Source organism: Leucopleurus acutus, assembly GCF_964270905.1.
Source record: "Leucopleurus acutus genome assembly, chromosome: 16".
In the NCBI taxonomy this organism is placed as follows: domain Eukaryota; kingdom Metazoa; phylum Chordata; class Mammalia; order Artiodactyla; family Delphinidae; genus Leucopleurus; species Leucopleurus acutus.
In genome coordinates, this window is record NC_139158.1 from 28,210,734 (window position 1) to 29,364,166 (window position 1,153,433).

General features: G+C 46.0%; 9 protein-coding genes and 1 long non-coding RNA gene across 19 annotated transcripts; 7 read left to right on the top strand and 3 right to left on the bottom strand.

Moving 5' to 3' along the window:
- Positions 1 to 1,000: 1,000 nt before the first annotated feature.
- On the top strand, positions 1,001 to 116,337 carry CPPED1 (calcineurin like phosphoesterase domain containing 1). Of its 2 annotated transcripts, XM_082858194.1 has the most exons (4): positions 1,001 to 1,155; positions 24,953 to 25,171; positions 75,904 to 76,326; positions 115,311 to 116,337. In XM_082858194.1, exons 1-4 carry the CDS (start codon positions 1,086 to 1,088, stop codon positions 115,538 to 115,540), a joined length of 942 nt encoding a protein of 313 aa, XP_082714320.1. In that variant the 5' UTR covers positions 1,001 to 1,085; the 3' UTR covers positions 115,541 to 116,337. The 2 variants fall into 2 exon arrangements, with proteins under 2 accessions (XP_082714320.1, XP_082714321.1); XM_082858195.1 differs by lacking the exon at positions 24,953 to 25,171.
- Positions 116,338 to 194,452: 78,115 nt separating this feature from the next.
- Positions 194,453 to 738,386, bottom strand: SNX29 (sorting nexin 29). 2 transcript variants are annotated; one of them, XM_082858190.1, is made up of 21 exons: positions 738,319 to 738,386; positions 720,694 to 720,758; positions 718,569 to 718,621; positions 695,399 to 695,523; positions 676,229 to 676,409; positions 673,089 to 673,159; positions 671,661 to 671,909; positions 669,129 to 669,504; positions 662,229 to 662,347; positions 656,155 to 656,230; positions 654,358 to 654,440; positions 609,066 to 609,129; positions 606,790 to 606,918; positions 536,183 to 536,265; positions 464,849 to 464,955; positions 397,330 to 397,446; positions 369,483 to 369,538; positions 366,392 to 366,473; positions 280,662 to 280,802; positions 247,305 to 247,444; positions 194,453 to 194,802 (listed from the first exon to the last, which is right to left on the bottom strand). In XM_082858190.1, exons 1-21 carry the CDS (start codon positions 738,323 to 738,325, stop codon positions 194,673 to 194,675), a joined length of 2,454 nt encoding a protein of 817 aa, XP_082714316.1. In that variant the 5' UTR covers positions 738,326 to 738,386; the 3' UTR covers positions 194,453 to 194,672. The 2 variants fall into 2 exon arrangements, with proteins under 2 accessions (XP_082714316.1, XP_082714317.1); XM_082858191.1 differs by lacking the exons at positions 718,569 to 718,621; positions 720,694 to 720,758; positions 738,319 to 738,386 and adding an exon at positions 718,328 to 718,354.
- Positions 738,387 to 741,871: 3,485 nt separating this feature from the next.
- On the bottom strand, positions 741,872 to 744,379 carry TNFRSF17 (TNF receptor superfamily member 17; the record flags this gene model as incomplete). 2 transcript variants are annotated; one of them, XM_082857530.1, is made up of 3 exons in its annotated part: positions 741,872 to 742,272; positions 743,776 to 743,907; positions 744,262 to 744,379. In XM_082857530.1, the coding sequence occupies 3 exons, from the start codon at positions 744,377 to 744,379 to the stop codon at positions 741,983 to 741,985; spliced, it is 540 nt and encodes a 179-aa protein (XP_082713656.1). In that variant the 3' UTR covers positions 741,872 to 741,982. The 2 variants fall into 2 exon arrangements, with proteins under 2 accessions (XP_082713656.1, XP_082713657.1); XM_082857531.1 differs by having other exon boundaries at positions 743,776 to 743,922.
- Positions 744,380 to 811,904: 67,525 nt separating this feature from the next.
- Positions 811,905 to 845,052, top strand: GSPT1 (G1 to S phase transition 1). Of its 2 annotated transcripts, none has more exons than XM_082857254.1 (15): positions 811,905 to 812,523; positions 825,740 to 825,784; positions 825,903 to 825,944; positions 826,910 to 827,134; positions 828,562 to 828,595; positions 830,233 to 830,310; positions 831,405 to 831,585; positions 832,509 to 832,663; positions 832,844 to 832,984; positions 834,030 to 834,123; positions 834,970 to 835,050; positions 840,036 to 840,209; positions 841,039 to 841,128; positions 841,281 to 841,449; positions 843,359 to 845,052. In XM_082857254.1, the coding sequence occupies exons 1-15, from the start codon at positions 812,169 to 812,171 to the stop codon at positions 843,409 to 843,411; spliced, it is 1,917 nt and encodes a 638-aa protein (XP_082713380.1). In that variant the 5' UTR covers positions 811,905 to 812,168; the 3' UTR covers positions 843,412 to 845,052. The 2 variants fall into 2 exon arrangements, with proteins under 2 accessions (XP_082713380.1, XP_082713379.1); XM_082857253.1 differs by having other exon boundaries at positions 811,906 to 812,523; positions 826,907 to 827,134.
- Positions 845,053 to 858,039: 12,987 nt separating this feature from the next.
- Positions 858,040 to 871,099, top strand: RSL1D1 (ribosomal L1 domain containing 1). Its single transcript, XM_082857528.1, has 9 exons — positions 858,040 to 858,171; positions 859,003 to 859,142; positions 860,918 to 861,056; positions 862,134 to 862,282; positions 862,370 to 862,471; positions 863,754 to 863,847; positions 863,933 to 864,058; positions 866,457 to 866,729; positions 868,864 to 871,099. The coding sequence occupies exons 1-9, from the start codon at positions 858,073 to 858,075 to the stop codon at positions 869,188 to 869,190; spliced, it is 1,449 nt and encodes a 482-aa protein (XP_082713654.1). The 5' UTR covers positions 858,040 to 858,072; the 3' UTR covers positions 869,191 to 871,099.
- A 50,340-nt stretch (positions 871,100 to 921,439) lies between these two features.
- On the top strand, positions 921,440 to 956,116 carry ZC3H7A (zinc finger CCCH-type containing 7A). The gene is made up of 23 exons (XM_082857758.1): positions 921,440 to 921,531; positions 932,887 to 932,988; positions 934,003 to 934,042; positions 935,669 to 935,866; positions 937,048 to 937,206; positions 937,444 to 937,524; positions 937,620 to 937,658; positions 938,310 to 938,343; positions 938,830 to 939,110; positions 940,469 to 940,673; positions 941,773 to 941,837; positions 942,401 to 942,587; positions 943,244 to 943,405; positions 944,724 to 944,920; positions 945,203 to 945,303; positions 945,733 to 945,914; positions 946,326 to 946,402; positions 947,525 to 947,658; positions 948,070 to 948,175; positions 950,743 to 950,851; positions 952,536 to 952,669; positions 954,260 to 954,423; positions 955,227 to 956,116. Exons 2-23 carry the CDS (start codon positions 932,921 to 932,923, stop codon positions 955,414 to 955,416), a joined length of 2,913 nt encoding a protein of 970 aa, XP_082713884.1. The 5' UTR covers positions 921,440 to 921,531; positions 932,887 to 932,920; the 3' UTR covers positions 955,417 to 956,116.
- A 6,071-nt stretch (positions 956,117 to 962,187) lies between these two features.
- TXNDC11 (thioredoxin domain containing 11) lies at positions 962,188 to 1,028,186 on the top strand. Of its 4 annotated transcripts, XM_082858079.1 has the most exons (13): positions 962,190 to 962,534; positions 962,907 to 963,010; positions 969,683 to 969,899; positions 973,078 to 973,175; positions 976,589 to 976,718; positions 987,682 to 987,775; positions 1,007,220 to 1,007,332; positions 1,009,407 to 1,009,607; positions 1,015,490 to 1,016,282; positions 1,018,583 to 1,018,725; positions 1,019,671 to 1,019,780; positions 1,023,419 to 1,023,499; positions 1,027,495 to 1,028,186. In XM_082858079.1, exons 1-13 carry the CDS (start codon positions 962,301 to 962,303, stop codon positions 1,028,135 to 1,028,137), a joined length of 2,961 nt encoding a protein of 986 aa, XP_082714205.1. In that variant the 5' UTR covers positions 962,190 to 962,300; the 3' UTR covers positions 1,028,138 to 1,028,186. The 4 variants fall into 4 exon arrangements, with proteins under 4 accessions (XP_082714202.1, XP_082714205.1, XP_082714203.1 ...); XM_082858076.1 differs by lacking the exon at positions 962,907 to 963,010 and having other exon boundaries at positions 962,188 to 962,534; XM_082858077.1 differs by lacking the exons at positions 962,190 to 962,534; positions 962,907 to 963,010; positions 976,589 to 976,718 and having other exon boundaries at positions 969,788 to 969,899.
- A 2,862-nt stretch (positions 1,028,187 to 1,031,048) lies between these two features.
- SNN (stannin) lies at positions 1,031,049 to 1,038,674 on the bottom strand (the record flags this gene model as incomplete). Of its 2 annotated transcripts, XM_082858080.1 has the most annotated exons (3): positions 1,038,578 to 1,038,674; positions 1,031,648 to 1,031,744; positions 1,031,049 to 1,031,402 (listed from the first exon to the last, which is right to left on the bottom strand). In XM_082858080.1, exon 3 carries the CDS (start codon positions 1,031,310 to 1,031,312, stop codon positions 1,031,049 to 1,031,051), a length of 264 nt encoding a protein of 87 aa, XP_082714206.1. In that variant the 5' UTR covers positions 1,031,313 to 1,031,402; positions 1,031,648 to 1,031,744; positions 1,038,578 to 1,038,674. The 2 variants fall into 2 exon arrangements, with proteins under 2 accessions (XP_082714206.1, XP_082714207.1); XM_082858081.1 differs by lacking the exon at positions 1,031,648 to 1,031,744 and having other exon boundaries at positions 1,038,578 to 1,038,668.
- Positions 1,038,675 to 1,039,387: 713 nt separating this feature from the next.
- Positions 1,039,388 to 1,072,119, top strand: LOC309973592. Its single transcript, XR_014326827.1, has 3 exons — positions 1,039,388 to 1,039,549; positions 1,050,624 to 1,050,737; positions 1,071,670 to 1,072,119. It is a non-coding gene; the product is annotated as an uncharacterized lncRNA (long non-coding RNA).
- A 47,784-nt stretch (positions 1,072,120 to 1,119,903) lies between these two features.
- Positions 1,119,904 to 1,150,502, top strand: LITAF (lipopolysaccharide induced TNF factor). 2 transcript variants are annotated; one of them, XM_082857889.1, is made up of 4 exons: positions 1,119,904 to 1,119,961; positions 1,142,949 to 1,143,173; positions 1,145,713 to 1,145,869; positions 1,148,893 to 1,150,502. In XM_082857889.1, exons 2-4 carry the CDS (start codon positions 1,142,954 to 1,142,956, stop codon positions 1,148,999 to 1,149,001), a joined length of 486 nt encoding a protein of 161 aa, XP_082714015.1. In that variant the 5' UTR covers positions 1,119,904 to 1,119,961; positions 1,142,949 to 1,142,953; the 3' UTR covers positions 1,149,002 to 1,150,502. The 2 variants fall into 2 exon arrangements, with proteins under 2 accessions (XP_082714015.1, XP_082714014.1); XM_082857888.1 differs by lacking the exon at positions 1,119,904 to 1,119,961 and adding an exon at positions 1,136,051 to 1,136,527.
- The last annotated feature ends 2,931 nt before the right edge of the window (positions 1,150,503 to 1,153,433 follow it).

Below are 1,153,433 nucleotides of genomic sequence, written 5' to 3' on the forward strand. Positions count from 1 at the left end.
CCCTGGTGGCACAGTGATTAAGAATCCGCCTGCCAATGCAGGGGACACAGGTTCAAGGCCTGGTCCAGGAAGATCCCACATGCCGCGGAGCAACTAAGCTCGTGTGCCACAACTACTGAGTAAGCCTGAGCTCTAGAGCTCACGAGCCACAACTACTGAAGCCCGCACGCCTAGAGCCCGTGCTCCGCAACAAGAGAAGCCACTGCAATGAGAAGCCCAACGCAGCCAAATAAATAAAGAAATAATAAAATTTAAAAAAATGTTAAAAAAAAAAGCAACAGGGGACACAGTGGGGCTTTTGTACCCGGTAAGGCCCTACAGTGTCTTGCTTGGTTTCAATCTCCCCTTTTCTTTGACAGTCCTCAATCCTGAGGGGAACAGGGGCCAGACAAGAAAGAGAATAAAATTTGGCATAGTGAGATTAATCATAATTCAGTAACGGAGCTCAGTTTTAGGGGGACTTGGTTTGAAATGGAATGATGGTGATGATGACTAGGAAACTGAATATGCCTCAGAACTGTGACAGAGATCACACCTGGTGGCTCGGAGGACTGTCCTGTCGAGTCCTCCAAGGACAGGGCCGGGTCCGTTGGACCGTGAGGTACGATTCCCAGATAAAATACAGGTCCCCACTTAAATTACTCCAGATAAACCACGAAAAATTTAGCACAAGCATCTACCAAATTGCATAGCACATACTTATCATTTATTGCTTATCTGAAATTCCAATTTAACTAGGCGTCCTGTATTCTTATTTGTTAAACCTGCAGACCCCACTTTTAGGGAATGGCTGCCCCCCCCCACCTTGAGTCCAAAGGCGCTCACTCTGCTCACGCAGGCGCCAGGCAAGTTGGCTCCCTCGCCAGGAGCCCCAGTCGATCCCAGAGGGGCCCCTCACGCTTCCGCCCCGTTCAGGCAGCACTAGTGGCGCCCCGAGCGACCGAGCCCCGCGCGCCCGCCGGCCCCGCCCCGCCCCGAGCAGAGGGCGCAGCCCCCAGCCGGGCAGGCCCCAAACGGCAGTTGGGCGGTTAGGTGTCGCGCCGCTCCTCCTACGCAGTGGACTCCTTCGAGGCGGAAAACTTGCCATGTCGGCTGCGGAGGCGGGAGGTGTTTTCCTCAGAGCTCGGGGCAGGACCCTGGACGCGTTTTCCTCAGGTACTGCCTGCCCTTCGCCTGGGAAGGTGATGGTTTCAGGGCTGCGGAACCTTCGGCGGGAACGTTCGGTTGGGATGTGCGCCTCCAGCCGGACCCCAGCGGGGGCTGCACCCGGGGACTGGGGACCGCAATAGAGGCCGCACCGCCCGCACTTGGGGCTTCCAGGGGCGCTTTTGAAAGAAGAGTGTCTGGGCAAGGGGTACGGTCGTGGAGCCTCGCTGGCCTTGACCAAGGTTCCCTGAGAAAAGATAGAGTGAGGCAGCAAAGCATAGTTAATAGCGTGGGCTCTGCAGTTGGACTTGGTTTCCAAGCCCTGCCTTGGACACGTTGCTCAGCGAGTATTGGTCTCAGTTTCCTCATCTGTAAAAGGGGAATAATCGCAGCCAGGTTGTGTGTGGCACGGGATAAGCGCTGGGTGCACGTGAGATGCGGTTATTTTTATTATGGTCATTCACCACGATATAGTTTATACTCCATAATCATGGTTACCTTCTATAATATGAGTCATCCGCCAAAATGTTAGCAGTGCCCATCAGAACTGGAGAGGGGAGGCAGAAGAGCCGTGTGGGGTTAAGTGCTTGGATTTTGGATTTAGATAATCTGCCTCGCTGTGAAAATGGGTTTGTTAATACTTACCGCATAGGGGAGGGTTAGCAGATTAAAAGGATTTCTGTATCCAAGTGCCTGATAGGCTAGGTGCTAAGTGAATGTTAGCCCTAGAGCTATAAAAGGGACCATTGCTGCCCGTTTTATTGGTCCTCGCTGCGTCTTTTGCTGCGTGGTCAAACTCCAGTTTTTGTCGCCCGGGGCAGTCACCCTAGACACGCTGCGCGATCCGACCTGTACTCCCCTTTCTTGCTTCAGGCTCACCCTTCTTCCCCTTGCCCAGTTCTCCTGCTTCACTGGTTTTCTTAACTCCAGTTCTAAAGGTCCAAGTCCTTTATGTCCGTAGGGCTTTTGTGCTTCTCTTTGCTCGCCTAGCTAATAGCACTTTCTCAACCCTCACACTTTATTTAAAGTTCAGTCACTTTCTCAGATTTTCCCTGGCTACCCTTACTAAAGTGGGTTTCTCCTGTAACTCCTGTCCGAAAGCCTTATTCTTTTCTTTCTTTGCAGCTGTTGGTGGGGGGTGGCAAGGTTCTGGAAGACCATGTAAGGCCAGAAATCTAGCTGAGGTGGATTTTAGAAAATACAGTCTGTTGTGGTGACCATTCTCTAAATATTTTAATACGCCTTTTCCAACCTGTTTTCAAACCCAAGCCTGTGCGCCCCATGCACAGTGAGGCCAAACAAACAAAATATCAGAGTTTGGAGCAGAGAAAGGTTTATTGCAGGGCCAAGCTAGGAGAACAGGTAACTCGTACTCAAAAGACCCGAGCTCTCCCTGTAGTTTTCAGGGAAGAGGTTTTTGTTTTTGCCACGCTACGTGGCCCGTGGGATCTTAGTTCCCGAACCGGGGATTGAACCCAGGCCCTGACAGTGAAAGCACAGGGTCCTAACCACTGGACCGCCAGGGAAATCCCCAATGGAAAAACAGGGAAGAGTTTTAAAAGGCAACATTTGGGGTGACAGCTGCAGGATGAATGACTTTCTTCTGATTGGTTGCTGGTGAGGTAACAGGATGGTGGTCCAGGAATCTCAAGCATCAGCCTTCTGGTTCTGACCAGTCTGGGGTCTCAGCAGGTACTTACCATCCCTCACCTGGGTGGGGACCTGCAGAACTTGAAGACTGTATCAGATTGTTAGGCACATCTCTTGAGGGAACTGTAAGACTAAGGAATTAAGACTCTTTTTTTAAAAAAAAAATCTTTATTGGAGTATAATTGCTTTACAGTGGTGTGTTAGTTTCTGCTTTGTAACAAAGTGAGTCAGCTATACATATACATATATCCCCATATCTCCTCCCTCTTGCGTCTCCCTCCCACCCTCCCTATCCCACCCCTCTAGGTGGTCACAAAGCACTGAGCTGATCTCCCTGTGCTATGCGGCTGCTTCCCACTAGCTATATATTTTACATTTGGTAGTGTATATATGTTAATGCCACTCTCTCACTTCTTCCCAGCTTAGGCTTCCCTCTCCCCACGTCCTCACGTCCATTCTCTACTTCTGCGTCTTTATTCCTGTCCTGCCCCTAGGTTCTTCAGAACCAATTTTTTTTTTTAAGATTCCATGTATATATGTGTTAGCATACGGTATTTGTTTTTCTCTTTCTGACTTACTTCACTCTGTATGACAATCTCTTGGTCCATCCACCTCACTACAAATAACTCAATTTCGTTTCTTCTTATGGCTGAGTAATATTCCATTGTATATATGTGCCACATCTTCTTTATCCATTTATCTGTCGATGGACACTTAGGTGGCTTCCATGTCCTGGCTATTGTAAATAGAGCTGCAGTGAACATTGTGGTACATGACTCTTTTTGAATTATGGTTTTCTCAGGGTATATGCCCAGTAGTGGGATTGCTGGGTCGTATGGTAGTTATATTTTTAGTTTTTTAAGGAAACTCCATTCTGTTCTCCATAGTGGCTGTATCAATTTACATCCCCACCAACAGTGCATGTGGGTTCCCTTTTCTCCACACCCTCTCCAGCATTTATCGTTTGTAGATTTTTTGGCGATGGCTGTTCTGACTGGTGTGAGGTGATACCTCACTGTAGTTTTGATTTGCATTTCTCTAATGATTAGTGATGTTGAGCATCCTTTCATGTGTTTGTTGGCAATCTGTATATCTTCTTTGGAGAAATGTCTATTTATGTCTTCTGCCCATTTTTGGATTGGGTTGTTTGTTTTTTTGATATTGAGCTGCATGAGCCGCTTGTAAATTTTGGAGATTAATCCTTCGTCAGTTGCTTCATTTGCAAATATTTTCTCCCATTCTGAGGGCTGTATTTTTGTCTTGTTTATGGTTTCCTTTGCCGTGCAAAGCTTTTAAGTTTCATTAGGTCCCATTTATTTATTTTTGTTTTAATTTCCATTTCTCTAGGAGGTAGATCAAAAAGGATCTTGCTGTGATTTATGTCATAAGAGTGTTCTGCCTATATTTTCCTCTAAGAGTTTGATAGTGTCTGGCCTTACATTTAGGTCTTTAATCCGTTTTGAGTTTATTTTGTGTGGTGTTAGGGAGTGTTCTAACTTCATTCTTTTACATGTATCTGTCCAGTTAGGAACTGAGACTCTTTTATAGCTGAACTATTGTTTCTTGACTGCTTTTCCTTTGTTTCTGCATTTCCTCACTTCCCCTTGAATCTGCCCTTTGGAACTCAGGGAAGGTTTAGGATACTAAAGCCTTTTTCTGCAAACAAGAAATGGGAGACGTGGAAGGGCTTTTGTGCCCTGGCGGGCGCCACAGTGTCCCACTCAGTTTCAAACCAATGTGAGGTTTTGGGGGTTTATCCATATTGGTCTAAGTAGCTCTAGTCTGCTCATTTTCCTGCTGGGCAGTAGCCGTTGTATCAGCATATATTGATACATTCTGTTGCTGGATATGCCGAGGATCTTCTTGCCTCTCCATAGCCACTCTCTCCCTGCTCCGCCATGCCCCAGGAGGTTGACATCTTTGGGCTTCATCCGGGGGCTCCTTGCCCTCTGCCCTGCTGTTGGGTTCAGCCGGTGGGGAGTCCTGACTGGAGATTAGAGGGTGGGGAAAACAATTGTCAGTGTGTTTATTCCCCTGGTTTAGTCCCTGTGGGGTTGCCTCAACCTGACTGTATTCCTTACCTGAAATTCACTGCTTCTTTCAAGGTAGGCTTTCTGCTGGAACTCTCTTTTCAGATTTGGGTAACCACTTTCTCCCTCCTTTCAGATGTAGTTCTGCTTTTCTGTGTTGGACTACTGAACTGTCCTTTGGTGTTTTTCGATACTCAACTCATCCCAAGTAATTAAACGCTCCTTTAGTTATCCCGATGTGAGTATGCCAGCTATTTCCTGCTAGGATCCTGATATGATGGACATTCAGTTATTTCTGTTTTCCACTCTTGGTAACGGTGCTCTTATGAACATTCTGGTACAAGCCTTCTTGTGGACACAGGGTAACATTTCTCCAGGGCATGTACCCAGAGGAGCGAAATTCTGAGTTGTAGGGTATGATCTTTTCCAGCTTTGCTAGATCTTGTCAAATCGCCTTCCAGAATGTTTGCACTAACTTATGCTCCCACTAGCAGGCTATGAGAGATCCTTGTGACTCTGCACTGTCTCTTTTCAGTTCGGGAAGTATTTACTGTGTTCCTGTTGCACTCTCTAGTATCTTGTGATGAGTAAAAAAAAGTCAAGGGGAAGGCAAGGGCTCATAATCTAAGCACAGAGCTGTGGCACAAAAAATAATTCTTGGCAACTGGTGGGCTCTGTAGGCCACTGCAGTGGGAATCGGGATTTTTTTTAAGCTTTTTTTTTCTTAATTAATTTATTTTATTTTATTTATTTTTGGCTGTGTTGGGTCTTCGTTGCTGTGCGTGGGCTTTCTCCAGTTGCGGCGAGCAGGGGCTACCCTTCATTGTGGTGCGCGGGCTTCTCATTGCGGTGGCTTCTCTTGTTGCAGAGCACGGGCTCTAGGCGCGCGGGCTTCAGTAGTTGTGGCTCACGGGCTCTAGAGTACAGGTTCAGTAGCTGTGGCGCACGGGCTTAGTTGCTTCGCGGCATGTGGGATCTTCCTGGACCAGGGCTCGAACCCGTGTGCCCTGCATCGGCAGGTGGATTCTTAACCACTGCACCACCAGGGAAGCCTGGGAATCGGGATTTTAAGCATTGGTCTTGGGTGATGGTGAGACTGTTAATTGAAATCAGGGAGTAAGGAATAGGGCCAGGTTTGATGGGATTAATTTGGCAAGTGGTGGCTTTGAGGTGCGGTCAGGAAATCTGAGGCAACTTGCAGGGTGCGGCGCACAGCTGGGGATGGAGGTGTGGGTGCCACCCACAGAGAGGCAAGTAGATGATATCGCTGTAGGAGTCGGCGGCGTTCCTGAGGGGCAAGGTGTGGAGTAGTGGACGGGGTGTGTGTGTGTAACCTTAGGATGTGCCATCGTTTAGGGGGTCAGAAGAAGGAAAAGACACACTGAAGGCCTCAGAGCAGGAAACAACCAGAAATATTGGACGATAAATCCAGGAGCCAGCCTTGGTACCAAAGTTGGGGAGGAGGGCTTAAGGCAGGGTGGTCCACAGGCTCAGATGCTGCAGACATCTAGGTGAGTGTTAGCTGAGCAGAGGATGGCAGGTTTGTTATTTCGCCTTCAGGACAGTTTCAGTGCAGTTTGTAGGAGGAAGCCTGGTGCATGGCTTTTGAGGAATGGTGGAGATTGAGGATGTGCAGTCAGCGAAGGCAGGATTCTGTTTGGAGCCGTTTGGTGATCCAGGGTAGACAGGGTCGTAGCAGTTTGAAGGAGGAGCAATGCTGAAGGAGGGCTGAAGGGTTTGCAGTAGTACTAATGGTGATAAGAACAGCAGGAGCATCTAACGTTTATCAGGTGTTTACGGCGTGCCAGGCACTATGTGCTGTGTGTGGATTATCTCATGTAATCTTCAAAGTAGTGCTGTTGAGCTAGCTATTAGGGTTACCCTCTTTTTACAGTGGGAGAAAATCAATCTCAGGAAGGCTAGGCAACTTGCCCAAGGTCACATGATTGGTCTGAGATGGCTCTGGGGTTGAAAAATGCAAAAGGCAGGATAATTGTTGGAGAGCAGTATCTGAGGAGACGGGAAAAGCTGGCGTTGAGGGCTCAGAAGAGGGGCTGGCCCTGGGAACACATTTCTTCTTCGACCATCTCTCCCTCCTTCTATCTAACTGTTTTTCTGTCTATCCATCTGTCTACCAGACGGTCCATCCATCCTATGTCCATCTTTTCATCTGTCTGTCCATCCATTGCCTGCTCATCAAACGTACTAAGCACCTCCCTTGTCCCAGGCATTGTGCTAGATCCCAGAGTGCAGTGATGAGTGAAAACCAGATGTGATTCCTCACCTCTGGCACGTAGCTACTTGGAGAGCCTACCATTAACCTGCCAATCACACAAACCATCATAAATCCCAGCTGTGGCAAGTGTCAGGGAAGTGAGGAATGTCACTTGTCAGGAAGTGAGGGGCATCTTAATAAGGCCCTGCAGGGAGGGCTCCCCTGGGGAAGGGGTGTGTCATCTGATTGCTGAAGGATGAGTAGGAGGTACCTGGGCTCTGAAGGGAGGGGGAGGACCGTTGTAGACCACAGGTGGAGCAAGTGTGAAAGTCTGACATGGTGGGACAGGAAAGGGAAGGGTGAGAGGAGAAAGAAGCCCCTGAGTCTGGAGCTGGGCGGTGCAGGATGAGACGAGCATGGGGAAGGAGTCATTGGGGAGGTTTGTCTTTAAGCTGCATGTGTGAGGACACAAGGACACATGGTCTGATTTCCATTTTGGAAAGAATGGTCTGGCTGCAGCAGTAACAACAGAAGACTCTCTGCTTGCGAGGAACTTGGGGTGCAATCTGATTGGAAGCTGGAGCTCAGCGACTCGTCTTGAAGCAGCATTTCCAAGGCACACATTGTTCACTTTGAATTTGTTGACTTCCAGCAGCTGGAGGGGCGTGTGGTGGTGGTGGGGGGCTTCTGGTGGAGGTGATGGGGGCGCTGAGGTGTGAAGCTTCCTAGCCCACTGGAGCTGCCCCAGGGCTGCCGTGGGACCAGAGAGCAGGAGAGGTGCTCACTTGGAAAAGAGTGGGGTGCGGAGCGGGTGGAGAGAGACTGAGAAGATAAATTGAGATAGGAGGAGGGAAAATGACCCTGGACTTCTAGAAGTGGGGCCTGCGCTTGGTCTCCTCTGTGGGTTGAGCAGCCCCAGTGGGCATGCCCAGTATGCGTCATACAGCTCAGGGCTTCTAGAGGCCCGGCCTTGGAGGGTCAGGCTCAGAACCCTTCACTAGAAGTTGAGCACCTAGTCTACCCCTGAGCTGCCTCTACTGCTGTCACTGACTTACCTGGGTCCTAGTTCCCTATTAGTGTTGCTGGTGACTTTGAGCGGTCCTCTTGGAGGGTCCATTGCCAGTTCAGGCTCTGTGGGCAGGTGGTAAGCTGGTAGAGCTGCCCCAAGGGCAGGCTTGGAAGAGAAAGGAAAGGAACTGGCTTTTTCTGTCTCTTGCCAGAATACACATTGCCTCTCAAAGAGGTTTTGGTGAACTCAAGCAACTGTGCCTCAAATCACAACCCTGATCACCCTCACACTCCCTCCTGGAAGCCCCCTCCAGAATTAAACAGTTTGTTTCTCAAGTGAAGCTTGTCAAGTAAATGAAAGAGTGCTGTCTTACCCGGCTCAGGCTGCTATAACAGAACACCATAGGCTGGATGGCTTAAAGACAACAGAAATATATTGTTCACACTCTGAAGGCTGGAAGTCCAAGGTCAAGGAACCTGCAGATTCAGTGTCTGGTGCGAACCCTCTTCCTGGTGCATAGATGGCTGTCTTTTTTTTTTCTTTTTCTTTTTTTTAAGACTTTATTTTTTAGAGCAGTTTTAGGTTCATAGCAAAATTGAGTGGAAGGTACAGAGAGTTCTCATACAGCCCCTGTCCACACATGTGCACAGCCTGCCCATCATCAGCATCCCCCGCCAGAGTGGTATGTTTGTTACAACTGAACATACAGTGACACAACATAATCACCCAAAGTCCACACTTTACCTTACAGTGCACTCTTAGAGTTGTACATTTTATGTACAATGTACATGTACTGTATAATAACATGTAACCATCATTGTAGTAGATGGCTGTCTTCTTGCTGTGTCCCCCCATGGAGGAAAGCGGGAGTGAGTGATCTAGGGTCTCTTTCATAAGGGCAGTAATTCCAGTACTAAGCCCGCAGGATTTAATCACCTCCAAAGTCCCCATCTGCAAATATCATCACATTTGGGGTTAGATTTCAATGTAAGAATTTTGGGGGGACACAAACAGTCCATGGCAAGCACTTTAAGACCATTTCCCCCGATAGTTTTTGAGTAACAGTATTCCCACGCACTTCTTCCGGGAGTGTTGTATGTGAAGCCTGGCTTCAGTCATCCATTTCCTGTTAACACAACCTGCTAGGCTCTGTCAACAGATGTTTATAGAAAGTGAGTTGTACGTGTCTCACCTGAGAAGGCTCACAATCCTCAGGCATGTTCAAATATTCATTTTAATTAGGCAAATTAATAATTGTCTTTCCTTGACGTATCCTAATTAAGACTACTTTCTCCTAACAAATAACTGTCTTTCTGAAAAGTTTACAACATCAGTTTTGAAGAAATTCTCAAAGGGAGAAATATCAAAATAAAATATGTTTTCAAAATTACCTATCTTTAATTGCTTTCAGGTCCTAATCAGTTTTTCCAGTTCATTTTACCACTGGAATATTTTCCCCCTTAGAGAACAGGGATCTTCAATGGTTTACCTAAAATGATGATTTCCTTGGACATTTTAAACCTCCACAGCTGTTTCAGAGGAGCCAACTCAATTCACTGATTCTGAATGTTTCTTGGTCCCTTCTGGAAACCCTGTCGCAGAGAATAAGTGAAATCTCTAAAGAATAATGTACTTCATCCCTTCCAGGTCTCACCTAAGAACCTCTCTAGAAACAGTAGGCCTGGAAATGTTTGTTCAAGTCTGAAGAGGGTTGAAAATATTGTGGCGTAAAAAATTCAAACTTATCAATGAAGGAAATGAAATGAATGCTTTTAATTAATTTTTAAAATTAATTAATTTATTTTTGGCTGCGTTGGGTCTTCGTTGCTGCGCACGGGCTTTCTCTAGTTGCAACGAGTGGGGGCTACTCTTCGTTGCGGTGCGCGGGCTTCTCATTGTGGTGGCTTCTCTTGTTGCGGAGCATGGGCCCTAGGCGCATGGGCTTCAGTAGTTGTGGCTTGCAGGCTCTAGAGCGCAGGCTCAGTAGTTGTGGCGCACGGGCTTAGTTGCTCCGCGGTATGTGGATTCACTAATTTCAAGTTTCACTGGTTTTTAATAAATTTACAGAGTGGTACAACATCAGAATTTTAGAAGCTCTCAGTCTCCCCCAAAAAGGATACTTTGTGTCCGTTTTCAGTCTCTTTATGTTTCCAATCCCAGCACAGTCAACTACTAATTTACCTCCCTGCTTTGCCTTTTCTGGATGTTTCATATAAATGGAATCATATAATCTGTGGTTTTTTGTGACTGGCTTCTTTCCCTTAACATAATCTTTTTAAGATTCAGCCATGTTGCAGTGTTTATCAGCACTTTGTTCCTTGTTACTGAACAGTATTCCAGTGTGTGGATTACCACATTTTGTTATCCGTTTACCTGTTGGTGAACATTTCGATATTTTTTGGACATTGATGGACATTCCCCCATTTGGACACTGGCTATCATGAATAAAGCTGTTATGAACATCCACATTATAGGTCTTTTTTTTTTTTTTTTTTTGCAGTACACGGGCCTCTCACTGTTGTGGTCTCTCCCGTTGCGGAGCACAGGCTTCCGGATGCACAGGCTCAGCGGCCATGGCTCACGGGCCCAGCCGCTCCGCGGCATGTGGAATCTCCCCGAACCGGGGCACTAACCCGTGTCCCCTGCATTGGCAGGCAGACTCACAACCACTGCGCCACCAGGGAAGCCCTAGAGGTCTTTTTGTATGGACATATGTTTCATTTCTCTTGGGTAGACACCTAGGATTGGAGTTGCTGGGTCGTATAAGTAACTGTGTTTAACATTTTAAGGAACCACCAAGCTTTTCCAAAGCAGCTGCACCATTTACATTCCCAGCAGCAGTGCATACAGGTTCAAATTTCTCCGTATGCTCATTCACACTTGATATTGTCTGTCTTTTTGATTATAACCAAGCAAATGCGTGTGAAGTGGAATCTCACTGTGGGTTTTTCTTTTAATAAATTAATTTAATTTATTTTATTTTTGGCTGCGTTGGGTCTTTATTGCTGCGCGCAGGCTTTCTCTAGTTGTGGCAAGCGGGGGCTACTCTTTGTTGTGGTGCATGGGCTTCTCACTGCAGTGTCTTCTCTTGTTGCGGAGCACGGGCTCTAGGTGCACGGGCTCAGTAGTTGTGGCTCGCGGGCTCAGTAGTTGTGGCTCGCGGGCTCTAGAGCACAGGCTCAGTAGTTGCGGTGCACGGGCTTAGTTGCTCCGCGGCATGTGGGGTCTTCCCAGACCAAGGGATCAAACCCCTGTCCCCTGCATTGGCAGGCAGATTCTTAACCACTGCACCACCAGGGAAGTCCTCATTGTGGTTTTGATTTGCATTTTCCTAATGCCTAATGATGTTGGACACCTTTTCATGTGCTTATTGGCTATTTGTAATCTTTGAAGAAATGTCTGTTCAGATCCTTTGCCTGAGTTATTTATGTTTTTATTATTGAGTTGTAAGAGTTCTTTATGTGTTCTGGGTACAAGTCCCTTGTCAAATATATGATTTGAAAATATTTTCTCCCATTCTGTGGCTTGTCTTTTCACTTTCTTGATGATGTCATTTGCAGGACCCAAGTTTTTAATTCTGATGAAGTCCCAGTTATCAACTTTTTCTTTTATTACTTGTACTTGCGATGCCATATCTAAGAAATCTTTACCTAAACCCAAATTGTGAATATTTACTCCTGTGTTTTCTTTTAAGAGTATTATAGTTGGAGTTGTTACATTTAGGTCTGGGTCCATATTGAATAAATTTTTACGTATGATGTGGAGTAAGCGTCTTATTGGAAGTTTTCCTTTTTTTTTTTTTTAACTACAGTAGAAGCCTGGTAGTTTGTCAATGAATAGAAAAAATTAGCTAAAGAGGGGAATCATTAAAAAAATTACACATTTTGACATTTCATTTTAATGTAAACTATAAATGTAAATTCAGTTACTGATCTTTTGAGGTCAGGCCAAGGTCATGTCTTGGAGCATGGGTTTACAGATGGGCCTGCCCGGGAGCCTTTCTTGCATAAACAGCACCCACAGCGAATCTTTTCCAGTTTGGGTTTTTTCCAGTGGAGCAGTCAGTTAAAAATCACCTAGAGAGCAGCCTGAGCGAAGGATTCTTCTAGCTTTATACTTTTTCATCAGATCTTTCACACTTGCCTCCCCGACACCTAATTCAATAGTACTTTATTTTTACCAGCTTGCTTTTATTGAGTCTTCCCAAAGCATCCATCGTTGCTTTATTAGAAACAACCCTTTTTACATGTGTATTTCTCTGGCTTACATGTTTGATTAAATTAGGTGATTTAAAACTAAGTGCTGGCATGAACAGACTCGGGGGCACCTCCTGACAGACACTCCATGAGGGGCGGGGCAGAGGTGCGTAGAGCACGGGAAGGCCATCAGCTTGCCCTGGGCCGTGGTCAGAGCCTTCGTGGAGGCATGGAGAGTGTTGATGACTCCTTCACATTGGTCTAGTGGACGTCTGTTAAGAGAGTATCTTCTTCACAGAGAGGACTAACTGACAACTTTTTATATTTGTGCGGCGTGTGATTTTTAACTTTGTCAAACCCTCCAACGAGCAAGGGGCAGTAACACGGGGCCAGGGCACCTGGAGACTCCAGAAGCCCCAGAACTGCTGCCAGCCACTCTCAGGACCAAGAGAATGTGGAGTCAGACACCCAGGAAATACTTGTTGAGCGAAAGAACGTCCAGACTTCCCCACGTAGCCTTGTTTAAAGGAAAAGAAGAAAATTCTTTGTCAAGCTAATGGCGCAGGTCCTCATTTGTAAGAAGGAGGCCGAGTGTTGGCTAGATCTGTCTTAAGGAGCAGCCAGGATGACAAGTGCATTGATTTCATCTATGTGGGGGTGCTTTGGTGATTTCAGGCCCCAAACTAGTAAGTGGGAGGATCCAGAGGAGGACGCAGCTCTTCAGGCTTCCTGCCCTCTGGCCCCGCCCCCAGAATACAGTGGAGCAGGACGGAGCACCTCATCTTCCCCCAAGTCTGCCCCTTCCCAGTCTCCCCTAGCTCTGTCCGACCAGCAGCCTGGGAGTCGCTCCTGACCTCTGCTTCGCCCTGCTCTCCGTGTCCCGGCCGCCCACAGTCCCATCCACGCACCCCCAGGGCACACCTGGGCTTCATCTACTTCTCTGCTTCCCGGCTCCCACCACCGTGAGCCTGGCCACCCCACCTACCCTGCCTCTCGGCCGGACAGTCCCAGCAGCCTCTGAGTCTCTCTTGTCCCTCCAGTCTCTTCCCTGGACAGCATCCAGAGTCATGTCTTTGAAACAAAAACTGGGTCTGTCAGCCCTTGCCGTGGCTTTTCTCTGTCCCCCTCCTCTTCCCTCTCTTCCTCATTCTTCAGACCTGTGCTGCTTCTATTCTAAGTTAGGTCCACTGCCATTTGCCTTCACCCGTTCTTTTCCTTTATGATACTTGTTACAACTTAGAGTTGTGTCTTTACTCCTCTGACTTTGTTGTCCTTTCCTGCCCGTAGGTGATAAATTCCTTGGGGGTGGAGCAGGAAGCCCAGGCCTAGGACGGTGTCTGGCAGTAGTGGACCTTCAGTGGCCTTTCATTATGTGAATAAATGAATGAAAATGAGTACAATGCCCACAGGATCATGTGTGTGTATCCACCTAACCCACAGCTTACACACATCATGTTTTCTCTGGACAAAACCAACAGAAACCAAGGTATTGAGCCAATCAACAGGACCCTTGCAAACCATGCACCACTGGGCAGTTGGTGCCGTACTCAGAGGCACCCGCTGGGGCCGGTGCTTGTTCGCAGGCGGGTCCTTCCTCTCCTTGCCCCCTCTCGGAGCTGCATCTGCCCCAAGTAAGGGTGGCCTTCTCCTCCCATCCAGGGCCTCCGTTTGCTCAGCCTGTGCCTGCAGGGCTGCCTCTGTCCAGAGCGAGCACCTTCTTCCAGTTCTCCCCGAAGCACCACCCCCTGGGCCAGCAGCCACAGGCTCTCTTGGCAGTGAAACACAGGGAATGGCGCAAAAGTCATAGCAAACCTCCACCCAAAACATGCAGACCCTCAATGGAGTTCTGCTTTTGAAAAGTGAGAGACGTATGGAAAATGTCTTTTTCCCCGCTTAGACATTGTCCAGAACAGTGTTGGCCAAAGCCAGGAATGCTGAAAGCCGCCTGGCCAAGTAGTCCTGGCGCATCTGCCTTCTTACTTCTCTGAAGGGTTGCAGATAAAGATGCTGGCAAGTCCCTCATCCCCAAACGGCAAGTGTGGCAGCCAAGCTATGACTCAGCAGCTTTTGCGTATCTCAAAATGCTACCTTTTGGATGCATGTGGGCTGAGAAAAGAGGTTGGGGAAATTCACTTTGGTACTTAGGAAACGTAATTTGGAGACTCTGAGTATTTTGCTGTCGCACTGAATTATTTTGGGGGCGGAGGGTCCCTGAAGGACACTACTTTTTTAAACAGCTTCACATACCGCGCAATTCACCCTTTCAAAGTGAACGATTCGGTGGCTTTTAGTCTATTCACAGAGCTGTACCACCGTTGCCACAAATTTTGGAACATGTTCACCACCCCAAAAAGAAACCCCACACCCCTCAGTTGTCACCCCTGACCCACCCCCATCCCCCCAGCCCTAGGCAACCACTAGTGAAAGACACTGTTAACTGCTGCATTAAGTTCTGGCAGTCTTACCTTTGGGACATCTGGATTATTAAACCAGAAAGAGTCCCAAAGCGGTGAAGATTGTTTTGCTACTTTTGTGTGTTTTTGTTTTTTAACCACTGAAATAAGATTAGTCCCCAGAGAAGATGAGGGGCATTGCTGAAGACATTTAGATTGTGATTCACTGTGCAGATCGCTGCTGTGAGAAACTGCAAAAATTGCATTTCGTTGGCGTTTGCTCTTTAGCTAGAAAGCTTCTGGGCAGCTGTAAAGCAACCCATCTTTGCCATTTTATAACCAAAGCAATATCCACAGTATATAAAGGAAAAGATGTTAAGACCAAAGCATACACACACACACACACACACACACACACACACACACACATACATACATACACACATATACACATATATACCATCAGATATTTTCCGAGCGCCACTATGTGCTATGGGAAACAAAGAAATGGGTAAGATTTTGAGAACGCTGTCTGCTAAGACAGGGTAGGAGTTACCGTGGATCACAGTCATGGTAATAGAAGCGCACACTTGACTGCTTAGTATGTGCCAAGTCCAAATGCTTCACGTGTATTAACTCAGTTAATTCTTCACAACAACCCTTTTGAGGTAGGTGAGTTATTCTTACTTTACAGATAAGGAAACTGAGGCCCTGAGAAGTTAAGGAACTTGCATCACGTCACAGAGTTGGTAAGGGGTGGAAATGGGATTTGATCCTGGCACTCAAGCCTCAGAGTCTGGGCTGTCCTGGGACAAGGTTAGGGCTTTGGGAGATGGAGGCCCAAAGTGGTACAGGGGCTTGAAGCCCTTCCCCAAGCCCACATGTCTGGGTATGATCTGTTTTATCCCCAATATTCATATTTACCCCTGGTCTCAGGGTCTGGTCCTTGCTGTGCCCTCTGTCTGGGGTGCATCTCCCCAGCCCCCCGCCTGGCTTTGTCTCGTCCTCAGATCTCCTGTGTTGCCTCACTCCTCCATCTACCACAGAGCTCTCCCACCCAACAGTTGCTCCGTCCGTGATCACCCTGATTACTTCTGCGGTACCAAGGAGCACAGTGTGTAATGAGCTTAGTTGTTGACCTGTTCGTTGTCTGTCTCACCACCATTCTGAAGGTCTTTTCTTTTAAATTAATTAATTTATTTTAATTTATTTTTGGCTGCATTGGGTCTTCATTGCTGCGCGCGGGCTTTCTCTAGTTGCGGCGAGTGGGGGCTGCTCTTCGTTGCAGTGTGCGGGCTTCTCATTGCGGTGGCTTCTCTTGTTGCGGAGCACGGGCTCTAGGTGCGTGGGCTTCAGTAGCTGTGGCGCGTGGGCTCAGTAGTTGTGGCTCGTGGGCTCTAGAGCGCAGGCTCAGTAGTTGTGGCGCACGGGCTTAGTTGCTCCGCAGCACCAGGGAACGAACCCTTGTCCGCTGCATTGGCAGGCGGATTCTTAACCACTGCGCCACCAGGGAAGTCCTTGTAAGGTCTTAAGGAATGGGACCTGTGGCCTTGCCCACTAGTTGAATGTCTGGTGACTAACATGACACCCGTCCTCAGAACAAACTTTCTGAATGAGGGGAAGAGTCAGAGCTGCATCCGCTTGCCGGGGAGGAGGAAGTGGCATGTGAGCTGGGCCCGGAAGGATAGACAGCACCTCAGCAGGAGGAGCTGGTACAATGGAGAGCACCCCCTGGAGGAAGGGGCGGGAAAGCACGGGGCGTGTTTGAGGAGCAGAGAAGGGTCCATGTGGTGGGATCCTGTGGTATGTCTTGTGCAGGGTTCTTCAGTCTCGCTGTTGACATGGGCTGGATTCTTTTGTGGGGCTGCCCTGTGTAATGTGGGATGTTTAGCACCATCCCGGCTTTTGTCCACTGGACGCCAGAAGCACCATCCCCCTCCCAGTGTGATATCCAGAAATGTCTCCAGACATCAGATGTGCCCTGGGGATCAAAATCATCCCCGGTTTAGAGCCACTGGTCTAGTAGGAACAGTAATCGGTACAGTTGGGAAAATTTCGGGCTGTGTTTTAGCACCAGGTGCCAGAATGAGCGAGGATCCACTGACATCTTCATTTATCCCTTCACCAGCTGTTTACTGAATGCCTCCCACCTGCCAGGGACCAAATGATAACATGCTGACAGAATACTGGAAAGGGAAAGCAAATGTGGGCCTTTCCTTATGGAGATTAGAAGGTAGTGGCCCTTCAGCGAGGGAGTTTGATGACCAGGGTAAGCATTTTATAAAGAGTCACGATGGCAGTGATGGACTAAGATGGATCCGAGCAGGGAGTCCTGCATGGAGCTGTCTTGGTAGCTCCAGGTGGGGATGGTGGACGCCTGACCCAAGACAGTGACGCTCTCAGTTAATGCTGAGTTGATTCTCTAACTTTATAGCCCAGTGGAGAAATGTGGCCTCTATAGTCCCAATTTATGTATTATTTTGAGTCAGATTCATTAACAGGAGTCAGAACATTGAATTCTTAAACATTCTTACAATGCAGTGATGTGTTGTAGCTCTCACACTTCTTAACCACTATCTTGTGATTTTAATTCTGTCTTCCGAAAGTCAAACTAGATTTAGAAAATGAGACTCTTATTTATAAACAGTAAATTAAGAAAGCTGTTTGTCATTGTATTCCACCTTGAATTATTTGGGGCTGCCTATAAGGTGGCAGGTTTAGCACATCATGAAAGTATAAATTATTAGAGTATTAGGTGTTCATTAGTGACGTGGCTGACTCCCGTAGGCCTTTTCCTAGTTGGGTGATGGAAGTAGTGATTCCTTTGCTTTTGTGGGGGGGGGGGGTGCGTGCATTATAGTTAGTTATTGATTAACTGGTAAGAATGAAAGGATCAATGCGATTTCTAATTCTTGGTGTATATTAAAAAGTCAGCTTTCATTAACAATTGAAAAATGTGCCCAAAAGGTATAATAAAAATGAGTGAGAGGAAATATATTGTCAGAGACAAATTCAAGAAAACATTTAGTTCGTGATATTAAAGGTGCAAACTGTAAAGAACAATTTGCAATTTGAATGTCTGTTTTTCAGGCAAGATATTGGCACATAAACAGAATCTCATAGGAAGGCTTAATGGTAAAGAATCATGTGAATTTTAAAAGGTTTTTAAGATTCTTTTCTGTGTACAGTTGCTCTGTACTCAGTAATGCTTAAAGGAGACTCACAGGCCTTTCCTGACCATGATTTAATACCAAATCCAGTGTCCTTTTTATCCCTCGATTTTGAAAGATTGTTTCTATGACAGTCTCTATCCATTAGCTGAAAATGGGAAGTGGCCAAATCTTGTTACTCTGTATATGACGGATGAGTCAGATTTCCTTCTAAGGCCCATTTTTTCTTTAGAAAGTATTTTTCAATTAATCTTAAATTTTGATTCAGGCTATGGTAACTTACTAAATTATGGCAATTTATTTTGGTAGCTTGGGGTTTGTTTTCTTCCAGCTTGTCATTTGAGCAGACCTTGGCACTCCTAGCTGATGAGTCTTCTCTTTAATCTCACTTGTGTGATCACCTGCCCTGAAGTCAGGGCTCTGTGGTGTAATTGGCCTGGTTCTGCCCCTCATGCCTTGTTAGTCTTGATCAAGTTATTTACCCTTGACCTTGTGAGTCTCCTCTTCTGTACCTCTAAGCAAAATGGAAGGGTTACTGTGGATAAGGGCTTCTCATCCCAGATGTCTTCAGGGGCCAGGTGGTGAATGGGGCCAGGTGTGGACCGCAGTGAATTCCAGAGCATTCATGCCAGTAAAGGGGCAGTTACTGCTCCGTCGCAGCCAATCGTTGGCACACTCCATTTGGGCCTGATGTGGCCAGATTTTCCATGAGAATCCAGAAAGCCAGTTGTATATATGAAACTCATGCATTTAAATTGTTGGCAACAAATTCAAAATTTTATGAACACGGCGTGTGCCAAACAGAATACACCTGTTAATCAGATCGCATCGAGAGACCTGAAGTTTGTAATGTCTTGAGGAGATCACCAGTTAGCATCCCACAGAAAATGGATGTCCTGGGCCCTTTGCTGTTGGCAGGGTCTGTGAGCACCTTGTCAGCATTATCTTTGTGTGCTGTCTTCGCACTCCTCAAGGTGTGCCATTTAAAGGAAATTTTTTGGAGACAAAAAATGTCTTTATGGAGGTGGGCAACTTGCAGGCAGCCTAGGGAACATTCCGTCTTCTTCATGGCTCTCTCCTCTCCAGGCCAGCCCGGCAGCACTGAGATGCTGAACAATAGAGGCTGCTGCTCATAAACTGTAACCTTGAACTTGAGCCATGACTAAGATCCCTAGCCAGGCCTCAGTGTTCCCTCCTTGGTTAAATGAGAGTGTTGGTTAAAGTAACCCTGAGAATCCCTCCGGCACAATTTCCAGTTCTTTAGGGGGGAAAGGTGGGCTTGTATAAGGTGAGCCTTCAGCCGTCATAGGATGGGCTGCAACAAATGAGCTCACTCAGCTCAGTACAGGAGGGTCACGTTAAACTTGTGGTTACCTGAGATTAGTTAATTATGTTAGTTAATATTATCATCTGTGGCAGACAGGACCTGCCTCCCTGCATGAGCCCCTGCTTTTGAGCGTGGGCTGGCCTAGCCACTTGGTTGTAATGAATTGAACCTGGTAAAAGTGATGGGCAGTCACTTCTATTATCATGTTACATAAGATCGTAACTTCCGTTTCCTAGCAAACCCTCTTTCTTGCCGCCTCTGATGAACAAGTTTCCACGTTATGAGCTGCCACGTTGGAGAGGCCCACGTGTCAAGGAACAGGTGGCCTCTGGTTGACAGCCAGGAAGGAACAGGTGCCCTCAGTCCCTCAGTCCACAGCCACCTAAGTGAGCGGGGAAGCACATCCTGCCTGACCTGAGTCTTCAGATGAGACTCCAGCCCCAGCCAACACTTTGATTGCAGCTTTTGAGAGATGTTGAGCAGAAGGTCCTGCTTAGCTGTGCCCAGATTCCTGACCAACAGAAACTGTGAGATAAATCATGTGTCTTGTTTCAAGGTGCTGCATTCGTGGTGATTTGTCACATAGCAGTAGATGGCTATTACACCGTCTCTTTGAATTTGTTTAAAAAATTAACATTGAAAAAATTACATTCACTGTAGACATTCTTATTCATAGCAGATTGAAGTGTTTTAGTTAAATGAATGTATGCATTATTGTGTCTTAACACTAAGAACCATATAGGCATTATCCAGAGCTTTGTGTCAAATGTTTCAAAAGATTACAGTCTGGTTTTAGCACCATCAGGGTCAGAAATGAGATCATAATTTAATCAACTCACTTTATTCTTTAATCCATTCATTCAAAATACTTAGTTTATCTCAAAAATTTGACCTTGGTCTTATCATAGTTGTCAATTAGAGTCCCTGACTGCATTCTTGTATCAAATTTGGACAAAAGAAAATTACCTCTCTGTTGTGCTTTTGAAAACACACATTTGTGTATGCTGCACACACACAGTTGCTAGCAGGTGCTTTCACTGTATGTCATGATGTCATGTGAAAATCTAAAGTGTTAGAACTCACTAATTAGTAATGAATTCCCTGAGTAAGTTCTTACCTGGAATCTTGGAATTCTTACCAAGAAAACTGAATTGATTTTGAAAGGTGATTTAAAGGGAGTTGATTAGACAGTAATGGATAAGACCAAGAAATGTTTAGGACCAAATACCTGAGCTGGACATAGGCAGGATGTCAGAATGAATAGGAAAATATGCAAAACAAAAACAAAATGAAACAAAAAACACAGCCACTAACAACAGCAAAACCCCTCCCAGACGTTGTTTCAATTTAGGGAAACAATCACTTTACATCTGTTTGATATAAAACACATTTAAACAGGTCCTTAATTAGTTGCATGCCAGTACTTCTCACACTTGGATTTGCATAAAATCACCTGGGAATTTGTTAAAGTGCAGATTCTGACTCAGTAGGTCTGGGGTGGGCTTCCTAAGCTCGCAGGTGATGGTGATGTTGCTGGTCCGTTGCCACACCTTGAGGATGGAGGTGGAGGCCCAGCCCAGCCCCCTGTGCCCAAGTACGGCCTGCATAATGCTGCTCTCTCGTCATCCTCACCTTCTCCCTCAGCCTCCATTTCCAGGTACTTCTGCTCCAAATGGGTTGTCAGTCATTTACCAGGCTGTCTCACCTTTAGGCTCTTTGACTAGGAAAATTAAAAACAAAACAAAACAACAAGCAATAAGCCACCAGACCCTTAAGTGGTTTTTAAATGCCCTGATTGTGTATCAGGTTGCTTTAGGGATGGTCCTTACCACATCTAGACTTCCACAGTTAGAGCTGCCAGCACAGTGCTTTCCGGAGTCTAAAGAGAGAAGCTGGGGCCAGACATTTGCTCTGCCCCGGAAGGGAGGCATCATCGTAAGCATTCTCAGGCCCTTGTAGGTGTCAGTCGGCTAATACCTATGCCCTGTCCTTGGGGTAATTCTGGACTTCGGTGAAATAATTTAATGCAAATGTTTTTAAGAATTCGCTTTCCTAATATAAAAGTCTGCCCTTCTGAGGGGTGGGGGAGATATAAGTTTACAAAAGATCCCTCCATCTAGTACTAAGTCTTACCAGCCTCAAATATCTTAAATTCAGCCTTAATTAAAATTAAGATGAGGCCAAACACCACAGACTTCTGTAGCAGGAACTTTAAGAGGCTCCAGGTGCTTTTGAGAACGCAGAACCCTGAGTCAGCAGGTTGCCTTTATTAGATAGATAAGGTAGATGGAACAGTGACATGGAGCTGTCATTCATTTTAGGTCAAATCTGTTTATTTTGTACCTTGTCATCATAAAATTGAGATTCTTTCTAAGATTTTACTTAGTAAACCAGTAAAAATGAAAGATTTAATACCTCCAAAGACAACTTTTCGAGACTATGACTATTTGTGATAGGCAACTATAACTGTTAAAAGGTTCACTGTAGAAAACCTTCTAAATTCTGGTTGTTGTAGCAGATTGATTTATGCCCCAACTTTGGGGTGACAGTCATCTCCCTGATTAATTTATCCAGTTTAAACAGCTTTGCACACTGCCTCAGAAACATAGCTAAAAGCATTCATCAGTGCAAAATGGTTATTATCAAAGTAAAATAAATGAACAGTGCCAACAATTAACTTTAAAACTCAAATCAGAATCTCAGTTTTTTTCATGACACCACCTTGAGCTCTTGAGGAAGTTTTGCTGACTCCTTCCTGGCCCTTTATCTTTAAGTCGAATCTGTGTAACAAATGACCCAGAAACTTGGCAGCTTGAGAAAACTCATGTGCATTATCTATCTCCCAGTTCCATCAGGCATCTGGGTGCAGCCTAGCTGGGTCCTTCTGCTGCAGGGTCTCATGAGGGTTCCGTCAAGGTGTCACCTGTGTGGTCTCATCCGAAAGCTCACCTAGGGCGAATCCTCTTCCAAGTTTACTCCCATGCTTGTTGACAGAATTTGGTTTCTTTCAGGTTGTTGCATGGGGGGGCGGGGGGCTCTGTTCTTCGCAGGCTGTTGGCCAGAGCCCTCCCTCAGTTCCTTGCCATGTTGGCCTTTCCAGGAGGCTACTCATCATGACAGCCTGTTCCCTCCAGGAGAAGGGCTCTGAGAGAGAGTGAGGGAGAGTGAGCAAGGTGAAAGTCAGGGTCTTTTTTTTAGCCTTCTCTCTCTCTTTTTTCAAAACCACTGTATTGAGATATGATGACATGAAATGCTGTACATATATAATGTGTACAACTCAGTGAGTTTGGGGATAAGTACAGACCTGTGAAACCATCACTACCATCAACATCTATCATAAACATCCATCTCCTCCTAAAGTTTCTTCCCGCCCCCTTTATTGTTGTTGTTGTTGTTTGTGTGTATGTGTGTGTGATAAGAACACTTAAGATCTACCTTCTTAGCAAATTCTAAGTGTCCAATACAGTATTGTTAGCTATAGGCACCATCCTGTATAGTAGATCTCCAGCACTTACCTTGCATAATTGAAACTTTGATCCTCCCCTCCCCATTTCCCCTACCTACCCCCCAGCCCCTGGAAACCATCGTTCTACTGTCTGCTTCTATGAGTTTGACTGTTTGGATTCTGCATACAAGCTGAGGATCAGGCAGTATTTGTCTGTCTGCGACTGGCTTATTGCAGGTAGCGTAGTGTCTCCAGGTTCATCCATTTTGTCCCAAATGGCAGGATTTCCTTTTTTTAAATCTGTTGTACGTATATACCACCTTTTCTTTATCCATTCATCCACTGAGGAACATTTAGGTTGTTTCCATATCTTGGTCTAGCCAGTCTCTGAAGGCACATCCCATAACTGTATTCTGCTTATTAGAAGCAGTCCGGCCCACACTCGAGGGGAGGGGATCACACAGGATGTGAGTATCAGGACTCAGGGGTCTTCGGGGGCGTTTTGGAGTCTTTCTGCCACACGTAGTAAGGGCTCAATGAGTGTGAGTCAGATCCGTTGCAGTGCTGGATCGCTGTCCTTGGCACTGAGATGCACACAACAGGGTTTCATTGCAGTCCTTGTTCAGGGTGAGTTTAGGTAGGTTGTGATTTGACTGAACAGCTAGCATTTTAAGCTGTAGTTCAAGAACTGGCAGGTTAACACACATACATAATTTGTTCTGGAAAGTACGGATAGGTAATTTTGTTTGTTTACATGCTTGTCTTCTTAAGTTCTGGAAGAGGAATTAAGGAAAGGAGGCCTAAAGCCTGAGATCCATTCTGAGATGATAGTAAGCTAGGCATGGTGGGTGGGAGGGTGGTCGTGGAATTTTAAAAGCTTATGTGCTACATCTAGATCTCAGCTTAAATGACCCCACCTCAGAGAGGCCTTCCCTGTGCATCCAATTTAAATTAACCATTGCTTTCGCCGTAATCCTCGCAGAGCCCTTAGCACCCTCGGCTCTATTCTCTGCGAATTTCCTTGTTTGCTCTCTCTCCCTCTGTGAGAACTAAGCCCCCGAGAGCCAAGACCTCACCTGTCTTGGTCCACTTGTGTGTCATCAGCACCTCGCACGGGGCCCGGCAAACAGTAGGCTTTCGGTAAATACTGAATAAATGAGTGAAGTGAACACAAAGATGTGAAATGACTTCAAGGAGCTTTTGGGAAATTCTAGTATCTTCATGACTTCCAAAGGAAATGCCATTTATTCAGCTCACCTGCAAAATACGTTCATTTGTTAAAGAGAAGAAAACAGTCTCAAGGTTGTGGGGTAGTTAGTTTTGTCCCTGCAGCTGATGGCTGGTGTCCATGAGGCAAGTCACGTCACCTCTCTGGGCTGAGGATAAAATCTGGGCTGATGAGTGGGTGTGTTCAGACTGCTCTGTCCCCAGAACCCACTCAGGCAGAGGAGGCTACGTGTTTTCAACACTGGTCAGCCACTTGTGGTTTTGTTTGAAGAAAGGATTCTGTGGCCAAAGAAAAGTTTGAAACCCACGCACCCACTGATGGGCATTCCAGCTCTGTAAATGCAGACGCTGGTGGCAGTGTTTTGGGCAGATCAGGGTGGAGACCCGTGGCCCTTGAAGCTTTGGCAGAACCAACAGGAAGAGCAGCCTGAGAGTTTACCTTCAGGTGACTTCCAAGGACATAAAGAATTAAAGAGTCTCGTCCCCCCAGCCCTCCCCTGCAGCCTCACACCTCACCTGTGCCCACATCATGCTGCCTTGGAAATGTTAGCATCATTTTTTTTTCCATATTAAGATTTCATTTCTGGCCCCGCCTTTCCCACCGGATAGCCGGAGCTTCTGAGCTCCAAGTTTTTCTGTCACATCCCCTGAAACAGTGCAGATTGTGCCATTAAGCCCGGCGTAAACGATTTGAAAGCACTTCACCTCGTCGTTTAAACATAATACTTCTGACAGCTTTCAATTTGGGGTATTTTTAATTCTAATTAAAAAAACTATTGAACATTAATAGCCTCTATACAGCGTGCCGTGGTGCCTCTGTGCTCCATTTTGGCCATCTGGCTTTTAGACAGACAGCTTGGTTGCATAGCTGTTAACGGCCCATGTGGTTTTTCCCTGGCCTTTGGGAATCACCAGGTCCAGGCATAATTAGTATAAATCAAAATCCTCTGGCTGATGACAGGAAAATGGTGTGTTTGAACAGCAGCTTATTAAAATGACCTACTTAATTTAAGAAAAATATTGTATCCACTCGCAGGGTAACCTGGGTGCTTTCCCTGACAGATTTTATAATATTTCTTCCTTCCTCCCTCCCTTCCTTCCTTTCATTCATTCTTTTTTTTTTTTTTTTTTTTTTTAATTAAAGAAAAGGAAAGGGAATGGAAAGGCCCGTTCTACTTCATCCAAGGTGCAGACCCACAGTTCGGACTGATGAAGGCCTGGTCCACTGGGGACTGTGACAGCGGTGGCGACGAGTGGAAGCAGGAGATCCGTCTGACTGAGCAGGCCGTCCAGGCCATCAACAAGCTGAGCCCCAAGCCCAAGTTCTTTGTTCTGTGCGGGGACCTCATTCATGCCATGCCCGGTAAGACTGGGGTCGTCATTGTGACCTTGTCTTCTCCCCACAGCCAGAAAAAAATCATTTGTCTTAAAAGACGACTCTATTCAGTAACGGCTCATTCTTTCTCTTCACGACGGTTGCAGTATCATCAAACATCAGAAAATACACGCTCATTTTATTTTTAGAATTTGGCAAGATTAATCACAGTAATCAGGCAGAGCTGCAGTTCTTATGGTCTGAGCTTACTATGAAAAATGGAACAGTTTCCTATGTGTCACCTTTCTTCATTTCCAGGGGGCAAACTTGAACTACTTTCAGATCTCATATCCATAAACGTAATCTTCTCCTTTCGTGTCCCTTCTTCTTGTGCTTTTATTTCTCCTGTATTTGCTAGTGCTTTTTCAGTTTCAAATGACAATCTAACTTGAACTAGATTAATTTTTTTTTAAAGTTTGTGTTACCCTATGGGACTGTAAAGTCCAAGGGCAGATTTGGGCTTCGGGTACAGCCGGATCCAGGGGCTCAGAGGTTGCTGTCAGGGCTTGGTCTCTTCCTCGCTCAGCCTTGTTTTCCTCTGGGTTGAATTTATTCTCATGCAGGCTCTTTCCAGGTGGTGGCTCCAGGGAGCTTGAGGTTTATGTCCTTCTTACTGAAACCACAACAGAAAGAAAGTGCCTTATTCTTTTTTTTAAAAAAAATAATTAATTTATTTTTGGCTGCATTGGGTCTTTGTTGCTGTGCACGGGCTTTCTCTAGTTGTGGCGAGTGGGGGCTACTCTTCATTGCAGTGTGCAGGCTTTTCATTGTGGTGGCTTCTCTTGTTGCGGAGCATGGGCTCTAGGCACGCGGGCTTCAGTAGTTGTGGCACACGGGCTCAGTAGTAGTGGCTCGCGGGCTCTAGAGTGTAGGCTCAGTAGCTGTGGCCCACGGGCTTAGTTGCTCTGCGGCATGTGGGATCTTCCTGGACCAGGGCTCGAACCCGCGTCTCCTGCATTGGCAGGCGGATTCTTAACCACTGCGCCACCAGGGAAGCCCCTGAAAGTGCCTTATTCTTAGTGGTCCAATCAGAGTTACAGACCAGCACCCATACAGCTCACGTAGCCCCATGAAGCCGGGGTGTGGGGTCAGCTCCCCTGCAGCCAAGTGGTCAGAAGAACAGGATGGATCCCCTGAAGAAAAGTGAGATAGTAGGAACGGGAACATAACAGGTCCTTTTGAGAACTCGCTTCCTTTATTTATTCCCCTTTCCTTTGATATCCTTCTCTCCCAGGCAAAGATAAAGCCCAGCAAGCAAGTATAAGAAAGTGGAAACCGCCCCTGCCCATCTGGGAGGCAGAGCAGGCACCCAAGACCACTCTTGTCTGTGTCTTGGTCTCTGTTTAGTGGACAGAGATGACCCAAAGACCACTGCGGAAAACACTCTAGCTGCTATGGGTGTTTGTTTTTGGCTAACGTTACCTTGTAAACCAAGACTCTTGAGTCCTGCTATGATTTCTAATGTCTTTAGAAGCCAAGGCACTCTGCAGGAAGCCTGGGTACATTAATTCCTCCCCTCCAGGACTCACTTGTCTGGTAACCTACCTATCTAGAACAATCCCAGAGTGAACGTGTGAGGATGGAGAAGGGGCTGCTCAGAATGGCTCTCCTTGAAGTCTAGGGAGTATGGCCAGCAGGGAGAACCCTCAGATTCCAAATTTACTGCTTTTCTGTCCAGTGTTGTTTTTTTTTTTCCTTTGAAAATAGAATATTATGAGACTCACTAGAATTATATAACATGTTCTTGTAGATGTTTACTGACTTGTTCTGAATTATGTTAATGTATTCAGTCATATTTCAAAATAAGGTTTAAAATAAAAGCATTCCATGTGATTACACTGCTTCTTAAATAAAGTGTACTGAACATAAGTAAATTAAAAGATAGAGTTTTTATGATCAACCCTACCAGTTGGTCAGAAGACCTCGAAAATGTGAACTAGCAAACTTTTGAGAACTTGTTTTATATTCATTGTGACCCGAACAGAATTCTGAAGATTTGGACTGTTTTGTGGGATTGTAACTGACCCAGTGAAAGGATTGTAACTGTTTTGAATATTGTGATCTGCGGTTTAAACAAAACATTTTGAATCTAGTTACCATTTTTTTTTGCATTTAATTGCATTTTTTAATATGCAATTAGTGGCTTCCCCCTCATTTAGCTCATATGCAGGGGCAGACATTAGAAAAGTAATTATTTGCTTTGACTGCTTAGCACATTGTTAATTATCAAATGCATATATTAATAGGCAGATAAAATCGGAGAGCATACTTTTAATTCCACCATAAATAATATCTTGGGCCAAGTAGTTTTAAGTTCAAATTGGAGAAAAAGAACTTTACAAGTAATGCTTTTGTTAATGAAAGTCCAAATATGCTTTTCTATTATAAATATCCATCATAATATTCGTTCATCTACAAACATTTATTGTGTGCAAGCTAAGTGTCAGTTACAGATGCTGTGGATACGATAGTTAGAAATGAGAGACCAGCCCTTCCACGGAGCTTAGAGTCTGGTAAGGGAAGTGTAAAACCCAGGATGGTTAAGGGGTGCCGTTGGTGCCAAGGCCTGCAGGAAAAAGCCTGAGAAATGCAGGACAAGGCCCATTTAGTTTTGAAACATATGCAGTTTTCATTCTGCAGGCGTCTTTTGGGTTATCTTGGTATTTTCTTATTTTATAAAGCGTCTCTGTGGGATAAACCACATTATAAGCAGCAAATGAAGACTTGTACAAATATTGAGACCATTGATTTTCAATCCTTCACTCTTGAGCCCAGGATGACTTTCTGCAGTCCTCCTGATGTTGAGGCATCGACCCACTGATGCTGTCCCCAGGAGCCTTATTAGGTTTCGACAATTACATGAGAGGCTGGAATGTGATGATACAGTTAGAGAGCAGGAGAGTCCCTTTAGCCTTTGGAATGGGTTGGTGTGTCTGTCCCTGTTTGGTAGCAAGGGCTATAACCAAAGAAAACAGATAAAGCGGGAGGAATTCTTCCCTTGCTACAAAGTCTCCTTGAAGAGTTCTTTGTTTACTGACCTCCACTGGGGCAGCTGTTACATGATGTTTCAGTTGATTCAGCCCCAGGAAGTCCTCTGTTACGTAAAGTGAGGCAAGCCTGCATTAGCATTATTTCAATAGGTGGTGTATTAGTTTCCTATGGCTGCTGTAAACAATTACTATAGACTTAGTGGTCTAAAACAACACATTTATTCTCTTATAGTTCTGGAGAACAGCGTATAAAATGGGTGTGCAGGGCTGCATCCTTTCTGGGAGGTTCCAGCTTCTAGAGGCTGTGCACATGTCCTGGGTCAAGGCCCCTTCCTCTGTCTTCAAAGCCAGCAATACAGCATCTTCTCGCCTCACTGACCTTTGATTCACCCTCTCATATTCTCTTACTCCTATCCTCCTGCTTCCCTCTTATCAACACCCTTGTGATCATGTTGGCCTGTTCAGATAGCCCAGGATAATCTCTTCATCTCAAAATCCTTAACTTTATCACATCTGCAAATTCCCTTTTGCCTTGTAAGGTAACATATTCATAGATTTGGGGGACTGGTATGTGGACATCTTTGGGGGACCATTATTCAGCCAACCACAGATTGGCAAAGGATGAATTCGGGGTCTGTTACGTGCCAGGAACTGTGCTGCTAGCTCACTCATTATGGGCTTGAAAAAGTGTCATTGTTATTTCCATTTTCCCAGGGTCACTTAGCTTGTAAGTGGTGGAGTCAGGATCTTACTCAGGTTCGTCTGTTTCCAAACTTAATGCACTTCTGCTGCAGCCTTGCTACTCAAAGGCTGGTCCTCAGAGCTGTATCCAGGAGCTTGTTTGAAATGTAGGATTTCTGCCCCACCCAGACCTAATGAGACATAATCAGCATCTCAACAAGATCCGCAGATGAATCTTATGGACAATTAAGTCTGAGAAGCATTTAATAGACTGATATGCACAGTGCCTGGGTGTTTGGCTTCTCTGTGTACTACGTACCATTTTGTGTGTGTGCAAGTGGTTTGTGAAAATTCACTTTAGCTCTTAAAGATAATGGTGCTCAGCTTCAAAGGGAAATGCTTTAAGTTTGTAGGTTTTTATTTTGCTTTCTAAACAACAGTTTGAATAACTAAAGCCGAATGACCTCTGCTATGCAGGGCTTCCCAAACAGAACCTGACAGAAATATTCAGGAAAGCAGCCACACCTATATGCTTTAAAAGTATCTTGTGCAGAAAGGTCAGGAGGGCTAGCGCTGGTTCTTTGGGTCCTGTCTGTGTGTATGATCCCTTATCTGCCATTCCAAAGTTCACAAAGCTCTGAACACCTAAACGTTTTTTGCTTAAGTTTGGAACTAACTCAGTTGGCAACAAAACTGACCTGAACTGACATGAAGCTATTTATAGTCTCTATTTATCCTACTTAGAACATTCATGTATTTTGCTAGTGAAATATTACCGTGTTCCATGATGGGGTGGTGCCTGAGACCCAGCTGGAGGCATTATTTAATATGTGCCCTCTGCCTGGTATTGCTATTTTTAAGTTTGAAAAACTCCAGATTTCAAACCAGATCTGGCCCAAAGCATTTTGGATAAGAACACATGAATCTGCAGTGTTGATCATTTGGAATTTATAGATGAAGAAACCTTTCATCACCAGAAGCAGAAGGCTCTTCCTTCCTTCCCATTTAATGTCACACCCCCAAGTTCACTTGTGTACACCCATTGCACCGTGGCCACATTTTAGTTTCAAAGTTAAAAATGTTCCCAGGCATCTTATATTTGAATTTTGGGGACCATTCCTGTTGGGACCAAAGTGACTGAATATGAAAATGGAGTTGCGTTCAGAAATCATTCGGACAAATTGAAAGAGAGGGTATGTACACAAAGGTGATGTTTGCTACAGATAAGTGCAGACTAATCAATCCACTTAGGTGGAAATATCTTCACTTCAGGGTAGAGAAGGACTGGGCTTCTGCAGATATGGCCGCAAAAGGCTGGAGATTAAGGGGATTAGTGGCATGGTGTTTAGGATGGGAGACGCTCTGGGAATGTAAGGCAGAACTGCTGAATTGTGGTTTTCCTGCAAGACCCAAGCGAGAGCTGAAAGGTTCTATTTCATTTAGTTTGGTAGCCCCTCACCTTAAATTAGATGTGAAGGCCTAGGCCAAGGTCCAGATAAGAGTAGCCCTGGCTAAATGGCCATCAGGCTCTTCCCCACTTAGATTTCTAATTCTATGATGAATGGGTAGAATTGGGAAATAAAGCAAGATGGAATGCTTTGGTACGCTGGGCTTCAGGCAGAGAATAAGCCATTTGTCCTTCTGTGTTCACACAATCCAGGAAGGTTGGTGTTTATTTTTCCCCAGCTGGGCAGGCACAAACATGTGAACGTAATTCTGGTACAAGACAGACTATGATAAGCAGAGCCTCAGAGGCACACTTTTGAAAACCGAAGCCAGGATTAAGTCTGTGGCCAGGAAAAGGCCTTATGTCTGCCCTCCAGCCTCTATGATTCACCTTCCCCCAAGCTGAATTCTAAGTTCCTAAAGGGCAGCGAGTGTGTGTATCTGTGTTGGTGTGTATTTACATCAAGCGTCCAACACTGTGGGCATGTGAACGGTGTGAATGAACGCAGGTCAAGTGAATCACTGTTATGTTTCCTGGGGTCCTTAGCAAGTAGCTGGCACATGGTAGGCCCCCAGTACAAATTTCTGGATTAGATGAGTAATCAATTCATTTATTTAACAAATCTCTGTTGAGTGCTTACTCTGAGCCAGGCACTGTTCCAGATGCCTGTGCTACATAAGTGAATAGAACAGATCAAAACCTGTGCTTGACCTAGAAATAAGGAATAGGGACGCATGGAAACATGAAAGTATTATTTTTTGTCGTTCTTATCTTTTGTAGGATTCAAACTCGTGTAGCTATGGATCTGTTTTGTTATTTTATTAGCTTTTTAAATTATACGAGTAATATGTGAATACGTTCTCTTTGTAAAGATTTAAAATCTGTATCTAGAATAAACGGTAACCCCCAACCAGGTCCATCCCTTGGGGTCACCATAGTTAAAAGTATGTCTGTTGGTGAGCAACCTGGTCTTACATAAATGTCATCATTCTGTGCACACTGTTCTGTGCCTCGCTTTCCCCCCTTGCATCCATCTGGAAAACGCTTTTACGCTGATACACAGAGGTTTATGTCAGGCTTTAATAACTGCGGTGAGTTCCGTGGGTTGGAATCTCCTAATTGATTAGTCCTTTCTCCTCACCATCACTAGGAGTGATAATCTAAACAGTACCGCTAGCAGAGGTTCTTCTTGTGTACTCAGGTCAGCTTTTCTTTAGGCTTGAAGTCAAAATGGGTTGGCTGGTTCGGGACCTGCTCTAGCACTTGGAGGGAGTGAATACCAGGCAGTTTGCTCTGCAGTTCCCAGGAGGACCCCCTCAGGGACTGGCTGCACTTTCCTTCTGTACCATCTCTTCTGTGCAGCAGTATCTCTGCCTGCACTGCCCACCACACCCTAGGTACTCAGAAAGTTTCCACTGAATGGAAACCCTTTTGTCCCTATTAACAGGATTTGTTCCTGTTGTTGTTGTTTTTAAAAGCAGCTCAGTTAACTCATGTTCAATTCCTTGGCTGTATAATTAGCCTTGCGTTGTTATTTTTAAGTGCATATTCCAGGCTCCAAGAAATGCCATGATTTAAAGACAATTTACCACACAGCTTAACATACAGAAACATTAAAGGGGGGTTCTGTGGGTGCAAGCAAGTGACCCGCCTTGGTCGAAATATCACCAGGCCCTGGACTGGGCCGGGCTGCTGTCTTCAGCTCTTCCAGCAGGTTGTGTGCGGGCCGAATGTTGAGCCGTGGTGACCCGGAGCAATCAGCCAGCCCCGGGCTCCCGGGCTTCTTCACATGCATTATAAGCGCTGTTGAAGCATCCAGGCGATCAGGAACAATCAATGCCTCCCTTCTGCTGAGGCTGATTGAAAGTGGTTTGAACTAATTTACCTGATATTACTAATTAGGGAACTCTGAGCGTTACTTGCAGAATTGTTTCTTTTTTGTTCTTGTTGTTCATGGAGAGAGGATTTTTTATTGAGATACAGTTGACATACAACATTATATTAGTTTCAGGTGTATAACATAGTGATTCAATATTTGTATATACTGTGAAAGGATCACAGTAAGTCTAGTTACCATCTGTCACAATACATAGTTACAAATTTTTCTTGTGACTTTTTTTTTAACATCTTTATTGGAGTATAATTGCTTTACAATGGTGTGTTAGTTTCTGCTTTATAACAAAGTGAATCAGCTATACGTATACATATATCCCCATATCTCCTCCCTCTTGCATCTCCCTCCCACCCTCCCTATCCCACCCCTCTAGGTGGTCACAAAGCACGCTATGCGGCTGCTTCTCACTAGCTATCTGTTTTACATTTGGTAGTGTATATATGTCCATGCCACTGTTTCTGATGTGTGTGGTCTGAAGCAGCACTGCTGGGAGCGGTGATTGCCCTCCTGCCCCCGCCAGCATCTGCCACGTGGCCTTATGGCAGAGGCCCTGTGCCCGCTGCTGGGCATCTCAGCTTGTTCTGTGCCCAGACCCCTGTGGCAGCTTGCTGAAGCCTCTGGACCGCCTCTCATAATAATGTTTCTAAATGCATAAAATAAAATGCATGGGGTTTCTCAGAAACCAATTATATTGAAATATAGTCATCAAAATATTTTAAAATTTATTTGATAGAGTAAAATGCATGCCTCTTTGTTGATCTATTGTTATATAATACAGTCTAACAGTAAGGCTAATAACTACTGTATTTTCAAAGTGGTGCTTGAGCTTAAGCAACGTTGTGAGGTATTGCAACAACTGTAATGGAATATGAAAAATCCTCGTGATTTCTGTTGGTGGACAGAATCACAGGAGCGTGAATACCTCTGTGGCTTTCTGCCTAACTTCATAGTAGAGGGAAATGCTAAATGTCAGTTACAGGTCAGTGAAAATGTAGGCTTTTTCCCCATCTAGGTTCACAGATCCCTGTGGACTCCAGGTTAAGAGCCCGTATCCATGTGCACATGTGGATATACTCTTGTTTGACTAGTCAGAGCTTTCTCTTCATAGTCAATGTATGGATATTATAATTGCCCACAGTATAAACTCAATGGCAGAAACTCTACCTTGAATTAAAGGCTAAAACGCTTCTTAATTGTAGCTAGGAAAATGTGGACCTCTGATTATTCCCTGAAAAGAAATGAGCTGAGTAACAGGAGCTAGTTAACAATTGTCTTTTGTAAATTTATTTACTTTATTTATTTATTTTTGGCTGCGTTGGGTCTTCGTTGCTGTGCGTGGGCTTTCTCTAGTGGTGAGCCGGGGATACTCTTCGTTGCGGTGCGCGGGCTTCTCATTGCGGTAGCTTCTATTGTTGGGGAGCACAGGCTCTAGGCACATGGGCTCAGTAGTTGTGGCTCACGGGCTCTAGAGCGCAGGCTCAGTAGTTGTGGCGCACAGGCTTAGTTGCTCCGCGGCATGTGGGATCTTCCCAGACCAGGGCTCGAACACCTGTCCCCTGCATTGGTAGGCGGATTGTTAACCACTGCGCCACCAGAGAAGTCCCTCCTGTCAGTACATTTAAAACTATTAGGCATTCTATCAGTTTCAGCGTCTTGAAGAAATTTCTCCTAGAGCCCTCTGTTTCCTGGCTCATTATTGTCTAAGCCTAACAGCTGTCATATTGGCATTTCCATCCCTGTTCTAGGGACTGACAACCTCTCTCAGGTTGGATCCCCGTTTCTTCGCTTTGTAGCAGACCATGATTGTAGAGGCCATTAGGCAAAGAACCTGTGGCAGTCTGCTCCGCGACCCCGGCCAGCCCTCTGAGTGGCGCAGGCCACTGAGCAGAACAGCTAGGGAGCTCACTTCCACCCTCCCCCACATCCTGGGGGGTTTCCTGGAGGCGGCAGAGGGATGCTACAGAAGCTTGCAGAGTCCCTGGCAAACCAATACAGTGTAGACAAAACCAACGTCTTTCTAGCTTGTGCTTAGCTGATTGGAATAGTTACATCTTTCCTTTCCTTGTTTTTGCTCTGAATACTCATTTTCTGGAATTGGGACATTTCACTTCCTTAATGGGCCTATTATCTGCAACTAAATGAAATAGGAAAAAGAAGCAGGATCCCAAAGGAGTTCAATTACCAGTTAATTGGTCAAGTGATCAGAATGTGAAATGAAAAAAATAATGAGAGGTTAGAAAAGGGAGCATATTTCAGGCCAAAACTGCTGAGGATGCCTATTTTGTAACTTCCATAATTTAGACACTCACCTGCATGTCTGGAATTATGTATCACTCCCTTCAGTTCCTAAATAGTTTATTGGAAAACCATGGTAGATTCTTTTCAATGTATGTTATTCGGGTTGTATAAAAAATGTATTATTCCTTTCTTTATGTATTATTTGGGTGAAATACTGCTGTCATAATCCATAAATATTCTGTGAAGAGATTTTGTATTGATCTGTAAGGTGGCAGCTTTAGAAATTTCACTTGGATAATATACTTTCCTTAATCTTTTTTTTCCCCAAAAATATTAAATTTTATATCATACCAAAAGCTCCTATAATGTCAAACAGTTTATTTTATTAATTGTATCCTAAGTTGGTTCACTGTACAGATTCAACAGTGATTTGCTATAAATGTCTGGGAGCAGCCAGTGTAATAAGTTGTAGCTGTTAGATGCAAAGTTAAATGAATCTTGTTTAATATCATGTATAATTTAAAAACCAGTAGAACCAGATTAAACTTGATCTGCTAGCTATGTGCTGCCGAATCACCACGTGAGTAACGTTTATGCTTGCAAAGATTTAGATCAAATGAAGTTACATGCCTCAATTAATTAGGAAAAGATAATGCAAAGGATTTGAGATGGAAAGGATTATGGCTCCATAAATTCTCTGGGACTAGATGAAAGTAAATGTTTTTAATTGAAGGAGTAAATCATTTTCTTAAGTTCCGCTCAAGGCTGCTTGTGCCATGTGTCCCTAGCACTAGTGTTTTCCAGCCAGATGTCCACCTGTTCCATCATCGCTGCTCGTGCCCTTGACTATTGGCAGTTGGAGTTAGGTAATTCGACCCTAATTCATTTACTCATTTGTTTGTCTGGTCAATAATAGCAAATAAATGTGGAGGGTCTGCTTATGTGCCTGGCACTGCTTAGCAAGAAACAAGCCCAGTGCCTGTCCTCAGGAAGCTTCCAGTTAGGGAGAGAGGAGGGAAGCAAAAATCTCTATAAATGAAATAAAGCAGTAGCCTTAGTGAGTGATTCCAGGCGTGGTGCGTGGTGCTGTGAGCAGATGCAGGATGCAGCCCTGATCGGTGGGTTAGCGAAGGCTGCCTTGAAACCGGAGTAATATTACGTAGCCTCTGCCCTGCTCATCGTTCAAAAAATCAAATCGAATCAAACAGTACTAAAAGGTATTCAGGAAGATAAAAGTCAGCGTTCCAGCCACCACTGACCTACTTCTTAGAGGAAACGCATGGTTATTAATTTTTCATGAAAAATGGCAGAAAATTGTCAAGCTTATGTACACTTGCATGTAGAGTGTTTTGTAAAAAGTACAAATGGAAGAAAAAAAGACACAGCATCTGTTTATGTCATTTCTGTTGTCTTTCTATAGCAGGAGGTATAGACATGCGTCACTCTTTTCAGTGGACAAGATACCAGCCTGTGTTTGAACTGCCCCCGACTGGGGGGCATTTATGTTGTGCCCTGTGTTCTGCGTGACCAGTGCACCTCTGTGTGCACAAGCAGCTGTTAAGGATGTGGCTCTGAAGTCCGCTTGCTCAGATTCACATCCTGGGTCCCTTGTTTACTGACTGGGTAACCTTGGGCAATTTACCTTCTCTCTCAGGAGCTGAGTTTCCTTATCTGTAAAATGCAGATAATGATGATACTGCTTGGTAGGCTTCTCATAAAGCTTAAAGTGCTCAGAACACTGTCTGGCGTTTAGTACCGTCCAGTAACTACAATTACTTCCACTAGTTAGGTTTTGTTTTTGTTTTTAATAAAAGCATTGTTGAGATCTAATTCCCATATCATGTAATTCACCCATTTAAGATGTGTAATTCAGTGGCTTTTTGTTTATTCACAGCATTGTTCAGACAACACCACCATCAATTTTAGAACATTTTCATCAACCCAAAAAGAAGCCTTGTTTCATACTATTAACCACTCCTCTCCATACCCCTCCACCCCATCCTCATCCCCAGCCCTAGGCAACCACTAATCTACGTTTTGTGTTTATGGATTTGCCTGTTCTAGACATTTTGTGTAAGTGGAATCACATAATATGTGATCCTTTGTGACTGGCTTCTTTCATTGAGCGTGATGTTTTCAGGGTTCATCTGTATTGTAGCAGGTGTCAGTACTTCATTCCTCTTTTGTGTCTGAATAATTGTAGGGATAAACTGCATTTCATTTACCTACTTTTACTTTTTGTTGTTATTCTGTGAGATGAATTCTTAGAAATAGACTGTTTAACCAAACGTTAATATTAAGGAAAGTGGAAATTAGACCTTTGTCCTAATATATGGTCAACTAATATATTTTATTTATTTATTTATTTTTGGCTGCATCGGGTTTTCGTTGCTGCGCGCGGGCTTTCCCTAGCTGCGGCGAGCGGGGGCTACTCTTCGTTGTGGTGCACCGACTTCTCATTGCGGTGGCTTCTCTTGTTGTGGAGCATGGGCTCTAGGTGTACGGGCTTTAGTAGTTGTGGCACGTGGGCTCAGTAGTTGTGGCTCGCGGGCTCTAGAGCGCAGGCTCAGTAGTTGTGGCACACGGGCTTAGTTGCTCCGTGGCATGTGGAATCTTCCTAGACCAGGGCTCCAGCCCGTGTCCCCTGCATTGGCAGGCGATTCTTAACCACTGCACCTCCAGGGAAGTCCTCAACTAATATATTTTAATTTTTATTTTTTGGCTGTGACCCGTGGCTTGTGGGATCTTACTGGACCGCCAGGGAAGTCCCTATATTTTAATATTTTTATTCCATTACTAAATAACATCCCTACCCTGGGTCACTAGGTAGAAGGGAGACGATGGGGAGTGGGCCGTCTCCCTACCTTCAGGCAAACCCCAGTTTGCCATCTCAAATAGCTGAGAGCCTATTTGTTTTTTATAAGATTCTTAACTCTTCATTTTTTCACAGTTTTTTTTGTTGTTGTTGCGGTACGCAGGCCTCTCACTGTTGTAGCCTCTCCCCTTGCGGAGCACAGGCTCCGGATGCGCAGGCTCAGCAGCGATGGCTCACGGGCCAAGCCGCTCCGCGGCATGTGGGATCTTCCCGGCCCAGGACACGAACCCGTGTCCCCTGCATTGGCAGGTGGACTCTCAACCACTGCGCCACCAGGGAAGCCCCACAGTTTTTATTAAGAATATTTTTGTCTGAAAATAAAACCCAAACTTTTGGGAAATAAAGAGCAAGTTTACCAAGTTTAGTTGAGTATCTGTAGCCGCCTATTATTTCTTATGTAATCACTTCAAAAAACAGTCTTCCTTGATTCCTTCCTTATCGTTAGGTCAACTCAGTGGCCACCAGCAATTGGGAAGAGCGTGTACTCTAAAGAGTAGGGCTCGTGGTAGTGCAGAGCCACTAAGGTAGCTGTATTATGATGAAAGAATAGTGCTTTTATCCCTTTTTCCAGATGAGCAAACTGTCAGGTCAGACAGCTTGCCCAGCTCCGCCTGCTGGGGAGGTGATGCTGGCGCTGAGGTCCATTCAGTAACTCTGAGCCTAGACTCCCTTTACTGGACCCTCAAGGAGTTACAGCCGTCCTAGAGTGAATTCCTTATCTGCTGCCCACCAACAGGCCAAGGCCGCATGAAACTAGGGAGAGAGGTGCTGGAGGGGGAGGACAAGTGTTCCCTCCTTGGGGGAATCTGACGACGGCCCTAGCTGTGCTTTTGGAGCCAAAACTACAAAATCTAAGATGGTCCGCCTCCATATTCCAGATGCAGCTCTGTGGTAAGGGTGGAGCCATGTTTCTGTGAGTGGAAACAAGTGCTGCTTAGTCGCAGTCGAGGCCATCCTGCCGGCCCTGGGCCACCGCAGCATCATCAGCTTTAGGTTACTGGGACGATGCTGCCATGAGAATTGCTCCTCTTTGTTTAATAGACCAGGGCAGCGGTACTCAAAGATGTCACATTTTAAAATTCTCCTTGTCGGTAAATTAAAAGTAGTCCCCAGAGTCCCTAATCCAGGGATCTCCAAACACTGGCACATGCTGTGGGAGCTTCGCAACACTTCTGAGCAGAACACAGTTTTGTTATTCTCAGTGACCAGGTCTGCTGCCCCGGGGCCACTGGGCCCCCAACAGCAGAAAAACAGACCATATCATTACAGCAGCCCCCAGACTCCTCTGAAGATGAACGTTGCCATCAGGTCCCAAATCTTAGCATTGCCATCTTAAACTCTTTGTTCATTCCGAAACATAGAAAATGTTTCTACCTGTGAAAGGCAAATTTAACCATCAGTTATTCAGAAAAGACAGAACAAGGCACTTGCAATGGACATTTGTCCTTTGTCTTGACCTTCCACTACTTTGAACTGCACTTTCCCTCCAGTGTGTGTCTTGGAGGGAGGCAGAAACCACCTGCTGTGACTGAAGCCAGGTGCCCTGTTGCTCTTTCCAGCCTCCCGTGCAGCTAGGACTCAGGCTTGTGACCCCGTCCCAACCACCCAGACCCCCCTGAAGCAGATTTTGAATCTTCAGCTGTTGACACAGAGGGGGCAGGATCTGTCCCGGTGAAGGGGTTGGCAGCTGCGTCTACCTTCAGGGGGCAGCAGTGGGCGGGGTCCAAGCGTTATTCGCATCCAGCATCACCATCAGCTGTGTCAGCAGGCAGCCTGGGAGCGTCTGTGCCCAGGCCAGCGCTTCTCCCTGGAAGCTTTTTTTTTTTTTTTTTTTCTGGAAGCATTTTTGAATGTGATTGGAGGTGCTGCCTTCTTAGCCTCGAGACCTGGTTTTCCAGCTCTCTGTAAGACTCCCAGCTACCTGATATCCTTTATAAATTGCTTCTCTATTCAGACTAGCCAGAGTCAGTTGTGTGCAACAAAGAACCTGACTGATGGAAGCTTCCATGGCACCTTCTTCTAGTGCTGCCCAGTTACCACCCTGGGGCAGATTCTGCTCTGTGCTTCTCCCCCTCAGTGTCATCATGTGAAAACCGAACCTACTCTCTTCTTAGAGCTTCCTTCTCATTGTTCCCTCAGTCATAAGGATGTGACCTTTTTGAATTCATTCTTCTTTTAAAAAAATAATAATAATTTACTTACTTGGCTGTTCCTGGTCTTCGTTGTGGCATGTGGGATCTTTAGTTGTGGCGTGTGGGCTCTTTTCATTAAGGAGTGTGGGATCTAGTTCTCTGACCAGGGATCGAACCTGGGCCCCCTGCATTGGGAGTGCGGAGTTTTAACCACTGGACCACCAGGGTAGTCCCTTGAGCCATCTTTCCCTCCGCACCCAACTCCTGCCCAGTCCTGCCCAGTCCCCCTATAGCCCTGCTCCCCCTCTGTCCTGTCAGCCCCAGACACTCACGCCAGGACTCGTGCAGCTGCCTCCTTGTGCGCTCTCTACAGTGTGGCCCCTCATCAAACGGTCCCATTCATTGCCCACCTGTTCCACCTCTTCTGTGTCATATACTCAGCCTCATCACCCTTGTAGTGTTCTTATCACAAAATGGCATCAGTCCTGCACCCCACCCTGTAGCATGCCTTCGCAGCTCTCCCATCCGGAGGTGGAGTGTGTTTCCCTTGTTCCTTTCACCTTGTGTCCGCAGAGGTGCTGGTCAAGAGCACAGGCCATGTGACCTTGGCCTCCTCCTCTGTTAAATGAGACTGACAGTGGCACCCACTTGAGAGGCTAGTTGTGGAGATGAGGCGAGATGATGGACGTATTGATACAAGGGCTGGCACAACACAGGCATTGAATAAACAGTGGCTGAACCCCCCCCCCCATTACCCTCGGTCTTCATTATGCTGCCGTCATTGCCATCCTCATCATCACACCTTCTTTTGAGATTCAGCTCCACTTCCTGTCTTAGAAGTACCAGTTTTTTAGTGATTCTCTCTGCCTTAAACTCGGTGGTCTGCTTCACTGATGTGGTTTTAAGCTCAGACCATCCTCTGCATCTGTCTGATGTGCCGTCCCATGAAGAGTCTGGGTTTTGGAGTCAGAAGATGTGACTAATTCACGCTGTGACTTTGGGTTAGTTACTCAACTGTCTAAGCCTCAGACTCTGTAAAACATGCAAAGTGATAGCTGTATCCATGCACAGGTGGGAGGATTAACTGAAATACTGACTGGGAAACATTTCGCACAGTATCTGGCACCTTATAAGCACTCCGTCATTGTAATGACTGTTATGGTGCTTCTTCTTGTATTTTCTTCCAGCTTGTGAACCTCTTGAAGACAGGTTCTCTGCCATTTATCCATTTGTATCCCAGAACCTATCACAGTATCTGACACATGGCAGGTGCTCAAAGCATATAAGCTTTTTGGAAGGAGGGAGACCTGGGTTTAAAACTAAGTGTCATTGGGCTTCCCTGGTGGCGCAGTGGTTGAGAGTCCGCCTGCCGATGCAGGGGACACGGGTTCGTGCCCTGGTCCGGGAAGATCCCACATGCCGCGGAGCGGCTGGGCCCGTGAGCCATGGCCGCTGAGCCTGCGCGTCCGGAGCCTGTGCTCCGCAACGGGAGAGGCCGCAACAGTGAGAGGCCCGCGTACCGCAAAAAAAAAAAAAACCCAAAAAACTAAGTGTCATTTATGTAGAGAATGGACATGTGGACATGATGGGGGGGTGGGGGAAGGGGAGGCTGGGATGAATTGGGAGATTAGGATTGACATATGTACACTACCATGCGTAAAATAGATAGCTAGTGGGAACCTGCTGTAAAGCACAGGAACCTCAGCTTGGTGCTTTGTGACGACCTAGATGGATGGGATGTGGGGGTTGGGAGGGAGGTCCAAGAGGGAGGGGATATAGGTGTACATAGAGCTGATTCACTTCATTGTACAGCAGAAACTAACACAACATTGTAAAGCAATTATACTCCAATTAAAAAAAAAAAAGACTAGGTGTCATTTAAGAGCTATTTGGCTGTGGGCAAGGTCGTAGACTTCACTGAGTGTCTGCTTCCTTATCTGGAAGCCAGAGGAGATGGTATCTATGTTTCTGGGTTGTTTGGAGGATCAAACAAGGTTGTTAATTACAGGTTCTGTGACGGACCTTGGTGGCAGCAGTAAGAGAGTGATGTCCTCGCTTGTTTTCCTTTATCCTCACTTGATGCCATGCTGGACCATGCAGTAGTACCCCGTCCTTTTTCCTGCAGGAAGTGGAAATGTGAGAAATAGAAAGGGGCTTTGTTTTTTCTTTCTTTGACCTTGCAGCTCTTATTCAGAATATTCTGAAAGCTTACATGGAAAAACAACAGCCAAGAGAGCCCTGTGACGAAAACTGGGTATTTGATCACATGATTCGCCCAAATGACTAGTTCCTCTTCTGCCTTTCCTTGCCATAGATTTTGCTGTGCTTTGAAGCAGCCCTAGCAAGCTACCAAATTTATCTGGAAACATGGTCTTTTCAGCCAAATGCCCTGACACACCACCATCTCCTGTAAATGATGACACAGTGTTTTCATCTGGCGTCATCTGACAGCATGCTAGGAGGACTTTTTAAAAGGTTGCCATTAGGACTGGTTTGGTTGATCACTAGGACTGGTTTGATCTGGATGGAATGCAGCTCGTCACCCGTGTAAACTGTTGTTCCTTCACGACATCTCTGCTGCTAAGACCCCCGTGTGGAATATCAGTGCCTGGGGTCTGAGGCTCCATCTATAAAATAACCCAAGGCATTAAGTCATGTGGGCCTTTATTTTCTTTTTTGTTTTCATTTTTGAATTTGAATATTTTTTTTAAATTGAGGTATAGTTGCATGTAATGTTATATTCGTTTTAGGCATACAACATAATGATTTGATACTTGCATGTATCGTGAAGTGATCCCCACATTACGTCTAGTTAACATCTGTCCCCACACATAGTCACACAGTTTTTTTTCTTGTGGTGAGAACTTTTAAGATCGACTCTTTTAACAACTTTCTAATATGCAGTGCAGCATTATTAACTATAATCACCATGCTGTACATTACATTCCCGAGAATTCTTTACGAGTTTTTGTTTTCAAGCGTGTTAAGGTCCTTCTGTACCATTCAGGTAGGCAAACCCTATAGGCAGACTGCAAAATATGATGCTCTTTTAGCATCCGTGGTGATGTTTGTAGTTGTACTTTAGAGTTCTGTATTCCTCCAATTTAGGGCAGCCAGCCAGGCAGCCAGCCTGGTTTGATGGGGACTATCCCAGTAATAGTACCGAAAAGTCTCCCATCCTGAGAAACCCCTCAGTTCTGGGCAAGCTGAGATGGGTGGTCATCCTCGATGTGTGACAGTAGGGTTCTCCCAGACCTAGATGGTAGTTTGTGAAGAAAAACATTTTTCAGGGCATTGTAACTAAAAACTTCAGAAGTGAGACCTGGAAAATGGTTGATCCATGCATTTAATATAAACGTTCACCACTCTATACGGAAAAGAACCCATCAGGGATATATTTTGGGAGAGCAGCATAGTTGAGGTCTATAACTTCCATCTCAAGGGTTAAAGTTGTACCCTAAGCTTCCCATAATACCCTTTAATTGCTTACTTTTGTCTGATTTATTTTGTCGATGGCTGGCTTTCCTGGCATTTCTCGGGAGGATCACTAGCTGTTGTTAAATAAATACGTCTCTGCTGCTGCTTCACCCGGAGCAGTTTGTACAGACGCAGCTCTGCTGCAGATCGATCCTCTCATTTGCCGCCTTTGCCCTTGTGACTTTCCGTTTGGGGCTCTTATTTAAAACCACAGCTGCCTGCGTCCACAGCTTCTCAGTATGGACAGCATGCCTTCCCAATCGCCTGTTCTACAGACGTATCATTGTACCTACTTCAGAGGGTCTGCATCTGAACCCACTTCTGCTGCTTCGAGGCACCTGGCAGAGCCCCTAGTGCAAATTTCAAATATGCCACTTAACCTGGGTATTACGTCATACTGTCTGAAACATATCTTCCAAATTTGCTGAATGTGTCTAGCCATTTTCATATGATAAAGCAACAGAGAGGGAATTAATTTTACTGTATGGATATGAACCTTCTCAAAAGTATTTATACCCATTCCCAAAGTGATCTAACTGCATAGCTGGTAGATATATAAAGATGTGTATTGAAATACTCGTAAGAGGGTCACCCTGAGAGAATTTCAGAGGTTAATCCATGAGGGTCACTGTGATAGTAGTCATAAAGATGATGCAACTTCAATGCCAAAAGACACCCACTGGAGACCGTTTGACCCCATTTTTGCTGCCTCATGCCTGAGACAGAGAGAGAGAGAGAGAGAGAGAGAGAGAAAGAGAGAGAGAGAGAGAGAGAAAGAGAGAGAAAATGTTCATCTTAGTCTGGAATATGGCTCCTGCCCCACCACTTCCAGCGTGCAGAAGTTTTACAGCGAGTCTGACCCCACCTTTTCCTGCTGTACTTTAATACTTTCTTTAATTTGATCTACTGTGAGGTCAAAGAAGAGCTGGTATTCTCCCTCTTGGCCTCTTCCTCACAGGCAGTAGAGAAGTACCTGTGAAAATTCTATTTATAGTATAAATAGAATGCAGCAGAGGATCTCAGAGGGCCTCTGCACTTTATCCTTTTCTAAGGCCAAGAATGCACTTGTACTGTGCACCCATCCCCTCAGTTTGTTTAATCAGATTTAGAAATTGTGCTCCCCCCAACAGTGTATTGAATATGACTGCTGTTAGTCGGTGTGGGGGGAGGCTTCTCATAGGAGGAGGAACCCATCCCCCTCCCCCCGAAACCAACAAGCAGTTGCTCGTGAAAGCTACCTTGAACTAAGAGGGCTTCAATCTGGTTTTGGTTTGGCTTGAAAGCATCCTGTCAAAATGATCTAGAGACAAAGCAGGTTTTCAGACCTATATTTACTATTTCATTTGTCGTCAACACTGAGACTATGAAACCTCAAATGACTGAATTCAAAGGGCACAGTGTACCTGGGAGTGGCTCTCCGTTATTGAGATGCAATTTGAGGACCAAATATCTCTCTGTTTTCTTCTACCTGACAAAGAGTGCCACACAAAGAAAGAAAGAATCAGAGCCTTAAAGAACCTACAGCCAGAGAGGAAAGGGGTCAAGAACCCCAGGGAGGTTGCATGCACTATAAAAGAAATGACCACAATTAAACTTTCCAGTGACGCAGAGCCTCGTTCTTGGCTGTTTTGGTTCATTCTTGTCCAGGTTCTCCATGAGAACCTGTTCCACACTGGAGGAACATCCGCATTTCCTCTTTTCCTTAGATCAGTCACTAAATAGGGTTCGATTTCCCAAAGGCTAGACTCCAACCATACGGGGGTGAGGGGCTCCCACAGGGCGTGTGATCCAGGCAAAGCAAGCACAGGCTCCATGTAGAAAATAGGGCCTATGTTCAAATCAGCCTGTGCAGTGGGGACAGGATGGTGGGGTGGGCGTCGGGGATTTTGGAGAAAGAGGGAGTTTATGAGGATGTGGAAGAAAGGTGATTCTATTATAAGAAAGAGAAGCCCACTCAGACTAGCTTGAGAAAAAAATAAGCACTGAGGGTAGGGGTGGCAGGGGGTTGGGTCTCAGGAGGATTTCATGGACTCCAAGGGCAGGAGTGCTTTGAGACCGTGGAAGGCAAGGAAGTGTGGGGACAGAGACAGGAAGGGCATCCGTCAGTGACTTGTGCATCCCTGGGTCTGCCTGGCCTCTGCTTTGTGGAAGACAGCTTTCTCGGCTTGGGTGCACGTACAGGATGATCCCCGTCTGCCTTCACGTTATTTCACATCTCAGCTCTTCATTGAGGTGCATCGATATCAAAAGGTCCAATTTCAGACTCCCAGAAGAGAACGTGTGATTGGCTCAGCTGGGGTCAGATGTCTCCCGACACCGCCCAGCCACTGCCAGGTGCTTAAGTTCATGCTGTATAGACATGGGCGACAGGCACTTGTCCCCATAAATGTGTGCAGGTGGAGGCGGGAAGGCGGTAATGGGCTGGTGTCATCTACCAGAAGGTATCCCAGGAATCTGCTTAGAGGAGGGAGGAGGGCATTTCAGTTTGTTGCTCAAGGTTCTTTGGCTGCAAAGCACCAGAAACCCGGTGGCCAATTTAAGAAGAAAAAAATAAAAGCAATTAATGGAAAGAATAAGAGGTGGTTCACAGGATTGAAGGAAAAGCTGAAAAATAGGCATCTGGAAAGCAGAAGGAACTGACCAGCTCTGGGGAGCTGGGAAGCAGAGCTTAATGGAAGCTCTCTCCACAGCACTGCTGTCCAGGTGCCTCTGCTTATGCATTGTTCTGATCTGGGGTCTGGTGAGGGCCCTTCTCCTGGTTTGCAGACAGCCGCCTTCTCGTTAAATCCCCACATGTGGAGAGCAGAGAGGAAACACGCTCTCTCTTGGGTCAGTTCTTATCCGGGCACTAATCCCATTCATGAGACCTCTACCCTTACGATCTAATTATCTCCCAAAGCCCCCCCACCCCCAGTCTCCTAATTCCATCACATTGGGGGTTAGAATTTCAACATAGGAATTTGGCGGGGGACATAAACATTCAGTCCATAACAGCATGCTAAGAAATCCAGTAATTTTTCAGAGAAATATTTTTGGTGTTTGATAAAGTAATAGGAAAATAAGAAAAAAAGGTTAAAGATAAACTCACACTGTACTGAATTATGATAGTTCAGACAGTTCAGATTTGCTTGGAAAGCTTCATTTTGCTGTCTTCAGCTTGTAAATCTGAAAGGCAAGAGAGTTTGAAGTTGGTATTGCCACCCAGGCAGAATAAAATATATAGATAATTTTTCATACCATTCCAAACAGTCTCTCTCTGTTTATTCATTTGTTTACCTGCCAGGGTAGCCCTCAAGTAACTGGTTTTCAGAGTTTAGTAAATTTGATCTACTCAAGCTGATGCAAATTGATTTATTCCCACCAATCAGAAGACCAGGGTGGTTGAACAGAAGGCAGTTAGGGAGAATTAAGTGGGAGCTGTCAAGATTAAACAAAGCTTCCCTATTTGTGTGGTCGAGTAATACACAACATGAGAGTTTCTTATCCTGCATGCCAGCTCATTAAAACCCGAACAGCAATTCAGGTGACACGTTTATGTTATAAACTAACATCAAGTAGGCTTTTTAAGATCCAAAGAATGTTTTTTGCCAAAATCCAGTTATAGCCCATGATGTTCTTTGAATAGATTTTCTTAAAGAAAGAATGAGCCTTTTCATTTTAAAATAGCACTTTAACCTCTGCTGTATTCCTGTTGATTTTTATAAACCAGAACTAGTTTATTATGAGACACTTTTATCTTCAAGGCAAAGTTGTGTTTACTCATTAATTTAGGGTGTATTGGGAATTGCTTGGAACTGGAGGTCAGGTAAAACTGGGTTTGAGTTCTGGCACCACCGTCTACTAGCTTCGTGACTCTAGGAAGCTTTCTTTTTATTTCCGATTCAGTTTATTCATTGAGTTGCCTACTGTAGGCCTTTCTCATATATTTTATCATCGAGTCTTCAAAATCTTACTGAGGATTAAGTATTGGGCTAAGAGTTTTAAATGAGCATTTAAAAATTTGAGCATTTTAGAAAGACTGAAAAATGAAAAAGCATAAAGAACACCAAAAATAGCCTAGAGATTAATATAATGCATACGCATGTATCTACCAGCCAGCTTACAAAATAAAACATTAACAACACTGTTGAAGCCCCCTGTGTGCCAGTTTCAGTTAGAGATAAAGGACATGTGACAGAAAATCCAAATAAAAGTGGCAAGTATATATTTTCGTCTCGGGTAAGAAGTTTTGGGGCAGGCATTCCTGGGACCCAGGCTGTTCTAGCTTTGTGCTCCTTCATCTTTAGGCTGTGGCCCTCGTTTCCATGCTTTATAGAATGGCTGCTGGAGCTGCAGCCATCACATTTGAGTTCCGTGAAGGAGGAAACACTGCTGGCAAAAGGGCTTTTCAGGAAGGCCCATCCAATGACTTTCATCCCAGAGACCAGAATTGTACTGGAAATAGTAATTATCAGCAGAGATCATTTTCACTGCCATCAACGTGTAGGTTCTGCTGGTAAGAAAAGAAGGGTTATTAGGTCGGCAGCTGGCAGCTTCTCCTTGAGAGGTAAACACTATCCTAAATTAAGAGGTTTTCAAAAAATTGTCTCTTTATATTTTTGCTGTATGTGTATGTATCCCTCAGAAGTATATAGGCTTATTTTACATGTTTTTAAACTTCATGTAAATGATATTGCATCCTGTGTATGTTCTTCCACAACTTGCTTTTTCCCCTCATTCAGCTGTATGTTAAAGTCATCCACATTCACATGATCATTCTGGTTCATTTACTTTCTACTGCTGTAGAGTATTCCAGTATATGACTGTACGATAATTTACCATTATCCATTATGTTGTTGTTGGACATGTAAGATGTTTTCAGCTTTTTGCTACTATATTTATTCTCTTCTAGTCTATTAATCAATTAGTTGATTGATTTGTCTTCGTGCTATGGGTGTTGTTTTCATACTTCTTTGCAATTCTGGTAATTTTTAGTTGGATTCCAGACATAGTGAATTTTACCTGGTTGGATGCTAGATATTTTTATCTTCCTATAAATTTTTAAAAATAAATAAATAAATAAATTTATTTATTTATTTATTTTGGCTGCGTCAGGTCTTCGTTGCTGCGTTCAGGCTTTCTCTAGTTGCGGTGAGCGGGGGCTACTCTTCGTTAAGGTGCGCAGGCTTCTCATTGCGGTGGCTTCTCGTTGCAGAGCATGGGCTCTTAGGCGTACTGGCTTCAGTAGTTGTGGCACATGGGCTCAGTAGTTGTGGCTCATGGGCTCTAGAGCGCAGGCTCAGTAGTTGTGGTGTAGAGGCGTAGTGGCTCCGCGGCATGTGGGATCTTTCTGGACCAGAGCTCGAACCCGTGTCCCCTGCATTGGCAGGCAGATTCTTAACCACTGCGCCACCAGGGAAGTCCCTATAAATATTTTTGAGGAGTTCTAGGACACAGTTAAGTTATTTGGAAACAGCTAATCCTTTCAGTCTTGCTTTTAAGTTTGTTATGCAGGACCAGCGCAGAGTTTGGTTTGGGACTAATTTTGCCCCCACTACTAAAGCAAACCTCTTCAGGTCTTCTGCCCGATTGCCCATGAATTATGAGGTTTTCCCTTCTGACGGGTGGGAATGGGAATTGTTTCTGGCCCTGTGTGAGCACTGGGGATTGTTCCCACTAGTCCTTTCAAGTGTTTCTTTCCTTGGCCTGGGATAGTTTCCTCACCTGCCTTGATCAGTTCTCACTGAAGGCTCAAGTGGGGACACTCAGCAGATATCTGGGGTTCTTTGTCAATGAGACTCTCCTTGCTTGTTCTCTGCCCTGCAACTCTTGACGCCTGGACTCCCAGCTCTATTTTCTTAACTTAGGGAGACAGGGTCTACTTGGGTCTCCCTTCCCTGCAGCATGGCCTGGAAACTGTCCATGCAGTATCTGGGGAGTTTTAGGGCTTACCTCACTTGCTTTCTGTCTCTTATGGTCCCTGAGGGCCATGGCCCAGTTCACTGTCTTGAGTGCCATCAGGTCGTATAGTTTGTCCGTTGTTTTAATAGTTCCAGGCAGAAAGGTAAACCTGGTGTCTGTTCCTCCTCCTTGGATGGAAGCAGAAGTGAGTCCTCATTGTGGTTTTAATTTCCTTTTTGTAATTACTGGAGAGATTAAGCATCTTTTCACATGTTTTCTGACCACATGTTCACCTCAGCCTGTTTTTTTCCATTGAAGTATATATGTCTTTTTCTAGTAACTTGGAATAGTTCTTTATATATTTTACAGATTAATCTTTTGTCAGCTTAAATTGGTTGTTGATAACTTTTCTTAGATTTAATTATCTTTTCATTTTAAAAATTACGTTGTTTTTTGATGAACAGAAGTTTAAAGTTTTAATATAGTCCAGTTTGTCAGTTTCCTTTAATAAGGTCAGTGCATTTTGTTTTATTTTAGTTAGGAAATGCTTAACCCTGAAGTTATTCAGATATTCTACTAATATTTTCTTCTGAAAGCTTGAAAGTTTTTGTGTATTTACGTCTTTAATTCATTTGGAACTGATTTTTGTGTGTGATAGGGATAGAGACCCAATTTATTCTATTTTTTTCCAGTTGGGATTACCAGTTGCTCCATCACTGTTTAATGAATAGTCTATCTGTGCAGAAAAGACTTAGCCCGGCAGGCCTGAGACTTCCCATATGAAAGGCCTGTTCACAAGTTAGGCCCTTGGCTGGCGTCTGGGAACCTGGATTTTGGGAGGGTTCCCACCATTCCCAGACCTGATAAGAGGGCCTCACTGTGCCTGGATTGCACGAACAATGTGGTTTATGCTGAACACCCCCTTTCCTTCTGCGAGTCTGGAATGTTGGTCTGTGCCAGGCAGAGGCTCCTACGTGACCGGCCCCCAGTGAGAAGCCTGGGCGCAGGGTCTCTAATGAGCTTCCTTGATACAAACATGTCACATGTGCTGTCACAGCTCATTGCTGGAGGAGGTGAGCACATCCTCTGTGAGTCCATTGGGAGAGGAGTCTCGGGACCTGGCACCTAATTTCCTGCACACGTCACCCCACGCACCTGATCCCTTTGCTGCTCTTGCTCTGTATGCTTTTGCTGGGATGAATCACACCGTGAGTACTAGGTGCTGAGTCCTGTAAGTCCTCCTCCCGAGTCATCAAACCTGGGGGTGGTCCTGAGGACCCCCAACACACTGTCCTTTCCCTGCTGATGTTAAAATAATCCTGAGAAGCAGATATTGGGCAGTGTTCTTAACTACTGTTAAACATTCGTTTCTTTATCTAAGCATCTAAGCCCCCCTTCGCTTTCAGGTGTTTATCACTCAATAAATGATCATTAATAACCGTAAGAAAGGAATAGGTAAAGTGCTATGGTAGTTTGAGAAAGGTTAAATATTCAGCTGTAAATCTTTCAGATGGGCATATTTTATGTTTTTGCAATTAGTGAAATAAATTTTCCCATATCTATTTAAGGTTAGCAATCATAATTATTTTTTATCATCTTGGAACATTTATAGTTCCTGTAATATCCCAAGTTAGGAATTTTCTATCTTCTTAACCTTGTCTGAGAATTTAAAATCCTATTATTCAACATGCTTCACATTTCTGCCTTTGTGTACAGCTATGGACTGAATGTGTGTGTGTCCCCCAAATTCACAGGATGAATTCCTAACCCCCAATGTGATAATATTAGGAGGTGGGTCATGAGCGTGGAGCTCTCATAATTGGGCTTAGCGTTCTTATAAAAGAGACCCCAGAGAGCTCTCTTACTCCTCTTTCCGCCATGTGAGGACATTGCCAGAAGTTAGCAACCTGCAAGAGGTTTCTCACCAGAACCCGGCCAGGCTGGCATCCTGATCTTAGACTTCCAGCTTCTAGAACTGTGAGAAATAAATTTCTGTTGTTTATGAGCCACCCAGTCTGTGGCACTTTGTTACAGCAGCTGAACTACGACTTGTCTCTATATTTCTAACATAGCAAGCCAGCTGTTCATCCAACCAGCTGCTTTTATTCAGGTAATGTTTCTGTAGGTAGTAGTTCGTTATTAGTTGAGCGATTTCATTAACGTGTTTTGAAAGACATGTCTACAGTTATTTAAAATATGTTTTCTACAAGTATTATGGTCATCTCTACATGTTTCTCTTCATGTGTTTATAAGAACACCTCTATTCTGGCATGTTTTAAATACTGTTGACTTTGTTTGACCACAGATGTGAGGTAAACACACGTACAGTGATTGGCATTACATACTAGAAATTGTAAGTTGCAGCACGGTTAACTGTGAACCCTCTTATAAAATTCCAGGAGATGCCTTATTTGTCCATTCGGTGTATTTTGTCTCATAGGAATTCACACGCCCAACCTGCTTTTTGATAGTGATTCCCCCTGGTGGCTTGTATGAAGAGATCACTAGTGCCCAACTAATTTCTTCCCCTAATGAGGGGAAGCAAATAATCATGCCCGTTTCAGAAACTGCTCTGAACTGAGCTTAATGCCTTAAATCACACCGACAGCGAACGGAGTCTCTTTATCACTCTGAACGACTGCCATGTCTCTCTGATCACATGTGATTCTCTGCAGGTTTCTAGAAACAGGTCTGTCTCAATTCACTTGTCCTACAGAAAAACATCCAAAGGAGGATTTATTTTTTCTGCCCATTTTTAAAAAGTCTGATATAAAACCATTCTGAGCATCTCTGGTGCCATTTATGAGGCAGGATAGTTCTTTCTGATGACTTACTCTTCTGTTCTGCCCACTATATTATAATTATCATCCAGCTAGTTGACCTGAAGTTATTGTTGTATTTTGTCACAATTGGGTCTTGTTATATTGCTGTGTCAGGCAGTTTTCCTGGTTTCAAAATGGGAATGTTACCTAGTGCAGTGCTGGCTCCTTAGAGCTATTAAGCAAATTACTTCCAAGCATGTTGAATAAGTGTGGACCCTTAGCCTTTCCTCCTTCAGTTAGGTGAGCAAAGCTGGTATATCACTTAGGAAAGTGTTTGGCTGCAATTAATAGACCACCCAAGTATTGGCAGCCTAAACAAATAGGGGTCTGCAGTTCAGCAGCCCAAGCAGTGCCCTCAGGGACCCAGAGTATTTCTAACTTTAAGCGCCATCATCCTTAGCATGCTGGCTTTCAAATTCCTGCTTCTTACCTTGTCTCAAGTTGGCTGTATTGGCCACATATGGGTCCCCTTTTATAGCTTCCCTAGAACTATGCCCTTTGCGCACACCTCTACCCTCACCCCACCCCCGGTGCTTGGCAGACTTCTGCTGAGGTTTCACCAGGCAGATCGGGGTCACATGGCCATTCATGGACCCCCCAGGGAGTCTTGGAAAGCTGGAAAGAGGAATGTGCCTATTGGTGTGGACCCATCATTGCTCTTTAGCTGGGCCCAGCACATGGTTGCCCTCAACAAAATTGCGTTTCTGTTGGCAAGGGAGGACGGAGGATGGCTACTGGGTACACAGGTGTTAGTGTTGGCCACAAATATGTATTCTCAATCTCTCTCTTTCTCTCATACACCACACCACACCCGCAGATAGATATCATACAACCACTAGAATCAAATCTGAACACGTCACCCCTCTGCGAGACTCACATAGCTTCCCTTGCTTTTAGGGAATAACAAAATACAGAAAAACAAAAAACCCAAAACAATAAATACTTAAAATAAATACAAGGTTCAAAGAGGTCTGACCCTGCCCGTCTCCACGGTCTGATCTTGTACTGTACTTCTCCATGCTCTCTGTGCACCAGCCCACAGTCCTTTTTTAAGATCCTCATACTTTGTATTCTCCTTCCTGCCGCAGGGCCTTGCACCTGCTCTTCACTCTGCTGAAAATCCTGTCCTTTACCCCCTCCTTCCTCAACATCATCATGACCCAGTCAAGGAAGTTGCCCCTGACCACCTCAGCAGGTTCAAATGCCCTCATATATCAAGGAGAGAGTTTCAAGCACCCCCCCTTCTTCAAACATTAATAATATAGTCAGCCCTCGTTATCCACGGGGGATTTGGTCCAGGACCCCTCCCCACTTCAGATGCTCAAATCTGTGGATTCTCAATTTCCTTCTGTAAAATGGTGTAGTAGTTGCATATAACCTGCTAACATCCTCCAGTATACTTTCAGTCATCTCTAGATTACTTATAATACCTAATATGATGTAAATGCTATCAAAATAGTTGTAAATACAATGTAAATGCTATGTAAATAGTTGCCAGCACAGCAAATTCAAGTTTTCCTTTTTGGAACATTCTAGAATTTTTTTCCCAAATATTTTCCATCTGCAGTTGATTGAATCCATACATTTAGAACTTGTAGATTTGGAGGGCTGACTGTACATTCTAATTTTATATTTATTTGTGAGCCCTTTTTATTTTCCTTATCCTCAGTAGACAATAAGCTCCATGAGAGCCAGCACCATTATACTCATGATTTCTATATTTAAGAGTGCTTTGGTTGCAGGGTTTTTTTTTTCTTTCTTTTTTTAAGTAGCTTAAATAAGGTAGGGCTCATTTTTCTTACATAATAACAAGCCTAAAGATAGGCAGCTCCTGGCATTGATTAAGTTGCTTAACGCTGTCATGATGGGGTCTCTGCCATGTTCTTGTTACTTTCTTCCTGGTTGCAAGATGGCTGCTGTAGCCCAGCCATCTCCTCCATATTTAAGAGAAGAGAGACGGTAGGGAGACAGCTACTCTCTGTTTATGTCACCTTGTTACTTGGCCATTTCTAGCTAGAAAGGAGTCTGGAAACCACGTGTGTAGCTTTTCCAGCCTCTCTACTGGCAGTGAACAGGGAGAAAAAGGGAAGAAATGGGAGTTAGGCTAGCCCACAAGGAGTGGTCTGGCCCACCCCGGTTGCCCCAGTATTTACCAGAACAAGTACTTTGGTGTTAGTGGATGAGTAGGAAAAACCCACCTGCTTTGGTTATTTGTTCTTTTGTTCACTCATCCACTGTTGTGTGAGCCAGCCGTTAGCCACTCTCAGATACATTTTTCTTATTCTCATGGCAGTTCTGGCAAGGTAGACATTATTATACTTATTTTGCAATTAGAAATGGAATCTCAGGAAGAATAAATGACTGGCCTAAGGTTATGAAGCTCTGTAAGTGGCAGAACCAAGGCTCAAACCCGAACCTCCCTCACTCCCTCCCTCCATCCCTCCGGATCTCACCTTCCACGATGCTACACTGCCTCTGGGATGATTACAGCTGATCCCATGAAGACTCCTGCATTTGATTTTTTTTCTACCAGGGCGCAATGATTGTTAGCCTGACAGAGTTAAGCTTCTACATTAAACATGTTTTGGCAAAAACAGGTCACTAATAATATTGCAGCTGTAATTTGATATTTGGGGTCTAATGAGGTGACATTCATTCTAAGAGCAGGGTTATAATTTTTAGTACAGGGCCTTGTATGGTAGGCTAGTTAATAAGCATTTACCCCATGGTTAGTCCATACTCTTTTAAGACTAAGTAATTTGCATAATCTTTTCCTGTTGCCAGGAGCTTCTGCCCTTTATTATTCTGGAAAACCCCAGCATTCTTTTTTTTTTTTTTTTTTTTTTTCCCGGTATGCGGGCCTCTCACTGTTGTGGCGTCTCCCGTTGCGGAGCAGAGGCTCCGGACGCGCAGGCTCAGCGGCCATGGCTCACGGGCCCAGGTGCTCCGCGGCATGTGGGATCTTCCCGGACCGGGGCACGAACCCGTGTCCCCTGCATCGGCAAGCGGACTCTCAACCACTGCGCCACCAGGGAAGCCCAACCCCAGCATTCTTATTTCAGGATAAATGAAACAAGGATCATCTATATTCATGTTCACAGCTTATAGTTATGCATTTGTGAACTAAAATATGTAGAGACATTTCATCCCTGCAACATGTTTTTTAATGTGTGTGGTTTTTGTGATTATAAAAGTAATAGATGCTCAGTTGAAAGAAATTTGGGAAGAAGAATAATGAGAAAAATCACTCATAATTCTATACTACCCAGAGACAGTAACTATTAACATTTTTGGCATATGTCCTTCCTAATATTTTCTTAAATCTTTTTGGCACAGCTGAGTTCATACATTATTTGCAGTTTTACGTGCTGCGAGTTTTCATGGAACATAAACAAACCTCCTTGTTATTATAAGCATCATTGTGAATGGCTGCATAGTGTTTCTTCATTAAGAACACACCATCATTCATAATTTTTATTTAAATGCTCATTAACAATGGTAGATCCCCTTAAGTAAAACTATTTTCAATACTATTTTTTATACTTCAAAATAGAAACATTTTCTTGATTAGAGATGCTTCAGGATCTGCCTTTTCATTTTAAGAAGGTTTGGTAAAAATGTGTTCTGTGGTGGTTCATACTAAGGTAGGTATCGTCCTCTCTTTGCCAGTGTCCCCTTTACTCCAGCAATGTTTGTTCTCTTTCTGAATGTTCAGTGTCTTCCTCATTTTATGGTTCACTGTGATTGCTTCCTGTCTTCTTGGCCCGTTTTATATGTCTTGATTTTCCTCCTGCCCAGCGGGCACTAGGGTGCTGACCTCAAGTCCAAATTTACCAAGACAGCAGTGGGAAAATGCACCCTCTGCTTGGCCATCCTCATTCCTCCTTTCCTCTTCCCAACGTTTCTGTTCACATTACCTCCAAATAGAGTGACTCACAAACACCTGAACCAGGGCCCTCAGAGCTGCAGAGTACCAAACTGACAGCTACTAGGATTCTGAGTGAGTGCAGCGCGTGTCTGGGGAGGGATACTGTAATTTCCGCGGCCGGGGCTGATGCTAAAGTTAGGATGGAGAAAATATTTTTGGTTATGTTTGTTTTGGTTTTGCAGTTCAAGCCCTGGCAAATAATGTATTCTACTCTGTGATATGATGGGTGCTACAACTATGAGAACCCATCAGATGAGCGATTTTTTTAATTTTTAGAAAAAAATGTCATCTATTTCCTTCAAAAGACATCATTTCCTCCTACGTGGAATGTGTAATTTGAGGAGTGATTTTTTTTTAAGCAACAAATCTGCAGGGTGTATCCCAGCCCTGTGTTATGAAGAAGAATTAAGAACTGGTACCTTGTGTTTTTCTTCCAGTTCTGAGCTCTTGCCTGTGACCTTTCATTTTCTTTCTCTCTGCCTATATGAACCTGCATATGATTGTGTCACTATTGTCAAATAGCCTAAAGTGCTTCTGGAGTTTGCAAGTGGTTGTTTCCAACACAGAAATAATTGCTGCCTTATAGAGGCTTGAGTCTGATGATTTCTCTGCAGATAACTCACATGTTCATTAGCAGAAAGCCTGCCAGTCTTCCAGCGGCTTTGTACATGTGAGTCCAGTTCCCGGGCCTGTTACTAACCAAGCATTGAAAAGAACTTCAAGATCCTTCCCTGTTTTGCTCTGTCGTGTGGGCATGCCTGGGCTTTTCCAGGCAACTGGTCTCTTAGAGAATAGTGTGACTACAAACCAGCCATGCTTTCCTCTCTCATCGTGGGGATGAGGTTGTAGATTTGCAGGCTCGGGTGCTACAGAGGGTGGCTCGATGGTGAGCATAGAGTGGTCTGAGGCTGTCTTTACCGAAAGTGAGCACAGCCTTTGAATTGTGCATTCCTTTATTCCTGCCTTTGGCACTGCATCTGGCTCTTTATAGAAAATTATTTATAACGGAAGGGTGCCTGCCATTCCATATCCATAGCTTAAGGAACTCCTCTTCACCCTCCACTCCCCACACATACCCTCCTTTATTGATACATGTTTGGATTATCTCATGGATGTTGTGATGTGAGCCTTGAATTGCTAACGTTTTCCAAAGGAAGAATAACCTACATCCTGACACATCTGCTAACAGGCCCTCTACTGCATCAAATACCATGTTAACAGTTTATCACAGATGAGCATCAGTCATTCTTATTGTCATGATGACTTTTCCTTGGTAATTTTTATATTTAAAAAACCAGCCAGATCCTTCAGTCTTGCAGGCAGGTGTCCCCTGACACCAAGAGGATGAATACCAAGGAGTCAGAAAATTCCTCACGTGTTTCCTCCAGCTGTTCCCTTCCGCTGTTTCCTCTCTGGTCTCCATCTGGTGGCTTCGAGCTCCATTGCCACCCATCTCCAGTGTCCCTTTTCTTCTTGTGGCTCAGCCGGCCCCTCTGGTCCCTGCAGCCGCACATGGTTAATAGAATCCTTTGGTAAGGCAACGGTAAACTTAGACCCTCTGTTAACTTTTCATTCTTCAGAAAAGGTGTGGGCAGTAAGAGCATTGCAGCTGGAGAGTTTTGTTTTTAATTTTATTGGAGTAGAGTTGATTTAAAATGTTGTGTTAGTTTCAGGTGTACAGCAAAGTGATTCAGTTATACATAAACATATGTTCATTGTTTTTCAGATTTTTACCCATATAGGTTATTACAGAATATTGAGTAGAGTTCCCTGTGCTCTACAGTAGGTCCTTGTTGATTATCTATTTTATATGTAGTAGTGTGTGTATGTTAATCCCAAGCTCCTAATTTATCCCTCCCCCACCCTTTCTCCTTTGGTAACCATAAGTTTGTTTTTAAAATCTGTGAGTCTGGGGCTTCCCTGGTGGCGCAGTGGTTGAGAGTCCGCCTGCCGATGCAGGGGACGCGGGTTCCTCCCCTGGTCCGGGAGGATCCCACATGCCTCGGAGCGGCTGCCCCCATGAGCATGGCCGCTGGGCCTGCGCGTCTGGAGCCTGTGCTCCGCGACGGGAGAGGCCACAGCAGTTTCATCTGTATCATTTTTAAAATTAGATTCCACATATGTATGATACCACGTATTTGTCTTTCTCTGTCTGATTTAGTTCACTTAGTATGATAATGTCTAGGTCCATCCCTGTTGCTACAGATGGCATTATTTAGTTCTTTTTTATTTGAAACCTCAGTCCTGAACATGCCCATCCCTGCTTAAAACCCTTCGGGGGCTGCCCATTGCTCTTGGAATCCAGCCAGGTCCCTAAGGTGGGCCACAAGGCTCTGCCTGATCTGGCCCTGCCTGCTGCACCTCCTGTCCCTCTCCCCTGAGCACTCTGGCCTCCAGCCATACCAACTGCTTTTCGCTTCCTCACTGGGCCGCATTCCTTTGACATCCTGTTCTCACACATACTGTTCCCTCTTCCTGAAAACTGTTCCATCTTCCTCCTTTGCCTTCTTCCGGTACCTGAACTCCTGCCGATCCTCCGGTTATTTGTTGTCTTACCCTCAAGTCTTTATTCTCATGTCATCTTTTCGTTGAGATTGTCTCTGATTTTAAAATTATAATTGTTCCCATCCCGACCGGCTCTCCTTAACACCTACCCTGCCTGATTTTTTTCCATAACAGTTAGTACCATCTAACATCCTACATTTTTTTTACTTATTAAGCATACTTTTTTAAAGATTAATTAATTAATTTTGGGGGGAGCTGCATTGGGTCTTTATTGCTGCACGTGGGCTTTCTGGTTGCAGCGAGCGGGGCCGGGGGCTACTCTTCATTGCGGTGCGCGGGCTTCTCATTGCAGTTGCTTCTTTTGTTGCGAAGCATGGGCTTCAGTAGTTGTGGCATACGGGCTCTAGAGTGCAGGTGCATGGGCTTAGTTGCTCCACGGCATGTGGGATCTTCCCAGACCCCTGCATTGGTAGGCGGATTCTTAACCACTGTGCCACCAGGGAAGTCCCTATTAACTGCACTGATAGTCTCTCTCTCTCTCCACTACTGTGTAAGTTCCAAGAGGGCAAGAATTTTTCTTTGTTCTGTTTTCATCTCTGTTTTTGGGCCTAGCATAGTGCTGGGTCCAGAGTAGTCGTTTAGTAAATTTTTATTAAGCTGATGGGGGAGTATTAAATCTAAGTCACTCCTCCATTTTCTTTGTATGTAGTCTTCTCTCTGGGTATTTACTTTGATTCTTTTAAACACTGGAAGTTTCTAGACCACAAGAGCCAGAATCCAAAGGTATTTAAGGCTTCCCCTCACCTGTGGACAGTGCTAAGCAATATTGGGATATGTAGCCCACTGATTGGGAAGATGGTTCTCTGAAGGTCAAAGCCACCCTGGACGTAGGGGCCCCCTCCCAGCCCCCACTCTCCCATGCCTACCTCAGTGCAACAAAGTCAGAACACAGAAGTCTTCAGTCAGGCACCAAGGGCCCAGGGGCTCTTGTTTCGAAGCTGGGAAGTGGTCTGCTGTACTTATACCTCCCCCTAGGGCTGAAACGGTGGCCCATAAGGTTATCCAGGCCTACCTCTCTTCCACCATTTGGTTTAATCCAAGTATAACTTTCTCTCCTCACTGGGGCCCTGAGGGGGCAGGCCCTGTTTAAACTCTTATAGAAACACTTCATCAGCCTGTGGATGGAGACTTCTCATAACACCTTTGCAAACACGCCATATTCTCTTCCCTCATTTTATTTTATTTATATAACTAACATTTATACAGCTCGCTAGGTGCCAGGCATTGTTCTAAGTGCTTTGCAAGGATGAACTCACTTCGTCTTCATAACAGTCCTATAAAGCAGGCAGTATAATTAGACATACTGCTACACTGCGTGTAATTTATCTTTGGGGAAGGGGCACCTGGATCTCGGTGCAAATTGCTTTATGGTCATAGGCTGCTCATCCCCTCTCTTTTCCCAAGAGATGAAAAGGGAAAAATAATCATCGTTCCATGGAGTGCATCAGAGAAGCAGATTTTCAGGCCCATGAAAAGGAGTTGTACCCAGGGTCTCCCGGACATCTGTATACCTGTGATGGCAGTGACTCTAGTCTTCAGACATTCAGAAGACCCCACTTCTCTGCCTGTTGGCAGGGCTCACCCCACATCCTGCATTTCCCTGCCTTGACTGCTCTCTGAAGTCTGGTGCTGGGTGCGGGAGAGTGGTTGAGCACAGGTAAGACAGGAGCCCTTTCATCTCAGGCCCTGGCTGATCTCTGTTTGCCCAGGGGCTCACGTGCTTTGTGGTCTTCATGGGGTGCCCACTGTGATTTGTGACCCTCTGTGTTCAGCTTCCGCCGCTTTCCTCATCTGCTCTGATGAGGGGTCATGAGGACCCTACAGACACCTCGGGGAGTTGAACTACCTTGTGGAGCCAGACATTTACATGCCTTCAGGGACAGGAAAGTGATTTTTTTAATTATAAAAATTATTGTGTAGTGATTTATATAGGTTATAGACTCGCTATTTTATAGAAAACAAAAATAGAGTTATAATAGAAAGTTTTGCTTTTATTGATTTAGTTTTTCATCTTTGTCAGTGTTATATATGCACACAGGTTAATGAGTCAGATCGTACACAGGATGTGGTGAGAAGCATAGCTCACGACTTCTCACCTGCCCATTGGTCACTTCCCAGAGGCCACCACTGTCAATGATTTTAGCTAATTTTGTTTACAATCACATACATAATTCTAAATAACATGTTTATGCTGCTATTTCTGGATCTCCTTATTGTTGTTTATTGAATTTGCATCTTCGCTAAATCCTAATTTTGGTTATATTGGTATTTAGTGTTTCTAATAGTTCATCTATATATACAGTATTTTAAACACTACTCACAGCTGAGCCATTTAATAAGCCATGATTATTTCTTCTGCAGATTTTATTTGCATTTTTAAAATAAAATTTCTTAGTTTTTTAAATGTACTGGATCAACCTCAATCTCTCCTTCAAAAGGTTTAGGTGCACATACCTTTGGAAGATATGTCAATACATTAAAAAAATATTAGGCATTCTATCAGTTTCAGCTTCTTGAAGAAATTTCTCCTAAAGCCCTCTGTTTCCTCACCGGTTATTCTCTAACAGCTGCCATCTTAGGATTTCCATTCCTATTCGAGGGACTGACTACCTCTCTCTCATGTTGCATCCTCTTTTCTTTCCTTTGTAGATGGATTATATCCTCTTGCAGCTTCTGGAGAAGAAATTATATCTGAAAATATCTTCAATCTACCCTCACATTAAGTTGGTAGTTTGGTAGTTAGGCTGGGTATAGAATGTTAGGTAAGGAGTCATCGTTCTCTCAGAATTTCCAAAGCCTTGCTTCCTTGCCTTTGCTCGCTCAATATGCATATTAAGATGTTTGATTCTGTTCTGATTCTTGATCCTTTATGTGGCATTGGCAACATGTAGGATCTTCTCTTTGTATCCAGGATTCTAAAATAACGCTGTGATGTACCTTGTGTGAATCTGCTTAATCTGTTTAAAGTCATGCCTTTGGTTCTGAAATCTTTTTGAATTATTTCATTGATGATTTTCCCTCTGTGATTTTTTTCTATAGTCTCTGGTACTTGAATTCTTCGGATGCTGCACTTCCTATACTTGTCCTCAAATATTATTTCCTGTTTTTCCATTTCCTTGCATATTGTACTTTCTGAGATATTTCCTCAACTTTATCTTTTAAGCTTTCTACTGAGATTTTCATTTCTGCTACCATAGTTTTTATTTCCAAGAGCTTTTTTGGTCATTAAATGCCTTTTAAAAATAGCATCCTATGGGGCTTCCCTGGTGGCGCAGTGGTTGAGAGTCTGCCTGCCGATGCAGGGGACAGGGGTTCGTGCCTCGGTCCGGGAAGATCCCACATGCCGCGGAGCGGCTTGGCCCGTGAGCCATGGCTGCTGAGCCTGCGCGTCCGGAGCCTGTGCTCCGCAAGGGGAGAGGCCACAACAGTGAGAGGCCCGAGTACAGCAAAAAAAAAAAAGCATCCTACCATTGTTTAGTGGAGGCAATATCTTCTTTTCCCTCTCAGAGAATATTAATGATAGTTTTATTTTTTCTCCACAAATAGTCTGTTTCCTCCCATTTTGGTTGTTTGTTGTACACTTTCCTTAGGTGTCTTGTTGACCTGGCTGCCTGCTAGTTTAAGGGTGTAGCACACACACAAAACCAGTGCAGCACTAGAAAGCTGATTGGACCCTTTTTGTAGGAGGGCTTGTATTCCATGATCTTCACCATAGTGAAGGCTCCCCCTGTCCCCAGTATCGGTGTCTGTAGGTCTTTCTTTTTTGGCTCTTTTACTCCCATTTCCAAGGATACCTGTCACCACAAATTCCTGGGCCTGTGAGGTTTCTGTAATGTAAAGCAGAGTTCTTTTGTTTGTTTTTCTTTGTTTTGTTTTTATAATTACCTTGTGTCCTCCTCATCAGTGCACCAAGGTATTAGGGGCTGATTAACTTTATTGCCTTTTTTTCTTTTAATTTATTATTTTTTTGGCTGCATTGGGTCTTCATTGCTGCATGCGGGCTTTTTCTGGTTGCAGCGAGCGGGGGGTTACTCTTCGTTGCGGTGCGCGGGCTTCTCATTGCAGTGGCTTCTCTTGTTTTGGAGCATGGGCTCTAGGCGTGTGGGCTTCAGTAGTTGCAGCACGCAGACTCAATAGTTGTGGCTCGCGGGCCCTAGAGCGTGTGAGCTTCAGTAGTTGTGGTGTGTAGGCTCAGTAGTTGAGGCATGTGGACTCTAGGGTGCATGGGCTTCAGTAGTTGTGGCTTGCAGGCTCTAGAATGGCAGGCTCAGTAGTTGTGGCACACGGGCTTAGTTGCTTGGCGGCATGTGGGATCTTCCCGGACCAGGGTTCGAACCCATGTCCCCTGCATTGGCAGGCGGATTCTTAACCACTGCGCCACCAGGGACATCCCAAAGCAAAGTTTTTTTCTTTTCATTCACTTTCTTTACTTTTTTTTGAAAAATTGAGATTTAGTATAAATAAAGTGAAATGCAATCAATGCGAAGTGAAGAGCTTGAAAATGTGAGTCCACCCTTAGCCACCACTCAGAGATGGAGAACATTTGCCACACGCCAGAATCCTCCCTCGTGTCTCTTCTCTATCAATAACCTTTCTGTCACTATCAGTTGGTTTTGCCTGTTCTTGAACTTAATAAAAACAGAACCATACAGTATGTACTCTTCTGGCTTCTACTGTACATAATGTCGAAGATTCATCCATGTTATTGCATGTAGCAGCAATTAGTTCTTTGTTATTGCTATATAGTATCCATCTAGTTATTATATAGCTTATTTACTCATTCCACTGTTGATACGGTTATCTGGGTCATTTCTCTTTTGGGACTCCTATGAATAAAGCTGCCATAAACATTCTTGTTCATGTCTTTTAATAGACCTGTGCACTCATTTTCTTGAGTGTATTCATGGGAGTGGAATTGCTGGGCCATCAGGAAGATGTAGGTTTAGCTTTGGTAAATACCACCAAAGTGTTTTCCAAAGTGGTTGTACCAAGCCATTTGCTTCTTGACTTTTCCCACTGCCAGATGAATATTTACCTTTATAAATCGGCTAAGCCCATTACCACTTGTCCATCTGCTTTCTGGTTTCCAAATATCTGTGGCTGTTTTCTCTTCCCCTGTTATCTCTGTCCTGGGAAATTTACTGTCTTTGCAGTAGGATTTGTGGAAGGAACAGAGCTAAGTGTGTGTTTTCAATCCACCATCTTTAACTGGAAGCCTCTGTGGTGATTTTTTTTGTTTACTTTTTAAAAATTTATTTTATTTATTTTTGGCTGCGTTGGGTCTTCGTTACTGCGCATGGGCTTTGTCTAGTTGCGGCGAGCAGGCGTTACTCTTCCTTGCGGTGCGCGGGCTTCTCATTGCGGTGGCTTCTCTTGTTGCGGAGCACGGGCTCTAGGCACGTGGGCTTCAGTAGTTGTGGCTTGTGGGCTCTAGAGCTTAGGCTCAGTAGTTTTGGTGCACGGGCTTATCTGCTCCTCGGCGTGTGGGATCTTCCCGGACCAGGGATCGAACCCATGTCCCCTGCATTGGCAGGCAGATGCTTAACCACTGTGCCACGAGGGAAGCCCCTCTGTTGTGATTTTAAGATGGCTTTTAGCTCTCTCAGTCTCACCAAACATAATTATCCCTGTGTTTTTTCTGAGTCATTTCTGCTTAATGGTTTTATTAAAAACGTGGTTTTGTGACTGTCAGCCTTTCACAGCTACTGTAGACATTATTTTCTGCGTTCTGCATTGTGAACACAATAATAAGATCATTATGATTCCATGTCTTTATCATATATAGTGATTAATAACGAACACAAACTGAAGGTATAGTCTGTTAGGATTCTTTCCCTTAAGTTTTTTTCTTCAGTTTGTAAAACTCTGAGTATACTATTGTATTTAGGATTTTTAAGCTGATCAGATAATGTCCAAGTCCAGGCAAATCCGAATACTATAACATTCAACCTTGTAATATCCCAGTATTTAATCTCGTAATATCCCAACATTTAACCTGTAGCATCCCAGAATTTGACCTTGTAGCATCCTAACATTTAACCTTGCAGTATCCCAGTATTTAACCTTGCAATGACCCAACATTTAACCTTGTAACATCCCAACATTTAACTTTGTGGTATCCGAACATTAACCTTGTAGTATCACAGCATTTAACCTTGCAGCATCCCAGCATTTAACCTTGCAGCATCCCAGCATTTAACCTTGTAGCATCCCAACATTTAACCTTGTAGTATCACAGCATTTAACCTTGCAGCATCCCAACATTTAACCTTGTAGCATCCCAATATTTAACCTTGTAGCATCCCAACATTTAATCTTGTAATATCCCAAGCGTGTGTCCCAGGTGTTCCCATTGCCCTTGAAACTTCTTCACCATTTTGGTTTGTACACCAGGACCAGGAGGCACAGTGGAACTCCTAGAGCTGTGAATTGGGAGTCAGATCATGTTTTCCCAAAGAACCAGTGGTGTATGTTGACCCCCACTGACCCTCTGGGCCCCCTGTGGGGCCTCCTTCCTATGCAGAGATGGCAACTGGCAGGGCAGGATGGCAGCAAGGAGTCCCAGACATCTTTGCTGACAGTGGTGGTGACCATGAGGCAGACAAGGTGACAGGCACCCTCAGTGCCTGAGGTGCTCCCAGGCTCCCAGACTCTGGATGTCCCCGTCCATTTACCACTCAGGCTCTTCCTCAGGAGAGCTAACCCTTTGTCCTGTGCTTAAATTCCTCTTTATCCATCCCTCCTGCATCACAGAACTGGCACGACCATGTTTCTTATCCCCTGGTTACAGTTCACTTCATCTGATATGGTTTTACTCATTAGAATAGTATTAGCATGAGGAGGGGCCCCAGTCAGCTGGTCAACCAGATGTGTCCTGTGTTGTAGTAAAGTAACAGGCTCGTCAGGGTGCAGTCATGCAGGTGCTAATTAGCACATGGTTAGAATTCCATGAATGAGAGCTGATATTATGTTTGTTATTGCTTCTTATAGAGTGAGCTTTTGAGTAACCAGGAGAGTTATATGCTTCACTTGGTCAAACTCAAATAGTGACCTTGGCTTACCTGACTCTTTCTTCAGAGTCTCAAGAATATAATCAGCCTGCAGACCCTTTATCTTTATCTTCCCTGCTTCATCATATATCAGAGATATGTTATCCCAAAACCACTGATTTCATACAGCTTACTTCTAATGTAACAAATAATATTTCGAAGTATAAATAACCACGATTATACCTTTATCGACCCTCTAATCAGATGCATTTAATATACTTACTACCTTACATAATACATTTCTCTCGTCTAGTGTATTAAATTCCCTTATGATCATTGTTACCTATGGGTATAAATAGTGGTTAGTTTCCTATGCTAGCTGGTAAGAGAATTTTGAAGGGAAGAAAAGACACAGAATCTGGCAACAAAAACAGAAATCTCAAATGTTTTACTAGAAAGTAAACAGAGTGGCTAGGGAGAAAAGCTTGATTATAACTCTTATGTAGTTGAATTAATACATTCATCCGTGTTGTGATGAAAAAAACTAGGTTTTTGTGATTTGGCCTGAGATCTAATCACCAATTACAGTGTTATTTCTGTGACAAAGCCTAGTTACATTCCAAACAGCCAGTTCATGAAGGAACTTCTGCATACAATACATTTTTCTTTAATATTTATTTTGTTTATTTTATTTATTTATTTGGTTGCTCCCAGTCTTAGTTGTGGCTGGCGGGCTCCTTAGTTGTGGCATGCGAACTCTTAGTTGTGGCATGCCTGTGGGATCTAGTTCCCGGACCAGGGATCGAACCTGGGCCCCTGCATTGGGACTGCAGAGTCTTAACCACCGCACCACCAGGGAAGTCCCCAAAGTACATTTAAAAAATATATATTTATTTATTTAATTTATTTATTTGGTTGTGCTGGGTCTTAGTTGTGGCAGGCAGCCTCCTTAGTTGCAGCATGTGGGCTCTTTAGTTGTGGCATGCAAACTCTTCGTTGCGGTGTGCATGTAGGATCTAGTTCCCTGGGAACAAACCTGGGACCCCTGCATCTAGTTCCCAGGGAACAAACCTGGGACCCCTGCATTGGGAGTGCAGAGTCTTAACCACTGTGCCACCAGGGAAGTCCCCCCACAGTACATTTTTAAAATGAAGACCACTCTAAGAGGTTAAAAGAAGTTTTATAGGGCTTCCCTGGTGGCACAGTGGTTGAGAGTCCGCCTGCTGATGCAGGGGACATGGGTTCGTGCCCCGGTCCGGGAGGATCCCACATGCCGCGGAGCGTCTGGGCCCGTGAGCCATGGCCGCTCAGCCTGCGCGTCTGGAGCCTGTGCTCCGCAACGGGAGAGGCCACAACAGTGAGAGGCCTGCGTACCGCAAAAAAAAAAAAAAAAAGTTTTATAATTCTAGTGTCTTCCCCTTTTCTTTTAATACTGCTGGATGCTACAAAGGGGATAATTTGTAAACTTTGCAAGTTAGTAAATCCATACTGTAATGTTCATAAGTGCAGAATTATGATGAATTCAGAAACTGTAGAGCCTCATCTTTATTTGGAGAAATGACATTACTCCATCAGAATGGAATGCTTAAAAAGATTGGTTTTGATACCCAGAATCTCCCCTACAATTCCAGCGACCTCCCTTTGGCAGATTTGATGCTTTGGTCAAAGGATTTGCTACTCTATATTCCCTATTACCATGACCTGCAGTGCCTGTCTGAATGATTAAACAGATTAAATGGATATATTTCAAGAATGTCTAGAATCCCCCTATATTTGGCACACATTTGGATGTACTAACCATACCTCATAAACCCAGGGGTCAAGTTGTTTATGGCTGAAAGCCTGAAGGCTGTTTGTTCTTTGCTGTTACTGAATCGATGGTTCCTTGATCGGTGCTACGAGGATGGTCCTCAGCACCAAGTGGAAGCAGTGTCCTCCTCCTGATGGCTCCAGCATAGCCTCGTGTACACACGCTGAGCTTCCTGAGGAAAGGGACTGTGTCCGTCTCATTCCTCACACTATCCAGGCCACCTAGCTGTGTACACATTATGTCATCGGTTTCTTTGTGTGCGTTTTTTGGCCACACTGCTCGTCATACAGGATCTTGTTCCCCAACCAGGGATCACACCCGTGCCCCTTGCAGTGGAAGTGCGAAGTCTTAACCACTGGATTGCCAGGGAAGTCCCATGTCTTTGTTTTTTGTTTTTTTCCATTCATTGAAAGTAGATACAGCAAGTTTCCTATTGCTACTTTACACGTGGAGAAATGAGGGCAGCACACAGTTAAGTAAGAAGTGGTGTCATGGTGACAGGACTGTTGTCATGATGAAATATTATGTGTGAAGTGCTTTCCTTGGTGCCCTGGCAGATAGAAACCCTCACTGATGATAGCACGGGCCATGTTTATGATTGATTGTTGCCAAAAGAGCACAGCCAGTTGGTCACAGAGTGAGATTTAGAACCGAGTCTTCCCACTCCCTGAGTCCCCAGCAGTGAGCCCCACTGATGGTCCCATTCCCAGGCCAGTCCTCCATGGCTGAGCCCTGGGCTCCACGTAGCTCAGCTCTGAGTCCTCACGCCCCGTCCCCTCCCCCTGTGACTGCAGTAAGCCTTGGTTTGCTTGCCTGTAAACAGTGGTAACAGAACAATGGGATGGATGCTATGTGAGCCCCAAATAGTGTGATACCAAAAAAAAAAAAAAGCCTCTCTTTATGCTTTAGCTTTGAAGTAATACAAATCCCTTCAAATCAAACCTTTGTCAAGAACCGTGCCATTTTAGAGCTGGTGAAGCTATTGATGAGTACAGTAAGTCCCCTGCATACGAACGAGTTCCATTCCAAGAGCGTGTCCGTTAAGTCCAGTTTGTTCGTGAGTCGAACAAAGTGAGCCTAACACAATCGGCTATATAGTGCTGTACTGTAATAAGTTTATAAAACTTTCCACACAAATACATGAAAAACAAACAAAAAATAAAGGCATTTTTAATTTTATAGTATAGCACCTTGAAAAGTACAGTAGTACAGCTGGCACACAGGGGCTGGCATCGAGTGGACAGGCAAGAAGAGCTACTGACTGGAGGAGGGAGAGGAGGTGGGAGGTGGTAGAGCTGAAGGATGGTCAGCAGTAGGAGACGAGGGCGAGCTGCAGTTCCACTCACGCCTGACGTGGATGGCACAGGTCTGGTCCCTTGGTGGATTCAGTTCTATTGACTCTCTTGAAGAAATGATCCAGTGATGTCTGGGTCGTAGCTCTTTTTTTCTCGTCACAGATGACACGGTAGCACTGGATTGCATTCTGAACGGCTGCTGCCACCTTCATGTACCGTTCTGTGTTGGGGTCCTGTGCCTCAAAAACTAACAGTGCCTCCTCAAATAAAGAAAGTCCCCTTGCCGTTTCCTGCGTCGTGAATCTCTTCAGTGTTGCAGTTACTTCCTTTTCCTCTTGTCACTCACTCCCTCAATTAATTTCACTTTTGTTTCCATCGTTATTGCTTGGCACTTCTTAGCAGTACCCGCTACATCACCACTGCTTTTACGCTTGCTTCTGGACATCTTGGACTTGAAATAAAGATACTGTACTACTATATACACTGCTAGACAGTAAAGTACACAAAAGCACAACCACTCGTAGAGGATACACGCTCGTGACAATGTGCGCCAGACGCGTGAGCTAACTTATGTGATTGGACATGCGAACACATGTTAGCATGTTTGAAAGTTCACAACTTGAAGGTTCATATGTGGGGGACTTACTGTAAGTACAAAACTCTTGGTTGCTTTTGCAAAGTGGCAGGGCCACTTCAGCTGGTAAGAAGTACCATTCTGTTTCAGGCATAGTCTGGAAATATGCAAGTTGTGAATTGGGCAAGGTTTTCAGAAGGTGTCTCTTGCGTAAGGTGCCACAAGGCCATCCATTGGGCCACCAAAGGGACAATGGGAGGATCAGATGGGATAAAGTATAAGAAGATGAGATTAAGTTTATGAAACTTTGAATAGTTTGTGATCGGGAGAGGTGAATGATTCAACACGCTGGTGGCCTGGCTGAAAAAAAAACTCATGCCGATGGCTGTGTGAGAACAGCTTGTCCAGGGGTGCTCATGGCAGATGGGCCAGTCAGGAGGGTATTGCGGTCCTCTGGGCAGTGAGCTATAACCAGGGGAGAGGAAACATGGTCTTGCCGGTTCTAGGATGCGGAAAGGATGGGTAGAGAGGAATTTAAATAGAGGAGAAAGGGTTAGCTTTCCTGGACAGGGGTTAGGATTTCAGTGTATGAATTTTGGGGGTGTGGGAGCAATTCAGTCCATAGGAGGCAGATGCTGCTACCTGTTTACAGCTTCGCAGATTGCAAGAAGCCATACGTCGTGCCTTCAATTGCCTAAAAATTGGCCACAACTCTGTTAGGAAAAGAGACTTTAGAAGACCAGAGAAACAGTGTGTGTGTGTAGAAGTTGGTTTGCAACTGGGTGGAGAAGCTGCTGGACTTCTGTTCTTGTCAGAAGGCCTGGACTGAGGAGCAAGGGTTCTAAGGCTGCCCCGCCGATAACCTGCTGCTGAAATTAGGAAGAGGAGGGATGAGAAATGGTGTTCCATGCATATCCCAGTATCTTCCTATTAATTTCTCTTTTTTTTAAGATTTTTTGGTGTACACCATTTCTTTTTCAAGTCTTCACTGAATTTGTTACAGTATTCCTTCTGTTTTATGTTTTGATTCTTCGGCCCTGAGGCATGTGGGATCTTAGCTCCCCCACCAGGGATCGAAGCCGCACCCCCTGCGTTGGAAGGCTAAGTCTTAACCACTGGACCTCTAGGGAAGTCCCTCCTATTAATTTCTATATTCAGTCAAATTAGACCAAATCCATCCACATATCTACCAAGCATCTTCACTGTGCAAAGAACATGCTGCTGGAGACCACCCATCGCTTAACAGCCCAGCCTGAGGGTGCCGTGGGGAAGCCAGGGTCTGTGTGAGGTCCCAGGTGGGAGAGTACACCTAGGAGCTGGGGCAGGCAGGAGGCTCTGTGGGTGTGAAAGGATTTGACAGAGTGCAGCAGCAGCGGTCTGTCTGCCAGGAAATCCTTCCCCATCACAGGCTGAGCCACCTGCCTCCCCTGCGCCGGCCTCAGCTGGAGAAGTCGTTTGGTTTGCAAGTAGCTGCTCAGCATGGGCTTACTCGAGGGCCGCCTTGATTTTGTTGTTCTTTTCGCTGCTGCTGGTATTGAACTGGGAAGTCCACTCTAGATCCCCCGAATGAGTAGCCCATTACCTCACCTGACTGTTTCTCTACTCTTCCACTATTTCATTTAACTCTTCCTGCCAGTGGTTGAGTGTGTTATCATCAGTTCTCGTTTGAGTTCTTGTGCCTTCAGGGACTGGGGAATATAGAGGTCTTATTTTCATTTACTAAGCAGCATCCTTTCCTGTCGCTTTGCTGCAGAGAACGTTGGTTTCCTTGTTTGTATTTTAAAAAGGAAGAAAATCTTCTTACTAAAACAGTGAATAGATTAATAACCCTGTTGAAATCATTTCGCAGTATCTCTTCTTCAGACGACCTCCACAGAGGAGAGAAAATGCTGTGAAGGTCTCAGAGGTGGATGGTTCTTATAAGTAATCTGCTGGTGGGATTTTGCATCACTGTGTGTTGCTGGCTGGGGTGGGTGGTTCAAGGGAAGTGGAAGCACGTGAGTTCAATGCTTGTTTCTTGTTCTATCTTTTCTGTAACCAGGCTATATTGTCCGGTGCTTTGCAGCAGCTTCTGTTTTCCTTTACCCCCAAAGGGGGAAACAAATGTGTATTATCATGATGTTTTGTGCTTGGCAGGTACGCACAAAAATTTCTGCAGTAGCTGCCTGCACTTCTGGTTGAGATATACTTTAAGTGACGCGTGGTGGTTATTTTCCCTTCAGGAGTTGGAGCCCTAGTCTGGGGGTGGAAAATGGCAATAACATGGACACCTCTGTTCTTGGAAATGAAGTAACCACTTGGGTTCTCAATAAACAATAAATTGCAGTGCGTTACAATCCTGAGAAAAGCTACATGGCCAAGAGTTCATCTCATCCTTCCAAGGGTTTTACCATTGCTTCTGAAATATTATGGCGATATTCCACGAATAGCCATCCCAGGTACATTCTGATATTTACTTTTAATGTGCCATGCCCGCAAGAGTTTAATTGTGGAATAAATGAACCGGGCGTGGGAGTTTTATCCTAGTAACAACATATAATTTTGCTTAATCATGTTGAGCTGTAAACTAAGCTTTGATAGACCTGTATAAAATTGAAAACCCAAGTTAATGCCGGAAGTTCCGAGAAGAAGAAGGTTCTTTAGCTGCAACACAAATCCCTGGGAGAGAACGCTGAGAACACAGACCCTGAACACCTCTTTGAGAAAGGCTTGCTAGCAGCTGCAGCCAAGCCGCACACAGGCGTCTGATATCAGGGACAGTTAAGAAGAATACGGAAGAGAATCCAAAATTTGTTTTTTAAGGGCACAGGCTTCCTTCTCCACAGTGGAAAAGCCACAGATGAGAAAAGCCTGGCCCCACACTGCTCTGAGCAGTCTCTCTGGGGTGCCATCCCCTGGGGAGAAAAATGATGCCAGGTACTCACCAAACCTACTGCACATCCCCTGAAGATGATGAGCCTTGCAGAGACATCTGGGCTTGTCCAGCATCTATGTAAAGTCATCCAGTTTTGTTCAGTTCTAATGACTTTCTGATTAGAAACATAAACGTGTGTGTGTGCGTACACGCAGTGTGATGTATGTGTAATTAATATACATGCAGTTAGTTATATGTGTTTATTTTTTAGTTATTTATTTATTTTTTTGCGGTACGCGGGCCTCTCACTGTTGTGGCCTCTCCCGTTGCGGAGCACAGGCTCCGGACGCGCAGGCTCAGCGGCCATGGCTCACAGGCCCAGCCGCTGAGCGGCATGTGGGATCTTCCCGGACCGGGACACGAACCCGTGTCCCCTGCATCATCAGCAGGCGGACTCTCAACCACTGCGCCACCAGGGAAGCCCCCCCCCCACAACAAAAAATTCCACACACAAAAAAATTCTGATATACACAAATGAGTTGAATGTAACGCAGATGTTTTCATTAAACTTGGCTTTTTACCATCTAGAATTTACTCCTTCACTTTGAAATTCTTACCTAAAAATTATTTATATCCCTGGAGAATGTTTTTATTCCTTTAGAAATGATTTTTTTTTTTTTTTTTTTGGCTGCACCTCACGGCTTGCAGGATCTTAGCTCCCTGACCAGGGATCGAACTCATGCCCCTGCAGTGGAAATGCGGAGTCCTAACCACTGGACCGCCAGGGAAGTCCCCAGAAATGGTACACTGATTGCTCTGTGTACATGGTTGGGTTACTGATAAAGAGGGAAGAATTACTACATTCAGGTGTGGGGTGGAGGGAAGACAGATCACCTTTTCTATACCTGTTTGTACCCAATTCTGGAAATTATCTTGGTATGAATCCTTACCGCTGCCCTCTGAATTGTGGGGTTATCATTCCCATTTCACACATACTGAGGCCAAGGCTCAGAGGACCCAGGTGACTCATTCAAGGCCACACAGCTTGTGAAGGGCAAGAGCCAAGGTCCAAACCCATGTGTCACAGACTCTCCCCACCCACACCTTGCCAGATGGGGGGTGGGTATAGAAAGTCCTGGAAAAGCTGCGCAAGAGAGGCTTATCTTTGACTGAAGGGATCCAGGGAAGATGGGCTTCATGGTTTCTAACAGGTTATTGGGGATTATTTGTGATTTCTCCAAGAGCAGCATCCCTCTGAGGTTTGGAAACAAACAAACATCCTGTTGTGTATGATTCACAGCTCTTCACTGTAGATTGCTTTGTAGACTGGGTCTCCTTTCCAAGGTTTGAATAAGTCTGTCTTTTTTTTGGCAGTACGCGGGCCTCTCACTGTTGTGGCCTCTCCCGTTGCGGAGCACAGGCTCCGGACGCGCAGGCTTAGCGGCCATGGCTCACGGGCCCAGCCGCTCCGCGGCATGTGGGATCTTCCCGGACCGGGGCACGAACCCGTGTCCCCTGCATCGGCAGGCGGACTCTCAACCCCTGCGCCACCAGGGAAGCCCCTAAGTCTGTCTTTTGAGGTGCTCATTTTTAACTTTTCTGTGTATGGTCATTAGCTACTTGAACATTCTTTGTGTCTTTCTCAGCCAGTGTATGAAGCATTGTGATGAAATGTCTTTTGAAAATCAAGAATGGGAGACACTCTGCACCCCAGTGTATTATAACGTCCTTGTCCTGTGGATCAGGACTTCATAATACCCTGTGACCAGGACACTGTAATGAGAGGCAGCACTCTGAGCCGGAGCACCAAGTTCAGGTTCTCCAATGGGAAAAGAACAGACCAGTGGGGTCTTAGAGGGGTTTAGAGTCAACACAGATACCCACAGTCCAAGTTCAGCTAAGGAAGCAACATCAGTCAATGGCCTCTTCAAACCAGGAGCCCCAGGGCCAGCCCAGACCAGTGAGGAAGCAGATGCTGTCTGTAGGCAAATCCCCAGCATCACTGAGGGAGAGGCTCCTGGTCCCCAGTGCTAGGCAGGCCCTGCTTCTCCCCTCGCCTGAGCTCTTTCTGTGGCGATCAGCCAGCCTTTCCCCAGTAGATTCCACTCACCCCCGAGATTGGGGTCTCCTGGAAATGCAGCCGCCTGACTGGCCTCCCCTCAATCTTCTTTAATCCTTAGGATCCTGAGGCTAAGGATTTTTTTTAATTCTTTTTTTAAAAATGAAAATAATACATAAGCTTTCTAAAATTTAATTCTTTTTAAAAATGAAACTGATACATAAGCTTGGAAAAAGTGAGGAAGAAAGGAAGGAACTTTAAAAATATAGTATAAAAGGTTTTCAACGAAATGTGAAAGTCTCCTTCACTCCCCGCTTCTGTTTCCCAGATTTAACCAGAGTTGATAGTTTCCTTTGTATCTTTGGAGAAGTTCTATCCATAATATATGAATATGTGTAAGCCTTTTTAAAATTTATGTGTGATTTTTACTCCTCCATGTCTTACCTTTTTAATTTAATATATATTACAGATCTTTCCAGAACATCCGTGCAGATCTACCTCTTTATTTTCTCTTCATTTATTTATTTTATTAATAATAATAAAAATAATAATAAAAATATATCAGTGAAATATGGGTGTTCTGAACTCTTAAGTGTCTAACAACATAGCTAAAAGTAAGTGAACACCAAATTTGGCAGAATTACCGAGATAAATCGATCGATCCATAATTAGAGTGATGACCTAACCAGGTCTTTCAGAAACTGCTACAGATCAATAGGCCAAAAGCAAAGAATAATGACATAGGAGGTTTGAATCACCCCATTAACAAGTTTGATTGAGTGGAAATATGAGGGATTCTGTATTCAACAGAGTGCACATTCTGTACACACTCTCATGGGATGTTTAGAAAAGCAGGCATATACTTGCTGTAAAGGAAATCTCACTGCTAATCTTGTGGTTGTAATCTGAAGTGGCTTTGTCATTTCCCTCTCTTTCTTTCCTGAGTTAGTTCTACCAGTTCCTATTTCACATCTGCCCATTTTCTGACCATCTAAACTGAATTCCTTTATTTCTGCTTTATGTTCTTCTTTCTTAGCTATAATTGCTTTGTAAAGACTTTGCTGCTTTCTTTTTAATTCATGATGGAAATGAAATGTGGGGTCTAATTTTCATCGGCTCATGGCAGCATTTTTCAGGTAAATTTTATCATCCCTCATGAAGGTGGGCTTCTCTCTTTCATCATTTTTCATATGCTGTCTTTGCAGGATGCTGAGCTTATATTCCGCAGGACTATCAGGAATCATGTCCTTTCCCCGCTTTGCTTTTCTCAATCATGCTTAATAACATCTGATACAGATGGGTGTGCTTCTATAATTTACTTGACAGATTGTCTGACTCACTAGTTTGAAAGGAACGGTTTGTGTCTCTTTGACTCACAGCTGACCCTGGTAGCTAAATCAGTACCTTATACATAGTCAGTACTCGATAAATATTTGTTGAATAAATTAGCACCAAAAAAAAAACCAGATCTGGAATTAAATTGGTCATCTCAAAGCCCATTTATTAAGGTTTTAATACATTATTACAGGAAGCGTGGAAGCCAGGAATCTGAGGGAGGAGGGAACCCACCGTTTGTCCAAATAATCATCTCCACACTGACTCCTGAGTGCCAGGGGGAATGTGCTTCATATTAAGGCACTGAGCCCCTGCTCTCTAACACACTGCTAGTAGAATATAAAATGCCTCTTCCGCTGTATGGGGAAGGTTTGGCAAGATACACATGCCAGTTGATGTAGCCGTTTGGACTCTAAGAATTTTTCCCATAAAAGTGGTCACACAGTCTGCACGGTCGTGTGTATGGTAAGAAAATCTTAAATAGCTGTCGTTTGAGGTTAGCGTTCAGAGCTGGGTCCATACACCTCAGGGGTGCATTTGATTACCCCTTGAAACAGGGCAGAAAAGTCACAACTATTTATATTTATTTTCTAAATAAAAGATAGAAATTCAGCTTCACTAATATTTACAATTAGAATGACTCTACACCATCGCTCAATCAGCAGTTTGGGGTCAGATGGCCAGTTAGACACTGAATTTCCAGGGGAAGGAGGACAGAAGTTCCCATCTCACTTGTTGATTTGTTTTTAACATACGACTGCTTTTTGCAGTTTCCATGTGTCCAGTTGAGTGGATTTCTAGATTATTCTCTAATTCGATATTATAAAGGCACAAACAGCCTCAGCTGTTTCAGGACATGACCCTCACTCTTCCAGGGATGCCCTGGCGGAAGGAGCAGACGGAGGACCTGCAGCGGGTGCTCAGGACCGTGGACAGCGAGATCCCACTGGTCCTTGTCAGCGGCAACCATGACGTGGGCAATGTCCCCACCCCCGAGACCATCGCGGAGTTCCAGCAGACTTGGGGAGATGACTATTTCAGCTTCTGGGTTGGGGGCGTCCTGTTCCTCGTCCTCAACTCCCAGTTCTTATACGATGCCTCCATGTGCCCTGCCTTGAAGCAGGCCCAGGACCAGTGGCTGGACCAGCAGCTGAGCATCGCAGGGCAGCGGAAGTGCCAGCACGCCATCGTCTTCCAGCACATCCCGCTGTTCCTGCAGAGCGTCGATGAGGACGACAGCTACTTCAACCTCACCAAGCTGGTGCGGAAGGAGATGGCAGACAAGTTCTCCCGAGCAGGTAGGCCCGGGGCCCCAGGTGTCTGGGTGATCTGGAGAGGAGGTGTCCAGATCCTTCTGCTGCCCCTCTGCGGCCTGGCAAAGGGGAGAGAGGAGGGGGCTTTGGGCAGGACTGGATTCTCATCCCAGCTCTGGCACTCATGGCTGTGTGGCCTTAGATGAGCTGCCTTACCCTCCGAGCCTCAGCTTCCTCGTCTGTAAAGTAGGAGTAGCAGAAGCAGCTCTCTCGTGGGGTGGCTGTGAGGATTCAGTGAGAGGGGGCCTGGACAGGATTAGAGCAGCCCCAAGCTGAGTACTGAAGTCATAATAGCTGCTCACAGCTGAGGATGGGGACCCTGCAGGTTGGGGGTTATTGGGGGGGGGGGCCGGGTGGGTCTGGTCTGAGTGTGGCTGTATGTGCCCCAGGCAAAGGAAGATGCCAGGAGTATCTTTTCTCATTTCTCTGGGAAGCAGGAACTTGCCCAAGGGCAGATGATATTTAAGAGCCAAACCCGACCAGTATTAGATGTAACCCGGGAAATCCTGGAACGTGGCTATAGGGCAGGTCCTGGAGCCTCATCAGTGTTCCTTTAGTGAGGTGGACTGAGTTCTCCTCCAGAAGTAAGAGGAGAAATCTGTTTAGTCTGATCTTAACCCTGCTGTGAATTTTAAGCTAATCATACACATGACACATACGTGAGCACACACACACACAGTGAGGACACTCCGTTTCTAGAGATCTCAGTTCCGCTGGCGCTGTGTGCACCGCCAGCCCACACACCTCATTCCTCCTCCTGGGAGCACCTGCAGCTTTCCTCTCACGAGAAATGGTGCGTTCTCGGCCGGTTCCCTGCGTTACCACTGCCTTGGCAGGATTCCGGTTTTGACGGCTGCTGTGTCTCTTGTTTGGGTCCTAATGCCTCCTTTCAGATCTTTCCAGAGAGTACTTCATCGGGCGCCTCTAAAATATCAATGCGTTCTTTTATTTGTTAGGGGGTAGGGAGAGGGAGAGGGCCTGACCCAATAAGTAGCAAGCATTCATTAAAAAAAAATCCTGGCACTCTTTTCACCTTTGAGCATTCGATGTGTTCACATTTACTTGTGAAAAGTACAATAGGCCCTTCTGTATTTTCGAGACATTTTACAAAAAGCTTGCATAATTGGAGACGTTTTCCAACTGTTCCATGGAGATGAAGTTGGAAAACTTTTATCAAAGCCTTTGAAATTTTATGCCCTGCTTGAGTTGGTGCAGAAAACCAACTTTTTTTGTTTTTGTTGACAAGGAAATGAAGTGTCAAGATGGCATCAGCACCACCACGGAGACTATTTTGTAACAGAGAATAATGCCGGAGAGAACACTTAGTGCCACTGAAATGATTCCTTTTATATCAAATGTTAAATGATGCAAGTGCCATCCCCATGGCTGCCCTTTGCTGTCAGCCACATCCTTGAGTGGCATGGGGTTCTGGGTGTCCCACTGTAGGACGGAGCACATGCGGTCCAGGAGCAGCCCCAGATGCTGAGACCTGGAGACGTTTATAAAGAGGGCGATCCCAGCTCTAACAGCGCATCCTCGGGGGAATCCTGCTGCCCACCCACCAGGAACCCCAGAGGGTGACATCGCATCTGGGATGCACCAGCCACCTCCCCCGTCAGGCCTGCAGCCCTGTAAGCGCAGGGAGGATTTGTCGGCACCCCCAGAGCTGGTCTGTGTCTCGGAGGTGGGCTCCAATTGCCCCAGCTCACAGAGACTGATATCTACCACCAGAATGGCATTTTATTAATTTAAAAAAAAATTTTTTTAAATATCTTTATTGGAGTATAATTGCTTTACATTGGTGTGTTAGTTTCTGCTTTATAACAAAGTGAATCAGCTATGCATATACGTATATCCCCATATCTCCTCCCTCTCGCATCTCCCTCCCACCCTCCCTATCCCACCCCTCTAGGTAGTCACCAGGCACCAGGCTGATCTCGCTCTGCTGTGCGGCTGCTTCCCGTTGGCTAGCTATTTTACATTTTATTAATTTAGAGCAAGGCTGAAATCCTCCCCTTAACCCTAGCAGTGCAGTCTCTTCCCGTAGGCAAAACAGCATGGGAGGCCCAGTTATAATCAGGAGGTTGCTTGCCGAGCGTGAGACAGAGCAGAGGGACTAGTTTTCTTATCTGCTCTTTATTTTTCAACAGAAGTATAATTGATTTACAATACTGTGTTAGTTTCAAGTATACAACATAGTGATTCAGTATTTTTGCAGATTATGCTCCATTATAAATTATTACAAGATATTGGGTATAATTCCCTGTGTTGTACAGTACATCCTTGTTACTTATGTATTTTATATATAGTGGTTGGTATCTGTTAATTCCATACCCCTAATTTGTCCCTTCTCCCTTCCCTCTCCCCTTTGATAACCACAAGTTTGTTTTCTATGTCTGTAAGTCTGTTTCTGTTTTGCATATACGTTCATTGGTATTATTTTTTAGATTCCACATATAAGTGATATCATATAGTATTTGTCTTTCTCTGTCTGACTTATGTCACTGGGCATAATAGTCTTTAGGTCCATCTGTGTTGCTGCAGATGGCAGTATTCCTTTTTTATGGCTGAGTAATATTCCTGTGTGTGTGTGTGTGTGTGTGTGTGTGTGTGTGTGTGTGTGTGTGTATCACATCTTCTTAATCCAGTTTTCTATTGATGGGCACTTGAGTTGCTTCCATGTCTTGGCTACTGTAAATAATCTTATCAGCTCTTAATGGCCTCTGGTTCTGGAACTCTGATGGATTCTTCTCCAGTAGGGCCTCCTTGCCCAGGAAGATTGATACTTCATGTGCCTTTAATTCTGCCTCTTTAATAGCTCTCCAGCCTGTCCACTTCTTTAGGCCACCATTGCCTCTCAGCTGGGTGGTGGCAACAGCTTTGACTTGGTCCCCCTGCCCCACTCTTGCCCCATTCTGGTCCATTCGCCACTACATCCAGAGGAGTATGTAGCCCAACAGCATCTGCCCTTCTGAGGCCCCTTCATACATAGGATAAGGCTGTCCTCACCCTTTGTCACTGTCTCTGCCTCTTCCATTTCATCTGGCCAACGCCGCCTCAACTTCCTGTATGAGGTGCCCCCAGCCCTGCCCCGCCAGGTTCTTCCTCAGCTTCCCTTGCTCCCAGTGCATTTGTAAGTGTCAGCCTGTCTGAAGCCCCCCTAGACTCTCAGCTCCTTGAGTGCAGGGGGGGCCTGGCTCGGGTCTTAGCCTATAATAAATGCTTCATCAGTGTTTGTGGAATGAGTGAAGGATGAACCTCTGATGCAGGCTCCTTCCCTCGGTGGCCAACCAGCCCAGCTCATTTCTCGGTTTAGCACCCACTGTGCACCTGGCACAGAGCAGACCAGGTCCCACTCGGTGGAACTCCTGGGCACAGCCTCTGTGTGGTGTGTTCCCAGTGTCGGGCACACATCATGCAGCCTCCTGGTCCTTCGGTTTTGGGTCAGGCCATGCGTGTGACTCTGCTCTGACCCACATGCTGACTTTCCAGGCTCACCCAGCAGTCAGTTGCTCTCTTCCCAAGTGGTCCCCTGCTGTTCCCATCAGGTACCACCTTCACTTATAGGCAGGTGTGCTCTTCTTGGTCACTGGCCTTAGGACCTTCCCTTAGACCTGATTGACCAGGCAAAAGCAGAGAGAAGAGTGCCCTTCCTGCAGTCACCTGTCAGTTTGAGTGGCTTCCCAAACCAGGCCCTTTGCTTAATGGCCTTTCAAACTCAGAACAAAGCATCGGCAGCATTGGGAAGATATCGGGATGAGATGCAGTCACAGCTCCGTGGCAGCCTGAGGGGCCAGCTTGGTTTGGGAGCACAGGTAGGTGGGCTGTCATGGGGAATGCAGGCCCCCACGACTCAGTAATGCCAGAGATCGCTCAGGTCACAGCCATATCGTTCTTGAACTCATTTTGGAAAGCCGGAAGTTCAGGTGACATTCTGTGAAATTCATTAACTTAAAGACCATGATCAAATTGGGGGTGATGATGACAGATGGTATTTAATACTGCCTCCAGCTTTTTCTCCCCACAGCAATATTATTCCCTAATACTATTTCAGTCTCATTTATCTCCTTGTGCTAAAATGCCAGTACTCAAAAATATGTCAAAAACTTATCAGAATATCAGGGTAGCTTTTAATTATGATAATTGTGTTGTTATAAAATATCCTTTTAAAGAGCACATCCCTCCTCAAACTCCCATGGAGGTAACACCCAGCTTCCTTCCAGCAAGCTTAATGAATAATTCTGAATCATTGTGTGGGATGAATAAATGATTTAATAATGAGCATCAACAATCATCTCACATTGTGGCATTAATTTTCTAAACGGGATGAGGTAAATGAGGAGGAGGGCTGTTACTATACAATGGGCCACCGTGTGTGTAGGGATGCGTTCTTTGAATCAAAGCCTCCAGCCTCCGAGCTCAGGTTTCCCTAGAAACAGATGCATTCTGTTTCTCCTTTTGAAGCTCAATAAAAAAACCTTCTCTGTATGATGCGAAAATGTTGTCAATAGCCAGTACAAATAAACAGTTATCGGGGCAGGACAGATGCACAGATGTGAAGCGGCACAGTTATTTTCCGTCTTCTTTGCTCTGCCTGAGGATAATCAATTTCATCACATCCACGGGATGTAGAAATTGGTTTTCCCCTTAATTCACCTGATACCTAGTTGGAGTTACAAAGACAGTAGATAATGAAATCTTGGTCGAACCTCCTGGCCATTGTCTGTATCCCTCATGCCTTTTTCAGCAGAAGGTTAATATGTGACCCAGTTAATACAGATTTCAATTTAAAAACTCAATCTTAAAAAACAAAAGTCTAGCTCTTTAACTGCCCCTGTTTCCCTTGATGTCTCGATACCTTTTCTTTTTTCCATTCTGAACATAGAGATTAGAACTGTGTAGTAGAAAGCCCAGAGTGAATTTGGCAATTATGAAAAATTCCAGTAAGTTGATCTTTCCTGTAAAAGCTAATGAGTAATTTCACAGAATTATAGTTTCACCTCTATTTATGCTTTTTAAAAAAAAAACTAGAAAGAGATCTTAGCCCATGTACCGTTATGGTTTTAGAATTTCAAAGTTTTAAAGAACAAAAAGGTCAGGTTTCCAGGGTCTACTTCACAGGAAGAATGAAACATCAAATCCTACTCTGACATCTAATATTGAGTTGTATTGAAATTATTTGTTTGCATCCTGATTCCTCCAGGAAATGGAGTCCCAGCTTTGTTCACCTCTACAAACCCAGCCCCTAGCCTAGACTATCACATAGTAGCCTCTCAATAAATAAATATGGAATTGAGTTAAACTTGGTTCATATCTACTAATCAGCAGAATCACAGGTAATGTCCATGTTACCTCTGGATTGGTATTTACCAGCTGACTTTTGGATGGGAAATGCATCACCTAGAGCAGGGGTCAGCAAACGTTCCCTGCAAAGGGTCAGACAGTGAACGTTTTGGGCTGTGGTCTCTGTAGCGACTGCTTAGCTTGGCCTCTGTAGCATGGAAATAGCCACAAACGGTACGTAAGCAAGTGGGTGTGACTGGGTTCTGGTAAAACTTTACACTAACAGGTGGTGGGCCTGCAGGCCATAGTCTTCCCATCCTTGGCTTAAAGAGAGGTTCCTGATACAGCGGGAGGCTCTTTCTCTCCCGTGAGACAACATGCACGCGTCTAATTCCAGGCTGCTTCTGATGACCCCCCTGTCACAACTGCCGACTCACCGAAGGTCTGCCCAGAAGGGGCCCCGGGCTCCTCAGTGGAGAGCATGCCTGGGTGCAGCTCATCCCGCTGGAGGCCCATGATGTGGTGAAGGTGGGAGGGCTCCCGGGGCACTGAAAATCAAACGCTTGGGTGTTTAACATGTGTTAGAAAAAAAACTATAACTAGCTCATCAAGTGAAAGAAAAATAATAAATGACAGGTAGCGTGGGTAGTGTGCGGGTAAGGCCGAACGTGTGATGGCGGTACAAGGGGTGCCGTGCTCATGAGGGTGGGCTGTAAGACCGCTTAAGGCCACAGGTCAGCGGGTGGGCTTGGCTTCAGACAGACCTGGATTCAAATCCTTTGGTGCTACTCCCCGGTGAAGCGGCTTCCTGTAATCTGCTGAACATCTTTCTGCCTTAGTTTACTCACTTGTTAAAGGAGGGTACTCGTCCCAACCTCATAGTGTTGGTGTGAGAATCAAGTAAAGGGAGGCGTGTATAAGAGCACTTAGCCCCATGCCTGGGACGTGGCACGTGCTTGATGAAGGGTGGTTTGTCGTCACCTGGCCTTGGACCGTGGTGCGAGCCCACAGCTGGCAAGTTAGCTTTACCCGGGGTCTGGCTTCTTCCTTTCATGAGAGCAGCGCTTCTCACTCCTGGTGCTGCCCGGAGCAGGCAGCGTCTTCTTGGGAGGGTGTACGTGAGGGGGCACAAAGCACGGAGAGGCACGTCGAGTCTGGGGACGTGCCTGCAGTTTGCTAATATAACTTTATATATTGAAAAAGGGAGAGGAATTAGCAATTATTTTTAGAATACAAACTAAGGAAGTGAAGCTAGACAAGAAACCTCTTGGCTTCTGGGCTACGCAGGAAGATAGGCTGTGCCTCAGAGTCTGAGGTTTTTTGGGGTGAATGAGGAATGTACACTATTTTCAGTTTTGTCGAAAGGGGTAGTAGTTTAAAAGGTTGGGAAACATTGAACTAGATGGAAAATTCCTATGGAACTTAGTGAGAGGATTTGACTCTGCATTTATTTTTTTAAAGCACACACCTCACCAATTAATGTGCTAATAAACACACTTTGGAATGCGTAATCTCATAGTCAGATTTTTCTGAATCCAGCAAGTGGGTCCACAAGGCAGTGGCTGTCATCAGACAACACCCTTTGTTTGTTTGTTTTTGGCCACACGGCAATGTGGGAATCTTAGTTCCCTGACCAGGGATGGAACCTGCGCCCCCTGCAGTGGAAGCGCATAGGGACTGCCAGGGAAGTCCCAATGCTCTCTGTTTAAAATGCACTAAAAAATCTATCTCATTGGTTCTTTTTTTAACTGACTTCCAAGTGAGAACTCAACAAACAGTCCTTTTTTTGAGCATCTGCAGAATTCAGAGTTTCTGGGGGCATGTCAGCTTGAGGAATTTTAGCCTCTTTAATTTACATTTGGTCTTGAATTCATCTTCCAGGTTTGGTCTGCTGTATGTTTCAATCAGTTCACCATAAAACATCATGCTTTAGTCATTTTATGTCTGTGTTTCATTCACTGTAAACCAAGATAAAAGACCAACTACGGAAGCTACATCTGGTGCGAAGTGGTGGATTACATTTCTCACTTTGGACGTATCCTTAACAGTTGGGCTAATTAAAGTTAAAATCAAGTCCTGATAGTAACTATTTATAAATTGAGAATCTGGCATGTGTATCTGTGTGCTGCCTGTTCCCAAAGTTAAGTCAGCATTTATCCATTCAACAAATAGCCTGGGCCCTGTGCTGGGCGCCCAGGGCAGCAATGCACAAAACAGAGTGTTGTAGGTCACCCTCAAACTAAAAGCTCAAAATCTTGTTGAAAAATCCCATTGCAGCATTTCAAAAAGGAGCCCCAAGTACATGGGAAACAGCAATGTCTGTTTAAGCGTGTGAAGTCAAAATATTATATCTTTTCTTTCTAGGTCACGTTTTAAAAATAGCAATTAGTGTCATTTTCAAATGAGCAGTGGGATTCCTTTGTAAAATTGAAATATCCCTCGCTTAGCTAAACACTCTTTTTCTGTGTGTGTTTGTTTTTTCTTTTTTGTCTTTTTTATACTGCAGGTTCTTATTAGTCATCAGTTTTATACACATCAGTGTATACATGTCAATCCCAATCGCCCAATTCATCACACCACCATCCCCACCCCACCGCAGTTTTCCCCCCTTGGTGTCCATACATTTGTTCTCTACATCTGTGTCTCAGCTTCTGCCCTGCAAACCGGTTCATCTGTACCATTTTTCTAGGCTCCACATACATGCATTAATATACGATATTTGTTTTTCTCTTTCTGACTTACTTCACTCTGTATGACAGTCTCTAGATCCATCCACGTCTCAACAAATGACTCAATTTCATTCCTTTTTATGGCTGAGTAATATTCCATTGTATATATGTACCACAACCTCTTTATCCATTTGTCTGTCGATGGGCATTTAGGTTGCTTCCATGACCTGGCTATTGTAAATAGTGCTGCAATGAACATTGGGGTGCATGTGTCTTTTTGAATTATGGTTTTCTCTGGGTATATGCCCAGTAGTGGGATTGCTGGGTCGTATGGTAGTTCTATTTTTAGTTTTTTAAGGAACCTCCATACTGTTCTCCATAGTGGCTGTATCAATTTACATTCCCACTAACAATGCAAGAGGGTTCCCTTTTCTCCACAACCTCTCCAGCATTTGTTGTTTGTAGATTTTCTAATGATGCCCATTCTAACTGGTGTGAGGTGATACCTCATTGTAGTTTTGATTTGCATTTCTCTAATGATTAGTGATGTTGAGCATCCTTTCATGTGTTTGTTGGCAATCTGTATATCTTCTTCGGAGAAATGTCTATTTAGGTCTTCTGCCCATTTTTGGATTGGGTTGTTTGCTTCTTTAATATTGAGCTGCATGAGCTGTTTATATATTTTGGAGATTAATCCTTTGTCCGTTGATTCATTTGCAAGTATTTTCTCCCATCTGGAGGTTGTCTTTTCGTCTTGTATATGGTTTCCTTTGCTGTGCAAAAGCTTTGAAGTTTCATTAGGTCCCATTTGTTTATTTTTGTTTTTATTTCCATTACTCTATGAGGTGGATCAAAAAAGATCTTGCTATGATGCTATGTCAAAGAGTGTTCTTCCTATGTTTTCCTCTAAGAGTTTTATAGTGTCCGGTCTTACATTTAGGTCTCGAATCCATTTTGAGTTTACTTTTGTGTATGGTGTTAGGGAATGTTCTGATTTCATTCTTTTACATGTAGCTGTCCAGTTTTCCCAGCACGACTTATTGAAGAGACTGTCTTTTCTCCATTGTATATCTTTGCCTCCTTTGTCATAGATTAGTTGACCATAGGTGCGTGGGTTTATCTCTGGGCTTTCTATTTTGTTCCATTGATCTACATTTCTGTTTTTGTGCCAGTACCATATTGTCTTGATTACTGTAGCTTTGTAGTATAGTCTGAGGTCAGGGAGTGTGATTCCTTCAGCTCCATTTTTTTCCCTCAAGATTGCTTTGGCTATTCGGGGTCTTTTGCGTCTCCATACAGATTTTAAGATGATTTGTTCTAGTTCCGTAAAAATGCCATTGGTAATTTGTTAGGGATTGCATTGAATCTGTAGATTGCTCTGGGTAGTATAGTCATTTTCACAGTATTGTTTCTTCCAATCCAAGAACAAGGTATATCTCTCCAGCTGTTGGTATCATCTTCAATTTCTTTCATCAGTGGCTTATAGTTTTCTGCATACAGATCTTTTATGCAGGTTTATTCCTAGGTATTTTATTCTTTTTGTTGCAGTGGTAAATGGGAGTGTTTCCATAATTTCTCTTTCAAATTTTTCATCATTAGTGTATAGGAGTGCAAGAGATTTCCATGCATTAATTTTGTATCCTGCTACTTTACGAAATTCATTGATTAGCTCTAGGAGTTTTCTGGTGACATTTTTAGGATTCTCTATGTATAGTATCATGTCATCTGCAAACAGTGACAGTTTTACTTCTTCTTTTCCAACTTGTATTCCTTTTATTTCTTTTTCTTCTCTGATTGCCGTGGCTAGGACTTCCAAAACTATGTTGAATAATAGTGGTGAGAGTGGACATCCTTGTCTCGTTCCTGATCTTTGAGGAAATGCTTTCAGCTTTTCAGCATTGAGAATGATGTTTGCTGTGGGTTTGTCATATATGGCCTTTATTATGTTGAGGTAGGTTCCCTCTATGCCCACTTTCTGGAGAGTTTTTATCATAAATGGGTGTTGAATTTTGTCAAAAGCTTTTTCTGCATCTGTTGAGATGATCATATGGTTTTTATCCTTCAGTTTGTTAATATGGTGTACCACATTGATTGATATGCATATATTGAAGAATCCTTACATCCCTGGGATAAATCCCACTTGATCATGGTGTATGATCCTTTTAATGTGCTGTTGGATTCTGTTTGCTAGTATTTTGTTGAGGATTATTGCATCTATATTCATCAGTGATACTGGTCTGTACTTTTCTTTTTTTATAGTATCTTTGTCTGGTTTTGGTGTCAGGGTGATGGTGGCCTCGTAGAATGAGTTTGGGAGTGTTCCTTCCTCTGCAATTTTTTGGAAGAGTTTGAGAAGGATGGATGTTAGCTCTTCCCTAAATGTTTGATAGAATTCACCTGTGAAGCCATCTGGTCCTGGATTTTTGTTTGTTGGAAGATTTTTAATCACAATTTCAATTTCATTACTTTTGATTGGTCTGTTCATATATTCTGTTTCTTCCTGGTTCAGCCTTGGAAGGTTATACCTTTCTAAGGATTTGTCCATTTCTTCCAGGTTGTCCATTTTATTGGCATAGAGTTGCTTGTAGTAGTCTCTTAGGATGCGTTGTATTTCTACGGTGTCTGTTGTAACTTCTTTTTCGTTTCTAATTTTATTGGTTTGAGTCCTCTCCCTCTTCTTCTTGATGAGTCTGGCTAATGGTGTATCAGTTTTGTTTATCTTCTCAAAGAACCAGCTTTTAGTTTTATTGACCTTTGCTATTGTTTTCTTTTTTTCTATTTCATTTATTTCTGCTCTGATCTTTATGATTTCTTTCCTTCTACTAACTTTGGGTTTTGTTTGTTCTTCTTTCTCTAGTTCCTTTAGTTGTAAGGTTAGATTGTTTACTTGAGATTTTTCTTGTTTCTTGAGGTGGGCTTGTATAGCTATAAACTTCCCTCTTAGAACTGCTTTTGCGGCTTCCCATAGGTTTTGGATCGTTGTGTTTTCATTATCATTTGTCTCTAGGTATTTTTTGATTTCTTCAGTGATCTCTTGGTTATTTAGTCACGTATTCTTTAGCCTCCATGTGTTTGTGTTTTTTACATTTTTTTCCCTGTAATTCATTTCTAATCTCATAGTGTTGTGGTCAGAAGAGATGCTTGATATGATTTCAGTTTTCTTAAATTTTCTGAGGCTTTATTTGTGACCCAAGATATGATCTACCCTGGAGAATGGTCCCTGCGCACTTGAGAAGAAAGTGTAATCTGCTGTTTTTGGATGGAATGTCCTATAAATATCAATTAAATGTATCTGGTCTATTGTGTCATTTAAAGCTTCTGTTTATTTATTTATTTTCATTTTGGATGATTTGTCCATTGGTGTAAATGAGGTGTTAATGTCCCCCACTATTATTGTGTTACTGTCGATATCCTCTTTTATAGCTGTTAGCAGTTGCCTTATGTATTGAGGTGCTCCTATGTTGGGTGCACATGTATTTATAATTGTTATATCTTCTTCTTGGATTGATCCCTTGATCATTATGTAGTGCCCTTCCTTGTCTTTTGTAACATTCTTTATTTTAAAGTCTATTTTATCTGATATGAGTATAGCTACTCCAGCTTTCTTTCGATTTCCATTTGCATGCAATATCTTTTTCCGTCCCCTCACTTTCAGTCTGTATGTGTCCCTAGGTCTGAAGTGGGTCTCTTGTAGACAGCATATATATGGGTCTTGTTTTTGTATCCATTCAGCGAGCCTGTGTCTTTTGGTTGGAGCATTTAATCCATTTATGTTTAAGGTAATTGTTTAAGAGAAGTTCCTTTAGCATTTGTTGTAGAGCTGGTTTGGTGGGGCTGAATTCTCTTAGCTTTTGCTTGTCTGTAAAGCTTTTGATTTCTCCATTGAATCTGAATGAGATCCTTGCTGGGTAGAGTAATGTTGGTTGTAGGTTCTTCCCTTTCTTCACTTTAAGTATATCATGCCACTCCCTTCTGGATTGTAGAGTTTCTGCTGAGAAATCAGCTGTTAACCTTATGGGAGTTCCCTTTTATGTTGTCATTTTTCCCTTGCTGCTTTCAATAATTTTCCTTTGTCTTTAATTTTTGCCAATTTGATTACTATGTGTCTCCTTGGATTTATCCTGTATGGGACTCTTTGCGCTTCCTGGACTTGGGTGGCTATTTCCTTTCCCATGTTAGGGAAGTTTTCGACTATAATCTCTTCAGATATTTTCTCTGGTCCTTTCTCTCTTCTCCTTCTGGGACCCCTATAATGCGAATGTTTTTGCGTTTAATGTTGTCCCAGAGGTCTCTTAGGCTGTCTTCATTTCTTTTCATTCTTTTTCTTTAGTCTGTTCCGCAGCAGTGAGTTCCACCATTCTATCTTCCAGGTCACTTATCCGTTCTTCTGCCTCAGTTATTCTGCTATTGATTCCTTCTAGTGTAGTTTTCATTTCAGTTATTGTATTGTTCATCTCTGTTTGTTTGTTCTTTAATTCTCCTAGGTCTTTGTTAAACATTTCTTGCATCTTCTCGACCTTTGCCTCCATTCTTTTTCCGAGGTCCTGGATCATCTTCACTATCATTATTCTGAATTCTTTTTCTGGAAGGTCACCTGTCTCCACTTCATTTAGTTGTTTTTCTGGGATTTTATCTTGTTCCTTCATCTGGTATATAGCCCTCTGCCTTTTCATCTTGTCTCTCTTTCTGTGAATGTGTGTTTTGTTCCACAGGCTGCAGGATCGTAGTTCTTCTTTCTTCTGCTGTCTGCCCTCTGGTGCTAAACACTCTTACTTCCTATACTAGTTCAAGTATTTTTTTTATTTACTGGACTTGCCGTCACTTAAAAGACACTTGCCCCGACTATGGTTAACACTGTACATGAAAATTTAGAATATTGCTACGTAAAATAAGCTGGAAATTGCTTTAGTTTTGTTTTATAATTTTACTTAACAGAAATGTTTGCATATTGATGACTCATTTGGAAGTAAAAGAACGGCACCCATTTGGATAAAGCCTCCCATGTGCCCTGTCGTCACAACCCAGGGTCCTGTGAGTACAGGTGTCTGCAGTCCAGGTGAGGAACCTGAGCACACAGCAGTGAGAAACCTGAGTCCATTTCAGATTTAAATTACAGACACACGAGAGGAAGGAAAAGAACTTCTCTTATATGTCTCCTATACGCAAGGCCCTCCCCTACGCACTGGTGGAAGTGCAGGTGCGAGTCCCTGCAGCACCGCTGCCTAGGTGGAAGGGGCTGAGTCCTGACCGGTGTGATGCTGCCTCAGCCACCAGCCTCCTGCCGGGCCACCTGCTGGGTGGGGCCTTGTGGTCCCTCTCCCTTGGGGGACTGTAACCTCACTTCCTAACCTCACTTCCTCTGGGATGCCACTGAAGGCACCTAATAGAGCAGTTTTTTCTTCTGAAAAAGGCAGAAGATGAACAAGCTTATTGAGAGCCATGGCTAATATTCAGTTTTTTGTTTTGTTTTGTTTTATTAATTAATTTATTTATTTTTGGCTGTGTTGGGTCTTCACTGCTGTGCGCGGGCCTTCTCTAGTTGCGGTGAGTGGGGGCTACTCTTCATTGCAGTGCACGGGCTTCTCATTGCAGTGGTTTATCTTGATTCAGAGCACGGGCTCTAGGCGCACGGACTTCAGTAGTTGTGGCTCGCGGGCTCCAGAGCGCAGGCTCAGTAGTTGTGGCGCACGGGCTTAGTTGCTCCGCAGCATGTGGGATCTTCCCGGACCAGGGCTCGAATCCGCGTCCCCCGCATTGGCAGGCGGCTTCTTATCCACTGCGCCACCAGGGAAGCCCAGTATTCAGTTTCTTTATTCCTCACATTATTGTCAGCGGCTGCTCACATTGTCACCGTAGCCTACACAGCGCCCCTCAAGGTGTTGGCGTTCTTGCCATTTTACTGACAAGCAAAGTCCTGGAGGCTGAATCACTTCTTCAGGTCACAAAGCTAGGAAGCAGGGATAGAATATCTCTGTTTTTTGTGCGCATCAGGTAAGATAGTCCAGTACCTTGACACAGTATCTGGTTCCTGTTAAGTGTTCAATGATGATGGTGCTCTTAGTATTATCCATCTTACTATCATTGTTTTCATTATTATCATAAAAATATTTTAGGTGACTTAACATCAGAGAAATTGATGTGTAAGGAACCTATTTTCTCCCTTGCACAAGTTCACACCTCTCACCCACTGCTGGTGGCTAGAGTGTTGCCGAAGTTGGAACCCAAGTCTTTCTGACACTGTTCCTTCTACTTCTCTGCTCACCACACCAGGGTCCCACGTCCCTGAGTCAGCCCCACCATGTGCCACCTGTGGGTGCTAAAGACCCCAGGGTAACCAACTTCCTTGACTATCAGTTTTACTTTATAAGCCATTTAAAACACAATTAACTTTAGATTCACATACTAATAACATTTCCCACTTACTAAATACTATGCTACAGGTACTATTGCTCTGATTTTATAGATAGGGAAACTGAGGCACAGAGAGACACCTCAGCTTACCCAGCTTCACACAGCTCGGCTCCAGTCCCAGGGCTCTGGCTCTGACCCCTGGCCTGTTAATCATGCTTTCGGGGTAATGAGTAGAATGCACTTTGGGCAAGGTGAGAAGAGCCAGGCCAGCTTGTGTTGGGACGATTCCCACCTGCTTGCAAACCACTTCCTCTCTCTACCTGCGCTCCTTCATGGGCTGCCCCAGGGAAGGAGCTGGTCCAGCCAGCCATGGAGGCTTAGAATCACAACATCTGAAGGGGTCCTGCTGGGTGAGGGTCCAGGGAGTCCACTCAGGGTGTGGAATTCCTCTCTGGCCTCAGCAAGCAGCAGTTTTTTTTCAGAGTAAGCCCCTCACCTCATCCTCTCATCTAGAGTGGGTGGACTGTGCCTTCTGCAGACAGAGATGCTGCTTGAAACAGGAAGGGATCTGTACACCCCGCCCTACCCCCCCCAACCCCTCGCAGACTCTGACTGGCTCCCCTGGGATACAAGTGCAAGTGGGCTCCTATCAGAGGATTATGGGCACCAGAAAAAGCTTATTTTAAAAATGGCAGCTGTAGCTCATAGAAAATAGTGATAAAATAAAAATAAAGGTTGGTTTGAGATACTATCTTGAGAAAAGAGACAAATTATGGCTATCAGTTTATTTCAACTTGTATTTGATAAAATATTGGTTGTTATTGCAAATATGCACCAACTCTTAGGATGAACAAAGAATGAATCAACTGGCAATTTGGTTTCCTTGGTCTAAATTGTCTGAAATAATTGTTTGACAGCATCCTGCATTTGACATTGGCAATAGCATAATTGAGGGTCATTTTTATAAGAGGAAAAATATTTTCAGGTTTCGTCAGTTTTCTCAAGGGTCTTTTTCTGAATCTATCAGTAGTCCAATCATTGCCCTTCTCTGGGACGTGTTTGCGCATGAGTGTGTGTGTGTGTGTGTGTGTGTATTCTGCCGGAGCCTTGTTTGTTAATGACTTCCCCCGTGATTCAGGCAGTTCCCTGGTGTCACTTTTCATTGGCTTTATATAAAATCCTGTGTCTTTGTGGTTTAACAGAAAGCTTCCTCTGCCTGGTTGTACAGGTTGGGGGGTGCGGTTTAGTAGGGGCTTGGTTTATAAGTAATCCATTCATTAATGTTTTCTTGTTACTAAGAAGTTCTCTTTTCATACAGCTAAGATCATAGCGTTTTAGAAGCATAAGATTATGTCATACAGAGCATTATCTCGTGTCATTAAAAATATTCTCCAGACCACAGATGTTTTATACCATGTAGACATACCATGTTCATTGAACTCTTTTGCCACTGTTGGACACTTATGTTTGATTTTTCTCTGTGATAAATACTACTGTTATGAAGTTCTTTGTGCACAAACAGGCCCAAATCTTAAAATAAGTACGCTTACATGTTTTTTATTTATGAAATGAATGCCTGAAATTGGTCATGGTAAGGCCAGGCGTGACCTGGAGTCATGTTTTGCTGAAGAGGTTCGACACTCTGACTGGAAGAGTTATGGAGCTCTTGACCCTGGCATCGCGTGCTGCTTATGGTCACATTCATCTTTGCCTTTTGAACACATTGCACGTGTTCTCTGCATTTGGAAACTAGGGGAACAAAGATGAGTAAGCTTTGGTCTTACCCTCAAGAAGATCAATCCTAGCTTAAGCTTAAGCTCAATCCTAGGGGCAAAGTCGGGAGGGAACCAGAGAATTACAACCAATGTGGAAGCCTTAGAGTGGGTACTTCCTGACACATGAGAGATTTGTTTTTAATATTTAAATTCCTCTCTCCATAAGTCACATTTAAAGATATGTATGTACTTTGCTTGCTACCTATTTGATAGGGGCGTGGTTTCCCTTAAGATTGTGTGAGTTGCATTGCATTTCCTTTCTCCTTCTTCCTTCATTGCCTGCCCCCGCCCCACTTCCTTCCTTTGCTTTAATTCATAACAACCTTTACTTCAGGGCTGTGTCTTCATGAAGTTGCTCCATGAAATATTTGCTTTGGGGGCACTCATTCAGTTAATCCAGTAGATTGGAGTCTGCCTACCCTGTGCTGAGCCCGCGTATCATGGCAAAGAGTGCTTTCAAGGAAAAGAAACCTTTCTGTGTGATCGATACGTCAACGCCCAGAAGCATTGTGATTAGTGTCCCTGTTTCCTATCTTCTGATCAAGGTTACAGGACAGCTGCTCTCAACCTTGTTGAAGCTACTGACCCTCTGGCCAAAGGTGCCCATTCCTTAGAGGTGAAGCCAGGTGCCTCTGGACAGCAGGGGCTGGTCAAAGGGGACATGGGTTATAATTTTATACAAGTTATATAATTATAATTTTTTTCTTAAAAACTGTAAAAGGAGATCTTACAAGATGTTAATATTTATTATTTGTGGGTGGCGAGAATATAAATGTTACATTATTTTTTTTCCTCATCTGAATCTTCTAAGTTTCTCAAAAAATGAAAAAAGAATAATAAAAGAATCCCTGTAATGAAGTCAGGGTCAGGGGTTGGCAGACTGTTTCTGTAAAGGGCCAGATAGTAAATATCTTAGGCCTTGTGGGCCAAGAGGCAACACTGAAGAGAATACAGAGGGGCTTATATAAACCTAAATGGAGCCATTTAAAAATATGGGAAGCGTTCTTAGTTCGCACCCCTTAGAAGCTAATAGACAATGAGCTGTGGTTTCCCAGCCCCTGGTCTGGAAACTTAAGATCAGTCTCCACTGACACTTGTATTTAGGGATAATAGTTACAGAGCCATCAATTATTTTCAAAAGATTATGCCACTTAGCATTTTCCACACTTCATATCTTCTACCCACATGTGAAAGACTAAAATCTAAGGGAGGAGGAGATTTTCTTTATAGCTGACTATGTTTTGGGTCTTTTAATAACAGCACACTCTGACTCTGTGGTGTGTTGTCTGTTTCTCACTTCCAAATTGCCTCCAAGTTGTCATATAGACATGGCCGAAGGTTACCCAGAGCCCTGCCCCCTCCTCTGTGCCAGGCACTGCCTTGGGTCTGTGCCTTGGGTCCTGTTGAGTGCTTGATGCTTGAGAAAGCAATTTCACAAGGCTTAGAAAGCATGTCAAGCAGATCCCTGACAGGGGCTTCCCTGGTGGCGCAGTGGTTAAGAATCCGCCTGCTAATGCAGGGGACAAGTGTTCGAGCCCTGGTCCGGGAAGATCCCACGTGCCGCAGAGCAACTAAGCCTGTGTGCCGCAACTACTGAGCCTGCGCTCTAGAGCCTGCGAGCCACAACTTCTGAGCCCACGTGCCACAACTACTGAAGCCCGCGTGCCTAGAGCCCGTGCTCCACAACAAGAGAAGCCACCGCAATGAGAAGACCGTGTACCACAATGAAGAATAGCCCCCGCTCGCCGCAACCAGAGAAAGCCCACAAGTAGCAACGAAGACCCAATGCAGCCATAAATAAATAAATAAATAAATAAATTTAAAAAAAAAAAAAGAAGATCCCTGACAAGACAACACTCTGCTGGAGTCCTGTTGAACCCCACCCTATGAAGGAAACATCCTGGGACGTTTTGTATTATCTTGTAAGAGCTTCCAAAGGCCAACTTAATGTCGTGTCTAAAAGCAGATCACTGGTCACTCCAAAAGACGAGTTAACTGCTCTAAAAAGGATAGGATAGTATTCGCTCCTTTTGGCTGTACGTAATCGGAAACTCCAACCTGCCCAGCTCAGAGAATAAGGAAGTTTATTATCTCGTGTGGTTCAGGCTCTCAGACAAGCCTAACTTAGGGACCAGGATCTTACTGTGATTCTGCTGTCCTGTCCCCGCCACCGCCCCCCTTGCACACACACACCCAGTGTGGCCCTCTCTTTAGTTTGGACCTTCTCAGATGGCTGCTGTAGTTCTGGGCATAACGTTCAGACTTGACAACCCCCAAGAGGCAGAAAAGTGGGCTTTAAAAAAAAAAGAAGCAACACCTTTCCCAGGATGGACCCTCAGCAGGTATCCTCCCACAGCGGCATACCGAGACCTGGCCACAGACCCTTTCCTAGCCCCGTGGGTGGTCGTAGGAAGAGAACTGCCTCCATCCTGGTTCTGCAGACGCAGCCCATGACCTGCCAGAGCAGAATCAGGATCCTCTTAGCAAAGAGGAAAAGGAAGGGCATGGGTATCGGGAGGCAACCAGCACTGCTTCGCACAGCAAGGAAGGAAGGACCCACGTTTACACTTTATTTCAGAAACAGGACCGAAAAGTGTTGTGTCCGCAGGGCGCGTTAGTGAGCCCTCACTGGGGCTCAAACACATCATCTCTGAAACTCACAGCAACTCTGTGAGGGATCTGTTAACACTCCCTTTTTAAAATTGGGGAAGCGGACGTTTATAAGGAACATGGCAATTCTTTTTTAATATCAGTAAATACTGGTACTCCGCTTTTCCTTAGATAATATTGGCAGAGGGGAGATTTGAGTTTCTCCTCCAGGACACCTACTAAAATGCAGCTTATGAGTTGCCACAAATCTGATATATTCGTCCTCTATCCATCCATCCATCCTTCAACAGTCATTTATAGAGCAGCAGCCCTGTTATCTTCATTCTAGGGATGGATATTTAGTTAGATAGCCTTGGTCTCTGTCCTCACAGGCCAGCAGGGGACACCAGGATGGGAGCAAGAAACCTCAGGACAAAAGTAGAGGAATGTGCAAAGCACGGGAGGAAGGAGAATCAGCCCAGTCCACCTTGGCCAGGGATGTTTTCCCCGCGGAGAGGAGCAGGCAGGGTCGTAAAGGACGAGTGAGAGTTCAGCAGGCAGATGTGGGCAGGAAGTGAGCACTCAAGACACAGGGCAGAGCATGAGCTGAGGCCGGAGCCACAGAACAGCCGGGCATGTACTGGGCCTGGCACTGGAGCTGCTTGGTGACCAGAGTGTGGCTCAGGTGTTGGATGACACGGAACAGGAGCCGGATCCGGCCCCAAGGTGATGGAGAAGCATGGAAAGGTTTTAGGTGGGGAAGGGGCACAATCGGGTTTTGCATTCGAGAAAGACTACCTTGCCCGGTCTGTCCAGGATGCATTTTTCTTCCTTCTTTCCCTAGTTTTATTCAGGGCACCGTATGACAGGCTGGAAACACCTATAGCCCCCCTTACACCTAGTGTGGCTACATGTCCCAGTCCTGGAATTTAGCAGGTGGGGCTTCCTGGAAAGCGTTCATTGGCCCTTCCCTCTTCTTCCTGCTTGGAACTTGGACATAATGCCTGGAAGCCCTGCAGCCATCTTGCAGTCTTGAGGACAAAGCCACAAGCTGGGGATGGCAGAGCAGGACAGAAGGAGCCTGGATTCTTAGTGAAATTGTTGAGCAGCTGCACCCACCCTGACTGCCCACCTCCTGTCTGATGGACAGATCAGAGGTAAATACAAGCACACCCTTTGCTTGTTTAAGCCGCTGACAGCTGAATGTCATCCTGACACACCTGGGGGCAGAAAGGAGGGAAGAGCAGGTGGCCACAAAGACCGCCCTGAGGATGGAGAACAGAAAGGGCTGTGAGCATGTTCAGGCACAAAAACCAATGGGATGCACAGCCCACATCCCTGGAGCAGGTGGCTGTGTGCTGGCCCAGGGAAGCCCACAAGGAGGAGCAGGCATGGGGCGGAAAGAGTGAGTTGGCAGTACTTGCAGGGACATCAGGAAGAGAGGTCCTCCGAGCAGTGGGAGAACTAAGTCTGGGCCGGGAAATGATTCGGGGTCGTCAGCAGGTGGGGTGACTGAGGTCACGACAGGCTGTGGTCATCCAGTGAGCAGAGAAGGGCATGGGCAGAGCCCAGGGAAGGCTGCTATCTAAAGGGCTCATGGAAAAGCACGCTAATTAGGCAAATGCTGTGTTCTTTAAGGCATCTCTGCCTGATTGGAATCTTTCTTTCCCTTGTTATTAAAACAGAAGCTGACTCTCCCAAGGTCCTGATATTTCGATGGCGCAGAGCTCCCCTCGTGGACCTACCTGGTCCGAGCTAGAGCCCCTTTTCCCCAGTAAGTTTCATCTTCAGCCACGCTGCTCAACATCTCCCTTCCGTGGCTTGCTGCCACCTCTGTCTACCTCCCTCCAGTATTTTTGGACGGATTTCCAATTTGATACATGAGCATGCCGTCAGTCAAAACAATCTTTTTTAATGAGCCTCTTGTCCTGACAGCTGTGTTTAAGATAGGGCATGGAAACTGGGTAATGGAAATCTAGAAAATTGTCCATTCTGGATTGAAACCTTACTGTGTGCCCCACGCTCCAGCTCACACACAAGCCTGCCATCTTCTTTTAAAAATAAAGAGGAAATTGTGAATAGCGAAAAAGATGTAATTTGTGCAAATGAAAAAAAAGATCTTCTGATCAGAATCTTAGAGAAGGATGAGAGGAAGGTATAATTATTGAGCGTCGCCTGAGTATGTCACATGCAGCTTCCTGCCGTGTGACCTTGGGCACAGCTCTGAACCTGGGGGTGGTTGGCATTAGTCCTACCTTCCAAGTGGGGGAAACGGAGGCTCAGAGAGGTGGACGCACATGCCACGCTCACAGCTTGGCAGTGGCAGGCTGGGGTTCAAGCCTTCATCTCCTGAGCCCCTGCCCCAAGCTGCCACTGCTTTTCTAGCCACCAAATATTAATATTAAGAAAATACAGCTCTCCTCTTGCATACTACACACAGGTTTTGAATTTCCAGGTCATCAGGAAAGGGGAAAATTAAAAAGTTGTTCATACTTCCCATGTAGAAGAAGAATAAAGGGGAGTGAGTCTGAAGGTGGTAGGAGCATAATTAATCCTCAACTCCAGGTGGAGAAGCGATGCTTCACTGCGGACTCTGGAGGCTTTGCACGCATGAGGGCAGCCAGGCATCTCCAGCCCCCGAGCGGAATTATGTCCCAGCAGCACCGCTCTGTGCCCGGGACTGGGAGCTCACGTTCTCCCAAGGCGGGAGTGCAGGCCTTGACATTCGTGAGGGGGTGTGGTGGTGAAGGTGGAGATGCGTGTGACAAACGGGAGCGGGGCCCTCCCCACCGCCTCCCGTGTGGGCGTGATGACAGATCAGTGGATCTCTCTCCACCCGCTCTTCTTGGGAACTTTTTCAGCAAAACCACTCCCTTCCTGATTGAGCTGGAAATGCACAGCCCCTCGGTGTTCTCTGAGCTACTTCTCTGCCACTGAGAATTGTGGTTTCATCCCCCCACCCTCCCACCTTCTTGTAGGAGCCTTGGGAAGGGAAGAGTATCATTTTGTTGATGATTATCTAGGGGAGGTAAAAGTGGAATTTACATGGCTATTTTTTTAGGAGACGAAACTGGGGAGAAAATTTAAAACAAAAAAAATCTCTTCGCCTAACACCAGCTCCTACTCTATAGAGAAAAGAAATCTCTTGGCCTCGGGTGAAGGGTCATTTCAGTAGCTGGGCCATTACTTTCAACCCAAGCAAAACAAAAAAAGAGAGAGAGGAGAAATCCCAAGAGGAGGCTATGAAGCCTCAGGACAAGCCAGATGCTTCACGCAGCATGTGGACCAGACACCTGAGCAAATGCCTGAGGTGGCCGGATGTTTGTGTGTTGCATAGCACCCACAAAAGAAAGGGTGGCATGAACCCCACCCAGGCTTCCGGCGGAGGCCCAGCCCGGGAGCACCTGACCCCCTGGCAGTGAAGTCATCTCCAGCCTTCTATGGCTGCTCATGCCCTTCAGAAGATTGGGGTTCAACTCCTGTAGCAGCTAACCCCCCAAACCCCTACCCCAGGTCGAGTGGTACAGAGGCAGGGCTGCCTGGCTTGGGTGCTTTTTAACCTGAGAGAGTCTTTTCTTGCGCTGTTGATCCTGCAGCAAACAGGAATGGATGGGCCCCTCCCTGGAGAGCTGGCCATTGGGGCTGGGCAAATGGACACCTTCCTCCCTGCGGAGTCACTGCCCCAGGGCCCCCGAGGCTCTCTGAGAAGCTGCACTGAGTGTCCCCAAGTACCTGAACAGTCCCTGGAGGGCCGGAAGACTCTGAATGTCCCGACCTCCCAGTTTAAAGTATAGAATGATCATCTGACAGCCTAGATTGTACACACTACAGATACAGTTTTCAGGGTTTTATACGGCAGCTCTGAGATAGAGCCGTATGTCCTGAGGGGAACAATTAAAAGACAGATTGTTGAGTGAATAAAAGCAAGGATCAAATTCAAAGATAGCATCTCCCATTTTTGTGAAATTATATGTATTTGTGTATGTGTGTATTTCTATAGACCTATATCTTACATCTGTTTTTTATTAGTACAGCCATTCAAATTATCTGGACAAGACACACGGAACTCCTAAAATGGAAAGAGAGATTTCAAGAGATTTCCCTCCTCCTTTTTTAAAGTGCCTTGTATTTTTATAATATTTGATTTTATTTTTAGCAAGCATGCCTTGTTTTTTGAAAAAAACCTTTTTGTCCGGAAATATTTTCAAACTTACAGAAAAGTTGCAAGTAAAAAGAACACATATATACCCTTTACCCGGATTTATCTGGCATTTTACCCCAATGGCTTGATTTTTTTATTGTTTGCAATAGATATTGCAAGTATATTTTTCTGATCTGTTTTTCTGATCTATTTGCATAGGGTATGTTGCATGCATCAATGTGTGTTTTATTTTCCCTTCCTTACACAAAAGGTAGGCTCCTATATATGCTTTCCTGCACACTATTCACATTTTTCTTTGCAATCATTCAGTATCAGTTTATGGAGATCTTCCTCGGTTTGTTTGTTTACAACTGTGAGTGTACCACAGTTTATTCAACTGCTCTCCTAAGGCATGCATTACTTTTAATTAATTTATTTATTTTTGCTGTGTTGGGTCTTCGTTTCTGTGCGAGGGCTTTCTCTAGCTGTGGCAAGCCGGGGCCACTCTTCATCGCGGTGTGCGGGCCTCTCACTATCGCGGCCTCTCTTGTTGCGGAGCACAGGCTCCAGACGCGCAGGCTCAGTAGGTGTGGCTCACGGGCCTAGTTGCTCCGCGGCATGTGGGATCCTCCCAGACCAGGGCTCGAACCCGTGTCCCCTGCATTAGCAGGCAGATTCTCAACCACTGCGCCACCAGGGAAGCCCAGGCATGCATTACTTTTGAAAGCAGAAAAACAAAGATAACTAGTGAAATGGAAAATTTAAAACCACTGAAGAGAGCAAGCTGAGGCTCTAATAGAAAGTCTGTCGTTTTTAAAGTGGGTGGAACCATGGGAGAAGCCAGGTGGCTGGTGAGCCCTTGAGCTTCACAAATAGAGCAATAGTGATGGCAAGGGGTCCACACGAAGTAAATCTCTTAGGTCGCGGTCTCTGGAGGCAGAGCCTGAGACTGGGATTGGAGGACATGTGAGGGAACAAGGAAGTAACAACGGGACAGGGCAGGCGACAGAGCTAAGAAGGATATGTGCTCAGCTGGAGTCAGACTTCAGCCTGATCCAGCAGGAGCTCCAGAGCAGGGATCTCACCAGAGGTGGTCCCACCTTGAGTGGTGGTAGTGGGGGACTCCCCCATCCCCCGTATACGGTAATGTACTTTTAGAATGTTGAAGAGTTCAAATTAATGCATATAATGGGTCTTGTTCCTGGTGCTTGGCCTGTAGGAGATCTTCAGCAAATGATAGCTAATACTATTATAGTCATTCTTCCCTTTTTTCCTTTTATTTTTTTCATGACAGCTTTATTGACATACCATACCATTAACATACAATTCACTTATTTAAGATGTCCAGTTCAGTGGTTTTTAGTATATTCACAGAGTTGTGCATCCACCACCAGAGTCAATCTTAAAACATTTTCATGACCCTATAAAGCAAGCCTATCCCATTAGCGGTCACTGCCCCATTTCCTCCCCAACTCCTTCCTCCCTCCCTGCCCTAGAAATCTACTTTCTGCCTCTGTAGATGTGCCGGTTCTGGACATGTCGTGTAAATGGAGTCATACTATATATGGTTTGGGGGCTGGCCTTTTGCACGCTCCTGTTGTTCCGTCGTGGGCTGTGCCCCTCCCCCACCCCCAGCCCTCAAGGGGAGGTCACCACTTGCGTGCGGTGGCTTCGGTTCAGTCATTCAGGTCTCCAGAGAAGGGCAGCTGTGAGCCATTAGCAGCCAACCTGCCCAGCAGCTGGCGGACGGACACACCAGCCTGTGAAGGAGCCTAGTGGGGACGCCATTAGAGTCCCACAGAGTAAATCGTGTGAATGGGCTTCGTTAAGAGTGAAATGAAAGGGATTACCCAGCATAATAGAATAACAGCAGCAGTTACTCAGAAGTTCTGGGTAAACAGAAACGTATGTTGTCCTGGGCAGGGTCCCTTTTTAACCTCTTCAAGGCTCTTCCTCGAAAGATCAAGCAGGGAATGGAATCTCGGTGACCAAACTCTCACACCCTTGGTGGGAATTTTAATTGGTTCATTTTCTGAAGGATCATTTGACAGTTATTTCAAAAGCCTAAACTATGGGAATATGAAAGACTAAATGATTCCCCTAAGATCAGGACTCCTGTTTTACATCTTATTGGAGGTTCCAGCCATTACAAAAAGCAAGAAAAAGCATAAGGCTCAAAAGAAGAAGTAAAGCTGTCCCTATTTGCAGATGATATGATTGTTTACTTAGAAAATCGTAGGAATCTACAAAACAATCTCTAGAACTAAAAAATGAATTTAACAAGGTCCCCAGATATAAACTTAATAGACAAAAATCAGTTGTATTCTTAATACAGTTATGTACAATATATACTAGCAGCAAACAATTGTCAAGTGAAATTGTAAAAATAATTCAATTTACAGTAGCACCAAAAACCATAAAATGCCTAGGAATAACAAAAGATATCTTAAGTTCTCTACCCTAAAAATTATAAAACATTACAGAGAGTAATTAAAGACCTAAGTAAATGAAAAGATAGACCACGTTCATGGATCAGAAGACTTGTTAATATGGCATTTTCCCCAAATTGATCTGTAGAGTCAACATAACACCAATCAGAATTCCTGCACTTTTATTTTGGGTAGAAATCCACAAGCTGATTCTAAAATTTCTATGGAAATGCAAAGTACCTATAATAGAAGAACAGTTTTGAAAAAGAAGAACAAAGTTGAAAGACCTATCCTATCTGATTTCAAGATTAACTATGAACCTACAGTGATCAAGACTGTTAGGCATTTGGTATTAAAAGATAAATGGATCAGTGGAACAGAAAAGAGAGTTCAGAAATAGACCCAAATTTATATGGTTAATCAATTTTCATCAAAAGTGCTGAGGCAGTTCTGGAAACAACTTCCAGTGTCCGTCAACAGTTGAATGGGTAAACAAATTATGGGATATCTGTACAATGGAATAGTTCTCAGCAATGAAAAAATGAACTATTGATACATGGATGAATCTTTCAAAATTAATGCTTCCATGATTCTTGCATGAAATCTTTAAAAAGTATGCTGGATGAAAGACACCAGAACCACCCCCCGCCCCGAAAGGTGCATACTGTGCGATTACATTTATATAAAATCCAAATTAATCTATAGAAACAAAAATCAAGTTGGTGGTTGCCTGGGACAGGGATGGAGGGAGGGAGTGACTCCAGAGGAGCACCAGGAAACTGGCAGTGATGGGTGCATTCATGACCTTGATCTTGGTGATGGTTTCCAGGAGTGTACATATGTTAAAACTGATCCAATATGCACAGTTTATGGTTCTTCAGTTATACCTTAAGCTGTACCCAAAAGGGGGAGGTGTGTTTTGACCCAGCAGTTCAACCTCCTTGTAAACCTTGGAAACTGATGACCCTGGAGCCAGCCTTTTTTGTCTACTTGTATATGTGGTGTAGTTATCATTTTTGCTCTGCAAAAGTGCCTTGTTGTATTTGTGCCTTGTTTTATGATATTCATAATTAAGAACTTCTATTAAAGAAATATTCAGTGCTTTAATTAATTAATATAAAAATGGCTTTCATTCATTTGGTGCCTACTGTGTGCCAGGCACAGCAGAGCTGTTTCTCACAATAGCAGCTTTGCAGAGTAGCTGTTATTATCCCCATTTTATAGATGATGAAACTAAGGCCATTCAGTTAAAAAGTACCAATGCTGGAATTGGATTTCCACATCTGCCCCACACTGTTCAGTATAGGCTGTAAGTGTAAAATACACACTGAATTTTCAAGAACTTCGTGTGGAAGTAAGGATGTAAAATTAGTAATATTTTATATACTGAATAGATGTTGAAATGATAATATTTTAGATACATTGGGCTAAATAAAATACATAACTAAAATTAATTTCACCTGTTATTTCTTTACTTTTTTTAATGGAGTTGCTAGAAAATTCAAAAATTACACGTGAGGCTCACATTACATTTCTTTTTGACCAGTGCCACCTCAGAGCTCTTTCCACATCATGTTGTCTATGTGAGAGACAACTAGGAGGTTAATTCAACAGCGTATATTTATATTTATTGAGTGTAAAATGTATGCTGGTTAAATTTTATAGTTTCCCTTATTGGTACATTTGTTTACTCTGTAAGTCCATTAGCTACTTAATTTCAAGCAAAAATTGTCAGCAAACAATTTTTTCCATATTTCAGGTCTGGATTACTTTTTTAGATGGAAGGATGTGAACACTCTTAGTTTAAGGTAGATACAGAAGTCTCTGACCATCAGGACAGGTGCTCCTGTTTATAGAATAATTGACCAGTTTTGTGTTCTTTAAAGCAGTGTTCTCTTGGGCAAATATGCTGGTGTCTTCTGGTTGGAATGGCATCCATAGTTTTATAAACTAAACTACAAATTACTTTGTCCTTTGTTGTTTACTTTATCTGGGAGAAGCACAGAAGCTTCCAATTTTTGAAGAATCAAGAAATCGTGACTGACCTTTGATCACCCAAATGTATTTTTTAAGTTGGTATACTTTTCCCCCATTACTGGGGGTGGCCCTCCTTCTAGTTTTGTAAGTAAAGTTTTATTGGATCACACACATGTGTTCACACACTTTCTACGGCTGCTTCCATGTCACAAAGGAAGGCAGAGTTGAGTAGTTGCGACAGAGACTGAATAGCCTAAAATATTTACTATCTGGCCCTTTACGGAAAAGGTTGGCAGACCCCGGGTCAATTAAGTTACAGGTGATCCTCAAAAGGAGGTCCATGGGGCTTCCCTGGTGGCGCAGTGGTTGAGAGTCCGCCTGCCGATTCAGGGGACACAGGTTCGTGTCCCGGTCCGGGAAGATCCCACATGCCACGGAGCGGCTGGGCCCGTGAGCCGTGACCGCTGAACCTGCGCGTCCGGAGCCTGTGGCCTCCGGGAGAGGCCACAACAGTGAGAGGCCCGCGTACCGCAAAAAAAAAACAAAAAACAAAAAACATGTAAAGTAGCTCAGAACAACGTCTGGCAGATGGTGCACACTCCATAAGTAATGCTGCTGCTGCTGCTGCTTCTTGTTATTATTATTACTACCCTAATCATGACCTCCCTTCAAGTCCCAGGTCAGGCACAAGCAAAGAACTGGAAGAAGCTGAGGGTGTGTTTAGGTCGAAGCCACCCTCTCCAGGAAGCTTTCTTACTGGGCCCCAGCATCATCCGTGATCCGTGGCACTTTGGACCTCCAGGGTGGTAGACAGAGCATCTACTTCTGAGTCAGTCTGATCTAGGTAACAAATCCTAGCTGTGTGACCCTGGACAAGTTACTTAACCTCTCTGTGCCTGATCCCATCATCTGTAAAAGGGGACAGTATCTTCCTCGTGGGGGGGTCCTTATGAGGCTTACCTGAGATGATGCACGTGCAAAGTGCTCAGCTCAGAGCAGATATTCTGTAAATAAAACACCGCTAAACCGTGTTATTTTTACTTTCTGCATTTTATTATGAAAGCACTTTCCAGTACTACCCAGCTGTAGACTTTAAGCTCTTGATTGCTAGGAATGGTTGATCTGGGTGCCCTGCTAGGCTCCACCAACACCTGGCATCGAGAGGGAGCTCTGCAAATGTTTATTGCCTCGAATTGGCTGAAGAAACAGCATCCTGCCTCAGCCGAAGAATGGGGAGCAGGCCGTTGCCTTTCTCCACAGTCCCTGGCAGCCATGGGCCATGGACACTTAGGCATCTGGAAAGATACCTGCCAGGAAAATTCTGAGTGTGATTATACTGGAATCTATAACTCCCAAATTGGCAACTCAAAATCGTAATTTAATATGAAGAATGTCATACTGAATGAGTCAGGTGGGCCTTAACCCCGATATTGGATCAGCTGCTGACGTTCCAGCCCTGCCTAAGAAACATCTGCTTCTCCCCCTTTGCCTCACAGCCATCCCAGGCCACTGGCCGCCAGCAGGGATCACCGTCTCCAGGCCTGCCTCTTGGCTGCCTGCTGAGGAAATTCCTTACCTGCAGGAGGGATTATTTATGCCTGCTTTCTGTGTGTTCACACCAACCTTTTCCTTTTTAAAATTTTCCTTTTCTTTTTTTCTTTTATGAGTCCCATATTTTTCCTTACCACTGAGACAGAATAAATTGAGTGTGACTAATGATTTGTGACACAAGTTTCACTGCTGCAGCTGGCAGTGTAAAGATGCCAAGCATTTTCATAAGTGTATACTCAGGATAAAAGAAAAAACTGCCCAGTTAGAATCTGTTCACACTTTCCAAGCCTAAGTAACACTAAAGACATTAAAGGACATCAGTTTTTAAGCCCCAAATTGTACCGGGGTGCATCCCGATTTCCTGGTTGATTTGAGGCACATTTCTGATATTAGAATATTAAATTATATGGAGATTGTATCCCAGTCCTCTGATTGATTTGAAATGAATTTGAATCAGGACAGCTTAAAAATTGCTTTTATAGCATCTTTATGACTTGATACCATGGAGAAATAAATATGAAGCTAATGCCACGGAGGGCGTACTCTTGATGCAGGGGCTGTCTCTGCTGCGGATTTTCCTGGTGGTAATTTAAGGAGATGCTTGTCACCTCCTTACAGCAGTTCATAATTTAAAAACAATCTATACGTGATACTCAATTAAGGCACCATAGAGGCATGTCGGCCACAGATGACTGATGAACAGTCCGAATGGAAATTCTGCACAACTCTTGAAAACACCACTAAACACCACTAAAATCAATCCCCCATCAGGAAAACCATGATTTATTAATATATTCTCTACCGCTATCGAGTTGTGAATCAATGCGTCCCCAAGTAGAGGACTTCCCTTGTGGCGCAGTGGTTAAGAATCCGCCTGCCAATGCAGGGGACACAGGTTCGAGCCCTGGTCCGGGAAGATCCCACGTGCCGCGGAGCAACTAAGCCTGTGCGCCACAACTACTGAGCCTGTGCTCTAGAGGCTGTGAGCCACAACTACCGAGTCCGCAAGCCACAACTACTGAGTCCGCGTGTCACAACTACTGAAGCCCGTGTGCCTAGAGCCCGTGCTCCACAACAAGAGAAGCCACTGCAATGAGAAGCCCGCGCACCGCAACGAAGAGTAGCCCCCGCTCATTGCAACTAGAGAAAACCCACGCGCAGCAACGAAGACCCAACAGAGCCAAAAATGAAATTAATTAATTATTTTTTAAAAAGCTAGTAGAAAACCAACATAAGTAAAACTTCTTGCAAGTCCTGGTGGCAGGGCCTGGACGTTGCAAGGCCAGCTGGTCCTGTCTGCGTCCCACCCCAGCAGGGGAGCCTCGGGGCATGATGAGCACCTGCTGTTTACTGGGCACACGTTGCCAGCGTCCGAGCTGTCATCCAAACCTCTCTGCCACCCGTGAGACAGGTATTATTATTGTCTTACAAATGAGGAAGTCGAGGTTCACAAAGGTCAGTAACCTGCCCAAGGTCCCAAAGGGCCGAACCTGAGTCTGCAAGAACCTGAGCTCTTACATCCGAGTACCATGGTTCTGATCCTGGCTGCCCTGATTTCTAACTGAGTAGCTTTGCCTTGGTTCTTTAACTTCTCCGTGCCTAGTCTTCTCATCTGTAAAATGGAGATGACTCCTGTGTCCCTAGGACAAAGGTCTATTGGGAGGATTCAGGAGATGGTGGATTAAAAAGTCCTTAGGGGGCTTCCCTGGTGGCGCAGTGGTTGAGAGTCCGCCTGCCGATGCAGGGGACACGGGTTCGTGCCCCGGTCCGGGAGGATCCCACATGCCGCGGAGTGGCTGGGCCCGTGAGCCATGGCCGCTGAGCCTGCACGTCCGGAGCCCATGCTCCGCAACGGGAGAGGCCACAGCAGTGAGAGGCCCGCGTACTGCAAAAATAAATAAATAAAAAATTCTTAGGGTCCTGCTGCTGCTGCCCTCGACCCACTCTGCCTCAGTGTTTGCCCTTCTTTGGGACAGAATCAGGAGACATTTTTGGGGTTCAGAACTCCTGGACTTCCCAGGAGGTGGGAAGTAGAAACTCCCACTACCAAATACCAGGCTCCTGGGTCCGGTTCCAACCCAAGAGGAGGCTCCCTCACTTCCCACCTGAGTCTCATCCCTGTGTTTTGCTTTTCCCTGGGCCAGCTGGGAATATCTCAGAGCCTTGAACTCTGCACCAGAACCCAGGAGAGTGGAGAGTCTTTCATACGTCCCTACTTTGAGACAGACTTTAGCCTCCTGCCTGACCATCCCGTTGTAAGTTTATCACATGGTCATTGCCTGATTTCCTGTTCAGGACTCCGAAATGTCAAGTTCCTCATTGTACTGGGCAGGGGGGAGGGGGGGATCTCTTTTACCAGAAGCAAGAAGATTCTGAACACAACAGCTCTGCTTGCCGACAGCTCTTTCATCTTTATTTCTAGTCCGCTTTAGGCTTCTTTGCTCACCTGAAAATCCTCATCTGGTCACATTTCTGTGACTTGGGACATTATCAGTAAATGATGAGCCCCCGGGGGCCTGGGACGGGAAATGGATGGGACACGCTGATGGCAGAGAAGCCCAGCTCTCCACAGTCCACCGAGGCCCCTTCTGAAAGGTCTGCCGGTCACTTGCACAGTCCCCGTTAACAAAACTCCTGTCTCTGCGAATGCCAACAAATAACGGCGTGAAATCTAAACATAAATGAGTTTTCACAGCTAATTACGGCTAATGCGAGCAACTTTCAAAATTGCCAAACATTCCTTCCAGAATAGTACATTTTGCAACTATGAATTAGGCCTAAAGAGCCAAATTTCATAAACATAATTTAGCATACAACCAAATAATAATACTAAGTGCTTTCCGACCGGCCGTTAGCAGCTCCCCGAGGTGGGTCTAATCGCACACTCTCCCATTTGGGCGTCTGACGGCACAGGCCGTAAGGCTCGGAAACCCCAGGAAGGCAGTGGAGGAAGCAAGTCATTTTCACGGCCCTCCAGCCTGAGTGATCAGGAGCTGTTCACTTCCCCAACTTAACGGCGATACACCCAACCCAGCGGTTCCAGCTGCAGCTTTTAGCCACGCAGCTCCGGCCCTGGTGTGGCAGCACCTCCGTCCCTCCTGTCATCATTCTTTCCCAGTGCACGTCACCTTGATGTTTGTTTGTGATCGCCAAATCAATGCATGATCACTGCAAACAGTATAGTAATAAAAACATAGAAAGTGATGCCCGCCCTTGCTAATCCCACCCCACCACCCTGGTGGTGAAATCACCTGTGTGAGTTTAGTGTCTGTTTCTCCCCCATTCAGCTGGGGGTACAAACTCAAGCACACACCCTCTTATACGGGTGTTACCTTTATTTTACAAAAACAGGATCACACAACACTTCTTTTTACATCTTGCTGTTCATACTTAATAATATATTTGGTGCCTTTCAGTGCCGGTACATGTAAATCAACCTCTTTTTTTTTTTTTTTAAATACACACACTATAATTTATCCAGTCTCCCATAAACGAATATTACAAACAGTGCCTCTGTGAGCACTGTTTATTTGTCCCCACAAACACACCTACATCTGTGGGTTCTTCTCTGGGTATCTCTGAAGGATAAATTTATATGAAAATGGTGGTGTTGGGTCAAGGGGAATGCACAGCAAAATGTCAGAACCTAATAGCACCTAATTACCCTCTGAAATGAGTTGTATCTGTTTGCATCCTGATAACAGTCAATGGAAATAGCTGTTTCTCTCCACCCTTGGCTGTTTTAAGTAGGGAAACCTGGGTCATCTTCCTTTCCATCCCTAGCCATGGTCCAGGGCTGGCAGACCCACACCTGCCCGCAGGTGGGTCTCAGTTCTTGCTGCTGGAGAGGGGCTATAGTCTCCAGAGCTCTGTTCAAAGTCTCCCAGAACCCTACTAACAAGAAGGGTTAAACAATTTGATCGTATTTCCTTCATACCTTTTTTGAATCATTGTCAAATGCAGAACAGTTCTCTCACCACGAGGGTCCCTCCTGTAGCCACACCCACTCCCAGCCCCCTTCATCCCTGTCCCTAACTCCTAGCAACTATATCTATAATTTTTGTCACTTTAAGAATGTTATGTAAGTGGAATCATACTGTATGGAACCTTCTGAGTTGGCTTTTTAAAATGAGCATAATCTCCTTGATATCCACTCAAGACGTGGCATGTGTCAATAGTTGATTCCTTTTTATTGCTGAGTAGTATTCCATTGGTGTGGGTGCCTCTTGACTGTGACCATTTCTTAGACTTTGCTTATTTTTGATGACCTTTACAGTTTTGAGAAGTACTGGTCAGGTATTCTATAGAATGTCTATTGGGATCTGTCTGATGTCTTTTTCATGCCAGAATTATGGGTTTAAGGGAGGAAGACTACACAGGTCAATTACTGTTTTAATCCCAGTCATATCAAGGTACATACCATCAACCTGACGTATCATCACTGTTGATGTTCGTCAGTTTCTCCACTGTAAAGTTACTTTTTAAAAAAAAAAAAAAACCCTCTTTATACTTTACTCTTTGAAGGAAGTCGCTATGCACAGCCCATACCTAAGGGGTAGGGAGTTATACTCCACCTCCTTAAAGGAGGAATTTCCACATAAATTATCTGTTAGTCTTCTGTATGGGATGTTTGTCTCTTTTCCCCACATTTATTCAGTCAGTTATTTGTATTAGTATAGACTCGTGGCTTTTTATATAAATTTCCTGCCCCAGTCTTACAGACACCCATTTCTCCACGGATCCATAGTTCCTTTTGTTGGAGAATAGAAGTAGAAACCAAGATGTGGCTGCTACGTGTGCTCCCTGCTAGCATGTGTCCTTGCTCCTAGGCACCTGCACCTGACAGAGCAAGAAATGTGTGTCTCTCTACTAACCTGTGTACATACACATCTATATATATTTCCAGATGTCAGCAGGGTTTACACGTTAAGGTAAACACAAGTTCATACTGATGTCTCCAACTCTAATCCATTACCGCATGGATCATTCTAGCCTCCTCCCCTTCCCATACGGGTTTAAAAAAAACAAACAATCTTTTTTTATTGAGCTGTATAATTCACATACCGTACAATTTACTCCAAAATTCAGTGGCTTTAATATATTTACAAGACTGTGCAACCATTGCCACTGTCTAATTCCAGACCATTTTTACCATTCTGCAAAGAAACCCTGTGCTCATTAGCAGTCGTTCCCACTCCCTCTTTCCCCTCTTCACCCAGCAACCACTAATATACTTTCTTTCGCTGTGGATTTGCCCATTCGGGACATTTCTTATAAATGGAGTCATACAATATGTGGCCTTCTGCATCTGACTTCTTTAACTCGGCATAATGTTTTGAGAAGTGGTAAACTCTTAGTCTTTATATGTCCAAACATGTATCTGTTTTGCCCTTAAACTTGAATGATGGTTTAGCTAGGTACAAAATTTGAGGTTCACAAGTACTTGCCATCAGCATTTTGAAAGTATTACTCCCTGATTCTTTTATGGCTGAGATGCCTGCTACCTGTCTAATTGTCATCCCTTTATAGTACTTTTGCCATGATATCTTTTTTTTTTTTTTTTTTTTGGCTGTGTTGGGTCTTCGTTGCAGTGCGCGGGCTTCTCATTGCCGTGGCTTCTCCTGCTGCGGAGCACGGGTTCTAGGCGCACGGGCCTCAGCAGTTGTGGCACACGTGCTCAGCAGCTGTGGCTCGTGGGCTCTGGAACGCAGGCTCAGCAGCTGTGGCTCACGGGCCCAGCTGCTCTGCGGCATGTGGGATCCTCCCGGACCAGGGCTTGAACCTGTGTCCCCTGCATTGGCAGGCAGATTCTTAACCACTGCACCACCAGGGATGTCCCACCATGATATCTTTTTAAGACTTTTCTTTCTGATGCTCCATAATTTTACCATGGCATACGTCAGTATAAATTGATTTTTATTTATCCTACTAGTACTTTTCATTTGAAGACCCATATGTTCCTCCTTTCTGGAAAATTCCAAATAACCCATCCTTTGGGTTCTTTGAACTTCTCATTCTTACTGCTTATGTCTGGGTGTCTGTGTTGTTTTCTGATTCAGCTCCACATTTCTACCTTTTCATTCACTAATTCCCTGTCTGATTCGTGTCTAGTCTAGAATTTATCCCATTTATTGAGGGTTTTGTTTTAAAATTTTAATTCATATGTTTTATGTCCACCATTTCTAAATTTCCATTACCAACCCTTCTCATTCAATTCATGCCCGTTTCGTTTCACAACATCTTGTTCTTTTTAATGGATATTTGTCCTTTATTGAGTACGTTTGATATCCTAAACATTTATTTTAAGTATTTCTCAGACAGTTTATATCACTGATTTCCCCTGAAGTGAATTCATATTCCCGATTGAAGAGTTTGAAGACTGTCTTACTTAGCATGAAATTTTCACGGATGGTGGAATTTTTTATTTCAGGTTCAGTTTGGTTAAGTGGTACTTGCAGCAGGGGAGGCGGTGGGTTTTCCCTCACTTTTCCTCTTGACCGACTTCTCCCTGTGCAGGGGTTTCGGCCCCCATCGGGCACCAGGCCTCACGAGAGTGCTTTAGAGTCCTGGCCCTCCAGTCGTCCTGCGAAACCGTGTTTCGGTTTCTTGACTTGAACCTGTGTCTGTCCTTCCTCCCTAGACCCGTGGGTGGCTATAAGCCTTCACCCAGTGCTGTGCTGGAGACAGCTCCTACCAACACATGAAAACCAATGATTAAGTGTTAGAGAATTGTGTGAGTTGGTTGTAAAACAGCCATTGTTAGAATTTAATTATACAAACTCATCATTAAGTAAATTATATTAAGACGCAAGGGTAATAAATGCTCATACTCGACACTTAACCATTTTCTAACTATCTTCCTCCGTATTATTCTCACCCCTGCTCTTTGGCTGCGGACAGCTCTCGTATGTGTGTTGGGAACACTCCGTGGTGGTGGGTGTGCTCCTGGGCATCTCTTGACCACTCTGGTTCAGTGACATCATGTTGGTCATTTGAAATTGGCCATCGTGAGAATGTTAACTCCATGGAAATGAGTAAACATTACAAATCAGGTCCTTTTTTTTTTTTCTGGAGTGCTTGTACCAGGGTGTACCAGCCCACCACCACCCTGGAACAGGGCAGCGGTGGTTTTCTTCAGTCTCCTTCCATAAACGGAGGTATTAACACCACCCCTGTTTCCAGCCGGGAGCCAGCCTTTATTGCCTCATTTCAGAGAAAGTGCTTTCAATCTTGATTATCTTGTAAGAGCTCAACTCCCACTCATTACTCTGCCTTCCTGCTTTTTTTCTGGTCCATAGAGCTACTTATTTTGGTATTGAAGCTATCTCTGTCCTTTGGTTTTTTTAAAAAATATTTTATCCATCATAGATCTAAGTTTGGAGAGGAGGAGGTACATTAAATGTTGACCATGCTGTGCTATCTTGATTAGAACTCCATAAACATTATTTTTTTTCAAAAAGGTTTTAATATAGCTGTCAGTAATCTTGATGCTAGACAACAAATGATTACATATACCATAGTATATGATTTACACTTTTAAAAATTCTTAGAGGTGTACTCTCCACGTCCTAAGATGAATAAGATACACCAGAAGTCCTTTAGATGCCTGTTGGCTAACCAGCAAGTCCAGTCCTGGGTGGCTGATCTCTGCGACACTAAGCAACCGGTGATAAGTTAAAACAGCTTTTCCTAGAGTCAGGACTCCTGGCTGGGGGTAAGAACAGCTTTACACATACAAAATACCAGAAGGACATTTAAAACAGAGAAGATGTTACCTACTAAATCCCATCTCCGTTTTCACAATGAGAACACTGCAGCTTCCAAAATAAAGCTGTATCCTATGAACAATGAATAACAGTGGGCATTTGAATTGGGTGTCAGTTATAGAGATTTGAAGGAGTGCTTGTAAATAGCTTGTTCTCTCGTGGTGTGGAACGTGTACCTTCTCCTTGCTGCATACATGTCTTCACGTTTTGTTATTTCACTGGCCCTATCTTTGGCTCCTGGACTCAGAGATTCCTGAGAAATATGAAGGAATTAATGAGTAAAAAGTATCTGTTTAAAAGAGAGGGACAAGTCCACCCCCTTATCCCTTCTCCTATTTCAAACCTTTTTCTCCTTCCATCCAGCTATTCCTTTATTTATTTTTTTAACGTCTTTACTGGAGTATAATTGCTTCACAATGGTGTGTTAGTGTCTGCTGTATCACAATGTGAATCAGCTATACGTATACATACGTTCCCATATCTCCTCCCTCTTGCGTCTCCCTCCCACCCTCTCTATCCCACCCCTCTAGGTGGACACAAAGCACCGAGCTGATCTCCCTGTGCTATGCGGCTGCTTCCCACTAGCTATCGGTTTTACATTTGATAGTGTATATATGTCCATGCCACTCTCTCACTTCTTCCCAGCTTACCCTTCCCTCTCCCCGTGTCCTCAGGTCCATTCTCTATGTCTGCGTCTTTATTGCTGTCCTGCCCCTAGGTTCTTCAGAACCTTTTTTTTTTAGATTCTATATATATGTGTTAGCATACGGTATTTGTTTTTATCTTTCTGACTGACTTCCCTCTGTATGACAGACTCTAGGTCCATCCGCCTCACTACAAATAACTCAATTTCATTTCTTTTCATGGCTGAGTAATATTCCATTGTATATATGTGCCACATCTTCTTTTATCCATTCATCTGTCGATGGACACTTAGGTTGCTTCCATGCCCTGACTATTGTAAATAGAGCTGCAATGAACATTATGGTACATGACTCTTTTTTTTTTTGCGGTACGCGGGCCTCTCACTGCTGTGGCCTCTCCCGTTGCGGAGCACAGGCTCCGGACGCGCAGGCTCAGCGGCCATGGCTCACGGGCCTAGCCGCTCCGCGGCATGTGGGATCTTCCCAGACCGGGACATGAACCCCTGTCCCCTGCATCGGCGGGCGGATTCTCAACCACTGCGCCACCAGGGAAGCCCACATGACTCTTTTTGAATTATGGTTTTCTCCAGGTATGTGCCCAGCAGTGAGATTGCTGGATCATATGGTAGTTCTATTTTTAGTCTTTTAAGGAACCTCCATACTGTTCTCCATAGTGGTTGTATCAGTTTACATCCCCACCAACAGTGCAAGAGGGTTCCCTTTTCTCCACACCCTCTCCAGCATTTATTATTTGTAGACTTTTTGATGATGACTGTTCTGACTGGTGTGAGGTGATACCTCACTGTAGTTTTGATTTGCATTTCGCTGATGATTAGTGATGTTGAGCATCCTTTCATGTGTTTGTTGGCAATCTGTATATCTTCTCTGGAGAAATGTCTATTTAGGTCTTCTGCCCATTTTTGGATTGGGTTTGTTGTTTTGATATTGAGCTGCTTGTAGATTTTTGAGATTAATCCTTTGTCAGTTGCTTCGTTTGCAAATATTTTCTCCCATTCTCAGGATTGTCTTTTTGTCTTGTTTATGGTTTCCTTTGCTGTGCAAAAAGCTTTTAAGTTTCATTAGGTCCCATTTGTTTATTTTTGTTTTTATTTCCATTACTCTAGGAGGTGGGTCAAAAAGGATCTTGCTGTGATTTATGTCATAGAGTGTTCTGCCTATGTTTTCCTCTAAGAGTTTTATAGTGTCTAGCCTTACATTTAGGTCTTTAATCCATTTTGAGTTTAATTTTGTGTGTGGTATTAGTGAGTGTTCTAATTTCATTCTTTTACACGTAGCTGTCCAGTTTTCCCAGCACCACTTATTGAAGAGGCTGTCTTTTCTCCATTGTGTATTCTTGCCTCCTTTATCAAAGATAAGGTGACCTTATGTGTGTGGGTTTATCTCTGGGCTTTCTATCCTGTTCCATTGATCTATATTTCTGATAAACATTATTTTTCATAGACATGTACCTTCTACTCTATGGCTGTTATATAGGCCTCAAAATATTTCCTTCATCTCTCCCAAGGTCATTCACCTTTTCTCCCTTCTCTCCTTGTCCCCTAGTACTTTCCTGTATGAGTTACAAGAAACAGGTTAATAATGTGTTATATATATATGAGTTATCCTTGAAAAGATTGTGGCTGTCACATATGCTGCCTTATTATTTATCATATGCTGAATAATATTATGCATTTACTATAATAATATGTGTTGTTCACAGAAGAAACCACTGGAGCCCCCAAGTTATCTAAATGGAAATCCTTGGCCCCCTAATGTTCTTTCCCTTCCCTGCAGGTATCAAAGCTGTGTTCTCAGGCCACTACCACAGAAATGCCGGGGGCACCTACCAGGACCTCGACATGGTGGTATCATCTGCCATTGGATGCCAGCTGGGCAAAGACACCCACGGGCTCCGAGTCGTGGTGGTCACCGCTGAGAAGATCGTCCATCGATACTACAGTTTAGATGAGCTGAGTGAGAAGGGAATAGAAGACGATCTGATGGATTTGTTGAAGAAAAAATGATTGCCGATTATGATTTATTCACTTTTCACTTCTACTAGTTTTTCATTTTGGAAGAAACAGCAGCTGCACACAACCCCATATTGAAATAAAAAAGTGTACCAGGCAGATTTGTGAATTTATGTCCTTTCGCTTCAATCAGAGAGCTAGGTCCTGTCGTAAATGATATTTAAAATAGAACTGCCCTCCCTATGCAAAAGAGAGGGGAGGAGCCTGGGAATGAAAGAATAAATGATATTATTAGAATCTCTCTGCATGGGTGATTGAATAAGTTCTCCTAATGATGTGTCTCTCAACTCTGCTCTGAATTAGATGGTTTTCTGGCATCATATGGTAAATGTCAACCTATCGATTTCAGTCACACCCTGATATCCAAGTGTGATCTCTGATGATTCTTTGAACAAAAGTCATCTGATTGTAGTAAACCATGGTCACAACTCCCAAAATGCTAGGCAAAACGAAGATCATCTCCTTTCCTTCCTAACAAAACAAATAATTGTGTTCCGTTACCAGAGCCAGAAACTCATCTGGCTGAGGAGCTGGGTAGCCGACATTTACTGTTAAAGTCTGGGACATCTGTTACGGCCGATGATGAAGCGGATACAAGTCAAAGCTCGAGTTTACCTTCATGACAGCTAGAAAAGTCACCTTTGCACATAAATCGTCCACATTCAAAAACCTCATCCCGGAGACTAGAACCGAAGCCCTAAAAGGCCGCCTCTGCAGTCATGGGCAGCACGTCTGATTCACTCACGTTGGCATTCGCTGCTGCAGTAACTCACTCCGCAGGTGGATGTTCTCGTGTGATCGGAATCATCCTCCGTTTATGAGACTCTTAGCTCTGTCTACTTTGACAGAAAACATGGGAATTGATGCAGAGTTCTTCAGAAACCAAGCAGAAATTCCTGTGGGGCAAAAACAGTGCTTTCAGCCACGTTACCTCAATTGGCACCAATTTTGATTAGATGCGCTGGTGCAGGATCCCTTGACCAAGGAGCGTGGATGGGTTAAAATCAGCATTGTCTTTGTTTAATCTACCTCGCTGCTGCTTCTCTGCGGCTCCTGACCACTGCGTAATTTTATCCATGCCGCCTTTTCCAGCAGTCGTCCTGGTGGACAGGGAGCCTGGGTACTCGCCATCCTGCCAGGAAAACTTCACAGCGTTATGCAGTAGCACTCAGTCATTCTAACAAAACAAAACAAAAAAACAAAAAACTGGTTGCAAATGAACTGCAAAGTCCATTAAATTAAAAGACTTTCATGTTAAAAAGCTTCAGTCAGTGTAGCAAAACCATGTGAAATTAAATAGAAAGATAACTGGATATATAAATTCATAAGGAACAAAAGACAAGAAGTTAATTTTACTACAGATTGGTGACACACCATAGCTCATTGTTATGTGGCAAGAAATTAAAAATTTTCAAAATTAGAATGCTCCTGTTTTAGAGTTCTGCTGCATTCTTGCTTCGCATTTGTCTTTCTTTAGAACAGATGGGGATAGAAGAGATCAAGAAGGGGAATTCAGTAAGAGGCGTAACGAATAAGCCATGCGTTTGAGGCCTGGGATGTGGTAACTTCAGAATCGGACATGAGCAACGTGAACCAGGACCATCAGTGTGGATGTGGGTCTCCTGGGGGAAACGGGGAGAGTTTAATCACCACGGACTGGAGCTCTCTTTGTCACGTCACCTGTGCAAAATGCTCTAGACTGTGGCACTTGGGTTTGGGGAAGGATATGGGAATAATGAAAAGTAATTGAAATGAAACTTCTAAATCTCCTCCAAAAACCTAATAAGGAAGATAATTGATTCAAAACACAGCAAGAATATGCTACGAATAGGGAATCCTATGAAATTCTCACCATTTTTAAAGTAACCAAACAGCAGTATTCCCCAATGGTGATAGGTTCAGAAAGCAGTTAGGAAATGATAGTGTATCATTCTGATAATAATTACCAATGCGTTCACTTACGAGTCCTTTTTCTTAAAAAAAAAAAAAAAAAAAAAAGACATATATTTTTTAAGTGCCTTATACTGGGATAAACAATAAAACACACCATGATCATAAGTGCTATGGTTTCGAATGTTTATTAGGTGCTAAGTACTGTTTTAAGTCCTTTGGCTCAGAGAGGTGGGGCCCCTTGGCCAAGGTCACTCACCTCACCAGTGGGGAGCGAAGGACTGAGATGCAAGCAGTCTAGCTGCTGAGCCTACGCTCCCTGACATTACCCTCTTTCCCGGAAAACGTTTTTCACAGGTGAGGGGTTCGTACCCGCTCTTGGCAACACGGCACCCAGTTAGCTGGCGGCCCTGGGACTTCATCCCAGCGTTTGTAAAGCCTAGGCAAGGCCCAGAAGCCCCTTCTCTGACACCAGGTTCAGGGTGGCAAAAGCCTGTCCAAGGAGCAGGTCGCTCCAGGCAGAGGATTTTCACTGGAGGAGATTGAAAAGCTGAATTGAACCGTAATGGGCCGCGGGACACAGCTCTGGCCACAACAGTAAACACTGCATCAGATGAAGCTTCCTTCCTTGTTTATAGTTTTCACCCCAGCGGGTAGGAAGCCAGCACCTCTCTCAGGGCAGAGAGGGCCACCTAATGCTCCCCCCCTCCAATTAATCATTTTAATTGGGGAAAAAATAAGGGGCTGCTAATGGAGGAAGCTTATTTAAAGTGATCTAGAACTGGACTGTCAGGACTCAAGGGTGGGTTTGTGAGTAGCAGGTGGGGAGATGATCATCTAACTGCATTTGGTTTTTACAATAAGTAAGTTTATCTCAAGTCTTCAGTCATGTTTACCCCCAAGTTGGAGAACAGGGGGAAAAAATGTAGTAAACTTCATGGCACTAACAAACAGAACATTTCATAGTATCTTGATTTTTCAGCATTGCTAGTTAGTCAGTCCCTAATAGAGGGTTATGAGGCAAACACTAGTTTTAAGCCTGACTAATGACACTAGGACTGGGAAAAGAATCTAAAAAAGAGTGGACATATATGTGTATATATAACTGATTCACTTTGCTGTACAGCAGAAACTAACACAACATTGTAAATCAACTATACTCCGATAAAAATTACAGTATGGAGGTTCCTTAAAAAACTAAAAATAGAACTACTATATGACCCAGCAATCCCACTACTGGGCATATACCCTGAGAAAACCATAATTCAAAAAGAGACATGTACCACAATGTTCATTGAAGCACTATTTACAATAGCCAGGACATGGAAGCAACCTAAATGTCCATCATTGGATGAATGGATAAAGAAGATGTGGCACATATATACAATGGAATATTACTCAGCCATAAAAAGAAACGAAATTGAGTTACTTGTAGTGAGGTGGATGGACCTAGAGTCTGTCATACCGAGTGAAGTAAGTCAGAAAGAGAAAAACAAATACCGTATGCTAACAGTTCTATTAAAAGCATATATATATATGGAATCTAAAAAAAAAAAGGTACTGATGAACGTAGTTGCAGGGCAGGAATAAGGAGGTAGACATAGAAAATGGACTCGAGGACATGGGGTGGGAGGGCGAGGCTGGGGTGAAGTGAGAGTAGCATTGACATATATGCACTACCCAATGTAAAATAGTTGGCTGGTGGGAAGCAGCAGCATAGCACAGGGAGATCAGCTCGGTGCTTTGTGATCACCTAGAGGGGTGGGATAGGGAGGGTGGGAGGGAGGCTCAAGAGGGAGGGGATATGGGAACATGTGTATGCATATGGCTGATAAGCCTTGTGCAACAGAAACTAACACAGTATAGTGAAGCAGTTATACTCCAGTAAAGATCTATTAAAAACAGAAAAGGTACATGCACCCCTATGTTCATAGCAGCACTATAAAAAATAAACAAAAAAAACACTAGGACTATTTACCTTATGTACCTGCAAAAGATACTGAGTTACATATAACTGTAGAATCTGTATACACATAATACAGTTTAATATTATAGTCTGTCTTCTAATGTGAAATCTTTTGAGAAAAGGTAGCAAAAACATCATTTGCATTTACTTGAACTCTTAATACTTATTCCCCAAGTAGTGTCTAAAACAGTTTTGTGCAGTCATGAAATTAAGTAGCAATATAGTATTGAGCTAAGGGGAAAAAAGATCTAGGAATAAATTGTCAAGGCAAGTTCTATTAAAAGCTCTCTGTAATAGACACCAGGGATTTCTTGTTCAGATAACCTTAGCAGTTTTGGTTGCACATGCAAGAGATAGTACTTGACAGGTAATACTGCTTTTTTTAATAATTTCATAAAATACTGTCTTACACCATTGGAGAGCTCTTAGGTATATTTACATATAGGCACAATGGAGGATTTTTTTCTTGGAATAATAAATGATTTCTAGCATCTTTCTAGAAAACATTTTACTGACTAAATTATCTTTTGCCTTCAATGGATTTTATTTCCTTTTTCTAATTTTAACATTAGTGACTATACCTATACACACACAAATATATACAGATTGGTATTTTCTTTAGATAACACCTAAAACAACAATGTAAGTAAAAAACCTATGTAAATAAATTGTATTGAATGTGAATATTCACAAGTTACCTTTTATTATTCTGTTCTGATATTTGTCTTTAAAAAGTAATTTTCTTCATTAATGGGGCTTTGCATCTCACTTACAACAAAGTCCAGACTCCTTCCTACGACTTCCCAGGCCCCTCCCACTCTGCCCCAGCCCCGCCCGTATCTCTCAGCGTCGGCTCTGCCACCCTGCCCTTGCTGACCGTCCCACTGCCCTGTGCACTTCCTGTTTCCTCTGATGGGAATTGGCTTCCTATCATTTTGACCTCAGCTCAGAAGTCCTCAGAGTATCCTTCCTTCCCCACCTGTCTGTGGTTATGTTCCTCAGCCCCAGGCATCACCTCCCCACTCCCTTGTTTACTTTCTTCCTAGCATGTCACTAAGAAATTTGCTTGTTTTTCTTGATCTTTATATCCCCCCCCCACGCCCACCCCCGAATGCAAGCTTCGGAACAGCAGGGACCTTGTCTGTCTCATCGGCCATTCTTCCCAATGCCTAGAACCCTGCCTGGGACAGAGGAGCTGCTCAATGAATACTTATACCATGAATGTGGAATAAATAAGTAAAGATAGATAGCAATACTAATTATCAACATTAACACAATACAGGGAAGGGAAAGAGGCCACATTCCTAAGCCTTGTGGTAGTTCTTTGGGAATCGTCCTCAAAGTTAGGTATTGTCAACAGGTCAGTAAATAACAGCATCAGTGTTATCTTTGGTTCTCCACTCACAGTGAAGAAATTGGGGATAAAGAGAGAAGTGTTCTTGACTCTTAGTAATTCTAAGCCCTGCTCACTGAATGAATGCTGTGCCAGTAACCAAAGCAGGTGAGCCCAGAGAAGGGACTGATTTTAGACTAAAGGTTATATGGGAATATATAAAGGAGATGGCTGGAAATACAAGTGTGGGACTCAGAAGTGAAAAATACCCCTTGGAAGTGATACCCAGAGAGACTATGTGAATAAATGAGATTCCTGAGAAAATTTAGCAGCACTGGAAGAGACCTGAGGACAGAACCTTAAAGTAGACCTTTAGGGAACATCTTCGTTTCAGCACGAGAAGAGAAAGATGGAAGCCACGGAAGGAGTGAAGGGGAATCTTTCTGAAAAGTTGAGACTGGTGCACACTGAGTAAACAGAAAAAGGAATGGGCTCCACTCGGAGCTGAGTGCTTTTCCCCTGCAGACCAGCACTGCTGCAGATAACTATAGACTCAAAAAGCCTACTTGGTGATTTGGAGAGTGAACAAAAACCAGGAGCTCAAAACTTCCCCTCTCCCTGTTCCACTTTGTCCTGAGAGCAAACCACAGTTGTAGAGCAACACAACTGGGATGGATAAAGTGTTTCCCCAAAACCCACCATCTCTTTGCCCAGAGAAGCCAGGGAAGAAGCCCAGGTCACTGGAGAGTGAGGAATCCCAGAGAGGTGGGAATGGAAATCCCCTGATTTTCTATGTGAACTTCACACAAATCTCTGGCTTACCTCTAAGTGTACATGAGCAGGATAGAGCAGCAAAAGCTTAAAGAATTGAACGAGATTTGAACTACTGCTTAAGGCAAGCAACAGAGAACTTACAACTTAAGTAATCAAGTTAACTTCCTGCTAAAGCAAAAACCTCAACATTCAGGGGAATATAACAGAATTCCAATTCTCCACAATGTGACGTGCACGATTCCCAGGACACAATCCAAGTCACCTGATGTACAAAAAAAACAAACAAGAAAATTTGATTCACTCACAAAGGAAAAGGCAGTCAACCTCAAGATAGCCCAGATGTTGGAATTATCACACTAGGGTAGTAAAGCAGCTATGATAACAATGCTCAATGAAATAAAGTTAAAAAACATGCTTTAAATGAATGAATATAAAGGATATCTCACATGAGAAATAGAATGTATAAAAATAATCAAATGGACGGGCTTCCCTGGTGGCGCAGTGGTTGAGAGTCCGCCTGCCGATGCAGGGGACACGGGTTCGTGCCCCGGTCCTGGGAAGATCCCACATGCTGCGGAGCGGCTGGGCCCGTGAGCCATGGCCGCTGAGCCTGCGTGTCCAGAGCCTGTGCTCCACAGCGGGAGAGGCCACAACAGTGAGAGGCCCGCGTACCGCAAAAAACAAAACAAAACAAAAAAAACACAAAATAATAACAATCAAATGGAAATTTCAGAACTGAAAAAATACAATATCTGAAATTGAAAAATTCCCTGGATGGGTTTAATATCACAGTGGGGATGGGTGAACATGAAGATAGATGAACAGACACCAACCAGTTTAAAGAGAAAGAGAAAAAGGGTTGGAAAAAAATTAAGCCTCAGGGGCCTGTGGGACAATGTCAAAATGTCTAATATACAGCTAGTACGAGTCCCCCAAAAGAAAGGAATCATGGAGCAGAAAATTATGTGGAGAAACTAAAGCCAACAACTTCCCATATTTGGTAAAAGACAAAAGTTTACAAATTCCAGCTGCTCAGCAAACACAGAAAACATGAGCCATAAAATGTTGCCAACTTGGACTTTATAGAAGCTTCTGCTCTTCAAAAGACATCACTAAGAAAATGGTAGGCAAGCCACAGGCGGGAAGGATATATTGACAACACATTTATCACATAAAAGGCTTGTGTCCAGAGTATGTAAAGAACTCTTACAACTCAATTTTTAAAACGCTAATGAAAAAGCTGGGGAAAATATTTGAACAGACACTTAGCAAAAGAAAATATATGAATGGCCAACAAACACATGAAAAATCATCACAGCCAACATGCAAGCGCAAATTAAAACTACAATGAGATGCCATCTGTCACTCACCCAAATGGAAAAGATTAATACCAAATGTTAGTGAGAATCTGGTACAACTCTGTGATATTGCGATTCATAATAAGAAATATGTATTTGGTCTCATCCCTGTCCCTGGCAGAGTTCTTAAAACCCTTGGAATTTCCTAAACGCTAAGAGAGATGAGGATGCCTTTTGTTATTCCTAAGAAACCCCTTTCTACCACACCTGAATTTATGTTAATGGGAGCAGATTAGAGGGTTGGAACTTTCAGGCCCATTGCCCATCCTCAGGGGAGGGCCAAGAGGCTGGAAATTGAATTAATCACCAGCAAATGATGATTTAAGCAATCATGCCACGTAACAAAGTTTCCATAAAAACCCGAAGGATGGGATTCCTGGAGCTTCCAGGGTGATGGTGCTGGAAGTGGCACATCTGGAGAGAGCATGGACGCTCTGCCCCTTCCCACACACCATGCCCTGTGCATCTCTCATCCAAGTACTAACCAGCCTGACCTTTTGTAAATTCCAAGATCAGATGAGATTAGGCGGGTTCAGGGTAGTATAGCTGTAGATTGCCCTATGCATCTCTTCATCTGGCTGTTCCTGAGTTATATCCTTTTGTAATAAACCGATGATCTAGTAAGTAAAATGTTTCCCTGAGTTCTGTGAGCTCTCTAGCAAATTCATTTAACCCTACAAGGGCATTGTGGGAACCTCCACTTTAGAGCTGAGGAGTCAGAAGCACACATGACAACCTGGACTTGCATCTAAAGTGGGGCATGGGGCAGTCTTGTGGGACTGAACCCTTAACCTTTGGGATCTGATGTGATCTCTAGGTAGATAATCTCAGAGTTGAGGTACATTGTAGTACACCCAGCCCGTGTTGCAGAATTGCTTGGTGTGGGGAAAAGAAACCCACACGTATGGTGAGCCTAAATACCAGAAGTGAAGTATTCTGTGAATGGTGAGTAAAGAAAAACCAGCCTTTTTCCTGTCCACTAACTCATATACATTCTTGGCAAGAATTAAATGGTACAACCACGTTAGAAAAGAGTTTGACAGTTTCTTGAAAATGAAAGTCCACCATATGACCCAGCAGTTCCACTCCCAGGTATTGACCCAGGAAGAATGTAGGCTATTTCCACCAAAAATTTGTCCATAGCAGCTTATTTGTAATAATAACCCCAAACTAGAAACAACCCAAATGTCCATCAATAACTGAATGAATGAGTAAAATGTGGTACATTCCTACGATGGGATACTATTCAGCATTAAAAGGGAACTGAAGTCGGTGGTTTTGAGATGTTCCATCAGCTCAACCTGTCAGGTCTGTATGTCGAGGATGCCGTTGTGACTCCTATTGACAAGGTGGCTGCCCAGCTCCAAGCATCACATCCTTATAGAACTGTGTTCAAAGACAGGAAGGCAGGACTGGTGGGGTGGGTCTTTACCTACAGAGTTGCTTTTTTCTATCTGAGAGGAAAGTATCTCCTGGAGACCCCAACAAAGTCTTCATAGGTCCCCTTGGCCAGAACCAGAAATGCCAACAATACAACCCAACAGCCGTCGCTGATCACAAAAAATACGGGGAGGATAAGGACCGTTGGTGACTATGAACGCTCGCCTCACTGAGTACATGGATGCCACACCACAAGTTGCTGAAAAAATGAATAGTGAGAAAGAAAAGGGAATCCACAAAGACCAGTTATTCCAGGGACCTCAGGAGGGGAGTAGACTGAGAGCAAAGTGGAGAAAGTGTGAGTTGAGCGTGTTAACAGAGGAAGCAGCAGTCAAGAGAAGGAGGGTGAAGACGGACATGGGAAAGGAAATTACTGATGGAACAGGGATATTCATTGGAAGAGGAGCACAGCCTTGGCCGTGAGACAGGAGGGAGGAGGATGGAGAGGGTGGTGACCCTAAGAGTGGAGGAGCCTTGGGGTTGGTTGGTTGATGGACTGGTTGGTTGTTTGATTGACAGGCATATTCTGTGCCCCGAGAATGCGTTTCTCGGAGGTGCTCTGTGCTTGTGCTTCTCTGTGAAGAGGTGAGACTTTCTGGATTTATGCTCAGTTCACCTCTCTGTCTTGTCAGGCAAAGACCTCCGTCTGCCTAGACTGGTGACCATCTGGCTTTCACAGAACCTCTGCCCTGGGTAGATCCTATGCGATGTGTTTTAGACATTGAAGGAGAGCACATTCAGGGTGTGGCTTACTCCCGGGCCTATCAAAGTCTCCCCTTGGGCTCTGAAGATGTTCTTTCAAGATTTCATGGAGAAATTCATCCATTTCATCTCTTACAGAATGTCTTCGAAAGACTGGATTTGCTTTTTGTGGAAACTACCAAACTGGAACATTGTATCCCTAAACCACCTAAACCATTTCGCTGTCACAGATTACCTGAAAAGCCATGTAAATGACATTGTACGGTACTTACCATGTAGACCTGCACCTTGCTGGTCTCCCTTGTTTGTCAGAAAAGATCATGAGCCCCTGGGGACAGGACGGCCTCTTGTTGTCCGCTGAATGGAGAGCAGTGAGACAATTTAAATATTGATGTTTCCTGCATCCCGGGCAGCCCTCTCTGCTCCCTTCTGTCCTTGGGAAGCATAAGCACCAATAGCATCAGTTGCCACTTTTGTGATGACAATTCCCACATAAGCCATTTCTAAGATGAGACGACTTCTAAGCCCATGAGTCACATCCTCCAAATGCCAAGCGGACAGCATAGCAGAGACCCAGAGAGGGCTCAGGCACGCCATCTCCAGAACTGAATCCATCTCCTTTCTGAAACCACTTTCTCTTCTGTTGCTCCCTGTTTTGACAGGCGCCAACACCCCCACCCCCCACCCCCACCCTCTGCCGTGAATCAGGAACCCAGCTTCTCCCTCTCCATCTGCCCTGTGTCCAATCTCTCACGACTCCTAACACCCCAGTGCCCCCCCAGATCCTCGGCGCAGTGGTTGACAGCCCCGAAGGCAGACTTTGAACCCAAATCCCATCTGGGCCACTAGTGGTTGCCCAACTTTGGGTGTTTTAAGCCCCTGCAAACCTTCACATCCTTATCTGTAGGATAATAATGGTATGTGGGTGAGGATTAAGTGAAACAATGCATGTCAAGCTCGTGGCAGGCACACAGTGGGCATTCAGTGAATGGCATCCCCATAGCCACGGCTTCCATCCAGGTCACTGAACCATTGCCGCAGCCTCCCAGCCCATCTCCCTGCCTCCAGTATGTCTTTCCAGGCCAGGGAGGAAAACGTGTTAATGGGACAGAGTCAGCGCATCTGGGCTTGAGTCCTGGCTCTGCTACTCACTCTCTGTGGCCTTGGGCAGGTAAGGTCCTGTTTGGGGAACTTAGTTCCTTTATCTTTAAAATGGGTACAATATAATACCTTCCCCATAAAGATGAAATGAGCTTATTCTTTAATGTGTTAGCCTGTTAGATGCAGAATGTGCGCCTGTAGAGAGTAACCATGCTAACCATCATCAAACTTCACAGTTTGACTCCCTACCCCGACCCCAGCATACAGCACAGTAGTGTCTCACGTAGGGCCCACACCACCCCAACCCCTCCTGTGCTGAGCCTCCTAGAGTGACTGCTTAAAAATAGATTTATAGGGGCTTCCCTGGTGGCGCAGTGGTTAAGAATCCACCTGCCAATGCAGGGGACATGGGTCCAATCCCTGGTCCGGGAAGATCCCACATGCTGTGGAGCAACTAAGCCCACGTGCCACAACTACTGAGCTGTGCTGCAGAGCACTTGAGCCACAACTAGTGAAGCCCACACGCCTAGAGCCCGTGCTCTGCAACAAGAGAAGCCACCGCAATGAGAAGCCTGCGCACAGCAACGAACAGTAGCCCCCTCTCACTGCAACTAGAGACGGCCCGCGTGCAGCAACAAAGACCCAAGGCAGCCAAAAATAAACCAATAAAATAAATAAATTTTAAAAGTAATAATAAATAAAATAAAAATAGATTTATATTCCTGAATTCCCAGGATAACATCGTTGGTGATCATTACAACAGGCAGTGAGTATGGGCATGGCACTGGGGAAGGGCAGAGGGAAGGCAAGAGCAATGACTAGCAGAGCAGCAGTCGGTGTTTTTACAATTCAGCCTCGAAAGGAAAAAAGAAAGCGCCCTCTGGTCGGTGGGGGAGGGGGGAGCCGAGGCAGGGGGACGCCAGCTAAGTGGCCCGTCACTCTTCTAACACTCTTCTAATCGCTTCATGTGCCTGAGCTCACTGAATGCTGGAAACAACCCTACTAAAGTAAGTACTTTTATTATCCCCATTTTACAGAAAAGGAAGTGAAAGCACAGAAACGTTAAGGAACTTGCCCAGGATCACACAGCTCATAAGTGGCGGAGCTGGGAACCAAAACCCAGCCGTGTGTTTCCGGAACCCATGACCCCTACACTGTCCCAGGTCTCAAAGTGGTCCTCCGGGGGCTGGCGTGGTGGGCAAGCCTCTAGCCCCCTGCAGTGGAAGGAGGACCGTGTTACCAAACAGGACCCCAGCCTGTCCTCGGACGTGCAAGTCCTTCTGCTTATCTTGGAGTCAGCCTGGAAAGCAAATTCTTTCCATGCTAAAATTATGTCTCCTCTGACACATGGAACCAAGTTTATCCATTTAACTGTTTGATTTAGTTAGGTATTTTTTTCCTCTCTCCAACAAATTCTAGCAATAAGGTCACACATTCCCCCAAAGATCTCCAGCAGAGGGGGTTTCTGGGCCAACCCCACTCACCTATGGAGACACTGCAGCTCCTGGCGCAGATGAAAGTTTCATTAGCTTTATTCACTTCTCCCGACGTAATTGGCCAGCAAAGTCTAAATGCTGATGTCACGACTAATTAGTGGCGGCCTCTGCCCTCCTGGTCGCAGTTTCCCATCTGGCTTGTTTGTGTGCAGGGAGCAATGTCATAGGGAGCGTCTTTATGAACTAGCTCTCCTATGGAGATGCTCTAATTATCATTGAAGAAAACAAGCTTTTTGATGTTGTGTAGACAGCTCAGCATCATCTCCCCAACAGGGCTGGTAATTGTAACACCCTTTCAGTGCATGATGTGTTTTTCTGAAGGTGATAACACCAGATCCTGGAGAACTAGACATTAGGAGCTCATCTCTGCTTCTCTGTCCTGGACACCTCACCGATCTTGGCTCAGGTTGGGTCCTTCACGGGCTCTAACACCAATTGTCTGCTTTGGGGTGAATTTTGCCAAGCATCAGAAATTCGGATCAAACCACCAATGCAATCATCGTGCCCCTGGGTACCATTTATCGTCATGAAATTGAACCCAGCAGAAAGGAAACCCGTCCAACACCTAAAGGATTAGAGCATATACAAATAGTAATTGATACTGATAAATTTCACAATGTGCTTTTCTTTGAAAAGGAAAAAGAGCAGGGGACTCATTTGAATTCCCCTGTGGCAGGGTTCCATTGAGTTTTGAAGGAGTAAGGATTTTTATCAAAGTTAACTACAGTCTGAGACCATCAGTCTGGCAATAGCACTGTCTGCTAGACAGCAGTGGATAGATATGGAATAAAGCAAATACAGCAAAACTTTAATGGTAGAACCTAGGTGGTGGGTATATTCATGTTCACTGCAAAACCTTTACAACATTTCATTATATTTGAAAATTTTTTTTATTGGAGTATAGTTTCTTTACAATGTTGTGTTAGTTTCTGCCGCACAGTGAAGTGAATCAGCCATACACATACCCACACGCCCTCCTTCTTGGACCTCACCCTCCATCCCCCACATCTAGGTCATCACAGAGCACTGAGCTGAGTTCCCTGTGCTATACAGCAGGTTCCCACTAGCTATCTATTTTACACATGGTAGTGTATTTATGTCAATCCTAATCTCCCAGTTCATCCCACCCTCCTCTACCCCCCGGGTCCACACGTCCATTCTCTATGTCTGCCTTTGTATTCCTACCCTGCAGATAGGTTCATCTGTACCATTTTTCTAGATTCCACATATATGCATTAATATACGGTATTTGTTTTTCTCTTTCTGACTTACTTCACCCTGTATGACAGACTCTAGGTCCATCCACGTCTCTACAAATGACCCAATTTCATTTCTTTTTATGGCTGATTAATATTCATTGCAGCAGTATTTTTAATAGCCAGGACATGGAAACAACCTAAATGTCCATCGACAGATGAATGGATAAAGAAGATATATTTGAAAATTTTTCATTTAAAAATATTGAGAAAAAAGGTATCAGAACCCAAATCTCTTTCACCTCATTAAGGAACTTAACAGCTGTCAGAAAGCATTTGCTAGGCAGCAGGCTCTGGGCTCTGACTTTACATACACATCCTATTTCATTTTCATAAGAACCTTATGAAGCCATTGCTCTTATACTCAGCTTACAGGTGCAGAAACCGAGGCTTTAGATGATAACTTGTCCAGAGTCTGCAGATGGTGGATGTCAGAGCAAATATTTAAAGTCCAGTTTTCTCCCCATTCTGTTCTTCTGCCCACAACAAGAATAGGAACTGGCTGCACTGGAAGGTCACCACCTGCCTCGCTGTCTTAGTTTTGGCTGCTGTAACCAGTTACCACTGACTGGGTGGCTTAAACAACAGACATTTAGTTCTCATAGTTCTGGAGGCTGGAAAGTCTAAGATCAAGGTGCTGGCAGATCTGGTGTCTGATGAGGGACCGCTTGCTAGTTTGTGGATGGCTACCTTTTCGTTGTGTCCTCACATGGCAGAGAGCAGAGAGAGAAAGCAGGCTCTCTCCTATCTCTTTATAAGGGCACTAATCTCAATCATGAGGGCTCCACCCTAGTGATCTAATCACCTCCCAATGGCCCCATCATCAAATACCATCACCCTGGGGGTTAGGACTTCAACATAGGGATTTGCAAGGGTGGCGGAGACACAAACATTCAGTCCACAGCACTCACCTGTAACATTCATCTAGGCCAGTTGTTCTTAGCCTTCCTTTCGAGAATTTGATGCCATGTAGAATCCCTCCATCTTCCAAGGCACATCTGCACATCATTTTACACACAAGACTAATGGGTTCATGGCCTCCCTGAGGCCCATCCATGGGCCTGAGAAGCCCCAAACCCCTTTACTCATGACTGAATTCCCTCTACCCCACCACACATCTCTGTGTTCCAAACTTCCCCACCCTTGCTCCGTTTCCCCTTCCTATTCATCAAATCCCCCTGGAATGTAAGTTCCCTGAGGACAGGACACCGTCCCCTTCTCCACTGTATCTCCTTTGTCTAGACCAGCACCTGCCCAGAGTAGGTGCTCAAGAAGTGTTTGTTGATTGAAAAATTCCAAAAAATATTTGTTGAGCCTTCCTACAGACTCTGGAGATAGAATGGTGAGTAGTAACAGCCGTGGTCTCCATGCTCACAGAACTATCAGAATGTGTTAGTAATTTACTGCTGTGTAACAAATCACCCCAAAACTTACCAGCTCAAAGCAATAAACATTTATTATCTCACATTTTCTGAAGGTTGGGGATATAGGAGCAGCTCTGCTGAGTGGTTCTTTTTCTTCTTTTAATATTTATTTATTTTATTTTTGGCTGCATCGGGCCTTAGTTGCAGCACATGGGATCTTTTTGTTGCTGCACAAGGGCTCTTAGTTGCGGTGTGCAGGCTTCTCTCTACTTGTGGCATGCGGGCTCCTCTCCAGTTTTGGCGCGCAGGCTCCGGAGCACATGGGCTCAGTAGTTGTGGCGTGTGGGCTTAGTTGCCCCGTGGCATGTGGGATCTTAGTTCCTTGTCCAGGGATTGAAACCTTGTCCCCTGCATTGGAAGGTGGATTCTTAACCACTGGACCACCAGGGAAGTCCCCTGCTGAGTGGTTCTGGCTCAGTCTGTCATGAGGTTGTTGTCAAGCTGTTGTCTGGGACAGCAATTATCTGAAAGCTGTGGAATCTACTTCCAAGCTCACTCGTGTGGCTCTTGGCAGGCCTCAACGTTTTTTTACAAATTTATTTATTTATTTTTAAATTTTTGGCTGCGCTGGATCTTCGTTGCTACACACGGGCTTTCTCTAGTTGCGGCGAGCAGGGGCTACTTTTGGTTGTGGTGCATGGGCTTCTCATTGCAGTGGCTTCTATTGTTGCGGAGCCCGGGCTCTAGGCACGTGGGCTTCAGTAGCTGTGGCACGCGGGCTTCAGTAGCTGTGGCTCGCGGGCTCTAGAGCGCAGGCTCAGTAGCTGTGGTGCATGGGCTTAGCTACTCCGTAGCATGTGGGATCTTCCCGGACGAGGGCTCGAACCTATGTCCCCTGCGTTGGCAGGCGGATTCTTAACCACTGCACCACCAGGGAAGCACCAGGCCTCAACTTTTTGCTGGCTGTTGATCAGAGGCCCTAGTCCTCAACACATGGGTCTCTCCATAGGCTGTCTGGAGGGTCCTTTTGACAGGATGGCTGGCACCCCCCAAAGTAAGTGACCCAAGAGAAAGAGAATCCCCAAGAGGGAAGCCTTAGTCTTTGAAAACCTAATCTTGAAGGTGGCCTACCATCACTTCTGCCATATGCTATTGGTCACAGAATCCAATCCTGGTACCTTGTGGGAATAGATCCCACAAGGTGTGAATACCAGGAAGTTGAGAGTATTGGAGGCTGTCTTGGAGGCTGGCCACCACAGTCGTGGTGACAGTAATCAAATATCACACTAATGAATATACAATTGAAAACTGAGGTGTGCGCTCTGAAAGTACAGACCCTGGTTTTGTGAAAGGAATAACATGAGGTCTAACTCAGACATAGGTGGGGGTCAGGGGTGGCACTTGGACAACGGCCTCTGGGATGGCAGGAGATGATTAGTAAGAGAAATGGAGAAAGGAAACAAGGTGCCTCAGACTGTTCGTTCTCCGTCTTGGCTGCTCACTGGAGTCATCTTAGGAGATGTTAAAAATACTGATGCCAAGAATGTACCTCCAAAGACTCTAAAAGGTCTTTGGAAGGGAAGCCTGGGCATCGGGATTTTTTTTTTAACTTTCCATATCGATTGTAATGTTCAGCCATGTTTGAGAACCCCTGTTCTAGGAGAGGGGACCTGAAAGGCTGGGATGGCTGGAGGACAGAGAGGAAGTGACATGGAATAGGTAGGAGAGATGGGCAGATGCTGGACCACGTGGGGCCTCCGAGAACACGTTAGGGAGGTTGGTCTTGGAAAGTATGAGGATGGTGTGGGAGAGTGAAATGATCCAATTTGCAGTTTGAAAAGATCACTCTGGCTCAGGTGGAGACTGGATTCGGGGGGGCGGGGCGGAGCTCAAATGCCCATGGGGATGCCATCTGGGGATGTTCGGACAATGGTCCCGCCTATGACAGAGGATGAGGACTTGGGCAGAGACATGGCAGGCCGAGTCAGATGTTCTATGTCACCAATTCTTATGATCCAATCAAAATATTTTATTTCATTAATGGGAAACTGACTTCAGAGAGGTGATGAGGCTTATTCAAGGTAATTCAACAATAGGAAAAAGCAGAAGGAAAGAGAAGCCAAGTGGGCCCTGAGAATCCAGTGTTGTGGTCCATATGATAAAGAAGATAAGAGAGGGAAAAAAAAGAAAAAGAAAACAATGATTAGACTATCAGACTAAGATAAAAGACACATCAAAAACACACAGGCTCCCCAGTAAGAGGATCAAAAGGTTACCAGTAATTTAACGAACAGATGGTGTAATTATAAAGCTGTCAGAAATGGCAGCCGGGGTCAGCCCCATGACCCGTCCCTCCATTCCCGGCAGGGACACTGGGGGAGAGCTGGGGGAGAGCTGTCAGCCTTCCTGGTGATCTGGGGAGGATGCTACTCCACACCCTGCTTCCCTTCCCCACAGTGGCACCTTTGGCTTCCTCTCCAAGACAGCTGAAGCCTGTGACAGCCTGTCCCACCTCTGCAGTCACATATTAAAAAGCTATTTCCAGCATCCCACTTTTATCCACACATTAAACGGAAGGGGTCCTTCCCTTTCCCGTTGGTAATGACCCCCTGCCTCTCAAAAGGTGGCTTTTCGGTGTCTTTCCGGAGAAGAAGAGAAGGTGACTCACATCTCACAAGCCTGAAATCATTAGTTTCGGGACAAATGCACGTAGATGTGGGTAAATGCTTTAAAGTTAATCCCTGTAGTCAATAGTCTCTACATTTATCAGGAAAGAAGTAGACGGTACAAGGTTTTAAAAGGAACACAGAGACCAGAGACAAATATTTCCATTGCGTCGTGAGTTAGATCATTAAGTGGGCACTAAGTTCTGCTGAAGGTTTAGGGAAGAATGTATAATTCTGGAATGTTAGAGCGAGGAAGACCCTGTAAGAAAATCGAGTCTAGCAATGGCCAGTAAGGGGCACTCTTTCCATCATCTCCCCTCTCACACCTGTGCCAGACATTTACTCCTACCAGGGGTGGTCCTGTGACTCATTTTAACCACGTGAAATATGGCAGAAGTAACAGCATGCCAGTTCTGGATCCAAGAAGCCCAAGTCATATGAAAAAGACCACATGAGGAGAGAGAGAAGAGTGCCAGCCCTCCAGCTGTCCCCTCCAAGGCACCACACGCGCGAGTGAGGTCATCTTGTCAGAACCACCATAGCTGCCATTGCACTGCAACTGCATGAGACCAGGTGAGAGCAGCTGAAGAACCACCCAGCTGAGCACAGCCTCCCCACAGATAAGCAAATAATGGGAATGCATTTTACTGAGGAGGAAAGTGAGGCATAGAGAGGTTCAGTAAATTCCTTGAAAAACTTAATTGTGATATGAAGGGTGCATTGGTATTAACAGGGGAGACCACTCCAAACACAGGGACTGTGGAGGTCCTATAGCAGGAGGGAACCATGTCATGCAAGGAACACCATGGGGATAGTGGCGTTTGATGAGGCGGGCAGCATCCAGTGATTGGTCCAGGCACGGGCATGTGGGTTCTAGGTACTTTGGCCATAAGCATCTTTGCCATAGACACCTTTGCTGCAGCAATTTTTCCATAAACATTTTTGCCGAGTAACCAATTGGCTGTAAGGCAATTTTGCTGTAAGAGATAAAATAATGAAAAATAAAAGAGGGACATTAAAGAGGACATGATGAAACATGAGAAATGATTAACAAAATTAAAAAGACTTTATCATGAACTACAAAATATTTGAATACATTTAAAATGTGCGTAGATTCATGGCAGTAGTGTGCAAAAAAACTGATTTTATTTTGTGGGTTGTACCAAAGCAGCTGTCTTCCAAGTCTTTTGTTCATAATATTATGCTTTTTTTTTTTGTTTTTTGCTTGTTGATTTGTTTCCTTATGCAGCATCATGCATTTTTGCTAAAATTTCTTCCTTCATTGAGAAGTATCAGTTTCCCAATACTAGGATGCATATTTGTAATGCAACACAAAAACCTTCTACACTGTTTGTGTTCTTGGCGTATGGTCATATATTCATCGATAGACATTCCATAGTTCTGTGGGACATGCGGGTTCAACTCTGGTCCTTCAAAGGCCCTCGGTCTCTTTCTCCTTTGATGTGTGTATTTCAAAATAAGAAACCAACTCTTGGGCAAATCCTCCTCATCAGTCAGCTCAGTAACGCCACCAATAACGTCACTGATGGAAGAAGTGCTAAAACATTTCAACCAGTTGAAAACCAAACTGTCAAAACACACTGTCAACCAGTTATTTTATCTTTGGTGGCAAAATTGCCTGATGGCCATTTAGTTATGTGGTGAAATGTTTGCAGCAAAAATGGTTGAGGCCAAGATGTCTACGGCAAAGAAGCTTAGGGTGAAATTTTGAGGCCTGGGGCATGTGACCCAGTTCTGGCCAATGAGATGTAAGGTGAATTCTGCAGGGGCTCTGGGGAAAGAGTTTCCTCCTTGGTTAAAAGGAAGGATGTGTTCCAAGGGAACCCCTCCCTCCCTGCCCGCTTTTGGGCATCATGAGGTTGTGGCGTTTGTGCAATCCTCGGAGGGAGGTAAAACAAAACAAAACAAAAATTGCAGGGAAACTACCCCAGAGTCCATGTGGATATCGTCAAAGGGCTGAATGAAGCACTTTGGAACCACCTACCCCCAGGCTGCTCATTCAAGGACAGAATAAATGCCTTTGTTGTTTGGGACACTTTTAGCCAGGCATTCTGTTACTTGCAGCCCAAAAGTATTGCACTGTTTTTTCAGAAGAGAATTGGAGGACTGGCCAAGGGGAAACAAACAGCTGGGTGCCTGACTACCAAGCCAATGCCCTCAGCAGCCCTCCCACTCAGAAAAGCCCATGACTCAGAACTTGGTCCAGGCAGAGAGGAAGCTTTGCGAGATCATAGGGTCACGTGTACCTGGCCCCTACACACTGCAGCATCTCTTAGCCTGCAAACGAGCTGTGTTCCTGTGATGCCACCTGTGATCTGTTGTTTGAGTTTTGTGAACTATTCTAGCAAATGATGGAAACCAAGGAAGGGGTCATGGGAACCTCCTATTTGAAGCCAAGTCGGACAGACTTTGTGGGTAACCTGGGGATGTACTACATTTGATCGTTGTCTGAAGTTGTTGGGGACAGTCGTGTGGGATGGATCCTTTAATCTGTAGGGTCTGCACTAACTCTGAGTAGTGTCAGAAGTGGATTGTAGCATACCTAGCTGGTGTTGCAGAGAATTGCCTGATACGTGAAAAACCCACACATCTGGTGTTAGAAGCAAAATGTGGTAGCAGTGAGGGAGCAGGGGAGAAACGCAGCGGTGCTTTTCCCAGAAGCCTCCTCTTCATCCCAGCCCACTGCTCGGGTCCTCTCTGAACCGTCATTTCCTCATCCATAAAATATAAATAATCAGAGCTATCTCATAGGATTGTAATCAAAATTAAAGAAGATAAATCTGGAAGCATTTTGAAGAAAAAAAAAGCTATTAAAAATTATGTATGACCCTGTTCCTGTTAAACTGTGAGCAAAGAGCACTTCCCCTTAAAAATTGTTTTAATCCCCAGTTCTTAGCAAAGGATTTGGCACAGGCTAGGGTGCTTGATAAATGTTTGTTAATGAAATAAATAGTTGATATTTGGTGAGCTCTTATTGGAGATTATCTCATTTAATACTTACAGCCCCTTAAGACAGATAGATATTATAATTTTTTTTCTTTTTTTGGCCACGCCTAGTGGCTAGCAGGATCTCAGTTCCCCGATCAGGGATTGAACCTGGGCCACGGCAGTGAAAGCGCCAAATCCTAACCACTAGGCCACCAGGGAACTCAGATAGATATTAGTATTAATGCCATCTTACAGATGAGGAAAGGAAGGCTCAGAGAAGCTGGGTCACCTTCCCAAAGTCATACAGTAAGTGGTGGAAGCAGGCCTTAAACCCTGCTGTCTCTGCCCTCTGTGCTTATACCTATAACCACCACATTAGACTGGACACGGGGTCGGCTTCAAGGCACGGGAGCGACTTCCTAAACCAGGAGGAGGAGTCAAGAGTTTGAAAGGACAGGTGGGCTACATGGAGGTGGTGGGAAGAAGCCAAGTGATCTGGGAGCTGATCTGGAAACTTCCGGATTGGACCTGTGCTTCCGAGTTGGCAGGGCAGGGGCTCTGCCTTCTACACGCTCATCACGCAAACCGCCCCCTGCAATGGGGGCTGGTGACAGATGCAGCGCGACCCAGCAGACACCCCTTGCTCACCCACTTTAATTAGGAGGAGGTGTCAAGACCCATTAGGATCACCTGGGAATTCCATGCTGGGACCAGCACCTGCGCACACTCCAAAACTCTGCCTTCCCACCCCAGCTAGTGTTTCATCAACATTTATTCATTCATGCATTCATTCCTTTATTGCTAGTATTTTTTTTAAGTATTAATCATTTTTATTTTTTTTTATTGAAGTGTAGTTGATTTACAATGTTGTGTTAGCTTCAGGTGTACAGCAAAGTGACTCAGTTATATATGTATTCTTTTTCAGATTCATTTCCATTATAAGTTATTACAAGATATTGAATATAGTTCCCTGTAATTTTTTTGAATCAAGCAGATAATACAGCCACATGGTAAACTTGTCGAACAGCACAAGAAGATATACGACAAAAAGTAGATCCCCCTTTCACGCCAGACCTCTGAGGCCACCTCCTCCCAACCATGGCTATTTTAAGTTTCTTGTGTGTCCTTCCAGAAATGTCTTATGCATACACAAATGTGCAAATGTTATTGTCTCCAATTTTTAAAAACATATACACAGGAGCCCACCTGCCGCAACTAAGGAGCCCAAGTGCTGCAACTAAGACCTGGTGTAACGAAAAAAAAAAAAAAACCACATACACACAATTTTTCCCAGTTCATAAGGCATTTTGGACATCTCCGAATAACACCACATGACGAACTGTTACATTCTTTTCATGGCTGCCCAGCACCCCATGACTTCTTGATTTCCAGGTCATCTGGTGATATTTATGTTATGCCCGATCATTTGTTATTACAAGTGATGCTTCAGTGAGCTCTTTAGATCATCCATCTTTGATTGATGTCAGAATATCCACAGGAAACCAATTCCTAGTCATGGAAATGCTGGGTCAATGGCTAAGTGTATTTTTAATTTCAGTAGATATCACCACCCAATGCAATGTCACCAACTCACTCTTTCCCCAAAATGTGTGAGAGTCTCTGGGGCAGGATCCACTTCACTCCATTTCCTACTATGTGGGTCCAGCTTGTCTCTTTGAGATTCCACAAACGTTCCCTCAGCCCCTGCTAGGTGTCCACCTCTACCTAGATCCTCTAACACAAGTTATTAACCAGGATTATGAGGCAGGCTGGCCTTTAAAAGATTTTTTTTAAATATCACTTGGATAATATAAATAATGCATGCTCATATAAGTGATTGAATAGACCTCCTAACAGTGAAGGGACATGTTTACAACATGATAGTAAATAGCAAATATAGAATGCCAACAGTGATTCTTAAACTCGGGTCTGTATCAACATCCCTGGGATCTAGTTAAAAATACAGACATCAGGACCCCAGCCCTACAGGTCCTGACTCAGTAGACTTGGGATAGGGCCAGGGCAAAAATCTGTATTTTTAACAAGCTCACCAAGAGATGCTGTACATTCTTAAAATGTTATATATCCACTATAATCTCAAATATGATCAAAGAACAAAAAATGGGGTTCATCAAAGAGTGAACAATGCTTATCTCTGGGTGGAGTGAGTCTGAGCTAGTTTCTTCTCGGTGCTTTGCTGTGTTTTCCAAATTTTCCAACTCAGAAACTCTGATGTTCAGAAAATAAAAGGATGCTCTAAAAATCTGTCCCCACCTTTTCTCCCTCCCTCCACTATTTCCTTCCTTCCTGATTCATCCTAGATTGAAGAAGACTAGAAGGGTGTGAGACTTGGTTATAATACCTGATCCTGGATTGGATGGGTTTGCCGTAAAGAACATCATCGGGGCGATTATCAAAACGTGCATAAAGGGTGAGAGGCGTATGGGAGTTCTTTGTTATAATTGTGCAACTTTTATGTAAGTTGAAAGCTCCAAGACTTTATGGAAGCATCTCACCATCACCTTGGTGAGATAATAAAGCTTTTCTGTAGCTTGAATTCTAAAGCATCATAATATGCCTCCATACTTAAAAAAAAGAAGTCTCATATTGGGTCTTTCTGGAATACCTTATTGATGGAAGTCCATGAATCTTCCGCCATAAAAAATATTTATCAAAGTCAGGAAATTAACATTGATGTGGTACCATTATCCAATCCATGGATCAATTTTCCCAATAATGTCTTTTACATACAAAATTTTTTTGTTGTTTTTTTGCGGTACGCGGGCCTCTCACTGCTGTGGCCTCTCCCGTTGCGGAGCACAGGCTCCGGACGCACAGGCTCAGCGGCCATGGCTCACGGGCCCAGCCGCTCCGCGGCATGTGGGATCTTCCCGGACCGGGGCACGAACCCGCGTCTCCTACATCGGCAGGCGGACTCTCAACTACTGCACCACCAGGGAAGCCCTACATACAAATTTTTAAAGTGTATTTTCTCATTCAGGATCCAACCCAGGATTATATATTGTATTTGGTGGTCATGTCTCTTTAATCGTCTTTCATCTAGAATGTTCCTCAGCCTTTCTTTGCTTTTCAGGACCCTGACATTTTGCAGAGTACAAGCCAATTATCGTGTAGAATGTTCCTCGATTTGGGTTTGCTTGACGTTTTCTCATTGTTAGATTCAGGTAATGCAGCTTTGGCAGGAATGCCCCAACCTGATCTTGTGTTTTTCTTTGCAGGTCAGAGGAGGAGACTCACGGTGTGGTTCGTCTCATCCTGATGTCCTTAACTTTGATCGCCCAATTTAGGTGGTGCCTGCTGGTTTTCTCCACCGTCGAGTGGGCTACTCCTGCCTTTGTAACCAACCAGGAATCTGTGGGGAGTTATTTTGAGACCATATGACTATCCTTTTCCTTATCAAACTTTTACTCGTTCATTTTAGCTTCCACTGACAGTTCTCCACTGAAACAAGTATTATTGATGGTTGCCAAATCTTACCTCATTGTTGAAAGGATTAAAAGCAAGTATATATCAAAGGACTTGACCTACTAGTTCTTTTCTTTAACAAATTTATTTATTTATTTTGACTGCATTGGGTCTTTGTAGCTGCGCGTGGGCTTTCTCTAGTTGCAGTGAGCAGGGCCTACTATTCGTTGCAGTGCGTGGGCCTCTCATTGCGGTGGCTTCTCTTGCTGCGGAGCATGGGCTCTAGGTGGCGCAGGCTTCAGTAGTTGCAGCACACAGGTGCAGTAGTTGCGGCACACGGGCCTTAGGGCGCAGGGGCTTCAGCTGTTTTGGCGTGCGGGCTCAGTAGTTGTGGCTTGCGGGCTCTAGAGTGCAGGCTTCAGTAGTTGTGGCACACGGGCTTAGTTGCTCCGCGGCATGTGGGATCTTCCCGGACCAGGGCTCAAACCAGTATTCCCTGTACTGCGCCACCTGCGCCACCAGGGAAGTCCTTGACCTACTAGTTATATTTCAAGGAAAATCCTGTTGTATGTCAATTATATCTCAATAAAGCTGGGGGAGAAAAAGGGAAAATATCTCAAGGAAGCAATATAAGATGTGAACAAAGATTTGGGTACAAAGATTTTCATGGCAACATTGTTAATAAGAGCAAAATTGGAAAGTCAAGCACTATAGTAAATTCATATCAAGAAATATGAGGCATTCATTTAAAGCAAGTTTTTCAAGAGATTTTCACCACCGAATGCTAAGTAATGAAAGCTAAGGTATCAAACTACATTTGGCTAAATGCAATTTGGTATCCTGACTTGGATCCTAGAACAGAAAAAGGATGTCAGTGGAAGAGCTGGTGAAATTCAGATAGTCTGTAGTTGAGTTAATAACTGTGTACCAATATTAAATTCTTGGTTTTAATAAATGTATCATGGTATGTAGGATATTAATATTAGGGGGAACTGGGTCTGGGCTATACCGGAACTCTCTATACTATCTTAGCAACTTTTCTGTAAATCTAAAAGAATTCCAAAATAAAAACTCCATTTAAAAAATTGGGAGTGTTGGATCTGTTCATTATCTTCTTTGTGGTGGTGGTTTCATGAGTGTATACACATGTGAAAACATTTTAAATTATACACATTAAATATGTGCAGTTTATTATATGTTAATTATACCTCGATCGAGCTTTTTTTTTTTTTTTTGAAGAAAAATGGTATTTGGTAAACTCTCCATTATGGTAAAATACAGGCATTAGGAAAAATACTGGCTGGAAATAAATCAAAATGATGTTGGTATCTGTAGCTAGTGGGATTATAGGTGACTATCATTTTATTTTTATAATTTGATGTAATTTGCAAGACTTGCAAGACTTGAATAAACAGAGGGAACCACTATTTTTAAAAGGGGTGGTTTGTAATAATAAAGCTTTGCTTCTTTGTCTGTGAAGCCTCTGGCTCCTGGTAAGAGCTGATGCCATTCCCCACCTATGCTCATTAAGACAATGCAAATAAATAAAACCTGAAGAAAGAAGAAACCCCCCACCCCCCACCCCTCACAGCCGGGGCCCCTCAGATGGCCTGGTAGTAAAGAGCCTGAAAACATGCACCTAACGCTGGAGATCTCAGAGCAGTGGTCCTGAGTTCCCTGAGTGTGTCGGGTTGCTTGTGACAATGTGGGCCCCCAGTCCCCACCAGCAGCGGTCGTGACTCGGTGGGTTTGGGGTGGGGGTGGGGGCGGGGGCGTGGCCGGGAATCGTTCGCCCAGCACCTCGGGTGAATCTGACCCAGGTGATGGAGATCGGGCCCTGGGGCTTGAGAAGCCAGCCGCGAGTTGGCCCGAGGGTTGGCCCGGGGCTCCACCAGGTGTGGGCCATATTACCCCGCTTGGCTTAAAGCCCACGTGACCCCAGCCCGTTGTGGCTGGGCCTTCCGGATCTCCCGCAGGCCCTGGAGGATGTCTCTGGAAGCCAGAGAGGTGAGTACCGCCCCCCCCCCATCCACAGGGGGACACGGGTGGGGCTGGGGCAGCTCCGTGGACCTCAGACGTGTGTCTGTGACCCCGGGGACCCGGCCTTGGGAGCTTTCACTCAACTTCCGGATGCAACTCACTGCTGGAGGGTAGGGAGGAGAGGGGAAGGCAGGAGTGGTGGGGTGGCCGAGGGGACAAAGGCTAGTCTGTGCCGGTGACGGGCAAGCAGAGGAGAACCCCTGGCACCTGTGACACTGCAGGGACAGGCAGGGACAGAATTGCTGGGAGAGGGAGGAGGGACCGGAGGCCCCATGCTGGATATGAAGGCTTTTTAAACAGTAAGCTCCGCACTCTGGGCCCTGTTGTTAGAGAGAGAGGAGGGGTGAGCGGAAAAGAGAGCAGCAGCCCTGTCCCTTTGTCCCCTGCACTGGCTGCGACCTAATTAGGAAGCAGCTGAGATTGCTGTGCTGGGAGCAGCTGCCCCCTCCCAGGTAATAACTCAGCCTGGGGGACACAGTTTCTACGTCCCTAGCTCCTGCAGCACCTGTGTCTCCACCTGGCTCCCCTCTCTCTCCTTGACTGGGAGGTCCTCCCAGGAGGAGCCTGAGGCTTCGTGCAGCAGCCTAGCTGGGGATGGAGCAGGGCCCTGGGCAGGGAGTGGGTATCATAAGTCCAAGAGGCCTTCCTGTTCATCTGCAGGCGTGGAGGTGGGCACAGAGAATCCAGTTAAAGGATGGATTTTCATGGTCTGGTGGTGGCAACTGACCATCCCAAGATAGCTTGAGAGAAAAGGGCTAGAGCTGCCTAAAGAAGGCACCCCAAGCCCAGCCTGGGAGGTCAGGGAGGGTTTCCTGGAGGGGGGTAGACAAGCAGGGGTTGGCCCCTCGGAGGCAGAAATCAAGGTGGAGGTGGGAAGAATCCTCAAAGATGCTGATTCTCAAAGTGTGGTCCCCGGATCAGCAGTCGCAGCATCGCCCCAGAGATTGTTAGAAATGCACATTCTCGGGCCCCACCCAGGCCTCCTGACAAACTGAGGGTGGGGCCCAGCCCTCTGGATTTTAACAAACCCTCCAGGTGATGCTGATGCCCAGGACGTCTGAGAAGCAGTGTCGCCTAGTTACTTAGCAACTGAAATGTCACAGCTCAGATGATCCCACCTGCCTGTCTAGACCACAGCAGGTCTGGGTGCTCCAGGGCCTGAAGCTCGTATGATTTGGTGGGCCTCTTTAAGAAAAGATTGCGGAATCATAGATGCCAAATCAGTTACTGGGTTTCGGAAGGGGCCCTTGCCAGTGAGGGAAGCTGAAACATCATTAGCCTCGTGTTAAGCTTGCCTCTGGATGGACAGCTCTCAGTGTCGGCAGAGGGAAGGTAGATGCTGGAAGCAGAAAGCACAGGACCCTTTAACCCACCAGTTGGCCCGTGGTTTTGCCCCGGTGGAGAAATTCTGCGTGGCTTGCGTAGGCGGTCAGGAGGACGCCTTGTTGCTTGCTTACCACAGATGGGGAGGCACATCACGCTTATTAAACACAGCTGGCGGGGCCCAGCCCAGGGTTTGATTCAGTAGGTCTGGAGTGGGAACCGAGAGTTTGCCTCTCTAGCTTCCAGGCAGGCCCAGCTACTCAGTTTACAGGGTGCCTTGTTTCAATTAAGAGTCTCAAGATGGTGACAGCAGGACATGAAACCAAGCAGGGGGCCCTTCGGAGCGTAGGGCCTGGATGACTGCATAAGCACGTCTGTGAAGCCGGCGCTGCCTCCCAGGTGATGCTGATGCTGTCAGTTTGGGGCTTGCCCTTAGAGTACTGTCTTAGTGTCCAGAATAAGAGAAATAAGAACAGTATTTCTGGAAATAGCATATTCCAGTATATTCCAACGTGTGGATTAGGACTCTACAGTTTACAGAGTATCATTGCCTTTCATCCTCATAATTTTTTTATTAATGGCCAGGTGCGGCGCTAAGCATCTTTTGTGCATCCCCTCATGAAGGGCTCTCATCAACCCTGGAAGTACAGGCAGACCTCAGATATTGCAGGTTTGGTTCCAGACCACTGCAATAAAGCAAGTGTCACAATAAAGCGAGTCACACGAATTTTGTGGTTTCCCAGCACATGTAAAAGTTATGTTTACACTATACTGTAGTCTAGTAAGTGTGCAGCAGTGTGTCCGAAAAGACTGTGCATACCTTAATTTAAAAGGACTTTATTTGTTAAAGAATGCTAACCATCACCTGAGCCTTCAGTAAGCTGTAATCTTTTTGCAATAGTAACATCAAAGATCACTGACCATGTGTCACCATGGCAAGCAATAATAATGAAATAACAATGATAATAATAATAACAATGAAAGTTTGAAATATTGCGAGAATTACCAAAATGTGACACAGACACGAAGTGATCAAATGATGTTGCTAAGCATGGCACCGATAGTAGCACCGATAGACTTGCTAGATGCAGGGCTGCCACTGTTCTTCAATTTGTCTCAGCAAACGTAATATCTGTGAAGTGCAGTAAGATGAGGTATGACTGTAGTTGCCGTGTTATTCCCACTTTGCAGATGAGAAAACTGAGGTTCATCAATTTCAAATGAGCTGCGTAAGAGCCCTCAGTCAGGTCCCAACCCAGGCATCCTGGCTCTAGGGACACAGACCCATCCATCGTCTATCCTTCCCGTCTGCCCCCTTCTTCTGCCGGCCTCGTGTTTCTTAACTGAAAGAGGGTGGGCAGCACACATACATCATAGGCCGAATCTCAGCACCACACAGATGATCATCGCTGTAATTTCCTGGGCACTTGCTCTGGGCTGAGTACTTTGCAGACGCTGGGCTCCCTGAGGCAGGTCCTATTTCCATTATTACAGGGGAGGGAGCTGGAGCGTGTGGCTGGCGGGATCAGGACCCTAATCTGAGTCTGCCTGATCACAGCTCTGGGGATACCCCACCACTGCGCCATGGCTGTTGCAACTCACAGGACTGACCGGGGTCTGGTGGACAGGGCAGGGCCGACCCCCAGGCCATGGGCTTCTGAGCCACTGCTCCCAGTGAGCCCGCCTGGAGCGAGATACCTTGTAGCGGGGCCTGGTCACTCCCTGAACACACCCACGGGAACCCAGCAAGGGCGCGGAGGAGGCCCCAGCCCGGCTGGCGGCATTTTCTTCTTTATATCATGCAAGCCCATCTGACTCCCAGGTCCTGAGAGGGAATCCCCTCTCCTGATACCTGCACAGCCTCCCTGGGGGTTTCCCCACTTTCCCTGATGCCCCCATGGTCCCTTCCCCCGTGGCAGCCAAGAGACATCCTTGGAAGATGTCCAAAGGTCAGCTGATACTGTTCTTTGCCTAAAACCATGAATGGCAGCCAACTGCCCTGGACGTGAAATCTGAACTCTTGTGTGGCCAGAGGACCTTCCGAGTTTGCACCCCAACCTGCCTGTCCAGCGCCCTGTCGCTCCAGCCGCACTGGTCTGCCTGCAGTTCTGTAAACATGCCGTGCACATTCCGCCTCCAGGCCTCTGCGCCTCCAGTGCCCTCTGCCTGGTGTGCCTTCACCCCAGACCTTTAGTCGTTCAGATGTCAGCTTTTCAGAGAAACTCCCGACTACCCTGTACCAAGTAACCCCCTCTCTATCGAATCACCCCTTTTTTATTTTCTTCAGAGGGCTTCTTGTGATCCGAAATGACTTACTAATCTGTTGGCTTATCTGTCAGTTTCCTTCCCCCTTCAAGTCTAAGTGCCAAGGAGGGCAGTGATTTTGTTTTCTTCTTCCTGTGTCCTTGGCACCTAACGGTGTCTGGTTCACAGGAGGTCCTCAGCTACACTGTTGGCATGTAAGTGCCTCTCTTCTCTCCTTGCTCTGATTGCAGACATTGACATTGCCCTGGAATCCCCCTTTCTCCCATATTTTAGTGCCATGGCTTCAGTAAACTCTGAGTAGCGTCCAGAACCGTTCCTTCAAAGTGCATTCCCAGTCTGATAACTTCCGGCCACCCTGGTCCAAACCACCACTGTTTCTTTTTTTATTATCATTATTGAGGTATAGTTAATTTACAATGTTGTGTTAGTTTCAACTGTACAGAAAAGTGACTAAGTCATGTATATTTTTCAGATTCTTTTCCGTTATAGGTTATTATGAGATACTGAGTAGAGTTCCCTGTGCTCTACAGCAGGTCCTTGTTGGTTACCTGTTTTACATACAGTAGCGTGCATGTGTTAATCCCAATCTAATCTCCCTCCCCCACACCCCACTCCACTATCCCCTTTGGTAACCATAAGTTTGTTTTCTATGTCTGTGAGTCTATTTCTGTTCCGTAAATAAGTTTACTTTTATCGTTTTTCTTAGATTCCACATATAAATGATATCATATGGTGTCTGTCTTTCTCTGTCTGACTTCATTTAGTATGATAGTCTCTAGGTCCGTCCATCACCACTGCTTCTTGTCTGGACTATTCAGTAGCCTAAATGGGTTGCTGGCATCCACTTCCCCCGCTACGGTCTCTTTGCTATCAAGCCCTGACAGTAGGATTTCTCAACCTTGGCTCTATTGGCATGTGAGGCTGGATCATCCTTTGCTGGGGGGCGGGGCGTCCTGTGCACTGGGGACATTTAGCATCCCTGCCTTGACCCACTAGAGTCTGGTAGCAACCCCTTGTTTGTGACAAGTCTCCAGAAATGGCCAAATGTCCCCTGGTTGAGAACCACTGCGCCTCCTCCTGAAGCATGAAGTACACAATGGTCCTCGTCTGCTCAGAACCCTCCAGAGCTTTCTGTATCACTTGCAGTTGCATCCAGAGCCCTGTGTCTGACGTCATCTTCCCCCGCTTCACTCTTCCAGCCGCCATCGCCCCCTTGCTGGTTCTCAAACCCACCAGGCACCCCGTTTGCACCTACAGTTCCCTTGAGAATGTCCTTCTCCAGATGCCCATGCCCAGGGCTCACGGTTCCCCTCCAACCCTCAGCTCCATTGTCACCTCTGCAGAGAGGCTTTCCTGTATGTTCCATCTCAACTAGCCTGGGCCACCATGGGCCCCCTACCTTGTTCTCTGCCCTCGTAGCACTTATTGCCTCCTGACATGTCCTCCTTGTTTTCCCCGTCACACCTTCCAGGGTGTGAGATGTGAAAGCAGAGGCTTGGCTCGGCCTGGCACATAATAGCTGCTCAGTGCCTGACAGATAAAGGGGAGGGAGACCACACTTGGAGGGCTGACTTGCAAGTCCCCCAGGCTTTAGGCTCTTCCCGGGAATGGCTTTTGCTTGGATGTTTGTGAAGGACTCAGCACAGTGCCTGGCACATATGTTCAGTGACTGTCACCTGCCATCATTATTACCTGCAAGTCTCAGCTCCATCCTCCCCTTCCCAACCCTTGTCTTCCCTGCAAGACCAAATCAGTCTCCTTGTTAAAAATCTCTCCTTGTGCCCTTCTTATGTAAGTTGTAATTATTTGTGAACTATTTGAATGTCTGTTTCACTGTGCTTCTCCAGATGTGTTAAGCTCTGCTGCTGTAGCAAGCAAGCCCTTCATCTTACTGGCTTCACACACCGAGGCCTTGCTCTCATGTGAAGACACTCAGCTGTGCTCCACGTGGTGACTCAGGCTCCAGGCTGGCTCCACCTGCGCAGTACTCGGCCTGTGAGGAGAGCTGAGGGTCCTGCCTCAACTCCTAAGTGGGTCAACCCGGAGCTGACAGCCTCACCTCACTGCCACTTAGAGCTTGTAGGCTGGACCCAATCACAGGGTCCCACACACCCAGCTGCAGTGGGGCCAGGGCCTGGCAAGTGAGGGAGGCAGCACACGGAGACCTGGTGTCGGTACATGTTGTCAGCACAGCCACCTGCTAGGAACCGACCTCCTGTGACTGGGGATCACGTCTGTCCTATTCCTGTATCCTGCCTGCCTAGTCAGAGCCAGACCCATGGTAGGTGCCAAAAAGTGCTGTTTGCCTGAAGGAATGAGCCTGAAAGGTGAACTCATGCTTCCGGATGGGGCTTTGTACCCTGACTCTGCAATTTGCACACTTGCTTTGTGACCTTAGATGCACCCCAGTGTTTGTAGCCTTAGTTTTCTAATCTGTGAAATGCAGTGGACGCCACCCAGCCTACAGGGCTGTTAACGAGACTTAGGCGTGAAGATGCGTGTACATGCTTAGTGCATGGGGTAGGGCACAGTAGGTGCTCAGTGATCCACCCCGACACATCTTTGAAATGGTTCCTCGTATGTAGACACACAGCAATCATTAAGAATACCTTTGCCTGACACATTATGGGTTATGATACTCAGTTATGACCACAGATCCCCCGAGGGGGTTATATAAACTCAGAGGTGGAGACTGAGGCAGGGGGGAAACACCCTGCGTCACCAGTCACATGGAACACTGATTCAACAATGAAATCTCAGCCCACCCCCACCCCACTTCCTAGCTGTTTGCTCTTAGGCAAGTCGGTTGTTCTCTATAAAGTGGGAGAAGTGATGGTTCCTATTGCAAAGGGCCTGCCACCCAGTAAGGATCTCACATGGTGGCTCCTTCCACTTGGCCTAATGACACTCGGAGAAGAAGCAATGCCGTGGATGGGATCCCAACGCCCCGGATCCCCCAAGGAGGGTTGGGGGCCCCTGTGGGTGACTTCATGGGGGTGGGGGAGGGAGCCTTAACACGCAAACAAAACAACGTGGGGAAGGGGAGGGCAGGGGCTAGGGACAGTCAGCTCTGGTTCCAGCAGTGAGAGGCTCTGCCACTTACTGATAGCCTGACCCTAACATGTTCCTTTTCTAAGCCTCTGTTTCCTGTCTGTAAATGGGAGGGGTATGGGTTATTGATAAAGAATGGAAAGCGTTTGACACCATGGTCTGCTCAACAGATAGAACCCATTGTGCTTTATTCTTATTCTTATTCTTAATTCGCATTGTTCTTTACCATTTAGAACCTGAGAACTCAAGGTGTGCCGGTGATGGCCTGGGCTGTGGGCCTCATGGGAGGAGTCACAGCAGGAATGGAAGACAATGTCCGGATGGACCCACCCATCGAGGAGGAAGGTAGGTCTCAAAATATTCATGAATGTTGGTCAGAAAGCAGCACATGTGACTTTCAGGCTAGTGGGACTGAGAAACTGAGGTTTAATTTTAATTTAGAATAAATTTTAAAACCTGATACTCCAGTTACTGGAAAAAATTTTAAAGTATGTTTGGAGCAACTTGGGTACGTGAATCTCCGTTTTCAACCGAAAATGTTACAAAATTTAAAATATATTTCCAATAATAATTAGCATCTGGATTAAGATGCTGAAAGTATAAAATTCATACTATCAAAGAATTAGTACCCCTCCAAACAAGAATGTAGATATCTCGTTAATATTATAGCAAGTTAAAATAACATTTTCAATATATTGGGTTAAATATATTATTAAACTTAAATTCACCTATTTTTATTTTTAACCTGGATCCTGGAAAGTATTAAATTATGTATATGGTTTACATATATTTCCTTGGACAGCACTTCTGTAGAAGGTCCATCCCACTTTATTTTTGGCAACATTAAGTATTAATGGTATTTTAAATTTTGAACAATTTCGTAGCCAAAAAATAGTATCTCATTTGTTTTCGATTTTTCTTTCCTGAGGTGAGATGTTCTCTTGTGTTTATAAGCTTATAATTCTGGAAATTGTTTATGTCCACTTTGCTATTAGAGAATTTGTGTTTTTCATTGGATCGTGGGCGATTGTAAATGTGGTATCTATTGCTTTCGAAGTTTGTTGTCTGCCGTTTATTTTTTTGCTTCTATAATTTGATGTAAAGGAGTTTAAAGTTTTTACGTGGTCAAATATTTCCTGTGTGTTCAAAAACCGTATTGTTGGGGTTTTTTTATGGTTTCATTTTTACTATTTGATTATTTCATCTGGGCCTTTTTAAAAGAATATGGTGTGAGATATTGAACTGATGAGAAATTCTGAAGGAAAAACAGCTGTTTTAAAATATTTTTAATTACTCAGTATGTGCATGCTTTATCTTGTTGTATTTGGGGGGTTTTTTGGGGGGTGTCATATTTTATGTCTTTATAGTTTTATCACCTTCCGCAACACTTTTGCTTGTATTTTCTCATGTAAGACTCAAAATAACCCAGGAAGGTAGATGGGGCATGCCGCGTTATCCCATTCTATGCATATAGAAATCATAGACTTGCCCAAAGATTGCCAGTTTAGAAGTGATGGAGTTGGCACTTGAATACGGGAATTCTGATTTTTGTAACTGGATTTGTGCTGAGTCACTGGGGACCAGAAGAAATACTACTTTCTTAGGTCATTGGGTTGATTCTCCAGGAACTTAAGCAGAACATCTTACTCCTAAAATTTGTTTCCTCGAGTTAGGTAGACCCGCCCTCACACACCTGAGCCTGGTCCCCCACTCACATGCCTATTTTCTTAGGATTCAAGCAGCTATTTCTCAAGGTCCTTTGCAAGACTTTAAACATATTGACCACTTGTGAGGTTTTCTCAGTCCTTTCAGAGAATTACATTCATCACAACCTGGATGTTTTAAAGGGTGGTGTAAAAGACTAAAGTCGTCTTGGACCACTAGCCATGATCCAAGGTCTTCCCTCCTTTCCCTCCTCTGGTGTGATCTCTGTCATTGGTTTAGAGTGTGCCTTTCCAGACCTTTTCCTACGTGTTAATATCCATACCCTTAGGATCTATTCTTGTCTGGTGTCAACAGTATGCATATATGATGTATGTATTGTTCTTCAACATGCTTTGTTCACCATTTATATCTCAAAATGATATCAATATACTTAACCTTCTTTCTTTCTAACTGCTGTACGGTGTATTATGGTACAGATACATCAGTCTGTCTAGTCATTCACCCAGTGCTGGGCATTTGGATGGTCTTCTGATTTTGCTGTTACACACGATGTGATGGACACACTTGTTAAGGCTTTCTTGTTAACATGGGCAAATGCTTTTCCAGGAGGAGGTAGTTAAACCTACCTAGGGTATGTACTTATTTTACTGCCAAAATATTCTCAAAGGGTTATAGCAATTTACCACCAGCAATGTATGAAAGTAATCATCATATTTAAGTTTTGGGCAATTTAATAGGGTATTTCATTGTTTAAATTTTTATTTCTCTGATTGCTAATGAGGTTGGATGTCTTTTCATATGATCATTTCATATGATCATCTTCTGCAAATTGGTCATTCATAACCACTGCTCAAATTTTCCCTTTTGATTTATTTGAACCAGTGTAAAAGGGCTCTCTCCCCTCCAAATTTTATTTATATATGTATGTATGTATATTCTCTAGGTAATAATTATTGTTACAGATGCTACAGATATCTTCAGTGTTGCTTGCCTTTTCACTTTGTTTATATTTTGTTACGCATAACCTTAACATTTTAGTATGGTCAAATTTATCGGGTTTTTATGGCTTTCAAAACATCTTATCTCTACAGGCCTTAAAAACCCCAAAGTCAAACATTTGCTCATATTTTATGGTAATATTTTAATAGCTTTGGTTTTTCCTAAAATTTATTTTCATGTGTCGTATGAGATAGGGATCCAGCTTATATTTTTTCTAAATGCCCAGCCAGTTGTCGCAACACAGATTATTGAAGCGTCTGTCTTTCTCTGCTCATGAGAAATACCTCCTTTTAACATATTAAACCTTCATTTCTACTTGGATTTGTATTCTCTTCATTGGTTTGTGTATCACAGTAGCTTGTATCACATAGCTTTATAATACATATATTTTTGGTATCTGGCAGGAGAAGGTTCTCTTTGGTCTTTTCTCCCCCACATTCTCTTGGCTGTTCTTTTGAATTTCAGAATAAGCTTGTCAAATTCTATGAAAAGTCTTATTGGGACTTTGGGACTGCATTAAAACTGTAAAATAATTTGGGAAGAATTGACTAACATTTTTATGTGTCTTCTTATTCATGAACACGGTATATCACCCCACTTAGAATTCTCTTTTTCAGTAAAGATCTAGCATTGTCTCGATAAAGATCTTATTTCTTAAAGTTTTGTTATTATTCAAATTTTTAAAAATTTCCTATTGCATCTTCTACTTTTTTAGATTTTAGCTTTCCATTTTTTTAATCTTCTATTTGTCTTTATGTTTGTCTAATATCTGACCAGTTTGCTCTCTTACTTGTAAAGGGTTTGTCAATTTGTTCCCTTAGAATTTTCTAGGGAATATTTTCTATTATATCTTTTGTAAATAATTAGCTTTGTATCTCCCTTTCTATGTTAAAAGTTCTTATTCCTCTTACATAGACTACAACTTCCAGTACAGTTTTGAAAAGTAGCAGAAAGATAGCATGAATCTTTGCATTGTCTCTAACTTTTACAAAATTATACTGGGATCCATTTTAAGGTTATTGATTCAGTTCCATTGATGGGAGGATTAATTCTTAAACTAGTATGACACTGCTCTATGTATTGCAGCTTTATATTGTTTTAATATATGGATGGCTTAGTCACCACCAATTATTATTCATTTTTTCTTTAATATTGCCTTTTTATTCTTCTGATAATGTCTTTTTCTCAGCTTTAAGAAACAACAACAGCTTGGTTGGGCATTAAATTGCTACATCATGGCTTTTCCTCTCAAAATCCTTTAGATTTCTTTCTATTGTATTCTGTTTTTTGTTTTTTTTTCAGAAAAATTTCTGGCCTGTTGTGGGTTAACCTTTTATCTTCCTGGATATTTTCAGAATTTATTTCCTCATAATAAAAACCTTAAGAATGTTCTTCAGGGCCAAATAATTTCCTCAACTATGTCTTTGTTTATTCTTTCTGTTTTAATTTCTTGGGAAAACCAACAGTTTTAAAGGTCACTCTTCTTTTATCTCCTCCCTAATCATTATCTTCTCCTTTGCTTTCTGGCCTTTCTTCTGCTTTGTGGGGCAAATGAATCGTCTGATGGGTCAGTTCTGCTCGTTACCTCCAATGCTGTTGAGTCATTGGTTCAACGTCTTCATCTCTTCTATAAAAAGGGACTCTTTGGGCACGGCTCTATGTAGACACAAATGATTTCTTAAGGTCTTTTTCATCACTAAGAACTCTTACACTAAGACTGAGAATAACAATGGAACCTTTTGCATATCTCTTCTGACTGAGTGCTCTGATACACGCCATCTGATTTGATTGCCACAGTCATGCACTGGAGGGGTCAGTACCCCATATGTGCAGATGACGTGACCTAAGGCTGTTCTGTAGCTACTCACGTCACAACCCACTGGTGAAGGCAGAGCCTGCGTTTCTTAACTCCTGGTCCTCAAATTAACTGATCATTGAATTGCCCAGGTACCTTCCTAAAAGTATTCTTGACAGATAGGAGGTGCACGCTAGGGCCTGTGAAAGGCAGGACCGCCCGGTGGTCAAGAGTATAGGCTCTAGACTCATAGTGCGTAGTTTAAACCTCAGATTGCCCGCTGTGTACATAAAGCCTCAGTTACTATAGCTGTGAAACGTCAAATGGACAGTAATAGTACCTACCTGTGGGACAGTGGTGAGCATTAAGATAATCCATGTGTTACGGGCTGAGTTGTGTCTCTCCCCACCTCCACCCCCCATTCATATATGGAAGCCCTAACTGCCAATGTGACTGTGTTTGGAGGGACTTCCCTGGTGGTCCAGTGGTTAGGACTCTGTGCTTCCACTGCAGGGGGCCCGGGTTCCATCCCTGGTCGGGCAGCTAAGATCCCACAGGCTGCATGGCATGGCCAAAAAAAGAGAAAAAAAAGAATATATGGAGATGGGACATTTAAGGCGGCAATTAAGGTTAAATGAGGTCATGAGGGTGGAGCTCTCATCCAATAGAAGAGGGAGGGACACCAAAACTGTGTGCCACAAAGGAAGGGCCACACGAGGACATGGGGAGAAGGAGGCTGTCTACAAGGCAAGAAGAGAGGCCTCAGAAGAAACCAACCCTGCAGACACCTTGACCTTGGACTTCCAGCCTCCAGAACTGTGAGAGAACAAATTTCTGTTGTTTAAGCCACCCTGCCTGAGGTACTTTGTTATGGTGTCCCCAGCAGACACCTCATAAATCACAATCCCTAGCACACTGAAAGCGCTCAATACATTTTGGCTTTTTCTAGTTGGTATTATTATCATAGCTATCATCCTTAGTGTTCCATAATCTCTTAGGATGGAAATAGACAAATCACCTGTAGACCCTTCACCTCTTTTTTTTTTTTAACATCTTTATTGGAGCATAATTGCTTTACAATGGTGTGTTAGTTTCTGCTGTATAACAAAGTGAATCAGCTATACATATACATATATCCCCATACCGCCTCCCTCTTGCGTCTCCCTCCCACCCTCCCTAACCCACCCCTCTAGGTGGACGCAAAGCACCGAGCTGATCTCCCTGTGCTATGCGGCTGCTTCCCACTAGCTATCTATTTTACATTTGGTAGTGTATATATGTCCATGCCACTCTCACTTCGTCCCAGCTTACCCTTCCCCCTCCCTGTGTCCTCAAGTCCATTCTCTACATCTGTATCTTTATTTCTGTCCTGTCCCTAGGTTCTTCAGAACCTTTTTTTTTTTTTTTAGATCCCATATATCTGTGTTAGCATATGGTATTTGTTTTTCTCTTTCTGACTTACTTCACTCTGTATGACAGACTCTAGGTCCATCCACCTCACTACAAATAACTCAGTTTTGTTTCTCTTTATGGCTGAGTAATATTCCATTGTATGTATGTGCCACATCTTCTTCATCCATTCGTCTGTCGATGGGCACTTAGGTTGCTTCCATTAGACCCTTTACCTCTTTTGCCAGCTCTTTCCTTCCTCTTCATTGAGTATTTCCTGTTGAGTCATATCCACATAGATGTGTAAAGTTACTCTTGTTTTCTTAGATAACACAGACGTTGCTAAACTAACACCATGGTCATCTATAGTTTTTTTGCCCTGAGGTAAACAAAGTTGGCTAGCTATGAAATATGAGCTGTGTCCATGAGAAATCTGGGGCTCACATATCAAGAGATTAGTACATGCAGTTAAGCACTCATTACATTTCAGAATCGGGGTTCTTGCTGATTTCAGGTGACAGACTGATGTTGCACAACGTTATCAAAAACTAGCACGTGCACCCAAAAAGAAAAGCAAGTATGCATGACTGCGGCTTTCATCCTGAGGCACCATTTAAAAAAAAATTTTGTTGAAGTATAGTTGATTTATAATACTGTGTTAAGTTCTGTTGTACAGCAAAGTGACTCAGATATATATATATGTAGATAGATAGAGATATATAGATATTCTTTTCCATTATGGTTTGTGACAGGATACTGAATATAGTTCTCTGTGCTAAACGGTAGGACCTTGTTGTTTATCCTTCCTATATATAAGAGTTAGCATCTGCTAATCCCAAATTCCCAATCCTTCCTTCCCCTAACCCCCTCCCTCTTGGCAACCACAGATCTGTTTTCTATGTCTGTGAGTCTGTTTCTGTTTCGTAGATATGTTCATTTATGTCACTTTTTTTTTTTTGGCCATGCCTTGTGGTTTGTGGGACCTTAGGATTGAACCCAGGCCCCGACAGTGAAAGCACTAAGTCCTAGCCATTGGACAGCCAGGGAATTCCCAATGTCATATTTTAGAATCCACATATAAGTGATATCATATGGTATTTGTCTTTCTGACTTACTTCACTCAGTATGACAATCTCTAGGTCCATCCATGTTGCTGTAAATGGATTTATTTCATTATTTTTAATGGCTGAGTAATATTCCTGTGTGTGTGTGTGTATATGTGTATGTGCATACACACCACATCTTCTCTATCCATTCATCTGCTGATGGACATTTAAGTTGTTTCCATGTCTTAGCTATTGTGAATAGTGCTGCTGTGAACATAGGGGTGCATGTATCTTTTTGAATTATAGATTTGTCTGGGTATATGCCCAGGAGTGGGATTGCTGGATCATACGGCCACTATTTTTAGTTTCTTGAGGCACCTCCGTACTGTTCTCCGTCGTGGCTGCACCAATTTACATTCCCACCGGCAGTGCAGGAGGGCTCCCTTTTCTCCACGCCCGCTCCAGCGTTTCTTATTTGTAGGCTCTTTGATGCCGGCCATTCTGACTGGTGTGAGGTGGTACCTCATTGTGCTTTTGATTTGCATTTCTCTAGTGATTAGTGATGCTGAGCGTCTTTTCATGAAGGCACTATTTTTTTTTTAAGTCTCTTCTTGGGTAGCTTACCCCAGACCCTGTGGCCGTTGGAAGGTTGCTTGTGAACCAATGGGGTGGTGCAGGGTGTGGGAAGGAAATGAGCAAGAATCCATCTCACAGTCCTCGAGTTCAACGGCGGAAGAACCCAAGTGTTTTCTGGCTAACAAGTGATGGTCATCTCCTGGTCTGTGCAGGGGGGGAGGGGAAATGCAGCAGACAGCTTCCCGAGTCTGTCACCTCCTATTTCAACCAGAGCAGCCCCCTTCATTAATTTTACACATATTTTGGTATGAAGCCCCAAAGTCAGCTGGGGAGTCTCCTAGCCCCTTAAGATCTAGGTAAGACTGATTTAAATCCACTATTCCATGGATTTGGGGAAATTCAAAGTACCCTCCAAGGGACTTCCCTGGTGGTCCAGCAGTTAAGACTCTGCACTCCCAATGCAGGGGGCCTGGGTTCGAGCCCTGGTCAGGGAACTAGATCCTGCATGCTGCAACTAAGAGCCTGCACACTGCAACTAAAGCACCTATGCGCCACAACTGAAGACCCGGCACAGCCAAATACATAAATAAATACTAAAAAAAACAACAAAACAAGTACCCTCCGAAATTTCCCCAAATCTCTAGAAGTTTCTTATGACCTCATTACGACCTCTTTGATTTTATGCTTCCATCAAGTTCTTATCTGGGTTGAAGTGGTCAGCACACAGCCTGCTGGGCGTTCAAGGCACAGCAGACACAAAAGCACTGTGGTTCTTATTTTTTCACCTCCTGTAGCTTTTGTGTCTGCTGTGCCCTGAATGCCCAGAATGACCTTTCAGGGTCATCAGTGGCTATCATGAAGCCACTCCACATGTAGGGGGACTGAGGCCAGGACCGGATGAGAGCCAGCAGGGTATAGTGGGAAGAGAGGAGGCTTTTGTGTTGGAATCCTGACTCTACCCCTTCCTAGCTGTATGATCTTCGGCAACTTCCTTAACTTTTCTGAGCATCTTCATTTATCTGGAAAATGGAGCTAAACCCTTCTTCCTCAGAATGATTTTGAGGATTACAACAAATGCCTATAAGGCACCAGACAGGCAGTAGACACCAAATTATGGGTAAATGTCATTATTCTCCTGTCTTCAGTGCAGATTTTGCTCGTTTTCTTACAGAAGGGACGAAGAAAGAACACGAGCCTCATTATTTGAGATCTAATATCTGCCCCCATCCCCACAGCTGGCTTTTTAGTAAATTGCTTATAGTGTGTGGGCCTGTGGGCCAAATCCAGCCAGTCCTCCCATTTTATAGACTTTTATTTGAACATGGCCATGCCCAGGCATCCAAGTTGAGTAGTTGAAATGAAGGTTTAACATCCTGCAATGCCTAAAATACTAACTCGTCCTTTAAGGAAAATGTTTGCCAACCCCTGGCTTAGAGCAACAAATTCTTCCTGAGCTGGGATTTACACTGTTATCAGCTTGTGTAATCAGAGCTAGCAAAGGTTCATTCGATGGGCCGCGTCAGCCAGTAAGGATAATTGCTATGGGCCCAGTGTTTGGAGAGGGGGTCACAGGATCAACACGCATGGCCCTGCTCTCAGGAAGCTGACGGTCCACTTTGCAGATAAAGTACGTGCGAGCCGCAGACCAGAACTTCAGTCCTGTGCACTGACTAGCTTTGACATTTTAATCTGTCTGGGCCTCAGTTTGCCCATCTATCAAATGGTCATAATAATAGAACTCACCCCTTCCCTCCGTATGATTGTTGTAAAGACTAAATGAGTTATTTTTTTTTTAAAATTCTTAACTCACACTGTATTTAGGATAAAATAATCTCTTACCCTTTTCCCAACTTTGCCTGGAAAATGGTGTCCATCCTTCTTAGAATGACCCTGAATCTGTTTGTCCTGGAGCCAGCTTCCCACCCTTCCTTCCTCCTCTTCTCTGTACATAGCATCTTCTGTCGCCAACAGACTCATCATCCCACTACCATACATTTACCTGGTTGTGGTTCCTGCCCAGGTGCCCTTCCATGGACCACCCCCCCGCCCCCCGACCTCACTGTGTGGACAGACCCTACCCGGTTACCCTGCTCTGTTTGAGAAGGCCCAGGGCCACTTTCTAGGTGGGAAAGTCTGTCTGTCTGCTAAGGGCACTGCCAAGGACATCTGGGTCCCTCTAGCTCAGACCTCGAGACCGCTGTACTTTTAACTAAATTGGGGTCACCAATTCCGTCTCCCCATCCTAGTCCCGCCCCTTCCCCCAAAGCACCAGAGCAGATGGCGGTCATTTTCTTTCACTCTCCTCTGCCACCCTTCTAATTAACATGCCTCGTCCTCCGCTGGGGCCTCTCTCAGCAGATGGTAAATGACAACCCGTGTTCCGCGTCAAACGTTTCTCTGGGGACAGGGAAGGAGCTTGCGGTGGCTTCAACGAGCACAGGGCGGCTTTTGGAGACTCAAGGTAGGCTGTGGTGGAAAGGATGTGGAAGGGGCGTTCCAAGAACCTAAAACAAGACCTCCACGTAGCTCCTCCACCCCTCCCAGGTCCAGGCGAGCCGCCGCCATGAACGCATGAATCTGAACCAGCACCTGGTCCGGGCCTTCGTCGCCGTCTGCTTGGATGCTGTAGTGGCCTTTCGTGTGGTCGGCCTGCCTCCAGTCCCAGTTTCCCATCTACACTACACAGCCAGGGTGGGCTATGTAAAAGGCAAATTTGATGAGGCCAAGCACGACCCAACTAAAATCCCCTGCAGGCTCCCCGCTGCATTGGGAAGAAAGTCCATGACCCTGAATGTGGCCACCATCCACATCCACGTTCAGTGTCCGCTCCATCCTCCCGTGCAGAGAACCAACGGCTTGTAGTTCCCCGGGCACCTCCTCCTAGCTCGCCCTTCCACAGAGATCTCTGTGAAAACCACAGCCCCTTCCTTCTGTGGCTTGAACCTCAAGCTTTAGCTCAGACATTGCCTCCCCTAGAAATTCCCCTTGATTCTACCCCTTTCTTGTCCCCCAAGCCTGGGTTTGGTGATCTTAGGTTCCCATAGCACCCAGCACCTATGTGCCGGGAAAGATGCTGGGTGTTTGGCGTCCCATTGCTGCGGTAACGAATTATTACTAAGTCAGTGGCTTAACAACACAAAGTTATCGTCTTACTCCTGTAGTTCAGGAGTCTGAAATGGGTCTTACTGGGCTAAAAATCAAGGTGTCAGCAAGGCCACATTCCTTCTGGCTCTCTGGGAGAATGCTTTTCCCTGCCCTTTCCTGCTTCTAGAGGCCACCTGCACTCCTTGGCCTGTTGCCCCTCCCGCCTCCTTCAATGCCAGTGACAGCAGGTAGAATCCTCTCACATCACATCTCTCTGCCCTTTTCTGTCTCTCTCTTCCATTCTGAAGGACCCCGTGACGATGCTGGGCCCACCCGGATAATCTCCCCATCTCAGATCAACTGACAAGCATCCTTCTTTCCATCTGCCCCTTTAACTCGCCCTTGCCACGTAACAGAACATACTCGTATGTTCCAGGGATTGGGACATGGACGTCTCTGGGGCCATTTTGCCGCCTGCCACAACTTATTAGACTTTAATTTTTGCCAGCCTGGCCTGTGTAAAATGATGGATCATTATGGTTTTAATTTGGATTCACTTGATGCATATGTTGGGCTTAGAGGCATCAACACCGTTTTCTTAAGTGTCATTAATATTGATATTTGGGGGTGCCTTCCTGGTCTGGACCCCAAGTGAGATGGACACATGGGAAGACCACTGAATTTGGAGTTTAGCCCTGAGCCTAAATTTGGCTGTGACTCTATCAGCTGTGTGACTGCGGACACACCTTTACTCTCTGGGTCTCATTTCTCAGCTTACAGAGTGGGTTTTAAATTAATTAAAAAACAAAACAAAAACCAATGACTTTTACTTAAACCAGGTGAGATGAACAGGATCAAGCTGGGATCTGTTGGGTGAGAATGAGAAGAAGACAGAGGTTCCCCGAGCAAAGGAATCCAGGATCTGGGAACCCAATAAAACACCAGCTAGCCTGTCTCTGTAGGCCTGGTTTTGCCTTGATTCTTCTCATTGTGAAGGGATAAAGTTTTGTGGTATCAGGAGACTGACCAGTAACACTCATAATTATCCACACAGCAGCCAGCCCTTTGCCATCAGCCAAAGGTGGATTCTTCACCGTCTAAGCAGGGCTCTTGTTTGAGGTGTGGTTACTAAGAGGTTCACTTACCGTAGGTAAGCTGTGTGGGTAAGAGACAGCAACCGTTTGGGGTTCTGATCCCTTTTTCTACCTACCCTTGGATGGAAATATCCTAGACCTCCGTTAAGGGCTGCTGGGTGTAACTGGGCAGGTCCGTACATAACCCCAGGATGTCCCATGGTGGGGTAAATGGGAGGTGAAACGCAACCCGTTACCCACTTGCCAAGTGTGTGCATTTGAGCGTGGGGCTGCATCTGCCCAGGGGGAGGCACATGTCTTTTTCATTTGCACAAGTGCATGTTCCAGGCAACCAGAGCTCTCTTAATGTATTTGGGGTAGCGAGGGGCAAGTTTTCCCCCAATGTCCAACAGATACCTGGAAAGCAAGCAGGGACCCTAAAGCACTTTTCTTACTTTTTGGCCACATGTAGCAATGGACACACAGTTATTGGTGTGCTTAAAAACAAAGGACTCCATTTATAACTCAGCTGTTTCCCAAGGTAAATGGTAAATGTACAAATTGACATCATGGGACTTTGGGGTTCTCCTGAAGTCCCTCCATGACAGCCTGCCCTGTTGGGTTTGTCCCTCATGGTCTGGGTGGGGTTGCATGTAGGATGTAAAAGATTGGATGGGAGGACCTAGCATGACCCGTACATGGCCCCCGGGGCCCCCAGGCAGTAAGTACCCTTCCTCACCAGCCTCCGCCTCCCCAATAGTCCTTTTCCTCAGGGGACCAGTGCATCATGTGCTCCAGAAAACCTGTATTTCAGTCTTGTCTTGATTAGCTTTGTTTCTTAGGACTACAACCTTCACCCATGAACTTGATTTAATTAAACACAGAGTGTGACATCACCTTGCCAATGGCAAAGCCAGGTCACCCCAGGATGTGGTGCTGCCACCATCGTTAACTGAAATCTGTAAAGGTCTCCCAGGTGAGGCTGCCAGTGGGAATGTGTAGGTCTTCTTTCCCATCTATAAACTGAAAATAATTAATATCACGAAGACCGTTTGTGAATATTGGGAAGTTGATCTGCATAACGCACTTAGAAGAGTGCCCGGTGCATAGTAAGTGCTCGATAAACGGGGTCTGCTATGATGGTGATGGAAATGAGAAATCTACAATATGGCTTTCTCTGCACTGGAACTTTGGCTCAAGGGAACTAGAAACTTCAGGACTGGCAGAAGTGTTTTTTGTTTTTGTTTTTAATTTTTAAAGCTTTTTAAGATTGAGATACAGGAAACTGCACAGATCTTAAGCATACAGTTCAGTGACAGATTCACACATCTGTGTAACCCACACACTTAACAAGATATAGAATGTTTTCATCCCCGAGAAGATGGTTCATGTCCTTTCCCAGTCAACTCCCACCCCCAGCTGAGTGGCTACCATTATTCCGATTTCTTTTGCTGTGGACTAGTTTTGCCTCTTCTAGGACTTCATGTAACAGAATCATACAGTGTGTCCTCTTTTTGAGTCCAGCCTTTTTCATGCAGCCTGTTTTCGGGTCCTTCCATGGTGTGAGTTTTATCAGCAGTCCATTCTTTTCTTGCTAAACAGTGTTCCACTGTATGAATGTAGCATCATTTATCTATTCACCTGTTGTTGAGCATTTGGGTAATTCTTGGGTTTGGGCTACAATGAACAAAGTTGCTGTGACCATTCTTGTACAAGGCTTCTTTTGGATTTGTATTTTCATTTATTTTATGAGTGAAATTTCTGGATCATGGAGAAGGTTTATGTTTGATGTTATGAGAAACGGTCATTCTGGTTGTACCATTGGACACACCTCCACTGTGTGTGGGAGTTGAGTGTCTCTACGTTCTTGCCAACATGAGGTTGATGATCTTCAATTTTAGCCATTCTGATGTGTGTGCAGTGGTATCTTATTGATTTAAAATTGCATTTCCGGGCTTCCCTGGTGGCACAGTGGTTAAGAATCCACCTGCCAATGCAGGGGACATGGGTTCAAGCCCTGGTCCGGGAAGATCCCACATGCTGCCGAGCAACTAAGCCTGTGAGCCACAACTACTGAGCCCACGTGCCACAACTACTGAAGCCCGTGCGTCTAGAGAGATAGAGGTCTCTATAGCATTCATATGGTTTGACAAAATTCCTTCAATGTTTGATAACATTCACCACTGAAGCCCTCTGGGCCTGAAGTTTTCTTTGTGGGATGCATTTTAATTACGAATTTGAATAGTTTAATAGAGCTATTTAGATTTTCTATTCCTGGTCAGTTCCGGTAATTTGTTTCATTCAGGGAATTGATTGGTTTTTTAATTTAAGTTGTCAAATTTATTGAAATAATTGTTCATAAAATTCTCTTGCTGTCCTTTTAACATCTCTAAGATTGTAGCAATGTCCTTCTTTTTTTCCTAATGTTGATTAATTAATTTTATTCTTTTTATATCTTAATCAGTCTAGCCTAGTGGCATATCAGTTTTATCACTGTTTTCCAAGAATCAACTTTTTTTCCAGCTTTTTTTTAAAAAAAAAGTATAGTTGACCTACAATATTAGTTTCAGGGGTGCAAATAGTAATTCAATATTTTTATAGATTATACTCCATCCAAATTTATAAAAGGTTGACTCTATTCCCTCTACTGTACATTACATCCTTGTAACTTATGAAAAGGTACTCAACGTCACTGATCATCAGGGAAATGTAAATCAAAACCGCAATCAGATACCTCAACTCTTTTTTTTTCCTAACATCTTTACTGGAGTATAATTGCTTTACAATGTTATGTTAGTTTTTGCTTTATAACAAAGTGAATCAGCTATACATATACATATATCCCCATATCCCCTCCCTCTTGCATCTCCCTCCCACCCTCCCTATCCCACCCCTCTAGGTGGTCACAAAGCACCGAGCTGATCTCCCTGTGCTATGCAGCTGCTTCCCACTAGCTATCTATTCTACATTTGGTAGTGTATATATGTACATGCCACTCTCTCACTTCGTCCCAGATTACAGTTCCCCCTCCCCATGTCTCTTTTTTTTAATTGAAGTTTCTATTTTATGTTTTCTCTTTCATTGATTCTCATTCTCTATCGCTTCCTTCCTTCTGCTAGCTCTGGGTTTAATTTATGCTTCTTTTTCGAACGTCTTAAGATAGAGACCTGAATCACTGGTTTCACAGACTTCTCCTTTTAGAGCTATACATTCCATCTAAGCACTCCTGTAACAATCGAAACCCTGCCCCAATCTTTCTTCTCCTCCGACACAAGTTAGACTCCTTGATTTTTCTCCCACAGGTCCCCAAGGCTCTGTTTCTTTTATTCCCTTCTCTGCTTCAGTTTGGATAATTTCTATTGCTCTATTTTCAAGTTCATTAATCTTTCTTTTCACTCAATGTCTGATCATTTTTTAATTCTATCTCGGGAAAAATCTCCACTTTAGATATCGTAGTTTTCTTTTTCTTTTTTTTTTTTTTTGCGGTACGCGGGCCTCTCACTGCTGCGGCCTCTCCCGTTGCGGAGCACAGGCTCCGGACGCGCAGGCCCAGCGGCCACGGCTCACGGGCCCAGCCGCTCCGCGGCATGTGGGATCTTCCCAGACCGGGGCACGAACCCGCGTCCCCTGCATCGGCAGGCGAACTCTCAACCACTGCGCCACCAGGGAAGCCCAGATATCGTGGTTTTCATTTCTAAAATTTCTAATTTAAAAACATTTTTTTCATTTCTTTTTTCTAACCATTTTTAAAATTGAAATATAGTTAATTTACAATGTTGTGTTAGCTTCAGGTGTACAGCAAAGTGATTCAGATATACATATATATATGTATATGTATATTTGTGTATATGTTAATCCCAAACTCCTAAGTTATCTCCCTCCCTCCCCCCCACTATCTCCTCTGGTAACCATAGTTTGTTTTCTATGTCTGTGAGTCTATTTCTGTTTTGTAAATAAGTTCACTCATATCATTTGTTTAGATTACATGTATAAGTGATATGGTATTTGTCTTTCTCTGTCTGACTTATTTCACTTAGTATGATAATCTCTAGGTCCATCCATGGGGCTGCAGATGGCTTTATTTTGTTCTTTTTTATGGCTGAGTAATATTCCGTTGTATATGTATTACCACATCTTCTTTATCCATTCATCTGTCGATGGACGCTTAGGTTGTTTCCATGTCTTGGCTATTGTGAATAGTGCTGCTGTGAACGCTGGGGTGCACACATGCTTTTGAATTAGAGTTTTCTCCTGATATATGCCCAGGAATGGGATTGCAGGATCATATGGCAACACTATTTTTAGTTTGTTAAGGACCCTCCATACTGTTTTCCACAGGGGCTGCACCAATTTTCATTCCCACCAACAGTGTAAGAGGGTTCCTTTTTCTCCACACCCTCTCCAGCATTTATTATTTGTAATATTTTCATTTCTGTATCAAGATTCCCTATTTGTTCCCTCTTCGTGCTCTTATTTCCCTTTAAATCCCGGAATATATTGATCACAGGTGTTTTAAAGTCCCCGTCTGCTAATTCCATCCCGTCTTACTTCTGGATGTGTTTCTATTGACTGATGATCCTCTGGGTTATGGCTACCTTTTCCTGCTTTTTCGTATGTAGTGCGTGTTTCATTGTATGTTGGACACGATGGATTCTGTGTTGCTGAGTGTCTGGATTCTCTGGCCTTTCAGCAGGCAGTTACTTACTCGCGAATGAGCTCGATCCTTTAGAAATTTGTTAGTGTGCATCTCGACTAGCCTTTGCTCTAAGCCTAGGTTAGCCCTACTCCTACGTGCAGCCTCCCTGGGGTCTCTCCTGAAAGCTCCGTGTCTTCAGTGGGGCCTCTTCACTCTGGATGGCTGGAACACGAATGCTTCCTAGACCTCTGAGCTCTGCTATTTGTTCAGCTCACAGCTCCCTAGTACATTTATTTCCTGGGTAGTTCTTTCCCCAGCAGGTGCTCACTGCCATCGTCATGGAGGACTGGCCTTTGCGTTCACAGCCTCGTGCTCAGTCAAATACTCAAGGGACCCGTTGCTGATCTCTGCAGCCCCTTCTCTCCAGGACCCTTCCCCACAGATTCCAGCCAGTTCAGCTCCTCCAATCTCCAGTCTCTCTCCTTGCTCTGTTTGGACTCTGCCTTCCTTTGCTGTGAACAGAAGGGATCTCAGGCAGAGAGCTGGGCAGGCACTCCCTTGTTCCCGGTGTCTCAGGGATCACAGTCCAGCACAGTCAGCTGCATGAAGTCTGGGCACAGTTATTTCATATATTTTGCCAGTATTATAGTTGTTTACGGAGGAGGGTTATTTGGGTCCCAGTTATCCCATCATGGCTGGAGGTGGAAGAGAGGGCAGTAGTTCCACTTCTGGACAGCCTGATGAGGTGAAGTACTTGTTGATAAGAGAAGTGAAGATGGAGCCAAAACCTTAGCTCACCTCTACCTCGAAGAAACACAGTGAGGACACTAGGCTCCTGGGTCTGCTTTTTCTGTTTCCCCTTCTTGTCCTCAGGACCAGGGCGATGCTTGAAAACTGGTTTGGCCACAATTCAGAGCCTTCCTATTGTCCTTTTTCCCCCTGAATTCTCCACCTTTCAGTTATATAGCTAATCCTTAAAATGGCCCTGAAAGCTAGGCATGGTGTCCCCATTTCACAGATGGAACAACTGAGTCTGGGGGAGATGGCTAAGCTAACAGCACTCAGCACAGCTCCTTGCCTGCAGAGGCTGTGCTCTTTCTGCTGCTTTCCGCTCTTTCCTCGAAGAAAGCAGACGTGGGTGGTTTCATGTATATTCATTCTTCTTAGTCTTGGAAGAGTCTTTGGGCTTGTCCAAGATCACAGGCGCTCCTGTACCAGGAGTCCATTGCATATTTCTGACAGATGATGTCTCACCTCTACATGAAAAGAGTTTCTTCCTGGAAAACTCAACCCTGATTGAGAGAAACCACAGCCTTTATCTTTCTTCAAGACCTGTTTTTAAATCGAAGCGTAGTTAACTTACAGTGTTGTGTTAGTTTCAGGTGTACAGCAAAGTAACTCAGTTATACACACACACACACACACACATTCTTTTTCAGATTCATTTCCACTGTATGTTGTTACAAGATATTGAGTAGAGTTTGGTAACCATAAATTTGAAACCACAGCCTTTAGAGTAACACAAATCCATAGGAGACCCCTGGGAGGACTGACAGCAACAACTAGAGTATGTTTAGTGCTAAGCGTGTCCCCTAAAGGATTCTCGGTACAGGGGGGATCCAGGGATGAATGAGACACTGTCACAACACCCAAGGAGTTTAAATATATTTGGGGCTGGACGCTAGCCTTTCTCATCAAGGTCAGTGTCTCCAAAAGGGTTGGTATATCCTTCAGGTAGACATCACGGCGGCCACATTAAATGATCAAATCACATAAAGAGGAAATTATTCCTTTTTCCTGTCCCTTTCTAGCCTGATCACACCAAGGAGAAACTCTCATGTAGGTGCTAATTTGTCTTCAACACCTAATACTAATCCCCCTCCCCCCCGCCCGCCCCCGCCCCGCACCTTTTTCTTTCCTTTAACAAATTGAGAGCAGGCTTCAGACAACGCACCTTAGAAGTTAGTCATGGGTTTTATTTACTTAAATTCAAAATATTTAGTAACAGGGGTGGCATGGACGCTGACCAGTCGAAACAGATTGAGCTTGTCAATAGTTCCCTTATTTCTCTCAAGTGATATTAGCCTTTCATTTAAGAGAGTAATAAACACTTTTCTTTTTAAAAGAAATATTCAGTAAAAAAAAATGAGTGGCTTTAAAGGAAAATATTAAATAAATAATGGTGCATGTGGATATAGCATAAGGCAACAGAGAGCTGCCAAAGGAGTTTTTAGAAACAGCGTCATTGAGAGAGAGCTCGCATAACACACAGTTTAGTCCTTTAAAGCAGGCCGTTCTTAGCATATTCACAGGGATGCTGCAACCGTCATCACTATTTAATTTTACAATATTTTCATCACCCCAAAAAGAAAGCTGATACACCCATTGATCATCACTCCCCTTCCCTTCCTCCCCGCAGCCCCTGGCAACCAGCAGTCTGTTTTCTGTGTCTCTGAATTTGCCTGTTATGGACATTTCATGTCAATGGGCTCAGACAATATTTGTCCTGTTGTGTCTGGTTTTTGTCACATAATGTTTTCAAGGCATATCCATGTTGTAATGGATATTGGTACTTTATTCCCTATTATATAGCCAACTGTTATCCCATTGTATGGATAGACCACATTCTTTTTTTTTTAATTTTTATTTTATTACTTATTTATTTGTGGCTGTGTTGGGTCTTCGTTGCTGCAGGCGGGCTTTCTTTAGTTGCGGTGAGCAGGGGCCACTCTTCGTTGCAGTGCGCAGGCTTCTCATTGTCGTGGCTTCTCTTGTTGTGGAGCATGGGCTCTAGGTGCACGGGCTTCAGTAGTTGTGGCATGTGGGCTCAGCAGTTGTGGCTCGCGGGCTCTAGAGTGCAGGCTCAGTAGTTGTGGTGCACAGACTTAGTTGCTCCGTGGCACGTGGGATCTTCCCGGACCAGGGCTTGAACCCATGTACCCTGCATTTGCAGGCGGATTCTTAACCACTTCGCCACCAGGGAAGCCCAGACCACATTCTTTTATACATTCATCAGCTGATGGACAGTTAGGTTGTTTCTAACTTTCTAACTTTTGTTTAATGTTAATTGTTTCTACCTTTTTGGCTGTTATGATTATGCTACTATGTTTGTATACAGACTTTTGTGTGAACACATGTTTCAGTTCTCTTGGATACATACCTAGGAGAACAAGTACCGGGTTGTATAGTAAGCATGTTTAAGCTTTTGAGGAACTGCCAGGCTGTTTTCCAGGCAGCTGCACCTTTAACATTCCCACCAGCAATGCTTGAGCATTCCTACCTCCCCAAATCCTTGCCAGCACTTGCTATTGTCTGTCTTTTAAATTATGACCATCCTAGTAAGTGTAGAGTGGTATCTCATTGTGGTTTCAGTTTGCATTTCCCTAGAGATTAATGATGTTGAGTATTTTTCATGTGCTTATTGGCCATTTGTCTACTTTGGAGAAACTGAGAAGGACTTTGGGTTAAAGTGTACACCATAAATGAATTTGTGCTTTGGAAATTCACACCGGAGGGCAGGTCAGAATGCAGTGACATTGTGTGAAGGATGCTGAGCACTTAACACCTTGCCTGGAATACAGCAGGTCCTCAAACGTGACTTTTCTTCCCTTTCTTCTCTATTAATCGTAATTGTTTAAAAGGGGTTTTTCTTTTGGAACCAACATATGCCCCACTGAAACAGCCACACATCAAAGCTCAATAATTCATTAACCAATTCAACAAATATTTTGGAGTTACACAGAGGAGGCCACCCTTTTCTGTTGCTGGGGACAGCCTTTCAGGTGTTTGAGGACAGTTGCCATGTTTCGATTCAACCTTCTCTTTCTGGGCTAAAACAGCTTTTAGGCCTTCAAACGTTGATTTTTAAGACTTGAGACCCAGACCCCTCATTATATGGTGAACTTTTCCTGGATTTTATCTAGTTTGTCATTATCTGTGTTACATAGTCTCAGCTGCAAACAAGAGACTCAGAATACCTGCAGCCTGAACAAGACAGAGACGGTTCTGCTCTGCAAAGTTGTCGAGGGCCCAGGCTCCTTCCATCTTGTTGCTCTGCCACCCCTAAGACGTTGCTGTTGTCCACATGGCCCAAGATGATGGCCCCCCTTCATGGCCACACTTTAGCCAGCAGGAAGGAAGAGAGGGAGGACAAACATCTTTCTTTTTAAAGAAATTACACATTTCACTTCTGCTTACATTCTCTTGGCCAGAACTTGGCCACATGGCCCCACTTAACTTCAAAGAGTCTAAGAAATACAGTTTATATCCTGGGTGGGTGGGCAGGTGTCCCATAAAAATTGGGTGTTTTGTCATTATAGAAGGAGGGAAGAATGGATATTGAGGCATTTCAAGTCTCTGCCACAGTAGCCTCCAGAAACACACTGGCTGGCCATTGGGGAGGGGCCCTTGACCTCTATGTGCAGGTGGCCCATCATGTTTCCTCAGCCCATCCAATTTGGATGAATTTGAATTTGGCCCAGCCACATTCAGTAGTCTTACATAGGAAGCTCTAGAAGGGGGTGGAAGAAAAGGTGAAGGATGTATAGAAGAAAAGAAAGGCTGGAAATGGTCTCAGATGTCTTTAGCCCTGTTCTCTTGTTCTTAGTTCCAAAGCCTCTTATCATGATGAATGTGGCTGCTGACAGCTGTGAGGTTAATGGCCCTCTTGGGACAAAACTTTCTGCTGCTGGGCCTCCAATTCACTTGCTGTGATTGCTGTAATGGAGCCAGTTGAGAAGAGTCTTAGAAACTGCACTTAACATAGTTGTTGCCAAGACAGAGTACACATGCCCCAGAGGACAAGACGGAGTACACATACCCCAGAGGACAGTTAAGACAGTTCACTGGGGAGTAGTATAAACCTAAAAGTTTCACTTTGGAAAATCTCATTCTTTGAAAACTTTTCTTTGGAGGTTGTATGTATTATAAACAGCGTATTTGAACACATTTCTTAATTTCTAAATTAAAAAAACTGTTGTGAGTTCATGCTCAGAAATTTGCAGACAAGGTCACATGATCAAGGGTTTTGGAAGCACACACCAAAGAGAAGCGGATGTCATTGTAGGGCCCCTCACAGGCCCCTCCTTCTGCTCCTCCTGTCCGTCAGAACCAGCCCAGGTTCTGAGTCCCTTTACCTAAAACTCTCACATCAGAACCGTGGGCGGCGGGGGTCAGGGGGTGTGTTTATCTTCCACAGTAAAGTTAAAGTGGTGCTAATTCAACTCCTTCTGCTCAGGGAGTGGGATGAATGGCATTAGAAAGGAAAGCATTTGTCTAGTGGAATCACACCATCCAGCACAGAGTATCCTCTGGCCGTCAGAGGTTTTATATCCAGATGGTGTCATGATCTGATCTCTGAACACGAGTGATCCTTGCCTCTGCTTTTCCCTTTTCCACCCCCGAGTTTGTTTTATTGACAATGATGGCCAGCTGCCTTGAACAAAGTCCAATTTCAATAGCAAAACACTAGGCCTTGAAAGCGAACTGTAACAAGTAACACATAGGCAGATGAGAAGCCTTCCTTTTCAACTGTTGCTTATTGGTGCTTTTTCAACCATAGTCTCCTACCTTTCAGTGCAATCTTTGTTGTCAGTGTAGGAGAGTAAATAAAATTGCTGGGCACAGTAGTAAAGTTTGGTTACTTTTCCTCTCGTTTAGTGTGGTATCCATTCAACAAATGTTTATGGAGCACCTCTTCTGGGGGCTAGGAATGCAGAGAGCAAAGCAGAATCACTGCCTTGTAAAAGCGTACCTTCCATGAGTGGAGAGAGACGCTAATAAATTCATAGGTAAAATATATGGTGTGATGACTGTTATGGAGAAGCAAAGACAGGGCTGTGTGGAAGGAGTGTCCTGTTCAAGGGTCATTTACAATTTTCAGCAGGGCGGTTTGGGAAGGCCTCACTGGGGGAGTGACATTCATTCCAGCAAAGACTTGAAGGGAGTTGGGGACTTTCTCAACCTCAGCACCTTGGGCATTCTAAACCGGGGAATTCTCCGTTGTGGAGGCCGTCCTGTGCTCTGTAGGATGTTTAGCAGCGTCCCTAGCCTCTACCCACCAGATACCAGTAGCAACCCCCCAGGTGTGCTCATCAAAGCCATGTCCAGACATCCCAAATGTCCCCTGGGGGGCCACATCACACCTAATTGCAGACTACTACTCCGAGGCAAGAGATTCCCATGCAGACAGAACAGCAAGTGCAAAGGGCTCAGGGAGGAGAGTTCCTGCTGTGTTCTAGAAATAGCGAGGAAGCCAACGAGGATGGAGCAGAGGGAGCAAGGGGGAGAGTAGAGGGGGAGGTGAGGTCAGAGAGGCCTTGGAGCGCCTGGCCATTGTAAGTCACTATGAATAATGCATGTATGAATATTCTTATGCCTGACTTGTATTGGACATGTGTACTAATTTCTGTTGGGTATATACCCAGGAGCAGAATTACTGGGTTTTGGGGATACATATGTTCAACCTCGATAGATATGTCAGTCTTCCAAAATGTTTCTAGTGATTCGTCCTCCCACCAGCAGGATGAAAATTCTGTACCACATCCTGGCCAACACTTGGTATTTCCTGTATTTTTCCATTTTAGGATTTTGGTAGTTGTGGAATGCTGTCTCATTTCAGTTTTTTTTTTTTAATTTATTATTTTGTATTGGAGTATAGTTGATTTGCAATGTTGTGTTTCAGGTGTACAGCAAAATGATTCACTTATACATATTTGTATATCTATTCTTTTTCAGATTCTTTTCCCATATAAGATATTACAGAGTATTGAGTATAGTTCCCTGTGCTATACAGTAGGTCCTTCTTGTTTATCTGTTTTATATATAGTAGTGTGTATATGTTAATCCCAAACTCCTAACTTATCCCTCCCCTGAACCTTTTCCCTTTGGTAACTATAAGTTTGTTTTCTATGTCTGTGAGTCTGTTTTGTAAATAAGTTCATCTGTATCATTTTTTTAGATTCTACATATAAGTGATATCACATGATATTTGTCTTTGACTTACTTCACTTAGTATGATAATTTCTAGATCCATCCATGTTGCTGCAAATGGCATTATTTCATTCTTTTTTATGGCTGAGTAATATTCCATTGTATATATGTACCACATCTTCTTTATCCATTCACCTGTCAATGGACATTTAGGTTGCTTCCATGTCTTGGCTATTGTAAATAGTGCTGCTGTGAACACTGGGGTGCATGTATCTATTTGAAGCATGGTTTTCTCCAGACATATGCAGTTTTTTTTGTTTTTTTTGGCGGTACGCAGGCCTCTCACCGCTGTGGCCTCTCCCATTGCGGAGCACAGGCTTGGGACACACAGGCTCAGCGGCCATGGCTCATGGGCCCAGCCGCTCCGCGGCATGTGGGATCCTCCCGGACCGGGGCACGAACCCGCGTCCCCTGCATCGGCAGGCGGACTCTCAACCACTGCACCACCAGGGAAGCGCGACATATGCAGTTTTAATTTATGTTTCCTTGATGACTGATGACATTTAATACTTTTTCATATGTTTTATCAGCCACTTGAGTACCCTCTTTCATGAAACATCTGAGCAGGTGTTTTGCTCATTTTTCTATTGGGTTGCCTGTCTTTTTCTTATTGTTCGGTAGGAGTTCTTTATCTCCTGGATCTGAGCTGTTTGTGGGTTATGTTGATTGCGAATATATTCTCCCACTCTAGGGGTTTGAAGGTTGTTATTTGTTTTAGTTTTCTATTGCTGCATAGAAAATTACCTCAAACATAGCTGCTGATACACAGCACACGTGTATCAGTTCACATCCGTAGATTGGAAGTCTAGCAGAGTTTGGCTAGGTTTTCTGCTCAGGGCATCACAAGCTAAATCAGGGTATCAGCAGGGTTGAGTTTTCTTCTAGAAGATATGGGGAAAATCCACTTCCCAGCTTATCCTTGTTATTGGCCAATTCAGTCCCTTCTGTCTGTAGGACTGAGGTCCCCGTTTCCTTGCTGGCTATCAGCTGGGAGCTGCTCCCATGTGGTCCTCTCCATCTGCAAAGGCAGCAACAGATGTCAGATTTTTCTCATGCTTTGGACTTCTGGCCTCCTCTCTCTCATCTCTAGAGCCAGATTTAAAGGGCCCTTGTGATTAGGTCAGGCCCACAAGATGCTCTCCCTTTCAGTTAACTCAAAGTCAACTGATTAGTAACCTTAATTATATCTTCAAAACCGCTTTTGTCCCTGTGTAGATAATGTAATCACTGGACTGACATCCCATCATTTCCTAGGTTTCAGCCCCTCTAGGTGGTCACTGGGGACTTAGAATCCTGCCCACCAAGTATTTAAATAGACTGATCAGAGAGGGCCTTACTGAGAAGGTGACATTTGAGCAAAGATCTAGGGACAACGTGTCCTGAGCAGAAGGTATAGCAACTGCAAAGCCCTAAAGGGGGAGCGTGATACCCCAGGAGGGCAGGGTGGCTGGAGAAACTGAGGGAGGGTCTTGGGAGGGAAGGCTGGGGCCGGCGAGGAGGGTGTTCGGGGCTGTATGGTTAGTGCCTTATAGGCCATTGTTAAACATGGTAGGGATTTTTTAAAATTAATTTTTATTGGAGTATAGTTGATTTACAATGTTGCATTAGTTTCAGGTGTGAATCAGTTATATGTATACATATATCCACTCTTTTTTTAGATTCTTTTCCCATATAGGTCGTTACAGAGTATTGAGTAGAGTTCCCTGGGCTATACAGTGGGTCCCTATTAGTTATCTATTTTAGATACAGTAGTGTGTATATGTCCATCCCAAGCTCCCAATTTATCCCTCTACTCCCCCTTTCTCCCTGGTAACCATAAGTTTGTTTTCTACATCTGTGATTCTAGAACAGGGTAGGTTTTATTGTGAGAGAAATGGGGAGAAACTGGAGGGATTTAAGAAAAAGTGACATTTTCTGATGGATTTTTTTAGGCTGTTGGGTTGAGAATCATCAGTATGGGGGCAAGGGTGAGAGCCAGGGCAGTTATGAGGCTAACGCAATAATCCAGGTGAGAGGGGCAGGTGGCTTGAAGCAAGGTGGGAAGAGGTAGGACCCTGGATATATTTTGACAGGAATTGCTAATAAACAGGATGTGTGAGGCGTGGCGGGGGGGGAAAGGGACTGAAAGATGAGTCCAGAGTTTCTGGCCTGCTCATTGTAGTTATTCAGGGACCCTGAGGAAGGAACAGTTAGGGATGCAGCAGGCTCGCGGGGATGGTCAGGAGCTCTGTTTGGACGTGTTAAGTTTGAGATGTTGATGAGATGCCACATGGAGCTGTCAAGTGAGCAGGTGAAAATACAGGCTGGGGATCAGGGAGCAGCATGGATGACAGACATACATCTGGGGGTCATCAGCGTGGGGCAGCCAGGAGACTGATGCAGTCACTCCTAAGTGGCAGGGAGAGGTCTGGGACCAAGCCCTGGGGTGCTCCGTAGGAAGAGGTGGTGGTGGGGGGGGATGAGGAGGAACCAGCAAGAGAGAACGGATGAGAGTATCCAGAGAAGTAGGGTGGAAGCCAGGAAGGTGTGGCATCCTGTCTCCCAAGTGAAGAAAAGTTTACAAGGAGAGAATGATCAGATGCTGTAATGGTCAAGTCACATGAGAACCAAGATTTGACCATCGGGTTTCACCATGGGGAGGTCATTGGCAATCTTAACAGAGTCGTTTGAGGTCAGAGAAATGCTAGATCAGAGGGGCTCAAGAGTGAGTGGGGGGCTTCCCTGGTGGTGCAGTGGTTAAGAATCCTCCTGCCAATGCAGGGGACACGGGTTCAATCCCTCGTCCGGGAAGATCCCACATGCTGCAGAGCAACTAAGCCCGTGCACCACAACTACTGAGCCTGTGCTCTAGAGCCCGTGAGCCACAACTACTGAGCCCGCATGCCACAACTACTGAAGCCGGTGTGCCTAGAGCCCGTGCTCCGCAATGAGAAGCCCACGTACCACAATGAAGAGTAGCCCCTGCTTGCTGCAACTAGAGAAAGACTGCACACAGCAATGAAGACCCAATGCAGCTGAAAATAAATAAATAAATAAATAACTTGTTTAAAAAAAAAAAAGAATTTCTTTTCTAAAAAGAAAAAAAGAGTGAGTGGGAGGAGAGGAATGTGGAGAACGCATTGGAGAAGAGAGCAAGTCAGGATACGACAGGTTAGGTTATGCTGCAGTAACAAACATCCCCCAATGTCATTGTCTTCATACAAGTTTATTTCTTGTTCATAATATGTGGTCAGTAGAGGTCAGCAAGAGGGTGCTGGTCATTGGATCTACCCTGTTGCCCAGGCCAGTAGGGGGTCTCTCTCAACACAAATTTGCACCATCACAGAGGGAAGGGAGGGGAATCATGCACCAACCATGCAAGCTTCTACCTGGAATAGACACGTATCACTTCCTTTCAAATTTCACAGGCCAAAGCAAGTCACATGGCTATGCCTAACATCAAAGAGTGTCCAGAAGGAGGGAACCGGGGATATCAATGAATAGCTCTAATGAATAACAGAAAACATAACCTGTATATGAACTTTCTTGCAAATCACTTCATTTATTCAACAAATATTGAATAATATCCCACTATACTGGGGAGTTCCTCTAGGGGCTGAGATTGTAATGGTGAGCAAGGCTGAGCTTGTGGAGTAGGGGTGGACCAGTCACGTACAAGCAAATGGTAAGATAATTCAGAATGAAATAGAACATGGTGGGGGGTATGTGTGATGCTGTTTTACAACAGGATGGCCAGGGATGGCTGCTCTGAGAAGAAGACACATGACTTGAGAACAGAGAATGAGAAAGATTCAGAGATGTGAGCATCAGACTAAGAGTCCAGGGTGAGGTGGGCATATCTGAGGTAGAGGAAGGAGGCCACAGGGCAGGTCATACCAAGTCATAGGATCAGCGTGGTCAGCGGGACTCAGGGCCACAGTCAGGGATTGCATTTCAACCTAAGCCCACGGAGAGCTGTGAGTGAGTTTTAAACACAGGGGTGACATGATCTGATTGTATTCTTAAAACATTATTTGATCCAGTGGAATAACTCAGCAATAAGAGACTAAGTTATTGATATCCACAGAACCATGGATGCATCTCCCAAAGATTATGCCAAGTAAAAGAAGCCGGATACAATGAGTACATACTATATGATTTGATTTATATGATGCCAAGTAACAGGCAAACTAATCTACGGTGATAGAAATCAGAAAGTGGGTGCTTGGCGGGGTAGGGCGGGAATTAACTGGAAAGGGGCAGGAGAGAACTTCCTTTTTTTTTTAGACTTAAAAAAAAAATTAATGTATAGTTGATTTACAATGTTGTGTTAATTTCTGCTGTACAGCAAAGTGACTCAGTTATGCACACATGTACATTCTTTTTTATATTCTTTTCCATTATGGTTTATCCCAGGAGATTGGATATAGTTCCTTGTGTTGTACAGTAGGACCTTGTTGTTTATCCGTTGTATATATAATAGTTTGCAGCTACCAACCCCAAACTCCCAGTCCATCCCTTCCCCTCCCCCCTCCCCCTTGACAACCACAAGTCTGTTCTCCGTCAGTGAGTCTGTTTCCGTTTCCTAGATAGGTTCATTTGTGCCATGTTTTAGATTCCACATGTAAGTGATATCATATGGTATTTGTCTTTCTCTTTCTGACTTATTTCACTTAGTATGATAATCTCTAGTTGCATCCATAGGAGAGAACTTTCTGGGAAGAAGGAAATACTCTATCTTATTAGGTGTAATATGCATGTGATACACTAGTGTATATTACACACATGGCATATACATTTACATACCTACTTATATATAATTTGTATGTATTGTGTGTATATATATGTACGTGTATATATATATGTACATATGCATGTGGGAATAGAACAGAGACCAGCTGGCAGGCTGCTGGGTCTCCAGGTGAGGGTGATGGTAACCTGGAGGGAGTGATGGCAGAAGCAGATAGATTTGGATAGTGTGTTACTTTCCTGTGACTGCTGTAACAAACTACTACAAACTTTATGGCTTAAAATAACAGAAACTTATTTTCCAATAATCCTAGAGGCTGCAAGTCCCAAATCAAGGTTCTGGCAGGGCCACGCTCCAGCTGAAGCCTCTAGAGAAGGGTCCTTTCCTGCGTCTTCCAGCTTCTGGTGGTGGCCAACCATCCTTGGTGTTCCCTGGCCTGTAGCTGCACCACTCCAATCTCTTCATCCATCTTCACACAGGCTTTGTCTCTGTGTGTCTTCTCTTCTTTTTATAAGGACACTAGTCATTGGAGTTAGGATACCCGACTTCAGTAACCTCATCTTAATAACTAATTACATCTGTGAAGAGCCCATTTCCAAGTAAGGCCACATTCTGAGATTCAGGTAGACATGAATTTTGGGTGGACATGAAACAACCAGTATGAATAGAATTTGAAGGCAGAGTAGAAGGGACTTGCTGATGGATCGAATGTAGTGGGAAGAGGGTGACGGAAGAGAAGTTGCGTGATTCAAGTTGCAGGTTGAACAGCCCGGGGAGAGGCGCCCTTCACCTACACAGGGGAAAGGAGGAGGGCAAGTTTGGGGGAGGCCTCAGGAGTTCCATTTGGGGCATATTTAGTTGGAGGTGCCCATTAGACGTTCCCGTGGGACCTGAGTGTAAACTGGGGTATCATGAGTGTATAGACAGTAAGCAATGGGTAACATCCTCAGAAAAGAAGAAGCCAGTACCCATTCTTGAGTCTTAATGCTGAGAGGTTTCAAAATGTAGAGACGGAAGTCCCAGCAGCATTTGTGAATCTCAAACACACAGACACAGAAATGCAAGTTACTGTAATAACAATAAAAAGGTGGGCTTTAAGACATTGTAGTTGTACTGCAGAGATAAGTCAGAATTATTGTCCACGTGTTCATGTAACTTGACAAAACAACCCACTCAAATTCACCTAATTCGTTTCAAGTGGGACAGGGAAACACTTCTGTTTTGTAAAGAATGAAAAAGCTCTTACAATATTCAGCATCAGAAAATTGTCGGCCTCTGGGTGATCCAGGTTTTGCATTCCTCTTCCTAGTCAGGGTTAGGGAACCACAAAAAATTTTTCAAGAGACCTGCTCTCTGGCAGACACAGGATCCCCCAGCACAGAATGCAGGGAGCCCCATCCTTGGAGAAAGTCTATGGAGTGCCCCTCGGGGATGAGAGTAGACTGATGTCTCATGGTCCCAGTGATGTGTTTGGGGCCCACATGCACCCCGTCCCTAGTTCAGGGTTCATTAGCCACCTGGGTGGGGTGTTTAAAGATGGGTGAACCTGAGAAGACCAACACATCACCCCCATTCGCAGAGCATCTGTTTGGGGGCCTGGCATGAGCTGGGATGCAGTGATCAATAAGGCTTAAGTCCGAGCCTTTACTCTCTGGGCTATTACAGTTAGGGCCAAGGTCCAATCAGCATCTTGGCCGGCTTTTCAGAGAAGTCTCATAGATGAAGGTAGATAATTGTTCCTTGTAACCAGGAGATACGGAGAAGAGTCCTAAAAGTGAGTGATCCTTCACTTCACTCTTCATTGACTGAACAAGTATCTACTGAGTGTCTACTACGTTCCAGCAACGGGGGTGCAATGTGCATAAAACCAACATGGTCCATTCCTTCTAGAGCAGGGGCAGCTGCTATCATAAGTAAGCAAACTCACAAATAAATGTTTAAGTATTGATATATACTACACAGTTTATGAGAGACTGGAAATAATGGTAGACCAGGAGGTCAGGAAGGGCTTCTCTGGGGAAGTGATGTTCAAGTTGGACCCAAAGAATGAGTGAGCCAGGCAGAAAAGGCAGGAAGAGCAATCCAGGCGGGGGGGACCAGCATGTGCAAAGGGACTGGGGTAGGTAAGGGCTTAGCACGCTTGAGCCATGGGACAATGAAGAAGGTGGATGGAGAGGAGTAGAAGGGATGAGGGGAGGTGGGGAGAGGATGAGGCACAGAGAGGATTCGTGGGACTATCCTTACGTCTCCAGATGCAAACACAACCTTCGGAGACTCCAGGCCTGGGTTTCAGTCCTGCCCTAGGCTCTCACCAGTGGGGTGACCTGCGGCCCATTGTCTTGGAACATTTGCCCTTGTGGGAGGAGCCATGAGTGCCCTTCTACCCAGATGCCTGCCTCCCCACTGGTTTGGGAAGGCTGTGAAGTCCCCAGTACAGATATTCCTAGACTCGGCAGCAAGGCCATTTAATCTCCCTGGGCCTCGGTTTGCTCATCTGTGAGATGGGGGTAGTAACAGCGCCTGCCTTATAAGGTTGGGGTGAGGAGTGATGAGATATTTATGTGAAGGACTCCATTCAGGGCCCAGAATCTCGCAGTCATTCAGTAGCTGTTTGCGCCTAATACTTCTTTTCCTGTCACCGCTGCTGTGACCTCTGCTGCCCAGGTCCTCCAGGGTGGTCCCCAGACTGGGGGAAGGGGCGTTGCCTGGGAGCCCATTAGAAATGCACGTTCTCGAGCCTTAGCCAGCCGTCCAGCAGCAGCAGTTCTGGGGGTGGCCCAGCGACTGGGCATTGATGGCAATGTACCATCAAATGTGAGACCCACTAGGATACTGAGGGCGGGGGGTGTCGGAGCATCACTCACGGGGAACCAGGAGCTGAGGGCCAGACGCTGGCAGCACTGAAGAGCCCACAAAGCCACAAAAAGTAACAGTAGGTAAATAAAATGTGGTTTATCCACACAATGAAATACTATTCAGACATAAAAGGGAATGAAGTACTGACACGCGCCACAATACAGATGAACCTTGAAAGCATCATGCTTAGTGCAAGAAGCCCGTCGTGGGCTGGAGGGGCCAGGATCCGGCCCCCCGCGGCTGTCGGCCTCGGGTGGCCCTGTTCTCATCACGAAAGGTGCCCCGTCCCCCAGAGTGATGGGGACGATGTGGACGTCCCTGAGGCGGAAGGTGGCCTCTCTGAACCTCAGCCCCAGCCAGTGTCCCAGGTGACAGGTTGTCAGGCCACCTCAGGGGGTGTGCAAATTAAAAAACCTGCGCACACAGGACCTCTACTGGATCCGTCACTCAGCTGTTTCCCGGAAAACTCTGATTACATAAAGACAAGGAACACGACATGATAAATACTGTGCCTAGGAAACAGCAAGAGAAAGGAAACAGAGCAGGGGACACGGCAGGGGGACAGATGATGCAGAAGCCAGAACGGTCACAGAATAGCGGTGTGAAATGAGAGGAAATTATTATTATTATTTTTTTTTCTGGAAAAGACACATCGAGGTGGATCTGCTCATTTCCACACGCCCACAATCCTCGGGGAGGGAGTCCAGGCAAAGGTGAGGCTTGGACACAGCAGCCCCTCCCGCACAAGCATGTTGTGCTTCTGTTTAAGTTGGCCTTCAGTGCTGTGTGGCCTTGGGCACGTTGCCATACCTCTCTGGGCCTGTTTCCTCCATGCGACGCTGTAATGGGGCTGCCCAGTCTCCACAGCAAGGGGGGGTGAGGACCATTTATTGAGCACCTGCTGTACGCTCATGCTCTGTAACTGTCCTCTCTCTGGGTTCTCCCGTCCACCCTGTGAGGTGAACAAGATTGTTCTCACCTGACAGGTAGACTGAGGCTGCAGAGGGGTCAGCATCTGCCTGAGTCTCAGTCCCTGTCCTTCCAGGATCTTTGTTGAGCTTCTTCAGAGTGTTTGGGTCTGCAAGGCGCTTCCCTTCCCCACGGGGTAGAATGGGGATGATCTGTTATCTCCACCTCGTGGGATTGTGAGGATTTTAAATACCTTAAGGTGGCGGACGTGGAGATGTGCTAGTGCACTTGCTTTACAAAAGGTTCTTGCTCCTGAAACGTGCCAGGGGCGTCTTGGCAGAGCAGTGGGGTCAGAGCAGAGAAAATGAGAAACAAGTGTACACCCGGCAGGACTTGCCTGGTGGCACAGTGGTTAAGAACCCGCCTGCCAATGCAGGGGACACGGGTTCGAGCCCTGGTCCAGGAATATCCCACATGCTGCGGAGCAACTAAGCCCGTGCGCCACAACTACTGAGCCTGTGCTCTAGAGCCTCCACAACTACTGAGCCCATGTGCCACAACTACTGAAGCCCACGTGCCTAGAGCCCACGCTCCGCAACAAGAGAAGCCACCACAATGAGAAGCCCGCACACAGCAATGAAGACCCAACGCAGCCAAAAAAAAAAAAAAAAAAAAAAAATGTGTACACCCAGCATGTGCAGCCCGGGGGAAGATACACGATCAACAGGTAACGATAAATGAACGTGAGACGCTGAACAGCATCTGTGTTGGCGGATGCTGGGGATGTCCGAGCGGGGCTGGTGCTCTAAGGGCTTTGTGTGTTTTACACACTTAATACGATGACCCATAAGGAAGGTGTGCTGTTATCCTCATTTCACAGATGGGGACACTTAGGCCCAGAGAGGGCACGAGAGGCACCCACGGTCACCCAGGAGGTGGCAGAGCTGGCATGCAGGTCACTGCCTTGCAGGGGTCAGTGCTTTTTCATCAGAGGTGCTCAAGGGCTTTCTTCACTCATCTAGCGTTTCTGGGTCTGAGCATCATGTTTATGTAAGTTTGAGGAACCAGTTAGTGCCGGCCGTGTCATCAAAGAGGGAAATCCCAGGGGCCCTTTATGGCAGGCGGGCTTCTCAGAGGAGCCGGCCCTGCCTCTCTCTCCTTTCCTCAATGCTTTCGGCCCTGGTTCGTGCCCATCTCCCTTCCCTGCGGACTGTTAGGATAGAGGCAGCCACTGCAAACAAGCCAACATAGCGATAACTCAAGTCTCACGTAGTTTTTGGTTTCCCAGTGCATATAAAAGTCCTGTGTACACTATACTGTAGTTTATTGTGTGCAGTACCATTATGTCTAAAAAACAATGTACATGCCTTAATTAAAAAATACTTTATTGCTAAAAAATGCTGTCATCTGACAATGCAGGGATATCACAAACCTTCAATTTTTTTTAAAAAAAGTAATATCTGTGAGGTGCACTAAAACAAAGTATGCCTGGATTTTAGAAGTCATCTGTTGCAACCCCCAGCTTGAGTAGTAATTCTCTAGCAGCCGCTTGAGAGTGATCCACTCACTTCTATTTGATCACAAAGTTTACCTCTTTCAAGGAGTCTTTATACAGCCCATGAAAAATGTTCCTGTTATAAGTTTTTCCATTATATTGACTTAAAGTCTTCAAACTTCGAAGTCCAAATTAGTGACGGAGACCCACGGTAGCATAGGATAGAAAACACCACACATTAGTGAACTTTCATTCAACTTTTCTTTCATTATTCTTTTAATGCCCTTTAGTGAAAAGAGCTAACGCTTGGGTGTGGACAGATTTGGGTTTGAATCCCCAGCCGTATACACTTGGGCAAGCTAATCACTCCTCTGGGCTTTAATCATCTCTTCTGTGAAATCAGGATAATTATTTATTTTAATTGTGAAAAAGTACAAACAACATAACATTTACTGTCTTAACCATTTTTAAGTATACAGTTTGGTGGCATTAAGTACATTCATATGGTTGTACAACCGTCACCCCTATCTGTCTCCATTCTGCAAAACTAAAACCCTGTACCCATTAAACAATAGTCCTCAACCCCTCTTCCCATCCCCTGGCAACCACCATTGTATTCTGTCCCTATACTTACTATAGTAAGTACCACGTGTAAGTGGAATTAGACAGTATTTGTCCTCTTGTGTCTGGCTTATTTCACTTAGCGTAATGTCTTCATGGTTCATCCACGTTGTAGGTTGTCAGAATTTCCTTCCTTTTTAAGGCTGAGTACTATCCATCGTATGTATGTACTACATTTTCTTAACCATTCTGTCAATGGACGCTTGGGTTGCTTCTGTGTTTCAGCTACTCTGAGTAATGCTGCTGTGTACGTGGGTGTACAAATATCTCTTCAAGACCCTGCTTTTAATTCTTTTGGATATATATCCAGAAGTGGAATTGTTGAAGCACATGGTAATTCTATGTTTAATTTTTTAAGGAACCACCACACTGTTTTTATAGCAGCTGCACCATTTTACATTCCCACCAACAATGTGCAAAGTTTCCAGTTTCTCTACATCCTCACTAACACTTGTTATTTTCTGTTCGCTTTTGTAAAAATGGTAGCCATCCAGGGGTTTCCCTGGTGGCACAGTGGTTAAGAATCCGCCTGCCAATGCAGGAGACACGGGTTTGAGCCCTGGTCCAGGAAGATCCCACAAGCCGTGGAGCAACTAAGCCCGTGCGCCACAACTACTGAGCCTGCACCCTATAGCCTGCGAACCACAACTACTGAACCCATGTGCCACAACTACTGAAGCTCACACACCTAGAGCCCGTGCTCTGCAACAAGAGAAGCCACCGCATTGAGAAGCCTACGCACCTCAACAAAGAGTAGCCCCCGCTTGCTGCAACTAGAGAAAGCCTGCGTGCAGCAACAAAGACCCAACACAGCCAAAAATAAATAAATTAAATAAATTAAGAATCTGCTTGCCAGTGCAGGGGACACGGGTTTGAGCCCTGGTCCAGGAAGATCCCACATGCCGTGGAGCAACTAAGCCCATGCGCCACAACTACTGAGCCTGTGCTCTAGAGCCTGCAAGCCACAACTACTGAGCCCACGTGCTACAAGTACTGAAGCCCACGCTCCTAGAGCCTGTGCTTCGCAACAAGAGAAGCCACTGCAATGAGAAGCCCGTGCACCACAACGAAGAGTAGCCCCTGCTCGCTGCAACTAGAGAAAGCCTGCATGCAGCAATGAAGACCCAATGCAACCAAAAATAAATAAAATTTAAAAATTAAAAAAATTTAAAAAATAAAATAAAATGGTAGCCATCCAAATGCGTATGAGGTGTTATCTCATTACAGTTTTGATTTGCATTTCTGTAATGATTACCGGTGTTGAGCATCTTTTCATGTGCTTTTGGTCACATGCTCTTTGTATATCTTAGGATAACTGTCTATTCAAGTCCTTTGACCATTTTCGAATTGGGTTTTTTTTGTTGTTGTTGTTGAGTTTTGAGTTCTCTACATATTCTGGGTATTAATCCCTTATCACAAATTTTATTTGCCAGTATTTTCTTCCATCCTCTGAGCTGCTTTTTTACTCTGTTGATACTGTCTTATGATGTCCAAAATTTAAAAATTTCTGATAAGTTGAATCTATCTTTTCTTTTGTTGCTTGTGCCTTTGGTGTCATATTCAAGAAATCACTGTCAAATCCAGTGTTGTGAAGCCTTCCCCCTGTGTTTTCTTCTAAGAGTTCTATACATTTATTTAGGTTTTTGATCCCTTTTGAGATAATTTTAGTATACGGTGTTATGTAAGGCCCCAACTTCCTTTTCTACATGGACAACCAGTTTTCCCATTTGTTAAAAGACTGTCCTTTCCCCATCAAATGCTCTTGATACCCTTATCAATGAATCATTTGGCCATATATGCAAGGGTTTATTTCTGGGTTCTCTATTCTATTCTCTGTGTCTGTGTGTCTTTCTTCATGCCACTACCACACTGTTTTTTTTTTTTTTTTAAGACTTTTTTTTGATGTGGACCATTTTTAAAGTCTTTATTGAATTTGTTACAATATTGCTTCTGTTTTATGTTTTGGCCCTTTGGCTGTGAACATGTGGGATCCTAGCTCCCCAACCAAGGGTTGAACCTGCACCTCCCACGTTGGAAGGCAAAGTCTTAACCACTGGATTGCCAGGAAATTCCCACTGCCACACTGTTTTGATGACCGTACCTTTGTTAAAAGTTTTGAAATCAAGAAATGAGTCTTCCAGACTTGTTCTTCCTTTTCAAGATTGTTTTAGCTATTTTGGGTCCCCTGAGCTTCCATATGAATTTTAAAATGGATTTTTTCTATTTCTGAAAAAAAAAAAAAGATGATTGGGATTTTGATAGGGATTGCATTCATTAGTCAATCACTTTGGGTAGTGACATCTTAACAATATTAAATCTTCTAATCCATGAAGATTACACATGGTATGTGTTTCCATTTATTTATGTCTTATCTAATTTCTTTCAGCAATGTTTTATAGTTTATTGTACAAGTCTTTTACCTCTTTGGTTAATACCTAAGTATTCTTTTTGATGCTATTGTGAGTTGAACTGTTTTCATAATTTTCCTTTCAGTTTATTCATTGTTAATGTACAGAAATGCAACTGATTTTTGTGTGCTGACTTTGTACCCTGCTACTTTGCTGAAATTGTTTATTATCTCTAACAGTTGTGGGGTCTTTGTTTGTTTTGTTTTGCAGAATCTTTAAGGTTTTCTATATATAAGATCCTATCATCTATGAATAGAGAGGATTTTACTTCTTCCTTTTCAATTTGCATGCTTTTTATTTCTTGCCTAATTGCTCTGGTTAGAACTTCCAGTACTATGTTTGAATAGAAGTGGCAAAAGTGGACACCCTCATCTTGTTCCTGTTCTCAGAGGAAATGTTTTCAGTCTTTCACTGCTGAATATATGTGGTGTTTGCTGTGGTTTTTTTTTAATATATGATTTTTATTATGTTGAGGTATGTTCCTTCTATTCCTAGTTTGTTGAGTGTTTTTGTTATGAAAGGGTGTTGAATTTTGTCAAATGCCTTTTCTGCATCTATTGAGATGATCAAGTGGGTTTTTTCCCCTTTCATTCTGTTTGTGTGGCATATTAATCAATTTTCACCTGCTGAACCATCTTTGCATTCCAGGAATAAATCCCACTTGGTCATGGTGTATAATATTTTTAATATGCTTCTGAATTCTTTGTTAGTGTTTTGTTGAGGATTTTTGCATCAGTGTTCACCAGGGATATTGTTTGTAGTTTTATTTTGTAGTTGTTTTGTCTGCCTTTGTATCAGGGTAATACTGCCCTCATAGAATGAGTGAGAAGTCCCTCTTCTTCAATTTTTTGGAAAAGTTTGAGGATTGGCATTAGTTCTTTAAATGTTTGGCAGAATTCACCAGTGAAGTCATCAGGTCCAGAACTTTCCTTTCTGCGGAGACTGATTACTAATTCAACCTTCTTACTAGTTATACATAAGTTTATTCAGATTTTCTATTTCTTTGATCCAGTCTTGGTAGGTTTTGTGTTTCTAGAAATTTGTCCATTTCACCTAGGTTATCCAACTTGTTGGCATAAAATTGTTCATGGTACTCATAATCCTTTTATTTATATAGAATCAGTAGTAGTGTCCCCATTTTCATTTCTGATTTTAGTAAATCGAAACTTCTTCTTTTTTCGTTGGTCCATCTAGCTAAAGTTTTTCAATTTTGTTGATACATTTCAACAACTTTCATTAATTTTCTCTGTTGCTTTTCCACTCTGTTTTATTTCTGCTCTAATTTTATTATTTCCTTCCTTCCGTTAACTTTGAGTTTAGTTTGTTCTTTTTCTAGTTCCTGAAGTTGTAAGATTACAGTGCTGATTTAGGTCTTTCCAGTTTTTTAATATAGGCATTTATAGCTATAAATTTCTCCTTTGGCATTGCTTTTGCTGCATCCCATAGGTTTTGGTATGTCGTGTTTTCATTTTCATTTGTCTTGAAGTATTTTCTAATTTCCCTTGTGATTTCTTTGATCCATTGGTTGTTTGTACTGTTTTTCACAAATCTGTGATTTTTCCATTTTCCTTCTGTTATTGATTTCTAATTTTATCCCATCAGGTTGGAGAGGACACTTTGTATGAAATCTATCTTTTAGAATCTGTTGAGACTTGTGGCCTAACATATGGTCTGTCCTGGAAAATGTCCCATGTGCACTTCAGAAGCATGTAAATGCTGCTACTATTGGGTAGAGTGCTCTGTGTATGTCTGTCTGTTAGATTTAGTTGGCTTATTGTGTTAAATCCTCTGTTTCCTTGCTTATCTTCTGTCTGGTCGTTCTGTCCATTATTGAGAGTGGGTTATCGAGGTCACCAGCTATAATTGTAGAACTGTCTGTTTCTCTGTTCAATTCTGTAAGTTTTTGCTTTCTATTTTTTGATAATTATTATTAGGTGCATAAATGTTTATAACTGTTATATCTTCTTCCTGTATTGAAACTTTCATTAAAATCTATTTTGTCTGATATCGTATAGCCACTCCTCTTTTGGTTACTACTTGCATGGAATATCTTTTTCCATACTTTCACTTTAAATCTATTTGTGGTTTTAGATCTAAAGTGATCTAAAGATCTCTTTTAGACAAAATATAGTTGAATCATGTGTTTTTATTCATTCTGCCAATCTTTGTCTTGGTTGGAAAGTTTAATCCATTTAAATTTAATTACTGATAAGGAGGGACTTATTCTGTCATTGCTATTCATTTTCTATATGCCTTCTAGCTTTTTTGTCCCTTATTCCATGCATTGCTGTCTTTGGTGTTTAGTTTTTCGCATGAACTGTTCCTTTCCATCTCCTTCTGTGTATATTCTATAGCTGTTTTCTTTGTGATTACCATGAGGATTACATTTAACAACCTAAAGTTACTTTGAATAATGATTTGAGTTTACATCAGCTTAACTTTAGTAACAAAAAAATCCCTGCTCCTTTACAGCTCCATCCCCACCCCTTTATACATCTTTGTACATTGTGTGCTCCCAAACATAAATAATTTTTTTAAATGCATTAGTTTCTTAAATTATGAAGAAAACAAAATGTGGAGTTACAAACCAAAGTTACAAGTAATACCGGCTTTTAGACTAGCTTGTCAGTTGGGCTTGACTAGGGCTGGGTTTTTGCCAAGCAAGTGTGAAAGAGGGGCAGGGGACTCACGGATGTCCCCGAAGGGAGCGATGATCGTCATGGCCCACAGAACCAGCGCTGGGATGGGGTGCTTGGCAAGAGTATGTGAGGAGGACAGGTTTTTAAAAATGACAGATTGCAGGCCTGAAAAATTTGAACAGTTGTTGCTGTGAGGGCACTAGAGCAAAGTGCTGGGGGGACAGAGTGGATCAGAGCAGAGAATCTGACGTCAAGATTACAGAGGTGGTGCAGTGATGGATGCCGCATTGGCCTAGAAGAGCTGCAAGTGGCACAGAGGAATAGCCTCTGGAGAGGAAGCAGCTCAGAGAAGCGAGATGTGGGGTGTGGCTGGAGGGGAGGGAGGGGCCCCTGATGAGTGAGGCGTTAATCATCAGTGAGTGAGCAGCTCGGAGGTCAATATACAAGTCCAAGCGTAGGCATAGAGAGTGTTACAGGTGACTGGCATGAGCGTCAAAGGAACTGATGTTTTTAAGGAGGCAAAGTGGTTTGAAGCAGGGAAATTGAGAATTGGGAATATGGATTGAGGGAGAATAAAACAGCTTCCTTGGGGGAGCTCGAGTGAATAGGGCCCTTGGGAGATAGCCATGCTTGGAGATGGCTGGGAAGCTGGGAGGAGAGGTTGAGGATTATCGGGGAGTTTGTTCCGTACTGGGAGCGAGGGAGGGGAGACCAGAACAGATTAGAGTGTGGCCAAGACGGTCCAGGCTGTGGGCACGGTGGAAACAGTCCTCTGTTTCTTTTCTTTTTTTTTTAACATCTTTATTGGGGTCCTCTGTTTCTTTTCTACCTTGAGGCTGGGGGACCTCGGGCCAGCCCTCAACCTGTGTGTAGTTTTCTCGTATGTTCAAATACAGGATACACTGGGTTGGCACAGGGTTAAGTAACCTGGAGGCTGTAGAGCACAGGACGCAGTGCGATCCATGAATGTGCCCTCAAAGTCCAGAGTTGGCCCCACCCCTTCTCCTGTGTTATCAGCCCTGGAGTGTCCTTTCCACAGCACTGGGCTCAGCAGTCTGCAGTGCACCCTTCGTGGGGCCCTGAGCAGAATCTCCCCGGGATTTGCGGGTATGACTTTTATGTACTGACCTTATGCCTAGGCTCTCATCATCCTGCTTAAAAAGGTTAAGTACCTTGCTATAGGGTATGGATTTTTAAGCCAATGTAAATTTGGGGTAGGGAGCAGGGGACAGTGTAGTATTTCTTTCTCATCCTTTAGGTCACAGCTTACATGTCACACCTGCCAAGAGAACCCCTTGGTCTAGCCTCATGGTTCTCAAGGGGGGACCATTCCTCACTCCGGGACGTGTGGTCGAACCTGGAGGCATTTCTGGTTGTCAGTACGGAAAGGGTTCTAGGGGCATTTGGTGTTAGAGGCCAGGGCTGCTGACCATCTTACAGTGACAGGACAGTTCCCTTGACACAGAATTGTCCAGCCCCAGATGTCAGCAGTGCCGAGGGTGAGAAAGCCTGGCCTGGACTGTTCACAGGAGATCCTTTCTCCAAGCCCTGCTTATTCCTTCATGGCACTTACTGTGGTCTGTAATTATCCGGACGGCTGACTTTAAGAAGTGTGTGTGTGTACAGACAGACAGGTGGATGGAGAGATAGATAGGAAGAAATATACATATAATTGTCCATCTGCCTTACTTGGAATGTGAGTCCAAAATGGCAGGGGTCTTTTCTGTCTTGGTCACTGCTGCATGCCCAGTGCCTCGCATGATGGTATATAGTAGGTGCCCAATAACTATCTGTTTCTGAGTGAATGAATAGGAGGGGCTTTTTTTCTTCTGTAGAGAATTTTGATTCTGCATCTCCAATGAATACAGACCTGCCTAATAACTCAAAATAGGACTTTGCTCCACTTCAAATACAAGTGATGTTCGTCCAATCAGATCCTGTTGTTCAGGATAACATGTGCAATGGTGAAGGACCTTTCTGGAAGTTTTTATAACATGTATATTGGAAGTTCACCTAATCCCCAACTGCTGAAAAAAGAATGGACACAAAGAATCAGAGAGACCATAAACCGAGTATCTAATTTAGAAAATGTCACTGTTTTAATGTTGTCAGTTGTAAAGAGGTGTGTCTTAACCAGCTTGTAACAAAATTACCACAGCTTATTCCAAAAGAAAATTTTAATACAAGAGATTTTAGAAAATTAAACACATTTGTTTAGAAATTCTATTGTGTAAACCTTAACAGAACAGGGTAGTTAAGATAATACTATGTGTTTCAGAGCGAATCCGCGGGCTTCTAGGCCTCACATCCAGACACTAGACTCTAGATTTGTCGCCTTGTTCCCTGCGACAGACGGCTCACTGGGACCCGATCGTGGGGTGACTCCGGCTGGGTCACCATGGCACGTGTAGTCAAAAGACTCCCTCCTCCAAGAAGTCAGCATCTGATGAGTTAAGCAAAGTGTTCTACCAAATGGCGATGCCAGGGATGGTGCCACTAAGGCTGCAGAGGCAGAGACATTCTTTCTAGGATGAATCCTAGATAATAAAAAATCCACCCCCCCCCTCACTCCTGGCTGTGCCTGTTCTCCAGCTCATCTCTGGAGGGGCTAGCAACTCTGGGTGCAAACGTGTGATCCCCCATTTTGTAACCTTCCATGTCCTCAGTCCCAGTTTTTGCAAGGGCGTCCCCTTGTATGGTCTCAGGTGATGGTGGAAAGAATCGTCGGAGGTGCATGGCTTCTTCCCTTGCGGTTCATGAAAGCAGGAGGCAGACCTGATGGGATTCGAGGGCAGGCGGGGAGCCTGGGCGGGTCAGCTAGTGGTTTTCAGTGATGATGGCAAAACATTTATGTGCCGGTAAGAACTGAATCCCTGGACCTCGAAACACTCATGGGTCCAGCTTGTCCTTAGAGTGGGGCCGCTCATCCTTGCTATGGCCTCAACCATCTTTTAGAGAAACCAGATTTTTCTTTCCACTTCTCTTCCTAAACTGATGATTGAGTAGATAAGGAAACCCATTTAATGCGGTTATTAGGATTCAGAGATGAAAGTAAGGGCTCCTTAACAGACTTGAGAACTACCCATCCAGGCAACGGGCATGGCGGAAGGGAAGGCCAGAAATCCCGCCACGAACTGGGCAGGGGCGTCTCGGTCACTGTGGGATGAGCCGACAGCTGCTCTGCTCAGAGCACGGAGATCGGCAAGGCTCCACCCTCACTTCTATCGATCCAGTAGCCGAAGTTTTATTTTGGAAACGTAATCAAGACCACGTGTTAGGGAAACATGAAAAATGAATTTTTTGGCATGGGAATGTTAGATAAAATATACAGTGCTACAGTTGTGCAAAATTAGCACAGAAGCCAATCTGAACAGCAAACATTCAATGTTAGCTTTAATGAAACAATACACAATATTGTGAAAAATGATCGTTGCAAAAGGCCTTGCTCGTGAGCAGATGCCTGCGTGCCAGGAGCGCCCAGCCTGGGGGAAGGTCCAGTGTGGGTGGCAGTGTCCCGAGGGAAACACCGAGACAGGGTCAAGATAGTTATTGCCTTTGGGGTTGAAGCTCGAGCAGGGCGTGCTCCTTCTAGGGTGCCTCTTAGCCGATCTGAGGCTCCCAGGCAGGGTCCTCTCTGCAGGTCCTGGGGGATGCCCACGCAGCTTGAGGCTGAGAATCCAGCCTGTTCTTTACTGTCAGTGACACGCCAGGCGAGGTGCCCCCTTTGGGGGAGAGCACCTCCCATGAATGGGCGCTGGTACCAACTTCAGGCTGAGGGATGAAGGAAGGATGCCAGGCGTGACCGGTTAGGGGAGGTCTGCCGGGGCCCGAGGTCAGGGCCTGGCCTCCAGGTGAGGGGGCCAGCTGGTGGCACCCCCTGTGAGGGTGAGCAGGTGGTGTGGGGGGCCAAGGCCTGAAACCCTGTGACCTGGTCCTCCAGTGGGCAAGCTGTGTCCTGAGGAAGTAGGAGAAAAAGAGGAGGGAAGGCCACCGGCTCGCCCGGGCCGCAGAGCCCTAGTTCAGGTGTTAGGAGTGCTTCGGATCAACTGGGCTGGCGGGTGGGTCTTCGTTCCTGTTTCCTGATTCTGAGCCCAGAACCTGGGGATTAATTCTTGGGCCTCCGGTGCCTGCTGCCTCTGGGCAGTAGCTGCATCTGTGTTATCAGTCCCACGGACAGACTTAAACGGCTCTGATTGCCTCTGCTGTTTTAAAGGCACAGCACAGCCCGTAAAATCCAGCGGTTATCGAAGAACACATCTCAGTAGGCCCCATGCTGTGTGACCAGACCTTGTCCACAAACACTGGTCCGCGTCCCTCCGCCTCACCCTTCACGCCCTTGCCAGGTCTCCCAAGATGGTACTGTCTCTACAGCTCAATCAGGTGATGATGCCTTTTGTAGCCAGGAAGCCCTTGGTTGGGCCTGGTGACGGTGTTGAAGGCGACCACCGTGGGGTTTAACAGCCTCTTCCAGGAAAGCCGCCTCGCCCAGGGCCTGACTGTGGAGAGAGGCTGGGCTGTTTCAAGCCAGGATTCCAGACCAGCTGCAGCAGGAGCTGGGAAAGCTCGCTTCTGGGCGAGGTTTCCACCAGCCTCGGACCGCCCTTCTGGGAGCTTTGGTTTTCTCTATTAAGGAGAGATGTCTCTACCCAGCCCTGCTTTTCCTGGGTCTCCTTTATCTGGGGGAAAAGGAGGGAGCAAAGAAGATGGCAGAGATGGCCCCGGCTGATGCTGCGGCCCATTCTGGCTGAAGCCGCCCCTGAGCAGACAGCCTGGCTTTGCAGAGGGGACCTGGAGGGGCCTCTCCCTCCCTGTACAGGTGGGGTACCAGGGGGTCAAGGCCGTCTTGAGAGAGGGGCCCTTCAGTTCCTTTCAGAATGGGGGGTGGCTTCCTCTCTCAGACGCCGACTTTGGAGGCTCCAAACAATCTTCTAATTTGATCAAGGAGAGAGAAGCAACGCCAACTGCTCCTTTCTGAAGGGCTGTCTTTCCCCCCGATGGGTCCCAGGGCATTTCCCACCCTCTGAACTGGAGGTGGATTGATGGGCAGATGATGACACATCCTCAGGGGCTGGCATTTGTCCCGGATCTCGGCCTGGACCTCGGTGTTTTATTCCTTCTCTAGGAGCTGGGGAGTCTGCCCCTTCTAAGTCCATCCCGCCACCCTGGAGAGCAGGGCAGGAGTATTTTGAGCAGCTGGATGGACTAATCACTGCAGGACATTCCATGTGATTCCAAAGTTAAGGCTTTGAGGAGGTGCTGTAATGTGCATGTCACATGCATGTCTGAGCTGAAATCAAAGCAACTGAAGATCAGGGTTTCTGCAGGATCACGAAAACGGAGGTACAGAGAGCGAGCAGCCTGGAGGGTCCCCGTGGGGCCCCCAGGAACATGCTTTTTTACAATCCACATTTTGGGAGAACAGGGCAAGTTTTCCATGAATAATTAAGCTTTAAAAAATGGGGAGGCAGGGCTTCCCTGGTGGCGCAGTGGTTGAGAGTCCGCCTGCCGATGCAGGGGACACGGGTTCGTGCCCCGGTCCGGGAGGATCCCACATGCCGCGGAGCGGCTGGGCCCGTGAGCCATGGCCGCTGAGCCTGTGTGTCCAGAGCCTGTGCTCCGCAGCGGGAGAGGCTACAACAGTGAGAGGCCCGCGTACAGAAAAAAAAAACAAAAAACTGGGGAGGCAGAGTTTCTCCTTTTTAAATACGGGCTGCGAGTGCATTTGTATCTCCCAGCTCAGCATCTGTCCGCCGTAGCTATGGATGCCTTTTTTTTTTTTTTTTTTTGGCTCTTTTTTTTAAACTCCGTGCACAGAATGTCAAAGCTGGCTCCTGGTGGGGTGGCTGGAGAAGGCGAGACCAGACTCGCACTCAGATGTGTTTCGGGTCAGGCGCCAGAAGAGGCTGGCTGATCGGAACCCTTGGCCCTGGGGGGTGTCGGGGCAGCGGTTCCATTCTGGGTCTAGTACAACCGGAGAGGAGACACCTTGGGAACAGATCCGGCTGTGCAGCCTGTCAGCTGGCGTCAAACTGACCGCTGTGGAGGGATCCAAATGCGGGGGGCTGGGGTCTGGGGCAGCTGGAGCTTCCAGACAGTCCTGGAGGATCTGGTCGAGGAGGGCTCTGTGTTGAAGGCAGCGCTGTGGGACTCGGGATTCCAACAAAGTGCACGTGCAGTGGCTCCGTCGGCACACACGCGGAAGAGAGAAACCACGTTGCCTTTCTAGGACACAGGGTCCCTCGGGTCCTCTGACCCCCACGAGCTGACAGCAGGGCCCCCAGACACTCCCCACTCCATCTGCGGGGAACGGCCGGCTTGTTTCGCTCACCTGGCCCTGGCTCACCTGGCAGAATGTTCCCTCAGAAGTCACTCGGGCCTCCTCCGAGCCTCTGGAGGGCGGTGCGCAGATGATCTCAGCTCTGCTTAACGGCTCTGATGAGTTTCCTTTTGGCTGATGGGAGGAACACGCAACACAAACCTTCCAGGCCATTCCTTCCTGAGTTTTCCGCTATTTAGGAAAGGCTCAGTGATTACCCACACCGCTCACCCAGCTGTAAGCTGACGAGTGGTCAGCCTTCTACCGACCATCTTTCACACACATTTATACCGGCTATTGTCCCCAGAAAACGCCTCTCTTTGTATCAGCAGCTGAGGATGGCTCTTGCCCAGGGTGGGGGAGAGTTCCGTGATTCTGGATGTTAAAGCTGGCTTTAAATGGCTCTGGTCCCATGGGGCGAGCTGCCAGGGGGGCCCCCGCTCTGAATGGGAGGGGCAGAGGGATTGGTCTCGGGCACACAGGGCCCTGCTCCCGCTGAGGACATGCTGGCTGACAGAGGCTGTGTTGCACACCCTCGTCTTTAGGGGATGATCATGATCTGTGCAGAGTGGACACTTGTGTCCAAGTTCACAGAGAGCCACGCTGAGCGCCTGGGAGCCCCGGGGCCAGGTCTGAAAGCCCGAGGTCCACAGAACCTTCTGGAATGCCTCCCGGAGCTGAGTCTCTAACAGCCTGAGGGCTCTCCTCTAGGCTTTCGAGGCCTAAGGCCACCGACTCCTGGATAGCCCAGAGCTCTCCAATACAGGTCACTGGGTTGCTGCTGCTGGCTGGCCTGACCAGGTGCACATGGGCCTAGGGGGCCTCAGGTTTCCTAAAGGGGCTGGTCCTTCCAGAACCAACCATAAGGAGGTAGGGAAGTTCTCCAAGAACCACAGTTCCACATCCCTCCAATGGCTCCTTCACACGAAGGTCACGGGACTGTCTCCCTGGAGCGCGGTGGCAAGAACTAGGGTGTCTACTGACCACTGGTGGGGAGTGCATAGTAAGGAACTAGCCTCCACCCAAACCCTTCACGTCCATAGGTTGTAGCAGGCAAACATTAAACAGGGGAAAAAACCCCAAACCAGTCATTCGAATTCCCACATGGGCAAGAGTTAAGAGGGGGTTTCTCGATGAACCTTCTGACCAACTGAGACATCAGACTCGTGCATCTCAACCAGGGGGCTCCGAGCCCGATCCAGCGCCCACCCTCCTGCTGGCCCCTGAGCTGGAGGGAGGGGAACGGCTGGCCCTCACGGCCCAGGGCAGGGCCCGGGGAGAGCAGGGCCCACATGTCTGCGTCTGTCCAGCGAGGAGCTGCCCTGCTCTCACACGGCCCAGTTTAATCAGGGTGTCACGGGACCGGCGGGGAAGGTGTGCTCTCTGGGGTTCACCGGGGGGACAGGGTTGTCCCTCCGAGGTGGAAGGGGCCAGCTGCCGTGGCCTGGGTGGAGGCAGCTGGCGCAGCACGTAGGGCCTGAGTCTGGGTGGCCATCGAGGTCAGAGGTCGCCGCTCTGGGGCTCCACGTTGCGCGTCTCCCTGGGGTGACCTCGGGACAGCTTGGGGAAGCGGGAAGCCACTTTGGGCCGGCTGTTCTTGGTCAGCGGTTCTCCGGGAGGGGTGACGTCACTGTAAGACAGAGCGGGGAGAATCGGGTTAAGTCAGGGTTCCAAGTGCAAATAGCTACAAGCAGGGCAGCAGGGGCTGGGGTGGGGTGGACGGTGGGAGTGGCCTCCGGGGCATGGCGGCTGCCTGGCTGGGTGGCAAGAGCAGCGTGGAGAAATGGGGAGGGGCGTCCACGTTGTCGTGTGAACTTCCTGTCCGTCAACAGTGCCCAGCACAGCTCTGGGGCCACAGCTCTGGACCCGCTTTTAAGTCAACGAAAGACGGTTCTGGCCCCGGCTGTCTTCTGTCTTCATTGATCTTCCAGCAAAGGCACATTTCAAAGTCCAAGAAAGAAAATGCTTGGGAGAACACTGCATTTAAAGTCATAAAAGATGCACAAACACAGGAGAGGGAATTATGTCCGCCAAGGTCCAATTGTAAGGGCGTTTACGACAGCAGTAGGTAAAAGAGTCAAAAATACGGAACAACTTGTGCGTCCAATGCAAGCATCACTGATACTGGATATACTGGTGAAAAAACACCTATAACCGCGAGACAGCAGCAGCCAGTAGCACAGGGGCACGGGAGTGCGTTTATGAGCCCGTGAGGACGTGTGATTCCAACACAGGTTAAAGCACAGTAGGGAGGCTGTAACCCCGCCGTGTACAGAACACACCTGCAGGGGACGTTTGTTTACTCCAGGAATCCTGGCGCACCCATGTGGGCCGAGCACTGCGCAATGGTGAACAAAACGGGTTCTCCCAGGACCCGTGGAGCTCATAGTCCGAAGGAGGGTTAAAAACATCACACGTTCAAAGACTTAGGTTACAAATGCCACCAGAGCCTCCCTGAGCAGGGAGCCTGGGGCATGGCAGGAAGTGCCCGAGAGTGGGCGTAGGGGGCCAGCCTGGGTGAAGCTTGGGGCCAGGAGGCTCTGGGCACCTGGAGCACGGGGGGAGGCAGGGAGGGAGCAGCTGGAGGGTGAAGGGCATCTGCTGGAGGGCTCTCGGTGGCGGGGGCTCCACGATCTGGCTGTACTTGTAAGTCCCGATGCCAAGGCCGCTGCTCCAGGCACGTGCAGAAGCCTGGGTTGGGGCTGTGAGTGCAGAGGTGGTGGACTCTGTCTTACTTCCCACGGCTGCTGTAACACATTACCACACACTCGGTGGCTTAAAACAACATGCTGTGCTGTCTTACACTTCTGGAGGCCAGAAGTCCCAAATGGTCTTATGAGGCTACATTCAAGGTGTACCTCCTGGAAGCTCTAAGGGAGAATCCTTCCTGGCCCTTCCCAGCCCCTGCAGGCCACCTGCTTGCCTCGGCTCGTGGCCCCTGCCTCCATCTTCAAAGCCAACAGGGCAGTATCTTCAACTCTCTTTCCCTCTGACCCTCCTGCCTCCTTCTTATAAAGACCTTTGTGATCACACTGGACCCACCTGGATATCTCCCCTCTGCCCCAATCCTTAAATCTACTGAGTCCCCTTTGCCATGTAAGGGGACACATTTATAGGTTCCAGGGGTTAGGGTGCAGAATTTGGGGGGGGGTGTCATTTTGTCTACCACAGACTGAAATTTGAATAGAAAGTAGAATCAACACGACTTGGTAATGGAATAATAACTGCCTCCAAATGGTGAGATCACAGCTGACAGAAAATATAAAAGAGAAATAAGAGAAAACGCTGATTATATCTCACTGATACAAAATGCTTTTGAAAAACAAAGATTAAAGGTTGTTCGCACATCCCGACTGTCTCTGTGGCATCAGGCTCTGTGCCAAGGGCTTTCCGGGCGCAAGTCCTAGAGGACTCTGCAAGGGAAGACACAGCCCAGCCAGAGCTGAGCCCCGAGGCTCAGGGAGGACACAGCCACCAGCTAGTAAGCGGCAGATCCAGGATCACCACCAGCTGTCTCCAGGCCCAGTCCAGATAAGCAAAGGAATGGATCATATCCAAAGAGGAATGGTCCCCGCAGGGGTCCCTGAAATGGCCACTTCACGCCTTTTCAGGGACCCAGACACTGTGCTCAGTGAGATGTCCCTCATTTCCCATCTCAGTAAGGTAATAAAGTGAAAAATCCTTCTAATTACCACCTTCTCCCATGGGAGCCAGGGTGTGGCTTATCTTCTGTACATGGAGGAAAGAGAAGCATCTGACCTTGTCCTCTGGGTACATCCTTCAGAACGACACTGGCCATGGGCCCAAAGCCGCCACGGCCCTCTCTTCTTCCCAAACACATTACCAAAAGCCTCTCTATCCCCGAACACCGCTTAGAGGATGGGCAGACGATGCTGGAAGGAATCTTTGCCCCCCTGTGAGGGGCTGTTGATTACAAGTGTGCAGGTGGGCTCAGGTGTAAAGGTCACTGTAAACCGCTGGCCTCCCCTCACACTGTCCGGGGTCAGGGGTCCAGCCAGTTGCCCCTGTGCCCGTGGCTGCTGTCATCACTGGGCATGATGTGTGAGGCCAGGAGGACCTCTGCCCACAGTGACCAGAGCCCGTGGTCCCCAGAGCTGGCTCCTGGGAGGGCCCGGGAGAGGCGGGAGGCTGGCTGGCACGAGGGGACAGTTACGAGACAGCGGGGCCAGGATCCTGGCATTTTATTTCGTTTCACCAAAGGCACCTGTGTGGGTAGCAGCGCAGCGGGTGAGGGCGGGGCCTCTGAGCCAGGACACCCTCGGGTCCCCCGCCAACGGGCTCTGCTCGCTGCCCTTGAGCCTCGTGCCCTGGGCTGCCTGCCACACGGGGATGATGATCGCTCGGCCCTCACAGCGCTGTGGCAACGGCGGGAGAGTTCACCCCACGTGGAGCCACTAACCAGCTGCGTTTCCTTAGGCAAGTGTCTTGCTGGCTTTGAGCCAAGGCTTCTAGGGTAGAATAAGTATCCAAAAGAACAGAAACCAGGATCTGGAAGAAATCTCTCTGCACCCCCATGTTCACCGCAGCACTCTTCACAACAGGGGAGATGTGCAAATAACCTAATCTCTGTGAATGGATAAAAAATGTGGTCCATCCATACAATGGAATATTCAAGCCTTTAAAAAAAAAGGAAATTCTGACATATGTGAAAACATGGATGAATGCTGAGGACGCTACGCTAGGTGAAATAAGCCAGTTACAAGGACAGCTACTGTATGATTCCACTTATATGAGGCATCTGAAAGAGTCAAACTTGGAGAACCAAAGCCTGGAATGGTGGTTAGTAGAGGCAGGGGGAGGGGCAAGCAGGGAGTTACTAACTGACAGGCATGATGTTGCAGTTGAGTAAGATGAATAAGTTCTAAACTCAAAATGGATTAAGGACCTAAATGTAAGACTGGATACTATAAAACTCCTGGAGGAAAACAAAGGCAGAACAGTCTTTGACATAAATCACAGCAATATCTTTTGGGATCCATCTCCTAGAATAATCAAAATAAAAACAAACAACTGGGACCTAATTAAACTTCAAAGCTTTCGCACAGCAAAGGAAACCATAAACAAAATGAAAAGACAACCCACAGAATGGGAGAAAATATCTACAAATGAAGCAACCAACAAAGGATTAATCTCCAAAATTTACAAACAGCTAGCTCATGCAGCTCTGTCAAAAAACAAAAACCCAATCAAAAAATGGGCAGAAGACCTAAACAGACATTTCTCCAAAGAAGATATACAGATGGCCAAAAAGCACATGAAAAGAGGCTCAACAATGCTAATGATTAGAGAAATGCAATTCAAAACTACAATGAGGTATCACCTCGCACTGGTCAGAACGGCCATCACCAAAAAGCCTACAAACGATAAATGCTGGAGACCCTCCTACACTGTTGGTGGGAATGTAAACTGGTACAACCACAATGGAGGACAGTATGGATGTTCCTTAAAAAACTAAAAACGGAACTACCATATGATCCAGCAATCCCACTCCTGGGCATATATCCAGAGAAACCCATAATTCAAAAAGACACATGCACCCCAATGTTCACTGCAGCACTATTTACAATAGCCAGGACATGGAAGCAAACTAAATGTCCATCGACAGAGGAATGTTTAAAGAAGATGTGGTATATATACACAATAGAATATTAGCCATAGAAAAGAACGAAATAATGCCATTTGCAGCAACATGGATGGACCTAGAGATTATCATACTAAGTGAAGTAAGACAGAGAAAGACAAATATCATATGATATCACTTACATGTGGAATCTAAAAGAAATGACACAAATGAACTTATTTACAACAGAAACAGACTCACAGACTTGGAAAACAAACTGGTTACCAAAGGGGAAATGTTGGGGGGGAGGGATAAATTAGGAGGTTGGGATTAGCAGATACACACTACTACTGGATTGGCCAAAAGGTTCCTTCGGTTTTTTTTCCGTAAGATGGCTCTAGTAGCACTTAGTTGTCTTTAACTTCATTCAAAACAATTTTGTTAGATTGTGTGTGACAGCTGTCATATCAGCGTGCACTTAAAAATGAACACTTATCAAAATGGGTGAATTTTTGTGTAGCCATTTTAATATTGAAGGTGGAAGAAAACAACATTTTCAGCATATTATGCTTTATCATCTCAAGAAAGGTTAAAACGCAACTGAAATGCAAAAATAGATTTGTGCAGTGTATGGAGAAGGTGCTGTGACTGATGAAACATGTCAAAAGTGGGTTGCGAAGTTTTGTGCTGGAGATTTCTCACTGGACGATGCTCCACGGTTGGGGAGACCAGTTGAAGCTGATAGTGATCAAATCAAGACATTAATTGAGCACAATCAACGTTATACCACGCAAGAGCTGGCCAACATACTCAAAATACCCAAAGCAAGCGTTGAAAATCATCTGCCATCAGCTTGGTTATGTTAATCGCTTTGATGTTTGGTTTCCACGTAAGTTCAGTGAAAAAAAACCTTCTTGACATATTTCCACAAGCAATTCTCTACTGAAACGTAAAGACGTTCCATTTTTAAAACAAACTGTGACAGGCGATGAAAAGTGGATACTGTACAATAACGTGGAACGGAAGAGATCGTGGGGCAAGTGAAATGAACCACCACCAACCACACCAAAGGCCGATCTTCATCCAAAGAAGGTGATGCTATGTATATGGTAGGATTAGAAGGGAGTCCTCTATTGTGACCTCCCTCCAGAAAACCAAACGATTAATTCCAACAAGTACTGCTCCCAATTAAACCAACTGAAAGCAGCACTCGACGAAAGGCATCTGGAATTAGTCAACACAAAACGCATAATCTTCCATCAGGATAACGCAAGACCGCATGTTTCTTTGATGACCAGGCAAAAAACTGTTACAGCTTGGCTGGGAAGTTCTGATTCATCTGCCGTATTCACCAGACATTGCACCGTCGAATTTCCATTTATTTCCACCTTTCCAAAATTCTCTTAATGGAAAAAAATTCAATTTCCTGGAAGACTGTAAAAGGCACCTGGCACAGTTCTTTGCTCAAAAAGATAAAAAGTTTTGGGAAGATGGAATTATGAAGTTGCCTGAAAAACGGCAGATAGTAGTAGAACAAAAGGGTGAATACGTTGCTCAATAAAGTTCTTGGTGAAAATGAAAAATGTCTTATTTTTACTAAAAAACCCAAGGTACTTTTTGGCCAACCCAATATATATAAAATAATCAACGAGGACCTACTGTATAGCACAGGGAACTATCCTCGATATTTTGTAATAAGGGAAAAGAATCTGAAAAAGAATGGCTATATGTATAACTGAATCACTTTGCTGTACACCTGAAACTAACACAACATTGTAAATCAACTGTACTCCAATATAAAATTTAAATTTAAAAAAGAGGAATAAGCTCTAGAGACCTGCTGTACAACACTGTACCTACAGTCAACAGTCCTGTATTGTACACTTAAAATTTGTGAAGGCGGAAGGTGTCAGGTTAAATCCTCTTGCCACAAAAACAACAACAAAAAATAAGTCTAGTATCGGCAATTTCACATGGTTTGACAGTAGCATCTGAAGGCATGGGATTGTTGGTAAGTATAAACTGGGAGGTGACAGGGGTCCGGGGTGGATGGAGAAAAGGATGGCGGCCTGCTCTGAATGGGAAAGAGAGCTGGGATTCTCCCCGGTCCCTTCCCTCTAGGAGAGAGCCAGGGCCAAGGCCACATGCACCCCAGGACTGAGGTCCATCAGCAGAGCCCAGGGCTGTGCACATGCAGCTCCAGGGAAGCAGGAAGGTCTCACAGTTGCAAGGAGAGCCTTAAATAAGGACCACTGATTTTTTTTTTACACCAAAGCTCACTGCGGCTGCCACCGTGCATGCCATCACATTTCTGTGTCCTCAGGCTGAAATTCTCATTGCTCACAGCCTTTGTTGGCCTCGTGCACTAGTGAGATTTAAAGGAGAATAGTGCCGTTTCTTACCCAGCCCCATCGATAGGAATCAGGCCACGGAGAAGCCTTCTTTCCCCTGGCCTGTGTTTTTATAATAAAGCAGGCTGGTGGCTCTGGATCTGGGCAGGAGCAGAACCCCTGAGCAAGGTGAAATTACGTTCCTGATCCACCCGATTCTGTTTTAATGCAGGAGGTATGTCTACCCCAGTTTTGCAGACAAGAAAAGGGAAGTGTGGAGAGCAAGAAAGGCCCCACTTCCACCATAAAAATAGACTTCCAGAGGCCGTGTGGAGTAATAGAAGCTCCATATTCAAAGTCAGAAAACCTGTGTGCCTTCAGTTAGACACCTTAGGACCTTTGAGGAAGATCTATAACCTCCCCAAGACTCAGTTTTCTGATCTGTGAAATGGGCATAATATTGGTCCTTTCTACTGCTCATGTATCATTCAACACATATTTACTGGGTCTGTTACAAATAGGAATAGAGCTGGCTCTTTCAAGGCCCCTAGATCACTGAAATAACAGAGGCACAGGCAGAGTCTGGCCACCAAAATCTTAAGAACGTTGATGGCCGAGGCATCAATATATCAAGGGAAGTGGATAGAGGCTTTTACAAAGATTTTAAAAACTACAGAAATATACCTCAAGACCTCCCGTTCCTTTCCGCAGCATAACTCAAGTCTTCCATCTGTCTGACCTGGGGGCAGGAGGCTGGAAGGCAGAGGAAGGAACCTTCTCTGAAGAGACCATACTAGGCTTTCTGGAACAGGTGCCCTAAAAGTCCATAGAGATGGAAGAGAGATGGGTATTTGGCAGGGATGTTCGGAGCCCCCTCCGTCACTCAGACACATTCAGCAACACTCTCTCCCCACTGCTGGCTACCATCAAGGTACCAGGGGAGTCCGTGTCTGTGGAGGTGGCCCCTGCCAGGAGCCTCAGGGGGGACAGTTCCTTTTAATAAGCCTCTGGGGCACACTGCCATGGCGTGTCCGTCCCCAGCACACCGGTGAAATTGATCCGCCGGTCTCCACCACTCCTCAGTGAAAATGACCATGAGGAGAGATGTGCTGTTCATTTCACTTGTAAAGTGGCTTTCAAGGGCCGGTCAATATTCCATTTGCTGGGAGCTGCCTTCTGCAGCTGGGAGGGTGGCTTTGCAGGGGCCACGCCTGCTGCTGGGCTGGACCCTGGAACACAGCTGGGACTGAGCGGCCTTCTACAGAAGATGTGGCTGCCATCCTCCTGTACCCGGCTCCCTGACAAAGCCTGTGTTTGCAGGAGTTGGGAGAACTGCCTCCGGGATGTACACACCCTGCATCTTGTGCCCTCCGGTCTGTGGGATGGGAGGGGAGGCCCTGCCCTCCCCCCCCACATCAGTCAAGGTGCGCCAGGCTAGTCAGCCTTTGACTTGGCTCGTAGGCACATCTTCAGGCTCAGGACCACACGATGGGGACCCACCTCTACCCACGCACTCCGTCACTCTGCTAACGTCCACGAAGATTTCTCTCTGTGAGCTGTACCCTGTGGATTTGAGGAAGGAGGCCTCTGTGGCATTTCCTCTCTGTTTCCTGTCCCTCAGTTTGACCTGGGTCTAAAGAGTGTCACCATCTGGATGTGACCCAGAAATGGCCGTGGCAGTACCAAGGGTTCCCTGAAGGCAGGACTTGGTCTGGTTCTTCTTTGGGTCCTCACAGTTCCTGACCCCAATAAAGCACTTGGTGATTTAACCCTTTTGGATAGATTAAAGGGGACCACTGCTTGTCAGGTCCTGGGCTAAAAATCACACCAATTCTCATGTAATCTGCACGCCAGCCTTGTGAAGGAGGAGTGGTTTCACAGCTGGGGACATCAAAGCGCAGAAGCCACTTGTCCGGGGTCCCGTGGGCAAGTGAGGAGCAGAGGCTGGTCTCGAACATGCAGTCTGTCCCCAGAGCCCACAACTAGATGACACAAGAGGCCACGCAGTCAGGCTGGGGCCGCTGGTACTCGTCTGTGCCTTCAGCACAGACCGTCTGACCTTTGGAAACAACTGGAACTACGGAGGGCGCATCTGTCCCCAGGTGACCACAAACCCCATTTCAGTAAATCCCGTATTATATGCTCAAGATCTTTCGCACGTGCTTTCAATAGTGCTCTGATGTAACTGCTGCTCTCTGCTGACGGATTTTTAATATTTTAGCTTTAAATTTTTCTACTCCAAGCTCTGGCCTGGTAGTTGAATACGCACAAGTTAAATGATGGTAAACAGGGAAGCAGAGGATGTAGAGAACCCTCTCATCATTAACAGACGTTAAAGAGTAAGTGACACAGGCTCATGGTAGGGGAGGAAATGGAACCAATACATGCAGGTGTGAAGAAGGGAACAGAAATAGCCTGTAATCCTGCCCTCCGCGGACGACCACTGTTAGTGCAGGAGTGTAGCTTTTTCAGGTCATTTTCTATGTGCATTTCTTATGGTGGATCTTTCAATATGAAAATGGTTACTTCCTAAATAAACCTGCTTTGAAATCTGATGTTCTTTTAAATCAAGGCATTCTGTTCATGGAATGCCACAGAGGTTGGTGATGTGGCCTGGAAAACAGTGGTGACAGGTCCGTTCACGAAAACAGTGGTGACAGGTCCGTTCACTGCGGGCTGCATCTGAAGGTACCGCTTCTAAAGATCTCCTGACGGGGCCGGGAGCCATAGGACAGAGATGAGCCCCAGAGACAGGGAGCCTTGTGGGGCTGGTGTAGCCCCTCTGGGAGAAAGATCCTGAGGACAGACCCGAGACGGGGCAGTGGCAGCGCAGCAGGGGTGGGGATGATGATCCAAAGGTGTTGCAGAGAGAGCGTCCCGAGGGCTCCATGACCGATCAGAGGGGGGAAGTGAGAGCAGGTTTCATTTGTGCTTGGAAACTGGATTACAGGGAGTGGCCGAGCTTGTGGGGGAAGGTACAGAAAGTGACAGGTGGATGGGGGCATGTGTATCTCTGGGATAAATTATGCTATTTAAAAAAGTAAAGATACGTTTTACCTTTTTGCCAGGAAGATCGCACAAGTCCATACAAACACTGCACTGCCTGCCTGTGAGCCCAGACACATCAGCTTTCATTACTTCATGGCTACAAACCATGAAAGATGAGATTCTGATCGTTACAAATGGCCGTGATGCTAACGGGGCTGCACCGGGTGCCTGGCCGGGAGCCTCTTCAGTTACAGCTCCTTGTTCCCCGGAGTGGGGCTTCCGGGGCTCCTGAGCTGACTCGGCTGACGTTTCAGGAGGTCTGTACATCATGTCCGGGGTTGGGGACCAGCACCTGAAAGGCTCTTCCGCAAAGGGGCTGGGTCATTCTCCTGCTCGCTCCCCCTAGTACCTCCTCTGCCAGGCCCTCCTCAACGCCCCCTCTCTGAATCCTGCCACTGACCCCTTCTCCGTCCCCTTCGCACAGGTCAGCCCTCATCACATCTCCATGCTAGTCACTGCCCGCCCCCTCGCGGTGCTCTCCCCGGTCATAAAGCCTGGCCAAGCCCTGCCCTGGTTAAGCCGAGCAGCAGACCAGAGAGGAAAGCCCAAGACGGGGCTGGCTGGCCGGCTGCATTTTCGGTTCACGGCTAACCCTGCAGGCCCCAACGATCCTGCCCCAGTTCCCCACCTGGCCCCTCCCTCTCTTGCTGAAGTGACTATTTTATTCCTTCCCTCTTCTCAGACCATCTCCATCCTGGACACTCTGCCTGGCAGGTCACCCAGAAAGCAGCCGGGGGGCTCCTCTCCTCCCTGTGACACAGGATCACCTATCCCTGCTCCTACTTGGGGCCAAGCCCTCCATGGGGCCCTCAAGGACTTGGCCCTGCCCTGTCCTGCCCCTCCTGCACCATCCCTTCAAATGTCACCATGTCCTGGTATCTCTCAGCTTAAAGCCCTCCTCAGCCTCGAGCCCCTCTGGCTACCTCCACGTTGTCAAAGCCAGCGGTCACCCTGACCCCCCAGCAGCATCTCCATCCTCTTCTGATGCTCCTCCGGACTCTGCTGCTTGGCCACTAAACTGTGGAGGGTCCCAAGGCCTCGCTTCTCTCCTCGTCTCTGTCTACAGTGCCTAGGTGGGATCTCGTCCAGACCCACAGCATCACATACGTCTGAATGCCAAGGATTCCCGTATTTACGCTTCAGCCCCGACTGCCCGCAAGCTCCAGAGTCAATGGACCCCTTGGACTTTCTGGCATTTCCACTTGGATGTTTGACAGGCATTCCTACCTTGAATGTGGCCAAAATGGGAATTCTGATTTCCCCGTCCAACTTCTGTTCCTTCTCTGGTCTTCACTTTTGTAAATGGTGCAATTCCCTACCCCACTGCTCAAACCAGGACCGAACACATCACCCTGGTTTCTCCCTTTCCCTTACATTCCACACCTAATCCATCCATGTACCCTTTGGGTTCCACCTGTAGACACGTGCTCGATACTCCACTTCTCTCCACTCCACTGTGACCGTCCTAGGTCTGGCCACCATCACCTCTTGCCTGGACTCTCGTGACACATTCCCATGTGTTCTCCCTGCTTCCACTTGATTCCTCTGCAACTCGTCAAAGTTATCCCATTATTTCCCCACCACCATGGCTTCCCTCTGCATTCAGTCAAATCCTTACCAGGGCTACACCTCACTCTCACCTCCTCCAGCTGTACTGAGACCGCCTGGATTGCTCGGAAGTCCTCCTTCAAGTCTCACTCAAGTCACCGCCAGTCATGCGTCACTGTTTTAGTTTCTTTACAGTACCTGTCACTCTCTGAAGTGTCATCTTTACCAACCTAACCCCAGTGCCTAGAATTGTGCCTGGTCCACTTAACCTTTTGGGTGAGGTCAAAGTGGCCTGCCAACGCCAAGCTCATCCCCACCAGACCTTGTCCTCACCCAGCTCAGAGGAGGAGGCCTCAGAATCAGAAAGCCCCAGGTTGATACCTGACTCTATACAGTACCAGCATGTGACTGTGAGAAAGCCGTTGAATGCCTCTGTGATTCAATTCGAAAAAACAGGAGTAACAGTCCATATTCACTTCCCTCATAGAAAGTGGAGGTAATATTACTTCTATGACATTGGTAATAAGAACAATAACTGCGTCCAAAGCATCACCCAGGCTCGTCCCATCAGGCAAAAGCTACAGTGGTTATGACAGTAGGGGTGCAAAGAGAACATTAAAGTGGCATAAAATTCCATCCTAATACCATCTGCAGAAATACGTTAAGGAAAAGACTGCGAAATGTGACTCCCTTACATGACAGACAGACTGGGAGGGGCGGGGAATGAAATGTCCAGCGTGTGTGCAGGGCTCCTACAAACGCACGAGAAAGCGGCTACGGCCCAACAGCACACAGGGAAGGGATACAGTGAGCACGTGACAGAAGAAACAGAATCAGGTTTTAGGTTTTTCAGTAATTCTGCTATTTGTTCAAGCCACACTGTGTGCCACGTAGCAGACAGAGCCCCTGCTCTTCGGGAAGTGGCCTCGTGACCCCCAGGCACCGTCTTCTCTCGCCTGAATCCCCCTGCCTGCCCTCCCGTGTCCAGCCTGCTGCTACTGTCCTCCAGCGCTGAGCAACCCAGCTAACAAAACAAGCCCGACTGTGGCACTCTTTTGCTCCAAAATCTCCAGGCTTTCACCTACCGCCGAGTAAAATGGTTACAGTGCTCTCCCGGGCCATGCCCGACTGGGCGTCCCCTTCCTCACTCCATTCCCTGCCTTGGGTTCCGCAGTGAGGGCTGGGCGAACGCCTGTCCCGGGGCCTTTGCAGTTACTGTCTCTTCACCCCAAAGCCTGCAGGGATCTCCTGCCGGGTTCTCGCCCTCCTCCTCCAGGTCTTCCCTCTTCTGGGACGCGCTCGGTGCTGCCTTCCTTACCACCGCCCACCTCCCACCTCTCCCCCGCTACTCTGCACTGTCACTGGCGTGTTACGTTGATGTGGGTCTGGTTCGTGGCTGTAACCCAGCATGTAGAGACAATGACACAGTAGTGCTCAAGGACGATTTGTGGAATGAATGAGTCCTAGAGAAGGACCCAACATACCCAGAGAGAGTCCCGCTCATTAGTCATCAGGAGAATGCGAACCGGCCAAAGGGCAGAGAGCCGTGACCAAGCCTTGCTGGGGACGCTGGGAAGCGGGTGGTCATGCAGTTGCAAACGTACAAACAGGTGAAAGCTTTTAGGAAAGCTGAGGGAGCTGTGTGTGCATGCGTGTGCGTGTTTACACACACAAATATACATGCGCAAACCCTCTGACTAAGGAACACTACTTCTAGGCGTCTCTCCTACGGACACACTCGTGTGTGCAAGGGTGTTCAAGACAGCGTGGTTTCTAACGAGGAAGCGTGGAAATAACCTGCCTGCCCGGAGGCAGGAGACGCAGTAAATGCACGACGGCACATGGGTAGACAGCAACGCTGCCATCACAGAGGACGCAACACACCAACGCGCACGGACAAGAAAACATCTTCAAGGTACAATTACGTGAAAACAGGTTTCAGAACAAGACAGTGTAGGATAGGATCCTATTTCTATTTTTAAAAAACCTCAAAATGCATGTGCACGTAAACATGCGTCTAAATGCAGAGATCAGAAGGATGGGGGTGAAAGGCCATACTTGTGTTTTTCCTGTATATTCACTTTGTTTAAACTTTTTCAACTAGAATACATTACTCATTTAATAAAAACACAATAGGGGACTTCCCTGGCGGTGCAGTGGTTAAGAATCCCCCTGCCAGTGAGGGGGCACGGGTTCAAACCCTGATCTGGGAAGATCCCACATGCCATGAAGCACCTAAGCCCGTGTGCCACGACTAGTGAGCCTGCGCTCTGGAGCCCACGAGCCACAACTACTGAAGCCTGCACGCCGCAACAAAGAATAGCCCCTGCTCCCTGCAGCTAGAGAAAGCCTGCACGCAGCAATGAAGACCCAACGTGGCCAAAAAAACACAATAAGTTAGGGGCTTCCCTGGTGGCGCAGTGGTTGAGAGTCTGCCTGCCGATGCGGGGGACACAGGTTCGTGCCCCGGGCTGGGAAGATCCCACATGCTGCGCAGCGGCTGGGCCCGTGAGCCATGGCCGCTGAGCCTGCGCGTCCGGAGCCTGTGCTCCGCAACGGGAGAGGCCATTAACAGTGAGAGGCCCACGTAGCGAAATAAATACAAAAAAACAATAAGTTAGTAAATAAATAACACAATAAAACCCAACACATTGCATGGAAGAGCATCTGAGCCGCTGCCTGGAGATCCCCAGCTTCACTGGGTTCCATTTTTCTATACGGGGATGGCGAGCATGGGCAGTTGCGCCAGGCTGAAGCCATTCAGAGCCTGAGTGGGCCTGGGGTGGCCTCAACCAGCAGGAGTGTCTCTGTGCCTAAGCTGTTTTTCAGTTCAATATACCACCGTCCCCAGCAAGCTCTGGGAAGACTGAGTCTTCTCTGCTTCCCTTGTTGCTGAGTTTCCAGCCGTGTTGTGTTTCCATCCGTGTCTGCCCCACTCTCTCGATTTTGCCTTTCTGCACAGCCTGGGTACCTCCAGGCAACGGTGATCTCGAAGAGTCTCCCTCCATTTTCCTGAGTCCCCATCCTCTAGCATTGCCCCTAGAAAGAAGTGCAGCTGGGCACTGACTAAGGATTCAAAGAACCCCAGAGCCAGATGCCCGCGACTGCCCCAGCTTGCACCCCAAGGCACAACCCACACAATGGGGCAGTTCTGATGAGAGTCGGCTAATGGCATCAGAATGATCACCTCTAACTAGGCTTTTTTTTTTTTGGCTGCGCTGGGTCTTCGTTGCTGCGCGCGGGCTTTCTCTAGCTGCGGTGAGCGGGGGCTACTCTTCATTGTGGTGCACGGGCTTCTCATTGCGGTGGCTTCTCTTGCTGTGGAGCACAGGCTCTAGGCGTATGGGCTTAGTTGCCCCTCGGCATGCAGGATCTTCCCGGACCAGGGCTCGAACCCGTGTCCCCTGCGTTGGCAGATGGATTCTTTACCACTGCGCCACCAGGGAAGTCCCTTAGATAACTTAAGACGGAAGGCTGATCACAGCACACTCCCCTGACGATAGCCCTTCAGAGGCTGCCTGCTGTGCTCTGAATAGACCCCACACTCCTTACAGCCTGCTGCCAAGGCCACACTCCCCCCACCAGGGCTGCACAGCACCGGACAGGGCCTCTGTATTATCCGGAAGTGCGCCAGGCCATCTGCTGTGCAGGCCAGGGCTGAGAGCCGCAAATGGAAAGACCAGCTAAAAAGAGAATGATCCCCTTTATCTCTGAAGTCAAAGGTGGGTTTCTGGTGGGTTGGCAAACTGGTAGAACATTTGATAGTGTCAGAACTCTCTGGAGAAACAATTTGAACCATCCTTGGAAGAGGGCAGGTCTGAGCACGGTGCATGGACCTTTGCCGGTGGGAGCGGCTCATGGACAGTACCGAGGGCTTTCCAATATTTTCCCAGCAGCTGTGGGCCCTGGTTTCATCACTTCACACCAATTCAGGCCTCGTCACTAGAAGATGAAGATGCTCTGCTCCTTGTAGCAGGATGCACCCGCTTAGGGGCACAGATCAGTTTGCATGAGACGGAGAAACGCCTTCTACTTCTATGGGTCAACTGGAGATTTATTTCTATTTCAATATAACTGACAATTCTGAGTTTCTCTTGCCGGCTTCTTCCCAAAAGGAGTCTGTTATGAAAATACCATTCAAATAAAAAAAAGTCCCGTTAAAAAAAGACCAAAAAACCAAAAAACGTAGTAGCTCCATCTTCCCAAAAAAGTTAAAGAAAATAAGGCAAAAGATATTCCTTCCTGCACCTTCCTTATCTCAACGCTTTGGCCTCAATGTACTTTGGAACAAAAGTATTTCTTTTTTTTTGAATAAGGAACATATAAAGCGGTGTAAAATGAAAAAGCATGCAGAGGAAATGTATAAAAACTGAGTCTCCCCACCCCCATCCTCCAGGCAACCATGGTGATTTTTTTTTTGCGGTACGCGGGCCTCTCACTGTTGTGGCCTCTCCCGTTGCGGAGCACAGGCTCCGGACGCGCAGGCTCAGCGGCCATGGCTCACGGGCCCAGCCACTCCACGGCATGAGGGATCTTCGCAGACCGGGGCACGAACCCGTGTCCCCTGCATCAGCAGGCGGACTCTCAACCACTGCGCCACCAGGGAAGCCCCATGGTGACTTTTTAATGCATCTTTCTAGAGCTACCCATCACATACAGAGCATGTACGCAGGTGTGCATGTGTATACACACACACACACACACACACACACACACACACACACACACACTACGTATACATACATTTCTTGTTTGCTATTTCTAAAAATGGAAATGCGTGCACTGTGCTCCATTTTGCTGTTTCCTCTTAAAGATGTATCCTGGAGATCTTCCATATCACTACATATACATCAGCCCCAACGTTCTAGCTCAGGGGTGGGCCAACTTCTTCTCTAAAGGGTCTGATAGTAAACATCTCAGGCTTCGCGGGCCCTCTGGTCTCTGTTGTACCTACCCAGCTCTGCCCTTGTAGCACAAAAGCACCACAGACAGTCTGTGAATAAATGGGAGGGAATGTGTTCCAGCAAATCCTTATTTGCAAAAACAGGCAGTGGGTGGGAGTTGGCTCATGGGCCACAGTTTACTGACCCCTGTTCTAAACTCTCTGTGGCTGTCTGATCACAGCTGGATCCATCCATCAATGGCTGCACAGCACCGAGGGGGCAGGACCAGGAATGGGTCTTTCTCTGTTCTACGAGCACTTGACTGCAAACAGAAATCGGCCATCTGTTTATCACCCAACACGCTTCAAGCTAAATGTGGAAAAGATTTTGCTTGGCGACTCCGCTGGCCCCCTGAACAGTATCCAGGATGCCAAAATGCCAGGCACAGGGACTGTCTCGAGTTGGTTTAAGCAGCTGTGTTTTCTTTTCAGAGAAGCGTGCAGAGGTCGAAAGCACCGAGACTGCGGAAGGCCTGGGGTAGGAGAGGCCTGGGCTTCAGGACTGGGTCCTGGGGCAAGGTCTGAGCCCCATTCCAACCCTTCCCAGCCGTGTGGGAGAATCAAAAATGAGACTAATGCAGAGCATCTTGAGGGGCCCTGGCCTGTAGAGGCTCAATAGACAGCAATATGAGGATGAGGAAGAAAGCTGTTGAATAAAAGGTCAAAAAAAAAAAAAAAAAAAAGGCCGAAATTCGACCCCAGGATTTTCCATCTACCATTTCCCCAAGAACCGACATCATTTAACACAAACCCAGATGCTACAATGAACAGCCAGCTACAAGTGTGGCCATTAAGTTTCAGGACGTTCCAGGACCTGTTCACTTTTGCCCCCCGCTCTTTGCTTCATGTTGGAATGCCTGCCCAGATGTCCTGATGTGACCAGCTGTCCCTTCTTTGGACATCTCTGCTCTGACCCCTTGGCCTGTAGTTACAATCACCTGTTCAATTTTTTTTTTGCTGCCCTCAGCAGACCAAAAACACCAGGAGGGCGGGCACTCAGCTATCATATTTTCTGTGGTTTCCCGGTCACCTGGCCCATCGCAGGTCCCTGGAAAACATCAGCTGCTAGAATGAATGCAGGCATCTGCGGGACACACACCCAGGACCCTGGCCGGAGACTCAAGGAACTGAGAGCTGGCCAGGGCCATCCTCTGACTCCGAGCTCCCAAAGGTCTGGCTGGAGAGCAGGACTCACACCGACACCCTGCTGTGCCGGGACCAGATGGGGGCCTGGGCAGAGCACACTGGCCTGGCGAGTTCATGGGGCTTAAAGGGAAGAGACTGATTCAGGCCAACTTTATCGAGAGCCGACAGAAGGCACCAGACAGAGGTAATTCCCAGAGGGCCTCACCCTCAAGGCACACGGGTCAGAGGAGACACAAACTGTCACCAACTGTCCCTACATTCCAGTATGAGCCAGACGATGACAGTGCTGTCGGAGAAAAGTGCCTCACCTGCCACAGAAATTCAGCAGGAAGGGCAGGTGGGGCCGGTCACATAGAAGGTGACATCTGAACTGGGCCTCGGAAGGTAGGGGATTGCAAAAGGGGATCAGGCAGGGGAGACAGCAGGATCTAGGACAGGGGGGAAACAGTGGTGTATTAGGTAGCTCGTTACAGCAGCCGTACGACCCTAACACATACTCCCTTCCAACAACACAGATGTATTTATTCTCTTAGAATTCTGGGGATCCAAAGTTCCAGATGGGTCTCACTGGGCTAAAACCCAGGTGGTGATACTGAGTTCCTCTGCTGAGTTTATGATTAACTTCTCTATCCAAAATTTTATTCCCTTTCTTGACCCAAACCCATTCCTGTGAAGGTTGAGGAGTATCAAAGAAAAGGGGGGGATTAAAACCATATATAAACCCCAGTGTCCCTGTCCATTGAAGTAAAAGGCTTTTGCTTTAGTCTCCTGGACCTCCCCTGCGTCTCAAAGGGCTGCTGGCTCAGGAGGTAATGATTAAGGAATGTGAAGGTGTAGAAACAAAGAATAGCTGTAGGGCCAGGAAACTGGTAGCAATTTAGACTGTAAACTATCTGTATAGAATCACTGAAGTCCCAGTTCCCTGAAGGATATAAAGGCCTGACACACAGTCCTCAGTTGTTTTTCCAAGAAGCAGACCGTCAGCAGATGGAAAATGCTGACTGCAAGCAGGTAGATCCCAGGCAGGTTGAAGCCAGAAGATTGATGATGCTCGAAACTTCACCTTGATGCCAACCAGTCAGAGAGTTGTGCATGAGCTGATTATGCAACTGCAGGTCCCTCCCTCACACTGCCGTTAAAACCCCTTCCTGGAAAGCCCCTGGGGAGTTCGGGTCTTTTGAGCACGAGCTGCCCATTCTCCTTCCTTGGTGCCCTGCAATAAACGCTGTGCTTTCCCTCACCACATCACTTTCTCCTTCACCACAATCCATAAAGCCAGTAGACTGGCTTTATTGCATGCAGGTGTATGGACCCCAGGTTCTGTAACAGTGTTGGCAGGGCTGTGTTCCTCCTGGAACTTCTGGGGGAGAATCTGTTATCTTGCCTTTTCCAGCTTCTAGGGGCCGCTTCCATCTCCAAAGCCAGAAAGGGCAGGACAGGTCCCTGCCACATCGCATCACTCTGACACTGGCTGCGCTTCTGCCTCTCTCTTCCACTTTCCAGGGCCTTTGTGATTACGCTGGGCCCACCCAGGAACCTCAGGATCATCTCTTCATGTTAAGGTCAGCTGACTAGCAACCTCGATTGTCCTTTACCGCATAACATATTCACAGGTTCTGGGGATTAAGACAGGGACATCTGTAGAGGGATGCTCTTCCACTCACCACAGGTGGGTAATTCAGTTTAACAGCAGCCACCATTCATTCACCACCTACTATGTGCTCGACACTTTACCCACAGTCCCATATTTAACCCCCACAACAGTACCATGGAGGCTGATAACATTATCTCCATTTTATAGATGAGTCAGTGAAGGCTTGGGGGGAGACCTTGTTCTGGTCCCAGAGTTAGCAGCCGGTGATGCTGTCAGTGGACTAAAGGCAGTTTGACCACTGACTCTGCACCCTCCACCTCTGGCCTAAGCCATCTCTGGGTCTGCCCAGCATGTGAATGCCCAGCCCCCAGTAAACGCCCTGGCTGCAGAGTCTCTGAAGAGCTTTCCTCGTTGGCTAGAGTTCATGTGTGCTGTCACAACCTGATGCTGGGGGAATCAGGTGCATCCAGTGTGAGCCCCCGGGGGAGGACCTTGCAAGCTTGCACCTGGTCCTCCTTGGACTCCAGCCCCTGCGCCTTTCCTGTTTGCTCATCTTCCGTTCAGCAGAATAGGTCAGAGCCATGAGTGCAAGTCTATGCTGGGTCTTTGAGTTCTCCTAGTGAATCACTGGGCCTGGGGGTGGTCTCTGGGCTCCAGACACCCCACCCTTTCACTGCACTTATCCTGAGTTCTGGGAGAGCGGGGACCAAGGGTGCCTGGATTATTGCTCCGTTTCTGGCACAAGGAAGGGGCTCACTGGCCGCTGCACGAGGAAGCTCCTGGTCAGGACAGCCCGCCTCTAAGTCCAGCCTTTGGCCTTGTGCACGAGGAGAGTGAAGCGTGCAGAGTCAAGGTTAGGACACGGGTGCCCCAGTTCCCAGGTGGGTCCTTGATTTCATGTTCCCCTGAACCCAGCCTGTGTCAAATGGGGGCACTCTGCACACCCCTTCCCCACCCTCTCTCCTCCTTCAGGGGGAGCCCGGCCTCCCAGAGGTGCCAGGAGTAGGAAAAACAAAAGCGAGAACCTTCTCCTCTGAGGGAGAAGGGGCCTCAGTGAGCAGCGGCTGAGAGCGCCCAGCGCAGGGACTTGCTTCAGGCTGATGACATCCCGCCTGGGATCCAGCCTGACTCGGTCCGGCTCCTCTGCAGGGAGTAAGAGCTCAGCCCTCCGGGAAACTGATGTACCCACTTCTCAGACACCTGCAGGCGTGAGCCCAGCACGGTGTAAGGGAGACCTCCACCAGCGGGGCGGCATGTCAGTCCCCTTGACCAGAAGATGGGAGCTGCAGGAGAGACCCCATACCTCATGGCTGCAGGCCCTGCCTGTGGGGAGCCCGTCAGTACTCTGACCCGCTTGGCCTGGGGAGGCTGTCCGCTGAGCCCCACGGGGTGCAGGATGCTGGGCTGAGGCCGTGGTTGTGGGGAGGAAGCCAGGAAAATAAGGTTCTGTGGAGAATGCAGGCCTGATGCGTTAGCTGGGTGGCTGCCCGCGGCCTGGCCCCCACTCACTGTGCCACTCAAGCGGCTTTCAGCCTGGCTGGTCCGGCCCAAGGCCGTGGAGAAGCTCTGGACAGACTCAGAGGGACAGAAGTGCCAGGGGAACAGATTCTCCTCAAGATCAACCTGGGCAGCGGACAGGCTGCCCAGCCCTCCCGTGGCAGCCTTTAGGAATTGCTTTAGAGCGCTCACTAAAGAGAAGAAAACTAACGTACATTGAGCACCTACTGTTTGCCTAGTAACATGCCAGGCTCCTGGAGCATCATGTCTAACTGAGTGAGAGGATCTGAAGCAAATGGCCTGGCTTCACATCCCTGCTCTCACAGAGAGGCTGAGGGCCTGGGGTGGGCTCCTCACCTCGCTGCTGTGCTGTCCTCTGTGAGGTGAGGCGGGGACCACGATGGCCCTGAAGTCGAAAGGGTCAAATGAGTGAGTACACGTAAGGTGCTCAGCGCAGGCTCTGGTGCAGGGAAGCTCACCAGATGAGTTGTTACCTCCCTTTGAGGGAGGGTAATAAGAAGCCCATCCTTTAGATGAGGACACTCAGTGTCAGAGAAGACCCACGGCGAGAAGTAGCGAGCGTCTCGTGAAGCAGAACTGAGAAAGTAATTAGAGCAACTGGCCCATGACCAGCCCACAGTGAGGGCACAGCAGCAGCTGACGGCCGCTCGCAGCTGGAAAAAGGCAAACCAAGGTGCAGCTCCCACGCTTTCTGCACTGGAGCCCTAATAGCAGTGAACTTTCTAGGTCAGGCATGCAAGGAGCGACTTCTCTCTGTTAGGATTTCTCTGCCACCCTCTTCCTATATATACAGCAGGCATAACAGCCCCGATGCTACTTTTAGCTGCGATGCAACACACAGCCCTCGTGTACTTCTGGGGGCGACCCTCTGAAGAGGGGCTGCGGCAGGGAATGGGAAGGCCTGGACTCTGGAGTCAGCAGGGTCTGCTTTGGAGTCGAGGCAAGTCACTCAGCTTGCTCACCTGTAAAATGGCAACAATGGTAGCTACGTTACAGGGTTGAGGATGAGAACAGAAAAGGCCTATCGAGTGTCTCTCACAGTCTCAGAGACAAGGGGCTCTCCGTGAATGACAGCTACCGTTACTATTATTACTACTGCTATCGTTTTATAAAAACCACTAATCAGTTTCATCTCTGGACCCAGCCCTGCTCCACTAGTACCGGCTTCCCTGAGTATGGTCTTGACAAGCATGCTGATGCCACCTGGGCTCAGCCAGAGACAGGCTGTGAGTCGCCGCGGCGTCAGCCTGGGATGGTGCATACCTGCGTGCTTGGGACAGTGGTCCACAGCTGGACCCAAATGGACGAGCATCCTGGGTGCCGACTTAACACGGCCGAGGTAAAGCCGCTTTGGGATTGAAGCCACCTCCTCCAAGGAGCCTGCTGGGCTCTGATAAATCAGCCTGTACGTGGCTGTATTTCCTCTGAGTCAAGGAAGACCCTGCTAATTCTCATCCTCTGCAAAACCTGCTCAAGGTGGGCATAGGAGAGGGAGGGTCTTAATGCCCTTAGTGCAATATATCCATTTTAGAAGCCAGGAGCTGAGGCTCAGGGAGGGAGGGACGTGAGGCATCAAAGGGTTCCCTCCAGCTATTTAAGGACACGTCCAGCACCTCCTCTGCCCAGTGGACCTTCTTCCTGCCCCTGCCTGGGCTCCTTGCCTGACATCAGACGCCCTTGGCCATTTCCTGGCTTCAGAAGGGATCTTTACTAATTTGGAAGCTGAAGAGGTAGAACGTGGCCCCAGGAGAGCATACTCTTGTTGATGTCACTGCTGCTTTCACAAGTCAAGGGTACTGTTTGGAAGAGAATGACGGTGATGGAGCAGGGCATATATCTAGACAAAACTCTAATTCAAAAAGGTACCTGGCACCCCTATGTTCACAGCAGCACTATTCACAATAGCCAACACATGGAAACAACCTACCATCGACAGATGAATGGATAAAGAAGATGTGTACATATATACAATGGAATATTAGCCATAAAAAGGAACGAAATTGAGTTATTTGTAGTGAGGTGGATGGACCTAGAGAATGTCATACAGTGAAGTAAGTCAGAAAGAGAAAGACAAATACCATATATCACTTATATGTGGAATCTAAAATATGACACAAATGAACCTATCTATGAAACAGAAACAGAATCACAGACAGAGAGAACAGACTGAGGGTTGCCAAGGGTGGGGGTGGGGTGGGAGAGGGATGGAGTGGGAGGTCGGGGTTAGCAGGTGCTTTTATATAAAGGATGGAGAGACCACAAGGTCCTACTGTACAGCACAGAGAACTATATGCAGTATCCTATGATAAACCACAATAGAAAAGAATATTAAAAAAAGAATGTATATATATGTACAACGGAATCACTGCTGTACAGCAGTAATTAACACAACATTGTAAATCAACTACACCTCAATAAAAAAAAAAAGATGATGGGGTAGACCCCAGGCTGAAGGAGAGAAAGCGCCTCACATAGGTGACAGAGAGAAGATGCTCGCAGCTTTGTGGGAAGAGCCCTGCCCGGCTTGGCCGAGGGCTTCGCCAACCTCGTCCATCCCACCACGCTTCTCTCCAAATGCTCCAAGCAGCGTCTGGAGGCTGCTGGTGACTCTCGAGGGTCAAAGACTGGTTACCTGAACGGTGTAACGGGGAACAGCAGCTCTGGGGTGTGGACCAAGAGGGTCAAGAAACTAATTTAGAAATGGACGTTAGCGTCCTGTTACAGACGAGGCTCCAGAGGGTCGCTGCCGCAGCACCCCCATGGCTGGCAAGCGTGCGACTGCATCTCAGGCTCAGGGCTGCCTGACTCCCAAAGGCGGCTCTTCCTACTACATGGCAGCCTCCTGGACAAAGGTCACAGGGTGTTCCCGGTGGAAAGAGCCCGGCCCTCATTGTGTCTGCCCCCCTGCCTGTGCTCATTCTCCTTTGGTCTCCAGTTGGATCCCGCTCAGAACTCCCAGGCTTCTCCATCTTCTCGGCTGGTCCCTCTCAGGTACCAACCTCTACAAGGTGGGCCGGCAGGGCTCCATCCTCCCTCCCTAGGCAACCTCCCCCAGGCTGGTGGCCTTAGGTGCCACCTGTGTGAGATGACTCCTAAGATTCCATCCCCAGTCCAGCCCTTCAGCCTGAACTCCAGGCTCTTAGACTCAGTCGCCACCCAGATGTCTGACAAGTACGGCAAACCTAACAAGTCCAAGGCCACCTCTTGATTCCCCCACTACCTTTGGCCAACTCCACTTTGTAAATGGCAACTCTCTTCTTCCAGTTCCTCACACCAGCAGCCTTGGGGCCAGCCTGACTGCTCTCTTTCCCTGAAGCCCACATTGACCCACAGGCAAATCCTGTCTGCTCTACTTTCAGGACACATCCAGAATCTAACTGCTGCTCGCACCACGGCCCCTCCCGGCTGGACCCAGCCACCACCTCCTCTCCTCGGTGACCACATCGTCCCCTGCTTGGCCTGCCTGCTTCTCTTCTGATCCCCTCTGATGGCTCCCATTTCACCCCAGATGGCAGCCAGAGTGCTCCCTCGACTGTCCTCATCGCCTCTGACACTCTCCCCCTCATTCACTCTGCTCCTGCTATACTGGCTTCCCTGCTGTTTTTCAAGCAGGCTGAACAGGCTCTGCCTCAGGGCCTTTGCACTTGCTGTTTCTGCCGCCTGAATCAGTCCCTCAGGTCTCCACGTTGTCAAACTATCCTTGTGGCCTTCCTCCAACCATACGGGACATACCCCCAGCAGGCCTCTTCCCTTACACACCCCCTAGGGTGCCCTTTCCTGTTTTATTCTTCTCCATAGTAATTACCATCTGACATACATATGTTTACATGTTCATTTAAGGTCCATGAGGGCAGACTTCGTTTTAGTCACTGTTGAACTATCAGTATCTGAAATGGTGCACGCAGTAGGTGCACAATAAATATTTGCTGGGTGGGGCAGATGGACAGATGGACAGACTGAGGGATTTTCCTCCCCATCATCCCTGCTCCAATCCCACCATGACTTCAGTCCCCCTCCTGTCCCAGCCGAGGCTGAAGCAGCTGTGATTCTTCCTCCCTGGAACTCTGACAGATCCTGGGGAGAACCAAGATAGCCTGAGCGGACCTTTTAGTGTTTAGACTAATTTTAATCTCTTTATTTTTACGTATTTTGAAAGCAGTCCTAATTGTTTATATTTAAAATCTCCTGTAATAAATGTACCTGCATAGAAGGTAGCTGCTCAAATGTCTCTGTAATTTTCTCATCATGTTTTCTTAGTTTTCCAGTGAAAACAACAGCTTTAATCACAGTGGTTCTATATGTATTAGGAAATAAAGTTTTTCCCCCTTTGTTCTATATCATTTAATTATCGATCGATCAAGTTAGTGTTTATACTCAACTCGTATCATCCTTCTTGGGTTGAACAAAGGGTGGAGAAGGGAAATTACGTTTTATCGATACTTTATGGCAGACAGCACCTGCTACATGCCTGGATGCTTCATATTCACTGCATCAGCACCCACCGCCATGCTATGAGGTCTCAGTTATTGGCTCCATTTTACGGATGAAGAAATATGAGGTGCATAGAAGAGAATAAATTGCCTAAGGTCACATAACTAAGTGACAGGCTGGGGATCTGAACCCAGGACTGCCCCACTCTTTCCAGTTGTATTTTACTGATATTCAGATATTCAAACTACAGTCCCCACCGAAGTAAAGAATAAATAAATAAATACCCCCAGATATCTGGGTTGCTCAGGCTCCCCTCCGAGATTCATCCCTTCCTGACAGAGGCAAGCCTTGGAGATACCGTGGGTGCAGTGGTCCAAACCACCGCAATAAAGTGAATATTGCAGTAAAGCAAATCACACAAATTTTTTGGTTTCCCGGTGCTTATAAAAGTTAGGTTTACACTATACTGTAGTCTATGAAGTGTGCAATAGCATTACGTCTTTAAAAAATGTACATACCTTAATTAAAAAATACTTCATTGCTAAAAAATGCTAACCATCATCTGAGCCTTCAGTGAGCTGTAATCTTTTTGCAACAGTAACATGAAAGATCACAGATCACCATAACAGTTATAGTCATGAACAAGTTTGAAATATTGTGAGAACTACCAAAATGTGACAGAGACGTGAAGTGAGCAAATGCTGTTGGAAAATGGGGCCAACAGACTTGCTTGATGTAGGGTTGCCACAAACCTTCAGTTGGTTAAAAAAAAAAAAAAAGCAATACTTGTGAAGCTCAATAAAATGAGGTGTGCCTGAATTTCTTCTCTCAGAAGGGTTTCCCACACCTAAAGGTGTCACGCCCCCTCCCTCCGCCCCCAGGCAGCCCTGCGGCGGAGGGGTGGGGACATCTCGAGAGCCAGACCACAGGGCCCCTGTGATGAGGGGGGCCAGCCTCGCTCAGCAGCACGCTGATGCTGCCCTGTGTCCCGCTGAGGCTGGAAGGCCGCGAAGTACAGATCTGGAAAACTGTTGGAGGCAGCTGGCCACAGCGGGAGGAGCCCAGGCCTGGTGCCTGCAGGACCTCACCGGCTCGGCCGAAGGTGGTCCCTCCCCGCCCCCGGCAGCCTGTAGAGCGGGCGCTCAGGGCCTGATGAGGAAGCCACCCAGAGCGCCCACGTGCCCAGCGAAGGAGAGAGAGCTGGTTTTCAAAGGCTGCCCCTGGGTCTCAGGCTGTAATCGAAAGGCTGCACCGTGACCCATGAAGCCCTGGCCTGGACACGACCCTCGTCTCCTCCACCTGCCGGCCCTGGCTCACAGCCCTCACCCTCCAGCCTCACTCCTCACTCCTCTCTCCCTCCGCCCTCTTTGGCTGCCTGACTCCCGTCATCCTCCCCATTCAGCAAACACCTCCCTGACCCCAGACCAGCCGAGGCTCCCATGTCATGTCTTAGGGCACCGCATGCGGGTCCTGTGCGGCACGTACAGGTGTAACTGACCCCTTTAACCCTTATCTGGGTAAGGGGGTCATGGCTTGCTCTAAGGGTGCCAGTGCCAAGGGGCCACCCTCATAACACCCATCCCCAGTGGTGTAAAGCACAAGTCAGACAGACCCCGCCACCGACTGTGCCTCCTGGCCCCCAGCTGAGCTTCCAGGCTGACCCAAAGCTCCCTGACCACAGACGGTTGTGTCTTCCCTAAGCCCAGCATGGTGCCTGGGGCCTGGGAGGGGCAGAGGGGGCTCAACATGTAGCTTTAAATAAAGGAATTAATCTCAAAGCGGGGGGACTGCAAGTCTCCTTTTCACCCCTGCACCCTTGACATGGCCACACTGATATCTGACAAAATAGACTTTAAATCAAAGGTTACAAAGAGAAGGACATTATAGATTAACAAAAGGCTCAATACAGCAAGAAGAAATAATTATAAAAAAAACAAATTATAAACATTTTCCCCCCTAACAGACCATCAAAAATATGAAGCAAAAATGGACAGGATCAAAGGGAGAAATAGACAGCTCTACAGTTACAGGTGGAGACTTCAATACCCCGCCTCCCTACAGTGGACAAGAACCACCAGAGGGAAGATAAGTAAGGAAACAGAAGACATAATATGAGAAGCCAACTGGAGATAACAGACGCACACAGAACACTCACCCAACCACCACACGCACATGCTTCTCAAGGCCACAAGGGACATTACCCAGGATAAACCATATGTTAAGCCCCAAACCAAGTCTAAACAGATTTTTAAAAGATGGATTTCATACAAAGTATCTTCTTCGACCACAAGAGGATGAAGTTAGAAATCAGTAACAGAAGGAAAACTGGAAAATTCACAAATTGTTGTGGAAATTAAACACACTCTTAAACAACAATTGGATCAAAGAAGAAATCACAAGGGAAATTAGAAAATACTTCAAGAGGAGTGAAAACAAAATCCCAATATACCAAAACCTATGGGATGCAGTGAAAGCAGTGCTAAGGGGGAAATTTATAGCTATAAATGCTTATATTAAAAAGACGTAAAATCAGAACTCTAATTTTATGACTTCAGGAACTGGAAACAGAGCAAACTAAACTCAAAGTTAGCAGGAGGGAGAAAATAAGGATGAGAGCAGAGAAAAACAAAATAGAGAACAGAAAAGCAGTAGAGAAAATTAATGAAACCAAAAGTTGGTTCTTTGTAAAGATCAACAAAATTGACAAACGTTTAGCTAGACGGACTACGAAAAAAAAGATAAAAGACTCAAATTACTGAAATCAGAGATGAAAATATGGACATTATTACTGATTCTACAGAAATAAAAAGGATTATAAGAGTGCTGTGACATACTGTATGCCAACAAATTGGACAACCTAGGTGACATTCTTAGGACAACCTACGACAAATTCTTAGAAACAAAAAACCTACCAAGACTGAATGCATGAAAGAAATAAGAAATCCAAATAGATGTATGACTAGTAACGAGAATAAATCAGTAATTAAACATTTCCTGACAAAGGAAAGGCCTGGACCTGATAGCCTCACTGGTGAATTCTGCCAAACATTTAAAGAACGAATGCCAATACTTTTCAAGCTTTTCCAAAAAATGGAAGAGGAGGGAACACTTCCTAACTCATCTATGAGGCCAGCATTGCCCTGGCACAAAGCCAGACAAAGACACTACAGACTCAAATCCCTGAAGAATATTGATGCAAAAACCTTCAACAAAAGACTAGCAAACCGAATTCAGCAGCATAGTAAAAGGATTACATACCATGACCAAGCACGATTTATTCCTGGAATGCAAGGATAGCTCAACATACAAAAACTGATCAATGTAACACACCACACTAACAGTATGAAGGAGAAAAAAAGATCATCTCAATTGACGCAGAGAAAGTATTTGACAAAATTCGACACTCTTTCACAATAAAAACACCCTTGACTTCTGGAGCACAACCCTGGGCCTGACTGTGCAGCAAGGACTTTAAATGCATGAGTCTCACTCAGTCCTCTTAGCAACCCCAAGAGGGAGGAACTACAATTGTGCCCATTCTGTAAAGGTGATAACTGAGGCCCAGTGAGGTTAAGTGACTCACCCAGATTCACACAGCTATTAAACAACAGAAGACTTGGTCCATGCTTTGACATCATGTCCATGCTCCTGATAATAACAATCATAGCAGCAGCAGCAGCAGCAGTGGAGATGGCAAAGCATATATCGCGCTTACCATGGGCCAGGCACTGTTCCAGGTGCCATCCTCACTACAAGCCAGCAAGCCCGGTGCTACTGTTAACTCCATTTTACAGACAAGGAATCTGAGACCCGGAGACGTGAAGTAACTTGATCAAGGTCTGATGGCTAGGTGGGGGCAGGGTCCAGGCTGGAACCCAGACCTGGCTCCCAGGCCCATGCTCTTGGTCACTGTCCTATACTGTCTGCTGAGGTGGGAACCAACCTCCCTCTTTAACTTGCACTCTGAATTATAAGGTCAGCCTTCCCAGGATTAACCACACCTGAGATCACTGCTGGGAACTGTGTAGCGCAGAGGTCGTCAAGCTTTTGTGAAGGGCCAGATAGTAAATATTTTAGGCTGTGAGAGTCACACAGTCTCTGAACCACTCACCTCTGCCATTGCAGTGTGAAAGCAGCCACAGACTGTACATAACAGATGGGCGTGGCTGCGTTCCAATAAAACTTTATCTATGAAAACAAGCAGCAAGGTGGACCTGGCCCTGGGGTTTTGTCTGTGGACCCCTAGTTTAAGCAATAATGGGGCCAATTTTGAACCATCCACTCTCCTTTATTTGGAAGCCACAGGCCAGAGAAGGGCCACAGTCTGGGCTCAGAGAACAGAAGAAAACAGCCAGACCTTTGTTTTCTGAATGTACAGATTCTGGAGGAAACAGGCTCCTCGGTCTGTTTCCAAGTAGCTCTTTCCAAAAAGCCCCTGCTGGCAGAGGCCCCCATCACTAGCTCCCACTGGGAGCCGAACGCTGCTCCCTCAAGACACACCGTCTACAGGAGGGCAAAGTCCTGCTCGAGCCAGCGAAGTGGTATTATATCAGCCCATGAGCCAGACAGAAATAGTCCCGGGGGTGGAGCCAGGCGGGGGCGGGCTGGGAAGGTGACTGTGTATCTGGTATCGGGCAGCGAGGTGCCGCAGTCCGTGTGCACTGGGAGGCAATGTCGCCCCCTCCTTGGGGCTGCAGGGCCTCCATGTTTAAACAGGTCCATATGGCAAGCCAGCTACTCATCAAAACTCTGTGGAGCTATTTGGGACCAGGGGCTTTCTCCTTGACCCCCCCCCACCCTTTTTCCTAATCATTCCTATTTCTCTGGGGGCTAGCAGAGTGTGTGCACTTGGTATCTGTGCTAGTGGAGTGGGAAGAGCGTGCCTGGGCTGTGGAGCCTCACAGAATGGCTATGAAAGCCCAGTTCTGCCGCTTCCTGGCTGTGGGAGCTTGGGCAAGTTGCTTAACTTCTGTGAGCCTCAGCTTCCTCATCTGGAAATAATGTGCACAGAGAATGGTGAGGATCATATCTAACAGCTGCTGATTATTGGGCCCCCCCCCACGGGCAAGGGGCGGTCCACACACAGGTGGTGTGTTATCGCCTTGATGGTCAGGGTTCTTCTCTGAGGAACTAGCTGTTAGTGACCTTCCCCACTTCCTGGATTTCTGAGCCTGATCTACATCCCTTGCTACACCTACCCTCTGGGATTCGTGCAGCTCCGAAATTCTTCAACTTGAATATAAATGAGTTAGTTTATCATCCTTCCCTCGGAAGCTCTGGGCATCCCACCGAGGACATCTTGCTGAATTCCCTGGCACGAGGCCCTGGAAGGGTTTAGAGCTTGAGCTTCGGAATCTCGGCTCTGCTGTTCACCAGCTGTTTGACCCACAGCAAGTGACCACATCTCTGGGCTTAATTTTCCTGCCCCTATGGAAAGGATGGTAAGTGAAGATAATTCGAGTAGTAGCTCTCTCAAGGGCTGTAGGGAGAAATGAATGGGATCTCCCACGAACCCACCAATCCCAGGGTCTGACAGGGAATAAGGGATGGCACTGATTAATAAACACCTGCAGGACAAATGAGCCACTTAATGGAGTATCCTGGGAGAACGGCCCTGGTCCACGCAGTGTGCACATGAACATTCCATCCAGGCCCCAATAAGGGACCCGCCTCTTCAGAGACAAAGGCTAGAAGGAAGTTTAGAGTCTCCACAGATGACAGAGACTTTGAGTTTCAGCAGACAAGCCCCAGGACCCCTTCCAACATCAGCTCCCCTTTCCAACACTCTTGACGTTTGCTGCCCCGAGACTACAGGGTCTGCCTCCCCGACCTTGCCTGAGTGTCAGGGGACACCTGTCCCTGGGAGCCCTGAGGCAGTTCTCAGGGACAGTCTAACACCCTGAGCTGTGCCCTGGGGTTAAGGAACCAGGTGTCTAGTTCCCGGTTGGTGCTCACGCCTCCCCCTCCCTCCTGCCGTGTGTTCTCAACGACGAAACCTTATTTTAAAATCTAGGACTGTGGACTTACTTTTCACAACAGCCTTCAGCACCCAAACCTGCTGAAAGACCTTTGCCCCTGCTGACGTGAGCAACAGGAATTCCTGTGGCTTCGGGATGTGACAAGGCAGAGCTGGAGGCCTGGAGTCCAGGGCCTCTGCAGCTGAGCTGTGGTGTGACCTTGCCTGAGCCCCTTCCCTCCCGTCCCCCACCTCTCTCACCGTCTCTGTTCCTCATCTGCAACAAGACGGCACCGGATCCTACCTTTGTGACCCAGGGCAAAGGGACACGAGTGTTCCTGTAGCGTGGTAAGAGACCTTTCAGCCTAGACTGCCCTCCTCCAAACACAGAGAGATTCCCTCACACCTCCACCCCAGGGGCTGGGAGGAAACGACCTGGGAAATCTACTCTACAATCCCAATCAAACCCATGCAACCCCCAAATCCACTAATCCATCCTGGTGAACATGTTACACTCAGAATGCCCTACCAACACAGCTGGAAGCGTGTCTAAAGAGAGACGACGCCTGCTGGTAGCGGTAAGGCACACTTCCCACTCCACGAGGAGCGATAAGCTGGGGCCATGCAGAAGATTCCTGTGCATGTCTGATCTCGTGGCTCAGTGGGCGTGGAAGGCTGGCCCAGAGCTGTCACAAGCTTCTGACACAAAAATTTACCACAGTAGTTGGCTGTGGCTTTACAACAGACCTACCGAACGAACATATGTTTGTCCACATATGTTTCTCTTCCTTCAGGAAACCACCCTCCCTCCTTCTGTAACCATCATGCTCAGTCCATGAGTCAAGGTGGCTGAATGCCCCTCCCCTCTGGCCCGAATTCAGCTAATCAAGGCACTCCATTCCCTGGGCCACAGTGACTGGCTTGGAGACGAGCCAATGACCCAAAGCTCGGCCAGTCAGAATCCTCCCTGGGACTTCAGCAGAAGCCAGTGAATAGGATACTTATTCTTCAGGGCCTGCATCTGTAGGGTCCATAAGAGCCTGTAGCTGCCAGGGGCCATCTTCCATCTGATAGAGAAAACCTGCTTGAAAATGGAGCCAACACAGTGTCCTGCTGACATTATATGAAACTTTGGATCCAGCCTGTGAAGCCACCACTATCCCTGGGCTTTATAGTTACGTGAACTAAAAAGTACTTCTTTTCAGCTGAGGATAATTCAAAGTAGGTTTCTTAAATTTTACAAACCAGAGTCCCTCATGACATATGTCATGATTCTGGGGCCTTCAGGGACTCAGATATTTAGCATTTTGAAGGCCTAGCATGGGTCCAGATAACCTGACGAGAGGCCTTTACCTCATTTTTCCACTTAGCTAATAATTTATTTTTGTAAAAAGCAGTGAGAGGGCTTCCCTGGTGGCGCAGTGGTTGAGAGTCCGCCTGCCGATGCAGGGGATGCGGGTTTGTGCCCCGGTCCGGGAAGATCCCACATGCCGCAGAGCGGCTGGGCCCGTGAGCCATGGCCGCTGAGCCTGCGCGTCCGGAGCCTGTGCTCCGCAGCGGGAGAGGCCACAGCAGTGAGAGGCCCGCGTACAGCAAAAAAAAAAAAAAAAAAAAAAGCAGTGAGAATATAGTGTTTCCATGCATGAATGACCTTCGAGTCAGAGGCCAGGGATCAAAACCTGCCTCGGACCAAAGTCCATGCTCCTAATACTTTGCCTTCGAACAGCACAAGCTGAGGAGTTAGACCCAAGTTCAATGCCAGCTCTGAAACCTGCCAGCTGCGTCATCTTGGGCAAGTCCTTCAATCACTCTAGGCCTCAACTTCCTCATCTACAGACTGGGAATAAGGATGGGTCCCACCTCTCTTAGAACTGCAGATGAAATGAGGTCCTGCCTGTAAAATGCGTAACACAAGCCCTGACACACGGAAGGAGCACCGGGTGACATGGCTGAATCTGAAATGGTGGCCCCTTTCAGGGATCAATCGGCCTGGGAAGAGACAATATTGCAGAATTTGAGCTAACTGGTGATTAGGTCTATCTCTGCTATACTAATTTGAAAAAAAAAAAAAGAAAGAAAAAGAAAACAGAGAGAGGCAGTGTCCCAAACAGGAACCCTTCTGGATTTATCAGATAAGTCTCCTTAAATGGACCTCTCATCTGGGGAGGTCCCCACTGTGGGGAATCAATGGAAAGTAGCTTTTGGTTCATTACAATAAACATTCACTGAGCACTGGCCATTACCCAGCCCTGTGCTCCACAGCAGAGATAAAAGGCGAGGGGGGTTCCTGCCCTCTGGATGGTTACACTGGAGCGGGTGAGAGACACACGTCCACGTGGCAGGTCAGCACGAGGCGCTAGTGGCCTCGACGGAGGGAAGCACACGAGGTGATGGGAATCAGGAGAGGGCCCCGCCACCCCTGCCTGATGGTGGTGGTAACAGGGTATCAGGACAGCTAAAGGAAGACTTGACAGGGCCAGATGGAGACGTGGCCAAGGTATGAACTCGGGAGAGAGACCGGGCCGTGGAGAGAGGTTTGGCAGTCCCTGCTAGGGCAGGGTGGTTAAAAACCACATGACAGAGCGGTTACGACCTGGGACCCTGGAGTCACACACATCTGAGTCCGAGATGCTGTCCCCATTACTATGGATGGATCCTTTGGCAAGTTCATTAGCCTCTCCGAGCCTCAGTTTATTCTTCTGTAAAATGGGCCTAAACATGGTAACTGCCCTCAGAGGGAGTATTACAAAAATTAAGCAAGATAATTCAAGCAGACAGAGAGAATTCTGGCAGACAGAAAGTGCTTGATAAATGCTGACCATCATAATTCCTAGTAACATTCCCCGGCACTGAGCATTCACTCCCTGACATAATACATGTTTACATAGCATACTCTTCTTTGCACGCACAACTATTCCATGATACTTTGGTGCAGAAAATGTAAAAGAAGACGTCCAGATCTGGGGAAGATAGAGTAATCTCACCCCACCCTGGGCCTCCCACCAAACGTGGCTATAAAACCTGGAGAGAATGCACGAGGCAGCTATTCCAGGAGCCTGAAAAGTCATAGTAGCAGGTGGACTGAGGAAGGTGACCAGAATTTGATGAACCATTAAACCTCAAGTGAGTTCACCATTGTTAACGTCTGGAATCCTTCAGCCTGGACTCAAGGGAGCCGGACACCTGAGAGTGGGGAGGGTGTGGACAGAGAGCGCTCTGGGCGAGCCCTCTGGTTCTACTCAAGAGGCAGCAAAGGGGGTTCCTAATGGTCAGAAAGAGTAGGGGACACCCGTGTTTCTTTTCTTATTTTTTTTAGTTTTGGCCATGTTGGGTCTTGGTTGCTGCGTGCAGGCTTTCTGTAGTTGCGGCGAGTGGGGGCTACTCTTCATTGCGGTGCACGGGCTTCTCACTGCGGTGGCTTCTCTTGTTGTGGAGCACGGGCTCTAGGCGCGCAGGCTTCAGTAGTTGCGGTGCTCGGGCTCAGTAGTTGTGGCTTGCAGGCTCTAGAGCGCAGGCTCAATAGTTGTGGCACACAGGCTTAGTTGCTCCACAGCATGCGGATCTTCCCGGACCAGGGATTGAACCCGTGTCCCCTGCACTGGCAGGCGGATTCTTAACCACTGTGCCACTAGGGAAGTCCCCTGTGTTTCTTTTCTCTCCTTCCTCTATGCTCTCATGCCTCAGTCTGGGCCTGAAGCACCTAGAACTCTGAGGAAGGGTGAGGTAAGATGAATAACAGTTCCCTAAAGATGTCCTGTATTAATCCCTGTTACTTTATATGATGAAAGGGTCTTTGCAGTTTAAGGCTTTGAGATGAGGAGATGATCCTGGATTATCTGGGTGGGCCCGGTGTGATTACAAGGTTCTCATAAGGAGACTGGAGGTCAGAGTCACAGAGCAGCTGATGGCAGCAGAGGCTGAGTGATGCAAGGAAGGTGCCACAGCACGGGCAGCTTCTAGAAGCTGGAAAGTGTAAGCAAACAGATTCTGCCCTAGAACCTCCAGAAGAAACCAGCCCTGCTGACGTCTTGACTTCAGTCCTGTGTGACCTCTAGAACTCGAAGGCAATACACTTGAGCTGTCTTAAGTCACTAAGTTAGCGGTAGGTTTGTTACAGTGGACATAGGAAACTAATATGGGGGAAATATTCTTCAAATGAAAGAGCTGTGGTCCCACAAGGGCAGGACAAACCCTCAGTGCTTTTTATCTCTCTGTCCTCCTGCACTTGGCCCTGGACACGGATACAGTCATGGGAGGTATGTGAACCTTAACCCAATCCTCACACCTTATCCAAAAGTTAACTTGAAATGAATCGCAGACCTAAATATAAAATTATAAAACTTTTAGCAGAAAGCCTAGGAGAAAACCTTTGTGACCTTGGTTTAGGCAAAGAGTTCTTAGACGTGACACCAAAAGCATAACTTGCAATAGAAAAAGTTAAGAAACAATTTCAGCAAAATTTAGAAGCTTTGTAAAGCAAAAAACACTTTTGAAAATGAGAAGACAAGCTACGGACAGGGAGAAAATGTTTGCAAATTACCTACTGACAAAGAACTTGTATACAGAATATATAAAGAACCATCAAAACGCAACATATCCAAAATATATAAAGAGCTCATACAACTCAATATCAAAAAAAACCTTATTAAAACATGGGCAGAAGACCTGAATAGACATTTTTCCAAGGAAGACATACAGATGGCCAAGAGGCTCATGGAAAGATGCTCAACATCACTACTCATTAGGGAAATGCAAATCAGAACCACAATGAGACATCACCCCACAACTGTCAGAATGGCTATTGTCAAAAAACCCCACAAATAACAAATGTTGGTGAGGATGTGGAAAAAGGGAACCCTCGTTCACTGTTGGTGGGAATGTAAATCAGTACAGCCACTGTGGAAAACAGTATGGAGGTTCCTCAAAAAATTAAAAATAGAACTACCACATGACCCAGCAATTCTACTTCTTGGTGTATATCAAGAGGACAAAAACACTAATTCGAAAAGATATATGCACCTCAGTGTTCACAGCAGCTCTATTTACAATAGCCAAGACATGGAAGCAACCCAAGTGCCCATCGACAGATGAATGGATAAGGAAGTTGTGGCATATACATACAATGGAATATTACTCAGCCATAAAAAAGAATGAAAATTTGCCATTTGTAACAACATGTATGAACCTGGAGGATATTACACTAAGTGAAATAAGTCAGACAAAGACAAATACTATATGTTTTCACTTACATGTGGAATGTAAAAAATAAAGCAAACAAATGAACATAACAAAACAGAAACCGATTCACAGATATGGAGAGGGGTGGGGGGAGGGGCCAGATACAGGAAGGGGATTGAGAGGTACAAACGACTAGGTCTAAAATAAATAAGATAGGGATTTCCCTGGTGGTGCAGTGGTTAAGACTCTGCGCTCCCAATGCAGGGGGCCCAGGTTCGATTCCTGGTCAGGGAACCAGATCCCACATGCATGCCACAATTAAGGAGCCCACGTGCCGCAACTAAGGAGACCGCCTGCTGCAACTAAGACCTGGCGCAACCAAATAAATAAATAAATATAAAATAAGATATAAGGATGCAACGTACAATGCAGGGAATATAACCAATATTTTATAACAACTTTAACTGGAGCATAATCTATAAAAATAGCAAATCACTATGTTGTACGCCTGAAACTAATAAAACATTACAGCATGTAAATTATATAAATCAAATATACTTAAGAAAAACTCAACAGTAAAACAACAAACAACCCAATTTTTAAAAATGGGCACAAGACTTGAATAGATACGTCCCCAAAGAGGACACAGCAAAGAAACATATGCACACGAAGAGATACTCCATATCGTTAGTCACTAGGGAAATGCCAATGAAGACCATGACAAGATACCACAATGGATCCTTTCAAGTGGCTAAAATAAAAGCTGTGACAACACCAAACACTGACGAGGGTGCAGAGCATCTGACACTCTCACACACTGATTGTGCGAATGCACAATGGCACAGCTACTCAGAGACACAGTTGAGCAGTTTTTACATTTACCATATAACACAGACACCCCACTCTTAGGTGTTACCCTAGAGAAATGAAAACTTAAGTTCACATAAAAAGCTACACACGAATGTTTATATTTGCTCCATTCAAAGTTGTTGACAACTGGAAACAACACAAGTGTCTCTTGTGAACAGATAAACTATGGAATATCCACATGATGGAACACCACTCAGCAATAAAAAGGATCAGACAACTGATATACCTGCCAACCTGGGTGAATCTCAAAGGAGCTGTGCCAAGTGAGAGAATCCAGTCTCAAGAGCTTAGATACTATGTGATTCCATTTAGATGACATTCTCGGAAAGACAAAACTAGTGATAAGAACAGAGCAGCGGTGGCCAGGGCTTAGGGATGGGGGAGTGTGTGACCATAAAGGGACAGCTTTTGGGGGGTGATGGGACTGTTCTTTATCCTGATTGTGATGGTGGCTACTCAAATCTATATATGTGTTAAAATTCATAGAACTCAATACAAAAAAAAATTCCATTTTACTATATGCAGATTTTTTTTTTTTTTTGCCTGTGCCACGCAGCTTGCAGAATTTTAGTTCCCCAACCAGGGACTGAACCTGGGTCCCGGCAGTGAAAGCGCCAAGTCCTAACCACTGGACCACCAGGGAATTCCCTGTATGCTGATTTTAAAAAGAAGTTTTTTAAAAAAGTCAAGGCCAGCAGGACTCCGGTCAATATATGAAAGATACTAACTTGGCCCTTGCCCAGAATGCAGTGGAATGACCCCTCTCTGAGCCCCATTGCTGATTTATGGGCTCTTGGGGCTCTAATCACTGGTCTCCCTTCCATCTTCTTACTAGTTGAAATATTACTTGTCATAAAACTTTACAGCTGTGTTTCCCCCACACCCTTTCACCTTCTACCTAGAACAAGTTATTCATCTGTGGTAGTTGAACAAATGGCCCCCATTATTTACCCTCCTGTGTCTTGTCCTTTGCCCATGACTCTGCAGAGCTCTCCTGCTCTGACTCTGGTCTCTGCTGTGGACGTGTCTTGCCCGACATGGGATGTTAGCCAACGTGACACAGTCAGAGCTTGGAAGGTGCTGCAGTGTTTGGGTTTTCCCTGTTCTCACTGTCTGCCGTACATTCTCAGGCTGGGTCGCTGGTCCCAGCTGCCCCATTATTCCCAGTCAAGGCCATCCTGGACCAGCTGACAGCCAGCTGATCCCCCCAGACATGGAAGCAAATGTAGCCAAGATCAGCTGAGCCTCCTGGCCCATCACCTAATACGTGAGCAATACGTTATTATTATGGTACGCCACCAAGGTGTCAAGGTTGTTTATTCCACAGTATTAACGTGGCAGTAGGTAACTGATACATCACCCAATTAAGTAACCATTCTCAGTTACCACTCAGAGATATCATTTGAAAAGTGCAAGGGGAAACGCAGAAAGCTGTGAAATTGTTTGACCCACTGAGAAGAAAGCTGTTACCGAGGTTGATTATAATGCAGTGGAATAGAATAATTCTGTCTACAACGAGCAATCAACTTCTCGTGTGTTGTGGTCTCACCCCCTGATGTTAGAAAACTTTTATTATTATTATTTTTTACTAACACCAAATCGGATGGAGGTTATGGTGCCAAAGATAACTTAATCGGCTTCCCTTGCTCCAAACTGAATTTTCAGATGCTCCAATGTCCAAGAATAAAAGACCTGAAGTAGGGCAAGCGATTGTAATAATCTCGAAGCTGCCAACTCAAATCATTTTGAGACTGAAGTGAGAGCCTGAACAAGGAAGTAAGTGAAACGTGACTGCAGCTAAAACAGCTCCCCTTGGAGAAGCTCCTAGTAGGTGATACTTCATGTAATCCTCGTAGCAAGGCAGCAAGTTCTGTGCTACTGGTCCTGTTTTACAGATGGGGACACTGAGGCACAGAGAGGCCAAGGGCACAGGCCACTAGGTAGTGCAGTTGACATTGAGCCCAGATCTGTCTGACTCCAAGTCTTGCTCTTTTTAAATATAAAAAACGTATATCTGTGTATAACTGAATCACTTTGCTGTACAGCAGAAATTGACACACATTGTAAATCAACTATACTTCAATTTAAATAAAAAAATACTGCTCTTTCAGTTAGATACCAAGCTGCTGCTTAAATTCTGTAAGAAATTAATAACAGAGCTCTGGCTCATCTGTTACCATGCTATCTATCCATCATACTGAACATTACGGGGGTGAACAGAAGGTCTGCTACTTCAGAGGAACCTGGCACTTTGCTGCCTGGTCACTGGGCTCGGCAATCTAGGGCTTGGCCATGGGGCTGCCATCTTTACACTAACATGGTCACAGAGCCTCAGCCTCCCAGATCAACTTGACTGATATTTGGGGAGAAAGGGACCGCGGCTGGGAGAGTCACAGAGAAATCTATACTATCCTCAACGAGTGTGCTTGCTGTGTGTTCCTCTGGCCATCATGCCGTAGCTCCAAGGTCTGCCCTGATCCTAAGGAGCCAGAAATGAGCTGTGTATCCTGCTAACAACGAAAGCAATCATTTTACTCCCGCAGCCGCAGCTAACCCATTAAGTGCTTGCTACGTGCCTGGTGTAAGTGCTTCAGCACTGTCTTGTCAAAGCTCTGAATCAGCCTTCTGAGGGAGGGCCTATTCTCAGTCCCATTTTACAGATGGGGAAGTCAAGGCACAAAGCCCTTAAAGGGTCTGATCCGAGATTACCGAGCTAGTAAATAGCATGGCCTCCAGTGGAACCCAGGCCTGCGTGACTGCATCTCTTTCTCTTAACGATGATGCCGTTAGCTTGCACCTTTAATGTGGAAGTCATAAAACACGCCGCATCCCAAACCCTGAGAGAATGGCTTGCTTCCTGTCACATTAGTAATTTCTCAACCTGCCTTCCCAGAACAAGCTAGTGAGGAGAACATCCACAACTCTGTCACATTAAGTTCTCACGTGTGAAAAAGAAAAATAAAAACAAGGGATCACAGTCAGCCCGTGACCCGCTTTATCTTCTGAGTGATGCCTGCTAAGCCAGCAGATGACGCGTTCAAAGGAGAGTGTTCCCAGGGCCCAAGCAGGACTTCGGTTCTCCTTTCTGGTCCAGTAAAAACAGCCACTATTAGATTCATGAAGAACAAGAAGGGACCGAGGCTCATGAGCAAACCGGTTCAGAATGGGGAGGCGGGTGGAAAGTGTATGAGAAACAGGTACCTAAGGCGGCTTTTCTCAACTGGGTCAGAGCCCTCCTGAGTTCCTGAACCCGCCTCAGCCCCATTTCCCTTCCTTTCTGCAACATTTACTTTGGGAGTTAATCCCAAAGAGGCGGAGAAGGGTAGGACCTTAGACAAGCAGCGGCCCTACAACAGCTGTGCACAGTAAGAGGCCACGGTGGGGATAGATTTAAACCAGTGGCCGTAGCCCACGACGGAGACCCTCCAGAGGAGAGGCAGGTGGCCAAAGACAAGTGTGACAAAGCCAGGCTTCCTTTCCTAGGGGCGTGGAGGACCCACAATTAGAATCCTGAACTTGGAAACAGCCCATCAGAAGATACTTAGGAATGCTGTATCATGTGCTTCATTTTGACGTAATGGTGACACAGAGTGGAGGCCGCCAAACCATACAAACGCAGCTTACACTCCCCAGTGCACCGCCTCCAGCTGTGAGACTATGGCAGGTCACGTCACTGTCAGAGGCTCAAGTCTCCTCCTGTGAATAAAAGGGACCGACCTCAACCAATAATAACACCAACCTCAGAGGGTAGATGTGGGCACTTAATGAAAGAACAGCTCCTTGCCCATTTCCTGGTGTATCCTTCTTATCTCTTTCTTGGCAATGGAACCACAAGGGTTTGCAGCTGGTTCTACAAGATCCAATGATATACCAGCTTCTTGGGCTGGATCAGGGTTTCTCAACCTTGGCACGACTGACATTTGGGTCAGGTGGCTTTCTGTGGTGGGACGCTGTCCTGTGCACTGTAGGATGTTGAGTGGCATCCCTGGCCTCCACCCACAGCTGTGATAACCAAAAATGTCTCCATTCATTGCCAACTGTCCCTGGGGTTGGGGAAGAAGGTAATAATGCCCCGATAAAGTCAGAGGCACAAGGAGACCCAACAGGGGTTAGCAGGGCAGGAGCAGTGAGTGAGAAAAATGAGCAACACGAACAAACTCATAAGAAAATGTCCCACAGCAGCTGCTCTGCACAAAACCCCTTCAGGTAAATTGCCCTCAAGAACAGAATTTGTTCCTTGAACTTAACAGGTGAGATTACCAGACTTCCTTTTCAACCCTGACAACCTGTGACCAATTTCCTGGAATAGACACAACTGTCCTCCAAGGACCCACGTTCCTCTTACTAAGACGAAAACCACATAATTACTGGCTGCGTTCTTTTTACAGGTAAACAAGCACGGCCTATGGTTACACAAAGATGACAAGAAACAAAAGAACCACCCTAGAGAAGACATGGGAGACTCAGGCAGGCGCTTTGCCTGGAGGAGCTGAACATCTGGCTGGCCAAGGGCCTCTCTCTGGGAACACGGTACCTTCCATACAGAGGGAGAGGGCAGGACTGATGGGCTGCATGCACTTGGATGCTGAGCTGACGTCTACCACCCGTGGCCTGTGCTGGTGGACCCGTCACTCCTCAGGCCTTGGTCAGAACCTCAGTCCTGAGTGCCTGGGGTCAGAGCTACCCTGGCAGATATCTTGTCATCACTGTCCTCTGGAACTGAGTGGATCACTGCCTGCTTCTGCCCTGCATTTCTTCAGGTGTGAGACAGATTCATCTAACGCAGGCCCTTTGGGCTCTAGAAGGCGTGTGATATCCAGTGGGCCACGTGCAGCCCACAGCTGTTGTGTTTGGCCCACAGACAAACTAGTTGCCAGCTAATCTAAAAGTCAGATTTTATATCAAGATGTGGGCTTCTGCCATCTCTTGGAAAATCCACAGATCGGCAAGCTGCAGTCTCACGTGATGATAACCAACTAGGCTGAGTAGTGGTCAACTCTTAGACGCGGTCTCTGAGCTCCACTCCACACCCCTCTCTATCGTCCCAGCTCACTGGCTTTATTCACTTACATGACCTGCCTGGACCCTACAGCCATCTGAGTTTGCCATGGTCCTCCAGTCAAGAGGGATACATTTGGGGTACCTGTCTGCTCTGTTGACCCTGGATGCTGGGAAGGTGCCAAACCCAGATAAGCAAGATGCTGAAAGATCACAGAAATAAGTCAGAAGGCAGCCTCCCACCGGGGCATATCTGTCCCATTTAGGGTGCCAGTCCTGGTGGTGAGGTGCCTCCTTTCCCAATAATCACCTGACTAATCATGCAGGTAAGAGGTGGAAGCTAAGAGACAATGACAAAGGCTGAAATGGAAAAAAAAGACTGGTACAATTTACCCAAGTCTGTTCATGGTCCCCCTCTGAGCTGGGGGTGAGACATCAGTGCTTTGCCCGCAAACAAAGCACCAACACATCAGAAAAGGAGTCAAAGAGTCTGTAATCCCAGCTGACCTCTACCTGATGTGAGTCATTCCAGGACCCCTAAAGTGTCACGGTTCCTGAAAGGGGGGCCAGGCACCAGCCCCGAAGTCACCAGAGCTGACTCCCCGGGAGGAAGCTTTGACCTGTGCAAAGTGCTCCACACCAGACTAAACTGCCCCATCCTGCGAGACAAGGCCAGCGGTCCTTCAGGACCTCGGACAGCTGCCAGGTCCCCAATGGGTCCGGGCAGAGCGAGGCCTGCCTGTGGAAGGCACGCATTTCTAAGCAGGGCCGTGGAGCTGGCCCGCCCCCCACCAGGAGGCCTGACAGGCAGCTGGGGCTCTAGCAGGCGCCTCCCCCTGCCGCCCTCGATGACTTGTTCTCGGTGGCAGGGATGCCACCACAGTTGCGCTGCGCCACCTGCTCCGTGGTCCTCAGCCAGCTTGGCGGCGAGGAAGGAGGACAGCTTGCTATTCTTACTGCTCTGGGACTAGGTGTTAATTTGGCAGCTCCTTCACACAGAGGAAGCCTTCTTTGGGAAACGCTCTCTCCCCTCGCAACCCTGACCCAGCTTTCTCCAAGTTTCCGCCTCCCCTCCCCTCTGCTGTGCTGGCTCCTGGCCTACTCTGTCCCAGCTTCCACCCTGCCACCTCCTCCTGTTTCTCTGGGCGCCCTTCCCCACCTGTGACACCCATTCCCCAGTTCATATTAGGGAACTGTCTCCCAAGGAGTGTTTCCAAAATCCTGAAGGACGTGACTCTTTGGGATTGGAGAGCAAAAGTCAGAATTCCTGGGTGTCTTCTCGGAAATTCCCCAACTCATACGTTATTCCTAAAAATAGTCCCAACATTCTTCATACTATTTATTCATTATTGTAGAACTCTAACATGATCTGCTTAATAAATAAGAAATATTAAGTTCCGTGGTATTTCACTAAGAATCGTAGCCTAGAGCAAATATTCAAACGCTGGGAAATGCTAGCGAACACTATTGGGTCATGTTCGGATAATAATGCAACATGCGAATCTCCTGTGTCGAAATTGCCAGTTTAAGGACTTTTTGTGCTTCCAAAACGTATTTCTTGGAATGCCACTCACAGCAGTATACTATGTACATAAACTTATTGGTATTTATTTTATTTGCAAGAATGATTCATTGTTTGCAGCAGACAGAGCCATGAACACACTACTTATGGCACGGCATCAGCTAAAGGCAAGACTAAGTCGGTAGATCGTGGCCGCTCCTCTCCTGCGAGCTCCTGCCCCGGTTCCTGGAGCCGCCGGCCTTTGCCTTCAACTCCATGCGTGGCACTTGCTGCTCTCGTTTTTGCCTCATCGGCGTGGATTCCTTCAAACCAGGGACTGTTACACTTTAATTTCACAGGAGAATGACAATACTTTTTCCTGATTTCCTGACTGATCTTTCCTGAGACCTGGAAAAACTTACGTTTCCTGAGAAACGGAGTCAGGAATTCACGCCCGATGCCAAGCCACAGGCTGCAATGCTAGGAGACGCTCAGCTCTCTCTCCTGCCTTGAGGACCCCCCAGAGAGTGGTTTCTAAATCCCACGCCTCATGCTCACCTCGCTGCTCCCAAACCAGTTTCCCCTCCGTCCCCTTTGCCCAGATATTTAGCCTCAAAATCTTGGCATCGTCTGGCTCAGGCCCTCCCACCCTTTCTCTCGACTCTTACGAAAGCACCCTGCCCCATCTCCCCACCACTCTCACTCCCCCCGCCCCCAGCTGCCAGTGGGATGCTCCTAAGGCATGGACCTGAGCTCAGAGACCTGTGAGGGCTCCCTTCCCAGAGACCAAGATGGTATTGGTTTCCAAGACCTTCCACCCCCAGCTCCCAGCCCTGCCTTCCAGGGCGTCCTGGCCACAAGGGCAGCACTTGCTCTCCGCCAGTGGAGAAGAGGGCCCCCCGAGCTTTGCAGCTGTTCTGTATATCTGGACAGAACATCTCCCCCTTCATGCCTAACAAAATGGTGAGTATCAAATTGGCATGAGAGGGTAGGGGTTAGTGATATCTGTCAAAATTTAAACATGTACCTGCCGCCTGAGCCAGAACCGCTTCTAAAAATAAACCCTACAGACCTACCTGCCAAACTGTACATCTAGTACATCTATTTGAAACATCCCTGGCAATACGGTTTGAGGGAGAAAAATCTGGAAACCTCCTAAGTGTTCAGATGGAGCGATGGTGAAATAAATTATGAAACAGCCACTGCAGTGAGTACTCTGTAGCTTTCAAAGGGAATGAGCCAGCTTTATTAAATTAAAAAGGCAAACTACAGAGGGCTGGGTAGAGCCTGGCTTTGGCTTACATAAGTATTGACGATTTCTGCAAAGTTACATAAGAAACTTGACAGCGATCACAGGGGTGGGGGGCACGATGCATAGCAGAGTGGGGTGTGATGTTTACTTCTCCTTCTTATATCTTTCTGTTGCGTTTCAGGTTTTTTTTTTTTAATACCATGATTTTATCACTTCCTCCAAAACGTCTGCTCCCCAGACTCTCCTTTTCCCGTGCTCCCTTTCTGCTGGTAGAAAATAGTTACGCACATACAGAGCTTACTGTATGCGAGGCGCTGTTCTACGAGCTTGACATGCATGCGCTCGTGGAACCCTCTCGGCAGCCCCAGGAAGGGATGCTGGCAACATCTCCACTGTACAGAGGAAGACTCTGAGGCACGGGAGGGCTTAAGTTAGTTGCTCGAGGCCACACAGCTAGTCCATAGCAGAGCTGGGCTACAAACAGGGCAGTATGACACCTGTCTAGGCACTCTGCAAATTCCTAGTGAATGAAAACAGGAATGAGGGAAAGAAATGCTGCCATGGAATGATAACATGACCCACACACCTGCTGACCCTGAGGGCTGGGGCGCTGTCTTAGTCATATGTGTAATAATACCCCCACCAACCTCCCCACTACCCCAGGGGCCTCCATGGAGCAGCTGCTCAGGAGACATTGGTTGACTTGAATACAGGGCCGTCTGTACGGAATAACTTGGTGCACCTCTATATCTGCCTGGTCTGTCAGGACCCTGGGTGTGTCATAACTCTCTTCTCTCACTCCTGACAACCAGTCCTCAAATATGTCCAGGGTCCAATCACCCTGGCCAAGCCACCACCCTCCTCCTGCTGGGCCCTACAAAAGCCTCCCCACCTGGCCCCGCCGATTCCATTCTCTACCCCACATCCAGAGTGAGGTTTTAAAAACACAAACCAGGTTATGCCACATTTCTGCTCCAAACCCTTCAGTTTGGAGTAAATCCCAAAGTCATTGTTACAGCCTCCGAGGCCCTATGTGATACGGCCCTGGTGATGTTTCCAGCCTCATTCCCCTGTTCTCTCCGTTCTGGCCAAACTGGCCTTACCTGACACACCAAGCTTGCTCCTGCTTCAGGGCCTTTGCACTTACTGTTCCCTCTATCTGAACACCCTTCCCCCAGAAATTCACAAGGTCTTCTCTCAGAGACGTCTTTCCTGACCATTTGGTGGAAACACTGCCCATGCGACTGTGACTCTCTAGCCTCTAACTATGCATTACTTTTCTTCAAAGACCTTGTTTAGCAGTGTATTATATGTTTATTTTCCATTTCCCCGACTCCATAAAGGTGGTTTATCCTCTTTTTTCTGTTTTGTTCTCTGTTACATCCCCAGTGCTTGCTGAGTCCTTAGTAGGTGCTCAATAAACACTGACTGGATGAAAGAGGTGTTTGCTGAACACAAGCCCCTTTGACAGAGGCTTTCCGTGCATCCGCTCAGCAGCGTTTCTGCCCTGGAGATGCTCCAGGTTCTCCTACTTTTTCTGGGACTTGCAAAAGCTGCACGATCATCCTCTTCTCCCTCCTCTTTGTAGAGCTGACCTCTCCCCACTTCACCACCAAACAGAAAAGAAACGGCAGGAGTAGAACATAATTACTGTGACCAGTGGGATGCACAGGGGCTAGGGAGGCCATCTCCATATCAGAGAAGAGTAGCTGTCGCCCTGGTCATTTTCAGAAAGGGTGATTCATTCTGATCTCTGTGGGTGGGAGCACTGAGGGTGTGGAAGACCAGAACCCTGGGGACCGCACTTTCTCTGCATCCCTTAACACGGCCCCTGAAATAGCCAGGCCGGCAGATGGAGGTGATTAAGTGCCATTTTACATATCATCTCTCCAGGCGACAAGGTGGCAGGTCTCCCTGGGGAGGGGCCTCCAGGTAACGAGCTTCTGAGGAGTGGGCATCCTCCTGCAGGGGAGGCCTGGCCCCTAGTGGGGAGCACTGCCATCTAGGCCCGGCTGAGCTCTTGGGCTCCCAGAAAGGCCAGAGCCTAGCTGTCGCACCCAGTTTCCCTGGGGCAGGCCCTGAGTCACTCCATCTAGATGAGAGATCCCCACAGGGGAAGGAGGAAGGGAAAGACTGACTTTCAGAATAATTCATGTTATAAATCAGCATTTCATGAGCACCTACTATGTGCCCTGTATCTCAGGGAAGCATAGTGGACTCTTGCCCTGGCCTGCCATTTACTCTCACAAGGACCTTAGGCAACCCACTTAAATTTCCTGGCACTCCAGTTTTTCACCTGTAGACACGGATAGATGGATGGATAGATGGATAGATGGATGGATGGATGGATGGATGGATGGATGGATGGATGGACAGATGGATGAAGAGACAGATGGAGAAACGTCTGTAGGGTTTTTTGTGGGGCTTCTCTCCTGGTCTTTCTCACGAGTCTCATTATCAATGGCTAATGACACGGAGAAGCTGCTGTGTCCTGCTCTCACACAGAATCCTCACCTAACATCCCAGCAGAACAGTGATGTCAAATACTTATCTTCCCATTTTACACATAAGGAAACTAAGACCCAGAAAGGCTGGATCCTTGCCCGAGATCACCCTCCTCCTTCGTGGCAGAGGTGGTGTGGAACAGCGCTGACTCCCAAATTCCCACGCATTCCATTTGGACACCAGGGGTCTCAGCCTCATTTGCCTTCGAGGGCCAGGAAGCTGAGGTACGTCAGCGAAGCAGGTCCAGGGGCGACATGAGAGGGAGCGGCGGGTGAGGCGCCAGCTGGGGCGCACTCCTCCCATCCACAGTCACTCACATTGGTGTTTTATTTTAAAGCACAGCCCACACCTATCCAGTCTGCCAGTCTGGCCACACAACTGAGATTTTCTGCACAGGATCTGCACCCCTTTCTGGCCGCCGTAGACCATTCTGGAACCTGAAGGTGTGGATCAGCCCCAAAAGCAACGTGGGTCTAGGGCCCTAGGAAGGAACCACGTGACTCCTGTGAGCGCCCCTGGCAAAGCAGCGTGTCCGCCGGGGTCCACGTGATCCTGGTGTTACCCAGGCTGAAGCGTCTCAACCCCACGCCAAAGCCCCGCTCGCTGGGAGAACATGGCAGCTCCTATTTCAGCAAAAATATATTTAACAGCTTTGAGAGTAAATATGGCAGCAGATGGGGGTGGGGAGTGGGGAAAACATCGACTGTGTTTTCTGCTGAGAATCCGGTGGAGAATTTGTGCTGTGACCTACATTACTCTGGCTTCCACCCCCGGAACTTTTCCTCTCCCCTCACGGAATGGCAGAACATGATGCATTTCTCAAGGATGAATGACTCTGCAGAAATACGTTTTAATAACGTGCTAAATGACAGCACCACAAATCACTTAAGTCTTCACCGATCTGCAGTCCAGTTCCGCAGAATGAATTCTTGGAATCCTGTTCTCCCTTCGATAATGCACCTTCAAAGGAGCCCCTGACATTTCCCTAAGTAACTGCTTACATCTGCCATGTGTCACATCTTGGGGTTCTCGCCTTTCCCTCCAACATGCCAGGAGGATGAAAACAACACGGGGCCCCCAGAGGAAGAGGGCATTAGGGGGTGTTGTCTGCTCACTAGTTTGGAGGCAGGCTCTGGTCCCCACGTGGGCCAGACATACACAGGGTTCAAAATGGGAAAGAAATGGCCCACTTCCTACTGTCCTACTTTCTAATTCAGACTGCTGCTGGCATTAGCAAGGAAGGCAATGGGCGGCAGAGAGATCTGGAGAAAAAAATTGAACCTGCTGATTCTTCAACTCTCAGATTTGTGCAGATGGCAGAATCCTTGGAAGTCATGCTGCCCCTTGCAGAACACAGTGAAATACTGACACAGTGAAAAGGAAAGACGAAATGGAGACGTGTGTGTCAAAGCAGGTGCCATGGAACACCGGATTCCAGGCTGCATGAGCCTGAAGGTTTTAAGGGTTTCAGTGAAGAAAAACGAGCAAATTCTACCCACTAGGCTTAATCCCCTGTACACCTTCCGTCTCCCGCCCCATATGGGAAAGGCACCACCTTGAGTGACGCTCAGCAGCGGATGAGCTTGTTGAACACACTTTGCAGCACAGAGTGTGAGCAGTGCATCATGGGTGCCTCACAGTCAAAGCCTATATTGCTGAGCAGCAGGTAAGAGCCAGCACCACAAACTCAAGTGTCTCCAGGGGCCAGGCAGGTAATGCGAGTGACCATGGGAGAGAAACAGCCAAACGCTAACAGCGAATGGCAGGGAAGGCTCGGCTCAGTGCGCAGGAGGCAGCAGAGTGGCGGGCTCAGTGCGGAGAGGGCAGCACAGTCTGACTGTAGCCAAGTGTGGTCCAGTGGGAATGCAGGTGGGTATGTGCCTGCTCTGGCCGCCATAACAAGATACCACGGACCGGGTGGCTTCAGCAGCAGACAGTTATTTCTCACAGTTCTGGAGGCTGGGAAGTCCATGATCAAGGCGCCAGCAGATTCAGTTCTGGGTGAAGGCTCTCCTCCTGGCCTGCAGATGGCTGCTTTTTCACTGTGACCTCATGTGGCAGAGGAGAGAACTCTGGTGTCTCTTCCTCTTCTTCTAAGGACACTAATCCCATCATGGGGACCCACCCTTATAACCTCATCTAACCCTAATCACCTCCCAAAGGCCCCATCTCCAAATGCCACCACACTGGGGATTAGGACTTCAACATATGAATTTGGGGGGGGCGGGCACAAACATTCAGTCCATAATAGGGTGTGACCAATTCTGAGTTTTCCAGAGAAGGCTGATATATGATTTTTTAAAAAATGATACCTTCTAATTTTTTGATGTTGGCAACACTTTAATTAAGAAAAAGTAATAACATGGACCTAGAGATTACCCTACAAAGTGAAGTCAGTCAGACAGCAAAAGACAAATATCATATGATATCACTTGCATGCAGAATCTAAGAAAATGATACAAATGAACTTATTTACAAAACAGAAACAGACTCACAGACATAGAAAACAAACTTATGGTTACCAAAGGGGAAAGGTGAAGTGGGGGATAAGTTAGGAGTCCATGATTAACAGATACATACTACTATATATAAAATAGATATTAAAAAAAGAAAAAAAAAACAACAAATAACAAAACCCCACCGGAATAGGCAAATAAAAGAGGTTGGAGGGTCGGGCTCCATCCACAGGCTGCGGGTTTGTCACCCATGTCCTCAAGCCATGGGCTCTGGCACCAAACAGCCCAGGCCCCCAATGTGCTGGTAGGTAACCATGGGGTCACAAGGTAACCTCTCTGGCCTCATTTTCCTTGTCAGTATTAGGTGGAACCTTATGAAAGTGCCCTTTCATTGGCAACTTTGTAAGGCTCCATGTAATAAAATGAAGATATGGTGTCCACCTAATTAACAGGCTCTCAGGAAGACTGGATGAGGTGAAACCTACAGCCAGAGCTTATAGTAAATGCTCAATAAGCGAGGGGAGGAAGCCGGGCAAGGCCATCCTTAGTCAACAAGTCCACTCCTGTTCAGTAGCTGAAAGGGATCCTTAGGGCCCTGAATTAGCATTTGAAAGACCTGAGGAAATCTGTCAAGATTATAATAATCACACTTTGGGGAGTTTATTTCCTTAGTTGAGAGAGATGTTTTTTTAAGTAGGAATCTCTCAGGGTGAGATTCTGAGCTGTGACACCAGACCTGCTGTTTTCTGGGGCTGCACAGACAGGAAGTTATCACGTGGAAGCTCACCAGCATGGACAAACTGGGCTGCAGCTCACCTTCCATCACCCCCAAATGAAACAATCTGCAAGCTCCAACCTGTAATCCCATCTCACTCAAAAAAGACAAAGGAGGAGAGGGCAGCTAACTGTGGAACTGCAAGGAAAGCCGAAGGGCAAGCTGTTTAACTTCAACCGGGGTCGAGACCAGTGTTGAGTCCAGAGTCTCGTGTCAATATTGTGTCTCTTGCCACAATCTCCTACCAAAATGCTTTGTACTTTTTAAAGCCCATGAAATTGAACCTCACATTCTCTCTGCTAATTAGGCACAACGCTTTCTCTCTCAGCTCTCATCAATGGCAACCAGAGTGGCTGGGACTTCACAGCACGCCGAGACACTTGAGTTAAAGTGCAATTGTCACAATTCGGCGGGCTGATGTTTGGTACACTCTCCACCAGAGCTGCCTGGACCACCTGCCCTGGCAGTAGGGGCACCAGCTCTCCCGTACGAGGCAGCCTCTTCTTCTCACACGTGAGGTGGGCAAACTTTCTTAGCACTGGGGTCTCAGGACTACCTCTCGGATTCAATTTTCATCAGGAAATTTGGCCAAAACACACCTGACTCAGTGACAGGTTGATTTCCAACACTCATCACAGGCCAGGGGGCTGCCTTTAAAAGCTGAAGGGGACCTCCTCTCATGAACTATAGTGGCATTTTCAAAACAGCAAGATCAAGGCCCTAGCATCACAAATAACTGAGAAAAAGAAAAATTCAGCTTTCCCTATGGTATATTCTGTTTGGGGGGGGAAAAAGGCATCTTTTTTTATCACAGATAGCACAGTACAATTATACCTTCTCATAAAGGTCCTGAAACAACAATTAGAAAGACATAAGCGAGTGGCTTGACTGCCATTTCAAAGCCCTAAGCAGGTAAGAGGGGCAGCCCTGCCGATGTCTGTCTGGTTGGAAGTTCAACTTGGAAATTCTGGAAAGTGTGATGTCAAAGGCACACCGTTCCCCCCACAGACAGACGCAGAAATAAGCCCCGGCTTGAGTCATAGCATCACCGTTAGGACAAAACAGATCCCCAAACCCTCAGCACACCATTTAAAAGAGCTCTGGGGAAAGGAAACTCTTGCTTCATCCCAGCAAATCAGTGTTTTTCAAGTGACAAGTCCCAACCCACTTTCAGAGGCCCACAGGTTAGCTATATGGATTCTTACATCGATCATTCCCACTACGATGGTAACGTTTTAGAAATAATATACAGTTGACCCTTGGACAACATGGGTATGAGTTACACAGGTCCACTTACACACAGATATTTTTCAATAAATATATTGGAAAAAATTTTGGAGATTTGCAACAATTTGAAAAAAACTCGCAGATAAACTGCATAGCCTAGAAATATTGAAAAAATTAAGCAAAAGCTAGGTATGTCATGAATGCATCAAATACAATGTAGAGATACAAGTAACATACAAACTATATGTTAACTGACTGCTATGTCATTGGTAAGGTCAGCAGTAGGCTATAAGTATTTAAGTTTTGAGGGAGTCAAAAGTTATACACAGATTTTCAACTACATGGGGGGTTGGCACCTCTAACCCCTGTATTGTTCAAGGGTCGAGTGTAATTATATTCTCTGGCATCTGAAGACTTTATAAAAACTAAGGATGCTTCATCATTTGGGTTCCCTGAATCCAAGGGTATAAATGTCGCGGTGTGATGAGAGACTTATGAGAACAGAGGGAACTGATCAGTGATAACGTAGTGACACCAGTGAGGCCCACCTGCCCCCAAGGTGAGGCCCAAACACATGTTTCCCAGCGACGTGACCCAAGGAAAGTCATGGCGGGGGAGGTGTGGTCAGCATGCGGACCACCGGCGCGGTACACGGCATGTGGCGAGGTCAGGAGAAGCTGCTGCACACCGACGTGAGCAAAGATTTGGTTTCAGAAAAAGTAGCATTCGCTCTGTTAACTGCTGATTCTGAATTGCAATGATTTTGTAAGTGCTTAACATGTAAACTTCTTTAATTTTCTTTTTTTTTTTTTACTTTTATAAGACATATAAGAACAAGGAATTTATACCTAGTTTTAAGTTGGTTCATACTTAGGTAACATTAACATGAAAGTAATCTAAGCCGGCACCAGTGGGAGTCTGCGAGAAGTTTCCTTGGGCTCACTGCCCACATGCTGAAGAAAGCCTGACAGAGACCACTTTAGCTCTGGAACACCTGTGAGCTGCAAGCTTTCCTTTGCTCAAAATGTACCAAAGTATAAAACCACAGAGCCCTGCGTTTTTCGCGAGCCTCAAATCGACAATGCTCACTTGTGGGCTCATTCTCTCGTGAGCCCTTTAAACCCCCAGATGCCTTGACCCAAGTCTCCACATCAGCACCTCGCAGGCTCTGGGGCACAGCCGGGTCCTGGGGTGTCCAGGACGCAGACACATGCAACCGCCGGAGAGAGAAGGAAGGAGGTGTGGGGCGGAGCACGTGAACGCAGCCGGTACTCACATAAAGAAGGGCATCAGCTGGACCAGGGTCTCTTTCTGGGGGCTGGCGGCAAACTCGGGGACCACCTGGATGACTTTGTTCATGACGCTGCGCAGGTAGTTCTGGAGCTGCTTCCTGCGTTCCTCCACAAACTTGGCGTCCTGGGAAGACGGACAGACAGGTGTGCTCAGCTATGCTTTCCTCACCCACTTGGAGACGGACGAGCCGGAGAACACGCAACCATCAATCATCGCCACCCAGAGCGAGTGCAAGCGGTGCCTCAGGCTTTACACGTATGATCACGTTTAATAATGGGAGATGCTCGTGATAGTATTATTGTTAAGTGGGGGAAGGCAGGTCCACGAAACTTCCTACAGTGTGCTCCCAGGAATGAATGAAATCTCAGCACCTGCAACGTGCCGAGTATGGTGCTGGGACCCGGGACAGACCATAAACACACAGGGTCACTGCTGTGGCCCTGGTGGAGGTCACGGGGCCAGTGGGGGAGACACCGATAAATCCAGTGACCACATAGGTCAGCATATAACTATTCATCACACTCAATGCCACCCTCCAGAGAGGATGCTTAACTTTGCCTTCGTGGGAATTTTCTGAAATATGAATCAGTTGCCACTATTTAAGAAAGATTTCATTAATAAACAAATTCCATTTTCTCTGAAAAACTAGGAGAGGTAGCAGCGCAGTCCCACCCCCAGGGCTACTCCGGGCCGGGGCTGCTCAGTGCGCCCCGAGGCAGGCACAGGGCCCCAGATCCGCGCTCAGGACCCTCCTGACTTACACCGCCACCCACCCCTGTGTCTGCCTGGCCCTCGTCGGCAGGGCCAGCTCCTAGGCGTGTGCTCTGGTCAGTCCCTCAGGGTCAGAACTCAACCTGGGTGGTGATCTGCTGTCCTCATGTTGAAACTCAATCATTTTGGCACGAGGGACCTCACATCTGCCTGCTGCCCTGGGACCCACAGAGCCTGGAGCCTGTCCTGCTCATGTGCAGCTGCACTGGGGGCCTGGCTTAGACAGGAAACCAGGGCTGGTGTGGGGCAGGAAAGGCTTTCTCTGAGGAAGTGATGCTCCTTCTAGACTGAAGGCTGAGTGGGGTGAACAGGGGAGAGCAGAGCGAGGGCAGCAGAAGGAACAGGGTCACTCAGCTTCACAGGGACATGAGAAGCCTCACATGACACACGAGGAAACTGTAGCCCAGAGCGGGGCCGGGCCGCTCGCCCACGAGGCCCCAGAGACGGAGCAGTACAGTCATCCCCGCTCTCCACCTCCCGCCAGCCTGGGGCTCGGGAACGGTGTGCAGAATGAGCCCACGTGCTCAGAGACATCCGAGGACATGCCCTCCCCACGAGGCCCTGCCGAGGGCCGGAGCACAGCAGGGAGAGTCCCTCTTAAGTGTTGTCAGATTTAGCAAATAAAAAGCCAGGATGCCCCGTGAAATCTGAATTTCAGATAAACAATGAATTTTTCACTATTCATGACTCCATATTCAATAATTCATGACTCGATAATTTTCAGGGTTCAAGTATGGCCTGTACAATAAACCCTTTCCGTGTAATATTTGGGATACACTTACACTAAGAAATTATCCATTGTTTATCTGAAATTCAGATTTCACGGGGTATCCTGTCTTTCATCTGGCAATCCTCCTCCGAGTACCGGGGGGAGGAAGGAACACAGAGCAGCCGCTGATCCCTGGGGGCCACTTCAAGGTCACATCAAGGTCCTCTCACCCGAAACCACCCCCTGATGCACTGCCTCAGCCAGACGTTTCTCCAGAGGGGGACAGCGCTCAAACACTGCTGCTGGCCGCTCCAACTTGACCGCCAGCGCAGTCCCCGTCTGGGGCTGCAATCTCCTGCAGCTTGGTTGGAGGGGCGCTGAGTGCGGGGAGTGAAGGCACCAGGCTAGGAGAGCCGTGGTCTTCAGCTGGAGCTCAGCCACTCCGGCTCCGCTCACCCATCTGATACCAGAGTCCGCTCCACGGTCTCCAAGTTTCAACCCATCGTTAAGCAATTAGACGCTCCTCCTTGGGAAGGTGGTCAATATGCCAGGTTAGTGCCCAAAGGAGCTAATCGGGCCTGGTTTTCAATCTGCACAAGATACCCTCAAGGATGGCTCGAGAGGCTTTGCTGTAGGAAGGCAAGAAAGGGGCTAGTCATCCCTGGAAGAATTCGGGGAGATTTCTCCTTTTTTGGGGGGAGGACGCTCAAAACTCTCTAAGCACCAAGGGAAGGCTGGGGATGGCTCCCTGTGCTGCTTGTGGGGCTGGGCTGGGCTATGGGGTCCTAGGAAGGTGAGGATCCCCAAAGTGAAGGTCAGAGGATCCTACCCAGGAGTCGAATCTGCCCATTTTCACCTGGGCCTCTTCTCGCCCAGGTCCCAGGGCCAACAGGGACTTGGCAGAAAGGTTATCACCCTGGAGGAATCACAAATCCTACTGATTCCTCAAGCTAGGCAGTCCCTGGAATCCCCAGCCAGCTCCTGAGAAAACCCAACATGGCAGTAATCTGAGTTTGACAGCTGAGCAATTTCTACCTGAGCTGTTCAGAACAAGCGATGGTATTTGTGGAGTCTTTATTCACGTTCTGCGCTCAGCACTTTCCTAGCACTGCATCTTTACAGCACAGCGGAGGCTCAGGGAGGGTAAGAAACTTGCCCCAGGGCTCAAGACCTGCAGGCGGCTGAGCAGGGTCCCAGGTCATCAATGGGTGAGCAGTGAGAGCTGCCCTCAATCCAGAAGACACTCTCCAATTTACATAAGAAAAATCTACAGGTCCTCTAAACTGCAGGTGTCTCCCAGCCAAGATGCAGTTCACAGAACTTGCACCTGCCCGTCAGCTGTAGCAGAAGGAAGCGAGTCACTGAGGGGATGGGTGTGCTGATGGCCAGCCTCTGCCTAGATGTCCTGCCTTTGGGGCTCAATATGATCCTGGAGGTATGGACACCTCGAGTGGCCGCACACAACTTGGCAGGACGCAGTGGGGCCGGGAAGATCTCAGAACAACTCAAGGAAGCCTATATTCTTTCCCATTACTGTCATTTCATTTTTTACTGTGAAAATTTCAAATTAGGGCAAAAAGCAGAGCGAATGGTATAATGAACCCCCATGACCCTTTATCTAATAAAGTCTTAACGCTTTTCCACGTTACATCATTTTTACCTTTTTGCGAAGGTGTTTTAAAGTGAATTATAGTCATCGTGACATTTTACCCCTCAGCACTTCAAGGTGTATTTCTAAAATACTAAGAACACTTTCCGATTGAACCAGAATACCATGATCACCTCTAACAAAATGAACGATAATTTGTTGGTGTTACCTCATACCTGGTCGGTGTTTGAACGTTTGAATTTTCAAATGTGCCTACTGCTTCTGAGATTTCTTAAAAAGGGGCAGACTCCATCCCAGAATGAAGCTGGCAATTCTCCAGCAGGTTGAACGCAGCCTCGTTCAGATCAGATTCCCCCTCAGGGATCAGGTGGGTTCTGACCAAAAGGTGAAGAGGGTGGTGCCTTTTTCACCACAAGCTGCTAACAGCTTGAATGGCCTAAAAACATTAAAAACCAATGTGTATCTGCCTCAGATCCAGGTTTCTGGCCTCCCTTGAGAAATGGCCCTCATTACTGGAAGCACAGGGCTACCGTCCCACCCAGCCTCCTCTCCTCAGTCCCGTCCCCAGCCTGGCCTCTGTGGGACCCCAAATTTGTACCACCTGGATTGCCTGAGGCCCTACAGAGCCATCCAAGAGCCACCCCGTGAGACGATCATGTTCCAGGTGACCACGTTCCAGGTGACGTTCCCTCAGGCAGAAGAACGGCCTGCACTGCCATTGGCCAGCTCTGCCGTCTGGCAGCTAAACCACGCAGAGCTGGGGTTTCTCACCTGTAAACTGGGGATTAGGATGGTGCCTACGTCATTCATGGCAGCCGAGGCTAAGCGCCCGGTAGCCAGCATCGCCCGCCAGGCTCTGCGACAGAAGCTGATGATTCTGGACGTTCAGCCAGGAAGCTTTCCTCAGAGAGTTTCTATGTGTACAACGGCGTGGAGACAGGCAGGCAGACATACAGTGGGGAGCCAGGCAGGGGCAAGTGCTGGGACGTTGCCATCCATGTGTGATCAGGGAAGCGTGCCGGAGGTTTGCACGAGGAACGGAGAGAGCGTTTCACTCAGGGGAGGCCTCCTGAAGGTGCTGCTCCAGCAGCTCTTGGAGGACAGACACCTGTCAGGGGTCTAGGTGGGTGCCCTCAGTGGGGGAAGGGCATGCCAGGCGGAGGGAACAGCAAACGCAAAGGCCAAAGGCAGAAGGAGTGTAGCTTACGGGAGCAGCGGAAGGCAGGCCCCGTGGCTAGGCTTAGCGGTTCCCCAGGGCTGGAGCTGGAGCCTTGTGGACCAAGAAAGAAGCTGAAGCGGGTGGGACCCAGGAGGTGCATTTAGAAAGATTGTTGGTGGGGAATGAGCCAGAGCAGTCTGAGGCAGAGAGCTCTTTCACGCCACTCCCCTGCTTGGAATTCTTCAGTGGCGTCCCATGAACTCTGCCCCCTCCCAACACGCACATCTAAAACCTTAGCGTGGCTCGCAGGAACCTTCTCCACGTGGCCCCAGCGTGCCCTGCCGACCACTTCCCTTCACGGCCGCACCCCCCCAGCAACACGCCCCGCGTCCTGGAGATCACAGCAGCCCCATCAGCATTTGTTGCAGGAACTTAGAAATGTGGGAGGTGGACTGAGGAGCAGCAAGGCAGGCCGCCGGGGAGAGCAAGGCCAGAACAGAGACGACAAAGCCCCCTGACCCGGGAGAAGGATGGACAGAAGCAGCTGCAAGCGCGCTCCCGGCTCCCAGCTCCCCGTGGGCAGGGAGTAAAGGGCAGACAATGGGTAACGAGTGAGCAAAGACAGGGAGCTGGTCCTGCAGGGACCCCGTCTGTCACCCAGGACCCCTGGGAGGACATGAGCATCCCCATAGGGCCTGCCCCGCTGGGCAGGGGCCAGCATTTAAAGGGCCAAGGAACGTTTGTGAGCTTTTTGGTTGCGCTCCTAAGGCGGCAGCCAAAACGCAGCATTAGAAGTGATGGGCTGGACCGAAGCCCAGCTCGTGGAATCTGCCAGACGCCTCTGGTGGCCGCTTAATGAGTCCTCGCTGCCCGTGGCCCTGCTGTCGTCTTGTGCGGCACTCCTATCATAATAGTATTGTCAATTATGGTTGAGGACTAATAATAGAACTGGGAGTTTGTCCTCGCTTTAAAAAAGAACATTCAGGGGCTTCCCTGGTGGCGCAGTGGTTGAGAGTCCGCCTGCCGATGCAGGGGACACGGGTTTGTGCCCCGGTCTGGGAAGATCCCACATGCCGCGGAGTGGCTTGGCCCGTGAGCTGCGGCCGCTGAGCCTGCGCGTCTGGAGCCTGTGCTCCGCAACGGGAGAGGCCACAACAGTGAGAGGCCCGCATACCGCAAAAAAAATAAAATAAAATAAAAAATAAAAAGAACATTCGGGACTATTTTCGTGGGAGTGGTTTTTTTTTCCCTCCAGAAAAGGTTAGTTTTATTTTGAGCTTCAACAAGATAAAGACGCCATCAAATGAATAAGAGCTATTTTTAAAATGATGTAATGTTGTGAACAAGATGACGAGCTACAGTTCCTGGAACTGATGCTCAGACCCCCTGCCCCCTGTGCTTTGTGACATTTTCTTTCCTGGGCCGTTCCTGACAACAGTGCTTTCTAGACCACATTCTGCCTCTTGAAGGGGACCTTCCCCATGATTCTGCACTTCCAGAGTTCCTTTTTATTTTCATCTAAGGATATCATGGTGTTTTTTGTTTTGTTTTGTTTTTGCGGTACGTGGGCCTCTCACTGCTGTGGCCTCTTCCGTTGCGGAGCACAGGCTCCGGACGCGCAGGCTCAGCAGCCACAGCTCACGGGCCCAGCCTCTCCGTGGCATGTGGGATTCTCCCGGACCGGGGCACGAACCTGTGTCCCTGCATTGGCAGGTGGACTCTCAACCACTGCGCCACCAGGGAAGCCCTATCATGGTGTTTTATAAAATAAACGGAAGGTCCTGTCCATCAGGAACAGCAGGCAGCTCAGGGCCCTGTCGAGAAAGGCTGCTGCAGAATCAGCTGATCTCAGGGCACCTCAATGGCTCGAGAATTCCAGAACAATGACTAGCTTCCCAAGGAGGCCAGCATTAGCGAATGACTTCGAGTTCTAGTTTAGAGTCAACGACCCAGGTGGGACGTGCTGATGGGTTGGAATCCTGCATTCGTTTATTCAATGCACTCATTCATGTGACAGATACTCCTCGGGGGCCACCTGTGAGCCAGGTGCTGTGAGTGAAGGAATAAATGCAACTCGGATCCTGCCTTCATAGAGCTTACAGTCGATGGAAAAGACAGACAGATCATTACAAAACAGCGCTATAAAGCCAGGAACACAGGATAAAGGTGCGCACAAGGTCTGCTGCGGGGGTGTGTAGGGAGCACACGGGCACGTGGGCCCTCCCCAGGGATCATGTGATGTAATCGTTATCATAATAGCAGCAGCAGCAGCAGGAGGGGAGAAAGTGTTACTGTTAACTTTTACCAAGCATTTTCTCTGCCGGGCACTGGGCTGATCACACTTATATGTTATTTTACTGAATTCTCAGAGGCCCACTGAGATAGGTACTTTTTAGTATTCCCATGTCAGAGAGAGAAGATGAGACTCAGAGCGGGTAAGGGCCAGTGCCCGGATGCTAACGACCGAGGGGTGCAGACAGGACTCGGCCCCAGTAAGCCTGTGCTCTGCTCTAAGACAGAGGGAGAGAACCGCCCGGAGATTCCAAAGACCACAGCCAGAAGGAACCATGGGACTGAGGATCAGAGGGGGCACCGAGAGAGAGGGAGCTGCGGGAGGGCAGGGGCAGACCTGGGAAGTCACTTTAGAGAATCTGGACTCTACCCTCAGGGCCACAGGTATTTTAAGCAAGAGACTGACAATCAGCTCTTCCTTCCATGAGAATGGAAAGAAGATGCTTCAGTTTTAAAAGGCCCTCTTTTGTCCCGGTCACTCTATTCTGTCCCTGGAATGCTGAAATCTGCTCTTCCTCTTTCTAGTGTGGGTCGGCTGTGAGGTGTGGGTGCAGCGCATCTGAACCGCAGGCCCAATCCTGTCATCCTGGGGCAAATGCTGCAACCCGTGAACTCGGCTTTGTTACAAGGGTGATGCCTGGGTTCCCAACACTGACACCTGAGGGTTGTTTCTAGGGTGACCGTCATGCACTTGTTAATGGGAACCTGAAAAGAGACAATGACTGCTGTTGCCACTAAACACTCTGGACGGAGACCTCTGAGAGCAATGAATGGCCGGGCATGAAGGACCCTCGTAGCAGCTTCCCAAACATCACTGAGCCCCTCTGATAAGCGTCTCATTGGGTGATTTTAGCAAAACTACACCAAATATCTTCACTTGCTTTACTCAGAAATAATAAAATCGTGAACTTAAAAAAGGGAAGTCTCCTCCTAACCTTTACGCTGAGAGTGGGCTCCAGGGGGTCAGGATGGAGGTCCTGATGTTCTCGTCTGGGTCAAACAGATGGGGAGCAGCCTGGCTGCTTTAAACAAGTTTTGTTTAACAAGTTCTTTTCCAAGTAATCAGCAGCTGGATGGTACCAGGTGTGAATGAGAGGGGAAGGAGGAGGGCTTTCTCTGGAGCGGTTTCGGGGAGGGGATGGCAGAGGAGGGGAAAGGAAGGCCCATGTGTCTCTAAGGCACCCTTGGTGAGAAATTCAGGCCCTAAACCTCAACAGATACCCACTAATTTAGAGGCCAGAGTCACTGCCCCTCCTGCAGGAACAGGGAAGCAAAGTCCTGTTAACTGAATTACTTTACCCCCGGCGACTCAGCTGGTCCACTATTTACCAAGTAGCTTGGTAACGGGCTGGGATGGACAGAGAAAGACAGGAAACAGGCCTAGCCCTGGGGAGCTCAGCGTCTCCTGCTTGGAACATTTACTGAGTCCCGAAGATATTACACAGTTATCCATCCAAGCAAACATTTATTTGACACCTCTCCTGCCAGGCCCAGTTAGTTGGGATGAAAAAACACCCAGTTCTTGCCCTAAAGGCATGAATGGCATCGCACTCATTCGTATGTTCCAGCATCTACCAGACACCAGAGTAGAGGAGGTTCCACTTGCCCATCCACGCCTGCCCCGGGCGCCCACCTCACGCCAGGGCCCGTGATGAGCAGGTGCGAGAGGAGGTGAGCAGGACAGATGCCCTCACGCAGGTCGCAACCGAGAGCCCCTTCCTTCTTCCAACAGTGACAGCCCAGGCCCTGTGCTGGGGGCCCCGAGATGAGATGACACGTCCTGGTGTCAGCTCATGGGCCAGTGGTGGACAACAGGCCGGCAGGCCAGTGACAAAACTGTGGCAGACAGGAGGAGAGCTCCTGGGGCCGGGGGGGTGCTCCCTCTGAGCTGGGCTGCTGGGAATCAGCAGGCACTTCCGGCCTGGGTCTGGAGGGGTGGGTGGGATTTCAGCAGACGGTGACGGGAGGAAAGGCATCCAGACGGAGTGACTGAAGGGAGTGAGGAGAGCCCGGGCTCAGGGTGTGGGGCGAAATCTTCTCAGTGGGTGGGGGGCGGCGTACGGACTGAAGCAGCCAGGCTTTGGAAAGCGGCAGGTGGTAAGTCATGAAGTCAGTGCAGAGGGTCTGGGAGAGAGACCAGGTGCACACGCTGGGGGTTCAGGAGGCCCGGAGATGAAGACTCAGGGCAGGAATAGAAAGGAGTTGACGATTTGATGCCTGCCATGTAACATGGATCCCTCTATGTGCTTTCCATGAGTTTAGCTATTTACTCCTGTGGCCTCCAGTGAGGCTGGAATTATTATCCCCATTTCGCAGCTGGGAAAACTGAGGCTCAGAGATGTTACATGCCATCAAAGCCCAAAGCCAACAAGGAGAACGTGATGGGGCTGGGATTTGAGCAGAGGTGGTTCAACATCAGAGCCCTTGCTCCTATTCACCTGGTAACATTTTCAATAATATTTACTTAAAAGAGAAGATCAACATTTCTTAAAGGCAGTGACCTTTTTACAGCCAGGAGGCACATTTACAGCTGGGAGTGCATATAACCCCCTAAACCACTGAGCACCCCAGGCAGGCTCATCCCTGCTGCACAGGGACGGGGTGGGGGAGGGAGGCGGTGACAGACAGTCGAAGAGGCTACTCACCCTCTGCAAGGCCATACCGAAAGGGGAAGGGCCAGAATTCAAACTGTGGACTTTCTGATCCAAACCCTACTCCTGTTTTTGCACTGACTTGTTAAATCGCCACCACCTATTTTGTGCGGAACACTGTGTGTGGGGAAGGCAAAGAGAACCATGAACACCGCCCCCCCACCGCTTTCTAACGGGTAACAGGAACTCCCAAGAAGCTAAACACATCCTCACAATAGATGCATAAAGAACGACAGCAAGAACAACAATAACAGCGGCAGCAGCAGCGGCTGACTTTTGAGTGCCTACTAAGTCCTTTGCACCTATCCATCTGGTTTCATCCACAAAACGACTTTCCGAGGTAGGTTCTACTATCACCCCCGTGTCATAGATGAGGAATCAGAGGTGCAGAGAAAGGAAGAGCCTTGCTCAAGCCCATGGATCTGGAAAATCAGGGAGCCAGGTCCTCTGGCTCCATCAATGGCATATGCTAATGCTCCCATGGGAAGGGCAAGGGGCTACTGAAGACCTAACTGCCTCTACCTCCCCCATCATATCTGAAACAGGACTTCCCATACGACACACAGGAAGCTGTACGACCCTGTCGGCAGGCCCAAGGCTCTGATGGCCTCTGGGTGAGACGCTGCCTGTGACAGGAAGAGAAAGGGCAGACTCAAGGGGACACCACGGACCCCAAAGTCCTCTCCACACTTGCTTCACGGGAAAGGCCAGGGGCTTAATGCCACACCAAATCCAAGCTTGTGCTTCCCGCTGACCCAAGAGACCCTCCTCCTCTGCTCAAAAAGCCCCGAGTGAGGCTACGGACAAGCCCCACTGCTCACGATACCTTACTCTAAAATGGGGGAAACAGATCAGACCCTCAGGGCTGGGCAGCTCAAGGAGGGAACACAATGTGTGACAGAGCTTCGAGACTGTAAAACAGCACTTGCGTGATGTCAGTGAATTACGCTAAATGTCAGAACAGAAGATAGGTCCTGACCCCCACCTGCAATGAAGGCATGCCCATTCCACACCTTGACTGCAAACACAGGAAAGAAAGCAAGTCTCTATTTCAGAAAAGGAACACGGCCCCACGCCCCCATCCCCACCTCCAGGGCTCAAGGTACATTGACATTCTCCGCCCATGTGCTTCTCAAAGTGACGATAATAATAATAGTAATACCCTTTATTACAAGTTTACTATGTGCTGAGCACGATGTGGAGTGTCTACCTGAATTATTTCCATGTACCCCTGTTACAGCTCTGTGTAGTAGATACTAATAGTCCCATTTTGCAGATGAAGAAACTGAGGCTCCAAGAAGTAAGGTGACCCAGCTAGGGAGGAATAGAGCTGGGATTTAGAGCCATGCCTGTCTTGAGTTCAGCCCATAAGCAGGATGCTGTCCTGGCTCTTAGGGTCAATGTGTTCACGACAGCAGGAGCCCTACAGCTTTGTTAAAAACAGGAATTAAAAAAACAAAGTAGTCCTTCAGTTCACATGGGGTGAACCAAATACCATGGCTCTAAAAACTCTCCTCTTAGCACAGAGCTACGTATTTGTGTCTGGATGAAGTCTCGTCTTCCTACCATCAGAACCCCACCTTCGGTGGGGGGGGGGGTACGGACAGAAGCTTCATAGCAGCCTCTGTTGCTCAAGATGGGCTGGATACGGTGGCCTGTCCGCCACAGGTGGGAGCCCATCTGCAATGTCTCTTCCACCCTCTGTGGTGCCTGGCACAGGCTGGGTCCCAGATAGGACACAACAAATGATCTCCTGGCAGGACAGCAGCAGGCTCTGTCACAGCTAAAGCCTATTTTTCTGTTATTGACTTTGCAGTCAAGGGAAACTGCAGGCTGGACAGCTGAGTCGGGGACGGGCGAAAGGCTGGTTCATGCACTTACTGGGAAGAACTCAAGAGCGGAAAATAAAGTCCTTGCCCTCGTGCAAAAATGCCTCTTCCCAGAGCTGCGAGCTCCAGGGCCAGGAGGGGCCGGTGGGGACAGGGTCAGCTGGAAAGATGCAGCCACAACTTTAATCCCAGCAACTGCTGCCTCATGGGAAAGTGGGCCCACTGTTGCCAGGTCACCTCGATTTTTCTGTGAAATCCCAGATTTTTAAATACTGAAAATTAAAAAAGATTTAAAGACCAGGTGGATCAAACAAAACAAGAGTGCAGGCCACACAAAGCCACCAATTTCAGACGTCTGATCTAATTAGATGCTCCTTAACTTAGAACGCTTTCTACAAATAATTACGGAAGCCAGGCCTAGGGCCTGGGGTTCTTTAGGAAAGCAGCATGGTATGTCCACAAGAATCACTCGGAGCCAGGCTCAGCCCCAGCGACTGTCTAGCTGGGGGACCCTGAGCAAGTCACTCCACCTCTCTGGACCTCAATTTCTCCACCTGTGCAACACACATGTTAAGAGTGCCTGTCCCAGAGGATTACTGTGTGATCAAATGAGTTAATGTGTTCCCAGGACACAGAAGACACTCAACACACGTGATTTCCTTTTTAGAAGCAGGCACAATTCCGGTTCCTCTGACTTTAAAACTACCATATTCTTTAGTCTGGCAGTATTTGGTCAAATTAAATATAGTACACTACGTGACCCACTGTAAATCAACAATACTTCAATAAAATTTTTTAAAAAAATGGTACACTACGTGGCCCAGCAATTCCAGCCTGAGTATCTGTCCCAGAGAAATTCTCACATGGACCATAAGGATCACATACAAGGAGACTGGCTGCCACGCTGGGTCTGAGTGCGGAGGAATCAGGAGCCACTTGGCGGCATCTCTGGAGAAAAGGACAAGTGGACTGTGGTGGATACACTCCCCCAAACATACTGATCAGTTACGGAAGCAAAGCACAGGCATACACGGCCACACGAGCAGAGCGTAAACAGGATGCTGGGTGAAAACAGTGAAAGAATGAAGACTCTAGCACAATGCCACGTAAATCAATTAAGAACATGAATAATGCAACATATTCTAGAAGGAAACACACAAATTTATAGCTTGAGCCAAACACACCGGAGCAGCCACTTGTGGCAGCGAGAAGACCAGGAGGCTGACGGGATAAGAGATGATGAACTTGAGGCTTAAGGTTTCAGAGTGGACAGTGAGATCCACGTTCAGGAGCTGGGCGACAGCATGAACTTGCTGTTTTGCACGTGAGGTCCAAAGAGGAAAATCAAAAAGGAGAGATGTGGCATTTTCCTGTCTGCACCTGTTTACTGCCAGGACCTCCCTCCACTGGACCCAAAGACCCCAGCGGGATCCTGGGTTCAGATGTGCCCTGCTCTGAAAATCTCCAAGTCCAACAATTCCAGAGGCTGAGACTGAGCTGTAAAAGTCCAACCAGAAATGCAGAGCGCTCGCATGTATTTTATGTCGTCTTTCCTGCGGGCTCCACGGGGCCCCTCTCTCTCCTCATGCAATTGTTTTGCCTGTGCTGGCTCCCGACCACGCGGTGATCGCTGGGCAGACAGATGGCACCCACAGAGCCACTTCCTCGTTATCGCCAAGAGTCCCCCCACAACGCCCGGGACCCTTTCACAGCCTGTTGAAAGTGCGATGGTCACACAGGGTCTGGTTTAGAGAAGGTTTTGGCGGTGGCAGCAGCAGCGGCATTACGTGGGGCCATCTCTGTCTCAGGTGTAGCCTCTACGATCAGTATAAATCCTTAACTGCTGATGCCACAGGCTGATACGGCTATTTGGGCAAAGAGAGGCATAAATGGAGCCAAAACGTTAATACCAGCCGGTGCGTGTCGAATGCCAGGACTTGAGTGGAGACGCTTATGAATATCATTGCTGACTCCAACTGCGTTTCATAGATGAGGCTCACAGAAGTTAAGTACTGTGGCCAGGACCACACAGCTGAGGAGCAGCGGTGCCAGGACAGGAACCGACTCGAGAGCCCATCTTCCTCAGCCCTGCTCAGCCATCACGCCCTCCGGGGAGGCCCTTCAGGTGGGACACGCTGGGAGGGACAAGCAGGCTTCAGAGCCAAGGAAGAGAAGGCGGTGAGGCAGCTGCGTCCCTCCCGAGAGCAGGCGGACAGAGGCCAACACCCGCCAGCCACACCCACACTTCAGCGGCCAGGGGCACAAGCAGGGCCAGGGCCAAGGCCTGATGCGTGAGACGCAAGAGCGACAGCAATGCTGGCGCAGAAGGCTCCCCAGACCACTGCGACGGGGGGACGGGGGCTTGCAGAGCCACTCCCCGCTTTTTAAGGGAAGCGGCAAATCTGGACTGTGAGGTGAAATCTCCCGATTCTCAGATCAGTTGGCAGCTACCTCACATGCTTGAATATGATGGTGCAGACGAAATAACATACGTCCACAGGCCATCAGAAGCAAGAGAATAAAATCATTAGGTCTTCAAAAACAGATCTCTGCAAACTCAGTCCCCCCAAGCTGTGCTACTGAGGCGGGGTGGGGATGGTTCCATGCTTCCAAGGGCCCAGCATCTTTCTACAGAAACAACCCAGACACCTGGGGAGGGGCGAGGCCCAGCCCACCCTCCAGAGCAGGGCTGGGACTATACACGACGGCCCGCCCCTCGGGACTTCTACCCTTGCTTGTACTCCTAGAGACTGAACGCCCACCTGGGGCTAGACATTCAGAATACGGAATCTTTCTTAACTCTCCAAACACATTCTCAGGGAGGCGGTGGTCTCCCCACTTTACAGGTAAGGGCACTGAGACTCACAGAGATGAGTTAACTTGTCCATGGTCACGCTAGAATGGTCAGAGCTAGAATTTTAACCCAGGTCCAGACAACTTCCAGGCCCAGCGACTCTGCTGTTCCACGCTGTTCCTTTGTTTACACAGGGGAAGTTTACAAAAAATCCATCCAGGGACTTCCCTGGCGGTGCAGTGGTTGAGACTTCACCTTCCAACGCAGGGGGCGCGGGTTCGATCCCTGGTCGGGGAGCTAAGATCCTACATGCCTCACGGCCAAAAAAACCAAAACATAAAACAGAAGCAGTATTGTCACAAATTCAATAAAGACTTTAAAAATGGTCCACATCAAAAAAAATCTAAAAAAAAAAATCCATCCATTTCCAAAACTTTTACTGAGCCTCTACCGTGTGCCTGGTGCCACGGTGGACGCTGGAGGTATGAGGAGGTAGAGGGCAGGGCCCTACTGCTCAGGCCATCTGAGTTGAACACAAACCTCAACTGTTTTATCTACTTATCTACTGGTGTCAGTGCTTCTGACACCCCACGTGTGGAGGTTTTTTTTTCACACCAACAACCAATTCTCAAACTTTCTGGATACCAACTGGGTATCCACCGATTCGACTTAATTCTGACACTAACTACCTGAAATTAGCATCAGCTCTCACAAGCTAAGGGCTCAGCCCCATGAGACTGCCCTCGCTTTGGAGGCCAAGTGCAAGCCTGAGCCACTGGGACGTCTAACCAACTGGTTATAAATCAGTGGTTTCCACGACCCCCTTGTCAGGTTCGATAATTTGCTAGAATGGATCAGAGAACTCAGGAAAACGGCTTACATACGATTACTGGTTTATTATGAAGGATGCAACTCAAGATCAGCCGAATGGAACAGATGCATAGGGCAAGGTATTGGGCAGGGGGTGGGGTGGGGGGGGAACGGGGCTTCCATGCCCCCTCGGGGTGTACCTCCACCCAGCACCTCCATGTGTTCACCAACTCAGAAGCTCTCCAAACGTCAGAGTTTAGGATTTTTATGGAGATTCCATTACACAGCAGTGACTGATTAAATGATTGGCCACCGGTGATAACTCAATCTCCAGCTCTTCTCCCTACCCAGAGGCTAAAGGTTCCAACCTTCTAATCATGCCGACGTCCTTCTGGGGACCAGACCCCATCCTGAAGCTATCTGGGGCTCCAGCCACTAGTCATTTCATTAGCATACAAAAAACCCACTCATCACTCCAGGATTTCTAAGGGTCTTAGAAGCTCTTGTGTCAGACCAAATATTGTACCAAAAGATGCTCCTTTCACCCCTATCACTCGGGAGATTGCAAGGGTTTTATGAGCTCTCTGCCAGGAACCAGGGACAAACAGCAAATGTGTGTTTCTTATTATATCACAATATCATAAAACCAAGCGGATAAGATGAAGTTGGGAGGATAAAGGGATTATTTTAAAGTTTTACTTGGGAACTTGATTTACCCTGGACAAGGCCTCTGGAGTTTTCCTCTCCGAAGCAAAGTAAAAATAAAGTCAGAGTCCAATAAGGAGCCACATGTCAAGACAAGTCCCAACTCGAGGTCTTAGCATCTTTAGCTGTAAAATGAGAGTGGGTGCTGTCACCATGCATTTATTCAACCAACACGACGTGCCAGGCACTGTGCCAGGGGCTGAGGTCTAGTGGTGACTAAGACTACAGCATAGGAAGTTGGTGCTCACAAAAAATCTATATGCTCTGTTCCATTTCTCAGTAACCTCTGCAGTGAGGCGGGGTCCCAGGACCAGTTCTGGCCAACGGGCGGTGAACAGAAGTGGTCCCTACCGGTACTGGGAGGTGGCGGCTCAGGGCTGGTATCTCTCCCACCTCTGTCTGCAGGGGGTGCTGCAGTGACCTGGGGGCCATTACTTTGCCCTCCTCCTCTTTCTCTGCAACGCTCCTTCAAAACGTGCTCCGCCCTTCTCCCCTCCAGCCTCAGCTGACGTGCTGATGGCAGAAGAGCTGTTGCCAACCCCACTGCACAGATGGGGCCACTGAAGCACAGACCTGCCTGGCAGCGAAGATTTAACCCAGACTCCTAGACTCAGAGTCCCCGAGAATCAAAGGGCCTTCTGATCTCATGGAGTTCAGGGGTCTTCAAAGGAGGTTCCTGAAGGGTTCCTGGGAGTGTCTTGGGTGTCAGCTCCCCTGGTGTCTGCTTAGAGAATTGCAGATGGTGATGGCGGTGACAACGGCTGCCATGGACTGACAGCTCTGTGCCAGGCTCAAGGGTAAACAGTTTTCATATATTACCTTGTTTAATCCTCACATCCTGGGTGGTAGGCACTATTATTAGACCCATTTGACAGATGGGGAAATGGAGGCACTGAGGTGAAGAACTTGTCCAAGGTCAAACATCCATTGGACAATAGGAACCAGAAGTCCAACCCTGGCCTGTCTACTTAATAAACAGGCAAATGTATCTCAAACTGGGGGCCCATGACATTCCCAGTTTACTCACTGCAGCATGGGGAGGTGCCTCAGGGGTATGGGGTAGAGGCTCCAGCTGGCTGACCCCCAAATGCATGCTCCTCCTCCAAGAGGGGGACTTGTTTCTGGAAAGCAGTGACCCAGACAGAGGCTCCGCTCCCCAGCCCCTTCTGCATCTACGTGAGACCGAGGGACTAGCTCCTGCCAATCCAATGTAAGGAGAAGCAATGCTCCACTCTTGGGCCGAGGCACAAGTGGATGTGTCTTTTTCACACTCTCTCCTCCCTTCTCTACCCCTGGTGAAGTGTTCCAAGGCCCTAAGGGTCGGCAAAGGAGAGCTCATGGGCCAAATCCGGCCCGCTGCCTGTTTCTGTGGATGAAGGTTATTGGAACACAGTCCACCGGTTTGTTTCTGCACTGTCTGTAGCTGCTTTCATGCTACAACAACAGGACTGAGTAGTTGCTGCTCAGACCATCGGGTCTACAAAGGCGAAAATATTTACTGCTAAAGCTCTTTACTGAAGAAGTTTGCTGAGCCCTGCCCCAGGGCATAATGAAGGCTCAGGATGGAAAGACCTTGGGCCACTTCTGACCACAAACGTGGGACAATAACGTCAACAAGGAACAAACTGAGAGTCTGGGGTTTAAATTCGCCACAGCAGCTGGCTCTGCCCCAACTAATACATGTGGCGAAAGGGATGAGGTAGAGGGTTCCTTGCTACCCTGGTCACTGAGGGTCCAGCCCTGGGACAATGGGGCCAGCGCACAAACATCAGCGACTCTGCGCAGTAGTAAAGATTCTCCTTCTCTGACTACACACAGCAGCCGACCCGTATTGAGGGCTAGCTCTGTGCCAGGCCCTGTGTTAGTGCTTCGAATTGGTGGTGAAGAACCTGAGATGGGGGGTCTGACCACCTGGGTTTGAAGCCCAGCTCTACTGCTCCCTAGATCTGTGGCCTTGGAAAAGTTACTTCCGTTTTATAATCTCTGAAAGAGGGATAAGAGTAGTAGTTGCAGTGCCTGGCACGAAGCAAGCACTCAGTGGGGCTACCTGTTACCATCATTACTGTCTTCTTTGTTGGACCATTTAATTTTCACAATAACATATGGGTTCAGTATGATAATTATCCCCAGTGACTGATAAGCACAAAAGACGTGGTCTTCACGCTCTAGTCAGAGAAATGAATGCAAAACTGAGTGATAATTAGAAGGAAGATAGTGTGTTGTGCTGACAAGCCCCAGGAAAGGGATCAAAGAATGAGCAGGTTTCAGCTAGATTTGGTGGGTTGGTTGGGAGGGAGGTGTGGTTAGTATAAGTTTTCCAGGCAGGAGATCCCACCTCCCCAGCTAACTCTTTGTTACTATCCTCTTAAACTGGCCTTGTCTTAAGCCCTTGATGAAGCCTTGATGTCTTAAGTCTTTGCTGAACGTCAGATTCCAAAACCAATCCCTTCTGTACCCTAAGATGCTGGAGATGTCAGTGACTTCCTTTCATCTCTTCTTTTCTGGGGTAATCTAGTGGACAATGGCCTTTGAAATCCTGGCTCCATTGCCTCTGTATCCCTTTAGATGCCTTCACTGAGGCTGTGATTGTAAGAATTTATAACAGCCAATTTTTCTTCTTTCTTATTTTTGCCTGCCCAGCAATCATCCCCTCCACGCCTCTGTTTAGAGGACTATAATAACCCTTTCAAAGATCTCCTGTTCCTCACTTTCAGTTCACGTAGTTGGGGAAGGGCTGCCCTCCCCACTCCAGCTGCAGAAGCAGGCACATGAGACAGGTCCAGCTACTGCAATATTCCCTCTGGCCATAGAGATTGGCTCAAGGATGAGCACAGAAACGAAAGAAGTACAAAACTTGTATTCCAACAACTACAAAACACTGTTGAATGAAATCAAAGAAGACCTAAATAAATGAAAAACATCTCATGTTCATAAAAAGGAAGACGTAATATTATAAAGATGACAATAGCCCTCACATTGATCTACAGGTTCAACATAATCCCTTATCAAAATCCCAGAACTGACAAGCTAATTGACAAGCTAACTGACAAGCTAACTGACAATTTCACAGAACTGACAAGCTGATCCTAAAATTCATATGGAAATTTAAGGGACCCAGAAGAGTCAAACTGTCTTGAAAAAAAGAACAAAGCTGGAGGACTCATTTCCCAATTCCAGAACTTACTACAAAAACTTCAGTAATCAAGACAGTGTGGTACTCCCATGAGGACAGATATTTAGATCAATGGAAAAGAACTGAAAGTCCAGAAATAAGCTCTCACATTTAGAGTCAGTTGATTTTCCACAGGGATGACAAGACAACTTAATGGGGGAAAGAACTATCTTTTCAACAAATGGTGCTGGGACAACTGGATATCCACATGCAAAAGAAAGAAGTTAGACCTCTTCTTTATACCATACACAGGAATTACCTCCAAACAAATCACAGAACTAAATGAAAGCACTAAAACTGTAAAACTGTTAGAAGAAATCAGGAATAAATTTTTGTGGGGTTAGGCAAAGCTTCCTTATATATGACAACAAAAAGCATAAGGAACAAAAGAAAGAATAAGTACATTGGATTTCATCAATATTAAGAACTTCTGTGTTGCAAAGGATATCATCAAGAAAGTGAAAAGACAACTCAGAATGAAAGAAAATATTTGTAAATCATCTATCTGATAAGGGACTTGTATCTAAAACACATAAAGAACTATTGCAACTCAACAATAAAAAGACAAGTAACCCAATTTTAAAATGCAAAGGATGTGAATAGATATTTCTCCAAAGAAGATATACAAAGATATATATAAGGATATGAAAAGACGATCAATATCATTAGTCATTAGGGAAACACAAATTGAAACCACAAGGTGACACTACTTCACACCCACTAGGGTGGTGCTAAAAAAAAAAAAAAAGCAGATAATAATAAGTGCTGGTAAGTATGTGGAGGAATTAGAACCCTCATACGTTGCTGATGGGGATATAAAATGGAGCAGCCATTCTGGAAAACAGACAGTTCTTCAAAATGTGTAACAAAGACTTACCATATGACCCAGCAATTCCACTCCTAGGTGGAATGAAATGAAACAAAAGAATGAAACGAAAGAGAAAGGAAAACATGTGCCCACACAAACACTTAGACGCAACGGTCCATAGCACAATTATTCATCATAGCCCCAAAGTGGAAACCCAAATGCCTATCAACTGATGCATGGATAAACACAATGTGCTGTGTCCATACAATGGAACAGTACTTGGCAATAAGGAATGAAGTGCTGGTACATATCACAACACAGAAGAACCCTGAAAACATGCTTCTATGAAATCACAAAAGACCACGTCACATGTGACTCCATTTATATAACATTTCCAGAATAGGCAAATCTGTAGATAAAAAAGCAGATTAAAGCTGTTAAAAAAAAAAAAAAAGAAAGAGCACAACATCCAGGCAGATAAATGAAGCCTAATTCCAGGATTTCTGCTGGAACTACTGGAAAAGAAACTCTTCCTTTTGGGGTTGCTGTCGGGGTGATATAAGCCTAGAACTGCCAGAGGGTCCATCTTGGAGAAAGCTTGTCTGAGAACGAAGCCAACACAGAGAAAGCACAGGAGGGAGGGGAGGAGGGAAAGGGGGAGGGAGAGACAAGGTTCTGATGGGATCCTATGAGCCCTGGACCAGCTATGTCTGAAGCTGCAATCCGTTCCTGCTCTTTTCAATCACGTAAGTCAAATTCCTCTCACGCCTTTGCCAGTCTGGGAGGGTTTTTGCTCAGGTCCTCATTGAAACTGTGGCTCTCCCCTGACATCCTCCACTCACTGTTCAGGTCACAGAACTCTCCTTCCCTGGGCTTCCCACCCAAGCCCTCAAGCCTCCCAGCGCCCAGGCTCATCCAAAAATCCTCTGTCTCCTGCTCACGGCAGCCATCATCAACCTCACAGCACCTCTTTTTAGCCAAAGACGTTTTCCCCACCTAGACTGCACCTAGACCAGAGCTCTATATCTCAGCTGCTTAAAAATAAACATGAGCTGTACTATTTCCAACAAGTTTTCCCACCCTATTAATTATTTATCCAGCACCTGCTTGTACAAAAAAGGAACTTGGAGGTGAAGGAACAGGGAGAAGAGCCTGGAAAGAGCAAGGCAGCTGGAAACAGCCGAGGTGGGCGGTAGCCCTCCGCCAGGGCCCTGGGGACGCGGGGGAGGGGCGCTGGCAGGGCTCTCTGTATGGCCTTGGTGAAGCCCACCGTCCCTTTGTCAGAAACGTGTTTTTAAATTCCCGAAACAAGATACGTAGGATTAGACAGGAAAGCTCGGCTTTTATATTTTAAGCACAGCTATCACAACCGTGATAAACCAGTGCAAGTGTTTCTCTGCTGGGGCACTGACAACAAGATCTAATGGCAGGTCTAATCACTGCCTTCAAAGTGCTAACGAGCTTTAGGATGGTGAGCCCTCTGCAGCAACTGTCACGAGATAGGGAAATCCACGTAACTGATTTCTACTGGGGACAGAGTCGCAGATGCCACAACCACTGGTACAGCTTGTGGCCTAAGTTCACATGTCAGTGAGACAGTGGTGAAAATGGAGTGTGATCCTTGTTCACTGATCACCTGGATTGTATCCTCAGACACTAGAATAGGAACTCCTGGGCTAAATCAGGCTGAGCCCTCGAGCAGGCCACTCTGAGCTGGTTTCCCCTCTGTAAAATGGGGCTGGGAACGGTGCCCTGCCCACTGTGGGGGGGGGGGGCGTATAGGGGAATGGCATTAAGAGGGCAGTGTGGCCAGGGGACCCAGGAGACGGTCTAGTACCAACCACCACCAGCAGTTTCTGAGCTCACTGTGGGCCAGGCGTGTTCTAAGCCTGTCCTGTTACCTCCCTTAACCCTGGCAGCAACCTCAGGAGGGAGATGCCAGTACTTGAGGACACCAAGGCACAGCGAGGTGATGTGCTGGTTTACACCAGTATATCAGGGTTCAGACTCAAGTCCAAACTCAGGCGACCCCAGACCCATACTCTCCTCCACCACCCCAGAGACCCAAGCTCCTCTCACTCCCACCACCCCAGAGACCCAAGGGAGATAAAGGCTCAAAGGCTGAGTTGGACTTGATTTCGAGCTTGAGGCCTTGGTTGCAAACCTTGCATGTCTATATGGAACACATTTTCAGCCCGGGTCAGGCAGTCCTGAGCCTGGAGACAACAGAGACCCTAAGTTTTCACTAAGAACTAAAATCTGTCCAGCCCAAAGAGAGGAAAAAGCCAAATAAGCTTAGAAGAGAAGAGACTCTGACCCAGTCCCCAGGATAGAGCTGCCTGCAGGCCTGCGTCTGCCGCTGCCTCTGCCTGGAGTGGGCTTTCTGGGTTGTTTCCTAGCTAACTGCTACACGGCCCCCTTTATTTCACTTTAAATGTTCCTACCCGGACCCCTTGACTAAATCAGATCTTCTCTGTTATAGCTCTCTGCACTGTTCCTACATAAAAGCTCATTAAAAGCACTTGAAAGTATCTCTCTTTATAGGTTTGTTTGTTAATGTCTGCCTCTGCTAAACTAAAAGTTCCGCAAGGGCAGGGACCACGTCTTTCCCTACTGACTTAAACACAATTACTTAACGCATACGAATGAATATCACATACGAAGAAGGAAAAGCAGCAAGGGGCTGAGCCGGCCTGCTTCTAGGGAGCTTCCTGTTTCAACCTGGGAGGTTGGGGCTGGACACAGGTACAACCTGATGCACCAGCTTAACACACGGTGACTCTGCCCGCTGACAGGTGTGGCTCAGAGCCTGCCCACCTGACAGCTTGAGCAGAGATCTTCCCCCTGGAGGGGAAAAGGAAGGAGTGGTGAAGAGCCCTGCTGGAAGCATCCAGGTCAGACAGTGAACAGCAAAAGCCCTGGAACATTGCTTCTCGAACTTTGGTGTGTATCAGCTCACCTGGCAAGCCTGTTAAACATGCAGATTCTGAGTCAATTGGACCTGAGGGGGGGGGGCTGGGTTTCCACATTTTTAACAGGCTCCCAGGTGAGGTGATGTCGATGGTGCAAAAAGCACACTTTAAGTGGCAAGATCTTTAGAAAAAATAGATACGAGACAGAATTTGAAACCATCCTTTGAGGTCCTATTTGATATCGTTAATCTCAAGCCAGATATTGGCTGGAAACCCTGGCACACAGACACAAGGTTGAGAATAAGTGAGCCTGCTGAAGCCACAGAGGGGAAATGGACTCAGCAGAAGTTCCAGTCCTGGCTCTCTGAATACGCCATCATGTTACCTCGAGCGACTTATTTCCTATTCCTGGGCCTCTGGCCAGTGGCACCCCCATCACTGATCTGCAGACCAGCTGTGTCAGCACTTTCCAAGGATTTTTCAAAAATACAGATTCTAGGGCTTCACCCTTAGAGATTCTAATTCAGTAGGTCTGAGCATCTGAATCTGTTTAAACCCAATGATTCACATACCCATCCAGAGTGGGAAACCATCAGACAAATGACAACCACGGTGGAACTCTCCATGGTGCTGACCAGTGCCACGCAAAGTGGACTAAACACAGACTTGGGGGATCGCTGGGAGGCAATAATTTCCCACTTTGTTTGAGAATCTGAAAAGATGCAGCCATCTTTTGCCCTGCTTGGTTACCGGCTTTACTGGCACACCATCGGTCATCTGGTGCACAGCAGTGACGCCTAATCCAAGGGAAAAGGGAAAAACAGTTATGCCCAATTATTTTCAAAATCAATGCATTTGAGGCATCTGCAACAGTCCCCGAAGCAACGGTGAAAGACATGATTTACAGCTCTCCAGACCTGCCTGAACACTAATGGTATTACTGAGGGAAAGGCCCCAGACAGCAAAAGCATTCCTTATTTGATGCTCTAGTTTGAAGAATGCCTGTGTGAAACTCCAGTCTGCACTTTCCGTGGGGATTCCCCACTGTAAGAGGGCGGAATCAACAGAGGACGAGGGGAGAGGATAAAAGGCGGAAATGAGGATGAAGCAGAATGCCAGGGCTGCCTGGCTGGCTCATTTTTCTAGCTTCCCCCAAAGATTTATGCACCTGTCTAAAACGAACTACGGATCCATTACCCAGTGCACTGAGCTGCTTTGAACATCAAGCAGCAGAAGGTCAAGCCCAAATGATAGTCCTTTGCTAGCTGAAAACCTACTACCTCTCTATTTTTACCCTTGTCTTTTAAAGGGAGCTGAGTAATTTTACTGTGGTTGGCAGCAGTGGGCAAAAAATTTTATTTCTTTGTTTGTTTGTTTATTAGTTGCAGGCCAAAGAAATTCCATACTGTTCAGTTCATAACTTAATATCTCCTATGACCTGGGTAACCGTTCCAGGACAGTTCTAGTGTTAAATCTCTTCTACTGAGTACGTTATTCAGAGATCATCAGAAATTATCTGTATGTTTGTTTAAGTGTACGTCATCTGTCTTCCCTCTTCATCCCCTTCTCCCCACCCCCCGAATTGTTAAGCCCTATGCAAGCAGGGCTCTTAACTGTTTGGCCTCAGTGGCTGGCACATAGTAGGTGCTCAAGAAAGAGCTGTTGAATGAATGAGTGAATGCATGATGCTCCTCTCAATAAGTCTGTAGACCTCTGTGCAGTTCTCTGGGCCAGTGTCTCCTGCTATTCATCCTCCACACTGCTTCCCAAGAAGCCTGAGAAGTCAAGCTGCTCCGCAAACTCCACCTTCCAAAGTGCCGTTTCCTTTGCCTGGAATTCCCCATCTCAGTCAACAGCTGGATCCTGCTCATCCTTCAAGGCTCTTCCTTCAAGGCTCTGTTCTGCAACTTCTCTGATCTCCCTCTTTCCCTTCTCCCCCAGGCTGGTCCCCCCTTGCTGTTTTGCCTACACACACTACCCATGCCCTTTTCTCCTGGTGGCAGTGCTATAATCTTCCCCTGGGAGATCAACCTTTTCCCACTCTCAGATCATGGGGTTGGGATGGGATTGATTCCACCCCTTGACTCAAGGCTGAGCACATGACCTGCCAATCACAGTCATTATTATTGACCCTGGAATAGGCACAGGACTCAGTGAGTCCCCAGTGGCACTCACTGGGCCAATGAGCATCAGTGCTGAGACCAGAACACTGAAAAGAGATTTACTCTTTCTGCCTGAGCTGCTAAGGTGATAGAGAGAAAGCCTAGAGGTGTGTGACTATCTTTGCCATGAGAGGGGAGCCTGCCTGAAAATGCAGCCAACTCAGAAAAAAAGCAGATAGAGAGAGAAACAGATAGGCAGACAGATAAGAAGCAAGAGAAGCAGATAGGCAGACAGATAAGAAGCAAGAGAAGCAGATAGGCAGACAGATAAGAAGCAAGACAGCAAAAGAGAAAATGACCAAAATACTGACCTCTGATGATGTCCCTGAGCTCCCGAATCCAGCCATTCCTGAAGTCAGACCTCAACGTCTCAGTCACGGAAGCCAATGAGACCTCTTTTTAAACTAAAAATAGTTTGATTTTGGTTTTTATCACTTGCAGGGAAAAGCATCCTAGATGATATACTCTCCCCTTGGCGCCCACAAAACCCTGGATTTAACCTTCCCCATAGCACTTACTGGGGACGGGGTGTTCTACCAATTGCCCTACGAAACTGTGAGCTCCCTGAGGTCAAGAAACACATCTGATTCATCTCAGGAGCCATAAGACTTGGTGTACCATAGATACGCAATAAAGATTTGTGAAATGAAAGAGTGAAAGAATGTTTATCTGGAAATTAACGAAGCTTCCATTTATTTGTTTTATTTTAAGGGCCTTTCTGACAAGAACCCTTAGACTTCTCAGGTAGAGGTGTTGAGAAGACAAAGACTCATCAGGCCTGGTTTCTGCTAATTCCATGGCTAATGGGGGTGCGGGGTGGGGGAGAGGGCTGTGCATCAGGCAGCCCAGAGGCAGCATGGGAAAGGAACCCAGAGGAAGGACAGCTAACACTCTGAGTTCAGGTAAGGCTTCCTGGAGGAGGTGGGACCTGCAAGGTCTGTGACCTGAGACTGCCAAGATGATTCTCTTGGAATCAAACTCTGTATATGCTACATGCAGAAAACACAGGGGATGGGACCAGAGCAGCAAATACACCTCTAGCTTCTGGCTCTGGATTATTCGTTTATAAAATGACCTTGATTTTGTTTAAAATAAATTTATTTTATTTATTTATTTTTGGCTGCATTGGGTCTTTGTTGCTGCGCGCGGGCTTTCTCTAGTTGTGGCGAGTGGGGGCTACTCTTTGTTGCAGTTGTGCGGGCGTCTCATTGCGGTGTCTTGTCTTTGTTGCAGAGCACGGGCTCTAGGCGTGTGGGCTTCAGTAGCTGTGTCATGCGGGCTCAGTAGTTGTGGCTCGCGGGCTCTAGAGTACAGGCTCAGTAGTTGTGGTGCAGGGGATTAGTTGCTCCGCGGCATGTGGGATCTTTCCGGACCAGGGTTCGAACCCGTGTCCCCTGCATTGGCAGGCAGATTCTTAACCACTGCGCCGCTAAGGAAGCCCTGACCTTGATTTTTAAAATTGGATTTTAATTTGATGTTATAGAAAAGTCCTCCCAAGAACTCCCCGCTCATTAAATATATATCCATATCTGCACATGTACACTTATACATAGTCCAGGTCTAGGGCTCAGCCCTGTCTCTCTCCTGAGACAATTTTTCTGGCAAGATGACTTCGGCAACTGCTCTCCTGGAACATATCTTAAGAGGCCTTTACTGTATTAAAGAGAAACACAAATGTGTGATGTATAATGAGCCCAATTTCTTTTTTCTTCTTGTTTAATACATTAAGTACTGGGACTATTTGCACGGTGGTTGGCAGAGTGTCAAATAAGAAACAACCTTGCGTTTATGGCTTCATTCGGCTGGAGTTTCTTTTCTCTCCTAAACTTCTCTTGGAAAAACTTCAGCTTCAGGGGATGGTGCCTGAGCTCCTTGTGTCCCCGTTCCAGTTGGGTGCCGGTATCTGCACTGTCTTCTGGATCTTCTTCCACATGAGGCTGCTTCTGGCAGAATCCCGTGAGATGTGGTATCTCCACAGAGAAACCTCTGGGAACAGTGACTTCCTGCAGTACCAGCTCCTGGATTTGGGTGTGGGTTAGAGGCTTCTGGACCAGGAGGCACAGTGCCATTAGAATGAGTCTGACTCAATCCCTAACAGGAGCCACAGGACCTTGGGCGGTGTGTTTACAGCATCCGAGCCCGGTTTCCTCACCTAGAAGACATTTTTCTACAGGGCTTAGCAACAACTGCACGATGAGCAAATGAATACGGAGCCTCCAGTACATATGACAAGCCGGGCACAGGATGGCTGGCGTTACTGTACACAGAAACACACGGTGTGGAGGTTCTGGACGGACCACCTAAGTCAGGCTCGTCCACTGCTCAGGCTCAGAGTCCCAGCATCCTCTACAGTATGGACGCGCTCATGTGTCTGCCTGCTCCATCTCACAACCAGACCATGTGCCCCTTTAACAAACCCATATGTAGTACTTATCACACGCAAGCACAGTTGTGAGCACTTTAGAAACGTTACCACCTTAAATCCTCATAACATCACTAGGAGGGAAGTGCCATGACCGTCCCTGTTACACAGAAGGGAAAGTGCGGCGCAGAGAGGTCAGATAACTTGCCCAAGGCCACACAGCTAGTGAACCAGCAAGAATCTTTTTTTTTTTTTTTTAACTCTCAGGGTTGGCAAAGTCCTGCAGAATGAATACATACACAAAGGAATGAATGACTGACTCTCCATACACTTAGGGTCAACTATGAAGGCAGCAGCTCCTGGCTCTAAAAAGTGGTCCCTAAGTGAGGCCTGGATGGTTCAGCAGAAGGGAGAGGCAACCGGGGGCCCCGGTGTCACCTGCTCCCTGATTTCTACACCAACGAGGTTAAGAAACTGAATTATGGAATCAACGTAAATACCTACCAACCGGGCAATGGCTAAATAATCTACTCACCCACCCTCCAGGGTCCTCTGCAGCAGATCTGTGGTGAGAGGGTGAAGGCTTAGGGCTCTGCAGACTGTCTGCCTGGGCACACACATCAGCCCTGACACTGCCGAGCGAGATGACCTTGGACAAGTCACTTTACCTCTCTGTGTCTCCATTTCCCCAGTTGTAAAGTGAGGTACTAGTAATGTTCTTTTACTCCAGGCAAGGAAAGAGGCACGAGGTAGGCAAAATAATGCCTCCCCCAGAGATGTTCTCACCCTAATCTCCAGGACCTGTGACTACATCATCTTACATGGCAAAAGAGACTTTGCAAGGTGTGACTAGGGACCTTGAGATGGGGAGATGATTCCGGGTTATCTGGCTGGACCACATCTAATCTCAAAAGTGGAGAACCTTTCCCTGCTGTGGTCAGGAAAGGCTGAAGATGTGGAAGATGTGACTATGGAAGAATGGTCAGAGAGATGCAGCGTGGAAGACGGCAGAAGGGGCCACAAGCCAAGGAATGCAGGAAGCCTCCAGAAGCTGCAAAAAGGCCAGGAAACAGATTCTTCCCTGGAGCCCCCAGAAGGAACCGACCTGGCCAACACCTTGACTTTAGCCCAGTGAGACCTGTGTCAGACTTCGGACCTCCTGAACTACAAGACAATACATGTGTGTTGCTCTAAGCCACCAGGTCTGTGGTATTTGTTAAGGCAGCCATAGGAGCCTAATGCAGATGCACAGAGGAAATGGGCACAAGGACGGGAAGGACGTCCCCTGAACTGCCTGCGTCTCCACCTGCTCCCTCATGTGAGATTCAGCACCGGGACTCCTGCTGGCCCTTCGAGCATTTTCCCTCCTGCAGCAAGCAGCTCTGCTTCCCCCTCCTTGCTCTTCTCCAAGTGCACTGGAACCCTCCGCCAGCCCACAGGATTCACTAGTTTTTCTCCCTACAAGAACCTGAAGTTTGTGAAGGCAGAGACCATACTTTAAATCATCTTCGACTCCCCACACCTAGCAGAACACCCCTGCACTTGTAACATGTTTGCCAAGTGGAAGAATTCATCAGCCTCCGCATTCCTCCAGATGCCTGCTCATTCCCACTGCTGGCTGGGGTCCTGCCATCATCCCTGGGGCTGCATTGCAATCTATGCCTCTCGGGAGCTGCAAAGGCGCTTTCCACGGCTCAGCGAGTGCCCCTCGGTTCCTCCACCGCACACTGGCGTATGTGTTTTTAATGAGAATTTTAACGCATAATTTCTCCAACAAGTTGAATTATCTGCAGCCCGGGGGAAAGCGATTTGCCTTGCCTTAGTGCCAAATGAACTTTCAGAGACCGACTCCATTATCCTAGGAAGGAACGATAGTCCCTCAATTCTCATTTGCTCACTGAGCAATAATGTAGACTTTTAGTAGCAACATCAAAAACACATCCTCCACCTAAGCCCTCACGCCAGCGAAATCCTTTTGGACAGCGAGCTCCAGTCCACATCCTCAGGTTGCTAGGCAGCCCACTCTCCTGTCTGCAAAGGCTTGCCAGGCTCCTGCTCATTCTGCAAGAAATATTCAGCCAAATGTGGAGTGGGAACAACCTCCAAAGATACCCTGAAAGTTATTCTACTCACTTTTGGAATTCAGATTTTTTTTGAATTTGTGCCAAGACCCAGTGAAGTAAAGAAGAAAATAAAAGGGAAACTTCCATTTAATTTCTGTTCATTTATTCATTCATTCAGGCCACGAGTGTCTCTGGTGTGTCAGATTCTATACTAGGAGCTGGAGAGAGCAGTGAACAGAAACAGACCCAGGCCCTGTTTCCTGAGGTTCCATTCCAGGGCAGAGAGATGGACGCTACTCAAGTACACAAAGAAATCATTTCCACTCACGGTATGTGCCAGGAGAGGCTGGGAGAAAATGAAAACAGAGTAACGGGCTAGAGAGTGGCATTGACAAAGGTGCTGGGAAAGGCTTCTCTCTGAGGAGTGGAATTGAGCTGAGAACTCACAAGTTGGAGGAGCTGTCCATGCAGAGATGGGGAAAAGCCGTTCCAGGCAGAGGGAACAGCAGGTGCAAAGGCCAGAGAATCCCATGGAAGTCTTAGGAGGTCAGAGTGGCTGGGTCTGTAGTGGGAGGTAGGGGAGGAAGTGGGGGACCTACTGGGGGACACCTCACAGGCCACAGCAAAGAGTCCTGAATTTAACTGGTGCTGCCGGTGGGTTTTAATCAACAGTGATACAATCTGACTGACGTTATACAAACCTCACTCTGGCTACAGTGAGGGAAAGGGACTGTAGGCAGGGCAAGAATGGAAATATCTTTAGCAAGTGCTCTGGGCACCCTGCCCATTTATAACTAAACACATACGTGGCATATGGAGGTAAAAGAAATGATTTGGCGAAGACAAATTTCGCAGCCAGAAACTATAAAATGTGTAAATTTAATCCATTTTTTAAAAGTTCAAACTGGGGTTAAGATCACATTTTACTTCTAAGGCTGGGGAAATATCTAGAAATTCAGGCTAGAAAGATACTCATCTGATGAATTTTAAAAGGCTACACTATGTTTAATATGTCCTTGAATACAGTCCAGGACTGTGGATTCCAGAGTCAGTCATTTAACGGGTCCAAGGCTTAGAGCAACAAGGTGCATGGAACTCAATCCACCCAAGGATGTTGTGTCAACGTGCCTTAATGGTCCAAGTGGGCAAGCGTTTCACTGGTGAAGTGATCCAATCAAAGAAAAGATTTTGATGTAGTACGTTTTTCTGGGTCAATTTAGAATCAAAGCTCTCTAGAAAATTTGCCCTCAGGGTACCAAAGCAGGTACACTGAGCAATCAGACCCAGTTGTGGCCGCGCAAGCTTGGTCTCTAAAGAAGAGTTCGTCGTTGGCCTCTCTCGGGCACTCAAGTCCTGAATCCTGACTCATTCTGCCCTTGGAAATCAGACAGATCCTGAGATCTGTCCTGGCATCAGCCAAAGTGTACTCCGGTGGGGGATGGGGTGTGGGCGAGTAGAGGGAATCAAACTACAGTCGGACCCTGACCAGCCAATTAAAAGCTAAAGGGTCGCACAGACGAGAAAAGAGGCTGAGACCCCAGGACAGCTCTGAGCTGTCAGATTCCTGAGTAAGAGAGGAAACTGTCAGATCCACCCCTGACCATGCGGGGCAGAACCAAAGACCTAGTTAAGAACCAGCCAGTGACTGTGTACGAGCCGGTCATCACTGCGCCAGACCCACCAAGATGGTACCTTAATGCCAAGCTCATTTATTTGCAAATAGGGTTGTCCTGGATGCCCTATTGATACAGATTTCACAGGTGAAAAGGCCACTGCTGCTGTAGGTCAGTTCCGGATTGACAGGGACGGGAGGACGGGGGGCAGGGCTGCAGGTGACCCACCTCAGAGGGGAAACTCCCTCGCGGTCCCTGCTCCTGGCACAGCAGAGACAGGACTCCTTCACACTCTTTCTAAGTCACGGAACTCCGGAAAGCCCCTCCTACCCCTCAGGCCTACGCTTCCTCTCACTAGACCTGAGCCTCAAACACCAACATACTTAGGACTGGTGTTGTTCTTGGCAACTCTGCCTAAATGTTGCCTAACTATAAGGCTTGAGGAGAGATGGAGTGGGGAGGGCGTCCCTTTGGGCTGCAGAGAAATCATTCAGCAAGTGTTGGTCCCAAAGGCGTCCACCTCCTAATCCCAGAGCCTGAGAGCATCTTACCTTACATGGCAAAAGGGACTTTGCAGAACCTGAGGTAGGAGATGATCATAGATTATCGGGGGCGGGGGGCTGGGAGGGCACTGTGGTCACAAAGGTCCTTATTAGAGGAAGAGGAGTCAGAGAAGGAGATGTGACTACTATCTAGACAGAAGCAGAGACCAGAGTGATGTGATTGCGGCTTTGAAGACAAAGGGGGCCACAAGCCAAGGGCCTCTAGAAGTTGCAAAAGGCAAGGCTCCCCTGGAGCCTCCAGAAGGAGCGCAGCCCTGCCCGTGCCTTAGTTGGAGCCCAGAGAGAGTAGTTTTAGGTAATAAACCTGCACTGCTTTAGACCACTAGATGTGTGGGAATTTGTTACAGCCGCCATAGGAAGTGAAAACACAGTGAAAGACAGACATGTCCCCAGTTCAGCCTCGTATACTTCCCTCAGCAATACCGCATTCCCTGCAGGTACCGTGGAAGGGCTGCTTCCGTGTAATGCTCTCTGCAAATGACAACATCTTATAGGGATAATATGCTGGTTATGTAGAATTCTGTTCTGTGACATTTTAAGACATTCTGGATGGGTCCCAAGATTTGTATGAGCCTGCAAGTCATTAGATTAAATCAGTATATAGTCCCCCCACCTCTTTTCATTAAGAATTATTGCACTCCTTGCTATGAACAAGTATAGAATTTCTAAGTCTTCCGTTTTTATGGGCTCAACTCTACTTTTCTTCAACAGAAAAAAAAAAAAAAGAACAACAGGTTTATTCTGGGCCTGAGATAAACCTGCTTCATAACTGTTTAAATTATGTTCCAGCACACCCTGATGTGATCAGGTTTCTAATCTGGTTTAAACACAGAAATCTCTGAAGATGTAAACGTAATGGTCAATAACAGTTTTCTCTCTGGAATTCCCAAGTGTGGGGAGTGGGTTATGGAAGCTCTTGCTCTGGGTTTTCTAGGATAAAGACTGCAGGAAATCCTAGGCAAGGCGCCTCCTCCAGAGACAAACCAGGAAATTCACGGCTAATGGAATCTGCACAAGCTTTGTCGATGTGATGGTGCTTGGTCCCCACACTTCCTGTGCTTCAGCACCACCCGGAGAGCTTGTTAGTCCGCCCTGCGGGGCCCCAGCCCCAGAGCCTGTATTCCAGCAGGTGCAGGATGGAGCCTGAGAATCTGTATTGCTAACAAGCTCCAGGTGAGGCCCACGCTGCTGACCAGGAGCCACACTCTGAGAACCACAGGCGGAGAGGAATGCCTCCTATCCAAGGCCCGTTTCCTCCCAGGCCCTGAGAAGGGTCCACGTTACCTCATCTGATTCGATTGCCCCTGCCGAGCTAGTTAATACACTGCAGTTGATGAAGTGTCTCTGTCTCCTACTTGACAGGAAGCCAGGGGTTCTCCGGCTTGGCCGCATCTAGGAGCCACCTGGAGAGCTTTTAAATCCCTCAGCGCCCAGGCCTCACTCCAGACCAATGAACTCAGGATGGGGCTGGGGGGTGGGCAGGTCTCAGAGTTTTTAAAGCTTCCCAAGTGATCCAAAGCACAGCCAGGATGGAGAACGGCTGCAAACGTGATGGAGGACAGAACGATGCTGACCGGCCGAGGTAGACAACACAACGGGGCCCGACGCCTGGCTCGGCTGTCATCTTCGGTGCCCCTTGCACTGTGACACTTAACTGGTGCTCAGTAAATGCCGGCTGGATGAATGAATGAACGCTAATCGACCAGCAAGCATGCGTGGGGCAAGCACCTCCTTTCTCCAGGGTACTTGGAGAATATATGGAAACAAATTAGGTCATTATCAATGACTAAACTTCATGAGGCAGTAATAATAAAAGGAGCTCCTCTGAGAAAGCCCTGCCTGGGAAATAACTCCATATTCTTAAGTCCAAATAAATATCATGACAACCACGGATAAAAACTAGAAAACTTTTTTTTTTGGGGGTCCAGAATAGGAGCTGGCAAACTATGCCCCACAGGCCAGGTCCAGCTGCCACCTCTTCTTAAAAGTAAAGTTCTACCGGCACACAGACGCACCCGTGTGCACCCATGCTGTCTGCGGCTGCTGCCGCGAGGGCGGAGCTGGGTAGTTTTGGCTGATGGTACGGTGCGCAAAGCCAGAATATTTACTCTCTGGCCTTTTAACAGAACAGCCCCTGCCTTAGAGAAATGAGAGGACGGACACAGACGAAACATAATGCGATTGTCTTTAGGCGGGCGGAGTGATGGGTGACTGTTTTTTTCATTCCTATTTTTTCTCATGTTAGCCAACTTTTTGAGTTAAATAAAGGAGCACATACGTTTAAATCACCAGTGGAAGGAGAAGACAGAGGCACCAGTTGGAGAGTTGCCTGGCCCCGGGAAGTGACGGTACCTACCTTGTTTCCAATGGCCTTTTTGGGTGGGAAGTTATAGGCCCTCACTTGAGGGTACTTGTCCTGTAACTTGTGGTGCAAACTCCTGAACTCCGTGTACCGCCGATAGACGTTCCACTCATTGTCTTTTATCCGAATGTAGACCTTTCGAGAAAAGGAAAGAGCAAGAAAATGTAAATGTCTCTTAAAGCTCTCATTACAAAGGGGTGGGATTCTGGCAACGCTCCCCTCAGGAAAACCAGCTCTGCAAGAGCAGGGCCACACCCCACCTCCCGTGTCACTGAGGCCCAGCGCCGGCACAGAGGAGGGACTCAGTGTACTGAGTGTACCAATGGGTACACGAGAGAATGACTCCATCAGGCAGGCTGCATATTCATGAACATCAGTTTCCCAGTATCAGCAGAAATCGGCAGCCCAATGAATCTTAGAGACACATTTTTCATACTTTTGTCACATGCATATTGTAATGGTGAGGGATTGCGGGGGAGAGACCATTCATCCTCGCTGGCCATGTGTTTCCTCTTCTGTAAAATGGAGCTAACAGCACCTCCTCCCAAGGTGGTGCAGAGAACAGTCAGACATAGAAGCCATGCAGCTGTGCCTGGGATCACACAGACTAGCACGCAGAGGGGGCGGGATCAATCTCGGGAGGGAAGGAAGGAGGGAGGGAAGGAGGGAGGGAGGGAAGGAAGGAGGGAGGAGGGAGGGAGCCAGAACTGAGATCAGCCCAACTGGATGGAAGGTCACATCAAGATGGATGAACACACTTGGGGCATGAAACTTCTTTATTATCATCAAGATGTGACTCTCAAGAGAACATTCTAGGGATATAAAATGTAAGGGCTATTTCACCTGCTTTTTTTTTTTACAGGCCCTCACACCTTCCAGGAACACACAGCAGCTACATCTCAAGGCAAAACAGAGAACTGAGAGAGAGATCAATGCATTTTTTAAAAATTACGTGAGTTAAGAATAACCCAGAGAGGGCTTCCCTGGTGGCGCAGTGGCTGAGAGTCCGCCTGCCGATGCAGGGGACACGGGTTCATGCCCCGGTCCGGGAAGATCCCACATGCCGCGGAGCGGCTGGGCCTGTGAGCCATGGCCGCTGGGCCTGCGCGTCTGGAGCCTGTGCTCCGCAACAGGAGAGGCCACAACAGTGAGAGGCCCATGTACCTCAAAAAAAAAAAAAAAAAAAAAAAAAAGAATAACCCAGAGAGTGAAGTCTCTGATGATAAATAGCTATTGCAATCTGCAATCAGCGAATGTCAATACACATCTTAAAATCTCTTTAACCATAGAAGTAGGCACCTCTAATATGAATGATAAATTCTGCCTCTACATAAAAACCACCCTGTATCCCCAAAGGCAGACATCTTGTATTTGAACTTTGGTAAGGCAACCATCAACGTCTCTCACAATATTCTTGTGAACATGATGAAGGAAGGATAATTTAAACCAAAGAATTCCAATCAATGGATGGAAGTTGCCGGTGGAATTAGATGGAGAAACAGAGGCCTGTCAAGTTTGTTAGAAGCCCCCAAGCTTCTAACAAAGAGACAGTAAATACACTGAATGACAGACATCAAGTGATCTCAACTGGCCTAAGGAACGAGTTTAATGCAACATGATGAAATTTTAAAAGATCAGTGTCAGATTTTACAATATAATCCAAAAAGCCAACACTGTAAGTATAAGGTGGGGGAGATACGGCACAGCAATGGCCTGTGGGACAAAGACTTATGGATTTTAGTAGATTCAAGCTAAGTGAATAACGTGAAAGGGCCACCAAAAAAGCCTATGTACTATTTAGACCTCATTAAAAGGTACAGTTTAACTTCTAGAATAAAGAGGTTGACAAGTCTTGCTCTATTCTAAATCGACCACACCAACTTAGTTAGGTTTTGGTTGCCACCTGTTAAAAGATGAACTGAAGTAGGTTCAGAAAGGCCCAGATCACTTGCTACTCAGCGTGGTGCACAGACCAGAAGCATCGGCATCACGTGGTCAGATGGTAGAAATGCAACACCTCAGGCTCCACCCAGGTGCACTGATTCAGAATCTGCATTTTAAGCAGAACCCCCAGTGGTTCATACACACTTTAAAGTTTAGAAGCACAGGTCCTAGGAGATGATTTGCAAACAAATTATCAGAAGGAAGACGGAAGACATTGGAGAATGATACCCTGAGTGTCAAGGTGGAGGAAGTAGAGATCTCTGAATTCCTGGGAAGGCTATAATGAGGAAGAGGAAAGACCAAGACGATGTGTCCTGGATGATTCCAGGAGACGAACTGCCAGCAGACAAAAACTAGAGAAAGACAGATTTCATTAGGAAAGAACTTTGCAGCAGCCAAAGCTGCCCAGAGAGGAAAAGGTATGTCTCCAAAGGTTTCTCGGCACTAGGTGTTCAAGCAGTAGCATGACGACTAATAGGACTGCTAACACAATTATGCAAGGATTTGCTTGACAACAGTGAAGGATACATTAGACCCCAGAAGCATCTGGAAAGGCCTGGCTAGTTGTGGAGAAGAGGGACTTCAGGCATTCAACCTCCAGAGACTGAGACGTGATGGATCAGTTAGCAAATAAACGCAGCAGAGCTCACAGGACTTTAATGCAGCTCATTTGGGGCATTCTTTGGGTCCTCCCACGTCACAGCAAGTGCCAGTTGCCCACTCAGTATCCATTTCCCCCCAATATTTCTGGGGATAGCAACGTGTTCAGAAAGCAAAAAAAAATTTAACTGCGTTTTCCTGTGTCCCTTGCAGATAAGAGTGGCTAATGAGATGTAAGAAAGCTCTTAGGAGAGAGCTGACTCAGCTGACATGTGTCTGTTTACTCTTCTCTCTTTTTCTTTCTTTCTCAAACGCAGATGTGAAGATGGGAGCTCCAGCAGTCATTTTTTGATCATGAGGCGATCTTGAGAATGGAGGTAGAACGCTAGAAGGACCATGGGTCTCTGATGGCATTATGGAGTCACCACACCAAATACTAGACTATTGATTCAAAACGTGTTGTTTTTTAAACAAAAGAGAAATATTCACCTCTAATTTGTTCAAGCTAATGTCTTAGAGGTCTTTGTACAAGTGGCTGGATACAATTCTGCTCTGATAAATCTTGAATGGACTGTATCTGCCTGTAGTATATTCTTACACAAGTTCAAATATGCCCTGGAGAGTGGCAAATTCAATTGCTTATCTGATCATCATGCACAAAACTAATTATCTAGATCAGAGGAGGTAAACTATGGCCCTGTGGTTCAAATCCAGCCATATCTACTTGTTTAGCTATTGTTCACAGCTGCTTTCGCAATACAATGGCAGAGTTGAGCAGCTGCAACAAAGACCATGTGGCCTGCAAAGCTGAAAATATTTACTTTCTGGCCCTTTACAAAGTAACTTTTCTGATCCCTGATTTAGATACTCAGAAAGTCCTCATTACTGTTATTTTTCTACCAACATATCCAAATCTAGTGTGGAGAGGGACAGTGCTTTCCAAATATTACCAGCCCTTGGGTGGGCCACATTAACCATCTGGGAACCAAGAATAGTGTTCCAAAGCTTTCCCGGTGATTCTGATGAGTGGGTGTTACAGTCTGAATGTTTGTGCCCCACCTGTACATGTTGAAATCCTAACCCCCAGTGTGGTGGGGCGTCGGGAGGTGGTTAGGTCATGAGCGTGGAGTCCTCATGAATAGGATTAGCGCCCTGATAAAACAGGTCCCAGAGCGATCCCTTGCCTCTTCTGCCATGTGAGGACAGTGAGAAGACAGCTGTCTATGAACTAGGAGGCAGGTTTTCAGCAGACACTACATCTGCTGGTGCCTTGATCTTGGACTTCCCAGCCTCCAGAACTGTGGTCTATAGTTGTTACAGCAGCGCAACTGGACTAGACAATGGGCAATTTGGGGAACCCCTGAGGTAAAGCACAGACCACTCCTCCTCTCTATGTGTTTCCATGTCTATAAAATGGAGCTGATTAACAGTGCCTGCTTGCAAGGCAGTATGGAGAATCTTCAGGTATATAGGACATACAGCTATGCAAGGCATCACAAAGACCAGCAAATTGATTTGGGGAAAGAGGGAGAGGCCAGAGTTGAGCTCAGCCCAACTGGATGGAAAGTCACATCCAGATGGGATAAGCATAACTGGGGCATAAAATGTCTTTACTTTAATCAAGAGAACACTCTGGGGGTACAACATACGAGGGCTGTTTCATCAGCTTTTTCCAGGCCCTCGTACCTTCTAGGGACACCCAGCAACTACATCGCAAGGGAAAACAGTAGGAGAGAGATCAATGCATTTAAAAAATTACATGAGTTAAGCACAGCCCAGAGAGTAAAATAGTGATAAATAGCTCTTATAATCTGCCATCAGTGAATGTCGATACACATCTTAAAAACCTCTCACATAACGATAGAAATTGGCAGCTCTCCTGTGGGTTATAAATCGTGATTCTACATTTTATAACACATTCAAGAGCCAAATGCTTCACTCTGTGAAAGCGTTGAGTCCTTCCTGCTTCTCTGACGGCCCGTTCCTGGCTTTCCATGTGGGCACCTCTTCTGCCCATGCCTTAAACGTGGAGATTTTCCCAAGGCCCTCCTCTCCCCTCCACAAGTGGTCCACTCCCACGCCTGTACATTTCACTCTTAGCTCAATGACGCTCAAATTTTTGTCTCTAGTCTGGACCTCTGATGTAAACTCCAGACTCAGACTTGATAAAGCTCTTCGTGTCTACGTCTGCACTCGGGACCTGCACCTTGCTCTCTCGGCGAACGGACCACCGAGTTGCCTGACTCAGAAATCTGGGCATCAGCATTGACCAGCGCTGCTCTTCACTTCCACGGCCAAGTACTGAACGGCAGGGCCTGCCAAGCCCACCTCCAGAGTTAGCCCCGCCCCTGCCTGGACCACTACAGCAGGCTTCCAGTTGCTCTTCTGGCCTCCCTTGTTTTCCCATTCAATTCATTTTCACCTCCCTGTTCAAACTCCTTCAGTGACTGTCCGTGAAGAACACTCGTGCCAGAGACTGGGTTCGGGGGTAGGTACAGTGGGCAGGCTCTTGCGTCATCATAGTCATCTTACTTCAGGTCCCACCCTTCGCTCTGGCAAACCAGGATCATGCCAACTTGCCTGCATTTTCTTAAAATTAAAAAAAAAATCCTTTAATTTCTTAAATCCTTAAAAGTTTCTTTACAACCAGGATGGTGCCAATTTGCTTGCATTCTTTAAAACATCCTTAAAAATGTTCAGATCAGAGCAAATATCCTGTCCTAGAAATAGCATCATCTCTTGCCTTCCAACTCTCTCCGAATTGTACCCCCTGCTCTGGGGGACTGCAGGCATTCAAGAACTCAGAATTTCAGAACGCCAGGATTAGAAAGGACCTCAGAAACCATTAGTTCAACCCTTCCTTTCACCAAGTCATAGGACTGCTGTGACAAATACTCTCTCCTCATCCCATATCCTCCTTGATGTCTGGCTCCAAAGGGCCAATGGCTTGGGGAAAGCCACCTGGACTGAGGATTTGAATAAACACTCCGGAGACAGGGAAGGTCACAGGCATGATGACCAGGGCAGGGAGGGGAGCAAGATCCTGGTGGTGGACAGGAGGGGATCTGACGTCATACGAGTGTGATCAGTAAGGAGACACAATGCATGGAGGTGGCTAAGAGCACAGACTCTGCAGCCAAACTCCCGAATTCAAACCCTGGCTCTGCTGGTGCACTAACTGTGTGCCCTGAGGAAGTCACCTCACTTCCCTGTGCCTCCACTTCCTCCTCTGAGAAATGAGGATATTACCTCCCTCGTTGGGTCTTGGGAGGATTAAATGAATTCACACATACAGTGGGCTTAGAACAGGGCCTGGTACATAGAAGATGCCATGTAAGTGTTTGATAAATAATTTAAAATGTAACCTATTGGTTAGATTGACACTGGGAATTGACAAAGATTTGGATTTCGTAAGTCTCTGATCTTGGTGATCAGTTTTAACATTCATCCCCTCCAGTGGTTTGACTGATGGGAACTGGCTGGCTCCTGAACTGTAGGGGGATCCCAGAAACTCACCATCTCCACCACCTACCAGTTATGTGATGTCAGGCAAATTGCTTCTGAGTCTCAGTTTACTCATCTGAGAAATGGATATAATCCAAGAAAAAACCATGCCTGAAAGCATTCATAAAAATGCCATAAGGGTTAACTGCTGTTGCTACTATTATTATTACTGTTATTGTTACCACCACCATCATCAAAAGCATGAAGTTCTGCAAAGCGGAGGAAGCACTGCCACTGAAGTCACAGCTGTCTAAGCGTTACGATCTCCACCACAGGAGCTCTGCTCAATAAAGACAAGTATGCAGATTACTGCTGAGCCTTAGACCAAGAGCTTCGAACAAATCATGCTGTGGGTCATTAAAAACTTTAAATAAAAATACAAATTATCATGCCCCACCCCTAAAAAGCTCCACAAACGTAAATCCCCAAACACATTTCTCAGGAGTACGTGAAGCAGCTCTGGCCCTGAGACTGGATGGCATGGCCCCTCTAGCCACCGTGTGTGCTCCTGGGAGGACACCTGCTTCTCCCGGGCCTCGCTTCCTCCTGCATAAAATGCAGGAGTCGAACTAGACGGCCTTAGGTCCCTTCACATGCCCCCAGTTCTGGTCCTCTGAGTCCTCAGGTGATTCATAAACCCCATGGACTTCACTGGGCCTCTTCCACCACATTCCACTCCCGTTTCATTGCGGAGACCAAGGTGTTCATGGTATCAGGCAGGAGGTCTGACCTCAGGCTTGAGTTAGGAGGATTCATACTCAACGGGAAAGGCAACAGCAGTACCATCCCCGGAGCCTCTTTCTTGAAAGCTCAGCTGTCTGGGTCTCCCTGCCAAGCAGAAGAGCAGCCTCCTGGGAACACTGGGTGGGGAGAACTGATGCCCAAGGGGGAACCAGGGGCAGAGAGGGTTCCAGGTGCTTCCGTCAAGTTTAGACTGTCCTGCCTCTGCTAGCATCATTAGACTGAGTCCCTCTCAGAGGTGAAAAGTGGCCAGTGGGCATTTCTGGCATCTGCCTCTGTTCCAGCTGGAGGCCATTTGATAGCGAGGGGAGGGGAGCTAGTCACGGAGCCCGTGGAGACCAGCAACACCCTTCCAGTCAAGCACCCCCTGTTCTCAGCTTCTGCTGTTGTCTGGATGTCAATCAAATCCTGATCTCTCCGGTTAGCAGTCAAAGTTATGAAGCTCAGTGAGAAACCCAGCAAGAGTCAAGTACACTGACAGACCCAAGAGAGTAAAACAGTGTTTTTCAGAATTCCAATAAGATAAATACCTTCACCGCTAACACTTGCCATTTATGAAGCAGCTACTATGTGCTGGGCACGCTGCACGCCTCACCTCTTATCCTCACATGAGTCTGCAAGGCACGGTGTGAACTTGTCCCTTCTCCAGATGAAGACGTGGGCTCAGAGGGGGTGTATCACTTGTACAGGGGAGGTGGGGAAATGGAGGACTGAACCCAGGTCTGCCCGATGTCTAAGGCCCGGCCCTTTCTATTACAGCACATTGCTGCAGAACCCAGGCTCCTGAGGACCCCAGGGACCCCAAGCCATCAACGCTGGCAACTGGCAAGGAAGGTCCCTGCTCAACAGGTCTGAGGCCCAAATGCCCCTCGCCTGGGCAGAGCATGTGTCCTCACAAGAGTCTCCTTGGTACCAGATGCTTCAGTTGTGCTTCCTCACTCATGCCTCGCCCTCCAGGAATCTAATGCCATTAAAATCGCCCAGAATTACCTGAACTATCCACCCTCAGCAGCCATGCTTTTAAGCATCTGAAAAGGGGAAACTTTCTCTGCAAGTTAAGTTGTCCTTGAATTATACTTAACCAAACTGTGCACTTATTTCACTGAAGAATTCACAGGGCTTATGTCCAAAACTACCAGGTTTTTGTTCTTGCTTTGTTTTGTTTTTAAAGGGCTCACCCCCTCTAAATTAGGTTCGATGGGCCCCAATTCCAGCTGCTTGAGCCGTAAGGATACCAAATCCTTGGAGGAATAAAAAGAGTTGACCTCTTCTAGCAAAACCAAGTTCCCTTTTAAAATAAGCAATAAAGAGACACTTCAAGTCCAATCTCCTCGACTCAGCAAAAGAAAAATAAAACAGGAGGGTGACATCTGTAATCAGGAATCGGGGCCAATTCTCTTTTCTCTCTTTTAAGAGGAACTTGGAATCTTGAGGTTTCTTTTCCATTGGGAAGAAGGACCCCAAGATGCCTGTAATAATCCTGTGGGGGGAAGAGAGGTTAAGTGGGGGAGGAGGCAAAAACCTCGGCCCGGATGAGCTGAATCCAGAACAAACTCTTGGGTAGACAGTCCCTCTGGGAAACACTCACTGAGAAGATGAAGACCGTCGGCCGGGCTGGGGCATTCCCATCAGCCCCCTGTGCCCCTCACCCGTCAGCACCACCCATCCGCTCTGCGGGGCGCTCTCCCCAGCTTCTTTCACCTGCTTTTGTACTTCATCTAAATGGACTCCCACAGAGTGTGCTCCTTGGTGTCTGGTTCCTTTCACTCCATACTGTGCTTATGGGATGTTTCTATGTGGCGTGGAGAGCACTCACGTGTTCCTGCTCACCGCCCGTCCACGGTATGGATACCCCACAGCTCATACACCCGCTGTGCTGGGATGGGCATTTGGGTTGTTTCCAGTTGGGGCTGATATGGGTAAGGCAGGTCTGGGCATTGATGCACTTGGCTTTTGCACTCATTTCTTTTGGGATCATAGATCTAAATGTGAAAGGTAAAATCAGAAAGCTACCAGGATAACAACCTCGAAGGATATCTTCATGACCTTGGGGATGGGTAAGGATTCCTGCTCACAGCTCAGAAGCGCACAATTCTGGGTGCTGGAAATGTCCTATATCTCTGGGCAGTGGTTACATGGATATACACAGAAGTAAAAGTTAACTGAACTATAAATTTAAGATTTATGCATCTATGGATAAACGACAAGGTCCTAATGTACAGCACAGGGAACTATATTCAATACCCTGTGATAAACCACAATGGAAAAGAATATAAAAAAACAATGTCTCTATGTGTATAACTGAGTCACTTTGCTGTACAGCAGAGATGGGCACAACGTTGTAAATCAACTAGACGTCAGTAAAAAAAATTTATGCATCTGATGGTATTTATATTAAACCTGGATGTAAAAGTGAAAGTCAAAAAAAGCCATGCCTACACTATCCTCAGGAGAGTGAGTCTTACCCTAACTTATGATGGTAGGACATCTAAGCTAGTCTGTGAGCAGCCATGTAGACCTGACATACAGTCAGATGCCAGTGCTGAGGGGGGCCCAGGGATGGGACTCTGGCCTCAGGGAGACCTGAGTCTGAATCCCAGTTCCACCTCTTGTTAGCCAAGCCATCCCAGGTAGGTTAATTCACCTCTTCAAGCCTCAATTCTCATTCTCTCTCTCTCTCTCTCTCTCTCTCGCTCTCTCTCTCTCTATATATATATGTATATATATGAAGAAGGGAGGGAGCAGGCAGAGAAGGAAGAAGGGGAGAGGGAGAATGAAGATTCAAGAGCTTGTTCTCAGTGGGCTGAAATCCCAGATCTGCTTCAAGGGTCTGCCGAGCACAGGCTCTTTAGCCAGCAGCATGCTGGATGTTAGGCACGTCTGAGGCCTGTCCTGCAAGGCAGAAGAGCACAGAGAAAGGGCATGGGCTATACAAGGAGGGAGGCCTGGATTCAAATATTCCACCTCAAGCCTCAGCTTCTCAATCTGTAAAATGGGGCCAAGACCAATCATGTCGGGAGGTTGTGAGATGCTGTGCCTGGTAGGCAGGCAGCAATGGCGGCTGTTAATATGGTAACCCCATCACCTTCATCATCATCTGCCTTTGTGTACATGAACTTCGCTATTACAGAATTAGGGGTAATTACAGGGTGTGCAATCATGAAATTAAAGCAGGTAATTACCATGCCTAATGAATTGTCAAATGCTGGGCAGGTGAGGAAACAAACATAACGCACGGTCTGTGGGCTGGGCAGTTAAGCATCCCCTCTGCTTCCAAAAAACTGTCAACAGAAACAGAGGAGTTCAGTAAACGACTTTCTGGGGCGGGTTTTCAAGTATGCAAACAAAACCTAGGAAGTGCTGCTGGGGCTTCTGACTCAAGACGAGCTCGGTGCACAGGCACCTATACAGCCCCTGTCACACAAGCACCAAGGCTCCCAGACAAGTTGCTATTTTAGGACAGGGACCTCATGATGGATGCTACTAACCTCTGCAGAAAAACCTGCTGATGTGAACGCAGCAAGAACCCTGAAATAAATGTTCATTTACACACTGCTTGTTTGGAAACTTCCTTCGTCATAGATCCAATGCCTGCCTCTCTGTTTGCAGCTTCAGGTGACTTCTCGTTATCCACACTTCTCCACCTTAGAACCAAATGCTTTTTTTACGTGTATTGTGATAGTCAAGAGTGAAAGCTAAATTACGTGAGCGTCCTCAGACTTAGAGAAGATGATGTACCATTTAGTAGTGCCAATCGTGGGCCAGACATTTTACTTACAATTTTCACCAAAGTCCTGAAATTTTATATGCCTAAAAAAATGGAGTCTTGGAGTAACTAAGCATCGTGCCCAAAACGAGCCAGGAAGCAAGGAGAAGAACCAGAACTGGGCCTTACATTGCCGCTACACCCAAGCCTATGTCGCATGGTCTCCGCCCCAGAGAAAAGCAAGCACTATAAACTCTAAACTCAGACGCCCTTTAGGAGGATTGTTAAATGCCAAGAGTCAGACGACATGAGGATAAGAAAGACTCTTTTAAAAATGGCTTTAGGTTCCTGATTCATTTTGCTTCCTTAATATCCAAGGAAGGAAATGATTTGCGTTTTGGTTGGCGGCCTGTGTTAATGGATCCGAACAAAACTTTCCCCTTAGTGAAATGGCTTCATGTGTTATTAACTATAAGTGTCCTTGTTGCTAGAACAAAATGCCTGAATTACCGTATGACCACGCTGATGGAGTGATATTATTGCAGCCAAATGCCGAGAATAAGATGAATAACTTAGCCAGAAAAATACCGACTTTTTGGTTCACTGGGTTATGTAGATGAGGCAGACTTGTAAAGGCGAAAATGCATTATTTACCAAGAATCACCAACATCACCCCACATTCCTTTTAAAGAAGGATAGAAGAATCACCAACATCACCCCACATTCCTTTTAAAGAAGCAGCTTAGAAGTGGAATAGACCCCGCCCAGTCTCTACTCCACCTGGAACAGCGACGCTACGGTGATGACTGACGCTGGCTGAGGGGCAGACACTTCCGTTTCAGGGACTGCGTCACGGTGTACACGCCATGTTCCAGCCTGAGCTCTACTGTCTCTGGACATGTCCCCAGTCTCACGCATGGCCAGGAGGACCCAAAGGCCACCCTTTGCAGCAGATGGCACTTGGCTTGGTTTCGGAAGTGATGAGAGCTAGACGCTGGGATCAGGGCATCGGCTTTTTCTTCCAGACCCTGCTCAGGGCAGTTGTCTTCTTCCCCCACCCCCCCTGGCCCCTAATCAGAACTGGGCATTCCCTCCTCAGAGTAACCACTGGTGCCTCTTACGTACCAAGCTCAGGGCTGGGCTCCAGGGGTATCACGGAGAATAAAACCAGGCATAATCCTGCCCTCCTGGAGCCAGGGAAGTTGGCCAGGGAAGACAGCTGCCCTTATGCAAATAATCACACATACGGACATATCTCGCACGGACAAAGCATGCCATGGCTCTTGCGGCTATGCCAGGCCTGGGAATGGCGTTAGGTTAGCCAAGCAGGGAGGTTTTGACCTGGGACAAAAAGCAACGAGTCAGAATGGACCAGTCATGGAAGGGAAACGGCTCTGGGGCAAAGGGCGGGGCACGTTCAGATGCCAACATCTGGCAGAAGGAGAAGTAAAAGGAGGCCAAGGCAGCCGGGCAGGAGAACAAGATGGATGTGAAAAGATGCTGGCTGGGCTCCCCTGGTGGCGCAGTGGTTGAGAGTCCGCCTGCCGATGCAGGGGACGCGGGTTCGTGCCCCGGTCCGGGAAGATCCCACATGCCGCGGAGCGGCTGGGCCCGTGAGCCATGGCCGCTGGACCTGCGCGTCCGGAGCCTGTGCTCCGCAATGGGAGAGGCCACAGCGGTGAGAGGCCCGCGTACCAGAAAAAAAAAAAAAGACGCTGGAGGTGGGTAGAGCTGGGTTTCAGGCGTCATAGATTAGCAAAGCGGCTGGAGCCTCAGGGCCTTTGCTTTTGCTGCTCCCTCTGCCTGGAGTGCCTGCTCCCTCACTCCCGGAGGCTTCTGCATCAGCTGTCCCTGCTGCCCCCCAGCACCAACCAGCACCGGCACACTAGGCACCCACCTCTTCGTCTGTTTGTCGTTTGGCTCTCTAAGCCAGAGGGGCCGCTCCATGAGGGCAGGGATTGATTTTATCCACTGTTGTACCCATCGCCCCAGGCCAAGGAGGCCCTCAGTATACATCCACTGACAGAGATAAATTTTTAAAAAGAATGGAATGGGTGGATGGATGGAAGGACAGGTCCGACTGGACGCAGGTGCTGTGCTCAGGTGTCGGTGAGAGCACTGCCAAGCTCAGGCCCACAAAAGCAGGATGTCTGTCCCCTCCTGTGTCCATGTGTGTCCTTGATGGCTCTGCGTCCAGTGCACGAAGCAGGGGCTGCTCAGAGCACAGGACTGTCATCTTGATCTAACAGATCTGGAGGGGGGATAATGAGAGCACAGACCTCCACTGTAGTGAACAACGGCAATTTACATAAAAGGGAGGGCTCTTATACTACTTTTAGATTATTGGAGGGAGAACACAGACGTAAGTATCTAAGAGGAGAGGAACTTTTTAAACACTACAGCCCATGAACCATGGCTGGCCCGTTCAACTGTACTTTCATTTGCCATCTTATCTTAGGGAGGCTGAGCCACTGGTCCAACACGAGCTAGTCAGAAGGGGAGTAAACAATGGCACCAGGTCCGCCTGACTCCGGGGCCTGTGTCTTCCCGTTCCCACCCGCTAAGCTGGCGACAAAAGTGGGGACTCTGGTCCCTTTGACTCGCTGAGTTCCTGACCCTGGAGCCTACCCTCTGCCTCTAAAATAAAGTCTCTGACTAGATAAGTCATGGGCAGGACTACTTCCAGTGAAGGTCAGATACAGACGGATTCTCACAGAGGATCCATGAGGACAGTCTCCACGTTATGTCACATCTGCTATGTTAATGGACCTTCCAACTGCCTAGGGCCCACCGAGGCCCTCCTAGGACCCTCTGCTCCGCTGGACGCCCACCGTGGCCCCCTCGGTCCCGATCACTGCTAACACCAGCCTCGGCCAGAGGAGAAGACAAGCGTGAAACTGCCTGTGCTCTGGGCTTCATGGTTCTGACCCCGTGCTGGGGCAGAACCCTCCCCGCCTGGGGCCGTCACCTGCCCTTTCAAGGGAGTTGGAGAGCAGAAGGAAGGCAGAGTCACCCTTCCGAAACCCCTGGACTTGAGGGCAGCTGCATCCAACAGCCACAACCGTGAGTTCTCCCCTGTGCTGTATTTCTCTGCCATGATCCCTACACTGTTGGCCCAATTTTACTTAAAGTTCTAGCCTGGTCTCAGTTGTGCGGAGGGGACACAGGGAGCAGGGCCAGCTGTCTTTTGGGGTTTCAATAGCAAAATTAGAGAAAGCACCGTACCGCCCTCCCGCACCCCAAGCTAGAGCAAAGGTGACCACAGGTGGGCCAGGTGCCCAGGAGCCCAGCCATCTATGAGGGTCATCTTCAGCACGGGTAGTAACACCAGGGGCCACAGAGAAAACCACAAGGGACAGTTCCCCGCGTGCACGTGAGACAGTTCCCAGGAAACTCAGAAATAGCTGGAGCCATTGTGATGGGAGCTCATTTTCAGCAATCAAGCTGCCGGGGGCTCCAATGATCACGTTTGGGAAATTTTAAAAGGAAATATGACTTCATCTTGCAGTCACACACCGCGGTCTGGATATCTGAGTCATGCACCTCATACCCCTGGGCCACGTGCTCGGTAACAGACATTTATTTCTAAAAGCTGGCTACTCTGTAGCACTGAAATTACAAACTAGGTTTTAGACTCACTGAAAAAGCAGTGAAGTCTTCTGCTTCTCTCTTCACGGATGTAAATACAGCCAAGTCTTCTGGGGTGCAGGGGAAAGGGGGAAGCAGAAGCTGGACATCTGTTTACTCTGAAATAATTTAATTTAGAGACCACTTATGATATGACAAGTATGATTCCAATCACATGTGTGTATGTGTGCAATTACATCACTGAAAATAACCAGCAGGATTCGAATCAAAACATTAACAGTGGTTATTTTGGAATGTTGGTCAATTTTTATTATCATTATGGTTTCCCCAGTTTCTCAAACTTCTTGTTTCTATTGAATACTGACTTTGATGATAGAAAAATTAAATGATATATTTCAAGTAAGTGGGATTTCTGGTGGGCTCTGAGAAGACAGTGAAGAGCTCACCCTCCCTCTTCTCTCCAAATGCCACTGGATAAATGTTAGTTGTTTTGAAACGCATGGCCACAGATGCAAAAACAAAACAATCATCTCTGTCATTTAGGAAGAAACCTGCACCAGTGAACGGGGTGGGGAAGCAGGGTCCAGGCCTGGGCTCCAGGGCCAGGGTGTGAGAGGTCGCCTGGGCCCGAGGATCAGGCAGCCCTGCCCATGGCAAGAGACCAAGCTGGGCATGGGTGTGAAGGCAGAACCGGGGCCCAGGATATCTGCGATACTGATCTCCATATACTCCTGCATTCTGTCAATATAACGAAATTGAAAGGAAAACGCTCTTGGAAGATCTGATGTTCCCAATTGCTTCCCAGCCCCAAACAGCTGTGATATTGCTGTGACAGATGGGAAGTTATTTGTCACTCTGTATTCCCAGAGCTAAAGCCTTGGAGAAGGCTGCTGGTGAGGGAAATAGGTTTTAAAAATAGAGTAAGTCCCTTTGCCTCAGAGATAAGGGTCCTGGTGAGAACTTGCTCTCCGGCTGCAAAACTCTTCTTCAGTAGGAAACCAATCCTGCCTCTAACTCTCGTCTCACCGATAAAAGAAGCAAAACCACCTGACAATGACCTTCTAAGCTGAGCTGCACATACGCAGGTATTCAATCTACTTCAGCTCACCCAACGTATACCGAGCACCTACTAAGTGCCAGGACCTGTGCTGGCTGCAAGGAGACAGAGGTGGACCAATAGTTTGGAACTAGTGCTGCCTGGGTTCCCATCTTGATTTCACCGTCTTTATTAGCTGTGAACTTTAGTAATTTGCTAAACCTCTCCACGTGCCTTAACTTCTTAATGTAAAAATGAGGGCAATTTTAGCACCCACCTTCTAGGACTGTGTTTAAGATCGACTACTTTGCTTGGCATGTAAGTATTTAATAAAGGTTGGCTCTTACTCCCCAAAGCTCTGGCCTGCTCTAAAGGTCACACATTAGTGAGGCGGACAGACAAATAAACAGACAAAAACTATAGTCTGGTGGAATCAGTGCTACAACAGAGGGAAGCACAGAAGGCCACGAGATAAGGAGAAGCAGCATGCAATGCAGTGTGGAGTCCATCAAGGAAAGCTTCCTGGAGGAGGTGATGTCTAAGCAAAGCCTTGAAGGGTGAGGGGAAGGAGGGAAGAGGACAATCCAGGTCAAAGCTGCCAGAGTTTTCTACTTTGCTTGATTACACAGAGACCTTTCCAAATCAAATGTTCCTGAGAATAGAGAAACAGTGAAAATGAAATCGTTATAAAAGAATTTGGTATCTGAACAAGCACTACACTCAACTCTGAAGATACCAAAGAAATGGCTACCCCCAAAAGATGGTTTTAGGGTTTCCCCTTCTGAATGAAGAGTTTCAGACACATCAGGACTATTCAGCCACATCTGGCCTCCACAGACTCGGGCTGTGTGATCAAGCATCTTTCAAGCCAGCCGTTCTCGCGTAAACGAATGGGCTAGGGAGGCAGTAATTCAGCAAGGATAGCCGTGAGTGTCACTTTCTAATGTGATTAAATGATCCTCCTCCTGCTAATTGTCCTTTAAGGGACTGGAATCTGCTCTCGATGTGCACAATTCCATCCATACCAGGCGCGGCTCCATCGCGTGCTGCTTCTGCTCCGGGCACATCGATCCCCCGCAGGAGATGGGCGCGTCTCTCCTGGAGGGAAACCCTGTGAGCTAGTCTAGCGCTGTCCCTGATTTTTCTCTTCCCAGTCATGGACCATTTGACTGCCAGAAAGAAAAAGCCAATGTACGACGGCTTCAGGGAAATGGGGACTTACTGGAAAGATATAAGGGTATCTCAGACAACCAAGAGCTAGATGTGCTACTGGGCCCTCCGAGGGGCTGGACCAGGAGCCAGAAAGCCGTCCAGAACCAGGGCAGGGTGCTGTGCGTCCCACACTCTGCTCATTCTCTCTGCATGCTTGCTTTCTCTACTTTTTGAACGCATGGTCCAAACACGACACCCCTCAAACCCAGGCCCATATACGTTCAGACTGACCCATTCATGGCTTGCCCAATCCCAAATGTTCCAGGAGAGAGCCTCCACAGTTCCGCCAGAGAACACTGGGCGTTTCTCTCTGCGGAGCACCCATGTCCCCTCCTTCTGGCAGCAGCACCTCAATTCTCCTCTAGGGACCCATTCTCTACCCAACCTCAGTCCCTGGGCTTCCTGTGGACCCCGCTCCGGCTCTGACCCTAGAGGCAGGCATGAGATCAAGGTGTGGCCAATCAGAGCCCTGGGGGCACCACAGGAAGGGCCTGTCACCTAAGCCAAGCCAATTGGGAGCCTGCATGACCGGGAAAGAGGTGAGGGGTGTTTTAGTTATATTTGGCCTACGAGGATGTAAGCTCAGAGCTGCTGGAGACACCACAAGAAAGGGAATCTACTAGAAAATAAAGCCATAAGAGAAAGGGAGGGAGGGAGGGTAAGGAGGAGGAGGATGGAGAAAAGTTAAGGGAGGGAGAGTGACTGAGCCCCTGGATCAAGCCACACCTGAACTCGTCACTTAAGCCAATAAATTCTGTTTTAAGACAACATTTTTTGCTATTTGCAATCAAAAGAACTCAAACCAAAAGAGAATGTGATTACCAGTATCTGTATAGTTTTACCCTGGGTGGGTGTCCACTCTGGGCCAAGTAGCCTTGGCAAGTGTCTGCCTCTGTGTATCTGTGCAGCGTGTATGTGGGGGGAGGGGGCAATTCCCAGAGAAGTAGAAGGAGATTGGGGTATCTGTGCGGTGTGTATGTGGGGGGGGGGCAATTCCCAGAGAAGTAGAAGATTGGGGTATCTGTGCAGTGTGTATTGGGAGGAGGGGGCAATTCCCAGAGAAGTAGAAGGAGATTGGGGTATCTGTGCAGCGTGTATGTGGGAGGAGGGGGCAATTCCCAGAGAAGTAGAAGATTGGGAAAGCGCCTCCAAGGATCCCTCCTCCTTGGAGGCCTTTAGTTTATTCACACAACACAAAGCTTCTTCTGGTGCCCTTTGCAGTGACTCAGGCAAGTATTGGCTGGGATAACCTTGGAGCCAAGGCAAGAGTACAAATACTTACTCCCTCAGTCTAGAAACAGGAAAGTGGTGACTGCCTAACAAAAAAAATGTGGGTAATAAATATAGGACTCTCCAATTAGAAATGATCCTTAATCACATGGCTACGAACTCCCAGGCAGTCACTGCAAGGTATTTTGGTGAGCATGTCAAGACCAGATTTCTCTTCCTCCCGTGCACTCATTCAAGGTCTCTGTCTGGGTTTCTTCAGAATGCCTCAGCATCCTTGTCTTGGTGTTATGGAAACCGATCCCTCACTGAAATGCACTTAGGAGGCTTTAGTTAAATAATGAGAAAGATGGCGTCGAGCTCGGGCAGAAACGCTACCAGCTGCCAACTCAGCTCCACACAGACTCACGGAGGGAGCGTGGCAGATGCACCCCCGACAGGCCTGAAAGTTCCTTCACGTGCTATCCAGAGCCCAAGGTGAAGCCGCTGCAGCCCTCCCCAAAGCAACCCAGATGCATGTTCTTTTTTACACAGCTGTGAGCCTGTGCTTACGGTCTTTAATCTTCCTCTTTGAAAAGCATCCAATTTAAGAATTTTTGCACTAATCATTTCAGAGTAATGAAAAAACAAACAGAACAATAGAACATTTCAGATGAGAACGCTGTGCACCTCTCTCTAATGTTCGCTTAAAGAGGCATATTAGTCATTAGGAAGAACCCTCTTTTATCTCCCTACACAAGCAAATTTTGCCTGCTTGCAGGCCACAAATATGGTAATACAGTTAATTTGGTCCATGTACTCATTTCTTCCTCATAATGATGTCAACAAGATAGCATTTTTAAAAAAGTTTCTGATGTTCAAGATGGGGCTGGGATGAACATTTGGGAATACCAGGATGTGCTGCTACTTGGTAAGGGAAAGAAAAGAGGGGAAAGGCCTTGCCTGACAGCTCAGCGTACTGCCCACTAAAGAGGGTGGCACGATGGCAGAGGAGCTGTCACAATCAACTCTGGCAATCTGATTCAAACATCCCTTTGGCACCAAGATGCACAAAGCATTTTCTCTAGAGGTCTTTGGTGGAAAGACGATGAAGGTCCCCTGCCTTCTAGGAGTGTATACGCAGGGAAGCCTCGAGCAGTTCTTATCTGCTCAGCCACGTCTCCCTGCAGCTAGGATTCGGACTCCTTCCCCCTTTCCTGGGTCACAAACTCCCTGAAATAATTCATAAAGCCTGGGGATTCTTTCCTGAAAAAAGACAATTATACACACATTCCACTAGGTGCACATGTGCATACACACACACACACACACACACACACACACACACACAAGCACACACACAGCCCTACCAGGTACATACATACACACACACATACACACACACACACACACACAGCCCCATCAGGTACATACACACACACACACACACACACACACACACACAGCCCCATCAGGTACATACACTTTTACAAATCATCTCAGACCATTCAACAAAGTTGGGGCCCATCCAGACACCACAGTGAGGAAGTCACCGCTGGTCAGATCTAAGAACTGGAATTCCCGAGCATCCCCCATCCTGCTCCTGTGGGCCAGCTCAGGGGCATTCACTCATTCACTCATTCACTCCTTGCAGCAACCCTGCAGGCCATGGCATCTCTGCTTTAGAAAGGGGGACACACAACCTCCGAGAGATGAGTGAGCACTTCTGGCTCCAAAAGGGTCCAAATAAGGCCCTACAGCTGCCCGAGGACACCTACAGCCCTGCTTCTAGGGAATCCTCATGCTCCAGGTCCTAGCTGCCCACCCAAGCCCTCCCTCTATGCACGGAGGGGGAGGGGGAGCGGGGAGGGAAGGCCTGTGCCCTAACCCCAGAGGATGGCCTGACAGCCGGGTGCGATCTAGTGGCTGAGCACCGAAGACTTCCTCTCCGGGTCCTCCTGAGATGTGTCTGAGCCCACAGCAGCTGGCAGCTCAGCTTTCTCTACAGAAAGGAACTGTGAAAACCACACATCTGGTACCTGCTGACCCAAGTCAATGGACTTGGGCAAAAACATGCCCTCAAGCAGCCCTGGAGCAGTGGGCTGTTCCTAGAGCCCAGGACCAACGGGCCTGTGTGTCACTGGGGGGCATGTCAACAACAGCAACGCTAACAGGGGCCCAACCCCTCAGCCACAACCCCCATCCTCAACTCCCAAAGCCGGAAAGCTCTGAAAACCACAAGGCTCTTACTAAGTTTAGTGCAAACTCATTTGGCAGTGAAACTTGACTGAACTGAAAGGAGGGTGTTTATAAACTCGACCCATCCCACTTAGTATGAATGTAACTGTTTCACTGTAGAAACCCTGAAATGTCTTATTATAGGTGCTGCCCCAGATCCGCTTATTATGCCCTCCTTATTCCTTTCTAAAATTCAAAAAGAAAAGAAAAATGAAAACCTGTATTCTTGAATTGTGTTGATCTCAAAAGAATTTTGAATAATGGGTTATGGACCTTTAATAGAAGAGTCCATTTAAAGGAAGTTGAACTTTATGTTTTAAAGTCAGCCCAGAGGCAAAAAGTGAGCTTGTTTAAAATTACCACCTGGAGATGTCTTAAATTGCCCATAAAGTACAGTGAACTCGGTTTGGTGTACAACCCTGAGTGGTAATTTGGCTATATAACCGTATAATTGCACAGAGTATTATATACTAAGTAAAGGCTATGCGCAAAATGTAATTTTATAAGATTTTTGATTATATAAAAGAGGCAGCTCTTTAAACACTACACTCTGGAAGCAACTTTACATTGAAGACCAAGAAAAGGGCCAGCAGATTGTCTCCTCTATTATGCTTCTTTGAGGATACTTAATGAGAGAAAAGTAGGCTGGTTACATGATTGAAATTTTTTCTCCCTTTTTTTTTTGCCTACTGTGGGGCCACTGAATTACTGGCCAAGTCCTTCATCCCCTCCCCGCCCCACACACATATTCCAAGTCATTTGCATGTGACTTTGCAGGTCGTTCTACTAGAGGCAGGTTGTACTTCCTTTGACTTTGGGCTTGGCTGTGTTACTTGCTTTGGCCAACAGAAAATCAGCACATGTAACTCAGGCAGAGGCTTCTGCACATGCATGGTTTGGCTGGTTTTTGCACCTCTGCCTCCACCAGGAGGGCACACCCTAGTCAGTCTGCCAGTTTGAGAACGATGAGAGACATGAGAGTGGACCAACTGCAGCTTGGAGCCAAGCCCAGCCTAGATTAGCCAACCCCCAAATAATCCACAGACATGTGAGCAAGAATTATTTTAAGCCACTGAGTTTGGGGGCTGTTTGTTATACCATATTACTGTGGCAGTAGCTGACTGATACACTTGGTTGGAATAGGTGAAACTGGATAAGACGAATGCATATGAAGCTACTCTGCTGAGCACTTACGATGTGGTCACTGCTTTCCATTGTCCTAACTGCTTTCTACACATCTTATTTAATTATCCTAAGCATTTTACAGATTGGGAAACTAAGGCTCAGAAGAGTTACATGACTTGCTCAAACTCACACAGTAGAAAGTTGCAGAGCAAAGATTCTACCTCAGCCTGTCTGACCCTTCAGAGCCTGAGCTTTTTAGCTACTGTGTTACACTGTCTTTCCTCCAGCTTCCATTTTGTTGGTTGTGAAAGAGGAACCAGGGGACGAGCTCTATTGCCATGGGATCTGGGCTGGAAGGAGAAGAAATGACAACTAATATTAATTTTGTGAGTGCTGACTGTGTATCAGAACTATGCTAAGCAATGGAGAAGAAGTAGGAAAAACAGAAGACACGAGAACTAATACTAATTATAACCACCACCACCATTTACTAAGCAGCAACTGTGTAACGAGCACTGGTGCTACGCATCTTACTCTATACCATGTTTAATCCTCATAAAAACCCCAAGAGGCAGGTGCTATTGTTTATCCCTACCTTACAGATGAATAAACTGAGCCCCCAAGAGCCAGATCTGACAACAAAAGCCCACCGGGCTAATAAATAGCTCAACAAAAAATCTCCCCCCACTCTCCCCATTCTCACTCCTAGTTTTCAAGCATCCCTTTTAGCAGCCAAACCCCTTTTTCAAACCAAATCCTAGGTGTTAGACCTAGAGCAGCTCTGGTGAAAGCAAGGAGGAGGTTAGGGCCCCACCTGTCCCTTGCTAGCTACGGCGGATCTGAGGCACCTCAGTGGAGTGTTAGGGCATCACAATCCCAAGTCTGGAAGACCCCAGATTGGAAGATCAAGTCCACACTCCTTGACAAAGCACTTGAGGCCCCTCCCGATCTCCTCCCTGCCTGCCTCGGCAGCCCCACCCCATCTCATTCCATCTGGTGGCCTGGACCACACACATGCTGAGCTGTCTAGAGACCCCCCGAATCTTCCCTCCTCCATGCAGATGCTCCGGCCCATGTGGCCTCTGTTCACACCAGGCCCTCTGCCTGCAAGGCCTTTCTACCTTCAGTCTGACAAGCAGAAACCCACACATTTCCCAAGACTCAACTCATTCAATGCCTGTTACCCCTCTGCAATTCTACCTCCAGGTAAAAAGTGACTGACTGGTGACTACCTAACAGTGAGCAATGGACTGATGTCTTTGACAGTGTGTGTATGTCAGGTATGACTAAGGTGTACACATGTAGACTTCTATGCATGATACCCCGTCTAGCCTTCTGTGCAAATAAAGATTTTGTAAAGATGACCCATGATACCCACAGCAGTGAAAACTTGGAAGTCAAAGAGAAAGAGGTGGGTACCTGGGTCCAAACTGCAGGGAGGAAAGACACAAGGAACACCGGCTCCTGTGCAGGAAAGACTTCCAATTGCCACGGCGCCAAGAGCCAGAGCGGCAGTGGGCAGCCACCGCCACCTAGAGGTCAGTTACAGACACAGCGGATGCTGGCCAAACTCTTCCATTGTTTGCTTGGCATGTGGCTGACCAGGAATAGAAGTTCTCAATTAAACGGCTTTTGATAGGAGCAGACCAAGGGTCTAGAAGGCCCAGCCCAGAATGTCAACAGCTGTGGGTGCTTTAGAAAACGCCAGACATGTACCAAGGTCTGACTGGCTGCCCAAGTTAGACTTGGGGCTCTACTGTGGAAAAGGCAGTCTTAGAGCTGGCTGACAGGCTCAGATATTGTAGGAGGAAGAAGAACCCTGGGCAGGATAGATGAAGGCAGTTCTCTCCCTTCCCACCCCTTCTGCGTGCCACAGACAGAGAGACGGTTCCGAAGCACGAATCAAAGCCCTTTAATGGCGCTCCATGGAGCTCAAGTCTAATCTTAATCTGGACATGGCTTAAAGGGCACAGCAGGATCTTCCCTTGCCCATCTCTCTCCTCGGATTCTTGTCTGGCTATTTGCTCTGGGCTATTTAAGAACCCAGCAATGAGCTGTACTGCCTAGCAGCACCTGACCTGTGTGGGAACTCATAAATAGCTGGCGAAAAAATGAACCGAACTCCAAGATCCTTAAATGCTATGTGCTGTATCACCTCTAGGGTTCTGGGAAAGCAATTCTCTTAACTCTTTTTCAAAGAACTTGTTGTATTGTAGCAGTTAAGAACTGCATGTGGCTCCAAAACAGCAGGGACCTAATCATTTGGGGTTTCTTTTCTCCTGTATTAGACTCTGGAAGGAGGCAATCCAGGATTAGTACAGCTACTCCACAAAATCATCAGGGACCAAGAACTGTCCATCTTTCTGCTCTGTCATCCTTAGTCTTTGGCTGCCACCCTCAAGGGCCAAGACGGCTGCTGGAGCTCCAGCTATCATGTCTAAATTGTAGACAACAGGAAGGAGAAAAACGAGAAGGGCAAAGCATGTACCACCCAGATGAAGTATCCTCCTTTAGCAGCCCCCCTGGGAGGCCATGCCCACATGTCCACCTATATCTCATTGGCCAGATTTTAGTCACACAGCCATATGTAGGTACGAGGGAAGCTGAGAAATTTAGTGTTTTCCCCTTGGGCACATTGCTCTGTCACTAAAAGATAAGTGAAAAATAGATATTTTGGGCAAGCAACTAGCAGATTCTGCCACATTCCTATATACCCAAGAACTACATTTTGATGGAAGGCCAGCAGACAGAAAGAATCCAAAGACACTATCCCTGTTCTCTAAGTGCCCACAATCTGATTGAAGACTAAGACAAATGCAACTGAAGAGATAAATGACAATACCAGGCAGGAATAAAATGGACCACAGGTCATGGTGCAGGGCACACTCTTGGCAGGGTAAGTTCTACGCAAATAAGAAGGCAATTAATTATTGAGCACTTACTGTATACTGTGTTTTTACCTCTTAGTGTTCATAACAACCGTTCAAAGGAGGTGTTATTATCCCCGTTTTGCAGAAGAAAGAAACTGGGAAGGGTTATGTTTGATGTGCCCAGGGCCACACAACCAGTGAGGATTTAGAACAAGGATGGCAGATCTGCCAAGGCTAGAGTTGCCTGCCTGCTCTAGTCCATTAGTGGTGGCTGCCTAGGGAAGGTGGTGGCTGTGTGGAGGAGGATTCTGAGAATGGGTCTGAGGTCACTGAGAAAGGTGGTGATTGATTCGCTATGTCTGCCAGGGACATGGTAATGGGGAGCTGTGGCCGAGTGCCATGTATTTCATAGTCCTGCATTCAAGACTTCCGGTGGTCAGTTTGTCTACGGAAATGCTGCATTTGCACTCTGATGTCTCCGTCTGCACAGAGGGTGGGAGGGGAGGCACACACTGCCACTAGGTGAGACAGCCCCAGGTGTGCTACTAAGAACCCTTTCGGGCTCCCATGCTTTCACAAAGTGGGAGCTTAGCAACTTTCTAAGATGAAGGCCACCTCTAAGCCTCAAGTTATTCCTTTTACTAACAAATGGCCTCAAAAGTAACAAAAGAAGTGACAGCTATAGTCAGAACAAGGTACAATTTTATTTTAAAACCCAACTTTAAAAGGACAGAGCCACAGTCTTGGACTGGAGCAGAGGTGACAGGCCCTGTCCTGAAGCACTGTCCCTGCCAGCACCCTGGCCTCCTGGCTCCTCCTCTCCCTCCCACAGGCCCATGCGACTGACACTCAGAGGGGTTCAGGAGTCACACGGGCAGGCCCCCTTTCTCCACACCACAGGTCCCCAGGGCTGGTGCCCCTCCTCTCACATCAACCCGGCCAAACTCAGCTCAGGAGCCCCGTCCTCCAAGAAGGGACCCATCCCACCTCCCAGGCTTGGTTAGGTGACTTTCCTCTGAGCTCCAGTACTTTTACCACCAGCACCCCGTGCACGTCTGTCTCGATCTCTGGCTCTAAGCTGAGCCCAGTCCCTGGCACACGGCACCTACCGTTGGTGGCTACCCTCTATAGAGCACACTCAGAGCCACACATTGTACTATGTATTTTCTGTAAAGCAGAGCTTCTCAACCTCAGCCCCACTGACATCCTGGGCCAGACAACTCTCTGCTGTGGGGCTGCCCTGTGCACTGTAGGATGTTTAGCAGCAACCATGGCCTCTACTTACTAGACGCCAGCAGCAGCCCCCGCCCCCCAGTTGTGACAACCAAAAGTGCCCCCAGGCATTGCCAAAGGTCCCCTTTTAGGGGCAAAGTCACTCCTGATTGAGAACCGCTGAAGGACAACATCTCTGAGAAGCCCAGCACCTTGCCCAGGGCCACACAGCTGATTCCTGTGCTAATTAAGCACCTTCCAGCTGTTCTCATATCTCATCTCGGCCCCACTGTAGTCCAATGGAGTGGGTACAGCTACCCCTGTCCTACAGATAACAAAACAGAGGTTCAGAGAGACTCAAGAACTTTCCGAAAGTCAAACAGCTGGGAACTGCCCTTTCCTAGAACTGAATCCAGAGGCCCACATGGCTAAACTGCTGGTGTACGGTCCCCCGCTTATTCTAGGACAGGAAGAGTGGGAGGGGCCCAGCAAGGCCAGTTGGTTTTAAAGCATCTGTTTCTTGAAGCAATGCCATCACAGCGTGGTGGCCTTTCATATTTATTTTAGTGCCAAAAGGCTGCTACATGGGGTATGTTTTGCTGGTAAAGAAAACAGAGGGGGTCACAGGTCATCCTACACACTAGGCCACCACCAGATGGTTACAGGACAGGTGACAGGAGGCAGCTACCACTCGGCGGCTAGTCACTAGGACTCCCAGCCCGAGGGCTCCTCTCCCCCCACACCAAGAATACCACCATCAAAGGAAAGGAAACCTGAACCCGGTGCGGCTGGCAGGGAAGCTCATTTTCTATTACAGCGCATCTCCAGTTCCTCACAGCCCTGAAATTGTGTTTATGTAGCTAATGTGTACTTAGGGGAATGTGGTGAGGAGGAATGAGGACATACATCTCAAGAGTCCGGGGGCCACTGGGTAGTGAGTGGGTTGTTGAATAAATAAAAATAGCAGTAAGTACTCCTGGACCCTATTCAAGGGTAAAAGTGGCTACTGTTTTGGTAATAAATGGACTTTCCCCCTTGCTTGTGGAAGGTAAGCATTCAGTTTAAAATCATGGGTTAAAAAAAAAAAAAAATCATGGGTGAAAGCCCAGTTACTCCCCAGGACTAGGTCCCTGACTTGAATGCTCTGCACAGTGCAAATCACGTCCCTCACTGGGCAAAGGAACCATCAAGTCTGGCCACATCTGCCTCCTCGTGTGTCCTGGGTTTGTTCCCTCTTCTTCACTTCCGAGCTCAGTCCTTCATCAGCTCTTGCCAGGACCCCCAAGGGCCACCCAACCAACCTCACCTTCCTCACTACCACAATGACTGGCCCAGATCACCCCTCGCGTTCCGGGCAATGCCCGAGCTCCCAGCACAGCAAAGTCCTCTTCACCAGTCTGCACTGAACGTGGGCTGCCTTGGGCCACCTGGTAAAATGATGCCCTCTGTTTCCTCTGGCTGCTCGGGATGCCATCTGTGACCCAGGCCTGAGCCAATCGCTCATTCCCTCACTCCCTTGGCCACAGACAATGGTTCAAGAATAGGCACATGACCTCCTGTGATGTGGTGGGGCTTTTGCTAGGATTACTGGGAAAGCGATTCTTACTCTTTTCCCACTGACTTACAGTTGATCATATTCAGAGTTGCCACAGTTAGTTGACGTGACCCATAAGAAAGCCTGTCTGAGAATGTGTCCACAGAGAACAGAGGATGGAGATGTTGAGAGCAGGTGGACCTCGTGTGAGCCCCTGATCAACCTGTGCCCGAAGCCAGCGCTACCCCCAGGACTAGTCAGTTATAAGGAATAACAAATCCCCGTTTCATTTAGGCTGGTTTGGGTTGACTTTTCTGCCACTGCCCAGTGAAAGTGCCAGAAACAAATCTCATTACCCGCTTTAAACACCACAATCTAATTGCACCTGTGCCAGTGATGGCAGGAGCCATTTTTCTTGTTGGCTTTGGTATTTTTCCTTTTCTTCCCAGTATGTCCACACCCTGTTCTATGGGCCCAGCATCCTGATTTTCCCCTAAGGGTCCTGCGTTAAGCCGACCTGCTCCACCTCCAGCAGGAGAAACCAGAGCTCCGTGAGAAGTCCTCAAGAGCTTCATGGCTGTGATGCCTCGTGAGGCGACCCCTCCACAGGGCCAGCTCTTCTAAACGGAGACATTTACTGCTGGCTCCTATTCTGAGACGTTCTTGACAAGCTCTTTCGACTCTCTTCTCTGCTCATCGAGTGCGCAATGGGTGCCTCTTGGAGCGCAAGATCAATCCTAAATTACCCATTCAGTTAAAGGAGGTTAACGCATTAAATATGCCACCAGATGATAAAGCACAATTACTGACTGTGCTGTGCTTTTAGGATTTGAAGCAGGGAAGCTAAAAGGAGTTTCCTTGTCTTAAAGCAAATGGAACAGGAAGCTGCTGCTGTAATTGCACCGAACGACCGGGGCTGCGGCGAAGCAGGGTGTGCCCTGGGAGGGGCATTACTCTGGAGCTCAGCTGCACAGGTGTGAACGCAGCCCCACCCCACCGTCCATACACATGCACGCTTACCAGCTGGGTGTCCCGGGAAAGCCACCGAGCCCCCGCCAATATTCGATTTTCTCATCTGGAGAATGGAAGTAGTAATGGTACCTCCCTCCTAGGGTGGTCCTGAGGCTGGAATTGGCTAATATCCCTAAAGCACTTAGTGCAAGAGGCTGGCACACAGCAGGTGCCATGTTGAATATCAGCCACATTCACAGTGACACCTCCTCACTGTGAGGATTGGGGAGGGACCTGAGGGGTTGCAGACAGAATTTCTGGACCAGCTCGACACTGAGGCCACATTTCTGCAGGTGAAGAAGCTTAGCTTAGGTTCACCCAGGAAGGACTATCTTAGCCAACTATTTAGTGTGCTTGCTTCATTCGTTCAGCCAGCCAGCCAATCAGCTGTCTATCCATCTCATAGGTACTAAGCATCTACTATGTGTCTGTGCTGTGACAGGGACGAGGGTCCAGGATAAGAGCCACTGCCCGCAAGGAGCTCCCATCTGATGGAGAGACAATGGCAGGAACAGCCCATCACCGCACAGTACAAACGGTGCAAAACGGAGGACGCCCCCATGGATGAGAGAGAGCCCTGAAGGGGGACATCTAGAGCAGGGGTGGCAAAGACTTTCTGTAAAGGGCCAGCCAGTAAACATTTTAGGCTTTGTGGACTATATGGGCTCTGTTGCAAAGACTCAACTCAGCCATTGTAGCATAAAAGTAGCCATAGATCATACGTAAGTGAATGGGTATGACCGTGTTCCAATAAAGCTTTATTTGCAAAAACTGTCATGGGGCCAATATAGTCACAGGCCATAGTCTGCCGACCCTTGATCTACAGTAACCTAGATATGATGCACAAGACCTGCAGCATGGGGCCAGGGCTGCGGGGAAGAGAAAGAGACAAGAGAAGGCCTGTGACCTGGGGAGTCAGGTTTGGAGGCAGGGGAGAAAAATGTTCCCTCTCACTCAACAGGTCCAGGAGAACTGTTCCAATCCCCGTGCCAGGGCAGGCCTTAAATAGTAACTCGGGTGTGGATGAGAACTCCCCCAGACCACCCGATCCAGCTCAGACCAAAGAGGAGAAGCCAACACCTGCTCCATCCCAGGATCCACGGCTAGTGCTTGATATCTGGGTCTACTCACATGTCACAGATGAGGAAACGGGCTCAGGGATCTGCCACGTGCTGGACTCAGCCACCTTTACCCGCTTTGCCACCCACCACAATGGGGGATGCAGCGGTAACAAACAACAGCAAAGGGGCAACTAGCTTTATTAAGTGCCTGCTGTATACTACGTGCTGTGTTAAGAACTGAAAGCTCACAACTACCCAGTGAGGAGGTACTATCATCACCCCCTTTATACAAGTGAGGAAACTGGGGCTCCCGCAGGCTCACTGATCCAACCAAAGTCACACAGGATGGCATCCAGCCGGGTCTGCACTGGCTCGGAAATTCATGCCCTCCTGAGCGAGATGTAGAGCTCATCAATTGGGATGCAAAGGGTAGCAGGGTTTTTCCAGATGAAAAGGGACAAGCTGTTCCCGTATTCATTCCTGCTTGGTTTGTCCAAGTCTCTGCAGGGAGGCTCTCTGTTCCCTGGGTCAGGGCTTCATGAAGTAGTCAGGGAGGAAGGAAGCTGCAGGAAGCAAGTGTGCCAGCCCCTAACGTGTCTTTCTGGCATGAGGATTATTTCAGGCTGATCATTTTTAAGAAACAGAAGACTCAGGAAGTCTTTCTTTTCACTTCTTCCTTGGCTGCCTAAAGAATGTGGATAAAGGGTCTGGTTCAGGGAGAGAACTGTCAGTAGAGACGCCTGCAAAGATATGGGCTAGGTGAGGGGGTCCTCAGTAGGGCCTGGAGATCAGAGTCCACCTGCATCCCACTGCCTCTGCCTGGCCCAGCAAACATTTGTTTACCAAACATTTGCTTTTCCATCTCCATGCGAACAGCCTTCCTCCTGTTTAAAGTCCCAAACCCCTACCCCAATGTCCTCTTTCATCTTTAGCTGAAGATGGTATTTAAGGTGAGGGTTTTGGCCATTTGGGCAAGTTACTCAGTTTTCCTGGGTCCCTCCAAGGTATACATGTTATTAAACTTTTGTTTGTTTTTCTCCTGTTAACCTGTCTCATGTCAATTTAATTCTTAGACAGCCAGAAGAACCTGGAAGGGCAGAGGAAAGTTTTTTTCTCTTTCCCCACAGTTGGCATACTTGACAGGCTAATGTCCCTGGCTGGACTCTGCTCCCTCCGAGGCTGCTGAAGCTGAGAGATCCCAGGACATCTGACAAGCACTGGCAGAAGGAAAGAATTCTTACCATGGGACTTCCCTGGTGGCGCAGTGGTTAAGAACTTGCCTGCCAATGCAGGGGACATGGGTTCGAGCCCTGGTCTGGGAAGATCCCACATGCCGCGCAGCAACTAAGCCTGTGTGCCACAACTACTGAGCCTGCACTCTAGAGCCTGTGAGCCACAACTACCGAGCCTGTGCTCTACAGCCTGCGAGCCACAGCTATTGAAGCCCACGTGCCACAACTACTGAAGCCTGTGCACCCTAGAGCCCGCACGCCATAGCTACTGAAGCCCGCGCACCCTAGAGCTCATGCTCTGCAACAAGAGAAGCCACCGCAATGAGAAGCCTGCGCACCACAATGAAGAGTAGCTCCCACTGGCCACAACTAGAGAAAGCCCACATGCAGCAACAAAGACCCAATGCAGTCAAAAAAAATTAAATAAATTAAAAAATAAAAATTAAAGAATTCTTACCGTGTCAGTCTCCCAGATCTCTGCCTACAAGGTCTACTGGAAGCGAGAGTGGCAAGAGCCCTTTTTCTCTTTTCTAAATTTAGATTAGCAGGAGAAAATATTTGTGGAACAAGTTCTGTGGGCTTAACGATTCTGATAAACTTTTTAGAGTATTCTAGGCTTTATTTCCTCCTTCCTTTATTTCACTGTTTTTCTTTGACTTGTCTAATGTGTTGTCATAAGAAGGAAATTCCATAGTATAGGATACAAGCTTAGGCCCTATAAGCCTGCTGCCCAGACCAGCCCGACAGGCTGGTGAGTTTGCAGGTTTCACCAGAATGGTGTCTGTTTTGACAAATTTTGCTGGAGGTTAACACACACATGAGGTAAAAGCTACTGCTAAGGGAAATCTCAGAAGTCAAAGTTGCAAAACTTGGTGGGCATAAGCTGACCATATGCGCTCATAATGCGCCACTGGGGCACTCACCACCTCAAGGAGGCACCCGTGATAGGATAAGTTGGTCACGGAATGGGTTAGATAGACCCTGGGTCACCTGTCAACCTCAAGAAAATCTCCACGCATCAAGGTACACTGCAAAGCAACATACAATCCTCAATCCCAAGGCACATCCCTCCAAGGTATTAGCTTGGTTCCGAGAGATGCAAGGCTTAGCTGTTGGTGTGCACATAAGAAAAACCAGAGGAGGTTCTTCCTTTGGTCCTGTTCTATGTCCTGAGAGCTTAGTGTTATGACCAGTGAGCACATTCTCTCTGGTCTCCACCACCTGGAAGGTGCTGTACTGGTGTGCATCTGGCAGTCAGTCAAATAGACTGGGATTCTCAGCAGCTATAGCCAGTTGGTCAGAAGCACTGGTAACACCTCTTTGTCCAGCGGAGCCAGCTCTCAGGGGAATTCGTCATCAGGGGTCCCGGTCCCTAAGGGGCCTATGTCATTTCAACCTTCATTGTTTTGTTAGTGCTGGCACTATACCATCCTTAACACCTGTGCAACCAAGGTCTCTGCTTTCTTAGACTATTTTGAGGAGTGAACTTTATGGATCTTACGAGAGCTGCATCTTTTTTTTTTTTTTTTTTTTTTTTTTGCGGTACGTGGGCCTCTCACTGCTGTGGCCTCTCCCGTTGCGGAGCACAGGCTCCGGACGCGCAGGCTCAGCGGCCATGGCTCACGGGCCCAGCCGCTCCGCGGCATGTGGGATCTTCCCGGACCGGGGCACGAACCCGCGTCCCCTGCATCGGCAGGCGGACTCTCAACCACTGCGCCACCAGGGAAGCCCTGCATCTTTTTGAACTCTCCTTTGGGGATACGTCTTGCACCCCCGGTTAAGCTATAAAGAGGCTTATTGGTTCGAGTCGCTATGACGATCCTCCTTATCAATGGCCAGATGATGGACCTTCTGAATTGGAAAAACCTCTAAATTGGTAAATTTTTAGAAAGCTCTCGTTGTAAACACCTGTTTTATTGGTGCCTATGGAAAGATCAAATTAAAAGGTGGATACAAAGAAATATAATGGCTAGCCTTAAGAACTGCCTTAATTAAAACAGAACAAAAAACAGTTTGAGTAGCCGCATAGCACAGGGAGATCAGCTTGGTGCTTTGTGACCACCTAGAGGGGTGGGATAGGGAGGGTGGGAGGGAGACGCAAGAGGGAGGAGATATGGGGATATACGTATACATATAGCTGATACACTTTGTTATAAAGCAGAAACTAACACACCATTGTGAAGCAATTATACTCAAATAACGATGTTTAAAAAAAAAAACAAAAAGAGTTTGAGTTCAAGAGGATGTATCGAACTTGAAAATTTATGGTGTCAGCTTCCCCTCATGGGTCTTACAGATGCTAACAAAAACATTAGGTTACTACAACTCAATATTAAACAAACAACCTTTTTTAAAAACGGGCAGAAGACCTGAATAGACATTTTTCCAAAGAGGACATGCAGTTGGCCCACAAGCACATGAAAAGATGCTCAACATCACTAACCGTCGGAGAAATGCAAAATGCACAATGAGATATCACCTCACACCTGTCAGATGGGCTATCATCAAAAACACCACAAATAACTAATGTTGGCAAGGATGTGGCAAAAAGGGAACCCTGTGCACTGCTGGTGGGAATATAAATTGGTGCAGCCACTGTGGAAAACAGTATGAAAATTCCTCAAAAAACTAAGAATAAAGCTACCATAGGATACATCAATTCCACTCCTGGGAATATATCTGAAAAAAAACCCAAAAACACTAATTCAAAAAGATAAATGCACCCCAATGTTAATAGTAGCTCTATTTACAAAAGGCAAGATATGGAAGCAACCTATATGTCCATCAACAGATGAATGGATAAAGAAGATGTGGCATACATACACAGTGGAATACTACTCAGCCATAAAAAGAATGAAAATTTGACATTTGCAACAACGTGGATGGACTTGGAGGGTAGTATGCTCAGTGAAATAAGTCAGACAGAGATAGACAAGTACTCTACGTTGTCCCTTACACGCAGAATCTTAAAACAAACTAGTGAATATAACACAAAAGAAACAAACTCACAGATACAGAGAACAAATGAGTGGTTACCAGTGGGGAGAGGGAAGAGTAAGGGGCAAGACAGGGGTAGGGGATTAAGAGGTACATACTATATAATAAGCTATGAGGATAAATTGAACAGCACAGGGAATATGGGCAATATTTTATAATACTATAAATGAAGTATAGGGGCTTCCCTGGTGGCACAGTGGTTGAGAGTCCACCTGCCGATGCAGGGCACACGGGTTTGTGCCCCGGTCTGGGAAGATCCCACATGCCGCAGAGCGACTGGGTGGGCCCGTGAGCCATGGCTGTTGAGCCTGCGCATCCGGAGCCTGTGCTCCACAACAGGAGAGGCCACAACAGTGAGAGGCCTGCATACCGCAAAAAAAAAAAAAAAAAAGTATAACCTTTAAAAATTGTGTATTACTATTTTGTAGACCTGAAACTTATATAATATTGTAAATCAACTATACCACAATAAACTTTTTTAAATTAAATTTTAAACAGAAAAAAACCCCCAAAAAACATTAGGTTAATTAACCAGAGAATGGGAAGAGGTCAAGGGGAGAGTCAAGTGACTCTTCCCAACAAGGTGGAAATTTTTAATTGGTTGTTAAGAAATAAGGTAAACAAAGCAAATATTGAAAGAGGTGGAACAAAAAAGAATCAGAAAGGGAGGAGTCAGAGGACTGGTCTCAGCAGGTTGGAAGTCTTTAGATGGTTATTAAGAAATGGGGCAGGAATTGGCCTGGTAAAGGCCGTGAGCTCAGGCTGCATGGGCACTGCAAAGAAGGTAGACTGAAGGAAGACACTGGAACTCACCAAAAAAGATACCCCACATCCAAAGACAAAGCAGGAGCCACAATTAGACGGTAGGAGGGGCAATCACAATAAAATCGAATCCCATAACCGCTGGGTGGCTGACTCACAAACTGGAGAACACTTATACCACAGAAGTCCACCCACTGGAGTGAAAGTTCTGAGCCCCACGCCACGCCTCCCAACCTGGGGGTCTGGCAACAGGAGGAGGAATTCCCAGAGAATCAGACTTTGAAGGCTAGCGGGATGTGACTGCAGGACTTCGACAGGACCGGGGGAAACAGAGACTCCAGGCTTGGAGAGCATGCACAAAGTAGTGTGCTCATCAGGACCCACGGGGAAGGAGCACTGACCCCACAGGAGACTGAAACAGACCTACCTGCTAGTGTTCCAGGGTCTCCTATAGAGGTGGGGGGCGGCTGTGGGTTACTGCAGGGACAAGGACACTGGCAGCAGAAGTTCTGGGAAGTACTCCTTGGCATGATCCCTCCAGGAGTCCACCATTAGCCCCACCAAAGAGCCTCTAGGCTCCAGTGCTGGGTCACCTCAGGCCAAACAACCAACAGGGAGGGAACTCAGCCCCACCCACATCAGCAGACAAGCATATTAAAGTTTTACTGAGCTCTGCCCACCAGAGCAACTCTACCAACCACCAGTCCCTCCCATCAGGAAGCTTGCATAAGCCTCTTAGATAGCCTCATCCACCAGAGGGCAGACAGCAGAAGCAAGAAGAACTACAATCCTGTAGCCTGTGGAACGAAAACCACATTCACAGAAAGACAGACAAAATGAAAAGGCAGAGGACTTTGCACCAGATGAAGGAACAAGATAAAACCCCAGAAAAACAACTAAATGAAGTGGAGATAGGCAACCTTCCAGAAAAAGAATTCAGAGTAATGATAGTGAAAATGATACAGGACCCTGGAAAAAGAATGGAGGCAAAGATCGAAAAGATGCAAGAAATGTTTAACAAAGACCTAGAAGAATTAAAGAACAAACAAACAGAGATGAACAATACAATAACTGAAATGAAAACTACACTAGAAGGAATCAATAGCAGAATAACTGAGGCAGAAAAACGGATAAGTGACCTGGAAGACAGAATGGTGGAATTCACTGCCGCAGAACGGAATAAAGAAAAAAGAATGAAAAGAATGAAAAGAAATGAAGACAGCCTAAGAGACCTCTGAGACAACATTAAGCACACCAACATTCGCATTATAGGGGTCCCAGAAGAAGAAGACGGAGAGAAAGGACCTGAAAAAATATCTGAAGAGATTAGAGTTGAAAACTTCCCTAACATGGGAAAGGAAATAGCCACCCAAGTCCAGGAAGCGCAGAGAATCTCAGGCAGGATAAACCCAAGGAGAAACACGCTGAGACACATAGTAATCAAATGGACAAAAATTAAAGACAAAGAAAAAATATTAAAAGCAACAAGTGAAAAATGACAAATAACATACAAGCGAACTCCCATAAGGTTAAGAGCTGATTTCTCAGCAGAAACTCTACAAGCCAGAAGGGAGTGGCACAATATATTTAAAGTGATGAAAGGGAATAACCTACAAACAAGATTACTCTACCTGGCAAGGATCTCATTCAGATTCAATGGAGAAATCAAAAGCTTTACAGACAAGCAAAAGCTAAGAGAATTCAACACCACCAAACCAGCTCTACAACAAATGCTAAAGGAACTTCCCTAAGTGGGAAACACAAGAGAAGTAAAGCACCTACAAAAACAAACCCAAAACGATCAAGAAAATGGTCATAGGAACATCCATATCAATAATTACCTTAAACATAAATGGATTAAATGCTCCAACCAAAAGACACAGGCTTGCTAAATGGATACATAAACAAGACCCATATATATGCCGTCTACAAGAGACACACTTCAGACCTAGGGCACATACAGACTGAGAGTGAGGGGATGGAAAAAGATATTCCATGCAAATGGAAATGAAAAGAAAGCTGGAGTAGCAATTCTCATATCAGATAAAATAGACTTTAAAGAATGTTACAAGAGACAAGGAAGGACACTACATAATGATCAAGGGATCAATCCAAGAAGAAAATATAACAATTATAAATATATATGCACCCAACATAGAGGCACCTCAATATATAAAGCAAATGCTAACAGCTATAAAAGAGGAAATCGGGGCTTCCCTGGTGGTGCAGTGGTTGAGAGTCCGCCTGCCGATGCAGGGGACACGGGTTCGTGCCCCGGTCCGGGAGGATCCCACATGCCGTGGAGCGGCTGGGCCCGTGAGCCATGGCTGCTGAGCCTGCGCGTCCGGAGCCTGTGCTCCGCATTGGGAGAGGCCGCAGCAGTGAGAGGCCCACGTACCACAAAAAAAAAAAAAAAAAAGAGGAAATCAACAGTAACACAATAATAGTGGGGGACTTTAACACCTCACTTACACCAATGGACAGATCATCCAGACAGAAAATGAATAAGGAAACACAAGCTTTAAATGACACAACAGACCAGATAGATTTAATTGACATTTACAGGACATTCCATTCGAAAACAGCAGATTACACTTTCTTCTCAGTGCACATGGAACATTCTCTAGGACAGATCACATCTTGGGTCACAAAATCAAGCCTTGGTAAATTTAAGAACACTGAAATTATATCAAGCATCTTTTCCAAACACAGTGCTATGAGATTAGAAACAAACTACAGGGAAAAAAATGTAAAAAACACAAACACATGGAGGCTAAACAATATGGTACTAAATAACCAAGAGATCACTGAAGAAATCAAAGAGGAAATCAAAAAATACCTAGAGACAAATGACAATGAAAACACAACGATCTAAAACCTATGGGATGCAGCAAAAGCAGTTCTAAGAGGGAAGTATATAGCAATACAATCCTACCTCAAGAAACAAGAAAAATCTCAAATAAACAATCTAACCTTACACTTAAAGGAACTAGGGAAAGAAGAAAACACAAAGCCCAAAGTTAGCAGAAGGAAAGAAATCATAAAGATCAGAGCAGAAATAAATGAAATAGAAACAATGAAAACAATAGCAAAGATCAATAAAACTACAAGCTGGTTCTTTGAGAAGATAAACAAAATTGATAAATATTTAGCCAGACTCACCAAGAAAAAGAGGGAGAGGACACAAATCAATAAAATTAGAAATGAAAAAGGAGAAGTTACAATGGACATGGCAGAAGTATCAAGCATCATAAGAGACTGCTACAAACAACTCTATGCCAGTAAAATGGACAACCTAGAAGAAAGGGACAAATTCTTAGAAAGGTATAACCTTCCAAGACTCACCCAGGAAGAAAGAGAAAATATGAACAGACCAATCACAAGTAATGAAATGGTAACTGTGATTAAAAATCTTCCAACAAACAAAAGTCCAGGAACAGATGGACTTAACAGGTGAATTCTACCAAACATTTAGAGAACAGCTAACACCCATCCTTCTCAAACTGTTCCCAAAAATTGCAGAGGAAGGAACACTCCCAAACTCATTCTCCGAGGCCACCATCACCCTGAAACCAAAACCAGACAAAGATACTACAAAAAAAGAAAATTACAGACCAGTATCACTGATGAATATAGATGTAAAAATCCTCAACAAAATACTAGCAAACAGAATCCAACAACACATTAAAAGGATCATACACCATGATCAAGTGGGATTTACCCCAGGGATGCAAGGATTCTTCAATATATGCAAATCAATCAATGTGATACACCATATTAACAAACTGAAGAATAAAAATCATATAATCATCTCAATAGATGCAGAAAAAGCTTTTGACAAAATTCAACACCCATTTATGGTAAAAAAAAAAAAAAAAAACTCTCCAGAAAGTGGGCATAGAGGGAACCTACCTCAACATAATAAAGGCCATATACAACAAACCCACAGCAAATATCATTCTCAATGGTGAAAAACTAAAACCATTTCCACTAAGATCAGGAACAAGACAAGGGTACCCACTCTCATCACTATTATTCAACATAGTTTAGGAAGTTTTAGCCACGGCAATCAGAGAAGAAAAAGAAATAAAAAGAATCCAACTTGGAAAAGAAGTAAGACTGTCACTGTTTGCAGATAACATGATACTATACATAGAGAATCCTACAGATGCCTACAGAAACCTACTAGAGCTGATCAATGAATTTGGTAAAGTTGCAGGATACAAAATTAATGCACAGAAATCTCTTGCATTCCTATACACTAACAATGAAAGGTCAGAAAGAGAAATTAAGGAAACAATCCCATTTACCACTGCAACAAAAAGAAAAAAATACCTAGGAATAAACCTACCTAAGGAGTTAAAAGACCTGTACTCAGAAAACTATAAGACACTGATGAAAGAAATCAAAGATGGCACAAACAGATGGAGAGATATACCATGTTCTTGGATTGGAAGAATCAACATTGTGAAAATGACTCTACTACCCAAAGCAATCTACAGATTCATTGCAATCCATATCAAATTACCAATGACATTTTTTACAAGAACAAAAAAAAAAATCTTAAAATTTGTGTGACGACACAAAAGACCCCGAATAGCCAAAGCAATCTTGAGGGAAAAAAACGGAGCTGGAGGAATCAGACTCCCTGACTTCAGACTATACTACAAAGCTACAGTAATCAAGACAATATGGTACTGGCACAAAAACAGAAATATAGATCAATGCAACAGGATAGAAAGCCCAGAGATAAACCTACGCACCTAAGGATATACAATAGAGAAAATACAGTCTCTTCAATCAACGGTGCTGGGAAAACTGGAAAGCTACATGTAAAAGAATGAAATTAGAACACTCCCTAACACCATACACAAAAATAAACTCAAAATGGATTAAAGACCTAAATGTAAGACTGGACACTATAAAACTCTTAGAGGAAAACATAGGAAGAATTCTCTTTGACATAAATCACAGCACGATCTTTTTTTGACCCACCTTCTAGAGTAATGGAAATAAAAACAAATATGAACAAATGTGACCTAATGAAACAAAAGCTTTTGCACAGTAAACGAAATTATAAACAAGATGAAAAGACAACTCTCAGAATGGGAGAAAATATTTGCAAATGAATCAATGGACAAAGGATTGATCTCCAAAATATATAAACAGCTCATGTAGCTCAATATTAGAAAAACAAACAACCTAATTAAAAAATGGGCAGAAAACCTAAATAGACATTTCTCCAAAGAAGACATACAGATGGCCAAGAGGCACATGAAAAGCTGCTCAACATCACTAATTATTAGAGAAATGCAAATCAAAACTACAATGAGGTATCACCTCACACCAGTCAGAATGGCCATCATCAAATAATCTACAAACAATAAATGCTGGAGAGGGTGTGGAGAAAAGTGAACCCTCTTGCACTGTTGGTGGGAATGTGAATTGATACAGCCACTATGAAGAACAGTATGGAGCTTCCTTAAAAAACTAAAAATAGAATTACCGTATGACATAGCAATCCCACTACTGGGCATATACCCAGAGAAAACCATAATTCAAGAAGACACATGCGCCCCAATACTGCAGCATTATTTACAATAGCCAGGTCATGGAAGCAATCTAAATGCCCATTGACAGACGAATGGATAAAGAAGATGTGGTACATATATACGATGGAATATTACTCAGCCATAAAAAGGAATGAAATTGGGTCATTTGTAGAGATGTGGATGGACCTAGAGACTGTCATACAGAGTGAAGTAAGTCAGAAAGAGAAAAACAAATATCGTATATTAATGCATGTATGTGGAACCTAGAAAAATTTACAGATGAACTGGTTTGCAAGGCAGAAACAGAAACACAGATGTAAAGAACAAATGTACGGACACCAAGTGGGGAAAGCGGGGGTGGGGTGGGGGTGGGATGAATTGGGCGATTGGGATTGACATGTATACACTAATATGCATAAAATAGATAAGTAATAAGAACATGCTGTATAAAATAAATACATAAAATTCAAAAAAGAGAAAGAAATGGGGTAAATAAGACATTGATGAGGTTAAAACAAAGGTTTTAATACAGCACTACCTAAGGTAGCGTGGGTCAAAGGGACCTCCTATCCATTCCCCCAACATTAAAAGGCCCCAAAGAAGTCTGCTCTATTTATATCAGTTTGGAGAAATTTAAAAGGCTGGAAGGCAAAAATTACACTGAGAAACCTGACCAGCAATCTTTCTGGACAACAGATTGGGCTGATTAATCAAGATTAAGACTGGCAGAAGGGCCCAGGACCCTTGGCTGGACCCCTCACTTGGGAGCCAAGGCCTTTTGCACAGAAATGGGTAAAGTGGCCATCGGGTAGAGAGAAGTTTCCAGGACTCCTTGATGTGGGAGCCCCTAAGGTGTGACACCAAAACCCACTGTAGGGGCCCCAACTTGGGCTACAGTTAGAGTGAGAAAACGTAAAAATGCAAGGATTGATCATAAAGGTTGGATTGTCTGAGTGGGTGTTATGTGCAGAGGGCGTGTCAGCACTGCCTGAGTGTTTTATAGGAATGGATGTTGGGTCAGGCCAGGAATGCTTCCTTTACCCAAAATTGTAAGACAGAGACTGGTCGATAGGGTCCTAGTGAAATGCACCTGTTTAGAGGTATAAGAGTTCATGGAAACCGTAAGTTTGTTCGCTGTGTCTGTGAGTCTGTTTCAAGGTAAGTTCATTTGTGTCATATTTTAGATTCCACATATAAGCAATATCATATGCTATTTGTCTTTCTCTGTCTGACTTACTTCATTTAGTATGATCATCTCTAGGTCCATCCACGTTGCTGCAAATGGCATTATTTCATGCTTTTTTATGGCTGAGTAATATTCCAGTGTACATATATATACCACTTCTTATCCATTCATCAAAGAATTACTTTGCTGTACAGCAGAAACTAACATAACATTGTAAATCAATTATACTTTAATTAAAAAAAAAGAGTTAACAGAACTGAGGTGAAAGTTTGTAGGCACACTGGTGGGCTTTATGTAGAAGGGTTGCGTCTCTTTTGCCTGATTGTAGAGTGGGGATGGGCACTGCGTCTCACTGGGGAAGGTCTCCCCTGCCTGGTATTGTAAAACAGGGCATATAAATCCACCCTCGGGGCAACTTTAAACAAAAGTGCTAAAGGGAGCCAGTAGGGCTGCCTGAGCCCACACAGGGTGAGGTATGGTATAAGCAGGAAGCCAATGTCCAAGGGCTAACAGAAACAACTGTCTTTCTCTTGCAAATCTCTACATAACCCACAATTTTCTGAGACTGAGCTGGGTTAATTCAAACAGTAGAACATGAAACCAAAGTGGGGGAGGAAAAGGAAAAAAAGGGAAAGAATCCTTTTTTAAAAATACAACCTACAAGAAAAGCTCTTTTGCCCAAACTCTAGACCACAGCCTCCTTGAGATTACCTGTCAAATACAAGTCCTAAAAGCTCTCTCCACAAATAGTAAGAAGGCTTTAGCCATCTGAACAGATTAACGTTCTCAAGCTGCCAGAACAAAATGTGGATCCAACTATTCTTTTACAAACGAGTAAGTTCTGTACCATTGTACCCGTCTCATGATTAAAAAAATTTTTAATGAAAGCTTTAAGATCTTTGTCTGCATGCTCACGTGTGTGTCTATATGTGCATAGATGTGTCATTCTCCCTCCCCCTGATGGTACTGCCAAAATTAGTTTGTAAAAGAGGTCCATTTAAACGGCTTAAACAAGCAAGTACTTACATAAAAAGTCTCAAAAATATAATAGAAACTAACCCAAAAATTGTTTTTCAAGTTAACATGATATAAAAGAATCCCTGGTAAACGAAAGCTTATTTAAGTTTGTGGCTTAATTAAAACAAGCATGTCTTCAGAGTTACCAGCACTGGCTATAATACAGACATGCAGCTTTTATTCTACCTGCGTTATCAATCAAATAAGTTCATGTTATCTCTGTTCTAAATTTTTTCAGAAAAAAAAAATATAGCTTGAGATGATAACTGACTTTGTTTAATATCTCATGAAAGTTTTCGCAGGTAATCTGAACATATGTGTTAGTAACAAGTAAAATTAAATAGATGTAAGCAGGATAAAAAGTTTTTAGGTAAATCTTTTAACAGTAATTATGTGTTATGGTATATGTATACTTAAAAACAGCTTTCAAAATCTTTTTGGCTACTAGAATCCTCAAAGTTTTGCTAAGCTGAGTTAAATGATGAGTTAAGTTAAATTCACTGAATATCTAGACCATTTCCAAAGAAGACAAAAAATAAAACATTAGTTACTGAACATAAGTCTGTCTACTTCTGGCTTCCTATTATAGAGAAACTAAAGAAAAGTTAGGGTCTGTTAGTAACCATGTCTCATGCCACATTGAAAGATTACACTATTTAAATGGGTACATGTTTACAGAAATTATAAAAGGTATTTATAAATATGCCAGGCCAAAAAATGCTAATAATAGTTCACAATTACTTGCTTCTTTATTTTCACAAGAAATTAAGGTTTCTAGTTAATATACGTGATTAATGTTACTAGAAATAATAAGGAAAACAATTCTGTATGCAAGTAAAGTAAAAGGTATTTTGGGCTAAGAAAAGGTATGAGATATGGAGATGCATTTTTATTGAGGGGATGAAAGTGATTTTTGCCCTACAGCTGATTATTTCTAAATGGGAAAGAGAACAAGGGACAAAAAAAATGGACACAGAAAGTTGTAGAAGGTTTGGGAAAAAGTAATCTTGGAAAATGAATTTTACATGTGATCACACTGGCTAAGATAGGAATAAATTTAATCAAGTGAATGAATTTCATTATCAAAGGTACACTGATGCAAAATTAGAATCTGTTTTTTCTCCTTTAGAGAGACAAAGTTTTATTATTGGTCTGCTCTTAATGAGAAACTGTAAACAAAGGTTCTTCTTTACCTTTAATGTAATCTGTCTAGAAAAAACAAAGATTCTATGTTTTGTCTTTATCAGGTCTCTAATTACTTAGAAGAAAAAAAACTGAGTCTTTTCAATATTAAAAGAGCTAAGGCTTTTTACAACTATTTAAGTTTCTAGATTTGCCTGCAAAGTCTTTGTCACCAGGGTTAAATGAGCAACTAAATATTGTTTCACAATGACCTACGATCCTATTTAATCAAGTGTTTAAAGTCTTCTAATATTTTTCACAAACTACCTCCAAATCAAATCCTATATGAAATCTTTTTTTTTTTTCCCAACATGAAACCAATTTTGAGGTTTTCAGAGGGCCCCTGGAACATTTCAAAGGATTTGTTCTCTCTCCTTATAAAAGGGAGATATTAAACTAATTAGGCTTATTTGACATGTTAAATTACATGGGAAGCAATGTTAAATAAGTAATACTAAGCTTTCTTTATTCTGTCTCTGTATAGGTATATATTATAAATGTTCCAGAAATCTTATGAAATCCCTAAAATTCTGATATACCCCGATATAATGTTGTCATCATAATTTCAACTGTTATCTTAAAACATTGTACATCACAAAAAAGCTACACTTACTTATCCAATGAACTCCAACAATGGAATGGCCATTTTTTAAGTCTTTTTTTTTCTCATTTACAGACAGGTAATTGTTCTACTCAGATGCTTTTACAAAAGCTTCCTGCAAATGTATTTTATCTTCAGAAAAATTCATGTAAAGGAATCTAACAAGTACTCTAAAATACAAGTTTCTTTTTTGTTTTTTTAACATCTTTATTGGAGTATAATTGCTTTACAATGGTGTGATAGTTTCTGCTTTCTAAACAAGTTTCTGATACCTTTCAAGTCATACCACTGAACTGGGTAAGAAATTACAGAACTCTGATGGAAAAATGGACGACTTTATAAAACCACTAACAAAAGGTCAAGATCAACAAGAATTAGTTACACAGGACTGAATAAACTGAGGAATATGATTATAATTTTATGACTTTTTGTCTGAAATATTACTGGCTTTTTTAATCTTTGTTTTCCAGATATAAGGAAATCTTTCCTCTTACGCTATGACTAAAGCAATTTGGTAAATTATACCTTTGTAAGCAGAATTGAAACACTTACCTTTTTCTCTCTACATGATCCCTCCAGAATTTGGAAACTCCTAGTGAATACCCTTTTTCTCTTGGCAATATAGTTATATTTACATAAGTTCAATAAGAATCTGTTCTCATCATACCAGGACACAATTTGGAAACCGGACTTTGACTGGAATGCCATATCTGAGAGAGACATGCATAGATTCAGATATGACCAGACAGCTTTAAAGAACTAAGGTTGACTTTATGGAGCCAATAAAGTCCTTTGGGGAAAAAAAAAGCCTGGTACTTTGACTACAGGGTTCCCAGCAGCTTCATCAGGTAAGTGAGGAAGGTCACTTCCTGGCAGGTGCAGGAACCTCAGGATATTCTGGGGACCTCGAGAAGAGAAGAATTCACCCAAATCTACAGGTATTACAGGTCAGTCTAATAGCAAGTCTTTGGCTTGGCTTTCAGGCCTTGAGAGACATTTAAAAGTTCAGTCTGGAGACTCCTTCTGAAAAGTTCTAGCAAAGCATATTTAAAAGAGCCTATACGATCAATCACTATTCTTGCTGTACTTATGTAAACATCAATAACTGGAGCAAGTTTAATGAAACTAAACTTATTTTGCAAACAAATTAGTCTTCAGTTAGCTACTTTGGTAGAAATGAGGGTCATTTTAGAGAGGAAAATTGTTTCAGTAATATACCTTTGTGGTTATTAGATTCTAATACTATCCTTTGTCTTTGAGGTTTGTTATCTACCAATAAACTGGACTAGATCCTGAATTCTTATAGTTTCTTTATATCTGGCTACAGCTCTCCAAGCTAACATTTCTAACTTCTCCCATCCTTTTGACTTGGAATCATTAAGAGCTAAAACTGCCCTTTTTCCTGAAGCCCTACAAACTGAAGCTAGACAACTTGATATAAACTTCAGAGAAATCACCACAACAGCTCATATACAGACAACCTTTGGCCTGTTGCTGTACTGGGCCACTCAGGCAAGATCACCAGAGACATCTGTACAGCAAACTAGGAAGATCTGTCCGTCTGTCACTAGCTGACCTCACTCCATCTGAAGATGCTTCCAGGAGGACAGCTAAAAATCTTCTCGACTGGCTGCCTTCAAAACTGAGAAACTGGGATTATGGTTTGCTCCCATCCATCACTGTTTTTCTTTTGCTTCCATAGAAGTGCCTCTTATCAGCCAACCTGGTTGCTTGCACCAAAGGCGTAACTTAGGGAGCCCACCTGCATCACCGCCTCCTGAAATGAGTTTAACTGGACTGATGTATTGTCAGGCCTAAGAGACTGGTTCAGAGAGATGGAACAACCTACAAACTCAACTTCTGGACTGTGAAACTTCTTTGGAGACATTTCAAAGGTGAGACTGCAGGAAAGCAAAATCTGCCACCCCCAAACGTGTCTCTTAGGCATGAGGATTATTTTAGGCTGATTATTGTTAAGAAACAGAAGACTCAGGAAGTCTTTCTTTTTACCTCTTCCTTAGCAGCCTAAAGGAATTTGGATAAAGAGCCTGGTCCAGGATGAGAACTAATCACTAGAGATGTCTGCAAAGAATATGGACAAGGTGAGTGGAGGGAACTCGGCAGGGCCTAGAGATCAGAGTCCACTCTGTGTCCCACTGTCTCTGCCCGGCTCAGCAAACATTTGCTTACCAAACATTTATTTTTCCATCTCCATGTGAATTGCCTTCCTCCCTTCTGAAGTCCCAAACCCCCAGCCCCTCGACATCCTCTTTTGTCTTTAGCTGAAGGTGGTATTTAAGGTGAGGGCTTAGGCCATTTTGGTGGGTTACTCACTTTTCCTGGGTCTCTCCCATGTATACATGTCATTAAACTTCTGTTTTTCTCCTGCTAACCCTGTCTCATGTCAATTTAATTCTTAGACCGGCCAGAAGAACCTGAAAGGGCAGAGGAAAGTTCTTTTCCTTCCTCACAGGGCCATCCAGCAGGGCAGCTCCCCCTGGCTGCACAGAACACAGTGCCCTGACATCTCAGGGCAGCACAGACGTTCCCTGACTTACGATGGTTCAACTTAGGACTCTGACATTATGATGGCGTGAAAGGGATACAGGTTTAGCAGAAACCGTACTTCAAATTTTGAACTTTGATCATTCCCCAGGCTAGCGACATGCAGTGTGATCCTCTCTTGCGATGCTGGGTAGCAGCAGCAACCGCAGCTCCCGGTCAGGCCTGCCATCACGAGGGGAGACAACCAGTACACTTCCAGCCACTCTGGACCCAGACAACCATCCTGTTTGTCACTTTCAGCACAGTCTTCAGTAAATTATGTGAGATATTCAACACTTCATAACAGAAATAGGCGTTGTGTGAGATGTTTTTGCTCAACTGTAGACTAATGTTAAGTGTTCCAGGTAGGCTAGGCTCAGCTATGATGGTCAGTAGGTCAGGTGTATTAAAAGCACTTTTGACTTACATTATTTTCGACTTACAAGGGGTTTACTGGGATGCATCCCCACCATAAGCTGAGGAAGATCTGTATTGCCATGTCCCCACAAGATCCCCTGAGCTCTTCTACAAGAAAGAGCGGGTTCTGTGAGGAGGAGGGCTAGCAGAGAAAACCCAGCCTGGCCTGGGGCCACACATGATTAAGGGGAATCGTCAGCCTTCCTCTGAAACCTCCCTCCAGGTTCATTCTTCTCAAATGGGGATTGGCAACCCTGGGCCTGCAGGCTCAGTCTGGCCTGCTGCTTGTTTTTGTGTGACCCACAAACTACAAATGGTTTTTGAATTTTTAAATGGCTGGGGAAAAAAAAAATCAAAAGAAGAATGATATTCCTTGTCATGTACAAAGTATGTGCAATTCAAATTTCAGTGAAAACAAAACATAAACTTTTATTAGAACACAGCCACGCCCACTCATTATATATACAGACTATGAGCGCTTTGAGTCCTTGATGACAGGAACAGAGTTGAGTTCTTGAGACAAGAGACCACATCGCCTGCAGAGCCTGAAATATTTACTGTCTGGCCTTTTACTGAAAACATTTGTGAGCACTTGCTCTAAAGAATACACAAAAACATAAAGGAGAGGAAGGAAGAACAGAGACAAGGACAAGAAATGGGAGGGATGGGGTATACTTCCTGGTTTCAAAACTTATGAAAAGCCACAGGCATCAAGACAGTGTGATGCTGTCCTAAGCACAGGCATATAGATCTACGGAACAGAACTGAGAGTCTGAAAATAAACCTATTCATCTATGTTACGTTGGTTTTTGACAGGAGTGCCAAGACCTTTCAATGGAGAAAGAACAGTCTTTTCAACAAACGGTGTCAGGACAAGTGGATCCACTGGCAAAAGAAAGATCCCTTCTTTACACCATGTACAAAAACTAAGTCAAAATGGATCAAGACCTAAACGTAAGAGCTAAAACTATAAAACTCCTAGAAGCAAAACAAGACTAAACTTTCATGCCCTTGGGTTAGGTAAAGGAGTCTCAGATATCATACCCAAAGCATGAGGAACAAAAGAAACAGATACATTGGAAGTCATCAAAACTAAAAACTTTCATGCATCAAAGGACACCATCAACAAAATGAAAAGACAACCACAGGACGGGAGAAAATACTTGCAAATCTGATAAGGGGCTTGTGTCCAGAATATACAACTCTTAGAACTCAAAAATAAAATAAAATAATAACCCAATTTAAAAATGGGCAAAGGATTTGAACAGACATTCCTCAAAGAAGATATACAAAAAGCTAATAAGCACATGAGAGGATGCCCAACATCATTAGCCATTGGGGAAATGAAAATTAAAACCACAATGAGATACTACTTCATACCAACAGGAAGGCTATAATCAATAAAACTGATGTAGGACCCAGCAGTTCCACTCTTAGGTGTATAGCAAAGGGAACTGAAAGCAAATGCCCACACAAAACTGGTACATGATACTCACAGCAGCATTATTCATAACAGGCAAAAAGTAGAAACAACCCAAATGTCCATCATTGGATGAAGGGGGACACAAAATGTGATCCATCTATACAGTGGAATATTATTCACCCATAAGAAGGAATGAAGCTTTGACACCTACTACAAGATAGGTGAACCTTGAAAGCACTATGCGAAGTGAAAGAAGTCAGACACAAGAAGCCACACACTGTAAGGTCTGTATGATTTCATTTACGTGAAATGTCATAAAAAGGCAAGCTATACAGAAACCCCCAGAGAAAGAAAGCAGATGACTGGTTCCCAGGGGTTAAGTATGAGAAGAGATGGTGTCCTAACTGCTAGCCCCACCCTTCCCCTCATTTTCTGTGTCAAACTCTTTAGACATGTGACCCAAGACTCCGCTCAGGTGACACCTGACCTCCGAGAAGCCCTCTGCACACCCACCACCCCAGGGACCCTTCTCTCTCCACACCTGATCTCTGGCATCATGGTGGCCTGAAACACGTGATTCTTTTCCCAGTGAGACCAGGAATATAGTGCAGCAGGGCCTTGGTCCTCTCCGTTCCATCCCTAGAACTGTGCACAGTATCGGTCCCACCAGTACGTGGAGGTTAAAGAGAATGAATGAATGAGTGAGTGAATAAATGGGAAAGGAAGAAGAGAAAAAGAGAAAGAAAGAATAGGAAGAGAAGGAGGGAGAAAGAAATACATCAGATTCCCTTTGGCTACGGTGAAACAATATAGGAGTCCAGTAACATTTTACCAAAAAATAACAGGCCTTTGCGGCCATGCTGTCTGCCTGTGTCTCACTCTCAGCTGGAACACAAAAGGTCTTCCAGAACCTCAGGTCTGATACCCTCCTTTCATACACTAGGAGATGTCAGCCTGCTCTAACCCTAACCCTCAAGTTCACAGATGAGGGAAGCACGGCTCCCAGAAGTGAAAGGGCACAGCCAAGGTCACCCACCACCCAGGCAGACAGTGCCCTGGGAGGGATGGCCAGGGACCCAGCATCGCCCTTCCAGGCACAACTGGGGCTCAGAGAGTCTGTTCAGCCGCCCCACACCCTGAGCACGGCTGGCGCCTGAGCAGTCGGGGCCGCGAATGCCTGTCTGAGCAATGCAGGCGTCTTCCTGGAAAGGCATCTGGCAGGAGGCAAGCAGTCAGGTGCCGGCTCCCCACCCCACCAGGCAGCACACACCTTACACACGGAGGTGTCACGCCTCGCGCTAACGCCAAGCTGTCGCGTCTCCTCGTGCTAAAAACGGTGCCGCGTTCCTGCCTTCATTCCTTCCCTTCTCTCCAAACAGCAACGGCTGTCTGTGAGCTCCTGAACTCGCAGCCTTCTGTCGCGGGCCTGCGGGGGAGCACTCAGGGCTGTAGGGCATCCCTAGAAAATGGCTTTAGCCTCTGGGAAATCAACCTTGACAGATGCTGCGTCTCAATACAAAGCTCTGGGGTCGAGCGTGGCCCTGACCGAGCCATGGGTCCCTCTCTTGTCCGATCCTAGCAGCGGCCCCACGAGCGAGGCCGACCTGAAGCCCGGAGACCAGCCCGGCCCCAGCACTCGAAGGGGCTGGCTTTGTGGGGTCATCACAAGGCCTTGGGGGCCGGGGGGCACTTCTGGGCACCCAGCTGTAGCTCTGAGACGGGGCACAGAGGAAAGGATGAACAAAGGGCAGCACCCCTCCCCTCTCGCCTCCAGACACACTGCCCCGCCATTCTCGGGGTGCAGGGCTGTCCCCGGGGCCCAGGTCTCCATTCTTGGGGCTCACTGACCAGCCACTCCCTATTCGGGGCAAACAGAGAAGGAAGAGCAGTCACTGAGCGCTTCCTACATTGCAGACACTCTGCCCAACCCTTTACCTCACCTTCCAAGCTGTCCCTGTCATCATCCCCAGTATACAGAGGCCTGGAGCGGCCGCAAAGGAGTCGGTGGGATGGGGCTTGACTCGAGCCCACACTCCTGCTGCCCCAGCGCCTCAGAGGCCCGGAAATCAATGGCATCTGGTAAACCCCTAACCCCCTTGATCGAGGGAAGGAGTCTGGGAGGAATTAAAAGGGACACCCCGCTTGAGGGCCTCAGCACTGGGGGCAGAGGACACACCCTCTGGCAGGCGGAGTCAAGCAGAGGGGCCGAACTTCAGACACCAAGGCAGCTCGGCTGGAATGAGAGAGGGCGGTGGGCAGAGTTGCTGATTTCCGGCTTCTGTAACAGTTCTGGGATCTGGAAGCATTTTCATGCAAACACCCGAAAGCTGAACTGGAGCCTTTGATCCTACAGTTCTCATTATTTTCCTGTTAGGAGACTTACTGAAGAGAGTATTCCAATTAGTGGACATTAGAGCAGAGGAAGGAGGCTTATTATGTTGACTATCATTTTCTCTCAAGACATTCCCCTATCCCGCATTTTTTTTTTTTAACTGACAAAAGCTGCCGGGAACTGTGGCGCACCACACAGTGACAGCGGTAATTACCCACGGCGGGGGGCCGGGGGAGCAGGCCCCTGCAAAGGCCCTAAGGCAGTGGGCGAGCACGCTTTTCAGAAGAGCGTGGCCGGCCGGAGCGGCTGCGCAGTGCGCCCTCCTCTGGGAGCCAACCAGACCCGTTCCAGGCTGGCGGCCCCGGAACCCGCCCCCATGACGCCTGGCCGACGCCAGCACCCCATGCCCCGTGCCCACAGCTGGCCAAAGTCCGCCCGAGGGGAGCCCCGCCAAAGCTCTTCCCTAAGACTAATACACCGTCACGACACTGGAGAGAGTTCTCCGCCCACCGGCCTTGCTCCCCTGGAAGAACGCAGATCACGCAGGAAGCACGGGGAGGCTCACAGTGACACGTGGAGATGGAGGTGATGAGTCCAGCTTCCTGGCCTCAGGGATCAGACGCCTGCTGCTGCTCTGTGTTCTGTGAGTTTCCACAGTATTCTTCTGTGTAAAGTGATAGCTCTCTCGCCCACCTGTTTTTTTAAACGTTTAAGCTAACCAAGCTCTTGTCATTGATGTGTGAATGATCCAGACTAAGATGGCCCTGTACTTGGACTTTATGGGTTAAACAGAGGGCCTGACTCAGGGCCTATATCGTGTGAGTTGCAGCCGCGAGCGCGGTGATGATGTTTCGTGCCTCGTGTCTTGTTTCGGGGCTCCTATTTGGGGCCTTCCCTCCACTCGGGGATGCCCTGCCCAAAGATCAGGGTGATCTTTGCCTGATCACCCTTCCATCAGCCCAAGCATCTCTTCTCCAGAAGGAGTCTTGATTGAACACCCCCCTACCCGGGCCTGAGCTGAGTGCCCAAACCCTGTCCTTCTACACTGACCACGGGGTATTACAATGACAGCATTTACCCCCAAAAGCATCCGTTACCTCCACCAGACCATAACGTTCCCTGAGGACAAGGGTCAAGTCTCAGAATACAAAGAAGTACAAAGAGCTGTTAAGCAACAATACCAGCCTGTTGAACGTGTGAATGGGGAAGACGATTCACCCAGTCCGGGTTGCCAGTAAGCCCCAGGACTTACTCCCAGGCTGACCAGTGAAGAAAGGTCTTCCCCGATGACCCCGTTGGAAGCAGCTCTACATGAACACACCCCAGTGCCCTCCACCACATCACTCATTTTATTTTCTTCCCAGCACTAACTTGAATAAAACCACAGTGCTTGTTTACGTGTTTATGGAGCCTCCGCACTAGAATGTATGCTCCGTGGGAAGAGGGATTGTATCCATTTGTGGTCATGAGTACATCCCCAGGGCACAGAAGAAAGTCTGGCACAGAAGGTACTCAATAAACATTTGTTGGTGGGGTCCTTGTTTGGTTGGTTCAAAGAATGAATGAATGAACGAATGAAAAAGTAAACTACCAGAAAGAAGCTTGTGAGCCACCCATCCCTGCACTGTGAGCGCTACCCGACCGAACAGTGCCAGCTAAGGGCATGGGTAACAGCTCAGAAGACACTGGCCACGAAAGCAGCACCACTGAATTCTTAACACTCTGAAGCAGAAAACGTCCACTTCGTTATTTCTTGACTCTGTTTGACTCAGGGAGAAAATGAAAGCATTTTACATAACACAGAAGGGCTCATTTTCTGAAACTCTGCAAAAGGTCAGATTTTTTTTTTTTTTTAAGGAGGAATGAATGTTTCACTGTCTGACGTGTTCTGTCAGAGTTGGGTTTTTCATTCCAGTGCAGAGCCAGAGAGCATCACTCTCGCACCGCGGATCGATCACAGCAGTGTAAGAAAAGGAAGGCGCCAGCCCCTGAGAATGAGACAGCAAGGAGGACCTTCATATTCTCCTCCTCCCAGACCCCCATGGCTCAGTTAACAGGGTGACACCATCCGGGTCTGCACCCATGTGACACCTGCAGGGGGTGTGGCCATTCCTCCCTCAGTTTGCTCTCATCTCTGGGGCCTTGGGAGCCCACAGGACCCTCTGCCTCTCTTGCCTGCCTGGCTCATCCCGGCTCAGCATTAAAGGCTGGTTCAGGCACCACTGCCTCCTGGAAGCTTCCATGACCTCTCACCACCACTGGCAAAGAGAGTGAGGGTCTCTCCTTATTCTCCCACAGCAGCTTCTGCAGAGCTCACTTACGGCACTGACACTAATGAGGAGGATAGGAGTGATACAGTAACGACCATCATGTACCAAATATGAACTATACGTAGCCCAGGCACTATAACGAAGTGCTGTACATGTAATCTCATTTCATTAATTTCATTTAATCCTCATACCCCTTTGTGAGCTTTGTACCACCATTCCCATGTTATAAATGAATGAACTGAGCCTTGGGGGTGTTATAAAACTCGCCCAAGGTTACAGCCCTCTCAGGGCAGAGGTGTGATGACCTGATTCCAAAGTGGTGTGTCTGATGTCAAGGTCATTGCTGATCTGGTCCTCTGTTCCCTGCAGCCAACAGCATGCCAAGTTATCTATGTGTCCCCTGGAGGCTGGGGACTTCACAGTCATTATTCTAAACTTCACCACCACCTGAAAGTTGGGTGATACTGCCCCCAAAGTGTAGATGAAGAAAGCAAGGCACGGGCAATTTAATAAGGTGCCTGTGGTCACAGAGCAAGAAAACAGGAGGGTCTGACTTGAACTTGTATTCATCTACTCCAGAAATCCAGGCCTTTCCTACTATATCACACTGCCGCCCCCTTCTCCAACCACAGACGTATTTAGAAAAAGAATCTAAAATACAGCATAGGCCTGAAGGATATCGTGGTTCTCTGTAATTATTCAGGACGGTGAGAAACTGGAAAAAACCTAAACGTTGAACAATAGAAATTGTTAAATTAATCAAACAGGGAAACCGGAGACTGTGGTGGCCTTAGTGCTTTGGCAGCCTACGTAAGCCAAGCGACACCTAAGCCACCGTCAGTCCCTGTAATGGCCTCAAGGCTGAGAACAACCCGTCACAAATAGCCAGGAAGCCTGTCCCAAATAATGCCACCACTCAAGCTACAGCCAATCAAACAGTTTCCTTGCTTCACTGCCACATCCTCTCCCTGAAAACCCCGCCCAGCTCCTGTTGGTGGGATGCTGAGAACCACTTCCGGTTTGGTGCTGCTTGATTGGCATCGATGTTTGTTCACATAAACTCTTGAAAAATTTAACATGAGTCAGTTTATTTTTTATCAGAATGACCAAAGAAATTAAACTGCTATGTTAGAACATTAGACAGCTGTGAAAGATGATTCTGACATAAAGTACAGAGTGACATGGCAACAATTATGTGAAATTAAAAGGAGGACACAAAAGGTCATCCATGGGGTGATTCCATCTAGAGAAAAAACACACAGCGAAAAAACACATAGAGAAAAGTCTGGAAGGAGATATTAATGGTAACTGTACCTATGTAGTGGGACTGAGTCATTTGTTTTCCTTTGTTCTAACTTTCTTTTATTTTCCAAATTTTCTATAATGAGCATATGCTACTTTTAGCATTTTTTAAAGTTGTTTTTTTTTTAAGCAAATGGCTATTATGTACTAGGGCTGAGCCTTAGCTTATTTTAATCCTTGAAATGGACGCCATTCTGAGTTCTGATTAAGGGTAATTCAAGCCTTTGAAATATCCAAATTGTCTCTGTTGATTTGGGGAGGCGAATAATTGCATTTTCTACTAAACTTATTTGCAGCTCAAATACAGCTCAAAACCTTGTTTTGATTACTTGTTTAGGGAAAGAGTAACATCAGAAAATGTGTAAGAATCACATTTGCATGATGGGTGATGAGGCAGGGAATTACAGTTGGGGATAAAAAGAAATGGAAAAAGAAACCCTGAATATTCAACAGCATGTCTTTAATGTAAAGCCTACTCCTGCATCCACATTCAAACCCAACACAGTTTCTTTCCCCTCCACACAATCTCCCACGTCCTCAAAAGCGAAAGGTGCATTTGGTAAATGCAGCTGGGGTCCACGTGTTTCATCTGATTTTCTTTAAGCAAACTGCCCTGGGAGCTTGCCCTCAGAATGGTTCTCCTTTCTCCTGCCTAAGAGAGCTGGCTTCCTCTTGTCTCGGCATCATTTTCAGCACAAGAGAATCCCGCTGCTTGAAGCCACCAAGACACTGAAAAGGACCCCTGGGCTCTCTTCCCCGCAATCTCCCCCAGGGGTCTGGCCTTTCCTGATCACAGACCGGCAGTTTTAGTAACATCGAGCAGCTCCAAATATGGCTCATTCTTTAGGTTGCTAGGTTTTTGATTAACTACCAATTGGCAGCTGAATAGAAGTTACAAAGTCAAGAGTGATTCCTGCAGCTAAAACACATTTTTCCTTTTTTGAGTGATATTCTTGTTTGCTTTCCCCATTATTTGTCACAAAGAAATGGCCATTTTTGAGATAAAGTTAGAAAAAAGATAAGGAAAAAGGAAGAAAACATACAAAATCTCACTGCCCAGAGAAAATCATCTTTGGTTCATATCAAAGACCGCAAATCTGGCAGCCCGTGCAGGTTAAAACTTTTAATTACTTGCCAACAGTTAAAAATAAGAGATTTTAGTGTTTAAATCCAGATTTCCATTTAAAATAAAAGGCCTGAAAGATCAGAGGACACAGAGCCCCAATTCCTGCATGGTGACAATCGGCTGGCACTGAGAAGTAGCTGACCTGAGTCATTTCTTGCCTGGGCTCTGTGGACATCGAGGTTTACCACAGCTGGTCTAAAACTTTCCATTTCATTTTCCTTATGCTAATGTACACATTTTAAAATGTTTAGGTTATTTTTTTAAATGGGATTAAATGATATATTCTATTTAGGTTACCTATTTTCCCCTGTTTTGTCATATATAAGAAATAACCTTCCAGGGCTTCCCTGGAGGCACAGTGGTTAAGAATACACCTGCCAATGCAGGGGACATGGGTTCGAGCCCTGGTCCGGGAAGATCCCACATGCCACGGAGCAACCAAGCCCGTGCCACAACTACTGAGCCTGCGCTCTAGAGCCTGCGAGCCACAACGACTGAAGCCTGCGTGCCTAGAGCCCGTGCTCCGCAACATGAGAAGCCACCACGATGAGAAGCCCGCGCACCGCAACAAACAGTAGCCCCACTCACCACAAGTAGAGGAAGCCGGCGTGCAGCAACAAAGACTCAACGCAGCCAAAAATAAAACAAACAAATTAATTAATTTTTTAAAAAAAAGGAAGGAAGGGAGGGAGTGAGGGAGGGAGGGAGGAAGGAAGAACCTTCCAAGCTTGTTAGGGAACTGTGGACCGAAACTGCTCACCTTGGGCACTTGTATAAGTTGTCTCGAAACAGGAGGTCCCAACAAGGAACACAGAACTGACAAGCTGCCACCAAAACCAACCAGAATTCGGGAGGGGCCAAAAAGAGGGAGGAGACGCCAGCTCACAGTATGTCCTGCCAACCTGCCAGAAACCCCTGTGCTGGAATCTGTCTTGACTGAGGGAGGTGCACGCCACCAAGAAGGGCCCTGAGTCGGGCCAAATATGGGTCAAGCAAGATGACTGGCCAGAGACAAGCTGGAAACTGACCCCACCTCCATAAACCCTGAGACCGCGAGCCACGAAGCAGAGCTGTCCTGTTCTCTTACCCTACTGCTCTCCGCTCGAGTGCCCTTTTCAACAAAGTCTTTTATATACTTTGTCAGTAGGTGTGTCTCCTTGGACACTTTATTTCCGAGTGTTAGACATGAGCCCGCTCTCGGGCCCTGGAAGGAGTCCCCCTCCCGGCAACAAGCTGATATAAGAACTACATCATCATGTTTAATGGCTATAGAATACTTCTCTATCTTGGCTGATTTTTCCAAGAATAAGCATTACTTTTTGAGGTATATCATATTATTACTCTACCAGATAGTCCAGTTTCCCTCTCTGCAGGGCCCCCTCTCGCAATTCTCCCTGTAAGAGGATTCTTCTTCCTGGTCCGTAACCATCAGGCTGGACCGTGTGTCTTGTGGAAGTGATGCGTGTTACTTCTGAGCACAAGCTTTCAGAAGCAAGCGTGGTCTGCCGTCTTCTCTTCTGCCACGAGAGCAGGATGCCCAGGCTTAGGGGCTGCTTCTTTGCTTTAGATCCTGGCATGCAGACGACATGGCGCATAAACACAGCTGACCCGGGATGGACGTGTGGCACGAGTTGGAAACAGACACATAATAAGCTTAACGTTGCCCACTGCCAAGGTTTGGGGAGTGTTCGTTTCAACAGCATAATTTAGCCTCAGCTGATCAATATACTAAAGCATTAAAACTTTTTAGAAATGAAGTAACTAAAAAACTGAATAAAACCATCTTAAAAGGCCTCTGGCCAGTGCCCAAGCCTGGCCATGAAGGTCTTGGCAGGATGTGGCTGGGGACAGTGGCTCCGTGCACCTGCTGGATCCAGGACAGGAGGGTCCATATTGAAACACACCAACTCTCATGGCTGAGACAGAGGTGGTTATTTGTGTCAGTGGCATCCAAAAGGAGAAGAAAGCAGTACAAAAACCAGGTAGCTTTAAGCAGCGAGATGCTCACAGTACGAAAGGAACTTAGAAGTGAAGAGTGACCACGGGAGGAGCAGGGCCCCGACACCCGTGTGGTTCGCGTACACACGGGGACACGTGCTCTTTGAGTAAGAACGCTCTGAGATCAGCCATGCCTGGGTTCTGATCCTGGTTTCTCAACATGTGCTTGGTGACCTAGTTTTCTCCTCTCTTCTGGCCCCTCCACTGTCACCCTAAGCCCCGCTAGCCTAAGCAACCCACATCAGCCACACCTCATCCCCAGGCTCCCAGAGGGCTTGGTTGAGGGGGGAATTTTTTTATGGTGAAAAAATGTATATTTAGAATAAGCTGGCTGGGACTCAAGTTTAGATGATCCCAATTTTGTTGGCAACATCCAAAGCACCACAGACAGAAACCAGTTGAACATATGCTTCTTGTCTCCATCAGGCCTGATCAGGACATTGACCTTGGCCATGTCAATGTCATGGAGCTTCTTCACAGCCTGTCTGACCTGGTGCTTGTTGGCCTTGACCTCCATAGTGAACACAAGTGTGCTGGTACCTTCCACTTTCTTCACAGCTGGCTGGGCGGTCAGAGGGAACTGGATGATGGTGTAGTGGTCAAACTTGTTTCTCCTGTTAACCACAATGGGCACCTCAAACAAGGTGGATTAGTCTTGCCTGCTTTTGTATTCAGACAGATGCAATCATCTGGTGTGTATTTTTCTACCTTTCCATTCAACATTGTTTGTAAGACTCATTCATATTGCTGGATGCCGTTACAGATCTTCAATCTCCTGGCTGTCTGGTGCTCTAATGTGTGAATGTGTCACATTATTTATCCGTTTTCTGTGGCTGGGCATGTCACAGTTGTTATTTTGCTTTTATTTATGTGGTTGATTAATAGTTGTTTGCCCCTCGCTAGACTGTAACTCCATGATGAGAAGAACCTGCTTTATACTTTCTCATTACTGTAATCCAATCCTACATACAGCCCCTGATCCATAAAAGGAGGGAAGGCAGGAAAGGAGAGGGGGAAGGAGGCAAGTAGACAGGGAGGGAACACATGTTACCAGGATGTCCAAAGACAGGACCTCACCCCCTAATACAAGGTCTGTTTCAACAATCCAGTTAAACAATTTCCTAATTCCTGCTTGCTCTAAGCTCCTTCCCTCCTTGCATATTTCACATTAAACTAAGTCCCTAGGCTCTTATGGGATTCCTGACTCTTACTGCCAATAAAGATATTTCAGTGTTATCAGTAAACATTTGTAGCTACCAGAAGTCTCTGGCTCCCCAAAAAAAGCTCCTTACCAAGATTCCAGTTGCCTGGGGAGGGGCCCTAAGACAGGATATTATCATCTTCATGTTGTCAGCACATTCAAGAGAGAAAACCACTCACAATTCAATTATCTTTGTAAAATATGCACTGGTAGGAAAAAAAAAAAAAAAGCAAACACAAAAGTCCTGCACAAGGTGGAGAACAGAAAGTGATAAGGGGGCCTCCTGGGCAGGGCTCACAGGTCAGCAGCCACACCCTAAAGGGACCCCACCCTCCACTCTGGACGGGCTCTTGCTTTTACCTGCAATGAGGTTGACAAGGGGAAGTCACAGCATGTCACGTGGGAACAGAAATTGGCTTCTGGGATTTGTACAGTACACATCATCCTTTTAAAACGGAGTCTTTTCAATCCTACCTGTGAGGCTCTAACTCAGACACAGGCACAGGTGAGGTCACCTGTGGTCCTGATCCCCTCTGACCAACCAGTTTAGAAGACGAACTTACAACTTCACTCCATGGAGCTCATGCTCTGTGGTGAAAAGGTTGAATAGCCTGGACACGAGGCCCTTGCCCACCTCACTACCTTCATCTTTTAGCCCACATGCCTTGACTCTTCATGCAAATTCTTGTTAAGAATTCGTTGAATAAATATCTGTCGATAGCCATTGGGTTAGGCAGCAGGATACAGCAGAAAAATAAGACGGCACTCGTGGAGAAGTGTGAGAGACAGACGATATGTAAGCAAACCCATAAATAAATGAAAGCTAAGTGCTGCAGCGTGACGGCAAGATGGGCGCACGGAGGAGACACGGGTCTCTTAAGTGTCTACTCTGTGCCCGGCACCATGCTTGGCACTTTTCTTATATATCTCACTTAATTCTTGCATCAATCCTACATGTGAGGTGGCCGGTAGCTACATTTTACAGATGAGGGACACATCTGGTAAATACACACAGCTGGTAAAAAACAGAGGTTGGCTTTGTTTCCTGATCCCAAGCCCAAGGTGTTAAAAGAAAAAAAAAAAAACCCAACTAGCAGAAGCCAAGCTGGCCACAACTTCTTTATTTTTCATGAAAAGAGCCAGAGGTACAAAGTGATGGGCACCACTCCTAAAAGCCAGGGCCGGGGTGGCGGAAATGAAAAGCAGCTAGTTTGTGCTTTTAGCAAGTCTAGGCAAAGATCTAGTCAGGTAGAGAGTACTCGCTAGGGTCCCAAGGGAGGTATGAGGACTAAACAGGGCTTTCCGTTCCCCAGGCTCTGCTGGGTCCTTAACTGTGAATGCCTGAAAACCAGCTGTGACATGCAGAAAACCTTCTCTTAACAGTGAACAGATTCCCAAATCTTTCCTGATATGATGGGGTATTCAAAGGGAACATGGGCCTCTTCTTATTCCTGCAGCTGTAATTAGAACTTTCCCATTGGACTGCTGTGTGAGTTTAAGGAGATTAAACGTGGTGAGAACTTGGCACAATGTCTGGTACATGAGAAGTGCTCAGGAAACACAGGTGCTCCCACCAGCAACCATCACCATCCTCAGTTATCGTCACCAACCACCACCACCATCCTCACCTTCATCCTCCTCCTCCTCATCAACCATCCTCATCCCCCCCCACTACCACCACCACCACCACCATCTACATCCTCATCAATCATCACCATCAACTATCCTCCTCCTCCTCCTCATCTACCATCCTACCCCTCCTCACCTGTAGTCCACATCTCTCTCCTTCCTTTCTTAGGGAAACTCAGTTAAAAAAGAGGCAGCATTTATCTCTTAAAGAACATAGAGCTGGAAGGTCATTTAGACCTAGGTTTACAGGTCATCCCTGCTAGTCACCAGCTGTGTTACCTTGGGCAGGTTACTATACTTCTCTGACCTCCGTTTATCCACCTGTAAACAGAGAGGAAAATACTTCCCCTCATGGGGTGGTGTCAGGGAATCAGAATTATGGAATCAAAGGCTCAATAAGTGTAAGTGCTTACAATGAACAGTGGCCTGTGTCTCTCTTTCCCACGTCCCTTTTTCACATAAAAATGGGCAGGGTCAGGGCAGACTTGGTAACATGACTCAGTTATTTACTTCCACAGTCCAGCAAGAAGCTTCCTTTAAATCATGTGCTGCAAAATGCACTTTGTTTTCCTTTCTGCGTCTTCTAATAATTGAAGTGTTCAAAGCTCGTTTCCCTCTCAGTCTTCCCCGGCTCCAGGCTGTCTCCTGTTGTCCGGGCCATAGCAGGCTAGCAGCATCACAACCGCAGAGGTGAGATTCCTCTTCCCCACATGCACCGCCCTGTGTGACAGCCATCACACTGTCCTTCAGGACCTCCCGAGGCCCCCAGTCAAGCACCCGGCACCTTTCTCACATTCCGCTCTCTGTTGGCCCCGGAAAAAAGCGGCCCCCACGTGGCCGCCGCCTTGAGCTGCCTCCTCCAGCTCCAGGCAGCCGGAGCAGTCTGGCAGAACGTCACTCGGCGGGGAAGTCTGGCACGGCGCTGGAATTCACAGTCTCTCAGGATGAGTTTGCCGGCGGCACAAGGAGATAACCTTTAAAGGTTGGACTCAAAATGCTTTTCTCTATCTGGAAGGGGTAGAAAAAAAGATCCCAAACAAAGCAACAGCCCCTCTTCCCCTGCGCAACTGACTTCCTTAGGAGACCGAGGCTTCTCCAAGCCCAGACCAGGGAGGCAAAAACAAAAACAAAACAAAAACACAACAGCCTTCGTGGCTGAAGTTCATCGGTTCAGATGAATGCTTACCAAGGTGATGCAAAAGCCCTCCTAATGCCAGTACAGTTCAAGTTCTAAAGATCGTAAGAGGACTCACCCAAGCTAGGACAGGCATCTGCTCACCAATGCACAGGGTTGTTTTTTTAAACACAGGAATGAAATAATTATTCCTGTGCCGCAGGCCTTGGGAAAACATCCATCACATAAACATAAATCATGACAGCCGACACTTGAACAGCTGCCTAATGGCTGACAAACTGTTTCTACATCTGTCTCCCTTCACCTCGAGTGAGCATCGGGCCGGAGCGGGATCTTCAGATGAGCAAGCTGCAGCTCGGCATCGTGCAGTTCAGAGGCTCCAGACCGCGGTCTGGGTCTTCTGGCCACAACTAAACCTTAAAGCCCAGGAGGGGCAGGCAGACACTTGTGCACAAGTACTCCATCAACTGGAATGAAGGATGGCATAACCTGGGCTCTGGACTCCCTGCTAGAGAGGAAGCTATTTCTAGGATTGGGGGCCGCCGTGTGCCTACGAGTGCAAATGTGTGGGTGTCAAGACCCCCGCCACACACATCTTCCAACCCACGACAGCCCCATGAAGGAAGCAGCAGCCCTATTTTTAAAGGTGAGAAATTTGTGACTTGGACAGGATAATAGAGATTCTGTTCTAAAAGGTCACCCAACTATGAACCAAGTGGCAGATCTGGGTTCACACCTGGGCTGACTGCAGAGTCTACATCTGGACCACCATCTCAGCTGCCCAGGAATCCTGATGGATGTGTACCTCTGGCACATCACCTGCTCTCCTCTCCATGGCCGCTCTGTGTGGGTGGGTGGCCAGATGGACAGGCAGACCCAGCTGGCTGCAGTGCCCTGAGCCCCACTTCCCTCTGCCCCAGCCATACCAGCCTTCCAGTTCCTCTTGTGAACCAAGCCCCTTCCTGTCTCAAGGGCTATGTATGTATTGTTCCTTCTGCCTAGAATATTCCTCTTCTGCTTACTTAGTTAACTCTAAATCACCTTTCAGGAATGAGCAGATGTCCTCTGAGGATCGCTTCCTTGCCCCCAGTTACATGGGCCCCTTTCTGTAATCTCTGGAACCCTGTGTATGATTCCTTCACAGCACGTACAGTTTGTAATTATTTATCCCTTCATATATAATTTTCACATTAATATGTTTAAAGTCTCTTCTCTGATAAGACTGCAAGCTCCATTGGGACAGGGGGATCATGTCTACAACACTAACTGATGTATCCTCAGGACCCAGCACAGTGCCTGACTCACATGAGTGGCTCAATGAATCCTCACCGTCTGACCTTCATAAAAAGCCCCTCCTGAACTCTTACTCCCAGTACCTAAGGTGTTGGGGCAGGTGCTGGGACTGGTCCTTGAGTGTGTAAAGGGGATCACAGGAAAGTTTGGGGATTACAGATGAAGGCATGGGCTACCCTTGACGACTGAATTCTAGAGAAACTAAACTACTACTAAACCCAAGACAGCATAATACCTGGGCAGGTAAAACTTTCTGAACCAAGGCTGGGCCAGTTATAAGCAGTGAGGAAAACTGTTTGAATCAGTGAGAAAATGGAGGCAGAGGCTGAACCTCAATGACAAGAGGAATGACCCAGGAGGAACTGGTCATTCAGGAAGCAGTTTGATAAGAAATGCAACATGAGAACTCTGATGAGAGGGGCCTATCAGGATGCACTGCAGCTGGAGAACTGGAGTCAAGATGGCAGACCACAGCCCTCCCACTAGAAACGTTCATCTGTAGATTCATGTATTGGTTTGTTCATCCATCCATCCATCCACCCACCCACCCACCCATCCATCCATCCATTTGTCTAATATACAATGAGCTTGCCTCCCCTGTTCTAGAGACTGGGGATACTGCAGTGAACAGAACTGATACTCAGCTGTGCCTCTGTGGACCTGACCTACTGGGTGAGCAGCAGGTCACAGCCTGTATATTGTGGCACACCATGGGCCAGGTCTAGACCTCAGGAGCCAGGCCCAGGCTAGAGCTATAAATGTGGTAGCCATGGCCATACTGACTACATGAGAACCATGGCATCAACCTAAGTGGCTTTTGCTGAACCACTGTGACATGGAACAAGAGGCTGGGGCACACTCCTTGCTCTGGGTCACCCTGGGTTAGGGGCAAGTCCTTCATATTAGAAAATACTAAGCAGAAGCTTAAAAAGAGTAAGGAGAAGAGAGGTCTATTTAAAGAGGAGGAGGGCATGTATCATATCCCATTTATGTCCAAGAAGAGGAAGGCCAATAAATGTCTGATGAAACCACAACAGCATTCAACGGCTCCACGTAGAGCAGAAGTTCCATGTCCCGGGGACACGGGCCATGTCTGCAGACATCTCGTGTCATCACAACTGGGGAGAAGGGAGAGGTGGGACCAGGTAAAGCCAGGGATGCTGCTCAACGTCCTACAATGCACAGGCGAGGCCCCATAACAAAGAATTATCTGGCCCCAAACGTCAACTGTGCTACAGTTGAGAAACCCTGGTGTAGAGATACTTAAATGTCACCAAACTGGCTCCCGAGACAACCCCAGGCTACGAGCAGCCTGCAGGCCTTGGGGGCCATATGCTCTTTCGGCCAGTCTGACCCCCCTCCCCCTTCTGCTGGTAAGAGCACCCTCATTTTCCTTTGGGGGAGCACCCTGCTCCCACTGGTCTGTAGCTTTAGGAGGAGGTATGCAAGTACAGCACCCTGGTGAACACAGAGATTAGCAGACAAGGGGCATGGCCCCCACCACTAAGAGGAAGCAAGGCTCAGATCCAGGGTCCTTGTCAGCACTGGGAGAAACAGAGGCCTTTCCAGTGGGGGCAGCTGAGCTGAGGGGATACAAGCCTGGAGGTGCCCACAGACATGCCGCCACCACAGCCTGGCCGTGAATGGAGCCAGCCCAGAGAGCAAAACAACCCTCTCCAAAGACTGGAGACGGAGTCCTCATAACCTTGAGCTCCTGAAATTCAAGCTACGCATGCCCTTGGTCTTTTCCATTAGGCAGTCAATGAATGTCCTCCATTTCTTACACTGGATTGAGCTGGGTTTCCTTCTCCTACAAGGAAGACAGTGCAGGTATAGATAGGGAATTAGCGCCCTGAACAGAAGAATCAGCTGATCAGCTAGTAGTCCACACCGTCCCAGCTGGAGGATCCCTGGCCTGGATGTGAAGGGGGATCACATCGCAGGATCAGGCTGGGCCCTGCCGAGGAGGTGGCTGCATCAGATGCCCTGTCGTCCAGGTGACCAGGGACTCTACTCAGATCCCCCTCCACCTGCAGCCCGCGCGCCAAGACATGACTCCCCACGAAAACCTGCCACGGAAACTCCCCAGGAAACCTGCCCACGAGGGACCGAGCACAGGGAGACCAGGGGTTTCCAGCTGTGACACTGTTGATGCTCAGGCTCAGATCACTGTCAGGGGGGCGTCCCCGCCTCGACAATGGGCTGTGGTGTAGCAGGTTGGGCAGCACCCCGAACACCCCGCCCCCGTGTGGTCTGGCAAGAGAAACATAAAACAAGTGCTCCTGGGGGTGGGAAGAAAGAAGAGACATCTGAGCTGATTCTGAGTAGGACAGTCCCCAGGCCTTGGGACCAGAGTTGTTACCCGGCATGTGGCATGTGGAAAAAACCCCAGAAACACAGCAGGACAGAAACTGGTGCAGAGGACCAAACCATGTCCAGAAATCCGAGACCACAACCAGACAAAACAGGTGCCCTTTCCCTTTCTTACTCACTCCACTTGGAAAACAACTTTCTGGCAAAAAAAAAAAAAAAAAATCCTCACTGTCAACACGAACACTCTATATGTGATCTGTATGGTGAACGGGGCTGTTTTCTTTCCTGATCGGGTTCATTTAGGGGGCACCGGCATATGGTTTTACAGACACTGATGAAGAGCAGTAAAGTTTTTAAGAATAAACATATCACCAACCAATCAACTCTGTACCATTTTAACCCTGTAACAGAACAATCACTGGTCATTAAAAAGCTGCAGGTGGATAGTATTGGGAGTGACGAGGTAATCGTGCCAGAAAACACTTTCCCAGCAGGCAGGGATCCTCTGATTTCCAACAACTGCCACAGGCAGGCAGCCTGGGGCTGTCACGTCTGCGTGCGATCCGGGCTTCCAGGAGAAAAAGTGCCCCCTGCACTTTATCCTGATTCCTTCCCTTCCCTCTTCCCAAAAGCTTAGAGAAGAAAGGCTGCAGCCAAATGGAGAGAATGGGGCGCACAACAAGAAGCCATCCAAAGACTGAAGGTAGAAAACACTCACGGATCCGTGGTTTGCAGAACTTTTCTTCCCAGGGCAGAAGAAAGATGGGTGGATACAGGGAGTTAGGAGTTTGCTCTCTGGGTTGAGGATTAAGAACGGGCAAAAAAAAAAAAAAAGAACGGGCAAGAAGAGAGAAGGCTGGGAAGCCAAGAAGTGGGGGGAAGAGAGAGAAAGAGAGAAAGAGAGAGAGAGAGAGAGAGAGAGAGAGAGAGAGAGAGAGAGGAGCCCCAAAGAGAAAGGGAGAGAGGAGAGGAGGAGGAAGGAGGGAGATGGGTGGGGAGGGGGAGAAGAGGGAAGCAGAATAAGAAAGAGTAAAGTAGAAAAGGAGGGACAAGAGGGAGAGGAGGGGGAGAAAGGGAGAGAAATCATGGGGCTGAGTGGAGAGAAAGGACAGAAGCTCGAAGACCCCCACGCTGACACTTTAGCACTTTTTCTGTTCCACGTCCCACAGGGAGGTCACCATTGCCCGGCCCTCATGACACATGCCTGGAGACAGAAGAGCCAGACAGCCCCAAAGCAGCAAGTACACCTGGCAAGAGGTGACTCCCGTGGAAGCTCCTTCTGGAACGAGGGCCCTCTAGATGCTGAGTATAAGGGGTATGCCACGGGGGCAACGAAGTCTGGTTAAACACACGAAACCTGGAGCATTTTCACCGTGGATGAACTGGGGGAAACACAAAACTGTCTAAAGGACAAAACCTGGATGCATGCGGCACAGCACGAGCAGTGCCCACGACTGCCTCACGTGGACCGGGAGGCTGCAGTTCCCGCTGGATGGAGGCTGGGAGGGAAGACCGTTCTGTCCCTCCTGCCAGCCCAGGAGGGGCTCAGCAAATGTTCGTTGAATGAATACATACTGCGCTGTGACCCTAAACTCCTGGGCTTTCTCTGCCTCTGCACTGAGTGGACTGGAGGGGAAAGTTTAAGAAGAGCTGAAGGAGACGGGGGACCATCAGTGGGCTTACTGGTTCAGAATCTGAGCAGAACACGGCCAGTTCTGGATTTCTCATCTCCCCCAGGCTAACGTGAAGGGGCTGCTTGAGTCTCACAGAGCTGAGGACGAAGCCACATCTCTCCGTGGCCCCTGAGCCCACCTGCCAAGACAGGGGACAGGAGAGAGAGGGGGGTGGGCTCTGGCCACAGTCTGGGAAGATGCTGCTCACCCCACCACCCAGGCTCGCAGAGCAGCTTTACTGGGACGGTTTTCTCTCTCGTCCTCTAGCCCAAGAGCTCCTCGGCAGGGGAGATGTGAATTTAATGGCCATCGCTTTTCACCACCTCATTTAAAAAAAAAAAAATCAAAATCAAAACCTTCCAGGTGTATAAAATGGAAGAGTAGGCGTTCCTGGCCTGGGTTAGGGAGCACGGGGCACGCGGCCTGGGTGAGAAGGATCTTTCTACCCATCACCCTGGACCAGGTCACTCTGCCGGCCTTACTTCATGCCCTGACTGCGCGCGATCACATCCTGGGAGGGGGGCACCTCATTCCCCCTGCTGTACGTGATGACCCACCAGCCCTGTGTCAGGCGGATGGAAAGGTTGATGGACGCCGACTCCGGGCCCTGGACTGCACGGCATCCTGGGACACAAGTATCAACCCTCCTGCAAGGAGACCTACGTGGCTGAAATAACTCACGGTGGAATTTTTATATTTTTAGTTTTTGTTCAGGCAACGGCGGGGTAGGGAGAAGAAACAACCTGTTCTTCCTGTGTAATTACAAGACTTCATGGTGCTTGGAGTGGGTATGAAAAATCAAGGTTTCCAGAAGTAACTGTTGATTGCACTTCAATCAAGACTCTGAGACAGTCCTGCTGAGTCGGCAGGGAAGGCCATCTCAGCCGTTCCGGGGGTCCTGCTCCCGTCCCCCGCCTACCAGACACCGTGGCACTTGTGTGGTACCCAGACCACGCAGACGGGACCTGCAGGGACTGGCATGCTTGCTGCCAGCCTGCGGGGTCCTGGTTTCTGCTCCCGCACCACTCTAGGCAGGGGAGAGTTTTTGCCCACGCTGGGGCCCCACCCTCTCTTGGAGGCCTCACCTGTCCGGGGGCCCGGCCACTGGGAGCCTCAGCGCATTCCCCATGAACCCTCACCTGCCTCCTCAGGAGGCCAACAAAAATGCAAAGGAGTCTCTCTGTAAAAAGAAACAAACTTCAGGCTTTTGAAAGCAACCGCCTGGAAGGAAAGCAGCTTTGTTGGGACTTCGATTTTCACCAGAAATCTCCCTTCAGACAAGGGAGCAGAAAAGGACCAGCTGGGTGTGACTGAGGAACCTGGAAAAGGGAATTACTGGAGGGAAACAGATTCACATCTTAGCCAAGTTATTTTTTCTTAGGTTCTGTTTCTCTAGTGGTGGGGGTGAAGGTGGGATACAGGGACCAAGCTGACACAGGTCCATTCAGCTGTGCCAATGCACTACAGGAAAAGGAAAGGACTTCCGAACACCTCTCTTCCTTTTTTATGTAATTACTTACATCCTGCCTCATCTGGAAAGAAGCTTTAAGGTGGGCTTAGAAAAGGTGACACCACCATCTAAAAACAGTACGTGAAGGAGGTGACTCTGGGCCAGGCAGCTCTGAGGGCCCTGGGCCGATGCAGGAAGCGAGGGCCGGGGGCCCTCAATTAGGAGGCACGAGGCTGTTTCTGCTGCCTTGAGGAGCAAAACTGCACATCCTTCTCTGCCTCAGAGGTGCCACGGTCCCTTCCTCCCCTGGTTCTTCATCGAAGGAGGAGCTAGAAGACTGGGGGAGCGGGGAGGCCAGGCGGGCTTCCTGGGGGCCTGGGGAGTCTCGGCTCCAGCTGGGGCAAGGGATCCACGGCTTTGAGCTCAGGGGCCTCAGAGGCCATCTCATCAGACTGGAGGCCAGTGGGGGGCGGGGGGAGGAGTTGGCCAAGACACACAGCGGCGGGGCAGGCCTGGAAGCCAGGGCGCCAGATTCCCTACACAGTGTGCCTTCCTGAGATCAGGAGGCTAAACATTCAGGGGACACCTGAAACCCTGACCCTGCTGCCAGGCCTCGGCTGGGTTCTCCTTCACTCCTCCCTCCCTTCTCTCTTCCACAGGGCCTCTCTGCTGGCTCCGCTGGCTCCTTGCATCCCACTGCACTCTCCTGAGATGCTCTTCCTGCCGCCTCCCCAGCCTCAGGTGTCCCCACAGAGATCGCTGAGCTCTGGTCGCCAAGATTAAGTCAGGCTCTCTGCTCCCCACTCCCAGGGCCCTCCCTGGACACCATCCCTGCCCTGCCCCCACCCCTTCGTTTCCAGGGATGACAGTTAATATCACTTGGGTCGTCTGCCTGCCCTTAGGAGGCACCATCACCACGTCAGCAAGAGTGGCGTGGCCACATGCTTTGCTTTTGTACCTCCCCGTCTGAAACATTCTCCACGTTTATAATGATTAACATCCACCTTCCCCATTAGAACTTGGCTGTTTCAATCACAAGTGTACCTCGCCCAGCCCATCCTCCCTTCCCAACTAAAACCAGACACCGGCATCCCTAGCTTTTTGAAAGTTCGCTTTATGCCACTTCGCTTTCACTAAAGACCTACATTAGCACGTGTTTTCGATAACTGAAAGAAATCCGAAAAGGATTCTCGCTTTTACAAAAAAAGCTAAGTGCTTCTTCACTTGACGCCATCTCAACTTACAAAAGATCTCACAGGAATGCTCTGCTTTCTGATAGAGGGGGAAACCTGTTTTCAGTAGGTGACGACAGTGACCGCAGAACAGAGAAGAAACAAAAGCTGCAGATCTCCACGATGATCAAAGTTATCAGCCCCATAACTAACCTTCCAAGTCACCACCTGATAAATGCCCCGAGCAGCTCTAGATAAAACTGGAGCTGTTTGGGGGCACAGTAGCCAGGAAGGGGTCTTGCGACACAACAGGAAGACAAAGGGCTCCAGGCCACACATCTGTGCTGCTGGCAGCATGTTCTTCTACAAGTCACTGCTTTTGGTTTCCTCATATAAGAAAGAAATATAGGGCTTCCCTGGTGGCGCAGTGGTTGGAAGTCCACCTGCCGATGCAGGGGACACGGGTTCGTGCCCCGGACCGGGAAGATCCCACATGCCGCGGAGCGGCTGGGCCCGTGAGCCGTGGCCGCTGAGCCTGCGCGTCCAGAGCCTGTGCTCCGCAATGGGAGAGGCCACAGCAGTGAGAGGCCCGCATACCGAAAAAAAAAAAAAAAAAAAAAAAAAAAGAAAGAAATATAAAAGAGGGCGGGTCAAAACCGGACATCCCACCCGCCAAGATGGTATATCCACCTCACCTGATTCACAAAGCCCATGTCTGTCTTTTTTTCCCCCAGCTTTTCAAATATTAAATTATAGTACTGAATACATATTTCAAAATGCACGTACACACACACGTGCACACACAAAGGTGAGCTCTCCATTTTATTCAAACCCTAATATTCTATGACTTTACACATTTAGGCTGAAAATCTCTGCCTTAATGAATCTCTCAAATTCCGAGGGACCCATAAATTCCACACACTGGTCTTCACTGTTCTCTCCACCCTGTGAGGATATTACCTTGTCACCAATACCAGCTGCCCGTGGCAGTTGTGACAACGAGCGATGGGTCAATGAAACTGTGGGGAGAATTCCTTGGAGGAAACGGGTGATGGAAATGGGTTCGTTTCACTGAAACATACGCTTAGGGCACGTGCCTATGGGGCAGATAGTGGGCCACATGGGGGGGATAACAAGAGGAACAGGCAGGATCTTGTGTGACCCAGAGGAAGTTACTTAACCCATGGAGTCACAGCTTCCTCATCTATAAAAACAGGGGAGATGATACTACTGCCTATAACAGAAGGTGGCCAAAAGGATTAAATGACAATTGTAAAATGGAATTCATGTTTTACAGCAAGACGAGAAAACTTTAAACATAAAAAAATTTCTCTGCCCTTAGGCCTCCTCTCTTCCCTCTACTATGCGTTGTGTATCTGCATTAGGCATCGACCAAACCGCCCCCATCAGCAGAAATGCCTGCTCAACCATAAAGAGTGACATTCTCCAGCATCAACAAGACAACTTCCTAGAAGATAACCTTCCTTCTTGATCTCTCTTTTTTTTTTTAACATCTTTATTGGAGTATAATTACTTTACAAAGGTGTATTAGTTTCTGCTTTATAACAAAGTGAATCAGCTATATATATAAATATATCCCCATATCTCTTCCCTCTTGCGTCTCCCTCTCTCCCACCCTGCCTATCCCACCCCTCTAGGTGGTCACAAAGCACTGAGCTGACCTCCCTGTGCTATGCAGCTGCTTCCCACTAGCTACCTATTTTACATTTGGCAGTGTATATACGTCCATGCCACTCTCTCACTTTGTTCCAGCTTACCCTTCCCCCTCCCCGTATCCTCAAGTCCATTCTCTATCTAGTAGGTCTGCATCTTTTTTTCCCGTCTTGCCCCTAGGTTCTTCATGACCATTATTATTTTTTTTTTTGGACTCCATATATATGTGTTAGCATACGGTATTTGTTTTTCTCTTTCTGACTTACTTCACTCTGTGCGACAGACTCTAGGTCCATCCACCTCACTACAAATAACTCAATTTCGTTTCTTTTTATGGCTGAGTAATATTCCATTGCATATATATGCCACATCTTCTTTATCCATTCATCTGTCGATGGACACTTAGGTTGCTTCCATGTCCTGGCTATTGTAAGTAGAGCTGCAATGAACATTGTGACACATGACTCTTTTTGAATTATGTTTTTCTCAGGGTGTATGCCCAGTAGTGGGATTCCTGGGTTGTATGGTAGTTCTATTTGTACTTTTTTAAGGAAACTCCATACTGTTCTCTATAATGGCTGTATCAATTTACATTCCCACCAAGGGTGCAAGAGGGTTCCCTTCTCACCACACCCTCTGCAGCATTTATTGTTTGTAGATTTTTTTGATGATGGCCATTCTGACTGGTGTGAGGTGATATCTCATTGTAGTTTTGATTTGCATTTCTCTAATGATTAATGATGTTGAGCATTCTTTCATGTGTTTGTTGGCAATCTGTATATCTTCTTTGGAGAAATGTCTATTTAGGTCTTCTGCCCATTTTTGGATTGGGTTGTTCATCTTTTTGATAAAGAGCTGCGTGAGCTGCTTGTAAATTTTGGAGATTAATCCTTTGTCAGTTGCTTCATTTGCAAATATTTTCTCCCATTGTGAGGGTTGGCTTTTCATCTTGTTTATGGTTTCCTTTGCTGTGCAAAAGATTTTAAGTTTCATTAGGTCCCATTTGCTTATTTTTGTTTTAATTTCCATATCTCTAGGAGGTGGGTCAAGAAGGATCTTGCTGTGATTTATGTCAGAGCGTTCTGCCTATGTTTTCCTCTAAGAGTTTTATAGTGTCTGGCCTTACATTTAGGTCTTTAATCCATTTTTAGTTTATTTTTGTGAATGGTGTTAGGGAGTGTTCTAATTTCATTCTTTTCCATGTAGCTGTCCAGTTTTCCCAGCATCACTTATTGAAGAGGCTGTCTTTTCTCCATTGTATATTCCTGCCTCCTTTATCAAAGATAAGGTGACCATATGTGCATGGGTTTATCTCTGGGCTTTCTATCCTGTTTCTTGATCTGTATTTCTGTTTTTGTGCCAGTACCATACTGTCTTGATTACTGCAGCTTTGTAGTATGGTCTGAAGTCCGGGGCCTGATCCCTCCAGCTCCGTTTTTCTTTCTCAAGATTGCTTTGGCTATTCGGGGTCTTTTGTGTTTCCATACAAATTGTGAAATTTTTTGTTCTAGTTCTGTGAAAAATGCCAGTGGTAGTTTGATAGGGATTGCACTGAATCTGTAGACTGCTTTGGGTAGTAGAGTCATTTTCACAATGTTGATTCTTCCAATCCAAGAACATGGTATATCTCTCCATCTATTTGTATCATCTTTAATTTCTTTCATCAGTGTCTTATAATTTTCTGCATACAGGTCTTTTGTCTCCTTAGGTAGGTTTATTCCTAGATATTTTATTCTTTTTGTTATAATGGTAAATGGGAGTGTTTTCTTAATTTCACTTTCAGATTTTTCATCATTAGTGTATAGGAATGTAAGAGAATTCTGTGCATTAATTGTGTATCCTGCTACTTTACCAAATTCACTGATTAGCTCTAGTAGTTTTCTGGTAGCATTTTTAGGATTTTCTATGTATAGTATCATGTCATCTGCAAACAGTGAGAGCTTTACTTCTTTTCCGATTTGGATTCCTTTTATTTCTTTTTCTTCTCTGATTGCTGTGGCTCAAACTTCCAAAACTATGTTGAATAAGAGTGGTGAGAGTGGGCAACCTTGTCTTGTTCCTGATCTTAGTGGAAATGCTTTCACTTTTCACCATTGAGGATGATGTTGGCTGTGGGTTTGTCATATATGGCCTTTATTATGTTGAGGTAAGTTCCCTCTATGCCTAATTTCCCGAGGGTTTTTATCATAAATGGGTGTTCAATTTTGTCAAAAGATTTCTCTGCATCTATTGAGATGATCATATGGTTTTTCTCCTTCAATTTGTTAATATGGTGTATCACATTGATTGATTTGCATATACTGAAGAATCCTTGCATTCCTGGGATAAACCCCACTTGATCATGGTGTATGATCCTTTTAATGTGTTGTTGGATTCTGTTTGCTAGTATTTTGTTGAGGATTTTTGCATCTATGTTCATCAGTGATTTTGGCCTGTAGTTTTCTTTCTTTGTGACATCTTTGTCTGGTTTTGGTATCAGGGTGATGGTGGCCTCGTAGAATGAGTTTCGGAGTGTTCCTCCCCTTGCTAGATTTGGAAGAGTTTGAGAAGGATAGCTCTTCTCTAAATGTTTGATAGAATTCATCCGTGAAGCCATCTGGTCCTGGGCTTTTGTTTGTTGGAAGATTTTTAATCAGAGTCTCAATTTCAGTGCTTGGGATTGATCTGTTCATATTTTCTATTTCTTCCTGGTTCAGTCTAGGAAGGTTGTGCATTTCTAAGAATTTGTCCATTTCTTTCAGATTGTCTCTTTTATTGGCATATAGTTGCTTGTAGTAATCTCTCATGATCCTTTTTATTTCTGCAACATCAGTTGTTACTTCTCCTTTTTCATTTGTAATTCTATTGATTTGAGTTTCTCCCTTTTTTTCTTGATGACTCTGGCTAATGGTTTATCAATTTTGTTTATCTTCTCCAAGAATCAGCTTTTAGTTTTATTTATCTTTGCTATTGTTTCCTTCATTTCTTTTTCATTTATTTGTGATCTGATCTTTATGATTTCTTTCCTTCTGCTAACTTTGGGGTTTTTTTCTTCTTTCTCTAACTGCTTTAGGTGTAAGGTTAGGTTTTTTATTTGAGATGTTTCTTGTTTCTTGAGGTAGGACTGTATTGCTATAAACTTCCCTCTTAGAACTGCTTTTGCTGCATCCCATACGTTTTTGGGTCATTGTGTTTTCACTGTCGTTTGTTTCTAGATAATTTTTGATTTCCTCTTTGAATTTTTCAGTGATCTCTTGGTTCTAAGTAATGTATTGTTTAGCCTCCATGTGTTCGTACTTTTTTTACAGATTTTTTCCTGTAATTGATATCTAGTCTCATAGCATTATGGTCAGAAAAGATACTTGATATGATTTCAATTTTCTTCAATTTACCAAGGTGTTATTTGTGACCCAAGATGTGATCTATCCTGGAGAATGTTCCATGAGCACTTGAGAAGAAAGTGTATTCTGTTGTTTTTGGATGGAATGTCCTATAAATATCAATTAAGTCCATCTTGTTTAATGTATCATTTAAAGCTTGTGTTTCCTTATTTATTTTCATTTTGTTTGATCTGCCCATTGGTGAAAGTGGGGTGTTAAAGTCCCCTACTACGATTGTGTTACTGTCGATTTCCCCTTTTATGGCTGTTAGTATATGCCTTATGTATTGAGGTGCTCCTATGTTGGGTGCATAAATATTTACAATTGTTATATCTTCTTCTTAGATTGATCCCTTGATCATTATGTAGTGTCCTTATTTGTCTCTCATAATTGTCTTTTAAGTCTATTTTTTCTGATATGAGAATTGCTACTCCAGCTTTCTTTTGATTTCCATTTGCATGGAATATCTTTTTCCATCCCCTCACTTTCAGTCTGTATTTGTCCCTAGGTCTGAAGTGGGTCTCTTGTAGACAGCATATATATGGGTCTTGTTTTTGTAACCATTCAGCCAGTCTATGTCTTTTGGCTGGAGCAATTAATCCATTTACATTTAAGGTGATTATCGATATGTACGTTCCTATTACCATTTTCTTAATTGTTTTGGGTTTGTTATTGTAGGTCTTTTCCTTCTTTTGTGTTTCCTGCCTAGAGAAGTTCCTTTAGCATTTGTTGTAAAGCTGGTTTGGTGGTGCTGAACTTTCTCAGCTTTTGCTTGTCTGTAAAGGTTTTAATTTCTCCGTCAAATCTGAATGAGATCCTTGCTGGGTAGAGTAATCTTGGTTGTAGGTTTTTTCCTTTCATTACTTTAAATATGTCCTGCCAGTCCCTTCTGGCTTGCAGAGCTTCTGCTGAAAGATCAACTGTTAACCTTATAGGGATTCCCTTGTGTGTTATTTGTTGTTTTTCCCTTGCTGCTTTTAATATTTTATCTTTGTATTTAATTTTTGATAGTTTGATTAATATGTGTCTTGGCGTGTTTCTCCTTGGATTTATCCTGTATGGGACTCTCTGTGTTTCCTGGACTTGATTAACTATTTCCTTTCCCATATTAGGGAAGTTTTCAACTACAATCTCTTCAAATATTTTCTCAGTCCCTTTCTTTTTCTCTTCTTCTTCTGGGACCCTCTATAATTCGAATGTTGGTGCATTTAATGTTGTCCCAGACGTCTCTGAGACTGTCCTCAGTTCTTTTCATTCTTTTTTCTTTATTCTGCTCTGCAGTAGTTATTTCCACTATTTTATCTTCCAGGTCACTTATCCGTTCTTCTGCCTCAGTTATTCTGCTATTGATCCCTTCTAGAGAATTTTTAATTTCATTTATTATGTTGTTCATCACTGTTTGTTTGCTCTTTAGTTCTTTCAGGTCCTTGTTAAACGTTTCTTGTATTTTCTCCATTCTATTTCCAAAATTTTGGATCATCTTTACTATCATTACTCTGAATGCTTTTTCAGGTAGACTGCCTATTTCCTCTTCATTTGTTAGGTCTGGTGGGTTTTTACCTTGCTCCTTCATCTGCTGTGTGTTTGTCTGTCTTCTCATTTTGCTTAACTTACTGTGTTTGGGGTCTCCTTTTCGCAGGCTGCAAGTCCTCAGTTCCCTTTGTTTTTGGTGTCTGCCCCCAGTGGCTAAGGTTGGTTCAGTGGGTTGTGTAGGCTTCCTGGTGTAGGGGACTAGTGCCAGTGTTCTGGTGAATGAGGCTGGATCTTGTCTTTCTGGTGGGCAGGTCCACCAGAGTCTGGTGGTGTGTTTTGGGGTGTCTGTGGCCTTATTATGTTTTTAGGCAGCCTCTCTGCTAATGGGTGGGGTTGTGTTCCTGTCTTGCTAGTTGTTTGGCATAGGGTGTCCTGCACTGTAGTTTGCTGGTTGTAGAGTGGAGCTGGGTCTTGGCACTGAGCTGGAGATCTCTAGGAGATTTTCACCGTTTGATATTACGTGGAGCTGGGAGGTCTCTTGTGGACCAATATCCTGAACTTGGCTCTCCCACTTCAGAGGCACAGCCCTGATGCCTGGCTGGAGCACCAAGAGCCTGTCATCCACATGGCTCAGAATAAAAGGGAGAAAAGAATGAAAGAAAGAAAGAAGAAGATAAAATAAAATAAAAAGTTACTAAAATAAAAAATAATTATTAAAAAAATTTTTTAAATAAAAATAAAAAAAGAAAGAGAGAGCAACCAAAACAAAAAACAAATCCACCAATGATAAAAAGCGCTAAAAACTATACTAAAAAAAAAGAAAAGAAACAACGGACAGACAGAACCCTAGGACAAATGGTAAAAGCAAAGCTATACAGGCAAAGTCACACACAGAAGCATACACATACACACTCACAAAAAGAAAAAAAGGGGGAAAAAAATATATATCATTGCTCCCAAAGTCCACCTCCTCAATTTGGGATGATTCGTTGTCTATTCAGGTATTCCACAGATGCAGCGTACATCAAGTTGACTGTGGAGATTTAATTCGCTGCTCCTGAGGCTGATGGGAGAGATTTCCCTTTCTCCTCTTTGTTCGCACACCTCCTGGGGTTCAGCTTTGGATTTGGCCCCGCCTCTGCATGTAGGTTTCCTGAAGGCATCTGTTCCCTGCCCTGACAGGACGGGGTTAAAGGAGCAGCTGATTCGGGGGCTCTGGCTCACTCAGGCCGGGGGGAGGAAGGGTACAGATGCGGGGTGAGCCTGCGGTGGCAGAGGCCAGCGTGACATTGCACCGCCTGAGGCGTCCCGTGTGTTCTCCTGGGGAAGTTGTCCCTGGATCACGGGACCCTGGCAGTGGCGGGCCACACAGGCTCCCAGGAGGGGAGGTGTGGAGAGTGACCTGTGCTTGCACACATGCTTCTTGGTGGCGGCAGCAGCAGCCTTAGTGTCTCATGCCCGTCTCTGGGGTCCACGCTGATAGCCACGGCTCACGCCCGTCTCTGGAGCTCCTTTAAGCGGCGCTCTTAATCCCCTCTACTCGCACACCAGGAAACAAAGAGGGAAGAAAACGTCTCTTGCGTCTTCTGCAGCTCTAGACCTTTTCCCAGACTCCCTCCCGGCTAGCCATGGTGCACTAGCCCCCTTCAGGCTGTGTTCACGCCGCCAACACCAGTCCTCTCCCTGTGATCTGACTGAAGCCCGAGCCTCAGCTCCCAGCCCCCACCCACCCCACTGGGTGAGCAGACAAACCTCTTGGGCTGGTGAGTGCTGGTCGGCACGGCTCCTCTGTGCGGGAACCTCTCCGCTTTGCCCTCCTCACCGTTGCTGCGCTCTCCTCTGTGGCTCCGAAGCTTCCCCCCTCCGCCACCCGCAGTCTCCACCAGCGAAGGGGCTTCCTAGTGTGTGGAAACCTTTCCTCCTTCACGGATCCCTCCCACTGGTGCAGGTCCTGTCCCTATTCTTTTGTCTCTGTTTTTTCTTTTCTCTTTTGCCCTACCCAGGTACGTGGGGAGTTTCTTGCCTTTTGGGAGGTCTGAGGTCTTCTGTCAGCATTCAGTAGGTGTTCTGTAGGAGTTGTTCCACATGTAGATGTATTTCTGATGTATTTGTGGGGAGGAAGGTAATCTCCACGTCTTACTCTTCCTCCATGTTGAAGCTCCTCTCCCCTTCTTCATCCCTTAAGGGGTCATGATGACCCACCACTTTGTACTTGCACATCTGGATTGTGTCAACTGTCAGTAATGCATCATTTCAGGTACAGCCCTCTGTCTCGAAAAAACTTATATAACCGTGCTTTGACTTCTAATGGGTGGAATGGTTCTCAGAGCTTTCTGAGATGCTGTTTCCAGGTTATAATCCTCAATTTGACTCGAATAAAATTTTCCATTTCTTTCTTAGATTGACTGATTTCTTTTTAATTAATTAATTAATTTATTTATTTATTTATTTTTGGCTGCATTGGGTCTTCGCTGCTGTGAGCAGGCTTTCTCTAGTTGCGGCGAGTGGGGGCTACTCTTTGTTGCAGTGCATGGGCTTCTCATTGCAGTGGCTTCTCTTGCTGAGGAGCACAGGCTCTAGGCACACGGGCTTCAGTAGTTGCAGCACAGGGCTCAGTAGTTGTGGCACGCAGGCTCAGTAGTTGTGGCTCACGGGCTCTAGAGCGCAGGCTCAGTAGTTGTGGCGCATGGTCTTAGTTGCTCCACGGCATGTGGTATCTTCCCAGACCAGGGCTCGAACCTGTGTTCCCCTGCATTGGCAGGCAGATTCTTAACCACTGAGCCACCAGGGAAGTCCCTCAACTGATTAATTTCTGTCAACACAATGTACATTACAGTGCCTGTGGCAGACGCCCGGCTGCCTACCCAATGGCCAGCTCCCTGCCTGTCTCACCTACTGGCAGAGCTCTCCACCTGCTCAGGGACTGAGACAGGGAGATGCTCATTTTCCCAGCTTTGCTTTCCGCGAAACCATGGCTATGTGACCTCATCTGGGGTCAATGGGACCTAAGGGAAGTCCACAGGAGGGCTTTAGGCAAAGATTTTTCTTTTTGATTAAAAAAATAATGTGTGAGTAAAAACCTCCCTTCTTCCCACTTGGACACTGTCTTGTAAAGAGGAAGTGCTAACAGCTCTGGAAGCCACTGATGTGATTAAGCTATTGAATACCTGAGTCCCCAGCTTTTTGTTACGTACATCAACTCCTATTGGTTAAGTCACTTTGAGTGAGATAATATGTTACTTACAGCAAAAAGCGTTCCTAATATAATGTTTAATACTCAATAATTTTACTAGAGTCCATTTCTACACCAAATCAGAAATGGAGATGTCCTGAAAATCCAATATAAGAATTATGGCCAATTCAGATTGCCTTAATTAGCAAAGATTAGGGATTTTACAAAGCAGATCTCAAAGGAGAAGACGTCCTTGACAATGATCAACAATAACCAAAGCCAGCTGCAGTGCCCTGTGAAGAAGACGGCCAGTAGTACATCAGAACTGGGGGTGGTACCTCCTTGAGGCCACCCTAACTGTATTCCAGCAACAGAAACCGAGAACATATATGTGTTTAGCTCATCCAGATTTACACGCCAGCTGTGCCTATGGCTCCACACAAAGAGGCAGCATTAAACTGGAGTACCATCTTGGGAAACCTCCTTGGAGGAGGCCAAGAGGGTGATGACGCTGTGGGATCACGTACAGGCACCTTGGAGACGCTGGTGAATAATGTCACTGGTGCAACCCAGTACTCAATAAGTAAGGACTGTACTTGAATTCAGAACAAGACTAAACCTAGCACCAACTGGGCAGCTCTGGGCTGATGAAACTATAATGTACTGGGGCCTGGGCATTAATGCTTTCAGGCTTCCAGGGAGTCCCATTGGGAAAGTGAACTATGACCCTAGGTTTCACCTCTGAGCCCAGGTCTCTCCCTCCAGCAGAGCTCACCCCTCCGCTAAGCCTCCATGGAGCCGCTCGACACGACCCTTGCATTTCAGCTGCCTTGATGGGGCTCCGTCCCCTCACCAGACCCAGACACCTTGAGGACAAAGGTATCTTGCTCGTTGCCGTCCCTAAGGAGGCTGATGTGGAACCCTTGATCAAGTAGACGCTAAAGGCTTTTTTGAACACGCAAACGTTCCCAGAGACATTCAGTTCAACAGGGGGTAACTCTTTTATGTTTACTTTCAGGTCTAATTGCTTATCACAAGTCAAGTGGTCCTTAGGTCACTAAAGGTAGTGTCTGCACGGTAGCTGTCTGCCAGGCGCTGTGCCAACCACGTTATCCATCTATCGTCTGTTGTCACTTTGCAAGGTGAGTGGTGTTCTGTCCCTCCCACCCGTACCTCTCTCTGCAGCCCTTATCTCGCGAGACTGTCCTGTTTACTCGAGAGCAACTGTCCCCCTCTAGACTGTGAGGTTGGGAGGGTAAGTGCAATGTCACGTCTTGCTCACCCCAGGCTCTGCAGCGTTTAGCACATGTCTGGCATCTAGTCAGCCCTCAATCCACAGCTTTGGGATAAATAAAGGAATTATACTATGAAAGGGGAAAAAAAAGTTCCTCCTGTTTGAAAAGATAAAGGCAGTAACAGAATAATAATGACACGTACGTCCAGGGGGAGGCAAACAGGCTTTTTCCGTTTGGCTTTTTGTTTTCACCTGTATCAGGCTTTCCCAGAAGCCCTGAGCATCCCAAGAACACCTGGAGGTTAATGTGCTGTAATCCTCAGAGGTGCGGAGGTGCTTGACTTTGTGGGATGGAAAGTCCTCAAGGAAGGAGAGAGCGAGAACAAAGGCAAACCCCCAGTTTCGCTTATCGTGCAGCACAGAAGCCAACCTGGCTGGAACGAAACTCAGAAATCAAACGATCTGCAGCTGCCTTTCCCGCCTGCCTGGTTCACAGCAGGTGTGGTGGGAAGGACCTGACGTGAACGAGAGACAATCCCTTCGGCCTCAGAACTGGTCCCTATGTCCCCACACCTGGAATGGTAACCGCTAGGGCGGAGGCTCCTGATCAGCCCATGTCACTGCAGCTGCCATTCCCATTTCTGTGCGTGGCTCAAACATCTCATCCGTCTCTACTTGATGAATCCCTCCCTCTCGCACAGCTATACACTAAGTACGCATAGATGGAACCGTAGGTAATAGCAAACTTGAGGGCCTGAAGAGTAAACCATCTTAGGACAGAGATGAAAAGGGCTGAAGCACCCGAAGCCTGAGGTGCAAAAACGTGACCATCCTCCAAACCACCTGCGGCCCCATGCAGCCCGCCAGACCCTGTGATCTATTATTAATACGAAAAATCATGGGCTTTCCCTGCACTGCATATATAAATATGCTCCCCTAGAATAAACCTTGAAAACACCTGCCCAGGCTACACAATAACCTTTTGAGGGTGGGGGAACCTCCAACACTGAAGGAGTCTTCCTGGGGTACCGCCTTTACTCTAAGTCAAGACAGCCTCCTGTGGTCCCAAGGAAAGGGGACTTATTCTAGAAGGAAAAAACTTTGCTGAAACAAAGCAACTTTCTTTACAAAGGAGACCTAATTAGTTGTGCTGGGCAAATGGAATATTGCACTGTAGCCAGTGTTTCTGGTGGCGAAACTCAAAGGCTGAAATAAACTCCCACGTAGAGGACTGATTCCAGCTGTACTTACACTAACAGTGCTTTTCAAAGGGAAAGACCTAAGGGTTCAGAGAGTAAGTGTATTGATGTATTATTTCATGCCGATTTAGCGGCTGTAATATTTGCATAAGGAAAAAAAATAAGTAGATTGTTTTAAGGCCTAACATGCCTTTATAAACACTACAGTAGGATATTAAGACAGTGGACGTCAAACTGGTTTGGAAGTTGGGGTATTTGGGAAATAAGAGAAAACATTTGCAAAGGTATAAACTAGGAATTAATCACTACGTCATGTGGAAGGGACAGAAAGTCAGACCGACCACGACAACTGTGTATTAACACACACACACACACAGAGAGAGAGAGAGAGAGAGAGAGAGAGAGAGAGAAACTGAGCAAGACCAGTTAGTAAACAGGGTTTTGCTTTGGTTTTTTTCCATTCTGTTTGTTGCTATTTAGTCATTTCGTCTCTGGCTAGTGTCTGCTGGCAGCCAAGCATTAGCTGGCAGAGGCCAGAAGTGAGAAACATTTGTGGAAGAAAAATTGAAATTGGGAAAGTTCTGGACATCAATTTTACTTTTGCTCTGAAAACTGGTCAAAGGCTGCCTTTTCTTACTTTGATGCCAGAACACACCTCAGCACCCACCTTGGGACCTGGGAGTAGAGTGTGGAAACCACGGTGTTTGGAGATACAAACTATTTTTAATAACTTGCATTCAATCCAGTCAAGGGACAGCACTTCTGGCCAGGATCCTTTGTGCAAAACATACACCCAGACCTCTCCCACAAGACAAGTGGTGAGAGCCCAGCAACACCGGGCAGCAGGTGACCTAGCTGAGTTCCTCTGCAGTCAGAAGTGCCACAGTTCCCAAGCGTCCCAGGGCAGGCTCTGGGGACCCTGCCACTGCTCAAACAAGGGCTTCTGAGGAAGCGTCCCTGAAACTCTTCTGTGGCCAGAGCAGTCATGGCCAACAGGCCCTGCTTTAACAACTTTCCAAAGCAAACTTGCGCACAGCTTGGCTCTGGGTTTTGCAGGGCTCTGATGTGTGTACTGCAGGGGGCCTGGAACAGATGGACAGAAAAACCCTGGCTTGGCGGCAGGGGGGCCCTTGGCCCATGGCCTCAGGGATGCAGGGGGCCATCCACACAGGCAAGTTCTTGGTCAGGCTGGGCCCTTCCAAGGCAACTGCCCCATCTGCTTCTCGGATTTTTAAATCTGGACTCTGCCCACATTCACAGAATCTGTGCAAACCGGCACCTTGTCAGAAAATGCTTTGGGGGCTGAGAGTCATGTTACTGAATGAGCTGCTTCTCTGTGTCTTTGTTTTCTCATCTATAAAATGGGGATAATAAGCATTTGTTACCTCACTGGGTTGTTGTGAGGATTGAATGAGCTATTTTATGTAACATACACAGACCATTGAGAGGTGGCGTTTCCCAAATATTATTCATTCCCATAGCACTGTCCTAAACTTCTTGCTGTTTTCATTATCATACATTTAGTATTTTTCTTTAAGCTGACTCACTTTCTTTCTGCTTAAATTTATTTTAAAAGGAAACTGTACATCACTGTGGTAAATGGAAAAATAGTAGAAGGCAGATGTAAAAACAAATACAATGGAAGAAAACAATGTAGTTAATAGAGCTGGAGTCTGTTGCCTGCCAAAGGCGTGGATCCTGGGCCTTCCTCTGTCTTTGCTAAGATGCATGATTAGAGGGCGTTAAAGGCCTAATGGCCACGTGGAGACTTTCTCTTTCAGGTCATTGTCAGTGATGGAAGAGCTGAAAAGCGAGTGGCCTTCTCCCCGCAGAACTATTTATTGGACGTCCAATCTCTGTCTCTCTAAAACCTCACTAAGCACACAGATCATCTTGCTTTCCGCCACTCTGGGAGAGACTGTTCTAGATCATCACCATCCAACAGAGCTTCCTGAGATGATGGAAATGTGCTGTATCCACGTTGTCCAATACGGCAGCCACCAGCCACGTGTGGCTAAGAAGTACTTGAAATGTGGCTGGTGTGCCTGAGGAACTAGAGTTTAATTTCTTCCCATTTTGATTAAGTTAAATTTAAATGATGCCACCAATCGTGGCACAGTGGTTAAGAATCCTCCTGCCAATGCAGGGGACACAGGTTTGAGCCCTGGTCCAGGAAGATCCCACATGCCGCAGAGCAACTAAGCCCGTGCGCCACAACTACTGAAGCCCGTGCACCTAGAGTCCATATTCCACAACAAAGAGTATCTCCTGCTTGCAGCAACTAGAGAAAGCGCACGTGCAGCAGCAAAGACCCAACACCCCCCCCCCAAAAAAAAAAACATTTAAATGACCACACGTGGCTAGTGGCTGTCAGACTGGACAGTGCAGATCTACTGAGAAAGCTACATGTGCTGATCCTTTTGTCTGGGCTCTTCAAATGAACTATGGTTCATTTTGAGGTTATCCCCTTGGCTTCCTTGGAGGGAGATCTTAAGGAAACCTGACACTGATTTGTCCTAGGGATGTAACAGGGCATCATCTACCACATTCTTTATTATTGCTTCATCTAAAGCTCTGTGAGGACATTTCTTTTAGAACTCCCTTTGAGGAACTGACATATTTTCTTCTCATTAGCAATGGAATTATCCAAAATAGCCACATTTCCATTTTCACACTGGTTGCCAGGAAGCTCAAAGGAAACTTACAAACCAATGAGAGCAACCACATAGGATCTCATATATATGTATGTATGTATATATGTGATTTCCACTGTTCCCTTAATGGAAACACTCTTAGTTTACATCTTCTCTGACTCTTGATATTTTATTTCTTACTTCTATTTTATCACTCTTTTCTGAGTTTCTCTAGAAATTATCTCAAATCTTTTGTGGAATTATATAAAATGCATTTTTTAACGAATAAAAATAATGTCCAACAGTAGCAGTATTTTACAGGAGTCACTCTCTCTCCAATACCATTTATCATTTAAAAAACAACAAAACCCAAAAAAATCACACTGTAATGAAGACTTTCTAAAATGCTTCCAAACACATGCTCAGAGTTTGCTCTTAGGTACCAACCAGAAGCGTTGTTAGCTAAAAGGAGAAAAACAGTTGCATTCAACACACTCCAAGATCAGGAGAGATTTCAGACAGCCCACAGTGTGGGACGCAGCTGCTCTACGTGATGTGGGAGCTGTCAGCCTCATGGCTCCATGAAATCCAGGCCTTATCCTCCACGCACTGGCTGGACCACACCCAGGAAGGCTCTGGAAATGGTCAAGGATGGGGAGAGTGTGGCTCGAATCCCACGGTGGCCACTGTGGAAACAATCTCCCAGGCAACTGCATATTTGCTGTGTCCATCTCATTCCTTAACTGGCTTTCAGGAGCTAAAAACGGCCCTTGCTTCCTGGGGTGAGGGGAGGGAGAGGAGTGAAAAATGAAAGGTCAAGGAAACCTCTCAAGCGATCTCGCATTTTAATTTTGCTCTAAAATAAAGCTGTCTGCTTCACTTTTTTCATTCTCCAGGCAACACCTCCCAGCTTTCTGATGACCGCAAAGCAGAACTTGAAGGATGCTCAAATAAGAGATTTGGGGGGGTGGGGGCGGGGGTTTGGTTTGGGATAAAAGGAGAAAAGGATATTCGGAAATCTGTCATATCTAATTCTCTTTTCAAGCCAGAGCTGAGAGCATCAGGAACACTCAGATTCTCTTCTTAAAGTGCTACTGTCGCCCAGCTGAACAAGTAAACTAGGATAACTTTCCAGTGCAAACTTCCTTGCCAAACTCTAGCTCATTTGTCCGTAAGATTTCAGGTAAGAGGCGTGTATCATGCTTAAGCCCATTATATAACCCATGCCCACTGCCAGTCCTGCCATCAAAGACTAAACACGGCGATCATTTTGGAAGATGAGAAACGAATACCAAGTGCCTACTGGACATCATGTATTTCTAATCCCAATAACAACAGCTTTGCAAAGTAAGCATTATTATTATTTCTGTTTTACAGATAAGGAAACTGAGATTTACCTAAGGCCACAAAACTGAAACCAGGGCTTCTATCCTCAGGTTCAAGGGTCCTTTTTGTACCACCCCAGTCTCTGGGGAAACTATCCTAATAGCTGAGAAGACTTCTTCAATGGTCAATTCCCCACTAAGAGAAACGGCAACAGAACTCAAGGCTCTTCACGGAGCTCATGGGGAATCAGAACAAAGCGTAGTGAAAGTTGTTGTGATAATTCAACAGCAGAACCAGAAGTGGCTAAGAGTCAAAGCTGAAAACAAAACAGTCCCAGGACAAGTGAACGCCAACAGCTGCAGATCAGGTAAGAAAAAGAAAGAGAAACAAGAAAGCCAAGAAGAGGGTAGGTAGGCAGGGCTGGAAGAGGCATCAGAAAATCAGAGAAAGATGGACAACTGGGGCCCCAACTGTTGGGGCAAAATCACCTCCAAAACAAAGGCCCCCTGGTTTCAGACACTCAGTCCTCAGCCGGGGAGGGGGTGATCAGCTCTACCTCAAGCAAGCAGAGGGCCCATCTGCAGTGTCCACTTGCCAAGTGGCTGTTGCCCCTTCTTTGGCAAAGAGTGGCCTGGTTTTCATCTGGGGAGCCCCCTCACCCCTCTCTCAGTCACATGTCAGATGAGGGCAACTCCAACCCCAGTGCCAGTGGGGGTCACATGATTCGAAGCTGGCCCATCACAGGAGTCCATCTCCCAACACTGGGGTTTAGGGATGGGCTTGGGATCCAAGACAGACTCCTGAGAGATGCCCGGACAGGCTGAGAGTCTGGTGCTGCTGGGAGCTGCCTGGTCCACCCACAGAGGGCGCCAGCCTGAAAAGGACGCCCAAGCAGAGGAAACCAGGGGAAATGGGAGCAGATGTCTGACCACAGGTCCAGGCAGGTCTGAGGCCAGACCCACGCCTGGACGTTTCAGTTGCAACACGAGCCACGAATCCCATTTCTGCTCAAGCCGTCCGAGCTGAGCGGTCATGGCCACGCTAGGAGGCCCGACAGCACGAGAAAGCTCCACCCTGCCTCCTTCTGTGTGACGGAAGGATCATTTCCTCGGGGAGGCTGGGCAGGTGGATGCTGGCATCTGGAGGCTGTGGCTTCTCCGTATGGCCCTCCATCGCCAAGACGCAAAAGCACCAGAGAGCAACAAACAAGTGTGGTCCCCACCCCAGCGGTGACATCTAACTGAACACCAGGTGATTACCTGATACACGTGGAACGCACTGGCGGCCTTGCCCCGGAGAAACACGGACGGGATCCAGACGTTGATCAGCGCTCGGTTTGATCTGAACAAAAGAAAGATGCAGAGTGGTCATTTCAATTTGCCAAAAAAAGGGAGGAAGCTGTTTTCTCCCCTAAGAGGCACACGATGTACGGCAACACCTATTACACTTAACTGTAAGCTAAAGCATCAGCTTCCATCTCATTACTTGGTCCCCCAAGATTATCTTTCAGGGACTTAGTTTAAAATATATATATATATATTAAATTTATATAATGCAGTTTGTATTCTGGAATGAGAAAGAGCTGCCCTTCAGTCCTTACTAACTGAGTGACCGTGGCCCATAGTTTATCTGAACCTCAGTTTGCTCATCTGAAGAGGGGGACGATCACCGGAAGCCCCCACGAGGCGGGGGAGGGTCAAGAGCACGCCCACAGGGCTTCTGGAGCGTTTGGAGGAGTCACGTTGCCTCCTCACCGTGCCCACTTTAGACCCTGAGCCCCACTTTAAGGGCAGGCTCCACGAAGAGCTCAGGAGACCAACACTCACGCTGTGCAAGAGACAGCTCTTTGGGGTGGGGAGAGGGGACTCCAGGAAGCCAGGCACCAATAACCGCTCTTGCAACTTTTCCAAAAACACTGTGTGTGGCTCGAATAGAGCAACATCACTTACTGAGCACATACACTGCACGGCTCCGTGCTGTCACCTAGATCATCTCGGCTGATTCTCGCGGCTATTTGAGAGAACTTCAAGCGTTCTTTCAGTTATGTGACAGTCCCGCCTTGCCTTGCGAGATGACTTGAACCTAACTCTGAGTCACTGGGCGCACACACCCACCACCACCACTCTTCCACCAGCTGGATCTACACCATGTGAAGCTGATAAGTTAACTGTCACTGAAACTTCCAGATCAATCATTAACAGCTCTCACAGCAGTGCTGTGCAATTCTGGAAGGGCTGGGAGGTCCTAGCCCCTGTTTCTGCTAGGAGTTGCTCCAGGGCTAAGCGCTTTTCCTGGAGCTCTCCTTATCTCTGAAGAGCAGCTCTTAAAAATTCGCCAGCCTCCTGTGCTTAGAACACAGTTTGAGACACTGATGATGGAAGAGTCCATGACTCAACAGCCTCACAATCTCCACAGTAAAGAGCATTTCATTTTCACAAAGAAATGCTTCTCTCCTGAAGCAGCATTTCTTCTAAGCTTTGAGCCCAGGTGCTGAACGCCTTCATGGGGCAAAATACACCCTATTGATCACCTCCCCAGGGCTCCATCCTGAGGCATCCAAACTGATTTGGATATCTAAAGACACCCCTCCTGGAAAGGTCCCCAAAACTGTGCTAGTGACTAGAGTGCTCCCCTTTCATTTCTGTCGGGAGTGGGAGGGGTGTAGAAGTGTAACTGACACTCTGGTTTTCATTAACCTCCCAGGATTGGTGAGGGCTGGACCACCTCCCAGGGCTCCAGGAGGTCCCCCAGGTCCCCCCAAACATGCTCTCCCTTTCAGAGCACATAGCTCGCTGTATTAGAATTGGTTGTCCTCTCTCTCCTAGACTCAGAAGTGTGAGTTAAGGGAATAAAATAATGATCCCGAGTATGGAAGACCAAATAAGCTGGAGGAGTCAAATCTACCAGGGCAGTTGGTATGAAGGGAGGGCCGGGGGAGGCTGGGGATGGAGCTGAGGTCAGCCAGGGCCTTCTCTGCAAGAGAAGAGGGAGAGGGAAATGGCGCTTCCCTCTGGCTCTAGTGGAGATGATCAACCTGCGGGGGAGGAGGAGAAGAGATGAGGTGGCTGGACCCGGCAGAGGTTGCCTGAGAGCAGGGACCGTGGCTGATTCATCCCCTCCATCGATGACCTGGCACGACCCCTCCCCGCAGCAGGCACGTGATAAATTCTTGCTTTATGAATGAGTTCCTTGCGCCTCACGAGTGGCTCATCTCTGGGGTCCCCTCTGCGGCTTTCACCTCTCTCCCCAGCTGGTCCCCCCTTTCCCTCCGCCAGGCCACCATCCCATGATCCTCTTCACTATGTACTCCCCTCCACCCCGCCCCCCAAAGGCCCATGCGAAGCAAACTCGTCTTTGATTTTCATCCTTCACCTCTTAACTTCCACGACCCCCCTCACCAATCTAACAGGCACCTCCACCTCTACCGCCACTACCAAGCACTGCGGGGCCTCTTGATCCCCTCCGTGCTTTTCAAAACCCCACTCTTGTGATCTGCGCCTTATGAATGAGGAAACTCAGGCTCAGAGAGGTTAAGTGGCTCGCCCAAGGTCACACCAGCATGAGTCCTGCAGTTAAGATTTCAACTTGGCTCAGCCTGGCTCTAACAAAATGCTCTTCCGATGCCCCGCCCTCTCTCCTGGGGAAGCTGAACCTTCCTCTACTCAGCACAACTAGGGAGGTTCTGCTTGTCCTTAACTCAGGACTCACTCCTCTCTTCCCCAGCCCCAGGGGATTACAGGTCCAAAAAGTGAGACAACTTGATCAGAAAGAGTCCGTCTGAAGACCAACTAAATTCCTTAGGGGTTAACAGCAGAGGCGCCAGACAGAATTCAATCCAATCAAAAATCAGACCAAGGTACTGAACCACTGTCGTTTCCAACAGCCCAGGAGTTGCAAACTCAAAATTTGAACGGGAGACACCCAGACAGTGGAATGAGTGGAGTGGGCCACAGTCAGACAAAAGGGAGAAGTGGGGACTGCGGCAAGCTGGCAAGCACGCGCCCTGGATGGAAGAAGCAGCTGCTGCTCAGCTCTAGCGGATGGTGGCCTTGCTGGGATTTCTTCTTTTAAAGAAAATGGAGAAATTTAAATTTTCATGAGATACCTTCCAACTCTTAAATGTCAGCCAAAAAAAAAATTGTTTTTCAATACCCAAAGAGGGAGCTAAAAACACATCTGAAGGCCAGACGCAGGCTGCAGGCAAACAACTCCCCACCTCTACAATAACCAAATCCGTCGTGCAGATTTCAGCAGCGCTTGCTGGGTTCCTCTATGGTCTCCTGGGACGCAAGCCAAGTAACAGAGTCTCGCTTCTAAAGGGCCCCTCATGAGCACATGCTGTGGACTTACGTTTCAAAATCCGACAAACTCTGGTCTTCGGATGTTTGACTCAAATCTCCAGGCACCTGCCATAGGGAGAGGGGGAAGGGGAGAGAGAAAAATGCATCATGGTCACCATGGTTTGCATAATCACAGGAAATTCTGCTTCTCAATGACCCCTGAGCATTTCCTGTTCAGAATGAGGTGAAGAAGCAGTTACTGGAAAACAATAAGAGATTTTATGGAAGGATGGTTAAAGACGGAGTTACAGTAATAAAAATATGCCACCATGAAAGACCTCAATTACCTTCACAGAAAAAAAGGACTGTTAATCCTACCGAGATCATCATGGGTGTGTAAAAGCATGTAATTTTGGAGCTACAGAGGCCTAATTAGGAGCTGAGAGGCAAGGTATCAAATGTGCAAAGGCAAAAATACGCATCATCACGCAGACACACGTGGTGTGTAAACACAAAGGGAAATGTCTGTCCCCCAAATGGCTCTATCCTTTCCCCTCACATGGGTGAGAAATTTAAGGCAGTCGAACATGACTTTCTCTTCTGACTCAGAAGGGCCCCATGAGAACAGGATTGGGTGCAGGAAACTATAACGCCTGGTGGGATGGCAATTCTCATCCAGAGCAGACAGCGAATGGCCAGCACTTGTAGATGCTCAATAAATCGTGATGTTATCGGACCCTGGGAATGAGCTTCCTTTTGTAATAGGATCAAATCTGAACTGGAGAGAACTTAAGACTGCGGATCAAAACTAAGAAGAACCAAGAGGGATAGAGAAGGGTGCGGGGTGACGAGGGAAAGTTTCACGCTGTGCACCTGTCAGGGCCTTCTCCTTATCCTCAACCTTCATCAATCGTGATAAGGATCTGGGGGGTGGGTAATGCCCCCTGACCTCCAGATGAGGGAACTGAGGATCACAGGGGCTGAACTCGTCCAAGGCCACACATGTAGGAAAGGGATACGAATCCAGGTCTGTCCAGGCTTTTCTGCAACAAACCCTTAGCAAACAGAGGAAAAGCCAGCTCAAGGGTGATAGGAGAAGGTAAGACTTGGCAAAGTCTTGCCTGTACAGAGGATAAGAAGACACTAGAAGGTAGTCCTTAGAGAAAGAGCAGGCTCCTTTTGGAGGCAGGAGGACGCAGTGGTTATGCAGCCTGGGCTCTGGGACCACACGGCTCAGGATCCAATCCTGAGCTCCTGTGTGGCCGCGAGCAAGTCACTTGACTTCTCTGCATCACACTGTCCTTGTCTGTAAAATGGGTATGTATAATACTAATACGCACAGGGTTGTTCTGAGAACAAGAGGAGTTGATACGTGTAGAGCATGTGGAACAGTGCCAGGCAGGTAGAAGGGTCTCCTTGACTGACCTGTGCGCTATAATAATATGACAACTACTGAGAAGCTGTCTGTTATTCTTGACACCATACACGAATCTGCCCACCACCTGGGGGTGTCTCACCCCATACATGGCAGCCCTGAGGGAGAATGGCCCAAGCTGAGCCCTTTCCAGGTCGCTGGAACTAAGCAATTCAATTGGGCTCCAGGCTGCAGCCTTTGTTAAGGAGCTGCTGTTGAGAGATTCTTTCAAGCCCAACAAGGAGAAACCCGCCTAACCGCTTGAGAGAACATCAGTTTCAAAAGATCAGGAACTCCCTGGGCTGGGGGTCGGGGTGGCCCTGCTGTTAGAGGGACTGTTATTTTCCTCTGGGCGGCTGTGGTGAGAGCTGGTACAACCTATCAGGGGAAGCCACGAGGCTGTGTGTACTGAGATCCCTAAAGACACCTACATCCTTTGACCCAGAAATCACAGTCCTCTGTTATCCAGAGGAAACAAAGACGCCAACCAAAAGGATCTAAAGGATCTAAAGGTCCAACTAGAGAGGAATGATTCAAGAAATTATGACATGTCCGTATGAGATGCCTGGTTTAAAAAGAAACGAGTTACACACACACACACACACACTCATGAAGGTACGAGCACAAAAATAATTCTGGAAAAGGATCTAAGAAAATAACAGTGGCCATTGTTGATAATAGATTATGAGTGGGACTGGGGAGAGAAATGATACTTATTTTTCATTTGCTATCTTTCTGGAAGATTAAAAAAATTTATCTTTTGAGTGAATTGCTTTAAAAGAATTTAAATGTGCTTTTGAAGAATGAGATAGCATTCCACGTGCAGTTGTGAAAACACCTCCAAGATGGATCATCACGTGAAAGCAAAAGTAGGGTACAGACGGTGGGTCTATACACCACCTCGGGTGAGAAGACAGAGAATGAAGAATATCAGGTTGTATCTGTTTGTTTTTGCATCAAGAAGGTAGAGAAGTGAAGTTCAAGGCACCAATCAAAGGGGCACCAGCCTGTGGGCGCCAGGGGTGGGGGTGGGGGGGTGGGAGGAGGCTATTTAGTCAACACTCTTTTGTATAGTTCTGAGTTTCGAAATAATCTAATGCTAACAATTAAAAATGTAAATTAGAATGCATTATCCCACCAAAAGAGTGCTTTTGATAAATTTCTAATGGCATAGAAAAAAAAGCTCCTGGTCTCTGTTTAATAAAAAGCCGCTATGGGGAATTCCCCGGTGGTCCAGTGGTTAGGGCTCGGCGCTTTCACTGCCGAGGGCCTGGGTTCAATCCCTGGTTGGGAAACTAGGATCCTGCAAGCCACAGGACACGACCAAAAAAAAATTTTAAAAGAAAAAAAAAAAGCTGCTACGGACTGCAAATACCTAGTGCGAGTCTTGAATATAACTCATAATGATTGTGGATCAATATTAGCATGAAAGAGATCCGAAAGACAGCGGGGTATCAGAGAGAGGGGAGCCAGATGGATTTGTAGCATGGATCTGAACTTCCCTGTACTTTCTACAATGAAGATGCATTAATCGTGTAAATACTAACAGATACATATTATATTGTATAAATACACATATATAATATATACCTACATTAATTATATACATAATATATTAAGTGTGTATCGCATTACTGCGGAAAGTGAATAAGATAGTCTTTCCAGTCCTCCCCCGCAGGATGGGAGAGGCTGTGCCCTCAGGTCCTCTATTCATGGGGGATGGACGAGGGCTAAGGCTCGCTCTGAAGCGGCCCCTTCCAGACACCAGCCTCCCCTCAGCGCTTCCACGTGGAACCCCGTGCCTTCTCTGGCGGGGCTGCAGGGTGACTCTGCACCTCTTTTCCTCTGAGCTTTCCCTCAGCACCTGAGCCTGGGGAGGGTTCTTCGGCACGACGTGAGGATCAGGTAAGCAGATCGGAGGAAGGACCCACAGACTGTGAAGGCACGAGCGGCATCATTACACTGCCTTTAAATGCAGGCTCTTCTCAGACGGGATGTGAACAGAGCTTGGACCCGGGGAACCTCATTCACAAGAAGCAAGGTTCTGACTGTCTGCCCCACCAGGCTGAGAGGAAGGGTGACCAGAAGCAAAAGATAAGGTGAGGTTTTTAAGGACAGATGTCACTCTACAATGATATTAACAAAGAACTTCTGAAAATAATCAATTTTTAAAAGAAAGTTTCTTCCTGACAGATAAATTTCCCTTCAGGGATGTTTATTTGTAGGGGGACCCTCTTGGACAATGGATGTTAAGTATCTGGGAGTTGTTAAATCCTCCCAACTCAGAGTTTTTCTTAAAAAAATTTTTCCTTTTTAAAAAAATTTTTTTCTTTTTAAAATTTTATTTTTATTTATTTATTTATTTTTATTTTTGGCTGCATTGGGTCTTTGGTGCTGTGTGCGGGCTTTTCTCTAGTTGCAGCAAGCAGGGGCTACTCTTTGTTGCGGTGCGCAGGCTTCTCATTGCAGTGGCTTCTCTTGTTGCAGAGCACGGGCTCTAGGCACACGGGCTTCAGTCAGTAGTTGTGGCACGCGGGCTCAGTAGTTGTGGCTTGCAGGCTCTAGAGCGCAGGCTCAGTAGTTGTGGCTCAGGGCTTAACTGCTCCACGGCATGTGGTATCTTTCTGGACAAGGGCTCAAACCCGTTTCCCTTGCACTGGTAGGCAGATTCTTAACCACTGTGCCACCCGGGAAGCCCCCAGGAGTTTTTCTTCTGATTATTGGCATTATTGGCATCAGCAAGCCAGGAGACATTTATGTGTCTGCCTGAGTTCAGGGAGGCTGGCTGGAAAAAGAGTCCATGAACTTTCTGACCTTGGTGGAATAGATCTTAAAAATCAGGCCAGGCTCTACAGCAACTGCAGTATGATAATTGATGGCCAAGCTTATTAAACATCTTAACATGCTCTCTTTTCATTCTGTCTACCCAGACTGGAGCTAGATAGCATCTGGGGTTTACAGTAAGCATCCAGAAAGCTGATTTGACTTCATATCCTGGCAGTGAAAGGCTTGTGGGGTAGAGATTTTGTAAGAAAAATCAACTTTCTATTGATGCTGGCCACAAACATCCCTCGTGCCTTCCTGAAGCCCTGGGAAGTCCTGGAGGACACATCTCTGCCATGGAGGCTTCTTTTTGATTCCCTCCAACATGGAGCACAAGTAAGTGTGGTTGTCCTCATTTGCTTCTCCCTGTCCCTGCAGAGAAGGCGGCTCATCATCTGGCCTGTGGTCTGGGGGTTTGGGGGTCAGTATGTGAGTGCAGAGGAAGGCAGAGCCCATGGCTGGAGAAACAGAGCAGCCAGGATTTCTGGGTCTTTCTGTAGCAAACACCCCAGGCGCTGCATACACAAGGATGTGGAGGGACAGGCGAGACCCACCATCAGAATCCTTTTCCATCTCTGGGTATACAAGTCAGCCTCCACTGATCATGAAAGAAGTCACATGGCTCTCTGAAGGTCCTGCTAGAAAGCAACAAAGATGGAGGGCAGAGGGGGCCAACGTGCGCTGAACATCTTCTATGCGCGCCAATGTATTTGCACATTATTAATCCTCAAATAAATACAGTGAAGGATGTATTATCGCAAGTCATGCTTCCCTCCTTTCTTCCCCCAGCCTCTTTGCATGGCTGGCTCTTTTCACATCTTTTCAGATTCAGCTAAAAGATGACGTCCTATGAGATACCTTCCCTGATCACCAGAAATACGCAGATTCCACACTGCCACCCTCTACCATTCCCGGTGCTCAGGCTGCAATTACTCCACACCCTGTATTGGTCCCTCCCTGCGAGCCTGGGGACAGCAGCTTGCACGAAAGGTCATTCACACACGCCCTGGCATGTTGTGGGCACTGACTGAGCACTTGTGACTGAGCAAACAAGTGAATGATGAGGGAAGCTCCATTTCCACGCAAGGGTCAATCAAGTTTTAAACTGCTCTGGAGCAAATTCGAAATCATCATGCATGAGAAGGATGAGTTAGTTTGGAGATAAGAGGAACCAAAGGAAGAGAACCATATTCCTTGTCTTCTAATTACAGGGCTCTCGGATTCACTGCTCAAAAGACAAGGCAAAAAGGCGGACAATACAGGACAACAAATCTTTGCCCCAGTCATGAAAAAACACCCATAATTTATGTTTTCCAGTCACTTTCTCGCACATCCCTCTTTTCACATAGCCTTCCCTTCAGCAATTAGCTCTCACTTTGCACTGCCAGAAACGACAACTATTTCCCATCCGACCAACACCTTGCTTTCTCTTCTCACTTTTTAAGAAGGAACAACATGTGAAATGCACGGCTCTATCTCCAGCTTGGTCGCCGGGCCAGAGGACAAACAGGCTCAGGGCTGCTGCTGTGAACACAAAGCAGGCCTGGGCTTTCCTCCCCTCAGGGGGGCTGCTGCCAGGTCTGCACCACTTTCAGGGCTGTGTGTTATCTGTTAATTTGTTCTTTGTTTTACAAATACACAATTAGAGGCATCAGCTGAGGCCCGAGACCCTCTACTGGGAGTAAAGAACTGGCAAATAAGAGCTTTAAAGAGTCTTTAATTCAATCCTCTGAGTAGCCCTGGAAGCTTGCATGAAGGCAGGCTAGCACACTTCTGTGAATGAGTTTTTGATGTGTCTGTTTTTACCAAAAAGACTCTGAGGGTCTCGGGAACAATATTCTCAGAGCCCCAGATGGTATCAGGCACATACTGATTGCTCAGAGCATGTTGCCCATGGATGGATAGATGTACAGATGAACAAACAGACAGATGGGGGACGGGATGGTTGGAGGAGGGCAGGGATGAGAAGGGAGGGGGCGTGAGAAAATTATCTGATTGACGAAGAATGGACATCAAGTTTCTTTCCAAGCAATTAAGATGCATGGACAACATACGTACAAAGGGCTTGCTGACTGGCAGTTACTCTCATTTTTCAGGGCAAGAGTTCAAGGATGTTGGACAGAACAGAACAGGCGTTTGGGGCCCAGCAGTCCCCACGCACGAGTGAAGGGCCAGCTGCTCCACCACAGATGCACACACCGTTACTCAGACACTTAGTCTGCAAATCCGTACTAGGTTCCTCTTATGGGCCAGACACTCTGGGTACCAGAGAGGCAGCAGGGAGCAGGGGAGATGAAGGCTGGGGGCCCACGGAGCATACAATCCATCCAGGGAGACAGTCTAGAAATAACTGATAGCACAATGACAGTGTGAAAAGTCCATGGAGAAGAATCAAGATAACTAAGGTGTCTGGGAAGGCAATTCGGGAAAGAGGTTTGGAGGGACCGGCGCTGGAGCTGAGGCCTGAGGGAGGACGGCGTGGCTCTGCTCTTTGCTCAGGTAGAGGGAAGCCTCCAAAAGGATTTCAGCAAGGGAGAGACTGGGCAAGTCCCCGTTTGAAAAGTCACTCTGGGCAGCAGGCAAGAGGGAACAGCCAGGAGGCTGCTGAGCGAACGTGCACACCCATACACACACACACACGCACACGCACACATCCACATGCACGTGCACACAAACCCATATGCACACACAACCCCCATACACACACACCCATATGCACACACACCCCCCATACGCACACACACCCACACGCACACACCCATACACACACACACATCCATATGCACACACACACCAATATGCACACACCCACATGCACACATACACCCATATGCACACACACACCGCCATATGCACACACACCCATACACACACATCCATATGCACACACACACACACACATGCACACACATACCCATATGCACACACACACCCATATGCACACACACACACATGCAGATGCCATCTCAACTTGGCACACCAGATCATTTGCCAACATCTGCCCATTGCCTTTTCACCATCAGATTTTTTTAAGCCTCACCTGTAAAGAAAGTACAAATCCACAAATGTCTCCAGTTTCTCTAGGCTTAATTACTAATAGAAAGCTATTCTTCAGTTATGAATTCTCAGCCAATCTCTAGCGAAAGACTCAGGCCTCTTAAGAAGGAGCTGAGAGCATTCGACTCATCTAAACCCTCTCCTGCTACACATGAGGACACCCAGGGCTGAGAAGTGGCTGGGTGCCCCCCCCCCCCCGCAGGTTTTTCTGGCCCCGCACCACAACGGGGGTCATGCCTGCTCCTGACAGATCTCCAAAGTTTCTAGTAGGTGCTGCAAGGGCTTAGTGGCCAGAGCCTCCCCTCCCCCAATGCCCTTCTTCAGCAAGAGCAGCTTCTAGGGACTTCCCGGGCTGCTCAGTGGTGAAGACTCTGCACTTCCACTGCTGGGGGCGCAGGTTCGATCCCTGGCTGGGGAACTAAGATCCTGCATGCCACGCAGCCAGAAAAAAAAAGAGCAGCTTTTATTATACTTTGACCCATTTCCCACAACGAGTTTCCAAGGCAGAGCTCCTTTTAAAGAAAAGGGTACACAAGGATGATTTACTTAAGAAGAAAGAAGTTTAGAAAACACTCAACAAACTGCATCATTTCACCTTTAACTCCCATTGAACAGCCAGAGAAATGGAGGCACAGAGCAACCAGAAGATGCCAAGGAGAAGCAGAACTGTGCAAACTCTAGAATCCAAAACTGCTCTCACCAGGATTGCAGTGTAAGTGGAGAGTGAATGTAGGATTTCCTTAAATACACAGCAAACACAACTGAAACTGTCACTTAGAAATTAGCCAGGGACCACCAAGCAGCACTTAACAGCATTAAGATGTATCAAGGAGGTTTAAGCGGCAGGTCTGCGGAGTTCATTACTGCAGACAGGAGCAGATCTGAGTCGATCTGGTCATGCGCTGGAGACACTAGGCTGGAAGGACAATAGAAGGCCCTCTCCAGGCCTGTTACCCCAAATGCTGTCTTCCTGCAAACAGAACAGCCCTCATGAGCTCGCACAGGCAGTTGTGCTGCTGGGGGAAACCCTCCAGGGCAGAGGGGGGGCTTGTTCATTTTTACATTCCTGGTCCCCAAACCCAGTACCTCCCCAGAACCAAAATCAACAGTTGGCAAACTATGGCCCACAGGCCAAATCCAGCCTGCGTTTGTAAATAAATTTTCATTGGAACACAGTGACGCTGGTATGACATGTGTGTATCACCTATGGCTGCTGTCACACTCTATCCCCAAAGTTCAGTCCGTGTGACAGAGATAGTACAACCCACAGCACCTAAAATATTTACTCTCTGGGCATTTACGGAAAAAGTTGGCCAATTTCTGCTGTCATTGATGGCTGAACAGATGTAGAAAAATCAGCAGTAATTTCAAGGAAACACTTCCTTCTTCTCGGTGGGGAGGAACAAATGTTTGAGCTCCACAGCTTCGTGAAACGACTTTCAGTACTTGAGAGTAAAGAGAGGCCCCAGATCTGGATGGAGGGAGAGGGATAAGAAATGACATTTAAGGATCCAGGCCCTTATTTACATTCATTTACATCATCCTCACAGCAACCTTTTAACATGAGGATTTCGTGTCCCATGTTCTACAAGAGGCTCAGAGAGGCTCTGCGATGTGCCCAGGCACACAGCAAGAAGTGTGACTGAAAGTGTGACTGAAATCGGAGCTGTGCTCTTTTTACTACACCTGCCGCCTCCCCGCAAAGAAACAAGGGTGCAAAATGACAATCCAGGCTAATCCCTGAAGGAAGGAATCTGTTCCTTGTAACGGGAAATGAAGACACTCGGGCAGTCAGAGCATGGGTACACCTGGGCTCCCTGCGGCTACTGACACGTCTGGACTGTATTTCTGCCATTACAAGTGTGATGATTACATAAGCAGATGAGCAGGCACTGCCGACTTGCAGATAAAAGCAAAATGACAATGGAATGTTTCCTCCTAGGGTTCTTTCTGGTGATTTAATTTCTACCCCTTCCAAATAAGAGAGGCACACCTTAGAGGCTGCTTCAGGTGCGTGAGGTGGGTTGGAGGGGTGAGTTTCTCAGGAAGTTCTTTAGTGAATCCCTTTGGCTGCCCAGGTCCTCGGGAAACATGCAGGGAGGGTCTGGTGTCTAAAGGTCAGGGAGACCTGGGCTTTGCCAGTTACTAACTGTGAAACCTATGCCCCAGTTTCCTCTTCTGTAAAGCGGGGCCAGCACTCACCCACCCCAACCTCTGCAGCGTCCTGTTTATAAGCTGCCCAGCAGGCTGCCTGTGCGGTTACAGTACATTGTCCTCAGCTGCCATTTCTTACCTTCCCTGTCACCTCCCTGCGGGAAGAGGACAAAGCAAGAAGGGGAACTCGGGCCAGCTCCAGACTTTTAGCAATCTTGCCTTCAGCTCGGGTGTTTTTTTTTTTAAATCAGAGCCCATTTCCCACTACTGAGAATTCACCATGTCTCCTGATCTGTCTCCGGGGCAGCACAGGGCCTCCCACCACCTGCGCCGAGCAGAGCAGCGCCGGCCCCAGCAGCAAGAACGTGCGCTCGAGCAGGCTGTCCGCGTTCTCCTCAGCCCCGCATTTCTAGCCCCATCCAGCTGTGCCACAAGGAGCAAAGAGAACTGATGTAGTCCAGTGTCCCTCCCAGTCGGGGCTAAGGCGCTGAAAACTGAACGGCCAACTTGGTTTCCACACATCAGCAACAGAAACCTAGATGCTACTCTCTTTTATTGGATCTGTCCACTCTGCTGGAACAGAAAGCTTCCTGTTTTATTTCTGACCCTTCAACTCCCCTCTTATTAAGACTGAGCTTGTATTTCCACATGCCTGTGAATATGGCCCAGGCTGAAAACATACCTGTGAGTTTTCCCTTCCCTGTACTTTCAAGATTTCGATTCTTTTGGTAAGCAAACCACTTTTTTTGATTGACGTTTTGCCAAGAGGCCCAGCGTTAGCGGCAGTGCCCTGGCTGCTCTGCAGGGCATCATCCTGGAGGCCGCGGGTTGGGGGACGCAGTGTAGAGCAGAGCAGCGAGAGCGCAGGGCACGGACGCCAGAGCCCAGCGCCTGGGGGCCCTCTTTCCAGTGCTGTGAGCCTGGCAAGTGGCTCGACCTCTCTGCCTCTATTTCCTTCTCTGTAGAATAAATACAGCAATTCCACCATCCTCGCAGGGTTGTCCTGACAAAGAAGTGAGACAGTTGATGTCAAGTGCAGGCAAGAGTGCCCGGGAGCCGGGGTCCAAGTGCAGCCATGGCTGCGTCACCCAGAGCAGCCCAGCACACGAAGGCCCAGCGGGAGTCCTCGCAAGGCCAAGTACACTGGGCTGGGCGTGGAGCGGATCTTACGCTTCTAGAAGATCTGAGCGCCTCTCACTCAGCACACCCACAGCGGCTCAAGGGCTGGCGAGGCTTGGGTCTGGGCTGCTGGGTCTCCCGTCAGTCCTGGAGAACACGGTCCATCTGGCTGCCTCACTTCCCAGCACGATGGATACCATCTGTGTCCTCTACATGAGAAAGCCCAGAAAGGTGACTTTGAAAAGTCACCCAGAGGCATCTCATCTTGTCTTTTTTGTCCATCTAGACCTATCATCACCATTTGTCAACACGGCAGTCAGCCAAAGCACATGGCTTTTCCTTCGTTTGCATGTTTGCTCCTGAGGTTTGGGGCAGCTGGAGACCATGCTGGGAGGGGACCACAGGCCACTGGGCACAGCTCCCATGCACGTCACTCAGCAGGGAGAGGGGCTTCCGGGGCCAAGCTGGGTGAGAGCCCAGGGCTCTGCCCTCCTCCCACCCACCCCAGCCCCTGTGTCCTCTTCTCACAGGCCTGGAGCCCCGTGGGACACAGCTTGAAACCCATCACCCTGGAGAAAACCTCCAGTTCCCTGAGGAGGACAATCCCCAAGCACAACCTCCAGGAGCTCTGGATTCACTCCTGCCACCGGCCATGTCCACTCTAGGTTCCTTCCTCATCCAATTCCCCAGACTTGTGCCTTTCAAGGTTGGCATCTTTCAAACCCTACAAGGCTGAGGTGCCTCCACTCAGCAAAGCCTTCAGAACCTGACGTTCCTCTTTTACAAAGAGAGCTGAAGGCTGCCCCGTGGTGTCCCCACGGCACTTTGTACGTGTGGCTGTTACAGCCCCTCCCACGTGCATGGAGATCACTGGTTTACTCCCTACTTCCCTAGACACGTGCAAGCTGACCGGGCACCAGGCTGTGCTTTCACCCACCTCAGACACCCAGGACCTATCATGGGGCCTGGCAACAGCGTAATAATCCGTGATGACATCTATCTTTCTATCCTAACAGAAAGTTCTGGAAGGATAAGCACCAAACTCATCAGGATGGTGGTCTCTGGGGACGGGAATGGAACTGAGGGTGATTGACAAAGAGATTTTAACATAATGTCTGAATATTTACATTCAGAATGTATTCATGTAATACATGTGCCTTCCAAAACATTTTTTAAAAATAATAGCAGCTGTAGGGGCTTCCCTGGTGGCGCAGTGGTTGAGAGTCTGCCTGCTGATGCAGGGGACACGGGTTCGTGTCCCGGTCCGGGAAGATCCCACATGCCGCGGAGCGGCTGGGCCCGTGAGCCATGGCCGCTGAGCCTGCGTGTCCGGAGCCTGTGCTCCGCAAGGGGAGAAGCTGCAACAGTAAGAGGCCCGCGTACCGCAAAAAAATAAAAATAAAAATAAAAAATAATAGCAGCTGTAATGACTTGAATGGTGGCCCCCCGCAAGTGGTACGTCCATGTCTTAAGGCCCAGGACCGGTAAACGTGACTTTATTTGGAAAAACAATTTTGCAGATGTAACTAGGTTAAAGATCTCGAGATGAGATCATCCTGGATTATCTGGGTGGGCCCTAAAACCCAATGACAAGTGTCCTTAGAAGAGACACACAGAGAGAAGCAGGAGAAGGCCGTGTGAAGACAGAGGCAGAGATTGGAATGAGGTGGCCACAAGCCAAGGAATGCTCAGGCCCGCGAGAAGCTAGAAGAGGCAGGAAGGCTCTTGCCCTGGAATCTCCAGGTAACACCTGGCCCTGCCGGTGTTCACACTCTGATTTCAGACTTCTGGCCTCCACAACCGTGGGGGAATAAATGCGTGTTGTTTTAAGCCCCCAAGCTGGTGGTGACTTGTTACATTTATTGATCTCGTGCTGGGTGCCAGGCCCTGGGTTATACATTTTAAATGCGTCCTTACCCTGAGGGGTTGATACTATTATCATCCTCATTTTCTAGATGAGGAAACAGACACTCAGAGAGTTGACTTAACCTGCTCAAGGGCACAGGGCTGTAAGTGCCAGAGCCAGGAGTGGACTCAGGTGTGGCGTCGAGAGTCCACTCTGGGCTGTAACAGGCAGTGGAAGAAGACGGCTTCGGGATTCGACAGGTCTAGGCTTGCACGCTTACTGTGCCATCCCAGCCGCGGCCCCCGACCTCTCCCAGCCTCACTCTCCTAAGGTATAAAGCAGGCAAGTAATACTTCCCTGCTAGGCCTATTATGCATTAAGTGAAATAATGCCAACAGAGTCTGCTGTACTGTATCCCAGGGCCGGGCACGGAGAAGGCACTCAGCTAGCATCTCCTGAAGCCATGAATAAGGTTGGGTCAGGGTGCTACTCACAGGCAGGGACGGTCATGTCAGAGGCCAGGGGTAGGAAAACAGCTGGAAGACATGATCTTCCATGAGGAACGTGCTGACTACAGGTGCAAACTATTTCCTACATTCACTCACCCAACCCAATCCACCATGCTATCGGCTCTCGGAAACACCAGATGGGTGGGAGGATGGATGGATGAGTCCTCATCCATCTATTCCACAGAACAGCTCGGGCAGCTGGTCAGCCTTAGGGGTTCCACTGTGCAAGAGTAAAAGATGGCATTGATGGCAGAGCGGGAGAAAGAATTCTTCAAGCTGAGCTCCTGTCCTCAAACACTAAAAAGGCCCATTCCTGAACCAGCACCCAGACAAGGTGCTGTGGGATGTTCAGCGATGAACACCAGCAGTAACTCCAAAACAGCACCTTCCAGAAATACTCACATGTCAAAGTTAGCAGCCCTGCCACACACACACCCCAGCGCCTCCCAAACCAGCTGAACAACGGCCTCATCATGGCCGGGCGGCCGCCACTTGCTGCCACTGCTGACTTAGGAAGCGGGTCACCAACACCCTCAGTTAGAGCCCCAGACCCCTCCCCGCAGAGATCAGACACGACAAGCAGTCCTGCCACGGAGAAATCTGGCTAATTTTCGATCTGTCTTTTATCAACAAGCAATAAATAATGAAGTTCTGCTCATCAAAGATGCCAGGGACGGTGCAATTTAACATCTGTTTTATAATTACATCTCCCAAAGTGCGACGTGTCCCCAATCCCCTTTGAAATTGATGACTTCCCAAGAAGATGTTTTTGGAACCGAGTCAAAGCAGCAAGAATACAGTCCTAGACCCACAGCCTGGTCCCTGCTCTGTTTCTAACATGCTGAGTGGCAGCAGGCAAGCCATTTCCCTGCTCTGAGCTTCCATGTCCTCCCCAAGGAAAGGAAAAGGCAGGATAAAGGGGTGGACTGTGGCTCTTTGCTGCCCGGCATCCACTCCCCTCCTGGGAAATCACCCCACCATGAGATTTGTGCGGAACAAACCCTACCCAGCCTTGATCCAAGGGTGAGCACCAAATAACACAGATCAGTCAGCATATCCCGTCCTTGTGGCCACAGTGACTGGTTCAAGCTGGTTCAATCAGAGTGAAGCCTGGGGATTTTGCTGGCTACGGTGGACAGTCTCGTTCTTTCTCTTGATGATTACTGAGAAGATGGGGCCACGGCTCATCCGGCTCTGAACTTTTCAGTTGCCTAATGTAACAAATTCCTTGTTCTGCTGATGCCACTTTGGCTTGGGTCCTCTGTTTCTGCCACTGAAAGCATCCTAACTGATACAGAAACGATGATGCCTTCCAGGTCTGGCATTTATTTTATTTTATTCCATGTTTTCCTAGGAAGGTCAAGCCCTCAAAAGAAAAACCCCAAGGAAAGCCTTCAATCCCTGCTGCCAAGGAGAGACTGGAGCTCCTTCAGGACACGGGCCATGTCAATCTTGTCTCTGATCTCCAGTTCAAAGCATAGTACGTGGAACTCGGGAAACTGAGAAACTCAACACACGTGGAGTGAATGGATACATCAATCAGATGGAGGTCTGCAAACTGTGGGCCCCTAGATGAGCTTTACTTCTCTAATGAGCATCGCCATCAGAGCCACCATAACTATCACCAGTATCACGGTTCAGTGAGTGCTACCCAGGTGCCAGGCACCAAAAGCTCTGCAGAGATTATCTGACTGAGGTCCCATCACCACCCTAGGAGGCAAGTAAGCTGCCACCTCTGAAAGTCACCAGGGCCAGCCACAAATAACTCTGCTCCTTCTAGGTGCCTGATAGGACTGCACGTCCTCACTTACCTGCAGTGACCTGTGTCCAGGGGACTTGCTTTGCCAATGAAATAAGAGAAAAGTGATGTGTCTCATATCCAGGTGGAAGATAGAGTGTGTGCTCGGCCAGGCTGTTTTGTCCCCCTACCACAGCCTGGGTCTGGGTGTGAGAATGATGACAAGATGCAGCAGAGGACCAGCAAACCGGTGAAGGACATGCAACATGGATGAGACAGAAACCATTGTTTTCTATAATGGCATTTTGGAGTTCTTTGTTACTGCAGCATAACCCAGCCCACCCTAATATACCACACCCCATTTTACAGACGGGAAAACTGAGGCTCAAAGAGGTGAAGGGCCTTGTGCCAAACCATGCTGTTACTGAAGCAGAGAGGCACGTGTAGGCCTGGAGAACACAGACTTGGCCACTGTTGGTCAAGTTCTGAGGAGCCGTGATCCACCCCCACTCCGCAACCAGGTGACTTAGGGCTTTCACTGCCAGCCTTGCCCACACACTCTTGGTTGGAAACCCCGGGCACTAGGAAAACAGAGGTGTTGGTCCCTCTGTACCTCAGAAACCAAGAGTCCACCCTGAAACAGCAAAACTGACAAATACCAAGTTCCCCAAAGTAGAGACATGTAAGAATATATACAATTCAGTATAATAATACAAAAAGCATGGAGGAGAGTGATGAAAGAAATAAAATAGAACCACTATGGAAGACCATACCAGAGAACGTCAGTATGCACAAAGTCCTGCCATAGAATTTCCAGATCATAAATTTCTATACAATCATTTCTCTATAATCAAAAAGCAGCACTAATTTTGACTCAAATACCTCTTGACCAAAGAGTGAAACAAAACTAGCTACAAGATTCACTGTGTCCACAAAACAAACAAACAAACAACAAACAGTGAATGCTGAGAGGAAGCACAGCTTCTCCTGGCGTTAGGACCTGCGAGAACGCCCTCCCATGGGTGCCCCTCAAGGTGACAGGGATGTGAATTAGTGGGTGTCTTCAGCGTAGTCCCATGCTAGGCAGCCTCCTAACATACGGGCCGGTGGCCCCCGTCCTGGCGTCCGTGCCCTGTGTCATCCCTTTCCCTGAGGGTGGGTGGGCCCTACTGACTCACTTCTAACCAACAGATGAAGGCAGAAGCGATGGGAAACCAGTTCCGAGGTTATAAAAGACCGCGACTTCCATCTTGCTGGTCTCTCTCATGTTTTCCTGGCTCGCTCACTGCAGTGAAGCAAGTGGCTACGATGAACCAGGGTGGTGAGAGACGGCCTCCAGCCAACAGCCCAGGAGGAACTAAGGCCCTCAGTCTAAGAGCCCCTGAGAAACTGAGTCCTGCCAACAAGCACACGGGTGAGTATGGAAACAGACCCTTCCCCCATCAGGCCTGAGATGTCTGTGGCCTGGACCCAGAGAAAGAACCAACTAAACCACATGGATTCCTGAAACCGTAAGATCGTAAGTGTTGCTATTTCAAAATGTTGTTTCTGCCTCTACGTTTTGGGACAATTCGTTATGCAGAAACAGACAACTAGCACAGTCCCTAAACAAGTATAATGATGAGTTTTGTTCACTGTTTCTGTGTTACCCCTTCATGAATCGGTGGCATACTGCCCAATCCGTCCCAGTGATGCTACGGGAACCAAAATAAGGGGACCTAAAACTTTGATCCTGTGATAAAACAAAGAGAAGTACTTCCCACACATCAGCCCATCGCGAGGCACCGTCGTGACGTTTGCCACATTTGTGTACTACCTGCACTACTGTTTATTAATGTTATTTTTTAAATCAACTCACCTTTTTTAGTTATAAAATTTACTCAAAAGGAAATCACTCTAGCAAATAGAAAACCAACTACACTTGCTATACAGAGAAGGCAAACTGAATCCAATGAAACCAAAACTCTATTAAATTCTAGGTGCCACTGGTTCTCAATACCATCTGCGTTAGCATCACCCAAGGCAATGAGGGGGGTGCGCCGACCCCACTGCAGAGATTCTCCTTCTGCTGAGCTGGGGTCTAGATACCCGAGAATAGATACTCGTAGCGTATGGGCTCTGGCGAGGGCCTGGATGCCATCATCTCAGCTCAGCTCACGTGAGTGTCTCCTCCACCACACTGCTGGCCAGGAGGGCCCAGGGAACAGTCCATTCTCTGCATCACTGGTGCTCGGGTCAACCCCCGACACATGGAGGATGCTACTGTGTATGCAGTGAATAAATAAACGAGGTATCATCCTGGATCCTGGGGATGGGCAAGATCGGACCGCTGTCCAGGGGTAGAAGTGATATTCCTGATGGGGGCCTGGGGCAGAGGGGGCAAGCCTCCTCCAGCCAGCCCTTGCTCTTCCATCAACAGTTTCCCCAGTTAGGACAACACAAATTCTCTCTGTGACTGATGGATAATTTCATACTCAAATTGGAAACGCTTAAACTGAGACATCACGAAAATCGGGGTGGGAGACGTATGATAGTTCCCTGAACGTGACAGCAAATAAAAAATGAAAACAGCAATGTTGATCATCTCATGACATATAAATCCATGGTCCCTTGTAGGTGTAGGGAACTGGCATAGAATGTTTTGCTTTAAATTCATCAAGTATTTTTTTTAATAAATTTATTTATTTTATTTATTTATTTTTGGTTGTGTTGGGTCTTCATTGCTGCACGCAGGCTTTCTCTAGTTGCGGCGAGCGGGGGCTACTCTTTGTTGCGGTACACGGGCATCTCATTGTGGTGGCTTCTCTTGTTGTGGAGCACGGGCTCTAGACGTGTGGGCTTCAGTAGCTTTGGCACGCAGGCTCAGTAGTTGTGGCTTGCGGGCTCTAGAGCACAGGCTCAGTAGTTGTGGCGCACGGGCTTAGTTGCTCCGTGGCATGTGGGACCTTCCCAGACCAGGGCTCGAACCCGTGTCCCCTGCACTAGCAGGCGGATTCTTAACCACTGCACCACCAGGGAAGCCCCAACAAGTGTTTTCTGAGCATCCATAGTCAGGATGCTATGGTGGGAAGTGAGAATTAATATTCATTCATTCATGCCACAAATATTTAGTACTCTTTTTCAGGTACTGGGGACACAGTCAAGTATACAACAGACAAAGGGAGACAGCAAATCAACAGCTCTATGCCAAGCAGTGATAAATGCCATGAAGAAAAATAAAGCAGGGGGTGGAGGTGCTATTTTATTCAAGGTTATGATAAGCTGATATTTGGCCCCGACTTTGGGTGATTTAGAGGTATTACCTCATTTAATTCAAACCTCACACAACTCTCTCTTGCGGCCATCACCCCATTTAGGGATGGGGACATGGAGACTCAAAAAGTTAAGACCTACCAGCTCCACGCTTACTAGTCCTAAGGACTTGGGGACATTAGCTATCTTACTTGTGCCTTAGTTTCCTTATCTCTAAAATGGAATCAGTAATATCTACCTCATGGGCTTGCTACTACATGTAAAACACTTGGGGAAAGATTTGGTATATAAAAAGTCTGGGAGCAGCTTCCTGTTGGAGGTAGGAGTGTAAATGTCACTCCCACTTTTAAGGACTTCATTATCTGATGGAGAAGCCAAAGGATACACCCATGAAGCTAGTGGACGACAATATCCATGAACGCACCATATTGATTTACACCACCCGTCCCCCCGCCCGATAGGCCCATCTTCCCGACCAAGTTCTACTCATCCTTCAAAACCCAAGTCAAGCCTTTCCTCTCTGAAGCCTTCCAGGACAATCCCAGCAGTTAATTAACCCAACACTGTGCCACCATTACACCTGATTGTACATAATTCTCTTATTTGTTTGTTACTTCAGTCATTCAACAAATACATATCAAGAGCCTGCCCTCTGCCAGACCCTCCTCATACTCCACTGCAACTACGTGGTAACATGTCTCTGTGTGTCCTCCACTGGATAACAAACTTCTGTCCAGCGGCAGAAAAAAATCAACTGGGTCTAAGTCCACAGAACAAATTCATTAATAAGTAAACAAAGGACAACATAAGAAAAGTAGACAAAATGGGTGGTTCAGAGGGGGAAAAGGATTACAGGAATTCAGAAGAAGTTAAAAATAAAAACAACTCAGTACTGACCAGGCCACTGAGGGCTTTAGAATGAGCTAGATTTTGAAGGGTGGGGAAGATCTGTAAGGGTGGGAAGAAAGGAGAAGGCAACACATACCCAAACTCTTAGAGTAAGGATCTCTGGGAGAGGGACACTTGTATTTCATACTCTCTTCAGTTGTATAGTACTTAATTTCTTTCGAAAATAGATTCTTATATTATTTGTGTAATTTAATAAAAAAAAAAATTTAAAGCATGTCTTCTGAAAGACAAAAGGCAGAGAAGCAAGGCAATGCAAGTAGAAGGGCACGAGCAAAGGTGAGGAGCAGGGCTCCGTGGCCCAAGAGCGAGAGGCAAGGACAAGGCCAGAGTCAGGTCCTGCTGCAGCACCTGCCAGATTCTTTCTAAAACAAGGCTAATACTATATATAAAATAGATAAACAACAAGGACCTACTACACAGCACAGGGAACTCTACTCAATACCCTGTAATAACCTACAATGGAAAAGAATCTGAAAAAGAATATATACAACTGAATCACATTGCTGTACACCTGAAACTAACACAACACTGTAAATCAACTCTACTTCAATAGAAAAAACAAAAGGCCCAAAAAAGATCTGCATGTACGGAGGCACTGGGAGCCACAGCTGGCTGTGAGTCTCACTGTAACAGGGGAAGGAGGTGATTCTCATTGGAGACACATGCTCTCATGCTGGCAAAGGCCATGACACCCTGGGACAGAAAAAAAAAAAAAAAAAATCTGAGTGGACACAAGGTTTTTCTGACTTTATCAAAAGCCTTGTCAAAGTCAGATCTCAAACGCCTGGCTGGCAACATCCATCACATCTCAAAACACGGCCACCCACTTTGGTGTGGATGAGGCCCAGAGGTTCTGTGTATCTGGGAGAACACAGCTTGAACCCTGGTCAGCAAAATCCTTTTCCTCAGAAACAGGAGCAGAAGCTCTGCAGACCCCACAGGCAATTCCAAGATGGTACCCGTCCCTCAGGAAGGGGTCATTTTCAAAAGAACAGGCAGCCAGTGGTTTGGCTCGGTTTCCCAGAAAAGACGACAACAACAGATCTAGGCACAATCGGCTCTGGATCCCACAAACCAGCTGACCAGGGAATCAACCTGCATGACACATACAGGAAAAACAGCATTTATTTCCACTGGAAGATTACACAGATCCACTTCAAGGAGATTGGGAACGCTCCCAGAACAAACTGTAAGATCCCTCTGATGCCCAGATGCCACTCTCCACTTCGGCAGCCCCAAGTTAATGATGGACCAGGAGAGAAAGAAGAAGAGATGGGCCTTTTTTAAAAAAAATATTATAAAAAATAGGAAGAAATCTTTAAAAAAAATATGTGAGTCACATGCAATTGGTGGGGGAGGAGGACTAATCAGATGGGAACTCTGTTATCCTGGAGAAAGATATTTATTAAGAAATAAGCACATATAATATATTTAGAGGGTTTATACAAGTATAATCACGTGGCTATTACGTATCCTTGGAAATACAGTGTGTGTTAATTTAGCAGAAATCGAATCAATTAAATTAGGATTTAGATGGACATGCCTTAGTCAGTAGGATTGACAAGGCACAGTGGAGACAGGATGGAAGAGGCTGGGGGGGTCTACATTTTGAGGATGACAAAAATGACATGAGTCAAGGACAGCACCACAGTCTGACAGCACGGGACAGAGGTCCAAGCCCAGGCCACATGGCTGCTTGACCCTCAAGAACAGCTTTTCCGGGCCAACAACATAAGACTGAGACACCTACATGCCAATAAAATACACAGACGTTAGGAGCCAAGCAACCCGAAGTCTTGAGGTTGAACCCGCAGGAGCGGGGAGGGTAGAGTCTGGGAGCAGCTTCCATAGGAGGCAAAGAGTGAGATCAGGGCTACCATGTTAAATAAAGAAGAGTAGGCCTTGTTTGCACCTATAATAGGTGGGTGTGGGTCATGAGCTCAGGATTTCAATTCATCCGAGTTCCTGGGTCAGGTGAAAACAAAAGAAGAAAGAGCGAGCTGCTGTCAGGAAGGACGCGGTGGTTAAAGAAGGGGAGCACAGGGCCTGGGAGCCCCGAGAGCTCCCTGACTGTCGCTGCCTGTCATTTTTCCTGCTGGTGGGGCCGTGAGCAGCGAACTTAAGCCGAGTGATCACATGGCCACGTGAGCAAAGCAGGCAAAACGGGAGCAAGAGCTGCTTTGTAAACCTGGCTTCTGTCTCTTCAGCGTCGGTGGCAGGAAAGGTCTCCGAGTTACCTGTCTCCGCGCCAAGTCACAATGCAGTCAAACCAGAGAGACGCAAGTCAGGCGAAACATATTCCGCTCTTGACCTTCTCAGGGGCGGAGCCCATGTCCTCCACAACCCTGCAGCATGCCCCACACTCTGTGTAAAAACAGCCTCACAAAACACGAGTGACGGACAGGCAGCAAATGCCTCCCTGAACCCACAGCTGAAGTCATTAGGGAGCCCGATGTGCACATGTCTTGATGACTCTGTACCTTGCCAGTGTTTCCTACTTGCATCAGTAAGGGATCAGCCTTGTGGCAAAGCTTGCACGCGCTGCATTTGTCAATTGACACAAAACTCTGATCTTACTGGAAATGTAATTTCAAAGTTCCACACCCGTAAGCCTTGGGTAGCCAGGCTCTGTCTACCCAAAGGCTAAACTGTAGCCCCTCAGGGCTCCCCAAAGGAACCCAACTACCCACAGCCATGAGTGAACCAGGCATAAACCAGGGGCAAGACCTGGGCACATGGGGGCAGACAGACCTGTGAGTCCAGCATGAATGCCGAGGGGCGTGGGATCAGGTGGGCAATTTACCCGTTGACAGAAAAGGGTGACTGGACTCAAAGAGGGGCTTTTATTCTCTGGCACTGAGCTGTTTAAAGTGGGTTCTGCAAGCATCTTTCCGGATGATTTTGTAACAAAAACTAATATTTCTGACTTAAGCCTCTATGTGAGACATATTTTTAGCAGCCTCTCTTAAATGGCACTTTTAAAAATAATCTCCTTCAAGACGGTAGACGATTAGAACACGGATGTCCAAGTGCCGAATTAAAAAGCCTCTTATAATTTGGAACGCGCTGTTGAGAGCTGCTGTGGGGCCGCAGACAATTTGGTACTTGATCATTAGACATTCGGAAGTGCCACCGGCTGGAAAATATATTTCTTTTAAGCTCTGGACTTAAATAGCATCAGCCCTCAAATGAGATCCCTCCCTCGGAAGGTTTTAAACACACCAAGAAAGTCCCAGGAAGCATTTGATTTCAAAGTAGGACCTTATCACAAAACTTGAGACGAGCTTTGTCCATGTCTCACCCCTGAGATTTAAATTCCTCGTCTTTCTCTCCCACCAGCTCAGTCATTTCAATAACGGAGGGGAGGTGGCCCATGGAAACACCATGCAGCTTGCAGCGAGGATTAATGGGAAGTCTCTGGCATCCAGCAGCCTCCAGGACAGCACCTTTCTGGATGATCAGATACTGTGGTTAACAGTGTTTCCATAGATGCTGCAGGTGCGTGGCCCGACTCAGACAGCATCTGCTCCCTGAGTGACTGCGTGCCAGCCTCCGAGAAGAGGAAAATAAACACGGCCCCTGTCACAGGGTGGCTATCTAGCCACAGGTTAAAAAAAGAAAATTCAACACAAAGTGGTAATACAGAGTGACAGATGCTGGGGCACGAAGGGCCACTGAAACAGATTAAGGGCCAGGCAGGAGCTCAGGAAGGATGCAAGCAAGAAGGGAGAGTCTGCAAAGACTTCCGTGGAAGCTGATTCTACTGTAAGCCACTTCAGGGAGCCCGAAACGGAAAGGATTTGCAGTTTTTCAAGGCAATTGCAACGAACAGCATCGTCATCATCATGCCACAGAGCAATGCGAATGTCTATGAAACTAGAGACAATGGGAAGGGAAGGGGGAGGGGAGAGACAGAGCCTGAGACAGTGGCAGAGAGAGACTCAGAACCGGGGAGAGACAGACAGACAGAGGCAGAGAAACCAACACGCACACAGGGGGTGAAAGAGAGAGACAGGGAAAGAGAGGCAGAGGCAGACCAAGAAAGAAAGGAGCAGAGAGTGAGAAACCAAGAGGAGCAGGGAGAGAGAGACACAAAGAGACAGAAGAAGAAACAGAGATTAAAAAACAGAGACAGCAAAAGGGAGCATAGAGAATCCAAGAGAACCGCACAGTCCGCTGTCTGGGAGCCAGTGTGGAGGAGGCCCAAAGTGCCTGGGGTTCAGATGACTGAGACCCTGGCCAGCTGGGGAGTCAGTAGAAGGCCAGTGGGACCCAAGACTGAACGCCTGGCCGGCCACTCACCCCGGGTAGAGCGGGTGCAGGCCCAGTGCGCCCCACGGCCAGGCAATGCCACCTCCTCCCCTCCGGGCCCTGTGAAGCCCAGGCCAGGGCAGGTTCACGGGACGACCCGCGCTGCCGGGACCTCCCTGCAGCTGGCGTGTGGGGTAAAGAACATGATACGTAACTCGGCCCTAACTTTCCTAAATGCATCCCTTGAAAAATATCTTAGAAAAGATGGTCCCTGGGGAAATAATGCCTACAAAGCATGCCGGAGCTCCCCTTCATGGACGGCCATGAGGCAACCTGGCAGAAACTGCTACAGCAAAGAAGCCTACTGACCATCCTTTTTCAAGATGATTTATCACAGCACCCCCTCCTTTTTTATATGCACCACCTGCCTGCACCCTTTGAATTATTATTCTACTCTTCCGAAACTCTGCCTTCTCCAGATTCCAAATTTCCAAAGAGCCTGTCTGATATCAAGATTAAGTGATAAGAAAAAAAAAAAAAAACCCAACCAACTTTGATGTACAAAGCGAGAGGGGGAGACAAGGAAGGGGGAGATGCAGTCAGGGAGTGGAATGTGCGAGAGCTTCACCAAAGAGGGATCTGAATCTTTAAAATCCCCAGGAGGGTTGTGCTTGGAGCACAACAGACACTAAATTTTGCTTGAAATGAAAAAAGGAAAGAACACAGAAGAGTAAACAGCATGGTGTTGAAGAATGAGATGGTCCTGGATCTGGTGCAACTGCGGAGCTGTGTGCCTCACGGTGAGTCCTGAGACCTCTCTGTGCCTCGGTTTGCTAAGCTGAAAAATGGACCTTATTAGGTCCATTATATACTATACAGGGTTGTTCTGAGGGGAAAGGATAAAAATGCACGCCAACACCAAGCACATAGTACATGGCCCTCACCAAACAGACAAGGGAGGGGACAGGTGAGAGACTGGTGACAGGAGGACAAACCAACAGGGCTGGTGCTTTGAATCAGGGAAGCGATTCTACAGACCTCAAGCCACACCAGGCAGGGTGTCTTTTCTGCTTAAGTGGAGGTGACCCACTTAAACAGTACTTAGGACAAAGAAACAGAGACCCACAGAAGGGGCAGGAGAGAGAGGAATCCAACTTCAATTACATAAAGTGAGACCAAGTTTGCTTCCCCTGTGGGAACAAACTTGCACTTAATGAGTTGTTTTGCCTTCAGCTTTCCCTGTGCTGTGACTGTAATTGACCTCTACATCCCGTCATCTTACAAGGTTCTATTTCTCTGTCTCCATTTATTATTCAAAATAGGAGCTGTTCTCCCAGAGAACTTTCAGGGCTGTAATCAAATCCTGCTAAAAGGTAAAAACAAAAACAAAAACAAAAAACTACAGCATTCATTCACATGTTATACTGGGGGCAGGGGGTGTATAATGAGGAGAGAGTCCTAAAAATACTTACATTCAAAAAAAAGAAAAGGAAAAAATTCAACCCTTAATCCTTAAAATAAGAATTTAACCCTTCTCCTTAAAATAAGTGACTTCTTACAAGTCTATAATATCATGAAAAGGTAACACTGAGAAGAAACCGTGTCCCTGCACCTATCTTTTAAAAAATTTATTATTTGGTGCATGGAGTCATCCTCTGCTCTATGAAAATGAAGTTCTCACTTAGCAAACATTTATGGACCACCTACGACGTGCCAGGCAGGGTGCTGGGCACTGGGGACTCAGAGATGAAAACGGGGCCCCTACCACGTGCCCGACACCAAGCACCTTTACCGGCAGCATCTCGTGGAGCCGCCCAAGCGGCTAGTGCCACGTTACTCTCCACTTGATGGAAGAGGAAACCGGGGTTTCCGAACAAGGCAGACCCGGTCCTGACCGTGAGGCCCTCAAATACTCTGGCGGTCTGGGAGGAAGTCTAGTCCGGGATCAGCAGAGAGTGGAAACGAAGGGGTAGGGCAGCCTCCCACAAGAGAGGCCTCTCACGGGCTCCAGAACTGAAGCTGAGTTTGCGGCTGCCTCCCTCCTCTGCCCCGTCTGTCTGGCTCTGGGCAGATGACTGGAGCGGGCCTGAGGCAGTAACAACAAGGTCAAGATGTCCCCCTGGGGCCAATGCCCAAATGGCCAGCTCTTCCCAACAGCCTTCAGGACCGCTTTACTCCCTCCTCACTTCTGGCCATCACAACCTGCCCGCAGGAAAGGATCTGATGATGGTTCGAGCTGCCTCTGGGTAAAGGGATGTCACTGCCTTGAAGGGCAATCAGACTGGAAGCAAGAGGGAGCCTGGCAGGAGGAGAGAAGATGGGCTTTCATGTCAGAGGCGTCCAGGGAAAATCTGGACTCCACCACTTACTACCTGTGACATTCCCTCTTTCACTCATTCATTCACTCAATAAGTCAACTTATATTTATTGAGCACCTACTATGTGAATCAATGGGATTCAAAGGGAGCAGAAAGAGACATGGAACTTGCCCTCAAGGAGGGGCCCCTCATGGAGAGACTGATTAGTGAGAGATGAATGTGAAATCACAGCCAGAGAAGAAGGGAGAGACACACATAAACATCACATTCAACATGGAAGATCTGACCTGGTCAGGTTTCCTGAGGAGGCGATGAGTAGATACTGCGGGGTGAGTTACCTGAGGCCAGAGCCTTATTCCAGGCAGAGGGGACAGCAGGAGGAAGCAAGGGACCCGGAGCAGAAGAAAGCTGATGGGCTGGGGGCCCAGCACCGCGGTGGAATATAATGAGAAGCCCAGCGGGGCCCTGAACCCTTCTGCATCTCAACTGCCATGTTTATTAAAGAGGATGCTAATCCCACTCGACTCACAGGCTCGTCTTCAAAATCCAATGAGAGAATGAAGGTGAAGACCCATGTGTGCCTGACACACCGTCGGAACTCTGACAACCGGGAGTTCCTGATGGACGCTGGCGCTCAGGAAGGGTTTTCCTGCAACAGATGGAGGAGGATGGAAGAAGATGCTAGTCCTCCCAGCGCCCTGAAAGCTTGCAAGACGAGATCTCTGGGTCTACACCCAGCCAAGTGTAGCCCCATGAGCTGCCAGACAACCTTCTATTCTAAATGTGGATTTCACAAGGATGTTATTGACGGCTCTGGTGTAAAAATAAAAATGGGAAACAACTCAATATCCATCAATGGGGGCCTGGTTAGATAAACCTTGGTATTATCAGTTCAAAGGAATACAATGCAGCTCTTTAAAAGAAGGATGCAGGCCTACACGTGAAGTACAATAAAATGATGTCTAAAGTACATAGATAGGTGAGAGGAAAGTAATATAGAGAACAGGGGATAGAGCCGCTACTGGTTGTTAAACGTGTAGGTGTGTGCGCGCAGCTTACTCAGGCAGTGCTCAACTCTGTAAAGAGAAACCCAGGACGGATCACTGTTATTGCCTCTGGGCAGGACAATAAAGGGCCCGGATAGGAAGGAGATTTATTTTTCACTGAACACACCCTTTTATAATTCTTCGCTGTTCAGCATGGATGGGTGTAACAAGGTTTGTCAAGAGCCCAAATTTTGACAATTTTCAATCGTTTAAAAAAAAAATTCAGTCTTTCACAGCAGACAGATCTAGATCTGTCACTCCTCACCATGACTCAAAAAAACTATTAAAAACATTATGAGACAAGAAGAAATTTGAACACCGATATTCATTGGTATAGACAAATTATTGATAATGGAGGCCTGACCATGATATTCTATTTGTTTTCTTCAGTTTTACAGCTACACACTGAGAAGTCTACAGATGAAACTGCCTGGTATTTGATTCAAACCAATATGGAGGGGAAAAGCAGGTACTGGTAACTTGAAATAAGATTGACCATGACTGACAATAGCTCGTTTGAACAATGGTTACGTGAGAGTGCATCACACATCCGCCGACCTTCAGGTGTTTAACATTTGACATCATAAGAAAGTTTTAAAGCAAAGAAGAAGCTATTATAAATGTGCAAAAAGGACAAGATGCTCTCAGCAATATGATTTGCAGTAACAAAATACTGGAAACAACCTAAATGTTTATGAACACAACCAGATTTAAAATATTGTAGTATTTCATTCAACAGAGAATTAAAGAATCAAGAAAGTGAACAAACTAGGTCAGCAGCTCTCAACCAGGGGTGATTCTGTCCCCCAGGGGATATTTTGACAATGTCTGGAGACATCTTTGGTTGCCATGATTGGGTGGGGTGCTACTGGCCTCTAGTGAGTAGGAGTCAGGGATGCTGTTAAACGTCCTACAATGCGCAGGACAGCCACCACCAGAGAATTAAATGGCTCAAAGTATCAAGAGTGCTGCAGTTTAAAATCCTCTATTAGCTCTATGTGGGATGGTCCTCAAACCATAATACTAAATAAACATAAACACACATACACACGAGGCAAACAGATATGTACAAGTATACCATGTAGGTAAAAGTCACACAAAACTGGAACTATTTATTTCTATGGAAATTTATCCATGTAGTAACTATAAAAACAGGGAGGAGAAGGCTATATGCCAATTTCAGAATATCGATTATGGGTACAGGGCATGAAATGGTGCCAAGGGGACTGTGACAGAGTTTGTAGCGTTTTATTTACTTTACCCCCTCCCACCCAAAGGAAAGCAAATGTGGTAAAGGCTAATGCACGTAAAATCTAGATGGTGGGTACCTGGATGCTCCCTCTTTTAGTCTCTGTACTTTTCCATACCCTTGACATTGAACAAACGTAACAGCATGGTTGAGAGCAGCACAGGCCGGGTGGACCAACAGACAGTGTGGGCAGAATGGCAAGGCCAGGGCCTTGCTGGCTGGGAACACTCACCGGCCCCCGAAGGTCGATGAGCTCCTGCCTCATCTGGGACACGAGGGCTTCCTTGGCCACCAGGGCCCGGTGCAGGCGCTCATTGAACTCGATCAGCTCCCCGTGCATCTCTGCCACCTGCAACACACAAGCACCATGTAGTGAGGCTCGGAGGGCAGACCCTCCCCACGATTCGCCCCGCTCTCTCCGAGCCCATCACTTGTCAGCAAGGCATCAGGAGGTTGTCAGGCTGGAAACAGTAACACTGCTTATACTTACGGATTAGCTACGCAATCCACTCAGAAGTTGAATATGTTTTTGACTTGGTTGATTTTCACATTATGGACTCAACGGTCCCCAGTTTATGGTCACAATATGACTGTATCACGTCATTTTTGGACCTTAGGCTTTTGTTCTTAACAAATGAATAATTTTCTGGCAAAGGCTTTCTTTCTCATCCGAGTTGTGCCTGTTAAGAATTTCCCCGCTAATGGTACAAGTAGAATGACCGCCATTTCTGTTCATCAGGGCCTTGGTTCTGAAAACCAAGAAAACAGAACCGGAGCCTTGTTGAGGATGGTGACAGACACACCTGCAGCAGCACAGCTGCCCTATGGTCACTGCTCATTCTATGCCAGGAAAATACTTGAGGAAGATATCACTGCTCCTACCTCACAGAAAGAGGAACAATGTCAGAGGTGTTTAAGGAGCCGGGCCACAGTCACATAGCTAATAAAGGGCTGACTCCGCAGCCCTGCCTCTTGACCACTGGGCCACACTCCACAATCCTGCCGCTCCACTCTTTAGCCCGTTCAGGCCTGCCAAGAGCCTGCGAATGTATCCACGTTTCAATACACTTGGCTGATCCCAAATAAATAAAAATGGAGGTTGCGATAAGATAGCCCATGACTGATGTCCAGAATCAGTAACAGATCTTTCGAGCTGTAACTTACAAACAGAACAAAGATATCCCATATGGTCAAAACATACAGTAATTTCTCTGATTACAAGAGTGATCTTACTGGGGCTTAAAATCAAATTCAACTGTAATTTATTGAAATGTTTTAGAGAAATGTGAGAATGTAATCTTGCCATGCTCATCAGGAACCCTGAAGGAAGAATCTGGCAAGCATCTTACAGAGAAGCCCCCCAGAATGCAGAGGTCAGGCAGACCCCCACTAGCCCCTGTCCCTCTGCCCTTCTCAGAAGATCACCCCTCCTACACCCCAGACTTCAGCCAGGTACTTACTACATTCTATATAACACACAAATAGTATCAGACCATTTATAATAAGTATTTTATGTGAAATATAAAACATACTGTCAGAATAAAGAAAGGATGTAAGGAGCAGCTCTGTGGGGAAAAAAAGAGTAACCTGAATCTCGATGCTGCAGGAGGAACAAAGGGAAGCCCTCCTTTTTGTTTTTATTTTTTGGATATGTTATATAAAGGGTAAAAGGCATAGAGGAAATAAATGAAGATATGAACATGAGTCAAGGCGTATTTTTCTTTCCATTCTTTCTACTTTTCTTTACTTTTTAGTTTCCTAATAATTTATCAGAGAGAACAACCACTTAGCCTCTTTAAAAGAATTAAAATTTTTCACCTGAAAGTAAGGGGAGCCAGGTGTAATCAACATGAAATGTATCAGGTTCCCAACCATAATTCTGATGCATCCATTAATTTGCTCTGGGAATCTCCACTCAGATGTCATCCCCTCTCTGTCCCTCAGATGCTCACCTTTTTCAAACCAGTGTGAAATGCAAAGTGAAAATGGCATAAAAGACACTGCAGTAGCCATGTGATTAACAAACGGAGAATAAGTCACTGAGTCTTTTAACGACTTGTTTTGGTCATACAGACCTGAAGTTAATATTCCCCGGTTGCCTTATTCCTTTTGTATAAAAAAAGCTTAAGATGATCTTTTGGCCTTTCACAAACAAATACAACATCACTAATAATGACTGTTCGACTCCTACGCACAGAAATCACATAAACCCTCCACGAGTCTCCTCAGGGCTGAGAATCCATTTACCACACAGCAAGCAGGAAACATACACAACTGCCAATATCACTGCTAAATACCTGCTAATATACCCCCACAACATGCAAGCTTTAAATAAGGGCCACTGTCATTTCTAAAGCAAGGCAGGGTTTTGCTTTGTTTTGTTTTGTTTGGCAGTGGAAACCAGAGTGTTAAAACAATTTTCCATAAGTGCATAAAACACTGACACATCCCAGCTTCAAGCGGTGTTTATCATGAGCTGTCAAAACGCTGGTTCTCTTTTGCAGCCAGAGAGTAACTTGACCACATCAGACAAAGCTTTCATTTCACTAGGGAATGGGGGTGGGGGGGAAATCCTATGGAACTGAGGAGACAAAATTTGATGAAATAATTTCCTGCAGTCATTAAAATGGCAATGCTCATTGTTACTAGGCGAGCTCTGAAACCCTGAATTTCTCCATTACATATCCCTACAAACACTTACTGATATAAACAGCTTTCATCTTACATAAACCATACTGAGCTTACTGTTCCTCAAACAACTCTTTCCAAACTCTAGTATAACTAGAAATGAATTCAAGACTCAGAGAGAGCCTCAGAAGAGAAATGTGAGATCACAAATGGTTCCCATTATCATCAAAATAAAAGGCACAACCACTGCCTACCAGAATTTCTATGAGGCTCTGAGGGCATTTACAGGTTTCACCCGACCTTCCTTCGTTATTCTCAATAGCTGCAGGGAATAAGATAGAGAGAGAGACAGGGGCCCTCCAATCCTTTCTCCACCAAGCAGCAAGAGTGGTCTTCCCAAAGCAACAGCTGATGTTGTCACCTGCTGTTTAAAACCTTCAATGCTTCTAACTGCCCTAAGGATAAAAATCCACCCTCCTTCCAGGTCCGGGCCCCGGCCTCTCTCCCTAACACCATCTCCTGCCCCTCTCCTCCCAACAACTCTCCCTAATGTCACTCAGCCCCACGGGTCTTCTACGTTCCATAAACATGCTGAGCTCTAGGAGGTCATCCTGTGGACAAAAAGACACAACCAGCAGAGAAAACAGCAGGTGCAAAGGCCCAGGGGTTGGCAGGGAGGTAGCTGAGAGAGGCAGTTAAGGGCTCAGACTCCAGTGCAAGACTGGTCTTGGCTGGATTACTTAACAGTGTGCTCCTGTACGAGTCACTTAACCTCTGTGAGCCTGAGGCCTGTCACCTACAAAATGGGGATTAAAAACCACACTCACCAGGACATGGCAGCAACCTAAGTGTCCATCGACAGATGAATGGATAAAGAAGATGCGGCACGTATACACAATGGAATATTACTCAGCCATAAAAAGGAACAAAATTGGTTATTTGCAGTGAGGTGGACGGACCTAGAGTCTGTCATACAGAGTGAAGTAAGTCAGAAAGAGAAAAACAAATACCATATGTTAACACATATATATGGAATCTAAAAAACTAAAAATGGTACCTGATGAACCTAGTTGCAGGGCAGGAATAAAGACACAGACATAGAGAATGGACTTGAGGACATGGGGTGGGAGGGGGAAGCTGGGATGAAGTGAGAGAGTGGCATGGACTTATATACACTACCAAATGTAAAACAGAGAGCTAGTGGGAAGCAGCCGCATAGCACAAGGAGATCAGCTGGGTGCTTTGTGACCACCTAGAGGGGTGGGATAGGGAGGGTGGGAGGGAGACGCAAGAGGGAGGGGATATGGGGATATATGTATACGTATAGCTGATTCACTTTGTTATATAGCAGAAACTAACACAACATTGTAAACAATTATACTCCAATAAAGATGTTAAAAACAAAACAAAACAAAAAAACAAACAAAAGTGCTCACTTCACGGGGCCGCCGTGTGGATGAAATGAGCTGCTGCCCTTAGCAGGCTTGGCACCATGTCTGCGCGTGGCAAATGCTCAGTGAATGAAAGCTCATTTTACATGGTGGGTGATCACGTGAAAGGGACATGAAAGAGGAGGAGGAGGAGAGGCAGGTCTCCGGAAGCCGCATGGAAAAGGGCCACATGTTCCATAACAAGTGGCTCAGACGGCTCACCGTCTCCAAAGCAGGAATGTCACCAAGAGAATTGCTAACCGTCCGCCAGGCACTGTTCTCGGTGCTGGGGTGCAGGAAAGTCATGGGGTTCACATCCTAGAGGTCAGACAAACTGGACTAGAGCTCAGAGAGAGAGGAGGACTTGGAAGATGGGGGATCGGGAAAGGCCTCGCCCGGAGACAAGACTCCGGAGTCACTTCTCGAATTGGCCTTGACACGTGCCAGGCAGCCTCCTGCGGCAGATCCAGGCCCTAAGTCAGAGCCGGGCACTCACTGTGGTCAGGGCCACTTGAGAAGTCTGTCGTGTTTCTTACTACTCTCAGCAGGTGTATTTCCTCGAAAACTAATCGGAAGGCGGTTAAGGGGGCGGTGCCACTGGACAACACTAATGACGGTGACAGAGTCAGAGGCAAATGCCAGGTGGAGATACACTGACCACAGCTGATGCAGCTTCCAACAGAGCCCAACATGGGCCACAGCACTGGGAACTGAGCCCCGATTCTCTGAAAGGCCCAAGGGAACACGCGGATGGCAGCAGGTACGGTTCCCAAGTTATATCTGGCAGGTGCACAGCTCATGAGCTAATAAGGTGTGAATGCTTGTCAGTCAACATTTGGGTTTTGTCGTTTAGGCTGGAGAGAAGACGGTAGAAAGATTAAAGAAGTTTAAGTCACTAGGCTGTTTGGCAACGTCTGTCAGACTTTTGAAATCACTCACCTGTGGCTTAGCAAACCCCTGCTGTGGAGTAGCCTGTGCCTCTACTTGCACATGTGCTCAAGCAGAAGTTTAGCTCCAAATGGCTGGAACCCACCTAAATGCCCAACCACAGGGAACTGGTGCGATCTATCAGGTTCCACTGCTCTCTCCCACTGCCTGCCACTTGGCAGACATCACTAGTCAATCACTGCTACCTTCCTCAAGAAGATACCCAGTCAGCCCTAACCAACCGATCAGTGTGTTGGCCTACGCGATGACACCTTTTTAGTATCCCTGGCATAAAGGGTCATCACTGATGGGGAAAGGCATCATCAAGGTGACATATGAGTTGGGGATTGTAAGATGATGCCTTTGGAGCTTCAAGAGACTGAGCAATCCCTTCCAGCTGAAGCATCAGGGAAGATGATCTCCAAAAATAATGTGTCTGTGAAAAAGCTTTTAAGTCTGTGAAAATCCCAGGAATTATCATAATTACCTGCCAAATCATGAAAAGATTATAAATTAAAAAAAAAAAAGCCTCTGGCACTTCCTTTTATATCAGAATGTTCTATCTAATCACATTCCAGTAAATCTTGCTTCACCCCTCCTTTAGCTACCATACCAAATTAGACACTTCCTGATTTATTAGACCAAGACACCCCCAAATTTTAACAGCAACTGAGACTCTTTTGGTCACATACTCAAACTCTCTGAGAATGTTCACTTGATGCCTCAGAATCTACCTCAGTTTTATAAAACACACGAACTGTTTGTGGGTCCCAGTGACACTGGCTGCGGGCAGGGATCTAGAACCTCCCTTTGCGGTGAAGACACTGCACCCGCCTAGGTAAAGACAAAGCCCTAGCCCCAGTGCCCACTTGCCTTAACATACGTTTGAACACCAACTATTATATCCATCAGCTCACGTGACCCTCGCCACCCTCCTGTAAGGTGGGCAGGGCCTCCTATGGATGGGGCCTCGAGGCTCAGAGAGGTCAGGCTGTGAGCCGAAGGCATCAGAGTCTGAGCCACTGTCTGTGTTCCCTGCCCTCCACCCTGGGGCACAGGAGCCCTTCAGGGGTTAAGGAGATGAGTCAGTCCTGCAGAGCAGAGGGAAGCAGCACAGTGTGGACCAGTGGCTCTCAAAGCAAGCTCATCATTAGTTGCTCGGAGGGCTTCTGAGAAATGTAGATGTCTGGGCTTCACTCCCAGAAATGCTGATTCAATGTGCGGGTGTCCAGAGCAATACTTTTTTTTTTTTTAGCTGTACATGGGCTTCTCGCTGTTGTGGCCTCTCCCGTTGCGGAGCACAGGCTCCGGACACGCAGGCTCAGCGGCCATGGCTCACGGGCCCAGCCGCTCCGTGGCATGTGGGATCTTCCTGGACCGGGGCATGAACCCGTGTCCCCTGCATCGGCAGGTGGACTCTCAACCACTGCGCCACCAGCGAAGTCCCAGAGCAATACTTTTTAAAGACCCCAGTGACTGTGATGATCAATCAGACTTGGGAACCACTGTCAAAGACAAAGGGGAAGGATGTCACACACTCAGGTGTGAATTGCAGTGGGGCCACTCCCTAGTTTTAGAAACCTAGGTTTTTCAGTTCATCATTTGTAAAATTGGGATGTCACGGAAGCTCCTCCACTTGTCAGCTCTCAACTTCCAGATTCTCAAGGAGGTGAACAAAGGCACAGCGAGAGGAAAACCGCATCAAGCCTGCCGGCCAACACCAGATGGCAGCAACCACCACGCGCAGCGCTGTTACTCCTGCGATGGCAGAGTTAAGTCTGCAACCGAGGGGGCCGTGGACTGGGGCAGGGATGTGAGCTGTCTGCTACCCACCTGAGGCAAGCACAGAAATTCACAATAAGCATTTCGAAACATCTGAAGCAATTTCATATTGGTATGAAATCCAGGAATTCCGGAATTTTTCTAGTTGGTTTTTTTTTGTTTTTGTATTTTACACAAGTACCAGTTTGCAATGAATTGGAAATACTTAAAAACAAACAAAACCAGGGCTTCCCTGGTGGCGTAGTGGTTGGGAGTCCGCCTGCCGATGCAGGGGACACGGGTTCGTGCCCCGGTCCGGGAGGATCCCACATGCCGCGGAGCAGCTGCGCCCGTGAGCCATGGCCGCTGAGCCTGCACGTCCAGAGCCTGTGCTCCGCAACGGGAGAGGCCACGGCAGTGAGAGGCCCGCGTACCGCAAACAAACAAATAAACAAACAAAACCAAAACAAAAAAAACTGGCTCTTCAGCACAGAAAGTTTGAGAAGCACCTACCGACAACACAGATGCTATACTTAAAACAACGTTTTGCATTAATAATTATTAGAAACAATGACTAATAATAACAATGAAAAAAGCCAAAATACGACCATTTTTGGATAAAATTTGTGAAGAGAACTGAAAAGAAAAGTAAGAACCAATGTTATCAACATCTGCTGGTCTTTTAGATGTATATACCCTGTTTCCTTGTACAGAGCCAATTTAGGCTTGAAGACTAAGAAAATCAGGTACGTTAGCTGAAACAACACACGTCCAGACCTAGCCGAGGTCACAGATGTCTTCAAAAAAAAATTACAGCTGCCATCGCTCTCTTTGAGACTGATGGTGGGCCTTGCCCGCAGGTGCCTGATCAAGCCCATCTCCCAGAGGAGGAAGGAGAGGCTCAGGAACCGAGCTGCAAACCAAAACAGAGGCACAAAGAAGGCAGACACCTCGCCCGAGGCCACACAGGAGGCAAGCAGCAGAACTGGTGTTCAAATTTCTGAGTCCATGTTTTGGACTTTCCACCCTGCTTCTCTGCATATACCATGACCAGGATGCTGAGCTAGCATCTCAAGATACCAGAGGGCCTGGAGGAGGTGATAAACCTGGGATCAAGTACAGAGAGCATTACCCAGATAAGGGGCACCATCACGCACAAGCACGCGCACACACGCGCACACTCCGGGAAAAGGCACCGTCTCTGGCTGCTCCCGAGGCCCAGTCTGGCTTATCACAGACCGGTCTGCAACCAGCCCCCCTCGGGGGGACCCTGACAGTAAGGGAAGGAGTGCCCAGAGTAAACAAGAACCTTAGCAAAGGCAGGAGCTACTGTGAAACTCAGGGTCCAAGGAGAGACCCAGAAACTTGGCCGGCAGCCAAGACGGGCCTTCTTCAAAGTGGTCATTGCTTCATATGAAGGCACTGTGCAAACCAGTGTGTAAATGAAAATTCCAACATGAAGACATTCCAGGGGGCTGTCAGGAATACTTGGAGATGTTTGGCATCAACGAGCCCTCTAGGCAGGGCCTCGAATCAGGTGTAGAAAAACGAGGGGCGTGAGGGTCAAATCCAGGTCCTGTCTATTCACTGCCGTGTGACCTGGAGTAAATTACTTCACACCTCTGACTCTTGGTACCTTCTTTATAAAACGGGGGTATTGTTCCCTATTGTCCAGATTTGTCATGAGGAACAAAGGGATGACAGAGTTTGGGGAGCGCCCAGTGCCTGCCACAGTGAGCGATCCTTAATTCATCGTAACGGAGCGCCTCCTCAGGTCCGGCACTGTCCCAGGTGCTTTACAGGAGCAGGCACCACGGCCTGGGAGGTCGAGCTTTATGCCCATTTTACAGATGAGGAAAGCAAGCCTCAGCAAGGTAAAGCATTGCCCAAAACCAGTCTGCAAGAGGGGGCTGGTGTGACTGCGGGGCTCGGGGCCCTGCATCTCCCGAGTCTCTTGTTTCCTTGTGCCTTCCAGCCCACCTTGCACTCTGATTGTGCTGTGTGGGGCTGACCCCGGGAAGGCGTGCAGGCTCGCCCTGACGAGGCAGAGCTCTGGGATCTCGGGACTGATCCTCCTGGATCACTGTCAAGCTGCCAAGTGACAGGTTCACCAGGAGCCCAGGGAGCAGCTCCATCCTCAAGTCCACTGAGACAGCCCCACTTGGGCTCCATCCACAGCACCACTGAGATAAGCAGAAGCCTGCAAGGAGGCCGAGGGATAAGTTCCTGTGGAAGAGAGACTTCCTTCATCTCCTCTGTAACGAGCCGTTCTGTGCTCAGAACGCCGGGCTTGAGAGAAGGGATGCTTAAAAACATTTGGCTGGTATTATGGTCTAATGCGGGGGGGAGGAAACACCCAGAACTACTTAATTACGGGACGCCTCTGAGAAACAGATGTTATGTAACTGTTAAAGCCCAGCCACAGAGCTGCCGGGTCCCTGTCCCCGACGTTTGCCCTCATTTCTCCCGACACCCGACCATTCAGAGAATACACCGGGCAAGCTGTTGAGAAAGGTCACACACGGCAGCAGCTGCTACCCACCCAGATAACACCTTTTCTTTCCTGCTTTCCACTAATGGCCCTTAAAGAGCAAAGGCGGAATATACAGAAATGGCAATAATAACAGAGCAGCCAACACCTTCCTGGTGGTCGTTTGAGACAAATGAGCAAGGACAGGGGAAGAAAAGCAGAAACAAAACCCTGAGCCCCAGCTCTGCTGAAAGACACGCTCCTATCAGAAGAATAACACAAGAGGCATCATGCATCCGTGGAGGCTTTTAAACAGGTTCCATCAGCCGTCACCCATCCTGGGACTTCCCTGGCGGTCCAGTGGTTAAGAATCCGTGCTTCCACTGCGGGGGGCACGGGTTTGATCCCTGGTCAAAGATCCAGCGTGCCGCGCAGCACGGCTGAAAAACAAAACCTGGTCACCCATCCTGGCGGCATTACCAGAGGGGTCGCACAGCCTGGTGTTCAAGGCACCGACTCCAGAGCCCAGCGACCTGGGATTCCCCCCTTCTAGCTGTGACTTCCGGGAAGAAGCTTTCACCAACCTGGGTCTCAGTTTCTCATTCATAAAATGAGGTTAACAGTGCAGATTTCACAGGGTTTTTGTGAGATCTGAGCAAGGTGATATACACGCAAGAGGTGCTCAGCTAGGAGCCCCCAGGCACTGAGCGCTCCGTAACTGTGGCCATTATTATGCCATTAAACCGGCCCCAAGAAAAACACCCCGTGTCACTGGTCCCACAGAATCTACAGCCTTCACCACCTTCAGGTCTGTCCCCACTCTTCCATCTCTGTCACCCAAGCCTTGGTTGAGAAGCCCCCCATCTCCCACCTGGACAAACACAACAGTCTCCAGCTGCCACCCCGCTGCCCCCTTGTCCTCTGCCCCACCCCCAAGGTGGCGCTCACATGGCCTCCCTGTGACCCAAACCCGATCACATCCCTTCTCTGCTTAAAACATTTCACTGATGTTGATGAAGAAATGACAAGAGGTCTGCAATTTGCTTCAGAAGAATATGGAGGCGAAGGCAATGGAGGGTTAGGCGTGGAGTAGGACTGGCCTTGGCAGCTGGAGCCGGACGAGACTGTGTGATGGGTACAGGGGGGAAGATACACTATTCTGCCTACATTAAATTTCTCCATAATCCAAAGTTTAAAAATATCTTTCAACGGCTTTCCACGAATTTCCCTGGCATGGCGTACAAGCGATGGGAGGAGGGGCAAGGTGGGGAAGGGAGGGGAGAGAAAGAAATATTTCAAGGGAAAAACCGACACTGATCACATGAGAATTCATCCTGCCCCTACACTTCCCTCTGTGCACACCTCCTAGAATGCTATCCATCCTTCAAAGATGAATTCATACCTCAGTTTACCTTACTCCCCAGATCCTTTGACACGTTTATCCATGTTCTCCATAAATGATTCCTCAAGAGTGTAAGAGCAGTTACTGTTTTCTGAGCACTTACTACATGTCAAGCACTTTCAGGGCCACAGAAAAAGGCTCTTTTGTAAGAAAAGGCGTGTCTCTGAGCAGCCACAGCCCCGCAGGGGCTCAGTGAGTGGCGCACGGGCGGACACAGCTCCCACTGGCCCTGACAGCCTCATGCCCTCGCACAGTGTACAACCTGCACAACGACACACAGAGGCCTTAGACGCTTCGCTAGGTGCCCTGCTTCTCCCATCTTACAGGGGAGGAAACTGAGGCCCAAAGCAGCTAGAACATTCGCCCACGGTCACACAGAGGTGAGGGCACTAGGTGACGCCAGACCCACGCTCCTTTTCTTACACAAGGTACCCACAGGAGGAGGTGTGGCCGTGCGTGGCCAGCCTCCATGCACCCCAGCGTACAGTGCCGCCTCCCAGGCCTGTCACGGAACGCAAGACCTCACCCGACTCCACATGTCTTCCTAGGGGTGGCGGCCAAAGCCACGGACACCACCAGACACTTCCAGAGCTTATTTCTGCTGGATCAGTGAAGGGTGGGGGGCAACAGAGGAGAAGACGGTGAAGGTCCTTTCTGTTAACACAGCAGATAGTGTCGTTTACCTGCCATCAAACAACGGTTGTAATTATAACCCATTACAAGTACAAAACACTGTGCTCAGCCGGGCTTGTGAAAATGGGTCAAGAATTACTTTCTTCTTTCTTTTTTTTTTTTTTTTTTTTTTTTTTGCGGTACGCGGGCCTCTCACTGTTGTGGCCTCTCCCGTTGCGGAGCACAGGCTCCGGATGTGCAGGCTCAGCGGCCATGGCTCACGGGCCTGGCCCCTCCGCGGCATGTGGGATCTTCCTGGACCGGGGCACGAACCCGTGTCCCCTGCATCGGCAGGCGGACTCTCAACCACTGCGCCACCAGGGAAGCCCAAGGATTACTTTAAAAGGCTTTGCTAGGTGTCCCTGGTGGCACAGTGGTTAAGAATCAGCCTGCCAATGCAGGGAACATGGGTTCAAGCCCTGGTCCAAGAAGATCCCACATGCCGCGGAGCAACTAAGCCCGTGCGCGCAACTACTGAGCCTGCGCTCTAGAGCCCGCAAGCCACAACTACTGAGCCCGCGAGCCACAACTACTGAAGCCCGTGTGCCTAGAGCCCGTGTTCCGCAACAAGAGAAGCCACTGCAATGAGAAGCCTGCGCACCGCAACGAGAAGCCTGTGCACCGCAACGAAGAGTAGCCCTGGCTCTCCGTAACTAGAGAAAGCCCGCATGCAGCAACGAAGACCCAACGCAGCAATCAATCAATCAATCAATTTATTTTTTTTTAAAGTCTTTAAAAATGGCTTTGCTGCCCTCTCCTTTCAACTGTCAACTGCTGTTACAGGCTTGTTCACAGAGGACAGCTATCGATTCCCAGGGATCCTGGGCTTGGAAGGCAGCTCGGTGCTGGCCTTGTCTGTCTCCCCAGCACAGAAAGCTTTCTCCAGCCTGCTGGTGGCGGGGTGGGGAGGTGGAAGGAGGAAGGGGAGAGGCCATCATCATCAAGAGCAAACATCTGCTGAGCGCACACCCTGGGCCGGCCCCAGCTCCCAGCATCGTCCCTCTGTGAGCTCATCCACAGGCAACCTTTTGGGGCCCAGCCACGGCACTGTCTCTTCTTTGGAAATTCATCTTCAGTGTCTGAAAATTCTCAGAGATTCATTCATTCAACAGATTTCTATTTGCATCTACCAAGCCCTGTACATCTATCAAGTACTACAGACACAGTAGCAAATGAAAGAGAAAAATCCCTGCCTTGGTGGTTTCTCCATTCTAGCGGCGACACCGCCCCACCCCGACGAGGAGACGGAGGTGCGCGGAGGTTCAGTCCTCGTCGAGACTAGCGAGCTGAGGCCCTGGGCTCTGAACTTGGAGCCCACGCTCACCACCACCACGACGGACCAGCTCTTGGCCCTGGGGTGGTTCATTTATAAAGTTCCTCCTGTCTGCAGCCACTTCTGGAGTGACTTCGTTCGCCTATGCAGTCATTCGCTGGTGTGCCAGGCGCTGTCCTGGGTTCTCACTGGGAGCTCACCCTCACCAATAGTGGAGCTGGTGGATATGCCACCTTCTCTCCAGGTTCTGGCATCAGTGGTGACCTCAGGGAGCTCCCTGCCCCCGAGGGATTCAGACACTGACAGTCCCCACACAGCACAGCCAGTGTCCCAGCCAGGACACAGTGGGGTCCCGGGGGCCAGGGGAGGGGTCCAGGAGACTGTACACAAGGCGAGGCTGGTGGGGCGGGAGGAGGTTAGCCAGCAGGAGGCAGGAGAACCAGGTCACACCCAGGCCCAGCCGCGCCTGAGCCGCAGCATTCCTGTGCCCCCCAGCCTCCTGTGCTATAAAGTGGGGACCCATCGTGCTGAGCGGGCAGGACTGGTGGGAGACCCAGATGGGACAAGAGCTGACCTCAGAGCCCCAGGCTGGCACACAGGAGGGGCTCACCCTGGGACAGCTTCTTCTCATTCTTGAGAACTGGACGCCACACCTAGGAAGTTACATAATATCACAGATCTACCACTCGCTCCCCAATTCAGAGGTTTCTCCAGAAGATATATCACCCTGAAGTGCTGTTTTTAAGTTTATTGTGCAGGTGCTGGAAAGCACAGGATTTCATATAAAGATGTAAATCCTGAAATTATGTGGCTCTTTGTCACATTCTAATGTCTTCCAGGAATCAGGGGAGGCCGGTGCATTTTTAATCATATTCCTTCGGAAGGAATACATAGAGCCCTCCTGAATATTTTAAACACGGCTCGATAAATTATGCCCACGTTTCGAAAGAAAGACAGCAAATGAAAAACATTAAATTTTATGAGCATCGAAAAATGTTTCTCTCCCTGGATGGTCTCTTTCTCATACCAAACAGCACTGGCTTAAAGCTGAGAGAAGCCCCCTTCAGGTAACGACCACCTTGCTTCTCCAGGGTGGACACAGTCATGCTGAGCAGTGAACTGTGGACACAGACAGCTGGACAGAAGGACAGTGCTGCTGAAGTACAAGTGTGTAGTGTGGGCGGGTACTGCAGGATGAACTTGGAGCACCTCCATACGGTGAAGGACGTGGACTGCTCTCCGACACGTTCCTTGCCAAAGAAACAAAGGTCTTGCCTTCAGCGCGCTAAACAGGCCATGCCTGGCCTAAAAAATTGATTGGCCTCCCACTTTCATAATGACTCAGCCCCCAAAACACCGATGAGACATTCAGGTAGAAATCTATTTATGCCAAGAAAGAAAATGCATCATACACCCAATTGCACCACACACTGAATACGCTCCACCTGCAGAGGCCTCAGGGGCTCCTCTGGAAGCTGCTGCAGAGAGAACACGAGTCTGGCTCAAGGATGCAGCACATCAGGTTGAAGCAGCCGAGGAAGGGCCCTGGAGGTGTCAAGCCACGGTGACTCAGCCCCGGAAACTTTCACTTTGCACCAGTTTCGTGGCAAGATGTCTGCTTCCTTGGTGCTTGTATTCCTAGAACCTGAGCTGGATTGTCCCAGACCTGGGATGAGTGGCAGCTGCTGGGTCAGGACTGCCAGTTCACAGGTTCTTCCAGGAGGCTGTCGCCCTTGCACTGCGGGGCAGACCACCCTCACTGCACAGTAGGACAATCCTTCTCATCTCCAACTAAGCATCTGGATGTGACCATCTGGGAGATGGTCACAAGCTTTCTTCTTCAAAGCGAGATTTTTAAAAACCTCTTTAGATGACCTCAGCCAGTTCCACGGTTTTAGATAGCACCTGCACCCTGATGACTGCTAAATACACATCTCCCACTGGGACCCCCAGACTCATACATTCAACTGCTCATTCAGCAGCCCCACTTGGAATATTTGTTTAATTTACCATTTTAACCATTTTATCTTTTATTTTTCTGGCCGTGCAGCTTGTGCAATCTTAGTTCCTCAACCAGGGATCAAACCTGTGCCCCCTGCAGTTGAAGCACAGAGTCCTAAGCACTGGACTGCCAGGGAATTCCCTTCACTTGCATATGCAATCGGCATCCCATACTTCAAAGGAAATGACCTGAAAAGCCAACTCTTGATTTCCCCCCTCAAGCCTCCTCCCACTTGACAATTCCCAGCTTCCTTCCGTCTGCTCAGGCCAGAAACTTTGGAGCCACCCCGGACTCTTCTTTCTCGCATAGCCCACATGCAGTCCACAGCAAGTTCTGATGGCTTTCCTTTCAAAGCAGATCTAGAATCCAGCCACCTCTCACTACTTCCTCTGTCAGCACACCGGGCCCAGCCACCAGGCCGTCTCACCTGGACCCCGGCAAGAGGCCCCTGGCTACCATCCATCTGCTTTCAACAGACTGGCCACTGTCGCTCTGCTCAAAAACTCACCAGTGGGGACTTCCCTGGTGGTCCAGTGGTAAAGAATCTGCCTTCCCATGCAGGGGACGTGGGTTCGATCCCTGGTCTGGGAACTAAGATCCCACATGCCGCAGGGCAACTAAGCCCGCGTGTCACAACTACTGAGCTTGTGCGCCTCAACTAGAGAGCCTACGTGCCGCAAACTACAGAGCCCAAGTGCTCTGGAGCCCACGTGCCACAACTAGAGAGGGGAAAAACCCGCATGCCACAACTAGAGAGAAGCTGTCATGCTACAACGAAAGATCCTGAATGCCTCAACGAGGATCCCGCCTGCCACAACAAAGACCCAATGCAGCCAAAAAAAAAAAAAAAAAAAGAAACTCAAACTCACCAGTGGCTCCCCATGTCACTCAGGTCAAAGCCGGTCCATCCAGCCCGTACATCTCTGACCTCGGCTCCTAAGGCCCCTCCCTTCTTCACCAGCCTCATGTCTGTTTCTGAAACACCAGGGCCTTTGCAGAGGAGTTCCCTCTCCCAGGTAACTAACCACCAGGCACTTTCACTCCTCCACCTTTGGGCCTTTACTCCAAGACTACCTGGCCAGCATGGCTTTCCAAGTCCACCCTGTATAAACTAGTCCTCCCAGCCCCATCACTCCCTGCGCTTGTTCTGATTTTTATGCGGCCCTCACTCCCATCTGACTACTATTTCTTCAAACTCACTTGATCCTCACAAGGGAGAAGCAAAGGAAGGCAGCGATCTCTGGGCATGTGTGTACTGCTGTCCCCCAGGGCCTGGAACAGAGCCTGACACACAGTAAGCGTGCAGTAAGTGTGCGTAGCATATGGGCAGAGAGGAACAGAAATTACCCACGAGTGTTTTTAAATGTTAAAAAACATTCAACCACGTTAGAACTCCAGGGCTTATATCCACAGTGAATGACCTGTGCCTGCAATGAAGTTAGTGCTATAGAATGAATATTTGTGTCCCCCGACCACAATTCATGTGTCAAAGTCTAACCCCCAATGTGACGGTGTGAGGAGACGAGACCTCTGGGAGGTGATTAGGTCATGAGGGTGGAGCCCTCGTGAATGGGGTTAGTGCCAGTCGTAGCCCATTCGGGCTGCTATAACAAAATGCCACAGACTGGGCAGATGATGAACAGACACTTATTTCTTATAGTTCTGGAGGCTGAAGTCCAAGATTGGGGTGCCAGCTTTGTGGGGTGAAGGCCCTCTCCTAGGGTGCAGACGGCCGACTCCTCACTGTGTCCTCACGTGGTAGAAGGAGCAAGGCGGCTCTCTCCAGGCCTCTTCTATAAGCTCACTCCTGAGGGCTCTGTCCTCATGACCTCAGCACCTCCCAGGAGCCCCACCTCCTAGTACCATCACCTTGGGCGTTAGGTTTTCATCGTATGGATTGGGGCAGGGGGACCACAAACATTCGCACCACAGCAGTGCCCTTTAAGAAGAGGCAAGAAAGCTTGATCTCCACCACGGGAGGACACGAGAAGATGCTCATCTGCAAACCAGGAAGCTGACCCTTTCCCAAGAACCGGACGTGCTGGTGCCCTGATCTCGGACTTCCAGCCCCCGAACCGTGAGGAATCAATGCCTGTTGTTTGTAAGGCGCCCCGTCTGTGGCATTTTGTTCCTGCACCCTGAACGGACTAAGACGCCTCACTCAGCGGCTCTCCTCTGCTTGCGGAAAGAAGAGAAAGGTGACGCGGGAGGATCCGGCAAGGTGGGGACCGCAAGCCTCAGGCCAGGGCCAAGGCCTGGTGGTGCTTCCCTGCAGGCGAGCAGGGCCTGTCTTGCTGACCAGGCTGCCACAGGCCCAGCCCATGTGCTGGGACTCCCAGGTCCTGCTTGCACAACCCTGTCAGCCCAGCTCAGGTCATCGAATCACCAGCAGGAAAGCAGAAGGTGGCCGCCTCTCCCTTCCCGAGCACAGGACTTAAAAAACGACTTTAACTTGCTTTTTGCACATCGGCATCTCCCGCCCCTGGACTGGAGGTGTTGCCGTCCAGGCAAGGGCTGCACTTGGGCTCACTGCTCTGTCTCTGGGTCAAAACACAGCGATCTGTCCTCAAAGCCCACCGATGAATGGCCTGTCGGTCCCTGCAGGCAGCCCAGGGGCTCTGACACCGAGAAGAAGGGACGGCAACGCCTACCCCCACTCCCATCTGCTTGAAGGATGTTCTTCCACATAAATACAAGACCCTCTCCACTCCTGCCCTAGGGGTTTCTGGAAATTTCTTTGAGGGATTTTTAAACAAACACCAATGATGTTCTGACCCAAGAGGTTTGAAATGGAAGAGACAAGGAGGCGTGTGGGCGCTGGATAGGGACAGGCTTCAGAGGCAAGGGGGCCTCAGGGAGGACAGCCTCCATCATCCCCCCATGAGAGGGGGGCCTCAGCTCCCACACTAAAACAGGGTGACGGTGCCTACCTCACTGGGGGAGTGGGTGCGAAGAATCAACCCAATACACCGTGTACATAAAGCCCCAGGGACAGTGCCGAGAACACAGCAAGCGTGCAATGCAGGGGAGTGAGGAAGAGAGGGGAGGAAAACACACAGATGACGCACATCCCTGGACACCCGGGCTCCCAGCCTCCGGAACGTCCACCGCAGGGAGGAAGGCTAGTTCTGAAGTTAGAGAATGCCCTGGGGCCTTTGCAGCAGAGGCAACGGTGAATTTCCACATATGACATCATCTCTGAGCCACTCCCCACCGCTGAGAAATCTCCCCCAGTCATCCCAGGACCCCCACCTGGACCACCTCCATCGCCCTCTTCACAGCGGCCAGTGCCCGGCTCCTCTGAGGTCACACGTTCTGTTCCTCTCACCAGGCAGCCCCGTGTGCCACATCCTTCCACGTTCTCTCCTCCAGAAACGTCCATGTACCTCGCCCAGCTGGATGGCATCAGTCTGCCGTGTGTCACGGACCCTCCGTTCTGTGCTGTGCCCTTCTCTTCAGCCCTGTGAGCTCCCTGCGGTCAGGAATGCCGCTACGTCCCCACAGCACAAACCCTGTGATGCTCAGCCCAGCGCGTGGCACACTGGAGGCCCATGTGTCCAGTAAGTTTCACGACTCCCAGTACAGAAAACCAGGCCCGGGGGCCCTGTAGCCAGTGCGAGAGGACAGTTCCAGCTCAACAGAAAATTCCCAACAACGACTGTTAACCCTCAGCGGGACACGAGGTGAGCTCCCTGCCACCAGGGGATCCTGAGCAAAGGCTGGTCCCTGCCAACCTTCCCAGCACAATTCCACACTTTTTTTTTTTTTTGTTAACTCGCTATGCCCAACACAGTGGTCTCCCAGCTCTCCAAGGAGCCCTTCCCCATTCCAGAGACTCCATCTGCTGTTTCTTCTGCTTTCTACTCTTCCTTTCTCTCTTTCTCATCACTCGGGACTCAGTTCAAAGGTCGCCTCTGCAGAGAGGCCACGCTGTGTGCAGTGGCTCTTCTCAGCATGGGTTCTGTTCACCTCACGCCTGCACGGAATCCCCTTCCCGTGAGGGTGGCTGGACCCAGTGACTTGCTTCTCAAAGAACAGAAGACGGAACGGCATTGAGATGCTACTGCTAAGATGAGGTTACAAAGGCTGACTTCCCTCCTGCCGTCACCCTCGCAGCTGCTCGTCACCGCTCCCTACGATGGGATGCTCAGCTACGTCAGCTGTCCCGAGCATCAGGACCTGAGGCCCAAAAGGGAAGGGGCACGTGATCTGGTACTGACGGACTGGTACATACATGTGCTGGACAGCAAATTTAGCCACAAGTCAACAATAAGTAACACGTTCTTTTAAACTACTAAGTTTGAGAGTAAATGGTACATAGAAATAGATTAACTTACTTGTTGATGACTTGTTTGCACTCTATTTGATTTGCTAGAATATAAACTCCATAAAGGCAAGACCAAGTCTGTTTTGTGCGCGCGCGCACACACACACACAGACACACACAGACACCCCAGTGCTTGGCGAAGGCTCTCGATAAATATTTGTGACATGCAAAAGTGGCATCGACACAATTTCCATGGGAGTCAGCAGGTGAGGTCAGAAGGCCTTTGGTATTAGGATTCTGTGACCTCAGCCACACTTGGAAATACCTTCCTGGGAGAGCCTCCTGGGAAGCTCTTCTGTGGGGCTGCACACATGGGAGAGGACACTCAGAAATGATGGGCAAGGGGGGACAGCTGCCATCTGCCCACATGTGCCAAGCCCTTTACATGAGCTGCCTCACCTCAACCTTTCACATCAACCTCCCTCTTTAAGATGAGGAAAATGAGACCCGCAGAGCCGAAGGAACTGGCCCAAGCCACCCTGCTAGAGTCAGGTTCGAAGCCTGGTCTGCCTGATTCCCAAAGTGGGGAGCTACTCACTTCACGACACCGAACCTCAAATCACTGCACCGGCAAAAGGAGGCTGGGAGAGTCGCAGCGACTCTGCAGACGCGCCCTCTGTGACCAGTTTACTCCGGGGAAGGAACTGACATGTGATTTAGGTACCGACAGAGTACTATCGACACGAGTTGCTTTGTAAATTTAGCCAGAAATGAACAGGCCTTTCAAACACAACTTGCTGTTTTGAAAAAAGGCTTCATCCAAAGAAGAGACCTGGGCGGGGCGGGTGGGGGGATGTCACTTCAGAGGCTCCCACCTCCGCCCCACACTCTGGGGGCTGCACGGGCTGGGTGGGTGAGGGAGGGGGGATGGAACGCTGTTCTCCACTTTCCAACGCGGCCCCTCCCTGCAGGGAAGGTGTTTTGCTCGTCAGGGAACATGTGGCGCCACGCTAGCGTCCATTTCCTCAGTTGCCAAGGAAGGTATGAGCAGCTCCCAATGGACAGGATGGCGGCTGGAAGGAGCCGCCTGTAGTCAAAGAAAACCCTGCCTGTACCAAGGACAGAGCCCTCGAGGGGATGCTGTTCAACTGACAGGCACGTCTGAGCTCATATGGTGGCAACAGGTTTACTACATCGAAAAATAACTTGAAGGTCACCCCCATATCCCTATGTCTCATCCAGTCCTTGACAACACCCACCAACCAACACACACACACACACACACACACACATGCGGCCTCCAGCCTTCCATCAGCAGCTCCTTGCAATGGGCGTCTGCTGTTTACTGCCCAGCTCTTACTCCTCTTTCTTGCAATAGAACCTGGACTTGCCTTTGCAAAACCTGAGCTAAAATAACACAGAGAGGGCTTCCCTGGTGGCGCAGTGGTTGCGAGTCCGCCTGCCAATGCAGGGGACGCGGGTTTGTGCCCTGGTCCGGGAGGATCCCACATGCCGCAGAGCGGCTGGGCCCGTGGGCCATGGCCGCTGAGCCTGCGCGTCCGGAGCCTGTGCTCCGCAACGGGAGAGGCCACAACAGTGAGAGGCCCGCGTACCACAGAAAAAAACAAAACAAAACACAGAGAGATGTTTCACTAGATGTAAAGTTAACACTTTGGCATGGCATAAAGGCCATAGGCTAGGACCAGCCTCTCCTGTGGGCCTGTGGCCAGCACACTCACACGGGGTCTGAGCTTCAAAGAGGGGGAGGAGCCTGCACTTGGGGCTTAATGCTCTGTGTTCACCATCTTGAAATTCTTAGTCATTTGATCTCTGAATTGCCGATTTGTACGTGAAGTCTGATGGGACCATGGAGCGTGTGTATGAGCAGAGGACACGGGTTCTTGGCCGTCTGCTTCCCCACCCTCACAGAGCAAGCGCTGCCACGCTCCATCCCCACCCTAACACGGGCCTGCTGTGGACACGTGCCCCCATGTGTCAGGTCCCAGGCAGGGCCCCAGGTGCCTGGGAGGGTCTGCACTTGCCCTGCAAGTACCCCCACGTCCAAGGAAGGGTGACATTAAATAGCAAGTAAAAATTTTTAAAAACACCCCGACAGGCCAAGAGAGAGACTACAGAAGGAAGGAAGACGTTTTTACCCTAATTTTTGAACAAAGATCAGTATTTTCATTTTGCACTGGGCCCTGCAAATTATGCAGCCAGCCCCGCACTAGACAAATGACAGATCTAAGGAAAATATTTCTAGAATACGGATGACAAAGAGCTCTCACAAATGACCGAGTCGGAGGGCCCCCACCCTTTCTCCACCACAGGCTTTCGGGAGGATCGAGCTCACCCCCATCCCGAGGGACTGGCTCAGGGATGGCACCATCAGGAGTCTAGGAGAAGGGAGACGTTTGTGGAAGCTTCTGGAAAGAGAAGTTGGCTGCCTCCTCTGGGTGCTGTGACCAGGGGCTGGGGGCTCTGGAGACAGTCAGGAGGTGTGTGGGGAGACAGAGGTGCACGCCTCGGAAGCAGGGGTGGGGGTGGGGGGAGGACTTTAGTCCTTCGTGACTGCTTCCATCTTGCTGGACCATGCCGCACCTGCCGCTGCCTTCTTCAGGACATTTTGGAAAGGCAGCTCGGGGATCAAGGCCAATAGTCAAACTGGGGCCCTGCCGGAAAGTGAAGCCTTGGCGGGTGCTTTAAAAGATCCACATCTCGGGCTTCCCTGGTGGCGCAGTGGTTGAGAATCTGCCTGCCAATGCAGGGGACACGGGTTCGAGCCCTGGTCTGGGAAGATCCCACATGCCGCGGAGCAACTAGGTCCGTGAGCCACGACTACTGAGCCTGCGCGTCTGGAGTCTGTGCTCCGCAACAAGAGAGGCCCACGCACCGCGATGAAGAGTGGCCCCCGCTTGCCGCAACTAGAGAAAGCCCGCGCACAGAAACGAAGACCCAACACAGCCAAAAATAAATAAATAAATAAATAAATGATCCCCATCTCACAGCTTTGGGAGCGATGCGGCACTGTGACATGAACGGGAGAGAAGACAAATCTAGATTTGCATCCCATAGACTGGGAGTTTGAGATTGACATGTACACACTGCTATATTTAAAATAGATAACCAATAAGGAGCTGCCTAGGCTGGTTAAGAAGATAAAATCGAAAAAAAGATTCTCCAGGGCCTGGCCAAGGCTGGTACTAAATGAATACCCAGCCCCTTTGCCTTCTGCGGTCTCCTCCAGTACCAGCCTCAGGGGACGGCTGCAGGGACTCAGCTTCCCCGTACCTTGATGGTCCACGTCGACCATGGGGCAACAGGTGATGTGTCCCTTTGGAATACACAAAGCAGCACAAATGTCACCAGTTAAGATGCAGACCCTGGATAAAGAAAAACACAGTCTCCCCATATCTTTTCTCTAAGAGGACAGAACGTTAAGGTATTAGAGTCACCACAACACAAAGAGCAGCCGGTGAAAAGTGCCAGCACGCCTGGGCCAAGCCAGGCAGCGTCGTGACACACACAGGGCAGTGCACACAGTTTCTTCACGTCATGTCACAGTGCCACCTGCTTAAAGGTTTTTTTTTTAAATCCCTGCCAAGAACTTCTCTGCAGTCAGATTTATTTCTGGCTCCCATGCCATCTTGAGATGCTAAGCAGAGACTCTATTCTGAACACCATCTCTACCTGTGCTGCGCTGAGTTCCAAACCAAACCTTTCTCCGTAAAAGCTGAAAGACCATACTATTAAGTCATTTCAACCTTCTGTTAGCTATTCTGCGAACAGTCAGTGCCTCTGGGTCTCTGGCGATGGTTTAATTTAATTTGATTTAAAATGTAAATATCACGTTTTTCTACCTCCCTCGAGGCCAACCCGTTTCTTCTTCAAATATGATGACGGCTTAATGAAGACAGAAAGTGCCCTGGCCACTGTTACAACTCAGACCCAGACAGACTGTCTTCGTGGCTGTGTCTCAACCTACAGGAGGCCGGAGAGGGTGGAGGTGGTGGGTTCGACTGCCTGGGTTCAATCCTGATCCTGCCAGCTGAGAGCTATATGAGCTCGAACTAACCCTTGCTGGGCCTTAACTTCTTCATCAGTAAAACAGGCATGATCGTGGTGCCCATCTTATGGGGCTGCTGTAAGAAATAACTGAAATAATCTGGGTGAGGCGCCCGGCACACCGTCTAGCACACGATGAGAATGCAAACAGCATGAGCTGCTATTATGATTACTATTGGACAGCACTGCTTGGAGCCTTTTCTGATGGATGAACTGAATTCTCATACTCCACGCCGCAGCCACAGTTTCAGGTACAATTAAAGACTGTTTTCCACGTTGGGAAGAACACCCCCGCCCCTGCCACACACACACACCTGGATTCCCAAGTCGTCGCGTATCTATAACCTGGCCATCTAAGACATGACTGACCACGCGGATCTCCAAAGAAGCCAGGCCTTCACGGGCACCCCTGTGGCAAGTGCTGCTGACAGACCCAGCTGCCTCTCCCCTGTTGCAACTGAAGTCACTTCCCACAGAAAAAGTCGAGAAGCGATAGTCAACCAACCTCTTAGGCATCTTGGCAGATTTCATCTTCTGGCACAGATATGCTGAATGAATGACACGTCTGAAAGTCTGTATATGAAATCAAATTGGAGAAACTATTGCTTTAAAGCTTTAAAAGAAAGACTAGGAAGGCTGACAACGTAAAGCAGAGGGGGCCAATGCGAATGCCTCGAGGGACCAGGCAGGCAAAATCAGGCTGGGTGGGCTAGGGATGTAGCCAGGACTGCCTCCTGGATACAGGGCAGCACCTGCTCGGCCCCAAGCGAGCACAGACCCACTGCTGTTGGATCGTTGCATGTTTCCAAGAAAACTGGAAATCGAAGATTTTATGGGAAATTCAACAATGGGTTGGTTCAACATTGTCAATAAGTTCAATTTTTAAAATGGCATTAGCCAAATGAAACAGATCTTTGGGCCTGACGTGGATTGAAGGATCTCTGGTTTAAAGGAGTCCTGCAAATGAGTTCACCTTTGAGGGGAAGAATCCTTTGTCATCAGAACCACGTCCACTTCAGCCACCTGCTTTACAAATCAAGGTTAAATGAGATAATCACGTCAAGTGCTTTACGCAGTGCCTCGCATATGGTAATGTTCAAATGTGGCTCAGTATTATTTTTCCCTAAAGCGGGACCACCTACAGGGGAAGGGGGAGCCTCACAAAAGCCAAGCCCCAGACCTCTGTCTCTAGAGTTTCTCCATCAAAAGGCGCAGCAACAAGCAGTTGTGGTGGAAGCGGCTCCGATCTAAAAGGGTTCATCTGTGTTGTGCTTCTTCTTTTTTTTTTTTTCCCCCTGGTACGCAGGCCTCTCATTGCTGTGGCCTCTCCCGTTGCGGAGCACAGGCTCCGGACGCATAGGCTCAGTGGCCATGGCTCACGGGCCCAGCCACCCCACAACATGTGGGATCTTCCCAGACCGGGGCACAAACCCGTGTCCCCTGCATCGGCAGGCGGACTCTCAACCACTGCGCCACCAGGGAAGCCCTTGTGCTTCCTTTTAAAACATCCCATCCAAAGGCTCTCCAGACTGCCTACGGGTTTGAATCAACATTCACCATTTCACTGCACTTGTCCTCAGTCAAAACTTGAAAATCTGGAGGGGACGCTTCAGAAGGGACCCTGTCTTTGAAGTGTGGTTTCCTGCTTGTTTCCTTTTAGCTGAAAGGGATGATCCAGCATTTTTTTTCCCCTAAAAGGCTATCCCAAAATTTAAAAACCCAGATATTTTACAAAGAGACCCATCAGCTTCAGAAGGAAACAGTAAGCATTCAGTGAGGTTGCACCCAGTGTAGTGAAATGACAGGGATAAACACGGCACGCAGAAAGGCTGCGTGCATTGGGGTCGGCAGCTGCCCCTGCCACTCTTGATCGGGCCTCTGAGGACAGCAGACTGGACTTGGCCAAACGCACTCTTTTCTAAATGAGTCACTCAACACTATGGGAGCTCTCCCTTCCCAGCCAGGCCCCCAAATGCAGGCTCTGTGGGAGATGGAGATGGTGGTCCAAGGAGGACCTGATCACCTGCTTGGGAAGAAACCGTTACGGATGATGAGGTGCCAGAGAAAGAACAGAGCCCCTGGAGTCAGACAGAAGGGGATCTGAGCCTGGAATGTGAGCCCCAAAAGGTGAGAACCTCTTGCTCACGGCTACCGGCCCAGCATCTGCAAAGGCGCCGGGTTCCTCACAGGTGCTTGATGAAAAACTGCTGACTGAATGAATAAATCAACAAAGTCTGAATTCAACACTTCATCATCACAAGTCATTGGTCAAATTATTGAATGTCTCTGACCTTCAGGTTTCTTATCTCTCAAACAGGAAAACCATCATCACCGTCCAGTGACCATAAAACATGGCGCCCAGCACAGCACAGGTGTTAATATTTACTCTCCACCCTCCCTTCCTCTGTCCTTCCAACTCCTCCTGACTCGTATGAGCACATGCCAACAACATGAGCAGGGCCAACACGGGGGCCTGGAAGTTGGTCCAGGGGAGGAGCTGGCTTGGAGTTGAGGTTTGAAGGATGGGGCAGATGTCGTGAGGAGGAAGGAGGGCAGACAAAGCCAAGAGGAAAAGAGCAGAAAAGCAGAAAGGTCTGTGAGGACAGAGGAGGAGAGCAGAGTCTGCAGAATCAACGGTTGGAGCAGGGAAGCGACACAGATCAGGCTGGGAGGAAAATGCAGAGACAGGTGTCCATCCAGGAGCTGGAGATGCAGGCAAACCCGGCAGGTGGGCCTAAAGGTGGAGTTATCACGAGCCAGAAGCATCTGCCAAAGGACCCCAGGGGAGCCCACGGCCACCCCACCAAGCACCAGGTCCTTCTCGAGCTTTTTGATCATGGCCTTAAATAAGATCAGGATGGGGGAGGATTGGAAGGCATCATCCAACAGGCAAAACGGATACACAGAGAGTAACCCATTTTTAAAACATCACCAATAAAACTGCTTTAACAAGACATTCCTAACAGGCATGACACTAATGAGCCATCTCGGCGAGAAGCAAATGTTAATTTGCTCAGAATCCATGGAAAACGATGGCATTGCATGCAGGGGAAAACCAGATGCAATCCTTTGGCAATGAGGTCAGGACACACATTACACACAAGCGCACAAACACCCCTGGTTCTGAGCCGGACTAAAAGCCCATCTCCCCTGATCCCCAATTCCTTTCTAAGGTGAGTATAATAGTAACAGCAGCAGTTAACAACAACAAAAGTAACTAATGCTTATGCTGTAAATTATTTAATTCTCCAAACAACACGGTGCAATAGGTCTTCTGTTGTCCCCATTTCACAGATGGGGGAAACCGAGGCTCAGCGAGATTAAGGAACACATCCATGATCATACAGTGTATCTGATGCCACATCCCACGGTCCCAGCACCTATATGGAAGATATGCTGTTTCAAATGCCTTTTGGAACAAGACAGGGTACAAATAAATTTAAAAAATCAAGTTTGAGGCAGCTTCTGCAACCATTTTTTGGTACAGCTAGGCCCCGGAAATTCGTGCTAAGGGGACCCACCTGGAGCACACAGAGAAGGTGTTGGTCTCTCCTCTGTCCTATAATCTCAGACTCTCCAGGCAGGAGGTTCTGGGAGTGAAGTGTGGCCAAGTCCGGCAGCCTGGAAGTTGGGCCAGAGCAGCCGAGGCCAAGATGCTCTTTCTGGAGAAAGACCAGGCAGGCCTGGGCATCTGGGCCTGGCCCCTGCCCAACTCACACCAGCCCAGGATCCAGAGTGGGAGCCTGTGGGGTGAAGCCACAGCCGCCTGCCAGACCCAGGTACAGGCTGTGGAGCAAGGAGGAAACGAACATGAGACACTGAACTGTTCCCAGTACGTGGAGGGGGGTTGAGGAATCCTCTAGTCACATGTAGGTGAGGAAAGGAATCAGGAATGGAGTGGACAATGTGTCCTGTATCCAGGGCTCTGCCCCAGGAGCTCAAGAAGCAAATGCAGGGAAGACACGAAACATGGAACTGCTCCGGCAGTGGATCACAATGGGCTGAGGGAGAAATTAGACTCCACGGCTAAAAATATTTGCTGTGACTTCCTGACCCAGGATGCCAATATCAGCTCTGGAACTTGCACAGGTGGAGGCACTGAGGCCCGGGTCCTGCACTGGGTAAGAACCAGCCTCTGGGACTCGGCTGCCCACTCAACCACCTGCCAGGATGTCACCTCGGGCTACTATTTAAACTCTCCGGAACTCAGTTTCCACATTCTGTAAAACAGTGACAGCAGTGCCTGCTTCCCTCATAGAGCTGCTGGAAGGACTGAATGGCTCGCTTCCCCCAGAAAGCCTGGCTCAAAGATGGACCACACAAGTGTTAGCTATTACATAAGCATCAAGCCCATCTCAGAGGTGAGGCAACCGAGGCTCCGAGAGGTTACGTCACTTGCTCCATGCCACGAGGGGGCCACTGTTCCCTGAGCAACATCTCTGTGCCACACGCTTCCCAAGTCTCCCACCAGCACCGTGAGGTCAGCGCCGCTGTCCGCCTTTTACAGGCGCAGACCAGGGCCTGAGAGGTTTCGTGGCACGGTCACAAGACAGTAAGTGACAGAACAAAATTCACATCTGGATCTTCGAAGAAACAGAACCTACATTCTTTTGACTCTATCACATGCTGACTAACGAACAGCCCCAAAATGAGAAACGCCATGTAAACCACATAGAACCAGCCTGCCGACCAAAGCCAGCCCACGGCCTGTTTTCTAAACAAAGTTTTACTGGAACACAGCCATGACCCTGTGTTTACACACCGTTTGTGGCTGCTTTTAAGGTACGATGACAGACTGTAAGCCCACAAAGCCTAAAATACTTATTCTTTGGCTCATTATAGAGAAAGTTTGTCAACCTCTGGCTTAGAATAACGGTTGGAAGACAAGGCTCCACAGGTGGTGGCCGTTATCATCACCTCCACCATCGTTACCATTACACACCGGACAGCACAGCGAGGAAGAGCAGAAACTCGGCCACCAGGCCAGCCTTGGTTCCAGTTGGGGTTCTGCCACCCTCACTGCGTGACCTGCGGAGACCTAGTAACCGTTCTGCACTCAGCTTCTTCGCATATGCCACAGGGGTAAGACTAGCCCAGGGTCCCCAGCCTCGGCACTGCTGACATTTGGGGCCAGATAATTCGTTGCCGTGGGGCCTGTCTCCTGTTTACCGAACAGGGCTGTGCAGGGGACCAGTCACTCTCAGATCATTTACGCCACTGAAAGACACAATCGCCAAAGCCAATAGGAGAGTCCAAGTGAGGATCCAAATTATCTTCATGGGACAACTTGGTTCAACGCCTGGAATTTATTCGCCACGCGTTCTGCAAGGGCCTGAGAAAACAAGCCCCAGGAAGCCAGAGTTCCCCGCCCTAAGGGGCTTGAGGGCACGTCTGCTGTGTGTGGCAGTCCGGCATCTCCTCCCGTCTACTGGTGACAGCACCACATTTTGTTTTGGGAAACCCTGACTTGCCCATCTCCAGGGCGCATGGCACCAGGGGTTGGCGCAAGAGTCCGGGTCTGGCCAGTCAACTGAGTCCCCCTCCAAGTGGCCACCGAGACTCCATCCCAGGTCTTCAGCTGGGGTTGCTGGGCTGCTAGGATGGAAGCCTGGAGCTGCGGTGCTTATTCTGCCCCTACGTGTGACGAGCGCCCTGAGGATGCAGCCAAGCGAGGAAAGGCAGCTGAGACAGCAGGGAGAGCTCGGCCTGACGGCAACACGTCAGCGCCCCAACCCAGCCAGACCTGGAGCCACCACCGCTCTCAGAACAGTCTGTTACATGAGCCAGTAAACTCTGCTTGGCGATGCTTGAATCGTTTTAAGATGGGTTTCTGGCAATCATAACGAAAGGAAGCTTAACAAGTGAGACACACGTAAAGTATAAGACACCAGACCAGTCGGCAGGGCTGCGATAGAAATGTACTCCGATTACAGGATGCGCGGGGGAAGGGATGGATGATTCGTCTTCAGGAAAAGGCTTGACCGTGGTGAGATAAAGGAAGGTGACTGATCAGTCAGAGAGGTGGGTCCTCTGGGGACAGAGACCCACAGACCCCGGGCACCCAGGAATCGGGCATGCTCCAGGAAGCCTTGCCATCTGCAGCCTCACCCCGGCCAAGAGTCGCTGCTTCGAGGCCAGGGCCACAGCCTGTTCTTCTGTTTCCTAAGAGTTGTTGCCAGCACGAAAAATACCATCACTGGGGGGTGTGAGGCAGCCCAGGCCTTGCTATTGAGCTTGTGGAAGAATTTTCTTTACATTTAGCTCTAAGATTCTTGAAACCTCCACTGAGTCTGTTTGAGAATTAGCTGCTTGAAGAAACAATCTTTATCGAAAGACCAAGGGATACTAACAAGCTTGAAACATCTTTGGCTGAGGGTACTAACAACTGTAGCAGTAAAACAGCAAAAGCAATACAGGCAGACCTCACATATTGCAGGTTTGGTTCCAAAACACCACAATAAAGCGAATATTACAATAAAGTGAGGCACACAAGGCTTTTGGTTTCCCAGTGCCAAAAAAGTTACGCTCACGCTGTACTGTAATCTATCAAGAACGCAATAGCATTGTGTCTAAAAAAAAAAAAAAAAAAGACAGCGTGCATATCTTAATTTAAAAATACTTGATTGCTAAAAAATGCTAACCATCATCTGAGCCTTAAGTGAGTCATATGTTTTTTGCAATAGTAACATCAAAGATAAGTGATCACAGGTCACCATAACAAATATAATAATGATGCGAGTTTGAAATATTGTGAGAATTACCAAAATGTGACCCAGAGATGGGAAGTGAGCAAAGGCTGCTGGAAAATGGCGCCAAGAGTTGTTTGCAGAGTTGTTCCATGCAGGGTTGCCCCCAACATTCAGCTTGTAAAAACACAGTATCGGCGAAGCGCAGTAAAGCCAGGTATGACTGTAACTGTAATAAAAGGACAGCTAAAGTTCACGGACGCATATTGTACGGAAGGCTTGAGCTAAACACTTGACATGCAGGTTCTCACAGTATCTTCCCGATACTCTAAGACAGGTATGTGTACCTCTGTCTCCAGGTGAGCAGACTGAGGCTCAGGAAAGTAGGGATCTGCCCAGGGGCGCACAGCAGCCGCGACGATTTTGGATAGCCAGGCCGGTCTGCTCTTGCCCCCGTGACGCTGTCTGAGCATGGCCCCTGAGTGGGTTTGAGCTCCAAGGGAAAGGTCTTGCGGAAATCGAGAGGATCATGACCCAGGCCGGTGGCACAAAGGGCCCTGCCCGCCTGGCACTCCGTAACATAGTGCTGGGACCTCATCCAAGACGGCCACCTCACTGGAGCAAGCCCAGCACGTGGCCCAATGTAGCGCCCACCTCCGCTTCCTCCCCGCACACACCAGTGCCCCACATTCTCTCATTTCTGCACACCTTCCCTCACTTACACGCTCCATTTTTATGTGCCTAGAGACTCCATTTGTTAGGGGCTGAATTGTGTTCCCACCGAATTCACATGCTGAAATCCTAACCCCCAGGATATCAGAATGTGACTGTATTTGGAGACAGCGTCTTTAAAGCAGTAATTAAGGTAAAATGAGGTCACTAGGATGGGCCCTAGGCCAATACAACTGATGTTCTTAGAAGAGGCGATCAGGACACAGACGTGCACAGAGGGAAGCCCATGTGGGGAAGGTGGCTGTCTGCAAGCCAAGGAGAGAGGCCTCAGAGGAAACCAACTCTGCTGAGACCCTGCTCTCAGCCTTCCCAGCCTCTAGGATTGGTGGAAAATAAACACCTATCATTTAAGCCACCCAGTCTGTGGTACTTTGTCACAGTGGCCTGAGCCAACTAACAGTCCATCCAATATCCTCAAATTAGAGGAGTTCCCCACCTGCTGCAAAGGCTGAAGGCTCAGAAGCTTAATAAGACCCCAATCATCTACAAATAAAGCTGTCCAGGGGCTGTTACAGCACCAACACTGACCGCCCACGTGACCCACACAGAAGCCATGCAATCCTGAGCCTTACAGGACCACCCGTCCAGTTTCCTAACAGAACAGCCCAGAACTCCATCTGCTTAACAGGAAGCCTCAAGTATTTCTCTCCCTTCTTAGCAGCTGCCTCCACCCCAGTCCATTGTTTCCCACATGGACAATGGCCCACAGTAGTAAACGGCACCTGCTCCAGCCAAATGCGGCCACCGCCACTGACCCCGGCCACCAGGTACAATCGCTGCACCCCCCATACACACACTGCTTCCGGCCCCTGGGCCCCTTCACTGTCACCTCTGAGACTGGGTACTATTACTACCCCCATTTTACTCCAAGAAACCTAACGCATGTGTCCAGGGTTGCAGACTTGGGAGTGACCCAGATTCAAACCCAGGCCCTCTGACGCCAGACTCCAGCTGGGGTTGGCAAACCACAGCCCGTGGGCCAAGCCCAGCCCTGCTGTACATCAAGTCTTATTGGAACACAGCCCTGCCCATTCCTTTCTGTGCTGTCCACACGGTAGAGGAGACGCAACAGTGACCACATGGCCATAAAGCTGAACTTATTATCTGGTCCTTTACAGAAGGTTTGCCAACCTTGCTGTAAACTCTTGGCCTCACACCACACCCACCCCACTCGACCCTTCCAGGACTCTCCGAAACTCTGACTGCCCCTCATACCCTGATAGAAGAAAGAGAAAAAAGGAGAGAGAAAAAAAATTGTATTTAAATATAATCCTCCTGATAAAATAAAGAGCAAACCAAATTCTCTGCAGATTCTTTTGTTCTCAGAAATTGCCAAGATGTCAGCCTCGCACAAGATAATAAATAAGAAGAACCAGCAAAGCGCTTCCCAATATTTAATTAATGCATTTTATCTGCTTCGCCACCTAGGAACAATGGGCCACAGGTTGGAAGATCAAGTCTAAACCTTAATGCTGAATTCTTGGTTTTATAAAGTGCTTGTCACAACCTTAATATTACTTAAATGTAGCTTTTTTTTCCCTGTTATTATTAATTAGGTTTTTCCTAACAGTCAGTATCACTATTAACCTTAAAAGAAGAGCTGCCGGGATGCATTTAACTAATTTTTACAAAGCAAACCTTTTCCAAGTCACCTCGTGCTGGCTTTCCATTCCTTCCTCTTTCAGCAGATTCCTCCTTGGCAAATTAAAATCTGCTCCGATACCATGCAAATAAATGCCTGTGACATTCTAACAATGCTGCCGTTCTTACAAATGCCTTTCATAGGGGCCGACTGGAAGGGCAACAGTCAAAATGTAGGCATTTTTAGATTCTGATTCGCTTTTCCCATTAGGAAAGGGCCTCAGAACTGCAGAAACAGGATAAAGTGCTGGTGAGGGCAAAATTTTGCAAAGGAAAATCAGTTAAAAGTTGGGCATCGTCATGTGTTTTCTGTGCCTTTCACAAGGCAGTCGCTTTGCAATACTGCTGTAACATACCTACCATTACAGAGGATTATGTAAAGGGCCAGAGGGAGAGGAACAGCCTTCTGGGTGAAGTCCCTCAGAGCTTGTGTCCTGGGTTGAAAGTTTGCTGTTATTTTCTCTGGGGCTCTAATTTCCCTCGATATCTCTCATTACCTGATGGAGTTACTGGGGCTTTAAAAACGGATGTCTAAGCAGAAACTAACACACCATTGTAAAGCAGTTATACTCCAATAAAGATGTTAAAAAACAAAACAAAAAGGATGTCTAGGCAGCTTGGGAGGTTTCAGGAATTTCCCAGAGAAATGGATTGCTGGGTCAGGAGGACCGTTTGTCAGCTCTGAGTTTTGTTCACGGCACTGGTTACCATCAAAGGGGCTATGAGATAACCAAAGAACCTAGACTTATTAAACTTCCAGGTCAACTATGTGGGGGCAAAAGCAGTGGATGGAATTAGTTAAACAGATGCACTCGGGCCAGGGATTACAAATAGGTTTTGCTCACCCTGTATAACCTACAGAAGGAAAACATTAGCCAGGTGCCGACATTTAAATGCCAAAAGCATTCCCCTGGGGCAAGAATCAGCTGGCACTGACCGAAGGCCATCGTCTTTGGACACTCCTGTCTTCTTCACAGTCCTCCCGTGGCCTCCATCCCTCACCAATGCCCCCAGCCTGGACCTCGCTGGCGTCTCTGTTGGTGAGGCCTGCCTTTACAGCATCCAGGGACCAGTTGGTGATGAGCTGCTCTGATTTCTGAGGCTCCAAGGATATGATCCTCAAAACTAAAGGGTCCCCTAAGAGCCCAGGGAATGCTGAGAAAGGGGACTGAGTCATGAAAAACACGGGACAGCTCAAATAACCAACCACTAATAATAAAAGCTTGCATCTAGCAACTGCATGTTATGTGAAGAGACTTGAAAATAGGATTCCATCTAATCCCAGAAACCGTGTGAGGTAGGCTCACATTACAGATGGGGAAACTGAGGCACGGGAGTGCAGTGATAAAGTCAGTACTCAAACTCACGTCCATCCCTCGTGAGAGGCCAAACTCTTAACCACCCCACTGGTGTTTCCCCAGGCAGGGAACTCGGAACCCAGGATCGTTTTCTGCAGTGCCTGGACACCAGAGAGAGCAACGCTGACGCCCCAAAGACAAAGTTCTTCCCTTAATACATTCTCAGTCTGTCTGAAGATTCAGTTTGGTGCTCATCTCCCTTTTTACCTCTGGGCAGGCCACAGTTTCTGGCCAGAAACTAACAGTTGTTTCGTATTCATCATGGTACTTTCGCAGTTATTTTCTCCTGACGGCAAAGTATCCTGGTTTTCTTTATAAATAAATTTACTTTAGCAAAAAATGAGAGCCAATTTAAAGAAAAGATTAAATCAGTACTGGTGGGCAGATATGGCAAAAATCATGACAGTAGAATAGGAAGGACTCAACTCAAGGTAATGGCATTAGGACAAGGCGACGGGGATGACTCAGCCTCAGGTAACTGCATCACAGTGGGGGCCGTCAGAGCAGGCGCTCGAGACCATCCACTGGGACACCAAAAGAACTGCTCCGACTTAGATCCATTTTTACCTGTCATCTTTAAAGGTCTCAGGTTTTTGCTTTGTATGTTACAAATAATCTAACTATGTATATTGCAAACAAAGATGTACACTGCAGATTCTTTTTATCGACTGGCATATTCGATCAAAGAAGCTTGTCTACCCAGGACTAGACTCCTTGCACTTTCCCATGGGGCAGAATCCCACAAGAGCCGCAGTGATCACTAGGCGCACCCCCAGGCCCCCAGCATCCATTCCCTGCCCTTCCTGTGCTGGCCTCTGATTTCCACTGGGGACCCCACGTAATTCTAGACAAGAGGCGCTCCTCTCCTGGCTCCAGGGTGGAACATATGATGATGTTAGCCAGTTGGGGAACCCTCCCCACTGCCACCACCAGCGTAGTCAGGGCCTACGGGCTCCTCCTCAGGTCCTCTGCTGGGAACACTGGGACAAACACTTGTCCTCTGTGTCTGCCCCATCTGCTTACTCACTAATCAATCTCTCAATATTTCATTGAATAAAAGAATGGTTTTACCACCAATAGGTCAGCCTGGAGCCACTGGTTTTCCTAACTGTTGGACGTGGCCATGTCTAGTGCATTGGGCTCAGCTACGGAAAGGCAGCCACTCCTGGAGAGCAGGAGAAGATGGTGAAGAGGGAAGCCTGGAGCTGGCAGGAGGGGCATCTCAACACTATACCCTGATTTCCTCCTGGTGGGAGGTTAAAGAAACCTGCCACCGACAAACTCATTAGGGCTGAGCCCAAGCAGTCCTTGTCGTCCAGGAAATTTCTAAGAGAAAGAATGTTTGTTCTTTCCTTCTTCCCGATTAAATGCCTCCACAGTCACAAAGCAAGCAGGGACCCTCCCTCCCAGGGCGGTTAAGGTGAGCCAACACATGTCGAGCGCAGAGCAGATACTTCCTGTGGTTGCTGCCAATACTATTTCCTCTCCTCCTGGGGTATCAGTCTTCTCATCTGTAAAATGGGTACTAATGATCACTACCTTGCTCAGTTCCTGGGATGAGTGAATGCAGCATCACAGATAATCTGTCGCTCATGCTCTCAAGACAGCAGCCCTCATCAAATGGCAGCTGGAAATGTCTTGACTTCTATGAGGATCCCTCTGCAGCGGTGGGATGGGAGCTTGAGATTTTTAAACTTCCATGACTGCTTCCCTAGAAGAGACTACACATCCTTAGAAATGAGGTTCTAACTGCTGGGTTCCACACTCTTCTCTCCCTAAGAATTAACATGAACAAAGCTGAAAGCTGCATGGTTCTGCCCTCCCAACTCAATCCTATCTCTGCACCTCTCCTCCCTCCAGGCAGAGTCTGTATCCAAGACACACGTGCATCTCCCACCTGAGGCAGAAAGCCTCACTCTCTACCTGCTGTTCCCATCCATCCCGAGCAGATGACGCAAAATACAGTGCTCACGGGGCCTCCTGTCATCCAGAGAAAACCAAGGGTAACAACGTCCAAGGAACCTCAGGGCAGAAAACCCAGCCAGGTCCAAGGCTGCTGCTCATGGTCCAGTAAGCACCTCCTGACTGCTGATTCTGGGCAGAACGCGAAGGTTCCCAAGTATGTGCGTGCTCTGAGAGAGACGTGAATTTCAATCCCAGCTCTGCCACATGGGACCGGCTTCCGGCCACACTTAGTGCACACCCTCTCCGAGCCCCACGGACTCATCCGTAAAATGGGCCAGCAATGCCCCAATCACAGAATCACTGCAAGCCAGGAGTGCAAACGGCCAGCACAGAGCCCAGTGCAGGTCGGAACTCCTCCATACACATACAGATGATGGCACTGTGATTTCCACTGCTGACCCGGCCACGGCTATCACCTGACCCAAGCCAGGTCCCCGCCCCCCATCCCCAAGCAGCTCTAAATACTAGGAAATGATAGATGCTGGCAGGTCCTGACTGACACTGCACGCTTCACGTGCTTCACGTGCATTAGCTCATTTCGACTTCCCAGCACACAGAGCGTATATAATCATCACCATTTTGCAGATGAAGCGGCTGAGGCTTAGAGAGTTTAAGAAACACGTTCAGGGTCATCCATAATAATGCTTGTTTGATTCATTTCACATTCATTCCTCATTTATTAAGTGTCCACTGTATGCAAGCCACCATGTATACAATGGTGCATAATACACAGTCCCTGCCTTCACAGACGGTGTCAGATATTAAACAGATGTACACTGACTTGCTCACAAAGAAAGGAAGTGAGACTGTCAAAGCGCAGGACATGGAAAGCTAGACCCTGTGAGCTGTTCTCTGTGGCTTTACAAGCAGTGCCTCCCATCTCTGGGGGGTGGAAGGGTGCCTGTTACTGTGGGTCTCCAGACAGAACCTAGGAAAGGCCAGCAGGTTCTTGAGTGGTTCAACGGTCTGGGCCCCAGCTGCCCAAACTCCCCAGCACCTCTAGATGAGTCACTAAGCCCCATCATAAAAGAAAGGGACAGGAAAAGAAAGGACGGGTTGTTTGTGAGGACTGTGGGAAACAGCCACGACAGAAAGCAGGGGAAGGGATGAGGAGGTGATGGAGAAAGGGAACCACCCGCTCAGGGGGCAGGACCCAAGATGAGGAAGCGGGGAGCATCACGTGTCTGGGCCTGTGGCCAAGTGTGGCCCCTGCCTGCCTACGGCCTGTGAGTGGAGCCCTGGGAGCGGCCGTGTCTGTGCCCTGCGGACCAGAAGAGCGCCCACCAGTTGTTTCCCTGGAGAAACCCTGGGCTACTACAGAACACCAAGGTGGAAGGAGAAACGACTGGGGAAAAAGGAAAACAAAATACGGCTGTGATTAGACTTCCTCCAAGCGGAGCAGGCAGGAAGCAAGCTGGGCAAGAAGAGTACAAGTCAAATCTCATTTAATAAAACAATCAAGCGTGATGCGTCTAAGCCCTGGGGACACGGGGCTTCTGCCCTAGCCACCACTCCATGGTCTATTTTCAACCCAACAGCCAGAAGGAGCCTTTTAAACCCTGCTTCTGCTCAGAACCCTCCAATGGCTTTCCAAGTGGCCTTGGAAGCTCTTACTTCCTGCCATCTTCCGAGCTCACCAGGCAGCGGCCCCGTCCTTATCATTCTATCCACACGGAGGCTGCAGGAAATGCCAAGGAGGAGAAGCATTGCAGAGAAACGGGGAGAAGGAAGGAGCAGAAGTTAGAGAAGGGGATGCGCCCGCTCTGAGCCCGTGGGGGCGAGGTGGGGACAGCAGTGGGAATGGAGGGAGTACCTCAGCACTGGTCCCTGAGTCAACAGAGAATAAGACCCTGATTCCACTAAAGGGGACTTTCACAAGTGACACTAGTCGAGATACAAGTCAGCCGCATCCCTGGGGCATGTGCCCCAAATCCTTCCACCCCTGAGGCTACCGCCAGGCCCTCCACCCTACCAAGCTTTCCCCTGCCTCTGGCCTTTGACTCTGTCTGCCCGGGACCCTGCACTCCTACACCTTGTACCTCAAGCATCACCTCCTCAGAGGACCCCTGACCGTTCTCCCCAGCCGCCACCCAGCAGTCCCCCAATCGCATCACTCCATTCTCTGTGGGATAGGCGGCTCTACCTGAAATCGGCGTGGCTCTGTATTCGTGCCTTTGTTGACTGTCTCCCCCACAAGAACGTCACCTCCATGCCAGCAGAGAACTTGTGCCTCATGTGCCCCTTAGATCCCCGGCGCCTGGTCCAGAGTACGTGATCAAAAACTTCTACTGATTTCTTTCGCATGGACGGCCCTTCACTGTCTGCTTTTATCAATGAAGTTTTATTGGCACTGTATCCATCTCGTAGGGCTGCCATAACAGCATACTACAGACTGGGTGGCTTAAGAAACAGAAATTTACGGCTCACAGCTCTGGAGGCTGGAAGTCCAAGATCAAGGTGTCAGTGGGTTTGTTTCATCTGAGGCCTCTCTTGTTGGCCTGCAGATGAGCACCTTCTCGCTGTGACCTCATATGGCCTTTCCCCTGTGAGTGCACAGCCCTGCTGTCTCTTTATGTCTCCGAATTTCCTCTTCTTATGAGGACATCAGTCCTATTGGCAGCTTGGGGCCCCACTCTTATGACCTCATTTAACCTTAATTACCTCCTTACAGGCCCCATGTCCACTACAGTTGTACCGGGGGGTTAGGGCTTCAACACAGGAATTTGGGGTGGGCACGGGGACACAATTCAGTACATAACAGAACACAGTCACACCCGTGGTTGACATGTGGCCTCTGGCTGCTTCCATGCTCCAGCGGCAGAGTTGAGTAGTTGTGACACAGACCAGCAGCTCTGTACAGCAGGAAACATTTCCTATCTAGCCCTTCACAGAAGTTTGCTGACTCCTGGTCTAGAGCAAGGCTCCCGCTGCGTTTACCATTAGAAGACCCCAGAGAAGCCCAGCGCAAAGCACCGGGACATTTTCTTTTGCTTCACAATTACCAGTAGTTTTGTCACTCCCCTGGGTCAGCTCCTGAGGCACCCATGATTGCAGAGTATTAAACCAGAGATTAAAAGCCCAAGCCCAAAAGCCATAATTAAGATACATCCAGGAAATGAGGGAAGAGAATTACCTGTCAAATGCCAGCCCCACAGCAATCTGTAGGATACACAGTTTGCTAACAGCACCTCCATCGTAATTCAGAAACCACTCAAGGACTGTTCAGAGGACAGAGGAATTTGGTGTTCAGGCCTTCTGCGATGAGACGGAGTGATGCCAGAGGTGTCACTTTTTATCCACCAAGAGCTATCAAGGGCCCCAGACATGCCTGGCTTCTTCTGGGGTTCCTCCTGGGGTTTTTTTCTTTCTGTTCAACCACAATTTCAATTACAGTCAAAGAACCTCAGTTTCAAAAGCTCACAGGGAAGAAGATGCCGAGGACCCAATTTTAGTTGTTTTGAAACAAATCTTAACTACTGCTTCCCATGTCCCAGACACTGCTCTAACTTTTTCATCTCATTTAACTCATTTAGTCCTTATGACAAACTGATGGGGTGTGTGTTGGGGGAACATTATGATCCTCATTGTACAGATGAGGAAACAGAGACTCAGAAAAGCTAAGTAGCTCAACCAAGGTCACATAGCTAGGAAGCCACAGGGCCAAAATTGCAACCCACGCTGTCCCGCTCCAGAGTCTGCCCCCAAACATCACTCTGTATTTCTTCCCTTTCAGGTGTGAGCAATGTGGATAGGTCACGTTTGTGGTCCAGTCATCCACAAATGCTATAATATTCCATATAGTTCTAGGAATATATATAGCAGTGAAGTCTGAAAGAACGAATGATTAGCTTAGATACCAAAGAGCTAAGATCATAAACACTCTCTACATTATAGGAAACCATTGTTGCAGGATTCAATTTACTGAAAATCTATTACTTATGGAATCATTCTCTGAACCAGTATCAATGAGGCAGTTAGTCCATACCCAGCACTGGGTGAGTCGCAAGGGATACAACGGTGATCAAAACTGACACCACCCTGCCTTCAAGGGGCTTGCAGTCAAGTGGTGAAACAGACATAAAACAAATGCTCACACAAATAACCACGGATTAAGACCAGAGATAATGCGGCAAGGGAAAAAAACAGGATACCACAAGGAGTATGATGGGAACTGTCCTAGTTTATTCTGGTGGGTCATGGAAGGGCCCTTCTCATCTGGTGGGAATTTACCAGGTCATGGTGGCAGGGGCTTTCCCAGAAGAGAGAAGGGCATGTGCAAAGGTCCTGAGCTCAGCCTGTGGTTGGGCACCACCATTTACCCTGGCAGAGACCATGAGGGAGCTGTAATTATCCTTATTTCACAGAGGCATCAACCGAGCTTCTGAAAGATTAAGACTCAGGGTCCCAAAGCTCCTACATTACAACGCCGGAATCCCAAAAGCCAGATCTTCCTGATTTCAAAGGCCATCCTGTCCCTAATGGGCAATATATCCTTCTGTCTGTGAAAGGCTTTCAAAGCCAATACACATATCAGGCATAACTGGTTTTCTTTTTCTTTGGATACCCATAAGAATGTCTCAGAGGAAACTATAAAAGCTCTTCTGTGTCCATCTTCTAAGAGTGGATAACATCTAGAAAAACGTTTTCACCCTTAACGTGGAAGTTATTTGGTCTATAAATTTTTTAAACAATAGAACCATATGAAAGCATCCCCCACCCCCCGGTGCTCAAGCCAAGCAGCAAAGGGGGTTCCTGAGGAAGGGGAGCAGATGAGGCACCAGATCCTAGGCTCCGAAGAAACATGAGACCCTGGGCTCCCCTGCCCTGCACACCTCACCCCTGCCTCTGGCTCCTGGGGCCTTTTTTTCTGGCAAAACCTGCCTCAGTGGGACACTTCATTTTCAGCTGCATTTACAAGGAAAGCTCTTCGGGCTCATAGACAGAGCTTTCTCACACACAGACCCTAACTCCCACCAAATGGTGCAGAGCTAAGGAAAAACCTTTACAGCCCAGGTGCTGGCTTTCCATTCAACCTGCACTAGGCATCTATTCTGCACCAGACCCTGGCCAAACTCTGGGAATTGAGATGGATAAGCCATAAATAAATTACAGTGCGGTAAGTGCTGGGCTAGAAGGAAGTTCAAGGGGCTGGGATGGGGGGAGCATTCACTCATTCATTCATCCATTCATTCATTCAACAAACACTGATCAAGCACTGTAAGAGAGACTGCTAACTATCCCTCAATATCCTTTTTGCTTTATGGTAATAAAAGCCAGGAAATTGTGCTGGACACATGGCTGCCAGAGAAAGACTACATTTCCCGGCATTCCTTGCAGCTCAGCGTGGCCACAGGACTAAGTTCTGCCCAGTGGAATGTGAAGAAGTGATGTGGGCAACTTCTGGGTCCCACAGCCAAGGTGCTGGCTCTCCCTTCCCTGCTCTCCTTCCTGAGGGCCAGGAAAGCAATCAGATAGAAGGAACCTACGTCCTGCATCCCTAAATCATTTCCTGGAGAAGAGCTGCCTACCTGCACAACCACTTACCAGCTAGACTTTCATGTAAGAGAGAAGTAATTCTTCATTTTGTTTAATGCAATGATAATCTGTGTTAAGCTCATTATAACAAGCCCCACCTATGCTGCCCCCCTGTTCTAGGTGCCAGAGACGCAGCAGTGACAGCCAAAGTCTCTGCTCCACAGGGCTCACATCCTAACTGCAGGCAGACAAGAAACAATTCACTGTGTTGCTCCAAAGGATGGAAGATGAAGGGTTTGAGATTAATCTGTACGAGCATGCACGTTCAGAAACACCCTCTCTAGGAAGTGAGAGCTCAGACCTGAATGCTGAAGAGCCGCTGGCCTTGGAGAGACTATTCCAGGCAGGGGGAACTGCAAGTACAGCAGCCCGTAGGCTTTGGGGAGATGTGCAAGGAGGCCAGTGCAGGGCTGTCCAGTGAGGAGAGAGGAGAATGAAACCAGAAATGAGGACGGAGGAAGGCACCGAACCCAGCGAGAGAAGCCCAGGAGCTCTGCCTGGAGGAAACACGACCTGGGCAGGATCTCAAATGATATCCCTGTAGGGAGGGTGTGCTTCCATCAGAGGGGAACCGTACAACAGACGGAGCTCAGGAGGCTGCCCCTCGAGCCTTCAGTTCCCGTCTGTCCCCTTTGTGATGGAACCTGCTGGAAGACCCCTGGACACATGTCCAGCAACCTCTGGAAGGGGAAGCGCTGAAGGGTTGGAAAGAGAAGTTCCTAGCTCAGGGGGATTTCAGAGAACCAGAAAGCGACTCCTCTGAGCCCCCGGCAGAGCTTCAAACGAAGAGCTTGATCTGTTAGTGATGCACCCTTGCTCTGTGGAGCTGGTTACAGGTGGCCAGCCCTAACTTATAACTTTCCTCTTAAAGGAAGCCTTATTTTCTTTATTTTCACCACAGTGTATAACTAGGTGATGGTCCTCTCAGGGAAGCCTCCTCCCCTCCTTCCATGGCGGTTACTGAAGAAACAACAAACTTCCCGTCCGGGGGATGCGCTGCTTGCTCACAATTATCCCTCTCCGAACTGGTAGACTTTGAGTGAGTCCCTCCCGTGGTGGGGCGCTGCTCCTGAGCGCGCCAGATGTCCTAGGCAGTTCTGGTCATGCTCTTTAGTTTTATCTTTTTTAAGCAACTTTATTGAGGTTTAATTGACATACAATAAACTGCACATACTTAAGGCATGTAATTTGGTAAGTTCTGATGTACGTTTACCTGTGTGAAACCATCACCACAATCAACACTGAACATCTCCATCACCTCCAAAGTCTCCTCAGGCCCTCTGGTAATTCCCCTCCTTCTTGACCTCCCCACCCCCCATCCCCAAGAGACCACTGATCTGCTTTCTGTCTCTGTAGGGGAGTTTGTACTTTCTAGAAGTTTCTGTAAATGGAATTATACGGCATAATATTCATTTTTGGTCTGACTTCATTGAGTCAGCATAATCACTGTGAGATTCATCCATGCTGTTGCGTGTACCATGGTTCATTCCTGTTTAATGGATGGACATTCTACAATTTGTATATCTCTTCACTGTCGGTAGCCATTTGGGTTTTTCCAGTTTAGGGCTATTACAAATAGAGATGCTCCGAACGTTCACGCAGAGATCTCTGTGTGGACGGGCATCTCCTTCTCCTGCTAAAAACCCGGGAGTGGAATGACAACCTTGCCTCTGAAGGTGGAGCATTCTCCGTTTGGTGTTTCTCTCTTTTCAGGTTCAAATGTGGGGATCAGTGTTGAGATGAGTCTCTCCAAATGCATGGATGATCTCTGATATGAGAGAACTAGAAGTGGTGCCGAGGTAAACATTGTTATTGTATTATTACTATTAACATTTTGAGCACTTAATATACATCCCAGGCTGTGATAAACACTTTCCAGTTAGTAACTAAATGAATCCTCCCAAAGCCTTATGAAGCGAGGGTTATTTTCATCACCACTTTGCAGACAAGACAACCAAGGGCGAGGCTGCAGAGGTAACCTGCCCCGGGGGACCAACCCAGCAGGTCCACGTGGAGGCGGGATCCTAACCCAGGCAGTGCGGCTCCTGAGTCCACATTCTTAACCAGCATGCTAACCTGCCTCAGAGTGCTTCAGTGTATTTTAATAGCAGGCATTTTGCGGTGCTTTGTCACTTGTCGACTTGGCTAGCCTGAACTACATTTCCCAGAATTCCCTTTCCTGCAAGCTTCCGGTTAGGGTGGTCCATGAAGAGATTCCCGTGAGATCTGGGGGGCAGAGAGAAGCAAGCAGCCCTTCCGTAGCTCACGCACCTTCTTGCTCACCCGCTGACTCGCGTCTCTCGGTGAAGCAACAGCTGGGCCTGAAACTCCTCCATCCTCCCCGGTCCTCCTCAGGGTCACCCTCTCCTGGGCGGGGCTGTGGGCTTACCTCTGTGATGAAGGGCCCAGCTGCTTCGGGGCACCCACAGCACCCCAGTGAAGGAGCAAGAACGCACGTGGCTCTGGCTGAGTGTGGGGCCAGCCTGCTCTTCACACCTGTCCCCCCGTTCCTGGTGGCCGCCCTGAGGACTTCAGGCTCCAGCATCAGACGTGAAAACAACAGCCCTACAGAGGCTCAACCTGCTCCTGCACTTGTGTAAGGCCAAGTTCCCAGACCAAATTCTTTAACACACGTGTGTACAGATCTCGTGGTGGTTCTGCTTCCTTTACGGAACTCGAACTGCTGCATACTTGACTTTAGAGATATGAAGACAAAATATGACCCAGCATTGAGCTGGGACGTAAGCTGTGCAGTTGAAAGGGATGCACATGGATTTCAGGCCAAGGGCGGGGGATGATCAAAGGCAACGTGACACCCACGTTGGAGCCTTCAACTCCACTGCCTTTTCTAAAGGAAACTCTTCCAGTTTCTCCAAACCACACCACACCTCCAGCCTGGGAGTCACTGACACGGGTGATTTAAAGCTGTGAGTGTGCCTGGCCTCATCGTTGTTCCCAGGGCGGGAGCTGCAGAGTGAGGACGATGGTGCCCTCCTCCCGAGTCCTCGTGAGTGGTCCTTCATTCAACGCACGTCCTACAAAGGACCTGCTACATGCCAGGAACCATGGAGGCTCTGGGATACCACAGTGCACAGAGCAGTCTCCGCTCTCATGGAGCGGATGAGCAAGCTTACCAAGTCAGATGGGACAGACATCAGCCTACGTGCAGGTGCTGGGAAGAAAATAAAGGCGGGGGCAGCACAGAGCACCGTGGGAGGAGGCAGGGTACTTTGGAGCCGAGCATCAGGCAGGAAGGACTTCCTGAGGGGCAGATCTCTGAGCAGAGACCATGTAACCTTCAGGGCAGTGAACGCTAGCAGGCTGTTGGCTATTGTTATATTATCAGCTACAGGCACAGGCAGGGGTGTGGGGACGGCTAGTTGGAGGTGTACCTGTACATCTCTCTACTCGACCACCTCGGGGACAGGACGAGGATCTCTGCTCAGTGGCTAACAAGCGCTGTCTATACCAAAGGTCTTATGAGCTGAGCACAACTCCAGCGGACCCAGAACTCTCAGGGAAACCCACCACTTCCCTCCCCTTTCTCGGGGTACACAGAAATCAGAGCGGGGCCTTGAAAACCAAAATCACTCCCAAGCACACCTGGCAGGAAACCTTACCTTGGAGCAGTTTTTGTTGACACTAATGCCCCAAAGAGAGACAACCCTTCCATCCTAGCGAGGCTGCCTTTCACACGGTCTCTGCCGTAACCACTCGTGTTTGTCCCCTTATCCCCAGCCAGCCGTGACCTGCATTTCCCTGACTCACTCTTCTCTTTTCTACACACAGCAGGTTAATGGTCTTCTAATGGGTGTGGACATAACTGACAGCTTACATAATCACACTTATAATCGCCGTACCATGTCGCTTTGGCTCGCTAGATAAATAAACCCTAACGTGTTGTCAAGACTCTCCAGCTGAGAAACTAACTGATGAACTGTCTTTAATTTGCACCCGTCTAGGATCATTTATGTGTAAATAGCAATAGTGAATATCACACATGCATTGCAGCCATCGGCTCTGTACCTACGAAGTCAAGGATTTTTTTGTTTCGTTCACTGTTTACCCCTGGCACCCAGAACAGTGACTGGCATGTAGTAGGTACTCAGTACGTATCTGGAGAATAAGTCAACACACATAAGGGGAGATGATGACAGTACACCGAGCAGGCGTGCTGAGGCCCGAGAACAGTACCTGTCGGGCCCATGTGGTGCTGCGGCCCAGCACTCGCCGAGTGAACCTGAGGCCCAAATCAAGTCCGGGACCACCCCAGGCCCTGCGGGTAAATGGTCACAGTACCGAACAGTCAGTACAGACGGAGCAGAGGCTGCAGGTCCCAGAAGCCACCAGGAGAGGGGACCAGGTGGAGCGCCAGCTGGTGGGGGAAAACGAACCGCAGGTATTTGCCTGCCAGGGTCCAGCGAGGTATCACCTCTGCTGCTGGTTGTAAAACATACTCAGAGCAGTGGTGGCTGGTGGTCTGAGAGTCTGCAGGGTCAGGGTCACTGGGGAGGTGAAGGACGACACGGGGAGTCAGTGGCAGCACTTTGGCGAGAGGTGGGGGCGTATCTGACCATTTTAATGACCAGCCCGGCCGCCTCGGTGCTAAATCCAAGCCCTGACAGAGGCGGCCAGGCACTGACCTCTGGGCGGACAGGCCTCCCGCATTCCCAGAGCCACTTGGGCTGTGACACATGCCAGACCGCTCAGGAGCCCGAGCGGCCCCCACGGATGCTACGTTGACGGCTTCCTGCCTCTTCCTGGCCTAGACGTGCATCCAGCAAATGCCTACAGACGCTAGGCTGCCCGATGCTGTACCAGACACATGGGATAAAATGGTGAGGAAAGGGGACCCCAACCAGCCCTCGTGAGTCAGGGACCTCCTGCATCTGGCTCCCCTGCTCATGAGGCACGTGTGTGGTGACATTGCCACGTGCACTGACACCGCTCCTTGTGTTCATGACATCACAGCATTCTCACTGCAGCGAGAGCAGACAGTTCTCTCCGTCCCCTTACTGCCACTGCACCCCACTAATCCCACACCCTCGGTCTGCCATGCACCTGACATGTATAATCATTCATCCTCACGACAACATGCAGTTGGCATCATGACCTCATTTGAAGGAGGAGAAAATTTAGACTTGCGACAGCTCTGAGTACCCCGAATCTGAACCTGTATCTTTCTGTTATCAAAGCCATCACAGTTTCTCGAGCTCTCTTCTGATATCCACGCTTCATCGAGTATTTAAAGACAAGGAAACTGAGGTGCAGAGGGGCGCAGGCACTCAGGGGGCCACGCTCCCACGACCCCAATGCTCTGCGTCTTAAGACAAAGCCTTGAAGAGCAGCAATTCTCCCCACCCCCACCAAGACCAACACTCTGCCTCCTCTGGACGCGGGTGCTCCCAGTGAGCTCAACGGGACAGCTCAGCGGACATGTCTGGCCTTTGCTGTCAGACCCCTAATAACTCTTGAAGAGTTATTCCAAAGTGCTGGGGAAGCGGGATCAAACATCTTGCCATTATCCCCGAAGGCCAGGCCACTGCAGCGGCAGCTCTGCCATCAGCGGTGCGCTCCTTTGAGCCGTCACCACTAAACACAAGTTCCCTTCAATTTCGACTAAGGGGAGTGTGGTTGTAAAGAGGGCGAAACATGCGTTCAAAGACATTTACACGCTAGCCTTGGCCAGAACAGGACGAAGACTTCAAAAGCTCTGTAATATTTGAATTCTCCAGCCAAAGATTCTGCTATTTCAAGAAATCGCAAGATGTATTTAAAGGCCTGTTGTAAATCTGGACAGGTTATAGCTTGCTGGTACTCCACCTTGCCATGTAAAGCAGGCAAATAATTCGACCAAATTCTAAATGGGAACACTGTCTTTTCCTATTCAAAGCCCAGAGAAGCATAATTAGGAAACTGTAATTGCCATGTCTGAGGTTTTCAGAGCCCAGATGGGCCCCAATGTCAACAGCAATCTGCTTTTCGGGGTGGGACTGGGGTGACTAGGGGCCATGTGCAAAATTTAAGAGGGTGCCAAAAAAATCAGGCATCACGTTTTTGTGCAATATTTTGAAAAATCAAAATAATGTAAAAAACCTATAATGAACAAAACAGCAAAACTTCCCATAAAGACGGGATGAGTAGTACTGATTTCTCCTTTAGCCTCTGTGATGAGACTGGGCTCCGCACTGCTGCTCTTTCTGAAGATGATTAAACATGCCCACAAAAGCAAAACGACTTGCCATTGTCACAATGTCACTGGGAACTAAAACGTCCAGGTCTCGAGGCCCCCTCTGCTCTGTGCTCTCGGGATCCCTGCCATCTTGGGTGGGGTCACCGCACCGTCCTCCCCGCCCGCCCCCACTCCAGTCTGGATGTCACTGCTGCCAGGTGATCTTCACCAAGTGTCCATCTAACCTGGCGGGCACAGCTCTCTGGTTGTGGTCAGGTGCTCCTCCCACATCCAGAGAGGGGAGGCTGGTGGCAACCAGCAAGTTGAATTCAGCGTGCAACGTATTTCATTGGACTCCCCGGGTGTTTATGGTTAAAATCAGTTGCGAGCATTTTGAAATTAAGACTTTAGAAAAAAAGGAGATGTGTGACTTCTCCTAACAGAGAGATGTTTTGGCAACGCTGGGCCCACTTTCCCATGAGGTGGTGGAGAAAGCACAAGCTCTCGGCCAGCACCAGCCCCACCGCGTGCTGGGCGATGTGCAAGGCACTGGGGACACAGCAGTGGACAGAAGTGACCAAAATACCTGCCCTCGTGGAGTTTACATTCCGATGGGACACACGATGGACAGAATAGGTGAAATAAAGTAAATCAAAAGATAATTAAGATAAAAAAAAGCAAAAGCTGGTAGAGGAGAGCCGAATAGTTACCTGTAGGGGAGAGGGGAGCCGTTTTAAACAGGGTGGTCAGAAAAAGAAGGAAATCTGCCATTTGTGACAACACGGATGGACCTCGGGGGGCATTGTGTTAAGTGAAAGGAGTCAGAGAAAAACAAATACCACGTGGTCTCACTTATACGTGGAATCGAAAAGAGCCGAACTCATCAGAGCAGAGAGTAGAGCGATGGTTGCCAAGGGCTGGGGGAAATGGGGAGATGCTGTTCAAAGGGCACAAGTTACAAGATGAGTAAGTTCTGAGGGTCTAATGTACCGCATGGGGACTGCAGTTAATAACACTGTATTGGGGACTTCCCTGGTGGTCTAGTGGTAAAGAATCCGCCTTCCAATGCAGGGGACGCGGGTTTGATCCCTGGTCAGGGAACTAAGATCCCACATGCCACAGGGCAACTAAGCCCACGCACCACAACTACTGAGCTCGCGCGCCTCAACTAGAGAGCCTGCGTGGCGCAAACTACAGAGCCCATGCGCCCTGAGGCCTGCACGCCACAACTAGAGAAGAGAAAAACCCGCACGCCACAACTAGAGAGAGGCCCACAGGCCACAACAAAGATATCGCATGCCACAACTAAGACCCGACACAGCCAAAAATAAATAAATAATAAATCTTAAAAAAACAACAACACTGTATTGTATGCTTGAAAGCTGTTGAGAGTAGATCCTAGATGTTCTGAACCACACACACACAAACAAGGAAATTTTGTGAGGGGATGGAGATGTTAACTAACCTTATTGTGGTGATCGTTTCACAATATAGATGTGTATTGAATCACCACATTGTACGCCTCTTAAACTTACATAGATTTTGTGTCAGTAATCTCTCAGTTAAGCTGGGGGAAAACAGGGTGGTCAGGGAGGGGCCTCTAAGAAGTGGGTATCTGAGTAAAGACCTGATGGAGGTGAAGGGGTGAGCCCATATCCAGGCCTGCAGCACCCCTTCTCACTCCCATCTCTTGAGGAATGTACTTAACTTCCTCGTGCCTCAGCTTCCTCATCTAGAAAATGGAAAATACAAAAAATACCTACCCTCAGAGGGTTGCTATGAGGATGAATGAAATAGTGTGTGTAAAGGGTGTATAGCATAGTGCCTGGCACGGAAGTGCTCAATAAGTGCTGAAACCAGCATCCCCATCTCCGACACCATCACATGCACCACCCTCTCTACCTCCATCAATAACGCCTCCATCACCACCACCTCCTGTCAGTAACGCCTCCACCACCACCTCCTCCATCAATAATGCCTCCACCACCACCTCTACCTCCATCACCATCAACATCTTCCATCAATAACATCACCTTTTCCACCACCTCCTCCATCAGTAACGCCTCCACCACCACCACCTCCTCCGTCAATAATGCCTCTACCAACACCTCTACCTCCATCACCATCAACATCTTCCATCAATAAGATCACCCTTTCCACCACCTCCTCCGTCAGTAATGCCTCAATTACCACCACCTCCTCCATCAGTAACGCCTCCACTACCACCTCTACCTCCATCACCATCTTCCATCAATAACATCACCCTTCCCACCACCTCCTCCATCAATAACACCTCCAGCACCACCTCCTCCTCCATCAATAACATGTCCATCACCACCACCTCTACCTCCATCGATAACACCCCCACCACCATCACATCCTCCATCAATGACACCACCTTCTCCACCAACACCACCTCTATCAATAACACCTTCTCCTTCTCCTCCACCACCACCACCTCCTCCTCCAACAATAATACCACCTTCTCCATCACCTCCCCTATCACCATGAGGGTAAGGATGAAAAAAGAGATAAGCTCCTTAAACAAACCAGGCTGTTCTGTGCCTTCTTGGATCTTTCCACGCCCCAATCCACTTACACTCTGCTTCCCAATGGATGTGCTACTTCCTGGCACAGTGACTCCTTCACTACCCACTTCATGTCCAGGTAAGAGACCAATCTGTGTTGCCACAGCATTCAACACTTAAATATATATATATCTACTTACATTCCTGAATTTTGCATCGAACCAAAAAGCAAAGACTTTTCCAGCACTCAGCACATGGCAGGAACTATCTGGCAAACGTTTGGAGAACTGAACTCTTCCTACTACATGCCTGTCCTTTTCTGACACTCATCAGCTATGAAATCATGTATGAACTATTCATATGGGGAGGGGGGGTGGGTTGAAAGACCATTATATACACTGCACGCACTGACTGTAAATTCTAGTTCCTACAGATTTCAAATAATCAGAAGGCTGAAATAACCAGATTTTTTATAGTGTCACACTATGATAACTGATGTTCGTAATTATGGCCTTGAGGAAAGGCAAGCTCCTTAACTGCCTTCTAAATTATCGAAGATCAAATTATCTTCAGTTGCATTTTGGCGTTAAGTGTATTTTAATTATATTCTCATTCTTGGGAAATTAGTAACCCACATGGCTGAAATACATGACCAAGGCAGCTTTGTGAATAAAACATTCTGGATAAAGCTCAGATTTCCAGAATGTTCTCACAAACCCGTATTCTGCCATCATTCTAGGTAAATGAGAATTGATAATTTACATCCTCTTTTTCCAAAAATAATATGGCCACTTATAAACAGGCGTATCATGGACAAGGTTAGAATATAACACACAGGCTACAATGTCTCCACTTTAGCTAATGACGAGCCCACACTTGCCTCTGAGCTTCTGAGCAGGCAAGGCGAAGAAGAAAACACGATCAGTGACAACATTCACAGCATCCAAAAGACTTGCCTGCTTACTCAAGAGAATCATTCCTGGGACTTATAACTATGAGAAATTTCTCTAACATAGAAATTACTCATGTTACACACAACATGAGTAATCGCCAACATCCTTACCTACATGCTTGCAGAAAATACAACAATGATTTTCTGCAGGCCGTATCTCTGAACACCCCAAGGATGGAGGACAAAAACTCAAATGCCACTGAAAAGCAAGATAGGCTGGGCTGGGGGAACACTAGGGAACAATAGGGAGCTGAGGACTGTAATAAGCTGGAAAGTTTGCAAAGCATCTGAAGGAGGCAGCTGGAACGCAGCTCCACCCAACTGCTGCTGTGCAGGAATAGGGGCCCAATGCTTCCAGACAATCCAATTTTGTAAATTGTGAAATATTTCAACCAAACGAAAGAAGAAATATCATACATACACGGAGGAAATAAATAACAACAGTAATAAATAGCTGTGTACCCACTCACTGCCTGTATCATTTATGATACAGAACCTTCCAGAACTTTTGAGAACCTCTCCCCGGTTAGCACTACCCTGATTTTTATATTTGTAATCCCTTTGGTTTTCTGGATGGTTTACCACACAGGTGACTTCCTAACCTACCTCCAGTTCCATTCTACATTTTTCTCATCTTTATGTAAATGTGTTCTGTAATTTGCCACATAATATTCCTGAGACCCACCCATGTAGATGTGCACAGCTGAGGTTCGTCCAGTGTCACTGCTATACTGATCACTATGCCACGCCACTATTTTTCAAAATCTCTCTCGTTGATGGATGTTAGAGTTGCACTGAATGTTCTGTCATTATGAGCAACGCTATGGACATGGCTGGCTCTGTCTCTCCTGGTGCCTGTGGGCAAGTATTTCTCTAGGGTGGGGCTCAAATCTAGACTTTAATATTGGCCAAATTAACTTCAACTAAAAAGAACATTTGGATCAACTGTACACGTGCAAGGAAAACGCACCCGTGGGCTAGATGCTGTCTATCAGCTGCTGGTAGCCTTCAACACAGGCTGTCTATCAGCTGCTGGTAGCCTTCAACACAGGCTGACAGCTTCATGGTAAATTGCGAAAGAATAATTCTCTAAGGAGGAAGACGACTCATGCTACATGTGCTCCTGCCACTAACTAGCTTCATTCAAGGTCAAAAGGGCCTTACATGGACAGACCATCTGACCTTCAGGCAAGTGTTTGTGAATATCATTTCTTAAAAATAAGCTTTTGGAGGCTTTTGGAAGGAACAAAGTGTGACCTTATACTCACACAAACCCAGAGGGAAGACATACATGCTACTGACCAAGGGCCGATCCCTACCCTTTCAAGGGCTGTGGGGTTGGAAATCTGACCACCTGTTAGTAGGTCACACTGTGCACCAGAAATAGCACTACTAAACCACCCACTACTGACAATGCATCCAGAGTGGGAATTTGACTTCAATGATAAAAGTTACAAAACTCTGCAGAGAGTATGATGTCAAGTTTGAAAAATTCAATACATTCCAGTCAAAAATAAGTATACAGTATGTTCAGATAACACCTATATTTATATGGTAATTATGGGGAAAAAAATGTCATAACAGACCCCAAAGTGTCGAGCGTGATCATCTCTGAGATGACTTGCAAGTGAATTTTTTTTTAAGTTTTACTTATCTGTAATTTTTTCAATGATCCTATGTTACTTTTATTCCTAGTGACGCGGGCATGTGACTAATCAAATTACCTTGATTTGCAATGGCCGTGCTCCTGAAGAGCCCAGAATGGACCCTCATGAATCAGAAAAGCTTTGAGAAAATAGTGAGATTTCTTTCAAAAGGTATTCACCCTAAAAGGTGGCCCCAAGATAGTCCACTGTGCTTTGTAAAAGGTACTACTTAGCAGAAAGCTTCCAAAATGACAGAAGAGCAGATAATACAATCAACAACGATAAACAGAAAATTATAGTATCAGTGCAAAAATATATATATAGAGAGAGAGAGAGGAAAGTAGGTCTCCTTTTAACTGTGTAAGTTGCTTTCAGTTTTTGGAAATTAAGTTTTCATAAATAAAGTTTTAGGAGCACACAACTGAGCCTCGATTCCTCTGTGAAGTGGCAATCATCATACTTACCCTTCACTCAAGTGTTATGAGCACCAAATATGTATGCTGCCTGGCCCGTGACAGGCACTGACGCTGAGCGCGTGATGACCTCCCATCACTACCACCATCGTCATCATCAAGTACGAGAATCCTCTAGATCAGGAGCTGGCACACTACCACCTGCTGGCCAAACCCCGCCCGCTGCCTGATTTGATAAGTAAAGTTTTACTGGAACACAACCACGTCCATTTGTTTACACATCATCTGAGGCTGCTTTCTCGCTACAGTGGCAGGGGTGAGTAGCTGCAACAGATACTAGGTGGCCTGCAATGCCTAAAATACTTACCACTTGATAGAAAAAAAGTTTGCTGACGCATGATCTAAAAACCGCAAAGTGCTATACCAAAAGAAAGTTATAATTTTGATGTGTCAAAAAAGAATTGTAGGAAACTTACTTTCCTTTTCCCACATACGTAAAAGCTGTTGGCACAAAGTTTTGGATGCAAAATGGTATTTTAACTGCTGACGGCCAATTTAATCCACTCAATTTTATCACTTTACATCCAAACTGGCCACCACTTTGCTTTAAAATACACGCCATCAAGCAGCTCAAACCTCAGGAAGGCAGTTGTTATGTTATTTACAGAGAAACCGACCACCTTGCTCTCCTCCTGAGCTACAGCGAAGGGACGGAGGAATTTTTCCATTAATTTTAAAAGCTTTTAACTACAAAGCAGAAAAGATTTTTCAGGAAGACAAAAAGGCAATATTTTTGCATTTAAATCCAGTTTTCTTCACAAGAGGAAAATAATTTCTGCATAGTAGGAATTGGGAACACATTTCACTTAGAGGGGAGGAACGGAATTTAAAAGACTCATTTTCAGAAGCATTAATCTCAGGTACCTGGAAATGAAAGAGCTGGGGCACAGAAGCTGGTCTTTGTAGGAGAAAAATTTCCAAGTTTTTGTAAGACTGGTCTCCCTTCTCTATCTCTACACTGTTAAAAATGGATCTTGTTTTAAAACCACCTGGAGGGCGTGGAAGAAAAAAAAAAAAATGAAGAGAACCCAATTTCAATCTCCTTTGCTAAAAAAGAAGTTATCATTCTTTGCCCAAAGCAGGCCACAGAGTTGCCTGCATGACCCAGAGAAGTAAATGAACTGGGGCATTTTAAAGGTTCTGTGAAGGGGAAAGAAATTTTTAAGAAGTACTTGTCACCGTATAAAAGAGGCTAACAGCTTGCCCTGGCGAAGCTGAGTTTTCGGTACTGAAATGGAGCCTGTGAGTCACATCGAGGAGGCCTGAGGAAACAGTGTATTCAGGTCTGTGCTTCACCAGGTACAGAGGTAAAATTCACCTGCGTTAACAGAAGCGGCGGAAAAAGCAGGATGCTGATGGGGAAAAATCAGCCACAAAGGATGTTGTGAGACAGCGTTGTTTTCTGAAAAACAAAACTAAGAGAGCTGTGGGCAGCTTGGCAAGTGAAAGCTCTGAGGCTGGCAGGAGCGGGAGGAAGGGCCCGGGATCCCAGCAGCCTTTCCGAACAAAACTGGTGATGACACTCAGAAAGTGTAACAGTGGATTCCGAGGAAGGCGGGAGGCAGGCCTCACTGCCCTGTAGTGGGGTGTGGGGTTCCCTAAAGAGAACCGATGAAGCCACTGTTCCTCATCCTGGTCAAGTCAATCCCCGGACAGGCAGAGTGGAGAACCAAGGACGGGGGCTAGAGAGACATCCTCTCCCTGGGGCTCCAACTACACTGGGAGCAGTAGTCCAGACCCAGAGTGGTTCAGCCCCATAGTGGTCCAGAGCAGCTCCAGTGGTGAAACAAGCCATCCTCAGCCATGTGACAGCAAGCCAGGGAGAGGTGGGGAGCCAGCCTGGGGAGCCAGGCTGTGGAAGGGCCTGAACTTACCCCAGAGAGGAAGCGTGTGCTCAGGTCTAAGAAGAGGGTCATGCAGGCAGACAGGCCCAGCTATCATGCAGCACAGACAATGCTTTCTGCTGTAGCAGTGGCAGCAGCAGCCCGAAGCTGCCCAAGTTCCTGCATAGACGGCAGAGGGGTGATGACCATGGACTTCCCTGACCTTGGGTCGAAGGGGCGTGTCCTCGGAAACTGGGACTGACTCACTCTCCCTGAGGCGGCATCTCCCTGAGTGCCCTCGCCAGGCCATTCTCGGCCCACCAGGGGAGGGAGGCCCAAGCTACGACGAGACATGGGGCTGCTCTGTGACTGGTGGAGCTCAGGGGTCATTCAACTCAGGAGTGCCACTGTCTGTCCCGCAGCAGGTAAATAAGACAAGAGAGTCCTTCCCCACAGCACACAAGCCACCCAAGGAGAAGAGGGGTGCCAGGAAGCAATGCGGGCGATTCCCTGACTGATCTGTCAGCAGTGCACATCAGAAATCAATACTTCCAGGCTAAAGATGAGGACAACTGAGGCTCACAGAGGCTGGGTGACAGGGCCAGGGAACACACCCAAGGCCATCACTGGGACTCTCACACTCTGGCCAACGTGGGGACAAACCACCTCTACAAGCTCCTGTAGTTCAGATTTAAGGTTCTTTTCAACAGGGAGTAGTTATGAGCTTCGGGCCTGGAATTTCACTCCCAGCTCTGCCATCTGTGTGACCTGAAACATCAGTCATCTCACCACGCCTCATCACATCGAGTGATTCTAAGGATAAAGTGAGATAAAGTGCTCAGAAAAATGCCTGGCACGCAATAAGCACGGAACAGATGTAAGGCAGGCAGCCTGACAAGGATCTGGACCGTTTCTGAGAAAGACACCTGCCCCCAAAAGAACAGAATGGCTCACAATTAATTCGTAAAAAGGATTCTTTGTGCTTTTTATTTTTTTAATCCACTCAAACATGCCCCCAAAGTGGATTAAATAAAAAACGTTCAACTCATTCTTTTCTACAGAGCTACGGCTTCAAGGCAAGTTATTACCTGAGCTACATAATTCACTTGATTCATCTGCACGCAGCGAGCCAGCAGAAGCGGCAAAGCCCCAAAGTCACTGCAAGTCCAACTCTGAGTCCATTTCGAGACCTGGAAGAGCATTCCGCTAGAAGACAGCCATAAAGTGTGCCAGGAAATAGAAATGGTGCGCTCAACCTCCAAGGAGGGCCGTCACATCTCACAGTGACGCCTCTGTAAACAAAGGCACAGTCTGAACAGCCAGGGGGCAGGATCTCAGCCCCTGCAGCCACCAGAACTGGCTCAAAAAAAAAAAATCCGTTCTGCAGCGGGTGGCAGGGAGAGATAAACTAGGAGCTTGGGGTCAATATATACACACTACTATATATAAAAATAGGTAAACAACAACAAAGTGTACAGCACTTTTTTAAATACATATATAAAAAACTGAATCACTTTGCTGTACACCAGAAATGAACACAACACTGTAAATTAACTATACTTCCATCTAAAAAAACAAAAAACAAAACAAAACACAGTTCTACCACTTCTTTGCTGTGTGACTCAGGATATTATACTCACCCCTTCTGAACCTGTTTCCTGACCTCTTGGTGTAAGAATTAAATGAGAGGATGCAGGTGATGCCCCTGTTTAGTGTTTGACAATAGTAGGCACTTATTAAATGGTATCAATTGTATTAACTTGTACTTAACAATTATTCATTCATTTCCAGGTGAGTGGGCCACTTTGGGGAAAATTTCGACTTATTCCACATAATAGATGGTAGCAGCAATGTTTACATACGAGCTTGGACAGAGTTAGTGGAACCCTGGCTTTTGCAAACCTATTACCAGAGCCACCGTGCTGTGTGTCAGCCTCGTGGTGCAAGAGAACAGGCAGGTGACGGAAAGTTTTAGATCCTTTAAATAAAACAAACAAGAGCATCAAGCTATTGGAGGCAAAGTCCCAAGTCTAATGAAGGGCCACTTCTAAAATGACAGGCACCCTCAGGCAACACTTTTCACAAGATGTGCCCCAACCATACCCAAGCAAAACTGCTACAAATCTTCAAGCTGGAAGCCTTCAGGTTCCCTCCCTGAGGACCAAACTGCAGAGCCTTTTAAGAAACAGAAGTCTCTCAACACCACCGGCTTGACCCACAAAACTACACCTTCTTGAAAAGGTCAGAAATGGCTGCCTGGGCTTTAGAAGGGTATTTCTTTCCAAAGGCCAAGAGCGGAGAGGGGGTGGCAGGTGTGGCAGTTCGCGTGTGCCTGTGTCAGGGTGAATCAGACAGACAGGAAAAGGCAAAGGAAAGAGAAAGCTTTCCAATTCTACTGTGTGCCAAAAAATAACCATTAACTGTAGGACCTGAAACAGAAAACTCTAATAGGAATGATAAACGGATAGTGCTAATAAAAAGAAAATCTGAAGGCGTCTGCCTCCGTCTCACCCTATTATGTATCAGTCAGTCGCCTCCTGGGAACTTGATCGAGCCTTTGCTCGTGCTGATTCTGCAACCTGGATTACCCTGCCCTTCCCGGTCTCTCTGGCAAATTCCTATTCTACCCTCAAAACCCAACTTAGAAATGAACAGTTCTGCAATATCTTCTCTGAGACACCCCAAACCATGCCCCTCCACTACCAGATCTGGCCAATTCCCCTCTTCCCTGCATTACTTCTTCTGGTTTACTGATCACTTGCTGTACTGGCTACTGCTTTACGGCGCTAACTCCCCTACCAGGCTGCGAGCCCCCTGGGGCAAGAGAGAGGTTGATTCACCAGTGTACCCACTAATCTGGCGCTCATTCATTCATCCGTCCGTTCACGCACACATGCACTCAAACCTTCACTGAGCACTGAAGTGGGCCTTGGTCACCTGTCCCTATGGCACCCGTTTCCTGTCCAGCAACAGTCTCCGTGTTCATTGGGGGATCCACCCCTCTCCCCAGCCCTCATTCTCCACGTCTGAATGGGGGGGTTCTTCCCTCGGCCTCGGCACATGAGAGGGATCCTGCGATTGGGTGAAGAGGGAGAAGGGACCTAAGCTGGCTCTATCCGAGGGAACTCAAGGCTCTTCCCAGGAATCAAGAAAGAGACTCTTGCTTCCTCCCCTGAATGTGAACCTGGAAGAAAAACTATCTGCCCAGGGGTTATCACAGCCAGCTGTGATCAGGAGGGATTAAACCCACCAAAATGATGTCAACCCAGACATGGCAGAAGTAAGGGCCAGAGAGAGAGAGAGACAGGAGCCTGGTAACAGAGCTCACACCCCAAGATTCAGCCACACCTAAAGCCCAATTCTCCCTTCAATCAAGAAATTCTCTTTCTAGGCATAATCAGGGTAAGCTATGCTCTGGCTGTAATAACAAGCAAACCCTGATATCTCAGTGGCTGAACAGATAGGGTCTATTCCTGCTCTCACAAAGTCTGCAGTGGGCCCAGCAGCACAACAGGGCCAATCCCTTCCAGGCGGTGACTCAGGGATCCAGGCTAGCATCACCCTGTAGCTATGCCACACGGAACACATGGCTCCCAGGGTCATCACGGCAAGCACAACGAGATCAAAGAAAATTCACACCAGCTCTTCCACGCTTCAGCCTTGGAGGACGCTCACCACTTCTACTTATAGCCCACTGGCCAGAATGAGTCACATGGTCCCAGTCTAACCTAAGGGAGACTGGGAAATGCACCAGTCCTGCTTGTCCAGGGAGAGACAAGTGAGACAGCCCTGATGAACACACAGCACAGTCTCTGCCACAACAGAATCAGCCACACTTTCTATCACCTGCAACCAAAAGACTCCAAAATGATATATGCCGGGACCACAACAGTGAACAGGACGTGAGAACTGTCATCATGGAACCCACAGCACAGTGAGAGGTGGGGCAAAGAATGAGGGAAACAAGAACCCACAAGACAGGCAAACACACATATGGCACCGTCAGGACGAGGAGTGGGGATGCGGGAGAGGTGGGTAGCAACAAGACACCTGGGGTAACGGAACTTAGCTTTCGGGAGCGCAGAGGGCTGGTAGGGGAAGGGCTCTAGGGCGAGATCTGAAAGCTCAGAGAGTCAGCCCAGGAAAATGGGGAGGCAAGGGGACACTGAGAAGGGATAGGGTTCCAGGTAAGAAACCAATGGGTACAAAGGTGACACAAGCTCACGGTGAGGTGAGCAACATGGCTGCAGGGGAAGATGAGAGCCACGGCATACAGGGTCTTACGGTAACACATAAAAAAGGGGTTACATTTTAATGACTCCACGGGCAAAGAGGAGCCACTGGAGCCTTAAGCAGGAAAACGGCCCAAGCCAACTGGGCCTGGGGTAGTTTTTCATTATTCCGTCCACGTGCATTAAACTCACCACCTCCTTCCTCCCTGTCTCTGCATCTGCCCCCCACACCTCCAACTGCTATTGTTCCACATTGCTGGGGACAATCCCTAGATGTTCCTGGTGGGCTGGGCTCACCGCACATGACAGCCATGTCCCTTCACCTGGCGCATCCTCAACACTGACCTCGATGGGACAGTGCCACCTATCCCCCCCCCCCCAACTGAGACCACACAACTCCTCTGGGAGCCCAAGAAGCAGCTTCAAGGAGCCACTTCCCGCCTCAAGAAGGAAAGCAAATATAAAACAGGCCCAAAATAGTGTGGGTCTGAAAAGCTGAAAAGCAGCCACCACAATGACAAGTATTTTTATCCATCACCCAAAAAGGAGGAGCGGATCATCTTCCAAGTGTCTCTAAGGAAGTTCATCTGTTCAATCTCACGTGCTCCAGACTCCAGAAACGCAAACAGAAATGAGGCTGTAACAGGAACGGCAGCCGAACAGAACACCCAGGGTGGAGACACCGAGCAAACGGCAGGGCCTGTGGTATCCTCGTCAATGGAGGGTGCTGACCCCACCATGAGACGGGAGAAGAGACGCCCAAAGATCTATGAGAGAAACCAGGAGATGGGCAGGGACGAGCGAACACTAACGAGCCTGGAGTGTGGGTGTGTCTGCCACAGGAGCCGGGTGTCACCTGCCACTCCACACACCTGCCAAGTGCAAAGAGTGATGAAAGGCCTGGGGATGTGCAGGAGAGACAGAAGGCCCGTCCAGCGAGAAGGGCACACCGCCCAAAGTGGAACCTTTCCCTCTGCTACACTGGGCAGGCCACCTGAGCACACAGGAACAGGCTGGGGACACGTGACGGGCACAATAGCCATCGGCAGCAGAAACTAACACAACGCTGTAAATCAACTATACTCCACTAAAAATTAATTGAAATAAAAGAGGCATCAGAAGAGCCCTGCCATCTGAGCCAGTGCCTGGGCTTGTGTGTGTCAATACAGCTTACGGCAGCGATTGTGTCTGTCAGCCAGAATTTCTTCCCATTATCCCTCCTCATCCTTCAATAACTCCCTTGGGTGTGACAAGCTCAGAGCCAGCACGCTCGTCGCTGCTTTCATCACCGTGGCTCCCCTTGGAGTTAAAAGTTAGAGCCAGCCAGCCAGCAAGGCCTGGTTCTGTCGCAGCAGAAATAGAAATGTTTTCCCTCTCCTGAGAACAAGGAAAATAAAGGCAACGGTGCCAGGCTAGAGAAGAAACATAACCTGGCCTGAAAGAGTTAATCAATCCTAGTTTTATTTTAACTGTTACTAATCTGTAGTGTCTGTTGTTAGATGTGTCCTTCACAAAGCTAACCTGTCACCCTTAATCCTGTGTAATTTACATTCTGCACCTGGTATTTGCTCCCCCCGTGATCTCTTGTAGCAAATCACCCCTTGTAGCTGTTTGCCTTCCAGAAGGGAGCTCCCACACTGATAACCCAGAGACTAATGGACCCCATGACTGGGTTTCCTGACTGCCAGCAGTGACTATTTTGAAACAATGCAAGAAGAAGAAGAATGCAAGACATTCACTGTTTTGATCTTTATCACTCACTTTGGACTGTGAACTCCCCTGTAAGAATCCCTGTAATTCAGCAGAGTGGGCGCACAGTTCTTGAGGCCCTAGCCTACTGTGTCTTCCCTTTGCCTGGCAAAGAAAATAAAAAGCCTCTGTATTTCTTATCTTCCAAATCTCTGTCTCGGTATTTTTATTCGGCATGGGTGCACAGGGAGCCAAGATTTGGCAACAGTTGGTGTTTCTAGCTAAGCGTGAGGGGAAGAGCATTAACTCTGGAGTCAGCCAGCCAGGGTTCCATCCTAGGTCTACACGTGAAGCCCTGTGACCTTGGGCCGGTGACTTGTCATCTCCAAGCCTTAGATTCCTCATCTGTAAGGATGTAGCAAACATTAAATTAGACAATCCAATGTGATGCTATTAGCACAGGGACTAAAAGTAGAATAAGCCCTCAACTTATGCTAACTGCTACTACCATCGTTGTCATCGATGTTTGGGGGTTGCTTTTCTCTAAGTAAATGTCACCAAAAGCCTAAGAGATCACAGAGTAGCAAGCACATGACAGACTCTCAAAGAACACTGGTGGGAGACACACACACACACACACACACACACACACACACACACACACAGGAATTGGGTGAGGAACCATTTTTCAGGCCCCCTAAAAGGTGCTCTGTTAAAAGAAGTCAGTCAGTCAGTCTCTCTCTTTCTCTCTGATATTCCAATCTGAGATTTGCTAGGACTGGCATGGGCCTCCTTTAGAAGACTTTTTAATGGTATTGTGGTTTTGTTTTGTTTTGTTAAGAGCTCTTATATTTTACAGATACAGCCTTGAAATAGGAGTGGAATGATATGAAAACTCAGGTTTGCTTCAAAATACCACAAGAGACTGGGAGTAGGATGGGACAGAGATGATGCAAAATTGACTAGGAGTTATTAACGGTTGAAGCATGATGATGCGTATTTAGAGGCTGATTAAACCTCTAAATTTTCCATTTTTGTATCTTTTTCATAATAAAAAGATTTTAAGAACTCCTTGGAGATTTGGCCTTGTTAGTCATTCACACTTTAGTGGGAATTACCCCTATCCCTCCAGAAGGGAGAACTCCTTACCAATTTTCATTCATACGTAACAATTTTGCTTCAACACCCAGTTTTGCATGGTGAGCAAACTTTTTTCCCCTGATGAGGTGAGAGCCCGGTCTCAATCTGCTCAGTATCATGAGATATTAAAAAACAAAAACAAATTCACATCAAACTCTTCATTTTGAGCAGCAGTTTAATGGAGATGTCAGCTCAGAGTTCTGTATCCTGAGTCCTTACACAGAATCCAGTCTTTTATTTAAAAGCCTGTTTTCTTTTGCATAAAAATGACTCCCAGATATATCAAGAGTGTTGGAACCCACTGGTGCCAATTTATGAAGCCAGTGCTGGTGGTATAACTGCCCCCAAGGTCCTGGCTGCTTCAGGAACTTTTCCATTTTATTAAAATGATGGTCACATTCAGAGTTTTCCACAGCGTGTGATTATGAATGTATTTTTCACCAGCTTGATGCTTAAGCTAACTTTTCCATTAATAGTAACTCTGCCATTATAATGAGAACAAATGCCGCTAATACACATTTATTTCACCCATGAACAAAAATTCAGGGGCTAACTACAGTCACACAGTAAATGACAAGTATCCTATAATTTGCAAAATCAGTCAACAGCTAGCTGAGTCCCTCCACACAGGAGGAAGTAAAGATCCGTTTGCTGAGGATGGACTGGCAGTATTGTACACAGCACAGAGGCGAGCAAACAATGGGGAAGCAGGGCTGTGATCAAGACTTAGTACAGTATGAAAAAGGCAGAACAAAGGAGCCCAAAGGAGAGGAAGAGGAAACAGCATCTATGGATTGTAGACATTTACAAAACTTCACATGAACTAAGGTATTCTGGAGGTAAGTAACAGAGACAGATTCTAACCTGAGCTACAAAGGAATTACTGTAAACAGTCAGGAAATTAGGAAAACCTGGCCCAGAGAAGGACCTGAAACCAGAACAGCTCTGGCCAGTTCACACAGAACAAATGGAGAGTTATCAGGACCCAGTTACTGAATAAGCGGCCTCTCAAGCATTCTCGCAGTTCTTGCTTAATTTAGGAGCTAAAGCCCCAACTGCCCTGGCTCAGGTCACATGCCTGCCCTGGGGCCAAAGTAGGGCAAAGTACCTAAGATCTACTCTCCTACCAAGACGCAAGACATGGTGGGGCCATCATTCCTCCAAAGGAAATCAGGACAGAAGGAAGAAAAGAAAGCACTCCTGTCCACTACGGGTACTGAACCTGATTCTTTATATTTAATCCTCAAAGTAACCCTACCAGTAGGTATTACCAGCTCAACTTTACTGACAGAGAAACTGAGGCTTAGAGAGGTCAGGTGGCCTGCCCAGGAACGAATGCATGGCGGTGAGGGACCAATCTGAACTGAGTCTGACATGGGACACCTGTGCTCTCCAAGCCACCAGGCTGCAGGAGGCGACGCAGGACCAAAGTCCAAATGCCGCCAACAATTCTACACTTTTATTGATGGCAACTGCTAGAAAGGAATGGAAAAATCTCTGGAGACGAATCCAAACCAAAAGGATTGCACTTGCGGGAGGTAAAGAGGAATCTTAGAGCAGATCTATCTGGGACGTGTCCAGTATCTTTTAACCTCAAAATCCCTGGTGAGAACAAATCCATTTCCTCTAATGTGTAGCTCTTCAGGAGGGATGGGAAGTGGACAAAAGAAATTTCCGAGTGTCATAACTAACAACCCCAAAGAAAAGGGGAGGACTGTTCTAGAAGCTCCAGTTAGGTGCCCAAGCTCTGCAAGACTGCTGTTAAAGACACAGCTCTAGGAGCCCATGAGGCAGGCGTCACTCTATGTCTGCACTTCTGGCATGTCAACCCTGTTTCCTAATTACCATAACGGACATGTCTGCCTCACCCCCCAGGCCAGGAGCTTCCCCAGAGGCAGGTAATGTGTCTGGTTCGTCTTTGTAACCTACGACAAGCCTTGGTTACACAGATGCTACCCACGGGTGAAGCATCAGTAACTTTACAATCAAAAAAAGAGGACAAACTCAGTCTAGGGAAGAAAACGCCACTTGAGGAACGTCTCAGCTTCAGACTCACATCTCTCGTGGCTCATCTCCTAGAATCATCAACTCTACTGCTCCCAGGGGAGGGGAGGCCACTGAGGGTAGAGAAAGGAAGTTGAAGGCTGGACCCGTAGGAGGTAGTCAGTAAATATGTGCTACATGAGCTGGTAGCGCCCATCTTTCTCTCAAGATCCCCTCCAGACTCTCCAAGCTCAAATTCCCCCTAAAACTGACGGCCAGGAAAACGTGTGCCTCCCCCAAAGAGCCGTGCTTCCTCTTATTAGATATGGAGTCCCTTCTGCCAGGAGGCTGAGTTACAGGGGTGCCTTGCACAACCCACTCTCCACCTGAGAGTGGAGAGAAGTCCATCCATCACTCTTTAAACATGACCCAGAACAGCCGAATCCACTTGACGGACTGTCACCCCCTTCGATACTTACAGAGCTCCTACTGTATGCTGGAACCGAATGAGGCAATGAACATACAGTAAAAAAAAGATAACGTCCTAGCCTGGCATTCTACTGCAAGTGGCTTCAGAATCGAGTAGGTCCGAGCACGGATGGGAGGCGTTCCCTCCTCCTGCAGTAACTGAGGGTGTGGGACGAGGCCCCGCCAGCACCATGCCAAACGGCCGACGTGCCATGTTTCTGTCAGCTACTGCTGGCAACCCTCACCTCCCTCCGCGTATTCTCTCAAATGGGACGAGTGACTGGCCCTTCTCTTAGGTGTCTCTTTTTCTCACTGAGCCTGGCCTTCCAGAACACAGCAGGACGATGGGTTTGGGCTCTGGTGCTAGATGGCCTGAGGGATTCGGACCCAGTTCTGCTTCTTACCAGCTGAGAAATCTTAGACAAGCTACTTCACTTCTCAAAACCCCATCTGTCAACAGTACCTTCCCTCAAGGAACCCTGCTGAGGATTGCAAGAGTTCATCGACGTAAAGACTTAGCACAGTAACCAGAACTGAAAGTATGCGCTGACGGCTAGCTGCTAGTATTACAGCGGCTCTTACATAATGAGTGCTTTGATAGCAGTGTTCTTTCCCTGCCAGATTAACCTACACCTGCCAGAATTCTCTTTTCCCTCTTGTTTTCAAAAGTTGACCACCACAGGGTGTCAGGAACAATCTTTGCACAATCTTTCCTGTCCTGGGCCCCTGATTCTCACCAGCTGCTACATACGGTGTTGCTTTGGGTTCTGAGCTGTCCGTGCAGCGTGCTGTGTATGTGTGCAGGGAGGTGGAATGGTTTTAATGCTTTGAAAGACACCTAGAGAAAGAAGGTTCAGGAACTCCCTTTTCATTGGGATGAATCACAGAAGAGTTATTCAATTGTTGGGGTATTTTAAATAGTCATATTATTTAAAGTGGTATATTTTTTCTTCCTTTGCCCTTTCGAAATGGGAAGAGCAATGCCTCAACTCTTCCCCCTCATCCTTTTACTACTCCACTCCAACACACGTTTACAACTCTTCCTTGGTAAAAACCAACCCATTAATAAAATGACAGCCGAGCATCACGAAGAATGGGTTTGATTAATGCCAACAAAGAGGGTTCGGCAAAAGTCGTGGTGAAATGAAACACTAATGTTATTCAGAGATGAGAGATCACTGACAGGATCTCACTTTGCAAACAAAAACAGAATGAAAAATCAGTGCGGCGTAGTAAATGCCACTGGAGGACCATCTCTGCTTCAACCTCACCTCTCTCCCAGCTTGCTGACTACAGCCATCGACTCCACTGCTCCCAGCGTAAGAGGATCACAGAAGGACGTGAAAGAAGGCTTAAGGCTGGCAAGAGAGTCTTTTACCCTGATGTGGGAGTTCAACACCTACCTCTCTTGCAGGCAACAAGAGCAACGATGCAAGGGGATCCGACAGTAACTTCACATCACACCTGGATCTTCCCCGCACATCGCAGCTGGAGTGCAGTGAGGTGGTGAGGCTTTCTCATGGTCAAAATGGGTGGTGGGGGCTTCCCTGGTGGCGCAGTGGTTGAGAGTCTGCCTGCCGATGCAGGGGACACGGGTTCGTGCCCCGGTCCGGGAAGATCCCACATGCCACAGAGCGGCTGGGCCCGTGAGCCATGGCCGCTGAGCCTGCGCGTCTGGAGCCTGTGCTCCACAACGGGAGAGGCCACAACAGTGAGAGGCCCGCGTACAGCAAAAAAACAAAAAAAAGTTGGTGCTGACAGGGCACCCAACCAACACTGAATGAACCAACCAACCAACCAAGCAGCCGGCCCAAGAATGAACTACAGTGTTTCCTCAGTGGGTCAAGCAGCCAGTCCCTTCCTCCCAAGCCCCTCCGAGTTTCTGACGAGCATGTCAATCCCCCAGATCGCTGCCCCAGGCCCGGCACCCAGAGGAATCCAGGGACACGAGCACTGGTCTCTAAGCTGTGCGGGTCTGACCACATCCTTACAAGTGGACACCTTGCCCTGGTTCTCCTGAAGGGACAGAAGCTCCCAACCCCCTTTCACTCTGGTAAGAACCCTTCACCCTTCCTAGCTCAGCAGCCCTTCCTTCATTCAGCAAACCAGAGCCACCCCGTCCCAGGAGAATTTCAAATACTTTCACTCAAGGGCTATTTAGCTAAATTCACCGCCTGTCAACAGTCACTGAGAATACAGTGATGAAACAGTCTCTGCCATCCAGAGACCCGGAGTCCACTAGGATTGTCACAGTTCTGAGGGTAAGGGGCCCGCTCCCCTCTCCACCCAGGCTTTCTGCCACAGCCAATTCTGGTCTCACGATCCCTCTGAATGAAGGTCCACGGATGGGCAGAGACGCTGCAGGGACCACCTCCCCGTGCCCAGGCCCTCCCATCCCGGGTTTTAACTCCTCACCCAGTCGCCTGTTTGGCTGAGACCTTGGCTTGCCTTCCCTTGAGCTCACCCGAGTTAGAACTCAAGTTGCTTCTAAAGTCAGCTCCCTTCTTTCGAGGTCATTTAGAGACAGAGGAAACAGACCACAAGGATGGCAGCCTGAACCAGAATGAGCTCAGGGGCTGCTCCTCAAAGGCCCTACCCCTGAAGCCCACCCCAGGTCAGGCACGTCTCCACGGCAACTGTGGGTGTTTTTCTGATTCCAAAAATAAAACTTACTCACCGTAGAAGATTTAGAAAGTACTAAGTATAGGTGTATACTTTTATGTGTGTATGTACACAAACATACATGACTTGTAACAAATACTACCACCACTGGATCACCACGACACATACACACACCTGTATATATATTAGTTACCTGATCAAAAACTTACTCTCCCAGCTTTACCATTGAGTATGGTGATAATTAATGGTTTCTGACAAAAGCATTTGATCATACCAAAAAAGGACCTTTATTCTTCATTTACCGAGAATATTTTATCAGATATCAACGATGAGTGTTACCGAATAGACATTTTGGTACCTATCAAGATAAATATCCGGTTTTTCTCCTTTGATTTATTAATGGGTGGACTTAATGGATGAATTTCCTAATGTTAAACCATCCTAGAAATCCTAAATACATTTTAACTTTTTATATATGTTGTTCCTTTAATATATGACTGAATTTGACAGAGCGATACCTTTCTGGAATTGTTATGTATCCATGCACAAACGCTACCAGTCTATACTTTTCTTGTTTCTGCTATCTCTGTCAGATTTTTTATACTGGAGTGATACACACTTGAACCAAGGTACAGATATAGATAAAAAATGCTCTAAGAAAATATAAATAGTGAAGGGCTTTTTGTATACACCTTGAAGGGTGCCCTGAAAATCACCATAGAACCATCCAGGCTTGCTGCCTTCTTGGGACACAGTTCTTTCTTAACTTTTATAACTTTCTTCCACAGATTTTTTTGGTCCCTTCAGGTAGCCTGCCTCATCTTCAATGAATTTTGATACTGAATGCGATCCTAGAAAACAGTCCATCTCATCCCTATTTCCCCATTTCTCAGCACAAAGTTGTATGTGATATTCTCTTCTGTTTTGAATATTCTCCAAACCAAGGGTACAACTGTTTTCTTATTTTTCACGTTTTCTCTCTCATCTCCTTGCCACCGGTTTCTAATTAAATGATATTTTTCAAAGAACCACGTCTTTCTTACTTTTCTCTATCAACTGCAATGGTTTTATCATTTTCTGTTTTGTTTGTGGGGGGCGGAGTGTGTGACTGCTTGTTTTGCTGACATCTGTTTAACAGGCTGGGCCTCTGTCTGAAAAATCTCCAAAGCAGCCGATGTCGGGAGTAAACGCGGACTCTGCCGCCCTTACCTCAATGAGCTTCCTTTCATAGGAGCTGGCTAGTTCCTCGGCAACTTCTCCCGGCTTCTGGTCAGTAACTGTAACTTCTCCATCAACATTCCAAAGATTTGGTACAACTTTAGGAAAAGAAAGACATTCCATAAGTATTTTAGCAGTAATCAAAAATAATTCTCCCATTTGAAAAAAAAAAAAATTCTTCTTTTCCAAATGGCTTCTCCAGAGAGAAAGCTCTTGTTAAAGGAGAAAAAAAAGATCACAATTACTAATTACTTCAGCATTGCATCATTTTCACAGAAGTACAATAAATCAAATGGTAAGCTGTATTTAAGAACAGCAATAACTGTCCTAGAGACAGATGCACAGGAGTCTGGGGAACAATCCTATAGCTACTTTCCATTTCAGGGGAAAACAGACAATGTTTTGGCAAATATAAGAGCCTACACTTACATCTTTTATACTGGTCAAATTTCTTTTTCTCCAACAAAAAAGTTTTCCAGGAGATAGCGCCTGCCTAGAGCCTGAAGTGAAATGGTAATGGGGCTCAGATTATATTTAGAACCAAGGAATCTTCTGGAAAAACTCTAAAACCAATGCACAATGACAATGCAAAGACATCTTCATGAGATACTGACTTTCAGGTCAGCACAAGAATTAGCACAGTATTTTAAGGAAGCTCCATACCCTTTTCCATAGTGGCTGCACCAATTTACATTCCCACCAACGGTGGAGGAGGGTTCCCTTTTCTCCACACCCTCTCCAGCATTTATTGCTTGTAGACTTTTTAATGATGGCCATTTTGACTGGTGTGAAGTGATACCTCATTGTAGTTTTGATTTGCATTTCTCTAATAATTAGTGATACTGAGCATCTTTTCACATGCCTGTTGACCATCTATATGTCTTCTTCAGAGAAATGTCTATTTAGGTCTTCTGCCCATTTTTTGATTGGGTTGTTTGTTTTTTTATATTAAGCTGTATGAGCCAAAAACACGAGTTACATATATCTGGAGAAAACTTTAATTTGAAAAGATACATGCACCCCCATGTTCATAGCAGCATGATTTACAATAGCGAAAACATGGAAGCAACCTAAGTGTCCACTGACAGATGAATGGATAAAGAAGATGTGGTACATATACATAATGGAATACTACTCAGCCATAAAAAAGAATGAAATAATGCCATTTGCAGCAACATGGATGGACCTAGACATTATCATACTAAGTAAAGTAAATCAGACAGAGAAAGACAAATACCATATGATATCACTTACGTATGGAATCTTAAAAAGTGATACAAATGAACTTATTTACAAAACAGAAATAGACTCACAGACAAAGAAAACCAATTTATGGTTACCAAAGGGGAAAGGAGGGGAAGGATAAATTGGGAATTTGGGTTTAACAGATACACATTACTTTATATAAAATAGGTAAACAACAAGGACCTACTGTATAGCACAAGGAACTGTGATAACCTATTATGGAAAAGAATCTGAAAAATATATATATATATGTATAACTGAATCACTTTGCTGTACACTTGAAGCTAACACAACATTGTAAATCAACTATACTTCAAAAAAAAAAAAAAAGAGCACAGTAGATGCCCATGGGCATTGTTTCTACTATCGGGTATATACCCACATACGCTCACTTTGTAGAGAAGAGTAAAAAGATAAAAACTGGGAAAGAGCCAGATAATTCCAAGATAAGTAGAAGGAGAGCAGTGGAGAACTCCTGCACGAGCAGTTAAGACCCAGTAGTGTGACTATGGATTCACCCCACGTCTGAAAACGAGCATCAGGGATGCAGATGTAGATGCCTGTGTGTCCTGAGATGAGATTCCTGGCTGCCCCGTCAAGTGTGATGAGACGGCAGTGAGGCAGAACAGGAAGCTAAGGTGAGCCCCCCAGCGACTGGGATTCGAGAGACACGGGCTCTGATCAGGCACTGAGGGAGAAGTCAACACGGGGAAAAGCTGAGCAACAACGGGACTCGCTGCTGGGCCTGAACTGACCACTGGCTCCACCTTCAGCCCTTCACGGAGCCTCCATCAGGCCACGGCTGGTCAGGGCCCCGGAGGTAGCAAGGCCCCTGAGTGACGACACAGAACACACTGGAATAAAACCCTAAGTGGTTTCCATCCCAGCAGTGACTATAGCTCCAGCCACTACTGCAAGGAGTGACCCAGTAACAACCTGTTGAAGTTGACAGATTGAACATGTTAATTTACATTCACAACCTCTCAAAATCTCATTAAAATACCAATTAAAAATAATTCCTTCTAAAGGCACCACCCTTAAAGAAAAAGAGAATGAGAGAGAAAACAACACAACAAAATGTTAGAAGCTGAGAAGAAGGTAGGTAACTGGTGAGGAACCTGACAGACCTGAGAAAATTTCATTCTCAGCTACAAGTGGGCAACTGCAAAACACAATCTGATTCAAGTGAACAACTTGCATAAACTGCTAACATGAGACACTTCTAGAAGCGGAAGTGAACACCAGCTAAAAGTCCAAAGAAGGGATAACAGTCTGCCTTAAGAAGCAACTAGCAGAAGACTAGGGGTTTATTCTCCAGAAAAGGTTAAAAAAAAAACCCAAAAAAACCCAGTAGCTGCACCTGAGTTGAAGGTAGGGGTATCTTACTAAAAACAGAGGTAAAAATAATACACACTGAACTTCTGAAGTTTTGCCATTCTTCTTCCCTCCCCACTCCCAGAGCAGCAGGCATCAGGCATATACCTCTAAGCAAGGGAACAGAAAGTAATTTCCTAGGAGTCTACCAGCCAAAGAGGAAAGGGCTCAATGTGGGGGGTTTTCCGGGAAAATGGCAGAGCCCCTCAATCAGTGTTTTAGTACCCCACTCCTACACCTGAGAAGACAGCCAGAAATCACCTTACATTTGAGGCAAGCACCTAAGATGAAAGACAGGGACCAGAATACACAAACAGAGAAATCAACATGTAGGAAAGAAAAATTATTAAGTGAGAAGAACGTTTCCAAAGCAAACTACCGGTAATACTCCCAGAGAGAGAAGGCGCAGTTGAGAAACGGGAAGAGGGAGACACTTGAAAAGAACACACAGAATGCAGAAAAGCCCTTTGGAAAGCAAAACTATGACAGCAAAAATGGGATGCCACGTATAAGGGACAGACGGTAAAGAAATGTCTAGAGAACAGAGCCAGAGGATGACAAAATGGAGAACGAAAAAGGAAACCAAGAATTACCAAATGAGAAGAGCTCAAGAAAGAAAAAATAACTCAGAGAGGAGGAAGTCAAAGATACAAGTCAAGAAATGTCCCAGAACCACCAGACATGAGTGCTGAAGCTGAAGAGCTCTACTGAGGATAAGCTTGATGACAAGCGATGCTCACGTGCTCACAGTGAAACTCCACAACACAGGAGACAAAGAGGAGAGGGTACAAACTCCTGGAGTGGAAGCAGAAGTTTTACAAAGGATAAAAAAAATCAGAAATGGCATAGGATTTCTGAACAGCATCACTGTAAGCTAGAAAACAATGAATCTTCAATGCCCTGAGTGGAATTATTTCCAACCTGGAATGATCTACAAAGCCAAACCATGTGAGAAGCGGGCAAAGGCATTTACAGACATGCAACCTCTCAAAAATTTTACCTCCCACCCAAAGAAGAGAAGAAATCCAGGAAGAGGAAGACAGAGATGCCAAGATATAGGAGATCCAACACAAAAGTGAGTTTGAGAAAATTCTTAATGATAACCAAAGTAGGAAGAACCTGCAGGCCATCATGGATAAACGGATAAACAAAGTGTGGTATGCCCATACAACGGGTTACTATTCAGCTTTAAAAAGGAGTGAAGTACTGACACATGCCACAACATGGATGAACCTTGAAAACATGATGTTAAGTGAAAAAAGCCACACGTGATGTAAAGTGAAAGGCCTCATACTGCATGATTCCATGAAATGTCCAGAGTGGTATTGATTTCCAAGGGCTGGGAGGAAGGAGTGATGGGGAGTGATTGCTAATGAGTGTCAGGTTTCTTTCTGGGGTGACAAAAAATGTTCTGGAAACAGAAAATGATGGTTGCACAACCTTGTGAATATACCAAAACCACTGAACTGTGCACTTTAGAGGGGTGAACTGTATAATATATGAATTATATCTCAATAAAGGAGGAGTGAATTGGAGAGTACAGGCCCACAGAGTAGTCAGGCTTCTTCCAGCTACAGGTCAGAGGACCCCAGGAGAGACTGCCTCAGGATGACACTGATGACTCAAGTGTTTGAAAACACTGAGATTTATATAACTGAGGGAAATTCTGAAGTTGAATTAGTGATAAGTATGCAGAATACCAATAAAATTTAAAAAACAAAAAACAGATAGGTATTAACTTCAAAGAAATTTACAAGTTGTCCAAAAATACTAATCATGTATCTCATGGCTCAACTGTAGAGAGCATTTTCAGAGTCATAATAATGTAATCGTGGATCATGGATCTAACCAAAATGAGCACATGACTGTGCTAGACTATATGACAGCTGGAGGGTGTGTGCGTGTATACGTCTGTCTGTGTGTGTACACAGTTCAAGGGCGTGGAGGATCAGAGAATGCTACCCTTCATCTTCCACAGTGAGAAATCAATAAACAACACCTACAACTAAAAAATCAACAAATGGCAACAGACACACATTATTCAGAGATATGAAGGTAACTACTAAAACAATCAGTTAAAAAGTCTGAGGCAGTTGCTTGTGAGGAGTGGGAAATGGGGAAAGATGGTTGCTAGAGTATCAGGTCTTTTACCACAAGGCTATGTACAAAAGCTCAATTTTTTAAAAAACTAAACTCAATTTCATTTGGTGAAATAAATTTTTTTTAATTTTTAAATAAAAAGCTGAAAGGCTGAAAGCATTTCCTCTAAGATCAGGAATAAGATAAAGATGCCCACTCTCGCCACTTTTATTCGGCACAGTGTTGGAAGTCCTAGCCACGGCAATCAGACAAGAAATAAAAGGAGTCTAAATTGGAAAGGAAGAAGTAAAACCGGCACTGTTTGCTGATGACAGGATACTATACATAGAAAATCCTGAAGATACCACCAAAAAAACGACTAGAGCGCATTAATGAACTCAGTAAAGTTACAGGATATAAAACTAATATTCAGAAATCTGTTGCATTTCTCTACATTAATAATGAACTATAAAGAAAGACAAATTTAAAAAACAATCCCATTTACCATCACATCAAAAAGAATAAAATACCTAGGAATAAATCTAACCAAGGAGGTAAAAGACCTGTACTCAGAAAACTTTAAGACACTGATGAAAGAAACTGAAGACAACACAAACAGACAGAAAGATACACTGTGTTCATGGATTGAAAAAATTAGTATTGTTAAAATGACCATAATGCCCAAGGCAATCTACAGATTCAATGCAATCCCTATCAAAATACCAATGGCATTCTTCACAGAACTTGAATACTTCTAAAATTTGTATGGAAATACAAAAGACCCCATTTAACCAAAACAATCTGGAGAAAGAACAGAGCTGGAGGCATCACACTCCTTGATTTCAGACAAGACTACAAAGCTACAGCAATCAAAACAGTATAGTACTGGCATAAAAACAGGCATATAGATCAATGGAGGAGGAGAAGAGAGAGCCCAGAAATAAACCCACGCACTTTTGGTCAATTAATCTACAACAAAGGAGGCAAGAATATATAATGGGGAAAAGACAGTCTTTTCAATTACTGGTACTGGGAAAACTGGACAGATACATGTAAAAGAATGAAATCAGAACATTTCTCACACCATATACAAAAATAAATTCAAAATGAGTTAAAGAACTAAATGTAAGACCAGAAACTATAAAACTCCTAAAAGAAAACATAGGCAGAACACTGTTTGACATAGATTGTAGTGGTATTTTTTTTTGGATCCGTCTCCTAAGGCAAAGGAAACAAAAGCAAAAATAAGCAAATGGGACCTAATTAAACTTAAAAGCTTTTGCACAGCAAAGGAAACCATAAACAACAGCAAAAAAGACAACCTACTGAATAGGAGAAAATATTTGCAAATAATATAACCAAAAGGGGGCTAATATCCAAAATACATAAACAGCTCATACAGCTCAATACCAAACAACAACAACAACCCAACTTTAAAATGGTCAGAAGACCTGAATAGACATTTCTCAAAAAGAGATATACAGATGGCAAACAGGCACACAAAAAGATGTTCAACGTTCCTAATCATCACTGAAATGCAAATCAAAACCACAATGCAGCATCACCTCACACCTATCAAAATGGCTATCATCAGGAGACCACAAATAACAAATGTCGGCAAGAATATATACTGCTGCAGCCTCTGTGAAAAACAGTATGGAGGTTCCTCAAAACAACTAAAAATAGAACTACCATATGATCCAGCAATTCCATTACTGGGTATATACCTGAAGAAAATGAAAACACTAATTTGAAAAGATACAAACACCCCAGTGTTCACAGGAGCATTATTTACAATTGTCAAGATATGGAAGCAACCTAAGCGTCCATCAACATATGAATGGATAAAGATGTATCTCTATAGCTTATAGATTAATATCAGGAAAGTGAGGGGAGCCATCTCATCGGTTAGACACTCCCCGCCTCCCTACTGGCAAGGTGAGCTGTGGCGAGGCACCAGAAGTTAGTTGTCCCTTTAGCTGAAGTTTGTACAAGCACCACCATCTGATTTGTGTATTTTCAAGTCAAGAAGATTTCATCTGCTTCGGGAGCAAGAGAACATTCAGGCGTTCAAGGAAGACAGCATAATAAAAGTGTGAGTAACACCAAGTCATGAGAGCCAAAAATGGCAGCTTACAGCCCATTTCACACACTCTGCACATCCTCCAGTAAACCAATCAACTTGGAGAGGATCAACTGTGATTGAATTCTGCAAGTCAAATCTGAACAACCGATACAAACATTTGTGACTGATCACACTTCAAGTCTGTTGTTGTTCTTTTAAGATACCTATTTCCTGAGAGTGATCCATTAGTCTTGGAACAGAGAGACAGACAATTTAACAGCCCAGTAGGAAACTCTATTCGTTTCCAAAATAGCTCACTCTGAATTCCAGAGTACAAGACTATGCCATTGTAAACCTAAAATTTTTTCATTAACAATCTCGGTCCATATTTTGAGTTACTTTGACAGTGTTCAGAACTTGACCTTCTGCCCTGCTCAAGCACTGCACGAAGAGGGCAGCTGCTGGTCCCCAACAGGACAGAAAGAAACTTTCACCCACATGGTTAGATATTTCAACTGTGGATAAGAAACTTAAGCTGTATAGTAGTCACCCCCCACCTTATCTACAATTTTACTTCCCCCCGGTTTCAGTTACCTGTGGTCAACCGTGGTCCAAAAAATATTAAATGGAAAATTCCAGAAATAAATAATTTGTAAGTTTCAAATCATGCACCATTCTCAGTAGCATGGTGAGACCTTGCACTACCCTGCTCTGTCCTGTCCAGGACGTGACTCACCTCTTTGGGCAGAGTATCCAATGCTGTATGTACGACCTGCCCATTAGTACAGGAAAAAAACAGCATATATGGGATGTGGTACTATGGGCAGTTTCAGGCATCCCCTGGGCTCTTGGAACCTATCCCGGGAGGATGGGCGGGGAGGGGACTGTGTTGAAAAGACCAAAACATAAACACAGGTCCAAAAGCAAAACAGGGTAAGGGCTGTATTTAATTTGCTAAACGAAATTTGAAAGCTACATCCATACACAATGGGTTCTCATATAAATAAAACAATGATATTGCTTCATCTTACACAGCACTTTGGAGCCTCCATGTAGAACTCAGTCTGGCCAGCTGAGGCCTGTGCCAAAGGTGAAGCTATCTACATCATCTGTCTAGCACAGGATGCCCCATAACCCAAGCAACCTAGCGAATATCCACATTATTCACACGAACATCTACACTTTATCCACTTGCACATACTCTGAGTAGTCAGCAGTTTTCTCTGCTATTTCCTTGATAGTATAATTATCGAAGTTAGACTCCAAATGGAAAAAATTTGGCAAAAATAATAAGCCTTCTCTCTTTAAATCCAAATAGACACTGAAACTGTGTTCGATAGAAGCACAAAGACACTGACTGTAAATCAGAACTATCTGTCATGTTCCAGAAAAGCTGCGGGTTTGTTAGCACCACTAGCAGGTCATTTAAACTTAGGGAACATGACACAGTTTGTCACCTCCTTGCTGCCTGCCGAGGTGTCTGTGATAAGTCACCTGAAATAAGCAGACGCTATGCTGGTCTCACTGGCAGTCAAAGCACCAGAGAACACACAGGGGGTCTTGCCTCAATTATTTTAAGCAAAACTTCAGATACCATGGAAAGCAGCATGGCAAACAGTATGATAAGGTTACTGTTCTGCTTTCAATTTGAACAAGCTTAGCCTGACCTGGATGCAAACAGTATGCGATGCTGGTGGTGAAGGAGGATAAAGAACAATTTAAAACTCAGAGATGGTTCCCTTGAACATTCTAATGCACAAAAGGAGGTGTGCCGGGTCCTATAACAGGGGGCTGGGTGTGGTGTGATGGGAATCTGGGACACGTGCAGGTTCCAAAGGAGAACAGTTCCTCCTGGGTAAGGTGACAGTGATCCTTACAAAACAGCAGGTACCCACACTTGTTCTAGCAAAGGAAACAGGCTTCAATAATAACAGCATCTACCGTCCTCCAAGCACTCACTGAGGCAGGGGGAGAGCACAGCGAATGAGGCAGCGTGAACTCTGCAATCAGATACCACGTGCAAAGTCTGGCCCCACCACTCACCAGTGAGTGACCTTGGGCAAGTGTTTCATCCTTTCACTCAACAACTGGCTACTTAAGATTCATTACATGCCAGGCACTAGACACTAGATACTTAATACAGGGATGTATGGGGGCGGGGAGGGGGGCGGTGGGGAATGCCAGTATGAAGCTTACACTCTAGTGGGAGGAGTCAGAAAATAACTCTTTAATATGTCAGGCTGTAAGACGTGCTTTGGGAGGGTTAAAGCATGGTGGTGGAGAAATACTAATTATATAAAGTATAAGGAAAGGCCTCACCATGGAGGTACCATCTGAGCATAGACCAGAATAAAGCGGGGGAGTGAGCCATGCAAAGCCCTGGGGGGGGGGGAGCATTCCTGAGAAGGGCAAGTGCAAAGGCCCTGAGGTAGGCACAGGCCTAATGTGTTCCAGGAACAGTAGGAAGGCCAGTGTGCCTTAAGGATAATGCATGAGGAAGAGATCGACAGGAAATGAGACCACAGAGGAGATGGCAGGGGTTTGCAGGCTATAGTATTTTATTCTGAGCAAAACAGGAAGCCCCTGGAAGACTGAACATAAGGTGGTATGATCAGACCTATTTTTTTTAAAGATCATTCTACTGGCTCTATGAAGGGGCAACTGTGGAAGCTGGGAGAGGAGGTGTAGTGGCTGGGGATGTACCCAGCTCAGGTCTCCCTTCACGGGAGAACTCACTGCTCTACCAGCAGCAAGGAGTGAAGTTAGCTGACAACCACCAGCTGCAGCCCCTTCCGGATGCGCTACTCCTTCAGGGCAGCCCTAGCCAGTGGCTGAGCACAGAGAGGTACCTCGGGGCAATGTGGGACCCCTCTAATGAGCAGTCTTTGCACAGAGCTCCCCAACAAGGTGGGTGGGCAAAACTCTGTTAAATCCGCATCCAAACCTGAGGCTCTCCCGGCCCGGTGCTGCCTGGCCCCTTTCTATTTCATAGGCATTATCCCCCAGGGCGCCTCCCGTGCTCCTAACTTTGTAGCAGCATCTTCTTCCGAGAGAATCCAGGGCACAGAGCTGGTTAGGGCGCTACGGCAGTGGTCCAGGCAGGGGGTGGTGATGCTGGCCTGGACCATGGTGACAGCAACGGGTGTGACAAGGAGCAGAAGAGGTCGAGAAAGAAAAGTCAGATTTAATGTGGGGTTGGGTGAAGACAGGAGTCAATGTAACACCAAGATTTCTGGCCTCTGGAACGTGCAGAATGGAACCATCATCTGACTGAGCCGGGGAGACTGGGGAAAGAGCAGGGCGAGTGACCGCCAGGAGTCTGGTTCTCAGACAAGCTAGGTTTGATACAAGCATGTCTAAGAGGTAGTATCAAAAATGCAGTAGCACATGAGTCTAGAGTTTAGGGGAGAGGTCAGGGTTGGAGACACAAAATTAGGAGACAAGAGCATCCGGATAAGAACCATAGAATTAGGTGAGACCACCCCACCTTTGAAAGCTGAGTTTCCTCCTGCTGCAAAATAGTCACAGTAACAGCCCCAACCGCAAAGAACCACAGGATGAAACACCACCATGCAGGCGAAGCACCCAGCACCGTGTGCAGCCAGGAGCACAGATGATGCTACTGCTGGGATCATCCTTCTACCGGGCTTCTGCCTCGCCAGGCACGCTGCTGAGCACATTATTATGTATTGTTCTCACAATAAACCTGCACGGTAGATGTTATTAACCCAGGAAAATGAGTTTCCAAGGCGTTAAGGGGCTAGCCCAAGGTCAGACAGGTACCAAAGGGGAGGTTCAGGACGAAACCCAAGCCCGTGTTCCTTCCCCCACAGCACGCTCCCGCCCCAGCCCCGTCAGCAGCTGAGTAACTAAGGGAGACTCGTTCACTCTCTGGTTCAGACCTTTGTCCAGCAGGCATTCATGAGGCCCAAACGCTAAGGAGAGGTTGAGGGGTTTCTCTCCCTGCCCCAAGGTTACACAGCAGACAGAGGGAACCCAACACTGCCACCAGCCCCGCACGGCTCCAGCGTCACAGAACCAGGTGTCACCAGGGCAGCAAGCTTCCGGCAGGGCTTTCTGAGTTATCGCTGAACATGTCCAGGCTTTGTAGGGACGGGGCAACCAATGAACTTTGGCTGCTAGCCAGCTCATTTCGACCTTGGGGAAGGGAGTCCCCCCAGACTGAGAAATCTTGATTCACCCTAGAGTTTCCCATGAGAAGCCAGGCGATAGTACTTGGGGAAGAAGGTGGTGAACAGACAAGAGATCGTGGCATGGAAAAGGAATGGCCGCTCCCAACTGGAGCTGGAAAAGTTTCCACCTCCCTGCTATGGTCTCAGGCTGCAGCACACACAGAACACCCACAGGCAGCAATAAAGAGGAAAAGCTACTGTTTACGGAGCCCGACGAGCCGATGGTTTATATCATTTCATATCCGGCTCGAAATACCACTGTGTGGCATCTCCACTGCAACGATGAGGGAACGAACGTGTGGGTTCTTCTACAACACTGTACTACCTGTCTGCCTGACTTCAAAGCCCCACGCTCTCCCCAACTCACCACACTGCCCCCCTACCTCTTGAGCCTACTGGCCACTGTGTCACCAATTTCCACCTGTGACAGACTTCCCAGGCCACATGCTGAAACCTCAGAGGAAACCTACTTCCCTACATGCATCAAACACACACACACACACACACACACACACACACACACACACACACATACACATGCTCACATTTGTGGTTGCCTGCTCACAGGTAACTATAAATTTCAAACTCTCCAGAAAGCTGAAACCTGATTCTCCAAAAACTTGATATACACCCAGTCACCTCACAGATAGACGATTCTCTGGTTAAAATCAGGGGACACGTGATAGCCAGGCTAAGAAAATGTTACCCAACAATGTCTTAACACGTGACATCCACACCAACAACATCTATCCAAGGGGTGCACGCTCGTCTGTATCCCTCAAGAACAGGACCGGGAACCATGGGATCGAGAGGGATACTGTTTTTCTAACAGACAAAGAATTATATACATGATCAGAAGTACAGAAGTGTGGACAGAGACACAAGTGCATCCCTGGATTCAAATCTTAGCTCTGTCACTAAGCAGAGTGAGATCGTAGGCACATGACTTCAAGTCTCTGAGCCTCAGTTTCCTCATCTGTAAAAGGGGATAATAATACCTCTTGTGAGGATTAAACAAAAGAATACAAGCTACTTTATATTCTCGCTCCAAGCACTAAAGATATGACAATTTTTTTAAGGCAAATATAAAGTGAGAGCCTGCCTTCTTTTTCAAATCAGAAAGTCTTTTCATTAGAAGTTTCCATCTCCTCTAGGCCTTTCCAGAGAAATCTGCTCGCCTGTGTAGATGCCACATCTCTCTTCCAAGGGATCATCTAAATATATAACACATGCACAGGGACAGCTGGGAATGGCTGGTGCATAAAACCAGAACTGTCATCACACCCTTCGCCAACCACATTTTCACCTGCTCATGTGATGCAGCCTAGCAGAGGCTCTGATGGAAACTTGAGAGATGTCTTTCTCCCCCTAAGTGAAAAGCAGTTTGAGAGTGAAAACCACTCTGTTGCTGGAATAAAACAAGCAGCTGGGCATGCCAGACGGAGCGATTTCTTGCCGTGATCTAAGTGGTGCAAAAGTGTTTGCTGAACAGAACTCTGGACCTGACCACACTCTACAGACCCACGAGGGTCAGCTTGTCAGCAACGGGACAAGATGACACGGACGGCTTCAAATGTTGTTTACAAAACTGTTCATTCCAAAACAGATATATCTAGGTTCAAGAATTCCACTAGTAGCAGAAATGTGTGTAACGTGGTTCCATTTGGGTGGGAGGGAGAGGGGAGGGAGGGAGGAGGAGAGGCACGAGCTGGACGTCTACCTGGTCGTCTGAGCAAGGACACAGGGCCAACCCGAACTATTAACCCCGGTCACCTGGGTGTGGAGAGCAGTAGCTAACAATCAGTGTTTTCATTCTAAAGCTCTGAATCATTTTATTCGGAACAACAAGCACGTGTGACTTCTGCAATTCATTCTACAGCAGCAATGCCACATTTATCAGAGGCAGGAATTGTTCATCTGTAAGCCCTGGGTTTACGGGCATCAAACCTTCCTTAGGAAATCACTGTACAACCTGCCCTTAAGAAGAGCAGCTTGGAATTTCAAAAGCCCACGTGGAAGATTTCTCTGAACTGTCTCGGTCCCTAGGACTCTGCACCATCCCACAGGCAAATGTGGTGCAGTTTAAAAAAAAAAGGAAATGTGTCAACAGAATGAGAAGGACACAACAGTGCAAAAGGCACAGAGCTTGACCTGGGTTCGAATGCCAGCGGGGCCCCTTTCTGCAAGGTCCTCAGCTGCCCTGAGCCCAGTCTCCTGCTTGGTAAAGAGGGGATAGTCACACCCATCCTGCAGGGCAACAATGGAGGATTCCCAGAGAAAAGAGATGAAGCGGCTAGCAGAGGCCTGGTGCAGAAAACATGCTGCATACATGGCGATGGTGGTGGGAGCTGTCAGGTAATTAACAGAACGTGAGATGGTGACCTTGACCGTCTACCCAGACTAGAAGCTCCTAAAAGGCAAAGGCTCCATCCTGTTTCTCTGAACCCACAAAACATCCAGAATCCAATGAGGCATAAATCAGATTCTCGATAATTCCGGGCTGACAGACACCTCTTTGAGTCTGAATGTATCAACGTACCAAGAAAATCAGTCAGCAGAGATCTGCCACTCTTACTGCAGATGCCGTCCAGCTGACGAGGCTCATTTAGCATGGTTCTCGGAACTTGTGGTTATGTTTTCTCTTTGTTCCTTTCACAAGTTTATTTTCTCAAATTATAAAAGTAACACATGTTCACTGCAGGAAAAATAATCCATTTTAATACTTTCATGCCCCTGTTGTACATACACCATACCATTAACAGGGTATAAATCCAACCCAGCCGACAAGTCATAGATAATCCATTACATTTCTAGACAGTTTGCACTCTCGCCAAGGTGTGTACCCACTCACTCTCTCACTTGGCCTGTGTAACTCTTCAGGAATTGGGCGACTGGCCAAGAGGAGAAGACAATAATAACGACAGTTAATACTTATTGGATGCTTCCCAGGCACTGGCACTACAGTAAGCACCTCATGTGCACTGGCACGTAGCATCCGCCTTCGCACTCTGAGGCTGCTATCTGAACCACGATGCTACAACCTCTGCCCAGGAGCTCCAGCGTGGGAGCTCTGGCCTGGCACAGACACACAGGAGTCAGGATTCCAGAGGCAGAGCCTGAGCCAGCCTCAGACAACTTGGGTTTGTTCTTCTCCAGGATGTTGGGGTATTTTCCCCCCATGTGGCGCCACGTCCCAGAAAAAAAAAAAACGCAGGAAACCTTGAAATCGTGGATGTGACTTATTTTCTCTTCCCCATTTCATTACAAATTCAAAAGCAATACATCAGCACAAGTTCGTAGTTTAAAAAAATTCAACCCAAGAGAACTGAAAATATACAAAAAAACTTGTCTCCAAATGTTCAAAAGGTGGAAGGAAGCAGCCCTAGTGTCCAGGGCTGAATGAATAAACACCATGTGGTCTGTACATACAGTGAATAGTCACTTGGCCTTCGAAGGGCAGGAAATTCTGACCCATGCTACAACATGGAGGAACCTTGAGGACATTATGCTATGTGAAGTAAGCCCGTCACAAAAGGGCAAACACCGTATGAATCCGCTTATATGAAGTACCTAGATTAGTCAAATTCATAGAGACAGAAAGGAGAATGGTGGTTGCCAGGGGTTGAGGGGAGGGAGGAATGGGGAGTTACCGTTTAACGGAAGAGTTTCTGTTTTGTAAGATGGAAAGAGCTCTGGAGATGGACGGTGGTGATGGTTACACAGCAGTATGAATGTGCTTAATACCACCAAACTGTACATTTCAAAACAGATGGTCAATTATGTTATATGTATTTTACCACAATTAAAAAAATGTTTCAATCTTTTTTAAAGAACGAAGTGCTGACAGATGCCACACGTGGATGAATCTTGAAAACGTTATACTAAGTAAAAGAACCCAGATGCAAAAGGCCACATATAGTGTTATTCCATTTATATGAAATGCCGGAAGAGGGAAATCAATAGAAACAGAAAGTAATTTCTTAGTTGCCGTAGGCTGGGGAAAAGGGGCTGGGGACTGACTGCTGACAGGTACAGGGTTTCTTTTCAGTGCGATGAAAGCAGAGCGATAAAGCAGTGATGGCTGCACAACTTCGTGAATACACTTTAAAAAACACTGAATTGTGCACTTAAAACAGGCGAATCGTATGATATACAAATAATATCTCAACAAAAAATTGAAATACCTAAGTACAGAGCATAGAAGGTCCAGGGCATCCTTTACCAAGGCTCACCCTCCTTCCCCCAAAATCCCACTGCTCCCATTATTGTCACAGGATTATTCTTCCAGGCTGTAGAGTTTCCTGTGTATTTATATATACAGATACACATACTGGTGTACTCGTGCAGGTTTTGATCTTTGTAAACCGTAAGTGGCACACGTGGCATAGTTACCTTTCCCCCCACAACCAGCGCTGACAACTGCACCCCATGGCACAGACAGACCAGCCTCATTCTTTACCGCCGCTGCATGTCTGGAAGGAGCCATGATCTTTCATGGCTGTTTCACCCATCTTTTATTGATCCCGATTCAAATAATGCCACATCCGCAGTCTCATACCCATCTTCTTGCTCACGCGTGTAAAGCTTTCTTCGCAATGAATTCCTCAAAATGGAGCTGCTGGGTCGAGGGGTGTGCACTTTAAATTTTGAGAGCTGACGAATTCTCCCCAACCCCCAGATTCCCAGAGTGTCCTGTGACCCTGCACAATGACCTCACTTCCATGGGCCTCAACACGCTCACTGATGGAATCAAGCAGAAGACTTTCTGGTCAATTTTGGTTCGAATATTCATTGTTTAAACCTTAAGACCCAGGGGCAGCATGACAAAGTCACGTGGGGCGGGAGAAAGTGTGCAGACAGACAGCATGAGGCTGAAATGCACCAGGGTAGGATCTCAGGTCCCCCGGGGCCTGGCAGGCTGCAGGGCATGGACAGCCCGCACCGCGGGGGCCACGGGCCTGGGCTCCGTGGGGCGGTTTACTCTGCCCACAGGGAACACCAGCAAGTACCTTGAGGACGCTCACCCATCGGAAGCCCGACTGACAAAGCCAGCCAAGGAAAGCCTCACCGCAAAAGGCAAGGAAGAGGATTTCATCAGGAGGAGGGGTTAAGAAAAAAAAAAGCTCACACAATTAATGCTGAAAATTCTAAAACTGTTCCTGCTCCAGGGACCCGCAAGAGAACAGTGTCAAGGGACGCCCAGAACACAGGCAGGAAAAGAAAAATCATCATCCCTGACACTCAAGGTCACAGGGAAGTCTAATGTTTCAAGGGGTGAGAAAAGATGGGTTTAGAAAGAAATCATGCTGAAAGCTCACACCTCATGAATTCAGGTCACAATGCAAAGGAAAAAGGGGTCACAGAGAAGCACAGGAGAAGTCCCGACGTGGCAGCTGCCTCCTAAGGGGACAGAAGAGAAGACGACGAGAAGCGGAGACTCGTGGAGAGGAGCAAAGGTCGGAGGGCCTCATGCGCGGGGCCGGGGCAGGAGGCTGCTGACGTGGGAACTCAGGGCACGGGGCTCGCGGGCGTGCTGGGGACCCCGATAGAGGGGTCCACTAGGCTGGCGTGGCTCTAAGGTTGAACTGTAGGCCACCCTCATCAGAATCGCTTGGAGAGGGATGGGATGCGAGTAGGAAGTTGTTCAAAGGCAGGTTCCTGGGCCCCCACTCCCAGAAATTAATTCAATGGGTCTGAGGGAAGGGCCAGGAATCTGCATTTTTAATAAATTCCAGGGTGATTTCAATGCACACGCTAAGTGTGAGAACCAGAGCATTAGGGCAATGAGAAAACGTCTTACAGACAGAGACTAGGAGATGGGAGAACAATCACATCCAAGGTTTCTTCTCTTCCAGGGCTGGCCCCAATCCCACTCCTCAATGCTCCCCTGCGGGGGGAGGGAAGGCAGACACACCCTCAGCACTCCCCATTCCCAGCATAATTAGGGCTTGACCGAGCTGCAGGGGTGGGCAGAAAGAGGGAGGGTCCCACCCCAGCCAGCGAGACCACGCTGCCTCCTGCGTGGAGGATGGGGCTGAAGGACACAGCGGCCTGGTCCACTGAGCACTCTGCGATCTGACACCTGGAAGCTGAGTGTGTGTCTTTCCCACGTGAGAAAGAGACCTTGACGTATTTGGAACAACACGATAATCAACAACAAACCAGAGGCCATTTTGAAAAGCTCACAGAGATGTTCTGCAGCTCTGACAACTTCCCAGAAAACCTTAATTATGTCTAAGAACCCAAAGCAAGAAAGAGTCTGGAGGAAGCAGAGGACAGAAGAGAGAGGAGAGAAGGAACCTGGGGAAGGAACTGGAACATTCCAAGCCGGAGGGCTGAATCCACCTCTCTGCCTCTGCGCTGATGGAATGTCTCTTGTCTGCTGGTAGAATGTCTCTTTGCACTTGACTATTACAGTCAGCTAATGACACAAGACAGAGGTCCTCCTCCTACTGAGATTCCAGGAAATTTCCCAAGGGAGGCTGGAAGTGCTTGAGGGTGTCTGATTGTATATTAGATAAAAAATAACCACTCTTTCCACACTTGGCACCTCTGACTGAGGAGACATCAAATTCGGGAACCAACTCCCACACCTTTACTAGTCCCGCGAGATATGTGCAGATGGAAAGTATTTCTTCCTCTAAGCTAATAAGGTAGAGACAGAAATTGTTAAATAATAAGAAATATATATAGGTCTTTGACCTGCTTCCTGACACAAAGCTCCTAAATCCCCTGGAATTTCCCGGGTGAGAGAAGTGTCTTCTGTTCTAAGGAGGCGATGCTTGTGGGGAGGGCTCCTGGATGGGGGCCTGTCACCAAAAAGATGCACATCTGGAGCTAAGTGGGGAGGTCAGCGGTCACACCTGCCTCTCCCACCATTATCCCTGGCAGACTTTAAGTCCCACATACTCAGGACCTAGGTAAGTCAGACAGGAGCACAGTACCCGGCACACAGCAGGTGCTTCATAAACAACTGTTGAATGAATGTTGATGGTCCTCTCTTTAAAAAAAGAGTCTCACTGTACATCCCTGCCATTCACTGCCACGTTTCCTCGTTCTCATTTGCAGCCAGCCTCCTGGAAAGAGCTGTCTACACCTGCTGTTCCCAACTCCTCTTCTCCTATCCTGTCTTCAGCGCTCTCCAATCACCCCACCAGTCTACCAATCTGCTCTTGTAGATGTCACCCTAAATGCTCACCACTAGATGGTCCCAAAGGTCACCCGTCCCCGTTTTGTTTGGCCACCAGCAGCACCTGGCGCAGCTGCTCACCTCTCCTTCAAGCAGGCTCTCCGTCTGGCTTCCGGGCCCCCACGCTCCCTTGGCTGCCCTGCTTCCTCCCCAGGCACTCCCTCTCCATCTCCTTTGCTGGTGCCTCCTCCTCTCCTGCAACCTCCTCCTGTGGGAGGTCCTGGGGCTCAGTCCTGGTCCATCTACACGTGCCCTCTCGGGGAGCTCTTCCTGTCTCAGGGCTTTAAATACCTTGATATGTCCACACCTTCCAAGTCTGTAGTAGCCCCAGCACCTCCTCTAAACTCTGCCTGTCTCCCTCCAGTTGTCCACATATTTCAGACCCAGCGCATCCACACCGGAAATCCTGATCGCCCTCCCCCCACCCCCGCCCCGACAAAGCCTGCTCTGCCCAAAGCCAAACTCAACCTAGCCCACAGCTTCCACCCCTGCCCCCTACACTATAGTTTCCAGACAGCAGCCAAAGCAGTGCTTGAAAACGTTAAGTCAATCTCTCTCAAAATCCTGCAGGGGCTTCTCATTTCACACAGAGAAAACATAACCTCCTCACAGCAGTTCACAGGGCCCTGCAGGATCTGACCTGCTGGAAGCTTCTGTGACTTCACCTGCTCCTACTCTCCCCCTCACCGCCTGCTTGATGGTCCTGAGACACGCCGCGCACACTCCCTCCCCAGGCTGTCACGGGGCCATCCCCTCTGCCTGGAACATTCTCCTGCCTGATGGCCACTCCTCCCCCCCTTCAAGTCTGTGCTCACACATCACCTTCTCAGTGAAGCCCACCCTCGCGCGTGGGAAGCCATCACCTCCCACGCTCCTGAGCCCCTCAGCCTGCTCTGTTCTTACCCTTCTTCCACAGCTACCGTCACCTTCCAACCAGCCACACATTACATATCACACTTGGTGACTGTCATCCACCTCCCCCTAGCTGGAACATAACTCCACAAGGGCAGGAATCTTCACCTGCTCTGTTTGCCCAGATGCCCAGAAGGGTGTCCAGCCCACGACAGGCACTTAGTATTTATTAAAATAGCGAATGAATGAATGGACGACGAATGAATGACTACATGCAGGCGAGTGCCCAGTTACCAGGGGGTTATGGCCCAGATGACTGTGTCTCTCCATCTTTTTATCTCTCACCTCGAGACCTGCCTGGCACGTGGTAGGGGGTTAGAGGACTTCCGCTGAGTGAGCAAAAGTAACCAGTCCTTTGGGATCGCCGGGCCCACAGAGATGACCCAGAGACCCAAACACCACCAGCCTCTCCATCTGGGCCTGAACACTCCCCCCACCCAACGGCACACTCCTCCCCGACTCCGATCCTGAGCTGGCAGGCAGATCACGGAAAAGATGTCTTGGGGTGAGGAGTAAGATTTGTTAAACTGGTGCTCAAGTGGATCTGCTGAGCAATTAGACAGCTGGAAGAGACAGCTGCTCCCTCACCGTGGGCGCCGCGCCACTTGGAGAGGCAGCTGGCGGCCCACTGAGGCTCCGCGTGGCTGGGCGCCCAGAGCCCCTCGAGGGGCTGCTGCCTCTTAGGGGTACGACCCGAGGAGGAGAGCTTCCCTGTGATGCCTCGGGGCTGAGGCGAGCTGCCAGCAACAGCAGGAGGCAGGTGTGGGGAGGGCACCCTTCACGGAAGGAGTGAGACACAAAGGCACCCATGGGACCAAGAAATGAGCACCTGTCCACAGAGAGTTAATGGTCAGAAACAACAGGCTGACGGTCAGATTACTGTTGTTTCAGCCGGCACTGACTGAGCACGTACTATGACCTGAGCCCTGCGCACAACCTCACTGAATTATCTCATCAGTGCTATGAAGCACATGGATTCCCCCATTTTGGAGCTACAAGAACTGAATTCCCACGAGGTCAAGAAGCCAGTTGGTAGAGAGGGGCTCTGGGCGGGGGAGTCGCCAGGCGGGGAGCCGCCAGGCGGGGAGCCTGGCAGCTTCGGGTTTTCCAGCTATAAGCTGGGGAGGGAGTTCACATGCTTTTGTACCGGGGAGAGGAGTAAGGTTTCCTTTAAATCTGTCACTCTGAGGTTTGAAGATGTGGGTTTGTGAACAGTCCTGTCATTTACTTTGCTTCCCAAAATCTGTGTGGACTGGGGGAAGCCTGGTAAGGGCAGGAGAAGAGATTATTTGTCACAATGAGTAGGGTCTGGGCTGCAATTTTCTTTGAGATTAATGGCTTCTGCATCAGAAAGTTTAGGTCATTAAAAACCCTAGATAGCATCCATTGAGGATCGATAATAGTAAGAGCCAAAATAACTATGTTTATTGAGTTCTTACCTCAGTTCTAAGTGTCTGCCACACATTATCTCATTTATTTATTTTTTTTACTGAAGTATAGTTGATTTACAGTGTCTCGGGTTACAGCAAACTGATTCAGTTATATATACACACATACAATATATGATGTATATATATATTCTTTTTCAGATTCTTTTCCATTATAGGTTATTACAAGACATTAAATATAGTTCCCTGTACTATACAGGAGGACCTTGTTGTTTATCTATTTTGTATATAGTAGTGTGTATCTGTTAATCCCAAATTCCCAATTCATCGCTCCCCCCTTTCCCCTTTGGTTACCGTAATTTGTTTTCTATGTCTGTGAGTCTGTTTCTGTTTTGTAAATAAGTTCGTTAGTATTTTTTTTAGATTCCACATATAAGTGATATCATATGATATTTGTCTTTCTCTGTCTGACTTACTTCACTTAGTATGATAATCTCTAGGTCCATCCATGTTGCTGCAAATGGCATTATTTTTCTTTTTTATGGCTGAGTAATATTCCTTTGTACATACGTACTACATCTTTATCCATCTTTATCCATTCACCTGTGGTGGACACTTAGGTTGCTTCCATGTCTTGGCTATTGTAAACAGCGTTGCTATGAACATTGGGGTTCATGTATCTTTTCGAATTACAGTTTTCGTCTTTTCTGGATATATGCTCAGGAGTGGGACTGCTGGGTCATACGGTAGTTCTATTTTTAGTTTTTTAAGGAACCTCCATACTGTTCTCCAGAGTGGCTGCACCAATTTACATTCTCACCAACAATGTAGAAGGGTTCCCTTTCACCACACCCTCTCCAGCATTGATTATTTGTAGACTCTTTGGTGATGGCCATTCTGACTGGAGTGAGGTAGTACCTCATTGTAGTTTTGATTTGCATTTCTCTATTAATTAGCGATGTTGAGGACACATCATCTCGTTTAAACCTGAGAAAAGCTCTATGAAACAGGAACTAATATTGCCCCCACTTCACAGATGGGCAAACTGAGGCAAAGGTAGTTTACTTGAGGTCAGGAAGCTAGTAGTGGCAAAGCCAAGACTCCACCCCAGGCAGTCTGACTTCTGACTGTGCTCCTGGCCACGCATAACCATAACAATAGCCTGTGGCCCAAAATGCAGGGCCCTGGAGGCCAGAAAGGGACTCTCAGGGAGCTCTGAGAAGGAGCAGCGGGCAGCCCTTCGCTGTGCCATTTTCCCAGCACCCCACAGTCTCCGTAAGTAACGGCAGGCTCCTGGGTCAGTGGTCTGCACTCCAGCCCCACGCTGGCTGGGAGCGACCCTGACTCCTCTTGGAAGAGAACCAAACCACTGGCAGTATCCCTGGATGCCCACAGGGCTCTTTCAGAAAATCCCTGTTTGTCTTTCTGCACTGAGCTCAGACGTCACCTCCTCCCAGAAGCCTGCCCTGGGCCACCCTTACAGCCCAGCTCTGTATGCCCGCCCCATCTCACATGTGCTGCAACTGGGTCAATTACCTCCCAGTGCTTCACCCACCTGTGCACAGAGCCATCTGCTTTCCATCTCCGGCACAAAAGTGAGTGCGTAAAGAATGGACAGAAATAATAATCTTCCCAAAACACTACCCAAGGACGTGTGTCAGGCCCTGCGTTGTTCCTTCAAGAGCCTGCACCCGGGGAAGCAGGTGAGCAGAGAGCGCACACACAGCACTCCCGGGGGACCCAGCCTGCAGGACAGGCACCCCACCCACCCAACCCGACCCATGTGCACTTCAGGCCGGCTCTCGGCCAACTGACGTCTACTTTCATTCCTTCTGGAAACCCTCTTCTCTCTGCCAGGCTCTTCCGCTTGAGGACCAACTGGCCACCTGCCCAGCTCCCACCTGTGGCCCTCCGTCCTGGGGCTCTTCCTCAGGCACCTCGCCTCCCCAGACTGAGAAGTAAGCAGACCACTAGTCCGTCTCTCCGCGGGAGCAGGGCATGGGCCGTCCCCCCATTAACTCTTTCGGGTCCTCCATCAACCAGGCTTTCTCTCGTTTCTGGGCCTTTGCACACGCTCTTCCACTTACCTGGAACCTTCTGCCCCCTTGAGTCCATCGTGTCCTTCCAGGGCTGTTTTTCCCTGCAGGAAGCCTTTCCGGCCCACTCCTGCCACAGCCCCAAGAGAGGACTCCCACTGGGGCTCCCCAAGCCCGTTCACCTCACACTCCACTGAGACTGCATCCTGACTGCTTGGTCTGCCTTCCCCAACCCCTGCCAGCTCCACGGGGGGACCCTCCTGTATCCCAGAGCCCAGCACAGGGCACGTGCCCAGCAGGTGGTTAATAAGTATTTGAGAGACTTCCCTGGTGGCTCAGCGGTTAAGAATCCACCTGCCAGTGCAGGGGACACAGGTTTGAGCCCTGGTCCAGGAAGATCCCACATGCCGCGGAGCAACTAAGCCCGTGCACCACAACTACTGAGCCTGAGCTTTAGAGCCCGCGAGCCACAACTACTGAAGCCCACGTGCCCAGAGCCCGTGCTCCGCAACAAGAGAGCCACCGCAGTGAGAAGCCCGCGCACCAAAAGGAAGAGTAGCCCCCGCTCGCCGCAACTAGAGGAAGCCCATGTGCAGCAACAAAGATCCAACACAGCCAAAAATAAATAAATAAATTTATAATAAATAAATATTTGAGAAATGAAATGAATGAACAGTGAGCAAAGAAACGAATGGGGAAATGGGTGACAGGACAGCCCAGTACACACACGGTTAATGGTCACCCTACAGCTTATACAGTGTTCACTGTGCGCCAGCAAGAACTAAGAACTTTTACATATATTTCTCACCAAACTCAGTAAGAACCCTAGGATGGAGCCTCTGCCCCATGCTTCAGATGAGAAAAAATAGAGGCATAGGAAAATCAGAAAACTCACCTGAAGTCGTACCACCGGAGGGTGGTTGAGTAAAGATTCAAACCCAGCAGGCTGGTTCTAAAATCCATCCCTTCAACTACATATTATCCTGCCAGTGGCAGCCAGTTATACCAGTGGCCCCAAACGAACCACCCCTCCTGGCATCCCCGCCTCTGTGCAGTCACTTCCCACACCGGCCCTAACGTGGCCTGGAGACGTGCTCCAGCCAATGGGACATTAGCAAGTGTGGGACAAGCAGAGGCTTGACAAGCCTTAAACGTGGCCTTGTCCTTTGGAAACGCGCCCCCAGAACTCTGAGACCACTGGGGTGTGGACCAGGCTCGTGGAGAACACGGGAAGGAGAACTGGGCCTCCGCCAACAGCCAGAACGGAGGCCCTGACACAGAGGCCTCAGCTGAGCCGGGGCGCAGCCTGCAGTCCTTCGAGCCAGCGAGCTGAGGCCTCAGACAACATGCAGAAGCACTGAGCCATCCAGCTACGCCCTGGATGGGTTCCTGCCTCACAGAAAAGTGAGCAAATGCTACGGTCGTGGTTTTAAGTAACTGAGTTTTGAGCTGATCTGTGAAGCAATATTTTTTGTGAAGCAAAAAATAGCAGTGCTTTCTGTGATAACTTTCACAGGCAGGATCAGGCCAACCCAGTGGGGAGCTTCTCAAGCACATACTCATTCATTCAACAACAGTCACAGAGCGCACTGTGCACTCGTCACCGCCTGGGCCCAGTTTTCGGCAGAGAACGGAAGAGACAAAGCCCCTGCCCTCGAAGAGCCTCCATTCTCGTAGGGAGTCAGACGAGCCCACAGATAAATTCATTTTTATGCCAAGCAGTGTGCCAAGAGCTCCAGAGAAAAACAGAGCCATGTCGGGGTGCTATTCTAGATAGGACGGCCTCTCGATCATGTGATATTTAAGCGGAGACCTGAAGGAAGAGGGCAGGCCATACAGAGATCTGGCAGGAAAACATTCCAGGCCACAGGGACAGCAAGAGCAAGGGCCCTGAGACTGAGCCACGCCGGAGAGGAAGGAGGGGGAGGCGTCTAGGGCAGGATGGTGGTAGGAGGCAAAGAGGAAAAGGAGGGCAGGGCCAGGCTGCGTGGGACTCGGAGGGCCGTGCTCAGGGCCTGACTGCGTCCTCAGGATGAAGGGAAGCCTGAGAGACAGAGGCTAGGGAGTGACAGACTTGATGTCTCTTCTCAAATCATCACCCTGGCAGCAGAGAAGGGGCAGGCCTGGCCGCACAGGAAGCAGAGAGACCAGCAAGGAGGCATATGATGGTGACTTGGGCTAGGAGGTGGGAGGGCTGAGAGATGCTCCCCTTACCCTTGTTCCCATGGTAACCCCACACTGGTCCGCAACACCCAGGGGCTGACCTGCCCTTCTCTGGGATAAAAATGCGCTTGATTGCCATTCTTATACAACTTCAGGGTTGGAACAGGAAACACATGTGGCCGCCACACAGCTGGTTTTCTTTTTTTAAGACTCGCTCCAATAGCACCTCCTGAGCATGCTATGTAAGGAAATCAACCAAAAGAAAAAGCAACCCTAGTCTGAAGACTGCTTGGAAATGGGACTTTTCAACCTTAATCGAAGCTGAAAATAAACTACACAATATTATAATGCCCTGCTGGATAACACCACTACCAAATGCAGGCCCTGCTGTGCGTTTTGTAAATGGAACGTGGACCCAACGGCTCTCTGGGAGGAAACACTGCACCTGTGTCAATCACAGACCCCTGGCTCCTTCCTCATTACAAATCACTGTTCATTTCAGGCACTCATTTATTTGCTTCATGTGGAAGAGGAGCTGCTCTAAGTTGGAAGATATTTATTTTTACCCATAGAATCATTTTCAGGGAAAAGCAAAAGGAAACAGACTGTGCAGGCCATAGGAAAATTAAGTACAGGAAGAAAGACTAACGAAAGAATAGAGTCCGATAAGAAAGAGTTCTATCAAAAAACACAAGACACGGATTCCTGGCCCTATACATTTTATTTCCCACATCTCTCCTGGATCCTTTGATCTTCTTTTAATTCCCATCATCTCCACCCTAAGTGTCAACCACCACACCTGGCTGGATGACTGCTGAGCGGCCCACCGGTCAACCCCACCCACTGGCCTCTGCTTCTTCAATTCTCTCTCCACGGTGTGGGGAATGTGATAAATTTAACATGCAGACCTGACCCTGTCAGTCTTCTATTCATGACTCTTCAAAGGCTTTTCATTTTTCTTAGAATAAACATCAAACCCTTTCCTGGGACCTATGGGGTCTGTGGTGCTCTGGGCCCCACACCATTCCCCTTGAGCTCCGAGCTCCAACATACCAGCCTCTCCTCAGCTCCTCTGACACCTTGCTCCCCTCCTTCTTCAGGCCTTAAACCTGGTGAGGAAAGGCGAACACCCTCCTCCTTTCAGATCTGAGCTCCCCCATCTCTTCCTCTAAGAAGCTGTCTCTGACCCATACAAACCCCCAAGCCCCAGACCTGAGCAGATCCCCTGAAGCTGCTGCTCTGGACAGTGACTGCTGGGCCTGGGGTCACTGTTCTCAGCACACCACAAATTGCCCCTTCCGTGCTGGTCATACATAAAGGCTCTAGGACTCAATTATTCAGGCTCACGCTTAGCGCTGTTTTTGACCCAAAGACTTACCCCAGCTGTGACCCACCCAAAAAGGAGGAGGGATTATTAGCTGTAACTAATTACTATTACTTCTGCCTCCCCCCCAGCATCCTCTCCCTTCCTCAGACCATCCAAAGTTCTATGTCAAAACTTCTGCAAGCTACATGTTCTTAGAGCCATCAAGAGATATGCCCATCTCTGAACTAAGGGTATCAGCTTATCTCACCAATAACTGAACTTATTTCAGTATTAATACATATCAGTCCAAATTACAGACTCCAAGGAGAGGGTCCACGTATGTAGACACCCTCTGGGTCATCATTAGTGCTTTACAAGGAAAGTAATAACAAAATAAAAACCCAACAGCTAACATTTATGGCGTGCTTACTACATGCCAGGCACTGTGTTAGTTACCTTTCATGGACTCTTTTAATCTATACAAAAACTCTAGAAAGTAACCATTGTTAATACTATTCCACAGATGAGAAAAATAAGGCTTAAGGAAATTACAGTAAGTCCCCTACATATGAACGACTTCCATTTCGAGAGCACGTTCATTAAGTACAGTTTGTTCATAAGTCCAACAAAGTTAGCCTAGGTACCCAACTAACACAATCAGCTATATGGTACCGCACTGTAATAGGTTTATAATACTTTTCACACAAATAATACATAAAAAACAAACACAAAAAAATAAAGAAAACATTTTTAATCTTACAGTACAGTACCTTGAAAAGTACAGCAGTACCAGCTACACCACCGCTGCTTTTACGCTTGCTTCCGGACATCCTGGGCTTGAAATAAAGGCACTGTACTACTGTACTCTATACAGTGCTGTACAGTAAAGTACACAAAAGCACAACCGCTTGTAGAGGATGCACACACGTGACAATGTACGCCAGACATGTGAACTAACATGTGATTGGACATGCGAACACTCGTTCTCATCTTTGAAAGTTCACAACCGGAAGTTTCGTATATAGGGGATCTACTGTATTAACCCAAGGTCAAAGGGCTGGTAAGTCCAAACATGTAACCCTTCCACTTCAAGACTTCCCCCACCCAACTCACCTCTCCGCAACACACTATCAACCACAAAACCAGCCTAACCCCGGAGCAGCCAACACAAGTGTGTTTCCAGCCAAAGAAACAGATGATGCTTCAGCAGCAAACAACTTCTGTTTCAGAATTCATTGACCGAGGCCTGTGAGTACTGCCATAACTTGGGGGTCAGGGGTGGGCAGTGATATAATAAATGGCAACCACAGGGTTTTAGTCCGGTCACAAAAGGGAGAAAAAGAACAAAATTAAATGTCTTCAAGCACTATACGTTTAAACATGTTTAAGAGAACTTGCCCCTCAAACGTAAATAGGAAGAGTCAGCATCTCCCATGCTAGAGGAAACTTAAGAAGCTGTCACTATAAATCAAAACCCAAGCCGATGATAATAATTAAAAGTAATCATAACAGCAGTCACGTGTATTGGGCTGTTTCTAGAGAGGGAGTCATCCCACTAAGTGCTTGACACGCACTGTCACAGCACATCATAGACCTGTATGTATCCCATCAACCTCATGAGGTCATGACCCCATTTGTCAAAGGTGAAACTGAGGCTGGGCCACATCACACAACTCGGCCATAGTCATGCAGCTACTAAGGAGCCATGCCAGGATTCTGCCAGGAGACTGACCAACTCCAGGGCCCGAGCTCTCAACCACCACATACGGAATCCAGCAAAAAAGGGAGACATCACTTCTCAATTTAAGTTTACTGCTTAGTGATTTTTGTAGGGGGAAGAAAAATAAAATCAATGTTCTCTATCATTATAAGGAAAACATGCCCTTTCGGACTTGTTTTTAAAGCAGTGCTATAACCACTTAGATGGGGCCTACCTGAGGCCTCAGGGAACAAACATTATAATCAGATCCACTAATAAGTTGCCACAACAAATCTGGAAGGAGAAACGTGACTGTTCTTTTGAGAACACAAAACTGTCATTTCAAATTAAGTAACAGTAACAAATGGTGAGAAACGTGACTCCGGGGGCGATGCACACCTGCATTTGAACATTAACCAGTGAGCCTCCTGTTAACCCACCTGCACCATCCCTCCAGCCCCGGCTTCTCAGAGATGTGCAACAGTTCCTCAGAGATGGAAACCACCTTCCGTTTATTTAGATCATACTGGGCCCAAATCAGTATTGAGAAGATGTCTTTGCTTCTAGGAAGCACAAGAAACCCTCCATTGAACACATGTCACTTACTGGATTATATGAATGAAAAAACAGAATCGCATCTTCCATTCTCAGGATTCTAGACGCCACTTTATGACCCTGAGGGGGCAGGAATGCTAACCAGGATCCAGTTAAAGTTACCCAACAACCTCACATCCCACAACAGCCTCGGCCCAAATGTTCTTATTTAACCATCAGCAAACTCATTACAAGGCATCAGATGGTATTACCAACTGTGAAAGGAGACGCCAGGAGTCTGAGACAAACAGCCGGGTGGCAGAAAGAGAGAAGCTCAGAGGTCAGCGAGGGCCGCTGGGAAACCTGCCCCAGTATTCACACAACAAGCCGTGGGACAGCCCAGACTAGGGACCAGGGCTTGGTCACACGCAATGCATGACGCCTGGCTGTGTCCAGCACATGCCCTAGAGTGACATCAAATGCACACTTAGTTTATTCATGATCAACTATGTTCACGGATCCATGTGTACGTGAGAGAGATGCCGGACCTGCACTAAAATATACATATCGAGAGGAAAAGCAGAGAAATAAAGTCAATGCTGCCCGACAGCCTGTGTGTCAGGACACCCTCAGGGCAGGTGTGGGAATGGCCACTCCCCAGGAGGCAGCAGCCAAGTGTTTCTCCCAGTATGAGGCTCCTGCTGAAGTGAGAGGTTGTAGGGTTTAACAAAGAGTGTGTGAGTGTGTGTGTGTGTTTATAAAATAACCTACTTCTTAAATGCCCTTAAATACCCACCATCCACTTCATCTGATGTTTGACTTCAGAAACAACAACCTGTTCCATTGCTGGAAGAAGGAGCATCTCCAAAATGGTACCTCCCTAAGGGATTTTCCAGAGTAATTCTAATTACTGGTGAATGTCACCATCCATGCTGGTGGGAAGCAAACCTCTACAAGAGCCACAAAGGACTCTGTGACGTGACAATGGACACGGGTGTGCTGAATGAATGGACATTCATAATGACACAGAGTCTACGTAGGTAGTATCCTCCTTAATCCACATGACCTACTAATGCAGGAGCGACCAGCAGTTCTTCTGTTTGAGCAGAGGGACAACGTGGTACTCAGGGATGCTGACAGTCACCAAGATCCCATGAGGTCAGAACCAAGCCTGCAGTCAAAGCCTTCAGAGTCTTCTAAGTGGATGGATCTGAAACCCAACCAAACAACTGTTCAACCCAATTAAATGCCCCACAAGTTTCTGGGCCAGGATGAAGGCCTAAATAAGCTATCAGCCTTCCTGGATAGACTAGAGGTGTCTCTGGAGGCCACTAATGACTCAATCAAAAGTCCACTTACTTTGAAGCTTGGCACACCTCTCACAGGAACACTGAAATGCCACCCAAGGCCACACAACAATGTGTTGGAGAAACACAAATGACGAGAAAAAACTTGGAGATTAATTGTGCTTTTTGATAGTGGAACATACTTTCCTTAAACCTGTTGCTTTAACCTGTACGTACTGCCTTCTTCAAAGCACCCATCTTCCTCCCCTTGCATCCATCCCTAAGCCACAGAGCCCCAGCATGACTTCCTGGTGGACCACTACCACCAACTTGCTTCGCAGCAACGTTCACACCATTACCGTCTGCTTTGCTTCATCCTACAAGAAGTCAGCTGTAAGAGGTAAAAAACTGGGAAGAGTGTCTTCATTTTCTGGTGGATGATGTATGATTTAGATTCTCTGGTAATAATGAAAGCCAGCCACAGCAGACAAAACTGAACTCCTGGGATTGGCACCCTTCCCCCTGAAATTTAGTAGCCTAGCACTCCTTGAAAGTTGGCTGCTTTCAAGATAAAAAAGAAGGGACCTCCTTGGTGGCGCAGTAGTTAAGAATCCGCCTGCCAATGCAGGGGACACGGGTTCAATCCCTGGTCTGGGAAGATCCCACATGCCACGGAGCAACTAAGCCTGTGTGCCACAACTACTGAGCCTGCAATCTAGAGCCCGTGAGCCACAACTACGGAGCCTGCGTGCTGCAGCTACTGAAGCCTGTACGCCTAGAGCCCGTGCTCCGCAACAAGAGAAGCCACCGTAATGAGAAACCCGCGCACCGGAACAAAGAGTAGCCCCTGATTGCTGCAACTAGAGAAAGCCCGCGCACAGCAACGAAGACCCAACACAGCCAAAAATCAATCGATAAATAAATTTTTTAAAAAATTAAAAAAAGTAAAGACAAAAAGGAAGAGGGCTAGAAACATCAACACTCGCAGGATTCGAGATCAGGACTGAATGTAACTCCCCCTCCTGAAAAAGTCAGGGCACTGGGTAGCTTCCTCCAACAGTCCCCTTCCTGCCCCTCGCTCTCCCAAGGTGCATTTCTTGTGAATTATCTGCCACTCACAAGAAATTATTACCGACCAAAGGATCCAAGTCCTGGAGCTGCTTTAATCATCTTACAGTCACACGGGGAGACTGACCTGTCTGATGACGGAGCCAACCTGGGCTAGAGCAAAATTGAAAGAGAGAGAGAGAGCAAGAGAAAGACAGACAAGGAAGGAAATAGAGACAAAGAGAGATACTAACAGACAAATGCACACAAGCAGAGACAGACAGACCTAGAGACAGACTAGGTCCTGGTAACACCAAGTCCTCGAACAAGCATTGTCTGAAGCGAGAAAACTTTTGTTCTGTAAATCAATAAACTCCCTTTTAATATAAAACAGTATTAGTCATTTTCAGGGTTTCCTTGCCTCAATACTAAGTCAACTATCTTCCTGTGTTTACAACAATGACTTCTAATGGACCACCAGGCCAAGCTAGACAGTAATCATTAATCCTCTTAAAAGCCACCTAGGCATCTTTAAGAGATTAATATTGGAATCCTAATTAATTTTTTTTAATCTACTAAATTTTAAAGCTCATCTAGAAAATAATCAAACAGTTACTTTTTCCAGAACAGTAAATTGAGATTTGCCCAACACTTACACATCCTACAAGGTTATAATAATTAACATAATAAAGTACAGGTATCCACCAATAGATTCACAGCAACAGAAAAGATAACCAGACACAGGCCCTAGAATGTTCTTTTTTTTTTTAGTGTTATAACAAAGACAGAAAGGCAGTATCACAAATTACTGAAGGAGAAGAATCATTACTAAATGATGCAGAACAAAATAATTGCTTAATTAGGGGGTGAGGGCAGGAACAAAGCAGACCCTCTCCCTACACCTTTCACTAAAAGAAATTCCACATGTAGTAAAGAGATTTAACAGTTTAAAGTCAGTCAAATAAGGAAAACACTAGTGCTTAGTACCTGTAAGAAGTTTCTAAATCAATTAAAGAAATCACAAAGAAAAGTCAACAGATTTGATTTGGTAAATATTAAAAACCGTTATATGTCAAAAAACATTACACAGAAAAATGAACAGAAAATAAGCATTTGCCACAAAAGGCCAATGTTTATTCATATAAACAAGAAGGACGCCCAAATCAAAAACAGAGAACCTAAAAATCAGATGCGGAAAAAAGAAAGATTGACAGTAAATTGACTCTTCATAGCAAAAAAACAAACAACTAATGGTCAGCACACTTGAAAAAACCCAACCACTGTAGAAATATAAGATAAAACAAAATTCACCATCAAATTAGCAAAGAGTTAAAATACTAAGAATACCAGTGAGAAGCAACCAGGCGTGTGCACACGCACACATACACACACACACACATACACACACAGCTGGCATCAAATCCTCTTTCTGGAAAGCATGTTGGCAATCTTTGTCAAGAGCCTTAAATGACCTAGTGATTCTCTTCATAGGAGCTGACCCTAGAGGAACCATAAACTAAAATGTGTGCTTAAACATAGTCACAACAGCAGTAAGAACAATGAAAACACCATCCAGCCAAAGGGAGTATGAGACACTATGCGACCATTAAGACTGTTAAAAAAACATTTAATCACCTGTAAAAATGCTCATGATATAATCCCAAGTGAAATGTGAGGACACAAAATGATATATGTAGAATGATCCAAATTTGTGTTACACAGACACATATAAAAACAAAGAAAAAAGATCAAAAATAGGTACTTGAAAGATCTTAACCATGGCTACTTCTGGGCGATGGGATTAAAAGTGATTCCTTTTTCCTTTTTGTCCTCGTCCCTGTTTTAAAATTTTTCTCTAATAAATGTACAGCTCTTTGTAATCAGAAAACACACAAGTATACACACACTTCAGTAGAGATAGCCTTGGTTTAGTAAGTCAAGATGCGGTGGACATTTCCTAGGTACACAGCACTGAGCTAGGTACTTTGAGGGACAAAAGCAAGTCTCCCTGTTCTCAAGGGGTCTGCAGTCCAGTGAGCTAGATACAACCAAAGAAATGGTGTTGACAATTGAAAAATCTCCTGGACAACCAAATGCTAGATGCTAGGGCAGGTGTAGGCACCATCTGGTTACCCTCACGCCACCTCTAATACATGTACCGTGTTTAGTGTACTTCTTGGCACACAGTAATCGCTCAATGAACACTGGCTGCTGATGGCACTACCTCTACAAGCAGGGCAGGGTAGCCTGCCTGGCATCCCTCCCCTCCTTCTTCCTTCCTGGCAGAAGCCCAGTGTTATTCAAGAAGGCCATGCACTAAGCCGAGAGACCACACTTCACACCTCCCTTATATCCAGGTGGTGCCACTAGGTCTGGCCAGTGAGACAGAAACTAAGTTGTCAGACAGGACTCCCGAGAAAGCTCCTTCACCGATGGACGGACGGCAGCCGTGAGCCCTTTCTGTCTTCTGCTTTCTCCCGCAGACATGCGTTCAAGTGAAGACTTTTAAAAACAAATACTCAAAACCTGAAAGCGACCGCCTTCCTTTTTCCAATCCCGTCTTTTGGGTCAACCAACACGATGTATTAACTGTTGCAACAGAGCTGATGAACACTTATTTAATGAGATTTGTGTCAGATTGATATGAAGAAACCAGAGATACAAAGTCCAAACCTATAGTATTGGGAAATAAATATGTAAATCAGTTCTGGGTTATCTGTGCAAGCAGAGGCAGCATATATTAAAAAGAGAGAGATCAAATTTTAAGTCACACATACTCCCCCCCACCCCCAGGCAGAAACAAGTCCTACAGGAACAGAATATTGTACTTTCCCAATAACCCCTAAATTGTTATTTATTCCTGAATCCTTACCTGTTACTATTCAGTTCCCTCAGGTTTCTGTATACTGCCAAAAAGAACCGTGATTATAAATCAGAATCTGTGCTCCAAACACACACGGACACACAGATCAAATTTACAACCTATGTTTTCATCCACCTTTTATTGCATTTATGTTTTCTGTTCAAAACAGATTAATTTTCCTTTCAATAAAAGAAGTATGGCGTGCAAATCTTTTTTACCCAAAGGTTTTTCCATTTCTTTCCTCTGTGTTATTTTGAATCTTGCCACTGAATCAGAAAGCAAGAACCCTGAAATACAGCCCAACATTGCACAGGTGAAAATATATCAGTATAGGAGAGTAATCTGGGAAAATGGAAAGGCAGAAACGTTGATTTCCATAATAGAGCTCCTGACAAACACCAGCAGTAACACACAGGGAAAAATATGCCTGCACTGCTCCCATCCAACAGACCAAAAATGTGCCTCAGAATGTGAAAACGTATCATTGCGGCTTTCAAACCAAATTTCAAATTAAGTACTGCAGGCCTGGGGGGACAGACTCGCAGACAGCAAGCTGGAAACCTGAACGCTGCAGCCCAGGGACCGCTGGTTCCCGAGCGACTTCTGCCAACCTGGGTCGATGAGCGAAGAGGGATCAACAGTTTGTGTACAACATCCCTAAACTCATTAAACACCAAAGATAATCAAAGAGACAGGAAAGGAAGGAAATGGGGGGAGGAAGAGCAGGTCTGCTTCCAATCACTTGCAAAGATCATCTGATGGGGTAAACTGCCTAGAAGAAAAAGTGAAAGAAGAATGAAAAAAGAGAGCAGGAGACAGAGAGATTCTGAGGAAACAAAGACCAAGCCAGAGGGACCTAAAGAGAGACGGAGAGAGCGAGAGACAGAAAGAGTGAGAGAAAGAGAAGAGAGAGAACCAAAACAAAAAAGGAGGGGGTGAGAGGAGGAGGACAGGGAGTGCTGACAGAGACACACACACACACACACACACGCATACACACACATACATGCATACACACGCACGCACACACGCATACACACATACATGCATACACACACACACACGCATACACACATACATGCATACACACGCGCGCACACACACACACACACTCAGAGACACAGAGAGATAATGGAGAAGAAAAACAGCATCAGAGAAACAAAGAAAGCATGGGTGATACCTGCCTGAATGGGAAGTCCGTTGTTCCACCATCCACTCAGCAGATATTTTCTGAGCACCTACTACAATGCTCAGCAGGAAAACAGCTCTACCCTCAATAACTGCAGTCCTGGGTGCTTGGTGACGGTAACAGAGGTGTGTAAATGCAGCATGATGGTGAGTCCAAAGAGGGAACGGACAGCTCTCCATTCAAGATACCCCAAAACCACTGGGCCAGAGCTAAAGGGTACTCAACTCTCTAAATACCAAATCATCTTGAGACATAAAATTAACTGACAGAAACAATGATTTAAAAACAAACTAAATTTGGTATGACACCAAAAATACCAATAACAAGAAAAAAACAGATGAACTTCATCAAAATTAAAAACACGTATGCTTCAAGGACACCATCAAGAAAATGAAAAGACAACCCACAAAATGGGAGAAAACATTTGCACATCGTATATCTGATAAGGGTCTTGTGTCCAGAATGTACAAATAACTTTCACAACTCAACAGTAAAAAAGACCGCTGAATCGAACAATGGGCAAAGGATCTGAAGAGATATCTCCCTAAAGAAGATACGCAGATGGCCAGTAAGCACAGGAGAAGATGCTCAGCATCGCTCACCATCAGGGAAATGCAAATCAAAACCACAATGAGACACCGCTTCCCACCTACTAGGATGCCAGTAATAAAAAGACAGATGGTAACCAATGTTGGCAAGGATGTGGAATCACTGGCACCCTCATTCACTGCTGGTGAGAGGTACAGTCACTTTGGAAAACAGTGTGGCAGTTCCTCCAAAAGTTAAACACAGTCACCATCTGACCAGCAAGGCCACTCCTAAGTATGTACCCAAGACAAATGAAAGAACACGTCCCTACAACAGCCTGTACGTGAACATTCATAGCAATATTATTCACAAGAGCCATAAAGTGGGAAGAGCCCAAATGTCCATGATCTGTGAATGGATAAACTAAGATGTGGAGTTTATAATGGAACATAATTCAGTCATAAAAAGGCATGAAGTACTGATACTTGCTACCATGTTGACGAATCTTGAAAACACTGTGCTGAATGAAAGAAGCTAGACACACAAGGTCACATATTACATCATTCCGTCTATCTAAAATGTCCAGAATAGGGAAATCTCTAGAGACAGAGAGTAGATGAGTGGTTGCCAGGGGCTGGAGGGAGGAGGGTTGGGAGCGGCTGCTGCCAGTGGGGCAGCCAAAACTGAAGTGCGGAAGTACACACATGATGACATAAGTGCCGCTGGACTAAGGGGAACCAGCAGGCAACTCCAGTGCTGGAGCCGCCGGTCCCCGCACCTCCTGACTGCCCAGCCCCTGAACTCCGTAGGCCTCATACCTTTGGCCAAGGCCTAAAGGATGCAGGCGTTGGCCTGTCAGAAAGGGGAAGGAGTGGCTATTTTTTTTTCCTGGAGGGGGTTCAAGCAAAGAAGAAAATGGTCAATGCAAAGGTCTTAAGAGGAAAAAGAACACACCTCCTGGAAACTAGAGGAATATAGAGACCTGTGTCGCTAGCACAGAGAGCTAAGGGGGAAGAGGTACATGCATGGGGGGCGGGGGGCTGGGGACGAGGGGATGACGTGGGGAGACCTCAGGCCAGGAAATGCTGACGAGAGCTGACCTCCAAGAGCAATGAGGGACCAAGGAAGGCTCTTTAGCAGTGACACGATGGTCTAATTCAATTCGCACGTTTCAAAGACCAGAACCCATGAAGTTATCTTCAAGATAAAAACAGAGGTAACAGATATGAAAGCACTTTATTAACTCTAGGCACACCAATGTGAGATGGAAGAAAACTGTTCATCAGAGTCCTTCCTGCACCGGAGGCTTGGACCGGGCTTGGACTGGCTCCATCTCAGGACACTAGCCAGGAAACTGTTACCACATCCATTTTGCAGATAAGGCATATAAAGCTCAGAGAAGCAGCTTGTCAAGGCATGCAGCTCAAAAGAGGTCTGGCCAGGACCCACCCTGCAGCCAGCCTCTCTCTGCCATGCCTCCAGGGCTCAGCACAGAACAAGGGCTCAAACACGGCCAGCCATCAGCACTCCTTCTACACCAGCTGTCTCCAAAGCCCTGCCTGGATCTGACAGCAACGGGCTGCACGCAGTACTCGGTATCTAAGTCCCTGAAGCTTTGGGGAAAATTACACTCTTGTGAGTAGCCAGATTTCCTCAAGTTTCAGCTACCCCACCGTGAGGCTCCGAGGGAGATTATAAACCAGAGCTGTTCTTTTGTTTCCAAAGGAAAAGTAAGCCCAGGATTCAAGCTTTTAGACACATCCACTACCGACGTAATTATACCACGGGAAAGATGGCGGGGGATTTCAATGCGTCTGCCTGATGCTTTCTCCCCCTTGATGACCATAAGCCCCTATAAATACCTTCAAACAAAGGCTTGAAGGTTTCATTCTCGAAATACAGCCTGTTGAGGTGCCTTAACCAAGCCATCTGCTGAAAACCTAGACTGGGGGACACTAAAAGGAGAGGACGATTTCTGACTATTTCTAGACCTTAGAACTGTGAACCCATTAGAGCAAAGAGCCAGCATCTTTATGGAGGCCAAGCCCTCATATAACCCACAGAAAAAATCCTTAAGACATAAACACCAAGGAAATGAGCTGATAATTCACCAAAAGGAAATTCAATTTATAAATACAGAAAAAAAAGTATTCCATCTCCATAGCAACTCAGGAAGTACAAATACAACCAGCTATATTTTTGCCTACTAGAATTCAAATGGTAACCATCCATTAATGCTGGAGAGAGTGGCCACAAGGCCCTGTGGTCAGGTGACACATTTAAATGGACACAGTCCTTCTGGGGAGCAACACGGAAATCCATAACAAAATTCAGAAAAAAACACAGCATTTCATCATCCATTTGGTTTATGGTACCACATCCCCCAAATTAACTGGAAACGTGGGAAATTTTTGGATACAAAAGACATTCCCTGCAGCAACGTTCAGTAAAATAACAGTTTAAAAGAAAAGAACCCCAAGTATAGGAAATGGACTAAATAAACTCTGGCCATCCTCTAAATGGACCATTAAACAGTTGTTACAGACTGAAGTTATGCAGTCTATACAACGATAGAAAAACCCTCGAGACAGACAATTCAGGGGAAGAAGCAAGATACAAAATTGGATGTACGGCGTGAGTTCAGTAATATTTTTCAAAGGTGTCTGAAGAGAAGAAAAATCTTTTGAAGGAAGTCCTGTTTTCCTAATTTTCTCTAGTGAAGGGGCTCAGTGTGGTGGAAAGAGACCAAGCTTCAGAGCTCAGGAGAGTGAACTGTTCACCCTACTTAACCAACCAGAGACTCAATTTCTTCATTAGCCTACCTTTAAGTGACTCGTTACAAAGGAAAACAAACTCTTATTCTTGAAAGCCACAACTGTTACTTGCAGCCCAAATCATTTCTAGGTGGTAGAGTAGCATTAATTCTCACTTCGGATTTGGTTTTGCATTTTTTTCCAACCTAACTCAAAGATAAACGTTTGGGACATTCAAGGCCTATCAACTGTTGGTTGGTCAAAAAACAAATGCTGAAACTTGTCCACGTGCAGTTTTGTTTGATCGATCTGGAAGTATATTGGCATTTCCACTAATGCTGAATGGGCCCTCCCAGCATCTGGGCAAGGATGACGCACCCACGGGCAGAAGAGCCCAGTTTCCACAAAAGATCTATCACTAAAGAAACAGGGTTAGTTTGGACAATGAGATCCTGCTGTTTACGAAGGAATCTTTCCTCAGTACCGCAGAGGGCCCAGCAGAAGGGTGACTAATGAAGAGAATATGATTGTTTATTTGAAAAGTGAAAAGTATTTTTTGCAACTGAGAAATCACTGCTTGACTCTCTGCCCAAATGGGAAGCCAAAAACAATGATGCTTCTCAAGTTTAAGAACCAGTTCCTGAGTCCAAAGAACAGCTTCAAATCTGTCTTCCAAGGCACTCTGCAAACAAATTTGACAAGAAATGAAAGCTATCTAACATTTAAAGTGTTTTGGTTTTGGTTTTTAATTTGGACATCTTAGAACAAAGGCCTCAAGCTATGGCCCTCAGGCCAAATCCGGGCTAACATCAGTTTTTGTAAGTAAAGTTTTATTGGTACTCAACAGTGCCTACACATTTACATAATGTCTAGGGCTGCTTCTGTACTACAACAGCAGAGTTGAGTAGCTGTGGCAAAGACTCCTCTGGCTAACAAAGCCAGAAATATTTACTATCTGGCCCTTTGGAGAAAAAGTTTGCTGACCTCTGTCCTAGAAAAAATGAAGGCAATTCAAGTCACCTCATGGGTCCAAGCAGACATGCATGAGACAGTGGGAACTGAGCTACTTGTAGAGATCTTGGCACAAGACATAGGACCATAGATGGGACTCCAAGCCAGCACAGTTCATCCCTTCTGATTCAGCTCACGGACCCTATCCCGTGGAGACTATCCACCCAAGAAAAGCAACTCCCCAATTCAAATTCTAGGTAAATCCTGTTGATGGAAGATCTCTGCAGAACGCAGAAAGGATCTTACCTGACTGAGGAAAAGGTCACTTGATAGTCTTAAAAAGCACCATTCTTCAAAGGGAATAAGAAAAGATAAAAATGGTATAAAGAATATTTGGGGCTATGTGATGCAGTAACTTTTAGAAGCATCCGTGCAGTTAAACACAATCCCTATGGATCTGATTGGCTGCTTGGCCTCGGGCAGGTCAAACCTCTCTGTTTCTCCGTGTCACCCTATGTACAAAGCACAGGCTGGTTAGATGTGCTCTTGGGTCCAAATCCGGCCGAAAATTTGAGGACTGTCCTGCACTTTCATCACTCATTCGTGCATATGTTCAGACTGTATTTACCAAACACCTATTTCTATGTGCCAGGCACGCTGTTGGTGCTTTGGGTGTGGGGCCAGTAACTCAGAAAGGAATCCTGTCACCATGGAGGTTACTGTCTTCTCCAGAGACAGAGCGGGGGGGGGGGGGGGGGGGGGCGGGGGGCGGGGGTAGCTACACCAGCATCTCGGGCTCTGAAATGAACTTGCTCCAGTTCTGACTGTTCATAAGGCTTCAGACAGACCAAACCTCCGTGCTCCTCCGCTTCTGCACAGGGACAACGGGGAGATGGTGACTTAGGTGTGTCCCACTCTTGAAGCGGGAAGGGCATGGTATGCTCCAGGACCTGGTACGCTCCAGGACCTGGTACAAGGCCAGAGGGGCAGAGAACAGCAGGTAAAGGGCGAGGGACGCACATGACAGGGCGGGAGGGTGAGCAGGGCCCAGTCAGGCAGGGACTCCCAAGTCATGGTAAGGAATTCGGATTTATTTAAATTGCGATGGAAAGTCACTAAAGGGTTTGAAGCAGGGAAGTTTTTCACTTTTAAAAAATGACTGTGTTATAGAGAACAGGAAAACAGTGGGGTAAGAAAGGAAGGTGAGGCAGAATGCCACTGTTTTCCAGGTAAGAGATAATCATGGACTTGACGGAGGTGGGGTACAGCGACTGAACTTGATCTTGAGCACCTGCTCTGAACAACTGAAAGTGGCTACCGGGACCACTGCGTTGAGAAGGATTACGAAGCTTAGACAGGGTTCATGGGAAAAAAGTATCTGGCTAGTGATGACCGCCACAGGCGCAGGAGAGGGAATAACAGCAACAGATGTCAATATATATCCTCTGTCTACAGAAACTTCAAGCAGTGCTACTCACACTATAATGTGTGACAACTCACCTGCAGATCTTTAAACTACAGATTCTGAAACGGTGGGGCCAGGGTGGGGCCTGAGATTCTGCATTTCAATCATATTTCAGGGTGATAATGTCAATACTGCTGGTCCAGAGAGGTCACTTTGAACAGCACAGGTCTGGAGCTTATACTCTTTTCTTCCCCCCACAGATTTGCACAGGATGAACACCAGCTCCCAGGGCTCGTCACAAAAGGACTCTCAACAAATGCTGACTGGGCCAAGTTGGGGGTCTTTTTGTTTTGGTTTGGTTTGGTTTTGGGGGTTTTGTTTTGTTTTGTTTTGCACGTGTGTGTCTTCCAGCCCTCAACTGAGATAAAAAGAACTGAAAAATTCCAGGTAGTTAGCCATAAAAAGCATCACCCTAGAATATCACCAATAACATCACGCATATGTATTACACATCGTCTGTGGACCTGTACCTCATCCTTACTGAGCTGAAGATCATTTGGGTGAGGGTAAGGGTAAGAAGAGATGAAAATGCAATGAAACTGCAAAAGCTAGAAATCTGCTTAACAGGGCTGATTCTAACCACAGGGTTATTATTTGAACTCTAAGCTCTGTGGAATGATTGGGAAATACGGTAAGGAAAGAAAGAGCTGCAGCTGGGTCCGCAGAAGAGCAGCACCATGCCCCCTGCTGGACCCCCAGCGGCGCTGCATGACAGCAAGGCTGGCTCTTAACAAAAAGCCCCAAAAGGGAGTTTGCATCCTGTCTCTGGACTCCACCACACTCCCGGTCCATAATCCCAACTACAACTATTGATAATATGAGAATTGGCCGAGTCCAAATTTCCCTCCAAAGTCAGATGCAAATCAGCTCTAAATCAAGGATTGTAGCCAGACCCTGCTGTCTGCAGATGGGATCAGCTGGCCAGTGGACTGGGTATTAAATAAATGTTCCCCAAACCTGAAGGCTCACTTCAAGGCATTCAGCTGCCCTGGAAACGAAAGTCTCGTTTTTACAATGAACACAGGCCCTACAGCTCCAGGCAGCCCAGTCAGTCCCAGGAGCTGCCTCCTCTGAATTACACGGTCTATATATTCTTGTCTCTCTCTCTCTCTTTTAAACTCACAGAATTACAAAAGCCTTAATTTTTAAAGAGTTTACCTTAATAGCACACATTCATTTTCAGAGGGCCATTAAAAAATCATGAGAACATTCTCCTGTTGCAAGGAGGTGATTCATGCTTTTTTTCTTTTTTTTACATCTTTATTGGAGTATAATTGCTTTACAATGGTGTGTTAGTTTCTGCTTTATAACAAAGTGAATCAGTTATACATATACATATGTTCCCATATCTCTTCCCTCTTGCACCTCCCTCCCTCCCTCCCTCCCACCCTCCCTATCCCACCCCTCTAGGTGGTCACAAAGCACCGAGCTGATCTCCCTGTGCTATGCGGCTGCTTCGCACTAGCTATCTATTTTACTTTTGGTAGTGTATATATGTCCATGCCACTCTCTCACTTTGTCACAGCTTACCCTTCCCGCTCCCCGTATCCTCAAGTCCATTCTCTAGTAGGTCTGTGTCTTTATTCCCTTCTTACCCCTAGGTTCTTCACGACATTTTTTTTCTTAAATTCCATATATATGTGTTAGCATACGGTATTTGTCTTTCTCTTTCTGACTTACTTCACTCTGTATGACAGACTCTAGGTCCATCCACCTCATGACAAATAGCTCAATTTCATTTCTTTTTATGGCTGAGTAATATTCCATTGTATATATGTGCCACATATTCTTTATCCATTCATCCGATGATGGACACTTAGGTTGTTTCCATCTCGTGGCTATCGTAAATAGAGCTGCAATGAACATTTTGGTACATGACTCTTTTTGAATTATGGTTTTCTCAGGGTATATGCCCAGTAGTGGGATTGCTGGGTCATATGGTAGTTCTATTTGTACTTTTTCAAGGAACCTCCATACTGTTCTCCATAGTGGCTGTACCAATTCACATTCCCACCAGCAGTGCAAGATTGTTCCCTTTTCTCCACACCCTCTCCAGCATTTATTGTTTCTAGATTTTTTGATGATGGCCATTCTGACTGGTGTGAGATGATATCTCATTGTAGTTCTGAGTTGCATTTCTCTAATGACTAATGATGTTGAGCATTCTTTCATGTGTTTGTTGGCAATCTGTGTATCTTCTTTGGAGAAATGTCTATTTAGGTCTTCTGCCCATTTTTTGATTGGGTTGTTTGTTTTTTTGTTACTGAGCTGCATGAGCTGCTTGTAAATTTTGGAGATTAATCCTTTGTCAGTTGCTTCATTTGCAAATATTTTTTCCCATTCTGAGGGTTGTCTTTTGGTCTTGTTTATGGTTCCCTTTGCTGTGCAAAAGCTTTGCAGTTTCATTAGGTCCCATTTGTTTATTTTTGTTTTTATTTCCATTACTCTAGGAGGTGGGTCAAAAAGGATCTTGCTGTGATTTATATCACAGAGTGTTCTGCCTATGTTTTCCTCTAAGAGTTTGATAGTGTCTGGCCTTACATTTAGGTCTTTAATCCATTTTGAGCTTATTTTTGTGTATGGTGTTAGGGAGTGATCTAATCTCATACTTTTACATGTACCTGTCCAGTTTTCCCAGCACCACTTATTGAATAGGCTGTCCTTTCTCCACTGTACATTCCTGCCTCCTTTATCAAAGATAAGGTGACCATATGTGCGTGGGTTTATCTCTGGGCTTTCTATCCTGTTCCATTGATCTATATTTCTGTTTTTGTGCCAATACCATACCGTCTTGATTACTGTAGCTTTGTAGTGTAGTCTGAAGTCAGGGAGCCTGATTCCTCCAGCTCCGTTTTTCGTTCTCAAGATTGCTTTGGCTATTTGGGGTCTTTTGTGTTTCCATACAAATTGTGAAATTGTTTGCTCTAGTTCTGTGAAAAATGCCAGTGGTAGTTTGATAGGGATTGCATTTAATCTGTAGATTGCTTTGGGTAGTAGAGTCATTTTCACAGTGTTGATTCTTCCAATCCAAGAACATGGTATATCTCTCCATCTATTTGTATCATCTTTAATTTCTTTAATCAGTGGCTTATAATTTTCTGCATGCAGGTCTTTTGTCTCCTTAGGTAGGTTTATTCCTAGATATTTTATTCTTTTTGTTGCAATGGTAAATGGGAGAGTTTTCTTGATTTCACTTTCAGATTTTTCATCATTAGTGTATAGGAATGCAAGAGATTTCTGTGCATTAATTTTGTATCCTGCTACTTTACCAAATTTATTGATTAGCTCTAGTAGTTTTCTGGTAGCATCTTTAGGATTCTCTATGTATAGTACCATGTCATCTGCAAACAGTGACAGCTTTACTTCTTCTTTTCCAATTTGGATTCCTTTTATTTCCTTTTCTTCTCTGATTGCTGTGGCTAAAACTTCCAAAACTATGTTGAATAAGAGTGGTGAGAGTGGGCAACCTTGTCTTGTTCCTGATCTTAGTGGAAATGCTTTCACTTTTTCACCATTGAGGACGATGTTGGTTGTGGGTTTGTCATATATGGCCTTTATTATGTTGAGGAAAGTTCCCTCTATGCCTACTTTCTCAAGGGTTTTTATCATAAGTGGGTGTTGAATTCTGTCAAAAGCTTTCTCTGCATCTACTGAGATGACCATATGGTTTTTCTCCTTCAGTTTGTTAATATGGTGTATCACAATGATTGATTTGCGTATATTGAAGAATCCTTGCATTCCTGGAATAAACCCCACTTGATCATGGTGTATGATCCTTTTAATGTGCTGTTGGATTCTGTTTGCTAGTATTCTGTTGAGGATTTTTGCGTCTATGTTCATCAGTGATATTGGCCTGTAGTTTTCTTTCTTTGTGACATCCTTGTCTGGTTTTGGTATCAGGGTGATGGTGGCCTCGTAGAATGAGTTTGGGAGTGTTCCTCCCTCTGCTATATTTTGAAAGAGTTTGAGAAGGATAGGTGTTAGCTCTTCTCTAAATGTTTGATAGAATTCACCTGTGAAGCCATCTAGTCCTGGGCTTTTGTTTGTTGGCATATTTTTAATCACAGTTTCAATTTCAGTGATTGTGATTGGTCTGTTCATATTTTCCATTTCTTCCTGATCAGTCTTGGCAGGTTGTGCATTTTTAAGAATTTGTCCATTTCTTCCAGGTTGTCCATATTATTGGCATAGAGTTGCTTGCAGTAAACTCTCATGATCTTTTGTATTTCTGCAGTGTCAGTTGTTACTTCTCCTTTTTCATTTCTAATTCTATTGATTTGAGTCTTCTCCCTTTTTTTCTTGATGAGTCTGGCTAATGGTTTATCAATTTTGTTTACCTTCTCAAAGAAACAGCTTTTAGTTTTATTGATCTTTGCTATCATTTCCTTCATTTCTTTTTCATCTATTTCTGATCTAATCTTTATGATTTCTTTCCTTCTGCTAACTTTGGGGTTTTTTATTCTTCTTTCTCTAATTGTTTTAGGTGCAAGGTTAGGTTGTTTGTTCGAGATGTTTCCTGTTTCTTAAGGTAGGATTGTACTGCTATAAACTTCCCTCTTGGAACTGCTTTTGCTGCATCCCATAGGTTTTGGGTCGTCGTGTCTCCATTGTCATTTGTTTCTAGGTACTTTTGATTTCCTCTTTGATTTCTTCAGTGATCACTTCGTTATTAAGTAGTGTATTGTTTAGCCTCCATGGGTTTGTATTTTTTGCAGATCTTTTCCTGTAATTGATATCTAGTCTCATAGCATTGTGGTCGGAAAAGATACTTGATACAATTTCAATTTTCTTAAATTTACCAAGGCTTGGGCTTCCCTGGTGGCACAGTGGTTGAGAGTCCGCCTGCCGATGCAGGGGACATGGGTTCGTGCCCTGGTCCGGGAAGATCCCACATGCCGCAGAGCGGCTGGGCCCATGAGCCATGGCCGCTGAGCCTGCGCATCCAGAGCCTGTGCTCTGCAACGAGAGAGGCCACAACAGTGAGAGGCCCACCTACTGCAAAAAAAAAAAATTTACCAAGGCTTGATTTGTGACCCAAGATATGATCTATCCTGGAGAATGTTCCATGAGCACTTGAGAAAAATGTGTATTCTGTTGTTTTTGGATGGAATGTCCTATAAATATCAATTAAGTCCACCTTCTTTAATGTATCATTTAAAGCTTGTGTTTCCTTATTTATTTTCATTTTGGATGATCTGTCCATTGGTGGAAGTGGGGTGTTAAAGTCTCCTACTATGAATGTGTTACTGTTGATTTCCCCTTTTATGGCTGTTAGTATTTGCCTTATGTATTGAGGTGCTCCTATGTTATGTGCATAAATATTTACACTTGTTATATCTTCTTCTTGGATCGATCCCTTGATCATTATGTAGTGTCCTTCTTTGTCTCTTCTAATAGTCTTTATTTTAAAGTCTATTTTGTCTGATATGAGAATTGCTACTCCAGCTTTCTTTTGGTTTCCATTTGCATGGAATATCTTTTTCCATCCCCTCACTTTCTGTCTGTATGTGTCTCTAGGTCTGAAGTGGGTCTCTTGTAGACAGCATATATATGGGTCTTGTTTTTGTATACATTCAGCCAGTCTGTGTCCTTTGGTGGGAGCATTTAATCCATTTTCATTTAAGGTAATTATCGATATGTATGTTCCCATTCCCATTTTCTTAACTGTTTTGGGTTTGTTATTATAAGTCTTTTCCTTCTCTCATGTTTCTTGCCTAGAGAAGTTCCTTTAACATTTGTTGTAAAGCTGGTTTGGTGGTGCTGAACTTTCTCAGCTTTTGCTTGTCTGTAAAGGTTTTAATTTCTCCATCAAATCTGAATGAGATCCTTGCTGGTTAGAGTAATCTTGGTTGCAGGTTTTTCTCCTTCATCACTTTCAGTATGTCCTGCCACTCCCTTCTGGCTTGCAGAGTTTCTGCTGAAAGATCAGCTGTTAACCTTATGCAGATTCTCTTGTGTGTTATTTGCTGTTTTTCCCTTGCTGCTTTTAATATGCTTTCTTTGTATTTAATTGTTGACAGTTTGATTAATATGTGTCTTGGTGTGTTTCTCCTTGGATTTTTCCTGTATGGGACTCCCTGTGCTTCCTGGACTTGATTAACTATTTCCTTTCCCATGTTAGGGAAGTTTTCAACTATAATCTCTTCAAATATTTTCTCAGTCCCTTTCTTTTTCTCTTCTTCTGGAACCCCTATAATTCGAATGTTGGTGCGTTTAATGTTGTCCCAGAGGTCTCTGAGACTGTCCTCAGTTCATTCTTTATTCTGCTCTGCAGTAGTTATTTCCACTATTTTATCTTCCAGGTCACTTATCCGTACTTCTGCCTCAGTTATTCTGCTATTGATCCCTTCTAGAGTATTTTTTTTTTTTTTTTTGTGGTGTGTGGGCCTCTCACTGTTGTGGCCTCTCCCGTTGCGGAGCACAGGCTCCAGACGCACAGGCTCAGCAGCCACAGCTCACAAGCCAGCCACTCCGCGGCATGTGGGATCTTCCCGGACCGGGGCACGACCCCGTATCCCCTGCATTGGCAGGCGGACTCTCAACCACTGCGCCACCAGGGGAGCCCTAGAGTATTTTTAATTTCATTTATTGTGTTGTTCATCGTTGCTTGTTTCATCTTTAGTTCTTCTAGGTCCTTGTTAAATGTTTCTTGCATTTTGTGTATTTCCAAGATTTTGTATCATCTTTATGATCATTATTCTGAATTCTTTTTCTGGTAGACTGCCTATTTCCTCTTCATTCGTTAGGTCTGGTGGGTTTTTATCTTGCTCCTTCATCTGCTGTGTGTTTTTCTGTCTTCTCATTTTGCTTATCTTACTGTGTTTGGGGTCTCCTTTTTGCAGGCTGCAGGTTCGTAGTTCCCGTTGTTTTTGGTGTCTGTCCCCAGTGGCTAAAGTTGGTTCAGTGGGTTGTGTAGGCTTCCTGGTGGAGGGGACTAGCGCCTGTGTTCTGGTGGATGAGGCTGGATCTTGTCTTTCTGGTGGGCAGGTCCACGTCTGGTGGTGTGTTTTGGGGTGTCTGTGGCCTTATTATGATTTTAGGCAGCCTCTCTGCTAATGGGTGGGGTTGTGTTCCTGGCATGCTAGTTGTTTGGCACAGGGTGTCCAGCACTGTAGCTTGCTGGTCGTTGACTGAAGCTGGGTGTTGGTGTTGACATGAAGATCTCTGGGAGATTTTCGCCATTTGATATTATGTGGAGCTGGGAGGTCTCTTGTGGACCAGTGTCCTGAAGTTGGCTCTCCCACCTCAGAGGCACAGCACTGACTCCTGGCTGCAGCACCAAGAGCCCTTCATCCACACAGCTCAGAATAAAAGGGAAAGAAAGAAAGAAAGAAAGGAAAGAAAGGAAAGAAAGGAAAGAAAGAAAGAAAGAAAGAAAGAAAGGAAGGAAGGAAGGAAGGGAGGAAGGAAGGGAGGAAGGAAAGAAAGAAAAAAAGAGGATAAAATAAAGGTAAAATAAAATAAAGTTATTAAAATAAAAAAATAATTATTACGAAAAAAAATTTTTTTAAAGTAAAACAAAAACGGACGAATAAAACCCTAGGACAAATGGTGAAAGCAAAGCTATACAGACAAAAACCTCACACAGAAGCATACACATACACACTCACAAAAAGAGAAAAAGGGGAAAAAATCATAAATCTTGCTCTCAAAGTCCACCTCCTCAATTTGGGATGATTCGTCGTCTATTCAGGTATTCCACAGATGCAGGGTACATCAAGTTGATTGTGGAGCTTTAATCCGCTGCTTCTGAGGCTGCTGGGAGAGATTTCCCTTTCTCTTCTTTGTTTGCACAGCTCCCAGGGCTCAGCTTTGGATTTGGCCCTGCCTCTGTGTGTAGGTCACCGGAGGGCATCTGTTCTTCGCTCAAACAGGACTGGGTTAAAGGAGCCGTTGATTTGGGGGCTCTGGCTCACTCAGGCCGGGGGGAGGGAGGGGCACAGAGTGCGGGGGGAACCTGCGGTGGCAGAGGCCAGCGTGACGTTGCACCAGCCTGAGGCGCGCCGTGCGTTCTCCTGGGGAAGTTGTCCCTGGATGCCGGGACTCTGGCAGTGGCAGGCTGCACAGGCTCCCCGGAAGGGAGGTGTGGAGAGTGACCTGTGCTCGCACACAGGCTTCTTGGTGGCGGCAGCAGCTGCCTTAGCGTCTCATGCCCGTCTCTGGGGTCCGCGCTGTTAGCCGCGGCTCGCTGGAGCTCCTTTAAGCGGCGCTCTTAATCCCCTCTCCTCGCACACCAGGAAACAAAGAGGGAAGAAAAAGTCTCTTGCCTCTTCGGCAGGTCCAGACTTTTCCCCGGACTCCCTCCCGGCTAGCCGTGGCGCACTAACCCCTTCAGGCTGTGTTCACACTGCCAGTCCTCTCCCTGCGCTCCGACCGAAGCCTGAGCCTCAGCTCCCAGACCTGCCCGCCCCAGCGGGTGAGCGAACAAGCCTCTCGGGCTGGTGAGTGCCGGTCGGCACCGATCCTTTGTGCGGGAATCTCTCCGCTTTGACCTCCACACCCCTGTGGCTGCGCTCTCCTACACGGCACCGAAGCTTCCCCCCTCCACCACCCGCAGTCTCCGCCCGCGAAGGGGCTTCCTAGTGTGTGGAAACCTTTCCTCCTTCACAGCTCCCTCCCACTGGTGCAGGTGCCCTCCCTATCCTTTTGTCTCTGTTTATTCTTTTCTCTTTTGCCCTACCCAGGTACGTGGGGAGTTTCCTGCCTTTTGGGAGGTCTGAGGTCTTCTGCCAGCGTTCAGAAGGTGTTCTGTAGGAGTTGTTCCACGTGTAGATGTATTTCTGATATATCTGTGGGGAGGAAGGTGATCTCCACCTCTTACTCTTCCGCCATCTTCCCCCCCTCTCGATTCATGCTTTCTACTAGCATACACCTCAATTTCAGGCCTCTGCTGGTTACAGCATCCCAAACTCCCAGACTATATTAATTCAATTTATTCTGCACCTTTCTGAGTGGTTGCATATTAATATTGAACACACACAGCGCTTTTCAGGTCTCCAGAATGTTGAACAAGACTGTTCTTTAGATAAAGTAAGAGCAAAAAGATTAATCATCACCAGGATTAATTGTGAGGAAGGAATGGGACAGCAAAGAAGTCATTTGTACGTGAGGGATTTCATACCTCGGATGAATTCGCTTCTTGCTGGAATGCCGGCAGATGAGGGCTGAACGCTGCCTGGTAAAACAGAGTTCAATTGCTTCATCTGTCTAACTGGGGTTAGTGTAAAGGCAAGCGGGCCTCTTCATTAACTCCAGTGTATTACGGTAGAGTTAACTACAGTGAGGATGGCAAAGTAAACATGGGGCTGCAGGCTGGAAAGTCAATGAATTTTTTAACAAAGAGAGGAAGGCTTGCTGAGTTCACAACTATGGCTGTTTAGGCTTTGCTGAGATCTGGTCAGACCCCCTCCCCCTCAGCTCCTCGACTCTTCAAACAATTCAGGAAAGGACCTTAAACTTTCCGTGCTGCTTCTAACCCTGCACCCTGGACCTCGGCTGACCCAGATGCCTACTGCAAACTTTACAACATACCCAGGCCCAAGTATGTAAGATGCCTTTTAAAGATACAATAGGTTATATTAAGACTTCAGCCATCTTTGTCTCTGATCACCACCAAAGGCTTTGTTCAGTAGAATAATGGGTGTTAGAAATGATTTTTCAGTGAAGTAAAGGGAGGTCGAGATTTACAGATTACCTAGAAATGTCTATCCAAGCTCTGTCCTTGCTTGGATAAAGTATAACATCCAGGAAGCCCAACAGCCTTCCCCCCTTGGGAGGTGCCCAGGCTGGATTCTAACCTGGTCTTGCGTGCAGCCACCAATCGGAATCCCAGTTAACCTTAACCAATCCTGCCCTGGGATACTGTCACATCTGCCTTGGGCTCTTCCATGAGATGCTATGGAAGCATCCAAAAGGACACAGAGCTGGGACCCCAGCAAGCTTGTCTCAGTGGGTCATTGGGTTTTGTGCTTGCTTGCTATTAAAAACAATTTTTTTGACTAGAGAAAGCTCAAATTCAATGGCCTAGCCTGCTTCGGCACAGACGGTTTCCTCAGAACCCTCCAGAAAGCTTTGACCGCCTCCCCTCCCTGTTTTGACCCGGAGAATTCCCACTCAACTTTCAACCCTCAAATCAGATGGTACTTTCTCTAAGAGCCCGATGCTCTCCCCAGACCCAGGGCAGGCCAGGCTCTCTGCCATACTCTTGTCGCACCCAGACTCCCCTCAGCGCCATGTTAGGGAGCCTATCACGCTGACTTGTAACTTCTTCCTACTCATCTCTCTGTCCTTCTCATCCACGAGCTCTGAGGGCAGTGACTTTGTCTCGTGTCTGCATTCCGGGCATCAGGTACTGGGCCTGGTCCATGGCAGGCCCTCTATAAAGATGTGTCAGAGGAAGCAGTGAAGCCAGGAGAGGGAGGGAGGAAGGAAGGAATGATGAAGGAATGAGGAAGGAAGGAAGGAAGGAAAGAAGGAAAGAAGGAAGGAAGGGAGGGAGGGAGGGAGGGAAGAAAAGAAAGGGAAGGAAAGGAAAAGAAAGGAGAAAGGGGCAGTAGGGGAGGAGATGTATAATTTGCCACATCTATTCCATTCTTGAAGCCAGAAGCAGGTGCTCAGATAACCTACTACTCAAAAGGATTAGTATTTCACATGCTGAGGAAAACATTGAGGAAAAAAAAGGTCACCACAGCCGTCCAATAGCAAGAAACTGGGTAGGGGGGCAAGGCTAGCAGATGCAGAGCCAGCCCCTGGATGAGGGTAAGAGCCTGGCTCTGCCCTCTCTGAGCCACGTGGGCGGACATAAGCTGCTGAGCCTCTCTGAGACTCAGTTTCTTCTTACGTAAAATAGGGGAACCACGAGAACATGCTGGAAAGAACTGTGGCAGGCATTCCGAGAGATGCTGACCGTGAAGTGCTCAGTCAAGAGCCCATGAGGAGAAAGCAGGCAACAAACGGTAGGTGTCATGGCTGGGGAGGGAGACAGACCCCAAGTCTAAATGCCTCACCGTGGCCCAGGAGCCGGGCCACCCACAGGGCAAAGCACAACAGCTGTCTGCAGACTGCAGGTGCTGTTTTCAACTCAGTCAAGTGCCTGCTGCTCTCGCCTGATTGTTTAAAAAGCAAAGCAAGGAGCTGGGGACCGAGCTTTAGATCTCCAGACGACAAGAGTTCCAGGGATCAGCTGCGTAACCATGTGAATGCACTTCACAGGATCGAAGCGCACACTTACAAACGGTTAAGGCGATACATTTTGCTATGTGTATTTTACTACGATTAAAAATAAAGTTGATTAAAAAAGAAAAAGCAATGATAGTTAATGCTTCCCGAGCATGATGTCATTGGTTTCATTCTACAGTCATTACAACCCATGAGGGCGATACCCCTATCTCAGTTTTACACGTAAGAAAGCTGGGGTCCAGAGAGGGTAGGTAACTTGCCCAAGGTCACACAGCTGCTGAAGGGTAGAACTGGGCTCACCCCCACATGGTCTGGCTCCAGAAACCCCGCTCTGAACCACGAGCACACGGAGGAGAAGCATTCCAGAATTACTCATGTCCAAAGGAGGTACCAGCGAGTCCCAAATTTGGACTTTACAGACCTAAACAGACTCTCCAGCTCTGCCACATGCTGCGGGCAGAACCCCACACTGAGCCTCAGTTTTCTCACTCAAAAAGTGAGAAGAAGGATCTACACTAGTGACCTCAGAAGGCTGGCAAAGGATGGCTACGCGGACGGCGTCTGCAAACCACAAAGCTTCCTCCCCATGCCCCCTCCTGCAACATCAGACGCTCAGGGAGAAGCCGCTCCAAAGGAACACTCAGGTGCAAACACATAGGCTGGTGGTTACCTTTTATCAAGTGAGCGTTTTTCCGTGGAAACTGTGGAAAGAAAAGTCTGAAGAAGCAAATAACCATTACCCTTACCTCCACTAGCTCTGCATCTCTGACAAAGTTCCAGGGCACCAGGGTGGCTGGAGCAAAACCAGAACAGGCAAGAGTGGCAAGAGATTAACAGGGAATGGAAGAAAGCATACAAGTGGGTCCAGGGCACTTCAGAAACAAGCAGACACAACAAGTGCAAGAAGAACCACCTGAACCAAAAATCAGACCCACAAGAACAAGGACAGTTCAATTTTTTAAGAGAGGCAGTTTAATACCAACAAATGACTGCAAGACGGGTTGGCAAACTATACCCCCTGGGTGAAATCCAGCCTGTGGTCTATTTTACTGTAAAAACTGTACATTTTAGGGGAGGGGGGAGGGGAGGGGATGAAAAAAGGGAGAGGAAGAGGAGGAGAAGAAGAGGATGAGGAGAGAGAGCAACTACAATGCATAAAATACTTACTTCTGGGCCTTTACAAAAAAATAAATATTTGCCAACCCCTGGTCTCTAAGATATAATGGAAAGTTAAGTATCTACTTCTTGTCATCTGAAGGCATAATGAGGTTTGTGCACATTTTGGAAGAAAACCAAACACCAAGGCGGAGGGCTGCCCAGATGCAAGCGAGGAAGACACCGAACCATCCCCACCGTGCAGTGACATATAACACTACACGAGGGGTGGCAGTACGTGCCAAATTGGGCAAAGAAGCAGGCAGCTCGGTGGGCACCCAGAACCTGACGGGAGATGGGTAGAGGTCCCAAGAGGTAAAAGTGAAAGGAGAGTTCTGGAAGACGTGCCTGCTTGAACAAACCCAAGCTTGTCTGAAAACCTCTTGGGTGGGCAGATTGGACCCCCACCCCGTGCTGTCACCAATCACTGGAAATTTACCAGCATTGCTTCACCTTCCTAATCTGCTGTGTGATCTTGAGCGAGTGACTTAAGCTCTCTGTTTATGCTTTCTCACTTGCAGACTGAAGATCGTAAAGCATCTAGCAAATCGGATTGATGTGAGGATTAAATGAGTACATGGACAGTTCTTCAAATGCAAAACACTACTTAAATGTTAGCCTTTTTCTTCCTTTTAAAATCACCCTCCACCTTACATTTCGCTAACTGGTCCAGTTCAAAGACAGGGAGATGGGAGAATTCACTCCGTCTGCTTTACTTGTGAGTTGATCTTAGATTGTAGAGCCAGTGATGGTGCTCTGTTCACCAACTGCTCTCTTGGGGGTTCTGTAGAGCCCCCAAGAAGGGATGGGACCACGTGAGGAAGAGGCAGAAAGGGGCATTATTAACAGACCCTGGAGAGGCAGGCAGGGGCAGGTCACGTGGGGCCCTGCCCATTGTGGTTTGTAAGGCTCCTCAATTCTTCTCGTCCCAGTGCTTCCCCACAAAGTTGCCAAGAAGTAATCCCAAGAAGTAGGTTGGCCCCTGTTAGCCATGAACATCCCACTTGGCCATCCTTGGGACATGAACAAGATGCGGTCCTGATTTCTCAGGCTAATTACCCAGAGACCCACCCCGGCTCACTGGACCCAGCTCACTGCCCCCACCCTCGAGCCTCCCCACTCCCTGCTCAGCTTTCTCTGTATTAGCAATAAGCCTGACATTCTGCAGAGCTATCAGAGATTACTACAGCCTGCTTTGCAGAAAATGCTGAGTGGAACGAAGGAGGAAAGAAAAAAAAAGAAAATTTCTCCTTTATGCGATTCATACATGGGCAAGAGCTACAAACAATTCAGGGCGCTAAAATTAATGTGCTCCCCTGCCAATGAGGAAAGGGTGAACATCAAGGCAGACTGTAATAAAAACGTATTTAATGTGTACAGCACATATTTATTCATTTTGAGAAAATGTGCAATGCTGCCACCCCCCCCCTTCTCCCATAAAATCTGACCATCCTACTCAGTTTCTATTCTTATCCCTTGCTCATCTGCGTAATTTTAACACTGCAGAATATAACTAGCCTAAGAATATTTTTTTTATAATTACACCCATCACAGGAACTGTCAGTATCTAATGAAGGATAATTTCAGCTATTATAAGAAGCTTAAAAGATCATTTTCATGAATAATTCGTAATATGAATCATTAAATTCAAACAATGTCAGAAATTTCAAAAAAAGGAGAAAAAAAGGAAAAAAATAATTTAGGCATCTGAAAGTAACCATCCCTCTAAAGGCAGAATCCAGCTTCTGACGTACAGAGAACAATACGACACATGGGGCAGATCTTCGTGTGAGGGGAGGAAACATGCAAATTGACTCATGTCACTTCCCACTTGAAATTTTTCACCAGCTTCCCAAGCCTGCGGGTAAAACCCAAGCCTCCCTGCAGGTCACATGGAATGATCCTTGCTCTGACCCTTCCCTGTCTCTCCAGCTTCTATCTTACCTCTTCCTCTCTCCAGGAAAGATAAGCTGTCTGAAAATGAAACAAACCTACCAGAACCTGAAGCAGGACAAAGGGGAGGAGAGATAAATCTTCCTGGTAAACTGCCTGTGCACTTGGATCCAGCCAGACCTGCACCCGAAGAAGTCCTGTGAGATAATACCCTTTCTTGTTGGCTTCAGTTGGCTTCCTCGTTTGCCAAAGAGGGAAAAAGTTCTATTACTAAAATAAGGCTGCAGGCCTCAACAGACCCAGAGGGAATAGCAGAATCACAGTTTTCATGGCTGGTCAAGGCCAAAGTCTGCAGAGCACTCAGCAGAGGACAGAGTAGGAGTTAAGGCTGAGCGGGGGGTGGTGACGTGTGTGAACACTGGGGTCGGGGGTGGTCAGGATCAACGTATGAGCAACTGGGCTAGACCCGAGAGAGGACAAATCACCTGTGCGGTGGCTTGGCTAACAGGTATGTCCACACTGCATGGTGGCAAAGCCCCAGTATTCAGTCTCTCCCGGGAAACACACGAAAACCAAAGCACAACTCCCATTTCCAAAGGAAACTGGTCTGTATCCCACCTTGCACTATAAAGACATTATGCATTAAAATATATATGAATTTTCATTAAGAAGAATAATGTTCTTACCTTAAATAAAGAAGGGAAGGAGGAGGAATGGCCTTGGCCAACAGATAAAATATCAAACTTAACTAGATTACAAGATTCCAGAATATTACCCCTTTCTAGAAAATGGTGTTTCTCAAACCACAGGTTGTGTCCCTTTCGTAGGGTGGTGAAAATAATTCAGTGAGTCACAGTTGATGTCTGTCAACATGGAATAGAACAGGATACAAAACATGAGAATGTTTCGCCCGTAGTGAAGGTTAAGTATTATTCCAGGAAGGTTGTGTCTCAATTATATACATACTTGAAAGTGTGTACTTCAAAAGCCTATTTCTTACTGTGAGCCAGAGTCAAAAGAGATTGAAAATCACTTTTTTAAAAAATGTCAGATCCCCAAAAAAGATGTCAGATCCAAAAAAAATGGTGTCAGATCAGGGAGAACATTTGATGACATGACATGTTGGTTTCAAACCAAAAGGCAACTGATGGGCACAGAACCCATGCTTTCCCTCAGCGACCGTACTTCTGTAAATCTTTCCCACATAAAAGAAGCAGCCCAGGATATAAGAATACATGTAGGGCTTCCCTGGTGGCACAGTGGTTGAGAATCTGCCTGCCAATGCAGGGGACACGGGTTCGAGCCCTGGTCTGGGAAGGTCCAACATGCCGCAGAGCAACTAGGCCCGTGAACCACAACTACTGAGCCTGAGCATCTGGAGCTTGTGCTCCGCAACAAGAGAGGCCGCGACAGTGAGAGGCCCGCGCACCGCAATGAAGAGTGGCCCCCGCTCGCTGCAACTAGAGAAAGCCCTCGGACAGAAACGAAGACCCAACACAGCCAAAAATAAATAAATAATAAAATAAAATAAAATAAAAAATACATGTATACAGGGGTTTATGAAGCACTGTGATGGCAAAAACCTGGAATCAAACTAAATACCATCTATGGGGGAATGATTTTAACAATCACAGGACAGTCACATGATCAACTCTGATATGCAGATATTAAAAAGAATGACTTAGATCTGTATCTATTGATCTGGAGGAAGATTCATGACTGTTCAGTGATATGCTGTTACCTGAGAAAGCCAAAGTAGGTCAGATCGGGGGTCAGCAAACTTTCTGTACAGGGCTAGGTGGTTTTCAGTTTTTCAGGCCATGTGTCTCTGTTGGAACCACTCAACTCCTCCATTGTATAGACAAAGCACACAGACAATACATAACAAATGGATGTGGCTGTGTTCCAATAAAACTTTATTTACAAAAACAGATGGCATGCCCATGGGCCATAGTTTGCCAACCCCTGATAGAGACTGTAATCCCATTTTTGAGGGGAAAAAACTGGAATAGGTAGAACAGGTATACTTACGTTAGCAGAGTATACATTTGCCTAAGTTCACATGCATCAATTTACCCTGGTTTTCTAACGTGGGGAGCATTAAGGGAGATTAACTCCTTTATACGTCTCTGTATTATTGGGATTGTTATTAAAAAAATACATATAACTCATTTTTTAAATTTCAATAAAATACTCAATTATGAAAAACAAGCTATGAAGTGACTGCTTTCACTGACATCAACTCTAATATATTAAACCAATATTTTTTATCACTGCAAATAACAGAAGAGACCTTCTGTAATTCATATTTAACTGAATGCCAACTGTCGTACTCTCCAGATAGAAATTACCCAAGGAAGGGAGAAAGTACGATAACAAGTCATGGGAAACCAAGAAAATACTGTAAAGTTTATTTTCCTCTCCCTATGGGAGACTAAACGATATAGAAAGAGCAGTTTAAAACTTGATCTCGTAAACCTGGGATCCACTGTTAACTGAGCCAGGTAGTTACTATCCGTGCCTTACAGATGGCGCAAGTGAGTTTATGCCATCTGAAAATAACGTGAGCATCAAGAGCATTAAGCCAAGATTTGGACCTGGGTCTCAATTCTAGTTTAATCAAATTCTCTTGGCACTGACCCAGCTGATCAGTAGGATCATGGTAAATCGAATCCTTCATGCCACAAGGGCACCCGACATTCACAGGGGAAACAGGCATGGGACACAAGGCAACTGGCTACCTTACTTCTTAAACATGAAGAGGAGGATGACTCCTGTTTCACCCAAACAGGGGGAGAGTTTCCAAGTGCTGAACGGAGACCATCTTTCACATTTTACCTCTCCCCATTTCTCCACTGAAACTGACCCCATTACTGCCATTGCCCAGAAAGCTAGCACTTTGCGCCCACTTGCTCATCAAAAGCAGAGTAGCAATTAATTCACATGTGTGGCAAAAATGACAAGTATCCCCTAATAGCCAGTGTTTCTTATGTAGTAAGAAAAACACCAATTTTTGCTGGGCACTTGGACATCTGGGCACAAAACTAAGAGACTATGTTTCCCAGCATCCCTTGCAGCCAGGTACGGCCACCGTAAAGTGTCATGAGCTAAATGCAGAAGAAAGATTAGTGTACTTCAAGGCTTAGCAACAGAAACTATCCAAAAAATACACATACAGGGGCTTCCCTGGTGGTGCAAGTGGTTGAGAGTCCGCCTGCTGATGCAGGGGACACGGGTTTGTGCCCCGGTCCGGGAAGATCCCACATGCCGCGGAGCAGCTGGGCCCGTGAGCCATGGCCGCTGAGGCTGTGCGACGGGAGCCTGTGCTCCGCAACAGGAGAGGCCACAACAGTGAGAGGCCCGCGTACCACAAAAAAAAACAAAAACAAAAACAAAAAAACATACAGAAAGGAAAAAGATAATACACACAAAAAAAGGCCAGGTTATCTGCCCAAGGTAACACCGCTGGCAAAGGGCAGAGCTAGAACCTTCCAGGCCAAACCCATGGACTACACCTTCATGCTCTAACACAGGATGGGCAGCCTTCATGAATGCTGTCCTGCTTTCCTCTGGAAAAGGGGTAAGGAAGGAGGCAAGACAGCAGTAACCAGCTTGCATGCCCATCAAACCCCACTTCCTGTCATCTTGGCACACATGTGACTGGTTACTGACAGGACCTTGGCATAATTTACAGTCATTTTATATCACTGCCTGATTTTACTGTTAAAATCCCTATCAATTATTTGTTATTGGTGTTTTTTTTTAATGTCATCAGTTTTCTTCTTAGCCCATGAAGTCCATGTGTCAATTAGGGCGGTGAGGGATGCCCAAACTTTTCAGGCAAGATGTGTTTATCCCAAGAGTGTTCACAGCATAGTGCTATACTCGTCTGGAAGGATATACTCCAAAATATTAACAACGCTTGAGGGTTTGTGATTTTTATTTTCTCCTTCTTTGCTTGTCTCTCTTTTTAAATTCTCTACAATGAATATGGCTTCATTTTTTAACAAGGAAAGAAAACACAAATTGTTATTCCACAATCAAGTTGCTAAAGACAATTTTCAGGCAAGCCAGGTGAGTTCAGCAGGCTGCTTCTGGCCCAGGGGTATATGTGTGCTTGTGTCTATTCCAAATCCTTCATTCTACTCAGAAGGAAGCCAAGACCACAGAAGCAAGGCCTCAAAACTGTGTGAGCACCATTGCTGGTCGCCACCCTGCTAATGGCATTATAATGAGACGAACCAGATGCAAATGAGGGCAAAAGTAATTAAAGGTAGAGCCGAGCTTGGCCTAATTGGCTCCACCTGGTAGAGGAGGGCGTTTTGTTTTGGTTTTGTTTTGTTTTGGAGGGACTGGGCCTCAGAAACAGACTCTAAGTCAGAAATGGAAAGGTAACGGGGAGCGCAGCACGGACCCAGAATGCCTCCCAGGAACTCGGGTCAAGGGCATCCAAGCAGCACCTCACAGGGCTCGGCATCCACATCCTCGCCTGCTCTGCCCACCGGCTTGGCTGCCTGGGAGAAAACTGGGCCTGGAAAGACCAGGCACCCCCCTCTCCTGGAGCCCAGGTTACTGGACCCACCCACTCACCCCCATCTGTGACCTCCAGAGAGGCAGACACTGTGTGTCATTCACTTCTGTTTCGGGGCCTCAATGATCCGGCCCCCCACCCACCAGCTGTGTGCCTTGGGCAGAGCACTTGACCATGACGGTGGTAATAACAACAATCTAACACAGTACGTGGAAAGGACTTTAATGTAGACGGTTTGACTCCCCTGTACTCTCTCTGACCTTTCTTGACCTCAGTTTCCCCACCTGTAAAGTGCGGATGATAAAGAGAACCCGCCTCACAGGAAGGTGGCCTCTTAAGCAGTTAGCACAGGGCCTGGCATGTGGCGCTTAACCCACGTTAGTTATTATTAGTATTTAAACTCAGTAAGTCAGTCAGTCCATCACTCATCAAACAGCTACTGATCACCTACCAGGTGTACGGAATCTGTTTCAGAAGCTGAGTGTACAACAGTATCAAAACCAAGTCAGTCCCCACTGTCACAGAGCTTATATCCTGGTAAATGTTTATGGAATATGTCACTAAAGAAAGGAAGAAATTAAAATTTTAAAGCACAAATTACGCAGCAATACTATAGATCTGGGAGTGACCAACTAGGGGAAATGATGGTGGGGACATCATTTAGGCTTCCTGGAGCAATGATATCCGACTGTGACTAGGAGGTATACTGGGCAGAAGGAAGATTCTATACTGAATGAACAGAAGGTACGAGGGTGAGAAGGCATTCCGCAGAGAGGGGTGAGGAAGGAGTGTATTTCTCCTGAAACACAAAGAATGAAATTGAGGCCATAAACCAGTGAAATAACCCCAGACCAAGAGGTGGGCTTTATCTCTTTCTAGGATGTCTATTTTTCTATTCAGTCCAAGAAAAAAGAAAACATTTAGACAAGTCACTCTCCGCCGAGGTAGAAGCATCATTACCCACTCAAGCAAAGCAAAATGACCAAGTTGCCTGATGAAAACTGTAATTAGAAACTTAAAACAGAGCAGTTTTCAGAACCAAAGTGGCATTTAACAAAACAAGCCACCTGTCAGCTTCCAGGAAGGGGAGGAGCTGAACACCAACGGAGACACGGATTGAAAAACTGCAGGACGAGAATCACAACGCCGAGACAGCCCTAAAAAGTGACAATGACAACGATAAGTGTTATGTCTGGCCTAGTCCTCTAAGGAGGGAGCTGAAGCACTCCAAGTACTCCTGTTCTGTTTCTGGGCCTTTGTTTCCTACCGAACAATAAAAAGGAAATGAACAAAAATCATGAATCGATACTTGGCGTTTTCAGGCAATTGTCTTTGCAATGACTTATGAGAGGAAAGCATCCTGCAGGGGATAAAATCAGGTGGAGCAAATAAAACATTATCTCGTATGGAGGTCTCCAGAGAGACATGGGCCACTTTTTAGAACCAGGGAATGGATCCTCTTGCAGCTATGACCCTGTATCGTTGATGAAGCTTTTCCCAGTAGTGATGGCACTAAGGGGTGGCTTGGGGGGACTTTAGAAACATCCTCCTCCACCCACCCCGGCAAAATTGTCATCAGCCTCACCTTCCTCAAAGCCACCTGGGGCAAGGACTGCGGGCTGCCTACCCGATATCCACTGTCCCTCCTTCCCTATGTGCCAGTTAAGCAACCATGTTTCCCAGCTTTCCCCACAATTAGGGGAGGCCCAACAGCATTAAGCAGAAGTCATTTGGGGCGAAAGCTGCTGAAAGAAAGCTTATGATCCTTAAAGTTTTAAATCCTTATAGAATTCAGCTGTGAAATGCACTCTCTTCCCTTCCCCCTTCTGCATCTATCTGCCTGAAATACAGATGTGATGGCTGGAGCACTAGCCGCAATACATTGATAGATACCATGAGGCAATCATGAAGACAAAAAGCCATGTACTGAGGATGGCAGAGCAAAAAGAAAACAGCAGCCTGAGTTCCCAACTGCTATGGAATCATCACACTAGCCTTGGACTAGACTACTTACTCCTAGACTTGTGTGGGATGAGAGAAAAACTTTATGGAAGTCAGTCTTGTCTAGGTTTCTTTTCTTTATGCAGCCAAGTCTAGTTCTACCTGAGACACTATCCCAAGGAAACCTACAAATTCCATAAAAACAGAGCAAGACGATGCCTCCAAACCCCCTTTCCAACAAAACCACCAATCCCCCCCTACATAAAAATGCTGGTGTTACCTCCACTTCCCACATCACTCCAGATGCAAGATCATCTGCTTTTGCTCCCCAAATCCTCTCTTGTCAGAATTCATCTCTTATTTCTGGGGACCTGCCCCTCTGCATTCTCAATTCAGAATGTTTGGATGGGGCTGCTCCCACCTTACGCCCTCCCTTCCAGGAAAGGGCATGTGACCATGGCTAGGCCTATCAGAGTTCTAACTCCCCCCCGCCCCCGCCCATGCCACCCAAGTCCCCAGAATTCGTTTAAGTGAGGCCTGCCACCCAAGCTGGGCCATCAGAATTAATCTGGGAACATCTGTGCGTGCAGTCAGTAAGGACACCCTCAACTGCATTTGCAACTTTTAAGTCTTTTCATTAATATGCAATCAATATGGAAATTTATCTGTTATACCTGGGTGGTGAGTACATTGGGTGATGGGTACATTACTTCCTGGACTTCTCCAGCAAGTCCTGATTTTAAAATATCAAAGCTTTGGTCACTGTCCCTGGAGCATCTTCCTGGTGCTGGCAGTACCGAGTGCTTAGCAAGGGCCAGGTACTGGGGCTACCTGTTCGGATTTTTATTTAAAGGTGAGGAAACTGGCTAAACACACAAATATTGTTCTACCAGCATAATGGACTACAAAGCTTTCAAAGAGGTTTACTCTACAATTATCACCATAATCATTCACCCACTTTCAGAAATTAATGTACAGGTGTTCTGCTAACGGTCCCTGACCTTCCACAGCCTGGATGCCCAACTGCATCTCCAACCCAAAATAATGTCAACAATTGCCTGGTACTTCATATATGTCATCTCTTTTATACTTCAAAATATGCTAGGAAGTCAACATTATTATCTCTCTGTTCAAATAAAAACACTGAAGCTCTGAGATTACAACTCATTCCAAGACTTCGGAGCTGGTAGATGATAGGGCTGAGGTTCAACCCAGATTCCCCCCAACTGGAAAATGTGTGCCTGCCTTTTGCCTCCAAGCCCTGCTATCGCCTTCTCCACGCTCCTTCTCAAGGCAAAGGCTTCTCTTTACCGTGGAAGGAGGAGCCTTCATTGAGGAAGAAGAAAATGTCTACAGCACGCCTGGTCCACACACACCACTGCTACTGAGAAGCGGTGAGCCAGCGCTTCTGTTTGTCCCCAGCTGATGTCCAGTTCCAAGCACCTCATGCTCTGACCCGGCTCCCCATGTGGTCCATGACTGGGTTTCGGTCACCCACCAAAGACAGGGGCACAGAGTGGGTTTTTCTCAGGATGAAGTTAAGGGGTAGAGACTAACCATCAAGCCAGGCATCCCAGGCAGAGGCTGCCCCTACCAAGCACCTCTCGGTCACCTGTCATACACCACCTCTGAGGCCCAGAGGGATGCAGCGTATCTCATCACCTAGAACATTTCCGGGAGAATCGACTTAGGGCACTGGGGGAAGTGTGCACTTGGCTTACATCTGGGTAGGAATTTTGGCTCAGCCACTTTAGAGGTGGATGACTGTAACGATTAATTTCTTGTGTCAATGAGATTCAAGGTATCTACCACAGGCCAAGAATCAAGGAGTACTGACACATTTGAAACACATTAGCACACATCACTTCATCAATCTGAAGGCAGTGGTTCCAAGTGGCCAAGCCCTGGGATTTTTTAGAACTCCCCAGGTGACTGAATATGGAGCCGAGATTGAGAAGCACTGCTCCTCGTGGGGGAAGATGGGAGAGTGGTTTATAAGGAAACTAGTGGGGAAGAGCTCTCTCTTCAGTTGGGTTGCTGGGAAGATTAAACCAAGAGCTGCTGGCAGCTTTCTGCCAGCATAAGAACACCTGCCTGAAAATGGAGCCAGCACATGGGGGGCGGGTGTAAAGCTGGGGCACACCAGCTCACAGGAGCCCAGTGCATGTACCTCTTCCCAACTCTGCATTCAGTGACATCGTGTTGACAGCTTGAAATCAGCCACAGTGTAGCACCGCCACCATGGACATCAGCAAGCACTTTAAATCAGAGCCTTCTTCCCTTAGAGAGCTAGCTGTTAAACATTCACCAGCACCACACTGCCAATATTGGTGGGCGAGGGGGAAGGGAGACAGAGTCGAGAAATGAAAAAAGTCAAAAACAAAAAATCCTCCTAATGATATTGTTTGAGGCCCTGGATCAAGCCATTCCTGAAGACAGGCACTCCTGGACTTCCATTGTTTTCATTTAAAACACACTGAATTGGACTTTATGACTCTTGTAGTCAAAAGATCTCTGAATGATGAAACCCTGGAAGAGTCAAAGTCATGTGCTAACTGTAGTCACAAGGAGCCAAAACTATGTGATCAGAAGAATCTGGTTGGAGGCACAACTGAAGGAAGCGGTTACACAGGGTACAGCACATTATCTGTAGCCCTAGAATGAAGACCCGTGACCTCGCCCACTGCTGAGCTCTCCCTGGCTGCCGTGGGTTTTCAATCACCTAAATGCCAGGAGGCCAGGTCCTACAATAGCTCCTCTTGGATTTCTGTTCATTCATGTTATAAATTTTTTTTTTTTTTTTTGCGGTCCGCGGGCCTCTCACTGTTGTGGCCTCTCCCGTTGCAGAGCACAGGCTCCGGACGTGCAGGCTCAGCGGCCACGGCTCACGGGCCCAGCCGCTCCGCGGCATGTGGGATCTTCCCGGACCGGTGCACGAACCCGCGTCCCCTGCATCGGCAGGCGGACTCTCAATCACTGCACCACCAGGGAAGCCCCATGTTATAAACTTTTATGGAGCACATCCCTTGGGTCAAGCACTGTGCAAGGCACTGTGAACACAGCCAGGAAGAACAACAGGTAAGGTCCCTGCTCCTGTGGACTGTACACTGCAGGGTGGAACACAGACAGTGAACAAGGAAGGGAATACACAACCAGATACTGTGAGGTACTGATAAAGCTGCTGTGATGAAGATAAAGGAAGTAATGGAACAAAGAAAGAAGGAGAGGCAGGGAGGTCAGAGGAGTTGACATCTGAACGGAAACTGCCTCACAAGGCAGAATCAGCCATTCAGAGATTGAGGGAGAAGCTTTCCAGCAGAAGGACAGCAAGTGCAAAGCCCCTGATGAATTACTTAGTCAAGCCCGGTGTGGCCGGGGCCGAGAGAGGGAACAAGAGGGTGAGGGGAGGTGGGGCTGGAAAGTAGGGAAGAGCCAGATCACACACCAAGTACCGCAAGCCATGGTCAGAAAGTCTGGACTGAGTTTTAAACAGCAGAGTGATGAGACCTTATCAGTGTTTCCACGAGGTCCCACGCTTATCCCACTAGAACCAGACACAGACACATACACACAAGACTCATGACCTTGCTTTCCTTGCAACCAAAGCAGCCTGCCTCAAACAAAGACATCTCTACCTCTGTGCACACAGCAGGCAAGAACATGCGGCCACCCAAGGGGAGGCGCCAACACCTGCGGTGACTGAGACTGAAGGACAAAAGGGTACACAGCACCGCACGCACCCTTGAAACATGCCAGCTCCAGGAATCCTCTCGCCCATGACCGTCCATCTTCACAGAATTAGGCTTCTCAACTGTCCCTCCCCACTTTCTGGGAGCCCAGGGAAACTGAGACCCCGGGGAGGGCATGAGGCACAGGCAGCAGTGGAGTGGGCATCAGTGGGCATGACACACGCAGGCAGAGACATGACACGGGAGACAGGTTGATGACTTCCTTTTTTTGTTTCTTTTTTTTCCTTAGAGTAAATTTTTAAAACTGTTCCCAAGCCTCCCTCATCTGTCAAGTTCCTCCCACTGGATCTCCTACCCTCACTGCCAATTACTCTGATTGCCACCAGCAACAGGCCATTTCTTCTCCCTCTGCCCCTGAGCCTACGGCAGGTGAATTAAATGGCGATGCCGACAAGCACTTGCAGTGTTAAAGTCCATCACCACGGAACAGGACTGCGGTGGCCGGGACAGGTGATGCCAGTGGAGTGGACCTAATGAGACGGAGGGCGGCCGGGAGGAAGGGCCTCACACCACAGGGACAGACACTGTGGATTGGGAAAGACTCCAGAGAAATAACAGTGCTTCATGAAGACAAAATGGACTCTGCACCCAGTAAAGAGCTAATTTTTTGCCGTGGAGCATACGAGCTTTGTTACCCCAACTCAAGCTCAAAAACAGGGGCAGGGGAGGTTGGTGAATTACTGCTCCTCTTAATAGTACGTTCAGGGCTGAACAGTCACGCCAGGCACTGCTGGATTCAGGGGCTCGAAGGACACGATCAGCCCCTGATTCCGCTCTGCCTCTCAGCCCAGCTTCTCTCTCCGTGTGACGGCTTCATGCCCAGGCTCCGCCTGGAGACAAGGTAACCACAGTGGCCCCAACCTTCCAGGCCCAACAGGAAAGAAAGAACTCTTGACAGCCTAGTAGAGTCCCGAGACCCGGCTGGAGCCAGTCAGCTGAGGTCAAGTGCAGAACGGAGGGTGGAGCCTCACCTACCTCACTGGGCTGACCCTGAGCGAGGACGCTGGTCTGATGAAAACTGGAGCGCGTGGGACCTGACACCGCGAGGCCGCAGATGTCCACCGTGCACAGGCAGACGGGAGAGGCAACCGGAGCCGTGTGACAAGGGCAGACTCATGCGCTTCCGGAATCCCACGTCCGGCTGCCCCTGGTAGGAGAACCTCTTCCTTAATACAGAGAGCAAGCTCCAACTCACAGGCAAATGCTCCTTGGGAGAGCCTGGGAGAAGCCCAACATGCAGCAAAGCATTCATGAGAAGAGCCCCACCCCCGCCGCGGGACACGCAGAGAACCCAGCCTCCCCAGCTGCACACGCAACAATGACCACACCCAAACAGTAACACCAAGGGTCCTCCGGACAGTAAGGCCACAGCCATACAGCCCTGGAGGCTTCGTCTCCGACGTCCAGAGCTGGCTGGTGACGGGAATCATCCACCAGGGCTGACACAAGTGACCCCCGGGGTGGGGTGAGTGTGACCTGGGACAAGGACTTCCCCGTCTTGGCCAAACACACCTTGCACAAAGGGGTGTGGCAGAGGGGTGGTGTGCTTTCCCGTCCCAGATGTGGCTGCAAATCAAAGACCACAGCTCTCCCTTGAGGTCCCAAGTTTGTCTACCAGGTGACCTTTGACCAAGAAAACCAACCTTTAAGACATCAACCTCCCACCACAAGCTCCATAAGATGATTAGATGATCTCCATGTCCATCCAGGCAATACCTCAACTTAAAAGAATATTTATAGGAGCTCCCTATGGCTGCTGTAACAAGTTACCATAAACTTAGTGGCTTAAAGTAACACAGATTTACTATCTTGAAGTTCAGGGAGTCAGAAGGCTCAAATGGGTCCTATAAGCTAGACTCAAGGTGTCAGCAGGACTGCATTCCTTCTAGAGGCTCTAGGGGAGAACCTGTTTCCTTGTCTTTTCCAGTTCCTGGAGGATGCCCGCATTCCCTGGCTTGTGGCCCCTCCTTTATCTTCAAAGTGCATCACTTCTACCTCTGCTCCTGTTGTCACTCCTTCTCCCTCTCCAACCCTCCTGCCTTTCTCTTAGAAGGGCCCTTGTGATTACACTGGGGCCATGTGGATAAACCAGGATAATCTCTCCATGTCAAGATTCTTAATCACATCCGAAAAGTCCCTTTTGCCATGTAAGGGGGTATATTCACAGATTCTGAGGATCATGACATGGACATCTTTGGAGGACCAACATTCTGTCCACCACAGCATTTTCTAGATCCCAGCATGTTATCTGAATTACACCTCTTAACAGCTAATCCCCACAACAAGCTATAAAGTATATACTATTTTAATAAATCCTAATTTTACAATTGTTCAAAGGGGCCAGGAGAGGTAAAGTGAGATAGTAAAAATAGTAATAATAATAATTATAACATTTATTGAGTGGCTACTACATATCAGACATTATTCTAAAGGCTTTCCATGTACTCATCTATCTCATCTTCCCCCAAAACCCTATAAGGAAGGTACTATTACAATTCCCCTTTTACAGAGAAAGAAACTGGGGCACAGAAAGTTACATGGCCTCTAAGTCAGTAGCCCTGGGCAGTGCTCAGTGTCTTTGGCACAGAGGTCATTCATTCACTAACATCCATCATGACGTGCAAGAAGAGTGTAGAATGCACAGTGTTTCCCAGACGTTTTGGCCGTGACTACCTTTTTCATGGGGACATGTACAGGGAATAGGATGAAGTGACCCCCTTGGAGAACAGTCGCAGCTACAGGTGAAATAAGCCTTCCTTCCATTGACACAGCCTTTCTCCAGATGGACAGGTGTAATGGAGGAGGTGTCCACTCACTGACCCACACTCCTGCCCCAGCCCCACTGCCCTGGCCTCTCCCTCAGGAGGCACCAGCAGCTGCGGTCATCACAGCTCTTAGCGAAGGGCAGCCACCTTGGGCCATGTTTCCATGGGGAGACATCCATCATAATATGCTCTGGGCCTCACTCCCCACCTCCCACCTGACTGGTGAGATCCTGAATCAAATGGAGATGATGTATTAAAAAGGGAAACAGCTCCACGGACTGTCTTCCCTCTTGGTCCCCGCTGGGTGAGTGTAATTCTGCAGATCCAACAATGCCTCACAGTGGGGGTCGCTGGGTCTACACCTGGGAGGCAATGTATTGGGGAGTGTGATTCTGGCTTCAGGTCAAGCTGGAGTTTCCAATCAACTGACAGTAATAAAAATGTTATTTCGGGGGCTTCCCTGGTGGCGCAGTGGTTGAGAGTCTGCCTGCCGATGCGGGGGACGCGGGTTCAAGCCCTGGTCTGGGAAGATCCCACATGCTGCGGAGCAACTAGGCCCGTGAGCCACAACTACTGAGCCTGCGCGTCTGGAGCTTGTGCTCCGCAACAAGAGAGGCTGCGACAGTGAGAGGCCCGCACACCGCGATGAAGAGTGGCCCCCGCTCGCTGCAACTAGAGAAAGCCCTCGGACAGAAACGAAGACCCAACACAGCCAAAAATAAATAAACACAATTTTTTTAAAAAAATGTTATTTTGATCACTTTTTGTCTGATTCCTACATCGGTGTTTCATAGAGAATTTGGGGGGAAAGAATAGCCATGATTAATTATAACCTCAGAACTGAAACAAAGTTACCTACTAACCTCTTAAAGTTTGTCAACAGTCTATTCTAAAGGTCCATTTTAAGCTGATTTTTTTTTCTTAATCCTGAAGGCACTTCCCACAACAACTATGAATATAATGATCCCAATATAGCCCTCAGCCATCTATTCAGCCCTGAAGGCATTTGGGGCTTAAATGACCCTTCACTCTTTCCCCTACTGATGAGCTCAGTTTCATAAACCATCTGTCATCCAAAAGACAGAAAAATCTTTATCCTCAAACTAAAAGGTTTCTTTCGTGGAAAATGCATTCTGAATTCCCACCTGAATTTGGTAAGCTAGTACACATCTCTATGTCCACCTAACGTCAGGAGCCAAGGAAATCCTGCATCAGAAAGAAAGGACTCTCCCTCTCCAACCTCTCCCTGCCCCTGCTCCTCCAACTCCCCAGAAACCCCAAGCCCCTCCTTGCCTGGCCAGGACACCCCAAGCTACCAAAGCCTGACGAGGGCACCCCAAGGCACCCCAACCTGGCCAGGGCACATACTCAATAGTTTGCAACAAACTGAGTCGGCATCTGGCTGGGGTTGAGGAATGAGTCCCAATTCCTTTGAGTAGTAGATGACACACTTAAAAATTAGGTGAAAGCTCTGGAAAGGCCAGAGTGCAATTTTTGAAAGCATGCCTTTTAATGAGGCTGCTTCCTAGTGTCTGGCATACAGCTGGTGCTCACGAATATTACTTAAGTGGAAGAAGGAATAAACTGCAGGACTTAAACAAGCAAACGCAGGGCATCGGTCAGTATGTGCCTGCATCTGAGGGCTTTCATAAAGACCTCCCACTAAGGATGACTCACAGATAAGGTAAATGTTCCTAAACGACCCAGGAAGAAACCGAGGGGTAAGGGACAGCAAAGAAATAGCAAAATGTGCTTCATTATCTCTGCTCTGTTCCATTTAAGGGCTATCTCATACCTAGCTTTGGCTCAGAGCATTCAGGCTGGGTCTTAGGAAAAGGGACTCTGGCTGCCGTGAGAAACCATTCTGTACGCTGTAGGTTCTGCGTACCCGTTTTGGGGGGACTCACTCCAAAAATGCTCCTACTCAGAAATGTACTTTATAGTATTGTGGTTTTTAAACCAAACGCAAGCCCAGTGGTGCTTCCCACACCCTCTGGTTTAATTTTCTTACTGCATCAAATCAAAGCTCTGTGTGGGTAGAGTGTAGATTTCTCAGAAGGTGATGGCGTGGCCCACGGATCAGCTGCAGGAGAGTCACGTATCTCGACGTGCGAATCTAGAGCCTCCACCCAGATCTCCTGAGAAGCGTATTTAATAGGCGCCCCAGGAAAAGCCTCTGCACACTAGTTTAAGAACTTCATAAGGCAAAGAAGAGGGATTTGGAAGAAGATAACCCAAGTTCATTTCCACCCCAGATCCATGGACAAGCCCCCTTAAGCTCTCCTGAGCCTCCAATAATGAATTTTTTTAAATAGAGGGAGAATACCTACTCATCACAGCGCTACTGAATCAAATGTGAATATACCTGAACTTGCTTGGAAAGGGTAAAGGGCTAAACATATACTATTCATTTGAAACATACAGTGAATGGAATGAATGACTGTAAAAGCCAGGTGCTGGGGGAACAAAGCTGAGAAGAAGTGAAAAGGCAGAAGAGCAGGGCAGACATAACTCCACGTAATGAGATGGGTTCCGGGAGACACGAGCAGTATCTGTATGAAGAGGGTGATGAGCCCTCACATCAAGACACGATTAACTCTGCAATGGAAACCCCCAGACCGGCAACTGTTACAGACCCAGCAGGAACGAGGCGAGGTATGTTATCCAAAAAATCAACATGTTGAACCCGATGGAGCACAAAAGCTCCAAAGAAAATTCAAGTCTTTGTGATATTGCTACGCAAGCCAAATCCAGGCTCCGATCCTCTCTCTCTCCGACACAGAGAAATAACGACCATTGACTGAGCACCAACTATACACCGGGCGCCATACTAGAAGCTTTGCAGTCATTGTTTCGGAAAATCCCACAACAGCCCTCGTGACAGTGGTGTCATTTCCTCTTACACTGGTGTGGCGTTTCCTCTTCCAGATGGCAAAGTAACTCCAAGAGGCCAAGTCATGGAGGGTGCACCTGAAGTCAAATCCAGGTCTGGTTGACTCCCAAGACCTGTGAGCGTGGCGCATCCACCTCTCTCTGTTAAAATGTCCACACTCTGAGAGCTCATTTCTAAGAAAATCTTGTAATGGTCAGTTGGCTGAAGTTGGCAAGACCCTTGAGCCAAAGTTAATTAACTATCCCTTCTTCAGGCTGACCTGAGAAACATTTTAGTAGAGGCATGACAGTTAAAGTGCAGGCAAACCGCACAGGGAGGAAGCATATAGCACTACTTTATTTAGTGAGATCTTGGTCAAACGATCATTTTTCTATCTACCTGTATTTCTGATTAAGAGTATTAATAATAATAGCTAAAATCTACTCAGTACTCACTGTACGTAGGCATTATGCTAAGATGTCTACATGGACTGCCTCATGAGGTAGGCACTGTCAACTAACCTCACTCTACAGATGAGAAAACTGAGGTACACAGAGATTAAGAAATTTAACCAGAGCTGGGGTTGGCACCTGATCAGCCTAACTCCATAGCTCTGATTCTCTGCCACTCTGGAGTTTTGTTGCTTTCACCCCTGGCCTGATGTGACTCAATCGTGCTGAAGGTTCACTACCTTGCAAATGTTTCAAGACTCTAGACATAAAACTCCCTAAGTACACAAACTCATACAGTATTGCTAATAATCTGGCAAGTAAGTCTTATAATATTATGCATTTAGCAAGAATACAGAGCAGGGTTTTCCATTTAATTGATTTTCTGGAACCCTAGCCAGCCCCGTTCTTCTAATTCATCTGCACATGCACTCATCCCATGCTGAGTGTCTGCTATGCCAGGCACAGGAGCAATGAAGATGAAAAGGTGTAGCCCCCTCCCCACCCAGGCTCCGTCTGCCCCTCACCTTCAGCTGTTTGACCTTCTCTTTTCAGCATCTGGACAGCTCCCACGTATTTCTTCAGTTGGACTTTGAGTACCTCGTTTTCTCTGCAGGTACAAGAACGTTAGAAAAATATATTTAAAAATTGGCAACTTAGACCCGAGGAAGGAGGAGAATCTGTGTAAAGAAAAATACATAATGTGCATCTTATAAATATTAATATATTCTCTGTTTTAGAGATCATCGCTGGAAAAGACTATGTTAGCAAAGGCACGTTTGCAGAATGCCTTCGAGAACTGTTCATTCGTGATGGAAATAAGCATTAATTGGTTGCGGTGCCCACAGATTCAGGATGCTGACATGTGTTGCCCTCAGGCTATCTGAATCAATCTGTTAGAGGCCTATTCTGTGCCAGGCACTCTGTAGTATCCTCTCCATTTACAGAAGCACATAATAGGTACTGTTTACTTGGGGAACACTCAGTATTTTTATTAACTACTACATGTACTGAAAACTTCCTATTCGCCAGGCATCACGTGAAGTCTTTATGTATCTCATTTAATCCTTCCAAGATATATATTATCACAACACCCACTTTACAGATGAGGAAAGTGATGTATAATGAAAAGCAGCTGACCAACTCCAGCGGCACCCCATGTAAGACTGCAGAATGAAACATGGAACTCAGGTGATGACAAGACCCCACTCTACTAAATTCACTCCCAGGTACCCCAGCTGCAGAACAGGACATGAGGGTCAGAGAGAAAACTACCATTTGTTGAGTATTTACCCACATAGCTCAGACTTTACACATGTGACCTCACTGAATCAAGCACACGTGTACTCATTCACCCATTCTTCATTCGATGGTAACACTGAATAATGTTAAGTACCTAATGATATGTCAGGCACAAAGACCCTGTAGAATTCTCCTCATTTCGCAGGAGAGGAACTGGGGCATGGAAAAGGTCACATGGCCAATGTCAAGGTCATACGTAAGGCTCACGGCCCGGACACAAGCCCAGGTCTCTCTGCCTTCCCTGTCTCTTTTGGGATTCAGAACTGGTTTCTCACCAGAGACAGGTGCCTCTTCCACATCTTCTCTTCCTGCTCCTCCCCCAACAAGGTCTTGAGCCTGTGTGCTCTTACACATGCTGGAATATTTCCTCACAAAGAAAAGAGCTTTAAGATTGGGTGTCTTTTATGATTATAAAAAATAAAACGCTCATTGCAAAATACTCAAACCATCAGAAAACATTTAAGAAGAAATGTAAAAAATCCACTAAAAATTCAACACCTTGAAATAAACCCCACTATCATTTTTCTATCTGTCCTATCAGCTCCCTCTCCAGGCATGCACACACATACACACACACACTGTATATAATTATTCACAGATGAAACACCTTTCACACTCTTCTAAATTTCTTTGTTTGAAGTCTTCTTTCCTTTGTTTACTGTCACACTCATCCTTCCCCATGGTAACCAACGTTAAAAACCTGGTACACACACTTCACGCCTCCTCCATGCTCACATAGTCACTACAAACCTGGTACACTTAAACAGAGTTTACTTTATGAAACCAGACCCTATTATAAATTTTTCTGCTACTGGCTTGTCTCATTTAACAATTCACCAGGGTAAGCTTCTGACTCCGTCTATTTATGGATGGAGATGCCATTCCTTGGTACGAATATGCCACACATTTGCTCAGTGGAAAAACTGCAGACTGCCCATCACAGGTTCTGTCTGTCTTCGATGCACCTGACTATACCTCAGCCCACAGAGACAGCACTTTGTTTGTATTTTGCTTTTCTGCCCTGTATTTGTCAGAAAGAATGTAAGTACCAACTGCAGACACTACCATATACTTAGGTGTCGCCTGAGATCTGTGCATTCATCTCAGAAGCTTGAGAGAAAGTAAAACATGGAGTCCCTTAATTATCGCCCTCCTCCTAGATAGCCTGTCACAGGTGTTTCTGTCCGTGGCCGCACTTTCTCTGTGATACGAAGAGTGAACGTCTGAAGCTAAACAACTAACAAGTCTTGAGAAGGTTTGTGGGAGGGAAAACACTCCCTGATGGACGTGCTGGTACAGCTGGTTTTCTTGGATCCCGTAAGCCGGATCTTGTCATTCATCCCAACCTACTGCTAATCCCCACATGTGAATTCCAGGCACATAGTACCTTAAAAGAAGGGAGAGAAAGCAACTGATGTGCATTTCTGTATGGCCTAATTTAACAACGGTTCATGCAGAATGTTGTCCGAGAGGCAGAAGAGGCAGGATCATTCAGGCAGACTGACGGGTGGGTCGTGTCCGTGTCTGGCTGCCAGGTCTCAGCTCGTTTGCTCACACCATCCAGGCCCACCCTCAGCTGCCTAGTTCACCTTCAACTCTGTAGCCAGCACTAAGGTAGTCAAGTGGCTGCTTTTCTTCTGGTGTGGAGCCATCCTTTAATAGCATCTTACGACTTTCTAAACATCAGACCTAACAGATAAAGACCAAAAACTTTAATACAAATCCAACTTCCAACAAAATGACGGGACGTCATGGAGAATATACCATGGACGGACATCTTTAGGAACATAAATTCATCCCAGCCAACTTTGTGCCAATGAACTTGTTTGCCTTTTATGGGAAATGAACTTTCAGGTCAGTAGAACTGCTCCTGACTCAAACACCTGGAGGGTACACTGACCGCCCCAAAGAGGCAACTAGCTCCTGACCCCAGGCAAGATGAGGCCTTTTATGTTTTAATTTTTATTTTGAAGTAATTACAGATTCAGAAGGTTGGAAAGGTATTACTGAGAGATCCTGCATACCCTTGGCCCAGCCTCCCCCAATGGTTACATCTTCCATAACTACAGTCCGATGGCAAATCCAGGACTCCGACACGGTCACATCGTGTGTGTAGTTCTATCCAGCCTGGTATTTTAACTGATGGTCAAAACAATCTGCGATGGGATACAGACTCAGATGACCAAAGCAGGCAGACAGATGAGGACCATGAGTAACACAAACCAGCCATAAGACAAGAGGGTCTAAGGGGTGGGAGCTGTGGCCAACCAGAGAGTTGTGGTCCCACCAAAAGGTATTTTTTAAAAACGTAACATGTTAATGGCCCGAGAAAATAATTCCCAGGCTCTGAACGACTAATTTGCAACCAGCAACAGGACTTTAATTTGTAGACAGAGGACCGTATAGCATGCACCATTCCTGGCGATCAAGTAAGAATGCCATTTTATTTGCCACCTCATGATACAACAGGATGCGTCAAGAGTTAAGAGCATCCTGACCGTGAAAGGCCTCAGAAACCCTCCGAGTGTGTGAACGAGATCGGGATTGTGGCTCAGGCTCATCCCAACAGGGGTCTTCAACCCAGCACAAGTCACATCACGGGTGCCCGTCGGTCTGAACAGGCCAGAGGCAAGGTGAGCACAGCGGACCAAACTCTGCCCAGGGCCCCGAGGCATCAGCACCCACCACAGGCCCAGGGAGTCCGGCGTCAGAGCCTGGGTGCCTATCGTGTGTGTGTGTGTGTGTGTGTGTGTGTACGTGAGCACACACATGTGTGGTAAAGTGAGGGCCACAGAGCCCGGGAGGCTACGCACACAGGTGGGATTGACCAGACTCATCTCTGAGTGCAGTCACAGGGCTCTGACTTTGAACTTTTTTGGTTGCTGTTGTCCAGCTATGTTCTCTAATTGTCCATAACAAAATAATGTTTGAAAACAAAAGAACACTTCCATTGCCTAGAACTTTTCATTGCTAAGAGTGACGATGAGGCTGCTATGGGGCAGGGCCCCCCTCCGCCTGCTCCCCTCTGGGGGGAGGCACCGTCCACCTCCACGAGCCTCTGCGGGAGGCAGCACAGGTGGCTGCAGCCCCGTGGGCCAGATCTTAGGGCAACTCTCTCTTCTCCACTGCACGCGGTGTCCCCTCCCCGGCTCTCGGGAGTACACAGCCCAGGTGATCACCCATGACACCTGGCTCTTTCTGCAACCAACAGAGTCTTTTAATCAAATCCTAACACTCCATCTGGAAAACCGTCTAGAAAAGCTGGGGGAAGGAGTGCTTTGTTGAAAAGGAACTGTCAGTGCTCAGAACAGCTGGGCTCTCCCCAAGGGTTTAGCCTTTCAGCTGCAATTTCCACATCTGCCTCAAAGGAGGATGTGGATGGGGGATGCCCTCAGCGACTGCTTTACAAGGCTGAAGATGAGAAAGCCATGGGGCGAGGGGGGATGGGGATGGGGTCCAGTCTTTATTTCGTGGCCCAGGCAACTGCGTGGGAATCCAACCCCACTAGGGAAGATAACCCTGCAGAAACGCCCCTCCCCGCCGCCGCTTTAGTAATCATCCAGTTCTGTCAACTCTGAAGGGCAGTGGGATCCAACTTCCTCGCAGTTCAATGAAAGGAGAAAAAACGCCAAGAGAATGAACTAAAACAGAATCTCCCAAACGTGGTACATGCCCGAGATCATTTAAGGGGTTCACAAAACTTTTTCTATTTTAACACTTAAGCATTTCTTCCGGTATGTTTTTTAAAAACCATTTTCCATTAATGGCAGTGATATAAAGAATCCTTTGGAGGGGCTTCCCTGGTGGCGCAGTGGTTGAGAGTCCACCTGCCAATGCAGGGGACACGGGTTCGTGCCCCGGTCCGGGAAGATCCCACATACCGCAGAGCGGCTGGTCCCATGAGCCATGGCCGCTGAGCCTGCGCGTCCGGAGCCTGTGCTCCGCAACGGGAGAGGCCACAACAGTGAAAGGCCCGCGTACCGCAAAAAAAAAAGAAAAAGAAAGAAAAAAGAATCCTTTGGGAAGAAATGTGAAGGCTTTCAAAAGTGAGTGGACTGAAAGACAAATATTAAGGAATGAGTAACGTGGGCGGTACACACTAAGACGGTACACGTGAAGGCACTGCACAGCGACTGATCTGAGGAAGAGAATCTTTGCTTTACATAAAATAAGGTTATAAGGAGAAGATATTTTCTTACAGTGTACTTCCCACACTGTATTCCCGGGGATGACAAACGGCTCTCAGGCAGGGACGGGAGAGTAGAGTTAAGTATGTTTAGGAAACAATGGCGCTAATCAACATTAGGAAAGTTCCCTCTCCCTCCCCCTCCTCCCCAGGGCTCCTCAAGCCTTTAATATATTTATGTACACTGACCACCTACTAACTCCTCAAACCTCACAGTTTGTGAAATGCTGCATTTTCACCTTGGGCACAGCCCTCTATGAGCGGGAGAGAAATCTCGGTGGAAAAGAACCACGTCTATGTTAGAAAAACACTGCCCACGTGGACTGTGGCAGAGGTGGGCATTTGAGATGTTTATACCTCCTTGAAATCCCTCTGTGTGAGTTAAGAAGTGAGAAGCAGTTCAGTGCCAAGACCTCCTACGGGTAAAACTGGGGCCTCATTCAAAACCTCCCTACATGTGTAATCGGAAATACGCTTTTCTACCCACAACACGAGAGTATCTGCCTCCGAGTGGGGCTCTGAATGTTCGAGATGCTGCAGACACAACGTGCTCTCGTTCAACCTGCACGGCAACTCTGCGAGACTTATTACTCTCATTATACAGATGAAGGAACTGATGCTCAGAGAGGCTCAGCAGTCGATCAAAGAATTCACGCAGCTATACAAGGCACGGCCACAATGTGCACTTCAGCATCTCCAAGCCCGTGCCTCCTTCCTCCTCCCTGCCACAGACTTGGTCTCAGTGGATCATCAACAGCGCCTCACAAGGTTGGTTTTAACTGGGCTCATTTTGCAGAGAGGAAAGCTGAGGCCCGCAGAGTGAAACAACATACACACACACCTGGGATTCCAACCCATGTCCTATAACTCCAAAGTCTCTCGCTGCGCTCATATAAATTTAGGGAATTAAATGAACTGGATAAAGTTGAAAACTTAAAGCCTTGAAAGAGTCCATTGGGAAATGAGGGTGGATAAGCATGGGTCTGCAGAATCTCGGCTGGTCAAACTGCTGTGCAAATGTGAACGGGATTCTCCTGATCAGCAAGCTTTGTTCAGAGGTTAAGGAACTGTCCTAGGGCTACACAGCCTCTGCTGCCCATCAGCAGACATCTCACAAATGTAAGCAGTTGGTCCGAGGTGAGCTTTTTCCAAATATGAATCAACAGCCTCAAGAACTGTATACCTTTTGACCCAACTCCACTTCGAGAAAACTATGCCCAGGAAATAAGAAGGAGCAAAAGGCTCAAAACATAAACATGAGGGCTTCCCTGGTGGCACAGTGGTTGAGAGTCCGCCTGCTGATGCAGGGGACACGGGTTCGTGCCCCGGTCCGGGAAGATCCCACATGCCGCGGAGCGGCTGGGCCCGTGAGCCATGGCCGCTGAGCCTGTGCGTCCGGAGCCTGTGCTCCGCAACGGGAGAGGCCACAGCAGTGAGAGGCCCGCGTACCGCAAAAAAAAGGAAAAAAAAAAAAATACACATGAGGATGTTGTGAATGTTATCAGAAAGAAACTGGTTACAAATTAAATGTCTGACATGGGGGGAGTGAAGAGATAAATTATGGTGTATCCACCAGTAATAGGACACTATGAAGCTGCTGAAGTTGTGATGAATATGCATGTTAATTAACATAGATGAACATTTACAATACACCATTACATGAATGTGGCAGAGTACAAAGAAAGTATATTTACTGTAACCCCTCACGTATATTTATTGGTATATGTTTGCGTTAGAAATATATATATATACCACAATGTTAACAGGGCTTATTTCTGAACGATGAAATTAGAAGAAAAAAATTTAATATGCCGTCAACACACTTTACTAGCACACTAGAAAAAACAAGGTATGAAGAGTAAGGTCAGACTTACAGAAAACAAAAGCAACCCTACAGCTTAACATATACTTAGTGGTGAAAGACCGAATGTTTCCGCATGGGACTGAGAGCAAGCTAGGAAGTCTCTCTTGCCTCTCTCTCCCACTCAGCACACTACTGGAGATTCTAACCAGTGAAATGAGGTTTCTTTTCAAAGGGCATGCAGAATGAAGGGAAAACTAAAACTGTCCCCACTGGCAGATGACCTGATTTCTTCAGAGAAAATTCCAAGAATCTACAAAAAAAAAATCCTAGAATAAGTGACTTTTTCCAGGTCAAATATGGCAATTAATTGTATTTCTATATATTAACAATGGACAATTAGAAAGCAATATTATAAAAAGAATCATTCATCATAGCTCCAAAAGATGAAATACACAGGTGTAAATCCAACAAAACACGTGCAGGATCTGTACGCTGAAAACTGTAAAACACTGATGCAAGAAATCAAAACAGAAGTACGTCGATGTAAATGCCAGGTTCACAGACTGTAAGACTCAAAATAGTTAAGATGTCAGCACACTGATCTATAGGTTGAATGCAAGTCCAGTAAAAATCCCAGCAGGGTATTTTATACATATACACTACCTGATTCTAAAATTCATATGGAAAGGCCAAAAAAAAAGTACAGTAGCCAAAATCATCGTGAAATAGAAGCAAAATGTGAAGGATGCACACTACCCAATTTTAAGATTTTCTATGAAGCGACAGCAATCCAGGAATGTAGTAGAGGCAAATGATAGCTCTAGAACCAATAGAAAGAAGAGTCCAGAAACAGACTCATACAAATATGGCCAAATAATTTTTAACCAAGGTACAAAGGCGATTCAGGAAAAAGGATGGTCTTTTCAACAGACAGTTTGGGAACAGCTGGACATGCATACGCCAAAAAGTAAACTTCAACTAATACTTCACATCTTATACAAATATTAACTCAAACTGGAAGACATATAAAACTATAAAACCTGAGGAAGTCTTCATGCCTAACCTGGGGTTAGGCAAAGCGTTCTTAGATTTAACACCAAAAGCATGAGCCAGAATAGGAAAAAAAAAAAAAAGTTAAACTGGATTTGCTCTGTGAAAGACACTGTTAAGAGCAGAAGACAAGCTACAGATGGGGAGGAGATGCTAACAAATCGGACAAACAATAAAGGACTTGTATCTGAAATAAAGAACTCTCAAAACAAACAAACAAAACATAACTACCCAATAAAAGGGGGGGAAGGGCAAAAGATTTGAACAGACAATTCACCAAAGAAGATAGACAGTAAATAAGCACATGAAAAGATGCTAATCATCATTAGTCATTAGGTAAATACAAATCAAAATCGGTGAAACAGCACTACAAACCTAGTAAAAGGGCTTTAAAAACTTTTAATGACAGTATCAAGTGCCGGGGGAATCTGGAGCAACTGAAACCCTCTTAACACTGCTGGCAGGAATGCACAACAGCTCGGTGACCCTGGAAAACAGCAGAGCAGCTTTTTATAAAGTTAAACAGACACCTGTCATATGACCCAGAAACTCACTTCTATCTTTCCTGGAGAAATGAATTTTATTGTTCACACAAAAATCTCTACATGAATGTTCACAGCAGCATTACTCATAATCACCAAAAACTGGAAACAACTCAAATGCCCACCCCTTGACTTGAGTTCGGATTGGTCTCACTATTTGTTTCTAACAGCAGGGATGAGCTGTCACTTCTGAGATCAGTTATAAAAAGACTATGACATCTACTTGGGATGCTCTCAGGCTCGTCCCTCTCCCTCCTTTCTCTGGTCACCAGCTGCCCTGTCTTGAGGACACCTGGGCAGGCTGAAAGAGGCCCACACAGTGAGGGATGAGGTCTGCCAGCAGCCACTTGAGTGAACTTAGAAGCAAATTTTCCAAGCCCAGCAGAGCCCTGAAATGACCGCAGCTCCACCCAATGTCCGGACTACAACCTCACGAGAGACCCTGAGCCAGAGGCACCAGCTAAGCCGTGTCCAGATTCTTGACACACAGAAACTCTGAGATAATAAATATGTTCTTTTAATCTGCTGAATTTGGGGATAATTTGTTACACAGTTGATAACTAATATAGTTCTACATACCTTAATTCATTTAATCCTTACAACTATTCTGTGAGGTACTTTGATCCTCAATTTTGGGCCAAGGAACAGAGAGGTAAGAATGACAAAGAGGACAAATAACATGCCGAAGGCAACTCATTCCTGACCCTCGACTCCCTCATCTGTCAAAGTCCTGCAGTCTGAGTGATTTCACATCTAGCCAACCGTGCACAAGGTGGATGTCCTTCTCTGCGGCTCCGACTACTCCCCCAAACAATGGAGGCCTCACAGGATTGTTGCAGAAAGTATGCAATTTATTCAACAAAGGCCTTCCTAAACCCACTATGTACCAGGTATTGTTTAGAACCCAGAAATGGAGGGGGGAACAAGAAAGACTAAGTCTCTACACTCACGAAGTGACACTCACAAAGGGGAGGTGGTCAAACCAGTCAAGGAGCAGGCTTCAGATAACAGTGAGGACGATAAAAGCCAAAGCCACACGTGTAAGAACAGCTAAATCCCAGAACACTGAACTCCAAATGCTGGCGAAGCTGTGGAGCAACAGGAACTCTCATTCACTGCTGGTGGGAATGCAAAATGGTACCGCCGCTTTGGAAGACAGTCTGGCAGCTTCTTACAAAACTAAAATACCCTTATCACATGGTGTTTACCCATAGGAGTTGAGAACACATAACCCCACAAAACCCTGCACACAATATTTAGCAGTTTTATTCTAATTGCCAAAACTTGGAGGCAATCAAGATGTCCTCTGATAGGTGAATGGATAAACAAACTGTGGTACATCTGGACAATGGAATATTATTCAGCGATGAAAAGAAATGAGCTACCAAGTTATGAAAAGACATGGAGGAAATGCATACTAAGTGAAAGAAGCCCATCTGAAAGGTTACTAACTTTATGATTCCAACTATACGACATTCTGGGAAAGGCAAAACTATGGAGACGGTAAAAAGATCAGGGGCTGCCAGGGGTTAGGAGACAGGGGTGAACAGGTGGAGCACAGAGGACTTTCAGGGCAAGGAAATTAGTCTGTGTGATACTCTAATGGTAGACACATGTCACCCATCTGTCCAAACCCACAGAATGTCTACCACCAAGAGCGAACCCTAATGTAAACATGGACTTTGGTTAATAATAATGGATCCATGTTGTTCATCAATTGTAGCAAATGCAGCACACCAACGCAAGATGTTAACACGGGGGAAACTGGGGAGGATGGGAGTGATGCACATGGCGACTCTGGACTTTCTGTTCACGTTTAAAGCTACTCCCCCAGAAGTCTATTAATTTCAAAATAAATAAATGGGGGCTTCCCTGGTGGCGCAGTGGTTAAGAATCCGCCTGCCAATGCAGGGGATATGGGGTCGAGCCCTGGTCCGGGAAGATCCCACATGCCGCGGAACAACTAAGCCCGTGCGCCACAACTACTGAGCCTGCGCTCTAGAGCCTGCGAGCCACAACTACTGAAGCCCGCGTGCCGCAACGACTAAAGCCCGCACGCCTAGAGCCCGTGCTCCGCAACGAGAGACGCCACTGCAATGAGAAGCCCGTGCACCACAACGAAGAGTAGCCCCCGCTCACCACAAGTAGAGAAAAGCCCGCGCTCAGCAACAAAGACCTAACGCAGCCAAAGATAAATAAATTTATTTTAAAAATAAATAAATAAATGAAGCAAGAGAAAAAGATGCAGAGTAAAGAGTATTTTAGGTAGGGTCATCTGAGAAGGCCTTTCTGAAAGGTGACAAAGAGGCAAGACCTAAAGGAAGCGGACTGTGTGACAGTGGGGAAGGGGGCAACCGGAGACCTTGCAAAAAATGCGGATTCTGACTCAGCTTGTCTGGGTGGAGCCTGAGACTGCATTTCTACCAGGCCCTCTGGGGATGCCAATATCACCGGACCCTGGACCACAAGGAACAAGTCAGGGAAAAGCCCCAACAGTGCCAGGCCTGTTCCTGGAACTCAGGGAGGCCAAGGAGGCTGGAGCAGGGAGGAATCACGTGGGACCCCAAAGTGTGAACTTTAGTCTAAGCTTAAAGGGCAGCCAATAAAAGGTGTTAAGCAGGGGAATGGCAGGCTGTGTGGGAAAACAAAGAGTGGGCTGGAAACAGGACAAGTGTCAGACCAGAAGGAAGCTACTGTGACCATCCACCCAGGCAAGAAATGATGACGGCCAGGACCGGGAGGACTGGGGTCGTGGCACTGGAGACAGAGAGACTATTCAGATCTCAACTCGAGGATTCCAGAAAGCCTTGCCGGCTCCCACCCCCAGCCTCAAATACGCCTGTTGGCCACCCTGCAGTTTTCTTTAAAAGCATCAGGAAAGGAAGCAAATCATTGGGAGGTGGCAAGTACCTCTCAAACCGCTTCCAGTGACGGCAATAATTAATGTTTGTAAGTCAAAGCAATTATGCCTGCCCCACTGTCAGAACAAACAACCGGCAACCCCAGACAGCACTGCTCAAAGGACAATTACTCAAAACAGAACTGAGGAACCTGTGAGAAGCGCCTTTGGTAATTTGCAGGCATCAAAACATTGCAGTGAAACACACCTACAGGGATTCTGCCTTCCCCCGCCAGACACTGGCACGAGGGTACCCCACTCAAATCAACGGTCTGGTGGGTACCAAGTAGGCACTAACCATAACCACACCTGATTACTAGAAGAATGTGGCTAGGTGACCAAGTGATCCAAAAAACGACTGTCCCAAGCTGCCACCAACAAAAGACAGAAAGGGAGGCATAAATCCCCTGGCTCTGAGGTGTTCACAGTCACCACCAAGTTCACTGCAAAACAACACAAAGTGGAAAAGCCATTTTCCCAAAACTGTGTGCGTTCCCATCAGTGCCTTCAGACCCCCAACTCCAGCCCCACCTCCTTTTGGGGAGCATATGACCTCTCACGCCTGTTGCTAAAATAAGCACATGTATTTCTGCAACGTCTTTCACAGGACACCTCTGCATTCACACCCTGTCTTCCCCACAACAGTGACTGGAAGCTAACACTTGTCCAGCACTGACTGCGGAGGAGAGGCGGAAGCGGGTCAGGCAGGCTCTCAGCCACCTACAGACACAGACACCTCCAGGGAGACTCGGTAATTCTCTGGGCAGTGACAAGCAGGCAAGAGGCAGAGCTAGGATTCTAAGCCGGGCAGTGTGACTCCGGAGTCAGAACCTGACCACGCCTCTCTATTGCCTTTGTGAAACAGGAACCCATCACAAGAGGTTTGGAGCAATAAAACCCAGGCCGCCAGCCAGCATCCAGGCAGTGAGGGTCAGGGTAGGAAGCAAAGGATGCCCTTCAGAGCGCCACGTCCAGGCCACAGTGGGGAGCCTGGCCCAGGCTTTCCCACAGGCTACTGCTCCCCACCCCAACACACAGTGCTCTTCAGGCTGGACCCCTCCTCTCGCAGCTCCCAGGGCTCCGGAAGTAGCTCGGCAGCTCAGGTGATGGGCTAACACAGAAGCTACCCCGACCCTGGGACGTGGCCATCAGCTCCTCCCCGGCGCCCACACCAGCTGGGCTCTCGCCAAGGCTGACCCGACTCTCCTATCTGCCCCAGCTCCCTGGTGAACACCTACGACTTTTGCAAGAGTCTCTTCGGAGGCCGTCTTCTCTCCGAAGCCCTTCTGGCTAACTCTAGGTCCACCATCCGGGGTTGCGACCACTCCCTCTTCTGCCCCCACCTCACCCCAGACAAGCTCCGCGCTCAAGTCTAAGACTTTAATAGCCCTGGCCTGTGCTCATCTCCCTCAGCTAGGCTGTGAGACCTGGAGGAGAGAAGCTGGACCTCATCTACTCGTTTTAGCCTCTGAGACCATGGAGTAGGTATCACCATTGTCCACACTTGACCAAACAGGAAACAGAGGCTCAGGGGGGTTGGTGACAGGCTAAGGTCACTCAGGAGAGGAGTTGGAATTGGCATCTGGGCAACTTCAAAGTCCACACCCTCAAGCACTCAGCCAGGGTTCTTGCAGTGGGGTCAGAGGAAGGAGGTTCTCCTACAGTGGAATCAGATGGAGAAGCTTATTCAGAAAGTAGGTCTCTGCAAGGCCTGCTGGTCCCTTCCTGAACTGTTCACTGAAGGCTGCTGCAGATATGAGAAGAGTGGGCAAATACCTCAATACACTGCAGACAATGCTGTCAGAGGAGGGAGTAACAAACATGTACAGGGAGAAAACCAGAAGTCAACACCGTGGTGCTGGACTGGAATTCAAGGTGTTGGTGTAAACTCACGGGATCATTTCAGAAGTACCTGGAAGCCAGTTCAGAAGTGTTCCCACTGGACAAATCTGGGGCAATTTGAACAGCCAAACAGTGATGGTAATAGATTATGACCTACTGAATGAAACAGGAACCCAGGAATCCAAAAATGAATAAATGCAGCGTTTAATGTATAATGAGATGTTTACACAGGCTCCAACTACCGCCCCACAAAATACTAATATTGCAAAGGGGAAAAGAGTAACTTCACAGTGGAGAAAGGGGGCAGACACGACCTTAGTCAGGGGACCAAAGTTAGCATGATCGTAGGAACAAACTGAAGCCAGGCACCACCCGCCAGGATGCTCTATGAAGAACACGCGTCACCCCTGTGATACTAATACCACAGACGCAGAAACTGGATCTCATCCTGAGGAAACAACGAACAAAGCAAACTGAGCAACAGTCTGCAAGATAAACTGGCCGGTAACCGTCAAAGACGCCAAGGCCAAAGGCGGGGGAGGAGAGGGGCTGTTCCAGACAGAAGACACCTGACAACTACAGCCCACAAGTCAGCCTGGACGCGATCATTTTGCCAGAACAGGCGTTACTGGGACAACTGGTGAGAGCTGAATGGGAGGGGAGGAATCAATGGTAAAAACATATCGCTGTGGATTTCCTGGTTTTGACTGGTGTGTGCAATTATGAAGGAGAACATTTTGTTTGTAGGAAACGCACCCTAATATTCTGTGGTTTAAAAGAAGTGGAAAGTAGAAAGCAGACTTCCAGGCTCTGCTGTCAGCAGTCACATGCTCTGGGGTGGGCCTGGAATCTGCATTTTAACCAGCCTCCAGGACACTTCCGGGCCACGCTTGAGCCCAAGAACCACATGCTGCCCTGGCTCTCCTGCCGTATCCTGATCAGAATGAGAACCCAGACAAGGACAATGATCCTGCCTCTAACAGTCTGCAGAAAACAGTGGTCTCCTCTCACTCACAAGATATCTGACTACTTCTCCTTTCTTTGCAACTGTATTCAGTAAAAGGACAAGGGCCAGGGCTGCCAGGGAACTCGAATTCCAGGAAGTCTGCATTTCTCCTTGACTGTTCTCTCACTTGGGCTGTGCGGCATCTCATCTGCCAGCTGGAGAGAGTTGGGGAGCCGTAAAAAGCTTATTTGGTTTTTAGTGCTCGCTCCCCTGTTCCCATCATTTCACTATTTCTTTGATAAGCCCCATCTCATTAGCCACCTGGTAAATTCCCCTCAGAATGGCACACTGGCCCCCACATTTCATATCCAGAGCCAGGGAAAGAGCCCAAATAACTCCAGCAACTCATGAAGGTAATTAATTGCAGATGACACACACCCAAAATATCCTGAGTACAACGGGAAAATCACAGGGTTCCAAACTTAACAGCCGGAATCATATTTGACTGTCATTTCACTTAAAAGTGTTTCCAAAGTTACTTCCTGGTGCATTTATATATCAAGCAGGCAGCTCACTGCTCACTTCAGTCCTCTGTGCCATTAAAAGTGTTTGCTTTGGGCTTCCCTGATGGCGCAGTGGTTGAGAGTCCGCCTGCCGATGCAGGGGACATGGGTTCGTGCCCCAGTCCGGGAGGATCCCACATGCCGCAGAGAGGCTGGGCCCATGAGCCATGGCTGCTGAGCCTGCGCGTCCGGAGCCCGTGCTCTGCAATGGGAGAGGCCACAACAGTGAGAGGCCCGCATACCACACACACAAAAAAAAAGTGTTTGCTTTGAGGTCAGACAGGCCTAAATGTGAATGCTGGCTCTGCCTCTGTGTGATCTTGGGTAAGTCATCTGACCTCTCTCATCCTGGTTTTAGCAACTATAAAATGGGGTGATCAGAAAGTACCTACTTCAGAAACTAGCCCATAAAAAAGAATGAAATAATGCCATTTGCAGCGACATGGATGGACCTAGAGATTATCATACTGAATGAAGTCAGACAGGCACAGAAAGACAAATACCGTATGATATTGCTTATATGTGGAATCTAAAAAAATGGTACAAATGAACTTATTTACAAAACAGAAAGAGAGTCACAGATGTAGAAAACAAACTTACGGTTACCAAGGGGGAGGGATAAATTGGGAAATGGGACTGACATATACACACTACTCTATATAAAACAGATAACTAATAAGAACCTACTGTATAGCACAGGGAACTCCATTCAATACTCTGTAATGAACTATATGGGAAAAGAATCTAACAAAGAGTGGATACATGTATATGTATAACTGATTCACTTTGCTGTACAGCAGAAACTAACACAACACTGTATGTTAACTGTGCTCTGATAAAAGCTAATTAAAAAAGAAACTAGAAAGAATGAAAATAAGTGCATACGCAAATGGCAATATACACAAATTTTCGACTACACCAAGTGGAGACCCCTAAACAGAAACAAAACCTTCCTGGTCTCTGCCGCTACTGCAAGACGCCAGCACACCGGGAAAAGCACCGTGACAAGCGCAAGGACCATGCCTTCAGCCCTCTAACCAACCCAACCCCCAATGACGAGGCTCCGGGAACCAAAGCTTGCCCCAATCCTCCCCGTCAATCAGCTCAGGGAAACCCCTCTCCAGACTGAGAATGAATCTTTGAACCTTTTTACCTGTCCATGGAGGTACCGGTGCTCAACCCCACTGCCACTCAACAGCCCTGCCTTGGAGCACTGAAGAGTTCAGACAGGTGAGTCTCAAACAAACCTCAACCATCCTTGTTTCTACACCCATTCCTTTTTGTTTGGGCCCTTTGAGAGATACCCACCCTTTTCTTCTTAGTCCCTCTGCTCCTGTTCACTTGTTGGGCTGAGATTTCCTAGAAAAATACCATGCTGGTACTTCTTTCTCCCAAAAGGGGGAAATAATCCCAGAGTCTGATAACAGCAGTGACAGCAACAACCAAAATAGTCACTTGGGTAAATTAAATGATCCTAAAACATCTTTTATCTGTTCTGGTAGCAAAAGTAACTCAAACACTAGTCATTCGTCCCTGTTAGATCACTTGCCGCCCTCCTCGTAGGCAAAGTCTGCAACAGATACTGGCAGACTCCACAGTGCACCTCCTATCAAAATCCAAAGAGATCCCGGAAAGCCTCTCCCCAAAATTAACCAGTACCCTATAAATGAAGAGGCCCTCTAGAGCATTAAGTTGACAATGGAGAAATGGAAGGCCCAAGGCCTTACTGTACCCTGCACTAGTCCCTACAACATCCCTATTTTACCCATAAAGAAATCCAATGGCCGAAGATGGAGATTTGTCCAGGACCTGCAAGTGATAAATATCATGGCCATCCTCGTTGTTCCTAACCCTTGTACATTACTGGGATGCACCCAGCTGGAAGCAAATTCTTCACAATAGTTCATTTACGCAGCGCCTTCTTTTGTATTCTGGTTGATGAAGGCTTCCAGTAGTACCTTTTGGCTTTCACTTGGGGGGGGAAACAATTTACCTGGACAGCAATGCCTCAGGGCTTTACTGAAAGTCCTTCTTAGTTTCACAAGTCCTGAGGGTTGGCCTGGATGATGTAAGGTTTCCCAGAGGCTCTACTTTGTCACAATATTTAGACAAGTTACTTCTTTGTTCTCCCTCCCAGGCCCCCTCATAGGAAGACAGCATCCATTTACCAAGACTTTAGTCCTAAAAGGACACAAGGTCACCAAAAGAAATTGCAGTTTGTCCAAACCCAGGTTTGGTGTTTGGGTCACCTGATACCAGAACAAAGGCTACACCTAGATCCAGACCGGGTTCATAGCGTCCTGAGCTTCTCAAAACCCAAAACTAAATGCCCGTTAAGAGGTTTTCTCGGGCTGGCTAGCTGTTGTCCAAATTGGATTCCAAATTTTTCTCTTACAGCAAAATCCCTGTACCCTTTTACTAAAAAAAAGACCATCCCAACTCGATTCTATGGGGAGAACGGGATGACATAGCCTTAAAAGAAAGTTTAATGAACACCCCTGATATTTAGACATCCCAAATATCAGCTTCCACCGTTCCTTTTCATGTGTGAGAAAGAAGGGGATGCTCTTGGGATACTCACTCAAAAGCACAGAGAACACCATTGGCCCAGAAGGTACTACAGCCAACAACTACACCCTGTAGCACAAGGATACCCTCCCTGCCTTAGAGCCATCCCTGCACTGCCCTTTTGGTTAAGGCCACTGAAGAAATAGTTGTAGGATCTCCTTTGACCATTTTTGTACCGCATGTAGTAGAAACCCTTCTAAATTCTCACCACACACAGCATCTTTCTGCTAGCCATCTCACCTCTTATGAGATTCTCTTATTAACCACTCCTCATATAACTCCCACTGTAATAACCTTAACCCTGCTACTCTTCTCCCATTACCAACGAAATCGCTCACAACTTCTTAACCTGGATGAATCACCTTCTGAACACCACAACCATCCCCTACCAGGACCTACAAGAAACTCCTCTGAGTAATGCTGGCATCTCATGATGTTCTGTTGGTTCTTATTTAAAATGTGACAATGGCAAATATTGTGCTGGATATGCAGTAACACTTGTTGATATAACTGAAGTGACACCCTTGCCCTTGGCTACTTGGGCCCAGGAGGCCAATTATATGCACTTACTCAAGCCTGTACACTAGCCAGAGGGCGAGGTTGCCAACATTTATATCAATAGTAGGTATGCTTTCAGAGAAGCCCGTGACTCTGGGATGCTCTGGAAGCAAAGTGGTTTCCTCACTTCCAGTGGAGATAAAGTCAAGAACAGTCCTTACGTTCAGGAACTACTGGACGTCATAATCTTACCTGCTACTTTGGCTATTATTCAGATGCCAGGACATTCTAAACTTGGCTCCCTGGAGACTAAGGGAAACCACCTCTTGACAGCTCAGCAAAAAAGGAGCCAACTGCAGCCAAACCTCTGTCATGGTCCAAAGGGAAGTTTTTCTGAATGATAGCTTAGAAAAACTGACTATGTAAACCCAACAATTTGCTTCGGAAAAAGAAAAACAAGATCGAAAATTCAAAAACTGCCGGTTTGACAAAAAAAAGCAGCTCTGGTTCAGACCAAATAACCACTCGGTCCTACCAGAGACTTTCAAGTTCCCATTTCTGCCCACTGTACATGCCCTGAAATCACTGGTTCACCAATAAAGGCTAACTTTTATTCATCAATGATGGTGGGGAAATATCAATAAAGCTGTAGAAAGCATTTATTTTGCTTGCCCTACCTGTCCAATACACAATTCGGGGAAACCTGTCATTCCTGTTCCTGGACATTTTAAATTACCCAATGGACCATTCAAGTTTTGGTAACTGGCTTTTATCCAGCTTCCCCCATCTTATGGATATAAATACGTTCTGGCCATGGGTTGTATGTTTACTCACTGGACTGAAGCCTTCCCTTGCAGACAAGCTACTTTGCTGTGGCTTAAGTCCTGCTGGAAAAGCTCATTCTCACCTGGGGAACCCCTTCTGAACTTCAGTAATCAGGGAACTCAGTACCCCGGCCAAATACTAGAGCAGGTCTGTGCTGTTTGGCCAGTTCTGCACCACTTTCACTGTGCTTATCATCCTCAATCCTCTGGGCTAGTCACACATACTAATGGCTTCATTAAGAATAAACTGGTGAAGGGACTTCCCTGGTGGCGCAGAGGTTAAGAATCTGCCTGCCAATGCAGGGGACATGGGTTCGAGCCCTGGTCCGGGAAGATCCCACATGCCGTGGAGCAACTAAGCCCATGTGCCACAACTACTGAGCCTGCGCTCTAGAGCCCGTGAGCCACAACTACGGAGCTGCGTGCCACAACTACTGAAGCCTGCGTGCAGCAATGAAGACCCAACACGGCCAAAAATAAATAAATAAAATATAAAAAAATAAAATTAAAAAAAAAAGAATAAACTGGTGACGTCTGCAGAGACTCTCCAGATACCCTGGCCAAAAGCACTGCCACTAGTCCTTCTGACTCTTAGGCCTAGCCCACTTCAGGAATCGTAAACTCTCACCCTTTGAAATAATCACAGGATGCCCAATGTATTTAGCTCCTGATTCTTTTGATCCACAATTAACAAAGGAAAGCATGTATTCTACATTGTAAAGGCCTAATTGCTTCTATTAAACATAACCATGCTCTGGTAGAGCACTCTTTTTGCAGCGTGTTCCTGGGAGACAAAGATCCCAGATGTCATACCCTACAACCTAGAGATTTTGTACACTGAAAAAGCACCTCCAAAAGGACTCTCTCTCCTTACTTACTTACTAGAAGGGCCCCTATCAGGTCCTGTTGACTAACCCTTGTGCTGCCAAACTCCAGGGAGTAGACTCCTAGATCCATGTGTCACACCTAAAGAAAGCACCGAACCCTACTGGACCTGCACACCATCCAGTAACCTTAAGCTGACAGCTTTCCCAAGATGTCCGGACCAGGCCTGTATACCTTTCTTGCAATATTGTCTCTTACCTTGCTTTCTGCCACTTTTCCATGAGAAATGCCCTCATCCATATTTCCCAATCCCTTACAAAAGGGGGAAAACTCTCTGATCACTGGATTTGCCATCAGAAAGCTCAGTCTGTGCAAGACAGCAGTGACCCTTTGGTTCATCCTACAGGTAATTTCACTGAGGTTCAAGATATTCTTTTCTCTCCAAATTGTTCCACAGGCCCATTTTATAGTGTCAGTGCTGAGCCTGCCTGAAATTATTCTTTGCTTCAGTTTTACCCAGCCCTGGGTGAACACTGGTATGAAAGGTTCTGTGGAGTTGGCAGTGCAAGTGAGGTCATTCGTAAACTGGCTGACGTATCTACATATCTAGATAACTGCTCAGGGTATAACGACAAAGTCTGAGGCTTGGTTAAACAATGCGAACGCCTCTGTGCCAATGAATGCGTCCATCAGATACCACCGCTTTATGCAAGGGCTTTATGTGCACCCCCGGTCACAACTTCATGTGTAGAAGTTCGGGGAATGGCCTTTATGCTTAAGCCACTCATGGCCTTGACAGCTGGAGAATACAAGGACAGGGTGCCCTTGCTGTATTCACTGTCCTGTTCTCCCTACACAACCAAACGGAAGCCTCAGATTGGTTCATCCCATTAAACCTCTATAACTACCTGAAGGGAGAGCTTCCAGGAGGCATATGTGATACTGGCTTTGCCTCTGCAGGGAGAGCTTTCTTCCCACAAATAGAAGTGAGCACACCAACAAATAAGCAGAAATCTCTCTCTGACATTAGGAGAGTTAGCTGACTCCACAGCCAACACAGTTCCAGCTCAGCAACGGCCACTCGACTCATTGGATAATGGCAGGCCCCTTGATTGTCTACTTGCTGAGCAAGGAAGTGTCTGTGTAATAGCAAACACCTCTTGGATGTAGAAAAATGCCTTTTGGCAAGTAGAGACGCAGTTACATAAAATTAAAGAATAAGCACATTGGTTACAGCAAATTTCACCTGACAATCCACTGCCTTTTGATTTATTCAGCTGGCTTCCTTAAGATCTGGGCTCCTGGTTTGGAACCATCTTGCTAACTAGGTTTGGAATGGGTTTTTTGGTTTGTTTTTTTTAAATAAGTTTATTTATTTATTTTTGGCTGCGTTGGGTCTTCATTGCTGTGTGTGGGCTTTCTCTAGTTGTGGCGATCAGGGGCTACTCTTCATTGCGGTGCACAGGCTTCTCATTGCAGTGGTTTCTCTTGTTGCGGAGCAGGGCTCTAGGCATGCAGTCTTCAGTAGCTGTGGCATGTGGGCTCAGTAGTTGTGGCTCACAGGCTCTGGAGCACAGGCTCAGTAGCTGTGGTGCATGGGCTTAGGTGCTCCGCAGCATGTGGGATCTTCCTGGACCAGGGCCCAAACCTGTGCCCCCTGCATTGGCAGGCGGATTCTTAACTACTGCACCACCAGGAAGTCCCTGGAATGTTGTTTTTAATTTTGCTACGTATACTTATTGTTAAGTTCTGCACATATTGTTTGTTGAACTTTTGTAAAAATGAGATGCCTAATAAGGTAATGCTAGCTCAGCATTTCAAGATAATTTCTAGTGCTTACAACACTGATGAAGCAGACTCCAAATATGAAAGTTCTCCCTACCACCTTTCCTTGTTACTCAAATGTGGCCTCACGAGGGTTCTGGTTTGTGTACTTTCCCTCCAATATGGGACATGACAACCAGAGAAGGCCCCTCCTGGCACCGAGGGACAAACCACTACATGTGGAGATCCTGACTCTTCATCAGCAATGCTTTTGAAAAAAGATCTTGATCAAAAGGGGGAAATGTGGAATTAATTAAAGAAACCTCAGCTAAAATTAGAGTCAGGACAGGCCTGTAGGGGAAGCTCACCACCATGCATCATCAATTACTCCAAACAGAAAGGTGCTGCCTATTTTACTATCCAACAGGAAGAAGAAAACTTCTCTCCACCCAATGACACCCCAGCCAATCAGAGACTGCAGTAGCCCAACCAATGAGAAGCCTCCATACTTTGGACTCCTAAATTCCTTCAATGGGCTCTTTGATTATAAGAGGCCCTCCCAACTCCCGCCGTCTCCCCATAAAAGCAAGTTCTTCAGATCTGCCTATGGTCCACCATAGTTTACATATCCCAAATTCCAATTCATCTGGCTACTCCCAAATAAACTTCCTTCTGATGGTAAAATAACTGGCTTTATTAAAGTTGACAGAAGTATCTGGCACTAATAAGTACTAAATAAATGTTAGCTGTTATTTTTATTATTACTGTTATTATTATCATTAGTCATAAATTGTAAACTAGTGCTCCACTGTCACTATATTCTAACCCAAAGACGTCTGTTTTCCCCATGGAAGCTAAGGGCTAGGGAAGACCTAGAGTGATGTTTAAGTTGTCCCTGGAAGGATTTCCAGGTCAGGCATCCATACTGAGTCCTCTTCCTGCAGCCTGTCACCCGGCTGACTCAATGCATTACCAATTCAACCTCACTTCCTCAAAACTACTTGTCTGATTTCCCAGACTGGTGCAGGTCCCTCTAGGGATGTGACATTTCCCACATTAACTAGGCGCTAAAGGAGCCTCTCACTGCATTGGGCTTCTATGGGAGCCAGTTTGGAGTACCCGAAGGTCCTCCATGTGACAATCTCCCTTGGGGAAGAGTGAATGCAAACAGTGTCACTGCATAAGAATGGATATTCAAATAAACCAACCTCCCCAAAAGAGGGAAGAATAGGTAAGAGGAGTAGATATGAAACAGCAAATTGTTTGGCTAATGGGCCCCAAGAAGAATGTATATGGCGTATAAGAGCAGAATACAGAGAGCACACAACTATCTCAAAGGTTTCCGAGTTATGGACCTACAGGAGGCAGGCAAGTAACATAAAGGAGTGAATCAGGCTGGGAGCAATGCATGGCAGGCATCGTGTAAGGGGTGAAGGTCACAGTAAAGAGCACATGCCTGTATGAAGGGCACATCCACAGCTCAACACCAGGCACATGGGAGGGTGGCCCCAAGGTTGCCAGGTCGTCAAACTCTTCAAGAATAGCTGGAAATCTGGATTTCTCTGTGAAGTTTAGAAGTCTTAAGACACTAATTCACATTTTTAAAAGATCTCATATGCCAAGGAAAGCACATCTGTGAGCTAAATTCCACCTGGGGCCACCACGTGCTACCTCTGCCCTTGACTTTCACCTCTTGGTATCAAGCTTTGCGAACTATAAGACCAGAAGTCTACTCCCAGCTTGTGTCCCTTTCTTAGGCCAAGAGGAAATGGATTTAAAACTCTTGAGATCCTATCAAAAGTGCATAACCCAAATCTAATCATGAGGAAACAGCTGACAAACCCAAATTGAGGGATGTCCTACAAAGCAACTGGCCAGAAGAGGAAGGAAAAAATGTCAAGGCCATGAAAAACGAAGAAGCTGTGGAAGTGTTCCAGATTAAAGGAGATTAAAGAGAAGGGACAATTCAAAGCAATGGCTGGTTTGGACCAGTGCCTGGATCAGGCAAAGAAAATGGCCATAAAAGGCAATTTTGGCCCAACTGGAGAAAAACAAATATGGCCTGTACTTTACATAATAATATTGCATCAATGTTAAATTTCCTGAATTTTTATCATCACACTGTAGTGATGTAAGAAAGTGCCCTTGTTCTTAGGAAATACAAGTACTTAAAGGTAAAAGGTCATCATGTTCACAACTAACTCTTAAATGGGTCAGGAAAAAAGCTTACAGGGGTAAATGCAGATACAGATGATAGGTAAATCTATCTCAGGCATGGCAACATATTAACTAGTTAATTTAGGTAAAGGATACATGGGAATTCTTCTACAATTCTTGCAATTCTTCAGCAAATTTAAAATTTGAAAATAATACGTTTTTTAAAAAGAAACTCTTGAAAAAGAAAGACTCCCAGCCAATAAAACGTGGGCTTATCATAACAGCCCACGCAGTAGGGTTGCAAGGGTTAAGTGAATAGCCTGTAACTGGCACTGAAAAGCCAAGAAAATTTGCTTGGTAAATATAAATACAGCACATTAAATATTAAAGAGCATGTGGGAATAACAAGGCCCAGCCACTATTATTACTTTGATAAATATTGTGGCTCAGACGGGTGCAGCTCACGAAATCCACCCACCTCCTTTGTGGCAATGCTGGCAGGACCACTTAGAACCTAGAAGGCACTTTGTGCTGCGTTCGGGAACAGGGGTGCTCAATCACTATTATTATCTCACAACCCGCATATCAGGAAAGGGGGGTAAAGGCCAAGGACGGGCCTCTTTCTTTCCACGAGGCAGCATGGTGTCTGGAGATTCTGATCAGCCACAGAGGAGCTGTTGTTACTGACACAGCATTTGGACAGACAGACGTCCAGCATCTGACTACCAAGTGGAAAACTCAACTGGCTCTTGAACAAATCACAATAGTCTCATCAAATCCCAGCCTCTCGAGACCACAGGCAGCAAACAGGGACTGTGAATGAAGCAAAAATAAAAAGGTAACAACAAAATACAGCAATGGAGGCCGAGCAGCAGAGAAAGAGAGAAAGACCAAGGTTACCTAAGGAGGGTGGATATTACTGCTCATCCCAGCCCCAAGGACCATCTGGCTTGTAGACATGCTCTGTTGCCCCTCAGAGCATATGCGAGTGTGTGTGTGTGTGAGCATCTGATGTGGTTTTTTAATTAGGTGTAAATAATTAAAAATCAAGATATTTCCCATAAAGATCTATGTTTCCGGGCTTCCCTGGTGGCTCAGTGGTTAAGAGTCTGCCTGCTAGTGCAGGGGACACGGGTTCGGGCCCTGGTCTGGGAGGATCTTGCATGCCGCGGAGCAGCTGGGCCCGTGAGCCACAACTACTGAGCCTGCGCATCTGGAGCCTGTGCTCCGCAGCGGGAGAGGCCGCGATAGTGAGAGGCCCATGCACCGCAAGAGTGGCCCCTGCTTGCCACAACTAGAGAAAGCCCTCGCACAGAAACGAAGACCCAACACAGCAAAAATAAATAAATTAATTAATAAACTCCTACCCCCCATATCTTCTAAAAAAAAAAAAAAGATCTATGTTTCCACCTTATCTTGAAAAATCCAAGTGTCTGACCACATAAGCCCACATGCCCTTGAGGCCACTCGTGGCTGGCACTGCTGCTTCTTCAGACAGGACAAGTGCTTTCCAGGGCTCCATGCCTCATCCTCTCACATGTGGCCTGCTTCCATTCCTATCCACGGCCATTACCCACCTGGCCCTTTGTAGGAATTCCTGTTTGAGACACGCCCCCGCCCCCGCCCCGCAGTGCACATGAACACTGCACTTCGACAAATTCCAGAGGCAGCTGTGGGATGGGGATTGCAGGGTCAAAACATGAACATGATAGATAAGTTAGGCCACCACCGTGTTCTAAGTCCAGGTTCACACAAATAGCCCTCCGAGTGTGGTAGCTTATGGTTCGGCGACTACGGCGAAACTGCCTTTGGCCTGCTCGAACGGGCACTTCTGCCTTGATGCAAAACGACTCCCAAAAGATGTAGCCAACTAAAGCGTGTTTCTGAGAAAACACAATCATTTCCCTGTCAACAGCTAGTGATTGCAAGTTGACAAAGCAAAAAAGAAAATGAGGCTCCTTCAACCTGTCACTGCTGCTTGCCTTCACTTGATTAAAACATTTCAATGTGTTCAATTCCACTGCACACCTTGGTGATAATTTTTTTTTTTTTTTTGCGGTACGCAGGCCTCTCACTGTTGTGGCCTCTCCCGTTGCGGAGCACAGGCTCCGGACGCTCAGGCTCAGCGGCCATGGCTCACGGGCCCAGCCGCTCCGCAGCATGTGGGATCTTCCCAGACCGGGGCACGAACCCCTGTCCCCTGCATTGGCAGGCGGACTCTCAACCACTGCGCCACCAGGGAAGCCCGGTGATAAATTATTGAAAAGCTATAGAAGACACTACTAAATGTAAGTAAGGAGGGTCTGTTCTCTGGCCTCCAGGCTCCCGGCAGAATATTCAAGAGGGTCAAGACAATGTGCCCGAAAGCCTCTTAAGATGGCTTTATACATGTCAGTGTCAAACATGAATGCATTCCCAAGGATTCCAGGAAGCTGACCAGGCACAGCGGGCTTGAAGACCAGGTGGGAACCGGATGCCATTGGTGACAAAGGTGAATTGAAACTCTTAGGATTATAGCTACCAGCACGAAGATCCTAGGAAGTCCAAATCTGTCCTGCTCTTACTTTAACCTGGCTGCTTCCAGACCACGAGCTCCTTAAAAGCAGGCACTGGGATCTACCTAACCCCTGTATCCCCAACATCCGGCACAGAACATGGCACAGGAGTCGGGCTGCAGTCTGACGACGTGACAACCAAAGGTGATGCATAAACCTTTTTGGATCCTGAATCTAGGGGGACACAGCTAGAAAATACACTTTAGGAACAATTAGGGAATTGTGAATATGGGCAGCATATTAGAGATTATGGAGTTACTGTGAATTTCCTTGGGTAGGATAATGATATTATGATAATATGGTAGACTATCCTTGTTCTTGGGAGAGAAATGTAGAAGGATTGAGGAGTAAAGAATCACAATGTCTGAAACAACTTTTATTTTCAACAGTACAGAAAAAATACATATGTATAAATATATAGGTATACACACATTTATTCATTTGTTTATTTATTAAGAAAAAGTGAAAATAAAGATGAATGTGCAAAATATTAACAACTGGTGAATCTAGGTAAAGGGTGTCTGTACCCAAGTTCATTGCGCCAGTCTTGCACCTTTTCTGTAGGTTTGAAATTTTTCAAAATTAAACATTAAGGGAATTTTTAAAAAATAAATATTTGATGAATAAATAGATCCATAAGCAAGGCTCGGAATGATATTTCTCTATCCCACTGAGGATGAACAGATGAAGCCACTCAGGCTGGAGGAACTGGCAGGGGTCCTGCCGCCTGGGTCCCTCGGACAGTACTGGGGGTCGAAGGCATCGTGATCTCGGCCCCATGAGCCTCTGCAGCACCCCGGCTGGGAAGCTCTGCTCTGAATGAACCAAGGTTGTTAGGAGCCAGAAGGGTAACCACTTTTGTGAAGCAAAATCAGTTCTGATACCCTGTAATCAATCAGCCTATTACCAGCTGACCGTTCACCTTCAATTTCACCCTCAGGGCAGCTTCCTTTTTTCATGCTCTGTCTGGTCGGATCAATCTCAAGGGAGTGTTTATTTGTATTATTTTAAAAGTCTATTTAGAAGGGGATTCTGGGAAGACAGGCATGATGGCAGCCTAATTTTTAATCTCTCTAAATATATATAGCAAAATCAAAAGCCTATGGGTAATACAAAAAAAGCTAGGTGACAAGGAAGCCCTGAAACCCCAAAATATAAGCAGGTAAGGACAAACCCACAGCCACAAAGCCTGCAGGGCATCAGCATCTGTGTAGGAGGATGCAGAGGGAAGCAGCAACAGGGCATCTGATGAGACACCCTGAGAAAAGAACCCCAAAATTACCAACTAGTATTTCTGGAAAGGAAAGCATGCTGGATCAACTTGAGAACTACAATAAAACTGGAAGGGATTTCCCTTCTCCCAATAGGCAGGTGAGTGCAAGGGACATAAGGTGAAGTCCAAGGGGATACCTCAGGCAGGCCTCTATTCGTTCTCCAAACTGGCCCCCATGGATTCGGTTCCAGGACAGGGCCGCACAATGAGGGGGAAAAAAAGAAAAACTACTCGAGTGGAATCATAATTGGGCAATACAGAGATGCTAGAGGCAAAGGGAAGACAAGATCTAGATAAAAGTCAGGGAGAAAAGAACCAGGAGGTCTCAGAGCTGCGACACACCTGGCTCCTCCATGAACACAAGGGAAGGTACGAAAAGCTGCCCTCAACCTCACTCCCCTCTAAAAGTTTAGTTTCTTGACTACAAAAAAAGAAGAACAACAAAGAAGTGGCCAGAGAAAATCCCATTCAGAAGCTGTAAGAAAAAAGAGAGGAAGAAGTAGAACAATTCTACAGACAATGAAGGCACGCCAGAAATATCCACGTAACTGCAGCCTTCTATTTCAATCCAAGCTAAAAGACAACGCGGAAACGGTAAGAGACATGAAAGAACAACACGAACCAGAATTAGAAAAACTCAATCATGAGGTGACAAAACTCAGGAAGTTAAAGGAAAATTTTCAGAAATGAAGACCAACCTAGAAGGAACACCTAGAAGGTGAAAAGAAAAAACTAAAAGGAAGTGAAGAAAAGAATAAAGACTGGAGAGAAAGTGACAAACATTAAAGACAGGATCCAACATACAGAAAACCAACGGGGAGGAAAAGCAAAGGGAAGGAACAGAGAGTAAACTGTGATTCAAGCCAACTTTGTTGAAATAAAGAGATTTGAAATCATATATGGGAAGAGCCCACCAGGTACCTGAGAGTGCTAATTCCGAGTGACTAATACAAAGAGGCATCCTAGTAAAACTACTGAACTTTAAACAAAGGGAAGAACTCCTTTGGGCAACTGACTTCTAAGGGAAAGAAAAATTAGATTATCATCCAACTTCGACAACAATGCTTCCCCAAATGTAGTAACATATTTAAGAGTCTCAAGAAGAGGCACCCTGAGGATTTTAGAGCCACCAAATTGATTTTCAAGTACAAACAAGTAACAACATGTAAGAACTCTGGGAATACTGGTCCGGTAAGCCCTCCCCTCAGAATCTATCAGAGGATGAGCTTAAGATAGACAAAACCATTAGCAGGGTAGCAACAGAACTGGTGGGAAAACTTACAGAACTAAGACTAAACAAGGATGAAAGGGAAAGAGTAAAGTATGTGTTGGCTATGCACTCAGATAATGTAGATATAGAATGAATATTTTTTAAGAATGGAGGAGAATGGAGAAAGCATATGCAAAATTTTTTATCTGTTCTCAGCAATTATATTGTGTTATATTCTGAGACTTTACAGATGAGCTATACATAGGAATATATACATAGATACACAAACCTATTTATTTTAAGATAAAATACCTCATTATTCATAGTATTTCCAATTCTAATTTGACGAGTTTTTTACTTAACCTCTTTTATATTACAATTGTATATCTTTTTCTCTTCACACAAAGCATGTACACCAAGGATGCACAGGATAATAGAATTAGGATATACCATCATAACTTGTATGCTTTATACCACTATAGATACACAGCAGTCTCAGAATAACAATACTACCAGCGTAGAGACTCAAGAAGTCTATGTGTCCATTTAGCCAAATACGCTACATCCAAGTTACACGTGTCTATGCAATTACACAATTGTACAAAGAAAACCAAACACCATCCAAGTTAGTCTGAACTGTACAAATGGTGATGACTTGGACATTATCTCAGGGTCCACAAAGACAGATGGTCACTGTTGCAAAGCAAAGGAGAAGGTAAAAAGGAGAGGACCCCATGGTATACACTGGAAAATTATGTTTTGTTTCATCTTCGGTGAATCCAATCACCTACCATTCTCCTCTCCAAAATAAAGACAAAAAGGCCTATTAAACGAGCTTCCTGATTATTCCAGGTTCCATATTGTTTCCAGGAGCACAAGGCCTTTTTCTGAAGGAGGTCTGGCCCTTTGTGATCCCGGGTTGACTTAAAAGAGGATGAAAGCCAAGCTGCTTTGTGGAACCTTGAGATGTGGTTGATGTCCGGATTGAGGGCTGTGCTCCATGGGACCAAAGCAATGCCTGTCTCTAATGAGCACAACTCGGCCTCCCACCTCTGCCCACAGTAGTAACAGCTTACACCAGCCCCCTTCCAGCACAAGAACCATTCACAGATCACAGCAAAGGGAAGGGAACAGGTTCAGAAAAGACTAGAGGAGTTGACCCCCCCAGCGCAGCCACGCCCTATCACCAAAAGATGCTCCTCCTGAGAGGTCCCGTTACGTCTCACCCCCTGGAGCTCACAGAATCATGTAAGCGCCAGCCTCATATTCCTGCCCTTGGGCCCCTCCCCATCTCCAGCGAATACTGATCAGATGAAAACTATTAATACAATGACATAGAGCCTATACTGGCAAGCTGGGGAATGGCAGGGACAAGGAAGTCTAAGACAGGGTAGAGACTGTGGGTTACTGTGAGGCAGGTCTGCTCAATAGCTAGAGAGAAGCTACTCTAGTGAGAGAAGCAAAGTCAATGCTACCAACTCTTGGCTCACAGTGTCCTCCTGACAAGAATGTGAGCCCCATGAAGGCAAGGAATTTCATCTGACTGGGAGACTGCTGCATCCCCAGTGTTGCAACTAGCACCTTACCTAACAATCAGCAGGCACCCAGCAAACACTGAATGAATGAATGAAAGAATGAACACTACATATGAAGCAACAGATAAAGCATTCATTCATTTTAAAAAACAACTGAGAAAAGAAAATAATTGAGCACTGTATGTATACTAAAAATATCACTGAATTGCATTCTTTAGGTGGATAAATTGTATAATGTACAAACTGTATCTCAATAAAGCTGTTTAAAAACAAAAATGTAATTGAGCATCTGCTATATACCAGACACTGAGACAAACACAGGGATGTGAGAGAATATAACCAACAAGGTCTGCCTCTTGAGAAGATCGATATGGCTTTCACTTAAGACCCTATACAGACTAATACCTACACGAGGGAAGAAAAACCACAAGGACAGTTATGAGGGGCCTAGTCATGTCTGGGTTATTAAAATGGAGTCATAAAATCAGAGTTTGTATCATATACAAGAATGCTAGTGGGCTTCCCTGGTGGCGCAGTAGTTGAGAGTCCGCCTGCCGATGCAGGGGACACGGGTTCGTGCCCCGGTCCGGGAAGATCCCACATGCCGTGGAGCGGCTGGGCCCGTGAACCATGGCCGCTGAGCCTGAGCGTCCAGAGCCTGTGCTCCGCAACGGGAGAGGCCACAACAGTGAGAGGCCCGCGTACCGCCAAAAAAAAAAAAAAAAGAATGCTAGTGACCCAGCCCAACTCCAGGCCCACCTCCATTTCTCAGCTGAGTACACTGAGGCTGTGAGTAGGACCACAGCTAGCCAATGGCCACAGCCAACAGAGAAGCAGAACTGAGATGAACACCCGAGCAGCCTGACCCCAGAACCAGCACACTTCCCCCCATACCACACCGCCTTGGTCATCTATCCTAGTGAGGTGCTTGCCTCCAGCAGGGACAAATGTGAGTCACCGGAAACATATAAGGATCCCACAGGGACACTGGACCTCAAAATGTGGATTACCCTGACACAGCAAGGCTCAGCTGGAGTCAACCCCTTTTGCAATTCTAAAACAACACATATACACATAACACCTAATTTCTGGGACACAGTCCCTATTTTACAGAAAGGAAAAGTGAAGTTCAGAGAGGTTACTCAGCTTGCCCCAAGTACTCACAGCTGGTAAGCACTGGGCCCAGGATGAACCTGTACCTGTCAAAAACTGGGAGAAGAGACAGCAGTTAAGAGTGTGTTCATGGGACTTCCCTCGTGGTGCAGTGGTTAAGAATCCGCCTGCCAGTACAGGGGGCACAGGTTTGATCCCTGGTCCAGGAAGATCCCGCATGCCGCAGAGCAACTAAGCCCCTGCACCACAACTACTGAGCCTGCGCTCTAGACCCATGCACCACAACTACTGAAGCCCATGCACCTAGAGCCTGTGCTCCACAACAAGAGAAGCCACCACAATGAGAAGCCCGCGCACCACAAAGAGTAGCCCCCATTCACCACAACTAGAGAAAGCCTGCGTGCAGCAGCGAACCCCCATTCACCGCAACTAGAGAAAGCCCGCGCGCAGCAGCGAAGACCCAACGCAGCCCATAATAAATAAATAAATTTACTTTTTAAAAAAAAGAGTGTGTTCATCTCCTAGGGTTGCCATAACGAAACGCCACAGACTGAGTGGCTCAACAATAGATATTTATTTCTCACAGCTCTGCACACCCGAAGCCCAAGACCACAGTATGGGAGGTTTGGATTCTCCTGAGGTCTCTCTCCCAGCCTTGCAGACGGCTGCCTCCTCTCAGTGTCTTCACACGGTCGTTCCTGTGTGTGCACACTCCTGGCAGCTCTTCCTCTACTAAAAACACCTGTCATGTTGGAGTAGGGTCCCACCCTCGTGACCTCATTTAACTTTAATCACCTCCTTAAACACCCTATCTCCAAATACAGTCACGTTGAGGGGTTAGAGCTTCACCATATGAATTCTGGGAGGATATAATGCAGTCCACAGCATATAGTGACCCACTTCCAATAGAGGGCCAAAGCCTGCTGCAAAGGTATAACTGAGGCAGTGAGTAGAACGCAGTCTAGAAATCGATTAGGAACAATTTAGGTAACCCTTCCACAACAACCCTAAAAACAGAATAATCCCCAAATAACTATTCCCAAGCCAATCTCCCTTTAGAAACTACCTAAGCGGTAAATGAAATATAATTAACGTTTTTTATTAGGCTTCTCAAGAGAGGACACTAAGCCATGTATTAACCCTCCCACCTCAGGGACAAAAGGATTGAGATTTTTGAAATATTAGCAATACTTTCAATTTACAGAACCATTTTCCTCCCCCACAAAATCCAAACAGCAAAACCACCAAACATAAAATCTCCTTAAACATACCGTTTATTACTAAGAGGAGGGAGAACACAGCAACTTTCAAACAAGCCACCCAGCACAGACTCCACTTTCATATTACTCTACAGCCTCCTGATCTTTTTATTGTTATGTATAAAGCACCAACAGAGTTGTCGTGTGGAAAATAAACCTATTCCTCTGGTTTTTAAATGAGCTTTGTGAATTCTTTTGTGCTGGTTCAAATGCCGCCTTGAAAGTTGGTGACTGCCACGCAAGCTGGTCTGTCACCCTTAAGTCCTCTCCCAGCCCAGCCGAGGTCAACCAGCGCTAAGGCTGCTGCGGGGTTGGCTAAAATCCAACGACAAACCTCTCTGCCTCCTATCTGCCGGGAGCTGACAATGGCAGCAACAACCGAGTGGGTCCGCCCTTTCCTTTGAACAGAGGTCAAGGCTGAAAGTCTCCAATGACTCCTCTTGCCAAGATGGGACTTCTTCTCCTTGCCCTTACTTTCATCAGTCAGAGTGGCCACAGGATAGCTGTGGGCCGTTTGCTCTCTTTGATGCGTTTCACTCCACCATCCCTCCCATGTGGTTATCCCAGCAGCTCAGGAGCACAGAGATGCCCAGCTGCCTCCCAGGAGATGCCATCACTGGTGGCTGCACAGTAGCAGTGGCAGGGAGGCCGCTGACCTGCCCTGCACTCTGAGATGGGCCTGCTGGCCCAGGTTAAGACTTCGAGCTCCTAGGGTTCACGTTTGCTGAACTGTCAACAAGCAGCAGAGGGGCAGCAACACCCACCCGAGCATCGAGGAACTCACAACACATTAAGTCATAAGATAGGAAATGTCTCTGCAGGCATCTCACAGGCTGGAAGATGAAGCCTTCCCTTCTCCCAAAGGCTCTATCTAATTGGCTCCAGAAGCAGGAGTTTGGCTCCTAGTTGGAGGACAAACCTCTCCTGACCCAAATGTGGAGGAAGCTGTACATCACAGGGGACAGGGCTAGAATTCCAAGCCAGAAAACCCAGACTCGAGACCTAACTCAGCACCTGTCCACTTACCAGCTCCATCAGGGGTCGGCAAACTGTGGCCCACAGACCAAATCCAGCTGCCACCTGTTCTTGTAAATAAAGTTTTATTGGTACAGAGTCACGACCATTAGTTGATATGTCATCTGTGGCTGCTGCAACAACAGCAGAGTTGAGTCACTGCAACAGAGACCAGATGGCCCACAAACCTGAAAATATTTACTATCTGGGCCTTTACAGACAAAGTCTGTGGACCCATGTGCCACGTGACACCTCACATAAGTTATTTTATATCTTTGAATCTGTGTCCATTATCCTTAAAATAAGAAGTGCATAACCATCCGTCCTGTGTATCTCAAAGGGTTATAAAAATCAAATTCATTCATTAAAACATCATACTAATGATGATGACAACTCTTTGAGCCCATGATATCTGCCAGACAAGATTCTGAGCGCTTTGCCTGGATTATTTTATTTAATCCTTACAACACTTTGAAGAAGGTAATATTATGAATCCATTTTATAGATGAGGACACAGAGATGACACCTCTAGTCAACAGTGGAGCTGGGGTTCAATCCCAGCTCCTAACCAATCCACCACCCCCTGCTCCTTCAGGTCCTGGGGACTCGGGAGCTGGAGCTGTTGACCACCAGAGCACTGAAGTGACAGATCTTAGCCCCACATGGCACCCCCTGGCCTGCCTCCACGCTTTCCCTCCAGCCCTGTCCCTCTCCTTCCTTCTACTCCCTCCCCATTTAAGTTGCCAAGAAGAGTTTGCCATCTTGTGTCCTCAGCTGGTGAGCAAAGCCTCAGGTGCTGATCTGCATTTCATTCGTATGCAACACTTCACACTGTGAAGTAGGTAAAAAAACAAAACACAAAACATTTTGAAATCAGAGCGAGGAACACTTCCGGAATAAAGATTCAAAGTTTCTGATGCAATTTCAAAAAAAGAAAAAGCACACGTGTCCCAGAATGATTACACCAGTAAGTAGCAGCAGGGATGTCTGCTACGAACTGCACGGTTTACGAAGTCAGGATTCTCATGTGATCCTCACAAAAGCACTGTGAGAGGTTGGCAGGCTTGGTGTTCATTGGAAACAAGGCCCAGAGAGGTCAAGAGACTTGCCTGAAGGCACAGAGCCAGCAAGGAGCAGAGCTGAGGATTAAAATTAAGTCCTCGGTGACTTCCCTGGTGGCACAGCAGTTAAGAATCCTCTTGTCAACGCAGGGGACACAGGTTCAAGCCCTGGTCCGGGAAGATCCCAGATGCCACGAAGCAACTAAGCCCATGCACCACAACTACTGAGCCTGCGCTCTAGAGCCCGTGAGCCACAACTACTAAAGCCCGCGCACCTAGAGCCCTTCCTCTGCAACAAGAGAAGCCCACACACGGCAACAAAGAGTAGCCCCCGTTTGCCGCAACTAGAGAGAGCCCGTGCACAGCAACGAAGGCCCAACACAGCCAAAAATTAATTAATTAATTAATTAAAAATAAATTAAATTAAATAAAATTAAGTCCTCGACCAAATTTAACAGCTGGGCCACCCACCATGCCCTGAGTTGTGAACACAGGAGACATCTCGAAAGTGTACTTATAACAACCATTGGAGAAATATGAATTGGATCCAAACGCTGCATTATGCCTAAAAACAAGGCTCCCTACCATTTTAGCCAGACGGTATTCCTCTGTTCTTTGCTTCATAAACCTGCAATCTGGGATCCTGTGGCTGCTGGCACTTGCCAAGGTGGAGGGAACTCTTCTACTTTGGGGTCATCCCATTCCTCTTCCTTCTGGGAACTGCCCCTCATGAGACTCTAGTGGGCCTGTCAATCACACAGCCCCACCTTCCCTACCAGGGGTGGGCATCTGACCCTGGCTGGCCCACCCCTCTGGAACTGAAGACTGAGCCAAGCTGGGGAGGCCCTATGACCCATACAGAGGTAGCCGGAGTCCTTCTGGGGAGGGACACATGTGCTCGCCTCGCTGAGACCCTGACCTAACAAGAAGAATGGAAGCCTGGCTCTGCCAAAGGCTACATTTGCCGCCTCTGGAGAAAGCCCACCTGAGCATGACGTCAACCCAGGAAACAAGCGGAGGGGAAAGACTCAGAGGCCGGTGACGTCAGCACTGCTCTGGATCCAGATCTCTGGGACGCCTACACCATCCCTTTGGATGTTCCCAGTTATATTAACCCGGCACGTTCCTTGGTTTTTGGTTCTGTGTGTTTTATATAAACTAATTTGATTTACAACCCAGAATCCTCACACGCATTGTTTCCCCTACAGTCACCGTTCCTCGAGAGAACGAACACCCACAGACAACAGAGGAGGGCTACAGCCCTGAACTACACCCTCCTCAGCAAAGAACCACCACCACATGGACTCTGGAACACACTACAGCCAGAGCCGGGGGCTCCCACCCTCTCTCGCAGTCTCTCTGCAACGGCACACACTCAAGATGAGAGAGGCCACCGATTCCAACCATCAAACCCACGCTCTGAGAAAGACGCACCCGGACCAGACCGTTACTGCTACCTGACCCGGGCTCATCACAAGATGGAAATGACTGGGAGTGACTGCCCCCCCTTTTTATAAACTTCAGCCTTTTGGAAAGGCTTATGCAACAGCAGATCCCAGAGACGGGTTCAATCCGGTGCCCTCAGTTTTCACGTGCAGATGATGCGGGCAGCTGTGTGAAACCCCCCATTAATCGCAGGAGTGATGCAATTCTGCAGGAACCCCCTCAGCTCGTCCAAGAGCCTCTGCCAACCGGGAGGAGGGTCAGAGCCCTCCTCTGGGGTCCATCAGGGGCTGGAGAAGGAACTTCAGGCCACCAGCAGGCACCCGCGGCCCTCGTGAAAGGTCTCCCCAGCTCTCCTCCAAGCTGCCAGAGTAACCTAAGATATAAAATCACACCACTTCCCCAAGACCCCAACAGCACCAGCCCTGATTTTTATCCCGGGCTCCAGAGCCATAAATAAATCCTACCACTGTCTACCTGGGCATCAGCGCTCCTGGACGTCTCAGGGGCACCACAAACAGTCGAGTCCTCAGCTGGTGTCACCATCAAAACACACATGCACACACACACCCGCGTGCACACTCACCTTCCGGAGAAGCCCAGCCATCACCCTCCACAGCTCCCTCTTTGTAACCAATCCACATCACGGAGCCCGCCTCCCATCTCCCCTCTGGGTGCCCTTCTCCACCCCCCAGCGCCCCTCAGGGACAGCCCACCTGACCTCCTGGATCACGGCCACCTCTCCTCACTGGCCTCCCCGCCCCACCCCGGGGCCACCGCGGCCGTTCTCCCACACAGCACTGCCGTCGTCCCCACGGACAAAGGCCCGCCTCGTACACGCTGGACTGAACCGTAAGCAGCTGCCGGAACGTGCCACCAGCTCTCTGGTCTCCAGGCACTCCTCATACAACCGGAGTGCCTGAGAAGACGTCCCTCGCTGCTACCGAGCAGGCGTGCGTACACGCACACACCTGCACGCAAGGGCACGCTCACACACGAGTACATACCCACACACGACTACCCAAGGCCCAGGGGCACAGGCCCACACACGGGCACACAAGTGCCCACCACGCCCTCCCACCAGCCACCTTCTCCCCATGACTCCCGTCACCCCCTGGTGCTCCAACCAATCAGACATCGCGTCCTCCTGAGACCTCCCCAAGCCCTGGGCACAGTACGTGCTGCCCCACACCCCACGCGGCAGTCTCGGCGTGGACGTGGTGGAAGTGCTAGGTGTGGGGCAGAGGCCACTGAGTGTCACCCTCGGCACCTGGCCTCTCACCCCACAGAGCTCGGTGGCACTTTCTAAGCCCACATTCTCGTGAGGGGTTCCACAGAGGGAAGTGACCCCCACCCAGGGTCACGAGGACAAGCGGACCAGGCTCTGCCCGTGACTTCACCGCAGCTCTCCACGGCCACACACCTGCCCGGGTCCTCTGCGCCCACCTGCCATCACCCTCACGGCCCCTCTCATACCCACGTGCTCACCAGGGCTCCTCCGCCACGTGATGTGGCTGCTCTGCCATCGAGAGCGCTGCGGCTCAATCGGGGACAATTTCAAGCCCAAAGGACGCTGGGCCATGTCTGAAGACATCTGACTGTCATGAATGGGGTTGGGGGTGCTACTGGCATCCAGCGGGTGGAGGCCAGAGATGCTGACCGACTCCTACAGTGCACAGGACAGCCTATGACACAGAATCACAACTCCAGAAGTCAGGAGGGCTGTGGCTGGGAAACCCTGCTCTAGACCGTAAGCCCCGGGGGAGAGGTCCCATTTATCTCCTCTCCCGTTTCTTCCAGTGCCCCTGTGCAGTGGGCGTTCGCATATTTTTTAAATGAACAAATTCCTCTAAATGCCCACCAAGCTCTCCCCTTCACAAAGCACATCCACATGTGTCCCACCCAAAGGTGAAGCCACTTCACCAAGGTCCCTCAGGTGAGGGCCGCAGAGGCAGACCCCAGCCAGGCCAAGACCCCCCCCAGCCTGCCCCATCGACAAGCCCTACAGAGCCTCATGGGATTGTTTCTGGGAAGAAATCCCATGACAGCTCCGCACACCATAGGCGCATTCTGGCTTATTCGATGTCAGAGCGTGGCTCTGGGGGCCCGTGCGCAGCTGGCCTTGCTTGTGCTTTGAGCCTACGGGGTGCTGCCCTGCTTCCAGAGAGCATCAGAGGTGCCCTCTCTAAAACCAGGGCCTGATTCCCACTACCTACACAACTAGCGTCCTGGAAACCTGTTAAACTAACAAATCCCCAGCCTGCCCCTCATACACCGTCTAGTTTATCAAGCCTGAATGAGCTGAAGTGGTTTTCCCTCCCCTCTAGTCTCTTTTTTAAACAACAGTTTTATGAAGATATAATTCACATACCATACAGTGCACCCATTTCAAGTGTATAATTTAATTTTTTTTTCTTGGAGTATAATTGCTTTACAATGTGTGTCAGTTTCCGTTGTACAATGAAGTGAATCAGCTGTATGTATACATATATCCCCTCCCTCTTGGACCTCCCTCCCGCTCCCCCCATCCCACCCATCTAGGTCATCACAGAGCACCGAGCTGAGCTCCCTGTGCTATACTGCAGGTTCCCACTAGCTATCTATTTTACACACGGTAGTGTATTTATGTCAGTCCTAATGCAAACAGCATCACGATCCATTTTAGAACATTTCATCCCTCTAAAACCCGTAGCCCTTAGCAGTGAGCTGAAGTTTTGAGGTCACCTCCAAAGTCATCCCTCAGTTACAGCCATGATCTTCAGGAGGGGAAACCCTTTCTTGTGACTGTTCTCCCCAGTGGGTACTGTTCAGAAGTGGGGCAGCCCCCTCCCCACCAGACCCCCAGGTGCCAACTGCTCAGCCCTTTCTCGAGATGTTTCCGTGCAAGAGGAAACCAACACACAAGCAACTTTAACTCTCTCACATCATTCTCCTATGAATTTCTTTTACCCTCTAAGGGATCACTTCAGAGGGCAAACTACCAAAGTGCATGAACAGGAATTTATGTAACCATCTAATAATAACTCAAGATGTTACCATTTAAAAATTCTAGCGGCAAAGGTGAACTCAGGAATGACTTCCTGAGCTCGAATTGTCTCCTTGTGATGAGGGATGAAAAGAAGTCGCTCTCAAGGAAGAAACAAGGAACGCAAAGTGGGTCAGCTTCCAAAAGGCACACCTGGCTCTCAAGGCCCTGGTTCACCTGTGCTACTGCCCACCCAGAGTCCAGGCTGTGTCCCAAGGACACGGGCCTGCCCATTATGAGAAGATGGTTCCAGCTGGGACACTGCATGTAAGGAGGCGGACACTGTGAGTGGAGGAACAGAACAGGAGGAACAATATGATGTCGAGAATCAAACCCGGGTTCAGTTCTCTGCATGACCTTTGCCATGTGACCTGGGACAAGGGTTTCTTCAGCTTCTGAGCCTCACTTTCCTCATCGGGAAGGAGAGCTGTCCTCTCCTATTCCCTGTTGCTCACCCCCAGGCCTTTGCACATCCTGCTGCTTCTCCCTGAGGGTTCCTCCCTCAAACTTTATCTGCTCAAGTATCACTTCCATGAGAGAACCTTCCTTGACTCCCGCCCTCCACCACGTATGTTCCAGCATTAAGAGTCTCTTTTCTGCTTTCATACAGCCTACACTCTCCTTTCAGAGCACTTCTGTTTATAAACATACATTTACTAGGGTGAGTACCTGACTACCATCTGCCCCCCCACCAGAATGTGACACGTGTTCACCGGTTCATCACTGGCTCCCAGGGCCTGGCACAGTGCTGGGCACGCTGCAGGAACTCTGTGCTTTTATTTTTCATTGAGAGTCAGCATAGCATGGTGGCCGAGAGCTTGGGCTCCGAGCAGGGGTTGGCAAACATTTTCAGAAAAGAGCCAGAGGTCTCTCTTACAACCACTCAATTCTGCTGCTGCAAAGCAAAAGCCACCAGAGACAATTCATAAACAGGTGGGCACGGCTGAGTTACAGTAACACTTTCTTTACAAAAACAGATGGCGGCCCCACAGGCCACAGCGTGACACCTCCTGCTCTAGAGCCACGGTATGCGAGTTCGAATCCGGGCTAAGCTGCACCCCAGCAACGGTGTCAATACCTTGGACAAGTGGCTTAAGGTCTTTGTGCCTCAGTCTCATCTGTCAAATCAGACTGGGCTTTGGGAGGATTAAACAATGGCTGGAACACAGTAAGCACTCAATAAATGTGAGCTGCCGTAATCATTAAAGTCTTAATTAATGGTGGTGGGATAAGAGAATCAATGACTGCACCTCCCAACCCCAGGCACGTAGTCCGTGGTGGCTGCCATAACGGTGACCACATTGATGAAGCAGAGGAGGATGAAGCCAACCCTGACAGAGAGAGGCAACCAGGCGAGCCCAGGGGAGGAATGAGAGATTTCAAGAACTCTTCTGGGGCGCACAGAGGTGCTATGACATCTGATACATGGCCAGACAGGTGGCCCTCCAGTCACCTCTCTCAGCTGACCCACCTGCTTCCCTGGCAGAGCTCAGACAAGGACCATCGGGTGACTCCAGCTCTGGGCCGCCCAACCAGCTGGTACAGTCATAGGTCACTGAAGTCAGGTTTCTCAAGAGGCAGGGAGGCCAGGGAAAATGACATGGTACTTCAATTCCCAAATGAGGACAAGGGCCTCACCTGCTGAGAGCTGGCCAGGAAGTCAGTCTTCCTGGTTCAGCCAGCAAAGCTAAGACTTCATTACAGGGTTCCCCATAAAGTCAAACATTCCTCTGGATGCAAAAGAGACAGGCATCAAGCTAATGAACCACGTGGGGAGTCATAACAGAATGTCCCCGGTTGACCGCCATCACTGACCACTGGCAGACCCCTCCAAAGGGGAGGTCCATGCAGCAGTCCAAAGTTAATTTTGTTTTTCAAAATAAACATAAATAAAAGGTCCAAACAGACCAATAATGAGTTACAGTTACGAAATTCACAGCATTAAGTTAGACCAGAGAGTCTCTGGAATCATTTAATAAAAGTATAACATGTCCTCCTGATTTTAAACACACACACACACACACACACACACACACTCTGATGTTTGACTGGTGGCATTCTCAAACAAAAAGAGAGCCTCAGAGGGAGGAAAGACACCCAGGGTTTTCACACTTTCCATGAGTTGTGGATTTGCAATTCGCCCCCCATCCTTGCTCCCTGACGGCACAGAGCAGTCACCTGGGAAGTAGGTGGGGAATGGATGTGACGATGAAATGACCCAAATGACATAATCATCTCCAACCAAAATGCGTGCCCCACTCCTCGGCTCCAGGCGCTTGAATCCCGCCCGCACCCAGGAGACTTAGCGGTGGGTGCCCCGTGCCTTTGCACCCGCTGGCTCCTCCGGCGTCGAGGCTCAGCTCGGGAGGCTTCTTCCTCTTGCTCCCACAGCTCCCTCCTCTCAACACCCTCCAAGACTCGCCGCCCCGCACTCCTATCATGGCCTCCGCATTGTCTCTCCCACTGGACGGCTGCCCTCCAGGAACAGGAGCCCTGCCCGCTCACCTCCGCATCCCCAGTGCCCTGCTCAGTGCCTGGCACATGGCAGAGGCTTGGTGAACACTTGTTTCATTAATGAACTAACGTATGTACTTCACTGACCCTCCAAACCGCATTTTTAACCTTGAGCCACATCTATACTACTACTACTAGTATTAGTACTACGAGTACTACCACTATTACTGATACCCGATACTAACTAAACATGCACCATGTGATCAGAACTATCGTAAGCACGTCATACAATTCTCCCAACCACCCTCCATGGAAGCCCCACTTCACAGGCGGAACGGCCCAGAGAGGTGAGGCAACGAGTCCAAGGTCACACAGCCCGTGTGCGCAGAGCTGGGGGACTCTGGGCAGTCTGGCTCAAGACCCACCCCTTACCTGCCAGTGAGCCCGGCTTGAATACACATCAGTCACTCTCAAGCTTTTTACCATATCCTATGGAAACCACACTAACATTTCCTTAATATTTTTCTAATTGACCCACTTTTTTACATCACCTTGCCCTAAGCAATGGAATCTGAAAAGTCACAGATTTGACAGGTTATATTCTATTTTCTAAAACTTAAATATTCATCCATATAGCAAGAGAAACCATCCTAGTTTGCAAACTCAGGAACACAGCCCAGCACCGCAGCGCCCCCTCTGGCCAGCACAGCCTCACTTGCACCTTCTCATGGGGCGTGTAATCAGGTTCTGAGGTCATTTACTGAATCTAACCAGTACAGGTGAGGCACTGCACCGGGCACTTGTGGGGCGCAAGGAGGGATACACACGTGAACAGGATACATCTTAGGGGCAGCTCCTGTTCCGCTCTCATCAGGAACATTACCTCTATGCCCGGTTTTCCCCCAGGATGCTCACCTGGGAGCTGGCCCCTCCACCCGCCTCACCTCCAGGGGTGGGTGTAGAATTCGGAGCTGGCTAATCAGGCCTCCACTCTCCCCAGCCATAGGGACCAACTCAGGGATGGGCCTACATTTGGCCCTAATATGAGCCAATGAGAGTCAAGCCCGAGACTTTTGATGACTGCTCAGAGTGAGTCCAGAAGCTCTGTCTTGCCCATTGGACGTAACACTGAGAAAAAGGGAGGTCTGGAGCTCCTGTGGCCATCTCATGCCTGGAAGACGTGGAGAGTGGAAACTCTCTAGAAACGAGGCCCAGACAGAGAACAGAGGTGGACCCTGGATCCATCTGTGCCTGAAGCCAAAATCTAACTGGGTCATGGGAGCCCATGAATCCCCTTTCTGCTTCTGTCAATTTGCATTGGATTTTTCGACACCGTCATGAGCCCTAAATGACACACAGGCCCTCCAGAAGTGCTCAGGGAATCAACGTTTACTTTTAATATTTGAATGATAAAAATAGGCCTACAAAAAAATGTTTAGCTGAATAAGCATTCAGGAACTAAAGGACAGACAATTTTGACTCATAGATCATTCTTCCCCTTTCCTTAGGCGTAAGTGAGTTGACCTGAGACAAAAAATGACAGCAAGTTACCTTTTCATGCCATTAAAAGGCTGAACGGCTTGACAAGCCATATATGTGCCACCTCATAACTAGGAAGTGCAGTGCGATAGGAAAAAGGTGTTTGCAGATGGGGTGTCGCTCAAGCTACTCTAAGCTCTAGGACAATTACCCAGAAAAAGCATGTTCTGCAAGGCAGACTGAGTGATGATGACTCCAAAGCAGAAACACAGGCCTACTCTATTTACACTCACTCCCGTGTGAAACCATGTTATTTTCCACTTAATAAGTCAATGCCTCTCCAAAAGTTCTGATAAATGCTCCTTATCTGATCCTCAAAAGACAACCTGATGGATTCTTGATTCATTCATATGGTGGCAATGCAAATTCAAGAACAGCCGTGGGAGAAGTGAGTCAAGAAAGCATGAATAAACACACTCCATGTGAATTTCACTGCCCAAAATAAGAAAATTCCAGGATTAAAAACAAGCCAAATGCTCAGACTGCTCACAGAGCTTTCGATTGCCAGCCCATTTCAAAGTGAGAAGTTTAAAAAAATATTAACAACCAAAAAGGAACACACTTGTAAACAGTACTAGATCTTCTCAAAGTTGTAACGCTAGGCCAGAAGGAAAAACGCAGTAAGCTCAACGTCTTCTTTCTTTCCTTTCCTTCCTCCCTTCCCTTCCCTTCCCTCCCTTTCTTTTCTTTCTTCCATCCTTCCTTTCTTCCTTCCTTCATTTATTTTTGGCTGCACTGGGTCTTCGTTGCTGCCCATGAGCTTTCTCTAGTTGCGGCGAGCGGGGGCTACTCTTCGTTGTGGTGCTCAGGCTTCTCATTGCGGTGGCTTCTCTCGTTGCGGAGCACAGGCTCTAGGCGCGTGGGCTTCAGTACTTGTGGCTCGTGGGCTCTACAGCACAGGCTCAGTAGTTGCAGTGCACAGGCTTATTTGCTCCACGGCACGTGGGATCTTCCCAGACCAGGGCTCGAACCTGTGCCCCCTGCATTGGCAGGCGGATTTGTAACCACTGCACCACCGGGGAAGTCCCGCGGCTCAACTTCTGAAAGCCTCCAACCTACACAATCAAGGATTCCCAAGTACATCTTATAAATCCCCATTATGCAGCAACTCACTATTGTACCAGCTTTCTTAAACTGGCATAACTAGCATCCTATTCACTAGAAATCGCAATTAACTGGAAATTCTCTCTCCCAGACTTCTTATGGCGGCCTCCAGGATGGGGTTCCTGGAGCGTCACCAGCCTAATTCTGTACCTCACTCCCCTTCGAGGGTTCTGCTCTGGTCACACTGGCCTTCCTTACATTCCTTACACACCTCACGCTCACTCTTACCTGAGGGCCTTTGCATGTGCCCTTCCCTCCACCTGGACCAGTCTGCCCCCAATCTTGGGAGAGCTGGCTCCTTCTCACCTTCCCAGTCCCAGCTCCCCTGTGTCCGAACCCCCCCTGCAAAAAGCCTTTCCCTAACTAGAAAGCAGCTGCTCCCATATGACCCCATCAGTTTCCCATCAACCATCTCTTACTGTCTTCTCAGTACTCACAATTGCACTCTGCGATTTTTCAGGTACAGCTGACCCTTGACCAACGCAGGGGTTAATATGCATATAATTTATAGTCAGTCCTCTGTATCCACGGTCCCTCTGCATCTGTGGAATCAACCAACCATGGACCGTGTAGTACTGTAGTATTTACTACTGAAAACTATCTGCGTGTAAGTGGACCCATGCGGTTCAAACACGCATTGTTCAAGGGTCAACAGTACTTGTTACTGTCTCTCCTCCCCTCCCCACCCCACTAGAAAGTCCAGACCTGAACACTGCTCACCCACACCTGCTCACCCTTCTGCACCAAGAGTACTGCCATCCATCAAGGCAGAAATGGAATCTGCATCAGCCTCCGGTCCATTCTCTTCCACACTAAGTTCAAGGAAGGGAACAGTCCCTGGTCCCGGCTGCACATAAAGTTCAGCTTTAAGAACTATACATCGTCCCAAGACCCCACCCCAGACCAAGACCCCACTCTTGGGCAAGAAACTTCTAGACGGTCTGTCTCCCGCTGCTACCACCCCTCCCAGGCCTCCCTCCATACCACCCCTGATGACAATGCTTCGCTAATCATGGTACTGCAGCCCAGCCTCCTTCAGTGCCCTCCACTGCCCACAGGACAACGACCACCAAACCCCGAAGCACAGTACACAGGACTCTTCACAACCTGGCCTCTGTCCAGTATGTTCCTCTTGGTCACTCTGTCACACTGGGTTGCAGAGTCCAGTTCCTTGAACATACCACACCCTCCCACCCTTCTCGAAAAGGCTTCCTCCCTGCCCTCCCCCGCCGTCCACCTGCCAAACCCCCGATCATCCTTCAAGATGCAGCTCAAGGATCCTCCCTTTGAAGACCAGTCCCTGATTTCCCCAGCAGATGAGTCAATCCAGCTGTGAGCTCCCACACGGCACTTCTGTCATCAGAACCAACAGCTGTGCTGTGCAATAAACACACACTTGGGTGTCTTCCAGGGCTGCAAAGTCAAGGGGTTTTGTCTGATTTTTCCACTGCTGCCACGGCCCAGCACAATGACCTACACAGAGGCATTCCGTAAGTGTGTGCATTCAGGGACCATTTATTACACACCTGCCATGGGACAGGCCCCATTCATAGTCCGGGGCCCAGAGTGAGTAAAACAATAAGGTCTCAACGCTCACAGAGTTCTCGGTCTATTTCAGGCTTCTCAAGCTATGACCCACAGGCCACATGCATTGCTGATTTTGTTGCTGTTCACTAATAGCTTTATTAGATGAAATTTACCTACCACAAATTTCTGCTCTGCCTGTTTTTGTAAATATAGTTTTACTGGAACACAGATACACCCATTCGCGCATATCCTGTCTGCGGTCACTTTCTTACTATTAAGGCAGACTTCAGTGGCTGCGACAGAGACAGTGTTCCTGCAAAGCTGAAAATATTTATTCTCTGGCCTTTTACAGAAAATGTCTGCTGACCCCTGGTCAACTTAGGAGGACGCCCTGGATGAGGCCAGCCAGCCCAACAAGTCAAAGATGATTTCAAGGTCAAAGTACTGTAAAGAAAGTCAGTCTTGGGACTAGGACAGAGGGACTGGGAGGGCAGACAGACAAGGCCCCTCTGAGGCGGTGACAGCTGCACTGAGCCTGGGGACCCTGAGAAGGACCCAACCATGCCAAGATCTGGGAAAAGAGAGTTCCTGGAGGGGAACAGCCAAGTGCAAAGTCATGAAGTTAGACCAGGCCTGGCGTTTCAGCCACAGCCCAGCAGAAAACAGATGGCACAAAGGGGGAGGTCATGGGACTTAATGAAGAGACTCTTTACCAAGGGGCAAGGTGAAGGGAAACCAGCATGGGATGGGGAGGGACTCAGGGGCCGGCGATGGTGGAAACTCCTCCCCCATACTCTGCCAGGCCTGAAGGGGCAGGAGGAAGCAGTTCCCAGACCCCAGCAGCACACGGGCAGACATGTGAGGAGCTGCGGCCCCCAGGACAGGAACACAACCCACGGTCTGACAGGCAGGGAGCTGGAGAAACAAATGCCCCAACCTTGTCTTCCTCCCGCCAGCGCCTCCCACTGGACTGAAAGCACCCGAGCGCCACCGGAAGCTGGGGGCAAGGGAGTCCAGGGACCCAGCCCATCAAGGTGCACTTCCTGGGGCTCAGAACAAGGTAAAGAGTGGACAGTAAATTGAGAGGGAAAAACACTGTCTATGTGGCACCCTTTGTACATCAAGGTCAGAAAAAAGGTCGGCGTCACTTCAAGGGCCGTCAGCGGGGTTAATCGTATCAACCCCAAGATTGTTGTGATGTACCAGACAGACACACTCTTCGGAGGAAAAGTATTAAGTAAATGAAAGATGACATTGTTATTACTGCATCTCTGTCAAAAATATAATTGGCATGTGCTCTGATCACTTATAACACGTCAGCATTCCTGAGTGGAATTAGGAAAGCAAGAAAAGGATGACTGCGTATCTTAAAATCACACACGCATTAACTGTTCCCAGCACAGGGCCAGAGATGAAAGCAATCAAGTCTCTACTGCTTCGGACCCAAAAGAGAAAGCCACCATGCCCAGGTTGATGTTCTAATGTCATCAAGAACCAGGGAATGGCACTAACCCTTGTGCAAAGTTATTTTTTAAGGGTTTGACTAATGGTAGCTGTTATGAACATTTGATTTTGTTTAGCTTAAAATCCCCATGGACTTTCTTCTACTTTTATGGAGATATACACAATTCACAATTCACTCTTTTAAAAAGCACAATTCAGTCGTCTTTAGTATATTCCCAAGGTTCTACAACCATCACCGCTAATTCCAGAGCATTTTCATCACCCCTGAAGAAACTCGTATCTGTCAGCAGTCATTCCCAGCTGCCCCACCCCACTCCCAGCGCCTGACAACCAGTCATCCTTCCATCCCAGTAAATCTGCCTGTTCTGGCCATCACGTGATTCTTAACTGCTTCGTTCCGACCATCTTTCTGGCTGTGACCTTTCAAAGCTGGTGGGCTGGGCAGCAGAGCACATACACTATGTAACCCAGGAGGCCAGCTTAGAGGACTGAGAGGATGGACCCAAACCAAATGGAGGCCCAGCATTCTCCACCCAGACAAGAGATTCTTCACTGTAAACTTGACACTTATTCCTGTGATGGCCACCTGCAGTGCAAATTCGGAGAGGAAGTGGCATGGAGGCAGTTCTTGGGGGCCCGCAGAACTGGGAATAGAACCAACTGGGGACACGCAGTCTCACTGGCATCATGACCACACCCGCCCATCATCACGATCTCGGCGCCCCTAGCTGTGGTGAGCCTCGTCATCCCCACACGGTCTCAGAACCGTTTGTTTGAGATGTTTGTCTGTTCTGCCCTTTCCAGAGAGGGCCCTTCTAAGGGTTCACAGAGATAGGAAAGACAAAGAATCGATTTTCACTGAAGAACCAACTCTGATCAGAAGTGACTACCTAGTTACTGGAGCACTTAGATGCTAGGGATACTAGATTCTGGGGATACTAGATACTAGGGATACTGGATTCTGGGGCTGTGGCAGAGAGCAGAGATTGATTAACAGTGTCTGCCACGGGCATGGGATGCAGCAGTAGCAGCAAATGACCTTGTATTTCCATCCCTCCTCCAGGTCTTCACCAGGGGCAAGGAGTCCCATACCCACAAGGCGTGAGTTCTCCCAGTCAGTGGAGATTTCTATTCTCCTACTGGTGACATAAACTCCTCTAATTAATACACCACCCTGTCTCCAAGGAGATGTGATCCAGGGGGCCTACATCACAAATGTGATGATGTGGTCATCAACACATTTGGTGAAATTTCTCCATCTTCGGAGGGAAAAGTTTAGTCCAAGGCATCTGAAGCCAAAGCCTAGCAAGTGAAATAGTGAGAATTCTCCAGATCCTCCTGCATCTGCTCAGTGCTGGGCTCTCTGATTACTAGAGCTCAGGCCTTGCCTCTGTTCAGAGAAGCAGCCAAACACACAGCGCTCTGAGTCACCAGCTCTGAAAGAACGGAGGGGTGGGGAACGCAGCCAACTCCCAGTAATACTCCGCAGCCTCTGCCTGCAACTGGGGACTAGGCAGAGCTGCGGACTAACTTGGCAGGGAATCCTCACGCCCTTGTAGAGAAGCCAGCCATTGCTGGAACCAAAAAAGCCCTTTGCTGGACTGGTGTCCTCATCAGGGGTCACCTGGAACCACCGTTTGGGCTAATTGCTAAGATAATGAACAAGATGTGCTCTCTACCAACACCCACGCCACATAAATTCCAGAGTTTTCCTGACAGGAGGACTGAACACATCCCATTCTGAATCCACCCACCATGATGAGGGAAACAACGTAACCCCACAGAACAAAAAGATTTCGCTTTGAGTTGGGATGAAGTTAACAATTCCCTGAGCACAAACTGGGGAAAGTGGGGCAGGGCCCACATTTCAGGGCCAATAAGCAGGTCTGAGCACAGGGCTACGGGCTCCATTTCGTTTCATCCTCACACCCCCATTTTACACACGAAGGACCGGGCTCAGAGGTGCCCAGGGTCACACAGCTGGAAGTGAGGGGTCAGGACTCCACCCAGGTCAGCCTGACTGTGAAGCACATATCGCATCGTGCCTGGTGGCTGGTGTGGCCACTCAAGCAGGATAAACCAGAGAAAGTTCCGGGCCCAAGGTGCTCCAAGCCACCCAGCTCAGTCCATCCTTTTATCTTCCATCTAAGCGCGGCACCAACCTCTACTCAAACCCAAGCGAGGCCGCCTTTCACTGGAGAAGTGGGCCTGTACCAGGCCATTGAGGGGTCTGGGGTACTTCCACCCAAGCCAGACCCTTTCCTCCACTTGTTAGTGGCTATATCCTTGGCTCGCCCCACCCCTGGGCTCTCAAGAAGATAAACTCTTAATGTCAGCTGTTCCTCCCAAAGCCTTGATAAATTGTACGTGTTCTGCATTCCCTGACTTAATACAATGTTTTTCTACAAACATCACACACAGAATATTTCCAAGCTCCCAACCGAATCCGTACCCTCTGGGATGGAGTTTTCGCTTCTGATCAGCACGATGGCAACAAGCACCGGCGCGGCCTGGGGTGGGGAAGGGAGAGCCAGCCAGCACCAACAGGAAGTGGCCAGGTGAAAAGCCAGAACGAGGGCATCCAGCAGGAAGAATCGCTGGTGGAAGGGCAAGGGGCTGGGGAGTAAGAGGGAAAGCCCACGTCGATCATCCTCCAAATTCCAAGGACGCCAATCAGCCGCTGTGCGTTAGGTTCAGGCCTGAGGATGAAGAGCCAGAGATGAGGGGAAGAGCCAGGACCCCCTCCCTCACGGGACTCCGAGCCTCGCAGAGGAGACACACTCTCATCACAGATGCACACAAATACGCAATCATAAACCAGAGTGAGGCGAGGAGGAGGAGAACAGCCTGCTCCGACTCAGGGGCCTCTGAGGGGAGGGGACGGCCTGCCCTATATCAAGACCACTCGGGCCTCGGCCATCAGCTTCAACCTCCAAAAATAAGTACGTTTTTTCTCTCTCTGGGCAACTACGGTCAGCCTGTGCCCAGTGCCCCCTAAAACACATTTCATTCCAGTGCTTTTAGAAGTCTTTTAAGGAAGAGCAAAAGAGAACCACACTTCCAATTATTTACATGTCAAAATGCGTAGAAATAAAAAAAGGACTTTACATGTAATTGTTCTTAATGCTTTAATAGAACATTCCCCCGAGAAACCACCTCCCAGCAGCTTAACCTTCAAAGTGAAAGGAAATCATGATTCAAACTCGAAGAAGGCAGAAGAACAGAACTGGAACACATCGGACAAATTGCCTTCTGTTTTTCTTCAATTTAAAGCTCAACAATTGGTCTTCCTATCACAATGTCTCGCTACATAAAACTTTCTGAAGAACATGCATTCGCCATAAAGATTCAGGGAAAGGCAAAATGTGGGCAAGTTTTTGGCCCACGTTGTAACCTGGCATGAGCCTGGCCGAGAAGTTTAGAAAGGGGAACAAGATAGAAGGTTCAGAATCAGACAATTTTGGAAGATGAAATGTCCCTCCCTGCAGCTGAAAATGAAGGACGTGGCCCCTTTTAAACCATCATTCTCATTGACTAAAAACAGCCAGGGCTGGGACCAAGAAACCCTACAGAAAGAGACATGACAAGAGACACTTGTCACAAGTGACAGCTGCACAGGACAAAAACCATCTGATGACCAGGAAGAGTGGATGTCAAGGGGGCCTGACAACAGGGTCTGGAGGCAGACAGAGGTTCAAGCCCCAGCCCTGCCACCGTGCGTGTGACCTCAGGCAAGCTGCTTCATGGGTCCTGAGAAAACCCCAGTAATCAGCTTCGACTGCTGTGCGGATTAACTGAGCAGATGTATATGAGACAGAACAATCCCTGATGCACAGAAAACACGGAAAAGCTAGCTATCACAATATGTTTTGCCATAAAAGCAGCAGACGCGTGGATATAGAGAACTAGTGCTTACCAGTGGGGATGGTGGGGAGGGGCAGTATAGGGGTGGGGGAGTGGGAGGTACAAATTCTTGGGTGTAAGACAGGCTCAAGGACATATTGCACAACATGGGGAACAGAGCCAATATTTCATAACAACTGTAAATGGAAAGTTACCTTTAAAAAACTGTATAAAATTTTTTTTTAATTTTAAATACATTTTGCCCATAATTAATGGGCAGCATCTGTTCCAGGGACCTGTGGGGCATGTGCTGCTTTCATCTCTTGGCCTGACACGGTCACCAATTAAAACAAACTGGTCTCTCTGTGCAGGATGCACAGAAGGAGCCCGAGGAAGGCCTGGCCGCCTGCTGGTTTGGGGGTGATGGCTCGCCCCACTTATGCACGAGCAACAGGAGGTTCAGGGAAGGCAAGTGACTCCTCTCCAGATGCCACCTGAGGCAGAACCCTGAAATGACCCCCTGGAGGTACGCTGGCTTCCCAATCTGTAAAGAACTTTCCTGTCCAGGATGTGGGAAGTGATGATTCAAAGGCGGGTTTGGGACCTCCTCTTAAAAGGAAAAAGTTCTTGAAACCAAGGATTCTATGACGTGGTGTCTAGCGGGTCTTATTCATGTGAACCACCACCACCACCATGGGCACAGCTTCTGAGAGCCTGAACCGCCCTTGCCAACACTGCCATTACAAAACAGAAAGAAAAGAAGAGGAACAGGAAAGGAGGAGAAACTCCCTTTTTAATACTTTTCCCCAAGAGGTGAGTGCTGCAGGCTTCCAGGTCACACACTGCAGAGGGGGCTGTGCTGTACATCGTCCACTCACTTCACAAACTCTGGCTGGGCAGCTCCTGGGTGCCAGGCACTGGGGGAACAGCGGTGGCCAAGCAGGGCTGGCCCCAGCCCTTGGGGAACCGGCACCCATGAGCGGAAGGTCTGTACCCAACAAAAACACAGAGAAACGGACGACAACAGTTAGTGTGAGGAATAGGGTAAGAAAAGATGCCTGGGGGAGGAAGGGGGAGGCCCTCTCTTCAGAGATGAGGGGCAGGGGCAGCCACACAAAGACCTGGGGGGGATGGTGCTCCGGGAGCAACAGCGGAGCTCCTCGGCAGGAAGTGGGAGGTGCAGGTCAGACGGCGCGGGGCTTCAGCCACAGGAAGGAGTGTGGATTTTTTCTTCTGTGTGCAACACAGGGTCTTAAGCATGGGAATGACAGGAGCTGATTTACACTTTAGAAAGTGAATTCAGAATTAATTCAGACGAAGCTGCTGTAAAACTCTGAGACAACCCGAGGACCTCTGAACTTACGCACTAGATGATACCAAGGGATTGGTGCTCATTTTAGTAAGTGTGATAATAGCATTCTATGTGGTTATGTTTTTTAAATCCGTATCTGTTAGAGACTCCTATGTAATGAATCATTTACTGGTGACATAATATCTAGGATTTGCTTTGAAGTACTCTAGCAGAAAACAAAGCAGACAGTGGGACGGGGTGGAAACAAGAGTGATAAAATGTGGGTAAGTGCAAAGGCTGGGTGACGGGTGCACGGGGGTTGTTACACTCTTCCGTCTACTTTAGTATGTATTTGAAAGATGCCTTAAAAAATGTTAAAGAAGCAACATAAGCAATCCGTTATTAAAAGTTTCACTCTATGGCCATGTGGCAGAGGGGGAAAAGGCATCTTGGCCTGGTTAAGGTCCTCTCAAAGCCAAGGTCATATCCCCCTCAGCAATGAACCTGGAGGAAAACCCAGGTCACATCCCACCTCATGCTCCCCATCCCAGCACATCTGTTTGTTAAATGACCACATCTCTTGTCTCTGCTGAGCAATTTCTATTTCAGATAAAGCAGCCGAAACAAATTACCCCCAATCTGCACAGATGAACCAAAAATCACAGTCTGACCCCCACTGGTGACCCAGGGACAACCTCCTTCTCGAAAGCTTGGGGCCAGCTGACCCTGTGACCGTGGTAATCACAAAGGGATGCAGGTTTGCACACACGATCTCAAGACGTGATTGATGGGCAATAATTAGCTCATTAGCGGTCGTTCCTGGGCACCGGATGCAGGTTTTTAAAGTTGCAATGCTGACTCACTCTTCAAAGGACTTGCCACTTAACGGCTTCAGATTAACAAAGATGTACAGGTTCAGGAATGAAGTAAATGTCTGCAGTAAACATACTGGTGCCAGCAAGGACCTGGCTTGGAGCTAGTCTGCTACCTCGAGAAGCTATGCTGGGCATGTGAAGTACTTCGTTTACATCCTGTTTATCCTCCCTTCACCCCCACGTAACAAAGTCGACTGGGAAAACAGACTCTAAGCCAAGAAAGGGACAACCAGCATCACACTAGCCAGTGCTGATGCCACCCTCTGTCTCACCCGCCACATCTTCTCTCTGGAATTGCTGGCCCTGCTTAGGTGTGACCAGCATCGTCTCTTGCTTGAATGGCTCAAAGCACCTGGAGCCCAGACTCTCCCCTCCAAGGCTGGCCTTCTTCCATCCACTTCTCTGTGGAGCCCAGGAGGGGGAACTGTCCACAGAACAGATCTGATGCATTACCCTCCTCCTTAAAGGCCTTCCTTAGTTCCCCACTGACCAAACGCTTCACTGGGACCTTTGGACTCTGTCCCCAGGTTGCCTTTCAAGACCCTTCCTTAGTCATTCCCCACATGTACCCCAGACTCCAGGATGCTGCGCTGCAGCTACCTGAAGCTTTCTCAGCATGTCCTCCTGCTTCCTGCCTCTCTCCCTTTGCACAAACAGTTCTCTCTTCCTGGAATGCCCTTCTGTGAGCTTCTGGAACACAGAGATCATGTCTTTGTCATCTGTGGATGACATCTAGAAAACACACTTGACTGACGACAGTGATAAAAGTCTTGGGATGACATATAACAACCTCCATTTATTAACTTTCCAGGCTTCAGACACCAGGCCACGTTTCTTTACCTGCATTATATCACTTAATCCTCTCTGTCACCCTTGAGGAAGTTTTATATTATCCCCATCTTATAGATTTTTTTAAATTGAGGCTCAGAGAGCTAAAGTAACTTGCCAAAGGTCACACAGCTCATACAGGGACTTGAGCCAAGGTCCTTCTGACTCAAAAGCTGTTTTGTTAATCACCACGGGGTCAATCTGATATACTGATGACCACAGAACAGAACTTAAGCTACCTCGTCACTCTACGTAACAACAGAAGTGGGGTTTTCTATGTTTAGTTTAGTTCTGTGAGAGCTTACAGTGTGCAAGGCACTGAACACAGACCGCTATGCACCTTCCAAAATACCTGTTCTTCCCTTCTTCTGTTTTATTTAGGGTGACAATGTATCCTATTAAAAAACAAAAACACATTTCTCAGCATCCCTAACAGAATAAGTACAGGCCACTGAAATGTAGGAGAAACTATACTGAATGACTTGCACGTAACCTCCTTAAAAGCAGTTGGCACACACTCTTTTTACCCTTCCCCTGCTTCACCCTTCCTGCTGCTGAGAATGTAGATGTAATGGCTAGTGCTCTAGCAGCCATCTTAGACCATAAAGGACCTTAGAAACTTAAGCCAGAAACACAGCAGAGCAACAACAGAGAAGTAATTGACAAATACTCATTTGTTCATCTGACAAATTTCTGAGCTCTATTATGTGCCAGGCATTGCACAGGCCCCCAAGATAGATCCATCTGTGAACAGATGGGACAAAGCTCCCTGCCCCCACAAGGCCTACAGCGTAAGAGAAAAATGCAGTAACACCTGACTGTAATAAGTAACATATCAGAAGATGATAAATGCTACAAAAAAAGAAAAAAGAAAAAAGAATGAAGGGAAGGGGGGAGATTGCACTATGAGATTTGACAGACCAATGACTAAATGAGGAGGAAAACAAGAATATTTCATAAGACACAGTTAACTCCACTCCTAGCGAAACCACCTTGAGAAACGAAACAGCCTCACAAGATGGATAAGAGCTGCAGGGACCATCTGCAGGTTTAGTTCAGCCCTAACAACTCCTTATTCCACATTACCAGAAACGAGAGAAATGAACTCAAAGGAAAACCTGTTCCACGCTAGCTGATCGTTTGTAAATTGCCTTTTCGGTGCGGCTCACATGGGGGTTTAGTAGTTCAGCAGGTGGTGTTCCAGGACCCCCGCCCTCCGCTCCAACCGTGCAGCTCAGCTCTCAGCAAGGTTACATTTGGAGCTCCCAAGAAAGACTGCATTTGAAGAAACAGTTCTGCTTAAAATAAAACATCTTTGTGATGGCTGTTTGGCGTGAGCCGCGTGATGGTAGGTGAGCATCTCACATGTCTGTGTCTGTGCCTTGTCTGCGTTTGGCACCCGGGACGAACTCAGTGAACTTTTGTTTGCTCGCGGAACAAATAAACTTTGCAAACTTCCAGAGCCACTAGACTTGACAGTTGTCTCTCTTTAAAGTGCATTACTGCTGCTGCCAAGAATATCTCCCCTCCACTGAGCTTCCTGCTGCTCCCCTCCCCGGCTCCAAAATAACAAGAAGTTGCTTAGCAGTGATGTCATTGCCACTGTCACCGCCTGCAGGGCATTCACATGCTGGCTATATTTAAGACCCAGACTTCATGTTCAGTGACATGGAAATTGCCACCTTGTGAATCGTACCGGAAAGGCAAGGTTTGAAAAATTATTTTCTACGGAGAACCAGCTTACCAACTCTGCCTCTTCCAAGGCAAAGAGGAAGAAGCCAGGCGTTAAACTGAGCAAAGGGCCCCAGCTCCCGGGATCAGTGAGGTCTAGCTGTTTAATTTCAACCATTTCTCTCAAGTAACACGAACACCGACGTCTGCTTGGTAGCATCATCTCTCCCCCCGTTGGTCTCCTTTCCTGGGCTCTTCTGTTATCCCTCAAAGCCATTCTATTATTTGTGTTTACTCGTCTAGACTTTTCTACCTACCTCTCATTAGAAAAGACAGCAAATAGGGGCTTCCCTGGGGGCGCGGTGGTTGAGAGTCCGCCTGCCAATGCATGGGACGCAGGTTCGTGCCCCGGTCCGGGAGGATCCCACGTGCCGCAGAGCGGCTGGGCCCGTGAGCCATGGCCGCCGAGCCTGCGCGTCCGGAGCCCGTGCTCCGCAACGGGAGAGGCCACAGCAGTGAGAGGCCCGCGTATTGGGGGAAAAAAAAAAAAAAGACAGCAAATGGAGCATTGATGAATGGCAAACACATTTCCCTCCCCAGCAGACAATTATCATAACCTTTTAATGAGAGTTCTATCACATTGATTGGTTTGGGTAATTTTTTATCTCCTCCTGCTTCTGTGCTTTGATGGGGAAAAGTGATGGGCTTAAGAAACATTGCAGACACAACCACCTCCCTTTTCCCTTAACAGCTGCCTGTTTTTTGCATCTTGATGAACCACCCAATTCCGTGTCTGGTGCACATTTTGTGGGGAACATCTGGCGCCGACTACTAACGGCTCTGACACTGAACCATTCCACGGTGGCACGTGCTTCAAAATGCAGATGTGCGTGCAAATATACCTTGCTGCTTACTCCCTAAAAATTTTAGTTCGTCAACAAAACCTGAGTCTGTGATTGGATTCGAGAAGCATTAGAGAAAATAAACAAGCACGTGGCTTTCTCCCTTGCGCGCGATTGCTTTAAGAGATGGTGCAGGGCTCCTGTTCCTCTGTTCCTGCCCATCATTTTCATTTGGAAAAAGTATCTAGGAAACTGACACAGGTCACAAACTTCTGAAAGGGTCACGAAGGAATGTATACGGCTCTCCAGCGTTCATGGTTCTAAGTTCAGACATGAATGCATTTGGCATTTCCATTCTCTGGCCTGTGAGGGATTCCCGCGGCTCTGCTCCCAAAAGAAAAATCAGCTGGGAAATCACTCATGCCAAGGATACCTGCACCTTCCACAGCCACAGAAGCAGAAGCCAAGTGGTGATGAATGATGATGGAACCAGCTAAAGCTCTAGTGGGTGGGTCCTCCTGCCTCACCCTGGAGCCAGAACCACATAACTTGTGCCATTAAAGCCTTAGTATCCTTTGCCCCATGACCTCAGTCCTGGAATACAGCCTGAGGAAAGAAACTGACAGAGGCAGAATAGCTACAGACAAGGGGATATCATCCGAGCCTTTATCTACAATCTCAGAAAACTAGAAGCAGCCTAAACGCTAACCCACGTGAAAACTGCGAAGTAAACTGTGGTGTGCTACACAGCCATTAAAAATGCCAAGGAAGCAGGCCCTCCATAGGCTGATGGGGGAGGGGGGATCAAGTCGCCTCTTCTTGGAAAGGATTTTGGCAATAGGAATCAAGAGTCTTTACAGGGCTTCCCTGGTGGCGCAGTGGTTGAGAATCTGCCTGCTAATGCAGAAGACACGGTTTCGAGCCCTGGTCTGGGAAGATCCCACGTGCCACAGAGCAACTGGGCCCGTGAGCCACGACTGCTGAGCCTGAGCATCTGGAGCCTGTGCTCCGCAACAAGAGAGGCCGCGAGAGTGAAGAGACCCATGCACCGCGATGAAGAGTGGCCCGCGCTTGCAGCAACTAGAGAAAGCCCTCGCACAGAAACGAAGACCCAACACAGCCAAAAATAAAAATATAAAAATAAATAAATAAATAAAAGATTACTATAAAAAAAAATAAGAGTCTTTACAGATACTCATACTTTCTAAAATGAGAATTCCACGTCTAGAAATCCAGCTCAAGATTTTTTTTTTTAAATAAAAGGAGTGGACAAAAAAATATGTTCATGAAAATACTAACTCTAAAAAGAGGGGAAGGGGGAAATGGTTGGAAAAGGAAATGGTGTGAGAAACAAGGACATAACCCAACATGTAATTCTACACGGCCGTCAACAGCAACATCCACGTAAGCGAACAGCATAGGGATATTCTACTTACATTTACTTATACTTTACTGGTTTTCAAAGCAGACCATCAACTTATGGATTCAGAATGATCTGAATTATGTGAAGTGAATGTACACATAAAATAAACTGGAATAAAACACATTAACAGTAACTGTGTCCAAGTGATTTTCTTCTTTAAACTTTTCTGTTTTTCCCAGACTTAAGGATTGTAATTTGTGCATTTCTTTTATATTCTAAGGGTAAAAATCTCTACTTAAACATAGTTTGAAGTCTACAGGGAAACACAATATTATAAACAAAATAAAAATTGCCTGTATAAACCCTCCTACACTGTTTGTGGGGATGTAAACTGGTGTAGCCACTATGGAAAACAGTATGGAGGTTCCTTAAAAAACTAAAAATAGAGATACCATATGATCCAGTAATCCCACTCCTGGGCATATATCTGAAGAAAACTCTAATTTGAAAAGATACATGCACCCCAATGTTCACTGCAGCACTATTTACAATAGCCAAGACATGGAAGCAACCTAAGTGTCCATCGACAGATGAATGGATAACGATGTGGTATATATACACAATAGAATATTACTTAGTCATAAGAAAAGAATGAAATAATGCCATTTGCAGCAACAGTGGATGGACCTAGAGATTATCATACTAAGTGAAGTGAGTCAGACAGAGAAAGACAAATATCATATGATATCACTTTTATGTGGAATCTGAAATATGACAGAGGGACTTCCCTGGCGGTCCAGTGGTTAAGACTCCACACTTCCACTGCAGGGGGCACAGATTCAATCCCTGGTCGGAGAACTAAGATCCCGCATGCTGCATGATGTGCCCAAAAATAAATTAATTAAATTAAATAAGGCATGAATGAACTTATTTATGAAACAGAAACAGACTCACAGACATAGAAAACAAACTTATGGTTACCAAAGGGGAAAGTGGGAGCGGGGTGGGGGATAAACTAGGAGCTTGGGATTAACAGATACACACCACTACATATAAAATAGATAAATAACAAGGTCCTACTATATTCAGTATCTTGTTATAAGGTATAATGGAAAAGAATCTGAAAAAGAATATACATATACGTGTTGTGTTTGTGTGTGTGTATATATATATATATATGCATACATAAAATTTATCACTTTGCTGTACACCAGAAACTAACACAACACTGTAAATCAACTATGCTTCTATAAAAAAAAAATTGCATGGACACACTAATGGTGGTATAACTATGTAAAAATTGTACTTAAATGAACTAAGAAATAACTGTCATGCTAGGGTCGTGAGATTTGGGACTCTTTTTTTTCATTTCAAGTTGTTATGTTGCTTTTACAACTTAAAAGTAACTTTTTTTTAAGTTATCTTTTCCAACATTTTTTAAATTAATTAATGTATTTATTTTTGGCTGCGTTGGGTCTCTGTTGCCATGCGCGGGCTTCTCATTGCAGTGGCTTCTCTTGTTTCCGACCACGGGCTCTAGGCACGCAGGCTTCAGTAGCTGTGGCTCGCGGGCTCTAGAGCGCAGGCTCAGTAGTTGTGGCGCACAGGCTTAGTTGCTCCACAGCAGGTGGGATCTTCCCGGACCAGGGATCAAACCCGTGTCCCCTGCATTGGCAGGCGGATTCTTAACCACTGCACCACCAGGGAAGTCCCAAAAGTAATTTTTCTAAGCACAGAAACAAGAGCTTTCTCAAGAAATCTCACACTGGCCAGTCATGACTGAATTCCATCCCAGAATCCCCCTTGTGGGCATCTTAACCAAAAAGCATTCAACCTGACGGTGGGCAAGCAAGGCAAGCTGCAGAATGATGGGCTCGTGTTAAAAGCCCACATGCAGATCCTCCAAAACCCACAAAAAGCAAGCCTGCATGTTGTTTATAGTTCAGTTAAAAATAAAATGAAAAGCAAACATGACAAATGTTAATAGTGCTAATTCTTATAGTGGACCATAGCATGCTTTGCCTTCTTCAAACAAGCCAACAAACAAAAACTAACTCCAAACTTGGTTCTGAGATTTTTAAAAAATCACAAGTGCCTTCACATCGTTCTAAGAGCCCAGGGGTTTCAAACCACTGAAATTCTCCTTTCAGATCATCACCAGCATCTGTGTGAGCCCTGGACACTCATAGCGGCATGTGGCCTCGGGCAGCATCAGCACCACCCGGGAGCTTGTTACAAATACTCGCTCTCAGGCCCCGCCCAGGCCTGCGGAATAGGAGTCCGAGGTCCACCATGACCCACAGGTGCCTGGTGGACACGTTACGGTTTGAGATGCGCTGCTCTGAGCCACGGGCTGTCAACTTCGGCTGCACCTGAGCAGTCTGGGTCTTGCCTCCAGAGATTCTGATGTAATTGGTCTGGCTTGGTCGTAGCAGTGGCTTGGTCGTAGCAGTTTTAAAAGCTCCCCTGGGACTTCCCTGGTGGCACACTGATTAAGAATCTGCCTGCCAATGCAGGGGACACGCTTCGAGCCCTGGTCTGGGAGGATCTCACATGCCGCGGAGCAACTAAGCCCGTGCGCCACAACTACTGAGCCTGCACTCTAGAGCCCGCGAGCCACAACTACTCAGCCCACGTGCCACAACTACTGAATCCCACGTGCCTAGAGCTCGTGCTCCGCAACGAGAAGCCACTGCAATGAGAAGCCCGCGCACCACAACAAAGAGGAGCCCCCACTCGCCACAACTAGAGAAAGCCCGTGCGCAGCAACAAAGACCCAACACAGCCAAAAATAAATAATAAACAATTTTTTTAAAAAAGCTCCCCTGGAGACTGCAATGTCTCTACAGCCAAGATTAAATAAGGCATTTAGCTCCTTAGCCCAGAGAATTCTTTATTAGATAGTTCATCCGAGCAACGGCGGGCTAGATTAACTCCCGAAAGTGGCTCTTTGCAGCCTTGAATGGAGGGATAATTTACTTGCGCAAAACCGGTAATAACAGTCACAGCTGCCTTTTACTAAGTACTTATGAAGGGTGCTCGCTGTGCGGAGCTCTTCTCGTGCGTTATCTTTTGTGTATTGATAGTACCTGGAAGGGAGAGACTACTATGTCGCAGTTTTCTAGATGAGAAGCATCAGGGGTGAAATGACCAGCTGAGATCACACATCTGGAAGTGGAAGGAGCGCTCGCAGGGCCCTCAGAGCGAGCGCCTCCCTTTTTTTGCACCCTAGGGGCCTCACCCACCTTACTCTAGTCCCGGCCTTCAGAAGCTGGACTCAAGTCCAGGCTTGCCCCGTACTTCCTTCCAAGAATGGCCACCTCAACTGGAGCACAGGGAATTACTGGCCAAAAGGTTAAAGTCTGTGTTTATATAGTCCTCCCCTGATTTTCAGCACCTAGAGGTTAGTCAGCTGTCTCTGGTTTCTCTGACTGATCCAGCTTCACACAGAATAGGTGTTTGATGAGTGAATCAACCAATGAACAAATGAGTATTAACTAACCAACCATTTTTCCCTGGATCCCGGCAGCATTAAACCTCAGGAAACCAGCTCCTCCTCCTGTGCCATGGTGTCTCCTGCCCTGACAGGCGCATCTTGTCCTCACCCCTGTCCCCACACGCCAGTCCCGCCCCCACGCACTCCGCTCTCCTTGGCTGCTCTGGTGTGAGTCACCAAGGACCTGTCAGCTGCTGACAAGGACGTGCGGGAGAATGACGAAGAGCACAACTCACTCAGCTAGTGAGACTCAGCGGAGCGCGAGCGCCAGCAACCTTGGGGAAGGCCGCTTCGTACCCAAGGAAAAGTGAAGGACAGGGGGGGCAGGTGGGCCAGGACACCAGGAGCTCAACGGATAATTCCATGTGGTCAGGGTTCGGTCCCCGGACAAGGATTCTAAAAGAGGGGCCACGTGAACATGGACCACAAGGCTCTTGAACACACAATTCTGAAGGTACGTCTACAAACTTGAAGAGGAGAACACTGCAGCAAGGGCTAAAGCGGTGATTCTCACTGGGAGTGGACACAGTTGTAAAGCTCCCCGGGTGACGGTAAAGCATAGCGAAGCCTAAGCAAGGCCAGAGTGTCGAGATGCTTTCGGTCACCACAATGATAATGTGCTACCGGCACCGGGAGAACTAAGGCTACGAACTGTCCTGAAAGACAAGACAGTTGCACACAACCAAGAGCAAACTACATCCTGCCATGCTTTCAAGGGTCCCGATGGCCCATTATGTGGGTGAAAAGCTTGTTTGTAATCTCAGCCTGTCCTTGAATTCATTAACTATATACACTGAATAAACCAGTTTTTACCCTGGGGTCCACCCATGCTCTGCTCTTTCATTTTCTGTACTTCTTCTAAAGAGTGACTTCTGATCTTACCGCCTTTAAATCCAAATTTATGCATCTTAAGTAGGTATGAGCACTTAACTGCATCATGATTTTCTAGCAAAGCTCATGCCCAGCTAATATATATTGTAATCTACTTTGTATTAATATTGTAAATTACTTTCCTATTATTTCTCCTTCATATTAGAGTTAGGGTGTTATACTGATTTTTTAAATTATTTGTGCAGGTAGGGTATGTTAGCTATGAGCTTCATTTCAGGATAGTAAAGGGGTTGGTTTTTTTAAGGGACACTGGGCTAAAATTGAGAACTATATGTCTAACCATGCCACAGTGGCTGGACTAGGTGCTTGCTAACGAGGCCAAATTACATCAGACGTAAACATCCCACCAAGGAAAGACACGCAGAGACGCTGGGATGACCTGAAGCCCAGATTTCACCATCACTCACGGGAGGGCTGGCTCAAGAACGACAACCTCTACTGCAGGAAACCTACAGTCTGCAAATGTGACGAGGAGCTGCGCCCACCGCAGGGGTCGCCCACGCTCTGCCTCCCCACCACCCACCCCCACCTGATGGGACACGCTCCCCGACTGTCCTCTTGAGGAAACGCCTCTGTCGCTTGTTCTTGCTCCGCGTGGCTAGGTGAGGAAAAGCGAGCCGCCTCCTGGCTCCAGTGCGCACGTGACCCAGGCCCGGCAGCAAAAGTAACACATCCCGCTGGGGAACTGAGAGTGAATCCCGGGACTTTCTCCCCAGCTTTCGGGAAGACATGCTCTCCTTCCACTGGGTGCCAAGCTGACGGGATTTATGCCTAGTGCTGCCGGGGGGCCCTCTTGTCACCACGAGAGAAGAGCAGGCCTGAGAATGAAGCTGTGAGCGAAGGAAAGAAAGGGGAGACACGGAAGGAAGCAGGTCCCGCAGGCACCCCCCCCCCCAAGCCCCTGGGTCCAGCTGGGCGGAGAGCTAGCTCTTCTCCGAAATTTTCAGTTATACAAGCCAATCAACAGCACCAGTTTTCAGCAGGTTTCCATCACTTCATACTGAGAGATCTCACACTACCTACCTATCTTAATCGATAAGATTTAAGTAGACGGCTGAGGGGTTTCCAGAAAGCCACAAGTCACCAAGCTTGACCAGAACATCACCGTGGGGCAAATGACAACCATCGACAGATCTGAAGCTGAGCTCAGTGTGACAGTTCTGTGCTGAGGGAAGGCACTAACAGGAGGAGAGCTGTCAGGTGACCAAAGAGCTGACGTTCCTCAGTGAGACTCGGACCAAGTGGCGCTGTCACTGGTCCCATGGTCCCTGCCCTCCCTCATTTAACCACTATTACAGAGCACCTACTGTGTGCCAGGTGTGATGCCAGAGACAAGGAAGACAAACAAGGTAAAGCACAGAGGCATATGGTCCTTGACCTCGTGGAGCTTACAGCCTAAAAGCAAACACAATACAGAGACACAACTGACACTAATACAACTATAGCGGGACACTGGTTCCCATGGAAGGACAGCCACAGAGGGATGTGACCTAGCCAGTGGTGGGGCAGGAGATGGTGGACAAAGCCTTCTGTGTCGGTGAGTGTTCCTGATGAAGCAAGAAACAGAAAACCTGAATCAAAATGGCTTAACTAGCAAAGGGGATTTACTGGCCAACACAAGGGGAAAATGTGGCTTCCAGGGGAGGTTGATCTAACAGCCCTTCGATACTATAAGGAAGAACCAGTTCTCTCGCCCCTCCTCTCCATTCCAAGCTGTAGCATAAGCTTCACCCTCAGGCTGTCTCCCTCGTGGTGGTAAAATGGCTACAACAGTTCCAGCCTCTACACCCTCACAGCACATGTTCTAAAGGGAGCCACTCCAGCCATCCAACGACCAAGGGACCACCTTCTTCCAAAGCCCTAGCAAACCTCAACCACATCTCCAGAATTAGATCACGTGCCCATTTCCTGAACCAAGTCCAATCACCACACCTAGCTGGGTCAAGCCATGGTTACCTGAACCAATCATTTCAGAAAGGAGATGGAATTATCTTGACCAGATTAGACAAATCAGGGCTGACCCTTGGTGTTTGGGAGAGTTCAACCCCTACCACCAACCAAGAGGAAAAAAATTGAAAAACCAAGCCATGGTTATTCTCCAGTGTGGGAAAAATGTAGGGGAGGGCTTTTCAGGAAACAATACAATGTCCACTATAGCAACTCTTCTTCTCGTGAAAGAACCCCACTCTCAGTCGCCTTCCCAACTCTCAGTTCTCAACCATGGGCTTTTAGAATCAGACAACAAACCAAGTGCTAATTTTCTGAAATATATATAGACAAAAATTGGACCTTATTTCTGATCTCTACTCACCCTGGCTACAGTTTTGCTTTGTTTTACGTAATGGTTTGAAACAGTCCTCCAGAGCATGTTTCTTTCATGAGACAGAACTGAACAACGGGACATCATAAAAGAATGACAGATTCTTCCTTTTTCAGTCTCATGTATGACTCTGCCCTCTTGGCTTTGGGACTTTATCCCAGCAGTTGCCACTGCTCCACCAGCACTAGTGTAGGGATGGCAAATTCTTGTCCATGACAGACATCACCAATTCAGCACTCCCTCCTGTTGAGCCCAGATGAGACCCCAGAATCCTTCTCAACCCAAAACCCCAGTCAGCCACTCCCAGAGTTGGCAACAGGATGAAACCTACTATTGGCTTTCCCTGTCATAGAATGTATTCCAACTGGGAGTTGGCGATGAAAAGAACCAACTCTTCGTTCCAAATGCCATCCCTAATCCACGACAGGCTCAGAATTCAAGCCAGTATCCTCCATGTTTGACTTTCTCAACTTTGACCATTTGCCTCTTTTGATTAAAAACATAATCAATGTCTTTAGATGGACACAAGATGTTTATTGTTCTTTTTCACAAAAAGCAGTCTTCATCTTTCTCCAATAATTAAAAAAAAAAAAAAAGACAAGAGACTGAGCCTTAGGGCAGAAACAGAGATTTAAAACCTTCATAGAAAGCCAATAAAGGCCTCCCAGGGGGCTGGACGGAGTGGTATGAGCAGGGCTCCCAAGGTCCTTGGTCCAGTCTCACTTACAGATCGTGCAGACCAGTTCTGTCTCACATGCAGAACGCTGTCACATCAGATCACTGCTCGGCAGCCCAACAGGGACAAATAAACAAAGGGACACATGCTGGGCCGGCAGGGCTGGAAAAATAACACCAGGAGGGCCTGAAGGTAAATGAAGGCCAGCAGTCAAAGCTCCAAGATGCTCGTTGCAGGGGAAAATGGGTCAAGGGAAGGACCCACGAGGTTCTGGCCAAGCCTCAGCACCCCTCGCCATGCCTGGCCAAGGCAGCAGCTAGGAAGAAGAAATCAGGGAACGCCCACTGAGCACTTGTGACAATTTTCGAGCTGCGCTGAGTGCTTTAGGAGCATGAGCTCGTGTCATCTTTCCCACGATCCTATGAGGAAGCATAACAGACAGGATTCATCTGCCCCCCACCTGCCCTGGGGACCTGGCAAGGCCGTCAGTCATGGCCTCTGCTCATTCCTGGCCACGACACGCCCAAGGAAGAGTCTTCCTGAAATGTTACATATGGACATTGGAGAAAGAGTCTCTTCTCTCTGGATCCTGCAGGGGGCTTGGTGTCACACAGGTCATCTTTGCTGCTGAGTGCAGAGGCACTAAGACCGACATTAACACGGAGCCAAGAGCAGGGGGGGAAGAGCACTGACCTCAGGGGAGCACCCAGGTCCAGGGACCGTTCCAGCAACACAAAATTCCCCTGCGGACTCGAGCTAATTTGGTTTGGGTTTCTGCCATCAAAAGCATGAATATTAGTTAAGATTATTATGCCCCGGTTGTAACCGGAGATTTGAGAAATTAGTGAGTGGCAGAGCCAGGAGTCTGTGCTGCTTCCCCTGCTGAGGATGAGACATGGCCCTTCCACACCAGCAGTGACCAAGACACATGCACAGCATCTTGCTTAACGTCTCTGCACACGAGGTGTGGACAGGGCCCCACACCCACTACCCTCTCAAACTTTTAAAGAGGAAGAACCAGAGTCTCAGAAGGGGGAGGGAATGACCCCAGTCACACATCTAGTAGAACGCCTCAGGAGGAGAAAAGCCGTGACAAAAGGGCGCTCGGAAGGCTGGTTCCGACATGAGACACAGGCAGGAGAGGCCCTGAGCAGTGCTCTGTGGAATGATCCAGCGGGTTCTCCTCAAGACACCTCCCTCACCTCCTCGGTAATCACAACAAGGAGGTTGCATCACGGCCCTGGCAAGTTGGTAACTGAGGGAGTGATTTTACTCATGCACAGAGAGAACAACTCGCTCTGATCCCCTAATAACCACACAAGGCAGCCTGGTTAGTCGGGACTCAGGACTGCGACAGAGAGACCAGTCACAACCTGGCTCAAGTAACAAAAGGAATTTATCGGCTCACATAACTGACAAGTCCAGAGGAAAAGCAGATTCAGGGAGGACGGGATCCAGGAGCTCAAACAGTATCATTAGAACCTGTTGGTTCCTCCCTCCCTCCACCAGTGTGTTGTCACCATGTGGGGTCAGGATCTTCCCACATGGCAGCAAGGACAGCTGCCAGCAACCCCTGGTTTCCATCATATCCTCCCAAGAATGCTAGAATTGGCTCTTACCAGATCAGCTTGGCCACACGCCATCCTGTGACCCAATCATCGTGGCCAAGGGATGGAACAAGCTGACTGACCAGGCCGGCATCATCCGTCCTGCTCTGGAGCGCAGGTGGGGCAGTGGTGGGGTCATTCCTGCCAAACCACAGGGACAGAATGGGGAGAAGGATAAGCCAGCCAAGGAAGACCGGGGTAGTGTTTGTCCCAGGGTGGGTGTGATAGGCAGCCTCCAAGGTGGCCCCCAATGACCCCTGCTTCTTGGTATTCCATCCATGTGCAGACCCCTCCCACATTGAACCAGGCTGAGCTGTGTGACAACAGAATATAGCAGATGTGATCATGTGTCATTTCTGAGATTGGATACAAAAGCCACTGTGGTGGCTTCCATGTTGGGTGTGTTCCCTTGCTCTTGGGTTACTCACTCTGGAAAGCCAGCCGCTAGGCTGTGAGCAGCCCTGTAGAGCAGCCCACATGGCAGGAAGCTGAGGCCTCCCGCCAACAGCCATGTGAGGGAGCTGGAAAGTGGACCCTCCAGCCCCAGTCAAGCCTTCAGATGACCGCAGCTCTGGCCAACAGCTTGACCGCAACCTTATGAGAAACTCTGCACCATTCACACATTCTTCACTCACAGAAACCGTAGAGGATCCTCAACGTTCACTGTTTTAAGCTGTCAAGTTTGGAGATAATTTGTTACACAGCCAGGGGTAAATAATACAAAGAGCAGAAGCAGAAAATGTCCCTGCAATAAGCCCACAACCCTGTCCACTTGCTTCCCTCAAAGGTACTTCTGCTCAGGTAAATGTGTGTTTTCTTTCTGCTAACACCTGTCTCATAGCTTGAGCTTTCTTTTTTTTTTTTTTTTTTTTGAAGTATATATAGTTGACTTACAATGTTGTGTTAGTTTCTGCTAAACAGCCAAGTGATTCAGTTATACATATATACATATTCTTTTCCATTTCATAGCCTGTTTATCACAGGATATTGAATATAGTTCCCTGTGCTTATACCACAGGACCTTGCTGTTTAGTTTGAGTATTCTTAATTCCACAGGAAATAAGGCAATCAATTATTCAAGGAATGAGACTTACCGACCCTGAACAGCAACTAATTACAATGCCTCCGCCCAGCAAGGAGCAGCTGCTTGGCGCCACAAAGGCACTGGGCTGGTTATATGACCTTGCTCTTTGTTGAGCCATGATAGCACAAAAGGAAAGCCATTAATTTTGAGCAAAATGAACGTGTACTAAAACGCTAGGTTTGCTCAGGGATGTTCCCATTTTTACAATTCTACACTCAGAGCCAGTAAGCCCCACATACACCCAAACACGCTTCTTAGCATTAGCATACTCACGGCAGAAATAATTTCACTTTCTTGAGTCGGAAATAGCCTAATTCTTAATTCTTTCTGCACCACTGACGTTAAAATACAGCTATTGATTAGGCAAGGTTTCTTAGTAATATAATTATTATACTAGAGAAAAATGATAATGATAGTTAACATTTTTGAGCATTTATGAAGCACATTCATGGAGCCGACATATGGTCTGTCCTTTTATCATTTAACCACTCTACGAGGTGGAGACTTCTCTTATCCTCATTTCATAGCCAAGGAAACAGAGACAGAGAAGTTAAGTAACCTGCTCGAGGTCCCACAGCTACTAAGCAGCAGAGCCATGATAGGACCCGCAGGATCCAACGCCAGAATCCGTGCCACCAACCACCCGCATTATGAAACCTGCCACTTGGACACACGGGGACCTAGAACAGAGCAGCCCTGGTGCACGCATGCGGGCCTCGCCTCCAGCCTGTGACCCTGCACATCCTGCCTGTGTCCCTTCGGTGACAGCACCCCCCAGCCCCCAAGCCACAACTGACCAAGCGGGTCCACCACCTGACAACACTGACAGCTGCTCCTCCTGCAGCCGGAAGCCCGGAGAAAGTTCTGACAGTTGGCAGAGGTCAAGTCTGTCTGCAACACGTCAGCAGTTGAGTTTTTCAAAACTTACACATCCCACTGCTCCGTGTGCTTTCTTCCTGTTTTCTCCTTCTGAAGTGTCTGCCTGCTTTATACATGTTCCTTCTACCTGCAAACTGCAAACTTCCAGGCACCTTAAAAGCTCAGCTACCCACTGCTTAAATGGGGAGGCTTCAGATTACAAACCTGCTCAGTTAAGAAGTTATTTTTTTCTATTCCATTCATGGGCTAAATAAAATTTACCCAAAAATTATCATATACTCAAAATACATTTACTGTAAAACACACTCCAATAGCACATCGCTGCCCAGCGCCTTATGTACTTTCACACACACTCCTCCTCATTGGGCCCGCGCAGGGGGATAAGATCATCCTCTCCGTTTCATAAACGAGGAAGCGCATGCTTGTGGCAGTGAAGCAGTTCACCCAAAACGCACAATTTGCAAGCAATGGAGCAGGGACTCAAGGCTGAGCTGGCTCCTAACACAATAAAAATGACAGGCGACAGAAGTCTGTCTTTCTTCGATGATTCAGAACCCAAGACTCCACAGACTTCAGTCTTTATGACAACATAAAACGCAATTACAACACAGAACCCTAGCACGGCCAGGTAAGATGCGGGTCCGGTTGAGAAAATGCCAAGTTAGGCACCTGGGACTGTATTTATCATAGTCATTTAATGGTCTGTGATGCTCTTGAGATGTCATTTTCAAATGTGAACAAAGGAGAGAAGTTCAAATTAAAATTAAATATGGGATCACGGTGCCAACTTTCAGTTACATGTATACAGCAATTACATTAGTGCCACTCACATCTGCTGACAGCACGAGGATGGTAAACGCTGCTTCTGTCGCTTTACTTAACCCTGGGCTCCCCTGCACATCCACAAGTCAGGTTTATCTCCTGGTCTAATTTTAAAGTAGTTTTAAAGAATGACCTGATAAACTGCTTATTTTACCTAAAATGGGGAAAAAAACTGGAACTCAAGTGTCCAGCAATCAGAAATGCTGACTTTAATATGGTGCATTAACTCAATGAAATGCCACATCCAGGCATATAGAAATGGTGACCATGAAGCTTCAGTGGTGGAGGGAGGTGGCCTGAGAAGTGACAGGCTGCAGATTTTAAGTACAGTACATAAAAATACGTTTGCATGTGAACAAATTCAGTAACAATGCATGTTATTATGGGAGTTGGAGCTTGGCGGGGGGCGGTTGCTTTACAGTTCTCATTATTAATAAGATATAAACAAAGTCACAGAAAAGGAAATATAATAAGATGGCTCAGATAAAAAGAGGTTCAACCGTACTCTGAATTAGGGGAATGCAAGTGAAAAATATTCTGCCAGCGCTGCTTTCACCTGTGATTTTATCAAAGACCCCAAAGTCGGATCCGCCCCGGGGCGCAGGGCTGTGCTGGGTGAGGCCCAGCCTCCCTGGAGGGCAGCTTGACGACCTCTATCCAACTCAGAAAGGCACTGCGCTTTGACCCAGCAATTCTACTTCCAGGAATTTCTCTGGCAAGCAGAGTCATATTGGGACAAAATAACAAATGCGAAGGTTATTATTATTAGAAGAGGCGAACGGCTAGAAACAACCGGGGTGCCTGGCTGTTGGCGTGCCAGCCAAATGAATCCTGGTGCAGGCGGGCAATGAGGTATCGGGGGCTGTTAGAAAGATGGCAGCTCCGTGTACCCAGCGCAGAACAATCTCTAAGCTGTGGAGGGAGTGGGGTGTAGGATACGTGACCACTTGTACCAAGGCAGAAAGGAAGGAGGGGAGGGAAGTGAAAGGAAGAAAAAGTTTGTGCGTCCGAATGTACGCATCTGCTCACGGAATGCACAGAGCATCTCTGGGACGGCAACACTGCCCACCTCCAGGGGCGGACCAGGTGGCTGGGAGTGGCGGAGTTTAACCATTTGTACCTTTTGGATATTGAACCACGTGCATACATACTATTCAATATTTAATGTAGTAAGTTAAATTTCAGATGCATAAATTTTATTTCCATTGGTCACTTTTTTTTTTCAGTTAAAAAGTGTTGATGAAAGGTGTGCTTGGGGTTTGAACAAAGCCTCCCCCCCAGTCCCTCTGCCCTCCCCTACCTTGCCAACGCCTGGATCTTTGTGACGTGCCGCTCCTCCTGTTCGGCCACCTTCCGTTTCAAGGTGTCGACCTCTTGGCGGAGCACGGCTGAGTGCTCCATCTCACCGTCAAGCAGGTTCCGCAGTGACCTGGGAAGAGGAGGCCCACCTGCTGTCAACCCAGAGTCCATGGAGTCAAATCTTAGTTCATTCATCTTCCACAAGGCTCGGCATAAACTGCAGTTCAAGTCCATCTCATATAAACTGATTTGAGGAGATACCAAACTCTGCTCAAGAGCCTCTGAAGCAAAATTAGGATGAGTCCCCGGGAACCATCTGTGGCCTGGCTCTGTGGCCCTGAGAGCCTGTGGGCAGCTTAAATCAAGGGAAAACAATGAGCTGAGCCAATCCCAGGCAAGCCCCCTTCAAGACATCCCACGCAGAGGTGCAGCACATTCAACCGAGACATCCTGTCACAGCCGCACGGCGCAGGAGTTTCAACAAAGGAAAGGATGCCAGGACAGGCCAAAAGAACCACCTAAACCACAAAAGCAGAAGACAGGCTCCGGTTATCTGACAGACAACGGGAGTCTCATTTCTCCTGCCACAAAGCGCACCTTACCCCTGCTCCATCGCCACCTCCAGGTTAAACAAGCATATAGAGTATCTCATGGAGCTATACAATCTGACATTGCATAGAATGTGTTTTATATTATATTTGGAGTGTGTTAACCTCCAGAACACATTCACTTGCGTATCTGTCATCCTTGGTCTTAAACAGCAGAGAAGACAGAAGCTCTTCCAGAAATAATCACAAGTTACCACCTAGAAATGAGCCAAGCAGGTTCTTCTGACCATCTACGTCGCTGGACCTCAAATGGCTATTTCTATAGAACATTTACTAACTCTGGTGCAGCTACATCCTAAATCTAGAGGACACTTGCCACGTGACATCAGCACATAAGCAAAAGTGTCTGAACCTGCCCACCCTCACTGCTCACTGAACCCCACCCCCACCCCAAGACGTGTGTTCCTGGAAAGTTTTGAGAAAATTCCCCTCTTGGTGCCTGGAAACCCCCCAACACAAACACAGTGTGATTTTTTTCTCTCGCTGGGAAGGAGAAGAAATTACCAGACAGTGATGACTGTTCTTTACAAGGTAAGACAAAACCTATGGCTTTTTCCAAGATAATGGCCCCAGCTGGATCAAGGAAAAAGCATCCTACATTGTCTACAGCCTGCCACTGGAATTTATTTTCGCTGCAAAATAGCACTGTCTGGAGATTCCTTTTTTAAAAAACTCTTTTGTTTTCCAAATCACGCTTATTTGCTTTCACATGTTTCCATAAAGGATGAGGGAGAAGCTTGTCAAGCAGGGCCCAAATCGAGGCTTCCAAAGGAGAATCACGACTGCACGTCACTAGGGACACGATTCCTGCTCTGAGCACAAGAATAAGAGGGTGACACGAGCGTACACACACACACTCACACACACCCGTCCCCTGGCCCGCAGGGAGGCAGCCCGTCATGCTCGCAGAGCCTCTGCAGGTAACTGCATGCAAACCCCTCTACTGAGCACCCTGTAGCCAAGACGAGGTTCTGGCAGTGGAGCAGCTCACGTCTGGGCAGCCGAGCAGGAGCAGCATGGCTAATACCTGGCTGGTATCTAGCCCTGGTTTCAACAGGGAATCAAAATGAATAAGACCCTTTGGCCTCTCGGTGCCTGCAACTAGGGGCTTCTGGGAAGTCAAAAGACTCCAAATGCCATTTTGCCCTATGTGTCCCTGACTGGAGAAAATTTTAAGTATTCTAGTGCTTGGAACATGACGGGTAGACCCTGAATTGAAGGTTACCCACTACTTAAGGAGGGTCGCACGGTGACAGCTATGGGGATGGAGCTTCTTTCTGAGGTAGTGAAAATGTTCTAAAATTCTGGTGATGGTCGCACATATCTGTGAATATACTAAAACCCATTGAGTTGAGTACTTTAAATAGGTGAATGATAGGTGAATTCTATCTCAAAGGCTGTTTTTTTAAAAAAGAATTAAAAAATAAAAAAGACGGCTTTACAAATTCTCAGTTTGTTCTAAGATAGTGTAAGGATCATATGGTTTTCATTCCTTGCTAACACTCAAGCCACAATATATATGCTAAAGTGGTACATCTGACCAAAAAATAAGAAATCACTGGTCACAACTCTGCCAATAAAGCAAAACTTCCTTCACGGTGATAGTCTCTCTGCCCCAGATGTAGAATGTCCACGGTAGACTGCCCCTCAAGCACGGAGCTCTCGATACCTGTTCTCTTCTTCCAGCTCATCCTTCCTGGTCATCATGGCCACGATGGCCTGTCGCAGTTCACCTAAGGAAGAAAGCCAAGTCCAAATTAACCGGCAGATCCCTCCTGCTACACCGCCCCACACCGGTCTGGATTATGTGCTATTTAGGGCCACTTGTCTAGACAAGTTCCCTTTTCCCTTTCAAAAATAATTCCTATACAGTCTAAGAGATCCAGTGGGCTCAGTCAATCACTCTCATTAGCCACGCAAAACCCAAAGGCAGAGCAGGATGAGAATAACTGTGGAGGCGTTTCCTTAGTGAATATAATCAGCCGCTGCAGAAGAAACAGGCTGGTAATTTCTAAGCGCTTTTCCAAGTCTCTGCTACCGGACAGCAACTGTTTTGAACAAGAGTATGTTCCCAGTTACAGCTGTTTATCAACCGCAGATCAGACAGCAGATCACATGACAACTGACTCCATACCGACACAGAAATTCTCAAGTTCACTAAGAGATCTGGTTTTCCTGCGCTGACTCCCATAGACTCTGAAGGGGGGTGGGGCCTGTCCAATGCACAGTCCATAATTACCTATAGGAGTGACTCTCCTGACATCTTCAACGTTGGAAAGCATTCAGTGATAGAAAATCACCCCTTTAAAATCAGTAAGTGCCCACGTTTCCTATCTACATCAAAAACTTGTCACTGTCCACCCACGGTGGACTGTTTACCGTAACACTCAGATCTCAAGACCAGGAACTTGTGAATTTCTCCTGGAGAGCCAGTTTTGTTTCATTTTTTTCCCTAAGGAACCCTGTGAACTTTATGTCCCTCTTGGGACTGGCTGTGAGGAAGCTCACAGCCAAAGTTACAAGTCCAGTGAGTGCACGTGGCCCTGTGGCCGCCACGACGTGTCCCAACCCTCCCTCTGATCGCCAACCTGTATTTCCACCTGGTGCCAATTTACATATAACCCATCTCACTCTATTTTTTTCAATCTGTTTTAATATGCTGCTTCAAGTCCTCTTTTGGGAAGAAGTATGGTTTTTGGTTTCTTTTTTTTTTTAGCTAAAATTTGAACGCTTCTACTTGCCAAGCTCTGTTCAAAGCCCATACTGGCGCTATCTTGTTTAGTCCTTTACACACACCTAAGAGACACTACCCCACACTGTTGGGGTACAAATAAATTGGAAAGAAGGGGGAAATGGGGGAGGAAGAGGACACAGATAAATAGGCAGTTCCCTCGGTCCCCTTATACTCAGGATGCCCAGGCACAAAGAGGCCCACCAAAGACCCTGAGGCAAGAAATAGGTCCCAGGACCCATGCTGCCCTCAGGCTGCTACAGAGGAGATAAAAGCCCACAGCCCAGGCCCCAGGGGAAGAAAGAGAAGGAGGGGAATCATGGGGGCTCCTCCTCAGCTTCTGGGTCAGACACCAGAAGCCACTCTGTTCAGAAGAGATGGGACAAAAAATAGACCCTCCCTGTCTTTTCTGACCCAGAGCAGCCACGTGGGCATCACAAGGACACGACTAGGAGGTCCAGGCCCTGGCTTCCCCATCGCACCTGTGACAGCATGAAACCTGCAGGTCACACAGTGAGAAACTGGGCCTCCTAAGGTGCTGATGAGGAGGCGTGTCTGAGGTGTCCCTCTCCTGGTGTCACCAAGGAAGATTCAAAATTCATTGGGTCGATGCGAACTTACTGAGCACCTACAAAGTCCAAGCCCTGCTCTCGGCACTGTGGGCAGAGGGTGAACAGAGGAGACCAAAGTCTCTACCTGCAGCAGGCAGGCCTCCTCCCCTGAAGGGGGACAAGCAAAGCAATATGGAGCAGTCGTGGCGACAAGACATGCCAGGAGGAAAGCCCGGTGCGGTACACAGATGGGTGGTGGGAGGGTGCCACTTCCTGGGGTGCTCCAGGAAGGCCTCTCTGGGGGAAGACATGACAGCACAGGCCCGAGGAAGGGAGGGAACCAGCGTGCTGCTCTGTGGAGGGAAACACTCCACAAGGCACAAGGCACGTGCAAAGGCGCAGGGACAGGCGTGAGCTTGGTCACATGAGGACGGCAGGGTGACCCGAGGAAGGCGGGGAGGCCCACGTGGCCCTGCCCTCAGGGAGCTTGGAAGCTCGAGGACTCGATGATAATTCTAACACCCACCAGCTAAGCGCTCCGGGTACACTGTCTCCTTGGTGCCGCAGGGCAACTCTATGGAAGCTATCTCTGAGTCCCTTTTACAGGTCTGCTAACAGGCTCAGGGGGAGGAAGTGTAAAGACACAACTGGAATCTGAGTCCAAATCTGTCCAATTCCAACCTCTGCACTCAACCCCAGGAAACAGCGATAATTACCACCACTCACATGCAGGGATGTAAGAGCTACTATTTCATCGACAGCACACAGCGACATTAAGTCAGAAGAACGAACCTGAGAGGTAGTTAAATAAGCTACACAACCACACACCTTTACATGTCAGAGCCAGGAGGGAAACCGAGGCCTCCAACTGGCTGGGGAGAAGACCCTGGCCCGTGGGATGTGTGTGCTGTGTCCAGAACCGAGGCTGCTGAGTAGCACGGGGCCAGGTAACAAGGCTGCAACCAGGACCCCTGGGGCTCAGTTCCTGGCACAGGTTGTAGGACCAGAGCCACACAGGATCCTTTGCACTTTTCGCAAGGTCTGAAAATTTGCAAAAGGGAAACAATGGGCAGAAAAAGCATTTCCAGACAAGATACTACTAAAGGTTAGAAAGAGCAGAGAGGGCGAGACTAGGAAGAACAGAGGGAAGGAGGGTTAGGCCCTCAGCAGAGATTTTTGTTTTGTTTTGTTTTTTAATTTTTATTGGAGTAGAGTTGATTTACAATGTTGTTTTAGTTTCAGATGTAGAGCAAAGTGAATCAGTTATACATATACGTATATCTACTCTTTTTTAGGTTCTTTTCCCATATAGTTCATTACAGAGTACTGAGAAGAGCTCCCTGTTCTCTACAGTAGGCCCTTACTAGTCATCTATTTTATCCTCAGCAGAGTTAATCAGCCTAAAGAGATAGGAAAGAGGCCGAGCCGCTGCCCTTCAGTCCAGGGGGGAAGGGAGCTGACAGAGACACAGATAAAGTCCCCATGTGCTACCTGCCCGGCCACGGGCTGCCTGGGGTTACAACGGCCCCCCCAGCTCACACATTCATTCATTAGTAAACATCTACTGAGCACCTAAGTACTGGCTACAAGGCACCTTCCCAAGGGGAGAGCCAGGCTCCCGACTTACCTAAGGAAGGAGTCCTTAGCAGAGGATTTCTTAATGGAGGAAAACCACACACATTCACGTGTGCCTACGAGGAGACAGAGTCTGTCTGACTTTGCATTCTGAACATGACCAGGTAATGAGGGCCCTGGCTCTCAGCCTCTCTGAGCCTTCCTGGCAGGCACAAGGGGTGAACGGCACCCACCTTCCCACCTCCCTGGGATGCTGTAAGGTTCAGAGGAGAGACCAGACAGGACAGTACTAACTAAGTCAGGGCACTGCCTGTCGTGGACGGCAGTGGGGAGCACTGATAATCTAGAAGAACTCAACGTAATGCTAGATTTCACATTTCTAACTAAAAACACTGATAAATCTGTAAAAACAGAAAACAGCCAGTAATTTAATCCCATGACACCACAGCCATGGGGGAAAAAAACAAAAATTCAAGACAATATATCATTGAAGACAGGCCAGGTAGCGTCTCTTTGGTTCTTATCTTCAAGAAACCCAGAACAGGTGGCAAGGCTGCAGCCAGGTACTGGAGACGCAGCCTCAGGAAATGCTCCTTTACTCCAAGGCCTGTTTGAAATCTGAATCTTCTAACGAGGACGACTTCTGGAGTTCTCAACTGGCCCAAACTTCTTATGGGAGCAAAGGACTGGATAGTCATCATTGCAACACGAGGCTAGAAGTAGTGATTTTTTTTTTTTTAACATAGACTATTTTGTAAAGCAGTTTTAGGTTCCCAGCAAAATCGGGAGGAAGGTACAGAGGTTTTTTCGTCTACCAGCAGCCCCTACACATGCACAGCCTCCCTCATTATCAATAACCCCCACCAGAGTGGGACATTTGCTGCAACTGATGAACCCATGCTGACCCATCATAATCCCCCACAGTTACATCAGGCTTCGCTCTTGGTGTTGCATATTCCACGAGTTTGGAAAACTATGTGACAACATGTATCCCCCATGACAGTATCACACAGAATAGTTTCACTGCCCTAAAAATCCTCTGTGCTCTGCCTGCTCATCCTCCCTCGCCACTAACCCCTGGTGAAATCTCCTCTTAATCAAAGGAATCATGCCAGCCTTCTGTTCTGCAGCGCATGGCACACGCGTGCCTGGTTTACACTAATGAGCCACGTGCACTGGATGTAAGTGGGATGAGAGCTCGGCAGAGCACATGTGCCCAGCACACGCACACCCACCACCAGGGCGCTTGGCACCGGGTACCCTGGACCCGACAGGACAGGAGGGTCGTGCTCCAGGGCCCTCAGTCCCGTGGCTGTGCCGAGCCTGTCCTGGAGGGAGCAGCTCACTGCCCACAAACACGATCCTTATCCTGAGATGTTGGTGTCATGCCCTCTCCTGGCGTCACCAGACGTCACCAACCCCTTTATCTGGCCTCTACTGCAGACAGCAATCCACCTGGGCCAGGAGCCTGTGACAGAGCCTTCTCGAGGGACTTTCCCCGAGTGATGTGACTGTACTATTTGGTCCCTCCCCACAAATGTGAGCGCCTCTCCCTGAATAAACCCAACAGAGTTTTTCATTATGGTGCAAACATTTCACACGAGCTCTCTCCTCTTCATATATGGTAATGGTTATGCCCGGGCACAATGCTATACAGCAGGTCTCTAGAGCTGACCCGTCTTGCTTGCCTGAAGCTTTACACCTGGTGAACAGCATCTCCCATTCCCTCCTGCCCCAGCCCCCGGCAACCCCCCTTCCACTCTCTGCAACTCAGAGTTCGACTATTTTAGATTCCTCATATAAGTGGAATTAGGCGGTGTTTGTCCTTCTGGGTCCAGCTTATTTTACTTAACATAATGTCCTCTGGGTTCATCCATGTTGTCACCTATGGCAGGAATTCCTTCCTTTTTAAGGCTGAATGATATTGCAACACACTGTTGTTTCATGGATTTCCTTGTGTTCACCAATCCCCTCCAACCCAATATGATAAAACCCATCTACTCAGGCCAGATGAAAAGGCACCTCTTCTGGGAAGCCCTCCATGATTCTCCTACCCCTCAGCAAGCTGCAGAGTGTGCAGTAGCTAACTGCCTCTGTCTCCTGCAATCATCTCACAACTCCTTAAAGGCGCACAGCATGCCATGCATCTGGGGTCCCCAGAGCTCCCACATGCCAGGAGCTTGGTCAAGGTCTACGGAAAATAAGTGATGCAGAGAGACGATTCCTATCTGAGTACAACACAACTAAAATGGAGGGCAAACGTACCAGCTGTCACGTGGTGGGTACTTCCGTGTCTAGTAACACGTCAGCACCAAAGCCTCGTTTCAATTCTCACAACCACCTAATGAGGACACTCAAAAACAAAGTGCAGGAACCCACACTGGGACAAGCCAAGCTGCCCGCGGGGCCCCAAGTCACCTTCCAAACCCTCTCTAAGGCCAAAAATTGTGGAAATTGCCCTGAGCAGGTCCAAGAGCTGGAGAAAAATAAAGTGCTTCAGCGGGGACCTGCCAGGGGCAAGAAGAAGGTCAGGTGTGGGTTCCAGTAGCTTCTATTCCAAAGACAGGAGCAGGACCCATGGAAGGTTGCTACCAACAGGTCCCAGGGCTGGGGAGATCTGTGTTCAAGCCCCAGCTCAGCCACCTACTGCCTGGTAACCTCGCACAGGTTTCCGCCTCAGCAAAATACAAAAGGGGATAAAGCCACATTTCCTGTGGGATGCTGAAAGAGTAAACTGAAGTTCCCGGTGGTGTTCACACTGCAGCGAATGCAGGTTTCAGGGTCCTGTATTTCAGAGCATGATCTCTAGAGTCAGGACTCGGGTTCGAATCCTGCCTCTGCAGCTGGGTAACCTTGGGCAAGTTACCCACCCTCTCTGAGCACCTGACTCCCTTATCTATAAATGGGATCTTTACAGTCTCTATCTCACAGAAGCATTTTTGTTTTTCACAGAAACATTGTTAAGGATTCAACACCCAGCACACAGAAAGCATTCAACAAATGTTACTGATCACCATAATTAGTGCCTTTCCCTTCAATGGTATGGGCCGGAAAGAAGGGGGGGGGGGCCAGCAGTGACCATCCAAGCACAAGTGGGTTCCACTGGTCACATTTTCAGGAGTTACAGGATTTACTGAGCTCCTGTGTACCTCAACCTTGGGAAATAAAAAGGAATGTTTTTAAGTGGTCTATGCCCTAGAGCAGCAGACTAGACAATAGAATTTTATGAACCATCAAACCAGCTCGGCATGGGCAATGTGGGAAATCAGACCCAAAGAGTGAGGTGCCAACTGGAGGAGACTGCAAAAGTGTCAGGTCAGGTTCTGGACTTTTAGGCACAGCACGCAGGGATCCCAAACATCACCACCCAGGCTTTTGCAGCTGAAAAGCGTACAGTCCATAGGAGAAAGAAAACTTGGAGGAGGAAGTGTTTCCCAGGAGGACCCAGAAAAGGTATGAATGCTCTTTGGGCAAAGAACAGCCACGAGTAGCTGCGATGAGACGTCTTGGCCACAAGTTCACCTTGAAGGGGCCACAGTCACACTGCACAGAAGCCACAGAAGCAGGGGGATGGCCGTCGCTGACTGATGCACACCATCATCCTGTCATAACCCTTCCCTCCCCCGTCCCACACGCTGTGCATCTCCAACCTCTTGGACCATGCCCTGTATCTCCATCAACGTCAAAATGACTGAGGACACAAATACAGGTAAAGCAGTACTCTGATACCTCAAATCTTTAAAAAAAAAAAAAAATCCATCACTGTCAGACTGTCCTCTCTGCCTTCCCCAAGTTACCGTCACAGAATATTCATGGTTAACGGTGGAAAAGGCAACGGCCTGAGAGCTGGTATCCGCGCACCGCCGTTAAAAAAAAAAAAAAAAAAAAATCACCCTTTTGACAGGCTTAACTTTCTATGCAGGCGCTCTGCTGACTTTCCTTGCACAGGTAATGCTGGGATTGATTTCCATACATCACATAAACATTCTACTCCAAGCTCCAGTGACACACGCTGGCAGAGGCGCTCCCTAACTTGTAATTTTCTCTCCTCTCCCCGGCACCGCGCATCCCATTATTTGCTAGTCTCTATCATTGTGATTTCCTTCCTCTTTATTACCTGCCTCAGCACACATTTCGAGGGAAACAGGGCAGCCTTTCTGTACTGCAGCCTCTGCAGAGCCCGGCTGAATCGGGGTCTCCCTCTCCTAAGGCTGAAAGGCAAAGGATGATCCATCTCGAAATCAGCTCGTGGCCTGGCTTCAGAGAACTGAACAGCAAATCCAGTCAAGAACACAGGACAATGTTAACCGGAGGAAACCAGTCTGGGATACAGAGCATTTTGAATCACTGCAGAAAGGGTGGATTTGTCCATAAATGTTGCCAAGGCAGGGTACCATTTGGGAGCAAGAAACAAGACTTAAATCTCTGCAGCTACTACATATGGAAATAAAGTTCAGACAGAAAAACTTAAATGTGAAATGCAGCAATAAAAACAAAATAAATATGGGAACAAACATTTATGCCATATGTAGCAGCACAAGCCCATCTTAACATGCAAGCAAAGAACAAGTCCATTAAGGAAATGATAGTTTTGCTTTTTAAAAAAAAAAAAAACTTTTGCACACCGAGGGCCAATCTAACAAAACACTGGTCCACTGTGGAAACCAAGCTCCTAAGCTCTTCGGGGCAGCGAACAGGCAGAGTGGAAAGAACACAGGTCTTCTAATCAAATCCCAGATCCCACAGGTCTCAGCTCTGGGTCCTTCCTCGCCTCTCGTCCCCTCAGCTGGAAAAATGGTGCTAATATCACTGACCTCCCCGGACAGGGCAGGGCTCGGCACCAGTTTTACTGGAACACAGCCCCACTGTCTGTTTACATATTGTCTACGCTGCTATCATGCTACTGAGGCAGATCTGAGCTACTGTGACAGAGACCGAGGGGCCGCACGGCCCAAGACATTTACCAGCTGGCCCTTTAAGCAAAGGTTAGGGGAACATGCAGAAGCCCTTGCCCCCGCTCCCCATGCCAGCCTTCTCCACTGCGGGCCCTCTGCGGTTAGGCGTGCGGCCTGCCAGACACCGGTGCCCACGGTGGGGCCCCATGGCTGGAACCCAAGAAGGGGCTGCGGGCCCAGCTTTAATAAATGCGACACAGCACTGGAGCAGCTGCTGCCTCAGACGCTGTGGATCCCTCCTGCCTCTTCAAAGGTCCCCTCAGTTTTGCCTCTGTCCCTCCAGCTGTCTCTGCTCAGCCTCCTGCCCTAGATCATCTTGTTCTACCCTCACTGGTTCCCCAGAGGCGAGCCAGCCGAGGGCCCGCGCTGCACAGGGGCTGGAGCTTCAGGCGTCTGTAGGGTGAGGTGGTGCTGAGACCGAGGGTGGCTGGCTGACCCTGACAGAGACTTCCAGAAGTTTGGGATGGGCCACAGTGTCCGACAAAGGAGGATGGGAGCAGAGGCGTCTGGCCCAAGAGCAAACAGTTCTAAGTCGCTCCACCAAGATCCACCTGCTGAGAGCTTAGCCAGGGATGGTTTGCTGAGCTTCTGTTGCCAGGTGCAGAGGCCTGGCCAGGGAAACATGAGATGCAGGCACCAGGAGGAAACCCACCCAAGAGAAAAGCCAATAAAGCCCCTCCGGGATGACAAGTCCACTCAATGCAGAGAGAAGGCTGAGTTTAGCCAAGTGGCTGGCATCTGAAATGCCAGGCCTGAGCCACAGAGCCCTCGGCCTGATAATGGGGCAAAGCCACAGGGGATCCCAGACTCTGAAAAGGATCCCTGCTGATTCAGTAAACTCGACACTGGCTGGCTTGGTCTCTTGCTGTACCAGTATCACCAAGACAGCTCTCTGAGAGCAGAGACGGAGCGGCCCTAGGAATGAGGCAGGCACGCCGGGACCCAGAACCCAGGCCCCCCGTGAGCCCTCACATCCTCCACCCTGCTGTGCTAACCTGAGAAGATTCTGAGCTCCAGCTCATCGAGCCAAGGAGAGCTCAATGGACCCCTCCTTCCCTGAGCCCCATGAAAGCTCTGTCCCTCGGGGTGGACTTGTTCTTCTGCAGTTGTGGCTACCAAAGCCCCACCCCCAAGCCTGTGAGCCCTGACAGCGGCGACCCCGGGGACCGGCACAGTCCCTGGGCACAGTACCCACAAGACCAGCAGAATGAATCAAGGGGCGGATGAATAAATGGATTAATAAACGAGTGAATGACTGACACCCGCCGCTAAAATCTGCCCCTCACCTCCAGGAACTGAGCATGGGATGGGCCGGGCAGAAATGTCTAGTGCGTTTAATAATAAATTCAAGGCCTCGCCAGAGGACCCAACTACCAGTTCACAGCTGTAAGTTCCTGCCCCAGTGACAGGAGTTCAGGCTCAGATTGAGCTTTTTCCAATATGTGTCTCATGAATGGATACACATGGGAGGGAAGGGACGAATTCTTATATTTCACAACCATGACCTAAAACGGGGCAAGCCTGCGAAACCATTCTCTCCCCCTTGGCACATGAATCCAACCACACGAGTCCCAAGATCAGCAGAGCAGCAGCGGCCAACCTCCACTGGCCAAGGACCCAAACGGAAACAAAGACACACACTACAGAGAACGCTCTATTCTCACAATGAGAATGGGCGTCAGAGGTCGCTACATAAAGTACTGAAACAGTGACATCGAGGGTGGAGGTAGGAGCCTTCCCATCTCCAGCCATCAAAGGCCCTCCAGGAGGGAAATTATCTTGAGATCAATTGATCTTCAACTCCCTTTGCAAGATTAAAGGGAGAAAACTCGACGACTGTAACTAGATATCTGGGCACATGCGGGCATGTGCAAGCATACGCACGCGCTCTCTCCCATATACATAGATCTGTGTAATAATTCTTTGGCTTTATATAGCATCTTTTTGCAAAGACCTCAGAGAGCCTTTACAAACACTCCCTTGGGGCCCGTACTAAGTTATATTTAAAGAGAGGGCTCACGAGGGCACATGCACAGAAATAAACAGCGTTCTTCTGTGGATATATACTTAACCTACACCGCTGTTTTCCAAACTTATACTGCTTTTTATATCTTTTTCTGCCTACCCACTCCCTTTCCTTTTATCTCTAAAAGAAAGGATGAACTATATTGAGCCCAAAACATAACTTTTAAAATCGCTCTCGGGCCCGGTCTAGCTTTTTGTCCTGTTTCTCTTTCCTGCCTCCCCTTTTCCCCTGCCCACCAAGAGTTTCTGTCTTGCAATTTGTTATAATGAAAAAATTAAAATGCCCCAGGACACATTCCCAGTGGCTGCTATGCATTGTTTTCTGTACACCCAGCAAGGCGAAAAGCACTTGAAATACACAATCTCACTGGATTCTCACAACATCCCCGAGAAGCAAAGTTTACTACACCCATTATATGAATCAGGAAAGAGGCTCAGAGAAGGGAAGGGACTTGTCCCGTGCCGCACAACCAGGAGGTGGCAGGGCGAGGACCCAGCCTGCTCAGGTTCCCTCGAAGGCCTGTCCCCGAGCTGCGGCACCATGCCTAGCAGTCCCCTGGAATGGAGCACATGCCCTAGAGACTCAAGCAGCTCCTGGTGCATGGCCTCCAGCAACTTGCCCAACCTTTCTCTGCCCTCCAGGAAAATCAGAAATCTGATTAAATTCTGCCCCTCCAACACCCAACCCCACTCCCACTGTAAAACAACTGTTTCTACATAATCTGGAAAGGAGGAAAGGTTTGGGGAACCCGTGGGAACAGAATGAGAAGCGAGAAAATCACAACGGGTAAGAGGCGTGTCTCTCGACATCTTGATAAAGTTCTAAACCTTTGTGAACTTCTCCATGTGTGTAATTGTGGGTTTTCTTGCTCATTGGTGTGTGTGCACTCTCTCACACACATAGGTGCACACGCACACACGTACAGTGTTTGTTTATAATGACTTGTAATACAAATGTTAAGGCAGCTGTCCCCACAGCAAATGCAGACAGGACCAAAAAGTAATGCTGGTGAATGCAGTTATGTGCTCCAAGGGACGTGGGGACAGTGGGAAGAGGGGCAGATGTGCCCAGCAAAGGCAGCCCTCCTGCCTCCAGTCCACTGTCCCACACAGGGACGCAGCCCTGCTCTGAGAAGCCAACACCCACGTTTCTACACAAATCTGATTTTAAAGGCTGTTAACAAAGGTTTTTACCAGGCTGGCCCAACACATCACGGCTCCAGGCCCCCATCTGAGACCCTCTGCCCTGAAGTTCGAGTTCCTGATGGCCAATTATGTTGAAAACGTCAAGGTAAGTGGCACACAACAACACAGAGCCGTTTCTGAAAAATCAGCTTTCTGTTCCACATCAGAGAATGTCAAAAGTGTAGAGCTGGAAGGGGCCTGAATGGGGCTCTAATGGAGGCAGAGACCCCCAGGAGATGGAGAGAATGGGCAGGGGCTGGACCCTCCAGGGCAGCTGCCCAAGAACCCCAAAGCGATTAACTCAGGGACCAAAAAGGGTCTGAGCACCCCTGCCCTGCCCCACTCAGAAAGGCCTAGAAAAGAGAGCACCTGAGAACACACGAAATCGTCAGAAGGTTAGAAGGGGTAAATGGGGGGGGGGGTCTTAATTTCATGCTTTTCGGCATATCAAGGAGTCAAGAGCCTACATTCATTCTCTAAAAATTAAAAAGAAAAAAAAAGGATCAGTACATCATTCAGCTTTAAAGAGGTATCCACCAGAAGAACTAAAATCAGAAACAATTGTTAAGGTGAAGTTGCTTCAAGGAGAAGAAATGGAACCGAGTGAGTTTTGTGGGCAGTAAGAAGCGGGTGGGGTGGAGGTGGGGGGATAATTGCGGTTTTTTAAAATAATGTACTGAGGTAAAAGTCACATAACATAAAATTAACCATTTGAAAGTGAACAATTTGGTGGCATTTTAGTACACTCAGAGTTTTGTGCAATCGCCACTTCTGTCTAGTCCTGACACACCTCCAGCACCCCAAAGTAAAACCCCTCCCCCACGAAGCGGCTTCTCCCACATGTGCCCCCTCCCCAAACCCGGACAGCCACTAATCTGCTTCCCAGCTCTGTGGAATTTCCTATCCCAGCTACTTCACATAAACTGCATCCTACAACACGTAACTTTTTGTATCTGGCTCCTTTCACTGAGCATCATGTTTTCAAGGTTCATCCACGTAGCAGGTGTCAGCACTTTATTCCTTTAAATGGCTGAATAATGTTCCGTCGCATGGAGAGACCACATTTTGTCCGTCCACTCAACCACTGATGGACATCTGGGCTGTTCCTACCTTTGGGCTGTTGTGAATAGCGCCCCCGTGAACATCTGTGTACACATGCTGGAGTCCCCATTTTCAATTCTTTTGGGTCTCTGCTTGCGGGTGAAATTCTGGGGGCAAGTGGTGATTCCGTCTCACTTTCTGAAGAGCTGCCAAACTTCTCCACAGTGAGCAGGCACCGTGGCTTAAAATCACTGCGTCTCATGGAGCAGTTCAGAAATGTGTATGGTGAATGTCTTCGTCCTCACCACCCGGCATGGCCAGTTCTTATTATTTTGCCATATTCTCTTCAAATACTTTTTAACGAGACATTACAGATATAGTTGAAAAATAAATTATGGAGGGGGCTGGGAGGAAAGGGGTAGAAGCCAGCTGCTCACCCGGGTGGGGTGCTACTGCAGGGGCGGCAGGGTGTGCACTCAGCCGTCATACACCAAGGTCACCCTCTTCTCCTTCACCAACATGCAAGGAGATGCTAGTTATGTGCAAAAGTATTTTATGAGAAAGACCCAGTGAGAAACACGTAGCAGAAGCAGTGAAGTGTCTGGGTTAAGGTGACAAGTGGAATACCGGTGTTAACTAGATAGTATTAGATAAATATGAAGCCATGAAAAGCAGGGCTTACCTGCTCTGTATTGCAAAGGGGCTCAATCAGCAGGCACCCAGAGAGAGACGGTACATCCTACACAGGTGTTCACGTGGGCACTACTGAAGAACTCAGCCCATCCTATTGCTATAACAGCATGATTCCACTCAGTAACATCCCCCGCCCACACACACACACACACACACACACACACACACACACACACACACACACACACACACACACACACACGATCTGTGCCGTGCAGTAGGGGCCAGCAAAAACTCATCTCTTTGGACAGAGCATGTCCTATCCAGCTGGGTCCCACCCGTGCCGGTCTCCTCCACCCGCTCCTGAAGCCAGGCAGGTCTATAACCCCTGGGTAAACCGGGGAGCCACCTTCTTCCTTTGGGGTGTGGAGGAGACTCCAATCCCTATCATACGACAGGATTCCCAACCAAGAGGAAAACAATGCTGGTAGCACTGCCCTTCCCCACTAGTTCAAAGAGTCCACCGGCAGAATCCTCTGGCCCCACCACTTCAGGTATGTATTAGTCAATCTGAAGTAGTTCCTCCCCAGAGAATGGTCTCTCAAGGCTGACGAGATCCTGTCAGCATCCCTGACGTCCATGGACCACCTTAATCAGGAGACAAGAGGGCAACCCACCCCATTCTGCCTAGTGCAGCTCCTTCACGGGTGCAGAAGCTTTGTCCAGGGTGCTGGATTACAGGTACAGAGAATGAAGTCTCCATTGAAAGAGGTGACTTTCTAGGCTTCAGGCTCTGGGAAAAGGAAAGCCTCTCTCTCCCCCAGATCTCTCTCTCCAGGGTCTGGACCTGGCAGAGCCTAGAGCGGGTAAGGGAGCACCCACGTGGGGCAGTGGGGGGGTGGGGGGGGCGGAAGGTGGCCTTGGCCACATCGGGATGGAGCAGATGGCAGACATTAGTGGAATGGTTCTCCAGCCACGCTGGGCTGCATGTTAGAACCACTTAGGAAGCTAATAAACAACGACAACAACCAAAAACCAAACCTCTGATTGTACCACAGACCAGCTAATCCAGAATTGGGATGAGACCCAGGCAGCAGTGCTTTTGTGCAAAGCTCCTCACTGATTCCAGTGTGCAGCCACAGCTGGGAAGCAGGGCTGCAGGAGACCCCAAGCTGAAGATGACTCAGCATGGCAGCAGTAGCAGCAGGTAACGTTCAAAATCGCCTACTGTGGGCCAGGCGACATCCAGAGAACTTTACAGACATTACTTCCATCAATACTCCGAACAAGCACATGCTGTCTCAGTTCCTATTTTTCAGATGCGCAAACCAAGGTTCAGAGAGGTCAAACAATCTTCCCAGGGACACACAGCTAGGAAGCCAGGGCACCTGCTAGGCCTAGCGCCTGTTCCTCACCACTAGGCTGCAGAGCCAGCTACAGAGGCCTCTGTCCTTGGTCCTGAACAATCACAGTGGTTTCTCTGGGGAACTGTCTGCAGAAAGGGGGCTGATACCTATACCCCAACATTCAGACAAGCCCTATTAACTATTCCAGCCTGGCCTCCGTCCAAGGCACCGCGGGAGTATTAAAGGGGACAGAGTGCCCCCCAAGAGAAGGCATGGGGTTTCAGTGTGACAGGAGCACCCAAAAGGGAAAAGTCGATGGAGAGGAGAGACAGGGCCTCAGGGTCTAGCTGCCCCTTTGCACACGGCAATTTTTCATCCACTACCAACCTTGAAGCATAGGTCTGGGCTTGGCTGTATTAAAGGAGCCAAGTTCCTTATTTCATAGAAACGGGTGGTGTCCAAGCCCCTGTTTTACAGGTGGGAAAACCAAGACATTAAATGACCTTCCTAATAGCAGCTGCTAGCAGGGCACATGCCACGTGCCAGACACTGGGTGAAACTCTGTGCGTAAATTGTATCATTAAACCCTCCAAACAGCCCCACAAAGTAGGTGCTCAAATCAAATCCATTTTATAAATAAGGAAACAGGGACTTCCCTGGTGGCACAGTGGTTAAGAATCTGCCTGCCAATGCAGGGGACACGGGTTCGAGCCCTGGTCCAGAAGATCCCACGTGCCGTGGAGCAACAAAGCCCGTGCACCACAACTACTGAGCCCATGTGCCACAACTACTGAAGCCTGCGCGCCTAGAGCCCGTGCTCCGCAACAAGAGAAGCCACCGCAAGGAGGAGCCCACGCACTGCAACGAAGAGTAGCCGCTGCTCGCCGCAACTAGAGAAAGCCTGCGCGCAGCAACAAAGACCCAACACAGCCAAAAACAAATAATAAATTTATTAAGATAAATAAATAAGGAAACAGACACAGAGATCAGAACATAAGCCATTTGACACTGGGAGCCACAACCATAACTACCATGTGATACTCTCCTCCCAACCCCACCGGGAGATCTCAGAAACAGGAGGCCAGTGCTCCATGCCAGCCCCGTATTCTACCCCCAAAATCAACATTCTCAAGATTTTCATCTTGAGAAGAACCAAGCCGCGGCGGATCCTGGGCAGAGTCAGCTTGCCCCAGCTTCTCCTCATCACTCCATTAACAGCCCTCAGGAGGAGCCCTGGAGACCAACTGAGCCTGGGGATCCAGTGCTGCCTAAACACAAGACGGCCCCTGGATGCTGGAGGTCTGAGGGCAATCACATTCCCTCACTTTATTTAAGCTGGTTCAAGCTGGTTTCTGGCACCTGTGACCAAATGAATCATCCCTCACATGCTGCACCTTGGAACCTACATGAGGTGGCACTGGAGTCAGTGTGGCTGGCAAGCTGAGACACAGAGGACAGGAAAAGATGTGCAATGTGACAACAAGAACAGGTAAGGGTGGCAGGTCCACAGTTGGTCCAGCTGTGCTTTAAGTATGTCACACCCACTTTGGGTCTGAGATGTTCAATCTATAAGATGAGGAGGTTAGACAAGCTGACCCTCTGGAACCCTCCTGGCTCTGGGAGGCTGTGATCATCATGGGTAGCAGATGAGCCTCCCTAGCTTCTGGCTCCAATAAGCAAACGGGAAGCACCAGGCAACCCCTTCATCTGCTCTACCCGCTGGCTGCCTGCACTTGGCTGGACTGTCAAGTGCAACCAGCAGACCTGGCTAAAGCCCCGGGTCTGCCCAGGGGGCAGCAACACCAGCACCTGCTGAGACTGGCCTCACACACAGCAGAGTGGTGGGGTTAACTGACGGCAAGGAAGACTAATTGCATGTGAAATACCCATAAATAATCAGGACATCAGCTGCACAGCTTCCGTCCACCCTCAGGCTGTGGCATCATATGTGTAGGCAACTGTCAAACAGACCCACACACGTAATCTGCAATTAATTAGAAGCACGTGGCTACTGAGAGGGCACAGGCAGACCTCACGCCAGACGGAGTCACACCAACGCTACACCGTCCTGCTCCACACCTGGACGCTTTGATGTCTGCTACACAGAACACAAGCTCCCTGTCGCCAAGATGGACCGGGTTCCAGGCTCAGCTCTGCCACTTACGTCCTGTGCAGCCATGGGCGTGTCACCTGCCCTCTCTGAACCTGCTTCCCCTCCTCTGAAGTGGGCATGATGGTACCTCATCCTCCTCCAAGGTTACAGAGGGAGAGGAGGCACGCGGAGCTCAGTCAGCCAAAGGTGAGCTGATGTCTGCCGAGCTGTCACCCCTCAAGCCATGAACACAGGGAAGCGAGGCAGAACGATGCTCCCGCGTCTTACAGTTGAGGCAAGTGAGGCCCAGAAAGGTGGAGTGACACCCGAGACACACCCAGGACACAAGTGGCCGAGAAACCATGCAAACAGCTGGGCTCTCCCGAGGCCGAGTCCACCACGCTGTCCCTGGACGTCCTGTTTTCCTTCGCCACTGCCCAACGCCACGCACACTCCCCCGAGCGTCCCAGTGACTCAGGAGCAGAGGCGACCTCTAACACCGGGCAGGGTACGGGAGTCACAGGTCAAGCTGCCCTCAGCGCAGGTAACAGAGACTCCCAAGCTCAGATCAGGAGGGTGTTCAGAGCCACCCCGCTGGACGAAGAGCATCACTGGAAACCGACCCAGCAGTGGCCTTTCACATTCACGGATGTAACACTTCACTCCTATTGCACCTTGAAAACCCAACTCAGCCGCTGGGGCGGCCCAGGGCCTCAGCTTGACCTTTCACCACCTCCCCTGCTACGTGGCAAATTCTGTGGGAGGAGGAGTGAGCCTGTCACCTCTGACTCCCTCCACGCCCGGCCTGCTGCTTTGCCCGGCAGTTCTCAAAAGTGGAGGGGCCGTGTGGCTCGGTCCTGCTTGCAGAGACGTAAAGAGAAGTCTGCCAAGTGGGCTTGTGGGAAGGCTTCTATTTTGCTGATAAAGGGAAGAAATAGCCAGGGCTACCCCTTCTCCCTTGCTTCCTGCTCAAAAATGGGTATGGCTGCCGGAAGAGCAGCAAACATGAGGCGACCAACATTAGGATGAAAACTAACAACCAAAGGGGTTCGGGCAGAAAAACCTGCTTCCCTGGCAGCACTGAGCTGCTGAAGCAGGCCGGCAACCTCTGACGCCCACACTTCCCGTTCTAGGAGGAAGATAAATGCCTGCTTAAGCCACTGTTAGTGGATTTTCAACTACTTGCAGCTGAAAGCTTTCCTCACTGACTTAACAGCCTCCACGCAGCACCCCTCCTGGGTCTACCTCTTTGCCTCTGAAGGCCTCTCTGGGACCAGCCGCACACGGAGCCCAGATCCCACTGGGAGCTGAGCTACCTGTCCTCCCTGAGCCTCAGTGTCCCCTGTTACAATGGGGTCACACTCCCTATGCCACGGATTGGCCCTGGGGAGTAAACGAGATAAAATACTTGATGGGGTGTGACAATCTGCACACAGCAGGGCCTCAATATTCCCTGACTTCCCCGGGAGACGGCACAGCCAAAACACACTCCAGCTTGGTGCTCAGATGGGCTTAGGTTTGAAGCACCTGGCTCTGTCAGTACCTGCTGTTCTACCTCAGGCAGATGAATTAACCTCTCTGAAGCCATTTCCTCACCTGTAAAATGGGGAGATCAAATTCACCTCCTTCGGCTACTGTGGGAATTAGAGGAGAATAAGTAGAAGGCATCAGGCACCAGTAGGAGCCGGAAGGCCCATCCCCTCCCTCCATCCTATTCACACCCCCCACTCCAGGGCAGAATCACCTCACAGTATAACCAAGCAGGACCCTGTGGGGCCTTCCCAGACAGACCTCCACCACCACCATGTCCTCTGCCTGTCTCTTGCTTGCAGAAAAACTTAAGCCTCCTAGGCCTTCCCCAGGTTCCAAAGAATAAACTTAATCAGAGAAATGAAAAAATGGAAAACAGCCAAGCAGGACAAAATAATAATAGTTTAGCCATTAAACAAAGTCAAAGACCTTTAGTTCCTCCTCAAGGGCTACAGATAATATTCTGAGCCAAATCCTTTGAGCTGTTTTGCAGAGACTGAAACTCTCACCAGGTGGAAGAAGTTAACTGCATGCTGACCGCCAACTCCTAGACTCCAGCCAGGTTGCAACCAGAAGTTGATGATGTCGAACCTAATTGAACCCCACCACCAACCAGTCAGAAGAATGTCCAGGAGCTGATCACATACCCCACAACCCCCCTCTCCCACCCTGAAGGCCATCCGGGAGTTCAGGCCTTTCGAGCACTAGCTGCTTGGACTCCCTGCTTGGTGCCTACAATAAACCCTGCACTTTCCTTCAGCACAACCCAGAGTCAGTAGATTGGCTTTACTGCATGTGCGCAAGCAGACCCAAGTTTGGTTCAGTAACAACAGCAAATCCTCGCCTCAGAGCAGCCAAGTTTGTGCAGCTAAGTTCCTTCCGGCTCCCTTTCCCCAACATTGGACAAGGTCAGGAAGGAAAAGCATTGCCCCAGGTGAACAGGCTGAAAACCTCCTCCTGGCGGAAATGGTCACCCTCGACTCATCTGGGGATTTGCACCTAACAGAAAGCAGCCCGAGAGAATGAGCTCCCTTCTTTCATGCTGAGTCCCTGTCCCAAGACTTAAAAGGCTGCAGAGGGCTTCCCTGGTGGCGCAGTGGTTGAGAGTCCGCCTGCAGATGCAGGGGACACGGCTTCGTGCCCCGGTCCGGGAGGATCCCACATGCCGCGGAGCGGCCGGGCCCGTGAGCCATGGCCGCTGAGCCTGCGCGTCCGGAGCCTGTGCTCCGCAACGGGAGAGGCCATAACAGTGAGAGGCCCGCGTACCGCAAAAAGAAAAAAAAAGGTCACAGAGGCAGGCCATCCTGCTTTCGGATGGTGCAGCAGGCCTGGGACTCATACCTGGAGGCCAGCCTGGAGGCGGCATGAGGAATGATGGTGTTCTTTGGGTGCTCTTCGTGTTGAGAGTTTCGACTCCTGGGCTGCATCGATTCCTCACAGTGAGACTCCAAACCCCCAATGAAACCCGAAGGAGGGAGGAGGGTGCAAGGTGGAGGCCACAGACTGTCAGCTGGCAGGCCTCCCAATGAGAACACACAAGGAAGGGCCCAGGCGCTGGAAGGAGCAGCAGGCAGGAGGCGGGCACCCCTCAAGGTAGGGGTCCCCCAAGGCCACAAAGAGAAGTGTGCTAGGCCTGAGCCCAGAGCAGGCACCCTCCTCACTCCGGCCACAGTCCGTCTGCCCAGGCTGCTCCTAAAACCACGGGAGGGGAGGGGAGGGGAGGGGAGGGGAGGGGAGGGGAGGGGAGGGGAGAGGAGAGGCAGGAGCAGAAACCAGGCCCTCTCTGAGCTTCAGACCAGCAGGGGAAGCAGGCCTTAAACACAGAAAGAAACCGTCACAAACTGCTGCCGGTAAGGGAAAGACTAGGGAGCGAGAACCACGTGAGGGGGCGTGAACCACGTGAGGGGGCGTGGCCGGGCCAGGCTGAGGAAAATGAAAGTGAAAATTGGAGGTGATGAAGCAAGAGTCCTCAGGTGGGCAGAGGGGGTGGGGGGAGGAGAGCATCCAAGCAGAGGGAAGGGCCTGGCGAGTCTGAGAACCGCCCAGAGGCCAGTGTGGTAGGACAGTGAGTGACAAGCACAGGGGACAGGGATGAGAAAGGGCAGACAGGTTTTAAAGTCCGTGGCAGGAATTCAGATTTTGCCCCACATGCAGAAAAAGGCCACTGCAGGGATCAGAGCAGGGAAGGGCGGGGTGGCGGGAGTTCATGTGCCCACGTCCCATCTGGCCTGGTAAACCGCCCTCCCGCCGAGGACAGGTGTGCAGCAGACAAGTCTTCAGTACCTCTTTCTAAGTGTCCTTGTACACGTTCCATTTATTAAAACGCTGGTACCCGAGGGAAAAACACCCTTTTCCGTTAATAATCAGGTTTGCTCCCCCAGGCCGCCAGCCTGTCTTTCAGGGGCCCGGGGCCTACAGACCCCAGAGGTGGCTTTAGGCACAGGTCTGGTGGGAAGTGACGGTGGACTGTGTGTCTTCAAAAGCCTTCTGGAGACCAGGGGGTTAAGCAGCCAACCCCTCACACCTGCCCCCCTCAGAGCGACGCCCTCCCGTCCTCGGGGTCCTCGTGGTCCCCATGGTCCCCGTGGTGGGGCTCAGCGGGCCAGGAGGGGGCCCTGGAGGCTTGCTTCTGGCTTCCTCACAGCCTATGGTCTGAGGCATCTGTGTAAAACCCACTCATCTGGAGAGAAGAAAATCTGGGCCAAGTTCTACCTTGAAAGCTAGAAAATTAGTCTTTAATCAGACGAATACACAGGCACCGTGGTGGGCGGCAAGAGATATTAAACTGGGGAGGGTGGACCCCATTAGGGCCGGGACTGGCTGAGCAGAAGTAAACAAATAATATTTCCACCTCTATCCTGCCTTGGGAACCTTGTGTGGGGCACATGTCCCCGAGCAGGGACATGGGAAGAGAGTCACCTGAGACCGTCTTTAGCTTGAGACCGACAAGCCGTGGCTGAGAAGTCCCCACCAGCTCCGGCTCACGGCCCACAGCCCCTTCCAGGTTTCCAGCACACCTGCAAACCCCGCACTCACTCTGCCCTGTGCGGAGAGCAGGCAGATGAGATCACTCCATTTTAAAGGTGAGGAAATTGGAAGCTAAAGAGGCTAACCCTGGGGTCCGTAAGGATGTCCACGTCTCTCTCGTGAGAACTTCCTGGAGCCAGGGCCGGGCTTCTCAGCTGGACAGCTTCCTGCCTCCATGTCCTCTCTGTGTTCCAGGCAGTGCAGCTCCACAGCGCGTGCACAGGGCCCCGCGTACGCGGTTAGGACCATGAAGCAGGTGGTGAACGGAGCGGAGGCTTCAGGGTTGAGCCTGGGTTCAATCCTTGCTCCAGCAAGTACCAGCTGTGTAACTCTGAGTAGCGAACCGACCTCCCTGGTCCCCAGCGGTGTCATCTGGGCACAGGGATACGATCACCCAACTCACGGGGTTGCCGAGGGGATTGAGTTAAGTTACAGGCTACAAAAGCTTCTGCCCTACAGCAGGTGCCCCACAAGCCTGGACACCTCTAACCCTCTCCTTAAAGACGAGAGGACACGACACCTCCAAGACCCAAAGGGTTAAGGGGCGGAGCCAGAACCAGCATCCAGGTGCTCCCAGCGCACCTGCTGCCGTGGTCTCCGTGGTCAGGTCACCCTGCTTTACAGAAGTCACCGACCAAGTCTTCCCAGGGCCTGGCCTGGCACTTCCCCTAAACAGGCACCTGGACCAGCGCGCTAGCCCTAACAGCCAGGTGGCGTTCTCCCCAGCCTCACCGCAGCCCCTTCCTCATTTCCATCAGTGCTTCTCAAAGAGTGTCAGGGAAGGTCAGGAAAAGTCAACTTCCTGTGCCACCAGGAGGGCTTCTCGTGCCCTGAGGATCATCCAGGAGGAGCCTGACCTTCCATGCCAAGCCTGTCTGCCATCTCAGCTGCAGTGGCATCGTTATCCTCTCTGGGACTGCAAACAGCACGATGCATCAACAGGAAACCTCTGTGGCTTAACACTGACCTTTCCCTATTTCCTATGCTTTTCTAGCAATTCCTAATACATTTCTATTTCTATGTCTCATTCCAGGGCTGTCAGTCAATCCTTGGCCTTTAAAAAAAGAAAAGCCCATGGCCAAAGTCATGTCATAGCTTCACCAGTACCTCATTCTATCACTGAAAACAAGCTCTGTAATCTCTCCAGGCTGCACTTTTTCACACACAAGATGGACAAAAGAACACCTTCCCACAGGATCATGGGGAGGATAAGCAAGGATGCAAAGGCAGAGTCTGGCCAGAGGTGGGCAGTCAACACACTGACACCTACTGATTGCCTATTAATCACCTTGATTCTGTTCTGTTCACTAGACCAACAATGATGCATCACTTGCGAGGGGCACCAGGCACGACGTTGCCCACCCACAGTGGATGAGAGAAGAGAGGTGAGACTCAACCTCTGAGCTCCCCCCCCACCGCCCTTAAAGAGCTTGCAGACTTGCCGAGGCGGCTGCCAGGCAAACAGTAAGCGTGGAGTGGAGTGATGGAGACCAGCAAAGACGGCAGAGGCCGCCAAAAGCCTGTGCGCTGGGGAGGGCCAAGAAATCCTTCCTCAGAGGAAAGATGCCGCACAAAGGCTTGGAGGGTGAGCAGCAGTTACCCCCAAAGTGGGTAAGACCCCCATAACAGAGGAAACTGCTTCTGTCAGGAAGTGCACACTCAGCTCCCTGGGGCCAGCGGGTGGGGCTGCGAGGAACCGGCAACGGCCTGCTACAGGGGGCAGCCACTCTCCGGCGACCGCGATGGTGCTATGCAAACATGCCCGGGGACCACAGAGGTTCTGATTTTTCCACTGAGGTCAGATGTACTGGTTTATTGATGTTGTTTTTAACATGAAAATCTCCCAATGATTCAGTGTTGGCAACTAAATTTCTAAAAACGTTTTCAACACCGCGCAGCCCAGACGAAACCCCTCTGCAGACCACCAGTTTGGCCCCTATGGGCATAAGGGAATGCGGAAAGTGAGGGGACCACACAGTAAGCGCCAGAGAACGGTCAGCTGTTTACATGAGGGCCAAGAACACGGAGTGGTGGGAGACGAGGCAGGGGCTGCTCACGGAAGGTCCCAGACTCGATCCCCGAGGATGGGCTGCCTCCAGAGGGATTTTCAAAAGTGCCACCTACGGTGCTGGCCACGTGGACCTACACCAGTGATAACACCTCTCACTGCTACACATGCGTGCACACATGTGCAACAGCTCACATGAGAACTGGCAGAATCCAGAGAAGGTCTGTAGCAGTGTCAGTTCCCTGGTTTTACCAATGTGCTATGGTTCTGTAAGACGTTATCGGGGGTAGCCCGGGGAATGGCACATGGACATTCTCTACTACAATTTATAAATTCTTGTGAGGCTTAAAGTCTTTCAAAACAGAAAGTTTTATATATATGTGTGTGTGTGTGTGTGTGTGTGTGTGTGTGTGTATACACACAATTTGGGAGGATATATACATGTGTACATACATTTACGTGTATGTATACACACATACACATATACATATACCCCAAAAAAGTGTGCTGGTCAGATTGACCGTGTTGTCCTCCATCTGGAGCAGGGGCCATGCTTCTCTTGCACAGGTGGCCGCACGACCATTTGGAATAAAAACATCTCCCACCTTCTCTTGCAGCTGGATGTGACCCTCTAACTACCACCAGGTGAAGTGAGGTGGGTGGCAGCGATGTTGGAAGCCTGGTGTTGTGCCCTCAGGAGAAGGGGCCAGGCCTCCTCTCCGGCGGAAATGTCAACAAGGACAAGGGCAACATGAGATAAACGACGGAGCAACCACATGAAAGGACACCGGGTCCCAAGCGGCTATGTGAGAAGAAATAAAATTCTGTCCCGTTTAAACCAGTGTTACACCGGGTCCTTGTCACGGAGCGACCTGCTGCCCAATATGCTAACATATGCATCTCCTGACGAAGTGACCGATGTGTTAGCAGAGTGACTGTCCAGTCCCATCCCTCAGTCCACGGGAGCCAGGAAGGGCAGGGGAAATTTACAGAGGCCAAGCCTCTCGGGTCCCGGGCGGAGGCACCTTGTATTAAGCTGTGAGCTCGCCTCAGTGCCTCTGCCGCCTGCCCCGTGTGATTTAGGTGGAGACGCGCTGTCCCCGCGGAGGGGCCGTCTCAGCGAAGGCGGATATGGAGGCTCCCCTCCGGAAAGCAGTCACTCTATCTCCTCCCACACAGACCAAAAAGCATTAAATACGTACGGTCGGGGTCCCTCGGTCCCAACTTCTCAGCTCAGTTGCCTCAACTTAATATCCACACAAAGAGGGGACTTCCCTGGTGGCACAGTGGTTAAGAATCCGCCTGCCGATGCAGGGGACACGGGTTCGAGCCCTGGCCCAGGAAGATCCCACATGCTGCGGAGCAACTAAGCCCGTGCGCCACAACTACTGAGCCTGCGAGCCACTACTGCAGCCTGCGTGCCTAGAGCCCGTGCTCCGCAACAAAGAGAAGCCACCGCAATGAGAAGCCCGCGCACCGCAACAAAGAGTAGCCCCCACTTGCCGCAACTAGAGAAAGCCCGCGCACAGCAACGAAGACCCAACTCAGCCAAAAAATAAATAAATTTATAAACAAACAAACAAACAAAAACTATCCACACAAAGAGAACTCTGCCAACTCGCCTCTGCAGACTGATCGCTCCACTTCAAGGACCGCGACAGGACCAGATGATGAATCTGGGGAAGGGAGGGGAACAGGAATCCCTGGAAAGACAGACGGCACTTGTCACCATTTTTTGAGTTTTCTATTGCTAACTTATTACCTGAAAAAAGACACCTGCTGTGTTAAGTGATCAGTGCAACTCAGAAGAGGAAAGAAAAATCTAACTTAGACTCAAGGGTCAAACTTCATCAAAAATTTGTTGGTGGATTTTTTTCCAAAATACTCTTTTAAAATTGGATTCTTATTACAGTCTGGCTTCATACTTGGGTTAACTGTGGCTCTAACTGTGAAGACAATTGTTTGCTGTGTTTCTCACATTCTGAGGATGGAGGCTGACTTCCCAGAAACTCAGTGTAAGCCTCCATCTTCTCCCTGGGTTGAATGGCCAGGAACAGGCAAAAAGAAACGTTGATAAAATGCAAGCAGGTCTGAGTCTGGAGCCAACCAGACACGCCTGCAGGAGTCAGACCAACCCCACGTTCCCGGCAGACACTGGACGTGGTGCAAGCCTTTGGCATCCTTTCCAAGTCCCTCTCCTCGGCATAATCTGTCTTTGGGACCTACCTCTGCAAGGCAAAGAAGGTTCTATGATATACAGCAATAAAGCTAAGGGTCACCAACTATTGTTATCAATGATTTTCACAGAAAAGGTAACCGATTTTCACGGTGATCGGTGTGTCACCTATTCCGTCTGCTACAAAGAACGTTCCCAAATACAGTGCATGAAAATGATGCCCAAACCCAAAGCTAACCCCGGAGTAATCCTGGATGAAGCCACGCGGCCAGGCAACTCAGGTGGCAAGAACTTTTCCAAAAGCGCTGGCCTCAGAGACCTCCGGCAAGGGTGATGTTTGTGTCCGGTGTCCGTTGAGAAGATTCTCCTGGCACCTAAGTGCCCACAAGCATCAAAGGACACCTTGATTTTCAAACGAGGCTCCTAACTGTCAGATGGTCTGGGATCAAGGAGTAGCCACAGTTTCAAGGAAACAAATTCTGATCTGGGGTTGCCTCCTCTGGAGTGAGAGCCTTAGTCTCCAGGCATGGGTTTCCAATTCCAGGAAACTGAAGTGAGGAGAAGTCATTTTTTTCAAATATATTTCATCTTTTTACCAGTAAACGTTAGAAGGGCCGTAATCACACAGTTAGGTCTCTAGGAATGAATGAATAAATTAATGATTACAAGAACATCGTGGAGAGATGACAAATGGAAACAAGGATGCATTAAAAAGACATCAAGGGACAGCTGTGACTAACTAAAGTTGCCAATGTAAAATGATTAAAATTAATTAGGGGTCAGCTGTTCATTAGAGGGAGGAATACAATGAGAGAGAAACTAAAGGTTCTGAAAGGCAAAATCGGGCGAAGAGCTACCTTAGGATGCCTCAATTTAGATGAGGAAAAAGCAGCAGAGCCTTGAGCAAGGAGAACAAAAGAGGCTGCCTCCTCCAGCCCAGAAAGGGCTCAAAGCAGGAAGCACGACCTCCCTCCATCCTAGTGGGAAGCTAAGTGATACAGAGCTAAAAAGTGCTCACTCAAGAGATGGTGGTTCAAGAAGACTGCTGACCTGCAGAAGTAACAGCTAAAGGGTGAAGAGGTTCTCTTAATCCTGGGAGGAACAGGGCTAGGATAGAGAAGAAGTGGGCCAGGACCTTCGACCACGGTCTTGTATTGCATTGATTATCTGAATTTGGAAAAAGCCCCATAGGTCATCCTCTTACACAGAGAGTCCTAGACCCGCCTCCAAGTGGCCAGCATCTGCTGCCTGGACCAGCTGCTCCCCCTGCCATCTCCCTGGCCCTCCAGCCACTCCCTGCAGTCAACTCTCCACTCAGTGGACACAGGTCAGATGGAGTCCCTCCTCTGCTCTGAAGTCCCCAATAGGTTCCCATCTCATTCAGAGTAAAACCTAAAGCCACCCCACCTGCCCTACCCTTACCTCCTACTGTCCAAGGCTTATTCTGCTTAAGCCACACCCAGCACCCTCCTACCCCAGGGCCTTTGCACTGGCTGCCCCCTCTCCTGGGAACACCCTTCCTCACTCCTCTGGGCCTCTGCTTGGAAGTCACCTTCTCAGATGGGCCTTCACAGACAGCAGGGCCCAGCAGCCCCTCTGGCCACTCTCCATCTATGCTCTTGTTCGGCTCATTTTGCTTCAGACAGACCCTCACTTGATACGTGTTTGTGGTCTCCATGCTCCCCCACTGGAACATAAGCTCCATGTTACCTGCTAGAATGGTGGTTTTCACCTGGGTGGTGAAAACCTTTCCCCCAGGGAACATTTGGCAATGCTGGAGACAGTTTCAGGTGTCACCGCTTGAGGGGAGGCGGGTACTGGCATCAAGTGGGAAGAGACCAGGGATGCTGGTAAACGTTCTACAGTGCACGACAGCCCCAAGACAGAGAATAACCCAACCCAAAGGCATCAGTGCCGAGGCTGAGATTCCTGCCCTAGAGACCCACCCGGTGCCTGGCACACGGGAGGTCCTCAGTAAATATCTGTTGCACGGATGCCTGCGTGAACACTGACGAGCCGGAGCAGCAGGCCGCCAGGTTTGGGAGCCTGGGCGATGAGGTCCCACATGCTCCTGTCGAGGACTCCCCATGTGATGCCGGGCAAGCCCCCTCATCACCGAGCCTCAGCTTCTGCTCATCAATAAGACGGGTGACAACAGAGCCACCTCGTGGAGCTGGTGCGAGGTTAGATAAGGAATAAACATAACAGCCTCAGAACGGTGCCTGGCCCACAGCGCACATCAAGTACCTACTATCACTTGTTACGAGTCCCTTACACCTGGCATTTACTGTTCGTAATGCCGCCCAGAGGAATGGGTGTGTGTCGGGGGGCCTCAGATCAAAGCCTGCATCTGAATCAGCCAGGTGCCAGGGTACTAAATCACAGAGAGGGGGTGGCCGGCAGGGGGCGGGCAGGCCAGCTTCCTGGGGACACAGGCACACCTGGGCACCCGGCTTTCTCCCCCAGGAAAGCCCCACTGAGGAGCCTCCCCTGAATTAAAAGTGCCCAGAAGGCTGGTGCAGCTTCTCCCGAAATCCGATGGAAGTCTGGACAAGAGGGCCATGGCCCAGGCCAGACCGGCTGCCTTCTCAAGCTGGCAGGATGTCCCCGCACTGGGAATCAAGGCCGGCAGAGCGCTGTGGAGGGAACCCCGGGGCCAGGAAAAGCCGCCCTCGGACAGGTTGCACCTGTTCCCGTTCCCTGCGGCCTCCTTGTTCCCACTAAGTTCTGAATTCTTGGCTAAATAAAGTCAGAAAACTCAGCTGGGGAGTGTGGACGTGTGGGTCAAAACCTGCCCCGGCCGTGGCCTCCCCAAACACCCGCACCCAGGAGGACCACGTCAGGGCCGCCACACGCTAAGCCACAGGCTGCCACCTAGTGCCCCGGCCACGCGGCACCAGCTCGCTGGCCCTTCCTCAACTGAACCCTGCTCCCTACTAGATACGCACCCCAGGCAGCAGCTGCGCTTCCAGGGAGAGGATGAGACTTGGGTTTCAAGAAAGGTCGGGGAGAAGGGTGGCATGAGAACATGGAGCCAAGCTCTCGACGACAAGGACTGAACGCACAGCCGCCCACCTCGCAGATTCAGGCACCATGCTTTACGTGCTTTATTTTACCAAACGTTCCCAGCAAATCTGGGAGGGATGGGTTAGCGATTCCATTTTGCAGAAGAGAAAACAGAGCCTCAGGAAAGTCACTGACCCTCGATCACCTACCTAAAAAACAGCCTTGAGGGCTTCCCTGGTGGCGCAGTGGTTGAGTCCACCTGCCAATGCAGGGGACGCGGATTCGTGCCCCGGTCTGGGAAGATCCCACATGCCGCGGGGCGGCTGGGCCCGTGAGCCATGGCCGCTGAGCCTGTGCGTCCGGAGCCTGTGCTCCGCAACGGGACAGGCCACTGCAGTGAGAGGCCCGCGTACCGCAAAAAAAAAAACAGGCTTGAAATCTCAATGTCTCTTCCCAAGCAAGGAGCTTGGAGGGGAACTGCCAAGTCCCTGACTTTCCATTTCCACATGGAACAAGTGCCCCCCCTTCCCCACCCCATCTCTCTGCCCCTCACTTACTGCTCCCAGGAGGGAGGGTGACTGGTCCCAATCAGGAGCCTGGGAGGAGGAACTGGGCGGGCTCAGCTCAGCCCCCTGTGGGTTCTCTCTCTCTCAGGGCCCAGCCGCTGTCCACCCACCATGGTGTATGCTCAGGAGCTGCCCCTGGGGGGTTCCCACCTGACCAGTGAACTCAGGGATGGCGTTTCTGCGTGCCTGCCTGCCCACAGGCTTAAAGCTCTGTTTCCCAGTCTGCTTAATTAATACCAAAGCTACCATTTTGATCTGCATCTTTCTGTCTGTCTAGAAGAGGCGACATCTAAGCTGAGTCTTAAAGGATGAAGAAGCACGAAACAAAAGGGAGAGTGGGACGCGTGCCCCGGGCATACAGACTAGCACGACAGAGTCGGGAGCACATGAATCTGATAGCTGCAGAGACCTGGAGCAGCTTAGACCTGCTGAGACATCGTGGCTTCCAGCAAAGGGCATGGGGATGGCCCAAGGCAAGTGCCAGCTCTGCCCGTCTGGCCGCCTATTCGGTCTGGCAGCTGTGCTCTTCCAGATGTTGAACCGCAAAGGTCAGAGCCCTGCAGGGGGAGCTGGGGTTGAGACGAGGCAGGAAGGGAAACTTCACTGTGCCCAGCAGTACCTGTTGAGGCTTTTCCCCCACGTAAATGTATTGATATACCATACAAAAATGTTAATAGTAATTTTTAAAGTTAATATTTAAGATCCAGGGGAGGAGGGGGAGGCGGAGGAAGGGGGGCTGAAGGAGGGGGAGGGGGAAGAACGGGGCCGGAGTGACACACAAGCGCCCCCTTCCATTGCTGAGATCAGGCCCCCTGAGCTGAGCTGCTGCTCTTCACGGGTGGGTGTTACTACCTCCTTTTAGAAATAAGGAAAAGGGGGTCCAGGGAGGGTAAGGAATGAGCACAGCAGACAGCAGGGCCAGGGCTGTGGGAGCTGGGGCGTTCTCACTGCCCCCCACTTTCATAACACGGGCCGGTGTCACCAGTTCCACCGATGCCCAGCCAGGAGACTCCCAGCCCCAAGTCAAGCCTCGTAACTGCCCTCCTCTTGCAACTCTACAAAGCGAGCTACCCTGGTTCCTCTGGTGGCATGTCTCAAACAAAGGTGACACTTCAAACAAGTGTGACTAATAACTCATCCGCTGAGCAAGAAGCCTGTTTTGGATCCGCTCTGAACTGCATCCAGCCATTGCCTAAGCTGCCACCAGCCCAGCTGAGAGAGACAGAGGATGGGAGGGCTCAAGTCCAAAGTCATTCTGGCTTCGGGGTCACGAGCGCCCTCACTGCAACCTGTGCAAACAAATTAGGAGTCTGAGTTGCTAAGGGGGTCAGCAGGAATGCAAGAGGCCCCGACTGGAAGGATGAAATTCAAAAGGAAAAAATAAAAAATCATGTTTGGCTCAAAAAAGAACCACGAGCACAGACACGATGCTGAGATGAGGGGAGCTCACAGCCTGCTTAACTGCAGTCGGGGGAGAGTTTCGCAAGGGCAGTGACACCCCCTAAAGCAGGCAGTCGCCCTGCAAGAGAAGCTCATGGAAACGCCCAAGGGAGCAGGCTGGGCAGGGGCTCCAGGCAAGGCTACACGGCCTTCCCGGACAAGCCCCTTCACCCCTCTGTAACATGGGTCCAGCAGCCCCTCCCCTGGGATCACTGTGGAGGGCAAGTGAACGTGGCAAGGGACCAAGCAGCAGCATCCCCATCTCTTCTGGAGATGGGAAAAGCCCCTCCAGACCGGCTGGGCGTCCTGCAGAGTTACTCTGTCGTGGGGCCTCTGAACAGGCTGCCCCTCCCTGGGGAGCACCCTCCCCTCCTTGTCAAGCTTCCTTCACTGCCCGGCAGCCACCCGAGCCCTTTCCTCCTCCATCGTCCTCCCCTCGGCCAGGCCACATCCTTGGTACCCTCACGCTCTTGACTGTCACCGGTTTCCCCCTTGCTGCTTGGGGAGCAAGGAAACAAAGCCTGTGTTGCTTACAATCGGCACCGGCAGTAGGTTCCAGGCCTCTGGGGTTCCAGGTAAGGGGCTGAAGCTGTACTACTGATCTGAAACTCAGATTAGGATTTCCCACTTCTGGGGGACTCATTCAGGGTGAGGGTGGGGGAAGGTCACCGGGGAGGTCACGCAGTGCCCACAGGTGACAAAGAACCCATCACCCCCGAGGGCCCCAACTGCCTTCCTTTTCCCCCATCCAATGGCTCTTGGCTTCTGTATTTTATGACCACTGTTATTTCCCCTAGATTTTAAACTCCTTGTGGGCAGGGTCTGCGCAGTAAGAGCTCCTATCAACTAGGTAGTGAGCGCGCTGGCATAAGCGCTTTATCTGTATTAACTCGTCTGGTCCTCGGAACTCTGATGCTGACTCTCTTACAATCTGCATCTGAATGATGGTGAAACTCAGGCACAGAGCTTCTGAGTGCAGAGCTGGATCACCTTCACCTTGACTCCCCAGGGTGTGGCACGTGACAGAGACTCAGTGAATGTTTGTGGGCTGAATAATAGATCAATAAAGAATTGAGACACGTCTAAATTCCAGCTGGAACGTTCCAATTACCAAATCAGTCGCTGAAGATCTAGTAGGTAAAATTCAGTGGGACGTTTCCCCTTTCAAGAAACTTGCCCAACACGAGGCTTCGGGTTGGCTGCACCAACTAGCTTCCCTCCTTGTGGTTCAGGGCCAGACCGCTCGAGCACAACCAATGTGACGGCTGCTGCCCCACCACCTCCTCCTAACCTGCATCATGAAACCCTCAGCCAGGAAGGCGGCAGCTGGGGACCTCGCCATCTCCCTGGGAACACTTACTACAGCACTCTCCAAGCTGCCGAGTGTTTGGAACTGTGTTGCCAGGCGACAAGCCAGACCTCCTCACTAGTATTGAGAATCCCTTCCAACAACAGCCGGGAGAAGAACAAGGCCTACTGACAACTGAGGATGTTTTTCTTGCCCCCTCTGCCCTGGCTCAAGATCAAAAGTGGGGAGAAATCAAAAGGGAACAATCACGAGCTTCCCTGGTGGCGCAGCGGTTAAGAGTCCGCCTGCCAATGCAGGGGACACGGGTTCAGCCCCCGGTCCGGGAAGATCCCACATGCCGCGGAGCAACTGAACCCGTGCACCACAACTACTGAGCCTGCGCTCTACAGCCCACGAGCCACAACTACTGAGCCCATGTGCCACAACTACTAAAGCCCGCGCACCTAGAGCCCGTGCTCCGCAACAAGAGAAGCCACCGCAATAAGAAGCCCGCGCACCGCAAGGAAGAGTAGCCCCCGCTCGCCACAACTAGAGAAAAGCCCACGCGCAGCAATGAAGACCCAACGCAGCCAAAAATAAAATAAATAAAAAACAAACCAAAACAAAAAACAAAAACAAAAGGGAACAATCAGGCTGATTATCTGGGCTTAACTCTCTCCACTACCTATCACTGCACACCCCCCAAATCGGAAAAAGAAGGCAATGATTAGGATTCAAGTGCTGAATAAATATCCCTGGATAATCAATTATATCTCGTGAAAAGCAATTACAAAGGAGAACTATCTTCTAATTAACTGTATATTCCATTTCAAAACAGGACCAGACACCTAAACCTCCCCTTCAGAAAGCCACTGGCGATGTACGGCGATAGCTGTGCTAATGGCGAGTAGGATGGTCTGTGCGTGGGTGATGTTTTCACCTAGGAAAGACCATCGTTCCCCCCCACCCCGTCACCGTTAAAACAGGGCACCAGCGCTGGACATCAAAAATTGAGCCAGCAACAATCCCCAGAAGGAAAGCGGGGAGGGGGAGGCAGAGAAAGGGTCAGGGCGCCCCCTGGTGGCTCCGTGCTGCTCTTCCTGCAACAGGCAGAGATGCACACTGAGCCACTTTCTTGCAACTTCCAGCTCCCAGGTCATCATATTGATATATTCAAAGAAATTAATTTGAGAGTAGAAACTCATTTTCTAAAGAGGAAGTGAAGGAATGTAAGGCTGACAGGAACGCCAATAAATATCAACTGAAGGAATTTTCAATAAGTTCCAATAAAATAGCACCAATGAGCTGCACATGCTGAGGGTGACTACAGCTATCAGGCTGGGATCATTTATTCTGGTAGCTTCTACAGGTGTTTATCCTTATGTGCCCTTCAGCCCCCCCTAAATCACCTTCAGTGCAGGGGTGATGGAACTAAACAGCTCCCAAGTACACACTGAACAAACGCTTTCTGGGATCTGTCATTTCATTCAGGTTCGTTTTTATCCTGTTTCATTCCCTGAACCATGCAGGAGGCAAGTGGTTAAAAAAAAAATGTATAAAATAAACTATGATTCCTGGAAAATAGCCCCATTGCCTGTTCAGGGTTTCTCATCCTTGGCACTGACATTTGGGCTGGATAATTTTCCAGTGTGGGGCCTGTCCCGTGTGCTGTAGGATGTATGGCAGCGTCCCTGGGATCACCCATTAGATGCCGTAGCATCCCTACCCCAGTGGTGACAACCAACAACGTCCCCAGACACTGCCAAATGCCCCCTGGGGGTTGAAATCGCCCCTGGCTGAGAATCACTGTCCTATCTGATCACACTTCCATTCTTGAGACCACCGGCCTCACAGAAAGAGTGTACAGCCTCATCTCCTCTAGAGGAGAGGGAAGTTAAGGAGGAGATGCCACGGGAAGGCACCTTGAGGGGCCTCTGCAGGAGGGATGGTGTCACTAAAACAGGAAATCGGATCTATCCACCTGCAGTTCAACAAGAAGGCCCAGATACTGTTTTCGGGATGACTAGCCAGCAATGTACCCTTTGAGGACGTTAACAATAAAATAGCACCTACCAGTCAGTGAGCATTTACTATGCCAGGCACACTTCATGTTCATGTTCTTTTCCATTTTTCCTATCGAGGCATAATTTATATAAACTATCTTGAGCATTTCTCATGTAGTCATTCATTTAATCCTCACAACCCTGTCAGATGTGTACTATTAGCAGATTCATTTTGCATAGAGGAGAACACTGAGGCATGGACAGGTTAAATAACTTCCCACTGCTAATCTGTGAGTGGAGGTGGCTAAAAACACAGCCAGTCTAGCTGGAAAGATCGTCAGAGAGCAGAATGGCAACAGCGAGAATAATGATATCGCAATTATTAGGGCTGCGGCAGATACTAGGTGCAATTATCACAAAGTGTTTCTTTTTTTTTTTTTCTAAAGTCCGCAATCCTTTGAAGGAGAGTGATGAAAGCAAAGGACCTTCTCCCCAGGAAAATCCACATATGAGCACAAGCACACAAACATAATTTTGCACACAAGTGCAAGAGGCTTCTGAAGTCTCCCAAACTATCCATGGGCCTCCCGGGAAGCACCCAGACAATATATTCTAGGCTCTGTGCTAGACACAACATAGACTTCAGAAGAGTCCTGCAAGCAGGTAATATGACCTCCATTGCATGGATTGGAAAACTGAGCTCAGAGAGGTTAAGGCCTTTGCCCAAGGTCACACAGCTCTGGAACAGCAGCACTGTGGTCTGCCTGACTCCAGCATTCCTTCCTCCCCAAAAGGCTGCCTTCACAATTCAATTCATCCACGACCCCACTCCAGGGCACTACAAAAATGAAGGATGCGCAAAGCACAGAAAGGATTTACACGTCTGATCTAGCAGCACTGATGACAGAAATTTGGCAGTGACGATATAAGGGCTGCTGGCCTCGCAGAATGAAAACCTGAAGGTGACATTTGCTTTCGCAAAGACTATTCTCCTTTACACGTTCTGGAAGACAACGTCGTTTCAAAGCAGTCCCCAGGAGAGGAGCCTGGACCCTCACACAGATACCATCCTGTCTCTCCAACCCGTCATGCTTCCTACATCGAACAACACCTGGCCCAGAGTAGAAGAAGTTACAGGCCAAATGTGAGAGCCAGTATGTTTATGGATACCCGCTCGCCCTGCCGAAGGTCACTCAAAGTCAAGGCAACAGTCAACACATTTGCAAAGGAGACAGTCAGCAAGGGGGCAATGAAGACGCCTGCCTTGCTACTGGGACAGCCAACAAGACCAGGCATGACCCTAGAAATATCCAGACTTCCACAACCTGGTCCTGGAATGGTTGCAGAAGGAGGATGTGAGTATCATGACTCTTCTCAGAACAGATGGCTAGAAGCGCAAGGAATCCTGGAGGGCGGCCTCCTCCACTTTACAGTTGGGGAAACTGAGGCCCAGGGAGGTGCAGGGACCCACTACTATAAGGGCCGGAATCAGAGCCAAGTGCTGCCGAAACCCAGGCTGGTGCTCCTTCCACCCCAGCTGCCCACTCCCTGACGCAACAGGGGGAAAGGCGGAACATTCACTCACTCCTTCACTCCGCGGGCAGCTCACAGTTCTAGGTTTTTACCGCGGACCAAGCTAGAGATGCAAAGGTGATGAAAACAGACGTGGGCCCACCTTCGGGGAACTCACTTTCAATTCATTCCTACAGAAGCCTTCGTAAATTTTTCCTGTGTGTTAGAACTAGAATAAACATTCATTCCTTCCTTCCTCGCGCCTTCAACTAAAGTGTCTTGAGCAGCAAGTCCATGGCAGGCAGGGTTTCAGGCACCGGGGCCTCGCAGTGAACAAGCTGGCCAGGCGCCTGCCCTGGAGGAGCTCACCTTCCAGGGGTGGGAAAGGAAACAAACAGTACACTCAGGCCACAGGGGCTTCGGAAGCCTGGCGCCCTCAGACACAAAGTGGGTGATAAGGCGTGGGTGATGGAAGCAGACGGGCAGTCAGGGAAGGGAAGCCTCTACAACAGGGTCATTTCAACAGACCTGAATGCTTCCCTCTGAGGGCAGAGAATTCCAGAAGCTGAGGGTGTCCAGGAACAGCAGGGGGGTGGGGGTGAACCCCAGCTCCCCTACAGGCTCACAGTGGGGCCTTCACTGCAGCCTCTCTCGGCTTCTGCTTCTCCAATTATAAAATGAAGCCAACACTCCCACTTTGCAGGGATGCTGTGAAAACTGAGTGATAGTAGAGGTATAGCCTGATTCACAGTAGGAAAATAAATGAGGAGCTATCCATATTATTAATATTTTCCAGGCACTCCCTGAAAGAAGATCTGGAATTGCCCCAGAAATAGGTATGAACTTGCAGCTGGATCTGATATCTGAAGCCTGCCAGATGTCATCTGGAAAGAACCAGCATGGAAACGTGAAGACTCCAGAATCCTGGGGGTTTGGCTCTGACTAGGGTTTACAGCGTGGACCCTTGGGGCTACTGAACAGGTTCAGAACTGGTCTCCAAAGGGGGTCTCCAAAAAAGCTTTCAGGAAGAGCTGGCCTCCCTGGAGGGATGCCACCGGCTGACACCCACACATGGTGAGATGACGCTGGACACGGCGCTGATTCTCTCACTGACCTGGGTCCTTGGCCTCCCCAGGCAATGACCTGACTCTGAAGAACTAGAATGGCAATGCTCACCACCTGTGGAAGCTTCTCGATACAAGACCTACCGTACAACACCTGGTTGGGGGCTCAGGTTTTGTGCCTTCCGGCATTAGTGCATTTAACCCTCCAAACGGCCCTGAAAAGCCAGAGTTAAGTGTCTTCATTTTACAAATGAGGAAACAGGGCCCAGAGCATCCGGGGATAAAGGAAGAGCAACCTAGCTGGGAAGTACTGCAGCTGGGGCTTGACCCCAGGGTAGTGGCTCCAGATCACGCCCCCCAAAGCTCCCCCACTCTGCTCCCCTGCAGCCCTTAGCACGTCTCTCTGAATTACGGGTGTCAGCACACCACACTTGGGGCACCCGCTAGGGACTGTCAGCAGCTTGAGAGAGTTAGGACACCCAAGTCAACCCAGGAGTCCCCACCCTGTGAGGCACAAGGGAGGCCCTCCAACAGCCACTCAGGCGAGGAAGGGCCATCAGAAAGGGGGAAGGAAGGCACACAACTGAACAGCCTGCCCTTTGCAAGGCCAAGTGGGAGAGTCACGTCACGCCTGCTTCAGGCCCTCTGCCGGCTGCCTGCTGCACTTGGAATAAAATCCAGCATCCTCCTGCTCGGCTCTCCCCCCTCACCTCTGCCCAGAAGCCACCAAACCCGGCCCAGGCCCCTCATCGCGCAGCCTCAGTCCCACTGTCTCCCAAGAGAGAGCTTCCCTGGTAACCCACGTTAAAACAGCCCCCCACATGTGTCTGTCCTCCCACTGGTGTGGCGAGTCCCCAGGGCAGGACTCTGGCCTCTTGCTCAGCAGTTCACAGGCCAGGAGCAGCACAGTGTCTGTCATCTGGTCAGCATGGGCACAAAGAGTTTTGGAATGGGTGAAAAAACATCTAACAGGGCTTCCCTGGTGGCGCAGTGGTTGAGAGTCTGCCTGCCGATGCAGGGGACGCGGGTTCGTGCCCCGGTCCGGGAGGATCCCACATGCCGTGGAGCGGCTGGGCCCGTGAGCCATGGCCGCTGAGCCTGCGCATCCGAAGCCTGTGCTCCGCAACGGGAGAGGCCACAACAGTGAGAGGCCCGAGTACCGCAAAAAAAAAAAAAAAAATCTAACAGAGAAAGAAAGAGAGAGAAGGAAGGAAAGAAAGGGAAAGAAAGAAAGAAAGAAAAAAAAGGATAGAAAGAAAGAAAGTGCACTTTTTTCTTCGTCAGGACAAGCACTCCCCAAAAATTTGCTAAGAGGGCAGATCAGGTGCTAAGTGTTCTTAATCATTCAATCAATTGATCAATAGAGTGGGAGGAAATCTTTGGGAGGTGATGGATATGTTTATGGCATAGACTGTGGCGATATCATTTAATGAGTATTAATCATTATCATAATTATTACTGACCACCAAGAGCCCCTCCTATGCCATCCCCATGAACCACATTTGCCTATGAGTCCTCAGTATTAGCTATTCTGCTTGTTATCACACAGACTAAAGCACTCTCGGCCAAAAGCAGAGACACCTGTTATTCCAAAAGACTCACGGCTCTGGGTCTGGGTCAGTCTCCATCACGACAGCTCACATAGCTTCTCTCTTGCCCACGACCCCCATCTGCACCCTCTTGGACCCCTGATTAGGACCCTAGGACTATTTAATCCAAAACTCTGTTGAAACATTGTTACCACAAATGGAGTTTAAAAGAATGCCAAAAGTTAAATGGAACTGCAAAATAGAAAATGGAATTTTATTCATGATAAAATTTGGTGTCTGGAGTAAGTCATCTTAAACAGCGAATGATGACAAGGTGGAAAGCTATTCTGTGCCAATTCCAAGATGGTATGAGAAGGCCTGCTGGGTATTTTTAAAGGCATTAGAGGTTGACAACACGGATTTCTTGTGTCTAATTTCACTTCAAAAGTACACGACTTTCTTTTGCTTCCATTTCAGTATATTAGGCAAACTGCTTTTCTATGTACCCATTAAAAATAAGGTCATATTGGGCTTCCCTGGTGGCGCAGTGGTTGAGAATCTGCCTGCTAATGCAGGGAACACGGGTTCAAGCCCTGGTCTGGGAGAATCCCACATGCCACAGAGCAACTAGGCCCGTGAGCCACAGCTACCGAGCCTGCGCGTCTGGAGCCTGTGCTCCACAACAAGAGAGGCCGCGATAGTGAGGGGCCCGCGTACCGCGATGAAGAGTGGCCCCCGCTTGCCACAACTAGACAAAGCCCTCGCACAGAAACGAAGACACAACACAGCCAAAATAAAAAAATTAAAAATAATTAAAAATTTAAAAATTAATTAATTAATTAACTCCTACCCCCAACATCTTCTTTAAAAAAATAAAATAAAATAAGGTCATATTTTTGATCCCATAAAAGAGAGACAAAGATTTTTGAGATAAAGGTGGAGAAAAAAAGAAAGGGAAAGGGAGTTTAAAGGATTTGAATAACAATCATCACCATTTATTATTTCAGGTAGATGTGAAAATGATAACCTCCAGTGAAATTCCCTAAACCATCTACAAGGAGAAGCACACCAAGAATTGCAAAGGTCATGTGTTCTGAGGAGGAAAAGGTGGTGATGGGGAAGAGAAACTACAGGGCTAGTTCCTGGACCATCCACTAGGTGGCACAATAACCTGGACAACTTAGTCGTCACCTGGGGCATCTGGGGTGTTAGTGGAAAGGGGTGAACTGGAAGGCGGAGAAGCAGCAATTTGCAAAGAGTGGCTGGTAATGGATGAGAGGTCAGCAGTCCCAGCGTCACGGCCCCACTAACCCTCAGTGTCTCAGTCCACTCGGGCTGCAGTAACAAAACACAGCAGACCGGGCGGCTTATAAACAACAGAAATGTGTTGCTCACGGTTTCTGGAGGCCGGAAGACGGAGGTCAGAGCACCAGCGTGGTCAGGTGAGGGCTGCAGACTCCTCGCTGTGTCCTCACACGGCAGAAGGGGACAAGGGAGCTCTCTGGCACCTCTTTTGTGAGGGTTCTGCCCTCGGGACCTATCACACCTCAAAGGCCCCCATCTCTTAATATCATCACATTGGACATTAGGATTTCAAAATATGAACTTGGGGAGGGGACACATTCAGACTCTAGTACTCAGAGTGAAAAGTGCCCCTGAAAATAAACAAGTTTGGTATGCTCATCCTAAAAACCTAGTGTCCTCACCCAGGAATCCCTTGCTCTATTAAAAAAATAATGATGAAAATAATTTAAGGCTCTCAGACCTAGATGCCCACCCCATTACTGGCAGCACTGCATGCCCTGGCTGGGTGATGGTAGAACACTCTTTAGGTCATCTGGACTTGGGAGTCAGGAAGCCTGGGTCCATCACCAGCTTCACCACTTACTCGTCCTAGCAACCACACCCTGCACACAGTAGATGCTCAATAAATTGAATGATATCCTAGCTGTAAGGCCTCAGACAAGCTATTTAACCTCACTCAGCCTGTTTTCTTAAACAAAAAGAGTGATGTTATCTGCAGGAGGCTGCTGGGGGATTAAATGAGAAAACAGCATTTTAAACGCTTAGGCACAATGCTTGGCACACCGTAAGATCTACTAAAGCATGTTATTATTTAACTAGGTCACATTCTTACACAATATGACTGTTGGCCCCTCCTTTTGACCTCCTCCCCGAGCCCCCAGCTCCAAGAGCAGCCAGGATGGGCTGCTGGAGTCACATCCCCCCTTTTCTCCTTTGCCCTCCCAAGTCAGGCAGAACACCCAATGGGGGACCACGCCCCAAGCCAACAACTCACACCGGGGATGCAAATGTTAAACAAAAGCGGGAAGAGAGGCTGCCCTGGAGGGAATGCAAAGCCACCCAACCACAAAGGATAATTTTCCAAGTAGAAAAAATGCATTACCATGTTAGCACCTAGTGTTGGCAGAGGGTAAAGAAATGCAGCTGTCATACTCCTGGGAACACACTAACTCAGAACACAAGTGGCTATTGAGAACTAGCCCATAAATATGGCCCAACCTTGCCCTCCTATCCCACAAATTTACCACAAAGGAACGCTTAAGCAGAAAAAAATAATAGCCAATGTTCTTAGAGTGCACTTACTAATAGCACTCTTCAATTCTTCCTTACAATGAATGAAGAAACTCACTGGGGAGAAAAACACTCTGGCTGGTGATCCTCCCAAAAAATAACCTAGCAAACCGTAAAAAATCAAGTGATGGAATATTATGCAGGCATCTGTGAACAGAGAATGCTGCCCGCCACTCCAGTTCTACAAGGATCAAGCCATTGGCAACTGCAGCCGACCCTGCAGTGGAATGCTACCCTGAGGACAATCCAGGATGGAGAAAAACAGGAAGAATTCTGTGCTTTGGATACTGGCCCTAGATAAGATGCATATCTAAGGGATCATTTCAGGAGCCCAGACGCTTGCATCTTCCATGCATAGAAAAGCACTAGAATCATTAACTTGAGATGTTTGGTTCTTGCGATTAGCAGTAGTCTCCTGATGTTCAACTACATGGGTTTTTTTCCAGCAGAAAACTCCTATATATCCTGACTCCTCCCTTACCCCTTCTGAGCAGTTTCTCAGAGCGACCTCAGAGGCTGCGTCCTGGGCTAGAGTCCTCAGTAACATATCTGAATAAAACAACTCACAACTTTTAGGTTGTGCGTTTTTCTTCAGTCAACACATTCAACAGGACAACGGGGAGATGAGGGAAAAAGGGCAACTGTGAAATATGTTAAGAGCTGAATACAAAATAAGCACATCCACAACAGCTAACATTCATGGCTCTTAACTCTGTGATCTAAGTACTTCTCTAAGCACAGCACGGTTAACCTTCACAACGACCAGACCAGACGAGACAAGTATTCATCGAATCCTTATGTTTAGACAAGGAAACAAGAGCCTGGGAGGTTTAAGGACTTGAACCTGGGCAGCCTGGTTTCAGAGCATGTCCTCCTAAAGCAACAGGCACACTGTATTCCAACCAGCTACAACTCTACACGCCCCAAATCCAGGATCGCAAATTCACCTGCAGAAATGGAAAGGACCCCTGAGGCAGAATTACGGGTGTCTGGGTTTACTCGTAACTGTCTTTACTACTCCCCTCAATAACTAGTTTTTCATAACAGGCTTTTGTGTTTTCCTAAGTACCAAAGAGCCTGAAGAGAGAGCAGTAATGGGGGTGGGATCACACATCTTCTCTTGGGCACTAAGTAACAATAATATATGCCCCAAAAGCCTGGGACAAAACCCCTTGCCGTTTCAGAGACATGCAAGGGGGGGAGGCTGCTTGGCAGAGGACTTGTCAATTACCCGCAGCACCAAGGGTTAAGTACACAAGCTCCAGCTCGATGACAGGGCCGAGACAGCCACCTGGCCCGATTATTCAGTGCAGGCCGGGAGCCACTTGGTGGGACGTGAGGGAAACACTCTCCGCTCCAGGGAACAGAGTTGGGGTTCCTCTGCCAAGCTCTTCTGGGGTTTGAGAGTCGGGCGTCTCCTCTGGAGTGCAATCCTACATGCTTCACATGCTGGGATGCAATTCTCATCCTGAACTTAGAGATCTCTTGGGACACCACTCCTGGGACGCCCGCTGTCATGGACTGAATTGCATCCCTCCCAAATTCATATGTTTTGACTGTATTTGGAGGTAGGACCTTTAAAGAGGTAATTAAAGCATCCTTATAAGAGGAAGAGACACCAGGGATGCGTGCTCAAAGAGAGAAGGTCATCAAGCCAGGGAGAGAGGCCTCACCAGAAACCAAGACTGCCGGCGCCTTGATCTTGGGGGACTTCCAGCCTCCGGAACTATGAGAAATAAATTCCTGTTGTCTAAGCCACCAGTCTGTGGTATTTTGTTACAACAACCCTAGCAAAGGAGCACACCCTGGATACCCAGAGAGACTCGCTCTTATTTTTTTGCGATGACACAGGAGGCAGGGGCAGGATGGGGAGGGTACAAGTCAAAACCACCCACCGCTCAAAATTTCTCAGGATTCTGATCTCTCGTCTGGAACACCCACAGGACAGACAACAGTGCTGTCCCCTGAAGGTTCCCTGAAATTTACAGCCACCGCAGAAAACAGAACCCCCTCCCGCCATACACACTTATCACCCACAAACCACACCGCTACAGGGTGTCGAGGGTCAAAATGTGGATGTAGTGACATTTTCCTTCAGAGGTGCAGGTTGTAGAGTCTGGGTATGCCTCTATTTGCCAAAGATACCAAATAAGAACACCGGATTTACATTTTTAGAAAAGTGTACGACTAAAAACAAGAAAAACAGTCTAAATCCTTGCCATGGACATCACTCGAGTGTGCTCAGAGGCATGTCCTTAGTGAAAACACACAAGCAGGGCCAGCACCCTCCTCAAGGTCAGAAGATGGCTGAGGGAGACCTACAGACCACGATCTCTGTCGACCCTAAGAGCAGCTGACAAAGAGAATTGTGTCTGAGATGGCGGGACCTCATGCCAGGGTGCAGGAGACCTATGCGGAAGCACAGTGCTAGGTACCACAGGGTGGGGGGAAGTGGCGGTGTGGAGATGCCTGTATCCCTACAAATGGTGCCTAGGATGAGGTGCCCATGAAGCCTGGCCTCCACATCCTCGATTTCGGGGTCTTTAGAGTAGATGCACTTCAGGGCCAGGGTAAAGTCTCACCCCTCTAGGTGAAGGTGTGACCCACGTGAAGAGGCAGCACTGCAGGTGCTAGAAGGACGAGGCATCAACTAACGGTGCGCCACAGAGAGAATTCCTCTCCCCTTCCCACTCCTTCCGATGATGGCAGGAAAACACCTGAGCGGATTAGCACGGAGATGTCTTCTCATGCTTAGACAGGCAGCGACATCCAGGCCGAATTACTAACACTGGCGCCTTTTCTTGTCTTTACTTTCACAGTTCCCTGCTATTTAAGTCAACTAAGAGTGGCTCTCCGTTCACAGTAAGCATATAAAAGTCCATTTTTAAATAAAGGCATTCAGGTTTTTTAGGGGCACCCATTCTTAAAAAATGGCAGGGTAGGTAATAGTACAGGGTTAAAAAAATAACTGAAATTTGAAAACCAGTGACCTTAGTGCTCTTCTGGCCCGTGTGTCCCACACACTGGCAGATACAGAAATATCTGCTCAGCTGAACCCGAGGCTGAGAGGTACCAGCGTAAACCACATGCCTTGCTTACGCAGTGAGACCACCCAATCCCCACACCCCAACCTCACAGCGCCTACTCATTTCCTTCCTCACCCTTGAATCAGAATGCTGGTTGCCCCCGAACCCCTCTTCCGTCCTTAGCCATGGGTGGTTTTTTTTTTTGGCGGGGGGTGGGCAGGTGGACGGATAGGACACACTGCCTCCTTAGCAGCCAGGGGAGGCCTCGGGATGGCTGTTGGCCACACAAGTGGGAACCTGTGTGCACCTTCTAGGAAGGGTCCTTACAGCTTGGGGGAGGGGAGAAGTTTATCTTTTTTGTGTCACAGACCCATTCCGCAGTCTGGTGATGAAGCCCATGGGCCTCTTCTCAGAAAAATGTTTTAAAATACATAAAATAAAACACCCAAGATTACAAAGGAAACTGATTAAATTGAAATAGAATTATTAAAATGTAAAAAGGAAAAGTGACACGCTAATATACAGGATTTTTTGTCACATTAAAAAACTACTGTATTTTCAAGCAGAAATGACATTGTGAGATTTTTCCATATCACTGTTGTTACAGGTGCCTGTGACTTCTATCAGTGACCAAGTCACCCATTTTGCTAAGGCTACTAGGGTTCCTATGGTTTGCTGCTACTTTCATAATTAAAGAAAATGCAACCTAACTGTTCATGGACAGATAAGTGGATAAAGAAGATGTGGTATACACACACACACACACACACACACACACACACACACACACACACACACTGGAATATTACTCAGCCATAAAAAAGAATGAAATTTTGCCATTGCAGCAACACAGGTGGACCTGGAGGGTACTATGCTTAGTGAAATAAGTCAGACAGAAAAAGACAAATACTGTATGATATCACTTATATGTGGAATCTTAAAAATAAAACAAACAAATTAATATAACAAAACAGAAACAGACATAGATACAGAGAACAAACTAGTGGTTACCAGTGGGGAGAGGAAAGGGGGAGGGGCAAGATGGGGGAAGGGGTAAGCGGTACAAACTTCTATGGATAAAATAAACTACAAGGACATATTGTACAGCACAGAGACTATAGCCAATGTATTACAATAACTTATATGAAGTATAATCTATGAAGATTTTGAATCACTATGTTGTACACCTGAAACTAATAATATTGTAAACAACTACACTTCAATTGAAAAATCAAGTAAAACAATAAAAAATAAATACTGAATTTCGGTCAGAGGTTAGAGAAAAAAGTCGTCATTTCTTCCCCTGTGCAAGTTCAGACCCCTGAATCCTACCTGTGGAAATGGAAGAAGTCTCTCCGTTGCCCCCTCCTCCTTCCTGGTACCTGGGATGAGAATGGGATGGCTGGAGCTAAAACAGCCATTTTGGACTATGAGGCAAGATAGAAGGAGCCCTGGTCTCCAATGACCATGGAGCTACATACCGGCCCAGCCTTCCTACCTCTGGACAGAGCGATGAATTCCTATCACATTAAGCCACAGTTTGCTGGTTTAGTCTTTATTACATAAAGCCACTCAGACCTAACCGTAATTGCTGTATCGCTAATACTTTTACTGAGTGGTGAGGTTGCAAACAGTTTGAACCTGATCATTAGCAACCTTCATTCATCTTTGAGAGACACTCTCTCCCTTACCTACAAAAGTGATTCCTCCCGAGCTACAAAGGAAACCCAACGAGAAAGTTCCTCTGTAGCTGACGGCCTTGCAGGAGACAAACCCGGAAACCGTGAACGACAGAAGTTTCCCTCTGCCTCAATCCTGCTCCACCTCTGAAGCACGTCCTTTAGAGCATTCACACACCCAAGTATCAAGTTTTACAGCTCAGGGAGCTTACGACCACGCACCACACTCCAAGCCCACGACCAGGCACACACACACCTGACTTCACCCCACACTCTGTAGAGTCCACGGTCACACAGGAGCAAGCACAAGGCACTGCCTCGACGTGCGGGCCTAAGAGTCATCCTGGCATCGGCAGAAGCTGCTCAGAAAGTACTTACTAATTGTCATGGACTCTGGCACCGAGGCAGAAGGTAACAGGCTGCTCAGAGGACTTCCTTGGCCTGGAGGACTGGCTTCCACACTGGGAAAGGCAGGCAGAGGGAAGTTATAGTCGGCCACTTAAAACACACCTCCTCACCATTCAAAAACCAGCAGGCATTACGCTGTTCAGGCTTACGAACTAGAAGGAAGGGAAGGATGCCCTTTGAAATTACAGTCGGGCCTCATTTGTGGGTTCCATAGCTGCAAATTCGCCTACTCCCTGCAGTTTATTTGTAACCCGAAAACTCCCAGCTCTCAGGTATAACATGGCCACCGTGAACACGCACAGAGCGGTCAAAAGGCTGAGTCATGGACGTGCATGCTCCCACCTCACGCCAAACAAGGCAAGCCCTGCCTTCTTTCAACTATCATTCTGGCCTTCTGGCGAGCTATTTAGCACCACATTGTTCACCTTCTTGTGCTTTTTGTTGCTGATTTTGCATCTAAAATGGCCCCAAGCTAGTGCTGAAGTGCTGCCTGGTGTTCCTGAAGGCAAGACTGCGAAGTGCCTGACGGAGAAAATACACGTGTGAGGTGGCCCTTGTTCAGGCCTAAGGTTAGGGCTGTTGGCCTCGAGCTCACCGTAAGTGCATCAACAACACATGTTAAATAAGGTGTCTTTAAACAGGAACTGGCATAAAACGTAGGTATGTACGGATCTGTTGACAGATCTGTCGATCTGTTGACAAAAATGTTGTGACCAGACACTCCCAGGAACCTAGGAGCAATGGTTCCACCTTGACAGAAAACGACCACCACAAATAACGAGAGTTGACTGTGTAGTTACAAAGAATTTGCAACGTGGAAAAACAGCACTTCTCATCTGTCATGAAAATGGCAAGACCATAATCCGGTTACCACAGCCACATCCACACACCAGGAGGAAAAGGACCAAAAACATCACCGATGAAATGGAGTTGGGGTTAAGAGTGATGTAGTTTCCTGTACTGCTGCATTTTCCAAATTTTCTAAAATAAACAGCAGAAAGGACTCAGCGTCCTGGATAGACCTGGCGACACCAACCCTTCCTGGTATCGTACTAATCCGGACGAGCCTCCTACAGGGAGTGCCATTCTCAGAGCACAGGGCAAGACCGGAACACCAAGCATGGGTGGAGGTAAACAATGACCCCACTCTGGAGCCAAGGTTGAAAATGCAGATGCTACACCCTGGGGACACCAATTTAAACCCATGGAGAGAAGAAGGAAAAAGCTGTAAGAGCAACAAGGATCGCGGTGGCGTCAGGGAGCCCTCAGTGTCCGTCTCAGCTCTGCCACCAAATGTCCAGTGACTCTGGACAACTCAGCTGTCCCTTGAGATACTTTCATGTGGAAAAAAAGAAAACCAACGTGGTGCTTGCTACTGAATGGCAGACTAAGCACTTCACAGATATATAATATCAAAGTGGTTTAAATATTATGTAATATTACAATTATAAATTGTAATATTGTTATCATTATCAAATAGTAAAATCAAGCAAATTGTGATGGTGGAGGTACCCAGATATGGTTCCCAAAGTGGAAAAAGTAAACGTGGTATGCAAGTGAAATTTGACACATACCAAGTCTCGGGCCTGAGACCCCTGGGCACTTCGCACTCTGGGATGTTAGACCAAACCTAAACTAAACTAACGTGAAGTGAGGCCTTGCCCTTCAGTCCCAGCAGGCGTCCACCCATCTTTAAAAAAGAATAAAAGGCAGAGTTGTAAAGAGGACAGTTCAACCCCAGAGGCAGCTTGGGGTCTGAATACTCACCTGTACCGAGGTCCAGGCTCTGGAAGGACGTGGTCATCGGGTCCTGTCCCGTTCTCCAGGCTCCCGAGGGGGGTATCTGCGCACACACAGCAACCACAGAGAGAAAGTCAGGGTTCTGTTCTCGTTTCATTTTCCCCATGAGACAAGGACACAGTGCAGACACTGGCTCACCTGCTAAATCAGTTTACTTACAAATGTTTACCCGTCTGGCACACTGGATTTTCATCTGCTCCCTGTTTCATCTCTTTGGGCCGTAATCTCAGACTTGGTATCAGTCACTGACCGGAGGCCCTATTTTCCCACTTAACCTTTTTTTTTTTCCCTGAGTATAGCTGACATACAATAATATCACTTTCAGGTGTATAGCATAGTGATTCAACATTTATATACACTACAAATTAATCACCAGGATAAATGTAGTGTTATCTGTCACCGACAAAGTTATTACAATATTATGGACTATATTCCCTATGCTGTACGTTACATCCCATGACGTATTTATTAACCTCTTTGATCTGGAGCCACCTGGAATTATGCATGAAGTCCATATCCAGAGCCAACCTCAGAACCAGGGAATAATAAATCAGCTGTTAGATCCGCTCCCACCTGCAGTGTCTGAAGATGGACACACGAGGGCAGCACAGCCCAGTGACTGCTGCTTTCTACAGCGCCACTTGCCATGCATCAAGTGGGAAAGGCATTTGGAAGAAGTGAGGCCGTAAGTCATCTCTAGAAACAACAGGCAAGAGGCACTAAAGACTGTCATAGGTGCATTAGCTGCTGTTCAAGTCACGGAAGGACGCACGTCTCATTGCCCTAAGTCATCTGTCGTGTGACCTCCTCCTCTGCTTACACCTGGTCTGGTCCTGCTCAAGATTCCCCAGCTCTTAAGAGGTTGACCTAAGGGAACCTTAAGGGGTTTTCTCACCTTTCCTTCTACCCTGCTGTCCCCACCAAACTATTCCACTCACTGCTACCTCTTTTAAGAAGTTCACAGAGGGAAGAGAAAGTGTCCACCTCTCTGCCTCCTATTTCTCGCTCCCCAGCATCGTGGTGAGGTCAGGGTACAGGCTCCGCCCACTGGCCTGGGTTCAAGTCCCTGCTCCCCAACTTCAATCCAGCAAGTTACCCAGCCTCTTTGTGACTCGGCTGCCTCCTCTAAGAAATGGGCTGACACTAGTGCCAACCATACTTTTTTTTTTTTACTGGAGTATAGTTGCTTTACAATATTGTGTTAGTTTATACTGCACAGCAAAGTGAATCAGCTATACATATACATATATGCCCCCTTTCATACATTTTAATAACGCCCGCCACATAATTTAATTTCACATTTTATTACACATACATTTCGGTGAGAGCGTGCAGTGAGCGGGGGCTGGTATCAGCTCGCCCTGAAACCAAGACCCCTCCCCTCGTCCTCCTAGGAGCTCTCTGCTCTCAGCCTTCAGAACACAGTGGTCCTCCTCCCCTCACTGTCTCTTTCTCTGATTCCTGCGTGAAGGTGTCGCTGGATCACGGCTCCGTGGCCTCTGATGCCCTTGGCAAACCCAGCAATGGTCCTGGCTCCAGCTCTCGGCTCCGTGAAGGTGACAGCTCTCGAGCCCTCACCTCTGGCTAGGCCCTCAACCTTCAATAACTAAACCCACGTTTATAACCGCCCGCCAGAAAGCTCTACTGGGATACTGTACTGGCCTCTCAACTGATCATGACCTTCAAAACCGCTCCCACCTCAGAAGATGGTGGTACCACCCTCCCTCCCATCCCAGAGCTGGTCGGTGCCCAAGGCCAGTCAGTCCCACCCAGTCACCTCCCACTCCCTGCTCTCCAGCCACTTCCCCCGCCCCCCAGTTCGAGGGCTCCAGGCCCTCCCTGGGGTCTTCTGCAGCAGGTCCCCTCAGCTCTGCTTCAGCCTCCAATCTAACTCATACACAGCCGTCAGATTCCACTCCCTGAAGCAAAGACAGGACTCCAACTACACAACGCAAATCCACGGGTGGAGTAAAGACCAGCATCACCCACCAGGATTCCGGACACCACGCCTACCCGGCCCAAGTGGATTTCCCGTCATAATACACGACCCTGACCCTGTGCCAGCTGCGGCGGGCCTGATGCACTGGGGCCACAGAGCGATCGCAGACACTGTCGAGGCCCCTCTTCCTCTGCCCCCAGCCAGACGTCATTTTTCCAACTGCCAGACGTCCACTCCCTTCAGCATGCCCACACCCCACCCCGGCACTGATGCGCTCCCCTGAACCCCAGTTGCAGGCCTGGCTCTGACTAGGGTCAGGGTCACACTGGAAGCAAACCAGACATGGTCCTGCCCTCACGTACCTCAAAAGCTAGTGCGGGTAGGGGTTCGGGGACAGGCGTCGTCAGGTAGTTACACAAATACACCGAGGTCGGAGAAGTGGAGACACCTAGGTTTACAATAGAGTGAAACCAAGGCCCGCGCCGCGTGCGGTGTGGTGGGCGGCAGGGCCACGGTGTTCTCTAACGCAGCAGCCCTTGGGCCGCAGCCTAAAGGCAGGAGGAGCTCGAGGGGAGGAGGAAGTGACAGCTGGCTGGTATGGCCAGGGCAGCAGGCAGAGGGGAAACGGGAGGAGGTGAGGCTGCGGGGTGAGTGGGGGCCGGGTGGCACAGTGAGGGTTCCGGATCTGGAGCAGGAGGATGAGGCAATCTGATGTACATTCTAAAAAGTCACTCTGGCTGCTGAAAGAAGGATGGATGGATGGCAGACAGGGATAGAGAGCTGTTGAGAGGCTATTTTGTATGAGCCCAGCGAGAGAAGGATGAGTTAGAAGAGGGTGGTGGAAGCATTCAGAGGACACTTCGACCATTCATTCCTCCTCCTCTACGTCGGAGGATTAAAATGATGTCGCTGTCCCCTCCCTGCCTGTGGCACTCCCAGGGGACTCACCTTTAGATCCCCCAAAGCCTGGCAGCGACCCAACCCCAGACCCAATGGCAGGACTGGGAGAAGTCGGGGAACATTGGACCTGATGGGGAGAGGAAGGGGCCGAAGACCCAAGCTGTCCAGTGAACCAGCTCCGCATTTGCCAAAACCCAACTCCAACCACAGGCCCTCAGCGAGGAGCAGTAACACTTCCACGTACATAGTCAGTAGGAATGGGTGTTCTGTCCCCCTCAATTTATGATTCTCAGTTGAAAGAAACTTTGGGGACTTTTTCTCCCTGGCAGCTTCACACAGATGTTGGTAAATGTGCTTTGCTCTGCTCTAGGTAATGACATGCCCGGAGGAATGACTGGATCTAATCCTCCATCTGCTTGTCCGGGTCTCGGGTGACCCTGGGCTGGTGTCTCCCTTCTCTGAGCCCCTCCCTAACCCCAAAAATGCAGCCCAAGGCATGGCCCCCCAAACCACAGCGGTGCCTCTCCCAAGGTTCAGAAGGATAATGATCCTGTGTTCAGGGTCCCCTCCTCTGCCGCCTTCTCCCTCCCCAGACTTAGCTACTAAAACATCCAAACTTCCCCGCCACAGGCCTCTCTCCCTTTTTTTTATCCCCTCCCTCTTTCTCTAAATAACCCCCAAGGTAAAGACATGAAATGACTCCCAGGCCAGAAAGAGAAAGGAGATCTGAACGTCACTAAGGTAGGCAAGTGTCAATCAGAAGGGACACTAGTCAAATGGAGTGAAAGAGAAGGAATCTTGGGGAGAAATCTGGCCGTGCACGCCCAGGGTTGCCCATGGAGAGGCCGGGCCGGCAGCCAGGCCAGCCTCAGCACCACCAGCCCGCACACCTCCACGGACATGGGGCGTCAGGCCAGGAGGGACTTGATGCGCTTCGGCACTCCAGCCAGGACACGGCTTCCCCCAGCTGATTCTAGTATCTTCGGGCAGCCCTAGAATAACGCGCCTTCCCGTGCAGTGCTCTCACCATGATGAGTTTGCCCCTCAGGCGGTCACAAGCTTCCATGACTCCTGGCAGCTTTGTTAACAGTAAGTTTAAAAGCTGGCAGACCAGCCCACATGCAGCGCCTCTGGTGAGGACAGTCGAGACCAGCTGGAGCTGGGCTCCCATCACAGTGACTAGGTGAAGCCTCTAGGTCTGCGAGGCTCACAGCCCGCGGAGGGACGGTGGGAAATCTGCGGGGGGAGGGGTGACTCCTGGCGAGGATCCTGGAGGCTGGCCAGAATGCCGCGTTCCGTGACTAAACCCCTGATGCGAAGGGCACACAGCCAAGCCCCAGGAGCAGCCTGACGCGGCAACGAGCGACAGTTCATGACCCCAACAAAAGGCCGCCCGTGGGGAGCAGGGCAAGGGGAACGGGGAACCGGACCCGACTCAGATGCTGAACAAGCACTGGAAAGCCTCCAGCGGTCCCACAGACGAACGTGGGACCACCTACTCTCTGCCAGCCACCACCCCACCCCCCGCCTTCTCAGACATTCTGCTCGTGTCTGCACTGCTGCTGAACGGGCAAGGGCGAGCTGACCAGACCTCCAACGCGCAGTGGCTCAGACCAAGGCTGCTTACCCGAACGGAAGGAGCTGCAGGGGCCGGCCTGGCCTGCAGACACCAGCTAGGCCCACCGGACCGTCCCTCTCTGGGGTTTCAATCAACACCTGGACAGAAGCTCTAGTTGGTATGGAAGGACACACAGCCGAGGCAGTAGTGTTGGCACCTCAGCCAAAGAGGCCAAACAAGAGGGCGGAGAATGATGAGGGAGCAGAGACAGACCCGGAGGGAGAGGAGGTGGGGGCAGATCCCCACAAGGAAGCGTGGGGCACAGAACCAGAATGACAGCAGGACCTCGCCGGGCCCGGAATCCCTCCATCCCAAAGTCCCAGCTTCCAGCCCACGGGCGCCCACAAGGCGACCTCACTAGTGCAATGCCTGCAGGAAGCCTGCCTGGGGACTTCACATGTGCCCGGCACCTTGTCCCAGATTAACTCAGGGAACCTTTGCCACAAGTCTCAGAAGGAGGAGGTATAACAATAACCAGCCCTTCCCTCGCAGGCTGTGATCACGAGTGGATGAGCTAACCCAGATCCATCACCTTACAGTCCTGGACTCACTTCAAGGACTGTCATCACCGCCATCCATACTTTCCAGAAGAGAACAGTCCGGCGGACGTAAGTCACTTAGCCGCACTCTCATTAGCCTCAATTTACACTGGGAACACTGCCTCACAGGGTGGGCACGTGCCTCCCTCAGCAACTTCTAGAGCTGGGCCTGAGCTGACCACCCGCCCCAAGACTGCGCCAGTCAGCATGCCCGCCCTGCCTCGTGCCACAGCTAGTTTGAGTGGGTTTCTGTTCCTGACACAGTGACACAACAACAGTCTATCATCCGGTTCAGAATGTCAACAGCTTCCTGGGCAGTCGGTGGGCCCCGGCCCACGGTTCCCTAAACCTGGGCCTAGGAGGGTGAGAAGGGCACCTACACAAGGGGGCCGAGGCCTCCGTGACACGCTGGTGCTGTGAGGCAGTGACGGTGACCAAGCACTTCACTGCGCCAGGCGCTGCAAACACCTACCCCACCAGGGGAGCCGGGCTCATCCATGCTCCCAGCCTCACCGCCCACCCCCCCAATACCCCCCACCATGACCTGCTCTAGATAAAGAAAACAATCACGAACCACAGGCAAGCCTGCTCGACCACAAGGAACAGGTCAGAAATGCTTAGCCACTTTTAAGCAAGCTACTCCCTGACCCCCAAGCACTTGGCTGCAAAGAGCACAAGGACCTTTAGAGCTACGGGTCCTGTGACCTTCTCCCTTCTCCTAAGAGGCAAAAATAATGGTCACCATTTGTGATCAGCTTGCACGTGACCAAGTTCAACAAATCACTGCCAAGAAGAAAAACAGGCCCCAGGGGCTCCCTGGTGGTTTGTCAACACTCAGGTGAGAGCACCTCAAAATACCCAGGCTCAGCAAGGAGCAACCTCTGTCGCTCCTGAGCTCAACAGGCCCCGACTGCCCTGAGCCCTGGCCTCCGTGCTCTCTCTCCCACTCTCCCACCCCACCACCTGCAGACGTAACCCAGCCACTCCTGCTGCTTCTCGAGCCAGAGCTGTGACAGGAGGAAAGGAGGAATCGGGAGACACCTACCTGCAGGGCCGTAGGAGCCCACGCCACTGACCGGGAAGAGCACATCGGCGTCGCCATGCAGCACGTGCAGTGGAGCCCAGCTGTGCATCTGGGAGAGGCAGGCAGCCCCGTCTAGCGGCCTGCAGGGGGAGAACACAGCTGTACATCAGGGCCGAAAGCCCCAAGGGCCCCGAGTAGTACAGCACCTGATGGGCCTCCACAAGCCCCCTCTCGGGAACCAACCAAGCCCTGAGGGGGATGAGAACAGAAGCAGGCCTGGGTGGGAGTCGGGAGCCAGCCCTCCGGTGCTCACTCTTTCAGCCCGTGTTTACTGAGCACCTCCTACCTGCCCGGCAGTGCGCACACACTCTGTGCTGGCAAAGAACCAGCCAACAGGGTCCATCCTGCCCTCGTGGAGCTTACAGTCTACTGGGGGAAGCAGACATGAGGCATGTAATCCCACAGGAAGGTGTGAAATGGCAGCTCAGGTCTGTGGAGCTGGTCGGGAAGGTGGTAGAAGGCTTCCTTGAAGAACGGAGGTTTGAGGTGAGGACAGAGGGAAGAGCCAGAGTCACGGGGGCCGGAGGTGGGGGCAGCACGTGCTGGTGCTGAAGCAGGAGGAGGCCCCGTGGGCTCCAGGCTCTGAAATGACCTTGGGCTAGGGTCCCTATGCCTCGCTGGTTCTCAAACCCTCACAAGTAAAAGGACAGAACCAGACCGGATGGTGTCTGGGTCCCTTCCAAGAAAGGGGGTCAGCTCAAATATTAACCAGGCTCATATGATCAGTTATACTGCCACCTTATCCACCAAGTACCAAACTAACCTGAGCCGTCTTTGTAACGCCAGGCTGGTCCAGTTAAATTTGAGAAAGTATTTGCCCACTGCAGCATCTGCCTCTGGGCAATCAAGCACCACTGACAAATACCGGGAAGCATCTGTGCAGTACTTGAAAGTTTATAAAATCACGTAGTAAATCAGTTGTAAAGAAGACCAAAGCGGATCATAATCATACCTACTTAATGGAGGGAGGGAGGGAGGGAGGGAGGGATGAAGAGGAAGAGGAGGGGGAGGGGGAGGGAGAAGGGGAGGGAGGGGAGGGAGGGGGTAGGAAGACAACTCAAAGAGATCATGCGACTTGTCCAAGTTCATCACTTGGCCAGAGTCAAGGCTTCAGCCCAGGTCTTCCAGATCCAATTACAATGAGGTCTCCCGGCCACTGCCCCATCACTGACATGATGTATATAATTCTTCTTTCATTTAGAGCAGGGATTAACAAAATTTTTCTGGAAAGGACCAGATAGTCAGTTTTAGGCTTTGTGGCCATAAGTATACTTCCTTTTTAGTTTTTTGTTTGGTTGGTTTTTGCTTTTTACAACGCTTTAAAAAATGTAACAGCCATTCTCGTCTGGGGGCAGATTTGGCCGGCAGGCTAGTCTGTCAACTCCTCTTTTTTTTTTTTTTTTTTTTTTTTGTGGTATGCGGGCCTCTCACTGTTGTGGCCTCTCCCGTCGCGGAGCACAGGCTCCGGACGCACAGGCTCAGCGGCCATGGCTCATGGGCCCAGCCGCTCCATGGCATGTGGGACCTTCCCAGACCGGGGCACGAACCCGTGTCCCCTGCATCGGCAGGCGGACTCTCAACCACTGCGCCACCAGGGAAGCCCTGTCAACTCCTCTTTTAAGGCCTGTCTGTAGACATTCTCCTTTGAGCACTCTCGAGCTTTTGGTCACACGTTTGACACGGAGCAGGACACACATCAGGTAATAACCCTAACAGATTTTTGCCACCTGTGTCATTTAGTCCTGCAGGTAACGCACAGGACGCGGCACAGAAGAGGAAGCGCCCCCGACCTGTGTGCCCAGCCGCAGAGCCAGGTTCTGGGGTGAACTTGGCTCTGCCTCTACAATCCATAAAGAACCGCCCGCCCGGGGCTCTGATCCAGCAGCTGGCAACCAAGGGGACTCCCAGACACCCAGAGGTGGCCAGGGGCGCCCCTCGGGACATGGCAGCAAAACCACAGGCCTTTCCCGGCCGCTGCACCAGCTCCAGGCAGGTGGGATTTTCTGTTGTTTCTAAGGGGACATCTTGCCACTTTCCAGCAACACATGCAGAGCACAAAGTGAAGTCAGGTCCCACCAACTAAGGTTCGGACCCGAGTAAAAGTGGCCAAAGGCCTCCACCTAGAAAAGGAGTTACACTGAAGTGATTCCTAAAGCAGAGACCAATTCAGAATACGGGGTCAGAGTTGGGCTTAGAAACAGAACCGGTGTTGCTTTTCATTAGAAAAGTAAGACACTTATTTTAAAACCTACAAAATGCCATAAAGAGGAGGGGGAAAAATACACCCAAAGCCCCATCACCCAAAACAACTGAGGTAGACACGACTCCATAGTGTCCTTTCTTCTTTCTTTCCTCACGTGCTTTCCTTTACGAGGTTGTAATGAAGCTAGATGTAGGTTTTTATATTTTGCTTTTTTCATTCGATATTAATTCATAATTTCATCTTCTCACTACTTAGATACTCTTAGATGTCATTTAAGATGTTTCAGATCCGGAACATTAAGATGTAGACTACAAAATACTCCACGGTTAACTGTTCCTCTGTGGTTGCACATTTTCGTCAGGTTCATTGCTTAGCTTTTCTAAATTAGCATGTTGGTATCTAGATGCAGCAAGCTTTTTCCTGAGGCTGGTCCTCAGGGTAGCTTCCCAGCAGTGGAATTACTAAATCAAGGGGGATAAACATTTTTAAGGCTCCTGACATCGTGTCAAACTGTTTTCCCCAAGGGCTGTGGACATGACCAGCGCTCTATCAGGATGACCCCAGCACCAGCCATACCTCATCATTATTCCACAGTTAACGTCTGCTATGTGTCTGGAAGATTCCAACCATTGAGGACACATTGAGAGCAAGCCTTCCAGGCAGGGCGCTCACCCAAGGCTGCCTTTCACCCAGTTCTTTTTCTTTTTTTTTTTTTTTTGTGGTACGCGGGCCTCTCACTGTTGTGGCCTCTCCCGTTGCGGAGCACAGGCTCCAAACACGCAGGCTCAGCGGCCATGGGTCACGGGCCCAGCCGCTCTGCGGCATGTGGGATCTTCCCGGACTGGGGCACGAACCCGTGTCCCCTGCATCGGCAGGCGGACTCTCAACCACTGCGCCACCAGGGAAGCCCACCCAGTTCTCTTTTTAAATCTTGACGAAGATGATGGGCAAAACAGAGTGTTTGGTTTCACTTTGTGTTTGCTTAATTGCTGGTGAAGTGCAAAGTTCTTCATGTTTGTAATTCTTGTTGAACTATATTTTTACCCCACTTTCCTGTTGGTGTCATGGAGCACACATAAAGTGACAGGAAAACCCCTTTCTATAATAAAGATATTATATCCTCTTTTAAGAAAAAACAGGGACTTCCCTGGCGATACAGTGGTTAAGACTCTGTGCTTCCACTGCAGGGGGCGCAGGTTCGATCCCTGGTTGGGGAACTAAGAACCCGCATGCCACCTCGTGCGGCCAATAAATAAATAAATAAATACTTTAAGAAAAAAACAAAAGCAAGGCCAACACTTATAAATACTGAGGTAGTTAAAAAACTAAAAACAGAACTACCATACGACCAGCAATCCCACTACTGGGCATATACCCTGAGAAAACCATAATTCAACAAGAGTCATGTACCACAATGTTCACTGCAGCTCTATTTACAATAGCCAGGACACGGAAGCAACCTAAGTGTCCATCAACAGATGAATGGATAAAGAAGATGTGGCACATATATACAATGGAATATTACTCAGCCATAAAAAGAAACGAACTTGAGTTATTTATAGTGAGGTGGATGGACCTAGAGTCTGTCATACAGAGTGAAGTAAGTCAGAAAGGGAAAAATAAATACTGTATGCTAACACATATATATGGAGTCAAAAAACAATGGTTCTGAAGAACCTAGGGGCAGGACAGGAATAAAGACACAGACATAGAGAATGGACTTGAGGACACGGGGAGGGGGAAGGGTAACCTGGGACGAAGTGAGAGAGTGGCATGGACATATATACACTACCAAATGTAAAATAGCTAGTGGGAAGCAGCTGCATAGCACAGGGAGATCAGCTGGGTGCTTTGTGACCACCTAGAGGGGTGGGATAGGGAGGGTGGGAGGGAGACGCAAGAGGGAGGAGATATGGGGATATATGTATATGTATGGCTGATTCACTTTGTTATAAAGCAGAAACTAACACACCATTGTAAAGCAATGTTAAAAAAAATAAAATACTGAGGTAGGAGGGACAAGATTTTTCCTCAGTCCTCGGACATTTTTCCTCAGTCATCAAAGAAGGGGTTTAACTGCCAGCAAGTAGAGGTGTAAACCTTTGGCCAACAGAGCATCTAAAAGACAATCAGAGCATTCGACTTTGCCAAAGGCCACTGCAACCCACCATGTGCTTCTCCCAGCCTGGCCCCTTTCCTCCCACAAACCTGGCTGTGCTATTAAACTTTTAAAGTTCTGGCCCCTCCAGGATCCTAGACCTTTCACGTGAATATTAGCTTAGAAGCAAAACGAAAGTATTACTCAGAAGGCCATCTTATCATTTCTCTCCCTTTCCCCAAGAGGCTCTGCAGAATGCTCACTCAAGATCCCCTCGTTATGCCAGGGAGTGGCTGTCCATAATCCATAGGGGGCCCAATGGCCTCAAAGGGCCCAGGCCCTGTAAAGGTCACCCTGCACTGTTTTGTGTTTCACACATCACAATGCTGGCAGCTATCCTGGCTCGCAAGCTGGCCTCCCAGCTCCAGCCTCCCCTCAATGTCACCAGTCCAGTAGGAAGAGAAATGACTGTGTTTGAGGCCAAAAAACTGATTCGTGGAGTGAATCAACTCAGAGGTGCACCCACCTACAGAGACAGAGAATGCAAATGGCATTTCCTAAAAGGCCCAGAGGAAGAACTGTAGGCAAGTGTGATGGTTAACTTTATGTGTCAACTTGGCTAGGCCGTGGTACCCAGATATGTAATCAAACATTATTCTTGATGTTTCTGTGCAGGTATTTGTCTTGATGAGATTAAAATTTAAGACAGGAGACTTCGAATAACGCAGATCACCCTCCATAATTTGGGTGGGCCTCATCCAATCAGTTGAAGGCCTTCACAGAAAAAGACTGAGGTTCCCCCAAGGAAGAAGAAATTCTGCCAGCACACTGTCTTCAGACTCAAATTGCAATTCTTCCCTGGGTCTCCAGCCTGCCAGCCTACCTTGCAGATTTTGGACTTGTCAAGTTCCACAATCACATGAGACAATTCCTTAAGATAAATCTCTCTAGATAAATACATACATACATACATACGAGAAACACACACACACACACACACACACTATTGGTTCTGTTTTTCTGGAGAACCCTAATATAGCAGGTCACACGACTGGATGCAGGTACAAAAGCATTCGTACACAGTACGCAAGAACAATGCTGGAGGGAAGCTACCCTAACATACTTTAGTAGGAGAAAAAAGCCTTGTGCACGAAAATGTTCATTTCAGAATGGCTGACAACAAAAAACAAAAACAATGCCAACAACCTAAATACTCAACAACAGGGGAACCGCTAGCAAATCATGACATTGATCTGACAGAATATCAACCAATCGACATTCATGGCTGTGTAGAAACATGGAAAACACCTGACAGTACTATAAGCTTTGGAACACAGCCTAACCTTAATTCCAGTTCTTCCCACTGGTTTGACACATCTTAACTAAAGAAACTCGCCTTTCATCCATCAGGTGGGGTTGGCACCCACAAACCCCCCAGGGCAGCTCTAAGTATTAGGATACCGTGAATCTGCAGTTTGCCTCATCTGGCCTGTCCCAGATGATCGACAAGGTAATGCTACTAACGTGGATATGCATGTGAATGAGGATGAGAGTAAAAATCAAAGACAAAAACAGGGAAAGTCTCATGAGAAAGAAAAAACACTCCAGTTCAACACATGGACACGCAAAGCTTCGGGCTAGAGGCACACTGTGCCCCTCCACTGCACCAGGGGGTCTCGGGGTCTTCATTTTACACTTTCACGGGCTGGTTTTGAAGCCAGCCATGACTAGGGTTGCACTGCACACTACAGAGCTCAGGTGAAGAGGCTCCTAGTTTATTCGGCATTAAGAGTAAGACCAAGCACAGGAATTATTACGAGTTACAGTATAACAGCGGCCACAGCTGCCCGCATTCTTTCTTAAAGTGCCAGCACCCGTGCCCAAGGCCCAACACGCAGGGTCCCATTAACTGGACAACAACTCTACAAAGCAGACGCTGTTTTTCTCTAGGTCTCACGTGAGGCCTGAAGCTCTGGGAGGTGAAGAAACTCGTCCAACCTAGTCTAACCTAAGCCACGCAGCTAGTAAATGAGAACCCAGGTTGTCTTGATTCTAAGATCCAAGCTCCTAACTATGCTTTTCTGTTTTACGCCTTCACTTGCACCAAGCCCCTCCTGCAGGTATAAATGCACCGCAGCTCCAGTGTTAAGGTGGCAAGTGCAGGCCAGTTACTGCCGTTCACACCCCTGCAAATAAACACAGAAATTACCAGCTGGAGACTATTCCCTAGAATACCCTGCCTCTCTCCTGAGCTTCCTGGGCTAGTGGCAAGTAAGGGATGCAAGCAAAATCCAAGCAACAAAAATGAAAGACACAGACATAAAGCAAGAATTTCAAGGCCTACATCTTGACGCCAACTTTGCAGTAGGTACCTTCAAATAGTATATATGCTCCCTTCTCCTTAGTTCTCAGGAGTGGAGCAAACTCATGCTCCTTCTTCTGAAAGCGAGATCTGAAAAACGAATGATGCGCCAAACAAACAGAAAACTTGCAGTCTAATTTCACCCAATACTATAGAAAGAGCCAGCCACCCTTCCTCAGAAGCTCAAGCAGAACTTACTTCTCCGGCGACTCCGAGCGGCCCGGGCACTTCTTTCCAGGTGTGCTCCCGTACACGTCGTCCTCATTCTCATCCACGTCTTCATCATCGATGCTTTTCACATCGAGCTTCTGGTACCCAAACTCCCCGTTCAAAGACAGAGAATCGATTTTCCATGAGTTGCTGCTCTGACTTCCGTTGGAATTTGGCCCAAAGGGGCTTTCAAAGGCCGTCATGATATTGACCGAGGAGCGGTCGGAGTTCTCCTCCGAGCTTTCCCCCGCCCCAGGGATCTTCTTAAAAACATCCCCGGAGCTCTGCTCGTCTTCCTCGTCATCAAACGAGATGATGTTAGTCACCTTCTTTTTCTTCTTCCTCTCCCTTTTACACTTGGCATCTGGCAAAAGATATGAGATAAGAAAAAGCAGGCAAGGTAAAGCGATGATGGAGCCATCCTGCCTCTAGACTGTGGAAAATCTCTACTGTTCTACTAGAAACTAGATCTGAGATAAACTCAGATTTCTTTTAACCCTTGGAAAAAAAATTTGTCTACGGGAGACCAAGCAAAATGGATGTGAGCCTCTACCTCTGATGTGAACATATACGCCCTAGAGCATATATTACAATCATTCCTTCTAAGCAATCCTTCCAAGCACTTTGACTAAAAGGGTGAATCATTATTGAAATGAATTGTATTGCAGCAAATGGAAGTATCTTTGGAAGATACTCTCATGGCTGGGAGATGAGACCAAGAAAATCAGTTGAGGGATTGTAGTCGACAGTTTAACAGCCACAATTCCTCCCAGCCCAGCACGATGCCTCTTTACAGTGGGGCTTTGCTGTCCCCCATCAAGGGTGCTATCTATTTCTCCACCCTCTGGAATCCAGGCTGACTTAGTGCTCTGCTTTTAAGAACAGAATGTGGCAGAAATAACAGCGTGTGAGTTCTAGAGCCTAGGCATTGCCCTCATGGAATGCTGCCCTGAAATGACCATGGATGAAGCCGGTCTAGCTTACTGGAGGATGGGAGACCATGTGGGGGAAAACTGAGATGCCCCAGCCAAGAGTCAGCACCAACTCCAGGTGCATGAGTGGGGCCATCTTGAATCTTCCAGCTCAGTCACCAGCTGAATGAACCCCCATGAGGGAGCCCAGGTGAAACCACCAGAAGAACCATCCTGCCAACCCACAGAATCATAAAAAAAATAATAAGTTGTGGTTGTTTGTTTTAAGCTACTACATTTTGGAGCGTTTGTTACACAGCAAAGGCTAACTGAAACAGAAGTCAAGACTGCCTTGGTGACCAGCACTTAGACGAGCCGGTTTGTTCACCCATCTTAATCATCAACCTTGGGTGTGAGGCACTTTGGAGCCGATTCCATAAAGTCAAATCCATCTAAACCAAGGTGTGACATGGTGACGCTTCACCAGTGTGTCCCAACTCTGAGACAGTGTCAAAAGCAGGTTCCCAAAATGGACAGAAAAGATACTCCTTTGGCCAGTTTTTGTTTGCTTGTTTGTTTGTTTGTTTTGTCCATGCTGCGTGGCATGCTGGATCCTAGTTCCCTGACCAGGGATCAAACCCGCACCCCCTGCAGTGGAAGCACGGAGTCTTAACTACTGGACTGCCAAGGAAGTCCCAAGATACTCCTTTGGGTAAGCAAATTCCAGCATCTCTGGTACACAAAGTTATCAACAGTCCTGTTTCTATGTCATTTGCGTGGGGTCTCTGCTCGAGAAAGAGAGGGCAAGACAGATAAAGCCAGTGTGTACCAAAGACTCCATGGAATTCTGAGTCTTCACCATCATTAATAATTCCAAAGGGATGACCATGATTACTGCTTTGTTTAAGGGATTTGAGAATACCAGGATTAAGCTCTTATACCCAAAATTTCCAATTTTGCTGTTGCAGTATTCTGGATGTCCCAGAAAGTTCAAGGGGTATTGTAAACTTCTCACAAAATTGATCAGAACTGAATCAACTTTCTTTGCCTCCTCACAGCCTGGAGTCAAAGCTGACCAACTCCTCCCTTCCCCCGGCCTCCACTTAAATGTCATCCCCGCAACGGTATACATTCTCCACAGCACCCTGAGCTGGGCTTTCACCCCACTTATCAGAAGGATAATTAAAGAAATGAATGGATAAAGGAATGAAGATCAACTTCCCCTGGCTTCACGTGACCATCACACCCTCCCTTTCAGTTTGCTCTGACTGAGCTGCTGGCTTGGTTACCCTATCATCTTCACATCTCAGGAAGGCTCTCAGATCCCTTTCCAAGTGAATAAGGGTAAGAAAGATAAACACATGGGGACTTCCCTGGCAGTCCAGTGGTTAGGACTCCGTGCTTTCACTGCAGGGGGCACAGGTTCAATCCCTGGTTAGGGAACTAAGACCCTGCATGCCACACAGTGCAGCCAAAAAAAAATTAAAAAGATAAACACAAACATGAACTGAAAATATGAGTGCATCAGATTTCATTCCCCTTGGCGCTTTCAGATGACACAATCTGTCATCCTCACCCGACCCTCTGTCCTCCCCTCGTTCTCGCTCACCGGCACTGATGTGCTTGGACACGACGGGCAGGTGGTCGGTCTCCTGCTCAGGCCTGATGAGGATGGAGACAGCCGAGGATGCCGTGATCTCCCTGAAAAGGCTGCTCACTCCTTGCGTGGATTCCTTCAGCAGGGAGGTCACATTCTGCGTGGATTCCTTCAAGAGGTCCGAGACGGTGGGAGCAAACTTACTCTGCCCGTTTAAATCCTTGTTGTCGATGTTAATCGCGAAGAGTATGGAGTTCAGACCTGCCCCCAGAAAGGGAAAAGCCTGGTGTGTCTGCTGTTCAACAGTCACACTCCAACACAATAAACAAGCTGCAGACGTTATAGTACACAAGAGGGTACACACTCGTCTCAAATGGCAATAAAAACCACCCACAAAACTGGGGTCAGGAGATACCCGCTATCACTGGAGTTGAGTCTTTCCAAATTCTCTCCCTATCCGTCAGGAAGACAAATGCAAATAAGAAGTCAACCGTGGGGAGGTTAAGGAGTAAGTTCTGAGGTCGGACTGCCTGGGTTGAATCCCAGCACTGCCACTTACATGCTCTGAGACCTTGGGTCACGCCATTCATGACCTCTGAGCTTCAGTTTCCTTATCTATAATAGGGGGACAGCTGCATCCCTTACAGAGTATGAAAGACCATCACCCATCGAAAACAGCTCAGTAAGCAATCAAAAAATGTGTACCAGTATCATTACCATTATCACTTTAGGCAAAAACTTGCCCTGGTCTCCTATGGCCCACACAGGACATCATGGTCACCTGACTTTTCCTCATCAATGGACAAGCCTAACATAACTCTCAGTAGGTGGGACTCAGTGCAAACTTTGAGGGAAGAGAGAAGAAGGAGGCAACAAAGGATGTGGAAGAAAGAAACAAGTTACCCACTTTACCCTTTGAGTGACAGCCAAATGTTAAACAATTTAACAATTCATCAACTAGCATCAATGCAGGGCTTTCATAGTAACAAATCATGTACTCGACTCTTTCTCACATCTCATTCTCTCACAGCCCTATACAGGTGACTGCCGTGCTATCAGGATTCCCACGTCACAGAAGAGAAAAGTAAAGGTAAAAAAGCTCACAGGATCTGCCCCAGGCCACCTGCCAGACAGGGGCAGAGCTAGGCTTCAAAGGCAGGTCTCCTCCCCCAGTTCCCTGGATCTTTATATTACACTTGCAAAGCCACGGCCAAACACCCTCAACCCCATGCTTTCCCAGCCAGGGCATCAAATTCTAGATAAATGGACTCAATTGCTCATCACCACTAGAGGAAGGACAGCGGCAAGTGACTCATTATTAATTCGGTGAGGAGAGGGAAAACCAGAGCATCCCTTGGAGTTATAAATTCACTCCCAGGCAGCCTCTTCTGCTCACCAAGCTTCACAGGAGCCCCCGCCCTCGGCCCTGGCCAGGCTTACCAGCTGCCATGGTAGGAAGCATGCTAGACCTTTCTTCATCCATCACAAAAGCCCAGTCTTCATAAAAAGTGCTGCAAATTGGAAAACAGAGGGAAAAAACTCTGAACAGTGGTTCTCAGCATCTGTCAGCCAAACAATTCCTACATATGGTTCCCTGGAAAATCCACGCCTGGGTATCCCAGAGTGGATATACGAGGTCTCTGCTGGGCTGAGGCTTCTGGTTACAAACAAAGGATTGAGCGCATATATCCTACAACTTCCTCACTGGTCCCCTGAGATCGTTAGAGTCCCCTGAGCTTGAAAGTACTGAGATAGGCATGAGATGTACACGTGGTATTTCTGAAGCAGAAAAGGAGAAGGGGACAGACAGAGGGGTGACTTCCACTCAAGCTATGTCTCTAAGAGACAGACAGGAAATCCAAGCCGGCCCACAAGGCCCCCCTGATTGGGTTAATACAAGAAGAGACCATTTCAGTAAGAAATTATAGTTCCATGGCTCCATCAACCAGGGCATTTGTATATAACACCAGCTTGGGCTGCAGCCCAAAAGCCCAAGTTACCCCTGGAAAGGGCTGGGAAGCTAAAAAGGCCCACAGTTCTAAACAGCAGTGGGGGAGGAGGGGGACAGAAAGGCCTACAGGTCAGTCCATTGTTCAAGGTCATTCAGCAATAAATGGTACAGCCAGGGCTCCAAAGCAGGTCTCCCAGCCTCATTCCCCAGCTCTTTATCTGATCCCCCGTTAAGCAATAACAAGCAAATACCCTCACCCCTCAGACTTCCCCGCCAGGTCAGAGAACCCTAAACTAACGGAGTCAAAACCCAATTTCACTGAAGCACAGTCAGTGACGGGTGACCTGGAGTTCAGCAAGAGACTGGATACATAACTGCTGAAGCGACTGAATACAACTAACAGAAAGAGAAAAGAAACACATCATTTTCAACGTACTCAACCTGGCAAAAATGTCAACGGAAGCACAGACTACATGTTCAAGGTGGCACTGCAACTAGACCTCTGAGTCCCAAATCTGTGATTCTTTACAAATTGGAGCCAGTTTTCATGCATGTAAATGAATCTGGTTTTCCCACATCAAGTTAGAGTGGCTAGTGATTCAGGTAAGTTCAACTTTGATTCTTAACAGCTGATTCATTTCAACTGCTCACTCTTACATTCAACCTTGACAATGAGAGCACAACTCTGAACTACAGCTGTCCCTTGGTATCCATGGGGGATTGGTTCCAGGACCCACTTCGGATACCAAGATTTGCAGATGCTTATATAAAATAGTGTAGTACAATTGGCTCTCCAAATCTGCAGATTCTGCGTCCACGGATTCCACCAACCACAGATCTTAAACACGGTACTCAATCTACGGTTGGCTGAGATCACAGATGCAGAACCTGGGGATAGAGAGGGCAGACTGCACTTGTAAATGATCTGCTGGAAAGAGCTTCACACACACACACACACACACACACACACACACACACACACACAAACTATTATAAGAAACATGAGTATGTTTTCCTTAATGAAAGCTGGTTAATGCTCAGATGTACACACAGACATTCGCAGCCTCCCAACTCAGACCCTAAGCAGCACACAGGTACAGCTGATGCCAGTCGTTCTGGCCCCCATCCCTACCATTTCATATCCACAGGGTCTGAACACACAACCGGACAAGGTACCACAAGCAACATCAATAGGAGAACTTCAAGGGTATCTTTAACAGCCTTAGTGCACAATCCCAGAACACCTAACAAACTACTGGTAGAGAGGTGACCACAAGCAACAGGAGAAACAGAAGAGGAGACTTGAGCCAGGGAACGCACAGCAAGATATGAAATCATGGAAATGCATCACGGCACTGAGGAAACGCCAGCTTAATGAATTAGCTGACACTTCAATGTTGAGGATCTGGGCTGATGTGGAAGTTATTCAAGGGTCCAGGGCAGAACTGACCACTGTCCCTTTGCATCATCAGGTGACACAAAACAACATGTCTAGTCCACCCTTCTCAGAGGGAAAATAACAGCGAGAGAGAGAGAGAGAAAGGGACAGGGAGAGGAAGACAGGGAGAGGAGAAAAAGGTCACAAACACCAGCATACAAGCAAAATGACAGAAAAAATACCAAATGTTAGCAGAGTTATGTCTGTGCAATTTATGAGTGATTTAAGTTTTGTTCCAGAGGGTTCTACAGCATCGTCAAATGTTTCTGAAGGGAATATGGCTGACTGTACTATCGCTGATGCACATTCAGTGCCGTCTCCCCATGGCTGTGGGATAACCATACCTCATCCACCCTGCTGAGCTTGCCTGTGGCCGTGTAACTTGCTGGCCAGTGAAATATGAGCGGGAGTGAGCATCACAGCGGGCAGAGGCTTTAAGAGCCAGAGCTTCGCTCAGCCACAGCCCCTTGTCCTGCTTGGCAATCAAGAAAGCACATGTAGAGACGGAGCCTCTGTCAGCCTGGGTCCCTGAGATGAGACCTCCCACCCATGACAGACATGCAGCAGGGGGAAGAAATGAACTCGGCTGTCTCAAGCTAATGAGTTTTATACGATGCTTGTTATGATAGCATAACCTGGCCTATACGAACTGACAGAGTGAACTTTATGATCAAGAAAAAAGAAAACAAAATAAAACGAGATGTTGTTTTATAATAACAAATGACTTGTCTCCCCAACTTAAAACTTCCTTATTTCTTTCCATCAGTTTGGGGTTGATTAACCTCAAAAAAACCAAAAGGAGCTGTACAGTACGCAGCACGCAAGGTGAGACACAACATGAAACTGGGCACTGAACACCCAACATCTAAAGAGAAAGAAATTCTGAATCCAAAGGAAACCCAGATTAAAATTCCAGCAAGTGGGGCGCAGGCTGTGTCCTAAGACAACAGCTCTCTCCACACCCCAGGCCTTAATAATAACAAGCATCTATTGAGTGCTTGCTGCATGCAGCTGTCATGCGGACGGAGCCCTTTACAGGCATCCTCATTTAGTCTCTGGTCGACTGTCCCCACAGCACAGCTGGACAAGCTGGGGCTGGAATAGGGGAACCCAGCTGCCCCAGATGCAGGCGGGCAGATACTACGATGGTCACCCCTCGGCGCACCCCCTCCCCGAGCCCCTCTGGGGTACCTGAGCCTGCTGTGGTCGGCCAGGAGCATGTGTAGGTAGCGCTCCAGGGAGTGTTCGTTGAGGGCGCAGCGTAGCCAGGCGCGGCCGCGGCCCACGTCCGAGGCGATGTGGCGCAAGGCGTAGAAGCGCTGCAGCTCATGCTTGCTGAGGACCTCCTTCACATAGAACCAGAACACGGGCTCTGTGGAGACAGTGGGACCGCGCTGTGGGACGTGCATCGTTTGAAGAGGAACACCCTTGGGCAGTTTTTGGTTTTGTTTTTTTTATTGAAGTATAGTTGATTTACTACAATGGAGAAGAATATTAAGAAAAAAAAAAAAAAGAATTGTATATATGTCCGTGGGCAGTTTTGAGGGTTGTAAAAGAGTTACTTCTTAGCACCAAAAAGGAAGATACCCGAGAGTATATTGAAAATAAAAATGAACCCCCCATCCGCCATCCAGAGGTGACAACCAACATTAACATTTTCAAGTCAGTCTTTTTGCCTGCACTTTGCTTTTTTATACAAAATTGACATCTGTGAGAGCTGAATTATGACCCCCAAAGACAGCCATATCCTAGTCCCTGGAACCTGTGCATGTTACCTTTTATGGCAAAAGAGACTTTGCAGGTGTGACAGGTCACGTCATTACAGGTGTGCAGGTGTGTCCTTACAGCAGAATGACCCCTGTAAGGATCTTGAAACGGGGAGATTATCCTGGGTAGTCTCTGGGGGCCTGACATAATCACAAGTGTCTTTAAAAGAGTAAGGGGGAAGGAAAGCTGATGCAGAAGAGAAGGCAGTGCCATGACCAGGGAAGCACAGCCTGGAGTGATGTGGCCACAGCCAAGGAATGCCAGAAGCCACCAGAAGCCGGAAGAGGCAAGGAACGGACCCTGCCCTGGAGCCTCCAGAAGGAACCAGTCCTGCCATCACCTTGACTTTAGCCCAGTGAAACTGACTTTGGACTTCTACCCTCTATAAGAAAATTAGTTTGTGCTGTTTTAAGCCACAAACTTTGTGGTAATTTGTTAGAGCAGCCATAAGAAATTAATACACCATCACATTGTGTGTTGTATATGTATATGTATATGTATGTATGTGTGTATATATAAATACACACACACGTAGCTTTGTATCCTGACTTGTTTCTTTTCTTGTCTAGATCATGAACATTTTCCTGTAACATGTAAAGATCTCTGAGAACGTGATTTTTGATAGCTCCCCAGTTAAACACAATTTATTTCAGGACTGTTGGGAACATAATATAATGCCAATTTTCCCTGTATAATGCTTTGAACATCGCTGTATATAACTCACTGTCCTTGTTTCTAGTTCCTTAGGGGAGATTTCCATAGGTCTGAGCAGATTTAAGGCTGTAAGGAAAGCTAAGAAGTTTGTTTTTATCCATAAAATAGTCATCGTGTCGCCTCACATCCTGCTTTTCTTGTCTACATGCGCACAGATGTTTTTCATAGGTGTAATTCTAGTGTATACCTAATTTTGTAACCAACCTTCTTTACTTAAGGACAGTCATCAACACGTTTCAATGCTGCCAATAATAACGGCAACAACAGCGATGGCCGCTACTACTTATTGAGCATTAACTACGTGCCAGCCATTGCACCCAACACTTTCCATCCGACCTCAGTCCTCACAACCACCAAGGCCATCTCCACGTCAAAGACAAGGCTGAGGCCCAGACAAGTGAAGTAACTGGCCCAGTGACACACGGTTATAAGTGGTACAGCAGAAAGGGACCTCAGAGCTGTCTCCCTGAAAACCACTTCATCACACTGCCTTGCAAAGTGAGGGGCGCTCTGCCTCCTTGAAAAGGATCATGTTCACAACTGCTCGATATCCCGAGGGGGAAACTGCTGAGTCTCTGCTGCCAGATGGGGATTCTAATCCAGGAGCTAAATAGGCTCGGACCCCTCTGAGAAGATGACAAGAGCTTTGAACCTTCCTTCCAGAAGGATGTGAATACACACATCTCCATAAACGGGAGAGCAAGTTAATAAGCTCACTCTAAGATTGCAGTTCGGCTCAAGTAGCACAGACTGTATTCTTCCCAGTAGCCACAAGCTGGGCGAGGCTATGGGCCGCCAGGTAGACAAGAAGGACTCGTTCCTAACAAGCTTCCCGTCTAGCAGGCAGGACAACAGGCGAGGAGGTCTTCAGCGGAAGGACCCTGGGCAGGTCCCCTCAACGATGCTAAGCTTCAGACTCCTCTCCCTTAAAGTAAGCCCCAAAGTGCAGAATCACCTAGGGTTACTGGGGTAACTGGAGAAAAGGTGGGTAGAACACTGAGCATGACGTCCAGCCCATGATGACCAACCACTGTTTGCTAAATAATTATCTTTTTATCCAAGAGCATTCATGTTGTTTCCTCTTTTCCTTTTTCTGTTAACAGCATCTAAATGTGTATGTACTTATGAGTGTGTGTATGCATCTGTGTATCAAGTCAACCTCTGAAATCATTTAGAATAAACATCTCAGGAACGACTGGTAAAACCACCAGCAGGGCAGTTTACTCAGAATACCTTCTGTCTCAATCCCTAAAAGCCAAACTAATCCCCTTCCGAAACCCATTAGATCAGCCCAAACCGCACAAGTGCAAACAGCCTTCTTTCTACTGGAAGCCTCTCTCAGTATTTGGTAAGAGTACCACTCTGGGCAGGCCGGCTGACCAGCCAAAAACTTGTTTTGTAACCCACCAGACAACCACCAGTACATCCGTCACGATTCCAATCAAGTGACTCTCACCTGCATTGTCTTTCCTTAAAACTGCAGTCACCTCCCTCTGACGTGAGTACACATGACATACCTCAAAGTGTGTTTTCACCTTTCAATTTCGCAAACTGCTTACCGATACAGAATCCTTCTAAAGCCTGCCTGGGTGATGTGCTGACAATCATTATTATCCCAGCGGGGCTCCGCTTCCACTGCCAGAATTACTGTGGTCTATTTAAAGCACAGCTCACCTGCCCTTAACACTTGCAGTGTCCATAATTTAATTTGGGAATATACACTTATCTCTTGTTGCTTTAAACAGGAGGCTGATTCCAAAAGTGGGTGAGGGCTTCTGGTTCCCCCAACTCCTTAAAGCCATCTGCCGACAAGAACAAGAGCCAAGAAAGGGGCACTGAGGTGAGCTACGTAGGGGCACCTGCTGACAGAAGATGATGAAAACACGGGGCCTTTGGCAAAGCTTCTAACAGGCCTCAACTTTAATCGATGCCAAGAATTCAAGAATGCATACTTTGAGGGCAAAATCCCTGGCGCGAATTCTACTTCAGGCATTGCGTGACCTTCGGCAACATAGTTTGTCCTTCATTTTCCTCATCTGTAAAATGGGGAGAACTACCTGCCTTTGAGGTTTGCTAAGAGGGAAAAGAAATGAGACAATAAAGCATGATATGAAGTGCTTAGAACCAAGGCAGGCAAACGGCATCCCTTTCCCTTTCTTCTGGCAGCTGCACCCCTCTTTCCTAGGGGAACCGTGTTCCATTTGGTTCCCTGTGAAGTTGCTTTTAGCACTACCAAACTCTCCCTCCCACGGGGGTGGGCTGGTAACCCAAGCTGGTCAACCCCCTGGCCACAGCAGGGCGGGCGCCTCAACTTGCCTCACTCAGCACCCCCTCATCCTGGTCCTGTTTGATATTTTGTGGGACTTTTGCGTGACCTTTGCGGGATGGATTATTTTCTGTATTAACTTTGATTTTTTTAAAATATTGCATGAAAATATTATTTATCTTGATCCCTGAGCTTTTGGTGTTCCCTTAAATTCTGTGGCTGAAGTGAGTGCTTCACTGGCCTCACCCTGGACCACGGGGCCCTCCCCACAACTTCTGCCTGAAATGCTAGAAGAGAAGCCTTGTCTCCCTCCAGAACTGAAGTCAGCAAACAAAGGCCCAAGGGCCAAATTCAGCAACCCCACCCCTCTTTTTGTAAATAAAGTTTTTGTGTTTTTTAAATTTATTTTTGGCTGTGTTGGGTCTTCGTTGCTGCACGGCCTTTCTCTAGTTGGGGCAAGTGGGGGCTTCTCATGGCGGTGGCTTCTCTTGTTGTGGAGCACGGGCTCTAGGCACGCGGGCTTCAGCTGTGTGGCACGCAGGCTCAGCAGTTGTGGCTCGCGGGCTCTAGAGCACAGGCTCAGTCGTTGTGGCACACGGGCTTAGCTGCTCCGTGGCACGTGGGATCTTCCCGGACCAGGGCTAGAACCCGTGTCCCCTGCATTGCCAGGCAGATTCTTAACCACTGTGCCACCAGGGAAGACCTGTAAATAAAGTTTTACTGGAACACAGTCACGTCCATTTGTTTACAAGTCACCTGTGGCTGCTTTCCTGCTACAAAGGTAGAGCTGGGACGTTGCTACAGAAACTTATGGCCCACAAAGCCTAAAATACTTACTATCTGATCCCTTAAGGAAGTTTGCCAACCGCCGTTCTAGAAGTAGGAACTATAACTGTTGTGTAAATCTGGCGCTTCCTGGGTCCATTCCCCCAATCAGGTAGAGTGGCCCACCTGGGAAAGATGCCAACCCACAGAGAAGTGGAACTGGGAGAGACCAAGGGACAGATGTAGGGGATGCTACTCCACTGGACCCAGCTCAACCCCTAGTTTTCTTGGGTACTTCAGTCAGTAAGTGCCCTTTGGCTGTCACCTGCAGCCAGAAGAAGCCTAATGCAGGGAGCTAGGGCAGGTTCTTCAACCATCTGACAATCATTTTGGGGGCCGAGAACATGGCAGGCCCTGAGCAATGCATGCACACATTCAAGGGGTGATGGCATCCCTCAAAAATAAACACACATACAAAAGCACCGCTCAACAATAAACAGAAAACCCAACTACAAGGAGCTAGGCTCCTTGTAAACAAAGAAAGGCTTACTTTTCTTAATTACTTAGTCTGGAGGTAGACAGCTGGTTCAAAGGCTCTGTCATGGGCAGAATCTCTACCCTCTACCCTCGCTGTCTCTGAGGACTGTCTACACTCTGGGTCTCACATTCACAATTGGAGCAGAAGAAAGAGGTTAAGATACAAGTCAGTTCTTGGGAATTCCATGGTTGTCCAGCGGTTAGGACTCTGCACTTCCACTGCAGGGGGCACAGGTTCGACCCCTGGTCGGGGAACTAAGATCCCGCATGCTGCAGCGCAGTAAAAAATAAATAAATAATTTTTTAAAAAAAAAGAAGATAAAGCCAGCTCTATCACTCCCTCTTTTCAGGCAAGGATAAGTTACCCCAGAAAAGCACAAGGGAGTGGAGAACATGTCAAGACTGGCTAAATCACTCATGAGCCATGACCTAGAGAAGGACATCCCACAGCCGGAAGCAAAATCAGGGTTCTGTTAAGCCAAAGAAGAAAAGGGGAAGGGATTCTAGGCAGGAAGCTAACAGAGTCAGCCATACATCGTATCAACCATTCCAGGAACAAAAGGCAAAACCAAGTGCTTCCATATTCCAGCCTGAGACCTGGGTGAGCAGAGGTGCCCCCAAATCCCAGTCACACCCCAATCTGCAGGAGCCCGACTATAAGACACAAACGCAGGGGCAAAGCAGAGTTTCCAATGAGGGGCTGTGGCTCTGTCACGTGGCCATCGCCCAACCAGCTACAAGACGCCTCCTGGAACTAGAACACAGGGGCTGTGCTTTAACCGTGAAGAACACATAATTAAGACTTGTACGAAGTATGTAAACTTGGGACTTCTTTTTTTTTTCGCTTTCTTCAATTGCAGTAAAACATACATAATAAAATTTACCACTTTAACCATTTTTCAGTGTCTAATTCAGCGACATGAAGTACATTCACAAGGTCGTGCAACTATCACCACTATCCATTTCCAGAAATTTTTCATCATCCCAAACAGAAACTTCACACCCATTAAACACTAATCCCCCCATCCTCCCCTCCCACACCCCCTGGTAACCGCTGTTCCACATACTTTCTGTCTCTACAAATGTGACTATTCTAGATTCTACGTATAAGTGGAATCACACAACACGTGACCTTTTGTGACTGGCTAATTTCACTTAGCATGTTTTTAAGGTTCATCCATGTTACAGTAGGTAGCAGTACTTCATTTCTCTTTATGGCTGAATAATATTCCATTATATATAGTATACACCACACTTTGTTATCCATTCATCTGCTGATAGACATTTGAGTTGTTTCTACCTTCTGGCTCTTGTGAATAATGCTGCTATGAATATTTGTGTGCAAGTATCTGAGTCCCTGCTTTCAGTTTTTTTAGGTATGCATCTAGGAGTGGAATTGCTGGATCGTTTGGTAATTCTATGTTTAACTTTTCGAAAAACCATCAAATTATTTTCCACAGCAGCTGTATCATTTTACATTGATACTTTTTTTTTTGAGTAAAGATGGAATTGTCTTTATTTCTCTGCAACTGAAATTAACTCTGCTATTAAATTTCCTTCCAGTTAGTTTTTAAACTCCCTTCACTCAGAAAAAAACTAAAACTTGCCAGTTAAAGGTAACTTAGCCACTTCCAGTTTTTTCTTAATTGTAGTAAAATTCACTTAATATAAAATTCACCATTTTAAAGTGTACAATTCAGAACTTGATACATTTTTTAAATATTTATTTATTTAGCTGCATTGGGTCTTAGTTGTGGCACACAGGATCTTCATTGCCACTTGCAGCATGTTTAGTTGCAGCATGCAGGATCTTTTAGTTGTGGCATGTGGGATGTAGTTCCCCAACTAGGGATCGAACCTTTGCCCCCTGCACTGGGAGCGCGGAGTCTTAGCCACTGGACCACCAGCGAAGTCCCGGAACATGATACATTTTTAAAGAATGAATATAGATCCATTTTGCTGTACACCTGAAACTAAAGCAGCATTGTAAATCAACTATACCCCAATAAAAATTTTTTTTAAAAAGAATGAATAAATGCACCATGATCTGAGATGCTGGATTGCTTTGGAAGACTTCAGTAGATTTAAACCCCTACACCCCTACTGACTCTACAGAACAAGTGCCAATTATCTTGGTAGAGGTGAAAGGAGATCACAAAAATAAAGCAAGAAAAGGAGAACACATTACCACTTACTGCCCGGACGTGACTGGGCTCCCCACTACCTCTCCATTTCACCTCGTCCCACTCTCCCTGCCACTCACCCTGCAACAGCCTCACTGGTCTCCTGGCTGCTCCTCCAACCAGCCAAGCCTGCTGTACCTCAGGGCCCACCCAGCCGTGAGAACAGAAACCACACCAGCTAGGCCACTGAAGGAATTTCAAACAGGACACCTGTTACAGAGCTTTTGGAAGAGCCAGAAAGCCGAACAGGAGATAATGAGGGCACCCAGAGACAACTGACGTCAGAAGGCTGATCCACCCCTAAAGCCAGAGGAACAGAAGGTGTTCCCAGGCGGTGTAACCAGGGTTGCAGGCAACAGCTGGACTGTGCAGAGGCACCTGGGAGGAAAGTGGGGGGACGAGGAAGGCCTGACTGGCAGCCACAGGGGACCTCCAAGGACCATGAAGGAAGCACAGCCATGGCTAGAGACGCCCCCTGAAGCAGGGCTGAGAGGAAGAAATATTCCAGCTCCCTTCTTCCTCTCACCTGCTGACCATATCACCACCTCCCACTGAAATGATGGGCAAGGGGACCCGGGAAATAGAGTTTGCAGGGCAAGGGCAGGGAGTCAACTTGAGAGCAAACAAGAGACTGACTGCTACACGCTTTTGAACCTGTTGAACCGCCTGCGATTCCTTCCCCCAATAACAGGATGGCTAATTCCTTCGTTTCCTTAGGTCTCTATTCAAATGTCCCCATGAAGAGGTGTCTCTGACCACTCTACAGAGAAGAGGAAAAGCTCCACCGTGGTAGACTGCTAGCTGCTCATCCAAATCTATCCTCTCTTCCACCTGAATCTGCAGACTGACTACACATCGCAGCCTGCTCTGCAGGGGCCAGGTGACTCTCAGGTGCCACTACTCCCTGGCATCCTTCACCAGCCCGATTCACTCATGTCTGTCAGCTGTCTGGCCCCTGTGATCATCTGAAGGCTGAGTTCCCAGCTCTAACACCTCAACAGAGCGCACCTGGCCTTCACCCACGTGACACAAGGGCCTATGGTACCTCCTTTATGAACAAGTGGGAACTTTCTCCACCATTCTAAAACCTGCGCCCTGTTTCCTTTTAGGGGTGTACTCCATCCTCTGCGCAAGAGCCACTTTCATGCTGACAGAAGCGAAGCAAAGTACCCATGACACCAACAGGCTGGATGATAACTCAAAACTGACAACGCCGAAGCCAGGTCTGAGTCTTAATTTACAGGACATCAAGATTAAACACCTGGAACTTCCCTGGTGGCGCAGTGGTTAAGAATCCGCCTGCCGATGCAGGGGACACGGGTTCAAGCCCTGGTCCAGGAAGATCCCACATGCTGCGGAGCAACTAAGCCCGTGTGTCACAACTACTGAGCCTGCGCTCTAGAGCCTGTGCGCCACAACTACTACTGAAGCCCGCGCACCTAGAGCCTCTGCTCTGCAACAAAGACAAGCTACCGCAATGAGAAATCCTTGCACCGAACAAAGAGTAGCTTCTGCTCGCCGCAGCTAGAGGAAGCCCACACACAGCAACAACAACAAAAAAAACCAACGCAGCCAAAAATAAATTCATTCATTTAAAAAAAAAAAAAAAGATTAAATACCTCTGAAACAGCCAGAGGTCCCCTTCGGCCAAGAGGCATCAGTCTGGCTACAACAAATCCTAATATGCTGGGACAGTTTCATCCCCCTTAATAAATGGCCACTGGCCCAAGCCCTCAGCCACTCCAGCAGTCAAGAACCCTCCCAGGACCCTATGGACATTGCCCAAATCCAGTGACTCATGGGTTAACACCTCGCCGTGGGGGACAGCGCTCTGGCCCTGGCTCCCTCCCTAAGACCAGCACTTCCCCACCAGCTGCTGAACATTTTTATCGCCACCCTGGACATCTTCTCTGCCCCTTTGGCAGACATCCTCCCAACTCTCTTTCACCAGAACTAGCTGATTTTCAAGTTAGCGAATTCAACAGAGAAACACAAAGAGGGAACTGAAAACATGATAGGGATGGGAGGGTGAGGGAGTGGACTTCCCTTCACGATCAAAAGGATGGGCCTGGGGTCCTCCTGGCACATGCAGCTTCCTCTGCAATCAATTTTCTACAGAAATGAAACTGTTACCCAAGGTACCCTGGTGAAGCAAAATATAAATTCCAATTTCAGTTAAATGCAATCAACCACTTTCAGAAATCCCCCCTGAGGATCAAGGAAGTAGGTTTCTCTAATTTTACAGTTGGGGCTATATTAATACTAATACCACCTGCTTTCAACTGTGAGGATGTACAGACGGAAGGGGGCGGGGTTTGGCATCCCAGGAGAACGAGCAGCATGACCTGACATCTGGGTCCTCGAGTCATTATTCTGAATGTAGTTGCAGGCTCCTTGCCATACACTGGAGCTACAAATGTGAGCAAGGATGGACCCAGTCCCTGACCACCGAGAGAGGGAGACAAGAAAACGGTGGTGCCACACAGAGGTCTGGTGAGAAGAGGACTCAGGACCATTGCAGGGTGGGGGAGGGTCATCACCGATCGGAGGGGCACCATCCAGCTGAACTGGTAGGGAGCTCATGAAATGACTTTAGAGAGAAATCTGAAACTTCAAGAGACAATAGATCAAAACCAGGATGAGGGCTTCCCTGGTGGCGCAGTGGTTGAGAGTCCGCCTGCCGATGCAGGGGACACGGGTTCGCGCCCCGGTCCGGGAAGATCCCACATGCTGCGGAGCGGCTGGGCCCGTGAGCCATGGCTGCTGAGCCTGTGCGTCCGGAGCCTGTGCTCTGCAGCGGGAGAGGCCACAACAGTGAGAGGCCCGCGTACCGCAAAAAAAAACAAAACAAAACAACAACAACAACAAAAAACAGGATGAGACACCACTTCACACCCATTTGAGTAGCTATTATCAAAAACACAAAAAATTAAACGTGTTGGTGAGGATGTGGAGAAATTGGAACCCTTGTGCATTGCTGGTGGGAATTTAAAATGGAGCACCCCGGGCTTCCCTGGTGGTGCAATGGTTAAGAATCCGCCTGCCAATGCAGGGGACACGGGTTCGAGCCCTGGTCTGGGAAGATCCCACATGCCACGGAGCAACTAAGTCCGGACGCCACAACTACCGAGCCTGCGCTCTAGAGCCTGCAAGACACAACTACTGAACCCCGCGTGCCTAGAGCCTATGCTCGGCAACAAGAGAAGCCACCACAATGAGAAGCCTGAGCACAGCAACGAAGAGTAGCCCCCACTCACCACAACTAGAGAAAGCCCGTGCACAGCAACAAAGACCCAACACAGCCAAAAATAAATAAATAAAATAAATAAATTTTTTAAAAATTAAAAATAAAATAAAATGGAGCACCCAGTACAGAAAACTATATGGTGGTTCTTCAAAGAATTAAACATAGAATTACTGTATGATCCAAAAATTCCACTTCCGAGTATGTAACCAGAAGAATTGAAAGCAGGGACTCGAACAGTTATTTGTACACCCATGTTCGTAGCCGCACTTTTCACGATAGCCAATAAGTGGAAGCAACCCAGGTGTCCATCGACAGATGAGTGGATAAACAAAGGTGGTCTATCCATACAATGGAATAGTATCCAACCTTAAAAAGGATGCATGACTTGAAGAAATTATGCTAAATGAAATAAGCCAAATACAAGAGGACAAATATTGTATGATTCTACTTACATGAAGTACCTAAAGTAATCAAATTTATAGAGACATAAAGCAGAGTGGTGGTTGTCAGGGGCTAGTGGGAGGAGAAAATGGGGCGTTATTATTTAATGGGGGCAGGGTTTCTATTTGGGAAAATGAAAAGGTTCTGGAGATGGATGGTGTGAAGGTTGTACAATGTGAATGTACTTTTATGCCTTTGAACTGTACATTTAAAAATGGTTAAAATGGTCATTTTTATGTTATGTATACTTTATGACAATTTTTAAAAGAGAGGGAGGAAAAAATAGAAGTTTGAGCGGTTGTGTGGGAAGGAGGAGGAGGAGGCTGAGAGGAAGCCCGAGGCTGGTCAGGGGACCTGGGTGAAGGGCAGAGCCATTCACTAAGCAAGGAACACAGGAGCAAACATGGGGGTGCGATAGGGATGAGAATTCAGTCATGCAGACCTTGACAAGCCCATGGTACATCCAAACAGCGACACCCAAGAGGAAGACCAGGAGTGATCTGCGGGAGGGGTAACTAAGAGTAATCGACCCACAGAGAGCAATTTTCACCGAGGAATTCAGACAGTACGTGTAGAAACAGGAGTCAACAACAGAATCTGAGGATAAATAATATTTAATGTTTGAGGGTGTAGAAGGGATATGCCAGGAAGGATCTGCAAAGAAGTAGAAAGTATGCCCAGAGGTTGTGGCATTACAGAAGAGAGGGGGAGACAAAGTGTCAAGGTCAGAGGTGCCAAAAGGCTGCTGAACAGATAAGGAAAGTTACAGTTAAATTTTACAAGACAGGCACCTCAATAATAAATGTGCCTCTGGTATGTTCTGAATCATGCCTACCACCTTGTAATAGACTGCCGACACATAACCTGATGATGATATTTTAGTGATTAACAAGAACATCAAACTCCAAGGTTATGCCATTGAAATGCCACTTCTATAATCGGAATGTGTCCCCTCAAAATTCATCTCTTGAAATTCTAACCCACAAAGATGATAGTATTAGTAGATGGGGCCTTTGGGTGGACCCTTAGGCGATGAGGGTGGAGCCCTCATGAACGGGATTAGTGCCCTGATAAAAGAGGCTCCTTCCACCATGTGAAGACACAGCAAGAAGGCACAGGCTATGAGCTAGGAAAAGGAAGTACTCTGGAGTGATCCTGGTTTCAGGTACCTCGGGAATCATGAAATATAGTACTATGCACATTGGATGATGCCCTTCCCTCCAACCAAAAGGTATTTATTGAACATATTTTTACTAAAGAACCCATATACTTCTAGACACCATGCTAGGAGCTAGAAAGTCAGGAGGCCAGACAGTCTCAGTCACAACTCTGCCTGAAAGCAGCCCTAGGCACTAAGTAGATGAATGTTTGTGGCTGTGTTCCAATAAAACTTTATTTACAAAATAGGTGGTAGGACATAGTTTGCTGAGCTCTGCTCTGAGTGCTCCTAACTTACTCAATACTTGCGGCTTGGACTTCCCTGGTGGTCCAGTGGGTAAGACTCCGTGCTCCCAATGCAGGGGGCCCGGGTTCGATCCTTGGTTGCGGAACTAGATCCCGCATGCATGTCGCAACTAAGAGTCTTCATGCCACAACTAAAGATCCCACATGCCACAACTAAGAAGTCCGCATGCCACAACTAAGAGTCCACATGAAGCAACTAAGACCCAGCACAGCCAAAATAAATAAATAATAAAATGTTGCTTAATTTACTCATGAGTTCAAATGGGGGAAGGGGGTCACAATCTTTCAGACAGCCCTCTTTCTGGAAACAATACGCCATTATAAATAAAAGTAGGAGCTTCAGAATCACAATCATGTAGGCCTGCCTGAGTAGAAATCCCAGCTCTGCCACTTTTTAACTCTGGAACATTAAGGAAATTATTTCATTTCTTTGAGCCTCATTTTCTTCACCTGTAAAATGGGAACACTGTTACTGACTATGCATAATCATTTTAGCAGTAAAGTGGAACAATGGGCGTGAATGGTCTAACAAATCCCCTGGGTCACAAGAGCTGCTCAATATGAGTCACTAGCAAACACTAAGAAAGCCAAACCTGTGGTTCACTGAAAAGAGCAGAAAACACCCAAGTGTCATTTCCAGGATGAATGTGCTAATCACATTGTTCCTCCCATTTCTGGAGCATAGGTCTCTTTCTTTTTTTAAGTTGTCTTGCTTTTCTCTATTGTTTAAGTTAGGATGATTTTGGATGCAAGTAAAAAGAAATCCAACTCAAAATGCCTTAAAATATTAGGGAACTAATTATCTCACATAACATTAAGTCCAGAGGTAGGGCAGTTCCAGAGTTGGTTAATTCAGTAGCTCAGTGACATTATCAGGGTCCAAGTACTTTCCATCTTTCTGAGCTGCCATCCTGAATGTACCGGCTTTCATCTTCAGACTTGGTCCCGCCTCATGGTCACAACATCACTGCCATAGCTCCAAATATCACAGTCTCACAAAACAACCGAAGGTCATAACATAAGACTTCTTGTGTCTCTGTTTAAACAGCAAGAAGCTTTCTCAGAAGCCCCTCAGCAGACCTTTCCTTTTGGTCAGAACTGCATCACATGTCTATTCCTAAACCAACTACTGGCAGGCTGGAAATTATTATGGCTGGCCTGATCTGAACCAGATTTACTCCTCCTGTGGTTAGCCTCAGGCCTGAAGCTCATGGCTACCCAGCATCAGAACAAAACCAGAGTTCTATTAGCAAGAAAGAAGGGACAGAACTGCTGGCTGGGGAATAACCAGTGTCGGCTGTAATGATTCACGCTACCTTGCATAACTGGAATGGAAAGGTTAAACAAACTGCAGGACAGGCTCGGAAAATGCAGGCTCCCACCTCACCACCGGCAAATCAACTGTGCAGATAAATCCAGTCACTTGTCAAAAGTCAGAGGAAACGGCTCTACCGGGCACAGTGGGCTCTCACTTCTGGGGTCTGAATTCTAAAGAAGACACACCAGGTGACCTTATTCTAAACTTCTCTGGGTCCTGCGTAACTCAACTAACTGGACGATCTATCCAAAGGGATTGCAGTTTGGGATGGACACTGTTTCCCATGCCCGCCAAGACGGCATAACTGCTGAGCTGGCAGCATAACTGCTTAGAATGATGTTTTACCTTACCAACATTTCACAGGTCAGGGATGTTTGGGTAAAAACCTCCCAAGTCAAAAACAAAAAGAGGGGCTTCCCTGGTGGCGCAGTGGTTGAGAGTCCGCCTGCCGATGCAGGGGTCATAGGTTCGTGCCCTGGTCCGGGAAGATCCCACATGCCGCGGAGCGGCTAGGCCCATGAGCCATGGCCGCTGAGCCTGTGCGTCCGGAGCCTGTGCTCTGCAACGGGAGAGGCCACAACAGTGAGAGGCTGCGTAACACACACACAAAAAAAGAAACCTGAATACCAAGCTAAAATCGAAAACAAACAATACAAAACCACGTAACAGACAGCAAACTAGGGAATGGGGGATGTATGTGGGTACTGATTAAAATCATCACAAAAACTGAAGGAAAACTGCCTGCAAACTCCCTTTCCCAGGCTACAGTTGACCTCAGAAGGAAAAGCTGGTACCTGATTTATAGAAAAGTAACAGAAGATGGTCATGCACAGAGGGGGCACATCTGGCCACCGGAAAAGGCACAAGCTGAAAGCATCACTCCAAGGGTCCACTGTCGGCTGTGAAAGATTAGCTTGAACCAGACCAACTCCCCCACGAAAAAAACAGCAACTGAAAATGCCAGCCTTTTTTTTTTTTTTTTTAATTAAAGCAAAACTGAAGGACTAGGAGCTCTGCAAAGGCAAGAAAGACAGGAGGAACTCAGATCCCAAAGAGAAGGGAAGTCGACAGACATGACTCCTGTCTATAGGGCCTTATTTTGCCCTAAGGCTTTTCCCAACTACAGAGCTTCTCTGATGAGAAGTTAAGTGGAGCTTTCAGAATTCCCACAGGGTCTTTAAAAAAAAAAAAAATTAGAGTTCGGGACCTGCAGATGAGGAAGGGCACTGGAAAACACCTCAGGGATTCAGCTGTGTACTGGACTGAATAGTGCCCCCCAAAATTCGTGTCCACCTGGAACCCCAGAATGGGACTTTATTTGGGGAAAGCCTCTTTGCAGGTGTAATTTATTGAGATGAGGTCATACTGGACCTAATCTAACACAACTGGTGTCCTTCTAAGGAGAGGAGGGGACACAGAGAGACATGGACACAGAGGAAAGAAGGCCATGTGAAGAGAGGGGCCAAGACTAGAGTGATAAAGCTACAAGCCAAGGAATGGCAGGGACTGCTAACAAGCACCAGAAGCTAGGAACACACCCTCCCCTCAGAGCCTTCCAGAAGGAACCAACTCTGCCGACACCTAGATTTTGGACTCCTGGCCTCCAGACTGTGAAAAAGTCAATTTCTCTCTGTTGTTTTAAGCCACCCGGGGTGTGCAAATTTGCTGTGGCAACTCCAGGAAACTGATATAAGCTGGAAACCCCGAAGAACTACATCCTAGAAATACATCAGGCATCACAAATGCTAAAGGCCAGGTGTGAACTGGCTTGATCCCTTGACTGGATTAAACTGATCTCCCTCTACCCTAACTGTCTGGAAGCAACAGTAAATCCTCTCTGAAAAAAGATACCATCATTCCAAACTTCAAATCATCTCTACGATTCTTCATACACAACATCTGGCATTCAGTCGAAAATACCAGATACATGCGAAGACAAGAATGTATTCAAAATCAAGACAAAAACAAGAAATAAGGGCCTTTTGGCTACAGGCCAGTGAGGTTAACAAATCCTCTCCCCAAAAAGCAACTATACAACTGAACAAAATTGACAAAAACAACGGTTTTAGCACTCTAGAAACTGGCTTCAAAGGCTTACAACTTGAGAGGTGTTTACCCTTGAAAACTGCTGAATTTCCCATTTGAACAGTGGGAACAATAATGACAGTACAACAATAAATGGCAACCGACATTCTGTCTCAAGTGTCGGGGCGACAGGGAGGGGTGGAGACTGTGGTGACCTGGAGTACTTTTGCCCCACCTACAAAGGGCAGGGGTGCTGGGCTCCAAACAAAGTCACAGTAAATGTAGGCCCAGAGTCACAGATCCTCAAGTTTAAGAAAATCTAGAAATCTATATTTCAACATAAAATCTCATAATTTTTAAATGTTGGCAACCTTAAAAAAAAAGTTTTTTTAATATGCTGTGCAAGGGCACCAGTTTCCAAACTCAGTCCTACAGGCTCCCTAACCGCAGACAACCAAATGCAGTCATGCCCCTGGCAGACTCTCAGTATTATCTACTGTATTGTGATTTTCAACAATGTCATTTTTTTTCAGTCATTACTCTGAAGTTCAGCTTTTCTCTCTTCATCTAGAAACAGAGCTAATGAAACAGGCTTGTGGATTAATTCACCGTTATTCATTCTCTCCTGTCACTTTCAATTCAGTTCACTGAGTTACAGTGGTCTACAGAGGGGCAATAATGGGCATCAGGCCTGCTGCCAGGGGAGGTGGGGAGCGGGGAAGGGCCAGGAACTTCTTGACATCAGTCTGACCTGGGTTGGAATCCTCAGCTCTGCCCATTTACCAGCCATGGGAACTTGGGCCACGTATTAACTTACTTGAGGCTCAGTGTCATCATCTGAAAAGTAAAGACACCATCACCTATGCTGGAATGTTACTGGCATGTTAACATCACGCACCAGCTCGGGCAGCCCAGTACCAAGGCCTCAAGCCCCCACCACAACCCTGCGAGGCGGATCCCGTTATCACCCTTAGTTTACACACGAGGAAACAGAAGCTCAGAGAGGAGGTGTCCCAGAGAGCTCATGTGTGACAAGTCGCTGAGCGGGGATTTCAACCCTGCCATCCGATCGCCAAGCTACATAGAGGGCCCAGCCCAGCAGCCAGCAGAGACAAGGGAGCAGAGCAACGCTCATTCCCGTCGGATCCTTCTCTTCAGACTTCATTTTATTCATTCTGCATGGCAAGGTCATTCCAATGGCTTTAAGAACAACCATAAGAAGTCATTGATCTTATCTTTTCCAACTCTGAGCAGCTGAAGAAACACCTGCCCCCTCTCTCGTGAGGTTTTTAATCAAACATTCAAGGGCAGGAAAGAGGTTTTAATCAGCCAAGGACCATCCTACACCCGTGAATGGTTAATGAACGCTGCCAACAATGATGACACAAGCCCTCGGCAACTACTCCAGAGCTAAGCTAGTTTGGTCTTTCCTTTGCTTCTAATTGGCCAGGAGGCTGCCCAGCACACCCTCCTCGACAAAAGCAAAGCCAGAGACTGCTCATCAGTCTCTTCAGGATGCAAGTGTAGAAATCATGCTAAGATGCAGGGAGACAGCAAGAAGGTGAAGGCTGGCGATGTCTTGCGAACGTGTAGGTGCTTCTGTGATTATCAGGGCCAAGTAACAAAAAGATAAGAATTCTAGTCTGGATGGGAATAGGCAGAGCCATTCTTCATGGTTAAAAGGTCAGAGCCTCGGGCTTCTCTGGTGGTGCAGTGGTTGAGAGTCCGCCTGCCGATACAGGGGACACGGGTTTGTGCCCCGGTCCAGGAAGATCCCACATGCCGTGGAGCAGCTGGGCCCGTGAGCCATGGCCGCTGGGCCTGTGCGTCCGGAGCCTGTGCTCCGCAACGGAAGAGGCCACAACAGTGAGAGGCCCATGTACTGCAAAAAAAAAAAAAGGGTCAGAGCCTCAAGAAAGAGAAAGAGATTAAAAGTTTAAAGGGTGTTTGGGAGAAGAAGGTAGCCGGTTAAACATTTATTGGGGGGGCGGGTCTATGAACTGAAGTAGGTGCTTCACATGAGAGTCTCACTGAAGCCCCCTGACAGCCTGGCAGGGAGACCAGATGCTCTGCCTTTACAGGTGCAAACAATGAAGGCACAGAGGGGCATTTTCCCAGGGTCATGCCAGACTTACCCTCAGAGTCTGACTCCAAAGCCAGGGCTGCCTCTGCCATGCCCAGCAGCTGCCCAGAGCCTGGTGGTCTATTCCACACCAGCTCCTCTGAGGTAGCTGCCCCACAGACAGGTAAGAAGGAAATGAGAAGAAACACAAGGGCCCAGCAAGCCAAGGAGGACTCTCGGAAAAGCCATGTCCTCAAACAGCCATCAACCAGCCCTACGGCATCCCCACACAGAGGCTCAGGGAAGCATCCTGTACATAAAATGTCACCGAGACGACTGAGGCTGACATCCGAGGTGGCCAAGGCAGCTGGCTGTGGTTTCTACGAGGACTGAGGCCCTTGACACCGGCTCTTCTCTGAACTGGCCCCCTATGTCCCTGACTTTTAAGGAAGGGACCTGGGAACACAGAAGAGAAATCAACGATGACAGGAATCCCTCTTGCAGCCATCCCCTGACCCCAACAGGACCCACATTCATTTCTGAAAATGAGCAACCGGTGAGATGAACAGGGATGAAAGATCTGCTGAAGGGGTGAGAGAAAAGGGAAAGGAGACACGCCAACATGAGAGGGAAAGGCAAAGGGTTCGCTTCAGTGGGCAGAGAATTTCCACAAACACCTCTACCAAACACGGTGAGCACGGATTTTCTGCTGTGAAAGGAGGTGAACTAGCAAAAGGTGACACATTTTACTCAGCAGTGACACTGATAGCACAGTAACAAGAAGGATTTGGGAATTCAGGGCGGCAGCCACAAGCAGGGTCTGAAAGAACCTGCTCTTTTAAATGTGCGAGTGGGGTGGAACACAGGATGTTGTTTATATGACATGACACACTTCAAAGTTCAGATCCAAAGCAAACCGCTTCAGACAGATCACATCTGTACCACAGAGAAGAGAGATGAAGGTCCCCACCACTCACAGGGCTACTGTGTGAACTGAGCGAGTTAATTTATATAAAAGACTAACAAAGTGCTAGGCTAGCACCAAGTACCCATGCGTGTTGAATTATTATTAGTAGCATTATCCCTGTCATCAGAGACACAGCAGCACAGGACAAGGGAAATGCTGTGACAATGTTAAAATGGATGGCAGCAGAACTATAAGCTCAGAGACCTGCCTGGTTTCTGCTGCTGTTATTGAAGACAGATTTAATTATGAAATGCCGCGCTATCCTTGTGCATAAAGTTAGAACAGATTATTAGTTTCACAGCAATTGCCACACCATGTCGGTGAGATAAGCACCCTAGCTGCAGGTCCCCCAAGCCCCTCGGAGACCACAACACATGGCTCTGAGAATTCTGCACAAAGGCTGACTTCATTTAAATTAAGAAACCAGACAACACCCTAACTGACTGAAAGTAAGACATCCTTACCACGGATTTCTGCACCACCACGTGCCACTGGCCCCCACCAGTCCCGCACGATGATTGCCTTGCCCGCTATTAAAAAATAAACACAAATTAAAAGAACAAGAGAAAGGAACATCCTCCGGGATGCATCAGGCCGAGCAGTACCTGTTTCGGTTTTGCTGGAGAAGCCTGCTGCCTGTTTGATCGCGGCTGCTGTTAGTGCTAATCCTCGACTCCTCTTCAAGCCATGCTGCAGGACGGCCTCAAACTGGGCACACAGACAGGTTACCCTGCGAGAGAACCAATGATTCATCAATCCACCCTGTGAAGGCAGAGAAACAACAGGGCGGCCCTGGCATCTCCAGGGAGCTGGTGAGGGTACACACTAGACACCTGGTTTTACAGACAGGTAACTGACATGGAACTGACTCCACACCCATCTCCATTCATGTTCATTTCACATAACTTAGGGAAGCCCCGCACAGTCTAGCCAAGTTCATCAGACTGGTGAAAGCACAGTAACAATTCACAAGAAACAAGGGGAAATGGAACTGGTGCCAGCCAGCAGGGGAAAAGAAAAAAAAAAAAGCCAATTTAAAAACAAATCAGTTCTGTGGGGGGAGGGGTTGGGTGTTAATTGTATCCAATTCACAAGTTTCAACTCTCATTCATATCATGTCCTTTATGAAACAAGATTATCTTTTAAGAGATTGAATTCACCAGCCTGCCAAATTGGAAACACTCTGTAATTTCATGGCCTGTTACATATCCTAAAAAATAATATGAATTCTGATTCCTGTCCTTTATTTTGTTGTAAGAGATTACATTGTGAAGTCAGATCCGGAGTTGATGGAATTGTCAATTAAGTTACAATTACTGTGCATTTAACTGAATTGATTTATCAGTAACCAAAGAAATGGGAGATTCAGGAACATGTTCACAGAGAGATGAGGTCACAGCAACTACACTCAATTCTTAACAATCCTCACAGGGATCCTGGGCCCCCAGCCCAATTGGGTCTGTGGACTTCAGAGACCCTTCCAATCATTCATGCAACAAATGTTAAGAAATCCTGAACTTCTCCTATGTGCCAGGCACTGTTCTAGGCTCTGAGGATGTGAAGGTGGGAGTGAGACAGAAAAGGTCTCTGCCTCACCACATTTCCATGGTTCTAGCAGGGGAAGATACACAAACAAATAAGCTAACCAGACCATATCAGTTGATGAGAACTTTGAAGAAAATAAAACAGGATGAGGTGGCAGGTGGAGCCAGGGCAAGAACAGGCTTAGATTCTGTGGCCCGAATGGAGGTAAGCTTATGACCTGGATATGACAAGAGGCAGCAGGCTGGGCAGACAGACCCAGTGCAAAGACCCTGCGGCCACCACCATCTGGCTCATCCTTGCGTAACTGCAGGCATTTCCTGCTCCACCCACCCCCACACCTGTAGTTATAATACTACAAGTGTCTATCACTCTGTGGGTGGTAAAACGTCTTCACATCCATGATCTCACTAGCTCCTCCCATCAACATTATGATATGGTTGAGGCAGGTATTATTATCTCCATTTTACACGTCAAGAAACTGAGGCTTAGAGACATTTAAGAGACAGTACCTAGTAAGTACATAATTAGCAGCAACATGGGTACTCCAGCCCTACCCACCCCCATGCTGATCCAAGGTAGTTTCCACTACACCCCATGCCACCAAGACAAACATGCTTTATTCTAAGACAAAAGTCAACTCCCTCCCATATGCCACCTTTACTCAAGTCTTCTGTCTACACCAGAAAACGCTAACCCAGCATCAGCAAATACACAGCACACGAATATTTATCCTCTAGTCTGTGCCCATCACAGACATCACTAATCCATCCCAGAATTCTAGGCTACTACTGCCAATGATCAAAGTTAGCCCTCCAGGAGTTTGGGGGAGAATGGATACATGTATACGTATGGCTGAGTCACTTTGCTGTGCACCTGAAACTATCACATTGTTAATCGGTTATACCCCAATATAAAATAAAAACTTTTAAAAAAAAAGTTCGTCCTCCACAGGAAGGAGCCCTACCTGGCATCCCAAACTGAACTTGTCCTCAACTACACTATTTGGTTTCCAACTCCTACCTTGTCCTCCTGGCTCCCCTGCACCTAGCTCACTCAGTGCCTGGAACACAGTGTGTGCTCCGTAAATACTTTTTCAGTGGATAGGTAAAAAGGTGATTAACCTTGAACCCTGGGTCCCAGAATACTCCCTCACATTGATACAACCCTTTTTGCTGTGGCAGATGTCACTCTTAAATATTAGATGTGCATATGCTAGTCTCTCTGCATATCCACACAGGCACACATCTGAGGGCTACCTGAAAGCTGGGACACCCGCCAAAACTATCTAATCCCACAGGAACCAAAAGCAAGGCATAGCAAAACGGAGCCTGACCAGGGCCCTGTTTCAGGGTGGGGTGGGGAGGAGGGCAAAAACCTTGGTCTGTGTTTAGAGTTCTCCATAATAAACCACATCTTTAAACGAATCATCCGCAAATACAATGATTAACCCAACAATCCCCATCGGTTTGTTTGGCTCCAGTGCACAAGTCAGTAACTGCCCCACCAACTCTATAATAACATCTGGCCCCTAAGGGGAATGGAATACAGGTGAACAACACAAACCCAGTCCCCAAGGTTCGCTTACATCAGCAGCATTACCTTCCAGATGCACATAGGTCACAATCAACCCAACACAGCAGAAAACCCAGGTGGGCGTTAGTCCTATAATTAGTTTATTATGATGCCTGCCTTGCTGAAGGCCATTCTACTTAACACCCTTTCCATGTCCCCTTTTCACCTCCCCATTTGACCTGAGCTTATATTTACAGGTCATTCAAGACTTAGCTCAAGGGTCCCCTCCTCCAGGAAGCCTTCCTGAGTAAGCTTCCTCATGCTGAGCTTCCTTCTGCTGCAGCACTTGGTCAACCTCTGTTAATAATCTGCTTTCCACAGCTGTCTCCTCTTGCTAACTTGAGTTTCCAGAGAGCAAGAATCACGCCTCATTCACCTTAGTGGCGACAGCACCTAGCACAATGCCTGCCATCTGTGGTATATGTGACCAATATGGTCCCTCCCCCCGAAGAACTCAGAACATGGACTTTATGTATACTTAGGTGAGAGATGCATCTCAGGAGATCTTGTATAATCTGGAATCCAAATCCAGGTCAGTTAAGACTAGGGAACCAAGGGACTTCCCTGGTGGTCCAGTGGGTAGGACTCTGTGCTCCCAATGCAGGGGGCCCAGGTTCAATCCCTGGTCAGGGAACTAGATCCCACATGCATGCCACAACTAGGAGTCCACATGCTGCAACTAAGAAGTCCACATGCCGCAACTAAAAGATCCTGCATGCTGCAACTAAGACCTGGTGCTGCCAAAATTAATTAATTAATTAATAATAATAATAAATAAAAAATTTTTTTAAAAGACTAGGGAACCAAGGAGAACACACTGGTCCAACTACATGAATGTAAGCCCTTCAGCTTGTAGTGGGCACGCTCTGGGCACTGATTTATAATCATGTCACCTGAAGATTTTCCATTTCTTCTCACCTTGACTCAGGCATATGATACTTTCTGCAAAAATGAAAGGGGCACCTGCTTTCATGGAGCTCATCATTTTCTCAGGTCAGTCTCTCCTGTTTCCCAGAATGCTCTCTGCTGAGTGCTCTCTGACACGCGGCAGGGGAGGGGAGGCGGTGGGAGGATTGGCTGCCTCCACGGCATTTTCTCACACCTAACTTCTACTGTCAGTTAATGAATTGGCCATGTTCTTAATTTAAGCAGGGCACTTAACAGTGAATGTTTTAATTTTTTAAAAAAGCACCAGCCAAGAAAATCACTTCAAGTTTTTATGCATATAGCTGTTTACCAGATGAATGGATAAATAAAATGTGGTATATCGACACAATGGACTACTATTCAGCAATAAAAAGGAATAAAGTACTGACACAAGGATGAGCCTTGAAAATACCATGCTAAGGGAAAGACGTCACACCCAAAAGCCATACGTTGCATGATTCCATGAAATGTCGAGAAAAGGTAAATACATAGAAACTGCAAGTAGATTAGTGTCGCCTACGGCTGAAATCAGGAATTAACTGTAAACTGGCACAAGGGAACTCTCTGGGGCAATGAAAATGTTCTGAACCTGAATTGTGGTGATGGTTACATAACTCTATAAATGTACTTTAAAAAAAAATCACTGCATTGTACACGTACAAGGAGTAGATTTTTATGGTAAGTAAATTAGACTTCAGTTAAGCTGTTTTAAAAAAACCTGCCCTCGAGGTGCCCGGGAAAAGCTTGCTGAAGGAGTTAACGAGTGGAAAATGAAATAACCTCCTCCTGCTGACTTTAAAACTCTCTCACCCCGGCCGGCACAGCTGGATATTGCACGAGCTTAACTGGTTTGCTGCTAAAATTCTGCAAGCACTGGTTTTCCTCAGCTGTGTCCTAAATTTCAAGACCGCTTAACCTGCCACATTAATCTATAATAAGAATCCTAAGAATCCTGTACTTTTTTATGGCAAATGTTAGACATTTATGGCAAATGTGAGACAGAAAGGATCAGCAATGAAAGCTGCATTTTAAGAACTGCATCAAATTAACCTCCTAACAGCATAATTTCAAATTGATCCTTTCACTATGTTACAGCTTTACTAGAACATTTTGGTGAAAAGTACAATCATGAAAATGGATTGGATCATCCTCGTGTGGAAAGCTCCCATGTCACCTAGAACGGAGTCGACTGTACCCATAAAAACGGGCCATTAACAGCATTAGCCATACCTCGGATTTAAGACAGTACAATCATCAACTAAGACAGTACAATCATCAACTACAGCAAGGCCATCACATGACAGTCATTTGAAATGGGCCATGCCCTACATTTATGTATTATAAATTTCAGAAAGGTTCACATCCTTTAACTGCTGAATTCTACTGGCAGAAATCAATCCTCAGTTGTAATCTACAAGTCAGATAAAGATTTAAGAATGAAAATATTCAAAACATTATTTACAACTGTGGAAAGTTAAAAACACAAAGATTTGACACTTGGGGAATTGGTTAAACGATAATACAACACAAAATCGAATGCCATTTAGCCCTTATTTACCAAGAGCTTATAATGATAAGCCAACAGGTTTATTACATAAAATGAAAAATAAGCAGGGTACAAAACTGTATATTAAGTATGTTTTCAACTATGCTAAAAAAACACAAAAAAATCTGAAGGGGATTATGTGAAAAATTAAGAGCAACTTGGTAAAATAATTACTGTTGATGTCTTTCTTGCCTCTATGCTTTTCTGACTTAGCTTTTTTTTCTAAAACAAGCATTTAAAAAGTATTCATGTCTCAAGAACCAGAAATATTGCTACCTTGAGCTAAAAAGAATCAAAAAATATGGCATCAAAGTTATGGTGAGAGGGCTTCCCTGGTGGTGCAGTGGTTGAGAGTCCGCCTGCCAATGCAGGGGACAGGGGTTCGTGCCCTGGTCCAGGAAGATCCCACATGCCGCAGAGCGGCTAGCCCCGTGAGCCATGGCCGCTGAGCCTGCACGTCTGAAGCCTGTGCTTCGCAGCGGGAGAGGCCACAACAGTGAGAGGCCCACATACCGCAAAAAAAAAAAAAAAAGGGAAAGAAAAAGTTATGGTGAGAAATAAAACATGCAACTATTAAAATGCTTACTGGAAACATGAAATGGCATTTTTTTTTAAAGCTCGGATTATAATGTTAAGTGAAAAAAAGCATATCTACAAAAAGATATAAAAAAGTTTCTAACCCACAAATTTAAAATATTGCAATAAAAGAAACTGTAACATTAAAAGTTGATTTTTTTTAAGTCAACAAAATGGTGGAGGCAAACTACATTCACAACAGTAACAACAGTAAAATAAATCATATTTTTAATAAGAAAGACACGTCCTATATGAAGAAAAACATTCTTAAAGGGTGTAAAGCTCAAAATAAATAGAAATATTGTTTTCCTAAATGGGAAGATTTATTAAAATAAAAATGTTAATTCTTCCCAAATTAATGTGTAGATTTAATACAATTCCAATACTAATCACAGGAAGGACTTGGCCTAGTGTCATTTTGGGTACAGAGATAAACAAATTGATGAAGCAGTATAGAGAATCGCCCTCCAAAAGTCCAAATGAATATGGATATATTTTGTATATAATAATGGTAGCACTTCAACTCAGATGGGCAAGAATGGGCTATTTAACCAGTGGCACTGACCCAAGTGGTTATAGGGCTGAAAGAAAATAAAAATAAACTTCTGTCTCAAACCATCACAGAGCTAAATTCCAGATGGGTTAAGATCAAAAAAATATATAAGTGGAGAAAAAATGATAGAGAAAAATACAGAAGAACCTCAGGACAGAATACTCTCAAAGCAAAATTTTATTAAAGGTTCATAGAATTAACCACATAAAATGTTTAAATTTCAACACGGCAAAAGATATAAATATGGTAAAACAATAAATGATAGACCGGAGAAAATATGTACAGCACACAACTGAAAAAAATTAAGGGCCATAGTACACGAAGAGCTTCCACAAATGGACAAAAAAAAGCCATGCAACTCAAAAAATTAAAAGACTATTATTAAAGAAGGTGAACCAACAAACCATGAAGGGAGGAAATACAGTTGGCCAATAAACATAGAAAAAGATATTCAGTCTCACTAGTGACCAGGAAAGTGTCACAGATACTAAGATATCAACTTAGGACTATCAATTTCAAACCAGTCACAGACCTAGCAAGAGTGCATGTAAATGGGTACTGCTGATTGGAATATAAACGTGAATTCCTACATCCTTCTGCAAAGAGACCAGGCAGTACAATTTTTTTAAATGCCTGCACCCTTTGACCCAGCAATCCTACGTCTAGGAATTTATCCTATAAAAATAAAAGCACTACTAATTAGAAAATGAGCAAAAACCATGAACAGATATTTCACCAGAGGATACACACGTATAAGAACAGGAAAATACATCCAACGTCATTAGCCATTGGGGAAATGCACGTTAACACTACAGTGAGATATGTCTACACACCTATAGGGATGGCCAAAATAGAAAATCATGAGAGTACTAAATGCTGACAAGAATGCAGAGAAACTGGATCACTCACACGTTGCTGGTGGGAACGTAAATGGCACAGCCAGTCTGGAAAACAGTCGGCAGTTTCTTATAAAACTAAATATGCAAATATCATACAACCCAGCAATTGTACTCTTGAGTACTTATCTCAGAGAAATGAAAACTTATGTTCACACAAACAACCTGTACATAAATGTTTATAGCAGCATTATTTCCAGTAGCCAAAAACTGAAAACAACACAGATATTCTTCAAAGAATAAACAGATTGTGGTATATCCAGACCACGGAATACTACTCAGCAATAAAAAGAAACACACTACGGATACATACAACAATCTGGATGACTCTCAAGGAAATTACCCTGAGGGAAAAAAAAAAACCCAATCCCAAAAATTACACACTGTATGATTCCACTTACATAACATTCTTGGAATGACGAAATTATAGAAATGGAGAACAGATTGGTAGTTGCCAGGAGTTAGGGATGGGGAGGGAGGGGACAGGAGGGAGGTGGGCATAGTTATAAAAAAGCAACAGGAGGAACCCTGTGGTGATGAAACCATTCTGTATCTTGACTGTGGTGGGGGACACATGAACCTACAGAGTGATAAAACTGCACAGAACTAAACACACACACACACAAATAAGTATAAGTAAAACTAGCGAAATTTGAAATGCCGGCCTAGAATTTTACAAGATGTGACCACTGGGGAAAACTGGGTAAAGGGTAAATGGGATCTTTCTACATTATTTCTTACAACTGCATGTGAATCTATAATTATCTCAAAATTAAAAGTTGAAATAGGGCTTCCCTGGTGGCACAGTGGTTAAGAATCCACCTGCTAATGCAGGAGACATGGGTTCGAGCCCTGGGCCAGGAAGATCCCACATGCCACAGAGCAACTAAGCCCGTGCACCACAACTACTGAGCCTGCGCTCTACAGCCTGCGAGCCACAACTACTGAGCCCACGTGTTACAACTACTGAAGCCTGCGCACCTAGAGCCCATGCTCCACAGCAAGAGAAGCCACCGCAATGAGAAGCCCACACACTGCAACAAGGACCCAACGCAGCCAAAAATAAATAAAATAAATTTATTTTTTTAAGTTGAAATAAACAATTAAATATAAAAGCATTAGTAGGCAAAGACATACATATACACAAATATTTTTATTGCGGCATTGTTATAATAGTAAAAGCAGAAACAAAACTAGACACAACCTGAACGTCCATTAACAGGAAAACAGTAAATAAGTTACGGCACCTCCACACTACAAAATATTATGTAGAAATTTTAAAAGAATGAGATGCCAAACCTAAACAACCTAGAAGCACCTTTCTTCCCCACATTTTAAGGTCTCGGAAGTCCAAGCGTGCCTCATAATTGATGAAATTATCCAATTAAATCTGGCACTAGTTTTTCTTTCTTAATTACACATAAAGAAGCCATGGATGGTAGGCTGCACCATTACGTTACCTAGGGACCTGAAACAATGTCCATAATACATGGCCAAGTTATTTAAAAAAAAAAAAAAAAGCAAGTTGCAGTGTCATATAAATGGTATGATTCTCATTTGAAGGAGGAGGGAGAGAAAGAGGAAGAGGACTGGGCTTCCATAAGCCTGTCCTCTCAATTATTTGCATCATCTACCATCAGACGGGTAGACTTAAGCATCCTTGAAAATTCAGGCAAACTCATCTAGAGCAAGGATAATGAGGGCTGGGGTTAAGGCTGGGCTCCTCCTCCTCAGCGTGACGGCACCAGCGTACAAGGCTCTCTCCCACTCCTTGCTGTGCCAGGGGTGCTGGGACCAGTGCATCAGATCAGCGCAGGGCTCTCAATTAGCCCTCCGTGCTTTGGCCTAGAGCACCCTCTCTCTGTGCTAAGTAAATGGAACGAAAGTAAATTGCAGCCCAGAGATAATGAGCCAAAAAGATCTCTGAGAAAGGTGGCAGCCACCTAGAAGAAACCAAAATTGGTTTTAGTTTTATCTCAGAAACCCTACAGAGATAAATTCCAGATGGATCAAAGGCTTAACTGTACACATTAAAAATCTTGTAAGTAAATGTAAAAGACCACATGCATACTCTTAAAACACTGAAAACACAGAAACTGGTAGGTTGGTATATGGAATCAGTAAAAAGACATTTAACCATGTAAAAATTTTTAAATGTAGTATTGTAATAGATACTATTACCTGTGCCTACAAAGATAATGGACAGACTTGAAAAAAAATATTTGCAATGCAGAAAACAGATGAAAGGTTAATTAATTACTATAATATACAAAGAGCTCTCACAAATTGACAAGGAGACGAATAATCCAACAAGAAATTGGACAAACAATATGAAGCAGCTTTGCACAAGAGAGCAAAGCCAAATAGCTCACAAATATTAAAAAAAAAAAAAACTGAAATTCACTAGCAATCAACATGCAAATTAAAATGACAGTGAGCCACCACTTTTCAACCATCAGACTGACAAAACTTCAAAACAACACTCAAAACTATTATTAGGAAGGAAGAAAAGGGTAGTTTCATGCACTGCCAGTAGACATTTTTAGAAAGATACCTGACCACAACTATTAAAAATAAACACATTCTCTGTGGCCCAGCAACCCAACCTGGAAATCTCTGCCAAAAAAAATCCTTAGTACATAAGAAAACATGCTCAAGGATGTCTGTTGTTTCACTGTCCATAGTAGTAAAAATTGGAAACAAAGTCAGTATTACTTCATAGGCAACTGCTGGTATATCTGCATCATGCAATATAATGCAGGCTTTTAAAAAGGATTTTTAGAACTCTAGCTTGGAAAGGTTTTGTCAGGGTAGTGCCAAGAGAGAAAATACAGATGCAGAACATTATATATAATTCAATTTTTGTAAGACAATGGCAATAAAACCTGCGTGCGTGTGTATGTATACACATGTATTTTAATTGTAAAAGATTAAATGAATGTGGAGAAACACACAGAACAAACGATTCTTGATCGTTAACATAAGTTACCCAGAGGGAGGGAGAAGAGGATATGGTAGAGAAAAAAGAGGGGGAAAAAAACAGTTGACAAAGAACCAGAAAAAATGCAAGCTTGGTAACAGTGAAAACTCACAAGGCAGCAGTTTTCAAGATACTATCAGTGTGTGTAAAGCAACTATACTCCAATAAAAATTGATTAAAAAAAAAAGATACTGTTCGTGTGAAGGCCTGAGGATGGCAGGCAGGCATGTAAAATGAAGTCAAATGAATGTTCTACCAGAGGAACCAGAAATTAGAAAAATAACCAACTTTTAAACAGGTTAAATCATCATTTATGACCATTTTTTAAAGTTATGAATATAAACACAGTAGCTGTCTTCTCTGGGGTGCACAGACCCTCCATCTCTGGTCTAGACACAAACACCGCTTGGGATGCTTTTGGTAGATGAGGAGCTTCAAGGTCAGGAACAGGAGATGGCAGCTGAGAAGGAATCAGCTGAAGAAGCTGGTAAATCAAAAGGAAAAAAGAGGATGGAGAAAAGTAAGAGCCCCTCAATGCAGAAGCGGTGAGGAAACGGTTAATGTGTATCAAGTCAGTGGCCAAGGTGGTCCAGTGGTTAAGACTCCAAGCTTCCACTTCAGGGGCACAGGTTCGATCCCTGGTTGGGGAACTAAGATCCCGCATGCTGTGCAGTGTGGTCAAAAAAAAAAAAAAAAAAAACCAAAGTCAGTGGCCAAGGGATCTTCGAGTTTGGTCAGAGTCCATAGCCCAGGAAAAAGAAAACTCCACACCAAAAGCTTCCTTTAAACAAACAAGAGAGTCACAGATGTAGAAAACAAACGTATGGTTACGGGTGGTGGGGAGGGATAAATTGGGAGATTGGGATTGACATACACACTACCATATATAAAACAGATAACTAATAAGGACCTACTGTATAGCATAGGGAACTCTATTCAATACTCTGTAATGACGTATATGGGAAAAGAATCTAAAAAACAGTGCATGTATCCATATGTGTAACTGATTCACTTTGCTGTACAGCAAAAACTAACACAACATGGTAAGTCATCCACACTCCAGTTAAAAAAAACAAAAACAAATAAGATGCAGGCAACTCTGAAGTCCAGATGTACCTTTGAAAAAGCAAAGGCCACTCATGATAAAATTTACCGCCTGTTACTAGAGCCAAAAATATAAAAATAAATAAAACAAACAAAATTTAAAACAATATACATTTGTTCTGATTTCTGGTCATCTCTTAGAGCCAGAGCATTTATGTCTCATCCCTCATGTCAGTCAATCCTACCAAGCCTCAGTCCTAAGCCTTCCGTCCCTTCTCCCAATACCACCACCTCCACTCAGCTTCCTTGCCTACTGCACAGAGCCACGGCCTCTGGCTCCAACCCCAGGTCCCATCTCACCTGCCCATCCCCCTGGCATGCTGATCAGCAGCTACCCTCCTGAAATGCAAATCTGACAACGTCATTATCTTTCTTACCACAGTTTACTATGGGTATATGGTACATGACATAATTTTAGGGGGACCATAAATGCACATTTTTAGGTTAAACATCTTACTATGTCAAGAAAAAAATAGAGGGCTTCCCTGGTGGCACAGTGGTTGAGAGTCCACCTGCCGATGCAGGGGACACGAGTTCGTGCCCCGGTCTGGGAAGATCCCACATGCCGCGGAGCGGCTGGGCCCGTGAGCCATGGCCGCTGAGCCTGCGCGTCCGGAGCCTGTGCTCCGCAACGGGAGAGGCCACAACAGTGAGAGGCCCATGTACCAAAAAAAAAGAAACAAATAGAAGTAGCCATCAATCTTTGATTTCACTGACGGCTTATGACAAGACCAGAGTAGACAAGGCCTTGAATCCACCTCAAGCCAATCTCTGGCTCAGATGGTATACGGAAATGGCAAAAATTGTGAAAAGAGTATACACATAGCCATAGTTTAAGAAATAACACCCTAGTGGATAAAGTTCAAACACTTGCCCATGACAGCAAGCCAAGAACCTACTGACCTTCCAGCCCATCTCCCAACACATACAGCACATCATCCATGGCTCCACTACTTTCTCACACACCCCTGCATCTTCACATTTGCTACCTGCTGCCTGGAAGTCCCATCCTGCCCATTTGACCACTAAAGACCCTGTACTCGCCTCTCACGTCTATACTATGTAATTATTACCACGGGCCACCATGACTGTCTGCAATTTACATGTCCATTGCCCAGGCTCAATTCTGAGTTCCTTGAGAACAGCAATCATCTCATCCAGTTTGCAGCCCCAGTGCCAACCCAGTGACCGATAAACAAGTATCTGCTAAATGAAGGAATTAACGAGCAATCATTCCAGCCTTTAGCTTCCAAATTAGCCAAAACACTGGTATGTCTAGTCATGGGAAGAAAATGTATTGCGCTTACTAAGTTCTCATTGGGTGTATCAAGCAAATAATATTACCTCTAATCCTCACTTCAACCCTAGGAAGTGGGTACCACGATCATCATCTAATTTTACAGATCGTGCAAGAGAGGCCTAGAGCAGCTGAGCAAGTCCTAAATTACACAGCTGGTAACTGGTGATTTGTGGCCCGAGTGGGCATGAAGATAAGTACGCCTGACTCCAAAGCTCATACTTCATGCTCAAGGCCTCTCTCCACACCAGGATAGGGGTGATGCTGATGATGACCGTGCTTACATATGATTTCCTACGGGCCAAGCACTGCTCTCGGCAGCTATCAATATAAACAATATAAATATTAAAATTCACATGGAAATGTGCTCAGATTTGCTAAATGCCCTAGGGCTCCCCATTTGCTAAAAATTATCTTTTTCAAAAAGAAATCAATTCATTTGATCAATAAAGTAAAATGAAAGAATATGCAATGTGGAATTATCTACCACAGAGCCTCAAAGTGGAAACCACGTGCACAGGGCTGGGGAGGTAAGAAATCCAATCAATGAACCCCAGGGCTTTTTGCCAGGATGAGAGAATTAGAACATCCAGTCAACACCTCAAACCACTAAGAGGCTGGTGACAAACCTGTGACAAACTGAAGATTAAAAAATCACGTGATGAAATCCAGAGACATTTAAAAGAAGAAAAGGAATGTCTGAAAAAGCCATTCAGTTTCATAAGCGTCCAGAGGAATACACAGGACAGTCTTCAACTGTTCTAAGAAACAACATTAGGGAACAGCAAAGAGCAGCTGTTCATTGTTTAGCTTCCTAAAAAGTTCAAAACTGTTTTGAATTCCTTAACAGGTAAAGAAAAATCACCAAAACAAAGCTCTCTTCCCTGGCATGTTTTGGAAGGAGAAGAAATTCTCCTCTCTGATTTCTTCTGACATAGTCACCTGAACGAGTAACAAAAATTTACAATTTCTAAATGAGGCAAACACCCAAAGCCAACTCACTGCCACCCATAATGGCAGAGTGTCAAGACACTTCACACAAAATTATAATGGCAGTAACACAAATGTCAAGACACTTCACACAAAATTATAATGGCAGTAACAACAGCTAACAATTTCTAGAAACTTACTAGCTGCCAGGCACTGTTCTAAGGGCTGCACATGAACTAACTTACAACTCTAGGAAGTGAATATTATCACTACTCTCCCCATTTACATACAAGAACACTGAAGCACAAGCAAGTCAGAAACTTGCCCGCAGCCCAACACGACCGGCAACGGCAACACCAGGATTCAAACTCTGAGCTCCAAATCCCACGCGCACTCTGCTGCCCCACAGTTTGGGTTGCTCTTTCTAATTCAACGGGAAAACTCAGCATGTTCTGTAATTCCACATGGGAAGAAGCAGCATCTGTGGAGCACTAGCATATCTAGAGGTAACTTCCAGTGCCTGCTGGGCTCTTGGGCCATTCTTTCTAGAAGGCAAACTATTCAGAAGATACAAGACAGCCTCCCCACAGGCCAGTCTGACTGATAGAATGAGGAATAATTTTAACGAAGCACAAGAACGGGTCGTCCTTAGGGGAAAACAAAGCAGGAGAACAAGGCCAACAGAATGGGACAAGCAGCCCGTGCATTATGACTGCCACCACTTCCGCCAGTTTCTGAGGACAAAATCTGATGGGAAAAAACAGGCGCTGCTTGTCACTTCCCTTCCTGTCAATGTTGTTTTATACTTCACGTGGGGGCTGTTGCATCTTGCCGGGTAATCTCGCAAGACCAAACAAATCTCTCAGGCACGCACACACTCGGGCAGGCACAGTCACACACGAGCATACTCACATTTGGGATTTTCACAGAACAGTACTGTATATCACGTAGGCCCCCATACCCAACAGCTGCGGTCCAGCCCGCTTTTTCTTTCCTCAACGTCTGCTGTCCACAGACACCTCGGCCACTTCTGTCACTCGTGACGATATTTCTATTATTTACTTGTCTTGAGTCCAACTCACTTTTTCGACTTGTATAAACCTGTTTTAAAAGGAAAAACTCTATCGCAGTTCCAAATGTAAAGCCAACATTGTGGGCCCTCAACAGAGTAGCCCTAAAAGTAAATACCATCCAAATAAAGTATAAAATCCTGTCTCTGCTGCTGTCAGGGGAGGACTGTGCTTGAAACCTGTAAGCTCTGTTTACAGAGAGGCAGGGGGTGTTTGAGATCCTGTTTTCAACTGTATGATACTACTATCCTGGTATGTCAAAAAATGATCAAATATTGGCAATTTAATTTAATTCAGCTTAATATTAATACCAAACCAAGTCTTTCCCCCAATATCACTGCAATTTAAAAGGAACTGAAAGGAGAATAACTGAGCCACTGGGCAATTGAAAGGAATGTAATGCTGTGATATTTAACACTTAAAATAATGTTAAGTACCTGCAATGACACAAATCTCTCATTTGGGGAAACTCTGTGCTGGGAAAACAAGAAGGGATGTGGTAGAGAGTGAGGACCAAGCTGGGAAAATATGCAGTCTGTGCTCCAGCCCCATTCCACTGCCTAAAGGTATTTTCAAACCACACAGAACTGTCATGGGAAAGATTATAATATGGCAGTGACAGGGATAACTGCTGTGCATCTTGCCACCCTATATTCACTCCACCTTCATAACAGCACCCAGATTTCATTTTGGAGGGTTATTTCTTCCTTACTGGACACTGTCTTGGGGGGATGATGAGGAACCCAAGTAGACAACTTCGCACTATGTAAGTCAACAGGGTCCCAGGAAGCTCCATCAGCCAATCCTTCTGCTGGTGGCCAGGAGGCAGCCACATGACCTGAGACTGGTCACTCAGGTGCCTCCTCCCTGGAATGCCAACCTTGGGCAGAATGAGAGCGAGTCAGAAAACAGCTGGTGTCCACTCCTGCAGCAGGGCCTTAACTGGACCATTCCTGCTAGGAGACCATTTAGTGGACCCTGCTTCCAGGTTAGGAGACTTCCAAAGCTGCTTTGACTCCTTCCTGTTTCCAAACCTGACCTGTCATCAATTCCATGAGCTCACAATATCCTCAACTGGAGTAAATTTCTGTTGCTTCTTACCAAAGAGCCCTGGCAGATACACCAGTGCACCATCCTTTCCAAGGTTCCTACTGATATTCATCCAACCAGCTAGACTCACCAGCTGCAACCAGAAGCCAACCCCTCACAGTCCTGCCTAGAACTTTTCCTAAGATGGTAAATTTAAAATGGCATCCAGATTAGAAATGAAAAAGGAAAAGTAACAACTGATACTGCAGAAATACAAAGGATCATGAGAAATTACTACAGGCCACTCTATGCCAATAAAATGGACAACCTGGAAGAAATGGACAAATTCTTAGAAAAGCACAACCTTCCGAGACCAAACCAGGAAGAAATAGAAAATATAAACAGACCCATCACAAGCACTGAAATTGAGACTGTGATTAAAAATCTTCCAACAAACAAAAGCCCAGGACCAGATGGCTTCACCAGCGAATTCTATCAAACATTTAGAGAAGAGCTAACATCTATCCTTCTCAAATACAGCAGAGGGAAGAACACTCCCAAACTCATTCTATGAGGCCCCCATCACCCTGATACCAAAACCACACAAGGATGTCACAAAGAAAGAAAACTACAGGCCAATATCACTGATGAGCATAGATGCAAAAATCTTCAACAGGGCTTCCCTGGTGGCGCAGTGGTTGGGAGTCCACCTGCCAATGCAGGGGACACGGGTTCGTGCCCCGGTCCAGGAAGATCCCACATGCCGCGGAGTGGCTGGGCCCGTGAGCCATGGCTGCTGAGTCTGTGTGTCCGGAGCCTGTGCTCCGCAACGGGAGAGGCCACAACGGTGAGAGGCCCGCGTACCGCAAAAAAAAAAAAAATCTTCAACAAAATACTAGCAAACAGAATCCAACAGCACATTAAAAGGATCATACACCATGATCAAGTGGGTTTTATCCCAGGAATGCAAGGATTCTTCAACATATGCAAATCAACCAATGTGATATACCATGTTAACAAATTGAATGAGAAAAACCATATGATCATCTCAGTAGATGGAGAAAAAGCTTTCGACAAAATTCAACACCCATTTATGATGGGTAGGCATAGAAAGTAAGCAGAGAGGGAACTTACCTCAACATAATAAAGACCATATATGACAAACCCACAGCCAACATTGTTCTCAATGGTGAAAAACTGAAACCATTTCCTCTAAGATCAGGAACAAGACAAGGTTGTCCATTCTCACCACTATTATTCAACATAGTTTTGGAAGTTTTAGCCACAGCAATCAGAGAAGAAAAAGAAATAAAAGGAATCCAAATCAGAAAAGAAGTAAAGCTGTCATTGTTTGCAGATGACATGATACTATACATAGAGAATCCTAAAGATGCTACCAGAAAACTACTAGAGCTAATCAATGAATTTGGTAAAGTAGCAGGATACAAAATTAATGCACACAAATCTCTTACATTCCTATACACTAATGATGAAAAATCTGAAAGAGAAATTAAGGAAACATTTACCACTGCAACAAAATCTGAAAGAGAAATTCTGAAAGAGAAATTAAGGAAACATTTACCACTGCAACAAAAAGAATAAAATACCTAGAAATAAACCTACCTAAGGAGACAAAAGACCTGTATGCAGAAAACTATAAGACACTGATGAAAGAAATTAAAGATGATACAAACAGATGGAGAGATATACCATGTTCTTGGATTGGAAGAATCAACATTGTGAAAATGACTATACTAGCCAAAGCAATCTACAGATTCAATGCAATCCCTATCAAACTACCAATGGCATTTTTCACAGAACTAGAACAAAAAATTTCACAATTTGTATGGAAACACAAAAGACCCCGAATAGCCAAAGCAATCTTGAGAAACAAAAATGGAACTAGAGGAATCAGGCTCCCTGACTTCAAACTATACTACAAAGCTACAGTAATCAAGACAGTATGGTACTGGCACAAAAACAGAAATATAGATCAATGGAACAGGATAGAAAACCCAGGGATAAACCCACGCACATACGGTCACCTTATTTTTGATAAAGGAGGCAAGAATATACAATGGAGAAAAGACAGCTTCTTCAATAAGTGGTGCTTGGAAAACTGGACAGCTACATGTAAAAGAATGAAATTAGAAAATTCCCTAACACCATACACAAAAATAAACTCAAAATGGGCTTCCCTGGTGGCGCAGTGGTTGAGAGTCCGCCTGCCAATGCAGGAGACACGGGTTCGTGCCCCAGTCCGGGAAGATCCCACATGCCGTGGAGCGGCTGGGCCCGTGAGCCATGGCCGCTGAGCCAGACACTATAAAACTCTTAGAGGAAAACATAGGCAGAACACTCTATGACATAAATCACAGCAAGATCCTTTTTGACCCAACTCCTACAGAAATGGAAATAAAAATAAACAAATGATACCTAATGAAACTTAAAAACTTTTGCACAGCAAAGGAAACCATAAACAAGACCAAAAGACAACCCTCAGAATGGGAGAAAATATTTGCAAATGAAGCAACTGCCAAAGGATTAATCTCCAAAATATACAAGCAGCTCATGCAGCTCAATAACAAAAAAACAAACAACCCAATCCAAAAATGGGTGGAAGACCTAAATAGACATTTCTCCAAAGAAGATATACAGATTGCCAACAAACACATGAAAGGATGCTCAACATCACTAATCATTAGAGAAATGCAAATCAAAACTACAATGAGGTATCACCTCACACCAGTTAGAATGGCCATCATCAAAAAATCTAGAAACAATAAATGCTGGAGAGGGTGTGGAGAAAAGGGAACCCTCTTGCACTGTTGGTGGGAATGTAAACTGATACAGCCACTATGGAGAACAGTATGGAGGTTCCTTAAAAAACTAAACATAGAATTACCATATGATCCAGCAATCCCTCCTGGGCATATACCCTGAGAAAACCGTAATTCAAAAAGAGTCATGTACCACCATGTTCATTGCAGCTCTATTGACAATAGCCAGGACATGGAAGCAACCTAAGTGTCCATTGACAGATGAATGGATAAAGCAGATGTGGCACATATATGCAATGGACTATTACTCAGCCACAAAAAGAAATGAAATTGAGTTATTTGTAGTGAGGCGGATGGACCTAGAGGCTGTCACACAGCATGAAGTAAGTCAGAAAGAGAAAAACAAATACCGTATGCTAACACATATATATGGAATCTAAAAAAAAAAAGGTTCTGAAGAACGTAGGGGCCGGACAGGAATAAAGACGCAGACGTAGAGAATGGACTTGAGGACACGGGGAGGAGGAAGGTTAAGGGGGGATGAAGTGAGAGAGTGGCATGGACTTATATACACTACCAAATGTAAAACAAATACCTAGTGGGAAGCAGCTGCATAGCACAGGGAGATCAGCTCGGTTCTCTGTGATCACCTAGAGTTGTGGGATAGGGAGGGTGGGAGAGAGACGCAAGAGGAAGGAGATATGGGAACATATGTATATGTATAGCTGATTCACTTTGTTATAAAGCAGAAACTAACACGCCATTGTAAAGGAATTATACTGCAATAAAGATGTTAAAAAAAAAAAAGAAAGAAAAAGGATATAACTCAGGAACAGCCAGATGGAAGAAAGGTATGGGAAAAGAGCACAGAGCTTCCAGGCCCTCTCCAGGCACACCACTCTCCTAGCACTTCCAAGTATTCACCGACCCAGATGCTCTCTGAACCCCATCCTCCTGGGTTTTTATGGAAGCTTCATTATATAGGCTTGATTAAATCATTCACCATCAGCATCTGAACTCCATCTCCAGCGCCTCTCCCCTCCCTAGTGGTGGTGAGATGGTACTGAAAGTTCCAACCCTCTAATCACGTGGTTGGTTCTCCTGGCAACCAGCCTCCAACTTCTGGTGCTTTCCAGAAATCACTACATTAACATAACAAAAGACACCTTTCTGGCTATCACCACTTCGGAAATTCCAGGGGTTTTAGGAGGTCAGTACCAGGAATGGGGCAAAGAACAATCATGTGTATTTCTTATTATAAGTCACAGTATCACAGTAGACCTAATTCTTGGGCTTAGAAAAGTTAGTGATGCAGCTGGAAAGGGGAAGTGCCAGATTCAGGCCTTGAGAGCCCATGAACCTTCACACCAGCCTGCCCAGGGCATCTGACAGCCCCCTGGATATGGCCCTCGGCATCGCATGTTGTGATCACTGCCTCACTGGACTATCTTCCCAGGTGGACACGAAGCCACCTGAGGGGTAGAAATCTGTCTGAAATATTTGGAAAGCCCCAGTGTCTGTGACACCAAGTAGGCGTTCAGTGACTAACTGTTAAACAAATGAGTAATCCAGTAAGTACTTACTAAGCACTTACTATGTGTCAGGCGCTGTGGACGTAGTGTGAGCAAAACAGGCTTCTCTCCAGCTGGTCATCCAGTTGAGCAGACAGATGTAATCGATTCATCACACAGACGTGTAGTAATGAGAAACAGAGGTTTATAGAATCTAACAGTACAGAGCAGGGGTCAGCAAAATACAGCCTGAGGCCAAATCCAGGCCTTAACAGAAAGAGTTTGCCAGTCCATGGTACAGAGCAAGGAAAACAGGTCCAGATGGCCAGGGCTGCAGAGGAGTGTGGAGGATTCATATCAGGGGTCTGGAAGGTTTCCCTGAAAAATTACTGAAAGGCTTTAAGAACAAAAAACAAAAAAAAAAAAACAGAAAGGCCAGGGCAGGGTGGCAGGAGCAAAGAGCCAGGGGAGAGGTATGGGGCCCTCCAGGCTGCTAAGGATGCGGGTCTTTTTCCCAAAGCAAAGAGAAGCCAGTGGAAGGTTTTCCATGGGGGAGTGACAGGTGGGAATCTGCGTTCTGCAGAACCCTCTCAATGCACAGGAGGCAGGACAAGAAGGAAGACGGTGGTGGGTCTACAGCAACTGTCCTGTGAGCCATGTGGTGACTGGGACAGGGCAATGGCTGGAGAGCTGGAGAGAAGCGAATGGATTTGAGATCCATTCTGGTGCCAGGCCGTTTGTCAGGGGTGAGGAGAGAGGTGACTTATCTTTCTTTTCAGACTTCACGACAGTTGTTTTAAAATATTCACTGACTTTCCCTCTTGAGGTTAAACTTTCTCACAGAATAAGGATGATGTGACCTTTCCTATGTGAAGGTGATGCCGCCTTTAGCCAAACACATTGCAAGATGAGACCAAGACTCTGATATTGAGAAGGAACCCTCTAGGGGGGAGAAAACAAAAAAAAATTTTAAACCCAGCTTCAAAACCGATATAATCGCTAACGGTGATATAACATTGGAAGAATAGACTTTGGAGCCCAAGAAACTAGGGTCCAACCTCCAACTCTAACATTCCCAAGATGACTCACCTAGGCTGTCTGACTTGCCCTCTCTGAGCCTCTGTTTTCTTATCTGTAAAGAATTACACCGCCGCTTCTCCTGAGGCTGCACTGAGACTGAGAGTCGACACAAACAAAGGGCAGCTGGAACAGTAAGAGACAGTAACTATCATTATCATTATTAAGCAGGATATTCCTTTTAGCCGGAAACCAGTTACCATGGAAGGAATTAACTTTGTTAATTCTACTATAAAACACAACAGTTTACATAATAAAAGTTGTAATAGTAAGCTCTATTATATAACAACATGTTAACCTAACATTCAGAAATGGGTTCTCTCTCTCAGGAAATGAAAAGAATAATTATGAAGAAAAGTGATAAAGAACTCCTGACTACATACACCCACACACGCACACACCCATACACACACACATGCACGCACACACTCGCACATACACACCTCCTGGTTCAGGAGATCTAGGATGGGCTACAGAATTGCATGATTAATTAATAAGCCTCTCATTCTCACGCAGGTGGACCTTGGGTTCCAAAATGAGAACCCCTGTGCTGACGGAGGCCAGGCCCCATGGTAGGCTCTCAGCAAGAACTGAAGCAAAAATTCAGTTTAATGATCTAATGCCACAAACATACAGAGAACCTAAGGTGTGATGGGCACAGAATGTCTGTGCAAAACACTGAGAAAGAAAAAAATAGAGAAGCTGCCCCTCTGCCCTCCAAGCTCACAACCTCTTTAAACACTTGACCAGGGACTTCCCCGGTGGTGCAGTAGTTAAGAATCTGCCTTCCAATGCAGGGGACTCGGGTTCGATCCCTGGTCAGGTAAATAAGATCCCACATGCCATGGGGCAACTAAGCCCACGTGCTGCAATTACTGAGCCCGCGCACCCTAGAGCCCGTGCGCCACAACTAGGTAGCCTGTGTGCCACAACTACTGAACCCATGCACCCTGGAGCCCACACACCACAACGAAGAGCTCACGCGCCACAATGAAAGCTCCCACATGCTGCAACGAAGATCCCACGTGCCGCAACGAAGATCCCACATGCTGCAACTAAGACCCGAGGCAGCCAAATAAACAAATATTTAAAAACACTTGACCATGTGCGGTACAAAGTCACGCACACACTCAACCAGACAACGAATCTCCCTGAGCACCTTCTAGATGCTTCTAGGCACTGGGGATACACCCGCGAACAATACAGCCAAACATCCCTGCCTGCTGTTATGGTATGGGCGACAGAAAGAAACAAAATTAAAAAGCATAGTGGACAGTTGTTAGTTGGTGTTACGGAGAAAAACTGAGAAAGAAGAAGCAGAGAGTGTAAGGGTGGGGAGTAGAACTGTAAATCTGCACCAGTTTCAAATAGTCCCCATAGCTCGATTAAAATGTAGCACTACACACGCTGCTCATGGCTGGTAAAGTGTCACAAAGAGAAAGGTTCTGGAAGGACAGAGAAGGGAACTGGCTGGGCTGGGTGGGTCAGGGTCAGAGGGTGGGGAACACCTGCAGTCTCCAGGATGAGGTGAATGCTGAGCAAGTGAGTTCCCTTCCCTCCCCTTCCTTTGCGGGAATGTTCCTCCTGCCCCTCCAAGGCTGCAGAGCATGAATTACCCCTGAACGACTTCACTGGGCATTTCCAGCAAATGCCTCTCTTACCTTTGCCAAAACATTTGCTTCTCCTCCTAGGTGGTGTTATAAGCTTATGCAGTCATGTCAGGTCATGAAGGGTCATGAAGGTCAATGGCCATTTTTAGGACTTTTTTTTTTAAATTATAGAAGGGACACACGATCACAGTACAAAATATGAAAAAAATATCAGAAAGTATAAAGATTCCCAAATCTTAACCTCAACATGACCTCTATTCACATTTTGGTATGTTTTTTGCCAGAGTTGTTGTTTAACATAGCAAGCATCACTCTGAATCCATATTAACTCTGTATCCTGCTCTTTTTATTTTTACTAAATACATTATTTTTAAAACACTACATTTGCATTTTTCTGCTTAAAACAAATTCTGTATGGACATCAACGTAATGGCTATATAACACTCCATTCTACCGACGCACTGTAGTTTATTCACCATTTCCCAATTGTTGAGCATTCAGATTTCTGAGTTTTCATCATTATTAAATTACCGTGAAAATAACTTCATGCGGAAAGTCATTTCAAGGAATTCACTCAGAGTAGGTTCCTAGAAGGAGGATGACAGGAAGCTGGAAATACTTTAGACAAGCAGTCACTGCAGAGATGATCTACAGATCCCCCAAATGCAATCACTGCCCCACCTGGCTGCAGCGGCAGACTATAGAAGCTGGTCAATCTCTGGCCACCTTTGTGGTCTTTGATGGTAAAGGGTTTCAGAAGCTACATATTTACCTGCTGTCGGAATCTGAGGCGATCTCCTTTCTCCCTCCAAAGCGGATCTGGCACTGCACGGAAAAAGAAGCTGCTGAGATCAGCTGTTGGGATGGGACATACAAAACCTCCCCCACAGGCCTTCAGGGTCAAGGGGGACACAAGGCCAGGAACTCTGGGTGCCAAGTCAGGGTGTCCCCACGCCCTGGGTGTCAGCCCAAGACCTAAGACGGCGGGCACCCCAGCCTTCCAGCCACCACTTGAAGGAAGCCCTTATCTCCAGCTTGCAGAGGAGTGAGCCTTGTGCAAAGACAACGCTGAGAGGAAAACAGAAGCACACGGCTTCCTGCAGATTATCTAGGAAGCTTCTTCTATCTGTCAGCAGCTGACTGTCAATAACACAGAGCTCTTCACAGGCAGTAATAAGAAATTCCACCAATCTGTGAAGATGGGTACCTTCTGACAGGGCCCAAAGTTGTTATGGCTGGCTATAAAGTTATGACAGCACAAATCAAGCTTCAAACAAGTCATCTGTTGTGCTGAACCACAATTCACCCAGGGAGGGGGGAAACAAAAGCAAACTGTTCTTTTTTTTTTTCACTGTGCTGAAATATAGACAACATAAAATGTACCATTTTAACCATTTTTAGTTGTGCAATTCAATTCACTTCACAATACTGTGCAACCATCACCCCTCTCCACTACTCCTTCAAAAGTGTAGAATCGCCACTGTGGGTAGCACGTTCGCAAGATTCCTTATTATCGTGTGTGTGTGTGTGTGTGTGTGTGTGTGTGTGTGTGTGTGTGTGTAGACATTTAAATGATACTTTTGTCAAAACTCATGGAACTGCACACTTAAATTTGGTATATTTTATTGTATGCAAATTACACCACAATAAAGTTGATTTTTAAAAGGCATATATACAACACTTTCACCCCCAAAATAATAATAGCAGCTCTAGGCAGAAGATACAAGTTATTTCTGTTTAACTGCTACATTTGACGTGGCTTGACTTAACTCTTCATCTTCTTATTTTACTTTCCATTTCTGGAGCAAAGAAAGAAGAAACTAATAATGTGGGTTGTGCATTTATTGTGGAACAGGCGCTGGCCATGGCCCTTTACCCACTTTAACAAATGCAATTCCATCAACAGCCCTATAGAGTTCGGTAACCCAATTAAAGAGAAGGATGCTCAGAGAGGCTGTGAGTTGCCCCAGCACACACAGCTGTGAAGAGATGAAGCTGGCCTTCAACCTCAGCTACACCTGAATCTGTGTCCTTCCCACCATACCTGGACGCCTCGAGGCTTGGGCAGATGCTAAATTCTCTGGACTCACATCGACACTTAACAGACACTTCCATTCAAGTACATATTTATCTCCCTATATCGTGATTACACGCAGATAATCGCCAGTCGCCCCTTCCAAAATGTGAATTCCTAGGGCTGGATCCTAGCTCTGCTGCTTATTAACTATGACGTCGGCAGCAAGTTATCAGACCTGAGCTTCAGTTCTTCAGTTTCTTCATCTGTAAAATGGCAATATTTGCAAGAACTATCTCACGGGGTGGTTGGAAGGATTAGATGTAAAGCACTTAGCAGAGAATCGGGCACGCGATGAATGTTCAAGAAATGATGCCTGTCTGGTAGCTGCAAGCAAGCGAAGTGATGCCAGCCTCATGTCAAAGCTCGCTTCCACGCCCAGCCAAGAGCCAGGCATCGAAAATAGCATCAGCCGAAGCAAGCAGAGCCCACCCGCGGGATCCACACAGTCCTGAGCACAGCCTCACTTCTGTTCTTGTGCTCACGGGGTCCTAACTCCAACCACGACTGCAGCACCCTTAGGAGTTGCCCTAAAACACAACTGCTTGGAAATGAGGCTTGAAACCCACTCAATGCCCTTCTCAAGGGGACATCTGTGAAGGATGGGGCGGGTCCTCCAGGGGTCTCCAGGAAGTCAGGACGCAGGGGCTCCTTTGTCCCTACCACTGATCACTATCATTTGCTGGGGAAAATGATTAGCCTCACCGTTCCCAGATACAAAGCCGGAGGAAGTCTGTGTAGATAGAAGGGCAGAAATGACTTCTTCATTGATCATCTGACACTATGACCTGACCACAAAGTCAAACGTGAGCTTTCTTCTTACCTGTTTCACTGCATCCAGCAGTCGCTCCAGCAGAAATTGTCTTTTCATGTCATTGTTCTGTGATCCTAAAATGCAATGAGGCTTAATTAGTTTTGTTTGACATTCGCTTTCTGTTAAGACTCTCTGACATGTAGTGTACGGCTGTGCCCAAGTAGCATCAGCCTTCTCTTTAGTAAAATCAATAACAAGACCAGGTATCAATAATCTACATCATTACGATGAAGTTGGACCACTTTCCTGTTACTGCAACCCAGGAAAGCAGCTAAACTGTGTTCCCCAAATTTGGATGATGTTACTGGAATTGTCTAACTCAGGGTTTCTCGACCTTGGTGTCACTGACATTTGGACCAGATAACTCTCTGTGGCTGCCCTGTGAATTGTTAAGATGTCTGTCAGCATCTCTGGCCTCTACCCACTAGACACCATTAGCGTGTGCACACACAGACACAGACACACACACACACCCTAGCTGTGGCAACAAAAATGTCTCCAGATACTGCCAAATGTCCTCTGGGGAACACAATTGCCCCTAGTTGAGAACCAATAGTCTAACTGAAAATGTAAGTTTCCTAGTACTGCAGGCACTGCTTGTTGGCTGACCTCAGCATCATCTCCAACATTATTTTTCCATGAAAAACCTAATTACTCCTGTTCTCAGCCTCTCTTGTAAGGCTGCCCGTAAGAAGTTCTAGCTAATGACACGTAAGCAGAGAGCACTGGGAGGGATCTGGGGAAATTATGCCATCCTTATAAAGAACAGATGTTAAGGGCTTCGTTCCTTCTTCCATCTTTCATGCCTTAATCATAAACACATCGGGTGGAGCCAGAGCAGCATCTTGCTACCTTGAGGCAACAAGCCTGCAGCGAAGGCCAAGAGAATCACAGAGACACCAGCCCCGATGTCATTTTGCTGCTGAACCAATACTAGAAATCTCATACTTCTCACACAACAAACAGTTCCGTTTGTTCAAGCATTGTACATTGATTGGGCTGTTACTTACAGCCAAAAGCATTCTCAACTGATACACATGGCATACACCAAACTCCCATTTAAGAGGGTGTGGGGCAAGGACACTTCAAAGCCCCAGGCAGACCACTGTCAGAACCACATATGATGCTCCACAAGAGACCCAGTGACTCCAATCAACAGAGACACAGCTACATATTGTGATGCACCAGACACAGAACACAGCTGTTTCAAAGGAGACCCAAATTTAGAGTTTGTACAAGGGCAGATGCTCCACACTGCAGGCCTTGAATTGCCACTGAGCTGCTTCTCTCTTGGGCAACTCAGCCTGGGCTTCACCAGGGAGCACCAGCACGGCATCACCTTTGAGATGGTCAGTGATTCATGGAAGTCATGCCAGGGCCACCCGGTTGCTAACAACTGTAACCATGTGGTGAGCACTTCCTGCATGCCAGGCACAAAACTGAGTCCTCTGAATGCATTGTGCCCTGTAATTTTCACGACCACCCTACCAGCCAGGTAGTAGGATCCCTGAGTCGCAGATGGGGAAACTGAAGCTCAGAGAAGACAAGCAATTACATGCATTGACCCACTCGGTAATTATTTAACTTCTACTGTGTGCCAGGCAATGTTCTACGTGGTGGGGACACAGGAGTTAAATGGTATAAAAGAACCATCTTCTCATGGAGCGAAAATTCTCTTAGGAAGAAACAAATAGCTCCTAAGTAAACTAATAAAGATGATGTTAGAGAGTCATACTAGAAAGAAAAACAAAATGGGGTGATGGGACAGGGAGGAAGCAAGAGGGCCACGTCAGCCCGGGCAGTCAGGGAAGGCCTCTCTGCACACGTAGTATCTGAGCTGAGCCCTTTATAGCAAGAAGGAGCAGCCATGGAAAGATATGGAAGACCAGCATTCCAGGCAGAGCAAACGGCCAGGGAAGAGAGGAAAGAACAGCTTGGCTTCTGGTCTTCCAGGACCCAAAGGAAGCCTCTTATGACTTGAGCAAAAAGCAGAAAAGGGGAAAAAGAAAAGAAAAGGGGAAGCAAAGACAGACAGGCAGGGGCCAGTAACAAAGGTCTTGTGGACCATGATAATGGGTTTAGGTTTTGTTCTGTATTTGAATACGAATAGTTGGAACCGTTGGACATCCCTGGTGGTACAGTGGTTAAGAATCCACCTGCCCATGCAGGGGACACGGGTTCAAGCCCTGGTCCAGGAAGATCCCACACTGCAGAGCAACTAAGCCCGTGTGCCACAACTACTGAGCCTGCGCTCTAGATCTGCAAGCCACAATTACTGAGCCCGCGTGCTGCAACTACTGAAGCCTGCGAGCCTAGAGCCCATGCTCTGCAACAAGAGAAGCCACTGCAATGAGAAGCCAACGCACTGCAATGAAGAGTAGCCCCCACTCACCGCAACTAGAGAAAGCCTGCGCACAGGAATGAAGACCCAATGCAGCCAAAAATTAATTAGTTAATTAATTATTTTTTTAAAAAAACACATAAAAAAAATAGGTGGAATGGTGACCCCGACTGGAGATCGTGCCCCTCAAGGGTTGTTAGGACTACCACACGGGCTCCTGCCTCACCCCAGGCCCGGAGATCAAACCAGTCAGTCGACTCTCCATGGACACACAGTAATACAGCTGACTTCCCAAACTCTGCCACTGCTATTTTTTCTGGAAGAGGTCTTGAGAAAGGATAGCTCACGCATCCTTCCCACCAGACCAGAGGCCATCTTGAAGCGTCATTCAGGATGGCTAGAGACCCCACCGACCCTAGGCCCTCAAACACTGCTCTTGACACCTGTGTCTATCAAAACACCCTGCTCTTCGTTTAGCAGAAGGTCTAGTTTCAGCTCTTCTCCAACACCAGAATTGGGAAGTCAGGCTTGCTTTCCTCCTTTTTCCAAGTACTGCACCCAACAACTCTACTTGCCCTTGGGCAACGCCAACTGGAAACTCGACAAGGTTTTCCCCCCGAAGTGCTTTTGCTATTCTTTCTGATCATAAAAGTAATTCGTGTGATAGAACTATCATATAATCCAGCAGTCTGGGTATATACACAAAAGAATTGAAAACAGGGTCTTGAAGAGATATGTGTATGCTTATGTTCACAGCAGCATTATTCTCAGTAGCTAAAATGTGGAAGCAACCCAAGTGTACACCGACAGATGAATGGATAAGCAAAATATGTATGCATATACATACAATAGATATGATTCAGCCTTAAAAAGGAAGGAAACTCTGCAATATGCTACAACACAGATGAGCCTTAAGGACCTTACGCTAAGTGAAACACACCAGACACAAAGAGATAAATACCACATGATTCCACTTATATGAGGTACTAAGAGCAATCAAAATCATAGAGAAAGAAAGTAGAATGGTGGCTGTCAGGGGGAGGGGAGGGGAGAGAATGGGGGTTAGGGTTTAATAGCTACACATCTGCAGTTTAACAAGATGAAAAGAGTCATGGGGATGGATGGTGGGGATGCTGCACAGCAATGTGAAGGTATCTAATACCACCAAACTGTACACTTAAAAATGGTTAAGATGGCAAACTTTGTTATGTGTATTTTACCACAATTTTAAAAAAAAGAGTAATTCATGTGAAAAAATACAATAATAACAAGTCAGGGGGAAATAAACAAAGAAAATAAAAATCTCCATCATCTCACTACTGATAATTGTTAGCGCAGTGATTCTCACGCTTTCACATGCACACGAATCTCCAAGCAGGTTCTAATTCAGAAGGGCTGGGTGCGGCCTGGGATTCGGTATCTCTCACAAGGTCCCAGATGATGCTGCTGCTGCTGGTGCCTGACCCACCGTGAAGAGCAAGGATACAGCAGCTACCCCTAGTGCTATGCATGATGATCCCAGATCTCTGTGATGGAACTGTTCCACTGCTTTTTCTAGAAGGTCAGCAGCCTCCTCTGCCTCACCCTGCAAAGCCTCTCCACCGTGGGAAGAAAGCCTGTTCTCTAGAGAGAAACAGCCTGAGGTTGTGCAGGTCTCGGCCCACCACACACCCACCCTCGCTGACGCGATCTCTCCCCAGACAAGAAGTGCACCTGGGGCTTCCCTGGTGGCGCAGCGGTTAAGAATCCGCCTGCCAATGCAGGGGACACGGGTTCGAGCCCTGGTCCGGGAAGATCCCACACGCTGCAGAGCAGCTAGGCCCGGGCGCTACAACTACTGAGCCTGCTCTCTAGGGCCCGCAAGCCACAGCTACTGAGCCCATGCACCACAACTACTTAAGCCTGCACGCCTAGAGCCCGTGCTCCACAACAAGAGAAGCCACCGCAATGAGAAGCCCGTCGACACAACTAGAGAAAGCCCGCATGCAGCAACGAAGACCCAACGCAGCCAAAAATAAATAAGTAAAATAAATAAAAATTTAAAAAAAAAGAAAATTCCAATGAATGAAACATACGAAATGTCAGTAATAAGCAAGACACATTCCTTTGGGGAAACTGTTAAAAAAAAAAAAAAAGAAGTGCACTTGAAAAAGACAGTCCTGACCCCTGAAAAGGCACCTATGGCCATCCCAGGCCTGAACGGGGATGAAGAGAAGGGGTCTCGTAGGGCAGAGGGAGTACGGGTGGCCTTGGGAGCATTCACCGACGGCAGGAGGTGCCCAGGAGGCCCATGGCCCTGAGGAACAGTGGAAGGAGTGCTAGTGGGAAGTCACAAGGCATCAGGAGTTCTCATCCCGGCCGGGCTGTTTGCTGGACACGTGACACGGACAGTCACTTCCCTTCTCGGGGCACTGGTTTCTGCATGAGATCACACCCTCCTAGCTCTGCAGTCTGCGAGTGTGGGGTGTCTGTGGAGACAGGCAGGCAGAGCAATCGATGCTAGCGGGCTCTTTCCTACCTTCTCCCAGGGACCAAGAGGAGAATACAGGACCCCTCCCAGGGCAAGAAGAATCTTCCAGCCTCAATGGCTGCAACCACTCAAGAGGAGTAGGGAGCCAGTGCCCACCTACTGAGCCTCAACTGTGGGCTAAGCCATTAACTGACTGGCATCTAATCCTTGACAAAGAAGGAAAGGTGGCTCCACTCAACAGAGCACTGGCGCTGAGAGGAAAAGACCTTCACCCATGGAAGTGCTTAAGGAAGGATTCAATTTCAAGTCCACTGGCTCGGCCATCTGTGAAACCCTGCTCACCCTCAACCCCTGTAACAAACCTGCAGTGACAGCCCCACTGCCAGTTCAGGAATGATTTCTCTATGAAACCCCAGCCTTTCTGCTTCCTCCCTTCTGTAAGGATAGCCCTGAGTCAACACTATCAACCAGAAGAGCCAGAATAGGCTTCTTTTGTTTTTTTAATTGGAGTATAGCTGATTTACAATATTGTGTTAGTTTCAGGTATACAGCAAAGTGATTCACAGAACAGGCTCCATCAAAATGAAAACAGAAAGGCACCCCAGGGAATACACCCAGGGTCCACAAACCTGTCAGAGAAATGCAGTGATCTCCTGAGGCTCTAACTTAGAAATCACCTGCGTTTGAAAGTCAGTCACCTGGTTCAGGTGCGTCGCTGTTGTCTTTCATGTTTAGAATCCTTAAGACCCTACACTATTTTTTCCCACAAATCTCCAGCCTTCAGTGACCTCCTGAGGAGAGAGAGCAGGGATTCAGAGTAGGACAGGGCAGGTTTGAATCCTACATCATCAGCTATGTGACCAAGGACAAGTTACTTAACCCCTCTGCACCTCCTACAGCTTTTTTTTTTTTTTTTTTTTTTGCTGCATTGGGTATTTGTTGCTGTGCGTGGGCTTTCTCTAGTTGCGGCATGCAGGCTTCTCATTGCGGCAGCTTCTCTTGTTGCGGAGCATGGGCTTCCAGCACATGGGCTTCAGTAGTTGTGGCTCGTGGGCCCTGGAGTGCAGGCTCAGTAGTTGTGGCGCACAATGTGGGTTCAAACCCATGTCCCCTGCATTGGCAGATGGATTCTTAACCACTGCACCACCAGGGAAGTCCCCTCCTACAGCTATTAATGAGTGAATGGATACCATGCGCCTAGAACAGTGCCTGGTATACACCAAACACTTTATACATATTAACTACTATTGCTGTTGCTGTGGGCAATCCTATACCTTTGGCTCTAACAAGTCCTTTCATCAGGCTTCCTTCTCTCCAGAGCACAGGCAAAGCAATCCAATCCTGGCCTCTGTGTTCACTGCCCTGGGGGAGTATAAAGGTGAAAAAGCTTCTCTGCCACGTGGGCAGGGGAAACCAGCAAGATGCCCCCAAGGCACTCTACATATATCCCTTCTCCAATCCCTGTCACAACCCAGGAGGTCAAGGTAATCATGGTGCCCATCCACAGAGGGAGTTAGGTCACTTGGGCAAGGCTGCACACACACACACAACGGTATTTCCCTGCCTCTCTATGCAGTGGCAGAGGGAAAGTCATTTCTCTGCTCGAAGGCCAATCCTTGCAGTGCACTCAGCGGGCATAATGGAGAGAAGAAAAAGATGGTAAGGTTCTTTGGGTGCCCACTGCAGGCCAGGAATTCTGCCCGAGGTCAGGCAGCAAAGCAGTGCTGAGACCCTGATCTGCCTGACCTCTTCCACAGCACACTGCTGGCCTTCTGGGGGCCAGGGAAGCCTGACTGAAAAAGCGGGAACTTGAACTGCGCTTAAAAAAACAGGAAGGACTAGAATACAGAATAGGTAAACCCGTAAAGATAGAACGCTACTACTTAATAGGTACAGGGTGTCCTCTGGGGGTGACGAGAGTGCTTTGTAACTAGATAGACATGGTGGTTGCACATTACAAATGTACTAAATTGCCACTGAACTGTTCACTTTTTAATGGTTAATTGTTTTTATAACTGTTAAATTTCTAACTTAACAGTTGTTAATTGTTCTAATTGTATTAAAAGCATACATGGTTTCACATTATCTGAAATTCACCTCCATAAGAAAATACTGTATGGAAAGGACTGCAACAGGTAGATTAGAGCACATTCTAAGCCAAAGAAGCCACCACAGCAGAGTCCCCTAGGGGTGGGACAAGACTTCAGATAGTGCCCAGACCCCCACTGAAACACAGCGAAGAAAAGCCAAGCTCACTTCTCTCTCATGTTTCTGATTACACTGACGGGAGTGTCTGTTTGAGGCTAGTAAGTCCTTAACTTCTGCATCACTCAGGCTCCTAACAGGAAACAGCAGGCACTCTCAAATAAGGAGACTTCAAGGAGGTTTACTTAAAAGGGCCCTACAGAGAAGTGGTGGCGAGAAGCGATTCTCAACCAGGATTTCATGTCCCCGCCCCCGCAAAAAAAGGGCATTTGGCAATGTCTAGAGATATTTTTGGCACAACTAGGGGGCTGCTCCTGGCATCTACTACAGTGGACAGGACAGCCCCACGTGACAATCATCCAGCCCGAATGTCAACAGTGCCACAATTGGGAAATTCTGCCCTAACTTAAGTTTGATTGTCCCATTTCACAGATGATGAAACTGAGGCTCCGAGAAGTTAAAAACTTAAACCTCTACTTGTGCTCTGAACCCCATCTCCTCTCACCTGCTCAAGGACATACTCCAGCAACGGTCCCTCTTTTTCCCACATCGTCAATTCTTTCTTATCATCTATGCAATCCCTACAGCATACGGGGATGTCATAATACCTCCCCCAAGTTTAATAAAAGCCGTGCCTTGCTCCCACGTGCCGCTCCAGCCTCCAGTTCATTTCTCTGCTGCCCTGTCCAGCACAGCTCTTCCTTCACAAGAGCGGCCAGGCCCTCTGTGAGGGCCACCCCTTCCACAATGGCTGTTCCCAGCTCTGGCCAAAGGCCCTTTTGTTCCCATCTCCTCCTGCACCAAATTATCTACACAGGGGCCATAACATCTGGAACACAACAAATGACTTACTGACATTATATAACAAACACATGATACATTCAATGATATTATATGATTTGTTCAATGCACCCTGCAAAACTGCAATTAACATGGCATTTCTATGGAGCCCTGTAAGCATGTGGAGCATTGTCTCAGAGGATTTGTGTTTCTGGTTCCCCTCCTCACAGAAGGAACTCGACAACTGTTGGATCAAGACTCCGGGGTTCGGTTCTGTAGTCCCTCAAGCGGCTGCTTTAAATGGAGAGGACCAGAAAGCCCTCGTGCATGCAATGCATATTGCATGAGTGAAGCACTAGTTTTGTCTGCATTAGCACATGAACAGATAAAATGGACAATCATTCACCCCCAAAGTCAGGGCACTGGGTCCCAGCATTGTGGGGTAAAGTGGCACAGCTGGAGGAGGACAAAAGGACAGACTTTTCTTCACCACACAATGGAAAGAGGCAGACTCTGCTTGGAGGCAGATGGGCTCGGGCCATCCAAGTGGACTTGTGATGCCTAAAAACAAAGACTGGGTCAACAGTGGACTCATAAATGGGCAAAGAATTCCCTCTAGAGCAGAGGTCGGCAAATATTTTCTGTAAAGAGCAAAATGGTAAATATTTTTGGCTTTTCAAGCCAGATGGTCCCTGTCACAGCTACTCAATCAGAGTGCAAAAGCAGCCAGAGACAACAGCAAGAATGGGTGTGGCTGGGTTCCAATAAAGCTTTATTTACAAAACAGGTGGCCAGCCCAGTTTGCCAATCCTTGCTGCAGAAAATAAAAAGAATAACTGCAGTGTGCAAATACTTGGAAGAGAAAGTGTATCTTCCCTCATGGTTGGAGAAATGCAAATTATAAGCTTACCAAATCAACCACCACATGTTACCACTGTATCACTACTAAGTTCACCAAGAAACATTTAATCTGAAATTCCTCATTGCTGGCAAAGCTCCGGGGAAACACAACGGTCAGAATGGCCATCATCAAAAAGTCTACAAATAACAAATGCTGGAGAGGGTGTGAAGAAAAAGGAACCTCTTGCACTGTCAGTGGTAATGTAAATTGATACAGCCACTATGGAGAACAGTATGGAGGGTCCCTAAAAAACTAAAACTGGAGTTGCCATATGATCCAGCAAGCCCACTCCTAGGCACATATCTGGAGAAAACTCTAATCCGAAAAGATACACGCACTCCATGTTCACAGTAGCACTATTTATAACAGCCAAGACATGCAAGCAGCCTAAATGTCCATCGACAGATGAATGAATAAAGAAGATGTGGTACATATACACAATGGAATACAACTCAGCCATAAAGAAGAATGAAATATTGGCATTTGCAGCAACATGGATAAATTTAGAGATTATCATACTAAGTGAAATAAATCAGACAGAGAAAGACAAATATCATATGTTATCACTTATATGTGGAATCTAAAAACAAAATTATACAAATGAACTTATTTACAAAACAGAACCAGAGCAAGTTGTTGAACTTTTCCGACTCTTAATTCCCTCATCAGAAAATGGAAGTGAAAGTGAGTGCTGCTTTTATATAACAGGGATGAGTAGCTGGGATGGAGGCTACATGGCCCACAAAGCAGAAAATATTTACTATCTGGCCCTTTACAGAAAACGCTTGCCAACTCCATCCTAGAACATCATAAACGGAATTTACTTTCTTTTCCTACAATGGGAGAAAGGTTAAATAACTGCAGCATGTCAATTTAGTGGAACGTTACGCAGCATTTTAAAATAATTGTGAAGAGAAGGAACATGGGTAAATGCTATAATAAGTGAAAACACTAATTCAAATGTAGACTCAATGCAATTAGGTAAAATGCATATGCTTTGAACATAGAAGTGGAATACCTAAAAATCTGAATATTTAATATGTTAGAATGGTATATTTATAGGTATATTGTTTTCACAATAGTCTTTAATGTCATTTGGGGGTTTTGGTTTTTTTTTTTTTAAGGTGGAGGAGGAAAGAGCAGATTCCAAACTATGCAGTCACAGGCAAGGAGAAACGGGGTGCCAGCGGGCAAGTTTCCCCCTCGTGGGAAGCCGGGGAGCACAGGCCTCTGAGGGCTTCTGGATGGGTGAGCAGAAGTCAGGGCTGGGAAAGGGTCCTCACTCCCCCTGGAGGCCTCAGGCTGCTCCTCCCACAGCCTTTCCCACCTCAGCAAAAGGCATCCTCACCTGTCCAGCTGCTCAGGAGTCACCCTCGCCTCCCTCGGGTCTCTGCTGAGACATCACCTTCCCTGCAAGGTCTTCCTTGACCACCCCCCCACCAAATGACAAGAGCCCTCCCTCCCCCTTCAGTTCATCCTCCATCCAGACAACAAGTGAGACAGACGCCACCCTCCCCCTTCAGTTCATCCTCCATCCAGACAACAAGTGGGACAGATGCCACCCTTGGGCTCTGGACTGGGCATATGATCCAGGCATGGGCAGCCAGATCCACGGTGATGGGTTGGTTCCAGGATGGCCGCGAGGCCAGCCAGACCACTATGAGTCAGCCCCAGGACTTCTGCCGGAGCAACTGGAAAAGGCCTGCCCACTTGGGTTTGCTACATTGTAGGATGTGACCCAAGAGCTGCTAGTGGCCGTCTTGCCTCCATGGAGGGGAGGCTGCCTGAGGGTGAAGCCAACAGAGAGGAAAGTATTGAGAGTTGCGAGCCGGACAGAAAGGTGGTCCTGATGACTCTCTAAGCACCATGAGGCTGAAGCCAGGCTATCCCTAGACCTTTCCAGCACAAGATGCTTTAAACTCCTATTGTGCTGGAATCAGCTTCCACCACATGTAATTGAAAAAAGAGTCCTGGGGAATTCCCTGGCGATCCAGTCGTTAAGACTCGGTGCTTTCACTGCTGCCCGGGTTTGATCCCTGGTCGGGAAACTAAGGTCCCACAAGCTGCGGGGCACGGCCGGGTGTGTGGGAGGAAGAGTCCTGGTTAACGTACCCATTACTCTAACATTTTGGGTACATTCTTTCAATTCCCTTCAACAAACACTGACAGTACAGCCCTCTGCTAAGAAGATGCACCCAACTGTCATCCAACAAATGACTGCTGAATGTTGAAACCTGAATTTCTGGCCAGGCTCTGCTGCTACCAAGTGCCTCACTCTCACTGGCAGCATTTTTTGTGTTGGGTCTTCGTTGCTTCGCGCGCGAGGGCTTTCTCTAGTTGCAGCAAGCAGGGGCTACTCTTCACTGCAGTACGCAGGCTACTCAATGCAGTGGCTTCTCTTGTTGCAGAGCATGGGCTCTAGGCACGCGGGCTTCAGTAGCTGTGGCATGCAGGCTCAGCAGCTGTGGTGCACGGGCTTAGTTGCTCCGCGGCATGTGGGATCTTCCCGGACCAGGGATCAAACCCGTGTCCCCTGTATTGGCAGGCGGGTTCTTAACGACTGTACCACCAGGGAAGCCCCTCACTGGTAGCGTTTTAAACAGGTGCAATTGCTTTGGCGGAAAGAGCAATCAAGAACCATCAACACTTTCATGTTAACACTACTTCAGGGAAATCATCCCAAAGACATCATCAAAAGGAAGAAAAACTACCTTGAACAAAAATGTTCACTGCATCATTATGTATAATAGGAACAAAAAGGAAAAAAGGGGGGGATAAGTTTCCACAAGTAAAGTCAGTAATTTAAAAGTTATGCCATATGTGTAATGATGGATTACTGATGGCTTATGAAGTCCATAAAAGTGATCAATATGAAGACCATGTAGCAATATGATAAAGTTTTATCCAGAAATGTTAAGGGCAAAAGCAAAATGTGAATTTACATGATAGCGATAAAATTACTTCAGCCTATGTCAACATTTCTCCAGCTTTTTCTCATTCTCCGTCAGGATGCTTTTTAGACATTTTTTCCTTAATCACCCCCGCCATGAAATTTTAATACCACAGATATATCGTACATCATGCATATCTGTGCTTCAGACACAAGAATAGATGTTTCTCTCCCACAGGGGTGATATCACCCCATTGAGAATGCATGGCCTGTGTGCAGGCAAGACGGTAGCAGGACGGGAGGTGCTTTATCTGGGATTATGTTCACATTCCCAGAATTTAGAGAATTTAGTTCCAAAATTTAAGACCTCTGAGCATTTGACTTCCTGTTGGTCACCCAGGCAGAGCCATGCAACCGGGAAGTGGGAGAGTGGAGATCAGTGGGACTGAGTCCACTGCCCCTGGCTCACAAGAGAGGCGGGCAGTCAAATGTTTGCTGACGGTGGAACAGTTTCTTCTTACAATCTGCCGTAACAGATCAGCCCAGTGCCTTCATTGGGGGGGAAAATGGTGATATCATCACTTTTTCTGCTTTGAATGACCACAGCTATTCTTTTTTCCGTTCACTCATTTCAGCTGATTCTTTTTTAACCATTTTCTAAATTGAAGTATAGTTAATTTACGGCGTTGTGTTTCAGGTGTACAGCAAAGTGATTTGGCATATATATATATACACACATATATATTCTTTTTCAGATTCTTTTCCATTATAGGTTATTATAAGATATTGAATATACTTCTCTGTGCTATGCAGTAGGTCCTTGTTGTTTACCTGTTTTATGTATAGTAGTGTATATGTTATTCCCAAACTCCTAATTTATCTCCCCCTCCACCATCAGCTGATCCTTTACTCCAAATACAAGCCACTGCTGGAGATGACACAGTCAATGCCAAAGAGAAAATCATGACCTTCAACATTCCAGAAGAATAAGAAAAAAGCTGCCAAAATGAACCTAAACATCAGACAAGACACAGCAGTAAATTACCCACTAAGCCCCCAACCCTGGTGTTTCAGGCCCTTACAGCTTGTCTGCTTCACTCATTATTTGACCTCTCTGGGTCTGGCTTTCCCCAGGCCTTGAAATGGGGGTTTCAGGGTCTTTCTAACTTAAGAAGGATTCGTGACAGAGTAATTATTGATGGAAATGAGCATCAAGTAGCTTCAACTGTAAAGTCTTACCAAAGACAGTGCCTGAGAATCATAATGACTTTCTGACTCTACAAGACCTATTTTCCCCAGTAAGAGCAAAAGCATTATCCGAAAATCAGAATTCCTTAGCTAGTAGAGGCTGATCATCAAGTATTCCCACCTACTAGATTCTTCAAAGAGAAACAAGTAAATCATCACACTATCACACTGACACAACCACCCGCATCCGGCAGGTATCCATCCTCCTAGCAATTTGTTTACTTCTACACACATACATGAATCCATAAACATTGTTTTATGTGCATGTTTTGATGTGCATCAAGGTATATATTTTAAATATAATTCTGTACCTTGCTTATTTTTAGAGAACATTAATGTTGAGATATAGCCACAGTGATGTGTATAAATCTAATTTATTCCTTTTAACATCTTTGAGGTTTTCCATCATGTGACCATACCACATATATTTGTCCACTCCCCTATTAACGGTCATCTTAGTTGTTCCTGGCCCCATGATGCCCATTTATCTTGTGCATGCATTACCTAACCACTCCACTTCCTGGTTATTTGCACTTAATGTATTTGGCCTTGTACCCATCTGACCTCTGCCTCCACTCCAATATTTTCAGCTGCAAGACACAGCAGACTCTAATTGCCAATTTATAGGCTATGCGAGAAACTGAGAAACATGTCAAAGTACACCAAAAGGATTCCATCAGCAAAATCCCACAAAGAAACCTAACAGGATAAACTGTTTCCTTCAAAAAAAAATGGCAAGGGGGCAAAAAAAATGAGGGAGATGAAAGGGGAACCCATAGTTTAAAAAAAGACTTTGTGCTTCAAAGGATACCATCAAGAAAGTGAAAAACAACCCACAGAACAGGAGAAAATTTTTTGTAAAGATATCTGATAAGGGACTTGTAGCCAGAAATTATATAGCATTCTTACAGCTCAACAATAAAAACAACCCAGTTTTTTAAAAAAATGGACAAAGAAACTGAACAGACATTTCTCCAGATAAAATATACAGATGGCCAACAAGCACATGAAAAAATGCTCAATATTACTCATTAGGGAAATGCAAATCAAAGCCACAAAGAGATACCACTTTACACTCACTAGAATGGTTATTATCAAAAAGACTATTGGTGAGGACGGGAAGAAACCAGAACCTTTTTACAGTACTGTAAATGATGCAGGAATGCAAAATGATGCAGCTGCCTTGGAAAACAGTCTGACAGTTCTTCAAACACACTCAGCAATTCTGCTCTTAGATATCTATCCAAGAGAAATGAAAACATATTATCCACACAAAAACTTGTACATGAATGGTCACAGCAGCATTATTCATGATAGCCAAAAAGTGGAAGCAAGTCAATGTCTGTCAAATGATGAATGGATAAACAAAATGTGGAATGTCCATACAACAGAATATTATTCAGTCACAAAAAGGAATGAAGTACAGATACATGTTACAACATGATGAATCTTAAAAACATGATACTTAGTGAAAAGAGACACAAAAGGTCACATGTTGTATGATTTGATTTATATGAAATATCCGGAATAGGCAAATCCATAGAGAGAGAAAGTAGATTAGTAGTTGCCTGGGGCTGAAGGAACAGAAAATGAAGAACAGCTATTAATGGGTATGAAGTTTCTTTTTTTGGAGTAATGAAAATGTTCTAAAATTTATTATGGTGATGTTTGTACAATTCTGTAAATATGTTAAACATTAAAAAAAAAAACTTAAAAAGAGAGAAAGAGACCTAAAAAAATTAAAAGACAAACCAATTTGCATTGTTTAAACCATATTTAGACCCTGACTTTTAAAAATACACTATAGGGAATTCCCTGGCAGTCCAGTTGTTAGGACTCAGCGCTTTCACTGCCAGGGCCTGGGTCCAATCCCTGGTCGGGGAACTAAGATTCTGCAAGCCACGCAGCGTGGCCAAAAAAAAAATACACTATAAAATAAAATTATAAGGCAATCAATCATGGAAATTTAACATTGAACATCTGATATTAATGAATTACTGCTCATTTCCTATAGGTATAATGGAATTGAGTTATGCTTTTTTAAAAAGGAGTCCCTATATCTCAGAGAGAAATATTTTTTAAAAACTTTACAGATGAAATGATATAGGACTTCCCTGGTGGCACAGTGGTTAAGAATCCACCTGCCAATGCAGGGGACATGGGTTCAATCCCTGGTCTGGGGAGATCCCACATGCTGCAGAGCAACTAAGCCCATGCGCCACAAGTACTGAGCCTGAGCTCTAGGGCCCGCAAGCCACAACTACTGAGCCCATGCGCCACAACTACTGAAGCCCGTGTGCCCTAGAACCCGTGCACCACAACTACTGACCCCACGCACAACTACTAAACTCTGCGTGCTGCAACTACTGAGCCCATGTGCTGCAACTACTGAAGCCTGAGGGCCTAGAGCCCGTGCTCCACAAGAGAAGCCACCGCAACGAGAAGCCCGCGAACCGCAACGAAAAGTAGCCCCCGCTCACCGCAACTAAAGCCCGCTCACTGCAACTACAGCCCGCGCACAGCAACGAAGACCCAACGCAGCCAAAACAAAAAGAAGAAGAAATGATAGGATTTGCTGGGTGTCTAGGATTTGCTTCAAAATAAACTGGGGAGAGAGGTAGGAAGTAGACAGGTATATGGGTGAAGTGTCATGAGTTGGTAATTGTTCATTAAACTATTCTCTCCACTTTTCTTTTTTGCTTGAAATTCTCTTTAAAAAAAAAAAGCAAAAGAGAGTAAATATTTCCATGCCACATTATTTTATGTGCCAATTATTAATCCCATAGATGGAAAATACCTTGGACTTCCCCTTCCAATCCTCAGCAACCACTTTTTCTGCCTCAATTACAATCTTTCCAAAAGAAGTCTTTCATCCTTCATGGTTTTTCCTAAAAGAGCCATGTGTTGGTTTCCTTCTGTAATTTGTTTAACCCTAGACCTAATGAGTTTTTTAACTGAATTTTAAAACTTCCTTAGTTTTGATATTAAGTTGCTCCTTAAAGTATACATTGGTCTGTCTCCCTTGGCTTGTCAATTTCACTTGCTCCCAATGAAGACAGTAGAGAGAATGGTCCAGAACTGTGAGCTCAAGGCAGACTCCATGGTCACATTAAAAAGAAGAGTTTCTCAGGGCGTTCTTACCCCAGCCCTTGTCCCAGGGCTGGGCCAGAAAGCAACCCCACCTGAACCCCACAGGGGTCCTTACAGAAACAACAATAGCAGCTCTCAAGTTCCTGACTACATACCATGTAAGGAGCACAGTACCAATCGCTTTACGTGAGTAACGTTAGTCATTGCAACAAGCCTAGGATACAGGTACTATTATTTATCCTCATTTTGCTGAGACTTCAGAACGGCAGAGCAACTTGCTCTGAATCACACAGGTTTATGTGGAAGAGCAAGTATTTGAACCCAAACTGTCTGCCCCCAAGGTCTGCACTTATTCCAGGCTGTATTACCTCCTGGGTGGAAACGAGTTCATTGCATCTTTGTTGTGGTATCACTAATGTTCAAGGACCAGAAACTCTAGTGAGGCCAAAAATCATCTGACAACAGAAGCTGGACCATCTCCCAGGAAAACCCCCCTCCCCAGCTCCCGCATCAGGACCATCAATTTCACAAATCTTGCTCATGAATAGCAAAACAAAAGGCACCTAAGTTATGGAAAGTGATCCACAGAGTTAACTTAGAAGTTAAAGATGAAGAGAGACACATGGCCTTCACCTTGCCCTGCCTCAACCTCCAGAAATGCCTGAGTCCAAGGCCAGGGCCAGCTGGGCTGGTTGCAAGGATTCTGTAGAGGCTATTCCACAGTGAGGGGAAAACAGGCAGAAGGAGGGTAGGCGGGTCTTCCTAAGTAAATCCAGATCCCAGTCAGGGCAGCTGTGAGGCTTCCCTGAGTCACTCCCATCTCTACATACTACACCCAGGAATGACTTAGCACCAAAACACCAACGGACCTCATGAGTGGAAAGGGCTGAGAACACGCATCCAAGTCTAGGGACTAAACTTCAGAAACACTGAAGGCAAGCTGTCCACACATAACTCAAGCCTCCCACCAAAACCACCCCACTCCCCAGTGGGAGGGACAGGGTCAGACTGGGAAGGGCAGAGGTCCCCAAATGAGCTCAGCATTGGACAAGAGGGGAAGGGCTGCCGGGCAGGACTAGGGAGACCTCAAATGAGCTAGGAAAAGAAATGGAAGGAGCTGGAGTATGAAAAAATAACCAAAATACAAGAAGCAGAACCAGAGAGGGAAAATGAGGAGAACCAAGCGTCCTCTGAAACCGAGAGCTAGCGGGGGACACAAGGCTCAGGGGGCAGCAAACTAAGAATGAGACACTCTTTGCCTGTGTGTAGATCGGAGTGACTGGGACCAGGGGCCTGGGTAATGGGAATGACTGGGGAGCAGGGGGATCAGTAACTGGAACTGGGACTCAGGGAGTCTAGGAGTTAGGAGGGACTGAGACACAGGAGGTCTGAGAACTGGGGGTCGGTAACTGGACTGGGGGGTCGGAGGATTGGGAGGGACTGGGGGATCTGGGGGACAGGTGTCCAGGAGCTGGTTGTAAGTGATGGACAGGAGTCAAGGGACTAGGAGTGCCTGGACCGGGGACGCCAGAAAAGTGCAGGTGACCAGAAGCCAGGAACTGGGCGTACATGGGGGTCAGGAAACTGGGAGCGATGGGACGGGGTCCGCGAGCGAGCGGGACGCGGGGACTCGGGGGCCGGAGTGTGCAGCTGGTGCGGCGGGAGCCGGGGCGGCTTGGGCGGGTGACAGCGGCCAGGCCTCCACTCACCGCTCATGGTGCCGCTCCCCGGGCCGGTGCCTGCCGTGCCGCCGCCACTGCCGCCACTGCCGCTGCCGCCCTCCAGACAGGCCAGGAGACGGCGCGCCCCGCCCTGCCTGCCGCCCCGCCCCGGAAGTACAGCCCAGCCGGCGCGGCCCCGCCCCCGACCCGGAACGTAAACACCCGTGCCGGGCGGCAGAGTTGGGGCGATGCTACACGAGCCGAGGCTGCTGGGCGCCCGAGGCAGACCGGAGACCCCCGCAGCGACGCCTCGCGATCCGCAAGGCGGGGACCGGACGGGACGCCTCCCCGCCATCCTGGGCTCACACCTCTGTCGGGGAGCCAGACGGGACGGTGGCCACGAGAAATGAGACAACGCGGTTCCAGAGAGCGCTAGAAGCGGAACGGGGAAATTTTAAAAGAGGAATGAGCCAAAGCGTGGGGACAGGGGAAGTGGGCATTCCCGGGGGGCCACTCTCTGGAGACGACTTTAGAGACCAGAGACCTGGATGGTAAGAGGGAGACGGCCCGGGAAGATCGACGGGAAGGGTGTTCCAGAAGGAGGGGTTGACTGGAGTGAAAGGGTGAGCGAGAAAAGGGTGTGAGAGAGGAGATTGAAGAGGTAGGTGGAGGGCCCTGCAGACCATGGTGAATGGGTTGGACTTCCTGCCTAACTCTAAGGAGATAAGGGAATGCGAAATCTTTACAGAGTTTAAGTAGGGGAGTGATGCAATGTGAATTTTAAGGTGATTCCTCTTCCTGGGTTGAGAATGAATTGTAGTGGGGCAGGGTGGAGAAGGGTCAGCTGGTTAGGCGGCCACTGCAATTGTCCGGCAAGAGATACTAGTGCCTGGGGCTAGGGTGGTGGCAGTGGTGTGAACGTAGATGGGTCGTGTTTGAAAGAAGGTCAGGTTACTGCCCCGTTTTACAGATAAGGGAAAGGGGACTCAGAAAGGTTAAAGGAGTGTTTTCCCAACTTGTTTTGCCCACAACCCAGAGTAAAAGAAAATGCATTTTACACCACAACCCAGTACACAAATACATACATTTAAGAAGCTGTTTAACAAAACAATTCTGTAGGTAATGTATTCTCTTCGCCTTTTCTTTTTTTCAATGCTGACTGAGACGATTGATCCACTCCTAAGTCTTGATCCACAAAACACTGAATTGAGGCCCCCACGGGGAAATGGAGCCAGAATTCCAGCCGAGTTCTGCGTGACCCACATCCCCATGGTCTTCCTACTACATTGCCTCTCAACACATACTCTCTGGCCCCTAGAAATTTACCTTTTGGATTCAGCAGAAATCAAGAGATCTTTGGAGAAGGATGCTCTGCAGCATTATTTATAATAGAGTAAAAATGAAAAGCACCAAAGCCAGGTTACAGAAGAATAGCTAAGCAAATCATGGCCCACCTCACAAAGAATCTCGTAGTTTAAAGTGCTAATTATAAAGGTTATGGAAATGCAAGGAAAGGCCAGTGATAATAGAATAAGTTTAAAAAAAACCCATGCAGGGAACTTCCCCGTGGTCCAGTGGTTAAGCCTACATGCTTCCACTGCAGAGAGCATGGGTTTGATCCCTGGTCAGGGAACTGGTAAGATCCCACATGCCACACGGTTTGGCAAAAAAAAAAAAAAAAAAGCCCCATGCAAAATGGTCTGTACACCATGATTACAATTGTGTCAAAGTCAAAATACAGCCATGTGCAGGGACTATGATAGAATGTAAAAATGAAAATACTTGTGTGTTTGGTTGCGGGGGGGTTGTTTTCCCCATTTTCAAAATTGTACTTTGTAGTTTTTGCTAATTTGTTATTCTAGTTAAAGAGTCAGTGTGTCTGAATCCCTCCTCTCCCCCGCAGAAAGCCTAGTTTAGGTCTGTCTGCCTCTGTAACTTTTGGTGAGACATCACATACTTGCTTCATGGAATTGTCATGAGGATACGTGTTATACCTTCTCCTAGCGCCCTGTACCCTTTCTTCATGGCACTTGAGATGGGATAGGTTATTGAACTTGTAGAGGGTGCTTTACATTTTCCACCACCAGCCACCCTCCTTTAAGTATTGTAATTCCTTCCTCCCGAGATTTAGCCTGGTCCTGGAGGACCAAGAATCAAAAGCCTAAGGTCAGCAGCTCTTCTGGGCTTTTGAAAAAATCTAAACTCATTGAGGGGGGTGAGGGGAGAAGGAAGAAGGCTTGTGAGAAACTAGGAGGAATATTCCCAGGCCATATAACAGAAAAGGAGTGTGTGCCTGCCCTCAAAGAGACTAGACCTCAAAGCACTAATAAAAACCATGATGGCAACGTAACTAACACAAAGTACTTAACATGAACCAGAAACTTTTCATGGGAATAAATAAATAATAAATGTATGTGTGTGTATATTTTCATTTAATCCTTAAAACAACGTTATAAATAGATACTATAATTATCCCCATTTTACAGATGGGGAAACTGAGGCATAGAGTGGTTAAGTAACTCTCACAGTTACCCAATGTCTATAACTTCCTAGTAATAGAGTCTGGAGTCAAACTCCAAGAGCCAGTGCCTTCACCACTATACTGCGTTGTCTCCTATGGCCCTCAAAGGCCTGGAATGGAGCCATAATGGGCCCTGAGTGGGTAAAAAGTTCCCACCAAGTTTCTCCATACCCCAAACCTGACACAAAAGCCACAAAGCCCCAAGACCTTGAGGGTCTCTGCTGTGGTGCCAGTGGGCATCTTAATGATCAAAGTCAACAGATTACCAGAGGGCACTGCCTATTGCACAGCCTTTTCCATAGCAGCTCAGGATCTTTGCACAACCCAAGGAAGGCAGCCCTCTCCCAATAATGACTAAGATTGTAGCCCAAAGAGATGAGGAAACTCAGAAATGGAATTAAATTGATGTGAAGAGAAAAAAGGGAATAGATCAGAATGTATGGGTTTAAATCTGGCCCTGCCATTTACCGGCTATGTGATCTTGCTCTGATTCAGTTTCTGTCATCATCTGTAACATGCAGATAATAACGATCCACCTACCTTGTGGTTTGTTGTATATATTAAATGAGTTAGTACAGGTGAAACACTTGGAACAACCCCTAGCACATTAGTAAGGGTAAATAAGTGCTAGCTATCCTTATTATTACCTGCGTGTAGATGCAAGAATGATACCTAGTACCCATTTATCACGGTTTGCAACTACACGTTTATTTATATGATTGTAATAATGCCTGATGCCTCCATGAAGATGAAAGCTCACAAGGTCAGGAACTGGCCGTGCACTGCACACTGAATTAGTGTGGCTGGCTCTAGGCTTCTCCTGTAGATAGAAAGTACATAGGATAACCTTGCTTTCCTTTAACAATAAAAAGAAATCCAGTCTGTCGTGAAATGTATGTGTACATGTATAGGAGAGAAGTGGTCTAGCCACAGAAATGTGTGACTATGGAATCTACACATTGCAGTGCTTTTTTTTTTCAGTGAGTCAATTTAATCATGAAACCAAGGAAGTTTCCACAGCTAAGCTCCCAACAGTAAGGTAGAAAAATATATCTAACAAAGATTTTCCAGAATTAGAGAACAAAAAGCCATATCATCCACTGATAAGTACAATCATCCTAAACAGATCCGACACATCATCCTTTTCTTCTGACAAAAGATTTTCCAAGTAGCTCTATACCATTGAAATGGTTAATTAGCTGGGAAAACTGATTTCTCCATCCCCGTGACACTCGAGGCAGCTAGCAGGCTGTTGCAGTAGTCGTTTGTTTTTGTGGTGACAAGAATGGTTGCACCTTCCTCCATGGCTGGGAGTGGAAAGAAATGGTCAGAGTCGACCTTTGGTTTGCTCCTGACACAGTCTTCACACGTACATTCTTCCACTGTGTACCCGAGGCCTCTCGAAAGAAGAGTTTCCGCACCAGTCCCGCCATCGTCGCTCTCATACAGGTCTGCGTTCGCATTCTTCTGGAGAGCCGGTCCTGATTATGCAGAAACAGAACTGTTAACCTAAACTTTTCAGGGCACATGGTTGTGCCAGACTTAACAGCACACATCCGGGATCAAAGCAACGTGAGATGTGTCTCTTCCCACAGAACAAATAAGTGGGTCCTACACTAGAAGTCATGAACTGACAGACCGTGGGCCACATTGGGTTCAAAGACATGCTTGGTTTAGGGCGTACAGTGTTTTTAAGTGTTTGCTTGTCTGTTTTACATTGGCCCACATTTGAAAAGCAAGAGAATTTACATACAAATCTAGACAACTGGCCTTTTTTTTTTTTTTTAAGGAAACAAAATGTGGCCACTAGGAGCCAACATTCCTACACGGAAACAATTGGGAGTCGATAGCACCTGTCTCCTTCAAGCAGGGCATGGGCTCCCCTATCGCCGAAGCCTCAAGCAGCCCACTACGTTCATTTCTCACGCACTTGGCCCTTGGATGCATTAAGGTACTGAGCCTTTTTACACATGTGAAATGACAAATTACCATATGTTACAGCACACCAAAATCAGTCTTGGGTGACACTTTAGAATTCACAGTAAAGATGCTTCTCTTGCAGAGCATTTTGTGGCAGATTACTTTTTTTTTAAAATGAATCTGTCATGATCACAGAAGGAAGGAGTCTCCACTACATCCCCATATGTGTCTATGAAGGCACGTTTACTACTTCCTCAACCTTCTGCAGTGTAACTCCATCTTCCAAAACGTCACACTAAAGTCACTCCCCACCTGTCTCTCAGACCCCAGGCAAAAAACGAGAAATGAGTCAATCATATGGAAGAGCCATCTCCCTCCCTTTACTGCACTAGAAAGCAAATGGGGTGGATGCTTTACAGATTATGCATGGAAAATACACGCATAAAGAAATAGGGCAGTGACTGCAAAGTGTTCGGGAATTAGATCATGGGCAAAGGTGCTGAAATATTTTTATCTTACAAAGCCTTTAAGTAGAACATCCACTTCTCTGGGACTGGTTCTCTACTGCTTAATAAAGATAAAAATCTTTGAGATGATTGTTTAAATAATCCAGGAGCAACTGGTATTCATTTCTAGCATTTTTCGCAGTAAAATGTTCACTCAAGCAAACAACACTTATATTTGTATGAAAATATGGCCACGGATCTTGCCAAATATACTTTTCCCAATAGTACCAAACCTGGCTAGCTGTTTTTGATAGCATGACGTTTAATCAATGTGCTAACTTTGTCAAAGAGATGGATGTTTCCCAAGGAAGCCTCAGTACTTCAAAAGAGTAATTAGAAAAAATGTTGGGGAAGGCTGACATTGTAGGACATCAGCAAAGAAGGTGTAAAATTCGAAAAGAAAGCTCGCTTCTTCCAAGAGTTCATTTAACCTGTCATCTAACACACTCAAAAGGGCCCTTACCGGATGAGATACTCAACATGAAAAAAGAAAAGGAACTGAAATTCACCATAGCCACCTCTTGGAAACAGATTTCAAAGATCAACCATCAAACCAACCTGTGTTTTTAAATTCGTCCTTTAATGGCTCAGAGCTCATCTTCCTGAGCAAGAACATCAACACGAAAACTGTCAAAGAAACGATCAAGCTGAGGCCCAAACAGGTCCAGAGAATTGCATTTGTTCCTTTCACTGAATTAAAAGAATGTCAGAGAAATAATGAACTGATAACATCATAACCACATCAAGTAAAGATTATTTGCCGTCCAATTCCCCTCATTCCTCAGCACTGACTTTTAAATTCTAAACCATACTTAATTAGGAGAGCTGATAAAAAATCTCTGTTGTTAACATTGCAGAATAAAATTGAGTTCAGTTCTGAATAATTGTTCGTTCCTCTTGGCATTTAAATGATTGCCTAATTTTCTTCCTCTTTTTGATCCAGAAAATATCACCACCTTCCCCGTAATATTTCTTCTTTGAATAAAGTCAATACAGAGAGAAGACTTCACACCAATGAGGAATTGTTCGAGCAGTATTACTTACTTGTATTACAATAACGCTGACATATTAGAGGAGGGGTATTAGGGCATCGAAGGTGACACGGTTTGCAAGCATTCAGCAATCTGTCAAAATATTCATTTTGGAAGCACTGTTGAGCCATCTGGAACCGGATCGCAAAAAGAAACAAGGAAACCACAGAAAGAACAGCATGGGAGGACAAGTAAAATCTCGTCGAGAATTCCCCAGCAAATGTAATGACAGCTGCTAGAATGTCGAGGGAAAAAAAGAACTTCACATCAATGACTTGGTTCTTATGGGGGCTGACTCTTGGTACCATGGCTAAGGATTTGAATACCAACACTAATTCCAGTTTCTAAGTTTGAGGCCTGGGTGGGGTAAGAGATGGGGCATATGTAGCAAGGGCTATGGTTTATACCTGAAACAGAAACTGCTTATTTATAGAGGAAATTTCTCAGGCAGGTGACAGTTGCAGGATGCCAACAAGCCTGAGGCATCAAGCAGGAGGTTCAGTAACCATTTTGGGAGCATCTGTTTGTGAGCTGTGCTGTGTGATGGGCCCCAGGGAGAGAGATAAGACAAGGTCTGTGTCCCTTAAGAACTAAAAATCTAACAGAGGAGATAGAAATTCACTCGAATAACCACAAAGTGTAGTAGGAAGATAGAATATGAGAGGGAAGGAATACGAAGCATGCCTACCAGGTTTTAAACCTAGGAAGAGTCCCAGAATTCCGACAAATAGGAATTTCTAGGGTAAAAGTTAAATTGGCAAGAGGGTTGGGGGGAAGATAGGTTTGGGACATAATAATAATATATGAATATTAATATATTATTAATATCTATGTTCCATTGTTGAAATTTTAGAAAAAAAAACAGTTGAGCATGTAGAAAAATTATCCACAATCATAGCATCCAGAAATAATCGCTGTTAGTATTTTGGTGTATCACACAGAGTTTGCAAACAGGCCTGCCAGTGTGTTTTTTTTTTTTAATTTTACTTTATATTACAGTATAGTTGATTTATAATGTTGTGTTGGTTTCAGGTGTACAGCAAAGTGATTTAGTTATACATATACTTGTATCTATTCTTTTTCAGATTCTTTCCCCATAAAGGTTATTAAGAGTATTGAGTAGCGTTCTCTGTGCTATTGCCAATGTGTTCTATTTGGCCAACTCCTGGGAGGATTTCTGTAGGTGGATGGAGGGATAGATAGACAGATAAATAGATAGATAGATAGGGAGGTGCATTTTCCTTTTTACATAAATGGAATCACATGCGTTTGTTTCTAACCATACTGAGAAATAAATCAAAATCTTACATTCCTCTAGGGTCCAGGCAGTGAGGTCAACGGGTGTGACACCCTGGGTGGGACAACCAGGAGCTGAAAGGGCTGGCCCAGCAGGTCCCACGCCCTCACGCTCCTGCCAAATGGTGACCTTTGGGAGACAGGAAAGGACACAGGAAAAGCATGATGAGAGATAGGTGAGGACAAAGATTACCCCTCCTATCAGCCAAGCAAGGAGAGCTTCAGGAAAGGATAGGAAGTAGGGTCAAATTCTGCAGAAGAGTCAGAGGTGGTGCACTAAGGAAGGGGGTCATTGGTGGCCTTTGAGTATGTCAGTGGGCATATTGTAGGTATTTAAGGAGTGGAGAGAAAGAGGAGGTAGCCAAGGTGGGCCACGCCTGGGAAGTCTGGTGGAAACCAGAACTGAGCTTCGATATCTCTTGGAAAAGAAAGCACTACTGTTTCTGACAGATGTACTGGCTCGGGTGCCTGCAGTCCCATGTAGAAGGACGTTCACTGCAACATCATTTGTATTCACAAGATCCTGTCCATCAGTGGGGAATCCACTGTAAAATATGACACAGCCATCAAAAAGAATGAGACCAATGTGCTCTGATATGAACAATACATCACCAAGTGGAAGATTCAAGGTACTGAACAGTGTGTTTATAATCTTCTCTCCTGTGTTTACAAAATAAAATATGTAGGGTCTATATATAGAGATAGAAACATACGCTACATCTGGAAAGATACTCAGGAGACTGATAATAATCACTGCCTCTGGCAAGAGACATAAAGTCCAGGGTGGAAGAAAATTTTAAAAACTTACTTTTCACTGAAAAATCTTTGGTACTGCTTGAATAACTTTTTTAATAATAATGATTTTTTTTTAATAAGAATCATGTTTTTAAAGGGTGGTGTCTTAGTCCATTCAGGCTGCTATACAAAATACCATAGACTGGGTGGCTTACAAACAATAAAAATACATTTCTCACAGTTCTGGAGGCTGGGAAATCCAAGATCAAGGTGTCAGCAGGTTAGATGTCTGGTGAGAGCCCACAGAGAGCTAGCTGTCTTTTCACTATAAACTCTCATGGTGGAGGGGGCAGGAGATCTCCCTGGAGTCTCTTTTATAAGGACACTAATCCCATTCATGAGGGCTCCACCCTCATAACCTAATAATCTCCCAAAGACCTCCAAATGCCATCACACTGGGGATTAGGTTTCAACGTAAGAATTTGGGGTCGGGGGGCACAAACATTCAGTCTATAGCAACTGGGGAGCTTGGAGGAGGGAAAAGAGCAGAGTGAAAGAAAAGTTTCCCAAAGAGGAAGAGCATAGGCTAAGGGGGGAAGAGTAAAGATTAAAGAAGTCAGAGAAACCAGTGATGGGCAAAGTCTGAGACAGTGTGAGGCCTGAAAGCCAGAGCACCAAGGAAGCCCTTCCCCGGCACCCTCACTGAGCCTTACGAGCAGTGAAGGCCTGCAGTGAAGGCCTGCCGAGGTTGCTCGTAATCCCTTGTAGGCCTCGGGCATCTTGAAGAAGCCCAGGAATGGCTCCATCTTCAGAGAGGTCACCTGAGACATCTCCTGGCATGTTGCCAAGCCTCTCAGATGTGCTGGGTGGGCTTCCAGGGATCAGGCCGGGAGGCTTCATCTTGCCTCAGGCTCTCTCCCCACAAGCATCTCCTCTCCCCCAGTTGTTTCAAGCTTGAACCAGAGAGCACAGGCCTTGGAGCTGTACCACATCAATGGATGGGCGGCCCAGAGAGGACGGTGATGCCATCCTGCTGAGACTCCCCAGGGTAGCTCTGGTCCCTCCCCTTCCCCAGGTTTGCTGTTCAGCTTGTTCAGCTCTCTCTTTGATTCTGTGAGGAAAACCTGTGATCCTTCCAATAAAATCCCATTTTGGCTTAAGTTAGCCAGAGTCAGTTTGGGTTGGTTGCTAACAATCCAAAAATAAAAATAAAATCCTTAACCGTTTTATCCCATTCTTAACTAATTCCTCCACTCTTGCCTGAAATGTCGACAATAGACACTGATTGAGGGCCTTCCCCTTTGCTCCTCAGGATAGGGGTGACTGGTGAATTCTGGCATCTTAGGGTCAGCTGCTTCTCCTCCATGACAGGGAAGGAGGTGGGGAAACACAGACAGATAGAGATAAGTGTGCAAAAGGATTTGGGAGATGTCATACTAGTCAGGACTCTTTCCATAAGAAATGACATAAACACTGAAGTTCAAAAAGAATTTACTTGTATTATTGCTGAAAAGTCCAACGGTAAAATCAGCTTTAGTAGCTCGATTTTTGACCAAGTTTCTCTCTGTCACTTGCCTCAGCAATGCCATCTTCTGGGTCTTGGCTCCATTCCCAGGTATTTTCCTCATGGTCACAAGAGAGCTGCAGCACTTACAGCCCTCACACACTAATTCCTTCTAAACTCTCCCTCATCATCTCATCTGCTCCCATGTTTTACTGTTTGCTTGATTTTTGTTTTTTGTTTTGTTTTCGTTTTTGTTTTTTTGGCCATGCCATGTGGCTTGCGGGATCTTAGTTCCCCAAGGGATTAAACCCATGCCCCCTGCAGTGGAAGTGCAGAGTTGGGCCACCAGGGAATTCCCTGCTCCCATGGTTTGAAACGTGTTACCTTCCAAATCCTATATATCCAACTCCAACCTTGGCCCTGAAATCCAAACCTATCTACCAACTGCCTACTTGGTACATCCATTTCAAGTCTAAGAGGCATCTCAAACTTTATTAAAGTGCATTTGGATTCTCCAAAAGGGAAAGAATGTATGCAGTCTTTTCAAACCTACTTGGTCTTTGAATTCCTTTTTTCAAGGGCCACCTATGAACATCTAGGAATATATGTTTTATGGAACATAATTTGGGAAAAATCAGGCCAGATTATCTCCACAATTTCCTCCAGTTCTCAAAGGCTGTGATTTGGGGATTTAGCATAGTGACAGTAAAACAGAAGGAACATGGTTTTAAAGCAAGGATTTTTTTTTTTAAGTTTCGTGATAAAGTTTGTTGATATGATAACATCACCAAAAGAGTGCTGGGTCTGACCTCGCTCTACACAGAAAGAACAGGGAGGAAAACCAATCCCCAAGTCAGCATCAAGCTTCAGCAGTCACTCAACGCTCTAAAGAAGCGAAGAGACGCTGCCTCAAACTTCCAAAGCCATTAGCGTGTTCTGCAAGGAAAATTCCATCCATTTAAAAGATCCTTTATCCAAATTACTAAACTACCAGCAAGCTTTCACACCAGAACACTTTGACCTTTTAGCTCTTAACTCTAAACCAACAGTACACAAGTTCTTCCCAGGACTTTAGTAGATTTTTCACTTGGAGAGGGAAATCTAGACCTGCATTACCCGGGTTCTCCAGAGAAACAGAACCAACAGAATGTACATATAGAGAGAAAGAGATTTCCTCTAAGAAACTGGTTCACACAATTATGGAGGCTGAGAAGTCCTAAAATGTGCAGTTGGCAAGCTGGAGACCCAGGAAAGTCAACAGCGATGGTGTAGTTTCAGTCCAAGTCTGAAGTTCCAGCTCAAGAGCCAATGGTGTGAGTTCCAGTCCAAGAGCCAGCAAGCTCGAGACACAAAAAGAGCTGATGTTTCAATGTCTGAAGACAGGAAAAGGCTGGTGTCCCAGCTCAATAGTCAGGCAGATCTTCAACTCTCTGCATGAGGGCAGTCTACTTTTACTCAGTGTACTCATTCAAATGCTAATCACATCCAAAAACACCCACACAGACACACCCAGAATAATCTTTGCCCAAATATCTGGGCCCCATCAAACTGACACATAAAATTAACCATCACAAGGCCCTTGACTATACATCCAATCCTTGCCTTCTGTTGACCTCCTTGAATAACCTCTGTGTTATGCTGTGCTACCTGGTTACTGTGGGAGCTGTGTCTCCCAGAATCCCCATCCCTGCACAGCTCCAGGATAGAGCTGGCCAACAGAGGAACATGAGTGAGACTGGGAAAGTGGATGAGAAGCAGCAGCCACTGTTCTCCGAAGGACATCACAGTCACATGCAGTGACGGATGGTCACAAAGATGCCTAATGGGTTCAGGTACATCTTCATTCTCCTTTGCTCTACATCCAGCTCTTCTTCCCACCTGCTGGCCCTGCTGAACAACAGCAGCCCCAGCCCCACCATCTTGCCATCAGCTTACCTGCTGATTCACAGAGGCGGGGGCCACACACAACTGTACAAGCTCTCCCTCACGGCCCTCTGTTAGCAACTGGATGTTCCCGACTTCTCAGATCAACTGGTCGGTGATTCCACTGGTCCTCACCTCCCCAGCTCCTCTCACAATTGTGGAAGGTCTGATTCCTACAATATGTCCCTTACACTGCACCACTCATGGTGGCTCAGCTCCCCTGACCGTCCTTGACTGATACACCTCTTTAATCTTGTTGTCTTGAACCTACAGTTGAAATGATTCACTAAGAACTGTCCAGATCCTGCCCGCAGAGTGGCACAGCATTATGATTAAGGCACAAGTTTTGGAGCCAGAAAAATCTGAAGCCCAGCTTCACCACAGTGGATCCTGTGTGGCCTTGGGCAAGTGGTCTAACCTCTCTGAGCCTCAGTTTCCTTATCTGTAACAATGTCCTTGATAAGATATCAACTTCCTGGGATTGTTGCCAGGATTAAGTAAGATAATCTCTAGAACTCATAAGTTTATGTGCAGGACTTCCCTGGTGACGCAGTGGTTAAGAATCCGCCTGCTGATGCAGGGGACATGGGTTCAAGCCCCAGTCTGGGAAGATCCCACATGCTGCGGAGCAACTAAGCCCGTGCACCACAACTACTGAGCCTGCGCCCTAGAGCCTGCAAGCCACAACTACTGAGCCCACGTGCCACAACTACTGAAGCCCACGCGCCTAGAGCCTGTGCTCCGCAACAAGAGAAGCCACCACCATGAGAAGTCCACACACCGCAACAAAGCGTAGCCCTCACTTGCTGTAACTAGAGAAAGCCTGCGTGCAGCAACGAAGACCCAACACAGCCAAAAATAAATAAATAAATTTATTTTTAAAAATAATAAATTTATGTGCAAATAATTTATGAGCACAGTTCCTGGACCAGAGGAAGTGCTCAGCAAACTTTAGTGATTTTGTTATCATTAACAGGAAGCTCAGAGCCATTCAACCTCTGGGAAGGTTGTTTGCCCAAGTTTAGTTAGAGCAGTATAACCGGGGGAAGACCCCACAAAAATGGGATCATCCCCAAACCAAAGTCAGGAAACCAATATTATGCATTAATTGCTGGAATTCCAAACAAATTAATTAAAATGCTAGAATTTCAAGGGATGATGAAGCAAAGGGGCACTGCAAGGGTGGAAGGCAGAATGTGTTTAAGTTTGAGAGATGGGTTAAGGCAAGGGGTTAGTACTAAGGTAATGAGTAGCAGGCAAAAGTGAGCATTCTCTTTTTACAGGATGTCTGATGTGTAGCACAGAGCAGGCATAGTGGCCTATAGGAAATCTACAAGATCAGTCCAAAACCCTTACCTTTTCCCAAAGTAGAAAAATAGCTTCCAGAAATTCAAATATCATTGCAATACTGCATCAACATCTAGATGTTTTAATGTCGTTTACTTTGGTGGATGTACATGCTATTTATTATGACACATTATTTTGAGAATCATTATTTAGTGCTTTCTTTAATTAGAGAAGGTTAGACAGTTCTTATTACAGGATCTGGATTTGGATTAGGTGATTTGGGAGCTGGTGCAACGAAACAGGCTTAGCTCTGGACTGGATGTTGACAGGTTGTGGGGTTAACTCTACAATTGGGGTATAACTATGTATTAGTCAAGGTTTTCCAGAGAAGCAGAACCCATAGGAGACAGAAAGGAAGATAGATAAAGAGATGAGAGGGAGAGAGAGAGAGAGAAATTTCAAGGAATTGGCTCATGCAGCTGTGGGAGCTGGCAAGTCCAAAAATCACAGGGCAGAACCCAGAAGGCTAAAAATGCAGGGAAGCATTGATGTTACAGTATTGAGTCCAGGCAGCAAGCAAGGCAGGCTGGAAATTCTAGGGTTTCTGTGTTGCAGGCTTGAGGCCAAAACTTTTTGGAGGGAGAGTAAACCTCAGTCTTTGCTCTTAAGGCCTTCAACTGATTGGATGAGGCCCACCCACTTTATGGAGGGTAATCTGCTTTATTCAAAGTCCACTGGTTTGAATGTGAGTCGTGTCTAGAAAATATCTTCACAACAACACCTAGACTGTGTAACTCTGATGATCATGGGAGCTGTTCCTAAGAATACAGTTCTCTCCTTCTGAGCACAAGGCAGGATTGTACTTTCCATGCCCCTCTTTGAAGTTACACATAGATGAGTAACTTGTTTTTGATTGTGAGCAGAAGGGACATGTGTCACTTGAAGACAGAAGCCAGTGCTTAATTCAACCACATTCTCTTTCTCTCTGCCACGTTGAAGAGCAATGCCCCAGCTGGTGACAGCTCCGTGGGCCTGGGTTCCAATGGGAGGATAATAGAAGTACAGCCCCAGCTGACCCAGTGGGAGGTTATGGGCTGAATGTTTGTGCCCCCAAATTCATTTGGTGAAGCCCTAACTCCCAAAATGATGGTATTTGGAGGTGAGGCCTTTAGGAGATGATTAAGTTTAGATGAGGTCATGAGAGAGGAGGCCCTTATGATGAAATCAATGCCTTATAGACACCAGAGAACTTTCTCGAGCACTCGAGTGTCATAGGTGGACACAGGGAGAAGGCAGCCAGCTGCAACCCAGGAAGGGAGCTCTCATCAGACACCAAATCTGCTGACACCCTGATCTTGGACTTTCCAGACTCCAGAATGGTGAGAAATAAATTTCTGTTGTTTAATCCACCCAGCCTATGATATTTTGTGATAGCAACCCATGCCTCCTGAGACACATTGCATGAATGAGATCTGGGTGATGTTTGTTACTGCAACACAACCTCGTCTATCCTGACTGAAACAGAGTCCAGAGCCATGGTACTAACCATTGTGCAGCATTGCCTCTTCACTACCACTGAAAACTTCTTTATAAGCACTAAATATTTCCAAACAAACTTCTGCTAGTGTACTGCAGTCCAAAATGAAAGAAACCTCAAAAGAACACAAAACTAACAAGGACACAAAGTAACAGCGAACATTAAGGCAGAAACATTGGCCCTCTGGTGTACTCACAAACTGTCAATGATTTGGTTTCTTATTCAACTTGAAACAGAGCCTGGGGGAGTCTGGGCTTGTGCTAAGGGGAGGTGGAGGAGATGAAACAACTCAGAGCCAGGTTCTAAGGAAGCATTCCTGCTGGGCAAATCCTGCGATGGCAGATTCCAATGCAAAGACCTTCGCCTCCCATCTCTCCCTCATACTCAGATCTCTGCACATCCCTCAGAAGCCTGTCTGTTCATGGACATGAAAAGGCTAATTTGATATGGGGCCAAGTCTCAAGGCCGTCTGTTAGTCTTCCAAGAAGATTCCCTTTGAAGACCTGCTCCTCTGAACTCCTGCCATCCCTCAGCCCTATCAGAAATGACAGCTCTTTAGAACTTTTCAAAGTGGGTTCACTGATTTCCAGGGCGTCCTGACTGTTTGCAATTCTAAGACTCGTCATATCAGGGAAGTTTGATTTCTTGTTTTTCAACCACTGACTTCTCCTCGTGACACTTTTTGTCTCCACTGTAAATACCAAAAACCACAGGACACAGCTTGCTGATAGTGAGTGCTGCCTGCATCATTAGATGACTTGAGAAGCAGAAACAAATCCTCCCATTCCATAAATATTGATTGTGTGCCCACTATGTACTAGGCACTATGCCAGGCACCGAGGTACACCAGTGAGTTCATTTTAGATGTGGTTCCTGCCCTAATGGGGTTTACAGTCTGATGCGGGACACAGAAAAAAAAAGAAACTAATAAATAAAGTACCTACAATTGTGAAAGTGCTATTAAGGAAAAAGCACGGTGCTGAGAGAGCCTGAAAGGAGCTGAGTGAGGGTGGAGGGTACAGGGGAAAGAAACTCCTCTGTTAGTCGGGGCCCCTCTGAGAAGCAGTCACCAAGATGGAATTAGATTGAGACAGGTTTTGAGGGGGGGAAACACTTGTGAAGAACACAGGGAGGGAGCCAGAGAAGGGGGAAGAAGCTTCAGACCATAATGCAGGTCTAACACCACTGAAGGAGAAGGGCAAGGAAGGGACTTGGGTAGCAAGTGTCTCAGGCTGCAGGGCAAGGTCACGCTGATTTGGGGTGGGGGTGGGGGGGCAGTTCTTGAGCCAGAGTTGCTCATGGAGGAGTCCTGGGTCTCAGAGGAATGGGCCCAATGCACTAGTCCCCTGGCCGTGCTCGGGCCTGGCTGGGGGCAGCCCGGGGAAGCCAAGTCTCAGTGGGAAAGCAGTGGTGAGCAGTAGCAGCTGGAATAGTCAGGCAGGTGGGCTCCCAGGGGTCACCGACATGGCCATCAGCCTACAGGATTGTTTGGGGAGCAGCCCCGCATGATTTCCAAGGGCCTTTCTGATGAGGGGAAACTGCTTTTTGAATTGGATAATGGGTATCTAGGGTTCATTATAATATCTTTTCTATTTTGCATATGTTATGAAAGTTTTATACTATGAAATTTAAAATTTTAGTTTAAAAGTATATGCCGGGGCTTCCCTGGTGGCGCAGTGGTTGGGAGTCCGCCTGCCGATGCAGGGGACACGGGTTTGTGCCCCGGTCCGGGAAGATCCCACGTGCCGCGGAGCTGCTGGGCCCGTGAGCCATGGCCACTGAGCCTGCGCGTCCGGAGCCTGTGCTCCACAACGGGAGAGGCCACAACAGTGAGAGGCCCGCGTACCGCAAAAAAAAAAAAAGTATATGCTGCGATGAAGAGTGGCCCCTGCTTGCCGCAACTAGAGAAAGCCCTCGCACAGAAATGAAGACCCAACACAAACAAAAATAAATAAATAAAAATAAATTTAAAAAAAAATACGGGAGTCCATGTATTTAAAAAAAAAAAAAAGTATATGAAAGACTTTATTCCAAGGTATTAAGAAAGCATATCTCTGAGTATCCTTTTATGGGTGATTCTTATTTTTGTCTGTATTAATTAATTTTTCCCAATAAATACATATTACTTTTACAATAATAAAAACGTTATTTTAATTATAAAATTTTAAATAGGCATTTTCAAGTGATTTTTTTTAAGTGTAAAGTACTTGGAACAGTAATAGTGTTTATTAGTAGCACAAAATTTGAGATACCTTAGGTTTAAATCCAACAAAATCCATCTATACACCATGTTATTTCAAATAAAAATTATTTAATATCTTTTTAAATATTTATTTATTTGGTTGCAGCAGGTCTTAGTTGCAGCAGGCGGGCTCCTTAGTTGCGGCTCTCAGGCTCCCCATTTGTGGCATGCAAACTCTTGGTTGTGGCATGCATGTGGGATCTAGTTCCCTCACCAGGGATTGAACCCCAGCCCCCTGCATTGGGAGCACGGAGTCTTATCCACTGCACCACCAGGGAAGTCCCTTATTTAAAATCTTAACCAATGACATATAGAATAAAGTCAGTGTGGTATACAGGTGAAGATCATAGTATTTAGAATAGGGCAGGCCTGGTTACATTCCAACTGTTGTCACCTTTTAGATGTCTGACCTGAGCAAATTTCTTCGCCTCTGCAAAGGGGCCAACATCTACCCCATAAGGCTGTTGTAAGACTATTGCAAAGCAATCTATATAATACAATTATTACAGGGCCTAGAACATAGAAATAATCTCTAAGTGGCTTGTCATACATGTTGTTTGATAAATATTTTTGAAGTTTGAGTAGTTCCATAATCTACAACTTCCACATCACCTGGGTGAATATCAGAATCATTGTTAATACAATTTGTACCTTGTCACCAATCAATGATCACCTACAAATATTTAATGGTATTACATGGAGTCTAATAACCTAGACATATTGTACCTCAAAAAGGTTAAGAGTATCAGTTAACATGCCAAGACAATTATTTATAAATATCCTATGGCTTAGAAAAAGAGATGGCATAATTATTTTATGGTTGTTTCTCTCTCCCGTCAAGTTCAAGAACTTTTATGTTCTCTCCTGTACTTTTGGGAAAATACTCTTTCTTAAGCTATAAATAATTTTAAAACATACACATTTGTGATTCGATGAATTAATTAGCAGAGTGAGACTGGGCTTTCCTCCATTCCTGTTGTGAAGTCATTCAAACATCTAAAGCAAAAGTGTGTGTTTCACAACTGCTCCACTTCAGTTTCTTCATGAAGGAGATTTGGGTACAAAAACGCACTGAGGGGGCTTCCCTGGAGGCGCAGTGGTCAAGAATCCGCCTGCTGATGCAGGGGACATGGGTTCAAGCCCTGGTTCGGGAAGATCCCACATGCTGTGGAGCAACTAAGCCTGTGTGCCACAACTACTGAGCCTGCGTTCTAGAGCCCTCGGGCCACAATTGCTGAGCCCACGTGCCACAACTGCTGAAGCCTGAGTGCCTAGATCCCATGTTCTGCAACAAGAGAAGCCACGACGATAAGCCCGCGCACCGCAACAAAGACCCAACACAGCCAAAAAAAACCAAAAAGAAATGCACTGAGGAAATTGACTTTGAGAAGGAATCCCAAGCCCCAAGCAGTGGTTGTGTTCTGTGATACATATGCACTGCCATTTAATCACAATCATCTTCCGTAATGTTTCCTCTCAGGGGTGTAGAAAGCCCCAGAACAGATGCCTCTGATTAAATGTAGAGTGGGGACTTCCCTGGTGATCCAGCCGTTAAAACTCCGCGCTTCCACCGCAGGGGCCGTGGGTTCAATCCCTGGCCGGCAAAAAGTATGTATAAATAGAGGAAGGAAGGAAGGAAGGAAGGGAGGGAGGGAGGGAGGGAGGGAGGGAGGGAGGGAGAAGAGTGAATCCCTGCCATGACCATAACTGAAGGTGACTGTCCCTCTCTCTAGGACGCAGACTGCAAAGGTGCCTGTCATGCATCTCCTTTTGATTCACCTTTTTAATACATAGTACTTTCTTTTCCTGACCTTTGCTCTCGTTTAGATGCAAGAGCGACTTCAAACCACAGGGAACATTCCTGCATAGAATTACCACATCATGGAGTCAGACATCCTGATTTAGGATCCTGGCAAAGCACCTGTTACTAGTCACGTGGCTTTGTCAAATTTCTTTAACTTGTCGGAGCTTTGGAGATTTGGCTACTTACTCTGTGTCAACGAAAAAAATTAATCAATAGTCCAACTAAGAAAGAAATAGAAAATTTTATTTGAGCCAACCTAAGAATTATAATCAGGGAGACAGTCTTTCAGAAAGCTCTGAGGACTCTTCCGCCCGTTAGAGGTCAAAGCACAATTATATAAGTTTTTGAGACAAAGGGTTAGAATCAAATAACGTCTTATTGACAGTTTACACAATCCAGACCTCACATATAAAGCACTGAGTGGTAGGTCATGGGTCATCAGGGCCCCTTACAAGATTAAGAAGGAAGGTTATCTCCTAAGGAGGTCTGGTTAATGCAGATGCACAATATACACTAAAGGAGAGGGAGGAGGCACACATGGGTCCCCAAAAAAGTTTAAATTTTTCTTGTCTTGCCATAATATATGAATTTTATTTCACATTCTGTAAAAAAGAAACAATAATGAAATCACCTGACACATGAGTTGTCGTGAAGATTAAATGAGAAAATACTTAGGACGCCAGGGATGCAACTGTGAGGTGGGAATGGTCCATCCAGAGGGAAAGTATTCAATCACTGATATTGTTTGGAATTGTCTTGGGACACCACTGAAACTCAGTACCTGGCACTCAGTATGGACTCAATAGATGGCAGTCATTTAGAAGTTCAATTTAGGGAATTCCGTGGCAGTCCAGTGGTTAGGACTTGGCACTTTCGCTGCCGGGGCCCAGGTTCAATCCCTGGTCGCGGAACTAAGATCCCTCAAGACATGTGGCGTGGCCAAAAAAGAAAACAAATTTCAATTTAATTTCAGTTCATGTCATTGTTTTACCTTATTTTATTTTAATAACAGTTCTATGGAGATAGAGTTCACATACCATAAAGTCCATTCTCTTAAAGTGTGCAGTTTGGTGGTTTTTAGTATATTCACAGAGTTATACATCAATCACCATTATCTTATTCCAGAACATTTGCATCACCCTCTAAAAAACCTCCTACCCATTAGCAGTCACTCTCCAATCTCTGGCAACCACTAATTTGCTTTCTGTCTCTATGGACTTGCTTATTCTGGACATTTCATACAAATGGAATCATACAACATATGGCCTTTTGCGTCTAGCTTCTTTCACTTAGCATAATGCTTTCAAGGTTCATGTGTGTTGTAGCAGGTGTTAGTATGTCTTTCCTCTTGATGGCTGAATAATGTTCTGTTGATCCACCCGAGACCAATTTTCTTTCTCCATTCATCAGTTCATGGACATTTGGGTTGTTTCCACTTCTTAGGTATTATGAATAATGCTTATGAGCATTCATGTGCAAGTCTTTATGTGGACATAGATTTTCAGTTCTCATGGGTGTATACACAGGAGTAGAATTCTGGGCTAAATGGTAACTCTACATACAACTTTTTTTTTTTTGGCATGTGGGACCTTAGTTCTCCGACCGGGTATCAAACCTGCGCCCCTTGCATTGGAAGTGCAGAGTCTTAACGCTGGACTGCCAGGGAAGTCCCTATGCTTAACTTTTTGAACTGCCATCATTTTATTTAATTATTCACCATGGTTTTCAGCTTAGTCAACAATTCCTTGTTTCCACAACTACCTCACCCCCAAGGGTATCTTATCCATAGCCAGAGACCAGTGTTTCCTGAAATGGCTTTTAAGGGACACTAAGTCCCAAAAGATGTTCCATGAGAAATAGAGCTCACATTCAAAAAAGTGTAAGAAAATGACGTATACCACATATTGTAGACTTATAATGCAAATTTACATTGTGAAATAAAATTCATATTTTATGCCAAGACAAGAAAAATTTAAACATAAAACATTCTTCTCTGCCCTTCAGCCACCTCTCTCCCTTCTACTGTGCACTGTGTCTCTGCATTATGCATTGACCAGACCTCCCCATCAGCAGCAATACCTGCTCAACCATAAAGAGCAACATGCTCCCAGCATCACCAAGACAACTTAAAAGATGACATTCCTCTTGAGCTTGTGAGGGGTCACATGACCCATCACAATGATGCTTAGATCTGGATTATGTAAACTGTCAATAATATGTGATTTGATATACAGCCCCCTGTCTCAAAAAACTTACGTAACTGTGCTTTCACTTCTAACAGGTGGAACAGTTCTCAGAGCTTTCTGAGATGCTTTTCCTGGGTTATAATCCTCAAATTTGGCTCGAATAAGATTTTCCATTTCTTTCTTATATTGGATGATTAATTTTTCATCGACAATATATTAAATATTTTGTGAATATTCTGCATAGAGAATACTGTGGAGCTCAGTGTTTCCCAAACATATGTGATCATGGACCCCTTTTCACAGAACATCCATTAACAGAACTGATGTCCTAAGGAACCCATTTTGGGAAATGCTGTTAGAGATGTACACACCATAGGCTAAAATGTACAGGCATTTGTGACTAATCAGTGTTATTTCTCCAGCCAGTAAATGGTTCACTCCCTTTAATGAATCTCAGTATTTGGGGGGAAGAGATACATTTAATGGAAATGTTTACCAATTTGAACTCCTGGAGGTGGCAGTGCCTAAAGTCACAGACTTTTCATATATATATGCCAATAAATTCCTTTTCCTTTAAATACATGTGAGTTTCTTTTCTGTCTCTTGCACCTTACAGAGTCCTACCAATACAATTGAGCTATTTCTGGCTTTCTCTGATAGACAATCAATCCCATCAACTGAAAATGTTACCAACAGGCTCTTTAAATAATCATGCTGAATTTGCCAACCTTGGAACATTGAAAACCCCTGAATGAGATAGCATCAGGGACCACTTCCCTTTCCCCTCTTGTTAGCTGTTTTGCCATAGAGATGGGTCATAACTACAACACACTGTGTTATCAGGGCCTAGAGTATATTGGTGAAATGCCCATCAGTAGGAGAATGATTAATCAAAGTACAGTAAATGCATACTATTTAATAAAACATGAATTTTCTTTAATGATCTACAATTACCTGACTAGCTGGATTAATCAGCTCTCACCAGTCAGTGTGATGCCCACAGCAAGAATGGGAGGAGATACTGAGCTATCACACGTAGGTGAACGTTTGTTCCTATTAGTTGAGCTCTATGCTTATCCCAAAAGTTAACTGTCTGTGTTTCCAAACCTATTTACATTTGTACTTGTTCTTATAATTGTTTGTGTAAATATCACATAAACCAGTGAAAATGTGAAAAATAAAAAGAGTTAGTGTGTATATGAAAACTAAGTTGGTTGCTTTGGAAAGACTTGATAAAAGCACATCAATTTTTATTTAGTTGAATATTCTCTCTTGGTAGAAACCAATTCTTGAGTTTTCCTAGTTTCATAAATTTTTTGTTTCTATCAGTATCGTGGGGTATTTTGTAAGCCCCATAAACCCAAACCTCTCAGGCTGAGTGGAAACAAGTATACCACCCAAAATATGCACAAAAATGCCTAAATGCATTAGGCATTTGAAAAAAGCAACTTGCTATATATTTTCTTTGACACAGTTAACGTTAGCAGAAATGTTTAATTAATGCATCCCTTCACAGAATAAAGAAAATACAATAATTGTCATTATGTGATAAAAAGTACATCTTACCTGAAAAATACTTTTCAGAAAACTCACTGTAGTGAAATCAACATTGAATTTATGATGGCAGACTTTTCCCTATCTATGCTGTTTTGTTTTTACCTTTATGTGCGTTTTTCTTGTTTTGTTTTTGTTTTGTTTTTAGTTTTGGGGGTTTTTTTTTGGCCGCGCCACACAGCTTGTGGGATCTTAGTTCCCCGAACAGGGATTGAAACCAGGCCCTTGGCAGTGAAAGCGCTGAGTCCTAACTACTGGACCACCAGGGCATTCTCTTAACTTTATGTTTTGACAAAATTTCATACTTATAGAAATGTTAACATTTTACACTTGCTCTGTAACCTTCCTCTCGCTAGAGCATGCTCTCTATTTATATGCATAATTATTGTCATTTTTATCAACGATTTAGGAAGCAACTTTCAGACATGATACTCCTTCACCCTTAAATACTTCAATGTGTCTTCCCTACAAACAGGCATTCTATCACATAGGTACAGTATGATTGTCAAAATCAGGAAATTAATATTTATAATAATTAATACTGATACTATCATCTAAGACCTTATTCAGATTTCACCAATTTTCCACTAATGTCTACAGCAAAAGGAAAAAAAAATTTTCCTGGTCCAGAATCCTATCCTGGAACTGGTCTCCTTGAATCTGGAACTCTGCCTCTGTCTTTGTCTTTCACAATCTGGGCATTTCTCAAAGAGCCCAGGCCCTTGGGACTTCCCTGGCAGTCCAGTGTTTAAGACACCGCACTTCCACTGCAGGGGCACGGGTTCCATCCCTGGCTGGGGAACTAAGATCCAGTATGCTGTGCTGTGAGGCCAAAAAACAGGAAAAAAAATGTTTTTTAAATAACATAGGGGTGAAGTCAAGATGGCAGTGTGGGAAGACACCAAGTTAGCATCTCCCCACAACTAGGGCACCTGCCAGCCACTGGTGGGGGACCCTGATGCCCAAGGAGAAAGGAGGAACCCCCAAGTGAACCGGTAGGACGTGGGGGGACAGAGGGGGAAGGAGAAGTGGAGGCCAGACAGGATCGGTGCCCCTGAGACAGGGGAGATCAGGAGACGTAGGCAGGAGGGGCCCTCCAGGAGGAGGGGAGAGGAGCGGAGGGTGATCGACCAGCCCACTCGGTGCACTCGGCCCAGGGAACCTGCTGAGCCCCCAGGCCGATCCCCTGCCCTCCAAGGCCCCCCTGCCTCTGCCAGCCACATCTGTCCTGGGGGCATAGGAAGGAGGCCGAGGGGAGATCAGGAGAGGCAGGCAGGAAAGTCCCTCCAGGAGGTGAGGGAGAGGAGCAGAGGGCGATCGCCTGGCCCACTCGAGCTGTGGAGCCTGCTGAGCTCTCAGGCGGGTCCCCTGCCCTCCAAAGCCCCCTCCAGGCCTCGTAGGTCCTCGGGGGTCATAGGAGGGAGATCAGGGAGAGGCAGGTGGGAGGGGTCCTCTGGGAGGAGCAAGGGAGGAGCGGAGGGTGATTGCTCTGCCCACTCAGGCCCGGGGAGCCTGCTGAACACCCAGGCCGGTTCCCTGCCCTCCAAGGTCAGCACGCCCCCGGCCGCATTGGTCCTGGGAGCATAAGAAGAAGGCAGAGGGGAGAACAGGCTAGGCAGGTGGGAGGGACCCTCCCAGACCCCAGACCAGAGGAGGAAGAGAGGAGAGGAGGGTGTTTGCCCCACCCACTCGAGCCCAGGAAGCCTGCTGGGCTCCCAGGTGAGGTCCCCCGCCCTCTGAGACCAGGGGTTGGGGGCTCGCCTGGGCCCCTTCTGTTCCTGGAGCCTAAGCCCCACACCCCACACCCCTAGGGCCTTTTCCAGCCCTGTGGGTCCTGAGCATAGGCCCCGCCCACCACCCCCAAACCTCACCCTTGCTTAGGCCCCGCCCCCCACAACCAAGGCCTTTTCCCCGTTTTTTTTGTTTGTTTTGTTTTCTCTTTTCCCTCCTCCTCTTTTTTACTATTGTGGTACTGTTTTACCTTCCAGTCGTTGATTCATCTATATTTTTATTTTTATATTCTTTCCAACATATCTCTTAGTTTCCTAGTCTAATTTTATTTTTTACTTTGTTATTGTTCTTTTTTTTTTTTGCTACCCCACATAGCTTGTGGGATCTTGGTTCGGGAGTCAGTGATCAGGCCGAAGCTCCTGCCGTGGGAGCTGCATGTCAGAACCACTGAACTAACAGAGAGCCTCAGACCCCAGGAAATATTCACTGCAGTGAAGTATCACAGAGGTCCTCATCTCAGCACCAAGACCTATCTCTGCCCAACAGCCTACAAACTCCAGTGTTGGAAGCCTCAGGCCAAACAAGTAAGACAGGAACACAATCCCACTCATTAAAAAAAAAAAAAAAAAAAAATGAGATGGCAAAAAAATATGTCACAGATAAAGGAGGAAGGTAAAAACATATAAGACCAAATAAATGAAGAGGAAATAGGCAATCTACCCAAAAAAGAATTCAGAGTAATGATAGCAAAGATGATCCAGAATCTCAGAAATAGAATGGAGGCATGAATTGAGAAAACACAAGAAATGTTTAACAAAGATCTAGAAGAACTAGAGAACAAACAAACAGAGATGAACAACACAATAACTGAAATGAAAAATACACTATAAGGAATCATTAACAGAATAACTGAGGCAGAAGAACGAATAAGTGAACTGGAAGACAAAATGGTGGAAATAACTGCCAAGGAGCAGAATAAAGAAAAAAGAATGAAAGGAATTGAAGACAATCTCAGAGACCTCTGGGACAACACTAAACTCACCAACATTCAAATTATAGGGGTCCCAGAAGAAGAAGAGAAAAAGAAAGGGTCTGAGAAAATATCTGAAGAGATTATACTCCAAAACTTCCCTAACATGGGAAAGGAAATAGTCACCCAAGTCCAGGAAGCAAAGAGACTCCCATACATGATAAACCCTAGGAAAAACACATCAAGACACATATTAATCAAAGTAACAAAATTAAATTGAAAGAAAAAATATTAAAAGCAGCAAGGGAAAAAGAAAAAATAACATATAGAGTAATCCCCATAAGGTTATCAGCTGATTTTTCAGTGGACACTTTGCAAGCCAGAAGGGAGTGGCAGGATATACTTAAAGGGATGAAAGAGAAAAACCTACAACCAAGATTACTCTACCCAGCATGGATCTCATTGAGATTCCATGGAGAAATCAAAAGCTTTTCAGACAAGCAAAAGCTAAGAAGAATTCAGCACCACCAAACCAGCTCTACAACAAATGCTAAAGAAACTTCTCTAGGCAGGAAACACAAGAGAAGAAAAAGACCCACAAAAACAAACTCAAAACAATTAAGAAAATGGTAATAGGAACATACATATCAATAATAACCTTGAATGTAAATGGGTTAAATGCCCCAACCAAAAGACACAGACTGGCTCAATGGTTACAAAACCAGGACCCATATACATGCTGTCTACAAGAGACCCACTTCAGACCTAGGGCCACATACATACTGAAGGTGAAGGGATGGAAAAAGATATTCCATGCAGATGGAAATCAAAAGAAAGCTGGAGTAGCAATACTCATATCCGATAAAATAGACGTTAAAATAAAGACTCTTACTAGAGACACTACATAATGATCAAAGGATCAATCCAAGAAGAAGATATAACAATTATAAACATTTATGCACCCAGCATAGGAGCACCTCAATACAAAAGGCAAATGCTGGGCTTCCCTGGTGGCACAATGGTTGGGAGTCCGCCTGCCGATGCAGGGGACACGGGTTCATTCCCCGGTCTGGGAGGATCCCACATGCCGTGGAGCGGCTGGGCCCGTGAGCCGTGGCTGCTGAGCCTCCGCGTCTGGAGCCTGTGCTCCACAGCGGGAGAGGCCACAACAGTGAGAGGCCCGCATACCGCAAAAAAAAAAAAAAAAAAAAAAAAAAGGCAAATGCTAACAACCATGAAAGGAGAAATCAACAGTAACACAATAATAGTAGGGGAATTAACACGCCACTTACACCAATGGACAGATCATCCAAACAGAAAATAAATAAGGAAACACAAGCTTTAAATGACACAATAGACTAGATAGATTTAATTGATATTTATAGAACATTTCACCCAAAAGTGGCAGAATACAGTTCCTTCTCAAGTGCACATGGAACATTCTCCAGGATAGATCACATCTTGGGTCACAAAGCAAGCCTTGGAAAATTTAAGAAAATTGAAATCGTATCAAGTATTTTTTCTGACCACAACGCTATGAGATTGGAAATCAATTACAGGAAAAAAAACTGTAAAAAACACAAATGCATGGAGGCTAAACAGTCCACTACTAAATAACCAAGAGATCACTGAACAAATCAAAGAAGAAATTAAAAAATACATAGAAACAAATGACAACAAATACACAACGACCCAAAACCTATGGGATGCAGCAAAAGCAGTTCTGAGAGGGAAGTTTATAGCAATTCAATCTCACCTCAAGAAACAAGAAAAATCTCAAATAAACAACCTAACCCTACACTTAAAACAACTACAGAAAGAAGAACAAAGAAAACCCAAAGTCAGTAGAAGGAAAGAAATCATAAAAATCAGAGCAGAAATAAATGAAATAGAAATGAAGAAAACAAAAGCAAAGATCAATAAAACTAAAAGCTGGTTCTTTGAGAAGATAAACAAAACTGATAAACCCTTAGCAAGACTCATCAAGAAAAAAAGGGAGAGGATGCAAGTCAATAAAATTAGAAAGGAAAAAAGAGAAATCACAACTGACACCACAGAAATACAAAGGATTATAAGAGACTACTACGAACAACTATATGCCAATAAAATAGACAACCACAAAGAAATGGACAAATTCTTGGAAAGGTACAATTTTCCAAGACTGAACCAGGAAGAATTAGAAAAAATAAACAGACCTATCACAACTAATGAAATTGAAATCATAATTAAAAATCTTCCAACAAACAAAATTCCAGGATCAGATGGCTTCACAGGTGAATTCTATCAAACATTTAGAGAAGAGCTAATACCAATCCTTCTCAAACTCTTCCAAAAAATTGTAGAGGGAGAAACACTCCCAAATTCATTCTACAAAGCCACCACCACACTGATACCAAAACCAGAAAAAGATATCACACAAAAAAAGAAAATTATAGACCAATATAACTGATGAACATAGATGCAAAAATCCTGAACAAAATACTAGCAAACAGAATCCAACAACACATTAAAAGGATCATACACCATGATCAAGTGGAATTTATCCCAGGTATGCAATGGTTCTTCAATACATGCAAATCAATCAATGTGATACACCAAATTAACAAATTAAGGAGTAAAAACCATATGATCATCTCAATAGGTGGAGAAAAAGCTTTTGACAAAATTCAACACCCATTTATGATAAAAACTCTCCAGAAAATGGGCATGGAAGGAAACTACCTCAACATAATAAAGGCCATATATGACAAACCCACAGCAAGCATCATACTCAATGGTGAAAAACTGAAAGCATTTCTACTAAGATCAGGAACAAGACAAGGATATCCAATCTCGCCACTCTTATTCAACATAGTTTAGGAAGTCCTAGCCATGGCAATCAGAGAAGAAAAAGAAATAAAAGAAATACAAATTGGAAAAGAAGAAGTAAAACTGTCACTGTTTGCAGATGACATGATACTATACATAGAAAATCCTAAATATGCCACCAGAAAACTACTAGAACTAATCAATGAATTTGGTAAGGTTGCAGGATACAAAATTAATGCACAGAAATCTCTGGCATTCCTATACACCAAGAATGGAAAATCAGAAAGAGAAATTAAAGAAACAATCTCATTTACCATCACAACAAAAAGAATAAAAAACCTAGGAATAAACCTGCCTAAGGATGTGAAAGACTTGACTCAGAAAACTATAAAACACTGATGAAAGAAATCAAAGATGACATAACCAGATGGAGAAATATACCATGTTCTTGGATTGGAAAAATCAATATTGTGAAAGTGACTATATTACCCAAAGCAGTCTACAGATTCAATGCAATCCCTATCAAACTACCAATGGCATTCTTCGCAGAATTAGAACAAAAAATTTTACAATCCATATAGAAACATAAAAGACCCCAAATAGCCAAAGCAATCTTGGGAAAGAAAAACAGTGTTGGAGGAATCAGGCTCCCGATGTCAAACTATACCACAAAGCTCCAGTAATCAAGAGAGTATGGTACTGGCACAAAAACAGAAATATAGATCAATGGTACAGGATAGAATGCCCAGAGATAAACCCACGCACATATGGGCACCTAATTTACGACAAAGGAGGCAAGAACATACAATGGAGAAAGGACAGCCTATTCAATAAGTGGTGCTGGGAAAACTGGACAGCTACATGTAAAAGAATGAAATTAGCACACCACCTAACACCATACACAAAAATAAACTCAAAATGGATTAAAGACCTAAATGTAAGATCAGACACTATAAAACTCTCAGAGGAAAACATAGAAAAAACACTCTTTGACATAAACCACAGCAAGATCTTTTTTGACCCACCTCCTAGAGTTTCTCCTAGTGAAATAAAAACAAACAAATGGGACTTAATTAAACAAAAGCTTTTGCACAGCAAGGAAACCATAAACAAGACAAAAAGGCAACCCTCAGAATGGGAGAAAATATTTGCAAATGCAACAACAGACAAAGGATTAATCTCCAAAAAATACAAACAGCCCATGGAGCTCAACATCAAAAAAACAAACAATCCAATTAAAAAATGGGCAGAAGACCTAAATAGACATTTTACCAAGGAAGACATACAGATGGCCAAGAGGCACATGAAAAGATGCTCAATATCACTAATCATCAGAGAAATGCAAATCAAAACTACCATGAGGTATCACCTCACACCGGTCAGAATGGCTATTATCAAAAAAATCTAGAAACAATAAATGCTGGAAAGGGTGTGGTGAAAAGGGAACACTCCTGCACTGTTGGTGGGAATGTAAATTGATACAACCACTATGGAAAACAGTATGGAGGTTCCTTAAAAAAACTAAACATAGGGCTTCCCTCGTGGCGCAGTGGTTGAGAGTCCGCCTGCCGATGCAGGGGACGCAGGTTCACGCCCCGGTCCGGAAAGATCCCACATGCTGCAGAGCGGCTGGGCCCGTGAGCCATGGCCACTAAGCCTGCGTGTCCGGAGCCTGTGCTCTGCAATGGGAGAGGCCACAGCACTGAGAGGCCCACGTACCGCAAAAACGAAAACAAAAACAAAAACAAAACTAAACATAGAACTATCATATGACCCAGCAATCCCACTACTGGGCATATACCCTGAGAAAACCATAATTCAAATAGAGACATGTACCACAATGTTCATTGCTATATATATTCACAAGAGCCAGGACATGGAACCCACCTAAATGTCCATCGACAGATGAATGGATAAAGAAGATGTGGCACATATATACAATGGAATATTACTCAGCCATAAAAAGAAATAAAATTGAGTTATTTGTAGTGAGGTGGATGGGCCTAGAGTCTGTCATACAAAGTGAAGTAAGTCAGAAAGAGAAAAATAAGTACCGTATGCTAACACATATATGTGGAATCTAAGAAAAAAAAAAAAGGTTCTGAAGAACCTAGGGGCTGGACAGCAATAAAGATGCAGATGTAGAGAATGGACTTGAGAACACGGGGAGGGGGAAGGGTAAGCTGGGACAAACTGAGAGAGTAACACTGACATATATACCCTATCAAGTGTAAAATAGATAGCTAGTGGGATGCAGCTGCATAGCACAGGGAGATCAGCTTGGTGCTCTGTAACCACCTAGAGGGGTGGGTAGGGAGGGTGGGAGGGAGACGCAAGAGGGAGCGGATATAGGGATATATGTATACGTATAGCTGATTCACTCTGTTATACAGCAGAAACTAACACAACAATGTAAAGCAATTATACTCCAAGAAAAATGTTAAAAAAAAAAAAAAGAAACGAAATTGAGTTATATGCAGTGAAGTGGATGGACCTAGAGTCTGTCATACAGAGTGAAGTAAGGCAGAAAGAGAAAATAAAATACCGTATTCTAACACATATATATGGAATCTAAAAAAAAAAAAAACCAAAATTGGTACCTGATGATCCTAGTTGCAGGGCGGGAATAAAGATGTAGACATAGAGAATGGACTTGAGGACATGGGGTGGGAGGGGGAAGCTGGGGTGAAGTGAGAGTAACATCGACATATTTACACTACCAAATGTAAAATAATTAGCCAGTGGAAGCAGCAGCATAGTAGGGGGAGACCAGCTCAGTGCCTTGTGACCACCTAGAGGGGTGGGATAGGGAGGATAGGAGGGAGTCTCAAGAGGGAGGGGATATGGGGACAGGTATATGCATATGGATGATTCACTTTGGCATACAACAGAAACTAACACAGTATTGTGAAGCAATTATACTCCAATAAAGATCTATTAAAAAAAATAACGTAAAATTTCTTCCTGGGAATTCTCTGGTGGTCCAGTGGTTAGGACTCCATGCTCTCACTGCCGAGGGCCCGGGTTCAATCCCTGATGGGGAACTAAGATCCCACAAGCTGCATGGCCTATAAATAAATAAATAAATAATCAAAGAGCACAGGCCCATTATTTTTTAGAATGTCCCTTGCTTGGAGTTCGTCCGATGTTTTTTCCCTTGATTAGATTCAGGTTAAGCACATATGGTCAGAATACCACACATCTGATATTGGTGCTTCTCAGTGCATTATATCAAAGGCACAGGATGTATATTTGGCACATTGCTGGCGATGTTAATTTGGATTATTGGTTAAGATGGTCTCAGCCAGGTTTCTCCACTCTAAAGTTATTACTTTTTAACCTTCCCGATTTATAAATATCTTGCTCGGATTTACTTTGAAACTATGCAAATATCCAGTTTCTCGTCAATCTTTCACCTACTAATTTTAGCACCCACTGAAGGTTTTTGCCTGAAACACTCATCACTGTGGTGGCTGCCAGATGGTGACTTTCTAATTCCATCGTTCCTTGCACATGTATAAGTTGGCATTGTTCTGTAAGGAAGAGCTTTCCCTGCTTACCCAGTTATTCATTCATTTATTTGTTAATATCATTATGGACAAATGGTGAACCAAGGCTCCAGGCACCTTCCATCTGACTCCACCACCTCTAACATGTGGCCTCCACAGGCACCACAGGGAGGAAAGAAAGACTACACAGAAGAGTACACAGGGGACATTAGGGCTAGGTCTGCAAGTGACCTGTCACATTGTGATGATAAATTTTATGTGTCAGCTTGACTGGGCCACCAGGTGCCCAGATATTGGCCAAACATTTTTCTGAATGTGTCTGTGAGGGTGTTTCTGAATGAGATGAGCATTTGAGTTGGCAGACTGGGTAAAGCAGATTGCCCTTCCCAATGTGGGTTGGCCTCATCCAATCCACTGAAAACCCGGAAGGGAGAATTTTCTCTCTGTGCCTGTCTTTTTTTTTTTTAATTTTTATTGGAGTATAGTTACTTTACAGTGTTGTGTTAATTTCTACTGTAGAGCAAAGTGAATCAGCTATACGTATACATACATCCCCTCTTTTTAGGGGTCACCACAGAGCATTGAGTAGAGTTCCCTGTGCTATACAGTAGGTTCTTATTAGTTATCTATTTTATACATAGTATCAATAATGTATATATGTCAATCGCCATCTCCCAATTCATCCCACCCGCCCTGTGCCTGACTGTCTTGGAGCTGGGATATCAGTCTTCATACCTGGACTAGAACTAAACCATTGGCTTTCCTGGGTGTCCAGCTGGCTGACAACAGATCTTGGGACTTCTCAGCCTCCATAATCGTATGATCAATTCCTTACAATAAATCTCTCTCTATATATCCTATTGGTTCTGTTCCTCTGGAGAACCCTAATACACACATCTACATATTTCACATATCTTTGGTCACTCCCTGGTACCTGGCCCCTAACCTAACTGCAAGGGAGCCTGGGACCCACAGTCTTCTTGTGAGGAGATGGAATTGGTGAGCTTTGAGCTACTCTTTGCCATAGTGTGTCTTTCTTACGATCCTAACTTTCAATTAAGTATTCAGTGGAGACTGCCAATTGTTTCAGTTAACAGGGTTTCTATGATCTACTCAACCATTAAAATAAGAGGGAAATTTTTCACACCAATGGGGAAAGATTGTCAAAACACGAGGTTAAGGGAAAAAAGGAAGAATACAGAGCAATTGTCTAATAAGATCCCACTTACAGAAAAAGCACACACCCTACCCGTGTATCCTTCCTCAGAAATCTACTGGAGGGGGTAATAAATAAACAAACCAAAAGAGAGGAAGATACGGGACCCAGGCAACAGGAAACCGAACTCAAGAGAAAGAGGAAGGAATCTCGGGGTGATGAGAAGAAAGTTCCCAGGATAACGTCTGTGCACTGGGCTTAGAGAGAAGACAGTCCCAAGTGGAGCAGGTCAAAAGGCTCCTGGAGAGTCACTCCAAGATGAGGCTATGGAAAACCTAATGCACATGGCGGTGAGGAGAGGCGGTGGGGACAGCTGGGAGAGAGAGCTTACAGCTTAATTAGTGGTAAGAATACAGAACATGACACACATGGGAAAACTTAACAATTACTAATGTCAAGAAAGTAAATTAAAAAATGGGCCCCAAAACTCCATGGTATTCAACATGGCTCAGCTGTGAAAGGCACATCCATATTTATAACAATGCAAATACTGACCTAACCAAGATTTTGGTACCACGATGACAGGAGGACAAAAGTAGGGGGGATGCTGGCGGTGGCATAAAACTGAAGTCTAAAGCCTGGTCTTCCATCCTGGGAAGTCAAAAGACAATGCCTGAAGATGAAAAAATCTGAAGTAGAAGTCTAAGCACGTTATTGAGAATTAGAGAGGGTCCAGGAACAAGTTGAAAGTGTTTACCTTAGGGCAGTGTGAACAGGGAGCTAGGAATGGGGCGGGGCCTGCTGTTCTTCCTGCAGAATTTGTTTAGTGATTGGATCCTTAAACTAGCAGCATGCATAACTTAGAATTTTTTTTAATGTAAATTAGAAATAGTGCACAAACCGTCTGTTTCTCTATGCATATGTATGTTTACAAATGTATAGAAACTATCTGGGAGGAGATGCATGGAAGTGGTAACACTGAAGCCTGCTGAACTTGGAATGAGAGGAACTAGGGTCCCAAGTTGAGAGGGTGACGGGAGAGTAAGAGGGTCAAGGAACACTCATTTTATCCGTACTATTTTCATCATATACAAAGTGAAGATATATTTGTGCAACCAAAGACCATTTTAGAAGATTTTACTTTTTAATAAAGTAAGACAGTGGAGAGAGTTCTTTCCTACTGGGCATGGCCCAGGTCATGGTTCAATTCTCATGGCCTGGTATGTTCCCAAGTGTTAGTAAAATCTCTAGTCTTCCTGTCAGTCTCTACCTCCTCTCAGTGATTCTAGGAACCCAAGGACCCACAATGACTGCTGGGATGGGTCCAGAAATAGATATATCACAAGGCAGAAAGGTCATTACACACACACATGCACACACACATGAGGGTGCCCTCCCAGGCTGCTGTCCTTTGGCCAAAAGCCTCTCTGTCTCTCCTATTAACTTTTAAGAGAATTTCTAATTTTAATAAATAGTAGAGCTTCCCTGGTGGCGCAGTGGTTGAAAGTCCGCCTGCCGATGCAGGGGACACGGGTTCGTGCCCCGGTCCGGGAGGATCCCACATGCCGTGGAGCTGCTGGGCCCGTGGGCCATGGCCGCTGAGCCTGTGCGTCCGGAGCCTGTGCTCTGCAGCGGGAGAGGCCACAGCAGTGAGAGGCCCGCGTACAGCAAAAAAAATAAAAATAAAAAAATAAAAAAATAATAAATAATAATACTATCAAGCCATGTTCATATTTCCATTTTCAATCATTTACTACCTTCCCTGCTGGCACTATTTTTAAAACTTGCCATATCAAACAAAAGCAGCTTCAGAAGAGCAGTGGACCACATCACAGTACTGTTCATTTCTACAGAAAGCCTGACTTTTTGAAAGAAAGCTTTTTTAAAAAGAGAGGTTCTCACCAATTTAGCCTTTCAAATCAACGAGACCTTCCTATCTTATTAAATAGCTGGTGCTTTAGTGAGATCTCTGGGTCGATAAGAAGGTAGTTGTAATATTTAAATTCATTTCACTTATGGGCCTTTTTTAGCAGTTAATGGATATTCCCTTCACCCTGTGCTTGACTCCCCAAATCTGATGTGTTATAATGAAATTATGAATATATGAATAATTTGCACACATTAAATTTTGGAATTGCTCTGAAATGTGTTACCATGTATTTTAAACAATTTTTTTCTTCCGGAAATTTCCTGATTAAGAGGTTTTCAGAAATGGAGGTCATAAGTTCTGAGCCATGATTAAAATGAATTCCTTTATTTCTACATTTAAGATTATGTCTATGGTACAAATGATATAATTTTAATATAAATGTGAGCCTACATTAAGTTTTTCACTTAGTGTATTTTCATTGTGTGTTTAATGATATGCAAACTCACGCTTTCAAAATAGATGTCTTTTCCAAACTTCAACAGGCCAAAAGGCTAGGCAAACTCTGCTTTTTAATCACTTTGTTGGGCAAGCCAACTTTGAATGTGTGATTTTTAGATAACTTAGAAAAAATTCTAAGTTATGCATGCTGCTAGTTTAAGGATCCAATCACTAAACAAGATGGAAAAAATGCTTTTCTCCATCTTAACAAAGGATTCATTTTATAAAGCCTCGGGTCTCTAGCCTCAGTCCAACAGAAATGCTAACCATAATAGTGAAAGCCAGCATTCACAGGGCTCCTGTGATGCGCTGGGCATTGTGCTTTGTGCTTTGCATTGATTCTCAGCTAATCTTCACATCAACCTGGTGAGGTAGGTGCAATTACTACTCCCATTCCACAGATGAGGAGACTGAGGCTGAGGCTGAGAGTTTATGGCAAATGCCCAAGGTCCAATAGCTAGTATAGGACAATGGGGAAAGAATAAAGGGTTTAAAGTGGAAAAGGGAGAAGATCGGATTTCTGTTAAAAAGGGGAGGAAAAGTTAAGCAGCGCATAGGCCAGATGGAAGGCTCTTGCAAAAATTCAGAGGGAGATGACGACCAAAAGTGGGAGCGATGGACATGATACAGAGCAATGAACACAAGACAAGCTACAGTTGATGTTATGGCTGATTATGTGGGGGAATTGATTCATCCAGAAATATTTGGTGAGTTCTTTCTGTGTTAGACCCACAGCTGGGCACTAGGGATACAAGAGAGAATAAAGAAATAAAAGGCTTGTCAAGTGGAAGAAAAATAAAAAAAATAAAAAAAAATAAACAAAAAATAAACAAATAAGCAAACAAAGTAATTAACCAACTGTATTTGTTTCCTAGGTAACAACTTGCACAGCTGGGTGGCTTAATCAATAGAAATTTCTTTTCTCACAGTTCTGGAAGCCAGAAGTCTGAAAACAAGGTGTTGGCAGGGTTGGCTCTTCTGGAGACTCTGGAGAGAATCCTTCCTCACTCCTTCCACCTTCTGGGGGCTGCCAGCAACCCTTGGCATTCCTTGGGTCCAATCTCTGCCTCTGTTTTGAGAGGTATTCTTCCATGTGCAAATTTCCCTCTTCTTATAAGGCCCCTGGTCATTGGATTAGTGCCCACCCTGATCCAGTATGACCTCATCTTAACTTGATTACATCTGCAAAGAGCCTATATCCAAATAAGGCCACATTCACAGGTACTGGGGGTTAGGACGTGGACATATCTTTTTAGAGCACATAATTTAACCCAGTGATAAATTATGGGGAGGAGATGAAAGGGATGCTATTACTTTAAAAGGAGGGAGACCTGCTTAGATAATCAGGGAAGGCTTCTCTGAGGGACTAACACTTAAGCAGAACCAAAAGATAAGAAGGGCTACTTATTGAAGAGACTGGCTTTTTGCTATTATATTGGGTTGGCTAAAAAGTTCATTCAGATTTTTCCATAACATCTTACAGAAAAACCCGAATGAACTTTTTGGCCAACCCAATATATTCTTGCCCCCTCCCTCATAGACTAATTGACCACAGGTGTGTGGGTTTACTTCTGGGCTCTCTATTCTGTTCCATTTATCTATGTGTCTGTTTTTGTGCCAGTACCATACTGTTTTGATTATAGTAAGCCCCCTACATACAAACAAATTCCATTCCAAGAGCACGTTTGTAAGTCCAATTTGTTCGTCAGTCCAACAAAGTTAGCCTAGGTACCCAACTAACACAATCGGCTATATAGTACTGTACTGTAATAGGTTTATACTACTTTTACATAAATAATACATAAAAAACAAACATACACAAAAAATGAAGAAAACATTTTTAATCTTACAGTACAGTACCTTGAAAAGTACAGTAGTACAGCTGGCATACGGGGGCTGGCATCATCGAGTGAACAGGCAAGAAGAGTTACTGACTGGAGGAGGGAGAGGAGGTGGGAATGGTAAAGCTGAAGGATGGTCAGCAATAGGAGGCGGAGGGCAAGCTGCAGTTTCACTCACGCCTGATGCTGATGGCACAGGTTCTAGTTCCCTGCTGGATTCAATTCTATCTATAAAGATACTGTACTATTGTATTCTATACAGTACTGTAAAGTACACAAAAGCACAACCATGTGACACAAAGCACACACATAACAACATACATCAGACACGTGAACTAACTTACGTGACTGGACATGCGAACACACGTTCACATCTTTGTAAGTTTGCAACTTGAAGGTTTATATGTAGAGGACTTACTGTACTGTAGCTTTGTAGAATAGCCTGAAGTCGAGGAGCGTGATACCTCCAGCTTTGTCCTTTTTTCTCAAGATTGCTTTGGCATTTCAGGGTCTTTTGCGGTTCCATATAAATTTTCCAAAATATGGAAGCAACCTAAGTGTCCAGATAAATGGATGAAGAGATGTGGTGTATATAATATATAACGGAATATTACTCAGCAAAAAGAATAAAATTCTGCCATTTGCAACAATATGTGTGGACCTAGAGAGTATTATGCTTAGTAAAATGAGTCAAAGACAAGTACTCTGTTATCACTTATATGCAGAATCTAAAAAATAAAACAAATGTATATAACTAAACAGAAACAGACACAGATATAAAGAACAAGCTAGTGGTTACCAGTGGGGAGAGGGAAGTGGGGAGGGGCAGGTTAAGGGTAGGGGATTAAGAGGTACAAGCTGCATGTATAAAATAGATAAACAACAAGGATATATTGTACAGCACAGGGAAATATAGCCGTTGTTTTGTAATAACTTTAAATGGAGTATAATCTATAAAAATATTGAATCACTATATGGTATACCTGAAACTAATATAACATTATAAATCAGCTATACTTCAATTAAAGTTTTAAATAGTAAATAAATAAATAGGAAGGGCCAGACTCATAGCAGCCCAGGCAGAGGAAGCTGCAAGTGCAAATGCCCTGGGGCTGGATAAACTGTGCTAACAGGTGGGAATTAAAAGAAAGCCAGCATGTCTGCAACAAAGTCCTGGTAGGCAGGCAGGGACCAGTTCCAGGCAGGGTCTTAGAGGCCGAGGGAAGGAGTTTGGATTTTTCTTACATGCAATGGGAAGACAGCCATTGAAGGATTTTAAGCAGAAGACTGACAAGAGCTCATTCTGCCTGTGTTGTGAGAACAGACTGCAGTGGGGAAAAAAGGGGAAGCTGCAGACAGTTATGAGGGGACTGTTGCCCCTGACCCTGAGCAAGAGCCTCCAGGGTGGTGTAAGATAGACATGCAGAAGAGTCAAAAGATGTGAGGTGTGTTTTCAAGGAAACACCAGTAGGATTTCCTGAAAGTTTTGAAACAATGTAGAGAGAGAATGGAGAGGTCAGTGGTGAGTGCTTGGCTACAGGGGAGGTGGTGAAGGTTAGCGGCATGAGTTTGTCATTTGAGAGCCCGGATGAAGGGTGATATCAAACTCACCAAAGGGCCTGGGGTTGGGGAAGGAGGGCTTCAGTGCAGAATGATGACTGAGCCCTGACACACGTGGAAGCTCCCATTTGGAAATCTGCCCATCAGGTTCCTCTATTTAATGGGTCTGAGCGGGAACAATGAAATCCAGTCTCTGGTCATTATCCAGCATTTAACACTCAGGAGGGCAAATTTCTTTCTACCACATTGACATTCCATAGTTCCCCTGGTGGCACAGAGTCCTGGTGGCAGCGAAGACCACAGCCCCAGCACCCCCACTTGGGCAAAGTACTCGACTCTGCGTGGATGTACAGGGCTGTCCATTCGGTGGGATGGAGAACATTCCAAAGCCACCAGTGCTGCCCATCACTGAACTAGGAAATCCCTTTCTCATTTCTAGATCCAATAGGGAAGAACAAATCTGACTCCATATTGGATCTATTTCTTTTACTTTAACCTTTGTATTCTACTGCTTTTGCTACAAGTTGATCTCGAAAGGGATGTTGCCTATAAGCTTAAATCATACATAATGGCCCATCTCTGGGAACCCTGCCTCCCACATAAAGAATGTTAAGCTAAAGTACCTTTATTTAGCTCATAGGAAACCTCCTGACCAGGCCCACCTGTGAATGGCTGCAGGAAAGAAATTAGCACATCCCCTCTGGAGTCTGACTGGAACCAGGACTTTACCCTCTCCCCTTTTAGTATAAAAGAAACCTGAATTCTAACTCAGGGAAGATGGTTCTTTGGGACACTAGTCCACCATCTTCTCAGTTTGCTGGTTTTCTGAATAAAGTTGCTATTCCTTGCCCCAACAATTCATCTCTCTATTTTATTGGCCTGTCGTGTGGCAAACAGTACGAGCTTGAACTTGGTAAAACAGATAGCAGCCCAAAGAGGCCAGAAGCTGTTACTGACAAGCAGACTTTCCCTGTAGAAGCCTCCATTGCCTGGAATCTACTTTACGCCTGGAAAAGTGTGATTAGCCAGTATTCATGCCAACCCCAATGTGATCTTACTTCCCTTGCATTTCCCAGCTTGGGCCTCAGAAGGGGATTTGATTGGGCAGCCTTTCTGCTATGACCTCTACCTGATATATTTGTTCTTAAAAATGAATCAAAAGGTAAGAACGATGGCCTTAGGGTCAAAACTCCAGCTCGAGGACCTGTATTCAAAATCTCAGTACTGGGACTTGCTCAAGTTATGTAACTTTCATTGAGTCCCTTAGTCTCTCTGAGAGCCTCCTATTCCTCTTGGGTAAAATAAGAATAATGAAATCCCCATCTGCAGGGCGCTGGAGGGTTCAGTGAGCTAGGTGGGTAAGGCCCCAGCACCATGGAGGCCAGCACAGGGTCAAGTCATTTGTGTGGAGAGAGCCAGGCTGCCAGCAGCCACTCTAGATATTGCTGCACCCCTATGGGTTCTCTGCTTCCCAAATCCCAAGGGCATCTTGGCAATAATTGGTGCTGCATAAATGAGGAAGCAGGGCCTGGCTGGCAGTGCCCACCCTGACCCCCTCAGTGCCCGGTACCCCCAGGGTGAAGCCAACTAAGGATGGAAACTGGGAGCCTGTCAGGAGCAAGGGGAGTTCTCAGAATACAGCCTGCAGGATCCTGGGAGAGTCCTGGGTAGGCCATAGGCAACACTCTTGAGTCGCAGGGGCTCAGCGTGAAAGACAGAGCCCCCCACCAGCCAGATGTCAGTGCACATCAAGATAAGTTCGCATGGAGAAAGTGCCCATCCACCTGGGTATTGTTCAAGGAAGCAACATCCAAATGGGAAAGGGCAGAGGAAAGATTCCTGTGAGATTCATGGACCAAGGGCAATTTCCTGCCTGCCTCTTGGGATGAATAGAAAATAAGTGAAAACTTATGGTTGAAGCAAAGCTTTTGGGTCTGTGGAGATTCTGCCGTGGACCAAAGAGGCCTGGGGCTGGCTGAGTCATCCATGTGGGTGAACGTTTTGTCCTGTCTGCAAAACAAGAGCAGAGCTCCAGAGAAGGGGCACACGAATGTGATTAAACGTTTGCCCTCCAGCAGCCTCCAAGAGGAAGGCTGCTAAACAGCATTGTTGGGTAACTTTCCATTGCCGCTACCTAGAAGAACGAAGGGGAGAGATGGTGAATCTCCCATCCAAAGACAGCATCTCTCTACATCCTTAAATCTTTATAGATGAGATTATTTGCTTCAAAGTAATACAGAGAAAGTGGAAGGGGGTGGAAGGATAGATTAGACTAGTCAGTCTGAGTGGATGCACGATTGGGATGTGGGGGGCATTTCTTTAAATTACTAAATGTTTCTTTTTAAACAATAAAAAGGTTTTTTAAATATAATATTCAATACTCAACATGTATGAAAAGGCTTTTTAAAGTCAATATCCTTTAAACAAGAAATTCCACTTTTAGGAATTTAGCATAAAGAGATGCAGTGCAGATTAGAGGAAAGAGCTGTGTAGTTTATAACAGCAAAAAACTGAAAACAACCAAGATGTCTAGCAACAAGAAACTGTTTAAAGAATACTTATGGAATACTAGGCAGCTGTTTAAAGAAAAAGATGATGAGAAACAAATAAAAATTAAGAAAACATATTTGTATTTTAAGTTACAAAGGGATAATTTCCCTAACATATGAAAAAGCTCCTGCAGATCAACAATTCACCAAAAAAAAAAAAAAGGCAAAGACTATGAAAAGGAAATGTGTGTGTTATGTGTATTTGTACAGATAAGCAAAGATCACAATTTGGTAACACATCTTATTGGGAATGAGAATTAGTACAAATTCTGTGGAGAAAATTTAGCAGTATCCACAGATATTGCAATATCTGTGTCTATCGCAATACTTATTGCTAAATTTACCCAGCAATACCACTTCTAGCAATTTATTCAATTTGCATAAAACAAAGGATGAACAAGCTTTTTCACTACAGCACTGTTTGTGATAGGAAGACTGGAAACAACCTAAATGTCCAACAATAGGAGACTGGTTAAATAAATTGGGATGAAATTAATTCAGCAGAAGCATAAACAGTGACCAGAAGTGACCATGAGAACGTGAGCACCCTGGTCCATTCACAATCCTAACCTGACCCTGAGAATTCACAGGGAATGGATTTGGGCTCAAGCCAGTGTTTTCTAGACTCCAAGGGGCGGAGTGATTCCAGATAGCACTTGGGGACATGTAAACCCTGAAGTCGACTTTTATGTTCTAACATGGAAAGACGGCCATGAGACACTATTAAGTTGGGGGAAAGGTTACAGAATAGTATTAATTCATGCTCTCATTTCTATCTAAAATTTAAATATCATGTATTGTGTTAGTATATGCATAGGAAAAAATTGGAAGAGAAGAGTATACACCAATCCATTAAAGCAGTTATTAAGTGCCTACTATGTGCTAGGTGCCGAGAACATACAGATAAATAAGGAATTAGAATGTCAACTCCATGAAGGAAGAGGAATTTGCTGTTTTGTTTCTATTTTAGCTCCAGTGTCTGGCACATAATATATACTCAATTAATATGTATGGCATGGAAGGAAGGAAGAAAGGAAGGGAGGGAGGAAGGAAGGAAGGAAGGAACGGAGGAAGGAAGGAAGGAAGGAAGGAAAGGAAGGGAGGGAGGGAGAGAGGGAGGGAGAGTCCCAGCCCACTCATCGCCCACAGTTGCTCACAGCATAGTATAGATACAGGTGTGAGCAGATGAGACAGAGCAGCGCAAAGAACTCTGGGAGAAAAGGACTCCGAGTTAGTAGGATCTTTGCATAAACTGTCTCTCATCCTTGTGTCATCACCTCCCTTTCAACAGAAGAGAAGTCAGTTGCAAAAGTCATGGCCATGGAGCTCATTTTCAAACTCAAAGCTTATCCAGCTGCTGGGCGCCCTCTTCTTTAAGAACACCGCTTGGCTCTGTAAATGAGAACCAGATTATCCAGCCTGACTTGGGGCCAGGAGTGCTGGTAATGAATGCCTCCAAACTGGATCTTAGAGAGGCAGAAACTCTTGGAACAAAACGTCGCATTTTGACAATTTCTGGGAGACTGGCTTCAGTCAACTCGAAGGTGACACCCAATGTCGCTATGGGGAACTACAAAGAAATCCTAAACGATGGTTCCAGAAGAGGGAGCCTTACTGGATGCTTGCCTTTCTTCGTTTTTCAGTTAACTCCATGAGGTTCTCAGGGAGGCCGTGCTAAACAGGGAGAGCTTGCCAGGGCTGTGTGAAAAGACCCTCCGACTCAAAAACCCACTCAAAGCGAAATGAACACATCCTTGGTGGAGGGGGCGGGGGTGCTATGGCTTCTCTCTGCCTGAATAAGCGGGTGACGATTTCATTACTGGGTTCTTCTCTGATTCCTTTCTTATAGCATTTGCTTAATTACAGTTGCATTTGAACAGCAGAAGCCTAAAAACTCTCCTGAGACACATTTGCGGAGGGCCCTGCAGTCATCCAGATGCAGGTAGGAATCTCTACTCTGTCTCTTAACATCTGGGTAGCCCGGGACACATTCCTTCATCTCCCTGAGCTTCACTTTTCTCACTCGTAAAATGGAGATGATGATACCTATTTTGCAAGATTGCTGTGTAGATTAAATGAGATTCCTATGTGCACATAAAATAGAAAAGGCTTGGTAAGTGTTGATGTTGTTACTATTATGGGTAACACTTACTGAGTCTTTACTAAGCCTTACTAAGCCTTTGACGTGTGCTGCCTTTTAAAATCCTTACAACAACCCTATGAAGTCGCTAATATTTCTATCCTCATTGTGTAGTTGGGGAAAACTGAGGTCTGTAGGGAATGGTCATGGTCGTGTACTAATATACAGCCAAGTTAGGATTCAAATCCAGCCTATCAACCTGAGAGCTCCCATAGTGAATCACTATTCTATAGTGGCTCCTGTATGAAATTGTTTAGGAGGCCATTCAAGATTAAATGTACCCAGGGACTTCCCTGGTGGTCCAGTGGTTAAGACTCCACACTTCCACTGGTTCCATCCCTGGTCGGGAACTAAGATCCCTCATGCTGTGCAGGCCAAAAAAAAGAGGCAAAGGATCTGAATAGACATTTCTCCAAGGAAGATAAAATAGCCAGTAAATAGTCAGTAAGCACATGAAAAGATGGCCAACTGCCCAACATCATTAGCCATCGGGGAACTGCAAATCAAAACAATGATATACCACTTCAGATCCACTAAGATGACCATAAAAACAAACAGACAACACGGACAACAACAAACATGGAAAATAACAAGTGTCGGTGAGGATTTGGAAAAATTTGAACCCCCATACCTTGCTGATGGGAATGTCAAATGGTACAGCCAGCTTGCAAGACAAGCTGGTAGTTACTCAAAAGGTTAAACATAGAGTTACTCTATGACCCAGCACTTCCAGGTGTATACTCGAGAGAATTGACATAGAGTTACATATGACCCAGTATACCAGGTGTATACTCAAGAGAATCGAAAACATATGTCCACACAAAAACTTGTACATGAATATACTACCCTTACTCTCTGTTCATAGCCCAAAAGTGAAATAATCCAAATATCCATCCATTGATGAATGGATAAACAAAATAGTATATGTATATATGTATACATGTATATAGTATATCAACACAATGGAATATTATTCAGCCATAAAAAGGAATGAAATACTGATACATACTATAACATGGATGGACTATGAAAACATTATGTCCAGTGAAAGAAGTCAGTCACAAAGGACCACACATTTTATGATTCCATTTATACAAAATGTCCAGAACAGGCAAACTCATAGAGACAAAGTAGATTAGCGGTTGCCAGGGACTGAGGAGTAGATGTTGGGCGGAAATGAGGAGTGACTGCTAATTATTAAGAAGATGAAGAAAATGTTCTAAAATTGGTTGTAGTGATGGTTGCCCAACTCTGAATACACAAAAAAATTGAATTGTTCACTTTAAATGTGTGAATTGTATGGTACGTGAATAAATCTCTTTTTAAAAAAAGTTTCAATGTATAAGTAAATTTTAAGGCCTTTGTATTTGTCACATAGTTCACACACATCAAGTAATCCTTACTGAGACACATGTCACAATTTTTACTCTGGGAAAGCAGAGTTCATGGGCCAGGTTCCAGGACAGACACCAGTTGAAAAACTAAGAACTCACCAGCGAATGACCCAACTCATTCTAGTAACATGCCAGACCCAGAGTCAGCTACCTGAGGGCTGGGGGCTGGGCAAAGCCTATTTGGACACGTAGTGGTACGTCTCCCTTCTAGATACCTCAATTAAATTGCTTACAGACTGTCTTTTTTGCTGTTCAGTGGCGCTTTACTCTCTTGATGAAAGATGGGCATGGTTCATGCTTTCCAGCAATTGTATCACAGCAGATGATCTAGCAGCTGATTTCTTATTCTTTGGACCATCCCGTCCTGTTTCTAACTGATGCAATTTCTCCAGGACTCTGGAAAGCTGAAGGAGGGGGACATGCCTTCTCCCTTGCCCCTCACCCCTTTTCACCATCAACTTACCTGTCAGACCTTAAGCCAAAATTAAGGCTAACATTAAAATTAACCCTCCCTAGGGTCCAAATGAAATTTAGCAAATCATCAGTGTCTTAGTCTGTTTGGGCTGCTATAACAAAATACCATAGACTGGCTGCTTTATAAACAACAGAAATGCATTGCTCACAGTTCTGGAGGCTGGAATTCCGAGATCATGGGACCAGCATGATCAGGTAAGGTGGTACAGAGTTCTCCCTGTGTCCCCACAAGACAAGAGGGGACAAAGGAGCTCCCTGGCGCCTCTTTTAAAAGGGCACTAATCCCATTCACAAGGGCTTGGCCCTCATGACTTAAGCACCTCCCAAACACCCCACCTCCTGATACCATCTTATTTAGGGTTAGGATTTCAACATATGAATTTGGGAGAAACACAAACACTCAGACCATAGGAATCTATAAAAGTAGAAAGCAAAGATGTCTGCTGATCTAGTGAAGAGATTCCGCCTTGCCTGTCCAAAAGCTCCCACTTCCTGCGAGGAGAAGGCAGGAATGCTGTGTCACACACCTCCAGGAGACAACATTCAGATCATTGTTCCTGGAAAAGTGGCGCCCCGATTTGAGCAGGCACAGCCTACACAGCTCTAAAGAGAGGAGATGCCTCTCCTCAGAGCGGAAACAAAGGATCCCTGCACTCATCTTCATATCCTCAAAACATCACTTCACCTCCCAAAGTAGCATCCACCACACCGCCTGGGGCTCTGTGGACTTGGTAAGTATTTTGTTTCCCCAACAGTATTCTAAGCATTGAAGGCAGGGTAGATAACTTATTTTCCTTGGAATCTTCCACATAACCACATAAATAGTTATAAATCAAAACTTTGGACACATGGAGTGGTAGGCTGAATAAAAGCCCCCCAAAGAAATCCCCCAAAGAAATCCACATCCTAACCCCAGAACCTGTGAGTGTTACCTTACATGGTAAAAGGCACTTGGCAAATGAGTTTGCAGATTGAGTTACGGATCTTGTGATAGGGAGGTTATCATGGACTATGGGCTCAATGCCGTCACGAGGATCCTTATAAGAGAAAGCCACGAGGGTCAGGGTCAGAGAAGGAGAGGTGACAGCCGGAGCAGAGGTTGGAGTGATGGAGGACTACGAGACAAGGAATGTGGGCGGCCTTTAGAAGCTAGAGAAGGTGAGGAAATGGATTCTCCTCTACAGCTCCCAGAAGGAAGGCAGCCCTGCTGACCCAACTTGGACTTCTGATCTCCGGAGCTATAAGAGAATAAATTTGGTTGTTTTAAGCCATTAAGTTTATGGTGATTTGTTACAGCAGCAACAGGAAATACACATGGTACCATCTTCCTCCTTTTGTTCATCATTATCTTGGTGAACACTGATTGAGTTTACTGACGTAATCTTTGTTAAAATGAATAAATGGAAGGTACTATTATTACCCCTATCTTACAGGTGAAGAAACTGAGGCTCAGGGAGATTACATAATGGAAGGTTTTGCTTTTGTTTTTGTTTTTTTGGTTGCAAACAGCAGAAAGAGACTCTGGCTAGCAGAAAGGGAGAATGACCCCAAGTAGTATGAAACATGGAGGAAGTACGATCCGGGCAACACGGCAGCTGCTGAACACGTGTCTTCCCTGGTGACACTTTGCCCTCCAACAGTCTGTTTATTTTTTTAATTGTGGTAAAATACACAGAACATATAATTTACCATTAGTGGCATTTCGTACATTTATAACATTGTGCGTGCAACTATCACCACGATCTACCTCCAGAACATTTCTTCACCCCAAAAAATCTGTCTTCCATGTGCCTGAGTTTCAAGGAAAAGGACGCTCATATCTGATCCTGAAATTTATTGCCTTAAGAAATAAACCAGAACCCCTTGGTAGGTGGGGTGCAAGAGAGAGGAGGAAGCGAAGGAAAGAGGAGCAAGTCACAGTGTATCAGGTGGTAGCTTAAGTCTCAGGAGCACAGCCATGCAGCCAACTGATGCCACCCGCAAGGCTGGCTCTGCTCTCCTGAGATCTCAAAGGGGCCCTCACCACCAGCTGAGCACAGACAGAGGGCCCTTGCTGCCTTGGGCCCAGCTGTTATTTTCTATTCAAGTACAAAGCATTTCAGCCAGCAGGAAAGCCCTCCCTGAGTCTGCAGCTCCCTTCCCCCACCGGGGACACATCACTAGGATTAGATGAAAGGGAAGTGCATCCATGAGTTCCTGGTTGAGGGGGATCTTCACCTGCAGTCTTTGAGAGGCTGATGGTTTGAGAGCCCTGCACATTGTAATGAGAGCAGCATACAAGTCCTTCCCTCATTAGCAGGAAGGGAAGTGAGAGCAGCCAGCCCTCAAGTCTTCCTTCCTCTCCCCAGGGTGTTTGTGTAGCCAGTTTCAGGGTGAACTGACAAAAGAGGGACATGGAACAAGTTTGTCCATAAGGCTAATTGTGCCCAGTTGAAAGGCTGGACTTTTCTGAAAAGATGTTATTGATGTTTATATGATCTTCCTTTTATGAAATGATGATGGAGTAGATGGGAGTTTTAAAGTTTTGTTTGGTTTTCTTTTGTTTTAATTTGGCATAAGGAAAAGTTGACTTCGTCCTTTACCCAAGTTTTTGGAAAATTCACGGATCTGTGAAATTCTAAATTCTGGGGAGACCCTGACCTACTTGTGACTACGAGCAGCCCCCAAGCAGGGAGGGTTACACAGGCAGGATAAGAGCACCGCACTGCTGCTTTAATTGTCCTGATGAAGGAACACGTCAACCCTTCAAAAAGTAAAGAGGACAGCGTAACAAACCTTCATAGACCATCACCTGGCTTCAAAAATTATCCACTACGGGCCAAGCTGGCTTTATTTTTACCCCCACCTGGATTATTTTGAAGCAGTGCCCAGATATCATATCATTTCCACTGTAAATATTTCAGAATGTATGTCTAAAAGGTAAGGACTCTTTCTGAGAAAACCTAGCCAAAATATAGTATTATACCAATAAATTTTAAAATTGAAGTATATTTGATTTACAATATTGTGTTAGTTTCAGGTGTACAAAGTGATTCAGTTATACATATAAATTTTTTCACAATTCTTTTCCATTATAGGTTATTACAAGATGTTGAATATAGTTTGCTGTGCTATACAGTCAACCCTTGTTGTTTACCTATTTTATATATACCAATAATTTCTTAATATCATCAAATATCTTATTAGACATTCCTGACACACACATTCCCTCTCTCTTTCTCTTAGTCTCTTCAAATCAGGATCCAAATAAGATCCGCACATTGCAACTGGTTGATATGCTTCTTAAGTGTCTTTTAATCTACAGGTCCTCCCTCTGTCTCTTTTTTTTTTGCCCCTTCCAATTTACTTGTTGAAGAATTAGGTCATCTGTCATTTGTCCTATAGAGTGCCTATGTGGAGTCATTTCATATCCCCCATGGTCCTCTGTATTTCCTATTAACTGAGAGTTAGATCTACAGCCTTCTTTATATTTAGGTTCAAGTTTTTTGCCAAAAAATTATTTCAGAAATGGTGCTGAGTGTGTGTTCATCACAGGCACACAATGACTGACTGTCTTTCTGTGGTGTTAGAAGCCAGTGATGCCAAGATCCACCAGTTCATTAGGACTGCTTCTATATTTCTAGTTGGTGAGGTCATCGGGTGACCAGCTTCTCCTGGTTTGCCTGGGACTTTCCCAGTATTATTACCTTGAGTCCTGCATCCCAGGAAACCACTCTGTTCCAAGGAAACCAGGTCAGTTGGTCACCCTAGCTGAGGTTCCATGTTCTCAAGAAGTGATTCTTCCCATGACCCCTCCTTCCCTTTGCCATACTGGGCAGAGAACTCAGAGACCAAATGTGGGTAACAGATCAGAGAATGCAGGGGTAGGGCCGCTGTATTAAGCAGCCAGTCTTGGGTGTGGTTGATACAGTGGCTGCCCACTCAGCTTCATTTCTACCTTCCTTGCGATACCCTGATTTTTGTCTAGGTAGTGATCTCTACTCACATCCCCAGTGCTTCAGAAGAGCTGACCACAGCCCCAGCTCCAGGGATGGGCTTTCCCTTTCCAGAACCAAGGCCCAGACCAGTAAATACATGCCATTCCCCAAGCCACAGCTTGGGCCAGTGAATCCCAAGAAGTGGTTTGCTAGGGGCATTGGGAAAACATTCTCTCTCTTTTTTTTCCTAACATACTATGAACCATTTCAAGCACACAATTGAATGATATTTAGTAAATTTACTTAGCTGTGCAACAATCACCACAATACAGCTTTAGAACATTTTCATCACCCCAATAAGACCCCTCATGCTCATTTATAGTCAACTCTAGTCCCACTCCAAGCCCCAGGCAACCACCCATCTATGTTCTGTCTCTATGGATTTGCCTCTCCTGAACATTTCATACAAATAGAATCATACAATGCACGGTCTTTTGTGACTGACTTCTTTTACTTAGCATATTTTTGAAGTTTCTCCACACTGTAGCAGGTATCAGTACTTCACTCCTTTTGATGACCAAATAATATTTCATCATAAGGATGTACCACATTTTGTTTATCCATTCATCAGTTGATGGGTTGTTTTGATTTTCTGGCTATTATGAGTAATGCTGCTGTGAACATTCTGTACAAGTCTTTATGGGGACATATGTTTTTATTTCTCTCAATTATAAATACCTAGGAAATTGATTGATCATACGGTACATTTATGTTGACGTTTTTAATAGACTGCCGAACTGTGTTCTGAAGTGGCTGCACCATTCTACATTCCTACCGGAAACGTATGAGCGTTCCTGTTTCTCCACACCCTCACCATCTGTTAATTCCGTCTTTTTGATTATAGCCACCCTGGTAAATATGCAGTGGTATCTCGTGGTTTTAATTTGCATTTCTGTAAGGCTGAATGTTGTTTAGCATCTTTTCATAAAGCACATCCTCACTCTTAAAAGCAAGGCATGAAGAAAGAGCAGCCTTGTTTCTTCTAAACAGATGTGAGGTCTGTGACCTTTCCATTATTCTAGGACCAAGTGACTCAGAGGAACAGTTTCAGAGCACTGATGAAACAGTACTCAAAGTCCATCCAACCTCCAGACTCCTTCAGTCACAGGAGCCAAGAAATCCTTCGTATTGTTTAAGCCAGCTTGAGATGGATTTTCTTCAACTTGCATTTTATTGAGTAGAGTAGAGAAAGGCACATTTCCTTATCAATTCTGAAGCAAAGACCAAGCATTTGGAGTGAACTTTGCATACGTGCTGAGGTGAGGACAAAGGATTCAATGCAAATAGCACAAAGGACTTGACATAGGGACGGAACTGCCTCTAGCAGAGAGATCAAGGAATAAGAATAAAGGAAGGTAAGAGAAGAGAATGAGCTAAAAGTGGGAAGCTGAAGAAAAGAACACTAAACTGAACCACAACCAGAACATTATTTTAGCCCAAGCTAAGAAATACGTAAAGGTCCTTTGTGAGAAAATACAAGAAATATCAGAATGAATCCCATTGTAGAGAACACATAATCCACTGTGTGCCTTTCTATTTAAGTTATACAGTTTTCATTCCATAGTATGGGTTCAGTCATTCTCTATTTATCCTTTTCTCATCTTAATAAAGTCCCAAAAGCCCCAATATTGGTTAGATGTTGGATAATTAATACCCAATAGTTGCATAGATAAAATAAGATGGAGAAAATTATATGACTTTAACAGCAAATTAAGAATCCCTTCTAGGGAGGGAACTGTCTTGGTTGGTAAAGATGACTAGATAAGTGCTTGGGTTAGAAAGTGAGTCTCCTCTTTTTTCTCAGGCCTTAGGTACCAAGGCTTCAGAGGAAGTGGAAACTACCCAAAAGAAGAGAAAGAGAAGAAGCTAGACTCCCCAGGGGAATCCTAGAGGGAGAGGATGGGGGGCAGAGACAGGAAGGGGAGAGGAGATACAAAGCCAGTAAGATGGTAGGAAGCTATGCACGATATGATGGGGCCACTCTCTACAATTTCCCCTAAAATCTCTGCTTGATTGGCTGTTGTGGAAACTGAAGAAGTTGAATTCACATTGGGTTTGACATGGTGCGGGAAAGAGACAGCACATAAACAAACCAGAACCCCAAGAGGCAGCGGACACCAGGAAAATGTAAACCTCCTGGGAAGAAGCAGAAATCAAGAGGAGGACTTTGGGTTTCCACATGCCCTGGGGTGTAGGATGGAAGGTGTTTCTAAGACAATTTCATATTTCATCTAGCTCTACTGTGGCAGGAAGGTCCCCAGCTGGTGTCTGAGTGACACACACATATCTGGACTAGATGAAGCCAGTGAAGCCCCTGCATCCAGGGCGCTTGGATGTGGAGAGAGACCACAGCAAACTCTGGGTCCCACTCTTAGAGATGCCTATGCCTGTGGGGTTCATTCTGTTCAGAGGAACTCCATACATCTTCCCCACTCTCGCTGCAAGACCACTACTGTTTGCTGGCTTTCAGGCTATCTCTATCCATCGTGGAAACGTGGGTTCAAATCCCAGCTCTGACAGTTAGTTACTAGCTGTGTGACCTCCAGCAAGTTACTGATCTTCTTTCTAAGCTTCAGTTTACAGCTACCTAATAGGGTTGTCATGAGGAATAAATATGGTGATGCATGCAAATGGCTTAGCACAGTGCCTCACATACTATGCATCCATTACATGTTAATTACATGTTAGCAGTTATTGTTGTTGTTGTTGTTCCTATTACTGTTGTCCCATCTAAGGATAAAGTGGGAGGGCAGCTGGTGGCAATAGCTTTCACAGAATCATTTAATCTCATAAAGTCCTTGATAAGGACTTTGTCATGGAGCCCAATCTCCCAGCTGATGTTTGATCCTACTAGGTTGTCTATAACACCATTCTCTTCCATCAGGTGGCCTGTTCCATCTTTTGGACGATTGGGAAGTTCTACCTTGTTGCTGAGGACATTTGGAGCTGCTTCCTGTGCTGAATGGTTTCCACTTACCCATCCAGATTCACCTTCTACCTCCTTTACCCTGCTTTCTGCCCCAGGATGCTGAGAAGTGTGGACCACATCAACAGTAGTTAATCCTTGCTCTCTTGCTCAGAGTTGGGTTCAGCCAGTTGAAGACGTTGGCAGGAGAATAGCCCACAGGAGGAAAGAGGCTGGGGTATTAATATCCTTAGCTCCTTCCCTGCCAAGACACAGCATGTTGGCTGCATTCCTCTACCAAAAGCCACAGCTCTTGCCAGGCAGCCCTGTTGTACATCTATAGCTCTTTTTTCTGGGTTCTGTTAACTGGTCTCTCTGTCTGCAAATTCAAACAGGAAGGTAAGTGCTGTGATCAGGGAAGCAGAGACTGAGACGGGAGCAAAGAGAGGGGGCATCCAACTCAGACTGGGGGAATAAAGAGGGTCAGAAAATGCTTACCTACAGGCTCCTGAAATTGCAAGCCTTCTGCTTGTGATCAAAACTAGTAATTTTCCTTATGTTTAGGCCAGAAGCATCTGGGACCAGTGAACTGGTCTGGTTTCCAGCAATTTTCCACAGGTCAAGGTGAGCTTGGGAGGGCAGGAAGCGGTTTTGCTCACTGCTATGTCCTCAGAACCCAGCACACGGCATGAGGCTGCCAAGCTGTACAACCCAGGGGTGCCATGTACTTTGTATCCTCTGTGAATTGCACCCCATCCCCCAAGAAGTGCACAACATAGGGAACTCTATCAGTAGGCACTCAATCAATACAGATCTGTCAAATAAATGGATGAAAGAATGAGCTCCAGTCCCCAAACCAAACCAGCCACAGACTCATTTCATTTGGAAGATTTCTCTATGGATCATGACAGGGAGAAAGGAAAAAAGCCTCAAGTAAGTGGTTGTGAAGTAAGTGAAAGTGGTTGCATTAGTCAGGGTTCTCCAGAAAAATAGAACCAATAGGAGACATATATTTAAAAAAAAAAAAAAAAGGCTTATCAAAAAACAACCCGCTCCCACCAAACGCAGTATCTGTGAAATGCAATAAAACAAGGTATGCCTGAAATAATAATAAAATGCCCCCCCCACACACATAGGTTTATTTTAAGGAATTGGCTCACATGATCTCGGAGGTTGAGAAGTCTCAATGTCTACAGCTGGTGGGTTGGAAACCCAGGAGAGGCGATGGTTGTAAGTTCCAGCGTGAGTCCTGAGTCCCAAGGCAGGAAGAGACAGATGTCCCGGCTTGAAAACAGCCAGGCAGAGAGCATGAATTCTCCCTTACTTATCCAGTTCTCAGTCTGGAGAACTGAGTAGTTCTCCAAAGAATTGGATGAGGCCCCTCACACTGGGAAGGGCAATCCAATTTACTCAGTCTATGGATTCAAATGTGAATCTCCTTCAGAAATACTCTCACAGGGCTTCCCTGGTGGCACAGTGGTTAAGAATCCGCCTGCCAATGCAGGGGACACGGGTTCAAGCCCTGGTCCGGGAAGATCCCACATGCCATGGAGCAACTAAGCTTGTGCGCCACAACTACTGAGCCTGCGTGCCACAACTACTGAAGCCTGCACACCTAGAGCCAATGCTCCGCAACAAGAGAAGCCACCACAATGAGAAGCCTGCGCACTGCAACGAAGAGTAGCCCCCGCTCGCGGAAACTAGAGAAAGCCTGCACACAGCAACGAAGACCCAACGCAGCCAAAAATAAATAAATAAATAAGCAAATAAAATTTAAAAAAAGAAAAAGAAATACTCTCACAGACACATTCAGAATAAGCTTGAACCAAATATCTGGGCACCCTGTGCCCACTTGAGTTGATACATAAAATTAACCATCACGGAGATAAAGCTTTCAAAAGCATTAGAGCCAAGAGTACCTGATGGCCGGAGAGTCATCCAGGCAGAGCAACAGGAGTACCTGGGCATCCAATCTTCAATCCCACCTTCCTCCCCAACCAGGAAAGGCTGGTTGGTTATGCGTTTGCCCACTAGGCAGAGATGCTGGGACCACTGCCAGTTCTCTAGGAAAACACGGCAAACGGCTGGAAACAGCCAAGAAATCTCTCCACCAGCCTCTGCCAGGTCTCCATGGTTGTACCTAAATGCCTCTGGGGGAGGGCAGAGCTGGAAGACAGCTGCCCTCCATTCAGGGGCCTGGGAGGCTGATGAACCTTCCACAGCTGGGCCGGTGAGGGGTGGTGTAAGGAAGGGGCAGAAGACCACAAGAACTGGCTTTTATTAACCACCCGAATCTTACTAAATCCTCACAACTGCTGCCCCGCCCTCCACTCCTCCTCTCACTCTAGTTCATTTCCTGGAGCAGAAACTGAAGCCCAAAGAAGTTAAAGGACTTGCCCCATTTCACAGATGAGGAAACTGAGGTACAGCAAGGTTAGATGACTTAACCATGATCACAGAGCTGGCAAGTGGGGATACTTGAAAAGATGACGCCAGACTTTCAAAGGAGAAAGGAAAAGGGAAAAGGCCACTGGTGGGGGAGGGGATGGAGGAGAGAGCCAACCCATTCCACATTTTGACTTGTCCTTTATTTTTCATTCCTATTCACCATCCCAAACCTTCTCTGAGATGCCTTTCCTGACTCCCTCCCCTCCTCCAATTCCATCCTGCAAACTGACAGCCTCAAACGAATTTTGTTATTAACACTTAAAAATTGAGAGGTTGCACACTTTAAATATCTAGATTTCTAGCCTCTCTTAAAAATGTGGGCACTTTGGTAGTCCTGGGCCAGGACTGCCCCATGGCAGGGGGAAGGGTCTGCACCATTAGCGGAGGCCTGAGCCCCACCCTCTGGGTCCCTCACCCCTCAACCTGTTTGAACTCAGTTCCTTCTTGAACTCTGTTCCTGCCACATTGTCCTCTAGGCTTTTGCTCAGACATACCCCGCTCCTTTCCAACAAAGGACAGAGGCCCTGTCCTATACTCAATCTGTTCTTGGAGCCCTCCTTCCCTGGTCTCTGTCAATTGTCCCCCCACAGAGCACCCAACCCAAAAGAGCAGTATGCACCCCCCTCGTTATGGGTTGAATTGTGTCCCCCTAGAATAAGATATATTGAAGCCCTAATTCCCAGTACCTGTGATGTGACCTTATTTGGAAGTGGGGTCTTTGCTGATATAATCAGGTTAACATAAGGTCATAAGGGGGCCCCTAATCCAATACTAGTGTCCTTATAAGAAGAGGGAAATTTGGACACAGTCACACAGAGAGCAGGCCCTGTGGAAACAGAAGCAGAGATTGGAGTAATGCTTCTACAAGCCAAGGAAGGATAAGAGTTGCCAGCCATCCCCAGAAGCTAGCAGAGGCAAGGAAGGATTCTTCCTTAGAAGAATGGCACCTTCTGAGCCAAGTCCAACCATCCTTAGTCCAACCATCCGTGGTAAGTAGGTGGAATAACTAGTACAAACACAACCATCTAGGGTCACCCCTTTTGAAAGCATATTGTGGGTACTTCCAAAGAAGGAGGAAGTCGGGACTTCCCTGGTGGTCCAGTGGTTAAGACTTTGCACTTCCACTGCAGGGGGCGCGGGTTTGATCCTTTGTCGGGGGAACTAAGTTCCCGCATGCCATGCCGTGGGGCACGGTCAAAAGATTAAAGAAGAAGAAGAAAGTCACCCAAAACAGGGAGGAAGAGAGAGATAATGATGATGGTGTGCCCCAAAGCGCCAATGACTAAATCCCTGGACAACATTCAACAGGTTTTTATCGAGCACCTACTCTGTGAATGCACCAGAGTTTAAACTCAGTGCCAATGGTTCAGCTATTCTACTTAACCCACATAAAGACTATGAGTTGATAAGGTACATCCCTCACAGGAACTGAGACCCTTGATTGTGTTCAAAACAGGTTCAAATGTCTCTGGTCCAGGGACGCTAGCACCCAAGAAAGCATTAACAGACCTGAAGCAAACTGTATCACCATGAATACAGTTCTTGTTATACTACTTCCTTCTCAAATGTTCTACTGCAAATTTCTGCAGGAAGATCCCGAAGGCACTGACAACAATGATGATAATAATGGCAACAATAATAATAGCTAATATTTACAGAGGGATTAGTCTTATATTCCTGATGCCTACTAGGCATTTTTACATTCGTTTTCTCATTAAAGGGAGGCTATGATTATGATTATTATTGTGTCTCTTTATAGATGAACCTGATGCACACAGAGATTTGATTACTTATTCAGGCTGGTACATGGTAGAACAAAATCTCTCTGAGTCTAGGGCTTTAGACCATTATTTTTTTTTTCTCTATCTTATGCTTTAATTAAAAAAAATTTTTTTTAGTAGGGGAGTGACAGGATCAGATGGAGCTTTTTTTTTTTTTTAAATCCTTTCATTTATTTATTTATTTATTTAGGCCACGCCTTGCTGGCATGCGGGATCTTAGTTCTCCAACCAGGGATCGAACCCATGCCCCCTGAGTTGGAAGCATGGAGTCTTAACCACTGGACTGCCAGGGAAGTCCCTAATTTAAAATTTTTGTGTATGTTTTATAATGTACATAATATATTAGTGCCATAGGACATGTTACAAAATAAACAAATATTAGGCACACACTGAAGTTTGGGTTCAACCTCAGAATTCAACCAGAATCTTAATTGACTGTAGACCCCTATTTTTTATGCTATCTTCCTAGAACTGGACCATCCATTCATGACAGCTGATGCAAGAGAATAAAATAAATGTCATGTAGATACAAGAAAAGTGGGAAGCCGGTTCACTGTCACAAAGACAAAGCCATTTTCATTTGAATATCACTGCCCAGATCTGCACAAGTCTTTTGTATCCCTGCTACATCTAACACTTCAAGGCTGAAAAACTATGGGCAAGTGGAGACAAAAACCAAATGCATCTTCAGAAAAAAATATTCAATAACAAGGGTACAAATATTTATCCAGGAAGTATCAGAAAATATCAGGCAAATTATCATTCTCTGATTTTATGTTTAATTAGAAACTGAATTATGGAAACACTCAGTTTATTATACACAAACAAACCTTTCAAATGAACAGTTTGGTTTGCTAACTGGAAATCAGCCAGTCTTTCCACCAAGCAATTATAAACAGACTCTAATCGCCTGTCTGGAAGTGAGATGCAAGCTTGCTGAGTCGAATACTGCTGCTGTTATTCTTTTTTTTTTTTAAGATTTTTAATTTTATGTATTTATTTACTTATTTTGGCTGTGTTGGGTCTTTGTTGCTGCATGCGGGCTTTCTCTAGTTGCGGCGAGTGGGGGCCACTCTTCGTTGAGGTGTGTGGGCTTCTCATTGTGGTGGTTTCTCTTGTTGCGGAGCACGGGCTCTAGGTGCACAGGCTTCAGTAGTGGTGGCACACGGGCTCAGTAGTTGTGGCGCACGGGCTTAGTTGCTCCACGGCATTTGAGATCTTCCTGGACCAGGAATTCAACCCGTGTCCCCTGCATTGGCAGGTGGATCCTTATCCACTGTGCCACTGGGGAAGTCCCTGCTGCTGTTATTAGCTTGGTGACATTAATAGTGTTTAGTAAGAGCCTCGAGGATTAGCACCCACCAGCTGGGCTAATCTGACAAAGGCAATTGAAACCCCAAAGAAACAGGACATAATTATAATTTACACTGTGGGCAGCAGTGTAAGCAGCACAACTGCTCCACGAGGCATTAGGGAATGTGGGTTGAAAGGGTCTGAAAAAATATATATTCTTTGACCCAGAAGTTCACATCCAGGAATTTATTTTATAGAATTAAGGAAGCCGTCAAAGATTTGGTTACAAGAATGTTCATCATCATGTTGTTTAAAACTGTGAGAAATTGGTTTAATCAACTGTATAGAGCATCTATACAATGGAGTACTATGTAGCTGTGAAAAAAGATGCTACAGAACTAGATACCCTGACGCATAAAGAAGAGACTTTTTTTTTTCAAAGAAGATCTGCAAATGGTAACAAACACTTTAAAAATGTTCAACATCACTAATCATTACAGAAACGCCAATCAAAACTGCAATGAGACACCATTTCACACCCACTAGGATGGCTACTATTAAAAAAAAAAGAAAAACCAAAACAGAAAACAAGTGTTGATGAGGATGTGGAGAAGTTGGAACACTTATGCACTATTGGTGGGAATATAACAGGGTGCAGCCACTGTGGGAAATGGTATGGTGATTCCTCCAAAATTTTAACTTAGAAGTACTATATGATTCTGCATTTCCACTTCTGGTTATATACGCAAAAGAACTGAAAGCACAGACTCGCTACAACATGGATGAACCTAGAGGACATTCTGCTAAGTGAAATAAGCCAAACACAAAAAAGGTAAATACTTTATGACTCCCATGTACCCTTTTCTGTAGAGCAGAGATCTGCTGATCAAACCAGCACAGGATTCCAATCGCCTCAGCAGTGACATTTTTCTAGGTACAGTAATGAACTGACATTTTTCTTTCTATATCAGGTTCTTAAGATTTTCGTAATTATGAGTCAGTCTTTGAGTCTAATAACCTCTGAATGATATTATGTGCTGAACAATTAAATTATAATGGAACACAGATAGAGGTGCCTCGGATCTCCTTATCTCACATTTTAACTGATGGCGCAGTCATTATAAAATGACTAAGGGTGAGGAGTATGAGAGAGAGGAGTAGAAGACAAACACACCCCTTCTTCTCTCCGCAAAACCTTTCTAGCAACCTCTCCCCTCAACCATCCAACCTATCTCCCAGTACTGAGATGTCACAAGATCACCCTTGACTTAAACCCCAGTCTCACATGAATTACCACAAAGGCATCTTATTCTCTGATAACACATCTCACATCAGGCTCTGTAACTTAAGACTCCACGAGGGGGTACTTCCCTGGTGGCACAATGGTTAAGAATCCACCTGCCAATGCAGGGGACACAGATTCGATCCCTGGTCCAGGAAGATCCCACATGCCACGGAGCAACTAAGCCCATGCGCCACAACTACTGAGCCTGTGCTCTAGAGCCCGCGAGCCACAACTACTGAGCCCACATGCTACAACTACTGAAGCCCATGCGCCTAGAGCCCGTGCTCTGCAACAGGAGAAGCCACCGCAATGAGAAATCGCGCACCTCAATGAAGAGTAGCCCCTGCTCGCTGCAACTAGAGGAAGCCCAGGCACAGCAACAAAGACCCAATGTAGCCAAAAATAAATAAATAAATTAAAAAAAAAAAAAAAAGACTCCACGAGGAATCCTGTAGCCTTTCCAGCTTCACAAGACGCCCCCTCCTCTCTGCTTTTGTTCATTTGGGTGTGACTTCACTTCCTCTTTGCACATCAAATAACTGACTTGTTTTCCAGGTCTGCAGAGGAAGACTCAGAGTGGGAAACAGAGGTATTCTGTAGATCTTCTAAACTGACTCTCCACCTATTACGGACTGACTGTGTGCCACTCCACAATTACCAGTCCCCTGCTGTGCCCTTAGTATGAATTTTGATGTCCTCTGATGACCCTTATCAACATTCTCAAAGCCATACATCATGACCTGGATGCATCCCTAGAAAGCAAACACAGCAGAGTACTCATTGTCTGGGGCTACTGATCCCTTGGACTGTTCTCTGGGGCTGAATCAGATGTCAGCTCAAGGAGTTGCATTTCTACCTCCTTAAATTCCCTCTACAACTTTCCATAACATAAACTTTGCCTACTCACACTGTTCAGGAGTGAAAGATCATCAGGGTCTCAGGCCACAAAGGTCAGTTGCTATTTCCAGAAGCCTGGCATGGTACATGAAATGATTTAGGAGGAATATGAGAAGACTGTGTATGATAAAGAGGCATGCTATTAAATAACATTAAGTCACACAGTGTGACAATTATTCTCCATTCAATTACCCTTTGATCAGTTCTAGAAGACAGTCCCTGGTGAATTCTACCCTGTTTTTAATGCATCTCCAAGGCCTGCTAACCTCCACCTTGAACACAGAGAAAGTGGACCTCAAGCAGGTAACAGTATCTGGCCAAAATGTAATAATATTTTGTTTCATTTGTATGTAGTTTTTAAATTATCTTTTTTTCATGGTACGGGAGGCTTGTTTTCTATTTACTATAGTAAATAAAGTTTCCTTTTAAAATAAACTTGGTGAAGAAAGGGTGTCCATTTAAAGAAAAAAGCATTAAGTAAATAATAGTACAGATGGTAAGCACAGATGGCAAAAATGTGAAGACTGAAGCTGGGGTCCTGGTTTGGGGTCAGATGCAATAGCACAGGGATATCAGCTCGGTGCTTTGTGTCCCCCTAGAGGGATGAGATAGGGAGGGTGGGAGGGAGACGCAAGAGGGAGGGGATATGGGGATATATGTATACGTATAGCTGATTTACTTTGTTATACAGCAGAAACTAACACACCATTGTAAAGCAATTATACTCCAATAAAGATGTAAAAAACAAAAACAAAAAAGAATGGCCTAGGTTTGAATTTTGGCTGTGCCACTTGGTAGCTCTGGGATCCTGGGCCAGTTATTTTACTTGTTTGAGGGGATAATCCGTTCCCTATGGAGTAGTTGCATGGATTAAATATGTGGATTATGGAAGCGCATCACCGAGCAAGGTATGTGACTCATGAAAGCAGCCCACTCAATGGATACTTTTGGTATGACTATTGCCCCGCCTAACTCTGGACCACAAGCTGTGTTTGCTTTCCAGACTGAGGAGTCTGCCCCCACAAGGGTCCATCCCTGGCCACATAAGCAACACAGAAAAGGCTGTTTCTGGATGAGCCCCACACTGGCACGCCTGGATGCTCTCTGCCTTCATCTCTTCCATGGTCATCCATCAGTGGACTCTCCCAGCTCCTGACCTTCCCTCCTGAGTGCAGACAGCCCGATCTTTCCATTCATTTCTTCATTAATGGGACACGTACTGATTAAGCGCCTGTCAGGCACAGGGGAGACAGCACAGACCGTGGAAGCCGAGCCGCAGCTCTCAGAGCACCTCCACTGCGGATGAATGCAGATGAGCAGTAATCAACAAGAAGACACAGACAAGGAACACTTTCAGATAGTTTGTGCCCTGACCTCCTCCTGAAAAGGACACTTGCTTACAATGTGAGAGCAGAAACAAGAAGGCAGAAGACAGCTTTTCCCCAGCTCAGCGGGGAATGTGCATGTCAGATGACAGAAATTTTTTGTCACTCTACACGTGTCCAAGAATGACCAAGAAAGTGTTTCGAGTATTGATTTGGGGGTTACAAATAAATTCTAGTGAGCAGACGTATTCGCAATATCAAATCTGCAAATAATGAGGACTAACTGTAAATTAGTGTGATGTGATAGAGAGTGAGGAGGAGGAGGTTTCAATTTTCAATGGGGAATCTCTCTGAGGAAGAGGTAACATCTCAGCTGAAACTTGAATGATGAGATGAAGCCAGTCATGTGAGGTTCAGGGGACACAGTGTGCCAGGCAGAAGGAGCAGCAAGAGTACAGGACGGGAGAAAGAAAAAAGCTTGGCGAGTCGGGGAATCAGAAAGGAGCAGCTGAAGTGTAGAGAGTAGCCCGTGATGGGGAGAGAGGCAGGAGATGAAGTTGCAGAAGTGAGGTTGGGGTGGGTTGGTCCTCAAGCCCACATAGATCCTGGCCCATCACCTATATAAAACTCAGATCTTCCTCTAGACAAGGGGCTCCTTTCTGGCCACCCCCATGGTCCTACCCTCAGCTCCTACCTCTGATGGACCCTCCCAAGTAGCCCTGGCTGGCTCCCCCTGGCAGCCCGGACCCTGCTCTCTCTCTACCTTGGGCATGCTAACAAGTAGGAAGTTCTTTCTTATGTATAACCTAAATCAGTGTTGCAACAATTCAAATCCATTTTCTGTTGTCTTAAGTAACACTATAGGGGAGTTACCATCACCATCCTTAATATATTACAATTCCTTAACATATTACAATTAGCACTTTCTGAGCACAAGCAATATGCTAAGAGCTTTAAGGGGAAAGGCTCAGAGAGGTTAAGTAACTTGTCAAAAGTCACACAGCTAAATGCTGCAGGAAGATTCAGACCCAGTTCTATCTAACTCCAAGCTGAACTCTTTCTGTTATGTTCTACTTCCCTCCCCTGGCTCTTCTCAAACGTACAGACTCTCAACACTTCTCTTTATGGATGGTCACAATAACCTGATTTATCTATATATAAACAACTAGGTGGCTTTTCTTGTTCCCCATACCTTGCCCTGTACAGGTTGAATCAAGAGTCAGTCTCTATACACACTACTATATACAAAACAGATAACCAACAAGGACCTACTGTATAGCACAGGGAACTATACTCAATATCTTGTAATAACCTATAATATAAGAGAATATAAAAAATATATATATAACTAAATCACTTTGCTGTATACCTGAAACTAACACAACATTGTAAATCAACTATATTCCAATATAAATAAATAAATAGAGTCAGTCTCTACGGCTTATTCTTATTTGCAAAGTTTGTAATCAGCAAGAGTCGGTTCAGTGTATAACCTACGGCATATTAATATTATTTAAATCCTGAAAATAGTAGATGTGAAATAACGTTTGTTAAATGAATGACAAACCAGGAAGGATCACATTCTGCTAGTTTGGCTGAGGGGACAAATGACGTGGCATTTGTCAGGCAGTAGCCATGCCCTGGCATTTGTCATGCTGTGTCCACGTTGGGTGGACATTCTGCTACCCTTCAATAATTAGGTCATTTTCAATAAATAAAACTTATTCTGCTATAGAATTTTTGGACCATACACTTCCCCAAGGTCTCTATGAATTATGCATATTATGCAGAGTTTATATTGAGGATCATTTCCCTGTGCTGAGTAATTGGACCTAAATATTGTGATAAGTCCATGCAGCCTTCCTCAATCAACAAATCTTGATATCCTTTCTCCCTTCTCCCCTTTTTATATCTTGGTTTCTGACTTTTCTCTTGTTTCATGCTTTTTGGCATTATTGTCCCTACTGTTTTATTGTAAAATGCTTCCAATCTTTGGAAATTGATAGGGTTTCGAATCAGTGACATTTTTAGAATGTGCGGCCATCCTGTTGGAATCAGTGACGGTTTTAAAACCACAGATTTGTTTTTAATCCAACTGATCAGAAAACAGCTTATTTGTTAAAGCAAAGCTTTAAAAGATTCTTTACAGGAGCTAGTTTGTGCAGTTTCTGATTGAGTCCCTACGCAAGACACACGAGTGATGTTAGCATTATGTGTGAAGATGTGGAGGATGAGCCCCAGCTTTGCAGTCTGACAGATCCGGGTTCAAGTCATTCAATTTCTCTGAAGTTGAATTTTCTCCCTTTGACAACGGAGATATGACCCTTCAGGGCTGTTGTGACACTAAAGATAAATAAATTTTGAAGTTACAGTAAAGATAATAACCGTAAGAGCCAGCAATTCCACTTCTGGGTATATACCCAAAAGAATCGAGAGCCAGGACTCAAAGATACTTGTATACCAATGTTCACAGCAGCATTATTCACAATAGCCAAAAGGTGGAAACCACCAAGTGTCCATCAACAGGTGAAAGTGTTAGGGGAAACACTAACTGAAACCCTGGCCAGGCAAGATAGTAGCCACTTGCATGAGTTATCTTACAACAGCAGGTCCTGGTAAGGAAAGCGGAACTAACAAGCTACCACCAAGAATTTGGGAAAGGTCAAAAGGAGAGACTCTAGTCCATATGTCCTACCAACCTCCCAGAATCCTTCTCACTGGAATCCGTCTTGTCTGAGCGATGTGCGCGCCACCAGGAAGGACCCTGAGTCAGAATGATTGGCCAGAGACAACCTGGAAACTAACCCCATCACCATAAAACCCGAGACTGCAAGCCACGTGGCAGAGCAGTTCTCCTGGGTTCCCTTACCCTGCTGCTCTCCTCCCGGGAGCCCCTTCCCAATAAAGTCTCTTGCTTTATCAGCACGTGTGTCTCCTCGGACAATTCATTTCCAAGTGTTAGACAAGAGCCCACTCTGGGGCCCTGGAAGGGGTCCCCCTTCCTGCAACAAATGGATAAACAAAATGTGGTATAAACCTACAATGGAATATTATTCAGCCTCACAAAGGAATCAGATTCTGATACAACATGGATGAACCTTGAAAACATGCTAAGTGAAATTCACCAGACACAAAGGGACAAATACTGTATGATTCTACGTATGAGGTGCCTAGCATAGGCAAATTAATAGAGACAGAAAATAAAATAGAGGTTATCGGGGGCTGGGGGAAGGGAGTTATGGTTTACAAAGTTTCTGTTAGGGATGATGAAAAAGTTCTGGAGATGGATGGTGGTGAGGGTTGCAGAACAGTATGGATGTACTTAATGCCACTGAACTAAAAGTGATTAAAATGGTAAATTTTTGTTAGGTATATTTTTACCCCAATTCTTTAAAAATAAAAAATTAAAGATAATAAAGATAGTTATTTTTGTTAATAAATTATAATTGCTGTCATTACATATTTGTATAATATATACATGATTTAGTAGGCTAGCTGTGCAGCTTAAAACTACTGAACCTAGTCAGAGTTTTCCTCGTCTTACCTGTACCAGACCTTTCTCAGCAAGGGGTCTGTAGAAACGTGCGGGGACCCTGGAAAGAAAGGTGCAGGCTCTTAGGTGTAAAACATCACAAGCACTACGGTAATACCTCAGGAATAACGAACGCTGATTTCGGCAGAATGAATCAACTTTTCATCTGAGTCAGCTGATTACTATCAGACTTTCTCTGTGCTCTCTGTTATGTGTCTTTTACATTCACAAAGGGAATGTAATGAGATAATCATTAGCCCTCAGACAGCTATTTCAAATGTAAATCAATAAGCCCGTGGAACCTGGGGACTGCTGCTATTTAGATACCTTTTTTTTTTTTTTTTTTTTTTGCGGTACGCGGGCCTCTCACTGCTGTGGCCTCTCCCGTTGCGGAGCACAGGCTCCGGACGCGCAGGCTCAGCGTCCATGGCTCACGGGCCCAGCCGCTCCGCGGCATGTGGGATCTTCACGAACCCGTGTCCCCTGCATCGGCAGGCGGACTCTCAACCACTGCGCCACCAGGGAAGCCCTAGACACCTTTTAATGGCCAACCTCTGCTAACCCAGGGAGAGAGTTGGGCCATGCTGGCTAAGGAAACAGGCAGCTCTTAGGGTGGTCCTGGTAGTTTCATTCTGCTTCAGGGGGACAAACCCATTTACAGGGAACCCCAGGAGGTCCGCGATCATTAAACTTCTTGGATTTTGGCCACGGAGGGCACTGGGATTACCTTGGCTAAGATCTCTGAATAGAAGCATTTCCTTCAGATGAATGGGCAAAGTGACGTAAAAGATTTACTCACAGAAGCATCTCTGATTCCTGGGGAAACCAGAACAACGAGTTTTCCTAGCAGTTCATTGGGAAGGTGGTTAACACACAGGAGCCGGTGAGAAAGCCAATTTCAGGACAAGAACCAGTTGATTAACCAAGACGGAGTTCTCAGGCACAAAGTCATTGTGATCTTGTTGGCATCACCAAGTTTTAACAACATTGTAAGTAGATAGGGTAGGGTCCCCAGAGAAACAGAAACAGGCATGACTTTCTTGACATAAAAGAAGGCATTTTGGGTCTAAGCCATTTTGTGATCTAAGCCTGGCCACAAGGCTTGCCCTTGAACAGGTCTCAGTAATTAGTGATCTTAAGGGAAGTGAGGGAATGCAGGAACAAAGGAAAAACAGTCAAGAAACAATAGTTCAGCGATAAAACAGAGTCCTAGTTCCTTCTCAAGGGATACACATCACAATCTAATACAGTCTTTGAGTTCTGCAGGAACTCAGGTGGAGGACAGAATGATGTTGACCCTCGTGACTTCAATCAACTGAAGATTGGACTCTGTTGACCTTGGCCCCAATTCTATGCTGACTTCTCCTCTGTGCAAGCTCCTTCATGAATATACATGTACCCTTAGCTTAAAACCTCCCCAATTTTGCTGTTCAGGGAGACACTGCTTTGGGAAACATCCCTGGTGTTTTCTATACTTGCTGCAGATGATAAATCCTTCCTTTCCCTGCTCTTTGGCTTGGTTGTGTCTTTTGGCTGGACACCCACCCAGAGGTGAATCCAGTTTTTCAGGTAACAATATCACTGTCATCATCATCATCGTTATCTGCTATCAATTCAGTCTTCCCTTACCTTTTTTTTTTTTAATTTATTTATTTTATTTTTGGCTGTGTTGGGTCTTTGTTGCTGCACACGGGCTTTTCTCTAGTTGCGGCGAGCAGGGGCTACTCTTCCTTGTGGTGCGCGGGCTTCTCATTGCAGTGGCTTGTTGCAGAGCACCGGCTCTAGGAGCGTGGGTTTCAGTAGTTGCAGCACGCGGGCTCAGTAGTTGTGGCTTGCGGCTCTAGAGCGCAGGCTCAGTAGTTGTGGCACACAGGCTTAGTTGTCCCGCACCATGTGGGATCTTCCCAGACCAGGGCTCGAACCCGTGTCCCCTCTGTTGGCAGGCAGGTAGCCCTTTTCCCTTACCTTTTAAATCTTTTACAATGCAATCTTCTTTGTGAAGAATTGTTTATGCATTTGTGACTCATTGAGACCCCTTCTGATGTCACCTCTTAGGTCATTTAATTTCAAACTGCATTTCCATTAATCTAGACTTAAAAAACAAACAGGGACTTCCCTGGTGGTCTAGTGGTAAAGAATCCGCCTGCCAACGTGGGTTTGATCCCTTGTCAGGGAACTAGGATCCCACGTGCCATGTGGCAATTAAGCTTGTGCGCCACAACTATTGAACTCGTGTGCCTCAACTAGAGAGCCCATGTGCCGCAAACTACAGACCCTATGTGCTCTGCAGCCCGCGCCACAACTAGAGAGAGAAAACCCACACGCCACAACTAGAGAGAAGCCTCCATGCCACAACAAAGACCCGAAGCAGCCAAATAAATAAATAAATATATAAAAACCAAACAAATACCACGAAGTTTGGTGATGGTGTCACACCTGTGAATATACTAAAAACCACTGAGTTGTACCCTTTATTGTTAATTTTTAAATATTTATTTTATTTATTTATTTGGTTGCGCTGGATCTTAGTCGCAGCTCCCGGTCTCCTTAGTTGCAGCTTGCTGGCTCCTTAGTTGTGGCATGCAAACTCTTAGTTGCAGCATGCATGTGGGATCTCGTTCCCTCACCAGGGATCGAATCCAGGCCCCCTGCACTGGGAGCATGGAGTCTTAACCACTGTGCCACCAGAGAAGTCCTGAGTTGTACCCTTTAAATAGGCAAATTGTATGGCATGCAAATTAAATCTCAATAAGCTGTTAAAAACAAACAAACCACACAAAATGAGAAAGTCTAGCCAAAATGCAGAACCAGTCAATTTACCACAGTATTTGTTGCCAATTTCAACAAAATGTTTGCTGGGTGAGGAAATCAAGCAGCAAGCAGTGTATTTTCTATTCATTATTGCTATCTGGGCTGGCATGCCCCTCTGGTTCCAAATTTCTATGAATAATTCAGAGTTGGCTACATTTAGCAAGAACAAAAACTCTGGCGGGGCAGGGAGGGATAAATTAGGAGTTTAGCGTTAACATATACACACTACTATATGTAAAATAGATAACCAATAGATAAGTATAGCACTGGGAACTATACTCAGTATTTTGTAATAACCCATAAGGGAAAAGAAACTGAAAAAGAATATATATATATTCTTTTCAAGAATGGTAAAGTGGGGACTTCCCTGGTGGCACAGTGGTTAAGAATCTGCCTGCCAATGCAGGGGACACGGGTTCGAGCCCTGGTCCAGGAAGATCCCACATGCCGCGGAGCAACTAAGCCCGTGCACCACAACTCCTGAGCCCGCACACCACAACTACTCAGCCCGTGCGCCTACAGCCCGTGCTCCGCAACAAGAGAAGCCACCGCATTGAGAAGCGTGCGCACCGCAACGAAGAGTAGCCCCCGCTCGCTGCAACTAGAGAAAGCCCACGCGCAGCAACGAAGACCCAATGGAGCTAAAAATAAATAAATAAATTTATTTATTTTTTAAAAAAAGAATGCGAAGGTGATCAAATTCTGGCCAAGGACATGAGAGGAGATACCTCATAGAGGCCTTCTGGGAAAAGTTTCCTCATTCCTAGAAGAGGGCTGCAGGATGATATGCTCCCCCTTGCTTCTCTGGACATGGCATCTGGAACTCTTATCTGGAGTCCTGCAGCCATCTTGGGACCAGCCTGAGGATGAAGCCAACACCCAGAGCAGCAGACAAATGGAAAGATGTAGGTCATTGGTGATGTCATTAAGCTCCCAAACAAATGGACTAAGAAGTCAGTCCTATCTTAGGGTTTATAGTTATGTAAGATAATACATTGCTCATGGTTAAATCTAGTTTGAATTGAAATTTCTGTAACTTGCTTCTGCAAGGATCCTGACACGTGTACAAGTACTGTCAGTGCAACAAAAAACTGGCAATAACCTAAAAGTCTATCAATAGGGAAATGGGTAAAAAAAAAAAAAGTATAAATAGATGGAGTTATTGTATAGCAGTTAAAAGATAAACACATGAAAGAGATTTTGTATACTATATGTAAATCTTAAAACAACATAGTGTATCTTTCATTGATTTGTATGTTATATGTATATAAATATGTCTTTAAATAGATTCAATGGATCACATTAAATATATGAGTGGTTGCCTTTTTTGAGGGGGTAGAATAGGACAGGGTTGGGTGTAAAGAGGTGGCCTGTGCACTGGAATTGTTCTATTTCTGATCTTAAAACATGAATCAAGATAATGTTAAAAATTGACAATCCTGGACTTCCCTGGTGGTGCAGCGGTTAAGAATCCGCCTGCCAACGCAAGGGACACGGTTTCGAGCCCTGGTCCAGGAAGATCCCACATGCCGCGGAGCGACAAAGCCCATGTGCCACAACTACTGAACCTGCGCTCTAGAGTCTGCGAGCCACAACTACTGGAATCCGCATGCCACAACTACTGAAGCCCGCACGCCTTGAGCCCATGCTCCACAACAAGAGAAGCCACCACAATGAGAAGCCTGAACACCACAATGAAGAGTAGACCCTGCTCAACGCAATTAGAGAAAAGCCTGTGCGCTGCAACAAAGACCCAACACAGGAAGGGAGGGACAGAGGGAGGGAGGGGGGTGGGAGGGAGGAGGGAAGGAAGGAAGGAAGAAGGATTAAAAAAAAATTGACAATCCTGACATGCACACGCTGCTATATTTAAAATGGATAACTAACATCGACCTACTTTTAGCACTGGGAACTCTGCTCAGTATTATGTAACAACCTAAATGGGAAAAGAATTTGAAAAAGGATACATGTATATGTATAACTGAATTATTCTGCTGTACACCTGAAACTAACAGAACACTGTTAATCAACTATATTCCAACACAAAATAAAAAGTGAAAAAAAAATTGACAATCCTGCGATTGTATGTAGCTATGTGAGTGTTTGTGATTCTTTGTACATTCTATATTTATAAAATCCTCAAAGGTGAAAAAAAATCTCCCTCCCTCAATGCTACCCCTGGCCCAAACAAATTTAATTAAGAAAGGCAGAAAAAAGAACATTCTTTTGGTAAAGACTTGGGAACTGAGGCTAATGTCTGTATAATTACAAGTGGGCTCTAAGAGTGCAGAAAACATGGCTTTTTGTTAGTATGAGAGTTTTTAACCTTTTAACTTTTTATTTTGAGGTAATTAGAGGCTCATAAGAATTTGCAAAAATATTACAAGAGGTCCTATGTCCCCACTACCCAGCTTTCCCCATGGTAACATCTTACATAACTATAGTACACTATCAAAACAAGGAAATCGACATTGCCACAATACAATTAAGTAGATTCTATACCTTACTGGGACTTCACCTGTTTGGTTGCACTGCACAGCCTGCAGGATCTCAATTCCCCAACCAGGGTTGAACCTGGGCCACAGCAGTAAAAGCTGAAAGCGCGGAATCCTAACCATTAGACCACCAGGGAACTCCCTTTAATGTCTTTAAGTTATAAAAACAATTTGCTCATCAGCGAATTAATGGATAAACAAGAAGTGGTACATCCATACAAGGGAATATTTCTCCACCATAAAAAGGAATGAAGTACTGATACATACTACAACATTTTGAAAACATTTTGCTAAGTGAAAGAAGCCAGATACAAAAGGTTATATATTGTATGATTCCATTTATACGAAATGACCAGATTAGGTAAATCCTAGAGATAGAAAGGAGATTGGTGGTTTTCAGCGGCATTGGGGAGAGGAGATGGGGAGCATGTTCCCATGGGAATGGGAACCGTTACCACAACAGTTACGGGTTTCCTTATGCCACGATGAAAATGTTTTGGAACTATATAGAGGTGGTAGTTGCACAACGCTGTAAATGCACTAAATACCACTGGATTGTTCACTTTGAAATGGTCAGTTTTATGTTATTTGAATTTCATCTCAATAAAAACATTTTAAAAGCAATTTGCTTGTTGTAGAGAAGTCCAAACATAAAAGTATAAGCAAAAATTGACAATTTTTTCTTCTCCCAGCTGCTCGCCTCTCCACATCCAATCGCACCGCACAAATACACTTTCCCTTAACTGCTTAATAGGTAACAGCCCATGTTTTAAAAAGCTTTATAACATACAGAGAGATACATATGTTTCCTTCTCTCCTGAATGTTTACTGAGCACTTTATCCATGTCAGGCAGGCAATGTTGTACCTGATGGGAAACTCCATGGTGAATAAGACAGACTGATGGAATTAATTTTCTAATAAGAGGTGGGCAGTAAGCATGGGAATGAATATGAATTTCAGATTGTGAAAAAATGTGAAAAACTAAAAGTAGATAAGATGGTAGAGAGTGATGTGGGTTGGCGGAGGGCCAGGGTGGCTAGGAGAGGTCTCTGAGCTGAGGACACAACATGTGAGCTGAATGACAAGCTAGAGAAGTGAAGATCTAGGGAAAGAGCATTCAAGGGAGAGGAAAAAAAGCTAGATATCTTTACAGAAATAGGAGTGTACTAGGTACATTGATCCACTAGGTACATTGATCCACTAGGTACAATGTACACATATTAGATATCTTGCTTTTCCCCTACTTTGCCATATATTATACATGTATTTCCATGTTGGCCTCTCACTCTTTTTAATAGCTGCATGTTATTCCATAATATTGATACACCATCACTTAACCATTTCCCTGTTGATGGACATTCAGGTTGTTTCCAGTTTGGAGCTACTGCAAAAAATGCTGGAAAGAACAGCTTTTCACACTTGTGTTCATATTTCTGTAGAAAACATCTCGTGGAGTGGGACTGCTACATCAGTGTCCATTTGTGTGCACACATTTTCACCCACTAAAAGCCCGGGACAGCTTTGACTTTTCATATCAGTCTCATGTCCAGAAGTATAAAAGATAAACTCTTAGGTTAAAAAAACAAAACAAACTACTGTGTATTTGATTAAAGGTGCTAATGCTGTGACCCTGATTTAAAGGCAGAACAACTAAGCGGGGGGCTTGGATGACCACAGAGAATGGGAGAGAGAGAGAGAGAGAGAGAGAGAGACTGAGACTAGGAATGCCAGCAGGGGGGATTTGCATTGGAAAATGGGAATATCTGTGGTAAAATGGCTCAGACTTGAACAAGCATAGCTTTGCAAAGTTAAGCTGTTGTCAAGCTAACCTTGTGTGTGTATCACAGGGAATAGCAGGACGTCCTTGGAAAACTATCTCTTAAAGTTGACAATCCTGTGTCTCAACAGCCCCAGATGAATGTAAAAGGGCAGTATCGTCCCAGACTCCCTACTGATTCCTGCATTCAAAATTTATTAAGAATGTTTTTTATGCCAGGCATTATACTGGGCATTACAAATATAAAGAAGATGAATAAAAGATTCTGACCTCAAGTTGCCCAGTCTTAACACAACAGTAATTATCAAGACATTGTAAATCAACTATACTTCAATTTAAAAAAAAAAGAAAAACGTGGGAAAAAAAAAAAGAGCTTCTCCCTTTCCTGCTTGGAACAGTATCTCTACTCAGGCAGGTCAAAGCTTTTGAAAACAAACAGAGTGGATTCTTTCCTGAATAATTATCCTATTCAGGGACAGTTAATGACATCAACTTTTCTAAGCTGCAGTCTTAGCAGTTTCTTTGTCCCTACAAAAAGCACCAAAAGAAACTCTGCTAATTTAATTAGATGTGAAGAACTAACCTATCAGAGTGATCACCCAGTGCCCTCCGGGTGATTCCTCTTGAAGTATGGTATCTGATGACAAGGGTTGAAGAAGGACAGTGTGGTTCACCATCTGAGTCAGTAGCTTGTGTTGACACTTTCTTAGGAGTAGGTTGGGGAGAGCAAATCTTGAGTCAGAAGTCACTTTAGGCACTTTATTTCTGACACATTGTGTTTTCTTCTTCTTGTGACTCTGAGTCAATAGCAAGGCAGGTCTCCTATATATGAAAGAAGGTCTGATTTTTATATCAATCATTGGTAAATTCTCTGTAAACCTGAGGGCAATCACTTAATACCAACTTTAAAGCAGGTCACATAAGAAAGATCCAGTGGGGTCTTCAGAGAACTATATTAATAGGCTGTAAGCAGATTTTTGTATTAATCAAAGGAATAAATCCTCTGTTGTGGGGAGGAAAAAAATATCCATGTCCAGAAGATTTCAGGGAGCATGAACCACAGAGCTGTCGAGAAACTTAAAGCCAGCCTTGTGATAATTGAGGTCACTGGTTTCTTTACATTTATAGAGCTCAATTTCCCAAGTGTTATGTGTTAAAGAAACAAAGCATCCATCAAATTTGCTAATTTAATATTAAACACAATTTCAAACCACTTAGGACTGGTTTTCAAAGGTAACTGACAGCTTTGTTTTTGATTTGTCTCATTAGGCTGAGTCCTCTTTTACCTTTAAAATAGATGTTTAAAATTAATACCTAGATCTAGATTTTGGACCTTAACATAAGGCTGTTAAGAAACATTCTTTCTGTGTTCCCCCCCTGTACTCTGTTGTTTCTAGCTAACAGGTTAGTTGCACTCTGTCTAGACTTCTTGCAGAAAATATCAACAATATGTTTTTCTCTGTCTTGGGCTCCACAAGGGTGAATTAAAAGAAAACTTAACAGGTACTTTCCTACTTAGAGCAGTTGGGTCTACGTATTTATCTTTCGCTTTTTTTCTTTTCCCATGTTTACGGAACCGCAACCTGGCAGCGTGAGATGCAGTCAATCAAGTATTTCGGGAAAACCTGAGCAAATCCGACCATTCAAAAGAAAACCACTTCACCTGAAGGTGTATAACGACGCTGGACGCACAAAAATAACCCTGTCAGTTGGGTCCAGCTGGCTACATCATGGAATATGGCAAACTTCTGTTTAGTTTGCAAAGCCCTTGGCCGGGAGGAGGAAGGGACGGAAAAGTTTGAGTGAAGGCTTTAAATGACTAGTCATACAGACAGTGAGTCATTGTAAGTTTCCAGTTAATAATCCCCTCTGCCGGGGTAGAACCTGGGCCAGAGCGCTTTATGAGCCACTTTGCAGTTTTAGTGGTAATGGGTCACGGTTTTATTGTCTCTACCACCAAATGAATACAGAAAATGAAGGACGCCCTGCGTCGCCTTTGAAATGTAGGGCAAACTCTGGCTGGGGGCGGGGAGGAGGAAGGTGGAAAGAAAGAGAACACTGTACGGAGACTGTAAGGCAGGGAACGCAGAGGGCTGATGAAAAGAGAAAGAAGGAATTTTCAGGAGTTGAAAGCTTTTTTCTCCACCTTAGAACTGCTGTTCGTTTTCCCGCGTCCTGTGTAGAACAGGACGGAGCGGGCCACCCCCGCGAGCTGAGAGACTCACGGTCCGCCGCCCCGCGCCGAACCGCACCAGGGCTCGCTCTCACCCCTGCCCCCACCCGGTGACAGGTGGGGCAGCCGAGCTTCGACCAGACCTCCGCCTCCTCGCGCTGCATGCCGGGAGCCGGCGCCGCTTCCGGTTGCTCCGGGCCCCGAACTCCGACTCCCGTCGGCCCCCGGGAAAACCGCAGAGGCGTCGCGCGGGTCCTGTCGGAACTCGTAGTTCCGCCTTCTGCCGCGCTTCATAGGTGGAAACGGGGTTGACCGGGGCCGAGAACTACCGAGGCGAAGGTACGGGTAGCGGCGAGGGGTCAATCTGTTTCGGGCGTGGGGTTGGCGCTGAGACGGTCGGAGGTGGTTGGGGCTGGGTGGGAGGAGATCCGCTCGCACACACGAGGAGGGTTGAGCCGCTGCTGCCGTTGTCGTCGCGAGTGCGGAGTCGGGACTGGAGCTGCTGCCGCGACGACGCCGGGAATTGTGCCGCTAGCCCCCGGGCTTTCTGCCTCGCCGCTTCCCTGGGTCAGCGCGGCCTGCTCCTCCCCGGCCCATAACCCCCGCCTCCATTTCCCGCCCTCGCTTTACCACACACACGGCCCCCCCGATCATGGATCCTGGCAGTGGTGGCGGCGGTGGTGGCGGTGGCGGTGGCGGCGGCGGGAGCAGCAGCAGCAGCGACTCAGCACCGGACTGCTGGGACCAGGCAGACATGGAAGCCCCCGGGCCAGGCTCGTGCGGCGGCGCCGGCGGTCTCTTGGCGGCGGCGGCCGAGGCCCAGCGTGAGCACCTCAGCGCGGCCTTCAGCCGGCAACTCAACGTCAACGCCAAGCCCTTCGTGCCCAACGTCCACGCCGCCGAGTTCGTGCCGTCCTTCCTGCGGGGCCCGGCCCAGTCGCCGGCACCCCCACCTGGCGTCGCCGCCAACAACCACGGAGCCGGCAGCGGCGCGGGAGGCCCTTCGGGTAAAGGGCCGGGACGCGGGGCAGCCCCGGGACGCGGGAGGTAGCCGGGCTGCGAGGGCGGGAGCAGCCGGCCTGGGGGCCGGAGCTCACCTGGGATGGGGCCCGGGATGGGGTCGAGGGCGCGCCTCGCCGGGCCGGGGACGCGTGGCCGTGGGGCCGGGCGGCACGTGGGGCGCTGACAGCGGCGCCCGCTGTCCTGGGTGGGGCGGCCCCGGTCCGGGGAGGCGGACTGCGTAGGCTGACCGCGGCGGAGGGCCGGTCGGGGCGGGAGCAGGGTGCCGGGCACACCGGAGGGGCCTGGTGTCCGCTCCTCCCCCCCGGGGCCGCAGTTCCCCGCTGGAAGTGGGAACAGTATGGGACGGAGAGGGGGACGGCCGCGGGTCAGTGCCACGAGGCCTAGAAGCGAGGACAGATGGAGCCAGGAGGAGTCGGCCGGATGGGCGTTGAGAGAGATGAGGAGTTGGGGAGGACGACTGGTCGAGTTTTCCCTTCACCTTGGGCCTAGGCGAGAGAGCGTCTCTCGCTGCAATTTCTATTACTGAAACTGTAATTACATTTAACAGATCTACGGCACCGAACCGTCCTGAAGGAATCCCAGGATGCATTGCAGTCTTGCGATGGGGCAGAAACTGTTGGCTATCTATAGATCTTTTTCACCCTTAGCATTTTGTAAGCTTGTGAAGTTCACAGTGTCCCAAAGTTAGAGTTCCTCACTTAACATTAAAGTGTGTAGGAGACTACGCTGATTTGTGTGCCCTTTTTATAAGTGGGATTTGGACTCTTCTCCTTAGTTGGTGACACGTTTAGAATTTTTATTGCGTTAAAATCGTTTGCCTTATTAAGGTTGCTTGGTGTAACTCTCTCTCTGTGCTCCTGTGTCAGGAATTAGTCTGTTCAAACTTATTAGGTGTCACGCGTCGTTTTGACCATAGCGAGTAGATAGGCTTTCTGTGGTTTCAAGTTAAGTTGTCTTCAAAACTCTTTGAGTATTTAGGGGCTGCTTAAGTGATGGCATGCTTTCAGGTACTGATTTTGTAGGAATGTCAAATGAGTGAACTTGATTTCTCTTTGAAGTTCTATATTGTAGCATTTCTTGGATAAGTAGACATTGTAAAAGTGCTCTAGGAGTTTAGTTTCTTCAGAGACTTTGGCTACAGTTTTCTCTCTAGAGGCAAAAAGCGAGTTTGGGGAAATGTTTCTGGGAAGTATGTCTGTGAGCACACAGTTCGGATTTGCTTGTTTTATTGACTGGTATTTCTTTTACTGTGTGAAGCCGTTGAAGTTTGCCCTTTGAATAAGGAAGCTTAGCTTTGCTTAGACCAGGTCCTTTGGGCCACATAAACTAGTTCGCTTACTAACTCCTAAAAGTGCCTCTTTCCCCAAACCTTATGAAGTTTGCTTTTATCCAGCCATTTTATTTTTTGGCCCTCCCTCCTAACTCTGGAGTTGCCAGTCATCAAGGGACCATCGTCCTTAGAGCAGTGGTCTGGAATGGTGGTCATTCTTGAGTAAGTAGGCATTACCTCTTATGTAGAAGGACTGTCTTTTCTCTTCCCGGTATTTGCCAATTTGCAGTTTTAATCCTTTGCTCTGTGACACTGCTAGAAATTGGAGATGTAAGAATGTATAGGAAAGTGGTTGTCCCTACCTTATGGTCCCTACATTGTGGTCAGTTTTTTCTTTTTTTAATCAGAAACCTATCTTGGTGTTACTCTATCAGCTGCTTCTGCAAAATGCCAGTTAATGTTAAAACAACAACAGCAACAACAACAACCCATCCTCTGTAGGATGTCTGTTTGGAAAAGAATGGATTTTCTAAATTGAGGTCCAGAGTTAATGTGGCACCGTTGGATTGCATGTTCCAGCTCATTCAGGTCCATAAATTACCAGCATCAGAGCAGAGACTTATGGAAGAAGCAGGGAAAAAATTGGAAATAGCACTTAGGCTGAAATTTACAAAGGGGAAACCATAAAGTTTGCAAGTTTTTTATACTGAGGAAACAGACTGTAGGGCTAGCATGTTTTCTTCTGTTGTTAACCCATAGCTGAAATTGGTGGTGGGTGTGTTTTTAAACTAGATACCAGGGGAGCTCTTGAAGGAGTCTAGAGGTAGAGCACTAGAATGAATGACTTTTAAAATGAATGAACGACTTTTAAAATGTATGTGTCTAGTATGAATATCTGTCATTCTCTGGAAAGAGGGCTAGTTTTCTCTTTTTCTCTCTTCCTTTCTTTTTTCTTCTTTCTTTCTTTTTTTTTTTGAAATAATTTCAGTGGTGCTTTGAGCAGCAGGTAGAGGAAGATGCTTTGGCACAAAGCGTCATTCACTTTCACTGGCAGGCTGCTGGTTAATGCTTATATCCAGCTATCTCGAGTCAGAACTTGGGATTCAGTGTTGACCTTGGATTCCTTTGAAAATTTTTAATATAGGTTTCCAGAGAAATGATTAAGTAGAACTCATGTAAGTGTAATTAAGTATAATTCACTTAAGAGCAGTTCTCTACAGATGCAAGTAAAGTGGCTAAGTGATGGTCGTTTAGAGTCCCTGAAATGAATGAAAATGTAGACAAGGGTTGTGTGTGCTAGAACAAACATTTTCTGTGATTGAATGTACTTATTTTCAGTTTCAATTTGCACCAAGTTCAGTCTTGCTCTGTCTTTTTTAGTGTGAAATGAGAAACAGGTTCAGCAATGTTAATCAGGGTTACTTGGTGTCTTGGTCTGTTTGGGCTGCTATAACAAAATACTGTAGACTTGGTAGCTTGTCAGCAACAGAAATCTGTTGCTCACAGTTCTGAAGCCTGGAAGTCTGAGATCAGGGTGCCAGCCTGGATGGGTGAGGGCCCTCTTTCCTCTTCTGGATAACAGAATGCATACTGACTTCTTTCTGTGTCCTCACAGGGCTGAAGAGGCAAAGGAGCTCTCTGGGGCTTCTTTTAGAAAGGCACTAATCCCATTCATGAGGGCTCTGCCCTCATGACCTAAGGCCTCCCAAAGGCCCCACCTAATACCATCACTTTGGGCATTAGGATTTCAACATACGAATTTTGGGAGGAACGCAAAACATTCAGGCCATAGAATCTGGACTTTTAGACACTGCCAGAGCTTCTAAAGTAATGGTGTAGAGTTCGTAGAGTTCTTTCTGTCATCCCACCCTCAATGCCTCTCAAAACTCTGCGGTTGTAAAATGGGTATAGAATAAAAGTAGCAGTCCCCAGTGAGCCCTTAGAGGGGGCTTATCTCCCAAATATAACGAATTATATTGAATTTTAAAGAGAAATGTTCTGTTTTGTAGTGTTTGGTTTTTGCTGAATGCCTTGTGGAGAAGGGACTTTTTTTTGATGATTGTTATGATTCACATACCATAAAATTCACCTTTTAAAAGTTCAGTGGTTTTTTAGTATATTCACAAAGTTGTGCTACCGTCCCTACTTGGTGGATGCTTGTTAATCACTGAATTTTCCCAAAGGTGACCTCCTCAGGGCCACCAGAGTAGAGAAGATCCAGAGTCAAAGTAATGGTTGTTTTGTCCTGAAGGGCTCTTACACTTTATGTTAAAGAACACCAGCTGACTGATAGTTAAGTTTACATAGATGATAGATATGGTTCTCCACTTGACACTTGTTTTTCTTTTCCTATGTGACTGAAATGCCTGCAATAACAATTCTAATAGAAAGGATTTTTCAGATGGGACAGTGAATGGGATACGTGGGTTGAGGAGATTAGAGAAAGTATTGTTCCTGGAGTATTATTTCTTTTCCTACCTTGACTTACTGATTATTAGAGATCATTCGGTTTTGGCTCTTGTTTCATGATTTTACATGTTGGAACGGCTCAGGTGTGAGGATATAGGGAACAAGTGAGGGCATCCGCTAGTGCTATGCCATGTTGAGCAGCTGTTTAAACTGTTAGAAATTTTGATTGGGAATAAACCTTATTTATTTTTTATTTATTTATTTTTTTGGCCATGTCACTGCATGTGGGATCTTAGTTCCCTGACCAGGGATGGAACCCGTGCCCCCTGCAGTGGAAGAGCAGAATCATAACCACTGGACCGCCAGGGAAATCCCTTGTGAATAAACCTTCTTTAGAGCAGGTTTTATTCAGTGCTTTTTGCTTCTGTGTGTGTGTGTGTCCTTTGTTTATTTTTCACCTTTTCTGGAATTGTACTGCATGAAAAGATAACAATTAAAACATATCACAGCAAGTTAGGGAAATATTGTAGAGAACAGATTTTAGCCTTGTTTTTTTTGCTGGGGAGGAAAGTTAAAATAGCGTTGTCTTTCTGATTGGAGAGAAAGGAAGGAAGAAGAGATTTGATAAACTTTTGGGGTGAGTTAGCAGTATTAGAATGAAATTTTTTGAGATATGAATCTCTGGTTTTGCTCAGATATATGTATAGCAATTAGTGAACAGACATTTGCCTGCCTACAGAAGGCAGGATGCTGTGCTAGGCACTTGAAGTGGTACCACCAAAATGGAGAACTGTTTCTCAAGGAGTCTAGAAAGGGATCAGATACCCAGTTTACTCTAATGGAAGACACTTCTTGGTAAGAGGGCCAGGTACAGGGTGTAGAGGGCTTTCAAAGCTGAGAAGAATTGTTCACAGGTACCCTTGTATATATTCAGTCGTGAAATCTTAAAACCAAAGATCTGTTTTCTACTAAGTGTTCTTTGTGAATACCATAAGATTGGGGGTGAGTTTTTTGAGCTATAATAAACATACAAAATTCATCCTTTAAGTTTGTTAGAAATTTGCTAAAGTAGAGCATCAGTCATCTTTACACTACTTGTAAGTAGAAGCTTGTTTATTTCATATCAAACAGGAGTGAGTTACTGTGATTCTGGCTGTCTGTTGGGCATGTTAATTTAGAATTTCATCATTCTATTCAGTTCTTAGAAATGTTGGGGAAGCAAGAATTTGGCTACTAGTTGAAGGTCCTTGATCTTTCTGCCGTCCTCAGACTCCTTTTTTAACTGTCAGTTGCTGATTCATACCAAAGCTTCTTAAAAGGTGTGTCCTTGTTTTCAGTAGATTTTAACAAAGTGTGGCTGGACTACAGATGTGTAGTTGGTTTTTTCCATAAATCACTTTGTTCTAAGGAAACCTAGTCATTACAGTACTCTAAGTTAAACCAGTGCCCATTATACTCTACTTCCTAGGTGAGAGAAACATTTAGCAAGGGTTTTTTGAGCATCTTTCACTAGCCTAGCTTGAGAGTGGTCACACCAAATTCCAGACCACATTCTGAAAAAGTAATTGTATGTCACTTCACTTGAAACAAAAAAAGCATACCTTAGCAAACTACTATGCATAAAATAAATAAACTACAAGGATATATTGTACAGCACAGGGAATATAGCCAGTATTTTATAACAACTATAAATGGAGTATAACCTTTAAAAATTGTGAATCACTGTGTTGTACACCTGAAACTTATGTAATATTGTGTATCAACTCTACCTCAATTAAAAAAAAAAGTGCGTACCTTAGGATGTCACTGGGGAAAATTCCCAGTTGACTAGTTCTATAGAACTCCAGTGGGTTACTGTACTGCTAAGTAGTCTGTGTCCATCTTCTTTGCAGTTTGGTTGCACATGGGTGTTTTTCTGTTTTCTTTGTACTTTTTTGTGGTATCTGAAATTAAATATCTCATTGTTTTTGCAGTAGATAGGATATAAATCATAAATAAGACTATCTTTTAGGTTTGTTTTAAGAGAGGGGAATTTTAGTTACTCTACAGAAAAGCCTAATCAGGTTGATATGTGGCATTGCTTTAGTGACTGAGTAAATAGGTTCTTAGAATGTTAGGGCTAGATATGACCTGGCAGTAATACAGCCTCATTTTCAGATGAAGAAACTGAACCCTACAGATGCTGAGTGAATGCCTAAGGTCACTCACAGATTTAAGGACACAGTTGAGTCTAGAATCCAAATTTGCCAGCGCTAATTTAGTGCTCTCACTGCCACACCATGCTGTTTAATAATGGGGAAAAAGGGCATGCCTAGAGCTAATTACTACAACCTGCATGGATTTTCTGAGAGAGTGGCCCTGGAATTTGCTTTTCTTTATTTCATTCTTAAAAGTTTTTGTAGGGCTTCCCTGGTGGCGCAGTGGTTGAGAGTCCGCCTGCCGATGCAGGGGACACGGGTTCGTGCCCCGGTCCGGGAAGATCTCACATGCCGCAGAGCGGTTAGGCCCGTGAGCCATGGCCGCTGAGCCTGCGCGTCCGGAGCCTGTGCTCCGCAACGGGAGATGCCACAACAGTGAGAGGCCTGCTTACTAAAAAAAAAAAAAAAAAAAGTTTTTGTAATTATTATGGGGCTTTGAAATGCTTGTAATAATAATTTTTTTTTTTTTTTTTTTTTGTGGTATGCCGGCCTCTCACTGTTGTGGCCTCTCCCGTTGCGGAGCACAGGCTCGGGACGCGCAGGCTCAGTGGCCATGGTTCACGGGCCCAGCCGCTCTGCGGCATGTGGGATCTTCCCGGACCGGGGCACGAACCCGTGTCCCCTGCATTGGCAGGCGGACTCTCAACCACTGCGCCACCAGGGAAGCCCTCGTAATAATAAATTTATTGAGCAGTTACCATGTGGTTAATATGCCCTTATCTTCACAACAACCTCTTGAGGTATAGGTAGTGTTGACCCATTTTTACAGATTAGAAAATTAAGGTTCAGAGAAGCTAAATAAACAGGTGAGGTGACATCCATGAATAAATGGAGGAGTTAGGATTAGAATCTAGGTCTGATTTCAAAGCTTATTCCTAGTAATAGTAACTCCACTAGTTTCCTTGTGATTGGATATTAAAAGACCTTTTTGGCTGAGACACTTTTTCAGAAACTGGGCCTATGAGTTTGTGCACTATGGCACCGTCTCTATGTTCTTTCTCAGTAGTAGCTGGGTGACATTGTCATAAGTAGGCAATGCTCTAATTTAAAGTAATATTTTGAAATTACTTCTTCATACATTTTAGGAAATCATGTAGAATACTTTAAACAGCTCTGTTCACCACTGTCTGTAACATTGTGTGTTTTTATTTTTAGAGTGTTAGGTAGTTAAGGCAAAACCAGGGACACTTGTATATGTTCTGTGGGCTTTTCTTTCTGATGTCTGCCTTTACTATTTAACAGTGTTGTCTGTGGGAGAAAAATGCCTCAACGTGCAGTTTTGGTAAGACTATATGGTCACCTGTGTGCTAGAGAATTTTAGTTTTTTATTCAAGCTGTACTTTAACACCTCTTGGGTATTGTTTCTCTAGCTCCTTTCTTAGAAAATTGGCACATATAAAATTGTTTTTACTCTACTGAACCCTAACGGAAACTGCTTGAGTTAATTCAGTAAAAATTAACTGTATATTTATTCTATACAGTACACTGTGCCAACCTGTGGAGATTACAAGAGTAGAGACAAAAAAGCCTCCATATTTCAGAAAACCAGTCATTCTGGCAGTCCATAATCTCCTAGGGAACAAGAACTAAGCTATGTGTGTAGGTGGGTCTATAATTGAAAGAAGGGTCATATCCTAGAGGAGTTCAGAAGAGAGCTCATTAGCCCTTCGGGGTGGTGGGGTGGACCGGGAATGGGATAGAAGTGGAAAACCAGATAAGGCAAGTTCCTACCGCAATTGAGGAGACTACTCCTTCAGAGGAACTAGAACTGTGTACACGTGGCTATTTAATTTTAAAATTAAATAAAATCTAAAATTCAGTTCCTCGGTCACAGTAGCTACCTTGCAAGTGCTTTAATAGCCACATGTGGCTAGTGACTATCATCACAGCACAGATACAGCACATTTCCACCATTGTAGAAACTCGTATTGGACAGAATTGTCACACTGTTTCTCACTTCCGTGCAGTGTAGGACACTTGTGACTTCTGTGACAACACTGAAGTTTTTATTTTTTTTCTTTAATGAACACACCATTTAGCTAACAGGCGTAAGATATTTTAGTTAGGATGGCTATTTTAAATATCTGTATTTAGTGTGTAAAGAGGATTAGAGATTGGTTTTATATCTAAAGCAGTGCAGATTTAAATTGCTTATTTATGAAATATATGGATTAAGCACTTTTCAAGAATTGGCCATACGTTTGGGGCTTCCCTAGTGGCGCAGTGGTTGAGAGTCTGCCTGCCGATGCAGGGGGGGGACACAGGTTCGTGCCCCGGTCTGGGAAGATCCCACGTGCTGCCGAGTGGCTGGGCCCGTGAGCCATGGCCGCTGAGCCTGCGCGTCCGGAGCCTGATCTCCGCAATGGGAGAGGCCACAACAGTGAGAGGCCCACGTACCGCAAAAAAAAAAAAGAATTGGCCATACGTTTGTGTTTAAAACATGTAGCCGGAATTAAAACATGGTTTTCATTACCTGACACATGTATGTTCTTGACTAACCTGTGCTGTACTGTGAACTGGCAAAATAGGAGTCTCCATGTTGAAGTCCTTTGATCCATGATCAAATCTTTAAAAACTTTTTTATATTCTTTAAAAAAATCGAGCTGAAATCCATATAACATAAAATTAACCATTTTAAAGTGAACAATTCAGTGACATTCAGTACATTCAGTGTTGTAAAAACCATCACCTCTGTCTAGTTTTTTTTTTAATGTATAAATTTATTTTATTTATTTTTGGCTGCGTTGGGTCTTTGTTGCTTCAGGCGGGCTTTCTCTAGTTGCGGCGAGCGGGGGCTACTCTTCATTGCAGTGTGTGGGCTTCTCATTGCGGTGGCTTCTCTTGCTGTGGAGCATGGGCTCTAGGCCCATGGGCTTCAGTAGTTGTGGCACATGGGCTCAGTAGTTGTGGCTCACGGGCTCTAGAGCGCAGGCTCCATAATTGTGGCGCATGGGCTTAGTTGCTCCACGGCATGTGGGATCTTCCTGGACCAGGGCTCGAACCCGTGTCCCCTGCGTTGGCAGGCGGATTCTTAGCCACTGCGCCACCAGGGAAGTCCCCACCTCTGTCTAGTTTAAAAATATTTTCATCACCCCAAAAGGAAACCTGTACACATTAAGCAGTTACTTCCCATTCCCCTTTCCTTCCAGCTTCTGGCAACCACCAGTCTGCTTTCTGCCTCTCTGGATTTACCTATTCTGAATATTTCTTGTAAGTGGAATGGTATAACATGTGACCTTTTGTGACTGGCTTATTTCACCATGGTCAAATTTAACTAGCAATTTTAAGACCCAGATTATCATCTGTGTTAAACCACAGTCAGTACTGTTGCCCGACTGTTTTTTGGTAAAATCTTTTCTTGTTTTAAAAATTGTGGTAATAATTTTACCACAGTTACTTCTCTTTTTAACTTAGGGTGTGGCAGTTTTATTCACTCATACACTGATAACTTTCCTACTTAATTAGAATTATTCCTTTGAACACTTGATAAGGTTATGTTTCTGAACATGGAGATACCATTGGAAAATATGAAACCATAATTTCATTCCTTGGGAGGTTTACTTCTCTTTCACTAACAGATATGAACCATGCAGGACTTGAGAAATCAAGCACTAATAGTCACCTGTTTGCTAACCATAAACAAATGACTTTGGGCCTAGTAGAATTCTAAGTCCAGGATCAATAGTAGCCAGTAAATCTGGATGTGATATGCACTTTGAGTAAGACCAGAGTAGAATGAACAAGAAGGGGTTGCATGTGTGTGTGTGTGTGTGTGGAGACTGGGTACAGCCATACTGAGAAGCTTAAATTTAGGGAACATCTTATTATTATATCTGTGATTTTTCTGGTTCATTATTCCAAAAACATCCATCACTTTGCAGATGTCTCTAGCATTGCCATTAAGTTTATAATGTTATCCATGGTCTGAATGCATGGAAAGCTTTTTTCCACTATGAGAAAACTATGGTCAACTTCTTATTTGGGGCCCCTTTAATAATATCATGAGGTGTATATTAAGCATTTAATTGCTTTTGGTACTTGACTCTGTAAGCTTTATAAACTTAAAACAAACATACTATAAAAGTTAAGATATTTTGAAAAACCATGAACAGATTTTGCATTATGCATCCATGGGGGTGATTTCATGACTGATGTCACTGTCATGAGAAGTGCCTTACAGCCTAATGCATGTATTGTATACTTGTAAATTTAAGAGTTGGTTCTAGAACTAGGTGATCAGGTGTATGTACTACTTCATTGCTCACTTGCAGTTTGGGTCATCTTAATAAGTGACAGGAGAGCCCACCATACCAGTCATCTCAGTCTTTTCCTGCCTTAAAATATTTGTACATCATCACTTACTCTGTTTACTTTTTCTTTCTTTTCTTTTCTTTTTTTTTTTTTTTTTTTGCGGTACGCGGGCTTCTCACTGCTGTGGCCTCTCCCGTTGCGGAGCACAGGCTCCGGACGCGCTGGCTGAGCGGCCATGGCTCACGGGCCCAGCCGCTCCGTGGCATGTGGGATCCTCCCAGACCGAGGCACGAACCTGTGTCCCCTGCATCGGCAGGCAGACTCTCAACCACTGCACCACCAGGGAAGCCCTCGGTTTACTTTTTCTGAGTGATTTTCAACAGGGGCTGTCTGAGGAAGGGCAAGATGGCACTTACATAACTTGGAAAAGCCCAGTTGAGTCTGATATGTTAGATAGTAGTTAGTTATCTATTTCATAGGGTCTTCAGGGGTAAATGAGATAGCAGTTAGCACATAAGGGCTCAATAAAAATTAACTGGAGTTAGGGTAATTTGCCACCAACTTCACCCCTATCTCCGGTACTGTATGGATTGGTGAGTGCTTCTTATCCTTGTCTAGCCCATAATAGACACTCAGTGCATGTTAGCTGATAGAATTGAATTGATACTCAGTCATGTTTGGAGGTGGAGACTCATATTTGTTGAATATCTACTAGGTGCCACAGGTTATTTAATTGATACTATACAAATGTATTCTCTCATTTAATCTTGTCTGGCAGATGGCATGCCATTTCCATGATTCCAGTGAAATAATTGTATCTCATAATTTATAAATGACAAGCCAGGATTTAAAGCCAGGAGTCAGCTCAATTCTGCCCTCTTGCTACTACCCTGTGCCACCTCCTCCATCCCTAGGGTGGTATGTGAACTTGATTCATTTATATCACTGCCTGGCTTTCTCTGAAAATTGAGTAGTTTTTCCTTATCTTACCTATAAACTTTTTAAATAGGAAAACAAAATAAGTATATTACATCTGAAGTACAATTCCTGTTACCTTCCAAACCGAGTTCAGAGGATTTTTTTCCCCCCAGTTTCTGTTAAAATACCCTGCTTAACCACATAAGTTGGGGTCATCTTAGACTTTGCATACTTCCTTTCTTCCTACTCCTGTCAGATACTGCTCCCATTATCTTTGCACTTAACACCTCCTCTAACTGTACTGCTTATTTGTCCTGATGGCATACTTTTTATAAGTAGTGTTTTTGGTCTTTCTGCCTTGTAGTCTTTACCTCTCTGGTTCATCTATGCACTACCGTAGAATGATCCTCCTAAGTAACACTTGGCTGGTATGTCACTTCTTTCCTCAAAAAATTGGTTGCCCTTTACCTTTCAGGGATAGGAATTACATTTTTTTTTTTTCTTCTTTTTTGGCCATGCTGTGCTGGCTTGCAAAATCCCAGTTCCCTGACCAGGGATTGAACCCAGGGCCATGGCAGTGAAAGCCTGGAATCCTAACTACTAGACCACCAGGGAACTCCCAGGAATTACTTTCTTCAGCACTTCATGTTATTGAAGATTGGGCCCAAAATTTTGTTGACTTATGGGTGTTAATACTTTCTGGGCATTGATTTTATTTATTTCACACAAATCAACAATGTATTTCAGTTATTTTAGATCTAATAAAATTGCAGCTGTAGAATTCCAGATTCTATTCCATAATACAATATTAGTGTTGATTTTATTTTTAAAAATTTTTAATTTTTTTGTTAGTTTCTGCTTTATAACAAAGTGAATCAGCTGTACGTATACATCTATCCCCATATCTCCTCCCTCTTGCATCTCCCTCCCACCCTCCCTATCCCACCCCTCTAGGTGGTCACAAAGCACCGAGCTGATCTCCCTGTGCTATGCGGCTGCTTCCCACTAGCTATAAGTTTTACATTTGGTAGAGTATATATGTCCATGCCACTCTCTCACTTAGTCCCAGCTTACCCTTCCCCCACCGTGTCCTCTGAGCAATGATTTTAAATGTGAGTTTTGCAGGTTATTCTTTATTGGTGTGCAGGATTCATGTGACTTCAAATTCTTTGATGTCTTTGTGCATCTTGTGTTTTTTTTTTTTTTCTTTTTTTGGCGGTACGCAGGCCTCTCACTGTTGTGGCCTCTCCCTTTGCAGAGCACAGGCTCCAGACGCGCAGGCTCAGTGGCCATGGTTCACGGGCCCAGCCGCTCCGCAGCATGTGGGATCTTCCCGGACCGGGGCATGAACCCGCGTCCCCCGCATCGGCAGGTGGACTCTCAACCACTGCGCCACCAGGGAAGCCCTTGTGTATTCTTTAAAGCAAGAGTACTTAGATATTGGAGTATCATTTAGGTTTATCAGATATAAAAAATAAACTTATGTATTGGGGTATTAGAGTATATTTCACATACATCTCTTCCAGTGATGTCATAAGATTTGCAGTATGACACTTGTGGAAACTGGATTGTTGCTTGACCTTAGAATTCTAATATATGACAAAACTGGCATCATTGTAGTCACTTTTTATGAGATGATGTAAGGGCCTATATGCATTTCAGAGACTATATGAATGTCCTTTTAATTTTATTGGTATTGAATAGAATTTATTCAAGGTTCTTGATAATACATATGATTATAGAATCTTAAAAAGGACTGATCATTGCCTTCTTGGGCTAGAGCTACCAAGGGAGAATCTAGAGAAGTAATGTGTATTTGTTGAGCAGAATCTTACTTATTTGATCTGTGCTGGGCTGTAGATTACTTTTATAATATCTGTAAAGGAAAAGTTTATGAAGCAAATTCAGAGAATAAACATGGTTTTGTGAATACATTTTAGTTACTGAAAATGTTTTAAAATTGGCTGTGATGGGTAGATTTTTTAATAAGTTAAACAGAGGCTTCTAATTTGAAAGTCTAAATTAGTTGCCATTGTTCTGAATTATTGAGGTTTTTGTTTTGTTATTGAACTTCTATTTTTCCTGTATTTTAAAAGATAAGTAAAATGGATGTATAGGTCTCAATTTTTAATAGAAGCTATTTCTATTAAACAGCACCTGTGGAACCTTCTCAAGAGGAACAGTCATTGTTGTGTGAAGGTAATTTTCTATGATGTGACTCTTTGAACATCTAATTCAGAAAACATTAAGTTGTCTGTGGTGTGTAAAGCTAGATAGTATTTTGTAAATATATATTATATCTCAATTTCTTGTCTAGGTTCAAATTCAGCTGTTAGCATGGAACTTTCAGAACCTGTTGGTAAGAAAATTTCTGACCATATTAATACAGTAATATGAAACTCTTTCACTCTCAAGATTTAAGGTACAAATGTAAGTGTTATGCTTATTATAATGCCTACATTTAAAACTGAATCTTTGCTGTTAGGATTTAGAAAACAGAACTAATTGGGCATTAATACTGCCATGATAAATTTATTTATTTATTTATTTTTGTGGTATGCGGGCCTCTCACTGTTGCGGCCTCTCCCATTGTGGAGCACAGGCTCCGGACGCGCAGGCTCAGCGGCCATGGCTCACGGGCCCAGCCCCTACTGGGGCATGTGGGATCTTCCTGGACTGGGACACGAACCCGTGTCCCCTGCATCAGCAGGCGGACTCTCAACCACTGCGCCACCAGGGAAGCCCCATGATAAATTTATTGATAGCAAATATAAAAGAATTGAATGGAGGAAATGCAAAAGTCAGTTTGAATAGTTGTACTTGATCCAATTACTTTGTGAAAATTTTCTTCTTTTTTGTAATGTTCTTACCCTTAAGGGTTTCATATTCCCAAGGTGATTAATAACGTCGATATCAAAGTTCTGTTACTTGCAGAGGAGAAAGAAAAGATCTAAATCTTTTCACACTTTTTTGTATTCTGATTTGGAACTTCCCCTTTCTTCTACTGTCAGGACATCTTGACGATGGAATAACTGGGCTGTTAGGAATGTTGGATCTGCTGTTCATGTTTTGTTTGTCCTTATGAAGATGCTACGTTAAAATAGTCTCTTCTAGTCTCTGAGTCAGAGCTCTGATGTCAGCAGTGAGGAGGCTAGCTTGTCCGTTTCTGTTGTGAAAGAGATTTTCTTGCTTGTGTGTCACTAGAGGTTAGGAAATGGAACTGAATATGTTAAGTTCTATTTGTTATTTGAAAGCATCTGTGTTTTAAAGTACAGATGATAAACGTTTTTCGGAATACTAAGCTAAAATGTCTTATTTCAGTAGAAAACGGGGAGACAGAAATGTCCCCAGAAGAATCATGGGAGCACAAAGAAGAAATAAGTGAAGCAGAGCCAGGGGGTGGTTCTTTGGGAGATGGAAGGCCCACAGAGGAAAGTGCCCAGGAAATGATGGAGGAGGAAGAGGAAATACCAAAACCTAAATCTGTGGTTGCACCACCAGGTGCTCCTAAGAAAGAACACGTAAATGTAGTATTCATTGGGCATGTAGGTAAGTTGTACTCATAGCAGTGATAAGAAATGACCAAAGTTATTGGGTACATCAAACATAGAACATCTTATTTAGCTACTTGGAAGTGTTTCGTGAAACTGAACTAAATTAATCTAAAATGTCTTTTTTTTTTTTTTTTTTTTTTTTTTGGTGTTACGCGGGCCTCTCCTGTTGCGGAGCACAGGCTCAGCGGCCATGGCTCACGGGCCCAGCTGCTCCGTGGCATGTGGGATCTTCCCGGACCGGGGCACGAACCCGAGTCCCCTGCATCGGGAGGCAGACTCTCAACCACGACGCCACCAAGGGAAGCCCTAAAATGTCTTGATTTTTAACTCAATAGATTTTTTTTTTTTTTTGCGGTACGCGGGCCTCTCACTGCTGTGGCCTCTCCCGTTACGGAGCACAGGCTCCAGACGCGCAGGCTTAGCGGCCATGGCTCACGGGCCCAGCCATTCCGCGGCATGTGGGATCTTCCGGGACTGGGGCACGAACCTGTGTCTCCTGCATCGGCAGGCGGACTCTCAACCACTGCGCCACCAGGGAAGCCCTCAATAGATTTTTTTTTTAGCTGGCAAGACATTGCCAGTGCTTTATTTTTGAAGGTTGTGATGGCATGGAAGCTGGAAGAAAATAAGCTTCAGTATATTTGTATGTAATGAGTAACTGGTCTATAGACCACTGATGATGGCTCAACATATTACGACATCTGTTAATTAATATAGAAAATGTACCTATATTTTTTGTGTGAACTTCAGTTGATTTTGCGGTATTAACTTTACTAGGTAGTTTAATTTTGTGTGTGCAAAAAATGAATAATTTGGAGTAACTTCTGGATGTTGTCAGCTTGTTGGTTTAGCACACAAAACAAAACCCTATTTCATTTATTCAGATATTCTCTGCCAATCTCACTTGTCAGAGAGAAGTGAGAAGAAAATAAGGGAATTATGTGCCCCTTTTTCTTCCCTTTATCTTATCTCTGCCTTGACCTGACGATACACCGTTCTACTTTTTTTTAGTAGCAAGAACTCCTTTGAAATTTGTAAAGGAACATCTATACTGGCTAAAAGTGAAAAAGCAGACTACCTAAATGTAGTTCATGGGTCTTTGGCTACTTTTTTTCTCCTTCGAGGCTCCTCTTGGGTAATTCATATTCTGTTGCTGCTGCAGAAGGTCAAGGAGCAATCTGTCTTTCTTTCTTTATCACTAAAGTAGCGCTAAGTCACTGCAGAGCTGCAGGGGGTCTTAGCTTCAAAGGGAGAAGGTGACTAACCAGAGCTTATGACCCAAATTCCTATCATTGCAGTTGCTTTTTCAAGCTGTAATTATGTTAAACCACTTTAGTTGTATTCCTATATAGTGATGGTGTTTTGTTTTGTTTTTATTACACCTGTGGTTTGCCTATTGTTGATGATGATGTTACTTTTTAGATGCTGGCAAGTCAACCATTGGAGGACAAATAATGTAAGTATATTTTTTGTTAAATATCTTAAGACTCATGGAACATTAATTAAATGTATTTCTAATAGCTGTCTTTTAGATTTGTGTATAAAAATATAGAACCCTAGATTATAAGAAATCTTAGTCTGCTTTAAATATGATTTTCTTGGGAATAATGAATCTGGGGAACTGGTTTTTCCTCATTCATCAACTCCTTGAATATATGTGGATTTAATCAGTCTGGCTAACATGCTGAATAGTTTTTTTAATCACACATATAGAAGGTATCTAGGTATGAAAATGCCATGGTTGACTTCTAGTGATGTGTTCTAGAATTGAAAAATAATTAAAATGTCTTTTTAATCTCTCCTAAATTAGACTCATTTCTTTAAACTGTGTCATCAGAGGATGCAGAGGGCATATCTTCATTGTCTTGCCTTGTTAAGTAATCTTAATCAGTAATCTTGCCAATTACTTTCGAAAATTTCCACAACAGACCCTAAAGCAGGCCGTTACACAGGAATCCTTATTACCTAAGGCTCTGTGGAAGGAAGTGACAGGCCCAGTTGATGTTGTGTTTTAGGAGAGTGTATATTTTTTGCTTATGGGCTGGAATTTTCATTGGCATTTCACCAAGATTCTATACCAAAATGGTTAGAAGTATGCACTGTAGATGACTCTGCAGAGAACCACACATAGAGACTAAAGCTAAGAACAGGATTTGATTTGGATTGAGTCAAGGGAAGCAGTTAGGTATTACTAAAGAATTATTTAAAAATTTATAATCTCATTTTGACTAATATTTTTAAAATATTAAATATTGAAATGTATTAGTAAGACATAATTGCTTGGACAACAGTTGGAATTATTTTCTTTTATACAGTTTTTACATTTGCTTTTTTAAACTTTTATTCTGAAATAATTTTAGACTTAACAGAAAGGTTGCAAAAACAGTACAGAGTTGCTATACAACTAATTTTACCATATTAAATAACCATAGTACAATCATCACAACTAGGGAGTTAACACTGGCACAATACTGTTTACTAAACTACAGATCTTACTTGAACTTTACCAGTTTTTCCACCAGTGTCATTTTTTTCTGTTCTGGAGTTCCACATTGCATTTAATTGTTACGTCTCCTTAGTCTCCTCTAACTTGTGACATTTTCTCAGTCTTGTCTTTCATGACCTTCATAATTTGAAGAGTGTTATTTGGTTATTTTATGAGATGTTCCTCAATTTGGGTTTGACTGATGTTAACAATTAGATAGAGGGTATGCATTTTGGATAAGAATGTCACAGAAGGTATGTTGTGCTCTTAACAGAGCATCCTATAAGGGCGCACAAAATAGCAATATTCAGTATGTTTTATTTATTACTGGTGATAATAGCCATGACTACTTAGTTAAGGTGTTGTCTGCCAGAATTCTCCACTGGAAAGTTATTTTTTCCCCCATTATCTTGGGGGAAGTAATTTGAGACTGTAAATATCTTTTCCACTGAAACGTTAATTCAGCATCTATCCCAGTGGTACTTGTACTTTAAAGTAGCTTTTTGTGGAGTTCAAATTCCACTCAAAAGAGGTTTAAAGGCTTCCTCACTTCACAACTGAATAATTTGCGAGTAACTAAATGTTCTCTTTTCTTTCAACATTTTCAGGTATTTGACTGGAATGGTTGACAAGAGGACACTTGAGAAATATGAAAGAGAAGCTAAAGAAAAAAACAGAGAAACTTGGTAAACTTTTATGACACTATAAATTACTTTTAAGGAAACTCTGCCTACTTAATGCTTTTGTAGTCTACTAAGATGTAAGTTCATGAGTCTAAAATGGTGTCATAACAAAGGAGAAGTTTCCCTTCCCCTCATACTACCTAGTAGATCAGTTCCTGATGACTTCATAACTTTACCCAGAGAAAATCTGGAAATATCCAAACATCCAGGATAATAATAGGAGGCTTGTGGGATAAATTATAAAATATCTATTTAATTAAGTCATTATCTGGCCACTAAAATTTCATTTATAGAATTTATAGGAACCAGGAATAGAACTGATGTTACAGTGGAATTTGGGGAGAAAGCAGGTAACATAATAGTACTTTAGGGTATGATCATTATGTGAATAATGAAAAAAGAATAGACGGAATTATTGACAGTGGTTGCCTTTGCATGGTGAGAGAAAGGGTCAGCTTTTTTCTTCTTTCTAACCTTATTTAAGTTAACAAGCTTTATCTAAATAGGACATTGATGGTCTTTTTTGTTTTTTTAATTGTATTTCTGTGTTAAGGGAAAAAATCCTAATCAGTATAATACTAAAAAATGGATTACTTACTATGAAATACAGATGATGTCATCTAAATTAACACCTAGTGTTAGAGATGGTTTAAATTTATATAAGTAATTCTTATATAGCGAAGAAATATCAAAATAATTTTTAGCAAGTAACCATTGCTCCCAAATGGTGGATTAGTGGCCTTTACTTTTGAAAGATACCCTTAGACAGCCTTATTTGTATTATACTTTGTGCTAGATGATTTTTAAAATGAAGTATAAAGGAACTTATTACTTAACTCATGGTGATATTGGCATTGGTACTAAATAATCTTTCTTTGTTGTCAGCTTGTTCTCATACATAATGTTTGCTTATAGAATATATAATTGACACTGGATATATATAAAAGCACTGAGTGTTTGAGTCACAAGAATACAAGTTTTAGTCATTTAATTTTTATTTCTACCCAGTCTTGTTCATGATTTAAATGTTGGTAGAAGAATGTTTTTAAAACTTTCATGTACTTACCAGTATTATTCTTATTTTAAAATTATTTCAGGTACTTATCTTGGGCCTTAGACACAAATCAGGAAGAACGAGACAAGGGTAAAACAGTAGAAGTGGGTCGTGCCTATTTTGAAACGGAAAAGAAGCATTTTACAATTCTAGATGCCCCTGGCCACAAGAGTTTTGTCCCAAATATGATTGGTGGTGCTTCTCAAGCAGATTTGGCTGTACTGGTAAGGGAAGACATTTCCAATTCATCTGTGTATTTGTTAACAGCCCAACTTAAAATGTAAATTTTTCTTTTTTGGCTGCGTTGGGCCTTCGTTGCTGCACGCAGGCTTTCTCTAGTTGCGGTGCGTGGGCTTCTCATTGCGGTGGCTTCTCTTGTTGAGGAGCACGGGCTCTAGGTACATTGGCTCAGTAGTTGTGGCTCGCGGGCTCTAGAGAGCAGGCTCAGTAGTTGTGGCACACAGGCTTAGTTGCTCCATGGCATGTGGGATCTTCCCGGACCAGGGCTTGAACCTGTGTCCCCTGCATTGGCAGGCGGATTCTTAACCACTGCGCCACCAGGGAAATCCTAAAGTGTAAACATTTGAATTTACCTTCTAAAAGCTAGAATTTAGGTTACAGTGAACTATAATATATACATAGTCACAATTTTCACTTTTGTCTCTCTAATCTGCCCAATAAATCTTCATAATTTGATTTACTCATGAAAATGTTCCAGTTTTTCTCTGCCCTTTATTACCTCTTACTGTGCCAGAAATTAGTGTCCACTGACTGCCAAGCCTAATCCATTTTGTAGTCAATAAATGTACTGTGGGTACAAAAATGAATAAGAAATTATCCGTTTTAAGGTCTTCAGTCATTTTGCAATTTTTTTTGGCGGGGGTGGTCAGTGTACTAGCACTAAATCACATACATAGAATTTTAAAATATAAAGGCGTACTAGATTTTGGAAAATTGGGAATCAAGAAACATTTACCAAAATCTTAAAGCATTTAGACATTGTGATGTTCAAAAGTATGTATGTTATAACTAATTTACTTATATTTTCTTGGAAGAAGCTTCTAATAAAACTGAAAGGAAAGATGTTTTATTGCTAGAAGAGTGTACCTGAATGTGTAAGAATAAACTGTTTAATTTCTTGGAATAGGTAATCTCTGCCAGGAAAGGAGAGTTCGAAACTGGATTTGAAAAAGGAGGACAGACGAGAGAACATGCAATGTTGGCAAAGACAGCAGGTGTAAAACACTTAATTGTGCTTATTAATAAGATGGATGATCCAACAGTAAATTGGAGCAATGAGAGGTGAGTTTGTATGTCTTACTGTTTTTTTTTTTTTAATAGACATGTTAGTGGAATAAAGGATGGTTTTGTTACTGTATGCTTTTTTTCCCCTGGGGTTTTTCTAAACCTTAATTTGTGTAGTGTTGAAACTAGAGTTCAGTTGCCTTACATTATAATTGAGTTATTTATAAATATTAATAGATATGAAGAATGTAAAGAGAAACTAGTGCCGTTTTTGAAAAAAGTTGGCTTCAATCCCAAAAAGGACATTCACTTCATGCCCTGCTCAGGACTGACTGGAGCAAATCTTAAAGACCAATCAGATTTCTGTCCTTGGTACATGTAAGTAACCTTTTTAAAAGTTTGTGTCTTAGTAAGTAATTTAAGAAAATATTGACTGTAACCTTGGCGTTAAAAATACCATGACCTTTGTCTTTTAATTGGGTTGTCTTTTTGTTATTGAGTTGTTAAGGGTACTTTACTCACCTGATACAAGTCCCTTATCAGATATGCGATTTACAAGTATTTTCTCCCATTCTGTGGGCTGTCTTTTTACTTTCTTGATGGTGTCCTTTGAAGCACAAAAGGTCTTAATTTTGATGAAGTCTAGTTTATTTTTTTTCTTAATTGTGCTTTTGGTGTCATGCCTAGGGAAGTGTTGCCTAATCCGGTCATAAAGAGTTAGCCCTGTTATTTTCATTTAAGCCTATTGAAGCTCTTAGGGGAGTGTTTCATTTTGGATTAATTTTTTGTAAGGTAAAGTCTTGATTACTTTAGCTTCATGAGTGTTTAAATTGGGAAGTGTGAGTCTTTGAATTTTGTTATTTTTTTCCCCAAAATTATTTTGGCTGTTCTGGGTCCCTTGAATTTCCATATGAATATTAGGATCAGCTCATCAATTTCTGCCAAAAGGCAGCTGGGATTTTACTAAGGATTTCATTGAATTTGTAGATTGGTTTGGGGGGAGCATTGCAAACTTGGCAATATTAAGCCTCCCAATCCATATACTGTAGTTTTAAAGGGGAAACTATTAATACTTTATAGAATCCTGATTTCAGAGCTGGAAAACTCCATAAAAATTAAGTAATAGAGTGGAGTCATTTTATTACATGTGGGCTATTTGCCATAAAATAGTTTTCTCAATTTTAATAAAATAAGTTTATGGGGAAGCTTTTTCATTATATTGAGCTATTTTGTTATTTTTTTAAATTTTTCTGAGGAATAAGTGAAATGAACTGGATAATAAAAAGGTTGAATGAGAAGACTACATGGGTAGAATGGAAATATTGTTATAACCACTTTTTTTGTATAAAGTTAGAGTCATGTAATTTCTTAAAACTTTAACATTTATGTTGACTCTCTTTAATGGTTATTGTTATGTTCTCAGTGGATTACCATTTATTCCATATCTGGATAATTTGCCAAACTTCAGTAGATCAGTTGATGGACCAATCAGGCTGCCAATTGTGGATAAGTACAAGGTACCCAAAATGTTCAAGAACTTGGGTTTTATGGGAGGTGATAAATTGTTTTGTTTTAAATTATGAAATAACTTTAATAATTAACAACATAACATAGATGTCTCTTTTTTAATGGTTATATATTATTCAGTGATATAGATAGACCATAATTTAATCAACAAACTTAGTTTATTTCAGCTATTTTCCAGTGAGCCAATGATCAGTTTTAGAGAGAGACTCCTATAAGTAAAACTGCTGGAAGGGTTTGTGTATTAACGTTGATGGATACTGACAAACAGCCTTCCAGAATACAGTGCTAACTTACATGACCACCAGCAAGCAGTATATGAGTGCTAGTTTTCCCATAGCCTCACCAACCAACTGGATGTTAATCTTTAAAAAAATAAGCTTCACTATTTTTAACTAGGTTTTTAAGTATTGCACTATCAATATGTAATATTTTGCCCTTCTCAAACACTTCATTCTTTGATTAGCTTCATGTTAAATTTCTTGAACAAGTATTTTTCCAATTTTATAAAAGAGAGAAAAGTCTCAGATATTTTTGAGAGAACCTGAATTTGAACAAATAATTCAGATCTTCAAACAAAATTCTGCCCTGTCTCCTGCAGGGTGCTTTCTTTTTAAATCCTAAGCCTCCTTTTTTTTTAGTATTATAATTATACATATGCTTATGACACAGATATAGAGTATTTACCTGTGTTTGAGATTAATCCTAAGCATTCTACCACTTGAGCTAAAGATTTTCTTTTATGAGTAAGCCCTGCAAGATTTCACTTTGGGTTGTTGAACTGCTGTAGAGTAGTAATAGAAGTCTGACATTTGGTTTTTCATTTTAAATTTAAACAGGATATGGGCACTGTGGTCCTGGGAAAGCTAGAATCAGGATCTATTTGTAAAGGTCAGCAGCTTGTTATGATGCCAAACAAGGTAAGAATTAGTAATGCTCTTGCTCATTTAAATTTTCTCTTGAAAATATTAGCAAGGAGCCAGAACTTTTCAGTCTTAGGGATTTCATTAAAAGAAACAACTTTTTAAATCCAGGATTATGTTTTATGAATGTCAAGTACAAAATTTAATCAAGAATATGTGATGTTATTTATTGACAAATGGAGAAGGGACAGTATTAGCTCCATGTTAGAGTTAAAAGGTGCACCATCTGGCTTCCCTGGTGGCACAGTGGTTGAGAGTCCGCCTGCCGATGCAGGGGACCACGGGTTCGTGCCCCGGTCTGGGAAGATCCCACATGCCGCGGAGTGGCTGGGCCCGTGAGCCATGGCCGCTAAGCCTGTGCGTCCAGAGCCTGTGCTCTGCAACGGGAGAGGCCACAGCAGTGAGAGGCCTGCGTACCGCAAAGAAAAAAAAAAGGTTCATCATCATGAAAGCTTCAACTCCGTTTTTGTTTATTTATTTATTTATTCTTGAATGCATTGGGTCTTCGTTGCTGCGTGCAGGGGCTACTCTTAGTTGCAGTGAGCAGGCTTCTCATTGCAGTGGCTTCTCTTGTTGTGGAGCACGGGCTCTAGGCACACGGGCTTCAGTAGTTGTAGCACGTGGGCTCAGTAGTTGTGGTGCGCGGGCTCTAGAGCACATGCTCAGTAGTTGTGGCACACAGGCTTAGTTGCTCCGCGGCATGTGGGATCTTCCTTGACCAGGGCTTGAACCCGTGTCCCCTGCATTGGCAGGCGGATTCTTAACCACTATGCCACCAGGGAAGCCCAACTCCATTATTTTACAGGAAGTAAATAGAAATTTGAAGTGATTAAGTGACTTGCTTCTGTTAACACACTGGATTAGTAAGTGAGCCAGGGATGAAAACTCAGCTTTAATCATGATATAATTAGCTTCCTTTTATTTTTTGTACATCGTTATGTTGGGTACTATAAAATAATGTGTCTAACCTATGTTCCTGATTTATTTTGGGAGAAGAGGATTTGCCTTTATCATAAATGGGTCTGTTCCTAACTCTTTCTTTCTACCTTATTGTAATTTCTTCATTATTGGAGAGGGTTTCATTAAGTAACATGCAAAAATCTCAAGCTATTCCTTTGTGTTATTTCTGACTGCTCAGTTGCTGATAATTGCACATGACGTGTTACTAAGAAACTGTTACCTGTTTTCCAGAGGACTTCTCTAACAATCTAGAGGTATTAGTTATGTAGGAAAACAGGCCTGAATCATCAGAACTTCCAAATAGAGACTTTGTTAAGATTTAACTGAGAATTTTTCTTTTTTTTTTTTCATAAATTTATTTATTTTTGGCTGTGTTGGGTCTTTGCTGCTGCGCACAGGCTTTCTCTAGTTGTGGCGAGCGGTGGCTACTCTTTGTTGCGGTGTGCAGGCTTCTCATTATGGTGGCTTCTTTTGTTGTGGAGCACGGACTCCAGCCACATGGGCTTCAGTATTTGTGGCTCGTGGGCTCTAGAGCGCAGGCTGAATAGTTGTGGCACATGGGCTTAGTTGCTCTGCGGCATGTGGGATCTTCCTGGACCAGGGCTTGAACCTGCACTGGCAGGCGGATTCTTAACCACTGTGCCACCAGGGAGGTCCCCTGAGAATTTCTTTACCATGCTTATTCCAGGCACAGTGAATTACAAAAGGTAATTGTCAATGTACTGTTTAGGTATAATTGGGGTTTCTTTTTTTTTTTTGCTGTACGCGGGCCTCTCACTGCTGTGGCCTCTCCCATTGTGGAGCACAGGCTCCGGACGCACAGGCTCAGCGGCCACGGCTTACGGGCCCAGCCACTCCGTGGCATGTGGGGTCTTCCCAGACTGGGGCACGAACTCGTGTCCCCCACATCGGCAGGTGGACTCCCAACCACTGCGCCACCAGGGAAGCCCTACTTTGGGGTTTCTTGATGCCTTGGAGATCAGAGTATCCTATCATAGAATCTTTTTTCTAAGGTAATTACCTCTGCAACTTGAAGGTCAATGATAAATGAATGGAAATAATGGTCAGTTTGAATCCTTGCTCTATTTTGTTCAGCAGTCACAGAAGTTGAGTTTGCTTGTGGAGATGGAAGCAAGGGGCTTGGGGAAGAAGAATGGGGAGTGATTGCTTAATGCGTATAGAGTTTTCTTTTGGGGTGATGAAGGTGTTTTGGAGCCAGATACTGGTGATGGTTGTACACCATTGTGAACGTAGATGCCACTGAATTGTACAATGTAAAATGGTTTAAAAAGGTAAATTTTATGAGTATTTTATCACAATAAAGAAAAGAAAAGTACTTATTATGGGCAAGTGAACCTAGAGCTAGGCTATAGCTAAAGGTAAAGGGCCTTAATGTACTAGTTCTTGTAGAAGCTGTCCCTTTATACTAATGACTAAGCAGGTCAATGTAGCATATCTTACAGTTGTTAATCAAGCCTTAAAAACTCTGTTCACTGAGTTCACTAGTCCCCTGAGTCTCAGTGGAATAGAATGAAATGTTTTAAAAGATGTAGATGCCAGGCTATTTTACATTTAAAAATTAATAGGTAGGCACCCTACAGAATGTGGGTAAAAAATTGTATATCATAAATCTGATATGGGGTTACTATCCATAATATATCAAGAACTCCTACAACTCAACAACAAAAAGAAAACAAGCTGGGCTTCCCTGGTGGCGCAGTGGTTGAGAGTCCACCTGCCGATGCCGGGGACACGGGTTCGTGCCCCGGTCTGGGAAGATCCCACATGCCGCGGAGCAGGCTAGGCCCATGAGCCATGGCCGCTGGGCCTGCGCGTCCGGAGCCTGTGCTCCGCAAAGGGAGAGGCCACAACAGTGAGAGGCCCATGTACCGCAAAAAAAAAAACAACAACAAACCAAGCTGACTAAAAAATGAGCGAAGAACTTAAATAGACATTTCTACAAAGATGTACAGTGGCTAAAAAGCACATGAAAAGATACTTAACGTCACTAATCATTAGGAAAATGCAAATCAAAGCCACAGTGAGACCTCACACCCATCTGGATGGCTACTATCAAAAACCCCAGAAAATAACAAATGCCGGTGAGGATGTGGAGAAATTGGAACCTTTGTGCACTGTTGGCAGGAATGTAAAATTGTGCAGCTGCTGTGGAAAACATAATGGCATTTCTTCAAAAAAATTAAAAATAGAATAATCATGATCCAGCAGTTCCACATCTGGATATATACCCTAAAGAACTGGAAGCAGACCTTGAATAACTGATGTTCAGGGACTTCCCTGGTGGCGCAGTGGTTAATAATCCGCCTGCCAATGCAAGGGACACGGGTTCAAGCCCTGGTCCAGGAAAATCCCACATGCTGCGGAGCAACTAAGTCCGTGCACCACAACTACCTGAGCCTGCACTCTAGAGCCCGTGCACCTAGAGCCCGTGTTCCACAACAAGAAGCTCGCGCACTGCAATGAAAAGTAGCCCCAACTCGCCGCAACTAGAGAAAGCCAGCGCACAGCAACAAAGATCCAACGCAGCCAAAAATAAATTTTAAAAGAACTGATGTTCATAGCAGCATTATTCATAATAGCCAAAATGTGGAAGCAACCTGTAGTGTCCATTGATGGATGAATAAGCAAACAAAATGTGATGTATACGTACAACAGAATACTACCTCAGCTTAAAAAGGAAGGAAATTCTAACATAGGCTACAACATGGATGAACCTGGAGGGCATTATACTAAGTGAAATATGCCAGACACAAAAAGATAAATCATGTATGACTCCACTTATGTGAGGTACTTAGAGTAGGTAAAATCCTTAATACCTTTCATAAACTAAGAATTTGTTGGTCTTAATTTTTCATAAGTATGGATTAGAGATTAGACTTGCTCTATTTTGTTTAGCTATAAAAGTCCTTATTTGGGGAGAGGAATTAATTATGCTGGATTATTTGGGCAAAAAGTATTAAACAATACTTGTTTAGTTGTGTATGGTGGAACTGCTAGTTTCTACCCCTTTATCCCATTACTGTAAAGAATTTGCTAGCAAATATCGCTATATTACCAGTTCTTGGAATGAATTTCAACAGACAGGTATCAGTAAGGTATAAGCTGCCTTTTGGGAAAGAAAGCCATTATGTGTGTATGTGTGTGTATGGGGAAACTACTAGAGTTTAGCAAGTGACAGTTTGTAGAATTCTTGTATGGAATATAGTGATTCTGGATTCTCTACTGTATGTCCACCATCATGAGAAAGTTCATTTTTGTCTTGAAGGCTTTGTTTGTTTTCTGCCATATGTTTTAAAAATATGAATTACTTCTAAGGGCAGAAGTGGAATAAAATGAGGGAATACTAGTGAGTATTGCTTTTAACATTTTTTTCCCCATCTATATGCTCTTTAAAAAAAAAATTATTGTGGTAAAAGACATATAAATTTTACCATTTAATGACATTTAGGTACATTAACAGTTTTGTGCAGCCGTCACCACTGTCTAGTTCCAGAACATTTTCATCACCCCAAAAGGAAACTACCTATTAAACAGTCAATGTGCTTTAAAGCTTAGCTGTTCAAATAACCTTAAAAAGTACATTCTTTGGATGTTTGGGGGATTGATAGGTAATGGAAACTATGTCTGTTAACTCCTGGAATTTAACAACAATAATAATAATAATAATTACATCCATAAAATTAAAATCCAAATTTTAGATTTAATGTTGTAATTTTGAAAAAGTAAAAAAAGACAAATGTTACTTTATACTTGTTCTATTTGGAAATTATTAGGATGTGACAGATAAATCTTCTAATTGGCAGTTTGTACTTCTAGGATATGATTTTTTTCATTAAGTTCGTGTCATACAAATGTTATAAAGTTTCACACTCAAAGAATTATTTTGGCTAATCAACAACCACAGAAAAATGTGACTTGCAAGTCTTCAGCAAACAGATAATTTTCCGTTCTATAATGCAGTGAATGTGTCAAAAAATCTCCAATCTTGGTTTCTTTTTAAGCACAACGTGGAAGTTCTTGGAATCCTTTCTGATGATGTAGAAACTGATTCTGTAGCCCCAGGTGAAAACCTCAAAATCAGACTGAAAGGAATTGAAGAGGAGGAGATTCTTCCAGGGTTCATACTTTGTGATCCTAATAATCTTTGTCATTCTGGTCGCACATTTGATGCCCAGGTAAACCAATTGTTGTAATTATTATGATGATATTCACTGTCTAAATGAAACTAGAATTTAAATCTCCTTTGTCCTGATTATTGGTGACATGCCATTGTGTGCAGAAGGGGAACTAAAATAGAATAAACCATATATAGAGATCACAACTGTGATGTATATCTCATACACATAAAGTCTTTAAGATGGTACAAGTACTGGGTAGGTAGTATGCTTTGTAAGTTCCCTATTTATTTCCTGTTGATAATATATATTGATACTTAACATTTTGCTCAAAGTGTTTTTCACTTTAAGTAGAGAGTAGTTGCCGTGGAAGTCATGGTTTGTCTGTTCATTCAGAGCAAATAACTTTCCAGACAGAAAAACACACATAATTTCTCGATGTTATTAGCAACCTGACCTCCCCAGGACAATGAAAGAGTAAGTGATTGGTACAGCTTGCAGAATTTTTGAGTTCTAAGATACGATGACTAATCAAGTTAGATTTTGATGTCAGATACAAGGTTGTTAACTTTGGACCTTGGATACTGGGAAACGGATAAAACTATAAGTTCACATCTAGGAGGAAAAAACCTAGCATGTGAGCAGCAATGATTAATTCCTTGGTGGGGAGTATAGAGGAAAGCCTTCCCAGAGAAGAAAGTCTGCCTGTGTCTTTAAAGTTTGTGTGCTTGCCAAGAAGATCAGTGAGGTAAGGATATCAAAGTTCATGCTTGGAGGTAAGGCAACCTGATCTAACACAAAAATAAGTTGGTGCCCTACTGAGATTGTGAGTTACACATTCAATTCTTTTTTACCTAGGGATAAAGATGTGAATTTTTTTGTTTGACAGATAGTGATTATAGAGCACAAATCCATCATCTGCCCAGGTTATAATGCGGTGCTGCATATCCATACCTGTATTGAAGAAGTCGAAATAACAGTGAGTTTTAAGATAACTGAGGTTTTTGTTTTAAGACCATTTCATCTTGATAATTTTTGATCAGCAACAGTGATGTATTCTTATTTGCACTTCTAGTATTAAAGATTCTTTTATTTGACATTATTCCAATCTCATCCTTTTTTCTTGGATAGGCCTTAATCTGCTTGGTAGACAAAAAATCAGGAGAAAAAAGTAAGACTCGACCCCGCTTTGTGAAACAAGATCAAGTATGCATTGCCCGCTTGAGAACAGCAGGAACCATCTGCCTTGAGACCTTTAAAGACTTCCCTCAGATGGGTCGTTTTACTTTAAGAGATGAGGGTAAGCCTTTAAATTGATGTCTAGTGTTATATCTAAGATGCTTAGCTTTGGTAATCTTCATCTGAGTGCAGCGCACATTGCAAGTTCATAGGAAACTTGGATACTTGTTTTATAATATATTCATATAATAAATGTTTTATGAGTTGAATGAGTTGAACAGCAGACAGACTTGACAACACATCTTAGTAGTGATGCTCTAGATGAATAATCTTAATTTTAATATTTTGCAAGCAGTGGATTTTGAGAGTCATTTTATTTATTACTAAATAAGACATTTCTATGATGAAATCCTCTGTAATATGTGTGATTAAAACTCATCTTGGGGCTTCCCTGGTGGCGCAGTGGTTGAGAGTCCGCCTGCTGATGCAGGGGACACGGGTTCGTGCCCCGGTCCGGGAGGATCCCACATGCCGCGGAGTGGCTGGGCCCGTGAGCCATGGCTGCTGAGCCTGCGCATCTGGAGCCTGTGCTCCGCAACAGGAGAGGCCACAGCAGTGAGAGGCCTGCATACCGCAAAAAAAAAAAAAAAAACCCTCATCTTGAAGGACTCTAACCTGTAGAGAAAATTTTTGCTAAGCAAGCCTCTGAGGTAGACATCTTTTTTTATGCTCAGAAGAAATCATTTTAAAATCAAATATGATAAACATTAACCACATCGAAATGGGGGGAGATAAAAGGGGTACATAGATTGATAGTCTTAACACCTAATATTTCAGAAGTTTAATATTCATGTTCTTTTGTGTGTGTGTCCATTTCTGCCTACCTGAGTGGATTGGAACAGCTGTAATTTTCTTATCTCACAGCCATGAAACTCTGGTATTATGGAAACAAAATGACATTTCTCTATAGATTATTATATTAACTTAGATAACTTTTAAGACTATGGAAAACTTTACATAAAACTTCATGGTTCACTTGAAATATAGAATAGTCAGTTCACATATTAGTTCCAGTTTCATTCAGCAGTAACTTTACTGTATATCTACTGCATGGCAGGAGCCATGCCAAGCACTGGGAATATGATGAATATGGTCCCTGAGCCTTATTTTGGAGAAATCTGTGTAAAGGTGGTATCCATTTGAAGTCATTATCTTAAAACTCTTCTTGGTGAAACTGGTTACTGGGTTTGTCCCATTAATATAACAAAACGAGAATTTTAGTTACCTGATAAAACCAGGCAGAAGAAATTAATGTAGCAAGAATTTTTAACCCCAGAATTTTTTTTCTTTCTAAAGAGTAGTTGGCTTTTAGGTTTTTCACAAGATCTACATGGGTTTTCTATCTCTTATAATAGGACTGAGAGCCCTGTTTAACAGCTTTTAATGAGATAATTTACATACCATGAAATTGACCTGTTTTAAGTATACAATTCAGTGAATTATATGTTTACAGAGTTGTACAGTTATCCCCGCATTCTAATTTTATAACATCTAGAACATCTAGAACGGAACCCTAATACCTGTTTACAAAGTCACCACCTATTCCCACCCCTAGCCTTAGGCAACCATAAACCTACTTTTTCTCTCTGTTTGCCTTTTTTGGGACACGACATATAAAATAGAATCATATAGTTTGTGGCCTTTAGTGTCTATTTTACTCGGCATGTTTTTGAGCTTCAGTCATGTTGTGGCTTGAACTGTATGTAATTCATTCCTTTTTATTGCCAAATAGTATTCCATTGTATGGATATCCACATTTTACTTCTCCAAGCATAGATTTTTGAAAGAAAATCATATCTTCAGTTCCCCTCCATTAATCAGAAATCATGTCTTTGATGGTAAAGCCAGTTAATTAGTCATTTACATTGTAAAATAATGATTTAAAATATGATTTAAAATAATAAATTTTAATATCTTACATAGCCTTGCTGTTAACTACTGAAAAGGTTTTTTAAAAATTTCATTTCTAGGTAAGACCATTGCAATTGGAAAAGTTCTGAAACTGGTTCCAGAGAAAGACTAAGCATTTTCTTGATGACCCTGCACAATACTGTGAGGAAAACTGACTGCAAAAGCCTACTTCACACCGCCTACTCTTATTTTCTGCCCATTGACAAACCTCTCCCCATGTTTTGCAAAGACAAAAATTCACAGCAAAAGTCCACATTATGTCAGCTTTCTCATATTGAGAGCTCTGCTATGCCACTGTTGAATTTTTCCCAAGATTTTTTTCTTCCCCTCTCAAACTCTGCTTCCTTGGACAGATTTGGCAATAGCTTTGTAAGTGATGTGGACATAATTGCCTACAATAATGAAAACCTACCAGGAATTTTTTAATTTTTCATTTCCCTTAGGCATACTTAGTCTTTTTTTCCCCCAGGCAGATCATTCTGAGTGTGCGAGTGTGTGTGCACATGTTACAAAGACAACTACCATGTTAATAAAATATTCAATTTGAAACCCTTTTCGGTATTTGAATTGCTTTTGAATAATGTTTTTTATCTGGATGTAACATTGTTGCATTAGCTTTTTAACTTTACCAAGTAATTGAGTACATTTTATTACTTGGACTTTTCTAACTTTCCTTATCCACTACTTTAAATGAGGCATTTACAAACAATGTTCAAGTTTGTATTAAAAGAAAGAATTAGTTTGACCCCATTCTTTTGATGGTTAATGCATACATACAGTATCTTTATGCAACTGTGACACTGCTTTATTAGGTCTACCAGTTTCTCCCAATTTATATTTTAACATGATTTCTTAAACACAGTAAGTGGTTTTAAAATACAAGAACAGCATACTGTAGTTTTTATAAGTATAAAGCATAATAAAATTGTACCCCTACAAAAAATTCCATTAACTTGTTAAATTAATGGAATTTACAATAAAGACAGCATGTTGAGACGTGGCAGAAATGCCTCCTTTAGTATTTATAAGAGCTGCATGCATCTAATATGAAAACTGTATCAACTGCAAGTGCCAGTTCTACAAATTACTCAGTTTATTGTTTGTATTAGTAATTTTAAAGGCTGGATGATTCTTGCTGATTAAAGCTAAATCTCATCCAGCAACTAAATGAACATATTTTTAGAACCATCAGAATCTGCACAGACTAAAGTTAACAGTGATAAATAGAATCAAGCACAGTATAAGTTTTTCTCAATTTTTCGAAATTGACTGTTTTCTTGAAATTTGCTAAATTATGATTTGGATGAACCGCAATGCAGCATTGTGGATTTTAGATCAAAGGCTGACTTTCTGTTAAAACTGTGTCACAACTTTGAAATTTTTTAATGAGAATAAATGGGAAATGGAGGGGACACTTTGTGGGTTTATTGGATGCCCCCTTTATCAAAGACTTGGCCTCTTTTAGATTGGTTTATCTCTAAATAAGATACTTTGTAATTGTGTATTTAATGACATGTCCCTTCCATGTAATCATCTGCCTCAGAAAAGAAAAGCCTAGTCAGACTGTACTTCCAGTCACAAAACATAAAAATTAATCTAATCCTGTTTTCTTAACTGTAAAATTCCCATTCATTTCATGAATGAGGCCACATCTTATGGACAGAGCATAGTTACTGTCCTCCAGCTTCCTATAACTATACTCATGGCTATTAAAACTGCATGAAATTTAAATAAAATTTATTATGTCTGCAAATCTCTGGGCTTTTATTTTTCTGGGATATGTGGGAGCTTTAATCAGTGCATAGTAACTCTTTTTCTACTTCCAAGTTATTAAGAACAAAATACTAGCAATTGCTTGGATTTTAATGAATCTTTAAAAGCTCAAGAGTCATTGAAATTAATTCCAGAGATAGATTTCCATTTTTAAACTGAACACATTTTTTAAAAAAGTTATGTTTGCTATTAAAACATTTACACTTTTAGGATATTATGTGTATGTTGCCAAGACTCAAGTAAAATGACATGGATATCAACTGTGAAGGGCCTACCTCTAAAAAAAAAAAAAAAAAAAAAAAAGGATAATTATGAAATAAAATTCAATGGATTCTTGTATATTTATGCAAATAAGATTATTTAGAAGAAACCTCATTGTTAACCAACACCATACATTTTTATGGGCTTTTAAGTTCTTTGGGAAGAATGCTCACTTAAACTTGATGCATTTTAAACTCATTACACTGCCTGGTTACTTGGTGGGCAAATACAATGTCTGAAGTGAACTGGGAGTGTGTGGAGATGTTGGACCTTTAAAAAGCAATACAGATTCCTACGCTGTCATTTTGTCTTCTGTAAGTACAAACGTGTTTACATTGTTGACAAGGCAAAAATAGGGTAATTGGCTGTAGACTTAGGATATTACAGACCTAAACATTTTTTTCCTCTTTAGCATAGATATGTTAGAATCACAATTTTCTTTGCATTAATGATGTTCTTTATACAGCTTTCATGATATATTATTTAATTATAGTTTTTTAAATTAATGAAATGAATTTAAGAAAGATACTGAAATAAACATCTAAGTAATGGCCATTTTAAATCCTATTTCTTACTGTGGGAGAAGGGGAAATACAGCATTTGCTTCTTGTTTTTAATTTGCAAACAACTCATCCAATGAAAATTATGTAAAATCAAACCAAAAGAGATGGACTGAGTATATAATGCCACGAAACTAAGTGACAAATAGTAAAGTGTTCTTGGGTAAATAAGCCCATGTATATTTGTTTTGAATTGAAATATGTGATAATTGAATGTAAAAATTTTGTAAATTATAAAAGGATACAGATTGTTCACTGTAACGAGGTAATTCATACTTGTCTGCTAGTTACATAAACTACAAGAACTGCTTTTACAATATGGGATGGACTTTGAACGTGATGCAACTGAACAGTTACAGGCATCCTCAGCTGAAGTACTGCAGATACTCTGGGTCATACTTTCAACCAGCCGCAGTTTTGCAACCCAAGAAAAAGGTGAACTTATGGTCGAAAACTGCTTCCATGATGAATTTTTGAAAAAAATCAACTAAACTCCCTGGCAATCTTCAGAAAACACTAGTTATGACTAATTACTCCGTGGTCTTTGATGGCTGTTCCACATGACAGCACTCTAGCACCTTTCCTCATTGGCATGGACTTCCTTGTGGACCGCTGCTTCGTGGATGACAGCTTCACTGCTGTGGGTAGGAATTTAAGGTAGTCAAGGGACAGTTTTTATTGTAGCTCTTAACGTCACGCAACTTTCAGCTTTTAAAAACCCTTTGTGAAAATTCTGGTAACAGCACTATAGCTCTGACTGTAGGATGACTAAATTTTCAGCGTTGGCCTATCTTATCAGAATAAACTGTGCCATTAATCCTCTCACAGACATATACACTTAAGGTAGATAGCAATCAACAGAATTTAGGGGACGATTTTCTGTCTCCAAATAATATGGCTTATATTTCCTCCAGCTAATTTTTCAGTGATTATAGCAGATGCCATCTAATACATTTATGATCTTGTTTCTTTCTCTAGAAATCTTGCCATGGCAGCAACTTGTTATATAAATGTAATTACACATGCACAACTTTGAGTTCAAAAACCTAGTAGGTTTAACTTTAGCAGTCAGTTGGTTATATTAGATTTCATAGTAAATGGAATAGGAAGTGTTATTTTCCTGTAGTTCAGTGGATTCCATTTGAACCAGTTTACTGCCAAATTTCAGGTAGGGTAAATATGGTTCAACTTGTGATGGTTTTGGCTCTAGGCTATTCTTAATTTTCAATATGCTAGAACATATTGAGTCTTCCTTTCAGTAAATACACTTTTCACATACCTCTAATCCTATGCTTCCTTGAAACAGTAATATGCTAGCTGAGTTGTTTACTAAGAAATGTTTTAAGGGCCTGGAGGTGTGGGAGTGTTGGGAGTGTTCTCCAAAATAAGGGAGAAGCAGATAGGCACCATGGCTGATTAGGCAGAAAATTAGGCAGGATTTCTTCATCAATTCTCAGAATGGTAATTGTCTTTTCTGCCTTGCCACACATGCCACTGTGCCCTTTAAACCTCAGGTTTGTGGACAGCAAAGGTAGAATTACATTTTGTGCTTCCTGAGGCTACCCTCTGCCAGGCACATTACCTTAGTGCTTCAGATGTCAGCCCAAGTCCCTGCTACCTCCTTTCCTGCTTCCCCGGAAAGAGTGTCTGTGCTGGAGCTGGAGCTCCTGCACTCCTCAGGTGACCATCCACATGCATTAGGTGAAACTGAGGTCTGAGTCCAGAAGGTCTATATCTTAAGGACTCACATGGGGCTCTCAGAAATTGACCCACCTCTTAGTTAACTACTTTCTTCTCTTTGCTCTAAAACAAATGTGGCTCTCTCTCAGGCCAGGATTTAGTGATTAGTTTTCACTAGACAGCAGGTTAATACCTAGCTCTCATTTTTTAAAAAGCAGAATTAAAGGGAACTGATTAGGTTTGCTGGGTTTTTAACTAATTCCAAAGCATGGCAGAGTGCTCTAGGTAGGAATTACAGGAATCCAAGGTAAAGAAACCTTTTTCTTATGATTTGTAGCTACCTACTGTGCCTGACTTGGTGCCTGTGTGAGGATTAAGCCCTTAGTCTGCTCTTGCAATTATTCAAATGACTGAAGTTAAAAAAATTTGCTTTTGTAATAACAATAAAAATTGTCATCTTCCCTTTTGAAGGATTTGTCTCTTTATATCACCTGTATTGTATCATACACTGAGTGAACCTGTTTTCTCTACAATGCTCAATGTCGTGTTTGGGCATCAGACCACACATAGGCACGGTACTGCAGTGTGTACAAGATTTTACACTTCATGGCCTGTGGAACCAGTTTCAGATACACAAGTTCTCTCTATCAATGTATCTTAAAGCAGAAAAATAGCATCAGTACCCTGGATGTTGTAGCTTTGTAGTGAAGAACTGTACCTCCCAGTCTAGAATAAATGATGGCCAAATTACAATGAAATAAGTTGTATTCTTTGAGTTTAGAGAAGAGTGAGGCTACTGATAATATGTCTACTGGCAAAATAGATTAGCTAGAGAGGGCATAATGGAAGAAAACATATACTGAACTTGCTTTGCACCCTTATTTGTGATTATATTTAGGTTGAGATTTCACCCCTCTGAATTGAGTAGTACAATCCTCCTAAAGGACTTTGTTTGCTTCCAAACTACACAAGTTACTTAGAACAAAAGCAATCTCCACCATCTTTGCTATTTCCCTGGCAAATACACTAAGTTTTAGGGTGAGAAAGCAATTTTGAAAGGATTAGGTTCGTAGGAGTAATTACTGTTTTAAAGAAGGTCCAGCAAACAGAAGGTGTACACAAAGAGTGTTTTTTTATTAAGATAAAGCTTGCATACAGTGAAATGCACAGATCTCAAGTTTACAACGAGTCTGTCAAGTGTATACAATTATGTAAACACCCCCATCAACATATAGAACATTTTCATCACTACAGGAAGTTTCTTTCTGCCTGTTTCCAATCCATCCCTTCCTCCTGCCAAGGCAATCACGGTTCTGCCAGAGATTAGTTTTGCCTGGTTGTTTTTTTTGGCCTCACCTTGTGGCATGTGGGATCTTAGTTCTTCCCGGACCAGGGATGGAACCAGCACCCCCTGCAGTGGAAGAGCAGAGTTTTAACCACTGGACCACTGGGGAAGTCCCAGTTTTGCCCATTTATGAACTCCACATAAATGGAATCATATTATGCACCCAATTGTCTTTTTTTTAAGCATGTTTTAGAGATTAACCCACATGTCTTAACAGTTTATTCTCTTTATATTTGCTGGGTAATAATTTTATTTGATGTATATCCCATAAATTTTTGTCCATCCTTGAAAATTTTAATTTTGTTTTCCAATTAGGATTTTTTCTCCTGTTGGTTGCAAATACAAACAGCCTCATTTGAATTTATCATTAGAAATGCAAATGAGTAAATAAACCAGAGAGAAAAGCTTTACTTCTTCTCCCTTTATCTGCTTTTGTAAAGCTGTTACCAAACAGAAACAGACTATTTAGCCTCCCCAAAGGTGGAAAAAACGTGAGCTCCCTTCTGATCTCCCTATCAGTCTTGAGTGCTTGCTTCACTCTGTTCCCTTTGATGTGCCTTGTCAATTATAAAACTGGATTGTCCCTATCACACTTTCATGTTGCTAGAGGCAAATTCACCTGACTTGTACCTCTACTGATTAACTCTTTTAAACCTCAGGGCTAAGTCCTTGTTTTCTTTTTTGGTAGATTTATTTTATTAAATTACATGTATGAATAACTTTTAGAAGTTCTTTTATTGATCCCTTATTGATGACCTAGCATAATACTTTCAGTGGCTATTGAAAACCTTCCTAATTTGAGTAAAGATGCACTTTGAACTGTCAGTAACATTCACCAGTTATATACTGGTATGATTAAAAGAACACAGTCCTCCAAGAAGTTGTCAGCTGCTTATCTTCAAAGATAAAAGATGATCAGTGGTACTGAAAAGGCTTTTTCTTTTTAAAGCCTAGAGGTCCCTTTTTGAAATAGCCTTAATGGGACTTCCCGGTGATCCAGTGGCTAAGACTCAACGCTCCTAATGCAGTGGGCCCGGGTCAATACCTGGTCAGGGAACTAGATACCACATGCCACAACTAAAGATCCCGCATCTCACAACTAAGACCCGGCACAACCAGATAAATAAGATTTTTTTTTAATAGCCTTAATAACATTTCTCAAGGAATATAATTCCTCTAAATTGAGACTGACTGGATTAAAAAGTTGTCTACCTAAATGGTGTACAAGGAAGGGTTGGTGTACATCATGAGACTGAGCAACAAGAGGTGCTCAAGGTACCCACACAGCTATATAGGTACAAGAAGAGAGCTAAAGAGGAACAGCAAACAGGTTGATAAAGTCTCTCTACTGAAAACCTTTTCATTTTCTTCTCTCCTTTCTGGTGATCTCATTGTTCTCTTGCTTCTCCTTCCCTAGGGCCCTCCCCATTTTTTTTTTTTTTAATTAGAATCTAATAAAAATTTCTTGACTTACCAGCCTCTTCTTCCCTGCTTGAGTTTAGGTACAGGCCTCCCCTCTTTCAGGCCCTAAGATGCACATTTCACTTTCTAATCCATTTAATGATTATTTTCAGCAAAGGGCCCTGTGCTATTATGTATGTGCCAGGTACTATGTTGATATATATGATATCTCATTTAATCTCTTACAATTCCAATGGAGAACTAGCTTCATTTTACAGATAAAGAAACTGAGGCCTGGGAGATTAGCTAACTTGTCCAAAGCTAAATAACTAGTATATCGCTGAGTTGGGATTCAGACTCAGATCTTTCTGACCAAAAAGACCATGCTCCTCCTACCTTCCTTAAAATGTCACATTCTGTATTTGAGCAATATTGTTTCACCTCTTAATTCTACTACGTCTAGGTTAATATCTCCTAGCAGATTTCAATACCAGGATGAGTATCTTGAGGACACTAAGATTTTAAAAATTGCTTTTAGATAACCCAGACATGGATAATTATATGGCTTGTTTGTTGTTGTTCTGTCATTTGTAATTATTCTAATTTTGCAGGGTTGTTTAGATTTACTAGTTGATTCTAGCAAATATTTATTTTCAAATAACTGGAATTTGAGCTCCATTATTGAGTTTGCTGTTTCTTAAACTTTGTTTACCGTCTAGCAACATCTTCATACATTCTTTGCAGGTAGTTGCACTATGATTTATTAAACCCTTTATAAGATTATATACTACTTTGCATACAGTTAATGCCATTTTGTTAAGCAGGCAGATTTTGCAACTACTAAAAAAAAAATTTCAGGGCTTCCCTGGTGGCGCAGTGGTTGGGAGTCCGCCTGCCGATGCAGGGGACGTGGGTTCGTGCCCCGGTCCGGGAAGATCTCACATGCCGCAGAGTGGCTAGGCCCGTGAGCCATGGCCGCTGAGCCTGTGCATCTGGAGCCTGTCCTCCACAACGGGAGAGGCCACAACAGTGAAAGGCCCACGTACCACAAAAAAAAAAAAAAAAATTTCAAGAAGTTTAAACAGAAACCTCTTTCAGTACCTTCAGAGAAACAACTTAATGGTATTCAGTGAGACCTGGGTACTCAAAATATTGAATGTCTCTTCCTTAATGTATGTTTACTATAAAAAGAAATCATACCACAAAACTTAGTAATTGTTCCATTAGAAATGTACATGCTAATTACTTTCATTTCTTCCCAGATGTTAATGTATGTATTAATTTTTAAAAAGTAATTCACATACATGGTTCAGGATACTTAATTACATTTAGTTTTCCTTTAACTCAATCTCCATTATTAGGACTACCTATAGTATTCCTTTACAAGTACAATACTATGTTCATTTTGGCTGGCAATTACCATATTTAATTCTTTTAAAAATTCATTATTTTTAGGGGGTAAAGGATAGACAGGCATAAATAATGTAATTTAATATGTGGAGTCTGGATAGACAGAGTTTACATAGTATTAATCTTGTGTGTGCTCAGCAGTATCTTGAGTTTGAAAAGCCTTAAAAAGAAAAGGTAGAACTGACAGCAGTTTAAGAAAATTTTAAGTTATTTAATTTATTAATGAAATATCTACCCTCAGGCTATTGAGTGAAATTTGATAAAATAATATGGATTAGTTTTTCAGATTAGCTTGTTTTAAAGGACCATTTGGGGGATTTCCCTGGTGGTCCAGTGGTTAAGAATCCATGCTTCCACTGCAGAGGGCCTGGGTTCAATCCCTGGTGGGAGAAATAAGATCCCGCATGCCGCATGGTGTGGCCAAAAATAAATAAAAAAAATAAAAGACGAACTGGTGGAGTAAAATATTTTCCAACATAAATCCCAAAGTTAAATAACATATTACGGCAACTATACTTACACAGAAAAAATTGAGTACATTTCAGATTTAAAACTAGTGCTCACTAATGGCTAACCCAGGTCTTAATAAACAGCAGGCACGGATATTTAGGAAGGGATAAAATTCCTTGAGAAATTTCAGTGTACATTAGAATGGTTTCAAATACAACAGGTCAAGAAGAACAAGGATTTTTTTTAAATTATTTGACTTAAAAGGTCACTGGTGACTTTAAAGGGAATAGGAATAGTGTGATTGAAACCAAGGAGTAAGGAGAAACCACTTGACTACAAAAGGACAAAAAAAAAGTAGAGGGAAAAAAGGAGAAGTAGCATGACACTACCTCTTAATAACACACATGAAACAAAGACAGCTACTGGAGAAGGGGAAAATGAAGAAAACAGAACAGGAAGAGGAAAATTAAGAGTAAAGCCTTAAGGCAGCAGAAAGGGATTCACAGACGCAGTGTCTGCTCACCTCAGGCCAGGCATACCCTGTGTGTACCAAAATAACTAAACTCTAGTTCTGGTCCTCAAAGATTCAATCTAGTACATAGAGAAAACAAACTAAGCAACAGTTATTATCAAAGCAGGTGAAACACTAATTTTAAGAACTCTTCTTACTACTGCTATTCTTTCAGTTTTTAAGTAATCTGAGTTCATGTGGCATCTTATACCACTTTCAGCATTTATCACTTCCTGCCTCGTATGCCTTATTTTGCCCTGTTAAGTTGTAAGCTCACTGGTGGTAAGCACCTACACATGAGTTGGGCCCTATGGATTGAAAGTGAATAGGATAAGGCCACAGACGTTCAAACTTTGGAGAGATCAAAAATGCTAACAACTCAATAAATGCCATATAGGGACTTCCCTGGTGGTGCAGTGGTTAAGAATCCGCCTGCCAATGCAAGGGACACGGGTTCGAGCCCTGGTCCGGGAAGATCCCACATGCCACGGAGCAACTAAGCTCGTGTGCCACAACTACTGAAGCTCGCATGCCTAGAGCCCGTGCCCCACAACAAGAGAAACCACCGCAATGAGAAGCCCGCACACCACAACGAAGAGTAGCCCCTGCTCACCCCAACTAGAGAAAGCCCGTGCGCAGCGACGAAGACCCAACACAGCCATAAATAAATAAATAAAATTTTAAAAATAAATGCCATATAGAGAGATGGGCAAGTGCTATTATATACGTTATCGTTGATAGTAAAGAGAATTGTCAATATAAAGAATTCCCTGGGACACAAAAATATTTTCACTTCATTTGCCTTAATGGTAGAAGTTTAAAATATACCAATGTTCCAGTTTTCGTCTCTCACTCACATTCCTCATAATCCTTTACTGAAATTGCTTTCTGTAAGGTCGCCATGACCTAACTGCCCAACAAATTGGCCTTTTAGAAGTTCTTCAGTATTTGACGGTATTAACACATCCTCACTTCTCCATTCCTAAGCACCCTCTTTTACATCAACTAGTTCTCTTTTACAAGCTCTTTTTCCTCCTGTCCCCTACTGAGGGTTTCTTCATAGCCCTATTCTGACTCTATGCTTCTTCTCTTTGCTATCTCATCTATTTCCAAAGCTTTTTTTTTTTCTGCTGCACCACATGGCATGCGGGATCTTAGTTCCCCAACCAGAAATCGAACCAGTGCCCCCTGCAGTGAAAGTGTGGAGTCTTAACCACTGGACCACCAGGGAAGTCTCTCCACAATTTTAACCATCATTTCCATGACTTTCACATTTCCTATTTAAGTTCAGGAACCTTCTCCTCAACGTTCCAGATCCACATAGATGTACCCCTGGAACTTCAAACTCAATATTGAAAAAGAATATCATATTTTTCTTTCCAAATCTACTGCTCCTCCTGCCTTCCCAAGCTCTATTAAGAAAACCACCGATTTGCCCAGTTATTCAGAATTTGGGAATAATCTGAATTTCCCTTCTTGTTTATCCAATTTTTGTTCAAGTCTTATACTTTGTCCTCACTGCTATCACGCTATTAGATCAATACCTAGAAAACCACAATAGTTTCCTATTCTTGTCAACCTAAGCCCTGTCTCAGGCCATTACAATGCATTACTCATTCTTCAAGTGAATATTCATTATGTTATATATGGGCTAGGTGCTAAGGATACAATGGTGAAGATATCATTTATAGTTTTCCTACCATTAATTGGCTCTCCCCTGCCCTCTCAGAGCTTATTCTCAAGCAGGGGACAGCCAATTATGGTAGGACGACTTTGCAGGTGGTAGTGCTCCAGGAAGAAGTTACAGCATGTTAGAAGGTATGAAAACAAGTGGGAACTGCAGAGTTGAAACCAGGATCTAAAGACTGAAGGGGTGAGAGGCAGGGTATGAAGTCAGGGAGGTAATAAGGGAGGCAGCAGATGAAGAGTGCCTAATATGTTGAGGTTGACCATAAAATTTATTTTTCAAACTGGGACACTTTTTTCCAGGACAAATTCTAAACCAGATGGGACACAAGAAAACAAATGCACACTTGGATATGTAGAAGGCAAATTAAGGAATCTGTATTTCATCCTAATGACAATGATATTGCAAGGAAGTTGGTTAAGCATGATCAGGTTTGATAGGACCACATTTGCCCTTTACAAAGATCACTCCCACCCAAGGGCAAAGAATGGACTATAATATGCAAAACTGGAGGTACGAGGACAACTTAGGAGGCTGGTACAGTAGTCTAGGAAAAAAAGTAATGATAGTTTGCATCACAAGCTGGAAGGGATAAAAAGGACTGGATGAATGCAAGAAATATTTAGAAGAAATAAACAAGACTTTGTTATTGACCATATATGGAGGATGAGGAGAAAAGAACTGAGGATTCCCATATTCTGGCTTGGGCAACTAGGCAGTGAGTTTGTGGTGCCATGAACTGAGACAGAAAACATACGAAGAGCAGGTTTGAGAGGAAGATAATGAGTTCATGGTGGAACTTGTTTTGGGTGTGAGGTCCTAACAGGACTTTTACATCAACACAGCTGATGGGTCTGAAGATGGGAGGGCTACACATTTCTACTAGTTATCTATTTTTGGATAACAAATTACCAAGCCCAAATTTAGTGGCTTAAAATAACAAACATTTATCATCTCATAGTTTATGTGTGTGGGTCAGGAATCTGGAAGCAGCATAGCTTAGATGGTTCTGGCTCAGGATCTCTCAAAACTTTGCAGGATCGGCTTCCCTGGTGGCGCAGTGGTTAAGAATCCGCCTGCCAATGCAGGGAACACGGGTTCGAGCTCTGGTCTGGGAAGATCCCACATGCCGCGGAGCAACAAAGCCCATGCGCCATAACTACTGAGCCTGCGCTCTAGAGCCTGCAAACCACAACTACGGAAGCCCGTGCGCCTAGAGCCCATGCTCTGCGACAAGAGAAGCCACGCAATGAGAAGCCCATGCACTGCAATGAAGAGTAGCCCCCGCTCGCCGCAACTAGAGAAAGCCCGCATGCAGCAATGAAAACGCAGCGCAGCCAAAAATAAATAAATTAAAAAAAAAAAAAAAAACTTTGCAGGATCGATTGGAGGAGGATCCACTTCCAAGCTCACTTGCTGGCAGGTTGCCTGAGTAGTCTCAGGACTTGGTAGCTGGCTTCACCCAGAGAAAGTAATTTTGAACAAAGGAAAGATGGAGGGAGAGGTGGGGGGGAAGATGGAGGGGAAAAGAACACTTAAGGTGGAAACTATAGTCTTTTTATAATCTAATCTCCAAAGTGACATCCCATCACTTCTGCTCTATTCTATTTGCTAGAAGCAAGTCTACTCAGTCCAGCCCATACTCAAGGGGAGGGGAACGAAACTCCATCACTTAAGTTTCAAAGAATTTGTGGGCATATGACATTTTTTTTTAACCACTACAATACCACAGCAATATTAGCTTTCCTAAAGCATAATTCATCACCTCCTCTTCTTCCCTAATACCAGTTCAAAAACCTTGTATCTGTATGATTTCTCCAAAATATAAACCTTCAGCTTGATAATAAATTCCTTAACCTCCCCACTCTAGCCTCATCTCCCATTTCTTTCCTCTGCCATCTCTACTCCAGCCACTTACTACTTCCAAACACCACCATCCTCTTTCACCTGAATTCATGCTGTTCCCCTGGCCCGAAAGTCTGGTTCTCAAACTTGAATTCAGGTGACACAACATGTGACAGCCCCGATGCTCTCTTCAGAATACTAGGAAACACAGATACATGAAGCCTAACGTGACAATTCATAATATCATGCTAAAACGAATTCCATCTTATACTAGATTCTAAAACAGACAAGTGCGAGTAGGTGCCAAAGGTTTAGAACACTTCTCCTACAAGTTTCTGGTTAAAGACAAAGCCAGACAGGACTTCCCAGGTGGCACAGTGGTTAAGAATCCACCTGCCAATGCAGGGGACATGGGTTCAAGCCCTGGTCCGGGAAAATCCCACATGCTGCAGAGCAACTAAGCCCATGGGCCACAGCTACTGAGCCCGTGCGCCCAGAGCCCGTGCTCTGCAGCAAGAGAAGCCACCACAATGAGAAGCCCGCGCACTGCAAGGAAGACACAATGCAGCCAAAAATAAATAAATTAATTAATTAATTAAAATAAAAAGACAAAGCCAGACGTAACACTGGTAATCAGCTATACCCCAATTAAAATTAAAAAAAAAAAAAGACAAAGCCAGTATTAGAGATCAGCAGCAAAACACCCCATTCCTCCAGCTTTGGCAATATGGAAGGAGCATTTCTTTGGAAGCAACTGACACGGAAAGCATCCTACTCCCATTCTTTGATCTCTCAAAATCTTCTGTAGCTAATTGCAAAAAGAACCATCCTGAATATCCATCAAAAAGCTCCTAAATTACCTCTTGTTTATTTACATGGTGAAAGGCCATACGGCTGTTAAAAAAGAGGCACAGCCTTAGGTACTGACTTGGACAACCTCCAAGATATATTAAGAGGAAACGGCAACGTACAGAACAATGGGCGTACAGGCTACTACTTGTGTTTAAAAAAGAAAAGAAAAGAAAATTGAAACCCAGCCATCGCTAAAGAGAAAAAAGTGTAAGTATTTCCTAAACATGCCTAGAACATCCCTGGAAGGTTCCAGGAGAAACAGGTAAGAGTGGTCACCTCTGGGGCCATGGGGAGGAAGGGAGGCTTCCTCCCGTTCTCCAGCCTGCACCTTTACGTGTACATGCTCTTACCTCCCCCCTCTGTGAGCCCCGAAGCTCAGGAGACTGGCTCCGGCTCACCGCTCGGGCTCCACACCGCTTAACGACGCGCCTGGTGTTTCCCGCGCACGAGGCCACGGAATCTTCACCAGTCAGCGGGGAGGGGCCCGCCACCCTGGCCATGGCGGGGACTGTGGCTAGCTTCGCCCAAGGTCACCCGGCAGGTGGGTGATGAGGCCGCACTCCCCGCGCTCCCCACGCCCCACGCCGCCAGCCTAAAGTCGAGGGCGGGGGGGTCCACTGACAGCACGTGGCCCCACCGGGTGGGCGGACAGGCCTCATCTCCCGCCTCCGGGCGCTCGATTTCTTCGGTGGAAGAGTGAGAGCGAGATGTCACCAGGCTGCTCCCCGCGCCTCACAGACACCGGGAACAGAAGAGAAAGAGAAGTAATCCCTCTGGGAAGTGACAGACCACAGGCGGAGCGAATACCTACCTCTGTTTGCTTTCGCCCGCCAAACTCTGTCGCCGCAACGCCCAGAGACTCGACCCCGCGCTCCCGGAAGTGACTCGAGGGCCTAGTCCCCGCCCCCCGACTTCCGGCTACGGGCCTGGTTTCGCGCGTGCGCCTCAGGAACCAGCTCCTGGGATCCGGATGCGCGTCTCCACGAGGTGAACGCGAAATGGAGGCCTCGGCTTCTACCCCACCGTCAACCTCAACCGCAACTTCAGCTTTGACTCCAGCGACCCCGGCCGGCCTGGAGCAGCTGGACGAAGAGCAGGTGAGTGGCCTCTGGGGAGGGGCGTTCGGAAGCGGGATGGCCGTGGCCTTGGGCGGCGCGGGTGCGGAATGCGGGCTCCGGGCCGGTGTGGGCGCCTCCGGAGCTTTGGGAGGGTCGCTCGTTCGCGGTGCCCTCGGCTCGCCCGCTGCTTTGTACTCGCGGGTAGACGCCCGCCTCCTCCAGCCCTGCGGCCTGGCTCTCTTGAGTTGGATTTTTTTGTTTTGGCTGCTCCGCGCAGCCTGCGGGATTCTAGTTCCCCGAGCAGGGATCGAACCTGTGTCTCCTGCGGTGGAAGCGCGGAGTCCTAACCACTGGACCACCAGGGAAGTCTCTTATCTTGAGTTGGATTGCAGGTATAACTTGGGATCCTGGGGTGAGGTCCACCTGGCTGTGCTTCCCTGCCTTTGACTTTGGCCAAGTCGCTTGATTTTTACCAGCCTCAGTAACTTCGCTTTTAAAATGGTCTCTGAGAGGAGGTGATGCACCTAAAGCGCGGTAGCCAGGGAGCCTGGCACATAATAAGCGCTCAGGAAATACTAGATGCAGGTGTATTGCGCTTTTATTGGTATTACTGCCTTCATCATCCAGGCTAGGGGAAGCACGTTCTCTCTGTCTCAATGTTATATTTAGAAGAGGCTCGTTTCCGTAGACGATGCTATTAGCGGATACTTAGGTGGCTACATTCCTCTGATTACAAATGGCAGGCTCCTAATGGATACGGTTGTGGAGGTTACCTGCTAAAATAGAAATTTATCAGGGACAAATTCTGGGGCGGGGGCAAGTTTTAAATTCGATTGAGATGTAATTTATTTGTGTATCTCCACCTTGCAGATTAAAAAGGCAGTAGAAGCTCTGTTGGCACATTCCAGATCCAGGAAAAACGCAAATGGATTGCTTTTGAATGAGAATGAAAATTTCTTTTTAATGGTGGTATTATGGAAAATTCCAAGTAAAGAACTGAGGGTCAGATTGTAAGTTCTAATTTTCTACCTTTGCTCTTTTTATCTGCTTGGCCATTCCGTGGAACTTTAACAAATGGCAGCTTAGTTTCTGGTGGAAACTTTGCAAACTCAGGATATCTTGAGTTGAAATAATTGTGTCCCCCAAAAACCATAGGTCTTCAGACATTCTTAAGTTTTCTAGGATTTCAGATGTGCTTAAGTTTTCTAGAAATGTCACCAGTTTTCTAGATGTTTGGTGGACAGTTTGACCTAAGCTGTTCTATTGAATCTGAAAACCTGGTTTTTGAGAGGACAGAGGTTAGAATAAATGAAACAGCTTTCATATTTTCATAGGATCTGTTATCTTTCCACGTCAAGCTAGTTGCAAGCTAAAATCCCTGAGGTCCTGAACTCACTCCTTTATACAGACAATTAAAAATTTGGCCGTGATTTCCTAAGAGAAAAAAACCCATGGTGATAGCACATTCTTATTGCTAGGACTCGTAGGTGAGAGATGCCCTCTCTGCAGAGTTGCCAGATTTAGCAAATAAAAATACAAGCAATTTTTTAGATAAGTAGGTCCCATGTAATGTTGGGGGCATAATTATACTTAAAAAATGGTTCAGATTTAACTGGATGTCCTATATTCTGTCTGGTAACCCTGCCTCTCTGTGGAGTCTCTCATTTCTTGGGTGTTGAAAAGCCAGCTGTGCTATAGAAAGCAGTGTGTGGGATAGCTTCTTTTTCTTTTCCCCATAAAGGTGGGTGATAGGGGTTAAGAATGACTACAAATTGGAAAGACCCTTTTGACCCTCAGACTCTCTCTTAACTCATCCTCACAAACCGCACCAGCCAGATTGCCTTAGTTATTGCTTTCTGTATCTGGGTGCGTTCTTTATTCCATACCTCTGCCCAGGCGGGTTTTTGCTTCTGGAAAGCCCTTACTTTCTCCGCGGTGTTTTTCCAACTGCTCACCTCTTGGTGATTTCTGCCACTTGCCATCTCGTTTGCCAAGTCCTGCTACTGCGGATTGCTCTCTTTCTAAACTGAGGAAATGTTTCCTCAGAACATGTAGGCCTAGAAAGTGAGCTAAACCTTTTTGAGACTCAACATAATTCATGTTTGCTGGTCCCTGTAGGTTTGCTCCGTTTTCTGTTTCTGGTCTTGAGAGTTATGTTTATGGAGCCCAGGGGTTTCTGCAAGGTAGAGTTCTGAATCAGAACTGTCCTGATGAAACTAGATTATTCTAGCACATGGTAGTACGTATGCTTATATAGCAACACGTAAAATAATAATAATTACATGTGCACTACTTTGAGTATCTTTGATTATATTTTAAGTCTTAATTGTATCCCAAATATTAGTTGATGTTTTGGCCTGCAGATATTTGTGGTGAATTAGTATTTGAATGTTAAATCTCTCCTCTGTACCACTGAAAACTAGATTATTTATTTATTTTGCGGTGCGCAGGCCTCTCACTGTTGTGGCCTCTCCCGTTGCGGAGCGCAGGCTCAGCGGCCATGGCTTACGGGCCCAGCCGCTCCGCGGCATGTGGGATCTTCCCGGACCGGGGCACGAACCCATGTCCCCATGTCCCCTGCATCGGCAGGTGGACTCTCAACCACTGCACCACCAGGGAAGCCCTAGATATATTTTTAAATGTTCTCAGTAGTGTATTTGCTTTAAAAGCATGAATGAAGTTTATTGAAATGACAGTGAATTTATTGTGTATTCTGTGGCATATAAACATACATGTTATCAGTTATAATGCTTTATTCCTTGGTTCGTTCTCATGTATTTTGCAGGTCCTTGCCTCATGGTATTCGATCAGATTTAGCAGATATCTGTTTATTTACCAAAGATGAACCTAATTTAACTCCCGAACAGACAGAACGTTTTTATAAGAAGCTTTTGAACAAGCATGGAGTTAAAATCATTTCTCAGGTAATGAATAGCTGTAACTGACCAATGCTAAGCTGTCCATCATGGTAGCAGCTAGCCACACATGGCATTAAGCACTTGATACGTGGCTAGTCAGAATTAAGATGTAACACAAATACTGGATCTTAAGGATTTAATATGGAAAAAGAATATAAAATAATTTCTGTAAATTACAGTTAAACATGGTATTTTAGATCTGTTGTGTTCAATAAAATATGTTATGGGAAAAAAACACATTTCTCAGGTAGGGAGCAGGTTAATATTTTCAAGACAACTAAAAGATTGGATTCAATTAAAGTGACATTCCTGGTACATGTTTCTCTCCTAGGAATTTAATTTTTAACTTAATTTTCTCTTTTTAATTTAATTCTCATTGGCTTTAGGTAGGGCATATTCCCTCTTCCCTGTGACAGATGGGCTGTTGAGGTATGTTGACCTAAAAGCTCAACACATGCATCAGTAATGATTATATCTTGAAGATTTTATAGAACGCTGCTCCGTTGTGTCACTTCTCTCTCCTTCCAGAGCATCCTGGGTTTGCCTCTGACTTGGCACCCCTCCCCCTTTTTGTAGTCATTGGTTCGGTTTCTTTAGCTGAGGGTCCCGACTCATTTGCCCCTGTGCCTGTGCTGTTTTAGATACTCACATGTTCACTAAACTGTGACCCCAGGGCATTTTAAAATACAAATACAAATTGCCCCAGTGTTTCTTCTTCTTCTTGTTCAGGTTCTTAATTTTTTGTTTTTATACCTTTTTTTCCTCTCTCTCTCTTTTTTATCGAAGTATAGTTGGTCTACAATATTGTTAGCTTCAGGTGTACAGCATAGTGATTCAGGGTTTTTTGTTTGTTTATTTTGCAGATTATATTCTCTTATAGGTTATTATAAGATATTGGGTATAGTTTCTTGTGCTATACAGTAAATCCATGTTGCTTATCTGTTTTATGTATAGCAGTTTGTATCTGTTGATCCCAAACTCCTAATTTGTCCCTCCCCTCCCTTTGGTAACCATAAGTTTGTTTTCTGTGTCTGTGAGTCTGTTTCTGTTTTGTATATAGATTCATGTTTTTACATTTTCTAGATTATCCCCCTCCGAACTTTAAAAAAGGAATATAAAGCCTATGAAGCTAAGCTCCGCCTCTTGGGTAGTTTCGACTTCTTCATTACGGACGCCAGAATCAGGCGGCTCTTACCCTCACACCTCGGGAGACATTTCTACAACAGAAAGAAGTAAGTTTCTCAGCAATGACTGGACTTTAGTAGCGTGAAATTTATGGGTGTGTATGTGCTGCTGTAAACGCCTTTGTATTGTTTTAGAGTTCCAGTACCTGTAAACCTTCAGGCCAAGAATTTATCCAGAGAGATCAGTGACTGTGTAGGGGGAACTGTCTTAAACATCTCTAAAAGTGGTTCTTGCAGGTAGGTAAAAGGCGTTAAGGTGTGCCTCTGTTTCATTTTATATTTAATAATGATTTTATAAACTTTTTAAAATAAGATAGTATTAATGAAACCAGACTCTTCTGTTAAAACTAAAATTCATTCTTTAGAAGTATTCAATTCTCTAGAACAGTGCTGCCCCCTAGAACTTCCCAAAGTGGTGGAGATGGTCTATAGCTGTGTAGTCTCATGCAGAAGAATGAGCCACAGATGGCTGCTGAGCACTTGAAACATGGCTTCCACAGCTGAGGATCTGAACTTCTAACTTTACCTGATTTTAACTAACTTAAATTTTAAAAGGCACGTCTGCTGATTTTTACTGTACTGGATGGGCACCCTTTTTTTTTTTTTTAATTTTTTGGATGTGCCATGCAGCGTGTGGGATCTTAGGTCCCCAACCAGGGATTGAACCTGCACCCCCTGCATTGTGAGCATGGAGTCTTAACCACTGGACCACCAGGGAAGTCCCTGTACAGGGCACCTTTAGATGTTTAGGAAAACAGGAGAATAAGCCTGGTTCAGGGTGTACGTGCAGGTCAGTGACAGTGGGCACACAGAATGGGCAGAGCCCCGTCTTTGTCTGGAGGGAGGTAGGAGCATCAGCCCGTCTCATCCTCATTCTGCACTCATCCTGCCGACAGCCAGCCTGCCTTTCAGCTCCCATGGTGGGGAGAGTGGGGGCTGCCAGGACCAGCGGACCCAGTGGCTGAGCAGTGGGCATTTCTGGGCTTCCCCGTTGGCTTGTGGCTGCCCTCTGCTTCAGCTGAGGGGATGGTTTTGCTCTTGGCCAGAAGATGCTATTACACGAGCAACTGTTCATTTTAGAGGTGGCCGCTGTGTCAGGTCAGTGGAGCTATAAAGGTAGCAAGCAGTCCTCCTGGGGGTGGTCCTTTTCAGAACAGCCGCTGCTGGGGGTAATTGCCCTCAGGAAAGCTTGAGGGCTGACTCAGTGACCTGTGTTTTCCAGCATGAAGGTGGAATTCCCGTTGGCCCTCCCCACTGCCCCTCCCAGCCTCCCATGGTTAGGTGCCAGCTCCTCAGTCACCTCTTGATGGTAGGGCATATTTCAGGAGGAGGGCACTTCTAGAACATGAAGGATGATCATCTTCCTTTAAAATAAATTGAGAACCTAAAGATTTCAATGATTTTACATTAAAAAAAATTTTTTTAGGATTGTGTATTTCTCACATACCTGCTTATGCTTTATTTTGAAAACCAAGTTATTTTTTCAGCTCTCTGTGTCTAATGCTTTATTAAATTTCAGTACCATCCGCATTGGTCACACTGGGATGCAAGTTCAGCACATCGTGGAAAACGTTGTTGCCGTCACAAGAAGGCTTTCACAGAAACTGCCAGAGGTACGGTCTCGCAGATGCTTCCACTGGCCGTTCGTTTAAAGGAACAAAACACCTACAAATGATGTTACTCTTCTCTCTGTTTCAGAAGTGGGAGAGCGTGAAGCTCTTGTACGTGAAGACTGAGAGATCGGTTTCCCTGCCTGTCTTTTCTTCATTTGTCAGCAGTTGTGGTGAAGCCAGGAGACTACGCATACGAAGTCAGAAGAAAAAGGTTAGTAGAAGTTCACATCCCAGGCAGGCGTAATCAAGGCTGTAATCGCAGCCCAGGAAGAGAGAACAAAGGCTCAGAAGGAGCCTGTGCAGTGTCAGGAGGAGCTGAGAGGAAGAGGAAAACCGAAATCGAGTCTATTCAGTATTCATACATGGTTATTTATGGGCGAAATTCAAGATTGTATGAGGCTGGCATACCTCTTGGTTTCGGTTTGTAGGTTTTCAGTGCTGCTGGTAATATTGCAGAAAGCCGCATGAGAGAAAATGGAACTTTTTGCTATTGGCTGGACCAATCTCCTAGTTCATTTGGTCCTTCTCCAGCCATGTTCGTCGATGTGTCCAATGAGTTTTTAGACTCAGTCTTTTAATTTTTTGTCTTCTAGAAGTTCTGTGTTTTGTTCTTTTTCAAATTATCGTTACCTTTTTTTGGTTTCCTGTTATCTAAATAGTCTTCCAGTTTGTCTTAATTCTTAGAACCCATTAAGCATAGTTGTTTTATTGTCTGATAATTCAGACCATTAGCCGTCTTGGGGATGTAGCGGGTTGTCTCTACCTGCTGGTTCCTGTGTACTTAGTTATTGTGGATTGTATCGTGGATAGTCCATTTGGAAAATTATTTATAGAAGTAACTTGAGGGGTGGGATGAAGATCTTTCCCAAGAGGATGGGGCACTCTCAACCCAGAACCACCTAGAAGCACACTCAAGGCTTGAGGTTCCCTGAATGATTCAAATCCACCCACGGTGACAAATCCTCACGGCTCTGCCCCCTGTTCATCTCTATCCTGAGGGTCCGACTCATTGGGGTCCCAGCTTATTGTAATGAGGTTTTTACTTAGAATCCCTGCCTGGTATGGACATTAGGATTTGATTTCTCCACTTCACACCCCTGCCCTCCTATGCCCAGTCATAACAGCTGTTAAAAGTTAGGGATCAGCAAATACTCCCGGGGCAAACATTTCTTACAGTGTAATCAGCTCATCAGTGCTTTTATGAAAAAAGTTGTTAATATTTTACCCTACTTTTTACTTGTTTTCATAATCCAAAATAACATAAACTGCTGTTACTGGAAACAAGAAGTCTGAATTTTTTGCTGTTTGTCAGATTCAGTTGAGGGCTTGGTGACAATGTTGGAATTGCTGGTTAAAATGGAATTTTGTCACAGTTACAGATGTTATCTAACAGTACTCTGTGGTAAGGATAATGGACCTCTAGCTATGTAAACTTGCTACTGTGTTAACTCTCAACCACAAACTCAGGCAGGAAAAAAATATCAGGGTTTTTTGTTTTTGTAGCAGCTTCACGGAGATGTACAGTCACCCATCTCATACATGGGGGGATTAGTTCCAGGATCCCCCCCAGGGATGCCAAAATTTGTGGGTGCTAAAGTCCCTTATATAAGGCAGCATAGTATTTACACATAAACTACACCACATCCTCTGGCATCCTTTAAATAATCTTTTTTTTTCTTAATATTTATTTATCTATCTATGTATTTAGCCAGCTAGCTATCTAGCTGTGCCGGGTCTTAATTGCGGCACGCAGGATCTCCGCTGCCTCATGCGGGATCTTTAGTTGCAGCATCCGGGATCTAGTTCCCCAACCAGGGATCAAACCCGGGCCCCCAGCACTCCCAGGAGCACAGAGTCTTAATCACTGGACGCCCTTTAAATCATCTTTAGATTACTTATGACTAATACAATGTGAGTGCTATGTAAATAGTTGTCAGAGTGCAGCAAATTTAAGTTTCGCTTTTTGGAACTTTTTGGAATTTTTTTTTTTCCCTTGAATTTTTTTTTTTTTTTTTTTTTTGTGGTACGCGGGCCTCTCACTGTTGTGGCCTCTCCCGTTGCGGAGCACAGGCTCCGGATGCGCAGGCTCAGCGGCCATGGCTCACGGGCCTAGCCGCTCCATGGCATGTGGGATCTTCCTGGACCGGGGCACAAACCCGTGTCCCCTGCATTGGCAGGCGGACTCTCAACCATTGCGCCACCAGGGAAGCCCCCTTGAATACTTTTGATTCACATTTGGTTGAATCTGCAGATGTGGAACCTGCATATATGGAAGTTCAACACATCACATACTATACAATTCTGGATTATTCATAACTCGCCTGTAAATGAAGTTGACTTCCACACAGCTGGTGACTGCACACTTCAGATACCCAGATTCTGAATATAATTTACCACATAAAATGCATCTTTGGCTGGGACTCTGAGGCAAAGCAGAGTTGGGATTCAGGTGCTGGCGATGGGACTCATGTGCTTTGATCTTGTACAGGTCAAGGCCCTTTCAGGGATCTTATGGATGACCTGACTGCACGTGCTAAGTCTGTGCCATTTATTTACCAACAAAAGAGTCCCCCATTAAAATTATGCTTGTTTTGTTTTTTTTTTGGTAGGTATCAAAGAAAAGCCAAAAGAAGAAAGAACGTCTTAAAAGACAGCAGGAAAAGAAAGGAAACAAGAAGCTTATGAAACAGGCTGGAAAGGCTGCACCAGCCCCGACTACAGATGCACTGGCCCCCAAAACTGGTGGTGCTCCAGCCCAGGACCCTGGACCCCAGAAGGAGACCGGTGGGGTGAGCAACCCCCCTAAAGCTCAAGACGAGTCTGAAGATGAAATCCCACTGCTGGTACCAGTGAAGGAAACTCCAGCTGCAAGAAGCATAGAGGTATTTTCATTAATATTTAATATCCATCGTGGACGGATTCCAGGGCTCCGTGTGCCAGGCAGGCACTTGGTGAGGGACGGGAAGTGCTATGCAGCTGGGAGGCATCGTTTATAAAAATCTGTTCTGCCAGAGATTGTGAAGTCATGGATGAAAAATACTAGGGTAAATCCCAAGAACCCCGACTGACTCTATCCCCCTCCTAAATAGTGAAGCGATGTGTAGTCAGCACAGCCTTTTGTGTACCTTGGAATCAAGGGAGACTCGGCCATATTAATAATTCTAAAAAGCATTGCCTGTGGTTTTGAAAAGCAGGTTCAGTTTCTGAAGGTGAGTCCTCAGTCACCACATAATTAGTTTCAGAAAATTTACCAAGGGAAACTTGGGTGCTGGAGTCTGCCTCTGAAACCTTTCAAACACCCCGCCCTGCATGGTTCTTACAGAAATCTGACTTCATGGGTTTCAGAGGAGGTGATTTAAAGGAACGGAGTTTTTTTGTTTTGGGGTGCTTTGATAATGTTTTTTTGTTTTTGTTTTGTTTGGCTGCACCACGAGGCTTGCGGGATCTTAGTTGCCCAACCAGGGCAACTGCCACGTTCCCATGGCAGTGAAAGCGCTGAGTCCTAACCACTGGACAGCCAGGGAATTCCCATTTTGATAATGTTTTTGCTCATACTCATAGTATCTATCCAAATATTGGGGGGAGACCTCTTGAAAATAAGGAGAGAAATGGGTCCCTAAGAGAGTAGAGGGCTGCCCTCACCATGTGCGCATGAGACTCACAGCCCCTCGGCACAGCCCATTAGAGTCAACCCAGGGCTGTTACTGCACTTTACCTATTAGGTGTTTTTTCCTCACAGTAATCCTTAACATCTTCAACGGAGTTATAATTTTCCTCTGCTAGTGAAATATTCCTTTTACAGTGTCCCCAAGCTGCTAGTGAGGTTTTTTTTAAAAAATATTTGAAATTAATGTTGATCAGTATATTAACTGTAGGCAGTATAATTGTTTCTAGAAAAAGTAAGCTATATTTGTTATAATGGAACTGGCAGGTAATGTGTTGGAAATTAAAGAGTGGAAAGCATAGCTTCCTGAGTGGGTGATACGCATCGAGAGTGTAGAAATGTTGGGTGTTCCCTGGCAGTCCAGTGGTTAGGACTCAGCGCTTTCACTGCCAGGGGCCGGGGTTCGATCCCTGGTCAGGGAACTAAGATACCACAAGCGACGAGGCGAGGCCTAAAAAAGAGTGTGGAAGTGTGTATGCCCTTTGAACCCATCTAGGGAATTTGATGAGGGGAAAGATATGAAAGTTTCAGCATTGTTCACTGTAGAAGCAAAAGTGAGAAAATGCTATGTACCCTTGCAGTAGTTTTTATAAAATTATTCAAGATAACGTTTAGTACGAGTTTATAGTGCTTAGGAAATACTAATGAGATAGTTGGGGAAAGAGCATAATACTTGGCTTTTAAATACATACTCATGGGGAAAAGGTAGTGAATAATATTAATATTGTGTTGTAAAGTTATTAGAGAGTTTTGTTTTTTATATTTTCAATGTTTTTCAAATTTTCCATCTGTTTTATGTTAACTCAAAAACAAAGTTTTGTTGGTTGTTTTGTCTGTATAACCTCTTTCTGTGTGGGGCAGAGTCCGTTGCTAGAATGTTGTCCTTGGATCATCAGCCACATCATCTGGGGTGCTTGGAAAATCCAGGATTTCCAGTCTGGAACACGGTCCTCCCTTTTGCTAACAGGCACCCCAGTTGGTTTTCACACACACTGTTACGGAACCCCCTGCCGTAACCCACATGCGAGGAATTTACAACTGGAGGTGAAGAAGAGTCAGGATTTAGGTCACAGGTCTTCCCACTGTGCTCCCGGTGCTTCTAGGAGTCCTTAGCCCCAGCCATAAGGAAAGATGGTTAGACCAGGGAGGTGCCAGGGTCCTTTTTACAGTCATTAATAGTGGAGTACAGCTGCCTTTCAAAATGATTTTGAGGCAGGAGGAAAAAGCCATTCCTCATTCATCGTGCTGCAGTTTCCCTCTTAGGGGTTCCCTAAATTTTAAAAACAGTGACTCTTAGAGTTACATCATCAGTTGTCTGTCCCACACCACACCCACTTTTTTCTTTTTCTTAGACACAAAAAGATGCTGCAGGAAAGAAGTCTCGAAAGAAGAGTCCTGGTCCCAACACACCTCATGGGAAGAAGAGAAAGGCCTCCGCAGCTTTGGAGACCCCAACAGCTTCGGAGCCCAAGACCCCAGGTAAAGGCCCAGGGAAGAAGGCAAGAATCAAAGAAGAGTTGGAGAAAGAAAGAACCTCTTCGCTGGGGAAAAAAGACCCAAGACAGACTCCTAAAAAGCCAGAGGCCAAGTTCTTCACTACTGCTAGTAAATCTGCGAAAAAAGCTCCCCGTACCCCCAAACAGTGGCCCAAAAATCCCAAAGTACCCCAGTCAACCTAAAATCAGAGACTCAACCAGCAGGCTACTCATCAGAGCTATCTAAAGAGCTTGTAAAAAATACCTGGGTCCTGACCCCTTTTGGAACCGCTGAGTGAGGCCTAGACTTAAATAGTTTTTAAAACCTCCACAAGTAATTTTCATACATGTTCATGGGTGTAAGAACCAGTAGTTTGAAGTAAATCCATTTATTTCATTGCTCTTTGTATTTGCTAATGCAGTAGAGGGAAAATACAGTGCTTCTCTGTGGTTGTGTTTTTTTGTTATTAAAGTAAACATTTGTTTCTCAGTATAAAATTGGCATCCCATGTCTTGTTGGTTTCACTTGAATGCCTATGATGTGACCCTTTTCCTCATCTGCTTTAAGCCATTTGTTCACATGACAGCTCCATCACAGTAATCTGTGCAGACACATCCAAAGCTTGTTTGCAGACCACTGATGGGCTCACTGCGTGCAAGTCAGCCGTGGCCCTCATGCTGAGATGGGTCTTAGAAAAGGCCTTGGAATCGAAATTAAAATAATCGATTCCAGGACCCGGATGGTGATGAGCCAAGGCTGCAGATCACTGAGTTAGCATACATTTGTTGGGGGAGATTAACATGCAGTCATTCACAGAGGCACTGGATCGAATCCTGAACGCTGGAGGCAAGAAAATATTTGTCTTCCATAAGCCTTTCCATCTTCCTCCAGATTCCTCCTCACCCTAAACAGACCTATTTTTATGTGACAGCTCTAGGGTAGGAAGCTTGGGAGAGTAGACTCTTAAACTTTGGGTCATTGTCAAATATATCCTGAGGCAGTACATGACTTTTCAGGTACTCGGCCTTTCCCTGCATTTGAATTGGGGTACGCATCTCTAATAGTGAGTGACATAGTCAGTGTAGTATAGGAAAGGCCAGTGAGGCATGCTTTCAAAGGTAATAGGGTTCGTGAACATAACGACTAAAGGAATCAAAGCTTCAGATGGTTCTCCAGCAAGTCAAGGAGTTGAGACAGCTTTTTAAATCATGAAAACCTCTGAAATACAAAATAATTTGTTTTTCATTCCACTGTCCTTTAGGCTTGTAAAAGTGAGTATACTACATTTAATGTAGGGTTTTAGTGTAATTGATTTGTTTACCATAGAAACTTAACTTATTCAAAGATGAAGATTTAAGTCTACTGCTTTGCTTAGGGCAAACTTACCTACCTAATCATATAGTCTGTGCTCTCCATGACAGTTTTCTGGGGTTAGCTGTATGTTTTTTTAATCCCATCCTCTAGCCAGCTAAAGACTTTGCAACACCCAGTGGTTCTTTGGCCTGTAGCTTAGTCCCTGTTGAATACGAAGCAGATGTTTACCTTCCTGTTCCACTGTGCGTCTAGTTTCCCTCTGTAGAAATTCTCATAGCTCTCTATGTTGAAAAGAGCAGATTTACTTAAGTTTCTTGAGCAGGATGATAGTTTTTTGACAATTGAAGGCCACGGTTGAGTTAGAGATAATTCTGAATTGTAATGAAAATGTTCACATCATGGTGCTAGATTTCCAAGGCTTAAGTTTGGGAGGCACCTTACCTCATGGCTGCGAGGGCTGGGAGCCAATAATGGCCTATCCAGGGGCCAAGAGGAGTACTGGAAATCTGTGCAGTAAATTACATTGTTTTGTGGGATAAGAGGTTGAGTATGTGGCTTATGTTTCAGTGGAAGTCAACACTGGGTTTTCTGGATTCATCCTCCATGCCATAGAGATTTAATGGACAAAACCAGATCTGGTGGGAGAAATTTGCCACGTTTTTGTTCTGAAGAAGTAATTGAATCTTAGTTAATTTGTTTTTTAGGAACTGTAATAAGCATGGAAATTTTAATATTTTAAATCCCTTGAATGTATTTAAGACTGTTCAAGTGTTTAATAAAGGTTACATTTTATTCATAGTCTTGAGAAATATTTGAATGCAAAGAAATTGCTAAGTCATTTTGTCTTGTCACCAGACCAAAAACACTTTATGTACTTCATTCAGTTCATGGATGTTTAGGGTTTAATTAGCAAAGAAGTCTTTTGTCATTTAATTAAATATTTGAAGGTTCTGCACTACCTGCATTTTTATCTCTTAAATTTGCTATGTTTTCCTTGCCTGCAATTAGTGTGTTAGTAGTCGCAGTGCCAAGATTCCCAATTAGGACTTTAAGAAATGCGAGAAGCCCTCATCGGTGCTTGGATCTTAAAGGAAAAAATGCATGTGATAAAAGACCACAAATAAAATTTTGGTTATAGTGATTTCTGTATAATGGTCCTGGAGAGAAAATGGCAAATTATTTAGGTGGATATATTTAATCCCAGATTCTACATCTTAGTTAACACTATCTTAAAAAGATTAATCCTTGTTTGTATAACTCGGGGCATTTTCTATACTAGAAGCTACAGGAAATAGGGCATGTGTATGATTTTGACTCACCTAAAAAGATGTCTCTTAGCTATCTAAAAGATGTTAGCTTATGTGAATCAAACAATCAACTTTTCATTACAGATTTCCCTCAAAATCTATTCCTCCAGTGTACTCAACCTTACAGTCTCAAAAACTGTTGAGCTCAGCTGTTGAGCTACCAAGTTTTTATTTCATTCACTTAGCCAGCCACTTACCCACATACCCTTTAACCATTAAGTTTCTACAAACTGCCAAGGTACTAGATTTGAAAAACTAATACACAAAACACAGCTTTGCCCTTCAAGAGATGCCCTAGTCTAGTTAGTGGAGTGGCATCCTCAGAATTTTGATACAGGGGCACAGTTTGGCTGCAAGGAGGTGGGGCCAGGGGTTAGGGAACTTCTCTTGATGTCTGTCAAATGTTTTAAATGTAGAATATGCTTTTAGAAGGAAGTGCTAGTGGAGATCGTAGGAAGGGACTAGAAAAAGAACCAGACATATAGACCAATGGAATGGAATAGAGAATCCGGAAATAATCCCTTACGTTTATGCTCAGCTGATTTTTGACAAGGGTGCCAAGACAACTCAGTGGGAAAAGACAGTCTTCAACTAATGGAAAATAAAATGGGATCCTACACCTAAATGTAAACGCTTAAAAGAAAACACAGGAGTAAATCCTCATGACCTTGGGTAAGGCAGTAGTTTCTTAGCTATGCTACCTAAGACACAAGTGCTAAAAGAAAAGTTGAAAAATTGGACTGCATCCAAATTTAAAATTTCTGTGCCTTAAAAAACACCATCAAAAAAGTGAAAAGGTGGGGCTTCCCTGGTGGTGCAGTGGTTGAGAATCAGCCTGCCAGTGCAGGGGACATGGGTTCGATCCCTGGTCTGGGAGGATCCCACATGCCGTGGAGCAGCTAGGCCCGTGTGCCACAACTGCTGAGCCTGTGCTCTAGAGCCCGTGAGCCACACTACTGAGCCCGCGTGCCTAGAGCCCGTGCTCTGCAATAGGAAGCCACTGCAATGAGAGGCCCGCGCACCTCAATGAAGAGTGGCCCCTGCTCGCCACAACTAGAGAACGCCCGCGCGAAGTGGTGAAGACCCAACACAGCCAAAAATAAATAAAATAAATAAAAATTAAAAAAGTGAAAAGGCAACCTACAGAATGAAAGGAAATACGTACTTGAGAAGGAATGTGTATTTAGAATACATAAACTTATAATTCAGTAATAAAAAGACGATCCAATTTTTAAAATGAGGAAAGGATCAGAATGGACATTTGCCTAAAGAAGGTATACAAATGGCCAACAAGCACGTGAAAAAATGATCATTGTTAGTCATCAGGAAAATACCAATCAAAACCACAATGAGGTACCACTTCACACCACTAGGATGGCTGTAATCCAAAAGACAATAACAAGATAGATGTGGAGAAATTGCAACCCTTATTGCATTGTAGGTGGGAATATGAAATGGTGTGGCTGCTTTGGGAAAGTCTGTCATTTTCTGAAAGGGTTTAATACGTAGAGTTACTGTATCCATTCCTTTGTATACACGCAAGAGCATTAAGAACATAGGTCCACAAAAAGACTTGCACCTGAATGTTTATAGCTGCACTATTCTTAGTAGACAGGAAGTGAAAACAACCCAATGTCCACCAGCTGATGAATGGATAAAGAAAATGTAACATATCCATTCAATGGAATATTATTCAGTCACAAAAAGGAATGACTTACTGATACATGCTGCAACATGGATGGACCTTGAAAACACTATGGTAAGTAAAAGAAACCAGACACAAAAACCATATATTGTAAGATTTCATTTATATAAAATGTCTAGAATAGGCAAGGCCATAGAGACAGAAAGTAGATTATTGGTTGCCAAGGTCAGGGGCAGGGAGGGGATGGTAAGTGACCACTAATGGGTACAGGGTTTCTCTCTGGGATGATGAAAATGTCCTGGAATTAGAGGTGATGGTTGTAAAGTTCTGTGAAAATACTAAAAACCACTGAATTGTACACTTGCAAAGGGTAAATTTTATGTTACATGAATTATATCTCAATACAGCTTTGATAAGAAAAATTTATGTTCACAGAAGCAAGTTCAAACTTCTCATTTACAAATATAAAAACACATTTGGGAGTTTTATTCAATATTTAATATCACCTAACAGGGTATATTTTATTTTAATATAATTCTAGAATGTAAAGAATGTTTTGCATTTTCCCCACAAATCTCATATGGATGCCTCTAAATCCCTTCCAGTTTCTCTCTGTGTACCACACAGATACTGACATGTTCCAGGTATGCCGTAACGTGAGGAAACTGTATCTACTGGGTTAGCAGAAAGGGAATAATTCTAGAGCCAGATGGAGTTGAGTTTCAATCCTAATTCTGTTGTTTCTGCACCACCACTCAACCCTAACCTCTCTGAGCCTCAGATTTCTAATTTATAAAATGGGAATTAATGTACTTACTGTAGAGGGTACTCACAAGATTTAGAGTTATAAAAGTGGCATGTAGAGGGGAGGAGTCAAGATGGTGCTGTGGGAAGATGCAGAGTTAGCGTCTCCCCACAACTAGGACACCCACCAGCCGCTGCTGGGGGACTTTGACCCCCAAGGAGACAGGAGGAACCCCAGAGTGAACCGGTAGGATGTAGGGGGACTGAGGGGGGAGGAAAAAGTGGAGGCCAGACAAGATCGGCACCCCTGAGGCCAGGGAGATCAAGAGAGGCAGGCGGGAGGGGCCCTCCGGGAGGAAAGGGAGAGGAGCAGAGGGTGTTTGCCCCACCCACTCGAGCCCAGGAAGCCTGCTGGGCTCCCAGGTGAGGTCCCCCGCCCTCTGAGACCAGGGGTGGGGGGTTCACCTGGCCCCCTTCTGTTCCTGGAGCCTAAGCCCCACCCCCCACCCCCCCAGGACCTTTTCCAGCCCTGTGGGTCCTGCGCATAGGCCCCGCCCACCATCCAAACCTCGCCCTTGCTTAAGCCCCGCCCCCCACAACCAAGGCCTTTTCCCCGTTTTTTTTGTTTGTTTTGTTTTCTCTTTTCCCTCCTCCTCTTTTTTACTATTGTGGAACTGATGTACCTTCTGATGGTTGATTCATCTATATTTTATTTTTATATTCTTTCTAACATATCTGTTAGTTTCCTAGTCTAATTTTATTTTTTACTTTGTTATTATTCTCTTTTTTTTTTTTTTTTTTTTGCCACCCCACGCAGATTGGGGGATCTTGATTCACGAGCCCGGGGTCAGGCGGAGGCTCCTGCGGTGGGAGCTCCAAACCATTGGACTAATAGAGAAGCTCAGACCCCAGGGAATATTCACTGGAGTGAGGTCTCTCAGAGTTCCTCATCTCAGCACCAAGACCCAGCTCCACCCAATAGCCTACAAACCCCAGTGTTAGAAGCCTCAGGCCAAAAGACCAGTAAAACAGGAACACAATCCCACTCATTAAAAAAAAAATAGAGAGAGAGAGACAGCAAAAAATATGTCACAAATGAAGGAGCAAGGTAAAAACCTACAAGACCAAATAAAGGAAGAGGAAATAGTCAATTCACCTGAAAAAGAATTCAGAGTGATGATAGTAAAGATGATCCAGAATCTCAGAAATAGAATGGACGCATGGATTGAGAAAATACAAGAAATGTTTAACAAAAATCTAGAAGAACTAAAGAACAAACAAACAGAGGTGAACAACACAACAACTGAAATGAAAAATACACTGGAAGCAATCAATAACAGAATAACTGAGGCAGAAGAACGAATGAGTGAGCTGGAAGACAAAATGGTGGAAATAACTGCCCAGGAGCAGAATAAAGAAAAAAGAATGAAAAGAATTGAAGAGAATCTCATAGACCTCTGGGACAACACTAAACTCACCAACATTCGAATTATAGGAGTCCCAGAAGAAGAAGAGAAAAAGAAAGGGTCTGAGAAAATATCTGAAGAGATTATACTCAAAAACTTCCCTAACATGGGAAAGGAAATAGTCACCCAAGTCCAGGAAGCAAAGAGACTCCCATACAGGATAAACTCTAGGAAAAACACATCAAGACACATATTAATCAAACTAACAAAAATTAATTTCAAAGAAAAAATATTAAAAGCAGCAAGGGAAAAACAAAAAATAACATACAAAGGAATCCCCATAAGTTTATCAGCTGATTTTTCAGTGGAAACTCTGTAGGCCAGAAGGGAGTGGCAGGATATACTTAAAGTGATGAAAAAGAAAAACCTACAACCAAGATTACTCTGCCCAGCAAGGATCTCATTCAGATTTGATGGAGAACTTAAAAGCTTTTTAGACAAACAAAAGCTAAGAGAATTCAGCACCAATAAACTACCTTTACAACAAATGCTAAAGAAACTTCTCTAAGCAGGAAACACAGAGAAGAAAAAGACCCACAAAAACAAACCCAAAACAATTAAGAAAATGGTAGGAACATACATATCAATAATAACCTTGAATGTAAATGGGTTAAATGCCCCAACCAAAGACACAGACTGACTCAATGGATACAAAAACAAGACCCATATATATATTGTCTACAAGAGACCCACTTCTGACCTAGGGACACATACATACTGAAGGTGAAGGGATGGAAAAAGATATTCCATACACCAACAATGAAAAATCAGAAAGAGAAATTAAGGAAACACTCCCATTTACCATTGCAACAACAACAACAAAAATACCTAGGAAGAAACCTGCCTAAGGAGGTGAAGACTTGTACTCAGAAAACTATAAAACACTGATGAAAGAAATCAAAGATGACATAAACAGATGGAGAAATATACCATGTTCTTGGATTGGAAGAATCAATACTGTGAAAATGACTATACTACCCAAAGCAATCTACAGAATAAGTGCAATCGCTATCAAACTACCAATGGCATTATTCACAGAATTAGAACAAAAAAATCTTACAATTCGTATGGAAACACAAAAGACCTTGAATAGCCAAAGCAATCTTGAGAAAGAAAAATGGAGTTGGAGGAATCAGGCTCCCTGACTTCAAACTATACCACAAAGCTACAGTAATTAAGACAGTATGGTACTGGCACAAAAACAGAAATATAGATCAATGGTACAGGATAGAATGCCCAGAGATAAACCCATGCACATATGGGCACCTAATTTATGACAAAGGAGACAAAAACGTCCAATGGAGAAAAGACAGCCTCTTCAATAAGTGGTGCTGGGAAAACTGGATAGCTACATGTAAAAGAATGAAATTAGAACACTCCCTAACACCATCCACAAAAATAAACTCAAAATGGATTAAAGGCTTAAATGCAAGACCAGACACTATAAAACTTTTAGAGGAAAACATAGGAAAAACACTCTTTGACATAAACCACAGCAATATCTTTTTTGACCCAACTCCTAGAGTAACAGAAATAAAAATAAAAATAAACAAATGGGACTTAATTAAACTTAAAAGCTTTTGCACAGCAAAGGAAACCATAAACAAGACAAAAAGACAGGGGCTTCCCTGGTGGCACAGTGGTTAGGAATCCGTCTGCCAATGCAGGGGACACAGGTTCGAGCCCTGGTCTGGGAAGATCCTACATGCTACGGAGCAACTGAACCCATGCACCACAACTACCGAGCCTGTGCTCTAGAGCCCGTGAGCCACAACTACTGAGCCTGCATGCCACAACTACTGAAGCCCATGCGCCTAGAGCCCATGCTTGGCAAAAAGAGAAAGCCACTGCAACGAGAAGCCCGTGCACCACAACGAAGAGTAGCCCCTGCTCGCTATAACTAAAGAAAAGCCTGTGTGCAGCAACGAAGACACAACGTGGCCAAAAAAAAAAAAAAAAAAGAGAGACAACCCTCAGAATGGGAGAAAACATTTGCAAATGAAACAACAGACAAAGGATTAATCTCCAAAATATAGAAAATCTCATGGAGTTCAATATCAAAAAACAAACAATCCAGTTAAAAAATGGGCAGAAGACCTAAATAGACACTTCACCAAGGAAGACATACAGATGGCCAAGAGGAACATGAAAAGCTGCTCAACATCACTAATTATTAGAGAAATGCAAATCAAAACTACCATGAGATATCACTTCCCACCGGTTGGAATGGCCATTATCAAAATAGCTAGAAACAATAAATGCTGGAAAGGGTGTGGTGAAAAGGAAACCCTCCTACACTGTTGGTGGGAATGTAAATTGATACAACCACCATGGAAAACAGTATGGAGGATCCTTAAAAAACTAAAAATAGAACTACCAGGGCTTCCCTGGTGGCGCAGTGGTTGGGAGTCCGCCTGCCGATGCAGGGCACACGGGTTCGTGCCCTGGTCCGGGAGGATCCCACATGCCGCGGAGCGGCTGGGCCCGTGAGCCATGGCCGCTGAGCCTGCATGTCCGGAGCCTGTGCTCCGCAACGGGAGAGGCCACAACAGTGAGAGGCCCGCATACCGCCAAAATAAAATAAAATAAAATAAAATAAAAATAGAGCTACCATATGACCAAGCAATCCCACTACTGGGCATATACCCTGAGAAAACCATAATTCAAAAAGAGACATGCACCACAATATTCACTACAGCACTATTTACAATAGCCAAGACATGGAAGCAACCTAAGTGTCCATCGACAGATGAATGGATAAAGAAGATTGTGGCACATATATACAATGGAGTATTACTCAGCCATAAAAAGAAATGAAATTGAGTTATTTGTAGTGAGGTGGATGGACCTAGAGTCTGTCATACAGAGTGAAGTAAGTCAGAAAGAGAAAAACAAATACCGTATGCTAATGCATATATATGGAATCTTAAAAAAAAAAAAAAGGTACTGATGAACCTAGTTGCAGGGCAGGAATAAAGAGGTAGACTTAGAGAGTGGAGTTGATGACATGGGGTGGGAGGGCGAAGCTCGGGCTTCGTGAGTAGTGAGAGTAGCATCAACATATATGCACTACCGAATGTAAAATAGTTGGCTGGTGGGAAGCAGCAGCATAGCACAGGGAGGTCGGCTTCGTGCTTTTCGATGACCTAGGTGGGTAGGATGGGGAGGCTGGGACGGAGGTTCTGAGGGAGCGAATATGGGGACATGTGTATGCATATGGCTGATTCACTTTGTTGTGCAACAGAAACTAACACGGTATTGTGAAGCAATTATATTCCAATAAATATCTATTAAGTAAATAAATAAATAAAGGTAAGCAAAGTTAAAAAAAAAAGTGGCAGGTAGTAGGTACTTAATAAGTCATATCTATTTTGATGACAAGTATAACTGACGTTCCCCTTTAGAGCCTGCAATGAAGCCTTAAGCCTGCATTCTAGAATGGCTTTAGCTTTCAAGTGTTCATACTCATTGACACAGCAATTAAACTGTTAGGAATAGATAATTATTTTAGTGGAACAATCAAAGTTGCATGCCATGGTCTATATGTAATGTGTACTGATTTTTAATATGGGAAAAATAACAGAAAACAAATTTAATATAGTATTACAATAAGGATTTGGTTAAATCCTTATGGTTTGGACACAGAGCAATTCATTGAAAACCTATGCAATCATTACAAATGTTATAGAAAAGTATGCTAAGAAATATTTAAATTCGATGTTTAAATTAATAAATGTGGGATGTTTACTATTTATTATTAATGGCACAGAGAAAGTTACATGATATACAATCTCTTTCCAGTTGTGTCTTAAAGTTAATATGTGCACCAAAAGACTTGGAAAAGCTAATTTCCACAAAATGCTAATAACGTTTATCTCTGGGTGGTGAATTATAGGTTGTTTTTATTCTGTGTTTCTATAATTTCTAAATTTTCCAAAAGGCACAGGAATTAGTTTTGTAATCAGAAAAAAGTGTTTAAAAAATAAAAGGAAAATTACTGAGTTTCTCTCCTTATTCTCATGACTTACTGAAAAGTTACAAGAAGTGAAACTTGTCAAAAGACACCCCTCAACCCTCATGACAAAGAGCTAGAGAGTAGAGCAAAGACATCTAGTTTTTCCATCTCAGAGTACTACCTGGTCATTCCTCACGAATCTTACATATCAGCAGTTCTTACGTGTATGCATGTAAGTCTTCTGCGTTGGTGGTGGTTGTTTTTAAGACAATTTTTTTAGAGCAGTTTTAGGTTCACAGCAACACTGAGCAGAATGTACAGAGATTTCTTATACACCTCCACCCCCATGCCCCCCATGCATAGCCTTCCCCCATCACCAACATCCCCACCAGAGTGGCGCATTTGTTACAACAGATGAACCTACACGGACACGTCATTATCACCCAAAGTCCGTAGTTTATTTTAGGGTTCACTGTTGATGTTGTATATTCTATGGGTTTGGATAAATGTTGATAATACGTATCCACCATTATGGTATCACACACAGTATTTTCCCTGCCCTAAAAATCACCTGTGCTCCGCCTAGTCGTCCTTCTCCCCTCCCCGCACCAGAACCCCTGGCAACCATTGATCTTTTTATTGTCTCCATAGTTTTGCCTTTTCCAAAATGTCATAGAGTTGGAATCATACAGTCGGTAGACTTTTCAGACTGGCTTCTTTCGCTTAGTAGTAGGTGCTTAAGATTCCTCCGTGTCTTCTCATGGTTTGATGATAGCACATTTCTTTTTAGTGCTGAATAATATTCCATTGCCCGGAATATTAGCATTATTGTATGCCAAGTTTTTGGCAATTGTGAATAACGCTGCTATCAACATTCATGTGCAGCAATTTGTGAGGACGTAAGTTTTCAACTCCTCTAGGTAAATACCAAGGAGTGTGATTGCTTTATCATATCATTAGAGTATGTTTAGTTTTGTAAGGAGCTGCCAAACTGTCTTCCAAATTAGTTGCACCATTTTGTATTCCCATCAGCAGTAAATGAGAGATCCTCGTCAGCATTTGGTGTTGTCAGTGTTCCGGATTTTGGCCATTGTAATGGGTGTGTAGTGGTATCTCATTGTTTTAATTTACATTTCCCTGATGACAGATGATGTGGAGCATCTTTTCATGTCCTTATCTGCCATCTGTACATCTTCTTTGGTGAGGTGTCTATTAAGAGCTTTGGCTCATTTTAAAAATCAGGTCGTTTCCTTATTGTTGAGTTGTAAGGATTCTTTGTATACTGGGGGATAGCAGTCCTTTATCAGATGTGTCTGTTGCAAATATTTTCTCCCAGTCTGTGGCTTGCCTTCTCATTCTCTTGAGGTATCCTGTTTTGAAACAACCATAAATATTTGTGCTTGTTTTTTCCATCTCTGAAATGGGAATACTGCCATGAACTATTTTTAGTACGCTCTGCAGTCTTTAGTCTGAAAATCTGTAAATAATACCCATAATTTCACCTCTCAAATGTAAGCACAGTTCATGTTTTAATATTTTGATATATTTTCTTACAATATTTTTCCTATGCATAAGTATTTTTCTTCTAAACTATATTTTCTAACATTTCTTTAGTGAAATTATTTTGCAGTGGACAAACGCCAGTACTCCTGCACTTTACTCCCTTAAATGTCTATCATTGAGAGCACAGAGGAAATAGGAAATTCTTGGGGGTGAGGGGTGGCACTTTTGAAAAGTGCACACTCCTGGTTCCATTGCAGGCCTACTTAATCACTGGAATTACACATGGTGGGACATAGGAATCTGTGTATTTTTTTGGGTTTTGGATGTGCTGAGTGGCATGCGGGATCTTAGTTCCCTGATCAGGGATCAAACCCATGCTCCATGCTGTGGAATCGCAGAGTCTTAACCACTGGACCACCAGGGAAGTTTCAGGAATCTGTGTTTTTAACAAGAGGCCAGATGAGTCCTATGCTCAGCGAGGTAGGGAAACACTGGTATAATGAACCTGGTAGTAAAAAGTTGCTTCCACTACATCTTTACCAAATCCTCAGCAGGTGAAATCAAATGAAACAGCCAAGTAAAAGACAGAGTAAACGAGTTTTTACTTCCTCTTATTATTTTTTTACATTGGACATTTGAATGAACTATATGCATTTGGCCCTAGTCTCTCACTGCTAGGAATTTCCTTCAAATCTATAGAATCAAGGTATTTACGTTATCGGATTAATCCAGAAAAAAAAATAATCTGATGTGTGAAAATTGCTCCCCATAAGAACCCATGTTATTTCAATTATCCAGTCAAGAGTCTAAATCATAAAAAAGAAACACAGAACCATGTTGACTCTCTTTTCATCTAAAGACATTTCGCGTGAAAGGTAACTGGCTGTTTGGGGGAAATTATTTCTTATATTCAAAAAAAAATTTAAACAGTTGCCTATTGGACCAGGTGTGAGAAACTATCATTTCTTCTATAAAATTAGTAGCTTGATTTTTGCTTAGTGTGTTGAAAGTCACTTAAAGGTGCTTCTTATAATATTATTGTTGGTTGAGCTGCATATCTTTTTATGTGTATTAACTTACATTTGCATTTCTTCAGAGGTGGGTCTCCTATTCTTATGCCTTGACTACTTTTCTATTAGGCTATTGGATTTTTGTCCTTGATTTGCAGTTCTTTGTATTTTAGAGATCTACATATGTTTTATATGTCTCTTGTCTACATGTGTTATATACATGTGTGTGTGTGTTAATGATCAAAATATAACAGTTACCCTATTTTAATTAATGAAATCTTGCATACTAAAATACTTTTTTCCTTTATGGTTCTGGGTTTCACTTTTCTAAGTAAACTTGCAATTATTTTTTGAACAAAAACTGAAAATCATGTATGCATTCAACTTAAGGAATTGGGAGGAAACTAATAAAATGCAGGAAAGGCTTTAAAAGAAGAAAGCTAAAAATAACAAATTAACAGGTAAAACCGAAAGCTCTTTCTAGAAAAAGGTGACAGATCAATAAACCCCTGTAAAGCCAAACAAAATAAACGTTCACTATTTAATAACCAAGACGGGAAAAATAGGCTGGAAAAAAAATCAAAGGGAATTATGGTTGACTTCCTACCAACACATTTGAAAATCTAGATGGAATGAATATTTTGGGAACATATTAATTATCAAAACTGAATGTAGAGACAAAAACCTAAAAAGTTGGAGAATAAAGGTCGTGAGATCTATCATCGTCATCATCACCATCAACATCATATCGTGCATTGTAAATCAAAGCTTCCCAGTTTGTTTTACTAAAGTAGCATTCTTAGTACTCAGACCTAATAATTTTCTCCGCGGAGCAACTGAGCCTGTGTGCCACAACTGCTGAAGCCCACGTGCCTAGAGCCTGTGCTCCACAGCAAGAGAAGCCACCGCAATGAGAAGCCTGCGCATCACAATGAAGAGTAGCCTCCCACTGGCCTCAACTAGAGAAAGCCCGCACGCAGCAATGAAGACCCAACGCAGACCAAAAAATAAATAAATAAAAATTAAAAAAAGGAAACGCAACAGGAAATCATTAACAGTGGTCATTTCTGGGTAGTGAGGTAAGTAATAATCTTTATTTCTACCTGAGTCATTTTATATTTTTCAAAATTTCCCCAATGTATAAGTATTTGTAAAAAAAAAAATTTTTTTTTTTTTACAAAATGCAATGGCCTTTATCTGTGTCAGTATCCCACTGACCTGGGAAAGGTTATAGGAAATAAAAATACATTCCCAAAAGTAGAGAATGTTTCTGTGCCGTCCAGCAGCAAGGAGCTAGGAGATAATATGTGGGTGCCCAGCAGTTCTGCCGATCTGTCATACAGGCAATTCCTCGGTATTATTTTAATATTAACTATAAACTCCTTGCTTTGGGCTCTCCATCCCTGAAATAGGAATACATGTTTTTGAAATGACTGAAGATTTGTAAGAAAAGTAATATCCAAAGCCCCATTTCCCAAGCATGATGGTGTATTTTCTGTCTCTGTTTCATATGTATAGAGTTTTTCACTTCCTTCTTTTTTACCATTTATATTTTTCAAGTTTTGTTAATAAAATTTCTCTTCTAATGAAAAGAAAGTTATCTCTTCTTAACTGTACTTCTTTCATTATCTACAATTATTTGTAATGGTCCCAGAATGAAAACAACCTCAATATCCATTAGTGGGGGAATGAATTCATTGGGATATACTATACCCAATAGTGGAATACTACATAAAAAGGGAGAAGCTATTGATACACAAAGCAAAAGGATGAATATCAAAATAATTATCCTAAGTGAAAGAAACAAGACAGAATACATACTGAATGATGTCATATATATAAAATGATAAGTAATCTATAGTAACAAAAAGCAGATCAGTGGTTGCCTGGGGATGGGAGGGAAGGAGATGTGAATTACAAAGGGGCACAAAGAAACTTTGGGGGGCAATGGATGTGTTTATGATCTTATTTGTGCTGATGCTTTCATTGTATATAACATATGTCAAAACTCATTGAATTGCACACTTTAAATGTGTGCTGTTTTTTATACCTCCATGAAGCTGTGAATAAAGAAGCATAGGGTGAATAATTTTAAGCAGTGTTTCTACAACCTTTGCCGATATTAAGAATCTCCTGGTGCCGTGGGAAGTCCATGCTCCTTGTCCCACTGCCGGAACCTCTATGAAGCACCAGGTGAATTGTGCTTTCAACAAGGGTCCCGGGATTCTCAAGCTCAGGGCAATTGGGAAACCCTGGTACAAATTGGGTGGTAGCTGAGAAGGAGGTTTCCCTCACCTTGACCAAACCATCATCGGGTGAAGACAAATGAAACCACCACCATCAACAGCCAAGGGGAAACAAACGTATGATTTCCTAGTGTTTCCCATAAGTGCCTGATCCTTAATCACATATAATACGTGTCCTACCCATCTCCCCTGTAAGAAGTTTCTCAGCCCCTCAGCATCTTCTATCATTGGATTAATTGGGATGAAAGCTGATGGGTGAATTCATGTTATTGCAATTATCCAATCAAGATCCTGTCTCCTAGAAAAGAAACGCAGTGAGGTAGCTCTGATCGACGTTTCATCTTGAAGGGTGTTTGCCTCTGTGTTGTTAAGGAGATTCATTTAATCAGGTAAAGGAAACTACGTTTTTAAAAATATATGTTGTGGAATGTTTGAAAGTCACTAAAGATGTCTTTTTTTCTTATTACTCGGTGAACTCAGGTACGTTTAAAAAAGTTCACTGACTATTGCAATTCCTCAGATGTGTTTCCTGTTTTGCCTTTTGTCTGGTTTTCCTTATTTGTTGACGTTCTTTGTATATAGGATCTTAACTCTTTATTTTCTATGTGTGTAAAATGTATTCCTCCAGTTGGTCATTTACCATAACTTGTCTGTCATGTCTCTTGCCATTCAAGGAATTTTTTTTCCTTTAAAGCATCTCTTTCACTTTTTCCAAGAAAAGCTTGAAAGAGTTTATTTAGCAAGACTCAAAATAAAACATGTCTTCAACCTAAGGCTCTGGGGAAAAAAAGTAATAAAACCAATAGCAATGGAGGAGGGATTTAATAAGGAAGCAAAATAAATTGGAAAACTGAAACCATGCTTGAAAGATAAAACTCAAAATTAGTTCTTTGTGTGTGTCTGGCTTTTTTCCACTTAGCATAATGTTTTGTTTTTTTATACATCTTTATTGGAGTATAATTGCTTTACAATGTTGTGTTAGTTTCAAAGTTAGTTCTTGAGGAAGGTGACAAGTTGTTAAACCTGGCAAGCCAAAACAGTTAGCATTTTATGAATGAGGCAATAAATATAGTCAGATAAAAAGATCATTGTAATACTTGGCATTTTAGGCAAAACGTATGGTTTTCTTTCTATTTTTTTTTCTCAGCCTTTATTTAAACACATGCTAATACATTAAATCTGTGTCTGGCCATATTTTAGAGTTTTTAAAATTGAAATATAATTGACAGGCAATACTATTATGTTAGTTTCAGGTGTACTGTTGATATTTGCATACATTATGAAACGAACACCACAATAAGTCTAGGAACCATCTATCCCAATACAAAGTTATTAGAATATTATTGACCATATTTGTCATGCTGTATATCCCTGTGGCTTATTTTATAACTGGAGGTTTGTGCCTTTAATCCCCTTCACCTGTTTCACCCACCCACTTCCCACCTCCCTCCCTTCTGGCAACCATCCCTTTGTTCTCTGTATCCTTGAGTCTGTTTTCATTTTGTTTGTTTTATTTTTTTAGATTCCACATTTAAGTGAGACCATGCAGTGTTTGTCTGACTTATTTCACTTAGCCTAATACCCTAAAATGTATGGTTTTCTTAAATAAGTTACCAAAGAGTGTTACCAAAAGTTACCAACATTGAATCAAGGAGAGATGGAAACATCAGAACAAACCAACCTTTTTAGAAGAAATGAGAAAGGTGGTCACGCATCCACCTAAGCTGGCCTGAAAGGACAAGGGCTTTTAATTCTAAAAGCTTCCCAGTCATCTTACAAAAGCAGTGTTACCCTAACCTCAGCACCCATAGAAATCCTCCCGACAAAACTAAAAATATAATGTAAAAATTCTTAGCAACGCAAGCAAATCATGTCTTTTAAAAACCTTTAATCATAATAATTTTCAAACACTTAGAAAAGTTTTAAAAAGGCACAATGAACACTCCCTACTCTCCACTTAGGTGCAACACATTGTTAATATTTTGATGTAACTGGTACAGGTGTATATAATTTATTATTTGCTGAATCATCTGAGAATAAGTTGCAGACACCATGACATTGCACTCCTGAATTCTTGAACATGCATCTCCTACAGCTAGGGACAGTCCCCTACAAATCTCAATACCACCTTTGCACAAGGAGATTACCTGTATGGTTTACTATAATAAGGAATGCTGATGATGGTTTATTTCAGGAACACAAGGATGGTTCTGTATTAGGAAAATCAATGAACTTCATCATAGTAACAAAAGAAAGCAGAAAGCCCTGTTTATCAACAAATGCTGAAGAGGTATTGGAAAAAATTCCCTAGCAATTCCTGATTAAAATTTCTTAATGAAGAATAGAAATAAAATATTCAAAAGAGAACAGCAAATGACAAGCAGCATAAGAAATAGTTAAAACGTTTCCGTTAAAGGCAACGTACAAAACTCCGTGGTTTCTGCGTTCTCCACTGTGTTTGAGATCTTCAACCTCTTTGACCCCAAGGACCATAATATTTGGGGGGAACAACTCTTACTTCCCATATATTGACTTCTTCCGGTGTTCAGCATAAATTAGTCACGATGGATGTAATATCTGGCATTTTTAAAGTGCTGATACTTCTGATCGCTACACCACTTTTAAAAGTATGCATTGAATCTAAACCTTCACCTTCGGCATCCATGTGAAATACACATACATAAGCTCTTCATTAACACTCTGAAACTTTGCTTCATTTCTTTTCCTTCTTTAATTTGTTTTCCGTTTCATTCACTGCCTCCAGAATTGTGTCCTAATGTAATGTTATGCTTTAAAGTCTTTTAAAAAACATCACAATATATAGTTAGTTCTCTGGGACAAAATTATGTATATAGATTTAATTTAAAATTTTTTCTGACCATAAGGTTCTTAATGTAAAATTTCTTCTGAACTGGGTTACAACTATAATAATATATATGTGATCAAAACAACATATTACAAACTATGGTCTTAAATGTAAAAAGGGAAATTTGCTTAAGAGCTGCAACTCTAGTCACACAGTATATACACTTTTTCTTTTCTTTGCTCTCTTGTCATTTTTTAGCACCTGTTTGCATGTAACTTACTGCTAGAATGAGACCAGGTTCGGGATCCATTCTCTTGTTACTTTTATTTTTCATAAACAGAAGCAAAAGCAATCTTGTTCACATACATAAAACGATAGGAATGGAAAGAGTCTGATTATAGCTGTGTCACTAAATTCTTTGAATTTTGTCAAGATTACGTGCAAAAAAATCACATAATCATCCAGGCAGCTTTTCTTACTGAGCTGGCAACTTCATTAATTCTTCCATTTTTTTGGTAACAGGTAAGAATAAGAGACATCTACTTGCAAAAGTGTTAGTTACCCAATCATTAGGCATTCACTTTCTTAACATAAACACCTACATTTTGAATTGTGCCTATATTTGGTGCCCCAGATTTTTTAATACCCTATGCATTGCACCGTAGCAAGATAAATATGAATGAGATGCTTTGCTTCTGTGAAGAGGGAGAAGGGCACTTGCCAAAGGGATGCCCTGACTGCAGGCAGGGCAGTTGTAGGAAGGATCACAGGAAGCTGAGCTTGTGGAGTCTGAGGAAGCTCCCTGACAATGAGCCACGTTGATGGTCTTTGTGTCCCTTGAGGGTACATGTGTAGTATATCACTTTGTAGACCAGTGTTCTAGGTAACATAATAAAATAGGAAAATTAAATGGCATATGTCAGGAAAATAATTCTTTTTTTTAATATTTATTTTATTTATTTATCTGGTTGCACTGGGTCTTCGTTGCTGCTCACGGGCTCCTTAGCTGCAGCTCGCCAGCTCCTTAGTTGTGGCATGCATGTGGGATCTAGTTCCCTGACCAGGGATTGAATCTGGACCCCCTACATTGGGAGCTCAGAGTCTTAACTCACTGTGCCACCTGAGAAGTCCCGGGAAAATGATTCTTTATGGAGATGACCATATAGCAAGCAAATCCAGGTTTATTTATTTACTTTAATAATATTTTGTTATTTATTTATTTGGCTGAGGCATGTGGGATCTAGTTCCCTGACCAGACATCGAACCTGGGCCCCCTGCCTTGGGAGTGAGGAGTCTTAACCACTGGACCACCAGGGAAGTCCCCACATCCAGGTTTAAAATGCAGAGTTTTAAAATTCTTGCCACAAATTTAAACGGCTAGCTAAAAGTAATGGTACAAAAATTCAGCAGTTTTCCTTTATGGGTATAATTAGCAGTTAGAGAATTGATAAAAATCCCACTTAAAAAATATGTGTGTTGGGCTTCCCTGGTGGCACAGTGGTTGAGAGTCCGCCTGCCGATGCAGGGGACGCGGGGTCGTGCCCTGGTCTGGGAGGATCCCACATGCCGCGGAGCGGCTGGGCCCGTGAGCCATGGCCGCTGAGCCTGTGCGTCCGGAGCCTGTGCTCCGCAGCGGGAGAGGCCGCAGCAGTGAGAGGCCCGCGTACCGGAAAAAAAAAAAAAAAAAATGTGTGTTTATACACGTACCTGCATACATACAGAAATGAGTTGAGCAGAAGTAAAATGTTAAGCAGGAAATAAGCATAACATTATAATGAAGGCTATAAGGATGAATTCAATCAGTAGAGCCCTTTAAGGAGGAAGACGATGGAAATGTAACTTTTTCCTAAGAAATCATTTTGCTATAATACAATCAAAACCCCAGTCAATCTACTGGATGATGGGGAAACGCTCCAACCAGATCATAAAACAGGATCTAAATCACTACAATTTGGAAGTAGCAAAGGACTAGAAAATCTCAGCATGTGGCAAACCATGTCCAAGGATATATAGTTATTCCATATGATTAAGGTGGCATTTCTAAGTGATAGGGGAGGATTAAATATTCCACAAATGGTTTACATATACTTTTCTCTTCCTTTGAGGGAAAATATAGATTCTCATTCAAGCAATGTACAAAAATTAACAATGGATGAAAATGAATAAGGAACATATATAAGACTTCATAATCTTGAATTTGGGCATTACCTCTTAAATGTTTTTCTTTTTTTTTAATTGAAGGATAGTTGATTTACAATGTTTCTGGTGTATAGCAAAGTGATTCACTTATACATATATATTTTTTCCTGTTCTTTTCATTATAGGTTATTATAAGATATTGAATATAGTTAAATGTTTCTTAAAATGTAACAAAACATGCCCAGCACCAGGATTCAATTGTCAAAGGGTATTATGCTTAAGAAACCAAGATAAATAATAATAATAAATAAAAGGGAGAGGAAACTCCCTTGACTTAGTTGAGATAATGGCTCTTAAGCACATTAGTTAGAAACCATGTCCATCATCAGGTGGGTCCTGCATGGTCCAGAGACAGCAGGCAGCCCATCTGTCTGTTAAAATGCCAATCAAGACAAGAGTTACCTACTGACTCTTTCCTTAACTCTGCCCCTCCCAAGTGGCCCTTGGAAGCCTGGAGAACTCAAGACTTCCCTTCAGTTCACTCAGGCAAGGACAAGAGCATCTGTGGGGAACATCTGGAAGTTTTCTGCTCTCTTGCAGGTCAAACGTTGCACCTGGCTCCTCCTACTGGCAGAGGAGAGGAAAACACTGGTCCCTGTGCTGCAGGTCAAAATTCCCTTGTTACGTTTTGTCTGGAGTGCACGTTGATTTTAACATGTATTACATTACATCTGTGTCTAAACTTTCTTTGTGTTCCATTTAATTTATATCTAATTTATATAATAATCCTAGAATATGACTATCATCTTGGGCTGATAGTTCAATAAAATGCAACCTGAGTCTTCTAGCAAACCTCAGGTCTATGGGTCATGCCCCAATTCCATAGCGTTCTCTGGATATAATCTAGAAGTTTGTGATAGATGGCTTCATGAAGGTTACTGAAAGAAATAGTTAAAGAAAATTAAGAATATGTACTCATCCTCCTGGATTTTCTGTCAGTCTTCTTTGGAAGTCAATTCCCGGGTTGTCCAGGAGGTAGCCCTTTGTTTTATACCATCAGGATACTTGGCAACTCAGTGAATATAATTGAAAATTTGATCCGAAAGCACTGTCATGCCAAATGGGGAGACAGGTTCCTGTCAACCTTTCGAATTATCTAACCCTAACTTTTTCCTACCCCTCATCCTGCAGATAAGACTCATCATGATCCTAGCAACTCAAGCTCGTAGTCAGTGGACTTGGTTTCAGAGAATAACGCAAGAATTCCACAAGCGCATCTGTTTGTTCTATACTGGATTAATAATTTTGCTTCTTGAAATTGCTGTGGTGGCCTTTTTTGCTGATCATTTACCTTTCTCCCTCTCAATGACAATGATTGCTTCCGGCATTGTTTTTGTCCTCATTTCTGGAGGGATGGTTTTGTACAGATTATGCCGAAACTCAGAATACGCCCCTCTTCGACCAGAAGAATCAGGGAGGCATCGAACTGCCCAGGGTCATCCTGAGGATTTTGAAACAGAGGCAGCAACAATCAGCACCTGGCTATGATATTATATTAAACCCAGATATCACTGGGTCTTTTAACCTTCTGAAAGTCCCTTGAGTATTGTTAAAGCAGAAATAAACTCTGGCTTCTAAAAGGTTTTGTTATCGGAGTTTGGAACGTGCTCGTTCTTTCTTGCCTGTATGGAGTCTTTCTTCCTGCAGAAGTCTTCTCTCTCTCATTCTTGTTGGAATTAGTTTTGTCCTGCTTGTTTCTGCAGCTCCCAACCTTCTGGTTCTCTTCCTACTCTCACTGAAGGTCCAGCCGCTGCCTGTCATCTGGGTCTTCACTGTCAACTCCAGATTTTAACAAGTACAGAGTTGACCCCTCCAAGACCACAGGTGCCCGGCTCACAGCCCTCCTCACATGCCATGTCCTGTTCTTCCCCCACCAGATGCAAAACATGACCATGGAGGTGGGTATCTTGTCATAAGTACTACCTGTGAGACCCCTAGAACATCACTGCAGGCACCTCATTCCCTCACCACACATCCCTCCTCACCACACATACCTCACCTATCATTCCTGATTTCTCTCCTTCCCTTCACATGACAACTCTTGACTGTGATGGAGCTCTCCCACCCTTTGCTTAGGTCTCCTCACTCACAGTGCCTTCACCTTCTTCTTGTCCCATTTGGGCTTCTTTTTTTTTCTTTTGGCTGTGCCGTGCGGCATGCAGGATCTTCCCCGACCAGGGATGGAACCCGTCCCCTCTGTGGTGGAAGCACAGAGTCTTAACCACTGGACCGCCAGGGAAGTCCTGGGCTGCTTCTTGATGTCCAAGAAAACCAGAGCCAGGAATTAGTTAAAGCAGTAAGATCAGTGTTTACTCAGGAACTATTGCAACAGGGGAGAGAGAAGAGACCTCAGCATGGAGCTGGGCTCAATTCTGAATACGACATGGTCAAGTGGGGATTTATAGCCCAGGAGAAGGGTATATGGGGGGGATGGTCACTGGATAGAAAATTACTGAGGAAACACTAGGTGTGTGTGTGTTTGGGGGCGGGGGGGTGATTCTGGCTAAACCGACCTAACAGGATTCTTGCAGAAGGCAGGCCAAGGTGATCAGACATCACCTGGGGGTGGGGGGTAGGGAGAGGAGGAATTTGATCAGCCGTCAATGGTGGTGGTTTCTCACTAAACTGACTTAGCAAGATTCCTACTCAAATTGGGTGATGCAAAGACCAACACAGAAATGCAGAATTCGAGTCCTGGTTGGGAAGAGGACTCAGAGGAGCTTTTGGTCAAGGAGAGACACTTTGTCATTAGGAATACCCCTAATTTTTTGTCCCTTCTAACCCTCCAGGCCTGGGGACATCGGAACTCCACTTAAGCTACCCACTGTGTACATGACTCTATAGAGTAGAGCAAGTCATGCCAAAACATTGACTGGCTTCTTTTAAAATCACGATCACTGCCTCAGAGGGCACTGCCCACTTCTGTTCCACCTTTTTGAGGTGTCTCCCACTCCTTCAGCCCTAATGGAGAGTGAAATCTTGTTAATATAACTGACCAAAGAGAAGTTTTTTCTCCCTCAACAGATGTGTGGGGTTCCCATAATGAAATGATGACTTATGCCACCTACTCACTTAATCACCCTACAAATCCCCCCAGTGCACCAGCCCTACCCGACAACCCTGAGTGCCTCACTCTGGAATATGAAGGGAGATCCCAGAAACTAGGACCATTGAGGAATATTTCTGGCATGATCGGCAAACTCGAAGGATTTTGGAGGATGCAGAAACAGTGCAGAGAGCAGCACACAGAAAATATATCTTTCAACTTGCATTTAACATTTTGGATATGTAGGAAACACAGTGTATAAATGGAGTAAGTATAGAGTGTTATAAAGCATCACTAAAAAAAAAAGAGCTCTTGGAAATCAAAAATTAGGGCAAAAATTCAAAATCCAATACTTTTGTATCATACAGGTGAGGGGATAAAGTGAAGAAGAATCATTTACAATGAAAAATACTGGAAACAAGTCCAATAATTTTTTTTAAAGATGCAATAGAATAAGGTAAAGAAACATTTTACCATCCCTGAACTGATGTCAAAAAGAAGTAAACATAATAGGAAACTGACGTTAAGGTGATTGTTTCTGAGTGGTGGGGTAAGTAATGAACTTTGTTTCTAGTTGAGTTTTTTTGGATTTTCCCAAAGTTTCACTAAGGCTTTTTTATTACGCGGTAGTAAAAAAAACCTAAATGGTTTAAAAAATAAAATTGCATATATGTATGTACATATATACACATACATACATATATAGATAGATTGATCTATCTATCTCAGCTGCTCAGTGAAACATTACAGGAAATGAAAATATACTCCCCCCAAAAGTGGTAAGGAGCTAGAAGATGGTACCCAGCTTTTCTGCTGACATCGCATACAGACCATTCCTTGGTATTGTTTTAAACACAACCATAAACTTTTTGTCTTGGCTTTTCCACCACTGAAATGGGGAAACATCCCCATGATATTTCTGAAATATCTTGTACTTCTGAAATGGAAGTTCTGTAAGAAAATATATTCAAAGCCCAGCAACTCCCGAACATAAGGATGATTGGTTTTCTGATCATCTTTTTCTCAAATATATAGGATTTAAATTTTTTAATCTGTATTTCCAGTCTATGTGTATTCAAGTTTTTGTCAATAAAATTTCCTTTTCAGTAAAACATAGTAAACTGGCATTTATCCTATCTCTTTAATTTCCTAAATGATTTGTAGTGGCCCCAAACTGGAAACAACCTGATATAAGTAAGAAAATGGATAAACCAACAGTGATATATCCATACCTTGCAATATTTCTCAAAAAGGAACAAGCTACAGATACTCAAAACAATACGGATGAATCTCAAAATAATCATCCTAAGTGAAAAAAACAAAACAGAAAAGATTACATACTTGATACTGTTTACATAAAATGCAAAGTGATTTTTAGAAACAGAAAGCAGATCTAGCTGTTGCTTGAATATAGGAGGGAGGGAGGCATGGATTACAAGAGGACATAAGGAAACTTTGGGGGGCAATGGATATGTCTATCTTACTTGTGCTGATGCTTTCACAGATATACATATATGTCAAAATTCATTGAACTTTACACTTTAAATTTGTGCTGTTTTTTATACCTCATTTATACTTCCATGAAGCTGTGAATAAATAAGCACAGAGTAAATCAGTTTTTATTTTTAGCCGTACGCGGGCCTCTCACTGTTGTGGCCTCTCCCGTTGCGGAGCACAGGCTCCGGACACGCAGGCCCAGCGGCCATGGCTCACGCTCCCAGCCGCCCCGCGGCATGCAGGATCCTCCCAGACCGGGGCACGAACCCGTATCGGCAGGCGGACTCCCAACCACTGCGCCACCAGGGAAGCCCAGAGTAAATGATTTTAAGCTGTGTTTCCCCAACCTTTGCTGATATGAAGAAGCCCCTGGTGCCGTGGAAAGTCCATGCTCCTTGTCCCACTGCCGGAACCTCCATGAAGCACCAGGTGAATTGTGCTTTCAACAAGGGTCCCGGGAATTCTCAGGCTCAGGGCAGCTGGGAAACCCTGGTACAAATTGGATGGCAGCTGAGAAGGAGGCTTCCCTCATCTTGACCAAACTATCATCAGGTGAAGCCGAATGAAACCACCACCATTAACAGCTCAGGGGACAAAACGACCGTTTCCTAGGCTTTATTCATGACACATTATCCTTAACCACCGTATAACAGGTGTTTGTCACCAGTCTCTCCTTTAAGAAGTTTCTCAGTCCCCCAGCATCTTCTATCATTGGATGAATTGGGAGAAAGCTAAGCTGATAGGTGAAAATGGCTCTCCGTAGAGTCCGTGTTATTGCAATTATCCAGTCCAGATCCTGTCTTCTAGAGAAGAAACACAAAGAGCTGTGCTTAGCATTTCACCTTGAAGGGTGTTTGCTGGTTTCTGTCGTGAAAGAGCTGCATTTAATGCCAGGGAAAGCACGCTACAATTTTTTAAATATTTATATAGAAGTAGTGATGTGATTGGAAGTCATTAAGAATGCTCTTTTTCTTCTGACTAGGTAAGGTCAGGGATATCTTTTGAGATTCACAGAGCATTGCAATTCCTCAGATATAGGTTTTCTGTCATGCCCTTTCTCAATTTTTCTAGTTTTTTCTTAATTTGTGGTATTCTTTGTATGTAATGGATTTTAACTCTGTCTTCTCCACGTTGAAAATAGATTCATCCCATCCTGTCACTTTAACTTCATCTCTAGTGTTTTCTGTGTTTTTTTTCTTTATGGCAGCTGTGCTAATTTTTTTCAGTAAAAACTCGAACGTTTTTCTTTATTTAGCAAGATTGAAATTACACAAAACATGCATTCAACCTAGGAATTGAAAAAAAGCTTTTTAAACATTGGAAATGGAGGAGGAATTTAATATGGAAAAATCTAAAATTAACCAATTGGAAAGCAAACACTATGGTTAATGGATACAACTAAAAGCTGGTTTTTGGAAAAGGAAATTATTCTATTTGGAAATAGGTGAACACTGTCGAGTCAATAAAAAACTTAGTTATTATGAATAAGACAAGAAATATTGTACAAAAAATTATTAAAAAGATAATGAACAACTTCATACCTATATACTTGACATGTTAGCTTACATGAATAATTTTCTGGAAAACAGACGTTACCAAAATTAAATTTAGGAAGAACAGAAACTCCAAACAGCCCATTTTCTTCAAAGAATTTTAAAAGTTGGTCACACATTCACCTAGGGATGGCCTAAGGAGCTGATTCCTTTGAGGTGCTGGAAAGCTTTTCAATTATTTTACAAAGGTAGATTTACCCTAGTCTTAGCACCCATAAAAATCCCCACAACAAAACTGGGGCCTTGTTTAAGTTTAAAACATACATGTAAAAATTCCTAACAAGTAAATAAATTCCTACCTTTAAAAAAAAAACTTAGTCATAATAGTTTTCATTCACAAAAGTTTAAATAATAAAAAGATTGCTTACCCACACTTTATTTAGATGCAACAAATTATTTGGTCATAACTGTGGTACATGTGTACATAATTATAATTATTATTATTTGAATGATTTGAAAGTTGTAGACTTCATAACATTTCACCCTTAAACACTTGAACTTACATCTTCTACATATAAGAGCATTCTCCTACAATAACTCACTTACGTGCAGGACAATTATTGAATAGTTTTAATATAATCAGGATGCCTATGAGGGTTTATTTCAGGAACAGAGGTGAATCCAAATTGGGAAAGTCATCAAATGTCATTGTACTAATAAAAAAAAAAGCAGAAAGTCCCATTTATCAGCAAATGCTGAGAATGTATTTGAAAAAATTCCCTAGAAATTTTCATCACAGTTTGTCAAGGAAGAATAGAAATGTTCTCTAAATGTGCGAAAGAGAATCAAGAGCATGAGAAATGAACAGAGGGTTTCCAAGAAATGTAATATACACAGTTCTATGGTTTCCAGTGTTCTTATTCGCCACTGTGTTTGAGATCTTCAATTTCTTTGATCCCAAGAACCATAACATTTTTGGAGGACAATCCTGTCTTTCATTATGTATTAAGTTGACTTCTAAAGTTCATCATAAATTAAATTGTTCACAATGGATGCTTTGACATATTATAAATGCTGATGTTTCAAAGTAACTGCTACACCACTTTCAAATGAATGCATTGAATTTTAATCTTTAACTCCATCAACTGTTTGAAATATACATGAACTGAGCTCTTCATCAACAATCTGAAACTTCACATCATTCCTTTTTCTTCAACTTGTTTTCTATTCCATGCACTCCCACCTAGAGCTGTGTCCTAATGTAATACGTTATGCCTTAAATCATTTTTGATCAACATATCATAGTTCTCTGCAGTAAGAGTGTGTATGTAAGCCTAAATTTAAAATTTTTTTGACTGTAAGACTCTAGGTGTTAAGTTTCTTCTAAGTTACAAATACAATTAGTATACATGTGATCAAAACAATGTACTACAAATCGTGTTATTAATATGAAAAGGACACTTGGTAAGGGCTTCATTTTCAATGATGTAATAATATGTTCTTTCTTTTTTTTAATATTTATTTGTTTATTTTTGGCTGCGTCAGATCTTCGTTGCGGCACGTGGGATTCTCTGTTGCAGCACACAGGCTTGTCTCTAGTTGTGGCCCGCGTGCTCAGTATGTGGCGTATGGACTTAGTTGCCCCGTGGCATGTGGGATCTTAGTTCCCTGACCAGGGATCAAACCCGCGTCCCCTGCATTGGAAGGCGGATTCTTAACCACTGGACCACCAGTGAAGTCCCTAATATGTTCTTTCTTTAACATGTTCTTTCTTTTTTTCTTTTCCCTTTTTAAAATTCACGTTTACATAGAGAATTCTCACTGCTAGGATGAGACCAATTTCAGCATCATTACACTTCTTGCTTTTATTTTTTCACAGACAAACGAAGGAAACTTGTTCACACATATAGAGAGATGGGAAGGTATAGTGATGTCACTTGATATTTTGGACTCCTTCAAGGTTACATGCAGAAATCACAAAATGATCTTTTATCGAGTTGTTTTTCCTGAGCTGAAAACTTCATTGATTCCTCCAGTTTTTAACAGAAAAAAAAAAAAAGTGACTTCTGTTTGTAAAACTATTTGTTACCCAGTTATTAGTCATTTATTAAGATAGATGTCCACATTTTGAATTGTGCCTACATTTGGTGCCCTGCATATTTTTTTAATACCTACCCTGATGCAATGCACCACAGCAAGATAAATATGAGAGGGATGATTCTCCTCTGAAGAGGGAGAAGGGCACCTGCCAAAGGGATGCCCTGATTGCAGGCAGAGCAGCTGTAGGAAGGACAACAGGGGACTGAGAATGTGGAGCTTGACGGAGCTTTCCAAACATGAATGGATGGTCTTTGTGTCCCTTGAGGGTACACGTGGGTTCATTTGAAGACCACTGTTCTAGACAATGTAATAAAATAGGAAAACAAAAAATAGTAGAATGTAAATAGTAAAAATGACTCCTATGACTGTATACCTAGAGAATCCAGGATTCAAGTGAAGAGTTTTAGAATTAGAGCAACAAATTTCAATGGCTGGTGATAAGCAATGGTATACAACTTTAGTAGTTTTCTTTTATGGCAGTAGTTGCCAGTTAGAAATAGAACGGATAAAATTCTCGATCATTATATAAAGTTAATCATGTCATTTGATATAATTATGTAGTTGTGTTATACACAGAAGCATAAATATTAAATAAGAAATGAGCATAAAACAGTAATGAGGACTAGAAAGATGAACTCAGTAGGGAGCCCTTCCTGAAAAGGATGACTTCTTATACAACATAATATCTTTCTAGGAAATTGTTTCTGTCACAATTTCAGTTATAAGCCCTGACTTTTCTTCCTGTGCCAGGAGAAGTCTAACAGACAGGTTGTTGAGGAATACTTTCAACGAGATCACAAAATGGGATCTAAATCAGTACAATTTGGGACTGGCAAAAGACTAGATGTAAGAGGAAGATAGGGCGTCAAAACACATCTTGTAGTATAGAGTTATTTAATACGATAGGGGTAGCAGGATTTCAAAATAATGTGCAAGGATGAAATATTCCATAAATGGTAGAGGACTACTTGGCTATTCATTTAGGGGGGAATATAGAGTTCCTTTACATGCAAAAGTACAAAAATTGTCCATGGATTAAAATGAATACCATAGTTATTAAAATGTAACGCTTTATAATCTTGAGGTGGGGTATGCCTCTTAAGTGTTTCTTGAAATGTAACAAAATGTGCCAGTACCAGGATTTGTTGATCAAGTGGACTATATACCTCAGAAACTAAAGATTAATAATAAGGGACTTCCCAGGTGGTCCAACGGTTAATACTTTACCTTCCAATGCAGGGGGTTGGGGTTCGATCCCTGGTCGGGGAGCTAAGATCCCACATGCCTCGTGGCCAAAAAACCAAAACATAAAACAGAAGCAATATTGTAACAAATTCATTAAAGACTTTAAAAATGGCCATCAAAAAAAAATCTTTTAAAAATGATTAATAATAATAATATAATGATGGGGAGAAGTAAACCCCTTGATTCAGTTGAGATCGTGGCTCTTAACCACATTAGTTAGAAATCATGTCCATCATCAGGTGGGTCCTGCATGGTCCAGAGACACCAAGTGGCCCATCTGTCTGTTAAAATGCCAATCAAGGCAAGAGTTACCTACTGACTCTTTCCTTAACTCTGCCCCTCCCAAGTGGCCCTTTGGAAGTCTGGTGAACTCAAGACTCCTCTTCAATTCACTCAGGCAAGGACAAGAGCATCAGTGGGAAACACCTGGAAGCTTCCTTCAGTCTTGCAGGTTGAACATTGCACTCAGGTCCTCCTACTGGCAGAGGAGAGGAAAACACAGGTCCCTGTGCTGCAGGTCAAAATTCCCTTGTTATGTTTTGTCTGGAGTGCATGTTGCTTTTAGCACGTATTCCATTCCATTCTATTCTATCTGTGTCTAAATTGAATAATGGGGCTCTTGCTTTGTGCTCCATTTCATCTGTATCTGATTAACAATCTTAGGTATACCGCCAAGTAATGTTGATATTCCCATAAAATGCAATGTGTGTTCTGAGTCTTAACATACCTGCTAGCAAACCTCAGGACTACATAATATACCCAATTCACTAGTGGTCTCTCTGAAAAGGATCCAGAATTTTGTGATAAATAGCTTCATGAAGACATTGAAAGAAATATTTAAAATAAATAAGGATTAAATACCAATCATCCCTGATTTTCTAGCAATGTTCCTTGGAAGCCAACTCCCAGGTTGTCTTAATCACTAGCCCTTTGTATTATATCACCAGGACACTTTGACTTAGGATGAATGGAATTTGAAACTTCATCTAAAATAAAAGCAAAACCACACGGTCAACCTTTTGATTTATCTGAACTTAACTTTTTTCTTCCTCTAATCCCTGCAGCTAAAACTCATCATGATCCCATCTTTTCAAGCTAATCGCCAGTGGACCTGGTTTCAAAGAATAACGCAAGAAGAGTTTTCACATAGATTCTGGGTATGCTTCTATTTGTTCTATGCTGCAACAATAATATTGTTACTCGGCGGTGTTTTGATCACTTTGTTCTCTGGCCATACCCCTTTCTCCCTTGTAAAGACAATGATTGGTACAGGCATTGTGTTTTTCTTCCTCACTGGACTGACGTACTTGCATGAAGCTAACAAGATATCAGCTTTCATACACGAAAAATTTTCAAGGAGTAGAAGTGCTCGGGATCCTTGTGAGGCTTTAGAAATGGAGGAACCAACAGTTATCACCTGATTGTAATATTATCTTAAACCTGGAAATCCTTGGGACTTGGGACAATTTAAAGATTTAAATAAAAATAAACTCTGGCTTTTAAAAAGCTTATTTGATTTTGGAATGTTTCTGTTCCCTATTACCTCTTTGAAATCTTCTTGCAGAAGCTCCTGTTCTTTCAAGGTTGCACCAGATAAATGAACCAATTTTCTCTTCCCTGTTTCCGCAGCTCGCTTCCAACGATCGCTGAAGATCCAGCTGCTGCCTCTCGCTCTGGCTTTCCACGAAACTCCTGCAGATTTTCATGTGCACACAGTTGACCCACCCAAGACCACAGGTGCCCAGCTCATGGCCCTCCTCACTTGCAATGCCCCGATCTTGTCCATGGTCCTGTCCTGTAACTTTTCATCACTGTTACCTGTGAGTCCCCAGAACATCCCTTCAGACATCCCTTTCTTGCACCACACAGCCCCTATCATCCTTGGTCAATTTCCCTAGCATCCCTCACCTGACCATTCCCCAATGTGATGGTGTCGTCCACCCTTCTGATGCTGAGGTCTCCTTACTCTCCCACAGTGCCTCGACTTCTTGTCTCTGTTGGGCTTCCTCTTGGAATTACCTTTTCCTCCCCTTATAACGATACATGCCTGGTGACATGTGAACTTAATTGAACCAAGCTATCCCCCTGTGTCCATGAATCCAAGGAGGTAATCACTCAGTAAAGGTGACTGCTTCCTTTCAATCACGATCATTCACCAAAGGGGAATCACCACTGCTGTCCTGCTTTTCTTATGTGTCCCCAGTCCTACAGTTCAGGCGGGAGATCGGAAGAATCTTTCCTAAGTTAACTGGCCAAAGAAAAACGGTTCCTTCTCCCCTAACATGTAGGGATCCCGTAATGAAAACAGTGGCTCAACCTACTCACCATGGAAATCCTGCCATTCAACAAGCCCCACTCAACAGCCCTGAAGTCCTCACTCTGAAATGAGAAGGGAAAGCCCAGAAACTAGGACCCTTTGGGAATGCCTCTGCGATGACTTGCAAGCTCAAAAGACTTTCGAGGGCACAGAGAGTGCGGGGAGCAGTAAACAGAAATATCTTTCAACTATGTAATTGACATTTTCAGACGCTTAGAACATACTGCATAATAGAAACAACGATAGGGTGCTATAAGGGATCCGTAAGAAAAAAGCAGGAGCTCTTGAATTAAAAATGAGAGCAGGGACTTCCCTGGCAGTCCAGTGGTTAAGACTTCGCCTTCCAATGGAGGGGGTGCGGGTTTGATCCCTGGTCAGGGAGCTAAGATCCCACGTGCCTCGTGGCCAAAAAACCAAAACATAAAAAAACAGAAGCAATATTGTAATAAATTCAATAAAGACTTTAAAAATGGTCCACATCAAAAAAAATCTTAAAAAAATGAGAGCAGAACTTAAAAATCTAAAAAAGTTGTGTATGATAAATGTAAAGAGATATATTCAAGGACAACCATTTACAATGGGGGAAAACTGAAAACAAAGTCCAACAATGGAGAATTGTTCAAAATCTTGATACAACAGAACTAGACAATGAAATATCTTACCATCCCTAACTGATGTGAAAAAGATAGAAACAAAAAAGGAAACCATCATTAATGGTGATTGTTTCTGGGAGATGGAATAACTAATGACCCTCTTTGTACTTGGATATTTTATTTTCCCAAATTTCCCAGGACTCTGCAATCAAAACAAAATGTTAAAAAATAAAATTTCTATTTTTTATATATATATATATATATATATATATATATATATATATATATCAGTATCCAGGTGACCTGGTTAAAGGATACAGGACATGGAAGTACATTTCCAAAAGGGAGAATTCCTGTGCTGTCCAGAAGCAGGGAGGGAGAGCCGGCTGTATGGATGCCAGCTGTTGTGACAATCTCTCATATTTGCTACATTTTTTTTAAACAGCTATAAATTTTTTCCTTGAATTTTTCACCATTGAACTACCAATACATCACCTAGATGTTTTTGAAGTGTCTTACACTTTTTTTTTTTTTTGCGGTACGCGGGCCTCTCACTGTTGTGGCCTCTACCGTTGCGGAGCACAGGCTCCGGACGCGCAGGCCCAGCGGCCATGGCTCACGGGCCCAGTCGCTCCGCGGCACGCGGGATCCTCCCGGACCGGGGCACGAACCCGTGTCCCCTGCATCGTCAGGCGGATTCTCAACCACTGCGCCACCAGGGAAGCCCTGAAGTGTCTTACACTTTTGAGATTGAAAATCTGTAAGAAACTAATATTCCAGTCCCCACCTCCCAAACATAAGGATGGTGCATTTTCTGACAGTCTTTTTCTCCATGTGCATAGGGTGTTTCTTTTCTCTTCTTTATTACCATCTGTCATATTCAACTTTTTCCTAGCGAAATTTTTCAAATGAAAAGGGAAAAGTCATCTCTCTTTCATTGTACCTCTTTAATTATCTGGAATTACTTTTAATAGTCTCAACTGGAGACAACCTAAATATTCATCTACAGAGGGAATGGATAAACAAACTATGATTTATCCATATAGTGGACTGCTACTCAACATGAAAACAATCTGTTGATACCCAAGACAACATGAATGAATCTCAAAATAATTATTCTGAGGGAGCAAGCCAGACAGAGAAGAGTACATGCTGGACGATGTTTATATTTTATACTTATATGAAATGAAAAATCATTTCTAATGACAGAAAGCAGATTGGTGGTTGTCTGCGAGTGGGAAGGAGGGAGGTACAAATTGCAAAGAAGCACAAGCCAACTCGGGGTGATGGGTATGTTTATTTTATCTTAATTAAGCTGATGCTGTCATGGGTTCATACATGCCGAAATTCAATGAATTGTACGCTTTAAATATGTGCTGCTTTTTGCACCTCATTTGTACATTCATGAAGCTGTGAATAAAGAAGCATAAAGTGAATGATTTTAAGCTGTGTTTCCCCAACCTTTGCTGATATGAAGAAGCCCCTGGTGCCGTGGAAAGTCCACACACCTGGTTCTGCTGCTGAGTCCTCCATGAAGCACCAGATGCATTGTGCTTTCAACAAGGGTCCCAGGATTCTCAAGCTCAGGGCAATTGGGAAACCCTGGTATAAAGTGGGTGGTAGAAGAGAAGGAGATTTCCCTCCTCTTGACCAAACCATCATCAGGTGAAGACAAATGAAACCACCACCATCAACAGACAGGGAAAAACAAACCTACAATTTCCTAGCGTTTCACACAAGTACATGATCCTTAACCACTATATAACAAGGGTTTGTTACCAGGCTCTCCTTTAAGGAACATTCTCAGCCCCCCCAGCATCTTACATCATTGGATGAATTGGGAGAAAGCTAAGCAGATGGGTGAAAAAGAATAGATTCTCTCCATAGAATCCATGTTATTGCAATTATCCAATCAAGATGCTGTCACCCATAAAAGAAACACAAAGAGCTGTGCTTGGTGTTTCATCTTGAAAGGAGTTTGACTTTTTTGGTGGTTCAAGAGCTGTGTTTCATACCAGGTAAAGGAACCTACAATTTTTTGCATATAACTGTGTGGTGTGCTTGGAAATCATTGTAGGATGCTCTTTTTATCATTACTAGATGAGGTCAGGGATGTGTTTTTAGATTCATTGATCATTGCAGTTCCTCAGATGTGAGTTCCCTGTTACGTCCTTTGTCTGTTTTTCTTTTTCCTTAATTTGTTGATGTTCTTTGTTTATGAAGGATATTAACTCTTTATCCTCTGATGTTCTTTGTTTATGAAGGATATTAACTCTTTATCCTCTATGTGTGTAAAATATATTCTCTTAATTGGTCACTTACCATAACTTTGTGATGTCATGCGCACCAAGAGATTTTTTTTTCTTTTAAGGCATCTCTATTTCATTTTTTGAGTAAAGCATAAGTGCTTTCCTTACTTAGCAAGACTGAAAATATGCATTCAGTCTAAGAAACTAGAATAAATGAAATCAATGGAAATAAAGGAGGAAATTTAAAAGCCTAGATTAAAATCAAGTACAATACCATGCCTGATGGGTAAAACTAAAAGCTTACTCTTGTAAATGGTGACAAATAGATCAACTCTGTGAAAACAATTAAAAAAAAAAGTATTTGGTGAACAATACAAGAAATATAGTCAGGTAAAAAGAATTATAAAAAAAGGTAATGTACAACTTCATATCAAAATACCTGATAATTTAGGTTAAAGGGATGGTTTCCTTGAAAAGTTACCAAAATGGATTCAAGAGGCGACAGAAAGTTGCAGCAGACATATAAATCACTCTAGAAGATATGAGAAATGTATTCACACCTCCACCTAAAGAGCCCGAGCGCCTATTGCTTTGCGCTCTAGAAGCTTTCCAAAGGTAATGTTACCTCAGCCCCAGCACCCATAAAAATCTCCATGATGAAACTGGGGCAAAGTCTAACTCAAAAACCTACATTGTAAAGTTCCTAACCTAGTGAGCAAATAAAATCTTACCTTTTAAAAACATTTAATCTCAATTTCCAAGTGTGTAAAATGTTAAAACACAATGAACACTCATCTACCCTCCTTAATATCAACAAATTAACATTTTGTTGTGTAAAATGTTAAAACACAACGAACACCCATCTACCTTCCTTAATATCAACAAATTAACATTTTGTTGTAACTTTGGTACATGTTCACATCATTTGTTGCTATTATTATTATTATTGCTATTATTATGGTTTGCCGAATCACTTGAGAATCAGTGGCAGACTTTACGAATTGCATGCCTAAATGCTTGAACCTGCCTCTCCTGTGAAGAAGGCATTCTCCTACGAAAACTGAAGACCACCTTGATTAATAAAATTACTTGTACCATTTAACAAAGATGGCCATGAGTATTTATTTCAAGAACACAAGGATAGGTCTAAATGAGGAAAATTGATAAACTTCATCATATTAATAAAGGAAAGCAGAAAGTTACATTTACCAACAAGTGCTGAAAATGCATTTGACAAAATTCCCTAGCAATTTCTTATGACAAATTCTCAAAGAAGAAAGGAGATGGTGATTCTAAAAAAGAGAATCTGCTAACAGCAAAGAATGTAAGAAATGGTGAAATAACCAAAGCATTTGCTCTAAAGGTAATCTATGAAGCGAGGCAGTTTTCAATTATATTCTCCTCGTGTTTGAGCTCTTCAATTTCTTTGATCTCATGCATCATAATATTTTTGGAGACAACTCCATAGTTACTTGTCCATTAAGTTGCACTTCTAAAGGTTTCCATCACATTAAGTAGTCACAAAGAATGCACTCTCTGGAATTTTGTAAATGCTGACCCTTCAAAATAACTGTTAAACTGTAACTGAACGTCGGGTCCGGCTGCTCGCTGCTTAAAAGCCAATAAAGAGGCAAGGCTGGTGGAAAGGAAAGCTTGCTTTATTTTGGATGTGGGCAACCTGTCCAAAGGCCGGCTCCCCCCTCCCCCCAACAGTCATGGGGCAAGAGCTTTTATAGGTGAATGGAGGGGGCTACATGCAGAAAGAGCACAGTCAGCTCTGCCAGTCATCTTGAAGTTGGTCGTCGGTGGTCTGACCAGTGTCATCTTGATGGTTTTAAGTACAGTTAATCTTCAGTTCCAGGGTCGGTTTGTTTCCATTTCTTGAGGCCAGTTCTTGGAACTGTGGCAGCTTATGTCATGGCTACAGTCTGGCCATCACGTAATTAACTTCTTCCACCTGGTGGACGTTTCAGTATCTATAAGACAGCTCGCAGGATAAGGCTCAGAATATTATCTATAGCCCTCGAAGAGGAACTAAAGGTCCTTGACTATGCTTAATGACTAAACTATTATTATTTAGTCTTGTTGGACTATTTTCCTTTGTTTCTGCATTTTCTCACTTCTCTGATTAAACTTATTCTTTGTCTAAAGTTTTTCCACAGACAAAAGGCAGGCTGAGGATATGGGAGGGAAGGACCACAGGGTCCTGCTCCATTTCAATACTATTTTTATTTATTTAATTTACCACTTTAACCTTTTAAAAAATATTTATTTATTTATTTGGCTGCATCAGGTCTTAGTTGCAGCACGTGGGATCTTCATCATGGCATGTGGGATCTTTCGTTGTGGTGCTTGGGCTTCTCTCTAGCTGCAACTATGGGCTCTGTAGTTGCAGCACGCAGGCTCTCTAGTTGTGGCGTGGGTACAGCATGTGGGATCTTAGTTCCCTGACCAGGGATCAAACCCACGTCCCCTGCATTGGAAGGCAGATTCTAAACCACTGGACCACCAGAGAAGTCCCCTTAATACTACTTTTAAATGTATATATAAATTTGAATCTTCACCACCATCATGCATTTGAAATACACATAAACAAATTCTTCTTTAACAGTCTGAAGTTTTTCTTCATTTCCTTTTCTTTAATCTGTTCTTCCATTCCATTCAATCTCTCCTGAAATGTATCTTAATGTTATGTTTTCAAGTCCTTTTTGATCACCCATATCATTGTTCCCTACAACAAAGGTATATCCGTATAGATAAACTTGGATTTAAGGCAAATTCTTCTGACCATGACGTTCTAACAGTAAAACTTTTTCTGAACTAGTTTACAATTACGATTAGTATACATGTGATCAAAACAACATTGCTATGGTCTGAATGTGTCTCCTCCAAATTCATATGTTGAAATCCTACTCGCCCCCCAAGGTGATAGTATTAGGAGGTGGGGCTTTCAGTAGGTGATTAGGTCATAACGACTGAGATCTAACGAGTGGGATTAATGCTCTTAGAAAAGATCCCACAGGGACTTCCCTGGTGGCGCAGTGGTTAAGAATCTGCCTGCCAATGCAGGGGACATGGGTTCCAGCCCTGGTCTGGGAAGATCCCATATGCAGCAAAGCAGCTAAACCCGTGCATCACAAATACTGAGGCTGCGTGCCACAACTACTGAAACCCGCGCATCTAGAGCCCGTGCTCCGCAACAAGAGGAGCCACTGCAATGAGAAGCCTGCGCACCGCAACGAAGAGTAGCCCCCGCTCGCCACAACTAGAGAAAGCCCGTGCACAGCAACGAAGACCCAACGCGGCCACAAATAAATAAATAAATAAATTTATTTTTAAAAAAAAATCCCACAGGCCTCCCTCACCCCTTCCCCAAAGTGGTGATAAAAGGAAAAATCTGCAACCCAGGAGAAGGTTCTCACCGGTGTATGTTAGCACCCTGATCTCGGAGTTGCGGCCCCTAGACTGTGATCACTACATTTCTGCTGTTTATAAGCCATTTCTGTGGTATTTTGTTATAGCAGCTCCAATGGACTGAGAAAAACATATTATAAATTTGTTATTAAACATGCAGAGAAAACTTTTAAGGACTGCACCTCCAAAGAATATGTATACCTTTTTCTTTTGTTTTCTTTGCTTTTTTAAAAATAATTAATTAATTTATTTATTTATTTATTGGCTGTGTTGGATCTTCATTGCTGCACATGGGCTTTCTCTAGTTGCGGCGAGCGGGGGCTACTCTTCCTCACGGTGCGCGGGCTTCTCACTGCGGTGGCTTCTCTTGTTGCCAATCTTGGGCTCTAGGTGCGCAGGCTTCAGTAGTTGTGGCCGTGGGCTCTAGAGCGCAGGTTTAGTAGTTGTGGCCCATGGGCTCAGCTGCTCTGCGGCATGTGGGATCTTCCCGGATCAGGGCTCGAACCCGTGTCCCCTGCATTGGCAGGCGGATTCTTAACCACTGAGCCACCATGGAAGTCCCATGGCTTGGTTTTTGGCTCTCTCTCTATCCAATGACCTTTTGGCTTGTCCAGACCTTATCACCCATAACACAGTGCCCTGAATTCTCACTTTTAGTCATTCCAATATCTTAGGTCCTTTGTACTATTGTTCCCACTGTTGAAATTCTTTTCTCATGAGACCTCCAACTCAAAAACTCCCAATTTTCTCACTTTCCATGAATCTTCTAGTGTCTTCATGTCCCCCCTCATCTAACTGAGACCCCATATCCCACCATCATCGCTCCCTTTCAAATACCCTCCAACTCTCCTTATCTCTCCCCCTCCACTTGCTTCCTAAAATATATGAAACTTGGTCAATATAAGAATTTATTTCTTAGGTGTCTGTACTGAGGCAGCTAACCATTATGCTTTAACTGACTCGTATTGATCTAAAATCAAGGTCACCCATGACAACTGGGCATCAGGCTTCTTGTCCATCCTTCTTACCAGCCCCCAACTTCTCATGGGAGATTGGGAGATTCCTTTCTCAGTAGACCTACCACCTTAAAAAGAAGAGACCTAGGCTCACTCAGTGAAAAGTTGGTTGGCCTCTTTATGCTTCTCCTGTAAAGTTCACCAGTTGACAAGGCTGTTCGCAGAGCTCCTGATTGGCTCTTCGATGCTTTATTCTTAATACAGGAAGCAAAGAATTACAGACATCTGAAGAAAGCCCTACTATGAACGAGCCACCCAAACAAGAAGAAAAAATGGAACTAGGAAAGAACAAAAACAATGCAGGATGCCTTCCAATTTCCAACAGAAAATAAATTCCTACCTCAAAAAGCTATACCCAGCAAAATTATCAATCAAATGTGAGGTTAGAAGAGAGATGTTTTCAGACATGCAAGGTCAGAAACATTGGCTTGACATGTACTCTTTCTCAAGAAACCTCACAGAAACAAGTCCTGAAACCAACAAATAAAAGCTTTTTATTGAGATAGGAGATGCAGGGAGATTACACACTCTGCCCAAGGTTTTTCAGCTCTCTTCAGTCAAAAAGTCAAACCTGAGCTTTCTGGTTCTCAGTCCAGTGCTTATTTCACTATATCACATTTTTTGCAATATTTGACTCAATAAAATTGTGTGTTTTAGAATACAAGATTCTTCTTACGTTGTTACAATGCTAAAGTAGGATTTCCAGTTGGTCATTGCATTTAATATTATTTAAGCACCAAAATAAAATAATCTTATAGGCCTGTTGTGGTTTCTTTGACATGTCAATTGCTATTGTCACAAATGAGTCCATGTATAACTGGTGAAATCCGGTCAATGTCTGTCTCGGTTTTGATAGTATAATACACTAACCCTGGGAGAGGCTGGGGAAGAGCACACGGGACTTCCCTATACATTTCTTAGCAACCTCCTTTGAATCTATAATTATTTCAAAGTAATAAGTTAAAAAATTAAGTAATATTAAAACACAGACTATTGACATTTAAAAACCCAAGGTCAGGTTGTCTAATTTTACATTGGAAAGAAACTCCCGAAATGCTACTGTAATTATAAGAATTGGCCACAGGGTGTCACTAGTGGTCTGCCATAGCCCTCTGAAATTTTTTCCCCCCTCTCTCTATACAAGATGTTATTCAGGAAGAAAAGGACTTGCTTTTATTTTGTGTGTGTGTGTGGGGGGGGAGTTTACAATTTCTTTTTTTGTTTTTCCTTTTATTGAGATATAATTGGCATACAGTACTGTATAACTTTAATGTGTACAGTGTAATGATTTGGCTTACATACCTCATTAAACAGTTATCATAATAAGTTTAGTGAGCATCTATCACCTCATATACATACAAATTAAAGACATATAAAAAATTGTTTCCTCAGTGGTGAGAAATCTTAGGATTTACTTTCTTTCCAATATAACATACAGCAGTGTTAATTATATTTATCATGTTGTACATTAAGTCTCTGGTACTTATTATCCTATGACTTGACGTTTGTACCTTTTGACCACCTTCATCCAGCTGGCCACTTAAAGAATAAAGAATATAAAACTGCCATATTCAAACATAGTTTTTTCTGACTGGGAGCACTGGGAAATCCCAATATCCCACTCTTTTTTAAGGTGAAAACACAGAAAGCCCTAAGAAAAGGAATAGAGTTTAAAGAAAGCAAATGGGGCAGTCTCTAGAGGAATTTCACTTCTCAAAAGTGTGGTCCATGGACCAGTAGTGCTGGCATGGCCTAAGAATTTGTAAGATGTCCAAAAAAAACTCAGGCCCTACCCCAGGTGTACTGAATTAGATTCCTAGCAAGCTCAAAGTGTCAATGTTGCTGGTCCACCGACTACACTTTGGGTAGTAAAAATCTAGAAGGGACCAAAGAAAATAAATGGAGGCCTGGAAAATACCAGCTGCTGCCAATACAATAAAACCGTCCTGGGACTTCCCTGGTGGCGCAGTGGTTAAGAGTCTGCCTGCCAATGCAGGGGACACGGGTTTGAGCCCTGGTCCAGGAAGACTCCACATGCCGCGGAGCAACTAAGCCCATGCGCCACAACTACTGAGCCTGCACCCTAGAGCCCATGAGCTACAACTACTGAAGCCTGTGTGCCTAGAGCCCATGCTCTGCAACAAGAGAAGCCACCACCATGAGAAGCCTGTGCACCACAACGAAGAGTAGCCCCTGCTCGCCGCAACTAGAGAAAGCCCATGAGCAGCAACGGAGACCCAACTCAGCCAAAAAAAAAAAGTCCTAATTTGGAGCTCACTAAATCGGAATTATAATGTTAACCTGGATTCGAGTAAATATTACAAGTTGATGGTTCATGCAAAATGCTTAATTATACCCACAAAATATGTTTGCACATATATGTGTATACACATAAAATATGTAAATTATATTCCATGTTTATTATACGTCAAACTTTGGTCTGATCTTGCAAAACAAAGTTTAGTGATAGCTCGTTTTAGAAACTTAGACCGAAACATCAATAATGGTTTAAACTAACCTGTTGATTTTTTAAATAAAATGATATATTCTATGATCATTTAAAGATTTTTTTTGATGTGGACCATTTTTAAAGTCTTTATTGAATTTGTTACACTATTGCTTCTGTTTTATGTTTTGGCTTTTTGGCTGTGAGGCATGTGGGATCTTAGTTCCCCAACCAGGGATCAAATCCGCACACCCTGCGTTGGAAGGTGAAGTCTTAACCACTGGACCGCCAGGGAAGTCCTCTCTATGATCATTTAATAATTACTGAATTCCAAGAAGATACCTGGTGTCACCTTCTCTCTTTAGATTGGAGTTGCTGAAATGCCTAAAAGCAGGTAGTTTCAAATGTTACCAGGATGTTCTCAGAATATTCTGAAGTAAAGCTTTCAGGGTTTAATGGGGAAACATTTTACTTTTTTTCCCCTAGCACTTTTACTTTTTAATCTCTTGATATTGTGGTTGTTTAGATCCACCTTATTTTCTTCCTGCAGTTCGTGAATGCTGTTCACTTTTCCCATATCCTTTCTCTTAACTTTTGCATTTGACCTATAATATTCTAGTATTCCTCTGGGGTCTTTTGCCTTCCAAAATGGATTTTTAGTATATGAATGGCTTTTATCTATACAGTTAACAGTTCCTCACTTTTTAAAATCTATTTTACTTCACAGCCTTTTAGGAATTTACTTAATTGCTTTTATGAAGTAAATAATTTCCAGAGCTTCTACTTTAAAAAAAATTTTTTTTGGTAAAAAGCACATAACACAAAAATTTCCACCAGAACAGCTACTTTTGTTTATTAAACATGTTGAACTTTGTCACAGAATTGGCTTCTTTGAAGGACAGTTTGCTCCCAGTTTGCTCCCTGGCTGATCACTTCTTATTGTTGACTTTTCCTTCCTTGTCTTTGCATTTTGTTGCCTGACCTTTTCTCTGATCTTATCAGTTTGTGCTTTATTTCCTCCTGGGAGGATGACTTCTATCACAGGGACATCTCAGTCACGATGGATAGAATGTTATTTAATAATTGCTTGATTTTCATAACTAAATAGAAAATGTTACAAAATACTAATTCAAAAAGATATATGCACCCTAACTCATAGTAGCGTTATTTACAATTGTCAAGGTATGGAAGCAACATAAGTGGCCATCAACAGATGAATGGACAAAGATGTGGTATATACATATACAATGGAATACTACTTAGCTGTACAAAAGAATGTAATTTTGCCATTTGCAGCCACATGGATGAACTTGGAGGACATTATACTAAGTGAAATAAGTCAGACAGAGAAAGACAAATAGTTTATGATATCACTTATATGTGGAATCTAAAAAATACAACTAACTAGTGAATAAAACAAAAAAGAAGCAGACTCACAGAAACAGAGAACAAACAAGTGGGGAGGGCTTCCCTGGTGGCGCAGTGGTTGAGAGTCCGCCTGCCGATGCAGGCGACACGGGTTCGTGCCCTGATCGGGGAAGATCCCACATGCTGCGGAGCGGCTGGGCCCGTGAGCCATGGCCGCTGAGCCTGCGCATCCGGAGCCTGTGCTCCGCAACGGGAGAGACCACAACAGTGAGAGGCCCGCGTACCGCAAAAAAAATAAAGGAACCCAAATGTAGAGCTGAATAAATAGATATACTTTAATATTGAATAGAAATAGAAAATATTAGAATATATAAGTGTATACATATGCAATTTAAAAAAATATATATAAAATGTTGCACGTATCCTTTTTGACTTGCATGTCTTCCAAGAGCCTTCATGCTCATGGAAATCTTTCAAGGTGGCCTTTTACTTTAATTTGTATTCTTTTTTGGCTGCGTGGCATGAGGGATCTTATTTCCCTGACCAGGGATCGAACCTGTACCTCCTGCAGTGGAACTGCAGCGTCTTAACCACCAGACCACCAGGAAAGTCCCTCAAGGTGGCCTTTTCAATTCCCCTTAGGATCTCTGTGTTTCAGAGCAGCGAGTGTCTAGGAGCATGTATTCATAACCAATGTCTTTCTATCTACCACCACCCATCTGATCTGCTGTACTTTGGATTAATTTCTTACTAGCAAACTGTCTTTTTTAGAGAGTATTTATGTAGCAGTGGGACATGTTTCTCAGTAAATAGCTATACATCAATAAATACTAATGTAGTCAATTAAATATTTACTGAATATCTGTGTTCTGGTCTCTATGGGATATGATGTTGAGGAAAAAAGATACAGTCCCTACCCTATGGGGCTTACAGTCTAGTGAGGGAGACAAACATGAATCAAATAATATACAAACAAATGTAACCTTGCACTTGTATCCAGTTACAAGCGGAGGGAGGTACATGATACGCTGAATGCCTCTGCTGGGCAGATTTGATCTATCTGGGAAAGTTAGGGAAGGTATCCCTGAGAAAGTGTCACATGGGGTGGAGGAGGCCATGAGTTCAGCTTCTGAGATGCTGTGTTGGAAATGCTTCTGAGATATCCAAGAAGAGATACTAAGTAGGCAGTTGGACTATATTTTGGGTATGGGTTCAGAGGACTGATCTGGGCTAGAGATGTAGTTGGAAAAGCCATCAGCACATAAATGACAGTGGAAGCCAGAGCTGTGAACGAGATTGCCTAGGAGAGTAGAGAATTGGAACAGAAGAAGACCTATATCAGTTTATTATCTTACTAGAAATAGAGTCCCTGTTTTGGACATAGGTACTATCCACTCATAACCTTCTTTAGGTACCAGCACTCTTCCTTGGAGGAACTATCCTTCTCTGTTTCTTGGTGGGGTTGACACCATCCCCAGTTCCAGGGGTGAGTATATGGTTGAAGCCCAAGTCATCACTGTCTAACACAATTGTATACAATGTAAGTGTATAACAACACAATTGTATAACATCCCCCTGGTCTCAGTGATTGATTCCAGATGGTCGTATGACCCAGTTCTGGCCAATGAGAGTCAGGCCTTGGATATTTGTGGGACTTGTGGCGGGTGCTGAGAATATGCCCCATAAGCCTGCAACGCCCCCACAAGCGGAGGACCTGCCTGAGAATGAAAAGCAGAGTTGACAGATGGAGAAAGACTGGGTTTTCTTGACATCGAAGCTGGCTTTACCTGGATGATTAAGTTACATGTGCTTATAAATTTGTTTTCTGCCTTAATCTAGGGTAAGCAGGATTCACTAGTTAAAGATCATTGCTACTAAAAAATTCTTGACATACCCATTCATGAACTTCTTTAAAGAAAACACCAGTAAGGAATTTCCCGGCGGTCCAGTGGTTAGAACTCCAAGCTTCCACTGCCGGGGGCCCGGGTTCAATCCCTGGTCTGGGAACTAACATCCGCAAGCCGCATGGCTCGGCCAGAAAAAAAAAAAGAAAGAAAGAAAGAAAATACGAGTAAAATATTTTGCTGGAGAAGGAACTCGCCCCCCAAAAGGTAACTGAATCACTAAGATTTTGGGTCCCCTTGATTAGAGGGACTTCTTTGCTAGAATTTGATGTCCTCCCAAAAAGAAAGGTGCCACACTACTCTAATGTTCACTAGAGATAAACTAGCAGACTTGAAACCAATTCCCCTGATCAAAGCTGAAGAAAAGCAAGACAGACTTTGTGCATACTGTAGATGAGGTGAAGAAAATTAACATTTGAATTGAGAATCAAAGAAAGCTCTTACAAAGTTACGTTGAACCCAATAATATTTAAAACCTAATTAGATATGTTGCACTTCCCTGGTGGCACAGTGGTTAAGAATCCGCCTGCCAATTTAGGGAGCACGGGTTCAAGCCCTGGTCCGGGAAGATCCCATGTGCTGTGGAGCAGCTAAGCCTGTGAGCCACAACTACTGAAGCCTGTGCACCTAGAGCCCATGCTCCACAACAAGAGAAGCCACCACAATAAGAAGCCTGTGTGCAGCAACGAAGACCCAATGCAGCCAAAAAAAAAAAAAAAACCAACCTTGTTAGATATGTTTAGTCTAGAAAAAAAACAAGAGATTTAAGTCCATCCTATAATAAATTTGTATGAAATACATGAAAGTTTTTTTTTGTATTTCCATAGGAATATAATTAATTAATTAGGCCACATGGTGCAGCATGCGGGATCTTAGTTTCCCGACCAGGGATCAAACTCGTGCCCCCTGCATTGGGAGCGTGGAGCCTTAGCCACTGGACCGCCAGGGAAGTCCCTATATGAATTTTTTTGGTTGTGACATACACACACACGCATGCTCCTAGAAACATCTCTCCTAATGAAGACACATGCCTTAAATATCATGCCTGAAGGATGGATGCTGAATGTTAGGGAGAAGAGCTGGCTCAGGTTTTGTGTGTGTGTGTGTGTGGTATGCGGGCCTCTCACTGTTGTGGCCTCTCCTGTTGCGGAGCACAGGCTCCGGACGCGCAGGCTCAGCGGCCATGGCTCACGGGCCCAGCCGCTCCGCAGCATGCGGGATCTTCCCAGACCGGGGCACGAACCCGTGTCCCCTGCATCGGCAGGCGGACTCTCAACCACTGCGCCACCGGGAAGCCCTTGTTTTGTTTTGATATTTAAAATTTACAGCACAACCAGATGACCATGATTCGGATTTAGAATTTATTCACATTTATTCCTTTTTGCAAATGTCTTTAAAATACATTCATTTAAATTTTGCTATAAATCAGTCTAGAGCAACAGATGTAGGTCTGTGCTAAGTACATTTTATAACAACTTCACAGAAGGGAAAAATGGCTTTGGACATGTTTTTGGAAACATTCGTGTGGTTATTCAAGGGAGAACTTGTACATTTTTTATATTTATGTTTTCTGCAATTTCCTAATAAGTCTTGGCACCCTGCCAAAGGCTATAAAAGACTGAGTAAAATTTGATCCTTCAACATGTTAAAAAAGAAAAAAACAACACTCTATTGTAGATTAGTTGGATTAAAGGAGCCTGACAGCAGTTTCCTTTAATTGAGGCAGGAAGTACCTTTTAAACTGCAGTGTCGGTGGTAAGTTTTCTTCTGATTTCATGTAAATTCTCCTCATTTACACATGTCCTGAGAATCTCACATGTTAAAGGACAAAGATCTTGGACCCTACATCCTACAGATCAGGTTCCCTTAACCTGTGTTTCTGGTTCATCATAGGGGTCCCTGTGCTTTCCTGTTCTAATTTTCTATTTCCCAAGCCCACCTCTTGGGGGATCAAACAGCAAGTTTAATTTTAAGTATCTTGAGTGTAGGAACCGTGACTTGTAGGTTTTGGAATTCAGCAAAGTGCCCTGAATGTAGCTGGCACTTATATTTGTTGAACAGATGAACGGAGCTCCCTGGATCCCATCCACCATTCCAAAAGGACCAGTTCCAGGTGGCTTGAGTCCCAGAGGTTGGAGGCAGTAGAAATTATGGGCAAGATTAATCAGAGGATGGGGGAGGAAAAGCCAGCTGGGAACAGGTATGGAGTGGAAGATAGAATGCATGGAAAAGGGACTCCTGTATTCCCAACTTGGGGCAGAAAGAAGTTGGGGAAAAAATTGGAAAGAATTCCTACTGGGAAGGCAGCACTCCTGATTTCTCATGCTCCTCTATCCCCAGAAGCGACTAGGAGTTGGATCAACTCTTTTTCTGAATGTCAAATATGTCTCCTCAAATAAAAGCAAGGAACTGTGCTATACATTGTGGCACTAAACTTAGTATGGGGGGGAGGGGAGCTCCAAAGAATTCCTGGAAAAAGTGCTGACAAGTAAAACATAAAGTCTATCTCATTATTCCCCCGATTATTTATGTATATGCTCCTTTTTTTTTTTCCCTTGGATAATTAGGGCTCTCCTGCCTTATACAATGTTTAGGAGCCCGCTTGCAGTTAGTTACACATGTAAGTTGATGTCCATGCAACCAGCCCATGGGCAGGGGTTTTAGCAAGCCATCTTCAAGGCTGAATAACGCAAGGTAAATACCAAGAGAAAGTGGAGAGGAAGCAAATGCCTAATCCATATACCCCCTAAAAAGCCAAATAAAAGAATCCAGTCAATAATTTTTGTATCTTTCTTATACTTCAGCATTTCATCAAAGCAGAATGTGGAAGAAATGTAGCCCAGGTGATTTGCAGTGATTAATCAATTTACTTGCTTATTCAAGAAGGAATGTAATAATATAAACATTTTTTTATGCTGCACATGTAGGTTCCAGAACAGATTTCCATATGAGTGCTGACAAAATTCAGTACATGTGGCTTGTCACAGTATCATGGGGTCATTTGGCAAATATTTTAACACATGGCTTTCGTGTTCTGAGTTGCTATAAAATTGAAGGTTTTCCTTTTCTGGTACAGGTGTGTAATATTTGAAAATGGATCGTTTTATTTTCATCCTTATTTGAGGCTGGCCCTGTGGTCAATCCATTTCCGTAGATAATAGCGTGATAGTGGCCTCACGTTGTGGGTCTCTCTCTGAGGTTCCGTTTTTAAGCCAGTGACTCTCAAGCATTTTGCCACCTCAGGATACCTAAGAGATCTCTCACCCTTCCGTCACGCCCCTCAAGAATAGTTTCTCCAGGGCTTCCCTGGTGGCGCAGTGGTTGGGAGTCCGCCTGCCGATGCAGGGGACACGGGTTCGTGCCCCGGTCCGGGAAGATCCCATGTGCCGCGGAGCGGCTGGGCCCGTGAGCCATGGCCGCTGAACCTGCGCGTCCGGAGCCTGTGCTCCGCAACGGGAGAGGCCACAGCAGTGAGAGGCCCGCGTACCGCAAAAAAAAAAAAAAAAAAAAAAAAGAATAGTTTCTCCAAATGCAGTAGTTCCCAGGGGTACTGGGGAGCATGCCTCACAGTGTCTGGGCGTGGGGTGGGGTGCAAGTGCACCCTGCCCAGATGATGTGGGGACTTCCCTGGTGGAGCAGTGGTTAAGAATACGCCTGCCAATACAGGGGATGGGACACGGGCTCAATCCCTGGTCTGGGAAGATCCCACATGCTGCGGAGCAACTAAGCCTGTGTGCCACAACTACTGAAGCCCACACGCCCTAGAGCCCGTGCTCCACAATGAGAGAAGCCACGGCAATGAGAAGCCTGTGCACCACAAGGAAGAGTAGCCCCCGCTCGCCCCAAGTAGAGAAAGCCCACGCGCAGCAACAAAGACCTAACACAGCCAAAAAAAAAAGAAAGAAAAGAAAAAAAAGATGATGAGCTCAAGACAGATGTAAGAAGCTGGTCCAGGGCCGTCCAGATGGGTAAGGAGCAAGTTGGGATTTAGCCCTTGTTTACCAAACTCCAAAGTCCCTCTCCTTCCACCACTGTGCTACCCCATACTGACCAGATGCTTGTATCTTAGATGTTCACTGTCTTAGTTCGTAACTGCTGCTCTCACAAAATACCATAGACTGGGTGGCTTAAACAAGAGACATTTATTTCTCACAGATATGACAGCTGGGAAGTCTAAGATCAAGGTGCCAGCTGATCTGATGTCTGGTGAGACCCTCTTCCTGGCTTGCAGGAGGCTGTCTTCTCCTTGTGTCCTCACATGATGGGGAGAGAAATCATCTCCTTTGTGCCTCTTTTATAAGGGCACTAATCTCATTTATAAGGGCTCCACCCTCAAGACCTAATCACCTCCCAAAGGCCCATCTCCTAATATCATCACATTGGGGGTTAGGATTTCTAATATATGGATTTGGGAGAGGGGACACAAACATTCATTCTAGAACATTCACTTTATGTTTATTTGGAGGAGATTGGATGAGAGAGAATGGTGTTTATAATGATATAAACACTTTGTTTTTCCTTTGGCGGGGACTTAGGATGTGAATGTATAAAACAAAAACCACTTTTGTCAAATGTGCATGCCAGCTTCAGCTGAGAATCTTGGGGAACTTTATACATGACACAGAACTACCACTGCTGTTACTGCCTGGATAGTAACAAGAGCTGCTGTCCAGAGATGTCCATGGCCCAAGAACTCACTCCCATATTTCCAGATGAGTGCTAGGAGATGAGGTTCTTAAACTAAGATTCCTAATTTGGTGCCCAGCTGAAAGGAAAACCAAGGCAACAAAAGATAGACTTATATGTTGACTCCTTAAACAGTTGAGAATTGACAGAACAACCTACAGAGGAGTAGAGAATCCAAGGTGAGTAGGAAGAATGGGATCACAAACTAATTCAACGTACCTTAGCAAAAACAAAACCTATCTAAAAAGAACAGGCCTTGTTTGCCTTCTCTTCTTTAGAATACATATGTTCTGTTCATAAGAACTCTTCCATATATACATATGGAGATCATCCTGGATTATTTGGATGGGCTCAGTATAATCACAAGGGTACTTATAAGGGAAAGAAGAAAGAGGGAGCGTCAGAGGAGATGTGACATCAGAAGCTGAATCGGAGAGATGCAGCCTGAGACAGGCTTGACCAATCGTTTCTGGCTTTGAAGATGATGGAAGGACCATGAGCCAAGGAAGGCAGGCAGCCCCTAGAAGCTGGGAAAGACAAGAGAATAGAGTCTTTCCTAGAGCTTCCAGAAGGAACCAGCCCTGCCCGTACCTTGACTTTAGCCCAGTGAGAACCATTTCAGATGTCAGACCTCCAGAAAGGTAAGATAATACATATGTGTTGTCTTAAGCCACTAAGTATGTGGTGATTTGTAAAGCAGCCATAGGAAACTTATACAGTCCCATAGAGTTTTTCCTTGTACTGGCAGAATGATGTCCAGCTTCATGTAGCTTTACAGTAGCCTTCAGGGCCTGGCCCTTGCTCATCTCCTGTCTCACCTCCCTGGGACCCTACCCAGCTCTCTGTGATCCAGCCAATCTGGCCTTTCAGCATCTTCTGACTTAAAATGTTTCCTCTCTCTCCACGCACCCCTGCAGCTCATTACCTCTTGTTCATCCTGCAGATCTTAGCTCCAAGTTTCACAGGGACATCCATTTGAGAAATGTTTATAGAGTTCTAGGCACTATTCTAGGGGCTGGGAATAGAGAACAAAGCAGGAAGGGTCTCTGCTGTCCTAGGAGGGGTGGAGGAAGACCACAAATAAGCACCCAAATGATTAAACAAGGTCATTCCAGAGAGTGATGACCAAACAGGGTGCTGAGTTAACGGGCAATTTTAGGTGGCTGTCCGGGAAGGCCTCTCCAAGAGAAGATGTCTAAGCTGAGACCTGAGTGATGAGCAGAACTCCTTCCTCAGAGGGCCTCCCCTAAAGCCACTTCCTATCAGCTCTCCTTGAATGTTTCTGTCACAGTGCTTACCTGGTCTTATGGACTGAACTGTGTCCTCTCCAAATTCATATGTTGAAACCCGAAGCACTAAAGTGACTGTATCTGGAGATGGGGCCTTTGTGGAGGTAACTAAGGTTACATGGAGTCATAAGAGTGCAGCCCCAATCCAAATGACAGGTGTCCTTATAGGAAGAGAAATGCTTGTGCACAGAGGAAAGGCCATGTGAGGACACAGTGAGAAGGTGGCCACCTGCAGGCTAAGGAAAGAGTTCTTATCAGAAACCAACCCTGCCAACACAACACCCTGATCTCGGACTTCCAGCCTCCAGAACGGTGTGAAAATGAATTCTTGTTTAAGCCTCCAGGTCTGTGGTATTTTATTATAGCGGCCTGAGCTAGTACATCTAGTTTGTAAACCTACGTCAGCCAGACGACTGTCAGAGCCACCCAGCTAGTCTCCCAGCCTCGGCTTCACCTCTTGTCCCTCCTACCGCCCAGTCTCTGCACAGTAGTCAGAGAGAACTTCCTGAAATATAGATCACATTGTGTCACTCCCAATTCAGACTCATTAGCACCACACAGAAGAAACTCCGAATTCCAAATTGTGGCCCCTCTGTCACTCAGACCTTTCTCCCCTCAAAAACACCCACCAAAGAGGCCCCTCCTGTTCCCCAGGCTCCAAGCTCCAGCCTCAGGGTCTTTGCACTTGACCTTCCCTCTTCCTGGAGCACATGCCCCCTCTCTGCACGGCTGTCATCTTCTCAGATCTCCACCCCGCCCTCACTCATCCCACCTTAAGTGGAGCCCTCCCATCATGGTCTCATTACCCTGATCTAGTCTCCTTGGTTTTCACTGCCCGAAACTGTGTTTTTTTTTTTTTTTGCATCCTTGTGGGTTCCCACTGCCACCCCCCATCCCCTTATGGGGCAGGGACTCTGCCTTGCCCGCTGTTGAGCCCCGAGCACAGTTGGCTGTTGAAAATACAGGTGTATGAGGTGGCATTTGGGGGGCGGCGGGTCTGAAGGACAGGGGGCCAGGCCCTCTAGGGTCCATCACAGAGCTGCCGCGGAGCTCCGTGCTCCCCTTCCTCATCTGCGAGAAAGGGGACAACAATGGTTGCCCAGAGGCTCCACAGAGTTACAACTAGGAAAGTAGGAAGTACCGGATAAGGATTTGCTAAATAAACAGTATCTCGGGGAGGCCTCCCGACACCCGAAACTAGGTCAGTTCCATGTTAGACGCTGTTCTAACTCCCTGCTCTTCTGCCCCGGGGCCGCTGCCCAGAAAAAAACACCCAAGGCGCCCATTAATTTGAATTGCATCTCCGCCCCAATCAGTTCTCAGGATGGGTGCGTCCCGGAACCGCTTGGCCCTTTATTGGCTCCACCCCGCGGCCCCAGCCCGGCGGGGACCGCGCGCCCGCTTCAGGGGCGGCCCCGGAGCCCAGAGCCGAGGGTCGCCGCCGCCCGGCCCGACGTGGCGCCGCCACCGCCCCCGGTGCCGACGCTCGCGGGCGTAGCCAATGGCGGCCTCTCCCGAGCGGCGGGCGCGGCCTCCGGCCGCCAGAGGGCGCCGCGCGGGGGCAGCGGAGCCACCGGCACCACCGGTCGCAAAGGGAAGCTGCAAGCAAGCGCCCAGGCCGCCGCCGCCGCCGTTGCCCGCTCACCGCGCGCCACTGCCTGGCCCTCGGCGCGGCCGTCTCCGCAGGTAGGTGGGCGCCACTGGGCCCCGCCGCCCGCCTGGCCCGCGCGCCGCCCTGATTCCCCGTCCAGCGCCCCCGCCCGGCGCGCGCCCGCCGCCGCCTCGTGCTCGCGCGCGGTCGGTAACGGACGCCGGGCGGGGGAGGGGCGGCGCGCTTGGCCCCCCGCGGCGAAGCGGCGGCCCTAGGGGCGGAGGGCTCGGCCACAAAGGGCGCGCGGCCCCGGCGGAGGGGCGGTCCGAGCGCGCGCCGCCGCCCGGGCCCGGCGGGCGAGTCGACGGAGGCGGGCGGGTCCCGGTCCCCTCCCTCCCTGGGGGCGGTGCGGGGCTCACCCTGGGGGCGCGTCTCCGCCAAGTGGGGTGCAGAGGGCTGCCGCTCCCTCCGTCCCAGCATGTGTTTCCGTTGGCAAAATACCTCCTCTGGTTAACTAAAAAAAAAAAAAAAAAGATTCTTTTTTTCCTATTTTTTGTATCTGATTCGGTGATCTAGGACCCCTAATTCAGTACCTTGGGTTTGGGGGCGGGAAGGATGCTCGCGGGGCTCTTGGCTCGTTTATTTCGGGTTACTCCCCACCACCACCACCCCTTTTTTTTTTTTGCCCGGGGCGCACGTCTAGGACGCGCGGCGAATGGTTTCCTGTCTTATATTGTGGATACGGAGACGGCCGGGCTTTAGGTTTCTTTTCCCCACCCTTAAAGAATGAAGACCTGTCAGGTCTCATTAGGGTGAATTTCCTGTTGGGGACGGTCATTGCAGGGGTGTGGTCCAGCTGGAAAGCTCCGGCTGGTCCCGAGAGGTTGTGTCTGCACCCTGATTGGGTGAATTTTTCTGGAGTCGGGTACTTTCCCCGTCCCCGCATATGTAGTTAGGTATTTCAGAACCAAGGGTCTGCCTAAAGGCGATGTGAGCTGCCCAGGAAGGTGGCCACTGATAGCAAGGGACTCTTGAGCTCTTGGAATGTGGCTAGACCCAATGGAGATGCGCTCCCAGTGAAAAAGACACACCTGAGTTTAAACACTTAGTATGGAAAAAAAAGTAAAATACCTCATTCGTAATTTTTTTCTACTTAAATCGTACAGGTTGATATGATAATGTTTTCAACATATTGGGTTAATGCAAATATATTATTAAAATTAATGTCACTGGTTTCATTTTACTCTTTTTTTTTAACATGGCTACTTGAAAATTTAAAATTAGATATATGACTCGCATTATATTTCTATTGGACAGTGTTCAGCCAGAGCATCGGAATGGGGGCAGGGGTAGCTGGGAGCCTATGGCATCTGCTTATTTTTAACTGCTTTTCTGATGGCACGTGGCCTCCTCTCTCTTAGCCTGTCAAGGAACCCCCTGCTTCTTCCTTCTCACCCTCAACTGAACTGTCGAGCTGATTGCTTAATGAGGATCTTGTTCTAATTTGCAGAATAATTTAAATTAGTGGACAGAACTTTCTTTGTTGAAAAAAATGTCTGTATTACTGTGTATTGTAGTCTGGAAATAGTTGTGTAAGATTCGTCTCAGAATCAGATCATGAGCTATCAAAGCTGAATATTTTCAATATTTGAGTGTGTGATGCAAAGAGCATGTTAATTTTCAGGGCCTCTGCCACCTAAATGCCTTCCTCCAAGTTACTGTGGCTTTTTCTTGGGCGCTTGTCATACCCTGACCTACACTCTTTTCCCTTCCCAGCCCTCAGATGCTGTCAGTTTTTGCCAATAAATATGGTGGTTGTCAACCATATTGTCCCCTAATTCTTAATTTTGATTAACTGTAAAACTTGCCAGTTTGGGAGGGTTAAATCAATGTTAAGTGGGAGAGAATCAATTCCTATAAATCCTCAACTTTAGGAATGGTGAGAGTGACTTTTGGAAAGTTGTGAGCATTCCAATAAAGGACAAGGTAGAAACAATATGTCTGTATTCTGTTGCCTTGGTTACTCTAGAAGGGCTTTGGAGAGAAAGTATGATGTGTGGAGACGACTTCCAGATAATATCTTGAGGTGGTTTTTTTTGGTTTGTTTTTAAATGAAAATACTTTTTCTCCGGAATCTTAGGGTTGGAAGTGAAATTTGTTTTCTCCAAAGTGTGATGTGTTTACAAATCAAGAGGAAAACTTTAGATAGTATTTTTAGGGGGAAGAAATAGTAAAACATTAATCCAGAAGTTTAAAAGTTTATGCTTGTGACAATACATCTGTTTTATTTTTATTTTAAATTTTATTTTTTTAATTTATTTTTGGCTGTATTGGGTCTTCGTTGCTGCACACGGGCTTCCTCTAGTTGCATGGAGCGGGGGCTACTCTTCCTTGCAGGGTGCGGGCTTCTCCTTGCGATGGCTTCTCTCGTTGTGGAGCACGGGGCTCTAGGCATGCGGTCTCAGTAGTTGTGGCTCGCGGGCTCTGGAGCGCAGGCTCAGTAGTTGTGGCGCACGAGCTTAGTTGCTCCGCAGCATGTGGGATCTTCCCGGACCAGGGCTTGAACCCATGTCCCCTGCATTGACAGGTGGATTCTTAACGACTGTGCCGCCAGGGAAGTCCCAATACGTTTGTTTTAATTCATACACACATGAAGCATATTAAGTGGAGGTGAAAATTTTCTTTGATATAAAGAAACAAGGCCACCTGTCCTTACCAGGTTTTGCCCCAACAAGAAATTTGCTTTTTAATTTTATTATGAGTTTAACGATGTATTTTTAGTTAATCGATTACTATTAATTTCACATATCTTTCAAAGCTTTGGGAACCAGGTAATGGATGCAGTAAGAGAGAGGCAGAAATTTTTCTGTTTCACAAATAAGGAAGTGGAACCTTTGTATTTTATTAGAATACCTGAGTCTGGAGCAGGAGAGTAATCTGGCACTTCAGAATACCTCCTCTGCAGTCCTGGACGTGTCACTGGGCGCCCCTGGGCAAGCTGTTTGGAAGATTTCACATCTTTCTTGTTCATTCCTCCCATACAGTGTTCCTGTATGAGGTGAGATGTTCCCTGGGCCTTAGGAGGGCTGGGCCCTATAATGGGCACCTGGCACATGTTACTATATCTGACAGCAAGTTCAAAATGGATAGCTCGGGGGCGGGGGTGGGAGTGTGGCAAAAATATGAAATTTCCTTCTTGATGTCGTTTAGCACAGCCTTCATCATGGGGGTTTTGTTTTCAGTGAAAGGGGAAAACTGTCTCATAAAGTATCCAGTAGGAGTTTGAGTGTTCCAAGAAAGTGATAGAACATCTGTAATAATGTTTCCCTCCCTGGGTTTGCGGTCACTGAGGGATGTAATATATCCATGCGCTTTTGTAAGTATTACCAGAGTGCACGAACACTGCTGCAAGCTGGGGTGACAGGAACTTTAACTACTTTGCGTGCGTGTTTGTTTATGCCATTACCATGACAGGCTTGAGTCTGAGGGTAGCATTGAATACAGACTGGAAATTACAATTTTTCACTTGAAACTTAGGAATACCTTTTTAGGCAAAAATACAGGCACTGTGCCGCATTCCCTGGGTCACCTTCTCTGGTTCTGTGTGAAGATATCTCGGAAGTAAGGGTGTTTAATATTTATTCCTTGCATCTACACACGTGATGTTGTGGGCGGAGCATATTTCCATTCAAAGCTCTGGCCCGGGAGTGCTATCCTAACTCTCTGTGTCCACACCGTGGACACCCTCTGCTTGTCTGAGTTGCTTTAAATCATGTCCCTTGCACACGTCATCGTGTGTGCCTGCTTGTGCAGAGGCGTGTGTTTGTCCTGTTCCTCTCGAGTGGCTTTGACGTGCCCACCTGTCTGTCGCAGCTGCATGTGTTTTTCAGAGCCCAGCCCAGGGCCAGCGTAGCTGTGCTCAACCTCCTGGCATGCGCGGTGCGGAATTGCTCTGTGGATAGGAATTCAGGCTCGGAGCCAGCGTGGCCGGCTCGGCCACTTCCAGGCTGTGTGATCCTGGACTGTGCGCCACTTCTCTGTGCTTCCGTTTCCTCTTAAGTACCTACCTCGCAGGGTTCTTAGGAGGATTAGATGATTTAATATGTGTAAAGAACTTCGAACAATACCCGGTGTCCACTAAGAGGCTTCAGTGTTAGCTATTATTTCCATCTCTACCGGATATTGTAGTCACATTTTGTTTCCTTGGTGTTTTCTGATAAGGGGAGCTAGTTTATGAAGTTACCATATAAGGCCAAAATTTCACAGTTTAGCATTTCATGGTTTAGTGATAGCTTTGTACTGGACTTCACTATAATGGGTTCCACCTAACAAGTACGGAATAAATATGTAAGGAATTATACTGGAGAACCAGGGGACCTTTGCTCCTGTAAAGCTTCAGAGTGAGTAAGGAACTTAAAATCAGCTGGTTCCAGAAAGGTGATATATGTTCCAGCTTGCAAGAGTTTAGTTAATTGAATGAAATTCCTATCTGAGTTTCTGGCATATTTTATTTATTTATTTTTACTGTTCAAAGCTCCCACCCCCATCTCTTTTCCTTTTTGTTTAAGGAGAAGAAGGTGTGGCTGACTTGCTTTTCCCCTGTTGGCAATGAATGAAACCCTTCGCCGCACTCCTTGAGCTGCTTACGGTTTCAGGTTTTTCTCTGTCACTGTCTCTGGTTGATTCCCACCCTATTGATTTACTCCCTGCTTTGCTCCCTAAGGAGGTGGGGTCCACCTCAGCCGGCCCTGCTGGCCTCTGGTCACATCCTCTTGGCCCCGTCCTTTGGTTTGTCACGCTTGCCTTGAGTGAACAGCTGTACCAGGTACTTTATACGGAGCGTCGTCTTTACGCTTGGCCACTTCATTCATTCTTCATTCAAGTTTTCATTGACTTGGACCCAGAGAGTGTAAGGTGATCAGGACTAAGAAAGATAGGGGGCCCCTGGAAGGGAATGATGGGGTGAGAGTGGGGTGTGGCGACAGAGTTGGGGGGGAGGGACGGCCTTTAAAGCTGACACTGAAGCCAAGACTCTGGGGTGAAAGGCCCGTGCAGATCTGGGGAGAGTGTCGTGGCCAGAGGGAACAGCAGGCACGAGGTCCCAGAAGCACAGAGCCCTTGACTCATCCCAGGAACCCACAGGAAGAAGGCCAGTGCGACGGGCTGGGTGAGGGCGGCGTCACAGGCAGGAGTCTAGATTTGATTCTGGGTGCCCAGGGGACGCCAGCAGAGGATTTTTAAGCAGGGCTGCAATAACCAATTTGTGCTTTTAAAGAGCATTCCTTTCAGTTTTGTGTGGGAACTGCATGGGGGAGGGGACAGTGGAGAGGATAGGGAGCTGAGAGCAGAGGTGGGAGAGGAGAGTATTTCGACATCCACCTGCGGCTCAGGCGGAGGTGGCAGAGGAGGCTTGAGAACTGACAGATTTGGGGTGTCCCGCGTGTATTTTGACGGTATCACTGATGGAGCCTTTGTCGGTGGATTGACTGGATGTGGTGAGAGAATGGTTTCCGGTTTGAGCAATTGGCCAGAAGGTGGTTTTAGTGCTAAGAAGGTAAGTTTGGGCAAAAGGTTAGTCTTGGGAGGAGGGCATAGGATTAGGGGGCATTCTAGTTAAAAACGGTGAGTAAAGGTCACAAACTGACCCAGAATTTTGTATGCGCCTTATGAATATCAGTGTAGGATAGAAGGCCTTTTTGTAAATGGTGTTTGGGCAACTGGTAGCTATCTGGGAGGGAAATACACACACACACACACACACACACACATATCCAGTTTATGAAAAAAAAATTTTTTAATGGAACAGTGAGAATAGTAGAAGAAAACGTGGAGAATTATTTTATGATCTCAGAGTGGTGCAGGCATTTCTGAGTATGTCAAAATCCAGAAGCCATAAAAATAAGTATTGATAAACTCAGCTACTTAAAAATAAAACTTTTGCTATCAAAAAGTACCAAAACTGGGACTTCCCTGGTGGCACAGTGGTTAAGAATCCTCCTGCCAATGCAGGGGATACGGGTTCCATCCCTGATCGGGGAAGATCCCACATGCTGCGGAGCAGCTAAGCCCGTGCACCACAACTACTGAGCCTGCGCTCTAGAGCCCGTGAGCCACAACTGCTGAGCCCACGTGCCACAACTACTGAAGCCCATGTGCCATAACTACTGAAGCCCGTGCACCTAGAGCCCGTGCTCCGCAGCAAGAGAAGCCACCGCAGTGAGAAGCCCGCGCACCACAATGAAGAGTAGCCCCTGCTTGCTGCAACTAGAGAAAGCCTGCGCGCAGCAGCAAAGACCCAATGCAGCCAAAAATATATATATATATATTACCATAACCAATGTCAAAAGATTGACATCATATTGGAGAAAATAATAATAACATCACAAAGGACTGCTTTCCTCAACACATAAAGAACTTCCATAAGTCAGAAAAGCCCAACCTGGAAGAAAAATGGGTGAAGGAAATGAAACAGTTCATGGAAAAGGAAGTGCAAACAGCTCTTAAATCTGAGGAGGTGTTCGGCCTCACTAATGATAGACTAGAACAAGCAGGACCCCAACCACAGTTGTCACACTGTTTCTCGTCTCCCTGACAGTGATGGAAACATTTGATAATTTCTTGGTGAAGGGGTAAAATAGGAACCCTCGTGCACTGGTGGTGGGTAGGGTCATTTGGTAAAGCTTGGCAGTAGCTGGCAAAATAAAGAAATGTACATACCCTTCCTCCTACGGAAATTCTTTGAAGATATGCATATATGAAATGTTCTGTGTACCTGGTGAGCTTTTAAAGATTGGAAACAACCGGAATGTCCGTGACTAGGGGGCTGGTGATGTTATGGGGCAGCCATATCACAGAGCACATTGCACGGCTGTTAAAGGTAATGCAGCTTGATACGTGCTGATATGGACTGACCTTTAAGATATGAGGTACCAATCGAGAAAAGCAAGGTGCAGAACGCGTTAGGAGCCCCAGTTTGTATAAAAAATAACGTATGCACAGGATATTTTTAACTCTTTATTTTGAAATAATTATAGACTCACAGGAAATTGCGAAAGTCGTATATAGAATCCCATGAACCCTTCATCTGCTTCCCCCAATGGTGCCATCTTACCTAACTGTAGTGCAATAGCAACGTCAGGAAAGTGACATTCACATAATACTGTTAACCAGACTACAGACCTGACTCAGTTTTACATTCACTCGTGTGTGTATGTGTGCGTGCACGCCTGTGTGTGTGTATCTATGCAGTTTTATCCCATGTATAGATTCATGTAACTACCGTTACAATCAAGATACAGCTGGGTTCACACAGTGTCTTTGTCAGGACACAAAAACAGATTGGTGACAATGGTATTGATTGATTGCCTTCACAGGGCAAATGGGTGGTTGAATGACAGGGTTGGGAAGGCGACATTCCTTTTCACTGTCATAATATTTAAACTCCTGCTCTCCGAACAGTGTGTGACGTCTGGACACCCAAGTAGAACTACCAGGTAGAGGGTATCTAGCAAGCTCTGCCAGGGGACAGACGTCGGGAGTTGTCAGACCCTAGATGAGTGTATTTAACATCTGGGCAGAGCAGGAGGTCCCTGAGGGGAGAGGGTGCCTGGGGGAAGGGGGTCTGATGACGCCCCAGGGCCCTCACGTTTAGAGATCAGCTGGAGATGAAGCCCCTGTTTTGAGGAGACAGTGGACACCTGTCATGTGCTGCTGAGTTTGAAGAACGAAAGTGATTGTTGGATTAACTTTATCATACTTTCTCACTTGAAAATTGAGGCCAGATTTTGTTGACTGGATCTGAAAATAAGATGGTATATAAAGCCTTTATCGTTTTCTTTTAAAATGAGATGGGGGGGTGGGGAGGCTTTATTTCACAGGTAAAACTAATGTATGGTGGAAAAAAAATCAGAACAACGATTCCTGGGCTGGGGGTGGGGCAAGGATTGGCTAGAGAAGGGGCCTGAGGGAACTTTCTGGAGTGACAGTGATGGTGTGCCTCACCACCGGGGTCTGGGTTACATGAGTGTATCGTTTGTTAAAAGTTGCCTTAAATTGTGTGCATTTTACCTTAAAAAACTGTAAATAAATGTGGAACCCCAGGTAATGATATGTATGCTGAAGCGTTTAGTGGTAAATTATAATTGATGTCTGTTACTCAGTTTGCAGTTTACCAAAATTGGGTTGGTAGATGGACGGAAGTGTGGGCAGATGTAATAAATATAGCAAAATATTAATTGTAGGATATAGGTAGTATAGAGATATATGTTGTTCATTGTAAAAAAAATTTGTGTGTAAAATTCTTCATAATAAAATTTAGGGGGAAAATCTACAGAACATGAAATGCCCTGCCATATTATATTTAGACATCACCTGATGTTATGTCCTCAAATCTTTAAACATTTAAAGGAGGCATGGTATTTCATGCTGCTAAGAATCCGCGTCTTATTTTCTCTTAATCACTTGCTTGAGTTGTCAGCTCTCTTCCACCTGCCCTTTGTCCTTAAGAGGGCAAGGTTCAAGGTTTTTCGAGCACTTTCTGGGGGAATAGCTCTAAGGCTCTTAACTTGGTGGATTATCTTTACCCCGGAGTTCCTTCTGAGCCAACAGATTTACTTTTTGAGTGAACCTCAAACTGATTCCCCACCCCACCAGACAGGGGTTGGGAGACATGTGTCCCTCACGGAAGGAGAGGGGATGCTTCTTGTCTTTGGCTTCACTTCTTTTCTCCCAGTCCCTCTGGCCTGACCGCCCTGGACCCCCAAGTGCAGCTCTGGGTGCCTTTGAGTTCTAAGGTTCTGACTCTGTTTTAAGTAAAATGGAAGAAAAAGGCTGGGTGACCCGGTAAGTCATCTTTCTAAGGAAGGGCTCAGAAGCTACGTAGAGTTCTTTTTTTTTTTAATATTCTTTTTTTTTTTTAAACCCCACATTTGTTTATTTATTTATTTTTGGCTGCGTTGGGTCTTTGTTTCTGTGTGAGGGCTTTCTCTAGTTGTGGCAAGCAGGGACCACTCTTCATCGTGGTGCGCGGGCCTCTCACTAATGCGTCCTCTCTTGTTGCGGAGCACAGGCTCCAGACGCACAGGCTCAGTAGTTGTGGCTCATAGGCCCAGTTGCTCCGCGGCATGTGGGATCTTCCCAGACCAGGGCTCAAACCTGTGTCCCCTGCATTAGCAGGCAGATTCTCAATCACTGCACCACCAGGGAGGCCCTGTAGACTTCTTTTAATACTTTATTTCTTTTCCCAGAGATCATTTGTTTACAAGGTTAAAAAAAAAAAAAGTTTTAAAGGTTTGCAGTGAAAAGACACTGTCCCACCCCTTTCCCTGAACCCCTGGGTTTCTCTCACTGCTGTAGCTTTCTGTGATCCCATCTGGAGCTATTTTGTGTATACACAAACAAATATGAACATATACCCATTTCCCCTTTTAAAATAATAGAACAGGGTCTTACTGTGGACACTTGCACTTTGCCTTTTTTTCCCTCCAGCACAGTTTATTCAACCATTTCCTTTTTGACAGGCATTGAGTTAATTTCCCATCTTTTTTCTCTTAGAAATAGTGCCTCTTTAAAGAACCTTGTAAATATTCATACATATGAATTAAACAATTTTTTATTATGGAAATGGCCAGACATGTTCAAGTAGAAGAATGAACCCCACATACCCTCCCCTCATCCAGCTGGAGCAGTGTCCCATGTTTTTGCTACTCTTGTTTCATGCTCACCCATTTACCCCCCTTTAAGCTAGACTATCTTAAAAACAAATTCCAGAAACAATGCTGTTTTACTTCAGTATAATGGGCTTTTTAAACTTTTAATTCTGGATAATTTCAAACATAGTATTTTAAGGCAAATACCAGGTACACATGTAAACAGTAATACTTCAATAAAGTAACCAACTTTTAGATACAAGATCAAAATATTTAGAACTGACAAATATTTAAAAGACAAAAAGCAAAAGCTACAAACTTCTAGTTATCAGATAAACAAGTGCTAGGGATATAATGTACCATGTGATAAATATAATTAACACTGCTGTATGATATATATGAAAGTTGTTGAGAGAGTAGATGAGCTCTCATCACAAGGGAAAAAAATTTTTTTCTATTTCTTTAATTTTGTATTTATATGAGATGATGGATGTTCACTAAACCTATTATGGTCATCATTTCATGATGTGTGTAAGTCAAATCATTATGTTTTACACCTTAAGCTTATGCAGTGCTGTATTTCAATGATACTCTCAATAAAACTGGAAGGAGAAAAAATAAAGGACAAAAAGTATTAGCACCAGTTATGAGCCTCCAGGGTATTCCAGCCTCCCTCCGCACTCTACACTTTGAAAAAAGGTAGACTTAAAAATAAAACTTGCTTACAAATGGTAAGCAATAATGAAACGAAAACATTTCAGCTCTGTACTTGAAACATGGGTGCCATTTCCCTGTCACGTGGGTCCAAGTACATGGTTTATGTGACACGATGTCCTCTCAGCATTAGCTCTCAGTAGTCCTCATCCAGGGGTGACTGTGTGGACCCCCCAGCCCCTCCCCACCCCCGCCAAGGGGCATTTAACAATATCTGGAGACACTAGTTTGTCACAACTGAGGGGAGGAGGTGCTCTACCTCCTCTACTGGCATCCAGTGGGTAGAGGCCAGGATGCTGTCGGCACCCTGCAGGGCACAGGACAGCCCTCCGTACCAGAGAACTATTTGGCCTGAATGGCTGAGGTTGAGAAACCCTAGTTGAGGACATTGGGAGACGATGTTTTATCCGAGATCTCTTCTCTGTGGTTCTCCCGTTGCTTTCTGAGAACTGCTTAATGAACGTCGACTAGTCAGGTTAAATACTCACAGTGTGGACATTTGCCAGTGTTACATCGAAGGTAAACCCTTACCTTCCAGAAAATTCCAATTAAAGTAACTTCACTTAGATCCTTATTCTATCAGTTGTACGAAGAAGGATTGTTTCAAAAAACACAGATAAGGTTTAGACTGTGCTCACAAGGAAGTCAAAACCCCTCAGAGGCAAGCGGACGTGAAACCATTTTGCTTCTGGAAAGCTTCCAGAAGCAAAACAAGGCCAGAACTGTTCTCGTGGCTGCTTCCGTGTGCGTAGAGACAGACTGGGAACAAAACCTGTCGTCGAAGGAAGGAAGGTGAAATGGGGAGAGAGAGATGACTTTAGCGTGGGGATTGTTCAGGAGGGGCCTACAGCGTCTGCGCAGCTGTTAAGTGGAGAGAGCAGAGTGTGGAAGCCCTCTGCTCGCGGCGCACGAGACGGTGGGGACCACAGACACAACTCAGGTGGTGTCCTCGGCGTCCAGGACCCTAGTCAGGGCGGTGGAGATGGACGTGTCCACAGCTAATCGTGTGACAAGACCTAGATTATGGGTGTTTTAACTGGGGTCCAGGAGCCCCGTGCCTTGTGTAATTTCTTGCCTGTTTCTTTCCAGATTTCTCCTTTAGAAAGTGGATGTGTGGGATAACATGTCCAGTGTGTCCGAGGAGAGAAGAAAAAGGCAGCAGAACATTAAGGAAGGACTACAGTTTATACAGTAAGGGCTCATTGCGTGCCTCATGTTCTCGTCATGGAGTAACTCCTTTTGGTGTGGCTCTGCACGTAGCAGGGATTAGGAAACCTTTAGTTATGTTTCAGAAGTCCTGTTCTTTTGGGTTAGAAATTAGATATTTTTGTTCCAGCAGTATTTTCTGCTCTTGGACATTGATTTCTTTGTGTTTGGAACTGGATCTTGCTGTCGCTGATTTTTAGGGCTGAAATCCTTAAGTATCCTCTAAAAATGTTAGACTGAGGAATTTGAACCTAATCTCATAAGAACAGTTCTGATGAGTGAAAATCAACATCTGTCAGCACACAGGGCTTTTGTGATCACACTCTTTCTGTTAAGAAGCTCGGTCTCTAACTGGCCTTCATGAAGCACGTCAGTGACAGGACCACAGCCCGGGTGGCCATGTCCAGGCAGAAAGGCCTCTTTGTCCCTCCTGGGAACCTCTGTTCTATAGTAAATTGAATCAAATAGTACTAGTGGTTCTATGCTATTTTAAAACTTTTTCGGCATTTGAAGAATTAGGCTGTCTTTAATTAGGAGTAGATTTGCAGGGAAAATGTTATACTTAAGAAAATACAAAGGAATAGTTTTAGATTTTTTTTTCATGACTACAGTTATATGTGAATAATGGTCATAAAGGAGAAGTAGGTCTTTAAAATGTGCTTTGAACCAGTGGTGAGCTCATGAGAACCTCAGTTTTTTTGTTTGTTTGTTTGTTTTTTTTGTGGTACGCGGGCCTCTCACTGTTGTGGCCTCTCCCGTTGCGGAGCACAGGCTCTGGACGCGCAGGCTCAGCGGCCACGGCTCACGGGCCCAGCCACTCCGTGGCATGTGGGATCTTCCCGGACCGGGGCACGAACCCGTGTCCCCTGCATCGGCAGGCGGACTCTCAACCACTGCGCCACCAGGGAAGCCCGAGAACCTCAGTTTTAAGATGACTCCTGGGTGAACAAATCCTGATAAGAGCCTGATCATCAGAATTGATTTGTTTCTTCTTCTTAGGTCACCGCTGTCGTATCCAGGAACACAGGAACAGTATGCGGTAAGGACTCAGGGAAGGTCTGCTTGAGAACTCCACAAGTAGCCTGTGAACTGCCACATGTAGCCTGGGTTGGCAAACCCAGATGTGGCCCCCTGTCTGTTTCATAAATAAAGTTTTATTGGAACACAGCCACACCCATTTGTCAATGTGTTATCTGTGGCTGCTTTCACGACATGGTGGTTGAGACAGAGACCTTATGGCTCACAAAGCCTCAAATCCCTACTCTCTGGGCATTTACAGAAAAAGTTTGCTGACCCGTGTGTATATAAGACAACGTTGTTTTTTTCCGGCGTACTTGGACAGTTGCCCTATTTTTTCTTTTCCCTATTAGTGTAGTTTTGAATTAATTTCTTTTGAGCCCCTTGACAATTACATTTAGCCTTTCATTTCATCGAAAATGAGGGGGACAGAATATGCTGAGAGGGAGAGTGCAGAGTATCTTCTGTTCTTCCTTAGAAGAGAAGTTGTAACAGAAGTAAAGAGGTAACTGGATAATTAGGGGAAAGAGCTAGAGAGGAATCTAGTTAGTTAGAGAGAAAGCCCAGCTGACTGGGTCTTGGACCAAAGGCCCTCAGTTCTGCAGACTGTTAGTTCCCCTGTGGCTTTGCATCTCTGTGGGTTTTGGTGCTACTGAATGTCACTCCTTTCTCTCTGCCTCCCTCCCTCCCTCTCCGTTCATTTCAGTCTCTCCCTTCCTTCCTTCCTTTTCTCCAAACAGACGTAGAACTGTAAAGTATGAGGACTAGCAATCACATGGAGCAATCCTTTCATTTTACAAACGTGCAGTTGGGGTCCAGGGAGGTGAAACGGCCTGTCTCTCAAGTCACCTCAGCTGTTAAAGGTTGATCTGGACAGTTTTCTTTATTACTTTTATCAGCTTAGATGTGAATTCGTAAAATGAGACAAAGAAGAGCTGAATAGGACTTTGATAGGAAAGGACTTTTAAAATCTTAAAGCAATGATAGAAGTCCTGAAGGAGACTTAAGAACATCTGCCCCTACCAGAAGAGTGTGTATACTTACACAGTAAGAAAAAGGTTTGCCATCCCCTCCCCATAAATCAGTAAATGACCAGAACATTTACAAAAGAAGAAACACAAATGGTCCATAAAAATGTGGAGAAGTTCAACCTCGCTGGTAATCAGATACGCAAATAAAAAAGGATACCGTTTCTCACCTAGAAACGTGTAGAGTTTATGTGTGCATGCTCACGCACGTGTGCACACGTGTTGGTGGAGGTGCTCTGAAGCAAGCCGCTGTAAGTATTCATTGTTGTTGCCTTTTTGGAAGACAATTTAGAAATACTAGTCAGAAGCCTTAAAATCCTCGTTCCACTTGTAGGAATTTAACCCAGGCACAGAGTTGGCAATGTCAGCAAATATTGACAAGGTGTTTTTGCAGCACTTCTCTTAATAATGAGACATTGAATTTTTTCTTGGAAAAAGCAAGCAAGATGAAACACTAGCTGAAATAGCAGTGACTTGGCCTGGACTTGATCATTTCTTACAACAGTGCTTCTTGCTCTGTCAAATTATTTCCTCTGAAGTTTTAGATACGAAAATTAAAATCTGCTTACACTCTGACTTGTTCCTTTAAGGGTTTCAAGTGGTAACTTTCTTTTTCTTAGGTATATTTACGTGCTCTTGTGAGAAATCTTTTTAACGAAGGAAATGATGTTTATCGGGAACGTGATTGGAACAACTCTGTGAGCCAATATTCAGAAGCTTTGAGTATAGCTGATTATGCAAAGTCTGAAGAAATTTTAATCCCTAAAGAAATCATTGAAAAACTATATATAAATCGTATTGCTTGCTATTCTAATATGGTGAGTTGTGGGTTTTTTGTTGTGTTTTTTTTTTTTGGCAGTATGCGGGCGTCTCACTGTTGTGGCCTCTCCCGTTGCGGAGCACAGGCTCCGGACGCGCAGGCTCAGCAGCCATGGCTTACGGGCCCAGCCACTCCGTGGCATGTGGGATCTTCCCAGACCGGGGCATGAACCCGTGTCTCCTGCATCGACAGGTGGACTCTCAACCACTGTGCCACCAGGGAAGCCCGAGTTGTGATTTTTAAAGCAATGTTTCTAGAGAGAAAAAAGGTTTTCAATAACATAGTATACTGGTGAAAGTCAGTTTCCTAGTTTCAGTTTATATGAAAGATGTATTAACTGCTTTTAGAGTGGCCTCAAGCTTTGAAAAATCAGCTTTGGCCAAATGCTTAGGGATTTAAAAATAATTTGTTTCTTAGATACTGGTCCTTGGAGATTCCCTTTTGAGTATGGCTTTTGGGGGGGGGGTGTCTGCTCATAAAAAAGTCAGCCTAGGAAGATACAGGTGTTCACAGATGGGTACAGGGTACCCATCAGGTATCTCTGCTGACAGTTTGCTTCTTAGTCAAGATTCTCTTAGGAGCTTTTTTTTTTATAGCACAAAACAGTAGTTAGCCTTCAAAAGAATTAACACAAGCTCTTCACATGTCTGAACTTAGAAAGCAATATTTTGATGTGCTTATAATTTTCACTATAGACATTCAGTAAAATTTAACCATGAATTTAAGAAAAGTATCCATGCTGTCACCTAGTCCTTTGCTAACAAGTATTCATTGATGATTTGTTTTCTATAGTATATTCCTCCTCAACTAGCTGCTTGGGAGTTATATTTCCATTTAACATTTTAATGAGCTCCAAAAAGGGGGTAGCTACAACTGGGAGGAAAATAGGACAGGCGAGTGACACATGGGGGCCTCAGCCATACCTGGAAAGTTTTATTTCTCGAAGATCTGGGGTATTTTATGGCCAGATGTCTGGGTGGTGGTTACATGGGCAGCCACGATATTCTTTCTACTTTTGTGTATTTGAAATTTCATAATGAAAATAATTTTTCAAAAGACAAATAATACCACTAACTTTCAATTTAAAGGAAGAGTCTGAATTTGTTTCCATTTGCAAGGAGACATCATCACAAGACGTGGACTGTTTGATTGCTAACTTTATTTGGTCTTCCTCACCAGGGTTTCCATGATAAAGTATTAGAAGACTGTGATACAGTCCTCAGTTTAAATGCCAGTAACTGCAAAGCTCTCTATCGGAAATCTAAGGCTCTAAGTGATTTAGGAAGGTACAAAGAGGCTTATGACGCTGTGGCAAAGTGCTCCTTGGCAGTGCCTCAGGTATGGAATTTATGTTTTAGTTCATTCATTTACATCATAACCATTTTATTGATTCTGTGTAGAGAAATGGCCTTAAAATGTTACATCTTCCAGCCAGCCACCCACCTGCTGCAGTTGGGAATAATTGCCCATAAAACAAGTGTCTTGACAGAGTATAAGTTAGAACTGTTTTGCCTCTTCGTCTTTACAGTTAGTAAATATAGCCCTCCACTAATCATATATTCTCACTTTTTTCAGGATGAACATGTAATAAAACTAACTCAAGAACTAGCTCAGAAATTGGGATTTAAAATAAGAAAAGCATATGTTAGAACTGAGGTAAGGTGGAGTTCTCTCCATAAGGTATTTTTTTGTTTTGTTTTGTAGCTTGGAGTCAGTTCTGGTTTTAAATTAGCTTCTTAATTTTCTTTCAGCTCTCACTAAAAACAGTTCCTGGGGATGGGGCTACAAAGGTAAGGTTATTACTCTTGTAAGAATCGTAATAAAAAAAAAGAAGAAGAAGAAAAGATAGAAGCATTAGTAGTTTTGTTTCTAATATTTTTGGTTTGTGTCTATTTTGAGACCTTTTTATTCCTCAAACACAAAAGTGGCCAGCGCTTCCTGCCCTAGAAAAAGAAAACAAACAACTCAAGTAATATCTGTTACTCTCCATCAGCATTTCCTGAAGGCCAATGGAGCATTTTACAGGATTTTAATAGATGTTAGGTTTTATTAGAAAAAGTGGGTCAGGGCCACATACTAATTTTAGGAGTCATTGGGTTAAACATAATTAACAAGTTGTTTTTTAAAGGTAAGTGTTCTTAGAGCTGTGACTATGCCACTGTGAGTTGGGGAGAGAGTGGTGGCTAGACTAGTCCCTCTGGAACTAGAAGGCTCCTGACTATCCTTCGAGAAATACTGGGCCACAAGAAGCAAGTGCCAGTAGGCCAGCACCGTTTAACGCCATGTATTACAAAGGTTTACATGTTTTGTTTATTTCTGTCTTAATTGGAAGGAGGTCAAATGTGAGAACCTGCATTGCTCTCTTAGAGTGAGTTTTATAGCTTGCTTTATGGTTTAGAGTCCTGAAAATACTATGATCTATTATTTGGTTTAATTTCTAGGCTTTGAACTGTTCTGTGGAAGATATTGAGCCAGGTACGTTTTCACACACATCCTCTTAATCTGAAAAGTGCCAGCCTTAGACGTTATGTACATTATAGTGTTGTCAAATAAGATTGCTGTGTGGTTATTAGTATTAAAACAAGAGGAACTTCAGAAACCACCTCTGTGCCTCTGGATGTGCCAGTGAGTGAGTGACAGTACTGGATGTCAGTGAGCAGTCTTTCGATACCCGCTGTGGCTTCACCACCCTCTAGTAGCTCCATCCAAAAGGGGCCTAGGAGTTTTGAGAAAGAAGGAGAAGTTTTCACAAGTCAATATATCTATTCCTGTGCAAAACAAATTATTTTTAGGATTACTTGTACTCTTTTATTTGAATTGCTTTCACTGTTGTATCTATTTATTTTTATAATTGCTTTCATATTTTCACCTAGCTCTTCATTTTTTCTGTTGTTGTCTATTAACACTAGTATTACATAGATACACTGAAAATAAGTGAGTACATGTCCATCCACGTTACAGATTTATTAACTCCGAGGCAAGAAGCTGTTCCTGTTGTTTCTATACCTGCATCCAGTTTTTCTCACCAAGTTGGAAATGAGCTGGCCTCAGTTCCCATTATGCCCTTAACTTCTATTTTGCCACTGCAAGTGGAAGAGTCTCTGCCATCGACAGTGTTGGCAAATGGAGGAAAGATCCCCTACAGTATGCCGGAAGCATTTTTAGATGATGGAGATATGGTCCTTGGAGATGAAATAGATGACCTCCTTGATTCTGCACCTGAAACTAATGAAACTGTTATGGTAAATTTCAGTGTGACTCCTTTCTTCTGAAGGCAGGCTTTTTTTTTTTTTTAACCGTAGTATAACCTGCTAGATATTTTTAGTATTGACTATAGAGTAAGCTTTGGGTTTCTTGAAAATTACTTTTGTCGTTTTCCAGTGGTAACTGGCTAATTTGGTCATTTCTTTAAATAAAAAAGGGAAGCATGCTAGGAATCACATATTATGGAAACGGTAAATTTAACTTTCTGACAAAGAATAGGCATTTGACATGTAAGGCAAAATGAATTCATGGATTAAGGACTTCTCATTCCTTAAGGATAATTCTGTAACCATGTATCATAAAGCAAGTGTCAGCAGACTTTGGTCCACAGGCCTGATCTGGCCCGCTGCCTGTTTTGTATGGCCCACGGACTAAGAATGGCTTTTAGATTTTTACATGGTTGAAAGAAAAAATAATAATAATAATATTTGAAGACACATGAAAATATTTCATGACACTGTAGTAACAGAGTTGACTAGTTGTAACAGAGACCGTGTAGTCCACAAAGCCTACAATATTAATATCCAGCCCTTTATAGAAAAGTTCACTGACTCGTGCCATGAAGTATATTAAAATAGTGGCAGCAGTAGGATGATGATGTGGGGGGGAAACTCAGAGCTGGTTTCCAGGGTGGGTGAAACCAGCAATGTCCCCGTGGAGCTGACAGAGAGAGGATGTAAAAGGCAGACAGATGGGGGGTGGGTTCCTACCACTTTGATCTTGGGCAGGTTATTTCACCTTTCAGTCCCTCTGTTTTCTCATCTGTACCGTGGCAGCCCTAGTAGGATACATCTCAGAGGGTTAGGAGGATTAAATAGATGGTATATGATTTATCATAGTATAAGGCTCATGGAAGCTCTCCAAAAATCCTTGCTCTGTGGGGGAGGGGCAAGGTAGTGTTCCATTTGTTCTTGTGAGGTTGTACATTCACATCTCCAGAAAGATGGTCCCCACTTTTCCAGGCTGCTCCAGCTCCCTTCTCTTCAGGACCCTTCCTTCCACTCCAGCCCCACACACATCCTCACAGTTCCTCTTTGATGAAGCCAGCTCTCACGTAGGGAATCCTAAGGAAGTTTTGAAAATGAACCATGAACGTCTTATTTGGATGACAGCAATATTAGACATCACATCTCCATCCTTTTTAAAAAGTAGGCTTGAGAAGAAATCAGCTCTGTAGCTTGGATTCTGCCACTGAGTCTTGATACTGATTTCAACTTTGTTATGTAACAAAATCACCCAGTGAAGTAATTCGTTTTTATATGCTGATATTAAAAGCAGTTTGGCCCGCTTGGAACTGAGTTTCATGGACTTTAATCCGGTCTTGTTTCCTCTCCAGCCATCAGCCTTAGTCAGAGGCCCCCTCCCAACAGCCAGCGTCGCTCCGAGCATCCCCTTCTCAGCGTCTCTTTTGGGCGCCTTGCCCATCGGTGCGAGGTACGCGCCTGCACCCTCCTTCTCGGAGCTGTATCCGCCTTTGACTTCATCCTTAGAAGATTTCTGTTCTTCTCTAAATTCATTTTCAATGAGCGAATCCAAACGAGGTAAGACTCGAGCCACTTATATAAACAGTTACAGTTCATTTTCTAAAAAAGACAATTTGGTTTGACTGTTGTTTAACTAACTCCAGATAGTTGGTACTTGAATTATTTTTATTGTAGCTGAAAATACATTGTAGTTCTAAAATCTAAACCCTCCTGTTTTAAATTCGCCTGGACTTAACTGTGCCATTGTGGAGATCAAGAATCAAAGCCCTGAGAGTAGGAATGTATGTGGCACTGGTTTTTTTTATAGGATAGTTTGTTAAGCTGGGTGTCTATTGTTTTGGGGGGTGAAATGACTTTTAATGTGTTCTCTAAAAAAGGGATACCCCATCTAAAGGGTCTTAAAGACAGGTTATCCTTTTAAATTCTGAACTAGGCAAATACTTAGTTAAGACTAATTTAAAATCAGTGTTTAAAATGATAATAGGTCCATCTATTTTAGGCTTCATCCATTGAGCTCAGCAAAGTATGCCTGGTGCCTTAGTTTTGCAAGGGATTGCTGAGGTTTTGGCCTGACTCCTGTTTCTGTAATCCTAGGCTTAATATATACTTTAAACAATAACAATAAAAATCTTCATATTTTTGTGAGGCTTTGTTATGGTTAAAGGGATAAAAATCAAAATAATTGATTTAAAGATTGACAACTGAAGAAACTAAAATTTGTGGGAGACAGAAGGGCAGAGAGAAGGTAACTGAGTGGTAGACTAAGAAAAAGAAAGTAATTGAACTTTATTGATTTTCTTAATGTTATGATGAATTCCTGCTTCATATTTTCAAAAGGAGAGTCTCCTTTCCCATTTTGAATACGAATTATTTTCTTAGTCTTTTTAACAGTCCCACTTGGTAGGCCCTGCCTTAGCTTATGTCTCTGAAAATCACTTTTTATCTAAATTTGTTTGTCTAAGGGTTATTTATGCCCTTGGTTTCTAGAGGAGAGGAAAGGCTCCATAGCCCTCTTTGGTGTCAATCATGAGCAAGAAAGCTTCTTGGAATTGGGATGGGAAAATAACGTGGGAAGCCACAGTTAGCTACTAAGCCCTGATGTTCTTATTACATGATTAGAATGAAAAGGTCTGTTGAAGTTTTTTTATTATTTTAGATCTGTCCACCTCAACTTCTAGAGAGGGAACACCGCTTAACAACAGTAATTCTTCCCTTTTACTTGTAAGTGCCACTTCCTCTTTTGTAAATACGTCGCTTAAATTGCAAATAGGTCTTTTACTTAAGTAACTGAGTTATTTGAATGAACGTGACCAATCTCCCTGAAGTTTTGTGTGTGCTGTGGGAAAGAGTGCTAAAATAAGACTCTTCTGGAACATCCAGTAATAAATGCTTTGTGTTTAAGGCTGGATCTGTCATAGCAAATTAATCACAGTCGCAGGCAGTGTAAGAGGCTTTAGCACAGCTTGAACGACAAGGAAATACAAAATCAGGGCGTGAAAAACGTGTTGGCTGATGAAGCAGAACAACTACCCGTCACTTATAACAACTCATAGAGCATCCAAAAAAGTGGGGGAGGGGCCTAGAGACCCAAAAGAGGAAAATGTAGAAGGAAATGGTTTTTAAATAGAAACGCAGTAAGGACAGAATAGTCCCAACTTCAGTCTGTGCAGAATGTCTTATTTTTCAGATGCATCTGTTTCCTCCTTTAGTGATAGTGCAATATTTGTTGGCTGTTTTTTGTTTTTTTTGTTTTTTGTTTTTTGTTTTCTTAATTCTTCTTGCAGATGAATGGACCAGGCAGTTTGTTTGCTTCTGAGAGTTTCCTGGGAATGTCAAGTCACCCTAGGAATGACTTCGGAAACTTTTTTGGAAGTGCAGTAACTAAACCACCTTCTTCAGTGACCCCAAGACATCCCCTTGAAGGAACCCATGAACTGAGACAAGCTTGCCAGATCTGTTTCGTAAAATCAGGTCAGGACCAAACAAAGGAGCAGACAGGATTAAAGCAGTCAGTAACCTGAGAGTTCTTAGGAGTTTGTAGATACCTGTGGAAACACCAGCCCTTGTGATTCTTCAATCTCTGAGTTCTTTCTAAAGAAGGAGCAGTTATTGATTAGGGACCTTTGGAGTCTAATAGGATAGGCCGCTGCTCTCCTTTGATAACATTTTATGTATAGAATCATATGGAATAGAATATTTACCTGACCATAATGTTTGTGAAAATTAAAGTACTTTCTGTTGGATTATTTCATATCTTTACCCCTAAGTCAAGTGATACGAACACAATTTATTCTAAACTCGACCCAAGTTAATTTTCTTTCTTAGTTGCTTATTTAAATGCGTTCTTTACCTTTAAAAGCCATCAAAACTCCTATGCTAATAGTTAAATAAGGGTTATGTTTTGGGAAGACTGGTGTTTTGTCCTGATCTTTGTTTTGTCTGACAAACAGCACGAAAGGCAAAAGTTACTGCCACAGCTTGTTTACATTTGGGGGTTATGAAGATGGGATTTTTTAATGGGAATTTAATAATCACAATCCATCTGCTCACATCTGCTTATAAATGTGCCTGTAAAATGAAATGATACTTTTTGTGCATATGAGCAATCCTTTTTACATCTTTTTCAGGCCCTAAGTTAATGGATTTCACTTACCATGCTAACATAGATCATAAATGTAAGAAAGATATTTTAATTGGTAGGATAAAGAATGTTGAAGATAAATCATGGAAAAAAATACGTCCAAGACCAACAAAAACAAATTACGAAGGACCTTATTACATATGTAAAGGTATATGCTATAATTACTTAATTGGTGTACATCGCCTAAGCGGGAAATGATTTGCTACATTTGTTATAATGGTTCCAGTATTACTGTAACTAAAAGTGTTTAGATAGAGTTAACAGAAAGTTCCTTGGATTGAGACATAAGTATTTTTTATATCATTTTTACCTTTGTTTTTAACTTGCTGTCTTGTGGGTGTTTTATAGTTATTTATGGAAATGGGGATTTCCCCAGGTTTTAAACAGAAAACCATCTCAAACTTTGGGTTCTCTGACATGGTCTAAACAGAATCAGAACACTGAACTAAGGCTTTGAAAATGTTGCTCTTTTAAGTTGTTTTTGAGAGAACTTAGTATTTTCATTTTTATCAGACCACTTCACCTGAACGAGCTTTGAATGTACCTAAATGACTTTTCAAACTTAGGTGGCGTACATCCAGGTATCAAGGCTTTTTTTCCGTTTGAAATAAAAATAATTTAGAATTGTGGTGCTGGTTTTTTGGTTTCTTTTTTAAGAGTTAATACCATCCCTACATTGTAATATGCATATCATGGTTTGAAGCTATCCATGAATTGTTATAAAAATTCAAGTGATGCCCTAAGCGTGTTGTTTTTTTTTAAAAAAAAAAGAACTTTTCTGATATTTTGTTGTTGTTGTCATAAATCCATTTATTTATTTATTTATTTTTGGCTGCGTTGGGTCTTTGTTGCTGCGTGCGGGCCTTCTCTAGTTGCGGCGAGCGGGGGCTACTCTTTGTTGAGGTGCGCGGGCTTCTCATTGCGATAGCTCCTCTTGTTGCAGAACACGGGCTCTAGGTGCGTGGGCTTCAGTAGTTGTGGCACGTGGGCTTCAGTAGTTGTGGCTCGTGGGCTCTAGAGCGCAGGCTCAGTAGTTGTGGCACACGGGCTTAGTTGCTCCGCGGCATGTGGGATCTTCCCGGACCAGGGATCGAACCTGTGTACCCTGCATTGGCAGGCGGATTCTTGCTTTTTGTTTTTTGGTTTTTTTTGCGGTATGCGGGCCTCTCACTGTTGTGGTCTCTCCCGTTGGGGAGCACAGGCTCTGCACGCGCAGGCTCAACAGCCACGGCTCATGGGCCCAGCCACTCTGTGGCATGTGGGATCTTCCCGGACCGGGGCACGAACCCGCGTCCCCTGCATCGGCAGGCGGACTCTCAACCACTGCGCCACCAGGGAAGCCCTGGCAGGTGGATTCTTAACCACTGCTCCACCAGGGAAGTCTCCCTAAGCGTGTTTAATATTCATTGGCTTTGAAAAAACAACGGTCTGCGTTTTAAATGTCTTTTAATTCCCTGTCTTTCTAGATGTTGCTGCCGAGGAGGAATGTAGATATTTGGGCCACTGCACATTCGCTTATTGCCAGGAAGAGATAGATGTCTGGACGCTAGAGCGAAAGGGAGCATTCAGCAGGGAGGCTTTCTTTGGTGGCAACGGAAAGATCAACCTTAGCGTGTTCAAACTGCTCCAAGAGCATCTTGGAGAATTTATATTCCTTTGTGAGGTACTTTCTCCATACCTTACTTTCTGCCGTGAAACTGGTGGTAGCTTCCTACCCGCAAGCCCAGAAGTATCAAGTACTTAGCTCTTGTCCTGCTATATGATAAAGCATCTGCTCAGCAATGGTAGCTACTGCTATTATCCAAAAGAATACTGTTAAGATTTCGTACTTACTGAGTGTTATTTGGTGTAAGCATTGTAATGTATAGGTATGTACACCATAAGCATGGCACGGAAGTTCTATCTCATATTATGTTTTCATGATAATTCTTCTTCTCTGTTTCAGAAATGTTTTGATCATAAGCCTAGAATGATAAGTAAAAGAAACAAAGATAATTCTACTTCTTGTTCTCATCCGGTTACAAAGCATGAGTTTGAAGACAATAAGTATGTTGGTAGTTTCTAATTTTTATAGTGACAACACAGAGTCTCTTTTTAGATCCAAATAAAACCAGAGTAGTATCCGCTCAGGCATTCCCCCTCTCCTTTTGTTGTTGTTTTGAAAGATGGTGACTATTTTTAAATGGCTGATAGGTTTTGCTGAGAATTTTAAAATGAATTATTTAATTGAAATTTAATACAGAAAAGCAATACTGATTTATAGCTTCTCATGACATGGATTTAGGTATTTTATAGCTTAACATATAATTATCCCCTCCCCTCCCCAGTAAAACAATTGCATACAGTGATTTATTTTTTCTGATAAAGATTTAACATGTATTTTCAGTCTAGAACTTTACATTTTATATGTGTAAGTACATTTCTTTTAAAGCTATGGCAGAACAATAGTAAAGTGTCACTCCCTTTTCCTCTTAGGTGCCTTGTCCACATTTTGCGAGAGACAACAGTAAAATACTCCAAAATACGTTCTTTTCATGGTCAATGTCAGCTTGATTTATGCCGACATGAGGTTCGATATGGCTGTTTAAGGGAAGACGAGTGCTTTTATGCACACAGTCTTGTAGAATTGAAAGTCTGGATATTGCAAAATGAAACAAGTAGGTTTGTGTGTGATTGAGAAATGTCTCCCCAAGAGCATCAGGGTTTATGAAGTGGTATTGGAGACCCTTCTCCAACAACTTGGTGTGGCAACACTGTTGATTTTATCCTGAGCTTTAAACCATGTAGTCACTTCATCTTTAGAGTGGCCTATTTTGAGTGTGGTCTTGTATAAGTAATTGCTGATACAAGTTCATGTACGAAGTATGGAATTGTGAGGAAGAAATATTCCTCGGAAGACACCAAGAGCTATATTTGTAAATATTCCATTTTGAAGGAATAATGTGATGTTCATTCTTGGCAACAGATTATGCCAAGTGGGGTTAATTAAAGAATTGAGTCTGACTATGCCTAGATTGGTGGCCTGTTATTGTGTAGAGGACCTAAAAAAAGGCTTCTCCGTTTCCCAGGTATCTCACATGATGCTATTGCCCAGGAATCTAAACGATATTGGCAAAATTTGGAAGCAAACGTACCTGGAGCTCAGGTATTTTTTCCTGTGTACTTTCTGCATTTGGGATCCTTTCTGGAACGGCCTAATTGATGTTAGTTGTCGGCAGATGCAGTTAAAACTTACATACAGTCCAGTTACTTTCTTAAAGTTTATTGAGTTGATTAATTTTTTAAAAATTAATTAATTTATTTATTTATTTTTGGCTGCATTGGGTCTTCGTTGCTGCGCGCGGGCTTTCTCAAGTTGCGGCGAGCGGGGGGCTACTCTTCGTTGCAGTACATGGGCTTCTCATCGCAGTGGCTTCTCTTGTTGCAGAGCACGGGCTGTAGGCGCACAGGCTCAGTAGTTGTGGCATGTGGGCTCAGTAGTTGTGATTCGCGGGCTCTAGAGCACAGGCTCAGTAGTTGTGGCGCATGGGCTTAGTTGCTCTGTGGCATGTGGGATCTTCCCGGACCAGGGCTCGAACCTGTGTCCCCTGCATTGGCAGTCGGATTCTTAACCACTGTGCCATCAGGGAAGCCCCAGTTGAGTAATTCTTAATGTGAAAAAAAAATTCTGAATTTTAGTTGATCATATAAAAGAAAAAAAGGCATCCCATAATACCCACCAAGCATGTAGGATAGGGAATTCCCCGGAGGTCCAGCGGTTAGGACTCTGTGCTTCCACTGCAGGGGGCACGGTTTCGATCCCTGGTTGGGGAACTAAGATCCTGCAAGCCAAGCGGCATGGCCAAAAAAAGACCGTAGGATACAGTTTTCTTATTCAGCTTAATTGGCAAAACAGTTGGGGTCTCGCGCTGTGGGGATCCTTGGAATAAGGAAGGTGGATTGTGTTTGTAGTTTTGCTTACCACCCAGCCAAACTGCTTTACCCAACTACCCTCCTTCCCCTCCCTGCCAAAAATCCTAGTCATTCACTCCAAAGCTGACTTTCATAAATTGAGGTTTGGCATCTGTAATCTGCTTTTATCATATTCTCTTGCATTTGGGTGGAGAACTGGAGATTTTAGTTATCAGATCATATATATATAGTGGTCAAATCATCAAACCAGACAAAAACGGAAATTGTATGCTTTTATGGAAAAAAATGCACGGTGATTGTGTTCTCAGAAAACTGGTTTTCTGTTAAATTAAAACTAATCTTTTAATTATTTAAGGTACTTGGCAATCAAATAATGCCTGGATCCCTTAACATGAAGATAAAATTTGTATGTGCTCAGTGTCTGAGAAATGGTCAAGTCATTGAACCAGACAAAAACAGAAAATATTGTAGTGCAAAAGCAAGGCATTCGTAAGTAGTGTGTGTGTGGAAATAGTGCCTGATCATCATGATCTGTTTCATGGGTGTAAAATCATGCATATAAGAAAAAAGATTAAGACTTTGAAGAGAGCAAAGGAAAGTAGACAATTTAGGAATAATTGCCAAGCAAAAGGGAAGAGATTTTTAGAATTTAGTAGCTAAGAATTCTGCACACAGTTCAAGTGTTTTGCCTGTATTTCATCATTTCCGTGTTTAGGATTCGTAGGGAATGTTTGTTTATAATTATCGAGAGGAAATTAAATGACAGAATCATAAGGCATTTCTTTTAGAAGGGTTGAGGAAAAAAATCTCTGGTCCTTTAGGTACAAACTTTGTACCTGCCCCTTTATATTATGCCTTTGCCAGTGTGTTTTTGTTTTTTCTGAACTCCATTTTTCTTAGGTGGACCAAAGATCGTCGTGCGATGAGAGTGATGTCTATTGAACGTAAGAAGTGGATGAACATCCGTCCTCTCCCCACAAAGAAACAAATGCCTTTACAGTTTGATGTACATACGTAATTTTTAAGCCACTTTTTTTTTATTAGGCATTTCAAATCATTAGAAAGTAGTAGTAATTCAGATGGAAACTGGTACCCTTTAAATAATGCTCATCATGTTAATGAAATCGAAGTGGTCCTTTCGTTTTCCTTCCCCTTTTGAATATGTGGTTCTGGGACAGTCTTTAGATTGATTGGAATCGTATGAGTTACTGAGGAAAAGTAAGTAGACAATGAACTAGAGAAAAGTGATGGTCATGGCTCAGCTTATTTTCCAGATGAATTACTTTGGGAGCAAATGGGAGAGAATTTCATTTAAATTTGATTCCTCAACTTTGCCGTCAAACCCAGGGCCTTCCGTATTATTATGGATGCTGTTGATGCGTTATTTTTATCACGCCTGTTTCTTTCACTGAAGCAATGGATGCTCGCTAAAGGATGCCCAACATTATAGGATTTTCTTGAAGTAACCCAAAGGAAAAACGCTCCATGTTAGAGCAATATGTTCCTCAAAAGCCCTTAGAATGAAAACACCAGACCAACTTAATGTGTGGGTAGCATTTCACTCAGTAGGTAGCACGTTTCAACTTGGTCCCCCTGGTGCCTTACGTGGTCTTAAAGATGATTGGGCAAAGCCCTGGAGCTGGCCCAACTTGCTTCTTCACAAGAGAAAGGGTCTGGAGGGATTTCACTGTGCAAGGGACACTTGGAGCTGACAGGGCGGAAATTTTCTGCCGCAGAGGAGGAAGTATGGAGAGAGCCTTTTGCCCAGAGAAGCAGTGCAGGTGGATTGCAGAATCCCCATGTAATGAGGCTCCCTCTCCCAATTGCCAGAGAGTTGAGGAAGAGGAGGGTTAATTTCCCATCACCCAGGGTACCTTGCTTTTTGTAAAACTTATACAAGTTATAAGGACAGTCTTTGAAGGAGGTGGTGTGTTTGTGTTTATCCACAGTGGTTTCAGCCCCAGATTTGGGTGATTTAATCCGTGGGTTATGTAGGAGGGGAGGAAGGTTTATTGGAACCATTGATATCTTGTGCTTCAAAAGATAGTGGAGATTATGGGCGTATTCCTCAAAACTTTGCTAAGACGACTGGGAACAATTCTAGCTCATGAGGCAGCTGCCTAGGACCACTGATTATTCTCTCATCTTGGACGTGGTGTTCTACCTTGCAATGTTACAGGAGCTTATTTCCTCTTTTTCCTACCATACTAGGTATTGCTAAGGGATCCTTTTTCTAAAAGAAGAAATAGTACTCTGTGTTTGTATGTGTGTAGACAATGTGGTGAGGTGGTGAGAGCATGTGCTTCAGAGTCTGCCCGAAGGGCAAGTTACTCAGCCTCAGTTTGCTCATCTGTAAATGAGAATAATTGCATCCTAGGGGAGATACAGGAGATGGTGTTGTGTAAAAACCCAGCACAGAGCGGCCTTCTCCTTTATTTTCTCTTCTCCCTGCTCCTTATTGTTGAGTTTTGAAAGACGATGGTAAATGTCTACCTAGTAATACCTAAGTACTTATTGGGGATTGACTGGGAAAAGAATATAATACAGTCTATCACAAGAATGTTTTGTTGACTATTGACTTCATGCAGAAAATTGTAAGGGTTGCAGGGGTGGGGGTCCCTGACGTTGGTCCGAGGGAGGAAAGGAGCAGTGTTAAGTGTTGACTGCTTCTTGATTTTTAGTGAAAGTCAATGCTAAGCATCTACTATTACGTAAACTAATATATAGGGCCAACTCCTGTTGAAACACGGATAAATTAAAATAGGCTAACAATTAATTGTACTAGGATTTATGCTCTATAAAGACAAGTACATTGATGATACCTAAGACTGAGCTCTTGGTGACGGCGGTTTTCCTAGTTCTTAATAGTCATGAGTCTTAGGGGAGTCTGTGTTCTGCTGATTGCTCTCACTTTATTTTCCTACCAGTACACTGTATTTACTCTGTAAAATAAAAATGCAAATAACCAGAAGAGGTATTATTTGAACGCTGTATAACTGGATGGCCTGGTTAGTGGAATAATTGTCTTTGAACAACGCATAGCTAGTGAATGATGGCCAAGATTAGCTGCCAGTATTGGTGATAAGTAAATGTCCGAGAGATTTTTTCTGACACTGTTTAGTACCTTTGGAGGAGTCTGCAGTTTCTTTATCGCTTCCCAAGCGCTGACAGGGAGGCATCCTGGGTGTCAGGTAGGGGAGAGTAGGATCCTTCAGACTGAGGGGGCCAGAGACTTGCATTGCAGAGATAAAATGTTCTGCTGTGTTAAAAGCAGATACTCTGAATCAATGAGTTTGTTGACACTTCCTTGTAAGAAAATGCTCCATATTCCAGTTTCATACTTAACTTTCTTTTGGAAATTTTCTTTTGAAAAGTTTTGAGACAGAAAGCTTAATATCATCTCATGTATTGGGGGCTTATAGTCAATTTGAATAGAAGCAAATTAATCTCCTTTTAAAATTATGTTCTTGGCATCAGCATGGATAATAATATTTATTTTGCTTAAATGTAAAAATTAGGCAGTTTTACTAAGTGTACTCTGTCTTAAAGCATGTTCTTATTTTTCTAATACAGCTGTGCAATCATATTGCTTCTGGGAAAAAATGTCAGTATGTTGGAAACTGTTCCTTTGCTCACAGTCCTGAGGAACGAGAAGTGTGGACCTACATGAAAGAGAACGGGAGTAAGTTGATGATTAACCGTGGCCTTGACACCCATGAAATCTAGCTTGCCTGAAAGTCTCTTTCCTCTCTGTAAATAGGCCAACTTACTGTGCACACAGAAAGCAGTCTGCGTTCCAAACCATTATACCATTTTATCAGTGAAGCAGAGTCTGACCTCCGATCATGTTTGCTTAGGTCAGATTCAGATACAAATACATAGGTCAGCATCCTCTGATGTCATAGGCGTGATTCATGATCTGGGGAAGTTCCGTCCTTCCGTGAGCTCCTTTTGTGAACAGTCACCCCTGAATTAATCAGGTTATAATTGGAGGTCTCTTCAAGGAGCCCTTCCTGGTAGAACAGGCCCAGATTCGAAGGCCCGAGGAGAGAATGTTTGTCTTGGTCAAACGTCAGGTTTATTGTGAGAGCCTTTGAGAGGAGGCCCAGACAAACTTTCACTTCCAACCAGGAAAGGTTTTGCTACCAGGATTATTTTTCTTCAGTCTTAAGTAAACTGATGGAAATTTACCGACTGCTTAAGATCTGTGATCTCTGGATTACAAGAAGCCATCTGATTTAAGCATGTCACTTACTGTATTTCAACCATGTAAAAATGCAGTGACTTGTGTGGACAGGACTCCTTCTTGCTTGGAGTGGGGACATAGAGTTGGGCCTTACTGAAGGTGTCCTTGCAAATCAGGGCTCTTGCAGTGATTCCTGCTACCACTGGTCTGAAGGAAGAAGAATTTCCTAGTTTACCTCTAATCTTAGAAACACTTAGGCAGGCAGTAAAGCCGAGTTTTGACCAGATCCTCATTACCAGATTTTTTTTTAAACTCAGTGGCTCTCAACTGGGGATGAATTTTGCCACACACTCACCTCTCTCCCCTTGGGGACACTTGGCAACGTCTGGACATTGTCATGACTTGTAGGGCTGTGCTACTGGCAGCTAGTGCGTAGAGGCTAGGGGTGTTGTTAAACATCCTACACACACAAGGTTGCCACCGACAGCGAAGAGTTTTCTGGCTCAGAACGTTGGCGGTGCTGAGGTTGAGAAACCATGGTTTTATCGCTTGACGGTAATGCCAGCTACACTTGTTCCAGTAGCTTGCAGCCACTGCCCAGCACCTGGTCATGGCTGTGTTGTTGTAAGTTGCACCCCAGCATGTCGGTCTTCTGGGACTGTGGCTCAACTGACAGGCTCCCATCAGGGTCAGAATCTCGGTCCTTACGGTAGGTTTCTCAGTAGACAGTGAGGAGCTGTGTAAGTAGCCTGTGTGGTTACAGCAGCGGTAGCAAGTGTTTAACGTGGGGCATCGTGAAGCCGTGCCGAGGCCTTCCTTTTCAGCAATGCCCTTGAATGGTTTCTGAATTTTAAACACCCCCATAGTGTCTTGCAAATGCAGGGGGGAGTTAATCTTGAAAACTATTAAAAAAAAAAAAGAAAACTAACTTTTGTGGCCTTACAGTCCTGAACTTGGTTCTTACCCCTGAGAGTCTGGAAATGGACTGTCTCTCCGTGTCTAAATACGATCAGTTTCCGTTGAGCCCTCTCAGGTTTCTTTTGAAAATTGCACCGACTGATACAGAAAGAGTGCGTGTCCTTGTGTGTATTTAAATGGCACATGGTGTATTTAATGTAAATGTACATTAAATTTAATGTATTTAAATATTTGCTGCTGAAAGGAGTTCATTTTTCTTTAGTACAAGATATGGAGCAGTTTTATGAACTCTGGCTAAAGAGCCAAAAAAATGAGAAAAGCGATGATGTAGCCAGTCAGTCAAACAAAGAAAATGGAAAACAAATTCACATGCCGACCGATTACGCGGAAGTCACTGTAAGTACCCCAGGTTGGTGCCCCTCACCTTTGCTTCCAGGCCTTTCTTTTCTTTCCCACCTTCTCCAAAATCTGGCTCCCCCGCCCCCACTCTGCCCTCCCCCTTATCTCCATCTTCTCTCCATGCTGGCTCTCCACTGTTACTTTAAGTCTCATCATCCTAAAAATGGCTTTCCTGGATCTTCTTTCCAACTCTGGAGCCAGGAAATTGTGAGTCTGAGTCCTGCTTCCCTCTCCTTACTAGCCTATGACACTGGGCAGGTTACTGAACGTCTCTGAGGGGGCTGCTTGTGATGGAGCCACGACGTGTGATGAGCCTGCGGGTTTATCCCAGTGCTGGGCCACGGAAAGTGCTCAGGAAATGTGGGATCCCCCCTCCCCCAAGTCCTCTTGTTCTCTTATCACCGTCCTGCAGTCTGGCCTCTGCCTCTGGGTTCTACAGAGACATTTAGTCACCTGTGATCTTTTACTGTTTTGTCTGTCTTTTAAATGTTTCAAAACAGTGAAGGGGGTAGTATAATGACTGTCTCGAGCCCACCATCCCAGGTGAACCGATGTTAGTTTGTTGTGTTTGCTTCTGTAAAATAAATAAAATGTCACAGATAAAGTTGGAACCCCGGTTGTCCCCCTTTCCCAGAGGGACCAGATCCAGTGTATATTTTTCCAGGCCATGTTTACATATCTTGGACTGTTTATTCCTAACCTATTGCTCTGCCTGCCATGTTGTTTTTAAACTAACAGACGTATGCGTTACTCTGCTCCTTGTTTCTTGTTTTGTTTTTTGTCCCCTCTCCGTATTGAGTCATTCAGATGCGGGTCATGGACACGTCTTTGTGCATGATACGCCCTGTGAACTCTGCTTTCTCTGCCAAGGCTCAGCACTGATCCCCTCACCACCTTTTCTTAAGTACTACCAGGGTTTCCAGAGCCAGGGTCACCCCAACTTGCTGGGTCATGAGGTTGACCTGTCTCTGCGAACCTGTCCTTACCCAGTGTTATAGGGCATTTGGGAAATAGTCAATACTACTCAAACACTGCATGCTTGCATATGTGGGAGCACAGGGTTCCTAATGTGTGGGTCTCTGCCCCCAGGGTGGTGTCTTCCCAGCACGTGTACTTCCCTGGCCCCTGGCACAAGTCCTGGCCCATAGTAGGGGTTCAGTTCATGTGCAAGGATCGAGTTGCTCATCCTTCTGCAGTGGGCGAGTCCCGGGTTTTCACATCCTCTCTGCTTTCCCTCGTGGTATTAATCCTCCCCAGAATCCTTGTTTGAACCTGGCCCCTTGCCCTGCCCACAGACTCCCTTGTTTGTACACCAGCTCCTTGCCAGAGACTGCCTGGACCCCTGGCCCAGTCCATCGCCCCTGCTCTCTGTTTCCTGCGTGCTGGCCACCCTCTCCTTGGTCCTGCTTTTGACTTTGAGTTTTATGTTCTCACCCAGCTTCCCCCACTGGACGGGCTCCCCAGGAGTAGAGTCTGGGTCTTAGGTGGAGTCGTTTCTAGTTGTTCTGGTGCCTGAACACATGTGACCCGTCAGGGGCCACACAGACAGCAGCCACTGACGGGATGCGTGTCTTCTGTGCACTCTAGGTGGACTTCCACTGCTGGATGTGTGGGAAGAACTGTAACAGTGAGAAGCAGTGGCAGGGCCACATCTCCTCAGAGAAGCACAAGGAGAAGGTTTTCCACACTGAAGATGACCAGTACTGCTGGCAGCACCGCTTTCCAACAGGATATTTTAGTATTTGCGATAGGTACGTGGGTCTCTTCAGTTTCCCACATGAAAACTGCTGACCTTGTGAGTAGACAGAGTATCTGGGTGATAAAATCTTCTAATCCTGGATGCTTGGATTTGAACTCAAAGTTTAGTTGCTCCTTGAACATTTCTTCACTCTTCTGCATTACATGAAAAGATTCACTAGTCTGCCGGTACTGGTGTGAAAGTCTTAAAGATAACCAAATAGGGAAATAAGTTCATTCAGGCTTGCCCAAACGATCTCTGAGATGGCAGTGGAGATTCTCTGACCCTTCACAATAATCTCTCTCGTAGTAGATGTTCATCAGTTTTGAAACTGCCTTTGAATTATATTCCAAGTATAAATCTGGAACTTTCTCAGGTCAAAGGAAAATATTAGTATTTTAAGTTTACTTAGAAAATTTTTCAGTGAAAAGCTAGATCATTTTGAATTGCTCCTCATTTTGTTGTTGCTGTTTCTATTTGACTTCCAAACTTAGATCCATGTGATACAGAGAATTATTGAAGATATTTTTTACTTCCTGCCCCTTCTGATTTCTTTCCACTGCATCAAGAAGGAGCAGTCTTTTTTCCCCAGCAATCTGTATTTTTCATTAAATAGTGCATTTAAATAGTTTAAAGTACTAATTATTGTAGATGTCAAGGCAATAAAATATTCATTTTTCTAGGATTAAGATTTCGAGCTAAAAGTTCAATGCAAACCATAAAGGTAGTGAAGAGCACATTTTAAAGATTTTTATAAACAACTGGTGGACGCTTACCAAGCTGGTGGACGCTTACCAAGCTGACTTGTCCTAACAGGTATATGAATGGTACCTGCACGGAAGGAAGCAGCTGTAAATTTGCACATGGCAATGCTGAACTTCATGAATGGGAAGAGAGAAGAGATGCCCTAAAGATGAAGCTCAACAAAGCACGAAAAGATCACTTAATTGCCCCCAATGATAATGACTTTGGAAAATATAGTTTTTTGTTTAAAGATTTAAACTAATATGCTGGCTTTTATGTATGTTACCTAATCAGAGCATTGACCAGAAAAATTGAAAGTGTTGTAAGGCACGTAGCAGAGGAGCTGCAGATTTTCTGCTTGTATTGGCGTCTCTCGTCCCTCCTGAGCAGCAACCCACAGTAGGTAGGAAAACGGGCTGTTTGACAGGTCTGGCCAGGCTCTCACGGCATCAAATGGCAAAGTGACCGCTACTGGTTGCCATCTGTTGAACAGACTTTTGGATGACTTGTGTTGGGGAAGAGGATAAGGTTATGTTGAGGATGACTTCTTGAGTTGGTCCTTCAGATAAGAATCACGATGGTGAGAGAGAAACACTGTACTAGGATCAGAACACATGATGGATGAAGTTCTTCACATGTTTTAAGAGGAATAAATTTGTCTAATATAATAAAGTTTGCTACTTATCTGTATGTAGGTTGCTAAAAAGGAATTTTCTTAACTCAGATTTTAAGCCAAATAACCATTTAACACTAGTATATGTTAAATGGGGTATTTTTCTGTATTTGTATGTTTCACTATAATAAGGGAATTGAGGATAATGTGCATTGAGAATATTTTGAAAAATCATCCGTTGACTCAAATTTTATTTCTTGGTCTTTTGCTGTTTAAATGATGATTTTGAAAGATTAAACTTGTACTGTTGGTATTGTGTAGTGTATGGACCAATACTGCCCGTAATAAAGATTTTATATATAGATGTCTTTCATTTTTTTGGTGTGGTCCTTGCCAGTTCCTTAAAGAATTGTTAAAACTGGGTGCTAAAATCACAAGGTTAGTTTTTTGTTTGTTTGTTTTTTTTGGCCGCACCGCTCGGCTTGCGGGATGCCAGTTCCCCGACGACCAGGGATCGAACCTGGGCCCTCAGCAGTGAAAGCGTGGACTCCTACGCACTGGACTGCCAGGGAATTCCCTAGATTTTTTTAAAAAACACTTTCATTTAAGCAATTAATGACAGAAGGCAAATTAGAGAGACATGGCAGCAACTTTCACTCTGTCCCGCTCTCCTCCGATTCAGGTTGCTAAGAGGCTTCTCTTATTGACTGACATGCTAACCCCTCTGGGGGCTCTTCTGTGTCTCATTCAGATGAATGCCCAGCAAGGGGACACACGGTCAGCTAAGACGTGGGCTGTGGGATTCCACAGACACGACTGTTTAGCACAGCGCCTTCTATAGGGCCATTTTGGTTGTTGAAAGACCACTGAAGGTGTGGTCAGGACGGGCTGGCAGAGACAAGGAAAGGGCTGAGCTGTCCTGAGACCCAGATCTACTCCTGACCTGGCGAGCTAGGGAGAAGAGTCACTGTCAGGGTTTGGGGGCCGCCACCTCATGAGGACACTGGCAGTGCAGAGTCCCTGTTGGGGGTGGGAGTCAGAAGGAAGGGCTGATGGACTCGAAAGTCACTTCTTCATGACAACCTTGAGTCAGTGGGGTTTGGGGCAAACAGAAAAGGGTCTTTGTTCAGTGCGAGTCCAGCCTGGGTGGGGGGAGCATGGCTGCAAGTAGAGAGATGAGAGAGAAGCAGTGCCTTCAGCAGAACCAGAGGCTCCAGCAGAACCAGAGGCAAGCCCAGGGGACTCCTTGAAGACCGCAGGAGACTGGTTTCCCTCCATGAATGGAAGGCAGTTGGGACCAGTTTTATTTGGCAGGTGCGTTAGCAAGTGTATCTTATTTGCCAAATAAGTAATCTGTTTCTGTAGAGCAGACTGGCAGTGTTATCAATCTGCTGGGTCTCCCTAGTCTGATGGCCTTTATGATGTTTTTCTTCTCCATCCTTCCAAACTCCTTTTATCCTTTTTTTCCAGGGAGAATAGATGTTAAAAAGCTGTCTCTGGTGCTCTGTTTTAGCTTGCAGTTTAACAAGTTGGTTGTCTTAACCTTTGGAATCTAGGCTAGAAACTTAAAGTTTGACCGGTCAAGACGAGAATTGTTTGTTTTCCACACCCACATCCCCACCTCAAATTCTCTGTGCCTGGGCTTCCTTGTAGTTCTCTGTGCTCTGAACTATCCTTTCAGTAAATTCCATTTCTGCCTAAATCATCCAGTTTTTTGCCTCATTTCGGCTAAGAACCCCCCTGGCCACAGCCTTAGTCTCAGCATCAGGAAGTCAATGCTAATTATTCCACGGTGAAGTCACACCTCCACCCTAGAAGCGAAGAGGAGAACGAGGCGTGAGGGGGGAAAAAGGGCAAGAAAAAAAAAGTATGAAAGAGCAAAACCCGAATATTAACAGCAGACGAAACTAATAACTGGCATGTCTACTTGGACATGTTTATCTCCATATCTCCTCCAGGGTGGACTTTTTTCAACATTTAACAACTTGAGATACAATTTTTATAACAAAAGTTTTACCATTTTAAAGTACAAATCCATGGTTTTAGTAGATTCCAAATGTGCTATAATCACCACAATGAATTTTAGAGTATTTCATTACCTGAAACCAAACCAAACCAAACCGACACCCTAGTCTACCCACTCCCCTTGCTTTTCAAGCTGTAGGCAACTGCTCAACTGCTTTGAGCCACAACTAATGAGCCCACGTGCCACAACTACTGAAGCCCGTGCGCCTAGAGCACTGCTCCACAACAAGAGAAGCCACCGCACTAAGAAGCCCGCGCACCACAACGAAGAGTAGCCCCCGCTCGCCACAACTAGAGAAAGCCCACACGCAGCAACAAAGACCCAACGCAACCAAAAAATAAAAGTAAAAAAAAAAAACAAGCATTAGATGTTTTATACATATATATGCTATATATATGTATATATACGTACAATGGAATATTAGCCATAAAAAAATGAAATATTGCCATTTGCAGCAACATGGATGGGCCACAGGATATTATGCTTAGAGAACTAAGTCAGAGAAAGATAGATACTATATAATATCCATTATATGTGGAACCTAAAAATATAATACAAATGAATCTATATACAAAACAGAAACAGACAGACACAGAAAACAAACTTACGGTTACCAAAGGAGAGAGGGAGGGAGGGAAGGAACAATTAGGAGTATGGGATCAACAGATACAAACTACTATACATAAAATAGATAAGCAACAAGGATTTACTATACCTTGTATATAGCACAGGGAATTACCCAATATCTTGTAATAACCTATAATGGACCATAATCTGCAAAAAAACACTATGCTGTACACCTGAAACTAACACAATACTGTAAATCAACTGTACTTCAACTTTTAAAAAATTTAGTTGAAACTACAGAATGTAAAATACGGGTTTTCTTGTGTAAGAAACACTGACAGAATACCAAACCAGAGACTCAGATTTAAGGAAACTGGTGAGTGACTTCCCTGGTGGCGCAGTGGTTAAGAATCCACCTGCCAATGCAGAGGACATGGGTTCGAGCCCTGGTCCGTGTAGATCCCACATGCCACAGAGCAACTAAGCCCGTGTACCACAACTACTGAGCCTGCGCTCTAGAGCCCGTGCTCCACAAGAAGAGAAGCCACCGCAATGAGAAACCTGCGCACCACAATGAAGGGTAGTCCCCGCTCGCCGCAACTAGAGAAAGCCCACACGCGGCAACAAAGATCCAACGCAGCCAAAAATAATAAATAAATAAATAAATTTATATATCTAAAAAAAGGAAACTGCTGAAAGGACAAAGTAGAATAAAATATTTGAAGCAAGTGATACTGAGTTACCATAGTAACTCACTTTAAAAATAACCAAATTTGGCTTGGACACAATAGTAATGAGACAGTTAACAAGACAGAATTACAAAATTTGGGGCAGGGGAAAAATGATTATTAGCACACGAAAGGAAAAAAACTCTGATTAAAAAAAAAATTAACAAGCATTATTTCTCTCCGATTCTAAGAAAAGGATTAATACCTGGGAGAAATATATGTAATCTTCCCCCTGCCCCCTACTCAAATGCCACCACCTTGATCATGGTATAAAAAGTGGTGGCCATGAAAGCTCAGATATTGGTTGATGTGGACTTGTTAGGGCTGACATAGCCTTGAAGAGCAGTGCAGCCTGACCCAGATGGCCTGGTGTAATCCGAAATGAATTCATCATTGTTTCAGGAGAACACCTAGGGCCAGAGCAGCAGCCGGATGTCTAGAAAGAGAATAGTAAAGGAAACATCCTTTTATTGATCCAGGGTGGTTTCCTGGCCTGTAAGACGCCGCCCTGCATTGCCATAAGATATTGTGGGTCTCATGAGATAACCCACAGGCAGCAAAAGTACTTTGAACCTTATAAAGGCCTGTGCAAACGACAGGTGTCTTACGGAAGAGTAGTGTGGATTCTGTTCTAGCAACCTACGGTGAATGGGTACTGGTGACTTCAGACCATATTTGTTTTTGTTAGTAATATACTATGTAACTCAAATCTACACAAAGAAATCAAGAGAACTAGAAACGGTAAATAAGGTTAATATTATTTTAAAAACTAGAAATACATTTTTTCTCTTCTAGCTTCTTCCAATAAGATTATATAAAACAATAATGTAACACTATATTATTCAGTTTGTAGTAGATTAAAAAAAGAGTAATAATAGCATAAAAAAGGGAGGAGGAAACGAAGCTGTACTGGAGCAGTTTCCCTATCTTACTGAAATTAAGTTAGTATAAATCTGAAGTAACTAAAAAAAAAGTTTTAAATCATTAAAGGAATTAATAATGTTTTAGAAAAGATCCACTTAATACAAAAGAAGGAAGTAAAGAACAAAGAGATGTAGAAACCAAAGAGCAAAATGGCAGGTGAATATGAGCTACCATGTTGGACCTCTGCGGTTAACACACTTAACGCTCTGGGTCACCTACGAAGGTGACCATTCATAGCACATTTTACATCCCTGGAAAATCTGCACCGGGGTCATGCAGCTGGCTTGCGGCACAGGTAGGGTCTCATCTCCTGTTTTTTTGCGTGGAACTAAGGGAACTGCCTTAGTTCCCTCCGAGTTTTATCTGCCTGGTTTGTAGTTATTGACAACAGAAGTCGAGTCTAGATCTGTGGCCCCAGCAATTTGGTAATTACGGACATTGTCTTAGCTCCAGGTACACTTGTCCCAGGGAAACAATCCCTTCCTGTCACTCTCAACTCATATTTCATCCTTCTCCGACTTGTTTTTAATCACAAAAACTTATTTAGAGGGACTTCCCTGGTGGCGCAGTGGTTAAGACTCTGCCTGCCACTGCAGGGGACATGGGTTCAAGTCCTGATCCAGGAAGATCCCACATGCCACAGAGCAGCTAAGCCCGTGCGCCACAACTACTGAGCCCGTGTGCCACAACTACTGAGCCCGTGTGCCACAACTACTGAAGCCGCATGCCCAAAGCCCATGCTCCGCAACAAGAGAAACCACCACAATGAGAAGCCCGCGCACGACAACGAAGAGTAGCCCCCACTTGCCAGAACTAGAGAAAGCCCGCGCAGCAACAAAGACTCAACGCGGCCAAAAATAAATTTAAAAAAAAAACACTTACTTAGAAAGGACCTAACATTTAGAGTCACAGAGGATTTAGAGTTGACAGTGGGTCGCTGGAGCGACTTGTTAACCTTGCCTTTGAGCCTGAATTCCTCACCTACTAGCTTTGTGGCCGCAGTCACGTGGCTTTTCCAAACCTCGGTTTTCGCATCTGTGAAGTGAGTACAGGCTGTACAGACCCTCCTCCCAGGGGTGTGGTGTAGGGACGTGGTGCTCAGGCGCACAGCACTTCACTGGTGCAGGAAATGGACACTGGGAGACGACAGTCACTAAAATTTGAGTACTCACTATGGGCCCGGCAGTTTCCATCAATGACCTCATTTAATTCTCAAAGCAGGGCTTCCCTGGTGGCGCAGTGGTTATGAATTCGCCTGCCAATTCAGGGGACACGGGTTTGAGCCCTGGTGCGGGAAGTTCCCTCATGCCGTGGAGCAACTGAGCCCATGTGCCACAACTACTGAGTCTGCACTCTAGGGCCCACGAGCCACAACTACTGAGCCCGTGTGCCACAAGTACTGAAGCCCGCTCACCTAGATAGAGCCCGTACTCCGCAACGAGAAGCCACTGCAATGAGAAGCCCACGCACTGCAACAAAGAGTAGCCTCCGCTTGCCGCAACTAGAGAAAGCCTGTGCACAGTAACGAAGACCCAACACAGCCACAAATAAATAAAATAAATATATAAAAAAAAAATCCTCAAAGCAGTTCTGTGAGGGTGGTACTGATATCACCCCCATTTTACAGATGTGTAAACGGAGGCCGTAACCTCTCCCGCCTCACTCCTGGATCCGCGGGCACTTCTCGCCTCAGTACGTGTTTTCCTTTCATTAAGCGGGGACAATAAATGGCACCTACATCCTCTGGAGCCTGTAGTGATATTTGCAGACACGACTGCTGTCACCATCACGGCTCTTTAAACTCAAGGAGCCAAGCGGGGACTCCCTGTAGCCCGGGTCTGCCGAGGTCTGCGCTGGCTGTATGCAGGGATAGGAGTGGCCGGACGCTAGGCGCCGGCGCCTACGCAGACTCAGTGGACTGGGTACCGGAGCGAGCAAGTGGCTACGGCGGCTTCGGCGCGTACGTCAGGGACGGGGGCGGGGCCTGTTGGATTACGCCGCAGCTGCCCCGCAGCCAGCGGAGAACGGATCCGCGCAGACTCCGTAAACGAGAGGGCGTGGCTCTATGGGGGCGGGGCTGATGGGCGGTGTCCACGCAGCCTTTCGGGTGGGGGCGGAGCCGTCTGCGCGGGGGCGGGCGCCGCGCCTGCGGCGAGGCTGACGTGGACCGTACGGGTTAGCTGGTTCGGCGAGTTGCGGGATTGGGGAGCGACGGGCCGGGCCGGGCCTTCGGGCCCTTGGCGGCGGCGGCGGTATAAAGCCGGCGACGGGGAGCATGTAATGTCGGAATGCGGAGGCCGCGGCGGCGGCAGCAGCAGCGACGACGCCGAAGACGAGGGTGGCGGTGGCGGCGGCCCCGCGGGCTCCGGCTCCCTCAGCCCGGCCCCGGCTGCTTCCTCAGAGGGCCGGCTCCGCCGCGGGCTGCGCGGCGCCTCTCTCATGGCGCGCCGGCGGCCCGAGCTGCTCTGCGGGGCCGTGGCGCTCGGCTGCGCGCTGCTCCTCGCACTCAAATTCACCTGCAGGTGAGGCGGCCCGCACCCCCGGGCCCGGCGCCCCCTCGGCCCGGTGGGCGGCGCGTAGCCGTCTTGGGCCTCGGGGTCGAGGGTCGTAGCGGCCTCCGGGGAAGTCGGGCCTGACTTTGCCTGGAGCGATGGACTTGACCCTCCTCCAGCATGCGGCCATGCCCGCCGCGTTCCTTCTCTCCGGCCAGCGAGCCCTAAGACGAGGTTTTGGGGTGCTGCCCGGCGCCCCTTCCTCCCATTTTAATACCGAGGAAGGCGGACCAGGTTCCGAGCTGCTTGTCAGCTGTTGGGGTTTCGTGGGGGTGCCCCTGTCACTTCTGCCCAGGCTGCAGGACCCTCATTTATCACCCATTTTGTTTCCCTTATGCCTAGGCTAGGCGTAGACAACCTTTAGCGTCCCACATGTTGACAATTCATGCACTCATCGATATAGCGATTATTTATCCGCACCTCTTGTGTGCGGAGCGCTCATCCAGGTGAGCGATGAAGATAAAAAGTCCCTGTTCTCCATTCCAAGGGGTGGTACAGACAGTAAATTAGAAAACTTAATATAATTTTAAAGAGCTTCAGTAAGTGCTGTGCAGGGAATAGAAGCGAAGAGCGTGGGGCAGAAAGGCCTTCCTAAGGGAGCTAGGTAGGAAAGGCACCCACGAAGGGGAAGGGGCCAGCATTGGGGAGATCTGGGGGAAGCGTCCAGGGGAGGGGAAAGAGCAAGTGCAAAGGTCCTTTGACCTGAGGCTGGACAAGGCTGGTGTTCTCCTGGAACTGGAAGGAAGGCCTGAGTAGGCTGGAGTGTAGTGAGCAGGAAGAGTGAAAGTTAATGTCTCTCTTTGGGAAAGGACACAAATAGAAAATTTACTTTAAATTTCAAGAGTACTTTTGGGCTCCCAAATCCACAGTGTATCTCCTGGGACTCCAATGTATAAATCTGTGGTGCCACTGACTGGCATATTGGCCACGAGGAAGATTTCAACTTGGAACATTTTTATTGAGTCTGTTAAAGACAGTATGTGGCCCCTGTTGTCAAAGAGATGTCAAAGGATTGGGGATTGTAGTGGAAAGAAAGTTATAATAACTATCATTGAGCATTTGCTATGTGCCAGGTGCTATACTACCAGCGGGGTTTCTCAGCCTTGGTACTGTTGATATCTTGGGTCAGATAATCCTTGTTGTGGCGGGCTGTCCTGTACATTATGGGATGTTTAGCGGCATCCCTGGCCTCTGTCTACTACATGCCAGTACCTACTACCTGCTCCTACCCCTCCACCCCAGTGTGACAACCAGAAGTGTCTCCAGACAGTACCAAATGCCCTCTGGGGAACAGAATCGCCTGTTTGAGAACTACCGATTACATGAATGCATTTATTCACTTAACACATGACCTGAGAGCCTAATACGGATCACTTAAGTCTCAATCCAGTGAAGTCTGGATATACATACTCTTCCCCTTCCAATTTACACACGAAGGAGTGGAGCTTTGGTCGTGATGCAAAACTTGCCCCAAATCACATCCACCTAATAAGTGGCTGAACTGGAATTTGAATCCTTTATTGTCAGGAATTAGTCTCTTTACCTTGTTCTTTATCACGTCCTGCACAAAGAAATTAAAGTATTTTACAAGGTAGAATATTGCAAGGTAGTATTTGGATTCAAATTAGGAGGAGAGGTTTTCTCTCCTGTAAGGGTTGGGGGGCTTACTTGCATCACTTTGTCCATCTATAGTAATAACGTGCGGTGTTCGCTCTGAGAGAACAGGGCTTGATAGATATGAAAGTGCTTTGAGATTTCAGGAAGATGGAAGAGTGTAAACCCAATTACTAGAGCAGACTGAGCAGGGTCCCCACCTACTTCAGGCAAGGAGAGTGAACCAGTGAACAGGCTGCTTGCCTGTCCAGCTTCTTTGTGTGCCACTGGCAAATTTCAGTCTTTTAATAGACTCAGATTGATTTTTTTAGAGTCTTCTTTGATGGAATGGTGTCATGATACTACTTTATCGCTCTACAACTGACTCTAACATTTCTGCCACTCTTTTCCTATTTTACTTTTAAGATCTTTGTGTTAATGAGGACAGAGGCTTAAAGGAGAGTAGAATTTTTTAAATTAATTTTTATTAATAGCTCCAGGCCTGAAACAGGTGACAGCCCTCTTCACTGTCTTGCTGCTTAGCTGAGTTCAAATCAGATAACATTAAGAAAAGGTTGATTTGGGGTTGAAACACTATGAATAATTGTGCATTTCTGGGAACTTAAATCTCTGTGCTACCTGCTTTTCTGTGCATTGAATCTCCATGACTTCATCCTCACTTTCCTTTTACCCTGATTTGTGGGTGTGTTTTTTTGTGGGGAAAAAAATTGTGAGTGTTTGTGTGTTTGTCTCTATTACCTCTATATGTATTTTGCTTTATATATTCATTTTGCTTTATTTCGTTTTGTAAGCTCAAAGCCGCTTTAGATCCTTTGGGAGGAAGTGTAGAGTATGAGTCTCATACAAAAATTGGGAGTTGCAACAGGCCTTCCTTGTTTGCAACCACCTCTTGAGTTTTTGGTGCCTGAGATTTACACTTCAAAGCTGCAGGAAATCTTTGATCTAGGTATAGTTTCTCAAAAACGAGAGCAAATTTAGGAGTTAAATGGAAACTCATGAATGTTTCTGTTGGGGCAGAGGCATATGTTTTCTCTGCCCTGGTTAATGTTTGCTTTTTGACGGGCCATGGGTTTATCTGGCTCATTTACTTGAGGAGCTGCTCTGAACATGCAGAGCAACGGTACTAAGTTGATGATTATCCTCTGTTTGATTGTCACAGACCTACATTTTCCCTCAGATTGGGTATCTGACTTTTAAGACGAAATTTGAATAGTACAAAAATAATAACCTCCAAACAGGAGCATTTTGGACTTGCTGAGAAATGTGTCACTTATTCACTGCAAGACCTCCCTCCCTTCTGCATGACTGTCTTCTTGTCACTCAGGTCTTAGCTTAAAAGATACCACCCTGGGCTTCCCTGGTGGCACAGTGGTTGAGAATCTACCTGCCAGTGCAGGGGACACGGGTTCGAGCCCTGGTCCGGCAAGATCCCACATGCCGCGGAGCAACTGGGCCAGGGAGCCACAGCTACTGAGCCTGCGCGTCTGGAGCCTGTGCTCCACAACAAGAGAGGCCACGACAGTGAGAGGCCCGCGCACCGCGATGAAGACTGGCCCCTGCTCGCCGCAACTAGAGAAAGCCCGCACACAGAAATGAAGACCCAACACAGCCAAATAAATAAATTTATAAAAAAAGATACCACCCTGCCCACCACCCCATTGAGGAGCTTCTAGGTTTCCTGTCTCATCACTGTGTTAAATTCTCCACAGAACATGATCATTTTGTGTGGTTTTATGTTTGTTTACACGTTTGGTTGTTTGCCTGTCTCCCTTCCTGAGAAAGGAAGCCCCTTGAGAACATGTGTTCCCTCCTATAGCCTTGGTTCCTGTAGAGCAGTGCCTGAAGCACAGTAGCATTTGCTTACTGAACTTTTTGAATTATTGTGTAAGTGACAGGTTTTCAGGTTATGAAGATATTTTACATAGACAGACCTCCCTGATTGCAGAGTTAAAATGTTAGTGTGAGTGCATAAATAGGAGATTTGCATTTAATAGCAACCTTTAACAGCATTACTTTATGATGTTAATAATTTTTGGTTAAAATGGGGAAGCAATATATTTAAAAACGGCTTAACTCAGGAAGCTGACACCTTCTAGATGTAGAGAAGGGGGTGGACTCTCTTCCTCAAACTAAGTGACCCAAGGCTCTTAGAGTAGCTTAGGTCTTGGGTATTTGTGTGATTTCTCTTTTGATTCTAAATATCTGGCTGTCTGCTGCGTATCTCAGAGCTAGCAGCACATTCCTTCCTGTTCCTCCTCCTTTCTACTTTGCTATATTCTGAGAAACCAGATTAGCAAGTTCATTTGCACACGTGTAAAATTAGAACACAATTAGGTGTTCCTTAGAATCACCCCTAGTAAGGCAAATGGACCTTCTGACATTTGTATTTATTTATTTACTTATTTTTGGCTGTGTTGGGTCTGTGTTGCTACGTGTGGGCGTTCCCTAGTTGTGGCGAGCGGGGGCTACTCTTTGCGGTGTGGTGGCTTCTCTTGTTGCGGAGCACGGGCTCTAGGTGCATGGGCTTCAGTAGCTGTGGCATGTGGGCTCAGTAGTTGTGGCTCGCGGGCTCCAGAGCGCAGGCTCAGTAGTTGTGGCTCACGGGCTTAGTTGCTCTGTGGCATGTGGGATCTTCCCGGACCAGGGCTCAAACCCATGTCCCCTGCATTGGCAGGCAGATTCTTAACCACTGGACCACCAGGGAAGTCCTTGACATTTTGATTCTTTCAGATTGTCCTTAATAATATAATATATGTCTGTATGGATTTATGTTTAATTTGCTTTCACAAAGGTTCAAGTAAGGTGTAGGGTAGGTTTGTTCATTTCACAAATTACTGAACTTCAGAGTACTGGGAACTGCCAAACAGTGAGGATATAACAGTGAAAAAGGGAGCCAGGATCCCTGCCCTCATGGAGTTAATAAACAGGTAAAATAAGTAAGTTACAGATTATGGTGAGGGCTATGAAAGCAACTTCTCAACGGGAAGCTGAGATAAAAAAATTTGAGAGCCGCCTGCTTCTGGTAGACTCATCAGAGCAATCCTCACCAAGGAGGTGACACACCAGCAAAGCTTTTTGCTACTCAACTTCATTGTAGTATAATTTACATTCAGTAAAATTCACACATTTTACATGTATAGGTCCATGACTTTTGGCAAATGTAACCACCTCCATTCTCTTAGTCAAGATATAGAACATTTCCTTGTCCCCAGAAAATTTCCTCAGTACCCCTCTGCGGTTAGCCTTACTGCCCCACTCCCAGCTCTAGACAACCACTGATGTGATTTATTTCATTATAGATTGGTTTTGCCTGTTTTGGAATTTCATATAAATGCACTTACATGTATTCTTTAGTGTCTGACTTCTTTCATTCAGTATAGTTATTTTGAAACTCATCCAGTTATAGTGTGTATCAGTTCTTTTTTTATATTGCCGAGTAACATTTAATTGTAAGAATACACCCCAGTTTATTTATCCTTTCACCTAGTGAGTTACTACAGCTTTTTTATGCTTACTATTCATGTGGTTTATCTTTTCCCATCCTTATGTCTTTATGTTCAAAATGCTTTTAGATGGCATATGGTTGGGTTTTGCTTCATTATCCAACCTGGCAATCTCTTCCTCTTAATTGGGTGGTTTAGTCCTTTCATATTTAATGTAAATGTTGATATGGTTGGGTTTATGTCTACCATCTGGCTATTTGTTTTCCATTCGTACCTTCTGGTTTTTGTTCCTTTCTTGGTCCTTTTCTGCATTTTTCCCCCCCCTGCACCTTGGGGCCTGCGGGATCTTAGTCCCCCAACCAGGGACTGAACCCAGGCCCTCGGCAGTGAAAGCACAGAGTCCCAACCACTGGACTGCCAGGGAATTACCTCTTTTGGGTTAATTGAATATTTTTTAGGGTTCCATTTTTATTTCCTCTATTGGTTTCTTAGCTAAGCTGCTATAATGGTTTTATACTATTTTAATGCAGATAATGTGGACAGCTCAAGGCATTTACTAGGACTATTTAACTTGGTGGGATGCAGCTTGAGCCGAGACCTTTTTGTCTTGATGGGGAAATAGTGGCAGCTCTGTGACTTCTGACTACTTGTTTAGTTTTATTTTCTTTCTCCTCCTGACCTTCTGGGAATCTCAAATACGTACTTAGGAAACCTGTTTTCCAGTAAAATGGGCTGTTGCTTTGTTATTCATCGTTATTAACCCTCGGATCATAACATATATCTGGAGAAATATACATTATTATTTAATTATTACTTTTACCTCAGTGCCCTGGGTAACTACAGGCCAGCTCCAGCCAATAAACTTAACGTGAGTTGATAGTAAGCATTTCCGATGCCTATTAGTGGTGCCACGTGTGCTCCCTCCCCTTAATTCTGAGTGACTCACTGGTGGCTCTGAAACCCTGGAGATCAGTGGCTTTTGTGGAGAGCAAGGCTGCAGAGAGATGAGGATGGAGTCTTTTGGGTGGGGGAGGAAAGGATCTGGATTATTCAGAGACACCCTTCTCAACTCTTCCTGGTGGTCTAGTGGTTAGGATTTGGCGCTCTCTCAAAGACACCCTTCTCTTCTGCTCTCCACTGCCCTCCCACCCCATACCTGGGCAGACATTGTTAAGAATCGTTTTTGTGGACTTCCCTGGTGGTGCAGTGGTTAAGAATCCGCCTGCCAATGCAGGGGACACAGGTTCAAGCCCTGATCCAGGAAGATCCCACATGCCGCGGAGCAACTAAGCCCATGTGCCACAACTACTGAGCCTGCGTGCCACAGCTACTGAAACCCGTGAGCCTAGAGCCCGTGCTCCGCAACAAGAGAAGCCACCGCAGTGAGAAGCCCGTGCACCGCAACGAAGAGTAACCCCCGCTCACCACCACTAGAGAAAGCCCGCGCACAGCAACGAAGACCCAACACAGCCAAAAATAAATAAATAAAATAAATTTTTAAAAAATCGTTTTTGTTATTTATATATTTGTTTTTTAATTTTTGGCTGCACTGGGTTTCCGTTGCCGTGTGCGGGCTTTCTCTGGTGGCGGCAAGTGGGGGCTACTCTTTGTTGTGGTGCGCAGGCTTCTCATTGCTGTGGCTTTTCTTGTTGCGGAGCACAGGCTTTAGGCACGCAGGCTCAGTAGTTGTGGCTCGCAGGCTCTAGAGTGCAGGCTCAATAGTTGTGGTGCACGGGCTTAGTCGCTCCGAGGCATGGTATCTTCCCGGTCCAGGGATCAAATGCGTGTCCCCTGCATTGGCAGGCGGATTCTTAACCACTGCGCCACTGGGGAAGTCCAAGAATTGTTTTAGCGTGTTATTCATATCTTGCATTCTCTCAGCCAAATGTTGCCTTAACTTAGCACAAAATATTACTTTTGTACTCCAGGTCAGTGTTTTGGGAACTCCATTTTCTTTTTCAAAAGACGACTTTTCTTTTAAGCTTCATTCTTCTTCCACACATAGCTGTTGTTAGAAGAAGATAAACTAAACAATCTTGTTTGTGTTTGCTCTTTTTTTAGTCGAGCAAAAGATGTGATAATTCCAGCAAAGCCACCGGTCAGCTTTTTCTCCTCGAGGTCTCCGGTTCTTGACCTCTTCCAGGGGCAGCTGGACTACGCAGAGCACATTCGCCAGGATTCGGAGGTGGTGCTCCTGTTCTTCTACGCTCCGTGGTGTGGACAGTCCATCGCCGCCAGGGCAGAAATTGAACAAGTAGCGAGTCAGCTTTCAGACCAGGTAATGCTGACATTCAGCCTGAGAATCAAATGACCGTCAGTTCCTGTGCAGGGCTGGTTATCCCCATAGAGACACCTTACCCAGATGGCTGATTTTGCCAGGGTGAAGGCCAGGAGCCTTTCTTCGTAAATTGTAAAGCCTTCTATAAAGAAATAGAATTTCTGACTGTGATGGTCATAGTTGGTCAGAGGCAGGAGAGGGAGGAGATTCTGCAGTTCCTTGTGATGCAGGCCAGTGCTTATCTCAGGGTGCCATGCTGTTTGGCTTCGGTGGGAAGACTGAAAATCCTCATTGAATATACATTTGATATTTGCTGATTAGTTATTTTATGTAAGAGAAATTTATGTGTCATGAGTACAGTGTAACTAGGCAGACCTTTTAAATCCCGGGACCAGAACTATGTTCAACAAATATTTAATGAATGCCACCTTTGTGTTAGGTAAGAGGGATATATAGGCAATTGATATATATGCCTTCGGTCTGGCAGTGGTTTTTAATCCAGTGGATCCCCATTGTCCTTATGTATGTATTTTATGATGTCCCTTTTTCTGTCCTCAAAAGGAATTCATAGATGATAAAACTTCCCTATACATATAATTTCAAAATAGCCAATCTAATGTGCTAATTGTAACACAAAGATGGGGGAAAAAGAAAAGTGGTGTATAATTAAATCACATGTTGTTTCAGTATGTAAGTGCTGTACCTTTATGTAGAACCACTGTGAATGGGACAGTTACAAATGCAGGCCCATAAAAGTAGGATGTGTTGACAACTTAGGTGCCATGAGGGCATTGCTCTCAGTGATTTGATTTTTCTAAATGGTGAACAGCTCTTGGTAAGTTCTGAACCGAACAAAGTACTTTCTGCCTTCAATTAAACAGAAGTTGTCTTCCAAGAAATTCAGTGAACACAAAAGCCATGCTTTGGATTCACATATAAAATGGAGTTAGGTTCTGAGCTTGAATAATAACAAACAGGTTTCCCTCAACATTAGTATTTGGCAGGACATTTAAAACTGCTCTGGGTGATGCGGATGACTATTCCCTGTGCAGAGCAGTTTTGAACATTGCAGGATATGTACCACAGCCTCTGCCCACTACATGCCCTATAGTTCCTCCAGTCATTGCAACCAGCAGAAAAGCATCCCGTAGATTTCTAAGAGGCTGCTACTGACACCCACTGATCTGGGGTAACTTGTGGTGCAGCTGAGCTCCAGAAGTTCATTTGGAACTCTCAGTTGGTTTTTCTTAGAAACAATGTTATAAATGGTGACTAGGCTTCCTGCCCAGCCTGCCAAAGCCTTTTTAACTGTTTTATATCCCTGAATGTGTAGTACCAAGTAGTATTTAAATAGAACTCTTCATTCCGTATAACATTGATTCTGAGGGGGCTGTGATTTTGTGTTCCAGCTTTGGACCCATGGAATTGATCTATTCCTTGTCTTCCCTTTACCCCTCTCTCTCACCCCCCTTAAAAATGGCTGATAGTAACCAAGCCAGCACTTGCAGGGAGGAAAGGACTCTAAGGGAGCACTAGGAGGTAAGCTTAAAGGAAATCACCACTTTGTAAGTCATTCCCCAAGTTTTCTAAATTTAGAGAACTTGTGGGGGAAAAGGGGAGAATCTGTTTCATTTTAGGGTAAGTGTCAATTACTTGTTATCTTACTGTCAGCTTAGGGAATATATCCTTCAGAGTGACTATAGGGATGGTGTGCTGGTGTGCAGGCCCGTGCTGTTCCTCAGGACAGCCCTGCAAGCTGATGCTGGTAGCCTGGTTCCTCTGAAGCAGGACCTCAGGTTTAGAGGGCAGAGTGGTTTGTTAAAGGTCACGGGACAAATGGTAGAGGTTACAGTGCCGTCCACAGCTGATGGGCTCTGCTTTTTTCAAAAAATTTTTTCAGCTTCTTCTAAATTGAGAGCTTATTGTTCTATGTTCTCAGTAGGGAAAAGGACTGGGTTTATTTTTGGAAACAGGCAAAAATTTTTTGTGCCACATTACTTAATAAAATTAGCATACACGGTAGATTGTGCCCTATTTTTGAGATGTCAACCTTAGTAAAGATATTGTTGCTCTTCTTTCTAATAGATAGACTATAAAAGGAGCTCTTGTGAGTTTCCACTAAGTTTTGAGCAATATTGCTATCTAAATATAAGGCATCTGAAAGTGACTTTTCATTTGTAGTCTTCATATGTTTTCAATATTTTATTATAAAAAATTTAAAATATATAGCAAAGGTCATATACCTGCCACTTAAATTCTATCACCATTTTATTACACTTGTTTTATCATGTGTTTGTTCATCTTACCATCCCTCTAATCAGTGGTTCTCAACTAGAGGCAGTTTTGTCTCTCAGGGGACCTTTGGGACTGTGGAGAGGTCTTTGGTTGTCACTACCTGAGGGGGATGCTACTGGCATCTAAGGAGTAAAAGCCAGGGATCCTACACCATGCTGCATCCAGTGTGTGGAAGAGCCTCCTCTCACCCCACCCCCAACAAAAACAAACATAACATCAACAAAAAACCCTGTAACAATTCAAGCCCAAAATGTCAGTAGTAGCACAGGTGAGACACTCTGCTACAATCTAACTGTTAATCCATCTTATTTTGGGTACATTTCAAAGTAAATTGTGGACATTGGGATATTCCTCCTTAAATACTTTAGCATTTACCTATAAACACATACTTAATCCATATTTTGCTATCGAATGGTACATTTTAGAGCATAGCTCTAGTCATCTATTTATTCATTTTTAATATAGTTATTAAAAAATTAAAAATGGTCCTTTGAAATCTGTGATATTTCATCTGTAGGTAAGATTTTTTTCCTTCTCAGATGCTCAGTTTGACTAACAAAAGACACATCCTACTACTGAGTTTTAGTGTAACCATGCTTAGAAAAAGTTTGCTGGTGTCATTCACTTCAGAATTTGAAGCAAATCATTCTCCTCTTGGGCCAGACTCCAAAATATTCAGAGTCCTAGCTGGACACTATGGACAGGTGTCTTTGTTTGTCCTTATCGTGGTAAATGATGACCTTCTTTGAACACTCAAAAAACAATTTTTTTAATACTTTCTGTTTCAGAGAGGAATTGTTCCATTTCTATAATTTTATCTTTTAAATCTTGGCAATTTTTCAGTTGCTGTTTATAGTTATTTGAAACCTTCTTTGGCTTGCAGGTGTTGTTTGTTGCAGTTAACTGTTGGTGGAATCAGGGGAAATGCAGAAAACAGAAACACTTCTTTTATTTTCCTGTAATATATCTGTATCATCGGAGGTAAGAACTTTGAAGTAGCGATTCTAATTCCAATTAAGTTTATCAGTTTCAAAGTGATTTTTGTTATATTCACTGTAGAAAATTGAGAAAATACAGATAAGCAAAAATAAATAAAAGGATCTGTGATTTTATTAGCCATTCATAATCACTGTGTGTTTTGATTTATATCCTCCTGTGAATATACATATCCACCCCCCCTTTTTTAAATTAAAAAATGGGATCGTGTAGTAATACTATCTCTTCAACTGCTTTTTCTTTATTTTGTGAACACTTTTTCATGTCATTACATATTCGATAGCATTGTTTTTATTACACCAGTTACTCCATTGTGTGGCTGAACATTTCAAATGTTTGAAAAGTATTTTATGGTATAAAAATATACAGAAGTCCTTATCCCATTACCTGGCAGCATAGCATAGTCAAGAGGGTATCTAACATCTTTTCAAATTGGGAAGAAAAAGACTACAAGTCCGCAATCCTATAATCTATCATTCTGAAATCCAGAGAGCTTTTAAAACCTGAAAGACTTCCATGAACTTTGTCCCCAAATGCATTCATCTGGCCTGAAGTAGCAAGGGGCCACCTATAGTCTTTATACCACATCAGGTGCCACTGTACTCATTTTGCTGCAGAAATACTGGTGTTTCATTTTGGAGAACTGCCCAGACCTTGCTGTGGGTGTTAAGTTATGTCTAAAATCTGACTTGAAGGATTTTGGAGACAGGAGATGGGATTCTGGACTCTGTGTAGTATAATTGGCTTAAAGTTTGTTACTGTAAAATGGTTTAAGAAGAGTTCACCAGTAAGAGCTTTACTTTTTTAGGCTTTATTTCCTCCCTCTAAAATTCCTGGGCCTTAATCAATGGGGATTTATTACAAACATCAACAGACTATCATTTGTGGATTATCTGTCATCTTTCAGCTCATTCCCATGTCTCTAACATAAACTTTGTGTGGAACAGAGTATTGTTTCTCAGGAGCTATTAAATAGTATTTGGGCAAAAACATGCTTTCCTACCCTATCTCCACCCTCAAATTTTCCTCTGGGTATAAGAACAGTTTCTCAGAGTGACTTTCTGATGGTTACTTTTTTTTGTTTTCCAGAAGGTAAGTATAAGGTGTTATACTTGAAGGATCTCAAAGTCAGTGCTGTGTAATGGGCGATAAGCTTCCCCTGGAGAGATCCCTGCGCTTCTTTTTTTCGAAATAGGAAATATGGCACAGATGGCTAGCAGGGAGTGTAGGTCGTGCAACTGTATGTAACCAAGCCAGCTGCCCAGAGGTAGACTTAACTTGATGTGACATTAAAATAACAAGAGTTCCCTTGAATTGAATACAAATGTCATTTTGGGATATGTGGGTGTGTAACATTGTCTTGCACTATTTGTTTTCTTAGTTTTATAGAAAGATTGGAAGGACACGAAAGGAACTTTAGAAATACTTAGTCCAACCGTCTCATTTTACACATGAGGAATTTGAGGCTGGTACTTGCCTTGAAGTGCTTGCCCCTCATCTTTGCCTGTTAAACTTTTACTTGTTTAAGTCAGTTCAGACCCATTAATACCTGTTTCAACATCTACCATTCCCGATGTTCCAAAAATAGAAGAAAGTGCTAAGGCACAGAGGTACCCAAAAGGTAGCCTTTTCATATTCTATTTAAGAATCTTCAAGTCCTCTGTTTTATACATACACATGTGAATGAATGTGTTCCTTCAACTAAACTCTCTTGTGAGCATTTGGTAGTCTTGAGGTTCTTTTGGCTAATGGTGGTTGCAAATATGGCCCTTGAGTCTCATCACTGGACAGACCACTGCTGTTTGTGTGTGTTCTTGCTGTTACTGTTTGTGTAATGGCTTAACTAGTAGTAGCTGCTTACAGAAATTAACAGGCTTTTCTGTTTTGTGAAAGTAGATTCCATTTTTTGGCTTGTATTGATGCCAGTTACAAAGGCAGTTTATAAAAGGCTCTGAAGCAGGAAGTAGTTTTCTCAAAACACTCTGTGCAGAGTTCAGCTGCCCTAGATCAGCTTGTCCTAAGGCAATGGCTATAGTGTGTTGGCAAAACGTGTCCTACATCCTGCATCCTGGGATCGTCTCATTACGAGTCACTGGGACCCTTGTAACACGGTACCAGGGAACCTCAGCAGAGCCTGTTTGCTTGAGTAACGAGGTTTCCAGATCACTTGCCTCCTTTTTGCTCAACAAAATAGGTTATCAGATGATTTTTTTGATTTCTTCCTTTAAATTAAAAATTGGTGGTGGTTGATGGGGTTGGTGGTGGTAGTAATTTTAAAACTTGAATTAGTTAACAAATGAGTTGTAGTAAGTCTTGAATTGACAGAATTGTTCACCCAGTCTCTCAGCTGTGCATGTAGAATGCTATTTTTACTTTTTTCATGCTACTATTCCTCTGTCTGGTATCATATTCTGCAGTGCACACCGAAGAATTGTGTTTATCTCATCACATTATATGTGTGTGTTAATTTCTGTAACCATATATTATAGTTATGTGATCACCATTTATACATTTCTTTACTGTGCTCTATTGTTGCTATTAAAGGTAAGCTTAATGTCAATTTCTATTTAGAGAGAAGAATGGTTATGGAATTGGTGAATTTCACCATACTCCCTCACCCCCACCACATACCATCCAATTATATTTGAGCAATGTCTCTTTTGTGCAAGATTGAAGAAAGCCATGTGAGGATTCTGATTAGCTTAGGATAACTGAATGTTGGAAGCATTGCTTAGCAATACTAAATCAAATTCCTGTGCATTCCCAAGCACAACTGGAGGGGAAAATAAGGAAGATCATTTGTATAGGTCCCTGATTTCATACCTTCATATAATTTTTTGTTGTTGTAATAAAGCTTTAAATAGGTTTAAGTTTCATTTAGTGATCCTTTGTGTAAGTGCATCGAAGAATATTTAATAACTACTTTTTAGTAGGCCAAGGACCAACTATTCAACTTGTTCCTTATTTTGGAGTGACTTGGAAAGTCTGCCCCTACGTCCCCCCCACCCCCAATTGAATTGTGTAGTTAAGATCCTGGAATCCTTTGGCATTTGGTCAGTTTCCAGGGTCGTCTGTCTGTTTTGTTTTGTTTTTTAAAGAAATATAGTGAAAATTAATTTTTTTCAGAGACTAGAATGAATGTTCTTTGATCTGAAATTCAGTTTGCAGAATTACGCTCATATAAAAAAGTAACGGCCCCTTGTACCCCCCCTTACATAAAATGCTTGTTCTTAATTGGCCCTCCAGTTACCTCCTGAGACAAGGAAGGCTACTTACATATGAAACAGTTGGGATCCTAAAGCAAGACTTTTTCATTTTGTGATGTTGATGATTTCAGGTATATATTACAGGTTTAATGCGTGGTGTATTATTTTTAATTTTTATTTTTTTGGTACTAGTTTTGGACCAATCGAATACAAAGGCCCCATGAGTGCTGTTTACATTGAGAAGTTTGTCCGCCGTGTGATGAAACCACTTCTCTACATCCCATCTCAATCAGAATTACTAGATTTTCTCTCAAACTATGAGGTACCTATCTTTCCTATCTTCTCCCATTCCCCCAGGCTTCACTGGGTTGCATTGGATTGTTTATATTAGAAGAGTCTTTATACCTCCTGATTTGTAGCAATTAAAAGATCACATTAGAGATAAGCCCCAATTAAATGCTTTTTGAGATACTTGATTATAGGGATAGTTTGGCCAAGTGAGTTTTTAGAGAGTAAAATACTTGCAAAACCTTATCTATTTTTTATTCAGGAATTTTTAACAAACTTTCAGTTTGTCTCACAATTAAGTTAGAGTATGTAAAAATTAACTTATAATTTTTATGCAGCTACAGATTTCCAAAAATTTTATTTGTTGCTTACAGCATTTTACTCAGATCTGTGGTTTTTCTTGTCAGTTGTAGTTTAGCTTTAAAAAAGCAAAACAAAACTAGGAATATGTTCCTTTCTGTTTTATTAAGTGCATAACAATTTCAAGGTTCATTAACAGAAAGTTTCCTAACATGGCTTCTCTACTGCTTTCCCATTGCCAGTCAACCCCTGATGGATTATTTTGGTAGGATCCTCAGTGTGTTTTCAGGACAGCTTATTGAGAGGCCAGTATAAAGCTTAAAACCATCTCAGTAAATTATAAAAATAGTTCCACAAAAAAATTCATTGAATCAAGTATAAAATCATACTGGGACACAAGTAAAAATGATACTTAGCTACAACAAAATCAAGACCATAAGTACCTGACAGAGATAAAAACCATATGAATCCACACCTCAGTAATTCAGAATTTAACATTTACCACTTGGTTGAAGTTTACCTTTTACACTATGTATATTTTATGTAGGTAGGATGTGAATTTCTTTCCCTAGAACATCATTTACAGCTTTTTTCAATTATGTTAGGAACACTTTATGTTAACTATTAGCAGATTCTCTAAGCAGCAGTGTTACTATCTAGTTATTCTGCTTGTAGTTGTCAGATGTGCATTAGGGTGAATGCTTCCTGACTCTTATAAAAGGGTGGGTTTCTGTGCCCCTCATGGGCTTGCTCCCGTTTTGCCTGGGAGGCACTTGGGCAGGAGCTATAGTAGGAGGCAGGGCGCCTGGGCCTAGTCCCTTTGGCAGCACTAACTGGGTCTGTGACTTGGGGCAGGTCACTCATCTGTCAGGCGTCAGGGCTCGGGAACAGGGTTTTCTTGAGATTCCTTTTAACTTTTAGGTGCAATGATTGCATGATGTGGGTTTTCACATAGATTTGCACCAGATGACAAGCAGTCACTGGAGGTGGTCCAGCAAAATGGTGAAGAATCAGGACTTGGACAGACTTGAATCCAAACTCATCTCCACCTTATTAGCTGTGTGGCCTCCGGCTGGTATTATACTTAACCTCTTTATGCCTCCATTTCCTCATCTGTAAAACAGGGATGAGATTAAAAAAAAAAAAGGAAATGCCTGCTAGGATGTAGTCCTAATAAATGAAATTTTATCAGTGAAAATGACATTGTGGAAAAATCCTGGATATTTAGCACTACTGAGAGAGCTCAAAATGTGCACAGCACCTGCCGGAATTCCCAACTTATATTGATATAAACACCTTTTGTTTGTTTTGTAATTAAGGTGATAAAAAATGACCTTTAAGGGCCAAGAGTTCTTCCTCCAGCTTAGCTTCTGTTGGGACTTTTATAGAACACCATGCCCAGATTGGTACCCTCTGGTTTTTTCTTTAAATTTTCAGTCAGTATCTTCTAAAAAATAAAGAAATGGGAGAAGAGCTGTGGAACATCAAATAGCATACAGCATGTACTTACCCTACACCAAAAGAGTGTGGAAAAAATTGAGATTGCTTAGCCTTAAAAGAGCACAGAGAGGTGGCTTTATTATTATATCCAGCTCTATCAGAGATTTGTATCCAGAGAGTTCTGAGATAGTTCTTAGCAGAGGTCATGTGATAAGACGGACTCAGCTAGCACTCTGGACGCTTGGGTTTTAGCCCTGACAGAAATCTGTGATTTCTGCATTTTATGCAGATTTCTCATCTCTGAAATAAGGGAGTTGGCTCAGATAATCCCTCCTGACTGCTGGCTTTGGTGAAGTTTAGAGGCTGGAAAGAGGCAGACAGAAGAAGTTTCATCATTTGTGGTTGGGAAAGTATTTTTGACACAATGCCTTTGAGCATCTGTATCAGAGATCTTTCTACTCCTTTTTTATTTATTGCCTCTAAGATGTTTGTAGTGTCTTTGTAGTTGGATCTGCAGGGGAGACAAGTGCATGGTTATGACTGAGCAGCCAGGATGATTCCTGACCTTGAGCAGTTGCATTCTTTGTACCTGCTTTCCAGCAGCACTTTCAGAGATTATGCTCCAAGTCTGACATTGAGTCCATACAACATTACTCAAGGTTGTTTTTTGGCAGCCCACTTAATTAGAAGATGTACAGCAATGATGAGACTGCCTTTAAGATGAGACCCAAGAGAGTGCTGCCAAGCTGGGACGCTGTATAGCTTCTGTCAGCCTTTCAAGTGCCTCCCGAAAGCTGTAGATGGCTTTTATCACGTTAGAATCATCTTTGCTGGGCTTCTTTTCACGGAGATGAAATTGTTGGGTTGGCAAGAGGCAGTATTTGATTAATTGTGAAAGAACTCGGGAGTCATGCCCAGCATGGTTTCAAATGTGAAGCCAGTTATCTTGTGAAACATACCAAATACTGCCTAGGAAGAAGTGATATCAATTTCATTTACTCTCTGTAAGATAACATAAAGACAAAATTCCAGATCCAGAAATGAAACCACTGTCATGGTTTTTGATAGTTAAATAAATAGGAAAGATAAAGGAATTTTGGGAGGCCCCACTCTGGAGCATAATATACTTTCAGACATTCCTCTAAGTTAAGGTTTCTCAACCTCAGCATTATTGACATTTGGAATCAGATAATTCTGTGTTGTTGGGGGCTGTCCTGTGCTTTGCAGGATGTTTAGCAGCATCCTTGGCCTCCACCTACTAGTTACCAGTAGCACCCCCCTCTTACTTGTGACAACCAAAAATATCCAGGCATTGTCAAATGCCCCTTAGGGGGGCAAAATCACCTCAGTTGAGAGCCACTGCTCTCAATTATTGTTTCCCCAAATAAGGCCTTAAGGATGCCCCACAGGTCCTAGTATAAACACGTTTTTTCATGTAGCACACAATGCCACAATCTAATTGTTGCAAGTTTATCTGCTTATAACAGTATCAGTAGAAAGAAGATGAAAATTAAGCAGTGCCTTAACTAGAAAATTCTGGAGTGTTACCTGTGGGGAGCTAGAGCCAGGAGTGAGTTATGTTGTCATCAATAGATGTCCCTGATATTCAACTTTCTACTCAAATTGTTTGTCTGTACCACAATCACCCCCCTAAAAAGTATGCATCCTAAATGTGTTAAGGGTATTGATGATTTAAAGAAGTCTTAGTATGAAAGATACTTGTTTTGATCAAGAGCCTTGTCTCCTAATTTATATTTTTATATAGATTTCAATATCAAATGTGTTTAAATTTAGGTATACCAAAATTGGGCTGAAATAATTATTTAATGTTTCTGTGGCACTTCTAAGGTTTGTTAGGATGGCTTTGTTTTTTGCTTCTATCTCTAGATGTGTTTGTGACGTCTTATAGGAGTGCATTTGATAAATTTCCCCTCATTTTAAAAACACACATTGATTACTCATAAGTTTGTCTCTAATCCAGATATTTGCGAACAGTTTGGATCATCATAAGATTGTGTAGTTAGGGTTTATTACTTGGGAAGTGATGATACCCTGAAATTAACAACTTCCCATATTGACATAAACTTTTATTATACGTATACTGAACTCTATTCACATACGCTTCTATTGCTATTATAAACAGGAATGCTCTAATTCTAGCTTGGTTTGAATTTTTATAAGTCCTACAGATGAATCCTTTTAAAAGCCTGTTTCAGATGATTTGATAATGAATTACCTAGAAGAGTAGAAGTTTTTAACCAATGGAAAATATTTTATTTGACTTAGATATCTCAAACCTACCCAAATCAGATTGCGCATCATTCTCCATACTTTTATGTTTATAAAATATGACACTGAAACCAGATGCAATTTTTTTTTTTTAATTTATTTGGCTGCATCGGGTCTTAGTTGCGGCACGTGGGATCTTCCTTGCAGCATGCGGGATCTTTCATTGCAGCACACGGGCTCTTTGTTGTGGTGCACGGGTTTCTCTCTAGTTGTGGCACGGGGGCTCTAGAGTGAGCGGGCTCAGTAGTTCTGGTGCACAGGCTCTCTAGTTGTGGCACACAGGCTTAGTTGCCCCACAGCAGGTGGGATCTTAGTTCCCCGAGATGTAATTTTTAGGAAAACAATTTTGCCTTTAATTTACTGAACATTGTAGAAAGACATTAAAAGAGTGATGATTATGGGCTTCCCTGGTGGCGCAGTGGTTGAGAGTCCGCTTGCCAATGCAGGGGACACGGGTTTGTGCCCTGGTACGGGAGGATCCCACATGCTGCAGAGCGGCTGGGCCTGTGAGCTATGGCTGCTGGGCCTGCGCGTCCGGAGCCTGTGCTCCGCAACGGGAGAGGCCACAACAGTGAGGGGCCCGCGTACCGCAAAAAAAAAAAAAAAAAAAAAAAAAAGAGTGATGGTTCAAATACTTTATTCTGTAGATTCCAAAATACTTTAGACATTATTAGCAAACAAAAAATGAATAGACTATTCATTGGTAAGTGCCCTTCAGTTTTCAAGTGCTTTTACTTCTAATCTTCCCAACAGCCATGTGAGATAGATGGAAATTGTAGATCCTTTCAACAGATTAAGAAGATAAGGTACAGACTGGGTGTGATGTACCCTAAGTGGAGACTGGACTGTAGCCTAGGTCTTCTGGCTCCCAAAATTCTTCCTTGTACACAAAGGAATGTTTAAGGTCTCTGACTTGAAACTTCACTATGTATCTAGAGGTTAAAACTTTGAATATTTAATTATTTAATGTAATTTTTGAATCTTCCTTTTTCATGAAAGAAAACTTTTGAAAGTCAGCTTCTTAATTTGACTGTAACTTTTTTCCTTCATCTTTAGGAATGGTTCTAAGAATAATTAGTGATAAAGGATGGGCCGTGGCTATTGACTTACTGTTAAAGCAGTAGAGTTTTACCATTTCCTGTTATTAATTGGGTCATTAGCATTTATTCTGCAGAACTGGGAGTGCTCTATGTATGATAATCACAGTATTGAGGCTGGGTAGAGTCCAGAATTTTCTTCCCAGATATGCACTAAAATCATACCTGCCTTATAAATAATGAATGTAGCTAAAAACTAAGTGGACTTTCTGGTGGACACCGCAGAGGGAGATCAGGAACTTTAAGTCATCTTGTTGCAAACCATGTTAAGAAATTCTGCTTCTTTCATTTACTCCAGTTGTAGAATTCCTCTTCCTTGAAAGTTCTTCTGCATATTTAAGATACAGACAGGACAATTTAATTTATTACTTGTGGACAACATAGGCAAACATAACCCAGTGTCATTTTTATTTTGGATAGACATTAAGTTGATTGGAAAGGGGATAGAACCAAATATGGTAATGTCACTTTCACGGTCACAGTTTTAGGGCTCATTTGTCAGTATTTTTTAGACATACTTGTCTTAAGTGTCGGTAGCTTCTACATCAATAATGCTTTCTTTTTTATATTTTAAAGAATGTGACAGAATTATCTGATTTGTACCTTATAATCTACCCACCAAATGCCAACAGTATTATTTAGAACTCTTATATCTGTAGCCAAAATATTTTTGAAATCTTTTCATGAATTTCTATAATTTATTTAAGAGCAGTGATTTAGCACACATCCATTCATTTGTTCTTAGCAGTTTTGGTAAACCAAGTTGTTTTAAGTGAGATAGGAGAAGGCTTGGGGATTGTTTGGAGGGAGAAGCAGGGCATTGGGTAAATTGCCAGGTGACAGAAACCTGAGCACTTCGGAGAAAAACCTAGTAGACTGCCTGGTACCTGCTGTTATCCTGTTGTTTGTTAGTAAGAGGGTTGTTTGTACCCTGAATGTTGCACACATAACTTGATACTGTTTCTGTTAACTCATAGTTCTATACGACTGTGAATTAAGTAGCTTTAAATTTTCTAAGTGTGAGTTAACATTAATGCAGAAATATTTCAGTTGCCACTGAGGAAAAAAACACACTGAGGTAACTATTCTCTTGGCCACTAGAGGGCATGTACACCATCTGCTGAAATTTATGCCATACTGCAAATGGTGCTCACTTAGGAAAATAAATATTTTATGCTGGTGAGGATGTGCTGGCCTCCTATAAATAGCCTATTTCCAGCCTCCTCATTATAGGAGGTACTGAATATACTGTACATCATTAAATGGAGTTGAAACACACAGACTGGGTCAAGTTATAATCTGGTACTCATGTTTTGTTCTTCACTAAATTGTAAACTCGGTGAGGAGGAGCTTTGTCTTCTTTATCTTTTTATCCCCATTCAGTCTTTAACAAATGTTTATTTTGTGCCTGCTTTGTGCCAGGCACTGTCTGAGCTGCAAATGTAGTGATGAACAAGTGAGAGCTTGTGTTTCATGGAGTTAAAATATGGAGATAGGGGACTTTCCTGGCAATCCAGCGGTTAAGACTCTGCACTTCCAATGCAGGGGGCGCAGGCTTGATCCCAGTCGGGGAACTAAGATCCCACGTGCTGCGCAGTGCACCAAAAAAAAGAAAAAAAATGTGGAGATAGACAACAAACAGGAAAATAAACAAGATGTAGGGGGATGAGTAGTATCCCCCCAAAATTTGTGTCCACCCAGAAGCTCAGAATGTGGCCTTATTTGGAAATAGTGTCTGTACAGATGTCATTAATTAAGGATCTCAAGATGAAATCATCCTGGATTTAGAATGGGTCCTAAATCCACAGGGAAGAAGGCCCTGTGAACATGAAGTCAGGGACCAGAGTGATGCAGCCTTAAACCAAGGAATGCCTGGAGCCACCAAAAGCTAGGAAAGAGGCAAGGAAGGATTCTTCCCTAGAGCCTCCAGAGAGAGCACAGTCCTGCTGCAACCTTGATTTGGGGCTGCTAGCCTCCAGAACTGTGAGAATAAATTTCTGTTGTTTTAAGCCACCAAGTTTGTGATAATTTGTTATGGCAGCCCTAGGAAACAACATACAAGGTAATATTAGGTAATAAGTGCTACAAAGAGAAATAAAGACGGGTGATAAGATAGATATGAGAGCAGGGAGGGTGGGCATAACTATTTTAGAAGACAGAGAAGACCTCTCTGAGGAAATGACATTTGAACAGATACTTAGAGTGAAGCCTGTGTGCTATGATCCATCCCTGAGGAAATTTGGGGAAAGCCCTCCAGGAAGCAGGAGCAGTAAGTGCAAAGGTCCTGAGGGAGGAACAGGATGGGGGGTGCGGAGCAGAGAGGAGAGCGGTAGGAGATGAGGGCACGGAGGTGTCTTGTGACTGTGGTGTGTCCTGATTACACCTTTGATTAGTTGGGCAAATGAAGGAAAGAGGAATGCTGGCAGTTAGGTTCCTGTGGCTGTTCTATTCACCTGGCAGCCATCCAGGCATTTGGGAGGGACTGATGGAAACACTGCAGCTGGAACCTGCGGTTGGACCATCTTTACATGTTGGTGAGCATCAGAGTGAAGAGGGACAGCCTGCATGCCAGCAGCCTTCCACTCCAACCTCAGCCCAGGGTCAGGCTGGCTCACGTGCTTGGCCCGCTCATCTGAAAGAGAACCTCAAAAGTAAGAGGCAGGGGCCAAGGTGTCTGCTTTGAACCAGCCCCTGGGTTTATTTGCAACCCAGCAAACAAGGGGTGTAGACCTATGTGAATATACATGTGTTTTGTTCCCCAAACTTCCCTTTTTCCAGATTTAAGAAAGAACTATGGAGGGAACTCTGAAATGTGTAATCATTTCTCAAATACAGCTTTGCCTGGAGAGACACTGAAACTTTGGGGAAATGATTGCAAAATTTATTTTACCTAAAGTGTAACCAGAGCCAGTTTAATAACTTTTAAATGATAATTTGCAATAGAAATAAACAGATAACTATCACTTCACGTTATTTCCTCTTTTTATTATTTTGAAATGTTAATTTTAAGTTATATCCTTAAACATGCCACTTTTCAAAATTTAATACAGACTCACAGTATTGTGAATATTTGAAAAATAGTACCTAAAATATACTTTGCCTGTTTCTTGTGTTTTATTTTATATATATATATATTTTTTTTTTTTTTTAATTTATTTATTTATTTTTGGCTGCATTTGGGTCTTCGTTGTTGCACGTGGGCTTGGGCTTTGTCTAGTTGCGGAGAGTAAGGGCTACTCTTCATTGTGGTGCACGGGCTTCTCATTGCAGTGGTTTATCTTGTTGCGGAGCACGAGCTCTAGGCGTGCAGGCTTCAGTAGCTGCGGCTTGCAGGCTGTAGAGCACGGGCTCAGTAGTTGTGGCACATGGGCTTAGTTGCTCCACGGCATGTGGGATCTTCCCGGGCCAGGGTTCGAACCCGTGTTCCCTGCATTGGCAGGCGGATTCTTAACCACTGCGCCACCCGGGAAACCCGTCTTGTTTTTCAAAGAGCTAGTATTTTATAATTTATACAACCTTTAATCCTCTCATATAGTTGTTTAATCTTATGATCTTCATTTCATTTCTTTGGCAATGAAAAGTAAAAATAATTTTACTTATGGGGTTGTTTGTATTGTTTGTGGAATTTCTTTGGTCAAACTACTTGGAAATTTTAGTACGAGGTCTTCTGAGGATACAGGCTCTTTCATAGAAGCTATGTAGCCCCTTGGAAAACTGTAGCAGTGGTGCCATCAACAAGAATAAACCCTTACACTGTAGAAAGGTCCGTAAAGGACCCCTGCAAATGGTCTAACCTTTATTCATTTTTAAATGTTTAATCTGGGTTTCTCATGAAGACTTGGAATTCACATCGTTTTTACTTCCATTGATGTGTATTTACATAAACACATATGTAGTTGCATACATGCATGTAGAGAGATACATGTTTATGGGCCATATGTCTCCTCCTGTGAAGCCGCCTGAGATAACATGATGGGAGAAGAGGTTGGAACTCACCTCATTTAATTATTAGCCATGAAACATTTCTTAATATTTAGAACCAATTTATTCCATTTCGTTTAGGAGATTGGTCAGAATTGAAAGAAACTAATGAGTCTATTTTCTTTCTGTTACTTTTCATTTCTATCTTGTATCCAGTATTAACTAAGTGACTAAAATTTCTGAAGATCTTATCTTCCTTTGTTCATGGTAGAAAGGCTTATACACCATCATAGCCTGGGTTTGAAACCTTAAGAACCCAAACACTGTATAATTCTACATTGAGCCAATTCTGGATCAGCTTGTTGAAAACATTTTAAGGAGTTTAGCAAAAGAAAATCCTGTTTCGGGGCTTCCCTGGTGGCGCAGTGGTTGAGAGTCCACCTGCCGATGCAGGGGACACAGGTTCATGCCCCGGTCCAGGAAGATCCCACATGCCGTGGACCGGCTGGGCCCATGAGCCATGGCTGCTGAGCCTGCGCATCCGGAGCCTGTGTTCCGCCACGGGAGAGGCCACAACAGTGAGAGGCCTGCGTACCGCAAAAAAAAAAAAAAAAGAAAGAAAAAAAGAAAATCCTGTTTCAATGACTACTTTCTGATTTCCTCAGTTGTTTGAGAAATTAGTTATTTGCTAGATTTTTTTAGATGTTAAGATTAAACATTCTGACTATCTCAGTTTCTACCAGAGTGAAAACCAATTGATCTATTTAAAATGGAATCTTACTAGAATTAACAGGTGATTTAGATTTGAAAGATAGTATAGTATATTCCACTACAATCAGAAATTTCCCCTTTTATACAACATACCAATTTTAAACTTTACCAACAGGTTAAATTTCTGTTGTACTTTTTGGATCTGACGTTGTCCCAATGATCAAATCAGCTCCAAAATTATTTATTAAAAACATAGTGCTGTGTGTTTTAGGGCTAGAAAGAACCCTTTACATTTGCCAAGTGCTTTATAGTTCATCAAGCTCATTCTTCTCAGTAACCCCATGATGAATGGTCCCCATTTGCCAGATGAGGAAACTGAGCTTCACATTGAAGCATTCACTCCAGATCATTTAACTGTCAGACTTGAGCTTAGGTCTTCTGACTCCAAGCCCAGCACTCTTTCCTCAAGAATCTCACAGTTGGGCTTTTAAAACATATAGAACAAAACCAGACAGAACGAGTGCCCACAAGGCCTTCTAATAAGGAAGAAATTATTCTGCACAAGAAGGCAGAATGTATCTGGTGAGGACAGTTAATTGGTTTGGCAGAATGGTGGGGTATACTGTGCTAAGCTTAGAGAAATGGAATGAGCAGGTGGAAATTGGGGTGGAGGAGCGAGAGGGCTCTCAGCAGACTGACCTGACAAGAGAGGAGGGGTGCCATTGTGGAATGCTGCGTTCTGCGTGTGGTGGGGAAGAAGGAGCCCCTTAAAGGATGACCTTGAGCACCAGTGGAGCCAGTCAGAGGTAGCCTGATTTCCAGTAAGTGTGAAGGTGTGTTTGGAGTGAGGCGGGGAAGAGGTTGAGGAAGAAATGTAAGAAAGGTTACAGATCATTGACCTAGTTTGCCTGGAGTTGCTAAACAAAAGCAAGTGAGTGCTTGAACTTGACAGTGAGGTTTCAAACCAGGGATGTAGGAGAACTGTCCACAGACGGTGGAAAGACCTGCTTAGGAAGTTTCAGCTCTGAATTGCCTCTGTAAAAGCTGCCCTGTTTGTTGTCTAAATGAAGGGAAAGGTCAGCCCTAACCGGCAACTTTTTTCAAAGCCTTATTAAAAAATGAAATGCAACAAATTGAATTTGTTAAATTATAATGGCATGTCTTTCTTGTTTTGAAATATTTCCCTTTACGCAGTGACCAATGATACCCCAGGCAACTAATTCTGCTCTTGTTCTGCAGCCTGGAGTACTCGGGTACTTTGAGTTCAGTGGCTCACCCCAGCCTCCTGGTTATTTGACCTTCTTCACTTCAGCGTTACATTCATTAAAGAAAGGTAAACATGATTCATATTAAGACATTAGTACTTGAACAGAAATGTTTGTATATTGATATTTTCTGTTAAATATGTTATCTTTATGATGATATATTTTAGTTTTCTTGATTCTTTTTCTCTGTATTTGTGTTAAATAATTACATTATTTTATGGTTCACTGGCAAACAAAATTTTGTGCTATTTCAAGTATAGCCTCTTAAATGTTTAGAGACTATTATTTTTTTAAATGTAGCTTGATCACACAGCATCTGCAATGATATATTTTGCACTTCAAATTTTATTATATCATAATCTCTTTTTTTGTGTGGCGTTACAAATTTTGGTCAAAGTTTTCAGTGGTTGTATTGTCAGTTGGATGTATCATAATTTAGGAATACATTTTCTTCAAGAAGTATTTCTATAAGGATGAAAGTCATGTCACATTACAGGATAAGCCTACTGCCAGGTTCACTATTCTCAAATCCATATATATTTTTTTACTTAGCTAAATCATGTATTATTTGAGTGTCCTACTTTTTAAATTAAACATTTTTCATGTTGCCCATTTTTTCGTGTTGCTCCATGTTGTTTCTCTGTATCAGCCATGACCTTATGTCAGTTCTCTTCTAGATACTTTGATCTGCTCCTCATCTCCTTGTTACCACTCTGGTCCAAGCCCCTTTCCCACCCCTACCCTAGGCCAGTGGGCACTTAACGGGTATCCAGTCTCGCCCCTCCTTCCTCACACTAGGGCCTTTGTGCTAGTCCTTCTTCCTGAAATGTGCCCTCTCCCTCCCCATTCCCCAGGGCCCAGCTGTCCACTTGTCAAACCCCTATTCATCCTTCAGATTCCAGCTCAAATATCACATCCACAGTCTACCCCCCTGGAGAGAGATTTGTTGTTTTCTTTCATAGCATTCAACATAGTTTGTATTTATTGTGTTAGCCAAAATGTTCGTTCGGGTTTTTCCATAACATCTTACGGAAAAGCCTGAATGAACTTTTTGGCCCACCCAATATGTGTATAGTTATGAGATGATTTGTTTACTGTCTGTCTTCCCTGGGCTGGGAGATTTCTGAGGGTGGGGATTGTCTGTCTTCAGTTTAGTGTTCTTTCTCCAGCATCTGGCACATAGCAGGGGCTCAATCACTATTTGCCAAATGAGTGATCAGATTGATGGCCATGTCATCTTTCCCTCAGTAGGTCAGCCAAAAATATGTAGTCATCCTCCTATTACTGGATATTACATTGCTTCAATATTTTGGGGGGGTATTATAATAGTGTACTATTAATACGTCAAATAATTATACTACTGGCTATTTTAATATGTCCATTGTCTTAAGGTTTTATACATAGAGAATCTACTGTATTCATGCTTTTCATGCAGGGGACTCTGGGAGAGGAACTGAAGCTGTCACATTAGGTGTGTCTTCTGTCCACCTGAAAGACTTTGAGCTGCACAGCTTCAGGTGACTAAGAAGGCTCAGTGAGTCAGAGTTTGAATTTTGAAAACAAAGTACTATCAACTTAAATAAGCTTAAGCAGATAGATGTTCAAAAATCTTCTTAGAAAACTAAATGAAGTCCTTCGAAGATTATGTATAAAAGGGTAGCCTAGAGTCAGTCACTAAAATGATGACAGCATTCAAGTACTTGAGTTGGAGAAGCTATTTCAAGATTTGGAAGGATGTTTTGTTATCCAGTTGGCTTATATTGTGTGTTTATGATTCATCTTTTTCATTCAGAGGTTTTCAAAATTTTGCTTCTTTTTGGAAAAACCTTTCTAAGTATAAGATAGTAGCCTTTTTTCCTCCCTTTTTTTTTTAAAGTATAGTTGACTTACCCTTGTTTTTTTCTTTTTTTTTAAGCAAGGAAGGTAATAAATGGATAAAAACTACTTGAAGGTACAAAATGAACCTTTTGGTCAAATCACTAATTTTGACAAATGATTACATGAAATTTCTTCTCAGAATAAATCTAGCTCAATTTACCTGTACTACATTTCTTCACTCTCTTGTGATTCTGGTTGGGTCTTATAAAATCCTGCTGCATATGAACTTTGCAAGAACTGAGTTCATTCTAATTAATAATTTATACCCCATTTTTTTGGGTAAACTCCCACTTGAGCTTAATGAACCATTTTTAGAAGAAAAAGACAAATTTGGAAGGATTACCTAAAATAAATCTTGCCTTGAGCATCTGGGTTTTTTTCCCCTTTTCTTTCTCCCACCCTGGAGTCAAATGGTATTTTACTTATTATTAATAACCAGTGTTAAGTAAGAGAAACATGTGCAGATTTTTTTTTTAATGGGACAGTTTGGAATGTAAGTTCTAGGTCATTGTTGTGTTTCTATTGTTTACACAAATTGAGGCCTGAGGAACATTTGACACAACTTAACATTTGGTTATAGAGAGCTTAACTGACGAAGTGTTTAGTCTGTTGTGGTAGAAAGCAGATATCCTGGTTCACCAAGCCACAAGCATATATAAAATACACATCTTTCCATTGCCTAAATTTTTTTTTTTTAATTGCCTTAGAAATAGCCAGGATACTCTCTAACATTCGTTTCTTGAAGCTAGCTGGCCATCAGTCTACAGATATTTGGAGAAGGTACCATATATGAAGCATCCTGCCTGGGTGCTGTGGGGTTGCTGAGAGGGGACATCTCAGTTACCTGTGTCCTTTACCTATTGCTCTCCAACTTGGTGCTGATTTGTCAGTTGATGTCGGCCCTCCTCTTAGGTGGTGTGGGCAGTAACCCTTTTGTTATATTTCTGTCCATTATTTTCCTAGCCATTTTACCTTTATCATTTTTTATTTAGCAGTTCTATATTTTCATGTAGTTAAATCTGTGGTTCTTTTTCTTGATTTATTTTTTTAAGAAAAATCTGGTCACTAATTAGTTCACTTCGTTTTGAATTTTAAAGTTATTTGGCACTTTATGCTGCCTGGATTTACTTTGGCTTAAAATACAGAACACAGTTGATTTTCCTCCCTTCTTATTGGCTAATCAATTAGCACCATTCACAAAATAATGCTTTCTTTATCCTTCATCTTGATGATGCCTGTTTTATCACAAAATATTTTCTAATATGTAATTGGGTCTATTTCTGTGTTTTCTCTTGGTCTAGATCCCTCTTTTTATATGAGTAAATATAATTTCATTTTTTACGTTGTAAGTAATTACCTGGTGAACTCTGGACTCAGTGTCCTCTAGTTCTGGTGTTTTATGGAATATTCTTTTATATCCATCTATGCATTTGGCTGAATTTGGGTTGGAATTTTATTAAATGTTTAAGTTGACTTAGAGGTAATTGACATGTTCATAAAACTTAGCTTCCCTTTCTAGGATCACAGCATGATATTAATTTATGCAAACCTTCCTTTCAATTTTTTGTAAAAGGTCTTACACATCCCTCATTAATGGTTAATCCTTTTAAAGTGCTGAATGATTAACTGTGGGCTGGCAGTCTGTGTGTTTCAGGATCCTGGGGAAGCCCATCTCTGTACTTCTTCACTCTTCCCAGACTGCAGAGCCTGTTCTTCTTGGAGCCTTTCCACCTTTGATCTTGGCAGACAGGCCTAAAGAAAATTTGGTAGAGGGGTTGATATTTTTAAGTTGCTTACTTGATTTTCTTCCATCTTATGATTATTTCATTATTTACTGTAAAAATGTGTTCTGGTAAAATGTTATATTCTGTTATGATTCAGTGACTTTTTTTTTTTTTTTTTTTTGCGGTACGCGGGCCTCTCACTGTTGTGGCCTCTCCCGTTGCGGAGCACAGGCTCCGGATGCACAGGCTCAGCGGCCATGGCTCACGGGCCCAGCCGCTCTGCGGCATGTGGGATCCTCCCGGGCCGGGGCACGAACCCGTGTCCCCTGCATCGGCAGGTGGACTCTCAACCACTGCGCCACCAGGGAAGCCCCAGTGACCTTTTAAAAGAGAAAATTTGCAACAAATTTTGTTCAAAAGGAATGCAGTGCCGCCTGGGGGACAAGCAGTGGCCTGGGATCTGGCAGTATCTGGTCCTTAGCCTTTGTCTACCCCTGGCAGGGTTATAAACTTGAACAAAACATTTAACTTTTCTGTGTTTGAGTTTCTCTGTCTGTAAAATTGGAGAGGGTGGAGGTAAGGGTAAATGCTTGTTTTACAAGGCCACATCATGTGTGAAGTATGTTGTGCGTGAATAAAGTAATAGTCTGAAAATCTGTAGCAGTTTAATGAGAAAGCCTTTGGCTGAAAGCACCTGAAGTAAGTACTGTGTCTGTTTTCTTAAAAGCATCTACACCAGATAGTATGTACCTTGACCGACTAGCAGACACAGGTCTTCCTCTTCCCTTTTCCTGGAGCACTCTATATCTGCTGTTTTTTGTGTAGTTGGCCCTCCGTATCCACAGGTTCTTTACTTTTGGATCCAGCCAATCCTGGATCGAAAATATTAGGGAAAAGAAAATTCCAGAAAGCTCCAAAAAGCAAAAATTGAATGTATCATGTACCTGGCAACTACTTCCATAGCATTATGTTGTAATTACAACTGTTTACTTAGCATTTACAGTCTATTAGTTGTTATAAGTAATCTAGAGGTGATTTAAAGTATACCAGAGGACGTGTATAGGTTACATGCAAATACTATGCCATTTTTTTTTTCCTTTTTTTTTTTTTTGGCTGTACGCGGGCCTCTCACTGTTGTGGCCTCTCCCGTTGCGGAGCACAGGCTCAGCAGCCATGGCTCACGGGCCCAGCCGCTCCGCGGCATGTGGGATCGTCCCGGACCGGGGCACGAACCCGTGTCCCCTGCATCAGCAGGCAGACTCTCAAACACTGCGCCACCAGGGAAGCCCACTATGCCATTTTATATAAGGGACTTGAACATCCATGGATTTTGGTATCCAAGGGGAATGGGGGGCTGGAACCAATTCCCTGTGGACACCAAGGGATGACAGTACTGCATGGTGTTCTTGCTGTGGAACTGACTGCACATCTGTCCCACCAAATTTTGAGCTGGTTTGTTCAGACAGTATTTATTGAGCGCCTTGAGGCCAAGGTTTTGTTGTCTTTCTCCTACAACTCTTAACAATTTAGCTAAAAGTTTGAATGAATGACTAGTTAAATGATACTTTACCTTGAAATTGCTCAGGTTGGAGTGATTTTGGCAGAGGGATGTTGAGTCATTTTGGATCCCCTCCCACCACCACTTCTCCTCATGCCTGGCCTTTCAGGTTCCATAGACCAGTGTGCAGGAATCACTCCCACTGGACTAGATGGAGTCCCTGCCTGGCTCATTCTCCTTACTCTTTTTTCTTGGCTTCTCGCCATCCCGACACTAGAGTTCTCATGGATTGAATTGAAATTCACATGATACTTAAATGTCATCTTCAAAATACACTAAACTGTTAACTAAAGACGTCGTTTCCACTCCCTTCATTCACCTTTAGGAATTCCTAAACATAGTTGACAGGGAACCTTGTGGCATTAGTTTTCTAAGGAACACCTTTGGAAAATACTGTTGTAATGAATTTTTTAGAGGAAGAAGTAATTCCAGTGTAGGGTCCCTCTACTCCACTAGGTGGCGTCTGATGGTGCTGTGATTTGCTGGTAGAATTGAGTCAGGGCACAAGAAGCTCCCTCCTCCATATCCTTTTTCACAAATAAAGCTTTTTTGGAGCACTTTTCTGTTAGATTGTGAAACTTTGTACAACATCAAGAGGTCTGAAAAGTAGGATTTTCTTATCCTGAAAGTGACATTCTTAAAGTCATTGGAAAGACAAGGGATTGACTTCTTAGGCAAGGTTGACTCTGAAATTGCTTTATTTTCTCAGGTTCCTGGGTCTCACTCTTGGGAGTTTGGACCAAGCATTGGGTTTAACAATTCTCCGTGAATGAAACAGGTTCTAGGTCACTGGTTTTCCCACATAATCTCATTTGTTGTCACTGTACTCGCTTAAAGAGGGAAATCTTTTTCTAACTAGCTGCCTGTGTTCTGAGGCCCTCTGGGTGCTGATTAATACACATTAGAAATTCCATACCTTTTGTTCCCATACCTAAAATTGACTTTTTAATTATGTTGCTATTATTTTAGCAAGGATGTGATCATATTTCATAGGAAATGCCTTTATTCCTATTATGACATCTCTTAAGCCTTGTAAGTGCTGCTAGATAAGCACTAAGGCCAAAACCAGACATCCCCGCACTTTGAATTAGCTTCAGAAGCATGACTTATTAATTCAACAAACATTTGAGGATCCACTTTGTGCTACAGCCGTAAAGAGGAGTAAAACTTGTTCCTCACCATCGGGGTGCCACCAGCTAGTGTGGCCAACAGGTGGGCTTACCCACAATGTTAGTGCAGTGATACGTCTGTGACAGGCTTCGTCGGAGCACGGAGGTAGGGCGTCCGGATCAGTTCAGGGAAGACTGGAGGTGGGGAGGATTTCCCAGGAGAATGAGGGGTCAGCCTTCAGGTAAGTGTGTAAGACACGGGAGAGTGGAAGATAGGCAGTGTTGAGAAGAGCAAAAGGAGTGCGGAGAGCTCAGAACTAAATTTAGTGCCCATTTGTAGAAACTTTGATTCCTTGAACCCGTGTATTTGAAAAATTACACCATCTTTACTTTCTAATTGTCTTGTGGTATTTTCTACCTTTTTAAAGGTGTCCTGTTTTAGTAGTGTGTATGTGTGTGTTTTGATTTTTGATCCTATTTCTTCAAGGTTTTTGGGGGGGTTTGGTTTTTTTGTTTTGTTTAAGCTGAAATGAGACTCCTAGACAAAGAACCAAAAACACTAAAATCTTAGAAACCTCTCAGGGATCACCTTCTATAATAAAGTCACAAACTTACAGTGAAACGACTCGACTCGGTGCAGACAAACCCCGTTCTGGTCTCCACTTGACCACTTGTTATGTAACACTGAGCGTGATAAGCTGATACTGGACGGAGGGCTTTACCTGGATGATCCAGTCTTCAGTGCCACTCCTTGAAGTAGAAACTGTTATTATCTCAGTGTTACTGTCTCAGGTGAGGAAGCTGAGGCTTGGAGGAGGTTGTTAACAGAATCCAGGACGCTGTGAGGCAGAACAGTGGCTCCCCAGAGATGTCCACATTCTAATCCCCAGGACCTGTGAATATGTTACATTACATGGCAAGAGAAAATTGAGGTTGCCTACGGATTTGGGTTGCTAATCAGCTGACATTGAGAAAGGGAGATTATCCTGGATTATCTGAGTAGGCCCAGTGTAATCAGAACGATTCTTAAAAGTGGCATTGAGAGGCAAAGAATATTGTCAGAGTGATGCAGTATGAGAAGGACTTGTCCGGCCATTACTGGTTTTGAAACGGAAAGGGCCACAAGCCAATGCAGGTAGCCTCAAGCCAAGGAATGCAGGTAGCCTCTAAATGGTAGGAAAGGCAAGGAGATGCATTCTCCCCTAGAGCCTCCAGAAGGAACATAACCTGCTGTACCTTGATTTTAGCCCAATGAGGCCCATTTTGGACTTCGACCTCCAGAACTGTAAGATAAATTTATGTTTTTTTAAACTACTAAGTTAGTGGTAATTTGTTACAGCAGAAATAGCAACTTGATATAGTCACGTACCAGTAAATGAGGAGTGAGATAGGAATCCAGGACCACATCACTCCATCTGCCTCTGTAATCTCCGGAGGTGGGACAGGTGGCACAATATGGTGATTCCTACCTCCTGGTCTTTGCCCATGATAGTGCTTAAAATGCAATGCCTTGCCCTAGTTATTATCTGCCTTCCTAATTTTCAAGGCCTAACTGAAGTCCTCTGGGATTTGTAAATATTGCCCAGCCAGCATGATGTCTGGCACACTGTGGACATCAAGTGGAGATTTCCATCCACTGGCTCCCTTCTTGGAACTCCTGTTGCACTCGTTGGCTGTGTCTCCCACTTAGCAACCAACGTTGTTTTCTGATTTTCCCTTAGACTTTAGTAGTATCTTCCTAACAAGTAGGCAGAAACTAACTGTCCTGATCAGTCATGTTAGTGGCAGCTGTCCTGTGTGACCACAGCTCACCAGTCACCCCTTCTCACTGGTCTTCAGGTTCCCCATCTGCAGGATAAGGGAACTTTGCCCCAGTTGCCTCTAAAGGAAACTTCAGCTTGAAAATGCATTGGCCCTTGGCCTGTTTTTTTTTAGACCTGGGAGCTAAGAATTGTTTTTATATTTGTAAAGAGTTATTTAAAAAAGAAGAATATGTGACACCTATGCTAGACCCTAAGAGCAGCATAAGAGGGGATGGAGGAGGGATTTCTAAACAGATGTGTTTCTTTTGTGAAGTCTTTGCCTCCCTGAGGGTTTTTTGTTTTTTTTTTTTTAAAAGGAATTTAATTGAAATACACACAAGGGACATATTTGAATTGATCATTTTAATATTATGCTCTGGTTAAATGAGAACAATGGTGTGAGGGTGTTAAGTTTACTGTCATGTCAGTATATAGAACAGTGCATATTTCTATAGTTTATGTTCCCCTAAAATGATGTATTTGGAACTATATTTTTCTTGCCCTCCTCTCTAACTCACAAGAAAGAGAAAAATCACAGCTAAGGAGTTAAATGTTTACTTAGAGTTTAGCAGTATTTTGGCATGTACCAGAATGTGCATATTGTATCTCTGGTGCCCATATGCCAGAGTTTTTTTCTAGATAATTGCTTTGTGCTTTATATTAAGAATTTTGAGGGAGTTCCCTGGTGGTCTAGTGGTCAGGATTCAGTGCTTTCACTGCTGTGGCCCGGGTTCAATCCCTGGTTGGGGAACTGAGATCCTACAAGGCATGTGGCGCAGCCAAAAATAGAAAAAAGAAAAGCGAATTTTGACAGTATACAAATCTCAGTCAGATTTCTGTGGAAAAAAATGCAAGCAATAGCTATAGTTCATACATTGAAAACAAACATTTCTATAAACTATTGCATTTCTTTGAAGATTTTTTCATTTTAATGAATGCATTTAAAGTGTGTGAAATCATCTAGCGAATGATGATGAATCACCATGTAAATGCTGAGTAATCTTGGAGGGGCTGTTGTTATTCCTTCTTATATAATCCTGTCGTTTTCCTTTTTCTTCCTTGTCCAAAACCTTGTAAAGAAGAGTGGGAAAGCAGAAGTTAATAAAAATGGCAGAGTATAGAGTAAAATGAGAATCGTTGCCAGGGTGGAAGGTACCACAATACAGGTTTGCCTTTGGGGGTGTCACTACTTCCCAGAGTAAAGAAGTGAGAGAGGGCTTCCCTGGTGGTGCAGTGGTTGAGAGTCCGCCTGCCGATGCAGGGGACACGGATTTGTGCCCCGGTCCGGGAGGATCCCACATGCCACGGAGCGGCTGGGCCCGTGAGCCATGGCCACTGAGCCTGCGCGTCCGGAGCCTGTGCTCCGCAACAGGAGAGGCCACAACAGTGAGAGGCCCGCGTACCGCAAAAAAAAAAAAAAAAAAAAGAAGTGAGAGAATTTTTCCCAGGGAGTAAATAACTTAGCCATGTAGATTAAAAGCCATGTGACTTAACCCAGTGGTATTCAGTTTTGAAGTATTTCATGGTTTATTTGTTAGCAGTTTCCTTTATCAGTATTTTTCTTGACCTGATACTCCATTTTGTCCTATGATCCCTGAGAGATTAGCTCACATGAAAGCCTCCTGGAGAGCAGATGGCCATTCCTGATGTAAAAATTTCCATGTTGTTCAGTTCCAGCATTTCTGCTCATTATTTCATTGTATCCTTGGGTACCTTACTTTGTAGGACACCAAGTGCTGTTTACTCTAGCCCTCTGAGAGAGAATTAATTTCAGAAGCTCGGCAGTTTATACCCAGAGTCACAAGGTTTAGAGTCCCACCTTTTCCTTTCTGAAGGAGAGAGTGGGACACATTCTTTAAAATAATCATTCTCTGCTCTTAAAAATAATCATTCACGAAAAAATCTTTGTCTTATGTTTCCTTCCCAGATAATTGTCCATTACTAAGATTTACTGGCTAATGGGCTTATTATCTTAGCCTAATCTTCTTCCTGAGTTACATGAATCTTGCTTTTTCATCATTGCCACCTTGGCACAGTCCAGTAGAACTATAAGATGAACGATGGAGGTATTTAAAAATTTCCTGGTGGCTGTGTTAAAATTTAAGAAGAAATAGGTAAAATTAATTTAATAATTTATATTTTATTTAACCCATTGTACCCAAATTATTAGCATTTCAACATGTAATCAGCATAAAAACTATTGAGATATTTAACTTTTTTTTTTTGGAACCAAGTCTTTTATACTTAACAGCCCCATCTCAATTCAGCTGCTAAATGTTCATTGGACATACTTGATCTGTATTTAGAGTTCATAAAATTTACAGTTGAAAAAGTGATTTATATACCAAATATTTATATTGTTTCATTTTACTTATTTTATTGAAATATAGTTGATTTACAATATTATATTAGCTTCAGGTTACATACCCATGTTGTCTTAAACATACTTAAACATTTTCTGATAACTGAATTGAGTATCACTTTTAAATTAAATTAATTAAAATCAAAGAAAGTTAAAATTTAGTCCCTCGGTTGCTCATATTTCAAGTGCTCATTAGCCACATATGGTTAGTGGCTACGACATAGGACAGTGCACTCAGGGCCTAGGCCTCATTATCCAAGTATCCTGGGGAAAACAGTTATTTCCTAAGATACTGAGTCTCCTTCCTGCAGGCACATCCTTGAGTTAATGCTTCAGAGTGTCCTCCTGGTAGTCTTGGTAATCTGGTAGTTGCTGAGTGCGAATTGTGTAGCTTTGCTTCTGGCAGGACGCTTTATTATTAACTTTAAAGCACAGTTAAAAATATGTTAGTAGAAAATAATCTGAAATAAATATATATATACATATGTACATATCTGAATCACTTTGCTATACACTTGAAACTTATACAATATTGTAAATCAACTGTACTTCAATAAAAAGAAAAAACTATTCTCTTCTGCTAACAGAAGAAACGAATTCTTGTTCTTTCTGGAATGTTTGAGAATTTTAATATTTTGCCTCACTGAGGTCTTGCCTCAGAATGTGTTTGCTTTACCTTAATACTGAACTGAAGTTTTAATATTAAAAATTGAATTTAAAGCAGTGGTTTTAAGCAAAATGAAGTAGTCTGATATTAAAACATTAGGCAGTGGCCAAAAACAAAAAACCTGAATGCACACCAGAAAGGTCACAAGTGAGCCAGATGAATCTGAATGGAAACCAGATGGAATTTCAGATCTTTCCATTCTCGATGCATCCTTGGTGGTTGCCATGAGGTAAATGGTGACAGTGGCGTGTCGAAAGTACAAGAAGGTCAGCGGAAGCTCCACCTATGGGGGCGTGGGAAGCAGGGGTAGAGCATTCTGTTAGTGGCAGAAAAGAACCCTAGTCTCATAAAAGATAGCAAAGGGTAAACCTACAATACATGCTAAAAGTAGACAATGTTTAATGGATCAAAGAAAGGCTGTTTGTTACTCAAAGCACACAGACAGCAAATCAGCATGATAGTATTCATTCTGCTCACCCCACGTCTCATGGGGAGCCTAGTGGTGGCTGTGTGTGCAGTGGGTTGCCTTGTAGCTGAGGAACACAGGGCCAAGGACTCAGCACCTTTTGTAGCAGGCAGCAGTCTTCATGCTGTGGTCACCTTGACCTACTTAGTGTCTATGTGACCTGCTACAGAAACTGCTCAGTAACTACTGCCTTCACCCAGGTGTTCTTTCAAGATGTTGTTACATCTTGCAGGTGTCTTTCTGACACCTTGCACTGGATGGTTAATAGAGACTATAACTGGCCAGTTACCTGGCTAACAGTTTATTGAGATTTTTTTTTTTCTTTACTATGTTGAGGTAGGTTTCCTCTTTGCCCACTTTCTGGAGAATTTTTATCATAAATGGGTGTTGAATTTTGTCAAAAGCTTTTTCTGCATCTATTGAGATGATCATATGGTTTTTGTTCTTCAATTTGTTAATATGGTTTATCACATTGATTGATTTGCATATATTGAAGAGTCCTTGCATCCCTGGATAAATCCCACTTGATCATGGTGTATGATCTTTTAGTACGTTGTTGGATTCTGTTTGCTAGTATTTTGTTGAGGATTTTTGCATCTATATTCATCAGTGGTCTGTATTGGTCTGTAATTTTCTTTTTTTGTAGTATCTTTGTCTGGCTTTGGTATCAGGGTGATGGTGGCCTCATAGAATGATTTTGGGAGTGTTCCTTCCTCTGCAGTTTTTTGGAAGAGTTTGAGAAGGATGGGTGTTAGCTCTTCTCTAAATGTTTGATAGAATTCACCTGTGAAGCCATCTGGTCCTGGACTTTTGTTTGTTGGAAGATTTTTTATCACAGTTTCAATTTCATTACTTATGATTGGTCTGTTCATATATTCTATTTTTTCCTGGTTCAGTCTTGGAAGGTTCTACCTTTCTAAGAATTTGTCCATTTCTTCCAGGTTGTCCATTTTATTGGCATAGAGTTGCTTGTAGTAGTCTCTTAGGATGCTTTGTTTTTCTGTGGTGTCTGTTGTAACTTCTCCTTTTTCATTTCTAATTTTATTGATTTGAGTCTTCTCCTCCTTGATGAGTCTGGCTAATGGTTTATCAATTTTGTTTATCTTCTCAAAGAACCAACTTTTAGTTTTATTGATCTTTGCTATTGTTTTCTTTGTTTCTATTTCATTTATTTCTGCTCTGATCTTTATGATTTCTTTCCTTTTGCTAACTTTGGGTTTTGTTTGTTCTTCTTTCTCTAGTTCCTTTAGGTGCAAGGTTAGATTGTTTATTTGAGATTTTTTTGTTTCTTGAGGTAGGCTTGTATTGCTATAAACTTCCCTCTTAGAACTGCTTTTGCTGCATCCCATAAGTTTTGGGTCGTCGTGTCTCCATTGTCATTTGTCTCTAGGTATTTTTTGATTTCTTCAGTGATCTCTTGGTTATTTAGTAACGTATTGTTTAGCCTCCATGTGTTTGTTTTTTACGTTTTTTTCCCTGTAATTCACTTCTAGTCTCATAGCATTGTGGTCAGAAAAGATGCTTGATATGATTTCAGTTTTCTTAAATTTACTGAGGCTTGATTTGTGACCCAAGATGTGATCTATCCTGGAGAATGTTCCATGTGCACTTGAGAAGAAAGTGTAATCTACTGTTTTTGGATGGAATGTCCTATAAATATCAATTAAATCTATCGGGTCTATTGTGTCATTTAAATCTTGTCTTTCCTTGTTAATTTTCTGTTTGGATGATCTGTCCATTGGTGTAACTGAGGTGTTATTAAAGTCCCCCACTAGTATTGTGTTACTGTCGATTTCCTCTTTTATAGCTGTTAGCAGTTGCCTTATGTATTGAAGTGCGCCTATGTTGGGGGCATATATATTTATAATTGTTATATCTTCTTCTTGGATTGATCCCTTGATCATTATGTAGTGTCCTCCCTTGTCTCTTATAACATTCTTTATTTTAAAGTATTTTATCGGGTATGAGTATTGCTACTCCAGCTTTCTTTTGATTGCCATTTGCATGGAATATCTTTTGCCATCCCCTCACTTTCAGTCTGTATGTGCCCCTAGGTCTGAAGTGCGTCTCTTGTAGACAGCATATATATGGGTCTTGTTTTTGTATCCATTCAGAAAGCCTGTGTCTTTTGGTTGGAGGATTTAATCCATACATGTTTAAGGTAATTATCGATATGTATGTTCCTATGACCATTTTCTTAAATGTTTTGGGTTTGTTTTTGTAGGTCCTTTTCTTCTCTTGTTTCCCACTTAGAGAGGTTCCTTTAGCACTTGTTGTAGAGCTGTTTTGGTGGTGCTGAACTCTCTTAGCTTTCGCTTGTCTGTAAAGCTTTTGATTTCTCCATCGAATCTGAATGAGATCCTTGCAGGGTGGAGTAATCTTGGTTGTAGGTTCTTCCCTTTCATCACTTTAAGTATATCATGCCACTCCCTTCTGGCTTGTAGAGTTTCTGCTGAGAAAACAGCTGTTAACCTTATGGGAGTTCCCTTGTATGTTATTTGCCATTTTTCCCTTGCTGCTTTCAGTAATGTTTCTTTGTCTTTAATTTTTGCCAGTTTGATTACTGCGTGTCTCGGCATGTTTCTCCTTGGGTTTATCCTGTATGGGACTCTCTACACTTCTTGGATTTCCTTTCCCATGTTAGGGAAGTTTTCGACTATAATCTCTTCAAATATTTTCTTGGGTCCTTTCTTCTCCTTCTGGGACCCCTATAATGCGAATGTTTTTGCGTTTAATGTTGTCCCAGGGGTCTCTTAGGCTGTCTTCATTTCTTTTCATTCTTTTTTCTTTATTCTGTTCTGCAGCAGTGAATTCCACCATTCTGTCTTCCAGGTCACTTATCCGTTCTTCTGCCTGTTATTCTGCTATTGATTTCTTCTAGTGTAGTTTTCATTTCAGTTATTGTATTGTTTATCTCTGTTTGTTTGTTTTTTAATTCTTCTAGATCTTTGTTAAACATTTCTTGCATCTTCTCGATATTTGCCTCCATTCTTTTTCCGAGGTCCTGGATCATCTTTACTATCATTATTCTGAATTATTTTTCTGGAAGGTTGCCTATCTCTACTTCATTAAGTTGTTTTTCTGGGGTTTTATCTTGTTCCTTCATCTGGTACATAGCCCTCTGCCTTTTCATCTTGTCTATCTTTCTGTGAATGTGGTTTTTGTTCCACAGGCTGCAGGATTGTAGTTCTTCTGCTGTCTGTACTGTGGTGGATGAGGCTATCTAAGAGACTTGTGCAAGTTTGGAAATTTTATTATTATTTTATTGATTTATTATTATTTTTTGTGGTACGCGGGCCTCTCACTGTTGTGGCCTCTCCTGTTGCGGAGAACAGGCTCCGGACGCGCAGGCTCAGTGGCCATGGCTCATGGGCCTAGCCTGCTCCGCGGCATGTGGGATCTTCCTGGACCGGGGCATGAACCCATGTCCCCTGCATCTCCAGGCAGACTCTCAACCACTGCGCCACCAGGGAAGCCCATATTATTATTATTATTAACTGAATAGGATCATGCCATTGTGTTGGACCATTGTTGGGGGAGAGGAGAGCATGATTCTGAATTTATTTTTAATTATTAACACATTCAAAGACCTTAATTAAAGTATTAAAGCTTCATTCATTTTAGGACAAAATTACACATTTTATAAATAACAAAGGCCCCTATTGTAGAAAGCCCTGGAGCCCTGCTTAACAGAATGTTCTGGATATGGAGATGAGAAGTTTTACTTTCTTGTGTCATTTTGACACTGTAAACTTTCTCTGCTAATTCATGTACTCCTTGTACACATGGGACTGCAAACTTAAGCTGCTTCTTCCAGCAAGATTTCCACTGTATGCAGGAACTTTAAAAATGTGTGATTTTTGTAAATTTCTCTGTAAAAAATAAAATTTTGAAATTATAACATGTTTGGGCATGTTAGAATCTGCTCTGTGCAGGCGGCTGTCCATTCTTTTTTTTTTTTTTTTTGCGGTACACGGGCCTCTCACTGTTGTGGCCTCTCCCGCTGCACAGCACGGGCTCCGGACGTGCAGGCTCAGCGGCCATGGCTCACGGGCCCAGCTGCTCTGCAACATGTGGGATCTTCCCGGACTGGGGCACGAACCTGCGTCCTCTACATCAGCAGGTGGACTCTCAACCACTGCGCCACCAGGGAAGCCCTGTCCATTCTTATTAATGCAGTTAAACAGGTTTTTGAATGAACCCTTTCAACTTTTGAGTCAAGCTGTCACTACTTATTCCTCTGCTCCAATAAATCATGTTGGTGACTTTGGCGGACTATCAAATGAGTTTCCTACTGGCTGCTTTTCCTTCACTCCTCTCTTTATTGATGCCAGTCTACCAAAATTCAGCCCTCTCCTGGAGAGTGGTGTCTTTGCTTCTACCAATTCATATCCTCTCTTGGGTCCTGCTTTTTCTTCTGACAGCTTTGGAATCTGAACTTATATGTTATGCCTTTTTTTTTTTTTTTTTTTTTTTTCGGTATGCAGGCCTCTCACTGTTGTGGCCTCTCCCGTTGCGGAGCACAGGCTCTGGACGCGCAGGCTCAGCGGCCATGGCTCACGAGCCCAGCTGCTCCGCGGCATGTGGGATCTTCCCGGACCGGGGCACGAATCCGTGTCCCCTGCATCGGCAGGTGGACTCTCAACCACTGTGCCACCAGGGAAGCCCTATGCCATTTTTTTAAATTTAAATTTTGAACTAATTTTATGCTTGCAGAAAAGTTGGAAGAATAGAACAGGGAGTTTCCTAACGTCCTGCCTTCACTTAGCTTCCCCCATTGTTATTTAACCATTTGTTAGGGTGCTTTTGCCAAAACAAAGAAATTAACATTGGTGCAGGATTATTAACTAAACTGCAGACGTTATTGAATTTTGCCAGTGTTTTCACTAATGACTGTTTTCTGTTCCAGGATCTGATCTGGGATCCTACATCACATTTAATTAGTCTCCTCCTATAACAATTCCTCACTCTTTCCTTGTCTTTCATGATATTGACACTTTTGAAAAATACTGGTTGTTTATTTTGTTGCTCAAATTGTTCTGGCTTTGGCCATTAGGAGCATCTTAGGTTGGCGCCTGTGTCCTTTGAACATATCCCCCTCCTTTTATGAGCACATCTTTCGTTCTGACTTGACAAGATGTTTCAGGCTCATCTTGTACTTCCTTTGCCTCAGCTCTGGGATCAGCCTCTTCTCCAATAAGCCCTGGTTTCTTTTTATTGGAGAGTGACATTTAGAAACCCAGATCTGGGTACAAGATATGCTCTTCAGTATTAGGTGTCATTACTTCTACGCCCTTTCAGCAGAAAGAGCTAGGACATATATGTATTTATACCCACACACATGCATGCCTCCATACTTCTATATCTGTTATCTGTGTCATAAGTCGTAAGGTTATACAAAAGTTCATAAGTTTATACTAATTTTTTCTGATTCCAGTTTAACACCGCAGAGTTTATTTTAGATTTCCCCTCTTCGTATGTAACTTTTCTCCTGCCCTGAGAAGCCTGGCTCTCATCGTCTTTAGTTTTACAGTATTCAGTCAAGATACCGTTTGCTGTTCTCTTCTGGTTCAGTTCTTTCTCCCCACTCACCACCCCTTCACTGAGGTGTGATGCATTTGCAGTACAGCTAGGTTGGTTTGTTAGTGCTTGTGTTCCCCACTGGATCCCCACACATGCTGGTTGGTATCATGATTTTAGTTTTTGCGTGTGTGAAGGCTGTGAGCTTTGCCGTGGTTCTGATACTCAGAGGAAGGTCAGGCTGCCTCACCCCTGTTCTCCAGTTCCCATTACCCACCCCCGCCTTTGCCACCCACCCTGTAAGTAAGCCATTTCCGTCATTTCTGGTTTATTCTTTTTTTTCTTTAATATTTATTTATTTACTTATTTTTATTTGGCTGTGCCAGGTCTTACAATTGTGATGCACGGGATCTTTGTTGCGGCATGCGAGATCCAGTTCCCCGATCAGGGATTGAACCCGGGCCCCCTGCATTGGGAGCGTGGAGTCTTAGCCACTGTGCCACCAGGGAAGCCCCATTTCTGATTTCCTCTTCTTGTGTTTCTTTGGTTTTGTGCCATTTTAAACTCATCAGGTTTGTGCTAGATTGTCCAGCCGCTGTTAGGGACACGGTCACTCTCACCTCATCCTCAACAGCCACTCCTCCTCTGAGAGGAAGATGCCGCCACTGCTGGAAGATGGGCCGTGTGGTTAAGCTAGAAACTTCGTGTGTTTAGCACCTACATATTTTAACTACTTAGATATCAGTTGGTAGCATTTAAAGTTTAACTGATATTTTATTTAACGTTTGCTAATAAAGCAGAAAGGGGATAGGAAAGAATGCACCTTTTCCTACACTGTCTTATCCACCTCCTTTAATACTAGATATTTTAGTCAGTTCTTAATCACACAAATATTACATTAAATATACTCCTTGGGGGGGAAAAAGAAAGCTTCACACCTAAGGATAAAGCCCCCTTTGATCTCCATCCCCCAACACGAAACAATTTTTATTATCCTTTCAGATTCTGTATACATTTCTAAACATACGTGCCTGAAGGGGAAAACATTTTATGTGTGACGCTTTTTTCCACATAAAAGGTGTACTTGATCTTTCTTCAGCTTGCTTTTTTTCTCATATGTGTCTTAGAAAATCTATTCATGTTGTATAGATAGCCCTGCCCCACTGTTTTTAACAGCTGCAGAGTACTTCTTGGTGACTGTCCTTGCTTGTCTCTTGGTGCACATGTGTAGACACTAAGAAGTGGAGCTGTGGGGCTGCAGGCTGTGTCCCTGTCCCACTGTGGTCACTACAGCAGATGCTCTCCCAAGCGGCTGCCATTTTACCCTTTCCACCAGCTCTGCATCAGAGTACTCGTTTCTCTGCTGGTCATCAATATTTGATATTTCCTGTGTCTCAAATTTTGGGCATTTTGAAGGTGAAAAGTGGCATTTTGTTCTCATTTGCTTTCCTCTGAAATAGTGAGGTTGAGTGTATTTTTAGCCTTTTATATTTCTTTTTCTGTGATTTGACCATTTTTAACTGCTTTCTTTTTCTTACTAATTTATATGAGTTACTATATATGCTAGATTGATTCATTTAACTAATATTTATTAATCAAGAGGTCAATATGCAGAGATGCCCAGACACTGCTTTAGGTGCTGGGGTAACAGCAATAAACAAGGTTTCTAATTTCACAGAACTTAAGAGGAAGTTAGACCAAAGAAAATCTAAAAAAATCAGTAGGATTATGTACCAGTTAATAAGTGCTATTAAAAAATTAGAGTAGGGCTTCCCTGGTGGCGCAGTGGTTGGGAGTCCACCTGCCGATGCAGGGGACACGGGTTCGTGCCCCGGTCCGGGAAGATCCCACATGCCGCGGAGTGGCTGGGCCCGTGAGCCATGGCCACTGAGCCTGCGCGTCCAGAGCCTGTGCTCTGCAGCGGGAGAGGCCACAACAGTGAGAGGCCCGCGTACCACAACAACAACAAAAAAAATTAGAGTAATGGTAGAGAGAGGACCTGAGTCAGGAGGGAGCCCCAGTTTCCCCTTCCAGACCATCCTCTGAGTGTTTTCCCAGAGGCGGGTGGTCAGGGAGGGCTTCTCAGAGAAGGTGGGGTCAGAGCTGAGATCTGAATGATGAGAAGGAATTGGCCGTGGAAGTGTCCAGACAGAACAGCATGTGCCTGGGCTTCCAGGTGGGGCTAGTGAGTCGGGGGGACACGGACGGACACAGTGCAAGTGCTTGTCAGAGACAGGTGCACAGGAGTAGACATGAGGTCTGTTTCAGGAGGTTGTTTCTTCGGCTTCTCCTTTTCTGTCTAGGCTAGGTGCCCAAAAAGAGCTTTGCTCTGGGGAATTTGTGCGTCAGGATTTGATCACTGGGTTTTGTGGTTGTTTTAAGGCATAGGCTTTTTCTTTTTAATAAAGGAAAATTTTCTGTTTCAGATTACCTAGGAACAGTACGATTTGGGGTTATCACAAATAAACATCTTGCGAAACTGGTATCCTTAGTACACTCTGGAAGTGTGTATTTACATAGACATTTCAACACATCACTTGTAAGTATTTTGAAATCACGTTTATATTAGCGCAGTGGTTCTAAACCTTGTTTGGATCACAGACTTCTTTGAGAATTGGATAAAATCTATGGATACTCTCTCTAGGGGAGTGCACATGATTTTATATTGCAAACTGAGAGTCCCTACAGCCCCTCTGTAGAGCCCATGCCCCTGGTTTAGAACTCATGCATTAGAGGGCTCTTGGATTTAACATCTAGAAATTCTGTTTATATTCTTAGATTTTGATACAGCCTTGTTAGTTTTCCTTCTTGGATGAAATTGCAGCTACTCTGTTGGAGAAGTGTTACTCTGGGCCCATGTTCTCAGAGGTTAAGCTTCCTTTGGGCAATGTTCTTTCTTCATTTGTTCCATTTATCAAGAGTAGTAATGTGACATGCTTTTCTCCTTTAGCTGATGAAATGGATTTTGAAGTTCTTGTCAAGTCACAGTGAGAAGTTGTTGGCTTTCCGCCCCAGAGAGCCTCGTTTTCCATTGTTGTCTTTGTTCCCTGATTTTATTTGCTTTCTGGTGGACCAGCCCCAACTCAGCTATTTCTGAGCTTTTGACCTGTATCCTGCTTAGTGCTGTGCTTCTGCTCTGTTTATTGCTACTTCCTCAGTCTCAGCACTGAGTTTATTTTTCTTCAGTATTTTCTCTCTCTGACTTCATTGATGGTGTCAGTGACTTACAGGTCGAGTGAAAACCAGATCTCCCGTACCCAGTGTGCCCAGCCCTTTAATCCCACGCTCCCCTCGGCTCAGTGTGCAGACCTCATGCTGTTAGACCCTCCTGGGGGGCGCCCTCAGTGCCAGTCACCCTGGCTTCTGCATATCTCTGTATCCCAGATGGCTTTACTTCTCGCAGTTTATATTCCCAAAGTCAAATGTATTTCTGTGTTTTCCAGATAGAAATGTTGATTATGTTTTTTCAGACTCCCACCATCCCACTTTGGGAATCACTGCTGTGATGGTTTCTCCGACCACCCACCCACTCTCCTTGTTTCTCTGTCTAAGCTTCTTTTGACTTCATCTGCCTTTGCTATCCTTTTCCTTCATCCTTCCTTTATAGCATGCTATACAACCAACATATATCATGTTTATGTATAGTAAAGGGTACTGAGGAAGAAATTTAAAATAGACGGAGAAAAGAAGGTAGGACTGAGAATGATACTGAAAAAGATATTGGGTTTACTGCATCAGTTCCATACTTTTTAAGGTTGGTTGGTTGGTGTAGCAGCAGAATTCCTTTTAGCAAATGAAATAATACTGGGATACCAGTATTTTTAAAAAATAAAAGCAGTAGACATCTTTGTTGTAAGCCAATTTAAACCTGTATTTTGGGGAGTGTAAAATACCTCATTTTGTGGAACTCTCCAAAGCATTCTGTGGGGAGTTTTGTTTGAAACCCAGTGATTTATATCACTGGAATTTCAAAAATAATTTTATGTTGACGTACTCTTGATTATTATAGGAAAACAAAGCAAAAAATCTAGGTGTATCTCTCCTTCATTCTGTACACATAAAATGTGACCCGTGGCCTTGTACAAGTTCTAGGTTACTCATGGATTCATGCAAATATTTGTTGAGTTCCCGCTCTGTGCCAGGTGTTCTGGTCACTGGGGGTACATGTGAGCAAGGCAGATCCAAACTTCTGCCCTAACAGAGGGTCCCCAGGGACCAAGTTAAACATGATTTTACCAAGGTAAAAATTATCCTTGACTCCATCATTTCTGTTCCCTTAGAGCTCCCCTTGCGCAGGGTGGTAGAGGTCATTGTTGCCAGCAGCAGGCAAGGAGGCTTATTTGTTGATAGACGAGTCTGTCTAAAGGGAAAAAGATGAACCACATGATATGCAAGTCACCTCTTACAGCTTCTTTTGCTTTTCCGAGCTGCTTGTGAGGAAGCGCTCTGTCTGGAGAAGTAGAGCCAGGGTTTAGCTGCACAGGCAGGGACAGGTCGTGTCACTGCTCTGAGCCTCATTTTCCTCACCTGTGAAGTGTGGGGTTGAGGACGGGGCTGAGGATGTGCTTTGATCCTGCCCTGCCTTTTATCCTCTGTGCGTTTGTCCTTCCCAGGTCTTTCCCAGGGAGGTCATCAACTACACAGCTGAGAACATCTATAAGTGGGCCTTAGAAAACCGAGAGATGCTCCTTCGATGGCTGCGGCCCCACGGCGGCAAGAGTCTCCTGCTGAACAATGAACTGAAGAAGGGACCAGCACTTTTTGTATTTATACCTTTTAATCCCTTAGCCGAAAGTCATCCTTTAATAGATGAGGTAAGAGTCATAATGGTAAAAGGTGTCTCATAAGGAGTCGGAGAAACTCATTAACTTAGCCTTTTCTCATTCCGCGATCAGAGTAGTTTCCCCTAGCCGCCGAGCGGCCGCCAGGAGCAGCTGCTGCGTTTCTGTGGCGTTACTTCTTTCTCCTGTAAGTGAGCAGGAGAGCCCGTGCCTTGGGTAGGACTCACCACAGCCTCTCTGGCCACATTACTGACAGCTGCTCAGGTCTGCTGAGTCGGAGGGGACAGGGAAGGCAAACTGTGCCTCTCTGGAAAAGGACCAGATGGCTCTCTTCCTGCGGTGATGGATGCCCGGGAGAGGGGCAGAGGGGATGGTAGGGTTTAGTGTGGCAGGGTTTAGTGTGGCCTTTGGGATTCTGTTGTCGCGGGGGTTTGATCAGACTGTTGGCCCTGGCCACTCTCAGCCCAGCAGCCAGCAGCAGTGGTGGTGACCTTGGGATCCCGTGTTTTTCTAAACCTTGCATGTCTCACAGAGCAGTTTTCGGAGACGACCGCCATCAGGAGTCAGCCCCTCCCTGCTGCCTTTTCTGCTTCATTTGGTGCATTCACCGTCTCTGGGTGTGAGTTTATTTTATACATGGGATTGTTCGAGGCACTTAGAGCAATAACAATCAGCCGAGAACGCCTGGGATTGCTAAATTGGATTTACTGGGAGTTTTATTTTTTCCTTCCCTCAAGGATGCCTTAATTGGCCCAAACCAATTTCAGACAGCCAGTGAATCACTGGCCAGGCTGCCTAGATGCGGCCTCTCCCAAGCCCTCCACATGAGCCTGATGGCCTGCTTTCCTGAGGGAGCCGGGAGGCCAGGCCAGACCCTCACTTGGCTGCTCTGGAGCCTCTTTGTTGCAGTTAGTATCCCTGCTGGGGGCCTTCTGAGTGAGCGCTGCTCCCATGGCTTAGAGGGGGAAAGGAGAGAAGGTGAAATAGCTTTGTTTTTTCTCTGATTAGGGAGGACTTGAAGTAATAAGACTTAATTTCTTTAGAAAATCTTCACTACACAGTTATTTTATGAACTAAGACACTCTAGTATTAAGAGCCCTTAAAGCTCTTTGTAGGAAAGGTGGGGTTTTCAACCAAGGTATTAGGCATGGTTGTGGATTTTTACTTTAACTTTTAAAGTTTCCTCCTGGAGAATTCTGTCTTGTCTGGGCATGTCGGGGTTCTGGGTTGTGTGGTATTTTGTGACTGGAGCCCAGTTTCTCTGGGGGGTTGTGCTTGGATTTAGACACCTGGTGGGAGACACTTGCTTTCCAACTCTTTGTTTCTGGGTGAGTGTCTCCCCCATCTCCCTGTACTCCTCTGTCTTTGTTTATCAAGGTTTTGCCCACAGCTCCTTTCCTCCAGGCTCTTAGTGTCCCTGTGAGCTGAAGAGAGTCCCTTAATCGCAGCCTGTGGTTAAACCAGGCAGCATCTTAGTGTTATGGATTACTCAGCCAAGTGCAGTACATTTCCCTGTTCATTTCAGGCCCCTTTAGCAAACGTTTATGGAGCACTGTGCCCGGGAGCCACGGTGGAGAAAGATGGAGAAGGCAGAGCCTTGGTCTCATGGTCTCAGAGGCCTGTCTGGTAGGGGAGCAAGAACCTGCTTGTAATTCAAGGCAGAGTGTGCTCAGCCCCAGGAGGAACTGGAGGAGAGTGGGTGCTGTCCTGGGAAGCTGGGGGCTGGGCAGGAGGGAGGCAGGAGGGGGCTGTGGGAGGGATGAGTGTTTGAGACAGGCCTTCAGGGGTGGCTAGAATTGTGATGGGCTGAGAGCAACTTAAGGGAAGGAATAGCCTGAGCAAAGGCACGGGGGTGGGCAGGGGGCGACGGGTTTAGATATTAGGAAATAGGACAGGTTGTATGGTCTCCATAAAGAACTGATTGAAGAAGACCCAGAAAAAAAACGCTGGAGGAGAGGCTTTTGGGTGCTTCTTTGAGGACTCCAGGATTAATCGTAGCCGTCAAAGTCTGATAATGGAGCGCTGTCAGCAGAGCTGTGTTACCATTATTAAAGTTTTCCTAGCAGCCGTGTTCCAGAAAAGTGAGAAGTAGGAAGATGCTGAACTTGGACAGTGGTGTTGGGGATGGGAAGTGGGGGTGTGACCATGGAAAGTGTGACACAGTGACTAGAAGTAAGGAAGTCATCCTTGGGGTTGGGCTGGGTGGGAGGGGTGAACACCTCCCTTACATGAGGGTGAGTTCTAAACTCAAAGGCTCCTTGACCCCAAAAGAATTTAAGCCTTAAGCCTTATTTTTCCATTTATGCTTTTAGGCCCAACTTTGGGCAGGCGATGGAGGAGGCCTGCCTTGTCGAGAAGAGAGTGGTCATTGTAGAGTCGGGGCAGGGGAGTCAGTCAGTAAGGGACGGCCATGTGGGGACTGCCCTGTGAGGCCCAGGCCAGCACCAGGCAGCTGCTCTTCCACACATGTGCCCCACCCTGCCCCCGGGAGAGCACAGCCTGCACCGCGCACGGAGTCAGGCCCCTGACCCCAGCGTCTCCAGAGAGTCCCGGAGAGCTCATGAGACATCTCAGTGTGCTTATCAAAAGAAATTCTTAGCGCAGCCAGAAGAGACTCTGTGTGGGTTCTTAGCTTGTTTTTTTGAATTATTTTTATTATTAATTAATTTTATTTTCGGCTGCATTGGGTCTTCGTTACTGTACAGGGGCTTTCTCAAGTTGCAGCGAGTGGGCTTCTTACTGCGGTGGCTTCTCTTGTTGCGGAGCACAGGCTCTGGGCGCACGGGCTTCAATAGTTGCGGCACGCAGGCTCTAGAGCGCAGGCTCAGTAGTTGTGGCGCACAGGCTTAGCTGCTCTGCGGCATGTGGGATCTTCCCGGACCAGGGCTCGAACCCGTGTCCCCTGCATTGGAAGGTGGATTCTTAACCACTGAGCCACCAGGGAAGTCCCGGGTTCTTAGCTTTCACAGCGCTGCTCTGAGGCGTCCACTGCGTACGAGTCTAGGGGACAAAGGCACCTTGTCCAGACTTACAGATTTCTCCGATTAACGAAAATGGAAGGAAGCATTTATAGTGCAAACATTTAAAGTTTTTTGCCAAATTTTCCTTATTCACATGAAATTAAATGTGACATCAAGTGACTCATATACGGGATGTAACTGGAGTGCCTTTTCAAAACTGCCTGTTATGAAAACGGAATATAACAGTAAAAACTGGTTCAGTTTATAGGAGAAAACTAAGAACTCCTCACTTTTCAGGGGCATTACTGTATAAAATATTTTCTTCACTTAAGAATATCCTTTACACGGCTGCTTTGTTTGTGAGAGACATTAAGAATGAAAGAGATGAGGAAGGAAGACCCCGTAAGGAGTTTTGCTCTCCTCAGTGTACTCCTACTTGGACTTTTCATAAAAATCCATGGCAAATACAGACGTCCCCTGGTATCCACAGTGGGGTTGGTTCCAGGCCCCCTGCAGGTACCAAAATCCAACATACTCAAGTTCCATGTGTAAAATAGCATAGTATTTGTATATAACCTATGCACATCTTCCGTATATTTTAAATCGTCTCTAAGATTACTTATGATACCTGATGTAATATAAATGGTATGTAAATAGTTGCCTATGTGCAGCAAATTCAAGCTTTCTTTTCTGGCATTTTTCCCCCTGAATATTTTCGATCCATGGTTGTTTGAATTGCAGATACAGAACCTGAGGATATGGAGGGCTGACTGTACTTGAATTTTTGTGGGTTTTGGTGGGGGGGACTGGGGGTGGTAATCTATTATGTCTTTGAATATAAAGTAGTACCAGGATGGGGCATGAGGGCAGCTGGGCTATTTATGAATCACACGGGCTTGACCTTTTTAGCGTAATGTGCTGTCAGAGCCTTATCCTTTAAAAAGGGCTGAGATGTTTTTGTGCGGGGGCAAAAAACCAAAACACTGGTTTATCATCTGAAGTAACCATTTTTATGCTGAAGAACTATTCAAACAATCTGTTTTTCTGTACAAACGCATATGTCTTAAATTAACTCTGTCTATAAGTATCATATGTTATAAAATTTGGGTTTTCTTTGAAATTGGAAAAGCACTTATTAAATGGTTTTCTCACACACAAAACACACACACACACTCTTTTTTTTTTTTTTTTTTTTTTTTTTTTTTGCGGTACGCGGGCCTCTCACTGTTGTGGCCTCTCCCGTTGCGGAGTACAAGCTCCGGACGCACAGGCTCAGCGGCCATGGCTCACGGGCCCAGCCACTCCACGGCATGTGGGATCTTCCCGGACCGGGGCACGAACCCGTGTCCCCTGCATCGGCAGGCGGACTCCCAACCACTGCGCCACCAGGGAAGTCCCCCCCCCACACACTCTTTAATGAAACAAAATCCTGAGTGACTTGACACCTTTTAACTAACCTTGGTGGGATTTAAGTTAGCACACAGTTCTATTTTAGGGAGTATAAATGCCTTTGGATTATAATGACTTGCTCATCTTTTTCATTGACCTGGGGTGGCTGTTGGGTGGTGAAAGGTACTCAGTTCGGAAATGGAAGAGCCTTGGAATGAAATGTGAATCTAAATGGCTAACACTGGTCTGAGCGTAAAGAGTTTCATCTCCCCGAGAAGCGGGAGCATGTACTTATCCTGAGATGCCCTTCGTTCACCAGCTGTTTATCGACCATTTGTTATGTTTCAGGCTCTGAGCTAGGCTGCGGGGATAGCAGGATAAATCAAACATGGTCCCTGCCCTTGAGGATCCTTAAGCCTGTGGGGAAGAGGGATGTCTTGACAGACAGTTGGGAGACTGTCTGGGAAGGGCTTCTGGGACTAACCCTGAAGATGTAGACTCTTCATGGGGGAGGGTGGGGGTGTTAGCTTTGTTGGAGCAGCCATCCTGGTGCAGGGTCTTGGGGAGAGTGTTGAGGTTTGTCAGATGGAGGAGGCCCCGGCCAGGCCTCTGAAGGCAAGGCATTGTGGAAGGGCCTGGCTGGTGTAAAGGTGGTGGGGTGACACCGGAAAGGCAGACTCAGGTCAGATTATGTTAGGGTTACCCTCCAGGTAATAGGGAGCCGTCGAATGTCATTTAGCAGAGGAGTCTCCTGCTTAGGGTGTATTTTTAAAAATAAGTGTTGGCAGTGTGGAGGCTCAGTTAAGGCGGGGGAGAGAAAACGGCACTCCGTGACACATGAGAGCCTGAGTTGAGGCAGTGACTGTGAGGGTGCAAAGGGGGGCCACTTCGGGATGCTGAAGTCAGAGCTGGCTGGATTGGAGGCTTGGGTGATGCAGAGGAGAAATTGAGGGTTAGCTGATTTTTCCAGTTTGTTGATGCCATTTTCTAGAAAGGGTGGTACAGGGGGAGGAAGGCGAGATGGTTGAGTATGGTTTGGAAGAGGCTGAATTCGTAGCCTCCTGTGAGGCATGAATTTATTTGGAAACATATGCTGTGAAATATTTGATCCACTTGTTAGGTGGATCAACAAGTGGATCAAATATTTGGGAAATTTTTAGACTTACTTAAGATGAAGAAAGAAGACATCGTCTCGAGGAGTTTTAAGGATGTAAAGGAAAGTGCACTCAACTGGGCGTTGAGATTTAAATTCTGTTCCTGGTTCTTCGATGTGTGTTGTGGCGTGAGCCACTTCACCCCATCACGGGGTAGACTGACATCTCCCTCTAAGACCCCTTCCGTCTCTGAACAGGCGGTTCAGTATTTGTTAACAGAGTGACAGGATCTGAAAAATAACCCAAACCTCTTTATTAATAGCTTTTGGTGTGACAGCTTCCTGTTTGGTGCTGTGTTTCCAGCCAGGGTTCCTTCTTGTGAATCAGACAAGATGCTTTCCAGGTCTAAGAGCCACGGGGTCTGTCCCTCAGTCACCCCCACACCTCTCATGAGCTCTGCCCTGTGTTTCAGATCACCGAAGTGGCCTTGGAGTACAACAACTGTCACGGGGACCAGGTGGTGGAGCGGCTCCTTCAGCACCTGCGGCGAGTGGACGCCCCGGTGTTCAAGTCTCTGGCGCCTGAGCCCCCAGCCCAGCTGCCGGACCCGCCGCTGATAACGGAGTCCCCCTGCTGCAACACCGTGGTGCTGCCCCAGTGGCACTCCATCTCCAGGACCCACAACGTGTGTGAACTGTGTGTCAACCAGACTGCCGGCGGCCTCAGGCCAAGCTCGGTCGGCATGCCCCAGTGCAGCTTTTTTGAGATGGCAGCAGCTCTGGATTCTTTCTACCTCAAGGAGCAGACCTTTTATCATGTGGCATCAGACAGCATAGAATGCAGGAATTTTCTAAGTTTCTATAGCCCTTTCAGCTACTACACTGCATGTTGCAGGACCATAAACAGGGGCGTGACAGGCTTCATTGATTCTGAACAAGATGTCTTTGAAACCCCGACCATTGCATTTTCTTCCCTTGAGAAGAAATGTGAGGTTGATACCCCAAGCTCCGTTCCTCACATTGAGGAGAACAGGTATCTCTTTCCTGAACTGGATGTGGATAACGCAAGCTTCATAGGCCTGAGCTGCAGAACCAACAAGACCCTGAACATCTACCTTTTGGATTCCAATTTATTTTGGTTGTATGCAGAGAGGCTGGGTGCTCCGAGCACTGCTCGGGTGAAAGGATTTGCTGCAATTGTTGACGTGAAAGAAGAGTCTCATTATGTCCTGGATCCAAAACAAGCTCTTATGAAGTTCACCCTAGGTACTGTGGGCAGTTTCCTTCCCCAAACCTAATGCTTTGCTTAACTTAACATAGGTAACTTTTATTTAGGGATCTCATTACGGTTGGCTCTTAGCGCATTTGAAATCTTTAGACTGCAGCTGGTCATAATTTTAAAAGAAGCTAATTTTGTATATTAAATGGAACAGAAACTTCCTAACTCCAAATTTTGGATAAGTTTTTCACTTAGTCCTTGGGGGCTAAGAGTCCAGCGTTCCTGATCGGCAGCGCCTGCCGCATTTTCATGGTGGCACGAGCTGCGGCCGGTGGGGGGGGAACCTGGCCTCTGTGACGGACAGGGTGGTGGAGAGTGGGTCGGGTGGTAACTCCCCAGGGACTGATGAACGTGAGCCCCAACAGCGGCTTCATTCGAAAGGTACTTAAACAGAAAGCAGTGAAACGATAGAACCACCTGGCCCCCCTTTTTGTCTCACAGGTTTAGCTGTCTAGGCATCAAGGCCACCAGACCTAGTTTGTTCTGCTGCTCTTTCATAACAAGTTGAGAAATGCTGCTCTGACCTTGGGTGCCTAGATTGTAACAAACAAGTGTCAAGTGCAATACGTCTCAGGTTGCAAACCAGCAAAACCCACTTTTTTTTGGGGGGGGGGTGGCGGGTAAGTCCCCATTATGGGAGTGCATCCGAGAGCTTGCCCTTAGGCTTGGCAGCAGCAGTGAACTAACCGATGGCTGTCCTTTTCCCAGGGCTTTGCTGCCATCCTTGATGTGCACACAAGGAAGTGAGAATTCAAAAGCCGTGTTAGTTCAGCCTCGTTGGAAACATGGGGGAAAGTTAGCATTTGCCAAATGGAGACAGGAGGAATTTGGTGGGGAGGGAAACCTTTTATTTTCAAGTTTTGGAGAGTATGAAAGCAAGAGTAAACTCAAAGCCCCTAAATGATAGTCATTTTAGCTGCCGTCCTTTAAGTCCAGGTGAAGCTCGTTTCTTATGTTAGACACGTTAAAAGGCTTATGTTAATAAAAGGCTTTATGTTATAAACACAAAGCCTCCTGAGTGCTTAGAGGAACCCTGTGACCAGTCACTTTATGAAGTGTGTACTCTTTTGATACTACAAATTGCTCCTAATTCATGTTTCCTAGTTACATTTTACTGTACTGAGTTTTCTGAAAATGAAATAAGCCTGTATTTTTAACGTAAGTGTGTATTGGATTTTCCTGCATTCTGTTCTAATACTCAAGCATTCAGTGAGCTAGCTTGTGATGTGTGCATCCTGAATTTAATGGTAATCTGAAAAAAGCCTTCTTCCGATTTCTTTTCATCTTCTCTTATCTCCTCTGAAACATCTAGCTCCGTTGTTCTTTGTGCTGTGGTTGGTGACAAAATTTGTCAGGGTCCTCATCCAAAAACATTCACTGTGCATCGTTGTTGTTTTGGAGAGTTGACTCTTAAGTCAGCTGTCTCTGGGTCAGTTTCAGAATTTAGGCTTCATTCAGATTAGTAAATAATTCTTGGTTTTATGTTTCAAAAACCTAGCCAACTAAGTATCAGTCAGGTGTTGATGACGGATTCTCTTCACAAGACCTTCCTCCTTTCCTCCGCCCTCCACGGAACATATCATCGTTCACTAGGGCCTCGCAATGGAGAGAAAAAAGAAGAAAAAAAGAAGTGAAACTCAGATTAGTGCTGCTTCAGATGATACAAAGGAATCTGAAGATAGTAGAGTTTGTGGGGAGGGTAAAACTGTTGCTTCAGGTTAGGGTTTGGGATTATTTATGGGTTTTATTTATGTGTTTTTCCACTAAATATAATTGAGTTTATTTTTCTTAACCTTTTAAGAAAGAAACTTGAAGGACTTTAATAAAGGAAACAAAAACCATAGCTCCTTATCTTTAAATTAATGAGTATTTAAACACCTTCCCCATTACAGTAGCTTGTGCAATTACTGCATCGGTAGTTATGCTTAAAGGTCTTGGTATAGTTGAAATCTCCATGGTGGCGTGTTGATGACTTATACAGTCTCAGGTGTCCATTTGTGGACCAGTGTTGTTTTTAAAAGGAGCATCGAATTCCTAGTCCCTGCATAGTAGAACACGGGACACCGAGTGGTGCTTTGTTAGCTAAAGTGCTGTCTGCTGAGTTACTACTGCCAAAGCTACCCCCTGTCCCCCCGGGTGGCTTCGTTCAGGGTTTTGCCTGTAGGTGAAGTGTTAAAAATGTGGGCCTGCGAAGCCAGCCCAATTTTTTAGATGTGGAGTTTAAAGTAGGCCAACTACTCTCCTTGTACTGAGAGAAGAACTGATCTCATTTTCTCCTTATTTTCAGAGTCTTTCATTCAAAACTTCAGCGTTCTCTACAGTCCCTTGAAAAGGCATCTTATTGGAAGTGACTCTTCACAGTTCCCATCTCAGCGTTTAATCACTGAAGTGACAACGGATACCTTTTGGGAAGTAGTCCTTCAAAAACAGGTATAGAATCATGAGCGAGGCAAAAATCAAGCCATCTGTCCCTATTATAATAATTTCCAAAGCTGCAGTCATCGGGGTGAGCAGTTGGGTTTTTTTGGTTTGCTTGGTTTTTAAATTAATTAATTAATTAATTAATTTTTGGCTGCGTTGGGTCTTTGTTGCTGCGCGTGGGCTTTCTTTAGTTGCGGCGAGCAGGGGCTACTCTTCATTGCGGTGCGCAGGGTTCTCATTGCGGTGGCTTCTCTTGTTGCAGAGCACAAGCTTTAGGCACGCAGGCTTCATTCAGTAGCTGTGGCTTGTGGGCTTACCTGCTGCGCGGTATGTGGGATCTTCCCAGACCAGGGCTTAAACCCGTGTTCCCTGCATTGGCAGGCGGATTCTTAACCACTGCACCACCAGGGGGTGGTTGGTTTTGATGTACAAAAGATTGACCACATGACAGTCTTACTGCAGAACATGTGAATTACATGGTGGTTTTGTGATTGTAAAACGTCCTTAAGAAAGCACATAGGGCTTCCCTGGTGGCGCAGTGGTTAAGGATCTGCCTGCCAATGCAGGGGACACAGGTTCGAGCCCTTGTCTGGGAAGATCCCACATACCACAGAGCAACTGAGCCCGCACGCCACAACTACTGAAACCCGGGCGCCTAGAGCCTGTGCTCCGCAACAAGAGACGCCACCACAATGAGAAGCTCGCGCACTGCATCGAAGAGTAGCCCCTGCTCGCCGAAACTAGAGAAAGCCCGCGTGCAGCAACGAAGACCCAATGCATCCAAAAATATAAATAAATAAATTTATTTTTTTAAAAATCACATAATTGAAAATACCTGAAGATTAAATTTTCACTGTAATTTGTGCATGAGCAACATTCATTGAATGCCTGCCCGGTTCTAAGCACAGTGAGGACCTGAGCAGCCCAGTAACAGCCGTCTTCCTCTTCCCATAGGACGTGTTGCTGCTTTATTATGCACAGTGGTGCGGCTTCTGTCCAGCCCTCAATCACATCTTTATCCAGCTAGCTCGGCTCCTGCCTGCAGATACATTCACTGTGGCAAGGTAAGGAAGCCCGTGCTGCAGCGCTGTGTGCCTGCCTTCACTCCTCCTTACAGCTTAGCCATTATGGCCTGCAAGGGTCTGCCCATTTTCTGTTGACCTTGGGTAAGATTTGGTTGATTGTCAGCTTAAAGCTGTGAGCAAAACCTCATTGGAGCCAAAGTTTTCCTGATGAATGCTAAGTGTTTCTTCCATGATGTTGAGTGTATTTAGTCCTGATTGAGTTCATAGGAGGGTGAGTGCAGTTCTGAGGGATTAGTGCTGACCTGGTTGCTCGGATAGCCCCCCAAGTGGCCAGCTTTCTGGAATACATGGCACTGGGGCCTTGGCCCAGCAAAAGGGGGCCAGTCCCTGGTGTGCTGCCAACCAGCCCTGGGACCTGGAGCAAATCTCCCCACCAGGTCTCCTTTCCCTCCTCATTCCTAAAAGTAAGAGGCAAGATTGGCTGATACCTGCATGTTCTAGTTTTGTGATTCCTTGGTACTGTATGTGTATGTGTAGCAAACAAAAAAATGTTAAACCATTGTTTCGTAAAAACAAGGCTCAAAGAGTTTTTGGATCAGGTAGTAGGCAGTCTGAGATGAAAATTATTTAGATTTAAGCTATATCTTCTCCCCACCACCCCAAAAAAAAAAAAACCTTCAGATAGAATTTAAGTATAAAAGATCAAATCATAGAAAAAAATAACAGAAGCTAGAATATTGGATTTGCTAGTTCCTTTGAGAGGTGAAAACTTGCCAAAATGAAGCAGTTGAAAAAATAATGCAAGAAAGATGAACAGATTTCACTAGAAAAATGTGCAACGAAAATAAAACTGACAAAAGGACGATAGCTGTATTTTACAGCATATATGTCTTACCTTTTGTGTATGCTGTAAGTAATGATTAGAGCCACACTTGAGGAGTTACTATGCTGCGAGATTTTTGTATATACATATTATCTGACTTAATCCTTAGAGCATTCAGTGGAGCAGGTATGATTACCACTCTCTTTCTACTGAGGAGGAAACTGAGGCTCAAAAGGATTAGGCAGCTTGCCCAGAGTTACACAACCTGTAAATGAGGGAGCAGGATTCAGAATCAGGTGTTCATGCTCCAGACCCTGAGAAATTAAAATGGTTTAAGAAAACTGCTGAGAGCAAAATGTGGTTTGTACATATAATGGAATATTATTCCACCCTAAAAATTAGGAAGGAAATTCTGACACATGCTGCAACATGAGTGAACCTTGAGGATATTAATGCTGAGTGAAATGAGTCACAAAAGGACAAGCACTGTATGGTTTCCCTTATATGAGGCACCAAGAGTAGTCAGATTCATAGAGACAGCAGAATGGTGGTTGCCAAGAGATGGGGGAGGGGAGAAGGGGGAGGAGTTGTTTAATGGGGTCAGTTTCAGTTTTGCAAGATGAAAGAGCTCTGGAGATGGATGGTGGTGATGGGTGCACAGCATTATGAATGTACTTAATACCACTGCACTGTACACTTAGAAATGGCTAAGATGGTAAATGTTATGTATATTTCACCACAATTTTAAAAAATGGGGGATGGAGGGAGAAACAGCTGAGGACTGCCATGTGAAGAAAGGTCATGAACAGCTTTTCATGTAAGAGAAGAGAGTAAATAAACAAGTGGGGAAATTATAATCTAGTAAATGTAAATCAAAACAATAACAAAGTGTCATTTATACTTATTAAATTAAGGAATACTCTTAAGTGGTAGAATCTTGTGTTGATAAAATAAAATTGGCACAGTCAGATGTAGCTAACAGAATAAGTAAATTGGCATAAACTTTTTGGAAAGCATTTTAACAACATTTTAGCAAAAATGGTTATACATTTTTGATCCAGCTAATTTCACTTTGGGGAATTAAGGAAGTAGGACTTGCAGAGAAGCATGTGCTGGTCATTGCAGCATTATTTATGTCCAACAGTAGAAAAATAGTTAAGTAAATTATGGTTGGGCATTTGATGGGATCTTTACCCCTTCATTAGGACAATGCTTTTCATACAATTAACTGAAAAGAATAGAGTATGAAATATGATTTCTGCTCTTATCAGTATGTAGGCATATACACCAAATCCTGAATGAGAATCCCAGAAAGAAGGTCCCAATCAGCACAATGGGATTCTGAGTGGATGTTTACAAATGTTTTTCTTTTAATTTTACAGTTTGGTTTTTCTTTGAAGTAAAAATCAGGAGAAAGAAACACTTGATTATAGAATAAACTGTTCAACACCATTTGTTTAAAAAATAGAAACTCTGGGCTTCCCTGGTGGTGCAGTGGTTGAGAGTCCGCCTGCCGATGCAGGGGACACAGGTTCGTGGCCCAGTCCAGGAAGATCCCACATGCTGCAGAGCAGCTGGGCCCGTGAGCCATGGCCGCTGAGCCTGCGCGTCCAGAGCCTGTGCTCCGCAACGGGAGAGGCCACAACAGTGAGAGGCCCGCATATGGCAAAAAAAAAAAAAATAAAATAAAATAGAAACTCTGATGTTCTAGGTAGGCTTTCACAGACAGAGAGGCAGGAATACTGTTCTGTTAATGAAGCTATTTAAAACCATTATGATTTGGTTATGTCATTTTTTTTTTTTTTTTTTTTTGCGGTACGTGGGCCTCTCACTGTTGTGGTCTCTCCTGTTGCGGAGCACAGGCTCCGGACGCACAGGCTTAGCGGCCATGGCTCATGGGCCTAGCCGCTCCGCGGCATGTGGGATCCTCCCAGACTGGGGCATGAACCTGTGTCCCCTGCATCGGCAGGCGGACTCTCAACCACTGCGCCACCAGGGAAGCCATGGTTATGTCAGTTTTTTTTTAAAGTGTATTTCATCCTTTTGGACAAACTCAAGGCACTGATTTCCCCCCCTCCCCACTCTGCCCCCAATTATACTTCTCTGAAGACTCCTGTCAAGTTAATGATTCAAAACATTTCCACCTTTTTTATGCACTATTTGTGAATATTGACACCTGGCTTAGCAGCCCTGCTGCTTCGCTTCCTCCTGGGATGTTCCTTTTGCTGCAACTGAGCAGTCCCTGGGGGCAGGTGGGGAGACATTCCTGCAGGCCCAGCTTAGTGCGGACTGCAGGAGGGGCCCCCACCTAGTTCAGTGGTAATTAAGCACAGGTTGGCTCATTTAGCACAGATGTCATTTGCTGTATTAGAAAATTCATCTAAAATCTGCTAAGAAAATACAACTTTCTTGGCCTCTGTCTAGACTTAACAGAATATAGAATATAATCTTCCTTATCTTGTTTTCTTACGTTTTCAGAGGCTCAATGTGTTTTGCTCAATGATTTCCTTTTTCCAGAGCTGATCCAACGGTTAAGGTACTTGCCCAGATTTGGTCAGGTGCGTGGACTACTCCTGAGGTGTCAGCGAGGCTTTTTTGAGGGGGGATTCTACATTTACTTTCAAGACATGACATTTCCCTCAGTGAGTTAGGTGGACAGTTGCACGTCCTGGAAGTCTCGCTGCTTCTCCCACAAGCTGTGCCTGCCTTATACCCAGTGGTGCACTCACCGCCAGGAGCCAGTCTTGTGTGGGCGCAGACAGTGCCCTGGGTTCTTCAGTTATTTGAGAAGATCCTTTCAAGTTGGAGTTTCTTGGGCTGATCTTTTGCTTTTTCTGTTCTTTCCCTTTGCCAGGATTGATGTATCTCAGAATGATCTTCCTTGGGAATTTATGGTTGACCGTCTTCCTACTGTCTTATTTTTTCCCTGTAACAGGTAAAGCTGAAGTTTTTCAATATTTGGGCAGATGGGATTCTTTTGCTGAACATGAAATGGGTTTAAGGTACTTCACAGAAGTGAAGTGTACATCATTACTTATTACTAAAGTATTTAGAATAAAATGTTCAAAAAATGTGCCACTGGGAACCAAGGGTAAAAGGACTTTGGTGTCATGATGTCAGGTGTGGTAGTTTTTTTAAGTTTGCCCCCTCCCAGAGTGTGTCTTACACGAGTATGAATGTGGCCACTGGAACTTGTTCACCATCTTGGCCTTATGAGCACACAGTGAGTGTTGAGATTGACAGCAAAGAGCCCCAGGTTCACGTGGGGCAAAACAACAGCTTACTGTTGGGCCTCACAGGGAGTCAGGCCCGGCCTGCCCGCTTCTACATGAGTCATTTGTCATTGAGCCCTGCGGATGGCCACCTCGGCCCCCTGGTACAAGGAGGAAACAGAGGCCCTTCTACCCACTGCACCCGCATACTGGGGCTCAAGAAGCCTTCTCCCCAGGTGTGCAGACTTCTGTGAATGTCACCTGACGGGGCTGTCACCTTGGTCTCTTCATATTTGTCTAAGTGGTGCTCCAAGGTGAGTGATCAGGGCCGCTTCCCTGAAAGCCCAGCGAGCAGGGGTGGGCCGTTAGCAAGGGGATGTGACCTGGCAGTTAGCGAATGTGGATCCAGATGTTTTGGTAGAAGGGAAATTAACTCTTGGCCTTTTAAAGCCTGATAAACCAGATGTTCTCTTGGTACAGATTCCTGTTTGTTTTTAAAAGGATGGGTCCTCAGGGACCCAGTCACATGGCTTTGACAGTATCTTTATAGGGAGAAGCATTTGCAGGATGACCTTAGTGGCGTCCCCTAACTCACGTCTTTTATTCTCTGGCGCTCGCTTTTACCGGTTATTGCAGCCGCTGCCATGCTCTTCATGCTTCTCTAGGAGAGTGCTTCCTTCATGTGTCCTGAATCATTTCCTTGGTTTCCCCCTTATCTCAAAGAATTTTTGCTGGAATACTACCTGTGGTAGTAGGGTCTTGTCAAATCACACACTAAAAACAGTGTGACTCACCCAGTTCTACTGCTGACTGTATTGTGACGAGCCTTTTTCTTTTTAAGAAGTGTCTCAGGCAGGTGCCACACGGTCCAGGAACCGTGGACAATAACACAAGTAATTTCATTGTGTGTGGGACAGAGGTGGGGCATGAAGTTTAACACACCATAATTTTCAAATTTCAATCATAGTTGGAAAAAACATTGACGTCGTAACACCCAGCACATGCCTTTGCACAAAGAGGTTCTCAGCAGCTGGAATTGTTTCGCGTTTGGGTTGAGTGCCTTTCATTCTGAGGTTGCCTGATGGAGTCAGCATAGAGATGAGCTCATTTTCCATGCCCTGCAGGAAGGTCACTGCTACAGCCTCTTCCTAGTTCCCTTGTATTGAAAAGTCAAGAAAGTAAATACTGAATAGTAGACTGTCCAGTTCCTTTCTAATGCAGAGAACTTGGTAAACCAAAGCCTTACTGCTTTGGAATGGAATTTTTCTTATTTCCTAAAAATAAATGGTAATCAGAAGTGAAGCAAGCTCTTCATTAACTGGTCTAAAGTGAGTGTTCAGTTCACTCAGAAGGTAAAGGGCAAAAAGCTGACAGCTCACAAAAGAGGAAACGAAAAACTGATAACAAGCAGTAAGACCTTCTTCACAGGGCACATGCTTATTTTTAGTGAAAAGAATATAAAAGTATATATGTGTTTTGGTAAAATATAAATTTACACATGCACTGGGTTAAAATGTGTGCAGAAGGGAAGGTGTCAAGATGTTGACGATAATTTTGGAGGAGTGAAGGTTACCAGTGGTCACAGGGGTGCCTCTTGTATGCTTTTTATATCCTTTGCAAATTGTACTCAGTGAGCACGTTGTTTGTATTTTATGATCATGAAAGAAACCATAGGAAGGAGCTTGTCCTCTGCCACAGTGCACAGCCTGGACTACCTCCTGCCCCCAGCAAGGCTGCCTTCTTGTGCAGGGGCACCTTAGAACCACTCTTCTTCTCCCACTCTGTGTGACGTTCCAAAATGCAGGTGCTCTGGCCCGGCCCGGGGCCAGGAGATCAGAAGTGGGTGGGGGGTTCATTCTGATGTGTCCCCTGGGGAAGAACCTCACTTCTTTAGAGGAGCAGCCCACCCTCCCTCAGTATTATAGCCCCTCTTTGGAGCAGATAACTTATACCCCATTGGTCATTTTGTATTTAGCCTTTTACACGCTAGAGGTGCGTACACGTACTCCTGGTGAACTTAGACCAGAGTCAAATAAACAGTGGGACCTTTTACCACTACACTTTCAAAATGATTACCATTTTGGAAGCAGTTTGTTGACGCTCTGTATCCTTGCTACTTCTAAGAAGTTTGAAAGCATTTTAGCACACCCATCAGGTAGGTTCATGGAGATTGCTCCAGAAACTCTAAAATAGCATGTTTACCAGTATCGTTTTCTGTCCTGTAAATGTCTCCAGATACACGCACTAAGCTCTTTGCTGGGGATGATTCACATTTGCTCTGTCCTAGAAGACCAGGTTGTGTTGCAGAACTTAGGGGTGGATCCAGCCTCTGCTTGTCCATCCTCACCCACACTTCACAGGGGCCAGGATGTTCTTAGTTGTCAGTTGAATGACTGGGAGGCCCCACTTGGAGAAAGCGTACATGTTAAGAAAACTATGCTTTAAAGGAAAACGTGGTTATATACTTACCCCCAAAGTTTAAAAATTGTTCCATTTACCTGAAAGTTTCCATAAACATATAAAATGGGACATACCTGACTTTAATTTCCCTGTGATTTTTATTTCATAGGGAAAGGGCTACCCTTTGATAGAACACCTTTTGTCTTTTCTTAGGTGTTTGGCCACTGGCTTTGTGTGTGGAGAGGGTGTGCAAGCTCTTAATGAGGGATTTCTGGTCAGTTTCTCTAAGGAACAATGTGGTTGGTTTTTTTTTTTTTTCAAGCTAACATTCCCTGAGCCTTCAGGTAACTCATGCAGTCCTTACAGCAGTCCTCTGAGGTAGATGAGACTCATATTCCCCCCTTTACAGACAAGGCAGTGCAGGCCACAGAGGAGTCCTGTGAGGCCCCGGAGGCGGGTGGGCCCCGGAGTCGTGCCCTTCACCTCCACTCCTTTAATACTGGATGGTGTCTGCCCCCCTCATGCTAAAGCTGCTGGTTTGGATTTATTGCAGCCAGGTGGTGTATACACAGGTAAATGTATCTGTGGTAGAAATTTTGGTCACCAGACAATTGGATGACAAGTTCTAAAAAGGAAATTTGTACATCAGGACTTGCAGCAAAGCTTTGGGGAAAATCCCCTTCATATGTCACCCTCCTTCCTTATTCTCTGCTCTCAGGGCCCGGCAACCTTAATTCCTCAGAGCCCCTTGGTCTGTTTGTCAAGGGTGGGGCTCCAGTAGCACCTCCACCATCGTGACAATAAAATGTGTCTCCAGATGTTGCCCAGTGTCCCCTGGGGAAGGGAGGGTACAGTTACCCCAGTTGAGAACTCTTGCCTCGGATAATGTGTAATAAATGCTTGCTGAAGAGCCAGGCTGAGTGTTGGAGGTTTTTCCTATCTCGCCAAGCATTGTCGATGGCCACAATAGTGACATGGGTGGCAGTCCTTCCCCCGGACACCCTTCCTGATGCGCCACTGGGCGTCTGAGAGCACACGGAGCCTCTGCCCTGAGTTCTTATCTTTCTTGGAAGGTTGTGAACAGAAACTGAGCTCTTTGTCCTCAGGAACACACACCTTTGAGATAAACCACCTTAATTACAGAAGCAGCATATGGGACATCCTCAGCTTTGTAGAAATTTTTTTGCCAGATGACATTTTCCATGCTGACTTCCTTTTGGTAGGAAATAAGCAGCTTGACCTTCGGCGGCAGTCTGGTTTTGGACTAAGAATGTTGGTGTGACCCTCTTATCTTTGACTCCTTTCCCTTTCTCTCCAGAAAGGACCTAAGTGTGAAATACCCCGAAGACCTTCCCATCACCCTTCCAAATCTGCTGAGGTTCATTTTGCATCACTCAGACCCTGCTTCTGCCCCCCAGAACTTGGTTAACCCTCCTACCAAAGAGTGTCTTCAGAGAGAGGCCGTCCTGCAGCAGGGGCACATCTCCCATCTGGAGAGAGAGATCCAGAAGCTGAGGGCGGAGATCAGCGCCCTGCAGCAGGCACAGGGGCAGGTGGAGGCCCGGCTCTCGAGCGCACGTAGGGATGAGCAGCAGCTGCGGCGGCAGCAGCACACGCTGGAGAGGCAGCACAGCCTGCTCCAGCTGCACAGCGAGCAGCTGCAGGCCCTGTACGAGCAGAAAACCCGGGAGCTTGAGGAGGTGGCCCGCAAGCTCCAGGAGCTGGCCGATGCCTCGGAGAACCTCCTCACTGAGAACACATGGCTCAAGATCCTGGTGGCCACCATGGAGCAGAAACTGGAGGGCAGGGACGGGGCCGAAGACCGTGCTCCCCTGGATGAGGTGCGATTGGACTACCACAAGCCCTCGGGCACCCCCCGGCTACCAGCCAGCACCCCTCCGCCTTCCAACGTCAGCTCCACGCTGGCCTCCGAAAGGAGCACTGAGAACAGGACAGATTAACTTTGAAAATAACATGAAGAAATCAGAGGTGAAGACTATACATTGCGAATATATTTATGCAAATTTTATTGAAATTTATTGTAAATAAAGATTTTCTCAGTGGTCTAGAAAATCAGCTTGAATGTCATTCAGCTTTTATTGAACAGGGATGACATCCCCTCCACTTATTGCACAAACTTGGTAGCTTTGAGACAAAAACAGTAGCACAGTCCACTTGAAGATTTGTCTGAAAAGTTAGTCCATATTTTAGTGGCTCAGTGTCGGCGTTCCCTCCCCATCCCCCTGCTGTTGCTTCTGCGATGACATGCAGAATGAAAGGCTAATGTCCTGACTGACTAGTCAGAAAACTTGGACACAACAGTTGGGCTATTCAGAAAGAATTCAATGAGAGGTCATAACTTAACTAAGCCATTTGAGTGTGTGGCTCTGGTGTCTATGCTAAAAAAAAGTAGCTGTTGACCAAGAACAGTGAGAGCTGTTATGTGGTTGGTCACCAGTTCTGCAGGCACTTCCACTTGCCTCCAGAGACCCCACTAGTGCCCCACCATGCCCGTGACCCTCACCTGGCACTGACACCGTGCTGATGGGCCTGATGCAAATGGCACAGATGTCGTGGGATAAGGAACCTCCAGGACTGAAACTGAGGAGAAAGTGATGCCTCATCTTTTCAAAACTGAAACTGCACCGGCCATGGTAAGAAGCTCAGGGCGAGTTTGACAGTCAAGCAATGGTCATTTTCAGGGTCAGGCTCAGGGACTGAAAATGCAAGGCCCGGGAGCTCCTCGGTTACTTGGGTAAAGGACAGACAGCCTTAGGTGCAGGCTGCCGGCTGCAGAAAGTAGAGGTAGAAAGCCTGAAGTTCTGAAATGTGAGGGGAATGGATCGAACACCCCTACACCTGCCCCATTTTTCTTATGTCCTTCATTAGGAAACACACCTTCTCCCTGACCTTCCAGTTGACCCCTTTAGAACTTCTGACCCCTCCTCCCGCCCACACCCTGTGTGCTGCTTACAGGGCCTTCTGCTGGTCTCCAGCCTGACTCATGCTTGGCCATCCCCAGGTGGGGGCCAAAGGCATTTCCTCCCCTGTACTAAAGCCCGGCTGCCTCCTAAGGATTCCTTAGTAGCCCACCTGTGCTGTCTCAATCCTGCCTTCAGCTCAAATGGCCTAACTAGCTACTCCTCCCCTCCCCCCAAGCTATACACCTTAATGTTTGACCGTTAATTTAGGGGTACGCCGCTAAAAGGAGTGTTCCTTAAGCTCCCTACTAGGGGTTCTAGAAAGTTGATTAGTTCAACATGCTTTTTAGAGGAGATTTGGATGAGGCCAGAGGAGCCACCTTCCGCCCGACCAGGAGGCCAGAGCTTTGAGGGGGAGCTGGGAATAGGGGGCAGCCCCTGGCGACCTGGGAGCTCCCTGCCCATGCTGCTGGCAAGGCAGCTCAAGTGCTGAGGGCCAGCGCTCCCCAGCTCACCCAGAGCTGGCCTCCAGTTTATTCCCGAGGATGCAGACACAAATCACATTTTAATCATGATAGTTCAGGGTGTGCTTACAGTGGTGGGATTAAAAACCTAAGCAAGTTCACTGAAGTATACACAAGGGACATCTCGGAGGGGCAGGGTGGGAGTCACTGGCCTGACCAAGAGCCACCAAACTCCTCACCTTTTCGAAAACCAAATCCTGAACCTGAAACTCCCTCTTCCCCCAGCCCCCTCCCCTGGGTGCCCACTGAGCACAGGCTGCTGGGGGCTCCTGTGTGCACAGGCACACAAGAAGTGACACTTGGCGCTCTCAGAGTAAGGTCAGGGGACCCTCCTAGGTGGCCCATTGAGGAAAATGAAATCCAGGACCCAGCAGGTGGGTGGGAATCTGGGAGGAAAGGAAGCGAATTTGTGAAAAGGGCAGGGGGAAGAAACCAAGCACCCCCCACCACCCCCTCCAGTGCAGAAAATATTAAATACAACAACAAACAAAAACCACAATGTTCTGTCCTTCCTGGGCCAACTGGGTTTGGGATTCAGGTAGCCACCGCGGCTCTGGTGTTTCTAGCGAAGGCTGTGCTCAGTAAAGCTGGGTGGGGGGCAGGGTGCTCAGCATGCTCAAGACCACGGGGGCCAGAAACTGCTCGGCCACTAGGACGCCTGGCAGCCTTGGGACTCGGGCCTCGGGCCCTGACTCGTCCTTCACCGGCTCCCAAGCAGCTGCAGTAGCTTCCTTGCAATCACTCCACTAGCAACAGGAACTGGCATTTACAACCTCATCTACCTAGAGCAGGAGAGGGCGGGACGTGCTGCTGCTCCCATTCATTGCTCACAAAGCAGAAATCGCCAAAGCACCCCAACAGGTTAGCTGCGAGACTTAAAGCCGACGTGTCACGTTCTCTACATACACACGTGTATCTGAGGCCCCCGCCAAGTGCATTGTGGGCCTTACAAGTCTAAGACCCCCCCCTCCCACCTTGACTCAGCTCAGCGTTAGTACGGACAGTCCCATGTGCTCTATATTTTTAAAAAAATCAGCAAGAGAGGCTTAAGCACGTGCTTCTGGGGCCTATTTACAGTTCACAGGCTTGTGAGCTCACGCGTTACAGTAGTAGCTCCATCAAAAACAGGCTCAGCTAAACATTCAAGTAACAAAAGCGCTGTGGGGCCGTGAGCCCCAGCAAGGTCAGGCCTGCCCACTGCCTGCAATGGGCAGTCCTACCAGGAGGCTGAGGGGTTGCCCAGTGCCACTGAGCCCTGGCTCAGGACCGCCGGGACCCCAGGAGTCGGTGCATGCGATGACGAAGTCCGGTGAGGCCATGCCAGCAAGCGTCAACCCTTCCTCTCAGATGGTAGCACGTCTGTGGTTTCGCCCCTACTGCGCCTCTTGGCTGGCGGCAGACAGGTCCAGGAGCCTCCGCATCCCGGCTCAGCCGTGGACTTCAGGGCCGTTGGGGGTCAGCTTGGCCTTCCTCTCCACGCACGGTCCCTTGGCCGAGTACTGCACTAGCAGGAAGGGCTCCTTGGTCTCGCCATCCCCCACAATGCTCTCCTCGTCCTCTGACTGGCTGATGCGCTGCAGACGCAGGTAGCACCAGCAGCCCAGGATCAAGGCCCCCAGGGCAGCGATGGCGATGAGGATGACGATAACCGTGACCACACCAGTGGTGGGGCTGTGGTCCATGATGGACATGGTTAGCGCTTGAGCAGGGGGGGCCCTCTGCAGGAAGGTCTTGGTGGGGACGGCTCAGTGAGGCTGGAACCCAGGCTGGACACGAGAGCCCTGAAAGAAAGAGCAAGATGAGGCTACACTGGGGACTCCGCTGGGGACCCTGACAGCTCACACGCTCGGGCTTGCTCTTCCATGGGGTCTATTTTTAATCAGTTCTTAAGCCTGACCGTCCTGCCCGCATCCTAGTGAGAAACAGACTGGTTGGCATTTGCTGGGTGTTCTTGTTTACGATGCTACCAGCGTTCTCCTCACTCAACCCAGCCACTTCCATTTAATACCTTCAGTGCCTCTGCTACCAGACAGGCAGTCATCCTCGCTCAGCCAGGAACCTGACAGGCTTCTCAGGAACCTGAGAGGGGGCACCCGAGACCTCCATCACCACTGCAGCAGAGGCTGAAAGAGGGTCTGTTTAAGGTGAATGTTCTAGAAGTCCAGCACCACTAGGTGTTCAGTAACTGCTCACAGATTGAAAGTGCTTCAAGGACTTCCCTGGTGGCGCAGTGGTTAAGAATCCACCTGCCAATGCGGGGACACGGGTTCGAGCCCTGGTCTGGGAAGATCCCACATGCCGCAGAGCAACTAAGCCTGTGCGCCGCAACTACTGAGCCTGCGCTCTAGAGCCCGCGAGCCACAACTACTGAAGCCCGTGCGCCTAGAGCCCATGCTCCGCAACATGAGAAGCCACCGCGATGAGAAGCCCGCGTACCGCACCGAAGAGTAGCCCCCGCTCGCCACAACTAGCGAAAGCCTGTGCGCAGCAACGAAGACCCGATGCAGCCAAAAATAAATAAATTAAAATAATAATAATAAAGTGCTTCAAGATGGCCAGAGATGAGGGATTCAAAAGCAGGGAAATGACATCAGCCCCTCTCGTGAACGGGACATACATAGCTCAATGAGTCTTCAGGAGCACCTGTGAGAGAGTGCAGCCGACAACAGCCTTTGCCCACAAAGAAGCTGTAGCTGACCTGGCTCTGGAAAAACTTAGGGGAGGGCAGGGGAGAGTGGGACAGACCAGCCTCTGCCGGCGTCTTGGTGCAGGAGCCAGACCGCAAACGGATCAATATGCCAAACACCTGTCACTACAAATGCAGGAATGTAATGCTGGGAACATAGGGGACCAGATGCCTTGATGCTAAACTGGGCGGGGCAGGCAAAACTCAGGGAGGTGATGCTGATGCCGAGATGTGCGGGAAAGCCAGACCCTGAAGAGCTTCCTGGCAGGGGAACACTGTCTGCTAAGGCTCTGAAGGCAGGAGGGCCCACTGGCAAGTGCGAGGAGTGGCTGCAGCTGGAGATCAGCTGGTTTGGGTGGCGGCGGGGAGGGGTGTACATGCCCCAAGGCCCAGACAGCAACAACCCACTGAGGTTGGAGGTGGTGGCACCCCTGGGTGCCAAGACCTTGCACTTTTAAAATTTCTCCTGCCTGACCGTAAACGGTGCAAGTAATAGTAACTAACACCCAGGTGGTTACGAGGATGCCTGCAACGCCTGGGCACAGGGTGGGCAGAGTCGATGCTCAGCTGTCTGAATCTGGTTTTTCTGGAGAAGACAGACATCAGTGCAGGTAGACATCATTGGAAGCAGGTTTTCCCTCCAGACAGGATGGAACCTGCCCTCCTTGAGCAATGACAGCCTTAATTAGAAATGATTCTTATCCACACCAGGGAGCCCTCCACCCCCACCCCAAGGCCAGGTTCGCCTGAAGGTCAAAGGCAGCTAAGTCAACACCCCTGAGTCTGTCCGGGGACCGGGCCCTGAGAAAACCCTACAGACCCCCAGAACTGCCCTGCTCCCACGCCCACCTGTGCAGAGGGGTCCTAGTCGGGGGGGGGGGGCGACATCCCTGGAGTCTTCCCCCTTCTTACTGCCCCCAGGGTCAAGCTGCTGCCATCACTCTCAACAGGCTCCCTGGTCCACCTGTGGGGGCCATTGCAGCCAGTGCCCCTGTCACTCAGAGGAAAGATCCCAAGTCCCTACAGTGACCTACGGGACCTGATGAAGCATCTCCACCCCTGCTCCTTTCCTGCTGACCCCATGCTCCTTCCTACCTGCAGACCTTTGCCCAGCCAGGTCCCTCTGCCCAAATGCTCTGCTCCCCTTTCCCTTGTGCAGTGGTTCTCAAGTGGGGGCAACCGTGTCCCCCCAGGCAACGTCTGGAGACATTTTTGATTATAACAGCTGGTGTGTGTGTAGGTGCTACTGGTATCAAGTGGATGGAGACCAGGGATGCTGGTAAACCTCTCACATGGCATGGGACAGCTCCCCAAAGACCCCAGACAAACATCAACATGTGGAGGCTGCCCTGGTTAACTCCAGCTCAGGCGGTGAGCCTTCCTGACCCTGCGGTCCAGGAAGTCCTCTTCATCCTGTGGCTGCACTCACTCCTTCCCTCCCTCCAGGGCACCAGCCTCAACATGCAACCCTGGCGTCTGTGTCAGGGCCATCGGGTTGGCACCTGCCTCCCCTGTTGGGCTGTGTGCTCCGTGAGTGGCCCTGCACACTTCTGTGCCCACCCAGTGCACAGGTCCTCCTGGCCTCTCCCCTGCCACCATCAGGGCTACCATCAGCTCCCACAACTCTGCTCAGCCTGTCCTCTTGGGCCTCCGCATGGAGCAGGTGATCCCCCCAACCCCCAGAGAGCCTGCTGGCTGCAGCTGGGTGAACCTGCCCCAACCCCTGTGCCCTCGTCCCGCTCCGGAGCACACCTAGCTGCCTGTCCCTCCCCGCCTCACCCTCTCCACTGGCCCTTGTGCCCAGGCCTGCTGGGGTGCCTGCCCTCCCCCTGGGTTCCTGGACAGGAAGACAAGTCAGTATCAATTCAGAAGGGGAAGTGTGTGTGTTTGGGGAGCAGGGGGGTGGTTCAGGGACAGGAAGTGGGAAATCAAACAATGGCAGCAAGACCTGGGGAGGGGGGACCCCAGGGGCCAAACCAGCTGAGGAGCCCAGGAAGTGCCTCTGAGTCCTGGGGGTGGGGGACAAGCGGTCCCGGGACCAACGACCAACCACCAACCAGCAAACTGAGGCAGAGGTAGCCCCAGCTCCAAGGACCCTCTGAGAGAAGTGGTGACCTCAAAACCCTGTCTGCTGCCCCTGCTCCAGGTCAGGAGGAGCGGGTAGAGCCAGGTGACCAGGCCACAGTCATGCCTTGCCTGCGGTCCCTGGCCCTCCCTTGAATGTGTTTGTTCCTTCATTCAGCAAGTATTTCCTGAGAACCTATCTGTTAAAAAATCTGATCATGTCATCCCCTGCTCAGAACCCTCCCTGGTACCAGCAGAGAATCCAAATTCCCTATTTCCCCAGCTTCTTCACACCCTTCTGCCTCATACCTCAAGGCCTCTGCACTTTCTGTTCCTTCTGCCTGGAGTGTTCTTCCCTGAGTGTCCCGTGACTGGTTCCTTCCCATCAGACGGGACTTTCTCAGAAGGTGCCTCTTGGGGGCTGCCTTCCCAGATTACCCAGGAGCCAGACACAGCCCACCCCCACTGGCCATCGTCTCGTACTACTTCCTCTTATTTCCTGGCGCTCTGCCACCTGAAATTCTCTTGGTTGAGGGAAGGTGTTTCCCTGGCTGCCAGTCTCCTTCCCGCAGTGGACTCTGAGGCTGTAGGAGGACACAGGATGGACACTGTCCATCTTGCCCACTGCTGGATCCCCAGCCCTATTACCAGCACACAGCAGGTGCTCAATAAATGTCTGCTGACCAACCACTCCAAGCCCGGGGAGTAATCAGAGGAGACCTTGCTTGCATGGGGATCACGGTCAGCAGCCCCCACCCCGAATGCCCCGAATCTTGAAGCCACCATGGGTCCCCTCAAGGGAGCTGGCAGCCTGCGTGGAAGGACAGACTGCAGGCTGAGCATGGGGGTAGGAGCCACGTGTGCAAGTGGGTACCAGGCAGGCCTGGCCCAAGCCCACGGAGGGGCAGCTGTCACTGCACGAGCTGTGGGGAGGGGAGGGGAGGGAAGATGCCACTGAGATGCAGATCCCAGAGGAACCTGAAGCATGAGGGTGGCCGGCCAGTTCCCTCTGAACCCTCTTGGCCTGGGCTGGACCCCACCCCTTGCTTCATCTCTTCAGGGCCTCCCTCCTACCCCTCCGAGCTAAGATGTCTCCTGCAAGTCAGCTGACCCCTCACCCTGATCCAGGAAAGCACACAGGGCAGGACGCGGAGGACCACAGCTTGGGCTGGGTAGACGCCCAGGATGGCACATGGGAAACCTGGACCCCCTTAGAACAATCACCAAAGCAGTTAACACTTATTCCATACCATCATCTACTCCTCCCAACAAGCCCGTGGCTAGCGCAGCTCACTGCTACCACCCAAGTTTCACAGGTGAGGAAACTAAGGCGTGGAGAGCTCGAATGGATCATCCAAGAGTGAACTTGGACAGAATAAAGGAGGATGGGACCCAGAAGTGGGGCCCAGCAGAATAAAGGGAGGGGTCTTCTAAGTGCAGAGGGTCAGGCCAGCCTGGGAGCCAGAGCACAGCCGAGGACTGTAGTCTCCGGGCACTCTAGGGGTGGGCGACGGGCCATGCTCCCCCCAACCTCTGTAGCATCTCCTTGCCAGCTCCCTCAGGACGAAAGCTGACACTGGAAGCCCAAGGCCATCTGGATCCCCCAAACACACAGTGCCAACCCTCCACCCTCCTTCCACCCTCCCTCCACCCTCCCGCTCCCACCTCCCTCAGATGGATCTCAACAAGCTTTCTAAAGCCCAGCGTCTGCGGACACCACCCCTCTGACCTCTCCCCGTGCCCCACCCCCAACCACGATGGGTTCAAAGGACAGACCCTGCATCAGCCACCAGCAAGCTGAGCGCAGGCGTCCCCCACTGTCCTGCTGCCCTCGGAGGCCCACGGCTTAGGTCTTCTCCAATGTTGGGTTGGGTTCTAGTTACCCCTGCCTCTTCAGGGGACCCCAAAATGAAGCCTTAACCCCACTCCACAGGTCCCTTCTCACACTCAAGACCCAGTGGAGCCCAGCCAGCAGCAGAGCAGATTAGAGTCCCCTCCTTTGACCCACACCATCCCTCCACTCACTATAATTAGCTGTTGTGACCCAGCCAAGCAAGCTGCTCCTAATGGCCTCAGTTTCTCAGCCTGCAAAATGGGAAAGAGGCCTTGACCTCAGCAGCCAGGTTGTGGGGAGGCTGAGAAGTGATAAGAAATGTGAAAACAGAAGGGCTATGGGGCCACCGGGTTTGTGTGTCACCAGGTACCACACCTTCCTGGGTGTTACAGGGTCGCCCCTCACTCTCCCTGAAAGGACCTGCTCCCAGGAGGGTAAGGGCCTGGTCCAGGCCCAGTGCCACAAATAGCGCCTTCCTCAGGGACACGCTGCTGCTACCTTCTTCTCGCTTAACTGGGCACATCATGAGTGTCACCCAGCCCAGCTGGACACCAGCTTGCCACCCCTCCCCCCCTGCAGCCTCCACCTTCTGGGGCTGCCCTGCTTACAGGGATGCACCACCTCCGCAGGGGTGAAGCCATGCCCCTTCCCCCAACAAAGCCATCAGGTATGCCAGCAAACCAGGCTTTGTCTCTTCGGGGGACCCCAGTTCACAAACCGGAAACATTTCCTGCCCAGTTTCTGATTAGAAACATAGGACTGTGGGGAGGACGGGGCATGACAAGGGGGCAGGTGGCATATCTGCTCTGTGCCAGGCCTGAGCAGGCACTGGAACCCAAGGAAGCATCACACAGGCCCCTGCCCTCCAAAAGCCTGGGCAGGAACAGTGGGGATGCGGATGGGAGATTGACAATCACTGGGCTGTGCCCAGCTCTGCAGCCAGTGTCACCTCACCCTCCACCACCCACCCATTACACCACGGTCCTCCCGGAGAGGAAACTCGCACCAGCACCCCCCAGGTTCCCCTGTGCAGAAGAGGAAGCTGGCACAGGCAGAACCCCAGGGACTGCCCCAAGGTCAGTGCGAGTCTCCTGTGCCCCCACCCTGTGAATCAGCCACTGGCTATTCTCACAGGCTGCCCTAGACTCAGCTCACTTGCCAAACAACTTTGGTAATAACAGTAGACGCCTGGCAAAAGTTGGCAATAATTACTATGTGCCAGACACTGGGCTGAACACTTCACACAGATAATCTCCTTTCAGCATCAAAACAACCCTAGAGTTATTACTATGCCCGCTTTGCAGATAAAGAATCTGTGGCTCAGAGAAGTTAAACCAATTGCCCAAGGTCACACAGCCCGAAAGTAACTGCGCAGGGATTCAAACCCAGGCAGCCTGGATCCAGAATCCGGGATTTCAACTCTGACACTAAAATGTCATATTATTTGACCCCCGCCTCCCCGCTCCCTTGCCTAAGGGGACAAGGGGGACAAGTGAACCTCAGTCCGCCCCCACCCGAAGAGTCTGGGTGACTGGGGTGAACGGCTCTATGCTGGGGACACAGGGATGATAAGCGCCCTGGCAGCTCCCGCGTGCCAAGCGCGGGCGACGTGCAGGCGCAGTGCCAGGCGCGCTCCACGCACCCTCTCATTTAACCCTGCCAGGCGACTCCGTTGTCTCCCCGACTCTACCAAAGAGCTAAGCGAGGCTGGAGGGTGGAGGGAGCTCGGCCCAGGGGGCGACAGCTGGAGGGGAAACGACAGCTGGAGAGGCAACTCCAGTCGGCTTGACTTGGCGCGGGGGAAGCTTAGGGGACGGGGGACTACGAGACTCAGTCATGCCCACGCCGCGCAGTCACCACCGACGGAACCGGGCACCAAACGCCGCGGCCCGTCCTCAGTTTCCCCACCTGCGAAATGGGCGCCAGACGTCGCCAGAACCCCCACCCCTAACCTCTGCAGCTCTCCTGACCACTCTGGAGGTTGCCAGGATCCCCGCCTTCTGTTATTTTTAAAAATCCCTAAGTGTCCGGAGGAGACCCGCGGCCAGCCTGGGGCGCAGAACTGCGGCCCGCGGTGAGGGGCATGCACTGGTTTGGGGGGACACCAGCTCCCTGCAAAGCCGCCGCCGCCCCCCGCCGCCTCCTTTGTCCCGATCTCGCCGCAGCGCAGCGGACAAAGAACCCCCGCCCGCGGGCGCGGCCCCCCGGAACAGACCCTCCCCCCGAAGCCGCGCCCCCGCCCGGGCTGCCCCTCCCCCGCCGCAGAGACACCCCCCCCACCACCGCGCGCCCCCACCCCATCCGGGGTGGCCCCTTCCCCTCCTGCAGGGCCCCGCCGGGCCCGAGCGCCCGGCCCGCCCGACCCCTCTCACCATGGCGCCGCCCGCAGCCCGGCCCGATCTCCCCGATCGTCCCGCAGCCCCGCGGACCCGGCTCCGCCCGCCCGCCCGCCAGCCAGCCAGCCGCCAGCCAGCCAGCCAGCCCGGTCCGGCCGCAGCGAACAGTCCGGACGCAGGAGCCCCTCTCTGCGGCGGGCGGGGTATCTCCGGCTCCGCTCCGGACGGGGGCAGGGCTCTCCTAGAACAGCCAATGGGAGTCCGCGCTGGGACGGCTGGGCGGGGCGGGCCGGGGCGGGGTCACGTGCGCGCGGGGCGGGGGCTGAGCGCAGCTGGCAGAACTGGGGGCGGGGCGCGGGTTCGACCTCTTAGCGCGCCGATTGGGCGCGGGTGGGTGCGAGGCCCGGGCTGGGGGCCCTGCCTCCAACCCCCCAGAGGCTCTCCTTACTCCCGCCAGCTTACGGAGGGGAAAACTGAGGCGCACAGCAGGTAAGAGTGTGGGACGCTGCCCGGAAGCAGGGAGCGGCAGCATCCCGGGCAGGAGCAAAAGATAGGCAGGACCCCTAAGTTAAATGTCCTTCCGTGGGGAGGGAGCTGGTTGTTCACTCATTTATTAGTTCATTAATTCATCATCCATCTGTCCATTCATTCAATATTTATGGAACACCGACCATGTGCCGGGTACACCAGTGGTCGCGGGTACAGCCACGAACAAGACAAATAAGGACTCTGCCGTCACAGAGCACTCATTTTGCTGCGGGCTGAAGCTGTGGGGAATTTGCAGCCTCTTGGCCTCTTATAATCATGGTTATTTAATTTAATAACCCCGCGATTAGGCCCTCACCAAGAGCTATGCCTTGTACTCAGCTCTCAACACATTTCATGGAGACAACGGGGAAAGGAAGAGCTACTCATTTTCCAGACGCTCCAAAGTGCTGAAGTACCACAGCCCGCATAGAATGAAGACAGGATTGGAGGCCACGCCTGTCTGCCTGGGAGTTACTGCCGGTTAGTCCACTTGTCCACCCAAGAAGGCGGTCCAGCAGGAGGACACTCCCCCTTGTGGCCAGCTGGGGCCCATAAGAGGGGCAAGGGTGGGTACTTCAAGGCCTCTGTGGCCCAAGTTCCCTTTATCGCCACCTCTGGCTTGGAAGGCAGGAGGGGGGAGGTGGAGCCCCTCATCCTGGAAGCTGAGAGTCTTGTCTGGAAATGTCTTTGCCAGCCTCAAGCAGAGGCCTCTGGGAGAAGATGGAGGGCCCAGCTCTCAAGGCCATAGTCGCCACGCAGTCGCTGGTCTCTCCTTCCTGCTTCAAATGTGCCAAGCTGTTTCCCACCTCTGGGCCTTTGCCTGTGCTGTTTCCTTCAACTGAAACATTCTTCCACTCCTGTCTTTCAGAGGGCCCTCCCTGATCTCCACCTAGCGCGGTCCCTTTGTTATTTTCCCGCCTGTGCATTGCAAAATTGTACGTTTGCAAGAGTATGATGCGTGCCAGTCGAGTAAATGAATGAATGGGCAGACTGCAGACCTCCAGGTCTGGCCCTGCTGTGCCCTAGTCAAGAGGCCAGGCCCAGGATGGGAGCTGTAAGAGAGGAAAGTAAGAGGGGACAGAGAGGCAGAGGAGCTTCCAGCTCCAGGCCAGGTCCGCAGACACCAGAGTCAAACAGCCCAGAACAATTCCTGCTCCTGAGTCTGGGCAGCGCGGCGCTCAAGGGCTCCTGCCTCATTAGTCACACCTGGGAGCCCAGGGTGAAAGGAAGCAGGTTCTTCCCACAGAGACAGTTTCAGCGGCCTCTGCGGTTCCAGCCTCAAGTAGCCAAAGACCTCATTAGTGGTGAGCACTTGGGAGGAGCAGGCTCGGAGCCCCAGAGCTAGGGTTGTCAAAGAAATGACAGGGGAAGCAGGGACACTTTGGGGGAACAGGTTCTGGGAGGAAAAAACCAGAGGGGGAATGCAGCATAGCATAGAAGATGAGCGTCAGACTGCCCGGCTGCAGTGTGGCCTTTCCTGCTGGGTAGTTTTAGAAAAGCACCCTAATCTCCCTGTCCCTCAGTTTCATCATCTGAAAAATGTGGGTGACAGTAAGTTGACCTCACAGGGCGGTTGTGAGCACCACAAGTGCTTGTGCAGAGGAAACAATTTCACTCACTCTTAACATTAGTAATAGGGTTGAACAGTAATGGGGTTGAACCTGGGCTCCCCCATTTGGATCTTGGGCAAATCACTGCATTTCTGTGAGCCTCAGGCTCCTGGTCTTCACAGTGACACCCCATCTCTGGGCCCCTGAGAGGTGGGGGACTGGGAATAGCCCACCTGGGTCCAGCCATCCCTCTTGCCCAGAGTGAGTTGCTTCAATAATAATAACAATGAATGAATAATAATAGCAGCAAACTCTGTTCTAAACACTACGTATGCATAAATTCATTTTAATCCCCATTTTACAGATGGGGAAACTGAGGCACAGAGTGGCACATGTGCACAGAAATCACCTGGGGGTCTTGTTAAAATGTAGATACTTACTCAGTAGGTCGGGGCCCGAGCTTCTGCATTTCTCACAAGCTCCCAGGTGGTACTGATGGTTTGGGGACCACACTTCGAGCAGCAAGGAGCTAATGCATTTGCTAAAGGTCACAGGTGGTGCACAACAAGCCTGGATCTGAGCCCGCAGAGTAGGCTGCCGAGTCCTGCACTTAACCGCCACCGTAAGTGCCTGCCCCAGCCCTAGCTTTCTCCCCTACAAAGAGGCAGGAAGTATAGTTCTCCTCCCCAAGCCCATTTCCTCTCTTGGGGCCCCTACCACCTCCCTCCATTGGTGACATCTGGCCCGTAGAATCTCCCTGCCCCCAGCATCCCAGGGGTCCTCCTGTAGATGACATGGAGGTTTTCAGATGCTCATTAGCCAGGAAGATAATTAAGGGCAAGGGCTGAGATCACCCTGGCTCCCTGGGGCTTGCTGGGGCCCAGCCGGGCCTGCCCTGTGCCAGGCTGGCCCTGTGCCTGCTTCCCTTGGGGCACTGGAGGGACTGGGACAAGGGAGGGGTTTGCTGGGGAGTAGAGAGGCCTCAGCCAGCCTCCGGGGAGACTCCAGTGGGGCCTCCTTGCCAAGCCCACAGCTCTTAGGGTTCCAGGCCTAAAAATGAAATGAAAACTGCTTGGCCAGAGGGAAGTTCCCCAAAGGGAGAGAAATGAGCCGCTGGTGAGTTCTGCAGGGCGAGGTTAGATGGGACACAGAGAGGGCGCCATCTTGTTCTGAATCACACAGCAATCCTGGTCAAGGAGAGAAATCCTCCCTTGCTGGTGGGTGGCTTTAACATCTCTTTAGCATCTCTCTAGCACTGGCTTGGCTCCCTTATAACCAGGAGGGAGCAGACCTCGGGCTGACGGTCTTGGGCAATCCACAGTCTTAATCTAGAATTTAACAACGTGTTGTGTTTCTGCAGTTTATGTTACTTTCTATTTTGGGCACAGGTACTGCTTTTCCATTTTTGATAGTGACATACCCATTTCTTTTTATTTATTTATTAAAAAAAAATTTTTTTTTTGGCCGCTCCGCATGGCTTGTGGGATCTTAGTTCCCCTACTAGGGATTGAACCCAGAACCACAGCAGTGACAGCACCAAGTCCTAACCACTGGACTGCCAGGGAGTTCCCCCCATTCCTTTTTAATTCAGTCTATTCAGGGGAAAAAAATAAGTGAGTTAATTTAAAGCAAAATGTAATAGAAGTAACTGGAGATGGTACGGGGGTATGGAAGTAGTGAGTACAGTGGAAGACGGATGGCTGAAGTGGGGAACCTGCCAGAGGTGAACCCCACAGCCGCTCGCAGCCCAGTCCTCTTACTGCAGGACCAGACAGAGCCCCTGGCTGGGACGGAGATATCCCATGGGCTCCTGTGTTGACCGGAAGAGTCCAGCTGGGTTGTCATGGGTTGAGGGCAGCTGGGGTTGGCTCCGGTCTTCATTCCTGGAGTCTGTGTTATCAGCGTGATGAGGGGCAGACTTGGGGAGGGGGGAGGGCAGGGCTGTCCTGAGGTGCTCCCTGCCCTGAGCCTGCCCTGCATTCCCACGTGCGGTACCCACCCCCCAAAACACACACGTACACCTGGGCACTGGCGCCCCTTAATCACCCATTCACTAAATCATTCATTTATTCACTCACTTTTTCATTCATTCAGCCGATCTTTATGGAGTACCTCCTCTGTGCCAAGTACTGTGCTAGTTCCCGGGGAGACAGGCATGAATCAGATGGGAAACTCAGCTCTCACGGGGTTCACAGTCTCCTGGGGGAAGACAGATGATAAACACAGAACTGAGTACACTGTAGGGGTTATCAGACAGTGTATGCGCTAGGGAAAAACGGAAAGACAGCAAGGTGAGAGGTGTGGTGGCAGGGGCTCTCTGAGAAGGTGTGCCCCGAACTGGGAGGATGCAGCCTCGTCCTGGCACCAGAGAAACTCACAGACGTGGAAGCAGGCAGACAGCGAGCTGAGCAGGGATCCCTTTTATTTTGATTTTAAGTAATTTTCTAATGAAACTTCAGGTGCAGAGAATGATGGACTGATCATAATCCAGATCATGGCGTATTCTCTTTGGTCTTACATGACCTGCTTTTCTTAAAAATTTCCACAGTTATTTTACTCACGTGATACACACCAAGTCACCCATTTATCAAAAGCCAGAACCCTAACAATGGCCCAAGTCCAGTCTTGAGGTTCCCCATCCCATCCCCCACCCCGTGGTCCCCATCACCTTGGGTCCTGTCTTCATTACTCCCTGCTTTCCTTCTTGTATGGTTTTATCCTCAGTGTGTGTGTGTATATATATGTATATATATATATAGTGTTTTTTTTAAATCTATTTATTTAGTTTTGGCTGCGTTGGGTCTTTGTTTCTGCGCGCAGCCTTTCTCTAGCAGTGGCAAACAGGGGCTACTCTTCGTTGCGGTGCACGGGCTTATTGCAGTGGCTTCTCTTGTCGCGGAGCCCGGGCTCTGGGCGCGCGGTCTCCAGTAGTTGTGGCGCAAGGACTCAGTAGTTGTGGCGCATGGGCTTAGTTGCTCTGAGGCATGTGGGATCTTCCTGGACCAGGGCTCGAACCCGTGTCCCCTGCATTGGCAGGCAGATTCTTAACCACTGCACCACCAAGGAAGTCCCTCAAAGTATATTTTTTTATGTTAGTTTCTTCTTACTAACTTTATTACAAGGCTATATTAGCTTCCCCTGGCTGCTGGAAGCAATTCCCACAAACTGGATGGCTTAAAACAATAGAAATTTATTCTCTCACAGTTCTGGAGGCTAAAAGTTCAAAATCAAGGTGCTGGCAGAGCCATGTTCCCTCTGCAGGCTTTAGGGAAGGATCTGCTCCATGCTTCTCTCCTGGCTTCTGGTGGTTGCCAGCAATCCGTGGCAATCCTTGGCTTGTAGGTGCATCACTCCAGCCCCTGCCTCTGTCTTCACGTGCCTTCTCCTCTATGTGTCATCACCTCTTCTTTTTTCCCCCAACATTATTGAGGAATAATTGCCAAATATGATTTAAAGTGTACAGTGTGATACTTTGATATAATACACATTGCAGAATGACTACCCAGATCAATATAATTAACCTATTCGTCACTTCACATAGTTAACTCCTTGTGTGTGTGTGTGTGTGCACGCACACCTGTGTGCACGTGGTGAGAATGTTTAAGATCTACTCTCAGCAACTTTCAAGTATACAATAATGAATTATTAACTATAGTCACCACGCTGTACCTTAGATCCTCAGAACTTATTCTTGTAACTTATTCTTGTACCCTTTGACCTACATCTCCTCATTTCCCCCTTCCCCCAGCCCCTGGCAACCACCATTCTATTTTCTGTTTCTATGAAATCAGCTTTCTCTCTTTCTTTCTATCTCTCTTTCCCTCTTTCTCTCTTTCTTCTCCACATATAAGTGATAACCATACAGTATTTGTCTTTCTCTGTCTGGCTTATGTCACGTAACATCTGGTGGAATAATATTACAGTGTGTATGTATGTGTGTGTGTATATATATATATATACACACATATATATGTGTATGTATATGTATATATACATATATATATGTGTATGTATATATATATGCCACATTTTCTTTATTCATTCATCCACTGAAGGACATTTAGGTTGTTTCCAGATCTTGGCTATCATGAATAATACTGCAGTAAACATGGGAGTTCAGATATCTCTTCAAGATACTGGTTTCATTTCCTTTGGATATATACCCAGGAGTGAGATTGCTGGGTCATATGGTAGTTGTATTTTTAATTTTTTGAGGAGCCTCCGTAATGTTTTCCACAGTGGCTGCACCAATTTACATCCCCACAAACAGCGCAAGAGGGTTCCCTGTTCTCCGCACCCTCCCCAACATTTGTTATCTCTTGTCTTTTTGATGATATCCATCCTAACAGGTGTGAGGTGATATGTCATTGAGATTTTGATTTGCTTTTCCCTGATGATTAGTGATGTTGAGCACCTTTTCACGTACCTATTGACCATTTGAATGTCTTCTTTGGAAAAATGTCTATTCGGGTCCTTCGCCCATTTTAAAAATCGTATTATTTACTTTTTTTTTTTTTTTTTTTTTGCTATTGAGTTGTGAGTTCTTTGTATATTTTGGATATCAATGCCTTGTCAGATATATGGTTTGCAAATATTTTCTCCCATTCTGTAGATTGCCTTTCATTTTGTTGATTGTTTCCTTTGCTGTGCAGAAGCTCTTTAGTTTGATGTAATCCCACTTGTTTATTTTAGTTTTTATTGCCTGTGCTTTTGGGTCTTATCCAGGAAATCATTGCCAAGACCAATGTCAAAGAGCTTTTTCCGTATATTTTCTTCTAGGAGTTTTATGGTTTCAAGTCTTACATTTAAGCCTTTGCTCCATTTTGAGTTAATTTTTGTGAGTGGTGGAAGACTGGGGTCCAGTTTCATTGTTTGGCATGTGGATATCCAGTTTTCCCAGCACCATTTATTGAAGAGACTGTCCTTTCTCAAACATTGTATGTTCTTGTCACCTTGTCAAAAATCAGTTGATGGGCTTCCCTGGTGGCACAGTGGTTGAGTGTCCGCCTGCCGATGCAGGGGACGCACGTTCGTGTCCCGGTCCGGGAAGATCCCACATGCCGCGGAGCGGCTAGGCCCGTGAGCCATGGCCGCTGAGCCTGTGCGTCCGGAGCCTGTGCTCCGCAATGGAAAGGCCACAACAGTGAGAGGCCCGCGTACCGCAAAAAAAAAAAAAAAAAAAAAATCAGTTGACTGTATGTCAACTGTATGACATACAGTATATGTGGATTTATGTCTAGGCTCTCTATTCATCTTTACTGGTCTCTGCACCTAGTTTTATGCCAGTATGTTTTATTATAGCTCTGTGACATAGCTTGAAATCAGGAAGTGTGATGCCTTCAGCTTTGTTCTTCTTTCTTAAGATTGCTTTGACTATTTGACTTTTGTGGTTCCATACAAATTTTAGGGTAGTTTTGTAAATTTCTGTGAAAAATGCCATGGGAATTTTGATAGGGATTGCATTGAATCTATAGATCACCTTAGATAGTTTGCACATTTTCACAGTATTAATTCTTCCAGTCCGAGAACACGAGAGAGCTTTCCATTTATTTGTGTCTTCTTCAGTTTCTTTCATCAGGGTTTTGTTTGTTTGTTTGTTTTGTGTTATAGTTTTTAGTGTACAGGTCTTTCACCTCGTTGGTTAAATTTATTCCTAAGTATTTTATCGTTTTTTGATGCTATTGTAAATGGGATTGCTTTCTTAATTTCTCTTTCAGATAGTTCATTGTTAGTATATAGAAACACAAATGATTTTCATATGTTGATTTTGTATCCTGCAACTTTACTGAATTCATTTATTAGTTCTAATAGCTTTTGGGTGGAGTCTTTAGGGTTTTCTATACATAAGATCATATCATCTGCGAACAGATAATTTTACTTCTTCCTTTCCAATATGGATGCCTTTTATTTCTTTTGTTTGCCTGATTGTTACGACTAGGACCTCCTCCTCTTCTTATGAGGACACGATTCATTGGATTTAGGGCCCATTGTAACCCATAGGACCTCATCTAAACTTAACTAATCACGTCTGCAAAGACCCTATTTCCAAGTAAGGTCACATTTCCAGGTACCAGGGATTAGGACTTCAGTGTTTCTCTTCAGGGACACACTTCAACCCATAACAAAGGGAATCCAGATAACCTAAAAAAGAGCATCAAGCTGTCTGACTCTTATGGGGCTTAATTTCTTTAATAGTCTACGTATAGCTAAGATTGGCCCATATTGAGGTTCACTTGTTTTGACTGTTGTGTCATATATCCACTAGGTCTGTGTACCATGGCTGACCCATCTGCTGTCCTGTGGGTGGCCTTTTGGGTAGTGTCCAGGTGTCTGCTAATTTACAGTGCTGTTTGGGCATTCTCATAAGTGGCTCTTGGTGCGCGTGCAAGAGTTTCTCTGGGATGTTTACCCAGAAATGGAATCACTGGGACTCAGAATACGTGAATGTTTCACTTTAGGAGATGATAACAAGGTACTTTATGTAGCAGTTGCACTAATTACGCTCCCACCAGCAGCGTGTATGATCCACATCCTCTCCGACACTTGGTATTATTAGATTTAAAAATGTTTTCCAGTTGAGTGTGAAATTGTTGCCAGCTGAGATCTTGATTTGCATGTCTTTTTTTTGTTGTTTTTTTTGCGGTACGCGGGCCTCTCACTGTTGTGGCCTCTCCCGCTGCGGAGCACAGGCTCCGGACGCGCAGGCTCAGCGGCCATGGCTCACGGGCCCAGCCGCTCCGCCGGCATGTGGGATCTTCCCGAACTGGGGCACGAACCCGTGTCCCCTGCATCGGGAGGTGGACTCTCAACCACTGCGCCACCAGGGAAGCCCGATTTGCATTTCTTGATCACTAATGATGCTGAACATCTTTGTCAACACAGGTCTAAAATATATTCACCTATACTTCCTACTAAGGGTTCTGAAGCTTTGGTTTTGACATTTCAGTCCATAATCTATCACCTTTCCATCATTAAGTTCCAAAGGATATTTACCTCTAATTCCTACTAAAAATTTTAAAGTGGTTTTTATTTGTTTGTTTGTTTTTGGCATTTAAGCCCTTAATCTGGAGTTGATTTTTGTGTAAGGAGGGATGGGTCGTATAATCTTAGGAGCTTTTGTAAGGTGACAAGTGTATTTTGGGGACAGTGGGGCAGGATGTTTGACTGGGACTCTTGAGTGTACTGGGAATTGTTCACTGGATGTTGAGTTCAAATTCTGCTCCTCCCATGGACTGCCTTTGCGATCTTATACTTCATCTCCGTGATCCTCGGTTTTCTCATCTGTAAAATGAGAATTATAGCAGATACTGCCCTTGGTTGCCATAAGGATTGCATAAGACAGATTACCCAGGAAGCTTCCCGCATTGCCGGGTACACAGCATAAGAACACTAACTAGCATTTACTGAGCACTTACCATGTGCCAGGTGATGCCAAGCACTTTACATGTGTTATTTACTCACTTAACCCCTGACAACTCCATGAAGTTGATGGTATTTTCCACACTTTACAGATGAGGAAACTGAGTCTCAGATAGGATGAGTGAGTCCCCCAAGAGCACAATGCTAGCATATGGCAGAGGACTTGAACCCTGGCAGTCTGGCTACAGAGCCCTCATCTGTCACCACCGCACATCAAAGCCATTCCCTCCCTCCCTCCCTCACCCTCCAGAATCTAGTCTCTGGGCCCTGCTTCTACAGGAGGAAGGGTCTAGAGGTTGAAATGAGGAAGTAATAGGCAGTGGGGTTGACCCCTGATTCCCCGGTGGCCCCTACCTTTGACTCTGAGGCTGGAGAGAGGCTGGGGATGGAGGGGAGAGGTGGGGCCTCCTGGTGGGGAAGTCCATCTATCTTCCCTATCCCCAGAGGTAGTTGTCCATCACAGTGGAGATGAATCCCAGGCCACAGTGTTCTCCCCGGTGTCATCCATTATTCACAGCTGCCATCCCGGGCCTGGGGTTGCTTTGGGGTCAGGCAGAAATTATTCCCAAGGCCTAGCTCTTAGGCGCTTTTATCCACAGCTGAGCCTGACCACAAGCAACTTTCTTCTCTAGATCTGAGGGCAGAGGACTTTCCATCAAGAGGGGACGGAGACTCCAGCATGAGTTACAGGCCTGCGACCCACTGACAGACAAAGCACTTGGGGCTGTGTTTGAGCCCAGCTCTGCCACTTCCCTGTTACCTTCTTGGGGCCTCAATTTCCTTATCTGTAAAATGGGAATAACTGGCCCCACTTTGCTAAAAGATTTAGCAGTAATCTACAGCTAGATGCATGAGCGGCCCATAGCTGGGCTTGAGCGTCAGAGTTGCTACTGTGACATTTGCTTTTTTCAGTGATTGTCTCCCAGGCCCTGCTGGGGATGTGGAGATGCTGTGACCCTTTAAAGTTCACCAAGTAATTTTTTTTCAATTTTATTGGCGTATACTTGATTTACAATGTTGTGTTAATTTCTGCTCTATAGCAAAGTGATTCAATTACGTATATGTTCTTTTTCATACTCTTTTCCGTTATGGTTTATCACAGGATATTGAATATAGTTCCCTGTGCTATACAGTAGGACCTTGTTGTTTATCCATCCTATATACAATAGTTTGCGTCTGGTAATCCCCAGCTCCCAATCCTTCCCTCCCCCACCCCCTTCTGCCTGGCAATCACAAGTCTGTTGTCTATGTCTGTGAGTCTGTTTCTGTTTTGTAGATAGGTTCATTTGTGTTGCATTTTATTTATTTATTTATTAATAAATTTATTTATTTATCTTTGGGTGTGTTGTTGGGTCTTCGTTTCTGTGCGAGGGCTTTCTCTAGTTGTGGTGAGCGGGGGCCACTCTTCATCGCGGTACACGGGCCTTCTCACTGTCGTGGCCTCTCTTGCTGTGAAGCACAGGCTCCAGATGCACAGGCTCAGTAGTTGTGGCTCACGGGCCTAGTTGCTCCGCAGCATGTGGGATCTTCCCAGACCAGGGCTCGAACCCGTGTCCCCTGCATTGGCAGGCAGATTCTCAACCACTGCGCCACCAGGGAAGCCCTGTGTTGCATTTTAGATTCCACATTTAAGTGATATCATATGGTATCTGTCTTTCTCTTTCTGACTTCCTTTGCTTAGTGTGATAATCTCTAGGTCCATCCATGTTGCTATAAATGGCATTATTTCTTTTTTCTGGCTGAGTAGTATTCCATTATATGTAGGTGTGTATGTGTGTATATATGTACCACATCTTCTTTATGCATTCATCTGTCAATGGATATTTAGGTTGTTTCACAATAGCCAAAAGGCTGTTGTGACTAGTGCTGCTGTGAATGTAGGGGTGCATGTATCTTTGAATTATAGTTTTGTCTGGATAGATGCACAGGAGTGGGATTGCTGGATCATATGGCAACTGTATTTTTAGGTTTTCACCAAGTAATTCTCATTTGCATCCAGGATTGAAACCATTGTCTTCACCTTGGACTTCTTAAGAGTGGCCCCTCAACAGATAAAATGCAATGAAGAAGTAAAAAATTAGAGAGGGGGGTACCTATAATTCTGTAGCTCTCAACGTGTGGTCCCCAGCATCACCTGGGAGCTTGTTAGAAATGCACATCCTGGGACTTTCCTGATGGTCCAGTGGGTAAGACTCTGTACTCCCAGTGCAGGGGACCCGGGCTAGACCTCTGGTCGGGGAACTAGAGCCCATGTACATGCCGCAACTGAAGAGTTTGAATGCCGCAACTAAGAGTCCGCATGCTGCAACTAAGAAGCCCGCATACCGCACCTAAAAGATTGTGCTTGCCCCAACGAAGATCCTGCGTGCCGCAACTAAGACCTGGCGCAGCCGAAATAAAATAAATAAATAAATGTTAATTTTTTTAAAACGCACATCCTTGGGCCCCACCCAAGCCTGCTGGATCAGGAGCTCTGGGGGTGGAGCCTAGTGAGTTGTGTTTTAACAGGTCCTCTGGGAGAGTCTGGCGCCTACACAAGTGTGAGACCCACTGCTCCCTCTCCTTTGCTCACTTTGATGACACAGGTTGCCATGTTGTGAGCTGCCACGTTGGAGGGGCCCACATGGAAAGGAACTGAATGCTGCCAACGTGTACTGAGGGAGCTTGGAAGCTGGATCCTTGCCCAATCATGCCTGCAGGTGAGACCATAGCCCCGCCGACACTTAGATTGCAGGGAGAAACTCTTAAGGGTTCTCACTGGAGGAAGTCACACCCAGATTCCTGCCCAACAAAAACTATGGGATAATTAATGTTTGTTGTTTTAAGTGCTACGTTCTGTGGAAATTCATTATGCAGCAGATAGATAACTAATATGGTGGATATTGGCAGGAGGGGGAGAGATGGGCCGTGGGAGAGAATAGAAGGATATACTGGAGTAATCTAAAGTCTACTTTAATGTATACGGATAACAGATTCATTTTGCTGTACACCTGCCACTAGCACAACATCGTAAATCAACTCTACCCCAGTAAAAATTTTAAAATAAAAAAATAAAATAGGAGAACCACCACCACAACAAAATAAAGTCTACAATAAAAGGGGTTTAAGAAACATAAACTGATTTCAATGTGCAGACCTTGTTTGGATCCTGACTGAACATATTAACTGTTTTGTTTTAAGTTGATATTTAGGGGATGTGACCACCAAGGGGATCCTGGATGATATTAAGCTGTTATTGTTCACTTTTATTTGGTGTGATAGTGGTTCTGTGGTTATGTTTTGAAAAAGAAGCTTTGTCTTTTGGAGAAACATATTGAACTAGTTACAGATGAAGTGATACTCTGTTGGGGAATTGCTTTAAAATAGTCAGGGTGGGGAGGGGGTAAATGTGAAAGAAAATGATGAGTTGATGGTTGGGGAGGGGAGGGGACAGTGCTTGGAGGCTCTCTTTACTATTCTCTGTGTTTTTGTATATGTTTGAAATTTTCCATGGTAAAAAGTTTGAAAAATGGGAATTCCCTGGCTGTCCAGTGGTTAGGACGCTGTGCTTCCACTGCAGGGGGTGTGGGTTCAATCCCTGTTTGGGGAACTAAGATCTTGCATGTCCTGCGGTGTGGCCGAAAAAAAAAGTTTGAAAAATGGAGTGAGCCCAATGTGCCCATTGTATAGAGGGACAAAGCAAACCCCAGGCAGGAGGATTGGAGGGACTCGGGGGGCACCTTAGGTTGTTGCCACTGGGGGGCTGTCCCTGGGCCCAGCCCTGTGTTTTGTTCATCCTGGGGAGGGGGCTTGTGCAGGAGGCTCTGGGACCTGCTTCCCTGCCTGAGCCTGGGGTGTGGAGAGGAATCTCCCCCATCATCCGAGACTCAGCTTTCCGGCAGTTCGTGGCTGACACACTCATCCATCTGAGGGCACCTGGTGGCTGACTATTATGTGCATACCTGCGAGAGGCAGCTTTTATTTTATTTATTTATTTATTTATTTTTGGCTGTGCTGGGTCTTTGTTGCTGCCTGCAGGCTTTCTCTAGTTGCGGTGAGTGGGGACTACTCTTCGTTGCAGTGCACGGGCTTCTCATTGCGGTGGCTTCTCTTGTGGAGCACAGGCTCTAGGCGCACGGGCTTCAGTAGTTGTGGCACACAGGCTCAGTAGTTGTGGCTCATGGGCTCTAGAGCACAGGCTCAGTAGTTGTGGCTCGTGGGCTCTAGAGCACAGGCTCAGTAGTTGTGGCACACGGGCTTAGTTACTCTGCGACATGTGGGATCTTCCCGGACCAGGGATCGAGCCCCGTGTCCCCTGCATTGGCAGGCGGATTCTTAACCACTGCGCCACCAGGGAAGCCCACTCTCTCTTTTTTTAAGAAGATACTTGCTCATGGTAAACTCAAAGGGAATACAGTGCAAAGCCAGTCACCCTTCCTCCCGTCTTCCAGTCACTTCCCAAAGGCAGCTATTTTAATTGATCTATTCAACAGATACTTATTGAGCACATACTATGTGCCAGGCACTGTGCCAGGCTGTGGTATCAGAAAGTATGATGTCAGCCACCAGTGAGAGCTGCACATGAAATGTAAAATTTTTCAAGAGCCACATTTTAAAAGTCAAAAGAAACAGGTGAAATTAATTTTCTTGAAATAATAATATATTTCTTTAACCCAGTATATCCAAACCTAGTATATGGAATCAATACAAAAATTATTAATGAAATTTTAATGATCTTTTCATGGTGTATTAGTTAGCTCAGGCTGCAATAACAAAATACCACAGGTGGGGTGGCTTAAATAACAGAAATTTATTTTCTCACAGTTCTGGAGGCTGGTAGTCCAAGATCAAGGTGCTGGCAGGGTTGGTTTCTTCTGAGGAAGGCCTCTCTCCTTGGTTTGCAGACAGCTGCCTTCTTGCTCTGTCCTCACATGGTCTTTTCTCTGTGTGTGTGGTCCCTGGTTTCTCTCAGTGTCCTAATCTCCTCTTCTTGTAAAGACACCAGTCAGGTTGGATTAGGGCCCACCCAAATAGCCTCATTTTACCTTAATTACCTCTTTAAATGCCCTGTCTCCAAACACAGTCGTATTCTGAGGAAATGGGACTTAGGTCTTCAATGTATAAATTTGGAAGGGGGGACACAATTCAGTCCATGACACACTGAGTCTTCAAAACCCAATGTGGATTTGATTCACATATCACCTCTCAGTTCCGACCAGCCCAGTGTCAAGGGCTCAAGCAACACATGTGGCTGGTGATTGACCCGTTGGACAGCAAAGTTCTGGGTGTGGGAGTCACAACAGCAAACACAACAGGCAGACATCCCTGCCCTCATGGGGCTTCCATTCTACTGGAGGGGATGGACAATAAGTACAGAAGTATCATGCATCACATACCATACACGTTTGGAGAAAACCAGAGGAAAAGGGGAGGAGGTGGGGGTCCAGGTGTGCATGCTCCATCTTCTCTTCTCTTCCAGAGCTATCCTGTTTGAACGCAGGAGATGGATGGATGGATGGATGGATGGATGGATGGATGGATGGATGGATGTGTGGATGGATAAAGATAGATCCCTATTTAAAAAGCACAGATGGTAATATTCTATACATGGTGTTCTATTCTTTGCTCTTCTCACTTGAAAATATAGCTTGAAATTCACTCCTTATCATCACACATAGACGTGCCTTATTCTTTTTGATTTACTGATTTTAAAGGATAATTTGAAACATATGAAGACACAGTTCTGCTGAGCCAGAATGACAAGCTGGTGTTTGTTGAGCGCTGACTGTCCTTAGCGCCAGTCACCTCATCTGACCCTCCCCACAACCTCGTAAGGTGGGTGCTGTTTCCAGAAAAGAATTTCAGTTCATGGGCAGCTTTTATAAACAGGTGGATAATAACAACTACTGACTTCAGAGAAATTTTAAGTCCCAGATTACGGTACTGACAAATGATAGGGTCTGAGAGATCTTCCTGTTGAAGTTAACAAAATAATAAAATTCTAATGTGTAGTGTTATTGTTACATTAATATGCATTATCATTATAATATATAGGAATATCTTAACATAATATATTAACCTATTATATTAATATATAATGAAAATAGATATGCAATTTACTGAAAATATCTAATATATCTATAACAAAATCTATACGGTAATATTTAGAGGAAAAGAAATAATTGAGAGAAAATACTGGGAAAACAACAAGGCCAGGAAGAGCTGAGAGGTTGCTCACGCACAAATTGAGCCCGGAGCCCGCAGGCTCAGGGCTGGCCCTGGGGCTGTGCTTGGGGATGAGGTTGTGGATGGGGCCCTGGGGTCCAGGGGTGCAGGCAAGACTCTGCCCCCTTGGATCTCACTCCAGTCAAGGAGAAGCTTCCAGAAGGAAAAGTGGTACCAGGAAGTAAGATGGAACCTGCCTGCCAGCCTCCCCATGTGAGGTGAGAGCTGGGCAAAGGCCACAGCCCACCCTCTGAGCCCCAGAACCCTCTGCACCCGGCAAGGTGCTCCCTCCTATTTATGGGGGTCCTGCACCAGCAGCTCTGTCAGGGCATCCTCAGGGCCTCTGCAAAGACTGGGATTCCAGGCAGTGTGCCTGCCTGACAGAGAACGCCTGTAACTCTGGAACGGGCTGATGTGGTGTGCAGCCATAGGACCTGCCTCAGAACAGAGCCAGCAATCCCCTCAGACAGGGAGCTGATGCTGTTTTGATAGTCCTGAGCCTGATGGGCGCTGTGCTGGAACCAGACTGCCCCACGTGGAACAGGCTCTGCAAGGAACACGTTCTGGGCTCTGAGTCACACAGCCTGTGGGTTCAAGCCCGGCTCTGACTCATCTCAGCTCCAAGACCCCAGTCTCCGAGCCTCGGTTTCTCTATCTGTAGCATGGACATGGTACACAGGCAGCTGAGCGCTTGGTGAGAACTGGCTGAGAGCAAGGGTTGTGCAAGAAAATGAGAATCATTTCTGAGCAGAGCTGGTGCCTCCTGGGGCTCCCTGGTTCCCAATGCATGGAGGAAAATCCTCCCACACTGCCCTCGACCCCTGCCAAACCCGGCTCCTGCCAAACCTTGCCCCTACCAAACCCTGTCCCTGCTGCTCTGGCCCCAGAGGGAGGGAGTTGGAGCTGGTGAGCGTGATTCTGGCAGGTCCTGACCTGTCCTGGGGGGAGACCACAGGGGAGTGAGGCAGGAAGGTAGCTCTGGGTCCTGAGCATCTCCATCAGCCCTTGTATCCTCCACCCCTTCCTCCCTCCCTGCACTGCAGCCATGCTCAGCCACTACAGTTCCCTGATGCCTCCTGTCTCCTCCTGTCTCAGGACCTTTGCACAGGCTGTTCCCACGACTGGGGTTCCCTTCCCCCTCTTTTCTCAGCTTTCCACTCGCTGTTCAAGTCTTGAGAAGCCCTCCCTGAGGTCCTGCTCTGTGGCCGCTGCCCAGCCCGGATCTCACTGTAGTGTGTGATCCCCAGCAGGCTGAGCCCCCTGAGGGCCAGGATCAGGTCTGTGCCAACTTGGTAGCCCAGAGAGTGGATTCTCAGCAAATGTTTATGGAGAGCAAATGCACGAAGGAACGCGCATGTCTCTGCTGCATCCAGACTTTGATGCACCAGGTGCAGTGCTGAGAGAGGCAGGTAAGAGAAGGTTCCCAGTCTCAGCACATTTCAGTCTAAGGGGAGGCAGACATTAAACGTAACTATACAGTCACCCTGAACAATCCCCGAGGGCAAATACGGTGCTGTGAGAGTGTGTAGAGGGATGCGACCTTGACAGGGACCTGAGGTTTCCTGGAAGATGTGATGTTTGAGGCCTGATCTGAAAGCTGAGCGAGGACAACTAACTGAGCAGAGAGGCAGAAAGATCTTTCCAGGCAGGGGGAACCACGTGTGCAAAGGCCCAGTGGTCAAGAAACACCCAGAGGGGAGTAATGTGTGAGACGCTGCTGGCCACGGAGGTCGAGGTCAGGGTGGAAAGGTCAGGTAGCGGGGAGGGTGGCTGAGCTTTATCCGCAAAGCAATGCAAGGACTTTAAAGGGTTTCATCCTCCCTGGGAAGATGGGTGGGACCCAAATTAAATTTTAAAGAGCTGGCTGTGTCTGCCTCGTGGAGAACAGATCAGAGGGCCCGGGAGAGCAGGGAGGAGGCCCCTGCAGCCCATGAAGGACTTGGACTGAGGCAGGGATGGTCAGGTGTGGAGGATTTTTTAGCAAAGAGCCAGCCGACGGGCCCAGCCAAGGGGAGTCTGCAGAGAGAGCAAAGCGGGGATTCAGGGTGAGGCCTGGTGTCCTGCCCTAAGCAGGGCCGGGCCAGCTGGGAGCAGCCTGTTCTCAGGAGGGTCTGACGAGCCTCCAGGGCCCTGGCTACCCACTGGTCACCAACCCGCCAGGAGCCCCCTGGCCAGAGCCATGGGCCTGGGGACACAAGGAGTGCTGCCCCTGCCCCTGTGGATGACATGCTCCAGGAGACAAGAGTCTTCTACCTCCTTTGAGCCCCGCCCTGCCCTGGAGTTGCTGAGTGACCATCTCTGGGCTGGAGCCTTGCCTGCCTTGCTTGCTGAGAGCCACAGGCTCATTCCCTTCCTTGGGGATCAAGGGCTCCTAAAGGCCTCCTCCCAGGAAGCCCCCGCCCAGGCTCAGCCCAGCCCCACCCCTGGGAATGTCCATTAGACCACTCAGGATGCACATGCCAAGTTCTGGGGACAGAGCGTGAAAAAGGAGACAAGATCCCTGCCCGTAGGGGCCTGACAGTCTAGAGGGGGAGGCCAGGAGCATGAAAACACATTGATAAATACATCATGCAATATAACTTCAGAAACAGATAAATGCTCTAACCAGTGATGTGATAGAGACTCGGGGAGGTTGGGGTGGGGGCTACGTGAGAGAGGGGGTCAGGGTGATGCCTCATCTGAGGATGCAAAGAAGACAGTCATGGAAATGCATTGTTTGGCGGGGGAGTGGGGAGAACAGTCAAGGCAAAGGCTTGAGGGGGGACCAAAGAGGCCAGGGCGTCTGGGAGGAAAAGAAGTGGTGGGAGAAGGGGACCGAGGGGTGGACCAGGCCTGGACGGCACTTGTGAGCATGGCACTGGGGAGGCCTGGCGGGTTTCAGGCAGGGGTGATGGGCTCCATGCCCCTGACCTACCAGAATCTCCCTTCTTGCTCAGCCTGGAAACCCCCTTACCCGTAGTTCCCTATTTTAGCCCTTTCTAGCCCCTCTGCTTCCTTCACCCCCATTACAGGTACTCCCTGGGCTGGAATTTCCCCAAGATGTGCAGCCAGGGAGGGGAACTAACACCCATCATTGTCAAGGCCACTGTGCATGGACCTCCTACCGTGAGCCATGCCTCATGCTGGGCGTGCTCTGGCCCCTCACATGGACCCTTCAGGTTTTACAGCCCATTTTACAGACCAGGAGACCGGATGCAGTGTGACTTGCCCCAGGCCATGTGGCCTGAAGGCAGGAGCCAAGATTTGAGCCCAGCTCAGTCTCATCTGGAAGTTTTGTCAAATCCTATTCAAGCGTCGCAAGAGTTTCGTGATGGTGGGAGATCCGGATTCTTCCCCCCCTTTCCTGCTTGCCTCCCTTCATTCGGTAAATGTCGCCACCAGCTCCCCAGTTGCTGGGCCAGATGCCTCAGAGCCATTCTGATCCATTGGCTGCCCCCCTTTTCCAGGGGCCGGTCATTAAATGCCCCTTGACGGGCCTTGTTGCACCTTTAACATCCAGCATATCTGGCTAGTGGTTCTCTCTCCCTCCCTCCTGAGAAAAAAGGAGGAAATTAAATTGTGGCAGGTTATCATCGACCTAGAGAGAGCCGCACGGAGGTCTGCAGTCACCTTTCTCTAAAGAGGTACTTCGCATGATTGCAGTAAATGCAGTGGGTCTGGAGCCCAGGCTGGCCGGCTCGTCCCTGGTGTCCCTAAAGAACACTGCAGGACGGGCTGGCTGCTCCCACCCCAGAGGAGCTGTGGGGAGGTGGCGGTCCCCACAGCCCACCCCTTCTGCCAGAAGAGAAGTCACAGGGGGCTCAGAGTCACTACCCCACCCCTTCCCTGAAGCAGTGGCCTCTTTGGGGGCAACGTTCTAAAACCGATTATGGTGATGGATGACACAAGAAAAACCCACTGAACTTTACTCTTTAAGTGGGGGAATTGCATGGTATGTGAATTATAGCTCAATATATCTATTTAAAACAAGAACAACAAAGCCAGGTGTTCTGTGTCTTCCCCAGGGGGTCCAGATCGGCTCAGACAAATGAAATGTGAAAAAAAAATCATGGGAACACTCAAATATTACCTGATAGCAATAATCAGAGCTAACGTTTCTTTAGTGCTGGTGACATGCTGGTTAACTCCTGTGACTCTCACCACAATTCTGTCAGGCAGACATTATTACACCCCCCCTTGACAGATGGGGAAACTGAGGCACACAGTGGGACTGTGCCTGGCCAAGGTCACACGCAAAGAAGTGTCAGAGCAAGGTTTGAACTCCACAGTCTAGCTCCAATATCCTCACATCCATCCCTGATTTAGACAAGAGTAAACAGGATAAGAGTTTAATCAGTAAGTGTCCCCAGCCCAAGAGTGCTCCCCCCATGTTCAGCATCGGTAAACCACAGGCTGCTCTAGTTCTAGACACCATGCTTTTACTGGAATCATGTGAAGTATATCTTTTTCTAATGATTTTTTAAAAAATCTTTATTGGAACACAGTTGCTTTACAGTGTTGTGTTAGTTTCTGCTGTATGGTAAATTGAATCAGATATATGTATACATATCCCCTTTTTTGGATTTCCTTCCCAGATCATTGAGTAGAGTTCCCTGGGCTATACAGTAGGTTCTCGTTAGTTATCTATTTTATACATAGTGTTGTATATATCTAATTATTTTTTAATTGAAGTATATTTGATTTACAATGTTGTGTTAGTTCCAGGTGTACAGCAAAGAAATTCAGTTACACGTACATATATATCTGTTTTTTTCAGATTCTTTTCCCTTATAGGTTATTACAAAATACTGAATGTAGTTCCCTGTGCTACACAGTAGGTCCCTGTTTATTTATTTTATATGTAGTAGTGTGTATGTGTTAATCCCAAACTTTTAATTTATCTCTCCCCCCCGACCCCTTTCCCCTTTGGTAACCATAAGTTTGTTTTCTTTGTCTGTGGGTTTATTCCTGTTTTGTATATAAGTTCATTTGTATCAAATTTATTTAGATTCCACATATAAGCAATATCATATATTTGTCTTTCTCTGTCTGACTTACTTAACTTAGTATAATAATCTCTAGGTCCATCCATGTTGCTGCAAATGGCATATTTCATTCTGTTTCATGGCTGAGTAGTATTCCATCTTATAAATGTACCACATCTCCTTTATCCATTCATCTGTCAGTGGACGTTTAGGTTGCTTCCATGTCTTGGCTATTGTGAATAGTGCTGCAGTGAACATAGGGGTGCATGTATCTTTTCAAATTATGACTTTCGGCCGGGAGTGGCATTGCAGGATCATATGGTAGCTCTAGTTTTAGTTTTTTAAGGAGCCTCCGTATCTTTTGAGAAAGGTGCACCTTCCTCTAAATAATCTGGTTGCAGCTCTGCCCCCACCCATTTCCCCGCCGGATTCTTCCATCACAAATCATATCATCTAAGCATTTCATTCATAAATTCTTCAGAATGTATCTCTGTGATGTGAACTTTCTGAAATAACTACGTTTTCTTTTAATCACCACTTTCACACCACACCTACAAGAAGTTCATGGTTCTGTAATATCCTCTCAAATCCCATCTCCCCACCCGACCCCGTTTGTTTTCTAAATGTGTTTGATGGTTCAAATCAAGAGACAAAGTCTGTGCATTGCATCTGGCTGGTATGTCTCTTAAATCCCTCGTAAGCTATAACGATTCTCTCTTTTACTTCCTTGCCTTTTAGTCGCTGCAGAGAGTGTGAGATCCTTGCTCCTAAGCATTGATTTGCTGCCTCTTAAACAGCCTTCAGCAGAAAGTGGAGGGCTGGGCTGGGGGGTAGAGCGGGCAGGGAATGGTGGGGGCTTGGCCCAGCCTCCAGGCCTTGTGGAGAGCCTGGTATTTCCACCTTACTGGTTACCTAAAAAGAAATAAAATCAGGCCTAGGTAGAAAAGGGAGGCACATTGATGATGGCAGAAACTAAATATATTCATTTTCCCATTTGTCACAAATGCTGTCAATCCCACCTTCAAAACACGTCTGGAATCTGCCCTTTCTCTCTTGCAGTGGATTGGAGGATATGAGGGAGGAAGCGGGGAGGGGGGCGCTGGGTGGGAGGCTTCCACAGTCCAGGTGAGAGCGGATGGTGGCCTGGGCCAGGGTGGTGGCTTTAGGTGAAGAGGGAACAGATTCCAGGAGTGTTCTGGAGGTAGAACTGGTTGGGTGCAGTGGCTGTATGGACACGGAGGGCGGGAGATGTCCAGGGTGCTTTGGATGGCAGGCTCCTCTCTCTTGGGGGAAAGCAGCCTTCTTGCCTCAAGCTCATGTACGCAGGCCCCTCCTTCAAGCTCCCAGCTGAAGCTGGGGACATGACACACACCAAAATGAGGGTAACTCACTCCTCAGCATGGACCGCCAGCACCCCATCTCAGCCTTCCAAAGAGAACGAGCCAACAGAGGAAGGAGAGAGGGTGGGACAAGGGCACGGATGCCAGAATCAGCCTCTTCCCAAGCGCCATGAGCTCGGAAAGCTCAATACCTCTCCGAGCCTTAGTTTCCCCATCTGAGCAATGGGAATGCCCATTCCCACCTGGCTGGGCATTGTGAGGAAGTAAATGGTGAGCTGCTCTGAAGTGGTGGTCTTGAGGAAGAGAGCCCACGTGGCCCCAAGAGAGTCAGGAGGATGTGAGGAGTGGCTGTAGGGAGGCTGAGCATTATGGGAGCGTGGTCTGCAGCTGACCAGGGTATGGGGCCGAGCACATCACAACTGGTCCTTGATCCCCACTGGGGTCAGCCTCTGAGCACCCTGGCACAGGTGGCCCAACAAGGAGGGACTGGGGGTACTCTCTGTGGTTCTAAACAATCCCCAGACTGGCCTGTACCAAGCCTTGGGCCATTTTCTTTATTTTCCTTTTCTACGTCGATGCTGATCATCCTGCATTAATGAAGAGACAGCTTAGAAGATGGCTAAGGGCATGGATTCAAATCCTCACTCAGCCGTCTAACTGCTGCGTGATCTTAGGCAATTTCCTTCGTCGTCTGGGACTCAGTTTGCTCATCTGTAAAATGAGCATAATCATACAAATCTCATAACAAGCTTATTGTGAGGATTAAATGATGTCAAGTAATTTTCCTAAGGGTGAGTTAATACTTATAAAGTGCTTAGAACCGTACCCAGCACAAGTAAATGGGAGTCTCTTCCCCCTGCACCCTGCTTCTTTTCGACATGACCTCTGTAGTCTTTGACAGTTTTCTTGATTTATGGATGACATGTCCCAGATTCATCTCATGCATTTTCTACCTGGAATCAGCTGTTTCTCAGAGGAGCCCTGTTCCTTTTGGCAATAAATGGGAGTTAGGAATCACAATCTAGACATTAGGGATGTTCATTCCCACTGGGTTATCACTGCATCTAGGCTTAAAGCTGGAGGCAATGATAATTATCATTCACATTTAAGATGACAAGGTTTTCAGTTAACTTATTTGATTTTATGTATCTCTTTTTTTATTTTTACACAGAAAACCTTTGTTCCTAACAATATTGATCCAATTTCTTATCTTCTTTATCCTATATTATAAAGCAGACAGTTTCAACCTAATAATACCGATATAATCACTACCTGTAAGATAACTGAGCGCTGTTGAGGATTTCGTTGTGCTCCTGTTTCTTTGTGATTCTGTGGTCCTTAGGTTAAAGCCCATTAGGGATGTACAATCAAAATGCTGTTTTAAAGTCACTTCCAATAATCCTTCTTAGTGTGTTTGCCAAGTTGACATTTAGTCAGGTTTACTCATTTCTGTTGGGTATTTTTATTTTAAGGGATTGCTTTTTTTGTCTTGGCTTTACAGTTTTGTAAGTTTGCATTTACAAACGAAATACTCTAAAACCAGATACACTCAGTGAAGTCCAGCTTCCACATCTTTCCCTTTGGCTAATTACCTCTCTCCCCATAGGTAACAACTTTTGTTAGCTTCTGCTTTATCTTTCCATTGTTTCTTTTTGAAAATATAAGCAAATGTATACACACCCCACACATATTCAGAAGATAGAATACTTTGCCTACACAGTTCTGCTCCTTGGATTCTATTTTTGCTTTTTTCACTTAATCATACATTCTGGAGATCACTCCAGTGCAGGATTAAGACAGCAATCTTTGGGGGGCTTCCCTGGTGGCGCAGTGGTTGAGAGTCCGCCTGCTGATGCAGGGGACACGGGTTCGTGCCCCGGTCCGGGAAGATCCCACATGCGGCGGAGTGGCTGGGCCCGTGAACCATGGCCGCTGAGCCTGCGCGTCAGGAGCCTGTGCTCCGCAACGGGAGAGGCCACAACAGTGAGAGGCCCACGTACCACAAAAAAAAAAAAAAAAAAAAAAAAAAAAAGAGCATCTTTGTTCCTTTTCACAGCTGTGTAGCGCTCTCTTCTGTGGATGTCCATTTTATTCAACCAGTTTCCTCCTGGTACATGTTTGTATTGTTTCCAGTCTTTGCTGATACTATTAGTGCTGCAATGGCAACAACAAAACCTTGTGCATACATGGATTTGTATTTTGGGGACAGATTCGTAGATACTCTCATGGGATTAAAAAAAAAACTGTCTCTTAAGACTTTAATTTTTTGAAGCAGTTTCAGGTTCACAGCGAAACTGAGAGGACCTCGTGGGATTTTCAGTCATAACTGTGATACATGTTACCCAGGAGTTCATGGTGCTATGGGCGTGCATAACAGCTGTGCTCATGTGTGGGTGGAGGTGCCACTTACTGAGACAGGAAGCACCGGCGGGCTCCTTTTAACCTTGTGCTATGTGGTTTAACAAGTGAGCTAGGCTTTGTGCATGGTGGCGGGAGCAGGATTCCGGGTGTGGGAACTGAGGCTGAGGTACGGAGGAGCATGCAGACAGCAGCGAAGCCCCAGTTTCATCTGATTGGGAGGCCCCAGACCGTTCTTGGAGAAGGGGGCAGGGTGGGTCTGGCACACCTGGCACTCCGAACTCCAGCTCCTTCTGAAGGGACTGTCTGTATCTCCCAGGCAGGAAGCAGGTCGGGGAGGGGACCAATGTCCACCACTGCTGACTGTAGTCCCCTCTGAACCCCGGCTGGGATAAGTGACCCCCCTGCAGACCAGGGGAAGGCAGACTGAACCTGGACCAGACTTGGGAGACACACTGACCTGGGTTCAAATCCCAGCTCTGCTCTGTGACCTTGGACAAGTTGCTTAACCTCTCTGAGCCTGTTTCCTCCTCTGTCCAATGGGGATGAGGCAGGACCTGCCTCACTATGGTGAGGACACTGTGGGAGTGTGCATGTGAAGTGCCTGGCTGGGGCCTGGCACATAGTAGGTGCTCCCCACTGAGGAGCAGCCTCCCCTACTGCTCTGTGGCAGGGCTGGGGCTTGGCCTTTGGGAGCCCTTGTTCCTACCTTCTCTGAGCTGGAGCAGCTAGAGTAACCCACTCACTTGTAGATGGTGGAGGAACCCATGGGCACGGGAGTCAGATGGCTGAGGTTCAAATCCTGGCCTTGGCATTTTCTCTCTAGCTGACTTTTTCACCTCTCTGATCCTCAGTTTCCCCATCTGTCAAATGGGGGCGATGAGACCACCTGCCTCACAGCAGTGTTGGGAGAAAGAGTCGATCTCAGACATTTAAATTGCTCAGTCCAGTGCTGGGCGTGTAGTAAGTGCTGACTAATGTCACAAGAACCATGATTGGTCTGGGCATCCCACAGGGGGGCATACTGTCTGTGGTCAGCTGGACAGGCCAGAGCCTGAGGGGCACCAGGGCAGGGGGCAGGGGGTGTGCAGGCTTTGCAGCCCCTGAGCAGGCAGGCACATAGGCCCTGGTAAAGGAACATATTTTTAAGAAAGGAAACTCAGGACTCTCATACAAATATAAAATCTTTGAACATATGTCAAAGATTTTATTTGACTCATGAATTTATGAGGGAACTAGTAAGATGTTACAGCCAATTCAAAGGAGGATTAAAAAGCGCACACACACACAAACGCAGGCAATTAGGAGTGCTGAAATGAACTTACAAATAGGTGCAAAACTGGTCAGTGTGCCAGGGCAGAAATCAATTGTGTCTCTACCGGATGCAAGTAATTTGCATTTCTATGGAGGAGAATAATTTGCATTACAGTCGCTTTTCTACATCGTGTGAAATACCTTGAAGATGATGAAAGGCCAAGATAACCCAGAAGGGTGCACTAGGCAAGACACCAGTCATCTTTTTTGCCCATTTCAAAGCCTTTCAAAATTTTACACACACACACACACACACACACACACACACACACAGTCACAATCACTAACAAATGCAGTCATTCACACACATCCACATCACCTACAAGCCTCACTCTGTGTGTGTGTCTTGTGTATCTCGCTGACTCTCGCTCTTTTGCACTGATGGTGGTTCAGGCTCCCACCTCCATGCCTTTGCTCAAGGTGTTCCCCTGCTAAGCACACATCCCCATCAGTCCTCTGCCCACCCACATCTTGCCCATCTCTCAAAGCTCCCAAGGAATGCCTCTCTGAGCAGGAATCCCTCTTTCCCCTCCACCCTGGTCCTTATTTCCCTCTGTCTTCCATGTACTTCCACTCAGGCATCTGTGTAGGGTAGAAGGAGCGTGGATTCCAGAATCGTTCAGTCTGGGTCTGAATCCCAGCTGTGGCACTTCCCCGCCGCGTGACTGTGGGCAAGTCACAGCATCTCTCTGAACCTCTGTCTCCCCACCTATGAAGTGGGATGATAACAGAACCAACCTCATGGGTTCTTTTTGTTTGTTTTTTTGATGTGGACCGTTTTTAAAGTCTTTATCGAATTTGTTACAGTATTGCTTCTGTTTTATGTTTTGGTTTTTTGGCTGAGAGACATGTGAGATCTTAGCTCCCCGACCAGGGGTCGAACCCGCACCCCCTGCATTAGAAGGCAACGTCTTAACCACTGGACCGCCAGGGAAGTTCCCCCTCATGGGTTGTCTTTGTTTTGTTTTGTTTTGACAATTGAATTAGCAGAGGCAGGGAATGTGCTTGGCGGAGGATCGGAACACACAGTAAACGCTCAATAGAGGTCAGCTGTCATTGCTGCTGTGAAAATCAGGCTCCTATTCCCTTTGACTGGGTGGCCTGCAAAAGGCCTCTGTCAGCAGGTCAGTTGTAGGGGTGTCCCCTCCTAACAGCTGGAGTGGAGGGTCTTCCCTACCCGCCCCCACCCAGCTGCTGTCCATTTCCAGAATTGGGGTTAAGCAGAGAGGCTGCCGGGAACCCCAGCCCCGGGGTGGGTGCTGGGGCTGATGGCTGCAGCTGGGCTGAAGTCCCCTGGGCTGCGGTGATGGATGGGGGGGCCGGTCGGAAGTGGCTGCTCTGGACAGCAGCTGGCCAGACGCTGATGGATGTCCCGGGGGAGCAGGGATGCAGGGAGGATTGCAGAGACTGAGGGGCCGAGAGAGGCTAAAGCCCAGACCCTGGAAAAGCCTGCCGGGGGCGCAGCCGGAAGAGCAGACTGGTGGCCAGTGTTAGGCACAGAGGGCCCAGTGGTGGGTGGAAGGGGTGGAGGGTGGGCACTGGAGACTTGGGGCACTGTGTGTCCTGGACACTCCCTCCTAGAATCCCATCATGAAGCCTAAACACCTAAAGGTCCCATGAGCTTTGACATAAGGCTTTCGGGTTCCAGGCTATAAACCAATAGCACTGTGATCCCAGTCAATCCTTATAACCACCTGGGCAATGGCTTAATATTTTCCCAAGTTTGCCTGTGGAGAAACAGGCTTAGAGGGGGTCAAAGGAGCCATGATCTGTGTCAGAGCAAAGCCTTTTCTACCTCCCATGAAGCCAAGGGGTCCTCCAAGTAGCTCTCAAGAACCCTTCCTGTGATCACCAGTTCTAACTTGCTTGTCCAAATTCTTTCGTTCATTCATTCATTTATTTATTCACCCATCCACCAAACCCCAACTGACTTCTTCCTCCATGCCGAGCCGTGATTGGGTCAGGGATACCCGAGTACTCAGACACAGCCCCTGACCTCACAGCGCTCAGTACCCAAGGTCAGACAGACCAAAGGCACACTATCCCAACTCAAGACCTTGGGGGTATGGAGTGGTCAGGGATGGCTTCCTGGATGAGGTGGATCCCGAGCAGATGCCTGAAGGACAAGTCAAAGGAGGGACCCACTCTTCTCTGGGCAGGGCAGGGCAGGGCAGGGCAGGGAGTGGGAAGGAAAGAAGGCTTTTCAGCAGTGGGGACATTTGAGCTGTATCCTGAATGACAAATAGTGGACAGAGATACAGGCAATGTCTTCCAGCAGCAGGAATAGCACATGCAAAGGCCCAGATTTGGGAATCACCATAGGGTGAGGGGGTGCAGAGGGTGCCAGTGGATTCATATGCAGGAGCCCAGGATGGAAAAAGAAATGGTAAATGATTGGATCAGAGACAAGACAAGGCCCCCAGTCTAACAGGTTTTTTGTTTTTTGGGGTTTTTTTGTGATACATTTGACATGTAATATTGTATTAGTTCCAGGCATACAACATAATGATTTGATATATGTATATATTGTAAAATGACACCACAATAAGTTTAGTTAACATTCATCGCCTCGCATAGTTACATTTTTTTTTCTTGTGATGAGAACTTTTAAGATCTCCTCTCTTAGCAGCTTTCAACTATACAATACATTATTGTTAACTATAATCACCATGCTGTATGTTATATTCCCGGAACTTATTTATCTTATAACTGGAAGTTTGTCCCTTTTGACCCCCTTCACCCATTTCATGCCTCCCCAGTCCTACCTGCCCCCCTGGCCTCTGGCAATCACCAATCTGTTTTCTGTATCATTCAGCTTTTTTAGATTGCACCTATAAAGTGAGATCATACAGTAGTTTTCTTTCTTTGACTTATTTCACTCAGCATAATGCCCTCAAGATCCATCCATGTTGTAACAAACGGCAAGATCTCGTTCTTTTTTATAGCTGAGTACTATTCCATTGTATATGTTTACCACATTTTCTTTATCCATTCATCCGTCGACGGACACTTCAGTGGTTTCCATGTCTTGGCTACTGTAAGTAACGCTGCAATGAACATGCAGATATCTTTTCGAGATAGTGGTTTAATTTCCTTAGGATATATACCCAGGACTGGAATTGCTGGACCATATGGTATTTAGATTTTTAATTTTTTGAGGAGACTCCATACTGTTTTCCATAGTGACTGAGCCAAGTTGCATTCCCACCAGCTATGCACTAGAGTTCGCTTTCCTCCACATCCTCGCCAGCCCTTGTTATCTCTTGTCTTTTTTTTTTTCTCTCTTGTCTTTTTGATAATAGCCATTCTGACAGATATGAGGGGAAAGGTTTTGAATGTTGTGAAGGGTGTGACTTTATCGATAGAGGACCACTGAGTATTGCATGCAGGAGAGTTACTCATGAGACCTGTGTTTTAGAAAGAGAACCCTGGGTGGAGTTAGGAGTGTGGATTAAAGTGGAGACTGGAGGCCACTTGAAGGTCTAGGCAGTGATTCAGGAGAGAGGATGAAGGCCCAGCTCGGGCAGAGGTGGGTGGGTGGACACAACAGCATTGAGGATGCAGAGTGGACAAGGCTGGAGGCAATAATTTCCTGGGCAAATGTTACCACAGAGATGCATAGATGTCCTCCTCACCTGTTTATATGCATTTTATAAATGACAAAGCATTGGGTTAAGTTTTGAGGGGTTCAGTGGCACACTTGAGGTTCCATTAGCAGGTGGTAGAGCCGGGATGGGAACCCAGGAATGCCGGTCTAGAAACCTAGTTCTCAGTCCCCTTCTGGGTGCTTTCAGCCAAGTTGCCTTTCCATACATGACCTGTAGGGGGTGGCAGAGAGCAGGGGACGCGCCACGGAGGCCCAGAGGACCCCGTCGGAGGCGGCTGGGCCAGCTGCGTCCGGGTTGGAAGCAGGGGACTGGGCAGTTCCCGGGGAGTCAGCTCTTACCCCAGTTTACAGAGGAGGACCCCCAGGCCCACAGAGCAGGAAGGGCTCTCCCAAGGGGTAGATCAGCCTCTCAGGATACCCCCCAGTCCAGTGCTCCTGCCGGGGAACCTGAGCTGCATTTCCCAGGGCACCAGGGGAACCTTAGAGGTCAAAAGTGGGGTCCAGGACTCCCAGACTTTCCTTCAGGAGTAGCCCCCCGGGTTTCACCACTGCCCAGCCCAGCCCCGCTGGAGGCAGGGGGATGACGAAGATGAGCCTCAGGATGTGGTCCGGGGAGTAAGCCAAGCCTCCCTTAAAGACATGTTCAGGCTTCTCCCAGTGGGTGGGCGCCCACCAGGCCGGCCCCGTATAAAGGGCGCTGGGGGAGGGGCGACGCCAGGTGGCGCCCTTCTGGCTGGGGCGTCCTGCGGTTCATCTCCAGACCTTTTCCATTTTCTAACTCCAGGTTTCCGGAGCAGCAGCAGCTGAAGGTCCGCGCCGTGGGATGTCTCCCTGCGGGTGGGTGGGACCCCGTGGGTTGAGAGCGGAGGATCCAGGCTGGTATAATTTCCCCGCCTCCGTGGCCTGGTGTCTTCCTGCTGCTAGCAGTTATCTTTAGCAAGCCAGCTCAGGGGTGGCTGGGGAGGGAGGTGAGAAGGGGGTTCAAACCCAGCAGCTGCCACTCACAGCGTGTGACCTGGGGCTCCATTCGCCTCTCTGAGCCTCTTCTGTAAATTGGGGAGGCTGAGCCCCATTTTGCCAGAAAGCACCCTTTTATGTGAAATAAAAATACCCCACATAGGCCTGGCACACAGAGGGGGCTCTGTCTCTCTCTGGCAAATCCCATATGGCCAGCTGGAGCCTGCAGTGGTGAAGCCAGGATTAGGGCTTTGCTGATAGAAAGTTAAAAAATATATATATATATATATATATGATAGTTTTTTTAATTTGGAGGAGAGATGAATTTCCCACACAAAAGAATTCCAAATTATTTACCTCGATCAGCCAGGTGATCAAGGTCACCACCAACCATGATAGGTCATCTTCAGGGCACGTACCCTTGATATGATGGTGATGAAAATGGCCTTTCACCTCTGGGGTCTTCCTCCCAAAATACACAACCCGCACGGCATGTGGGATCTGAGTTCCCTGACCAGGGATCCAACCTGTGTCCCCTGCAGTAGAAGTGGAGTCTTAACCGCTGGACGGCCAGGGAAGTCCGTCGGCCAGGGAAGTCCCACAACCCCATTCTTTTTTTTTTTTTTAAATTTATTTATTTATTATTTATTTTTGGCTGTGTTGGTTCTTCGTTGCTGCACACGGGCTTTCTCTGGTTGTGGCGAGCGGGAGCTACTCTTCGTTGTGGTGTGTGGGCTTCTCATTGCGGTGGTTTCTCTTGTTGCGGATCACGGGCTCTAGGCGTGCGGGCTTCAATAGTTGTGGCACGCGGGCTCAGTAGTTGTGGCTCACGGGCTCTAGAGCACAGGCTCAGTAGTTGTGGCGCACGGGCTTAGTTGCTCCGCGGCATGTGGGATCTTCCCGGACCAGGGCTCGAACCCATGTCCCCTGCATTGGCAGGTGGATTCTTAACCACTGTGCCACCAGGGAAGCCCCCACAACCCCATTCTAATCATGAGAAAACCATCAGACAAATCCCAGTTGAGGGACTTGATAAATATTCCTGAAAAGTGTCAAGGTGATCAAAAGCCAGGAAAGTCTGAGAAACTGTCACAGTCCAGAGGAACCTACATGTAATGTGTCCTGGATGGGATCCTGGAACAGAAAAAAGACTTTAGGAAAAAAACTAAGGAAATCTGAATAAAGCACAGACCTTAGTAAATAATAATGTATCAATGTTAATAACAGGGGAAGTTGGATATGAGTATATGGAATTCTCTGTGTTCCTTTCACAATTTTTCTCTAAATCTAAAACTATTCTAAAATTTAAAGTTTATTTTAAAAAATTGAGGTTGGACATGAGATGGCTAACTTTTTATTTTACCTAATGAAGACATTAAAAACCTCACCAACGATCTCCCCTCCCCTGTTGTTTCATAGAAGAAAGGAGGTTCCTCACAGCAGGAAGGCCTCCATCTCTCAGAATGGACAAGAGTTGAAATGGAGTTAGTCCAGGTTAATGAGGAATTCAGACTCTTTATATTTCTCATTTTGCCCAGGACGCATGAGAAGTTGGGGCCTAGAGAATGTGGGCAGGGGAAGAAATGGTAGAAGAAAACCATAGCTGAGAACACCAGACGCTGGACCAAAGCTGATGTGTGACTTATAGTGTAAGGGTCTTGGGGGGAGTGATGGGTGGCAGGGTTGGCAGGCGATGGGGCTTCCAGGCCAGTAGGGTGACCAGCCATCCCGCTTGCCTAGGACTGAGGGGTTTCCTGGGCCCTGTACCTTCAGTTTTAAAACTGGGACAGTCCTGGGCAAGCTGGATGGTGGGTCACCCTAACCCAGCAGGTGGGCTGGGGGATGGGAGAGAGCACAGTCCTGTCCTGAGGGGACAGCACATCTCTCAGCAGCTGTCTCTAAACTCCTGGAAAGGGAAAGACAGGCCCTGTGTGGCTAGATCTTGTGATTTTTTATTATTTTTTTCAAGAGAAGCTAGAAATCCTTTTTTTTTTTTTTAACACAAAAAACCCTGAAGTTTCAAATGTTTGCAGCTAATTCAAGCAACTATGAAATGCTTTTCAGGCCAAACCAGAGTGCAGTTCATGTTGGCCCCCAGGCTGCCAGTTTGGGGCCTCTGAGAACACCTCTGATTTGGAGCCTTGAGCTGGTCCCTCGGCTCCTCTGAGCCTCGGTTTCCCTGACTGTGAAATGGGAAAAATTTTGCCTCCTCCAGGGCTGTTTGATCTGTCTGCAAGTCAGGTGCTCAGGCTGGCACATAGGAAGCTCTCGATCAATGGAAGTTACCAAGAAAACAGTCTAGTGGCAACAATGGAAATGTCCATCAATGGATGAACAGACACATAGAATGTGGTCTATCCATACAATGGAATATTATTCAGCCTTAAAGAGGAATGCAGCCCTGTTACAGACACGGATGAATCTTGAAAACATTATGCGAAGTGAAAGAAGCTAGTCACCAAAGACCAGAGACTGTATGATTCCATTTACATGAAACATTGAGAATAGGCAAAGCCATAAAGACAGAAATTAGTGGTTGTCAGGGGCTTGGAGAGTTGGGGGAGGAAAACGAGGGTGGGGTGGGGTGATTGCCAATGGTTTTGGGAAGGGTGATGAGAATGTTCTCAATTGTGAGAATGGTTGCACAGTTCTAGGAATATACTAAAAGCCATTGAACTGTACGCTGTGAGAGAGTGAATTGTATGGTATGTGCATTCTGTCTCAGCTGGTCCTCTTTCTGGCCCCGCCCCAGCTCCCTATGTAACCTTGAGCATGGTGTTCCCCTCACCCCCGGGCCCCCAGTTCCTGCCTGGAGAACACAGATGCTGAATCAGGTACGTTCTGAGGCTGCATCCAGCTCTGACAGCTTATGATTTTATTATGACAGATGGTTACATATTCACCAGGGCCACCTGCCCACTGAGACCCGGGATAATACAGGCCAAAGGTGGCCCATCAGCTCGGAAACCTGTAATTCTGCGCATGCCTGACAGACCACGGGGACGGGAAGGAGTCAAGCGGACCCCGGTGGAAACCCACAGATGTTTGCAGTTGATGACAGACATGTCAACAGATGGAATGAAAGAATTTGCCAGCAGCTGTTGCCTGTTTACCAAAACTCCCTCAATGAACCTCACCTTCAGCTCTTGGAGGCGGCTGCTTGGACCCCAAGTCAGGGATGCCCTGTTCTGATGGCCACTCACCTGCTGTGTGGCCCGGGGAAAGTCCCTTGGCCTCTCTGAGCTTCAGATTCTGCATGTGTGAAAGGGAGGTGGTAACGCCTCCCTCCTAGGATGGTGCCGAAGATTCAAGATGATAACGTCTAGAGCCCTTGGCGTCGGGTCAACACCAGGTAGGTGCCCAGTCTGTGGTAGCTGTTCTGATTCTTTAACCTCTCTCGGCCTCCGTTTCCCCATGTGTAATCGGACACGGTTTATCTAGATTAGTGGTTCTCAACTGGTGGGGGTGGTGATTGTAACCCCGAAGACTTGGATGGCTGTTGCAGCTGCAGAGTGGGGAGCGCTGCCGTAATCTAGTGGGTAGAATGCAGAGATGCTGCTGACACCCTGCGGTGCACGGGACAGCCCTCCACAGCAGAGGGTTCTCCAGCCCCAGATGTCAGTATGGCTGATACTGAGAAACCCTGGACTAAGCTCATCTCTGCGTTTGCCTCCAGCTGTAGATGTTTGGGTTTGATCTGCATTGCCTTGTGCTGGGAAGGGGTCTTGAGTGTGCAGTCTTTTAACCTGGACTTGGCCTCATAGAGTGGCCTTGGGCCCAGAACACTTCCTTACCAGGAACTAAAGAGGCCCCTCAGCCTCATCGCCTTGTGTGAGGATGTCTTTCCTGTTTCAGACCCAATGTGTGCCCCTTTGCCCTGCTTAAGTGTGTGCGTGCGTCACGTGGCACCTGGCCAACCCCACTGCTGTACCCATCCCCTGTGGGGAGGGAATGGGGTCCTTTGTTCTGCGACAGAGGAGGGATTCGTGTATCGGTTGCCAGGAGGAACCCGCTGCTATGGGGGCCGTATATATTTATTATTATGCAGTGTGTTGTCTTTCTCCCGCCTAGAGTGTCAGCTCCAGGGGTTGTGTCTGTTTTGCTCCTGGCAGGATCTTCTGTGCACAGCACAGTGCCTGGCATGTAGTAAGTGCTCACTAAATGCTTTTGGACCGAGTTTTTGACCATTGTCCTGACGTGGGGGAGAAGGGAGAGGGAAGTGGTCAGATTCGCTGATGGCAGAGGAAAGATCTCCCCCAGCCCACCCCCTCCCCTCCTTTGAAAAATCTCATCCAGGATGGAGGGGTGTGGCTAGGCCTGGGGGCCCTCAGTGGGCTCCTCCCCTGGGGAGATGCTTGTCCCTTGGGGTCACACCAGGAAGGGAGGGGAAGCCACTGCTTCAGGTCCTTGGGGTGTGACCCACGGGTGCCCTTGGTCTTGTTCTCACCCATCACAAACCTTGTTCTGGTCTAGTGTTAAGAGCAGGTTCTCAGGAGCCAGGCAGAGTTGTGCCTCAGTTTCTTTGTCTGTACCATTGAGATAATGCTAGTGTCTCATCAGTATATTGCTGTGAAGATTCTACAAGTGAATATAGAACAGGACCTGGCATGCAGGAAGCCTGCATAAGATGTGCTGGGATTATTTGTAGAATTTCTTGCCTATGTGTTTATGGAGGATCTCTAAATCTGGAAGAAGATTCCAAGGTTCTTTCCCATATGACCAGCACTTCCACTCCTAGGTGTGGACCCAAGAGAAGTAGAAACACACAGAAATTTGTACAGGGAGGTTCGTAGCGGCATTATTCGTAATACCAAAAGGAGGGAACAACCCTGTCAGTCAGTCGGATGAGTAGATAAACAAAATGTGGTGTATCTGTACCACGAAATGTTACTGGTCAATAAAAAGAAATGAAGTATTTTATTTTTATTTTTTTATTGAAGTATAGTTGATTTACAATTTTGTGTTAGTTTTAGGTATACAGCAAGTGACCTATATATATTCTATATTCTGTATATATCCAGTTATACTTATATATATCTATATTCTTCTTCAGATTCTTTTCCATTTTAGGTTATTACAAAATATTGAATAGAATTCCCTGTGCTATACAGTAGGTCCTTGTTGGTTATCTATTTTATATATAGTAGTATGTATCTGTTAATCCTAATTTATCCCTCCCCAAGAAATGAAGTACTGCTACGTGCTACAACATGGGTGAACCTTGACAACATTATGCTAAAGACACAAAAGGCCCCAAAGTACATGATTCCACTCATAGGAGATGTCCAGAATAGGCAAATCTATAGAGACAAAAAGATTAGTGGGTGCTTAAGGCTATGGGGAGTGGGCACGAGGAACAGGGAGGTGATAATAAAACGTACGGGGTTTCTTTCTGAGGTGATGAAAATGTTCTAAAGTGGACTGTGTGATGGTTGCACAGCTCTGAATATACTAAAAATCACTGAAATGTACACTCAGTGGGTGAACTGTATGGTATGTGAATCATACCTCAGCTATTAGGAAAAAAAAAGGATTCCAAGGCTCTCGGCTGAGCCAGACCCATTTTTCAGGGTATTTCTTTAAAAGTCACACACTTAGCCTCCAGGGGGCCGTGTCCAGCTGGTGATAAATCAGCATTTTTATTTCTGTTCTGCTCTGCAGTGACCCAGGTTCCTTTATCTGCCCTGCTCACATCTGTCGCCAGCATTTCACGTGTATATCACCTGCTTTCTCACACTCACCGTAGCCGTCTGGGTCCCTCGGCTGTGTCCTCATCTGCCTCCAGGCTGTCTGGCTATCTGTCCATCCGTCAGCGTCAGTCCCTCATTCCAGCTCCGTTTACTCTTTCAAAGGGGCTCCTGGGGATGGGGGATCAGGCAGGGCCAAGGCAGGAGGCCATACAAGTGAATAAAATGACCAGTTACACAAATGCTAGGAGAGCCGGAGGCCTGGGAAAGCAGTCCTGGGGCAAGAAGGTGGTTGCAGACCCGTGTCCTTGGCCCAGAGGTCACAGTGTGGGTCAGCCCGCCTGCTCCTGCCCAACTGTGTGGAAGCCAAGAGTCGATGATGAAGGAGGAGGGCGGGTGCAGAGGGAAGCTCATGCGCCCTGGAGATGCACTGGGTTCGAATCCTACCCCTGTCAGCCCCCGACTGTGGACTCTGGGCAAATGGCCTCCCTTATCCAAGCCTCAGTTTCCTCCTCTGTAAAACAGGGCTAACAATAGCACGTAGCTCATAGGTTTGTTGTAAAAAAAACTAAAGGCAGTGATGTGTTCTAACACTTGGCACGTGGTGGAGTGTGGATTGCGATCAGCTGGAACGCTGCGTGTAAGGCTCTGGAGTTCCAGCCCCGAGGTAATTCTGGCCAGCTGTGTGACCCTGGGCAAAGCCCTCAACCTCTCTGAGCCCTGTTTCTGCATCTGTGGAGATAAGACAGTTCTGCCCATTTCATGAGGGTGGAGGTGAGGACTCAGCACTATAGGCACCTAGTGGGCCTGGCTCTTCTGGGTATCATGACCTGGTTCTCTCCCTCCACAAGGGACAAGGGTCCAGGCTGCCCACCCCAAACCAGCTCTGTCCTCTCTGGTCTTGCTTCCTTCCTCCGTGGCAGCATCTTGCCAGTGAGCCGACTTGAATACAGCCAAGCTGTGTGGAGGGGAGAAGCAGGCTGGGATGAGTTTGGAATGGATGTCATGGAGTCACGCTTACCGGCGATGCCATTCTACACCCTGGCTGTGACTCAGATGTTAAGACGTGATTTCCCATCCCACGGGGTGTTCTTGTGACCTGCCAGAGGGGGCATCCTGAGCCCCCATCCCAGCATCAAATGAAAAGACCTCGCAGCCAGTCCCTCCACTGGCACAGGGGTGACTGTGATTGGGATGAAGGGTAGTGATTCATGGAGCCTTCAGCTGCCTGTGTCAGCAGGGCTGGTGGCAAATCAAAGAGGAAGTCATCCAGAGCTCTGTCTGCATGGCATGTGCCCCCTTGTCCTTATGAAATATTTCATAATAATAACCTCAGTCTGGTTCTGCCACCCACCGTGTATGTGACCTGTGATGTCACCTCATCTCCGCTTTGGCTTCCCAGGCTGCAAAATGAGCGTTGGGACCAGACCCCATTTGTTCCTTCACTGATTCCAGTATTTGGTCATTCCACAAGCACTTGTTGACACACCTGCCAGGTGTGCCTGCTGGGGGGATCCAGCTGTGAGCACCTGACGAGGTCCGGGCCCTTACAGCACAACATTCCAGTGGGGGGACAGTCAACAGACAAGCAGGTCCAAACTGACAAGTTGTGGGGCCCAGAGGGAGAAGAGCCATGTGCTGTGACCTGGGGCAGAGAGGCATGGATGTGGGCTGAGCCCTGAAGCATGAGAAGGAGCCACCTGTGCAGGGCCTGGGGGTGGGAGGGCAGGGGAGCAGCAGCTCACTGGAGGGAGCTCTGTGGGGAGGAGAGGGTAGGTGACATCAGCTGGGACTCATGAGACAGCCTGAGGAGCTCATGCTTCATGCTCGGGCTCATGGGGACAGCACCACAGGACCCCTGGCTGGGGGGGACAGGATTGCATTTCCCAGGAAACCATCTCTGGCCTCCCAGACATCTGCTGTGGGGTCTCTGGTGTCCATCCACTGTGCCGAGCTCTGGATGCAGATGCTAATTATGATAGTTAAATAGTGTTGAGCTCTTACTGTGTGCCAGGCGTCATGATAAGCCCCTATATATATGTGTGTGTGTCCGCGTTTGTGTGTGTGGTTAATTTTTATTGGGGTATAGTTGGCTTTACAATGTGGGGTTTTTTGTTTGTTTTTTGGTTTTGGGTTTTTTTTAACTTTTATTGGGGTACAGTTGATTTACAGTGTCATGTGCGTGTGTGTGTTTCTTAATTTAAAAATCACTGTGGGAGTTCCCTGGTGGCCTAGTGATTAGGATTCTGGGCTTTCACCCGTAGCCCGGGTTCAATCCCCTGTTGGGTAACTGAGATCCCACAAGCCGTGCGATGTAGCCAAAATAAACAAACAAATAACAGATTAAAAAAATCACTTTGACCTCATGATGATTCTATGAAATAGACCTATCTTTATCCCCATTTTACAGATGGGGAAACTGAGGCACAGAGAAGTCAAGTGACTTGCCCCAGGTCACACAGTTGATAGTGAGGGGAAGGGTTGGAGAGAAAGGGCCTGACGCCAGAGACACTTATGACTGCGGAGGAAGCGTTGTCAGGCTTGAGTGTCTGGCTGGGTGACTGGTGGGTAGTGATGCCCTGAGGATGTGGGGCACCTGGGGGAGGAGCAGCTCTCCTGGGTAGAGATGCTGGTGAGCAGTAGGAATTTGTTTATTGGAATGGAGCACCTGGGTTTCTGACCCTTCCGCGTAGAGGCAGCACAGAGTGGTTGTCAAGACTGTGGGTCCTGAGCTGTGTGACTTTCAGCCAGTCACTTAACCTCTCTGTGCTTCAGTTTTCTTATCAGTGAATTAGGAAATGTGATGATAGCTCCTTCTTCAAGGATGAGTAGGGATGAAATGAGATGATGTTTGTCTGGTGACAGCGCCTGGAACATGCTTACAATATGTTAATAAGGAAGAGAAAGGCTCAGGCCTGGAAAGGTGAGCAGTACAAGAGGAGCCCCAGTCCAGGAAATGCCTCGCAATAAGTTGCTGATGATAGTGACAGCTGGCCCTGCCTGGCCCCACCTCCCAGAGCCCAGGTATCCCCCCTCCCAAGCTGCCTTTGGGGTAAATACCCAGGGTGCTCAGACCCTGACTTAGCTCCATGCCACTCTCTGGCCAGAGGATGGAGCCACTGTCACTTTGGCCAGATTCCTCCCGAGGTCTCCTTACTCTGGAGCAGGGCCCAGAGGGACTAAACCTTGTGCCTGCCCCAGTCAGGGCAGGGGCCACTGCCCACAGGAAGGGCCAGGCGACCGTCACATGGTGCCTCATGTTTTTGTGATGACCATCTGTTTGTGGCAGAATCATCTGAAAACAGGAAGATCCTGGTCAGAAACCACATGATTCTCAAAGGGCTGGAGGGCAGGGGACCCAGCTCGGACATCCTGATGCACTGAGGACCTTCTGGAGTCCAGGCACCCCTTCCAAAAATATGCTTTGTTTTGTTCTGAAAGATGTACCTGAATTTATTTCTGTTGATTTAAGACTGGATATTTCTTCTAAAAAATATATATTTTTAAAATTTTGTTTTTATTTATTTTTATTTTTGGCTGCGTTGGGTCTTTGTTGCTGCATGCAGGCTTTCTCTAGTTGCGGCGAGCAGGGACTACCCTTCTTTGCAGTGCACGGCCTTCTCATTGCAGTAGCTTCTCTTGATGCAGAGCACGGGCTCTAGGTGCACGGGCTTCAGTAGTTGTGGCACGCAGGCTCAGTAGTTGTGGCTCGCGGGCTCTAGAGTGCAGGCTCGGTAGTTGTGGCACACAGGCTTAGTTGCTCCGCAGCATGTGGAATCTTCCCAGACCAGGGCTCGAACGTGTGTCCCCTGCGTTGGCAGGCAGATTCTTAACCACTGTGCCAGCAGGGAAGTCCTAAAAAATATTTTTATTTTGTAAGGATTTTATTTTATTTCCAAATATCTTAAACACTAGTTTGACATCGTATCTCCCAGAGGTACAGACCACAAGAAAAATGGAAAAAGCAGATACTCCCCCAAAGGTAAGCAAAGGGCAACAATTATTCCCTTGGCGTATCCATGTCTGGTCAACCATTGAAAGAAGAAGAATAATTCTAGCAGCATAAGAGAAATGCATGCAACTTGGTAAACTCAGAATTTTCACAGTGGACACTTCCTTTAAACCAGTCTTACCCAGTAGAAATATAACTAATTTAGCCACATATGTCATCTTAATTTTCTTATAGCTGCATTAAAAAAAAAGAAGAAGAAGCAGGGGAAATTAATTTTAACAATATATTTTATTTAATCTGATATATCCAAAATATTAACATTTCAACATGTAATCAGTATTTTAAAATATTCCAGAGCTATTTTCCATTCTCTTTTTTTGGTACTAAGTCTTCAAAATCCGATGTATATTTTACAGCACATCTCAGATCTGACCAGTTGTATTTCAACTGCTCAGTGGCCACAGGTGGCCAGTGGGCATCACATGGACAATACAGCCTAGACATTGAACTTCCTTTATAGGGAAAACTTAATTTTCCCCCCTTAATGTTACAGTTACTTAAGTCCTGCATTATGTGTCTGCTTTTGGTGCTTCTTTTGCTCATTTTCTTCTCTGTATACTCTGACTTTGATAAGGACTCAATGATAAAGATGATCTTTAAAATGAGTCTTCTTTCTTTCTTCAGGCTTTGAATGTCTTTTTCTTTCTCGGTTTCATCCTTTTCTCTTAGAAATCTTCCCCCAACATTTTATTGTGAAAATGTTCAAACATACAGAAAAGTTGAAAGACTTGAGCAGTGAATGCATGTTGTTATATCTGTCCATCCATCCATCCCTCATCCCTCCATCCCTCTAGTCATCTATTCATCCAACCATCCATCCATCCATCCATCCCTCTACTCATCTATTCATCCATCCATCCCTTCATCCCTCTATCCCTCTCTCCATCCATCCCTCTACCCCTCTCTCCATCCCTCTCTCCATCCATCCCTCTACCCCTCTCTCCATCCCTTTCTCCATCCATGCATCCATCCCTCTGTCTCTCCATTCCTCCATCTCTCTATCTCTCCATCCATCTATAACTCTGTCTAGCCGTTTTATTTTATTTTTTGATAAATTTCAAAATCAGTTGCTAACATCAGTACCCGTCCCTTTAAACAGTTTGGCATGTATTTTTTGCATGTATTTTAATAACTAAGTTTAATATTCAGAATAGTCTTTTTCAATGCAAAAAAAACCCCACAGGTTACAAAAGAAGCCAGCTATGTCATATATATGACAATCATAGGATATAAAAATACTTGCGATTCTTGTTGGTGACAAAGTCACAGGTCCATGGATGTTGCTACCTCAGGAATTGAAGTTAGACACTAAATTTCAGTTACAGGCTAGTGAAAACAAAAACATAATTTTTTTCCTATCCAGATCTACAGATTCTCTGAATTTGAGGACCCCTACTCGGTCCTTATTTCATAAAAACCAAATAAATCATTGCTGTTACCATGTTAAGGCAAATGCTACCCATGGCAAATTCTTCCTGCATTATCTCATTTAATGCTCACACCATCCCCATGAGGATAAAAGAAAGCTGTCTACTCACAGCACTTCTGACACCAAATATGTGGGGTTTTCCTCCACACCAACCAATTCTCCAGACACCAACCGGGTATCATATAATTCAATTCAATTCTGACACTACCTACCTGGAGTTGGGTATCAGACCACAGGTTAGGGCTCGGTCCCGCAGACTGCCCGCACTTCAGATGCCAGCCACAGGAGCTCCCCAGAGCGCCCCTACTTCTGTCTGACTTGCCCACAAAGTCAGAGCTTCTCACAACCCCCGCCCACGTTTGATAATTTGGTGGAATGGCTCCCAAAACTCAGGAACCCTTGCATTTACCAGCTTATCAGAAAGGATATGATAAAGGATACAGATGAACAGCCAGATAAAGAGATACACAGGGTAAGGTCTGGAAGGGTCCTGAGCACAGGACCTTCTGTCCCCATGGAGGTGCGGTTCACCACCCTCCCAGCACATGGATGTGTTCAGCCCAGAAGCTCTCCGAGCCCCATACTTTGGGGATTTTTATCGCGGCTTCATCATGTAGGCATGATGGATCATGAACTCAGTCTCCAGCCCTTCTCCCTTCTCTGAGGATGGGGGTGAGGCTGAAAGCTCCAAGCTTCTAATCATGGTTTGGCCTTTTTGGTGACCAGCCCTCACCCCGGGTGCCCGCCAAGAGCAACCTTATTAGAACAAAACACTCTCCTATCACTCAGGAGATTACAAGGGTTTTAGGAGCTCTGTGTCAGGAGCTGGGGGCAGAGACGAAACATCTATTTCTTATTATGTCACATGGGGTGGAGAACTATTATCAGCCCATCTTACAACTGAGGAGACTGAGGCCCAGAGAGAGAGTGTGGTGTGCTGAGGTGCCCGGCTAGCAGGTGACGGAGCTGAGTCCTCCAGTGGATTATTTTACTCACTCCCCACAGCAGTCTTAGGGGGCTGTGATGAGCCCTGGACCCGGCAGCCAGCAACAGAAACAGACCCGGCTGATATAAGCTGAAAGGAATCTCTTGGAAAAGGAAGAAAACTGGAGAACTCAGCCCCAGTGCTGACTACAGTCTAGAAAGTGGGCAGCAAACTCATGCCTGGAAACTTCAGATGGGGTTCTGCCCCACGGCTGCAGGCCTGGCCCCAGGGGTGGGTGTCCCTGCCACCCTGTCCCTGTGGTGGAGCTCCCATCCCTATTTCTTAGTGGGACTAGTGCCACTCTGGGACCTGTGTACTGATTGCCCCAGCCAGGGGCACGTGCCCGCATCCTAGCTGCCAGGAGGCTGACAAAACACCAGGCTGCCATCCTCAGGGTCCCCAGTGGGAAGCAGGGCTTTCTCCCACTGAGACCCATGAAGGTGGAAATTTCTTCAAGCGTGGGGAGGGGCACAGCCTGGGCAGCCCCAAGCAACACCCAGTGCAGATGGTGCTGTTCTTACCCCCTTTACAGATGAGGACATTGAGGCTCAGGGAGGACGGAGACCCCGCCTGGATGGCCTCACTGTCTAGCTCTTCCCTGCCCTCCTGCTTCCTCTCCCAGAAACACCCAGGGTCTTTGCGCTGCTGCCCCGAATCCACTCTTCCCAGTGTGGCAATGCTGGGGGCCGGCCCACAGCACAGGCCTTGGGAGAGTAAAAAGCCTGGAGTCCTGGGTCAGAAATGCCCTTTGTGGTCCCACAGACAAAAGGTTTCAATCTGCAGGGTCAGGGGTTGGGCACTGATGGCAAAAGGTGTCACCCTGGTGACACTGATCCTTAATCTGGATGAGGGAGGTGGGAGGGAGCTACTGCAGTTTGGGTTTGTGATCTGTTTTCCCTGTGTGTGTGTGTGTGTGTGTGTGTGTGTGTGTGTGTGTGTGTGTGTGAGAGAGACAGAGAGAGACAGAGAGAGGAGTGGGGTTAGAGGCTGCTGGGACCTGGGCTTCGTTTCCCACTTTGGGAAATGGGGCCCAGCAGAGGGGGATGCAGGGAGATGGCAGGGAGAAGGGTCCCAGACTGTGCAGCTGAGAGTCCTGAAACCAGACTCTGGGCCCAGCAGTGGGGTGTCTGGTCAGACAGACAGAAACCAGCCTGTGTGTGACAGCATGTCATAACCTGAGAGATGACACAGGCGCCCCTCAAGAGTCAAGGAAGGACTCTGGTGCCTATGGTCACAGCCAGATGTGTCTTATACACAGCTGGGCAGCGGAGTGGTGGGGCTGGGGGAGGGGAAGTACTGAAAAGGAAGTGGGACAGATGCAGGGTTGGCTGGGATGGTCCCCCTGTGTGGGCTGGTGTCTGTGTGCACGCATGTGGGTACGTGTGAGCATCACTTTGCACGCCTGCGTGTGGCGGACGTGCATCCAGTTTTATATTGTGTGTATCTGTGTACTTGTGTGTGTGTGAGTGCCTCTGTGTGTGTGTGCACGTAGGTACCCATGTATCTGTGTATCTATTTGCATGTGAGTTTTTATTCGGGGTTACATATGTCTCTCTACGTGTGTCTCTACGTGTAGGTACGTAGCCTCATATATAACCTGTGTGTTTATATCATAATCATAGCAAACATCTATAGGGCCCATTTTGACGCCATCCTTTCCTGTCTAAGAGCAAACCTCCAGGAATGACAGCCCCAGTGACTGCCCTGGGCCTCCCCCATCCACGGCCCCAGGCCACAAAGGGCGTTTGTTTCCTTCACTGGGGACCCAGAGGGGGTGGGGGCCGCTGTGGGAATTCCTGCAGAATTCTAGGCATTCAGCCTTTTGGGGGTCGGGGAGGCGCATGGAAAACTCCGACCGCTGGTGGGGGCTGAGGGCACAGCATGGTCATGCGGACAGGGGCCGGACTCTCCGTCCTCGAGGGAGCAGGGCTGGTGGTATTTGCAGAACCAAAAGCAGGGCCTGGGCGGCGTCTGCCTTGGACCTGGATTCCGGCCAGCAGCCTGGTCTGGCTTGGCGAGGCCTCCCCCAGACCAGTCCAAGGGACCCCATGCGCCAGGATGCTGGCCCAGAGGGTCCAGAGAGGCTCCAGGGATCACAGGGTCAGAGACAGCTGTTTGTCCTGAGTGGGACCTGTGTGGCCTCGCAGCCTCCCTGGCCGCTTCCTCCTCTGTAGACGGGGTTTCCAGTGGGGAATGAAGCCTGGTGGCCTCTCTGTCCCTGCTGATCTCTGTGCCTGCCCGTCTCCTCCTCTCCCTGGGCAAGCCCCCCTCCTCATCTTTCTCAGCCCCGTGGAGGCGGGGCAGCTGATGGCTTGTTCCTGCTCACCTGTAGTGCAGTGATAGTAACCTCCTAAAAGATATGTCCGCATCCTGACGCCGGTACCTGTAAATGGGACCTTATTTGGAAATAGGGTCTTTGCAAATGTCATCAACTTAGGGATCTTGAGATGAGATCATCCTGGATTTAGGATGGGCCCTAAATCCAGTGACTGGTGTCTTTATAAGAGAAAGGAGATGGTGGCGGGGGGGTGGAATTTGAGGGACAGAGACGCAGAGGGGAAGGCCATGTGAAGATGGAGGCAGGGAGCCCTGGAAGCTGGAAGAGGCAAGAAGAATTCACCCCTAAAGCCTCCAGATGGAGCATAACCCCAGTAACACCTTGATTCCAAACTTTTGGCTTCCAGAACTGTGAGAGAATACATTTCTGTTGTTTTAAGCCAGGTTGGTGGTAATTTGTTGCAGCAGCCCCGGGAAACTGATACACCACCGCCCCATGCAGTGCGCAGTTAACTGTAGCCTGGTCATTCGTTTTCTGTTTAATCCCTATTCCACCACCTGCTGTGGGCAGGTAACTTTAACCATGTTGGGCCTCAGCTTCCACAAATGTAAAACAGGGAAAATAATAATAAAAACTCAGATGATGCTTAGCCGAGCTGGGTACGTCCAGAGCAGCAATGATTGTTGTTATCATGGCTGTTTCTACTCATGGGATGGTACCTGTCATCCCCGCATCCAAAGCAATGGCCAGTTTTAATTTGGTGGGGAGGGTGTATATTATACATAAGTGTATCTGGGAATGTTTGGCTGTCACAAACCATGGTCAAGGTCAGCTTAGAGGACAGTGTCACTGGCTTAGCGTGTTGCTTGGTGCAACATAAGTGGATATAATTTGTGGCGGCACCTGACGTCACTGGCCAAGGGGGGCCGCCCACCCCATTCACTGGCTTTCATTCATTCATGCCACACCTATTTCCTGAGCACCTACACTGTATCTGGCACAGCCAACACCAAGTCACTCAAGGCTGACAGCTGCCCTCTGGGCTGCTCCGTCTTGTTGGGGAGGCAAGTGAACAAGGAGGGAGATGGCACAGGGTGGGGAGGTGGGAAGGGAACGGAAGGAGGGGCCCACCCACAGGAGCCGGGGTCAGGGAAGGCTTCCTGGAGTCAGGGGAGGCCTGAGGCCAGAGCAGAAGGACAAGTAGCCCTGGAGAAGGAGGGGAAGGCATTCCAGGCAGAGAGAACAGCACATGCAAAGGCCCAGGGACAGGAGCATGTGGAACAATGGGAGAGGTATTTTGAGCAGCCAAGGTACAGGAGGGGGCCCTGGTGAGCCCCGAGGCCCAAGAGACCTCCCCCTTGAGCATGGCCTGTGAGGGGCTGGGACTTGTCCTCTGGGTCTTAGGGGTCATTGGAGAATCTGAAGCAATTCTGGTTAAGGCTAAGACCAGACTTCCTTCATCTCTTACTGAGTTGCTCCTCTGTTAGAATCACCCCACCCACCTCCAGTTTTGTGTTCCAGACCTGATTCTCATGCCAATCAGGGTACTTTTCTACCCAGAGGGACTAAGAGTGGGAAGGAAAGTGGGGAGCCAGGAATCCCCAACAAAGAAGGTTTAGACACCCCAAAAGCCAGGGATCTGGTAACGCCTGGCACACGTAGAAGGTCAGTGTCTGTAGGTGTTGGGAAGGCACAGGAAGACCCCCCGCGCCCCCCATACACCCCAGAACTTCCACCACGGCCCTCAGGCCCGGGACACTCAGAGATGTGTACAAAGCCGAGACTTGTGGGGCACCCACCACACGCTGGGCTCTGGATGGAGGGGCACCTAACACACGATCATGCTTCATCCGCCCTGGTCCTGGGAGCTGCGTACCTCTGCAGGTCCCGATGGGTGCCTGAGGTGTCCCAGAGCCCGGATTTGAACCCAGCTCTGCCTGCCCCCAAGGCTCTGGGCTCTCAACTGCTGCGCTATGCCGTCACTGGTGAATCCCCATCCCTGCCAGGTGTAACCCTTCCCTGAAAGCAGGTGTGTGGTCCCGAGGAGGAAGGAAGGGGCTGCCCAAATCCTCTTTACCAGGCTGCTGTGTGCCAGCTGCCGTGAGTGTTGGTGGCCAGTGACTCACATCCATCTTACCCACGCTCCGCGCCAGCCCAGAGGGAATGACACCACCTCCTCCTGAGAACCTCCCCCTCAAAAAGCCACATGCACCAAAATCCCCGTCTCGGGCTCCGTCTCTTGGGAACCTAACGTAAGATGAAGTCGTGTCTGATTTCCCCAACTGAGAATCTTCCCATACACCCTAGGTCCTTCCAGAAAGAGTCTTGCCTCTTTGGCTCAGCCAGAGTTTCCTCGTCTGGCCCCTACTGACCTGCCTCCTCGCTTCTGAAGTCCTGTGCTAGCCCATCACTCGGTAAGAAGGGGCAAGAACGACTTCTTTGGGCGCTCTCTGTAGAGGCAAGACCTCCGGTGGCCTCTTGTGCATTGTAAGCATTTTTGGGGTGTTGATTTGGCTGGACATTCTGTAAGGTGTTTTCTTGGAGCTCTAGAAAACCCAGCTCCCAGGACTCTGAGCTGGAGGAGAAAGGAGCAATGACACAGACAGGCTTTTCACATGAATGTGGAAAATCTGTGGAGGCTTAGAGTATAGCAAGTTCTCTGGGGCCACACCAACCTCAGGGTTCGTTGGGGCTGGAATGAGTAATGTTTGTCAGCCAGGATAACCTGCTTGAGAAATGAACCAGGGCTTCTTTTAGCTATTGAGTCATCACAAAAGAACGAGAGAGATTTTCCCTCCCTCCATCCCTCTCAAGGACCAACTTTGCATTCTGAAGGGCTGTGTTTGTCTTGGGCCAGTGGAGAATCAACGGGCCTTGGTTTTTTGGAAGTCTAGTACATTAGTCAGGATTCATCTAGCTGCAAATAACAGAATCCCACTGAAATTAGCTTACAATGAAGCAAAATGTATTGTTTTGTGTCACCGGAAGGTCAGGAGTGCAACAGCTTCAGGCACAGCTGGATCCAGGGCCTCAGGCAGGTTGTTGGGGATCTGTCTCTGTCTCTTGACTCTGCTTTCCTTTGTGGGGGCTTAATTCTCAGGTGGGCTCTCACCATCTGCTGGCAAAGATGGTGCATCGTAGGCCAGGCTTCCATCTCACCAGCCTAGTGGAGATTTCCTCTTGTTGAATAGGAAATCATACAATACATTTCGTCTCTGGCTCAGCTTAAGTCACATGCTCATTACTGAAGCAGTCACCATGGCCAGCCTTGGTCATGTGCACAGCTCAGCTCCAAGAGCCTGGGGTGGGGCTAGGAAGGGAAGATTTGGCAGCAAAGGTAAGAGATATTGTCTACTCCTGGGGCCATAGGGGGATGGAACCAGGCTATCTGGGAGAAGCTTGTGGGAACTACCTGGGGAAACAAGCTTCTGCGTGGCCAAAGCCTGCGCCCCTGGTAAGGGGGATCAGATCCCAATTTCATCAGACTTAGGAAAATAATGAGATTTTTCTCACAAGTATTGGGTTGGTCAAAAAGTTCATTCGGGTTTTTCCATAACATCTTAACATCTTTTGGGCAACCCAATATTATGGAACTGACTCACACCATTTGGAGGAGTAAGTCCTAAATTCTGGGACTTTCCTTAATCAGCCTAACCACAGTGATTGGTCAGAGGATGGGCACATGACCCAAGCTGGACCAATGAAATTCAATCATGGGACTTTTGCTAAAACTCTTGGGAAAGAGGTATTCTCTTTCCACCAGTGTCACTTGGTGACTGGAGGCTTGGAACTGCTGGGTACCATCTTTGCAACCATAAGAGAAGGGCCTGACTGAGAATGAAACAGTCACGGAAGAGAGCAGAGAAGAGATGGAGAGATTCCCATGACAGCGTTTGAGCTCCTGGATCCAGCCATGTCTGAGGTCCTTACCATGAACTTTTCAAACATGTAAATTCCCTTTGATGTAGGTTTCTGTCCCTTGCAACCAAAAGATATCTTAATCATACAATGCTATACAGCTATTTGGGTCATGATGAGGATTGCATGAGTTAAAGATATATAAAATATGTGGCTCGTAGGGAGCCCGTTAAAGGTCCCCTTTCAGGAATTTCTCTTCTCCTCCCCCTGACGGAATATAGTTCCAACTGAAAATCTCCTGAACGTATTAAACAATTTAGAAGAGGCACAGAAGGGTTTGGCTGGTTGTAGAACAATAAACACACAGGACCCAAATTTTACATCGCCCGCCTGTACTCGACACCCTGTATTCTTAATTTAAATCCTGAGAAGGCAGCAGAAAAGCGATGGCTTTAAATAACCGTGTGAAATGGGGCAAAAGCAATCTCGAGAGACACCCATTTTGTTTTCTCTGCAAGAGGAAGGAAGTGGGCATTGTAGGGAGATGGAAATCTGTAAAGACAGCCTCCTCCATCTGCACAGAATTAAAAAGGAGTTCACAGGCATGAGGTCGAGAAGTGGCTCTCTCGCGACTGCCCCCTCGGGGCACTCCAGCCGCCCTGAGTTTGTTTTTCCTGGGCCTGAGCTTAGATGTCAGGCAGGCGGAGGGGTCCTGGGATTTCTCCTCAGCCTGGCGAGCCTGGGGAGGCTGCAGGCAGCTCAGGGTCTGCGTGTTTAGAAAAGCATTCGGACTGATTGTTTACTCTGGGTCTACTCCCGGCCCACGGGCGGCCACGCAGGGCTTTCCAGATGCTTCCAGCTGGGGTCTCGTAAACAGGCCATACTGCCCGGCCCACCGCGGGCCTCCTCCGCCTGTCCCCACCCAGGCCGCCTGAGCGGGTTGCCAAAAAGCCCCTCTGACCAAGTCCCCACTGCTTACGGTTTTCTGTGCCTCCTCCACCCGCCACCAGCAGCTCTGACCTGGCAGGTCGAGGGCCAGGGCTGGCTCACGGACATGTTTTGTTTTGTTCTGTTTTATTTTGTTCTGTACTGTTTAATTTGAGTTGGCAATGAGAACTCGGAAGGTTTCATAGGAAAGTCTGGATTTTGGTTTCTCTTTGAAAAAAATTGGAAGGTCTTGCACTACAGGGCCTGCCTTCCCATCCAGCAAAGACTGGGTGCAGCTAAGGAACGGTTGTTCCCTTCCTCAGTCCCTTACCTAAATGTCAGTTGCCCCAGAAGCAGGCTCTGAGGCCAGGATCTTAGTGCAAGTAGTTGATTAGGGAGGGGATCCCAGGAAGAACTGATGGGAGATGGGGAGAGAGGCGGGGAAGGAAGGAGCTAGCGCAAGGTGCTGGGTGTGGGCGAGCAGTCACTGCTGTGGGCAGCTGGGGTGCAATCCCACTGGGGACGTCGGGGGACATCTGCCGCCCGAGGGGCCAGGGAACTGGGGTGTCTCCTGCCAGCGCCTGTCTGTTCTTGGTAGAGACCTGCATCCGGGGTATTAGCTCCCTGGCACTGCCAGTTGGCCCAAGAGAAAAACCTCAGGTAGAAAGTCACAGATGGAGAAGCATCATACGTGCTGTTGACAGTGCCTGCTGCACCCTTTAGACGGCCCTGCCTTCCGGTTTGCCCCAGTCCCTCTGCTCCCTGTTGTCCGTCTCCCAGACAGGAGGCTGAGGGTTGGTTCCTTACGTCTTCATACTTCCGCTGCTGATTTTCTTACAGAAGAAAAACGTCCCTCTGCCCATATCACCTTCAAAAGTGGGAGAGTGAAATATAGCTAAGAATGCCCCGTGCTTCTAACTACACTCTGCTCACTTCTCCTATTTCTGTTGCTGGCCTGGCCCCTGAAGGGGGCTTCGTTGGCAGCCTCTCAACCACTGAGCAAAGCACTTGTCATTCACGTGACGTGCAGGACCCTTGGGGTGCTGGCTTTCACCGGGTAGCTCCCTTGGAGCTCCTTCCTCTGAGCCCAGGGTGATGACCGGCTCTCAGCCCTGGGCAGCCCCCCAGAAATACTCCATCCATCTGGAAGCAAGGGCATTACCCGTGTCCATCACCAGCAACAAAGTCATCTTGCTCTCAGCCCATCCATGCAACAAAGCCCAGAGGAATCCCTCAAACACACCTTCTGATTCTCACACTCCAGCTGGGTGTCCAGCAATTCAATTCTGACACTAACTAGAATTAGACCTCACAGGTTAAGGACTCAGTCCCACAAGACGGCCCCCATTTCAGATGCCAGCCACAAATGGGATCCCCAGGCTACCTGCACTTCTGCCCGGCTGACTATAGATTTGAGGGTTCCCACAACATCCCTCATTCAGGTTTGATTATTTGCCAGAAGGATTTACAGAACTCAGGAAAGAGCTATCCTTACTATTACATATTACAGTTCATTATAAGGGGACAGATGAATGGCCAGATGAAGAGGGAAATACAGTCTGAAGGGTCCCAAGCACAGGGGCCTCTGTCCACTTGGAGTTGGGAGGTGTGCCACCCTCCCGGCACATGGATGTGTTTACCAACCCGGAAGCCCCCTGAACCCCATTATTTAGGGGTTTTTATTGAGGTTTGATTACACAGGCACAAGTGATTAACTCATTGGCCATTGGTGATTGATCTCAATCTCCAGCCTCTTTTCTCAGGAGATGGGGCTGAAAGTCCCCGCCCTGTAATTACTTGGCTGGTTTTTCTGACTACCGGCTCCCCTCCTGAAGCTTTGTAGCCTCGACCCCTGGAGTTCTCATTAGCATACAAAAGCCATTCTTATCACTGAGGAAATTCCAAGGATTTTAGGGGCTTTCTGCCAGGAATGGGGCAAAGACCAAATATATATATATTTTTAAAAATTATATCATACACACCCACACACATACACACACAGGCACACACGCACGCACGCACACACATCTCTCCATTTCCACTGAGTTGCTGCCCAGGCCGTTCAGACCCCAGGGCAGAATGGGGCTCCCAGAGTTCCTTCTGTTTCTGGGGTCCCTGTTCGTTCCTTACTTCTCCCAGCATATATGTTTACTGAGCATGCACTTTGTGACAGGGCTGAGTTGGGTGCTGGATAAAATGCTGGGAGTGAAGCGCACAGACCTGGCTCTGGCGCGGGGGGTTGCCTGGCCCCAACCGGTAGCACTCCACGACGTCCTGGAAGCCGGGCACCCACTGGCATGAAGTAGCCACTTAAGTCCCTGCTGTGTGACTAGAATAGGCAAATCCATAGGGACTGAAAGCAGATTAGTGGTGGCCGGGGACTGGGGAGAGAGGGGAGTGACTGCTAATTGGTTGTTGACTTTAAAAATGAAACAGCCATTTATTTTTACCAGCAAATGGGTTTGGCTTATTGGGGAATAGAGGATTGCAACTCGTGACAAGTGTGTTATAGCAAAAAATACAGGCAAGTCCAGAGAAACAAAGCAGAGGAACATTCTTTCATAGAGGAGAAGGGGGAGTTGGGCAGGGCTGTTATAAACAAAGAGCCCATTGGAGGAAGCTGGAAGTTTGAAGTGTAGTGGCTTTTCACTGGCTGAATTCTTACGGTCTCTCATTGGCTGGGCTGTTGCCGGGCAAGGAGAAAAATCTTCCTTCTTCCTGCTGGGGTAGTAAAGTAGTAACTCTCTTCCTGTTTGTGGAGTCTACAGACAGAAACGTGTGATAGGGCTTGAGAGCTCCCCCTTCCTGCCTTCCTGACTCCAACTTAAATGAGGTTTCATTTGGTCCTCAGGGTACTTGGGGTGATGGAAATGTTCTAGAACTAGGTAGTAGTGACGCCTGCATAACATTGTGAATGTACTGAATGTCAGCAAATTGACAGGGCCCACCTGTATAATCCAGGATGATCTTACCTCGAGAGTCGTTTTTTTTTTTTTTAATGATTTTTTTTCTTTTTTTGGCTGTGCTGCACTGCTTGCGGGATCTCAGTTCCCTGACCAGGACTGAACCTGTGCCCTCGGCTGTGAAAGTGCCAAGTCCTAACCACTGGACCACCGTGGAATTCCCTCAAGAGTCTTAATTACATCTGCAAAGATCCTTTTTCCAAAGAGAATCACATTCACAGGTTCTGGGTAGACATATCTTTGGGGGAAGGGTCTCCATTCCACCCCTACGCTCTCCCCATCTCTGGGAGGGAGGACTAGCCAGAGCAGACAAGACCCTAGAGACTCCATGAGCGAATCACACACGGAAGTTACATTGGCGGGGGTGGGGGGGGTGGGGCTTTGCAGCGAAAGGTTTGCTTTCCGGTGGCTCCTCTGAAGAAGCCAGAAGGCTTGCCTCTTTCTGGGGCCTTGCTGTCTAACGAGGGAGTCGCCAGCCCCACATGGCTGCTGAAACTTGAGATGCGGCTGGTCTGCATTGAGTTGTGGTGCAGTGTCCAACACACACCAGGTTCCAAAGACTTTGCATGGAAAAAAGAATGTAAAATATCTCATTCATAACTTCTTATATCAATTACATGTTGAAATAATAACACTTTGGTTAGCCTGGTTAAAAAAATATATCATTCAAATTAAGTTCACTCATTTATTTTTATTGCTTTTTTTTCCCTTTTGGCCCCGCTGCACAGCTTGTGGAATCTTAGTTCCCCGACCAGGGCCCAGGCAATGAAAGCGCTGAGTCCTAACCACTGGACCACCAGGGAATTCCCATATTTTTATTGTTTTAAATTGCAGTAAAATTCATACAACATAAAATCAACCATTTTAAAGTAAACAATTTACTGGCATTCAGTACATTCACAATGTTGTGCACCACTACCTACTTCTCGAACACTTCCATCACCCTAAGTGCCCTGAGGACCAAATGAAACCTCATTTAAGTTGAAGGCAGGAAGGCAGGAAGGCAGGAAGGGGGAGCTCTCAAGCCCCATCACACGTTGCTGTCTGTAGACTCCAAACAGGAAGAGATGTACCTTGCATCTGCAACAGGAAGAAAGTTACTACTTTACTACCCCAGCAGGAGGAAGGAAGATTTTTCTCCTTGTCCAGCAACAGCCCAGCCAATGAGAGACCGTAACAATTCAGCCAATGAAAAGTGTCCTTATAAGAAGAAGAGAGGACACAGATACAGAGGATTATGGAGGCAGAGATTAAAGGGATGCAGCCACAAGCCAAGGAAACTCCAGGACTGCCGTGAGGGGAAGAAAAAATTTTTGTCAACCCCTTTAAGGTCCCTGGCTGCGTCTGGAAGTTAAATTAACAAAGATTTAACAAGAGAAAAGGAAACACATTTGATTGAATTTTCACTTGGACATGGGAGTCTTTACAAGAGAATGAGGACCAGAAGTGACCAAAGCAGGAAGATTTTATACCTTAGAGACAAAGAAACAAGTAAATGTGTGAAGAATGAACAAGACAAGACAAAGGGGTTTGGGTTTGGGGTGGCAAGTGGAGAAATAACTAGGAAAAGGTGAGATTAACAAACTTTGTTCAGATTTCTCAATCCCCAGTTCCCCGTCCCGGTGATAAGAAAGTCTCCCTTCCTCCTGGTACAGGGAGGGCACCTCTCCCATGGGAGTTTTATTCACCTGTTTGAGGGAAGAAGGGCAAGATCAGGGTGATATTCCTGCTTCTGCTTAAGGTATTCAGCATGCCTAGGTGCAGTATTTTGGGGTATGATGTCCTGAACGTCATCAGCTGGAAGCCCCCAGAAGCCGGGAGAGGAGCAGGGAACAGATTCTCCCTCAGAGCCTCCAGAAGGGACCAACCCTGCAGACACCTTGATTTTGGACTTCTGGTCTCCAGGACTATGAGAGAATAAATTTCTCCCTCCCTCCCTCCCTCCCTCCCTTCCTCCCTCCCTCCCTCCCTTTCCTTTCTTCCTTCCTTCCTTCCTTCCTCTCTCTCTCTTTCTTTCTTAAGCCACCCAAGTTTGTGCTAATTCCTATGGCCGCCCCAGGGAGGAAAAAGTATAGTGAGAGACAACTGCGCCCATATCCCAAAGAGCATCCCCCTTCCCTCTATCCAAGGGGCAGTTCAGACCTGGGCCTCACATCGCTGGATCTGGGTTCGAATCCTAAACCTTAGGACCTGGGACGTCTTTCTGAGCCTGCATGAGCCTCAACTGCCCCATCTGTACAGTGGGGATAAGGGTGTCCCCTGTTTCCTAGTGGTGTCATGGGAATGAGTGATGTGCCGGTAAACGTGCGGACCCCAGGGCCTTGCAGGGAGCAAAGGGACCCTGCAGATCAGCGATGTTCATCTCCGCCATTGTTCCCATCTTAGAGATGAGGAAACTGAGGCTTAGCAAGTGAAGTGGCTTTGCCAAGTCATCTGGCAGCACATGGCAGGGCAAGGCTGGCTCTCTGGGTCCAGATCCTGGTTTCCAGGATGCTCTCTCTGTTCAGCCGTTTCTCTAGACCCCCATCCCCCAGCCCATGCCCTAGTTCCACCAGCCTGAGCGGCCCTGGGTTACTTGCCTGCTGAGTCTGCCTGTGTGCCACACCTTCCATCTCACTGTTTCTGTGTGATAGTGCCCTTCCTCCTCCTCCCTGCAATGAACCCTGGCTTCAGCCAGTGCCACTTCCACCTGGAAGCCTTCCCTGACTGCCCTCTCCCTTTGGGGGCTCTCCCAGGTGACAGAGGAGCTCTGGCCTCTTTGCCCTTGTGAGCGTCTTTCCCCTTTCCACCCAACAAGGATCAGAAGTGCAAACAAAAACTAGAGTCAAGAACCTGGTTGGCTGGCCCTCTCGTGGGAAGAAGGCATCTCAAGTCTCCGGTTATGGTCCACACGGGACAGCTTTTGCAGGGATCGGGTGCCTCTGTGCCTCTATAGGGAACAGGATTCTGGGGTGACGGGGAGGGGACTCAAGTCTTCAGGAGCCACAGGGAGGCTCCCAGATGGTGTCCAATCACCTCTGGGCTAGCAGAGTGGAATTGCTCCCAAACAGGGCTGACTCATCCCTGGGGCATTTCAGCCCCTCATCGCCTCCCCACCCTTTCCAGGGTCTCAGACGGAGTGGGGAGCAGGGGTGGGGAAGTTGGTGGCCAGTCCTGAGCTGGGGGGTAAGTGGGCGACCAGGGAGACCCTCCTGCTGTCTGCCAAGGCTCTTCCGCGCTCCAGATCCAGGTCCGTCCTGCCTGGGCCTTGGGTAACTTTCTGTCCAGGTTTCCTGTGCATGTGAGTGTCCTGCCAGCTGGGTTGGCTCCACTGCCCATTGGTCTCGTGCATTTGGTTCTGGCCCCACAAGAGGTCAGCCAGCCGTTCCCACAGAAACCTCCGAGGGTTGCAGAGCGCTCTCCCTCATTTTCTACCTGCCTTCCAGAAAGCCCAGGGGGACAGCCTGGGAGGGGCCTATCCCCTGACCTGAGCACTGGCCCCCCAAGCCTGACCCCCAGGGCAAGCCCATCTCAGATGAATGAGAGTACACCAGAGTCCGAGGCCACCCTGGCTCCTGGGTCACAGGGTCTGACTTACTGTGCAGGCCTTATACAAGATTCACTCCTCCAGTTTCAGCCGCATGGGCAGTGCTGTGAGATCCTCTGGCTCGAGGCTGTTTCCATCCTCCCCACAGACAGGCGCCGTGCTGGGCACCCACCTGCAGAGAAACCTCTTAGCCAGGCCAGGTGGTGATTTCAGAGCCCCCAGGAGAGGAAGAGGCCACTGCGATGACGTGGGGGGGTGGGGGGAGTGCTCTCAGGCTTCCTACCCTGGCTCATGCGCAGCAGCCAAAAGGCTGGGGCGAAGGTTGCTCCTAATTAGCTGCTGTTTCAACAGCTATTTCCAGGCAATGGTGGGTGGCAAAGAGTTTTTATAGGCATGCCCTCTGGGGGTAGGGTTGCTAGATTTAGCAAAGAAAAATAGTGATGCCTAGTTAAATTTGACTGTGAGAGAAACAGAGGATTTTTTATTGTTGTTGTTGGCTGTGCTGGGTCTTCGTTGCTGCGCAGGGGCTTTCTCTAGCTGCGGCGAGCGGGGGCTGCTCTTCGTTGTGGTGCGCAGGCTTCTCATTGCGGTGGCCTCTCTTGCTGCGGAGCACGGGCTCTGGGCGCACGGGCTCAGTAGTTGCAGCTCGCAGGCTCTAGAGCGCAGGCTCAGTAGCTATGGCACACCAGCTTAGTTGCTCCGCGGCATGTGGGATCTTCCTGGACCAGGGATCAAACCCACATCCCCTGCATTGGCAGGTGGATTCTTAACCGCTGGACCACCAGGAAAGTCCCTCAACAGATGATTTTTTTTTAGAGTAATTTCCCCCCTGCAATATTTGGGGGCATACTTATGCTAAAAAATCATTGTTTTTTTTGTTTGTTGTTTGATCTTAGCCCTGGGGATATTTTCCATTCATTGCTTATCTGACATTCAGATTTAACTGTGTGTCCTCTATTTTTTCTGGCAACCATATCTGGAAGGTAGGATAGCCCACAGATTTGGGGGCTCCTACCCCCTTGACTTTTCCTTCCTCCCCCTTAGATTTAGTTATCTGTATGAGGGGGTGTCTGAGTATTTCCATCAGGATTGACATTTGTGATAAGGTCTTGCTCTGACTCCCATATACAAACTGGCCACTGATTCCCATCCCCCCAGCTCCATCCAAGAATGAGGCCCTGACCACATGAGCCAGCTGGTCCTCCTTCTGTTACATGATGGGCCACCTCGAATGGGTGTACACAGTGTAACTCCATGTTTGAGAAGAGGACCCTCAGCAGTTGTGCAGTGCACAGCCTGCACAACCCTCTATAGGAACCCTGTTCCCACTTCTAGATTTTGACCACTAGGAGTTTTCTTTCTCTCATTTACTCCTCAAACTGGGAGGCCCAAATACATCATCCCCTTCCCCCCAACTCCGTCGATCCAAGGAAAACTCAAACAATCCGGGAAGGCAGCGCAGCAATGTTTAAAAACGGTTGAGTGCCCAGGCTCTGCACAGAAGGGCTTTTGATTCTAAGGACCAATTTGACATCTGCTGGAAGGGCACTCCCTTCCCGCTGCCCAGCGTGCAGGTCGGGGTGCAAGGCGCTGGATTAAAGGTTTCCTGCCTGCCTGCCCACCCGCCACATCCTTTCCCGCTCCTCGCCCTGGCCAAACCCCCAAACCTAGGCATAATTTTAGAAACTTAATAGATGCTGTGCTGTACATTCTTGGCCTGGAGCCTGTGGGGGCAGGTCCGAAAAGAATACAGACATTTCTTTCTCAGGCCATGTTGATAGAGATCCTCTGTTTCCCCCCAGGGACAGGTTTCTGAGGAGCCATTGTACAGGGATGAGCCCCCCCCAACACTTGCTTCTTTGTGGGGTTCCCCACCCCATCCCACCCAGGCTGGATTATTTTGCAGGGTCAGTGCCAGCTTCTCTTTGCCTTTCCTGAGGTCCTCAAAGCCACCAGGAGCAGTGGGGACTGGAGGGGGTGGAACACAGATTCGAGGGCCCCAGGTGATGGGGGCCATGAGGACCTCTTTGCAGATCACTGGGGTCATTTGGTGTCTTGAAACTGTAAATGACAGTCCGGACCCTCTGAATCTGGGGAAAGAAGGCCTGCCTGATTTTAGGATCTGGGGCTAGGACAACAGTGAGGGCTTTTATTTTCTTCCCAGGGCAAGAAAGCCTGTGTGGTCTTTTCAGATTTCAAGGAATTGCCCCATTCCTGGAATGGGTGCTCTAGAGGCTTCTGGAGTATGAATGAGAAGTGGGTCGGGACAAGACACATGCAGAGTATAACGTCCAGTGACTAACATCTGTGGAGCACTCGAATGGCAGGCTCTCGGCCGCATGCTTTATCTCCTTCAACTTCCCTTCAGCCGTAGAAGATGGGGGGTCATGGATGTACCCGTCTTACAGATAAGGAAACTGAGGCTTTGGGAGGTGAAATGACTTGTCCATGGTCATGTAGCTAGGCAGTGGCACAGCCAGCACTGAAGCCTGCATCCTCTCCCTTGGGAGTATCCCCCCACTCCATCTTTTTACTTTATTATTATTATTATTTATTTTTTTTTTTTTTTTTGCGGTACACGGGACTCTCAGTGTTGTGGCCTCTCCCATTGCAGAGCACAGGCTCCGGACGTGCAGGCTCAGCGGCCATGGCTCATGGGCCCAGCCACTCCGCGGCACGTGGGATCCTCCTGGCCCGGGGCACGAACCCGCGTCCCCTGCATCGGCAGGCGGACTCTCAACCACTGCGCCACCAGGGAAGCCCCTCTTTATTTTCTAACAGTTTTATTGAGACATCATTCACATACCATATGATTCACCCATTTAAAGTGTACAGTTCAATGGCTTTTAGTATCCACAGAGTTGTGCAACCGTCACAGTTTTAGAATATTTTCATCATCTGGAAAAGAAACCCTGTCCCCTTTAGCTATTACCTTCCACTCCACCCTCCCCTCAGCCCTAAGCAGCCACTTTCTGTCCCTGTGGATTTGCCTATTCTGGACACTTCACGTCAATGGAATCATACAAAATGTGACCTTTCGTGTCTGGCTTCTTTCACTGAGTATCATGTTTTCAAGGCTCATCCACGTCACGGCATGAAGCAAACTTCATTCCTTTTATGGCTGAATAATATTCCATTGTATGGACAGACCACATTTTGTTTATCCATCTGTCTGTTAATGGACATGTGGGTTGTTTTTCCCTTTAGATTATTGTAAATAATGCTCTTATGAACATCCACATACAGGTTTTCAGTCCCCTCTCGAATCTCCCATTCTTAAGGAAGCCGTTCAAATGCCCACCTACGGGCCTTTCTCATGCTCAGATTCCCCCACCTGGGATCCCACCTGCCCAGTCAAGTCCGACTTACTCCTCAGAATCCAGCTTCCATCCTTTATCTCACAGTGACCGCTCCCTGTGCCTCTTGGCCCTGTGGCCCACTTGCTGTGTGACCTTCTACTACTCACTCAACCTTTCTGGACCCCAGTGCCTTTATCTGTAAAGCAGGGTTCTAATTATGACTCCATGAGGCTCCTATGAGGATTGAGACGGCAAGAGCTCTATGGGCAGAAAACCTGGAGAAGGGTGATGAGGTATTGGGGTGGACATTTGTTCATCTCTTAAGCCAGCCGTTCTCATCCTGCCAACTTCCGGCCCTGAGCTAGGCCCTGGTTGCTGTCATAAACCACTCTCATCCTACCTTTAAGGAGTTCAGGCTATAGCAGAGGTTCCTAACCAGGGAAGAGTTTGCCCCGGGGACATTTGACAATGGACATCTTTGGTTGTCACAATACGGGGGTGGGAGGGGTGCTACTGGTATCTGGCGGGTAGAGGCCAGGGACACTGCTAAACATCCTGCAGTGCACAGGTCAGGCCCACAACAATGAATGATCCAGCTCCAAATATTAATATCGCCAAGGCTGAGAAACACTGATTTAATGGTGTGATTGTTATTCATTTTTCATGTGTGTATGTATTTATCTGTAAGCTTGCCTCTTGCCACAATGAATGAGAAGTAACTAACAAAGATATCAACAGAGCAATGAAATTTTTTCTAATGAGGAAACTGTGAAAAATAATAGGAGGGAAAGAAAATAACACTCATCTTAAAGCATGCTTCTGCTTCCAGAGCTGGGATGTACATTTGGTCTGAGCTTCCTAGTGGCCAGAGCAAAGAGGGAAACACAATCAATTTCAAGATTCACGCTGTTCCAAAGATGAAAACAAATCAAGTGTTCAGGAGAAGTCTGGCTTTCCTGGGCCTGAAGAACTCAGGGCTTTTCTCTTACAGGCCCTTATAAAGGGGCCACAACAACGTGCTAGGGCTGATAGCACCAAAGCAGGCCGTGATGTAAGGCTGAGGCCAGCTGGGCAAAGGCAGCCTTTTTTCGAGTGCCTGTCCTGAGTGTGGTGGTTTACTTTCCCAGATTGAAAACAGAAAGCAGGGCCCGTGCTTTATTCAGTTCAGAATGGTGATAGGAACAGGGGCTCTGGAGCCAGACTGCCTAGGGTCAAGGCCTAGAATGTCTCCCAAGTAGCTGTGTGACCTTCAGCCATTGTTTAAACCTCTCTGAGCTCAGTTTCCTCATCCATAAAATGGGGCTGAAATAGTACTTACTTTACAGGCTGTTGGGAGAATTAAATGAGATAGCATGTACCCAAGGCTGACCCCAGACCTGGCAGAAGTAAATAGTTAATCCAGGTATTATTTCTGTGCCATGGAGGGTGCTGGGTAAATACTTTTGGGACACCTGCATTTTTTTTTTTTTTCACAGGTAATGAAAGATTCAGCCTTTGGAGTGGGGGGTATGTGTTTGGGATCCAGTCCTGCTGTGGAAGGCAGTGAAAGGGTGAAGGGTCTTGGCTGGGGAAGTCCTGCAGCCAGACATGGTCAGATCTGACCCCACTGTTTTCCTACTTAAAACCTTCTCTGACTCATCACATAAGGGCAGTATTCAAATGCTTGATCCCAGACCCTGCGGGCCCGTCCCTGACTTACCACCACCATTTCTTTCTACACCCATCTCCATCCTATGCCTCAGTAGTTCTGAACTCCAGGCGATGGTTAACGTGCCAGGCCATTGCCCACGTGATGCCCTCTGCCTGGAATGCTCTTCCTCCCTGTCTGCCTAAGACTGGACTTGAGCATCAGCCCCTTTAAAAAGCCTTTGTTGGATTTCCTACCCTCCAGGGAACAGTAATTTCTTCTTTGTATCCACCTCCCTCCCCAGCTACTCCACTAAGACTGCAGTCAGAACACATATGCATTCATTCACTCACTCACTCTTTTTTTTTTTGACTGCGCTGGGTCTTTGCTTCGTTGCAGTGCGCGGGCTCTCTAGTTGTGATGTGTGGGCTCCAGAGCATGTGGGCTCTCTAGTTGCGGTGCACGGGCTTACTTACTCCACGGCATGTGGGATCTTAGTTCTCCGACCAGAGATCGAACCTGCGTGCCCTGCATTGAAAGGCAGATTCTTAACCGATGGACCACCAGGGAGGTCCCCTCACTCACTCATTGACTCAGATACTCATTCATAATTCACTCACTCATTCATTGATTCAATCACTCATTCATTAATTCCTCACTCACTCATTGATTCTTTGATTTGTTCCTTCATTCATTTATAAATCAACTACTGAAAGCTTCCTGTTTGCCAGCTACTTTTCTAGGCACTGGGGATACAGTAGTGAAAAAAACAGACAAAAATCACTCTCCTTGGGCCTCCGTGTCTCCAGCCCTTACACCTAGTAAGTGCTTAATAAACCACCCCGACATAAAGTTCTCCGACTTTAGCTTCTACCTCTTCCTACCTCATGCCCTGGGTCCTTGGGACATGGCTACTTGGTCCCCCAGACATGTCCCGCAGGCTTCCATCTCCTTCTTCTTGCTGTTCCTTCCTTCTGGAATGCCCCACAAGGTTGGCCCCACGGTCATCTGCCCTTTTCAGGGTCAGAGGCAGCAGCTCAGAGAGGTTGCCGAGCTTGCGTTGGGTCACACAGCTAGTACGCCCCAGAGCCACAGTTGAACTCAGTTCCTTCAACTGCAGAGCCTGTCAGCCTAGCAGCTGGGTGCCAAGCACGGTTTGTGCAAGGCCTGTGGCTCTGAAGACTGGTCATATCCCTGACCCCTTGTAATGGACCTAGGGTCTGAGATTGGAGAAGGGACATGACCTTGAATGATGCCTTGAGGCCCCAGGCTGAGGTCCAGCAAGCAGCCTGTCAGGGTGGCAGAAAGGAAAGACTAAAATCAGAGGCTGTATCCTGTGATGAAGCTGGCCTAGGTTCAAATCCCAGCTCCACCACCTACTGAGTTCTTTGACTTGGCTAAATTACTTCACCTTTCTGAGCCACAGTTCCTTCACCTATAAAATGGGGTTTATAATAGTCTCTACCCATTAGGTTATTGTAAAGATGAAAGGAGATGCCATATGTAAAACACCAAAATGATATAACCCAATAATTGTTAGCCATTATTATTGTTATTCAGAATTATTATTGTTAACATTACTTTATTAGTTAATTAAAATTGTTCAAAATAAATAATAAGAGGACTCAGCCAGGGCGGGAGGGATAAATTGGGAATTGGGGATTAACAGATAAACACTACTATACAGAAAATAGATAACAAGGACCTACTGTATAGCCCAGGGAACTATAGTCAATATCTTATAAGAACCTATAATGGAAAAGAATCTGAAAAAGAAAAAAAAAGAAATATATATATATATATATATATAGCTGAATATATAATATAAAATATATATGTAACTGAAAAAGAATATGTATATATAACTGAATCACTTTGCTGTACACCTGAAACATTGTAAATCAACTATACTTCAAAAAAAAAATACCATGAATTCCCTGGCAGTCCAGTGGTTAGGACTCTGTCCTTTCACTACCAAGGGCATAGGTTCAATTCCTGGTCAGGGAACTAAGATCCCGCAAGCTGTGTGGCAGCGTAGCCAAAAAAAAAAAAAAAAAAAAAATCAGCCTTGGCCTCACCTCCTCCAGGAAGCCCTCCCTGACCACCCCACCCAGATGCACCTAGAGCCTCTACATCCTTCCCTCGTACCGTTTTTCCATTGACCATTATAAATGCATTTGGTGGTCTCCTTTAAGGTCTTTCTCCCCACTGCACTTAAACTTGGTCTCAGCCATTACTTGTTCTCCTGGGCCTGCCACAATGGCTGGCAGCTATTGATGAGAAATAAATATCTGTTGCATGACCGAACAGGGTTAGGGCAACCTGAGATGACTTTGCTTCTCCTTCAGGGGCCCAGAGGAGGATGTTCCTGGAGTCCTCCTGGAGGAGGGAAAGTGGGTTAGGAATCCCTCTGCAGGGCACCGATGGGGTCTAGGGTGGAGAGGGGATTAACTCCTGGCCCTGAAAATCATGCCAAGTGCCTGTCTGTCTTCATGTTGCTGGGGAACAGTTGGGTGTGGGTGAGGCCAGCCTTGCCCAGCAGTTTCCTCACCTGCAGATTGAGGGCTGTTGTCAGGTTAAGGGTAGCACTTGGCACAGTGAGATAGCGCCCCACGCCCTCTTCACTGGTCTATTCTATCCTCGCTGTGTGGCCTCGGGCAAGTCACTTCACCTCTCTGGGCTCAGTTTTGTCCTTTGTAAAATGGGACAACAAAAGGCATCACCTCTTGGTACGGCTGCCTGGGTTAGACAGATGAGAAAATGCATGGGGCCCAGCTTGAGAAGTACTCTGAAAATGTGAGCTGTCGTTTTGATTATTTTCTCCTCTCATTTGGTAACCCAGCAAGTGTTTACTGAGCACCTACTATGGGCCAAATGAGCTGAGTGCCAGGTGCTGACCACACTGTGAACAGGATCCTGTTTCGAACAAACCAGATTCTTTTAAAAACATTTATGAGACTGTCAGGGAAATATAAACCCAGATTGGATGACATTGGATGAAATTCAGAAGTTGTTCATTTTGGGGTGAGGGGTGGGGGCACATCGTAGTTTTGTGGTTATATTTTTCAAAAGAGTTCTCATCTTTTAGAGACTCAACCCAAAGTGTTTACAGATGACATATGATGTCAAGGATTTGCTTTGAAACAATCCAGTCTGTAAAACTAAAATTATTCTTTTTTAATTTTTTTGGCCGCACCTTTCGGCCTGCAGGATCTTAGTTCCCCGACCAGGGATTGAACCCGGGCCCTTGGCAGTGAAAGCATGGACCGCCAGGGAATTCCCTAAAATTATTCTTTTTTAAAGTTTATTTTTAAAAAATCCAGTGGTGGAGGAAGGCGTGGGGATACATAGACGGTATCAGATGGACCACAAGTAGGTGATGGGGAAGCTGTTTGTAACGGTCCATAATGAATTTAACAAGAAGGCATATCTTAACCACATGGGTAATTACACACCCTCAGTGAGCGATGCCCTAAGGAGAAAATGGGAAGCTGGAGGTGGGGACTGGAGGCTTCGGAGATCAAAGGCCATGGTGAGAGTTTGTTCTTGATCCTAATTGGGCAGCCAGTGATAGGTTTCGGCCGGGACCATGGCGCCTGGCTTGGTGCGGTTGTGAGAATACTAAGTAACTCGCTGAAGGGCTCAGAACAAGCACACCGCTGGGGGCTTCGTCAGAGCCCTTCTTTTTGTTCTTTCTTGTCCTCAATCTCTCCCCTCCAACACTGAGCTGGGGAGGGCTCCATACCCTTGGGAAGGGGGGATGTCACACAGGGAAAGTGCAACCTCCTTTCCTCCTTGCCAACCCTTAGAGAAGTGTGCAAGGGTCTTGCCTGGAAGTAGGAAGCTGCAGCTTTTCAGCCACGAGGACCCAGGCCTTGTGGGGGTCTGCAGGGTCCCCGAAGCCAGAGCCGACACTGAGCTGTGTCCCCACCCATCCATCTGCCCCATCTGGACAAACCATAGGCCTTGTCTTCCTTGCTCAGCATTTTCCCACGACTGAATGTCTGTGTCCCCCTCAAATTCATATGTTGAAGCCTAACCTTCAATGTGATGGTGTTAGGAGTTGGGGCCTTTGGGAGGTGAGTAGGTAATGAGGGTGGAGCCCTTGTGAATGGGATTAGTGCCCTTATAGAAGAGACCCCAGAGAACTCCCTCAACCCTTCCACCATGTGAGGACGCAGAGAGAAAACAGTCATCTAAGAACTGGGAAGTGGGCTCTCACCAGATGTAGAATCTACCAGCCCCTTGATCTTGGACTTCCCAGCCTCCAGAACTGTGAGAAATAAATGTACGATGTTTAAAGCCATCTTGTCTGTGGTATTCTGGTATAGCAGCCGACCTGACTAAGCCACCAGCAGAACATGCTCTGGACCACATTCTTCATGGTAACAGCCTACCGATGAAGTCCATCCTCCCAGCCCTGGCTTTGGGATGCTGAGGGCCTGGGTTCCAGTTCCCACTGTGGAAGGAGAGGAAGTGATGCCCTCCCTGCCCTCTGGAGTCCTCGAGGACTGTCCAGGGTGAGGGTCCACTCTGCTGTGGCTCAGGTCGTGGCCAGTTCCCACAGTAGGAGAGGAAGTCTCTCTCTTTCCTGCATTGCTGTCACTTCCTGACACAGGGCGCCTGGGTCACAGATGTTTCACGTCAGGAGTCAGAGGTGGTGGTGACTTAATCATGCCAGCCTGCAGTTCCTTAAAAAGGTGTGGGTCGGGCTTCCCTGGTGGCACAGTGGTTGAGAGTCCACCTGCCGATGCAGGGGATGCGGGTTCGTGCCCTGGTCCGGGAGGATCCCACGTGCCACGGAGCGGCTGGGCCCGTGAGCCATGGCCGCTGAGCCTGCGTGTCCGGAGCCTGTGCTCCGCAACAGGAGAGGCCGCAACGGTGAGAGGCCCGCGTACTGCAAAAAAACAAAAACAAAACAACAAAAAAAGGTGTGGGTCTCAGCCCTTTCAGAAAGCAGTTTGACAGAGTGTTTCAGGGGCTGGAAAGGCCTACACTTTCCTTTCCAGTGATCACGCTTCTGGGAATTGCCCAAAGGAACTAATCCTAAAACAAGGAAAGAAAGACTGAGTGCCCAGTGATATCTACTGCTGTGAGATTTGTAATAGGAATCATTGGGCGTGACGCATCTGTTGTAACCCCTTCGTGGATTCTTAAGAGGCATTTAGAAGAAGGAGTTATGAGAGCTCTTTATCAACATAGAAAATACTTATGCTATAACACTGAGCTGAAAACACAATGTGGGGATGGCAGGCAGGGCTGGTGCCGGGGTCTGTTGATTTTCCTAACAGTCTGTGATATCCTCCTATTGCTCTAAATGGCAGGAAAACCGACCTGTGTGTGGCGAGGGGGCGTTCCAGCCGCCTCCCCAGCTAGCAGACGCATCACCAGGGCTCTGCCCGGCCATCCAGCCCCCAAACTGGTGTGCCTGTTCCATTTTCGAAAATGGAGAGCGACAGCTTAAGGCGTGTCTCCTTTTCTGGATGATCCTGTGGCTTTCTGGAGGGGAAGAGAAGGACGGGTGGAAAAAAACCAGGGAGGCCCTTATAGCCTGCTGGGAGGCACAGCCCCTCGGGGTAGGGATTTGGTCTTTTTCACATCAAAAAGTTGTTGACAGCTCAAACAGCACAGCCTCTTTCCTGGAGACTGAGGCAGCGATGTTTATTTTTACTAAAAGGTTTAAAAAGTTCTTTATTTTATTGCAAAAGCAATGCATGCTCATTGTTTAAAAAAGAAAAAACCAAATAGTATAGAATTGTGTAAAATAAAGCCCCTGCCTGCCTCCCTCTTCTCTTCAGAGGGAAACTCTGTTGGTTCGTTGGGTCCTTTCTTTTAGATATGTTCCATATCAGGGGTTTTCAAGCTTTTTGTTTAGCTATGAGCCACAATGAAAAAATAGATTTTGCATTGCAACCCAGTACACACGGACAGTGGAATATAGGTAGAACAGAAGTTTTATGCAATGATGCTTATTATAAGGAATGCTGGCTGGGGTTGTCTATTCTGTTCTGTTTTGTTCTATGACAGTCTATTCCATTCTATCCCATTTCCTTTAAAAGAAAGGTGGCTGGTCTTAACCCAGTCACATAATTTCATGTCTCACATGCCTTGGTGTGACCGTCAGTGAAACTACTGCTGTAGATGTTTTTGTTTTATTTATTTTAAAATATCTATTTATCTACTTATTTATTTGGTTGCACTTGGTCTTAGTTGAGGCTCTTGGGTTCCTTAGTTGCGGCACACGGGCTCCTTAGTTGCAGCATGTGAACTCTTAGTTGCGGCATGCATGTGGGATCTAGTACCCTAACCAGGGATCGAACCCGCGCCCCTACAGTGGGAGGGCAGAGTCTTAACCACTGCGCCACCAGGGAAGTCCCCTACTGTAGATGTTACTGACACATAACGTCATTGTTCTCGACTCCTCGTTCTATGACTTGCTTTTCGCACTTGAGGATTTTACAGCCCACTTTCCGTAAATGCACATAGAGCACTATTTCTTCCTCCTTAATGGCAGCAGAGGAAGAATCATGATTGGTTTTTCACGAGGTGTTTGTCCAGCTCCTTTTTTTTTTTTTTTTTTTTTTGCGGTACGCGGGCCTCTCACTGCTGTGGCCTCTCCCGTTGTGGAGCACAGGCTCCGGACGCGCAGGCTCAGCGTCCATGGCTCACGGGCCCAGCCGCTCCGCGGCATGTGGGATCTTCCCACACCGGGGCACGAACCCGTGTCCCCTGCATCGGCAGGCGGACTCTCATCCACTGCGTCACCAGGGAAGCCCCTGTCCAGCTCCTTTTTAACAGCCATTCGCCTTGTCTCCACGTTGGGCTGTCATCAGCGAGGTTTGGGGGAGGGGATGCCCCATCCATGCACAGCTACAGGGGCATCTGCGCAGTGATTCCCAGCATGGGATCCTCAGGTCAGGAAGAAAGAACCCCTCAGACATCACGATTGCTGCTGGGAATGGCCTGGGGTGGGGGGGTTCATTGAAGTGTGCGTCTAGGGGCACAGAGGACACTTTGCTCCCCCAGGGTCCCCTACACCCAATGACCGCACAGGATTTTGTTTTGTGTCACACCCTGCTTGCGATGCTGGGAAATACATATGTGGGTTTTAGAAATGAGTTGGGTTCCAATTCACTTCTGCTTTCTCCTCCTTTGCTTCCTCTTTTGTCACTCGAGGGCTTTGGAGGAGGGAACCCTCCTCAATCCTGATTCCAAAGCTCTTCCACATCGATGGCTTTTCTGTCTGGAGTCCTTGGGCCTTTTATATTGTGTGACTTGGGCAGTAAGTTCCCAGGGGGTCAAAGCTGGTTCCATGCACGTGTGTACATGAGTTGGACTGGGACCCCGCAGCTGCAGTGCATTAGAATGGGCGCTTTATTTGCAGTCCTGTCTTAGGATCAAATCCTGGTTCTGACACTTACAAGTGGGAAAAGCCTTGGGTCTTGGTTGCTTCATCATTTATAAAATGGGGTTTAGAATCCCTGCTCGGGGAAACAGGATAGAGTAAGTCTGTGGGTAAGCGCACAGACTTTATTTATTTATTTTGGCTGTGCCTTGCGGTATCTTAGTTCCCCAACCAGGGATCGAACCTGTGCCCCCTGCAGTGGAAGTGTGGAGTCTTAACCACTGGACCACCAGGGACTTTAGAAAGAGCCTCTCTGGATTCTGATCTTGGCTTCACACTAACCCCACTGTGTGACCTTGGGCAAGCTACGTAACCTCTCTGTGTCTTGATTTCCTCATCTGTAAAATGGGGAGAATAATAATATCTACCTCCTAGGGTTCTTGCAAGGATTAAGTGAGTTAATAAACATGTTAGGCTGATGCCTGGCTATGCATTTATTATTGTTGTTTTTATTAAGAACGATGGGTTGTCATGAAGATTAAACAAGATGATGGATCTAAGGACTTCCCTGGTGGTGCAGTGGTTAAGACTCTGAGCTCCCAATGCAGGGGGCCTGGGTTTGATCCCTGGTCAGGGAACTAGATCCCACATGCATGCCGCAACTAAGAGTTTGCATGCCACAACTAAGACCCGGCGCAACAAAGAAAAAAAAAAAAGATAATGGATCTAAATGCGCTCCTATTGGATTTGGCATGTAGTAAATGATCAAATTTTTTAAAAGAAATGACAGTTTTAGACAGGGTATTTTTGGTTCGGAATGCGGTAGGTCTGGTAATGAACATTTAGCCCTGGCTCTGACTAGCTCAGGAGGGAGAAGAAATCGTAGAGGCACCTGCTCAGGGGTTCTTCGCAAGTGTTTCTTCCACATTTCAGTGTCTCATTTCAGCGGCTCAGGAAGGTGGAGGAGGGGAGGATGGGGGTGGGGGAGACAACTTCCATCCCGGAAGGGTGGGGAGGTGAAAGGGGAAGTGGTGTTCTTTGTCTTTTTTGTGGAGATGCTCTGGAAATAAGGCTTCCTGGGGATGCTCCCAGGTTAGGGCCTCAGGGCTACATGTGCTTGGGGGTGGGGTGCAGAAAAGGGAAGTGGGGGGTGTCAGGGACATCAAGGTGTTCCCCACTTCCCCTCCAGCCTGCCTTCTCTTTATTCCAGTGCCAGGCTTGTGCTGGGCATCTGGGACACATCCGTGAGCAGCACACCATCAGATGTGGAATAATAAACACGATGTCATTCATGAGAGGGTAGTAAGTGTTTCAGAAAAGTGGGGATGGGGTCGAGTGTGAGGGAGGGGCTGTAATTTCAGAGGGGGTGGTCGGGGTGGGCCTGGTTGAGAAGGTAACATTTAAGCAAAGGCTTGAAGGAGGGAGCCAGCCATGTTGATACCTGGAGTGCCAGTGGTTCAGGCAGGGGGAAACAGCCAGTGCAAAGGCCCTGAGGCAGGACAGTGCTGGAACAGCAGAGAGGCCTGTGTGGCTGAAGCAGAGTGAGTGAGATTGAAGGTGTTTGGAGACGAGGACAGAGAAGTAGTGAGGCTTAGATCACGTGGGGTTCTGGAGGCCTTAGGGAGGGCCTGATACCTCTCTAGACTGTGGGGAAACTGAGTCAGGAGCTCAGGATGGGTCATGAGTATATTTGCTTGAGTGGGATTATTTTCTTATCACGGAGCTGTGGCTGCTGCTAGCAGATGTAAAGTGTGATTCCAGAAACAAAGGGCTCATAGGCCTTGTGGGTATTTGGTTTTGATGGAAGAGGTGCTTAAAAACAACGGCAAGTTTGGGGTTAGTAGGTGCAAACTATTACATATAGTAAGGATAAAAAACAAGGTCCTGGGCTTCCCTGGTGGCACAGTGGTTGAGAGTCCACCTGCCGATGCAGGGGACACGGGTGCGTGCCCCGGTCCGGGAAGATCCCACGTGCCGCGGAGCGGCTGGGCCCGTGAGCCATGGCCGCTTAGCCTGCGCGTCCGGAGCCTGTGCTCCGCAATGGGAGAGGCCCCAACAGTGAGAGGCCCGCATACCGCAAAAAAAAAAAAAAAAAAAAAAAAAAACAAGGTCCTACCATATAGCACAGGGAACTATATTCAATATCCTGTGATAAACCATAATGGAAAAGAATATGAAAAAGAATGTATGTATGTGTGTAACTGAATCACTTTGCTGTCCAGCAGAAATTAACACAACATTGTCAATCAACTACAATTCAGTTAAAAACAACTACAGCAGCAGCAACAGCAGCACGATAATAATAGCAGTTATGAACACCTGAAGCCTTCCTATGTGCCAGGCCACTGCCCTTCACGAGTTTGTCTCATTGTCACGACCTCACTGGAGATGCTGGGGCAGCAGAGAAAAGAGAGTCTGGAAGGAGGGGCTGGCTGAGGTCCAGCCACCGGGAAGGAGCCAAGACGGGGACTGGGACCCAGGCCTTGTGTCAGACCTGATGTCATCACCACTGCTCCATCTATTTCCTCAACAGAGGGCGCCTGACTGCCCACCTCCCACCCCCAAGCCCTGGTCTGACCCTCTGGAGGTTGGGCAATTCCAGGCTTCCCAGACCTACAGTCACCGCCCCTGGCCTGCACTTCTCCTTCTGGCCGGAAGAGAGACCAGCTGATGGACGAACACTGGCATTTAGGTTCAAATTCCAGGAACTGCAGAATCAGTCCAGCAATGTGCCCGGGAGAAAACCCCAAATGAGGAAGTCCCTTTGAAAGTTGAATGGAAAGGTGGCTCTGGTGTTTGGGGCACCTGGAAAGACAGTGGTGCAAGACATGGAGGGCCTCTGTGAAACAGGTCAGACCAAGAAAGACAACTATCATATGATGTCACTCACATGTGGAATTTTTTTTTTTTTTTGGCTGTGCCGTGCGGCATGCAGATCCTAGTTCCCCGACCAGGGATTGAACCAGGGCCGCGCCCCACCTCCCCGCGCCCCTGCATTGGAAGTGCGAAGTCCCAACCACTGGACTGCCAGGGAAGTCTCTCACATGTGAAATTTGAAAAAAAAAAAACAAACCCACCAAACTCATAGAAAAAGGGAACAGATTGATGGTTTCCAGAAACCAGGGGTGGGGTGTGTGTGAAGTGGGTGAAGGTGGTCAAAGTGTACAAACTTCCAGTTATAAAATAAATAGGTCCTGGGGAGGTAATGTACAGCATGGTGACTATAGTTAATAATAATGCTGTGTCGTATATTTGAAAGCTGCTAGGAGAATAGATCTTAAAAGTTCTCATCACAAGGAAGAAAAAAGATGTGTAATTATGTGTGGTGATGGATGTTAACTACATTTATTGTGGCGATCATTTTGCAGTATGTACAAATATGGAATCATTATGTTGTACACCTGAAACTAATATATAATGTTATATGTCAGTTACATCTCCATACAAAAATATTAAGGAAAAGTGGCCAAGGGCCTCTGTGGGTGCTCCAAGGGAAGAGAGGAACCTGGATGGAGACCTTGGCTGGGGGGTGGAGGTGGGAAGTTGGCTGTTCCCTTTCAGACTGGGGAGGGCCAGGTGTTGCTTGGAAATGCTTATTTTTGTTTTGTGGGTTGCAGCTCTGTAGGAGGCTACATTGGGGGGAAAGAGTCTGAGGTTCAACAGCCTGAAAGATACAGGTCTGGGTGATCTAGAAGGCTCTACACCAAGAAGCTCTCCACAGCGTGGTGACTAAACATGGAGCCAGCCAGCCTGGGTTCAAATTGCCACTGCTACCATTACTAGCTCTGTGATTTTTGGCAACTTGCTTAATCTCTCTGGGCTCCAATGGCTACATCTGTAAAGTAGAGATGATAATACTTCCCTCACAGGGTTGTTGGGAGCACTATTTGTTAAATAAATATGATTCTAGGATTCAGGCTCCACCCACAAAGCCCCTTCTCCCCACCCAGGGCTGTTGGAATGGATCCCAGAGAACGAAGCTCTTCTGTGCCATGAAAACATTTGTTTCTGGGAAGCTACAGCAATTAGAAAGAGCCAGGGATGATTGCAAAGACACAGGGTACTCATTATTGATTCATTATCTATCTCCTGCTCCCAACCAGAACATAAAATCCAGGGGAGTTAGGACTTTGCCCTTTGTTTTGTTACCCCAGCTCTTGGCCTTGGAACAGTCCTGGCACCCAGGACACATCAGCTGAGGGAGTGAGAAGGCTGTGCGACAGTCTCAGGAGTCAGCTGGACTTGGTTCAAATCCCATCTCCAGGCACCTTCTTGCTTTGTGACTTGGGGCTTGTTACTTAACCTCTCTGGGCCTCAGATGCCTCATCTGTAAAACAGGAGGTTTTTTTTTTAAAGAAAAGGAGATCATGGATATAAAAGTATCCAGCATCCAGCAGGGGTAGGGCTAGTGTTAGTGTTTCCCATCACTATCATCATCGTCGTCCTCCTCCTTCTGCACTGGGGGTTTATTCTGCATCCTTGGCCCATTGCTGTGGTCAGGGTATATCTTGTTAAATAGAACCACAGGCACACAGCGTGTCATTTAGGTGGTGTTATTGAGGGGATCAGGCTTCTCATCCTGAGGACCTGTTTTTCCCTGCAGTTAATGGGCCACCCCCACAAGCAGGTAACAAAGTTCTCACTCTAGGCAGGCCAGGAAAGGCCCCACTTGCTACTTCTTCTGGGCCTGGTGAAGACAGAGGCCCGGCTAGTTTGGGGACAGTCTCCCACACCTCCAGGGGAAAGGCTGACCCACGTAATTGCAGGGTTGGGGAAACTCACCCGGGCTTCCACCTGGGCCACTGTCTGTAGGTGCCTTCGCTTTGGTGCACCAGGCAGGTAGCATTGCCAGATAGAATAGAGAACGCCCAGTTAAATGTGAATTTCAGACCAACGCGTGATTTTTTTTTTTTTTTTTTTTTTTAGTTTAAGTATGTCTTGTACAATGCTGAGAATATATTACAAGTCTGCAACACTGCAACATTCGGGACATACTTATACTAAACAATTACTTGCTGTTTATCTGAAATTCAAATTTAACTGGGAGTCTTGTGTTTTTATTTGCTGCATCTGGCAACTCTGCCAAGGCCTCTCTCTGCCCCTGAATTCACCCCATTTCAGCTCTATCTTGGCAGCAGCAGAAGCAAAGGGCTTATCCAGAGCCAGAGCCCAGGCAAGGGCAGTGAGCTAGGATCTGGGCACGGGGAGGGCCTCGCCTGTCCCTGGCCTCAGTTTCCCCATCTGCGTAACTCAGCAGGAAGAATCTTGGCTGCACAGGGCTTTTGCAAGGATGAATCGTGTGATGTGTGTGGGAAACATATTTTGGAAATGAAAAAGGTGTTATGGAAACATTAGTTACCAGAATTCATTGTTATGAATAACACAGACCAGTCAGTGGAGGCTGTTTCTGGCAACTGGTTTCCTTTTTTGAAAATTAGTTTTCCTAAACCAGCAATTTGTGTTTGTTCTTAAAATGTTAGAAAATGGGCTTCCCTGGTGGCGCAGTGGTTGAGCGTCCGCCTGCCGATGCAGGGACACGGGTTTGTGCCCCGGTCCGGGAAGATCCCACATGCTGCAGAGCAGCTAGGCCCGTGAGCCATGGCCGCTGAGCCTGCGCGTCTGGAGCCTGTGCTCCGCAACGGGAGAGGACACAACAGTGAGAGGCCCGCGTACCGCAAAAAAAAAAAAAAGTTAGAAAATGGAAAGTAGCAAAAGGAGAAGAAAAATCCTTAATTCTCCTCACTCAGAGACAACTATTTATCACGTTCTTTTATCCTTGAAAAAGTGTGAAGACATTTTTCCAGGTGTATGTGTGTGCATTTTTTTTCTTTTTAACAAAAAATGGGATTATAGCCTGCATTCTTTCATGCAAACTGTTTCTCCCCTGGCTGCTGAAATTTCAGAATATACCCAGAGGACATCTTCCCCTTTCTGTTTGGTTCATGTGATGCCAGGGGTGTTGGCATATAATGTGTCCACTTCCCAGATCTTGTTCTGGGCCCTTTCAGGTTAGAATACAGCTGCAAAATCTTCAGTGGGAAGAGAAACAGTCACAGATGTATGTATAACTGCCCCACCTCTGCTATGTCCTCACAGAGCATACGTAAGATGCCTGGTTTACTTTTTTTTTTTTTTTTTTTTTGCGGTACGCGGGCCTCTCACTGTTGTGGCCTCTCCCCTTGCGGAGCACAGGCTCCGGATGCGCAGGCCCAGCGGCCACGGCTCACGGGCCCAGCTGCTCCGCGGCATGTGGGATCTTCCCGGACCAGGGCACGAACCCGTGTCCCCTGCATCGGCAGGCAGACTCTCAACCACTGCGCCACCAGGGAAGCCCTATTTTTTAATTGAGATAAATTCACATAATATAAAATTTAACATTTTAACTATTTAAACTATACAGTTCAGTAAACTTCACAATTCAAAATATTGCACAACCTTCACCATTATTGGCTTCCAGAATATTTTTAGCAACCCCCAAAAGAAACCCCATACCTATTACCCCACTCCTTCCAGCCCCTGGCAACCACCAATCAGCTTTCCGTATCTATAGAGTTTTCCTATTCTTGAAATTTCATATAAATGGAATCATATGATATGTGACCTTTTGTGTCTGACTTCTTTCACTTAGTATCATGTTTTCAAGGTCCATCCACACTGTTGCAGGTATCAGTATTTCACTTTTTATGATCAAATAATATTCCATCATAAGGGTATACCACATTTTGTTTATCTGTGCATCAGTTAGTGGACATTTGGATTACTTCCATCTTTTGATTATTGTGAATAATGCTGTGAACATTCCTGTACAAATTGTGGATACCTGTTTTCAATTCTTTTGTGTATATACCAGGCGTAGAATAGTGGCTGCACCATTTTATATTCCCACCAGCAATGTTTGAGGGCTTCGATTTCTTCACATCCTCCCCAACGCTTGTTATTTTCCATTAAAACAAACAAAAATTTTTTATGACCACCATAGTGGGTATGAAGTGGTTTCTCATTGTGGTTTTGATTTGCATTTCCCTGATGACTAAAGATGTTGAGCATCTTTTCATGTGCTTGTTGGTGTTTGTATATCTTCTTTGTAGAAACGTCTATTCAAGTTCTTTGCCAATTTTTTGTTTAAGTTAAATTTGTGTGTGTGTGTGTGATAAAATATGCATAACATAAAATTTCTCATTTCAACCATTTTAAGTGTACAGTTCAGTGGCATCAAGTACATTCACAATACTGTGCAATCATCACCACTATCCATCTCTAAAACTTTTTTTAAAAAAAAGACTATTTTTGGGCTTCCCTGGTGGCGCAGTGGTTGCGAGTCTGCCTGCCGATGCAGGGGACACAGGTTCGTGCCCCGGTCCGGGAGGATCCCACATGCCGTGGAGCGGCTGGGCCCGTGAGCCATGGCCGCTGAGCCTGCGTGTCCGGAGCCTGTGCTCCACAACGGGAGAGGCCACAACAGTGAGAGGCCCGCGTACTGCAAAAAAAAAAAAAAAAAGATTATTTTTTAAAAGCAGTTTTAGGTTTACAGCAAACTTAAGAGGAAGGCACGGAAAGTTCCCTTATACCCCCTGTCCCCACAAATGCGTAGCCTCCCCCATTATCAACATCCCCCACTAGAGTGGTACTGAGACAGGCTGGGACCTGGGACTTGGGACCCTTTGCTGCAGTGCTTGCACCTGGACAAACGTCTCCTTGAGCAACAAAACACAAAGAAACTATATGGGACTAAAATTAGCTGTGTGCATGTGCACTTGGGGCAAATTATGGACAACAAGATACAAAAAGACCAAAAACCCAACTGCCACTTCTGAAGAGTCCTGAGAAAAAACAGCGTACTGTGCATGCACCCTGCACACACCACCACCAAAAGGGTGGGCAAACCACCTAAGCTACTCCTTCTGCCCAATCCCTGGCCCCGCCCCTACCCTCACCCCAGAGCAGGAATCAGCCTACCAGCCACCTCGGGGAGCGACCAAGGGCATCTGTTACTTGTTTTCACTCCCTCCTGCTGTAGCAGGAGCCCCAATAAAGCCTTACCTAAATTTCTTGTCTGGCCTCTTATCAATTTCTATCGATTAGGGAAGGCCAAGAACCTGATCGGTAACAGTATGTTTGTTACAGTTGATGAACCTACACTAACACATCATCATCACCCAAGTCCATAGTTTATATTAGGGTTCACTCTTGATGTTGGACATTCAATGGGTTTGGACAAATATAATGACATGTATCCATCATAATATCATACAGAGTATTTTCACTGCTCTAAAATTACTCTGTGCTCTGCCTATTCATTTCAGCCTGACCCTCACCCTCACCCCAATTCCTGGCAACTGCTGATCTTTTTACTGGCTCCATGGTTTTGCCTTTCTCCAGAACTTTTTCACCATCCCAATACCCATTTAAAAAATTGGGTTGGGCTTCCCTGGGGGCGCAGTGGTTGGGAGTCCGCCTGCCGATGCAAGGGACACGGGTTCGTGCCCTGGTCCGGGAGGATCCCACATGCCGCAGAGCGGCTGGGCCCATGAGCCATGGCCACTGAGCCTGCGCATCTGGAGGCTGTGCTCCGCAAGGGGAGAGGCCACAACAGTGAGAGGCCCGCGTACCGCAAAAAAAAAAAAAAAAAAAAAAATTGGGTTGATGCCTTTTTGTTGTTGACTTGTAAGGGTGCTTTATAAAATCTGGATACTAGATCCTGATCAAGTGTATGATTTGCAAATATTTTCTCCCGTTCTGTGGCTTGTCTTTTCACTCTCTTGATACAGGCATACTTTATCTTATGCTGCTTTGCTTTATTGTGCTTTGTGGACATAGCATTTTTTTTTAGAAATTGAAGGTTTGTGGCACCCCTGCGTCAGGCAAGTCTATTGAAGCCATTTTCTCAAGAGCATTTGCTTATTTTGTGTCTCTCTGTCACATTTTGGTAATTCCCGAAATATTTCAAACTTTTCCATTACTATTATATTTGTTATGGTGATCTGTGATCCGTGATCTTTGACGTTACTACTAAGACTAGCTGAAGACTCAGATGATGGTTAGCAGTTTTTTGTTTTTTTTTTTTTTGGTTAGCAGTTTTTAGCAATAAAGTATGTTTAAATTAAGGTATGTACTTTTTTTTTTAGACATAATGCTATTGCACACAATAGACTATAGTAGTGTGTAAACATAACTTCAATATTCACTGGGAAACTAAAAAATTTGTGTGAGTCACTTTATTGCAATATTCACTTTATTGTGGTGGTCTGGAACTGAACCCATAATATAGCCGAAGTATGCGGTTAGTGTGCTTTTATGCACAAAAGTTTTTAATCATGATGAAGTTCAATTTATCTATTTTTTCCTTTTGTTGCTTGTGCTTTTGATGTCACATTTGATAAACCATTGCCTAATCCAAGATCATGAGGATTTACACTTTTGTTTCCTTCTAAGAGTTTTATAGTTTTTCCATTTTGAATTCATTTTTTTCTATAGTGTGAGGTAGGGATCCAGCTTCATTGTTTTTTTTGTTTTTTGGTTTTTTTTTTTGCGGTACGCGGGTCTCTCACTGTTGTGGCCCCTCCTGTTGCGGAGCACAGGCTCCAGACGCGCAGGCTCAGCGGCCATGGCTCACGGGCCCAGCCGCTCCGTGGCATGCTCCGTGGCATGTGGGATCTTCCCGGACCGGGGCACGAACCCGCGTCCCCTGCATCAGCAGGCGGACTCTCAACCACTGCGCCACCAGGGAAGCCCCAGCTTCATTGTTTTGCATGTGAATATCCAGTTGTTCCAGCACCACTTGCTGTAAAGACTCTTTTCCCATGGAATGGTCTTGATATCTTTCTCAAAAACCCATTGCCCACAGATGTATGGGTTTATATATGGAATCTCAATTTTATTTCATTGGTTTATATGTCTATTCTTATGCCCATAACACATGCTTTGATTACTGTAGGTTTGTACTGAATAATAACTTTGGAAATTTAGAAGTGTGAGTCCTCCGACTTTGTGTTCTTTTTCACAATTGTTTTGGTTATTGAGTCCCTTGCAATTCCATATGAATTTTAGTGTCTGCTTATCTATTTCTGCCAAAGAGGCAGTTGGGATTTAGATAGAGATTATATTGGATCTCTACATAAGTTTGGGGAGTATTACCATCCATGATGGTTAGTTTTGTGTGTCAACTTGGCTAGGCTATAGTACCCAGTAATTCAAGTAAACGCTAATTTAGGTGTTGCTGTGAAGGTATTTTGTAGATGTGGTTAACTTCTACAACAAGTTGACTTTAAGGAGATTATTTAGGTAATTTGGGCCTTATCCAACCAGTTGAATGTCCTTAAGAGCAAAACTGAGGTTTCCCAGAAGAATTCCACCTATGGACTAGAGCTTCAGCTCCTGCTCAGGAGTTTCGTATCTATCTCTCTATCTATATCTGTGTATCTATGTGTCTATGTATCTGTCTATCTCTGGTTCCATTTCTCTGATAGAACTCCGATATACCACATGAATATCTTCCCATTTATTTAGGTCTTCTTTAATTTCCTTCAGCAACATTCAGTGAAGAAGTCTTAAACTTCCTTAGTTAAACTGTTTTCTGCATTTTGTTTTTGTATTTTTCCTTGCTAGTGTATAGAAATGCCACTGATTTTTTAAATGTTGATCTGGTATCCTGCCACCTTACAGAACTTGTTTATTTGTACTAACAGTTTTTGTGGATTCCTTAGGATTTTCTATATACAAGATGATGTCATCTACAAACAGAGATAGTTTTACCCCTTCCTTTCCAATCTGGATGCTTTTTATTTCTTTTTCTTGCCTACTTGCTCTGGCTAGAACTTCTAGTACAATGTTGAATAGAAGTTGTGAAAGCAGACATCCTTGCTTGTACTTGATCTCAAGGGTGAAAGCATCCTGTCTTTCACCATGGAGATGATGTTTGCTGTGGGCTTTTCGTAGATGCTCCTTATCAGGTTGTGGAAGTGTCTTTCTATTCCAAGTTTGTTGAGTGTCTTTATATCTTGAAAAGGTGTTGGATTTGGGGGACTTCCCTGGCGATCCAGTGGTTAAGACTCCGCACTTCCACTGCAGGGGGTGCGGGTTTGACCCCTGGTTGGGGAACTAACTAAGGTCCCACATGCCGTGTGGTATGGCCAAAAACTGAAAAAAAGGTTTCGGATTTCGTCATATGCTTTTTCTGTGTCTATTCATGACACAGAAAAAGATGATCATGTGGCTGGTTTACTTTTCTTCCCTTCTTGGAAGCGTTGGGTTGGAAATTTCAACTCTGTGGTTTTTTCAGGGGTCAAAAAAGGGTTACAGTTTTATAGCTCTCCCCATAAATAATTGCAAACTCACGGATGCAGTAAGTGTTTAGGACAGATGAGAAAACAAAACCAGCTCCTGCTGTGGCTCAGCAGTTGGGGGGAGAAAAATGAATGAAGATGGCTTAGCAATGAGTAATAGAGACGGAAATTCCGGTGTGCGATTGCTTTTCCTTCAGTAGAAAGGAAGAAGGAAAGAAGGGGATGGGGGAGAGGGAGGAAGGCTGTTGCTTCAAGATTTTGCTCTGACATATTTTCTGTAGGGCTCACCTCTTGCTATCAATGGTCTGTGATACTCTGGGTTAATGTCAAGACATCAGGTGTTGGGCACAATCCAGCTGTCTCTATAGTTTTAAAACAAGAAAAGATTGGCATCACTAATAACATCTACGTGGCAACTTCTCATGCTGGGGAGAACTTTGAAATCCCCTCCTTTAATTGAGTAATACGTCCAGGGCTGGTAGTAATACGTGGCTGCTGGTAGCTGGGTCCACGTGGTGAAAGGTGGTAAGAGCTTTGGGCAGGGAAGAAGGGGACAGTTTACTATAAGACATTGGGCAAGTCACTCTCTGCCTGGGTCTCAGTGTAAAGGGGGGGAGGGTTCCACCACCAGAGGAGTTCTGGGATCCAGGTCTATGAATCCGCAAGGGGGATTTTAAGCTCCCCGCCCAGGTTCCAGAATCATCAGCCGGTGATTCAGAAACAAAACCAAATAACAAACAAAAAAGCCCGATGAATTTCCGGCATTTCTCTAGATAGCCACGTTAGGGTTCCACCCATTCTCCAGGACTCTGTACTCTCAAAGCCACATCAGCTCATCAGTGCCCTGTAATGACTTCCCAGGGGGGCCTGCTGGATCAGGGCTGCTATTATTACTGTAGCAGCATAATGGGGGCTCTTAGCAGATACGCAGCACCTGTTTAGGGGCAAAGGGTTTTGCTGAAACAGTAGTTACTGATTTCCAGTTTTCAGTGATGGAGTGAGAAAGTACCTAGGGGCCAGGGGCCACCCTGGGGGCATACAAAGTACAATAGTTAGCAGATAGGGTAAGGTTTTTTTGTTTTTTTTTTTTAACATCTTTCTTGGAGTATAATTGCTTTACAATGGTGTTAGTTTCTGCTTTATAATATAGGGTAAGTTTTATTTAACGCAATCTGTGTTAAATGCTTTGCCTGCATTAGCTCACCTAATTCTCCCGTAGATCTTATGAGATATGCGCTGTTATGCCCATTTTACAGAGAGGAGACTGAGGCTCAGAGAAAGTGGGCACTTGGCCAAAGGCACATAGAGCATCTTGGGCTGTCTGTATGCGTCTGAATGTACAGAAATTTGTTATGGGGAGAGAAGGGCCGCCCTCCGGAGGGCAGGGAGCACTGGATCCCTTGGCGCGGGATCTGGAACTCGAGGGTGGGGGTCCGCATAGTCTGAGGGTGGGGAAGAAGGAATGCCAGAGATGGGGGACCCATGCGAACCGGGGAGAGCAGGGGGTGGAAATCAGGAGGGGAGATTCAAGGGTGTCCGGGCACGTGGCGGGGATCGACGAGCAGGGGCAGAATCCGAAAGGGGAGACACCAGTATGGGGCGAGTGGGGTCTGGGCTGAAACTGGGGGTTCCAGGGAGTGAACGGGGTCTGGGGTGTAACCCGGGGTGTTTCGAGGGTAGTGGGAGATCGGAGGGGTGGAGGGGAAGGGCAGAAGCCGGAGGGTCGCAGGTCCCTGGCGGGCTCTCAGGCCCGGGTTAGCGGCCCCCGCAGGTGGCTGGGCGCGGGTCCCGACCGCGCGCGGAGGCGTGGAGAAGCCGGAAGCCGAAGCCGCAGCGTCCCGCCCCGGCCGGTCCAGCTCCCGCCCCCGCCGCCGGGAGCTCCTCCCCGCCGCCCGCCCGCCAGCCCGCCAGCCTGTACCGCCAGCTCAGACCTCCCGGCTCGACTGGTTGCGCGGGCGGCGGTGAGTGCAGCGCTGGAGGGCTGGCGGTCGGGGCGCGGGTGGGGGGCGCGGATGGGGGCGGGCAGCGGCCGGGGCGGGAATCGGGGGTACCCCGGGCCGGCGGTGGGGAGCGAGCGGGCTCCGTGCGGCGCGAGCACCTGCTCCGGGCTCCACGCGGGTCGTGGCGGCCGGGAACCCTGACGGGTCCCCGGGGTCGAGGTGGGGTGGAAGGCGTCGAGGGCCCGCCTCGATCTTCTGTGCGGCGCCGGTGAGGCCGGGTTTCCAGCCTCTCGGCGCCTGTTCCCGCCGCGGGACAGGCTGGTTCCGTTCCTGCTCTGCTAAGTGGGCAGATCGCCCGCGGATCGCGCGCGGTGGGGTCGTCCCGCCCCAACCTGAAAGCGCGCCCCTTCCTACTCGCGGGGCCGCCTCCCCGGAGAGAACTCCCCGAGGCTTTTCAGGAAAGTCTCAACTCGCTCTGGTGGCAGCTATCTCAAAGTTGAGATTTCCAGAATCATCAGCCGGTGATTCAGAAACAAAACCAAATAACAAACAAAAAAGCCCGACGAATTTCCGGACGCCGGTCCCAGAAATTCGACTTCTAGGGGCCACGGCATCTGCGTTTTTCCCCTGACCCCGGGGGTTCCCCGCAGGATTCAGGACGGCTCTCAGCCGGTGACTGTGTGGACACCCGAGGGCCTAGGGACCCCCCAGCAGATGAAAATCCGGGACACAGAGCAAAGGGAGCCTGGGCCCTGGCTAGACGCCCCCTTCATGGGGGGGTAAGGTGGGCACCCTGTGAGTGCAGGGCTGGGCCGGGACCCCATCCACTGCCGGTGCTGGATGGATGCCAGTGGCACATGCCGGCGAGGTGGACCTTGCCCCTCCCTACCAAGATAGGCAGGTCGCCCCCTCCCGTCTGCTGTACAGGCCCCTGTCGATCTGGGCAGTGGGGTAATTGTTGTGCCAGAAGCCCTTGGTCAGGGTCAGGGAGAGGAGGTGATGGGAAATGGGTGTATTCTGGAAGGGCTGTGCATTCCAGGGATCAGGCCAGCTGGTCTTTGAATAGTTTTCTGGTGGCTTTTGTGCTTCCGATAAGTGGGGCTGATGTCATTGCCTGTTGGACCGAGCTTTGGTGGCTGGGAAATCCAGTTTCTGGAAGCCACAGGACCTTCCCATCTTAGCCCATCAGGGTAGACTCTCCCACCCGTCCTTCCCAAGGGGAATAAATCCTTGGCCTGGTGAGCTGGCCCTGGTTCAGGCGCTGTCTGGAATGCAGGTTGGCCCTGCAGTTCCCCTGGGGCCCTTTTAAGGAAAGACATGGTTTGCATTAGTGTGTGCTTGACTGCCTCCCTTACCTTCCTACTCCCACCCCAAGACGTCTCTGGGTGACTTCTAAAATGGGACTAACCTGGATGCCGTGTAGTGGGATGAACTGGTATTTGGGACTCCACCAGCATGTTTGGTTTTATCACAATTGGCTCGGAGTCCAGCGAGCAGGTGACTTGCTCTACCTGGCATAGAATAACACCCATGCTGCACTTGGCTTACCTCTCAGCCAGTCCTTGCTCTGGAATGTAAATGTGCACCAGACTCTCTAAGAAACATTTATTGTAGCTCTACGATGGGAGAGGTCCATCTTCTCTCTTTCCTGTTACTTTAAGGCATGAATAATACATGCTTTTATTCAAATTTGTAAAAGTATCCTTGTAATGTTTTCGTGGATTAAGTGACTCGGTGATTGATCTGAGATGGAGAATCAATTTCTGAAGTCTCTAAAATACTAGATAGAAGTCATTTCGCTGTCTCAGGCGAGTAAACTTCCCTTTGTTCCTGTGGTCGCTTTTACGGGATAGCTGTGGGGAAATAAAGTGCTACCCTTGCCTTGTAAAGGACACAGAAGAAATGGCTCCCGGTCCTGAGGGGTTTATGCTGTGGGTGGAAAATGGAAACACACAAAGGTGAAAAGCCAGTGCTCAGCAATGCCCCTGTGACTCTGGAAGGATTGAAAGGAATGGAAAGGAGGGAGCTGTGAGCTGGGGGCCAGGTTAGTCAGGGAAAGTTTCATAGAAAAGCAGAGGCCTGAGTACATGTAGCAGAAGGTACATGTGGACTAGATGGGCAGCATTCCGAATGAGCAGAAGGGGCTCAGCAAAGCTTCGGAGGAGGAACAGACTAGCCCATAGTTGAGAACAGTAAAAGGGGAACCACTGAGAGCAAAGGAACCGGAAGGCCTAAGTTCATTTTCAAGGAGATAGACAGGGCATGTTGCCATTACCCACAACCAGAGGCGCTATGGTGCCACTGTGAGAACGGGAGTATGCCGTCAGGGACTTAAAATTCTCCCACCGAAGATCAATCAACCCCAGCTACAGTGACGGTGGAAAAAGCAAGATCTGACACGAAGTCCAAAGTCTTGGCACGGTGACTTGTCCTTATTTGTGCTTCTACTGCAACAAAAATAGCTCAGTGGGCGAGGTGGTCCATCTCAGCATGCAAATAATCCTCCTTAACTCTGCCAGACTTAGTACTGACGTGTTTATGGTGTCTTCGGTGCCCATTGGGCCCCCCTATGGCCTGTTCTGAACTTGACTGGTGTTTACTTATCTTAACATTGTTATTTGAGTTCTAAGTGGTACTTTCCCGGGTCCTCACAATTTCATCTTATTGTTTGCACTCCGGGCAGTCAGGATAACACTTTCGTAGCTAATGAAGTTGTCCCTTCGCCGCAGGTTATTTCAGTAGAAGCACTGTGTATAGTTTCATAGGGTTTAAGACCTGGACAGAAGAAAGGAAATATCAAGGGTGTCTGTGTGGTGATTCCCTGTTCACCTAGTAGGTAGGAGGTTAATTCACCAAGATCAGAAAAGCCAGAGGCACTTTCTTCTTTGTGGGTGAAGAAGGTAACTTCAGGGAAAATGATGATGGAGAATTGAAGCTTGCTTAGCTCATGGAGTTTTAGAATTGACAGGGTTCCTGGGGTCAGTTTAAGAGCTTAGCATTGACTTGCCCTAACCTTGAGTCCAGGGAGGTTATTCATAAAGGCTGCACTGATAGCTTTTAAAGTTATGTAAAAAATAACAATATTACAGAAAGCGTGAAAGATAAAGAAGATTATCAGGTATAATCTCACCCTGTGAATGAAACAACTAGCATCTGTTTTCCTTATTTGGCAGTTTTATCTTTTGTCATGGTGCCTGTTTTTTTATGAAGTTGTAATCAGGGTACATGTCATTTTGTCTCCTGATGGAGTCCCATTAATGTTCTCATTGTGCTGTTTCATCAAAAACTATCATTCATGTGGAAACTGGGGATGTGGTTTCACCAGGAATCCAGGGGGAAATTGCCCTCTCTGATTCTGGGGGAGCAGCCCAGCTCCCCAGTGGAAGGATTTTCCATTCTACAAATCACTGTAATTTGTAGTTATGCCATCTTTGAACCTGGCTCTCAGATTGTGGTCACTTTATCTTTGACTTGTGAAACAGACTGAATTTAGAAGATGTCATTTGAAAACATGTCTCTGAAATCTTTCCCTGTGAGCTTTGGTATTTTTTAACTGAGGGAGACCGAATCTGAATGTGTTTTGGGGTCCATTAGCCTAAGAACCTTAGTGTAATTTCTCACTTCCTTTCCCAAAGAGAGTTGGAGATCCCAATTTCCCCTTTTGTCTAAATTCTTCCTCCTTACTGACTGAGAGTTTAAGAAGCACCATTTGCCTGGGACGTTTTCTGGTGCCGTATACGGGTTAAATTACATTACAGCAAACACAGCGTCGCAGAATCTTTGTATTTTAAAGATTGCTAGCCAGTGGCCTTTAGTTTAAGAACTTTGAACAATATTTGATGGACTAAATGTAGAAGTCAGATAATTCGTTAGGGTTTTTGAAATCAGGTTTCACTTGTGCTCACATTATTGTAAAGAACATTTTTCTCTAGCGACTGTGAAAGACCAGCTCTCTTTGACCTCAGCTGGTTCTCCACCTTGTGTACAAACTAGACTGTTTTCTTAGGGGACCTGACAATTTGCATGTGTGTGTGTGTCCTCGTTTTGCTGAAGGAATGCCTTTTTTTCCTGGGGTCATTTCTGTGATGCACGTATACCCGGAGCAAGATTCTTTTCTGGGGCCGCACGGTGGGGGCAGAGAGTGGAATTGAATAGTCTTCCTCTTTTTCTTCCTGAAAGAACTGATCTTAGAGGATTAAGTTGGTGGTGAAAAAGCTGCTTTATCTTCTCTCTGAAGGCTTTGCCCTTTTGTATGTTGATCTGATACCTAAATCTAGAAAACAGGAGGATATATTTTTAGAAGAGTTTATCACCTACCTGTGGTTAAAACCACTTTGTGAGAGTTTTAAAATCTATCTTAAGGGAGGGGGTACAGATCTGTGGCCGGGAATCAGTGTGCATTCAGCTGGGAGGTTTGGAGATTCATTCAACTCTAAGGCCCATTTGCTTAAATATGGTGATATCTATCTATCTACCTACGTAAGTATCCATCCACTTATCCTCAGTGAGAAATAATAGAAACCCTGATCATCACCCCCGCCTCCACTTAACCTTTCCCATTTAACCAAAATACACTTGAGAAAAAAAAAACTTAAAAAAGTAAACCTTAACATTTTTTTGCTTTTGTTTTTAAAAACTGAACTTGAATGCTTTTGAGTGAGGCCTGCCTGCTCCGGTTCATCTTATAGTTTAATTTTAGATTTGCGGGAAAGTGGCAGTTCGGGCAGGGAGTTCTCATCTACCCCTCACCCAGTCGTCCCGACTACCCCCCGCCCCGCAACATCTTACATCATCACCACAGGACATTTGTCAAACTAGGAAACTGACATTGGTAGCTCACTGTTAATCACATTCCAGACGTTATTTGGAGTTCACCAGTGTTTCCGCCAACGTCCCTTTTCCGTTCTAAGATCCCACCCAGGGTACCATACTGCATTGAATCACCCCATCTCCCAGTCTCCTCCGGTCTACTACGGTTTCTCAGTCTTTCCTTTCCTTGTTTTTCATGACTTTCTGGAGAGCACTGGGCAGAGATTTTATAGAATTTCCCTCACATTGGGTTTGTCTGATGTTTTTCTCATGATTGCACTGGGGTTATGGGTTTGGGGGAAGAAGGCCTCAGAGATGAAGGGCTCTTTGCATCACATCACATCAGGGGGTACATGATACCCATGTGACATTGCTAATGATGTTAACCTTTGTCTCTAGGTTAAGGCGGTGTTTGCCAGCTTTCTCCACTGTAGATAGTCTTCTTCTCTTTTCCTAGACTATTCTTTAAAAGCAAGATACTAAATCCAGCCCACATCTAGGAGAGGGAGGGGCTAGATTAATCTCCACCTCCTGGAGGGAGGGGGCTTCTACACATATCATTTGGAATTCTTCTGTAAGGAAGATTTGTCTTTATTTAGGAAATACTTCTCTAGTTATAAGTAAGTACTCGGGATGTAAATGTATAATAAAGGTAATTAATATTGCTGTACATTATAAATGAAACTTATTAAGAAAGTAAATCCTAAGAGTTCTCATCACAAGGAAAAGAATTTTTTTCCTATTTCTTTAGTGTTGAATCTTTATGAGAGGATGGCTGTTCACTGAACTATTGTGGTAATCATTTCGTGATGTATGTAAGGCAAATCATTATGTTGTACACCTTAAACTTACACAGTGCTGTATGTCAGTTATAGCTCAAACTGGAAAAGAAAACTACCCCCCAAAAATACACTCTTTCAAAGAGCGTGCACTATAGATTCCCCCATCGTATATGGGATATATATACGCCATATGTTCGCATGAAATCTCAGCTCTGCCAGGAGGTTGGTTGTCTGTGCCTTGCTTTCGCTAAAGCTCTGGGGGATCCAGAGAAACATGGAAGATAGCCCTTCCCTGGAGGGGTGTAATGCAGTCCAGTTAGGGAAACAGAATCTAATTTGCAGACAGGAGCAATTAGGACACAGTGGGAAGGCTTCTGTCATCCAGGGCTGGGTTGTATAGGATAGGCAAGGGGAAGCGGGGCATGCCTTAAAAGACTGCAGTAGCTAATGTTTACCACCCTGTTCTCACCTTAAGTCTTGCTAAAGGCAAGACTGTTGTATAACTTTCAAAGGTATGACAGTTATAAAACCTACAGTCATCTGGACTATGGCCAGAATTGAGAAAATAAGCAAATAGGAGTCTCCCAAGTAACGCAGGTATTTATCATCAAGATAAATGCCCGAGCTTGTTTACTTTTCTCATGGGAGGCACCGAAGGAAATTAGTAATTCTTACTTTACACAGAGTTCTTACACACTGGGTTCTGGTTTTCCAGTCCTCGGAAGCTTTGAAGCAGCAAATGGAGGAGTAGGATGGGGGCTGCCAGCAGCCTGGGGTATCACAGAACCACAAGATGCTGACACAAGCATTTCCCTTCCTCCCTCCCTCCCTCCCTCCCTTCCTTCCTTCCTTCCTTCCTTCCTTCCTATCCTCCTTCCCTCCCTCTCTTTCTCTCTCTCTTCCTTTCTTTCTTGACTTTAAGAAGGCAGAGAGAAATAATAGGGGATCATTTTAGAAAATGGTTAAGAGATTTTCAGGGGAGAGATATTGAAAAAGGGGCCTCGATCAGAATGAAGCAACACCAGAAGTTGTGAGACTGGCGTTTTTGTTGTGTTGAGACGTGATCTGGGGAGAGGACCCCTTGGCTACGCGTCTTTGGGCCTTTGATGTGTGTTTGTACTGATGGGGAGTTGTTGGATGGCTTCTGCTGTGGTTGCTTTCTCCTGGTCTTCTAGGTTTTGAGGCTTATTTTTAGAATCTGAATTCTCCCTGAATTCTCCCTGGCAGGGCTTTTCAAGTCACTTTTGGGCTGCTGGTTAATGAAGCAGAACCTGCGTGGGGGTCCCTCCCCAGAAGGTCCAGCCTGGGAGCCTGGTCCCCACCTCACCTGGGCCAGACTCTTTGTTTCTTTTTTTCTTGGCCGTGCTGTGCGGCATTCGGGATCTTAGTTCCTCGACCAGGGATAGGACCTGCTCCCCTTACAGTGGGAAGCGCAGAGTCTTAACCACTGGACCGCCAGGGAAGTCCCAGGGCCAGGCTCTTGATGTAGAAAGTGCTCCTGTAACTCGACCCCACCCTCCTGGCCAACCACTGCTCACGCCCCCACAGGACACAGGTGTGCCTGCCTCTGTGTCTTCTGCCACACTGTTCACCCACCTCCTGTTCTGCCCTCGCCTGTGTCCTTCTCTTGTCTTAGACCCTCCACTTGCCTTAGAATCTGGGCTCAGTTTCCCCTTTGCGTTTGCTTCCATATCTCCCCATGTTGGTTAACTTTGCCTCCCTAAATGGGTTCCTTAAGCCCAGTGAGGGACGGTCCATGCCTCCCCAATCCCACATCCGCCATCAGCCTTCAGAACCTCCCGCCTGAAAAATGGATCATAGCGTAAAATGTGAAGAGAAGAATTTTATTTTGGCCAATAGGATGTTGTTAGTACAGATTTGGGGCTGATATAGCAGAAACGGTGGAGTGCACATCTTTTCACCAAAGAGAAGTAATCAGTAACTTTAATGATAACATCATTTCACCCAGAGGTGGGAGGACAAGAGAAACCAACCTGGGGAGGGCAAATATGGGTTTGCAGAAGAGGCTCTTTTTCCCCATTAAAAAAAAAGAAGTTTTGGGACTTCTTTGGTGGCGCAGTGGTTAAGAATCCACCTGCCAATGCAGGGGACATGGGTTCGAGCCCTGGTCCAGGAAGATCCCACATGCCAGTTGCACAGCAACTAAGCCCGTGCACCACAACTACTGAGGCTGTGTTGTAGAGCCCGTGAGCCACAACGACTGAGCCTGCGTGCCACAACTACTGAAGCCCGCGCGCCTAGAGCCTGTGCTCCACAGCAAGAGAAGCCACCGCCATGAGAAGCGCACGCACCGCGATGAAGAGTAGCCCCCGCTCGCCGCAACAAGAGAAAGCCTGTGCACAGCAAGGAAGACCCAATGCCACCAAAAATAAATAAATAAAATAAATTTATTAAAATAAAAGGTTTAATGTATTTTATTTTAAATTTCATTAATTTTAAAACTTATTTTTTATAAATACATCATAATATAAATAATTAAATTATAGATTATAGAACTGTAAATTTTTAAAGTTATAAATATGTTTAACTTATTAATTTTTTCTTAATTTAATTTTTTGATTTTGTAATCTTGCTATGGCTCAATATACAAAAGATCAACTTAGGGTATAAGAGTGAAAAGCATTCATCTGGCTGCATCCCCCAGTGCACCTCCCCCCTCTGCTTACAGGCAACCACTGTTACCAGTTTCTTTGTTTCTTTTTTTCTTCTTTTCTTTTTTTTTTTTTCTTTCTTTTGGCCACATCATGCAGCAGTGAAAGCGCTGAGTTCTAACCACCGGACCGCCAGGGAATTCCCAGTTATCAGTTTCTTGTGTATCCATTTGGAGGCATTTTATGCAAAAGAAATACATATATGTATGCAAAGAAATATATGCAAAGAAATACATATATCCTTCTTCGTTGTACCCAAATGATGGCCTATGACAATAAACACCATTTGGGCTTTTGTCATGCACTGATACATCTCGGAGATAACTGCGTTTCTGCACATAAACTTCCTCATTCTGTCCTTTTTGTGGCTGCGTTGGGTGTTCGCTGCTGCGCGTGGGCTCTCTCTAGTTGCGGTGAGCTGGGGCTACCCTTCGTTGTGGTGCGTGGGCTTCTCATTGTGGTGGCTTCTCTTGTTGCGGAGCATGGGCTCTTGGGCACGCAGGCTCAGTAGTTGTGGCACACGGGCTTAGCTGCTCTGCGGCATGTGGGATCTTCCGGGACTAGGGCTCGAACCTGTGTCCCCTGCATTGGCAGGTGGATTCTTAACCACTGCGCCACCAGGGAAGCCCCCTCATTCTTTCTTGATGGTTGCATACTATTCCCTTGTGTGGATGCGCCATAACTGGTCTACCCAGGCCTCTGCTGATGGACAGTTAGGTGGTTTCTGGCAACATTGCAGTGAGTACCCTTGTGTGCTCATCATTTTGTCACTGCACCCAGGCATGGGGTCAGCTCTGATACAGATTCCTAGAGGAGGAATTGCTAGGTTAAAGGACTCATGCATGTTAAATTTTGGTAGATGCTTCTGTTGTGTGAGACTCAGGTTACCTTCCTACCGGGTCTGGGAGAGAGGCCTGTTCATCCACGTCCAGGCCAGCTCTGTGTACAATCAAACATTCTGCTCTTTGCCAGGGTGAAAATGGCAAATCTAATGATGGGTGAAAAAGATCTGGGTATCAGTTGTGGATTTTTTTAAACACAGCCCTTTCATTTAATTAATTAATTTATTTAATTGACGTATAATCGATTTACAATGTGTTAGTTTCTGGCGTGTGACAAAGTGATTCAGTTATACATATATATACGTATTCTTTTTCATTATGGTTTATTACAGGATATTGAATATAGGTCCCTGTGCTATACAGTAGGTCCTTGTTATTCATCTATTTTGTGTATATTAGTGTGTACCTGCTAATCCCAAACTCCTAATTTATCCCTCCCCACCTTCCCCCTTTGGTAACCGTAAGTTTGTTATCTCTGTCTGTCAAACCTTTCATTTTAGAATAGTTTTAGATACACAGGAAAGTTGCAGAGCCAGCGCAGAAGTGCCGTATGCTCCATCCAGCCTCCCCTACTGTTAGCATCTTACATCATCGGGGTGCATTCGCCACAGCTAAGAAACTGACATTGGTGAATTCCTGTTAACCAAGCTCCAGACTTTTTGAGTGTCACCAGTTTTTCCAGTGGATTCCATTCCAGGGTCCAATCCAGGATCCTACCTTTTGTTCGGTTGTCACCTGTCATTCTCCTTTGGTCTGTGACAGTTTCTCAAGCTTTCCTTTTTCCATGACCTTGGCTGTTTTGAGTTCTGGCCTGGTGCCCTGTAGAAAGTCGCCCAATTTCGGTTTGTCTGAGGTTTTCTTGTGATGAGCCTGGGGTCAGGGGTTTTGGGGAGCAGGACCACCAAGCCAGAGTGCCCTTTTCACTCCGTCGGATCAGCAGGTGCGTGATGTCCACATGACTCCTCACTGATGATATTTAGCTTGACCATCTGTCCCTGAGTCGCTTTAACTGCATCTCCCTGCTTTAGAGAGAGACAAGCATCTTTCTGTATGAAGACTGGCTTGGCCGGGGTGGGGTGGGGTGGGGAGGAGCTGTCCAGGGGTGGGTCGTGGTCAGCATGATGGGTGTGGGGTTGAGGAGTTCGGGGGACCGTGGGCATTGCGTGCAGACCCCCGAGTCCCCGGGGACCTGCTGTGGACGGGCTGACGGGGAGGCACAGCCCCTGAAGGTAGAGGTGCAGGGCCAGGCCAGTGAGGCAGTCCTTCCAGAAGAGATGCAAGCAGCCTTGGGAGAAGAGGACAGGAAACGGGAAGTGGGCTTGGAGGGGTCATGGCCAAGGGAGGAAGGAGGCTGGTGGTCAGGGGTGAATCCGTGGACACGGAAGAGAAGCAGGGAGCCAGAGGGGCTGAGGACCCAGGCTGAGGGAAGAGAGGGGTTTTGGTTTTTACCTTTTTTTCACTTTTTTTTTTGCGGTACGTGGGCCTCTCACTGTTGTGGCCTCTCCCGTTGCGGAGCACAGGCTCCGGACGCACAGGCTCAGCGGCCATGGCTCACGGGCCCAGCCGCTCTGCGGCATGTGGGATCTTCCCGGACTGGGGCACGAACCCGTGTCCCCTGCATCTCAACCACTGCTCCACCAGGGAAGCCCTGGTTTTTACCTTTTAATAAGGAAAGATTTGAACCAGCCTAGAGATTAGGAGAGAAGCCAGCTGAGAGGGCAGGGTTGGCAGGAGGGGTCATTATTGGAGCTAAGTCCCCTGGACGTGGCGGGGTGTGGCGGGGTGGCCACACTTGTGGGCTTTAAGTGGAGTTTGAACCAGAGAAGGGCTCCTTCAGTACCGAGGGTGGGTGGACAGATGCCTGGGAGCTGGGGTGGGAGGTTGAGGGGCTCAGGTCTCTGGTGGGGGGCACCCACCATGGGAGGGGGAGAGCCCCCTTGGGAGTCTGCAGGGCCAGAGGGGGATTGGGCAACCTAGCTAGGAGGGGGCAGGTTTGTTTGCTCTGGCTGCTGTAACAAATTACAAGCCTAGTAGCTGAAATAACACGTTTATTATCCTACAGTCTGGAGCTCAGAAGTCCAAAATGTGTGTCACTCAAGGTGCTGCATTCCTCCTCGAGGCTCTAGGCCGGAATCCATCTAGCACCCGCCTGCATGTCTTGGTTCATGGCTCCGTGGGCCAATTTCAAAGCCAATGGGCCTCTTCTCTCTTTCAGGCCCCCCTGCTTCCCTATTCTAAGGACCCCTGTGGTTGCCTCAGGCCCACCTGGATCATCTCCTCATCTCAAGGGCCTTAACTTCATGACAGCTGCAGAGTCCCTTTTGCCATTTAAGGCACGTTCTGGGGATTAGGGTGTGGACAGCTTTAAGGGGCATTATTCTGTCTATGCACTGCAGGTGGGGCTGGGAGGGTCAGACTGTAGGGGGTTTGGACAAACAAGTAAAGGCGTGAAGGTAGAGGCTTCAGAACAGGGGCACGTGGTGTGATGGGGTCTGTGCTTGGGTCCTCCTGCCTCCTGGCAGTGAGACCTCTTGTGTCACTGAGGGCAAGTGACCCCCTCCCCGGATTTTACTCTGCTTCCCTGTAAGTAATTAGAACTAATGCTTTCGTAGTGACCCACGTGCCCAGTGTTCTGGGCACATCCAACTTGCAACACTGTGAAGGTGTGGGTACGATTGTTAGCCCATTTTCCAGATGAGGAAACCAAGGCACAGAGAAATGAAGCAACTCACCCAAGTTCACACAGCCTAGACATGGCAGAGTTGGGATTTGAACCAAGGAAGTTTGGTCCTAGTTACTGCTGTTAAACATTCAACCTACCTTAAAATCCTACCGTCTTAATTTTCTTTGGGCCTTTTTTGTTCCCCTCTCTGTGCCCCATCTGCTCACATTCTTCCATGTCTTCTCTTTTCTCCAAATCACTGTTGGGTATTCAGCAGGCCAGGTCGTGGTCCACGTCATTCCTACTGACCCCTGAGAGGTGAGTGGTGCCCGCCCATGCTTGTAAATGACAGGCAACACACACAGGTGTTTCTGAAGACCCCACATGCAACCGTATCTTGGGTACCAGGCAGAGACATCCCACCTGTAACATTTCTGAGCTCAGTGGCCATGGCCTTGCTTCTCCTCCAGGTCAGTTCCTGATCAGAGTCGCCTGTGAAGACCATGTGTCTTGTACAATTGCCCAAGGAGAATTCTCAGCATCGGGCATTACCTCTCTGTCCTCCTCCTCCTTTGCTTTTGGACCCTGCCTGCCTGTCGGTCATTTCACCAGAAAGGATTGGGAGTGGGGAGAAGAAAGTCACCTGAGACTCCTTAAGAGTCCCCCTTCCATCCGTGCTGGTTGTAGGTAAGCACTGAGGGTGGAGATGCTGCAAAGGTGTGAACTCCGTCCCCCCCACTTCCTGTCCACACGTGTCAGCAGCAGTTGCTGATGTTTATGGCATCTTGGGGTAGAAGCTCGTTAGAGCCTCTGAATTTTCTTGACACCCATGAGAAAAGATTGTCATTTTTGGAGAATGGTTGACACACCATCCATGTAGAACAAGTGGCTTCAGAGCCATGCCAAGGACCAGGTGATGAACACGGAGTGACAGGTGTTACTGAGTTTGGGCTGGTGGCAGCGAGGAGCCTGCTAATAAGTTCAGATCTTGGACGGATGGTGCAGCCGCAGGAAGCACCTCCTTCTCGCTCTCTTCTGAAACCCCAACAAGAACCAGCAGTGGTTGTCGGCAAAATTCAGGGATGCCTTCTGCAGAGCCCGGGGACGAGCAGCCTCAGAAACTTGCATCAAAGAGTAAAAATGATCTTGAAGTTTAGAGACTGTGGCTTTTTTTGTCTCTGATTTTGTCTTGTTTGTGTTTACTTGCCTCCACGCTTCCCTTTTCAAGTTCTTTCCACCCACATCTTTTTTTTTTTTCCCAAAGGGTGTGAGGACAGCCCTTCTTTCTTTTTTTTCTTTAATTAATTAATTAACTTATTTATTTATTTTTGGCTGTGTTGGGTCTTCATTGCTGCGCGTGGGCTTTCTCTGGTTGCGGCGAGCGGGGGCTACTCTTCGTTGCAGTGCGCGGTCTTCTTATTGTGGTGGCTTCTCTTGTTGCGGAGCACGGGCTCTAGGGGCGGGGGCTTCCGTAGTTGTGGCTCGCGGGCTCAGTAGTTGTGGCTCGCAGGCTCTAGAGCACAGGCTCAGTAGTTGTGGCACATGGGCTTAGTTGCTCCATGGCACGTGGGATCTTCCCGGACCAGGGCTCAAACCCGTATCCCCTGCATTGGCAGGTGGATTCTTAACCACTGCACCACCAGGGAAGTCCCTCCACCCACACCTTGACCTTCTGCCTGGACATCACAGGGTGCCCTGCTGAGAAATACCATTCTCCCCAGGGAATTCTGGAGGCGGCAAAGGATTCCAGACCCATTAAGTGATTCCAGTTCTGCAGCACTTTTGGCCAAACCCTCCTGTTACCTTGAGCTGAACTGCGAGGCCATCTGTTATTGAGACCTGTTGTTAGGAACATCTTCCTATTAAAAAACAACTTCATATTTGTCAGATTCTAAGTTGAGGCTCTTAAGGTAAGACCCTCCCATTTATGTCTGCTTCCAAATCTTGATGCCATCCAAGATGGGTCTTGGTGTCCTTTTTACACATAGGTATCATTTTCTCCAAACATTTGTGGAAATATCGGGGTGACCAAATTGTCTTGGTCTTTGCCAGGGACTTTCCCAATTTAGGTACCAAAAATCCTGTATCCGGGGAAATCCCTCTTTCCTGGGCGAACTGGGACAGTGGGTTACCCTATGAAGCACCCATGATGTTTTGAGCTTAGTTCTAGGTGCTGGGGGTGCAGATTTTAATAATTTCAATCCCTGCCCTTAAAGGGCCCACAGACTGGTTAGGAAGACGTCTTAGACGAGAAAGGTGCCCTGTGACAAGTACAGCAGAGAAACGTATGTTAATGACAGCTAGCACGTGCTGAGGGCATATGTGTCTCTCGTGGCTCTGGGTCCTTTTCGCAAGCGGATTCGTTTAATCCTCCCAAGAGCATCATGAGGAAGAAGCTGCCAGTGTGCTTATTTTACAGATGGGAAAACTGAGGCACCAAAGTCATGCCCAGGGGAACTTTGATGCGACCACAGGCTGTCTGGCTCCAGACCCTGCACCCTTGATTTCCGCACTGTGTAGAGAGAGGTTTGGGAGGAATTAGTTCTCCTCTGAGAAAGCCAGAGATCACCTCTTGGAGAAGGTGGCAGCCAAGCAGGGATATGATGGGTGAGAAGAATTTGCAAACCCGTAGGGAAGGAAGGAAACAGGGGGCAAAGAGGAAAGAGCATGCTTGGGGCATGTTTGGGGACATCCAAGCCAGGCTGCAGACACATCAATTTGCAACTGTGGTGGGAGGTGAAGTGAGAGGCAGGGTGCGGAGTTAGGGGTTCAACGTGTCCTGGGAACCCCCTCCATCCCAGGCAACTCAGGACCTTAGGTCACCTTAGTCGGGGACACGTTGGCCGGTGTCAGAAACACCCCAGTGGTCTCAATTTTAGGTAAACGGGACACTGAATGCATTGAACTAAGGCTAGTGGTGGATTTGGAGACTCAAATTGCTTTTATCTTTCTTTCTTTTTTTCTTTTTATTAAGGTAACATTCACCAAACATAAAATTCACCATTTGAAAGTGTACAGTTCAGTGGCAAGTAGTACATTCATAGTGTTTTGCAACCATCACCTCCATCCAGTTCCAGAACATTTTCATCACCCTAAAAAGAAACCCCGTACCTGTTTCCTCCCAGTACCCTCCCCTCCCCACCCCCAGCTCCTGCACCATTAATTGGTTTTCTGTCTCTGGATTTACCTATCCTGGACATTTCGTATACATGGATGGAATCATACGATGATTTCGCGTCTGGCTTCTCTCACTTAGATCATGTTTTCGAGGTTCATCCCAGCGATGTTTTGGAACCGCTGTATCAGTGATCGAGCTGTTCGGCCAGCCATCTCTAGGCTTCCCGGAAGTCAGCCCCCTGCCTCTGAATTTAGGATTCCAGGCAAACGCTGCCAGGCTGGGACCCCAAGTTATCCAGTGAACACTGGTGCAGGCTCAGACCGAGTACGACGACTCCCAGAGCTTGTGTGAGGGCCCGGAATAGCAGCTCCACCGGGGTGTTTCCGGGAATTCTAAGACTGTTTAGGCCGAGTTTTTTTAGGAACAAATCTGTTGCTGAAAGTGACTTGGAGTTTTTTCCTGTGTCTCGAGGTTTCAGGATCAATCCATTAATCTCAGCTCAAGGCGCGAAGATCACTGCGCCCACCGGCGTGGCTTCTCTCCAGGATTTTGAGGGCTTTTTGCGACAGTCTTTCAACAGCGATATTAAAAAGCCTGCTCTGAGACTCGGTTGGCATGGCCTTTGCCTTTTCTTCCCTGGGAGCTGCAGCAGGTGGCAGAGATATCCCAGCCTCCCACTGCTGCTTGAAGCAAATGTGGCATCTCAGAAGTTCTGAGATCTCCCCTTCATTGCTTGTGTCCCCCAGATGGGCAGGAATTGCTCTGTGGATAGCTAACTTTGGCCGATCACTGACCTCCTGGACCCCTGATTCTCATTTAAAGAAGTAGATCGTTTTGAACTGCAAAGTCCTCATGACAAAATTAGTTGAAGTCCATAATGGGCAGGTAGTTTTTTAAATCTTGTCTTGGGTGTGTCGTGTGAAAGTCTGTGTTTATGCATCTTCACGGGTGTCAGGAAGGCAGAGAGAAAGGGGGTGACCTGTCGCCTTGGGCTCAGATGTGTTGCTTCCACTGAGAATTGATTTTTCCTTTCACGTTTCATTGGGGGGGGGGCAAAGTGCACAAAACGAGTTGCTGACTGTGTCTGGATCTCCCAGCCTGGGAGGTATTCTGATGAGTTCTAAAGAGCTCCAGAGTCTGAGGGGCATGGGTTCAAACCACTCCATCTGTGTAAATTTGGATAAGCCGCTCAACCTCTCTGGGCCCCAGTTTTTTCATCTGTGAATCGGGTTGATGACAACAATAATTTCTGACTCAGTGGTGTGGGAATGACATGGGATGATGCATGTAAGGGCGTGAATTACAGGGCCCGCTGCGGTCAAGTTAAGAGCCCGTTACGGTTCATCTTAATGCAGTTGTGAATCTGGGATGGGGTGCGGAGTAGCAGTTGTGAGATGAGTGGTAGATTCTGATCAGGCCAGGACGTCTGGACTCTGAGATGCCAAAATAAGGTGTAAACAGTCTTTGGAACCCCTGAGCACCCTTTACTTTCTTCCTGGAGTGAGAACCCAGCAGATTCAAGACCCAGAGGAGTGATGGGTGCAGGAGGAAGTGGATGCCAGCCCAGCCCTGCTTGGCCCCAGTACAACAGAAGGAAGTGTCCCTCCGTCTGCTCACCCGACCCCTGTCCACCTCCCTCCCTTGTGGCTCATGAGATTACGTTGCGAGAGGGCTGGGCATGCCTTGAAAAGAACATGCAGATGTAAGGGATCCTAGGACTTGGTCCCTAAAAGGTTAAAAACTGAGTTCGGACAATTGCGTTTATGACACCAAGAAAGGAGGAGTCATAATTTAGAAATACTCAATGAACAAATGTGGGTGATTGGCGGAACTCATTGGGCCCAACTACCTCTTTCCAAACAGTGAGTTCTCACTGGGGATCCAAGGGAATGAAAATTGGTTCTTGGGGGAGGGGAGAGGTGAAAAAAATCTGAACTATTACAGTGGTGTGTGGCCCTCCAAAACTCAACCCTGCCCAACAAAATCTTATTTCTTAGTATTTAATTTTTCTTGTTAGGTAGAAATTAAATTATATTCAAGTTAATTAATTGAATTTAAATATAATTTAATTTTTTTCCTTGGGGGCCAGGGGTAGGAGGGGAGGGAGGGAGGCGGCTGTAATGAAAACAAGATTGGGAAATCCTGTTTTATACTGGGTTCAGTGAAGGAGCTACTCCCAGACTCATTCCCATAGGCCTGCCCAGGAATAAATATCCGTGTAGCCCTCACTGCCCATTTAAGAGAACATCTTTCACCCAGCGAATCGTTGTCTCAGAGCAAGGGATGTTTTCAGCTAGGGACCCCAGACTTCCAATTGGCATATTTACGGATGAGAGAGTGGGGCCCAGGATCACGCAGCTGGTCATGGGCCAACTTCCAAGTCCAAGCCTGGTTCTTTTTTATTCAGTTATTTACTGATTGATTGATTGATTGATTGGCTGTGTTGGGTCTTCGTTGCTGCATGTGGGCTTTCTCTAGTTGCGGCAAGCGGGGGCTACTCTGTTGCGGTGCGCTGGCTTCTCATTGCGGTGGCTTCACTTGTTGCGGAGCACGGGTTCTAGACGCACAGGCTTCAGTAGTTGCGGCACGTGGGCTTCAGTAGTTGTGGCTCGTGGACTCTAGAGCGCTGGCTCAGTAGTTGTGGCGCATGGGCTTAGTTGCTCCGCGGCATGTGGGATCTTCCTGGACCAGGGATCGAACCCATGTCCCCTGCATTGGAAGGCGGATTCTTAACCCCTGCGCCACCAGGGAAGCCCAGCCTTGTTCTTCTTGCATCAGAAATGCCTCCTTTTCCTTTTCTGTAACCAACGGTCACGATTTGGCTACCTAACATCTGGCCCCAGTGCAGCGTGGAAAGGCAGGGCCTCTGGTTCGAGAAGTATTTGGAATTTCAAGATGGCGGCAGCATTCAGCGGAGCTTGGGGGGCCCTTCTGCGTGTAGGGCCCCATGGGCCTACCCGGGTCACATGCCCGTGAGGTCAGCCCTGGTCAAATTTTCCATGTTTAAAAAAAGGGGTTTGGAATGCCTCTCTCTGCATTTGGAAGGAGCTAATAAGAGTCATTATGAGATGGTGGAAACAGAAATCTCCAGCCCTTAGCATTTCCTCGATTCCTGCGGGGGCAGGTGGAAGGTGGGTGGAGAATCGCCTTCAATGTGTCCTTTTCAATAGACAGTCGAGAAAAGCCACTCTCAGGGGCTTAATAAGAAAGTTAAACAACTGGGGAGGGAGGAGGGAGACCCCCTTGTTTGTTCCTTTATTTCCCCCCACAAAGCTCCCCGTAACTGTGGCAACCTGGGTTCTGCAGAGGCTGCACCCCAGCCACCCAGGGCCACCAAAGGATTCTCAAGGCTGTGTTTTACGTGGCAAAACTGTGGCTTTTCTGTTTTGTTAAACTAAAAGACACTTTCCTGTGGTTTCCAGTTTGTCCCAGAAAAATGGGTCACAAGTATTAGATGGAATTGTGCTAGTACCTCAGCACACAGGCGGCTCTGGAGGGATGCAGGGTTCTCTGCTGACAGTGGAGTGTGTCTGTGTGTCTGTGTCCACATGTGTGTCTGCCCTTAAGAATTTCACATTGTGGGGGTGAGGAGGGGAGTGTGGAGGCCAGTTGAGCAAATCCTTTCTGGAAGGGTGGCTTAGTGGCTGGCTAGGTGGGCCTCCTGCCCCTGGGGGAAACCAAATTAAAAAGAAATGGGGGTGGGGAGAGAAAAGAAAAAAGAGAGGGAGAGAAATGGGATTGACTGAAGTGGCATTTCCTGGCCTGGGGCCTGGGGGAAGGCAAGCTGTGGAATTTATTCAGAAAGATTTCAAAGCAGCTGGTTATATGTTTTCTTTCCCTCCCTCCCTCCCTCCTTCCCTCCCTTCCTTCCTTCTTCCTTCCTTCTTTTCCTTAAACCATTCTAGACTGTTGCTCTTGTTCTTTTCAGAATTATGAGCGTGTTTATGTGTCTGTTTGATCCAAAAGCAATGTTCCCGAGAGAGAGTGTCCTGAAGTTCCAGCAAATAGGATGTGACCACAAGAAAGATGATGATGGTCAATTAAAACAGGGGCAGGGGTGGGTAGACATTAATTTCCAGAACCAGAAGCTCAGACCCTTCCTTCCTTTAGATGTCTTGGCAAGAACCCCACCTCCCCCCAGCTTCCTAACACCTGTGTGTTTGCTCTCAGCAGCACAATTCACAATCTCTGAGTTTCCTCCCTTTTGGAGGAGAGAGGCAATGGTTTGACCCGAACTATTTGCAGAATTTGGGGCACCCCAGGACCTTCTGTTTCCCCTCCCGAAGCGCTCCGTTTGCAGCCACAGCAAACTGCTATTTTAGGCTTTCTGGACGCATAGTGCTTTCTGCTCTTGTGGGTTTTTTTATATGACTCAGTTTTCATAATAAATCGTGTTGGCAGCTCTGGGTCTGCCTTTCCTGAGACAGGAAGGGACAGTGAGTCCTTGACGTTCTGCACGGATGTAAAATACCCGGGAGCACGAGGCGGCCGTGTTTCCCCCAGCTGAAGTCTCCTCCAGCGCAGTGCGCGGATGTGGGGAGGTCTGGGGCAAGCCGGGAGGGGACAGCAGCCAGCGTTGGAGGTGAGCCTGGTAGAGAGGCATCCTGGGGCCGATGTTTGTGGCCCGTCTTCCCTCCTACTTCTGCATTTCTGTTCCTGTGGGTGAGAGGAAATTGACACAGTTATATACCTTAACCACTTTTCACAGTCAGTCTGTTTTAAACCCTGAGCCTGTTTTCACAAAGATGTTCTGGGGTCAACCCCCCACTGTAGACTCCCCCCAACCCTGGGCCTTCCACCCCCACACAGGGGCCTTCCGAGCTTTGCTTCTTGTTTCCTTTCCAGACCTTCTGCTTCATCTACCCTGTCTAGGGTTGGACCTCTCCTTTTCTCTGTAACCTCCCATGGTTCCTGTCCCATAGAACCAGAAAGCGAGCCACATAGGCAATTTAAAATTGTTTAGTAACCACATTTTAAAAAAGAAAAAGAAACAAGTGAAATGAACTGGAACAGCATATTAACTCTGGCTATCTAAAGTATTATCATTTCAATCTAGAGTCGATATAAAAAATTATGAACGAGGTGTTTCACATTAACATTTTAAAAATGTTTTGAAATCCAAGGTGTATTTTACGTTGACATCATATCCCAAATTGGATGCTAAAATTTTATCAAAAACATTTGATCTCAATTCAGAGTTCCTTAAATTTGCTGTTGAGAAAGTAGATTCGCATACCCAAGGAGTCCCAGACTTACATAAAAATGTTCCAGTAAATGAATTGTGTATTTGATTTTCTTTCTTTCTTTCTTTCTTTTTTTTTTTTTTCCTTGTGGGATCTTAGTTCCCCAACCAGGGATTGAACCCGGGCCCTCAGTGTTGAAAGCACAGAGTGCTAACCACTTGGACCGTCAGGGATTCCCTGTATTCGATTTTCAATTTAAATAAATATAATTTAACAATTCAGTTCCTCGGACACATTTCAAGTGTTTGGCGGTGTGGTGTGGTTGCTGGCGACCATATTGAACAGCCCACATAGAGACCATTTCCATCCTTCTGGAAAGTTTCCCTTGGACAGCCCCAGGCTTATAGAATGAGATCCAAACATCTCCATAGGACTTCCACAATTTTCTAGAACCCAGCTCCAACCTATCTGGCTTTATTTATGGATTTTGTTTTACGCATGGTCGTTTTCCCATGCCTCTCTTTCCACTTTGAAAGCCCTTTCATCTCTTCCCCCAGAGAAATCTCCTCTTTCGGGCTGGGCTGAAAGGCAGAGCGTCCTTGAAGGATTCTCCCCTTCTCCCCGCAGCAGAATGAATCGATTCTGCTTCCCACGGGATCTAGAAGAGGAGGCATGGTGCGTGGGAAGCAGCACAGGCCCGGCCAAGCCCCCGGACTGTGGCTCGCTGCCCTCAGAGCTCCGTGCTCCGTTTCTCCTGAGACAGGTTTGAATGGATCTTCTAATGCAGCGTTAGCCCTGCCCCGTTGGAAAAACAGAAGCAGACAAAGGACGGCACTGTGTCCTTCTCCAGCTGCCCGGGGGCTGCCGAGCATGGGACCGCAGACAGGAACACACCCTGGGTCCAGGCCATGTAATTCTAGGCGGGCATCAGTTCTGCAGGGAAAAAAAAAAAACGGTTCTTTGCCCTCACAAAAGGAAATATGTGCCTGGCTGCTCTGATTCTCACTTTTCAAAATGAAAACTGGTTGGTTTGTGTGTCCCTGTGTGTGTTTACTTTTTAAAAACTGTAACATACTAAAAAAAAAAAAACTATAACATATATACAGAAAAGGGCACATAACTTAATTGTACAACTCGAATTTTCACAAAGTGGACATTCCTGTGTAACCACCCCCAGATGAAGGGAACATGACTAGATACCCTCACCCACCAGCCTCTTCCAGACTCTCCTTCCCCTCCCAAGAGTAACCGTTTTCTTAACTACACCCCCAAGATTCCTTTTCCTGCTTCTGGACTTCAGGTACATGGCATTCACCGTGAGGGTTTCTTGGCCTCTGGCTAGTTTTGCTTAGTATTTGCCATAGTTTGTGGTTGACTTTTGAAGGCCTTTGTCTTTTCCGGTCACTTGAAACACTGTTAGTAAAAACTGCAGCGGTTAATTTAAAAAAAAAAAGAAAAAAAAAAGGAGGAAAGAAAAGAAAAGAAAAAACACTAGATATGAAAGATAGGTCTTGGTTGGGTGATGGTTTCAAGTGTGAAAAAATTTATGTTCACATTTGGCGGATGTTGGCCCAGGGGATTTGGGTAATTTTCTCTTGTCATCATCTACCTTCTTTCTTTTTTTTTTTAAATGGAAAGGCAAAGGGTGAGCAATACCCAAGGCAGTCCTTTGTTTTCGTTTGGCCACTCCACTCGGCATGTGGGATCTTAGCTCTCCAGTCAGGGATTGAACCTCTAGTGGAAGCTTGAGGCCTTAACCACTGAACCGCCAGGGATGTCCCCCTACCTTTTACCTTTGTGTAGGGAATCTCTTGTTAAGGTTCTCATTCTTGGGTCTGGAAGGGATGATGTTAACTCCCTTTCTGGCTTTTGGACAAGACTGGACACAGGTCATTTCCTAATTGTCTGTTTGTCAGTTAGAAAATGAAAGAAATTCAAAAAGATACACGTACCACAATGTTCATTGCAGCACTGTTTACAATAGCCAGGACATGGAAGCAACCTAAATGTCCATCGACGGATAAATGGGTAAAGAAGATGTGGCACATATATACAATGGAATATTACTCAGCCATAAAAAGGAACGAAATTGAGTTATTTGTAATGAGGTGGATGGACCTAGAGTCAGTCGTACAGAGTGAAGTAAATCAGAAAGAGAAAAACAAATACGATGCTAATGCACATATATGGAATCTAAAAAAACAGTACTGATGAAACTTGTGGCAGGTCAGGAATAAAGATGCAGACGTAGAGAACGGACTTGAGGTCACAGGAAGGGGAGGGGAAGCTGGGACTAAGTGAGAGAGTAGCATTGACATATATACACTACCAAACGTAAAATGGATGGCTAGTGGGAAGCAGCCGCATAGCACAGAGAGATCAGCTCGATGCTTTGTGACGGCCTAGAGGGGTGGGATAGGGAGGGTGGGAGGGAGGCTCAAGGTGGGGAAGTATATGGGGATATATATATATAAGTATAGCTGATTCACTTTGTTGTACAGCAGAAACTAACACAACATTTTAAAGCAATTATACTCCAATAAAGATGTTTTAAAAAAAAGGATTGAGAGTGGAAAAGAGAGATGGGGAGATGTCAATTGAATTTTTTTTTAATTAATTAATTTATTTATTTTTGGCCGCATTGGGTCTTTGTTGCTGCACACGGGCTTTCTCTAGTTGCGGCGAGCCAGGGCTACTCTTCGTTGCGGTGCGCAGGCTTCTCACTGCTGTGGCTTCTCTTGTTGCGGAGCACGGACTCTAGAGCGCAGGCTCAGTAGTTGTGGCACACAGGCTTAGTTGCTCCGCGGCATGTGGGATCTTCCTGGACCAGGGCTCGAACCTGTGTCCCCTGCATTGGCAGGTGGATTCTTAACCACTGCGCCACCAGGGAGGCCCCTGTCCATTGAATTTCTGATCTGGTGTCTTCTGGTTTTGCTTTAGGTAAAATGTCTGCTCCAGGATCCTACCAGGCGGCTGCTGGACCTTCCTCGGTGCCAACTGCGCCCCCATCCTATGAAGAGACAGTTTCTGTTAACAGTTACTACCCCATACCTCCAGCACCCATGCCTGGGCCGACCACGGGGCTCATGACGGGCCCAGATGGGAAGGGCATGAATCCACCTGGGTACTACACCCAGCCAGTGCCCGTCCCCAATGCCAATGCAAGTACGTACGGCCTCCCGGGCCCCCTTACCTCTCCTTGGCCCTCAGCCCTGGGACTGCGGAGAGTGGCCGTAGTGACTGTGCCCCACAGTCTAAGCAAAGTGCCGGTCAGTCCAACTTTCCCCCGTGTCCTGAAATGTCACATCTAGTCTTGGGTTCCCTGTCAGTGAGGCTTTGCTTTTTCCATGATAAAGCACAGTGTATGAACTTTCCCACGTCCACTGTAAACTGAGCCTCTGCTGCTTATCACAGAGGCACAGCGAACCGTCCCAGAGAAATCTGGGAATGGGAGTTTGCTTTCGGGGGCTCCTGCCCTTCCTGCTGAGGCTTGGCGGGAGAACCCCTGCCCCAAGGCCAGGGCTGGAGTAGGAGAGGGAGAGGATGCAGCGGTGAGTGAGGAATGGGTGAGCTGAAACCCACCCCCAGCCCAACATTAGTGCAGGTGACTCCCCTGCCCTCCAGCAACTTCTTCATGTCCTTGCCCTGTGGTACTTCCTGCTGCCCGTCTGCGCCCAGGTATGTAGCTGATTCAGTATTACAGGCAGCTCAGAGAGCGGGCCCGCGAGACAGACTGCCTGGGTTCACCAGCCTCCTTGTGCCTCGGTTTCCCCATCTGTAAAATGGGGCCCATCAAGTACCTACAACCGGCGGCTGTTAAGATTAAGTAAGGTTCCATGAGTAATCATTGGATGAATGTGACCTATTGTTGTCATTGTGCTCAAGTGACTTTGACTCCTTGAGATGGAAGAGGACAAGATAACGACTTCAGACTCTTTTAGATCACACTCTGATCAATAAATAACTCATTCTTGTACCCCACATAACCCTTATTAAAATTTACGTGTAAGTGCTGCATTATGCTTTGATGCTGCTCTTCTGCAGGGGGTGGGGGTGCTTTCTAGGTCTTTCTGGGAATATTGTCTGGTTAGCCGTGGGTAACAGTTCATGTCCCCTAATACATAGATCACAGAAATGGCATCTCAATAACATAAAAACAGAAAAAAGTCACTTTGACAGAACTACGAGCTTAAACAACTTTGCCGAAAACCAAAAGAATGTGCTAAGCTCTGAGGGCTTTGTGATTTCCATCACCCTAGGTGCTCTTCTAATGCTTGTGGATGTCCGCGTGTGTTTTTCACATAGTTTTCTCTTTTTAGCACGATTTCATATACCCACTGCGTGTATCAGTATGGTCCCCCGACTTGTAAAGAACTGGGCCAGTATCCCCTGGCTTGGTAAACGCCAGCCTTATTACTGGGCATTGGAGTTTGCTAAGGAGACCGTGTGAAATGCAGGCTTGTTTATGGAGGATTCACTCTGTACCAGGCACGGGGTGAGGTTCTTTACTGCCTTTGTCCCATTTAATCCTAGCGACAACCCTTATTATTCCATTTTTTAAAAAACAGCTTTATTGAGATAGAATTCCCATACCATAAAGTTCACTCTTTTAAAGTATATGATTCAGTGGTTTTAGCATCTTCACAGAGCTGTGCAACCATCAGCACTAATTCCTGAACATTTCCATCACCCCAGAAAGAAACCCCTGTCACCCTCCATCCCCCCAGCCCCCGGCAACCACTAATCTACGGATGAAGAAAATTGAGGCTAAAACCCATCACATCACTGTTTCTGAAATTACCATCTGCAGACCACCTTTGTAGAACCACTCAAGAGCTTAAAAAGCAGTTTGGGGACCCTGCCCCAGACTTGCCGAAGCCGAATCAGACGGTCTTGAGGGCAGGACCAGGGAATCTGCATTCTTAATAAGCTCCGCACTTGAGTCCAGAGACAGTTGAGTTTGAAAGCCTGGTGGAGCTGGGCCAAATCTCCTCCAGAAACACACAGTCCTTTCCCCCATCTCGTGTGTGGAGGTTTCCAGAGCCCCTCAAGTGGTAATTCTGGAAATCTGCCACTGTTTTCTTCCCTTTTTGTCATTTTTCTCCCTCCTCACCCATCCCCAATTTTTTTTATTGTGATAAAATAACACATAACATAAGATTGATTACCTTAAGCATTTCTCAGCGTACAGTTCAGTGGCATTAAGTACGTTCACATTTTTGGGCAATCATTACCGCCTTCCATCTCTTACATTATACAAAACAAACTCTATACCCATTAAATGGCAACTCCCCTTCACTCCTCTCTCCCAAGCCCCTGGCACCCACCATTCTCCTTTTTATCTCTATGAATTCAACTACTCTAGGTGCCTCCTATCTGTGGAATCAGCAGTATTTGTCTTTTTGTGACTGGCTTGTTTCAGTTAGCCTGATGCCCTTAAGGTCCATCCATGTTATAAGATGTGTCAGAGTTTCCTTCCTTTTTAAGGCTGACTAGTAACCCGTTGCATGGATGGACCACATTTTGTTCATCCATTCATTTATGAATGGACGCTGGGTTGCTTCCACCTCTCGGCTCTTGTGAACAGTGCTCTCCTGAACGTGGGTGAGCAAATATCTGTCGAGATCCTGCCTCTACTGTTTTGCATTTAATGAATGTCTTCCTCATTTACTGATTGGCCGGTTTGTTCTGTTCCTTCCATCAGTTGCTGTGCAGACAGTCTACGTGCAGCAGCCCATCTCCTTTTTCGACCGCCCAGTCCAGATGTGTTGTCCTTCCTGCAACAAGATGATCGTGACTCAGCTGTCCTATAATGCCGGCGCCCTCACCTGGCTCTCCTGCGGGAGCCTGTGCCTGTTGGGGTAAGTCTGAGGTCCACTCAGACCCCGGGCTCTCCCGAATTCCTCTCTTGTAGGATTTCTCAGCCTCAGCACCTACTTCTGTGTTGTGGGGGCCTGTCCTGTGCCCTGTAGGATGTTGAGCAGCATCCCTGGTCTCTACCCACTAGATGCCAGGAGCTCCCCTGCCCCCGTTGTCATAACCGGAAATCGTGCCCAGTTGAGAACCACTGCCCTCGAGCATATCAGCGCCTGGAAGCTGCTGTCCCATCCTTTCTTCTCAGACCACTCCCTGCGTGTAGGGACAAGCAGAGCAGCCATTTGTATCCGTGTACAGCGATACCCTTGGGGATTTCTTTTTGTAGAATTTCATGACCTAATTAATAATGTTTGCTTGACTCTAAGAGAAGCTTTAAACAATCTGTACATTAAAATATTTTATAGTCATCTCTTCAAAATTTCTTATCCTTTTAGGACGCCCAGTAGTTTTCTGTTGCCTACACAAGGAGAATGTGTAAGTAAATTGATGTCTGCACCAAGGGTATTATGTTGAAAGAGATAATACTTTCTGTTCTGGGAGAAAGTTGAGGAAGCACCATTTAACTTTTTTTTTCCAAACAGATAAAGGCAGCCTCCTTTTTCCTGGCCATGCAAGTCACTCAGAAAACCATAAGTGCTCCGTTTGCTTCCTCGAAGGCAACCGTGTTTGTGGGTTTCTTTTCAGAGGCCCTTGCCTGGCTCTTTCCTCATTATCTGCTCATGACTTAGGTGGAGGGGGAATCATGGTTCTCTTCCTAATTTTGAAGAGAGGCTCAAAGCCCCTGAGAGCTTAATTAACTTTCTTGAGGACTTGTGCTCAGAGGGGAAGAAAGGAGACAGAAAACATTACATAAAAACTCATCGTCCTTTGGACTTTCCTGTTAAAACTAACTTTTGTCTTTGAAATCAGGGAAGGACAAAATGGAAACTTTTATCGAATATTGGCCTCTCGCTTTCAAATTGAGGCAGCCTTTTCTATCCGTTCTTCCTTTTCTTCCTTAAATGCAGTACTGTGTGTTCAGATCCTGCCTCTCACAGCTGTGTGGCTCTGGGCAAGTGACTTCACCTCTCTGTGCTCCAGTTTCCTCATCTGTAAACTGGGTTGTACTAACGCCCACCTCCGGGGGTGTTGAGGATAAAGTAGGTGGCTGTGTGTGCATCGCCTCTTGCAGCCATGCCCGCACTTGTCAGGCGGGAGGATAGGATGATCTCTAAATGCACTGGCTGCCCTTATTTGAACTCAGGTAAGCTTAGGCAATAGGAAATTCCATTCATGAGATAGTCTTCTCTTCAGGATATTTCCTGATTCTGCTTTATATAAATCAGTGTCTTCCCGTAAAATGTTGATTTTTTTTTTTTTTTTTTTTAAACTATGTTTTTTGGCAAACTTTGGTTGTAAGGCTGTGGGGTGTTTTCTGACACTGGCCAAGCCTCCAGCACCAGCTGCGTGTCAGTGTTTCTCAGCTCTGACACTACCTGGAGTTGCAGACCCCACAGCTTAAGGGCTCAGTCCCACAGACTGCCCCCCACTTCAGATGCCAGGCACAAGTCGTAGGTCCCCTCAACTTCTGACCGATCAGGGGTCCTGCTATCCCCTCTTCGGGTTTGATCATATGCTAGAATGAATGAACTCAGCATGGCAGTTTACTTACATTTACAGGTTTATCATACAGGAGACAGACAGATGGACAGCTAGGTGAGGAGGTAACAGGGCGAGATCCAGATAGGTCCTGAGTGCAGGGGTTTCTGTCCCCTTGGAGTTGGGGTACACCACCCTTCCGGCACATAAATGCCGGATTCACCAACCCAGAATCTCTCCAAATTAGCTGTTCAAGTGTGTTTATAACCCAACCGTCATCCCCCCATTCCACCCCAGAGGTCTGTAGTCGAGGTTGAAAGTTCCATCCCTCTAGTCACTTGGTCTTTCTGGTGACCAGCCCATCCCAAGCCTGTCTAGGGACCCACCCTAGTCATCTCACTAGCATAAACTCAGGTGTGATTGAAAGGGGCTCTTTGTGAGTAACAGAAGACACTCCTGTCACTCAGGACGTTCCACGGGTTTTGGAGCTCTGTGCCGAGAACCAAAGACCAAATATATTTCTTCTTACACCTCAGGCTGTATGGAGGTCCTGCCTGCGTGCGCTGATGATGGATTATGTAGGTTAAGAGATGTGATTTGTGGAAATTTATATGATTGTTGCTGTGAGAAGCAGGCTATCTGTATGGAAAAGTGATCAGTCCAAGACAGGAGTCAGCAAACTACAGCCCCGGGGCCAAATCCAGCCTATTTTAAGTTCTATTGGAACAGGTCACGCCCTTTATTTACGGATTATCTGTGGCTGCTTTCATGCTCCAGTGACAGAACAAGACCCATGTAGCCTGAAATACATACTCTGTGGCCCTTTACAAAAGAAATTCACCGATTCCAATCTAACACTTTGAAAGATGCCTAAGTGTCCCAAGACTTGATGATACACGCAGAGCAGTCTGTCTGTGGGAGCAGCCTTGGCAATGGCTGGGGTCTTAGTTCCCCAGGGCCACCATAACAAATTACCACAAACCTGGTGGCTTAAAACAATAGGAATTTATTCTCTCACCATTCTAGAAGCCGGAAGTTCAAAATCAAGATGCCATGCTCCTTCCAAAAGCTCTAAGGGCAGAATCCTTCCTTGTCTCTTCTAGCTTCTGGTAGTCCGGGTGTTCTTTGGCTGTGGTGCCTCACTGCAGTCTCTGCCTCTGTCTTTACGTGGGCTTTGTCCCTCTCTGTATTTCTGTGTGTCCTTTTCTCTTCTTATCAGGATCCCTGTCTTGGAGTTTAAGGAGCCCACCCTCATAATCCAGGAAGATCCCATCTTGGGATCCTTAATTACATCTGCAAAGACCCTTTTTCCAAATAAGGTCACATTTCTAGGTTCCGGGGATTAAGACTCCGACATATCTTGTTGGCGGCTGTCATCCAAACGACTACAGTCTGTAACGCTCTCCACGTGTGGTCTTTTTTGTTCTAGGTGCGTCGTGGGCTGCTGCTTCATCCCTTTCTGTGTGGACGCCCTGCAGGATGTGGACCACTACTGTCCCAACTGCAAAGCTCTCCTGGGCACCTACAAGCGTTTGTAGGACTCAGCCAGACCTGAAGGGAGCCGTGTGCTGCAGGAAGGCCTTTCCGACTCTCACCCAGCCCCACCCCTGGTGAAGGCTCCATTTTGGTGGTCTCATCTCTCCAGGGTCTCCACCTTCGTGTCTTCTCTTGGGGGGAAAATGTCGCAAAAATAACACACCTCCAAACCCCAGAAATTGCTGCTTGGTGTCATGCACAGGACATGCAAAGACATTCTCCTTGAGTGCTGGTTCAAGGGTTTCCTGCCTCCCCGTCTGTGACCCCAAGTCACCCCATCCAGCTGTGACCATTGTCCTGAGTATCTTCTGGTGATTTGCCACTGATTTTTTGGCCTCAGTGGGCCTTTCTGTTGGTGGTCTCAAACTGAGAAGCCCCAGATTGCCTTAGTTTTTAAACTGTTCTGGCCCTAGAACGGCTGAACCAACCTTTAGTGCCTACCGTCCTAGCCATCTGTTTCCACTTCTGATGACAAAAATCTTGCCTTACAGTCTAAGGGCTTGGCTCTCAGATTCTGTAACTGCAGGCCTTTAAATAGCACACAAATTCACTTTAATTTCTTAATTCATTTTTAAGTACAGGGAGGGGTTATTCACACCCATCAGACGCATAGCCATGAGGTCATAAACGCAGGCTAGGAATAGAAGGCTGGGTCTTTTTACTGATCTGCCTTCTTTGGACCAGATCCTCAGCCACTTTCCACAAAGAGCTTTTTTTTTGGTAGAGGAATTGTTTGTATTAACAGTTTTTGTGACCTCCTTTTGGTCTTAAACACCTTTGAACATAATTTTGAAAGGAGGGATTTATAGAACTGTTTTCCCTAACCATACGTTTGACTGGTATCATTTTCCCATTTGCCAATGCACTCTCACTTTTTTTTTTTTTTTCTTAACAGAAAAAGTAACGGGGATAATTTCGTCTACTGCCTTTACTTGGGTTTAGTGTTGTTCCTAAAGACCTCCATAATGGAACTCTTAAAGCGGGTCCCCTTTTGGGTTCCTGGTGGATATGTGGAAAGACGAAGGAAAGCGTGTTTGCGCACGTCTGAGTATCATGGTGCTGAAAAGTGTGGGGACCTGACTGTTTCAAAGGCATCTGAAGTCTGGATTTTATTTTTTCAGAAATCAATTTGTTGTATACCATCTGAAGACATGATTTCTAGGACTGAAGCAGCAAGCCAGAGTTCTCTGTGCGCTGCCGTGTCATCTTTGAAATCAAGACAAAGCCGGGCTCGACTTTCAAGAGTCCCCATTTTGATACTAAATAGGCACAGGGAATGCATGTGAATAATATTATGTAGAAATCAAGCCTAGGCCTTGATCGAAAATCTGTATATTGGTTCAAAATTATAGTCATAACCCATTGATTCAGCTTATTCGTTTGATGTTTCGGAAGTTCCAGTAATTATTTTTGCAATGACTATGGATACTACATAGTACTTTGGTGTTATCTGCTTTTCAAAAATAAAGTCTTTTGTTCACTCTGTGAACTATTCATCAATTCTTACGGTGTGAAGAAAGGTCTCATGTTGTGTTTCCAGCCGTTGGTACAAAGAACCCTTTATTTGTTCCATAACGGTAGAAAATCCTTCATGATAAAAACTACAGACGTGCTGAATATCCCCCGACGTCAAGATGACCGATGTTGAGTTGGGTGGATAGCTAGCGAGTCATATTTGAACATTAGGCTGTTGGAACCCAATAGGCGTCATCAGTGGCAGCAAGCCATAGCTTTCAAATTTTAATAAAATGCGCAGAAGAAAGCCGTCCTCATTCATGCTCCGAACAAAACATGCTTTGTTAATTGATTCGGGTAGATGCGAGATGCTAGAAGGAGGGCATTGTAACTCGCCGGGAATATGAATGTCATCCTCTTTTCCTACCTGGTGATAAAGCTTCATTTTGGAAGGTGCCGGAAAATCATGCCACCTTGGTGCGACTTTGTCATTTAAACCCTAACTTCTGGTCTTAAAAAATTGCCACTCAGCCGATCCTGAGCATGTGTTTTTCTTGCATTTGACAAAATTGAAGGCCATGCATATTTAGCAGTTTTGCTCAGATGGTGGCATATAAATGGTCTCAAGCTGTTATCAATTACATATGCAGAGTCTTCAAAACAAGAGCCCTATTTCGAGGACCGTAACATACACACACACACACATATATATATATATATATATTCTGGGAAACTTTAAAAATAACATCAGATGCCTGGACCATGAAGTGTTCGTCAGATATTCTATTTTATTCTTTGAAATACGGGCTTATTCATATATTTTTACAAATTAAAAGGCTCTTTTGTTCTTCCCCTGTTTGTTGGGGACTTTGGAGTTTGTTGCAAACACTGAATCACATTCAATTAATGCGAGAGCTTTATTTTATATCTACTTGGACCTCAAAGAAGAACATTTACCAATTTCAAACCCAAAATGGCCGTACATCTTACACACTGTTAGTCCATCTAGGCCTCGTACACATACAAGTGTTGGTTTGTGTCTTGTTATCAAAAAGAATTCAGTTTTTGCATCTGTTTAAGCCAACTTTGAGCACATGACTGATTCCTGGCTGACCACAACATCACCCATGAAAATGTTTTCTCTGGGACAACTGGCTTCCCAGTTGCTACCGAGAACACTTCTATTGGGCCCTGAACTATTTATAAATGTGGCTTCATATACTCACACACAATTTGGCCTCAGTTTTCTCCCCAGTAGCAAACCTCTCGTGTTTGGGATATTAAAATCCTTCTCTGAATTTTGAGCTCAAAGATCTCTGTTTAGGAGTAAGTGTAGACGTTGGAATTTTACTAACAAAATTCTGATTTGCATTTTGGATCCTATTAAAGTTATCTCCTGCATTTATGACTCAGATGTTTATAATGAGTTGTCTGTTTTTCATGGGCACACCAGTGAATTGAAAGTAGATCCAGCAAGGGCGATGAAAGAGAGAAACCCAGAGGTTTTTTTTTTTTGTTTTTTTTTTTTTTTGTCTTAAGAATTTTAAAGAAACAAGAATCTGAGGCTTGGAAAGATTTAAAAAAAGAAGGAAAAAAAAAGTTCATGGCCAAGTATACAGTCTAGTGCGTTTAACTGTTTTGTGACTGTTCTCTGCAGTATTAGGAAAGTGTTCACACGTTGAAATACCTTTTTTTTCCCCTTTTAAATTATTTTTTAGAGCAGTTTTAAGTTCATAGCAAAATTGAGCAGAAGGTAGAGAGTTCTCATACATCCCCCGTCCCCACACATGCACGGCCTCCCCATCATCAGCATCCCCTACATTGGTTACAATTGATTAACCTGCATTGACATCTGATCACCATCGAAAGTCCATAGTTGGCGTTAGCGTTCACTCCTGGAGTTGTACATTTCTCTGTGTGTGTCTTTATTTTTATTTTTTATTTTTGGCTATGCCTCTCAGCTTTTGGGATCTTAGTTCCACGATCAGAGATTGAACCCGGGGCCACAGCAGTGAAAGCCCTGAGTCCTAACCACTGGACTGCCTCATTCTGTGTGTTTGGGCAAATTTATAATGACATGTATCCACCATCATAGCATCATACAGAATAATTCCACTGCCCTAAAAATCTATGTGTTGCCTATTCATCCCTCCCTCCCCACTAGCCCCTAGCCACTGATCTGACTGGCTCCATAGTTTTGCCTTTCCCAGAATGTCATACAGTTGGAATCATGCAGAGTTGGAAACATATATACAGGAATCATAGCCTTTTCAGATTGGCTCCTTTCACTTAGCAATACGCATTTAAGGTTCTCTATGTCTTCTCATGGCTGGGTAGTTCATTTCTTTATTATTCAGCTAATATCCCTTTGGATGTGCCATACATGTAAGTGCCTATACTGTTCTCAGTACTGCGGTGTCTCAGTGATGTTGTACCTGGTTTCCCAAATGGGCAAAATCAGTGTGGCTCGTGTGTCCAACATCAGTGTCATCAGAGAGCACAGTATTGTTTGTGAAACCTGTGTTTATATAGTTGTGTATGTGTGGGGGCGGGTGTTACCGGGCTCAGCTTTGGCTGCTCGTTGCTCAAGAATCCAATACTGAGAGACAAGTGTTGGGTAAAAGTAAAGATAGCTTTATTGAGGAATCTGGTAATCCTGGGGAGAAGCTGGACTCATGACCCAAAGAACCAACTCCCCACTGTCAATCGGGGGCAAGAGCTTTTAAGGGGGTTTCTGGGTTGGGGGAGGGGGCTACATGCAGAACAGCACAGTCAGCTCCAACAATCCCTTTGAAATTAGTCGTGCGGTGGCCTGATCAGCGTCATCACGGTTGTTTTAGGTATAGTTCATCTTTAATTCCAGGGTTGGTTTGTTATGAGCCCAGTTCTCAGGACTGTGTAAGATGGAGCAGCTTATGTGATGGCTGCAGTCTGGTCACCATGTAGTTAACCTTCTCCCACCTGGTGGGGGTTTTATTT

Excerpts from the sequence above, each read along its gene's own strand:
- CPPED1 (XM_082858194.1), top strand. The coding sequence starts at position 1,086 with ATGTCGGCTGCGGAGGCGGGAGGTGTTTTCCTCAGAGCTCGGGGCAGG. Across the intron at positions 1,156-24,952 it reads CCTGGACGCGTTTTCCTCAG|AAAAGGAAAGGGAATGGAAA; the intron begins GTACTGCCTGCC and ends TTTTAATTAAAG. Across the intron at positions 76,327-115,310 it reads AGACAAGTTCTCCCGAGCAG|GTATCAAAGCTGTGTTCTCA; the intron begins GTAGGCCCGGGG and ends CCTTCCCTGCAG.
- SNX29 (XM_082858190.1), bottom strand. Across the intron at positions 656,231-662,228 it reads GGGCTCCTACGGCCCTGCAG|ATACCCCCCTCGGGAGCCTG; the intron begins GTAGGTGTCTCC and ends GTGTGTGCGCAG. Across the intron at positions 366,474-369,482 it reads AGTTTGTCGGATTTTGAAAC|ATCAAACCGAGCGCTGATCA; the intron begins GTAAGTCCACAG and ends TCTTTTGTTCAG.
- GSPT1 (XM_082857253.1), top strand. The coding sequence starts at position 812,169 with ATGGATCCTGGCAGTGGTGGCGGCGGTGGTGGCGGTGGCGGTGGCGGC. Across the intron at positions 827,135-828,561 it reads AGTATTCATTGGGCATGTAG|ATGCTGGCAAGTCAACCATT; the intron begins GTAAGTTGTACT and ends GTTACTTTTTAG. Across the intron at positions 828,596-830,232 it reads ACCATTGGAGGACAAATAAT|GTATTTGACTGGAATGGTTG; the intron begins GTAAGTATATTT and ends CAACATTTTCAG.
- RSL1D1 (XM_082857528.1), top strand. The coding sequence starts at position 858,073 with ATGGAGGCCTCGGCTTCTACCCCACCGTCAACCTCAACCGCAACTTCA. Across the intron at positions 862,472-863,753 it reads TCTAAAAGTGGTTCTTGCAG|TACCATCCGCATTGGTCACA; the intron begins GTAGGTAAAAGG and ends ATTAAATTTCAG. Across the intron at positions 863,848-863,932 it reads TTTCACAGAAACTGCCAGAG|AAGTGGGAGAGCGTGAAGCT; the intron begins GTACGGTCTCGC and ends TCTCTGTTTCAG.
- ZC3H7A (XM_082857758.1), top strand. The coding sequence starts at position 932,921 with ATGTCCAGTGTGTCCGAGGAGAGAAGAAAAAGGCAGCAGAACATTAAG. Across the intron at positions 937,525-937,619 it reads AAGCATATGTTAGAACTGAG|CTCTCACTAAAAACAGTTCC; the intron begins GTAAGGTGGAGT and ends ATTTTCTTTCAG. Across the intron at positions 945,304-945,732 it reads CATGAGTTTGAAGACAATAA|GTGCCTTGTCCACATTTTGC; the intron begins GTATGTTGGTAG and ends TTTTCCTCTTAG.
- TXNDC11 (XM_082858079.1), top strand. The coding sequence starts at position 962,301 with ATGCGGAGGCCGCGGCGGCGGCAGCAGCAGCGACGACGCCGAAGACGA. Across the intron at positions 963,011-969,682 it reads TGTGCGGAGCGCTCATCCAG|TCGAGCAAAAGATGTGATAA; the intron begins GTGAGCGATGAA and ends CTCTTTTTTTAG. Across the intron at positions 976,719-987,681 it reads ATTTTCTCTCAAACTATGAG|CCTGGAGTACTCGGGTACTT; the intron begins GTACCTATCTTT and ends CTTGTTCTGCAG.
- LITAF (XM_082857888.1), top strand. The coding sequence starts at position 1,136,476 with ATGAGATTACGTTGCGAGAGGGCTGGGCATGCCTTGAAAAGAACATGC. Across the intron at positions 1,143,174-1,145,712 it reads CGTCCCCAATGCCAATGCAA|TTGCTGTGCAGACAGTCTAC; the intron begins GTACGTACGGCC and ends TCCTTCCATCAG. Across the intron at positions 1,145,870-1,148,892 it reads GGGAGCCTGTGCCTGTTGGG|GTGCGTCGTGGGCTGCTGCT; the intron begins GTAAGTCTGAGG and ends TTTTTGTTCTAG.